The sequence below is a fragment of the Macaca fascicularis genome, chromosome X (genome assembly GCF_037993035.2).
Source record: "Macaca fascicularis isolate 582-1 chromosome X, T2T-MFA8v1.1".
NCBI lineage: Eukaryota > Metazoa > Chordata > Mammalia > Primates > Cercopithecidae > Macaca > Macaca fascicularis.
The window spans coordinates 98,257,249-99,410,681 of record NC_088395.1 but is presented as its reverse complement, the minus strand read 5'-3'; the positions used below and the strand labels follow the sequence as shown (position 1 = coordinate 99,410,681).

At 35.8% G+C, this 1,153,433-nt stretch overlaps 3 protein-coding genes, 2 long non-coding RNA genes, 1 other non-coding gene and 2 pseudogenes across 17 annotated transcripts; 3 read left to right on the top strand and 5 right to left on the bottom strand.

Annotated features, from left to right (window-relative positions):
* Nucleotides 1–67,128: 67,128 nt before the first annotated feature.
* On the bottom strand, nt 67,129–81,371 carry TAC4 (tachykinin precursor 4). Its single transcript, XM_074030201.1, is given in 4 exon segments — nt 67,129–67,831; nt 67,833–68,004; nt 68,006–68,053; nt 81,352–81,371. Coding segments are annotated over 4 exon segments (327 nt in total). The 3' UTR covers nt 67,129–67,744.
* A 31,410-nt stretch (nt 81,372–112,781) lies between these two features.
* On the top strand, nt 112,782–115,726 carry LOC102125499 (peptide chain release factor 1-like, mitochondrial pseudogene; annotated as a pseudogene).
* Nucleotides 115,727–178,744: 63,018 nt separating this feature from the next.
* LOC102131645 (DDB1- and CUL4-associated factor 13) lies at nt 178,745–180,242 on the bottom strand. The gene has a single exon (XM_015444298.3). It carries the CDS (start codon nt 180,174–180,176, stop codon nt 178,839–178,841), a length of 1,338 nt encoding a protein of 445 aa, XP_015299784.3. The 5' UTR covers nt 180,177–180,242; the 3' UTR covers nt 178,745–178,838.
* A 6,018-nt stretch (nt 180,243–186,260) lies between these two features.
* LOC135969149 (uncharacterized) lies at nt 186,261–196,136 on the bottom strand. Its single transcript, XR_010584216.1, has 3 exons — nt 194,801–196,136; nt 191,166–191,449; nt 186,261–189,757 (listed from the first exon to the last, which is right to left on the bottom strand). It is a non-coding gene; the product is annotated as an uncharacterized lncRNA (long non-coding RNA).
* A 46,364-nt stretch (nt 196,137–242,500) lies between these two features.
* PCDH11X (protocadherin 11 X-linked) lies at nt 242,501–1,042,664 on the bottom strand. Of its 11 annotated transcripts, none has more exons than XM_045383950.3 (10): nt 1,042,353–1,042,664; nt 1,012,223–1,012,391; nt 1,010,554–1,010,802; nt 992,005–992,588; nt 954,817–957,309; nt 636,832–636,912; nt 580,702–580,731; nt 467,795–467,993; nt 398,177–398,200; nt 246,810–247,497 (listed from the first exon to the last, which is right to left on the bottom strand). In XM_045383950.3, the coding sequence occupies exons 3-10, from the start codon at nt 1,010,594–1,010,596 to the stop codon at nt 246,821–246,823; spliced, it is 4,131 nt and encodes a 1,376-aa protein (XP_045239885.2). In that variant the 5' UTR covers nt 1,010,597–1,010,802; nt 1,012,223–1,012,391; nt 1,042,353–1,042,664; the 3' UTR covers nt 246,810–246,820. The 11 variants fall into 11 exon arrangements, with proteins under 11 accessions (XP_045239886.2, XP_065394592.1, XP_045239887.2 ...); XM_015443920.4 differs by having other exon boundaries at nt 1,010,554–1,010,612; XM_045383951.2 differs by lacking the exon at nt 398,177–398,200 and having other exon boundaries at nt 242,501–247,497.
* On the top strand, nt 851,817–853,307 carry LOC102130096 (non-selective voltage-gated ion channel VDAC1 pseudogene; annotated as a pseudogene).
* Nucleotides 1,023,940–1,024,130, bottom strand: LOC123571539 (U2 spliceosomal RNA). Its single transcript, XR_006695686.1, has one exon. It is a non-coding gene; the product is annotated as a U2 spliceosomal RNA (small nuclear RNA).
* An 89-nt stretch (nt 1,042,665–1,042,753) lies between the features above and the next one.
* Nucleotides 1,042,754–1,049,965, top strand: LOC123571220 (uncharacterized). Of its 2 annotated transcripts, XR_012429798.1 has the most exons (4): nt 1,042,754–1,042,939; nt 1,045,323–1,045,490; nt 1,048,786–1,048,945; nt 1,049,735–1,049,965. It is a non-coding gene; the product is annotated as an uncharacterized lncRNA (long non-coding RNA). The 2 variants fall into 2 exon arrangements; XR_006695404.3 differs by lacking the exon at nt 1,049,735–1,049,965 and having other exon boundaries at nt 1,048,786–1,049,630.
* Nucleotides 1,049,966–1,153,433: the final 103,468 nt, after the last annotated feature.

Sequence of the window (1,153,433 nt, the reverse complement as noted above, 5' to 3'; positions counted from 1 at the left end):
AAAGAATAACCAGATGTTCTTTTAAAGTACACAGAATCATCAGAAATAGAGGAGAAGAAAAAGAAATCCTAAGCAGTATGAATCAAGGAAAGCTGGGGGTGAGGCAGATATAATTTAGGGAAAAATAATGTTATGTTATGGTAAAAGGGACCATTGCACAAGGAGATACATCTATTATAAAGATATATTCCTAAGAGTGCCAACTCTAAATGTGTTAATTAAAAAGCGACAGAACTTTAAGGAAACATAAACAATTTTAATTAGAGACTTTAACACACTCTTCTAGAGAACCAAAAATAAAGATTTTTTAATATATGCTCTCTGCGTGTGTGCACATATAACTCTACAAACAGCTGAAAATTATTTTCAACCACACATAGAACTTTTAAAATAATAGACCATACATTTTGTCATATGGAAATTCTCTGTAAATTCCAAAAGATCAATAAAATGAAATAACGTTGGACATCAATAGTAATGAAAGAATAGTTTAAAACCACAAGTTAGAAAATAAAATATTTAAAAATAACCCCTAGTTTTAAAAAAGAATCATACAAAATTACAATAAATAAATTTTTATGTGAGTGATAAGACACCGATTGAGAGAAATTGTGGGTCACAGAGAAGCAATAATTAGTGGAGAATGTGTACTCTTTGTGTTTTATAAACAAATAAGGATAATTTTTAAATTACTAAGAATTTAGTTCAATATTTTGGAAAAATCGAAACTAAAATCAATGAAACTAACAGAATAAAAATGATAATGGGCAGAGATAATAGTAATAGTAATAATGATAATAAAACTCAGAAACAACTTTCTTCAAATTACAATATTTTCTTAAAAGGAGTAATAAAATTATTAGACTTCTCTCAAAAGTGTTTAATAAATTAGAAAAAAATACAAAAATAAATACAATCATAATAAAAAAGAAAATAGCTACAGACCCAACAGAATTCTAATAAATAATAAGGAACAAAATTAGTGACTATAACATCAATTTGAAAACCTAGATTAAATGAATACATTTACAAAATAATATAAAATGGCAAAATTGGAAGAAGAAAAAAGGGACTTGAGTATATCTAGAAGCATCAAAAAATAGAAATAGTAGTCAAAACCTTTGTTCCTCAAATCACATGCCCAATGATTTTATAAGTGAGTTCTATCCAACTTTCAAGTAACAGTTAATCTATATTTTAACATATTTTCCTGAAAATACTTCAAAAAACTATACTTTCTCAGCTCTTTTTGTAATGCAAGTGTAGTGTTTATTCCTAAAACAGATGTGAACAATTCAAGATTGAAAGCATATTGACCATTTAACTTATGAAAGTAAATGCAGTTAGCCAAGCTCGGTGGCACTTGCCTATAGTCTCAGCTACTCAGGAGGCGGAGGCAGGAGGGTCTCTTGAGCCCAGGAGCTCCCAGCTGCAGTGAGGTACAATCCCACCACTGTACTCCAGTCTGGGTAACAGAGCAAGATCCTCTCTCTAAAAACTAAATAATTCATTAAAAATAAAAAATAAAGTAAATACAAACATTCAAAAATAACCTACTGAATCGTACAATAGATTTTAAGAACTTGTGATTAATTATCATAAACACAAGGATATAGCTACAGTAGAAAATTAATAAATGTTGAGGATGGCAGAATAACAAAATAGGCTATCCTGGGCCTCCAGGAGAATGCAACCACTATTCTGAACTGCTTTTGCTCAGATTGTTATTGGAGAGAAAACAAAGCTCTGTCTTGTTAAGCCATTACATTTTTGTTGTTTGTTATGGAATCTAAACCTGTACCCTAACAATAGCCCCACTGTCTCCCAGATTCTGTTTAAACTGTCCTCATTGCCAGCTGGCTGAAAAGTGACACAGTACCAGAATCCCATTTTAGAGTTTGCTTCCTAGGCTTACACCTGCCACCAATTATGTTAATTATTTTCCCTAACCGACTGAGATGGGAATTAGCAAGCAGAAAATGTATTGAAAAGTGTTTCACTTGTAGTGAACTGAGATATCCAGGATTGAGTAGTGGGAGAAACTTAGCACAATTCCCTCATAACTGAGTTCTCAACAGATATTCAGGTAGTATATTCAGCAGATAGTAACTCTGGATACGAGATGGCCCTTCAGGGTTGCTCCAGTTGAAACAAAGGCCTGGGTGGGCTTCTGTGTCCCTGCATTGGCCAGTCATTTACTGCAGACTGCTTCCTTATAGAAGGCGTAATTTTAAGGGAAGCAGTTCTCTAAGGGCAATTGCAATTTCCCATGAGAAATGCAGCTGTGGCAAGCAGGTAGGGGATGGATGCAGCAGCCCTGAAGAGGGAATCTGCTCAGGGGATCATAATATTTACTGTAATGCTCTATCATAATACCGGGCTTCCATTTAATTATCTTCTCAACTACAAAATATCTTACTTTGCTGGAGCAGAATTTAAAATGACCTGCAGAATTTAATGGAAACTTTTGCTTTTAAACATGTAAAAGAAAATCAAGTTCACTTATAATAAGATAAATGCAAAAGAAATTACAATGAGCTATTTTCGGAACTTTCGATAACCTACGGCATTGGGTAGTATGTGGAGGTAATTTTGCTCTAATATTCTGTGGAGGCTAAAGCAACTCCATCTTGGAAGTAATTTTACCATGTTGGCTTCTGATTAACCCCTGTTCTTGGAAGGCCTCTAAGATTTTCAAGTTATCTATTGTTTCTTGTGTAAGAGTGGAAACTTACCATAAATCCTGCCCTTAGGCCAAACAACCTTAATGTTATCATACTTTAAATTGCCCTACACATGCTTTCTGAACCACCCATCCCTTATGGTATATAAACCCTGCGTCTGGGGGGCAATGCTGCAGGAATCCACCATCTTGTCTCTCTGTCACCCAAGACACAGACATAGCTTCTATTTGTAAGTCCCTATTAAATGTCTCTTTCTAAGAAATTGCATTTGTCATTCTCTTTCTTCAGCCTCTCAGCTTCCTCAAATTTTGGGGTAGGTTTGCATAGAACTGCCTACCATGAAACATTATTTTGCTGGGACTATACAATTTTACAGTTCCCTAGGCAGAATATCTGCCTTGCTTTTACTCAGTAATTCATATAAAAATGTACTTAATAACTAAATCATGATGTTAGACTCAGCAATGATTTATTGGATATCACATCAAAAACACAGCCAACAAAAGAAAAACAAAATTAGATTTCATCAAATATAAAAACTTTTGTGCCTCAAAACAACAGGTGGAAAGGCAACTCACAGAATGGGAAAATTATTTTCAAATCATATACTTGATGAGGAATTAATATCTAGAATATGTAAAGAACTCCTATAACTCCACAACAGAAAAACAAACAATTCAATTAAAAGTGGTTTGAATAGATATTTCTCCAAAGTATATACATAAGTAGGCATACAGATTGCCATCAAAAACAAAAAGATGTTCAACATCACTGATTATTAGGGAAATGCAGAACAAAGCTAGTGTGAGATTCCCCTTCACACCCATTAGGTTAACTATTATCCAAAAAACAGAAAATAGCAAGTGTTGTTGCAGATATGGAGAAATTAGAAGTCCTGTACATTTCTGGTGGTAATGTGCGGCTGTTGCATAAAACCGTATGGTAGGTCCTCAAAAAGTTAAATTAGAATTACAATAAGATGAAGCAATTTTAATTATGTGGTATGTACCTACAAAATTTGTAAGCGAGGACTAGAACAGATATTTGTACACCCATGGGCACCATTGCTGTTCACATTACAAATTATCCTTAAAATATGGTTATTTTATTTCTTACTATGTCACTTAGTATTTCTTTTTCTTTTATTCAGTGAATTGTTATTTATATTGATTCACATATTATCTATTTTTTCTTAATATTCTTTCTCATATCCTTTCTACTTTCCGAGTTCAACTTCATTCTTTCTGAGGTATATTTATCAGTAGGACTTTAACCAAGGGTCTGTCTCGATTTTTCTTTAGCTGAGTTTGTAATTCTAAGTTAAAATAATTTTACCTGGAGATATTTTTGTGTGTGTTTTGCTTTTGCTATTGAAAATGTTATTTTCGTTATAATTCTTCCTGTGGAGGCAATCTTTTATCTATATCTGCTGTTAAGATTTACATTTTTTCTTTGATGTTCCGTAGTTTCACTTTGCCATAATATTAAATTGTTATGTTAAATTATGTTCTTTTCCACAGAAATTTTTATGCTTTTTTAACCAGATTTGTGTCCTTTATCAGATCTTGAAAAAATTTAAAGCCATTATATCTATAAATCTTACTGTTGCTCAAAAATCTATTCTAAGTGATCTGTTTATTTGATTTCCCTTTGATTAAATAGTCTTTGAATTTCTCTGTCCTGCCTTATGGCTAATTTCTTCAAAACCATATTTCAGTTTACTAATATCTCTTTAGATGTGGCTAATATACTATTTAGATCATCATTAATTTTTCCATTTCAACAACTTTATTTTTTTAAAGTAGGCCGGGTGCGCTGGCTCACACCTGTAATCCCAGCACTTTGGGAGGCTGAGGCAGGTGGATCATGTGGGTCAGGAATTCAAGACCAGCCTGGCCAACATGGCGAAATCCTGTCTCTACTAAAAATACAAAAACGTAGCCGGGCATGGTGGCTCGTGCCTGAAATCTCAACTACTCGGGAGTCTGAGGCAGGAGAATTGCTTGAACCAGGGAGGCAGAGGTTGCAGTGAGCCGAGACTGCTTTGCTGCCCTCTAGCCTGGGCAACAGAGTGAGACTCCATCTCAAAAAATAATAATAATTTAAAAAGTAATGTTTCACTTCAGTCTTTACTTTTGTTTTCTTTTACATACAGTGAAATTCACATGTTATGGCCTATGGTTTTATGAGTTTTAACAATTGCATAGAGTCATGTAGCCATCACAATAATCAAGGTACAGATCAGTCCCGTAACTCCATGTTTTCATTTCACTGCATTTGCTCATTAATTTGTTCAAGTTTCCTAAAGATTCTGAATATTAGACTGTTCTCAGATACATAGGTTGCAAATACTTTCTCCAATTCTGTATGTTGTCTATTTACTCTGTTGATAGTTTTGTCTACTATGCAGAAGCTCTTTAGTTTAATTAGGTTTAGTTTATCAATTTTTGCTTTGCTTGCAATTGCTTTTGGCATCTTTGGCATGAAATCTTTGCTGGTTCCTATGTTCAGAATGGTATTGCTTAAGTTGTCTTCTAGAGTTTTCATAGTTTTGGGTTTACATTTAAGTCTTTCATCCATCCTAAGTTGATTTTTGCAGATGGTGAAAGAAAATGTTCTAGTTTTATTCTTCTGCATATGGCTAGCACCGTTTATTGACTAGGGAGTCCTCTCCTCACTGATTGTTTTTGTCCACTTTGTTGAAGACCAGATGGTTGTAGGTGTGCAACCTTATTTCTAAGCTCTATACTCTGTTCCATTGGTCCGCGTGTCTGTTTTTGTACCAATATGATGCTGATGCTGTTTTTGTTACTGTAGCCTTGTAGCATAGCTTGATATCAGGTAGTATGATATCTCTGGCTTTCTTCATTTTGCTTAGGATTGCTTTGACTATGTAGGCTCTTTCTGGGTTCCATGTGAATTTTAAAATTGTTTTTTTCAAATTCTATGAAATGTGTCACTTGTAGTTTGATAGGAATAGCATTGAATCTGTAAATTGTGTTGGACAATATGGCCATTTTAATAATATTGCTTCTTTCTATCCATGAGTATGGAATGTCTTTCCATTTGTTTGTGTTGTCTGATTTATTTGAGCAGTATTTTATAATTCTTCTGGAGATCTTTCACCTCTCTGGTTAGTTGTATTCCTGAGTATTTTATTCTCCTTGTGACTATTGTGAAAGTGAGTTCATTCTTATTTTGGCTCTCAGCTTCGACATTGTTGTATAAAAATGCTACTAACTTTTGTACATTGATTTTGTTTCCTGAAACTTTACCGAAGTTATTGATCAGATCTAGGGCTTTTGTACAGGACCTGTGGGATTTTCTAGGTATAAAATCACATTATCTACGAAGAGAGATAGTTTGATTTCCTCTCTTCTTATTTGGATGCCTTTTATTTCTTGCTCTGACCTGATTGCTCTGGCTAAGACTTCCAACACTGTGTTGAATAGGAGTGGTGAGAGAGGGCATTCTTGTCTTGTTCAGGTTTTCAAGGGGAATGCTTCTAGATTTTGCTCATTCAGTATGATGTTGGCTTTGAGTTTGTCATAGATGACCCTTAATATTTTGAGTTATATTGCTTCAATGCCTAGTTCTTTGAGAGCTTTTAACAAAAAGGGATGTTGAATTTTATCAAAAGTCTTTTGTGTGTCTCTTGAGATGATCACGTGGCTTTTGTTTTTAGTTATATTTATGTGATTAATCAAATTTAATTTGCATGTGTTGAGCCAAACTTGCATCCCAGGAATAAAACCTGCTTGATGGTGGTGGATTAGCTTTTCGATGTGTTTCTGGATTCAGTTTGCAAGTATTTTGTTAAGAATATTTGCATTTATTTTCATCAGGGATATTGGCCCATTTTTTTTTTCTTTTTTTTTTTTTTTGCTGTATCTTTCAGATTATGGTATCAGAATAATACTGACCTCATAGAATGAGTTAGGTAGGACTCCCTCCTTCTCGAACTTTTGGAATAGTTCCAGTAGGATTCATGCCAGTTCTTCTTTCTACATCTGGTAGATTTCAGTTATGAATCTGTTTGGTTGAGTGGTTTTTCTGATTGGTAAGCTTTTTATCACTGATTCCGTTTTGGAGGTTGCTATCGGTCTGCTCAGAGTTTCAATTTGTTCCTGGGAGATTGTATGCTTTCAGGAATTAATCCGTTTATTCTTGGTTTTCTAGTTTCTGTGCATAGAGGTGTTCATAATAGTCTCTGAGAGTTTTATATGCATATATTTATATGTGGTTGTTGCTAATGTCACCTTTGTAATTTCTGATTTTCTTCATTTGAATCTTCTTACTTTTTTATCAGTCCAGCTAGCAGTCTATCAGTTCTATTAATTATTTCTAAGAACCAACTTTTGCTTTCATTGATCTTCTGTAAAGTTTATCACTTCTCAATTTCACTCAATTCAGCTCCTATTTGTTTTTTCTTCTTCTTCCTCTCCTCCTCCTCCTCCTCCTCCTCCTCCTCCTCCTCCTCCTCCTCCTCCTCCTTCTTCTTCTTCTTCTTCTTCTTCTTCTTCTTCTTCTTCTTCTTCTTCTTCTTCTTCTTCTTCTTCTTCTTCTTCTTCTTCTTCTTCTTCTTCTTCCTCTTCTTCTTCTTCTTCTTCTTTCTTTTCTTCTTCTAGCTTTGCCATTGGTTTTCTCTCATTTCCCTAGTTCCTCTAGGTGTAATATTAGGTTGCTAATTTTAGCTCTTTCTAACTTTTTGATGTGGGCATTTAGTGCTATAAACTCTCTTCTTAACACTGCTTGATCTGTATCCCAGAGATGCAAGTATGTTGTATATTTGTTTTCATTAGTTTCAAAGAGTTTCTTGATTTCTGCATTAATTTCATTGCTTGCCCAAAAGTCATTCATGGGCAGGTTGTTTAATTTCTATGTAGTTGTATGATTTTAAGAGACCTTTTACATATTTATTTTTATTTTTATTGCATTGTGGTTCAAGAGTGTTGTTGGTATGATTTTTTTAAATTCGTTGAAAATTCTTATATGGCTGATTGTGCAGTCAATTACAGAGTATGTGCTATTTACAAATGAGAATAATATATATTCTGTCGTTCTTGGGTGGTGTGTTCTGTACTTGACTATTACGTCCTTTTGGTCATTTGTCAATTTTATGTCCCAAATATCTTTGTTAGTTTTCTGCCTCGATGATCTGTCAAATATTATCAGTGGGGCATTGAAGTCTCCCATGATTATTGTGGGGTTATCTAAGTATCTTTTTAGGACGAAACTTGCTTTATGAATCTGGTTGCTCTTGTCTTGGGTGCATATATATTTAGGATAATTAAGTTGTCTTGTTGATTTGATCCCTGTATCATTATGTAACTTCTATTTTTGTCTTTTTTGATCATTGTTGATTGAAAGTCTATTTTGTCTGAAATTAGAATTGGAATCTCTGCTTTTTATTTGTTTGTTTTCCATTGACTTGATAGATTTTTTTCCATTTTTTTTTAAGCCTATGAGTGTCTTTTTACGTGAGATGAATCACTTGAAGCATGCAATTGTGTCTTGCTTCTTTATCTAACTTGCCAGTCTGTACCTTTTTTTTTGTGGAGCTTTTAGCCAGTTTATGTTCAATGTTAATATTAATATGTGTGGATTTGATCCTGTCATTGTGTCGTTAGCTAGTTGTTATGCACATTTTGTCGTTGCTATATAGTGTCAATGATATATGTACTTAAGTGTGTTTTTTGTGTTGGCCAGTAAAGTTCTTTCATTTACATGTTTAATACTACTTTATTGATTTCTTGTAAGGCAGATCTGGTGGTAATGAATTCCCTTAGCATTTGTTTGTCTGAAAAGTATCTTATTTCTCATTTGCTTATGAAGCAAGTTTGGCTAGATATAAAATTCTTAGTTGGAATTTCTTTCCTTTAAGAATGTTGAATATAGGCCCTCAGTCTCTTCTGGCTCTTAGAGTTTGTGCTAAGAAAGGTATGCTGTTAGCCTGATAAGGTTCTCTTTGTAGATGAACTGCCCCTTCTCTCTAGCTGCCTTTAATATTTTTTCGTTTATGATGACCTTATACAATCTGATAACTATGTGTCTTGGGGAGGGTTGTTTTGTATAGGATCTCACAGGGGTTCTTTGCATTTCCTGAATTTGAATGTCAACCTCTTTAGCGAGGTTGAGGAAATTTTCACGGACAATATGCTCAAATATATTCTCCAAGTTGCGTGCTCTCTCTCTTTCTTTCAGGGACTCCAATGAGTTATATGTTTGGTCTCTTTACATACTCTCTTATTTCTCAAAAGTTTTGTTCTTTCTTTACTTTTTTTTCTTTACTTTTGTCTGACTGAGTTAACTTGAAGAATCAGTCTTCAAGCTCTCAAATTCTTTCTTCATCTTGGTCTATTATCCTGTTAATATTTTTTATTGTACTTAATATTATGAAATTATTGTAGTGAGTTTTTCAGCTCTGTCAGACCAGTTTGGTTTTTCCATGCAATGGATAATTTATCTTTCAGCTCTTATATCATTTTGCTGGATTCCTCAGATTCCTAGAATTGGGTTTCAACTTTTTCCTGAGTCTCAATGATCTTCATTCCTATCAAGATTCATAATTCTATGTCTGTCCATTCAGCCACTTTAGCATAGTTAAGAGCCATGGCTGGGGAGTTAGTGTAAACATTTGGAGGTAAGAAGACATTCTGGCTTCTTGAGTTGTCAGAGTTCTTGTGCTGATTCTTTCTCATCTCTGTGGGTTAATATTCCTGTAATCTTTGAAGCTGCTGTACCTTGGAAGATTTTCTTTTGTCTGCTTTTATGTTATTTGATACTCTTGAGGGTTTGATTGTGGTATAAACTGAGTTTAGTCAACTGGTTTTATTTCTGGAAGATTTCAGGGTGCCACGTCTCAGCTCAGCACTCCTGGGCTGTATGCTCTAACCCTGCGGGGCTGAAGCAGTCCCATGACTTTGTTCTCTGACCCTTTGTGGTTAAGCACCTACTGCACTGGAGGACCCAAGGTGCTCCCGGTCCACTGACAAAAACACTCCGATGGGAGCTGATGGCCAAAGTGCTTCGTTGGGGTAGTGGAAACAGGGTCCATGCTCATGTGCACATGCCAGCAGCAGTGATGCAGTGGTGTCCATACCTGCGTGTGTACCAACAGTAGTGGTACAGCAGAGTAGCTGAATGTCAGTAGGGTTTGGGTGCCAGCAGTGAGGTTCATTTTCACGTGAGCTTGTGGCAGTGGTGTGGTGAGGCCCACATCCATGTGTGTACTGACGAAGTATGATGGGGGCTATGGACAAATATGTGATGGCAAAGTGGTGGGGAAAAGCTATGGATGGGCGAGTATGTGTTGCTGGGGTCCCCTCTACTAAGGTTCTCTGATGATTAGGCATGGCCTGCTGGAGAAAAAGCTATTGTGGTGGCTTCCGTAAAGTGCCCCAGTTGGGCATCCCAGGTTGCACTACAAGCTAGCGCAGTAAGGCAGGAACTCCAGGAAAATCTGGCATGCAGGAGTGTGCTCAGTTCAGACTGTCCCTATCCCATGAGCAAGACTGCCCTGCCCTGTCCAGATCCAACAGTCAGCAAAGACCAAAGCCACACAGAGGATCATAGCAAGTCTTAGGGGATGGGTATTCCTGGACAAGCTCCACTGCATCCATTCCCATGCCAAACCCTCTGGGCTGGAGTTTTATCCCTGCCACCTCTCTGAGCAAGTCTCCCTGTAAGCTCAAGTGTCTGTGGGGGTCATGCAGTCTCCTGCCCCTAGGATTCTCTAGGTTCATGATGAGAATGGGCCACTCCTTGCTTATTTAATTTACTCCTTCCCCTGGAGTTACTGGAAGCCAGGAAAAAGTCTTGGTGCTTAGCAGTCCTGTGCTTGGTTCTTAGCTTCCTACTGCTTCAGCCCAGGGTCTGCATCCTCCCGCAATCCATTCTCAATGCGTTTCTTCTGAAGATCTGCTCAGAATGTGCCACTCTTATTGATGGTCTGGTCTCTCAGTGGGACATGCTCTTCCTAGCTGCATCTAGTTCACCACCTTGGCTCTCCTCCCAATAAATTTGTTAATGTTGTCATCATAAAAATATTAACTTTCCAATTAAAGAACATGAAATGTCTTTCCATTTATATGTGTCAACATAAATATTTTTTCAGGAATATTTTCTAGAATTTAGTGCACAAGTCTTTCACCTCCTTAGTTCAGTTTATTTTTTAGTAGTTCGTTTTGATGTTATTTAGTAGTTCATTTGATGTTAATGCTTTCACTATTTCCTTTTTTAATTGTTCATCATTAGTTTATAAAAATGCAGCTGCCTTTTAAGTGTTGATTTTGTATCCTGCAACTTTGCTGAATTTGTTTATTTGTTTTAACCATTTTTTTAAAAAATTTTTGGTGAAATGTTTAGGGTTTTCTACATATAAGATTATGTCCTCTGTGGATAGATATAATTTTACTTCTTAATTTCCGACTTCAATTCCTTACTACCTTTTTTTGCCACCCAGTTTTGTGCTTGAAACCCAGGGCCCTGGTGGCATAAGCACCCGAGGGAATCTCCTGGTCTGTGGGTTGTGAAGACCGTGGGGAAAGCATAGTATCTGGGTTGGAGTGCACTGTTCCTCACAGCACAGTCCCTCATGGCTTTCCTTGGCAATGGGAGGGAGTTCCCTGACCCCTTGTGCTTCCTGGGTGAAGCAATGCCCCACCCTGCTTCGGCTCACCCTCTGTGGGCTGCACCCACTGTCTAACCAGTCCCAATGAGATGAGCCTGCTACCTCAGTTGGAAATGCAGAAGTCACCCACCTTCTGCATTGATGTCACTGGGAGATGCAGACCAGAGCTGTTCCTATTTGGCCATCTTGCCAGCCACCTAGAGGTTTCCATATATATCTTTTATATCCAATTGTTGTAGTGATATTTAAGTCCTCCCTTTTCTTATTGATCTTCTGTCTCATTTTCTATTATTGAAAGTGAAGTGTTGAAGTCTCCTCCTATTCCTGTTTTTCTGTTTGATTCTGTCAATATCTGCACCACATATTTTGGAGTTATGATATTTGGTGCATATGATAATAATTGTTATATTTTCTAGGTGGATTGATTCATTTATCATGATTTAATGTCCTTCTTTGTCTCTTATAACTGTTTGTGACTTAAAGCCTATTTTGTCTGCTATTATTATAGCCACCCTGGTTTTCTTTCTCCACTATTTATTCACATGAAATATTTTTTTCTCTCTTTTTCTTTTTTTTTTTTTGTTTTGTTTTTTTCAGAAACAAGGTCTTACCCTGTCACCCAAGCTATAGTGTAGTGCCATGATCATAACTCACTGTAACCTCAAACTCCAAGGCTCAAGCAATCTCCACATCTCAGCCTCATATGTAGCTGGGGTTATAGACATGTTCCACCTTGTCTGGTTTTTTGTTGCTGTTGTTTGTTTTTTAGAGACAGTGTCTCGCTGTGTTGCTCAGGCTGCTCTCTAACTCCTAGCCTGGCCTCAAGTGATCCTCTTGCCTTGGTCTCGCAAAGTGCTGGAATTACAGGCATAAGCCAAAACACATTATCTGGAATATATTTTTCTGTCTTTTCACTTGTCTTAATGTAAGTCCTTAGACCTAAAGTGAATCTCCTGTAGACAGCATGGTGAAATGGATTCCGGGTTTTTGTTTATTATCCATTCTGGCAATCTGTCTTTTGACTGGTATTGAAAATAATTTACATTCTTGTTTAATGTACATGTAATGTAATTATTAATAGGAAAGTACTTACATGCAAAATAATTACTAATAGAAAAAGACTTACTAATGCCATTTGGTAATGGTTTTCTATATGTCTTATGGTTTTTTTTTTGTCCTTCACTTCCTCCCTTACTGTTTTTCTGAATGTTTAGTTCATTTTTGTAGTGCCACATTTTGATTCCCTTCTTATTTCCCTTTGTGTATATTTTCTTTGTAGAAAATTTTCTATTCTTTGCTTTTAGCATAGATATTACAGAAAATATTTGTTATAACAATTTTAAACATAACAACTTAACTTTAATTTCATACAGAATCTCTACTTGTTTACCGCTCCACTTTCCATTTTGTTATTGATGTCTCAAATTACATCTTTATAGATTGTATACCAATTAACACAGATTCATAAATGTTTCTGAGCTTGTGTTTTAAGTTCTATTAAAAAATAAAAGTGGTTATAAACCAAAATCTTAATAATATAGGTTTTAATATTTGTTCATCTATTTATGTTTAGTGGGTTACTTTATATTTTTGTATTGCTTCAAGTTATCCTCTAGTGTCCTTTCATTTCAACTTGAAGGATTCACTTTAGCATTCATTGTAGAGTAGGTCTAATGATAATGAACGAATGAATGCTATTCTTTGTTTATCTAGGAATGTCTTAATTTCTCCCTCAATTATGATGGACAGTTTTTCGATATACAAAATTCTCCTTTGACTTTTTTTGTTCTTAATATCAGTACTTTAAAAATATAATCCAATTTCCTCCTAGCCTAAAAGATTTCTGCTGAGAAATCTACTGATAATCCTACTGAGGAAAACTTGTATGTGATGAGTCACTTCTCTCTATTTGCTTTAAAGATTCTCTCTTCTTCTTTGACATTCAACTCTTACTATTACCTCTCAGTGTGGGTGTCTTTGAACTTTTTGTATTTTGAGTTTCTTAGCCTCTTGAATTTGTATGTCTTTCTTCAAATTTGGGAGATTGTGGTAATTATTCCATCAAATAACCTCTCTTTTTATTAATTTGTATCTTTTTATTAATATTTTTATTAAGTTAAGGTATTCTTTTTCTAAATTCTTTAATTCTTTGTGTTCTGCTTTAGCTTTTTTAGCATATTTAAGACAATTGTTTTAAAAACCTTATCAAGTAACTTCTAAGACTGTTTGCTTATGGATGGTTTCTGAAGATTTAGTTTGTTCTTTGAAATGGGACATCATTTCCTGTGTCTTTTATGCATTGTGATCTTTAGTTGAAAATTGGATTTGAAAAAACAATCACTTCTTACAGTGCTTGTAGATTAACTCCATAGAGAAGACACCTTCACTAATCACTCCTGCATGAAAACTCAAGATCTTCTCTGGCCTTTTCTGAGAATACATGTTCATGGGGCCTGTGCATGTGCTCTATTACCCAATTCCCCATGTACATGGCTGATTTTAAATATCCTCATTCCTTTAAAGGCCTCATCTCTGTTTCTTCTCTGGTCCTTAGATGTTCCATTATTCTGCTTGTAGTCTGTTGCTCTCAGGCATCCACAAGTCTGCAGTTTTCCTGTAGTTTTCACACACCACCGTGGCCACTATTGTTTTCAGTACCTTACAATCTGGTATTACATCTATGCCACTGTCCCCATCAGCGCTCCAGTTAAGACAAGACAGAAACCATTACCTTGGGCAGGCCCAAGACAAGCCAAGTTATTGTGAACAAGTTCTACTGTTTTTCTTCTGTATTGAGAAACTAGGAATTAAGGAGCTTCCTCCAACTATGCCACACCACAACAGGGAGGGGGTAGGGACATGGGCAAGAAAAAATGCCACAAAACATATCACCATTTTGAGTGTGGCTTTTTCTTGGCTGAGGGTTCTCTTAGATGCTGCAGCTTCGTAACTGATATCCAGAGTTGTCATAAAGCTACTTTGGTCCATATGTTGCGTACTTGGTGTTTCCATAGGGTAGTGAGCACTTGTCTCTTCCTAATTCACCATCTTGCTGACATCGCTCACTTATGCTTGTTTCGAGTTATAAACATTGCATGATAGAAGTTGTCTTTTCTGTTTTGCTTTTTGAAGCAGAAATTATGTCTCTAATATTTATCATAGTTGTAAAATATAGTTGTAGTTCCTCAAGTAGCACAGTTGGATAATATTGTGTAGGGTGAATATGCCAATGCATATATATCCATTATACTACTACAACATTTACATCAGTCTATGTTGCCATACACATTGTATTCTAGAAATGTTGAAGAAATATCTCCCAGTGTAATCTTTTTTATTTTTATTTAAATAGGTTTTGGGGGAACAGGTGTTGTTGAGTTTCATGGACAAGTTATTTAGTGGTGACTTCTGAGATATTGGTATACCCATCACTGAAACAGGGTACACTCTACCCAATGTGTAGTCTTTTATGTTATGTATACCTTATAGTAGAATTGCTGGATCACAAACAATATCAATATTCAACTTAAAAAAAAACACCAATTGTTTTCCAAAGCAAATTTGCTTGTTTAAACTATTATGAGCACAATATAACATTTGAGTTCCCACTGATCCACATTCTTGCTAGCATTTCTTTACTTTTTGCCAAATTATTGAATGTAAAATGGTATAACTTCCTAGATTTAACATACATTTCTCTGATTAGTAATGAAATTTAGCGCATTGTTCTAATCACATTTGTTCCTGTGGTGTTCAGGCTGGTCCTTTGTTTTATCCTCTCTATGTGTCATTGATTTGGTTTGCAAAAGAAAGCATCTCTTTCTTAATGTCAGTAATTTGTTCCTGCATATCGGATGTTCTATGTAAAAATGCTAATTGAAAACCATTATTTAAAATCAAAAATTTTAGTTTGTTACAAATCAATCTCAAAACCTAAATTTAAAACAGTGAAATATATATTTATGGATAAAAATCTTTCTTCTTAAGACATAAAATACTTTAGATATTATGTCTCTTTTACCAACCAATTAATATAGTTTTTAGCAACAGTTGCTAAATATTGTCTCTCTTAGTTCTAAAAACAACCTCACCTATATATATGTTCAAAAAATTTTAATATTGATAAAACCAAGCTACATTCTCTTAGGTAATGTTAACCAAAGAAGAACATTCTGCAGGCTATATTTTAGTATTTTTGAAATATTTCTGTAGATTTTTATAGGAATATAGTATAATTGTATTTTAATTTTATTTAATTTATCTTTTTATTGTAGCTGCTTTCAAAACCTTATCTTTATCTTAGAACTTCAAAGCCTTACTACAGTGAGCTTATAAGTGAATTTCTTTTTTGTGTATGTTTACATTTCCTCTTATTTCTGAGGCTTTAGTCATTTATTCTGCAAATATTTATTAATGTTTATTACATATCTAATTTATCCCTGGAAACATTCTACATATTGACAGTAATGTAATAAATTAATAGACAAAAATCCTTGTTCTTTTGAAATTTAAGTTTTTCATCTCTTTCATAATTTCTGAAAAATCCTCAACTGCAGTATTTTTATAGATTGGTTCTCATTCATCCTCTCAGTTTTCTCATTTTGAGACTCTGATTAGATATATTTTAGACCTTTTCATTCTATCTTGCATTTGTATTATCCTCTCTGTACCTCTTTGACTTTCTGTACTACATTCTGACAATTTATTCAGATCTACCTTTAAGTTTACAAATTTCTATGCAACTGTATTTAATCCAACTTTCATTAGTTCCTTAGAATTTGATATATTAAAAAGCATGTTATTGAGATAAAATTTACCTAAAATAAAATGTATAAAACTTTATTTGTTTATTCAGATAAATTTTGACAATTATTTACATTTATGTAACCCCCTCTCAAGGTCAGTTATAAAACATTCCCATACCTCAGGAAGGTTCTTTACACATCTTTTCAGTCAAGTTCTCCTTGAGAAGCATTATCATAGATTAGTCTTACCTATTCTTATATTTTACATTAATAGAATAATACAGTGTGTATTTGAGGGAGGGGAGTTTGGGAGCAGTGAGTATACATTGAATATGGTGGGATATAAATAATTTATAATCAAAGAGCAGAATATGGCAAATTAAAAATGGCCATTGATACATTTTCACAACTTTCATCATGACATAAAGCCTAGTACAGCTCCATTTTAATATAGTATGGTCCTGCCACTTACTTGAACAATAAATTGCAGCAAAAAAGACATGGCATATCTTCAGAGGCCAAGGGTTAAATAGCTTTTCTGACTTTTTGATGTATCAGCTTGGCTAAGCTGAACTACAATTTCGATAATTTCCATTCTAATTTGATTTTATTTAGGGAAGATGACAAGGGATTTTTCTTTAGGAGATTTGGAGAACTAAGGGAAGGCAATGGTCATTTCTTAGCAAACACATAACTTCTAGTTCTTCCATCAAATATTAATCTAGATGTTGCTAGGTATGGATTTTTCAATCACAAATTTTTTGTAGGGTGATTAATGTTCCTAATATTTTGACTTTAATCTGTTGACTTTAAATTCATCAAAAAGGAGATTATCCAGGGTAGAATTTACTTAATCAGTCCGAAATACTTAAAGGTTGTCATAGACCTCCTGTTTGTGTGAGATTTTAGACACTGAGTCTAGAATTTCTCCCTTTCTCTAGAGCTTTCTTTCCAGCTGCCATCTATGGACCAAAAACTTCAACCCATGCCTATGGAATTTCATCCTGAGTTTGATCTTCCCTTCTTGATTGCTTGTTCAATGGACTTCAGACATGCTTAGTCAATTCCCTCAATTGAATAAGATTCTTTGTAAGAAATAAATATGAATGCATACATAATCTACCAGTTCAGCTTCTCTGGTAACCTGAATAATACAGAATTTAAGTAGCAATAGATAGCTAATACAAATTTTGTTACCTTTATTGTGGTGCTGCTTATGAAAAAAAGCAATGGGCAGAATCTGGAAGACTTTTTAAGAGCATGACACAGAATAATTAAATCAGTCTTAATAGTTAGAAACCTGGACTTGTAGGACACTAGGGGTGAGAGCTCAAAAAGTAGGGAAGGATATATTAATGGAAATTGGGGGAAGAAGGACCATTGATTTATAGTGTTGATGAACTTAGCAGAAATGTGACTTTCAGTTATGCAGAAAAAAATTTAAATGATCACCTTAGATATGTAGATGAGATCTCCAAACAAAGTGTTTAATGCATGGCATAGTTTTGTTGCTTATTGGTAAAATGTGAGAGAAAAGATATAAATTGAAGGAAGAAGTGCTATATGAAAAGGAAGCAAGACTTAATAACTTTGAAAATTTTCAGCTTATCAAGATGCCCAAAGAAACTAAATTAGGAGATTCACTGTTAGAAAATTGTGTTCTAGAGAAAAGGCTGAGGGTGACTCTACAACTTTTGGGAACAGGCCCCCAAAATTTGTCCATAAACTGGCCACAAAACTGGCCACAAACAAAATCTCTGCAGCACTGTGACATGTTTGTGATGGCCATGACGCCCACGCTGAAGGTTGTGGGTTTACTGGATTGAGGGCAAGGAACACCTGGCCCACCCAGGGCAAAAAACCGCTTAAGGCATTCTTAAACCACAAACAATAGCATGAGCAATTTGTCCCTTAAGGACATGTTCCTGCTACAGATATCTAGCCAGACGAATCCCTTTATTTCAGCCTGTCCATTTGTTTCCCCGTAAGGAATACTTTTAGTTAATCTATAATCTATAGAAACAATGTTTATCACTGGCTTGCTGTCAGTAAATATGTGGGTAAACCTCTGTTCAAGGTTCTTAGCTCTGAAGGCTGTGAGACCCCTGATTTCCCACTCCACACACTATATTTCTACGTGTGTGTGTGTCTAATTCCTCTAGCTCCGCTGGGTTAGGGTCTCCACAACCGAGCTGGTCTCGGCATACAACCCTTTCCTGAAACCTCAGGAGGATAAAAATATTACAGTATCAGTCACACAAAAGTTTACTTGAAGAGATTAAGGGTTTACCTCACTGATCCTCTCAACCAAATCAGAAAATTACTTGGAACTCTAAGGGCATTTTCCCTCATCCAACTTAGCAGGAGCCAGAAAGAATTAGAGAAGCAGTTATCTTGAAAAGATCAGTGGGTTTGTCTTTTGTCTAATGAAATGAATCCCTATGAAATACATGAAGGCTCACTAGCTTCTTGAGAAATGTATTTTAGCAGAAATGCTGTCAGCTTGGACAAAAAAAAAGACACAGAACTGAAAACAAAACATGTTTCTTGGATTTCCAAAATTCTCCTGGCAGGAAACAGACTGAGCTGCAAACACAAGCTACTTTCTATGAAAAAGGAAGAATGATTTGAAGGGCAGAAAAAACAAACAAACAAACAAACAAAAAACTCATAGGGCAAAGCTAAGTGTTCCAAAGATTATTCCTTATCATTGAAACCTGATCTAGGAGCTTTGGTTAGAGTTTGCCTGTCTAGATTTCATAACTTCCATGAACCAGTGACTCAATTTCACCTTTCATTTTGTCCCTCATTCAAACTGAGATGTCTGTAGCTATTATCTTGTATCTGTCATACTACAGTATGTTGAGCATTGTATTAGTCTGGGTGGGCTCATGTGATTATGGAGGCTGAGAAATTCAAGATCTGCAGCTGGCACGCTAGAGATCCAGGAGAGTTGATCGAGTTGTTGTCTGAATCCAAAGGCTTGAGAACCAGGAGAATTGATTGTGTAAGTTCCAGTCTGAGTTTGAGTCTGAAGGTAAGATAAGACCAATGTCCCAGTTTAAAGTCAACCAGACAGAGAGAAAGAATTCCTTTTTACTCTTTTTTTTTTTTCTGTCCAGGCCTTCAGTGGATTGGATAGAGCCCACTCACACTGGGAGAGTAATCTGCTTTACTCAGTCTACTGATTCAAATGTTAATCTCGTCCAGAAACACCCTCACAGACACACCCAGAGATAATATTTAACCAAATTCCTGATTATCACGTGACCCAGTCAAATTAGTACATAAAATTAACCATCATAGTACACTTTGTGTACTATGCAGATAACTTGTCTCTTTACTTTCACACATCCACAATACAAAGAAATATTTTGCCTCACAAGAAAAATTGACTGAATCCGTAAGTGTTACTTGTACCCCATCCATATATAGTTGATGAGATTTTGAAATTTGAGCTGATGCTGTAATGGAATATGAGATTTGGGGGGTATTGGGGTGGGATGAGTATATAGTGCATATAAAAGAGTCATAGATCACTGGGGAATCAGAGGGTAGCCTTTTGTGAGAATTTCCTAAGGTGACTCTCCCCACCAATTATGCTTTTTATAATCCCTTCCCATGAAGTGTGGCAAAACCTGAACTGCTTCTAGCCAATAGTATATGGCATAGCTGATGTGGCAGTCACTCCCATGATTATGTTATATAAGACTATCATAGCTGAGTGGAAAGAAATATTTTCCTGCTGCCTTTTTAGTATAAGAGTTTGGTATATAGCAACATATTACTGATATACATAGATAAACATGTACTTTTTAAAAAGTATTTTGCATTTATCCAGATAGTTAATTTTTCCACATTTCTTCTTGAAGATCTGGAATTCAAAATGTTTCCATCTGGTAGCTTTTGCCTGACAAATCTCTTAGAATTTCCTAGAGGGAACATCAGCTAGAGACAAATTGTCTTATATTTCATCTGTCTGAAAATGCCTTTATTTTTTCATTTTATAAAAGTTAACTATATTAAAGTATAATTTTATATTATAAAATGCACAATTTAGTTTATGGTTTGGCAATTTTAACATATGTATACAACCATGTAATGTATGCCCGTAATCAAGATATATTTTTTAATTATCTCAAAAGTTGCCCATATGACCCTTCCCAGCATATCCCTGCTCCCTCTCCCAGGACGTAGGCAACATTGATCTGTTTTCCATCATTGGATTACAGTGATATTTCCTGGAGTTTAATATAAATGAAATCTCATAGCATATTCTCTTTCGTGACTGGTCCATAGTGATCCTGAGCGTCATACATGTTGTTGTGCATATCAGAGGTTTGCTGACTTTTATTACATGTAGTGTTCCTTTGTGTGGATATCTCACAATTTGTTTATTTATTCTTTCATTGATGGATGTTTAGGTGATTTCTAGCTTTTACTTATTATCAATAAAACTACTATTACCATTTGTGAACAAGTCCATTGTGGACATATGTTCTATATATCTTGGTTAAGCACGTACGAATAACATTTCTGGGTCATTGGTAAGTGTATATTTGAACGAAGAAGTCAGTAAACCATTTTACAAAATAGTTGTTTTATTTTCTGTTCTCCTCAGCATTATTGTAAGGCCCAGTTCCTATATATCCTTGTTAACATATGGTACAGTATAGTATTTACAGTTTTAGCTCTTCTAGTGGGTGCATAGTGTCATCTCATTTTTATTTTATTTTTTGATAGCTAATAATGTTGAGCATTGTGATAGGCAGAATAATAATCTTCCAAAGATGTCCACATTTTAATACCTAGAACCTATGTATATGCTACCTTACTTAGCAAAAGGGACTGTAGAAATGTGATTAAACTTTAAGGACTTTCAGATGAGTTTATCCTGGATTAGCTATGTGGATCCAACCTAATCTCACAAGTCTTTAAGAATGTTGAATCTTTCCCAGATAAGCCAAGGGTCAAGGGAGATGTGGCTATGGAAGAATGGTCAGAGAGAGGCAAAGGTGCTAGCATTGAAGATGGATGAAGGGATTCATGATCCGAGGAATGTGGGAGTTCTTTAGAACCTGAAAAAAGAACAATAAAGAACTCTTTTCTAGAATCTCCAGAAAGAAACGCACTCCTGCAGACAATTTAATTTTAGCCCAAGTAGAGTCATGTAATTTCTATCCTGAAGAACTGTAAGATGTTAAATTTTGTTGCTTTGAACCTCTAGATTCTTGGTAATTTGATATAGCAGCAATAGAAAACTATTGTAAACATATTTTATTGTTCTCACCATCAATATATCATTTTTGGTTAAGTGTCTGTTCAAATATTTCATCCAGATCTTTAATTGTTTGAGTTTGTATAGCTGAATTGTAGAAATTGTTTATAATTTCTGAGTCTAAGTCTTTTATCAAAAATATTGTATTCATTTTCTATTCCTTCATAATGATGTGTCACAAAGCTAGCAACTTAATACAAATTAATTATCTTACTACACAAATTTACTATTCTACAATGGACCAGAGATCTGTGGATGGCTTTTAAATGAATCCACTGATCATGCTATAATGAGGATTATATAATGGCACTGTGATTTGTGTCTGAGGCTGAGTGTTCTCTTCCAAGCTCATTGATTATTGGAATAACTAATTTCCTTGTGGCTATATGACTGAAGTCCCTGATTTCCTGCAAACCATTTGCTGAGAAATACTCTCTGTGCCTAGAGACTACCCATATTTCCTTGCTGTGTGGCATTCATAGGCAGTTGTAAACATATGTGGTTGCTTTCTTCAAGGCCAGGAGTAGCATATTTGGTGCTGCTTTTTGTTTCCAATTAGGCTGGACCCACCCAGTATAGTCTCCCTTTTGTTTAACTCAAAATTAACTGATTAGTAATATAATCAAAGGAATAATATCATATCCTATTTGCTTGTCTTTCCCACACTTAAGGGAAAGAGATAATACAAGGTGCGTACACCAGAGAGCAGAAATCTTGGGGGAGGCATCTTAGAATTCTACCTATTACACATATGTATTGCAAAAACCTCCCCCGCCGGTCTATGGCTTCTCTTTTCATTTTAAATTGGTATTTTTCTAAGAGAAGACACTTCTAATTTTCTAGAGTCCATCTTTTTTTCATTTATGGTTTCTGTTTATATGTCCAATCTATAAAACCTTTACATATCTTTTGTCACAAATATTTTTTGTTTTCTTTTAGAAATCTTAGAATGTTAACACTTAGTTTAGATCTACGAATCATTTCAATTTGGCTTTTTCTGTGTGGTGTGAGGTAAGGATTGAATTATATACTTAAAAATATGAATAATCAGTTATCCAGGACTGACTGAAGAGACAATAATTTTCAATAGTTATTGAAGAGACAATAATTTTGTCATTGAATTATCTATACTTCTTTGTGGAAAATAAATTAATTTTTTTTATAAATCCTAAGCAAAAAACAACCAATCTGAAAAGGCTACATACATTTCAACTATAGGACATTCAATAAAAGGCAAAGATAGAGAGACGAAAAAAAAAAAAAAAAAAATGAATGCCAGGGTTTAGGAAGAGGACAGAGTGAGAAACAAATAGGTTTTAGGACATTAAAACTATTCTGTATAATACCATAATGGTGAATACATGTATATTGACTATGTGTTTCTGATGCTTTGACATGTGGAGCCTTACTAACACTGGAGAGATTGCCCTTCCAGTGCCAGCCAATTCCTAGAAGGAGTAAATATCTCACTTATAAGCATGCTTTCCATATGCCAACTAATTAATCCAGAGCCCATACCCTAACACCACCTTTGTCAGTCTTTCGCAATATTTTCACACTCCAGGCAATTATTTATCTGCCCTAATCACACCAGAGTCAGGTACCAGACAACTAGGGAGAGCCACCATGCCTCAGAGCCTGCTGAAGTTATTCAAATTAGTCAATCCTAAATCTGCTTACCCTGCCTCATGTGTTTCTTCTCATGGAAACCACAATAAAGGCTCTTGTCTATGTTTTCCTCTACTCTCACTGCCTCCTGACTGAATCTGGTGATTTTTTAATTTTTTAATTTTTATTTTATTTTATTTTATTTTATTTTATTTTATTTATTTATTTGTTTATTTATTTATTTTTTTGAGATGGAGTCTTGTTCTGTCACCCAGGCTGGAGTGCAGGGGCACCATCTCAGCTCACTGCAAGCTCCACCTCCTGGGTTCACACCATTCTCCTGCTTCAGCCTCCCAAGTAGTTGAGACTACAGGTGCCTGCCACCTCACCAGCTAATTTTTTGTATTTTTTAGTAGAGATGGGGTTTCACCATGTTACCCAGGATGGTCTCGATCTCCTGATCTTGTGATCTTTACGCCTTGACCTCCCAAAGTGCTGGGATTGCAGGCGTGAGCAACCACACCTGGCCAAATCTGGTGCTTTTTAGGGTAGCTCCCCTGTGTACCCTCCTCTTGAAAACTCCTCTTTAGTGTACTCTCCTCTTCAGTGTACCCTCCTCTTTAGTGTACTCTCCTCTTGAAAACTGTGAGTTATAAACTACCTTTTCAGTGGCAGATAGTAACCTCAGGAGACCTGTTGACCTCACCATACCTGCATAATAATTAAAAACTACATTTTGAAATATGTCATAATGCATGTCATAATACATTTGTCAAAGCCAAATGTCAACATAGAGTGAACTCTAAGGTAGAGACTTTAGTTAATAATATTGTGTCAATATTGGCTCATCGGTTGTAATAAATATATTAAACTAATTCAACATGTAAATAACAGGAAACTGTGTGCAGGAAGAAAGTATGCGGGAACTCTATATTTTTACACTAAATTTTTCTGTAAACCTAAAACTGCTCCAAAAATAAATGCTATTAATATTTAAAAATAGGTTTATTTCAGCATTCTTGCATCTGTTCCATGGATATATATGTCTCTCCTTAATCTAATAACACATCATGTTGGTTAAAATAGCTTTTTAGTCATTTATGTAATTAGTTATTCCAAGTATTCTAACTTTGTTCTTCCTTTTCGAAATTGCTTGTGTTTTGTTGCTCCTTGTATCGAATTTTAGGATCAGTTTGATGATGATTAAGAAAAATGAAATATAAAATGTTGAATGCAATTGTATCATATAACTTGTTCAATATGGAAATAATTGGTATCATAAAAAACATTGCATCTTCCAATCAATGAATATGGCATACCTGACTATATATATAGGCCCCCGCACTTCCTGGATTTTTTTTAGATTTCTTTGTGTCCTCAGCAATCTGATGGGTTGAAAAAGTAAAACTTTCGTTTTGTAGCTTATTTGGATTTTTCTGTTTTTAGAAAGCAATCATTTCTCAACTTTCTACATAGTACCAGAAGTAGAAGAACTATTGAGTTCAAAATTTCAACAAATACATATGGGTGCTTATGTGTATATACCCACACTTCTAAACTTTTTATTTGGCTGTTTTTAAAATATCACTCTATTTTTCATAGACTTGAATTGCTTGTTCCTTTTTCAAAGTCCATATTTTATTTTGTTTAATGTTTAACAGATAATTTACAGTCTTTTTAATAATTCCAATTTAAGTATTAGGTATATAAATCCCTTGTTGTTGTCATTTATTGCCTGCAGACTCTCACTTCTGTCAATTCATTTGCTTCACTGTTCAGTAAATTTATATCTCTGATTTTTGTCTGTGGTAATATAAAGACCTATATAGGACATGTTTTGAATGCAGTTGTCTCAATGTCCTTGATAAAATGGTCTCAGGTTTATCTCCCTTCTTTGAGACTTTCTCATGTTTTAATCCACAGACTGGAATACTGAATTTGGCAGTTGTTTCTAGGGTCACTACATTTTTTTTTCTTTCAATGGCTGCTCAGAACTTGCTTTTCTGGTTTCATTTCAAACTCAGTACTTTGTCATTTTTGGTGATGGTGGTTGTGTTTAGAGGTTTCTTTTTTCTTCTGCTGGTCTAGAAATGCACTAAAATGTGTATTTTATGAAAAAAAAGAGGTCTTTGAAGTGTCTATTCTATATTACTGCTAAACAGTACATTATTTTACCACCCTCTCCAAAAGGCTGCAGAAGCCTTATGCCAATAGGATAATAAGGCCCTTGGTGACCTATCTCATTGTCTTAGTACTTTCTGTTGTGTATAACAGAATACCAAAAATGAGAAATTTATATAGAAAAGAGAATTTTTTTATTGAAGTTATGGAGGTGGAGAAGTCCAAGATTAAGGAGTTGCATCTGGTGAGAGTTTTCTTGCTAGTGGAAATTCTCTTAAGGGTTGCAAGGCATTACTCCTCTATGCAAGTTCACAGAAAGAAAGAAACAAAGTGAGTCCCATGGCAGTGCATGATATCATGATAAGGGGGCTGTGAATGCATACTTGCTCAATTCTTTCTTCCTCTTCTTTTTAAGCCACTAGCCCACCACTTCCATGAAAACCCAGTAATCCATTAACCCATCAAGTTTTGAGTGAATTAATATGTTCATGAGGACAGAACATTTATGAACCAATTACCTCTTTCAGGCCCTACCTCTCAATATTGTCACAGTAGGGATTACATTTCAACATGAGTTTTGGAGGGTATAAATATTCAAACCATAGTGCCCAATTGTATTAATCCATTCTCATGCTGCTATAAAGAACTGCCTGAGACTGGGAAATTTACAAAGAAAAGACATTTAATTGCCTCACAGTTCTGCATTACTGGGGAGGCCTCAAGAAACTTACAATCATGGTGGAAGGCAAAGGATAAGCAGGCACCTTCTTCGCCGGATGGCAAAGTGGAGTGAGCGAAAGCAGGGGAAATGTCAGACTCTTGTAAACCATTAGATCTTGTGAAACTCATTCACTATCATCAGAACAGCATGGGGGAAACTGCCTCCATAATCCAATTACCTCCACCTGGTCCCACCCTGGACATGTGGGGATTATGGGGATTACACTTCAAAATGAGATTTTGAGTGGGGACACAGCCAGACCATATCACCAATACTCCATGGGTTTTCTGTATGTATGCATATACTAGATCTTCTTCATGATCCCTGTTTATATATGTAAATAACAATGAATTTTATTAGATTTGAATCTTAAGTCATCATATTACACATTATCATTACCAACTTCTAGAAATGAAATGCTGCAGGAATAGTTTGCTTACAGTTTTTGCCTCAATTTTTTAGCAATATAAACTAAACCATAAAAGGATGGAATACTCATATTTCAATTGTGTGTATTTAATGTAATTTAAGTGTGCTAAATTTGGCACAAATATTTTTGAGAAACAAAACAGAATATAGTTCTTTAAGGGCTCACCACACTGCTTTTCACAACGGCTGAACTAATTGTCACTTGCCAGCAGTGTATAAGTGTTCTTTTTTCTCCTCAGCCTTGTCAGCATCAGTAATTTTTTTATTTTTTAATAATAGCCATTCTGACTGTTGTGAGATAGTATCATGTACATTTTCCTGGTTTCCTATGTATTATTAGTTAACTGATTGTATTATTAGTTATTTATGCTTTTTTATGACAGTTTCTTCTAAATCTCATTTATTTCTGCCTGCTGTTGTTCACTGCTAAATCAAACACTGTATTAGGTTCCTAAATAAAATGATAAATGAATTAATAAATGATTACTCTGTAAAAAAAAAAGAATATAAATACAGAAAATTAAAAATAACTGTTATAATGGATGGAAAATTGAAAAATTCTCCCTCCATATTTGTATAGTCTACGGAAAAAACAAAATGTAATTATGTTAGTCTGTATGTCTCTGTAGTGCTCCATGAGTAACATCAGAAGTAGCTCTACTGGCTCTTGTATCTAGTGCAAAGATGTGGAGAACCTGAATAAACTGGGCTTCAAAGGTTATCAACACCAAAAGTAATGTATTTCCTCACCTGTACACTCTGTTGATTTTTGTTTTCTGTTTAGTTACTTTCTATACCCTTCTTTCACAAGAATTGTCACTGTTTCTTCACACAAATTTCTTTTTCAGAAAGGGCGAATTCATATTAGAATTTTTAGAAACCAATGATTTCTGCCACTGCTCTTCTACTCATTTCACACTTCCAATAAATTGAAATTCAGAAACAATTTAAAGAGAAAGAAACTTATTTATTGCCATTTCCAACCTTATACATCTCCTTTTCCCGGCAGTATAAATTTGTATTGAAGTAATTTTCCATTAGGTGAGATTGCACTTCTCAAAGTCTCCATGGAAGTTCTAAGACACTATAAATTTTGTGTACAAGGCATAAATTATAGAAAAATGTTAACTAAACTTTCTACAAATATGAAGTGTTCAGTGAAACTGAATATATAGAAATCAATTATTAGGAATGGTTGAGGCATAGTTCTGGTACAATGAGGATAAAGAAATATATTGTAATATCCATGCAAATATTTCATCACCATGAAGTGATACACCTTATAAGACTAGAAAGAAGGGCATTACATTCTTTGGATAATTGGCCTTGTGAATAAATATTAATTATTGGTAAACGAAATTGCATTTTCTGGAAAAATGTAAATAAGTATGCTTACTGAAGCACTGAAACAAAAAAAGTTATTGTATAACATTTGTTTAAGCCTGTTTTAAGGACATAAAGTGCTATGTTAAATATATACTTATTAATAAGTTGAAATGTGAGAACAATTTTTAGGTATGTGGACAGTTTGGAAATAAGATATAATAAACCTGGTTTACCACAGATTTCCTAACATGGAAATAGTACTAAATGAATAGGAGTCTTCTCTTTACACACCCAGATCCTGTCCTAGGTCAGAACTGAAGTTTGGGACAGAAATGTTGATCTGAGAGCCAGCAATCTATTTGTTTAAAAGACACACTAGAAAAGCACACTGTAACTTGTCATTAGGGACAATTATTTTGTCCCTAAAGGGAAATACTACCCAGTATTAATTATAGGAAATGAGGCTGGAGAAGGTATAAGGAGCAGACAAATTTATCTAACCCCTGTATTAGATCCATAGAGGAGTCTCTCTACACTTCTCTCAGTCTAATCTGATTCATTGTAAAGACTAAATTTCTCCAAGGTGTAAAATGTGATGATTTTATATACATACACATTGTGTAATAATTATTAAGAAGGGAAAATTCTTTGAGGAGACATGATAATAGAAAAGTTTCTAAAGGAGGATACATTAGACTGAGCCTTGTATAATGAGTAGGTATCTAAAAGATACCTAATTGATTGATGAAAATAAAAAGAAGACTGAGCAATAGTATGGATGTAATATATCAGTTAAATATTAACATAAAAATATGATGTGTAACAAAGCACCCCAAAACTCAGTGGCTTAAAACAGCAACAATAATTTATTCTCATTCAAGGATCCAGGGATCAGCTGGGGGTTGGCTGATTTTAGCTGAGCTCGATTGGACTTGGTTTGGCTTTACGTGCCTTGATCATAAGCTGTATCTTCCTTATACCAGCAGGAAAACTAAATTATCATGGTATTGGTTGAAGCACAAGAAGAAATTCTCAATCTTGCAAGAACATTTGAAGTCTTTGCTGATGTCAAGTCTACTTAAGTCACATCTAACATCTCTTAGCCAAAGTACCTTATATGACCAAGTCCAAAGTCAAGTGGTAGGCAAGTATACTCTGAATGTAACGTGAGGAACTGCAAAAGTTACACGTTAAAGACATGGATTCAGGTTGGGTAAAAAGTACAGCCACTTAGTCAATCTACTACAGGTAAGAATACATAACTTATTTGGAGGCTTTTGATTTTTTTAGAACCCTTTATATGATGCCAAAGATTCTTACAAGGAAGTATTTGGAAAACCCTTTGAATGATAAGTTGAGGCTGAACGGTGAAAATCTATGGATAGAAGGCTAAGGAATTTGTATCTTATAAATAATAGAGAATTAATGAAGATTTATGAGCATTGTAAGGGCTCTGTGGAAGTGATGTTTTATGAAGATTACCACAGATGTGTTATTTATACAGTTTAGAATGGAAAGAGACAGTGACATTGGACATAAGATAGGAATTAGCAAACCTAATTGTTAGAAATCTGGAATGGATATGTTGATATCTGAGAAAGTAGATTTCAGGACATACACATGAAAAGAAAGAAAGAGAAACATTTGACAATGATAAAACTATAAATCATCAATAAAACAAACATCCTAAAAGTGTATTTAACAAATAAAAGAGTTTCAAAATACATGAAACAAAATATAATTTAAGTAAGGTGAGACATAAACAAATCTGCAATTAAATTTCAAAATTCCCACAATCTTGTCTCAGAAAGTGATAGAACAAGTAGACAGAAAATCATAAACATATAGAGGACTTGAACAACACAATCACCCACTTCAAACTAATTTTCATTTATAGAGCAATAATCCCAATGAAAGAAAATATGCATTATTTTCAAGGAAACATGGAATATTCATCAAGCTAGACCATATAATTCACCATAAACGAGGTTAATTTTAAAGGATTGAAATCATGAAGACTATGTTCTCTGAACAAAATTTAACTAAATTAGAAATCAAATCACAACAAAACGTCAGTAGAAAACGTGAACATTTTGAAATTAAGTAGCATACTTTCAAATAACCCATGTATCAAATAAGAAATTACAAAATACATTAGAGAAAAATCTGAATTGAGTGATTATGAAAACACTACATGCAAAAATGTATACAGTGCAGCTGGAGCAATAATTAGAGTTCTTCATGCTTACATTAGAAAAAATGTTTTTTATTTCAATTGTTTTTGGGATACAGGTGATTTTTGATTATATGGAGAAGTTCTTTAGTGGTTACTTCTGAGATTTTGGTGTACCCATCACCAGAGCAGTCTACACCATAACAAATATCTAGAATTTTATGACTCATTCCCTCCCATCCTTACCCCCTGAGTCCCCAAAGTTTAATTATATCATTCTTATTATGCCTTTGCATCCCCATAGCTTAGTTCCCACTTATAAGTGAGAACATACAATATTTGTTTTTCCATTCCTGACTTCACTTAGAATAATGACCTCCAGCTCCATCCAAGTTAGTGCAAAATACATTATTTTATTCATTTTTATGGCTGAGTAGTATTCCATAGTGTATATATACCACATTTTCTTTATCCACTCATTGGTTGCTGGGCACTTAGCTCGATTCTATATTTTTTCAATTGAAAATTGTGCTGCTGTAAACATGCATGTGCATGTATTTTTTTCATATAATGACTTATTTTTATTTGTGTAGATATCCAGTAGTTGCATTTCTCAATCGAATAGTAGTTCTACTTTTAGTACTTTAAGAAATATCCATACTGTTTTCCCTAATGGTTGTACTAGTTTATCTTCCCATCAGCAGTGCAAAAGAGTTTCCTTTTTGCCACATCCATGCCAATATCTGTTATTTTTTGAGTTTTAAAGTATAGCCTTTCTTGCAGGAGTAAGGTGGCATCTCATTGTGGTTTTAATTTGCATTTCCCTGATAATTAGTGATATCGAGCATTTTTTCATAAGTTTGTTGGTCATTTGTATATTCTCTTTTGAGAATTGTCTATTCATACGATTGCTCACTTTTTGATGGGATTATTTGTTTTTTTCTTGCTGATTTGTTTGAGTTCCTTGTAGATTCTGGATATTAGTCCTTTGTCAGATGCATAGTTTGCGAATATTTTCTCCCACTCTGTTGGTTGTCTGTTTCCTCTGCTGATTACTTCTTTTGTTATTGTTTAAGCTTTTTAGTTTAATTAGGTCCTAACAATTTATTTTTGTTTTTGTTGCATTTGCTTTTGGTTCTAGGACATGAAGTCACTGCCTAAGCCAATGTCTAGAAGAGTTTTTCTGATGTTATCTTCTAGCATTTGTTTGGTTTCAGGTCTTAGATTTAAGCCTTTGATTCATCTTTAGTGGATTTTTGTATAAGGTGAGAGATGAGGATTCACTTTCATTCTTCTACATTTGGTTTGCCAATTTTCTCAGCATAATTTATTGAATAGGATGTTCTTTCCTCATTTAGGTTTTAATTTATTTTGTCAAAGATCAATTGGCTGTAAGTATTTGGCTTTCTTTCTGTGTTATCTATTCAGTTCCATTGGTCTATGTGCCTATTTTCTATATCAGCACCATGTTGTTTTGGTAACTATAGCCTTGTAGTATAATTTGAAGTTGGGTAAGGTGTTGTCTCCAGTTTTGTTCTTTTTGCTTAGTATTGATTTGCCTATGTGGGCTCTTTATTTGTTCCATATGAATTTTAGGATTGTTTTTTTCTAGTTCTGTGAAGAATGATGATGGTATTTTGATAAAAATTACCTTCAATCTGTACGTTGCTTTGGACAATGTGGTCATTTTTACAATATTGATTCTATCGATTCACGAGTATGGGATGTGTTTCCATTTGTTTGTGTCATCTATGATTTCTTTCAGCAGTGTTTTGTTGTTTTCCTTGTGGAGATTTTCACCTCCTTGGTTAAATACATTCCTAGTTGTTTTTTTTTTTTTTCTTTCTTTCTTTCTTTCTTTTTTTTCAGCTGTTGTAAAAGCAATTGAGTTCTTGATTTGATTTTCAGCTTAGTTGTTGTTGGTGTATAGCAGTGCTACTGATTTGTGTGGATTGATTTTGTAACCTGAGACTTTACTAATTCATTTTTCAGATGTTGGAGCTTTTTGAATATCTCTTTAGGGTTTTCTAAGTATACAATCAGATTATTGGTGAACAGTGACAGTTTGACTTTTTCTTTTGCAATTTGGATGTCCTTTTTTTTTTCTGTTCTCTGATAGCTCTGGTTAGGACTTCCAGTGCTATATTGAATAGAAGTGGTGAAAATGGGCATCCTTGTCTTATTCCAGTTCTCAGGGGAGGATGCATTCAACTTTTCCCCCTTCGATATGATGTTGGCTATGAGTTTGTCATGTACGGCTCTTATTACTTTGAGGTAAATCTTTTCTATACCTATTTTTTGAGGGTTTTTATAATAAAGGGATGCTGGATTTTATCAAATGTTTTGTCTGCATCTATTAAGATGATCATATGGTTTTTGCTTTTAATTCTATTTATGTGATGTATCACATTTATTGACTTGTGCATGTTAAATCATCACTGTATCCCAGGGATGAAACCCACTTAATCATGTTGTATTATCTTTTTGATATACTTTTATATTCACTTAGCTAGTATATTTTTGAGGGTTTTTTATTATTATACTTTAAGTTCTGGGATACATGTGCAGAACATGCAGGTTTGTTACATAGGTAAACACGTATCATGGTGGTTTACTGCACCTGTCAACCCATCATCTACATTAGGTATTTCTCCTAATGCTATCTCTCCCCTAGCCCTCCACCCACCGACAGGCCCTGGTGTGTGATGTTCCCCTGCCTGTGTCCATGTGTTCTCATTGTTCAACTCCTACTTATGAGTGAGAACATACAGTGTTTAATTCTCTGTTCCTATGTTAGTTTTCTGAAAATGATGATTTCCAGCTTCATTCATGTCCCTGCAAAGGACATGAACTCATCATTTTTATGGCTGCATAGTATTCCATGTTATATATGTGCAACATTTTCTTTATCCAGTCTATCATTGATGGGCATTTGGGTTGGTTCCAAGTCGTTGCTATTGTGAATAGTACTACAGTGAACGGATGTGTGCATGTGTCTTTATAATAGAATTATTTATAATCCTTTGAGTATATACCCAGTAATGGGATTGCTGGGTCAATATTGGTCTGTAGTTTCCCTTTTTTATTAAGTCCTTTCCTGGTTTTGGTATTAAGGTGATACTGGCTTCATGGAATGATCTAGGGAGGATTCCCTTTTTCTATATCTTTTGAAATAGTTTCAGTAGGATTGGCACCAGTTCTTTGAATATCTGATAGAATTCACTCTAACTCCATCTGGTCTTGAGCTTTTTTTTAGGCAAATGTTATTATTACTGATTCAATCTTGTTGCTTATTATTAGTCTTTTCAGGGTTTCTATTTCTTCCTGATTTAACCTAGAAGTGTTGTATATTTCCAGGAATTTATCTATCTCTTCTTGATTTTCTAGATTGTGTACATATAAGTATTCAAAGTAGCCATAAATTATCTTTTACTTATATGGTATTGGCTGTGTTAGCTCCAGTTTTATTTCTATGTGAGCTTATTTGGATCTTCTCTCTTCTTTTTTTGGTTAACCTCAATAATGGTCTATCAATTTTGTTTATATTTTCAAAGAATTGCCTTTTTATTTCATTTATCTTTCATACTGTCTTCTTTGTTTCCATTTCATTTAGTTCTGCTTAGATCTTTCTTATTTTTTTTCTAATAGGTTTGGGTTTCATTTGTTCTTGTTTGTGTAGTTCATTGAGGTGTGACATTAGGTTGTCCATTTGTGCTCTTTCAGACTTTTTGATAAAGGCACTTAATGCTATGAACTTTTCTCTTAGCATTGCTTTTGCTGTATCCCAGAGCTTTTGATAACTTTTGTTACTATTATTATTCTTTTCAAAGAATTTTCAAATTTCCACATCGATTTCATTGTAAAACCGCAAATTATTCAAGAGCAGATTATTTTGTTTCCATGTATTTGTATAGTTTTGAGAGTTATTTTTGTAATTGATTTCCACTTCTATTCCACTGTGGTGCAAGAAGATACTTGATATGATTTTGATTTTTAAAAATTTCTTGAGAAGTGTTTTGTGACCTATCATATGGTCTACCTTGGAGACTATACCATGTGCTGATGAGAATAATGTATATTCTGCAGTCATTGGGAAGAATGTTCTGTAAATAACTCTTAAGTCCATTTGTTCTAGGGTATAATTTAAGTCCATTGTTTATTTGTTGACTTTCTCCCTTGATGATCTGTCTAGTAGTGTCAGTGGAGTATTAAAGTCCCCCACAATTATTGTGTTGCCATCTGTCTCATTTCTTAGGTGTAGTAGTAATTCTTTTATAAATTTGGGAGCTCCAGTGTTAGATGCATATAAATTTAGGATTGTAATATCTTTCTTTTGAACTGATCCTTTTATCATGATATAATGGCCTTCTTTGTCTTTTTTTTTTCTGCTGTTGCTTTAACGTCTCTTTTGTCTGAAATAAGAAATAGCTACCCTTGCTCATTTTTGGTTTCCATTTGCATGAAATATGTTCTTCCACCACTTTACCTTAAGTTCATGTGAGCTCTTATGTGTTAAGTGAGTCTCTTGAAGACAGCAGATATTTTATTGGTGGTTCTTTATCCATTCTGCCATTCTGTATCTTTTAAGTAAAGCATTTAGGCCACTGACATTCAACATTAATATTGAGATGCAAGACATTGTTCTATTCATCATGTTAGTTGTTACTTAGATACTTTATCTTTTCACTGTGCTATTGTTTTATAGGTCCTGTGAGATTTATGCTTTAAGAAGGTTCTATTTTGGTGCATATTGAGCTTTTGTGTCAAGATTTAGAGCTCCTTTTAGCATTTCTTGTAGGGCTGGTTTGGTAGTAGCTAGTTCACTCAGCATTTGCTTGCCTCAGCATTTGTTCATGCTTCATTTATGAATCTTAGTTTTGCGGGATACCAAATTCTTTGGTGACAGTTATTGTTTATGGAGGCTAAAGATAGAACCCCAATCCCTTCTGACTTGTGAGGTTTCTGCTGAGAAATCTGATGTTAACCTGATTGGTTTTCTTTTATAGTTTACCTGATGCTTTTGTCTCTCTGCTCTTAAGATTCTTTCCTTCACCTTGACTTCAGATAGCCTAATGACTGTGTCTTTGTGATGATCTTTTTGTAATGAACTTCTCAGAAATTTTTTTAGCTTCTTTATTTGGGTGTCTATGTCTCTAGCAAGGCCAGGAAAGTTTCCCTTAATTATTCTCTCAAATAAGTTTTCTCAACATTTGTACTTGACTTCTCCCTCAGGAACACCAATTATTCTTAGGGTTGGCTGTTTTACATAACCCCACATTTCTTGGAGACTCTTCATTTTTTAAAATTCTCTTTTTTTAATTTTTTTTCTGACTGGGTTCATTCAAAAGTCTTGTCTTCAAGCTCTGAAATTATTTCTTCTACTTCATCTAGCCTATTGGTGAAACTTTCCACTGCATTTTGTATTCTCCTAAGTGTGTCTTTCATTTTCAGAAGTTCTGATTATTTTTCTTTATAATGTCTATTTCTCTGGGAAAAAATTTTATGCATATCCCTGATTTTCTTTTAATTTAAGTGGTTTTTCACCTTTCTCTGGTATCTCTTTGAGTAGCTTCAAAATCAATCTTCTGAAGTTTTCATCTGGCAATTCAGAGATCTATTCTTGGTGTGGATTTATTTCTGGAGAGCTAGTGTGAACTTTTGGGGGTGTTATAGAACCCTGTTTTGTCTTATTACCAGAATTACTTTCCTGGTTCCTTCTCATTTGGGTGGACTATTCCTTCAAATTATTCTTGAATTCATTTTTTATTGAACTGTGTCTTTTATATTTCTTGTTTCTTCCTCTTAAGAACCAGTCTTTAATGTTCATATTTTATTGTAGCCTAATTTGATTTTTTGGTGCTTTTAGTGGTGAAAATGAAGACTCTGTATGAGTTCCTCAGTTATACAAAATATTTGTGCACTAGCTTTTCCAGATACTGGTTGTAGTATTTATGTACCCAGTGTGTGGGCAAGTTCATTATCTCCTATGGGGCTGGAATGGCAGGGATCTCTTGAAGCTTATCTCATTCTCTCGTGGTGTATACTTTATTTACTTAACTATTTCCCCCCGCCCCAGTATTTCATTTACTGAGTTGATGATTTAAGCTTCAGACCAATATGGGAGGTATCCTTGAGTAAGCACTGGCTATAGCTAAAGCAGGTGGGTAGATATAATACCCAATGGTGGGCAGAGGTCCCAGTCTTGATAAAGGTTCCTGGAGGAGCTCTCAATTAGAACTGCTGAGCTTTTATTGGGGTAAACAGTGGGAGCTACCTCAGCTCCCGTGCAAAGCCAGCAGAAAAGCTGTCTACCTCACAGCCTCATTCCTGTCCAGGTGTTCTGACTATTCAGATGAGACAGGCAATTGTTTTCATCTGTAAGAAATGTGAATGTTCTAAGAAGAGAGGAAATGTGGCTCTGCCTTTTATGCAGGCCTGAATCTGTGGTGTGCTGCTCTTGTGGGGCTGCAATCACCCTGGATTGTTCCAGGAGGGCTGTCTATAGGTGCAACAGTGCTGCATTCCCACAGGAGAAGCCCCAGCTGCCTCTGCAGTGGTGTGCCAAGGGGAATAAGGACCATTTCTCAAAGGCATTTCATCATCACAGAGGCTGCCTGCCTGTTGCAGTAGAGGTGCAAACTTTCTCTACTGCTTCTAGCACTATAGTTGTGTCTGTGCTATAAGAATCTACTCACACGTGGAAAGTTGTGGGACTCAGGTCTTACTCTTCAGAGTATCATGTCCCATGGGGTGATGCCTTGATGTGATGCTCTCCCCCTTCCCCTGGAATGGGGCATCCTGAGAGCCAGACTGCAGTGATTGTTATTGCTCTTGTGGATATAGCCACCCAGTGGGGTACCAGACTCTGAGCTGGTGTTGGGGGATGTATGCAAAGGATCCAGTGATGTGACCTCTCTTCAGGTCTCCCGGCAGTGGATACAAGCACCTGCTCTGATGGAGGTGGCAGGGGAGTAATGTAGACTATGTTAGGTTCCCTGGATGTAGATAAGCTTAGTGTGCTGGCTTTCTCGAATGCTTGTTATGCTAGCAGTGAAGTTCTCACGTGGACAGACTCAGAACCTCTGGTTAGCCAGGGTGTTGCAGGCAGTGGTATTAGCAGCCATTTTCTTTTTCTTGGGTGCAGTGTTATTCTACCAAGAGGTGCTTTAATGGCCTGAGTTGGTTGGCCTCCAGCCAGGAGGTGGCACTCGCAAAAGAGCACCAGTTGCAGTAGTAGCAGTAGAATTTTTGCTTGCTCTAAGTTGTTCAGGGGAAGTATTCTGGTTTCTCAGCTGATGGTCGAGGCCATAAAGCTCCCAAGAGTTTATGTCCTTTTTGTTAATCGATTAGGGCAGGTAAAGATATACCATCAGGTTTGGGGAGGTCTGAACTCAGACTTTTTTTGGGCAGGGACTGCCACAGTCATTGTGGGGGACAAGGGATGAATCCCAGGTCGCTAGAGTAATGTTCCAGTGGGGAAAATAACTGCCTCTGCTGTGAAGAAGACTTTTCAAGGGGTGTGGGGAATAACCAGCAATGGTAGGCCTCACCCAGCTTCCACACAGCTGGCAAAGTCAGTCTCACTCGGGCAGTGTCCTGCTAACAGAGCCAGGTTTAGATCCATGTAGCCTGAGTACAGAACTGAGACCTGCCCCAGGCTATAAGCTTCCCTGCAGAGAGAGCAAGCATGATTTTCAGGACATGCACCTCCCCATCTGTCCGCAAGGCCAGATGCCCATCTTCTGCTAGCATATCTGCAGCCCACTTCCCGCTCATCCCCAGATTCTGTTCAAGCGAGCTTTTCCCAAGTCGAAATTGTATCACAAAATTAAATTGAGAACTTCTTTCACCCTGCAATCTCTCCCTGAATTCATTGTCTGACTTACCTGAGGGTCCCTGTGAGATACAGTTACAAATAGCTTCCCTGGGCTTGTGCTAGAGACTGGGAATGCTTACAAGGCACTATCCACTGCTGCTTCTACTTTTATATTTCACGCCACTCCATAATTCTGTTCCAGCTCTGAGTAAAGGGCTTCTCCTGTGATCTGAATTTTCAAACTCCTCAGTGGTGATGTGTGTTTGGAGGCACGTTGTCTACTTCTCACACTCCGGAAACTGATAGTTTTTTGCTTGTCTCATGGAGTAAGTTGCAGCCTGCCATTTCTTTCACAGGATCAGCGAACTATTTTGGTTTTCCTGGTAAGTTTCTGTGGTGGTTCTTCAAGAACACATTCACAGTGTGAATCTCTGCCCAGTATTCTGTCCTTCAAAGTGGGAGAGACACACCAACACCGCCTCCTATCCACCATCATTTCTTAGCTTATATTAGAAAAATATTAAAGCTATATGATCAATAGGCTTCTGCTTGTGAACCAGACACAGTAATAAGTACCAGATTTATCCTCACAACTGAAAGAACAGGAACAGAAAAAAAGAAAAACAGCCAAAAACATATGAATGATACCTCTTCCCATCTGCCAGATTGAAAAACCTTCCAATTCACAGGTAATTCAGCAGTGTCTTGCCTCAGTACCGGGAAATGACTCATCCAACACTGAACACTGTTCTAGTCATGCCTACTTGGATGTTAATAGCAAATACGTATAGGAAAAAAATCTCATGGTGAGATTTTATGACGCTTAGAATAAAAAAAAATAAAAACACTAAATATTGATAAATGTTATGATCGGGATATTTATGTCTACTCAAAATCCTCACCTTCAAGGTAGATGATATTAAAAGCTGGGGTTATTGGGAGGTGATTATGTCATGGGGACAGAGCCCTCATAAAGATTAGTACTTTTATAAAAGAGGCCTGAGAAAAACCTCTTGCTCATTCTACCCAGTAAGGTTAATGTGAAAAGAAGGCTATCTATGAGGAAGTGGGCCTTCACCAGATGGTGAATCTGCTAGCTCCTTTATCTTTGACTTCCTTGCCTCCAGACCTGTGAGAAACATATACCAGTGGTTTACATGCTACCAGGTCTATGGCATTTTGTTATAGCAGTCCTAATGAAATTAGCAAGGTTGTGGAGCGACTAGAACTATCATACTTTGATCCTGGGAGTTAAAATTGTTTAACCATTTTGGAAACTCAGCTGTCAACTTCTCCTAAAATTAAACATATTCCCACCTTATGACTCAGCAATTCTTCTTGATATTTACCTAACAGAACTAAAATAATGTACAAAAAAAAAAAAAAAGATTTGTACAAGAATGCATAAAAAAGCTTTATTCTTAAATAGGCTCAAACATTATTATTCATAGTAGCCCCAAAGAAACAACTCAAATGTCCATCACCAGGGGAATAGAAGAAAAATCTATGGAACATTCGTAAATGAAATGCTACCAAGTAATGAAAAGGAACAAAGTATTATTACACGCAACAATTGGGCTGAACAAAAAAGTCTGAACCAAACAAGTACAGACTTTGTGATACCATTTAGCTAAACTCTTACAACAGGCAAAACTTATCTCTGATGAAAAAATAAAAATAAAAACAACGATTGCCCAGAAGTGAGAGTAGAATCAAATGAGAGGGGGCAGAAGGGATCTTTCTTGAGTGATGGGAATGCTTAATAACTTAATTGGGATGATTATGCAGTTGTAAGATCTCATCAAACTACATATGTAAGATCTCTCCTTTTCTAACACATGTAAATTATAGCTAAATTTTAAAAATACTTTAAAAATAGTTGACAGAATCTCTTTTAGATATGTGATAATTGAAAATATGACAATGAGTCACAGAAATAAAGTCAAGAGTCGGTATAACAAAGTTGAGGTATCCATCAAGATCAAATACCCCACCATTACCATCATGAAATGCACACACAAGAATAACAGCTCTATGAGGAAAGGATTTATTATTAGCTTTGTTATTTGATTTAACTCTGATGTGGGATTGACATATAGTTATTTCTCAATAAATATCTGTTGAGTAAATCAATATCATCAAAGTTGAAGGAGACAGAATATGAGGAAAGGTCACTGGATTTTCAAGTTTGGTTACCAATGAATTTGAAAGAATAATTTAAATAGAATAATGGGTTTGAAATAAATATCTTCTTTATTAAACAATCCTTGGACATTGAATCTACATGGAGAAGAAAGAGATGCATAACATAGATTCCAGTAGCATTGAGAAAACGTTTCATGTTTTAAGATATTTAAGCCGGGCACGGTGGCTCACGCCTGTAATCCCAGCACTTTGGGAGGCCGAGGCGGGCGGATCACAAGGTCAGGAGATCGAGACCACGGTGAAACCCCGTCTCTACTAAAAATACAAAAAATTAGCCGGGCGCGGTTGTGGGCGCCTATAGTCCCAGCTACTCGGGAGGCTGAGGCAGGAGAATGGCGTGAACCCGGGAGGCGGAGCTTGCAGTGAGCCGAGATCGTGCCACTGCACTCCAGCCTGGGCGACAGATCGAGACTCCGTCTCAAAAAAAAAAAAAAAAAAAGATATTTAATTGGTAAAACAAATTAACTTCAAGTGTTGAGTAAGAGAATAATGATTTTTGTCTTCCATGTGAAGTTACAGAATGAAAGAAGAAGATTATATGTTCATACATATAATTACTGTGGTAGATTGTAAATGCAGTTTGGACTGCAATTATGACAGCTGCAAACCTGTGGTTACAAATTTGGTCCAACTGAAGAGACCTTGTAGAGATTCTTTTGTTTAATCCCAAACTGCTTCTAAAACAAGAATATGTGGTACCAAATTTCATGACAGTATTATCCAAAGGAAGAAGCTGTTGTGAATTTTCTTGATGTCCATATTATAAGTATAGAGAGAATATTACTTAAACAAAATCACGTATTTTGTAAGATTTTATAGTTCCACATACGTTCTATGTGTAAATAAAGAAAACGATGACTTGTAAATAACAGACAGAGCACTTCAACTAATTGGTACTTGCAGGCCTAAAAGGAAAAAAAAAAAAAAAAAGAAAAAAAATGACTGTGGTATTTTGATGGGGATTGTGTTGAATTTGTAGATTGCTCTTGGTAGTCCTTCTAGACATTGGCTTAGGCAAGGATTTCATGACCAAGAACCCAAAAGCAAATGCAATAAAAACAAAGATAAATAGCTAGGACTTAATTAAATGAAAAAACTTTTGCATGGCAAAAGGAAGAGTCAGCAGAGTAAACAGACAACCCACAGAGCAAAAGAAAATCTTAACAATTTATGTAACTGACAAAGGACTAATATCCAGAACCTACAATGAACTCAAACAAATCAGTAGGAAAAAGAAAAACACACAATCCCATCAGAAAGTGGTGGACATCAATAGACAGTTCTCAAAAGAAGATACACAAATGGCCAACAAATATATGAAAAAATGCTCAACATCATTGATGATCAGGAAAATGCAAATCAAATCCACAATGCGATACCACCTTACTCTGGCAAGAATGGCCATAATCAAAAAATCAAAAAACAGTAGATGTTAGCATGGATGTGGTGATCAGGGAACACTTCTACACTGCTGATGGGAATGTAAACTAGTACAAACATTGTGGAAAACAGTGTGGAGATTCCTTTAAGAACTAAAAGTAGAACTATCGTTTGATCCACTAATCCCACTACTGGGTATCTATCCGGAGGAAAAGAAGTCATCCAAAAAGATACTTGCACATGCATGTTTATAGCAGCACAATTCGCAATTGCAAAATCGTGGAACCAACCCAAATGCCCGACAATCAATGAGTAGATAAAGAAACTGTGGTATATTTATATGATAGAATACTACTCAGCCATAAAAAAGAATGAATTAATGGCATTTGAAGCAATCTGGATGAGACTGGAGAATATTATTCTAAGTGCAGTAACTCAGAAATGGAAAACTGAACATCATGTGTTGTCACTGATATGTGGGTGCTAAGCTATGAGGGTGCAAAGGAATAGGAATGATATGATGGACTTCAGGGAGTTGAGGGGAAGGGAGGAAGGGGGTAGAGGGACGAAAGACTATAAATATGGTGCAACGTATACTGCTCAGGTGATAGCTGTACTAAAATCTCACAAATCACTGTGAAAGAACTTACTCAGGTAACCAAATACTACCTGTACCCTAATAACTTATGGAAAAATAAAAAATAAAAATAAAAATAAATAAAAAGTTTATCAGGAGAGGTGGTTAAAATTAAGGTTTTGAATTGACTGAAGACTTTAGTTATCTATGATATAATCGGAACACAGTGAGTTATTAATGATTCTTTAAGTAAACAAGGAAAGACTCAATATCTGTACTCTATCGCAAGGGGATAACAGAACTGGCTGTTGTAAAGCAGGAAGGAATGCTCTTGTCATCATTGATTTGTTATCAACCCTTCCCACCCAACAAAAAAAAGTGATGGCCCTGGAAAATTATCAATGGTTTAAACTGCAGCGTCAAGAAAAATGGTCATAAGTCATCAGAGAGCCTTCATTTGTTAAAGTCTAAGTCCCACCGAGAATAGTGAAAAGGATGATAGGGTTGTAGGGATTAAACAACTTTTTTCTCAAAATTGAATTCAGTTTTGTGAATCTGAATTGACAAATCATTAAAAAGTGAATATTTCTTCTTACCAGAAAGAAAGGAGAAATAAGACTAGTACACTATATACAAAGCACACTAAAATTTATTTATATTTGAAAGTACTATTGACAATATTAATAAGATAGAAGTATGTTGATTTCTTACAAGAAATCCTAGATGGATATGATCTACAAATTTTTAAAATATATATATAATAAAAAACTCCCTGTCTGCAAAAGGCCCTTTTCTTGGTTTGAAAAACAATCTGCTCGTTATTATTGCATTTTATGAGCACTAGGCATAACTAGTCAGATGGGTACTCTGCATGCACAAAGCTCTAGACATACCCTTTTGTATGCCAGGTTAGTATTTCTTCACATACATTGGAAATCCATTATAAAGGTTGTGTTTGCTGGGATGGAATGAAACTTCAAATAGTTGCTTTCATTTCTTTCACAAATGGCTGGAAAATTCCAGGTTCATATCAGTATTTACTGTTTTAAAGCAGTGACAAGATAAATGATACATTCCTGGAGAGAAATATGTCATTAGTGATAAACAGTCCCAAACTCAGTCAAGCAAGTAATGCATTGCAGGTCAAAAACTACACCCCTGACAATACTGCACATCCAGGTAATACACCACATGTCATATTTGAATGAGAAAATGCTTTTTCTACTGCTACAGCCTCAACAATTCATACTGTTTGCTAATGTAGAGATATGAAGGATTTGCAGAAGTAGAGGAATGCATTTACAAATTTTATGAACTGTAGGGATGCAATTAACAATTGATACTCATCAGGAATATTAGCCAAGCAATAAATCATGGTAGGATTTAATGACTAACAAGATTAAGTGTTCATTTTAACTGAAGATTAGGTCCTATGGACAGACAAGACCCAAATTCAATGTCGATAAAATTACACTTGATACTGGTTGAAACAGCAGGGAGAGGGGATTCTTCATTCTTGAGTTAAGCCCATTTCATATTCCCTCTGTCTACTCAACTGTAGATGAATTAATTATGAATATAATAATAGACTCCTAGTCTCTCCCCAGTCAACTAATACAGCTGCAGAAGCAGTAGGGAGGAGATTACTTTCAGTGTTTAAGTAGTTAAATAGAGCTATATTACTTGAATTTAAAAATCTAGATATAAAATTACCTATAGCTATTCTTCTTTTTCTTCCAAGCAAAACCTCACAGTATTTTACTGAATATATTGGTAAGTGAGATAACTCTCTCTGTTTTTTTTTTTTTTTTTTTTTTTTTTTTAATGCAAAGGCTGGGATTCAGCCATATGGAATAATTTCACAGGTTTGGGGCACACCAGCTGTTTTCATTTAGCCTATTTTGGCAGACACACATTGTAAATAATCAATCATAATTCCACATTTTTAGAAGCCATACTATTAGTAGGTCTTATCATCCAAAATCTATAAATAAATGAGAACAATGGTTTCTGTAGAGTCTATGCACATTTCCTCCAGGAAATTCCTAGAGCTACCTACAGGGCCAAAAGTAGCTTAGAATTAAGTTACATTGTTTACATATTATTACTTGAAAAAACAGTAGAAGCAACCACAGATCAGAATTGCTAAAATAACTAACCATATATACAATATTTACTTCATTCCGGACACTGTTTTAAATGTGCTACATAACTAATTTCATCCTTAAAACAAGACTGTGAAATAAAATCTATGACTATCCCCAGTTTACACTTGAGAGTTCTAAAGCATTCAAAGGATAAATATATTGTTCAAGATCAAAAACCCAATTAATGATTAGAGTCATTACTAGAAGCCAGAAATTCTGCTTTGAGAGTCTCCATTGTTGACCTTTATGCTGCAATGTTGGAAATTAAAATACTGATGAATGATAGTAAACAGAAACAGAAAAGTATCAGCAACAAGACTCACCACTCTAGGAGCAGTTTACACAATGCAAAAAACCTCTAAGGGTTGCATTGTGTTAGCACGTGGGAATAATAATAACATGGAAATTATAATAGAGGTAACAATAACAGTGGTTTCCTGAGCAACAACTATACATCAGATGTTTTCACGGTGCGTTTTATCTGATTAATCCTCATAATTCCCAACTTAGGTTAATATCCTGCTTTTGAACCTATGACTATCTGACTTCCAAAGACAATATGACTTCTAATAGATAATACTGACCAGTGAAACAATTGCTTTACATTAGGATGGCTATGGATTTCCAAAAAAAAAGTTATTTCATACTGTTAATGAAGACAGGATATCCATAAATGCAGTTTACATATTGTTTTTCTAAAATACTGAAAACCTAATTTAATCTAATTTAATTGAACAGATATTTGCTTGTTGAATTAAGCAACATATACAGACGGTCCCTGACTTAATGATGGTTCAATTTGAGATTTTTTGACTTTATAGTAGTGTGAAAACAATACACATTTAGTAGAAATTGTACTTCAAATTTTGATTTTTTTTTTTTTTTTTTTTTTTTTTTTCCTGGGCTAGCAATACGTGCTATGAAGCTCTGAAGCTCCTAGGCAGCCATGCAATCTCAAGGGTAAACAACCAATGCTCTACAGTAAACTGTGTTCTAGGTTATTTTGCCAAACTGCTGTCTAATATAAGTGTTCTGGGCATGTTTAAAGCAGACTGGGCTAAACTATGATGTTTAACAGGTTAAGTGTATTAAATGCATTTGTAACTCAGGATATTTTCAACTTACAATGGATTTATAGAGACATAACCCAATAATAAACTGAGGATCATCTGTAGTTAAGACACCAAAGTAGATAGTTTAGGAGAAACAAAAATGAGTAAGCAATGACTGTTTCCACAGGTCTTATAGTATACTGAAGGCGCTAATTGCACAAAAAAATAATGCTGCATGCAAGAAGAGCATACATATTTTTGAAAGAAGTACAAAATGTCATGAAGGCACATCTAGATTTAGGATGACAGAATAAAGAGATTTCTGCATATTTATCTTCTGAGAATCACTCCAAAATAAGAGAAAAAAAAAGGAAAATGAAAACACAAACCCCATAACTGATGAAATCAGGATGTTGCTGAAACAACATTTTTATTATATGAAGGTGGAAAGCAGACTGAGGGATTGCAACAGACTCAGCAGTGATAATAAAATCCACACACTTGTTTTCTCTGTAGAAAACAGTTCCAGAGGTGAGAAGAGAAATTGGGTAGGCTATGGATTACAAGCTTTCATCTGTACTTTTTCCATTGTCTTGCAAATTCTAGGGATAAACCTGAGCTCAAGCATATGGAATATTGTATTTTAGACATATTAAAACGTGTGGAATGACTTAATATTAAGTAAAAAGAAAACTAATTAAATGAAATGCCATTATATACCCTTTGAGCCAGCAGTAAATATTTCTTAGTTGTGTGCGTGTGTGTGTATATATATGTGTATATATATATATATATATATATGACTTTTGTATTGAACTTCAATCCACACATTTTGTGACTTTCTTGTGTAGCCAAGGAGTAAGAAGAGAAACAAACAGAAATTGAAGATTAGCTAAAATGTGGTCTAAAATTGTGTGGTTTCAATGATTCATGTGCAAACTTTTGCCGTTGTGCATAATTTTAAAATTATTATCCTTATTTTTTACAGTTTGGATGCAGTATATAAACTGAACATAATTATTTTTATTAATATTCTCTTGTTATATTCTTTAATGTATTTTGAATATTTTCTTATATGGTTAAATGTTATTGTTATATATTAAAGTATAATTTACACACAAAGATACACAGATCTTACATGTTTTGAATACTGGCAATTGTATACACCATGTAACCATCTATCACAAGAAGTTACAGAATAGTTGCGTTGCCCCGGAAAGTTCACTTGTGTCCCTTTTCACATCTACCACCTCATCTCCAACTGGGTCACTATTTTTTTATCCTTATGACCATAGGTCAGCTATGCTTGTTCTTGTATTTCACATTAATGGAATCAGAGAGTGGAAACTCTTGAGGCTGGCATCTTTTACTCAGCATCAGGTTTCTAACTGTCAATATATAGCATGTTTCTCTAGGTTGTTCCTTTCAATTCATGAGTGGTATACTTTTATATGAATATGCCCCAGTCTGTTTATCCACATCTTTTTTGGACTTATGCACATAATTCATTTTTATATATTATTTTATTTCTCTTTAAGAGCAGAGAGCATTAGCATTATTGTGCATCCCAGCACCTAACCCTTCATGTTTACTTCCATATTAAGGACTACTGCATTTTCTTTTTCTTTTTCTAGCGTATAAAAATATGACTAAATAGGAAGTTTTTGAATTTGTTGTTAAAATTATCAGAATAAAATCTGTGCTATACATTTAGTTAAATCAACAAATAAAATCCAATCTCTGCTAGAAATATCTATAAACCAAACATTACATTATAATCTCCTGTATTAAAATGCATTTTGTTTTGTTTGGAAACTTGACTTTAAAATATATACCAAAATAAACTAGTGTTTTTTTTTTAATTAAACAATTTTAAAATTATTATCCAATAAAATTTATTTTATTTTTCTTTTAGTGCACATTTCTATAAATTTTAAGACATATATAGATCTATGGAACTGCCACCACCATCAGAATATGAACACTTCCATCCTTCAAAAAACAAAACTACCTTATGCTCTTACTTCATGATCACACTGTATCCTCAACTCTAACCAATGGACACCACTGATCTGTTTTTCAGCACTCTAATTTTGTCATTTCAAATCTGTCATATAAATAGAGTCATGCAACATGTAACTTTTGAAGACTGGTTTCTTTTACTCAGCCCCTTTGATATTCATCCAAATTGTTCTGTGTATCAGGGGTTAACTCCTTTTTATTGCTGTGTAGTATTCCATTGCGTGAATATAATCCAGCTTATCCATTAAGCTTATCCATTATAGGACATTTCAGTTGTTTCAGATTTTGGCTACTATGAACAATGTTTCTATAAAATGTGCTAGGAAATTGGAATGGTTATTGAAATTTTCTGATTTTCAAGTTCTTCTATAAAACAGAAAAAATGCGAGTAATACCCTTATAAAGCTGTTGAGACAATTATTAGAATGTATGTAAAACATAGTATGTATTCAAAAAATTGTAATAATTACTAGTGTAAGAAAAATAAAATGACAATGCAAAATTGCACTGCAAATAAGGTTTTCCTCATCTACTTTGGAACTGATTAAAAAAATGACACTTGTAGAACATTCCATTTATTTCTACTTTATATCATTTTATTAATGTTTCTATCAAAGAATATCAGTTTCCTTATGCTGCAGCATTAATTCATTAATTGCCCTTTCATAAGATGAACCATCTAAAAATTTGAAAAGTATGTTTTTCACACTTTTATTTTTATTTATTTTTTATTTTTTATTTTTTATTTTTTTTTTTGAGACGGAGTCTTGCTCTGTCACCCAGGCTGGAGTGCAGTGGCCGGATCTCAGCTCACTGCAAGCTCCGCCTCCCGGGTTTACGCCATTCTCCTGCCTCAGCCTCCTGAGTAGCTGGGACTACAGGCGCCCGCCACCTCGCCCGGCTATTTTTTTGTATATTTTAGTAGAGACGGGGTTTCACCGTGTTAGCCGGGATCGTCTCTCGATCTCCTGACCTCGTGATCCGCCCATCTCGGCCTCCCAAAGTGCTGGGATTACAGGCTTGAGCCACCGCGCCCGGCCCACACTTTTAATAATATGTTACACAAGGCACAACAGTAGTGAGAAATGTGGGATTGAATGGATTAATTCAAGATAAATTATGAAGAATTAAAATGACTTTGCAAGTTTTTGCATATAAGAAATGACAGTTACAAAGGAATAAGATTAAGCTTTGGGCTTGAGTCCTGAAGTCAGAAATGAAGGAGGAGGGATATTCAATTTTAGATATGAAATTATCAGTGGTAAAATAAGTGTAAAGTAATATTTTTAAACCATATATTATCAACTATAAAATAATATTAAAATACTTTGGGGAAAAGTAAAGAATAAATGTACATATTAGTATTTAACCACATAAGAAAAAATGTTCTAATGAGGGGTCAAGGGTCTCTAGATTTAGGAAATAAAAATATATGATATCCAATAAAATTACAGATTCAGATAAATATTTTATTTACTATATAAAATACTTTTACTGATATTTTATGGGATATACTTATACTACAAACTATTTATTTTTTATTAAAATAAAATTTAACAAAATCTTGTATTTAATCTAGAAACCTCTGATGCTTAAAAAATTTGTTGAACTCTGAGTGTCTGCAAACATTTAAGCAATATTGTTAACAAGTCTAAGATAAAGTAAGAATCAGAAAATAAAGAGAGCAGAAGAAGGGGAAAGAAAACCAATAAATTTGGAAAAATAGAAAAGGAAAAAAGAGAGACTGAGATAAATAAAGTGATATATTCATTGTAAAGATGCTAGAACATCACTAACCCGGGAAAGGCCTGTATGGGTTCCATTCAACAAATGTTAAGTAGCCATAAGATGGCTAGTATTTGGCTAATTCTCAGCTAGACTTCATAGAGCTGAGGTCCTTGTAGAGAATTGCTTATGATTCAGAAAATTTATATAACAAACTAAATAAATAAATATATACTGTAACTGTCTCAGTTTACCCATGCAGTAAATGTTTTGAGAGGTCAATGCAGAAGATGAAGAAAATGAGCAGCTGAGATGTACCTAATCTCATACAGATTTTTTTCTATTTCTGTAAAGAATGTCATTGGTATTTTGATAGAGATTGCACTGAATCTGTATATTGCTTTTGGTAGTATAGACATTTTAATAATATTGATCCTATCAATCCATGAACATGGAATATTTTTCCAATTTCTGATGCCTTTTTCAACTTCTTTCATCTGTGTTTTATATTATAGTTTTTATTAGAGGGATCTTTCACTTCTTTAATTAAGTTAATTCCTATGTATTTAATTTCATGTGTGGCTATTTTAAATGGAACTACTTTTTATTTCTTTTTCACTTTTCACTCTTGGCATATAGAAATGCTACTGAATTTTGTACGTTGATTTTATATTTTACAAATTTACTGAATATATCAGTCCTAATAGTTTTCTTCTGTAGTCTTTAGATTTTTCCAAATATACAATCATCATCTGCAAACAAGAATAATTTGACTTCTTTCTGTCTAATTTGGAAGACTCTTATATCTTTATTTTTCTGATGGTTCTAGCTAGGACTTCCAGCACTGTGTTGAGTAATAATTGTGAAACTGTTTATCCTTGTTGTGGTCCATATCTTAGAGGAAAGGCTTTCATTTTTCCCCATTTTGTAGAATACTACCTATGGATCCAACATAAATGGCTTTTAATATGTTGAGGTATGTTCCATCTGTAATCAGTTTTCTTAGAATTTTTATGATGAAAAGATGTTGAATTTTATTAAATGCTTTTTCAGCATCAATTGAAAGAATCATATGGCTTTTGTCCTTCATTCTGTTGACATAATGTATCACATTGATTGATTTGCCTATGTTGAACCACCCTTGTATCTCAGGAATAAATCTCACTTGGTTATGATGAATGATCTTTCTGAATTCTTCATAAATTTTAATTGTTAGTATTTTTTGAAGATTTTGCATCAATATTTATCGGAGATATTGGCCTGTAGTTTTCTTTTATGAATGTGTCTTTCTCTGGTTTTGGTATCAGGGTAATACTGACCCCTTATAATGAGTTTAGAAGTATTCCCTCCTTCCATATTTTCCAAAATAGTTTGAGTAGGATTGGTGTAAGTACTTATTTATATGTTTGGTAGAATACAGCAGTGACACCATAAGGTCCCAGGCTTTTCTTTACTGAAAGAGTTTTTATTATGGCTTTGATCTCGTTACTTGTTATTAGTCTGTTCCGGTTTTGGATTTTTCCTGTTTCAGTCTTGGCAGGTTGCATGTATCTAGGAATTTGTTCATTTCTTTTAGATTTTCCAATTTATTGGCATATAGTTGCTCATAGTACCCACTAATAATCCTTTGAATTTCTGCAGTATCAGGTATAATTTCCCCTTTTTCATTTCTTATTTTATTTGGATTCTCCCTTTTTTTTCTTAGTATGGCTAGAGGCTTGTCTTTTTGTTTAACTTTTCAGTAAACCATCTTCTTGTTTCATTATCTCTTGTATTGTTTTCTTCATTCCAATTTCCTTTATTTATGTTCTGATCTTTATTTTTTATTTTCTTCTACTAATTTTGGGTTTGGTTTGCTGTTGCTTTTCTAGTTCTTTAAGATGCGTAATTAGATTGTGTATTTGAAGTCTTTCCTCTTTTTTGATGTAGGCACTTATGGCTAAGAAGTTTTCTCTTATTGCTACTTTCACTGTATCCCATAGGTCTTTCTATGTTGTGTCTCCATTATATTGGTTTCAAGACATTTATTGCTCATTAATGTACTTTTCTTTCTGATTGAAGCACTCCCTTTAACATTTCTAGTAGTACAGGTCTGGTGTTGGTGAAATCTCTCAGCCTTTGTTGGTCTGTGAAAGTATTTGTCCTCCATGTTTGAAGGATATTTTTGCTGGGTATATTATTCTAGAGTAAGAGGTTTTTTCATTTTTAGCACTTTAAATTTGTCATGCCACACTCTTCTTGCCTGTAAGTTTTTCAGTGAAAAGTCTGATGCCAGAGTTATTAAAGTTTCATTGTATGTTATTTGCTTCCTTTCTCTTGCTGTTTTTAGAATCCTTTTATTTTATCTTTAATCTTTGGAAGTTAGATTATTAAATACCTTTACATAGTCTTCTTTTGGTTAAATTTTCTTGGTGTTTTATAAGTTTCTTGTACTTAGCTTTTGATGTCTTCTCTTGCTGTGGGACGTTCTATGCTATTATTCACTTGAATAAACATTCTACCCATCTCTTTCTCTACCTCCTCTTTAAACCCAATAACTCTTAAATTTGTCCATTTTAGACTATTTTCTAGATTCCGAATAACATGCTTCATAGTTTTTTATTATTTTCTCTTTTGTCTCCTTAGGTCATGTACTCTCAAATGGCCTATCTTCAAGCTCACTAATTCTTTCTTCTGCTTGATCAATTCTGCTATTAAAAAGTTCTGATGCATTCTTCAGTATGCCAATTGCATTTTTCAGTTTCAGAATTTATGTTTCATTTTAATTATTTTTATTTTTGTTAAATGGATGTTATAGAATTCTGAATTTCTTCTCTGTGATATTTTGAATTTACTTCAGTTTCCTCAACACAGCTATTTTGAATTCTCTGTCTGAAAAGTCACATATCTCCTTTTCTACAGGATTGGTTCCTGGTGCCTTATTTAGTTAACCAGTTGAGGTCATGCTTTCCTGGATGCTGTTGATGCTAGCAGATGCTTTTTGGTGTCTGGTTTTTGAAGAGTTAGGTTTTTATTTGTTCTTTACTCTCTGGGCTTGTTTGTACTCCTCCTGGGGAAGGCTTTCCAGATATTTGGTAGGACTTGTGTGCTGTGATCCAAGCTTTATCAGCTTTAGAGGGCACCCGAAGCCCAGCAACATTGTGGTTTTTGCAGATTTGTAGTGATACTACCTTGATGGTCTTGGGGAAGATCTGGGAGAATTCTCTGGTTTACAAGATAGAGACTTTTGTTTCCTTCCCTTACTTTCTCTCAAACAGAGTCTCTATCTTTGTTCTGATCCACATAAAACCGGTGGAAGAGTGACACAAGTGCCCCTGTGGCCACAACTACTATGACTACTCTGAGTTAAACCTGAAGCCAGTACAGCAGTGCGTCTCTCCCAAGGCCTGCAGTAACTACTCCCTAGCTACTGTCTATATGCTCTCAAGTCCCAGGGTCCCTACAATCAGCCAATGGCAAAGCTAGCTAGGCCTGTGTCATTCTTTTCAGTGTATTGAGTTTCCCCTGGCTCTGTGTGGGTCCACAGGTGACATCGGGGAGTCAGGGACTGGAGCCAAAAACATTAGAAGTCTGCCAGTGTTCTATTGTACTGCAGCTGCACTGGCACTCAAAAGACAAAACATACTTCTTCTCACTCTTCCATCCCCCTTTCAGAAGCAGAGGAGTCTCACTCCATAGCCACTGCCACCCTAAACCATGAGGGGTGTTGCCAGACTACCACCAATGTTCTCTTAAGGCCTAAGGTATCTTAAGTCGATTAGTAGTGAATGCTGCCTAGTCTGGGAGTCACCATTCAGGGCAGTGGCCAGCCCTCTGGCCCAGGGCATGTGCAGAAAAGACATCTAAGAGTCAAATTCTGGAATTGGGACCCCAAGAACGTAATTAGTGCTCTACTCCCCTGTGGCCGCACTAGCACTTAAGGTGCAAGAAACTGTCATCTTTACTTTTCTCTCAGCCTTTTTCAAGCAGAAGGAATTTTGTCCTCTAGCCACCACATTTGGTAACGTGCTGAGTCTAACATGATGCCAGCAAATCTCAGAGGCTCACCCAAGGCCCAAACTGTAATATTGCTGCTGGTTATTTAGAGCCCAAGGGCTCTTCAATTAACAGGCGATGAACGCTGCCAGGACTGGGTCCTTTCTTTAAAGGCAGCAGGTTTCCTTCTGGTCCAGGGTGTGTCTAAAAATGTCTGGGAGCAAGGGCACAGAATGGGGGCCTCTTGATTCTGACCAATGCCCTGTTCTGCTGTGGCTGAGCTGGTATCCTAGATCAAAAAAAAAAAAAAAAAAAAGTCTTTCCCATTTTACCCTTTCCTTTATTCAAGCTGAAAGAAGGGATCTTTTTTGGAGCTGCAAGCTGTGTAGCCTGGGGTTAGGCGAGGGACTAATACCAGCACTCCCTCAGCTGCCCCAGCTGGTGTCTCAGTATGTCACATATTCCTCCAATTCCACTGTCTCTGGACCTAGGTCAGCACAAGGACTCTCCATAGTTGCAGTCCTTAAGGCTTCGACTGCCTTTCAAGGTCACTTGGAGACACAGAACACTGTAGCCCTTGGTGGCAGGGTTGGCCAAGTTTTGACTGCTGGCATCTGCAATTTCCCTTTAGCTAGGTTTGGTTGAAATGCTTCCTCAGTGGGCGGCTGTCAGCTGACTTTGGTCTGGTTTTGCTTTCTGCTCTAACAGAAAATCACTAAGTTCAATGCCTCACAATTGTTGTGCTCTCCCTTCTCCAGCACCCAGAGAAGTTCTGAGCACCACACCACTGCTCCATGGGGTTGGGGGAGGAGTCGTGTCGGTGATTCAGGACTGTATTTTCTATCTCTTTCTTGCCTCTTTCAGTAATAGGAAGTTAAACACAGGTACCATGAGGACTCACATGATATTTGGTTCTTTTGAAGGTGTTTTTCCTGTGTAGATAGTTGTTACATCGGTGTCCTTGTGGGGGACTATAGATGGAGCCTTCAACTTTGCCATCTTGCTCCACCTACCCTTCAAAGTGCAATGTTTAAATGTGTGTATTTGAAGATTGCCAGGTGTCAAATCCCAGCCTCTCTGCTTGCTAGCTGCATTAGCTTGGGCTTCTCATTCTCTGGATTCTTATTTTAACCTATAAAGTGGAGATAATTGCAACCTACTGCATAGATCCATAATCAGGACTAAGCGAAATAATGCATGTGAAGTGTTCAGTATTGTCAGCTTCAATTCTTGTTAACTATTATAAATATTAATGTTATTATTATTAGACACTTTTTAGACATACGCCACGCTAGGTGTTTTACATTCCTTATCTTGTTTTAACACTGACAAGGACCTTGCCAGGGCAATATGATAATTCATTTTGACAATTAGTCCCTTTGTTTGCAAGCAAAAAGAAATGGACTTTGAATAACTCAAGCAATAGAAAAATCTATCTATCTATCTATCTATCTATCTATCTATCTATCTATCTAATCTATGTATTTAACTATCTATCTATCTTCCTATGTGAATGATATATAGTCCTCAGACTCAAAAGAAGAGCTGAATTACTAGACACAAAAGGGGCAATTCTACTGATCTACATAGCAGGTATATTATGCTGCTTCTGCTGGGAAGAATTAAATCTAACTATTTTTATTATTCCTTTTTCACTCTGCTCAAGAGAGGCTCTAATTGTTTAAGCTTGGATCTTTTTGTTGGTTTGTTTCTGAGATAAGAGTCTCACTCTGTCACCCAGGCTGGAGTGCAGTGGTGCTATGATGGCTCATTGCAGCCTTGACCTACTGGGCTCAGGTGATCATCCTGCCTCAGCCTCCAGTGTAGCTGAGACCACAGGCATGTGACACCACGCCCAACTAATTTTCTTTTTGTAGAGACGGGGATCTCACTTTGTTGCCAAGGCTGCTCTTGAACTCCTAGATTCGGCCTCATAAATTGTTGATATTATAGGCTTCAGCCACCATGCCCCGCCAAGCTTGGAATGTTTTTATCACAAAGTAACTAAAGAAAGAATGGAAAATCTGATACACTAACCCATAAAGACTGATCATGATGAGGAAAAGTAATCCTATAAAAAGAAATAAAGGTACTATTACTTGAAGAAGACAAAAAATGATGGATAGCCCAAATCAGAAATACTCTCAGTATAACACCTCTTTATTCTGGAATTCAAAAGAGTCCTTTTATGATTTCAATTTTGAAGGAGTGGGAAAAGGAATGAAGGGAGGTGACCCAACAACTGTGTGGAAGTCCAGGCTAGTCAGTGTTTCTGGTGATATGTAAAAAGCATTGTGAGAGACTTCTCTTGGGAATTCATTTTCTGAAATTCCTTATGAATTCCTGTAACGTTTTCTCTGGAAGATAAAGAACTATCATCACTAGCAAAGACTTTATAAATTCGCCATTATGTTGCATACATAGAGATACCGGTGCTACAGTCTCCTCACAACATCTCAGTCTGTGCAGTCAGTAATCTTGATAAGATTTATTTCATATAAAAATTATAGATGAAGTTTCTTGTCCATTGAAGCATTAATTTCTCTACTGATCTAAAACAGAATATAATTGTTCCTGTAACTAATCATGAACCTATCACAGTTATCAATTTACTGTAAATCTGAAATACCTTCCAAAATCACTAGTGACAGCAATAGTAATAGAAATTGTCCAATGACACAAACACCTTATAATATGTTTTTAAAACTGTTGAAGGTATTAATGTATAAATATTAGACTGTTGCAGATAGAATGATGTATATGGAAACCTGGGAATTAAAATTATCTTACAGAAATTATTTTAGTTATTTCTCTTTTCTCTAGCAAGCAAAATTTTTCTTACTGAACAACTGTTTTCAAGTTTAGTCATTTGCTTGAAATACCACACAGTCATTTTGACAGTAAAAAAAAATGAGAAATTGCTTTTTAAATACCTATCTCCTTTTTTTCTTTTTTGGTGTAACAACTGAAGGATGTTTTCTTCCTAAGCTATATGCTTTGATTGTTGAAACATTTTGAAGTATCGATTTTGATTCCTGGGTTTGCTTATTGCTTGACATTTCATTGCAGTGTTTTAGAATGTGTTGAGTGTCAATTACAAGAGTCAAACTCAAATATTTGAAAAGATTTATTCTAAGCCAAATATGAGTGACCATGGCCCATGACACAGCCCTCAGGAGGTCCTGAGAACATGTAACCAAGCTGGCTGAGGGGCAGCTTGGTTTTATACATTCTAGGGAGGCATGAGCCATCAATCAAATACATTTGAGAAATACACTGCTTTGGTCCAGAAAGGTGGGACAATTCAAAGCAGGGGGCTTCTAGGCTATAGGTAAATTTAAAATTTTTTTTTGTTGACAATTGGTTGAGTTTGTTTAAATACCTGGGATTAATAGAAAGGAAATGTTAATGTTAAGATAAAAGATTGTGTAGACCAAGGTTCTTTTGAAGTCTCAGAATGGCTGCTCTTAGAAACAATAGATGACGAATATGTCTTTTTTTTTTTTTTTTTTGAGACAGAGTCTCACTCTGTCGCCCAGGCTGGAGCGTAGTGGCCGGATCTCAGCTCATTGCAAGCTCCGCCTCTCCGCTTTAGGCCATTCTCCTGCCTCAGCCTCCTGAGTAGCTGGGACTACAGGCGTCCGCCACCTCACCCGGCTAGGTTTTTTTTTTTTTTTTTGTATTTTTTTTAGTAGAGATGGGGTTTCACCGTGTTAGCCAGGATGGTCTCGATCTCTTGACCTCGTGATCCGCCCGTCTCGGCCTCCCAAAGTACTGGGATTACAGGCTTGAGCCACCGCGCCCGGCCGACAAATATTTCTTGTTCAGACCTTTAAAAGTTGCTAGACTCTCAGCTAATCTTCAGGATTGGGAGGGCCTGGAATAAAAAGTTCTAACTATGTTAATAGAGATTCTTTACAGGTGCAAATTTTCTCCCACAAAGGACTGCTTTGCAGGGACATTTCAAAATATGGCAAAGAAACACGTTTTGGGGTAAAATATTTTTTATTTTCTTTTTTGTCATATAATGTTATGCCAATCCGATTGGAAAGTAAGTATAGGGTTAAATAAAACCCATATCATGAGTTTATAGTTTGTACAGCATGACTCCCAGGCTCTTTAGAGAGGAATCTGGGCAAGATAAAAAAAAAAAAAAAGTAGAGCTTAGTCCTCAGTGGTAGCCATTTGACATTTATGACACCAGTGCAGTATAAAGTTTTGTGACACAATCTAGTTCTAACAAACTCTAACACTACTGTAACTGTGTATGTTGCATCTGCTTGGAAAGAAATGGAAGAAATCTTTATTCATCTTTGAAGAGGGGAGAAGTTACTCTAAAGGAAAGTTTCATTATTTTGATAGTACTTACCCAAAATTGTCATAAAGGAGGAATGATTTTTTACAGCTTTAAATCAGATATAGATATTTCAATTTAAAGTGCTCTATTTATAGAAGCATTGGACCAAAGAAATATTCTTTAAATGGTAGGATGATAGGTGGCCTATTGTCAACGTGCCTGCTGCTAAAGTCCTAGTGAGGCAGAAAAATAGGGTCTGAAGGCAGGGAACATAAGGCCAATTCACTCTTCAGCTATGACAGGAAATAGTATCCTCATAGGCATAGGCCAAGTAAGTAACTTTGTACCTTTACTTCATCCTCTCCATTTACATAGGGCATGCTCAAAGTAACCAATGGAATCCGCTAGAGGGTATTTCAACTCCCAGAAATTCTGTCATGAGGTCCTTGAGCCCCTATGCTCGGGCCTGCTCCCACACCGTGAGTGTACTTTCCTTTGCAATAAATCCCTTCATTCTTCCTTGCTTTGTTTGTGTTTTTTGTCCAATTCTTTGTTCAATATGCCAAGAACCTGAACACTCTCCACCAGTGAAATATTTTGGCAAGTCAGCCAGGAGGAAAAGGTAAGCCCAAAGTTTGGGATTCATTTTTCTCCCTTTCCTTTCTGCTTCATACAGGGGAATCTGTCTCTATTTTCCTTTCCAACTCGGGACCGTTGGTGGGCAGCGCCTAAACTCAGAAGCAACTGCAAGTTTCTGTCCAGGGCCAGTGAAACTAAGTGGTTTCCATGTGGAAGAGCCTAACTGCCACCACTCAATTCACTTTTTCAATTTTTTTTTTTTTCCTTTCTTTCTTTTTCAGTCTTTCAGTGGCTGTTTCTTAGTGACTCCTTGGAAATTGAGGGCAACTGGCTGGGGTCACTCCCTGGTATTGCCTGAAGGCCTGTAAATGAACAGGAAGAATTGCCCTAGATTGTTTTAAAAATTCTTTTCTGGGTGTGGTCCCTGATCTCTATGTGCTGTGCACCTCGGAGCAAACTTGCATATGTTTCAGGTGACTTAAACCTTCTTTACTTATGCTAAATTCTTCCCTTCCCCTATTCAACTGGCTAAGGGCAAACGAAACCCACCCAGTCCCCAGTTCCTATCATTAAAGTTCGTGGAACGGGAGGCCTGGGAAAGCATGGCCTTATCAAATTATAAGGATGCTAAAACTTGGGGGATTACACCCAGGCACCAAAGGAAAGCTCATAGTAGGCTCCGGAGGGAACACATGCAAAGTAGCACCGGTGCCCACCTAAGGTCGGAGACACCTGAAACTCTAAGATTGGACTCCAAAGGAGAATGCTCCACGTGATCCTGTGCACCTCAGCCTGCCCAAAGGGGACACTCTCTGCACAGGTCTAATATTAAGCCCTCTTTAAAATTTTCTCTCTTACTTGCAATGATGCTTGGCCCCAAAATTGTTTAGAATGTGAAGTTTACTGTCTAATCAGAAAGTGGGATGGTGTTGCGTGTGTCCAGGCTTTTGTGTTGCTGTTCTAAGCAGGAGGCCTGGTTAATGTGTGACGCCCTCCTTTGGTATTGTTTGGCCCCAGTGCTTTTTGGAGGCTGGGGAGGTTTGGCCTTTAAAAATCATACTGCCTGCTGGGATCGGCGTCCACACCTGTAATCCCAGCACTTTGGGAGGCTGAGGCAGGCAGATCACGAGGTCAGGAGTTTGAGACCAGCCTGACCAACATGGTGAAATTCCATCTCTACTAAAAAAATATAAAAATTACCCGGGCATGGTGGCGCACGCCTGTAATCCAGCTACTTAGGAGGCGGAGGCAGGAGAATCACTTGAACCCAGGAGGCAGAGGTTGCAGTGAGCCGAGATCGCGCCACTACACTCCATCCTGGGCGAGAAAGCGAGACTCTGTCTAAAAAAAAAAAAAGAAAAAAAAAAGAAGTCAAACTGCCAAGGAGACTGCTTTATCTGAAATTTTGGTTCACAGCCTTCAATGGATTTTATCTACTGGGGCAAAGTAAAACTGGCAAAGTATTGTATTGCTATCTCAAGGCTAAGGTCCCAAGCTGTTGGATCTTTGTTTATGTGTGTGTATACATGTTTAGACGTGCTTATTTGTATGTACACTTACTGTTATATGTTGTGTCTACCAAACTGACTTATGAGTAAATGAGCGCTCATAAATTAAGTAAATAAGTCTAAGCTATTTTCAAGTTCACATGACTTAAAGTGTAACTTTACTAAACAAGGTACCTTTAAAATTATTGGTGGAATAAAAATAGAAATGCCTTTAGAATTGTCAGCATACATTTTGTCTGAATTTTATGTTTGTCTTTGCTAGATATTTTAAAATGTCATTGTTAATTCAAGCTGGGAGCTGCTTGGGGCAAGCCTGCCTCCCATTCTATTCAAAGTCTCACTGAGATAAGTGCGGATCTGATTACTTCCTTTGGAAAGGCTAATCAGAAACTCAAAAGAATGCAACTTTTTGTCTTCCAACTACCTGAATCTGAAAGCCCCTAATCCCCCAACCTGCCTCAAGTTCTCCTGCCTTTCCAGACCAATGTGATGATGCCGGTTGATGGCTCCTGTCACCCTTGTTAAAAGTAAAAATTAAGTACAGTGAATGGGATAAATGTTTTAGATAAACTTTTTGTGTAAATTAAAGTCTTAAAGTTATTTTAATGCTCATTTAATATTTGGGTTATTTCCAATTAAGAAAGGGTTGTGATATTGGGAAATATGTTTCTAAAATTGTGGAATTGTTTTTATCTATAAATGCCCATATCTGATAGTTCAGAATTTCTTGCTTTTTAGAGTTTCACTAAAGCTTTAGGTTACCATAGATAAAAAGTTAACCGGTCATTCTGTATACAAAATGTGCCAGAAAGGTTATGTTATTAGTGGAAAAAAGAATAATTTTGTCTAATTCAGAAGTTATCTAAAAGTTAGTATAGATTACAGATTTGAAAAGGTTATTTATGAAACAATGTAGTAAGGAATCATTAAGCAGGGGAGAAAGATGTGGAAAAAAGTTTCAATAATAAAATATTTCTTAAAACCTGATAGAGAATTGAAGACATTTGGCTAATTAACAGTTTCATAGTTAAAGCTCTTAGTCTTGATTAAAATTAAATAAGAAGAATTGCAAAGAAATGCATCGGTAGTTTGGCTATTCCTTTTTTATATAGTTAAGCATGAAGCTGGATTTAGTGTGGAGCCAAATTTCACATCCATGCTAGCATTGCTTCACACTATGTTTACTGTGTTGCATGGATAGCGCTGGCACTGGAGTACTGATCAATCATGTGTCTAAAGTAAATTTATTGATTGCAAAAGATGTATGATAATGTTAGTGAGCTTAAGGATACTGAATTGTGTATCAAGAACAAAATATTCATTATGTGGGTGTGTTTTGGCCCTAAGTAACACTGTAGCCTCCAGGGTAAATTAAGTGGGAAAATTTAGGGTTGGTTTTCCGTTTGTTTTTGCTTCTAGTTGTCTTTCTTTCTTTTTTTAATTTAAAAGTAAACGTTAATATCAAAAATGCAAACTTGGGGAGGGCAGAAAGATCACACACATGGCTGCCACTTCATACTTGGAGGGTTGCACAGCAGCAGGGCAACGGCGCTCCTCACTTCCCAGACGGTGGGGCGGCTGTGCAGAGGTACTGATTAAGTGCGGCCGCCAGGCAGAGGCGCACCTCGCTTCCCAGACGGTAGGGCATCCAGGCAGAGGCGCTTCTCACTTCCCGGAAGGTGGCGGCCAGGCAGACGCGCTCCTCACTTCACAGACCGTTCGGCAGCCGGACAGAGGCGCACCTCGCTTCCCAGACGGTAGGGCATCCTGGCAGACGCGCTCCTCACTTCACAGAGGGTTCGGCAGCCGGACAGAGGCGCTCCTCACTTCCCAGACGGTAGGGCATCCAGGCGGAGGCGCTCCTCACGTCCCAGACCGGGCGGTGGCCGGGCAGAGGCGCACCCCACTGCCCAGATGGTGGGGCGGCCGGGCAGACTCGCTCCGCACTTCCCACATGGTGGGGCGCCTGGGCAGAGGCACTCCTAGCTTCCCAGACGTTGCGGGGGCCGGGCAGAGGCCTCACTTCGCAGACGGTGTGGTGGCCGGGCAGAGGCGCTTTTCACTTCCCAGACGGTTTACTTCTAGTTTTCGTTCGTTCACTGTTTATTCTTCTCTGGCTTTGCTTGTGTATGCATATGTAAAAAATCTTTTTTTTTTTTTTTTTTTTTTTAGTTTCTAGTGGAAGACTTTTGTTTCTGTGAAGTTATTTTGTTTCCTATGCATTTCTAGCAAGTCATCATTTGTTCCATTTATCTGGAATTCCTAGGCTACCTTTGATGGGCCCACAGGAATTGATAGAGCACATCAGCCTTTTAACCTTAAACTAACTTTTTGAATTTTAGGTTTCCCGATACTTTAAGTGTAGTGAGTATACGCTCCTAAATAGAATTTAAGTCATATTTCTCTCTTTGCCTAACGTAAAGTAAAAGTCACTGTTTATTTCCTCTGTAAAGTTTTAAATTAATTGGCTTAATAATAAGATCTTAAATGTTTTGTCAGAAAAGTGAAAAATGTAATGCTTTTTATTTAGTTCATGTAACTTGAGTGATCTTTGGGAAATAAAGATAGTTTTAAAGGTTATTGGTAAAATACAAATGTCTTCGTAATGTAAACACGTGGTCTAAATTATGTTCAAATGTTAGGTTTGCTAAATGCGTTAAGGTCATAAGCTGCTTGTTTGGCTTTTGAAAATTGTTTAATTTGTCTGCTTTCCAGCTAGGTAAGGCCTGGGGACATGTGGAGTTGGCCATATTCCTAGCTATGCTGGAAATAGTCAAACCTCATCAGAACACAACTTACCAGGACTTACATTAAAATTTGCCATTGCAACATGCCGGTAATACTACTAGACATAGCTTTACATGCAAAGTGTGTAAAAGCAGTAGAATTCGGAATTTTTTTTTTTTTTTTTGGTAAAAGATTATAAAAAGGTTTTTACTTATTTAAATTCCTAAGCCATCATTTTGGCAAAATAAATAATTTATGGTAATCTGAAATTCCAAAATTGAACTTCAGTTTCAGAACTGTCTTTCTTAGTGGCTGACTTTTAGGATGAATCAGAAGGCCCCTTAAAACATCCAGAGAGGAGGTAAACAGGATTATTTAGCATGTTTAGTTACATGAGATTGCCAAAATGATGCTAAATCTTCTTTAGGTTATATTTTTGTGAATAATATTGTGTTCCAAAATTGTATGAGATTGCTGAAATTCTAATATCTAAGTATATACTGTCAATTATAATTATGGTTATTATATTGTTATTGTAAATCACAGAAATAACCGAATTTCCTTGTCAGTGCTATGCACCAAATTTGGAAAAACAACTGATATTCAAGAGGATATAAGTCTAATGTTAATTAAGCGTGGACCCATGGAGAACCAGGATGGCCACTTTGCCCTTCCTGAGCCCTTAAAATTTTTGTTATTAAAGGTTCTCCAGTCCATAATTCATCATGAAAAATATAAAATAATCCAAATTGAATATATTGGTGTGGAATCTTACAAATTACTAAAATAGTTTATAACCAATGTTTGGCCCCATATTTCTGGAAAAACAATTAAAGCTTCAGGTACATTTGGTTACCTGGTAGGCCATTTAAACACTTTCTAAAGGGATTTCATTAAATTGTTATTTTCAATGCATGTTTTCTGGTTGTATAAAAGCTTTCCCATGCAAGAGGGCTGATGTTATAAGAGAAGATTATTATGCTACAGTGTATTTTCATCAGGTAAAGAAAGCTTTTATGGTTTGGATCTTCTGGAAACATCAGGAAAAAACTGTCCTTGCTATGCACATTACAACAAAGCTTTGGTACCCTGGGCTTTGGGTTCATAGTCTTACAACTGAGAAGGGTTCCTCTACACTCTTGGAGCTGTACACCCTTTGGAACCCTTTAAGGTAAAACTAACTAGGGAAATTTCTCCCAAGAAAAAGATGGCATCCTTGATGTAAGCAGCTTTTGCCAAGTTTACACATTAAGACTTCTACTATCATGAAGCTCTTATCTTTGAATATTTTTTTCTTGCTTCTGCCTCTATGAACAATAGAAGTGAAAAAGGGGTCTGTTAGGGGCACTTATAGGGTATATTTTTATTTGTGAAGGCATTTGCAGCAAGCCTTATACATGGATAAACTTATACTATGATAAGTCAAAGACAAACGCCCAACGTAGGTAGGAAACTTTAATGGTACATGTGTTGCCTCAGAGTCAGTCAAAAATAAAACTTTGGCTCACTCCTGTTGACCCACATCAGGGGTTAAAAAGAGCATTGCCAGGAGGGCTTCATTCTTCTAGAAGGGCATCATTTGTTCCTTTTTCCATAGCTTAAAGTAAAAGAGGCAGTTACTAGAAATGTATTCCCCATGATAGGCTCTATAGCAAAAAAATACTGTAAAGGCTACAATTTCACAACAGACTTTAATTTCTATTGTGAAAGTTATAATGGAATTGGCTGAACAGAAAAGTATCTGTACAGCTTCTGGCACTTATGACCTATAAAGGAATGCATCAAATGAACATTAGAGAAATTCAGTGATAGTGGATTAATGAAGATACTGCTTAGTTAAGTCAGTCTTTGATCTATTTGATTTTAGGAAGTTTTAGTTCATGGGGACTTTGGGTAAGGAGCATATTCCAAACTGTTGGTATTATCCTCCCAATAGTCATAATAATAGTCTCCCTGGAGTGCTCTATTATCTCAAAGGTTTTAAATGCTTGCATGCAGTCATCTCTATTATGTCATATGGTCTCTCTTCAACTGGATAACAGGAGCTGAAAGAAATGTGCAACCATGAGGACACCATAACCTATAAATAACGTGCTGAAACCGGAAACCCAAAATGAGGGTAACTAAGAGTGGTGCTAAGACCCTAAGTTTTGGTTATATTCTCACCTAAGTGAGAACCTAACCAAAAAGGTGGAAATTTTAAACAAAATTCTGGGAGGCCATTGTTTTGAAGTAAGCTCATGCACCAGGCCCCAACAGTCCAAACCAAACGAAATGGAGTTACTTGGGCTAAGACTTTAAGGAAATACATAGATTCCAGAACAAATCAGGTTTTGTTTTTTCTCTTGCAATTCTCTATAACAAACATTCCTGACAGCAGAAGTATCCACCCTATGAAGTTCCCATTACATCTTTTAACCAAATTCATTTCCTCTCGCCTAGAGAGCATCAAGCTTTAGGTGATCATGCAACAAAGGCTCCAGCCAGTTCCAAGTGAAGACACCACCCCTGGCCATCAAGGAGCTACCTTGCCTCCACTAGACACAGCAGAATGACAGTTTTGTGATCCCCAGTAGGTAGGGACTATGCCCCAAGCCAGCATAAAGCAGTTACAGAAAAAAGACCATTGGACCCTCTGCCTCCCATAAAAATGTATGAGGATCACATCTCTCTGGGCAGATGAGGGAGGAAACTAGGATCTGGAGGCAGGGAACGTAAGGCCGATTCACACTTCAGCTATGACAGGAAATATCCTCTCCATAGGGCGTAGGCCAAGTAAATGACTTTGTAACATTACTTCATCCTCTCCATTTACATAGGGCACACCCAAAGTAACCAGTGGAATCCTCTAGAGGGTGTTGCAACTCCCCAAAATGCTGTCATGGGGCCCTTGAGCCCCTATGCTCGGGCCCGCTCCCACACTGGAGCATACATTTATTTTCAGTAAATCCCTTTATTCCTTCTTTGCTTTGTTTGTGTGATTTGTCCAGTTCTTTGTCCAAGATGCCAAGAACCTGGACACTCTCCACCAGTGACACTAGGTGCTCTCCTACTGCAAAAGACAAATCATTTAAAAATATATATACATAATAATATTTCTAAAGACGTGGGATTCAAAACTACTAGCACTTAAGACCACATGCTTTCAGAAATCCCTAATTGTGCAATAAGCCTCATCTGAGCACTACATTTTAACTATATATATAATTAAGATTTTAAAATATGAGTCAATCATAAAAATGCAAAAATCATGAAGTAGCACCATTATCAATGTACTGAAATTGTTCTGTAAGAAAAAAACACACTTACACTTGTATTAATTGAGGAGGTTAGACTACTTCCATAACCCATAATATTTATCTAACTTGCCCTGCCAGAAATGTTTGCCGTTAACCAATTCTTTGTGTTAAAGCATTATAACCTCCCTCTATCAGACTGCATATTATCCAACAGGGAGTGGAACATTAAGCCATTAAATGTAAACTTCAGATTGGTTAGATTTTTAAAAATGAGACACAGCCAGTTATTTTCAATTGAGGCAAATTTCTCATAAAATAAAATTAGCCATTTTAAAATAAGTAATTCAGTATCATTAGTTATTTTAACAATGTTGTGCAATCACCTCTATCTAGTTCTAAACATTTTCGTTAACCCCAAAATAATATCACATACCCAGTAACCACTTATTCTCCATTCACTTCCCCCAGCCTTTGAAAACCATCAATCTACTTTTCATTTCTGTGAATTTGCCCATTCATAAATTATATATAAATTGGATCATACAATACATGACCTTTTGTGTCTTAACAAAACACATTTTTCAGGTTATAGCATGTATAGGTACTTTATTCCTTTTTATAGCTAAATATTTTCCATTGTATGTATATAACACCGTTTATTTGTCCATTAAGCTACTTATAGACATTTGGGTGTGTCCTGCTTTTGTCAATTGTGACTAGACCTACTATGAATATTTGTGTGCAAGTATTTCTTTTAGTACTAGTATCCTATTCTTTTCAGTGTATTCCTTGAAGTGGAATTACTGGATTATATGCTAATTCTATGTTTAACTTTTTAAAGAACTGCTCCTATACTCTTTATTTTGATGAATCTACCTTGGATCTCAAGTGAGCTCCCACAATGAAGTGGCCTTGTTTTCTGGGGTGACACCCGAGGTTCGTTGTCTCAGCCACAGAGATCAAGGATGTGGACACACAAAGAGTGAAGTTAAAAGGGAAATTTGACAGGTGAAAGACAGATAATAGCTTTCTGTTATAGAAAGGGGACCCGGAAACTGGGCGGCTGATCTGCAGTGAAATGAAGGAGGGAGTTTTTATAGTTGAGCTAGTGGGGAGATGGTGTCTGATCTACACAGGGCACGAAAAAACAGTTAGAACCAGGTTTGCCATCTGCATACCACATGAATCTCTGGCAGCCCCCACCCCAATCTTTTATTATTCAGGTGGGTTCCCTGCCTGAGCGTTTCCATGTTGCCCATTTCTTTCTTACTATACAAGTGTTAACAAAGAAAATAAAACGGAGCTTCCATGGTGGACATGCCTGGCCCCCAGGTAGCCCTTTTCTATTGGTGTAGCTGCTGGCATTTCCCCGTGCAAACTTCCAGCTTCCTTATCTATATTTGCCGCTCGATCTTTCAGGCTGCTCTTGTGAGAAATAAAATGATTTCTTAGGTTGCTTTTTGTCAGAAGGGAAGTTCTGCCAAAGACTCTTTTGCTCTCACTATCTGTCTAAATAAATTCTTTCTATCTCCTGTATCAGAACTCTCATCATTTTCCACAGCAACTGACCAATTTTACATTCTCATAAGCAATGTAAAAGGCTTGCAATTTCTCCATATTCTTGACAATGCTAGTTATTTTTCTGATTTTTAAAAATTGCCATGTAGATGGGAGTGAAGTGGTATCTCATTGTGATTTTGATTTGCATTGTCCTAATGACTAATAATGTTTAGCATTACATTTCAAGTGTCATTTGCACATCTTTAGAGGAACATCAATTCGAGTCCATGGGCTGGTTGTATGAGATTGTTTTCCATGTTGTTGTTGTTAAAGACTTAAGAGTTGAATGGTAGTGTTTTTCATTTTGTTATTGAGTAGAAGGCATTCTTTATAAAATCTGGATACTAGATTCTTGTCAGCTATATGATTTGCAAATATTTTATCCCGTTCCATAAGTTGTCTTTCTCTTCCTTGATAATGTCCTTTAACATGAATGTCTTTTAACATGAAAACCGGTTTAATTTTAACAAACTCCAATTTATCTATTTTTTCTTTTGTTGGTTGTACTCTTGATGTCAGATCTCAGAATCTGTTGCCAAATCCAAGGTCATGAAGGTCAAGAAAACCTTTTTTCTCGTGGTGGCTCACGCCTGTAATCCTAGCACTTTGGGAGGCCGAGGTGGGCGGATCACGAGGTCAGGAGTTCAAGACCAGCCTGGCCAGCATGGTGAAACCCATCTCTACTAAAACAAAAAATTAGCCAGGCATGGTGGTGCATGCCTATAGTCCCAGCTACTTGGGAGGCTAAGGCAGGAGAATTGCTTGAACCAGGAAGGCGGAGGTTGTAATGAGTCGAGATCGTACCACTGCAGCCTGGGCAACAGAGCAAGACTCCATCTCAAAAAAAAAAAAAGAGAAAGGAAACCTTTTTTTTCCTTTCTTCCCCCCCCCCACTGGTCACTCATTTATTGAGCACCTACTGTGTGCTAGGCACAGGATACAGAGTGTGTGAATCTCCCCACTGCTGTGTAGTGAGATGCCAGCTCTGAGTGTGAGGGAGGGCAGAGTCAATGCAGCTTGCAACGGTGAAGATCGTGCATTTATGCAGGACTGCTGTCCAGGAAGACGCCTGGTGGGTTCAGTGTGGGCCTTGTGTGAAGTGCCAGTGATGAGGACAGGAGACACAGAGAAGAGAGTTGGCCTGCTGACTTGTCAGCTGTGACATCCAGGTAGGAAGAAGCGGCACCACGTCCTCTGGGAAGTCTGCAGTGGAGGCTTTTACTCTGAACCTTGGGCCTCATCCTCTCTGCCTTCTGTGGACAGGCTTCTCTTGCCCAGGAGGCCCTGGAGCGTGTGTTCCAGCTGACAATGCTTTTTTTCTCCTTGGCTGGATCAGAGGTCTTCCTCCCCCTGACTTCCCCATCAGCCCAAAGAACTGGCTTGCCTTGCCCGTCTTCACCTCCTGCAGCTGGAGCCAAATGCTGGGGCCAGCGCCTTCCTCCAAGGCCACAGTTATCCAGGTCTCTGCTTCAGTGCTGTGTCTGTTCCTCTCCACTATCACCTGCCACAGTGCACACGGACAGCTCGCTCCATCAGGAGAAGCAGGACGAGGCGAGGCAAGGCAGCATGGTGAGCCCGCACTGTCCCAGAATCCTCTGGGAGCCCCTCGCAGTCTGAAGATGCCTCCTGCAGGCTTTGGTTGGCTCTTTGGCTCCTTGAGTATAGATAGAAAACCCCCGTTTTCTGGTCCTTCCAGCTGTTCCTGCTTCCTTCCTTAGCTTACCTCAAGAAAACTCTTTTTTTTTTAAGAGTTTTAGAGTTTAACTCTTATAATTAAGTCTTTGATAAAATTTTAAGTACATTTTTGTATATGTATATATACATAATTTATTTTTTTGTATAATTTTGTATAAAGCTACAACTTTTTTATTTTGTCTGTGAATATCAATTTGTCACAGCACCGTTTTCTTGAGGAAACTATTCTTTATCTATTGAATAATCTTGGCATCCTTGTTGAAAATCAACTGACCATACATATATATGATTATTCCTGGACTCTCAATCCTGTTCCATCAGTGCATATGACTGTTCTTATGCTAGGACCATACTGTTTAATTACTGTAGTTTTGTAGTAAGTTATAAAATTTGAAAATGATGGTCCTTCAATTTTGTTCCTCTACTTTGTGAGTGTTTTAATATTCAAGGCTCTTTGCAATTTCATATGAATTCAAGAATTGGGTTTTCCGTTTCTGCAGAAAGGCTCTTAGAATTTTTATGATTGCATTGAATCTATAGATTGCTTGAAGTTAGCATTGCCATTTTAACAAAAGTGAGTCTTCTAATCCAAAAACATGAGATATCTTTCCATTTATTTATGTATTCTTTAGTTTATTAATGTTTTATAGTTTTCAGTGTATGAACTGTTCACATATTTGGTTGAATTTATTCCTAAATACTTAACTTTATTGGATACTATTGTAGATGGAATTATTTCCATTTTTTCCTTTTCAGATTGTTCATTATTAGTGTATAAAAAGATAGCTGATTTTTATGTGTTGGTTTTTACCCAGAAGCTTTGCTAAATTAATTATTAGGTCTATTAGGTTTTGGTGGATCCTATGGGATTTTCCATACATAGAATCATGTCATCTGTGAATCAGTTTTGATAGGGGTGTGAAGAAGTAAATAATATCATACAGTATGTGATCTATTCTGTCTGGTGTATTTCACTTAGCATAAATGTTTTTCAAGTTATATCATGTATCACTAATTCATTCCTTTTTATGGTTGGATATTTTCATATATACCACAATTTGTTTATTCATTAACTGCCCATGGACATTTGGGGTGTTTTTAACTTTTGTCTATTTTGAATAATGCTACTATGAACATTTGTGTACAAGTAATTTTTTGAGTACCAGTATGTAAACCTTTTGAGCATATACCTAGAAGTAAAATTGCTTGGTTATATCATCTTTGGGTCATATAGAAAATAAAATATTCATAACATAGGAGTGCAGAGGATGTAAGTCTTGCATAGGATGCCACAATTGCTATAGAGGAAGAAGAGCCAGAGGGAGAAATAGAATATTAAATTCCCAGGAAATGTGTAGAAAGAAAGAAGTGAAAAAATGGATTAGAGAAATTTGTAAGGTGAGGTTTTTGTACTTCACAATTTATTCAATAGCCAGCTTTATTTACAGCAGAAAGGAAATGCCACAGTTAATTGAAATTTGTATTGTAAAGATGGTTCTTAGAGACATGTTCTTGTTGTAACAAAAACTTGACCCTCTGAGGAACAACTAGGTCAAATCCTTAAATTCTGTACATATATATATATATATATATAGTGTTTAACATATAAAGTAATATGTTTTATTTTAATTGATGCTTCCAATTAAATCATTAAGTCTTTCCAAACAATCTTATGGCAGGCAACATGGAGTTTAAAGGCATTTAATAAAGTAGGTTTGCATTTTAAGAATTTATATAGTAGATAGTATTTTAAAATCTGCCTACCTACTTCGACACAATTAAGTTCAACTGTTTCAACTGTTTCAATTTTGATTCATGACAAAATTCCCAAACTAGAATCCTCTATTTTATATGCATTATTTTTTAGTTATGTCTGAATAATGATAAACAGAAAATGACCCAAGCATAGGTCATTCTAATCTACTACTCAATTTTAATCTCATCATATGTCAGTAGATTAAATTGCCATTTCTATCACTAGATTCCCATCTGCCACATTGATTACATTGGTTTTCCTTTTTAACCCTATTATTTAACATAATCAACACATCAAGTAAATGCCTGAATTATAAATCTGATTTCTTTCTGGACACCTTTCTTCTGGTCTTCACACACATCTAATTCATCAAAGTTTTGAAATGTCTACTTCCAAGAAATATCCCACTTCTCCATTTCTCTTTCTCCCCACCATCACCAGCCTAGGATAGGCCACCCTCATCTCTTGGTTGAATATTAAAATAGACTTATTTTTTTGTTTGTTTGTTTTTTGTTGCTGTTGTTGCACCCAGTTCCCTTCTTCACCTAATTATGCTGTTCATACAGCAATGAGAATAATCTTTTAAAAATGTAAATTAGAAAATTTCACTGTCTCATTCAAATCCTCCAATGTCTTCTCCCTTTACACTTAGAATTTAATATTCAAACTCTTTATTAAAACCTGTAAAACCCTGCATGATCTGAACCTTCACTGACTCCCCCATACTTTCTGCTACTTTCTCCCTCACATGATATGCTCCAGCCACTTTATGACCCTCCACATGCTAAATTTATTACCTCTTCTGAGAGTTTTTATTTTCCTGTAATTTCTACTTGAAAGGCTTTTCCAGCTGGTCAGCACCTTGTTCAGCCAACTTATTAAGATCTTAGCTCCAATGAAACCTCTTAAAGCCAGTCTTCCTTTACAACCTGATATAAATCGGCTGTCTAATTTCTCCCCTTTTCCATATTTTTTTTCACAACATTCAGTTCTCTTCTATAGAAGTCTTATCACCATATATATATACACACACACACACACATATGTGTATATATATATATCAATCACCATCTATATATACTTTATGTTTATGAGTCACATAGACTAATCTAGCCATTTTCGGTTCCTTGTTTTGCTCTATTAAGCTATATTAACCTAGCTTTAGAGAATTTCCTCTCAGTTCAAAGTGGAGGGCTAAAGTGCTGAGCTAGTATTGGGACAATATTTAGTAACCTTATAAATAAATAAGTATATATATAGATATATATAACATATACATATATTTCTGTCTCCTCTACTAGATTTTAAGCTTCATAAAGTCATATCTTTGTATTTACTGATTACCAATCTTTAATATGCACCTAGACTTGTACCTAATTTGAAAAAAAAATAACATTTCTTCACTGTATAAATAACTTTCTGCCAGCTTATTTTCTCAACTTAATTCATTACTTCCCTCCACAAATTTTGTCCTTTCTCTTATGTACTTAATGTCTTCTACTCAACTGTTTGTTTTTTTCATTTCTGTTATACATGTGTTTTAATTATCTTTAGGAAAACAAAATGAAAACTTTACCCCATCTGTCAAGACATACCTTGATTTCTCAGCCTCTGCCTTGCCAGCTGTTTCCACCTGGACACCTACGAGCTGAAAATTTGGTCCTTAGCTGATCCAAAATGATATATACATTACATCAAAGGCTGTAGTGCTAATTCTAGTGACATGAGTAGTAATAGCTATATATTGAGTTCCCCCAAAAGTCTTGCTGCCAGACAGTCTAGAATCTGCTTCACTGAGATAGACCCTTCAGAATGTGCTTCCCTGGATTCACAGATGTATTGTGCATCTGCACGTTAGTTTCATAGAGGCCAAGGGAGATTTTCCTCTTGCTCTCTGAATGTTTGCTGAAAATCACTGACATAAGGTAGATTAATAGGAGAAAAGGCATACACCTTTGTTGTGCAGATGGGGAGCATCACAGAATGATTTCCCACTCTCCAATGGAGTTCAGGAACTTATATACTATCCTGGCAAAAAAAGGTTATGAAAGGTGGGAGAAGAGAATATCTGTTAAGGGGATCACTAGGAAGAATAATCAGATCAGGGAACAGAAAACTTGTATATTATCTTGTGAAAGGGTTTGTTAAGATGTGATTATACTCTTTGCTTTATAGAGAAGGAAAAAAAAATGTTCTCCTTGGTGGATCTGGATCTTAAGAAAAAAAAAAATCTGAAGGTTTTGGGAGAGAGAGTATGTGGGGGAAGAAAGTCGTAGAGACGTTGAAGTTTCTTCAGAATGTCAATGTATCATATTTTGGAGTATTGATTTCTGAGCCCTAACATTTCATTCACCAGATGCGGGTTTTTTGTCTTAGTTTATATTGCTTAATTTTGACAGGTTATTCTTTATGTCTAGTTTTTATTCCAGGACTAGAATCCTGCCACATGTCTTGTTTACCTACTGGTCACCCTGCTGTTTTTGACTTACTTATACCCTATCTTCACTGGAGCTGGAGAAGTGCTCAGTAGTTCAGTCTTGGGACTGTGGACTCAGGATTTAATCCTTTTATTTTCTTTAAAAAAAAAAAAAAAAAAGATTCCAAAGAAGGACTGACCACTCCTTAAATCTCTTACAATTGAGATCCTTCTGTCTGAATAATCTCCTCAGGACCAACTATTTCCAAATTATTATTGAGATTTCAGTGGGTGGAACAATCAACTTCACCACCTCGCTGTTAGTCCTGTTTTTAAGAAGCAGCCTTAAACATCAAGTTCTGCCTACCTCTGGCTTCTTGTTTGTGTAACATTTTTTAAAACTTTATACGATTATTTCCTTTGTTTTGGCAACCTTGATCTGATCTTTATTTATTTGTTATCTGATTTCTTTCTCTTTCTCATTATTAAGACTATTCTTTGAAATGATTTCCAAATGATAAAACTAATTTTGTAGTTGTCATTAAAATTTATTTCCCTGCAGTAGTTGACTAATGATCCCTTTTTTATTGAAATATTCTTAAACTTTATAGTTTGTGACTTTTTATTATCTTGTTTCTCCTCTCATCTTTTCAACTAGGCTTATTGTTGCTTTTCTAATAACAGTTTTTTCCTGCTGCTCTTTAATATAAGACTCTGCCCTTGATTTAATGTTACTTTGCTCCTTATATCATTTTTAAATTTCGTTATCCTAATTACCACTTCTATATGGAGTTTGTATACTTAGTTCAAACTTCTCTGGAACGCTTTTTTTTTTTTTTTAAATGGAGTCTTGCTCTGTTGCCCAGGCTGGAGTGCAGTGGCATGATCTTGGCTCACTGCAAGCTCTGCCTCCTGGGTTCATGCCATTCTCCTGCCTCAGCCTCCCAAGTAGCTGGGACTACAGGGGCCCACCACCATGCCTGGCTAGTTTTTTTTTTTAATTTTTAGTAGACACTGCGTTTCATCCTGTTAGCCAGGATGGTCTCGATCTCCTGACCTCGTGATCCACCCACCTTGGCCTCCCAAAGTGCTGAGATTACAGGCGTGAGCCACTGCGCCAGGCCTGGAACACTGTTTCTTATATTTCTATTTGATAGTTGGCTATTTCCATTTTGAAGTTCTATCAAGATCTCACTTTCAAAATGTCAAAACTTTTAGCCCATTGTCTAATAAATCATAACCCATTTTTTTCAATGGTTGCCCATCGTTTTTCAGTTTTCAGTCTTCAAACTTGAAAATCACTTTTACATCCTCCTACATCACTCCCTAATCAGTATGTAATATCAAGTTTTTCATTATGTTGTTTCTCACATAAGACTCTTTCTATTCAACTTTTTTTCTAGAAACTGAGCTTAATCTTTCAAGTCACATAAACTATATGAACATTTGCCTAATCGTATCTTCTCTTCTCAATAATAATTCTTCTAGAGCAATCATCTACAAATTTGAGGTGCTTTGACACAAAGGTATTCAAGATTACTCTTTAGAATTGTTAAGTTTAGTCTAAAGCTGCCGTCTTATTTTGAATTCAACCTAAAGATTTCTGTGTACACAATGAAGTGTAATCTAACCAGGTTTAAAAATAGACTGCACCTATTCTTGTACCAATCATTGAGTTTTGGCCAGATCAAAGGCAACCAACTGTTCAACCCATTTTGAAATAAGCAAAACACCAAGCTATATCCAATCCAGCTGTTTCTGGACCTCACCTTGAGCTTTTGTTTTTTAATCCACAAATATTTTTCAACCGTGAGATATCACTGGAGATTCTCTGAACATATTCTAGTCTGGGAGGCTGTCCAATTTATAAATTATGCTTTGCTCAATTAAACACTGATAAATTTAAGTTGTCTAAAGTGTTTCTTGATGGAAGAGAGAAGATGGCCATTAGATGCAGCTGGGAAGCTCCTCTTCTACTGAGAGAACCCAAAATCTTGGGTAAACAACTACACTTCAAACTGATCTTTTAGAGAAAACACTGAAAATTGACAAAGACACAACACAACTCCAAGGTTAAACAGGAAGCTGAGAAGTCCACATAGAGTCACCAGACCAGGCTCTTGGTTCTGAACAGGTCCTAAGGAAAGAGGTAAATGAAGGAGCTCTGTGACATCACATTCCTGCTGTGAGTCTCTGGAATCCTAGCTCCAGGAGATACTGTGACCCTCATAGACATTTCAGTTGACAGAGGGAACTGCCTGAACAGTAGGCAGAGGCAGAGAATAAACTTGCACAGAACCAAAATGTTATATGGCACACAAGGCAACTGCAGCAAAACGTGACTATAAGTGCCCATCCCCAAAGGTTCTCCATCTTGCTTTGAATGAGTGTAGCTCCTCCTGAGTTTTGGCTGGGAGAGAGGAAGGCTGCCTTCCCTGCGGCACCAAGGTGCAACTGATCTGCATGCCCCCTTTTCCACCGGCCCATCACAAAGCAAGCTGCCTTTCAGCTCCCACAAGAGAATGCACACAGCACAGCCTCCACTATTCTGTCTGATTGTTTTGCCAGCAGTTGGAGAGCAGTTCAACAGCCTGGTACAGCCAGTGTTTGGCCCCAAGAGGCCAGAGGACAAAGCCACAGGACTGGTTTCAACTTCCTAGGGTTTGAGGACACCCACCACAGTTACTGAGCTGAGATTTTTGGCTGGAGTTCAAGTGTGGGGGGGAACCCCAAGTCTTAGAACACAAAGAAGAGTGAGGTGAGGATTCATGTGCTGGTGTAGGAGCTAAATGTCCCTCCCTCTGCAAGATCAGTCAGGGCAAGGTGGAGCCTGTTGGCCAGCCACAGTTTCTGCCTGAGTGAGCCCCATGGCCCTGATCACCTGGAACATGCCAGCAATCTGAGTGCAGAAGTTTGAGACAAAGCTAGCTGATCAGGCTAGATATTGGGATCCCTTTGCCCAAGGACCCTCCACCCTTGATCCACTATATCACCAGATCACCTGCCGGTATACCCCACAACCTGCTCTGTCTTTGCTAAGCTCAGAAAACCAGTGGGTCCCTGAGAAGTTGCAGGAATCCTGGTGACCTAAACTTTGGCTCTGGCCACCCTGAAGGGAGGAGGAGTGCAGGCTGCCAGGGCTCCCCTTGGAGCTAAGAGAAAATGAGCACAGCACCAGTGATTAAAAGGGGTTCTCCCAATAAAGTCTTTTATTATTCTTTAATATTTACTAGTACTTTGGGAGATTTCCTTAACTTTATTGTCAAAATCTGCCATTACAGTTTTTATTTTAGCAACTATCTTTTTCATTTACAAGAGTTTTTTGTGTTCTTCATTGGTTCTTTTATCATCTTGCTTTTGACTTTTAGGTGCTCTCTGAAAATAATTGTTAGACGATTTTTTATTTTAATCTTTTTATTTCAACAGGTTTTTTGGGAGCAGGTGCTGTTTGGTTTCATGAATAAGTTCTTTAGTGTTGATTTCTGAGATTTTGGTGCACCAAAATCAGTAGTGTACACTGTACCCAGTGTGTAGTCTTTTATCCGTTGTCAGCCCCAGTCCTTTCCCTGAGTCCCCAAAGCCCAATGTATCATTATTATGCCTTTGAAGAGTCACTCAAAGCTTTCTGCATTGTCTAAGTTTGTCCAAAGGCATCAGAGACACAAATGCCTAGAGGACTAAGAAAATTTATTTTCTTTGGCATACATATGTGCATTCTTTCATGGCCTCTTAAACATATTAATTAGATTAGATCAAGACGGCAAAGGGCTGTAGAAGTAAAGAATCTAGAGGAAAGAGAGACTCAAGAAAAGCCTTTGATACCAGAAAGAACTGGGGAAGTGTTTTTAATATGTAGATTGCAAATTGCAAAATTGAAATGGCACAATTGAAAATCAGTCTATTAATTCCAGAGAAACTAAAATGCAGTAAAACAAAACAAATGTAATCACAGTCACTAATTGGTGCTACAACTAGCAATGTATACATAATAACAATGTAAACACTAATTACTCATTTAAATAAAGGAGCACTTTTTACAAAAAACCGAAATAATTTAAGGAGAAGCAGTATTTAAAAAGATAATGGCTGAAAAATTTTCTAGAACTGATAAAAATAGGACTACAGGTCTAGAAACAAACCACAGCACGCCCAAGCATTTGGAAAGAAAGGGTATCTGAAAAAAAAAAAACAATAATTGTAATGACAACTTCTTTAAAGCATTAAGAGCTAGAATACAGTGAAATCATATCAAAGTCCTGAGAGAAAGTAACTCAATATAAATTACTGTACTGTTTTAAATTTTTAGTAATTGTGCCAAATTATTTTTTTCTCCCTATATCCCTATAACAATGTCCTTGTACACTCCCCTTCCGTATTGACTTTGGGGTTGGTTCTGTGATTTGATTTGACAGTTAGACTTTATCAAATCTGAGGCTTAAAAAGCACTTGATCATTGGGGCTTAGCCTCTTACTGTTGGAATCTCTACCTCTATCATGTGAAAAAGTCTGGGAGAGCTTACTAAAAGATAAAAACATATGGAGCAGAAGCAATCTCAAGTGAGATCCTCCTAGATCAGTTGTGGTAGACAGAATAATTCCCTCCCTAAACCATCCACATCGTAATCCCTGGAATATATAAATATGTTGCCTTCCATAGCAAAAGTGATTTTAAATATATAAGTGATTAAATTAAGGGCCTTAGGATGAGGCCATTGTCCTGCAATATCCCAGTGGTCCTAATGTCATCAAATATATCCTTAAAAGAGTCAAATAAAAAGATGTGACAACAGAAACACAGAGAGAGAGAAAATGGGACAAGGATGCTAATATTGTTGGTTGTGAAGATGGAGGAAAGACCCAGAAGCCAAGGAATGTAAGTAATCCCTAGAAGCTGGAAAATGTAAGATTCTTCCCTGGAGTCCCGAGAAATAGCACATCTCCACCAGCATATTGATTTTAGCCCAGTAAGATTCATTTTGAACTTCTGAGCACCAGCGCTATAAGATAAAAATTTGGGTTGCTTTATGTTTTTGCTTTTTAAAAAATTTATACATCATAGCTGTACATATTTTTGTGGTTTATTTTTTATTTTTTAAAAATTATACATCATAGCTGTACATATTTTTGTGGTACATGTGGTAATTTGATATATGTATACAATACATAATAATTAAATCAGGGTAAGTGAGAGACTCATCACCTCAAATATTTACCTTTTGTTTGTGTCAGGAACATTACAATTCTTCTCTTCTCGCTATTTTGAAATATACACGAAATTATTGTTAACTATAATTTTCTATTGTACTATCCAGCATTAAGACTTACTCCTAACTGTATTTTTGTACCCATTTAACCAACTTCTCTTTATCACTTTCCTTTTCTTCACAGCCTCTGATAACCACCATTTACTCTCTGTCTTTATTAGATCCACTTTCCTAGTTTCTGCTTATGAATGAGAATATGCAATATTTGTCTTTCTGTGCCTGACTTATTTCACTTAACATAATGTCTTCATGTTCCATCCATGTTGCTGAAAATGACAGGATTTTATTCTTTATGGTTTAATAAAATTCATTGTGTGTGCATATATATATAAAAAACAATTTCCTTATCCATTCATTCATTGATGGGCACAGGTTGATTTCAGATCTTGGCTACTGTGAATAGTGCTGCAAGAAACATGAAAGTAAAGCTATCTCTTTGATATACTTATTTTCTTTCCTTTGGATATATAATGCTTCACAGTGAGTTTCACATGGTAGTTCTATTTTTAATTTTTTGAGGAATCTCAGTACTCTTTTCCATAGTGGCGGTTCTACTTTATATTCCCACCAAAAGTGTAGCAGCATTCTCTTTTCATCACATCTTCACCAGCATTTGTAATTTTATTTTTATTTTTATTTTTTATTTTTATGATTTCCATTCTAGCTAAGGTGAGATATTTCATTGTGGTTTTGACTTGCATTTTCCTGATGACTAGTATTGAGTATTTTTTCATATAGCTCAGCCATTTGCATGTCTTTTTTGAGAAACGTGTATTAATGTATTTTGTTTACTTTTTTTTTTTTTTTTTTTTTTGAGAAGGAGTTTCGCTCTGTCACCAGGCTGGAGTGCAGCGGCATGATTTTGGCTCACTGCAATGTCCACCTCCTGGGTTCAAGCGATTCTCCTGCCTCAGCCTCCGAGTAGCTGGGACTAGAGGCACACAGCCCCACGCCTGGCTAATTTTTGTATTTTCAGTAGAGACAGGGTTTCACTATGTTGGCCAGGATGATCTCCATCTCTTGACCTCGTGATCCGCCTGCCTTGGCCTCCCAAAGTGCTGGGATTACAGGAGTGAGCCACTGCACCTGGCCTTTGTTTACTTTTTAAAGGGATTATTATTTTTGCTATTGAGTCTGAGTTCCTTATATATTCTGGTTATTAATATCTTGTTGGATAGTTTGTTAACATGTAATTCCATTTTGCAGGTGGTCTCTTCACCGTGTTGGTTTTTGTGTTTTGTTTTGCACATGTGTGTGTGTGCGTTTGTGTGTGTGTGTTTTTCTGAGTGAAAGCTTTTTATTTTGAGGTAATTACAATTGTCTTTTTTGCTTTTGTTTTCTGTTCTTTTGAGATTTTACCCCAAAAATATTAGTTTCAATTTTTTACGCCTAGCATAAGTCTTTAGTCCATTTTGAGTTTGCTAGTTTTATATGTCAAAAGATGGGGATCTAGTTTTATTCTTTTGAAAGAGATATTCAGTTTTCCCAGCATCATTTTATTAAAAAGACTATTCTTTCTTCAATGTATGTTCTTGGTGTGATGCTGAAAATGAGTTGGCTGTAAGTTTATGGATTTATTTATGTGTTATCTATTCTGTTCCATTGTTCTATGTCCAGTTTGTATGCATGGTGTTTTGGTTATGACAATGTTGTAATACAATTTGAAATCAGGCAGTGCAATACCTCCAGCATTGTTCCAGCATTGTTTATTTTGTGCAGGTTCTTTTGTTTGCTTGTTTGTTTGTTTTTTTTTTTTAGCAATTAGGGGTATTTTGTGGTAAAATTTGGGTTTTTTTATCTTTTGTTTTAATTTTGTGGGTACGTAGTAGGTGTATATATTTATAGGTACTTGAGATGGTTTGATGCAAGCATGCAATATTAAATAATCACATCATGGAGAACGATGTATCAATCAATTCATTTTCCCTTTTTTAAAAAGGAATTTACATTTTGTGTTACAAATAAACCAGTTACCTTCTTTTAGTTATTTTAAGATGAAAAATATTATCAACTATAGTCACCCTGTTGTGCTATAAAATACTAGACCTTTTTTCTACTTTAATTTTTTTTGTGCCCATAAACCTTCCCCACCTTTCCCCAACTCCTCAGTACACTTCCCCATCTCTAGTAACCATCCTTCTACTCTCTATGTCCATGAGTTCAATTGTTTTGACTTTTAGATCTTACAAATAAGTGACAACTTGTGATATTTGTTTTTCTGTACCTGGCTTATTTCACTTAACATAATGATCTCCATTTCTATCCATGTTGTAAGTGATGGGATCTCATTATCTTTTATGGCTGAATAGTATTCCACTGTGTATATGTACCACATTATCTATTCATTTGTTGATGGACACTTAGGTTGCTTCCAAATCTTAGCTACTGTGAACAGTGCTGCAACAAACATGAGAGTGCAGATATCCCTTAAATACACTGATTTCCTATCTTTTGGGTATATAACCAGCAGTGGGATTGCTGGATTGTATGGTAGCTCTAGTTTTAGTTTTTTGAGGAATCTCTCCACTGTTATTCATAGTGGTTGTACTAATATCCATTCTCAATAGCAGTTTACAAGAGTTCCCTTTTTTTCCACATCCTCACTAGCATTTGCTATTGCTTGTTTTTTTTATTTTTTATTTTTTTAATTTTTTGTTATTGTTGTTGACATAAGCTATTTTAACTGAGATGAGATAAGAGATTTGGATTTCGCTAATGATCAGTGATGTTGGGCACCCTTTCCTATGCCTATTTGTCATTTGTATGTTTTCTTTTGAGAAATATCTATTCATATCCTTTGCCCAGTTTTTAATCGACCTATTTTATATACATATATATATATATATTTTTTTTTTTTTCCTGTAGAGTTCTTTGAACTTCTTATATATTTTGGTTATTAATCCCTTGTCAGATAAGTAATTTGCAAATATTTTCTCACACTCTGTGGGTTGTCTCTTCTTTTCATGATTGTGTCCTTTGCTGTGCAGAAGCTTTTTAACTTGATGTGATGCCATTTGTCCATGTTTGCTTTGGTTACCTGTTCATGTGGGGTATTGCTCAAGAAATACTTGCCCTGACCAATGTCTTGGAAATTTTTCCCGAAGTTTTCTTTTACTAGTTACATAGTTTGAGATCTTAGATTTAAGTCTTTAATCCATTTTGATTTGATTTTTGTATATGGTGAGAGACAGTGTTCTAGTTTTATTCTTATGTATGTGGATATCTAGTTTTCCCAGCACCATTGATGTAAAAGACTGTCTTTTCCCCAGTGTATGTTCCTGGCACCTTTGTTGAAAACTAGTTCACTGTAGGTGTGTGGATTGTTTCTGGGTTCTCTATTCTATTTTATTCTTCTATGTGTCTGTTTTTATGTGAGTACCATGCTGCTTTGGTTGCTATAGCTCTGTAGTATAATCTAAAAATAGGTAATTTGATTCCTCCAGTTTTGTTCCTTTTACTCATGATTGTTTTGGCTATTCTGGGTATTTTGTAGCTCTATATAAATGTTATAATTTTAAAAATATTTTTGTGAAAAATGTCATTGGGATGTCAATAGGGATTGCATTGAATCTGTAGATTGCTTTTTGGTAATATGGACATTTTAATAGTATTAATTATTTTAATTCAGGAATGTTGAATATTTTTTTCAATTTCTTTTATCAATATTTCATAACTTTCATTATATCTATCTTACACTTCTTTGGTTAAGTTCATTTCTACGTATTTGAATTTATGTGTGGCTATTGTAAATGAGATTACTTTTTATTTCTTTTTCAGATTGTTCACTGTTGGCATATAGAAATACTACTGATTTTTGTACATTGATTTTGTTTCTTACAAATTTAGTGAACATATCAGTTGTAATCATTTTCTTCTGTAGTCTTTAGGATTTTCCAAATATAAGGTCATATCATCTGCAAACAAGGTACATTTGACTTCTTCCTTTCCAGTTTGGATGCTTTTTATTTTTTTCCCTTGTCTGAATACTAGGACTTCAGTATTATGTTGAATGACACTGGCAAAAGTGGCCATGCTTATCATGTTCCAGATCTTAGAGGAAAGACTCAATTTTTCCTCATTCATTATGACACTAGCTATGGGTCTGTCATATATGGCTTATATTATGTTGAGGTGTATTCCTTTAATAATCAGTTTTTGAAGGTTTTTTTTTTAATCATAAAGGGATGTTGAATTTTATCAAATGCTTTTTCAGCATATATTGAAAGGATCATATGGTTTTATCCTTCATTATGTTGACATGATGTATCACATTGATTGACTTGCATATGTTGAGTCATTCTTGCATCCCAGGGATAAATCCCACTTGGTCATGATGAATGATCTTTCCGAAGTATTGTTGAATTTGATTTGCTAGTATTTTTTTAAGGACTTTTGCATCAGTATTCATCAGAGTTATTGGTCTGTAGTTTTCTTTTTTGAATGTGTCTTTCTCTGGTTTTGGGCAATACTGACCTCCTATAATGAGTTGAGAAGTATTTCCTCCTCTATTTTCTGGAATAGTTTGAATGGGATTGGTATTAGTTCTTATTTAAATGTTTGGTAGAATACAGCAGTGAAGCCATAGGGTTCCTGGCTTTTCTTTACTGGAAGACTTTTTATTATGGCTTTGATCTTGTTGCTTCTTATTAGTCTGTTCAGGTTTTGGATATCTTCTTATTTCAATGGTGGCGTGTGTCTAGGAGTTTATCCATTTCAAGATTTTCCAATCTATAGATACATAATTGCTCATAGGAGACGCTAACGCTCTTTTTAATTACTGTAATATCAGTTGTAACGTCTACTGTTATATGTCTGAGTTTATTTATTTGGATCATCTCTCTTTTATTCTTAATCTGATTAAAAGTTTGTCAATTTTGTTTTATAATAAACAATTTTTATGTTTCACGTTTCATTATCTCTTGTATTGTTTTCTTCATGTCAGTTTTCTTTATTTCTGTTCTGATTTTTATGTTTTCTTCAACTAATTTTGGGTTTCGTTTGCAGTTGATTTTCCAGTTCTTTAAGATACATCATTAGATTGTTTCTTTGAAGTTTTTCCTCTTTCTTGATGTAGGCACTTATAGCTATTCAATGCCCTTTTATTGCATTCACCGTTTCCCATAGGTTTTTATATGCTTTTTTCCATTATCATTTGTTTTAACATTTTTTTCAGTTTTTTTCTTAATATTTTATTGACCCACTTGTCATTCAGAAGCATATTGTTTAATTTTTATGTATTTGTATAGTTTCAAAAATTCCTCTTGTTTTTAATTTCTAGTTTTATTTTACTGTGGTAAGAGAAGGTGGCTGAAGCAATTTTCAATGTGACCAAAAAACATAAAATTCTAAGGATGACATATAAGAAAAAGATGTACAAGACAGCTACACTAACATTTTAAACACAATGCAGAGAGAAATTTAAAAGTCATACATAAATGAGGAAATATACTTTGTTCAAGGAATGGAAAATTCAGTATTTTTCTCAAATTAGCAAATAGATTCAATATGATACCAATCAAAATTCTAAGACTTTTTATTGGAAATTGAAAAATGGATTCTTAACCTAATATTGAAATTCAAAGCACCAGAAATAGGTAAGTAATTCTAGAGACAGAAAGAGAAGAAGGAAGGGGAGGAGGAGGAGGAGAAAAGCAACAGCAAACACACACACAAAAAAAACAACATCCAAAGTTGGCAAACCTATACTATGATATATTAAGACTAGTTATGTCCGGGCACAGTGGCTCATGCCTGTAACCCAGCTACTCGGGAGGCTGAGGCAGGAGAATTCCTTGAAACTGGAAGGTGGAAGTTGCAGTGACCCAAGATTGCCCCGCTGCACTGCAGCCTGGGCGAAAGGGCAAAACTCCGACTCGTGGGGTATAGGTGGGAGGGTCCGGGAAGGAGTAGTTATAAAACTGAAGCATATAGCATTGTAACAAGGACAAATAGACCAATAGTAAATTGTCAAGTCCAGAAACAATTCCACATATTATGGATATTTAAATCTATGACAAATGTATTACTATGGAACCATAGGGAAAAGATGATCTCTTTGGAGCATGACTTCAGCAAGATGTTGGGCCAGGAAGCTCCGGGCCCTAACTTTCCCATGGAAGCATCAAGAGAACAATATGTAGGCCAAAATAGTTTTTTAAGAATGCCAGAAACCAGTTGATATAGTATAGATATTTTTCACCACCCAAATCTCATGTCGAAGTGTAATTTCCAATGTTGAGAGTCTGGCCTGGTGGGAGGTGTTTTGGTCATGGGGGTGAATCTCTCATGGCTTGGTGCTGTCCTGACAATAGTCAGTGAGTTCTCATGAGCTCTAGTTGTTTAAAAGTGTGTGGTACCACCCCCCTCTCTCTCTTGCTTTTACTCTTTCATGTAATATGCTGGGTCCCACTTTGGCTTCTGCTATGATCATAAGCTTCCTAAGCCTCACTAGAAGTTGAGCACATCCCCAGTGCTATGTTTCCTTTATAAGTCTGCAGAGCTGTGAGCCAATTAAACCTTTTATCTTTTTTTTTTTTTTTTTTTTTTTTTTTTTTTTTTTTTTTGAGACCGAGTCTTGCTTTGCAGCCCATGCTGGAGTGCAGTGGCACGATCTTGGCTCACTGCAAGCTCTGCCTCCTGGGTTCATGCCATTCTCCTGCCTCAACCTCCTGAGTAGCTGGGACTACAGGCACCCGCCACCATGCCCAGCTAATTTTTTTATTTTTATTTTTAGTAGAGACGGGGTTTCACCGTGTTAGTCGGGATGGTCTCCATCTCCTGACCTCGTGATCTGCTCTCCTCGGCCTCCCAAAGTGCTGAGATTACAAGCGTGAGCCACCGCACCCAGCCCCTTTTGTCTTTATAAATTACCCAGTGCCAGAGACCAGCTCCCTCGGGGAGACCCTAACCTAGCGGCTCTAGAGGAATTAAAGACATACACACAGAAATATAGAGGAGTGAAGTGGGAAATCAGGCATCTCACAGCCTTCAGAGCTGAGAGACTCCAACAGACATTTACCCACATATTTACTAACAGCAAACCTGTCATTAGCATTGTTTCTATAGATATTAAATTAACTAAAAGTATCCCTTATGGGAAACGAAGGGATGGGCCGAATTAAAGGAATAGGTTGGGCTGGTTAACTGCAGCAGGAGCATGTCCTTGAGGCACAGATAGGTCATGCTATTGTTTGTGGCTTAAGAATGCCTTTAAGTGGTTTTTCCGCCCTGGGCCGTCCAGGTGTTCCTTGCCCTCATTCCGGTAAACCTACAACCTTTACCTACAACCTTCCAGCGTGGGTTTTATGGCCATCATGAACATGTCACAGTGCTGCAGAGATTTTGTGTATGGCCAGTTTTGGGGCTAGTTTATGTCCAGATTTTGGGCGGCTTGTTCCCAACAACCCAGTCTCAGATATTTCTTTGTAGCAATGCAAGAATGGTCTAACACAGAAAATAGATACCAAGGAGTGGGGTATTGCTATAAAGATATCTGAAAGTATGGATGTAACTTTGGAACTGGGTAGCAGGCAGAGGTTGGAAGAGTTTGGAAGGCTCAGAAGAAGACAGAAAGATGAAAGAAAATTTGAAAGTTCTTAGAGACTGGTTAAATTGTTGTGAGCAAAACCCTGATAGTGATGTGAGGGAAGCAGGAGCCTAGGAGAACCAGAGTGACACCATTTTAAAATCAACTTCATCTTAAAACTAGCAAGTCACATTTCTTGTCAGTCATGACCCGTGGTCTTAGAATATTTATGGTTGAGGATACAGCCTAAAGATACCTACAAGGACACACTCCTACAGCAGGAGAAAGTCCAGAGGTCCCAATACCCGTAATAATATATGTTTTCAAGATAACCATAGTTGTGCTTTGTTGTACTTGCATGCTAAATTGTCGAGGATAGTTTTCTTTAAATCAGTACAATAATAAATTATGTCATGCTGTCAGTCTACCTGCACATAGGCATACCTTTGCTTAGCTTTTACATAAGCAAGACCATATATATATATGTGTGTATATAAATACATATATGTATATATATAGATATATGTTTTTATATAGACATATATATATATATATATATATATATATATATATATATATATATATATAAACTTAAAGAGGGTGCATTTCTCCACTTACTTTCTGAGGATGCCCTCTACTCTGTAATGGAGTAACTTAATAAACTATCTCTTCTCACTGTGCTTTGAGATTCACCTTGCATTTACTCTGGCATGAGATCCAAGTATCTTCTCTTGGGGTCTGGGTCAAGACCTTTTTTTCAATAACAATGATATGGACAGTGAAGTCCAGACTGATGAGGTCTCCAGTGAAAATGAGAAACTTTTTGGGAACTGGAACAAAGGTCGCTTGTGTAATGCCTTAACAAAGAACTTGGCTGCATCGTGTTTATGTCCTAGTATTTTGCAGAAGTTTGTACTTAAGAGGGATAACTGGCTGGGCACAGTGGCTCACACCTGTAATCCCTGCATTTTGGGAGGCCAAGGAAGGCAGATCATGAGGTCAGGAGTTTGAGACCAGCCTGACCAACATGACGAAACCTCATCTCTACTAAAAATACAAAATTAGCCGGGCGTGGTGGCACACACCTGTAATCCCAGCTACTCAGGAAGCTGAGGCAGGAGAATTGCTTGAACCCTGGAGGCGGAGGTTGCAGAGAGCAGAGATCATGCCACTGACTCCAGCCTGGGTGACAGAGTGAGACTCCATCTCAAAAAAAAAAGAAAATAAGAGTGATAATTTAGACCGAGTATGCTGGCTCAGACCTGTAATCCCAGCACTTTGGGAGTCCAAGGCAGATTATCACCTGAGGTTAGGAGTTCAAGACCAGCCTAGCCAACATGGAGAAATCCTGTCTCTACTAAAAAAAAAAAAAATAAATACAAAAATTAGCTGGGCTTGGTGGTGCACACCTGTAATCCTGGCTACTCAGGAGGGTGAGGCAGGAGAATCACTTGAATGTGGGAGGCAGAGGTTGCAGTGAGCTGAGATCATGCCACTGCATTGCAACCTGGGTGACAGACCGAGACTCTATCTCAAAAAAAAAGGACTGATAATTTAGAGTATCTGGTGGAAGAAATTTGGCAGAAAAAATTTATAAGCTACACAGCATCTTAAGAATTAGCCTGGCTTCTTCTAAGAGCCTCTGATCAGATATGAATGCAAAGAAATGACCTACAATTGGAACTTATATTTAAATGGGAAACAGAGCATTAAAGTTTGGAAAATTTGCAGCCTAGCCATGTGGCAAAGAAAGAAAAACCTTTTATAGAGGAAGAATCCAAACATGCTGTGGAGAAATCATTTGTTAGAAAGATGGGCATGACTAAAAAAATAGCCAGGTGCTGGTAGCCAAGACAGTGAAAAAAAAAGGGCCTCCAAGGCATTTCTGAGATCTTCCAGGTAGCCCCTCCCACTATAGGCCCAGAGGCCCAGAAGGATTGAATGTCTTGGGGGGCAGGCCTAGGGTGCCACTGCTTTGTCCCATCCCAGGGACATGATGCTCCTTGCATCATGCAAGGATGCTCCTGGCATCATGGATGCTCTGGCTGTAGCCTCAGCTCAGAGGGCTACCAGGTATATTTCATGGCACAGCTCTGGAGTGTGCAAGCTGTAAGTTTTAGTGGCTTCCACATCGTGTTAAGCCTTCAGGTGTGCAGAGTGCAAGAATGAAGGAGGCTTGGCAACCATTTCTTAGATTTCAAAAGATATATGGAAAAGGCTGGTAGGCAGAAGCCTGCTGCAGGGGTGGAATCCCCACAGAGATAATCTACTAGGGCAGTGCCACTAAGGCAGAACACAATCAACAGTAGGAAAAGACAACACACCTAATAAGACATAACATCTACAAGTTATATATCTGGTAAGATGTTAATATACAGAATATATGGAGAACACCTACAACGCAACAACAACAAGGAAATCCAGAAAATAGACTAAGATATATCCAGGCCGGGCCCAGTGGCTCACACCTATAATCCTAGAACTTTGGGAGGCCGAGGCGGGCGGATTGCCTGAGCTCAGGAGTTCGAGACCAGCCTGGGCAACACGGTGAAACCTCGTCTCTACTAAAATATAAAAAATTCGCTGGGCATGGTGGCGTGCGCCTATAGTCCCAGCTGCTCGGGAGGCTGAGGGAAGAGAATTGCTTGAACCCGGGAGGTGGAGGTTGCAGTGAGCCAAGATTGCCTGGGTGACAGAGCAAGACTTCATCTCAAAAAAAAAAAAAAAAAGGATATATGCAAAGCAGTTGAGTATATAGAAATTGTCAATAATAATAATAAGTGCGTGACATCAGCAATTGTTGGATAAATGCAATTTAAAACCACAATGAGATACGACTTCATACCTATTAGCATAGCTACTATCAAAAACAAAATAACAAGAGTTTGGAAGGATGTAGAGAAATTAGAATTCTTCCATACAGTTGGTGGAAATGGAAAATAGTGTAACAAGTAAGTAATATGGTGGCCCCTAAAAAATCAAACATAAAATTGCCATAAAATCGAGCAAATCCTCTTCTGGGTATATACCCAAATAATTGAAAACAATGACTTGAAGAGATGTTTGTATACCCATGTCGTTAAAAGTATTATTCACATTGGCCAAAATGTGGAAACAACTCACGTGTCCATCAGTGGATAAATGGATACACAAAACATGTATACACATCTAGTTAAAAACTGAGTGTATGTGTGAAAAAAATCCAAAGGTCTAAATGAATGAAGGCCTACTTCATGCTCATGCATACTAAGACTCAGTTTTGTAAAGATATAAATTATTTTCTTTTTTAACTTTCATTTTGCATTCGGGATACATGTGCAAGTTTATTATATAGGTAAACTCATGTCTTGAAGATGTATTCTACAAATCATTCATTTCATCACACAGGTATTAAGCCTAGTACCCATTAATTGTTTTTCTTATTCTTCACCTTCTCCCACCCTTCATCCTCTTGTAGGCCCCCCTGTCTGTTGTTCCCCTCTATGAGTCCATGTGTTCTCATCTTTTAGCTCCCACTTGTAGCTAAGAACATGTAGTATTTGGTTTTCCATTCCTACATTAGTTTGGTAAGGATAATGACCTCCAGTTCCGTCCATGTTCCTGTGAAGGATATGACCTCATCCCTTTTCATGGCTGCATAATATTTCATGGTGTATAGGTATTCCATGCTCTTGATCCATTCTATCATTGATGAGCATTTAGGTTGATTTCATATCTTCGCTATTGTGAATAGTTCTGCAATGAACATACACGTTCATGTGTCTTTATGGTAGAAAAGTTAAATTTTCTATCCATACTAGTGTATAAACATGTTATGTATGTGCAAATGACCAGGATAAGAAGAATAAATGTTAATACATAACTTTAGTTATTACAGTACTCTTATATCATATTGATAGTTTACCTTGTTTTTCCACATTTCTTTTGAGGAACTGTTTCTCATCCCTCCACTTTAGCCATATAGACAGAATGGAAATTGCCTTTCTTTTATGTGACCCTACTGCTACTACCACAGGCATCATTCAGAGTCAAGGAATGGGCACATGAATGGAACTGAGACAACCAGCCTTTTTTGAGATTTTTCTAGCTGGAGGTATCAGTAAAGAGCCTTTTTCTTTCTAGTCAGAGAGACATAAGAATATAAGAGCTATTGGTGGATATTTTATTCAATTTATAGAGAAAGCCAGTCTTACAGAATAAAACACACTGAAGAGAAAATGTAAAGGCTGAAGACAGCTCTGAAATATATATATTTCAATAGTTTTTTGGGAACAGGTGGTGTTTGGTTACATGAATAAGTTCTTCTGTGGTGATTTCAGAGATTTTGGTGCACCCAGCACCTAAGTAGTATACACTGTACCCGATGTGTAGTCTTTTATCCCTCACCTCTTTCCCACCCTTCCCCTTGAGTCCCCAAAGTCCACTGTGTCATTCTTATGCCTTTGCATCCTCATAGCTTGAGCTCCCACTTACAAGTCAGAACACACAATGTTTCATTTTCCATTCCTGAGTTACTTCACTTAGAATAATGGTCTCCAACTCCATCCAAGTTTCTGTGAATGGCATTCTTTCTTTCCTTTTTATGGCTGAGTAGTATTCCACGGTATGTATATTCCACATTTTCTTTATCTGCTTGTTGATTGATGGACTTTTGAGCTGGTTCCATATTTTTTGCAATTGCAAATTGTGCTGCTATAAACATGTGGGTGCAAGTGTCTTTTTCATGGAATGACTTCTTTTTCTCTGGGATTGCTGGATCAAACGGTAGATCTACTTTTAGTTCTTTAAGGGATTTCCATACTGTTTTCCATAGTGGTTGTACTACTTTACATTCCCACCAGCAGTGAAAAAGTTCTCTTTTCACCAAAACCACATCAACATCTATGATTTTTTTTTTCTTTTTAATTATGGCTGTTCCTGCATGAGTAAGGCGGGATTTCATTGCGATTTTGATTTACATTTCCCTGATCTTTAGTGACGCTAAGCATTTTTTTTTTTTTAATGTTTCTTGGCCATTTGTATATCTTCTTTTGAGAATTGTCTATTCATGTTCTTAGCCCACTTTTGATGGGATTATTTGGTTTTTGTCTTGCTGATTTGTTTGAGTTCTTTGTAGATACTAGTTCTTTGTTGCATACAGAGTTTGAATACATTTTCTCCCACTCTGGGGGTTTTCTGTTAATCCTGCTGATTTTTTTTTTTTTTTTTTTTTTTTTTTGCTGTGAAGAAGCTTTTTAATTAAGTCTCATCTATTTATCTTTGTTTCTATTGCATTTGTTTTTGGTTCTTGGTAATGAACTCTTTGCCTAAGTCAATGTCTAGAAGTGCTTTTCAGATGTTATCTTTCAGAATTTTTGTGGTTTTGGGTATTAGATTTAAATCTTTGATCCATCTTGAGTTGATTTTTGTATAATGTGAGGGATGAGGATCCAATTTCATTCTTCTAAATGTGACTTGTCAATTATCTCAGCACCATTTGTTTAATAGGGTGTCGTTCTCCCACTTTATGTTTTTGTTTGCTTTGTTGAAGATCAGTTGGCTGTAAATATTTGACTTTGTTTCTGGCTTCTCTATTCTGTTTCCTTGGTCTAAGTGCTTATTTTTATACCAGTACCATGCTGTTTTGATAACTACAGCTTTGTAGTATAATTTGACATCTGGAATGTGATGCTTCCAGATTTGTCCTTTTTGCCTAGTCTTGCTTTGGCTAAGTGGGCACATTTTGGTTCCATATGAATTTTAAGATTGTTTTTTCTAGTTGTGTAAAGAATGATGATGGCATTTTGATGGGAATTGCATTGAATTTGTATATTACTTTTGGCAGTATGGTAATTTTCACAATATTGATTCTACCAATTCATGGGCATGGGATGTGTTTCCAGTTGTTTGCATCATCTATGATTTCTTTCAGTAGCGTTTTTGTAGTTTTCTTTGTAGAGGTCTTTTACTTCCTTGGTTAAGTGTATTCCTAAGTATTTTATTTTATTTTTTTTTCAGCTATTGTAAAAGGGGATGAGTTCTTGGTTTAATTCTCACTTTGGTCGTTGTTGGTGTATAGCAGAGCTACTGATTCGTGTACACAGATTTTGCATCTTGAAATTACTGAATTCATTAATGAGACCTAGGAGCTTTTTTAATGAGTCCTTAGAGTTTTCTGCGGATAGGATTATATCGTCAACTAACAATGACAGTTTGACTTCCTCTTCACCGATTTGAAGGCCCTTTATTTCTCTCTCTTGTCTGATTGCTCTGGCTGGGACTTCCAGTAGTATGTTGAATAGAAGTGGTAAAAATGGGCATCCTTGACTTGTTCCAGTTCCACGGGGAATGCTTTCAACTTTTCCCCATTCACTATAATGTTGACTGTGGGTTTGTCACATATGGCTTTTTTTTTTTTTTTACCTGAAGATATGTCCCTTCTGATTTTGCTGAGGGTTTTAATCATAAATGGATGCTGGATTTGTAAATGTTTTTTCTGCATCTACTGAGATGATCATATCATTTTTGTTTTTTTTATTTTTGAACAATATTCTTAAGTCGGTTCCTACCCATAACACAACCCCTTCTGAAGAAATAATTCTTATTCTACACTCAGCCTCCTTTCAAGGAGAAAACTCTTGGTTGTTATACACTGGAACCTGTTAACCATTCTACTGGTCACACTCAAATAACCTATGACTGGAACACCTGGCTCAAAGGCAGTCAATCACCACTATCTTTAATGTCTTATAATGTTGCCTGACATAAAAATTTGTATCAGATGAGAGGTGATGAACTAGGTAGCCAAACCACTAAATATATGGAAAGAATCTTTCAGTTGCTAGCAATAAGAAAGACTGAAAATGACTCATAGAAAAACCAAGTTATGAATAAGCAGAAGTGGTAAATACAAAAAGGTATTATGAAAACAATATATAGAGAAAAAAGTTGAACAATGTAAAAACTGAGGTAATTATTGGTAGTAACAAGTACAGGAGAAGCAAAGACAAGAGAAAAGGAATTGCCAGAATGAAAGATGTTTAATACAGGCTACCAAGAGACAAATATGACAATTATTATCCCAAAAGTTTGAGCACTCTCAGTTCCTAAACTGCATTTCATCTCCAGTTATGCAGTCATATAATTGATTTTGCAATCCTACAAAATTGCTCTTTCCTTTACCAACATATGTGGCATTTATTATTTATTAAAATAATTTAAGTGAATTTCTTTTCTTCTTGATAAAAATAAACTAAGTACGACAGTTCTATATTTTGTTCTATCTAATGCAATTCTGAATTATTTACAAATGCATATGGTTTGATAAGACTTCTTAAGAAAATAACAAGGAATCAAATATTTATAAGAAATATACCCATGCACCAAACAATTAAAGCATGGTTTCTATTAAGGTGTACAATTGTTATGGTAAAAAGATTGAGTCTTTTCTTTTTTAAACATGATTTTTTTTCTTAAGGTCGTGAATATTATTTCAGGATTTTTCTATTTTGTTTCTACTTTTCAATACATTATTTCAAAAGCTATCTGATCTGACTATTGAATCTGAAACTCTGCTAGACTTGGCAAAATATCTTACAGAACATATGTTCATCGGGACTTCTTTATCTTTTTTTATTTTGAGATGGAGTCTCGCTCTGTCGCCCAGGCTGGAGTGCAGTGGTGCCATCTCGCCTCACTGCAAGCTCCACCTCCTGGGTTCACACCATTCTCTTGCCTCAGACTCCCAAGTAGCTGGGACTACAGGCGCCCACCACCACGCCTGGCTAATGTTTTGTATTTTTAGTAGAGACAGGGTTTCACCGTGTTAGCCAGGATGATCTCAATCTCCTGACCTCGTAATCTGCCTGCCTAGGCCTCCCAAAGTGCTGGGACTACAGACGTGAGCCACCGTGCCCAGCCTATCTTTTTTTTTTTTTTTTTAACTTTTATTTTAAGTTCAGGGGTATGTGTGCAGGTTTGTTATATAGTTGAGCTCATGTCATGGAGTTTGTTGTACATATTATTTCATCACCCAGATATTAAGCCTAGTACCCATTAGTTATTTTTCCTGATCTTCTCCCACCTTCACCCTCAACGCTCCAGTAGGTCCCAGTGGCTATTGTTCCCTTCTATGAGTCAATGTGTTCTCATCATTTAGCACTCACTTATAAGTGAGAACACATGGTATTTGGCTTTCTAGTCCTCCTTTAGTCTTCTAAGGATAATAGCCTCCAGCTCCATCCTTGTTTCTGCAAAGGACATAATCTCATTCTTTATTATGGCTACTTAGTATTCGAAAGTGTATAGGTACCCCATGCTCTTCATCCAGTCTACCACTGATGGGGATTTAGGTTCATTCCATGTCATTACTATTGTGAATAGTTGTGCAATAAACATACATGTATATGTGACTTTATAACAGTATGATTTATATTATTTTGGGTATATACTCAGTAATGGAATTGCTGGGTCAACTGTTATTTCTGCTATTAGGTCTTTCAGGAATGGCCAATGTTTTTCACAATGAACTAATTTACACTCCTACCAAAAGTGTATAACCATTGCTTTTTCTTTCCAACTTTACCTGCATCTGTTATTTTTTGACTTTTATTAATAGCCACTCTGACAAGTGTGAGATAATGTCTCACTGTGGTTTTGATTTGAATTTCTCTAATAATCAGTGATGAGCTTTGTTTCATATGCTTGTTGGTGACATGTTTGTATTGTTTTGAAAAGTGTCTCTTCATGTCCTTTGACTTCTTTTTAATGGGATTGTTTGTTTTTCTCTTGTAAATTTGTTTCTTGTAGATGCTGAATGTCAGATGCATAGTTTGAAATAATTTTCTCCCATTCTGCAGGATGTCTGTTTACTCTGTGGATAGTTTCTTTGGCTGTGCAGAACCCTTTAGTTTAATTAGATCCTATTTGTCAGTTTTTGCTTTTGTTGCAATTGCTTTTGACATCGTTGTCATAAAATCTTTGCCCATTTCTATATCCAGAATGGTATTGCCTAGATTATCTTCCAGGCTTGTTATGCTTTTAAGTTTTACATTTAAGTCTTCAATCCATCTTTAGTTAATTTTCTATATAGCGTAAGAATGAGATCCAGTTTCATTCTTCCGCATATAACTAGCTAGTTATTCCAGCACCAATTATTGAATAGGGAGTGCTTTACCCATTGCTTGGTTTTGTCAGCTTTCTAGAAGATGAGATAGGTGTAGGTGTGTGGCCTTAGTTTTGGGCTTTCTATTCTGTGTCATTGCTCTATGTCTGTTTTTGTACCCATCCCATGCTGTTTCAGTTATTGTAGCCCTGTAGTATATTTTGGAGTCAAGTAGTGTGATGCCTTCAGCTTTGTTCTTTTTGTTTAGGATTTCCTTGGCTATTCAGAATGTTTTCTGGTTCCATATAAATTTTAAAATCATTTTTTCTAGTTCTATGAAAAATTTTATTGACAGTTTAATAGGAATAAAGTTAAACCTATAAGTTGCTTTGGGCTGTATGAACATTTTAATGATATTCATTTTTTCTATACATGGGAATGGAATGTTTTTCCATTTGTTTGTGTTATCTCTAATTTCTTTGACAAGTGTTTTGTAGTTCTCTTTGTAGAGTTCTTTCACCTCCTTGGTTTTCTATATTCCTTGATATTTTATTTCTCTGTGGCAATTGTGAATTGAATTGCATTTCTGATTTGGCTCTCCGCTTGACTATTGTTGGTGTGTAGGCATGCTAGTAATTTTTGTACATTGATTTTGTACCCTGAGATTTTGCTGAAGTTTCTCTTATCAGCTTAATATGCTTTTAGACTGAGACTATGGGGTTTTCTAGATATCGAATCACGTCACCTGCAAACAGGGATAGTTTGACTTTCTTTTTATTTGCATGCCCTTTATTTCTTTCTCTTGCCTGGTTACAATGGCCAGTACTTCCAATACTATGATGAGTACGATTAGTGAGAGAGATCATCCTTGTTTTGTGCCAGTATTTAAATGGAACGCTTCCAGCTTTTCCCTGTTAAGTATTATGTTGACTGTGGGTTTTTCATAGATGATTTTTATTATTTTGAGGTATGTTTCTTCAAATCCTAACTCATTGAGAGTTTTTAGCATGAAGGGGTATTGAATTTTATCAGAAGCCTTTCTGCACCTGTTGAGTTTTTGTCTTTAGTTCTCTGTATGTGATAAATCACATTTATTGATTTGCATATGTTAAACTAACCTTGCATCCCAGAGATAAAGCCTACTTGATCATGGTGGATAAGCTTTTTGATGTGCTGCTTAATTCAGTTTGCCAGTACTCTCACTGAGGATATTTGCATCAGTGTTCATCAAGGATATTGACCTGAAGTGTTTTGTTGTTGTTGTTGTTGTGTCTCTGCCAGGTTTTGGTATAAGGATGATGCTGGCCTCAAAGAATGAGATAGAGAGGAATTCCTCCTCCTTAGATTTTTAAAAATAATTTCAGTGAGAATACTACCAGCTCTTCTTTGTACATTTGGTAGAATTTTTTTGTGAATCCATCTGGTACTGGGTTGTTTTGGTTGGTACGCTATTACTGGTTCAATTTTAAAGTTCATCATTGCTCTGTTCAGGGCTTTAATTTCTTTCTGGCTCAAACTTGGGAGATACATGTAATCAGGAATTTATTTATGTATTCTCGATTTTTGTTTGTATACATAGAGGTGTTCATAATATTCACTGATGGTTATTTGTATTTCTGTGGGGTTCGTGGTAATATCCCCTTTGTATTTTCTATTTGTACTTTTTTGGATCTTCTCTCTTTTCTTCTCTATTAGTCTATCCGGAGGTATAACTATTTTATTATTTTTTAAAAAAACTCCTGCATTTGTTGATTTTTTTTTTCTTTGAATGGTTTTGTATCTCAGTGTCTTTCAGATCTTATTTTCGTTATTTTTTGTCTTCTGCTACCTTCGGAGTTTCTTTGCTCTTTGTTTTCTAGTTCTTTTAGTTGTGATGTTAGGTTTTTAAATTCAGATCTTTATAAATTTTGATGTGAGCACTTAGTGCTGTATATTTCTCTCTTAATACTGTCTTAGCTTTTCCCTAGATATTCTGTTATGTTGAATCTTTGTTCTCATTAATTTCATACAACTTCTTGATTTCTGCTTTAATTTCTTTATTTACTCCAAAATCATTCAGGAGCAGGTTGTTTACTTTTCATGTAATTGTATAGCTTTTAGTGATTTTCTTACTCTTGAACTCTATTTCTATTGCACTGTGGTCTGAGAGAGGGGTTAGTGTGATTTTGGTTCTTTTGCATTTGCTGAGGATTATTTTATGTCCAATTGTGTAGTCAATTTTAGGGTATGTATGATGTGCAGATGAGAAGTATCGGGTGAAATTCACCTCCGATATTCAATGTGGGTTCTTTTCTATTTCCCTAAGCATTGGCTGGTCTGAGAAATAAAGGGAAAGAGTACAAAAGACAGAGATTTTAAAGCTCAGTGTCTGGGGGAGACATCACATGTCAACAGGTTCCGTGATGCTCCCTGAGCTGTAAAACCAGCAAGTTTTTGTTAGCAATTTTCAAAGGGGAGGGAGTGCACGAATAGGGTGTGGGTCGCAGAGATCACATGCTTTAAGGGCAACAAAAGATCACAAGGCAGGAGGTCAGGGCGAGATCACAACATCAGGGTGAAACTAGAATCACTAATGAACTTCCACGTCCAGCTATGCATGCATTGTCATTGATAAACAGGGTTCAAGAGCAGAGGACCGGTCTGACTATAATTTGCCAGCCTGGAATTTTCTAATCCTAGCAAGCCTAGGGGTGCTGCAGGAGACTAGGGTGTAATATTCCTTACTGGGGAAAGAATTCAATGATATTTATCTTACCCATTTTCGGTAATAAGAGAAATATGGTTCTGTTCCGCCTGGCCCACAGACAGTCAGACTTTAAAGTTATCTCCCTTGTTCCCTGAACATTGTTGTTATCCTTTTCTTTTTTCAAGGTGCCCTGATTTCATATTGTTCAAGCACATATGCTGTACAACCAATTTGTGCAGTTAACGCAATTATCACAGAGTCCTGAGGCAACATACATCCTCCTCAGCTTATAAAGATGTTGGGATTAAGAGATTAAAGACAGGCATAGGAAATCACAAGGGTATTGATTGGGGAAGTGATAAGTGTCCATGAAATGTTCACAATTTATGTTCAGGGATTGCAGTAAAGACAGGTGTAAGAAATTATAAAAGTATTAATTTGGGGAACTAATAAATGTTCATGAAATCTTCACAACTTATGTTCTTCTGCCATGGCTTCAGCTGGTCCCTCCATTCGGGGTCCCTGACTTCCCACAACAGAGAAGAATGTATATTCTATTGTTTTTGGATGGAGAATTCTGTCATGTTCATTTGATCCCATGCTGAGTTCAGGTCCTGAATATCTTTGTTAATTTTCTGTCTCAATCAGTGATCTGTCTAATATTATCAGTGGGCTGTTAAAGTCTCCCACTATTATTGTGTGGGAGTCTAAATCTCTTTGTAGGTTGCTAAGAACTTTTTTAAAGAATCTAGGTACTCTTGTGTTGGGTGCATATATATTTAAAATAGTTAAGTCTTCTTGTTGAACTAAACACTTTACTATTATGTAATGCTCTTCTATGTCTTTTTTTATCCTTTTGAGTTTAGGTTCTTTTTTCAGATATTAAGATGGCAACCCCTGCTTTTCTTTTCTTTTTCATTTGCTTTCTAGTTTTTTCCACCTCTTTGTTTTGAGCCTATGGGTGTGAGATAGGTCTCTTGAAGACCACATACCATTGAATCTTGGTTCTTTATCCAGTTTGGCACTCTGTGCTATTTAATTAGGTCATTTAGTCTATTTACATTCAAGGTTAGCATTGATATTTGTGAATTTGATTGTGTCATCAAGATGTTAGCTGGTTATTATGCAGACTTGTTTGTGTGGGTGCTTTCTACTGTTAGTGTTCTATGTATTTAAGTGTGCTTTTGTGTAGTGACTGTAGTGATTTCTCCTTTCCCTCATTAGTGCTTCTTTCAGGAGCTCTTGTAAGGCAGGTCTCATGGTAAAGAATTCCCTCAGCATTTGCTTTTGTGAAAAGGATCTTATTTCTCCTTTGCTTTTGAAGCTTAGTTTGTCTAGATATAAAATTATTGATTAGAATGTCTTTTATTTGGGAATGTTGAATATTTGCACCTTAATTTCTTTGGGCTTGTAGAGTTTCTACTGAGAGGTGTGTTGTTAGTCTGATGGACTTCTCTTTGTAGGTGAAGTGAACTTTCTAGCTAGCTTTAACATTTTTTCTTTCATTTTGACTTTGGGGAATCTGAAGATTATGTGTGTTGGGAATGACCTTCTAATGAAGTATCTTACTAGAATTCTCTGCCTTTACTGCATTTGAATGTCAGCCTTTCTAGCCAGGTTGGGGAAGTTCTCATGGATGACATCCTGCAATATGTTTTCCAAGTTGCTTCCATTCTCTCCATCTCTTTCAGGGGCACCAATGAGTAGTACATTTGATCTCTTTACATAATCCTGTATTTGTCAGAGGTTTTGTTTGTTCCATTTCATTTTTTTCCTCCATTCTTGTCTGACTGTCTTATTTCAGAAAGCCAGTCTTTAAGCTCTGAGATTCTCTCATCAGCTTGGGCTGTTCTGCTGTTAAAATTTGTGATTGCATTATGAAATTCATGTAGAATGTTTTTCAACACTATCAGGGTGATTACATTCTTTTCTACACTGAGTATTCTGTCTGTCAGCTCTTGTATCATTTTATTGTAATTCTTAGCTTGTTTGTATTGTGTTTCAACATACTGCTGCACATCAGTATCTCCATTTCTATCCACATTTTGTCATTTCAGCTATCTCAGCTCAGTTCAGCACCCCTCCTGGAGGGTTAGTGCAGTTGTTTATAGGAAAGAAGGCACTCTGGCTTTTTTAGTTGTCAGAGTTCTTGTTCTTGTGCTGGTTCTTTCTCATCTTTGTGGGCTGATGTTCGTTTAATCTTTGAAATTGCTATCCTTTGGACTTGTTTTCTTTTATCTTTTTTGATGACTTTGAGGGTTTAATTATGTAAGATGGATTCAGTCTGCTGGTTACATTTCTGGAAGACTTCAGGGGGCCAGAATTCAGCTCCCAACTCTTGGCTTATGTGTTCTAAACCTTGGGGACTTGTATCATGCCCTGATTTATTTCTCTGGCTCCTTGAGTTTAGGAACCCACTGCACTAGGGGGAGCCAATGTGCTTCTGGACTGCTGGTCACTACACTCTGATGGGTGATGCCTTCCAAAGCATTTCACAGGGTAGTGGCAGTAAAATTCACTGTTGTTCATATGTGCCAGCAGTAGCAGCAGGGCGGGGAAATGCACACTCATGATCTGCATCAGGGTGGTAACGGATTCAAGGGCATTCGTCTCCCCAAGGGCATTCACAGCAGCAGTAAAGGCAGGATGGCCCTGCGATTGCAAGGAACCTCCCTTGTCTACTATGTGAATGGTCACACTGGAGGTGATGTTAAGAGGGGGTTGGGACACTTGCAGGTGCAGTTCTGTGTGCACCTTCTGTGACTTCTCAGGGTGGAGAAGGGCCTACTGTTCTCGGTGCCTAGTTTCACTCAGGCACAGTGTTGCCACAATGGCATCTTGTTGGCTGGAGCAGGCATGGGATGCTCTGTGCCTGCTAAGGTCTTGACGCAATGGTGGGACAGGGGAATGGGGTGCACTGCAGGCAGCAGCAGAGCTAGGTCAGGGTACACACACACGTGTGCTGGTGGGGCAGGGAAGCTAAAACTCATGCATACACACACTGGCAAAGGGATGTGGAGGATTGCAGTGGGCCTGGAGAAAGCTGTAGTATGGGGAGTGATACGGCGGACCGGTGCATGGCTGTGGTGCCGCCCCATTGGAGCTCTCTGCCAGTCAGGCACAATCCACCAGTGCAGGAGCTACAATGCAGAAACCCTGGGCACCCAAGGCTGCCCTGCAAGCAGGCATTACCAAGCTGGGGCCTCAGTAGAAGCCAGTACAACAAGGGATACTCAGGCCAGACTGGTTCTGTCTAATGGGCAAGACTGCTCAGCAGAATTTAGGTTTGACAGCTCTCCCAGTGCTAAAGTCTTCTATGGCAACAAGTTGAGCCTGTGAGGGATGGGCATCCCTGGCCATGCTCCACTACAGATGCTCCCACACTAAACCCTCTGGGCTCTGCACTGGCTGGAGTTCTGCCCCTACCATTTCTCTAAGCAGCTTTCTCTGCCAACTCAAGTGTCTATAGTTGTAGAGGGGTCTATTTCTGCCAGGATTCTAGAGGTCTGTGGGGAGAGTGGGCTGCTCCTTGGCACTTCAAGTCATTGGCTGCCCCAGAGTCACTAGGAGCCCAGAATGAGTCCCTGTGTTTGGTAGTGCCATGCAGGATTCCCAGCTTCCTCCCACTTCAGGCTAGCTTCTGTGTCTTCCCTCCATTCACTCTCCAAGCCTTCCCATCTGAATATTTGTTAGGAGTGCACCAGTCATCCCCATCCCTCTGTGGGAGCTGTTCCACGTAGCCAATTCTACTCAGTCATCTTGCTCAAATCCACCAGAAGACTCTATAAAAATATATGCTGAGTAATTACGGTAGGATCCTTGTTTCCAGCAATTCAACTTTTAGGCATTCAATAGAAATGACAACGTGTGTCCATGTAAACACCTGTACACATATGCTCATTATAACTGTATTATAAGAGCCAAATACCTCAGCAGCCAGCCCCCAACCAGTACATGAGACAATTCAAACTCCCATTTTTTAATTTGATACATACTTTCTTTTTTCTTTTCTTTTCTTTTTTTTTTTTTTGGTGAGGGCGGGGACGGAGTCTCGCTCTGTCACCCAGGCTGGAGTGCAGTGGCGTGATCTCAGCTCACTGCAACCTCCGCCTCTTGGGTTCAAGCAATTCTCTGCCTTAGCCTCCTGAATAGCTGGGATTGCAGGCGCCTGCCACCACGCCCAGCTCACTTTTTGGTATTTTTGGTAGAGATGGGGTTTCACCATTTTGGCAAGGTTGGCATTGAACTCCTGACCTCGTGATCCACCCGCCTCGGCCTCCCAAAGTGCTGGGATTACAGGTGTGAGCCACCGCGCCCGGCTTGATACATACTTTCATTGAAATGTTGGTAAAATAAATGTGGTGTCTTTAGTGGGATAAAAATTTCACACAATTTTTAGATATGTATGTATATATGTGTATATATATACACACACATACAAATACACCCACATATATATTCATATTTATACATATATACTTTATATGTATACATAAAAGATGTTGACAAAATCAGTCAAAATTGACATAAGAAGTCTATTTTGTTCATTTATTTTCAAGATCTATAAATCATTTTACTGAAATTCAACAAATAACACAACAGTCTTTCTAGGTTGGGGGCCACTCTCTGCAAGCCATTTCCCACACTCTAGAAGCACAGATCTTGCACAGTATTTTTTTTTAAAGTTACCTCTATATAGAAATCAGACTCTGCCACGACACCATCATGAACTATTTACAAACCTTCACATTATAGTATTCCTTTTATGCTTTTTCCCTCCTTTCTTTTCATACCCAGCGGCTCCAGTACTTTCCCTTGACTCATCCTGAAGGGGTGGAGGTTACTGTAGGGGAAGGGGTGGTAGGCTACTCATAACTACTGGCACCAGCCTTAGGATGTTGTCCCTTACCACAAGGTGGTGAATAGTCTCCTCCCAATTGGAGGGGTGGAGGACTTGGTGCAAAGACATGGGGGATTAGACAGAATAGGTGAGTTGGAGTAACTCCCTATAGGCACAAGCATCTGCAGCCTGTCCTGACCCCAGCCTGCACCCTCTTAACTCCTCAACTGGGGATGGGGGAGCAAAAACTAGTTGCAGTAGGGGGATCAGCCCAGCCCTGGGTAGAAGGTGAAGCCCCTGCCCAGTCCCCACTCCTATCAACAGCCAGCAAACTGTCCATCCATCTGAAGGCGGGAACAGATGGCAGGTAGGTGGGAAGAATCAGGCTGGCACTGCCCCCAGCCTCTGTACAACACAGGAGAAATTGAAGTAGCAAATGGCTGAAATGCTTTGACTAGGGGTTAAAAGGGAAGTGAAGGAAACGAAGTTCCTACTTGTATACAGCACCCACAGCCTAGGGGCTGGAAGAAGGCAGACCTTGCTAGTAAAGTGCTATAGCCTCTAGCAGGGTTAGGCCCCAGGCAAACTTGGAAGAAAGCAGACCAGGCAAGGAACCAGGTACTGGGCATTCCTGACTGGTATATGCCCTTCCATGCTTCTTGCAGGGGTGGCTGGGGAGAGTAGGCGGATAACTCTGCCATTAGCCTTCACCAGCCACCAACCACCTCTTGTCCGCACACAAACCAACACCCAACCAATACCGCAGGACTGATCCGCTCACAGCTGAAGGTAATGTGCCAACAGAGGTTACTCAGAGTCGTGGCCCCAGCCTGAGCTCCTCAATGGAAGCCACACCTTGAGCCTGGGAGTTTCTTGCTGGAGCAGGAGGTGCTATTGTCTGCTACTTCCCAGGCTCACACCTCATAGAAGATCACAGGGAAATCCATGTGGATTGCGGGGGTGGGGGTGGTGGTTCCAGGAAGTCTATTTTACAGTTAAATAAAACTGAGTAAAGCAAATAATAATAAATAAAAACAATGGACTATCATAAGTGACTATTTTATTATAAAATATTGTAAATTTGGTATATTAAAAATGCAAGATGAAATTTTTCCTACTTTGATAGAATAACTGGTAGTGGACTTGACCTCCTTTCAGAAAAAGTTATAAAACTAGAAAATACAGATAAAATACTGTTTGCAGACATTGGCAAACATGCAGGATAGAACTGTAATCAGTGAAGGAATAAAAGGAGGTAAGCACCACAATACCCCAGACAGAGAAATAGGAAAGGTAAACTCAGGAAAACACCAGTAATCTCCCTGGATTGAAAAGACCAGAATTGAAATTTTGGAAAGTTTAGATGGCTAAACTTTGGAATTTGTGGAATAGAGTACCAGAGTTGAAGAAATAGCATGGAGGAAGAGCTTCACAAATCTGCATAGAAAAGCCTTTGAACTTTTTGCTCAGTAAAAAGCTGTGCATGCATAAGATGAAATTCCACGAGGTAAGACATAACTGGAAAGTCCTGACTTGAATCATTCCCAGAAATTACACAGGGTGGGGAAACATTTAAATCCTGGCCAATCAGGTTGAAAAAACTCTTTGTATGATAGATTTTTCAGTAGAGAAGAATTAAACTGATCTGTAAGTAACTTAACTGTTTGTCTAAACATAATTCAAATCTAGTTAATGTAGGACAACAAATTTAGACATTCAACACCATAATATTCACAGATATCTACCATACAGTAAATTATTAAATATGCAAAGAAGCAGAAAATTATGATCCATAAAAGTAAAGTGATGGAGAAACATATGCCATGCTAACAACACGAACAAGAAGAAAGCTGCAGTAACTATATTAATTTCAGACAAAGCGGATTTGAGAGTAAGGAAAAATCTCGAAAGTAAAGAAGGGCATTACATAATGATAAAATAATCAATTCTCCAAGAAGATATAACAATTCTTAATATGTATGTGCTTAACAACGAGCATCTAATATGTAACTATGTCTCAAACAATGAGTCTGATTTTGTCTCGTAGAAAGTGTGGCAGGATTTGGGTCCAAATTAACACTTGATATTTTACTTTTCAGACTCTTTTGCTTTTTTCCAGTCTTAGCATTCAGTTAGCCAGTAGCATCAACCCCTACTATTTACTCCACGTGGGTGAGGTAGGGCAGGACTTTATGGCTATTTCTGTTCCATGGGGTTTTAAATTAATATTAAACATTCCTATGTCTTCTTAATATGTTAAAATACATTCTCTATCATATTTATGGTGTGCATGTGCAAGTATTTTAAAGAGAACTCACGGAGTCACTAGAATTGAAATGCCTCCTCAGCATTTAACCTTTAGTTTTCGTCAAGATTTGAACTACAGAAGTTTACCTAGGCAATCTCTTCCTAGTCTATAGCACATGCAGCTGGTTTTATAAAGCAAATATTCAAATAAAATTTGTTATATCTTCTCCGAAATACTTCACAATAGACACTTCTATAGCATGTAGTTAGAAAAAAAAAAAGGGCCTAAATGAAAATCAATGTACTCTTTAACATTCTCCTGAGACATTTTTATAAACAGATATTAAAAGGTCCTAAGATGGTAAGTGTGTGATAAGTATGTGTGTGCATGTAAAAGGTAAACCTTTTGGACTTATCTGTTGTAGATTTAAAAGGCAGGCTCTCTCTAACACACACATACACCCCCACACCCACATACACTCTTAGGTTTCATGCCACAATATTGTCATCATTAGCCTGTGTGCAAGCTAAGCTATGAGGGAATCAATATATCCTTGAGAGATTGTACTTATTTTATGCTTGCTTCTTCTGCTATCTTCATAGGGTTTGTCCTGAGTGTTCTATAGAATTTATGAATTATCTATTTCATATAAATATGAGCTAATTATTTCTTTTTCTTTTTTTTTTAATGGAAACTGTTGAGAAATGTTTCCAGTTTTGTGGGTACGATGAAAAAAAAAAAAAGAGTATAGCAGAACAATGAGAAGTTGTATATCAAAGCAAGGTAACTGGTATTATTGCGTCAAACAAAATTTTCTTAGTAAACGGGTATTGTCTTTGTGGTAAGCATGTGGCATTAATAATGAGAAAGGGCAAGTTAAAATATGTAATTAGTAATTGAACCAAAGTATGAAACAATGTGTCCACACAAATTTAAGGGATAGATTGTCTGTACTATGCAATTTTGTTCCTTAAGTGTAAAGAACACAAAAATGATAAAAATGTTAATCTTTGTAACAATTAAAATCATGCTGTTAGTGGTTTCTTTTAGAAATAATGGAAGACCTGGTAATCGTGGCCTTGTATTTTCGAATGGAAATAATTAACTGCAGCAGAGCAGCAGTGGCATTTTGGAAATGAAACCATGATCTTTGTAGTAAAATATAGTTTAGCGTTATTTCCACCACTCCTTATTACATTTCTGACACTGAAAGATTTTTAAATCACTCTTTGGCATAGTATCATGATCCAATTAAAATAAAAAGATGCTGCTGATAAAAGTTAAGTAATTATTTGGAGGATGAACTAAATATTAGGAAAAATATCAATTTGAAGTTTTCACAAGCAGGAAAAAAGTGCAAGAAGTAATTGCTAACTTTCAAGATCGCAATATATTATGGATCACAAAAGCACTACAAAATTTTTAAAAACTGTCCATTCAACATTTGCTATAAATTATAATAGTCACATGATTATTTCTGAGTCTTCATACATCAATGACCATTTCATATAATGCTTTCAGGCTATTGAAACATAGAAAATACAGTGTGTTCATGAAAAGATTGCATTATTTTATTGTGGAAGAAACTATGGGAATGTTTAGCTATTTGTCCCTTGAGTATGCTGCTCCGTCCCACATAAGCTCCTTTCTATCCTTCAAGCCAAGTGTTTATATTAACTTTGTCCTATCAACAATTTCTATCTCTTGTTGTTCATTGATATATCATGTTTCTCATTTGAGAAGAATTAATATGCAGTATTCATTCAGTATATGGAATATTTCATGTTATTATTGTTCCTTATCATTGAATATCTCTTGTAATGTTCCTGGGGTGAACAGCCAGGGTAGTAGTGAAATAAAAATTGGCTAATTACTAACAGCTCAGATGGTTGAAACTCGTGGTTGAGATGATTATCTGTGTAGCTTAATTGTGTGCTCTCCTTGGACCTCCTTCTGTAGGTAATTGAAAATCTGCTATGTTATTTCTTTAGCATAAACACTATATTCAGCTGTTAAATCATGTTGCCAAACTTCATTTTTTGTTTCTTGCTCTTAAAAGGGAATGCTAGTAGAAGAGGTTTGTTGCAATGTAACTCAGTTCAGTTGTTTAAGTGTGTTTTTCAGATGTAAACTGTTTAGGTGATTTCTGAAACCAGGTGACTCAAAAGTAGATTTTTATAATACCATGTCAAAATTACTGCATACCTGCTTTAAAGCAAAAGAACATACTGCATCTTGTTTTAGAAAAAAACTTTTGAAACAATAAGTACTCTGAGCATCTAAAAGGACAGTTTAAGCAAATTTTTTTTTACTTTAAAAATTTATGCAAAACGTCAAAACACAGCTGCTTTTCCTCAGAGATTGAATACTATTTGGCTGTGTATTCCTTGGCAAGTTATATAAGTTTGGGTTTCCTTGAACCATTAGGATTTAATGACAGCTTCTTTATACCACATTCACTTTAGGGAACAAAATCCCTCGAAAGTACAGAATTTGGGAATGCCAAGAAATCATCTTTCCTTGAATATAGCTACCAATTGATGAACCCAGATCTTTCTGTTATATCATCAGTACTTTATCAACTCAAATTACACTAAATTACTGTTCAAATCATCCTAAAAGGAGACACTAGCTGTCAATTAAATAAACCGTTAGGTTTAACCTAAAATGAGTTACATGGGCACGATTAATCAGTTTTCGTCTTATTGCTGAGCTCTATCTGATTTCTACAGCCATTTTGCCAAAGTAATTGGTGGATTTTATTACGAAGACTGGACAACTCCACTTTTAGTTTTATGTGTTATTTTATTTAAACAGTGTTAAAATGCACAGATATAACTAGGAGGTTAATAGAGACAATATAGAATTCTTAATGGATGAATAAAGTACAGAAAAATGTATAATAATCTCAGATTCAAATTTAGAAGTGTTAAGAAAATTGTAGGTTAATGAGAAACTAATACATAATACAACTTTGCATGCTTAGCTATATTTACAATGGAAAAATTATGTGAGGCCATGGGATAATACTGCTGGAATTTCTACTATGATTACTTTTATTCTTTTAATACCTATTTTCTAATTGTCTATACAATGTACAGGGCACCAGGTTTATAAAAAGAAAATATACAGTTCCTATGTATTAGTCAAAATACATGCATATGTCATCATAGCAGATAACCCCACTAAACTGCAAGAGATGGAAAAACGATTCCCCTGTGTTCCCAGAAACAGAGGAAAACGGAATAAACGTGGCCACAGAAGTTCATGCAGGATTGCCCTCTTGTTGTTACCAAATGTGTGGTTCTTTCTCCTTCCCTCATGTAGAACACACACTATTCATGTTAAACTCCATGCTTTATAGGTAATGTATGTTGTCAATATCATAGATAGGTTCTTGGAAACTGCAACATTAAGTGAAACAACATACAGCAGGTCCTTGAATAACATAATGGGGAAGATAAAAAAATGGTTTTGTTATATACATTGTTTCATTTAATGTAGCTGTTTCCATGGACCTATCAAAGACATAAAGTGAGGACTTACTGTAATAGTCTTGTAACCACCCAACAGATTCACCTTGCCCACTGTCTAGACGGAGCTGTTATATTAAGACAGGGGAGCTGCAAGAGAGAAAGAGTAATTCACATAGAGCCAGCTGTGTAGGAAACCGAAGTTTTATTATTACTGAAACCAGTCTCCCTGAGAATTCAGGGACTGGAATTTTTGAAGATAATTTGACGGGAGTTCTGACTGTCAGGTTGGAGATGAAATCTTAGGGAGTCGAAGCTGTCCTCTTGACCTGAGTCAGTTCCTGGACGAGTGGCCACAAGACCAGACAAGATAGTTGATTAATCTGGATAGTGTTTGCTGGTACATTGAATGCAACGTCTGCAAAATACATCAAGCAGTGATCTTACATTTCACAATAGTGATGTTATCTCCAGGAGCAATCTGGGGAGGTTAAGAATCTTGCAGCCTCCAGCTGCATGATTCCTAAACCATAATTTCTAATTTTGTGACTAATTTGTTAGTCTTGCAAAGGCAGTGTAGTACCCAGGCAGGAAGGGAATCTGTTTTGGAAAAGGGCTACTATTGTCTTTGTTTCAAAGCTAAACCATAAACTAAGTTTCTCCCAAAGATAGTTTGGCCTACACCCAAGAATGAAGACAGACAACTTTGAGGTTCGAAGCAAAGTGGAGTCAGTTAGGTCATACCTCTTTCACTGTAAAAATTGTCTCGGTTATAATTTTTACAAAAGCAGTTCTGATATCTTTAGTAGTACAAAATTAGTAGAATGCTGTGGTCTTGAAAATAAAGAATCAACATTATTATGTCAATTTTCCTTGAGTTACCTAAATGTAAGACTATTCCAATAAAAATACCATCAAGCATTTTTATGAACCTAGGTTTTAGGATTCATTTGGTAAAACCAACAAGTAAGAATACTTAGGAGGATCTTGAAAAATAGCAATGTTGATAGGAGGGTAAATCCTACCAAATGACAAAATATATTATCATGTTTATTTTATTAAATCAGTAGAGTATTTGCATATACATAGATACATGAATCAGTGGACCAGAAAAAAAAGTCAAGAAATAAAAAAAAGTTATATATGACAAATATGACATCTCACAAAAGTTGGGAGAAAAGATGGGCTTTTTAAATTAGTGGTGTTGGAACTACACAACAGCAAAACACAAAAGTCAAAATTTGATCTGTTCCTCACACCATACACCCTGATGTGTTTCAAGTAGATCAGAGGTTGAAAAGATTGAAAAGTTAAATCAAACACAATACCAGTAGTAGAAGGCAAGGATGCTTTAATCTATTACCTGTGAGAAATGACTATTTTCTTCTTAAAATTCAGATACTGTAAGGGAAAATACTAATAAATTTGATAACATTTAAAAAAACTTTTGTCAGAAAGAAAACACCATCAGCAAAAAAAAAAAAAAAAAAATTAAAAATCATATAAGTTACATAACAGAAAAATAGTTAATATCAATAATATACAAAGAGCTTGTAAAAAAAGAGAGAAGAAATAGCAACAGTCTTATAGGAAAATAGGCGTAAGATAAGAGCATATTAGCCATAGCTAAACATATGAAAATGTATACAACCTCACAAAATATATTAACATTAAAATTACATGGTGATTCCATTTCTCAGTTATCAGATTATTAACAATTCTAAAGCTTGACACAAATCAAAACTTGGCCTTACATTTTTTAATGGAAATAATTAACTGCAACAGAGCAGCAGTGGCATTTTGGAAATGAAACCATGATCTTTGTAGTAAAATATAGTTTAGCATAATTTCCACCACTCCTTACTACATTTCTGACACTGAAAGATTTTTAAATCACTCTTTGGCATAGTATCATGATCCAATTAAAATAAAAAGATGCTGCTGATAAAAGTTAAGTAATTATTTGGAGGATGAACTAAATATTAGAAAAAGAATCAATTTGAAGTTTTCACAAGCAGGAAAAAAGTGCAAGAAGTAATCGCTAACTTTCAAGATAGCCATGTATTATGGATCACAGAAACACTACAAAATTTTTAAAAACTGTCCATTCAACATTTGCTATAAATTATAATAGTCACATGATTATTTCTGAGTCTTCATATGTCAATGACCACTTCATATAATGCTTTCAGGGTATAGAAACATAGAAAATACAGTGTGTTCATGAAAAGATTGCATTATTTTATTGTGGAAGAAACTATGGGAATGTTTAGCTATTTGTCCCTTGAGTATGCTGCTCCGTCCCACATAAGCTCCTTTCTATCCTTCAAAGTGTTTGTATTAACTTTGTCCTATCAACAATTTCTATCTCTTGTTGTTCATTGATATATCATGTTTCTCATTTAAGAACAATTCATATGCAATATTCATTCAGTATGTGGAATATTTCAAGTTATTAATAATTCACAGTTGTTCCTCATTATTGAATATCTCTTGTAATGTTCCTGGGGAGAACAGCCAGGGTAGTAGTGAAATAAAAATTGGCCAATTACTAACAGCTCAGATGGTTGAAACTCATGGTTGAGATGATTATCCGTGTAGCTTAATTGTGTGCTCTCCTTGGACCTCCTTCTGCGGGTAATTGAAAATCTGCTATGTGATTTCTTTAGCATAAATACTATATGCAGCTGTTAAATCATGTTGCCAAACTTCCTTTTTTTTCTTGCTCTTAAAGGAGAATGCTAGTAGAAGAGGTTTGTTGTAATGTAACAGTTCAGTTGTGTAAATGTGCTTTTCAGATGTAAACTGTTTAGGTGATTTCTGAAGCTAGGTGACTCAAAAGTAGATTTTTATAATACCATGTCAAAATTACTGCATACCTGCTTTAAAGCAAAAGAACATACTGCATCGTGTTTTAGAAAAAAAAAAACTTTTGAAACAATAAGTACTCTGAGCATCTAAAAGGACAGTTTAAGCAAATATTTTTTGTTTTACTTTAAAAGTATATGCAAAACGTCAAAACACAGCTGTTTTCCCTCAGAGATTGAATACTATTTGGCTGTGTATTCCTTGGCAAGTTATATAAGATTGGGTTTCCTTGAACCATTAGGATTTAATGACAGCTTCTTTATACCACATTCACTTTAGGCAACAGAATACCTCGAAAGTACAGAATTTGGGAATGCCAGAAAATCATCTTTCCTTAAATATAGCTACCAATTGATGAACCCAGATCTTTGTGTTATATCATCAGTACTTTATCAACTCAAATTACACTAAATTACTGTTCAAATCATCCTAAAAGGAGACACTAGCTGTCAGTTAAATAAACCGTTAGGTTTAACATCAAATGAGTCACATGGGCATGATTAATCAGTTTTTCTGAGCTCTATCTGATTTATAGACCCATTTTACCAAAGTAATTGATGGATTTTATTATGAAGACTGGACAATTCCACTTTTAGTTTTATGTGTTATTTTATTTAAACAGTGTTAAAAGACATAGATATGACTAGGAGGAGATTAATAGAGACAATATAGAATTCTTAATGGATGAATAAAGTACAGAAAAATGTATAATAATCTCAGATGCAAATTTAGAAGTGTTATTTTCTTAATAGAGACCAAAATTCAGATTCTGTAAGAGAAAATAGTAATACATTTGATAACATTTAATTAAAAAATCTTTTGTCAGAAAGAAAACACCATCAGCAAAAAAAAAAAAGAAAAAATTATGTAAGTTATATAACAGAAAAATAGTGTCAGTAATATACAAAGAGCTTGTAAAACAAGAGAAGAAAACAGCAATAGCCTTATAGAAAATAGGCATAAGATAAGAGCATATTAGCCACAGCTTAAACATATAAAAATGTATACAACCTCACAGAATACATTAACATTAAAATTACATGGTCATTCCATTTCTCACTTACCAGATTGTTAACAATTCAAAAGCCTGACCACAGAGTTTTGTTTGTTTGTTTGTTTGTTTGGCAAAGCTATGGAAAAAATAGGCAATCCGAACTACAAAAGGGTACAACCACTTTGGAGTAAAATTTGTCAAGATGTAACAAAAAGAGTCTGACTCAATTTTTTGTAATGGACAGCAGACAACTTTTAAGCCTCACCACTCCCACTTGCCCTTCCACACACATCTGGGCAAGCTGATGAGGAAGCCTGTGTGCTCTTACCTTTGATATCAGTAGGAAGTTCAAAACACACAAGTGCTAGCCCCTACGCAATAATTCTTACCCTAACCCCACTCCCAGCTACCATAAAAAACAAACTAGTCTCCTTCCTCCAGTTTCTCAAGCCATCCTTATTTATGTTTGAGACGTTGCCCTGTTCTTGTCAGAAAAACTCATTGTGTGATTAATAGAACTTTTTATACCATCTTGGTGCATATGTGGCACCATCAGCCTTGATATCCAAACCAAATTTTGGGTGAGGGTCCATCACATTTTTGTGGGACGGCTGTGATAGGGTTGTCTAGAGGGATAGAACTAATAGGATATATGTATATATGAAAGGGAGTTTATTAGGAGACATGACTCATACAGTAACAAGGTGAAGTCCCACAATAGGCTATCTGCAAGTTGAGCAGCAAGGAAGCCAGTAGTGGCCAAGTCCAAGTCCCAAAAATCTCAAAAGTTGGGAAGCTAACATTGCAGCCTTCAGTCTATGTCTGAAGGTCCGAGAGCCCCTGGCAAGACGCTAGTATAAGTTCACGAGTCCAAAAGCCAACTAACTTGGACTCTCATGTTTAAGGGTGGGAAGCATCCAACACAAAAGAAAGATGAAGGCTGGGAGACTCAGCAAGTCAGCTTCTTCCACCTTCTTCTCCTGATTTTTCTAGCCACACTGGCAGGCAATTGAATGGTGCCCACCCACATTGTGTGTGTGTCTTCCTAAGAGTGAGTCTTGCTCTCTCAGCCCACTGATGTAAATGTTAATTTATCCTGACAACACCCGGAAACAATACTTTGCATCCTTCAGCCCAATCAAGTTGACACTCAATATTAACCATCACAATGGCCAAACACATTTATTTACTTTTGACTCAGAGTCCACTTCTAAGAATCCATCTCAAAGTCATCTAGCAAAAAAATATAAAAATATGGGCGGTCCCGGCTTCTGTGGGGCGCTGCCCGGTGGCTCTGGCCCCGCGGGGCCATTGGCCCAGCCCGCCGGCCCCTGAGCTCCAGTAGCCCGCCGCTGCAGGAGCTGTTCGCCCAGGGCGGGCCCTTGCGGACCTTCCTCCAGCGCCAGGCGGGGTCTGAAGCCCATTTGAAGGTCAGGAGGCCGGAGTTGGCGGCAGTGATCAAACTGCTGAACGAGAAGGAGCAGGAGCTGCGGGAGACCGAGCCCTTGCTGCACGATGAGAATGAAGATTTAAGGAAACTTGCAGAGAATGAAATAACTCTGTGTCAAAAAGAAATAACTCAGCTGAAGCATCAGATTTTCTTACTTTTGGTTCCCTCAGAAGAAACAGATGAAAATGAACTGCAGGAGTTGGAGGTCAGGAGGCAATGTTGTTTACTTCAGAGATATTTGATATGTATCAACAATATGCTGCATTTAAAAGACGGCATTTCGAAACCCTGGAGTATTTTCCAAGTGAAATAGGTGGCCTTAGACATGCATCTGCCAGTATTGGGGGTTCAGAAGCCTATAGGCACATGAAATTTGAAGGAGGTGTGCACAGAGTACAAAGAGTGCCAAAGACACAAAAGCAAGGCCGCATCCATACTAGCACCATGACTGTAGCGATATTACCCCAGCCTACTGAGATTAATCTCGTGATTAATCCGAAAGATTTGAGAATTGACACTAAGCGAGCCAGTGGAGCTGGGGGGCAGCATGTAAATACCACAGACAGTGCTGTCCGGATAGTTCATCTTCCAACAAGTGTTGTTTCTAAATGTCAACAAGAGAGATCTCAACTGAAAAATAGAGAGCTGGCTATGACAAAGTTACGTGCCAAACTGTACAGCATGCATCTAGAAAAAGAAACAAATAAAAGACAGAATGCTAGAAAAATTCAGATTGGAAGTAAAAGAAGATCAGAGAAAATAAGAACATATAATTTTCCACAGAACCGGGTCACAGATCACAGAATAAGCAAGACACTGCATGATCTTGAAACTTTTATGCAAGGAGATGATCTACTGGATGAACTTGTACAGTCATTGAAGGAATACGCCGATTATGAATCTTTAGTAGAAATTATTTCCCAAAAAGTTTAAGTTGATTTGTTATTTATAGACTTTTGTAGCTTAGAAAAATTCTACAGCACATCCACATAGGGTGAAAATACCCTTATTCTCTTAAAAAACATGAGTTAACACAGTTGGAGGTAATATGCATATTTTGAAGTCATAGATAATTTACACAGATCTCTCTCAATGCATTAGTAAAAATCATACAATATACAGATGGTCCTCGATTTACATTGTGGTTAATTCCCAGTAAACCCATCATAAGTTAAAAATGCATATAACGTTAGCAACACAGCAGCCTCCTACTTAATGACAGCCTGATGTAACAATTTTCCAATTTTACCGTGGTATGAAAGAGGCATAATTTGTAAGTCCTAAGGAGCTCGTCAGCTTGAAATGGGGCTGCATCCCTGTAAACCCATCATAAAGTCAAAAAATCCTAAAACCATCATAAGTTGGTGACCACCAGTAATCACGATGTAGTGATAAATCTTGGACACTTCCTTACAATAAGTAGACAAAGGAAAATCATCCTTTGTCCTGTTCTGTGTAAGTATTTAATGAATGATCAAAAATTCAGTTTAAATATTATGAAAAACTTTAAACATAAAGTAGTAGAAATATGACAGTAAATACTGGATCCTGATATCTAGTCAGGAGACAGAAACCATACCATTAACTTGAACAGGGATAATTTTAATATAAAAAACTGTTAACTGATAATGGTATTAGCTTTTAAGAGGGATGAAAGAGAGCTACGATGTTCTAGGACTGAGAGTACCCAAGTAAAGAATAACCTTGAAAGGGGCTCCCGTTACCCATAGTGAAGTCAGGCCTGATGGAGAGAGAGTGGCTATAGCCTACTCAGTGATGGGGAAATTCCCTGTTTCGCCTTGGGCCAGAGCTGGTGTACAGCTGGTGGATCAGTCTTACAAGCAAAGAACCTCACACCTTCTACTGGTAAGCCAGAAGCCTCTTGCTAGGGTGTGAGCAAAACTTGGACAGGAACTCTCAGTAGATGTTTGTGTTTGTCAAGATTCTCCAGACAAACTCCCTTAAAAGGATTGGCTTGTGTGATTATTATTAAGTCTAGCAAGTCCAGAAGCTGGAGTGTGAGGCAGGAGGCTTGAGACCCAGGAAAGCTGATGGTGCAGGTCCAATCCAAAGGTATCTGTTGGAGGATTCTCTTGTTCTTGGAAGAGGACAGTCGTTTCTTCTCTTCAGACCTTCACCTGACTGGATCAAGCCTACTAACATTGAGGAGGGCAGTCTGCATTACTCAAAGTTCACTGATTTAAATGTCAATCTCATGTAAAAACACCCTCACAGAAACACCTAGCATAATGTTTGACCTTATCATTGGAAAATCAGAGCAGAAGTTAAATCTCTTAAAAAAAAAAAAAAGTATGACTCAGTAGCTAGGCACCCTGTGGCCCAGTCAAGTTGACACATAAAATTAACTGTCACAGTATCATCTTAGAAGCAAGAGAAGCCCCTTTATTCTGCAGTGCCCCTCTACCAATACCTACTGACAAAGAACATGGTGCTATCTGGCATGGGAGAAATGTTCAGTTTGCTATGGCTTGAATGTGTCCCCTCAAATTCAAGTATTGCCAATGTGACAGCATCAAGAGGTGGGCCTTTTAAGAGATCACTAGGCCATGAGGGATTCTCTCAGGACTGGGATGAAGGCCCTTAATAAAAGAGGCTTCAGGGAGCATCCTGCTAGTGTGCCTTCTGTATGTGAGAACACAGCAATTAAGCCCTAGTCAACAAGTGCCAGCTCCTTGATCTTAGACTTCCCATCCTCCAGAACTGTAAGAAATATATTTCTGTTCTTTACAAATTAAAAAAATATATATATATAAAAATATGTATCCACATAATTATTTCTTACAGCACTGGTTTTGTCATTGCAAACAACTGGAAACAATCTGAATGTCCAGTAATAGGGGACTGTTTAAGAAAAGGATTGAGCAACCAAACAATTAAATACTGTACAAGTGTAAAAAGAAATAAGGAAGACCTCTGTATGCTATTATGGAATGACATCCAAAACACGTTATGAAGTGAGAAAGGGCACATATATAACAATTTGTATGGTACGCTAACTTGCACATAAATAAGAAAAATTGATATATATATATCTATACATATTTATTTTTTTCTTTACAAAAAAATAAGGTAATACTAAAACAAATTAGCAAAATGTTCACCTCAATAAAAAGTGGTAGGGACAGGGTGTAGTGGAAGGAAATGGAAGACAGATTACCATGCTTATAAGTTTGACTTTGGTGGTATATAACTGTCTTACATATTATAAACAAAATGAAATCAAAATGAAAAATCAATACTTAAAAATAAAAAAACAAAAATTATACCATCTGAACTGTGTATCTTGTCAGAGGCCTACACTCACACATAATTATTTCAAATGACTTTAAAATGAGTTAACTACATATCCTTAGTAGGGATTAGCCTAAGGACGAAAGAAAATGCAAAGAAACATTAAACTGACTTATGATTATATTTTTACTAACCATATTGATCATTTTATTCTGAAGATTTGTGTAGATATTGCCAGAGAAAGCAAATAAATATTTGTGTTAATGTCATTGGAAGCTAAGACTTTCAGTATAATTAAACAGATACTTAATACTCTGAACTAATTTTAAAGGGAAAATATCAGTAAGAATTTATGATATAAATTCTAAAATCTGTAAATCTGTTTTCTTGATTTGCACTGAAAAAAAAAAAAAAAAGACAAACATATATGTGATGAGTTGTCCTAAATTTGCAATGATGAACTCTATGATTTTTCCAATTAAGGCAACCAGAGATTCTTGGAGAAATAATAATAATAAAAAAGGGGGAGTGGTAAACAAAATGTGCAAAATGAGCCTGGAGCATGTTGTCATGCCAGAAAACAGGGAAGCTATAAAAAGAAATGATTTGCATCATGTTAAAAGGATTCAGATGCCTAAAGAGTTTCCTGCTAGCCAAAGTTCAGATAATATGAGCATCAAAAGTAGTAATAACTACAGTGGATAGAAACACATGGCAAATTCATGAATTAATTATGTTGAGTTAAAAAAAACAACTTCAGTTTGCAGGTTTCTGTGGAACCAGTTTTGGAAACTGGCAAATGAAGGAAAGAGTCGGGCAGTTTTCTTGCTTCTCTTGTGCAAATTGTACTCAGGGTAGCCAAATAGTGCAAAAAGTTTTTAAAAATTACTTTTGCTAACAAATAACAAATTGAAAGAATTAATATATTCCCATTTTGCAAAGTCTAGTGAAATCACAGATTTGAGAAATGATCGTAAATGAATGCTGAAACTATTATGTGAAAAGCTGATGGATAATTTAATAATGAATTGATGAATGAAGCTGACACACTTGACTTACTGATCAAACTTTTTATCACTGTAAAAGGAGACAACGGGACATTATGAATCTCTGTATATGATTCTATGGAAAGTTAAAGAAGCCCACTATATGTGAATTTTCATTACCAAACAACTGTACCTGAGAACCGCAATCTGTATGACATACGGGAGATAGATCAACATATTAAATAGTATCATGAAAATACAATCTATGAAATCTTGAGTGTGTAGAACTATAGTAGTAGGTTTTAAACTTTAGCGTGCATCAGCAGATTGTTGGGCTCTTAACTCTAGAGTTTCAGGTTCAATAGGTTTGGGGCGTTCCTTAAGAACTTATATTTCTAAGTTTAAGTTCAATTTAAGTTCCCGATGATGTTCCCAGATGATGCTGATCCCTGCTGATCTCAGGACTACCAGTGGCCTTTTCCCACAAATACAGTGAACATATAGAGTAATATACACTTAGGAAACACTCCAGGAATATGGCATGTGTAGATCCTCTTTGGATTCTGATTTGAAAAAAGTTTGTAATAAATGTTCATGAAGAAATTGGAGAAATAGGCTCAGTGATACTTTACTGTAGACATTATTATTAAATGTTAATATGTGATAAACATGTTTTCTGTGGTTTCTTTAGGTGTGAATTTTAGAGATATATACTAGAACATTATTGGCTAAATGATATTAAAGATGTTGAATACGTGGTGTTGTATATAGTATTCTCTATATGTTCAACATTTTCTAAAATAAAAATTGATTTATAAAGCCAGAATGTAAATCTATTTTCATTGTCATTTCTAAAAACCCAGAAGGTTTCTGGATATTATAAAGACATTCAATATAGATATAGTTGTGTCAATTTTATAGCATTTAATTTTCAGATGAGAGTTTTGTTATAGTTTATAAAAGAGGCTTTCCTATTGAGGACTCAGAACTATTTTGGAACCTAAAAATAAATGTGATTCCCAGCAGCTTCAAGTTTTGATATTCAACAAGCTAATACTTTTTTAAGTTAAATATAATGAGCTATTGCTCAGCAAAAGAATGTGTTTTTTCCTTTTAACTTCTAAAAATTCTGTATCTAATGTATAAATACTATAGAAAAATACGGGGTAATGTAAAAATATAGGGACATTGTGGCTAAAGAATTAAAATCACTTGTAAAATAAACATATCCTTATGGCAAAAAAATCAGCAGCTAAAGCACCAGTTCTTTTCAAGTTATATTCTCAAACATTATATAAATTATAAAAATATTATGGATTACACTATGCTGTATGTTTTCATTTTATTATTTGTTATATATTGATATATTACATATTTATATTTAGTTTTATGATATATAATATAGCATATATATATCACATATATATAGAGAGAGAGGAGAGAGAGAGAGAGAGACTTTGTGAACCTCCTTTCTCTCCCTCAATTTAATGGGGACTGCCTTGAGATGAGGCTGTTAGTATGGTCTCTTGGAAGGCCACAAACTTAATGGGATTTTTGTTCTGAGTTACTTTATTAAATTAAAAGGTTTTACTAGGTGCCACACTCTTAAGCAAACTTTTCCCAGAGGAAATTTAAATCAGATTAAAAGTTTTATTGGGCATTCATTCCTTAAAGTCTTATCACTCTTGCCTTTTATATTTGGAGCTCAGAAGTAGTCTTTTACACACTGGAATTTCTGGACTTTTCTATTTCATTATTATTATTATTTGCTTTGAAACTAACCAATTATTTTCAGAGTTCTTCTTTTGCTGGTAATACTATGCCAAACACAACAAATAACAACTAACACAATTACCATTAGGTTGATGCAAAAGTAATTGAGATTTTTGCAATGAAATTGTTGCAAAAAACACAATTACTTTTGCACCAACCTAATAACATTTTCATTTTCTACTTTGCTTTCTAACTTCTTTTTGTCTACAAGTTCATTTGTTCTATGTTCTAATGAATAATTTGTGAAACATGACAGTTATTCCAAATGTCTTGTCATTGTATAATATGGTTACCATCCTTCCCAGCTATATTAAAATGTTTTATTTTATTTTACTGTTTCCACATCTACCATCAAAGTAAGGTTAATTTTTTTTTTTTTTTTTTTTTATTCATCCTAGTAGGTTGGGCTATGCTGCAGTTACAGAGGCTGGCAAATTTCAGAGGCTCTGCACAATCACCCAGGGACAGAGGCTGATAGACTTTTCACTCTCTTGAAGCTACACCATTTAGAATGTGTATATGTGATAACCTGTCAGGGGAAGAAAAGACTGGAACTGATTTTTTTAAACCAATTAGCCATAACTGTGGCACCATCTGCAGCCTAATTATAAAGGAAAGTATAATTATCCTGTGTACCTGAAGGGGGAGAAAACTCCATTAGATATTAATGCACACTAGAAATCCATACCACACCTTGGCCTAAAACACCATGAATCAAACAGATAGGCAAACTCCATGTTACAGTACAGAGCAATAACTGATATGATAAAAGTATGCAGTGTGCTACAAAACATGGTGAGTGATATAGAGGATCTCTCGTGGTTTTGTCTCTTCCATGCTTGTATTAGTGCATTCTCTCATTGCTCTAAAAAACAGACTGGGTAATTTACAAAGAATAGAGGTTTAATTGGCTTATGGATCCACAGGCTGTACAGAAAGCATGGTGGCATCAGCTTTTGGGGAGGCCTCAGGGAACTTACAATCATGATAGAAGGTGAGGGGGAGGAAGCCCTTCACATGGCTGGAGATACAGGAAGAGAGAAGAGGAGGTGCCACACACTTTTAAACAACCAGATATCGTGAGAATTCACTTACTAGCATGAGAACAACACCAAGAAGAAATCTGCTCCCATGATTTAATCACCACCCACCAGGCCCCATCTCCAACATGGGGGATTTTGTTTTGTTTTGTTTTGAAATGAAGTCTCACTCTGTCACCTAGGCTGGAGTTCAGTGACGCGATCTCAGCTCACTGCAACCTCTGTTTCCCAGGTTCAAGTGATTCTCCTGCCTCAGCCTCCTGAGTAGCTGGAACTAATAGGCGTTCGCTACTACGCCCAGCTAATTTTTGCCTTTTTAGTAGAGACAGAGTTTCACCATTTTGGTCAGGGTGGTCTCAAACTCCTGACCTCAAGTGATCTGCCTGCCCCGACCTCCCAAAGTGCTGGGATTACAGGCTTGAGCCACCATGCTGGGCCAACATTGGGGATTACAATTAAACATAAGATTTGGCTGGGACACAGAGCCAAACCATATCATTCTGCCCCTACCCCCTCCAAAATCTCATGTCTTTCTCACATTCCAAAATATAATCATGCCTTCCAAACTGTCCTCCAAAGTCTTAACTCATTTCAGCATTAACTCAAAAGTCCAAAATCTCATCTGAGATGAGCCTAGTTCCTTCTACGTATGAGGCTGTAAAATAAAAAATAAGTTAGTTACTTCCAAGATACAATGAGGATACAGGCATTGGGTAAATATTCCCATTCCAAAAGGGAGATATCGTCCAAAACAGAGGGGATATAGGCCCCATATGAGTCCCAAACACAGCAGGGCAGTCATTAAATCTTAAAGATCCAAAATAATCTCTTTAGACTCCATATTCCTTATCTAGAACACACTGATGCAAGGAATTATTTGAATCTTCTCTCTCTCTCTCTCTTTTTTTTTACTTTGTTAGTCTATCAGTCTTACCTTTGGTCTGTCAATCTTGTTTGTTTTTTGCAGAAACAACTCAGTTTTATTGATTTTTTTTTTTTTTTTTTTTTTTTTTTTTGAGACGGAGTCTCGCTCTGTCGCCCAGGCTGGAGTGCAGTGGCCGGATCTCAGCTCACTGCAAGCTCCGCCTCCCGGGTTCCCGCCATTCTCCTGCCTCAGCCTCCCGAGTAGCTGGGACTACAGGCGCCCGCCACCTCGCCCGGCTAGTTTTTTTTTTGTATTTTTTTAGTAGAGACGGGGTTTCACCGTGTTAGCCAGGATGGTCTCGATCTCCCGACCTCGTGATCCGCCCGTCTCAGCCTCCCAAAGTGCTGGGATTACAGGCTTGAGCCACCGCGCCCGGCCAGTTTTATTGATTTTTTTAGGGATTATTGTATTTCAATTTCACTAAGTTCTCTGATTTTAGTTATTTCTTTTCTGCTAGTTTTGGAGTTGATTTGTTTCTTTTCTTCTAGTTTCTCTAGGTGCAATGTTAGATTATTAATTTGAGATCTTTCTAACTTTTTAATGAAGGCATTTAGCACTGTAAATTTTCCACTTAACATTGCTTTAGCTGCATCTCAAAGATTTGTTAATTTTTGTCTCTGTTTTCATTCAGTTTATATTTTTTTTAACTTCTGCCTTAGTTTTGTTGTTCACCCAAGAGTTATTCAAGGGTAAGTTGTTTATATTCCATGTATCTGTGTAGTTTTGAGAGATGTTCTTGATATTGATTTCTGTTTTTATTGCACTGCGGTCAAGAGTGTGCTTGATATGATTTCAATATTTTAAGTTTTTGAGACTTGCTTTATAACCAACAGGTGGTTAATCTTAGAATATCTTCTGTATACAGATGAAAATAATGCATATTCTGTAGTTATTTGCTGGAGTTCTGTAGATGCTTGTTAGGTTCAGTTGGTCAAGTGTCAAGTTTAATTTCAGAATTTATTATATTTCCACCTTGATTATCTGTCTAATGCTGTCAGTGGGGCGTTGAAGTCTCCCACTATTATTGTGTGTGTGTGTGTGTGTGTGTGTGTGTTTTGTGTTTAGGCTTTTTGTAAATTAAAAAAAAAAAATTCTTTTATGAATCTGGGTGCTCCAAGGCTGGGTACAGATATATTTAAGATAGTTAAGTATTCTTGCTGAATTAAAACCTTTGTAATTAAGTAATGTCTTTCTTTGTTGTTCTTAATTGTTGTTGATTTAAAGTCTGTTTTATCTGACATAACAATAGTGACTCCTCTTCTTTGCTTTTCATTTGCATTGAAGATCTTTCTTCATTCCTTTTCTTTGAGCCTGTTGGTGTCATTACATGTGATATGGGTTTCATAAAGATAGCAGACAGTTAAGTCTTGTCTTTTAATCCAGCTTGCCACTCTATGCGATTTAAGTCAGGCATTTCAACCATTTCCATTCAGCGTTGATATTTACCTTTTAACTTTTATTTTAAGTTCAGGGGTACATTTGCAGGTTTGTTATATAGGTAAACTTGTGTCATAAAGATGTGTTCTACAGATTATTTCATCGTCCAGGTATTAAGGCCAGTAATCATTACTGGTATTTCCTGATCCTCTTCCTCCCACCGTCCTCTACTCTCCATGTGTGTTGTTCCTCTCTATGTGTCCATGTGTTCTCATCAATTAGCTCCCACTTATAAGTGAGAACATGTGATATTTGTTTTTTTGTTCCTGTGTTAGTTTGCTAAGAATAATGTCCTCCAGCTCCATCCCTGTCCCTGCAAAGGGCATGATCTCATTCTTTTTTAATCCTATAAAATAAAACAAACAAACAACAACAACAAAAAACCCATAGTATTCCATGGTATATATATAACACACTTTATTCAGTCTGTCATTGATGGACATTTAGGTTGATTCCATGTCTTTGCTATTGTGAATAGTGCCGTGATGAACGTATGCTTGCATGTGTCTTTCTAATAGAACAACTTATATTCACCTGGGTAGATGAAAGTAAAGATTAGAAATAATAGAAATCAGTGAAATTGAAAACAGGATACCAGCTAACAACATAATGACAGGATCAATATCTCATAATCTTTATTTTGTTAGCTGGGCTCCTGTTTTCAATTTCATTGATTTCTGCTCTGTTTATAATTTCTAATGTTGACTTTTCTTCTGCATGCTTTGGATTTAATTTGCTATTTTTTTAGTTTTCTAAATTGGAAATTTGATTGCTGATTGTAGTTCTCCCTTCTTTTCTAGTATATGCATTAAATGCTATACATTTCCCTCTAAGTACTACCTTGGTTCTATTCTTGAGAATATTGACAAAAGTCAATAATTTCCATTTGAGATATTTAAAAATATTTTCTAAAATTATCTTCACACTTCTTATTACACATATATGTTATTTTAAAGTGTGTTGTTTAATCTCCAAGTATTTTGGATGTTTTCCATGTAACTTTCAGTCACTGATTTCTACTTTCATTTTATTATGGTCTGAAAGTATACTTTGTATGATTGTTATTAGTTTAAATTAATTAAAGTGACTTTTATGGCTCAGAATACTTTCTAAGTTGGTAAATGTTTAATATAAGCTTAAGAAAATGTTTATTTTTCTGTTTTTGAATAAATTTTTCTATAAATGTCCATTACACTTAGTTTATTAAAGATACTATTCTGTTCAAATACATCCATACTGATTTTATGAATTCTGAATCTGTCATAATGAGAGTGGAGTATGTTGAAATCTCCAACTATGTAAAGGTAGATTTTTCTATTTCTCCTTTCATTTCTGTCACTTCTTGTTTCACGTATTCAATGCTCATTGTTAAGCACATACATTTTAAGAATTTTTATATCTTTTGGAGAATTGATTCCTTTATCATTATGTAATGCCCTTCTTTATGTTTAATATTTTTCCTTACTCTTAAATCTGCCTTGTCTGAAATTAATAGTTACTGCATCTTTCTTCTTGCTATTGCTGTTAGCATGGCATATTTTTATCCATCATTTTGCTTTTATGGGTCATAATTTTTGGCTTCTTTGCATATCTAATGATTTTTCAATGTATAGTAGTTATCTGTGAATATTATGGCATTAAGTGTCTATATTTGTTGTCCTACATTAACGATATTTGAATTATATTTAGACAGGCAGCTATATTACTTACAGATCAGTTTAATCCTTCTCTACAGAAAAATCTATCAACCTGATTGGTCAGGTAAATTCTGACATATTTTTCTGTAGAGAAGGAGTAAATGAGTTTTTCAACCTGATTGGTTAGACTTTAAATGTCTTCCCACCCTGTATAATTTCTGGGAATTGTTCAAGTAAAGACTGTCCAGTTGTTGTCTGTTTTAACTTGTAGAATTTCTTCGTATGCATGCACAGCTTTTTACTGAGCAAAAACTTAAAGGCTTTTCTATGCAGATTTGTGAAGCTCTTTCTCTATGCTATTCCTTCAACTCTGGTACTCTACAAATTCCAAAGTTTAGCCATCTAAACTTTCCAAAATTTCAATTCTGGTCTTTTCAATTCAGGGAGATTACTGGTATTTCCCTGAGTTTACCTTTCCTATTTCTCTGTTTGGGATATTGTGGTGCTTACCTTCTTTTAACCCTTCTTCACTGATTACAGTTCTATGCTGCATGTTTGTGGATGTCTGCAAACAGTATTTTATCTGTATTTTCAGTTTTGTAATTTTTCTGAAAGGAGGGCAAGTCCACTACCAGTTATTCTATCAAAGTAGAAACAATTTCATCTTGAAATTTTAATATACCCAATGTAAAATACTTTGTAATGAAATAATCTCTTATGATAATCCACGTTTTTATTTATTATATTTTGCTTTTCTTGGTTTTATTTTACTTTAAAATAGAGTTATGTCAATTTTTACTTGTTTTTGTCAAGATCTTTTATGTAAACATAAAAAGCATATATGTATAAATATGAATATGTATGTGTATATATATACACACACACACACACACACATCTGTAAATTGTCTCACTAAAGACCCCATGTTTATTTTACCAACATTTCATTGAAAGTATGTATCAAAAATCAAAAACAGGAGTTTGAGTGGTCCCCAGTACTGGTTGGGGGCTGGCTGCTGGGGTATTTGGCTGTTATAATAAATTTATAATGAACATATGTGTACAGGTATTTGTATGGACGTATGTTGCCATTTCTTTTGAATAAATACCTAAAAGTGAGATTGCTGGAATCAAGGATCCTATTGTAATTACTCAGGATAGATTTTTATAGAGTTTTCTGGTGGATTTGAGCAAAATGGCTGACTAGACTCAGCCAGGTGGAACAGCGCCACAGAGGGATGGGGATGACTGGTGCACTCCTAACAGATCTTCAGAAGGGAAGGCACTGAGAGTGGATGGAGGGAAGACACAGAAGCTAGCCCGAAGTGGGAGGAAGGTGGGAATCCTGCAAGGGGCTACCATGCACAGGGACTCATTCCCAGCCCCCAATGACTAAGGCAGCCAATGACTTGAACTGCCAAGGAGTAACCCAGTTTCCCCGCAGACCTCTGGAATCCTGGCAGGCAGAGACCCCTCTACAACTATGGACACTTGATTTGTCTGAGAAAACTGCTTATACAAGTGGTAGGGGGCAGAACTCCCGCCAGTGCAGAGCCCAGAGGCTTTGGTGTGAGTGTGTCTGTAGTGGAGCATGGCCAGGGATCTCCATTCCCCAAGGTTCCACTAGCTCCCATGAGAGATTTTTGCCCTAAGGGAAGTGTTGGTCCTGAACTCTGCATGGTGGTGCTGCCCATGAATCAGGGCACCTCCCCCCCACCCACCAACACCACTCAGTCTGCTTGCTTCTTCCGAGTCCCCAGCCTGGCTATGCCTGCTTATAGTGCAGCCCCCAGGTAACTTCTGGGGGCCCACATCATATAGCTCCTGTGCTGGCAGATTGTGTCTGAGAGGCAGAGTGCTCCAATAGATTGACCCCACAGATGCACACCAGTCCACCCCTGCCCTCCTCCACTGCAGCCTCCCCCCTGCCACTTTGCCTGCAGTCACTCACCCACAACCAGCCTCCCCCATTGCTTTGACAGTGTGTATGTGCATGGAAAGACCTAGCACACTCTGTCAGTGCACGTGCACCCTGCTGTGCCACTGTGGCAGAAGTGAGTGCACACACCCCCACCTACACCGCATGGCCATTGTTTTTGGAGAGTTAGTAGGCATGGAGCCTGCCAACCCTGCCCCAACCATTGCCCCACTTCTGGACCAACACTACTGCTGGTGTGAAACTAGGCATGGAAAACAGCAGATCTGCCCCCACCCAAAGTGGCTACTGCCACCAGTGTGCACAGAGAGGGTGCACCTAATACTTCACTCTCAAGCATGGTACCCCCATGCTGACATCAGCATGAACATGTGCACCATGACTGGTGTGGGATCCCTACCCCCACTGAGTTGTACTGCCATCAACACTGCTGTGAACGCCTGCACAGAGGCCAGCAACCAACCACACAATTAACACCCTGTCACTACCAAAAAGCCTGCACCCTGCTGTGCTGCCACTGATGTCGTTGCTGCCACATGTGAATTAAGATGGATCTAGCTTCCACTGCCATAGGAAGTGCTTTGTCTGACACCACTCATTAGAGTGTTGTGACCAGAAGTCCAAAAGCACTTTGGTCTCTCGAGCGTAGCAGGTTCTTAACCTTTGAGGAGCAAGAGATAAAATCTGGGGCCTAATATCAGTCTCCCAGAGTTCAAACACCCAGTTCAGGAGTCTTGAGATGAGACTTGGCCCCTAAAAGCTTCCAGTCATGAAACCAGGTGACTGAACCTACCCTATACCACAATTAAACTCAAGGTTTTCAAATAGGAAAAAAGGAAAAATCTTAACCAAAAAACAGGTACTTCAAAGATTAAATAAAACATCAACCCACAAAGATGAGAAAGACCCAGCAAAAGAACCCTGACACCTCAAAAGCCAGAGTTCCTTCTTTCCTCCAAATGATCATACTCATTCTACAGCAAGAATTCTTAACCAAACTGAGATAGCTAAAATGACAGAAATATAATTGAGAATATGGATAGGAATGAAGATCATCAATATTCAGGGGAATGTTGAAACTCAAGCTAAGGAAGCTAAGAATCACAATAAAATGATACAGGAGCTGACAGAAAAAATAGCCAGTATAAAAAATAATGTAACTGATGTTACTGCACTAAAAAACACTCTATAAGTATTTCCTAATGAAATTGCAAGTATTAACAGCAGAATATACCAAACCGAGTAAAGAATCTCAGAGCTTGAAGACTGGCTTTCAGAAATAAGACAGTCAGAAAATAATTAAAAAAAAAAAAAAGAATAAAAAGAAATGAACAAAACATCAGAGAAATACAGGATTGTGTAAAGAGATTGAATTTACAACTCATTGGCATCCCTGAAAGAGATGAGGAGAGTGTAAGCAACGTGGAAAATATATTTTAGGTTAGCCTACATAAGAAGTTTCCTAACCTAAATAGAGAGGCCAACATTAAAATTGAGGAAATGCAGAGAACTCCCACAAAATATTTCAAGGCACATAAACATCAGATTGTCTAAGGCCAAAAAAAAAAAAAAAAAAAAAAAAATTAAAGGAATCAGAAAGTGACAGATAACTTACAAAAAGAAGCTCATCAGATTAATAGCAGACCTTTCAGCAGAAACCCTACAAGCCAAAACAGGTTGGGGGGCTATATTAAATCTTCTTAAAGAAAACAAATTTTAACTCAGAATTTTATATCTGGCCAAATTGTGCTTCATAAGCAAAGGAGAAATAAGATCCATCTCACATGAACAAATGCTGAAAAAAGTAGTTACCACCAGACTTGCCTTACAAGAGCTCCTGAATGAAGCATTAAAGCTGGAAAGGAAAGACCATTACCAGCCACTACAAAAACACACCTAAATGAACAGACCAGTGACACTATAAAGCAACCACAAACAAGTTGGCATAACAAACAGCTAACAATACAATGACAAGATCAAATCCACAGATAATCAATGCTAATCTTAAATGCAAGCGGACTAAATGCCTTAATTAAATGACACAGAGTGGCAAGCTGGATAAAGAAGCAAGGCCCAGTGGTATGCTGCCTTTAAGCAAGCCACGTGACATGCAGTGACACTGATGGGATAAAAAATCAATCAAGCAAATGGAAAACAGAGAAAAGCATGGGTCGCAATCGTAATTTCAGACAAAAAAATAAAATGTAAACCTACAAAGAACAAAAAAGACAAAAAAGGGTAGTATATCATGATAAAGGGTTCAATTCAACAAGAAGACTTAACTATTCTAAATATATATGCATCCAACACAAAAGTACCTAGACTCATAAAACAATTCCTTAGAGACCTCAAAAGAAATTTAGACTTTCACATAATAACATGCCACTGACAGTGTTAGACAGATCATCGAGGCAGAAAATTAATTAAGATATTCAGGACCTGAGCTCAAAACTGGATCAAATGGACTTGATAGACATCTACAGAACTCTCTACCCCAAAACTATGGAATGTATATTGTTTTCATCTATAGATGGCACATACTCTAAAATTTACAACACAATTAGACATAAAAAAAATACTCAACAAATGCAAAAAACCAAAATCATACCAACCACTCTTTTGGACCACAGCACAATAAAAATAGAATTTGAGACTGAGAAAATCACTCAAAACCATAGAATAACATGGAAATTAAACAACCTACTCCTGAATTACTTTGGGGTAAATAATGAAATTAAGGCAGAAATCAAGAAGTATTTGAAACGAATGAGAACAAAGATATACCAGAATCTCTGGGACAAAGCTAAAGTAGGGTTAAGAGGGAAACTCATAGCACTAAATGCTGACATCAAAAAGTTAGAAAGATCTCAAATTAACTACTAACAGCACAACTAAAATAACTAGAGAAACAAGAGCAAAGCAATCCCAAAGCTAGCAGGTGACAAGAAATAACCAAAATGAGAGGTAAACTGAAGGAGTTTGAGATATGAAAAACCATTCAAAAGATAACCAAAGCCAGGAACTAGATTTTTTGAAAAAATTTGTAACATAGATAGACCACGAGCTAGACTAATGTAGAAGAAAAGAGAGACAATCCAAATAAACACAATCAGAAATGACAAAAGAGATATTATCACTGCCCCCACAGAACAACCATTAGAGACTCTTATGACTACCTCTATGCAAACAGACTTAAAAAATCTAGAAGAATTGGATAAATTCTTGGATATATACACCATCCCAAGACTGTATCTGGAAGAAATTACATTCCTGAACAGACCAATAATGAGCTCTTAAATTGAATCAGTAACAGCCTACCACATCCCCACACCCCCCAGAAAAGCCCTGGACAAGACAGATTCAAATCCAAATTCTACATTACATACAGAGAAGAGCTGGAACCATTTCTCTTGTAACTATTCCAGAAAACTGAAGAGGAGGGACTCCTCCACAATTCATTCTGTGAAGCCAACATTATCCTGATTCCAAATCCTGGCAGAGTCACCACAAGAAAGAAACTTCAGGCCAATATCCTTGTTGAACATTGATGCAAAGTCCTCAACAAAATACTGGCAAACCAAAGCACATCAAAAAGTGAGTCTACCACAGTAAAGTAGATTTTATCCCTAGGAAGCAAGATTGGTTCAACATATATGAATCAATAACACGATTCATCACATAAACAGAAGTACAAAACTGCGTGATTATCTAAATAGATACAGAAAAGGTTTTCATTAAAACTCAGCATTTCTTCATATTAAAACTCATAACAACATAGGTATTGAGGAAAAATACCTCAAAATAATAAGAGCCATCTATGGGAAACCCACAGTCAACAATCATACTGAATGGACAAAAGCTGGAAGCATTCTTCTTGAAAACAGGCACAAGACAATGATGCCATCTCTCTCACCACTCCTATTTAACATACCATTGGAAGTCATGACCCAAATAATCGAGCAAGAGAAAGGAATTAAAGACATCCAAATAGGAAGAAAGGAAGTCAAAATATTCCTGATTGCAGGTGACATGATTCTATATCTAGAAAAACCCATACTGTCAGGCCAAAAGATCCTTAAGCTGATAAACACCTTCAGAAAAGTCTCAGGATACAAAATCAATGTACAAAAATCATTAGCATTCCTATACACCAACAGTAGCCATACTGATAGCCAAATCATGAATGCAATACCATGCACAACTGACACAATAAAAATAAAATGCCTAAGAATATAGCTAATCACAGAAGTGAAAGATCTCTACAATGATAAATACAAACCACTGTTCAAGGAAATCAGAGATGACACAAACAAATGGAGATACATTCCATGCTCATGAATAGGAAAAATCAGTATCATTAAAATGGCCATACTGCCCAAAGCAATTTATAGATTCAGTTGTATTTCTATCAAACTACTAGTGACATTTTTAATAGAACTAGAAAAAAAAAAAATTGCTGGCCAGGTGCAGTGGCTCACGCCTGTAATCCCAGCTACTTTGGAGGCTGAGGCAGGAAAGTCACTTGAACCTGGGAGGCAGAGGCTGCGGTGAGCCGAAATTGTGCCATTGCACTCTAGCCTGGGCAACAAGAGTGAAACTCTGTTTCAAAAAAAAAATTGTTTTAAAATTAATATGAATCCAAAAAGAGCCTGATTAACCAAGGTAATCCTAAGCAGAAAGAGCAAAGCTGGAGGCATCATAGTACCTGTCTTTAAACTATACTGCAGGGCTGCAGTAACCAAAACAACATGGTACTTGTACAAAATCAGGCACATAGACCAATGGAACAGAATTGAGAACCCAGAAATAAGGTCACACACCTACATTCATCTGATCTTTGACAAAACTGACAAAAACAAACAATGGGAAACGGACTTCCTATTCAATAAATGGTGCTGGGATAACTGGCTAGCCATTTGCAGAATATTGAAATTTTACCCCTTCCTTATAACATATAGAAAAATTAACTAAACATAAATAAAAGACATAAATATAAAAGCAAAAACTATAAAAACCCTGGAAGACAACCTAGGCAACACCAATCTAGACAAAGAAATTGACAAAGATTTTATGATGAAGAACCCAAAAGCAAATGCAACAAAAGTCAAAATGACAAATAGGATCTAATTAAACTAAAGAGCTTCTGCACAGCAAAATAAACTATCAAGAGAATAATAGACAACTTACAGAATTGGAGAAAATACTTGCAAACTTTGCATCTGTAAAAGGTCTAATAGCCAACATGTATAGAGAACTTAAACAAACTTAAAAGGGAAAAAAAAATAAAAACTGGGCAAAGCACATAAACAGACACTTTTCAAAAGAAAACATACATGTGGCCAACAATCATAGGAAAAAAGCTCAACATAACTGAGCATTATAGAAATGCAAATCAAAACCACAATGAGATACCATCTCACACCAATCAGAATGGGTATTATTAAAGAGTCAAAAACCAAGAGATTATGATGAGGTTGCAGAGAAAAGAGATCAATTACATAGTGTTTATGGAAGTATAAATTAATTCAAGCATTGTGGAAAGCAGTGTGGTGATTCCTCAGAGTTAAAACCATTTGACCCTGAAATCCCATTACTGGGTATATACCCAAAGGAATATAAATGATTCTATCGTAAAGACACATGTATTTGTATGTTCTTTTCAGCCCTGTTCACAATAGCAAAGACATATAATCAACCTTAATGCCCATCAATGAAAACTGGATACAGAAAATGTGGTGCCTAGTCACCATTGAATACTATGCATCCATAAAAAAGAACAAGATCATGTCGTTTGAAGGAACATAGATGGAACTGGAGGCCGCTTTCCTTAGAAAACTAATGCAGGAACAGAAAACCAAATATCACATGTTGTCACTTATAAGTGGGAGTAAATGATGAGAACACCTGAACACAAAAAGGGGAACAATAGACACTGCAACCTACCAGGGGGTGGGGAATGGGAGGTGGGAGGGTAGCAGAAAAAAAGTAACTATTGAGTTCTAGGCTTAGTACCTGGGTAATGAAATAATCTATACATCAAACCCCCATGACATGACTTTACCTATATAACAATCATGCACATGTAACCCTGAACCTCAAATAAAAAATTTTTTAAAAAGAAAATTGAATGAGTGATATGAAAAAGAATAATAAATCATTAAACAAAACTCAAATCTCCCTGTGATGTGCCAGTCCTCTCCCTTATTTAAACATGTGCTTTCCATACATAATACCCTATGAAAAGGAAACTAATATATTTGAGTAACTGTATTAGTCTGCTAGCACTGCGTAACAAAACACCAATGACTAGATGCCTTAAATAACAATGCTATGATTTGAAAATTCATATGTTGGAACCTAATAACCAATGTAATAGTATTAAAAGGAAGGACCTTTGCAGAAGTGATTGCTCTACCCTTATGAATGGAATTAGTGCTCTTATAAGAGAGGTTGTAGTGAGCACATTAGCTCCTTTTTGCCCATCCATCTCTTCTGCCATGTGAGGACACAGGCTTTATCCGTTTTTGCCCTTCTGCTCCTTTCACCATGTGAGGACACAGTATTCACATGTTTTCTGCCATAAGAGTATTCTGTGAGGAAAACAATGGCTATGAGGAGCCCTCACCAGACACCAAAACTGTTGACTCCTTTATCTTGGGCTCCCCAACCTCCACATCTGTGAAAATTAAACTTCTGCTATTTATAAATTACCCAGTCTAAGATATTATGTTTTATTCATCTGAAATGGACTAAGATAAACAAATTTATTTCTCACAGTTCTTGAGGTTGGAAGTTCAGGATGAAGGTGCTAGCAGGGTTGGTTTCTCCCGAGGCCTCTTTATTTCTTTAGCTTGTGGATGGCCATTTTCTTTGGGTACTAACATTGCATTTCTCTCTGTGTATGTGTGTGTGTGCATTTTCTTCCTTTTTATATAAGGACAACAGTGCTAATGGATTAGGGCTTCACCCTTAGGTTCTCACTTAATCTTAATTATCTCTTTAATGATCCTATGTCCAAATATAGCCATATAGGACGTTAAAGCTTCAACATATCAACTTGTGGAAAGGGGACACAATTCAGTCTATAACAGTAACTGAGCAGGTATTTTCAATTGTGTTTGCTCACTTAGATTTTTGTCAATTTCTTTGCCTTGGCATTATGATTTGCACTTTTATGGGCATAACTACCCTTGAACACTGTTTAAAAATAATTTTAAAAATAATTATGGGCTATTTTTACATTAATTTTCAATGTAAAGTTATATGTAATGTTAAGAGCGTGAACTTTGTCTTCCTAAAATTAATATGTTGAAGTCCAAAACACCAGAATATGGTTGTATTTGAAAGTAAGGTTTTTATATTGGTAATTGAGGTTACATGAGGTCACTTCATCAAGTGCTAATTCTATGTGACTGTTATCTTTATAAGAAGAGGAAATTAGGACACAGGTGCACACAGGGAGAACATGTGAAGACACAAGAAGACAGCCATCTGCAAGACAAACAGGCAATTCTGCCAACATAAACAACTCTGCCAACACCTTCACCTCAGACTTGTATCCCTCAGAACTGAAAGTAAATATATTTCTCTTGTTAAAGCCTCTTAGTCTGTGGTACTTTGTTATGGCAGTCCTAGCAAACTGATGTAGGTGCTAATTTTTTTTCACATTTTACCCAAGTTCCTGTCTTTTTCCTGATCATTAACCATTATCTACCAATTCATTTTCTAAGGGATTGAGATTCACACCTCTGAATTAATCAAGAGATTATGTGCATCAACTACTTTTTTTTTTGAGGTGTGGTATTCCCAGATGACAATCTTGCAAAACTCAACTAAAGTTTAACAGATTAGATGCAAACTTTAGAGAAATGCTGTGCATTTTTTTTTTCTTTTATTCTCAGTCAACATACCTACAGTGCCCTATTAACCCAGTGATGATTGAAAAATCTCCCAGGGAAAACCTCAATTGCCCTGTCACTTCCCAGATAAACTCTCTCATATAAAGTCTTATTTTGTATGGCTGACAATGAAAAGAAAATACTGAATACACTTTGGGAACTGAGAATCTCTCAATTATATACTCACATTGGTTTTTGCCATTTTCTTTGTACTAGATTTGTGAATTGCCTCCTGTCTGTGCTTAACTGTCCTTTAAAAAATTAGTATCTAAAAAAAAATAACCTACAGACAGTAATGTTACCAAATCATAAATCTGCAGGTAGCTGAATTGGGCAATTAAGCCAATACATATTTAATTGCTTCCAGCATCTAAACTTTCTTTGTGCCCCATATCTATCACTATTGCCACCCTCTTTTCTAACATCGTAAGTTACTTTAGTCTGTTTTTGAAATTTATATTAATTGAATCATACAGTATGTATTCTCTTGTGACTAACATTTTTGTTGTTCAGTAATATATTTGTGAAATTCATCTGTGTTATTGCATGTAGTAGCACTTTTTCCTCTATGGATCATTCATAGTATTCCATTGTGTTACATCTCCTGCAAATAAACATATTATTTGGCTCATTTTATTGTTAATAGCAATTACAGTCATTTCTAGTTTCTGGATGTTAGGACCTGTTGTGCTGTAGACAGTTTAGCACTTGCCTTCTGGTGCACATACATACCCATTTCTGTTGGTAATAGACCCATGATTGAAAGTGCTGGTTCAAAGCCTATACAGATGTTCAGGTTTAATAGTTCATGAATAGTTTTACAAAGTAATTTTACCAATTTCACCAATACTGATATCCCCTTTCCAAATTGCCTCAAAAAGTCTGTTTTCATTTTCCTATTAGGTTGACTGTCTCTTATTAATTTCTAGAAAATTTGTGTACATTATGGACACAAGTACCTTTGTCCATAATATATATTTCCAGTTAAACATATTTCAAAGGTTGGGTTGCATGCATTTTTGGCTTGCATTTTCTTTCGCTTTATGCTGTGTTTTGGGGAAAAGAAATTCTGAATTTTAACGTAGCACAATTTATCAATTGTTTTCTTTGCTGCTAGTGCGATTTGTTTTCTTTTTCATAGGTCGTTGCCTATCTCAAGGTCATAAAGACATTTCTCTATGTTATATTCCAGAAGTTTCTCATTTTACATGTCATATTTAGAGTGTCCGAACTCCTGTTAAAGATCAACAAGAACAAGCCTGTAGTGTGACAAAATCAGATTTATTGACTCACTGGAAGGGAAGGGTGCTTCAGAGGACTGGTGGAATGTCATCTCACAAGATAGAAGGAAGTGTCTTTTGCAAAGTTTGAGTTATCACTGAAGGATTCTGAGGACAGTCTAATGGAAGTATGGTTGTTATTTCTGAGGATGGATTAAAATAAGTACAGATTAACTGGGGATTGGTTACTGACAAAAGTAATTGGGTTTTCCCTAGTAACAAATAAAAATAGAAAATCTGGTCTGGATATGTCAATAGTAAGAAAGCAGCAGTTACCCAAGCAGCAGTCCTTATTGCATGTTCACACCTGTTGCAAGACCTTGGAAGAAACAATGCTACATTTGTTTAAAACTGTATCTGACTTTATCTCTGCCTGTCCTCCCAGACTGATTAACAACAGAGCTGCTTTTTTTTCCCCCTCCAGTTCTGAAAAGGTTTTTTGCTTTTTTCACTCTTCAAATTCTATGGCATTAAAAATTGTCAAGTTTTTTTTATATAGCTATGCAATTAGTCCAGCATCATTTTTTGAAAGGAAATTTCTTACCCCACTATTCTGATGTGTCACCTTTGAAGTAAATCAGATGACTGTATTTGGACCTGTTGTTGGGCTCTGGAATTTTTATCTACTTCATTGGTGTGCTCTTATTTTAAAAAATCACACCACCTTAATTATTATATCATTTTAAATAAAGCATGATTTTCATCCTCAAGATATCCTGGCTATTTTTAACCCTTTGCAAGTACATATAAATTAATAATCATCTGGTCAATTTCAAAAACAACTGTCTGTAATTTTGATTAGGATTTCTTTGAACCTATACATTGTTAGGGGAAGAAAAAACATGGAGCTAGAACTAGACAGACTGAAAAATGCCAGTAATTGCATTCATAATAATCAGGTTTGAGTTGTTGGCTCATGATCATTTTGCTATAGTGCTAGATCTGATAGTGGGTAGGATAAACTTATTAGTGAGAATGCCAGCCAATGTGATGTTGGAATTATCCATTCAAATTGAAGATGATGATTTTTAATATAGTACAATTTATCAATTGTTTTCTTTGCTGCTAGTGCGATTTGTTTTGTTTTTAATAGGTCGTTGCCTATCTCAAGGTCATAAGACATTTTTCTGTTATGTTCCAGAAGTTTCTCATTTTACATGTCATATTTAGAGTGTCCAAACTCCTGTTAAAGATCAACAAGAACAAGCCTGTAGTGTGACAAAATCAGATTTATTGACTCACTGGAAGGGAAGGGTATTTCAGAGGACTGGTAGAATGTCATCTCACAAGATAGAAGGAAGTGTCTTTTGCAAAGTTTGAGTTATCACTGAAGGATTCTGAGGACAGTCTAATGGAAGTATGGTTGCAAGACCTTGGAAGATGGAAATGCTGTGCATAGTAAAACAGTAATACAAAATACTTAAGATGAGTATGCACATAGAGGACACTAACATGAAAATGAAAAAATAGGATATTTAACTCTGGAAAAGGTGTCCAGCTGAATATTAACTGAATAGGCAAACTAAGCATTTACAGATCATTTTGGATAATAGTGAATCAGAAGAATTGATGCCAAGGATTCAGATGAACCAGTTGGAAGAAGCTATGGTTAAAAGTTAGAATTTCACTGGCTATCTGGTAGAATGATATAATCTTTCTTTTCAATCTCATTTGATTATCTGAAATGGTATGTCATACTCGTTTTTCTCTATCTTTATCTTTTCTATATTTACCTTTCATTCTCACTCCTTTCCATGAAAAAACTCCCTTACCTACCCCGACCTATTAGCATCACTTTGCATTGATGTTCTGCTGGTGATTCTGACACACTCAGAAGAATTATTGCTAGTATACATATTAAACAACATTTAGGGCATTGAAAAAGTATCTGCCTTATGCTATGATGGAAAGTACTTCAGGTCCTCAGATCAGTTTATCCTACATGCTTGTTTTACTTGTCTGCCTGAACCATTACTGGATAATTTTTATATTGATAAAGTAATTAGAGTTCAGTGTGATATGACTTATGATAAATCATGAAAACCAAAATTACGCATGATCCTCCACTTTTTATTTAAATCACAAAAAGTTGTATGATTTGGTACTATCCTCTTCTGCCTCTCCTTTCATGTAGTAATATTTTCAAGTGTCCCCTTATAGTAAATTGTATTTTAGAAAAATTAAAACATTCAAATATTCTCCTTCTTTCTTAAACACTGTTTATTTGCAACTTTGTATCTCCAATCCTCTCAGGAATCAAATTTCTTTGGCTAAATATGATCAGTTTTCTTGATTACTCATGAGTGTCAAAATTGTCTTTCTTAAATTATTTAGCAGGGGAATTATTGTTAAAGCTCAGACAAGAGGAAATAATTAAGTAATTTTATCTCCTATTTAAGAAATTAAGAGGCACACTTAGTTGATTTGATTATAAAGTTTCAAATAACAATATTACCAAGATGGGAAAAGAAAAGAAAAGAAAGCTAGCTCATTCTGGTTCCAGGAAATTCTGGGAAGAAAAATTGAGACACAAAGAGGGTTGGGAGATTAGACCCCAGGACTTTCACAAATCCCTACTAGAACAAATAGATAGAGATGGAGGAGTCAGATGGATGTAAATATTAAGATGATTGACACACTAGGCAGAGGCTGCAAACCTCTAGAAGAATCCTCACATGCCCCTACTTTCAACACAATGAGGTGTAGATATTAGGTAAATAGTTTGATGAATCTGAGTCAAAGTTTCTGATTCCCTATGGCCTGGAAAATTGGGACTTAGATGTTTCAGTGTACCTCATTGAGGATGCTATTCGGAGTTGACAGGACACTTTCGGAGCAGCAGAAACCTGGGATTGTAATGAAGAGAAATTATCATGAATTGGGAATTCAAGATTAGGGGCCAATATGCAAGAACATGAACTCAACAAGTAGGTGCAGCACATCACACATAGGAGGGCAAATGAGACCAGTTGCACACCAGCACTCATCATTCTAGGAAGCAGCACAAATTGCTGAGTATCCAGAGAGAACAAGGGTTCCATAAGAATTCAGGACATCCCATATCCCTTTTAGTGCCCAGAGGGTCACATAAGCCATATCCACTTCAATTCTAAACGTACCCACAAGACATCTGAGAAAGGATCGAGAAGAGGGAGGCAGAACATTAAAAATTGAGGTACTTTTGTCTTCCAAGGAGACATGAATTACCACAAGACATCTGAGAAAGGATCGAGAAGAGGGAGGCAGAACATTAAAAATTGAGGTACTTTTGTCTTCCAAGGAGACATGAATTGAATTACCTAAAGAGATAGTTTAAGTTATTGGAGTAAAATGAGATTACAGGATTATATTCAAACTTGGGTTGGGGGTAGTTTTTATTATTTCTTTGTATTGCTATCTAATAGGGTCATGAACAGGTCCTAAAATAAAAATCAAATCAATTGTAGACAATAAAAAAAGACATTACATTTATATATCTGAAGGCACTTTCACAAAACTGCCACATAATTAAATATGTGTCTATAACATTTCTCATAGTCAAGCAAAGTTGGACTGTATTAAATAACTAATTGAACCAATATATTATTGCTAATCATTTATATTTTTCCATGGATATGTATTGTTCTATCTTCCAACTTCTTATAGGCCACGTGAGGGAAACTCACATGTAGGAGAAGAGAATGAGGCAACAAACAGTTCACAAAGTGAAGCAGAGCCAAAAGAATGAGGGAGAGCCAAACAGAAAACACCTTTTGAATATTTTGGTATTGTCAGGACTGAAACTGAAACTAAAGTCTTCCTCTGTTACACAGGTTGCTACATTCCCTGTTTTACATAAACTATTTTATGATGGATTTTCATCCCTTACGTTCAAAAAAATCACAATAAAGTATGTTTGTTTTCATGTACGCGATCTTTCAACATAATAAGCATGCATGTTACAGATTTTAACTCCTGACTTTTACATCCATTGTAAAGATTGGCACCAGATTTGGTATCATTTTCATTTATGGATGTTTGGGCTTTTTTGGTTATTTATTTTTACATTTTCCCCAGTTTTATTGAGGTATAATTGACAAAAATATATATAGTTGAGTACAATGTGATTTATTAATTTACTTATACATTGTGAAATAATTACCACAGTCGAGCTAATTAAGTGATTAGCTTGAATACATATTCCTCACCTCACAGTTACCCTTTTCTGTGTGTGTATGGTGAGAACATTTCAAATCTCAGAAAATTTTAAGTGTATAATACAGTATTATTAACTATAGTCATCATGCTATACACTGGATCTCCAGAACTTATTTACTCATCCTGCACAACTGAAACTTTGTGCCATTTGACCCCATTTTCTCCACCCGGCAGCCCCTGGCAACCATCTATATTTATCTCATGAAAATCTTCTCTTTTATGTTGTTTTTCCTCCTAGGTCAGAAATGCCAGCTTCAACGGAGTTCAAATGTGCATTCAACAAGCGTTGTTCCTTTTTATGATTTTATTATTAATAATGAAAATTTAATTATGCTGAAGAAAATTCCAAATATCACATAATTTTATTCATCAATAATTCAATGTAAATTTCAAAAACAAGAACTTTTTTTTACTATAACTACAATCCATTACTACTACACTGAAAAATTAATACTAATCCTTAAAGTAATAAAATTCCAGTCAATATATACATGTCCTTGACTGATTCAATACGAATTTTTATAGTTGGTTTCTTCAACCAATGTCCAAACAAAGTTATTACATTACATTTGGTCACAATGTCACTTTTATTCAATAACAGTTCCCTTTCCCTTTTTACTACATATTGATTAAAACAATTTATCTTTTAGAAGTTCCCATGTTCTGGAATTGCAAGATTGAGTCATCTTTATGTCTTTTAATATTCTTTTGCTTTGCATTTCCTATAATCTGGTGGACAGTGTCTGGATATTTCACTTTTATGGTGTTACATTTGATTAGGCTCAGGTGTTATAGACCTGGTATATCTATTATAAAGTTCTCCATCAGCATTTCACCCTAATATTTTAGTGAACATTGCTTATCTTCATGTAGACTCGTTTCATTTTTTATTCATTTACTGCCAAACTTTCTGTATTCTTATGTTAAATGTTTCTTTAAAACAGTATATGGGTAGATTTTTCTTCTGACATTTTGCTTCATAAATGGAACACATAATTCATATATAATCAATGGAATTACTAACAAATTTGAGTTTTAATGAACTGTACTGTTGTGATTTTTATTTGTACTAAATATCCTGTGTTTCCTCTTATTTTTTGCCTAATTTTGAATTGAATAATTTTTATTATGTCATTTTTTTCTCTACTAATTTGGAAATGTTACTTTCTGTTTTGAATTTTTTATGGGTAACCTGGAAATTACATATGCCTACTTGATGAAGTCTTAGTATAAACAACCTTTTTTCATTCCTTGTGACTGTGCAAGTACCTTAGAATACCTTCATTCAATTTAATTACCTCCCAAAGAACTTGTCACTCCTCTTACTTATTTTAATTATCTTTTTAAATGCCCAAAGATGTTATCATCATTGTTGCTTATGCAGTCAATGTTCATTTAGATTTATTTATATATTTACTATTTTATTTATTTCTCATTCTGTCTTACATCTCAGACCCTCCATTTCAATTTACTTTTCTTCCACTTGAAGCATATCCTTAAGTTCAGTTGGTAATTACAGATTTCATTATCTACAAATGTTTTCATTTCCCTTTAGTCTTGAAATATACCTACACAGTTTAAAACTCTTGGCAGTTGTTTTTTAAAACTTCATTCAACATACTGAAGATATTATTCTGAAAGTCTTTGTAGCTGAAAAGTCAGACTTCTAGTTAAACTGTAACCTTTTAAAGATAGTTCAACTTTTTCCTCTGGCTACTTTTAAAATTTATTTCATCTTTGGTGTTCTGAAATTTTATTAGAACATACCTAATGATGATTTATTTATATTTATCACACATACACAATTCATTTAGTGTCTTGAAATTTCTAGAAGTATCTCCACAATAGTATTTACAAATGATTTTACGTTTAGTAATATTTTTTATTTCTGAAATATCTATATGACTATTATTGGAAATGGAAGCTACAATTTTTTTTTTCAGTTTTGATTTTTGTATGTAACTTTTCTTTTTCGTTTTCTCTTGGTGAACCTAATCAGTCAAATGTTACACATTCTCGGTCTATCTTCCATTTCTTTTAACCTCTTTTTTATATTTTCCATCTTATATCTTTAACTGCACTCTGAATAAGTTCTTCAGATTTATTTTCTAGTGAAAATTGCAATCTGCCATTTAATCCCTGGATCAGAGTTCTGTTATTACACTGAATATGTATTTTTTTCATTTTGGGAAGTTTCACTTTGTTCAAGTATGTCTGTTGTTTTCTGATATTTTCTTTCTAAATGATCTTTGTAATTTCATCTTTTATTCTTTAAACATTTTGTGCTTAGCTATTCTATATTTCAAGTCTGACTATATATATATATATATATATATATATATATACACACACACACACATATATATAAAAAATTGCAGTTTGTGGAGTTCTAAATATGCTTTCTTCTTGGTTGTTTCAAAATTAAATTGCCTGTTCAGATGTTTACTCTTCTTTCAGAGATTATACATTTTTTGATGTGGTAAAATATGACATAAAATGTTCCATTTGAACCATTTTTAACTGTACAATTCAGTGGCATTCAACACATTCACAATATTCTGCACCAAAATCAGTATATATTTCTAGAAATTTTTCATCACACTAGTCAAAAACTATATACCTGTTAAGCAATGGATCTCCAGTGCCTCTCCTGCCAACCACTGGAAACATCTAAATTATTTTCTATCTCTACATTTTAGTCTATTTTACATGGTTCATTTTTGTCCTTTTGTGTCTGGCTTACTCTATTTCAAATAAATGTTTTTAAGGTTTGTCTATGTTGCAATGTGTATCAAAACTTCATCCCTTTTAATGCCTGAATAATATTCTATTATATAAATACACATTTTTTTATTCATTCATCCATTGATGAACACAAGTTATTTCCACCTATTGACTATTGTGAATAATGTTACTATGCACATTCATGTACAACTGTCAGTTTGAGTCTCTCATGGTAATTCTACATTTTAACTTTTTGAGGAACTCTCAAACTCTGTTTTTGACGGAGGTTGCAACATTTTGCATTTGCACAAGTAATGCAAAACGTTCCAATTTCCCCACATCCTTTACAATTAATGTTATTTTTGTTATTTTTAGTAGCCATTCTAGTGGGTGGGAAGTAGTATCTCATTGTAGTTTTGATTTGCATTTTCATAAGACTAATGATGTTGAGAATATTTTCATATGGTTATTAGCCATTTATGTATCTTCTTTGGAACAATGTCTGTTGAAGTACTTTGACCATTGTTTAATTGGATTACCTTTTTGTAAGAGTTCTTTATATATTCTAGATGTTAAATCTTAATATATTATTTGCAAATATGTTCTTCAATTCTGTGGGTTGTGTTTTCATTCTCTTGATAGTGTCCTTTACTATACAAAAGTTAATTTTTATAAAGTAGAATTTACCTATTTCTGTTAATTGTGGTTTTGGTATGATATTTAAGTAACTATTACCAAATAAAGGGTCATGAAAACTTGTTCCTAGGATTTCTGCTAAGAGTTTTGGAGTCTCAGCTCTTCAATTTAGGTCTTTCATTCATTTTGAGCTGTTTTCAGATATGCTGTAAAGTAAGGATTTCACTTCATTCAATACATTTGCATATCTAGTTTTATCAGCACCATTTGTTGAACAACTTTCATTCCACATTGAATAGCTTTGGCACTTTGTTATAAATCAATTAGTGATATATGTGAAGATTTACTTTTGAGCTCTCATTTCTATTCTCTTGGCGTTTATGTATATCCCTATGTGAGAACCATACTATGTTTTGTGTACTATAGTAAGTTTTGAAATCAGGACATGTGAGTCCTCCACTTTGTTTCTTGGTTTTTTTTTTTTTGAGATTACTTTTTGCTATTCAGGGTATCATGAAAATCCGTGTGAATTTTAGAATAGGTAATTCTATTTTTAAAATCATCCATTTATTAAAAAGGCCATTAAAAAACATTCTGGGCTGGACATTGTGGCTCATGTTTGTAATCTTAGCACTTTGGGAGGTGAAGGCAGGAAGATTGCTTGAGCCCAGGAGTTCAGGACAGCCTGGGCAACATAGTGAGACAACATCTCTATTAAAAAATTTATATATTTTTTAAAAATCTAATTACATTGAACCTGTATGTTGCTTTGGTGACTATTGTCCTCTTAACAACAGAGATGTCTTTTCATTTACTTTTTGTGTTTCTCTCTTTTACGGTTCCCTAGAGGGACAGACCTAATAGGATAGATGTATATATAAAGGAGAGTTTATTAAGGAGTATTGATTCACACAATCACAAGGTGAGATTCCACAATAAGATGTCTGTAAGCTGAGGAGCAAGGAAGCTAGTCCGATTCCCAAAGCTGAAGAACTTTGCATCTAATGAATCTAATGCAGCTGATTAGATTGTGCCCACCGATATTGAGGCTGGGTCTGCCTTTCCCAATCCAGTTACTCAAATGTTAATCTCCTGTGGCAACACCCTCACAGACACACTCAGGAGCAATACTTTGCATCCTTCAATCCAATCAAGTGGACCCTCAGTATTAACCATCACAAGTCCACCCCTTGTCAACTTGAACTCATACACATCTCCTGAAATCATACATAATCTTAAGTAAAGACAATAATAAGGTCATAATTACATGTAACCTAATACAACTGTCTTTTGTACAATGGGAAATGCACCAATCCCTAACACAAATGCTATTACGTAAAGTTAATAACACTTAAATGTTGATGTGAAGTCAGTAAATCTTATGTCACATGATAAAATAAAAAGGAAATAAATTGGAGATATTTTTTTAGTACAGTGTATACGTGCACAAACATGTTCTTAACAAAATAAGAATAAAATACTCATGACAATTACAGTGCTTAATTCTGCAACTGGTCACGTGGTCATAGCTGATTTTGATGACTGCTTTTCTCTACTACCCATTCTGTATTCCCTTTACCTTCAGCATGCACTTTAGCAGGTTGTGTTTTCTTTTTCTTTACTTGGTGCAATGACCAAAACCTTCATTCCTGAAAGGTCTGGGCCATTTGTAGTCCTGCCTAGATTGGACTGTTGTAGTTTCCCATTGACCTTAATCACAGGGCATGGTAATACTAAGAGATACCCTAAAAATTTTGTGGTATTCCACACATACTCTTCCTTACCTTCATTGTGGAGTAGCAGACTGATTTTAACTTGATAGCCCTGGTCAGTCACCCCAGACAACACTGTAATTCTCTTCTTAGCCTGTTGACGTAGAGGTAGGAGGATCCCAAAGTGGCCAGGTTGCAATCTTAACTTACAGTTTAATGAAATTGTTGTTGTATCTCCTGGTAGCAGCATTCCTTCCTCAGAACTACAACCTCAAGTCCAGCAGAACATGGTGTTGAAGAAACAGGAAGCAAACATTTTGCTAGTGGGTCACTAGAGGTGATGACAAATGGTACCACTTCCACTTCCACCCCTTGATTCCTGGACCCATGAATTCTGGCTATGGGAGAAATAGTACCATATATTGGAGGCTGATTCAGAGCACACACAGCCTCCTGGAGAAACTTTCCCCAGCCGTACAGAGTATTGTCACCTAGTTGGCATTGTAATTGTGACTTCAAAAGACCATTCCACCATCCTATTAATCCAACTGCTTAAGGATGATGCGGAACATGGTAAAACCAGTGAATTCCATGAGCATGAGCCCACTGCCACATTTGCTGTAAGGTGAGTGTTTTGATCAGAGGCAGTGCTATGTGGAATACCATGATGACCATAAGACATTCGTGAGTCCATGGATGTAGTCTTGGCAAAAGCATTGTGTACAGATAGGCAAACCCATATCCGGAGGAAGTGTCTATTCTAGTGAGGACAAACCTCTGCCCCTTCCATGATTGAAGAGGTCCAATATAATCAACCTGCCACCAAGTGATGGTGCCATATTGAGGGATCAGTGTTGGTCTCTGCTGCTGGCAAATTGGGCACTCAGCAGTGGCCATAGCCAGGTCACCTTGGTAAGTGGAAGTCCATGTTGCTGAATCCATGCATAACCTCCATCCCTGCCACCATGGCCACTTTGTTCATGGGACCATTGGGCAATAACAGGAGTGGCTGGGGAAAGAGGCTGAGTGGTGTCCACAGAATGAGTCATCCTATCCACTTAATTATTAAAATCCTCCCCTGCTGAGGTCACCCTTTGATGAGCACTTACTTGAGATACAAATATCTTCACAGTTTTTTTTACCACTTGGAGAGGTCCATTCACATACCTCTTCCCAAAATTATTTTGTCACCAATTTTCCAATCATGCTTATTCCAAGTCACTGACCATCCAGCCAAACCATTGGCTACAGCCCATTAATCAGTATATAATCAAGCATTTGGCTATTTCTTGTTCCAAGAAAAGTGCATAGTGAAGTGCAATGCTCAAGGTTCTGACCTCTGGGAAGATTTCCCTCTGCCACTTCAAGGATGTCTGAGAAAGGGACTATAGTGCTGCAGCTGTCCATGTTCAAATAGCGCCTGCATATCGCGCAGAACCATCTGTAAACCAGACCTTTGTCTTCTCTTCCTCTGTCAACTGATCATAGGGAACTCCACATGAGGCAATCAACGCAGGCTGAGGGAGAGAAGGCAGGGGGACAGGAGTGGGGACCATGGGCATTTGAGCCATTTCCTCATGTAACCTACTTGTGCCCTCAGGACCTGCTCGAGCCTGATCACATATCTACCACTTTCATTTGATGATGGAATGCTGCCGTGCACGCCCCACTTTATGACAGATGGGTCAGAAAGCACGCAGTTTATGATAGGCACTTCATGTCTCATGGTAACTTGATGACCCATATCCAAACGTTCAATTTCCAACAAATCCCAGTAGTAGGCCAATAGCTGTCTCTCAAAAGGAGAGTAATCTGCAGAAGACGGCAGGGTCTTGCTCCAAAATCCTAGAGGTCTCTGCTGTGATTCACCTATGGGGGCCTGCCAAAGGCTCCAAACAGCACCTCTATCTGTCACTGACACCTCAAGCACTATTGGATCTGCTGGGTCTTATGGCCCAAGTGGCAGAGCAGCTTGCACAGCAGCCTGAACCTGTTGCAGAGCCTTCTTCTGCTCTGGACCCCACTCAAAACTGGCAGCTTTTTGGGTTACTCGATAAATGGGCCAGAGTAACACTCCCAGAAGAGGAATGTGTTGTCTCCAAAATCTAAATAGGCCCACTAGGCATTGTGCCTCTTTCTTGGTTGTAGGAGGGGCCAAAAGCAGCAACTCACTCATCAACTTAGAAGGAATATCTTGACAAACCCCACACCACTTAACCCCTAGAAATGTTACTGAGGTAGAAGGTCCCTGAATTTTAGTCAGATTTATTTCCCCTCCTCTTGCATACAAATATCTCATCAATAAGTCCAGTGTGTTTGCTACTTTTTGCTCACTGTATCTAGTCAGCATAATGTCATCAATATAATGGATCAATGTGACATCTTGTGGAAGGGAAAAGCAATCAAGAACTCTTCGAACAAAATTATGACACAAAACCAGAGTTGATATACCCCTCAGGTAGGACAGTAAAGTTATATTACTGGCCTTGTCAGCTGAAGGCAAATTGCTTCTGGTGGACTTTATGGACAGTGATGGAGAAAAAAGCATTTGCCAAGTCCATGGCTGCATTCCAGCTACTGGGGAGATGTGTTAATTTGCTCAAGCAATGAAACCACATCTGGCACAGCGGCTGCAATTTGAGTCACCACTTGGTTAAGCTTATGATTATTCACTGTCATTCTGGAAGCCCCACCTGTTTTCTGCATAGGCCAAATAAGACAGTTGAACAGGGATGTGGTGGGAATCACCACCCTGAGTCTTCAAGTTCTTGATGGTGGTGGTAATCTCTGCAATTCCTCCAGGGATGCAATATTGTTTTTGATTTACTATTTTTCTAGGTAGAGGCAGCCCTAATGGCTTGCATTTGGCTTTTCCCACCATAATAGTCCTCACCCTGCCAGTCACGGACCCAGTGTGATGATTCTGCCAGCTGCTCAGTATATCTATGCCAATTATGCATTTTGGCACTGGGAAAATGAAAACAGGATGAGTCCGGGAACCCATTGGACCCACTGTAAGTCAGACCTCAGCTAAATCTCCATTAATTACCTGGCCTCCATAAGCCCCTACTTTTACTGGAGGACAACATTGTCATTTGGGTCCCCGGGAATCAATGTCAGGTCAGAGACTGTGTCCAGTAGTCCTTGATGAAAGGTCTGATTATTTCCCTTTCCCCAATGCACAGTTACCCTGGTAAAAAGCTGGAGGTCTCCTTGGGAAAAGATGGAAGAAAAATTAACAGCATAAATTGTTGGTAGTGTAGTGGGGTCCTTCCTCAAAGGGACCTGGCCTCTCCTTCATTCAAGGGATTCTGGGTCTGTAAACTGGTTCAAGTCTGGAAATTGATGGAGGGGCCATCTGTTTTTGTAATTCAAATTTGTCTTTTGTTCACTCAGCCTGGAAGTTTTCTGCTTATATAAATTAAGTAAGAATGCAGTAGGCTTCCTGTGAATTTCACTTCTAGGAACGCCGTGATTAATTAGCCAATATCAGAACTCTACAAGAGTCAGACTATTCTGATTGCTGTTCTGCCTTTGCTTTACATTATGGTACCTGTGCCCACCTTGCTTTTGACGGTTGAGTGCTGCCACGTGGCCCCTGCCACCTTGGGATCCAATTATTCCCATTGCATTTAAATTTTGTAGTTGAGTGACTGTGGTTCCTACTGTAAGGTCTGGCATACAGAGAAAAGCAATAACAGAGCCCTTCAAGGATGCAGGTGCTGTCCTCACAAATCTATTTAACAAAACATTGGTCAAGGGTATATCTTCTGAACCTTCCGAACAGGGATGAGTAGGTCTAAAGTGGATAATCCACTCCTGCATCCAAATCTCACCAAGCCTTTGGATCCCTTCCTCTACATTAAATCAAGGAAGATCAGGCATTTCTAGCTCATTCACAGTGTGCCATCTTTTAATCCATATTTTAGCTAACCAGGCAAATAAACTAGTAGAACCTTTTTTAATTCCCCAAACTGCAGCATTAAATGCAAAGTCCCTGCTTAGTGGGCCCAAATCAATAAATTCAGCCTGATCCAACTCTATGTTCCTTCCACCATTATCCCATACCTTTAATATCCATTCCCATGCCTGTTCTCCAGATTTCTGCTTATAAAAATTAGAAAATTCGATCAGTTCTTTTGGAATATAGTGCACCTCCTCGGGTGTGTCATACTCAGAACCTCACCTCTAGGTCCTTGCCAGGACTTTAGTCTAGTTATAGGACTAGATGCAAACAGGGGTGTTGGGGGTGGCTCCTGAGGAGAATCAGCATTGTCTTGCTGGCAACTGCCTCGGGGAGGCCATCACTGTTGGCTCAGGCAGTGCAGGGTTTATCTCATCAGACAAAGGTGGAAAGGCTGATGGCAGCATGGGTCGGGAAAGGGATGTTGCCACTACTGGGGATAGGGAAGCTGTTTTTTGTTTTCTGGGCAAAAAGACTCATCACAGTTTACAAGGTCAGTGTCCCCAGCTTCATCAGGGTCCCCTCACACATTCCCATTCTAAGTTGCAGGGTCCCATTCTTTTCCAATCAATGCCTTCACTTTAACAGTAGACACCTGGCAAGGCTGTGCATGCACCTTTTGTTGCAGGTCAGCCACTTACATGATAAGAGCTTGTGTCTGATTTTCCACAATTTCAGCTCTTTTGCTACAAGAGATAATACTCTCACTAAGAGCAGTCTTAGAAGGTTTAAAGTTCTGTATCTGCTTCTGAAGCCGGGAATTAGAATCCTTGAGTTCATCATTTTCTTTCACCCCTTTCCAGTGAACTTAGAAGCAACCAACCAACTTTATTATATCCTTGGTTCTCCACATATGGTCAAAGGTATGTAGAGTAACTAACCTCCTTGCCTTTCATGAGCAGTAAATCAGAAGTATCAAATGTGTTCATTTTGCATAACTCTCCAAACAGTAAGGTAAGGTAAAGACTATCAGTGTTCTCCATACTATTAGAAATAGAGTCCTTAGCATTTTGAAGCCTAATCCATATTAAGCAACCAACTCCAGAAATCCCAAAACCAACAAAAGAACTCCATCTTAATATTCTACTCCTTCAGAACCACTTCTGGTACCAAAATCTTTATTAGTCAGAGTTCTCTAGAGGGACAAAACTAATAGGATAGATGTATATATAAAGAGGAGTTTATTAAGGAGTATTGACTCACACAATAACAAAGTGAGGTCCCACAATAGGCCATCTGCAAGCCGCGGAGCAAGGAAGCTAGTTCAAGTCCCAAAGCTGAAGACAAGAGTCTAATGTTTGAGGGCAGGGAGCATCCACCACCGAAGAAAGATATAGGACAGAAGACTAAACCAGACTCGTCTTTTCACATTCCTCTGCCTGTTTTTATTCTGGTTGCACTGGCAACTGATTAGATTGCGCCCACACATATTGAGGGTGAGTCTGCCTTTTTCAGTCCACTGACTCAAATGTTAATCTCACTTGGCAACACCCTCACAGACACACCCAGGACCAATACTTTGCATCCTTCAATCCAGTCAAGTTGACACTATTCCTAATTTCTTTCAGTAATTTTTTTTTTTTTTTTTTAAAAGACGGAGTCTTGCTCTGTGGCCCAGACTAGAGTGGAGTGCAGTGGCACAATGTCGGCTCACTGCAAGCTCCGTCTCCTGGGTTCACGCCATTCTCCTGCCTCAGCCTCCTGAGTAGCTGGGACTACAGGCACCCGCCACCACGCCCGGCTAATTTTTTGTATTTTTATTTTTATTTTTTATTTTTTGAGACAGAGTCTCGCTCTGTCGCCCCAGCTGGAGTGCAGTGGCCGGATCTCAGCTCACTGCAAGCTCCGCCGCCCGAGTGTACGCCATTCTCCTGCTTCAGCCTCCCGAGTAGCTGGGACTACAGGCGCCTGCCACCTCGCCCGGCTAGTTTTTTGTATTTTTTAGTAGAGACAGGGTTTCACCATGTTAGCCAGGATGGTCTTGATCTCCTGACCTCATGATCCGCCCATCTCGGCCTCCCAAAGTGCTGGGATTACAGGCTTGAGCCACCGCGCCCGGCCTCAGTAATGTTTTGTAGTTTTTTGATGTATGTCTTTTACCTTCTTGCCTAAGTTTTTTCATGAGAATTTTATTCTTTTTAATGCTATTGTAAATAGAATAATTTTTTAATTGTTAGTGTATACAAATACAACTGATTTTTGAATGGTAATTATGTATTCTGAAACTTTGATACATTTGTCTATTATCTCTGACAGTTGTGTAATATTTAGGGTTTTCTACATATAATATTAGTTCACTGGCAAAAACAGATAATTTTCCATCTGGTTTCCAATTTAGGTGTTTTTGGGTTTTTCTCTTGCATAATTCCCCTGGTTAGGGCTTCCAGGACAATGATGAATAGAAATGACTAAAGCAGGAATCCTCAGAAGAGCCTTTAGTAATTCACAAATGAGTATGATATTAGCTGTGGGTATTTCATATATGGTATTTATTTAATCTTGAAAACATTTTGTTCTATTCTTAGTTTTTGAATGTTTTTATCCTGAAAGGATATTGTATTTTATTCAATGCATATTCTGTATCAATTGAGATAATGTGGCTTTCTTTGGTCTATTAGTGTATTATATTACACTGATTGAATTTCATATATTTAATCACTCTTGGATTTTTGAGATAAATACCACTCAGATATGATGTATAATCCTTGGAATATGCTGTTGAATTAGGTTTTCTAATATTATGCTTAGGATTTTTAAATTTATACTCAAAAAGAAACTAGCCTGTAGTTTTGTTGTATTGTCTTTACATGGCTTTGGGATGGGGTAATGTTAGTCTCACAGAATGAGTTTAAAACTATTTCCTTCTCTTCCATTTTTTTGAAAAGTTTCAAAAGAATTAGTGACAATTATTTCTTAAATGCCTGGTAGAATTTACCAATGAAGCCATCTGATCTATCTTGGAATTTTATGTGTTTGGAGGTTTTTGATTAACAATTTAATATGTTTACTTTTTACCGTTCCCTTCATATTTACTATTTCTTCTTGTGTCAGTTTTGGTAGTTTATCTTTCTAAAAGTGAGCTTATATCATCTAGGTTAGTCAATTTTCTGATATGTAAATGCTCATAATATTTTTTAATCCTTTTATTTTTATGATGTTGATAATAATGTTATCTCTTTTACTTTTTATTGTATTAATTTATCTTCTTTTTCTTAGTCAATCTAGCTGAAGGTTTGTCACATTTGTTAATCTTTTCAAAAACTTTGCTTCATTAATTTTCTCTGTTGCTTTTCTATTCTCTATTACATTTACCTCCCTGCTAATATTTATTATTTCCTTCCTCTGCTAATGTTTGGTTTAGTTTGCTCTTCTTTTTATAGTCTTTAGCCATACAGTTATGTTGGCTGAATGGAGATTTTAATTTTTTTTTAATTTAAGCATTTGCAGCTCTACATTTCTCAGCATTGCTTTGACTGCATCTTAAAAGTTTTGATAGATTGTTTTGCATATTTCTTAACATATTTTCCAATTACCTTTATGATTTATTCTTTAATGTTTTAGTTGTTTGAAAGGTTTTGGTTTAATTTCTACATAATTGTGAAGGTTTTAGATTTTCTTTAGGTATTGATTTCTAATTGTATTCCATTGTAATCATAAAATATTTTATATGATGGCAATATTTTAAAATTTATTAAAAATTGTTTTGTGGCCTAAAATGTGATCTGTTCTACAGATTTTCTACGTGCATTTGAGAAGAATGTATGGTCGTTTGGGGTGGAATATTCAGTATACATCTTTAAGGTCTAATAGTTTTATAGTATTAGTCAAGTCTTCTATTTCCTTATTAAATTTCCGTCTGGTTGTTCTATCCATTATTGAACATGCAGCACTGAAGTCTGTTGTTAGGTGCATATATGTCTATAATTGCTATATCTTCTTGCCACATTTTACCTTTTACCAATGTATATCCTCTTTGTCTTTTGTAACTTTTTTTTAACTTTAATTCTGTTTTCTCTGCAATAATAGAGCCACCCCAGCTAACTTTGATTACTATTTTCATGAAAAATCTTTTTCCATTCTCTTTGTGTATTTGTAACTGAACTGGGTCACTTATAGCCAGCACATAAATAAATCATGTTTCTCCATCCATTATGCCAATATCTGCCTTTCAATTAGAGAGTTTAATCTGTTAATATTTAAAGTGATTTTTGATTTGAAGGGACTTTGCCATCTAGATATTTGTTTTCTGCATGTCTTATATGTGTTCTACTCCTCCATTACTGCTTTATTTTTACCTTTTAAAATTTTAATGGTTCACCATTTTGATTTTCTTCTTTCTTTTCTTTATACATTTTACATTTTTTTTATTGGTTACCATGGAGAATACAATTAGCATATTAAACTTAAGACAACTTAGTTTGAATAATACCAACTTAATTTCAGTAGTATAAAAACAGCTCCTATATATCTCCTTCGTTCTTCTTTTGTATTTTCATAGTCACAGATCTTATTCTTATATATTATGTTTCTTTTAGCAGATTTATAATTGAAATTTTATTAATTTAGACTTTAAATTGTGGAAGAAATAAAGGAGTCACCAACTCAAAGTATAATACCACCTTTCATATTTACCTATATATTTACTTTTACCAGTGTTCTTTATTTCTTCATATACCTTGAAGTTATTGTCTAGTGTTCTTTTATTTTAGCCTAAAGTACTCCTGTTAGTATTTCTTGCAGGGAAGTTCTACAATTAATAATCTGTGTAAGCTTTAGCTTATCTGGATATATTTTTATTCTCCTTTATTTTTGAAGAATAGTTTTGTCAAGTATAGAATTTTTGTTGCCAGTTTTATGTCTTTAGCACTTTAAATACGTTATCTCACCTCTTGCTTGTCTTTATGGATTCTAATAAGAAATCAGTTGTTAATCTAATTGAAGATTTCTTTATGTGGAATGAATCATTTCTCTCTTGCCACTTTCAAGAGGTTTCTTTGTCTTAGATTCCAACAGTTTGATTATAATGTGTTTCAATGTGAGTCTCTTAGTTTTTCCTATTTGAAGTTCATTTAGCTTCTTGGGTGTGTAGATTCATATATTTTATCATATTTTACTTTTCATCTATTCGTTATTTATTTAAATATTTTCTCTTCCCCTTTCTCTTCTCATTCTGGCATTCCCATAATGTATATGTTAATACACTTTTTGATGTTTGACATTTCCTTCAGTTTTTGTTCATTTCTTTCCTTATTTTTTCTCTCTATTCCTCACACTAGATCATTTAAATTGATTTATCTTCAATTTTGCTGATTCATTTTTCTGCCTGTTCAAACTTGTTGTTGAACCCTTTTAGTGAATTTCTAATTCAATTATTGTACTTTTCATCTTCTGAGCTCCCATTTTGTTTATTTTTCTAATTTCTCTTTTTTATATTTACCATTTTATTATAAAGAATATTGCAAAGGATACACATAAAAAGATTCATAAGGTTAAGCATGTGGGAGGAGTGTGGAGTTTTTATGGCTCTCCTGGCATACCATCATTCAGAAAATTACATGTGTTCAACTATTCAGAAGCTCTCCAGACCCTGTCCTTTTGAGTTTTTATGAAGACTTTATTATATAGGCATGATTGATTAAACCATTGGCTATTGGTGATCATCGTAGTCTTCAGCCCTTCTCCTTTCCCTGGAATTTGGGGAAAGCTCTCAACCCTCTAATCCTGCCTTAGTGTTTCCCATAACCAGCTCCTATCCTGAAGCTACCTTGGGGCTGCCAGTCATCAGTCAACTTATTAGCATATACAAAGACATCACTTTGGAGTTTGTAAAGATTTTAGAAGTTGTATTGCTGGAAATAAGATTGAAGACTAAATATGTATTTTACAATATCACAGACTGCCCCGGTCTTCAAATTCAAATCCCTTACATCAAAAGGACATACAACTCAGAGGACACTGGCAAATTCTAGAATCCCACATGATCATTAATCATTAGTTCAGTCCATTATATTGCATGAATCTCTTCCTGGGTAAGGCCATTAATGTTTACAGACATTCATTCAATCTTGGCAGGTTACAAAAACAGCAGTGGTCTTAGCAAACATAGCTTCACCCTTTCAGGCATCTAGCATACTTGAGCTAAGAGACAATATAGTCTCTTTCTTTAAGCCTCTTTTGAGGTTTTAATGTAATATAGGATTTCCCTCAATTCAAAACCCATTTATTCATCCCTTTACCCTCAGCTACTATTCCATCTCTCCATTAATACTCAGATTTTTCCACCTCTGGATGAGACATTAGAATCAGCAGTCGTGTTGATCTACGTTGCGGGCACTAGTTTAGCAAGTACCTCCTCCTCAATCCATTCACATTTAGATGGCTGTTTTTACCTCCAGAAAATGTAGCTACATTCACTATTAACTCCAATTTTGCCAGATGGGGTGAGTGCGACACCCACCCCCATCTGGCCTCTCGAAATTCTGACATAAAGTGTCAATACATAGTTATAGTTTCTTTCTCAAAAATGTCTCTGCTTCAGCACTTGTTGTTACTGCCCTGGTCCCAGAACCACTGCATCAAACAGGAGAAATATTTTTTTGAGGTTGTGTGAGGAAAAGGTACAGTCCTTATATTAATATACTCCTCTCTTGGCAAGGGTCACATAGTCATACTAGCTTCCTTTCCCTTCCCTTCTTCACAAAAACCACAGAAATGTGAAGGAATCTAACCAGTGGGAACTTTCCCTTAACCCCACTAATGTTGAGTGTGGTCACACATTTATGAAACTGTGCTCACACTCACAAGCCATACTTTTATTCTTCTATCTCCCCTGGTTTTAGGCAGCAAATGTTTTGATTGCATGTTCCACTTTTCTATCAAACTATTACTCTGAGAAGGAGATCTCTTCGCCCACTGTTGAACATTATTGCCTGTATGGTGAGTCTCTCAGTTGAACATTATTACCCGTATGGTGAGTCTCTCAGCCTGACGTAATGATGCTTGCCCATTCACGTCTATGCAATATCTTCTGTTCTGGTTTTCTTATAGCACTCTGAGCATTTGTATCTTCCACAGCATAATCAAAGCCTAGTCCAGAGCCTATTTCTTCCTGTCAGGACCCATTTGTAGCTCCCGCAGGTCTACCAGCCTCAGTCCCACTTGCCAGCTAGTTTTATGGCCTTCTCACCAGGGAATGTACCACTTAACTGTTGGCAGTCTCTGTCTCTTTGCTGGCATACATAAGAGATTTTATTGTCGTTATGTGCCTAATAGGGTGTAAGAGAAATATGTCTAGATTAAGTTCATCTCTTCATTGCTGAAGTATGCCTATATCCACTCATTTCATGGACCCAGGCAGCCACTTCAAGGGATCACATGGCAGATGGATATCACCTTGCCAATTCTAATTATCTTCTGAACCTGAAAAGGGGCTCTTCTGATGAGCATTGACATGTTCTACTTTAATGAACACCTCAAATTTCCCTAAGGTCATATGGGCATCCCATTAATAAGCCAGATTTTCATTGCCCTTCTGCCTGATCATGTGGCCCAGTCATTGGCCACTGCCTATGAATCAATAAAAACCCAAGCACAGGGGCTTTTATTATTTATTAATTTCTTAATTTTACAGAATGTAGCTCATCTCACCAGGGTTATTTTGTTGTTGTTGTTACTTTTGTTGTTGTTGTTGTTGTTAAACTTGCTCATTTTATTGGTACATTTTCTGTAACAATAATTTACATATCAGTCTATCATATTTGACTTGATTTAGAGCATTAGGATATCTTTTTCTTTTATACTTTAAGTTCTGGGGTACATGTGCACAACATGCAGGTTTGTTACATGTGTATACATGTGCCATATTTGTTTGCTGCACCCATTAACTCATCATTTACATTAGGTATTTCTCTCAGTGCTATCCCTTCCCCTGTCCCCCACCCCATGAGAGGCCCCTATGTGTGATGTTTCCTACTCTGTGTCCAAGTGTTCTCATTGTTCAATTTCCACTTATGAGTGAGAATATGCAGTGTCTGGTTTTCTGTCCTTGTGATAGTTTGCTCAGATTGATGGTTTCCAGCTTTATCCATGTCCCTGCAAAGGGCATGAACTCATCATTTTTTATGACTACATAGTATTCCATGGTGTATACGTGCCACATTTTCTTAATCCAATCTATCATTCATAGACATTGGGGTTGGTTCCAAGTTTTTGCTATTGTGAATAGTGCTGCAATAAACATACATGTGTATGTGTCTTTATAGTAGCATGATTTATAATCCTTTGGGTATATACCAAGTAATGGGATTACTGCGTCAAATGGTATTTCTAGTTCTAGATCCTTGAGGAATTGCCAGTGTCTTCCACAATGGTTGAACTAGTTTACACTCCCACCAACAGTGTAAAATATTTCCTATTTCTCCACATCCTCTCCAGCACCTGTTGTTTTCTGACTTTTTAATGATTGCCATTCTAACTGGTTTGAGATGGTATCTTATCGTGGTTTTGATTTTCATTTCTCTGATGACCAGTGATGATGAGCATTTTTTCATGTATCTCTTGGCTGCATAAATGTCTCGGGCGCCTGTAGCCCCAGCTACTCTGGAGGCTGAGGCAGGAGAATGGCGTGAACCCGGGAGGCAGAGCTTGCAGTGAGCCGAGATCGCGCCACTGCACTCCAGTCTGGGCAACAGAGCGAGACTCCGTCTCAAAAAAAAAAAAAAAAGTCTTCTTTTGAGAAGTGTCTGTTCATATCCTTTGCCCACTTTTTGATGGGGTTACTTTTTTCTTGTAAATTTGTTTGAGTTCTTTGTAGGTTCTGGATATTAGCCCTTTGTCAGATGAGTAGATTGCAAAAAATTTCTCCCATTCTGTAGGCTGCCTGTTCACTCTGATGGTAGCTTCTTTTGCTGTACAGAAGCTCTTTAGTTTAATTAGATCCCATTTGTCTATTTTGGCTTTTATTGCCATTGCTTTTGGTGTTTTATTAATGAAGTCCTTGCCCATGCCTATGTCCTGAATGGTATTGCCTAGGTTTTCTTCTAGGGTTTTTATGGTTTTAGGTCTAACATTTAAATCTTTAATCCATCTTGAATTAATTTTTGTATAAGGTATAGGGAAGGGATTCAGTTTCAGCTTTCTACATATGGCTAGCCAGTTTCCCAAGCACCAGTTATTAAATGGGGAATTCTTTCCCCGTTGCTTGTTTTTGTCATGTTTGTCAAAGATCAGATGGTTGTAGATAGTGTGGTGTTATTTCTGAGGTCTCTGTTCCATTCTATTGTACTATTTCTCTGTTTTGGTACCAGTGCCATGCTGTTTTGGTTACTGTAGCCTTATAGTATAGTTTGAAGTCAGGTAGCATGATGCCTCCAGCGTTGTTCTTTTTGTTTAGGATTATCTTGGCAATGCGGGCTCTTTTTTGGTTCCATATGAATTTTAAAGTAGTGTTTTCCAATTCTGTGAAGAAAGTCATTGGTAGCTTGATGGGGATGGCACTGAATCTATAAATTACTTGGGCAGTATAGCCATTTTCATGATATTGATTCTTCCTATCCATGAGCCTGGAATGCTCTTCCATTTGTGTCCTCTTTTATTTCGTTGAGCAGTGGTTTGTAGTTCTCTTTGAAGAGGTCCTTCACATCCCTTGTAAGTTGGATTTCTAGGTATTTTATTTTCTTTGAAGCAATTGTGAATGGGAGTTCACTCATGATTTGCCTCTCTGTGTGTTATTGGTGTATAGGAATGCTTGTGATTTTTGCACATTGATTTTGTATCCTGAGACTTTTCTGAAGTTGCTTATCAGTTTAAGGAGATTTTGGGCTGAGACGATGAGGTTTTCTAAATATACAATCATGTCATCTGCAAACATGGACCATTTGACTTCCTCTTTTCCTAATTGAATGTCTTTTATTTCTTTCTCTTGCCTTATTGCCCTGGCCAGAACTTCCAATACTATGTTGAATAGGAGTGGTGAGAGAGGGCATCCCTGTCTTGTGCCAGTTTTCAAAGGGAATGCTTCCAGTTTTTGACCATTCAGTATGATACTGGCTGTGGGTTTGTCATAAATAGCTCTTATTATTTTGAGATACATTCCATCAATACCTAGTTTATTGAGAGTTTTTAGCATGAAGGGCTGTTGAATTTTGTTGAAGGCTTTTTCTGCATCTGTTGAGATAATTATATGTTTTTTGTCTTTGGTTCTGTTTATGTGATGGATTACATTTATTGATTTGCATATGTTGAATCAGCCTTGCATCCCAGGGATGAAGCCGACTTGATCATGGTGGATAAGCTTTTTGATTTGCTGCTGGATTCGCTTTGCCAATATCTTACTGAAAATTTTCTCGTTGATGTTCATCAGGGATATTGGTCTAAAATTATCTTTTTTTTTTTGTTGTGTCTCTGCCAGGCTTTGGTATCAGGATAATGCTGGCCTCATAAAATGAGTTAGGGAGGATTGCCTCTTTTTGTATTGATTGGAATAGTTTCAGAAGGAATCTTACCAGCTCCTCTTTGTACCTCTGATAGAATTCAGCTGTGAATCCATCTGTTCCTGGACTTTTTTTGCTTGGTAAACTATTAATTATTGCCTCAATTTCAGAACCTACTATTGGTCTATTCAGAGATTCAACATTTTTCTGGTTTAGTCTTGGGAGAGTGTATGTGTCCAGGAATTTATCCATTTCTTCTAGATTTTCTAGTTTATTTGCATAGAGGTGTTTATAGTATTTTCTGATGGCAGTTTGTATTTCTGTGGGGTTGGTGGTGATATCCCCTTTATTATTTTTTATTGTGTCTGTTTGATTCTTCCCTCTTGTCTTCTTTATTAGTCTTGCTAGTGGTCTATCAATTTTGTTGATGTTTTCAAAAAAACAGCTCCTGGGTTCATTGATTTTTTTGAAGGGTTTTTTGTGTCTCTATCCCCTTCAGTTCTGCTCTGATCTTATTTCTAGCCTTCTGCTAGTTTTTGAATGTGTTTGCCCTTGCTTCCCTAGTTCTTTTAATTGTGACGTTAGGGTGTCAATTTTAGATTTTTCCACCTTTCTCTTGTGGACATTTAGTGCTATAAATTTCCCTCTACACACTACTTTAAATGTGTCCCAGAGATTCTGGTATGTTGTGTCTTTGCTCTCATTGGTTTCAAAGAACATCTTAATTTCTGTCTTCATTTCATTATTTACCCAGTAGTTATTCAGGAGCAAGTTGTTCAGTTTCCATGTAGTTGTGTGATTTTGAGTCAGTTTCTTAATCCTGAGTTCTAATTTGATTGCACTGTGGTCTGAGAGACAGTTTGTTGTGATTTCTGTTCTTGTACATTTGCTGAGGAGTGCTTTACTTCCAACCCTGTGGTCAATTTTGGAATAAGTGCGGTGTGGTGCTGAGAAGAATGTATAGTCTATTGATTTGGGGTGGAGAGTTCTGTAGATGTCTATTAGGTCTGCTTGGTGCAGAGATGAGTTCTAATCCTGGATACCCTTGTTAACTTTCTGTCTCGTTGATCTGTCTGATATTGACAGTGGGATGTCTGCCATTATTATTGTGTGGGAGTCTCAGTCTCTGTAAATCTCTAAAGACTTGTCTTATGAATCTGGGTTCTCCTGTATTGGGTGCATATATATTTAGGATCGTTAGCTCTTCTCGTTGAATTGATCCCTTTACCATTATGTAATAGCCTTCTTTGTCTCTTTAGATCTTTGTTAGTTTAAAGTCTGTTTTATCAGAGATTAGGATTGCAACCCCTGTTTTTTTTTTTTTTTTTTTTTTTTTTTTTTTTTAATGCTTTCCATTTGCTTGGTTGATCTTCTTCCATCCGTTTATTTTGAGCCTTTGTGTGTCTCTGCACATGAGATGAGTCTCCTGAACACAGCACAGTGATGGGTCTTGACTTTTTATCCAATTTGCCAGTCTTTTAATTGGGACATTTGGCCCACTTATATTTAGGGTTAATGTTGTTATGTGTGGATTTGATCCTGTCATTATGTTGTTAGCTGGTTATTTTGCCCGTTAGTTGATGGAGTTTCTTCCTAGCATTGATGGTCTTTACAATTTGTCATGTTTTTGCAGTGGCTGGTACTGGTTGTTCCTTTCCATGTTTAGTGCTTCCTTCAGAATCTCTTGTAAGGCACACCTGGTGGTGACAAAATCTCTCAGCATTTGCTTGTCTGTAAAGGATTTTATTTCTCCTTCACTTATGAAGCTTAGTTTGACTGGATATGAAATTCTGGGTTTAAAAATCTTCTCTTTGAGAATGTTGAATATTGGCCCCCACTCTCTTCTGGCTTGTAGAGTTTCTGTCACGAGATCTGCTTTTAGTCTGATGGACTTCCCTTTGTGGGTAACCTGACTTTTCTCTCTGGCTGCCCTTAACATTTTTTCCTTCATTTCAACCTTAGTGAATCTGACAATTATTTGTCTTGGGGTTGCTCTTTGCAAGGAGTCTTTGTAGTGTTCTTTGTATTTCCTGAATTTGAATGTTGGCCTGCCCTTCTAGGTTGGAGAAGTTCTCCTGGATAATATCCTGAGGAGTGTTTTCCAGCTTGGTTCCATTCTCCCTGTCACTTTTAAGTACACCAATCAAATGTAGATTTGATCTTTTCACATAGTCCCATATTTCTTGGAGGCTTTGTTTGTTTCTTTTTACTCTTTTTTCTCTAAACTTTTCTTCTCGCTTTATTTCATTAACTTGATGTTCTATCACTGATACCCTTTCTTCCATTTGATAAAATTGGCTATTGAAGCTTGTGCTTGCATCACGTCGTTCTCATGCCGTGGTTTTCAGCACCATCGGGTCATTTAAGGTCTTCTCTACACTGTTTATTCTAGTTAGCCATTCCTGTCATCTTTTTTCAAGGTTTTTAGCTTCATTGCGACTGGTTCGAACATCCTCCTTTAGCTCGGAGAAGTTTGTTATTATTGACCTTCTGAAGCCCACTTCTGTCTGCTCATCAAAGTTGTTTTCCATCCAGCTTTGTTCCTTTGCTGGCAAGGAGCTGTAATCCTTTGGAGGAGAAAAGGCACTCTAGTTTTTGGAATTTTCAACTTTTCTGCTCTGGTTTCTCCCCATCTTTGTGGTTTTATCTACCTTTGTTCTTTTGATGATGGTGACCTACAGATGGGGTTTTGGTGTGGATGTCCTTTTTGTTGATGTTGATGCTATTCCTTTCTCTTTGTTAGTCTTCCTTTTACCAGTCAGGTCCCTCAGCTGCAGGTCTATTGGAGTTTGCTGGAGGTCCACTCCAGATGCTGTTTGCCTGGGTATCACCAGTGGAACCTGCAGAACAGCAAATATTGCTGCCTGATCCTTCCTCTGGATGCTTTGTCCCAGAGGGGCACCTGCCTGTATGAGGTGTCAGTCGGCCCCTACTGGGAGATGTCTCCCAGTTAGGCTACATGGCGGTCAGAGATCCACTTGAGGAGGCAGTCTGTCTGTTCTCAGAGCTCAAACACTGTGCTGGGAGAACCACAGCTGTCTTAAGAGTTGTTAGACAGGGATGTTTAAGTCTGCAGAAGTTTCTGCTGCCTTTTGTTCCACTATGCCCTGCCCCCAGAAGTGGGGTCTACAGAGGCTGCAGACCTTGTAGAGCTGCGGTGGGCCCCGCACAGTTTGAACTTTCTGGGCCACTTTGCTTACCTATTCAAGCCTCAGCAATTGTGGACTCCCCTCCTCGTGCCAGGCTGCTGCCTGGCAGGTGGATTTCAGACTGCTGCGCTAGCAGTGAGTAAGGCTCCATGGGCATTACCTTCTTTAATCAGAGTGGCATCCTTCCAAATAGGATGTCATCTGTTCACCTCAGAATTGTCATTTATATCCCAAGGAACTCTTTGTTAGTCAGAAAAGGGTTGTTTATAGGGCACTGCCAAAGTGTTGATAGAATCCAGCAGCTCTTCATACAGTTTCTTAGTCAGTTCTAGGGAAAAATAGATGTCCTGCTCAAGAGTATCTTCTTTTTGGATTGCCCAGGTAGCATGATTCTGTATAAAGCATTTCAGTTTTATTATGAAACTCTTCTAGGCACTGCTATAATGTTAGAGTATTTCTCTGTCATCACCCAAGACAGTTTGGGTATTTGGGGTTCATAAAATAAAGGGCAGCTTCATTTCAGTCATAAGGGTAGCTTCAGTTAATGTCCCATAGTAAAGCACTAAATGTCCCACAAGTAAAAATATTTTAATCCAGACTTCCAGGAATCATCACAGAGAGGCACTCACCGGCTTTTGCTATAAGCCCGACCTCAGCAAACACTTGTTTACTGAAATGGAAGAAGCTGGAGCAAAATTAACAAAAGTAGAGATTTTATTGGGGCCAAAATTGAGAATTGCAACCTGAGAGCATGGATTCATATTGTCCTGAATATAGCAGGACAACTTCAATTATCAGCAGTTACAGGTGGATTTTTAAAGAAAAGAAGAGCCAGTTTCTGAGTTGTTTCCCCAGAATTTACATTAAAATTATATAAGCTATTGATCAGCTTTACATTGTTCTTTTTATCACGATTTCTAGGAACATAAAAATAATGGGTGAGACAGCTATTCAGAAACAAAATGACTTTAAAAAATTTTCCCCAGGTACAAGTGTGAGCAGAGGGAGATGACTAAAATCCTGTACTCATTTTCTCTTGGTTCTGCATATCTCACATAGCTCAGATTGCTCTGAGCTATTTTTCTTTTCTCTCACTGCACAGAGGGCTATTAAATGGAGAATTTATTCCTACCAGAACGCCAGCTTCTATTCTACATTCTGTGGGCTCAGAAAACCTTGCTGGTTTCTGTTTAACATGGTGTCCAATTAATATTGCTAAATAGGCAGGTTTATATTTCTTCTATTTTACACAACTAGGTAGCAGATTTCCCTTTCAGATACAATGTCCATGTCCATTATACAATCAAGTAAAAGAGACACTACCACTTCACATAAATCATGTTCAAATGTACAAACTCTCCTATAAACTTTTCATTTTATCAACTCTTACTTTCCTATCTGTAACCTCCGTTAGAACTTTATCAATTGGTTTTTGTTTTATGATATGAGGTAGGAAAAGTGTTCCCCACTCAGATATAATATCCAGTTTCATAAAATATTTAGGTAGAGAAGACACAACTTCTTCATATAAAACCTGTTAAAGCATTCCAACTTGTATAATTATATCAACCCTTACATTTTTATATTCTAGTCCTAGGAACTTCTCTTCTCCACCCCGAGACCATTTTATCCCTTCTTGTGCAAAAAAGCTTTAGGTCCCCAGTGAAACTGCCTTTAAAAAAATTATAACTGAGAAAATTATGACAGTGAAAGAGATTTGACCTAACTGACTCCATCTTGCTTCTTATCTCTAAGCTGTCCTGGTCCATTCCTGGGCTGGGCATAGGCTGAACTAACTTTGGGAAAACTGAGTCTATAGTTTAACTTTGAAACAAAGATGATAACAGCTTCTTTTCCAAAACAAACTCCCTGACTGGGGACTAGACTGCTTTGCAGGGCTAACAAATTAGCTACACAATTAGAAATTATGGTTGAGAAGTCATGCAGCTTCTGATTGCAAGATGAGGAACCTCCCAAAATTGCTCCTGGAGATAACATCACTATTGTAAACCCTGGGATCAGTGCTTGAGATATTTTTCAGACCCTGTCCTCATTAGATCAGCTGGCACAACTCAGATCGATAAACTGGCTCATCTGTCTTGTGGCCAGAATCTGACTCAGCATGAGAAAACAGCTTTGATTCCCTATGACTTTATCTCTGAACCAACAAATCAGCACTCCCCACTTACTCTTCCCCCATCCCCCAAGTTATTCTTAAAATAAACTCAGTCTCTGAACTTTCAAGGAGACTGATTTGAGTAATAATAACACTCCAGTCTCCTGTTCAGCCAGCTCTGCATGAGTTAAACTCTTTCTCTGTTGGCATTTCCCTGTCTTGATAAATTTGCTCACTCTGGGCAGCAGGCAAGAAAAACCCACTGGGCAGTTACACTCTCACAATCCATTTTAGTAAAAGCTTCTCAGAAATTTGATGATACAGATCTACAAAATGAAACAATTTTTTTCACACTATACCCACTGGTTCCAATCATTATTTGGTTTTTCCCTTCCCCCACATTGACTACCTTCTTAGTAACCACAGGTCTTAGAGGTACTGTCTGTTGTCCCTGTTTAATTTTTACCTTGGGCATCAGCTTAAAGGCTAGTGGCTGAAACTCAGGCTCACTGAAATCTGTGCTTGTGCTAGAATAAAGGTCTGACTCAATACTCTCTTTTAGTTTCATTTCAGCTTTCACAGATAACAACCAAGGGCTTGTAGGTTTTGCTTTTTTTTTTTTTTACTAATAGGTTGTATTTCTTTATGCATCTAGTGACCTGTTGATGAAAAAACTCCATATCTGTAAAATCTCTGAGGAGATTTATTCTGAGCCAAATATGAGTAACCAAAGGCCTGTGACACAGTCCTCAGGAGGTCCTGGGAACATGTGTCCAAGGTGGTCTGGTCACAAATTGGTCTTACACATTTTATAGAGAAATAAGTTATCAATCAATACGTTTAAGATATACATTGGTTTGGTCCAAAAATGGGGGACAATTGGAAGTGGAGGGCTTTCAAGTCATAGGTGGACTCAAAGATTTTCTGACTGGCAACTGGTTGGAAGAGCGATTACTGATAGAAAGGAATGTCTGGGTTATGATAAGGAGCTTTGCAGACAAAGGTTTTGTCATGCAGATGAAGCCTCCAGGTAGCAGGCTTCAAAGAGAATAGATTGACCTTACCATCGTGACCTGAACAAGTTTCTCAGGTTAACTTTAGAATGCCCTTGGCCAAAGGGAGAGATTCATTCACATGGTTGGGGGGGGGCTTATCATTTTATTTTTGGTTTACAGAGCCAAGTCCATGGGAGCTAGATTCATCTCTGAATTCCACTGGTACATTTTACCTTTAGTAACTAATTGCAGCATATCCTTGGCTCCGAACCATGGTGACCGCATGGCCCCTTAAGAATCAAAGATTCCTGATCACCACCCTTTTATTCTTTCTCTTCCCAAACCTCTGTTTCTGTGAGCCAGGACTATTCTAGTAAACCCCATTTCATTGACATCAGTTGAGAGTAGAAAAAACTCACGCACAAACTCAAAGTGCACTTTCTATTGTCTCATCAGCTGCAATCAACACAGAAGACTTCTGTGACAAAGTGTATGGGGATTTCTCTCCACCAACAAGCTAGCAATCACTTCTACAGTTCACATCAGCTAGGTTTCCTCTAATTTAGTTCTATTCTGACAATGTCTACTTGAAAATAGTCTCAGATCCCACAAGCTGAGGTCTCAATCCCCAAGACTGTATTCTCCCCTTCACATGCCAATTGCAAGCTCCAGGTTGTTTTACCTGTGCATCTTACCAACTGGTTGTAAAGCAGAGATCCCACAACCCGCTCCTTCGGTTTGATCACTTTGCTAGATCAGCTTACAGAACCCGGGGAAACATTTACTTATATTTTCCATCTTATTATAAAGGATATCCCAAAAGATTGGCCATGGCAGAGAGGCCCACGGGGATAAAACAACAGGACAAATGTGGCCAAGTGTGGCAGTCATGACCTGAAGCTATCTGGCTCAGTTGGAACCTTACTCCACCCGAGGCGGCTCACCTCTGTTGCTAGCATCTTATAAAAAGATGCATACGGCAAAGCATATGGAAAGGAGTACAAAGTTTTCATGCCCTCACTAGGTGTATCATCTGATAATTTGGCTCTGTGTCCCTACTCAAATCTCACGTTGAACTGCGATCCCCAGTGTTGGAGTTGGGGCCAGGTTGCAAATAATTGCATTATGGGGTTGATTTCTATGGGTTTAGCACCATCCACCTAGTGCTGTCTCGTGATAGAGTTCTCATGAGATCTGGTCATTCGAAAGTGTGTAGCACCTCCCGCTTCTCTCTCTCTGTCTCCTGTTCTGGCCATGTGAAAACCACGCCTGCTTTCCCTTCGCCTTCCACCATGATTCTAAGCTTTCTGAGTCCTCCCCAGGAACAGAAGCCGGTAGAGACCACAGAAACATGAGCCAATTAAACCTCTTTTCTAAATAAATTACCCAGCCTCAGGTATGTCTTTGTATCAGTGTGAGAATGGACTAATACACCACCCTCCGGGAACTTTCACAGGTTCCACTATCTGAAGGCTTTTTCTATCTCTTTTCTGACGTTTGCTGTTTGTTCAGACATCGTTCTTCTGAATACCTTAAATTCATTTTCTATGGTTTCCTTTTGCTCTTTGGGCATATTTCAGACATTTTATTTAACATATTTTACTATAAATTCAAACGTTTGGGCTTCCTCAGAGATGGTTTCTGTCCATTTTTTTTTCCCTGTGAGTGGGCTATATGTTTCTTTTTTCTTTTTCTGTGTGCTTTGTAATTTTGTTATTGTTGCTGTTGTTTGGAACTGTACATTTTGAATATTATAATTTGGTAACTCTGGAAGTCATATTTTCTTGTTCCTAAGGGATTGATTATTTTTGCTTCCTGAGAGCTGCCATTATACATTTGTTCAGTGACTTTTCCAAACTATTTTTGCAAAGTTTGTATTCCTTGTGTATGGTCACTGAGGTTTCTGTTTCATTATCTCTGCCATAAGCCAGTGCAGGTTCAGAGTAGAAAGCCTAAGCCAAAAATTTATAAGCCTGAAATCAGCATTTTCTTACATTAAACTCTCTACTATGGTCAGAAACAAACATCTAACCCTCAAACCTAGATTATTCATTCCAAAAATAACAGTCTATCACAATTGCTATTCATTACCGTTATCAATAAAACCATAACTATTTGCCACTGTGTCCTATGAACTAACAGTGACACATTTTCCAATAGTAACAGGATTGTCATAGCTTTATACATGCCAAGGCCAGATAACCAATACCAGATTACCAATTTTGAAGTTTTATTGACTATCATTACTTCTAGTATCGAGCACTCTAGTATCAATCAGAGCTCAGTTTAGGTAATAGAAGTCACTTAGAATATGTAAGTAACAAAGAAACTTAACATAGTAAATTTAGTATTTACGAGGTTACTGCAAAAATTAGAGAGTAAAGATTAAGGCTGTACCTCCAGAAACAGTATCTACTACTACTAAGAACAAACACATCAGAACCACTACTACCTTCCTCATAATCACAAAGGTAAGGAATCAGAATACTTGACCCTAAAATATGAGCTTTAATGTAATCTTATTGAAGCCATGATCCAGGGTTTAGAAAGACTGTTTGGGAAGCTATGACTACTGCTATAATTACTACAACTGTGGTAGACCAGGTCTCCATTAGGAACCAGAGAGGTCAGCATTCACCAACACCCTACGGTTACTCTGATAAAAGTATAAGTTAAACACTAAAGAACTGGAGAAACTGGCACCTTAGAACAAAGGCTAGAATGTAAAACAAGGCATTTAAGACCCCACCTGGGCTTCCTCAGAACCTAGAGTTTGATTAAAATAATGAAAAAGTTCTTACACACTTTGTACACCTTGTACCAGGATCCACTTTAGATTAAGTAATTCTTCCAAAGCTCTAAAGTAATATTTCAGACCCCAGTCCCTAAAGATTAAACAAGGTGAAATATTTTGGCTTGCAGGTACACTCTCACACATAGGCATATCGTCTGAATTTATATGAGAACTGGAGGAAAAATTTGTAACTTCGAGTTGATCTGGTGAGTTAATCCCACCTTCTGCCTGTAGCCAGTTGCAGAAATAAACTCCCTTCTTTCCCAGTCTATCTGCGTCTTGTTATTGGACCGCAAGAACAAGCAGGCAAACCTTGTTCTGTCTGGGAACACGACAGAACAAGGAAATGAAATGTGAAATCTAGCCACCATGATAGCCTGTATTTTTCTCAACACTCATGATGCGTATAAACAGATTAAAAAATGTTAGTCCATTATTATTGCTGTAACTGCCACTTTCATTGCTAAAACTGGAAATTGAACAACAGAATCTTCATATACGTTGTTTGCCAATCAGAAAACTGCAAAAGTTATTTTAGAGGGTCTATGCCTCATTTCAGCCCTCAACCACGAACATGGTGGTTTAAAACAACGTTCACTTTTTAGCCTGCAATTATGTAGTTTAGAAATCCGTCATGTCATAGTTGATTTCTCTGCTCAGCATATTACAAGGCTGGCATCAAAATGTCAGTCTGAGTTCTGGTTTGGAGGGCTTGGAAACCTATGTAATTCTAGCTCATTCAGATTGCTGGCAAAATTTAGCTTCACGAGGTTGTAAGACGTAGGTCCACATTTCCTTAATGGCTGTCAGTCAGGGGTCACTCTTAAATACTAGAAGCCACTCTCTAGTCCTTGCACATGGTCCTCCTCCTCTTCAGAGACAGAAATGTGAGTCCATTAAATCTTTCTCCTGCTTCAAAGCCTTTCGATGTTCTTTTCTACTATTATTTGAACAAAACGTTTTGCTTTATGCTAGCCAAAATAAGCTAGACACATAAAGAAAAAATATTGTATAATCTCACATATATGTGGAATCTAAAAAAGTCAAACTTACAGAAACAGAGGGCAGAATGGTGGGTGCTAAGAGCTGGGGTTTGGACGGAATAAAGGACGGTCAAAGTGTATAAACTTCCAGTTATAAGACTATCATGTTCTGGGAGCCTAATGGATCCTATCTCTCATGATAGATGTATTCATTTATTTGATTACAACAATTATAATATATGCATATATCAAAACATCATGTTGTACACTTTTAATGTATACAGTCTTTGTCAATTAAATATTTTAAAAGAAAGAAGGGGCTCACTTGATTGGGTCATGTTCACTCAGATAATCGCTATATATTAATGTCCGTTAACTTAAGACTTAAATTACACCTATAAAATCCCTTCACAATCATACCTAGATTAATATTTGATTCAGTAACCAAAAATGGAAATCTTGGGGCCAGAGAGGGCAGCTAGAATTCTGTCTACTACAGCCTCCATAACCGTAGTTGGAAGGAATATCTGGATATATATATTTCCAGTTACTGTAGTACTAAAAATATCACGCTACAAATAACTTTGAATTTTGTCATTTGAACATTTCCAGCCTAGGATGTTTGGAATAAACAGGAGATATATTTTTAAAGTGGTGTATTTATGAAACTCCAAGAAGCTTAGTATGATTATATTGAAGGGTAGCCACATGATGAGAGAAAGAGGAAAAAAAAAATGAGCCTCTAAATGTGGCTTGGAGAAAATTGTGAAGAACTATGTATGAATTTGTGGGAATGTTGAACTTTCTGCAGGCAATGGAAAGTTGTGTAGGATAGAGTTTAAAATAATAAATATTGAATTGGTATCAGAATCAGTAAAGATTGGTTTACATTCCAGTTGCAACACTTACTAACTTTATTCATCTGCTCAGATTATTTGAATTTTCTGAGTATCAATATCCTTGTATATAAAAGAGGATGATAATAGCAATCTATTACTTGAAGAACATTTTTAAACAACTACACGTGTCAAGTGAATAGAATACACATCGTACTTCAACATGCCAACTTTCACTGACATTAATATATTGAATAGGAGAGTTATGTTATCTAATATGTGTTTTTAAAATAAAACTCAAAAATTAATTTGGACAATAGGTTATAATGAAGATCAGAAACAGGCAAGTTAGTAAAGGTCCTAATAAGAGATGAAAATAATATGTAAGCTAAGACGCTATTGATGAAAATAAAGAGGAAAAGAAAAAATCACTTCAGAAATAGATTTAGTTTTTCAGTGTTAATTTATTTAATTCACAGATGTTCTTACTCAGCCAATCATAATGCCTACTAGGTCAAAGGTCATTCTACGCGCGATTGTCAGCAAGACTCCTGCTGGAGGAAGCGATCCCTGGTTTTTTCTTGATTATGTTCTTCCCACATGATGTTTGACTTTATGCTTTTCTACAACCAGTACTCCGATACAGGAGATTAGACTACAAATGGTCACTTGACCAAGAAGAGCCATTTCCTAAACTAATCAGTAACCTATGAGATGACAAAACATAAATAATTCTGGCCAAATATAGATAAACTGGTCCAATCAGATTATCTTTTAAGAAACTTAAACTGGGAGTCCAAAGAGAATGGGATAGTTAATAGGGGGAAGTAAGACTGAAACTATGCACAAAGAGGGGCAAAAAGGCAAGAAGGACCATGAGAAATAATAAAGTTAATGGGTCAAAATGATAAGCACATGGAAAATTTGAGTAAATTGGGGCTAATTTTGTAGGACATCAATCTTACACACAAATAAAAGAAATTTATGAAAAAATCAAATTTGGGGATATTGGGGTATGGTGAGTTATGCATAGTAAATCTGGTTAATATCAGCTCAAATAAGAAATATATTGAATGGGGTAAAAAATCAATGCATAGAATATGAAATGAACAGACACAAATAAAATATCAAAAAACAGAAGAGTACCTAAGTTAAATTAATAATTGAACATTAAATTGAAAATCCATTTGAAATTGCTGCAGAAATTTCTAGAATAGTGTTTGACAGTCCACAATATAGTCTCAGAAATATGCTATAATTTCTGTCTCTGTGAAATATGACCAATGTCTTCTGTGCTTTTTATGAGTCTCAGTACATGTTTCTGCATATGTCTCCTTACATTATGCCTATAGCTTGAACTAGTCATTGAGAGACTTTGTTCCTTTCAACTAGAATAGATATATATATAAAATAATGGAGCTTTTATCTACCTCTGTCCTTGGTATCATATTCTATTTATTAGTCTTTCTATTCCTTGAATTTTTTTTTTTTTTTTTTTTTTTTTTTTTTTTTTTTTTTTTGAGACAGAGAATCGCTCTGTCGCCCAGGCTGGAGTGCAGTAACATGATCTCGGCTCACTGCAACCCTCACCTCTCAGGTTCAAGCAATTCTTCTGCCTCAGCCTCCCAAATAGCTGGGACTACTACATGCCACACCACGCCCAGTTAATTTTTGTATTTTTAGTAGAGAGGGTTTCACCATATTGGCCCCAGGCTGGTCTTGAACTCCTGACCTCATGATTCACCCGCCTCGGCCCCCCAGGGTGCTGGGATTATGGACGTGAATCACCGCGCCCAGGCCCAATTCCTTGAATTTTTAAAATCTCCTCGTGTCAGGTTTTCCTTCTGTGTCTACAAACATGGCTCAGTTCTTCCTAAACCAAAAAATCATTTACAAACTCCTGTCACCTCTTCAACGTACTATCTTGTCTTTTTTTCATAGTTCCACATTTCCTCCAGAGAAGATTTCACACCACTTTTCTTCACTTTCTCACCACCGGTTTATAATTACACTTTTTACAATCAGTGTCTTTACACCACTGCTCTACTGAAACTGCCTTATGAGATACTACAAATGAGTTTCCGGTTTCCGGATCCAATCACTTTGTTGGTATTCATTCTTCTTGACATTTCTGCAGTATTTGAGCCTGTTGATAATTCCGTACTTCCAGGAATTTCTCTTCCTTTGCCTTGTATAATACTATACTCTCCTCATTTCTATCTGACTGATTCTTCTGTATCCTTTTGCAGCTTCTCTTATTCCGTCAGCCTGCTAAATATATATCACACAAATTGCACTATCTTGTTATCACATTTGCTGACGAGCTTTACTCCAGTCTCCCTACAATGACTGCCCTGATCATTTTTCAGAAAACCTTATGAGTGCTCCACTCCCAATGTATCCACATTATTCTATTAGGTGCTGTATAATAATCACTGCCATTCAGCTAAGTACAGTAGTTCTCTAATTCTGATGGTTGTCGCTCTGCCTACTGCAGCAGGCATTACTTCAGTACCACAGAACAGACTGTTGCCACTGATACGACGCCCCTGCTTTTCTGGATATTGTAGTCTTTCTACTTGATCTGCTAGGCACAACAGTTATCTTTCGGTTGCCAAAGCTAAAAAGGTTTGCGTGACAGTGTGATGAAGAGTAACTCCTTATTTCTTTTACAATTTGTTATACAAATTCCTAAGAATTATTCTTGTGTGTCTATATCTTAACATTCATTGAAAGATCTCTCCATAGGTCTCAGACAATCTAACTGAATTAGGGTCAGGAGACTAAACATAATAATAGCAAACATTTGTTAAGGACTTAACAAGCCTCAAGAACTGTCTTATACACTTACTGTATTTTAACTTTTTAAAATACTACAACTAAATTCTGTGTAGTATTATTTTCCCAATTATATATTTAAAGATACTAAGACAGCTGGGTGTGGTTGTTCACGCCTGTAATCCCAGCACTTTGGGAGGCCGAGGCGGGTGGATCACTTGGGCTCAGGAGTTCAAGATGAGCCTGGTCAACATGGCACATTCCCATCTCTACCAAAAATACAAAAATTAGCCAGGCATGGTTGTGCACTCCTGTAGTACCAGCTATTTGAGAGGCTGATGTGGAGGATGGCTTGAGCCCAAAGGTAGACGTTGCAGTGAGCCGAGATCATGCCACTGCACTCCATCTTGGGTGACAGAGTCAGACCCTGTTTCATTTTAATAATAATAATAATAATGAAGATACTAAGAAGCAGAGAAGTTAAGATACTTGCTCAAAGTCACCCAGTAGTAAGTGACAGGGCAGGAATTCAATCCCACACACTTTGCCTCTAGAAACTATATTCTTAACAAGTAGACTTTACCACCTTTCAAAATTCATACTGAGGACACAATGTTTTACTTAGATTATTATTACCTAAATTAACTAAGCATTGTTACTGGATCAAGCATAGGGTTTTTAAGCCTCCCTGACAGAAGACTTCTATTGGAAGAGCTCAACAGTTTCATGGACATGCCAAACTCTATCTGAGCTGTTTCCTCAAATTTTACTCACACAAATATACTTTGTGAGCCCATCACATGAGCTATTTAGACGTTTGCTAGATAGGTTCTAATGACTTTTACCCTCAATATGGATTCTACTACTTCTGTATATTTCTTAAGATTTTATTCACATTTTGTTTTAGAATCTGTTAATCAGAAAATATATCTATATCCATAGCTTCAACCCTCACCTCTATGTAAATGACTCTTACATCCCTATCTTCTGTCCTAACATCTCTCTAGATCAGGAGACCTACATATCCAACTGCTTTACTGATTATTTCTACCTCATGAGCACAACAAATTCAACATTTTGAAAACTGAAATCCTCATTTTTGTGCTCAAGGTAATTCATTTTCCTGACATTTAGTTTATTCTAACAGCTCTAACCAGGCTTGAGATCTCTTTATCATCTTTGATTCCACCCTATCTACTATTCCTTATGGCCAAACACTTGTCAAATTATATTGATTTTAGTTTCCTTTTAGTTTCCACACAAAAAAAACCTCTTTATTCTTCTCTGTTTCCTCTGCCACCACTCAAGTTGAGGCTTGATTGACTCAATCATGTGCTATTGTAAGAGGTTTTCAACTGACCTCCATGTCTTCTGCCTCCCAACTTATAAATTATCCCACCCTGCTCTCAGCATAATTTCCCTTCAGTAAGCTTTCTATGTTGTATTGACCTACTCAAAAGCATTCATTGCTCCACAGATAATTATAAAATTAACTCAAAATTCCTCAATTTTCTATTCAAGACTCTCATCATTTTGTTTCAAGCTACATTTTCAGGCTTTTAATTGTCTAATCTGCTAGATTCTCTACAAAGCATCACATCACAGACATACTGGGTGCTTTCTGCCTCATGTTTTGCTTTGTCCATGCATATTTTACTCCATCTTTTTAGAATGTCTTATATCCCCACCCTGAATGTCACACGTCAAAATTCTGCAATAATATCTCACCACCTCTTTAATGAAAGCACTTTTGATCCTCTAATTAGATGCAATCATGTCTTCTTTTGTTTCCATATCGTTTTGTACATTTTTAAATGCCACTTGTCCCCTTCCTGATTTATTATTTTTGCATTTTTTTACTTATCAGCCTTCCTTCCACCCCCACCTTATAGATCCACCTCCAACTTCATCCCAGCTAGGATCTGAGCTTTTTAAGACTCTAGATGATCTTACTTATGTTTGTGTTCCCTGTAGTGATTAACAGATTTATTATAAACAGAAAGTAATCAGTGGAATAATTTAGTTGAATGAAAACTTCAAATAAGTAAGACTTATGTATAAACTGGAAGTGTAAAACATCTGTTAATTCACATGAAAGGAGAAGGAAATCTAATAGTTTCTTGAGTAGAAACAGAGTGGCAACAAATAGAGCTACACTAGGGGCTGCCCCCTAATATTTTTACAGCACACTCCAAAATGCTTCACTATATTAATTAGCATTCTCTAGAAAAAGAAAATTAATAGGGGAGAGATAGACAGATAGATAGATAGATAGATAGATAGATAGATAGATAGATAGATAGCAGCATAGATAAATACATAGATACATAGAGAGATAGAAATATAGAGACATTGTTGACAATTCGTACCCAAATAAATTCTGTACCCAGATACATAATTTTATTGAAAACTAATACAATTTTTATTTCACCAAATTTAGAATAATGAAGGGAGACTCTGCCTGCCAAAGATATCACATAGGAAATCAGCGGAACTTACTGAACAAGAGACAAGTCAGGAATTCTGCCTTATTTCAGTTATAATTTTCAATGTTATTTAAATCTTAGCCCTTCCAACTGCATTGAGGAATGCACTATTTTTTTAAACAAACTAGACACCACCAACATTTACTTTTCACATAATGCAGAGAAAAGAAATAAACAAATCAAATGATTTCTTCTACAGAAGACACAAAAACAATGTATCCAAGCTTAAACATGGCAGAAACAGGGAAGATTGCAATCTCTTTTTTCTTCAATGTTGTTTCTGTTTAGGCAGCTTTTCTGACAAAGAAAGAGTAAGTAAATATATTTAATCCATTTTATTCTGGGTTGCAAATTATGATTTTGATTTATGTGGAAATATTCAAGAGGCAATTTATATGCAAAGTAAAACATGAAGAATCAGAAGTTTTTCTTCCTTAGTCGGTGATTTATCAAAGATTGAATCTCAGTGTTACTGTGTAAACCATGTGTTTTCAGATAAGTGAAAGTCATAGAAAGCGGCAGGTTTTAAAAATCTATTTCGTTTGTTTTAAATAATAACTATTAGTTGTAGGTCAATGAAGAGTGATAAGTTAGGTATACATAAAACAATGGACTATTATTTATTTCTTTGTTTATTTTTCTTTGTAATTAATGTTTCTTAGGTTACTGTGTAAACACCAATCAACACTATGAATTGAGTTTTCATTAACCTCCGAATACACTAGCCACTGCCTTTCCTTTTTGCAAACAGGAAAATAAGCTGTGGAAGGCGGCTTTGATTTCTCGTTTATCATAGGCTAGAAGATTATGCACATAAAGAAAGCTTCTGGAACATTTTTTTTGATAAAGATGTGCCTGTGCAATAGCAAAACTGGCAGGTTTATCTTTGCTATTGTACATGAAAATACACATCTAGCAAAGGGGCAGAACAAGGAGGCTAAATAGAGACCTCCACCAATTTTATCCTCCACAGGAACACCAAATTTAATAATTATCTACATGAAAAAATGACCTTCATAAGAACCAAAAATCAGGTAAGCAATCACAGTACATACTGTTAACTTCGTATCACTGAAAGAGGTACTAAAGGCGATAGGAAAGAGAGTCTGAATTTGCTGACGCTACCCCTGGTGAATACTCTGGCAGGGGCTGTGTGGCCATGAGAATCTGTTCACTTGGGGAAGGCAAAGTGCAACAACTGTGAGAAATCGCAATGAATTCAGTGCTGCCCTGTCACAGAGAGAAGCAAAACTCTGCTAAACTCAGCTGACAACTACCCATGGAGGGAGCATTTAGACCAGTCCTAGGCAGGGGAGATTCGATCCACCCATCCCAGTGATAGGAACTTGAGTTTCAGCAAGCCTTGCCACCATGGGCTAAAATTTCTCTGGGGTCTTAAATAAACTTAAAAGGCAGTTTAGGGCATAAGGACTGTAATTTCTAGGCAAGCCCTAGTGCTGGGCTGGACTTGGAGATAGTGGGCTTAGGTGGTGTATGACCTAGTGAGACATAACCAGGGTGGCTAAGAGAGTGCTTGTGCTACCCCTCTACAAATTCCTCAAAGTTCAGCTTGCAGCAATGAAAGTGATGCCTTCCTTCTGCTTGAGGAGAGGAGAGGAGAGGAAAGAGTAAAGAGGACTTTGTCTTGCAACTTGATTACCAGTTCATCCACAGTATGATATAGCACTGGGCAGAGTAGTGAGGTCACCATTCCAGGCCCTAGCTCCTGGACATTTCTAGAAACATACTGGACCAGAAGAAAACCTCCTTCCTTGAAGGGAAGAACTGAGTCCTGGCACTATTCATCACCTGCTGACCAAAGGGTCTTTGTTCCTGAATAACCAGTAGCAAGATCCAAATTGTACACACCATGGGGCTTGGGTGAAATTCTGAGGTGTGCAGGCTTCTGGTGAGGCCCAGCACATTCACACCTCTGGTGGCTATGAGGACAGACTCCTGCTTGAGAAAAGCAGAGGGAAAATTAAAGGGGAATTTATCTTGGATTTTAGGTTCCAGCTAGATCATAGCGTAGAAGAGCACCAGGAGTGAGCTTGGGATCCCTGATTCAAAGCATTGGCTCTTGAATGGTCTTTCCAGACATGCTCTGGGCCACAGGGGAGCCCACTGCCCCGAAAGGCCAGTCCCAGGCCTGGCAGAATTCACCACAAGATGACTGAGGAACTCTTGGAATTTATGGAGACATCAACGGTAGCCTGACAGTACTCTCCAAGGGCCTGTGGTAATGGTGGCCATGGTGTGAGACTCCTCTAACTATGGAAAGGGGAGGGAAGAGTGGGAAGGACTTTGTCTTGTGGTTTGAGGGCTAGTTTCGCCACAGTAGAACAGAGTTCCAGGTAGATTCCTAAGTTTTTGACTCCAGTTCCTGGCTCTGGGACAGCATCTCTGGACCTGCCCAGGGCCTAGAAGAACTCACTGTTCTCCTTGAAAGGAAAGACACAAGTCTGGCTGGCTTCAGCAGCTGCTAATTTTAAAGCCCCAGGACCTTGAATGAATATAGGTGGTAAGCAGGTAGTAGTTACAACAGGTCTTTACTGAAACCCAGTGCTGTGCTGGCTTCAGGTCTCACCCAGAACAGTCCCAGTGGTGGTGGCCATGGGGGTACTTGTGTCACCCCACACCCAGCTACAGGTGGTTCAACACATAGAAAGAGATTCCATTTGTTCGAAAGTAAGAAAGGAAAATAAACAAGATTCTCTCCTGAGAAGTCCGGAGAATTCTTCCCGATTATATCCTAGTCCAATAATTGATACCTCCATGAATCTGTAAGAACCACAGCATTACTGAACTTGGTGTTCCCCTTAATGTACACATATCTTAGATTATAACACTCAACTCTGTTTAAATGTCTGGAAAGCCTTCCCAAGAGGGATGGCACAAACAAACACATACTAAGAATACTACAGTAAATACCTAACTACTCAATGCACAGACAGCAATTAACACCCACAAGCTTCAAGGCTATCCAGGAAACCGTAAGTTCACAAAAGAAATAAAGCACCAGGAAACAATGCTAGAGAAACAGATATGTGTGTTGTTTCAGACACAGAAATCAAAATAGCTGTTTTTAGGAAACTCACTCATGATAACAAAGAGAAGAAATTTAGAATAATATCAGATAAAGTTAACAAAGAGATTGAAATAATTTTTAAAAATAAAGCAGAAGTTATGGAGTTGAAAAATGGAATTGACATACTGAAGAATGCATCAGAATCTCTTAGCAGAACTGATCAAGCAAAGAAAGAATTAATGAGCTTGAAGACAGACTATTTGAAAGTACACAAAGGAGACTCAAAGAAAAAGAATAAAGAGATTGAAGCAAGCCCACGAGATCTAGAAAATTTGACAGGTAAGTCGAAGATACAAGGACTGAAAAGAAGGAATAATAAAATACCTGTTTGTGGCCCAAAAAGGAGAGGAACCAGGAGAACCATCCCTAAGTAGATATCCACGAAGACCATTCTTGTGATGCTTTTTTTTTTCTTTTTTTTTTTTCCTATTTCAGCAGCTTGCTCCCTGAGCTTTTTTGACATGGTTCCGCACTATTCCCGATTGATTAACATAAACACAACATTCCCCTTCAAGGACCAAACAAATACCCCTTTGGGCTGCTATAAGCAGATTTATGCCATAGCCATTTTGGAGAACAATTTGTGCTAGTAAGTTGGCCTGATTTTGGAGGACTTCCTGGGTGTCCGAGATATGTTTGAAGTTGGTGGGGAGTTCCATTGAGAGGGTATATAAGTATGGGCTGTGAGGCTCATACCTATTATTCCCATACTTAATCCAACGGCAATCCCTAGGGCAATCAAATGTACTGCTCGGCTTTCTCTGCTAGAACTGTAAAGTGGGATTGGGAGGAATTGACTGGAAGGAACAATTTGGATGTCTAGGGCTAAGTAAACTAGTGTACAAGTTCTAGTTCAGTTGGCTGGAAGACTTTTTTTTTTTTTCTAGTACCAGCACTTTTATTTGTAGAGTTCTCAAATCAAAAGTAACAAATAATTATACATCAGGATTGTTAGGAATACCAATTATTTTACAACTGCCACTATATGTTTCTTCTTCTCTGACACAATTGGCACAGATCCAGGCTTGCTGTGTTTAATACGATTCACTTCCTTTCGTCGACGAGCTTCTTTCATGATGCGCTGTTCCTGAATCTGGCTGTAGATAGATTTTGGTAGATGTCGATGACGAGCTATACGTTTTATATGAGGATAATGCTGAAATTTTTCCTTCAATTTCTGGTTATAATCTTTGGCTGCTTTTTCTCGTGATGTAAGCACACCCAATTTTTCAGAAGCATTAGCTTTCCACAGGCGAATGTTCATTTCATCAGATCCACACATAATATACTTGCTGTCGGAAGTCCATTTTACACAGATAACATGCTGCATTCTCTTTGTGTGATATACCTCCCTGCTTCGACTTTTGTCTACAGGAAAGATTCGAATAGATTTATCGAAACTAGCAGACACAAACTCCTTCCCAGTGGGAGAGTAATCCACATCAAGCACTGCAGATACATGATCCATATGGACCATTACAGGAGTGTCCAGTGCACGCATATCAAAAGTATATAAGTTATAATCTTCATTTGCTGCTGTAAAAATGAAAGCTTCCATAGGGTTCCAACAGATTGTATTTGTTCTCATATCTAAGATAACCTTTTTCAAAGGAGTAGCTTGCCTCATATCGTACAGTACTATATTCCTGTCAGATGCACAACTTCCCAAGAGAAAAGTCTCAACTGGGTTAAATTTAACACTACTTATACTGTCAAATCCCCAGGTCATTGAACATATAGGATTAGTTCTTTGTTCATCCCAAATGTCTACTTGCTGTCCACATGTGGCAAAAACAGCTTCTTTCCAGTGATGATCAATCCCAGTATAGACTGTCTTTCCTAATATCGTATGTAATGGCTCTTCCTCCTCTCCATAGCCTGGCCCATCCATTTTCCACTGCTTCACAGTTTTGTCATCACCAACAGTGAAAAAAGAAGTCCCACAAAAGCGAGTACATATTCCTCGTACAAAGCCTTCATGTGCTTGTATTGTACGGATACAATTTCGCTGAGTCAGGTTCCAAATTCTAACCTCTCCATCGCATGCCCCAGAAAGGATAGTAGCCAGGTTCTTTGGATGCTTTGCCAAGCAATTGACTCCATCACGATGACCATCCAGAGACTCAAGGAATGGTTTTGCAAATACTCGTTCCAGTTTGGTAGCATTTAAAGCTCTTACATATTCTCGTGGGACCTCAAAAGGATGTAAAGTAGGATCATAGTTTCTCGGAACTCTCTGTAAGTCCAACTTGGTTTCGCGGACATAATTGTCCGGATTCCGGCTCAGCATCTTCACCTTCATCTTGCTTGCTCCTACGGCCGGACTCCACGAGCTCTCCGGTACGAGTTCCGCCCACCGCCGCCTACCAAGACTTTTCAGTAAAAACTTCCCTCACTCGGATTTTCTGCAAAGATAACCAATTAGAACAATTTCTAAAAACCAGATGCCTAAACAATATTTTATCCTTGATGACCTTGTTTGTAACTGTAATTTCTAAATTACCAATCACCAAAGCAAGGAGAAATGAACTTCAAGGTTATAATTTACAGAGATCCCAAAAACATCATTTGTTTCTCAGAGGAAGAATGCTTCCTTGGATTTAAGGCAAGATATTAAACTTAGAGTGAAGAAACGAAGTGTGTTTTGCCCTTCTGACCTGAAGAAGAAGTATGAAGCAGCTAGAGTAGCAGTTCTAAGAGGCTGTAAGGCTTGGATATTATAGTTTGCATTTGGGTGGATTTTGTTTTCCCAGAATAACTGAAAACATTGAGAGTCTAGAAAAATCTGAGATTTGGGGTTGCTGAACATGAGAATCTGTAGGCAATTGTTAGGGGAATTCATAACCTTGCAATTTTGCCAAGGAGTTACATCAGGATAAGTGTCTGGAGAGGGCCTCACTGTACAGAAGTGACAGTTTATATTTTGGAGACTTGGGGCATTGAGGTTGGCTAGGCCTGATATTCTAACTGGTACCAAATTATATTTTCCCCCGACACATATTTTCTATTGGTACAATTTATACTTACAGTGTAGTTGCAAAGGGGTTTAGGAACATAACCAACAGGGTTGAAGTAATGTTTGTTTTCTGTTGCTTAAAAAAAAAATAGAAGCTTAATGTTTGAGTTGGACTTGTTTAAAAAGGGGGTCTACAACAGGGGATTTTTTCTTGGGTCAGGAAACCTGTCCTTTGAGAGGGTTTATGTTTTTAGCTTGGTTGCGTATTGACTTAAATAGGCAGAGAATGAAGCTACCATGCCTTGTGTATGCTTTTTAGGTTCCTGTGGGAGTGGGGAAACAGGAATTTGGGATACAAGGTGGTGTTAAAAGGGATGAAATTCTGAGTATAAATAGGGAATGTGGAATCATACCTTGCAGAGACTCATAGTAAGCAAAACCAACAATCCTTTGCACACAGAATGTTCTTTCCTTAATAGCTTATGAGTCCCTTCAAGTACAGTGTAATCCATAAGACTTGGCAGAGTAAGGTTCATTGTAAGTGTTAATGCTAGTTGGAGAGATATCCAAGTAACCAGGATGAAGCCCGACATGTTAAAGGTGGCAACATATAGGGAATTCAGGGAGACAGGAAAGGAGAAGGACTATAAAGAGTATAAGAAAAATATTTAAACAAACACCTAGTACCTTGGTATATTGTTGTTGTGGTGTGGAGGCATATGAGATTACTAGGACAAATACAAAGAAATTTTATCTGGGTGGTAATCTTGGAAACCCCCTGCAAATAGCAACCATATCCTACTTCCCTTATAATAGTATTAATGTCAAGAGGATGAAGCTGTTTAAGTGAAGCAGTTGGATAATTACTGTGAGCCTGTGATAGAATTGAGTAAAAAGGGTTAGCTCTAAGAATAAAGTTTAAAAAAGCCGTTGGGCTAATTTCCATCAACTTCAAGAGAGGTCAAAATATTCTAGATTTCTTGGGAAAGCAGGAAGCCCTGGTATTACATGATGTTTTTGGGATCTCTGTAAATTTTAACCTTGAAGTCCATCCCTCCTTGCTTTGGTGATTGGTAATTTAGAAAGCACAGTTACAAACAAGGTCATCAAGGATAAAATATTGTTTAGGCATCTGGTTTTTAGAAATTGTTCTAATTGGTTATCTTTGCAGAAAATCCAAGTGAGGGAAGTTTTTACTGAAAATTTTATGCTATTTTTCCTACAGTATGTGGTATTGCCTTTGTGACATTAAATTATATGGCTAATTAGATAAACCCAAATCTCAAAGTTGGTATGATTGCCTTGAGTCCACCAGTGCTTGCATATTTTTATGTGCTTGACAGAGTGCAAACTGCCTTGATGAGTATCTGTTTGCTAATTTAATAAATAGATTAACTATCTGGGATCTCCACCAGAAATTTCAAAGGACTCAGTAATAGCTTTAATTGTTAGCTGCAGTAGCCAGATTATGTTATGGTGGTTGAGTCACTGACATGTTTATTCTTAAAGAATGAAGTTCAAGGACAAAGGAGAATGTTATTCCATCCAGACTGTAAGAAGGCAGTTAAAGTGCAGAACAATGAAAGTAATGACCAGGATGCAGTTTACAGCTGTAATTAAGAAGTCAGGGAAGAGTAGAATTCATTGAATTTTAAGGAAAGTTAAGGGAGTAAGGAAAAAGAAACTCCTTGAAGCTAGAGTTGAGAATTAGGGTTAATATTACCTGAATCCAACTCAGAGTCTGAGTTTGTCTAAACAACAGATAGAGGTTGGTTTGGCTGCGTCCTCACCCAAATCTCATTTTGAATTATAGTTCCCCAAATCCCCACATGTCATGGGAGGGACCAGGTAAAGACAACTGAATCATGCAGGCGGTTTCTCCCATCCTGCTCTCGGGAGATCTGATGGTTTTATAAGGGTTTTCCCCTTCCCTGGGTACTCATTTTTCTTCTCCCTGCCACCATGTGAAAGAAGGATGTGTTTGCTTCCCCTTCCACCATAATTGTAAGTTTCCTGAGGCCTCCACAGCCATGCAGAATGGTGAGTCACTTAAACCTCTTCTCTTTATAAATTACCCACTATCAGGTATGTCTTTGTTAGCAGCATGAGAATGCACTAACAGAGGAAACTGTTAGTGGAGTGCTCCTATAAAGATATCCAAAACTGTGGAAGCAACTTTGGAACTGGGTAACAGTCAGAGGGTGAAACAATTTGGAGGTCTCAGAAGAAGACAGGCAGATGTGGGAAAGTTTAGAACTTCCTAGAGACTTGTTAAATGGCTTTGACCAAAATGCTAATAGTAATATGGACAATAAAGTCCAGGCTGAGGTGGTTTTAGATGGAGACGGGAAACTTGTTGGGAAGTGGAGTAAAGGTCACTGTTGCTATATGCAAGGAGACTGGTGGCATTTTGCTTCTGCCCCAGAAATCTGTGGAACATTGAATTTGAGAGACATGATTTAGGGTATCTGGCCGAAGAAATCTCTAAGCAGCTAAGGATTCAAGAGGAAGGAGAGAATAAAAGTTTGGAAAATTTCAGCCTGACTATGGGATAGGAAAAAAAAATTCCATTTTCTGAAGAGAAATTCAAGCCAGCTACAAAAAAAATTGCATAAGTAATGAGGAGCTGGATATTAATCACCAAGACACTGGGGAAAATATCTCCAGGGCATGTCAGAGACCATCAGAGCAGCCCCTCCCATCACAGACCCCAAGGCCTAGGAGGGAAAAGTGGTTTCCTGGGCCAGGTCCAGGCCCCCGCTACTATATGCAGCCTTGGAACTTGGTGCCCTACATCCCAGCCAGTCCAGGCATGGCTATAAGGGGCTAACGTACAGCTCAGGCCATTGCTTCAGAGAGTGCAAGACCCAACCCTTGGCAGTTTTCACATGGTGTTGGGCCTGTGGGTGCATACAAGTCAAGAATTGCAGTTTGGAAACCTCTGCCTAGATTTCAGAGTATGTATGGAAAGGCCTGGATATTCAGGCTGAAGTTTGATGCAGGGCCAGAGCCCTCAGGGAGAAGCTCTGCCAGGTTAGTATAAAAGGAAAATGTGGCTTAGAAGCTCCCACACAGAGTCCCCACTGGGACACTGCCTAGTGGAGCTCTGAGAAGAGGGCCACTGTTCTCCAGACCCCAGAATGATAGATCCACAAACAGCCTGCACCATGTTCCTGGAAAAGCTGCAGACACTCAATGCCAGCCTGTGAAAGCAGCCTGGAGTAGGACTGTACTCTGAAAATGGTCCTAACCCAGCTATTGTGTCCCCTCCAATGACCAATCACTTAGTTATCAAAGACCCTTGATTGGCTGGCACAAGCCTGGCCTCCATTCCTCTAGGCACTAGCATCTGTGACCCTGTTGGTTGAAGCGGGGGTCTCCAAACTAACTCTGGGCCAAGAGATAATAACATATACCCCACACAATGTAACAAATATTTTAAACTCAAAGCCCTTTCACTGTGTCTCTAACAGTCGAATTAGCAGATATCAAACAGTACTACAAACACCATAATTAAACATTAAGCCACATCAATTTCTTAATCCTGCCACCCTGTTACTAGATCCAAATGCAGACTGACCACTTAAAGACTCCTGCTTACAAACTATTGATTTAACTTGTAGCACCAGAACAGACCTCCGAGACACCCCTCTTACCAATCTAGAGGCCACTTGGTTCAGAGATGGCAGTAGTTTCATGTTGGAAGGTACCCAGTTATCAGGGTATGCTATTGTTAGCCTTACCGAAGTTATAGAATCAAGGCCCCTACCAGGCGGCACCACCTCAGCCCAGAGGGCAGAACTTACTGCCCTTACTCAAGCCTTACAATTAGGAGCAGGCATGAGATTTAATATTTACACAGACTCAGCCTATGCATTCAGGTAGTACATGCCCAGGCAGCCATTTGGTGGAAAAGGAAACTCCTAACAGACCAAACTTCTCCAATTAGACATGCTCTTGTAATCATGATTCTGTCAGAGACAATTTTGCTTTCTGCTTAGGTAGCTATCATTCACTGCCGAGCCTATCAGGGAAGCAGTGATGAAATCTCAATTGGGAACAACTGAGCTGATGACTAAGCAAAAGCAGCTGCCAGGCTGCCCCTTCAGGCAGTTTTGGTTCCTAACCCCACTCTCCTGTCTCACACTATTCACAGAAAGAAACCCAAAGAGCTCTAGTGAAAGGCTTCTCTGATACCTCAGAAGGCTGGCCAAAAAGCTCTAATGGCAACCTTTTGTTCCAGGAGCCTCACAATGGAAACTTTTAAAAAGCTTACACAAATCAACGAATGTGGGGGCCAAACCCTCCAAAACTTAATAAGTCCACCGTTTATTGATAAAGGAATAACCCAATCTTTAATGAGCCATCTCACAGGCTTGTGCCACGTGCTGCAAAAATGAATCCTGAAGGGACCCGCAAATCTCCTCCTCTCCTCTAATCCATTCGAAGATGAGGGACCCTACCAGGAGGAGATTGGCAGCTAGATTTTACACACGTGCCTCCAATGCAAGGAACTTAAACACTTGCTAGTCTTTGTAGATACTTTGGGTGGACAGAGGCCTTTCCCACCAAAACTGAAGAGGCATTAGAAGTCACCATGGCCCTTTTGGACCACATTCTTCCCTACGTTGGGCTCCCTTACTCATTCCATAAGACAATGGCCCTGCCTTCATTTCTCAAAACAAGTAAGTTGCTGATGCCATTCAAATGAAATACTACTTGCTTGCATTCTGGCATCCACAATCCTCTGGAAAAGTAGAAAAAGCTAATCAAACCATAAAAAGGCATCTCACAAAGCTAATACAGGAAATCGAACAGTCATGACCCGCTGTGCTCCCTATTGCCCTCTTAAGGTCTTGCATTACCCCAAATTCAGAAACCCATCTCAGCCTATTTGAAGTTCTTTATGGAGGGCGCTTCTTACAAACAGACCTCTTGTTAGATCTGGAAAGTCATTATCTCACACAGCATGTGATACCTCTAGGACAAACCATCAAAACCATTAACCATCACCAAAATCTTCATAGTCTGAAACCCGATCCCTCTTTTCCAGAGAACACACAGCCTAAACTGATGCCTGAGGACTGGGTGTATCTTAAAACTCTCGCATAGGATGAAAGGCCCTTAGAATTTGTCTGGACTGGGCCATATTGAGTTCTTCCTACCATCCCAATGGCTGTAAATCTCCAAGGTTTCTCTCCATGGGTCCACCTCTCCAGAATCAAAGCCACTCTGGCACCAAGTGAAGATCCTCCACTACTTACAGCTGTGAGACAGTCAGAGACCTCTGTATTAGTCTGTTGTCACACTGCTAATAAAGACATACCAGAGATTGGGTCACTTATAAAGGAAAGAGGTTTTTTGACTGCGAGTTCAGCATGGCTGGGGAGGCCTCAGGAAATTACAATCATAGCCCCTTTTAGCCATGCCTGGAGCTAAAGCAGCTGATGTCCCAAGGCCAGGCCCACAAAACCATGTCTTCCTCCTAGGCCTCTGGGCCTTTGATGGGAGGGGGCTGGCATGGAGGTCTCTGACATGCCCTGGAGACATTTTTCCCATTAGCTTGGGGAATAACGTTCAGTTTCTCGTTACTTATACAAATTTCGGTAGCCTGCTTGAATTTCTCCCCATAAAAACGGGTTTTTTTTTTTTCTATTGCATGGTCAGGCTACACATTTTCCAAACTTTTATGCTCTGCTTCCTCTTGAACACCTTGCCAGTTAAAAATGTGTTCTGTTAGATACCCTAAATCCTCTCTCTCAAGTTCAAAGTTCCACGGATCTCTAAGGCAGAGACAAAAAATGCCACCAGTCTCTTTGATAAAGCATAGCAAGAATCACCTTTATTCCAGTTTCCAACAAGTTCCTCATTTCCATCTGAAACCACCTCAGCCTGGACTTCATTGTCCGTATCACTATCAGCATTTTGATCAAAACCATTCAACAAGTCTCTAGGAAGTTCCAAACTTTCCCACACCTTCCTGTCTTCTTCTGAGCCCTCCAAATTCTTCCAACCTCTGCCTGTTACCCAACTCCAAAGTTACTTCCATATGTTTGGGACCCTTTATAGCAGCATTCCACTCTCTGCTGTATTGTCTTACTGTATTAGTCCATTTTCATGCTGCTGTAAAGAAATACCCGAGACTGGGTAGTATATAAAGAAAAGAGGTTTAATTGCCAGAGGGATGCAAGAAGCTAGCTGCTGAAAGACAGGAAAAAAATAAGTAGACTCAGATCCTTTACCAAAACGGGTGATGGCGGCCAGACACTTCCACATAGACATCTTTTGGTCCCACCAGAGTGTAGCTCCAATCAGTGACCTGCAATTGGCTCTGTGCTTAGACGCTGTCTGCTGAGGGTCCCAAGTTGGGAAAGGGAAAGAGAGAGGGGGGAGAGAGTTCCCCGTGAAAAGAGAGTCCCCTAACGGGCCACCAAAATGTTACAGGTGAACAGCAACTATGTGGGCCGGTGGCATGGGGAATAGAAGAATTTACCGAGACAGTTGTAGAGAAAGAAAGGCAGATTTATTAGAAAAAATATTAGGAAAATAGTTTGCAAGGAGGCAATGGGCAGGCCAGCAGAAGCCGACTGCCGGGAAACAAAGGCTTGGTGGGAATTTTATAGAACAGCGTTTATGCTGTCTGCTGAAGAGAGCTTTGCGCGGTACTAAAAGTGCTAAAGTTGCAGTGACCTAACTTGCAGGTGTCTAATGATAGCTGGGCTCAGGAAGATTTCAGTTGTTTGCACGGGAGGTCTATGTGACCTGAACCATGAAGAAAGGCATACTTAGAGCTCATCTATTTTTTTTCTTGTTTTTCCCATCTCTCACCAACCTAACTCCTTTGTCTATTTAAGACTCTACACATATCAAACTCTTGGATGGGAATCCCTTTTGTACCAAACAATTTTACTTTCTGTCCCTGTTCAGAGAATGCTCCAAGGGTGGTGTTTTTTTCCAATTTTACATGTAAATAGAGACACACATGGAAAAATTTTAGATGTAGACATAGAGACACAAATACATACATAGAGTCAATTCAATAAACTATTGTTACCTAAAAGAAAAATCAGAAGTAGATTGAAATGGATCAAAAGACTTGTGTGCTTAGCATTTGTTTTCTCTAGTAAACAGCCTTGAAAATGATGAGAGCAGTGGGTGATGGATGCTTGCTTGTCCCTTAAGCTATAGTGAATAAATTGCACAATAAATGAGCAAGGATCTATAAACATAGCTCCAGGGTCCTCCATTCTGTTCGTTCCTGAATCCGTGTCCCTCCTGTATGCTTCAGGCAAAATGATGCTTCTGTGAAAGTGCGTTGGAACTACTTGAAATGATTTTAAAGCAATAACATATAAACTATTTCTAACCCATTTTATTTTGAGACTTTTTCTCAGTTCTTTAAGAATTTATCAAGTTGCAAAGAATATCCAGTTTCAAATTTGATTGTAAATAATTTGTATTTGCAAATAAAAGTAACTTCTAGAAAATTGTCAGCTTACTAAAATTAAACCTATGAAATGTTTACATCTACAAAAATTAACAAGGTATTTTCTAGATATCTTATGACTATATGTCAATGCAAAAATTGATTCTAGAATATAGGGATATAATCAAGTTACACGTTTTATTGACTATGCGTCATGTTTCTTTGAAAAACGTGTCATTTATTTTATTACAATATTTTGCATTTTAGTGAAAAATATTAAGGTATATTTGCTTTAACATTTAAAAATCATAATAATTTTTCCCATCTTTAGAAATAATGCGAATAAGAAAATTTACCTATCAACCAGAATAAATAAATGAAAGAAGTCTAGGGTATAAAACCCAAATATGGCAATATATAAAAAATGTACAGAGCTACTTAAGAAACAGTTTTGCTTAGATAAAATTTCTTTTTTTAATATGTATATTTTTTCATATAAGCCATAAATTGACTTTTTAATTCTAGTTCTAGAAAATGTGACACAGGCTATACAAGAAATTACCCACGTGTATAATCATTTGTTCAATGCACCAGTGAATAAAGCAAACAAATATTGATTCATTGGCTAGAAAAAAGGTTTTTAAATAATTGGTTTGAAGATACATTGTTTCAGTGATTTATTGCTGCATAAGGAATCATCCCAAGCTTAATAACATGAAACAAACTTACTTTTATTATTACCATTTATGATTTGAAATACAAGTTAGGATTAGATCAGGTAGATAATTGTTTTTGTGGATCTCCCAGACTAAAATCCATAGGTGACTGGGGCTGGAGACATTTAGAAGTCTTCCTAATTCATGTGTATGGCAGTTGATTCTGGCTGCTGCCTGGGAACTCAATAATGGCCTCAGCTAAAAGATATAAATATGTGACCTGGGATTCCTCATAGCCTGGCAGCTGACTTCCAGGAGCTATTGTCCCAAAAAGGAGCCATGTAGAAGCTCTATCATCTTGTTAAAGATATGACATCTTTTCAAGGATACAGTCTATCATTGAACCTCATATATCATCATTTACACCGTGTGTAATATCACCTCCATTGGGACAGTAACAAACGCCCACCCAAGTTCAAGGGAAAGAAATATAGACTCCACAATTTTTTTTTTTTTTTTTTTTTTTTTGAGACAGAATCTCAGTCTGTTGCCCAAGCTGGAGTGCCATAATGTGGTCTCGGCACACTGCAACCTCCACCTCCTGGGGTCAAGTGATTATCCTGCCTCAGCCTCCTGAGTAGCTAGAATTACAGGTGTGCACCACCGTGCCCAGCTAAGTTTTTGTACTTTTAGTAGAGATGGAGTTTCACCATGCTGGGCAGGCTGGCCTCGAACTTGTGACCTTGTGATCCACCTGCCTCGGCCTCCCAAAGTGCTGGGATTACAGGTGTGAGCTACTGCGCCTGGCCCTAGGCTCCACTTCTTGACAGGATAGTAGCAACGATCTAAAAGAGAATGTGAGATCATAAATATCATTGCGGTCATTACTTGAACATACAATCTGCCACAGGCATTATAGAAAGCAATGTAAGAAAATAGTTCAATGCAGTCCAAACTCTGACACCTGCTAGACATATGAACTTAGTAAATTGCTTTACTTTCTTAAGGCATAGTTTCTTCATCCGTAAAGTGCAGATAATAACCCATAATTTATAGGACTACTATTATTATTACACATTATTATAGCTATTATACGATGTACAGCCATTCTATATGATAGTATTTTCTTCAGTAACAGAAATGTTCCATATCTTCACTGTCAATATGATAGTTTCCAGCCATATGTGACTGTTGAACTCTTAAAAGGTGACTCATGCACCTAAGGAACTGACTTTTCACATTTTATTAAATTTAGATAGTAATTGTGGGAGATAATTTTCAATAGATCTTTTGAGTTTCTGCATGTCTTATGAATGAGATACTATCTTTTGAGTTGCTGCATGTCTTGTGAACGAGGTACTAAGTGTCGTTTTTTCCAAACTAACATTTCAAGGATCTGTGTAGAGAACAGCCATGAAAGGTTGAGACGGTCTCCCTCCGGAGCAAAAGGAAGGCATATAGAGAACCCATTATAAAAGGTGTTAGTTTCATAAACTCAAGATTTATCTCCTGTAAGAGAAGATATTAACTGGCTTTCTATTGCATCACCCTGTGAGAACTGGGGCTCAAGAGAGCAGTGCAAAAAATGGTGACACTCTGACTACTGTTACTGTTGTGAATAATAAACTGTCCTTTGTTGCTGACCCAGGAATCTCAAGTCTTCTTCCCATTCAGCTGGCCCAAAATTGTGCTCACCTAACAAAAATTTTAGTAAAATTTCAGACCCTTCACAGTTCTTGACAGAAACATATGGCTTGTGATGACCATATTTCAAATATTTTTCTTCAAATGTTTTCTCTGTCCCCACTCTCCAACTTTGGGGGTCCACTTAGCATGTTTCCTAGGTTAAAGTTTTCTCCAAGCTCCCATTTTTTTATTCCTTTTTTTTCCAGTTTCATTTATGATAGTTGCTGATAAGACTTTAAGTTCAATTATCTTTTCTTCTGTAATGTCTAATCTGCCATTCATCCAGAATATCATCCGAGACATTGTATTTTCTAATTTTTCAGATTTGATTTGTGTCTTTTGGGATATTTTTGTTGTCTCTACATAATATTCAATCCTTCCACTCACTTGATGTGGTGGTGCTTTTTCTACTATATAATTCTTCTCTAACTTTATTCTGGGATGCAGTTTTATCTCATAAACAGCTTTATCCATGCTTCTTAAGGTTTGTTAGGTGGGACCTAAGCAACATTTTATGCAAGGCTAATTATCTCTAATCCTGAGGAAAGACTTTTAAAAATACTTTACCTGACCAGGCGCGGTGGCTCATGCCTGTAATCCCAGCATTTTGGGAGGCCGAGGCGGGTGGATCACCTGAGGTCAGGAGTTCGAGACTAGCCTGGCCAACATGGTGAAACCCCGTTTCTACTAAAAATACAAAAAAATTAGCCTGGCATGGTGGCGGGCACCTGTAATCCCAGCTACTCAGGAGGCTCAGGCAGAAGAACCACTTGAACCCGGGAGGTGGAGGTTGCAGTGAGCTGATATTGCACCATTGTAGTCCAGCCTGGGCGACAAGAGTGAAACTCTGCCTAAAAAACAAACAAACAACAACAAAAAACACTTTACCTAATGCTCTGTGAATTATGACATTGACCTGTCCAGCTGGTAAGAATAGGCATTATTCTAGGCCTTGTTTGAGCTCCAAGTATTCTATCCTCTAATTCCTTTGGGCAGTTCTTTTGTCTTGAGTAGTTTTCTCCCAAGCATCAACTTCACAGTACTCTGATGAATATTCAGTGATGATCCTATTGTGATCTTCAAAGTGTTTTCTCTGTGTAGGCCTTTCCTCTAAGTTACTCTGCCTGGTAAACTCTAGCCACCTTGCTCTCTCTGGACTTACAGGTGTATCTCCTCAACTGTGAGTCTGCTGGGCTTCCCCTGGCTTCCCTGTCTCTGAACTGCATCTGGGAAACTCTCAAAAGGTGGTAACCTGGGGAATTATTGTCATGCATTGCCTGAACTCTAGTGTTTTGAAAAGTGTTATTTTCTTATATTTTTCAAGTTACTGCTTGCTTTTAGGCAAAAAATCAAAGATCTGTTACTTTCTTTGGGTTGGATAAATTGTTTTGTTCATATTATTGGGCAGTTCTTTTGCCTTGAGTAGTTTCCTCCCAAGCATGAACTGATCAGTACTCTGATAACTATTCAGTGAGAATCCTATTGACATCTCCAGAAATTTTCCATCAATGATTCATGTTATTGTTGCTGTTTTATTGACATTTTGTATTCCAGGTTTTCTCAAAAGTCAGAATATATGTTCGTAGTTAAGAATGAAGAACTAAAAACTGTTAAGAAGCTCTGTATAAGTGAATCGAGCTTGCTTACATGTAAGCTTAGGGAGACCTTTGTTTAATTAGAGATTTGGTCATTATATTGGTGAATGTTCAAATGCAAGAACTCAGAAAATTTCACTCTAAGATAGCTCAGTTTTCTTTAACTGGAACAATGTATTATATTTGGAAGCTAGCACTTCCAGATGTGGAGGCAGTACTTATTTTTTAGGATAGATTGATTGAATGGGAAATTTACTCATTAATATTTATCTATTCCCTGTCGTCAACCCAATGTCTCTCTCAAAAACTCTCTTATCTAGGAAAAAGTCATAATTGGGATTGAAAACCTTCAGAGAGGCTGAGTGCTTAGAACATACATGATGGAGTGCAAATTTGTCTATCAGTGATAGTAGTGGAAGACTCTGCCTACAGGTACTCCAACAACTTCTCCAAGTATAGAAGTGAGCCTGCCCGTTCCAAGATATTTTCTAATCTTGAATTACGTTGTGAGACTTTTGTGGGTTTCAGAATTGGTTGTGAAAGGAAGAATTTTTACAAATTAGAAGACAAAAAATTAAAAAAAACAGACATAGAACCCTTACAGAAATGGGTTATCTATCCTGGAAGAAATAGTATAAACATGTATTTTAAGGCACCTATGGTAGAACTTTTAAAGCAAGGCAGAACAGTTTTGTGTAAATATAGATGAGTGAATTATATTTAGAAGTGCACCAGCAACCATTACTGTTTGTAAAGCACTATGATTTGCATGTTCCAAATGACTTAATCTCCACAGCAACCCATTATTTTACTATAAAACAAGAAGTTTATAAACCTGATTTTGTCTTTGTCTTTGATATAGTGGGATTCAACTAAATTTGAAACTAAAATAAATTAAATAATTAATTAATAACAATACAAACTACATTAAGATGCATTTGGAATACACATTTTTATAGACTGAGGGTCTAGAGCAAAATATAGACTGTTATAAAAATGGGTTACCTCTAACCCTAGATTTTTACAACCTGATTTAGAATGGCACAAGACTAGTACACTCTCATAAGCATTATAGTTTAAATCAAAGTCTCAGTTTTTAATGTGTAGCACTTAAAGAAGGCCAGTTTTCAAGTAGTCGTTGAGAATCAACAAGAGGTAATAGATATCACTTAATATGGAATGCTATCACATAATTATAGCAACATTGATTGAAGCTTGGCTGAGGTAGTAGAGAATGACATGCTTTGGAATTTGACCCCTTAAGGTTCATGTTAGCACAATATCCTTATAAGGCCAAAACAGCTGACTCTCCAGTCTGAACTTGATGCAAAATTTCTAATATATGAGACATACTTTTCATTTTAATTCATACAAGATACAATGTTAAATATTTCATGTGAGAACCTGACATATAAGATTCCTCGTAAAAGTATAGGTTAAGGTGAAGAGCAATGCCTTTTGTTACATTTTTAATAGAATATTGAAAATATTCAATTTGAGTGCAATCTGTATAATTTTAGATTTTTTAAAATAGTTTAGATACATTCATTTATTCTTGATTAATGAATGGAGATCTGAAAAAGAATATGTTTTACTTTATGGCATGTATTATTAATAATTTATTACTTCACTCACAAATCTTTCATTTGAGAAAGCAGTGAAAAATATTCAGGGATAATAATTTTTCAAATCACAGGCATACTAATGCCAGGTAGCTACAGCATGCTATAAGGGACAATCTTGCTGAATTTGACAAGAGAAATTAGCGTGCTGACAAGCATAGTTATGTAAAACTACATTTTTTTCTATGAATTTAGAATGAACTCTTTTCCCTAGGATTATCTAGGTAACTGTATCTAGGTAAAATGCCTTCTATTTATGGTTTATCCTCAAGTACTCTCAGAGACTTTCCAATGTTTCTAATCTTTTTAACATGGTTGTACTTCTATGACTGACCAAGCACACAAAATGGAAAATAGCACATTTGGTACTCTTAGATACCTTAGTAAACACAGGACCTCTACTATGAAAAGATTATGTTGAATTTCATTACTGAGACATAGACTCTTAACTAGGCATGTGTGTGAAAACCCTTCTCAGTGTGTTGCCAAATACTTTTCAAAGCATATGTTTTATTGTTGCAATTGAGAACACATAAATTTTATGGCAAAGTTTGTCAGAAGGAATACTGATTTGAGCAGTGGGGAGACGCAATGTAAGAAGAAAGAGGTATAAAAAATCAGCATACTCTTAGAGATCAATCCTGCATTCAATAAAATACTAGAGAAATTTGCTGAAGGCTATATAAAAGGGTAAAACCATTTGAAAAAACACCTGTAATAATTTAAGTAAAGTAAACAGAAAAGAAATTAAACAGTGTAATAAATGTGGATTACTTTGTCTTAGTCTGCATAGTATTGCTATAAAGAAATACCTGAGGCTTGAGTAATTTATAAAGAAAAAAGATATGGAGAAAGACAAAGCAACATGGTCAAAAACAAGACTCCACTGATCATCTCTCCGAAAAGGACACAAATTTAACAACTATCTACACACAAAAAGAAGCATCTTCGTAAGAACCACAGAACAGGTGAGCACATAAAGTACCTGGTTTTAACTTCATATCACTGAAAGAGGCATGGAGAAGAGTAGATAAGAAGTTCTGAATCACAAGTGTCACCACCCTCCCATCCTGCAACAACAGCTGCATGGTGCAGAGAATCTCTGTGCTTTGCAGAGTGAGAGTGCAGCAAATGTGAGACACTGCTTTGAACTCAGTGCTGCCTTGTCAGAGCAGAAAGCAAACCCCAGCTGAACTCATCCGATGCCAAAACATGGCTGGAATATTTAAACCGACCCTACCCTGAGAATAATTTTCCATTTGAAGTAGTTGACACTTGAAATTTGACAAGCCTCACCACCTCGAGCTAAGCTGCTTTGGGGCCCTACGTGAATTTGAAGGGCAGTCTAGGCCACAAGGACTGCAAGTCCTAGGTGAGTCCTAGTGCTGAACTGGGCTCAGAGCCAGTAGATTTGGGGAGCGAGTGAGCTACTGAGATACCAGCTGGGGTTGCTAACAGAGTACTTGTGTCATCCATCCCTTAACCCGTGAAGTGCAGTTCGTAGATTCAAAAGAAACCCCTTTATTTTGCTTGAGGAGAGGAAAGGAGAGAGAAGGGTAAGAGAACTTTTTATTGCCTCTTGAATACCAGCTAAGCAACGATAAAATAGAGAACCAGTCAGTGTTGTGAAGCCCCATTTTCAGGTGCTACATCCTAGACAACATTTCTAGACACACCCTGGTCAATTACCAGGATCAATTACCAAGTCAATTACCTAGTCAATTACCTGGTAAAAGTTTCCCAGAAGGAAACCCACTACCTTAAAGGGAAGGACCCATCAGCTGCTGACTAAAGAGTTCATGGGCACTGAATAACAAGCAGTGATACCCAGGTGGTACATGCCATGGTCCTTGGGTAAGACTTTGAGACTTCCTTACTTCTGGTGAGTCCTCGCTTCTGCTACAGCACATTCCCAGCTATAGTGGCTATTGGAAGAGACTTCATCTGCTTGAAAACAAAACATAGGGGAAAGTAAAGAAAATTTTGTCTCACACCTTAGATTTCAGCTAGGCCACAAAGGGATAGCACACCAAGAGAGGCCTTTGGGTCCCTGATTTCAGGACTTGACTCTTGGATAGCATCACAAAGCCTGCTCTGGGCCAGAGGGGAGCCCACTTCCCTGAAAGGTGAGTCATAGGCCAGGCAACATTCACCTCAATCTTGCTGAATAGTCCTTGGGCTTAAAGCAAATATTGGTGGTAGCCTGGCAGTAATCCCCATAGGCCTGTGGTGGGGATAAATATTGGGTGAGGCTCCCCTGCCTGTGGAAAGGAGAGGGAAGGGAGAAAAGCACTGTATCTCGTGGTTTGAGTGCCAGCTCAGTCACTGTGAAATAGAACACCATGTAGATTTCCAAGGTTTTTTTTTTTTTTTTTTTTTTTTTTTTTTTTTTTTTTTTTAAACTATATTCCCTGGTTTCCCAATGTCATCTCTGGAACCACCATGGCATTGGGAAATTCACTGCCCTGAAGACAACAGTACAAGTCTGGTGGCTTCACCAGCTACTGATTGTAGAGCCTTGAGTGAACACAGGCAGTAGCCAGGTCATGGTTATAGCAGGCCTTGGGCAAGACCCAGTGCAGTGCTGTGTTGGCTTTGGGTCTAACCCAGCACAGTCTCAGTTGTGGTGCCCATAAGGGTGCTTGTAACACTCCACCGCCAGATCCAGGTAGCTCAGAATGGAAAGAGAGAGAGAGAGAGAGATCATTTATTTGGGAGAATATAAGGGAAGAGAACGAGAGTCTCTGCCTCATAATCCAGATAATTCTTAAGAATTTTATCTAAGACCTTCAGGTGGTACTTCAATAAGTCTGCAAGAACCATAGCTTTACTAGATTTGGGGTTCCCCCTAATGAACATACAACTAAGATTACAACACTCAAGTCTTTTTGAATATGTTGAGAGCTTTCCCAAGAATGTCAGGTACAACTAAGCACAGAGTATGAAGATGAAAATGAATACCTATCTCTTAAATAGCCAGACACAGATAAATATACACAAGCATCCAGATTATTCAGGACCATATGACCTCACAAGATAAATTAAATGAGACACCAGCAATGAATTCGGGGGAAACAGAAATATGTGACCTTTCAGACAGAGAATTCAAAATAGCTGTTTTGAGGGAACACAAAGTAATTCAACATAACAGAGGGCAGAACTGCAGAATTCTATCAGATAAATTTAAAAAGTTGACTAAAATAATTGCAAAGAATCAGGCATAAATTCTGGAGAAGTTAAATAATGCAATTGACATAATGAAGAGTGCATCAGAGTCTTCAATAGCAGAACTGATCAAGAAGAAGAAAAAATTAGTGACCTTGAAGACAAGCTATTTGAAAATACACATTCAGAGGAGAAAAAGAAAAAAAAAAGAATAAAAAACAATGAAGCACACCAACAGGATCTAGAAAATAGCCTCAAAAGGGTAAATATAAAAGTTACTGGACTTAAAGAGGAGGTAGAAAAAGGATAGTGATAGAAAATTTATCCAAAGGGATAATGAAATACAACATCCCAAATGTAGAGAAATATATCAATATCCAAGTACAAGAAAGTTATACAACACCAAGCAGATTTAACCCAAAGAAGACTATCACAAAGCTTTTAATACTCTTAACTCCTAAAGGTCAAGGAAAAAAAGGTCTTAAAGCAGCCAGAGAAAAGCAACAAATAACATACAATGGAGCTCCAATACATCTGCAAGTACGCTTTATAGTAGAAACCTTACAGGCCAGGAAAGAGTGGTATGAAACATTTAAAGTGCTGAAGGAAAAAAAACTTATCCCCTAGAATAGTATATCTGGTGAAATATCCTTCAAACATGAAAAAGAAATAATAATTTTCCCAGACACATACAAGATAAGGAATTTAATCAATACAAGACCCATATTACAAGAAATACTCAGGGGAGTACTTCAATCAAAAAGAATGAAAAACATTAATGAGCAATAAATAACCATCTGATGGCACAAAACTTACTGGTAGTATCAACTACATAGAAAAACATATAATATTGTAACACTGTAACTACTGTAACTGTGGTGTGTAAACTACTCTTATTCTATGTAGAAAGACTAAATAAATAACCAAACAAGAATACCTAAAACAACTTTTCAAGACATAGTCAGTACAATAAAATATAAATAGAAATTACAAAAATTTAAAAGATGAAGGAGAAAGTTAAGGCAAGTTTTAATTAGTTATTGTTTTGCTTTTTGTTTGTTTCTCTATGCAAATATTAAGTTGTTTTTAGGTTAAAATAATGGGCTATAAGACAGTATTTGCAAGTTTCATGGTAACCTCCAACCAAAAAACATACAATGAATACACAAATAATGAAAAGCAAGAAACTAAATTATATCACCAGAGGAAATCATCTTCACTAGAGGAAGACAGGAAAGAATTAAAGGAGAAAAGACAACAAAACAACCAGAAAATAAATAACAAAGTGGCAAGAGTAAGTCTTTACTTATCAATAATAACATTGAATGTAAATGGACTAAACACTCTAATCAAAAGATATAGACTGGCTGAACGGATGAAGAAACAAGATCCATTTATCTGTTGGGTAAATGGAACACATTTCACCTATATAGACACACATAATCTGAAAATTAAAAAATGGAAAATTGTATTTCATGCCAATGTAAACCCAAAAAAAGCAGGAGTTGCTATACTTACATCAGAAAAAAAATAGATTTCAAGACAAAAACTATAAGAATAGACAAAGAAGGTCACTATATAATGATAAAGAAGTCAATTTGTTAAGAGGATATAACAGTTTTAAATATATAGTCACCCAACACGGGAACACCCAGATACACAGAAAATATTATTAGAGCTAAAGAAAGACATAGGCTCCAGTACAACAATAGCTGGAGACTTCAACATCCCCACTTTCATCACTGGACAGATCTTCTAGACAGAAAATCAATAAAGAAATATCAGAATTAATCTGTACTATAGAACAAATGGATATAATAAATGTTTACAAGGCATTTTACCTAAGAGCTGCAGAATACACATTATTTTCTTAAACACATGGATGACTCTCAAGGATAAACATATGTTAGGTCACAAAACAAGTCTTAAAACATTTAAAAAATTGAAATAATATCAAGCATCTTCTCTGGCAACAATGGGATAAAACTAGAAATTAATAACGAGAAATTTTTGAAACTATGCCAATACATGAAACTTAAACAATATACTCCTAAATGACCAGCAGTTCAATGAAAAAAGAAAATTAAAAAATTCTTGAAACAAATCAAAAACAATTGGAAAATCTCAAAGAAAGGGACAAATTGCTAGATACATACAACTTACCAAGATTTAACCAGAAAGAAATCCAAAACCTGAACAGTCCATTAACAAATATGAGATCAAATCCATAATGAAATGTCTCACAGTAAAGAAAAGCCCAAGGACTGATAGTTTTACTGCTGAATTCTAACAAAAATATAAAGAAAAACTCATTGATTCTGTTCAAACTATTTAAAAGAATAGAGAGCAAGGCCAAACTTATTCTATGAGGCCAGTATTACTCTGATACCAAAACTATAAAAATACACATTAACTAAAGAAAACTGCTGGGCAATATTTCTGATGAATATTGTTGCAAAATTTCTTAATGAAATACTAGCAAACTGAATTCAATAATACCTAAGAAAGATCATCATGACCAAGTGGGATTTATCCTTGGGGTGCAAGGATGTTTCAACATATGCAAATCAACCAATGTGATCCATCATATCAACAGAATAAAGGAAAAAAATATATGATTATTTCAATTGATGTGGAAAAAGCATTTGATAAAATTCAACATGTATTCATAATAAAAGCCTTCAAACAGAAGAAATTGAAGGAACATACCTCAGCATAATAAAATCCATTATGACAGTGCCACAGCTAGTATAATACTGAATGGGTAAAAACTGAAAGCCTTTTCTGTAAGATCTGGAACACAACAAGGATGTACACTGCCACCATTGTTATTGAAGATAGTACTGGAAGTTCCAGCTAGAGCAATCAGACAAGAGAAAGATATAAAGGGCAGTAAAATTTAAAGGAAAGAGTCAAAATACCCTTATTTGCATATTACATGATCTTGTATTTGGAAAAATCTAAAGACTCCACAAGGAAACTACTAGAAATAATAAACAGATTCAGTAAAGTTGCAGGATACAAAATCAATGTAGAAAATTGAGCAACATTTCTATATGCCAGTAGTTAACAATGTGTAAAAAAAAACAAAACAAGAAATCCCATTTACAATAGTCACACATAAAACTAAATACCTAGAAATTAACCAAAGAAGTGAAAGATCCCTATACCAAAAACTATAAAACACTGATAAAAAAATTTAAGAGGACACCACAAAATGGAAAATTATTCCATGTTCATAGATTGAAAGAATCAATATTGTTAATATGTACACACTACCCAAAGCAATCTGCAGATTCAATATAGCCTGTATGAAAATACAAATTACATTTTTCACAGAACTAGCAAAAACTAATTCTAAGATGTATAGAAGTCACGAAAGACCCAGGATAGCCAAAGGTATGCTGAGCAAAACGAACAAAAATGGAATAATCACATCATCTGATGTCAAATTATAATACAGAACTATAGTAACTAGAATAGTATGATGCTGGAACTTAGACCAGACACTTAGATCAATGAAACAGACACAAATCCACACACCTACAATAAAACCATTTTTGATAATGATACCAAGAACATATGCTGGGGGAAAGACAGTCCTTCAATAAATAATGGTGGGAAAACTAGATATCCATATGCAGAATAATAAAACTAGTTAACTATCTCTCACAATGATATGGTTTGGTTGTGTCCTCACCCAAAATCTCATCTTAAATTTAATCCCCATAATCCCCTTAATCACCAAGTGTGAAGGGCAGGATCAGGTGGAGATCATTAGATCATGGAGAAGGTTTTCCCCATGCTGTTCTCATGATAGAGTCTCACGAGGTCTGATGGTTTTATAAGCATCTGGCATGTCCCTTGCTTGCACTCACTCCATCCTGCTGCCCTGTAAAGAAGGCGCTTGCTTCTCATTTGCATTCCACCATGATTGTATGTTTCCTGAGGCCTCCCCGGCCATGTGGAACTAAGTCAATTAAACCTCTTCCCTTTATAAATTACCCAGTCCGCGGTATTTCTTCATAGCAGCATGAGAATGGAATACTACACACCATATACAAAATCAAACCAAAATGAATTAAAGACTTAAATCTATGATCTCGAACTATGTAACTGCTACAAGAAAACTATCAGGAAAATTTCCAGGACATTGTTTAGGGCAAAAATTTCTTCAGTAATACTCTACAAGCACAGACAACCAAAGGAAAAATAGACAAGTGGCATCACAACAAGTTAAAAAGCTGCACAGTAAAGGATAGAATCAACAAAGTAAAGAGACAGCCCATAGAATGTGAGAAAATATTTGCAAACTACCCATTGACAACAGGTTACTAACTGGAATATATAAGGAACTCAAACAACTCTGTGTGAAATACTCTAATAATCTGATCAAAAAATGGGCAAAAGATTTGACTAAAAGAAGACATACAAATCACAAGCAGGCACATGAAAAGGTGCTCAGCATCACTGATTATCAGAGAATTGCAAATCAAAACTGTATTGAGATATCATCTCACTCCAGTTAAAATGAATTATATAAAGAATAAAGGCAATGATGAGGATGTGGAGTTAAGAGAGTCTTTATAAACTGTTGATGGGAATGTAAATTAGTACAACCACTATGGATAATAATGTAGAGGTTTCTCAGTAAACTAAAAATTGAGCTACCATATGATCCAGTAATCTCACTGCTTGGTATATGCCCCAAAATAGCAAATCAGTGTATAAAAGAGATATTTGCACTTTTATGCTTGTTTCAGTACTGTTTACAATAGCTAAGACTTGAAAGCAACCTAAGTGTCCTTCAACAGATGAATGGATGAAGAAATTGTGGCACATACACAACAGAGTATATTTATCCATAAAAAGGAATAAGATTCAGTCACTGGCAACAAGGTAGATGGAATCGGAGATCATTATGTTAAGTGAAATAAGCTAGGGACAGAAAGGCAAGCATCACATAGTCTCACTTACTTGTGGGATCTAAAAATCAAAACAATTAAATTTGTACACATAGGTATTATAAGAATGGTTACCAGAGGCTGGGAAGGGTAGTGGAGAGTTGGGAGTTAGGAAGGGATGGTTGATTAGTACAAAAAAAAAAAAAAAAAAATAGGAAGAATGAATAAGATCTAATATTTTGTAGGACAAGGTAACTATAGTAAAAAATAACTTAATTGTATATTTTTAAATAAATAATATAATTTGACTGAAAGAATAAATTGTTGAGGGGATGTATACCCCTCTCTCCATAATGTGCTTATTTCACATTGCATGCCTGTATCAAAACACCTCATGTACCCCATGAATATATACACCTACTATGTACCTACAATTTTTTTTTTAATTAAAAAATGCAGACAGTGGAAGAATAGATGAAAAAACAAGACTTCATGATCTGTTGCCTACAAGAAACACACTTCATCTGTTAAGACACACATAGTCTAAAAATAAAAGAATGGAAAAATGTTTTATTACAATATAAACTAATAAATGCAAGAGCAATTATACTTATATCAGACAAAATAGATTTCAAGACAAAATGTGTAAGACAGGACCAAGAAAGTCACAATATAATGATAAAAGTATCAATTCAGTAATAGGATATAACAATTTTATATATATATATACACTGAACACCAAAGCACCCAAATGTATAAAGCAGATATTATTAGAGCTAAAGAGAGAGATGGCTCCTGATACAATAATATCTGGAAACTTCAACACCTCATTATCAACCTTGAATAGATCTCCCAGACAGAAAATCAGCAAAGAAACATCCAACTTAATCTGCACTATACACCAAATTTACCTAACATATATTTATATAACATTTCATTCAACAACTGCACAAAAAACATTTTTTTCCTTAGCACATTGATCATTTTCAAGGATAGACCATGTGTTAAGTCAGAAAACCAATCTTAAAATATTCGAAGAATTAAATAATATCAAGAAAATAGATTTATTTGGCTTAGAATTCTAATGGCTATAAAGTTCAAGACTGGGCATCTGTATTGGTTGATGACCTCAGATTGCTTCCAGTTATGGTGGAAGTTGAAGGATGGCCAGAGTGTGCCGAGATCACAGGGTGCGAGAGGAAGCAGTGTTGGGAGCAGGCTCTTTTTAACAACCAGAACTCTCAGAATCCGATAGAGTGAGAATTCACTTATCCCTAAAGGAGGGCAGCAATCTATTCACATGGGACCAGCGACCTTGACAAAAACAACTCCCATTAGAAAACAGCTCCCCACCTCCAAAACTGTGAATCAAATTTAAACATAACATTTAGAGAAACAGACATTCAACCATAGAAATATTGTAGACCCTGTGAGACAATGTGACACTATAATGATGATTTATCTAATAACTATTGTTGACCTGTGTCTTTGGTTTTTGCTTCCCTAAGAATATAACAGACAGGATAACATATAAAGACACTTATTTCCAAATGTTCAGGAGATTAGGAAGTCCAAGAATCAGCAGTTAGCATCTGTTGATGGTGTTTTCACTGCATCATTCTATGGTGGAAGGGAAAAGAGATAATGGAAGAGAGCAAAATACAAACCTGCCCTTTTATAATCAGCAATAAGGCATTCATGTAGGTGGAGCTCTCTTGATCTAAACAGCTCCCATTAGGTCTCACCTCCCAACACTGTTGCTATAAAGATTAAGTTTCCAATGCTTTTTGTTGTTGTTGTTTGTTTGTTTGTTTGTTTTTAACTATTTTAGGTTAAGGAGTACTTGAGCAGGTTTGTCATATGGGGAAATTGCATGTCATGGGGGTTTGCTGTGCAGATTATTTTGCCACCCAGGTAATAAGGGTATCACCTGATATGTAGTTTTTTATTACTCACCTTGCTTTCTTCCTCCACCCTCTAGTAGTTCCTGGTGTCTACTGTTCACTTCTTTATGCCTATATGTACTCAATATCTAGTTCTCACCTATGAGTGAGTACCTGTGTTTGGGTTTCTGTTCCTGTGTTAGTTTGCTGAGAATGATGGTTTCCAGATTCATCCATGTCCCTGCAAAGGACATGAACTCATCCTTTTTTTTTTTTTTTTTTTTTTTTTTTTTTGGCTGCATAGTATTCCATGGTGTATATGTGCCACATTTTCTTTATTCACTCTATCACTGATGGACAATTGGATTGGTTCCAAGTCTTTACTATTGTGAATAGTGCAGCTATAAACATATGTGTGCAAGTGTCTTTATAGTAGCAAGATTTACAATCCTTTGGGTATATACCCAGTAATGGGATGACTGGGTCAAACAATATTTCCAGTTCTAGATCCTTGAGGAATCACCACACTGTTTTTCACAATGGTTGAACTAGTTTACAATCCCACCAACAGTCTAAAAGTGTTCCTATTTCTCCACATCCTCTCCAGCACCTGTTGTTTCCTGACTTTTTAATGATCACCATTCTAACTGGTGTGAGATTCTATCTCATTGTGGTTTTGATTTGCATTTCTCTGATGACCAGTGATGATAAGCATTTTTTATGTGTCTTTTTGCTGCATAAATGTCTTCTTTTGAGAAGTGTCTGTTCATAATCTTTGCCCACTTTTTGATGGGGTTGTCTGTTTTTTTTTCTTGTAAATTTGTTTAAGTTCTTTGTAGATTCTGGATATTAGCCCTTTGTCAGATGGGTAGATTGCAAAAATTTTCTCTCATTCTGTAGGCTGCCTGTTCACTCTGATGGTAGTTTCTTTTGCTGTGCAGAAACTCTTTAGTTTAATTAGATCCCATTTCTCAATTTTGGCTTTTATTGCCATTGCTTTTGGTGTTTCAGTTGTGAAGTCCTTGCCTATGCCTATGTCCTGAATGGTATTGCCCAGGTTTTCTTCTAGGGTGTTTATGGTTTTAGGTCTAACATTTAAGTCTTTAATCCATCTTGAATTAATTTTTTGTATAAGGTGTAAGGAAGTGATACAGTTTCAGCTTTCTACATTTAACTAGCCAGTTTTCCTAGCACCATTTATTAAATGGGGAATCCTTTCCCCATTTCTTTTTTTTTTTTTTTGGTCAAGTTTGTCAAAGATTAGATGGTTGTAGATGTGTGGTGTTATTTCTGAGGCTTGTGTTCTGTTCCATTGATTTATCTTTCTGTTTTGGTACCCGTACCATGCTGTTTTTGTTACTATAGCCTTGTAGTATAGTTTGAAGTTAGATAGTGTGATGCCTCCAGCTTTGCTCTTTTTGTTTAGGATTGTCTTGGCACTGCAGGCTCTTTTTTCTTGTTCCATATGAACTTTAAAGCAGTTTTTTTTTTTCCAATTCTGTGAAGAAAGTCTTTGATAGCTTGATGGGGATGGCATTGAATCCATAAATTACCTTGGGCAGTATGGCCATTTTTATGATATTGATTCTTCCTATCCATGAGCATGGAATGTTCTTCTATTTGTTGGTGTCCTGTTTTATTTCGTTGAGCAGTGATTTGTAGTTTTCCTTGAAGATGTCCCTCACATCCCTTGTAAGTTGGATTCCTAGGTATTTTATTCTCTTTGAAGCAATTGTGAGTAGAAGTTCACTCATGATTTGGCTCTCTGTTTGTCTGCTATTGATGTACAGGAATGCTTTTGATTTTTGCACATTAATTTTCTATCCTGCGACTTTGCTGAAGTTGCTTATCAGCTTAAGGAGATTTTGGGCTGAGACGATGGGGTTTTCTAAATATACAATCATGTCATCTGCAAACATGGACAGTTTGACTTCCTCTTTTCCTAATTGAATACCCTTTATTTCTTTCTCTTGCCTGATTGCCCTGGCCAGAACTCCCAACACTATGTTGAATAGGAGTGGTGAGAGAGGGCATCCCTGTCTTGTGCCAGTTTTCAAAGGGAATGCTTCCAGTTTTTGCCCATTCAATATGATATTGGCTGTGGGTTTGTCATAAATAGCTCTTATTATTTTGAGATATGTCCATCAATACCTAGTTTATTGAGAGTTTTTGGCATGAAGGGCTGTTGAATTTTGTCAAAGGCCTTTTCTGTGTCTATTGAGATAATCATGTGGTTTTTGTCTTTGGTTCTGTTTATGTGATGGATTATGTTTATTGATTTGCATATGTTGAACCAGCCTTGCATCCCAGGGATGAAGCCAACTTGATCATGGTGGATAAGCTTTTTGATGTGCTGCTGGATTCGGTTTTAGATCTTTATTGCTTTCTCTTCTGGGAATTTAGTGCTATAAATTTCCCTCTACACATTGCTTTAAATATGTCCCAGAGATTCTGATATGTTGTGTCTTTGTTCTCATTGGTTTCAAAGAACATCTTTATTTCTGCCTTCATTTCATTATTTATCTAGTAGTCATTCAGGAGCAGGTTTTTCAGTTTCCATGTAGTTGTGTGATTTTGAGTCAGTTTCTTAATCCTGAGTTCTAATTTGATTGCACTGCGGTCTGAGAGACAGTTTGTTGTGATCTCTGTTCTTTTACATTTGCTGAGGAGTGCTTTACTTCCAACCATGTGGTCAATTTTGGAATAAGTGCGGTGTGGTGCTGAGAAGAATGTATAGTCTATTGATTTGGGGTGGAGAGTTCTGTAGATGTCTATTAGGTCTGCTTGGTGCAGAGATGAGTTCTAATCCTGGATACCCTTGTTAACTTTCTGTCTCGTTGATCTGTCTGATATTGACAGTGGGATGTCTGCCATTATTATTGTGTGGGAGTCTCAGTCTCTGTAAATCTCTAAAGACTTGTCTTATGAATCTGGGTTGTCCTGTATTGGGTGCATATGTATTTAAGGTAGTTAGCTCTTCTTGTTGAATTGATCCCTTTATCATTATGTAATGGCCTTCTTTGTCTCTTTTGATCTTTGTTGTTTTAAAGTCTGTTTTATCAGATATTAGGATTGCAACCCCTGTTTTTTGTTTTTTGTTTTTTTTCCATTTCTTGGTGAATCTTCCTCCATCCCTTTATTTTGAGCCTATGTGTGCCTCTGCACGTGAGATGAATCTCCTGAGTATAGCACAGTGATGATTCTAGACTCTTTATCCAATTTGCCAGTCTGTGTATTTTAATCGGCAGGTTTAGCCCATTTGCATTTAAGGTTAATATTGTTATGTGTGAATTTGATCCTGTCATTATGATGTTAGCTGGTTATTTTGCTGGTTAGCTGATGCAGTTTCTTCCTAGCATTGATGGTTTTTACAATTTGGCATGTGTTTGCAGTGGTTGGTACCAGTTGTTCCTTTCCATGTTTAGTGTTTCCTTCAGGATCTCTTGTAAAGCAGGCCTGGTGGTGACAAAATCTCTCAGCATTTTCTTTTCTGTAAAGGATTTTATTTCGTCTTACTTATGAAGCTTAGTTTGGCTCAATATGAAATTGTGGGTTGAAAATTCTTTTCTTTAAGAATGTTGAATATTGGCCCTCATTCTCTTCTGGCTTATAGAGTTTCTGCTGAGAGATCCACTGTTAGTCTCATAGGCTTCCCTTTATGGGTAACTCGACCTTTCTCTCTGGCTGCCCTTAACATTTTTTCCTTCATATCAACCTTGGTGAATCTGACAATTATGTGTCTTGGGGTTGCTCTTCTCGAGGAGTATCTTTGTGGTATTCTCTGTGTTTCCTGAATTTGAATGTTGGCCTGCCTTGCTAGGTTGGGGAAGTTCTCCTGGATAATATCCTGAAGAGTGTTTTCCAACTTGGTTCCATTCTCCCCATCACTCTTAAGATGGACCAATCAAACATAGATTTGGTTTTTTCATGTAGTCCCATATTCTTGGAGGCTTTGTTCATTTCTTTTTACTCTTCTCTAAACTTCTCTTCTCGCTTCATTTCATTCATTTGATCTTCAATCACTGATACCCTTTCTTCCGCTTGATCAAATTGGCTACTGAAGCTTGTGCATGTGTCATGTAGTTCTCGTGCCATAGTTTGCAGCTCCATCAGGTCATTTAAGGTTTTCTCTACACTGTTTATTCTAGTTAGCCATTTGTCTAATCTGTTTTCAAGGTTTTTAGCTTCCTTGCAATGGGTTCGAACATCCCCCTTTAGCTCGGAGAATTTCATTATTACCTACCTTCTGAAGTCTACTGTCAGCTCACCAAAGTCATTCTCTGTCTAACTTTGTTTTGTTGCGGATGAGGAGCTGCGATCCTTTGGAGGAGAAGAGGTGCTCTGGTTTTTAAATTTTCAGTTTTTCTGCTCTGGTTTTTCCCCATCTTTGTGGTTTTATCTACCTTTGGTCTTTGATGATGGTGACCTACAAATGGGGTTTTGGTGTGGATGTTCTTTTGGTTGATGTTGATGCTATTCCTTTTTTTGTTAGTTTTCCTTCTTACAGTCAGAACCTTCAGCTGCAGGTCTATTGGAATTTGCTGGAGGTCCACTCCAGACCCTGTTTACCTGAGTATCACCAGCTGAGGCTGCAGAACAGCAAATATTGCTGCCTGGTCCTTCCTCTGGAAGCTTCATCTCAGAGGGGCACCCAGCTGTATGAGGTGTCAGTTAGCCCCTACTGGCAGGTGTCTCTCAATTAGGCTGCACGGAGGTCAGGGACCCACTTGAGGAAGCAGTATGTCCATTCTCAGAGCTCAAACTCCATGCTCGGAGAAACACTGCTCTCTTCAGAGCTGTCAGGCAGGGAGTTTAAGTCTGCAGAATTTGCTGCTGCCTTTTGTTCAGCTATGCCCTGCCCTCAGAGGTGGAGTCTACAGAGGCAGGCAGGCCTCCTTGAGGGGGGTGGGCTCCACCCAGTTTGAGCTTCCCTGCTACTTTGTTTACCTACTCAAGCCTCAGCAATGGCAGACGCCCCTCCCCCATCCCAGGCTGCCTCCTGGCAGTTCAGTCTCGGACTGCTGCACTAGTAGTGCATGGGACCCACTGAGCCAGGCACGGGATATAATCTCCTGGCGTGCCCTTTGCTAAGACCATTGGAAAAGCGCAGTATTAGGGCAGGAGTTTCCCAATTTTTCAGCGACTGTCTGTCAGGGCTTCCCTTGGCTAGGAAAGGGAAATCCCCATACCCCTTGTGCTTCCTGGGTTAGGCGATGCCCCGCCCTGCTTTGGCTCACCCTCCGTGGGCTGCACCCACTGTCCAACTAGTCCCATTGAGATGAACCAGGTACCTCAGTTGGAAATGCAGAATTCAGCCCTCTTCTGCGTTGATCATGCTGTGTGCTGCAGACCCGAGCTGTTCCTATTCGGCCATCTTGGAACAATCTCCTAAAGTTTGTATTTAATAATTAAACTATGAAAATTGTGCATCGCATTTATCAGTTACAGCGATGGACGTTATTACAATTTACAAACACCTGGTTTTCTACATCCTGGAACACAGGAGTATTACACCCATCCAACTGAAGCTAGACATGGCCAGGTGAACAGCTTCAGCCAATGATGTTTGAGAGTTCATTGTCCAGTAGAAGTATTTAATTGCTTTTACTCAACTCCCCACCTTTTCCTTCCACTACCCTGGTGACTATGGTAATGTCTGTAGAGCTGGAAATGTCATAAGATTAAGGGAACTTGGAATGGTAGGGCAATGTTTAGCAGAGCATTACCGTGGAGAGTCATTGGGACCCTCAGTAGACTTGGTGCATTTTAAGCTTCTAAGATTTTAAGATTGTTGGTTCACTGAGTTTGACCTAGCCTTACCTGACTATTCTAATAACATTACATCTTGGAAATAAAGTTACTTTTATCTAGTATAATTTATTTTCTCTCTCACATTTTTGTGAGAAATGCTTGGCTATAAAAATTAATTTTTTGAACAATTGGCTCTGAGAAAAAGATGCAAAATGCTTTTTAGTCTTTGTACTGTCAATTTAAGTAATTATAAAATTGACACCAATTATTCAAAAGCATAGCTTGAAAAAGTCAATGTTTTAGAAGCAGACATATAGAATAAAATTAAGAAGGAGGGGTGTGAAAATATTATAAACATAGTAAATTGAAACAGGTAAAGGAGCTATCAAAATATAGTGTTTTTAACACTTGGCTACTACATAAATAACATGTGTTATTTAGTACAGACGTAATCTATGAAAACTAGTATTGTTTGGAATTTTGGGTACTGTTTTCTTTCCTTTTTTTTGTATTGAAATAAAAATTTTATGTATTTAAGATGTGCAGCATATTGTTTTGGTATACATGCATATAGTAAAGTGAAAATTTCAGTCAAGCTAATTAAGTGTCCATCTCCTCATATAGTTACCATTTCTGTATGTGGTGACTGTACTTGAAACCTATTCTCTTGGTAAATTTTCAGTATACAATACAGTATTATTAACTATAATCATTTTGCTGTGCATTAGATCTCATGGCTTATTCATCCTATGTAACTGCAACTTTGTACACTTTGAACAACATCTCCCCATTTCACCAACTTCCCCTCCATGTACCTTTCCACTCTCTAATTCTGTGTATTCAATCTTTTAATATGCCACCTGTGATTGATGTAGTATTTTTCTTTCTGTGATTGGCTTATATCACTTAGCATAATGTCCTCCAGGTTCATCCATTTTGTTGCAAATGGCAAGGTTTCCTTTTTTTAGGCTGAATAATATATATATACACATATATATATGTGTGTGTGTGTATATATATACACACACACTCATACATATATGCACAAACATATATAAGTATATATATACACACATGTATATCATATATATGCGTATATGTTTTGGCTACTGTGAATAATTCTTCAAGGAACATGGAAGTGCACATCTTTTCCAGATTGTAATTTTGTTTCCTGCCAATGTATATTCAGAGGTGGGAATTTTGGATCAAATGATGGTTTTATTTTTATTGTTTGAGGAACCTCCATACTGTTTTCCATAATAGCTATACTAATTTGCATTCCCATAAACAGTGTACAAGATTTCTCTTTTCTCCCATCCTTTCCAGCATTTGTCATTTATATTTTAATATGGCATCCTAGCAGGTTGGAGGTTATATCTCATTGTGTGTTTCACTTGCTTTTTCTTAATGATTAGTGATGTTGGGCACCTTCTCGTATAACTGATAGGTATTTTTGTCTTTTCTATAGAGGAATATTTATTCAAGTCTTTTGTCCATTTTTAAATCAGGTCTCTTGTTTTGTTTTGTTTTTGCTACTGAGTTGTGTGAGCTCCTTACAAATTTTGTATGTTAACCCCACATCAGACATATGTTTTGGAAATATTTTCTCCCAATGTGTAGGCTGCAACTGTGTATAGCAAAGACAATTCTTAAGAAAGCTTACAGCTGAGGACTGTCTACTGGCAAAATTCTGAGTAGCTGAGAGGTTACATCCTTTATTCCTGAAATCTAATCTGAAGAGGAAGTATATTTTCCCAATACAGAGTTCAATTTCATTTTTCTTGCAAAGAAATCATCAGATTACTTAAAAGACTAAAGAGAGAAAGACACAAGTAAATGAAGCTCAGTTAAGTTTTATTACAGACACATGTGTGCAGTGTTTGCCAATCACACCATAAGCAATGAATCTTAAGGCAAAATAAGTTTTCATATCTTGGGAATAGATAAAAGAAAATTCACTTCAATGACAGGATATTATAAGCCATTCATGTGTAATTTGGGATTATTATTAAAACGTCTTGTCATGCACTATCACCATTGAATTGTGTCATAATCTGACAGAATATTTTTTTCTTAAAAGTATATAAGATAATGCATCTTAGAATCAATGCCATATTACATTTGATGAAGTAAGTTATATGTGAATGCTATTTTTAAAATCTAAACACTATAAGATGTAAAATGAAAGGAAAACATCCAGTTTCTCTTCCTTTCTTGTTCGTAAGTTTTTCTTACTAATAGTTTTCAAGAGACTATTTTTTTCTTCAATATTTCATTTTGTAAATTTTCAATTCTACAAGACAAGTGACGCATACTACAGCAAGAGCACTCCTATGATTTTTATCTATGTACATACTCATACACACACACAAACACACACAGGGACACATTTGTGAGAGGAGATAAATCATTTGAAATTATGTTGCAGATATCTTAAAACTCTACCAATATTCAACATGTATCTCCTAAGATAAAGACGCACAAAATATCATTACCACACCCAAAATACTGAAACAATAATCACATTTAAAATACAATATGTGTTAAAATGTCTTCAAATTCACAAAAGTATTCTATAGAGCTGCCCTCTACCCATTAAAAGGAAATAGTACTGAACACTTGTTAACAATGGCAAGACATATTTAATTTGAGCCATTGCAGTAGGGGAAGAGATTCAGTACAAAACTGAGCTCTACTTCAAATACAACAAGGGAAGCTGGGGATTAATAGCCAAAGGGCAAAGTGAATAGAAAATTACTAAAAAGAATTTGATTAGATATCAAGGGTAGGGGAAGAGGAACTTGATTAGATATTGTGGCAAAAAAACCCAAACTGTTTTTCCTCTGCTCTCTCAGCACAACAATAAACACAGAAGACTTCTGTGACCAAATATTGGTGGGGTAGGGGGTGGTTCTTCCTATTTCAAGCAAGCCATCAGTTCTGCAACAGACACCAACTGAATGTCCTTCAATTCAATTCTTATACTATTTATCTGGAAATAGCATCAGGTTCCACAGGTTGATTGCTCCATCCCAAGACTGTCCCACACTTCAGATACCAGCAGCAAGTCAGGTCTCTGGAACTTCTGACTCATCAGCATCAAGTCGATGGTCCCACGATCTCCTCTTTGGGTTTGATTAATTTGCTAGAGTAGCTCACCGAACTCAGGGAAACACCTATGGTTGCCATTTTATTATAAAGGATATTACAAAGGATAGACACAAAGAGATGCATAGGGAAAGATATAGTGGATAGTGGCATTGAGCCTCCGTGCCCTCCCCAGGTGCACCATCCCCCAGGAATCTCCATGTGTTCAGCTATCTGGGAGCTCTGCTAACCCCGTCCTCTTGGGCCTTTTATAGAGGCTTCGTTGGATAGGCATGAGTGAAAACCAAGCAGAAATGTAATTAAGCAAAAAGGGTTTGATCTAATATTAATAGACTTGAGTGGGGAAACCCAGCAAGGTCTGTCTTCTGAGATTCCTCTGGTCTCTCCATGCAACATTTCTTCCTCTAGGGTATGAAGCAGGACCCTCTCTGGAATAATGGTCTTATGACTCAACTCACAGTCATGGATTTGTCATTTATTTATTATTTAGCCACATAATACTGACCCCTTTGCCATCAATAGTTACTTCACTATTGTCTACTTAATTTTCTTAGGAACCTCTGGCACCCATTCTGTAAGTTTTAATGTGTTATTTTTCTCGGTCTTACCAGTAGGTATCAATGGACTCATTTCATCATCAAGTGGTTTTTATAGGATTTACTGAATGAAATTTTTTTCGTAAAGCTATATAGTTATTTTACTAAAAATGACAATCAAATTGACAGTTGAGTTGGCAATGGCAACTATGTCATGATTGCCATCTGTCCATGAGCAATCGCAAGACATCATTAGATTGTAAGACACGTTCTATTTCAAATGAGTTATAATATGAAAAATAATTATGCATCTTAAAATAGATGTAATACTCTATATTACTCTGTGTTTATTATTAGGTATTAAACCCATTTGACACTGCTTCTATATGTGGTAAGACTTAGGGATCTTGCTACATATTTGTTCCAATGAACAGTAGCATTTTTTTTTTTTTTTTTTTTTTTTTTTTTGAAACCGAGTCTCGCTCTGTCACCCAGGCTGGAGTGCAGTGGCCAGATCTCAGCTCACTGCAAGCTCCGCCTCCCGGGTTTACGCCATTCTCCTGCCTCAGCCTCCCGAGTAGCTGGGACTACAGGCGCCTGCCACCTCGCCCGGCTAAGTTTTTGTATTTTTAGTAGAGACGAGGTTTCACCCTGTTAGCCAGGATGGTCTCGATCTCCTGACCTCGTGATCCGCCCGTCTCGGCCTCCCAAAGTGCTGGGATTACAGGCTTGAGCCACCGCGCCCGGCAACAGTAGCATATTTTAAGAGATCATTACATGAAACTTCTTTTTTCCCCTGAAGGTGGAAAGCAACTGAAAGTTAGATACAAGATACAGACAATTACTGATGAAAATGTCAGCTTTATTACCAATGCAGATGGTAAGAGAAAAACTACAGATCTTTGGTCAAAAGACCTTCATAGTAATCTCTACATACCACTTTCCTCTCCTCCTAAGTATAGAACAGAACTATAAAAAAATTATATAAAGATAGAAATGCCCCATAATTCCAGTCTCCAATGTGATAGCCACTAGCCATATGTGGCTAGGGAGTGCAGAAAAAGGTCTAGTGTAAATGTGGAATTGAATTTTTTATTTTATTTAATTTTACCTGGTTTAAAAATAAATAGGCACATTTGCCAAATGACTATTATATTGAACAGTGCAGGTCCAGAATATGCCATTAGTTCTATGCAATTAATAACCATGGACCAATGGATACCATCTACCATTAGGGGGCCTTCTTGTCTTAGGAGAAGAATGAATAAGCAATAGATTGAGAATAAATTTATTTATATATCTGAAGGTTGTCTGCATGGAATATATCTTATGGAAATTTGAGATTATAAAAATATATGAATTCCTTTGTTACACATAGCCATGAGTGCTGACACAATATATTAAATAACTCATTAGGCCTCAAATAGCAGTAGTATGAATAACATCTGGTATATAGTTTTCTATTGCTACCTAACTATATTACAACACTTAGTGACTTAAAACAATACATATTTATTATCTCTCAGTTATTGTGGGTGGAGGTTCTTGTCATGGCTTTATTGGGTGTTCTGCAAGGCTGCAATCATGGTGTTGATCAGGACTGAGTTCTCATCTGAAAGCTTACCTGGGAAAGAATCTGATTTCAAGCTAATATGGTTTTCGACACTATTCAGTTTCTTACAGGCTGTTAGATTAAGAGCTTCAATTTCTTTCTGACTTTCAGCCAGAGGATGCTTTCAGTTTATTCCCATGTGGCTTTCTCCATAGGGCAGCTCACAACATGGCAGCTTTCTTCTTAAAAGCCAGCAAGGGAGAGAGTGATTCTGATGCATGTTCAAGATTGATGATATTGCATTTTCCCCATTGTATTGAAATGCTAACCGTGTCATATATGTGTAAGAGATTGCTAGTTATCTATCAAGATGTGTTCTCCCGTTCTTTTATAGTTTGATATCCTCCACTTCTCAGCAAGGCACATGACTGCCTAAAAATAAATATTTCATTTCGGGCTGATCTTGCACTACATGTGGCTAAGTCAAATTCTAGGTGAGTATGTAGACTTCTCTGAAAGTGACCTTAAAAGGATGGGGCTTTGCCCTTATTTTTCCTTTTTTTCTTTCTTGCAGACTGTGATCCAAGAGGGATGAATGAAACAGAAGCAGCTGCCTTGGATCATGAATGACCTTGAGAATTGAGACCACACAATACGAAAAAAACGACATAGAAGAAGTCAATATCACTGACACAGTAGCATTGCATACCAGCCTTAATTTTGTTTTCTCCAGATGAATGAGGAAAGTAACATTTCCTTTTTAAAGCCACTGGTATTTTGGGTCTCTTGCAGTAAAGCTTAATCCTAACATTAGATATGTACTTGGATCTATTTCCCTCTAATCTTTCACTTTCAAAGTTCTATTTTTCTATTTCTGTCTCAGAGTCATATCATATCACATGGACTATATTTGTAAAATAAATTTTTACATCTGGTGAGGCAATTCTCTCTCTTTTTTAATCTTATTTTTAAGACAATATTTACTTGAAATTTAAAGTAATTTTTTGTCCTTCACCCACTTTTTGATGGGGTTGTTTGCTTTTTTCTTGTAAATTTGTTTAAGTACCTTGTAGATTCTGGATATTAGACCTTGGTCAGATGAATAGATTGCAAAAGATTTCTCCCATTCTGTAGGTTGTCTGTTCACTCTGATGATAGTTTCTTTTGCTGAGCAGAAGCTCTTTAGTTTAATTAGATCTCATTTGTCAATTTTCAGTTTTGTTACAATTGCTTTTGGTGTTTTAGTCATGAAGTATTTGCCCATGTGGCCAACAAACATGAAAAAAACCTTATCATCACTGGTCATTAGAAAAATGCAAATTGAAACCACAATGAGTTACCATCTCATGCCAGTTAGAATGGCGATCATTAAAATATTAGGAAACAGCAAATGCTAGCAGGGATGTGGAGAAATAGGAACAGAAATTTTCACATTGTTGGTGGGAGTGTAAATTAGTTCAACCAGTGTGGAAGACAGTGTGGCAATTCCTCAAGGATCTAGAATCAGAAATACCATGTGATCCAGCAATCCCATTACTGGGTATATACCCAAAGGATTATAAATCATTCTACTATAAAGACACATGCACACGTGTGTTCATTTCAGCACTGTTTACAATAGCAAAGACATGGAACCAACCCAAATGCCCACCAATGATAGACTAGATAAAGAAAATGTGGCACATATACACTATGGAATGCTATGCAACCACAAAAAAGAATGCATTCATGTCCTTTGCAGGGACATAGATGAAGCTGGAAACCATTATCCTCAGCAAACTAACACGGGAACAGAAAACCAAACACCGCATGTTCTCACTCATAAGTGGTAGGTGAAGAATGAGAACCCATGGACAGAGGGAGGAGAACATCACACACCATGGCCTGTCAGTGGGTGGGGGGAAAGTGGAGACAGAGCATTAGGACAAATACCTAATGCACGTGGGGCTTAAAACCTAAATGACAGGTTGATAGGTGCAGAAAACCACCATGGCACGTGTATACCTATGTAACAAACATGCACATTCAGCAGATGTATCCCAGAACTTAAAGTAAAATAAAAGGAAAAAAATAATAGTAATATTTTTATGAGGATTCCCAAAATAATAACTCCATTGAGTTCATTACTGGATGCAGTAAAGAAATGTATTACATTACAAGGTCTTCATATTTTGATGATATTATGTCTTCTCATCTGAGACAATGGCTTGTTCTTCCATTTAGATAGATTTGTTTTTATATTTTCTATTAAATTTTATAGATTCATGTAGATTTTGTCCCTTTTTTTTGAAATTTATTACAAAGTATTTGATGGTGGTGGTATTAGTGTGAATGAGATATTTTTCTTTTCTGTTTTTAGTAGGGTAGTATACAAATATATATATATTGATTTTTATGATAAAAATTCGATCACAAAAAATTAATAATTGTACCATCAAATTGTCTTAATTCTAATACCAGAAAGAAGTGTCTTTTGAATTACTAGAACACTTTTATTTTTGAGTTTTTAAAAATTTTTTCAACATTTATGCTGAATGTTTCATTTGCTTATTGCATTGCATTAGCTAAAATCTCCAAAAAACATTGTTGACTAATACTGAGGATGGCAGCTATCAATCTTTCTGACAGCAATGAAAACTTGTATTTCATTATAAACTATGTTGGCTCCTAGTTTTGTTGCAAAATATGTTTATCAATTTTCGCAATTCCTTTTAATTTCTACCTATCTAAATTTTTATTTGAGTTGAATGTTTATTTTGACATCTATTGATGCAATCATATATTTTGCCTTAAATTTATTAATAGAGTGACTTCTTTAGACGGATTTTCTTTAAAAAAAAAAAATCAAATTTTGCATTTAAGAAGTAAAACCTATCCAGACATCATGGTATTATTCTCATTTATTCCTCAATTTGATTGACTAAGATTTGTTTTAAATTTTTTCACTTATGTTTTTAATTACATTTGCTACCATTTTCTCATTTTGTACTACTGTTTTTAGTTTTAAGCAGAAAGATTTTGTTAGTTTCATATGATGAATTACAGAGATTTTTAATAGTTTTTTTACAGATGGAATGAGTTTGGATAACATGGAAGTTTTCTTAGAAGAAAACACAAGGGAAAAGCCTCTTGACATTGGCCTTAGCAATGATTTCTTGGATATAATACCAAAAACACAGGAAACAAAAGCATAGACAAAGGAAAGTACATTAAACTTAACAGCTTCTGCACAGCAGCAGAAACAGCCAGCAAAATAATAATAATAATAATAATAATAATAAACACCTATGGCATGTGAGGAAATATTTGCAAGCCATGTACCTGATAAAGGCTTAATATCCAAAATATATAAGAAACTCCTAAAACTTAGTAGTAGACATAAAACCAATAAACTTATTTAAAAATTAGTAAGACATCTAAATAAACATTTCTCCAAAAAAGACATAGAAATGGACAATAGGTATATGAGATTGTGCTCAACAGGAAAATGCAAACCAAAACCATAAAAAAAAAAAAAAAAAAAATCACCTCACATCTCCCAGGTTGGCTATTATTAAATATAAAAGAAGGAAAATAAAATAAATGTTGATGAATATGTAGAGAGAACAAACCCTTGTACACTATTGGTATGAATGTAAATTGGTATAGCTACTATGAAGGATTCTCAAAAAATTAAAAATAAAACTACCATATGATCCATCAATACTACTTCTGAATATATTACCCTAAAGAATTGAAATCAGAGTTTTACAGAAATATCTGCACTCTTATACTTATTTCAGCACTATTTATAATGATCAAGACATGGAAACTACCTAAATGTCCATCAACACATGAATGGATAAGGAAAATGTGACCTATACATAAAATGGAATATTATTCAGCCTTAAAAAAGAAGGAAATCTTACCATTTGCTACAACGTAAATAAAGTTGGAGGATATCATGCTACATGAAATAAGACAGACGCAGAAGAACAAATACTGTATTAGTTCATTTATATGAGTTATCTAAAACAAGCAAATTCATAAGAGGCTAAAAATAGAATGGTGGTTACCAGGGGCTGGGGTATAGTTGGGATAAGGGACATGTTGGTCAAAGAGTACATGCTTTCAGTTAGACTATATGAATAAGCCCTAGAGATCTATACAGAATAGCACATGTAGTTATCAATATTGTATTGTGTAATTAAAAATTGGTGAAAATAGTAGATCTTATGTTAAATATTCTTATCAAAAAAAGAGGGGAAACTTTATAGGTTTCAACTAAGTTTATGACATTGTTTATCGTGATAATTTTATAGGCATATACTTATCTTCAAACCTACCAGGATGTATACATAAAATATGTACAGTGTTTTTGTACATGAACCAAATCCGAATAAAAAATAAGAGTTTTATGGTTTTATGTGCCCAAACTGTTATATGTAATCGAATAGCAAAATAATCTAAGCCTGATCTGTTTTTAAATAAATTGGTTTTAAATAGCCTTTGCTCTGTCTTCTGAGATCACTTTAATGTCTAGATATTTTACCATTTCCTTAGTCAGTTTTGGTAATATATTTGCAGTGAAATAAATTACTTTTTCCAGATTTTAGATCCATATTAATTTTTTAAAATTTTAATTAACACATAATTGTACATATTTATGAGATGCAGAGCAATATTTTGATACATACAATCTATAATGATTACATCAGGGGAATTAGCCTATCCATCACCTCAAACATTTATTATTTCCTTGTGTTGGGAATGTGATGATTCTTTCATTCTAGCTATTTTAAAATATACAATAAATTGGCCAGGTGCTGTGGCTCACGCCTGTAATCCCAGCACTTTGGGAGGCCGAGGCAGGTGGATCACAAGGTCAGGAGATAGAGACCTTCCTGGCTAACATGGTGAAACCCTGTCTCTACTAAAAATGCAAAAAAAAATAGCCAAGCTTGTTGGCACGCATCTGTAGTCCCAGCTATTCAGGACGCTGAGGCAGGAGAATCGCTTCAACCTGGGAAGCGGAGGTTGCAGTGAGCTGAGATCATGCCACTGTGCTCCAGCCTGGGAAACAGAGCAAGACTCCATCTCAAAGAAAAAAACTGCTGGGTCTGACCCGCAGACCCTGGCTGAACAACGGATGAACAAATGCACTCAGACACAGATATCCAGTGAAAGAGTGGGCTAGGGGATCCGACCACTTACAGACCCCAAGGAGGGTACTGTAAAGAGTCAGCAGCCAGGCCCTGACCAGCTGGTGCTGTGGACATTTATTCAGTACAGATTTAATGACAAAGGCCTTGAGTCAACACACTTGTGGCTAATTGTGCGTGGATGATTAAAGTCCAGGTTTCTGGAGACATGAGTAAACAAGCTATTCGGATAAACTCCCCTGCATTCTTTTGTACCTACTTCTGGCCCTTTGCCCCAGGATAAGAACCAGGGCCTTTGGCTCATTCTTCCCCAAAGCTTTGCAAACCCCTTCCTACAATTTCTCCCACCACCCTGATAGATGGCCTACAAAATGCAGTAAATTATAGTTAATCATAGTAACCCTATAGTACTATAGAGTTCTAGAACTTATTCCTCCTATCTGGTTGTAACTTGTATTTTCTTAACCGACATCTTTGTATTCCCTGCTCTTTCCCTTCCCAGCATCTGGTAACCACTATTGTACTTTCTACTTCAATGTGAGCAACTTTTTTTACCTCCAACATGTAAGACAGAATATGCAGTATTTATCTTTCCATGCCTGGTTTATTTTACTTAACATAACGTCCTCCAGTTCCATCCATGTTGCCACAAATGAAGGATTTTATTCTTATGGCTAAATAGTATTTCATTGTCTATATATACCATATTTTGTTTACCCATTCATCTGTTGATGGATACTTAGGTTGATTCCAAATCTTGGCTATTGTGAAGAGTTCTGCAATAAACATGCAGTACATCTCTTCAATGCACTGTTTTCCTTCCTTTGGATACAAACTCAGTAGTGGAATTGCTGGTTAATATGGTAGTTCCAGTTTTAGTCTTTTTGAGGAAACTCCATATTATTTTCCATATCAGGTGTACTACTTTACATTTCTACCAACAGTATGAAAGCATTCCCCTTTCTCCATATTATCATCAGTATTTGTTAGTTTTTGTCTTTGATAATAGCCATTCTGACTGTGGTAAGGTAATATTTCCTTGCAGTTTTGATTTGCATTTCCTGATAATTAAGAATGTTGAACATTTTTTAATATACTTGTTGGTCATTTGTACATCTTCTTTTGAGAAATGTCTATTCAGATTATTTATGTCTTTCGTAATTGAATTATTCGTATTTTTTGCTGTTGTGTTCTGTTTATATCCTGAATATTAATCTCTTTTTAGATAAATATTTTGCAAATATCTTTTTTTCCATTCTTCAGGTTTTCCCTTCACTCTGTGGATTGTTTTCTTTGCTGTGCAGAAGTGTTTTTGTTTGATGTAACACCATTTGTCTGTTTTCCCTTTTGTTGCTTGTACTTCTGATGTCTTACTCATACATTTTTTTTTTTCCAGACCAGTGTCCTAAAGCAATTTACCTCTTTTTCCTCCTAGTTGTTTTATAGTTTTGATTCTTATGTTAACTTGAATCCATTTTTAAAATGTTTTTAGAGATGAGAGGTGGGGTCTCACTCTGTTGCTCAGAATGCAGTTCAGTGACTAGCCAGCCACAGGTACAATCATAGAGTACTACAGCTTCAAGCTTCTAGGCTCAAGTGATTATCCTGCTTCAACCTCTTGAGTAGCTGGGACTACAAGCTTATGCTACTGCACCCAGCTTTTTAATCCATTTTGAGTCGATTTTTGTATGAGGTGAGGGACAGGAGTCTAGTTTCATTCTTCTGCATATGGATTTCTTGTTTTCCCAGCACCATTTATTAAAATGACTGTCCTTTCCGTAAGGTATGTTCTTGGTGCCGTTGTCAAAAGTCAGTTGGTTGTCAACACATGGATTTATTTCTAGATTCTCTATTCTGTTCCATTGGTATATTTGTCTCTTTCTATATCAGTACCATGCTGGTTTTAGTTACTTCAGCTTTGTAGTATATTTTAAAGTCAATTTTGCTAATTTATATTTGAAATAAAATAATTTCCTCCAGATTTCAAAATTTCTTGAATAATGTTCTACATTTAAAATGCTTCAGTAACTTCAAAATCTGTGAGTATATATTCTTTCTCATCCCTTATTTGACATGTTTTTAACTGTTTTTCTTATCTTACTCTTCAGTTTCCCATTTCATTCTTATTTTTCAAGAATTAACTTTTGTTTTTGCTTGCCATTTCTTCAAATTCTAAAAACAAATTTTAGAGAATTTAGTTCCAAAAAAGTAGTGTGAGAGGTTTTCCTCAAAACAAGAACCATAACTCGTATAAATTATTTAACAACAAATATTTAGAGTGTCTGAAAATTATTCTAGAGATATGCTGTAAATTTGAAAACAAAAACTTTTTTTTCAAGAAAATTTACTAAATCTTGACTAGAACAGAGCATGCTTGTGGCATTTGAGCTATAACCCTCTCCCTCACCTCAATTCCAGCTCATAATAACAGGAGGCATACTTATGGTGGGGTCATCCAAGAACTCAGGGTTCTCTCTCCCTCAACTTCCAGTCTAGAGTTACAGTATATTCCAGGGATGAGGAGGCCACCACCATTTCTTTTTCTGTCAGCTCTGTGTTACATACAGATGCTCTATTACAAACAATAGCATCTAAAAGATCTGAGGCTCTCTTCTACTACCCAGTCACCACTCATAATATACAAGCTCTTCCCCAGGTGTGGAAGATGAAGGATGCAGGGACCCATTTGTCTTCACTTCAAATTACTCCTACAGTGAGGATTTCACACTAAAGAAGGCAAACTGAGATAATCAGAAGCTACCACCTACCACCTTCGTCAGGAAGCAGGTGTGCCTCTATGATAGTAATGAGTCACTGTCATCATAGCAAGTTCTGGAGAAGTGGCTCAAAAATTTTACACAGAGATGGAGGCAGGTTGTAAGAACAGAAAACTGTGAAGCTCATCCAAAGTTATAAGGCTACATTTAGAACAGACTGTGTAGAAGTTCAAACCTAGGAGTAAGTTGAAAGTAATGGAAAGTTTGGTCATAAGCAATTAAGAGGAGACTTTTGGCTCCATGAGAGCAACAAGACAAACTGTAGACTATGTAGAACTTTACCAGACAACCAGAGAAAATGGTAGCTAATAAGACACCTCCTGGGATTATAAGAAACCTCAAAGACCATCTTCAAAAACTATACCTGTAAAGGGAACAGCACTTAATTTAATCAATCAGTGGAGCAATGTATGCCTTTGAGTATTGTTAAATCCAATAAAGGAAACAAATGGGAAGGTGAGGCTTACTTCCCAAATTTGATGGAAAACAATCTGGTGAACATTCAGTTAAATGTTGCAAGGTAACATTGTCTTCTGAATGGTGTATCCCAAAGATTCACACCCACACACGTAATAGTGAAACTATTGAAAGCCCGATGCAAAGAGAAAATCTTGAAAGCAGCAAGAGAAAGAAAACTCATCATGTACAGGGGAACCCCCAAAAGATTAACAGCTTAATACTCACTGTAAACATGAAATGGAATGATATATTTATAGTGCTAAAAGAAAAAAAAAATGCTATCAACCAGGAATTTTAAATCTTAGCAAAACTATTTTACGAGAATAATGGCAAAGTAACAATATTTCCAGGTAAACAGAAACTGAAAGAAAACATTGCTGGCCAAGCACAGTGGCTCACACCTGTAATCCCAGAACTTTGGGCGGCCAAGGCAGGAGGATCACCTGAGGTCGGGAGTTTGAGACCAGCCTGACCAAACATGGAGAAGCCCCGTCTCTACTAAAACCAAAAAATAGAAAATTACCCAGATGTGGCGGCGCATGCCTGTAATTCCAGCTACTCAGTATTCTGAGGCAGGAGAATCGCTTGAACCCAGGAGGAGGAGGTTGCAGTGAGCCAAGATCACACCATCGCACTCCAGCCTGAACAAAACCCCGTCTAAAAAATAAATTAAAAAATAAATAAATAAATAAATAGATGCTACTAGGAGACCCACCTAACAAAAAATACTTAAAGAAATTCTTCAGTCTGCAAGCAAGTGACTCCAGGAAGAAATGCGAATTAATTTTAAAGCATATAGAGTGCTGGTAAAGGTAACTATGCAGGTATTATAAAAGAAAGTATAATAGCATATTTCTCCTCCTTAATAGTTTTAAAAATCAATTGCATAAAAATGTACATAAATTATTGTTATGTCTACAATATATAGAAATTCAACATGTTTTCCAATAGCAGCACAAAGCAGGTGAGTAGGAGCAAAGTTGCATTGAATTAAGGGGAGAACACCAAGGTGGTAGCTCAGACCCACAGGAACAAATGAAGCAGAAATTTTGATAAGAATCTTGATATAATGAACTCTTTAAAGATGTATTCTATTCTCATCTCTCTTCCTTAAAAAACATAAAATCACATAAATTAAAATTTGTGACAACGTATTTTTAGATTCATAACATAGAGATGTAGTAACAATAATAGTACAAAATGTGGGGAAAATAATAGAGTTCTATAGGAATAACATTTCTACTTGTAATTTATTTTGTATAAATTTGAAGTAGATTTTCATAAGTTAGGATGAATAGTAAACTCTAGAGAAACTACTAAAAATACTCAAAAATATATTGAAAAAATCATTGAAGGAATTAAAATGTTACAATAGACAATATTTACAGAATGCCAAACAATGTAGTAAAAAAAAAGAACAGAGCCACAAAAAAGAGATGAGACATACAGAAAACATCAAGTTAAATGCCAGATATAAACCCAATTAGATCAATAAAATCAATGATTGTAAATTGATTAAAGAATCAAATACAATGGCAACGACAGGGTTTTTCATCCCCAAGGGGTCAGATTAGCAGTATTGTTAGCATGCCTCTCCCACTTGTAAAGACAAAATAGTGTGTAGAGGTTCAGGTTTTGAAATTTTTTCCAAGAAGCAACACAAGAAATTAACAGAAAAACTGAACAAAACCACAGACTCTTTGAGAGAAGCAGCAGGCAGCAGCCTACAATATGAACCAGAATGAAAACCGTGAGTCTCCACTGCATGAAATACGGAGAGACTGCTGCTATGACACACACTACCACAAAGGAGCTGGGCAATCCAGGCCACGGGGGAAGGCCGTAACTCTATCCAGCACTGGAACTGATTTAGTGAACAGTGGGGAATATATGAGAAGCAGCATGCTCTGTTTGCACTCTCAGAATCCAGTGAGGATGGAGAGAAGCCATTTCTATTCCTACCTCACAGAGGACCTCATGGAAGTCTGCCAGCTGGCTCAGGGTGCAGTCCAGAGACACTCCCAACAGAGATTTGCCATGTAATCTTGAGTGGGGATGAACACCATTGCCCAGAACTGAGGGGTGAGCAGGAAGTGTGCTACAGCCATAGGAGCAGGAGTTCCGTGACCCTGGGTGTCCCTGCTTCATGGGCATATAGAGAGGGGCATGGCCTGAAAGCCACAGTTTCAGTCTTCCCAGGAAAAGGCTTATGGCCTGGGGCAGTTTTGAGTTCTGAGCTCAGCCTGCCTGGAATCCAGATAGCTGTTGTTGGCATAACGCTCTGGATATGAGACCTGCCTTGCCAAGTGTGTGGTAGCTGAGTGGAGCTTACTGCCACCTGCTATCCCCTGCTCCTCGTGCAGATTCTTCTGTGCAACAGAGGTAGTTGTGCTCCTCCCTGGAACATTACTCCAGCAGCCGGGGAACTGCCATTTAATCTCCATTAGGACAACTGCTTGTGGCTGCATGTCAGGAGCCAGAGGACAGCCCTCCCTGTCCCACCCCCAACCTGGCTTTGCCCTTTCACCACCCTGGTGGTGTAAAATGATGGATGGGGATATTTGGGAGATCCATTGCCCTGCTTATTGCCTGAGGCACCAGAGTACCTCCCCTGGGTAACATAAGGCAAGAACACATTCTACTGCTCTCGCTGCAGGCGGTCCTCTTTTGCAAGTGCCACCTCCTGGCTGGAGGCCAACCAGCAAAGTCCATTACATCTGCAGGCACAGTAACACAGCACTCAAGAAGAAGAAGACATTTGCACGACCTGAACTATTTCCAATGCCTGCATCACCCTGATGAACCAAGAGTTCTTGAGTCTATGCATGTGGATACTACTACTGCTGGCATTTGAGAAAGCCAGCATACTAAGGCTATTTATAATTAAGGAAATCTGAGAGTGTACATCATTCACCTCCAACCTGCATCAGAGAGGGCACTTATAAACACTGCTGGGAGACTTGAGGACAAGTCACACCACCAGATCCCTTGCAGATATTTCTCAGCACCAGCCTAGAGTGTGGCAGCCCAACTGGGTAGCTAGACTCAGAGAAGCAACAGGATTCACAGTAGTCTTGCCCTCAGGGACTGCTAATCCTGTGGAATGGGGAGAATACCACATTAAGGGAGCACCCAGTTGGACAAAAGAAACCAGACCAAAGGCGTTGCATCTCTGAACTTTCCACGTGTGGGAAGTTTTCTTAAGTGGAGGCACAAGTGAAGTGCTGGGCTCAGTGGGAAAAGACTATGGTTTGGTTCCAACAATCAAGCACCCATCATTCTTGTGTAGGATCTAGGAGGAGGAGACTTCTCCCCCTTGCCCACCACTGCAGACACATCTCAGGTGTCTACCATGGGAACTTGGCATGGGCCCATCTGCAGGCAGCCTTTCTGGAACACTTCAGGGTGACTACCTCCCCAAAGGACAAGTGCCTTACAGAATCAGGCTTGCACTAGAGGTAAAGTCACAATGTCTCTCTTCATGGAACACCAGCATTCCTACACATAAATAGAGGTGCCTGCCTTATCTGAATAGCCAGAACACTGGTCAGGAATACAACTGAGAGGCAAATTGTTTTTCTGAGGCCTGGAAGAAGAGCTATGGTAACTTCCTCTCTTCCCCCGTTAAAATACCACATTGCATTTTATTGAGAATGTTCATAGCAACATCTCTAAAAGCCAGGACGTCTTCCCACCTTTGGGGTATTTGCATTTACTCACCTGCTTTAGCCACTGCTGAGTTTTATCCTTGGGCAACTCTTATTGGCCAGAATCCTAAACTCTCCAACCCAGTGAAAAAAAATATTGGGGAAAAAGGTTAAAAATGCATACCCCTGGGAATCAAGATAAGCTTTATTAGGCCTCTGCCACTTCAGCCAAACAGGAGACAGTGAACCTTCTCGTACACCCAGCATAACACTAACATAACCGACATCAGAGAAAACCATGACACAAAATTTATCTATAACCAAGGAACTCAAACTGAGACTTCTCCAGTGAAATCAACCAGAGTCAAAACTAGGTGACAATAAACTATCAACATTAATGTCACATCCTCAAGGGGAAAAAATTAGAAAACCTAGTTGAATAAAAAATAAATTCAAAATAATGAAAAGAAAAGGTTTACCCAAATGAGAAGGTACCAAATAAGTATTTCTAGCAAGATGAAAAAACAAGGTTCTATATCATTTCTTCTCGCCAAATCACAATAACTCTCCAGCAGTAGATCCAAATCAAAATAAAATATTTGAAATACCAGATAAAAAATCAAAGTTTGGTTGCTAACTTACTCAAGAGGAACAAAAGAAAGGTTAAAACCAACATAAAGAATTTTTTAAAAAATTCAGCATCCAAATAAAAAAAATTTCTAAAGAGATAGCTGCTTTGAAGAAAAATCAATCCAAACTTCTGGAAATAGAAGAAACATTTAGGAAAATGCTAAATGCAATGGAAAGTTTTAACATTCAACTAGAACAAATAGAAGAAGAAATTTCAGAGTTCAAAGACAAGGCATTCAAATTAATGCAAACAGACAAAATTTTTTTAAAAAAGAAAACAAATTAACAACATCTGCAGGAAAAATGGGATGATGTAAAATGCCCAAATCTAAGAATTATAGGTGTTATTAGGGAAAAGAAAAAGCAAAATGTTTGACAAACCCATTTGAAGAAATAATGAAGAAAAACTTCCCTGGTCTTCCTAGAGTTTTAGACATACAAATGTAAGAAGCTCAAACTCCTGTGAGATTTATTGAGAAAAGGACATCGCAAACTATGTTATCAGTTATCAGGCTATCTAAAATCCATGTGAAAGAAAAAATTCTAAGAGCAATGAGACAAAAACGCCTGGTAACCTAAAAGGAAAACCATCAGACTAACTGCAGACTTCTCAGCAGAAACCTTACAAGCCAGAAGTGACTGTAGTCCTATGTTTAATCTCCTTAAACAGAATAACTGTAAGCCTAGAATTCTGTGTCCAGCAAAACTAAGTATTATAAATGAAGGATAAAGTATTTCTCAGACAAGCAAATACTGAGGAAATTTGTCAATGCTATACCAGTTTTACAAGAAATTCTAAAAGGAGTTTTACATCTTGAAATCAAAGGTCAATACACACCAGAATAAAAACTCCTGAAAGCATAAAAACCACCAGTCTTTTAAAACAATAACACAATGAAGAAAACAAAGTAACTAGGTAAAAATCAACATGATGACTGGCACAGAACCTCTGAATTCAGTATTTATATAGAATTTAAATGGTCTAAATGTTTCTTTAAAATAATAGATAGGCAGACTGGATGAAAATATTATAAACCAAATATCTGCTTTCTTCAGGAAATGTACCTAAGACATAAGGATTTTTATATACTCAAGGCAAAGGGATGGAGAAAGATATTTCACACAAATGGAAACAAAAGTTAGCAGGAATAGCTGTTCTTTTATAAGATAAAACAGACTTCAAAGCAACAACAGTAAAAAAAAAAAAAAGACGAAGATCATTATATAATGAAGAAAGGATCAACTTGATAAGTAGATATCACAATTATAAGTATACATACACTTAATCCCTGAGCTATCAGATTCATAAAACAATTACTACTAGACCTGAGTAAAGAGATAGACCACAACACAATCACAGGGGGGGACTTCAACACTCCATTGACTGCATGAGACTGATAATTAAGGCAGAAAGTCAACAAGGAAACATTGGACTTGTTAGAACAACTGGCTATAACATTTACAGAACATTATATTCCAGTACTGCAGAATATACATTTTTCTCATCAGCACACAGAACATTCTCCAAGACAAACCATATTAATGGACATACAACAAGCCTCAATAAATTCTTCAATATCAATTTTTTTATAGAAATATTCTATTTTTATTTCAAAATTATAAGGGAAAATAATATTGTTTTAAAGATTTATTTTTAGTTCAGGGATACATGTTCAGGTTTGTTACATAGGTAAATGTGTCATGGGGGTTTGTTGGACAGATCATTTCATCACCCAGGTATTAAGCCTAATACCCATTTTTATTCATCCATTTTCACACTGATGATAAAAACCTACCCAAGACTGGGCAATTTACAAAAGAAAGAGGTTTAATGGACTTAGAGTTTGATGTGACTGGAGAGGCCTCACAATCATGGTGGAAGGTGAAAGGCACTTCTAACATGGAGGCACACAAGAAAAGAGATCTTGTACAGGGAAACTCCCCCTTATATACTCATCAGATCTCCAAGGTGTTTCCATACATCTAACATGTAAGTGATGGTTCCCAAACCCAGTTCTTGACTTCTGTGCATTGGCAGCCTCAACACCATGTAGAAGCTGCCAATGCTTGTGGCTTGCACCCTCTGCAGGCACAGTCAAAGCTCTACGTTGGACCCTTTCAGCCATGGCAGGAGTGAATGGGACGCAGGGCACCAAGTCCCTAGACAACACACAGCACAGGGACCCTGGGTCTGGCCCATGAAACCACTTGTTCCTCCTAGGCCTCCAGGTCTGTGATGAGAGGGTCTATGATGAGAGGGTCTTTGTGAAGCCCTCTGAAATGCCCTAGTGGCATTTTCTCCATTTTCTTGGGGATTAACATTAGGCTCTTAGTAAAATATCTAAAAAGAAATACACCCCATGTTTATGGATCGGAAGGCTTAATTGATCATAAGACATGTTAAAATGGTCAAAACTCCTCAAACTGATCAATAGTTTCAACACAGTAACAAAATTTAAGCTGGCATTACTTTTGGCAAAAAAAAAAAAAAAAAAGTTAAAGGCTTAAAGTTCTTACAAATTTTTTTAAAAGATAGTTTGTACAAAATAATTTTCAAAAAGATCAAAGATCAAGCAGCCAGAGAAAATATCGATATTTCCACTGCACATAAACTAAACCAAATGTTTTGTTTCAAAGGACACTTTTAAGAACATGAAAGGTAACCAGAGAATTAAAAAAAAAAAAAAAAACTGCATGTCATATATCTTATAATGATTTTGTATCTAGAGTATATAAATAACTCTTACAACTCAGCAATAAACATTCAAATAATTCAACTAAAAATGAACAAAGAATTTGAACATAAATTTATTCAAAGGAGATGTACAAATGGCCAATAAGCACATAAAAGAATGCTGAGCACTATCAATCAGTAGGGAAATGAAGGCTATAATCAAGAAGACTGACAATACCACATGTTAGTGAAAATGTAGAGAAATGTGAACCTTATGCATTGCTGGTGGGGATATATAATGGTACAGCCACTTTGGAAATTAGTGTTTGGTAGTTCTTCAAAGATTAGATATGAAGTTACCATTTGACCCAGGTGTTGCACTCCTAGGTATGTACCCAAGAGAACTAATCACATTTGCCGACGCTTTTTTTTTTGTTTGTTTTGTTTTGTTTTTGTTTGAGACAAGGTTTCACTCTGTCACCCAGGCTGGAGTGCAGTGGTACAAAAATGGCTCACTGCAGCCTTGGCCTCCTGGGCTCAAGCAATCCTCCTGCCTCAGCCTCCAATATAGCTGGGAACACAGGCACATGCCGCCATGCTCCCTGTTTTTTTAATTTTTTTTTTTTTTTTTTTTTTTTTTTTTTGGTAGAGATAGGATTTCACTTTGCTGTCTAGGCTTGTCTCTAACTCCTGGGTTCAAGCAATACTCCCCCCTTGGCCTCCCATAGTGCTGGGATTATAGACATGAGCCACCATGCCTGGCCCTCACAAAAATTTGCACATGGATATTCACAGCAGCATTACTCATAATTTAAAAAGTGGGAATAATACAAATTTCTATCAACAGAGGAATGGGTAAACATAATGTTGTTTATCCATACAATGGAATATTATTCATCCTTAATAGTGATAAACTACTATTAGGTTGGTGCAAATGTAATTTGTGATTTTTGCATTGTTGAAATTTGTGATTTGATATTGGAATACATTCTTTTTTTTTTTTTGAGACGGAGTCTCGCTCTGTCGCCCAGGCTGGAGTGCAGTGGCCGGATCTCAGCTCACTGCAAGCTCCGCCTCCCGGGTTCACGCCATTCTCCTGCCTCAGCCTCCCGAGTAGCTGGGACTACAGGCGCCCGCCACCACGCCCGGCTAGTTTTTTGTATTTTTTAGTAGAGACGGGGTTTCACCGTTTTAGCCAGGATGGTCTCGATCTCCTGACCTCACAATCCGCCTGTCTCGGCCTCCCAAAGTCCTGGGATTACAGGCTTGAGCCACCGCGCCCAGCCTGGAATACATTCTTAAATAAGTGTGATTATGTTATACATCATTTTAATGCACATTTCTCGCTTTATGTTTTTTTGCTAATTACTTGTTACTTGCTGTTTATTTTATGTTTATTTTAAACTATGGGAATAATGTTAGACAAAAAGCAAATTTGAGCGATTTTTTATTCAAGTTCAAAATAGGTCGTAAGGCAGTGGAGATAAATCACAACATCGACAATGCATTTGGCCCAGGAACTGGTAATGAATATACAGTGGTGGTTCAAGAAGTTTTGCAAAGAAGATGAGAACCTTGGAGTTGAGGAGCACAGTAGTCAGCAATCAGAAGTTGACAATGACGAAATGAGAGCAATCATTGAAGCTGATCCTCTTACAACTACATGAAAAGTTGCTGAAGGACTCAGTGTCGACCATTCTACTATTGTTCAGCATTTGAAGCAAACTGGAATGGTGAAAAGGCTCAAACAAGTGGGTGCCTCATAAACTGAGCAAAAATTTTAAAAAAAGTGTTTTGAAGTGTCATTTTCTTTTATTCTATGCAACAACAACAAACCATTTCTCTATTGGATTGTAATGTGCAATGAAAAGTGAATTTTATGTGACAACTGGTGACCACCAGCTCAGTGGTCGGACTAAGTAGAAACTCCTCAGTACGTCCCAAAGCCAAACTTGCACCAAAAAAAGGTCATGGTCAGTTTGGTGGTCTGCTGCTTGTCTCATCTACGACAGCTTTTTGAATCCCGGCGAAACCATTACATCTGAGAAGTATGCTCAGCAAATTGATGAGATGCACCAAAAACTACAATGTCTGCAACCGGCATTGGTTAACAGAAAAGGCCAAATTCTTCTCCACAACAATGCTCAACTGCATGTTGCACAACCAAGCTTCAAAAGTTTAACGAACTGGGTTACAAAGTTTTGCCTCATCCACCATATTTGACTGGCCTCTCTCCAACTGACTACCACTTCTTCAAGCATCTCGACAACTTTTTGCATGGAAAATGCTTCCACAACCAACAAGATGCAGAAAATACCTTCCAAGAGTTCATTGAATCCCAAAGCATGGATTTTTATGTCACAGGAATAAACATACTTATTTCTTGTTGGCAAAAATGAGCTGATTGTAATGGTTTCTATTTTGATTAATAAAGGTGTGTTTAAGCCTAGTTATAATGATTTAAAATTCATGGTCCAAATCCACAACTACTTTTGCTCCAACCTAATAATACATGCTACAACATGAATTAACCTTGTAAACATTACGATAAATGAAAGAAGCCAATCACAAAAGACCACATATTGTGTGATTCCAATTATATAAAATATCCACAATTTGTAAATCTGCAACAGAAAGAAGATTATTGGTTGCCTAGGATTTGGACAGGGGGATGTAGAGTAGTGACTTTTTGTTGGCAAAAGATTTCTTTTGGGGATGAAGAAATGTGTTCTGGAGTTAAATAGTACTGATGGTTGCACAACTTTTTGAATATACTGAAACCACTTAATTTTTCACCTTAAGCAGATGCATTTTGTGGTACATGAATTACATCTCAGGGAAAAACAGATTGCATGAAACAGAAAAAGACCTTGGGGATATGATGAGAACCCAACATAATTGAAAATAGAAACAATAGCTGGAGCTGTAGAAGAAAAACCAGACACGTGTGGTGTCATACAAGTCAAGTGAAGAAAAATTTTCATGATGTAGATGCTTAAACTATGTCAAATGTTTCTGATTACTTCAGTAAGAACTGAAAAACTTGACATTGCATTTAGCAGCATGGTGTGATGGGTTACCTCGGTAAGGGAAATTTTGGTACAGTTGTAGGACAAACAGCTGATGAGAGAGTAATCAATGGCTTAATTAGAGACACTGACTAAAAACAGTTCCCCTAAAGAGTTTTTTGGGAGGGGAAAGATAAGAAAGGAATAGTAACTGGAGGACGAAATAAGGTCAGGAAATAACTTTTTAAATGGCAATAACAATTGCACATTTTAATGGTGATAAGAATGTACAGTAAAGATATAAAAGTTAATGATACAAGATAGAGAGGGGAAGATTGTTGAAGCAGTTTGCTTAAGTAGGCAACAGAGGATTTTATCCAATGCATATCTACAGTGACTGACCTTCAATTAGAATTTCAGCAGGTCATTGATACTAACAGGAGAGAAAGAAGACTATATAGTCACAGATGCAAGTAGTTGAAAGTAAAAATTTATTGTAGGAGCTGTGGAGATTCTATTTGTGTTGCTCTAATATTCTCACTGAAATAGGAAACAAGATTATTAGCTATGAGACAGTGAACTAATAATCTACAAAAGTAGGAGAGAAAACAAATTAATACTGTATGGTTGTAGGCTAGCAGTAAGGTCCATTTGTGGTGAGAGACCATTAACTTAAATTTCTGGCATTTAACATAACCAAATATTCAAATTTCGTTGATATTAGTTTCCTCTTCGGCTTCCAAAAAATTACTCTTGGTGTTTCCTTTATCTATATCATCTTCTCACTCTCAAGTCATCACATATTTGCCTCTTTTTATTATTCATATCTCATCTCTTCGCAAATGTCTTCTCACAAATACATTCTAAAGTGGTTATGGTATTTACACTAAATCTGTCCCACATAGTCTACTTTATTCATGGCCTTCCACTCAGTTTAGCTGTGATTGGTTTTAATTAGGGCATATGACTTCATTTTGGCCAATAAAATAGTCAGCTGGAAGGCTCCTGAGAAAGATTTTTCTCATTCTTAAAGAGTGATAAGTCCTCTTTCTAAGAATGTTGCTGTGTCCAGATGCAATGATGAAACCGCAGCAATAATTTAACTATCATCCTGAGGATAAAGATAAAAAACAACAATAGGAGAAAGCAACGGAAATACAGAGAAACAAATTCAGAGCTGGGATGCACCATATTAGAAACTTTCTCACCTCAGGATATCATGTAAAGTAAAATAAAGAAATGTCTCATTTTGAAGCCATGTGAATTAGGGTTTTCCTGTTATCTGGAGCTAAACTTATCTTAACTGATACACAACTTAGATAAAATAGCCTCTATCATATTATCTTGTTTGATTTTCCTTATTCATTTATCACCATCACACATTCTCTTATAGGTGTCTGTGTGTTCTTGTTTGTTGTTTTTTGTCCTCATTAGATGGTAAGCTTCATAACAGCGACACTGCTTTTCTTGTTGACATTGTATTTTCATCACCTATAACAATGCTTGCTACATCATAATCACTCATTAAATACTCATCAGACGTGATGCATGAACATTCTCTTTCAGGCCTCTTTTATTTCCTTTCTTGTCTCACTAGCTCACTCATGAAGTATTTGTTTCCCTTGATTCTTTCCTTGGCTGCTTCCTTCCTCACTGACGGTGTTGTAATTATAAACTTTTAGCCATAGTGTGATGGCCATGGTCAGGTTAGGTATTTGAAAATGCCTATAAGCATTGCCTCAAAGCAATAAAGAACCACAAACTCTTTGGTTCTTTAAGTGAGTGCTGTGGACTGACTCTATCTCCCCAAAAATTTCTATGTTGAAATCTAACCACCACAGTGAGAGTATTAATTGCTGAGGTCTTTAGGAGGTAATTAGGTCATTAAAGCTTTGCCTCATGGATGGAATTAGTGCCCTTATAAAAGAGACCTGAGGAAGACTTTAACCCCTTTTTCCATGTTAGGACACAAAGAAGGTGCCATTCAAGAGGAACAGGCTCTCTTCAGATACAGAATCTGCTGATGCCTTGTTCTTGGATTCCCCAGCCTCCAGAACTATGGTCAATAAATTTGTTGTTTATAAATTACTCAGTTTAAGATATTTCGTTACAGTAGCCCAAATAGACTCAGATAGACATTGATTATAAGAAGTGGGGTGCTGCTATAACAAATACATAAAAATATGAAAGCACGTTGGAGCTTGGTAATGGGTAAAGCCTGGAGGAATTTTGAAGTACATGCTAGAAACAGCCTGTATGGCTGTAAACTGACTAAAAAAGGAAATTCTGGCAAAGTCTTCAAATTAGAAGAGAGCTGTAGAGAAAACCTCAATCTTCTTAGAAATTACCTAAGTGATCACCACTAGAATGTTTGTGACAGTGAAGGCCATTCTCATTAAATATCAGACTGAAATGAGGAAAGATTGTTAAAAACTAGATGAAAGGTGATTCTTGATATAAAACAGCAAACAACTTGGCTGAATTATGTTCATGTCATAGTGCTCCAGGGAAGGAGTCATGAAATAGAATATTTGGTAGAAGAAATCCTTAAGCAAACAGTTGAGGGTATGGCATGCCTTTACTAGACTGCTTATAGTAAAGTGTGAGAAAAAAGAAACAAAGTTGGAATTCATAATCAAAAGGAAACGGGGGCTTAAAGGTTTGGAATATTCTCAGCTTGGCTATGTTTTAAAGAGTGGGAAAATGTGTTCAGGAAAGAACATCAAGGATGTGGCCAAGTGAGTATTTGATAAGGAGATTAGTGTGAATAGAAGGAAGCCATTGTATCAAGACAATGGAAGAATGATCCTAAAAGCATTTCAGAGATCTTCGGGATTGCACCACCCATTACAGGCCCAAAATTCCAGGGCTTTTGGGGCACAATGATTACAAATTTCTACTCTCCACATTCCAGTAAAGCACTCTTTGGCTACCCCATCTGTGGTTCAAGCAGGCCCAGGTGCAGCTCAGGTTGCCCCTCTGGAAGGCACAGGCAGTAAACCATGGTGGCATTCACACAGTGTCATCTCCAGGAATGTGCAGCTTGCACAAGCTTTGAAAACATGCCTACTTTCACCTGGATTTCAAAGGATGCCCCGGAGAGCCTCAGGGCCCAAGCAAATAACTGCTAAAGTGGTAGAGCCACTATACAAACCTCCATTAGGGCAATGACCGGTGAAACCATGGGGGCAGGGCCACCAAAAAGAGCTCCCACTAGGGAAATACCCAGTGAAAAGATGGTTACGGGACCACCTTCACAACCTCAGATTAGTACAGTCACAGCCATGCGACTGCAGCCTGAAAGAGCTGCAGGAACCAACCTTCAACCCATGAGAGCTACAGTGTGGGCCTTACCTAGCAAAGCCATTTAGAAGCAAGACTGCTCAGAGTGTGGAGGACCCAACCCCTACCTCAGTGTGTACAAAAGGCTGGACATGGAATCACATACGTTTATTTTCAAGACTTAAGACTTAATGTTTACACTATTGGGTTTTGAAATTATTTGGGACTAATTATCTTTTTTCTTCTTTCTCTCTTTGGTGTTAGAACTATCTATCCAATGCAAGTTCCACCATTATAGTTTGGGAGCACATAACTTGTGTGTAATTTCATAGATTCACAGCTGGAGAGAAATTTACTTCAAAATAAATCTCACCTTGAGTCTCACTTATATCTGATTTAAGTAATACTTAGATGAGACTTTGGATGAGACATTGAACTTCTGAGTTGATGCTTGAATGAGATAAGACTTTAGGGGCTATTAGAATGAAATATATGTATTTTGCTTATGAGAAGGAAATGAATTTGTGGGTTCAGGAGCAGACTGCTGTGACTTAGAATATTTGTTTCCCCCTAAAATTCATATATTGAAACCTAACTACCAAGGTGATGGTATTAAGAGTTGAGGTCTTTAGAAGGTGATTAAGTTTTGAGGGCTTTACCCCATAAATAGAATTAGTGCTCTCATAAAGGAGGCTTTGAGGAGCCTTTTTGACACATCTGCCGTGTGAGGAGACATAGAAGATATCATCCAAGAGGAAAGGGCTCTTAGCAGACACAGAATCTGCTGTTGCCTTGCTCTTAGACTTCCCAGTCTCCAGAACCGCTAGCAATAAGTTTCTGCTATTTACAAATTACCCAGTCTAAGTTATTTTATTACAGCATCCTAAATGGACTAAAATAGGTGACCAGCACCCACAGCTTGTCAGGTGGTTAGATTTCAGATGTTTCAGGGCAGAAGCAATCTCTCCAAGTAGGATTGACTAGTTCATTCTCTTCATTTCACACTCCAGTTTAATGGGAAAAGGCAGTAGTCTAGTGAGGTGAATTGTGTATAAGCTTCACTCCCCAGGAAAGATTTTCTCACTTTCTTCTTCACCATATAGTTCTTCCCCTCTCCAACTAATGTTCATAGGTCACGTATTTCCACTATTCCTCACAGTATATCAAATATTAACCTTATTTTATAAATGAGAAAAAAGATCAAAGGTTAAATATTGCCCCCTGGTAGCACAGCTTTCAAGTGGAATAGCTGAGAATTGAGTGTAGATTACTGTGATGGAAGAGCCTAAGAAATTAACCACTAAGTAAAACTGGAGACAAATAGAATTCTAGCTAAACCATCTATGTACTGAAATAATATACTTCTCAGAACAAAAATATTGGATGAAACAGTATCATATTAGGCCTGACCTTATTTGGCAGATCTTGGTTAAGATGTTTCATTGTTTTTTTTTTTTGTTTTTTAATTAAAATCTGTATTATCAGGGTTTGAGAGAGAGAAAGAGTGAGAGAAAGGAAGGAAGGAAGGAAGGGAGGGAGAGAGGGAGGGAGGGAGGGAGGGAAAGAAAAGAAAAAGGCTGAGCCTGGGTGGCTCACGCCTGTAATTGCAGCACGTTGAGAGGCCGATGAGGTCTGGAGATCAAGACCATCCTGGCTAACACAGTGAAACCCCATGTCTACTAAAGATACAAAAAATTAGCCAGGCATGGTGGCGGGTGCCTGTAGTCCCAGCTACAGGCTGAGGCAGGAGAATGGTGCGAACCCGGGAGGCAGAACTTGCAGTGAGCTGAGATGGTGCCACTGCACTCCAGCCTGGGTGACACAGTGAGACTCTGTCAAAAAAAAAAAAAGAAAAGAAAGAAAGAAAATAAAACAAAAAAAGAAAAGAAGAGGAAGGAGGGAAGGAAGGAGAGAGAGAGAAAGAGGAAACAAAGAAATAAACCAAAAGGAAAAAAAAAAGAAGAAAGAAAGAAAGAGAGAAAGAAAGAAAAGGAAAGAGAAAAGTAGAGGAAGGAAGGGTGGAAGGATGGAAGGAAGGAAGGAGAGAAAGAGAGGAAAGAAATAAACAGAAAAGAAAGGAAGGAAAGAGAAGGAAAGAAAGAGAGAAAGAAAGAAAGAAAGAAAGAAAGAAAGAAAGAAAGAAAGAAAGAAAGAAAGAAAGAAAGAGAAAGAAATTTCTTTTATGAAATTTTCTCATATGATTTAGGAGGCTGGCCAGCCCAAAGTCTGAAGGGTAGGCTGGCAGGCTGGAGATCCAGAGAAGTGTTAATGTTCAAGTCTGAAAGCAGTCTGCTTGCAGATTTCTCTCTTCCTTGATAGAAGTTTGTCTTCTTCTTTTTAAGGCCTTCAAGTGATTGGATGAGGCCTACCTAAATTATGGAGGGTAATCTGCTTTACTCAAAGTCTACTGATTTTACAGTTAATCTCATCTAAAACGTATCTTGACAACAATTCAGACAAGTGGTTGAGCAAATATCTGATACCGTGGCCTACCTAAGTTAATACATAAAATTAACCATCACAGAGTCTCAATACCCTTTCTTAGTTACCTAATAACTAATTAGTTGGTGCAGTTGACTCTATTAGAAATGCTACTGTGACATTTTTGATCCCTGATAGAGATAATGACGTTTTTCTAAATAAATGGTCTATTTCTTAGATTTCTCAATTTGTTCCTTGGCACACTTGAATAAGCATATTAGGCTGAATAGATGTTTACTTCGTTTGGGTGGCTGGCAAGGCAAGTACTTTGAATTCTTAACCTTTAGGATTAAAATTCAGCTTCTTTCAGTGTCACTCCTGGGCAAGAAGCAGATGTCTGTATACTAAAAATTTTCTTGATGCTTTACTAGATACAACTGGGCTATTGAAATGCAACATGCTCTATATGTTTGAACTGTTCTTATAGAAGTATTCTAAACTGAATACCACAAACCAAAACTTTTCAGGAAGCTAATGACTGAAACTTTAAATAAAATCTCCCTTCCAGTCATGGAAATGAACCATAATGTGTTGGAGGATGGGTGATTCCAGGTAGTGAGAAATAAACAGCTTATGACTTAGGTTCTTAGCTTCAATGTGTCATACCATAATAATGCTTTCATAGGAAAATATATAGTGACACATATTGTCATCATTGCCTCTAAAAGGCACTCACATATGTCATTCAGTGATATTTATTTATTTATTTATTTATTTATTTATTTATTTATTTCTGAGAGAGTCTCGCTCTGTCGCCAAGCTGGAGTGCAGTGGCGCGATCTCGGCTCACTGCAACCTCTGCCTCCCGGGTTCAAACAATTCTCCTGCCTCAGCCTCCCGAGTAGCTGGGACTACAGGCACATGCCCCCATGTCCAGCTAATTTTTGTATTTTTAGTGGAGACAGGGTTTCATCATGTTGACCAGGATGGTCTCGATCTCTTGACCTTGTGATCCACACCCCTCGGACTCTCAAAGTGCTGGGATTACAGGCATGAGCCGCCACACCCAGTCTCAGTCATTTATTTTTAAATTTGTTATTATAAATAGAAAATTCAGTGGAAAAAACCTCGGGCTATCGAAATGCAACACGCTCTATACGTTGAACTGTTCTTATAGAATAAACTGAACATCACAACTTTTTTCTTTTAGTTTATGAAAAATCACTTCATTCCAAATATGTGGTGTCAAAGAGCCAATTGGTTTAGGTGTAAAATTTAAAAAGAGTTAAGGAAGAGGCCAACAGTTTTCTCTCATTAGACACATCTTCAACAGTCTTTCTTCCTGAACAATGTCTAGCAAATATACCCCAATAGATAAACCTGAGTTTCAAGGCACCAATCTATCACATCATAATCAGTAATTTTTATACAATGCTAAAAAAAAGTAAGGCATGTCAGAATCCATCTGATTTTGTGACCAGCACAGCAAGAATAAAAATTGACCTATCAGATTAATTTGTCCTTGGTTTCAATAGGTTCTCTGGATCTTCCACTGTTCGCGGTGATTTCTGAAATTTTCATTGCTAGTGGGACATACCACAACACTCATTTCCTAGTTAGCAAATTTGGAAAGGGAAACACATTTACTTAATATGTTTCTATTAATATTTTATTCTCAATTGTTTCATTAGAGACTGAGAAGGTAAAATAAAATGAGAAGGTGGTCATTTGTGTGATAGGTGGGAACCGGAGGAAGGAGTATGTCCTGAATTGTCCTAGACTTCAAACATAGGGAGGAAAGGTGGGTCTCTGCTTCAGTGGTGAAGAGTAAATCCTGAGTATAAAGCAAAATGATTCCAAGTGCTAACTTTTACATGTTAAAAATGTGCTGTCACTTACTCCTGATAGCATGTGATGAGACAAAATACATTACCTCTGGAATCTTCCTCACAAAAACCCATAAGCCCAGTCTAAACATGAGAAAAATTATTAAAATCTCAGTAAGGGACATTCTACAAAATACCTGACCAGTATTCTTCCAAACTGTCGAGGTCATTATCAACAAGAAAAGTCTAAGAAAGTGTCACAGTCCAGAGGAGCCTAAAAAGATACAATAAATAAATGTAATGTGGAATCCTAGATGGGATTCTGGAACCAAAAAAAGGACTAATGTCCTTAATAATAAAAATTAGGGCAATCTGAATAAACTATGGACTTGCGTTGATAATAATGTATGAACACTGGCTCATTAATTATAACAAATATGCCATGTTAAAAATAAGAAAAACTAGGAGTGAGGTATTTGAGAACTCTGTATTATCGTCACAATTTTTCTGTAAATCTAAAACTGTTCAGAAAAGCTTAAGAAAACATCATATGACCAGATTTCAGAACTAAATTGCTGACAAATTACTTTCATTTTTTCATTTTCTTCATTTATATATTTTGCTTCTGTTTTACCCCAATTAACTTTAGAATACTTTAACTGATAAGAAAGGAGTTAAGCCAGTGGACAAATTAAACTTCAGTTGTTTTCATGCATTTGTTGATTCTCAGATACTCGAAGTGGATATTAAATTTGTTACCCAATGTACAGAAATAAAATTCTGAACTGAATTGCCTGCATCGGGATTGTCCTTGTTTTATTTATTTATTTATTTTTTTGAAGCCATTGTCATTACTCCATCAACATCTTATAAGTCGGTGTGATCAGTTCTGACAATAAGACCAATAACTTCAGTGTTTTTAATCAAGCCAAATGTTAGCTCACGTATTTTTCCACTTGTTGAAATAGAAGACATTTATAATACTCCTTTTCAGTAGGGCATTGTTTCTCCTATTCAGAGTATGTTTTCATCATATTAACTTTCTCAGTTTCTAGAGTTCTTACCAAGGTTATTATGATAGTATCTATATATAACTTGGTGATTCCCAATCAACTTCACAAAATAAGTCACAGCAAGTTGTGAGTTTTTTTTTTTCCCCAAATGGTTGAAGTGAAGATGAGAAATAACACAAATTAACCTAAACATATATTGTGCTTCTTCTAAAACCCCAATCTCCTTTTTGCCAGAGGTTAAAATGTTGCTTGATTTAAATTTTCTTTTCCTTTTTTTCTTTCTTCAGCAGCTAACCCTTGGTGAAAATGAATAAATTAATATCAGAATAATAAATATATGAGTGAGAAAAGAAATAATACAAAAAGGACTGGACTGTGGAGTATGTAATTCTTAATCAAACTTTGGGGCTAATAAAATTCTAAATGCAATTACATATTTAGTGACACCATGCAGTTTGAGAGGTTTCAGTGAATTATCTCCATTTTGCCAAAGTAAAAACAAAGCCAGGAGTAAAGTTATTTTGTTCCGCAAATATTATCAACCATCTCCAGGAACTTATTTCACCTGGATCTCCTATGGTTGTACAGAGAAATCCTTAGGTAACTTTTACATTAAGTGAAGCAGTAGATCTAATCTAGAATAAATAAATATCACTTAAATTTTGTCTTGAAAGATGCTAAATAAATGCTCATAAACACTACAATAGTGTTCAGCAATTTTGAAAAGTGATTGAAATTATGTTCAAGTCAGAAATCATACTGAAGGAGCTACCAGAGTGAACAAAAATATGCAAACTCCGAAATGTACCACTGAAAAAGGGTCTTTTACTCTATACACATTTGAAAATCTATTTAAAATAAAGTGAATCCTTTGAGTTTTGAATTAACACACACAGTAAAAATGAATGTTTATTTCTCATAACTTTTATTAATATATATATTAATAAGAAAACATGCAATACAGAACCTGAAATAGAACAATTAATACCAGTTTGCTGCTGGATTACATACTGCCATCCTTGGCCATACAGTAGCCAACCTTCTTACTTCCAAAGCATGATTAGAACTGCTTTAGGATACTGTTCATTTTCAGATGCTGTATGATATCACAGAGGAGGAATCTTCCCACAATACAAACATAAATACATATTTCATAAAATTCTTAATATTTTAAGTAGAGATAGTATAAATTTCACACAGTTTACTCTTTAAAAAGTATCACTTACAATCACTAAACAATTGCCATCAATTTTTTTTTATTTGTGCACATACATTTTTCTGAATAGATTTTTTGTTACTGCTGCTGCTGTTGTCAACTTACACTGCTTTTAAAAATCACATTTACTAAAAGCACATGATGGTTAGTGTAAGAAAGCTACTGTGAAAGAATATTTTAAGGCCTCTGCATAAAATTGATCTGGTGTGGTAATTGGCACATAATATAGAAAGGTTTTTGTAGAAATGCATTTCAGCTTCTCTTGCTCTCATGTTTTCCCGGCCAACTGGGCCAGTTGGAAACATTCAAGATAGTTACTAATGATCATGATAAAAAGTTTACCTAAACTAACTCTAAATTTGGTTTCAAAAAATATAAAAGAAGAAAGATAAGAAATAATAACTATAATAAAAAATATAAATCAGAAGAGTATAAATAAAAGTCTAAACAAGTAGATTTTCGTAAATGTATATTAGGAAGTATACACACCTTCAGTAATACCATGAAAAAGAAACAAACAAACAAACAAAAAACTAATGTTGAAATATACATGTGAGTAAAACTCCCTTAATTTTCTCAGGATTGAAAAGGATTTTTTTACGTGTGTGACATGATTACATTTTCAGAACTGAACAATTTGTGATTTGTTTAGTCAATTTTTTCCCATTTAATGACCGTGTGTGATAAATATTAGTTTTGGAAGGCAGAGGCTCTTTGTAACTGTTACCATTACACAATAGCACTAACCATTTAATGATCATTATTTTCTAACCAAATTTACATAATCAAAAATAAAATGTTAAGTAACTAAATAAGACTACACAAAATTACTCTCTAAATTTATTACATTGTAGATACCATATGTAAAAGCTAATTTTTAATACACTGGCACAATATTAGCTAAAACAAAGGTAAAGTTTAAGAAAAGAATGTGTATGCTCGTAGCATATAAGATACTTAGTATTTGAATACATACAAGTGTGATATAGTAATACCATAGCTAGAAAATTAATCACAATCTAATTGAATATGGACACAAAATAGAATAACTACTTTGAATGTATTATTCTCATATGTCATTCAGTTTGAAGTTTTAATTTCAAATCAAACGAAATCCTTTTTAAAACAAACATTTTTTGATTGTTGGTTCAGTAAGACATTTTGCAGTTCTAGGACTACATATTCATACATCACAATAGCCACTTGTGTACTGTGTCAACCTATACCACTGTCTATTCAGCCACAGAAATAACTTGTAATGTGATGAAAAAGGTATCATCAGATCTGAAGCCCTAGAAGTTACAGGTTTCCAAGGCCAGACCTAGTGGAAGCTTAGAAAGAGATGGCATAGGGGAGAATAACTGGGCTCATACCCCTTGCCTCTTTGGCTACTCTCAGCCTGCTTCCATTCAAAGCCTCTCTGGTAAAAACCAAGAAGAGGGTGCCCAGTCATTTAATATTCTAAACACAGTCTAAGTCTGATTATAAAATCAGAGTTAGAAAGGGTAATAAAAGCGTATTGGTTCATTCCTATATCTATAGGAAAGGTGTCAAAAGTTCACAACACAAGTTTCCAGATATGAGGATTTAAGAACCTCCCTAGTAACTCAATAAATTCTACCATCAGAAGAAAAATCCCAAATATCCAACTTTGGGTCCTATTTGATATTTTTTAACATAGATAGTAACCATTAAGATGCCTGACAAGCTATTTAATAATCTTTCAGCCTCTTCTTTTTATTCTTTAAATGTGTGTATCTGTGTGTGTGTGTGTGCATGTATGTGTGTGTATAGATCGTAAGAAAACTAAAGGTCTGCAGAGAGAAAATGTGAAAATAATTAAAATACAAGAAAAAAATCTCACTCACATCATCTTTGCAGGTATTTGAGGCAAAAATATGTTCTAAAATCTACTGGAAGCACTGACTTTTGTCACTATTGGTTCTTTTCTTAATCTTCCCCAAGTTTAAGATTTTCAACATCAACAACAATAGCAAAAATATCAACACATTTGTATGATAATAATTTAATAAACTTCCAAATATCATCAGTCCTTCAGGATTCACGTGCACCTGGAAAGCCAGTAGGCTCCAAAACCCTTGGAACATTAACACAAAGGATAAAATAAATAAATAAATTTTACTAATCAAACTCTGATAGTTAAAAGTTAAGAAGTTATTCTGCACACCCAATAAAATATGATTTAAGGAGCTTTACAATGGATGAGAATAATGTATATTCTGAAAACGCTACTTAATCTGCTGGACACATGAAAAGAAGCTTTCTCAACACTCAGTGGAAAACCGCACCAATGAAATTATGCAATTACCACAGTTTATGTTACAAAATTTACACACAGTTTCATCATAAATTAAATATCAAGTTACACGTTAGAAAATCTATGTCTAATTTAATCAATGGGAGATATTGACTCCCCCACTCCCCGACCACCCCCGTTAAACATCAATTGTCTCTTGGTTTAGTGTTACACTGAAACAAGGTACTTTCTCAGTTTTGCTATGGAAGAAAATAAAGTTGATGGTGTTTCTGTAAATTTATAAAATGTGCACATAGAAGATAATGGCCAGTTAAGAGATAAAAGAAGGAAATAAAGAACAGACGAGAGAAGAAAACTAATGTTTTCTATGAATAATACTGTTTCTTTGCTTAGAAGAACATATTTTATTTCATATATGAGATTTTGATGGTTTTTGTTCTGTGCGTGTTTTTCAGGTATTTCTTGTTGAATAAGGCACAAGCAGTCATGTGCCTTATTTCTCCCTCTGAATTTTTCCTTAAAATTCTATGTTTGATGTAGATTTTTAATTACATTTCTTGAAAAGTTCCTTCCTGATAGTCTTGTTGTTATTAGTGGTTTTCTTCGGTAAGTTGAGCTAGAATAACAAAAATCCCTTAGTCTTATAGATTTAGTATATGGTTTTATCTACAGTTATATGTATTTGTTATTTTTACTGAACACCCTTTGGTAACAGCCTATTGAGCTGTCAAATCAACATTTAAATCTTCCTGAGTTTCTCCACAAAATAGTAGTTTACCGTCAATATTGTAAGTGACTCATGCTTTGAATGCTTCCACCTCCTTTTAATTTTCTAGGCTGTTACATACAAATTCCCAGAAGTAAAGATCCAAGTAATAATGGGCTACAGGCTTAAAATGGCAGATACTGTTTTATTTCTGATGTACTTTACACTAAACTATTAAAGTAAAAAGAGGCCCTTTTTAGCAAATAGTTGCCTAATTTGGGCAGTTATTGCACTTCTGTGTCTCGAACTCTACTAAAGAGTAGAGAAATAGGTTGTAGATCTAGATCTGTACAGTTTATATATATTCCTTATTGAAAATGTATATACAAATTATATCAACAATATAGTACTGGAATAAAGTAGAAAACGTGAAAGCAGAGAGAGAGAGACACACAACAAGTGGTATTTACACTACCTACTGTGTATTTTGAGGGGAGACTCACTAACAACAACAACAACAACAAAATAAAACCTGAAAACAACAAACAAAAATCAAACAGAAAGCCCAAAAAAAGGCTAGAATATGTATACCTTTTACCATTATTTGAACAAAAGTTTAGATAAACTAAAGGTAAACTTAGAAAATAAGATATTTCTAGGCTTTCCATTTGCTACATACTGGTTCCACACAATCAGCATGGAAAAAAATCAGTAATATTGCACACGATGATAAAAATAACAAAAAATACTGTACATCAGAAATAGTACGCTCCGTCATGATAAGCCTTACTGTACAAGGGGATGCAAATTGTTAAATTCCTTTTCTTTTTAAATACACATTCTGAATTAAACAAATTGCAATTTTTTGGTTAACTTTTGACTAAGGGTCTAGCTCTAGACTTATTCTGGTATCTGTTTCTATTTACATAGCTATTTACAAATCTGATAATCAGAATACTCATTGAAATTGTATCTTAAATTTTGATTACATATGTCTTTTCTGAAAATTTGAAGTAATTATTTTAGCTTTACAAGGGATGTTCTTCCATAATGGGAGAATCACCTTTGGAGGGTCTGGCCTTTTGGCGTGGAGTGAAGGTTGTCAAAGGAATGACTTTAATTGAATCATCACTGGGATGAAGTCTCTCAGACATGGTGTAAAACTGAGATGTTGCACTACCTTGCACTCCCTGATCAACAGAGCATAGTCCATCAGCACCTTGCACCCAACCTTGCTGCAAACTGACTGATGATTGGGCCTGGCTGCGATGGAGGGCAGTAACCTGGGGCAGAGGAGAGCCGTGGCAGATTGCAGCAGCCTGTGCTAAAGGAGGGCTGTAGCAGAGGGCTGAGGCCTGTGCTGATGGTGGGCTGTGGCGAAGTGCAGTAGCCTGCGCTAGAGGAGGACTATGGTGGAGAGCAGAGATCTGTATTGGTGGAGGGCTATGGCATAATGCGATGGTCTGTGTCACTGGAGGGCTGTGGCAGAGAGCAATGGTCTGTGTCACTGGTGGGCTGTGGTGGTGAGTAGAGGCCTGTGACAGTGGTGGGCTCTGGCATAGAGCAGAGGCCTGTGCTTGCGAAGAGCTGGAATCATTCAGAGACGCTGGCATCCAGCAGGCATCAGAATGGCCATAGATGAGACACTCTTGAGTGCAGTTGTCAGAGGCCTCTTCCACAGTTGGTTGAACAGTTATTTCTGCAGCTGTTGGGGTGAGGAAACAAATAATAAAATTTATATTTCAAAGGCGTATTTTTATTAGCTACTTAAATGACATTGTGACAAAAAAAGGTAACAACCTATATACAAATGCATTACAGACTTCCATTATTTATAGAGTTGGTATTTTTAATTTGTCAATAATTCTTAGGGAAGTATAAATGACTTGGAGTGGGTGGATGAGGTCTCATTATCATAACTGGGATCCTTTGGCCTAGTATCCCAAATGTAGGTATTTTTTATTGTATCTGTGACCCTCAAGGAAACTATGATCATTCATCTATACATGCAAGTCAGCCGAATTATGGCTTCTAACTAGCACTGAGAGAGGACATAAAAGCAAAATGAATTGGAAAACAAATTATAAGAATATATAATGAATTAATTATAGCTAAAAATAGCTAAGAATAAATTACATACATTTGGAAATGTAGTTTATTGAACTCTAAGATATGCCTTAGTTTCAAGAATAAAATATAGTCAAAATTATTTCAAAGATAATTAATTTCTGTGCTCTTCATTTTCTGAAATCATCATAAAATAGAGGTTAGCAACATAATAAACTAGAGATCCAAGTACTTAGCTGTAAACTATAATAGTTTGTAATACTCTTTTTATGAAATTTCTGTATAGTCTTCAAATGTCAATAGATATCAAACATCAATAAAAATATTATACAAATTTTAGTAAAATAAAGATGGAGTTACTATATCTATATAAAGTTTACTTGAGAGCAAGAAGTGCTATCCAGTATAAAGAAATACATTATATGACAATAAAAAGATCAATTCTCCAAGAAGACATATCAATCCTGTGTATATGCACCTTACAACAGTGCTTCAAAATACAAGAAGCAAAATAAACTAGAAATGAAAGGAGAAATAGATATATCCACAGTCATAATTGGAGACTACACTACTCCTTAGAACTTGATGGAAAAAATAGAAAATCAGTAAACACATAGAAGACTTGAGCAATATTATCAACCTACTAGATCAAAATTTATATTAGTAGAACTATTCAATTTTAGCAAGTTAGAAACAGGGGAATATCTTCAAATTGACATGCAGGTTCTACAAAAAGATAACAGCTGACATTATATTTAAAGGTTAAATATCGAATACTTTTCCCAAAAAATCACAAACAGAAAGGTTGACACCACTCCTATTTGACATAATATTGTAAGTTCTAGCCAATGAAATAAAGCAAGAAAAAGAAATGAAAGACATACCATTGAAAATAAACAACACTGTATCTATTCACAGACACATTTAGGTATATATGTAACAAAATGTGTGTGGTATCTGTGTGCTTAAAATTTAAAAAAATGATAAAAAATAAAGAAAATCTAAATAAATGGAGAGATATACCACGTTCATAGCTTGGAATACTCAATATTGTTATCATGTCAGTGGTCCCATAATTGATCTGTAAACTCAACATAATCTAAATAAAAAGGAAATCCTAGATGGATTTTCTGTTTTTGTAGATATCAAAAAGCTGATGCTATAATTTATAGGGAAAGGTAAAGGAATTAGATTAGCCAACCAATTTTGATTAAAAAAAACCTACTTGTGGACTCACATGATCTGATTTCAAGATTTACTATAACATGTACCTAATCATTACAATGTAATATTAGCAAAATAATAAATACAAAATGATTAATAAAAATAGAATAATCAGTCCAGAAATAGATCCACAAAAATACAAAGTTATTTTCTACGAAGGTCTGAATTCAATGGCTAAAGTATAGACTTTTCAACAAGTGCCGATAGAATGATTATAGATTATAAACAGAAAATTAAAACTTGACCCACATCTTTAATCTTATAAAATAATTAATTTGGACTCAATCAAAAGTCTAAATGTAAAATGTAAAATTATACAACTTCTATTATAAAATATTGGAGAAAATCTTTGTGACTATGAGTTAGGTAGCATTCTTAACTACAACACCAAAAGCACAATTTATTTTTAAAAATATGCTAAGTTGAGCTTATTTGTAATTAAAAATATTTACTTTGCAAAAGGCAATGTGAATGAATGAAAAGGCAAGCCACAGACTGTGTAAAAATATTGGCAAATCACATTTCTGACAAGGGAGCTGTATATTTTAAAAAGGATGTAAACTAACAATAGATTTTTTTTTTCCAAGATGACTGATTGAATCCTTTTATCATGCCTCAATGACTTGGAAATAGCACAATAGTGCATAATGATCAACTTCGTGAGCTTTAATTCAAGAAGAAAAATGAGAATCCACCAGTACTGTGAAGGGTGCCCCAGGCGCCAGGGAGGGGGACATGGGCAAACAGTCCTTGTGATGGCATCCAGCTGATAAAAGTAAGTGAAGCCCCAGTACATGAGAGAGACAGAGAGCCTCCCTCTGTGACTCACCTTTCTACTGGGGATCTGAGCAACCCAAGAGGAGGGAGAATATTTTGTTCTTTAAAGTCCTGGTGCTAACTTGGGGAGAGGCTTGGAGACCTGTGAGGGAAAAACACCAGGAAAAACTACAGATATTTGCCCAGGCCAAGGACTGAGAGCAGAATGCCGTTTTTAATCCAGGCACATACAAAATCAGCCATTCCTTTGAGACCTAGCAGCATGGTCATGCAGGTATTTTAGTCTCAGGACAGAGATTGGAACACCTGCTCTGGAGCCGGGTACGGGCTTCCATAGCCAGAATTGTAGAAAGCCCCACAGCAGTAGGCACCAGAATTGTACGCTCCCCTGTTGAAGCCCTGGGGCAGGAGAAGAGCTGCTATAGCTGTGTTTTCTCCTGGGGGATGAGACTTTCATTCAAGGCCAGCTGGCAACCTGAAACTGACTTGCATATGCCATTAATGGGTGCTGCAGCATGCTCCTCTGAGATTGTGGTATAGCAAGGCCCTCTCCATTCCACCTCCATGCAGAAATCCAAGATTTGGAGCACCTACTTGCTTGAATCAGCAATCTGAGTTGCCCCACTCTTCATGGACATAAATTGTGGTATGGCAGGCACTTTTATTACTGATAATGGTGATTTTTTGCTTTCGTATTTTTTTTTTTTTGGATCAGTCTAGCTGAGGGTATATCAATTTTATTAAATATTTCAAAAGATGAACATTTGGCTTGTTAATTTTCTTAAATATTTGTTTTCTTTATTGCTGAGAAATTCATAATTTCTTTATTCTTGCTTTGGGTTTATTTTGCACTTATTTTTCCAGCTTCTTAATGTAGAATCTTAGGACATTAATTTTAGATTTCCCCTCATCACTAATATAATTATTTAAAGTTTTAATATTTACTGTGGACACAGTTTTAGTTAGTTGCATCCCATAAATTTTGCTATATTTTATTATAATTCCATTTAAAATATTTTCTTACTTTTTTATTTCATTATTGTCTCATCAAAGTATACTGTTTAATTTCCAAATATTGTGATTTTTCTGAGATAGTTTATTGTTATTTATGTTTTAATGCCATTAACATAAATAAACATATTCTATGTGCTTTCAATTCATTTGAATTTAATAAGTTTTTTAATAACCCAGAAAATGATTGTAATAGTGCATTTTTATGCTGCTGATGAAGACATACCCAAGACTCAGTAATTTATAAAGAAAAAGAGATTTAATAAACTTACAGTTCCACATGGCTGGGGAGGCCTCACAATCATGGCAAAAAGTGAAAGGCAAGTCTTACACTGAAGCAGGCAAGAGAGAATGAGGGCCAACCAAAAGAGGTTTCCCCTTATAAAACCATCAGATCTTGTAAGACTTATTCACTACCGTGAGAACAGTATGGGGAAAACTGCCATCATGATTCAATTATCTCCAACTGAGTCCCTCCCATAATATGTGGGAATTATGGGAGATACAATTCAAGATGAGATTTGGTGGGAACACAGAGCCAAACCATATCATTCTGCCCCTGCCCCTCCCAAATTTCTTGTCCTCACATTTCAAAACCAATCATGCTTTCCCAGCAGTTCCCCAAAGTCTTAACTCATTTTAGCATTAACCTAAAAGTCCACAGTCCAAAGTCTCATCTCAGACAAGGCAAGTCCCTTCCACCTATGAGACAGTAAAATCAAAAGCAAGTTTGGAGGGTTTTCTTCTTATAAAACAAGTTTTTCTTGGTCTACAAAAAGACTTAGAAAGCCACACAATGATACTGGGGGATATCAACATCCCACTGACAGCATTAGGCAGATCTTCAAGACAGAAAACTAACAAAGAAATTCTGAACTTGAATTTGACACTTAACCAGTTGAACTTAATAAACAAGCACAGAATACTCTCCCCAATATACGTGTATATACAAAATATACATTCTTCTCATCTGCACATTGAGCATCACTAAGGTTGACCACATCCTTGGCCATAAAACAAGTCTCAATAAATTTTAAAAAAATTGAAATCATACAAACCATTGAAAAAATAAATAAGATTGACAGGCTACTAGCTAGATTAACAGGAGAAGATCCAAATAAGCACTGTCACAATAGACAAAGGTGACATTACAACTTATCCCACAAGAATTCAGAAGATCCTCAGAAAATATAAACACCTCTGTGCACACAAAATAGAAAATTGAGAGGAAATAGAGAAATTGCTGGAAGCACACAATCGCCCAAGATTGAATCAGGAAGTGATTGAAACTGTGAACAGATCAATGCTGAGTTTTGAGACTGAATCAGTAACTTTAAAAACTACCAAACAAACAAACCAAAAACAAAACCCAGACCAGATGGATTAACAGCCAAATTGTACCAGACATCTAAAAAAGACATGTTACCAATGCTACTGAAACTATTTTTTAAAAAAATTGAGTAGTAGGGACTTCTCCCTAACTTCTTCTATGAGGCCAGCATCATCCTGATACCAAAACCTGGCAAAGACACAACAAAAATGAAAATTATAGGCCAATATCTCTGATTAACAAAGACACAAAAATTGTCAAAAAAAAAAAAAAAATACTAGGAAACTGAATCCAACAGCACTTCAAAACATTAATTGACCGTGATGACTGTGATCAAGTAGGCTTCATTCTTGGGATGCAAGGTTGGTTCAACATATGCAAATCAATAAATGTGATTCATGCATAAACAGAAGTAAATTTTTAAAAAAATGTGATCATCTCAATAGACACCGAAATGACTTTTGATAAAATCCAGCATCTCTTCATGATAAAAACTTTCACATGTTAGGCACTGAAGGAACACACCTTAAAGTAATAAGAGTCATCTATGACAAACCCACAGCCAACATCATACTAAACTAGCAAAAACTAGAAGCATTCTTTTGAAAACTAGAATAAGACAAGGATGTCCACCTTCAGCACTTCTATTCAACACAGTACTGGAAGTGCTAGACTGAGAAATCAGGAAAGATAAAGGATTAAAGACATCTAATTAGGAAAAGAATATGATAACCTATCTCTATTCATGGCCAGTAGGATTCAATATGTAGAAAACCCTAAAGAACATTGAAAGGCTCCTGGAACACAAAAGATTCAGCAAAGTTTCAGCATACAAAATCAATGTGCAAAAAGTAGTAGAATTTCTATACATTAATAATATTAAAGCTGAGTGCTGGATCAAGAATAGAATTTTATTTGCAATAGCCAAAAAAAAAAAAAAGCTAGGAATACATCTAACCAAGGCAGCAAGAGGTTTGTACAAGAAGAACTACAAAACGCTGCTAAAAGAAATCATAGATGACACAAACAAATGCAAAAGTATCCTATGCTCATGGATTAGAAGAATAAACATAAAAATGACCGTACTACCCAAAGCAAAATACAGATTCAACCCTCTTCCTATCAAACTACCGAAGTCATTTTTCCAGAATTTGGAAAAAAAAAAACTGTTCTAAAATTTATATGGAACCATGAAATAAGCCAAATAGCCAAAGTAATCCTAAGCAAAAAGAACAAAGCTGGAGGCATTCCATTATCTGATTTCAAACTGTACTATAAGGCTACAGTAACAAAAAGAGGACGGTACTCATACAAAAGCAAACACATAGACCGATGAAACAGAAACAGAGAACCCAGAAATAAAGTTGCACACCTACAGCCATCTAATATTTGACAAAGTTGACAAAATTAAGCAGTGGGGAAAGCACTTTCTATTCAAGAAATTATGCTGGGACAGTCTAGCCACATGTAGAAGAATGAAATTGGAACCCTACCTATCACCATATACAAAAATTAACCTAGGATGAATTAAAGATTTAAATATGAGACCAATAACTGTAAGAATTCTAGAAGGAACCATATGAAACACCATTCTGGACATCAGCCTTGGCAAAGAATTTATGACTAAATCCTTACAAGCAATTGCAACAAAAACAAAAATTGACAAATGGGACTTGATTAAACTAAAGAGCTTCTGCAAAGAAAAATAAGCTATCAATCAGGCAAACAGACAACCTATAGAATGGGAGAAAATATTCCCAAAGTATATATACATTCAGCAAAGGTCTACTATCTAGAATCTATAGAGAACTTAAACAAACAACATGCAAGAAACAAAAGCCTTCATTCAAAAGTGGGCAAAAAATATAAATAGACACTTCTCAAAAGAAGACATACAAGGGGTCAACAAACATATGAAAAAATATTCCTCATCACTCTTCACCAGATAAATGCAAATCAAAACCACAAGGAGAATCTATCTCACACCAGTCAGAATAGCTATTATTAAAAAGCCAAAAAACAACAGATGTTGACCAGGTTGTGGAGAAAAGAGAATTTTTATACACTGTTGGTGAGAATATAAATTAATTCAGCCTTTGTGGAGAGCATTTTGAAGATTTTTCAAAGAACACAAAACAGAATTACCATTCAACCCGGAAACTCTCATTACTGGGTATTATTTCCAAAAGAAAACAAATTATTCTACCAAAAAGACACATGCACTTGCATGTTGACACAGTACTATTCACAATAGCAAAGACATGGAGTCAACCTAGGTGTCCATCACTGGTGGATTAGATTTCTTATATATAGCACATGTATATCATAGGATATACGCAGTCTTTAAAAGAACAAACTATGTTATTTGCAGCAACATGGACGCAGCTGGTGGCTATTATCCTAAGCAAATTAACACGGGAACAGAAAGCCAAATATCACATGTTCTTCCTTATAAGTGGAAGCTAAACATTGTGTACTCATGGAAATAAAGACGGCAACAGGCCGGGCGCGGTGGCTCAAGCCTGTAATCCCAGCACTTTGGGAGGCCGAGACGGGCGGATCATGAGGTCAGGAGATCGAGACCATCCTGGCTAATACGGTGAAACCCCGTCTCTACTAAAAAATACAAAAAACTAGCCGGGCGAAGTGGCGGGTGCCTGTAGTCCCAGCTACTCGGGAGGCTGAGGCAGGAGAATGGCGTGAACCCGAGAGGAGGAGCTTGCAGTGAGCTGAGATCCGGCCACTACACTCCAGCCTGGGTGACAGAGCGAGACTCCGTCTCAAAAAAAAAAAAAAAAAAAAAAAAAAAAAAAAAAAAAAGACGGCAACAAAAGACACTGAAGAGTATTAGAAGGGAGAGAGTGGGGAGAAAGGGTTGAACAACTATGAATATGATGGGATTATTCATACCCAAAACCTCAGCATCACACAATATACCCAGGTAACAAATATGCACATATACCCCCAGAATCAAACATAATAGTTGAAATTTTAAAAACTAAAAAATAACAATAAGAAAATAAAGAACTCAATTTAAAAACTGGCAAAAGTTTTTAAATAGACTTCCTTGATAGTATAGACTATCAAGGAAGATATGAATATGTCAGATAAGCATATAATTAGAGGCTCAGCACAGTCAGATATTAAAGAAATGCAAATTTAAAATACAAAGAGATACTCTTCTATTTGAGTGGTTAAAAGAAAAACTAAAAATACCAAGTGCTGGTTAGTATTCTAAACATCTAGAATCTTCAATTAATGCTGCTGCTGACACAGAATGGCACAGGGAATTTAGATAACAGTTTTTCAACTTCCTATGAAGCTAAACATATACTTGAAAAACAAAAACAGATAAAAAACAGCAATCCCAGTCCTGCATATTGATGCAGAATATTTGAAAACTTATGTTATCATAGAAATTTATATGTGCAAGTTAAACAGCATTATTAATAATCACCAAAATGTAGAAATGACTCTTACTGTCTTTCAGCTGGTAAAAGAATGAACTGTGTCATAGCCATACACTGAAATACTACTCAACAATACAAACAAGCATATTGATTCTTAGAGCAACATGGATGAATCTCAGATGAATTTTGCTAAATGAAAGAAGCCATAATCAACAGTCTACATCGTGTATGGTTCCTATTATATAACATTCTGGAAATGGCAAGCTTACAGGGATGAAAAACATATAGGTGACTGTCAGGAGCTGGGAATTCAGGTAATGTTGACTAGCAGAGCAACACAAAGAAATTTTGGGAGTAATGAAAGTGTTCTCTATATGAAAATGGTGATGGATACATGATTGTATGCATTTGTCAAAACTGGCAAAACTACAGAACATGAGTGAATTTTATTGTATGTAAATATAAAAAACAGCAATGAGTGTTTCCAACTGCTGAGAAATTGTACTTTTTATAAATTATTTTTGCCTCCTTTATTCAATTCAGAATTATTTTTTCCAGAAAAATATTCTAATCAAATTAAATAGTATTGGAGCCAAATAATACATGCTTCTTTGTGGACTCACTGCTTGAAATATTTTTAATACAAAGTTATCAAATTCAAAATATAATTTTGAAAATAATGTGTGGAAATATTTAAAAACATAAGAATATCATACTTATTTACAGAAACTAAGGACAAAGTATAATACAAAGGTTTTCTAAGACATTTAGCCTCATACATTTTCTACCTTCACAAAGCTAGAAAAATGACAATGATTTTTGTTTAGGTGCATGGTATTAAGAGCAGAGCAGGAAGGAAGAATTTGGGTTTTTTTAGAGAAAGAAACTGTCCATATAATCATCACTATTTTTTTAACTTTGGATTGCAACTACTAGTTAATTTCAAATAACTTTATAAATGATTGGTATAATTTGTTTTCACACTTAGGTCTCCAGAAAAGAAAAAAAAAAAAAAAACATTATCTTTTTCTTCTCTCCCAACGTGTGTGCTTGCTGAGTGATAATGACAATTCAAATTTTTGTGCGTAATTTTAAAAACTAAAAATAGAGATTCAATTTCTTATAGAGTCCAGTGACTGTCATTATCCTATCATTCTTAGTACCAAAAAATAGGATGTAAAATAAGTTATAGTAAGACTAATAGCTCTTCATTAGATAACCATTTATCTTTCTTTATTTAGAGCTCACTTAAAATAAACGTGTCACTAGGAGATTAACGTTTAAAATGTTCTTATTTTTGCACAATTATATTTGAGAAATAGTTGGGAATATAGAGTTTTATATATTTCAGATAGTATTAAACCATAATCTCAGGCATGAAAATACGTGAACACACATATAACTTTACTTTCAAACAAAATTTAATTTCCTGGTCGTCAGAAAAACAATTTATCCGGTAGCCTGAAATTTCACAAAAAATAATACATCATCGTTTCAACATCGAGCTTCTAGCCTATTTGTGATGAGGAAATTGATGCAAAGTCATTTTCACTGGAAAATGATATAATTTATAATTATTCCTTTTTAACAATTTTTTTGAGATATAGTTTATACCTTAAAATTCACCCATTTAACATGAGATATTCAGTGGTTTTTAGCATATCCACAGTATTGTGCAACCATCTCAATTCTGGGACATCTTTATCACTTCAAAAAGAAACTATTAGCAGACACTGCCCATTTCCCGTCAAACCACAGAGCCCTAAGCAATCTCTAATCTACTTTCTGTCTCAATAGATTTGCCTGTACTGTACATATAATAGAAATGCAGTCCTTTATTCGGACGGTCAGGTAAGTGGTCTGTTGTATTTAGCATAATGTTTCTGAATTTCATTCATGTTGTACTATGTATCAGTACTTCAGTTCTTTTTTACTACCCAAGATTATCTTTTTTTTTTTTTTTTTTTTTTTTGAGACGGAGTCTTGCTCTGTCGCCCAGGCTGAAGTGCAGTGGCCGGATCTCAGCTCACTGCAAGCTCCACCTCCCGGGCTTACGCCATTCTCCTGCCTCAGCCTCCCGAGTAGCTGGGACTACAGGAGCCCGCCACCTCGCCCGGCTAGTTTTTTGTATTTTTTAGTAGAGACAGGGTTTCACCGTGTTAGCCAGCATGGTCTCGATCTCCTGACCTCGTGATCCGCCCGTCTCGGCCTCCCAAAGTGCTGGGATTACAGGCTTGAGCCACCGTGCCCGGCCAAGATTATCTTTTATAAGGATATGCTACTTTTTATTTATCCATTCATCAGGTCATGGACATTTGGGTTGTTTTTGTCTTTTGGCTATCGTGAACAATGCTTTTATTAACATTTATGTAAAAGTCTGTGTGCTGGGTCATGCCAACTCTGTTTACCATTTGAGGAACTGCCAAATTGTTTTCCAAATTGGGTGCACTATTTTACATAAACATCAGAAATACATGAATGTTCCCATCTCCCTATGCACTTACCAGCATTGGTTATTATTTGTCTTTTTTATTACAGCAATCTCAGGAGTAAGAAGTGCTATCTCATTGTGATTTAGATTTGCATATCCCTAACTGCTAATGAAGTTAAATATTTTTTGATATACTTACTAGTCATTTGTTTTTATTCTTTGGAAATATATGCCTATTTGTATTTTTTACCCATTTAAAAATTATATCTTATGCATTACTATTGTTGGATTTTACAAGTTCTTTTTATGATCTAAATATAAGACCCTTATAAGATACACAATTTACAAATATTTTCTCACATTCTGTGGTTTGTCTTTTCACTTTCTTGATCATATCCTTTGACGTACAAAAGTTTTGAAGTTGATGAGGTATAATGTATTGTTTTTGTTGTTGCTTGTACTTTTAGTGTCAGATCTAAGAAAACTTTGCTTAATGCAAAGTCATAAAGGTTTACTCCTGAGTTTTCTAATAGTTTTATAGTTTCTGTTCTCAGATTAAGGTCAATGATCATTTGGAGTGGTTATTTCTATGCATTTTGTAAGGAAGTATCTAAAAATTATCCTTTTGCATGTGGATATCTGGTAATCCCAGTGCCACTTGTGGAAAGACTATTCTTTATTGACTTTAATTGGCTGAAAATCAATTGTCTGTAAATATGAGAGTTTATTTATGGACTGTTAGTTCTATTACATGCATGTATATTTCCTTAGGTCAGTATCACACTAGCTTGATTGCTATTGGTTTGCGGAAAGTTTTAAAATTGAAAAGGCTTAGTTATCCAACTTTGTTCTTATTTTTCACAATTATTTTCGCTAATCTAGTTCTCTTAAATTCCCATGGTTTTAGGATTAGCGTCTTATTTCTGCAAAATTCAAGTTGAATTGTGTCAAATATGAAGATCAATTTGTGAGGGATTGTATCTTATAATATTGTCTTACAAATTAAGAACATGGGATGTCTTTTCACTTATTTAGATTGTTCATTTCTTTCACCAATAGTTTAGAATTTTTAAAGGATAAGACGTACCTTTGTTAAATTTATTTCTAAATATTTTATTTCATTTTATTCTACTGTAAATGAGATTTTCTTAATTTTTTAAGAAATGTTTGGCCGGGCGCGGTGGCTCAAGCCTGTAATCCCAGCACTTTGGGAGGCCGAGACGGGCGGATCACGAGGTCAGGAGATCGAGACCATCCTGGCTAACACGGTGAAACCCCGTCTCTACTAAAAAATACAAAAAACTAGCCGGGCGAGGTGGCGGCGCCTGTAGTCCCAGCTACTCGGGAGGCTGAGGCAGGAGAATGGCGGGAACCCGGGAGGCGGAGCTTGCAGTGAGCTGAGGTCCGGCCACTGCACTCCAGCCCGGGCGACAGAGCGAGACTCCGTCTCAAAAAAAAAAAAAAAAAAAAAAAAAAAAAAAAAAAAAGAAATGTTTAATGCTAAAATATAGAAATACACTCAACTTTTAATATATTGCTCTTATACCTTGAAGCACTGCTAAAGTATTAGTTTTAAAAAGTTTTTAATAGATTTCTTAAGATTTTCTGTATAATAAACTCATACCATCTTCAAATAGAGATAATTTTACGTTTTTCTTTACTATCTGGATGTTTTTGTATCTTTTTTTTTTTTTTTTTTTTTTTTTGCCTAGTTACCTGTCGTAAAACATCCAGTACAATGTTTAATGTTTAATAGAAGAGGTAAGTATGGACATCCTATGTCTTGTTTCTGATCTTATGGGAAAAGCATTGAGTATTTCACCATTAAATGTTTTGTAATTTCTCTTGTTGTTTCTTCTTTAACCAATTTATTACTTAGGAAGATCTTGTTTAATTTCTATATACTTGTTAATTTTCCAAATTTCTTTTGTTATTCATTTCTAATTTTCTTTCCTTTTGATCAGAAGACATATTCTGGATGAGTTCAATCTTTTCAAATTATTGAGGCTTCTTTTATAGCCTACCACGTAGTCTATCCTGGAAAATCATGCCTGTGTACTTTCAGAGTCTATGTATTCTGCTCTTGTAGTTGGATACATGTCTGTTAGGTCTAGTTGGGCTAGAGTGCTGCTTGAGTCTTCTGTTTATTGATCTACTGCCTAGTTGTTCTATTATTGAAAAAGGAATTTAGAAATATCTGACTATTATTGAAGTGTCTATTTCTCTCTTCAATTCTGTCAAATTTGCTCCATGAATTTTGTGGCACTGGAGTTAAGTGCATATATGTTTGTAGTATTATTATTTTCTGATAGTTTGACCATTTTTTTATGATACAATGTTCCTCTTTATTTCTGGTAACATATTTTAAAGTCTTTTGTTGCCAGATATTAGTGTAGTCACTTCAGCTTTCTCATGATTCTTACTTACATAGTATAATGTTTTTCTGTAATTTTACATTCAGTGCATTTGTATCTTTGAATCTGGAGTGTGTGTACTGTAGGCATATATTCAGATCTTATTTTGTAGTCTATCTGACACTGTTCGCCATGTTTTAAGTTGTTTAATCTATTTACTTTGTTATTAATATCATGAACTGATATCCGCCATTTTTCTTTTTATTTTCTATAAGTTTCATGGTTTCCTCCTGTTTCTCCTTGCAGTTTTCTTTTGCATTAGGTGAATACATTCTAGTGTAATATTTTAATGCTTTTAATGATATTTTTCACAATACATGTGTGGGTACGTATATGTGTGTGTATGTGTGTATGAGTGTTATTCTCTTAGTGTCTAGTGCTTGAATCTTAATTTATCAGAGTTGCTTTTGACTTAATGTAAGTTAATTCCATGGGACATAGAGATATTACTGCTATATACCTGTATTTACTATTTACTTTTCTGTAACATATATATGTAAAAAATTCAATAGCTGCATTGCCATAATTATTTTTATTGAAGCTGATAACAGGGGAGTAGTACATAATTATAAATTATATTTTATTAACCTTCCTATTTTACAATTTTGTTCTTTTATTTCTTTTTCTGTGAATTCTAGTTATGATCTGGTATCATTTCTTACTCCAATGCTTTGCTTCTACCTATCTTTGTGCTAAAGTTGTAATTATGTGTTATTATTATATATGACATTTCTATATGTTATAGACCCAACAACAAAATTATATATAATTGTGTATATATAATTATATATGTATATATCTTATCTTATACAATTGTTTATATAGAGATGTATATGTATATATCTTGTTTTATACAAGGGTTTGCAAATTCATTAAGAGGAGAAAAAGAAAAAACATAATATTATACTGTCTTTTACATTTGCCTACATCATTCCTTTTACTGCCAATATTGTGTTTTTTAATGTGATTTCAAATTACTATCTTGAGTCTCTGACTTTCAGCCTGAAGAATTTCCTTTAGTATTTTGTGTAACATGAATATGCTAGCAATAAATTTTCTCAATATTTGTTTGTCTAGGAAGGTTTGTATTTCATTTCTGACAAATATTTTGCCGGATAAAAAACTATTTCTTACCTTTTTTTTCTTAACAACTCTTTGTTATTTCACTGCCTTCTTGCCTTCTGGTATCCACTGAAAGTCTTTTTTTTCCCTCCAAAATTTTCTCATTTTCTTTATCTTTCAGTATTTTTACTGAAATGTGTCTGTGTGGATCTCTGTGTTTATCAGACTTTATTAAGTTTATTGTGTATATATGGCTTTTATCAAATTAAGAAATTTAATAATATTATTTCTTCTAGTATTATTTCCACTCCTTTTTCTTCTTTCCTTCTGATACTCCCTTTCCTCATCATTGTTCTTTATTTCTTTTTTACTTCAATGAAGTAAATAGATTAAACAACAAAAAACAAGCCAAACATTGTCAGAGAGAATAAAAAATAAGATCTGAGTATATACCTTTTTCTTTGTTCTTTTTTTGTCTCTTTTTCTTTAGATTATATAATATCTATCAACCTAAATTCAAGTGTTCTGATTCATTCTTCTATTGGTTCAAATGCACTGTTGAATCAGTCTAGTAAATTTTACATATTGATTAGAGTACTTTTCACCTCCAGAGTTTCCATTTGGTATTTTTATGCTTTTTATTTCATTATTGATATTCGGTATTTGATAAAATATTGGCATTTTACCTTCCTTTACTTATTTAAGCAGAGTTTCTTTTAAATCTTTGAATATGATTATAATGGCTTCTTTGTAGTTATTATCTGTTAAATTTGACAACAGAGCTCTCTCACAGTTAGTTTTTGTTGCTTGCTTTTTTTCATGTATAGCTCACAGTATAACTCATAATTTTGTCACAGAATACCTCATAATTTTATCAAAAACTAGACATTTTAGATTATATATTGCATCTACTGATACCCCTACCCTCTCTGGGACTTGATTTTGTTGTTGTTTATTTACTTGCTTTGTTACTTGGCTAGAATATTTGGCGAAGTCTATATCCCATTGAATGTGTTAATTCTGATGTCATGCATCAGAGGGTACGGCCTTAAGTATGGACATACACTGAGATGTCAGTATTTTAGCTAAGGTTTCTTTGACAGTCTCTTTCCCTGATTTTTCAGCTAAACTACCTGCTTCATTTGGTATCCATTCTCAGCCAGTTAGGCTCCACTCATTACTGGCTGATTGCTTGATTGTTTTTGGCAATGTCCTAAGGCATAAATTGCTCAGCAGTCTGATACAATTAAATTTGAGCCTCTTTGCAGGGGTAGTCTTTAAGGCAAGATTTGGATGTTGGTTCTGACCCAAGCAGGCTTTTTCTCTGCACATTTTCCTGGTTCTCTCTGCTAAACTTACAGCTAATCTACAGTCATTTAAATTTTAATGTAATTTTTATTAATTTTTTAGTTTAGTTTTTTTTTTTTTTCTTCTCTCATGGAGATATCAACTTCTTCTTATTGCCTTATCAGCAAAATCTCCAGTTTTTGACAACTCCCTTAGCTTGAACTTCCCCATACTTTGCTCCAAATGAAGTACCTTCTCTTGAGGACAGCTTTGGAGTTGTCTGTATTTATCATCCCCTGGGCCAAATATGTGTGTCACTGCTTTCAAGATAAAAATGAGAACAGTAGCCTGCTTCTTTTAAATGTATACCTCTGCTTTTTAGCAGACAGGTGAAGTATCCTCTGGTCTTCTTAACGTGCCTAACCTAGCATGGAATTTCTACCCTATAAGTAAATTGGAGTATGGGCAACTAGGCACAGTGTTCTTAACCACTCTTGCATATAACAGAGCTTCTGCAACACAGACCTATTAGAAATTAGAAATCCTGGAAGCCTGTGCCTCAGTGGAAGATACCTTAACCCTAGACTTGGAGTTGGAGGGAAAAGGAGTTCTGCGTTTTTGAATGACCCTGGAAGGGATGAAGATTTTGTCACACTAAATTGTGTGTAGAGATATGGATTATGATTCAAATGCCACAGGCTCTCACTACTCTTGCAGAATATTATTAGATTTTCTAGAATAAGTGCTTCTCCATTTGCTGTTTGCTCTTAGGACAATCTCTTAAGTTGCTTCCAACCTTTGGCTGCTGTGAATAACGCAGCTATGAATATGGGTACTAATATCTGTTTGAATCTCTATTTCAACTACTTTTGAGTATATACCCGGAGTAGAATGGCTGGGTCATATGGTAATTTTATGTTTAATTTTTTTTTTTTTATGAATCACTATACCATTTTCCTTAGTAGCTGCACCATTTTACATTCCCATCAGCAATGTATTAGTGTTTTAATTCTTTCACATCATTGTTCTTTCTTTCTTTCATCTCCTGAGACTTATTCACTCTCACAAGAAAAGCATGGGAAAAACCCACCCTCATGATTCAATTACCCCTCACTGGTTCCCTCCCACAACACGTGGAGATTATGGGAGCTTCAATTCAAGATGAAATTTGAGTGGGGACACAGGCAAACCATATCATTCTGCCCCTGGCAACTCCCAAATCTCATGTCCTCACATTTCAAAACAAATCAGGCCTTCCCAACAGTTCCCTGAATTCTTAATTCAGCAATAACTCAAAAGTTCACAGTCCAAAGTCTCATCTGAGACAAGGCAACTCCCTTCCACCTATGAGCCTGTAAAATCAAAAGCAAGTTAGTTACTTCCTAGATACTATGGGGATAGAGGCAATGGGTAAATATGCCCATTCCAAATGGGAGAAATTGGCCCAAACAAAGGGAGACTACAGGCCTCATGAAAGTGTGAAATCCAGCGAGGTGGTCAAATATTAAAGCTCCAGAATGATCTCCTTTGACTGCATATTTCACATCCAGGTCACACTGATGCAAAAGGTGGGTTCTCATGGTCTTGGGCAGCTCTGCCCCTGTGGCTTTGCAGAGTACAGCCTCACTCCTGGCTGCTTTCACAGGCTGTCATTGAGTATCTGTGGCTTTTTCAGGTGCATGGTGCAAGCTGTCATTGAATCTACCATTCTGGGGTCTGGAGGATGATGGCTCTTTTATCATAACTCCACTAGGCAGTGCCTCAGTGGGGATTCTGTGTGGGGACTCTCACACCACATTTCCCTTCTGCACTGCCCTAGCAGAGGTTCTCCATGAGGACTCTGCTCCTGCAGCACACCTCTGTCTGAACACCCAGGAATTTCCATACATCCTCTGAAATTTAGGTGGAGGTTCCCAATTCATGACTTCTGTGTACCCACAGGCCCAACACCACATGTAAGACACCAACGTGTGGGGCTTGAACCCTCTGAAGCAATGGCTTGAGGTGTACATTGGCCCTCTTTAGCCACGGCTGTTGTGCAGGGCACCAAGTCCCAAGACTGCACAAAGCAGCAAAGCCCTGGGCCTGGCCCACAAAACAATTTTTTCCTCCTAGACCCCCCAGCTTGTGACTGTAGGTGCTGCCATGAGGACCTCTGACATATCCTGGAGAAATTCTTCCTATTGTTTGTGTGATTAATATTTGACTTCTCAATACTTAGGAAATTTTCCCCAGCCAGCTTTGAATTTTTCCTCAGAAAAAGGGTTTTTCTTTTCTATTACATCATCAGGCTGCAAATTTTCCAAACTTTTATGCTCTGCTCCCGTTTTAAACATAAGTTCCAACTTCAAACCATTTCTTTGTGAATGAATAAAACTGAATGCATTTAAGAGCACCTAAGTTACCTCTTGAATGTTTACTGCTTAGAAATTTATTCTGCCAGATACCCTAACTCATCTCTCTCATGTTCAAAGTTCCACAGATATCTAGGGCAGGGGAAAAATGCTACCAGTCTGTTTGCTAAGGCATAGCAATAATCACCTTTGCTCCAGTTCTCAGTAACTTCCTCATCCATTTCTGGGACCACCTCAGCCTGAACTTTTTGGTCAACACCATTCAACAAGTCTCTAGGAACGTCCAAACTTTCCCACATCTTCCTGTCTTCTGAGCCCTACAAACTGTTCCAATCTCTGCCTGCTACCCAGTTCCAAAGTCACTTCCACATTTTTGGGTATCTTAATAACAGTGCCCCAATCCTGGTACCAATTTGCTGTATTAGTCCATTTTCTTACTGCTATGAAGAAATACCCAAAACTGGGTAATTTAAAAAGAAAAAGAAGTTTAATGAACTCACAGTTCCACATGGCTGGAAAGGCCTCACAATCATGGCAGGAGAAAAAAGGCATGTCTTACATGGAGGCAGGCAAGAGAGCATGTGCTGGGGAACTGCCCTTTAGAAAACCATCAGATCTCTTGGGACTCATTTACTACAATGAAAACAGCACAAGAAAAACTTGCCACCAAGATTTAATTATCTCCACTGCATCCCTCCCACAACACATGGGGATTATGGGAGCTACAATTCAAGATGATACTTGGGTGTGGATGCAGCCAAGCCATATCAGGGCACATAAGGTGTTTTGATACAAGCATGCAAAGTGTAATAATCACATCATGAAATATGGGTCATCCATCCCCTCAAACATTTATCTTTCCTGTTATAAACAATCTAATTACATTATTTTAGTTATTTTTAAATGTACAGTTAAATTATTATTGACTATAGTCATCCTGTTGCACTATCAAATATTAGGCATTATCCATTTATTCTAACTACTTTTTTGGAATGATTAACCATCCGTGCCACCCACTCACTTTCTCTACTATGCTTCCCAGCCTCTGGTAATCATATCTCACACTCTATCTCCATGAGTTCACTTGTTGTAATTTTTAGATCCCACAAATAATTGAGAACATGCAATGCTGATCTTACTGTGCCTGGCTTATTTCACTTAATATGATAACCTCCAGTTCTATCCATGTCGTTGCAAATGACTCATTTTTTATATGAATGAATAGAACTACATTGCATATACATTTTATATTTTCTTTATCCATTTATCTGTTGAGGAACACCTAAGTTGTTTCCAAATCTTGTCTATTGTGAAGAGAGTTGTCATAAATGGGGTGGAGATATACAATTTCTGTACTTTGGGGTATATACCAAGAAGTAGAATTGTTGAATCATATAGTAACTCTATTTTTAGTTTTGCGAGGACCCTCTGAACCGTTCTCTTTAGTAGTTGTACTAATTTACATTCCCACAAATAGTGTATGAGGGTTCCCTTTTCTCCACACCCTCTCCAGCTTTTGTTATTGCCTGTCTTTTAGATAAAAGCCATTTTAACTGGGGTGAGATGATATCTCATTGTAGTTTTTATTTGCATTTATCTGATAATCAATGATATTGTGCACCCTTTCATACACCTGTTTGCCATTTGTATGTCATCTTTTGAGAAATGTATATTCACATTTTGTGTCCATTTTTTAATTAAATTTTTTGATTAAATTATTAAGTTTTTTTTTTTTTTTCAATACAGTTGTTTGAGCTCCTTAAATGTTTTGGTTGTTAAAACCTTGTCTGGGGGCGGGGGTGGTAATTTGCAAATATTTTCTTCCATTCTGTGGGTTGTCTCTTCACTTTGTTGATTGTTTTATTTGCTGTGCAGAAGCTTCTTAACTGGATATGACTCCATTTGTACATTTTTGCTTTGTTGCCTGTTCTTGTGGGGTATTACAGAAGAAAACTTTGCCCAGATTGATGTTGAGCGGTTTTCAAGTGTTTCCTTTTAATAGTTTTCTTTTAATGGTTTCACAGTTTGAGGTCTTAGATTTAAGTCTTTAATCCATTTAGATTTAATTTTTGTATATGGTGAGAGATAGGGATCTAGTCTCATTCTTCTGCATCTGAATATCCAGTTTTCCCAGCACTATTTATTGAAGAGACTGTCTTTTCCCCAGTGTATGTTCTCAGCATTTTTGGAGAAAATGAGTTCACTGCAGGTGTTTGGATTTGTTTGTAGGTTCTTGATTCTGTTCCTTTCGTCTATGTGTCTGTTTTTATGTCAGGTTTATGGTGTTTGGTTACTATAGCTCTGTAACATAATTTGAAGCCGAGTAATATAATTCCTCCAGTGTTGTTCTTTTTGCCTAAGATAACTTTGGCTATTCTGGGTCTTTTGTGGTCCCACATGAATTTAGGATTGTTTTTTCTATTGCTATAAAGAATGCCACTGGTATCTTGATAGGGATTATATTAAATCTGTAGTAGCTTTGTGTAATATGGACATTTAAAAATTATTAATTTCCTAATTCATGAACATGGAATATTTTACCTTTTTTGGTGTCCTCTGAAATTTTTTCCATCAGTGTTTTATAGTTTTTTATCATAGCGATCTTTTACTTCTTTGGTTATGTCAATTCCTAGGTATCTAGTTTTATGTGTGGCTATTATTAATTTGACTACTTTTTAATTTCTATTTCAGTTTGTTCACTGTTGGGATATAGAAATGCTACTGAGTATTGTATTTTTATTTCATATCATGCAAGTTTACTAATTTCTTTTATCAGTTCTAATAGTTTTTTTGCACTCTTTAATTCTTTCCCAATATAGAATTATGTCATCACCAAAAAAAGATAATTTGACTTCTTCCTTTCCAATTTAAATGTATTTTATATATTTATCTTAGCTGATCGCTCTAGATAGGAATTCCAGTATTATATTGAATAACAGTGGTGAAAATGGGCATCCTTGTCATGTTCCAAATCTTAGAGGAAAAGCTTTTATTATTTTACTATTCAGTGTGATACTAGCTGTGGGTCTGTCATATATGGCTTTTATTATGTTGTAGTATGTTCTGTTTTTCAGAGTTTTTCTCATTAAGGGGTATTGAATGTTCTTATTTTGGCTTCCATTGAAATAATCATAGTTTTTTTTCTTTCATTCTGTTGATATGATTGATTTGTTTATGCTGAACCATCCTTCTGTAATAGGAATAAAGACTTATTGGTCGTAAGAAATAATCTTTTTAATATATTGTTTAATTCACATTGCTAATTTTTTGTTAAGGTTTTTACATCAGTATTCTCATCAGAGACGTTGGGGCCTGTAGTTTTCTTTGACTTTAACATGTCTTTGCCTGGCTTTGGTATCATGGTAATACTAGATTCGTAGAATGAGTTTGGAAGTATTTTCTCATTCTCTATTTTTAGGAATAGTTTGAGCAGGCTTCAATTTAGTTCTTCAAGTTTCTGGTACAATTCAGCAGTGAAGCCATCAGGTCTTGGGCTTTTATATCCTGGGAGAATTTTTATTACAGCTTTGATCTCATTTTTTGTTATTGGTTTGTTCTGGTTTTGGAGTTCTTCATGGTTTAATCTTGGTAGATGGCATGTGCCCAGAAATTTATCTATTTCTTACAGATTTTCCAATTTTTTGGCATACAGTTGCTCATAGTCAAAATTTTCTCACTGATACATTTTTTGCAAAGGTGGTTTCAATCTCCCTTTGGCTTTTATTCACCTTATTCTTAAGATGTTGGTCATAGAGATGGAAAAACAGCAATGATTACTCTGGCTTCTTCCTGCTGACAGGTGGTACAAATGGGGGAGGCTGGTCACAGGAGAATAGGAGTAAAACTGTTGCCTTGCAGCCATCTGCGTGTACTCACTGGTGTATGACAAAAACATTACTATTCTCACCCACAGTTCTAATACACCACTTAAGTGAACAGTAAACCACAGGTTGTTAGAAAGACAGATTGGGATAAATAGGAAAGAGCAAATTAAATATACCATCTTTGGTATAGTTGAATATCTTTTGAGTCAGTGTCTAAGTCCTGAGACTAGATCAGCTCAGTTAAACAGCTGTTTTCTGCATGAGGAGGTTTGCATTTCAGATTGGCTAGGCCTCTCTATTTTATGAAGGCAAACTAATTTTAATAAGAGGCAGGTTTATAGAGACAGAAGGAAAACAAAGGTTAATGTTGGGTACAATTTATCCAGGTGTTAGATTTAAAGCATCTTTAGGTATAGAAAAGGACAGTAGTAGCAATCTGACACATTTTTCTCTCACCTGTATTACAAGCAATGGGCTTAAACTTACAGAGCCTCAGGAAAGAGGTAGTGACAATTTTATTGAGGCCAAGTCAAAAAAGAAAAATGAAGCAAAACTTTGAAAGCATTAGTATGGAGACTTGTAGCCTGGAAAGAATTTAGTATTCATTTCAAGTTGCAGAAAATTATAAAAACTGTAAATAGGGGACTAGAGTCTAATAACAGGTGTACTATAGTTTTTTCTGAAATATAATTTTTCTCTCCCCAATCCTGGTTTTTACTAAAACCAAATTACAACAAGACTACTTTATTTGTAAAGTAAGCTTTAGCTGTACTATACTTGACCTGAGTATTTGCATAAAGTCAGCAAGAATAATGATTTACCACACAGTCCCTTTTTAAATTCGCTTTGCTGGAATTTTATTCCATAAGAAATCTCAGATTAAACTTTTTTAAAGCCTTTAAGCGTAGCCACAGATTTATCTGTGCTTACAAATACCTGTATTAATTGGGTGAATTTCTCACCTCAAGGTCCCGATATAATCTGGGTTTTTTGGGCCTGTCAGGAAGTGACATTCATTATTTACCACATGGTAGGACCCCTATACAGGCACTGTGTAGACAAGTTATGAGGTCAGTTTTCCCAAGGGACTTTTATTGGCTCTATAAGTCAACTTTGACTCTTGAAAATAATCTAAGAGTATGCCATTCCATTCAAGGCCATGGTAAAATAACCAGTGTCTCCATTTTTCTCCTGTTACAAAAGAAAAAAGATTTTTCTTGAACTTATGCAAATAACGATACTTGTCATAAATTAAGTATACTTGGAAATAGTTTTCAAGTTCTGGAAAAATCAGGGAGAGAGAAATATGCTTCAGATTTTGCTCACAAGAGTGTACTTTACCAAATTATTTAAAGCTGTAGATATCTCAAAACAACATAAAAAAAGGTTTACTGGACTCCAAAACAAAACAAAAAAAGCAATGTTTTAAACAAATTCATAGAAAGATTATTTTGGTTTTCCATTAATTCACTCTATGTAACTAATTCCTGTTCTGCTTGATATTCATAAACACATTAGCTCCCTATGGGAGTCTTGGAAGTTCTTTCTTCTGTTTTAACGTCACAATCTCCAAAGTTATCACAAACCTGCATTCAAGTGCACCTGTCAGAGTCCTATAGCTGATTATAAAACCAACTTGAAATAAATCAAAATAAAACAATTGTGGCTGAAAAAGTCTCAAAACAGCCATGATTAAGGTCTGGTAATCTCTGTAGTACATAATAACATAACAATCGTAATTATTACTAAAAACATATACTGAGACATATCAGAATTACAAGAATCTCACACAATTCTGGAACACACACTAATAACACATTTATGCAAATACAGCCCAAAGAAGAAAGTCAAAAACAATTTCCTACTTGACAGTGCTTCCTGTATGATTTTGATATACCAAATAAAACAAACATACCAAATATATCTCTTTTGGACTTTAGAGTATTTAATATCTGAAAGGGTAACTAGATCAAAAAAGGGCTTAATTTAGAATTTGACCATGGAAACTTTGTTAAATATCAAATGTTTAGACACTTGATATTACAAAATGAAATCCCAAGTAACTGTAAGTCTTTTATTTAGCTCAAAAAAAAAAAAAAAAAAGGATAACTAAAGAAAACTTTAAAAGCAAAATTGTTTACTTGCTGATAGAGGGGAGACTCAGCTTTCCAAACAGGACCCAATAAAGACAGCTTGAAAACAACTGGATGTCTTCTCTCTCCCCTCTCTAATTTCTGTTGTTTATTCAAAAGCCATAAAAAATCTTTTATAATATTTTCATAATACACTAAAATATCGTTTAAAAGAGAACACAAAATTTCACCTTTGCATTAGTGTCTTATTGATGTTAAACCCAATTATTAATAAAACCTAATAAATCTACACCATCTTAATCAGTTTGACCACGAGGTAAAATTTTCATAAACCTCTTATAACTCTCTACAATTTTCTATTAAACAGCAGGTCCATTCTCTAAGAAAAACATATTATTCAGACACTTGGGCACAGATTCCGGCACAGCATGAGTGTACTTTTATTTTAATGTTTCACCTACAAAAAAACGAGATAATCCCCTTCAAATTTTAGCCAATTTGTTAACACCCACAGAACTTCATTTACAAGATTAATCCTTCACAAACCCTTTACAACTTGCTTCTACTTTGTTTTGTCCCGTTACTCTTTTAAGAAACTGTTTTTTTAGAAAAACCTCTGAGCTAGACAAAATTACATGCCCTTTAATAACAACAGCAACAACGAAAAATTCCCATGCCTTCTTATAACCTCCTACCAAAAAGAAATTCTACTTTCCTTTTACAGCATGCATGCAAAATTGTTTTACCAGTAGTCTCAAGTACATGCTACGCTGTTAACTCTTAGCAACTTTTATTTTTGGTAAAAAAAACCTGGTAAGCAAGCAATGTGAACCACGCATAACATTGCAGAGCCCATGACAAAGACAAAGCTGCAGACAATGTCTGACTCTTCCCAGCCTAGCCAGGGAATATCTGGCTAACTCCATATGTCTGCAGACCTTATTTAGAATCTAATGACTGTAAAACAGACAAATCAACAATTATTAGAAGTCATAGAAGCAGCTGATTACCTTAAAGCATCTAGCAAACCGTGTCTGACCTGCCTGATTTACACCAAATGTATAAACTTTAAAAACATTTTATTTTAGTTTACCAATAATCTTTTAACTGTCTTTATTTTTCAAAGATTATCAGAGTCACATAACCTAAAACATATTAAAGTTTCTTTCTGAAAGTTGATCTAAGTGCTTATTTTTCATTAAACCAATTCATTAGAACACTTTTAAATAAACACCACATACATACATGCAGATACACACACAGACAGAAACAGAGAATCAAGACAGAGTTCCATCAACTGAGAAGTGTTTAGAGGCAGAGCAGGGGCTTTAAAACTACATCTGCATGCATGTAGCTCAAATATTATCTATGGAGCTCTCCAAAGAAAAATCCTTTTAAAATATTTTATTTTAGCCAGGATAAATAGCCAATATTTATGGAATTTGAATCTTTTTTTCTTTCGTTGTTGTTGTTGTTGTTGTTTTTGAGACAGAGTCTTGGTCTGTCACCCAGGCTGGAGTGCAGTGGTGCAATCTCGGCTCACTGCAACCTCCGCCTCCCAGGTTCAAGTGATGCTCCTGCCCCAGCCTCCCGAGTAGCTGGGACTACAGGCGTGCACCACTGCGCCTGGCTAATTTTTTATATTTTTAGCAGAGACAGGGTTTCACCATGTTAGCCAGGATGGTCTCGATCTCCTGACTTCGTGATCTGCCCACCTTAGCTTCCCAAAGTGCTGGGATTGCAAGCGTACCACTGAGCCCGTCCTTAAATCTTTTTTACTAAAGTTAACCTCCTATGTGAAATCAATAAGCCATTACTAGGGGTATAGATTAACAACAGACACACGAGGTGTCTCCAAAAAATGGTAAGTGATTTTTACAAAATCTAGAATCTCCCCAAATGTAGTTCAGATGAAAGAAAATTCAAGACAAAAAATCAGAAGCTGTCCATGGAGGGAAAAAATATCAATAAATAGCAAAATTTCTACAAGTATTAAACCTCAAAGGACCCGCTCCAAAGCCACAGTTGAACCCAGGCCACCAATGGGAGAGGGTAAAGAGTTAGCAACTGACCCAGAGCAAAAGTGACTGCTGTTGTTCTTCCCTGAGGGAGTCTTGAACATTTTCAAGCTTGCAAAGGATTTTAACTGCTCAGGAACCATGTTATGATTATGCGTACTTCTTTTAATTTAACCTCTTTCTTTTAATGATATCCTCAGCTCCAATAGTAACTCAATCCAAAAAGTCTGGTAAAGTCCAGATCGTAATTTTCCAGGCTTTTACCATATCAGCAAAAGGTGTTTCCAGAAAGGGGGTAGAGGAGGCATCTCCAGGATCCCCATGAGTCCCAAGAATTTACTCTCAGAAATGGGCTTAAGATAGCAAAAGACGATAAAATCCCAACAACGATGAGGCCTTTTAAGACAAAGCTCACCCAGGGGCTTGGCATATTCAGGATGAAGAACACGCTGACTCATCTCAGACCCTCTCATCCTTTCAGACTGGCTACCTGACATAAACTCAAATATTCCAGTCCTCCAGATGGTATAGGCCAAGAGAGAGTACCCCACATGGTCATAAAGTCATGCTCTCAAGGACGTAAAGCAAGACAGGAAGAAACCTTTGTCTAGTTTGGGCTCCAGGGATCTGTAGCATAGTTTGTAACTGACCAGCCTGCAGGGCTGGCTTGAGTAGCAAGCTGATAGGGGTCCTAAATATGCATTCTATTCTGTGGTACCCCTCTTTATGACAGAATGGCATAGAAAGGCAAGTTCATAGTGCAAGGTACACCAGATTCACTACAGTCTCAGACTTGCCTCACAAATCCTTTTTCTCATTAATAAACAGTGATTTTTACAGATCACTCAACTGGTTTGCAGAAAGAGAGAGAGGGGCCAGAAGTCTGATTGGTAAGCAATTCATTCTAATGCTTTTGCTGGCATGCCGGGTTTCCCAGTTCCCTTTCCCTTGGGGCATTGGCGACCCTGCTCACTGCACTGTAGTCACAAAGGGAAATCACCTTCTTCCATTTCATGGAGCCTTAGGCAAAAGCCTCTTAATTTTGCAAGATGCGACCCAATGGGCTGCATGGGGAAACCTAATTGGGAGAACCAAATTAGCATTTTCCATCCCAGCTGTTACAAAATACACATAACAAAAGAGACATTAGTCACCTTGCTGAATGCCCAATATTGACCAATTCCCTTTGCTCCCTGTTTTCTTTGATCCATTCAAAGTGGGGAGGGACCTCTGACTGAGAATTTAATGGGTAGTGTCTGGGCAATTTGAAGAGGGGATAATGACCCCTAGTCAGGCCTGTTGACCTTCCACTAACAATTCCTTCAGGGCTTACCAAATGTGACCAGACAAATAAAGAGGCTTCTCTGAGTTAGGCCTGCTGGACTTTCATCAGCAATTTCTTCAGAGATCCCATCCACAAATACAAACACACACAAGAAAGATGAACAGAAGGCCTTCCAAACCGATTCCAGAGCAGAGGAGAATTCCTTCAAACAGTCCCATATTCTTCACCCAGTTGAGGAGATAGTTCCTCAATCTGAAAATCCGTGTGATAGGGCCAGTCCCTGTGACAGGGCTACAGTGCATCTTAGTAAGGTTAACAGATCAGGGGAAGGATGGAGGTGATGGCAGTGCCTAGCATGTTCACCAGGTAGGTTCCAGACTATTTCTCCACTGCAATTAGGCCCAATCACTATGGGTCAACAGCACCTCATCAGCAGAGACAGCACCAGAGATAGCCTTCAGTTAAATAAGCAGCAGCCAGAGATCACTTCTGTGTTCCTCATTCTGGTGGGGGGACTAAAAAACTGTGATCAGGGGATCCCAGATGAGCCCCCAAATTTGTAACTTCCCAAGAGATTCTTCCTGCCTGTTGCATAAGGAAAGACCATGCCATTGCAGGAAAGAGTTTAATAGACATGAAGCCAGCCACCCCATGTGGGTGTCGGAGTTTATACTCAAATTATCTCATCCAAAGCTCATCAGTTAGGGGTTTTTCAAACGCAGTTTGGGGAAAGGGGTGGGGGTGTCCAGGTAATGAGTGCTCATTGCTGATTGCTTGGGGTGGAAATGAAATCATAGAGGGTCATAGCTGTCCTCTTGTAGGATGAACTGGATGGGGTTGGTTGGTCCAGGTGGAGCCATGGGTGTCAGATACGCAAAAAAAAAAAAAAAATGAAAAATATCTCAAAAGGCCAATCTGCAATAGTGGTGTTACCTGCAGGAATAATTGGGGAAGTTGCAGATCTTATAATCTTCAGATGAATGGCTGAAAATCTTTTATGTCTGCGCCTCAGCAGGACTCAGGCTCCTCTCCTCAGCCTAGACTGATGGCCTCCCATTAGCTTTACAAAAGCCTGGTTGAGTTTTAGGCAAGACCTATTACCATTTAAACAATAGACTAAATGTCTCTCAAAGTTACCTTGTGCTAATAGCCCAGGAATAATTAAGGGAAAGGTAAGATGGGGGGGTAGGTTAGCTCAGATTTTGTTCACTTTTGTAATTGTCTCACTGATACAGTTTTAGAAAGGCAGCTTCATTCATTTTAATGACGTTGATTTTCCCTGATGATATGATTTAGTTTTTTGCTTTCGATTTTTTGTGTATCCATTGTATGTTTTTTGGTTTGAGATTACCATGAGGCTTGAAAATACGATCTTATACGTCATTTTTTAAGGTGGTAAAAACTTTTTTTTTTTTTTTTTTTTTGAGACGGAGTCTTGCTCTGTAGCCCGGGCTGGAGTGCAGTGGCCAGATCTCAGCTCACTGCAAGCTCCGCCTCCCGGGTTTACGCCATTCTCCTGCCTCAGCCTCCGGAGTAGCTGGGACTACAGGCGCCCGCCACCTCGCCCGGCTAGTTTTTTGTATTTTTAGTAGAGACGGGGTTTCACCGTGTTAGCCAGGATGGTCTCGATCTCCTGACCTCGTGATCCGCCCGTCTCGGCCTCCCAAAGTGCTGGGATTACAGGCTTGAGCCACCGCGCCCGGCCAAGGTGGTAAAAACTTAAAGTACTTGCATAAACAAACAAGCAAAAAGTAACCTAATAAAGATCCTATGCTTTAACTTTGTCCCCTGCTTTTCAAATTTTTGTTGTTAATATTCATATGTTATTATACTATGTCTTGAAAAGTTGCTAAATTATTATTTTTGATAGGTTTATCATTTTGTCTTTCTACTTAACAGTAGATTACACACCACAGTTACAATGTTATAATATTCTGATTTTTTTTTGTGCATTTACTATTCCTAGTCAGTTTTGTACCTTCAAATGATTTCTTATTAATAACATTTTCTTTCTGATTCAACTACTCCCTCTAGCATTTTTTGTAGGAGAGGTCTGGTATTAATGAAATATGTCAGCTTCTGTTTGCTTACAAAAGTCTTTATTTCTCCTTCATGTTTGAAGAATATTTTTAACCAGACATACTATTCTAGGGTAGAAGGTTTGTTGTTGTTGTTGTTGCTGGTTGTTTTGTTTCCTGTCAGCACTTCAAATTTGTCTTACCAGTCTATCCTGGCCTGTAGGGTTTTCACTGAAAAGTCTGCTTCTAGATGTCTTTGAGCTCCATTGTATTTTCTTTTTCCCTGTAGTGCTTTTAGGATCTTTTTTTAGTCCTTGACCACTGGACATTTCATTATTAAATGCCTTGAGGTAGTTTTCTTTGGGTTAAATTTGCTTGGTGTTCTACAGTCTTCTTATACCTGCATATTGATATCTTTCTCTAATATTGGGGAGTTCTCTGTTATTAAATAGTATCCCTTTGAATAAACTTTCTGCTCTCATCTCTTTCTCTACCTCTTCTTTAAGACCAGTACCCCTTACATTTGCTCTTTTGAGGCTATTTTCTAAATCCTATAGGCATGTTTTATTGGGTTTTTTATTTTTTATTCTTTCTTCTCTGTGTGTTTTCAAACAGTCTGTCTTCAGGCTCACTAATTCTCTCTTCTGTTTGATCAATTCTGCTATTAAAAGACTAAGGCATTCTTAGTATGCCAATTGCATTTTTCAACTCCAAAATTTCTGCTTGATTCCTTTTACTTATTTCAAGCTCTTTGTTAAATTATATGTATATAGATATACACACACACATATATATGTGCATCTATACACACACACACACACACACACACAAGTATATGAAAATCCATCAAACACTAGTAAATCAATTTTAAACAATGCACAGAGGACAGAAGTGTAATAAACATTTTCAGGATTTCTATGTGAATGAATGCTGCTAAAATATTATTTTAAAATATATTTTTTTAGTACACTGTGCAGTCTTTCTTAAATACCAACCCCATTTAATTATCTTAAAAACTATTTTTCAAGGAGAAAGTATGGGACTATCACAGATTAACTCAATGCAGGTTCAAAATAACATTGTGAATTAGAGAGGTTCAATTTAATTATACTTTAAACAACATTCACTGAGGGCTTCTGTAACTCATTAAAAACATTTTATTTCTATGAATTGAATATTCTTCCTAGAGAAATATATTAGCATCTCACACAGTACTAAAATATCTTGGTGAATATCACAGTAATTCTTCTCTAGGAAAATTGTGATGCAGTCACATAGTTGATCATTTTATCATGATGAAAAGGAAGCTTGAAATAAAACTACTATTTAAATGATGGACAAAAATTCTGGCAACACACACATCAGTGGAGTACACTGAGAAGATGGAATATACAGCAGAGTAATAGAAATAGCTATCTGCAAAGAATAGATTTCAGAGAATATTGCTTCAATATCTCTTCTTCGAAACCATTTACAAGTGAACTGTTGCCATCTGCATTTGCGGAGAAGAAGTCAGAAAAAATTACAGTATATTGAAATATATTTTAGCACAATTCAATGAAGATCACTGTCAGAGCATAATTCATCTGTTTTGGCTCAGAAGGAAAATTTGCTCTTATGATAGTAAATTCATTTGGACAAATATTTTTCTACTTTCTAAATGCTTACACTTTTTTAACTTTTAGATTACTTTTGAGAACTATCTATGAAATCACATTTTTAATTGAGTGATGCAGTAAATCACATTTTTAATTGGGTGAATTTTCCTTCAATCAGAAGGAAAATTTGTTCTTATGATAGTAAATTCATTTGGACAAGTATGTTTCTACTTTCTATATGCTTACACTTTTTTAACTTTTAGATTACTTTTGAGAACTATCTATTAAATCACATTTTTAATTGGGTGATGCAGAATATCAACCAATTAAAGTAATATCAACCATCAAGTAATAGAGGAGAATATCCCAGTCTTTCAAAATTCAGATATCAAGTTCACAGACATGATGAAATGCACTCTGCTGATGCTCCCTATTATTTTCTAATCGCTATCAATTTGAGAGCAAATATATATTTTAAAGATGTTTTTCTTAATATCATTCCAAAGCGTAATTGAATGTTCATTATACAAACATTTCCAGTCAAACTGTTCCATTTAATGTATCTGTTCATCTCTGATCGCAAATTTCGTATGATAAAGGTGTTATACAGACTTTGATTAATGTTCTCAGCTGAACTCTCATGAAAAGAAATATGATGCTGTAAAATTGCTTTTGATCTTTCTTTTTGATCTCTCACACTTTCAGCAGCTTCCCAATTGCCCCACTGAAGACTGTCATTGCCGTGTTTTCGGGCTGTATCAGGTTGTAACTGATATACTAATTTCAGCCAAAAAAAAAAAGGGCTTCTGTGTAGAGTTCATCATTTGGTCTTTTTAAAAACAATAAATGAGAAGTGTATGACTCATCTAATGGTCTGACACATCAGTGTTTAGTTAAATGCAGTACAAATGCATAGCTGAGTTATTTGAAATATTCAACCGAGATTTTAACTTTTTATTTAAAGACTTGTGTGTCGGCCGGGCGCGGTGGCTCAAGCCTGTAATCCCAGCACTTTGGGAGGCCGAGACGGGCGGATCACGAGGTCAGGAGATCGAGACCATCCTGGCTAACACGGTGAAACCCCGTCTCTACTAAAAAATACAAAAAACTAGCCGGGCGAGGTGGCGGGCGCCTGTAGTCCCAGCTACTCGGGAGGCTGAGGCAGGAGAATGGCGTAGACCCGGGAGGCGGAGCTTGCAGTGAGCTGAGATCCGGCCACTGCACTCCAGCCTGGGCGACAGAGCGAGACTCCGTCTCCAAAAAAAAAAAAAAAAAAAAAAAGACTTGTGTGACTAAGTTCTGTATTGTTGGGGATAATCTGTGAAGATTGATAACTTCAATCTATTCATGTAAACTAACTAGAGCAGCCAAAGGATACACCAGGAAAAAATACCATAAGATGAGTAATCCCATTTTCACCTACTATTTCTACAATAGCTACTGGAATTTGCTGGACACCAATTTAATTAAGCGATCATCACCAAGTTAGTAATTTGGAACCTACATAGGTAGGCAGACATCAAGAACTTGGTGAGTGTGGGGACTTTCTAAGAAAGTATCATTAAATGTTGCTACTTTATAGGTATAAATATAGCTATACTTTATGTTAATGAAGTATGTTTATCCTACACCCGACCGTTAATCAATCCACGGTTCCATAATTGTATTTTAGGTTAAATTATTCAAGTTTTCAGTCTTACTCCTATATAATTTGAAGTCTAAATCAAATAGGTTACCTAGTTTAACAAAGATCAGGTTTAAGCAAATTGTTATGAACAGTCTAGGATTGCAATTAAAATAAAATGTTGAAAAAAACACAATTCTCACTCAGTGAAGCAAACTGTCTGCAGTGGCACAAAAATATTGTTTGTATTTTAAAATACTGCTCATACAGCACTACAGAGCTTATGATATCAGCAACCATCAAACAATGACAAGCAATTTTCATTTGCTGTAGGATTTCTAATTAACCAATAAGTGTAGCATTTTTTTATATTATCAATTTATTGCCACATCAGTAAAATGAGTGTAATGATCACCTTACACTGGTTCAGTCAGCAATAGGCAGTAAAAAGTCTTTTTTTCTTCTTTAGAAGTGGTATTTGATGATTATTGTAATTAAGTGCTGGTATTTAAAAAAAAAACCTCTGAATTACCTTAGCAACTAAAAAAACCTATGAATAATATTATTGACTATTCTGTTACATATTATTCTGTATCATGTAACTGTAAAGTATTTTTAACGCCCAAAGCTATCCAGTTAAAACAGAATGTACATAAAAGCCAAACTTTTAATTTCTTTATCATTTTATATTTTATGATATTATGGGTATTATTGAAATAATGCACTCAACTTTGATGAAGAGACAATCACAATTTGACGCAAAATGTTCTCATGCTGAGGGTTTAGTGATTCAAAGCATTCTTCAGAAAGCATAATTTACATTTGACTTTTGAAATTTGAAAGGACAATTAATATGGTTTGGATCTGTGACCCTGCCCTAATCTCATGTGAAATTGTAATCCCCAATGTTGGAGGCGGGGTGCCTGGTAGGAGGTGATCAGATTATGGGGGTGAGTCCTTCATGAATGGTTTAGCACCATCCTCTTGATGCTGTTCTTTTGATAGTGAGTGAGATCTCGTTGTTTAAAAGTGTGTAGCACCCCCACTTTCCTGCTCCAGTTATGTGCAGTGCTGACTGAACTTTGCCTTCTGCCATGATTGTAAGCTTTCTGAGGTCTACCCAGAAACCCAGCAGATGCCAGCATCCTGCATCCTGTACAGCCCATGGGACCGTGAACCAATTAAACTTCTTTATAAATTACCCAGTCTTAGGCATTTATTTATAGCAATGCAAGAACAAAGTAGCATGATGAACTGTTCCTTTTTGTAGTGGGGCATTTAAAAAATATCCTTGTTTGATTTAGAGCTTAGGTTTAGTATTTACTGAAGTCCAAAGGCGATCATAGCCCTTGCCTTTGGTATACCTTCCAATTTTTGTTTGTTTGTATAATGGAGAGTCTGTCAGACTGAAGCTTTCTTTTGGGAGATGAAGAAAGTGTTTTTTAGTCTATGGCCACAGACACTGAGAAAACATACAGAATTATTGATAACAAATAAATGTAGTCAATGCCATTCATCCAATAACCCTGGCCAATTTGTGCTAATGAAGTGTGTTAGGTGATAGCTATTGCTACTCTATGAATCCGGAAACTGGTATTTATTTAGACTGGGAAAACTGGGACACAACTGTCTCATGCAAGAAATCATTTGGCTAAATCTTCAGTTTTAATCCATTCCCCTATTTTTAATACATCTTATGAGAAACTGAAATGGTTATCTCTTTTTAAAAACCTCTTTTAAGACTTCCTCTTTTACAAACTCGTGAAATTTCTTTTTTTATTTTTATTTTTTATTTATTTATTTTTTTTGTGAGATGGAGTCTAGCTCTGTAGCCCAGGCTGGAGTGCAGTGGCGAAATCTCGGCTCACTGCAAGCTCCGCCTCCCGGGTTCACGCCATTCTCCGAGTAGCTGGGACTACAGGCGCACACCACCAGACTCGGCTAATTTTTTGTATTTTTAGTAGAGACCAGTTTCACCGTGTTAGCCAGGATGGTCTCGATCTCCTGACCTCCTGATCTGCCCACCTCAGCCTCCCAAAGTACTGGGATTACAGATGTGAGCCACTGCGCCCGGCCTGAAATTTCTTATAAGCATGTTAGGTTCCTAAAACAATCAGTTGTTTTAGAACCTTGCATCATTAATAATAAATGTGCTCACTTTATTTATGAGAAAAGGCTATTCAAGTTAAACATTATTATACGTGGTTTTTTTTTCCCCAGAAACTCTGAAGTGATCATTAACGTAAAATCATTCACGACATTTTAGTGACTTAAAAAAAAAAACACACACACACACAAAAAAACATTTATTCATAAATTTACCATCAGTTACTTATTCAAACTTATATTTGGCAAAAACAAGAGTTTATTTTAATGAATAAAGAGGTCTATAATTAATAAACGTATTTAGTAATTTTTTAAAATGCCATTTTAATATGTCTTTCAACAAAATCTACAGTATGGATATCTTTAACTTTGACATAAAGAATAGGAAGTATGGTCAGGCACAGTGGCTCATGCCTGTAATCCCAGCACTTTGGGACGCCGAGGCAGGTGGATCACTTGAGGTCAGGAGTTCAAGACCAGTCTGGCCAACATGGTGAAACCCAATCTCTACTAAAAATACAAAAATTAGCCGAGTGTGGTGGTGCGTGACTGTAGTCACAGCTGAGGCAGGAGAATCACTTGAACCTGGGAGGTGGAGGTTGCAATGAGCCGAGATTGAGCCAGTGCACTCCAGCCTGGGTGACAGAGTGAGACTCCGTCTCAACAACAACAACAACAACAAAAAAAGGATAGGAAGTACCAGAAAAAAATATATTCAAATATCCTGAAAAAGTAGCATTTAATGTTTATTAAAAGAATTATATAATTTCATTTATATAAAATTAATTTTATACTAAAATATTTACAACATCAGAGAAACTGTTAGCTATCACTATTATCATTGCTAACTACTTAAGAACTGGAGAAGAGAAAGAATTTGCTCCCCTAAAGATGCTCTTTGAATAGGGCACCAGTAAGAATAAGGTTAAAAACAAGGGCACCAGATAGTCCCAGTGCTGACATCAACTCTATGTTGTTCTAGACTCGGTTTTGGAAGTGCCAGGGTATATAATGAAACCAATGTGAACAATATTCCAAAGTGACTTAGAATAGGTTGATCCAATTGTGAAAGAAGTCATGAAAATTATCTTTAGTGGCAATATTATTCTTCCCATTGAGGTATTTATGAAGTTTTCCAGACTATAGGTGTGTAGGAATTAACCATTTGTATTTGACTATTTTATATTATTTTAAGGCAATATTCAATAAATTCTAATTTAACTCAGCCAAACTTCATGTGTAGAAGCATTTATTCACTATTTTGTATTTTAATTAGTCAAACTAATTAAATTATGTTCCTGGTATCAATACACTAGTTGCCTTTAAGCAAGATTTTTAAAAAATATTGCCTTCCTTTTTGAAGGAGGTAATGCTTGCTACTTACTTTTCTAGTTGTGTTTGTATTGATTTGCATATATTTTAGAGGTATACCATTGAAAAAGCAACTTTATATAGTTTTACACTTGTGTCATAAGTACATTTAATTGGTCAAAAGATGAAGCTAATTACTCGCTTCTGATAATACAACTCTCATACCTGGAATGTAAAATGTCATATGAAGATATTTTTCCTTCAAATTAGCTTTTGAGAAATGACAGTCAGTATTTGGCATGTATTAGGTATATTACATATTCAAAATGCTATCTGGAATTTTGTAATGAGGGAGCATTAGAGTGTTTCTACCGACGTAAAATCAATATTAAATAAATCAGGTTCAGCCTAATGACCCATAACTTTGATATTTGCACTGGGGACAACTTGTGTTTGAATATCCCTTTACAAGATGTCAAAGGTAAGTGTATGTGCCATAAAAATATTGACAATTATGGAGTATGATATCATTTAAACAAAACTCATTTTCCAGAAAACTATAGTTTTGATTATTTAGATAAATAAACTGGAACATTGTGATGGACAAATCATATGCTACCTTCAAAATGGCTGAAGAGAGGTTTGATTAAAAATTGAGATTTCTTAAACATTTATTTGATTCAGAGATTCATATGTAACTTATGACTGGTAACTAAGTTAAGTACTCCACATAAGAGAAAAATGATGAGTAAGACATGGGTTTGTGTTAACAAAAGATCTCTTTGCGTGTGTGTGTGTGTGTGTGTGTGTGTGTGTGTGCATGCATGTGTGTATAAAGATAGCAAGGATATGATTGCAGTCGGTATTGTGGAGACAGTGCAATATCCACAGTGGACTAGAAATGATAAAAATGAGTGGAGGAGAGAGAAATTGTGTGGAAAGATTTGCAGCAAACTAGTGTGAACCCCTTTTAGGCCTTAAGTTAATTGTGACCTTAAGTGATGAGAAACTCTCAAAGGCAGTGTTCTTTCTCTATTGAGGAAAATTAACCACAAATAATGCTTGATAAATGTGCAAAGATGAATGAAACATGTGAATTATGGGCTGTCAGATTAAAATAGAATGTAAGAAAACATTTCTCGAATTAAGTGGAGTACTTATTTCAATACAATTTTCCATTGCTTCTCCTCACTGTTAAAATACATCTTCTCACCAAATTAATTTTGAGATATATATATATATATATATATATATATATATATATATATATATGTACATATGAAACAAGTGCAATTAAGTACAGGAATAAATCAAAGATTTTGCAGATTTGATTACAGATGACCATGATAAAGCATATGTTGCAATAATGTGAGTCAGAAAATTTTTATGTTTCCCAGTGCATATAAAATTTTTTTACACTATACTGTAGTCTAAGTGTGCAATAGTTTTATATTAAAAACGTACTTATCTTAATCAAAAAAGTACTTTCTTGTCAAAAATTGCTAATGATCATCTGAGCCTTCACCAAGACCTAATCCCTTTGCTGGTGGAAAGTCTTGCCCTGATGTTGATGACTGCTGACTGATAGAGTTGGTGGTTGCTGAAAGCTGGGATAGCTGTGGCAATTTCTTAAAATATGACTATGATGAACTTTGCTGCATTGATTGACTCTTCTTTTATTGAAATATTTGTCTGTGGCATTTGATGCTGTTTATAGCATTTTACACACAGTGGAACTTTTTTCAAAATGGGAGTCAATTCTATCAAATCCTGCTGCAGCTTTCATCAGTTAAGTTTATGTAATATTCTAAATGTTGCTTCAACAATGTTTACGCCGTCTTCACCAGGAATGGAGTTCATCTCAAGAAATCAGTTTCCTTGCTCTTCCTTAAGAAGTAACTTCTCATCTGTTAATGTTTTATCATGAGACTGGAGCAGTTCAGTCACATCTTCAGGCTCTGCTTCTAATTCTAGTTCTCTTACTTATTTGCACCACATCTGCAGCTTTCTCCAATGAAGTTTGAACTCCTCAGTTATCCATGAGGGTTGAAATCAACATCTTCCAAACTCCTGTTAATGTTAATATTTTGACCTTCTCAATAAATCAAGAATGTTCTTGGTGGCATTTAGAATGGTAAATTCTGTACAGAAAGTTTCCAATTTGCTTTACCCAGATCCATCAGAGGAATCATTATCTATGTCAGCTAGAGTTTTAAAAAATATAATTTTTAAATAATAAGACTTAAATGACAAAATTACTCTTTGATTAATGAATTATGGAATGGATGTGCTGTTAGCAAGCATAAAAACAACATGAATCACCTTGTACAACTTTATTAGCGCTCTTGGCTGACCAGGTGCATTGTCAATAAGCAGTAATCTTTTAGAAGAAATCTTCTTTTATTCTGAGCAGCAGATCTCAACAGTGGACTTAAAATATTCAGTAAACCATGCTATAAACAAATGTGCTGTCACTCAGGCTTTGTGTTCCATTTTTAGAGCAAAGGCAAAATGAATTTAGCATAATTATTATGGGCCCTAAAATTTTTGAAATAGTCAATGAACATTGACTTTAACTTAAAGTTGCCAGCTATATTAGCCCCTGACAAGAGAGCCATCCTGTTTTCAAAGCTTAGAAGCCAAGCATTGACTTTTTCTCTCTAGCTATGTAAGTCCTTGGTGGCATCTTCTTCCAAAATATGGCTGTTTCATCTACATTGAAAATCTGCTGTTTAGTACAACCATCTTCATCAATTATTTTACCTTGATTTTCTGTATACCTTCCTGCAGCTTTGCCATCAGCACTTACTGCTTTACTTTCCACTTTTATGTGATGAACATCTTACTTTCCTTCAAACCCATTAATTGACAACTAATTGCTTCAAAGTTTTCTTCTGTAGCTTCCTCACTTCTCTCAAACTTCATAGAATTGAGGAACATTAGAACCTTTCTCTGGATTAGGTTTTGGCTTAAAGAAATGTTGCGGTTGGTTTGGTCTTCTATTCAGACCACTAGAACTTTCTCCATTTCCAGCAATGAGGCTGTTTGAATTCTCTATCATTCAGGTATTCACTGGAGTTGTGAGAAATGTGCAACTCTTCCTTTTGCTTGAAAAATTAGAGTCCATTGTAGGATTATTAATTGAGTTAATTTCAATATTGCTGTGTCTCAGGGTATAGAAGGCCCAAGGAGTGGGAGAGAGATGAGAGAATGGACAATTGACAGAGGAGTCAAAACACAGGCAACATTTGTTAATTAAGTTTGCTGTGACACATGGACACAGTTTATGTTGCCTCAAAACAATTACAATAGTAGTATCAAAGATCACAGGTCACCGTTACAGATATAAATAATCACGATAAAATTAGGAATATTTTAGAATAACCAAAACTTAACACAGAAACGTGATGAAATGATCATATGCTGTTGGAAAAATGGTGCTGACAGACTTACTAAACAGAGGGTGGTCATAAAGTGCAACAAAGTGAAGCACAGTAAAATGAGGTATGCCTGTATACATACTTGTACTTTCTTTTACTCAGAATAATTTTCATTAACCTTACATTCTAACACTCTGAGTAACTCATTATGATTCTTAGTGATTTTGTTCCACATAGTCTGTAAAAATGGATTTGCTTTGATTCCTAACAGTAACAAAACTTGGGTTTTAAAATAATCATGAAGGAGCCAGGTCCATGATTCTGCTTTTACTCTTAACACCACAAGGCACTATGTTTACTTTGCTAACAGGGTGAGTTACAAAGACATAGTTTTTAATGTTAAACAAACCATGGATTCCTGGGATAAATCTTATTCCTAAATATATCTCTCAGTTTTTATATATTGCTAGATTTCATTTAATAATTTTTAAAGACTTTTTCTCCTTGTTTTACTTTATTATTTGGTCAACATTCATGAGGCATATTATCTGTAGTTTTAAATTTTGTATTTTCTCTTGTTTTCTTTGATAATATCATTTTCTAATTTTAGTATAAGAATGATGCTGGCCTGGGCTGGGTTCAGTGGCTTACGCCTGTAATCCCAGCACTTTGGGAGGCCAAGATGGGTGGATCATCTGAGATCGGGAGTTCAAGACCAACTTGACCAATGTGGAGAAACCCTGTCTCTACTAAAAATACAAAATTAGCTGGGTGTGAAGGCACATCCCTGTAATCCCCGCTACTCGGGAAGTTGAGGCAGGAGAATCACTTGCACCCCCGAGGCAGAGGTTGCGGTGAAACCTGATTGCACCATTACACTTCAGCCTGGATAACAAGAGTAAAATTCTGTCACAAAAAAAATAAATTAAATAAATAAATACATAAATACATACATACATAAATACATAGAATAATGCTGACCTTAAAAATGAGTTGTCACGATTACTTTCCACTCATATTTTTTGAAAACAACTTATGTAGAATTTTTATCTTTTCTTTCATAAATATTTGCTAAACTTCACCGGGGAAGCCATCTAGATCTGGAATTTTCTTTGGGGGAATGTTTTTAACAACAATGTTAATCCCTTTAATAGACATAACTATTTCGATTATGTAGCTTCCTTTTGGGAGAGACTTGGTAGCGCCTGCCTTTCAATAAATTTGTCTATCTCTTCTAAATTGTTAAATTTATTTGGGAAAAAGTTGTTCATAGTTATTTTCTGATGACCTTTTCACCATCTGTAGGATCTGAGGAGAATACTCTCTTTTATTACTGATAACGGTGATTTTTTGCTTTCGTATTTTTTTTTTTGGATCAGTCTAGCTGAGGGTATATCATTTTTATTAAATATTTCAAAAGATGAACATTTGGCTTGTTAATTTTCTTAAATATTTGTTTTCTTTATTGCTGAGAAATTCATAATTTCTTTATTCTTGCTTTGGGTTTATTTTGCACTTATTTTTCCAGCTTCTTAATGTGGAATCTTAGGACATTAATTTTAGATTTCCCCTCATCACTAATATAATTATTTAAAGTTTTAATATTTACTGTGGACACAGTTTTAGTTAGTTGCATCCCATAAATTTTGCTATATTTTATTATAATTCCATTTAAAATATTTTCTTACTTTTTTATTTCATTATTGTCTCATCAAAGTATACTGTTTAATTTCCAAATATTGTGATTTTTCTGAGATAGTTTATTGTTATTTATGTTTTAATGCCATTAACATAAATAAACATATTCTATGTGCTTTCAATTCATTTGAATTTAATAAGTTTTTTAATAACCCAGAAAATGATTGTAATAGTGCATTTTTATGCTGCTGATGAAGACATACCCAAGACTCAGTAATTTATAAAGAAAAAGAGATTTAATAAACTTACAGTTCCACATGGCTGGGGAGGCCTCACAATCATGGCAAAAAAGTGAAAGGCAAGACTTACATTGAAGCAGGCAAGAGAGAATGAGGGCCAACCAAAAGAGATTTCCCCTTATAAAACCATCAGATCTTGTAAGACTTATTCACTACCGTGAGAACAGTATGGGGAAAACTGCCATCATGATTCAATTATCTCCAACTGAGTCCCTCCCATAACATGTGGGAATTATGGGAGATACAATTCAAGATGAGATTTGGTGGGAACACAGAGCCAAACCATATCATTCTGCCCCTGCCCCTCCCAAATTTCTTGTCCTCACATTTCAAAACCAATCATGCTTTCCCAGCAGTTCCCCAAAGTCTTAACTCATTTTAGCATTAACCTAAAAGTCCACAGTCCAAAGTCTCATCTCAGACAAGGCAAGTCCCTTCCACCTATGAGACAGTAAAATCAAAAGCAAGTTTGCTATTTTCTAGATACAATAGGAGTATAGACATTGGATAAATACACTCAATCCAAATGGAAGAAATTGGCCAAAACAAGGGACTACAGGCCCCATGCAATTCCAGAATCCAGTGGGACAGTAAAATCTTAAAGCATCAAAATGATCTCCTTTGACTCCACGTCTCACATCCAGGTCACACTAATGCAAGAGGTGAGTTCCCATAGTCTTGGTCAGCTCCACCCCTGTGGCTTTGCAGGGTGCAGCCTCCCTCCTGGATGCTTTCATGGGCTGGTGTTGAGTGTCTGTGACTTTTCCAGGTGCACAGTGCAAGCTATTGGTGGATGTACCATTATGGAGTCTGGAGGATGGTGAGCCTCTTCTTATAGCTCCACTAGGCAGTGTCTCAGTGGGGACTTTGTGTGGGGGCTTCAACCCCACATTTTCTTTCTGCACTGCTCTAGCAGAGGTTCTCAATGAGGACCCTGCTGCTGAAGCAAACTTCTGCCTGGACATCTAGGCATTTCCATACACACTCTGAAATCCAGGTGGAGGTTCCAAAGCCTCAGTTCTTGACTTCTGTGCACTCACAGGCTCAACACCACATGGAAGCTGCCAAGGCTTAGGGCTTGCACCTTCTGAAGCCATGGCCAAAGCTGTATCTTGGTCCCTTTTAGCCATGGCTAGTGCAGCTGGGACACAGAGAACCAAGTCCCTAGCCTGTGCATAACAGGGGGGCCCTGGGCCAGGACCACAGACCCATTTTTTTTCTAGGCCTTTAGGTCTGTGATTGGAAGGGCTGCCTCAAATGTCTCCGAAATGCTTTGGAGACATTTTCCCTATTGTCTTGGGGATTAACATTTGGCTCCTGGTTACTTATGCAAATTTCTGAAGCCAGCTTGAATTTCTCCTCAGAAAATGGATTTTTCTTTTCTATCAAATCATTAGGCTGCACATTTTCTGAACTTTTATTCTTTCTCTTTAAAAACTGAATGTTTTTAATAGCACCAAAGTCACCTTGTGAATGCTTTGCTGCTTAGAAATTTCTTCTGCCAGGTACCCTAAATTATCTCCCTCAAGTTCAAAGTTACACAAATCTCTAGGGCAGGGGCAAAACGCCACCAGTCTCTTTGCTAAAACGTAGCAAGAGTCACCTTTACTCCAGTGTTCAACGAGTTCCTCATCTCCATCTGAGACCACCTGAGCCTGGACTTCATTGTCCATATTATTGTCAGCATTTTGTTAAAAGCCATTCCTCAAGTCTCTAGGAAGTTCTAAACATTCCCACATTTTTCTATCTGCTTCAGAGTCCTCCAAACTGTTCCAGTCTCTGCCTGTTACCTAATTCCAAAGTCATGTCCACATTTGCAAGCATTTTTACAGCAGCACCCCACTCTCAGTACCAATTTACTGTATTAGTTCATTTTCACACTGTTGATAAAGACATGCCCGAGAGTGGGTAATTTATAAAGAAAAAGAGGTTTAGTGGACTCACAGTTCCACATGGCTGGGGAGGCCTCACAATCATGGTGGAAGTCAAAAGCCATGTTTTACATGGCAATAGGCAAGAGAGAATGAAGGCCAAGTGAAAAGAGTTTCCCCTTATAAAACTGTCAGATCTTGTGAGACTTATTCACTACCATGAGAACAGTATGGGCAAAACTACCCCATTATTCAATTATTCCACACTGGGTCACTCACACAACATGTGGTAATTATGGGAGCTATAATTCAAAATAAGATTTGGGTGGGGACACAGCCAAACATATCAATGGTCTACCTTGGTTAATGTACCATGTGCACTCGAAAAAAGGAGGCATATTCTATAGTTTTGGGATACAGCGTTGTTCTATGTGTAAGTATCCAAGTAGGTCAATGTGGTTGACTGTATTGTTTAGACTCACTATTTCTTACAGATATTTTTTTCTTCATTTATTCTATCAATTGCAAAATGAAACATGTTAAAAAATCCTACTATGGAGGAGAAGTCAAGATGGCTGATTAGACGAAACTGGTCAGCAGCTCTCAACAAGAAAATATGCTCAGTGAGTGAATACTGCATCTTCAACGGAAGTATCCAGGTTCTCTCCCTGGGACTAGGTTGTTGGCAAGACCCACAGAGAGTGAGAAAAAGCAGAGTGGAGCAATGGCCCAATCAGGAGCCACATGGGGCAAGGGGAGCTCCCACCCCCACCCAAGGGAGGCGGTGAGTGATTGTGTTACCGAATTCAGGAAATCATGCTTTTTCCGTGGATCTATGTAACCTGCTGATCAGGAGATCCCCTCATGAGCTCAGGCTACCAGGGCCTTGGATCCCAAGGACAAAGCTGTGCAGACTCTCGGCAGCCACTTGGGTTGTGGCCAGTGGCAGCAGGTTGGAGAGTGCCTAAATGACTGAGCTCCCGGTGGGGAGGGCCAGCTGCCATAACTGCAGCTTCAGTCGGCCTTTTTTCCCTGCCAGTGAGAGGGAGACTGGGCTACTTGGACTGGAAGAAATTCCCCACAGCACCGCACAGTGGCTATGGCAGATCATGGCCTGACTACCTCTTTAGGTGGGACTAGGATCCATCCCTCTTCACTGGGTTTGGCCTCCGTGTGGAAATTTCAGCAACTCCAGCCAGTTTACAGATAGAATTCTGATATCCCTGGTGAGAGTGGCAGCCACAGTCTCCATGGATCAGCAGACTTAGTTTTTCCTGCCTGCTAACTTTGAAAAGTCCAGGCAGTCTGGATGAGGGGAATCTTTCCCAGTGCAGAACACCTACTTGGCCAAAAGGCATCCAGGGTACTTTGTTGAGTGGGTCCCTGATCCCTTGCCCTTTGACTGTATGAGATGCTCCAATAGGGGTCACCAGACACCTTATATAGGAACATTCCAGCTGGCATAAGTTTAGTGCCCCTCTGACAAAGCTCCCAGAGGAAGGAGCAGGCAGCCATCTTTGCTGTTCTGCAGCCTCCACGGGTGACACCTCCAGGTATGGGAGTGTCCCAGGTGAATAGGGTCTGGAGTGGACCCCCAGTAATCACAACAGCCCTACAGAAGAGGAGCCTGACTGTGAAAAGAAAAGCAAACAAACAAACAGAAAACAGCAACATCAACAAAAAGACCCCACAAAAACTCCATCCAAAGGTCAGCAGCCTCTAAGATCCAAGGTAGACAAGCCCATGGAGATGAGAAAGAACCAATGCAAAAATGCTGAAAACTCAAAAAGCCACAGTGCCTCTTCTCCTCCAAATGATCATAACACCTCTCTAGCAAGGGCTCAAAACTGGATTGAGGCTGAGATGGCTGATTTGACAGAAGTAGGTTTCAGAAGGTAGGTAATAATGAAATTTGCTGAGCTAAATAAGTATGTTCTAACCCAATGCAAAGAAGCTAAAAACCATGATAAAACATTACAGGAGCAGTTATCCAGAATAACTAGTTTAGAGAGAAAAACAAATGACCCAAAGGAGCTGAAAAACACAACACAAGAACTTCACAGTTCAACCACAAATATCAATAGCTTAATAGACCAAACAGAAGAAAAGATATAGAGTTTGAAGATTATCTTGCCAAAATTAGACAGGCAGACAAGATTACAGGAAAAAAAAAAAAAAGAATAAAAAGGAATGAATAAAACCTCCAAGAATTATCAAATTATGTAAAAAGACCAAAGCTACAAGTGATTGGGGTGCCTGAAATAGATGAGGGAAATGGAACTAAGTTGAAAAACATACTTCAGGATACCATCCAGAACTTCCCCAACCTAGCAAGACAGGCCAACATTAAAATTCAGGAAATCCAGAGAACCTCAGTAAGATATGCCATGAGAAGATCAACCCCAAAACACATAATCATCAGTTCCCCAAGGTGAAAATGAAGGGAAAAAATATTAAGGACAGCCCATGAGAAAGGCCAGGTCGCCTACAAAGGGAAGCCCATCAGACTAGCAGAGGACCTCTCAGTGGCAACTCTACAAGCCAGAAAAGATTAGGAGCCAATATTCAACATTCTTTTTTTTTTTTTTTTTTTTGAGATGGAGTCTCGATCTGTCGCCCAGGCTAGAGTGCAGTGGCCGGATCTCAGCTCACTGCAAGCTCCGCCTCCCGGGTTCACACCATTCTCCTGCCTCAGCCTCCCGAGTAGCTGGGACTACGGGCGCCTGCCACCTCGCCCGGCTAGTTTTTTGAATTTTTTTTTTAGTAGAGATGGGGTTTCACCGTGTTAGTCAGGATGGTCTCAATCTCCTGACCTCATGATCCGCCCGTCTCGGCCTCCCAAAGTGCTGGGATTACAGGCTTGAGCCACCGCGCCCGGCCATTATTCAACATTCTTAAAGAAAGAGTTTCCAACCCAAAATTTCATATCTGGCCTAACTAAGCTTCATAAGTAAAGGAGAAATAAAATACTTTTCAGACAAGCAATTGCTGAGGGAATTCATCAGCACTAGGTCTCCCTTGCAAGAGGTCCTGAAAGAAGCACTAAATATGGAAAGGAAGCACCATTATGATCCACTACAAAAATACACTGAAGTACACAGACCAATGAAACTATGAAGCAACTACATTAACAAGTCTGTAAAATAACTAGCTAGCATCATGATGACAGGATCCAATTCACACATGACCATATTAAGCTTAAAGGTGAATGGGCTAAATCCGCCAATTAAAAGACACAATGGCAAGGTGGATAGAGTCAAGACCCATCAGAGTGCTGTGTTCAAGAGAACCATCTCACATGCAAAGACACACATAGGCTCAAAATACAGGGATAGAGAAAAAATTACCAGGCAAATAGCAGAAAAAAGCAGGGGTTGCAATCTTAGTTTCTGAAAGAAAGATTCTATAAATCAATAGTAATAATAGTAATAAAAAGACAAAGAAGAGCATTACAAAATGGTAAAGGCTTCAATTCAACAAGAAGAGCTAATTATCCAGGAACATCCAGACTCATAAAACAAATTCTTAGAGACCACCAAAGAGACTTAGACTCCCACAGGATAATAGTGGGGATTTTACTTATTTTTTAAATCATACTTTAAGTTCTGGGATACATGTGCAGAATTTGCAGGTTTGTTACATGAGTATACATGTGTCTTGGTGGTTTGTTGACCCATCAACTCATTTCCATTAGGTATTTCTCCTAATGCTATCCCTCCCCTAGCCCCCCACCTCCCAACAGACCCCAGTGTGTGATGTTACCCTCCCTGTGTCGATGTGTTCTCATTGTTCAACTCTAGTAGGAGACTTTAACACCCCACTGACAATATTAGACCAATCCTTGAGACAGAATATTAACAAAAATTTTCAGGGCTTAATCTCAGCTCTGGATCAAATAGACCTGATAAATATCTACAGAGCTCTCTACCCAAAAACAACAGAATATGCATTCTTCTCAGTGCCACATGGCACTTACTGTGAAACAGATCACATAATTGGAAGTAAAACACTCCTCAGCAAGTGCAAAGGAACTGAAATCATAATAAACAATCTCTCAGACTACAGTACAATCAAATTAGAACTCAAAATTAAGAAACTCATTCAAAACTATACAACTACATGGAAATTGAACAACCTGCTTTTGAATGACTCCTGGGTAAATAATAAAATTAAGACAGAAGTTAAGTTATTTGAAATGAGAACAAAGAGACAACATACCAGAATCTCTGGGACATAGCTAAAGCAATGTTAAGAGAAAATTTCATAGCACTAAATGCCCACATCGAAAAGCTAGAAAGATCTCAAGTTGACATTCTAATATCGCAACTAAAAGAACTAGAGAACCAAAAGCAAGCAAACCCCAAAGTTAGCAGAAAACAAGAAATAACCAAGATCAGAGTGGACCTGAAGGAGATAGCCATAAAATACCCTTCAAAAACTCAACTAATCTTTGAACTGGTTTTTTGAAAAAAATTAATAAAATAGAGAAACCACTAGCTAGACTAATAAAGAAGAAAATAGAATATTCAAATAAACACAATCAGAAATGATAAGGGGGATACCACCACTGACTGCACAGAAATACAAACAACCATCAGAGAATACTATAAACATCTCTATGCACATAAACTAGAAAAATCCAGAAGAAATTGGTAAAGTTCTGGACACATGCATCCTCTCAAGCCTGAACCAGAAAAACATTGAGTCTCTGAATAGACCAATAATGAGTTCTAAAATTGAGAGAGTAGTAAATAATCTACCAACCAAAAAAAACCCAGGACCAGATGGATTTACAGCTGAATTCTACCAGAGGTACAAATAGGAACTGATACTATTTTTTCTGAAACTATTCCAAACAATGGAAAAGGAGGGACACCTCCCTAACTCATTCTATGAGACCAGCATCATCCTGATACTGAAACCTGGCAGAGATACAACAAAAGAAATAAAACTTCAAGCCAATATCCCTGATGAACACTAATTCAAAAATCTACAGTAAAATACTGGCAAACCAAATCCAGCAGCACACCAAAAAGTTTATGCACCATGATCAAGTCAGCCTCATTTCTAGGATGAAAGGCTAGTTCAACATATGCAAATCAATAAATATAATTCATCACATAAACAGAACTAGAGACAAAAATCACATGATTATCTTAATAGATGCAGAAAAGGCCTTCGATAGAATTCAACATCTCTTCATGTTAAAAACGCTCATTAAGCTAGGTGTTGAAAGAATACACCTCAAAATAGTAAGAACCATTTATGGCAAACCCACTGCCAATATCAGACTGAATGGGCAAAAGCTGGAAACATTCCCCTTGAAAACCAGCATAAAACAAGGATACCCTCCCTCACCACACCTATCCAACATAGTATTGGAAGTTCTGGCCAGGGCAATCAGGCAAGAGAAAGAGATAAAAGGTATTAAAATAGAAAGTGACATGATCTCATTCCTTTCTATAGCTGCATAGTCTTCTGTGGTGAATATGTACCACACTGTCTCTGTCCAAAGTCTCATCTGAGGCAAGGCAAGTCGCTTCTGCTTATGAACCCGTAAAATCAAAAGCAAGTTAGTTACTTCCTAGATACAATGCAGGTACAGGCTTTGAGTAAATACACCCATTTAAAATGGAAGAAATTGTCCAAAACAAAAGGACTAAAAGCCCCATGGAAGTCTGAAATCCAATAGGGTGATTATTAAATCTTTTTTTTTTTTTTTTTTTTTTGAGACGGAGTCTCGCTGTGTCGCCCGGGCTGGAGTGCAGTGGCCGGATCTCAGCTCACTGCAAGCTCCGCCTCCGGGGTTTACGCCATTCTCCTGCCTCAGCCTCCGGAGTAGCTGGGACTACAGGCGCCCGCCATCTCGCCCGGCTAGTTTTTTGTATTTTTTAGTAGAGACGGGGTTTCACCGTGTTAGCCAGGATGGTCTCGATCTCCTGACCTCGTGATCCACCCGTCTCGGCCTCCCAAAGTGCTGGGATTACAGGCTTGAGGCACCGCGCCCGGCCGATTATTAAATCTTAAAGTTCCAAAATGATCTTTGACTCCAAGTCACATACCCAGATCATGCTGATGCAAGAGGTGAGCTCCCACAGCCTTGGGCAGCTCTGCTCCTGCAGCTTTTCAGGGTGTAGTCCCCTGACCTGGCTGCTTTCGCAGGCTGGTGTTGAGCATCTGTGGCTTTTCCAGGTGCACGGTACAAGCTGTCAGTGTATCTACCATTAGGGGGTCTGAAGGATGGTGCCCCTCTTCTCACAGTTCCATCAGGCAGTGCCCCAGTGGGGACTCTGTTTGGGGGCTCCAACCCCATATTTCCTTTCTGCACTGCCTCAATAGAAGTTCGTCATGAGGGTTCCACCCCTGCAGCAAACTTCTACCTAGACTTCCAGGCATTTTCATACATCCTCTAAAATATAGATGAAGGTTCCCAAACCTAAATTTTTGACTTTTCTGCCCTCAGGCCCAACTGTGTAAGCAGCCAAGACTTGGGTCTTGCACCCTCCGAAGCAGTGGCCTGAGCTGTACACTGGCCTCTTTTAGCCATGGCTGGAGTTGAAGCAGCTGGGATGCAGGGTGACGTGTCCCAAGACTGCACACAGCAGAGGTTCCTGGGCCCAGCCCCCAAATCCATTTTTCTGTCCCAGGCTGAAGGTTTCTGACATGCCCTGGATAAATTTTTCCCATTGTCTTGGTGTTTAACATTTGGATCCTTGTTACTTATGCAAATTATTGTGGCTGGTTTGAATTCCTCCCCAGAAAATGGGTTTTTCTTTCCTACCTCATGGTCAGGCTGCAAATTTTCCAAAGTTTTATGCTCTGCTTTTTCTTGAACACTTTGTCAGCTAGAAATTTCTTCCGGCAGATACCCTAAATCATCTCTTTCAGTTCAAAGTTCCAAGAGCTCTAGGGCAGGGGCAAAATGCTACCAGTCTCTTTGATAAACATAGCAAGAGTCACCTTTACTTCAATTCCCAAGAAGTTTCTCATTTCCATCTGAGACCACCTCAGCCTGGACTTCATTGTCCATATCACTATCAGCATTTTGGTCAAAATCATTCAACAAGTTTCTAGGAAGTTCCAAACTTTCCCACCTATTCCTGTCTTCTTCTGAGCTCTCCAAACTGTTCCTACCTCTGCCTGTTACCCAGTTCCAAAGTTACTTCCACATTTTCGGGTATCTTTACATGAGCGCCCCACTACCTCAATACGAATTTACTGTATTAGTTCATTTTCATACTGCTGTAACAAACTGCCTGAGACTGGGTAGTTTATTTAAAAAAAAAAATGTTTAATTGACTGACAGTACTGCACGGCTGGGGAGGCTTCAGTAAACTTACAGTCATGATGGAAGGCCCGGGCGAAGCAAACATCTTCACAGGGTGGCAGGGACAGAGTGAGTGCAAGCATGGGAAATGCCAGACTCTTATAACATCATCAGATCTCATAAGACTCACTCATTATCACGAAAACAGGATGGGGGAAACTGCCCCCATAATCCAGTCACCTCCACCTTGTCCCACCTTTGACTTGTGGGGATTATGGAGATTACAATTCAGGGTGAGATTTGGGTGGGGACACAGAGCCAAACCATGTCAACTATATGTGTTAATCATCCATAATACACTTTGTAATGTGGCAAAATAAGCAATAATAACAAATGCATAAGATTCACATCTTCTGACATTGTACAATTTATAGAGATTCCACTTATGTATATAATGGCAGAAGTCAGAAAGTTACTATATGGAAAGATAAGTATCCCATGTTCTTACTCATATGTGGGAGGTAAATAAATTGATCTCCTGGAGGTAGAGAGTAGAAGAATGTCAGATACCAAAAAGTGAGAAGGATGTGTGGGTGGGACGTGGGATTGTAGAGAAATTAATCAGTGGTTAGAAACATGCAGTTAGAAAGAAGATACAAGTTCTAATATTCAATAGCAGAGTAGGGTGATAGCAGTTAGCAAAAACGTGTCATATGCTTCAAACTAGCTAGAAGAGAGGACTTGAAGTGTTTCCAACACATAAATGATTGCTACAGCAAATACTGTGACTCAATCAGTTCACATTCTGTGCATGTAACTAATACCCACATGTACCCTCTAAATATGTAAAATGTTATGTATCAATTTTTAAAAATTAAGGAGAAAATATTACTGTATGTTTTCCCCAGGTAACCTACAAATTTCCCTTCTAGGAAGACCAACTAGTTTTTGTCAGTGCAGGATACTAGGAATTACAAGCTTCAGTATGTTGAAATGAGTCAAGTTAAGGAACAACATAACGGATCAGAGCAAAAAGACTGGTATAGTTTACCTGTGTAGCTAAATGGTTTCATTGTGTTCTGAAAATATATTTGTTAGAATTTGGGAAGTTTGAGGAAGCTGAGTTAGTAAGTAAATACCGCAACAATTGTATTTAATCTGTAGTTACAGTCATTTCCGTCATAAGTCTACATATACAATAGTAGACAACAGTTTTTTGAATAATAAGCTCACACTTTACTAATGAACCTATGATAATATATTATTTTATAAAGTCAATTGTAGCCTAAGGTAAAAGAAAAAAGTGAAAAAGACGACAAAGTCTATTTTTGTACACTACCTTATTTTCAATAATTTATAATAATTTTTCACCATATAAAATTATTAAAAATTAAAAACAAACCCTGAAAGGTGTTAAACTATTTTAATAAATAATGTATGATTTAACTAATAACAAAATAGAAATAAAAAATAGCCTGTAATACTATATTGGCAGAGATGAAATAATTTAATTAAATTAGTCATGATATATTCAAACGATGCATTTATTTATTTACATACATATCATAATGTACTCATAAAATTATCTTACACATACATGCATATGCCCAAATTTAAGTTAACTATATATATATAGTATGCTTGATTGATTTCAAATAAAATAATGTAGCAAACCAAATTAAATGAAGTGATGAAAAACCGTGTACTTGTTTTTCTTATATTTTAAGCATCCTGGAATATTTAACTTATCTAAAATACCAAAAGCAGTGCACTTTTACAGTCATATTAATAGCGTTACCGTATGTTTGAGACATTTTTTCCAAAACTTTTTCAGTTTTGAAGTATTCATGTTAGCCTGCTGAACCAAACTTCTAGGGGTTAAGTGGAAAAAACTACCAACCAAACACGCAGTATTTTTTGTAATCTTCAAATGCAGAAAAATCTACCTGTCAAAATAGCTAATATACTTGACTACCTGTCAAAAACAAATTTTTGTAAATGTATGTGCAATAACTGAAATCACATAAACAACTACTTAAACCAGTAGTAAGACTAATCACTTCATGCCTGTGCACTCAATATGAGGAAACAACAATTCAATTAATTCCACTAGATGACAGTATTAAAAATACTTGAAGGGCATTTCAATAATTGAAAATTAACTGACGGGTTTATTATATTATTTTGAAAAAATGAATTATTGCTCTCCTGTCTTCCAAATATTCTATTCATGTATTCGGAGATATATGAGGATCCTAAAAACGTGATTTAAATTGTGGCTAAGGATTTTCATGCTTCCATTCCATGAAACCCTAATAACTACGTTAATCAACTTAGCACTTGGGTATTATCTAGCTGAGCTAATACAACATAATGAAGGTATTTCACATTTGTTGGTCTTGATAAATTGAACATAAATTATCAGAGTGAACATCTTTTATATAAAGAAAACATAACTATTTCTCCCCAGAATAACTTGCAGGTGTATTAGTCAGATGACCATTCACTAATTTCGCTGAATCTTCATTATTGATTTTAAGAAATAGCAGACTCTCCATTTGCAATATGATGGAACAGTTAATGGCATTGGAAGTTTATTTTCCAGGGCATGACAAGAATGCTTTTAGTGCCTATAAGTGAAACTGTTTTCCAAAGAAAAGAGGAAGCTATTCGCCTAACTCCCCACATTGTTATTGAAATAATTTGGAAGGTATTCCTGTCTCACAAAGTTGGTGTTGGTTGCACTGTATTTGCAGTATGAGAAAGGATTTATGCATTGTAAATACTACAATTCAATCGGGAAAAGCCATTCAGTCTTAAATGAGGCACACGCATCATACTTAACAGCATTAAAAACTACCTTACTTTGCATGAACATGCATTTAAACTGTAGTTTTCTCTGTGGAATAGGGAATGTTCAATTTTAACTAAGATAATCTGCATACAAAAGGACACATTTATATTCTCATGACTACCTCTGTTATTCTCATCTTAAGCACATATTTATAATTATGAAATTTAATTATGAAATTATAATTTATAATTATGAAAAGCCTATAGTATTTTCTTTAGATTAGAATCCTACAAAACTTTACCTTATTTTTATGTTACACTCTACTGTTATTTCCATGAAACTGGCAAAATTTAAGGATAAAATGTGTATTTATGAAATAAATATGGAAATGTCTATGTAACTAAATTTATTTAAAAGATTTTTGGTTAAAATAGCTTTTTGATTTCTTTACAAACATAAGTAAAAACTTTAGTTATTTTTCAACTGAACTGTGGTGTAAATACATATTATCATCCCCCCATAATTGCTGCACATGGTTCATGATACGTTAAATGAGTGTCCACTCAGAACTCAGCCGAGTTTGTCAGTTTTTAGTTGACCTTATAAAAGGAATAATGCTGAATAATAGCTCTTTTTTTTTTCTACTTTACTTTATTAAGGACTGTTCAATAAATGTCAGGTCAATTCCATTTCCTCCAAAACCAATTCCCTTAAAATGAATTGAAGATTGTTTTTCTTTTCTCAAAAAGAACTGAAGACACCTTAGGGGTCATCTAGTAGTATTACAGAATAGAAAACCAAGGCAAAGTCAAGTCTCCTCCCCAAGTGCTCAAAAATAATGATAAAGACAGGCCTAGGACCCTATTTTTCTCATTCCTAATACAGTGTTTGTCTAACTACCATTTGCTCTTGTGGGATAATAAGGACAACATGTGCTGTGTTACATTCTCCATTCGAAAGCATTCAATTCGTATTTAGAAGGTAGAATGATTTTTAGGTTTCAAGTTAGAATACAATTTTTTGGAATTTCATCACAGATCTTTTCTGAAAAATAATGTGAATTAATTCTCTAAATTCCAGAGCTCGTTTATTTTGTATTTATTTATTTATTTATTTTTGAGACGGAGTCTCACTCTGTCACCTAGGCTAAAGTGCAGCGCCGTGATCTCGGCTCATTGCAACCTCTGCCTCTCAAATTCAAGGAATTCTCTTGCCTTAGCCTCCCAAGTAGCTGGCATTACAGGTGCACACCACCATGCCTGGCTCAGTTTTGTATTTTCAGTAGATACGGCATCTCCTGTGTTGGCCAGGCTGGTCTCAAACTCCTGACCTCAAGTGATCCACCTGCCTCAGCCTACCAAAGTGCTGGGATCACAGGCCTGAGCCACTGCGCCTGGCCAGCAACAGGGCCCGGCCCTGAGCTTGTTTTTTAAAAATTGCCTTTCACTTTTCTAATTTACTTTTCACTATTTGATGAGATTAAGCAACAGTTAAGATACTATACAAATAAAATAGTAATAACATTTCGGCTGCTTAAAAAATGTACTCCTATATTTTAGACATAAATTCATAAAATTCAACCAGTCCTGCAGTTGGTCATCAACAGTCAGACAGTAAAGCAGTTTATTACTTTTCTTCCTGCTCGTTAGAATGTAAGTCACAACTGGGCAATTCTCAGATGTATTTAATAGTTTTCTGCTGCTCACATCCATTACATAAGTCGTGCCTACTAAGAACTGCTCTCAACTCTAATAAAATCAATGACTATGGGAGAGAAACTTCTGATTTATAATTTGCAATAAGAAGTTTAATAGTGACATGACTTAGTTTTTAAGCTTTATTTCTAATGAGAGCACACAGTGACCGTAATCTACATTACAATTAATATAATCAGTATTAGAATGTTAAAGAGGACATTTTAAGTCATATTTCAGAATGTTATTTACAATTCATTCTACATTTTATCTACACATATATAATCAAGTTTAATTTGAAGCCCTAATTTAGTTATTTTTTCCACATATCAAATACAATTTGAAAATTTTATTGTTTCATTGTTCATTTGTTTAATATTATGATTTTCAAATATTCTATTTAACCAACCTTATTAAATATTGGTCCCATCCAACATTTGCCATTTCTCCCCCTTCCTACTGAAAGAACCTAGTGACAGAGAAAGGCTGAGAACATAGGAAGAAGGGTAGAAGTTTGAGGAATGGTGATAGTGGTGAATAATTGTAGAAGTTTGCAATAAATACAAGCAAGTTCTCAGTAGTGATTCCAATTAAACCTAGCCTAAATCAAATAAAATTACTGGATCATATACGGCACCACTTTTCTTTTAGAATCGTCATCATTCTGACTCATTATGGCAATTCTTGTATCTGAGACCTCAAGTAAGCCTGCAATATTTATTATGCCAAGTAGTTAATAAAGAACATAGACTGCTTTCTTTGCACACAATTTTGAATTATGTTCCAACAAACTCCACACACTTTTATTATGTCTTCTTATATCATCAAATATCAACTTCGTATTTTTTCACCAACTCATCTCCCTTAATATTAATTTGATATTTAATTACTAAATAATATTTTATTTACTTTAAAATTACAAATTAAATTTTAATTTACTAAAATACTAATTTAATAGCAATTCAAAACTTAATGAAGAATAGTAATTAGGTTTGTGTATCTTGGCCAAAGTCACAAATTAAAACTAAACAGAGCAGCTGTACCTTGCTCCTTATAATACATAAATGAAAATTGTAAGCATGTGATCAAGCTCTTCCCAGAAAAAAACAGTCATTAAAACAAATGAGAGCTAATTTAAGACACTCATTCTGTGCTTCATTCAATATTGTGCCCAGGAATAAAAAGTAAAGATTAATTTTGGTTTTACAAAACTTTTCAGTTAGCTCTGTCATCAATTTAAAAACAATATAAGGTAATTTATATAAATTCTGAAAATTTGTCAAAGATATTCTTTATTATACTTAAAATTCAATTTAAAAATGTCAATTTTTAAAAAAGAGGCCTTCAAATGAATGATATCTATGTGTTTATTATTTTTTCTCTCTTCTTATTTATGTTCTATTATGCCTTCCCCCATAATACCATTTCTATGTCTATAGTTAATTCATTATAGAACAGTGCTTCCATTCAATCTCAAGTTAGTAGAATATATTCATCAGAAATAATTGGACTGGAGAAGATAGATTATGACAGAGAATAACTCATTGTGGTTATTAACAATCTTCTCACCAACTGAGCTGTTTGAAAGTTGGAAGGTAAAAATATGCTGGAGTACCCTGGGGTAGGGATAGTTAGAAAATTGGGCTGAAATAAAGCTAAAATATGCAGGTTTCCCAGTATTAAATTTCATGACATTTAAAAAATTATCTTCTCTTTCCCTCCTACCCTAATGCTATAATGATTAGAAAGATCCCCTAATTAGTTTTGCATACAGTGAAGAGCTACAGTTTTGTAATGGCACCTCAAAGGAGCAACTTCAGTAACAGTGACTTATTTAGCTCTTTAGAAATTCTGTTGATTCACAGGGGATTACAAGCTGTTGCTCAATAGACTAACATGGCCAAGCAATTTATGTTAAACAAAACGTCACTTTCCTCTTGATAAACTATAACTGTATTTCATAAAATATGGATTAATATAGTTCCAAAATGTGGCAAAGGTTACTATTAATTATATGTTCCAGCAAGATATGCACATAAAAATGTAACTGTACACTTGTGTACACAAGACTTTCTATTGCATGTTGTAGAACTTAAACTCTATCATTTAAAAACGACAGAGTATATGAATGTAAGTTCATTGATGTACTATAGCTCCTACAAAATTTAAATGATTACCACTACAGTTAAAGTGATGTGAAACATGTAAAAATAGCACAAGATATTATAATATATTTCAACAAACATATAAGTTCTTTTTTCTTTTCTTTTTTTTTTTTTTTTTTTTTTGAGACTAAGTCTCACTCTGTCACCCAGGCTGGAGTACAATGGTGTGATCTTGGCTCACTGCAACCTCCGCCTCCCAGGTTCAAGCAATTCCCTTCCCTCAGCCTCCTGAGTGTCTGGGATTACAGGCACCTGACTAATTTTTGTATTTTTAGTAGAGATGGGGTTTCACCATGTTGTTCAGGCTGGTCTCGAAGTCCTGACCTCCTGATACGCCTGCCTCAGCCTCCCAAAGTGCTGGGATTACAGGCATGAGCCACTGCACCCAGCCAACAAACGTATAATTTCAAATGTTAATTTACTCAAAGAAATCAAAATACAATGGAAGGCAAACAGTGGAATATACCATTAAAAATCAAAATATCAAAAAATAGTTAATGACACTGGAAGAACTCACGGTACAATGTTAAGTTTAAAAAATGAAGACATCAAATAATAAAATGATTGTAATAAATCACAGTATCAAATCACTATTTTAACAATGATTATACCTACGTGATTTTTATTTTTAAAGTTTTCTATATGTTTAGTATTTTCTACAATTTTATCTATGAGTGTGCATTAACCCATGAACAAAATAAATCAGATTTTTTCATACATACATGTGTATTGAGATGGCCCTCAATAAAGGATTAATGACATTTTTTAAGAGCCACCTAAATGTCAAACACAGTGTCTGCTGCATGCCTTACAATGTTTTATTTAATTATAACAGCAACCCTATAAAGTAAGTATTGTTACTTTAATTCAAATATTCATCAAGTATTTAATGAGGAAACTGAAAATCAGGAGATTAAATCAATTTCTAAGGCCAAAGAGCTAATTAAACAAAAGAAACAGGATTTAAGTCATTGCCTATGGCTCAAAATTGTGTACTCTTTCACTCTTAGCACAATACCTCTCCAATGATTAGTGAATAAATTATATTAGATATATGTACCAATTTATCAACTGTTTCCTTTAAATTTAAATATCAATAATGAACCAGAAATATAAATTTTAATTAGTGAAGATTCCCAAGCAAAGTTGAGGGAAAGGTTCCATTATATTTGAACATGAGAGAGAATTGAACTTTAAAAATGTTTCTATTATATAAACATTTAAAATGTTAAACAATTATGTAAATTTTACATGCTTCAGACTGGGGATTTAGAAATTGATAGCAATGCAGTAGTATATTTTTAAAGACATGCAAAATAGCTTGTCCTATAACTGGCTGGGTTTCTCTGAATGTTTCATTATTGACTACTTCTCAGTTTTATTATAAAATGTTTTGCACAATTGTGATGCTTTAGGTTGTACACTACCTCTAGAATTCATAATAAAATGATGCTGGCAGTGGAGAAATTTGCTTTATTGTTAAGTTTGCAATGATTCTGAATATTGACTCTAAAGTGATATAAAAACTATGACTACCATGAAAATTTTTGTGGTGTATTGAGGATGGAAGATTTCAGTACATTTGCTCGGCAATGCTGTCATCTCTGTGCACAAGCTAGTTCTCAAGTCAGCCAGTGGCTTTTTGTATAATCTTTTTCTTTTTCTTCAACTTTTATTTTAAGTTTAGGGCTACATGTACAGGATGTGCAGGTTTGTTACATACATAGACAGACATGTGCCATGGTGGTTTGCTGCACAGATCATCCCATCATCTAGGTATGAAGCCCAGTATCCATTAGCTATTTTTCCTGATGCTCTCCCTCCCACCACCCTCCTCCACCAACAGGCCCCAGTGTGTGTTGTTCCTGCCCGTATGTCCATGTGTTCTCATCATTCAGCTCCCATGTGTAGATGAGAACAAATCAACAGCCAATATAATACTGAATGAGCAAAATCTGGAAGCATTTCCCATGAAAACCAGCACAAGGAAAGGCCGTCTTCTCTCACCACTCCTATTTAGTATTGGAGGTTCTGGCCAGGGCAATCCAGCAAGAGAAAGAAATGTGGGGTATTTAAATAGGAAGAGAGAAAGTCAAATTGTTTTTGTTTGCAGATAACATGATCCTGTATCTAGAAAACCCCATGATCTCAGCCCAAAAGCTTCTTAAGCTGCTAAGCAATTTAAGCATTCTCAGGATACAAAATCAATGTACAAAAGTTGCTAGCATCCAATACACCAACAACAGGCAAGCAAAAAGCCAAATCATGAATGATTTCCTATTCACAATTGCTACAAAGAGAAAAATGCCCAGGAATACAGCTAACAAAGGAAGGAAGGACTTCTTGAAAGAGAAATACAAACCACTGCTCAAGGAAATCAGGGAGGACACAAACAAACAAACAAACAAACAAAAAAATCCCTTGCTCATGGATAGGAAGTATCAATATTGTGAAAATGGCCATACTGCCCAAAATAATTTATACATTCAATGCTTATTCCTATTAAAGTGTCATTGACATTCTTCACAGAATTAAAAATAAAACTATCTTAAAATTAATATGGAACTAAAAAAGAGCCTGTATAGACAAGACAATCCTAAGCAAAAAGAACAAAGCTGGAGGCATCATGCTATCTGACTTCAAACTACACTACAAGGCTATGGTAACCAAAACAGCATGGTACTGGTACTAGAATAGACACATAGACCAAGGAACAGAATAGAGAACTCATGAACACTTCTTATCCCTGATGAAGAAAGATTTCCAAGTGTTGCTTTGGGATATTTTAGAGTAATTCTAGTCATTTAACAAAATATTAAAATTTACAAAACACATGATATTTTGAGTATTTCAGGAAATCAGTGGGGTGCAACAACTCAATAAAAAGTTCAAATCACTTTTCTAACTGGCAAAAAGGGAGCTATTAAGGTTAAATTAAAGTTAAATGCTTAGTGCCCTTCAAATAGTACTTTAAAAATATGTAATAATAAAGTGAAAATAGTTGTTTTACATTTTTATGCAATTGAAATGTAGGCACATTTTGGAGGGAGTAAATAGTTTCATTAAGCATTAGTTTAATCATATTCCTCTGGGTAATAAAGTATATTTTAAGGTGTAGAAAAACATTTATTCAGGTGATTCCTCAAAGGCTGTATTTCTAAATCTGAATTTAGTTCATCTAAATATGCTTAGACAGATGTCTATGCACATGTTTGCTTAAATAACTAAACATTTATTTGTAATTGTATTTTCCCTTTCCTTTCTGCATTAATTACAAATCTAAAAGAGGTTAAGATAACTCACTATTTTCAATAAAATATTAATAGAACAAATTTATTCATCATGTTTTGATTTGATAGTTGGCTGTTGCACATTCTCAAACATATTTCACTTGATCATCTAATGTTTAAATAATACCAAATTATAGTTAATAAGTCCATGTTCTACTCTCTTGTGTCTACCAGACCTTAAATAAATTTAAGATATTATTATGATTTGTTTTAAGATATTATTATGATTCGTTTGGATTTCATAGAGCCAACTACTTGGTAATGCTCAAACCAAAATCACCACCACCACAAAAAGCCAACTTTTTTTTTTAATTGAGCTTTCCCCGTGAAATCCTGTTGACATCATCTGTATATAGATTTTGTATACAAAGTCACACTCACCAGATTAACATTTCAAAAAATCTATAGTATATCTAAAATTTATATCCACCCTTGGTTAATATGAACTAAGCACGTTGTTCAACATTTTTAATTTTTGTAGGTAAATAGCAGGTGTATATATTTACGAGGTACATCAGACATTATGGTACAGGCATGCAATTTGTAATAGTCACATCAGGGAATGTTGGGTTTCTATGTATTTATTAACATGTATCCTTTGTATTACAAACAATCCAGTTATACTATTTCAGTTAATGTAAAATGTACAATTAAATTATTATTGCCTGTTGTCCCCTGCTGTTCTACCAAATAGTAGATCTTATTCATTTTTTCTAATTTTTTTTTGTTGTTGTTTCTCTTAACCATCCCAACCTTCCCCCCAAACCCCAAAACATTTATTCAGGTGGTTCTTCAAAGGCTGTATTTCTAAATCTGGATTTAGTTCATCTAAATATGCTTAGACAGATGAGTACCAGTACCCTTTCTAGCTACTGGTAACTATCCTTTTACTCTCTATCTCCATGAATTTAATTGTTTAGACTTTTAGATTGCACGAATAAATGAGAACATGCAATATTTGTGTTTCTGTGCCTGGCTTATTTTACTTGACATAATGACCTCCAGCTCCATCTGTGTTGTTGCAAATGATTGGATCTCATTCTTTAATATGACGGAATAGTACTTCATTGTGTTTATGTATCACATTTTCTTTATGTATTTATCTGTTGGAAGACACTTGGGTTGTCTCCAAATATTGGCTATTGTAAACAGTTCTGTAACAAATGTGGGAGAGCCAATATCTATTAGATATACTAGTTTTCATTCTTTTGGGTGTGTACCCAGCAGTAGAATTGCTGGATAAAATAGTAGCTTTTGTTTCTTTTTTTTTTTTTTTTTTTTTGAGGAACCTCCAAAGCACTCTCTATCGTGATTGTATTAATTTACATTCCCACCAACAATGAAGGAAGTTTCCCTTTTCTCCACATCCTCATCAGAATTTGTCATTGCCTGACATTTTAAACAAACTTTAACTGGGATGAGATAATATCTCATTATAATTATAATTTGTCTTTCTCTGATAATCAGTGATGTGAAGCACCTTTTCATATGCCTGTTTGTCATCTGTATGTCTTCTTTTGAGAAATGTCTATTCAGATCTTCTGTTCTTATTTTAATCAGATTATAAGATTTTTTTGTATAGAGTTGCTTGAGCTCCTTATATATTCTGGTTATTAATCTCTTGTCAAATGAGCAGTTTGCAAATATGTTCTCACATTCTGTAGGTTATCTCTTCCCTTTATTTATTGTATCCTTTGCTGTGCAGAAGCTTTAATTTGATGACCAAATCCCATTGGTCCATTTTTGTTTTGGTTGCCTGTGCTTGTGAGGTATTACTTAAGAAATTTCTGCACAGATCAATGTCTTAGAGAGTTTCTTCAATATTTTCTTGAAGCAATTTCATAGTTTGAGTTCTTAGATTTAAGTCTTTAACCCATTACAATTTGATTTTTATATGTGGTTAGAGATGGGGTCTACTTTTATTCTTCAGCATCTCTATATTAAGTTTTCTTAGCACAATTTTTTGAAGAGAGTTACTTTTCCTCAATGTATATTCTTGGCACTTTTGTTGAAAATTAGTACACTGTAGGTGTGTAAATTTATTTCTGAGTTCTCTATTCTGTTCCTTTGGTCTATGTGTCTGTTTTTATACAAGTACATACTGTTTTGGTTACTATAGCTCTGTAGTATAATTTGAAGTAAGGTAAAGTGATTCCTCCATTTTTTTTTTTCATTTTGGCTCAGAATACCTTTGACTATTTAGGTATTTTGATAAACCATATAAAATTTAGGATTGTTTCCTTCTATTTCTGTGAAAAATGTCACTGATAGTTGAATAGGGATTGCATTGAATCTGTAGATTACTTTGGGTAGTATGGACATTTTGAGAATATTGATTCTTCCAATTCATGAACATGAAATATCTTTCCATTTTTTGGTGTCCTCTTCAGTTACTTTTATCAGTATTTTATAGAGTTTATTGTAGAGACTTTTCACTTTTTTGGTTAATTCTTTTTTTTTTTTTTTGAGATGGAGTCTCGCTCTGTCGCCCGGGCTAGAGTGCACTGGCCAGATCTCAGCTCACTGCGAGCTCCGCCTCCTGGGTTTATGCCATTCTCCTGTCTCAGCCTCCTGAGTAGCTGGGACTACAGGTGCCCGCCACCTCGCCTGGCTAGTTTTTTGTATTTTTTAGTAGAGACAGGATTTCACCGTGTTAGCCAGGATGGTCTCGATCTCCTGACCTAGTGATCCGCCTGTCTCAGCCTCCCAAAGTGCTGGGATTACAGGCTTGAGCCACCGCGCCCAGCCGGGTTAATTCTTAAGTATTTAATTTTACTTGTGGCTATTGTAGATAGGAGTATTATTTTATTTCTTTTTCAGATTGTCTCCTGGTGACATATAGAAATGCTATTGATTTTTGTATACTGACTTTGTATCCTGCAACTGTACTGAATTTGTTTATCAGTACTAGTGGTTTCCTGGTTGTTGTCATTATTTTTTATTGGTTTATTATTTAGTCTTTTTACTTAAGAGCAGAGAAGTTTACACACTACCATTACAATATTGTACTATTCTGTTTTTCTGTGTGCTTACTATTACCAGTGAGGTTTTTATCTTAAGATGGTTTCTTCTAGCACATTAATATAGTTTTCTTTCAAACTGAAGAACATCTTGTAGCATTTCATGTAGGATAGGTTTGGTGTTGATGAAATCTCTCAGCTTTTGTTTGCCTGGGAATGTCTTCATTTCTTCTTCATACTTGAAGTATTTGTTCACTAGATATACTATTTGAAAGTAAAAGTTTTTTTCCTTCAGTACTTTAAATATGTGATGTCACTCTTTTCTGGCCGGTAAGATTTCCAGTGAAAAGTCTGCTACCAGAACTGCTGGAGCTTGATATAATTTGAATGTGCTTTCTGGCCCAAATCTTACATTGAAATGTAATCTCATATATTGGAAATGGGGCCAGAGTGGGAGGTGATTGAACCATGGAGGAAGATTTCTCATAAAAGGATTAACACCATCCTTCTTGGTGCCATCCCCCTGATAGAGAGTGAGTACTTCTGAGATCTGGTCATTTAAAAGTGAGTTGCACCTCTCTCCTCACTCTCTTGCTCATGCTTTTGCCATGTGACATAACTACTCCCCCATTGCCTTTCACCATGATTGTAAGTTTTCTGAGGCTTTCCCAGATGCTGAGCATATGCCAGCATCATGCTCATGCTTCTTGTGCAGCCTGTATAACAGTGAAACAATTAAACCTTTTTTACTTTATACATTTCCTAGTGTCAGCTATTTCTTCATAGCAACGTGACAATGGGCTAATAAAAAAAAAAATGGTATGAAGGAGTTGGAAATTGCTCTAAAGATACATGAAATCTGGAAGCACCTTTGGAATTAGGTAGCAGACAGAAACTGGAAGAGTGTGGAGGGTTCAGAAGAAGACAGGAGATGAGGGAATGTTTGAAATTTTTTAGTGACTAGTTAAATGGTTGTGGCCACAATGCTGATATTCATATAAACAATGAAGTCCAGGTTAAGGAGATCTCAGATGGAAATGAGGAACTTATTGGGAAATTGAGCCAATGTCACTTTTTTTATGACTTAGGAAAAAATTTGGTTGCATTGTGCCCCTGTCCTGGGGTTCTGTGGAACTTTGAACTTGAGAGTGATGATTTAGGGCGTCTGTTGGAAGAAATTTCTCAGCAGTAAAGCATTCAAGATGTGACCTGGCTGCTTCTAATAGCCTGTGTTCATATGTGGGAGTAAATAAATGACTTAAAGCTGAAACTTATGTTTAAAAGGGAAGCATAATGTAAAAGTTTGAATTTTTTTCAGCCTGCCCATATCACAGAGAGAAAAAAAAAAAAAAAAAAAAAAGCTTTTTAAGGAGAGAAAGTCAAGCAGATGAGACTTTGGACTTTGAACGTTTGAGTTAACACTGAAATGAATTAATACTTTCTGGGATTATTGGAAAGGCATGATTGTATTTTGAATGTTAGATTTGGGAGAGGCCAGCTTCAGAATAATATAGTTGTCCCTGCCCATGCTTCATATTGAAATGTAATCTGCAATATTGGAGGTGGGGCCTGGTGGAAGGTGATTGGATCACAGAAGCTGATTTCTTATGAATGGTTTGGCATCATTCCCTCAGTACTGTCCTCACAATAAAGAGTGAGTTCTCCTGAGATCCAGGTTTTTAAAAGTGTGCAGCACCTCTAAGCTCACTCTCTTGCCCCTGTTTTGCCATGTCAGGTATTTGTTCCCCCTTTGCGTTTTGCTTTGATGGTAAGTTTCCTGATGTCTCCCCAGAACCTGAGCATATAATAGCGTCATGCTTTCTGTACAACCTGCATGACTGTGAGCCAGTTAAAACTATTCTCTTTATAAATTACTCAATTTCTGGTATTTCTTTATAGCAATGTAAGAATAGACTAATACAGAGCTCTATTTTATGTTAGTTGTTTCTTTTCTCTTGCTGCTTTTAGAATTCTTTCCTTATCAATGACCTTTGGGAGTGTGGTTCTTAAATGCCTAGATGTAGTCTTCTTTGGGTTAAATCTGCCTAGTGTTCTGTGACCTTCTTATACTTGAATGCTGATATCTTTTGATAGGTTTGGGGAGTTCTGTGATATTATCTCTTTGAGAAAACTTTCTGCCCATACTTCTTTCCCTACCTCCCCTTTTAGGCCAATAACTCTTAGATTAGTGCTTTTGAGGCTATTTTTCCAGATACAGTAGTGATGCTTCTTTGTTTTTTTATTCTTTTTGTCTCATCTGACTTTATATTTTTTATAGTCTGTCTCCAAGCTCACTAATTCTTTTTTTCTGCTTGATGCATTCTGTGATTCAAAGATGGATGCATTCTTCAGTATATCAATTGAATTTTTCAACTCCAGAATTTCTGGTTGATTCCTTTTAATTATTTTAATCTCTTTGTTAAATTCATTGGGTAGAATGTTGAATAACTTCTCTGTGTTATCTTGAATTTCTTTGAGCTTGAATTTCTTTGAGCCTCCTTAACACAGCTATTTTGAATTCTCTATCTACAAAGTCATATGCCTCTATTTTACTAGGATTGGTCCTTCATGCCTTATTTAGTTCATTTGGTGAGGGCAAACTTTCTTGGGTGGTGTTGATGCTTGTACATGTTCATTAGTGTCTGGGCATTGAATAGTCAGGTATTTATTGTAGTCTTCACAGCCTGAGATTGTTCTTCCTGGGAAGGCTATCCAGGTATTTGAAAGGATTTGGGCTTCAAGTCCAATAATGCTGTGGTTTTTGTGGACTCCTAGAGCTACTGCCTTGGTAGTCTTAAATAAGATCCAAAAGAATTCTCTAGATTACCAGGAAGAGACTCACATTGTCTTCCCATACTTTCTCTCAAATAAACAGAGTCTCTCTTTCTGTGTTGAGCCATGTGAGGCCGGGGATGTTGTGATGCAAGCACCTCCATGGCCACTATCAGTGAGATCTGAAGCCAGCACAGCACTGCATCTTGCTGAAGACTCTTTTCTTAAGGGTGATGGATTTCCCCAGGACTTGGAGATGTCCAGTGATGTCTAGGAGCCAGGAATTGGCATCAAAAGTTTCACCAGTTTACCTGATGTTCTCTTCCATTGTGGCTAAGCTGGCACTGACACAACAAAACAAAGTCCTTCTATGTCTTCCATCCCCTTTGCAAAGGCAGAGTAGTTTGTCCTTGTGGCCATGACCACCACCAGTTCATGGGTGTTCAGCCAGATCACCACCGATGTTCACTTAAAGACCAAATTAGCTAGTGGTGACTGCTGTCAGTCTTCAGGTCTTCAGGTCAGTGGTCTTCCCTTTGGCCTAGGACAGGTCCATAAATGCTACCCAAGAACCTTGGTCTGTACACAAGGAAAGCAAGGGCCTGCTTGTTGCTCTAACCTGCTGTTGATGAGCTGGTAGAAAACAATGTTTCTTTAACTTTTCCTTTTGCTTTTCTCAAACAGTTGGAGTCTTTCAATGTAGCCAGCACAACTGGAAGTGTGCTGGGTCACACCTGAAGCCAGCATATCTCAGAATCCAAGGCCCATGGAGCACTACATGTATCACCGCTGGTTATTCAGAGCCCAAAGGTTCTTTAGTCAGCAGTTTATGACTGCCAGAACTGGTTCCTTCACTTCAGGGCCATGGATTTGCTTCCAGCCCAGGTTGTAACTAGATAAGTCATCTGTGAGCTAGAGCCTAGAAAGGGGGCCTCACAATTCTGCCCAGTGCCCTATCCTAATGTGGCTGAGCTCGTATCCAAAATGCATAGTAAGTGTCCCGTTTACTCTTTACTCTCTTTGTCTTAAGAAGGGAGGAGTCACTTTATGGTTACAAGCTGCACTGCCTGGGCTTGGGAGAGTGGTGGCACAAGGACTCCCTTAGCTGCCCCAGCTGGTGTCTGCCTAGGTTACATGCCACTCTAATTCACTGACTCTAAGCCCAGCCTAGCACTAGGAGCTGCCTAGCAATTGCATTCCTTGTGTCTCACACTGCCTTTCAAGTTTACCTAGAAACCCCGAGCAATTCGGTTTGTGGTGGCAAGACTTGCTGAGAAACTCAAGTTCTGATCACCGGAACACCCCTCTGGCTAGGTCTGGTCCAAATGCTCCCTCAATGTGTAAGGGCTGGCGAAGCCCAGCACAACTTCATTCTCCACTGTGACAGGGCAGCACTAAGTTCAATGTAAAGTTCCCAGTCACTGCACTATTCCTCCCCAAAGTGCACAGTTTCTCTTTCTGCACCACAAGAACTCTGCTATTGGATGAAGGAGGGGTGGCACCAGTAATTCAAGATTGTCTCTTCTGCCCTCCTCAGTGCCTCTTTCAATGATACAACATTAAAACCATGTACTATGATTGCTCACCTAATTTTTGGTTCTTATGACATTGGGGTGTGTGTGTGTGTGTGTGTGTGTGTGTGTGTGTAAAGTACTTGTTAAAATTTGGTGTTCCTTTGTGGGGACAAACAGCATAGGCTTATATCTCACAATCTTGTTCTTCCCTTGCTCTATTTGTGTTTTTTAATGGCACATTTAACAAGCACCAATATTTGTTTAGTCATAAACATTCAGAAATGTAGATCATATTATGTAGCATTTATTTATTCTTTTTTCTTAATCCTGCAAATGATTCTGTTTTCATAAATTTCGCAATGCACTCATGTCAATAAACATGAGTATAATTTTCAGATTTTTTGATACCACTTTTTCATGCAAAAGCCTCTGAGTTAATTACAAAATACCCAAATGTCCTCCCACACATTTACTAAGTGGCTGCTTGTTATTTTGAATCAATGACAAGTAAAATCAACTACATGCCCAATGGAAATTTTGGCAAGGTTTTAAAATTATAATTATTAAATGTAAAAGGTGTTGACATAACTTAAATTTTAAACAAAATTTAATTATATGACTCATAATTTCTCGAATATTTAATGCTAGAAATAAATTTTAAAACCTAGCAAAGATAATTATGGTTGACTGTTACTTGACATAGCAATTAATGTCTTAAAATATACATGATTACTTAATCAAGATCAATTAAGTTAAGATACCAGCAAGTTATTCTGAAACTATAATTCTTTAATTACTAAGACAAATATTAACAAAACTCTAGTCTACAGAATGGAAGAAAAACGTTTTGATAGAAAGTTAACCATCTCAAATTTTTTTCGTTTCTTTTCTACTTAGATTTTACACCAATATTTTTCTGAGAGTTTTTAGTAGGATTTATGATACTTTAAAAATCTTTGATCTTATCTCCTTAGTACTGGAAAGCATGACAAATCACTCATAAGCTGAGTGTAGCAGTGGATGACCTTATTTTTTTTTCTTGTTTCCATATAGAACTTCAAGCACATAAGTCTTAACCTAATTTACTCTTTAACTAGTTCCTTCCAAAGGAACTCCATATTCTCAGAGTTTAAACATTATTTGATGTATTCTTTTATATTGTGCTATTAGTAACAATGTAACTCTTCTGTGAGCATGTGCCTTTTTAAAACATGATTAATTCATTTATTCATTCAGCAACTTAATTTATTTTCTACAATATGTCTGGGCACATAGAAAAATGGGCAGGGAAAAAAACAACTCAACCTGCGTAATGGTGGAAGAACAATGTCAAGACTAAAGTGTGATGTTTTGAATGCTTCATGTTCAAATACTGAGTCACCTGTGAAACTTATTATGTGTTGATACAGTTTGGCTGTGTCTCCATTCAAATCTCATTTTGAATTGTAGTTTCCATAATCTCCATATGCTGTGGGAGGGAACCAGTGGGAGATAATTGAATCATGAAGGTGGTTATCCCCATGCTATTCTCATGTTAGTGAGTTCTCATGAAATCCGATGGTATTATAAAGGGCTTTTTCCTCTTTGCTCAGCACTCACTCCGTCCAGCCATCCTTTGAAGAAAGTGCCTGCTTTGTCTTCTGCCATAATTGTAAGTTTCCTGAGGCCTCCCCAGTAATGCAGAACTGTGAGTCAATTAAACCTTTTCCCTTTATAAATTTCTCACCCTAGGTTTTTTTTTGTTTTTTTTGTTTTTTGTTTTTTCATGTCAGTGTGAGAACAAACTAGTACAGTAAATTGGTACCAAGGTACTGATGCACTGCTGTAAAGACATTAGAAAATGTGGAAGCAACTTTGGAACTGGGTAACAGGCAGAGGTCAAAACAGCTTAGAGGGCTCTAAAGAAGACAGAAAAATGTGGGAAAGTTTGAACCTTCATAGAGGCTTGGAGGGCTCAGAAGTAGACAGGAAAATGTGGGAAAGTAGTGATATAGACAATGATGTCCAAGCTGAGGTGGTTTCAAATGGAGATAAAACATTTCTTGGGTATTGGAATAAAGGTGATTCTTGCTGTGCTTTATTGATGAGACTGGTGGCATTTTGCCCCTGCTCTAGAGATCTGTGGAACTTTGAACTTGAGAGAGATGATTTACGGTATCTGGCAGAAGAAATTTCTAAGTGGCAAAGCATTAAGAGGAAGCAGATCATAAAAGTTTGGAAAATTTGCAGCTTGATGATGTAATAGAAAGGAGAAATTTATTTCATTTTCTGGGGGAGAAATTCAAGCCTTCTGCAGAAATTTGCATAATTAACAAGGATCTGAATGCTAATTGCCAAGGCAATGGGTGAAATGTCTGCAGGGCATGTCAGAGACCTTCACAGCAATTCTTTCCATCACAGGCCTGGAGGCCTGGAAGGAAAAAATGGTTTCATGGACTGGGCCCAGGGCCCTTCTTCTCTGTGCAGCCTCAGGGCATGGTGCCTTGCATCCCAGCCGCTTCAATCTCAGCCATGGCTAGCAGAGGTCAACATACAGCTGAGGAAGTTGCTTCAGAGGGTGTAAGCCCCAAGCCTTGGTGAATTATACATGGTGTTGGGCCTTCTGGTGCACAGAGTAAAAAATTGAGTTTTGGGAACCTTCAACTGGATTTCAGAGGATGTATGGAAACACCTGGCTATCCAGGCAGAAGTTTGCTGCATGGGAGGTGCCCTCATGGAGAACCTCTTCTAGGGCAGTGCAGAAGGAAAATGTGAAATTGGAGTCCTCACACAAAGTCCCCACTGGGGCACTGCCTAGTGGAGCTGTGAGAAGAGGGTCACTGTCCTCCAGACCCCAGAATGGTAGATCCACCAGAAGACAGCAATGTGCACCTGGAAAAGCTGCAGACACTAAATTCTAGCCTTTGAAAGCAGCCCAGAGCAGCACCCCTGCAAAGCCACAGAGGTAGACCAGCCCAAGACCATGAGAGTCCACCTCTTGCATCAGTGTGACCTGGATGTGAGACATGGAGTTAAAGAAAATCATTTTGGAGTGTTAAGATTTAATGACTTGTCTGTTGTGTTTTAGACTTGCATAGTTTCTGTAGCCTCTTGTTTTTTTGCGAGTTTCTCTCACTTGGAACAGGTAGAATTACCAATTTCTGTTCTTTCATTGTTTCTAGACAGTAACTAACTTGCTTTGGAGTTTACAGGCTCACAGGCAGAAGTGACTTGCCTTGTCTTGGATGAGACTTTGGACTTGGGCTTTTGGGGTTAATGCTGGAATGAGCTCAATCTTTGGGGGACTGTGTGAACAGTATTATTGTGTTTTGCAATGTGAGTACATAAGATTTGGGTGGGGACAGGGGTGGAATTATGTGGTTTGACTGTGTCTCCACCCAAATCTAATCTTGAATTATTGTTCTCATAATCCTCACATGTTATGGGAGGGACCCAGTGGGAGGTAATTGGCTCATGGTGGTGGTTACCCCCATGCTGTACTCATGATAGTGAGTAAGTTCTCACAAGATCTGATAGCTTTATAAGTGGCTCTTTACTTTTTGCTCAGCACTCACTCTGTTCTGTCACCCTGCAAAAGATGGTGCCTACTTTGACTTCTGCCATAATTGTAAGTTTCCTGAGGCCTCCCCAGCAATGTGAAATTGTGAGTCAATTATACCTTTTACCTCTATAAATTACTCAGTTATGGGTATTTCTTCATAGCACTGTGAGAATGAACTAATACATGGGTTTAGCCAAAAGGACCTTCCAGGAGCCTTTGTTATATTAGCTTATGAAATAAGACTTTTTATCAGTAATTGTTTTAACCAGAGAAGGACAAAACCTTTCTAAAATTGAATAGAAGGGATGGTAATGCAAGTGCTATGCAAATACCAAGCAGCTGTTTCTTAAGGGAAACTATGGCTTTGGAATTACAATAGCAATAGCACTACTTACCTGAAGTAATGAATGTGTGAGTTTAAGACCTCAGACCTCAGACATCTCCAAACTGCAAGCACTGCCTACAATAAACTTTAAAATAGTCCATTGAAGTCTCTAATCTGTATGATTCATATTTCCTTTGGTTATATCAGGATTACAGTATTATTATATTCCAGAAAATATTAAACTTTTTTCTGTCAAAATTTCAGGTCCCTTGGGAAATTAAAAAATAACCTCCCTATCATAAACCTAATTTTTTATGTGAATTTTAAAATATCATCATGATAGATCCTAGGTACATATTTAAAAGAAGTAATGAAGGTCAAATATTTCTTCTGTGTTTTAGACTATACACTTGAATTAAAAATTTCCTTCCATTTCAAACAAAGTTTTAACCTTATAAACTTAGCAAACCACTTCTACTGTGTAGGCCTCAATTAAACCACTTCTGCTGTGTGGACCTCAATTTTATTTTCTTTAATAATGAAGATGTAGAACTGGATGATCTTTAAGTTTCTTTTTGATACTAATATTATTTAGCATGCATTTTAAAAGTTGTGAGGTTCCTATGTTGCACCAGGTGTTGGGTTAAGCATTGTAGAAACAAAGATATACATTACAAAACCCTGCTACTAAGGCTCTGATATTATAATGGAGACTACACGTTTGTAAACAAGTTAATTACACTAGAAACTGCTAAAATGAGAATTGAGATGCTTTGGAGGACTAAGGAAACAAAGAATAATCTTAGACAGTATGGAAAGTTTGGTGGGAAGCGGGATGTTGGCAGTGGGAAGAGCTAGCTTATATAAAGGCATGCCAAGAAGAAAGTGAGGCTCCTTTGCAGGACCCTTCTTAGTTCACATTAGGAGAAGAATATAGCATACAGAAAAAGACCAGAAAAGGTGGAAGTTATAGAACACAGAAAACAGATGTTAAGAAGAAGAACTTATTTCAATCTTTTTAGCCATTAAAGAGTTAATAAAAAAATTCAGAGCAGAGAGGTGACATTCAATTCAAAAATTAATAATATATCAATTTAAAAATTAAGAGTTCCTAAGTGCTCTAGGCTAAAGAATAGTGTATAAAAATGGAGGATTATTGAAGGGGTTATAGTAAGAGATACATGTTTGAACTATGCAATTAATAAATTCCCTCTGATTCTAAGGGGTTTAAGGCTTTAACTAGGTTATGCTATGTACCCCATAAATAAATACACCTACCCTGTACCCACAAATTTTTTAAAAATAATAATAATAATTTTTAAAAAATTCTATAGGGCCTGGAATATAAGGCTAAATATTAGTGTTTAACTGTAAATAATGCAAGTCTTTTAATTGATTTAAAGAAAGTGGCATGCATAAAATATTGCAGAGAAAGGTTACATTTATTCTTCTTACTGTATATAAGACATTGAAGAGTAGAATGCAGAATATCTTTGTTTTCCACAATTAAAATATAATACTTACAATAAGTATTACATTTTGAGGAACTTACAGGTCATCAAAATGGCCAGTTAACTCTTCTTTGCAGATGGAGATACGTTGGTGAAAAATGTTTAGAAGAATCAAGGCATATTCTACCTCTAAAATCGACTGTTCAATGATTAAAAAAATTTTCCTTGGTTGATTAACAGTGAAGATCTAGTGTTCTTCCAATTTGAGTAAAACTGACTCTGTGTAAATAAAGAATATTTTCCCATAATGGAGAATGAGATACTGAATTTACCAAGCTTTTACTACTGAATTTTTGTCACTTCTGTAACACATTCATTGTCTCTATTCTGAGTAATGCAGTGCGTGGTTTTGAAAGTTTATCTAGAACTCCAGAAATTAAGAAAGGAGGGGGAGCAAGATGGTGGGATAGAAAACTCCACCTACTGAATGATAATGGAAATATAACACCAAAACCTATGGGATACAGCAAAAGCAGTATTAAGAAGAAAGTTCAGCTATATTTGCCTACATCAAAAAAGAGGAGAAAAACTTCAAATAAACAATCTAATGATGCATCTTAAAGAACTAGAAAATCAAGAGCATACTAAACCAAAATTACTATAAGAAAAAAAAAAGATTAGAATAGAAATAAATAAAATTAAAATGAAGAAAGCAATACAAAACAAGAGTGAAAAAAGTTGGTTATTGGGAAAGTTAAAGAAATTGACAAACTTTTAGCTAGACTGACTACCAAAAAAAGAGAAGATTCAAATATGTAAAACCAGAAATTATAAAGGAGATACTACAACTGATGCTGCAAGAAATTCAAAGGGTCATTAGTGGCTACTATGAGCAACTACATGCCTATAAATTGGAAAATCAAGAAGAAACAGACAAATTCCAAGACATGCACAACCCAATCAAATTGAACTAGGAAGAATTCTGAAACCTGAACAAATAACAAGTAATGAGATCAAAGTCTTAATTTTAAAAAATCCCAGTTAAAAGAGTCCAAGATGCAACGACTTCAACGCTGAATTCTACCAAACATGTAAAGAAGAGCTAATAAGGATGCTACTCAAACAATTCTTAAAAATAGAGGTGGATGGAATACTTTCAAATTCATTTCATGAGGCCAATATTATCCTGATACCAAAAGCAGACAAAGGCACATCAAGAAACACACACACACACACACACACACACACACACACACACACACGAAAATTGCAGGACAATATCCGTGACGAGTATTGATGCAACAATTTCCAACAAAATACTAGCAAACCAAATTCAAAAATGCAATAGAAAGATCACGCATTATGACCAAGTGAGATTTACCCCTGGATGCAAGAGTGGTTCAACACACACAAATCAGTCAATGTGATAAATCATATAAACAGAAGGAAGGATAAAATCCATATGATCTTTTCAACTGATGCTGAAAATATATGAAAAAATTTAGCATTCCTTTATTATTAAAAAAAAACTCAAAGAAATGGGTATAGAAGGAACATACATCAATGCAATAAAAGCCATGTATGACAGAACCTCAGCTAGTATCATACTGAATGGGGAGAAATGGAAAACCTGTTCTCTAACACCTGAAACTTGAAAGGATGCCCACTTTCACTGCTGTAATTCAACACAGTAGCAAGAACTAGCTAGAGCAATTATACAAGAGAAAATACAAAGGGCATCAAAACTGGAGTGAAAGAAGTCAAATTATCCTTGTTTATAGATGATATGATCTTATATTTGGAAAAATCTCAAGACTGCACAAACGAAATTGTTAGAACTCATGAACAAGGTCAGTAAAGTTGCAGGATAAAAAATTAACATGCAGTAGCATTTTTATATGCCAACAGGGAACAATCTCTAAGATAAATTTTAAAAAGTTATTCCATTTACAATAGTAACACATAAAATTAAACACCTAGGAATTAACCAAAAATGAAAGATCTCTGTAATGAAAACTATAAAACGCTGATGAAAAAAATTGAGGAGGACACCAAAAAATGGAAAGATATTCCATGTTTATGAAATGGTAAAATTAATATTGCTAAAATATCCATACTACTCAAAGCAATTTACAGACTCAAGGCAATGCTTAACAAAATACCAGTGGCATTACTCATTGAACTAGAAAAAAAAATTCCTGAATCTTATATGGAATCACAAAAATTCCCAAATTATCACAGCTATCCTGAGGAAAAAAAAAAAAAAAAAAAAAAAAAAAAAAAAAAAAAAAAAAAAAACCTAGAGGAATCACCTTACCTGACTTCAAATTGTACTAAACTGCCATGGTAACCAACACAGCATGTTGGCATAAAAACAGACACATAGACCAATAGAACAGAATAGGGAACCCAGAATTAAATCCACACACTTACACTGAATTCATTTTTGAGAAAAATGCCAAGAACATACTCTTGGGAAAAGACAGTTTATTCAATAATTGAGGCTGGGAAAATTGGATATTCATATGGAGAATAAAACTAGACCACCCTCTCATCCTATACAAAAATAAAATAAAAATGGATTAAATATTTAAATCTAAGACTTCAAACTATGAAACTACTACAAGAAAACATTGGGGAAACTCTCTAGGATATTGGTCTGGGCAAAAACTTCATGAGTACAAGCTCAGGCAACCAAAGCAAAAAATAAACAAACGAGATCACATTAAGTTAAAAAGCTTCTGCACAGCAGAGGAAGCAATCAACAAAGTGAAGAGACAACCCACAGAAGGGGAGAAAATATTTGCAATATACCCATCTGTCAAAAATTAATAAACAGAATATATAAAGAGTTCAAACAAGTCTATAGGAAATACTCTAATAATCTGAGCAAAAAAAAAAAAAAAAAAGGGCAAAAGATTTGACTAGCCCTTTCTTAAAAGAAGAAACACAAATGTCAAACAAGTATATGAAAGAAATACAAATCAAAACTACAAAGACACATCCTCTCAACCCAGTTAAATTGGCTTTTATCCAAAAGATAGGCAATAACAAATGCTAGCACAGATGTCGAGAAAAGGGAACCTTAGTACATCGATGGTGGAAATGTAAATTAGTACAACCACTCTAGAAAACAGTTTGGAGTTTTTTCAAAAAACCAAATATTGAGCTACCATATGATCCAGCAATTCCACTGCTTGATATACAAAAAATAAAGGAAATCAGTATATTGAAGAGACATTTGCACTCCTATGTTTGTGCAGCACTGTTCACGATAGCTAGGATTTGTATGCAACTTGAGTTTCCATCAGCAGATGGAGAAAGGAATGTGGTACATATATACAGTGGAGTACTATTTAGCCATAAAAAAGAATGAGATCCAGTCATTTGTAACAATATGAATGGAACTGGAGATCATTATGTTAAGTTAAATAAGCCAGGCACAGAAAGATAAACATCATATATTGTAACTTATTTGTAGCATCTAAAAATCAAAACAATTGAACTCATGGAAATAGAAAGTAAAGGGATGATTACCCAGGGCGGGGAAGGGTAGTGTGTGGTGGCATTTAGATGGGGATAGTTAATGAGTACAAAAATAGTTAGAAAGAATGAATAAGACCAAGTATTTGATAGCATGACAGGATGACTATATTTGATAATAAGTTAATTGTACATTTAAAAATAACTAAAAGAATATCATTGGATGGCTTGTAACATAAATAATAAATGCTTGAGGAGATGGGTACCCCATTCTCCATGATTTGATTATTACATATTGTATGCCTGGTTCAAAATATCCAAGGTATCACATAAATATATAGACTTACTATATACGAAAATAAATTAAAATTTAAAACATTCAGGGCCGGGCGCAGTGGCTCAAGCCTGTAATCCCAGCACTTTGGGAGGCCGAGACGGGCGGATCACGAGGTCAGGAGATCGAGACCATCCTGGCTAACACCGTGAAACCCCGTCTCTACTAAAAATACAAAAAACTAGCCGGGCGAGGTGGCGGGCACCTGTAGTCCCAGCTACTCCGGAGGCTGAGGCAGGAGAATGGCGTAAACCCGGGAGGCGGAGCTTGCAGTGAGCTGAGATCCGGCCACTGCAATCCAGCCCGGGCTACAGAACAAGACTCCGTCTCAAAAAAAAAAAAAAAAAAAAAAAAAAAAAACAAAAAAAAACATTCAGAAAGAAAAGTAATCCAGAAATTTATACTAAACTAGTCATGGGTTTCTTTTTTAGCTATGTGAGTGAGAGAGTACCTAGATACCCAAGGAAGATATTTATGATATTACAATAGGAAAAACGCAAACCCTTTATTTAATAACACATTTAATATGCTTTTTATATGAATACACAGATATGGGTGAGCCTGAAGCATATTATACTAAGTGAAATAACCCAGGCACAAAGGATTAATACCGCATGTTTCCACTTATGTTTGGAAACTAAAAGTTTGATCCCACGTAAGTAGAGAGTAGATTTGCGGTTACTAGAAGCTACAAAGGGTAGGGAGAAGAGGAGAGAGGGAGACATTCATTAAAGGATACAAAATTACAACTAGATAGGAAGAATAAGTTCTAGCATTCTATAGCACTGTAGGATTACTCTAGTTTACAATAATTTATGATATGTGTTCCAAAAGCTAGAAGAGAGGATTTCAAATATTCCCACTACAAGAAATAATAAATGCTTTAAGTGACTTACATGCTAATTACCCTGATTTGATCACTATGCATTGTATGTATCAAAGCATTACTATGTACCCCATAAATACATTCAATTATTATGTCTATTAAAATAAATTAAATAAAAATACATATGCTGCTCTACTACTAGTATACTTGAGTTTCTTTTTATGTATAGTTCAGTGAGATGACGACTTTGTTTTATTTATTCTGAACCATAGACGTTCTTTGTTCTCTTTTGCCATCGTGAAAAGGATGTTAGGGAGAGATTAAATAAATCACTAAAGTTTTGTTCTAAATAGATAAACCACAGGAAAAAGGGCACCACTCATTGTGAGAAATACATGTTTTCTTAACAAGTATTGTATAGAGGAACCCCGTGAATCTGAATTGAGATATCACAAATTTGAAAATGTCCATCATTTTCATGCAGGTTCTCATTTTTTCTATTATTTCAGAACTCACTTACACACATAAAGAAACTGTGTTGAAGGAAAATGTAAGCACTGAATAGAGACAACTAATTTCAGGTTGAACAATATAGGTAGCATCTTTACACTGACCTGAAATCAGGATACTTTCTAAGTAAGCAACAAATGAAATGAAGTGAAAGTCCATTTCATGTTCAAGATGAAATTATAAACGAGTGCTCCCAAATAAGGCGATGTAAGGCGTTAAGTTAAATTTTAAATTAGAAAAGCAAAGTCAAATGTATGTGCACACATATACGTATTATATATGTATGTGTACTTTCTTAATTTGACATTATTGTCATATTTTACAATTACACGTTTGCGTCCCTCATAAAGTACTGAAAGAGAGTATTTTGGACTTGCATAATGTGCCTTGTGAGAATACATAGTGAATCATTTTTTATATAGCATCTAGTCCTACAATGATCAGATGTAACTGGTGTAGGCTTTAAACTGTTCGATGGTACACTTTAAGCCTGATTTCAATAAATGACAATTGCACTGTTTTTTTCACACATTGGCAAAACTCATTAGATATTTTTAAAGACCTTCTGAGCCTTTAATGTACATTTTGACTGTTTCAGCTGACATAATTTTAATAACTCTAGTAATGCTTACAATATTATCTAATGATGGATCAAACATGTCACTGAAAAACAAGTGTACCTTTTTCTTCTTTGATCCTATGAGCAAACATTTTAAACAGAATTTATGTCATTTGGTTTTGGCTCTGTCATCTTTTAAGATGATGACTTTCTACAGCATTATGGGAGATAAGGGCAAAATGGCTGAAAGGAAAACTTGACATTGCAGTATTGAATTTGGCTCACATTTCAGAAGGTGCTAGTGTTAACTGAAATTAACTTTGAGATGTTCATCATGTTATCATAGGTTTGACAACATCAGCAACTATCATTCCACACACCGATAAGATGACAGAAGGATAGATAAGAGAATGTTAGGGACTGCGTGCGATGGCTCATGCCTGCAATCCCAGCACTTTGGGAGGCTGAAGTGGGTGAATTGCTTGAGCCCAGGAGTTTGAGATCAGCCTGAGCAATAGACTGAAACCTTGTCTCCACAAAAAATACAAAAGTTAGCCAGGAGTGGTGGTGCCTGCCTATAGTCCCAGCTACTCAAGAGGCTGAGGTGGGAGGATCACATGAGGCTGGGGAGATCAAGCATACAGCGAGCCATGATTGTGTCACTGCACTCCAGCCTGGGCAACTGAAAGCATGTCTCAAAACAATGACGACGACAACACCACCACCAACAATAAAACAACAAAAAAAAATTAGAAAAAGAATTAAAAAAAGTAGAATTACCAGAAAGGAATGAGTTCTTTCCTTTAAGATTATTTTATAGATGACAATGCACAATTTAAACTTGGATTGTGAGGAAGGGGGAAGCCAGATCATCTCCTTTTTACAAACGTTTTTGGTTTTAATCACATTTTACATATATTGAAGCTATTGGCACTTTACAAAAATAGAATAAACATGTTAATGTAATTTCTGTATTGCCAAAATGACATTTTAATAGATGTTAAAATTCTTGTAAACAGTTCACTGTCTATACAATGATAATGAAGTGGAAGATTTTTGTGAGGGCTTGTGTAAGCTTTTTTTCTCATTTATAGATGGAACTGATACAAATACACAGGAGAAAGAGAACCGGTTTAACATTAAGAAAAAGCTCAGTCCGGGAGCGGTGGCTCACACCTGTAATCCCAGCACTTTGGGAGACCAAAGCGGGTGAATTACTTGAGGTCAGGAGTTCAAGACCAGCCTGGCCAACATGGAGAAACCTCGTCTCTACTAAAAAATACAAATATATATATAGCCATGATGGCGCCTGCCAGTAGTCCCAGAAGCTGGGGAAGCTGAAGCAGAAGAATCTCCTAAACCTGGGAAACCAAGGTTGCAGTGAGCCGAGATCCAGCCACTGCACTCCAGCCTGGGCAACAGAGCAAGACTCCATCTCAAAAAATAAAAAGAAAAGAAAAGAAAAGAAAAAACTCATTAGAAAAAAAATGTACAACTATCATTTTTTTCTCAAGATAAATGTTTACCTTTTAAAGGCCTTGATAGGAAAGATAAACACTAAATATAAATCCTCATAATGGTATAAGAAAAGTTACCAGAAACATTCAAAATGTTAAGGAGGGAAGAGGAAGAAGGGAGAGCGAGGGAGGGAGAGAGGAGACAGAGAGAAAGGGAGGAAGGAAGAGAGAGATCTTCATTCACATTTTTTTCCCTGAGATTACAATTTAATCTTCCCTTAGAGACTCCAGGTGAGAAGTAGAATCTGCATTTCAATAGCATTTTTTCCATAACAAATATTACCTTAAGCAACATTTAAAAAATATCTGCTCTTATTTCAACATGTTTTATTTTATAACCATTTCCTTGTACTACTAATCTCTTACCTTGTATGTCATGTTCTAAATAGTTTATCCAGGAATGTCGACAGTTATGAGCCGATAGAGAAATCAATCATTAATTTTCACAGTTCTTGCCAGATCACCTTAATACTACTTAAATTCACAGAAAGAGTTAACAATTCCTAAAACGGAATTTATGCAGAATTTCTGTAGTAGTATTTTCTAACAAAACTGTCTGGAAGCTGCTTCCTTTGAGCTGGGCTTCCCTAAAGGTGCAGTAAATATGTCCATGCTGAGGAGGAAAATCATTTCTTCCCATAGTAGTGAACGATGTTAGTGCTCCAAGGAGGTCAATAAGATACTGCACTAAGGCGCATTGCAAGGACACAGTGAAGAGAACAAAAGATGGGTATTTCAGGCAACAAGCCCTTGAAATCGAATAATTGAATGCTGACTAGATGATATGTGGTCTCTTTGCCCCTGCAGATGTAGACCCAATATGAAGGGCAGTATCTAAAGCTCACTTTCAGATATACTATTTTTTAAGTTAAAGGGAATATACTTATGTAAATGGAGGGCAGTGATGAAATAATTGTGTGGTTTGAAATACTGCAAGGAAACACAAAATTTCATCAGACACCTACATGTTTTACATAGTTCCTAATATGAATGTAAACTTGGATATTTTTCTCCACCTAAATGGATTATTACTATATAGCAACTTAATTTAGACTGAAGTAGCATCTGTAATTTGTAGAAGAAAATGGGGAATTTGGCATGACCTGTTTTTTTTTTCCTTGCGTTAACATGCGAGAACTATTCTTTTCATTTTTTTTGCTATCCATTCTCAAAATGAGACTTGATAAGAGAAAACACTAGTAATATAATTTAAATTTTTATTGAAAAAAATGTTATATATACAGAGAGATAAGAATTTTCTAAGACTCCTCTTTCATGTATGTTGATGGAAGAGAACATTATTTGTACTTTAAATCAATGCAGTCTTCTCTGAGAGTGTATAGTTTTCTGATGTTAACCCCATTCCAGCAATCTGATAGATGGATATTATTTGTCCAATACATTTTTCTTTCAGATTGTATTCTTTGTTCAACAACTGAATAAATGTGTGATTGTGGGTAAGTCACATCTGTTCTAAAACTTAGTTTTCCCATTACACAATAAAGAATTTGGACTCTATGATCCTTAAGATTATTTTAGATATAAAATTCAATTATTTTTCTTTGCTCTATTTCTAAAAGTAGACAAAGGTTCTCTGTTGTGTAAAAATCAACTCACCACATAGTACATTAAATTGAATATTCAGAAGTTTATCATTGGGTTCACATTTTTAAAATAAAAGGAGTAGACACACATCAACAGTGCTTGAAGGCTAGCGATAATACTTCTCCTACCCCCTATCATGCAATTTGGCAGAAAATGATATCAGAGAAAATGCTATTTGTAAACCAAAGGCATTAGGTGTGATCACAATTTTATATTCTTAACTTGAAATGTTGGATGTAATCACACCTTTAAACTAATTCTCCTAATTTTTCTATCAGACTGATGCAAAAGCTTTATTTAAATGTGTACTCATAAAAACAGAACTGTAAGCATATCAGGGAATTAATTATCAATTCAAGAATGTAACCCTTGAGGCTGGGTGTGGTGGCTCACACCTGTAATCCCGGCACTTTGATAGGCCGAAGGAGGTGGATCACCTGAGGTCAGGAGTTCAAGACCACCCTGGCCAACATGGTGAAACCCCATCTCTACAGAAATATAAAAATTAGCCTGGCATGATGGCGGGCACCTGTAATCCCAGTTGCTCAGGAGCCTGAGGCACGAGAATCGCATGAACCTGGGAAGTGGAGCTTACAGTGAGTCGACATGGCTCCATTGCATTCCAGCCTGGGCGACAGAGCGAGACTCTGCCTCAAAAAAAAAAAAAAAAGAAAAAAAAAAAAGAATTTAACCCTTGAAGTCAATGACACTAAAAACAAGGTTTTAACCACTCTCCTTATTTGATAGACTACATGTCTCTTATGTAGTAAGTTCTTACAGGTCTTTAGAAAAAATAAGCCTCTAAATTATAAGTCACTCTGGTAAAAATGGAACAATATGCACAAAAGTAAATCCTCTTATGCTCCCCTAGTTTTTATGCCAATCACAAAACATACTTGCTAATCATTACAACTTCTCTCTCTACTCTCTCCCACAGAGTGTACCAAAAGCTGTAACGGCCTTTTTATTCCAGGCCTCCACATGGAAGCATGCATTTGGACAGCAGGATTTCTCCAAGTATGCTGTTAAAATTCTACCCTACTGAATAGACTTTCTGTTAACTTAAAGGAATCATAGAATCTGGGTGAAGGCAGTATGAAGAGACAGGTACCAGTACACTCTGACTGCATTTCATAGGGGTTTGAATCTGGATATATCAATTGTAGCAGTCCGTACCATCAGTAAAACATGACATCTAAATTTAATATAAAAATTGTATTCATACCAGTTTTCCTTGCTTTAAAAAAAGTACTTCCATTATTAATAACACCAGCAAATTTCCTTCATAAAAGACATTTCTTCATGAAAGCTTTGATTAGATTAGGATCTTAAATTAGGGTGAGCCTGAGAAAATCTGATTTTATTTGTGCTGAACATATCTAACCTGAGTTAAAATGAAACCATATGATGGGGTTGAATTTAAGGTGTCTTCAATGGTACCTGTTCACATAAGACAAGACCAAAAGGGAGTAAGAAAAAAAATAATAAAACAAAAGCAAAATAATCATAAGAAAATCCAACTTGTGCACTCATGCTGACTTTTCAGCATACCTCAATGGCTAACTACATCTAACATGTCTTCGAAAGTTTTTCTAGTCCCACTATTTAAATAAGAAAATCAAGCGCAAAATGTTTTGCTACATCTTTTGTTAAACATAGCGAATAATTTCTTCTATTCTCCAAAGGCTGTGTTCTTCCTAAAACCTATTTTGCAGGAAAATATAATTATATTTTCTCCAAGGGTAACTTATACACCTAAGAAAAAAAGCTAGCTTGTTAAAATGGTACATTTCTTTAAGGCATTTTGCTGTCCTACTTAGCCAGTATATGGGCAAATGTGAAGTATGTGTGAATCATGCTCAAGAAGGGAAATTCAATTAAAAAAAAAAAATGGTACCTGCTTGAAACTCAGGGTTTTATTCCAATTACCTATAAATTAGTCCATGGTGAGAAAGGTGTCTGACAACTGCCACACATTCATCCCCAAACATACTAGTTTTATCTAACAAGGGAATTAAAATATCTGAAGTATATAGTTTTTAAAATTATCTCCCTTCTTTTCTTCCTTCCATTGTCTATCATCTATCCTACTTACAAAGTTTTGTGGTTATTTTTTTAATTATTATATTAGCATGTCTATATTCATATTTATCTTTAACATGTTTGAAAAATAAGATTGGCTTTTGATGACTTCCTTTAGATGGTTTGAGTATAGTAATTCCTTCTGTTATCCTAGACTACATATTATGATAAAACTTTTTTTTTTTTTGGCAGAGTCTTGCTCTGTCACCCAGGCTGGAGTGGAGTGGCATGATCTCGGCTCACTGCAACCTCCACCTCCCGGATTCAAGTCGTTCTCCTGCCTCAGTCTCCCTCAGCTGGGACTACAGGCACCCACCATAATGCCCAGCTAATTACAGGCATGAGCCACCATGCCCAGCCAAAACTTTATTTATAAATAATGACCCTGATTCAAATTTCATGAATTCATATCATGGCTTCTAGCCCATTTAGAGTGATTTTAAAAAATGAGTTAGCTAGATATTTCTTTCTACTTTCTGATTACTAAGGTTTATAGGAAAGGTAAGATTAAAAACAAAATCTCTTTTCATGTGTATTCTTAACATGTTCTTAATGTCTTCTTTTAGAAAAGTTGGGCCAAAAGATGTTGATATGAATAAAATATAGTGCTGTATTAATAACTATGTTACCGTGATATTTTGCAAGTCAATTTTATGTAATATTTGCTTTCAATCACGATTGGAGAAGTACATCTCTATGGGAAGTTATTATAATGTTTAAAAACAAAGTTTAAAAAGTTGTTAAAAGCCAAAATTGTAAAGGACAATATTATTATTGTATGATTAACAAATGCAGTGTCCTGATATTCAGGAGACTTTACACTGATTTGTAATTTGGAATGTTTTTAAATACTTGCAGAAATCATATAATCTTGCTGGTTCCTTTTATTCTAAATGGAAAAGTGGACGTGAGTGGTTTTATAATCTGGATTTAAGAAGTACATATTTTGAAGGATAAAATTGTAGGCTAAAGAATTTTGATGTATTATGATAAACAATCCTGTTCAGGATTGTAACTGGTTGAAACACTTCATTTTTTTCTATACTTTGAAAAATCTAGAAAGATGGCTCTCAAGAGACTAAAACAATATTTTCTTTATTGTATTTTTTTTTAAAGATCATGTATTCTTTATATTAAACCTGTATTGAATTTTCTAGGTTTCTGCCACTAGAGAGGCTTTAGATTTCTCAGAGTACAACAGTTACCAGAAAATAAATAACAATCTTTTTTAAAGGTAAAAAATTCCATTTGTTGAAGTTATTTTGCCTACATTCACAGAAAATAATGTTTTATCCTTTCATCTAAAAGGACACATTTATCTAATATATTAGTTGAGTTCAAATTATTTTCTTCTTCTAAATGATTTTCAAGAAACACACATTGATAATATATTCTGAATCCCACAAAACTTTGTCTTCTATTATAAACTCTTAGAAAAAAATATAAAAATGTGGTTTTATTATAACTTTATTCTAATTTATGGACATTTTAAAAGGTGCTAGTGGTTCCAGTATTCCAACGATATAACACGAAGTATGGTAATATAGATAATTGTAAAGTCAAAAGTTTGGAAATCATTGGGATGAAGATTAGTATTTGTGTGCAGTACTGCAGGTAACTCTTCATCATCTCCTAATGTGCAACTACATATTAAAAGGTCCCAATATCGATGCAAAAGTGATATTTAATGAGTTCTTTTCAAAAAATAGATTATCTCCGCAATGCCAAAATATTCATCAGGTAGAGTAAAATTCAATTGAATGGCTGTTGAATTTCAGTTTATTCAATTCAAGAATTTTTAATCACATTTACAAATTTCACCTTAAATATGTAGTGTGAGAATGTGCTATATAATATAATTATATAAAATACATTTGAAATAAACTGACATCTCCTTGAGAAAAAAGTAATACAGAGAATTGTTTAAACTGGAAAACATATACCTGTCAACAGAATTTTAAGTGTAGTATTGTATATATCCTTTTTTTTTTTTTTTTTTTTTTGAGAAATAGTCTCACTCTGTCACCCGGGCTGGAGTGCAGTGGCACGATCTCGGCTCACTGCAACCTCCGCCTCCTGGGTTTGAGCAATTCTCCTGCCTCAGCCTCCCAAATAGCTGGAATTACAGGTGCCCGCCACCATGCCAGGATAATTTTTGTATTGAAACGGGGTTTCACCATGTTGACCAGGCTGGTCTCGAACTCCTTTTAATAGTGAAATAGGGTAGTTGGTTGAATAGGATTTTTTTTTAATTGAGTTATTTTTTAAAAGAACTTCTTGTCTAAAATAAACAAAAGCTTAAGAAAAAAATCTAACGATGGTGGAGTAAGCTGGTGGAATAAAAGCTTACACTGTTTGTCCCCTGTGCTGGAACACCACATTTTAACAAGTATCTGCACACAGTAAAACACCATCACTGGAACCAAAAATCAAGTGAGTCATCACAGTACATGCTTTAAATTCATATCACTGAAAGAGGCATTAAAAAGGATAGGAGAAACAGTCTGACATAGCTGACACTACCCCTCCCCATCCACTGGCAGTGGCCCTGTGGCACAGAGAGTTTGTGCACTTGGGGGAGGGAGAGCACAGTGACTAAGGGACTTTACATTGAACTCGGTGCTGCCCTGATACAGTGGAGAGCAAAGTTGTGCTGGGATCAACCAGTGCCATGCACAGAGGGATCATTTGGACCAGTCCTTACCAGAAGGGAATCACCCATTACAGTGGTCAGAACTTGAGGTTTTTTTAGGAAGCCTTACTGCTGTAGGCCAAAGTGCTCTGGGGTCCCAGGGAAACCTGAAAGGCAGTGTAGGACGCAAGGAATACAATTCCTGGACAACTCCAAGTGCTAGGTTGGGCTTAGAGCCAGTGGACTCAGGTGGCATGTGACCTAGGCAGACACCAGCTAGGGCAGCTAAGGGAGTGCTTGTGCCACTCCTCTTCCAAGCCAAGGCAGTGCAGCTCTCAACAATAAAAGTGACTCCTTTCTTCAGATTAAGAAAAAGGAAAGAAAAGAATAAAGAAGCCTTTTTTATGCATCTTGGATGCCAGCTCAGCCACAGAAGTATAGGGCACTCGCAGAGTTGTGAGGTCCCCATTCTGGCTCACAGATGACATATCTGGAAACAACCTGGGCCAGAAGCAGACCCATGGCCTTGAAGGGGAAAAACAAAACAAAACAAAACAAAAACAAAAAAACCACTTCTGATAGGATTTATAAACTGCTGACTAAAGAGACGGTGGGCTCTGAATAATAGAGAGTGATAGTCAGGGAGTACTCCATGGGCCTTGGGCTCTGAGATATACTGACTTCAGGTGTGACCAGCCATATTCCCAGCGGTGCTGGCTACAGTGAAAGACATTTTCTGTATGAAAAAAGCAGGGAGAAAAATAATGAAGACTTTGTTTTGCACACTAGATACCAGCTTGGTCATAGTGGAGTAGAGCAATAAGCAGGCTCTTGGTGTCAAGTCCTGGTCTAGGCTTTTGGACAGCAATTCTGGACCTGCTTTAGGCCAGAGGGGAGCTCACTACCTTGAGAGGTGTGCCCTAGCTCTGGCAACATTCACTACAATCTCTTAGAAGAGCCCTTGGTCTTTAAGTGAACATAAGTAGTGGTGTCGCAGAACGCCTCATGGGCTGGGGGTGGTGGCCACAGGGAAAGGTGCCTCTGCCTGTGGAAAGAGGAGAGAAAAGCAGGAGGGACTGCGTATTGTGTGAGTGCCAGCTTACACAAAGTAGAATGAAATATTAGGTAAATTTGTAAGATTTTGTACTACAAATGCTGGCTCTCAGACAGGATCTCTGCACATGTCTGGGGCCTGAGAGATCTCACTGCCCTGAATGAAAGAACAGAAACCTGGCTGGTGTCACCACCTGCTGATTATAGAGCCCTCGAACCTTGGAGTGAACATAGGTGGTATCCAGGTAGTGGTTACAGTAGGACTTTGGTGAGACTCAGTGTTGTGCTGGCTTCAGGTCTCACTCAGCACAGACCCAGTGGTGGTGACCCCATGGTACTTGCATCACAATGCCCACAGTTCCAGGTGGCTCAGCACACAGAGAGAGAGACACTGTTTGGGAGAAAGTAAGGGAAGACAACATGAGACTCTTCCTTTTAATCCAAATAATTCTTTTGGACCTTATCTAAGACTACCAAGGCAATACCTCTATGAGTCCACAAAAACCACAGCATTATTGGTCTCAGTAATCAATTCCCTTAGAATACATGGAAAACCTTCTCAAAAAGGACAGACGTAAAACAAGCTCAAACTGCAAAGACTACAATAAATATATATCTTTAATGCCCTGACACTGATGAATGTCCATAAGCAGTCAAGAAAATCAAAGAAAACATGGCCTCACCAAATGAACTAAGTCAGTCACCAGGGACCAATCCTGGAGAAACAGGGACATGTGACCTTTCAGACAGATAATTCAAAATAGCTGTGTGAGGAGACTCAAAGAAATTTAAGATAACACAGAGAAAGAATTCAGAATTCTGTCAGATAAATTTAACAAAGAGATTGAAATAATTTAAAAGAATAAAGCAGAAATTCTAGAGCCGATTAATGAAATTGGCATACCGAAGAATGTATCAGAGAATCTTACTAGTAGAAATGATAAAGCAGAAGAAAGAATTAGTTGAAGTCAGGCTAGTGGAAAATACAAGGTCAAAGGAAACAAAATTAAAAAGAATAAAGAATTAAGTACAGCTATAAGATCTAGAAAATATCCTCAAAAGGGTAAATCTAAGTGTTATTTTCCTGAAAGAAAATGTAGAGAAAGAGATGGGGGTAGAAAGCTTATTCAAAGAGGTAATATCAGAAAACTTCCCAAATCTAGAGAAATAAGTCAACATTCAAGTACAAAGAGGTTACAAAACACCATGCAGATTTAACCCAAAGAAGACAACCTCAAGGCGTTTAATAACCAAACTCCCAAAGGTCAAGGATAAAGAAAGGATCCTAAAAGCACCAAATGGAAAGAAACAAATAACATACAAAAGCTAAGGGATTCCATAAACACAAGACCTGTCTTACAAGAAATGCTAAAGGGTGTTCTTTATTATGAAACAAAATACGTTAATACATAAGAAGAAATCATCTGAAGGTAGAAAACTCACTGGAAATAGTAAGCACATGGAAAACTACAGAATATTATAACATCATAATGATGGTATGTAAACTACTCTTAAGTAGAAAGGTCAAATGATGAACCAATCAAAAATTATAACTGCAACACTTTTGAAAACATAGTACAATAAGACATAAAAAGAAACAGTAAAAGTTAAAAGGAGGGAGTATAAAGTTAAAGTACATTGTGTTTATTAGTTTTCTTTTCATGCTTTTTTGTTTGTTTATGCAATCATTGCTAAGTTATCATCAGTTTAAAATAATGAGTTAAAAGACAGTATTTATAAGCCTCATGTTCATGAGTTCAACTGATTTGATTTTTAGATCTCATAAATAAGCAAGAACACGCAATGTTTGTCTTTCTGTGCCTGGCTTATTTCACTTAACATAATGATCTCCAGTTTTATCCATGTTGTTGCAAATGACAGGCTCTCATTCTTTGTTATGGCTAAATAGTACTCCACTGTATATATGTACCATTTTTTTTTCTCCATTCATCTGTTGATGAACACTTAGGTTGCTTCCAGATCTTAGCCATTGTAAACAGTGCTGCAACAAACATAGGAGTGCAGATATCCCTTTGATATACTGATTTCCTGTCTTTTGGTGTCCTCTTCAATTTCCTTTATAAGTGTTTTATAAGTTTTATTATAGAAGTATTTCACTTCTTTGGTTAAATTAATTCCTTGATGTTTAATTTTATGTGTGGCTATTGTAAATGGGATTAAATTTTTAAATTTCTTTTTCACTTTTTCATGGTTGGTATATAGAAATGCTACTGATTTTCATATGTTAAACTTTTATCCTGCAATTTTACTGAATTTATCAGTTCTAATCATTTTCTTGTGGAGTCTTTAGGTTTTTCCAAATATAACATCATATCAGCTGCAAATAAGAATAATTTTAATTCTTCCTTTCCAACTTGGATTCCCTTTCTATCTTCTCCTTTTCTGATTGCTCTAGCTAGGACTTCAAATACTACTTATAATAATTACCATGATGGTGAGCATCTTTATGTTACAGATCTTAGATGAAAGACTTTCAGATTTTCCCTATTCAGTATGATACTAGCTGTGGGTCTGTTGTATATGGCTTTTATTATATTAGGTTATGTTCCTTCTACACCCAGTTTTTTAAGGGTTTTTATCATGAAGGGATGTTGAATTTTATCAAATGCCTTTTCAGCATCAATTGAAATGATTATGTTTTCATCCTTTATTATGATGATATGATGTATTACTTTGATTGATTTGCATACATTGAACCATCCTTGCATCCCAGGAATAAATCCCACTTGGTCATGATGGACAATGTTTCTAAACTATTGCTGAATTTGATTTGCTAGTATTTTGTTATGGAATTTTGCATTGATGTTCTTCAGAGATACTGCACTGTAGTTGTTGTTTTTTTTTTTTTTTTGGGGGGGGGGATGTGTCTTTATCTGGTTTTGGTATCAGGGTAATACTACCCTTATAGAATGAGTTTCAAAGTACTCCCTCCTCTATTTTTTTGAAAGAGTTTGAGTAGGATTTGTGTTAGTTCTTTAAATATTTGGTAGAATTCAGCAGTGAAGTCTTTGGATTCTGGTGTTTTCTTTACTGGGAGATTTTTTATTATGCTTCAATCTCATTACTTGTTATTGGTCTGTTTAGGTTTTGGATTTCTTGTGTCTAGTAATTTATCTAATTTTATGTGTCTAGTAATTTATCTAGTTACTATAGATGTTTTAATTTATTGGCGTATAGATACTATAAACGACTGTATGGAAGGGGGGTCTTTTGACTCTGACTGGTGCTCTATGCTACTGTGGCTTCGCTGGTATCCAACATGCAAGACAGTGTCCTCCCAACTCTTGCCTCTCCTCTCCTCAAGTGGAGGGGAAGGGTATCTTTTGGACCTGAGAGCTGTGCAGCCTGAGGTTAAGTGTGGGATGATGCCAGCACTCTCTTGACTTCCCCAGCTGTGTCTCAGTAGGTTGTGTGTCCCCCCAGTCCACTGTCTCTGGGCCTAGTTCAGTCTTAGGATACACCTAGGATTTGCAGTCCTTATGACTTAACCCACCTTTCAAGTTTACTTAGAGATGCACAGCACTTTTGCCATAGGCACGAAAATTCACAGAACTCAAGTTCAGACAGCTGGGATCCACAATTCCTCTCTGGCTAGGGCTGATTTACATACTCCCTCTGTGGGTGGGCATCAGCTGAGTTTGGTCTGTGTTTCCTTTATGTTGTAACAGGATAACACTGAGTTCAATGCCTTACAGTTGCTGTGTTCTCTCTCCCCCAGTACCCAGAGATGCTCTCCACACTAGGCCACCACTACAGGGACTGGGGGAGGGTTGGTGTTGGTGATTCAGGACTGTTTATCCTATCTCTTTAGTTCCTCTTTCAGTGATATGAAACTAAAACCACATACTGTGAGTGAGTACCTAGTTAGTGGTTTTTATGAAAGTGTTTTTTTCTGTGTAGATAATTGTTAACTTGGTACTGTTGTGCAGGGGTAGCATGGTTTGGCTTTGTGTCCTCACCCAAATCTTATCTTGTAGCTCCCATAATTCCCATGTGTTGTGGGAGGTACCCAGTGGGAGATGATTGAATTATGGAGGTGGGTCTTTCCTGTGCTGTTCCCATGATAGTGAATTGGTGTCATGAGACCTGACGGTTTTAAAAACAAGAGTTGCCCTGCACAAGCTCTCTGTTTGCCTGCTGCCATCCATGTAAGACATGACTTGCTCCTCCTAGCCTTCTGCCATGATTGTGAGGCCTCTCCAGCCACGTGGAATTGTGAATCCAGTTAGACCTCTTTCTTATGTAAATTGCCCAGTCTCATATATGTCTTTATCAGCAGTGTGAAAAGGAACTAATACAGGGGGAGAATTGGTGGAGCTTTCTATTCCACCATCTTCCTGTGCCTTCTCCTTAATTTTTTTTTTAAATGAAGAGAACTTTCTTCTTGTTAAATATATCACTCCCCAACTTATCCTACATTCCTTTTAACATTTTATTAAATCTCACTGCATCCAAAGGTAAGCATCTTTTCACTTTTCATGTTTTTTTACATGAACCTACTCTATCTCTTCTTCCATTTCTACTCTTTCCTAATTTATTATTGTCAATACAACTAAACGTATCTTGTCTTTACTGTCTATTCTCATATATGCTTAAATGCAGTATAGACTTAGTGGATGATAATGATTGTATGGTGTCCACTAGTATATTGTATTTAATAAAGAAAATTTTCTTTAAGAAATGAAGGAAACTTAGAACTACTCCTTGTATTTGAATAATAAAGATATTATGTCTCTAATTTCTTAAGGAGAAAACAAGTCTAATAGAAATTTAGGCTAATGCAATAATCTCTGTCTTAAAAGAGTTTCATATTGATGTCCTCTTTCTCCTTCTCTTGGTAACTCTGGGAGAATAAGCACTATATTTATCAGAAGCCAATCTTTATACATCAGCTAAATAATGGCAACTTGAAGTAGAAAAAGGCAGACCCGATCTTTTCAAGGTACCAGAAGTCCTAAATTAAAATGTATTTCTATTGGTATACCTTTCTTTCATGAGATTCCACTTACTAGACCTTATTTTCTCCAATGTCCACTTTGTCCCTGTAGTATTGAGGTGGCTCTGTGTTATCATTACTAATACATTATAGCAACAAGACAGAAATTCTATTTATTCTTACAACACCAATGGAAAGTACATATTATATTATCCACACTAGTGATATTAATTAACTCAAAGATATTTTCATTTCCAGTCCCTTGGGCATACTGTTAGGTCATGATCTTTCATGATTTTTTCTCTGAAATATAATTGACTTTATTTTTGTGACAATAAAAGGCTCTCAAAATCCAGAAAAGCTCAGAGCTAAGGAAGATTATATAAATAGGTCAGTGACTTAATATTAATATTTTTCATTTCAAGTTCTCTGGTATGTCAAATATTGTCAATTTTTTTCAGTATTAGTATCAGTATTTAGCTGCTTATTTAATACATTTATTAAAAAGCTTTGTATGTCAATTTTTCATAAAATCTGGTTGAGGAAATTTTCATAGCATGATACTTATTGTTAATAGCAAATAAAATGGCTTAAGCTAATAATATGTATAAATATCTTTATGAATTAAACACATAAATTCACTAATGGTCTTCATACAGAGCTCAGATGTTCAGAAATCAGTAAACTTCAGTCAGTTGTTTATATTACAGGAAATTATGTTCATTTATGGAGCTAATAACTTTGACATCTAAAGTTAAGAAAAATTGGAACACTGACATTCTACTGAAAGGAGTCTCTTTGGCAATTTTGATAGTACCTATATATTCCTTACCATTTGTTCTTGGTACACTGCAGAGTTTTACTTACAGAGTTAATTTTAATTGGAGACATTACATTTAGTCTTACTTTCTTACAAGAAATCTCATAGGAGTTGATAAAACTCTCTGTGTGTGCACACACATGCACTTTTAAATTAATGCTTCATTCCTACTAAGTTGATTTTTTGTTTGGTTTAAGGGAGCCTTTCTATTTCTAGTGTTTTTCTCACATGTGGGAGCTCCATTGAAGTGTTTCTCCCAATATAAAAATTGTAGTTTTGAAAATAATGCCTTAACATGAGGATTAAGAAAAACCCACCACATTGTATTAACGCATTCTATATTGGCCACCAATATAGTTTAAGATGCACTGAAATGATCTCCATCTATATTACTTTCCATGTGGAAAAGATAATTTACAATCCTTGAAGTTTGTAAACAACCTGATAACTAAATCTGATAATTTCATGGCTAATACAATTGTTGCTATGGTAATCAGTTTTAGAAGAGATGAAAAAAATCTTAAGCTAAAAACAATCGATTCAAATATTCATCACCCAGGTGATATAATATTATATCTTTGGAATATTTGTGGCTGAAGCATTCCTTCTACATCTTTTAAAATGTCTGCAATCTCATTCTTCAAGCACTGAACTATTGTGAAGAATTACTGTAACTTATGTACTAGAGGCCACGGTATCTTTAAAAGGGGGATGCATGACAAAGTATTAGGAAAATGCTAAACTTACTCTTAGTATTGCAAGGACCCATCTCTGGGATTTCTCCTGCCTAATAGCTATAGATTAAATCTATCATCTTAGAAAGTTTTTTATAAATGGTAAAATAACAACATTTTATAAATGGTAACATTTTATAAATGGTAAAATAATGCCTGTTCTGGTGAGGGTGGATGCTCTTCCCCACCATTCCCTAGAAGTTTTGCATTCATACAATTTACAGGTAAAAGAGCAAGTGAATCCAGCTGTTTGCAAAATAGCAAATATTCAAATGATTTTGAATCGTTGAAACAATTTGTACTACCCAATAGACGAAGCCTAATTAGAAGGGTTAATCTGCACATCGACTTTGGGGTTTAAAGAACAATAAACAAAAATTACTGCTCTTTAAAAAAAAAAAAAGTTTTCTGTTTCTGAACCATCTAAATTGAAAGCCACTTCTTTGGTTGAAGGTTTCATTTCTTTTTTTACATGTTTATAAGAAAACTTGGTATCAGAGTATTTTGAATCACTTGTTTTTATATCCTTAAGTCTATTACATACTTTTTGATTTACAAATGCATATATCACAAAAAAGAGGTCAATGCTCTCTAAGAAATGATATTTTATAGAGAAGTCATTTGACTGTTTATTCCTGGTAAATCCTTACATGAAGTAACTTTCAATTATTATTTCCACGAAACCTAGAAAAGAACTGTTATCATCAATAATGGATGTCATTATTGACTCAAGTCATAGATAATTCTAGCTTTCTGTTCTTATTACCAAGCACAATAGACCACTGCACCTTTATTTATTTATTTTTACTTTTAAAAGTATCTCCTTGTATTAGTCTTCAATAGGACACACTTTAGGAAACGCTGGTCTCTGCTTATCGACCTTTGAGTAAGCTAATTATTTTTTCTTTTTCTTCAATCACTGACACTTAGCCAATGGATGTGTCACCTGTTCTGTGCTATTTATGTCTAATTATTCATAATTTTAAATTCCTTAATCCTCTGCACATTCTCTCCCATCTCAATACTACTCTGAGCAAGACCCTAAACTGGCTATAACTCCTATAGTTGCTCTTTTATTATCACAGTGTGAACACTATAAAGCGTTATCAAGATCTATGAACACAAATAACAGAGAAGCAAAAATCTAGAAAGCTTTAGGATTGGTAATGGCACTAAATAATACATACAGATTCAGTGGACTATGATTAGCATTTCTCTGAAAGGTATCACAGACATGTTCTGCTGTTAGAATAACCTTTTCATTCATGGCATAAATCTAAATTAATGCTGGAAACCATGACTAATGCATCTAGCATTAATAACTCATCCAGAAACAAACCATGGTGATGTGCTTGTTACATCAACAGAGATTGCTCACTAATCACTGCCTATTTCGGTAAACATCAATCTTACTGTGTTTCTTTCTCCTAATTTTCTTTAGAAAATGTTTTCATCGTATAAACGCATAAAAATGGCAACTTTCCACAATGTGAAATATAATGCTTCAGGATAAAGAGGTGCATTAAAGTGTTCTACCCTTTAGTTCAGACAGCAATCTAAATCAAATGTAAGGCTGGGTTTGTTTAAAGTGTGTGGATCTAATTATCTCGTGCAGCGTATCCCTCTGTGACCTTTATCAACCCTGCACTTACCTTTCACCAATTAATAATGTCACAAATAATAGGGCTTAACATGCACCTTATTTTCTGGGTCTTAATGCTGAGATTCTCATTTTATCACCAGAGTTACAGTATGCATTTGTAGGTAGTATTTTTAAAAGACAACTGAGTGTTCTTTTTTTCACACTTAAAACTTTTTAAAACATTACCTCTTCTTTTCTTAGAGATTTTGACATAATAATTTGAATTCTAATTAAAATATAGAGAAATATAATAATACTGTCAGAATTATATGGAAATGGGTTTAACTGGAATTTCTCTAAGGATTCCCATCACAACTTAGGACTCAAGCCAGGCGTGGTGGCTCATGCCTGTAATCCCAGCACTTTTGGGAGGCCGAGGCAGGTGGATCACCTGAGGTCGGGAGTTCGAGACCAGCCTGAGCAACATGGAGAAACCCCCCTCTCTACTAGAGAATACAAAATTAGCCAGGTGTGGTTGCGCATGCCTGTAATCTCAGCTACTCGGGAGGCTGAGGCAGGAGAATCACTTGAACCTAGGAGGCGGAGGTTGCAGTAAGCCAAAATCACGCCATTGCACTTCAGCCTAGGCAACAAGAGCAAAACTCCATCTCAAAATAAATAAATAAATAAAAATAAAACAACTTAGGACTCATTAAATACTTGCAGGATATGCACAGGTGAGTATGCCTGTATATGTGTGTGTGCATATAGTTTTTATTTTCTTAAAATTTCTGTTTAATTTTGCTAGATACATTATGTATACTGCTGTTCTAGAAAAATGATGCAAATTATTTTAATCAAATAAAGAGACAATTTTTACCATTAATCCCCCAGTTATCAATCTTATTCTGTTTATGATTCATATTTGGGAATAAGAGTACATTTAGAAGTAGTTCTAATAATTCACCCTGAAACGTAGAATGCCCCTTACGCTAAAAGAGCTAACTTGAAATATGTCAGATAAGGGTCCACTTAATTCACTCATGTACTCTTTCATTTATTCATAAAAAATTAATAATTTGTTTTTAAATATGCTGGATATTACTGCTTGAAAGGAAGAAACTTAGTTCTATCAGCAAAGTAAAATTCAGATATTTGCGCTAAACAATTCAGTCGGGTCTTGAAAACATGAGTAAATGTTCTTCCAAGAAATACTCAATTATGTTAGATCCCTTCACATGGGCAGGATTTTTAAATAGGAGAATATAGTTTATGTGTTGCTCCTTTAAAAAGTATTTTTTTTTAGCTTTAGGGTGTGATAAATGTTTTAAAGTAAATTAATTTTATGGCTAACTTTCTAGCTTATTATATTAAATAATTTTGGTTCATTTGAGACAGTGTGAGTGCTTTTAAAATAAGTTATAATCTATCTAAAGATATGTTAATAATACCATGTGTAATTTAACAAGAAAAAATATGTTCACTAACTTCAAATACTCTTCATGGGAATTTAAATCATGATACTTTTATTTTTTTAATTTCTAATTTTGTATTTCATTTTTGTGGGTACATAGCAGGTGTATATATTTATGGAGTACCTGAGATGTTTTGATACATGTGTGCAAAGTGAAATAATCTCATCATGGGGAATGGGATATTGGTCTCCTCAAGTATTTATCCTTTTAATTTAAAACAATCCAATTACACTCTTTATTTAAAAATGTACAATTAAATTATTATTGATTATAGTGATGCTATGGTGTCATCAAATTGTAGTTTTTATTTATTCTTTCTACATTTTTGGACCCATTAACCATCTCCACCTCATCCCAAACCCCGGCTACTGTTCCCAGACTCTGGTAACCATCCTTCAACTTTCTATGCTCTGAGTTCAATTGATTTTATTTTTAGATCCCACAAAAAAGTGGGAACATGCAATGTCTGTCTTTCTGTGTCTGGTTTATTTCACTTAACGTAATGGTCTTCAGTTCCATAGATGTTGTTGCAAATGGCAAGATCTCATTCTTTACTATGACTAAATAGTATACCATTGTGTGTATGTACCACATTTTCTTTCTCCATGCATCTGTTGATGGAAAGTTGAGTTGCTTACAAATCTTAGCTATTGTAAACAGTGCTGCAACAAACATAGGAGTGCAAACATCTCTTCAATATACTGGTTTCCTTTCTTTCTGGTATATATCAAGCAATGGGATTGCTGGATCATATGGTAGCTCAATTTTTGGTTTTTTGAGGGAACTCCAAACTGTTCTCTGTAGTGATTGTACTAATTTACATTTCCACCAACACCGTACTAGAGTGCCCTTCTCTCCACATCTGCACTAGCATATGTTATTGCCTGTCTTTTGGATAAAAGCCATTTTAACTGGGGTGAGAGGATATCTCATTGTAGTTTGGATTTGCATTTATCTGATGTTCAATGATGTTGAGCGCCTTTTCAGATACTTGTATGAGATTTGTGTGTCTTCTTTTCAGAAATGTCTATTGATATATTTTGCCTATTTTTGATGGTATTATTAATATTTTCCTATAGAACTATTTGAGCTCCTTATATATTCTGGTTATGAATCACTTGTCACATGGGTAGTGTGCAAACAATGGCTCCCCAGTGTAAGCCTGAACTATTAAGCAAGCAATTGGAGTAGAGCTCATTAAAAAAATCTCAATTCTCCTAAAGCCTTAGCTTCATAAAGAATTTGAAAACTCTTCTTTTCTTCACTTCATTTTTGCCACCTACAGTACTCTAAAGGCTGCTAATGATCATAGAACTGGAACAATACACCAAATGTTATGTTGCAGGTTGTACAAGAAGAAAGAAAAAAAAATGCTAAAGTCAGCCTACAAGGACATAAATCTTATTTTATTTTAAGAGCAGATACTCTTCAAAGTTCAGATATTGACCTATTATATTCTGATACTTGAAAAATATTTGGCTACAGGGAACAACAGGGAATCTGGAGCCCAAGTACTGAATTCTATTTGTTAGTATTGTATCCCAATTCATTCTTAGGTCACTCTGTAGCACTCTGTGTTTTATCTTCTAATTTAAAAAATTGGACCAAAAAATATGAAAATGACCCAATGAATGAATTCCATGCCCTCATGAAAGTTGCATTATTATTGAAATATTTTTCTTTTAAATGGTTATCAATTAAAACTCAATAAACTAGCTTCGAGAAAGGATATCATTATAATATTTGTAAGGCAAGGTTGATAAAGAATGTATTAACTTTTCAGTATTGAAAAGAACTGATAAGATAGATAGTAACTCTACCTTTTTTTTTTTTTTTTTTTTGAGAAGGAATTTTGCTCTTGTAGCCCAGGCTGGAATGCAGTGGTGCGATATTGGCTCACTGCACCCTCTGCCTCCTGGGTTCAAGTGATTCTCCTGCCTCAGCCTCCCATGTAGCTGGGATTACAGGCATGCACCACCACTCCCGGCTAATTTTTGTATTTGTATTACAGACAGGGTTTCACCATGTTGCTCAGGCTGGTCTCGAACTCCTGACCTCAGGTGATCTGCCCACCTCAGCCTCCCAAAGTGCTGGGATTACAGGCATGAGCCACCACGCCTAGTCAACTCTACTTTTTTTAAAGTCTTATTTTGGTAATTTCATGCAGTATCACTTTTGCAAAAACACTGAATTATTTTTATATTCTTTACTTTGCTCTTATGTCTATAAAGTATAAAAACTAGTTGCAAACAAAGACATAATTCAGGAAGAAAATCTAGCAGTTAACAAAAAGAATTCAAGATTAATAAAAGGGTTATGCTAATGCTAATTATGATACTGCATAGATACAAAGGTTAAGTTCATTTAATAAAAATGGGATTTAAGTTCATTTTGTGGGTTGATTGAAGACATGTAATAGTTTCTGAATATTCTTCTAAGTTTCCATTTAAGGATTCCTTTCTGGCACTGCTTTATATTAACTGAATAAGGAAAACATTTAGGTGTTCCCAACTGTCAGACTTAATTCTGTGGTAGGTTGAGGATTAATTATTAGAAATCATAGAGTTCCTCATAGCAAAAAAAAAAACAAGGTCCTTATTAGAGACACAAGCACAGGCCCTGTACTAAATTTTAGGTATTACTATACATATACACTTGTACAGACGATACTCTGAATTTTCTATGCTGCTATTAAGTTAACTTTAGTTAGTTATCACATCTCAAGGGAATGGCAAGTTACAGAACGGCAAGAGACTGAAACAAGAGTCTGTTGAAGGGACAAAGAATGGAATACCAGAGAATAAATTTAATTAGTAATTAGTCTTAGAAAAAAAAAAGTCTAATTCATGCTGAAAACTACTGCTCCAATGAAACTAAACACAATTTTTTTTTTTAAGGGGTACAAACATAGGGATGAGGTTACTGACAACTGGGCAGTTGCTATGGGCAGTAGATACCAATATGGCAGTAGATACCCATAGATGTCAGAAATCAGAATATAAGCCCAAAAAAATAAATATTCTTGTCTCATCAGTTTTACTGTAATATGTACTTACAGAAGTCCCTTCTGAAAAATGAATAGGCAAAGAATTCACACTTTGGATAAAAGACATAGAGTAGAATTTGGACATCTGGATTTTCCCCTATTAACTCAAACTGACTTATGGCTTGATGTATTTGGTTCAGATTATAAATCCCGATTCACAACTCTAGAGCAATTTAAAAAGAGAAGATGGAAAAGAGATCTTTTGTTTAAAATCAATGAAGATAAAGGCAGAATCAGGATACTAAGGTATAATAGTATTTAATATTTAACTCCATATAATACGTAATAAATGAAAACAGAAATTTTGCCCAGTGTAGTTTTGCATCTGAAGCCACTTTTGAAATGTTGTAGAACACTGATCTCTTGTCTTCTGTGCTAAGCGTTTACTCATATGGCTTATAACTTCCCTAGTACTGCATACAGAACAAAATTCTGATCTGTTGTCTGAAAGAACTCACCTTAATTGAAAAATTGAGTCATAAAAAAGAATTTAAAAGGGCCTATTTCATTTGAAAAAAAAAACCTAGAAATTACATAAAAGCAAATGTATGATGGATTGTGACGTGAAGGATAAAAAGAAGAAAAACAAAAAGGGAGAAAGCTTTGGATTGGGAAGTAAGAAAAGTTACTGAAAATAAAAGAAAGAATGTCATGACAATGCGAACTGCCAGAAAAGCATACTGATTCACTGCTGCAAAACCTCTATCTCTGGAAGTCTTTAAAAGAAAAGTGTTCATTACAATGCCTGATCCTTCCCTTAGAGAAGCCCTGTGAACTTTATGTGACAGAGTGACGAAAGCAGAGAAGGAAAACAGTGGAGAAAATCCACTTTATGTGACAGAGTGACGAAAGCAGAGAAGGAAAATAGTGGAGAAAAAGCAGAGAAGGAAAACAGTGGAGAGTCTAGGAGGGAACTTTGGTGGTCAGGTATCCTGTGGCCTTCAGTTAAGACTGCAATAGCACTAGTTAATGTCAAATTTCAATCTTCATTCAATGTTTTTTTTTCTGAGATCTGAGCGATGTCTAACATTATTCTTGCTATTTATAGAAAGAAAATGTAGCTCACAGCTCTCTAACACTTTAAGAGGGAAAAATAAGGAGGAAATGACTGAATACAACTTTTGTGGACCGATTTAATAACATAAAATTTTAGAGCTAGACTAATAGTAATTCCCGGGATATCTAGAAAGGGATTCAAAGAAGCCAGTGGGCAGAGTAGTATGCAAAAAAAGGTGACTCATCCAAACTAATAAATATCATTATTTGGGTCAAAAAGCGGTGCATCACTGAGAAAAATAGATATGACATTGGATATCAACGACAGAATGGATTGCCTGTCGCTGTGATATTATTCTGGGGGAAAAGACATTAAAATGAGACACCTTTTAAAGGATGTGCATATCATTAAAATAGTGCAGGAGGCCTCACCTCTTATTTTCTTTCCTTTATATTTAGCTCACTCTCTGAATGGCCCATCTATGACAGATTTGTCAGAAAGCCTTACTTCCTTAGTGGCCAAATCTTAACTGCTGAGAAGAACTCTTGGATACATTTCATCCAAGTGATATAAAGTTCTGGGAGAAGCATTATTCTTAGGGTCAGACGGACTTGGCCTTGATTTTTTGTTTTGGCACTTTATAATTTTTGATCATAGGAAAGTTAATTAACTCTCACCACAATATGTTACCCGCTTTTTCTTAAGCTCCAGAGTGAGTTTGTAATTCCTCTTCTTCAGAAGGACTATTTTGAAAATTTGATATAACATCTGTAAATTGCTCAGCGCAGCATGTTGTAAACACAATAATATAACATTTAGAAGCATACCACATTTTGCTGCACTTCACGTTGTTGTTCTTTAGAGATGTGTTTTTTACATATTGAAGATCTGGGGCAACTTTGTGTCCAACACTTCTATCGATGCTGTTTTTCTAATAGCATGTGCTTACTTTGTGTCTCTGTGTCACATTTTGGTGACTCTCACAATATTCCAAACTTTTTCATTATTATTATATCTGTTATGGTGATTAGTGATCTTGGATGTCACTATTATAATTGCTTTGGATACCACAAACCATGCCCAGATAAGAGGGCAAACAATCAATAAATGTGTGGTTATGATTACTCCACTAACCAACCATTTTCCCATCTCTCTCTTTTTCCTCTGGCCTATTTCCTGACACACAACAACACTGAAATGAAGCCAATTAATAACCATAAAACAGCATCTTACGTGTTCAAGTGAAAAAGAGTCACGCATATCTAACTTTATATCAAAAGCTAGAAATGATTAAGCTTAGTGAGAAAGACATGTCAAAAGCCAAGATAAGCCAAAAGCTAGACCTCTTGCACCAAATAGTTTGCCAAGTTGTGACTGCAAAGGACAAGGTCTTGAAGGAAAGTAAAAGTTATATTCCAGTTAACACATTAATTACAAAAAAGCAAAACAGCTTTACTGCTAATATTGAGAAAGTTTTAGCGGTCTCAATAGAAGATCAAACAAGTCCCAACATTTCTTTAGGCTAAAGTCTAATCCAGAGAAAAGATTAATGCTATGAAGGCTGAGAGGTAAAGAAGCTGCAGAAGAAAACGTTGAAGCTAGCAGGGGTTGGTTCATGAGGTTGAAGGAAAATAGCTATCTTCATAGCACAAAAGTGCAAGGGTGAAGCAGCAAGTGCTGATGAAGAAACTTCAGGTAGTTACCCAGATCCAGCTAAAATAATTCATGAAGGTGGCTACACTAAACAGCATATTTTCGATGTAGATGAAACAGCCACATTGTGAAAGAAGACACCATCTAGGACTTGCACAGGGAAATAAGTCAATTCCTAGCTTCAAAGCTTCAGAGGACAGACTGATTCTCTTGTTAGCAGCTAATGCGTTTGACAACTTTAAGTTGAAACCAATGCTCATTGACCATTCTGCAAAACCTAGGGCACTTAAGAATTACGCTAAATGAACTGAGCCTGAACTCTATAAATGGAACATTAAAGCCTGAATGACAGCACATATTTTCGCAGCATGGTTTACTGAATATTTTAACCCAACTGTTCAGATCTGCTGCTGAGAAAAACAGATTCCTTTCAACATACTACTGCTCATTGCCAATGTACCTGGTCAGCCAAGAGCTCTAATGGAGACATACAAGGAGATTAAAGTTGTTTTCATGCTTGCTAATATAACATCCATTCTACAGTCCATGAATCAAAGAATAATTTTGATATTCAAATCTCATTATTTAATAAATCTATTTTCCATGGGTATAGCTGCATTAAATTGTTATTCCTCTCATACATCTGTGTAAAGTAAATTGAAAATTATTTGGAAAATGTTCACCATTCTAGATACCATTAAGAACATTCATGATTCATGGGAGAAGAGTCAAAATACTAACATTAACAAGAGTTTGGAAGAAGTTTATTCCAACCCTCATGCACGATTTTGAGAGGCTGAAGACTTCAGTGAAGGAAGTCACTGCAGATGTGGTGGAAATGACAAGAGAACTAGAATTAGAAGTGGAGCCTGAAGATGTGACTGAATTGCTCTAGTCTCATGATAAAATTTTAACAGATGAGGAGTTGCTTCTTAAGGATGAGCAAACAAAATGGTTTCTTGACATACAAACTACTACTGGTGAAGATCCTGAGGACATTGTTGAAATACAAAAAAGGATTTAGAATATTATATAAGCTTAGTTGATAAAGTGGCAGCAGCGACAGGACTGACTCCAATTTTTTAATGAAGTTCTACAATGGGTAAAATGCTATCAAACAGCATGGCAGACTACAGAGAAATCTTTTGCAAAAGGAAGAGTCAATTGATGCAGCAGACATCACTGTTGTCTTATTTTAAGAAATTGCCAAGCCAGGTGTGGTGTGGCTCATGCCTGTACTTCCACCACTTTGGGAGTCCAAGACAGAAGAATTACTTGAGTCCAGGAATTCAATACCAGCCTGGGTAACATGGCAAAACCCTGTCTCTACAAAAAAAAAAAAAAAAAAAAAAAAAAGCCACAGCCACTCCAACCTTCAGCAACCACTACTCTGATCAGTCAGTAACCATCAACATCGAGGTAAGGCCTTCCACCATCAACAAGATTACTATCTATTGAAGGCTCAGATGATCTTCAGCGTTTTTTAGCAATATTTGTAAATTATGGTATATACATTTTAAAAGACATAATGCTCTTGTACATTTAATAGACTATAGCTTAATGTAAACATAATTTTTATATGCATTAGGAAACCAAAAAAAAAATACCTGAGAGATTTGTATTTATCAGTATTTCAGTTTATTGCAATGGTCTGGAACTGAGCCCACAATATCGCTGAGATATGCCTATTCTGTAAATACTGTAAGTGTTAATGTTGATTCCTTTCTATTTCTCTCCTTTATCCCCACAAGATTTGTATTTATCAGCATTTTTCCTGTACTTGGAATTATTTTTACAAATGGTATCTAATTATACTATCTCCTCTCTTATGTAATTAGAAGCCAATCAGTTTTTCCCTCTACCCTATCCCACAGGACAAAGAAAGTGCTTAATATTTGTCAGTATTATTTTTCAACCATCATGGTAAAAACTCAAATCTCCAAAGATACAACTATTGATACTATTGTTATCTTTGGTCAGAAATACTCAAAAGCCCAAAAGATTTACATGTTTTTTGGGGCTTTTACTATTAAAATGTACTTAAAAAGAGCATATGAAGGCAAAATGAATGAAAGGAATAAAGACAAAGTATATCCTTCTAAATATGACATACTGAAGAAATGAAGTATACTATTTGTACTGAGATTATTAAAAATTAAGCGATAATAAAGGGTACACTTTTGATTTACCTGTCATAAGTCAGAAAAACAAAGAATATCATGTCACTATGATAGTTCTGTTTTCTGATCTCTATAATAAATTTAGCTAATTAGAACAGATACCCTTTTTGATAGATGACTTCATAGTCACTAATGATATATTTTTATCTTGAGCAAAGAAGGAGTCATAATTAATTATACTTAAGTACGTTGCCAGAGAGTGATATTAATTTAATCATAAAGTAAAATAAAAAGATAACGCACATATTAGATGGCATTAGGAGAAAGGAAGAGATCAACTTTGTATCATGTTTTGATAGAGATGATAAAGAAGTCTATTTGCTACTATAATAGAAAGATAAATACAAGTTTGGCTTCAATTATGAATGAGCTAATGCCCAATTCCACTGCTGCCTACTGTGTGAGCTTGAGTGAATTACTCATCTTCCCTATACGGATTTCTTCATCTGCCAATACATTGTATTAAGCACTAGGCATATGTAATGTATTATCACAACAAATGAAGTTTTATGAGGCATTATGGTTCTCATTTTACAAATGAAGAAATGTGGTTCAAAATGTCCAAGGCCACACAGTATAGTAAGCAGCAGAATCAGAACTTAAAAAATCTTTTATTGGTAAGCCTTAGTGAATGTTCCCTGCAAGATTTAATTTGTATCTAGCAAAGTCTTCTTTTGCTAGCATGCTCACAGAGGTCTTAAACAGGCCAAGTTAGGATATAATCCTGAAGGCCCTGATTATTCTACCTTTTGTAAGGTTGAGGAAACAAGACTTAAACAAGCAGGTCAAGTAGGTCGCTGGACCAAGTGGAAAATATAAAACATGAGCTCTTTTTAATCATTACGAAGATTGTGATGTTCAAGAAGATAAATTGACTCAATTGAGTAGATCCATAGCAGACTCCTTAACATTCACTGGATTGAGTTTATAGAGTATGTATGTATATACTTCATATATGTGCACATGCATACACACATGGATTTGTGATTATTATTGCTAACGAAGCTCTAATAAGAATATCTATATGATAGGTAAGGATAAAGTAAATGAAACTTAGGGAGGCTTTTGACAAACATGGAAAGACATTTTACAAAGGGAAAACATATCACAAAATTTACTTCTCAATTTGGATGAGTTTACTGATATTTTTCAAGATAAAAGTTCAATTAAACCCACAGAATTAATTACAACAAAGAGGTTTAGGGCAGATAGGAAAGAGGTTCAACTTAAAAAACTATTTAAAATTATGTGATAGTTTTTACATACTGGTTTGCTTAAACCAACCAATAAAAAAAGAGAAATCAATCTATCAACTGTGAGATTAATCTATCATCTTAGAGAAAGCAATTTTTACCAAAAGAAGACAGAGCTGAGCTCCAATGGATGAAAATGCTGTCATTGCACTATGACAATATTTTTTAAAAATCACAGAAGTCAACAGTTATAGAGTATAGTTTGATGGACTTGATATATGAAAACAGTAACATTTTTTTACAAATAGAGAAGAAACTTTATTGAATCAGGTAGCATTGGTCAAGAAGTATTTTGCCGAAAGTTTATGGCTGTAACTTTTCATGATAGGAAGTGAAGTTGGGAAGAGAAGACAGAAGGGGAAGCCTACTTCACATAAATGTCTGAATTAAGTGAATACTTTAGAAAATAAATTTGATTTTATTATTTTAATATAATTAATGCTATATATATATTTAGAAATAAAAATCCCATGAGATAAAATTTAATAAAGACACAAATCCCATTTAAAATGAGCAGTCCTTTTTATACAGTTGGCTATTTAATGTTATATATTTAAGACCAGTGTTCTGCTACACTGTATTTCCCTTGAAAACTAGTTCACGGCCGGGCGCGGTGGCTCAAGCCTGTAATCCCAGCACTTTGGGAGGCCGAGACGGGCGGATCACGAGGTCAGGAGATCGAGACCATCCTGGCTAACACGGTGAAACCCCGTCTCTACTAAAAATACAAAAAACTAGCTGGGCGAGGTGGCGGGCGCCTGTCGTCCCAGCTACTCGGGAGGCTGAGGCAGGAGAATGGCGTAAACCCAGGAGGCGGAGCTTGCAGTGAGCTGAGATCCGGCCACTGCACTCCAGCCCGGGCGACACAGCAAGACTCCATCTCAAAAAAAAAAAAAAAGAAAAAGAAAACTAGTTCACATGATTCACTTTCTTATCTCAAAGTTTATTTCACTGGGCATAAAGCAATCCATGTTTGAATTACCACGAAGACTACGGAAAGTTTATACCATTGCCAGCTTTACCAAAAGAATGGTAATGTGATATAGCTATGTCACTATTAATTGTTGACAATTTTCTCAAGAGCCTGAATAGGCTTTCAGAGAGATCTCTGATGCAATTCCAACTCACATTTGAAATTTGGTATGCACACACACATACACACACACAAACACTCAAGCTCTGTTTTTTGTATTTTGGGTTTTTTAAATACACAGACAATTGCAACAAAAGAAGGGAGAATAAAAGTTATGGGGTAGACAGGGTAGAACAGGAAAGGTTCGAATCATTCACATTATTGTTATCTATTCTCCAATTTGCCCTTGATGGGAAACAATTAATAAAATCTTAGGTACCGTGAGACATTATTTAGTTCACATTCAGCCTGGACAATACCTCACATAAATCAATCGAGGCTTACATTCTCACAATCTTTCACAAAAGGTCATTCTTTTCTTTAGCAAGTGATTGTCAGAGAAACACCCAATCGTGCCTATCATAGATCACCTTATCTTACATTTCCCTTGCCAGGTCAGCCCCTTTTCTCTACAATGGTCTTGAAGATGGCAGATGCCAAATGTTAGAAAGATACTGTTCTCTGAAATGAACCTTCATATCTAGATGGTTGTGTTTGTGGTTGAGGTTGTTGTCGTCATTTGACATTGTGTGTTTTATTTTGTATCACAGGAGGAAATTAAGAAAATTGTATAATCTGAGTCTTTATAAGACAGATTGATTACCTGTATAAATATAATGAAAATGCATACTTTGGAAAATACACTGATCTTATTTGAAATTCTAAATTATTTATAGTAAACCTATATGTAAACTATAGTTTAATTATATGATTCAGTAATCTTTTTTTTTCCCTTGGGATTTGATTTTTTACTAGTCTCAGTATTGTATATTAAAATTTTTTTTGTTGTTAAACCATGTGAACTAGAAGGCATTTTTCAAAATACATTTTTCCCTTAGAAGATAAATCCTATTCTCCTCATATTCCACTTCTGTTAACAAAAATTCAAACATTAATCAAGCTGAAAAAGCTTCATTTTATTTCTTCATTTCCCCAAGGGTTCACTGGTACATTTCACAGAATCTTTTATTTTCTGAACTTCATCATATCAAGACTTTTGTTTAGTCCTGTTCTGTTTTCATTTAGAACCATCATCTTTTCCCTGTTTCTTTTGTAAAATCCACATGCTTTTCAACCTCCTATGACTGGAAATAGTCTAAGCTCACCGATCAAGTTGGCACAAACATGATTGCCAGGGATAAACAACCCCTCAATTCAATAGGCAGAATTATGTTCACACAGCTGAGAAGATATAAATCAGTCACTTCTCTAATTAGGTTCCAAGGTTGATGGAATTATCAAGACTTCACCTGGTAAAACAGAAGCTTATAAGAAGAAAAAGGCCTATGAGTCTTTCCTCTTTATTTGAATAGGATATGAACTATACCCATTTACTGAATCCTGAGCAGTATAACATTGCAAGAGAACAATTTCTTCTTCATTTGACCTACTGCTTCCATAGGTATATTTGCAGATGAAAGACATTTTCCAATAGAAAATATCAAACATGTATCCAAGTACTTTTTAATAACACTAAATTTGTAATATTACTTAGAGCAATTATTATTACTATTGCTATTGTACAGGAAAAAAAATTCATTGCTTTCTATATGGTGGGTAACTTCTTCAGATGAAGAAATTTTAACTAGACTAACTACCCTTTTTTGATAGAAACATATTTTATTAACTAAAAGTAAGGGTGCATTATAAACTTAAGGCTAAAATCCCCCCCGCCCCCCCCCCCCCAAACACACACACATTTTTCTTATATTCAGGAGTCGGACGACTGGTAATGCGTTAGGGGTAAATAGGTAACCTTTTTATCATTTGTGTTTTAGTCCATAACGTGTCATGGGAGCCCGCGGTGGTGGCTACAGCTAAATGGCGGAGTCCGTGGCTGACACCTGGTGGCTGATCACCAAGCTGCAGAATCTGAATGACGCCTGCGAGGACTCCCAGCAACTTCCTCGAGATCTATGTGAGCAATCGGCAGACTCGGGGGTCGGCCGTGGCCGCTTCACCACCTACAAAATCAGGGTCAAGGCAACCCTTTCTTTACATTCACATAAGAACATTTGGACTTTGAATTCTAGACTTATTAACTTAGGGTATTTGCAAAAATATTCTTTATGAAATAATAAGAAATGAGAATTGACTAGTAAATAAATGAAAAATATGCTCAATATGTATCTCCCTGAAACATTTATTATACTACTATTTGAAGACTTACTTTTTTTTTTTTTTTTTTTTTTTTTTGGCATTTCAGATGTTTATTTGCAACTTGACTTACCTTTTCTTATAAGATAAAGCAATACATATGACAAGAGTTAGAGGAGTTAGAGTCAGTTTTGAAGGATAAGGGTGATTCACTTTTAATATTTTTTCATTATTTTTGAGATGGAGTCTTGCTCTGTCACCCAGGCTGGAGTGCAGTGGGGAGATCTTGGTTCACTGCAACCTCCGCCTCCCGGGTTCAAGCGATTCTCCTGTCTCAGCGGCCCAAGTAACTGGGATTACAGGCATGCGCCACCACACCCAGCTATTTTTAGTAGAGACGGGGTTTCACCATGTTGGCCAGGCTGGTCTTGAACTCCTGACCTCAGGTGATCCACCCGCCTCAGCCTCCCAAAGTGCTGGGATTACTGGCGTGAGCCACCCAGCGGGCGATTTAAAAGTATTAATTTTGATCACTTCAAACTGTTAAGCAAGATGCCCTAAAATAATTATAACCAAAACCGATTTGAGAAAACTAAACTTTATCTGATCTTATTCAACCTCTTTACTTACAAAATGCTGGTGAGAACATAAAATGGCACAGCTGCTTTGGAAAACAGTTTGGCAGGTCTTCACAATGCAAAGCATAGAGTTACCATATGAACTGGGTATTTCACTCCTAGTTATATATCCAAGAGAAATGAAAACACAAAAGTGTCTGTGCACAAAAAATCATACACGAATGTTTATAGAATAATTGCTCATAATAGCCAAAAAGTAGAAACAAGTCAAACATTCATCAACTGATGAATGGGTAAACAAAATGTGTCATGTCCATACAATGGGATATTAGCCTACCATAAAAAGTAATGGAGTACTGATACATACTACAATATGAATTCGCCTTAAAAACGCTATGCTAAGTGAAGCCAGATAACATACTGTACAATTCCATTTATATTAAATGTTCAGAATATAACTACATGAACAGAAAGCAGACTAGTGGTTGCTCAGATTTTGGGTGGCCACAGTCTTTCTTGGGGTGAGGAAAAGTGTTCTAAAATTGGGTCATGGTGACGGTTGTAGAAGTTTGTAAATTTGTTAAAAATCATTGAATTGTACACTTATAATAGGTGAATTTCATGGTATATAATTTATACTTCAAAGAATCTGTAAAAAAACCTACATATAGAAAGACAAAGAAGTCAAATAACAATACAAAAGGGAAAAAACTACTTTTCAAATTGAAAAGTTTAAGTGAAAAAAATGTTGACATCAGTGAATCTTCAGAAGCTTAACCCTCATTTCAAGCCTGAGTTGTTAAAATTTTCAATAGAAATAATATTTATACATTGAGATGTTTTATAGCCAATAGAAAACCTCATGAAATTTTACATTATGTGGTGGCCAGAATTCTAATATTCCCATTTTGTGTAATACCAAACATTAAGGAATTACTCACTATGTAATACCAAACATTAAGGAATTACTCACTAAGAATAATTGACTATTATTCTTGTCAATTCCATAAGCCTCATATCCCCTTCTACTTCCAAAGTTTCTTCATTATTTTTGGTAATAGTATTTTTAGCACCTTCACAATATAAAGGTTGTTACTTTCTTAGTTGGAAATGCTTCTTCTTGTCATCATCAGTAAAATAACAATTTGCATAGTTTTGTGGGTTTTGTTTTAGAAAGAACACGTGAAACTTTTAAGTTATTCAAATTGCAATGGATATGTGTACACACGTATATTAAAAATTCGTTCACTATTGAGTTTCCAATTTTGTTTGGATTTTAACAATAGTAAGCATACGAATATACTATTTGTGTATTTTATAACTATAAAAGAACTAACTTGTACTGAATAAGCACCACCCTAAATGTTTTACAATCATTTTCTCTCAATTAATCCTCATATTAAATATAGCTGACCCTCACTGAAGACCTAATCTAGGCCAGGCACTATTCTGAAAACATTGGATACATCATCTCTCATTTATTCTTCAAAGCATTTTCATAAGGTGGTACTAATATTATCCCCACTTGAGAGATTAGAAAACTGAGGCATAGTTAAGTAACTTGCCCATGACCATATAGCTAATAATTGCAGAGCTGAGAGTAAACATTTAGTCAAGAACCATGGTCTTAACCACTACACGATGTTTCCTTCTACTTTGTATTAAAATTTCAAGCTTTATTTCAAAATAATCCAAAAGACTTTGATTTAATAAATTCACTAAAAAAAATTATTCTTCCCATTGTGCTCGAGCCCTCTGTGCACTCACTGTGACATGCTGGCTCAGTCTTATGGCCTACAGATACAAAGATACTATGACTTTAATTAGACATTTTTATTTCTTTTGTATATCGTCATTTAAACATCCTTCTAGTCATTTCATCCTAGCTAAATAGTTTATTTCTTAGGAGAAACTCATCTCAATTTCATATTTCATAAACCCAGTCTCCTGAAAACATTTTAGTTGGCTCTCTAAAAATATTTTAACATGATGAAGAGCATTCTGATGAATTTATTATCATTTGAAGTGTCTGTCTTTTCATAAGAGGAAGCACTGATTCAATTCAAGGAATCACGTAGACAAAATTATTTTGCTTTCCGAGAGGTGCTGATAAAAGTACAGGTGTCTGCATGAATATGCTGGTGTCTTAGAGAAAGAGACTATTATGACAGTATGGCCTTCATATAGTATATGGTATGTGAAATCAGCTTCTTTGACGATAAGGCTTCCAAAAATTTTGATTTGTAATACATTGCCTTAACAGCAAGTAACAGTACATATTATACTTAAGGAAGAGGTCCCCCACAGCATCATTTAATAAGAATCCATATTTCGAGGAATATTTTTAAGCAGAAGCACAGACAATAGACATTACGATGTGATGCCATGGATAAAGGACTTATTGAATTTCTGCTAAGTTTGCCATCAAGAAGCTAGAGCTGTTATACCCTTAGGCACCCCCTCATGTTCCAGAAGTGTGGAAGTTCCTTGATAGCTTTTGATAATAGTATGTACACCATCAGGAAGCAAATAATGTGTTGTGGAATTTCAGGGATTTTTTTCTGCTTTGCTGAATTGTTTCCTAAAAAATATAAGAAAGTCTGATCACAAACAGTGTCTTGCCACTGTTTTCCCTCACTAGAATGCATCAAGGTAGAAGCCTACTGAATTAAGACTAGAATGTGGTCTCATCTAGTGCAGTTAACTTCTCTGTATCTCACTTTATGGAATAATAATGCTAACAGCAACAAAAACAACATCTACATTCAATTTAGAAAACACTCTGTGACAAGCATCGCACTTAGTGTTTTAAAAAACATGATTTCATTAAGATTGGTTGCATTATATAGTTTCACAGTTGAAACAAATTAGGCTAACAACTAAAAAATACAATAATCAAACTCAGACTCACTCTCCAAAACGGCTCTTTTTCAGTCACATTAACATTGCCTATTTGCCCCCCTACTACCTAAGAATGGGGTTGTGAGGGTTAAGCGTCTCTGTTGTCCCTTCTGATGTAAGTAACTTCCAGTGACATGTTTTAATGACACCATCCATGCAACTGTCTCTTCCTGGAGTCAATACAGTTTACTGAGAATTCTAAAATTACACAGCTGCCACAGAAATGCATCTCAGACCTGTATCGCAGATAGTAATAGATACCACAGATACTAATAGGTGTCACAGAAGATATCACAGGTGTACTAATCTCTCCAATGAGATTGCATATGAATGTGTACTGGCCACCTGTAAAGATACAGCGACTGGTCAGAAAAGGAAATTTCTACAGGCCATCCTTTTCTACTCCTAAATTACATCTGGGGAAGCTATAGGTGCTATAGCACCATCAACCACACTCAGTGCTTCTGTCTGCAGTCTGAACATTCAGCAACTTTAAAAGGTATTGCTAAATGTTTATGTCTTAGAGATAAACACTTAAGATAACTGAAAGTCTGAGGATGAATTTCCATAATTTAATAATACCTTTTATGCACAATAATTTAAAAGCAGAGTGAATCTGATGTGTTTGGGGAAGCTGTACTTAAAAATCTGGAGATGAATTAGGATAAGACAAACTGAATTTTTTAATAATCTAATAGAATACAAAAGCAGGAGAGTTCTGTTAAGAGAACATGCACCTTCTAGAACTACCCAAGATACAGTCTGTTAACACAAGGAGGCATTGTTAGCAATACTAAATCAAATCTACCCCAAAACCTGAATCCCTGCCGGATAATAAGTGAGGTTGCTGCAGCAGCATAGTCCCCTTTTCAAGGTCTCTTCGGGATAATTTAGTACCTTGAAAATTGGCAGTAATGCACTAAATGCCCTTAGGTTACAGCTTCATAGGTTAAGAAGTAGAGATTTGTAGCAATTATTATATCAGGACAATTCAGACAGAAACCCTTTCCTGAATTTATAACGGTAGTTACCTTAAAAGATACAGGGACTGGCATTTGCAAGATTGTCCCTCTTTTATTTAATTTTTTCAACCATGTTGACACAGCTAAAGTGCTTCTCTTATCCACAAGTTGCTATTCAAGAAGAGGGGGAAACAGCCTTCATTAGTTATTACCAAATGAATGAATATCAGCTTAGGATACCTCTATAGACAATATGTTATAGCCTGGTAATGATCCCTGTTAGTGATATTTCAATGTTGTCCTCGGTAAGTTATACATTTCAATTACATCAAGATATAGGTTTGTTCTGAATCAAAGAAACATTTTGTTTCACCCACCCCGAAATTGTATACTACAGGTTTATTTTCACACAAGCCTGACCATTATAACCTTACAAATTAAAATGTCAATATGGACAACATATTGTTACATTATTAAATATCCTATAATTTTCAAGCTAGATTCTAACTCTAAATCATTGTTTATTATAATTGTGGGCATATTTCAATATTAGTCTCAGAAAAAGGAAAAGATATTAAGGCTCCAGTGAACATATGATTAAAGAAAATTAGCAAACTATCTCAAAAATAAGTTGTTTCATTGTAACGATAATATTATATGTTGCGAGCTTTTATGAACCTGATTTTTGGCTGGTTGAACAATTATTTGCCCAGAGGAAAGGATGCAAACTAACTGCTATGAAGCATCACCTGTAAATCAGAATCTAGACTACAAACTAGATCACCTTACTTTTATCATCATGTTTCCCCACATATGTCATGTTGCCCTTCTTGAAATGCAGAATAAACAAGTAAGCGAAATATTACTGAGACAATATTAGCTCTTATAATAAATAACAGGGAAGGTGTCATAAGTAAGAAGCTCAGATTACTTTCAAATAATACTTATTTCAAAGAAGATGAGAATCTGAAACAGAAATCATTTTGCAGAATTATAAGAACATGTCTCAAAAAAAGAAAAGTAAATATTTCTTGTCACTATTAATAAAACTTTTTATGTGATGTTTTTATCCTTAAATAATCAGGATAACCAGATTCTTGAGTTACAATTTATTTGAAGAAATTATGTATCTAGTGCCAGAGTGTCAACCACGGTGGGACTTAAAACGTGGGCCAATCTGGTATATCCATTCAGCTGCACCTCCACTTGAACATCATCTACAGTGAAAATTTCCATCCCATCATTTCAGCTAAGAAGCAAATCTTACAATTTATTACAGACTTCCTGCACTGGATAATGATCTAATTGATGGTACGTGACAGAGCAGCTTAACTTCAAGAGTGACTGCTGCTTTCTGTAACTGCTGTCACTTTTGCTTTCCTCATCTTCACCTTCATAAACAATTTCCTTGTTGTTGCTTTAATTTTGAGATGCCTTGTTTCCCTGGGAAATTGCTATGAGAGTGAATAAAAATAGGTGGCTGTAAAGTATTTTTCCCAATATAAATATTAATTTTTGCTTAACAATCATAATTGCAGAGCAGTGGCTAACACCAGACCTTTTGTTTTCATCGCCAATATGAATAAATAGTCCATATCTCATGTGGGCAAAACTCTTTATTTTCAAGTGATAAATAATCCATTGAGGCAGGAAATAAAACTTTTCAAATTAATTGTTATGATCTTAATATTAAATAAGAAAATTGCGTGTGCTTCAGGCAATTTAGAAATATATTGTTTCAAAATTTTTTATATACAAAATTATTTTTAGGCATATTACCTTAAAATTGTGGGTGTATTTCTGTCCCAAGTGCTATTTTTAATTTTACCATATTCTATTTATTTTTTATATTGATTTCTAATAAAGAGTTTAAGTCTTAGCTTTATATCATTTTTAAAATAGCAATAAAGCATTATGCATTTTGAAAGGGCTGAAATGTGTTGGTATTAAGAAGGTCCTGTGGTTTGGCCAGGTGCGGTGGCTTACGCCTGTAATCCCAGCACTTTGGGAGGCCAAGGTGGGTGGATCACGAGGTCAGGAGATCGAGACCATCCTGGCCAACATGGTGAAACCCCGTCTCTACTAAAAATACAAAAACTATCTGGGTGTGGTGGCACATGCCTATAATCTCAGCCACTTGGGAGGCTGAGGCAAGAGAAAGCACTTTGAAACTAATGAGAACAAAGATACAGTATACCAGAATCTCTGGGACACAGCTATTAAAGCAATGTTAAAAGGAAAGTTTATAGCCCTAAACACCCACACCAAGAAGTTAGAAACAGCTCAAATTAGCAACATAATATCACGCCTAGAGAACTAGAAAAACAAGAGCAAACCAACCCCAAAGCTAGCAGAAGATGAAAGATAACTAAAATCAAAGATGAACTGAATGAATTAGAGATGCATGAAAACATACAAAAGATCAATGAATTCAGAAGTTTGTTTTTTGAAGAACAAATAAGATTGAAGGATTATTAGCTAGAATCAAAGAAAAAAAGAGGGAAGATACAAATAAGCACAGTTGGAAATGAAAAAGGGGGCATTAACACCAACTCAGAGAAATACAAAAAACCCTCAGAGACTACTATGAACACCTCCGTGCACAGAAAATAGAAAATCTAGAAGAAATTGATACATTCCTGGCAACATAAAACCTCTGAAGATTGAACCAGGAATAAATTGCAACATGAAAAGCCCAATAAGGAGTTCCAAAATTGAATCGGTAATGAAAAGCCTGACAAACAGAAAAATCCCAGGACCAGGTGGATTCACAGATGAATTATAACATGCGTATAGAGAAGAACTTGTATCATTCCTTCTGAAATGATTCCAAAATTTATAGAATTGTACTAGCATTATTCTGAACCAAAGCCTGACAGAAACACAACCAAAAAAAAAATAAATTTCAGGCAAATATAATTGACTGATGAACCTAGATACAAAAATCCTCAAAAAAAAACAAAAAAAACCAAAACAAAAAAAACTAGCAAACTGAATCCATTAGCACATCAAAAAGCTAATTCACCACAATCAAGTAGGCTTTATTCCTGGGGTGCAAAGTTGTTTCAACATATGAAAATAAAAATATATGATTCATCATATAAACAGAACAAACATCAAAAATGGCATGATCATCTGAATAGATGCAGAAAAGGCTCTTGATATAATGAAACATCCCTTCATATTAAAAAATCCTCAACAAACTAGGCATTGAAGGAACTTACGTCAAAATTATAAGAGCCATCTATGACAAACCCACAGCTGACATCATACTAATTGAACAAAAGCTAAAAGCGTTCCTCTTGAAAACCAGAACCAGACAAGGATGTTCAAAACAGCATAGTACTGATACAAAAACAGACACAGAGACTAATGGAAAAGAATAAAGAACCCAGACATAAAGCCACACACTTACAGCCACCTGATATTCAACAAAGTTGACAAAAACAAGCAATGAGGAAAGACTCCCTATTCAATAAAAGGTGTTGGAATAATTGGATAGCCATATTCAGAAGACTGAAACAGGACCCCTTCCTTATATCATATACAAAAATTAATTCAAGTTAAGTTAAATGCTTAAATGTAAAACCTAAAACTACAAAAGCTCTGGAAGATTACCTAAGAAATACCATTCAGGACATAGGCCCTGGCAAAAATTTAATGATGAAGACACTGAAAGCAATTGTCAAAAAAAAAAAAAAAAAAAAATGACAAGTGTGACTTAATTAAACTAAAGTGCTTCTGCACAGCAAAACAAAAAACAAACAAACAAAAAATCTATCAACAGAATAAACAGACAACATGCAGAATGGGAGAAAATTTATTCAAATGATGCATCCAACAAAGGCCTAATATCCAGAATCTATAAGGAATTTAAACAAATTAACAAACAAAAAAAACAAACAACATACTAATTGAGCAAAAGCTAAAAGCATTCCCCATTAAAAAGTGGCCAAAAGACATGAACAGATACTTTTCAAAATAAGTCATACACTTGGCCAACAAGCATATGAAAAATTGCTCAACATTACTAATCATTAGAGAACTGCAAATCAAAACCACAATTAGTCAAAAAGGCCATTATGAAAAACCATAAAATAACAGATGCTTGAAAGGCTGTAGAGAAAAGGGAATGCATATACACTGCTCATGGCAGTGTAAATTCATTCAGCCATTGTGAAAAGCAGTTTGGTGATTTCCCAAAGAACTTAAAGGAGAGCTATCATTTGACCCAGCAATCCCATTATTGGGTACATAAACAGAGGAATATAAATCCTCCTACCAGAAAAACACATGCAAACATAGTTTCATCACAGCACTATTTACAATAACCAAGACATAGAATCAACCTAAATGTTCATCCATGGTTGACTGGATAAAGAAAATGTGGTACAAATATGGTTGGCTGGATAAAGAAAATGTGGTACATATACATGATCCAATACTATGTAGCCATAACAACGAGTGAGATTGTGACCTCTGCAGCAATATGAATGGAGCTAGAGGTCATTATCCTAAGTGAACTAATGCAGGAACAGGAAACCAAATACCACATGTTCTCACTTATAAGTAAGAGCTAAACATTGAGGATGCATGGACACAAAGAAGGGAACAGTAGGCACCAGGGCCTACTGAAGGAAGGAGAGTAAGAGAAGAGTGAGGATTGAAAAATTGTCAGGTACTATGCTTATTACGTGAGTCATGAAATAATCTGTACACCATACTCCTGCAACACAAAATTTATCTACATTTACCCCTGAACCCAAAACAAGTTTTTTAAAACATCCATAATATGAAGACAGATATTATGCTCTGGAATACATTTTTAAGAAGTCTTTTTTGTTTGTTTGTTTTTGTTTTTGTTTTTATCTTGGGTGTTTGCTGATTTGGAGCATTTGATTCAAATGAAGACATTCAGAGACACCATGAAGGTTTAGCTCTGAAACTGCGGAAAAGCTGTTCTGAACCTGGGTGCCCAGAACTCTCCCTCATTCCACATCATGGTCATTCTCTTCAACTTTCTTATTTTTAATTTGACTTTTATTTTAAGTTTAGGGGTACACGTGCAGGATGTGCAGGTTTGTTACATAAGTGAAAGCGTGCCATGGTGGTTTACTGCACGGATTATCCCATCACCCAGGTATTAAGCCCGGCATCCATTAGCTGTTCTTTCTGATGCTCTTCCTCACCCCTACAGGTGCCCAGTGTGTGTTGTTACCCACCATGTGTCCATGTGTTCTCATTGTTCAGCTCCCACTTATAAGTGAGAACATGCTCTGTTTGGTTTTCTGCTCCTGCGTTAGTTTGCTGAGGATAGTGGCTTCCAACTCCATCTATGTCTGCAAAGCACAAGATCCTGTTCTTTTTTATGGCTGCATGGTATGCAATGAGGTATACGTGCCACATTTTCTTTATCTAGTTTATCATTGATGGACATTTAGGTTGATTCTATGACTTTGCTATTGTAAACAATGCTTCAGTGAACATATGCATGCATGTATCTTTATAATAGAATGATTTATATTTCTTTAGGTATATATCCAATAATGGGATTGCTAAGTCAAATGGTATTTCTGCCTCTAGGTCTTTGGGAATTGTCACATTGACTTCCACAGTGGTTGAACTAGTTTATACTCTCACAGGCAGCGTAAAAGCGTTCCTTTTTCTCCACAATCTCACCAGCATCTGTTGTTTTTTGACATTTTAGTAATAGCCATTCTGACTGGTATGAAATGGTATATCATTGTGGTTTTGATTTGAGGATCTCTAATGGTCAGTAATGTTGAGCTTTTTTTCATGTTTGTTGGCCACATGTACGTCTTCTTTTGAGAATTGTCTGTTCATGTCTTTTGGCCATTTTTTAAATGAAGTTGTTTGTTTTTCTTGTAAATTTAAGTTCCTTGTAGATTCTAGATATTAGACTTTTGTCAAGTGGATACATTAAGAAATTTTCTCCCATTCTGTAGGCAGTCTGTTCACTTGGATGATAGTTATTTTTGTTTGTTGGTTGGTTGGTTTTGTTTTTGCTGTGCAGAAGAAGCTCTTTAATTAGATCCCATTTGTCAATTATTGCTTTTGTTGCAATTGCTTTTGATGATTTATCATAAAATTTTCACCTTTGCTATGTCCTGAATGGTATTGCCTAGATTTTCTTCTAGGGTTTTTATAGTTTTGGGATTTACATTTAAGTCTTTAATCCATCTTAAGTTAATTTTTGTATATGTTGTAAGGAAGGAGTCCAGTTATAATTTTCTGCATATGGTTAGCCAGCTCTCCCAGCATTATTAATTAAATAGGGAATCCTTTCTCCATTGCTTGTTTTTGTCAGGTTTGTCAAAGATCTGATGCTTGTAGGTGTGCAGTCTCATTTCTGAGTTCTCTATTCTGTACCATTGGTCTATGTTTCTGCTCTTGTACCATGCTGTTTTGGTTAATGCAGCCTTGTAGCACTGTTTGAAGTTAGGTAGGGTGATGACTCCTGCTTTGTTCTTTTTGCTACGGATTAACTTGGCTATTTGGACTCATTTTTAGTTCCATATGAATTTTAAAATAGTTTTGGTTTAATTCTGTGAAGAATGTCTATGGTAGTTTAATGGGAATAGCATTGAATCTATAAATTACTTTGAACAGTATGGGCATTTTTTCAATATTGATTCTTCCTATCCATGAGCCTGGAAAGTTTTTCCATTTGTTTGTGTCTTCTCTGATTTCCTTGAGCAGTGGTTTGTAGTTCTCCTTGAAGTGGTCCTTCACTTCCCTTGTTAGCTGTATTCCTAAGTATTTTATTCTTTTTGTAGCAATTATGAATGAGAGTTCATTCATGATGTTGTTCTCTGCTTATGTTTTGTTGGTGTATAAGGATACTAGCGATTTTTGCACATTGGTTTTACATCTTGAGACTTTGCTGAAGTTGCTTATCAGCTTAAGAAGCTTTTGGGCTGAGACTATGGGGTTTTCTAGATATAGGATGATGTTATCTGCAAACAAAGATAATTTTACTCCCTCACTCCTTATTCGAATACTCTTTATCTCTTTCTCTTGCCTGATTGCTCTGGCCAGAACTTACAATACTATGTTGAATAGGAGTGGCATCCTTGTCTTGTGCCGGTTTTCAAGGGGAATATGTCCCGCTTTTGCCCATTCAGTATGATATTGGCTGTGGGTTTATCATATATGGTTCTTATTATTTTGAGGTCTGTTCCTTCAATTCCTAGTTTATTTAGAGTTTTAAACATAAAAGGATGTTGAATTTTATCGAAGGCCTTTTCTGCATTTATTGAAATAATCGTGTAGTTTTTGTCTGTTTATGTGATGAATTACATTTATTGATTTGCATATGTTGAGTCAGCCTTGAATCCCAGGGATGAAGCTAGCATGATCATGGTGGGTAAGCTTTTTGATGTGCTGCTGGCTTTGGTTTGCCAATATTTTACTGAAGATTTCTGCATTGATGTTCATCAAGGATATTGGCTTAAAGTATTCTTTCTTTCGTTGTATCTCTGCCAGGTTTTGGTTTCAGGATAATGCTGGCCTCATAGAATTAGTTAGGGAGGAGTCCCTCCTCTTCAATTTTTTGGAATAGTTTTAGTAGGAATTAAACCAGCTCTTCTTTGTACTTCTGGTAGAATTCCACTTTGAATCTGTATGGTCTTGTGATTTTTTTTGGTTGGTAGGTTATTTATTACTGCCTCAATTTTAGAACAAGTTATTGGTCTAGTCAAGGATTCAATTTCTTCCTTTCAGTCTTGGGAGAGTGTATGTGTTCATGAATTTATCCATTTCTTCTAGATTTTCTAGTTTATGTGTATAGAGGGATTTACAGTATTCTCTGGTAGTTGTTTTTATTTCTGTGGGATCAGTGGTGATATCCCCCTTATCATTTCTGACCGTGTTTATTTGATTATTCTCTCTATTCTTCTTTGTGAGTCTAGATAGTAGTCTATCTATTTTATTAATTTTTCAAAAAAAAAAAAAACAGCTCCTGGATTTATTTTTTAAGGGTTTTCCACATCTCTGTCTCCTTCAGTTATGCTCTGATCTCGGTTAATTATTGTCTTCTCTTAGCTTTGGGGATTGCTTGCTCTTGGTTCTCTAGTTATTTCAGTTGAGATGATAGGTTGTTAACTTGAGATCTTTCTAGATTTTTGATGTAGGGATTTAGTGCTATAAATTTTCCTCTTAACACTGCTGTAGCTGCATCCCAGAGATTCTGGTATGTTGTCTCTTTGTTCTCATTACTTTAAAAAAACTTCTTGATTTCTGACCTAATTTCATTATTTACCCAAGAGTCATTCAGGAGCAGATAGTTGTGTGCTTTTGAGTGGATGGCTTCATCTTGCATACTCTTCAATTTTCTGCTTAAATCTTCCCTCCATCTCTCAGACTTACATGTTATTACAAGTGTCTGACATTGCCTCTTACACTTACAGGATTTCCTTTTAGATCATCCCTGATGTTAAACAAAGGGTTTTGCTGTGTTTCCTAAAATAAAACCCACTGGAAATATATTACCCCTCCATTACATTTTATACCTTTCTAGATGAAGTGTAGAAATTGATGTTGTGGAAAGGGTAAAAAGGGTAGGAGAAATCAGTTGCTTTTTTATAGTTTCGTGTCATATTTTCACAAAATTAAACTCTGTTAAGTAGAGATATCTACAATAGAATTCAGATCCCTGAAATATGATCCTTCAAAAGATAAATTGTTTTAATAGGCATATGAAAAAGTAGAATGCAATAACTTTAAAACATTTTACATCTTGATTGCAATGGAAGTCTGATTTTATTCTGTGTCTCAAAGAATGTCTTAGCTTAGTATCAATTTTAAGAAAAGTTGTATAAGCCCCTATAAAAATACGATATCTGCACTAGAAATGTGTGTTACATGGCAAATGCAGTGAAGAGCTGAGAAAAAATACATATTTACAGTACAGTGACCAGAACTAGCATTAGAAATGTCAGAGAAAAATTGTAATTACTTCTTGCCTTCCTTTTGGAGGTAAAGGTCTTTCTCTTTCTTTCTTTTTCTTTCTTTCTTTCTTTCTTTCTTTCTTTCTTTCTTTCTTTCTTTCTTTCTTTCTTTCTTTCTTTCTTTCTTCCTTTCTTTTCTTTCTTTGACATGGTCTCTTTATGTCACCCAGGTTGGAGTGCAATGGCATAATCATGGCTCACTGCAGCCTCGACCTCCCAGGCTCAAGTGGTCCTCCCACCTTAGCCTTGTGAGTAGTTGGGACTATAGTCACATACCACCACATCTGGATAGTTTGGTTTGTTTTGTTTTGTTTTTGTAGAGACAGGGTTTTGCTATGATGCCCAGCCTGGTTTTGAACTCCTGGGCTCAAGCAATCTGACCATCTCGGCCTCCCACCATGCTAAGATTATAGGCATGAGCCACCGTACCCGGTCAGGAAGGTATTTCTAAAGTCCTTTATTAAAGGTGATGGCAGTAACTATCCAGTGTTTTTTTTGTTTTGTTTTGTTTTTTTCAAACTCCAGATGAGGAGAGATACTTCCATTTATTTTAGTCATCCTATTTCTTTTATCCACCAACTTTATCTAGGCAAAAATTACTACAGGTAAAACATTATATTAATATAGAATCAGATATTCAATCATTTTATATTTATATACATAAAGAAACATAAATCTAAATTAACTTAGATATCATATTGATGAGTAAATTTTTTCTATAGGTAAATGGTCATAGGTATTGAGACAAACATCACAGAACTTCCATATTCTGAGTTTTGAAAAACTTTTCAGTTTATTGAAATGATTTTGACTTTAATAGAAATAAATAAAATATGAAAAGAACTACAATGAATATTAGTTGATATTTAATAGATTTAGGAAGAATTTTCAAGGTGGTAAACCAAAGTGTGGATTTCTTTTAGGAAGCTTTTAAATAATCAGCTGGAAATATTATGCTGATCTACAGCTACTCAAGTTATCTAAGAATATACTTAAGATATTTCAAGTTTTGTTATAATATCTAATATATTGTTGATGACAATATGAATAAAACAACAAATAGGCTGTTATTCAAGTTAAGGGATTTATCTTTCACTGGGTATTTTACAATCATTACTTCATGTTCTATTTTTTATTTCTTATTGTGGAGTTGTATTTATGTATGAGTGTGATCTTTGCTTTTAAACATTTTATGAGTTTTAAGTGCTACATATGGTAGAAGTATGCAATACATTTATAGTTTGCAACAGCTTCATAATTGCTACATTATTGTATTGATTTAAAGGTAGGTTAAGTCAACTTAAAGCTATATGTTAGTTACTAATATACAGTAAAGTTAACTATATGATTAATATAATACCCTGGCTTAAAGTTTCATCCTTTTGATGTTTTTTATTTTTAAGAAACTGGGCAGCAGAATATTTAAGGAAAAGAAGCCCCTACTATAAAAATGTAGCAGAATTATTTTAAACTCTCAATTGTTTGTATAATTAGGGATACTCCAGCACATTTTTTTTAGTGAACCACAAGTGTCTGTTAAGACTGAGTAATCTGGCCTACCATATGTGATACCATGTGGTCCCAATAGGATAGCATCTTTGTTATAGAAACTTTGCAAGTTACCATTATACTTTTGTTAATTTTGTTGCTGGACTAATTTTACTCAACCAAAGACAAGCAAAACTACCTCTTTTAAGGAGAATACATTCATAAAATCACTTTAAAAGAGACAAAAGGAAAAGTCACAGGGTATGATTAATTGTGGACATCTGACATAATGGTCAAATTATAGAATTCCCATTAAACTGTATGCAAATGCTCCCTATAGTTTACAGTTTAAGCCAACAGGGAATGTGTCTTTACCCAATAACAAAACAATAAATAAATAAATGCAAAAAGTTAATAGACTGTTCATCAAAAAGTATTTGACTTTTCCCTCACTAAACAAATTAATCAGGCATTTTTTCATCATGCAGATATTATTCTTAAATGATCAATATCTGCATGAAACAAATAAGGGCATAGCAACCTTTACAACAGCATATCAGACAAAATTTTGATTACAAATAACTTAAGACAGCTGTTTAGTCCTCTATTAGCCTTGTTTCTAATGTAAACAAGATCATTCTCTACTGTAATGATTATTTGAAACAAAGCCATACTATTAAGAAAAGTTTCAGTGATAGATCAGAAAGTAACTAGTTTCCATTTTCATAATTACTAAATATATATAAACACATCATTCAGAAGTTTATACTTTGAAGGATTTATCATATGATTGTAGAATGCTAGTATCTAATTCCTAATGAATACCAGTCACTAAAGCTATATTTTTAAAAAATAGTCGTGGCCGGGCGCAGTGGCTCACGCCTGTAATCCCAGCACTTTGGGAGGCCAAGGCAGGCGGATCACAAGGTCAGGAGATCCAGGCCATCCTGGCTATCTCGGTGAAACCCTGTCTCTACTAAAAATACAAAAAATTAGCCGGGCGTGGTGGCAGGCGCCTGTAGTACCAGCTACTCGGGAGGCTGAGGCAGGAGAATGGCGTGAACCTGGGAGGCGGAGCTTGCAGTGAGCCGAGATCACGCCATTGCACTCCAGCCTGGGCGACAGAGCGAGACTCCGTCTCAAAAAAAAAAAAAAAAAAAAAAAAAAGTCGCTTAGATTTACCTTATACTCTGTACTTTAAAAGTTAATTTCAATTGAACAAACATTGATTGCATGTGCCAAGCATGTTGCTATTTGTGAGGAATACAATATTGAATAAAGAATAATCTACCCTCCTGAAGCTTCCAGTCTAATGGGGAATGTGTAAAAAAAAAAAAGTTCTTATAAAGCTATTTCAGTACAGTGTGATGAATATTATGATAGAAACAAAGAGTCTCTCATTGACCAAACTTTGGTCAGGCTCCTTGAAGACCTTTCTTGATTAGGCCTTGTTCTTCAGCCTTGTCTTAAGAACTGCTTAGCCCAGTTTTAGTCAGAATCTCTCACCTTCCATATCACCTGACCTGAAAGATTCCACAAGAATTCTGTTAGCTCAATTTAGGCAGAATTTCCCCTACACTTAGTAATTTTCCATACACCTAGCTTCACACAAAAACTTGCTCCCTGGTTATAAATCTCCATTTGTCCTTACTGTATTTGGAATTGAGCTCAAGTACCATACTGAAGCCTCTTTTCTCCATCTGCAATAGTTCCTGAATAAAATCTGCTTTATCACTTTAACTATTGCCCAACTCTGGTTTTCTTTAACACTAATATCTCAGAGTGCTATGGAACACAAAGGTAAGGGTTTCAAGTAATTTGGTCAAATATGTCTTCTTAGAGGAGTCAACTTCAAAATTAGAGCCAATGACTGAGAACTAACTAGGCAAAGGGATATGGGAATGGGTGGAAAAGCATTACATGCAAGGGCATGTAAGAAGAGTTTATAGTGCATTCTTAGAAGTTAGTTACTTAGAATACCTGTGGTATAACATTTTAGGGACTCATAGTGAAAGATAAATGTAGATAGATAGGCAGTATGTTTACATATCTGGGCTTGTCCCCAGAAAGGTGGAATTACTTTGGTTTCTACATTAACATAATTTTGCTTTTGCCATATTCCATAATCCATTGTCATCCTCATGGAATATTTTCTGTGCGGGCATATTTAATAGTAGTCCCAAAGTCAAAGAATATACATCTCTGAAAAAAGACTTTTGCAACCACCTTCACCTATTTGCTAGCTGCTAGGAATGATACATCTATAGTTTATTAATTGATGTTCTAAAACCTAAGAGTTACTTTTCCTCCAACAGTGAATTCCTAGATGGCCTACATAAAAGAGTTGTTTAATCTTCATTACCACATTTTGCCTTGCATAATTATCATATAATTAAACACTTCCATTTTAAGCCTGTTTAGAAAACACTAAACCCCAGCTAAGGCTCAACTTGTGGGATTTTGAAGAGATTACCTGTTCGTAAATGTAGGAAAAAGAAATTGATACTTTGCCTCTTATATTTCCTAATTTTTAAAGATTCTCGTATAAATTGTATGTTTTCAAGCATTAAAACCAATCTCATCTATAGCATAGACAATGAACCCCTACTTTATATATACTACAGAATTATATTGCCTAAGAAAGTTATTTCAGTCAATACATATTTACCAATTAACTGATAAAATCTAAAATGCTAGTCAATGCAGTAGGTACTGGGGAAATGGAAAAACTTCTTGGAATAATAAATATGTTCATTATTTTGATTGTAGTTGATATGATTTGGTTCTGTGTCCCCACACAAATCTCATTTTGAATTGTATTCCCATAATTTCCATGCATTGTGGGAGGAACTCAGTGGGAGATAATTTGAATCATGTGGGCAGTTTCCCCCATACTGCTTTTGTGGTAGTGAATAAGTCTCATGAGATCTGATGGCTTTATCAAGGGTTTCCGCTTTTGCATCTTCCTCATTTTCTCTTGCTGCTGCCATGTAAGAAGTGCCTTTTGCCTTCTGCCATGATTCTGAGGCCTTCTCGGCCATGTGAAACTGTTAAGTCTAATTAAACCTCTTTTTATTCCTAATCTTGGGTATATCTTTATCACCAGCATGAAAATGGAATAATACGGTGGTGATAATTTCAAATGTTTACCGATACGCTAAATTGCATACTTTACATATGGACAATTTGTAATTTGTCAGTTATTTCTCAATAAGCTCGTTAAAATACATAATAAATTCATCTTAGCTGATATGTCAGCAGTCCATATAGGGTATAGTGATGTCACAAAGGAGACGGTGCTCAAGTCTACCTCACGGAGGAGTCATGGAAAGCATTACAAAAAAATGGACTCCGACTATGTGTTGAAAGATGAGAAGTGTTTTCAAAGTAGACATTCAAACAGAATAGCATATAAGCAGGCACATGAAGCTGCAAGAATCGTTAAGTGAACTTGAGATTATCTGGATTGTTTAAAGCATTGGGATTGAGGGGCAACTGGAGAAATCAGTATGGAAAAAGAAAAATGGTATGCAGATTCATGGAGGTTTTATTGTGCTAAACAATTCACTTGAGTTGATGAAAGATAATAGTAAATAAAGAAAGGATTGTATTGGTACATAAACATTTTATGTAAATATTCAAGGAACCTCACTATTAAAAATCTGGTATGCCATACCGAGGAAAGAACTCTTGGTTATGGCAAATCAGGGCTTAAATATCAATTCTTCCATGTAAAACTATATGACTACAACCAAGTTTCCTGATATCTTTGAGCCTCAGTTTACATCTTATCACATGAATTCACTTGGCTATGGGAAAATACAATCCCAATGTAGTGATACTTTTGTATCTGGTACAGAGTCATCAACAGTAGAATGGCACCCTGTAGTCTATATAAACAACGGTAAAATGAGCACTCAGCCATACAAATGTTTATGTTCTGTTGTGCTGACAAATACTGGTGAACTATTCATAAATCTTATGCATTAACTGATACTTCAGGTCAAAGCGCTTTTACCACTATTCAACCCCTGATGCCTTATTTCAAAAAGAGGACAGAGCTGTAGATCAATGCATTTTCTTGAATGTTTTATGTAAATTTAGTATTGTCAGTGAGAAATAATGGATTACAGTGGTGCTGGCCTAAAAAATTCACTGGCAAAAGCAAGGCTGATTTAAAAAAAGGAAATCAAATATCAGCCTCTCTCCTGAAACAAAGTGGAAGGTCAACTGTTTGTACATATAGCATGACAGCCCCACTGACATACACTTCATTTTTCATAGAATAAACTGACAGTGATATTTTATACTCCTAACAGCGGCTAGATGTTCTGATCTGTTAAACTGCTTGGCAGTTCATGCAGAGAAGACGAAAATGCACTGACATCCTATTGAGAGGCCAGGACAAAATATATCTCTTGAATCACAAATAACATGAAAAGGACTTAGGACTGACCATATTTGCATGACTTTCATGTTATTTTAAAATAAAATGTTCTAAACAATGTATACCTCTTTACTATTTCATGTTCAATAATTGCACCCTGATTTAGTTTAAGGAAATTTTTGAATTGTGTTTGAGTTCAGGGTGAGGATCTCTCAACTACCTTTAGAATAGATCATGTGCAAAATATGAAAATGGTTCTTTTGGTATGGGTGTTTGACTCTTCAGCAGATACTTCACATTTTCCTTTGCATTACATCACATAGCCTTTTGAAGGGAAAGAAAATAACTCTTTTTTAAAAAAACCTGTTGGCAAGACAGGGTTATAAAAATTAAGGGGACAGCCGGGTGTGGTGATTCACGCCTGTAATCCTAGCACTTTGGGAGTCTGAGGCAGTTGGATTGCCTGATCTCAGGAGTTCGAGACCAGCCTGGGCAATACAGTGAAACTCTGTCACTATTAAAATACAAAAAATTAGCTTGATATGGTGTCATGTGCCTGTAATCCCAGCTACTCAGGAGGCTGAGACAGGAGAATTGCTTGAACCTGGGAGGAGGAGGTTGCAGTGAGCCGAGATCGTGCCATTGCACTCCAGTCTGGGCGACAGAGTGAGACTCCATCTCAGAAAAAAAAAAAAAAAAAAAAAAAGAGTTAACGGGGCAAACATTATGAAAGTTTTACTACTGAAGTTCTCTAGTTTCTGTGTTCTACAGAATCTAAGTCTTGAATGAAAGTTTCTCATAACTTTGTTCCTAAAAATGGATTTTGTACTAGAAATGAACACATTGCTACCTTATTGACTTCTAAGGAGACCGAAAAAAAAAGATGTATGAACTGCCCTGTTTATTACATTTGAATTCCAATGCTATGACCTATTGATGACTACTTTTAAGAAAATTGTACTTTATTTTAGTCAGAGCACTTAACATGAGATCTACCCTCTTAAATTTTATGTGTCCAATATGGTATTGTTGACTATAGATACAATGTACAACAGATCTCTAGGGCTTTTTCATCTTGCTTTGAAGTTCTTACGAAAATGAAACTTTACAATTTTTTTAAAAAAATTACCATTGCAGTAAAAGTAAATTATCTAACTGAACTTCATTGTACTCTCATACAGTGTGATTTGTATTTATTACCTTTTAGTATATGCAGTATGCATCCATATAGCTGTGTGTTAAATAGATACTTAGAAAATACATGTTTGTTTTACATAATTCAGATTTTGAAAAAAGAAAACATTATACTTATTTGCTTACATTTAGAAAAATCTTACAATATTCAACATTAAATAACAGGCTCTCAAGCATGTTTTATAAGATGTTTGCATATTCTCAAGCTTTATCTCAGTTTTAAACTATCACTTAGTTATGTGGAAGACAAATTTAAGAAATGCACAGCAGGCTTGTTGGAAAATGAAAGAAGAGATTATCATAAAAAACAGAAAGAAAAAGTTTAGGAAATTTTGTTCCAATTATCTATAAAAATTAGTCCACTAATGCTTGTTTCAGAAGTTCCATTTGTCATCCAGCACCTATCTCTTCTGAATTTTCACATATGTGTAGTCATCACTAATGATCTCGACAAAGTACTTTCCATTCCTTTTTGTACACAGAGATAGATCTGAAACACGTTTTCCCACAATTGTGGACCTAGCTGAGGGAGAATTTTGCTACCTCAATTTCAAATCATGACATAATGATAGTTTTACTTCAGCTCATCAATGCACACAAAAAATGCAGCTTTCTCCAAAGCAAACATGTTTTACTATGAGAAATTGTGAGAGAGAACAAAATAAAATGATTATGTGACATAAAAAATGTTCACAGAAATTTATTTGAATACTTCCCATCTAGCTATTCAGAAGTGAAGATAATATCACAATAAAGGTTGTTATGCTGGAAAATGCAAATTCAAACTAATTGAGTTACAGCAACTTGTTTGTCACAACCACTGATGTAAAAATTTTGTCTCCTAATATAATGTGGGTTACGTTAAAGTTTAAGTGGCTCATTAGTCTATTGTAGAAATGTAAGTAGTTTCTAATTCTTCAAATTGTACCCAGAGGCTCAGAGCCAATTAGCACAAAAAATAATAAATACAGAAAATGTAAAAATTGAAAGCGAATTAATCACAGCTCACAGTAGTTCTTATAAGCAACTAAGATAATGTAAGTTTGATGATAAAATGTAAACTTTGAAAGAGTATGATTTGTCACCATTAAAGACTACAGTTTTCCAATTAGTGCATATTCGCCTATATTAAATTCAAAACCAGGGAGTTTCCTGCCAGCTATTGCCAACATAAACCATATTTTTGTGCTACAAATAATTTGGGACTTCTTGATATTCCATAATATTATTCAGCCTTAAAAGAGGATATACTACCATTTGTGACAACAGAGATGGGTCTAGAGGACATTATCCTATGTGAAATAAGCCAAACATAGAAAGAAAAATACTGCATGATCTCAATTATATATGATATGTAAAACTAAGTTAAATACATAGAAATAAAGAGTAGAACAGTGGTTACCAAGGATAAAGAGGGGGAGAAAATGGGGATAAATTGGTCACAGAGTAAAAAGTTGCAGCTATGTAGGATGAATAGGTCTAGAGTTCTAATAATGTACAGCATGAGGTCTAAAGTTAATATTATTGCATAGTATACAAAAAGTTTACTAAGATAATAAGAGAATAGATTTTAAGTGCTCTTACTATTTAAAAAATGGTAGCTACGGTATTTATGGGTAGGTTAATGTTTTTGTCTGACTGTAGTGATCTTTTTACTATGCAAATGTGTACAAAAACATCATGTTGAACACCTTAAATATATACAATAAAAATAAATACATAAATACACAACTAAGAATAGAGACTGAATACAAGATATTAACAAACCAAATCTCTTGTATAAAGCTGTTAGGGCTATACAACATACTTCTGGAAATGCAGTACAGGGAGGAATGCACTATACTTGCTCAATTTCACTTCTTCATAATTTTACGAGGGACCTTGGAATTTTCAAAGCGTGATTTATTATGTAGCATGCATTCTCTTTCTTCTTGCTCTTTCTCCTCCTCTTTCCCTTTTAAACTGCTTTAATGAAATTTGAGCTATGATTCTGGGAATAACAGTTAAGCCATATTTTTTAAATGAATATGAATAGAGAAAATATGGTCACTCATATTTTACTCAACCCTTTCTTCCTTTTAAAAGTTAGACCTGTTTCAGTTCATATGAAAATAGATCACAAAATATACCACAAGACAAGCTTAATAAGAGTCTCCTTAAGTATGTGCCTTGTTTTCTCTAGTTGACCTTTTCGTAGTTAATTATAGTCATTCGGCTGTCAAATTCTCAGCTTAGGATTCCCTAAGATCTGCACCAAAACTCACAGTTGTCATTAATTGTTCTTCCAGTTGTCATTTCAGTAAATGTCCCAAGGACCAAATGCCTTCTTTCCTCCCTCCCTCCCTCCCTCCCTCCCTCCCTCCCTCCCTCCCTCCCTTCCTTCCTTCCTTCCTTCCTTCCTTCCTTCCTTCCTTCCTTCCTTCCTTCTTTCTTTCTTTCTGTTTCTTTCTTTCTTTCTTTCTTTCTTTCTTTCTTTCTTTCTTTCTTTCTTTCTTTCTTTCTTTCTTTCTTTCTTTCTTTCTTTCTTTCTTTCTTTCTTTTTTTCTTTCTTTCTCTTGGAACAAGATCTCCTGGGCATGCATTGTAGTGACACAGGGCACAAAAGTTCAGTGTCACTGTTCATGCCATCTCCATTCTGTGTATTACATAGAGAACCATGGTCTCTGGACTCTCTCTTTCTCACATCTGGCTTAAGTTCTTTTGATGACAGGTTCATTATAAATACATAGATCTTTCAGGATCATCAATACAGAATGTAGCATGTTATTTCTACAGGATGGGCATGACTTCATCCTGCATCCAGATTCACACTGTAGGTTTTGTTCATTGTAAATGCCTATTTCTGACATAAACTTGACAGCTTAATCACAATAAATGCAAGGAGGAAAAATAGCACAGAATATGCGACATAAAGATATGTGGAGGGAAAAACCTGTAGAAATTTAGGAAATACAAATTATGTTTTAAGTTTTATTGTTATAAATCATATAATTAGTTGATCTACTCCAAAGATAATTCATGTCCTCACCTGTCTACTAATTTGACTCTGATGTTCTCATTACTCTTTCAGGATGAGAATCTCTCTTATCTCTTTTGGGCAAGTTCTTAGCATCAGAAGTACTAAGAATGTATTGACTATTCTTTCATCTACTAGCATCAGTTATCAACCATTATGTTTACGTATTGGGAAAATTTTTTTCTGCTTTTGTACAAGTAGGAGGGTTATATTGCTTTACTATGCTTACAAAGTTGTTTTATATCTGTCTGCCTTGAATATCAATTTTATTTGTAAAATCTATTATGTCATTATTGTTGTTTTTGTTCTTAGCATTATTATTATTATTTAATTATAGATGTTAAAAACAACATACCAGAATTAATTATTTGTTGGGTCCAAGTAAGATCATGTTGTTTAATAAAGTGGCTGATGTGATAATATTAGCAATTTAAAGGATATATATGTGTGTGTGTATAGATATATATTCATATATGTGTATATATAAAAATTAATATATATATAATTTTTGTGGCATAATTCCTGTTATTTTCATAAATGCAATAGGTAAAAGTGATGAAAAGGGTGGAGAGGTAGATGGTTTAGGAATATTTTTGATAGTAAGAACAGAAGGGAGTGAGAAAGAAGAGATATATTATTATGTCCTCAGTTGAGCTGCATGAGGATCTGAAGAGGAAAAAGAAAAGCAGGAGTAGGAATACAGGCAGAAAATGACCAAATAAACTCATAAAACTTGGCTCTGCCTAAGAAGAAAAATACAGAAATATCATGAGAGACGAGATAAAGGATAAGTAAATTCTGTGGTAAATGAACATGCAAGTGTAAATATGCCTGAGTTTATAGGTGTATGTCTCTAAGAAGCCATGGCGTTCCCCAAGCCTAATTAGTTATTTAAGCCTCTGGCAAACATTTTGGCTCAGAGCTCAGAGTGGGCGCCTTTCACCCACCTATAGTGCCAGAAATATACCTTCATGCCTTGTTTTCTTTTTTCAGACACAGGAGTAAACCAGAAGAGGTCAAAAGTGAGTGAAATACCTTATTCACATCTAGATTTCTGGTAGTATGATACCATCATAACTATACTTTTCAAATGCCATTCTATTGTGATACTAAAATTTAAATTAACGTGGGTCCTGTGTTTACAGGCTAGAAGTCATCAGAATGGATACAAAACTACGCTTTAAAGAGCATATTTTAAAATGCTTGGCAAATGTGGGTGTATACCCACATTCAGGGTATAGGTGCATCTGGCCATTTGGAACAGGTACAATTCAGCTTGTGCATGAAAACACCCCCACAGAGGTGCAGGTGTCACTTTCTGGAAAGTTGAGCTGGAATACGTGATTTCAAATTGTCATCCTGAAAATTGCTTGTATCACTCCTGCTTATTTTCGCCTCTCTTCCTGTTTATGTAATGCTAGAATCCAGAGGAACCCAAATATCATGGCTTTTGAAACAACTGAAATTCCCTCAGATCAGAATTTGCATAGTATATGCCTCTCCTTGGCAATAAGGGTTTTGTTGTATTTATGAGACTAATTCAGCTTTTTTTGCAGGCCAGATTGAAACTATTTTGAGTACAGAATTTAGAATACAAACAACTTCCTCAAGCTTGCCCGAGTCTAATAGATAAAAATATAAATACATAATAACACTTATCGGTACAAAATAAAAATATATATAATTACTAATTTGAGTTTTCCGGTAGTTAATTAGCTTGAAAATTCTACCTTAGTTATTATGTCCAGGTCTTGTATATATTTGTAAGATACCTAGAACAATTATTAGACTTTCCTAAGGGAATAGACAAATGAATGCTACATTAGGTAGGAATTCGCTGAATGAATATTTATTAAAAACCTTCTATGTGCTAGATGTTGTTGAAGGAACTACAGAAACACAGGTGAACAACTCAGACAAGACTGCTGCCATCATAGAGCGTACATTCTAGTGAGCTTACATTTAAGTTATTCTAGAAAAATAAATATTTGTTAATTCTCAAGACACTGAAAAAAACTATCCCAAGAATAGAGTCCTCCTGTCATTTCTTATAATCTGATGATGCGCTCTCACTTCACAAAGATGCTACTGATGCTAAGAGGTTAACCAAAGAGATAATTATGCTATATGATTCTAATAAAACATTATCCAAGTCCAGGAGTGGTGGCACATGCCTATAGTCACAGCTACTGGGAAGGCTGAGGCAGGAGGATCACTTGAGCCCAGCAGTTCTAGGCTACAGTGAGCCATGACTGTGCCACTGCACTGCTGGGCAACAGAGTGCGACGCCATCTGGTATATATCCACCTTTTACTGATATACAGAATTCAATCACTCCATTGTAGGGTATTCATCAAAGGATAAAGTATTGTTGTCAGTGGTGAGTACACATTATTAGTTCGCCAATATTAAGGATTTACAGACAAAAATGTTAGGTCTCTTAACTAAGAGACCTATTGAAAATACCCTTCTTATTTCTCCAGAGGTGAAAACGCTTTCTATACCTCCATCTTCACTTACTATATTATGTTACAATTATCTATTTATGAATCTAAATATTTCCCAGAATCAGATTGCAGTATACTTATTTCTGAAGCCCAGCTCCTACCACAAGGCCTGCCGCAGAGTAAAGGCTCAGAATTGCTAATGGAAGAATTATTTAACAACAATCATACTGATTTTTTAATGAAGATGTAAGTCCCAGTAAGTAAATAATGTAATATAAAATCATCTGGAACTTTTTGTTTTAGAATCTGAAGAAATTTAGGATTCAGGGATGTTAACTGAACAATAGGATGACAGTATTAAGTTTGTAAAGTTCAAAAAATTAAAAACATTAAGTACTATCTTTGCAGTCCTTTCTTATATCCTTTCTGATGTGTTAATAGTGTAATCCAGTTGGGAAGTTGTGTGTGTGTGTTTGTTTTCAAGTTCAAGTTAAACAAACAGGTAGAAAGCATATTTCTCAGAGTTCAGCCTGGCCAACAAGGTGAAACCCCATCCTACTGAAAATACAAAAATTAGCCAGGCGTGGTGGTGCATGCCTGTAATCCCATCTATTCTAGAGGCCAAGGCAGGAGAATTGCTTGAACCCAGGAGGCGGAGAATGCAGTGAGCCGAGATCGCGCCATTGCACTCTAGCCTGGACAACAGAACAAAACTCTGTCTCACAAAAAAAAAAAAAAAAAGAAAGAAAAGAAAAGAAAAGCATATTTCTCAGAGATCATAAAAAATTGTATATTTGTCATGTCAGAGAAGCTTTGCTAAGAAAAGCACTTTATAATCATGGGGTTCTGTAGCTTCACAATGTAATACTTCAATTTAAAATTTAACAAAAAAAAGTGCAATACGTTATCCCTAAAAAGATATACTAAAATCCTTCTCTGACAAGATGATGATCTTACCACTGCTTAATATATGCTAAAAATGTTGTTCTCAATTTGTGCCTTGATTGAGTGAGTGATAATAAAAAAATCAGCGATACTTGGTAAGTTTATTTGCTTATATCAATATTTGGCAAGCAAAATAACTCTCCTGGAAATATATGGAATGGATACAGCAATTATTAATTGTGATGCAATTGTAGTTGGAGCATAATGGATAGAGTTAGTACATTTTATTCTAAAAAGAAATTTAAAAATAGAAGTGTATAGATATTTTAAATTGTGACTTGTGAGAGTCAATTTACTTTTTCACGTCTTTGCATTATATGTCCATGATTTTTACTTTTAATGATTTTGCAGTCACTTATTGCAATGAGAAACCAAAATATATTGAGCATTTATGATATAAGTGTTTTACAAATGTTTGTTCTAACATATTACTATTGCACATTTTCAGATGAAGAAATCAAAGCTATTACACTTTCAAACTATAAGAAACTAATGGGGAATAAATAAGGGTCATGCGTGTCCTGCATATTATTTTATATAGTTATACAGGATTATTTTCATGAAAGCCTTCATTTTCAACCATAACGCAGATGTTCATAAGTAAGATTGTAAAATATTTATAACTTTCTATGTTAAATATAATGCCTTTTGTATCATTCAATCAGTGAATCTCACTCACCTCCACCATCCAGTTAACAGTTAAAACAGATAATTTACATTTTCTTATTGTTTGGGTATTTGGGGGAGTTACTGTTATGTTACATAATAATAACAACAATCAAAATACTTCATGTTCCTTGATGTATAAATAGCTAGCACTTAATCTTTATACTCTGTTCTGTATTCTGATAGTACTTTTCAATCTGATAATCTATTATAGTACAAGGAAAGGCAGTTCCAGAAGGCAAGTTTTGACCTTGTGTTCTACTACATAAAAAATTAATGCTCAGACTCACCATCCAACCCAGCTTTAATAAAGCTACCCAAATTCTCTTGGCTGAATCTTTGGCAGGGTGACATCAATCAAAGTACTCAATTTTGTATTTGCTAATTCAATAGGCAGGCTGAAGAGGCTTTCAGCTCTACATTTAATGGGATAATAAGGCTTTTTACATATTTTGAATTTTTGCTGTGTTGACAGAAAAAAATGAGTTTCGAGAACTGCAAGATGTTCTTTTCTAGTAAGAAATGTTTCTTCTAAGTTTAACGTAACTGACCATCTCATCAGTCTTTCTATTATTATGCAAGGTTATATCTTAGAGAAAAATATTATCATCTTTATTATCACAAGTAACTGAAATTTCATTGATTACTAAAAATAATAGATCGACTCAGATAGATTGCATGTGCTTTCAGGCCTTAAAGATAGCTTCCAATTGTGATGAGCAATTATGTCATCCTGTTACATTATTATAAACACTTCTCTTATTATTAAAAGCCAAATTATTCTTCATTGTAAATGTGCTTCTTATGATGTATAAAAACATGTGAACCTTCCTGATCTCTTCCTACGTCATTATTCTTATTAATCACTAAAGTTTCTGGGGTAAATACACTGTTACATATTTATGTTAGACATCTTTTTAAATATACTTAAAACTTTGAATTTAAATATACTTAAAAATTTGAGTCAGACAAACAATGAAAGATTGCTCCAAATATGATTTTCTATAGTATTTATAATTTTTGCTAGTATAGTAATTATGAAATAACTATGAAATCTTATTATTTGAAAAATCTTAGCCCCAGTTTTATATGTAAATATAAACAAATATGTATTAATAAATCTATAAAAATGAAATGTACACTTATGTTTTTAAGAAACAATTTCAATAATTTATACTGGTCTTTGATGGAAATCAGTTTTAATACAATTCAAGAGTATTCATCCAAAGTCTTAAATTATACTCATCCTTTATATGTTCCCTCCTCTTTTTCTATAGCAATCACATTAAAAAAAATTTTTTTTTTTTTTACATGAATAAGCCCTTTAGTGGTGATTTCTGAGATTTTGGTGCACCTATCACCCAAGCAGTGTACACTGTACTCAATGTGTAGCCTTTTATTTCTCACCCCTCTCCTACCCTTTCCCCTAAGTCCCTAAAGTCCATTGTATCATTCTTATGTCTTTGCATCCTCATAGCTTAGCTCCCACTTATGAGTGAGAACATACGAGGTTTGATTTTCAATTGCTGAGTTACTTCACTGGGAATAATGGTCTCCAATTCCATCCAGGCTGCTGCAAATGCCATTATTTTGTTCCTTTTTATGCCTGAGTAGTATTCCATGGTTGGTGTGTGTGTGTGTGTGTGTGTGTGTGTGTGTGTGTGTGTGTGTATGAATGATACCACCTTATTCTGGCAAACATGGCCATAATGAAAAAATAATAAATTAATAGATGTTGGCATGGATGTGGTGAAAAGTGAACACTTTTACACTGTTGAAGGGAATGTAAATTAGTACAACCCTTTTGAGAAACAGTATGGAGATTTCTTAAAGAACTAAAAGTAGATCTACCATTTGATCCAGCATATATCTATCTATCTATCTATATATATATCCAGCATATATATATATACACACACACACACACACACACACACACACACACACACAGATTTTCTTTATTAGCTCATTGTTTGGTGGGCATTTAGGCTGGTTCCATATTTTCACAATTGTGAATTGTGCTGCTATAAACATGCATGTGCAAGTATCCTTTTCATATAATGACTTCTTTTCCCCTGGATAGATACCCAGTAGTGGGATTGCTGGATCAAAGGTAAAAGTGTAAAAGGTAGTAAAATGTTTAGGTATGAGGAATGTCAAACAAGCCCAGTGTCACAATTGTGAGGCTTCTCTTTGTCTTTATGAAATTATTGTAATCAATATCTCTGTGTTAATTTATAAATTCATTGCATCACTTTTGTAAAAGAACAAAATGTGGATTATCATGATGTCAAACATAAAGCTTACAAGAGCCAGATAATTTAGTTTGAGTTTAGCTGTATGTCTTGTCATATGGCTTCAGGGAATTTAATAAATACCTTGGTTATCTCTGAGGGATAAAAAAGACAATTAATTTACATGTTTCACATCTTTACTTGAAATATCTCATACACTAAAATGTATCAAAGGATAAGATTACAAAGGAAATGTTATGTTTAATGTTTGGTGTCAGATACTTAAGTTAGACAAAATATACTGTTCCCATGGATGTTAAAAGGCAAATATTGCTGTCAGATTCTTAAAGTGATATTTTTCTTTATTACTAACAATCTGAATTTAAACTATTTATAAAGAGTCTACACATAAAACTTTGAAGACTAAGTGAAAAACAAAATAAAGGACAAATGTCCCCAATAATTTTAATGAGACATGTGTGGGTAAAGATACTATAACCATAGACTGATATGCATACATCTATTCATTTACATCAAGACTTTGCTGAAGTTTTAAAATATGCTAAAAAATGCAAGTTACACATTGGTACCTGGCTTATCATCTTTACGGTCAGACATTGCTAAACAGAGAGGTTAGCTTAATTAAAGGTTAAAGACAAACCAGATTTAGTTATGGGAATGGAGACTTCAAGGTGTATTTAACAATTACAAGATAATTTGATAAACTCGTAAAAATAATTATCTCCTCTGTTTCTTAAGATATAAGTGGCTGAAAATACTAATAATGATAAAAGAACAGAATTATGCACACAGCTTTATTTTTTAATTCATAGAAAAATATTTCACAGGTTAATGAAAACAAGCAGTACCTCTTTTATTTATATTTGAAATAAAAACAAAATGAAATTGATTTTGCCTAAAAGTTAATGGAAAAATAAGAATGCTATTATTATATTAGCATAATATTTAACATCTACAGTGTCTAAGGGGCACTGTTAAATTCTTTGCAATAGTTGCTATTGGTATTTATATTTTACAAATGAGTAAACAGACTTTAAGAGGTTAAATGATCGGAGCTGAGCAAGATGGCCAACTAGAAGCAGCCAGGTGGAACGGCTGCCACTGAGGGATCCTGACAGCTGCTGCACTCTTAACATATCTTCAGAGGAAAGGCACTGAGAGTGGACAAAGGGAAGACAAAAATGGGCTGAAGGAGGAGGAAGCTGGGAATACTGCAAGGGGCTACTGTGCAGCAGGACTCGTTCCTGACCCCCAGTAACTCTTAGGGAACAGGTAAGTTGAACTGGTAAGGAGCAATTAGCTCTCACCATGGACTTCTGGAATCCTAGCAGTAGGAAACAACTTGACCACCACAGACGCTTGCATTGGCAGAGACAGCTGCTTAGAGAAGTGGTAGGGGCAGTATTTCATCCAGTGAGGAGCGCAGAGGGTTTGGTGCGGGAGCATCTGTAGCAGAGCATGGTCAGAGATTCTCACACCCCAGGCTTGACTTGCTTTAATAGGAGAATTTATCCCTAGTGGAACTGTCAGACCTGAACTCGGCAGGCCCATCAGAAGGGGATGGTGCAACCTGTGCACCCCTTGGTCTACTGGCCTGTCCCGGAGGCCCAGCCTGACTCTACCTCCTTGCAGTGCAACCTCTGTTGCCCTGTGGACTTGCATCATAGCTTCTGCACTGGTGGACTGCACCACACTGGCAGAGAGCTCCAGCAGAGCAGAGCCCATGGCCATGCACTAGCCCACACCCTCCCTCCCCAACTACATCTACCCCCAGGTCCACGGCCACTCCCCATATTGCCTTGCTGGTGAGTGTGTGTAACGTGGCTTTTGCATTCCCTGTCCCCTCAGTGTGTGTGGGATGTGTGTGTGTGTGTGTGTGTGTGTGTACCCTGCCTTTCCACTGCTGCCAGCATGAGTTCACACTGCCTCCTCTCTCCCCACTGTACCGTCATTGCAGTCAGAGCCTTTGTGGGAACAGAGCCCACCAGCCCCACCTTTACCAGGCACCTGCCCCTGTGCCAATGATGTCAGAGTGAAACTAGTAACAGAGAACAGCAGACCCTCCCACTCCCTGAGTAGGGACCTCTGCCGGCATGAGTGCACACAGAGTGTGCACAAAGACCTGCACCCGACAGCATCCAGCCCTTGTGCTAAAACTACCACCAGCATGACCACATGCATAGTCGCCAGAGGGGATCCCCATCCTAGAGATCCGTGCTGCCTCTGTCACTGCTGTGAATGTCTGCAGGGAGACTGGTACCCCAATATCCACTAGCACCCTGCCACAGCAAACATGCATGTACCACACAGTGCTGCCGCTGTCACTGCTGCTGGCATATGCAAACAAGGACAGATCCCGCTGCCACTGACCTACCAAATGTTTTGACTGTCACCAGCCATCAAAGTTTAGTGATCAGTAGTCTGGGAGCATTTCGGCCTCCCTGGCACATTGGGTTCCTAACTTTGAGGAGCCAGAGAACAGTCAGGGCCCAATACCAGCCTCCCAGAGTTATAGCATGCAGTATAGAAGTTAGGAGTGGAGCCTTGGCCCCCTAAATTCTCCAGAAATGAACCCAGTTGACTGAACTAAGCTTGTACCACAATCAAACCCTCAAGGTCATCTAATAGGACTAAAAAAAAAAAAAAAAGAAGAAGCTTACAAAACAGCAACTTCGAAGACTAAAGGAACATCAGCCCACAAAGACAAGAAAGAACAGTGCAAAAACTCTGACAACTCTAAAAGCCAGAGTGTCTGTCTTCTTTCCTCCAAATGACCACACTAGCTCTCTAGCAACAGTTCTTCACTGGGCTGAAATAGCTGACATGACAGAAATTGAATTCAGAATATGAATAGAAACTAAGATCATTGAGATGCAGGAGTACATTGAAATCCAATTCAAGGAAGGTAAGAATCACAATAAAATGACATAACAACTAACAAACAAAATAAGTATTTATAGAAAACAATATACTGAGCTCATAGAGCTGAAAAACAAACTACAAAAATTTCATAATGCAATCACAAGTATTAATAGTAGAATTGACCAAACTATGGAATGAATCTCAGAGCATGAAGGTCAGCTTTCTAAAATAACACAGTTAGACAAGAATAGGGAAAAAAGAATTCAAAGGAATAAATAAAACCTCCAAAAAATATGGAATTATGAAAAGAGAACAAATCTATGAAGCATTGTTATCCCTGAAAAAGATGAGGAGAATGGAAGCAACTTTGAAAACATATTTCAGGATACCATCCATGGTCACTTCCCTGGCCTAGTTATACAGGCCAAGAATCAAATTCAGAAAATTCAGAGAACCTCAGTAAGATACTTTACAAGAAGATCATTCCGAACACAGTCATCAGAGTCTCCAAGGTCAAAATTTTTTTAAAAAAATTTAAAGGCAACTAGAGAAGAGTCAGGTCACCTAAAAAAAAGAACCCCATCATACTAACATCAGACCTCTCAGCAGAAACCTTACAAGCCAGAAAAGATTGGGGGCCTATATTCAATATTCTTAACGAAATTTCAACCCAGAGTTTCATATCTGGCCAAACTAAGCTTCCTAAGTGAAGGAGAAATGACATTATTTTCAGACAAGCAAATGCTGAGGGAATTCATTACCAACCGACCTGCCTTACAAGAGCTTCTGATGGAAGCACTAAATATGGAAAGGAAAGGCAGTTACCAGCCACTACAAAAACATACTGAATTACACAGACCAGTGACACTATAAAGAACCACACAAACAAGCCTGCAAAATAACCAGCTAACATGATGATGATAGAATCAAATCCATACATATCAGTACTAACTTTGAATGTAAACAAGCTAAATGCCCTCAATTAAAAGGCACAGAGTGATAAGTTGTATAAAGAACCAAGACCCACTGTTATGTTGTCTTCGAGAGACACACCTCACATGCAGTGACACACATGAGCTCAAAATAAAGGAATAGAAAAAATATACAAACAAATGGAAAATAAAAAAGCAGGGATTTCAATCCTAATTTCAGACAAAACAAATTTTAAACCAACAAATATAGCAAAAAGACAAAGATGGGCATCACATAATGGTAAAGAGTTCAATTCAACAAGAAGACCTTACTCTCCTAAATATATATGCACCCAACACATTAGCACCCAGATTCATAAAAAAGTTTTTAGAGACCATCAAAGAGACTTAGACTCCCACAAAATAATAATGGGAGATTTCAACACCCACTGACATTATTAGACAGATAATTCACAAAGATATTTAGGAACTAAACTCAGCACTGGATCAAATGTACTTAATAGACATTTACAGAAATCTCTACCCAAATACCACAGAATGTACATTATTCTCAATGCCACTCAGCATATACTCTAAAATTGACCACATAATTGGACACAAAACACTCCTCAGCAAATGCAAAAGAACTGAAATAATAAAAATCACTCCCTCAGATCATTGTACTATCAAATTAGGAAGCAAGACTAAGAAAATTGCTCAAAACCATACAGTTAAATGGAAATTATATAATTTGTTCATGTCATGAATAACTTTTGGGTAAATAATGAAATTGAAGCAGACATCAAGAAGTTATTTGAAACTCATAAGAACACAGATACAATATACCAGAATCTCTGAGACACAAGTAAGGCAGTGATAAAATGGAAATTTATAGCACTAAATGCCCACATCTAAAAGTTAAAAAAAAAATCTCAATTGAACCACCTACCATCACAACTAAAGAAAACTACAGAAGCAGGAGCAAACCAAGCCCAAAATGCTTTCACCCTATAATAGCATATCTGGTGAAAATATCTTGTAAACATGAAGGAGAAATAAAGACTTCCCCCAAAAAAATGAAAGCTGAAGGATTTTAACAACACCAGACCTGTCCTTCAAGAAATACTAAAGAGAGTACCTCAATTAAAAATAAGAGAATATTAATGAGTAACAAGAATTCATACAAAGGTACAAAACTCACTGGCAATAGTAACACAAAAAATACAGAATATTATCACACTGTAACTGTGGTGTGTAAACTATTCTTATCATAAGTAGACATATTAAAACAGGAAACAATAAAAAATAATAACTACAACTTTTCAAGACCTAGACAGTACAATGATATATAAATAAAAACAGCAAAAGACTAAAAAGTAGGGGAATAAAATGTAGAGTATTTATGAGTTTCTTTATGTTTTTATGTTTGTTTATACAAATAGTGTTAAATTAGTATTATTAGCTTAAAATAATCGGTTATGAGATAGTATTTGCAAGTTTCATGTAACCTCAAATCAAAAAACTGATAACCGATTGACAAAAAATTAAAAAGAAACAAAACTAAATTGTATCACCAGAGAAAATCATCTTAACTAAAAGAAAGAAAAAAGGAAGGAAAGAAGGAAGAGAAGGCCACAAAATGAACAGAAAACAAATAACAATATGGCAAGAATAAGCCCTTATTTGTTAATAATAGCATTTAATGTAAAAACAACTAAACTCTCCAATCAAAAGGCATAGAGTGGATTAATGGATTAAAAAAACTATATAATCGATTGCCTACAAGAAACATACTTCACATTTAAACACACTCATAGATTGCAAACAAACAGATGGTAAAAGATATTTCATGCCAATGAAAACTAAAAAAGAGTGGTAATAGCTAGACTTATATCAGACAAATTACATTTCAAGATAAAAACTATGAGACAAAGAAAGTCACTATATAATGATAAATGGGTCAATTCAGGAAAAGGATTCAACAATTGTAAATATATATGTACTCAACACTATAACACTTAGATATATACAGCAAATTTTATTGAGCTACAGATAGAGATAGGCCCCAATACAATAATAGGTGGAGACTTCAACACCACACTTTCAGCATTGGACCTTTCAGACAGAAAATCAACAACAACAACAGGAAAAAAAAAAAATGAACTTAATCCTCCCTATAGAACAAAGAAGCCTAATAGTTACAGAAAATTTCACCCTTCTGAAGCAGAATACACATTTTTCTCCTCAGCAAATAGATCATTCTCAAGGAAAGGCCACATGTTAGTTCAAAAAACAGTTCTTAAAACATTCAAAAAAATCAAAAATTATGAAGCATCTTCTCTGACCACAATGGAATAAAACTCGAAATTAATTACAAGAGAGATTTTGGAAACTATACATTCACAGAGAAATTAAACAACATGCTGCTGAATGATCAGTGTGTTGATGCGGAAATTAAAAAGAAAATTGAAAAAATTCTTGAAACAAATTATAATGGACACACACCATACTGAACCCTATGGGACATAGCAATAGCAGTACTTAGAGGGAAGTTTATAGCTGTAAATGCCTACACTAAAAAATGAGAAAAACTTCAAGTAAACAGCCTAATGATGCATCTCAAACAACAGGCAAAGCAAGAGCAAACAAAATCCAACATTAGTAGAAGAAAAATAATAATAATAGAAGATAAATCAATGAAATCAAAACAAAGAAATCAATACAAAAGATCAATGAAGTAAAAAGTCATTTTGTTTAAACAAAATTGACAAGCCTTTAGCCAGACTAAGAGAAAAGAGAGAAGACCTGAATAAAACCAGAGATGTAAAAGGAGACATTACAAATGATACCACAGGAATTCAAAAGATGATTAGCGGCCATTATTAGCAACTATTTGCCAATAAATGGAAAAATCTATAAGAAATTGACAAATCCTAGACACATACAGCCTATCAAGTTTAAACTATTAAGAAATCCAAAACCTGAACAAATCCATAAAAATAATGAGCTCAAAGCCATAATAAAAATCTTCCAGCAGAGAGGAAGTCAAACTATCTCTGTTTGCAGATGACATGACCCTATATCTAAAAACAAAACAAAACAAAACATTTTGTCAGCCCCGAAGCTTCTGAAGCTGTTAAGCAACTTCACCAAAGTCTCAGGACACAAAATCAATGTGCAAAAATTGCTGGCATTCCTATACATCAACAACAGTCAAGCTGAGAGCCACAAACAAATGCCTACTCACATTTGCCACAACAAGAATACAATACCTTGGAATACAGCTAGCCAGGGAGGTGAAAAGTCTCTACAAGGAGAACTACAAGCCACTGCTCAAAGAAATCAGAGATGACACAAACAAATGGAAAAACATTTTATGCTCATAGATAGAAATAATCAATATCATTAAAATGGTCATCCTGCCCAAAACAATTTATACATTCAATGCTATTCCTACTAAATTATCAATGATATTCTTTACAGAAATAAAATTTTAAGAAATTACTTTAAAATTCATATGGTACCAAAAAATAGCCCTCATAGCCAAGGTAATCATAAACAAAATGAACAAAGCCAGAGGCATCATGCTACCTGACTTCAAACTATACTATACCACAAGATTATAGTAACCAGAATGGCATGGCACTGATACAGGAACAGACACATAGACAAATGGAATAGAATAGAGAACCCAGAAATAAGACCACACACCTACAACTCACTCTGAGGAAAGGATTTTCTATTCAATTTCTATTCAATAAATGGTGTTGACATAACTGGCATATGCAGAAGATTGAAGCTGGGCCCCTTCCTTATACTATATACAAAAATAAACTCAAGATGGATTAAAGACTTAAACATAAAACCCAAAACTATAAAATTCCTGGAAGACAACCTAGGCAATACCATTCAGGACACAGGCACTGGCAAAAGTTTCATAACAAAAATTCCAAAAGCAATTGCAACAGAAGCAAAAATTGACAAATGAGATCTAATTAAATGAAACAGCTTCTGCAAGCAAAATAAACTATCAACAGAGTAAACAAAGAACCCATGGAATAACATAAATTTTTTGCAAACTATGTGTCTGACAGAGGTATAATATCCAGCATCTATAATGAATTTAAAAAAAGTGTACAAAGAAAAAAACAACTCTGATAAAAAGTTGGCAAAATACATGAACGGACACTTCTCAAAAAGAAGACATACATGTGGTCAACAATCATATGAAAAGATCTCAGCAACATTGATTGTTAGAGAAATGCAAATCAAATCCACAATCAGATACTATCTCACACCAGTCAGAATGGCTATAGTTAAAAAGTCAAATCGTAAGAAATGCTGGTGAGGTTGTAGAGAAACAGGAAAAGTTATCCCCTGGTGGTCAGAGTATAAATTATTTCAGCCACTGTGGAAGACAGTGTGGCAATTACTCAAAGACCTAAAGACAGAAATACCATTTGACCCAGCAATCCCATTACTGAGAATATATCCAAAGGAATATAAATCATTCTATTATAAAGACACAGACATACATATGTTCACTGCAGCACTACTCACAGTAGCAAAGATATGGTATCAACCTAAATGTCAATCAATTATAGACTGGTTAAAGAATATGTGCTACATATACACCATGGAATACTATGCAGCCATAACGAAGAACAGGATTATGTCTTTTGCAGGAATATGAATCAATCAGAAGGCCATTATTTTTACTGAAATAACACAGGGCCAGAAAACCAAATACCACATGTTCTCACTTATTAGTGAGAGCTAAATTATGAGAACACAAGGACACACAGAAGAGAACACCACACACTGGGGTCTCTTGAAGGATGGAGGGTGGGAGGAGAGAGGATTAGGAGAAACAACTAATGGGTGCTAGGCTTAAAACCTGGGTGATGAAACAAACCGTGCAACAAACCCCTGTGACACAAGTTTACCTATTAACAAACCTACACTTGTACCCCTGAACTTAAAAGTTAAAAAAAAAAAAAGAAAGAAAAAACAATCTTCTAGCAGAAAAAAAACTCAGGACCAGAGGGCTTCACTGCTGACTTCTAACACATATTTAAGAAAGAACTAATACCAATTCTATTCAAACTATTCTAGAAAATAGAGAAGGAGGGAACACTACAAAACTTATTCTATGACGCTAATATTACCCTGATACCAAAACCAACAACACATCAGAAAAAGAAAACAGGCCAATATCACTGATGAATATTGATGCAAAAATCTTCAACAAAATACTAGCAAACTGAATTCAACAACACATTAAAAACGTCATTCATCATGACTAAGTGGGATCTAACCTAGAGATGCAAGGATGTCTCAATGTATGCAAATCTATATATGGGATTTATCATATCAATAGAATAAAAGACAAAAATCATATGATTATTATTATTATTATTATTTTTGAGACGGAGTCTTGCTCTGTCCTCCAGGCTAGAGTGCAGTGGCCTGATCTCAGCTCACTGCAAGCTCCGCCTCCCGGGTTTATGCCATTCTCCTGCCTCAGCCTCCAGAGTAGCTGGGGCTACAGGCGCCCACCACCTCACCCGGCTAGCTTTTCATATTTTTTAGTAGAGACGGGGTTTCACCGTGTTAGCCAGGATGGTCTCGATGGTCTCGATCTCCTGACCTCGTGATCCGCCCGTCTTGGTCTCCCAGAGTGCTGGGATTACAGGCGTGAGCCACCGCGCCTGGCCCATATGATTATTTCAATTGATGCTGAAAAATTACTTGATAAATTCAACATTCCTTCATTTAAAAAAAATTCTCAAAGAATTGGGTATAGGATGAACATACCTCAGTAAAATAAAGGCCATATACAGCAAACCCACAGCCAGTTTCATACTGAATGGGGAAAAAACAAAAAGTGTTTTCTCTAAGATCTGGAACACGATAAGGATGACCACTGTCACCAATGTCATTCAACATAGTACTGGAAGTCCTAGCTAGAGCAATCAGACAAGAAAAAGAAATAAAGGACATCCAAGTTGAAATAGAAGAAGTAAAACTATTCTTGTTTGTTAATGATATGGTATTATATTTAGAAAAACCTAAAGACTTCTCAAGAAATTGATTAGAACTGATAAACAAATTTAGTAATTTTGAATGTTGATTTCGTATCCAAAATCAACATACAAAAATCAGTAACATGTTTATGTGCCAACATTAAGGAATCAAGAAATTTATCCCATTTACAATAGCTACAAATAAAATAAGATAAATTAATCAAGGAATTGAAAATCTTTACAATGAACACTATAAAACTTTGATGAAAGAAATTGAAGACACAAAAAATGAAAAGATATTACATGTATGTGGAAAAATAAATATTGTTAAGATACTCATACTCCCAAAGTAATCTATAGATTCAATGCAAACCCATGTAAAATAATCATGACACTCTTCACATTAATTGAAAAAAAAAATCCTACAACTTACATGGAGCCATAAAATACCCAGAATAGCCAAAGTTATCCTAAGCAAAAAAAAAAAAAAAAACTACATTGGAGAAATCACATCACCTGATGTCAAATTATACTACAGAGTTTTGCTAACCAAAATAGTATGGTACTAGCATAAAAATAGACATATAGACCAACGGAACAGAATAGAAAACCCATAAATAAATTCATACATCTACAGTAAACTCATTTTCAACAAATGTTCCAAGAAAATACATCAGGGAAAGGACAGTTTCTTTAATCATTGCTACCTGGAAAACTGGATATCCATATGCAGAAGAATGAAACTAGACCCCTATCTTTTGCCATACACAAAAAATCAAATCAATGCATATTAAAGACTTAATTAACTCTAAGACTTCAAACTATGAAATTACTAGAAGAACACTTTGGGGGAAACTCCTCAGGAAATATGAATGTGCAAAAACTCTTTGAACATTACCCAACAGGCACAAGCAACCAAAGCAAAAATGGACAAATGAGATCACATTTCATTATTTAGATGATAGCCAAAAATGTATCATGGACATTAGAACTGATTATAGAAGAAAAGAAGAACTACCCCAACACAATGTAAAAAGTCAAAAGCAACATTCTACCACATTTAAAATACCAAAAATTGATAAAGTATGTTGTTAATATTGCTCATATGTCAAAATTAAAGATTAAAGGTAAGTTTCTTCTTTATATAAAAATTTAGGTTTATGACTGATTTCAGGAAATTTTTTTCTTTAAGTGCTATTTCTATTTCATCAAAACATCAGTGTATTATACATTGCAGTTTAAGATAGAAGTGTATGAGTGAAATAAATTACTGTTATAAAGAGCAGTGGAACAATAGGACAGAAACATCACCAAATATAAAGTGGACAATGAAGAAATGTGTGCATATACACAATGAGTGCAAATATATTTGGAACATTCAGTATATCCTGCAGCGTTTTAAAATTTTATCAGCACAAAATATATATATATATATATATATATATTTTTTAACTGATTGCTTAAACTCCACGTTTTTAGAAATATTTTGTCTGACAGCCTTAACTTATCATAGGTTTACATGTAAAACATGTGTTATAATTTGGAAAAGAAAATGCATATTACATATTATTTACAAGTTCATAAACAATGGAAACTTAATTTTGTTAGTATATGTTTAGAAAACATATACAGTTTATAGATCAAATTGGAATTGAATCCAGAAAAGTATAATTATATCTTTAATGGCTGCTCAAACAAAACACTGAAAATGCTTATACTATCACAGGAGAAAAATGAATAATTAAATTCATAGGTAATTTGAAAGTAACTAAGTCAAATAAATAACTATAGGGTCACATTTATTTTACTATCTAAATATTGATGACACACAATTTAGAAAAAGCATTCAGATATATAATATATCCAACTGACTGAATGCCCTTCCTAGATTTCAGATATTTTAAATGTATTAAAAATGTGTTTGAAGCAAACAGTTGATATTTTATGAGAAGCAAAAAGGTAAACAGTTCTTAAACACAAATCAGCAATTCATTTTAAAATGAAACATGCAACATGGTGATGGTTTGTGTGGATTTCTACTGTACCTTTCTTTAGTCCAGGAATGAAAGCTAAAAAGAAATTTTAATAAAGTTAAACACAATAAATATTTTCTCTTATTTCTACAACATTATATTAGCATACCTAAATAAATATAATTTGTAAGGTATTGCAATATATTTTCTACTTCACTTTGCAAAGAATGTGATAATTGAGATAGACAAAGACTGGTGCTCCTTGATATTTGTATTTTGTAATACAATTTTATAGAATTGGACCAAACCTATGCAATATGTTGGCTTCCTTGGAAGTAATGATTGGTCCTTTCCACAAAGGAAATGTGTTGTTGAGCTTAACATTTTGCGGTAACTCAGTAGATTTTCTAGCTTCGTCGCTTGTGATGGCTAAGTACAGTCCTCTACTGACATACCAGTTTCTTTCATGCAACCTCCTACTATAAGTGTAGAGCAAGCAAAGACTTTGTTTTTGACTTAACAGGTTGCTCTGTTTCCAAATTCTGATATATAAAATCGTAATAGGAAAAACCCCAAATCAGCAGGCACTAACATGAGAATGGCCCAATAGAATTATTCTTATCATGGTTTAAGAAACTTTTTCTATAATACCATTGTCTTCACTTAAAATTTTATATTATTTCTCACAATTAGAACATAAGGGATAGAGATTATTGTCATTATTTTCTAGATAAATTCAAGCCTTGCATTATTGACTTTCATCAAAACACTATGAAATCATGCTTGACCTGGAACAAGTAGCAAAGTCTTTTTTAAACAAAATAATTGTATGTTTATAAATACCCAAATATATATTGATCTGGGTAGATGACTCTCAAGTTTATTCATTACAAAATTTTAAAGCCCATGTTAATAAATAATTTCCCAATCACATCTGCATTTTAGGAATTATTTAATAATATGCATTATGGATGAAAGCGTAAAGATAAACATTTTGAACTTGTTAAAAATCTATTTTGAATAAAATTAGAATATTATAAAATCAAAGACATGAAATTCTTAGATGGACGTAATAAAGCAGAATAGAAAAATAGAGGTGAAAGTAATGTTTCTATGCACTAATAAGGATCAATAAAAGAGCATTGTACAATATTTGTAAGTGTCATTGACAAACAGCACATTTATTTCTCATTGCAAGGTGTTTCATCTGTATGCAATGTAATTTAATGGTAATACAAGATGAAGTATAACATTTCTTTTAAATAGTGCTTTCATAAGACACTTTCGGGAGGATTGATTTTCTAAATAGAATTTTGCAACTCCCCACCCTTTAAATGAGGATTCTACTTCAATGATGAGAAACACACACACACACACATACACACACACACACACAGAATCACTCTAATTTTTTATTAATTAGAATTAATAATCAACTCGTAATATTTAAGTGTAGAGTTTTCAAATATACTGAAGTAAAAAGGGAAAGACTGCTTTAAACAGAAAAGTAATAATGTACATGCTTTTCATTTTTAAAAACTGCAATTTCAGTGTTGTCTAGAGCTTAGTGATAAAAATCCTTTCTAATTTGGTAACTAAAAAGGTCAAAAAAATAAGTAATGTAATGGGTCTGGACTTATTTCTAATAGTATGGAAGGTACAAATAAAAGAAGCAAAACAAGGGACAAGACAACAATAAAAAAGAAAATAAACACATTTTAACAACCTATTCAAGACTTTTAGCTCCCAAATTGAAAAGTGAAAATTGGTTTATAAACTACCAAAGTCAAATATTGATTACTTTTCCTTAAATTCAGAATAAGCATATTCAGTATAAAACTTTTAAGACTGAATGTGAAGAATTTCTCGAATTCATCACATGAGAAATAGTCCAGAAAAGGAACCAGTTTCCCACTGTAAGGCAGTATATACATATGTGTATATATATACACACACATATACATATATATATATATACACACACATATATATACACATATACATATATATACACATATACATATATATACACACATACATACATATGTATATACATATAGATGCATACGTATATACATATACATACATATACATACATACATATATACACATGTATATACACACATATGTATATATATACACACACATACACACATATATATTATATGCTAACAACCACTAAGAAATACATTATAATTATTAATTATCATTATAATTATTAAGACTTTTTTGCCTAAGCTAAAGGCCCATCTTGAAATGTATCTCTAAATCTCAGAGTAATTTTTAATTAAGGTTTAAAAGTTTATCATTGACATTTTTAAAGCATCAACATTGCCCAAGATGTTTGTAGTAAACAGATCAGCATAGTCCTTGTCATCTAAAATACTATAGTCTATGTGAATCATTATGACTCAAACTAATTTTTAAAATAATTAATCCAACCAAATTTTATATTATGAATGACTAGGTATATAATATGACTAATGTGTAACTTAAAACATAATTTGTATAATACGGAAGAGATATACAAATATCTCTTCATACATATATGAGAATATATCTCACCAGTTAAATTTGTTTTTAACCAGAAGATTGCTTTTAGGCTATTAAACATTCTGTGATTAAATTTATTTGTTAATAAATTTAAAAACAATACTTGAGGCATCATTATTTTTACTTACACAAATTCAATACTAATAAAAAATTATATTTGCATAAATTCTTACTTTGAGTATAATTGAGTTTTTTAACATTGTTTTCTGAATTAATGACTAGCAAATATTTTAATTAGTAAATTAAAACAATAGAAATAACTACGCTTCTTTTACTACAAAATTAAGAAAACATACATTTTAAAGAAAAAAAATCTCCTGTTTGAGTTTCATAAATATTACTACAATTTATCATGAGAACAATATCAAAACATGCTATGTTATCACATACATGCATATTTTAATATCTCCTTTATAATCCTAAAACAAATTTTAAGTACTAAATATGAACTAGAAATATCTGGCTAAATGTAAATGAGAATTCCAAATAACTAGATGATGTTTGAAGAGCTTAAAGGTCAATAGAACTCACCATAAAATTCACAGTGTTGGCATAACGTTTGTTGATCAAGCACCATGCGTCAATCTATAATTGCCATTTACTTCAATAAAGAAGTAACAGTTGCATTTCTATTATGCATAAATTTTAAAGTCATGTAATAAAGCTCCTTTAATGAAGCCATTTTAAAATAAAAGTATCTTTTCTTGGAATAAATAAGAAGTGAAAACATTTTCAAAGACATTTGTTCAGAAATAATCAGATATCTTTACTACTAGAGTCAGCTGAAATACAATATTGTATGTAAGTATTTATGACTATGCATATGCATATGTCTCCTCCTTAATTCAGTGAATTACAATGTTTGTTATGCTTCCTAATACAGATAAAATCTGATCAGTCAAGATTCAATTCATCTGAAAACTAACGTGTATACTGTTCTTATGGGCTTTTTTTTTTTCTTCTAGAGACGCGTTCTCACTCTGTAGCCCAGGCAGGAATACAGTGGAAAGATCATAGTTCAGTATAACCCCAAATTCCTGGGCTCTAGCAATCATCCCACCTCAGCTAGGACTACAGGCCTATGCCACCTATAGCATGGACTAGCATATGCCACCATGATACCGGCTAACTTTTGAGAACAAGTTTCTCATTTGCTTATGCAAAAACACACAGTAGTTTATACTGAAGGTCACAGGATATGGCAGAATCAGTATAAAAAAATAAAATCAATGTACAGAAGACTGTGGTGTCAAATTAATAAACCAATACTTCTTTGAATAATGCTAATTTTAAAAAATGTTACAAAATTTGCCAAAAAGATTCAATTCTTCTTGATGTATAATTCAAATCACCCCAGCAAATCTCATATTGAGTGCAAAACTAATATACTGTAGCAGTGTTGTATTTGTGTAGATTGCATAGAGTCTGAACTACAAAAATAGTGAAGCTTGAATCAAATTTTCTATTCAAATTGTGTGAAAGGCTAAGACTATTGAATTAGTTTGTTCTGATGCTGCTATAAAGGACTGCCCAAGGCTGGGTAATTTATAAAGGAAAGAGGTTTAACTGACTCAGAGTGCCACAGGGCTGGAGAGGCCTCATGAAATTTACCATCATGGTGGAAGGAATAGCAAACACATCCTTATTCACATGGCAGCAGGAAGGAGAAGTGTCAAGCAAAGGGGGAAAATCCCCTTGTAAAACCATCAGATCTCTTGATAACTCACTTGTTATCATGAGAACAGTATGGGGGTAACTGTCCCCATGATTCAATTACCTCATACCAGGTCCCTCCTGTGACGTGGGGATTATGGGGACTATAATTCAAGATCAGATTTGGGTGGGGACACAGCCAAACCATATGAGCTACAAACAGAAAAGCTGCGACGTGATTAACATAATGAGCATCTTATTTGCAGTGAAATAAATGTTGCAAATATAAAATTCATTACGTATCCCTATACATTAAAGTTTCCATCCATATTCCTCTGTGCCTTGAGTTTCAATAAAAAATTAGGTTGCTACTGGATCAAAGAAATATTAATTTGAAAATTGACAACAGCTAAAGTCATAATGTTGGCTTTATTATAGAGGTAACTAACGCCTTAGGAATGAAAACATTTTCACCAAATATGCAATTACTATTTTCTACATTAACAGAATTTTGGTTGACTGAAATCATGCAGTGCCATAATACCAGATGGCTTATTTTCTTTCATAGCCTAGAGTTGTACGTTTTCTTCCATTTCTGAAATTAACTAATTTTTCCTATTCTTCACAAAATCTTCCTAGTCCACAAGCTGTTGGCTCTATTTTCTGCCCTTTTATTCAAGGGAAATCTTTGCAAACACTGTAATGGATACCACTTTCAAGTCTCATTTTTTATGTTGACAGTGTTTATGTACTTCAAAGAGCACAGAGTTACAACTTAAATTTTATCTAGAATAAAATGATTACACAAATCAAGGACCAGAGCCCTTAGACAGTCATCCGATTCAGCATCCTCAATACACACATGAAGAAATGACATCAAGAGAAATGAAATGACTTAGATCTAAGGCTAACATAGTTAGAGACATAAGTAGAATAAAAATTCATGTGTTCATTACCAAGGAACTCACATACTATTAAATGCCACCATTTGCTGATCCTTTCCATGATATGAAAACGATATGTATATTCAAAACTATTTGCTCAAGGAAAACTTTCATTGCAGAGAGTATCAAAAGATCAGTACTTTCAGAATACACATTTGGAAAATTCCAATTTAGATGAATAATAAATGCAATTTACCCCCTCATGTACACATCAACTGTCAAGGGCAGAATAAGAGAAAATCATATTTTAAGAAATAAAATCTTGCTTTGGCAGATCCAACAAAATGATAATGCCTATTGAAAAATACTAATTGGCAATGTAACTTTGTCCTGAAGAGAAATAAAATATAATTCTTCCTTTTTGCTAAAAATATAAGGCAAAAATTTCCACCTCAAAATCTAGCCTTAATATTTTAAATTGTTCATGGCCATAAAAAACGAATCTAGCCAATCATAATAATTCCTTTTGGCAGCTACAATTAAAAGAATAATTCTGAGATATACAGAACTGGACACCTTAGAGAAAAATTTATATATGATCACATTATTTTTTCATTTGGTTTTCTCCAGGCCATCTGACTTCACTAATTACATTGTCAAACTATCCTAACAACACAAATGTCAATTTAAAATCCTTCTTGGTTAGTTTGGATATTTAAGAGAATCTTTTTTTAAAGAATCTTTTTAAATATTTTACTGACTCTCAGAAAGAACTCAAGAAATATGAATTATGAAGGACTAAACTTTTCACAAAAATAAATGTGGGAATAAAATTTGTTTCATGGTCCATTAAAAGTTCCTACTAAGGCATTGGTTACACTGCTTTGGGAGGTACATGAAGCAGTTATGATAATATACAAAATTTTAATGACCGTGAGAAATTCCCAAAGCAAAATTTTGAGGGCTGGATCCATTATTTTCTTCAGTTTGGGAAAGAAAATACTAAGAAATTAGTATTTCCAAAATATGCCTTCAAGCTATCCGAAATGCTTGAAACAAATGTAGCTCTCAAACATTTTATGTCTTTTAATAGTCAATCTGCTCTTGAGAAGATTAATTCTAAATTAAGGCCATTTTTAAATGTTACTTGGTAGTGTATCTGGTCTTTAGGTCCACAGTGAAATTGATTTGTAAAGCATGTTCCTTTGCATGATTTTAATGCAGGCAAAATACATGCCTCCAAGGTAATAGGGTACAATCTGTACATTGCTAAAAGACTTAAGTTTTAAAATTTCTTCCTTGTGAAATTGAAAATAAGTTTCTTCTAAGCAATTTACCCAATTTTGAAGCTTTGACTGGTTTGTCAACAAAACTTTTTGAGTTGTACACATATAAATAAAACAGATATAAACCTCAATCATATCTAGAGAGATATAATTGAAGTTTATTTTTACAATAAACGATTTTCAAAACTTTTTCTTCACATTTTCACCAACCTGGTGCTCTATTACAAACTAATTTAAAAATTTGCTGTAGTACAAAGAAAACAGTAGGTAATTAAAGTCTCTGTATTGCATAAGTAAATGGACATGATATCAGGAAATAATTTTCAAACACTTGAAGGTAGGCCATTTGTATATATTATTTTGATAAATGTCTATTCCAATCTCCTGTCTATTTATTAATCAGATTTTTTTCCTATTGAATTGTTTGAGCACCTCATATATTCTGGTTATTAATTCCTTGCCAGATGAGTAGTTTGCAAATATTTCTCCCCCATCTGTGGGTTGTCTCATCACTTTGTTGATTGTTTCCTTTGCTGTGCAGAAACTTTTTAACTTGCTATGATCCCATTTGTCCATTTTTTGGTTTGATTGCTTGTGCCTCTGGGGCATTGGTCAATACGTCTTTGCCCAGGATAGTTTCTCCAATGTTTTCTTGTAGTAGTTTCATAGTTAGAGGTCTTAGATTTAAGTCTTTAATCCATTTGGATTTGATTTTTGTATATAGCAGGAGATACGGGTCAAGTTTAATTCTTCTGCATATGGCTATCCAGTTTTCCCAGAATAATTTAACGAAGAGACTATCTTTTCCTCAGTTTATGTTCCTGGCACCTTTGTCAAAAATTAGTTCACTGTAGGTGTGTGAATTTGTTTGTGGGTTCTCTATTCTGTTCCCCTGGTATATGTGTCTATTTATATGCCAGTATCATGCTGTTTTGGTTACTATGGCTCTGCAGTATAATTTGAAGTCAGGTAATATGATTCCCCCAGTGTAGTTATTTTTGCTTACCATAGCTTTGGTTATTCTGGGTCTTTTGTAGTTCCATATAAATTTTAGGATTATTTTTTCTATTCTCTGAAGAATGTCATCAGTGTTTTGATAGGAATTGTAGATGGCTTTGGGTAGTATGGACTTTGTAACAATATAGATTTTTCCAATCTATGAATACAAAATATCTTTCAATTTTTTTGTATCTGCTTCAATTTATTTCATCAAAGTTTTATAGTTTTCATTGTAGAAATCTTTCAAGTTTTTGGTTATTTATTCCTGGATACTTTATTTTATTTTTAGCTATTGTAAATGGTGTTTCTTTTCTGGTTTCTTTTGCAAAGTATTTGCTATTGGCATACAGAAATGCTACTAATGTTTTTTATGTATGTTGGAATTGTATCCTGCAAGTTTACTAATTCCAATTTGTTTATCAATTCCAAAAGTTTTTTGGTGAGGACTTTAAGGTTTTTCTAAATATAAGATTACAAAGATTACATTGTCTACAAACAAGAATAATTTGATTTTTTTTTTCAATTTGAATGCCCTTTATTTCTTTCTTTTGTCTAAGTAGAGAACTATGTTGAATAAAAGTGGTAAAAGTGCACATGCTTTTATTGTTCTTGATCTTAGAGGAAAGATTTTCAGACTTTCCTTGCTCAGTATGATACTAGCTGTGGGCTTAACACATATGATTTTATTATGTTGATATATGTTCATTCTATACCTAGTTTTTTGAGAGATGCCAATCAAAACTACAATGAGAAATCATTTTGCCCCAGTTAAAATGGCTTTTATCCAAAAGACAGGCAATCACAAATTGTGGCAGGTTAGGGATAAAAGGGAACGCTCGTATATTTTTGATGAAAATGTAAATTAGTACAACCACTATGGAGAACAGTATGGAGGTTCCTCAAAAAACTAAAATTAGATCCACCATATGATCCAGCAATTCCACTGCTGGGTTTAAATCCAAATGAAAGAAAATCAGTATATCAAAGAGATACCTGCACTTCCATGTTTATTTTGCAACACTATTCACAATAGCCAAGAAATGAAAGCAATCTAAGTGTCCAACAATGGATGAATGGATAAAGAAAATGTGCTGCATATTCATAATGGGTTATTCGTCAACCATAAAGAGAATGAAATTCTGTCATTTGCAACAATATGTATAGAGCTGAAGGATATTATGTTAAGTGAAATAAGTCAGACACAGAAAGACAAATGTTACATGTTTTCAATCATATGTGGCAGCTAAAAAAAATTGAACTCCATGGAGGTTGAGAGTGAAATGATGATTGTCAAAGGCTGGAAAGCATAGAGGAGACAGAAGGATAAAGTGAAGATAGTTAATGTGTACAAACATAAAGTTAGATAGAATGCATAAGATCTAGTATTTGGTAGCATAATAGGGTGACTCCAGTTAACAGTAATGTGTTGTATATTTTTAAATAAGTAAAGGTGTGGAATTGGAATGTTCCTAAAACAATGAAATGATAAAGGCTTGAGATGATAGGTTCTCTAATTACCCTGATTTGATCATTATATGTTATCTGTCTGTATCAAAACATTAAAACATTACACATACCTCCTAAAATATGTAACTATTATATACCCATAATAATTAAATTTAAAAATAACAAATAAAAACAAAGCACTTGAAAGTTTTATTTTATTAGTGAATATCAATTTTTTGAGTTCCATAGCATATTTTCTCTTTCTGTATGTTTGTATGCCTTGCTAAACTTATTAAGCTCTGCACACAACTTAGGACATAGTTTGGAAACAGGTATTTCATTTAAGAAGTATTCATATTTATCATATATTATATGCATGTCTATAATTATATTAATACTATATTATATACATTTTCTATTACATATAGCATATGTAACAGAAAACTGGAATAAGAAATAGATCATATAATTACCATTTCAAAAATATCTACTTCAACTTTATTTTAGGCAGATGTTTACATGTCTTTGGATAGGAAAGTATGTTTTTTAAAATCCATAAAGAAAAATTTGAACTTATCTCAATAATGTTCACTATCATAAATATCGCACTGTTCCCCCAAAGTAACGTTCCATTACTTTCATGTTAAAATTTGCTACAAAATGAGAAAGATAGTGATGTTTATTCATTGGCAGTATTTTTTCTCGTGATACATCAGTTTAGAGAGATGCATCTGGATGGACAACTTATAAAACTCCAAATAAATTGATTACTTTTTTATATAGATCTTAATATTTACATATCAAATATTTAAGGAGATGAAACAGTTGAAATGAAACTCTGGTTTTGGAAGTGCAAGCTGACTTGATAATCCTCTTTATGAATATGTTTTCATAATCTCATATGCGATGTTAGCACCTACTGAAGTTGTGATTTCTTGTAATCACAGTGAATTACTGACAGCTTAACAGTAGTACCATGCTGGCATTTTCAAAGAATTGGAGACTGATATATTTTTTATATTTATATTTTTTTCTCTAATATATGTTTTATTGGGAATTTGTAACTGTATGAACACAAGCTTGGGCAGAAATTTTCATTCTTGGAACCAACTGGTTATTTATAGGTTGTATTGTAACACATGGGGAAAGGAGGGATCCTTGAAATGATAGGCCACATGTAAAAATATAGACTCTGAATAATGTTATTGTTTTAACTATTAGGGAAATCATATCAAAGAAAAAATGAAAAATAAATGTATTAGAAAACTTATTTTCCCTTATAACAATTAAAGGAATGGAATAAAATGCAAATCTATGTTTGTTTGATATTGAAAGATATATGATTATTATTTTAGTTTAAATCTAAATTATTTTAAAATTTACTGTTTAATGGCAATGATCATGCATAATTGTTATCCACAGAATTACTTAGTTTTACATTTTCAAATATCAATGGATAAATCAGACATATGGGAATTTGGCTACAGATTTTAGGAACAAACAAGAAGAGACATTTTCCATGTGGTGAAACATATTGGATATCTACTGTGGAGAACCAATCTTCTTAGATGATATGTTGATAAATATTTTATGTCAGCGAAGAACAAAGCATAAAAAGCAGTGCCACAAACATGAAGAGGAAGCAAAAATAGAAGCAAGCTATTTCAAACAGAATTAAATAAAAGCTTATATGCGCAGGAAGAGGAGGGGGAGTATGAGGAACTTATTTTATCAGTCTGACAGATTAACTCACTGCAAAAGACATGTTAAAAGGTTTTTTGAATAAACCAAATGCCGTCTGCCTTAAAAATCATCTGCACTTCATGATTAGAAGATACAGATTTAAGGTAATGGCTCTTTGGATACTCAAAATATAAATATTATATTTTTGTATTTATAAAAGGAGAGTATACCACCAAGAGATAAAACGTTGCCTAAGTTTTAGTTCTTGTATAACAAGGAAGGAGATATAAATCTTTAATACACTATAAATTTGATTCTGCATTTGTCTCAGTTCCTATTAATCTCTCCCTTTACTTTGTTTCATAAACATAAAATGATGTTTCTGCTACACAGTTTGGAGAATTCATAGAAATAATTTCAAATATGCATATTAATATTGCTAAGAATTTGACTGAAATTTAGTCTATGAGAGTATAACCACGATTAGCTAAGATATTTATTTAAACTACAAGCCAGTCCTATCCATTCCTCGAATGCACATTGTGCTCAGATGAAATATCATGTGCCATGATGAAATAGATATATCCCTGATCCCTAAGTAGCACTATTTTCCTATTCTCTTTCAATTTTTGTACTCTGTTGTACAAAGAATTACCAGTGCTCACTTATTTTGCATGGATATAACTCACTGAAAAACTTTCCAAAATGATTTTACTTTTAAAAAGTAAAATAAACTTCAAGTCAACATGTACTTTTGCTTTTGGAAATTAAAGGGTATTTTTTATAATTTGCCAAAATTCCCGGAATACAGTGTGAGTTTCCTAAAATACAACAATCAATTCTTCTGATTTTTCCCCTATAATTTGAAATCTTATACCGGAATTTCAAGTGTCAAGAGAGAGAGAAATATACTCATATCTTGAATAACAAATACATTTGGTTTAAATAAGATTTTGAAATTATGTTTTTTTCCTACTAGAAGAGATTTTTTTAAGAATACAAATTATCCCCATAGGTTGACTAAGTTAAATAAGAAATTGTCATGTGATTTTGATTTAGATATGGATGAACTTGCTAATTTATTTTTATTTTCTTTAAACTGTTGTTATTTCCTATAAATAATTAATGGAACAACTTGAAAAAGAGGTCATGTGTGGTGGCTCATGTCTATAATCCCAAGGCTTTGGATGGCTAAGGCAGGAGTACGGCTTGAGGCAAGGAGCTCCAGGCTAAAGTGAGCCATGATCACACCACTGCACTTCAGCCTGGGAGACAGAGTGAGACGCTGTCTCTAAAAATAAATAAATAAACCAAAGTTAGTGCATCATTACGTTCTTTCAACATTAAACTATATACCAGTATTACTGAATTCTGAGGACCTATCTCAATACCCCTTCTTTTTGAAAAACGGACATCATCAGGAATGGGCACATAATATTCCCAGCTATCACTTGGCCTTTTAGCTAAAATAATTTAAATGAGATACATTGGGAAGAAGACATGATTAGCAACGAATTATATAATCTAAATCAAAGATTTAGGAGTCATAAAGGCATCACAGAATGTAGCACTAATGCTAATAAAAACATGATGCCACCAAACACACAAGTGTTAACACGAATGCAAAACTTCCTGACAACAAAAGTCACTAAGGACAATTCCTTTACATAGGTGGAACTATTTTCTGGCAATATATAATCAAAACCCAGTCATATTCTAGGGAAAAAGATACATGCAGAAGCATATAATGCATTAACACATTTCCTCACAATATTTTTCTCAAAATTTTTGTGCAAGATTAATGTATATTTAGTTTACATAGAGTTTACATAAAGGATAAGCTAAAATTGTGTCGGGTACGATGCCACCTTAATAAATATTTGCTGAATGAATGAAAACATGTTGAATGTTTAAGGGTCAATATGTCACAATTACCCTGTGATACTCATTCCAGCTCAGTGAGAAGGAACAAAACCAAACCTAAGAATGAAAGAAAAATTAGTATTTCGTTCATGCTCATATCTAATCCATTTCTCATCCTTTTAAGACAAATTTCCTAAAAAGTCTTTTTCTCAGACTTCTTTATAACCCATTTCTTTCATAATGAACATTCTTCTGCATCATCTACTTAATTTTCCAAGCCATGAATTCTTCACCAATAAGAATTTCTGGAACACAGTACCATACTCTTCATGTCTTTTAAACTTAAAAAAAGAAAAAAATATTTTTGCTAACTATGCCTGTTTGTGTAGAATTCCCAAATCTAAAATACCACCAAAATAAAGCATTTCTGACACTTGTTGAATCAAACATATTTATTGATTATTTAGTATGTTTCAGGTCTTGCTATGTACCAAGAACACTGTGCTGAATAAATGACATCGTCCCAGACCACACCTGGCACTGATTTTATATGTTTGTGTGTATATATGTATTTAGATAGATATATATTTTACATATAGATATATCTATATATACTGATTATATATAAATATGTATATATACACTGATTACACATATAATTATATATAATTATAACACATATAATTTTATTATATGTTTAATTTATATCTGTATGAAGACATGCTAATTTACAGGCCTCTATTTAGCGTTTTTGAGCAGTCTTTTCATTCTGTAATTAGTACGCTGCGTAAATAATTTCACTTCAGTGAGCCACTTTTTAAAATAGGCAGGTGAGGTGACATTTTTCTATAAGTGATTGATTCAAACTAATTATCTTTATACAAGTACAGATGCAGATTATGGAACATCAGCAGAGCAGAATTATTAGTGTTATTTTAAATTTTAGAATATAATCAATTAATACGCACACAAAGCAAGTAGGTACAGTTTTCATTGAAAATATTATTAATATAGCAAGAGTCAAAAGACCACACAAATTTCACTTGATTTGCAAATACCTGCAATCACTTCACAAGCTCTGACTTTTAAGAATGTAGGTATTTTAAATGCTGTTTCAAATCGAAGAAATACCTTCTTTGGTTTTTAAAAGACATGTAGATCATACACTGTCTCAGCAGAAAAAAAATATTTAAAAATAATTTATTAGACAACAGAGAAAAGTAAAACACAGCACTGTATGTAGTACCATAAAAAGAAAAAAAACCAACATAATCTCATTCTGTTAATTAAATAGTTGGAGAGGATTCCATGCACATGCCTTTTGAATTTGATAGCATTTCTTGTGTCAAAATTTGACTACTGATTAGAAAGATAACTGACAGAATTTTTACATCTCTACCATTACATTGCTTACTTGGTATGTAACTTCCACAGACTTAATGTAGTTTGTAAAGTCAGTATACAGGAATTCATCTTCCTATAGTTTCATAAAATAACATTAATTAGGATCAAATTTAGAACCGATACTCACGACTATATTTGCCATATGTTTTTATATGGTTGTCCTGTGTGATATGTGATGTGGTAGTCCAAAAAAAAAGTTTATCATAGTGTAATTCACCCAAATAAGCCACTTCACTAGTTTGCATTGACTTAGCAATAAAGGAAGTCATTTGTTCTCTATTATTAATATATAATCCCAAATTAATATTTAATACTGCATAAATTGTGTCATTACCGGTTACATTTATAAGACAGATTTAGAAGTATTTGTCTGCTTCAAACACTGTTATAAATATTGACATATCCATAAAAAGGCAACATAATAATAATTCCATATAAGTCATTCACTAAGAATGCAAGGTAACTTGTAAAAGAGGGGTAGAAGAAAATAACAAAAACAAAAATATGCAAGTAAAGGAAGGAAGACAAAGAGGGCCAGACTAAAATAACAAAAACAATAATACAGAAGTAAAGGAAGAAAGACCCAAATACTCCAAGTGCTATGTTAGATCATTTAATTTTATATAATATATTTAATATAAATATATAAATATAATATATTTTATATAATGTATTTAATATAAATATAATAATTTAATATTGTATAATATATAAACTGGCCAGGCGCGGTGGCTCATGCCTGTAATCCCAACACTTTGGGAGGCCAAGGCAGGCAGATCACGAGGTCAGGAGATCGAGACCATCCTGGCCAACACAGTGAAACCCTGTCTCTACTAAAATACAAAACAATTAGCTGGGTGTGGTAGGGCGCGCCTGTAGTTCCAGCTACTCGGGTCGCCGAGGCGGGGGAATCGCTTGAACCCAGGTGGCGGAGGTTGCAGTGAGCGGAGATCGGGCCCCTGCACTCCAGCCTGGTGACAGAGTAAGACTCCGTATCTATCTATCTATCTATCTATCTATCTATCTATCTATCTATCTATATATGTAATTTTTCTCTGTTTTTAGGTCATCTCAGCTTTGCCGTACAGTGCTCAAGTGTCATTTTAATACTTATGGTATCAGGACGGTCTCATCTTTCTTACAGAGAGTTCAAAATTATTTTCATTCTTATAGGAAGTTTTTGTTGTAGATGTTAGAGTGCTCAGAAATGAGTAGTTACTTGCTTGAGTTTATAAAGCTGTTAATATTTGAATCTAAATCATATGGTTCAGATGAATATATTCTTTCTTTTGATAAATATTTGGTTTTGATAAATGAATTTCTACATGAATAGTCTAGAAAGCATTTAGTCTGGATATAATATGGATACATCTCTCTATCTACATAATCTGTCTATCTGTATCCAAATACAGATAATATTAATATACAACAGAATTCACACATTTATGTGAACTAAAATGTAACTTCACAGTCCTTCAGTTTTCATATCAGCTCCATGAATAACCTCAGAGTAATAAATACATGATGTTGCATGGTAGATGAAACTTTAATACCCATTTGAATCATTACCAATCACTCTCCTGCTTCCTACATTTTTTGTTTGTTTGTTTTTGTTTTGTTAATTTTTTTAAATTTTTTAAATTTTTAATTTTTTTTTAATTGTTTTACCTACATTTTGATTATTGAAAAAACCCACGAAATTTGGCCTAGGGAGAATTTGATATAATTAAAGGAAAATTTTCATTTCTGTCTGTCTGCTAAAGTATTCTGTGATCACCGAATACTGTTAAGTAGTCAACTACAAACAAATTAGAATGCTGGAAGTTTGTGGCTCTTCACTAAATCAATCTGTATCAATCAGGTTTCATTGCTTTTCTTATCATGAAGTCTTTTTTATGTTACATTCAGCCTAACAAAGTCTTGAGAATATGCTTACTTAGCAAACACACTTTCTTACCCTGTAACAGAAATAATTGATAGACTCAAAGATAACACTTTACTTTTGTTCTCACTAGAACTCAAGTGGTGAATAATTGAAACACAATTTAAGGTTTTCCATTTAAATCAGTGGTTTTTAAAATTTGCATACACATAGATCAAATGGATAATTTTATAAAAATATTATTTCCAGGCTACACTCCCAGAGAAAATAATAATATTAGTAGGACATAGCACTAATATTTCTTTTTTGCCTTTTTTATTTTGGTAAAACATACATAACATTTATATGTTGTATGATGGATCCGCACATGAATGCTTGAGGTACACTGATTTTAACTATTTAAAAAAACTATGCAAATGTACTTGTTTCATTGAAAAATTCGTACTATTGATTAAAGGCTAGTGCTGCTGTCGTGTAGCAGTCAGGTTACTGTGAAGGTATGGGCAAACTGCAAATAAACTTCTTGAGATATTAGAATGATCAAAATTAAGTTTAGAATTGTAAATACAATGGTAACTTGTGAAATCTTCCACAATTGGATGTCCTACTCTGATATGACAAACGCCTCAATATTAATCAATTGGAAACTTTTTTGGACAGGCTTCTACTTAACCAATTCATTCGACTAAATAAAGCTCATTATTCTCACAGTGAATAAAAAATTGACTTGATAAGGTCAACAAGATTTATGTCCTCACCTCAGCTAGGAAGCCACTTTACAGTATGCCCACTCACTTCTGAGCCAAAGAGAGTTTTATGCTTAAGAGAAGTCAGATGTTGTTTTAAAATACATTTACATGAGCTGCATTTGCTATTGCAACATTTAATTTAATTAAAATATCATATTACCCAATGAAATATTAATATAAAAATAATTGCTTCAAAGAAGATGAAATTGAACTTTTCAGAAAGATTACAAAGGGCAAAATGCTGCAATGACTTGTCATAGAGTACTGTCTGAGCAAGACAACAACAGAAGATTCAGAAAAAGTATCATAAAACTCTAGAAGCATTCGGTACTCAGAACACTTTTCAAGGGCATTTAGAGACACACTTCATTTTATGGGAACAAAAACTGGACACTACATACTATGTAATATTGGTGCAGTGTATGTAGTAAATATGGTGCATTGTGCTAAAATCAGTGAACATACATCCAAAGGCAAGGCAAAGATTCTACATCAAATTATGAAAGACAAATGTACACTTCTTTGTGTCAAGTATTTATCATATGTATGTAATATATATGAGATATGTAGGTAATTCTTAATATTTACCTGTTCCTCTGATTGCTTTGATGAACCATCTTACCTCTGATTATGACTGTGACTGTTAAAAGACCTTCTATTGGAATTAAATGGGGTTATGTGCTTACCAATAAAATATTGATGTTCTATAACCTTCTAACCAAAGATTTTTTAGCCTAGCCTTGTGAATAAAATTTATCTCTAATATCTGATCTCTGAGGTTGCATTTTTGGTGTGTATTTCTGAGTGTATATTTGTGTGAGGAAAATTTTCCCAATGATCTCAGATGGATACAATGTAATTGACTTTATCTTTACTATTTCATGAACTCTATAATAAGTTATTATTTATTCAATATTATGTGCAATATCAATTTTTTAAATTATACAATTATACTGTTCCAGAATTTTAAGAAAAACACTACAATACACTAATATTTGTTACACCTACCATGTGCAGGAAGTCTCTTTTTGTATGCATTTTATCATTTAAACAACTTTCTGATATAAATACTATTTTCATTCCTGTTAAATCAGTGGGGAAACTAAAGTTGAGATAGAAAGGTAGGTGACAGAGCTGAGATCCTAACAAAGAGTTTCTGACTCTAGAGCTTTTTGTGAGCTTAACTACTGCATGATAATGACCTCTGGAATGTTTTCTGGCAGAATGGGCAGAGCATGATGTAATTTGAGCTCTCATGTACGATTCAAATATAATCATGATACTGTGTGTTTTAACCCATGCTCTATTATCAATTTTTTGGGTAAATTTGTGCAAATAATCTATCCTTCTCCAACCTCAATTTCCACCTCTTTAAAATGAAGTATTTGTGTATATTATTCTAAATGTTCACTTTAACTTTAAAAGAATTTTTATACTCTCATATCAGGGATTAAATTTTGAATTAATAGGTTGACCAGAAATTCTGTTTCTGTTGCTTGATGTTTCTTGGTCGTCCACTGTTCATGAGAATGATCAACCATCTGGGAATAGTATGGAGACAAACAAAAAATATTCAGTTTAAAAGTTTATTACAATTTCTGATACAGAAGATTGAAGCTACAATATGAGAAGTTATTTGAAAGTTGTGTACTTCTCAAATAGCTATGTTGCCCCGATTCTATTCAGTTGACTTTAATTTTTCTGTTCATACAGTCTACACAGAAAATGCCTAAGTAAAATGCCTATGCTATTTGTTGAGATTTTTCTCTAAAAATAAAGCTCTACACTCCACCTGTAGGTTAATAATTGTAATCCATCAAGAATGAGCAAAAAATTCAGGGCATGCCTATGTTGATCTATCTTTTCTCAATCAATTTAGTAGCTGAAGTATGTCAAACACTTGTTAAGCTTGGCGAATAAAAGTAATGACATATTACATTATAAGAGGACTTTAGAAAAGTCCTATCTGCTACTGCACATTTAAGTGATGCTATCTGAGGAACACCAAAGTCATCTGCAAAAGAACAGATCTATTATGTGAGCCATTCTAAAAATATATGAAAAGATATAAAAATCTGTTGCTGTATATTTTTAAACATAATGCTTTTGCCAGCTAACAAACAATAAAATTTTGGCTATAAGAAGTTACTGAAAACTATCAAAACTACATATACTACGTAGCAGAAACTTGGACTCCCCAAAATTCTCAAATTGTAAAGAGTTAATTAAGTTAATTAAGTCCCCTTTCTTCACCACACACTCATATTCTTGGTGGTGTATATGCTCAATCATTTTAGATATCATTTTAAAAGATAGAGGGAGTTTCATGTGTTAGTCCATTTTCACACTGCTAATAACAACATACCAGAGACTGGGTAATTTATACATGAAAAGGGTTTAATGAACATACAGTTCCACATGGCAGGGGGTTGGGGGGGCTCACGCTCATGGCATAAAGCAAGGAGGAACAAGTCACATCTTACATGGATGGCAGCAGGCAAAGAAAGAGCTTGTTCAGGGAAAATCCTGTTTTTAAAACAATCAGATCTTGTGAGACTCATTTAGTACCAAGAGAACACTGCAGGAAAGACCTGCCCCCATAATTCAATCACTTCCCACTGGGTTCCCCCCGATAACATATGAGAATTGTGGGAGTTAGAATTAAAGATGAGATTTGGGTGGGGACACAGTCAAACCATATCATTCCGCCCCTGGTCCATCCCAAATCTCATGTTTTAGCATTTCAAAAACAGTCATGCTTTCCCAGTAGCCTTACAAAGTCTTAACTCATTTCAGCATTAACTCAAAAGTCCATAGTCTAACATCTCATCTGAGACAAGGCAAGCCCCATTAGACTATCAGCCTGTAAAATCAAAAGCAACTTAGTTACTTCCTGGATACAATGGGGGTACAGGCATTGGGTAAATACAACCATTTCAAATGGCACGGATTGGCAAAACAAAGAGACTACAGGCCCCATGCAAGTCCAAAACTCATCAGGGCAGTCAAATCTTAAAGCTCCAAAATGATATCCTTTGACTCCATGTCTCACATCTGGGTCACATTGATGCAAGAAGTGGGTTCCCATGATCTTGGGCAGCTCTGCCTCTGTGGCTTGGAAGGGTACACCCTCCCTCCCAGCTGCTTTCATGGGCTGTTTTTTTAGTGTCTGTGGCTTTTCCAGACACGTGGTGCAAGCTGTCAGTGGATCTAACATTCTGGGGTCTGAAGGACAGTGGTCTACTTTTCATAGCTCCACTAGGTGGTGCCCCAGTAGGTGCTCTGACCTCACATTTCCCTTCCACACTGCCCTAGCAGAGGTTCTCCATGAGGGCCCTACCCCTGCAGCAAACTTCTGCTAAACATACAGGTGCTTCCACACATCGCCTAAAATCTAGGTAGAGGTTCTCAAACTTCAGTTCATGACCTCTGTGCACCCACAAGCTCAACATCACATGGAAACTGTCAAGGCTTGGAGCTTGAACCCTCTGAAGCCATGACTCAAGCTGTACCTTGGTCCAATTTATTTATGGCTGGAGTGACTGGGATGCAGGTACCAATTCCCTAGATTGCGCACAGCACAGGGAGCTGACAAAGCCATTTTCAAATCCTCGGCCTCCGGGCTTGTAATAGGAGGAGCTTCCATGGAGACCTCTCACATGCCCAGGTGACATTTTCCCCCATTGTCTTGGTGATTAACATTCAGCTTCTCATTAGTTATGTAAATTTCTATAATTGGCTTTAATTTCTCCTCAGAAAATGGTAAATTATTTTCTATCAAATTGTCAGGCTGCAAAATGTCTGAACTTTTATATCTGCTTCCCTTATAAAACTGAGTGTTTTTAACAGCACCCAAGTCATCGTTTGAATGCTTTGCCACTTAGAAATTTCTTTTGCTAGATACCCTAAATCATCTCTCTCAAGTTCAAAGTTCCACAAATCTTTAGGGAAGGGGAGAATGCCACCAGTCTCTTTGTTAAAAGATAACAAGGGTCACCTTTGCTCCAGTTCCTCATTTCCATCTGACACCACCTCAGGCTGGACTTTATTGTCCATATTGCCGTCAGCATTTTGGGCAAAGCAATTCAACAAGTCTCTAGGGAGTTTCAAACTTTCCCACATTTTTCTGTCTTCTTCTGAGCCCTCCAAATTGTTCCAACCCCTGCTTGTTACCCAGTTTGAAAGTTGCCTCCACATTTTTGGGTATCTTTTCAGCAGCACCCCACTCCTGGTACCAATTTACTGTATTAATCTGATTTTGTGCTGCTCATAAAGACATATCTGAGACTGGGTAATTTATATGGGAAAGGATTTAATGGACTTACAGTTCCACATGGCTGAGGAGGCCTCACAATTATGGTAGAAGACAAGGAGGAGCAAGTCACATCTTATATGGATGGCAGCAAGCAAAGAGAGAGCTTGTGCAGGGCAACTCCCGTTTTTAAAACCATCAGATCTTGTGAGACTCATTTAGTATCACAAGAACAGCACAGGAAAGGCCTGCCCCATAATTCAGTCACCTCCCACCAGGTTCCACCTCTCACAACATTTGGGAATTGTGGGAGTTACAATTCAAGATGAAATTTCGGTGGGGACACAGTCAAACCATATCACTGCATATAATATATTCAAGGCAATTTTGTACAACATTCTAGATGACACATACTCACGTCTGAGTCCATTTAATGCAAAAAGAAATACATTATTTGCACACTACATAGGAAAGAGGCTGCACATGATATAGAATCATTTAAACGTTGGTTGATATTCAGAAAGTATTCTTTCTTGTTCTTTTTTTTTTTTTTTAATTCTGCTCTGTGATGTCTTGAAGAGGAATTTCTAAGATTAAGATGTAGGTGTTATCAAGTAATAATAAGGATTTAAAATCTGGGCTTGCTTTGGTGACATATTGAGACATGACACAAAACCAATAGTATGAGGTTAAATTAAGGAGTTCACTTAAGTTGAAGGCATTTGCTAACATGTTCTTTCAGAATTATTATGGAATCAAAGAGTAGGAGCAAAAGCATGCTTTTTCTAATCCAGTTTTCTTCTTCATTCCAAAACTGAATTTTAGTTATTTGCTGAAAATCCTACTCTTAATTACATTCAAGGGAGATGATTCTATAATATCCCATATATATTTTTCCAGCAGTCTATCTTACTAGAATGAAGCAATTCCTTAGAGCTAGCATAATTTTTAATTATAATTTAATTCAATTCAACTTTCTCTCCTATATCTAGTAAAAATAAAGTACACTTGATCTTTAAATATTCTAGTTTCATTAAGTACTTATAAAATTAAAAACAGTTTTAAAATCACTTTTAGACTTCTCCTGATTCCTTTAAATTTTTCTTATGCATTAGTTTTTCCCAACCTAATTGTTTTCTTGGTCTCCTCTGAAAATTATTCTTTTAGTTTTTTAACCCCTCATAATTTATGATGCATTCTTGATGTGAACTCTTAAAATCCATGTTGGAATTAACTTGTGTTTATATCACTTTTTTTCAAGCAAGTTGTAGTATTTTAAAATATAAGATCTCCTCACTGAAAAATACATGATCCTCTGTGATTATTATGAACAAATCTATGCACAGGAACTAGATAATCTAGAGGAAACTGACAGTAGGTGGTGGGTACGCATAATGGTCAGTTGCTAGGCTCTTGCTTGGTCATATGGCTCCCATATATTTCCTCACATTTGCAGCTGTGCTCCCTCTCAATGTTCTGAGAGTGTGGGCTCCTCTCCCGCTTGAGTGTTAACTGTAGATCAGAGCTTGACACTCCTGGGCTGCCCACCACACCTCCAGGGCTAGCTTAGGATTTATGTTCCTTCTCCAACTTGTAGGTAGCAGAGGAAGGGACTTTAGTAGTGATTGTGGCCAAGGGTCTTTTGTTCATCTCCTTGCGGCTCCACTCCAGGGAGATGCAAGTCAGCAATTGCTCACTGCAATCATCCCAGGATAGAGCACATATGTTGTGGACTCAAGCTGAGGGTTTCTGTCTGGTGATGACAGTGGGGAGTGGATGTGACCCATGGGAGATAAACTGTCTTTCTCTCCTTGAGTTGACTGCAGTTTGTTAAAGGTGCAGATAAGGCATGTAGGGTCTTTGCTCCTTCCTTAGTCTGAGAGTAGCAAGGGCCATTCTACTGAAGAGGCAGTGGCAGAGAGGCTTTTGGTTTCCCCTGTGAGCCCTACCTCCAAGAAGCACAAACCCACTCTTACTAGAGGTGTTAAGTCAGTAGCATGGGGTGGCTGCACTGCTGGCATGAGCTTGGGGTTCCACTTGTTGGGGAGCAGGGGGTTGAAGGTTCACAGAGAGGACAGATTGGTCTCCTCTCTGTATGGTGATTGTAGCATGCTGTAAGCTTGGGTGTAGCCCTCAGGCTCTTTGTTTCTTCCCCAGACCAAGGGTAGCAGGAATAAAATAGTTACTGTGGCAGCGACAGTGGCAGTGGCAAAGGGGATGTAATATGCCTCTGGGGGTCTCTCCCTGGGGAAACTCTGGTTCACTACCAGTGGATATACTCAGCAATTAGTGGGGCTACTATACTGCTTTCATGAGGATAGTAGGGGGTCCTATCTGATGAAGTGTGGAGGTGGGGTTCTCAAGGAAGAAGGGCTGGACTCCTCTCCGTATGGTGGCTGCAGCATGCAGCCTGCTGGAGGTACCAGAATAATGACTAGGCATGTACAATTATTATTGACTATAGTCATCCTGTTATGCTACCAAAGAGCAAGTCTTTATTCATTCTTCCTATTTTCTTTTGTACCCATTAACCATATCCATCTCTTCTCCCAACCCACTGACCTTCCCAGCCTCTGGTAATTATCATTCTACTATGTCTATGAGTTCAATTGTTTTGATTTTTAGATCCCACAAATAAGTGAGAAAGTGTGACGTTTGTCTTTCTGTTCCTGGCTTATTTTCATTTAACATAATGATCTTCAGTTTTATCCATGTTGCTTCAAATAACTGGGTCTCATTCTTTTTTATGACTGAATAGTACTCCATGGGTTGTTTGTAAGTATTTGGCTTTATATCTGGGTTCTTTATTCTGTTCTATTGGTCTATGTAACTACTTTTCTACTGGTACCATGTTGTTTTGGTTACTATAGGCTTCTAGTATAGTTTGAAGACCAATACGTTGATGCCTCATATTTGTTCTTTTAGCTTAAGATTGCTTTAGCTAATTGGGCTTCTTTTGGTTTCCTATAAATTTTAGAATGAGTTTTTCTAATTCTATAAAAAACGATGTTAGTATTTTTATAGTAATTGCATTGAATGTGTAGAGTGTTTTAGGCAGTATGGTAATTTTCAACTATATTGATTCTTGCAATCCATGAGCATGGAACGTATTTTCACTAGTTTGTGTCATCTATGATTTATTTAAAAAATGTTTTGTAGTTCTCCTTGTAGGGATCTTTCACTTCCTTGCTTAGGTATATTCCTAGGTATTTTACTTTTTCATGGCCATCATAAAAAAGAATGAGTTCTTGATTTGGTCATTGGTGTATAGTAGTGCTACTGATTTGTGTACATTGATTTTGTAACCAGAGACTTTACTGAACGTATTTTCAAATATAGGAGTCTTTTGGGAGAGTCTTTATGGTTTTCTAGGTATTCAATAGTATTATCAGCAGAGACAGTTTCACTTCCTCTTTTCCAATGTGGATGCCCTTTATTTCTTTCTCTTGTCTGATTGCGCTGGCTAGAACTTCCAATACTATGTTGAATAGAAGTGGTGAAAGTGGGCATCCTTGTCTTGTTCCAGTTCTTAGGGAGATTGCTTTCAACTTTTTCTCATTCAGTATGATGTTGGCTATGGATTTTTCATATATGCCTTTTATTATTTTGAGGGCATATCGTAGGTTTCTTGTTTGCCCTGTTTTAAATTAAAATTTAAAATTTTAACCACTTTACTTCTTTGTACAAAAAATGCTGTCAATTGTTTTCAACTTTTTGAAGATTCTTTAACTTTGCCTCCAAGTTTCTTTCACTTTGAATTAATGGGTTTTCATATGAATCTTACCTGATGGTAATTTGTTTCCTAAATTTACACTAGACAATCTATTTTTTGAAAGAAAAGAAAAGAAAGAAAGAAAGAAAGAAAGAAAGAAAGAAAGAAAGAAAGAAAGAAAGAAAGAAAGAAAGAAATAGAGAGAGAGAGAAAGAAATAAAGAAAGAAAGGAAGAAAGAAAGAAAGAAAGAAAGAAAGAGAGAGAGAGAAAGAAAGAAAGAAAGAAAGAAAGAAAGAAAGAAAGAAAGAAAGAAAGAAAAAGAAAGAGAGAAAGAGAGAAAGAGAAAAGTGGGAGAGGTGGTTCATACCTATAATCCCATAATCCCACACTTTGGGAAGCCAAGGCAGGTAGATCACTTGAGGCCAGGAATTTGAAACCATCCTGGGCAGCACAGCAATATCCCATTGATTTGGTTTGGCTGTGTCCCCACTCAAATCTCACCTTGAATTGTAATAATCCCCACGTGTCCAGGGTTGGGCCAGGTGGAGATAACTGAATCATGGGGATGGTTTCCCCCATACTGTTCTAGCGGTAGTGAATAAGTCTTACAAGATCCGATGGTTTTATAAATGGGAGTTCCCCTGCACAAACTTTCTCTCTTGCCTGCCAGCATGTAGGATGTGCCTTTCACCTTCTGCCATGATTGTGAGGCCTCCCTAGCCATGTGGAACTGTGAGTCCATTAAACCTCTCTTTCTTTATAAATTTCCCAGTCTCAGGTATGTCTTTCTCAGGGGCATGAAAATGGACTAATATACCTGTCTCTACAAAGAATAATAATGATAAAAAATTAGCTACTTGGGAGGCTGTGGCAGAAGAACCTCTTAAGCCCAGGAGTTGGAGGGTACGGTGAGCTATGATCACGTTACCACACTCCAACCTAGGTGACCAGTCAAGTCCTTGTCTCTTAAAAAGAAAAGAAAATTTAAATTTTGAGTGTGACTGTACATCATTACTTAAGGTATTCATTAACTGAATATATGTTTTTAAAAATTCACCCTTCTTCTTTACCCTATAAATTTAATTCATTATGAATAAACATATTTAACATAGTCTGCCAGAGACTGATACTTACATTTTGTCTTTTTTTCTCTTAAGCTATGTCAATGAAAAAAGTAGCATCATGTAATTATAGAATCTTGCTAAGATTAGTGAAAAATATATGTTTGATAATTATGAAAGATGGTTCATTTGTGTTCTTTTCATTCAGTTACTTTTTGTTAAACCAAGTGTTAAACAGCATATGGGTAAATGGCAAAGGTCTTTGCACATCATGGCATGAATGTATAAACAGAAAAATCTATTGAATAGGAAGAGAGAGAGAGAGAGAGATAGATAGATAGATAGATAGATAGATAGATAGATAGATAGACAGACAGATAGATAGAAAGAAAGATAGATAAAATTTAGGTTAAAATACATCTGTAAGAATGTTGTGCTTATACTCTGTGATCTTAGAAGATGAAAGAATGATATAATAATATATATAATAATAACTCTTATTGGATCCCAAATAAGTAGCTTACTCTAGGCAAAGTGAGTTTGCTTTTGGTATTCTCCTGCTTCTAGGAAGGCTACTGTGTGTTCAGAACCTTTTCACACTGCTTCACCACAAGTCACATCACTAATGCTTTTTGATTATGAAAGGACAGGCACATGTCAATTTATTCCCATATTGTAAGTCTTGATATATCAACAAAAATGAAGACAAGAACAATAGTTATCATTACTGTTCAAGTAAAAGACTTCAAGCACTATTCAAGGAGCTTTACATACATTATATCATTTGTCCTGCACATCTACCCTCTGTTATATCCATTTTATAGGAAAATCGGGATTCACTTTCAGGACTGATTCCAACCTCATGTTTTTTACACTATTCTACGCTGAGGGTCATTTTTGTAATCAATTACAAGTCCCATAGCACTGACATTTTGGAAACACTATGTCAACTTTACTCTTCACGCAGACATTCTCAGAGCATAAAATCTAAGAAAAAAGAATGGAGCATATGGGACCTCTTCCAGCTGCCTTTCATCTCCTTCATATGTTCATACGACTTTCTGTTAATAATCCTAAAGGGTGAGTGATCCACACTGTGAGTGTAGGCCACATAATATGTTTCCAAAATGTAGGAGCAACCAGGAAAGAAGGTTGAATACTGTTTAATATTACTATCACTACAAATAATAGGAATTATTTATATGCTAACTATTTATTTCGTTATCATATTTATTTGCTGGGTCAGGCTCAATGCAGAAACAAGAACAGCAAATGATTTACAAAACTTTTTTCGAATAAGTTTACTGTTGACTTATAGTCCCTAGTAGCAATTACAATAATATCTCTTTAAAAACAAAGACACAAAAAGCAAAACAAACAACAAAAAACACCACTATGAATCTCCCCTTCACCATTTTCTATTGCAGAAACTAAGGTAGTTCATTTATTGTTTATTCCTTGTTAAATTAAACTACATTAGCCAAGTCCAGATTTATATTAATGGATTTACAGTATGCTTTGGAGTGATACAACATGACTTTCTATATCTCAACCAAAATTGTATTGAAGACGATTTAACTCACAAATAAGTTTTAATTGATCTAAAACACAAAAATTAAAAATAGGAATTTTGAAAACTTATGAAAGCTTGTTCACTAGGTTTTCCTGTGGATTTTGTTAATGATTTGGAGCTCTAATTATAAAACTTCATAGCCAGTAGTGAAAACAAAATCATAATGATGCTATCAACATACTGAGTGGTTATTTTTGTCAAAAATATATTTTATTTTTATTTAGCTGTCATATATATGAACAAACAAATATCTCCCCTCCTCCTTTTTAACATAGAGTGCCCATGGAAATTACAGTCATTTTCCAGTAGAATTTATTTAGCAACTGTTTTCCATATGTACACTACAAGTATTTACTCAACTCCTACTTGATATGAAACACTGAACTACCTACCATGGGAAATGCAGCCAAATAAAGAAGGTATTTTGAGCCATATAACATTTATTAATCCATCTGGTGAAATTTTTCAATTTTGAAGAGGTGGATTTGATGTCACTCATATCTTATAGTATCATATGCTGGAGAATAAAACTTTAAAATGCAAAGCTATCTTTAAATATATCTTATAAAGTAAAATTAGATGTGCAAAACTTAATTTATGAAATCTTTTAATTTAATCTAAATGGTATCTCTGTGGAAAACTACCAATATAAATATGGTTGTAGAAATTATTAATCATTAGAAACTTTAAGAGAATGGTGCCATATTATTTGGAATCATTTAAAATTTTTTAAATGACAATGCAATTTTAAAAGACCATGAAATGAAGGCTACAAAGGAAGAAAAAAGAAAATAACAAGGACAATACTGGTAATAAAAATGCAAAAGGATCATTACCTATGATAAAATGGTCAATTCATTATTACTATTTGAGGAATGCTTTTATTCATATCTCTTGGGTGGTGTGTTTCTGAGTCAATCAAATATTAAGTAAATGTATTGTTAAACCATTTTGTCCTTTATATTAAAATATGTAAAAATTACTATGTTAATGAAAATTTAATTGCCGAGTTAGAAGTAGTATTTCCTTTATAGTGTTTCTTTAAAGGGAATTTAAAATTTGTTTAAGATTTTAACCTTGTCTATGTTGTCAGAGGAGTAAAAAAAAAGATGAACTTCTACATATAAGCTCATTAATTTCTATATAGATGATACACACAGAGATAATTCAGTTTTTAAGCAGTACGTAGCTTCCCAAATTCTTGCCTTGATCCTATATTGTAAGGTGGAGAATTTCAGGTAGAGAATGAGAGAAAGATTGACCATTTATTCTCATGTCATGTGACGATAATCTGATTAAGATTACTGAGGTTTGAACTAATAGGTATCTTAGACATGATATGGAAAAATAGAAATACTACCATTTCTCCCCCACCCAACTCCAAAGTAATAGCTTCAGTTTCTGCACATTTTCAAATGCTTTGATTACTTATAACTACATTTTTCCCCTTACCTCCTTATACGTGTGAGTAAACTTGTCAAAAACAAAAATTGAGTTCTATTTCAAGTCTTAAACTCAAGTGCAATTTTGTAAGTCCCTCATACTTCCTTTGTATCATAGTGTTAATTAAAAGACAGCATTATCATCTAGATTAAAAAAAAATGCCCCTTTTCAAAATACAACTATGCAAAGAGTCAGATATCTTCAAAGGAAAGTTCCTGTCTACAAATAAATTTCATAAATGTATTACTACTACCACACAAAATATCAACACATTTTCTTCACAAGTGTGGAGACTTATAGGTATTAAAGAAAATATGGAGACAATTTACTGTTTTCCATTACAACTTGAAGGAGACTGTTAGAAATCCTGCACTTTTAATTTAATTTCCAAGAGACAATATTTTATAGTAAACTTGAGGTAAGCTTTCTTTTACATTTCATCTTTTAGAAAAACAAAAGAAAGAATGTTTCCTGCAGGTAAAGCTGCACTTTGTAAACTGATTAGAAGAATAAGTAAAATGAAACTCACTTTAGCTTGTAATTCAACCATTAGTTTCTATCAGAGATGAGCTTTCAAAGTCAAAGTTTTGAGAATTAAAAGATGTATTCCCTCAATAAAACTATAAAACATATGCTACCATGCATTACAGATGGTTGCAAGCAGTGTTGTAAACCTGATTTATTTTTATTTATGTGCTATATATAGTGCTGCGTCTGCCATCACCTTACTGCCTCATAACGATGAGCCACATGTGAGAAACTGCAGTATAATTACAATAAGTTGTGTTTTCATAATATTTCTAAGACCTATTTTAAACCAATCTTCCACAACAGAAATGACATAATTTTGTTCCTCTGAGGCTTTTAAATATATTTTCTAACACATAATTGACTACGGATTGATGACTGATCTCATGGAGGTTGCAAATTATAGTTAGAGAAATGGTCAAAGTTCAGTCACATAGCCAATACATTTACAGCCACTGAGAAGAACAAATTACCTGAAACCAAGTTGTTCTATTTGCAAAGGTAGCTCATTCTTGGACATAATTAGTAAAAACCATTGACATTATCAGAGAAAGTAAACACTATAAAGTAAAATTCATAAACTGCTCAATTGATATTGGAAAATTAATATTTTAATCAAGCAACTGTGCCAAACTTCTGAACAAACATGTAATCAATTGCCATGGGAAATTGTATAGTATTAATTCTTAACAGTTATTTTTCAAATTAAATACTTTTGTTCTGAATTTTATCTAGCATTATCTCCATCTTACAAATAAAAGTAGAGCACAAAAGTTCAAAAATGGAATCAGAACAGAAATATTATGCATATTAAGATGAACTGTCACAAAATTTTACAAGAAGGCCTGAAGTTTGGTAGAATGTTATTTAGAGGATATTTTCACAGTGGGTGAAATCCTAAAGATGCTTGCAATACAATAAGCTTAAGTTTATACATTTTAACCCTAGGAAAGTAGTCATTGATAACTGTTCTCCAATGACATTTAAAGCAGATGACAAGGCTCATGTTCTCATATTGAGCATAGTTTATGCTTGTACACAGACAGAATCTCCCAAGACTCAGAGCGTTTATTTCTCTGTTGTTTAACAACACACTAGAAGTTTTAAGAAAACATGTATTGGAAGAAAAGTTATCAATTACTTCTAAACCTTTTCTCCTCATCAACAAACCTGAATGTGTTAATATTACCTGCCAGTGAGGCTCACCAGCCAGCAATTCTCAACAAGGCTATGCATGGCACTGCTATGGGCTTCAGAGAATCTGGATAGTAAGGAGGTGTAATTTTTAAGGGCCCATTGTTTGTCATGATATACATCCCCCATAGGAGCACTCCCACCCACTCACCATCCTTGAAAATCAAGGACCTCTCTTCCCCTCATAAGGCATAGCATACTACAAGAAGGGCCCGAATACAAAAGCATTGAAAACACTACCTGTCCTAGCTTTCGTTAGCTGGGGGTGGATTATTATTTTAAAATTTCACTCCTTGACTTTGGCTTTCAAAGATGGCCCATTTAATTCCTAAAGGGTATGTATGGCAGATACTAGTAACCAACAACAAAATTATCTGTGACATTAATGATCAGGGTGCTAGCTGTCTCATCTGTGCTATCTGTTCAGCGTGATTCTGTAGGAGATACAGATTTCTGAAACTGTTTATTTTTCATAGGCCAATTGAGAGCATAACAACTGTAATTTGCTTATCTTAGTTTGTTTCCTGTGTTCTCAGGAGTTTATTTTCAAATACTGTTGGATTTTTCATTGGTCAAGGTAGGCTTTATGATACAGGTAGAAGGGGAAAGCCACTTATATTCTGAGTTAACTTCTCCTAAATAAATCCAAAGACTATTTATGCTAGCTCCAGTTATTGACCACTGCCAAGAAAATTAGTTATCATTTTCCCTATAAGTTAGCATTTTAATTTTCACTAAAAAATACAGGTCCAAAAAAAAAAAAAAAAAACAGCTTGGAGGCATCTAGAATGGATTTGGCCACACTGAGGCATCACATCTGGTACAGGACATATCCAATTCAGTAACCTTGATAGAGTGGTATCTGGTCTCTATGAAGTGTTATCCCCTCTTGCTTTATTGAAAGTCAGAGTATATGGGTTCATCTGCTCCGTATTCACCCTACCATATTTGTCATAAAAGCTCTCTTGCTCTGAAGAGACAGTGAAATTATAAATTTCCAGGTGTTTTGGCAGTTGTGGTACAAGCTGGATTTATTTAGTCATATTAATTATATCATCTAAGAAGCTAAAACGCTAGATTTTCAGATAGCACAACCATACCAGCATGATCACTTAAAGAAAATAAGTAAGTAAATGTACAAGAGTTTGCTATAATATAGAAAGAAAGAAAGAAAGAAAGAAAGAAAGAAAGAAAGAAAGAAAGAAAGAAAGAAAGAAAGAAAGAAAGAAAGAAAGAAAGAAAGAGAAAAAGAAATGGCACTTCTATAAATACACATGAACAAAGCTCACGGAGTGCTAGCCATTCAACCACCTGTCCTATCTGTAGCTGGGAGGGGCCATACCATGATGTGCTAAAAAGAGTTTAGCCTAGAATATCAAAGGCACAGAAGGAAATAAAGAGGGACACCAGAAAAGGGCAATGATGACAACAGGTACTTTTGCCTTGCACATGCTCCTGTCTTACTCTATGATCTTCAAGCAATAAAGCCAGGAAGGGAAAAATTTACTCTCACTTTGGTGGGACAGAGGAGAGAATAACACACAGCAAGGAAAACAGAAGGCAAAGCACAAGAATGTGTACAAAGCAGTCCACTGCTACATCACTCAACCTGTTACGGACACAGTTGTACAGTTCATTTTATGCTAATATGTGCTATCAATTTCCAGAGAAAATTCATTGTCACTTCATTTTGATGCACACGTATATTCTACAAGAGTTTTATTATGATTCTGAATGTAACACCTGCAAGAGATGCTGCTCTATCATTTGTACACCTGTATGAGAAATTACAATGACATTGGTAGATGCTCATTTGAGGCTCATAAATAAAATTTTTCATATCTCTTTTAGTAAAACCCATTTCAACAGTACAGTTAAACACTCTAATAGCAAGCTCAATCAATTCTATTACAATTATTAAAAGAATTGGATTTCCTAGGATGGAGTATGGACACATGCCATACATAATATAATATAATTTAGATTATGCAAATATAATGTAATTTAGATTATATGTCATGTCTTCATTTATTGGTGATTTCACTAACTAAATTTTATGTGAACCAGCACCGTAATACTTCATAGGTCCTACTTTTAGCTAATTTCTGAAACAATGAATATTAATACATTTATGAGATTTCAGAAAAATATTTTCCATTGGAAGAGTGTTATTACTGGTACTAATAGCAATAATGGCAATAAAATAATTAACAGTTATGAGAACTTATACTATACCAGGTGTACCGTGTACAGCTATCAATTGTTTTACAAACTAAGCATTATTATCACCCTTACATTTTAGATTATCAAACTAAGGCTCAGAGGTGTTAAATCATTTGCAAACTTTAAAAACTAGTAACTATGAAAAGTGGAATTTAAAGCTGTGCCTGTCTGCACTCATCTGACACTAAACTTTTGCTATATTGGTCAATAGCCCACAGAAAAGTGAAACCTCAGAACATGATTAATCTGAAGTTCATGAAATAAATCTTGATTTCTTTAGTAAAGCATGGTTACTGTTATTGCTTTCTGTCCCAGGATACAATATTAGAGGTTATTTTTTAAACTGGAAAAAATTTGGAAACTTAGTGCTTTTAAGATTATGTCTTCCAAATGGTTTTAGGTATATGTGTGCATGTGCATAGGCGCAAAGGTAAATAATTATAGGGGAAACTACTAAAATAATTCTCCTTTTTCAGCTTTCACCCACTTCACTAACACTTAAGTTTTCCTTTCTTAAAGAAGAGGAAAATTTTTTTATAAAGCTAAAACTGGAGGAGGGAGAAAAGAAGGGAAAGAAGGAAAGGAGAAAGGCAGGGAGTGAAGGGGAGGATAGAGGAAAGAAGAGAATGCAACGTTTTCTGCATATGTTTCAATTGCTTCTCTAACATAATTCTCAGTAGTAAAGTGGCAATAGTACTGAACACCACAGAATACCAACCATTGTCCAAATTAATTGGGTTACTTTGGGCTGGTCATTATATACATTGCATCTAAATTGCTACGTTTATAAAGGAAGAACATTGGACAAAATCAATTCCAGGGTCTCTTTCAAATAAAATTACACTACTTCCTCTAGAATTTTCAGCTTAGATTATGATATACCATATTATTTTTAAAGGATTTATTAAAAATAAGTAGTATCCTGTTTTTGCCATTTCATCATATTTTCAACTTCATGAATATAAATGATTTTAATAATTTCCTAAAATAGTATTATTTTATGCTACAATAAGCATTGATATTAGTTATTATATTGTTAAATTTGTGCCTTTATATCATTCATTATCTTTGTTTTTGTCATCTAAATGAAAACATAGTTTGATGCAAATTTTTCCTTAATTTGAAACACACAAATCAGTCCTAAATATGTAGTCCAAAAATAATGCAGGACAATTTGTTATTACAATATTCATGACATTGATGAAAATATATTTCTTAGTCAACTCTGGTTGCTCTTTTTCTCTACCTTGCATTGTTTTTTAAAGACAGGACAGTAATGTTTCAAATTGCTTGCAGCAATGCCTGAAGTCTAGAACTACTGAAATGTCCTTAGCTCTATAAATACTATTTACGCTCTATTTATTAACAGCAGAACATTCTGGTCAATTCTATTATACTTTGAGGTTAATAGGTATCTATTGATTATCTAATAGCTTAATAGTAAAAAAAAAAATTCAGTGGCTGAAAGAACCAGCATATTAATAACATTATAAATCCAAATACAATCTGTATTTGTTCTCTGAAAAATATTTCCTTCAACTCATACAATTTCTCTGCTCCCCTCTCCATCTTGAACCTACTAGATTCAGACTTTCACTCCCAATATTACACTGAAAATTCTTTTATCAAGGTTGCAAATAACCCTCCGTGGTGCTAAAATCAAATAGTTATTTGTCAGATCTAATTTTACTTCACAGATGTCATTTTCTAGACTCTACATTTGACATTGTTGATCATGCTTCTCCTTTCTTGAAATACTTTCTCATGTGACTTCTGATCTGCCATTGGCTTAGTTTTTCACTTACATCATACTAACCTTTTCTCAGTCTACTTAGCTGATTTCTTCTCACCTCCTCTATTTCTAAAAGTTGGAATATCTTCAGATCGGTACCCAGACTTTTCACCTTCTCCATCTATACTCGTACCCTAAGTGATCTCATCCCTTCTCATGGTTTAAAACCCCATTTGTATACTCTTTATTCCAAGCCAACACATCTCTCCTAAAATACAGCCCTATATATCTAAGTGTCTACATAATACTTCTATTTACATGAGAAAAAGGCATGACAAACCCAATCTTCCCCTGCAACCTTTTCTTCTAAACTCCAAACTTTCTTCTTCCCAAGTCTTTACCATCTCTATTTTGAAAAATACAAGCCTCTATTTTCTTAGATGAAAAGAAATGGAGTCATCTTTAATTTCTTCATTATTATCAAAGAAGGATACACACACATCACACATACAATATATTAGGGAACTTTGTTGGCTGTGTCTTCAAAATACATCTATAATCTGACAAATATCTGCCACATCTACTGCTACGATCCTTGTATAAACTGTAATTCACCTACATTATTTCAAAAGCTTTCTAAGTAGTCTCCTTCTTTTTGCTCCAGTCCCATTTATTGTTTTCCCAATAGCAATCAAATTGTTCATCTTAAAACATACATTAGATCATGCCACTTCCTTGCTCAAAATCCTCCTATAAGAGTGATCCCAGACTCTCTTTTTCATGCCGGTAACAACAGTTTGTCCCAGGAGCCATTGCTGAAATCAGTTTGCAGTTTTTCCAACACTTCTAGAACCAGCCAGATTACACTTCCCTCACAGATACCACTACCAGTTAGCCAGCATCTCCTTCCCAAAGGTCTGGGTCTCAAGCCCACAGAATCCTCCTCTGTGCTCATAAACATAAGCACAGCTGAGGTGCACATCATGTTTGGAGGGTTGCAGTTCTGTCCAAAATGTAGTAAGCCCAGTATAGCCCATATATACCACTTGTTATAAAACCTCTGGAAATATACAAAAGGCAACTGCCCGAGGACTCTGAAAAGTAAACAAAAAGAAGGCAGGTTTAGAAAAGGAGTCAAAATATAGAGAAGCAACACATTCAGGGATGAAATTCCTCATACATTTTTCCCTTTGTCTCACAGATTTGCCCATAATGTGAGCCCCCTTTGCAAAGCTCGACAGAGGTATAGAGCTGGCGGCTAAAACTTCAACTGAAAAAGCATAGAGGAACCAGAAAAGAGTCAGAGAATGTGGCAGAAGTCCTAGAAACAGAAATGTTAAATAAAGGGATTCCATAATTCTATGTGAACCCACACAAATCCCAGGTTCCCCTATGAACTACACGAGCCAGAGAGAGACCCAAAACAGAATAGTCAGGGGTTTTGAAAACTGAACTATGATATAAACCACAACCTGAACTTCAGATTAACCCTTGAATCATGCATGTACTGGATTAATCCAGACATCATAGGGAAAGCCTTTAAAAATTTAACAGTTACCAGAACAACTGCTGGTTAAACAAATAAAGAAAAAAATCAGCATTATCCAGATGATTCAAATAGAACCCAGAGGCTATACTATATAACATTTAACATAAAAACTCCCAGGAAAATACGAGAGATTCTTAAGGGGAAAAAAAATAACATTTGCCAATAGAAATTCTGTATTCCTGCTGAGAGAAATCGTGGACAACAAAAACAAATTCCATGCTCATGAATGGGTAGAATCAATATTGTGAAAAGCACCACGCTGCCAAAAGCAATCTACAAATTCAATATAATTCTCATCAAATACCACCCTCATTCTTCACAGAACTAGAAAAAACAATCCTCCAGTTCATATATGAAACCAAAAAAGAGCCGCATAGCCAAAGCAAGTCTAAACAAAAAGTACAAATCTGGAGGCATCATATTACCTGACTTTAAACTATACTATAAGGCCATAGTCACCAAAAAAGCATGGTACAGGTACAAAAATAGGCACATAGACAAATGGAACAGAATAGAGAACCCAGAAATAAACCCAAATACTTACAATCAACTGATCTTTGACAAAGCAAACAAAAACATAAAGTGGGGAAAGGATACCCTATTCAACAAATGGTGCTGGGATAATGGGCAAGCCACATGTAGAAGAATGAAACTGGATCCTCATTTCTCACTTTTTATAAAAATCAATTTAAGATGGAACAAGAACTTAAATCTAAGACCTAAAACTATAAAAATTCTGCAAGATAACATTGGAAAAACCCTTCAAGACATTGGCTTAGGCAAATACTTCATGACCTAGAACCCAAAAGCAAATGCAACAAAATTAAAGATAAATAGGTGAGATTTAATTAAACTGAAGAGTTTTTGCACAGCAAAGGAACAATCAGCAGAGTATACAGACAACCATCAGAGTGGAAGAAAATCTTCGCAATCTGTACATCCGACAAAAGACTAACATCACGAATCTACAAGGAACTCAAACAAATTAACAGGAAGAAAAAAACAATAAAAAACAAAACAAAACAAAAATCTCATCACAAAGTGGGCTAAGCACATGAATGGACAATTATCAAAAGAAGATAAACAAATGGCCAACAAACATGAAAAAAGGCTCAACATCACTAATTATCAAGGAAATGCAAATCAAAACTACAATGCAATACCACCTTACTCCTGCAAGAATTGCCATAATAAAAAAATCAGGCCGGGCGGGGTGGCTCATGCCTGTAATGCCAGCACTTTGGGAGGCCAAGGCGGGTGGATCATGAGGTCAAGAGATGGAGACTATCCTGGCTAACACGGTGAAACCCCGTCTCTACTAAAAATACAAAAAAATTAGCCAGGCATTGTGGCAGGCACCTGTACTCCCAACTACTTGGGAGGCTGAGGCAGGAGAATGGTGTAAACCTGGGAGACAGAGTTTGCAGTGAGCCGAGATCACGCCACTGCACTCCATCCTGGGCGATAGAGTGAGATTCCATCTCAAATAATAATAATAATAATAATAATAATAAATAAAAAATAATAGATGGGGTGGATGTGGTGAAAAGGGAACACTTTTATATGATTGGTGGGAATGTAAACTAGTACAACCACTATGGAAAACATTCTGGAGATTCCTTAAAAAAAAATAAAAGTAGAAATATCATTTGATCCAGCAATCCTACTACTGAATATCTACCCAGAGGAAAATAAGTGATTATATGAAAAAAATACTTGCACATGCATGTTTATAGCAGCACAATTTGCAATTTCAAAAATATAAAACCAACCTAAATGCCCATCAATCATCAATCAACGAGTGGATAAATAGTCTTTTATACCATGGAATACTTCAACCATAAAAAGGAATGATATAATCACATTTGCAGCAACCAGGATGGAATTGGAGACCATTATTTTAAGTTAAGTAACTCAGGAATAGAAAACCAAACATCATATTTTCTCATTTAGTGCAAGCACTAAGAAATAATACAAGAGACGTAGTCAGGGGTCAACAGATACATTAAAGTGGAATACGAAAAACAAATCCAAAGAATTCAAAAGAAAAGGCGGAGAGAGAGGCCGGGGTGGTGGCTCACACCTGTAATTCCAGCATTTTGGGAGACTGAGGCGGGCTGATCACAAGGTCAGAAGATCAAGACCATCTTGGCTAAAATGGTGAAACCCCGTGTCTACTAAAAATACAAAAAATTAATTGGGCATGGTGGCGCCAGCCTGTAGTCCCAGCTACTCGGGAGGCTGAGACAGGAGAATCGCTTGAACCTGGGAGGCAGAGGTTGCAGTGAGATGAGATTGTGCCACTGCACTCCAACCTGGGTGACAGAGCGAAACTCGTCTCAAAAACAAACAAACAAACAAACAAAGAAAGCGGGGAGGGGAGAGAGAAACAGAAAAGAGGAGGGACAAATAGAAAACACTTATTAAAATGGCAGAATTAAATCCAATCACATCAATAGATACATGAAAATAAATAGTTACAGCGCAAGTATTATAAGATTTTCAGGCTGGATTAAAAAACAAAATGAAACAAAAACTCAAAGCCCAACTATATCCATCAACAAAAAAGCTGCTTTAGCTACAAAGACCCAGGTAGGATAAAAGTTAAGATAGTTAGCCAGGTACAGCAGTGCACACCTGTAGTCCCAGCTATTTGGGAGGCTGAGGTAGGAGAATCTCTTGAGCTCTGCAGTTTGAGCCAGCCAGGGCAGCATAAAAAGACCTTGTCTCTAAGAAAAAAAAAAAAAAAAAAAAAAAAGAAACCAACAACAACAGAAAACAGACATACAAAAAAAGCTAAAAGATGGAAAAAGATATACCGTGCAAACCAAAAGCAAAAAAGTTGAAATGACTATATTAGTATCAGAAGAAGTAGACATCAGAACATGGAATACCAACAGGGATATAGAGTGAAATTTTCTAATTATAAAAGGATCAATTTACCAAGAAGACTTAACAATCATACATGTATATACCCCTTAAAACAGAGGTTTGAAATACATGAGAAAAAAAACAAAACAAAACAAAACTAATACAACTGGAGAGAGAAAACAAACACTTCTACACAGTACATAGGCCAAAAGGGAATCACAGTTGAAGGAAAATAAAATAAAGCATATCACAATTTGTAAGATGCAACAAAAGCACTGGTTAGAGGGAACAGTACATTAAATACTACAAACTAGAACATTTTCACCTTAAGAAACTTGCAGAACAGCAAATACAATCAAAGCAAGCAAAAAGAAGAAAATTAAAAAAAAAAAAAAAAAAAAAAAGTCATTAACCAGGCATGGTTGTGTGTGTGTTTAGTCCTAGCTACACAAGAAGCTGAGGCAAGAAGACCACTTGAGCCCAGGAATTGGAGGTCACAGTAAACTATGATCGCACCACTACACTCCAGCCTGTGTGACTGAGCAAGACCATGTCTATCTAAAACAAAATAAAACAAAAACATAAATCGATAAAATTTAAAACAGAAAAATAGTGAAAAAAAATATGAAATCAAAATCTGGTTCTTTGAAAGGTCCAAGGTGGGAGATAATGAAAAGGGGCAATACCCAACATTATTATATATCATATATAACATTAGTATATATGACATTTACTTGTAATAATATTTTTCCTCCTGGCAAAAGTAAATCATAGCAAAACTCTCACTAAAATACTATCTAGGACAAAAAATCAAGAATATCTGCTGTTGCCTCCAGGAAAAAGATTGCATGATATATTTGAAATGCATGCATGCTTTTGTGATTACCTGGCCATTTATATTTTATGATTACCTGCTGTTATAGATAATAAAAAAATTTGCTTTATTTGACAGTTATGTCTCAGTAAGCAACAAACCTGAATAGTAATTATTCCGCATTGCTAAACTAGTAGAAACTACTAGTAATAGTAAGGATATTAAATTTGAATAACTAAAAATAATAGAATAACTAACTAGTAGATAGAGAAGAGACCTAGCTTGGGGCAATGGAAGCATGATGGAAATCTGATGGTGATAAGTAGTTTAGGTATACGCCAATATATATCAGTGAAAGGTTAGTCGAATGTTATTTAACATCATATTGAAAATATAAAATGCTTTATCTATCTTGGTAAAAGGCCTACCCTAAAAATGAGCAAACTGAATACATCTTATGTATTAAGCCAGTCTGCTAGGAGTCAGCTATGCAAGGCTTAACCTTCTAGTTTGTGAAAACAGAGCAGGCTTCTGCATAAGATAGGAAAGAGGCAAAAAACAAAAAACAAAAAAAACCAAAAATAATGGAAGAAAAGAAGAAAACAAAAGTGTGTGACCACAGCTATAAACCAAAGTGATTTTGCAGTTGTTCAATACTAATTAAACACATTAGGCAACCAGCTAAGCCTCTGCAATATTCATAGCCTATAATGGTTTCACACTCTTTCACCTGTCACTTTTACCTTTAGAGTGAGCAAGGAGCAGAAATACAGTTTAACAAAAATTGCACGTATAGATTAGGACTCCCTGAACATTGAAATATACTCTTCAAATCCATGTTGAGTAGTCTCTAAGTGTCTTTTATGAAATAAAATTAGAAAAACATTCTATTTCACTATTGTAAGTAATACAAAGATTTGTTTGAAGGCTAATACAGAAGATTCATAATTCAATTACAGACATATTTAGCAGTCATGTCAACTGTGACCAAGGCAGAGCACGTAGTTTTTGTTGTAATACTGACTGCATTCATAAAAAACAGAAACCAAAAAGAATAGTACTGATTTGGCAGTTATAGGCTTGGTAGGTCATTAACACTGTATTTGAAAAAAATATACATGAAAAGAAAGTGATTGACACTTTGCAAATAAAAGTGTAAAAACTAATATTTACTTGCATCGTACAGTTCAACTAATAATATTCATTAAGTTCTGCTGGGATTTTCATTTATTGCTACCTTTCTTTTAACAAATCACTCATTTGTCTACAGGTGGCATTTATTCAAAGCATAATGCACGCTACAGCATCATTCAGGGGAGGACTACAATAGCTTAAGAAAAACAACTCTGACAGTCATCCACCCACCTCTGTCATTGTTAAAATCAATGAGGTATATTTACATGCAATGAAATAATCGTCTGGTATATGAAAGTTATAATTATGAGATAATGTTAAACTAAAAAAAATGCCACTAAAGTGACTTGGATCCTGAAAACACAATAAATCACATATAACTTTTATTCATATTTAACACATTCAGTTATCAGAATAAATAAAAACACTTGTTTTAATGTGCTCAAAGAGAAATATTACACATATAACTTTTTTAAAAAGGGGTAATCACTTTTTTATTCTTTATTTTTATGAGCACATAGTAATTGTACACATTTATAGGGTACATGTAATATTTTGATAAAATCATAGAACAGGAAATTATCAAATTAGGGTAATGGGGTAAAAGTCACCTCAAACATTTATCACTTCTTTGTGTTAGGAATATTTTAACTCCACTCCTCTAGTTATTTGGGAATCACTTTCTAATTTCCATTCTCAATCTGAGAATTTTTTAAATAAATACACGCCTTCCATTGTTTCTCTTTTTAATTGGATATGCAGAATTTTTATTTCCATTTTCATTTTTAAATGTTGTGAGTATGTAGTAAGAGTATATATTTATGGAGTACATGAGCTGTTTTGATACAGGCATGCAATGTGAAATAATTACGTCATGGAGAATGGGGTATCCATCCCCTCAAGCATTTATCCTTTGTGATAAATATTAATAGTTTGACCTGAGAAAATACAGACACACAAACACACACACATGTACACACAAGAGCAAACCTATGACTTTCAGTACAGCATAGTGAGAAATAAAAAGTGTTCACTCTCATATAATAAACACATATTAAGGCAATTTTTCCAATCATACAAAGTGAAAAATAACTATGAATATTTTATTTCCTAATAATATAAATTTTCAAAGATAAAATGCATTTTTCTAATAATTTAAATGAATTGTAGAATGTCAATATTTTATTTGTGGTATTCACAACTTGTGACAGTTCACCTGGTAGTTAAAACATATATTCAGTCTAACTTGTGTCCTCAAATTTTTATTTGCATGATTGCTATTCAGTGAAGTACCTAAATAGGTTAAACATATCTCTTGTTGTAGTTATAAACATAACAAATTATTATTTTTCTTTTCTTAAAATCCATACAATTCAGGTTTAAAGTCATTAGAATATTTTTATTAGAAATAGTTTCTAGTTGTCTACACTGTATCCTCTTAATGCAAATGAATGCTGACATATTTTGGACTGTTTCAAAGTTTTTTGTTTATACAGAGTAAAAGTAAAAATACTATTTTTCAGGAGATATTTTTAACATTCAGGAAAGATAATTGATGCATTGTAATTGCATTAATGGACTAGAGTTCTCTTTCAGATAAAAATTGTATATTACATTATTTGTTAGTCAATGATGTAAAAGTACATTAATGTCATGAAATAAAGGTCCACAATTGTTTGGAAGTTATTTTAAAAGGAGAAAATTATAGGCACACATATGCTCACCCATATATGGTTAACCACCTCTTCTAGGAAGTTAAGTGTTTCTCCTGAAAGAAGTAGTGTAACTTAGACAGTAGAGTACTTTCCTCTGATGAAGTATATCACTCTCTCATCTCAATGAACAGTGAATGGGTAATGATGAATGCATTATAGAACTTTTCACTCAATACCATCTGCTTCAGAGAAAAAAACAAAAGCTGAAATTGTCTAGGAAAGTTTTAAAAAGTATAACATTTCTATCAAAATCCCCATGCTTGCAAAGAAAACCTTCTTTTCTCTCCAAATTAGCATTACTGATTAGAACTGAGAGTCTATACTAAAATAAGTTAAAAAGTATACACTGTCCTCAGAGATAAATCCTGAGAAGAGAATATAATTGCTTTCTGAAAATGAAATTTTCAATTCATAGGCCAATGGATGTGACTGAGAATAGAAATTCCATTCTGATTGCTTATGTCATCCTTTGGATAAGAATTGCATCCTAGGACTCAAGATACGAGGTGTTACTGGTGCAGCCATATTACTCTTGGTTAAGAATAATTGATTGTCTTGGAAAGCTGTAACACTGCAAATTTTTTTTTAAAATTGTGATTCTATGAAACAGTTTGTGATGTCTTAATTCTATTTCCTCTTGTTCCATTCACAGTGAAAGTGTATGTGTCAATGTGGTGAATCTGTAAACAAACATATTTGTGTCAGGATCACATAAGAGTTAAAGACAGATATTGGTGGCACATGTACCACTGGTTCCATCTTGTCCTAATGGTGTAAATTGAACAACCTCCTTAACTTCTTTAAACTTCAGTTTACTGACCATTAAATTTGAGATGTTAAATTTATCTTATATGTTTGTTTTGAGAATAAAATGTTAGTGCTTTGAGCACAGTAAGCACATGATTAAAGACCTTGATATTATTACTAAACAGTAGTAGTACTTAAACATTTAGTTTGACATAGTTTCTACATTTTCCACAATGATTACTGCCTGATCCATTCTACTGAGAAATAAAAATAAAATCTTAAACTCATAATTCAATGGAATGACCCCTCCTATTAGCCAAGGGATCCCCAAAGAAACCTTGGAACCTGAGTTTCTGGCCATGACTCAGTGGGAGGGTGTCATTCCTCATTATAATCCTTCACTCCCTCACTAACCACCAATAGGCTTTCTTCTCTAAGGATTAAACAGAAACCAACCCTTTCAAGAGACTTGCTGCACTGCTGGTTTTAACCAAGCACCTGATACTGCTCCTTCTTTTTGCAGTTTTAATAAAACAACAGACTAGCACTTCTTCCTAATAATAGACTGCCAGCTATGGGATGGTTCTGGACAGTCTACGGAGGATGCACAGTGAGGGTTTTTGTGTCCTTTACTTCATCTTTTAATGTCAGAGGGCCAAAAACTCCACCCTCATATGCTAACACTGCCATTTTTTGAACATGGATCCCATGGAGAGGCATAAAGCTCAACTGTACATGCACATATTTCTTCTTTCATAAATATTCATGCCTCCTCCTATAGCTTACTGAATATGTATATTTGGCCAGTTCATTCAGCACAAATCTCTGTTTTATTCTTCCGACCCTTTAAGTATCTATTTCTGGCTTCTGGTTGGAGGCTAGCCTTCCCAGCCTGTTACGATGTCAACTCTGCAGACTGCAATCCTTTATGGAAATAAAGATCTTCTTTCTAAATTTATGAACCTCATCATTCTTCAGTTGACATTATCATAGTATATTGAGAGACTATGAGTGGAGAAGCCATGAATACCTATGCCTAACAGCCCCAATCTATGTTAATAAGACCGTTTTAGAAGTATATGTGAGGCCGGGCGCGGTGGCTCAAGCCTGTAATCCCAGCACTTTGGGAGGCTGAGATGGGCGGATCACGAGGTCAGGTGATCGAGATCATCCTGGCTACCACAGTGAAACCCCGTCTCTATTAAAAAAAATACAAAAAACTAGCCGGGCGAAGTGGCGGGCGCCTGTAGTCCCAGCTACTCGGGAGGCTGAGGCAGGAGAATGGCGTAAACCCAGGAGGCGAAGCTTGCAGTGAGCCGAGATCCGGCCACTGCACTCCAGCCTGGGCGACAGAGCAAGACTCCGTCTCAAAAAAAAAAAAAAAAAGAAGTATATGTGAATCAAATAATAATATTTGATTCTTTTCAAAGAGAGATACCATTAGCATTTGCTCAGTTCTTGAGAAAATAATATATACATATATGTAGATCTAAAGATTGCCAAATTCTTTTTAACAGAAATGAAGAATGCCTTTGATGGCCTTGTCAATAATTTGGAGACAGCTGAGGAAAGCATCAATGACTTGACGTCTATTGACAAAACTTGCCCATAGAAGGTTTCCAAAATGAAATGCAAATAATAAATAAAGAATGAATAGAAAAAATAATCCAGCCAAATGGTGGACTAACGTACAGCTCCCACTTGGAAGGACAGAACAGCATGTGGAGACTCACATCATACATTTTTGTTCCAAGAACCACCACAGGAACATACCAGAACACCAAAAGAATTCACAGACCCTTTGAAAGACGCAACATGCCACTGCAAATGTTCTTGCTTTATTTGGGCCACAATTTTGGCTCTGTGCTTCACAGAAAACGACACAAATAAAGCAACATAATTAGATAAATTATACATGCAGTCAAAAACAAAAAACAAAGCAATTTCTTAGGAGAAATAGACCTATCTTCATCACAGAACCACCTAACATGTACATATGATCATGTACATACGAAGTTTCTAGCTGCCTATCTTAGAATGAATATGCTTACTTTTTTCTCTACCTAAAAATAAATTTACACACATACACACACACACACACACACACACACACAGTTTTTTTGAAACATAAGAAAATTGTTAATAGGTAATAATTAATTAATAGAAAATAATTCTTTCTGCAGTTGCAACAAATAAATCTTTAAATGAATGTACTATAGATGCAAGGTTGTGTGAACTCCTATTATGGTAATAAAAGAAAAACTCCAAGAGTGTGGGTATGCTGGTTTATAAAAAAAAAAAAAGATAAATTATACCATATTTATCTACCTCTATCTATATATCTATGTACTATCTTCTTTATTTTAAACATCATGTGTTTATTTTTAGAAATTAAATTGTCAACAATTAAAGCTCCTTTTGACAGTGTAGCACCTCAGTAGGTTCTGAGACAGACAATTGGGCAACTACACCATACTTTAAAGTTGTCAGTCCTGGTATCACTGTTACAGGTACCAATAGAGTGAGAGCAAAGTCTCACCTTCTGAAAGGCAAAAAAGGAAGAAAACTGCTGCATATAGATGTGTTATAATGAACTATTATCCCATGTAAAGAAAGACCTTCAGCTTAAGCAGTTGAAAGTAAAGCAGAATCCTTATTTTGGCAACAGGGAAATCTCTCTCTCTCTCTCTCTCTCCCTTTTCTTCCTCCTCCTTCTCCTCCTCTTCTTCTTCCTCCTCCTCTTCTTCTTCCTCCTCCTCTTCCTCTTCCCCCTCTTCCTCTTCCTCCTCTATCTCTTCTCCCTCCTCCTCCTTTTCCTCCTCCTCCTCTTCCTCTTCTTCTTCTTCTTCTTCTCATTCTTCTCATTCTTCTCATTCTTCTCATTCTCATTCTTCTCCTTCTTCTTCTCCTCCTCCTCCTCCTCCTCCTCCTCCTCCTCCTCCTCCTCCTCCTTCTTCTTCTTCTTCTTCTTCTTCTTCTTCTTCTTCTTCTTCTTCTTCTTCTTCTTCTTCTTCTTCTTCTCCTCCTCCTCCTCCTTCTTCTTCTTCTTCCTCCTTCATCTTCTTCTTCCTGTTCCTCTTCTTCCCTCCTCCTCCTTCTTCCTTTTCTTCTTTTTCTTTCTCTCTCAAAATTTTACACCAATAGCATCTCTTGTTTATCTTCAGTTTATCTGATTATACTTCTCTGAAACAGCATGTCCAATCTCCATTTCCTGTTAATTCTTACCTGCCCTTTAAAAAAAGTGCAACACTATTTACAAAAGCAAAGACTTGAAACCAACACAAATGCCCATCAGCGATAGACTGGATAAAGAAAATGTGGCACTTATACATCACAGAATACTATGCAGCCATAAAAAAAGAATGAGCTCATGTCCTTTGCAGGGTCATGGATGAAGCTGGAAACCATCATCCTCAGCAAACAGGAACAGAAAACCAAATACTGCATGTTCTCACTCATAAGTGGGAGTTGAACAATGAGAACACATGGACACAGGGAGGGGAACATCTCACACAGGGGCCTGTCGGGAGGTTGGTGGGAAAAAAGAGGGAGAGCATTAGGACAATACCTAATGCATGAGGGGCTTAAATCCTAGATGATGGATGGATAGGTGCAGCAAACCATCATGGCACGTGTATACCTATGTAACAAACCTGAATATTCAATATATGTATCCCAGGACTTAAAGTAAAATTTAAAAAGTACAATAACATAGGTTAGCCAGTTTATTCAACCTGAGGGAAAATAGAACATTAATGTGTATTTATAGCATTGACCTACTCAAACTTTCTCTGATAATAATCTCTTGCAATATATTTGGATTTTAAAACAGTTCTTCTTCATATTTTATATTAGCTTTAAAAATGGTGATACAAAACAACCAGGAATAGTGAAAACAAGAGATTAATTTAAATGTAATCTGTTGACTTTATTTACTTCCCCAGTAATAACAGGATGTACATAGCTTTCATTAAATTAAGCCTTATTCTTAGTGACTGATACCACATGAATATATTTTGCTTCTTACAGGTTGCAGGTTCTTCTTTCTTACCCTCAAGACACAAATTGTTCTCTTTAATAGAAGACCAGTATCCTTTGATGGCATCAAACATCAGTTGGCCCTTTTGAGATCCCCCTCAAGAAAGCAGTCTTGACTACTTATACAAATTCTCTTATTTTTCCATTTTCCCCTATAATATTTTGGCATTGTTGATTCAAAATATGAGCTTCTAAATTCCTAACATTTCCTGCTATGTTTTATAATAATAAATATTATGCTTGAGTTTCTGGATTTACAGCCTTATAAATCCTTTAAGCCAATTAAGCAAAAACTAATGATAATCACAAACTAGATTTTTAAAATATCCTATATTTTCCTTTGTATCTTGATGGAAGCTACTACCTCTCATTAAAGGTGTCTTTTCTTTATATCCTTTCTGATTCTCCCTTTGACACAGGTGCAGCATTAAAATCCAGTAACTTGGTACCACAAGGACAATTCTGCATGAAGGGTACCATTGAAGTACCGATTTCACCTTGAAAATATCACAAGAATATACCTTTTGTTGCTGTGCAGGTAATTATCAATATTGACAGCATGTCTGCAGGCAAAGCCCCTTCCTGTATGCAATAAGAAAGGTGATTCACTCTATCTCCAGCTAAATACCTGAACAGATGCCTACCAGAAAGCAATAGGAGGAGAAGAGATAATTGCATATAATTCCGAAATAAGATTTTCCTTCCTTAATTATGTTTCTTCCTACCAATTTACTCAATGACAATGATAAGGGGAAAAACTGAAATGCATAAGAGATATTTCTTTAAAAATAAATTATACTGATGCTACTATGGGAGAGGGGGGCGGGGGGGGGGGGAACCTTTATTCCCACAGAGACACGCTCTTCTAAATTCTGTTAAAGTAATTAAAGCTATTATTACTACATTCATATTTCTAGTTTAATTTTTTTTGCCACCAGTCTTATGTATAAATCTATGCTTATTTTAAAATGTTTTTAAAAATAGGCTTATAAAGTTCTGGGGAAAGCTAAATATTTCACACTTCAAAGCATAAGTCTTAAAAGGAACAATTTCTTGGCATTGATTTTTCAGTAAATACAAATGTTAAGAGTCCACTAATTGAAACAGAATAAGCACAAGCAAAATGAGGTAGAGTAAAGCAATTAACTAAGAGAAATGTGAATCAAATACAGTTAAGAACCAAATCTTCACTTGAGTTTAGCCATTGTTACTTTCTACCCAATAAGTCAAAAAGCATGATTCAATATAATGCATCTTTTGCAATTTTATAAATCGCAAAGTTTGAAATAGTGTGTAATCCAGACCTAGGGAAGAAAAAAAATTTCATAGCTCTATCATTTCAGCTAAATCACATTTTCTGCCATTGTCATCTACACGACATATCTGTTATGCTTCCAATAATACACATAATTCAAATGGCCTATTCACCAACATAGAACTTATTTGTAGAATGAATGGTTGTAGCAACAAGAAAATCGTGCTTTATAATTTTTCTCTTTCTTGAAGCCTAACAAAGCAATTAAGAGAGGGAATGTTTACCATTTTGATGGATGTTTAAACAGAATGCCAAACCAAGTTCTAGCTTAAATATTGTGTGATATGATTATGTCTATGTGACAGAGATACTATATAAGATTATCCTCTGCTGAACTATGACAACATCAAGTATATTATTGGATGACATATAATTTAGGTTAATTCTAAAAATCCATTTGGTTTTGTAAAGAACTTCTCACAAATTGGTCTTGCATGATTAAAATAAGTAAAGCCTCAATCAAGAGAAGTCATGCTAGCAAAATAAATTCCACCAAAATACTTTAAAAATTATTTCAAATTAGCAACCAATGGCTTGTCCACCCCCTCCTCTAGTTCTCGGAAAGTATATAATACACCACACATTAATCTAATATTGGCACTTCCCTGCTTAAATTGTATCATTCTAAATATAATTAGCCAATTACATTTTTTAAAATATGTTAAGGTTAAGCATGCATTTATATAGATAAACTCTATGAAGATTTGAATAAAAGTAAAAAATACTATTTCTTTAAAGAGTAGTAATAAATGAAGCATTTCACTTTATTACATGCATTCCAGTAACTTTGGCAAACACTAACATTTGTGGTGTTTCTTCCTCCTTCTACATGAGCTTGATGAGGCAAATTAATTTCAGATGCATCTAACTCTATGAAATTGACAAACTACTTTTACAAACAAACTGCAGTTATTTGCAAACATCTTATATTTTCAAATAATAATGATAAAGGGAATTTTCTGTAGCTGAAATTACTATTCTGATAAACACATGTTAAAACATGCTAAGATGCCCTGTCTCACTTATAAATATGGAAAATTACATCTAGGCATCAATGAGACAATTTTTTCATCTATTCATTTCTTACTATTAAAACACTTTAAGGCTGGGCAAGGTGCTCACGTCTGTAATCCCAGCACTTTGCAAGGCCAAGGCGGGTGGATCACAAGGTCAGGAGTTCGAGACCAGCTTGGCCAACATGGTAAAACCCCGTCTCTACTAAAAATACAAAAATTAGCCTGGCATGGTGGCATGTGCCTGTAATTCCAGCTAGTCAGGAGGCTGATGCAGGAGAATTGCCTGAACCCGGAGGCAGAAGTTGCAGTGAGCCAAGATTATGCCACTGCACTCCAGCCTGGGTGACAGAACAAGACTCCGTCTCAAAAAACAAAAAAGAAAAACAAACAAACAAAAAACGACTTTAATAGTATCTGGTATCTGCAAGAGTGTAAGGGAAGAGTAACCTCATACACACTTAGTGGGATTATAATCTAGTTTACCCTTTTTGTCAGGCAGCTTAACAATATCTAAAAATACATGTGTTTTAATGTACATACAGAGAAGACAAATAGAAGATTGAAAGAGGACACATGCCATGCACATATCTGATTATTTTTATCAAGACTATGTAAAGAACATAAGAATAACTAAGTAAAAATAATCAAATTTAAAAATCAGCTACATTTATGAATAGTATAATCAAGAGAAGAAAAACACATAAGTAATACATTTTTGAATAGGTATTCAACCATATCAGTAAACTAGAAAATGTACATAAAAGACAAAATGAAGTTCCATTTTACAATTTTCACATTTGAAAAATTAAAACATGGTGTCAAATGGCTATGGGATGTTGAGCAACAACTCTCTTGTACTACTGAGAGGCTTCAGACAGGTTGAATATGCTTATATCCTACAACTCAACAATTTTAATAACAGGTAAATACCCAAGAGTAACTAAACATGAGCAACAGAAAGCATGTATAAGATTGTTCTTTGTAGCATTTTTTGTAATGGTCAAGTATTATGAACAATACAACTTGAAAATATCAATAAGGAACTCATTTCTGTGAAATGTTCATACAAAACACTACAAAACAGTGGAAGTGGAGGGACTAGACTTACATATGCCAATAAATAAGAACATGCAAAAGGAGTCAACAGCAGAAAGGTCTGTACATGACTACACCATTTATAATGTGTAGTATATGTTGTAAAAATACGAAAAATAATAATTAGGGGTAATACACACCAAATTCAGAATTGTGGGTTACTCTGGAGAGAGAGGAAGCAGATTAGGAACAGAGGAGTATTCATAACTCTGAGAGTTCAATTTTTCTTTTTTCTGAGATAGAGTTTCACTCTGTTGTCCAGGCTGGAGTGCAGTGGTGCGATCTCGGCTTACTGCAACCTCCACCTCCTGGGTTCAAGTGCTTCTCCTGTCTTAGCCGCCCAAGTAGCTGGGATTACAGGTGCCCACCACCACGGCTCGCTAATTTTTTTTTTTTTTTTTTTTTTTTTTTGTAGACGGGTTTCACCATGTTGGCCAAGCTGGTCTCGAACTCCTGACCTCAGGTGATCCACCTGCCTCAGCCTTCCAAAGTGCTGGGATTACAGGCGTGAGCCACCATGCCCAGCCGGGAGTTCAATTTTTAATAATAAAGGGTGATGTGACACAACTATGGCAGAATGGTAATCTTTGAAAATATTAGGGCATAGAAACAATAATATATTATTATCAGTCATTTTTCTTAATGATTGAAAATTTTACTAATAAAAATTGCACATTCCTTTTCATCCAACAGTTCCATTGTTTCTATGACAGACAGATCAGTAATAGAACATTACAATTTCTGCTCAAGGATATTCATTGCAGCATTGTCTGTTTTACCTAAAATCTGGACATTATCTAAATAGTTATGAACAGGATAAATCAGCCATGGTCCATCAATTCATTAGAATACCATGCTACTGCTAAAATAATGAGATATATCTATTCTTTTTAATGTAGAAAATTCTGCAAGACATACTTTAAGTGAAAAACAAAACAAAACAAGACATCAACACTTGTGTATAGCAATACTCACTTGGTTAATATTTTTAAAATTACCTATACGCATATACATAAATGTTGGTATACAAATTTTGGGTAGAAGTAAACAGAAAAAGCTTTTAACAGAAATTATCTTTTGTAAGAGGTGCTTGTGAGCAGTGAAGAGAGGTGCCAAGGGAGACACTAACTTTTACTTTCATGTCTTACAGTGGTGCTTAAATGTTTTACCATGTACACACATGTTATTACTTTTATTTTTAATATAACTGGTATTATCTTGGTACTGAGATTATGGTTCATTTTATTTTCTTCTTTATTCTGAATGCCAATATAATCTTCTTTGCAATGGAAACTAAAGAAGAGCTACTTTAAAGAAAAAACAACAGCAACTAAAGCTTTGTCTATATGAAAATAAAATGACTGATGAACTCATTCAATTTTGTTAAACAATTTTCTTCTAAAAAGAACCAGAGAAATCACTTATTAACATGAGTGGATTGTTCTGAGAAGACAAAATGGTCAATGAAGTTTCCTCTAACGTAATAGGCTAATACCTATGGCCTTTCTTGTTTAGGTCAGACAACTGAATCTCCAAAGTGATCAAAGACTTCGTGAAATCCTATGTGAATCCTTGAATGAATGTTTATTATTCTGGGGAGGGAGTTTATGGCTTGAATATGATTAGAAAAGTATCCATTATTAACACTAAATTGTTTAATGTGTGTGAAATGTTGTGTTAAGTGTATTGTATTGCTTATGTCATTTGGTCCTCAAAATAATCCAAAGAGGTAGGTAGTATTATTATATACATTACACAGAGGAGGAAACCTGATGGCACATGAGTATGTACTTCCTCAATGCACAATCCCCCACTATTCTATAATATATGTTACTTTGTAGGAAGTGTTAGGGGCAATAACAGAATATAGAATATGATTTGCATGCATTGAAAATTGCTCAGACACAAAAAATCATTATTGTCTCTTAAAATTCTTCAGTTATACGTTCACTTAAACCAAGTGGCAGAGATCAGAGTTGGCTTCCATAATATGTAGCCAAGTCCTTTCTCCAATACCTGCTTATTTCACTCATGCACAGGTTGGAGAAGTGGAATTTGGTGATTAAGCTCAAAGACCAACCTATTATCTACCCCTCACAGTTCTTCTTAAACTCTGATAGAACAGTTCCAAAATGATGTAATCAGGAAGGAGGTAAGTTGCAATCTATTTTAACTCCTACTACATAATTTTTTCTTAAAAGTCAAAATTTTCTTTTCAGAAAAGAATAATGTTTCTATATCCATAAATAAAACTTCAAGATAAATAACAAACAGTAGGATATTCTTACTATACATCAAAACTTGAAGATACAGTAAGGATAAATGTGTTGTACAAATTTTTCTGATTTAGCAATCAGGAGATAAGAGTGAAATTTTTACTCTACATTTCTATGTGATCCAGTGCAAGACTTAACTTCCCTATATAGATTATTTGAATATAAATGAGGATAGAATGAAAATGTATTCATTATTTTATTACACAGTAGGTATGATACACATGATCATAATTTGCCCTTATCACACTAAAGCTTCCAAATATTCTTACATTTCTTTGAAAGTCCAAAGTATGAATTTCTATTTTTACTACTTGTCACCATTCTCAGTAGATAGACAATGTTGAAAGAAACTTCTAATATTCTTTCACGTTAAAAGAAAATACAATATGTAAGTATTTTTGAATCTGTTCCTATCTCTTTTCATAACTTTTGATTCCTGTGAGAGTGGAAACATAGTTTTGTGCGGTTTTAGTTTTAAGTATTGATGAGAGTCGGCTAGGTCAATTACAAAATATACAGTGATCACATGACATTTGTAAATTTTATAACATTTCTTTTATCCAAAAGAATTATGCTTTTAATATTAAACAGTGAAACTTTAGTGAAGTCTTCTTAGATTCTGCCACTATCACCATTTTGCAGAACTCATTCCATCATTTTCTTAAAGATAAGATAGTAATTGGACTCAAATGAATTACTCAGTCCTATCTACCATTTTGAAAATGATGATCCAAACTAGGAAAATTTTTAAATCCTACAAGGAAACTTGAAAATGTGAGTCACACTGATTTTCTTGTTAGATTTTATCCAGAAGACAAAGCTTTGCTTATTATCAAGTCTTCTATTTTCCTGATTGCAATCTCATTTCCCTTGCCCTTGAAAAAACACATTTGCAGTGACCTCCAGCTTGTTAAATATTCAGCAGAAAGTTTATGGACTTTCCCATAACCTTGATTAAAAGCCTTCTGGGAAACTAAATGCTGAAAGAAGAACTTTATTTGAAAAGCAACTTGAGTGCTCCATGCTGATTTCTGTTTCACTAATAGTACATATAATCAGCAGTCACTGACATAAAATGAGGACAGAGGTAAAATATTGAAAAGCAATCTTTCTCTTTTCATGAGTTACTGTAGTAGCAGACTAAATGAGATATTTACAACTTGATTTAGCAGAAAGAAGAGATTTATTTTTAAACCCACAGGAGATATGCATAAAATGACTTGCAGATTCACACTCTACAAAAAAAAACCAAGTAAATGCCCAGACACATATCCCAGTACACATGTATAAACAGATACTCAGAACACACAGTAATGATACATGAAACAACTCATGATGTTTTGAAACAAAATAACTAGGAGTTTTGAGTATTTTAAAGGTTAAGATCTAGGTGAAAACTAATAATTAAGACAAATTTAAGATGAGCTTCTTATATTTTATCAGTAATTTTTGGTTTATCATTTATTCATCATATTCTTTTCTTCTGGAAGTTCTCCATTATCAGTATATCAAGAGGCAAGGTAGTAAAATTTACGGAATTTAAATGCACTGTTCATCTTCAATTAGAATCTTTGATACACACACACACACACACACACACACACACGCACACACACTTCTGGCAAGTATATGAAATTATAAACACATATAAAAGAACAAATGCAACAGTTTAAAATACAATGTTAATTATTTGTCTTGTATTGGCCTAAGAAGCAATTGTGAAATTTAGCAGTTGTTCCTTATAGACGCTGTAAGTTGTCTGTTTACTCTGTTGATAGTTATTTTGCTGTGCAGAAGCTCTTTCATTAAATTAGATTCCCACTTGTCAATGTTTGCTTTTGTTGCATTTGCTTTTGTGGTCTTGAAATCTTTGCCAGTTCCTATATCGAGAATGGATTGCTTAGCTTGTATTCCAGGGTTTTATAGTTTGGGGTTTTACATTGAAATCTTTAACCCATCTTGTGTTGATTTTTGTATATGGTGTAAGGAAGCGGTCCAGCTTCAATCTTCTGCATATACCCAGTTATCCCATCACCATTTATTGAATAGGGAGTTCTTTCCCCATTGCTTGTTTTTCTCAGCTTTGTCAAGAACCAGATGATTGTATGTGTGCGAACTTACTTCTGGGCTCTCTATTCTGTTTCATTGGTCTATGTGCCTGTTTTTATACCAGTACCATGTTGTTTTGGTTACTGGTTCCTTGTAGTATAGTTTGAATTAGAGTAGTGTGACAATTCCTGCTTTGTTCTTTTTAAGATTTGCCTTGGCTATTCGGGCTCTTTTTTGGTTCCATATGAATTTTAAAATAGCTTTTTCTAGTTCTGTGAAGAATGTAATTGGTAGTTTGATAGGAATAGAATTGAATCTGTAAATTGCTTTGGGTAACATGGTCCTTTTAATGATATTGATTCTTCCTATCTATGAGCTTGAAATGTTTTTCTATTTGTTCATGTCACCTAGGTCACAGAGTTATTGACAGAACCTAGACTATATATCAGGTTCCCTTTTTTCTAATCACATTCTTTCCACTGAATATACAGTACCAAACAGTTGTGCATGTATTAATTTGATAACAGAATTAATCTTTCCTTCAAAAGCAGAAAGGAGTAAAGGACATGAAGGATTAATTCATGCATCCAGCTTAAGGCCATTTACTTTTTCACAAAAATGATTATATCTCTTTAAAGCCATTTTTACATTTGCTTAAAGTAAAAACATAGATTCAAGGACAAAAAAGCAGAATACAAATGAAGCATTATCATTTGATCCATAGTAATTTTTCAAAACTTCAAATTATTGCTTCAAGAACCCTCATGTTTGCCTAACACTATCTTCATTAGATAATTACTTGTTATAAATCAGCACAGGCTGAAGTCTGATAGGGCATTCAGCATTCCAGATGTACAGAAGTTTCCTTACTAACGTCAAGATAAAATCTTTTAAAACAAATTGCACTGATTAAAAAACATAGTCTTTATGCTTTCTGTGTAATTTTTTAAATAAAAGAAGGCATATTGCCTTGTGGTTACTAGCAATAAGTCACCTTAAAATATTACAACGAAATGGCTTGGTCTCATATAATACAGCCATTGTAAAGAAATTTATAAAAATATTCTTAAAATTTGCAATGAAACACTCTTGTAATAAAGTAAAACAAAATTGTGCTGCCATGTCTATACAAGAAAAAAATGCAATATTAAAAATGTTTTATTTCTGTGAAGATTTGGAGTTATAAAAATGGCAAATATACTTATTATTCCTTCCTGTTGAGAGTAAGTTTGCTTCATCTTCAATATATTCAATATTCCCCCACACCTTGAGGACGAATGTTTATTTGTGCTTATGCCCATGTGACAATAAGTCTGATTATAAGTTTGCAATGATACATCATCAATCTCTTCTAACATCTCAAAAAGTAGTCTGTAAATTTAAATATGAAAAAAGTAAAATTTTGACTATATATTTATTATTGCTGGTGCTATTGTAAGATGTGAAACTATTCATCTCTGGGAAAACTTCGGATGGTTAATTTGAGAATGCTAAAATAATTTGAAATAAATAAAATAATCAATAAGTTTTAAACTATATGAAGTTTTAATTCAAATGAGCCACAATGTTCTTAACTTGGCTATCTTTGATTCCTACCATGGAATAGAAAAAGCCACACAGTGTGAGCGATGAAAACACACCTGCCTACAATTTCCTTAAGCATCTATATTCAGAAAACATCATGCATACTAAAAAACATAGACTTCCCTTCATTTTATGCCCATTAGACTCAAGGCACAAAGCCTCCTAAAATATACTGGGAGGGCATTGCAACAAAAATGAGTGGTAATCATTTAAAAAGATGCAAGAGCAAACAGTCAATACTTCTTCACTCTTTGGAATTAAACTAGGATATATAAGTAAGCATGAAGATTTTTTTTTTTAAAAAAAAGAAAGAAAACTTACACATAATCAGCAGTTACCTAATTAAAGTTCCTATCACAGAATACATCCACATTGAATAGCTAAGCAAATATGTTTCCTAAAACTATGAGGACTTTAACAACAGGACATTTCTTTTTTATGACTCAATTGCATACACAACACACAAAATCTTCTGGATATAGGCAAAAGTAGTCAAATAAAACAGTCCAGCACACCACATTCAATGGAAAAGTTATCTGCATCTTTTTTGTCTACTTTCTGTGACTTTCTTGGCTTCCTTTGTTCACCTTTCCCAGTCTGATAATTGTTTGCAAAAGTTGACACTTCAACACTAGCAATGATCCAGAAGAATTCTTAATCTGCTTGAATGTAACAGGAATCACAGTGACTTCACCTGCAGAGATGTTTGCTGACTTGATTAGTTGACAGTGCAGCTGGTACTCTACTTTGCTAATGCCCTATCCGCCCTGTTATTCTGATCAGTTTCCTAGAAATGAAGAGTTTCTCTATAGTTGAACACCTAAAATAAAAATGGCATTTATGTTCACCTAGACGACATGAGTGACGTATAAATGGAGTGGATTGTTTTTCAAATAAAAATTATCGGAAAAAGGACGGGCACAGTGGCTCACGCCAGTCATCCCAGCACTTTGGGGGGCCAGCACTTTGCAGGGCCGAGGTGGGCGGATCACAAGGTCAGGAGATTGGGACCATCCTGGCTAACACGGTGAAACCCCATCTATACTAAAAATACAAAAAAATTAGCCGGGCGTGGTGGTGGGTGCCTCTAATCCCAGCTACCGGGGAGGCTGAGGCAGGAGAATGGCGTGAACCCTAGAGGCGGAGCTTGCAGTGAGCCGAGATCGTGCCACTGCACTCCAGCCTGAGTGACAGAGTGAGACTCCATCTCAATAAGTAAATAAATAAATAAAAATAAGATGTGTGGATTTTTGTGCGCATGTGCACATTTGTGTGTGTGGACAGACATACAGAAAGAAGAGAAAGTCTCTTTATTGAAGAATCAAGCAAATATGCACTGACCTTCAAAACTTTCTATAATGTTTTTCTGCACTTTACTATGAGGCTTATCTCAAAATCCCTATAATACAAACTCCAGTATGGTAAAATTTTATGTATCTTAAAACATAATATACTGTGTTTGAGGCTTTAGGACAGATTGTCATGAGTTATTTTAATGCCTTAGTGCATCATGGCCAATTGCTGCTCTGCTCTCCTTCATCTTTACCTGGGTCAGCTGCTAAGCACATTTGTTGAAACTTTGCTACCCAAAGTGTATCCCCCACACCAACAGCATTCATATACCCTGGGGACTTGTTAGAAATGAAAACTCCCAACTGCTGAGTTTGCATTTTAACAAAATTTCTGGGTGGTCTGTATGGCATGCGAAACTGAAAAGTACTGTATGAGAACACGATTATCTTTATATATATATATATATATTTTTTTTTTTTTGAGACGGAGTCTTGGTCTGTCGCCCAGGCTGGGGTGCAGTGGCACAATCTCGGCTCACTGCAACCTCCACCTCCTGGGTTCACGCCATTCTCCTGCCTCAGCCTCCCGAGCAGCTGGGACTATAGGCGCTCGCCACTACGCCCGGCTAATTTTTTGTATTCTTTAGTAGAGACGGGGTTTCACTGTGTTAGCCAGGATGGTCTCGATGTCCTGACCTCGTGATCCGCCCGCCTCGGCCTCCCAAAGTGCTGGGATTACAGGCGTGAGCCACCGCGCCGGGCCAAAATATTTTTAAATGCTGTAAATATATGTATATACGCAGACAAAGACATGTACTTTCATTTAATACAACAACGCTACAAAGTAACTGTTTTATGATTCCCATTTTAAGGATGCAGAGAACTGAGGCACAGGAAGCCTAAATGGCTTGTCAAATGTCATACTACTAGGAAGGAGCAGACTTGAGATTCTAGTCTAGGCAATCTGTTCCCACTCCAATAGAATGCTTCTCTTCATAATGAGTTATTTAGTCATATATACTTTAATAGCCACTAAGATGTGTTTTGTAGATAAGAGACTAAGAAAGAAATAAAATATAAGAGAATTAAACATATCTGCATCTCTTACATTTTAATGTATTTTTGAAATTTTATGGGTGTTAAAATTCTCCAATTTCAAAAAAAAAAAAAAAATCTTTCTGGGAGTAGACAGAGAAATTCAAGGTCTTTAAAACAAGGTCTCTGAAGGTCAACTTTTTTTTTTTTTTTCTTTCTGCAAAAATAGTATTGCTAAAGCAGCTCTGAAATTTCGGTTTCGAGCATATGATAAATTTCACTTATGCAGTGGTCCAATTCTCTGCCTTGAAAGCAGTATGTTTTTACCCTATATTGAGTACTAACACATAGACAGATTCACTTCAGACTGTTGGACATTATGGGATCTTTCTAGATGAAAGGGTTTTTTTACTTAGCCACAGTTCATATCCTTTGAAACCCTGAGGGGAGATTCCAAAAAGTTACATGGGTATTGAATTGGGCTTAGTGTGTTTAAGATCTTTCGCCATGATATTTGTATTTCAGATATTATATTTCAGTTAAGCTGTTTTGCAAAAATGTAATGGCTAGTTATTTCAGAAGGGAAGACTTAATAGTTTAATACTATGGCACTTTGAATTGAAATTTCAATATTTGGATTTAATTTGGGTCGAATCCTAAAACTCTAATTTTCTACTTGAATAAAAACATATTTGTGTGACATTTTTCAGTGTATCCTGTTCTGTCCAATGCAATTCATAATCAACTGGGGGAAGAGAAATGAGAAAACATTATTACTGCAAAGTTTGCAATGGATTTAAGCTAGTAAAAGTTTTATAGAAGATCATCTGAATGAAAAAACAAACACAAACAGCTGAATCAAATACATGATTCATCCAAAAACTGAGAATGCCTTTGGTGCATTCATATATCAAAAATATCTCTAATGAGTACTCTGTCCTTGTAACTACAGTCTGAATTAGGCAAAGATCCCTGAATTCCTTGTTAATATTTAACTTAGTCTTTAAAAATTAGATTAATTAGCTACATTATTTAAAAGATTCGGGCCGGGCGCGGTGGCTCAAGCCTGTAATCCCAGCACTTTGGGAGGCCGAGACGGGCGGATCACGAGGTCAGGAGTTCGAGACCATCCTGGCTAACACGGTGAAACCCCGTCTCTACTAAAAAATACAAAAAGCTAGCCGGGCGAGGTGGCTGGTGCCTGTAGTCCCAGTTACTCGGGAGGCTGAGGCAGGAGAATGGCGTAAACCCGGGAGGCGGAGCTTGCAGTGAGCTGAGATCCAGCCACTGCACTCCAGCTCGGGCGACAGAGCAAGACTCCGTCTCAAAAAAAAAAAAAAAAAAAAAAAAAGATTGTAGAAGACATGTATGTACCCCTGTAAAGTTGACTCCTCCCAGGTTGCAGTGAGCTGAGATCGCGCCACTGCACTCCAGCCTGGGTGACAGAGTGAGATTCCGTCTCAAAAAAAAAAAAAAAAAAAAAAAAAAAAAATTGACTCCTCCTTCAAATCAAATTTAAGAGGTATTTACGCAATATGAGGATGCACATTTTCCAAAGAGACAGGCAGAGTACAGTTCAATGGAAAAATAAATTAGACCAAATTGTCAAGTTCAGTTTTAGATTGTTACATGCATAAATCTAAAGAAATCACAGTCTAAACTCAACCCTGGAAAACTACATCATTAAAATAAAAATTATAGTGAGCCAAGTGAACCTTGCAATGCACTATTGATAATCCAAAGAGTAGGAGTGGAATTTTCTAAAAGTTAATTAAAACTCAGTTTTTTTACATGCCTCAATAATATTGTCCTATAAAACTGATGCTATTTTCAAGATTATCAAGTATTCTTCTCAAAATATTTTTATTTTTGCATGACTTTCTTAATCCAGAGCATCAATTTCTATGATGTCATCTATTAGTATAAATAAAAAGCTGACAGACTTTATATGTAAGACAAACTTCATATAATTTAATGGATTGAGCAGAGTACAACTCCTTTTCATCTCTAGGATAAACAAGTAGAAATGAAAAGGAGTTGGACTCTGTTCAGACCATTAGAACTAGAACTAGAGATAAAAGCTGGATAGCTTTTTTTTTTTTTTTTTTTTTTTTTTGAGACGGAGTCTCTCTGTCATCCACCCAGGCTAGAGTGCAATGGCGCCATCTCGGCTCACTGCAACCTCCCGCTCTCAGATTCAAGCGATTCTCCCACCTCAGCCTCCCAAGTAGCTGGGATTACAGGCACCCACCATCATGCCCGGCTAATTTTTGTATTTTTGTAGAGATGGGGTTTCACCATGTTGGCCAGGCTGGTCTTGAACTACTGACCTCAGGTGATCTGCCCATCTCAGCCTCCCAAAGTGCTGGGATTACAGACATGAGCCACTGCGCCCAGCCGAAATCAGGATAACTTTTATAGGACATTTATATAACTATAAAAGTTATTCTGCTTTCATCTCAAGTTCTAATCATTGTCCAAAAAGGACTATTATGTTTACCCAAAACATTTTGACTATATGTCACACTATGAACTCAGTTGATTGAGTCTATCAAAATCAGTTAGTTGAACTGAGACTTCATTCTTCTAGAAAGTGGAAGTAGCATGGAGTCTCACAGGAATTTCATATAAAGGAAGGGCTGAGTTTACAGCAGAATGCATAAAGGATATATTCACATATTCTGCGTTTCTCCTCCTGGAGATTCTGTTTATGTACTTTTCATCATATTCAAAGGAAATTTACCTTCTAAAATTCATTTTTTAATTCCAAGTTGTTCTGGAAGTAATCATACACACACGTACACACAATTTAACTACATTAGATAAGCACAGTGAAGAGTGGCTAGTTTTCCTGACATAGAGATCATTATCATTCAGCATGTTTACAATTTTTTCTGCAATACTTTCACTGGTTAGCACAAACAGTAATTTTAGAAATCGGCAGTCCATATTGCTCCAAATGCCCTTTAAGGGCATTTTTTAAATGGGAACCTTTAAAAAAAAAAAATAAAGGGCCTCATCACATGTAAAAAAGTTTTCCATTTGGATATATTATAACATACCCCTTGAGTAATGATAATGCTAAATTTTATACTACTTTTTTCTCATGAGTTGTTTTATTTAAATTGCAAAAGTAACTGCTTACCAACATTAGTGACTCTTATTTTGGAACACAATAAACGATAAACATCAAATCTTAATTTAGAACATTAAGTTGTTGCTTAAAAGGGCCAATTCTCAGTTATCTCATTTGCATAATGAGGGAGCTGGACTAAATAGCACCCAAGGTCCCTTAGAGCTCTAAAATTTAAAGACAGTGTAAAAGGCAACACCTGCACATGTAAATTCTGGGATTTTAATAGTTACAAAATTATGACCTTAGAAGGGGCACTAGAGATTTGTATAATCCCTTCATTATATAAATTAAGAAAAAGAGACACCGTGAGGTTAAAAGACCTATCCAAGTTCACAGAGCTAGTTAATTGCAGTAAACGGATTAGAGTTCTGTAATGCCTAAGGTGATTGCCTAAAACAAATTACCTACAATGGTCTGTGCTGAAAAGGTTCATGAATAGTGATTACAAAATGAATTACTGCAATAAAAATTCTTACTCAATGTTCAAATATTTTTATTGTATAATTAAATAGATACCCCAAAATAATATTTAAAATTGCCAGCTTTCTCAGAGCCTTTGAGGTCTATACAAATTGCAAGAGAAGAATTTTCTAAGAAAAAAATAAACTTTTAATGACTAACTTCATATACACTATTCAGAAAAAGTTTGTTTAGATAGCATACACACATTTCCAATATATGATTGATTTAAAAAAAAGAAGTGCCAGATAAAGACCATGTACTAGTGGAACTGGGAAAACAATTTCTAAGATTATTGATTAAGATAGAGAAAAAAACGGCTAAGTGAACACTGTTATCTCTATTCTATTCTCTATTGAGCATCTTCAACTTTCAATAAAATGTAAATTTAAAAATCGCAGAAATCATGGTAAGACAGATGGTCTATAGTTATTCATTTTTAAATGAATTCCTTGATATATTCATTAGTTGTTGAATGTTCTGTTGATGAAAGCAATTATGAGAGATGCAAGTTATTGTACAATTTTAAAAGTGTCATGGAGATTAAAAATATGTTGCTACAAGACTCCTCATCCATTAAAATTTATAAATCATTTTAAAATAAGATGTTGATGTGTGGCTAACACTACTAAATATTCCAAGTCATTCAAATGCTACATGTTGAATGACTGATTATACTGACTTTCAAAGAACTACAAATAATAACAAATGGCAAATAGTCTGTGTTATAGGCAAAGGAAAGTGGGAAGTAAGATTTTTTGAAGAGCAGAAGAAAGAAGGTTGTCATAAAATGAATTGCCTCATGGCTCATAAATTATAGAAACACAAATGTTAAATGACCTTTATTATTTGGTGTAGGAAGCTTAATAAAATTTAGAAGTAAGAGAAGGTTTATTGTGAAGAGAAGGCCACCTATTCTGTCACTTTAGGTGATTATTCAAGCTTATTGACATTCCAGATCTTATGGCATTGACATTCAATTGGCAGCTTGTGCCAATCTCTTAGTGCTTGTCACTTTCAAACAGAAAAGACAAGATAAGAGATCGCTTTACTTATAGTGGCCTGCTTTTGAGTGATTAACCTCTATCTAATTCATATTAGATTTAAGATATTAAAGATACACTCATCTTAGAGACTGTCACCCAAATAAAATCCTGTAAATGTCTTCAAGTCTCCAACTTTAAAGATACACTTCTCATTTTAATTCATGACCTCTATAATTTTTTAAAGATTATCTCTAGCATAAAGCCTTTGTTGCCTTCACAGAGCCTATATACTCCAAATTAGCAGTCATTTTTTCAATTGGTCTACATTGACATGCCATCTCTTACATAGGGAAGTTGAATATGCTAGGATGGTATCATAAGATGTGTTTTATCCGTTTTCTTATTATAATATATTTATAAACTTTCATAAGCTTCAATAGAGAAAGATTTACTTTTCAAAAGCTTGTCTGTTCAAATGGTAAAATTAATATACATCACAGAGCGTCTGCTACCAGATCACTGTTTCTACCTGCCTAAGCACATGTATTATAAAAACTACGATCACTACCAAGTATACCTTATTCTCTCTAAAACTACGGCAGATGATTGAACTCTTGCGTGTAACCATTCTTTATAATCTATTTATATATAGATACTTTTCTAACACTATTTACATAACACATCAGGGACTAAAATAAACTGGTAATCATAGACAGTATCAATTATTACAATGATATTTCATTTGAAAAAGAATAAAAGTGATATTTTGATATTATTATTACCTTAAAAATGTTAATAGATATTAAGGAAATTTTTAAACTTTCAATAGCAGCATAAAGCTATATATTATTTTCTGTTGGCAAGGCAATGAAATAGAGCAGGCATTTGTCCTATATTTCCAGAACCCAGGGCCATGGAGTCCAACTTCTTTCTCGAAATAGACATTAACTGGTATTGATAATGATAATGTCATTCCTTAGAAATATTGATTAATTTTTCAAAACGCATGACATTAAGATTGCTGAGCTGGTTTAAATTATTTTACTCCCCGCTCTCTACCATGGACTGACACTATTATATAGGCTAATGAGCACAGTTTTAAGAAATAATCTTACAAATACATAGCCTGCAGAGTCAGAATTGGCCTTGCTACGTAATTAACCTTTAAAGGGAGCATAACTTCTTTTTCTTAAGTGGAATATATTTCCTATTTGTTTTATGTAAAAATATTAACAAAATGATGCCATTCACTTTTCTATTCATTGTAATACATGAATTGATATGTGACTTTCATCAAAAATGCATTTTAAATAAATGTTAGAAAGCCTATGGAGTCAAATTTTCCTGAGCATATAGCAGCAAACAAAAACACTTAATTAACAGTTATATGGGTAACATTCGCTGAAATGTGGATTCAGATGATTTTCAGCCACATCAGAAGTGTTACTCTCCTCTTAAATATACTAACCAATACTATTCCTTTTTTCTATAATTGAATCATATTTTCTTCTTGAATCTTTTAGATAATTAATTAGATCACTGCTTTCCCCAAGGTACTAGTATATCAATATTTTCCAGGAAAAAATATTTCCATGGCTTTATTTTGCTTTTAGACAACTGACTCCTAATGTTTTTATTTACGAAAGACTGAGTTTTAATGACCCATTACTAGCTTATTCTTTAAAAGTTTCACAGTTTTTGGTTTTGATTTTTTAATTTTATCAGTAGTCTACCTTTAGAATTAGATATTCAAACAATGAGATGTTCAAACACTTACTAGTAATTACCCTAGTGTTAGTCATGTCAATACTCTTAGCAGATCAGGAGAAAATCTGGCATTTCTCTGAGTAGAAATTCATTCTAGTCAATCAAATTGGTCTCCCACTTTTTATACCAATGTATTAGATTACTGGGAGAAGATCAATCAAAATGCTTTGCCAGGGCAAGATTAATTACTTCCTCGTTGTGAATTAATTAGTAGTGTATTTAAGTGCTAAGCAAACCTGATCTACTGAAATAAAAATGAATGTCAAACAGATGTGCTAACCTGAGATAAACTCTAGCAGACATCATTTTAACAAAAACATACATTTGTCTTTATTTTAAATATATAATTTTTTATCTCTAGATGTTCTTGAAACTCTGTATTTTCTTCTTTTGTATCACAGAAATGACTATGGTATGAAAAAAAGAGGAAAAGCATTAACTTTTTGGGGGGAAGATGAAGAAATTTCACTCAAGTATTTTATTACTTTAAGATTCAATGTTAGACACTAAACTGGCTATCACATTTTCAGATAGAGTGACTTCATGTGTGAAATGACCACATGCAATGAAGAGGTTTTAAAAAATACAGATGACATAACTTGTTCAGTTGAAGACAATTAAAATACTGATATTATCTAAATCATTCTCTTCTTCATTGTAGGTGGATTTTCTCTGTAATTGAACTGATTTATGGCGAGAAAGCCGAAGACTGATTTGGGCCTCTTTAGCAATACTCTATTTCACCATTTCTCTTCCAAAGAAGTATGGCTATTTTATCTCTTCCAGTGAAGTTGGAAAATTATAATATGCCAGCAGATCAGTAGAAATATAAAAATATTAGTAGTTACCCTTTTAGATCCAACTTACCTATAGTGAAAGAGCAGCAATGCATTCTCTATTTGAGGACAAAACATAGAAACCCTGGCTTCATATACATAGACTGGTAAAAAAATCAGAAGTTTAATGTGATACACATTTGCTAATATTTCTATATGTCTCAGAACTCAGTTTGAATTATAAAAACAGAAAAAAAATTAGAAAAGAAATTGGAAAGCATTTTAAAATCATATGCTCAAAAATCATATTTTACCTGAGACTACTTAAAATAAATAGATAAGAACATAAGGCCATACATAGTTTAATGTGTTTACAGTAGTCCCAAGAGGATCTCACCATCCTCAAATCTCTGAGTTAACACTACACATGGATATATAAAACCCTCAAAAGTAGACTCACAACTTGTTTGTTACCAAGGCCACATGTGTCTCCATGAATGTGTCTCAAGAAAATCCTTTGCAAATGCAGACATTATCTGTTCCAGTATCCACAGTAACCCAGCAGCAATCAGTGCTGTTTTTGAATTGGGTTTCTGTTTTGTTTTTGTTTTGTTTTTGCTTTTTAACATATTAACTAGCTTCAAAGAGCAGGGTTCATTGAAAATAATCTGATGAGGCTATGGTAGGAGGAGAGGTCTGGAATATAGGTTGTCATCCAAGGAAGACAGAATTGTACCCTTAGTCCATTGGCCACAGTAAAGAGATTGCAATTATAAACTACAATTAGATGGAATGAGACAGGATATTTTATTGAATTTGTCTCCTCAAAAAGTAATAATTGGCTTGAGTTTGTTTTCTTTATTTTAAAAAGGAAAGTTAATAGTCTTGGCAAAAGACTTAAGAGAATGAATTGTGTGATTTCTTCATCTAAACAGCAGATTTTTATCCAACAGGGAACTATATTTTTAAAGCAGTATTAATAAATCCCTCTAGCAAATTTTACAGAATACCCTTACTCATAAATGTCATATTTATTTCTGTTTTGTGAATTTACAAAGGATTTGCAGAACTGTGTGCTATTTTTGGCAATTCTCTAGCAAGAAAGAAAGCAGATTGAAGATGTAATAAGTTTCAAAATATGAAATGGGAACTGTGAAAATTAATTCCATTGCTTAAGGACAGCATTTATTTCCTCTAACACTTTGCATTCCTATTTGTGGTGCTATTGACTAACACTGCACAGTTTACTGGCATCTGCTCCATATCACAAAACCCATTATTGGGTACTATTTCAGAGCTATAGCTTTGCTTTTTGAAGAATCAGAATACCTTATCATCAGTATTAGCCTAAAGAGATTACTTTGCTATGGCCAATTCTAAACCAGCTATGTTTTTTCTTTTTAATTAAAACAAAACACACACACACACACACACACACACACACACACACACACACACACACACTATGTTAAACATTTCACTACTATGACACATTAGGACAATGGAACTTTATTTCAAGTAAATTATTGCGCTTCTTGCCCTTTTAGTAAGGTCTCTGACTGTCCCAAAACAAAACACCTAACCAAAATTTTCTTGGAACATGATTTAGGGGGAGGTTTCACGTTTAGTAGGAGAGCAGTTTGTTAGTATTATTCATAGTAAAAAATAACATTTAAACATTCACTCAACAATATTGTTAGACTTGTAGAAAATGGACATTCATTTTTAATTATATCTACCCTTTGCATATGTTTATTAAAATAATAAGCAGCAAAATATATAATTTGCTTTACTATTATCATTGCCCACAGACATCTTGATTTTAAAATAAAATCAATTTAGCAACTAAAGTTTCTAATGCAAAATTTGTGAGTCCTTCACCCTGTAGAGTAATGATGAACAAGATACTTAATGTTCAAGATAATGGTGTCAATATAATTAGAAGAGATAAATGTTTTGCTCCTAATAGAAAACATCTTTTTTTTTTAAAAAAAAAAAAGCCCCTCTAGTATGTCAGCTAATACACTGATGTTAGCACTTATATCATTAACTATAAACAAGATCAGCTTCTGTTAAGAACTATGTGTTTGAATACTTTTTAAAACAACTACTTATTTCTAGATATAATTGAGATTAAAAGGCTATATTTAATGTTAAATGTTTTATTATTTCTAATGCATACCAATTCTCCTATTATTATCAACAGTATTCCATTTGAGTCTCATTCAGTTGGAATTTCATTTCAGGGTGAGATGTGCACCGTGGATGCTTACTCTGAGTTTACTCTTTAATTGTTGCTACGCAATCCTCTATGAAAGAGACTTAGTAACACATGTCGTGCAAAGGAATCAACTCTTTATAGTATATAAAAATGATACTTATTCCATTTCTATATTCTTATTTAACAGGGCATGATAGACCTACAACTAAAACAATAATTTATGGAGTGAAAAACATCAGTGGCACCCTTGTTTAATGTATATTTGTTACGTATGATCATATTCTTATTAGAGATTGGCTCTTAGTTCATTACACAAGTAAATATAATCACAACTATGTATTTCCACTAGGAGTCATTATGCTGTGCTATACAAAGTAAATTAAAGATAGTTTAGTGACACAAGGTATAGGGGATTTTTTTTTCTTCAGAACAAATATTGATCATTTATTCCAAGTATAAAATTGAAAGTATAAAATTGAAAACATCTACTGTCCAGTAGATGTTTAGGACTGTCTGAACTTGCTGACTCAAAAGTCTCTAATATTTTTATACTAAAATACCTATAATATATAGCATCTAAATTTGTAGAGAGAAAAAGTTGATGTTATGTTGTCATTGGTTTCATATGTTTAGCCTTAGATTATATCTTAATGTGTAACCAATCCATTTCCCTATTTTTTGAAGTTTCAAACATAGAGGATTAAAATACAGTGATAGGGAAGCTATTTTGTTCTAAAGGCCAGAAGCTTTACTTGAATTATACATCCCTGCCATCCACAATGCTCAAAATAATCTTTCAAAATGTCTGGTTTATATTACCTTATTTATGTTTTTGCCCGGTATTTGGCCCATTTTTTTCATATTGGTTTATGGCTATGACTTTTCTCTCACATATATTGTATACCTTTTTGTACCTACATACTTTTATGTATATAACATAAATGGAGCAAATTGTAGCTTCTTGCAATTTCAAGAATCTTCTGAGAAATATATATCTTATCAAATTTTGTATTTCCTGAAATTATAAATCAGCGAGGTTGTTCACTACACGTTCAAGATGATACATTTAATGAAGTTTTATTTAATATCAACTCTATGATCCTTTTAAAGAGTTCAACATCTTTGGAATTTGTAAAATGCAGATTTTGTGCCTTCTGTCTGAAGACCAAATGTGAATACCTTTCTAAACAGTAACATGGCACAGGTGTGTGATTTCAGTATATTACTGAAAACCTCAGATGTACTCTCCTACACTGGAGTCAGGATCTCTTATTTCCTCAGAAAGAAAATAACTGTCAATGGTTTTTCTCTCTACTAAAAATAAACATAAAATCTAGAAAATAATTTTTATATATCAGAAAAAATTTACACCTTCACAAATAAATGAATAAAATAAAATAAATTGGCTGTTTATATACAAATAAATATACAGGTATACATAAATGGAAATTCTATCTATGCCTTAACAAAGTCATTATAATAAATTTCATTCACCGTAGTTATGATCATACATTTAAAATATTATCAACTGCTGCATACATGCCATCCATCTAATTCTGTATGTTTACCTTTCAAAAATGTGTCACTATGCACAATAACATAATGAATTAGCCCATGTTATTATGACTATGATAGCTTGACTTGCAAACACAGTAAACCCGTTTATATTGAGGAACCAGAGAGGCATCACTTACTACATTCAGGATCGGAGTTGCCATCCCCTTCAGTGCGATTGTTGGGTGTGACGTGATCAAAGTACTCCTCCTGAGGATAGCCAAGGGGCAGGCCATGGGATGCGCTGGTAAGGCTGCCTGCATCCTGGTCCCCCACTCCACCATCACTGCCGCTTTCCTGAGAGCCTTCTGGCAGGTGAAATGTGACACGCCGCTGGGACTGAAAGGGAGAATGAAAATGACAGGGTTTCAGATATGATCTGAATAATTGTTTAATGCCTGCAATTTAGAAAATGCATTATTTTGGCTATCTGGTGAAGGCACATTAACATTATCTTGAGTTGTGAACAATTTCAGGCTTTTGTGAACAAGCATTTCTGTGTTCAAACCTTCACCTGAAGGCAGTGTTGCTCCCATTATATTTCGAAACAAGGCATAGCTAGATGCAGAATGAAAGTCAACTTGCTCTAAAGCAAGAGACAGTCAACTTTTTAGCATATGTGAGCAAACCGGAAATTCTAATCATCATTTCAACATGTATTTATTTAAGTATTATTTGGCAATAACTTATTTTTTGAATAATAAGTGTGGATAAACATAATCATACTTTTTTGCTTTTTCTGTAAGTTGCTAGTGGGCTGAAACTGTAAATAATAACACAAATTTATTCAATCATGTAGGCTTAGAAAACTAAAAGTACATCATCTTTTAGAAGAATCTTAGGGACAAAATTTTGAATTGGAATGTATTTATATTGACTTCACTTTCTAAGAAAAAAATAATTATATAATATGGATAACAGTTAATGGTAATTATAAAAACAAACTATAGTTATCATCATAAATGGTATTCCTAGCAGAATATAAAAATATATATACAAGTAAAAATATAAAGAGGAGGCATTTGGTTTTTGAAAGAAGTTTGTAACATCTTCACCAGATCTTGTAGCAGCATTTTTGTTTGCAGCATTTCTATGCTATATGTAGTAGTCTCCAAAAATAGGCTCCCCAGTGGACATCACCTCTTGATATTCAGACTTTCATGTAGCCTGAGACCACATTGAATCTGCACAGACTCTGTAATCAAACCTTGTACCTTCTGCTTTGCACCCTTGGAAAACCCACCACGGAAAATAACGGCTGCATTGAAAGTAGTTTGAGTACTGGGATCATGCCATACTGTGGGGAAGGTCAAGCTAACTGCGTAGAAAGACTGTATAAAAAGAGATTACAATGCCTAGAGAGGCCCAGCTGTTCCAGCCACTCAAGTTCAGGCACCGGCTATGTACATGAAGAACCCATTATGAACATTCCAGCTGGTGGCCTTATTGGAGTCATCCTAACCATCTTCAGACATTTGAGCACCCCCTACTTAGGGCAGCAGTCACTATGGAGCAGAAACAGCTATATCTGCTGTACACTACCTAAATTCCTGACCTAAAAATTAAGAAGGACTATTGATTTTTATATCCCTGAAGATTACTGATGGTTTGCTATGTAACAATAGATCAACCAAAGCACTAAACTACTGACAGCATGAAAGCTTCAAATTAGGTATAATTTATTTAAGAGATTTACATACATCAAAGATCACAATAATTTAGGTCCTAGGCATTTTCATAACAGAATGCATATGTTTTCACAAATTCAGGTCTAAAAGTCAGCCATTTCTTTAGATGGAGCTATGAAAAGATTTGAATATCATACTTCAAACTTATTGGAAGATATATGAAAATATAATAGACGCATATATTTAAGTAGCTCACTTGAATCTTCTTTAATTTTTAGCCATTACTTTTTACATTAAAGTCTTAATAAAATATGAGAAAATGACTAATGCATGTAATATGTCATATAATATATCTCATGGAATATGCTTATGATCATAAAATTACTCCTTCTAATGAGAAATAGTCTGCTGATTTTCTACATGTAAGTGTAACAGCCAGACATAATTCTTTTGGGCCTCTCAGAGGGAGTCGCGGGTGGTGTTGGTTAAGGTAACTCTTAGCAGAATTAGTACGAGCAGAAAATAAATGGAATAAAAGAAAAGTTTGCTGGAACTGAGTAATATTGAGGAGTTCAGAAGGCAGAGGTTTTTGTTGTTGTTGGTTTTGTTTTGTTTTGTTTTGTTTTTTTGAGACAGGGTCTCATTCTGTCATCCAGGTTGGAATGCAATCTTGGCTCACTGCAACCTCCACCTCCCAGGCTCAAGCGACTCTCCCATCTCAGCCTCCCAAGTAACTGGAACCACAGGTGCAAACCACCATGCCAAGCTAATTTTTTGTATTTTTGGTAGAGATGGGGTTTCTCCATGTTGCCCAGGCTGGTCTCGACCCTTGAGCTCAAGCAATCCACCCACCTAGACCTCCAAAAGTGCTAGGATTACAAGCGTGAGCCACCTCACCCAGCCTTGGTTTTAGTTTATTGGGGGATGAGTGTTAGGTTGTGTGGAAGCTGTGAGGAGTGAGATTGGCTGTATTATCTGATTAAACCACACTGTACCTTCTAAGATTTAAAGCATTTATCAGGTAAATAATGCAATTGAAATATGTTTTTGTGCGCTTTTTCCTGGTCAATATCCCTTTTTCTGTTTGTCCTTGTATCTAGAACCCACAGTGTAAAGAGGAAAATAAAAGCTTCAGGTCATCTTCTGATCACCTCTATACAGACATAATCCAAATGTTACCCTGAATTACAGGACATTAAAATACATGGATTACCTAGCCTGTCAGTCATCTATTATTTATTAGTACTAAAGATATTTAGTATGGAGCTACTGAAATAATCATCAATGCTATATTCTTCAAAAGCAAAGTTTCATAAAAGTTTACAAAAAGTTTAGCTGCTTCAACTCTAAAGCCTCAGAGTACTAAATAAGCCCTTGTGAAATCGCCTTTGTAAAATTATGACTGAGACAGTGAAAGGTATCTAACCTAGCCAACTCCATCTTGCTTCAACCTCCAAGCTGTCCTTGTCCATTCCTGGGAATAGGCTGAACTAACTTTGAGAGAAACTTAGTTTATAGTTTAAAACAAATACACTAACAGCCCTTTCTCAAAGCCGACCTCCTTCTTTCCTGGGGACTAGATTGCCTTTGTAAGATTAACATTAGCCAAAAGATTAGAAATTATGGTTTAGGAGTCATGCAGCTGGAGGCTACAAGATTCTGACCCTCCCTAAACTGCTCCTAGGATCAGTGCTTGAGATATTTTGCAGATCCTGCACTTGATGGACCAGCTGGCACCACCTAGATCGATAAACTGGCTCATCTGATCTTGTGGCCCCACCCAGGAACTGACTCAGCCCAAGAAGACAGCTTTGAATCTCTATGATTTTGCACCTGACCAATCAGCACTCCTGGATCACTGGCTTCCCCACCCACCAAGTTGTCCTTAAAAACTCTGCTCCCCAAATGCTCAGGGAGACTTATTTGAGTAATAATAAAACTCTGGACTCCCACACAGCCAACTCTGTGTGAATTACTCCTTCTCTATTGCAATACCCCGTCTTGATAAATCGGCTCTGTCTAGGCAGCAGGCAAGGTGAACCCACTGGGTGGTGACATTTGCATTCTTGTAAATAAACTAAAACATTGTCAATAGCTTGTTGGATCTATGTAGAAGTTCATTATATATATATAAAATACAACATTTAAAGAAACTATCATCAGAGTGAACAGGCAACCTACAGAATGGGAGAAAATATTTGCAATCTATCCATCTGACAAAGGGCTAATAGCCAGAGTCTACAAAGAACTTAAACAAATTTACAAGAAAAAAACAAACAACCTCATCAAAAAGTGGAAGAGGGATATGAACAGACATTTCTCAAAAGAAGACATTTATGCGTCCAACAAACATGAAAAGAAGCTCATCATCAATGGTCATTAGAGAAATGCAAATAAAAATCACAGTGAGGTACCATCTCACACCAGTTAGAATGGTGATCTTTAAAAAGTCAGGAAACAACAGATACTGGAGAGGATGTGGAGAAATAGGAACACTTTTACACTGTTGGTGGGAGTGTAAATTAGTCCAATCATTGTGGAAGACAGTGTGGCAATTCCTCAAGGATCTAGAACCAGAAATACCATTTGACCCACCAATCCCTTTACTGGGTATATAACCAAAGGATTATAAATCATTCTACTATAAAGACACATGCACACATGTTTATTGCAGTACTGTTCACAATAGCAAAAACTTGGAACCCACCCAAATGCCCATCAGTGATAGACTGGATGAAGAAAATGTGGCACATATGCAACATGGAATACTATGCAACCATAAAAAAGGATGAGTTCATGTCCTTTGCAAGGACATGGATGAAGCTGGAAACCATCATTCTTAGCAAACTAACACAGGAACCGAAAACCAAACACCGCATGTTCTCACTCATAAGTGGGAGTTGAACAATGAGAACACATGGAGACAGGGAGGGAAACATCATACACCAGGGCTTGTCAGGGGGTGAGGGGACTGGGGGAGGGGTAGCATTAGGAGAAATACCTAATGTAGATGACAGGTTGATGGATGCAGCAAACCACCATGGCATGTGTACACAAATGTAAAAAACCTGAATATTCTGCACATGCATCCCAGAAATTAAAGTATAAGTTTTAAAAAATCACAACATTTAACTACAGTTTTAAGAAAAATAAACTAATCATCCTCTGGGACCCCTCTTATAACCACTAAATTGAAGGGTCAGTAAACTTTTTCTGTAAAGAATTAGATAGTAAATATTTTAGGCTTTGTGGACAATATGATACAGTCTCTGTCTCAATAACTTAACCCTAATTTTGTAGTGTAAAAACAGTCATAGACAATATGAAACTGAATGGACCTGCCTGTGCTCCAATAAAACTGTACTTACGAACATTAAAATTTAAAATTTAGATACTTTTATGTATTCTTAACTTTAATGTTTTGCTTGAAATTCTTCATCATTTGGCTCTAAAAGCCATGGTTTGAAGACCTCTGATCTGGAAGGCTAATTTCGCCAATATGGAAAAGCTGGTTAAAGATAATTATTGTACAGTATAAAAGGGCTACTACATTAATATTCATGTTATAATTTGTTCATGACAAATTTCTGTCTGTAGCCCTGCAGAGAAGCTGTGACACAGAAATGAAAACAAATCTACTGACTGGAATAGTGACTTTATGGGATGGAAATAAATCTTGGCGTTTTCATGAATAAATATTTGCCCTGAATAGCTAGTTATTTCCTGCCAGTAGCAGAGAGAAATAACACAGGATGCCTCTCCCTAAAATCTACACACCTCATTTTTAGCTCAAATGAATCAGAATTCCAGAACACAATACCCAGACATTATATTGGTGTCACTCACATAAATCATTTACAGACTAAATACCAAATCCCTAACATTCTTGTGCCCATTAAACCTCATGAAGGCATCATTTCATACTAATTATCAGGTAAATGTTTTTACATTTCATAACATGATGCAAGTGGCATTTGGGACAGGTTAATCTGGCACCAAAGAAGCTGCATCCAGATAGGCGACCCAGTGATTCTAATTATAGAATACTTGAGTATCATGTTAGAGAAGGCTTATTAGAATTACCTATTATACAACCTTGCACACGCCATGAGTTCAAATCTAATACACTCTAACCCAATCTTCCTTTAGATTCACTGTCATCACCAGTAACTCTGATTAGAAAGAGTAATCATATGTAGGGTCTCATTACTTTCTAAGGATTACCATATGCACGTTTGTTTTTGATTTATGTATAAAACATTTTGAATTTCAAACTATTAAGAATACATGAAGATTCCAAGTCCCCACATTTTATAATAGTAAACAACTTCATTCTGGATGTCAGAGGATTTCTGCTTTTTTTTTCCATAGATACTATCTCTTAGCCAAATGATTTATAATTACTAAATATATCGTAAAGGAAAATGTGCAAAGAGCTGGTTAGAAACTAAAGATTTTCATATGCATTATATGGCCAGCATACATATCCCATGTGAAGATCATAATTCCCAGTGTAAAAACTCACAGATGACATATCAGGCCTTTTTATTTTGTAGCAGGCCTTTACTGCTTGGCCCTGAAATTTGCAGTCATAAAACTTTATACTTTACCTATTCAAGTCATTTTGCAGGATGGATCAGTTGACCTGTTGGCCTAATTGCGTTTTCACTGCTTCTTCTCTTCTCTTCTCTTCTCTTCTCTTCTCTTCTCTTCTCTTCTCTTCTCTTCTCTTTTTTTTTTTTCCTTCTTCGAGATGGACTCTCGCTCTGTCGCCCAGGCTGGAGTACAGTGGTGCAATCTCAGCCTACTGCAATCTCTGCCTCCGGGATTCAAGTGATTCTCCTGCCTTAGCCTCCCGAGTAGGTGGGACTACAGGCGCCCGCAACCAAGCCCGGCTAATTTTTGTACTTTTAGTAGAGACGGGGTTTCACCCTATTGGCCAGGCTGGTCTTGAACTCCTGACCTTGTGATCTGCCCGCCTCAGCTTCCTAAAGTGCTGGGATTACAGGCGTGAGCCACTGCTCTTGGCCTCACTGCTCCATTTCATAAAATGTGAATAGTCTCATTTCTCATGTTTCTGGGGTTTTTACCCTTCATGGCTATTTTTTTTAAGTACCATAACACATCACTAGCATGTGTTGGAGGCTTTTTATGAAGTTACATTGTAGCTTCATAAAATACATTGAGTCAGGTGATCTCCTAGCTCTGACTATTCTGCCATTACATTTTTCATGGTATATGTTTTGTGGGGGGGGGGGGGGAGGGGAGGGGCAGAGCCAGACATATGTTTTGCTGATTAGAAGACTACATGGCATTATAAGCAGGCAACTTTCCTTCTTTCCTTGAATCATAACTCATTTCAGCTCAATCAGAATGGAAATAATCTATTTGTAGATATGCAAGATGATGCTTCTTCTTTCGGGAATGTTATTATAAATTGTTAAATTGGCTATTACCACAGTTGTGTGAACTTTGAAAATGAAATAGCAATATTGTGAATGTTTGAGAAACTACAATTCTTTGACTAACATTTAAAATATGACAGAATTGAAACTTAACATGCTTTGAAACTGGCATGTGTCAAAAAAGCCATTAAGTAATACTAAAACCAAATATTAAAACTAAAATAGACAATGGTTTCAATGAAAAGCCTAATTATCAGTCAAAAAAAGAATAGTAGAAATATCTACATTGTTTTTGGTACTAACCACATCCATATTTAGTGACTTACATTTAAACTTATGAATTACCAAAGCACCTTGACTATCCAATAGTTATCCGATAGCCTCAGCTATCCTAAAAGAACCTCATATCAGGAAGTAAGTGGGGAAATAAAGGCATGTAAATCCTTGAAGTATTTATCACAAAGTTTGTTTTCAGAATCATATCTACCATACTCTGCTTTTATTTTTAACTTTAACAACCTTGGATATCTGCTTCTCCAGCTCAGAGTGTGTATTAGGAGGGTTGGTAGCTGCTAGAAAAGAAAACATTGACAGAAGGAGAAATTCCCACCAATTTTCTTTAGCTCTGCCTTTAGCTACAGAAAATATGTGTGATCTTTCTTCTGTATGACAAGCCCTCCTGTGTTTGAAGATAGTTAAGACTCATGTATAAGTCTTCCTATTCCAGGCTATAATTCCCATCCTAATTTGTTATGGTTTTCAGAGCTTTTACTATCCTATCAACCCTTTTCTTTTTTGTCCCTGTAGTCTACTAGCATAATTAACAAGATCAAACCTATACTATTTACTCCATTGTCAGTGACGAAATAGGCTTGGGAGATAATGGAATCATGGATCTCATATGATCCAAATAATCATTTTATTTTTAAGAATATTAGTCAATAGTTAAGTTTTTCTAGTTGTTATTTGAAAATATGTTTCCATAAAATAAGCCACAAGTTTGTGAACACTGCTTTGTCTCTGGTGTCACTCCTTTGTATTTGCAAAATAGTTCTCCCTTTGCTGTAGTTGCACAATATGTCTGTTTAATTGATACATTTTAAACAAACCAAATGTCATTCAAGCAACAGATGGTTTCTGACTTGGATTAGATGTTAGAATAATTTTGTAGCATACAACGAAAGAGGAAAAACCTGGCATTGTCATTAATTACATAAACACTTGGATCAAAATATTTCTTGCTTAATGTTAGCAAAAAATGCAACAAAAAGCTGTGATGGTGAATAAATATCAGTTTTTAAATAATAATTACTAGAATGTATTCCTAATAAAATTGGAGAATGCACACATCGGCTAGTATGCCAGCAATTTCTTTAGTGTGTTGAGTTTATGGATAGTAGTAGCATGTTTGTTTTAGACCCATTCTTGTGTATATGAAACATGTTTATTTCATCTTTTTTACCTGGTATTCATTAGCACATGAAAAACAATTGCTACTTATGTAATATGTGTCACTTCCTGGAAATTAATATGAGATGAATAGACCAATGTTTCCTTTGAACTTTTCTTACATTTAAAAAAAACCTGAAGTTCTATAATCATCATAGATAATCAAATAATAAATTAAAATAGTTGCATCTTCCAGTAATAATATTCACCAGTGTGGAAGATAGTAGCAAGCAAGGTTGTGGTAAATATAGTTGTGGGTGGAGTTGTGGGGAGGAATTGTAATCAACTAATATCTGTAGTGTTGCTGTAGTCTTTTACTTGTGGATCTCTCTACAGAGGTGTATTTCTTCTAAAAGCAGACTCTCCTCTACTTATTTTCCATACAAACAAAAATATTGCTACACACTGTCTACCACACCCACATATTCCACACCCACATACACACATACACACACAGAGTATTAAAAATAACCTCAAAGTGACTGACAAGTTAAAGAATTTTTTTTTTTTTTAAAGATCATTATGCTATGGTCCCAGGAGTAAATTGATATGGCACTGTCCTTTTCATTTTCCTTAAAAAGGTATATACATATACTTTTTAATTATTTCCAAATTGAGGATGGGAATAGACACTAGTAGAAAGATATAGTCTCCAACTCTAAAACCCATAAATCAATCTTATATATTTACCTCCAATATATTATTTGGACTTTTTGTAACACTACTTTTGTTGCCTTTCATAACATTTGGGAATTAGATAAGGGCATGCAAATTTGGATAAAATCAATAGCTAGCTACTGCAACCAGTAGCTATCAAGTGGTTTTCAAAACATCAGCTACGTAGAAATCACCTAATTTGTTAATCATGCAAAGGTCACAAGATCCTTGGGGTGTTGCTTCACCAGACAGAAACCTCTGTGGCCGATGGTGCCTTTGCTTGAGTTTTGCTAGGGCCCACTGGGCTTATTCCACCCACTCAGCTTGGCATGCTGTACTTGGGTCTCCCTACCAGCCCAGATCCCATGCCTGCCAAGAGCAAGTCAGATGCAGGGAGGAGAGGGGTGTGTGAGTGAGCAAGCACAGGTTCCGGCCACTGTGCATAACCAGGTATGCTGGCTGTGATGAAGTGGGCAGCTGCAGGTGCCAGCATGGGCGCTAGATCCCTGCAAGGCTGCAGCTGAACCAAGTGTACTGCAAGTGAATTGGGCACCAGGGAACATGGTGGCGCCTGGAAGCTTGGAGATGCCAAGAACCACAGAGCCCCAAAGAGGGTGTCACAGTCCTGGCTCAGGGAGCTGCTAGGTCCAGGCTCCCTGAGGGGCACAGCTCTTCTCTTCTTCTCTCTTTTCTCCTTCTCGTCACCCCCAACGTGGCAAGTTGGGGTGGGAGGGTGGTGTTTCAGTCCTGTTTGTGTTACAGCTCTTTCAGTCCTGCCATTTGGTGAGTCCTGAGTCCCGTGTCCAGGAAGAATGAGGTATACAGACAACTGGAGAGTGAGCAAGGTGAAAAGATGCTTTGTTGAGTGACAGTGCAGCTCTCAGAAGACCCGGAGTGGGTAGCTCCTATCAGCAGTTAGGTCATCCTGTTGTTTGCCCAATTCTGACTGAGTCCTGGGGTTTTTACGGGCTTGAGACAGGAGAAAGTTCATGTTGATTGGTTGATGGGCAGCCATGGGCAGGCCAGAAAAAGCACATATTCTCACTTTGGTCTGAGGAACTGGCCAACAGGCCCCCAGGCTTCAGGCCTTCTTTGACAGAAAAGTGGGACTTCACCAGGGACCTGCCCCTTTCTGAGCAGAAGCCTGTATGCCTCCTGATGCTATCAATCATGTCAACCCTGGTGCCCACTATCAATCATGTCATCCATGGCACCCAGGCTGTTCATGCCAAAGGGCATCTTCAGGCCCATGCCCAGCTGACCTCAGCACCCCCTCTGCTTCCCTCCCTTGTTTGTGGGTGGCCAAAGTCTGGAGGGGGCTGAGGTAGCCATGGGCATGTCAGCACCATCAAATGCTCACACACATCCCACCAGGTTGCCACAGTGCCTAGGCTTGACCTCAAGTTTGCTCCAAAATTGGAGTGGGCAGCTGGAGAGCTGAGAGGCCAAGCAGCAGGAGCAGGCACTTTAAAGCCTGCTGGGGCAGGAGGGCTTCCCAGGTCCCCAAGAGCACAGGATGCTGGGAGCAGCAATCCTAGCTGGACCCCTGAAACTGCACCTTGGAGGGCGAGGCTCTCACTCCTCTAACTCAGAAGGGGGCGGGGCTCCCACCTGCTCCTGGTTCCCACAGGCTCCATGGAGCATGCAACCCTGATCACACCTCCCCCACTGCAGCTGGTGTCATGACAGTGGCCACTCCAGACAGCCATGGCTGCCATCACAAGTTCCTACATTTCAAAATTCAAATATTCTGTTCGTTTTAGTAAGTCTGAAGTAAGATTCAGATTATTTAAGCCATATGGTCTATGGTAGAGTGAATGTTTCTGTCACCCTAAAATTAATATGTTAAAACATAATTACTAACGTGATGGCATCTAGAAGTTGGCCTTTGGGAGGTGCTTAGGTCATGAGGGCGGATCCCTCATGAATCAGATTAGTGCCCTTATATAAGTGACTTCAAAGACCTCTTACTCCTTCTGCCATGTGAGTACACAGTGAAAAGATGCTTCCTTGTCTATGAACAAGAAAGTAAGCCTCCACCAGACAGTGAATTTACCTATAGCTTGAACTAGGACTTCTCAGCCTCCAGAACTCCCAGAAATAAGAGTTTCTTATTATGTTGTTATGTTGTTTATGTTGTTTATAAGCCACCTAGTTAATAGCATTTTGTTATAGCAACCTGAACAGATTAAGACACGGTTCTTTGACAATTTCAGAAACGTATATATTCATATGTATGTATGAGAGAAAACTGGGAATGCTGATGAAGTTTTCTAAATATGTTTATAATAGACTCTTTTTTTTTGGCATTTTAATATGAATGACCATATTAGAGAAATGAAATTCTAATGTGTCAGACTGTACTCTAATTAGAACAATTTTAGAATATGATTATTTCATAATTTTTATTCTATAGACATCTCTTTTTGTCACAATATTATATTTAATCACATCTCTTACCCTGACACTCACTAAAGGACCACTAAACAAGACAACTTCCAGTGAATCTATAAAATAAAAACTCACAAACTGAAATCATTATTTTTCCTAAAAATCAAAAATAAATCTACACAAAAATATCTTTTTAAATTTATAATATTAATCATTCTAAGGCATTTAAAATCATGGACAACATTTCTGGGATTTTTATTGCCCATATACTCTCTTTGTAGATAAAAAATACATTGTATTGATCAGAGAAATCATGATTACAATTTGTTATCTATTGAATAATTAAGTTCTATAACAATCAAAAGTCATAGGGTTATCTTAAAAATAAGAGACTAATTCTGAAACATGAATATATTCACTTGGCAAAATTGATGAACTGTCTTTGGATATACATATATAATTTTATATTTTCAAGCCACTACATCCATTACCAACACAGTTTAATCAGTTCACTTTTAATTCACTTTAATTAGTTGCTATTACTAGAATTATTTTGCATTCAGGATATGTTCCTGCTCACTTTTGATAAATGATACATATGATCTAGTTATGACATTATTAACACAGAGATGGCCATAGTATAATATAATGAAAAAATGTGGGATGGGAGAGCTTCACAGATATGAAATTATCTGTGGATAATTTGATCATACTAGCATGATGCTGTTCTGAAGAAAAGCTATGACAATTGCAATGGTACTATAAGGATTAAAATAAAATCAGTAAAAATACTTTTTTCATATTATATGCATGTGTGAATAAAGGAATCACATATTTTCTATTTAATAAGAATTGATTGTTGTTTGGTACAGCCTTCTTAATACAAAATTTTGCTTTTATTTACAATGAAGACAAGTTGGATCATAGGACTGTTAAAATTAGAGCTATGAATCTCATGGCATTGAAGAAAAAATGTTGCTAAGAGACTTGTGTTTATGAGCTCTATAAGCTGCAATGTTGGGGCACATTCATTCATAATAAATAGTCCCAACTAAATATAATTACTCCAGGTCCAATACTGCGTTCAACTAATGTTAAATGCAATGAGTCTTCCAAAAGTTCTGATTTCCAAGGTGCATTCAATGCTTTATTTAAGGTACACAAATTGAAAAGATTACATTCTATAACATACAGCAGGTCGTATTTTACAATTTTAAAAGAGTAGTGTTGTCTCTAGCTCTCAGAAGTTCCTATTAAATTTCAAAATGATACCTTTCTGTCCTTTCCTCTTACAACTTGACAATTCTTCAATAAGTAACTAACACATAGAATCTACATAACTGTACCTGGCAATTATATAGAATATTCCCTTGGATGTCTGAAATGTTTTTAGTATTACTGATTCCCAACATTACTGGAAAATTATCTGTTTTTTAAAAAACATTTTGAACTTGTTCCCAAATCTTAATGTAAATCACAAGTAACTCATTAGTAACTGACATAAGGGTCAGGAGTTAGAACTGGCGGTACTTTGAAAACTGCCATTAGCTAATAATGTTTAAATTTAAAGGATGTTAAATTAAACATATTGGAATATTAAGTTATTGCCACAAGTAAGTACAGGATTTATTTATTTATTTATTTATTTTTGCAAAATTTATACTTAAAAGAGGAAGAACCAAGTGCTATTTATTTTACCTACAGAAAGAGTAGCGCACTCCTAACATTTGCTTCCGTTTTGACATCAGCCTTTGAAATAGGTTTTACTAATCTAGACTTCACCTTTACTTAGTGATCACAAACAATCAGGCAGCTTAAAATCCTAATAGAAATATGGCACAAAGAATTAATTTAGCTCTATCGTTCAAAGATGAACTTGCTGCATATTAGTGCTGCTAGTTTTTTTGTTGTTGTTGTTCAATAGCTTCGTGAAAATGCAAATCTTCAAATCTCTTCAGTGTGTTTGTTAAATTTGGTTAGTTTTCATGCTCCTCTAAAATTGCTTATTTATGAATCTATTAACATTTTGTTGCGGTAATGAAGCAAAAGCAAAATAATTACATCACTTTGAGAAAATAACACAAGTAACTCGATGTTAAGAGGGTAAACTCTAAGTTGGAAACTGGTCATAAGAGATGGGATAAATGCAAATTAAAGACAATTGCTCATCCCACAATTGATTTTTTAAAACAAGTTTGACATGTCAGTTTGTGGTACATTTTATGAAATAGATTTTTCTCTGATCCAAATAACAGCAAAATATATTATGATGTACACATTTTAAAATATGATTTCAGACCTAATAGGGGAAAGAAGAGCAAAAAGAATATATCTTGATGGTAGGAAGAATACACACACACATGCACATGCATTCACATATGCACAAGCTTTTCGAAAGTCTAAGCACATCAATATTTCTTAATTTCTTTCTCCGGTTATTTAAAAAAATTGCCTTTAACAAACAAAACAAGGCCAAGCGCGGTGGCTCATGCCTATAATCCTAGCACTTTGGGAGGCTGAAGAGGGTGGATCACAAGGTCAGGAGTTTGAGACCAGCCTGGCCAAGATGGTGAAACCCTGCCTCAACTAAAAATACAAAAATTAGGTGGGTGTGGTGGCTGGTGCCTGTAATCCCAGCTACTTGGGAGTCCGTGGCAGGGAACTGCTTGAACCCGGGAGGCAGAGACTGCAGTGAGCTGAGATTGTGCTACTGCCCTCCAGCCTGGGTGACAGACAGACAAACAAACAAACAAACAAAAAATCAAAAGTCATGTAAACAGGTAAACACTTTAAATATGCAATAGTCTTTAACTAGATACAACTACAAATATTTTTAGTGTAATAATTGAAAATACATATAAACATAAACTAATTCTTAAAAACATGAATGGAATGAGAACAGAGTCCTCAGAAATAATACCACACATCTACAGCCATCTGATCTTTGACAAACCTGAGAGAAACAAGAAATGGGGAAAGGATTCCCTATTTAATAAATGGTGCTGGGAAAATTGGCTAGCCATAAGTAGAAAGCTGAAACTGGATCCTTTCCTTACTCCTTATACGAAAATTAATTCAAGATGGATTAGAGACTTAAATGTTAGACCTAATACCATAAAAATCCTAGAGGAAAACCTAGGTAGTACCATTCAGGACATAGGCATGGGCAAAGACTTCCTGTCTAAAACACCAAAAGCAATGGCAGCAAAAGCCAAAATTGACAAATGGGATCTCATTAAACTAAAGAGCTTCTGCACAGCAAAAGAAACTACCATCAGAGTGAACAGGCAACCTACAGAATGGGAGAAAATGTTTGCAATCTACTCATCTGACAAAGGGCTAATATCCAGAACCTACAAAGAACTCAAACAAATTTACAAGAAAAAAACAACCCCATCAAAAAGTGGGCAAAGGATATGAACAGACATTTCTCAAAAGAAGACATTCATACAGCCAACAGACACATGAAAAAATGCTCATCATCACTGGCCATCAGAGAAATGCAAATCAAAACCACAATGAGATACCATCTCACACCAGTTAGAATGGCGATCATTAAAAAGTCAGGAAACAACAGGTGCTGGAGAGGATGTGGAGAAATAGGAACACTTTTACACTGTTGGTGGGATTGTAAACTAGTTCAACCATTATGGAAAACAGTACGGCGATTCCTCAAGGATCTAGAACTAGATGTACCATATGACCCAGCCATCCCATTACTGGGTATATACCCAAAGGATTATAAATTATGCTGCTATAAAGACACATGCACACGTATGTTTATTGCAGCACTATTCACAATAGCAAAGACTTGGAATCAACCCAAATGTCCATCAGTGACAGATTGGATTAAGAAAATGTGGCACATATACACCATGGAATACTATGCAGCCATCAAAAAGGATGAGTTTGTGTCCTTTGTAGGGAAATGGATGCAGCTGGAAACCATCATTCTTAGCAAACTATCCCAAGAACAGAAAACCAAACACCGCATGTTCTCACTCATAGGTGGGAACTGAACAATGAGATCACTTGGACTCAGGAAGGGGAACATCACACACCGGGGCCTATCATGGGGAGGGGGGAGGGGGGAGGGATTGCATTGGGAGTTATACCTGATGTAAATGATGAGTTGATGGGTGCAGCACACCACCATGGCACAAGTATACATATGTAACAAACCTGCACGTTATGCACATGTACCCTACAACTTAAAGTATAATAATAATAAATAAATAAATAAATAAAGTGAGGTAAACCCTTAACAATTTGTATGTTTAATTTTATATTTAATAATCCCAAATATTTAGGATAAACTTCCTTTTATTTATTTATTTATTTATTTTTTTGAGACGGAGTCTCGCTTTGTCGCCCAGGCTGGTGTGCAGTGGCCGGATCTCAGCTCACTGAAAGCTCCGCCTCCCAGGTTGACGCCATTCTCCTGCCTCAGCCTCCTGGGTAGCTGGGACTACAGGCGCCCGCCACCTCGCCCGGCTAGTTTTTTTTTGTATTTTTTAGTAGAGACGGGGTTTCACCGTGTTAGCCAGGATGGTCTTGATCTCCTGACCTCGTGATCCACCCGTCTCGGCCTCCCAAAGTGCTGGGATTACAGGCTTGAGCCACCGCGCCCGGCCAAGGATAAACTTTCATTTTTCAACTGCACATTTTAGAAATTTTGCCATGTCAATGGCAATTCACATTATGAATTCACATCTAAGAATTCACATCTATGTTTGCTTATCCATATATTCATATAATATCAACAAAAATCACTGATTTATTTCACACCAATAATTTCAAGATAGTTATTAATAATTCAATTTGATAAGCCTTTGAACATTTTCATATATTTTATACACAATTTAAATATGGATAAACAAGATCTGAATTACATTTCACACATGGTGATATGGATTATCATTTTAAAACCTGGCTCAATTAATTTCCAAAGACATTCGTTAAATGGCAGCAGTGTAACATTTGTTAAATGTTGCTTATTACACTTGAACGCATCTCAGATCCAGAGGATCTATTATTTTCAACTGAACCAACAAAAAGCTCATGTTCCAGAAGAATCGTTCTTCAGTCAGACAAATATAATCAATTATCATACCAGAAATGTAGCATATTGTGAAGCTTCCACATCTAATATTCATTTGTTAGGAGGAAAAAAAAGGACTTTTCATCAATATTCTAAAGTATTGGTAAAGGTCCTCCTGACTATTACCATGCTAAGTGCAAATATCTGGAGACAAAGAGTGAGCGCTCTCTGGGAGACAATGGATAAATCGTCCTTGGATAAAAGAGAAATGGTAAGATAACAAACTCGTACTGTGGAAACTTGAAGCAGTATTCCATGGTGGAAAAGATAAAATGTGAGTTATACATAATTCAACTGAAAATAATCTTCAGAAATTTAAAATTTTGTAAATGTTTTTTAAAGGGTTGCATTATTGATTTTTAAAATTCATGTAATAAAAAAAGAAATGACCAGGAAAATACACAGTTCCATGATTCATTTCTGAAGAAATAAAATGACAAATATAAAACTGAGGTTTTGAAAATGCAATAAAAACAATATAAAGGCTATAGGAAACCATGGAAGTTATAACCGGTCACTTCATTAAATAAAATTATATGTAAAAACTTCAAAACAATCTCATAGGAACATGTATCTTTGGTCTTTAAAATGTCTCATTTTGTAGTGCAACATCTACAAACAAGCAAATTATTATTTTTTTAATTGCCACAGGAGTTGTGGTGCAAAACTGGTTGTTGGAATAGGATGAGTGCTCTGAAGTCTTAGAAAAATAGGATACAATTTCATTTAGATGAATGAAAGTAAACGAATACAGTTCACTTGTTTGAACACTGCCTTCTGTTTAAAACATCAGTTGATTCAGTAAAGCATTACTCTTTAGTTTTACACTAAAATATATAGGCACATTTCTAAGGATCAAATCTAATTATCTTTCTGATATAATTACTTGATTATTAATGAGCTGTTTAAAAAAATCTAAGTGATTAATATCTCAGCCTCATTCAGGAAAAGCCTACTTCCTAATTTCTCTCAAAGGTTTTAAGATTCAGAAGCATCCTTTTAAGAGTTATATTCTGCTCTTTTCTTACTTTGAAATCTAATGCAGTGAAGGATTTTAAAACACATCATTCCAAAATATGCTCTTTGGCATAAGAATTATTTTGAGCTAAAGGCATTTGAAAAACAGCAGGTGCAAGAAGTTCACTCTGACCTTCATTCTGTTTCTTAACAGCAGGACATGAAATTCCCATGTGAAAGATATCCTCTTTGTACTGGAAGACAAGAAACCTTGTCTTCAAGGACAGAAAATTGAGACTGAGGGAAATTTGTACAAACTTTGTTAAACCAACCTTATCTTGTTAGTCACAACTTTATCCAATTAACTCCTCTAGCTCAAACCCCTTTGCCTTGTTACATTTTCACAATTTACTACATTTTGACCAATGCAGCATGTAAGTTTTCAACTCCAGCTGTGTCTTTAGGTCTTCATTTCCTTATTTATGAAGACTCCCATGCCATGTAAAACTTGTATTGAATAAATATGTATACATTTCTTCTATTGACTTGTCTCGTGTCAGTTTAATTCCCATATCCAGCTGAAAAACCCTAAGAGTAGGGGCAAAAGTTTGCCTTCCTTTTAGCAGTCTCTGAAACACATTTTTATCTCCTAGTATCAATGTACGAATATATGATGATTTTTAAACATTTGAAAATTCATTTGATTGACATACCAACTTGAGTCAGATGATTCAATCTAGTTAATAGTCACTTATGGTGTAACATTTTTTAAATTGTATAATCAAATCTAAGTGCTGGGCCTTTTTACCCTGCTATGTCTCTTCAGTTTAGCTGAAAATAAATGCTCTATTAATAATATAGTTTTTGATGATCTATCAATGATACATGCTTAAAATTAGTGGTTTTCAAACTTCAGACAAATATAATGTAACAATTGATAAGCTAATTATTAAATACTTATAACGCATTGCTACCTCATTTAAAATACATTGTATAAATAAGACACTGGGGACGGGGCAGTGACTGTGGGGATCGGGTGCCCGAGGCCACTGTGGCTGCTGCTGCTGCCTCTCCTGCTCCTGACGCTGTGGCTGTTGTTATGGGAGCTGGAACCTCCACCATGACCGTTTATCTCACACACAACAAAGGCCCTAGAACTTCCAGGATCACATAGTTCCGGTCTAGCTGCGGGGAGAAGACGGCAAGGCCTGACGAGTGGAGGGGAAGGAGACAGGCACCCGCTCGGTACCCGCCAGCTCCACGTCGCGTCTCTGAGTGCTCTCGCCACTTGAAGAAGTCAATTTTTATATTGTATTAGTTAAGCTCACTTTAAAACATATTCTTCAAAACAGGGTAAAATTGAGGGTTAGATTATTGTCCTGTATCTATCAAAGAGAAGTAACAGGAGTTGCTTATCACAAAAAAATAGCATATTGCCTCCCTTAAGAATCTTTTGTTTTCCTTCATCATGTCTATCAGCACACTTTTGTGATGCTCTCTGAAAGGAGATTCTGATATTGATAGTCATGAATTCCTCGCTACACTACATGGATTCAATTTCTTTTTCAATTAGCATTGAGCTTAGGAGAAAGGTAGTTTATTTAGCTAGTTATCTGTTGCTAGAAATCATACTAAATAAATAAAATAGACATATAATACATTTCTTACATTATAAAGAAAATTCAAATATCAACTGTATATCATAATATAATTATGGTAATTTCATTCATAGATCCTCTGTTTGCACTGTGATCCAAATCTGTCTTCCTTATATATGCAAAAGTACCTAAACCCTTATTACCCCAAAGCCATCAAATCACCCACCCCCAAGTGGCACTGCTATTCCCACCTACACTTCTCTAGTTTATGCACAGCACATAAACATGTTCTAATACACTATATCACTTACTGATTTATTATGCTTATTGTCTATCTTCATGAGAGCAGAAACTTTCCTCTGTCTTGTTCACTGTGATATACTCAGTACCTTGAACAATACCAAGAATGTAATGGTTAAAAGTCAATAAATATCTGTTGAATTAAAAGTACACTAATGAATTTTTGAGGACTCACATTTGCAAAAGAGAGTACCATAATACCTGAGTTAAGTGAGATGTCTGAGGAATATAATATTTTAATGAACAAACTCTTCTAGCTAAATAATGGAAACAAATTTAAAAGGTAGCATCCTCTTTTCCTACTTAAATCACTTCAAGAGAAATGAACATATGGATAGAAATGCCAAATGGACAACTGGAAATTATTTTCTGAATCTCATTAGAAAAGTCACCTATACTCTAAAAGGTCAGTTGCAATTCGTGGTGCATATGAGAAGAAAGAGTTTTTAAAAAATATAATATGGTTGTAATAGTAAGTCCTGACTATGAGCAATTACTTAAAATTTAAATGGATTAAACACCTTAATGATAAGACATTACATTGGCATAGTGAATGAATAACCAGGAACTAAATATGTACTGTCTACAATAGACTCATGTTAGAAGTAAGAACACAAATAGGTTGAAGGATAAAAGGTGAAAACAGATAGTCCATGCAAACAGTGGCCAAAACAAAGCAATGATAGCTATGCTAAGAGTAAGCAAATAGATTTTACCCCCCAAAATGTTACAAGACACAAAAAAGGACAATATGTATTGGTAAATGTCAATTCACCAGAAATATATAATTATTAGCATACATGCACTACATATCAGAGCTTCTAAATATATGAAGCCAACATTAAGAGAATTGAAAGGAGACAGTACTACAAAAACAGTAGGAGACTTCAATATTTCATTGTCAATAATGGCTAGAAGAACCAGAAAGATGATCAGTAAGAAAATATAGATCTTCAACAACACTATAGACCAATTGGATCTCACAAACAGAGAAGAATCAGGTAGACATAATAAAAAATGATAAAGGGAATAGCACCACTGATCCCACAGAAATACAAAGTACCATCAGAGAATACTATAAACACGTCTTTGCAAGTAAACTAGAAAATCTAGAAGAAATGGATAAATTACTGGACACATACACCCTCCCAAGACTAAACCAGGAAGAAGTCAAATCCCTGAGTAGACCAAAAGTTCTGAAATTCAGACAGTAATTAACAGCCTATAAACTCAAAATAATAATAATAATAATAATCCCAGAACCAGATGGATTCATGGCCGAATTCTCCCAGAGGTACAAAAAGGAACTACTACCATTCCTTCTGAAACTATTGCAAGCAATAGCAAAAGAGGGACTCCTCCCTAACTCATTTTATGGGGCCAGCATTATCCTGATACCAAAACCTGGCAGAGGCACAACAAAAAAAGAAAATTTCAGGCCAATATCCCTGATGAACGTCCATGTGAAAATCCTCAATAAAATACTAGAAAACCAAATCCAGCAACACATGAAAAAGCTTATCCACCATGATCAAGTCAGCTTCATCCCTGGGATGCAGGGCTGGTTCAACATATGCAAACCAATAAAGGTAATCCGTCACATAAACAGAACCAATGACAAAAACCACATGATTGTATCAATAGATACAGAAAGGCCTTTGATAAAATTCAACACCCCTTCATGCTAAAAATCCTTAATAAACTAGGTATTGATTGAATACAACTCAAAATAATGAGAGCTACAGCCTAATGATATCATAGCCATTGTAACATCGTAGCACAATGCATTACTCATGTGTTTGTGGCAATCCTGGCATAAACAAACCTACTGGCCAGGTGCGGTGGCTCACACCTGTAATCCCAGCACTTTGGAAGACTGAGAAAGGATGATTGCTTGAGTCCAGGAGTTCCAGACCAGCCAGGGCAACATGGTGAGACCCTGTCTTTACTTTTTTAAAAAAACAATACAACAACAACAGCAAAAACCTACTGCACTGCCAGTGGTATAAAAGTATATAGCACATACAATTATGTACAGTACATAATACTTGATGATGATAATAAACAACTATGTTATTGGTTTATATATTTTCTATACTATACCTTTAATTGTTATTTTAGAGTATATTCCTTCTACTTATTAAAAAAAGAAGTTAATTGCAAAACAGCCTCAAGCAGGCATTTCAAGAGGTAGTTCAAAAGAAGACATTGTTATCATAGGAGAAGACAGGTCTGTGCATGTTACTGTTCCTACACACCATTATCCCTAGTGAAAATCCACAACAAAATACTATCAAACAGAATTCAACAATATATTAAACAGGTTATACACCAATACTGAGTAGTAATTATTCTGAGAAGAAATGCAAAGACAGTTCAACATACAAAAATCATTGACTGTACTATACCACCTAACAGAATGAAGGAAAAAAAAACATACCTCATAATATCAATGGATGAAGAAAAACATTTGACAAATTTCAACACTGTTTTATGATTTAAAAAAATTAACCCAAGTACAAATACAAGGAAACTATTTTAACATTACATCATATATGAAAATCCTGCAGCTAATATCATATTCAATGGCGACTGTCTGTAAGATTTCCCTCTGAGATCAGGAATAAGATAAGGATAACTGCTTCCACCACTTGTATTCAATATACTACTAGAAGTACTAGCCAGAGCAATGAGGTAAGAAAAAAGAGTGAAAGTCATCTAAATTGGAAAGGAAGAAGTAAAATTATCTCTGTTTTTAGATGGCATGATCTTAGATGTATAAAATCCTAAAGATTCTAAAAAAAAAAACAAAAAAACAAAAAAACTTGTTAGAACTAATAAGTAAAATCAGCAGAGTTGCAGGATACAAAATCAGCACCTAAAAATCAGTTAGGTTTCTAAACACTAACAATGTACAATGTGAAAATAAAATTAGGAAAACGTTTCTGTTTACAATAGTATCAAAACAAGAATATATGTATGTATAAACTTAACCAAGGAGGGGAAAGGCATACACTGAAAACTACAAAATTTTGCTGAAACAGATAAAAGAAGACACAAATAAGTAGAAAGCTATTTTGTGTTCATGGATTAGAATACTTAATATTGTGCATGTTTCAACACTTCCCAAAGAGATCTACATATTTAGTGTAATATCTATCAAAATCTAAAAGGTGTTTTTTAGAGAAATGGAAAAATCCATCCAAAAAACATATGGAATTTCAAGAGATCTGCAATAATGGAAACAATCTTGAAAAGAAGAATAAAGTAAAAAGTCTCACACTTAGTTACTTGTAAACTTACTACAAATCTACAATAATCAAAGTGGTATGGTACTAGAATAAAGACAGATAAATAGACCAAAAAATAGATTAGAGAACCTAAAAATAAAGGTTCACATGATAGAGAACCTAACAATAAAGGCTCAAATGATTTTTATCAAGAGTGACAAAACCATTTAATCAGAAAAGAACAGTCTTTTCAACCAGTGATATTGGAAACCTCGATACTCACATGCAAATGAATGAAGGTGGACCCTTTCCTTACAACACATACAGAAAAACTCAAAATGCATCAATAACATAAATGTAGGACCTAAAAATATAAAATTATTAGAAGAAAACAGAGAGAAAAAAACTTCATGACACTGGGTTTGGCAATGAGTTCTTAGAAATAATGACAAAAATATAGAAATAAAAGAAAAAACTGATACATTTGACTACACAAAATTTTAAACTTTCATGAGTCAAAAAACACAATCATCAGAATGAAAACGCAACCTACAGAGTGGAAGAAATATTTTCAAATCCTACATCTGATATAGGGTTAATATCCAAAGCATCTAAAGAACTCATAAAACTCAACATCAAAAATAATAAATAAGTAAATAAATAACTCCTTTAAAAATGGGCAAAGGACTTCAATAGACATTTTCCAAGGAAGATGAACATATGACCAATATGCACATGAAAAGATACTCAGCATAACTAATAATTAGGGAAAAACAAAACTATATTGAGATATCACTTCACACCCATTAGAATGGCTACTATCAAAACATAAAATAACAAAAGTTGATGAGGATGTGGAGAAAGTGAAATCCTGTACACTGTTGGTAGAAATATAAAATGGTATAGCCTCAATAGAAAACAGTGTAGCGATGTCTCAAATAATTAAAAGTAGAATTACCATGTGATCCAGAAATTCTACATCTAGATATGAACACACAGAAGCAGGATCTCTAAGATTCATGTGTATTCCCATGTTCACAGCAGAAATTTTCAGAATAGACAAAGGTAAAAGCCACCCAAATGTCCATTGGTGGATAGATGGATAAATGAAACGTGGTATACACTTTAAAAAGGAAGGTATTTTTGACACATGCTACAATGTGGATGTACCTTGAGAATATTATGCTAAGTTAAATAACCCAGTTACAAAAAGACAAATAGTACGTGAGTCCACTTATATACGGTAACAAGAGTAGTCAAATTAATACAAACATAAAGTAAAATGGTGCTTGTTAGGGACTTGGGTACGAGGAGGAATGGGGCATCATTGTTTCATGGGTAAAGAGTTTCACTTTTGTAACATGAAAACAGCTCTGGAGATGGATGATGGTGATGGCTGCAAAACAATGTGATGTACTTAACGTCATTGAACTGTATACTTAAAAACTACTACAGCGGTAAGTTTTACGTTATCTGTATTTCACAACATATCTTTTAAAAGCTAACAGTGGCATATTACAAGTTATCAGAGAGAAGAGAGCATTTGTGAAATGGGGACAGTAAAAAAGCAAAACAAAACAAAATCTAATAAATCAGGGATTTTCAAAAAGCTATGGACTGAGAAATGTCATTTGAGTTTGGTCATCACTGGTTTTCTTTAAGGATATAAAATTGGAAAAGATAATTAAAAGTTGCAGATGTTAAAGAGCTGATGTGCTATGACAGCAGTTATAAAATTCTCTTTTAAACAGTTTGGAAGGAAAAGGAAGTGAAGAGGTTTAGCAAATGTCTGAATAAAAAGTAGGGTTTAGGATGTTTAGAATTGTTTGTCTTTTAGAATAATAAAGACCTGATCATGTGGAGAGATATAGGAAGACCAAATAGAGAAATAATTTAAAGATGCACACAGCGGGAACTGAAAGGAGAGATATGCTTCTTTCTCAAAGACAGTAACCAAAATAAGGAGAGTGAAAGCAAAGATTCAGAAATATTCTGAAAAGTATAGACAAGAGAAGGTGAAAAATAACTGTTTTAATTATCTTAATCTCCTAAATACATAGCAGTTGAGATAATATCTGGCAAATTGTAAGTGACATAAGATGGGACTAAGAATTTCAAATGAATAAAATAAATAAATAAATCAGCTTCTTCAGATATTATTTAATTAAATAATAAGAGATTTAATTTAAAAAAAAATACTGCCCAGATGTGCCAAGAGCCCTGATACAGTTAAAAGTATGAATTTGCCGTGGCCCAACACAGACCATTTTAATAAATATATTTTCCACCAGTTTTGGAGATCTGGGAGCCAAACCACAAAATATTTACTTTTTATTGATTTTTTTTTCTCGGTTTTAAAATGAATGACACCTTAGTGAGCTAATAAAGACCTTCAGCGCCCAGAATAGTGCCTAGAGCATATAGACACTAAGTAGATTCAGTTGTATGCAATGTCTTTTTAAATACATATGATGTAGTAAAAGACTACTTTGAAAAAAAAGCTAAATGAGCAGTTTTTGATGATATCTAGAAAACTAACTAATGAACGGAAGAAATGCATTTCTACTCCAGAGATCTAAAACATTGTTTTGAGTTGGCTGATCTCCAATATTTTCCCTGCAATATTTTAAAGAATCCCCACATATTATAATTGATCATTTGAGTTATGCATATCAAATTTAGATAGGACCAATTTCGAGAAAATAATGTTCTATTTACTTATCTCCTGTGCAATATACATCACAAATTCAAAATATTTTGAGCATTAAAATGTTCCAGTGTTTCAAATGCTGTAGAAACAGAAATGATGCTATCACCCTAAAATGATTTTTAAATGTAAGGGAACAGCAACATCAGAAAAGCAAGAAATAAAGCTATATTTCACTTTTACAAAGTATAAAGTACTGTATACAAAGTATAAAGTATAAAGTACAGTACAGGTACTTCTAAAAAAAGGAAACAATAGGAATTAATAGTTTTTAAATGTTATATCATAAGCTTTGTAAAACTTACACTTCAGATCTTTTATATTCAGATAATTCATTTAAAAAATAATTGCCTAAAGAGTGAGAAAATAAGGATGCCAGCAATAAAACTTGATGGAGAGATTAATTTATGCTTAGTCAGATAGATTTGTTTGCTGTTACAGACAACTCATTTGAAAAGGCATATTAAATAAGTACCTAGTTGGTACAAGGCACTGAGGAGGACTAAAATTACTACATTTTAATGGGTCAATATTGTGTTTTAAGGAACATTTATAAAGTTAACAGAAGCATCAAATGCTTTCTACCCACAATAGAATAAACTACCTATAGTATTCTATCTTATATGATGCTCTTAGGTAATAGTAGTGTTTGCTTGCTAGAGTAAGATCTAGTTACCATGTACATAACCTAAAATGCAGTGATGAAGAGATAGTTGGATATCATCTGCTTGCAGCTGCTGAATGATACATACTTTAGTTTATTTCTAGCACTGTATATCTTAAATGGCAGTGCCAATCAAATCTATTGTGTCACAAAATAAATCAGATATTAGGTCAGCTGAAACTGGTTTTTGATTCACTGAATTTTATCATAGAGACATGAACTCTGCTTTAAACTAAAGTTTAAATTCCACTAGTTTGCTTTTATCATACCGTGTAAGAAATTAAATACAACAATCCAAGCTGTCCATTGTGTGTATGTACCAAGGGATACATTTACCCTTAATTGTTAGAAATCTATTTAGATGTTTTAAGCTAATGTAGTACCTTATAGACTTTTCATTGCAGTCAGTTCTCACAGTGCTTTTTCTTTCCTTCTGATCAATAAGTTTAAATAATGAGATGCCAAATTTTACTGTATTAGTGGTCATCAAAAATAGCCAATCACTTCTGCACAGTCCAAAAGATGAAGATAACTCGCACACAAAAGAATGCATGTTTATCCTCCTCCATTCCCAAACGAATCAAGTTGAATATATATATTTTTTCTAACAGAAGGCAGTTTGGCACAAAAATAAATAAATAAATAAATGAAATTAGATGAAAAAAATTGTGACACTCAATGTGTCACAATTAATTTACAAGGAAAGTGTACACTATAGATACTGCCTTCTGATGACAGCTTTTCACAAGAATCAGACTGTGAGGCTGAAGGACTGCAGATTCGTGAGAACTGATGAAACCATAAATGTCCTTGCCTTATTAAGATTATACAGCCTCAAATAGAACCTTCCTATAAGCAGGTTTCTTATGAGAAGAATTTATAATAAATAAATATGAGAACCTATAGATCTCAAATTCTAGTTGCTAAAAGAAAATAAAAGAAACTAACAGAGGTGGAATAAAATATTATTCTGTTTGTCCAAGATCATAATTTTGTCTCTATTTGTGAGCATGATAGGTAGAGGAGTTTTTCTTGTCTGTGAGTACCCAGGTTGTGTCACTGGTAACTTTAGCACTAGGAGAAATAGTTATTCCAGTCACAGTATAAACCATGGGTTATTACGGACAAAGAAATATGTAATAATCAAATTTCTAGGATAGCACAAAGTCTAGCAAAGCAAAAAAAAAAAAAAAAAAATCAAAAAAACTTACCAGAAATATTATAACAATTTTCAAAAAGTCTAAAAATTATCAATCTAGGACCTAAAAGGATCTGACAATAGCCAAAAATATAGATTCTACATTAGATGAATGCACAGAGTTGGTATCTTTGTGTTTTCAGTAACAGGAGTTTTATTCTCTTTTCACCATTATGTGTGTGGCACATAATAGGCACTCAAGATTATTCATTGATGACATGGATAAATGTGTAAAATAAAAGTCTCTAGAATCTCTACTCCATGACATCAATGACCATCTCTATCTAATGATTATTTACCTTTAGCCCAGTTAGATGTCTATTCTGAGATTTAGACCTATAATTTTCTCAATTATGGAATCCATTCCAGATCTACAACTGTTTGCTCATGGACATTTCAAAATCAACATATCCAAAACAAAAGTCCATATGGCCCTTCCCTCAGTCTTCTGCACTTTCTGTTTTTCATTTCTTGTGGTTCCTTGGCTTTGGTCCCATAGACATCACCAATTATTGTCCATTCTACATCCTAAATATGCCCCAAATTTCTTCCTTCCTCCATCCTGCATGCCTCTGGCTTTATTCCTACAGTCATTGCCTATGACCAAAAGTTTATCTGCAGGTTAAACATAAAATAAAATATATCCTAAAAAATTAACTTTCAATATATTCAATTATCTTAGGTATAAAAAAAAGACATAACACTGAAAAGATATGTAATAAATTAAAATAGATTTACACTTAATGAGATCGATACAAGTAATACAGGGTATCTTAATCTGTTCAGCCTCCTATAACAAAATACCATAAACTAGGTATCTTATGAACAACAGAGATTTATTTCTCACAGTTCTTGAGTCTGGGAAGTCCAATATCAAGGTTCTGACAGATTCATTGTCTAGGAGTGGCCTGCTTTCTGTTCATAGAAGGCTCTTTGCTGTGTCCTGACTTGGTGGAAGAGATGAGGGGACTCTCTCAGGCTTCCTTTATATGGGCACTAATCCCATGCATGAGGATTCCACCCCCATGACCTAATCACCTCCCAAAGGCCCCACTTCCTAATATTGTCACCTTAGGGGTGAGGATTTTAACATGAATTTTGGTAGGACACAAATATTCCGACCATAGCACAGGGTAACAGAAAGACTAGATTTTGTTTTTCCAAATTAGTTAAATGAAATAAAGAAATATATCCTCAATCTTAAGAGTTAGTGAGAAAGACAATATCAGGACGTCAACATGCATTATTTTCAAATTCTTCCTGATCATCAATTGTAGTAACTACATTCAACTGCTTTATTATAATGAAGCAAGGAGAAATCAGGAATTTAAATTAATGACTTACATTTTCTCTTTTGAACAATATAACTTATCAAGCTTTAAAAAAAAAAAAAAAGTGAGACTGTGGGTGATTCATTCAGAAAAAATAAAAAAGACCATTCTACTCTCCATTGAGAATAGAAGTGAATTTTTGAGCTTTGTTCCATCCTCAGTCATCTGCTCTTGGCATTCAGTATTTATTGCATTTTCACTGTTGAACAGGAGCCACATTCCCTTCAATGGGGTGCATTTCCTGCTGCCTTTCATGATGCCGATCTTCATTATGGTCCCCAAATCACCTAGAGTGGACAATTTTATGTGGCCCATCTCTGGAAAATAGCAATTGCTGTGTAAAGATGATTTCACTTTAAGTAAATAACAAGGGAAACTGACATGGCCAAAGACCCTACTCCAAAGATTATTGCAATTCCCTAGTATGACACTCTGCGCCACATTCCTTAAAAATTTGATTATATTTACCCTACTGAGGTTGAAAGATATATGATTTAAGCTGTTACACTTTCTTACACGGTGATTATGGAAGCAATAACAAAGTGATAAGAAAATAAACAAATATGATTACCTCATTTATAAGAGGCAATTCCACCCACATTACAAGCAAATGTGTTCTCTGGTTTCATGCATACTATTGTATTCTTGAGGCATTTGTTGTTTATTCTATCAAGAGGCAAGTATATGGGCTTTTAATTTTATTATTACAAGGTGATTCTACTCTAAATTATGTTGTAAATATAGGGGAAATATTTCGAAGAGTGAATCACTCAATAGTTTTAAAGCTTGGGATATAAAGTTAACTTAATAGAATTTATATGACATACAGCCAGGCATATTAGAGCTAAGTTTGGTATTATTTCTTTCCTCCTTCAAAGAACTCAGTTTTAGGTAATTACATACCACAATTTTTAGACACAGGAAACATTTTAATGTGGTTAATGGATCCTTTTTATAAAGTAATATAACTTGCAGTTTCTTTGCTGGCAAAGGAAGACCACTCTGTGGAGAAAGTAAATGAATTCTTAGTGCATCAAAGAAATAGAGGAAAAAAAATGTTATAACTTTTGCTTCGCTCTCCAAATTATCTCCTAGGATTCCCTCTGGGGAATACAAGTTGAAACATTTACCAGGAGCATTGACACCGAAGGAGCTCCTGGTGATCTATTCATTCTATATATACACAACTTGTTCAGCTGAAGTATGAGGCTGTACAAGTAACAACTCTCAGGGGTATTTAAAACATCATTTAAAGTGGTGGTTTTTTTTTTTTTTTTTTTTTTTTTTTTAGAATTTGCCATGATTACATGAAAATATGTGAAACAGTATATATTTATAAAGTCTTAACATGAGATAGCACGGTTCTCTGATTACAGTGATCAGTTACAAATGTATAAAACTATATTGCAACATGAAGCTATATTTCCTCCAAATCCTTTCAAATGGACCCTTAGGATCCTATTGCTTGGTCATGATCAAAATTGGGTAACTGTGAGTCAGATATAGAACACGAAATATCTATAGTAGCTTCTATGATATTTGCAAAAAAAATGCAGGGAAACTCTAAAATTTAAAATGGCAATATAAACTACAGTTAATAAATGAAGAAACAATTCATGTTAAAGCAATTCATGCTTTAATAATATACCTCTGTAATAAAACTCATAAGTGTATCTTTTATTTGTAACCTTCGGATATATTAAAGAGTTTTGTTTTGGTTTTGCATTACTTTTAATAAAGGAGATTCTCCATCAACAATTTCTTATAATGAGAAGTAGTCAACTTAGATTTTATCAGATTCCAAGGCAGATAAAGATGACAAGAATAGCAATTTCTTTTAGAGAGTGAAATCAATAAAAATTATTAATTCATTAGAACTCTAACTACAGACTAGTATAAATGGGGACTATTTATTTAAACGATGCTGCTATTGTTCACAACATCTTGCTGTTTCTCTTTCAGATTTATCTTTTGTGCTATGCTATGAGCCACACGAGTTCACTGTCATTATTTTATTGATTGACCTCACATTTATCAAGGCTTTTATAGCTCTATGATGCTGAATTTCTCTCTTTTACTGAGTACCTACTAATTTCTGAGAATTTTTCTTTGTGCCTTTAGTATAATTTCAGCTAATTTCAAACATGTCCTTTCTCCTTGACTGTATTTGTTAACGAACACTTGCCTTAGTGATGAAGAAAAAATCCTACATTGAATTCTTCATTTATAGTAAAATTTGGAAGACAGAATTGATAATAAAAGAAGTTTGTGGAGTAGAAGAAACTCTAGATTATGAATCGAGAGACCTAAGCTCCAGTTCCACTTCTTGCTCATGTAAATCCAGGTTAATTCATAACGAAGTTGGCATCAGTTTCTCATTAATCAAATGAGAGGGTTGGGTATATAATGTCTTTCTAATATCCCTTTTCTCTCTAAAATTCTGTGGTTTTTGTAGGAATACATTTACTCAAGGCAAAAGCTCCAATTCATTTAGGATCCAAGGTCAGTAGATGGAGTACGAATATAAGATACTGCATCTTCAATAGTAAAAATTTTTATTCTATAAAGCATAAAGTCATGATAATGATGAAGAAAATTATTGTTTCAGTTGTAGGGCAACTGGAAATAGCTGATTCTCCAATTGATGGTATGGTCATATAGTCAGATTAAAACTTCCAATTTCCCATTGCTTGAAAATAATGGAGGTTTCCATTTAAACACTTCACATGTCTTCTTTACAATCTATATGATCCTTTATAGGCAATGTCTGGGAGTGAATTGATGATCTTAAGAAATCATAACACCCTTTACATTAACCCATAGCTGCTGCATCAGTAAGTCAGTGTGAACAAACCTCTTCCATAAACAACACAATGGAAGCTCACCTATAGCAGATTCCAGATGAAGGGATGAATCATACACAGTAGAGAATTATGAAGTGAGCTAAAGAAAAATAGATTTTACCTCATTTAACAGTGACTAATATGATGCTTGCAGTAAATAAACATTCAATGTTTAATTACTGTTTTAAAAAATTTGACTCAAGGCCAGTGTAGTCCTTTCAAATGTAAAGATAATATAATTATTATTACACTATAAATAACATTGATAGCAGGAAGATAAAACAGAATTTCATAGTTACAGATCTTAGAAAATTATTCAATGTAAATGTTAAAGATAGCTAAAGAAATGGAAAGAAAACTTACTATATGTACCCCATAGGTTTAGGTGATATAAAATATTTCTAAATGAAATTGAATATTGTTGGTTTACATGAAATTAAAACACGTCATGCATTAGTCGAACCTACTCTGAGTCATCCTTGAATGATTTGTTCTGAAAGCAAAGAGATGTAAAATGATTTATTTGTGAACCTACACAAAAGAGCTTTGTAGGAGTAGAATTAAGTTGATGGAATAGTTTATAAGAAATGAGTCTTGTAAATAAGAAGTAATTGTAGTTCTTGAAACAGATATACCTAATTAGGTATTATTGTATTTTAGGACTGAAGAACAATTGACCTGTGATCGCAGTAAGTAAACATCATACTGAACAGAAGTTACCCAGAAGTTTGAAATTAACTCACAAGTTCTTTCTTCCACTTTGAATTGAAAATAATCTATAGAAGTTCAAAACCTGCCATCAGTGAAATGAAAAACCTAGAGGAAGATGCCAATTTTCATTGTCTATCAGTGAACAAATATTTCATGACAAATGAGAATAATGAGTTACGTGGGTGAAATAAAGGTGTTTTGAAGTATGAGAGCGTAACAATACAAGAGGATACATGGTCACAGGTCCGCAATTTTTATACACATCTTGATACGCTGTTCTGGGTGGATACTGAGAAAAATGGTAGATAGAAGGCAGAACTAAATTGCAACTCCCACTCGGACAGAGCAGCGTATGGAGACTTTTGTTCCAAGAACTACTTCAGGAATATACCAGGAAAGCCAAGAGAAGCCGTAGACACCCTGAAGAAAGTGGATTGTTCCTACAGGACGTGGGAGACAATGAAAATACTGTGCTGGTATTCACAGCTGACAGGCCTGAAGATGGTACACATCAGAGGACTCTGTGCAGACAACCTAGTCCTACCTGGGTGGCTAGATCCAGAAGAGAAATAACAATCACTACAGTTTGGCTCACAGGAAGTCACATCGCTAGGAAAAGGGGAGAGTACTACATCAAGGGAAAACCCCATGAGACAAAAGAATCTGAACAGCAACGTTGAGCCCCAGATCTTCCCTCTGACATAGCCTACCAAATGAGAAAGAACCAGAAAAACAATTCTAGTAATATGAAGAAACAAGGTTCCTTAACATCCCCCAAGAATTACACTAGCTCACCAGCAATAGATCCAAACCAAGAAGAAATCCCTGATATACCTGAAAAAGAATTCAGAAGGTCAACTATTAAGCTAATCAAGGAGGTATCAGAAGGAGGTGAAGTCCAATTTAAGAAAATCAAAAAAATGATACCAGATATGAGGGGAGAAATCTTCAGTGAAATAGATAGAGTAAATAAAAAGCAATTACAACTTCAGCGTATATGTTGAAGGAATAGCAAGCAGGCCAGTATCACTAGACCCAAGGGAGATCAGGAAAGAGTACAGATGCTTCTAGACTTACAAAGGTGTTATGTCCTGATAAACCCACTGTTAAGTCAAGGAGCATCTAAATTGAAAGTATCTTAAGTCAAAAATGCATTTAATACACCTAAGCTGCCAAACATCATAGCTTAGCCTAGCCTACCTTATCGTCCTCAGAACACTTACATTAGCATACACAGGACAAAATTAGCTAACACAAAGCCTACTTTATAGTAAAGTGTTGAATATCTCATGTAAGTTACTGAATACTGAAGTGAAAGTGAAAAACTCAATGGCTGTATGGGTACTCGAAGTGTAATTTATACTGAATGTGTATTACTTTTGCACCACCATAAAGTCAAAAAATATAAAATGAATCATCATAAGATAAGGACCATCTATAAGAGGAAAGGAGGTCACAGAAGGAATGGAAAGGGGAGGGGGCAAATGGTAGCAGGACTTGTAGAACATCGTAATGTATTTTAACTTTCTTTGAGAGAAATGGGAAGCAATTGGTGGGTCGTGAGCAGAAGAGTGATGTGATCTGATTTTTAAAGGATGGTTGTGGCAGCTTGATTGAGAAATGACTGAAGAGGTCAAGGTTAGAATCACAGAAATCATTCTTATATAAATACATGTTAGGTAAATAAATGAACTGCAAGTGAGAATGTATTTTTCAACATGTCCAATTAAAATAATTTTTATTCGTTTGTTTAAAATGGCTATTATTTCATAAAAAGGTAAGTATTTTCAGTTACCTATAAAAGAAACAAGAATTAATTTTTCACAAATTTAAATATCCAAACAAGAAATGTTCACTATTTATTATCATAATTAGACACATTATATAATGGATATTTAATAAGCACACAATGGCTTTAAGCATATAAATATATGCTTAAATATAATATATATTATTAATGTCCATTTCAATGAGATCAAGAAAAAAAGTTACAAGGTTTGAATTTCTATGAGCTCTACCAGCTATAGTCACATTCACGGAGCTACAATTATGCACTATTACCCATACATGTCAGATGCTCACAGATACTTGTAGAAAGAATGTTCCACATTCAGAAAGTAAGTGCAGAAAATTTTGACTGCTGTTAGGAAGCCAGTAGTGCTGACTATGATCAATGTCCCATACCATATTTGTTCCTTATAATTTTGATAAGTGGCCAGGTGTGTTGGTTCACGCCTGTAATCCCAGCCCTTTGGGAGGCCGAGGTGAGCGAATCACCTGAGGTCAGGAGTTCGAGACCAACCTGACCAACATAGTGAAACCCTATCTCTACGAAAAATACAAAATTTGCTGGGCATGGTGGCACATGCCTGTAATCTCAGCTACTTGGGAGGCTGAGGTAGAAGAATTGCTTGAACGCAGGAGGCAGAGGTTGCAGTGAGCCAAGATCACGCCATTGCACTCCAGCCTAGGCAACAAGAGCGAAACTCTGTCTCAAAAATAATAATAATAATGATAATTTTGATAAGTTTGATTTCCCTGAATTAAACCATCTCATAGATGAATGGTCTCAATCCCTGAACTTGGATTTTGGATAGTTACAAAAGAGAAAGCTCTATAGCATATTGGTTGAGATCCTGGGCTTGGGGAGTCAGATAGACCAGGATTAGAATCCTACTCTGGCTATTTACTACTTTAACACAGCCTTTGGCTTACAAGACGTAATACTTATTTGTATATTTTGTTTTTGTTTCATTTTGATTTTGTGACCCAGCCCGGGGCTGGATCATTGGTTGCTAGTAGTCCAGAACTTCACCATCAGAGGTCCTCAGAGGTGAAAATAACAAAACTGCTTCAATTACTTAAGAAACCATTTTGCTTCAGCTCTAGCAATCCAGGTGACGGTGTTGTGTGAAAGAACAGAAAAATGTCAGAGTTTGGTGGAAAGGAGTGGGTTCTATAATAAATCATCCTAACTAGAAAGCTTGTGGCTCCAGTGTCCGTAAAAACAGGAAACTGACTGAAATCAGCCCTTGTTTTCTTTTTGAATTTCTCTCTGGCTCTGATGTATAATGTGTATAATGTCTTTTTGTTTCATGTAATCTCTATGGTCCATAACCAAAAATGATATTTGTCTTCAAAGATAGCATTAAATTGCAAAATTATGCTACTTAGAGAAAATAAGAAAAATTGATTTGCAAGTCAACTGAAGACCCAATTATTTCTGTGGAATCTACTATGTATATACTACAATATAGGTAATGAGCAAGAACAATAAAGGGCTTTTTAATACATTTTGCTCCAATGTAGTTATAACAGAAGAAACTATCTATGAGGTTACAATGGAGGATATAGACTTGATGCCATGCCTCTAGGAATCCAAGACCCTCATCTGCAAGAATGGAAATGGGTTGTGATGAACTATATTGGTGACATAAACCTGGGTATAAATGGTTTAAGAGTGTCTCTGAAGGTCAGCTGCTTTCCTTAACACTCAGGCATACTTAGAAAATTCATTTCTACCCAGAAGCCTCTCAGATTTTGAATTAGGATTTCAAGTGCTCTTTATTTTCTCCAGACTATTTGCTTCTTCATCTTCTGTCAAAATTTTTGTTGAGTTAGAAGACTATAAGAGCATCTGAAGGAGAAAAAAGTCTTCTTTATGAACTATTAATGCCATGTTTCCCATCAAACATTTCATTAAGTCATACTATGTGAATATATAATGACATCTAGTATTCTATGATTTCTTAAATTACTTATTGAATTACTTGTCAATGAATAAGTTATATGATTATTGATTAATTTGATATTTATCACTAGTAGTAACATGGTTTGTGTCTGAGCTTGTGCACATATACAAATATGTCCACATATGCAAATAATTTTAAAATATATTTTATAAATCAAAGTGTAGCTGTAACTCAATGTATACTTAAGGTTATAAAAGAATTTTCAGCATATCTAAAAACACAGAAAATATTATTTTAGCACCAAAGTCACATAATATATGTACATAATTCAAGTGAATGATTCAAAAGTGATTTCATAAAACTTTGTCCTTTTTACCACCAACTAACAGAAAATTAGTAGGAAACCAACTGAAAAGAATTAGATCTTACTGGATACCATGTAATACATTCTCTAGGGAAAAAATATGCTACAAGACATCTTCTTCAAGGTTTCAATACCTGGAGAAAATATATATTGGGGACCATGACATAGCAGTGAATTAAGGCATTATTGATTCACATAATAACTAAATATCTATGGCTGCCACCATGAGGATGGTCTAGGATAGGCCCCTTTGACTAGAATGAATTACTGAACATCAAGTAAAATAATCTAATCAATTTCTTTGCAATACTTAATTTTGGTAAAAAATCAAGATACACAGTCATTTATTATTAAATGTTGATTGCAGTCTACTACATATGACTATGTTTTCACTTAAAAGTATAATTCTACTTGTCACTTGTAAAATTTTAATACAAAGTCTTATTTTCTGAGAAGATGGTAAGATAAAGTTTAAGGTTTTGGACTTGTGCAGGTTTTATTTATATTATGGGAAGGGGATGACTGGAAGCAAAAATAATTCATCTTGCACAGAGGATCCATCTAGTAAGTGATAGAGTATTCTATTATTGCAAAGTTTAAGGGATTATACATCTTGAGATGTAAAATATAGTAAAAATGCTCTCCACCAACAAATTACCCACGAATCCCCATCTGAATTGTTCACTGACATTAAACAGACATTTCTATTTTAAAAGACAATAAGACTGACTGATAAAAATTCTATGACCTTTCCTTTTCCTCTTTCTTCCACAACAAAAACAGTCTACTTCAAAATGTCAAGGGAAGCATAAGAACTTAATCTTGAATCTGTCATATAAGTTGATGAATTCATTGCCAATATAGTACTGGCAGTTGTTAATGTACATGTGAGCATCCCATCTATATTTGCTGCTTCAATTAAATAAAGAAAAAAGCAGAGCTAAAACCCATCATTGGAAATTCAAAACAACAACATTTTACTTTAAAATTGGATTTCTATGTATTTTCTCCTTAGATTTCATATATTAGGATTCTTTTGATATATTATTCACACATTAGAAGCTAGTACTTTTTATCAGAAAAAATAAAAATACAGGTACTAACTTTGATACATTTCTGATATGTGCTCGGGGTGTCTAATTAGCTTTTAATACCATGTCTCCTGTGTTGTCATATTCTGAAAAATAATGAATGAGTTTATTAAGGTAAGTTGCAGAGTAACTTCACATAACAGATGAAGATGACAGAAACAACTTCATGAATTCCTATAATGTGGAAAGGAAAAGAAAATAACTATCAAGACTGTGAACTTATTTTATAAAGCAACTTTTTTGAGATTTCTTCTGACATTATTGCAGTTCTTAAAACAAATATAAATTAAAAATTGACATGATTCTGGATTTAATAAAATCTGTTTAAACAATTTTTTAGGCTCATTTTTTAATGTTTAAGAAATTTTCTAATATTTTGATTGTGTTGAGAATAGTTCTAGTGTAGAGTTGGGACCAGTGGGAAAAAGAGTATAAAGCTTCATATTCTAAGTCATTTTCTCTGTGGTTGTTCTTTGTAATACCTCCAAATTTATTACTTTCAAGCTAATTATTATTTACTTCTATATAAAAGTAGCTTCCCTGTATCCAACCCAATGAGAGTTAGATGATATGTTTATGTACCCTGTCTGTAGTTGAATTATTTCATGTTTCTGAGAAGCAAGTAACCTAGACACAACAGTAAAAAAACACATACCAAATTGAAAATGAGTGTTCTTTGTATCCTCTTCAGCTCTGTTTTCACTAAGTCTTTATTAATGTATCTTCATATTCTCTTTGGTTTGATTAATACTATTTATAAGTTCTCTTTCCTTCAAAGAGCTCAAAAATCAAAACAAGTAGAAAAGAACTACTAAACATTTGGAAATATTTGAAAATTTTAAGTAAAAAAGAAAAAGAAGCAGAAGAAGAATATTTTTAAAAAGGAAAGATGAAGGGAAAGCATTTCCACCTATTCATCATATTAGCTAGCAACGCTGTATAATAGGAAATAGCCCTATTCCTGCTTTTAGAAGCGATAATAGACAGTGCTCTGTTACATTCCTGAATACTCCTATCAGATTTATCCTCATTATTTTATTTTCTTTCCATTCAACATTATTAATTATTATTTGGGGCTATTACTTCTGTCATTGGCCCTTTTCTTTATTCCTTATTCACCACTAAGTTCACTGCACAGACATTAATGTTAAAAGACAATATAGGAGTAGCTTACAATCAAAATGTTCATGATAAATTAATTTGTCTTATTTATCAAGCATCATTAATTTTCTCTGCCTTGTTGATGTATTTATAAAATCTATAAAAGTTATTATGATCAACAGCATTTCTATGATGCAATTCTATAGTACAACTGTGGAAAATGTAAAGGATAAGATTTTATTTTTACAAGCGGTTAGCACTACATATAATGTTGTTTAAACAAAATCCCCCTCATCTATTCCAGAAAGTGGATGAGAAAAGCAGCCTATTACAAGGGAGAACTCAGACTGAGACAGAAGATACAGATTATGCTTCTCTATCTGTCTGGACTTACTACCTGACCTTGATAAAATAATGTTAACAGCCACATTGTTAAATTAGCCTATAAAATAGTTAATGAAACTTTCTTGCTTTGTGCTGCCTAATTATTAATTAAATAATAACTTTAATTTGCTTCTACAGGCATGAGGAAAGGTCCAGGTGGATATAATCTTCAAACATCATCATTCATTATCCTCATAGTCTGTAAGTCACAAATTATTCATTTATGGAGTCCCTGCTATATCTAGAATAACGTGCCAAAATAATGTGCCTAGCATGGGGAAAGGTCCAGATGGATATGATCTTCAAACATCATCATTCATTAGCCTCACAGTCTAAATCACAAATTATTAATTTACTGAGCTCCTACTATATATAGAATAATGTGCCAAAACTTGAGGACCCAAAGAACTTAGGGGACAGGGACAAGAAAAAAAAAATGTTTGTACAACCAGTTTTCAAGAATCTAAAATCTAATTTAGGGCTAGAATACACAAAGTAAAGTTTTCTCATCTAGCTAAGTTTGTAAACACTCAATTATATAGACATTGTCCAGACTCAACAGAGGATACACTTCAGTTTATATATAATGTATAACTGAATGTCCAAAAATAGCATTGCATGCTATTGAGGTAGATATTAAATTTAGCAGTATTATTTTCACAAGGTTCTTGATTAGAAATAATTTTTAAATGTTATTGCTAAAGGCAAAAACAATGTATTTTCTGAAATACAGACTGAAAATTTCCATTAGATAATTCAAAACTAGTTTGGTAAAATTAAAAATTGTATTTAATGTGATTTTCTTTTTCTTTAAAGGCAAAGTCATTTCACATAAAGAAATACGCAGATATGTAGCTTTATATAAAACAGTTTATGTGTGTTTATGTATGTTCCCTTATGATAATGTCCAATATGGATAATTCTGAAATAAAACTTAAAATGCCACTACAGGTTTAACAATTATTACCTCCTTTTCCCCCCACTCTTTACCATAATATTATCCACCATATCAAAGGGTAAGGTGAAAACTGACTCTGTAAAGCTATTCTGAAAGCAAGTCTGAATTTCTAAGTGCTTTTGGTTGATTTTTAAAATGGTAGAACCATATAGGCTTATACCAATATTCTTCAATTGATTTGTGATAAGTTCAATTCCACCTAACACTATACAAGGCAGATGGAATTTCCAAAATGAATCCGACCTTAAAGTTTGGCCTCCCAAACAGCTTTGGTGCAAACCCATTTTGAAAATGGACTTTGCCTGAATGCTGTCTATTACACATTTAAAATTGAGACAATTATTTGAGTTTCAAATAATGGTGTTTAGTCCCAAGCCAACTTCAGCAAACGGTCTTCATCGTGATTCTGATTATATAAAACACTTAATTTGATTAGAAATATCATGTTTTGTCAGCTATTTATCTTGGAAAATGTTTCATATTAGCAACTGGAGAGCATAAAATAGAAATAATTTCATCATCTCTCAGAAAAGATAAATGGAATAATATAACTACCTTCATATATTCTTTTCTCTTTTTTGAGTTTATTTTTTTCTATTTTTATTTTAAATTCAGGTCATACATGTGCAGGTTTCCTACAAAGGTATATTGTGTGATGCTGAGGTTTGGAGTATGAATGAACACATCATCCAGCTAGCGAGCATAGGACTCAGCAAGTACTTTTTCAACCCTTGCACCCTCCCTCACTCACCCCTCTTGAATATTTTAGTGTCTGTCGTTCTCATCTTTATGTCCATCAATGTTTACCTCCCACTTATAAGTGAGAACATACAGTAGTTGGATTCTATTTCTCCATTTGTTCACTTAGGAAAATGGCCTCCAAATGCATTCACATTGCTGCACAGGATATGATTTTCTTCCTTTTTTACAGATTCACAGTATTCCATGGGATATATGTACCACATTTTCTTTAATATATCCACTGTTTATGGGCATCTAGGTTGATTCCACATCTTTGCCATTGTGAATAGCACTGCAATGAACATATGAGTGCATGTGTCTTTTTGGTAAAATGATTTATTTTCCTTTGGGTCTATACTCAGTAATGAGATTGCTAGGCTGAATGGTAGTTTTTTTAGGTGTTTTTTTTTTTTTTGATAATCCTCAAAACTGCTTTCCATGGTGGCTGAACTAACTTACATTCCCCCAACTGAGTATAAGCATTCCCTTTTCTCTGCAGTCCTGCAACAATTATTTTTTAACTTTTTAATAAAAGCTATACTGACTCTTGTGAGATGGTATTTTATTGTGATTTTGATTTGCTTCTATCTGATGACTACTGATGTTGAGTATTTTATCAGATGCTTGTTGACCACATGTATATCTTCTTTTGAGAATTTTCTGTTCATGTCCTTTGCCCACTTTTTAGTGGAGTTATGTGTTTTTTGCTTCATGAGTTGTTTAAGTTCCTTAGAGATTCTGGATATCATCCCATTGTTAGATTTGTGTTCGTGAATATTTTCTCCCATTCTTTAGGTTGTCTGTTTATTCTGTTGATAGTTTCTTTTGCTATGCAGAAGCTCTTTAGTTTAATTCGGTCACACTTGTCAATTTTGGTTTCAGTTGTGATATAGTTCTTCTCTATTTCTAACTACTGGTGGGCTGCTCAAAGCTGTGGATTTGTACAGGTTGCAATTGCTTTAGAGGACTTAGCCATAAGTTCTTTTCCAAGGCCAATGTTAAGAAGGGTATTTCCTAGATTTTCTTCCAGGATTTTTATAATTTGAGGTCTTACATTTAAGTATTTAATCTATCTTTGGTTAATTTTTTGTATACAGTGATAGATGTGAGTCCAATTTCACTCTTCTATATGTGGATAGCCAGTTTTCCTAGTACCATTTGTTGAATATGGAGTTATTTATCCATGGCTTATTTTTGTCCACTTTGTCAAAAATCAGATGTTGTTATGTGTGTGGTTTTATTTCTGAGTTCTCCAGTCTGTTACATTGGTCTTTGTGTCTATTTTTATATGGGTATCATGCTGTTTTCATTACTGTAGCTTTGTAGTATAGTTTGAAGTCAGGTAATGTGATGCCTTCAGTTTTGTTCTTTTTGCTTAGAATGGCTTTGACTATTCAGGCTCTTTCTTGCTTCCATATTATCTTCATATATTTTATTTAGTTTATGTTGAATTTCATATAAAAGTAAATAAATTCAAATCCATAGCTTTGAGCAGCCCACCAGTAGTTAGAGAAGAAGCAAGATACACACTTTAAAATTTTCTCTGATACCTGAGCTTCAGGACACCAACCAACATGACCCAGCCACTTACGCAGAGTAATTGCTAGCAATACAAATTAACAATTTGATTTAATTGCCTATTGGTTATTTACAAGCATTTTCCATGCTTGTGTGTTTCTATTTCCGACACCTGAAGACCAATGTCACGTTGTATAAAATTAGGGATGATTGTCTCAGTAAGTGAATATAATTTGCTCTAATAGATAGTGATAGGTAGTGGGGTCTAAATCCAACAATACTCCAAGGCAGGAAACAGTATTAATGCAATGTAATGCTTCCAACATTTGGAAAAGAACTAACTTTATTTGCATGCAATCTCATGAATTGGATTATGTGCTCCTACTTGTTTTTATATAGCCTTGTCTCAGTCTCCAGGCTCAAATTACTCAATTAAAAAAAAGGAACATTGTGACAGTTCACAGCTGCAAAGTCTGCACTGTGCTATCCCAACATGGATTAAGCTAATCAATACAGAGTGTAGCCTAAACTCTCTAAAATAGCAGAAGCTAATTTTATAACTGTCTACTTAAGAAACAAAAAATTAATATAACATTTACTTAAGACAGTTATTTGAATAAGAATCTTCTATGTGGAAGGGTTGTCAGCTTAGTTTATGGTTTTATTTGAAAAGATGATTTAAACACGAGTACAGGTCTTAGAACATTGAATTATGACTTCTTTTGTGAATATTGGGTTTTCATTTTAAAACAAAATTTAAAGCATTAACCGTCCTCAACACCCACCCCCGCCAACCCTCCCACTACCCTTCTCAGCAAACTGAATAGGCAAAAATATTTCTATTTACTAGTTATGGAAATTTATATGTAAGAAGGGACAATATAATGTAGAGTTTAAGAATATGTCTAATCAAAAAACTGTGGAACTTTAGGCAAATATTTTGTACATTATAAGTCTTATTTTCTGTACTTCTTTGGGCATAAATATATTTGTATAATTTATATATTCATATTTTGAAGTGGTTTTAGTTTTAGTTTCCTTTTTCTTTGTACACCTTTAATTTTATCTACATTTCTTAGTATGGTTCTTTAAACATAATAAACACTCTATAAATGGTGGATATAGATACAGTATTCATTTTGCCCACAGTAAATCACCATCTTTTACATACATATTAATATTTAACATCTTTCGAAAACCCTAAAGATGGTCTTTCTGGAATCAAGACCTGGTTATGCCAATTAATCTCTAGGAATCTACTCAAATTACTGAAACAGACTTACTCATTTTCTTCTCTGTAATCAGGTAGGCCCTCATATCAATACATATCTCTATTACACAGTTTGTTCATGTTGCATTACATATTTAAATTATTATGTCTTTCTTTCTTAATTGATTATGAACTTTACTCAAGCTGTCTTATTCAGCTCTGTATCCCTGGACCAAGAACAATGAGTACATCCAGGACATTCAATGTTTGTTGAATGAATGACCTATGAATGTCAACATTTTTTTCCTTCGATGTTAATGGATACAATGTAGTGCTCTCTCTGAAAAACTAACGGATTGGCAGAAACCAGAGGTCTATTAACTTAGCAAAAGGAAGAAGAACTCACTTTTACTTATCTACTATAAGCAAGCCACAGGGCTAGATGCTTCCAGAGAACTTGTGGAATTCATCAATATGTTAGTAGTACAAGACACTGGGATCTTGGACTTGGATTACGGTGGGAGCTTGTCAGTTAACAAATGCAAATTTCCTACCTTACAAGACAAACTATGAAAATTGAATTCCACTGGCCATATAAGCAGCCTCAGTGTTCCAGCTATCTCTAGTAATTTTTCAACTATACAAAGACCACAAATGGTTCTACTATGTATTAAATATGTCGTAGTTTAAGTAGTATAAATTCACTATTTGTGCAAAGGCCAAGAAATAGCTTCACATCTACGTTTATTTTTGGAGAAAGCTAATGTCACTTGGAGTGGTACATCAAATATTTAGAGCCCATCAACCACTCCAGTGTAGATACAAAACTAGAAGACAGCACTGTAAGGAACTGAATCAAAAAGTAACTTGTATGAGTTGTTTGGTAGGGTTGAGTTTGAGTCCTCAGACACTATGACTATTTTCTTAAAAAAAAACTTACGTTGCACACTTTGCTGTGAACTAATTGGCTTAAGATTCTTACTGAAAGAGATGCAGCTACAAAGAGATAAAAAGCCGTCCATGCATTGCGTGACTCCTAAGTATGAGAAGTATTTAGAAACTTTGAAAACTTTGAGTGAATTTGAGGTCAAGTAATTGTGCAGCATACAGCTTCCACTACAACATATGTGGCAAAAATCAATGGATTCACAGCTTAAGCAAAAATGCCCTAACAAAAACAAATAAATATATATATATATATATTCTTGAATTTAATGGAAAAGTTTTCATATGTTGTCAGATTTAGGTTTTGAAATTTACAAGGCTGAGATAATGTGAATGATCAATTATTAATGAAAGACTTTGAAAATATTTTTCATATATATGCAATAAACTTTTTATATATTTGTTTTCAGAATCATGGACTACCTTTGGTTTTCTTTAATAAATGTTAACTATTTCAGCATTACAATGAAATCTTGCAAATGTCTCAAGATTCAATTTTATCACTTTGAAGTCATCTTCGTTTCCAAATAATTTTGTGTGTGAATCTTCCAGACAGATTAAATTGGAAAAAGGACCTCCATGCATGTCAAATATAACATAAGAATAAATCGAATTATTTTCTTATGATATTATGTAATTTTGACATATTTATATGACAACTTTCTTTTTTCTTTTTTTTTCTATTTTGATAATTTTTGTACATACCTTTCTTGTAATTTATATAATGAGCACAAACAAAATCACTAAGATAATTGCTATAGCTGTTCTCTTGTGGTAGGCGTCATCTACAAACATTTAAAATACAGCTCAAAAGAGAATTTCCAGTTGATTATAGTTTTGCTACTATGACCACTACTGGTCTATAGAGTGATTTTATTCTTTTTTTTATACCACCAGCTGCATAAAAGTAGATCAATTACTGCAAAACTTAGATATTAAATAGAGAGGGTAAGTATTAACTGTCAAATCGTGATCACTATTGTAAATATTTTAGAAACACACACACACACACACACACACCCAATATCTATCTATCTACACACATACATGTATTTATTTATAGGATACTGGCTAGAAATTAATGACCTCATTGTAGTATAATCTTAGCCTTACCAACAAAGTACATTTAAAGAAACTTTTCTGCACAATGTTTCTAGTAGTTGCTTTTTGTTATTCATTGTAAGTGTGATTTTCACACTGTTTGGAAAACTCAGGCCTGCTCCATTAACAGATGAAGTGTTATTGATCCGATACTTGCAGATTAGAGAGGAGCTCATTTTCACCCTTAAGATTTGTTATCATTTGGTTGCTTCTAGTCCAACAATGGATTGGAAAACATGCCTGTGCATGCAAAGCCCATTCGAGATAAATAGATTTCGATTTCCTTCAAATGCCTTGATTTTCACTTATTTTCAGACAGCTTTCAGAAATGAAAGCCTAGAGCACATTACTTTCAGATTCCTGATTATAGATGCAAGTATGATTTAAACTTAAGAAGCTACTTACACATGAATGAAATAAAAAAGCAATCTCAAAAAAAAAAAAAAGCAATCTCTCATGTGGGATGAAAAGTCACTCGAGGTCTAAAATTATGAACTTTGGTGTTCATTTGGAACCGAAGGCGGTTATTTCTATGCTTTGGGCTCTGAAAAAAATTGATTTTACATATAATCAAGGTGGTTCCATGCATCCAATGTTGGGAAAATAATTCCTTGTCTTCATGCTAAAAAAGAAAAGAGGGGGTTTGGACATGTCAGAAATAGACTGAATTGTGTTTTTTTCCTTACCCGTAAATGATTGACTCTGAATCCCAGACCCTGAGAGACAGACAATATACAGTTGACCCTTGAACAACAAGGGAGTTAGGGGAACCAGCCCTTCTTACACTTGAAAATCCACATATAACTTTTGACTCCCCTAAAACATAACTACTAATAGCCTACTGTTGACTGAAAGCCTTACCAATAACATAAACAGTCGATTAACACATTTTGTATGTTACATGTACTACATACTGTATTCTTATAATAAAGTAAGTTAGAGAGAAGAAAACCTTATTAAGAAAATCATAAGGAAGAGAAGATTCATTTACAGTACTGTATTGTGTTTCTCGATACTGTAAGTTTATCTTGTCTGTTTACAAGATGAATCATTTGTATGAAATGGTGGGCAATGCAGCTGCCAACCTTAATCTATGGCACATAGCAAGCAATTCAACTTTTTCCTGTAATGGCATGACCTTTCTCTGCTTTTTGGGAGTACTTCTAGCATGACTACTGGCACTTCGTATGGCTCCCATGGCATTATTGAATGTTTATGGTATTGCACTAAACATGATGAAAAATACACAAGAACTGAAAGATCACTTTTTACTACAATACACAATTTACTAGAGAGAGAACTGCTCACTTGGAGATGATTAGCATCACAGGGAATTTAAAGGGGATACTTGCAACACTTCAGCTCACTGTAATAGAAATAAGAGGTGACTATGAAATTATTACAGTAGTACAGTGTTCACTACACTAAATTTTTGCAGTTATAATTTAATACAACATCTTTATGTTTGATTATATCACTCTCAACTGCAAATGGTGCCATGTATGGTCTGTGTTTCTGTGCGTAAATTTTGAGAAAGGTTAATATTTTATTAAAGATTTGTGTACAATTTATGGTAGTAAATGATAAAATAGACTAGTATCTATATTTATTTTATGCATTTATGACATACCTTTTTCTTAATAATCTCAATTTTTGTAGGCTACACAGTTTGCAAGTTTTTCCAAATTGTCAGATATTTCAAAAAAGTTTACAATATTCATTGAAAAAAATCAACGTATAAGCGGATCCATGCAGTTCAAACCCATCTTGTTTAAGAGACAAACATAGGCTGAAAGCAAATGCTATTGTCAGATCCTGAAATGAAAATGGATACTTTCCAAGGCAGCCAAACTAGAACAGTCCAAAGTTAAAGTGGATCCCAACTCAAACTTTAACACTGATAATAATTTGCTGGTTTTCGATGAGAATAAAGTACTTTATGGTTTTTCTGTCATTGAAGATGTTAATAAGTGTATGTTGCTTAATTGAACTTTACTTTCCAAAAATATCACAGTCAATTTATATATGCTAAATTGCTATCAAAAGACTGAATGGAACAAAGTGTATAAACCAAATTAGGCTAATTGTCACCTGAAACTAAACAATTAATTTGTCCTGGCTGTCGACAACCTCTACTCAGATAATAAAACTGCCTTCCCTCAGGAAAGTTCTAAAAGTGAGTTCTTTCAATATCTTGACTTATGTCGCTGCTCATGGGCTTATAGCAGGAAATTCACTTTGAGTAAATTTTTGAGTAGCAAAAATTATTTCCAAAGCAATTTTTGGGAAATTTAATGCTTGATAAAACATTAGTTATTTAGTACAGAATGCTGTCTCGAATAGGTAGGAATAATTTCATTACTCTATGACTCATACAGGCATCAACTGTCAGCTCTATTACTCAAGCCACAAAAAAGAAAAAAAATATGTCTTCTCACGCAAGACATTAGGATTTAAATCTCCTGTAATTCAAATACTTTATACGTATTAACCCATTTAAACTTCACTACAATGTTATTCATCAGGTGTCAATATCATCATGCTGATTTTGAAGATATTAAAATTAAGTCACAAAAGTTTTACATAACTCGTTGAAGTTCTTGTCATCACTTCATGGCGCGAGTAGGCATTAAACTCTAATACTTTTAGCAAAAACAAGGGCATGAAACTAATTCCCTCTGTTGCCTCCCATGTACATGTTGCATAAATGCTTCTACCCTCACAGTTCCTAACCTGGGATTTAATACGACAGTATTTCTCATTTGCTAACCCCTCTGAATGCCTAGACATAAACCCAAGTTAAGTTTCCACTGGGTCTAACCCAAATTCTCAACTTTATTCTAAACTTTAACATGCATCAGGATAAGCTAGCAGTCTTTTAAAACATTCATTTTTGAGGCTTATTCCTGAAGTTTTTGATTCAGTAGATCTGGGTAGGGCCTGAGAATGTACATTTCCAACCAGTTCCCTGCTGCTGCTGCTGTTATAGTAACTACATTTCAATAACGATCAGTCAAATTACCCAATTTGTTGCCTGTTAATAAACACAATATTTTGCAAAAGCATATGGTAAGGATATATTGTCATTTATCTTTAGAAATTGTGAGAACATATTTGTAAATTAAAGCCAATAATTGTTACTGATTTAATTTTTTATTAACTGAAAGAAAGTAGGTATCAATAGGGAGTAGTGACACTGGTACTTTAATAAACACATGGGAGCTCAAATTAAAAATCTTGAGAACTCACATATTATGGTCTTAACTTTTATATGTCAGAGGCATGCACGTGAATGCACACATGTGCGCATGCATGCGCGCACACACACACCTATACACACGTAAAAATTTGAGAAAGTAAGACAAAAGGGTAACCTGAATATTGTTACAAATGGAGCTGCCCTGGGATACAAATAAATAAAAGCTGTTGTCAAAAGTAATGCAATGGTTATTAGAAAGGTATTTACTTGCTTTCTTAAATTTTCTTATGTATACAAGTCTCATTACACTGAATATCATGCCATTTTCTTCAAGAAATTTAACTGAACTTAACTCTTAAGTATCAGCAGATAATTTGCAACTGGTGGTGATTTCACTGTAACTGTATTAATTGGGCATCTTTAACAGTTTGTAATTATAGATTTCAAGTTGTGAATAGAAACCCTCATTATGGTATGTATTATAATTAATGTGTGCCAGATAATGCAATTTATTTGAAAGTCCGTTATTCATGGAACACTACATTGAGCAAGAAGGAGAAGGAAAGATGAAAAATAGGGTACTTGACCACAATTGATTTTAAATTACAGTTGTAATGATGTAACAGAGCAAATAAATTGAGAAAAACTGAGTTCAACACACTTGAGAGAATGTACATTAATACCTGTTGATAAGGGATAGGAGATTAATCAGAGAAGGCTTTGTAGAGAACATAATTTTCAAACCAAATGTTTTAAGGTGTAAATTGGTTAAAAAGGAAGAAAACCGCTTGAATAAAATATCTGATAATCCAATTTTCTCTGTAAAATTTCCCCAGTCTATTATGGTATATATTGATCTTTTGCTTTTCATAACTTAAATATAATAATTTGTAACAGAAAATTTGGTGCTTAAATATGTATTGTCTTGTATTGACTACACTATTTCCTTTTTTATATTCATATTGTTTTCCCAATTGAACCAAAAGGTTTTTGATGGCAGGCAAAAAGTTGTATACATTTTCTTTTGGTATACCATAGCTAGCATAGGCAGTTACCACAAGAGTCAGCACATTCTAAGCTATTTAAAAACAAAGGAAGAAATAGAAGCAGAAGAAGGAGGAAGAGGAAGAGGAGGAAGAGGAAAAGGAAGAAGAAGAAGAAGAAGAAGAAGAAGAAGAAGAAGAAGAAGAAGAAGAAGAAGAAGAAGAAGAAGAAGAAGAAGAAGAAGAAGAAGAAGAAGAAGAGGAGGAGGAAGAAAGGGGAGGAGAAGGAGGAGAAGGAAAGAAAAAATCAGCTCATGAATGATATCAAGACAGGAAATGGGCATTTAATGACTACTGTTTTGCAAGGGATTCAGACATTCCTACAATGCTCAATTGTAAGGTTGATGAAAACATCATTTAAGATGTAGCCTATCATAATTATTTGTACAAAAGTATTTTTAAAAGCTTTACTGAGTTTTAATTAACATACAGTAAACTGCACATATTTAAAATGCACAACATGTGCTTTGACATATGTATACACTCATGAAACCATCACTACAGTCTAGACAGTGAACACATCCTGACCCTCAACAGTTTCCTTGTGACTCTTTGTAATCCTTCACTCACACTCTTCAACATTTTCCTTTCTCAATAACATATCAATTGGCTTTCTGACATAATAGCTTAGTTTTCAGGTTCTAGAGTTTTATGTAAGTTGATTCATACGGTATGCATGCTTATTTGGTATCTGGCTTCATTCGCTCAGGATAATTATTTCCATATTTGTCCATGTTGCTCCCTGTATCAATAGTTTATTACTTTTTACTGAGGAATGGAAGTCTATTTAATTGGTTTGCTGCAATTTGTTTATTAATTTTAATGTTGATGGACACTTAGGATGTGCCTAGACTTCAACTACAATTAAACTGCTATGAATGTGTCTGCACAAGTCTTTTTAGGATGTATACTTTCATTTCTCTTGGGTAAATAAATAAGGATGGAATGACTGGGTCATGTAGTAGGAGTAGGTTTAACTTTATTAGAAACTGCCCAACTGTTTTCCAACATGTTCAATTTTACATTTCCACCAGCAGTGTAAGAGTTTCAGTTGCTCCACATCCTCACCAATACTTGCTACAAATAATCTATTTAAGTAATCTTAATGTTATTTTATTTTGCATTTCCCTGATGATTAGTAATGTGCATGTTTTAATGTGCTTGTTTTTCATCCATATATCTTCTTTGTTGAAATGACTGTTCACAGTTTTTTGACCATTTTTAATTAGGTTGATAATTTTCTTCTGACAGAGTTTTGAGAGTTCTTTACATGTTCTGGATACAAATTCTTTAGTAAATATGAGATTTTCAACTGCTTTTCTTTGTGGTTTATCTTTTCATTCTAAGTTTTTTATTAATTTTTAGTTTGTGGGTATAGAGTAGGTGTATATATTTATGGGTTACATGAGATATTTTGATACAGGCATATAATGCATAATAATCACATCAGAGTAAATGGGGTATCCATCACTTCAAGCATTTATTCCTTTGTGTTACAAACAATCCAATTATATTCTTTTAGTTATTTGTAAATGTACAATAAATTATTGTTGACTGTAGTCATCCTATTGTGCTAACAAATACTAGATCATATTCATTTTATTTATCTATATTTGTGTACCCATTAACCATCCTTACTTCCCCCCAGCCACTACCCTTCCCAGCTTCTGGTAGGCATAATTCTACTGTTTATCTCCATTAGTTCAATTGTTTTAAATTTTTAGCTCTCACAAGTAAGTGAGAACATGTGAAGTTTGTATTTCTGTGTCTGGCTTATTTCACTTAACATAATCACCTCCACGTCAATCCATGTTGATGCAAAGACTAGATCTCATTCCTTTTTCTGGCTGAATAATACTCCATTGTATATATGTGCAACATTTTCTTCATCCCTTTGTCTGTTGATAGACACTTAAGTTGCTTCCAAATCTTGGCTCTTCTGAATAGTCTCACAATAAACATGGGAGTACAGACATCTTTTTGATACACTCATTTCTTTCTTTTGAAAATGTATCTAGCAGAGAGATTGCCAAATCATACAGTGGTTCTATTTTTAGTTTTTTTGACAAACCCTCTAATTGATCTCCATAGTGGTTGTGAGAAGGGACATTCTTGCCTTGTTCCTGATCATAAAGTAAAAGCATTCAGTCTTATCATGTAGTATTATGCTGGCCATAGGTTTTTCAGATATGCTCTGTTATGTTGCAAAGCTTCTCTTCTAGTCCTAGTCTGCTGAAAATTTCTATAACAAGTAAATGTTAGATTTCGTCACATTATTCTTCTGCATCTATTGAGATACTTATATGGTGTTTCTTTTGAAGTCTGTTAATATCATGAATTACACTGACTGATTTTTGAATGTTAAACAAATTTTTCATTCCTATAATAAAGCCCACTTGTTCATGAAATAGTATCCTTTTCGTATACTGTTGGATTTGACTCACCAAACATTCATTAAGAATTTTTACATCTATATTCATAAAGGATATTGGTGTGCAAGCTTTCTTCTCTTCAAATATTTGTTTCTAGTTTTAGTGACAGAGTAATTCCAGCTTCAAGAAATGAGTTGGGGTATAGTTTTCTCTCTTGATAATTTCTGTGGAGTTTGTATAGAATTGGTCTTATTTAGTCCTTAAATATTTGGTAGAATTTCCTAGTGAGGCCACCTAAGCTTGGAGTATTCTTTTTGAGAGGATTTATTTTAGTAATAAATACAATTTCCTTAAGTGATATAGGGCTACTCAAGCTATTTCTTCCTGATTGGACTTTGGTAGTGTTTTTTTTTTCCAAATAATTTGCATATTTCATCAAAATTGTCAAATGTATACAGTACAAATATTAATACTCCATTTTTATACTTTTAATATCTGTAGTGATATCATCTCTCAATCCAAATACTAATAATTTGTTTCTCCTCTCTTTTTAAGTCTTATCAGTTTGCCTAGAGTTTTATCAATGTTATTAATTTTCTCAAAATACTAGCTTGGGGTTTCACTAATTTTCTCCATTGTTTTTCAGCTTTTGACTTCATTGATTCATTCTCTAAGTTTTATTACTTTTTTTTCTTCTGTTTAATTTGGTTTTCTTTTGCTCTTCTTCCGGTTTCTCACTGTGGAACCTTAGATAGTTAATTTGAGATCTTCTTGTCTAATATTGTAATTTTATGCCATCAATTTCCCTATAATCACTGACCAGGGACCCTAGCCACCTTGACCTCCCTGGGCTCACAATTCCAGGAGACGAATTTACTGTGAGGGCCCAATCATGCTCTATTTGGGTTCCCTCTCCCTGTGTTAAAGGATAGAAATTATATGCAAGCAATAAGCTAAGGCAATAGTACCTATTGTCTCATTTATGTTCTATTTCTTAAGTATCACTATCCATGTAAATTTACGTATGATATGTTGAGAACCATTGTTTCATACATTTTGTTTGGTTTCTTTGTTGTTTCAGGTGTAGGGTAAATTCACTCTCTGACACTTAATCTTCACAAGAAATAGAAGTTTCAAATGATTTCATTACTTGTACTTCTTTAAATGTAAGTATTACTTTAAGTGGCTTTCTGAGAAATTTTTAAATAGGACTTTTTTTAATAACACATTCCATGATCAGATCATCTAAGTTATGTCTCAGAAATTATATGTTGTATTTCTGAGAAAGAAATATTTACAGGCATAATCTTTTTTTTTTGCATCTTAATTATCAATACCTTAGTTGCTCAAAAGAAAACGTCTTTCTGTTGGAGAAAATCTTCCCCAAGAGAAAGCAAAATAGCTTTTGCTGATATATCCATGTTGAACAGAAATAGCAGGTGTATTAATCCCAGGTGCATATTATATGGACAGTTTGAGATCTTTTCAATAATTGAATTCTGAAAAAGTCAGGATAAAAAGCTGCTGGGACCCAAAGTAAAACAGTGAAATCAATTGTTTCTTTTCAGAGCCACAATTATTATTTCTCACATAATAGATGTTATTATCTCAAGTAGCAAAAAGCACATAGGGGCCTTGCAGGTAGTCTGAATTAAAGCTTTTTTATGAGTCTTTTTAAAATAAATTTCCTTAAAGCTTTAGAGGACAGCTCAGTATGCAATCAACTAGACTGCCCAAGAGCAGATGAAAAATAAGAGATTTTGGCAGTAATCAAGCACTGCAAAATCTTAAAATTGATTAACACAAAGTTTTTTATTACAGTTGTTTTTAAAACGATTTATGTAATTCAAATATTCAAAACGTTCCAGGGTTCCAAGTCCATTCTTTGACCCTGTTATGTAAGACTTTTAGGACTAATATTAATCTCTTTATTTTTACACTATAGTGATTTCCGTAAGATATAGCCTTTGAAAGCATGTAATTATTAGCTGACAATATATTGGATATACATGCTCTAGTTTTTCAGATTAACACAGATACCTGAGGAGACTAATGAGAGACTTTTTATTGGAATGTTTTATAATCCTTTATTGTATTACATCTACAAATTATGAGATGAAGTTTTGGTATTTTTTTTTTTTTTTTTTTTTTTTTTTTTTTTTTTTTTGAGACAGAGTCTCGCTCTGTAGCCCAGGCTGGAATGCAGTGGCACGATCTCGACCTCGGCTCACTGCAAGCTCCGCCTCCCGGGTTCACGCCATTCTCCTGCCTCAGCCTCCTGAGTAGCTGGGACTACAGGCGCCCGCCACCTCGCCCGGCTAATTTTTTGTATTTTTAGTAGAGACGGGGTTTCACCGTGGTCTCGATCTCCTGACCTCGTGATCCGCCCACCTCGGCCTCCCAAAGTGCTGGGATTACAAGCGTGAGCCACCGTGCCTGGCCGAAGTTTTGGTATTTCTAATAATTTCTGTGAATTTTTCTTTTTCAAAGAGATTCTAACTTTTCAAATATTTATGTGGGTAACAATATCTTCATTAAATATGGCAAAAGTAAATAAAAGTTTATATGCATTTGGGTAGTCTTCTTGGGGAGAGAAATAGGAATAGAAAATAAAAATTCCTAAGTGGCATTTCATCATCTGTCCTATCATTTTATTTTCCACTGTCTCTCTCTCTCTCTCCATATATATATATATGCGTGTGTGTTTATTAAAAAATAATTGAAAATAATATGCTATAGAGTAACATAATAAAGGGCACAAAATGCCCACATTACTCATTTTAGCAGATTGCATTTTCCAAAGACGACTAGAAATGTATCTCCTAGAACCTTACCATTCCACCATCAAAAAGTAGATAGGATCTGTATTCCCCTTGAATGTCAGTGGGCTTTCGTGACTGCCCAAATTAACAGAGTATAGCAGAAATATACTCTCTGAATTTCAATGCCAGGTCATAAAAACGCTGCACACTTTCACCTGCTTCTCTAGGATGTTCATCCTTGGATCTTTCAGCCTCCCTGTAAGCGATCTGATTACCCCGAGTCTACCATGCTGCAAGGAAGCCCAAACTACTCCACACGGAGAGGCCAGAAGTCTACATGAACAGAATGCTTCCTTGCCAATTTCCAACCATTTCAGCCGCCTGTTGTTTTGACTGCAACCATAAGCCAGAACTTCCTGCTATGCTATTCCTGAATTCTTGACCCACACATACTGTGAGACATAATACAATAATTGTTCTTTTAAACCACTAAGTTTTAGAGTGATTCGTTACATAGAAATAGATAACCAGACGACTCGCTTCTTTCATTAACAAACTGATATCTGAAAGGGATAACACATTATAGAGGTTATAGTGTTAATGACAGATAACATCAATTATTAGCCTTGTGGCATTAATTTCTCTGAACAACACTTGAATACAGAGAGAAGTAACGGGAGCAGGTTAGTTGTTATAGGAAAGTAGAGCTGAGGAAAATTACAGAACAATGGATGAAACTAACATAAGATGGCTTTGGGCAACCATGGGACAGCACGGAGAAAAGTGCTAGATTAAGGGGTGTATGGAGGCAGAGAAAAGCTTTGTCTGCTAAATCAAGGAGTTATTAAAGTATAAGTAAGGGTCGTGCTGACTGTGGCATTTGCCATATTTGCAAAGCTTCCCAGGGCACAGTGACAATCTGGCTTCTATATTGCACACGGATGAAATTAGAAATATGAGGAAAAAATGGTGAGTTCCTTTTTCTCTCATTTAGCTGAAAATGTCTTTTAAAATAAGTTTTGGTACCTAAATTGGAGTGCTGCATTTCCTAAAATTTACTTGTTAAATTGCTGTTTCCCTTGATATTAGAATTATTTCATGTAGAGGGACTATCTTAATATTATGTTTGATTGTCACTTAAAGTTATAATACTTCTTTTTAAAATGTATATATAATGTCTGGAAAAAAGCAAGAGTTTTTGGCTGTTTCTATCATTCCCTTTCTGTTTTCATTTATTTGATTTCAGATCAGAGAATATAGGGTGAATAAGGGTAAGAGTCATTGTTTCTAGAATTCTTGGGCATAGAATGTTGCCAAGTTTAGGAGTGTACAAGATCATCTCCAAATATGTCGACTGTTCAGTTTCTATCCTTCTCAATGAGTTATCTTTTTGTTCCAAGTAATTGCAGTATGTTGTATCTTCATCACAGCACTATTCACAATAGCAAAAACATGGAGTCAACTTAGGCGCCTATCAATGGCAGACTGGATAAAGAAAACGTGGTACATTTATACCATGGACTACCGTGCAGTCAAAAAAAGAAAGAGATCAAGTACTTTGCAGCAACAAGGATGAAGCTGGAGACCATTATCCTAAATGAACTAACACGGGAACAGAAAACCAAATATCTCATGTTCTCACTTACAAGTGAGAGCTAAACATTGAGTACACATAGACACAAAGAAGAGACAAGAGACACTGAGGCCTATTTGAGGGTGGCCGGTGGGAGAAGGATGAAAATTTAAGAACTACTTATAGGGTACCATGCTTATTACCTGAGTGACAAAATAATCTGCACATCAAACCCTCATGACACATAATTTACCTATATAACAAACCTGCACATGTACCCCTGAAAATAAATAAAAGTTTTTAAGAGAAGAATTGCAGTATCTTAATGATGGCACTCAAAGTGAGGGTGATAAATACTGTTATCATGTACTACATTGCTATATTTTCTATATTAGGATCTTAACTCTGCAATAAATTTTATATAAACATTATTTAGGATTGTCTATCTTCTTGTTATCTGAAGGCATTTGAAGAAAACTAGAAGAATGTCACCAAGTTATCTCAATAACTCTACAGATTGCTATGACACTCTAAAGCTATAAATGAAAGTAAGTGTATCTAATCTATGAAGTCAGATTGTTATCTCTATTGACGTGGAAGAAAGAGATTGCCAAACTGATTTATAAGTACTTTGGACACCATCAAATTAACTTATTGCCTTCCAGCAATAGGTTGTCAGGTTTACACAGAAGACCGTGATTCCTGGGGTGGCCTCAAGCATGGCCTGTGCACTCTAGCCAACAGGACAGGGCAAACATCAATGACTTGAGCATAACTTGTCAAAATCCTAACTGTACTAGAAATATCACACTCCTACTCATCATAAAAAAGTATACGAGAGATTTTTTGTAATGCCTCCACCATTTATAAGCCAAGAGATTCTCTCCCTATGCCAATCTCACCTTAACCCACCAGCTTAAAGCAGAACCACATAATCATTGTTCTTAAGATGATTTTAATAAAGAAATACAGAACATATTAGATAGGATTAGATCATGACCTAAAACTACTCTCTGGAACACTGATTTATTGAATTGCGTTTTTAACAGAATTGATTTTCCTGGATTGGTAATAAGTATGTTATTAAAGCCTGGAAAAAAAAAAATTGAAACTGTGTAAAGTAATCCCATTTCATTCCCATTGTTGAAATAGAGAGAAATCCAGATATTTGACTGAAATGAATTTCACACTTTTAAAAAGCCGGTGAGTCTGATGATTACAAATGTATCAGAGGGAGGTGGTCTTGGGGAGTGATTACTAACTTCCCTTGTCTAGAGGCACATAGCTGTATTCATAGTAGAAAACCAGTATCTTAAAGTCAAGGAAAATGGGATAGATTGCAAGATAAATGCAGAACACTCTCCTATACAGGGGCTCACCAAGTCACTAGTGAAGAGGCATGTCTGAAAACTAGCATTCAAGATGGATCTGAGGGTTTACTGATTCTTTATTCATCTTAGAGTGGTAGGTAAATGACAAATCCTACAGTTACCTCTCTTCCTTGTCTTGCAAAGGTTTAAATCAATATCAGACTGTCTAAGTAGTGTAACAGCAGAGAAAAAGATCACAGTTTGATAGTGTTTCACATTAGTTTTTATAATGTATCATACTTTTAATTGATTCTATACGAGAAAGAGCTTATTTCCATTTTAAAACAGCAGCTTTAATATTTTCTGTTCACGTAAGCATAGTGATGGCATTAAACAGAAAGAAATAGGCTTTCTCCCAATAAATCTCTATGAAATATTTGTTTATTACAATGCACTTGCTTGTTAATTGGTTAGTTTCTTGCTTAAGCAAGCAGATAACCTAGAAAGGATAGTGTCATTACTCAGCAACTAAAGGAAGTAGCTGTAAACGCATTATCAATTTCAAGTTATTGGTTTTTCCTTGTGGTTCCAGTGACTAGACAATCTGAATCCTGAGAGAGGAAACACGACCTATTTGACAGATCTAAAGGACATAACACCATTTAAAAAGAGCTAAAGCATTTATTAAAATCAAACAGTATTAAGTATCGTCTTCATCATTTCAGTGTTGCTGTCATTCTTTGCTTTCAAGCTATTTTCCCCAGTCTCTGTCACACTTTTGTCCCTAGAATGACAATATTCCCCTGCCAATAGACTTTATGAGTGTTGATAAGAGCATTATTAATAATAGTATTGTGATAGCAATTGTATTAGTATTGTTACCTTGGAAATACCTCTTGTAACTACTCATCTTTATCAAGAAATATTTGCAGTTATCTGTTTATAAAATATGTCACATATGTTTGTACTGAGATGAGTAGAAACTTGATCAAATTACAGTAAATAAGATATAAAGACTTCATAAATCCATAGACTCTATCAAGTTCCCATGATTAAGCCCACTTCTTCCTATTTTCCTTGCATTGCACTCAACCCTTCAGCTTCAATTTCATCATCTGTAAACTGTGATAAAAATAACTTTTTTTCTCTGATAATTTTGAATTTTATAAAATAAGGAATGGAAAGTACATTGTAAATACCGAGTCAATATCAGTTAATTTTGTTTTGGTTGTTATTTGCGCTTTTTCTCATATGTATTTGATTCAGTCACCTGTCCATTTGGAGAATATTGCAGATAATTCTGGGAAATGTTATAGTAATTATCTAAGAACAAGTTAGTTATATTCAAGGTAATGCTGAATATTTAGTACTCTTTGTTTCTTGTAAATATGTGTATGTGTGTATGTGTTAAGTATGTAAGATCAAATTCCTAAAATAGACTACGGAGTAAATTAGCCATTAGAGAATATCAGCAAAAAGTTAGACAGACATTAATTATAATTTAAAAGGCTATATGCCAGCAAAGTATATATATTTCTGGCGGAAAAGCTTTAAAAATAGAAAATATTTTGTATGCTCTATGTGCACTTTTGTGAAAGTTGCATGTAATATAGTCAAAAACTGAGACAAGAAAACATAATGTTTGAGAAATTAGTATAAACTAAAAATAAAATACTAAGCATTCCCACTGAATGAATGGACCTTCCCTAGGCCAAGGGTACCCTAGGAAAAACACTTAAAAACAGTCCTCAGGCATGATGAGATGGGAAGTCAGACACTCCTCATTATACTTCCTTCCTTTTGGAGTGTAGACACAGTTGACCAGCATTAATGTTAAAATTGAGATCGTAAGATGACAGAAGAGACTCTTTGTGGCAATAAGATATCAAATTATCAATAGGATCTAAGGCCATAGCAGGCAAGGGTTAAGACCCTTACACTTAAAGAATAAACTATGTTTTAACCTGCCACAAGACTTTTATTTTTCTCTGGCAGCTACACAGGCACTGGCCATGAGATAAGCAATATTAAAACAATTATAGTTCAGCTCACAGATACTGACTAACTGATCTCCTGTTCCACAAGCCATAACTACAGTTTTCATCAGACAAGACAACTGATTTCAGCACTTTCTCCTGATAAGAGGCCCACCAACCTTCGACTGATTCTGGCAACTTTACTGGGGCTGCAAGTTTCTATGTCTTCATGTCCAGAAAAGGCCCTTTCATGTATAGGTCCTGATTGTAATATATTTAAATGTTAAGGTCTTCGCCCCAAAGTGAACATGGGTCATATGTTACATGCATGTTTGTTCAACAGATCTGTTAGGATCTTCATAAATATTCAGAGCTCCTCCTGTAACCTGTTGAATATGTATGTTTAGCCAATCTGTTCAGCATAAAGCTCCTACCGCAATCCCTCTTCCTTAAAGTGCCTGTCTCTGGTCTTTGCAGGAGGCACGCTTCTCAGCCCGCAGGATGGACACCTTACAGGCTGTAACCCCTTATAAAAATAAATCCTCCTCTCCTTTTCTAAATTTATAAATTGTGTGGGTTCTATAATTAATGTGAGTATACAAGATTGTAAGGAAAATTTGTCCTTTCATTCTAGTATCTTCAAATATTGTTATAGTTCATTATGTGCAATGAATCATAATAACTTTTTAAAACTGTATTTAGACACTATTTATTTGCTAGTGGTAACAGTAAGCCTAGTGATTTATGGATCATATATTCTTCATATTATTGATTTGGTTGAAAAAAGGTGTGTGTGTGTGTGTGTGTGTGTGTGTGTGTGTGTGTGTGTTAGAGAGAGATCATGAGATCATTGTCTATTTGTTAGATCTGCCTACTTCCTTTCTATACTATAATTTCATAACAGGAGCAGAGACAGGTAATATACATTTCAGCAGAATTCTATAAACAGACGAAAAACTCAGAGGCATGTGAGTTAGAACTTTTGTCTACTATAATGATTGTTAATATATTTTATTTTTCTCACTGGCCAATTGCCACAGACACATGCTCCATTTGTGTACTGTACACAAATCTGAGCAGCATGAGACAAGGTAGAATGAGATGTTATTGTCTTTGTTTCAATGTATAGAAGAATATCATATCATATAGGATTCTGGTAATCAACCCCAAACCCATTAACTGTGGTAGCATTTGGTTGGGCATGGAAACTTTAATTAACTTACTGAACATACATGAACATTGATTAGAATAATACCATGATGCTTAGCAAAATGATAAAGGAAACTGTGTAATATTTTTAGAAAGGATTAGCAGTGTTATAAGTGAATGGTGATATTTCGAAGCAAATTCTGTATCCACTAGCAAACAAACTGAAAAGGTCTTGATCTACTTATCAGTATTATTTTACATTTATAAATTTTAATTTATCATTGACGATAATAATAGCAGCTCTCTCTATCAAGTACTCATGATATGCCAGGCCATCTGTAAGCAATTTATATATATATAATCTCATTTCACTCTCCTGATAATCCTATCTGAGTTAGGTGTGATTATCTGCATTTAGCATAGAAGATAATGAAGGCAGGCTGGATGCAGTGGCTCACACCTGTAATCCCAGCAATTTCGGGGGCCAAGGTGGAGGATCACTTAGGCCCAGGAGTTTGAGACCAGCCTGGACAACATAATGGGACCCTGTCTCTACTAAAAATTAAAGCAATAAAAGAAATAATGAAGGCCTATAAGGCTTTTAATTCTATGGCTGTGGTCTGATTCCTATTAAGTAGAAGACCAGGTCTTAAAATTCAATCCAAATTATTTAATTTTATCTTTTGTTCTCTTATTGAATGTCTAAAACCTTAAGTTCAAAGTATTCCTGTATTGATCTTGTTTATCTTGAAAAATCAAAAATTAAATTAAAAATTTTGCAAGACAGTCTCAAGACATATACTGTAGACACACATATATAATAAATGACCAATTGAGAGGGGAAGATGAATTCCACTACCCACTCTCAAGATAAAGATAATCAGGATCCCAACTTAAAGTTCACCAAACATGAAGATAAGGACAGAAAATCCAGGTGGTTATCTAAGATATCTAATTATTTTCAAAAAATGTTTTGATAGTGAATGAAATCTTCTTGGTTTACGTTACAGTTGTGCCCACATAGCAATGAGGCTGCTTGCAAAATGCTTGCAAAATTGGACTATTTTTAGAGAGAATTTACATTCTTTGAATAAAGCAACAATACGTACTTTATTCTGTGAGAAAAAGTTACTATATAAAGACAGTCATAGTTAGTTTGAACAAATAAGACTTTGTCATGGTACAATGCCGGTGAAATCGCTAAATGACTATGGATTTCCTTTACGGTTTTTAAGGATGTTAACAGTTTCTCAGTCCTCTAATTGATCAGTAAAACTGATACAAAAGTGACAATTACAGAATTGTTTGCCTTTACCTTGGATGGTATCCTTTCAATTTTGTTCTAGAAAAGCCAATTTTCCTATGATTAGAAAGATAGTGAAACAGTTACTGAGATTTTATGTAATCAGACGTGAAACCAATCTATTCCCAGGCTAAGGTGCTTTGAAATAATAATGGTGCTGCCCTACATTCATGGAGATGATGTCAAGCACTGACCTCACACCAGTGCAAGAGTAAAATATATCTCATAAGAGAAACAAAAGGTTTATGCAATTGTGGCCTGTATTTTTTTTTTTTAATCACATGTCTCAACTACCCAGTATCTGTATTTCAAAAAAAAAGTCTGAGCTTGGCTGTGCAATCACAGAGAGAAAAAATTTGAGGGAAAAACTGCTTCCTACTGACTATTTCTATTTTTGTTTTTGTGTTTGCAAGTGAGCTTTGATTGCTGGATTGTACAGGCAGGACTTTTCTGGTCGACACTGTAGAAAAGCATGTAGAAAATCAAGCTTAGCTACAAAATATGGAAATCTCAGGAATGTGGCAAATCCCAAATCAGAGGATAAAAACAGAGTAATTTTGAAATGTAGGTAGGCAACAAAAATATAAGGAAAACACTTTTATCCAGATAGTGTATTTTGATAGAATGAGTTTATTCAAAAAGGTTTTTTTTCTCATGGTAATTGTGGGGCAAATTTGATTTAACTTAAATTTTTTTTTTTAGGAACAAATAAATATGGCATTAGAATATTATACACTTAAAGATAAAAGAAGCTAAGAAACACCAAAAATAAGTAAATGATAATCTTTCATTTTTAGATATTACATTACTATTGTTACTACTTCTATCAGTACTACTAATAATAATAACTAACATTTAATAAGAATTACTGTATGTTGAGGTTTTTTAAGTCTAACATTATACTGAATGCTAACAGTAATCTGAGGAGGTAATTACTATTCTTCTCATTTCTAATTTGGTAAATTGAGTTTTAGAGAAGTTATGTAACTTGCTAAATTTCAAACAGTTAATAAATGTGGTATCCAGGATCTAACCTCAAGTATGTATAACTTCAAATCTGTGAGCTTGTTTATTACACTAAATTGCTTTTTACACTTAAATATTAGTGACAGAAAAAAAAAATCTGTTAGAACTGCTTAGATTTGCTACGAATTTTAAATCTTGGTTCAAAATAGTCTATAGATTTATTCCCTACATTTGTACCCAATCATTCCGACTGAGAAATAGTTGAGATATTTTATGTACCACTGGAAAGTATTATCAACAATTGTTGTCAAGTTTATGACTCTGGGCCGGGCGCGGTGGCTCAAGCCTGTAATCCCAGCACTTTGGGAGGCCGAGACGGGCGGATCATGAGGTCAGGAGATCGAGACCATCCTGGCTAACACGGTGAAACCCCGTCTCTACCAAAAAATACAAAAAATTAGCCGGGCGAGGTGGCGGGCGCCTGTAGTCCCAGTTACTCGGGAGGCTGAGGCAGGAGAATGGCGGGAACTCGGGAGGCGGAGCTTGCAGTGAGCTGAGATCCGGCCACTGCACTCCAGCCTGGGCCACAGAGCAAGACTCTGTCTCAAAAAAAAAAAAAAAGAAAAAAACAAAAACAAAAAATCAAGTTTATGACTCTGTACTAATTTTAAGATACAATGTGCATTGAAAACAACATTATGCCTACGGCCATACTACCCTGAATGCGCCGGATCTCCTCTGATCTCAGAAGCTAAGCAGGGTTGGGCCTTGGATGGGAGAAGCAGCATTACAAAAAGAGAAAGACAGAGAGAGAAAGAGATTAAAATTAATTATTCAAAGAAGTATTATTTTAACAAACAGAAAGGTTCATATTTGTCTAGCCTACAGTTTTGGGACTCCTTAAAGAAACTGGTAGAATAATGAAGAAATTTGAAGAAGAAATGTGGAAACACATATTATAGATTAAGAGAGGATGAAGAAGGACCCTCTAAAGACAAATCAAACTATTTTGGTCTATCAGTATGTCTTCATTCAAATTGAATGCAAATGTTACCCCTAGCAGGGATGGAGGGGGTGAGAGGGGACAATTTCACAAGCTATAACACATTCTTTTTAGTTAACATTTCTTCCCTCTTGTCCCTATCATATTTCCACTCTCTAACTCCAAAGTTTGAAAACAAACAGTTTTACAAATTACTTTCTGTTTTTTTTCCCCCTTGACTGCAATTTTTTCTGAAAGTACGTGTTTGGCTGTCTTTAAGACATAAACATTTTAATTCCATTTTGGCTCTGGAGACCTTAATTCAGCTTTTCAATATAGAAAGGCACTGTGAATAAATGTCTATCATGCATGGGTCCTTTAATGACTACAGGGATATTATGAGATTAAAAATTCAAAAAGGAAGTTACTTGGTTTAGCACAATCAGGGTGAGAAGTTTCCAAAATCTACCAAATCTAAATCCCTTAGAACTTGAAATACAAAGTAAATTCACTTTTTTCAAAAGTCTTTCTGACACCAGTGTCAGAGCAGTTTTGACCCTAGTAAGTTATTTGTAAAGAGTTCTAAATTAAATAAGCAAATAATATAAGGTCAACAACAGAAAACATTTCCCGACCTTACTGTTTTCATAATTTCATAATGTGGTCTTTCAAAATGACACTAAAAATTCCTAATGTTTAGTTAAATTTCTAAACTGAATTAATTATTAGAGACATAATCACAGATAATGTCATTTTATGAAAAAAGTGTCCAATTATTTTAAGAAGAGATAAATAATACATCATATTTTATATTGTCTTGGATATAAAGAAGATGCTAATTGGGGAACTCCTTTTGAAAAATAAGTTTTGGCAAACTGTTTAATAAATCAAACGCAGCATTCATTCACCGGTCTATTTAGAAAGATCACAACATTTCTCAGCATCTTAAGCAATTTTATACTTTCATGGTTTGCCCAGACAGTTATTTCCACAATATTATTTGCCTAACATTTGGCAAATTCTAGGAAAAACATTAAATATATTGTTTTATAATCTATAATTTGTTTACCTTTCTCCTACACGAAACTGTGAGTTCACTAAAGCAAGTCACCATGACCTGCTTCTAGCACAATTGTGCATCTGGCACAATTGCCAGCACAAAGGTTGTTCAGAAAATGTGATGGTTAAAGTGTACGGAGTTCAATACTTGTCTTGACTTCAGAAGAGCACTAATAATTTGTTCTATTAATGAAAGTACTATTCATGTTTAATTCATTTGCCAAGTCCATCTGAATAAAAATATAAAAATGAAATATATTCTTGTTTTGGTCATTATACTTGTATTAGTTGAGTAATTTCCCAACTCTTCACTTGGTTTCAATTAAAAACATACAGCAGCATTAAGTGAAGAAAAATGCTCCAAGATTAAATAATTCAGGCCAGGGACAGTGGCTCACACCTGTAGTCCCAGCACTTTGGGAGGCCAAGGAGGGGGATCCCTTGCGCCCAAGAGTTCAGGAACAGCCTGGGCAACATGGTGAGACCCCATCTCTACATAAAATACAGAAATTAGCCCGACGTCATGGCATGCACCTGTAGTCTCAGCTATTCAGGAGGATGATTTTGAGGATCGTTTGAGCACAGGAGTTCGAGGCTGTGGTAAAGCTATGATCAGATCACTGCACTCCAGCTTGGGTGAAGGAGTGAAATTCTGTCTCCAAAACAAAAAAAAAACTTAAATAATTTGATCATTTCTATCAAGGATGTTATGGTTTAAGTTCACTTTTCTGAGGCCAGAGAAGTGATATGGGACTTCCAAAATTATTCACATTGCTCCAGTCAATAAATAAGCAAGCAAGCAATCTAGTTAGCAAACAAAAGAAACAACAATAATTTTAAAAACCAGCTGTTAATAAAAGAGGGTTTAAAATATCTAAACTGTCTCTGTGTTGATTAAAATTTAATGGATAGATGCTAATCCTCCAGTGCACTTTATGCTATATAGATCTGGCAGGAGTAAATAGCACATGTTACAGAATATGTTAATAAGACATAGAGTATGTGGCTAATATTACTGTGCATCTATGAGCATCTATAAAAGTTTAAAGATTTGAAAGTTGTTTAGTGTTTCAACTTGTTTAGGGCTCTCAGGGAGGTGCACATACTGATTGCACTCTTCTTGTGGCATTTATTTCCCAGGCACATTGATGAAGATTCTCAAAATTCATGCTAGAACTTGAAAGGGAAAGAAATGAAATGGAAACTCAAATCATAACATATTATTAAGCATTTGAATTTAAACATATTGAAATCCAAACCTGTAGAGGCTTGCATAGTAATATTAATTTCATCTGGTCTTCAAACATTGTACTTTTAAATCTTCACAGACTAGAAAACAATCTTACTGACCTATTTACGTTATTAACCTTGATCCTGTATATCAATGTTTTAGATATCCCACAAAACTTGCAAAAAACAATCCAGTGCTCTATGTTGATATGTAGCCCTGTGCCGCTCAATGTTTTGGTCAGCGACAAATCACATATATGACTCTGGTTCCATAAGATTATAATGGAGCTGAAAAATTTTTATTGCCTAGTAACTTCGTAGCCATCATAATGTTGTAGTGCAATGCATTACTCGTGTTTGTGGTGATGCTGGTGTCAACAAACCTACTGCACTACCAGTCATATAAAAGTATAGCATATACAATTATGTAGAGTACATAAGACTTGATAATAGTAATAAACAACTATGTTACTAGTTTATGTACTATATTATAATTTTTATCATTATTTTAGAGTGTACTTCACTTTAGAAAATAAATTAGTTGTAGAAGAGTCTCAGTCATGTCCTTCAGGAGGTGTTTCAGAAAATGGCATTGTTATCATAAGAGATGACAGCTTCATGCATACTATTGCCTCTGAAGACCTTCCAGTGAGACAATATGTGATATTGATGATCCTGACGGGGTATAGGCCTAGTTGAACGTATGTGTTTGTGTTTTAGTTTTCAACAAAAAAGTTAAAACAGTAAACATGTTAAAAACGGAAAAAGTCTACAGCATGAGAATAAAAAGAAATAAAATATTTTTGTGTCCCTGTACAATATCTTTGTGTTTTCAACTAAGTGTTATTACAAAAGAGTTCAAAATATTTAAAAATTGCAAAATGTATAAAGTAAAAAATTTACAATAGGCTAAGGTTCATTTATTATTGAAGAAAGAAAAATATACTTCCTTCAATTTAGTGTATCCTAAGTGTACGGTGTTGATAACGTCTACAGTATTGTACATTAGTGTCCTAGGCCTTCACATTCATTCACCACTCACTCACCCAGAGCAACTTCCAGGCCTGCAAGCTCATTCACGGTAAGTGTCTTATATGAGTGTGCCATTTCTTCTCTTTTATACCATATTTTTACTGTACTTTTTCTAGGCTTAGATATATAAATACTCACCATCATATTATATATGTCTACAGGTTACAAATATATACATTGACATGCTGTATAGATTTGTAACCTAAAGCATTAGGCTATATAATATAGCTTAGGTGTGTAGTAAGCTATACCTTCTAGGTTTGTGTAAGGACATTCTATGATGCTCTCATAATGAGGAAATCACCTAACAATGCGTTGCTCAGAAAGTATCTCGATCATTAAATGACACACGACTATGCTTAATAAACCTGCACAACAAACACTCCTGGCAGCGTGTCAGTACGATTTACAGGAAAGTTTTGCAATTATAATTTGTTCTAGAAAAAATTACATAGAAGATATTCAAATGTAAGGACCACAGGAAACCAATCGTATTTTTTCGTATTTTTTCTTTAACGTGAAGGAAATGTGTAATGATGGAAAGAGTATACGTATTTGGCCAGATGTAGGTTTGTCTTCTCTATCATTCATTGACTAACTGTGTGACTTTTGCCAAGTTACCTGTTTTCTCGAAGACTCTGTGTTATCCTCTGTAAATAAAGTTAAAAATATCTACCTTCAGGTATAGTACATAGCAATGTCCCTGTCACATAGTGGGGACTCAATAAAAGTTAGCTGCCTTCTTTCTTAGAGAAAAAAAAAAGTACACATTTTGTGGAATTACAGACTGAAGAAATGTCATCTTTGTCCCTGCTTTTAACTACTGTCACTGAGACTGCTTTGCTCTTCTCAAATTAGGACTGATGGAAAAGCTCCTGTTACTAGGAAAACATGGGCAATTATTAATACATAGTAATCTAACCATTAATGAAGAGACTATTTTTATAGGAAATAAGAGCATCAGGGAAATTAAGCAATTAAATTATTTTTAATAGTTTTAGGTACTAGACTAAGTGTCTACATGACCCCAAAACACACAGGGCAAGCCTCTATTCCTGAACATGATTGAGTTATTTTAGGCCTTCCATGTATCATGGTTAATTCTTCTCATTCAGGGTACATAGTTTAAAAAAAGAACTCGTGTTAGTAGGGAAAATGATCTAAAATAAAGTATTAAGTTCAAACAGTGGAAAATGACACCTTTCAAAGAGCAAAGTAATTCACTTGAATGTAAATTTAAAGCTGTAAAAACGATTTGTGGCTGGTAAAAAGAAAAAACGCATTCAGATTTCTAAGGTTTTAGTAAATGCTTGCCATTTCTACAAATGGAAAACTATTTTAGATAGGTACTTGTCCTTTTTGCGTGTGTTCTTGTGTAGTAATATTTATGAAAATAATATAGTATTTATGTCAGTGATATTATTAATCTGAATAGTACATTAGTCAAAATATTTTTCCCAGGGGAACCAATCTCTTACTTTAACATGTAAGTTAATATAAAAATAGCATTATATTTTGATAAATTTAAAAGAATGTGGCACTGAAATAAATATATTTAATTAAATAAGGAACATGTATGATAATACATTTTTTATACTACATACTAAATCCCTCCTTGAACTTATTTTACAGTGACATTAAATGTCTCTCAAATTTCCTATTTTGCCCTACAAGTTCTCTAAAGGCTATAATTATTCCACTATATAATTTTAAAAAGGTAACCAACTATGTTTTGTGAAAGAAAAATAAAACAGAAAAATTAATTTATCATGGAACAGTTTCATTACCACCAATGGAAAAAGCCAGTGCATAGACACGTCTGCCCAGGGCATTCTTTCACACTGCAATGATGCCAAATTTGGTTATGCTAAATAATTTTAAACCAACAGTGTACCTAACAATACTTATTTACTCTACACAACACATATACTTAATTTTCAAAAGATCATCTTTTTCTTACCCTATTCTTTCAAAAATAGTAACTGTTGGTTTTCTATGCTAAAAAGTCAAAATAACTGTCTTCTTCTATTAAAAAACTGTTAATATCCTACTGCTTCCTTATCAAATATTCCATTGTATCTGTATCGTGATAAAACAAAGAGGAAAAAGAACAATATCTTTTTATTTACATTTAATATAAAATCATAGAATGTCCCATGTTAAAATTATAAAACTGAATGTTACGGACCAATTTGTAGCACACACACTGTAATTGCTTACTTTCTGGAGTACATGAAGTAAACACTAGTAGTGATGGAAGATAAGTCCTGTGAGCTACTGTGAAAAAAAAAGCAAACATTTAATGATATTTCATCCGTTGAGAATTTACTTTCAATTGCCAAAATGTGGTGGCTTCTCATTTTAACTGAACAATATCAATCTGATACATTTGACTACTTGGGTTTTGGTGGGCTTTTTTCTCTCTTATATTTGAATAACTAAATATACAAATAATAATTACCTCTGGTGATGGCACATCAACTAAGATTACAAAGTTATCATAAAAAGGAGAAGAAATATTTAAAGCAAATATTTGCCACTTAGAAAACACTGACAACTAGTGTAGAACACTTCCAGTTTTAGAATGCTGACTACCTCAAAATGGATTCAAGGTGAAAAATAAAACTGACTTGAAAGCAGAAAACAGCCTACCATAACTGAGTGTCTACGATGTGTGAGGTGAGTTTTATGCATTATTGCCTACCTTATAAATCATGGAAGGATTAGTCTCATCCTCATTTTACATTTCTATTGTTCTTAAATGTTTCATGTATCAAAGTTATTATCCATCCATTTCTCATCTAATAGAAATTAGATAAACTGGAAATTTAGTTGAGGTAAAAGTCACTGTACATAAAATCATTTGGGTTACTCGGAAAACTCAAAGCCTGAGAAATTCATTATTTGACTAATTCATTGATTTAATGTCTTATTATACATCAAACTGCTCAGGTTATTTTGCTCAGAGTTTCAGGTGAACTAGGACTTACAAATAAAATCTACAATGTGCTACATTTACAAAAATGAAATCTACATTTTAACCATTTCTCAAAAGTGTGTAAATGTGTTTTATTGGAAGAGAGTTCATATACTCTTGAGGAGATAACACTTATCCTCATTGTTTTTGCTATTCACCCATAGCAGAGAATGAATGGAATAAATATTTTAAAATTACCATTTAGAGGCCAGTGGGGTGCCTCATGCCTCTAATCCCAGTACTTTGGGAGATTGAGGCTGGCAGATCACTTGAGGTCAGGAGTTTGAGACCAGAATGGCTAACATGGTGAAACCCCATCGCTACTAAAAATACAAAAATTCGCTCGGTGTGGTGGCGGGCACCTGTAATCCCAGCTACTTAGGAGGATGAGGCAGGAGAATCACTTGAACGTGGGAGGCTGAGGTTGCAGTGAGCCGAGCCTGGGCAACAGAGCAAGACTCCATCTCAAAAATAAAATAAAATAAATAAGTAAATTATCATTTAGAAAAAACATGAAGTTAACACAAAGAAGACTAAGTAGGGTCACATGTTTCTGAAAGAAAAAGATATTTTAGAATGTGGTGGTGTTGATAAAATTAAATGTTCTATTCTCAAATTTAATTAAACATAAATTGTCCAGCCTGATCTCTTTATTGGTCTGCATTTCCACCAGAACAGAAAAGCAAAACAGGAGAGAATACTGGACATGGTGGAGAAAAACATTTAGAATCAGGTAATAAAGGAAAGTTGAAGAGAGTAGTGCATAGGAAACAAAGGCATAACAAAAACAGCAACAGAGTGAAGCAGGTGGTGAAAAATAGAGCAAAAAAACCCAAGTAAGAAAACAAGAATAATGGTTAAACTGAAGGAAATAGAAACGAGAATAGCCGGAAATTGAGTCAAACTTTTCTTTTCCTTAAAAAATTAATAATACAATTGTAAAAGTGTCATTCTACACCATCAAGGAAGAGGTGTTTGAAAAGCAGCATACAGCAAATCTAGGTCAGTATTAAATAGAAAATTGCTGCTATACAAGTAGTTGTCCCTGCTATCACTGGCTTGGGGGAAATGTCTCTGGCAGTGAGGGATGCACCATTAAAAAGTGATTTCCTTTGTTTCCTTAGTGGAGGGAAAATCCCATTTAATTTTAGACATGGTAGAAGTTACAGGTTTGAGTTTGTTTTGTTTTGTTGTAAATTTGTTTCTTTCATTGTGAAAAAATATAAAATTTACAATTTTAACCCATTTTCAGTGTACACTTCAGTAGCATTAAGTACACGCACATTGTTGTGAAACTGTCATCACCATCCATCTCCAGAATTTTTATCTTTCCAAACAAAAACCCAAAAACCATTAAACGATAATTCCTCACTCTTCCCTTCCCTCCAGCCCCTGGCAACCACCATCTTACTTTCTATCTCTATGAATCTGACTAATCTAGGCACCTCTTTAGGTGGACAAAGTGGAATCATCCAGTATTTGTCCTTTTGTGAATGGTTTAATTAACTTAGCATAATGACTGCAAGGTTCATTCATGTTGTAGCATATTGCAGAATTTCTTTCATTTTTTAAAGCTGACTGATATTCTATTGTATATGTATATACCACCCTTTGTTTATCTATTTATCCATCAGTGGACACATAGATTTCTTCCATCTCTTTGCTATTATGAAAATGTTGCTATAAATATGGGTACACAAATGTCTGTTCAAGACGCTGCTTTCAATTCTGTAGCATTTATACCCAGAAGTGGATGTGTTGGATCATATGTCAACTCTGTTTAATTTTTTGAAGAACCATCATCTCAGTTTCACAACAGCTGCACCATTTTACATTCCAACCAACAATGCACAAGGCTTCCAATATCCCCACATCTTCACCAACACTTGGTATTTCCTTTTCTTTTTTTAGTAATAGCCTTTTGAATCGGTGTGAAATGGTTTCTTGTTGTGGTTTTAATTTGTATTTTTCTAATAATTAGTGATATTGAATATGTCTTAATATGCTTATTAACAATTTATATATTATCTTTGGAGAACTTATTCAAGTCCTTTGTCCATTTCTTAATCTGATTGTTTAGTTTTGTTGTTGTTGTTGTAGGAATACTCTAGCTATTTTGGATATCAACTCCTTATCAGATACATGTTTCACAAATATTTTCTCTAAATTTTGTGGGTTGCCTTTTCACTCTGTCAACAGTGTCCTTTGACGCACAAAAGTGTTTAATTTTAATGTATTATTTTTGTTGCCTGTGCTTTTGATTCCATATCCAAGAAATCATTATCGAATCTAATGTAATGAAGCTTTTCCCCTATGTTTTCTTCTAACAGTTTCATATATTACCCCTTAAGGTTAAGGTCGTTGATTTATTTTGAATTAATTTTTGTATATGGTATAAGGCAAGAGTCTCACTTCATTACTTTGCATGTGCATATCCAGACTTCTAACACCACTTGATGAATAGATTGTCTTTTCCTTATTCAAAAGTGTTGGTATGCTTGGCGAAAATCATTTAACCATATATATGACAGTTCATTACTGGGATTTCTATTCTGTTCCACTGCACTATATACCTATCATCATATCAGTACCCACACTGTTTTGACCACTATAGCTTTGTAGTAAGTTATGAAATCAGAAAGTGTAAAGCCTCCAACTTTGTTCTTTTTAAAGACTGTATTAGTTATTCAAGGTCCCTTGAGATTCCATATCACTCTTAGGATGTGTTTTTCTAGCTTTGCAAAAAGTATCATTGGGATTGATATGGGTTGCACTGAATATGTAGATAGCTTTGGGGGGTACTGACATCTTAGTAATATTAAGTCACTCAATTCATAAACACAGGATATCTTTCCATTCACTGGTGTCTTTAATTTCCTTCAGCAATATTTTGTAGTTTATAGTCTGCAAGTCGTTCACCTCCTCAGTTAAATTTATTCCTCAATATTTTAATCTGTTTGAGGATATTTTAAATGGTATTGCTTTCTCAAATATTTTTGTGTGTTCATTTTTAATGTATAGAAATATAGCTAATTGTGGTAATTTTATGTCCTTCAACTTTTAATGTATTACACTCATTTTTAGTTCTAATAATTTCTTAGAACTTTCACAACTCGAGTCACTTAAATAATTGCTATGATTGCCATGAGACCTCCATGCAAATAGAGAAAATCATTCAACATACTTTTAGTTCTAAGAATGTTTTTGTAGAATCTTTAGGGTTTTGTATTTACAAAATCAGGCCATAATGCATATAAGACAACTTAATGTCTTTCTTTCAAATCCATTCCATTATAATGTTAAATAGAAGGGATGATAGCAGACACCCTATTCTTGTTCCTGTTCTTAGAGATAAAGCTTACAGACTTTCATATTATGTTAGCTGTGGGTTTTTCATATGTAGTTTTTATTATGTTGAGATAATTTCCTTCTATTCTAGTTTGTTGCTTATTTTTTTATCATAAAAGCGGATGTTGAATTTGGAAGTGTTTTTTGTACATTGAGATGATAATTTTTTTCCTTCATTCTGTTAATGTAGTGTATTATATTGTTTGATTTTAATACACTGAAACATCCTTGTATTCTAGAAATAAATCTCGCTGGGTCATGGTATATAATCCCTTAAATATGTGGTTGAAGTTGGTTTGCTAATATTTGTTGAGAACTTTTCATCGATATTCATCAGCAGTATTGGTCTGTAGTTTTCTTTCCTTGCAGTGTCTTTTTCTAACTTTGGTATCAGGATCACACTGACCTTACAGAATGAGTAGGTAAGTATTTCCTTTTCTATAGTTTTTTGGAAGAATTTGAAGGGGATTGGTGTTAACTTTTCTTTAAAGGTTTGGTAGAATTCACCGGTAAACACACCTGGTCCTGAGCTTTTCTTTAAGAGATTTTTATTTTTTGTTCCGCTTCCCCTCCCCACAGATTCTTGCTCTGTCGCCCAGGCTGGAGTGCAGTGGCACGATCTTGGCTGACTGCAGCCTCCGCCTTCCGGGTTTAAGCAATTCTACTGCCTTAGCCTCTGGAGTAGCTGGGATTACAGGCACGCACCACCACACCCGGTTAATTTGTGTGTGTGTGTGTGTATGTGTGTATGTGTGTATTTTTAGTAGAGACGGGGTTTTACCATGTTGGACAGGCTGGTCTTGAATTCCTGACCTCCTGATTTGCCCAGTGAATCAGTGCTAGAATTACAGCTGTGAGTCGCAACACCTGGCCAAGAGTTTGTTTGTTTGTTTGTTTGTTTTTAAAATTATTATTATAATATAAATAATAAATTTGTTATTCAATAAATAAATAATTATAAATAAATAATGTATGATTCAATCTCTTCACAGTTATAGTGCTATATGGTTCCTTCCTATCTCTTTCATTCTTGATATTTCTCATCTTTCTTTCCTGATATTAGTTATTAGTCTTGTCTTTATTTTCTTCATAAATTTAGTGAAATTCTTGTCAATTTTATTGATCTTTTTAAAGAAACAATTCTTAATCTCATGGATAGTCTCTATTGTTTTACTATTCTCTATTTTATTTATTTCTGCTCTAGTTTTTATTATTTTTTTCATTCTGTTCACTTTGGGTTTAGTTTGTTCTTTCTCGAAATCCTTATGATGTAAAGTTAGGTTGTTGATTTCAGATTATTTTTCTTTTTAATGTAATTATTTATAGCTATAAATTTTCCTGCTTTCAATGCATCCTACAAGCTTTGGCATGTTGTTTTATTTTTATTTGTTTCAAGATATTTTATATTTTCCCTTGCAACTTCTTCCTTGACCTATTGGTTGTTTAAGAAATTTCTACATATTTTGGATTTTCTTTCTATTGTTGATTTCTAGTTTCATTCAATTGTGATTGAAAAAGATACTTTGTATAATTTTAGCCATTTAAAATTATTGGCTTGCTTTATGGCTGCCATATGATCAATTCTGGAGTGTGTTCTAAGTGTACTTGAGAAAAATGTGTACTCTCTTATTTTTTTAAAAAAACACAAAACCTGTTCACTGCCATTGTCACCCATTTTACATTTAGTTCAATAGTTTTCGGAGAAAAAAGATTTTTACTCTTTTATGTTAGTTAAATTTTGCTCTGCATAAGTGCAGCAAAATAGTAAGAAATGTAAGGGTGGTGGCTAGTTTGAATGTACCTCTGTCACTAAATCATGATTTACTGTATTCTTAACACATATACATGTGCCAGCTTCCTCTGGGTAGATTCCACTTTAAAAGTTTGTGAAAAGATGTGATGAAGTACCATCAAATGTATATGTTTAACAAATGTTATAAACTGAATAGATGCCCCCTAACCCAAATTTATACCTTGAAGCCCCAACCCCCAATGTGACTTGCAAATAGGGCCTTTAGGAAGGTAATTAAGGTTAAATGGAATCATAAAGGTGGGGTCCTAATTTGATAGGATTAGTGTCTTTATAAGAAGAGGAAGTCCTAATTCGATAGGACTGAGGAAGAAACAACAGATATTTCTCACTCTGCATGCACACAGAGAAGAGGTCATGTGAGCACACAGCAAGACAGTGGACATCAGCAAGCCAAGGAGAAAGGCCTCACCAGAAACCAAACTTAATGGCACCTTGATCTTGTCTTGCACCTTCTAAACCAGGAAGAAAATAAACTCCTGTTGTATAAGTTACCCAGTCTGTGGTAACTTTGCTACCCATATGTGGCAATTCTCGTAACTGTTATGGCAGCTCTCGTAGCCTAGCACAACATTTAGACTGTCTCTATGTGTGGCATCACTAGCAATAATTTTAGAATTTTGTTAGGAAGTTTTTCTGAATATCTGACATAATCTGGTGCTAAGTGCAGTCTTAGTAAAACATAGCAAATCAACAAGAAAAATTGTATTCAATTGGCTGTGGGTAGACAGATGTGAGTATAACAGATTGCTTTCAAATATTCCAATTTCCTAGATTATCTTTTGGGATACAGCAAAAAAAAAAAAAAAAAATTGGCTGCAAGATTATATTCATTGCAATCATGGCTAACTTAAGAGGGCTGGGAAGCTGTCATTTTTCTAAGTTTATTTCACTTCAATATCATAATATTTTCATCTCTAATTCACTAGAGGAATCGGTCAAAGTAACAGTTATATTTTACTGCTCTTTGAACAAAGATTATCATGATTTTTAACATAAAGAATAGTGTAGTACAGTGGAAAGAATATTGAATAGGCTAGAAAGAGTTCAGAACATAAGGATGGCAATCTAGTTTTTGACAATAAGATATTCTGTGAGCCAGGGAATATTACTTAATGTCCCTGAATCTCATTTTCATCCTCTGAAGAATAAGAGTGGGAAGGCAAGCTAGATATTCCCTAAGGATTCCCCCAGTTCCAACAATATATTTTCCTAAGACTAGTGTTTTTCTTATACAATATTCTCTATTTTACTTTGAATTACGCCAGTCATAAAAGACCATATCTAACACAGATATGGACATCATAGGCAGCATATTTCTGTCATTGGGTGGTTCTTGTACCATGTCATAAATACATATCAGTTAAAAATAAAACTGATATATCTGTGTAGCATTTTGTCAATTTTATAAGTTCTGGTAAATCTGAATCAGTTTCTGCTTTGCTTCAGACTGTAGATTTGAAGGTCTTCAACGATGGCAAGATAACCATTTTTATATCTTACATCAAAGGCAGATAGCTGTATTCACTAAATGAATACAGTAAAAGCCTTCAATAAAAATAAAATTTATTTATTTATTTTGGTTAACATTAAGTTTATAGCTAAATTAGGAAACATAAGGGAAGAATTTTTCAAGTATCTGATTAATGCCATCCACATAGGTTGACAACCTAGATGACCCTTGGGAGACATAACCTAAACATGACACTGCAATAAAACAATGTTCTTTTGATTTATCTTTAAATATTCTACTTGTTTGTCTTCTCTAAACATTATTGTTGACAGAATTTCCCACTCCACTGGGAACTAAGAGTTCTTATTCTTCCAAAATAAAATATCTCAACTTAGTCATTTAAAACTCATGTTGCATTGTAATAAACATCCGAACTCATTTAAGAACTGTTTATCTTGTGAGGCATGATTGTAGAGCACCAGTTATAAATGGCATTACAACATACTGTCTTGGACTGTAACTCAACCATTAGCATTAGTCGTACTCTTCGTGGGAGGGAAAAGCAGTGTCTTAGTATGAAAATTACTATGTAAAATGATCTGTTAAAAATGAGAATGGAATGTTCAATTTCATATGTTTAACAGATACTGCTTCCTAAACATCTGGGAGCCTGAGAAACATTTAAACACATAATTGCAGGTGGCAAACAGATGCAAATATATTCACAGTTTTAATCAGATAGTGTTTCTTTAAATTACATATAAGCACAGTTTTTTGTCAGATAGTGTATCTTTAAATTATATGGACATACTCCCTGTCAAGAATGTTCCTCTTATTTATATTTACCTCAGTTGAAGTTTCTCTAGGACACTACATGAATAATCATCTTAGAGAAGGAGATACAAAAACCCACTGAATGTTCACATTTGGTATAGAAAGGCTGACTATACTTTCCTTCTTGAAACTCTGTCAGGCAATTGTTCTACAATGTTGTTATCTTCCTCTATTCAATTTTGTTATCTTCTTCCAGTAGAATTTTCTGACTTCTCTTCTTCCAGCCATATCATTGAAAGTATACTGTGACAGAATTTCACCCTTGGAGCTGTTATCTTCTTCCTCTTCTATGTGATTTTCTTGGGTAATATGTTCCAGTGACTTCAAATATTGTATATTTTATCATGCCTTTCACCTTTCTATCTCCAAGTTCAAATGCTCTCATACCTCAAGAGCCATACTTCTAGCTGCCTCCTAAGCATCTTCATTGGGATGTCCTACAGCCACATCAAAACAATGTCTTCAAAACCATACTCATTACCTTCTGCTTCGAGTTTGTTCCTCTCCTTATGTATTCCACCAGCATTGAAATCAGACATTAGCTACAAAATATTGTTCCATTATCAAATTTTTTCTTTTCTGTTAGTCAATATCCATATCCAATCAATAATTTCTCAACTTTCTATCTCTTATATTTCCCTTGAATTTATTCTCTAACTATTCTTACTCTTCAAGTCATGTTTTAAGCTCTTGAGTCATTTAGTATCTGGGCTTAGCTTAGTTGAATTTCCCTTCCATACAGCTTCTGGAATTATTCTTTAAAACCCCAAATCTGATCATATCACTCAGATTCTTAGATATGGGTGCTGCGTTTCCTAAAGGATAATTTTTAAATTTCCTAGTATGACATACAAGGCCCTTCACAATCTGTGGAAGTCTCATACCCTAAGCTCCAGGCTATAAAAAAACAACGGTCCTAGCCAATAAACTCTGATTTTATATTCTTTTATATTAAAATCACAGTGTAAAAACTGACTTCCAGCATGACATCTGAGGAGTTCCATGGATGTAATCCCTTGCAAAACTGGTAAATATTAATTTAAAAGCAGCCATTTAAAGCATCAGAAAATGATCTTAGAGCATCTAACAAAAGAAGAAATACTTGTTCAAGAAAATCTATCAAAATTCTATAAAAAGAGCCAGAGTCTGTGGTATTTGCATGAAGACCTGTGCCTTCCTTTCTCCTCCCAAGTCAGCAAGACTACAACTCCGTTACACATGAGAGCAGCCAAGAACACAAGGTTCCCTTTAATTTGGTTCCCAGTGGGAGTGCTATCTTTCCTAGGGGATCATAAGGTCAACATTTCTTACCCTGGCCCTAACTTCCTGTTGTTGAGGCCAAGTTCCAGGTAAATTCAGCTGAGAGATGAGGGCTTTCTTTTCTACCTAGCCCCCATTCAAGTGATGGAGGTTCTACCTTAGAAAAGACACAACCAAGAATAGTAGGGTCCCAATCTGCCTTGCCTTCACTTGTAATGCAGTAGTTTCGTCGCCAAAGAATGGCTGAGAAGACCTGAAGCTACTGCCACTGACCACTTTGTTACCTCCACTAAGCACTCAGCTCCTAAAGCAGGAGAATCACACACAGAGAACTGGGCCATTTCAGGACCAGGTAGTTTCAGTTATATTCTACCAAATGTTTAAAAGAGAATTAACACTAATTCTTCACAAATTCTCCCCTTAAAAAATAGAAGAGTCAGGGAATACTGTCTAATTCATTGTATGAGGCCATGATTTCCTGGCACCAGAACCAGGCAAAGACAACACAAGAAAAGGAAACTGCAGAATAATATCTCGAATGTAAACACAAAAATTCTCAAAAAAAAAAAAATGAACCTGGACTCCTAGGAAAGGGATGTGTTGAACATGTGAAGGGTGATTCACTTTCACCATGGACATCTGGAATCCTGGTAGCAGGAGACCCCATGATCCCCATGGACACTTGAGCTAGCAGCGAGAACTGCTTAAAGATTTTTAAGGTTGGGCAGAGTTCCAGCCTATGTGGAACCCAGAAGGTTTGTTGTGAGAACATCTGTAGCCAAGTACTGCCAGGGACACCCATTCCCCAAGGCTCGCCATGCTCCTCAGGACACTCTAGACTTAGGGGAACTGTCAAACCAGAACAGAGCAGAACAATCTTGCCCAGGAGACCAGCCAGTCCACCCTGAGCGCCTCCTGTCTGCTCACCTCTCCTGGGCTCCCACCCTGGCCACGCCTACTTGCAGTTCAGCCTCAGATACTCACATGGGGTGCCTGCAGGATCCCGCAACATAGCTCCTGCACAGGAAGACCACACCTGACTGTCGGAGAGCTCCAGCAGCGTGACCCCGGCCTACTGGCACCAGCCCACCTGCACCCTCTCCCCACTGCAGCCTCCCTTATGTCTCTTTGACAGCGAGCACTTGCCCACAGCCACACTCTCATTGCTTTGCTGGCACACACATAGGCAAGTGGACCTTGCCTTTCCTTCACTTGCTGGCACAAGGGTGCACATACACCCTACTGTGCCATTGCCCAATAGCAGTCCTCCTGAGTTAGAGCACACAGCCCAGGAGTACTGAACTGAGCCTTGCCTGCACCAAAATGTACCAGAAATGAAGCCAGTAAACTGAACCCACCTTATACAATGACCAAACCCCCAAGGATGTCAAAGAAAAAAAAAAGCAAATAATAATAATAATAATTCCTCACCGGGCACAGTGGCTCATGCCTGTAATCCCAGCACTTTGGGAGGCTGAGGCAGGTGGATCATGAGGTTAGGAGTTAGAGACCAGCCTGGCCAACACAGTGAAACTCCGTCTCTAGTAAAAATACAAAAAATTACCTGGGTGTGGTGGCAGGTGCCTGTAATCCCAGCTACTCGGGAGGCTGAGGCAGGAGAATCACTTGAACCCAGGAGGCAGAGGTTGCAGTGAGCCGAGATCTCATCATTGCACTCCAGCCTGGGAGACAGTGTGAGACTCCGAAAAACAAACAAACAAACAAACAAACAAACAAACAAAAAACAAAGAACAGCAATTTCTTGAAGAAAAGGATTGAAGAAACATCAGCTCACACATATGAGAAAGAAACAGCACAAGCACTCTGGCAACTCAAAAAGCCAGAGTGTTTGCTTACATCTAAATTAACACAGTAGTTTCCCAGCAATGAATCTTGTTGTAATTTTTAATTTTTGTAGGTATATAGTAGACGTATGTATTTATACATGCACATGGCACATACTCAAAATTGATGACACAATCAGACTTAAAACAATCCTCAGCAAATTTTTAAAAATCCTCAGCAAATTTTTAAAAAAATTTTAAAAAATCACACAAACCACACTCTTGGACCACAGTGCAATAAAAATAAAAATAAAAATAAATCAATAAAAAATATTTAAAATAAAAAATAAATAAAAAACTTGCTCCTGAATGACTTTTGGGTAAACGATGAAATTAAGGCAGAAATCAAGAAATTATTTGAAACTAAGGACAACAAAGATACAATATATCAGAATCTCTGGGACACAACTAAAACAGTGTTAAGAGGGAAGTTTATAGCACTAAACACCCACATCAGAAACTTAGAAAGATCTCAATTTAACAACCTAACATCACAACTAGAGGAACTAGAGAAACTAGAGCAAACCAACTGCAAAGCTATCAGAAAAGAAATATCCAAAATCAGAGCTGAACTGAAAGAAATCAAGATGCTAAAAACCATAAAAAAATTAATGAATGCACGAGTTGTTTCTTTGAAAAAAATTAATAAGATAGACTGCTAGCTAGATAAAGAAAAAAAGATAAAATTTGGATAAACACAATCAGAAATTTCAAAAAGGACATTACCACTGACCCCACAGAAATAAAAAGAAACCCTCAGAGACTATTATGAACACATGTATGCATACAAACTAAAAAACCTGGAAGAAATTGATAACTTATTTGACACATACAACCTCTCAAGACTAAACCAGGAAGAAATTGGATCCCTGAGCAAACCAAAAATGAAGTCCAAAATTGAATCAGTAATAAAAAGCCTTCCAACCAGAAAAAGCCCAGAACCAGACAGATACACAGAGAGTTTCTACCAGATATGTAAAGAGGAGCTAGTACCATTCCTGTGGCAGGCCAGGTCTCACTAACACAGACCTCGATAACAACTGTTTCAGTACTGACTGAGTGGTTATTAAAAGCTCTATATTTACCTATCAGCTTTTCATAACCACTCAGGATGGAATGTAACAAAAGCTCACCAAGAGTTTTGCTTAGGAGTTTCCTGGGCCTTAAAGCATGACAAGATAACGACAGAATTCTTAAGAGGAGTCGTTTAGGATTAAATAAGCTTTAATGGGAGTCTGGAGAAACTCCCCAGGCCTCCACAAACAAGCTTTATTGGGGACTAAAGGAGCTCCCCAAACCTCCATGACTTAGCAGGAGACAAGATAAGGGTAATTACCGCAGCAGCTAGACCCATCTAAGTTAAGTAAATTTACTGAGGCTCCAGAGGAAAGTCTTCAGGACTCGGATCTTAGTTATAGATTAAAAGAATTTAATCACGTATGTCTTTAAATGAATGCACACTTACATGTAGATATACAGCTTAGAAGGTATATAAGTTCTGAAAGACTGTAATTTTGAGTTGGTCCGGCAATATTTTTCAGGCCTTGTCCTTGTAACTGGTTACAGAAATAAAAACTCTTTTCCCCTCAGTTCATCTGCATCTCGTTATCGGGCCACAAGAAATAGCAGCCCGACCCTCAGTTTGGTCTGAGAACAATCTTACTGAAGCTGTTCTATAATATGGAGGAAGAGGGACTCTTCCCTAACTCATTCTATGAGGCCAGTATCATCCTGATACCAAAACCTGGCAGAGACACAACAAAAAAAGAAAATTTCATGCAAATATACTTCATGAAAGTAGATGCAAAAATTCTCAACAAAATACTAGCAAACTGAATTCAGCAGCACATAAAAAGGCTAATCACCATGATCAAGTAGACTTTATCCCTGGGATGCAAGTTTGTTTCGACAAATGCGAACCAATAAATGTGATCTGTCACATAAACAGAACTGAAAATAAAATTCTCATTTGTATCTCAAAAGATACAGAAGGGAATTTTGATAAAATTAAACTTCCCTTCGTGTTAGAAACACTCACCAAACTAGGCAATGAAGGAGCCTGCTTCAAAACTATGAGTCATCTATGACAAATCTGCAGCCAACATCATAATGAATGAGCAAAAGCTGGACGCATTGCCTTGAAAATTGGAACACGACAACGATGCTCTCTCTCTCTCACCACTGCTATTCAAAACAGTACTGGCAATCCTGGACAGAGCGATCAGGCAAGAGAAGGAAATAAAAGGCATCCAAATAGGATGACAGGAAGTCAGACTGTCCCTGTTTGCAGGTGATATGATTCTATACCTAGAAAACCCCACAGTCTCTGTCAAAAAGCTCCTTGATCTGATAAACAACTTAAGCAAAGTTTCCGGATACAAAATCAATGTACAAAAATTGGTAGCATTCCTATACACCAATGACATCCAAGCTGGGAGTCAAATGAAGAATGCAATTCCAGTCACAATAGCCACAAAAAGAGTACAATATCTAGGGAAACATCTAACTGGGAAGGTGAAAAATCTCTATAACAAGAATTGCGAAACAGTGCTCAGAGAAATTAGAAATGACACAAACAAATGGAAAAGCATTCCATGCTAATGGATAGGAAGAATCAATATGGTTAAAACAGCCATAGTGCCCAAAGCAATTTACAGGTTCAATACTATTTCCATCGAACTAACAAAGACATTCTTCACAGAATTAGAAAAGCTATTTTAAAATTCATATGGCACCAAAAAAGCCCTAATAGTCAAAGCAATCCTACGCAAAACGAAAAAAGCTGGAGGCATCACATTACCCAACTTCAAACTATATTACAAGGCTACAGTAACCAAGATAGTGTGGAACTGGTACAAAAGCAAGCACATTGACCATTGCAATGGATTAGAAAGCCCAGAAATAAAGCCTCATACCTACAACCATCTGATCATTTGACAAAGTCGGCAAAAACAAGCAACGTGGAAAGGAATCTGTATTCAATAAATAGTGCTGGGATAACTGACTAGCCATATGCAGAAGACTGAAACTGGACCTCTTTCTTACACCATATACAAAAATCAACTCCAGATGGAATAAAGACCTAAATATAAAACCTAAAAGTACAAAAACACTGGAAGATAACCCAGGAAAGACCATTCTGGACATAGGACCTGGCAAAGATTTTGTAACAGAGAATCAAAAGCAATTACAACAACAAAATAATTGTCAAATGAGATCTAATTAAACTAAAGAGCTTCTGCATAGCAAAAGAAACTATGAACAGAGTAAACAGGCCACCTACAGAATGGGAGAAAATATTTGCAAACCGTGCATCCAACAAAGGTCTAACATCCATAATCTATGAGGAATATATATATGAAAAAATGTTCAACATCACTAATCATTAGAAAAATGCAAATCAAAACAACAACAAGATACCATCTCACACTAGTCAGAATGTCTATTTTGTAAAAATTGTAAAATAACAGATACTGGCGAGGGTGTGGAAAAAATGGAATGCTTATGCACTGAGGGAGAGAATGCAAATTCGTTCAGCCATTGCAGAAAGCAATGGCAATTTCTCAAAGAAGTTAAAACAGAATTACCATTCAACCCAGCAATCCCATTATTGGGTATAGTCCCAAGGAATAGAAATCATTCTACCATAAAGACACATGCACATGGATGTTCACTGCAGCACTAGTCACAGTAGCAAATACTTGGAACTACCTAAACACCCATCAATAGTATACTGGATTAAACAATGTGGTACATATATATCATGGAATACTATACAGCCATAAAAAAGAACAAGATCATGTCTTTTGCAGCAAAATGGATGGAGCTGGATGCCATTGTCCTAAGCAAGCTAACACAGGAACAGAAAACCAGATACAACATGTTCTCACTTATAAGTAGGAGCTAAATATTGAGTACACAAGGACACAAAGAAGGGGACAACAACCATTGATGCCTACTTGAGGGTGGTGGGTAGGGGGAGGGTGAGGACCAATAAACTACCTGTCAGGTACCATGCTTACTACCTGGGTGATAAAATAATCTGTATATTTAACTCCCGTGACATGCAATTTATCTATATAACAAACCTGCACAGTATACAAAAACCTAAAATAAAAGTTCAGAAAAAAACCTAGCAAACCAAATTCAGCAATGTACAAAAATAATTATACACCATAATCAAGTGGGATTTATTCCAGGGATCCAAGACTGGTTCACCATAGGAAAATCTATCATACATCAAATCAATAAAATAAGAAACAAAATGCACATGATTTTTTTTTTTTTTTTGAGATGGAGTTTTGTTCTTCTTGTCCAGACTGGAGTGCAATGGCATGATCTTGGCTCACTGCAACCTCTGCCTCCCGGGTTCAAGCAATTCTCCTGCCTCAGCCTCCCAAGTAGCTGGGACTACAGGTGCATGCCACCACGCCCAGCTAATTTTTTGTATTTTTTTAGTAGAGACGGGGTTTCACCATGTTAGCCAGACTGGTCTCAAACTCCAGACCTCAGGTGATCTGCCCGCCTTGGCCTCCCAAAGTGCTGGGCTTAAAGGAGTGAGCCACGGCACCCAGCCGACATGATCTTTTTAATAGACACAGACACACACACACACACACACACACACACACACACACACACACACGCACACACAAAACAACTTGTCAAAACCCAACATGCTTTTATGGGGAAAATATTCAACACACCAGGAATAGAAGAAAACTTTCTGAACCTAATGAAAGGCGTTTATTAAAAATCCACAGCTAACATCATAATAAATGATGAAAGACTGGATGCTTTCTCACTAAGACCAGGAAAACAACAGTAATATCCACTCTTGTTCATTTCTAACGTATTGTACTGGAGGACCTAGCCAAGATAATTATGCAAAACAAAAATGATTATAACAATAATAAACAAAATTCATACAGATTGGAAAGGAAGAAGTAAAACTATCTCTATTTGCAGATGACATGATCGTGTATATAGAATATCCTAAGGAATCCATGAAAATTATTAGAAATAATGAGAGTTCAGCAAGGTTGCAGTATATAAGATCAACATAGAAAAATCAACTATATTATTCAATTTATCTAGTCTTTGTTCACTTTTAGACATGACCAATATAAATAACGCATATATTTAACTTTTGGGCTGATTTATATCATTTTAATGCTTTCTCAGTTCTATGATTAGATTACTTATAGTTCAGTGCTTACCATATTATTTATGAGTCATATTCTGTTTGCATTTACCCTTTGCAAAATTTAAGTTACTATTCACGATGATTTTCTCAATACTTTTGGTTTCAGTAAAAGTTTTCTTAACCATTCATGAAGCTACATTTATCTAGTTATTCCAATTAGTTAACAAATACTATAAATGACTTCTTTTTAAGTATTTACTATTTTGGCTTCTAGAAGAGAGTTTAAAATAGCTGAGGTAGAAATAAATAACTCTGAAATTTCTGTGACTCCCTTAGCTTTACAATGTGTGATGCTTCATTGTATTAAATTCAAGCTAATAATAGCAATTTGCTCACCAAAGAATACACACATATGTTTCTCTAGGGCTTTGAATCCAATAATTACTACTTATTTTTATGAATCTCCAAACAGTAGTTCTCTGAGAAGATGCTCTTATTTTACAAGTGAAACCCTAAGCTCTTCTTGATGAGATCTAGCATATAGTAGCTCCAGGGCAATCATTTATGAAAATTTATCTTTGTAGTCACTTTGGGTCCTCTTGTTTTTCTCCAAGACCACAGCTCCTAAAATGTATAAACAAAATGGAAATGTCCATTCCTGTTGATTATTGTAATGTTTTGTGTAGCTGTCTTCTTAAGTAATGAGCATATTTCAAGAAGATTAATATAGATTGGAATAAAAGCCAATTCTAATATTGCTAGAATTTATACCAGGATAAAATGCTCTAATATTTTTAATAAACTTCAGAATTGGCAGGGCACTGTGGCTCACAGTCTGTAATCCCAGCAATTTGGGAGGCTGAGGCTGCCGGATGACCTGAGGTCAGGAATTCGAGACCAGCCTGGCCAACAAGGTGAAACCCTGTCTCTACTACAAATCCAAAACTAGCTGGGTGTGGTGGTGGGTGCCTATAATCCCAGCTACTTGGGAAGCTGAGGCAGGAGAATCACTTGAACCTGGGAGGCGGAGGTTGCAGTGAGCCGAGATCACGCCATTGCACTCAAGCCTGGGCAACAAGAGCAAAACTCCATCTCAAAATAAATAAATAAATAAATAAATGATTAAAATAAACTTCAGAATCTTTAATAAATTTTAGAATCATTTTAGATTTCAAAAACTTTTGCAAAGTTAGTACAGGTAGTCTTTCTCTATACCCATTTTCCCTATTGTTAACATCTTACATTAGTATAATACAATGTGCCACAACTAATGAACTAATATATCTATATACTATTGTTAACTAATTTTTACTTTATTTCTATTTCTTAATGTCTTTTTCTCTGACCCAGGATCCCATCTAGGGTTCCACATTACATCATTTAGTCGTCATGTCTCCTTCAGCGCATCTTGACTATAATAGTTTGTCAGGTTTTCCTTGTTTTTAATGATTTTGGTAGTTTTGAGAAGTACTAGTTAGGTATTTTATAGAATGTCCTTCAATTTGGGAAAAGTTCAAGAGTTTTTCATTGAGATTTCATAACAGAAGAGACAAAGATGTGCTTCTACGTGCCAAAATAGTCTTTGGAACATGTTCACAGCTTTAGTTCTATGTTATAGAACTCTATCATCACTCCGAAGTTCTTCATTAAATTTTATTCAGTGTTTCTTTTAATTTTACCTTTAGTCACACTGGAATATTTTATTTAAATGAAAAACTGTATTGGATGCCAATCCCCAAAAACAATTTTCTCTTAAACTTGACATCAAATACGGCATTTTAGTGTCACTAGGATGTGCCTCTTACTTCATTTTTCTCCTCACTTTATTTTCTGTAGAAGACATTTTCATGTAATTAAATCTTACTAGTGCAAGGTCATAGCTAAAATCCCTTCATATGTGCACACATGTACAGCATGACAACTGCCTTGGCAAAAGGCTCTTTGTTTTCCTGAATGGTTCCTTTATGATCTTCAATCACTGGCTGTTATTGATTCCTGAAACAAATATGATTCTTTCTTGGTTTTACTAGGCACACTCTCTCTTGTTAATTACTCTTAGTTCAAATCACTTTGCATTTCGTTAAGGTCAACAAATTGAAGGAATTGAATAATTCATTGCTGGACTTTCACTGCAGTTCTTTTTCCTCTGTATCTCAGTTCTTTGAATACCAATAAAAAATAAAAACATTTTTTTTCTTTGTCTATTGTTCCCAATAGTAACTGTGTGTGATTCTGTGTGTGTGCTGGCAGGGAGGGGTGCAGTGGTATAGGGCACCAACAGAAAGATTACATAGTAAAAGGTTGAAAGACATTATCTTCCTTGAATGTTTTCTTTTTGACTTTTCTTATTTTCCTTCTCAGGAGGTTGTGGCTTCAGTAAATGACAGTTTCATTCTACTGTTAAGAGAGGCGTTTTAAAAAATCACCCTGTATATACCTATGTTTAAAAGTCTCCTGAATTCTTTCAATAAACTAGAACAAGATATAATCTGACCCAGCAGGTAGTACTTAGAAATGCCTTTCATGAAAACGTTACATAAGTATTTATAAAATGAGAGTGATAACATTTAAAGAACAAGTGTGCAGGTAAAATGTTCCAGCAACATGCAAAAACATTAAGGATACTTCCAATTTATGAATTCTCTGCTCTTTTCTGTAAGAAGTTACCTGCTGATTGTTATGACATTCAAGATAATTTTTTCCAAAATATTTTTTTCTGCAGCAGACTTTGAGAAGTCTTTGTGCATTAATCAAACAAGATCAGCCACTTCATTATTTCTAAAATTTAAATGACTTTGCATCCATAATCCAGAAAGACAAGACTAACTATATATTTTATGCATATTAGGTTGTAACTATTATATATAGTACCCAGCATAATATGCCATGGTCCACATTTTATTGGATTGCATATGACCACCTGCTAACACTTAACCAAAGTGATACATTTCACATTTTGCATTATTTCTATTCAGAGTTGATTTCCCAAATAGTCTCCAAAAGGGATACAGAAAATGAATCATTTTAATTATTCATGCTTTTCTTTTTCTATTTTCTTTTTCTCTTTTATTTTATTTTTTTTTTGAGACAGAGTCTTTACATCATTTTCATAATGCCCCATGGAAGACTAAGTCATGATTTTAAAGTATTTCAATGGCTACAAGTCATGTGTCTGATGCTCTCGTACAAGATATGACTTTTCCATCTCTGGGCATTCAAGTATATAAATATTCTTTGTTTCATTTCCAAAGATGAAAAAGAAAAGTAAGCATATAATTTTAGTTATAGCTTATAGAACTTGTTCAAAAGTAGGAAACACACAACAGAACTAAAAACTAATAATCTTTAATATGTTATTAAGCAACAGAGTAATTACATAGTTCATTTTGCTAGCTTAAGACCTCATACTCATTTTTATCCTATATTAATTCTGTGCACAGAGTTTAAAAAGTTGGAATTGGGTTACAGAAGATGTGTGTTTTAATTTCCTGAACCTAAAAAGTTACAAACACGGTTTATCCATCTGTGAGGCCCTTCTATATGGTAGGAGGGTAAAACTTCCATGATTTTAACAAATGGGAATATTTTTCTGAAAATGTGTTTAATTATTTACAGCTATCAAATGTACATACAGGATACAGGATACATGCCTCTTCTCCTCAAATACACACAGACTTTATAGTATTTTATAAGAAAAAAAAATCCTTGGAAAGAAAATAATGTATCATTATGCTTTAACAAATGAAAAATTTCTGGGCTGGGTGAAGTGGCTCACACCTGTAATATCAACACTTTGGGAGGCCAAGGTGGGAGGATTATTTGAGCCCAGGAGTTCAAGACCAGCCTGGGAAGCATAGTAAGACTCCATCTCTACAAAAAATCCACAACGACAAAAAATAGTTCTGCATGGTTGCAGACACCTGTGGTCCCAGCTACTTGGGAGTCTGAGGCAGGAGAATCCTTTGAGCCCAGGTCAGTGCTGCAGTGAGCCATGTATGTGCCACTGCACTCCAACCTGAGTGACAAGAGAGAGACCCTGTCTCAAAAAAAAAAAAGAAAGACAAAAGAAAAAAAGTATTTCTCAGTTCATCTTTCATCCACTAACTACATCATCAATGTAAACCATTTTATAAATCTTGTAATTATAAATCTTGTTACTTAAAAGAAGTACACGGTGGTGCATTATTACTAACATACAAATACAAATACTATACAATAACTTTGCCTACTGAAATAACGTGATTGATGGAAAGGGTCCAATAACTCCAGTCAGGTTTATTTATCTAGTTTGAAAATATTTGCCCACTTAGTTATGCCACTGTTTATTCATTGCAAAATATTTTAGGTAAACATGACAGCACAAGAGGATAATTTCTTCAAACGCTTGATTTTCCCCTTTTACAAATAGTGAATTTGATTTTTCCACAAGTCAACACGCTGATACGCTTTCTATAATATCACTAGACATATCTTTGCTATTACTGCTCTTTATGATTCTGAAATGATGGCATGATGTGTTATTTAGGAAGTGGCACCTGGTTAAAACGCATGCTGTGGAGCCAAATGTTAAAACTCAATTGCTCCTTTCTGGTTATTTCACTGAATGGCTTTAACGATACGTTTTAACTGCCAAATGAATCTGTAAAAGTGATATACTGATTCTAACTTCTCTCTAATCATGATGGAAAAATAACCATTTGATGTAAAAGGTTGTAAAAATTAGCCAGTTTCATGTCTGATCATCCCTAATATACATACATACAAATGGAAGGTAAATAAGAAATGAAGGCATAATTAGTACTCACTGATTTGATTCATAATTGTTTTATTAGATATCAAATAAATAAGGACAGTTGCATTGCCATAAAACTGTAGCTGTTAAAAAATTATTTGATCAATATTGTAGCTATAATTAATGACCATTTTAAATGTTAGCTCTATCATTGCCACTACTAACCTTATATAAAAGAAGTGTTTTAAACTGATATGTTTCAGATTCCTTTCTATGACTTACTTTCTTTAAAAATATAGTAAATATGATTTAGGAAAATGTGAACAAGCAATAAGTTTTCCTGGGAAATATTTATTAAGTAAGCTGACAGACATTTCTATGAAATTGTTCATATAAAAATTACAACCTGTATTAGTTACTTAACAGAAAAAAAGTAAATAGTTGTCTGTGTAATAAATTATGCTTTTAGACAATATTGTTCCTACTATTACTGAGTCTACACAGTAAAACCATAGTTGCATTTTTTAACTGAGTTAAAGTGTCCGACCTAGTCATAACAGTGGTTTGCTATTTATTTACATGTGAACATCCTCACAATGTTCACATACCAATTTATTTTCCCTCTTGTTCTAACCCAATAGTACTCAGTCCTTAATTCACTAAAATGTATTAAAATCTCATTTAACTTTTCTATTTTAAGTACATTTGTTCATATTCATCAGTGCATAAGTACTCATTTATAAGTGAAAGCTGAAATAAATGGAGTTGTCATTTAAATCATGAAAACATAGTTATTTAATTTTATGATGCTTCAGAAGCTATATTTTAGCCCTTGCTTTAACAAGTTGGAATAATTGAGCCTCATTTCCAACAAAAAAAGCAACTTGAATAAATATTCAACCTAGGTGTGCTGTATATTGCATCCATTGAGAAGACAGTAGATGTATGATTCCAATGTGATTTTAAAACATGATCTGAAATTCTTTGTAATCCTTCATAACACATGTAATAGTAATAGCTTATATTTTAATATATTTTTAATCATATGAATAAAAACTCAGTGATAAATCTTGGAGGAATTTCTGCAAATAGAATTGTTACGCAGTCAATGAAGAGCAACTATAAAAATTGAAATAGGTTAAGTTGTAACTCCAAATAGTTCCAATACAAAATTCACTAAAAGACAAAATACTCATAGTCTATTATGAAAACAAATATTTTCAGTATTTTAGCTGATGATTCATAGTTCTTAAATAAATAGAAATTATAGTGGGATCAAGTGCAGAATGATTACCTTTCAATACAGCATTCATTAATTTCCCTTATACATTATAAAAATGTGGTCAATCATAAAATTAAGAAAATATATTCTTTCCATTTTATATATATATATATATATATATATATATATATTTTTTTTTTTTTTTTTTTTTTTTTTTTTTTTTTTGAGATGGAATCTCACTCTTTCGATCAGGCTGGAGTGCAGTGGCCGGATCTCAGCTCACTGCAAGCTCCGCCTCCCAGGTTCACGCCATTCTCCTGCCTCAGCCTCCCGAGTAGACGGGACTACAGGCGCCCGCCACCTCGCCCGGCTAGTTTTTTCATATTTTTTAGTAGAGACGGGGTTTCACCGTGTTAGCCAGGATGGTCTCGATCTCCTGACCTCGTGATCTGCCCGTCTTGGCCTCCCAAAGTGCTGGGATTACAGGCTTCAGTCACCACACCCGGCCTCCATGATACATTCTTAAAAACATTTGACCTTCAGACTAAATTATTTCCTGGAATGATATAAAACCTGGTACATGTTTTTGAAAAAAAACACATCAAGATTAAAATATATAATTAAATTATTAAAACAAATCACAGAAATACTGAATAGAATTCCTCCGATTTTTGTTTTTCCATACTGACAATAAAATTTAACCAATGAAAATATCAAGGCATGTGCAAAGAAATGACAGCCTGCCTTGATTAACAGTAAAAATACATAAATATTTTAAGTCTGGAATTTATTGATATAGCCTTGGAAGTAACTAATTCATTAGCCGGGCATGGTGGCACATGCCTGTAGTCCCAGCTACTCGGGAGGCTGAGACAGGAGAATTGCTTGAACCCTGGAGGCAGAGGTTGCCACTGCACTCCAGCCTGGGTGACAGAGCAAGATTCCTTCTCAAAAAAAAAAAAAAAAAAAAAGAAAGAAAGAAAAAAGAAGTAACTAACTCAAAATTTGTAGTGACCTCAGTGTCTCCAAGTGACTTAAGGTCTTTTCATAATAGTAGAACATTTCTTCCTAAAAGTTAGTATAAGAACCTACTTGCTACAGAAAGGAAAAACTATAGCAGACTTCTTGAACAGGGCTAAAATTCCCACAAATAGCCATTAATTTTGGTTTCTGCAATCTCTGCATCTAAAAAGAAAATGCATTTCAGTAGTAATATATTAAATACAATAGCATGGATTGTATATTAGTCTGTTCTCACACTGCTATAAAGAACTAACTGAGACTGGATAGTTTATAAAGCAAAGAGGCATATTCAGCTCACAGTTTTGCAGGCTATACAGGCTTATGCTTCTGGGGAAGCCTCAGGAAACTTACAGTCGTGGCAAAAGGGGAAGAGGAAGTAAGCACAGTCTTCACACGGCCAGAAAGAGAGAGGGAGTGAAGGGGGAAGTGCTACACACTTTCAGACAACCAGATCTCGTAAGAATTCACTCACTATATGCCGCTCAAGCCTGTAATCCCAGCACTTTGGGAGGCCGAGACGGGCGGATCACGAGGTCAGGAGATCGAGATCATCCTGGCTAACACGGTGAAACCCCGTCTCTACTAAAAAATACAAAAAAAAAAACTAGCCGGGCGAGGTGGCGGGCGCCTGTAGTCCCAGCTACTCGGGAGGCTGAGGCAGGAGAATGGCGTAAACCCAGGAGGCAAAGCTTGCAGTGAGCTGAGATCCGGCCACTGCACTCCAGCCTGGGCGACAGAGCAAGACTTCGTCTCAAAAAAAAAAAAAAAAAAAGAATTCACTCACTATCACAAGAACAGCAAGGGAGAAATATGCCCCCATGAGCCAATCACCTCCCACCAGGTCCCTCCTACAACATGGGGGATTGCAACTCAACATGAGATTTGGGTGGGACACAGAGCTAAGCCACATCAGATCTATTTTAGTAGAATTAGCTAGCTTAGTAGAATTAGCTAATTTATTAGAGTGCAAAGCCTAAAGAAATAATATATTGCATAAGAAAATGTTGATTTGGGAAAATTTAAAACAAGAGAAAAGGAAGAAAATTCTAGGTTCCAGAATAATGTCCAAATAATGCTGGATCATATAGGACAGTGCAAGACTAGTATCACGGCTGCTGGTTGATTGAATGAGCACATTAAATGCTATAGTGGGAAGAGAGAATGTCAACGGTGGATACTGAATGAGAGGTATTCTGGGAGAGGTGAAAAAGAAGCTAACACAGGAACAGAAAACCAAACACTGCATGTTCTCACTCACAAGTGGGAGTTCAGCAATGAGAACACTTGGACACAGAGAGGGAAACAACACACACCAGGGCCTGTCGGGGCATTGTGGGCAAGGGGAGGGAGAGCATTAGGACAAATACCTAATGTATGTGGGCTTAAAACCTAGATGACAGGTTGATAGGTGCAACAAACAATCATGGGACATGGATACCCATGTAACAAACCTGCACATTCTGCACATGTATCCTGAAACTTAAAGTAAAATAACATAAAATAAAATATAAAATAATAAGAGAAAAGAAGCACTATTTTCACATTCTATTTTGTACTGACAGTCAATTCCAACAGCAAACCACTAATTTGGCACCTGTTGTCTTAAAGTCATGTAAATACAATGTATTGAATCATACTATTACTACCACTAATAATAATGATAATATATAAACTTTGCACGGCACTGATATGTTCCAGGCACTGTCTAAACCATTTTTAGATACATGAACTTATTTAATATTCACTTACTTAAAATTTACAATAACTCAGTGACATAAGTATGGTTATTATTCCCATTCTACAAACTGGAGAAAGACTTCTTTTATCATTTAAAATACTTTCATGTTTGTAGATGTGAGATCATTTTAGGAGAACCTATATCTATAAATTATAATTCCCTTTTTGCTATATAATTCCATTCCAGATTTTCAGTTGTGGCTACTTTGTTCTTTTTCCATCTTTCAGTAGCATTTAATAAGTAAACTAAATCCTTGAAGAGAGAATCTCCGAAATTGGAACTAGTAAGACCATTTAGTAGAACTTACTTCATCAAGTTATCAATTGAAAAATATGAAAGCATATTTAATCTAGAATGAAATAAGTGGTCTCTTTTAAGGAAGAGACCTGAATTGTATTTCTTTGATTTTCCTTTTGTTTATTTTATTTTATTTTCACTTTCTTTGTACTGTATCTGTTTGCTTTACCTTTTATTTATTATTATTATTTACATTTTGAATTTCATTTAAAACCTTAAAACAAATAATGCTTAACTTCTCACTTTTTTTTCAAAATGTCAACTGGACTTTCTGTTAACCTTTGATACCCCTAAATTAAAAGATAATTCTGAATCTTCTGTGAAATGCTGGAATATTTGTATGCACCAACATTAAATAATTTTTTTCTGGACTTATTGATGAAAAGCAAAGCAAAAATTATGTAGGCATGATAAAGCTGTGATAGCTTTATCTTTAGCCATGATGATCTTTTGTTGGGAACAGGCCCCCAAATCTGGCCATAGACTGGCCCCAAAACTGGCCATAAACAAAATCTCTGCAGCACTGTGACATGTTCGTGATGGCCATGACGCCCATGCTGAAGGTTGTGGGTTTACCAGAATGAGGGCAAGGAACACCTGGCCCACTCAGGGCGGAAAATCACTTAAAGGCAATCCTAAACCACAAACAATAGCATGAGCGATCTGTGCCTTAAGGACATGTTCCTGCAGCAGATAACTAGCCAGGGCCCATCCTTCTGTTTCCCATTAATCTATACTTTATAGAAACAATGCTTATCACTGGCTTGCTGTCAATAAGTATGTGGGTAAATCTCTGTTCATGGCTCTCAGCTCTGAAGACTGTCAGACCCCTAATTTCCCACTCCATACTCTATATTTCTGTGTGTGTGTCTTTAATTCCTCTAGTGCCACTGGGTTAGGGTCTCCACAACTGAGCTGGTCTTGGCAATCTTTAATTAATGACTATTTCTTATATATGCACAGAAAAATAAATAATTTGTCAATAAGTTTCCTTGTTTTCAGTTTTAGTTCCCTGACAAAATTCAAACCTAAAGCACATATGTTATTACACGCACAGATTGACTTATTACTTTTATAAAAATATTCTACAGTCTAACAAAAAATCTATAGTCTATAATAACATGGGAGTAGTAGTATAGATTTTGCAAGTACATCTGCATCATATTGCCTGCTAATATCATAACAACAATAATAACAATAAACTGGCCAGTGAATAAAAGTTATCTTCCATCACAATAAAAAGCATCTGTGCTTGTGTCTTCATTGCAATATCAGTATAGATTGCATGTATTCCATCTGCAGTGATTCGGAGGAGAAAACAGAGGAAAAAGTGGAAAAAAAGTGCTTTTAATATCTATGGGCCTCCAGATGCTACAGTTCACTAGCTACACAAATTGTTTCTAAGCAGTTTGGCATATCTTATCAAGTCCTTCAGATTAAATTTAAAATGCAGTACCATATGTGAAAATACAGTGTTTTATGAACTAGACCCTAGAGTTCCAGTTCATTTCTAGATGCTTCTGCATAAAAGCCACTGAGAGTTGATGCCAGATTTTCCCCCAAATAAAATCTATATATTACATTAGAAAATATCCTGTTCAAACATAAAAATAAACTGTGATTTGTAGGCAGTAGAAATATTTTTGTACACAAACAAGTTTAGCTTTCTTAAAAGCTTCTGGGGGGAAAAAAAAAAAGTGGTCCTGACTCGCAGCAAAAATTGTTCTCATCCTGCGTTTTCTGGCAGTCATTTGGGGTACCAAAGTGGAAAAGGGTCAGTAATATCAATTTCCCCCTTTCTCAGAACTATCTTAAATCCTGATGATTAACAGTGGATTAAAATACATTGTTTTGTTTTTTAGTCTAGTAAAATATAATGGAAGAAACTTTACAGCAGGTATAAACACAACTTGTTTTTATTAAAATATTTAATTGCTTAAAAAGCAAATGGTAATTTACAATGTCTAATAACTGGACACAGTCCTACACACATTCTATTCTATACATGTTGCTTTGAATTTTTTATCTTTATAATAGTGTAATTAGGAAGCAGAACTTTAGAACTAGCAGGAATAAATATGAACCATTATAGTAATTGACATTAATGACTAAGTTTCTCCAAAGTGTAGTAAAGAAAGATAAGAATATTTTATATTGGTCACCAAATTTACATACGTAGGTTGATTTATATTGGTGGTGATTGGCTACATTGACTATCAATAGAACTCTAAATAGAATTCACACGTGCTGTCTTAATTTGAATTTTATTAGGAAAAATTAACTATAACAATCAGTTTACAAGGCAAGTTCAGTCTGTAATTGTATAAAATATGAAATTGTGAACATGCTAAATGAAACCTGGATAATTTTGCCTGCTAAGAAAGAAGAAAGCTTGTCCAAAATGAGAAGTTTTAAGTCCACTAATGAACACTGTTTAAAGTTCATCAAGAAAAAAATAAGGACAGTAAAGTAAGAGAAATATGTCTACCTTCATTCCATACTGAATTTCATGTAAGAAAAAATTTAATCTAATGAGTTCAAGATATACACCTCAAATAAAATAATTTCTATGAGCCTCTATAGCTAGCGAAAAGTGAGTGAATGGAATAAATATGCTTAGACACACTGGATATTTTATGCGATAATATAGCAATTTATATGGCACTATATGCAAAATTGTCCATCAGATCATGAAAAGTGCTCATCCCTTGGTGTTAGAAAATCATACGATTTGTAGAACTTGACGTGGACTTATGGAGAAAATCAGACATTAGAAACCTAAACATAGTTGTAAGTAGCAAAAATAAAATGAAATAAAGCCCTCACTAAATCACCGACTCACCAATATTAGGCATAAAATGAAAGCTGGATTAAAAGAAAACATTCCATTGTGATAGCGAAAAGGCATCCATAGAAGTTCAGTGCATTCTGCTTTAATCACATTGCAACACTGTACACTCAAATGGCTAGAGACTTAGGAGCAATATTAAAGGAAGATCACTTCTATAAAAACTCTAAGTAAATCCTTATTAACATAGCCTTTCTTACCAACAAGAAAGAAAAGGGCAAGCAAATTAATAATTTTTTCTGTACAACCCAATACAGCATAACTTGAGTAATCTATTCCTTTTAAAATATCTATTTTTATATGGTACTAAGTATTGCCATAGGTGTTGCTAAAATGATTAATCCTAATTGGAATGATCATGTAGTGATCTGGAAATGTTTGTTCCTTTATCTTGATTCTGTCAATTTAATTTTTTTTTTTTTTTTTTTTGCTTAAGAGAGGTGGCTATAGAATTATATTGAGTCTTCAAATCCCAGCTTCACATACTTCTTCACACATGACATGAGCTCAATAAATTTGAGCAATAATAGATCCATAGATAGATAGAGATACAAATGTTTCCATGACTCTGATTTTTCTAATATCGAGAAGCTATGACTAATTTTGTGTGTCTTTTTAAATTTTGTGGAATAGAGTCACAACTTTAGCATGACAGAAAATAGCATTCAATGTCTCCCAATAATGAAAAATGATCGCAATCTACCCATACCTTCCCAGCAGAAATACTGAAACTAATATACTCTAGGGAAGATTTCAATTCTAGTTATTCACTGTGGTCAAAATATGTTTGTTGGTAGTGAAGTTGTGTTCAGATTTCATAACAAAACTGACCTGCTATCTACTAAACCATCTAGCTCATAAATATCCAGCATTGACCTAAAAAGCATAAATACTATTTTATTTTAGCATATTTCATTGCAAAGAACTTAACAGAGCATATCATTTTATTATAGTTGTGGCATACTGTTCTTAACTTTATCATACATACAATAGTCCACCCTCAATGTCAGATAGCTGAATGATATAGGCTTTGCAATGAACTGAATCATTTTATCTTTCAGTCTGTAAAATATATTAAATTCTATACTTTAAAATTCTACATCTTTTTCAAAGATTGAACTAGGGTATTATTTTTGGAAGACATTAACAATGTGAGGGTTAAAATCCTGTACGTTTTGTATTTTTTATCCATATTTAAGAAAAAATCTTTAAGATGAACACTATAAAATTTGAACTTCAAGGTAAAAAATAAATAACTAACTTAGTAATTTATTAGCTATTTTTAGACAATTATTTTCTAGACAGCTCCTGTGGAATTACATAACTCCAAAACATTATTTTGGAACATCTTATTCCCCCACTCCCTTTTCTCTCCTTCTCCTTATTTTCACTCTTTTGCTTTTCCTCCTTCTCCTCCCTCCTCTGCTCCTCTTCTTGTTATTCTCATCTTTCTCATTCTTCTTTATCTTGTTCATTTTCCTCATAGTAATTCAGGTCTAAATAGTTTAAGTGATTTGAATAATGTCTATATCTGAATGTATATGTCACAACTTATCTTAGAATAAGGTCCAAATCTGAACGTATATCTCAGTTGCTGAAACATAGTGGGCCTTCCATAAAAGTTTGTTGAATGAATGAATGAATGAATGAATGAATGAATGAATGAATGAAGTTTTGTCATATACCATAATGTGTTTTAGAGACAGCAGAGTAGTTCTTATTCTGCTACCAAATTAGTCTAAGAAGTGAATGAAGCCATTATACAGAATCCAGATGAGTTGAAAATATGAGACTATTAGTATGTCAACATCCACAATTCACTTGTCCTCAGTTTGGGCTCTAATTGAAAGAAGCCGTGTGACAAGGAAAGCATAAAACCAAATTTCTGGAGATTATAGCTCCATATCTCATAGTTTAGGACTCTTAAGTTTAATTGATCTTAATTCTTCCTATGCATTGTATATCACTAAACCACATTGCTATCTGTTCTTCTTTCATACTGACTAGTTCTATTAATCATATTTCCAGATCAAACTTAGTAATGATAATCCACATTACATACCCTAATCGTGTGCCAACTGCCTGGGAATGCTTTCAGTTTCCTTTTTAACTGGCAATTTTTCCCCAATGCATGTATATGAACACACATAAATTAAAGTCAGGTAGAAATAGAGATGCAGCTTCCTAAATGCTTGCCTTTATGAAAATAGTAGTTTTCTGCGTATGTTTCCCGGTGTACTTTTGTGTATGTATGCACGTGTATGTGTGTTTATAAGAAGGACAAATCTGAAATGTAGAATAAGAAAAATGATTCAATATGACCTTTGGTTCAGAAATGAAAAGGGGTTAAGTTGCTGTGGAGATAAGTAGCAGGATGATGATGCCCAGAAAAGTGCTGCGAGGATGGTTTAATGACTGCAGTTTACAAAGGGCCCTCATTCACTTATCACCACTCAAGTACCATCACAACCACTAAAAGACTTAAGATTCAGCTAGTTGGAACACAGATGCTTCTGCTTAGAATACTGTAGAGGGAACTCATTTTGAACTTTACCATATACTTTAGCAGTTCCTTGATTCGTTTGCTGAAAACAATTTTTATTTTTCCTAGCTCATTGATTTATTTTGGCATTGATAGTAGACTAGCTTTCAAGTTTTCCCCACATTTTCTACTGTAAACGGTAACGTTTGCTCCCCAGTTTACTAATGTCAATATTTTTTAAAAAATTATATTAGATTAATTACATTATGTTTCAAAGGATTTGGTTGTTCAAAGTCACTCAATTGTTTCCTCGTTTTCTACCTAGTTTTTATTTAGTTCTACAGCATTGCATGTTCGTATCTCATTTAATTTGGGACATAATTCTCCAGTTTAACTGAATGTGAAAGATTCAGAACTGGACAATAAAGTATGCTCATGTGTCAGTTAACGATGGAGATATATTCTATTATTTATTTATTTGAGATGGAGTCTCACTCTATTGCCCAGGTTGGAGTGCAGCGGCACAATCTTGGCTCACTGAAACCTCCGCCACAGCCTCCTGAGTAGCTGGGATTACAGGTGCGCACTACCATGCTCGGTTAATTTTTGTATTTTAATAGAGACGGGTTTGCACCATGTTGGGCAGGCTGATCTCAAACTCCTGATCTCATGATTCACCCATCTCGGCTTCCCAAAGTGCAGGGATTACAAGCGTGAGTCACCACTCCTGGCCAACAACGGAGATACATTCTAAGAAATGCATCATTAGGCGATGTCTTAATTGTGCAAAAACCACAGAGTGTACTTACACAAACTGAAATGATGTAGCCTACTACACACCTAGACTGTGTATGTTTGCATGTGTGCTTTTGTCCATGTTTTCATGTGTACGTGTATATGGTGTAGCCTATTGCTTTTAGTCTACAAACCTATACAGCATGTTAGCATGTTTCTGTACTGAATACTGCACATAATTGTAACACAATGGTAACTATTTGTGGATCTAAACATATCTAAAAATTGAAAAGGTACAGTAAAAATACAATATTATAATCTTATGGGACAACCCATTGTATAAGTGGTCCATCATTGACCAAAACTCATTATGTGGCACATGATTGTATAGGAGAAATTCACCTAATGAAAAGTAACAATGGCTTTTTATTTATCCTAAATCTATAAGATCTGTAGTTAATTACATTGAAATATCAATATTTTGGACCTTTAAAAACGTGAAAAATACGCTAGGCAAAAACCATTCATATATTGCCAAATACGTACCCAGTAATACACAGGCCAAGTAATATATTCCCAAGTAAAAGTTAAATATATTGGCAAGTAAAAGTTAACAGGAGCTTTTGTTTAAAAAGTTTAACATTATGGTTTCTGCCATGAATTTTGAATTTTTTTTTCTATTGCAGGTAGCTTCTTTTCTCAGATTTCTAATAGGATTTCCTGTTTTGTAATACTTCCTACAATGTTATGGCTAACCTGAAGAATAATGTGTTAAATCAATGTAATGCCCAAACAACTTTACATAAGTATTACAAAGATAATAACTTATTGTTGACAATGATACAAAACTATTCTGAAGTTATGCAACAAACAATTCCCAGAAATCACCTTTATTACAAAATACGAAACAGATCTGAGACAGTTCCTTTAATGCTAGAGATTTACAAAATTGCATTCAGTGCTGACTATGGAAAATACTAAGGAAGTATTTGTGATTTACTCCACTACACATTTATTTTCAGGAAAATAAAGAGGGTAACCTGTCTTGTTAGTAAAGAGATGCATCGTTTGAAACATTATGCACTTCAAGAAGAAAACCCAACTCTTAAATCAATGTTTAAAGTATATTTGGATGACAATAGGTTTTATTCATGAATAGTAAAACAAACTGTTAAAGTGTGTCTGATAAATATACTAGGCTAAAAGGAATCAAATATAATGGGGAGGAGAATGCTATTTGAACAGAATAAAAATGCAATGGCTTATATGACTGAAAAAGCTAAAAAGAGGCCAGGCACAATGGCTCACGCCTGTAATCCCAGCACTTTGGGAGGTTAAGGCGGGCAGATCACCTGAGGTCAGGAGTTCGAGACCAGCCTGACCAACATGGAAAAACCCTGTCTCTACTAAAAACACAAAAATTAGCCAGGAGTGGTGGCAGAAGCCTGTAATCCCAGCTACTCTGGAGGCTGAGGTAGGAGACTTGCTTGAAGCCAGGAGGCAGGGGTTGCAGCGACCTGAGATCGTACCATTGCACTCTAGCCTGAACAACAAGAGTGAAATTCTATCTCAAAAAAAAAAAAAAAAAAAAAAAACTATAGTGAGACCACCAGAACATAAATGCTCCAAAACACAAGGATAAACAAGACATTAATATATCTTAAACAAAGGTTAGTGAATTTATGGAAGCCCTTACCCCTAAATGAGTAAGCCAGATGGAGAATCTAAGTGTATGTAAGTGGAATTTAGTTTTACTCAAGAAGGATATTATATAATAGGTTATTATAGGAAATTAAGCTAATTGTATCAAATGGAATTTTTAGTTAAACAACCTCTTTTTCTTTCTAGACAATGCGGTCCTTGATGTCAAAGTGCCACTTCAATTCCTATAGATATCTTCATCACCAAGCACTGGGTTTGACACATAGAAACCATTCCACATATGTTTGTTAAATAAATGACAACACATATTCATTAAATATTTACTAGGCTTCAAGTGGTTTGTTAGACAAAAGCTACAGGAGCCTATAAGACTTGTTGAATTATTAATTCTCTATATCCCAACATTAGACTGCAGAATTTACCACTTTAATGTCTCTAATTTAAAGCATAAAAATTAATTCTGGAAATTTCTTTTAAGCAATAAAAAAAATTTCAAATAAATGAGGAAGATTAGTTTGACAGTGATCCTCAAGGAATGAGCTAGGCAATCGACTAGTATATTTAAAATCCTTTGGTGAAATGCCACCTGATAATTAATTGCCAGAGACTTCCCTGTGAGATCCCTGTGAGTTAAGTAGGAGACTTGTCCAGCTTAAATATTAAATGTATAATGAGGAACAAATACATGAGAAGTAAATGAACACAAGAAAATATGCCAAAAATAATATATCTAACTTAGTGGTTACAAAATATGAGATTTATAAATCAGAGTTCTTTTTCATAAATGGCTCAAAATCTGACACAGCAACCCCAGCTAACTTTATTGGAGAAACACATCTTCAGAAGAAAATTTCTTAACTTTCCAATATAAATGCCCTTGATAAAAAAGGCAGACATCTAAGTCACTACTACTGATGACTCCATTTATATTTTATGTCAAGATACTTTTCCATCCACTTTAACATCCAGATACTTTGTCATAAAACCAGAAAAGATATTTGAATCAATACCATCATGTATTGTCAAATTTCATCCACCTCCGTGAGTCTGATCTACTGATACCATTTCTCTGGATATTAATAAATAGTTGTTCCAGTCTTTAAATCATAATGCTTAAGGGACATATATGAAATAAATTGTCTTTAGGATAATAAACAGTTCTTCATGCTTGAAAGACTGAAACTAGGCCTCATAATTCCTAAGCCTCATAAAATTTAAAAAGCTTGGCCATCATGAAACTTAAACCCCAGATGGCCACGGATAGCCCCCCGATGTTCCCAGAACCCAAACAGAAAGACAATTCCGGGAAATAGCCTCATGGGGTCCCACCCTGATAACCTCATGGGGTCCCACCCTGACTCAATGTCCCCGATGTTCCCGGAATCAGCAATTCCAGGAAAGAACCTCCTAAGTTCCCGCCCCAACCAATCAGAACAAGATACCTTGCTCAGGCCATAGACAGACCTAATTACCACGCGCCTAAAGCTTTGTTTGAATTTCGCGCCCTAAGCTGTGTTTGAACTTGTGTTTGCCTATATAAACAACCTGTAACAAGCACTCGGGGTCCCAGGGCCAACTTAGAGCTTGGGACCCTAGCGCGCTAGTAATAAATAACTCTCTGCTGTGAATCTCGTGTCGGTGATCCTTCGCGGCGACCCCTGCCCAGGGGGGAATCACAGTTCGGTTCCAACAAGACTCAATTAAAATTCTAGTATTTTAATTGCAATAAAGCTTACACAATTATGGATATAAAAACATTATGGAAAGCCAGCATCTTTGCAAAAGAGCATGGTGATGAGGTTCAGGATATTCCACGCCAAAATATGATTGTAAGAGACAAGAATATTGAAGAAGGAAAATAGGGTCTGGAATCAGGGAACATGAGGCTGATTCACACTTCATCTATGACAGGAAATATTCTCTCCATAGGGTGTAGGTCAAGTAAATGACTTAATAACTTACTTCATCCTCTCAATTTACATTAGGGCATGCCCCAAGGAACCAATGGAGTTATCCTGGAGGGTACTTAAACTCCCCCAAAATTCTGTAACAGGACGTTTGAGCCCCTATGCTCAGGCCCACTCCCACACTATGGAGTGTATTTTCATTTTCACTAAACCCCTTCGTCTCTTTCTTGCTTTGTTTGTGCTTTTTTTTCAATTCTTTGTTCAAGACGCCAAGAACCTGAACATCCTGCACTGTTAACAATACGTTACCTCAAAATATGGCTCATTGACACAAAGATTTCTTTAGAGCTGTCATTTTGAGAAACTGCAGACAGGAGAATTTCTAAGAAGTTACCCTTTTGTAAAAGACATTTACAGTTATAAAGGAAATCTCCATTTGTAAGGGTGTTCCCTCCCTGCACCAGGAAGAAAAAGATAACTGAATTCCTAGAGACTCTTAATCAATGAAGAAGGCATTGACTTAAATCTGCACAACAAACATTACCTTTGTTTCATGGTGTTTTTTCCGACTATCTCATCTTAACTGGACCTTTCCCCACACCCTTCTTTCTTTGCTTCAGAGAATCGTGGTAGTAAAGCCTGAAGTTTAAGACAACTCTTTGAGATCTGCTCTAGGGATTTACTCATGTCTCTGGATTATCTTCTGGGAATAGAAAATAAAAACATGTGACCCCAATTCACTATGCCAAAAGGAAAAAATTAAGCTCAAAGCTGAGTCATGCAAGAAACTGCCTTTCCTTTCGTTCCTCAGCAGATAGCTACAAATAAAAGGTTAAATAGCTCCACAGGTAGCTACTCTATGTTCACCTTATCTTAGGTAAAGTGCTAATTTACTGAGTTTGAGAATAATATATAATTGACTTTTCCCCTATTTGTTCCTTTTGCTTACAACATGTGGATTCCATGTGACCGTACCCTCCCTCTTTCCCCTCCAGCCAGTTCTTCGCCTTTAAATATCAAATCCTTCAGAATCATCTTTGGAGAAAAGCACAGACCTCCCTCCTAGGCATGTCCTTCACATTGGCAAAATAAACTTCTAAATTGATTGAGACGTGTTTCAGATACTTTCTGGTTTACAAATTGGTGACCAATGAAGGGAACTCTGAGTGGAGGGCTGATACGTTAAGAAAGTCCTGTGGCTTGGTCGGGCGCGGTGGCTCACGCCTGTAATCCCAGCGCTTTGGGAGGCTGAGGAGGGCGGATCACTTGAGGTCAGGGGTTCGAGGCCAGCCTGGCCAACAGGGTAAAATCCTGTCTCTACTAAAAATACAAAAAATTATCCGGGCTTGGTGGTGGGCACCTGTAATCCCAGCTACTCGGAACAGGAGGCTGAGGCAAGAAAATCACTCAAATCTGGGAGGCAGAGATTGCAGTGAGCCAAGATGGCACCATTGAACTCCAGCCAGGGAACAGAGCAAATGCCAAAAAAAAAAAAAAAAAAGAGTTAGGAATTGAAAGATACAGAGGAAATATGTACTTAATGAACATGAAGTTATAATCTAGATGTGAATATTATATTTACATATACAAATGAGTAAAAGAGATCACAGAAGGTTTTATGGAAGAAAAATTTCCAGAAAAATCGAGAGAAAAGCAGTGGTTAAAATATCAAATGTAACAGAAAGTTTGGGATGTAGGAAGCAGAAAATCTTGCCCAAATTATAAAAGGATTCCACTTTAATCAGGAGGGGAATATAATTAATTATAGCAAGGAATATGTGGTGAGAAAATGTAGTTAGTAGGGGGGAGATGAGCCCCTCAATTTAGTAGTGAATTGCATCAATATCTAGCAAGGGTAGCTGACTTAAGAGGAAGTCTTTTTATTTTATATATTTGTTTATTAACAAATGACTTTTACATATTTTTAAATATAAAGGGCAGTGGCATTTAGGAAGAGACTAAAGAGCTAGATATTTCAAGATTTCAGAGGGAATAAATGAGAGGCTAGAAAGGAACTCAGAAATATATTGAGGTTACAAAAATTGTTTCTATCTTAGGATAGTAGGATTTAAAGTAATCTGCTGGTAATTCAGCCTTGGAAATTGTGAAAGAAATTCGAAAATAGTTGAAAAGGTTGGGAAAGTCATTCAAAGCATGGGATAGAAAGGTAATGAGAGGAAAATAAAAATATTTCAGAACAATAGCTAGATCCCAACTGAAACTTAGTGCTATTAACGTGTAGTAAGCTAAACCTTCAGTATAATTTTTTTTGTTTTTTTTATTTTTTTACCTAAATGTGCTCAGTGGCTATGGATAATACATTCTGCAAGGGTAATCTACAGTTGGAAACTGGAACTCCAAACAGAGAAACCAAGGATAACAATGATGAGATGGAGAGATAAATATAACCAGGAAGAAATTTTATCAAGTGGGTAAAATGGAGAAGGACTGAGTAATTGGAGAACCTACTGAATGGAAAGCTCTAGCTAACCAGACAGGATGATATAAAGCAGTTAATAAACTTGTGATCTTAAAAAGGGAGGACTATGTTCAAAATTATGGAGACCTTGAAATCACATGAATATAAGATCCAGGGAATGCACATATGTACATGTAAGAATCACAGAATTGAGAAATGTAAAATACAAAGATGTAAAACAAACCTCATATTCACCTGTGGTGATGGCTACATTAACAGTTGTAACACTGAATGCCAGGTTGTATTTTTAGTAGAGACGAGGTTGGCCAGACTGGTCTTATCGGCCCCTGCGCCTGGCCAGTAAGTATAAGTCTTGAACAAGCATGAAACTAGCATAGATGGGGAATCCCAAAAGATCAAAGTGTCCTTTACATTATCTGACATTTTTTGCCACTGACCAAATTTTCAGTCATTACCATTGAGTTAAATAAATAATCTATTCCAAAGCAAGAAGCTGTTAAGACCCTACAAAAGGCCTCACAGTGTACCTGAAGTATAATGTCCCTAGAAGCGCATAGCCATGGAACATATGTAGGATAAAGGGAAATTAGTTTCCTTAGGTGATAATGCTAAATTAGAGCTCTTAGTGTGATTTATTTTTTCATAATACTAATGAAACCCAGGCTGGTCAACATGGTAAAACCCCATCTATACTAAAAAATACAAAAAATAATTGGGCATGATGGCACATATCTGTAATCCCAGCTACTCGGGAGGCTGAGACAGGAGAATTGCTTGAACCAGGGAGGCAGAGGTTGCAGTGAGCTGAAATCACACCACTCTACTCCAGTTTGGTGACAGAGTGAGACTCTGTCTTAAAAAAAAAAAAAAAAAAAAAAAAAACTAATAACACTAAACTGAATGTTTAGTATGGAAAACTGGCAAAAGAAACAAAAGAAATAGTATTTATAATCGTGCAGATTTAGCCTCATGCATTTGCTAGATCATAATACTCCAAATAGTAAAGTGGGAAAATAATCTTTCTCTAAAATAAGATATGAGATTGTATCTCTTCAGAAACATGCCATTAGAATTTGTTTTATTTAGATAACTGAAAAAATCTCAATGTTACTGCTATGGTTTGTATATGTCCCCCAAATTTTATGTGTTAGAAATGTAATCTCCAAATTCACACATGATGGAAGGTGGGGCCTTTGTGGGGGCATTAGAATTAGATAAAGTCATTAGGGTAGGGCCCCCATGCTGGGATTAGTAGTTTTATAAGTACCAGAGACACCTAAACTGATACACACGCTTGCCTTCACACCATGTGATGCCTTCCACCATGTTATGATGCAACAAGAAGGTCCTCAGCAGATGCTGGTACCTAGATATTGGACTTCCCAGCCTCCAGAACTGTAAGAAATACATTTCTTGTTTTATAAATTACACAGTCTGTAGTATTCTGTGATAGCAACAGAAAATGAGCTAAGATAGTGCCATTCTGCATTCAAAATTCTAAATTATGCTTTTAGGAGAATTTCGGAAGCAGGAACCTCCAAACATGTCTGTACTATTGCACAAAACAGCAGATGAAGAAATACCTTGGAGACACCAGCAAAATGGGTATTTTAATATATGTTGGATCAAACATTTTCATTGGCCCCCTCATCTTTATGTAGCCTTGGAGCAAATAACTACACAAATGCCAGTAATCTGGCCAATGACAGAGAATGGACAGATTTGCTTTTACTTGCTTTGTTACTATAGCTACTCTTTCTGTTATCCGTTATGTGAGCCTAAAAGAATCCGCTTTTTAATTTACCTCAGGCAGATATAAAGAAATCAGAAATATACTCCTCGGAGAATCTCAGTCAGTTCTGTTTCTGCCATATTCAGTTTAGCACTTTGGTGAACATTCTCTTTAACAAGACTGGCCATTTGTGAAAACCCTAAGGGCAATTTAGTCTCAGGCTAAGCCAAACTGGGAAGGGATCTTGAAAAAAATGTCTACATGAATGTTCAGGTTAATGTTAAATAAGGGAAAGCTGGTAGGTTGAATAAAAAGACCAGTTTGTATTCATGCAAGGAAATTTTTAAAACTATTAACAAGGTTCAAAAAATTATAATTCTTTTTTTACTTGAAAATAAGTAGGCCAGGCTCGGTGCCTCATGCCTGTAATCGCAGCACTTTGGGAGGCTGAGGTGGGCAGATCACTTGAGGTCAGGAGTTCGAGACCAGCTTGGCCAACATGGTGAAACCTCGTCCCTATTAAAAATACAAAAACTAGCCAGGCCTGGTGGCAGGCGCCTGTAATCCCAGTTACTCGGGAGGCTGAGACAGGAGAATTGCTTGAACCTGGGAGGTAGAGGTTGCAGTGAGCCGAGATCGTGCCATTGCACTCCAGCCTGGGGTCAAGAGCAAGACTTCGTCTCAAAAAAAAAAAGAAAAGAAAAGAAGTACTGCTTACACTATTCAATCACAGGTGGCCATGTGTTGAAATCTGTTCTTCCTCCTAATTAGTAATTAGCCACATGGATACCAACTGGTTAAAGAATGAATGAACTATGACATGTGGCATTTGCTTTTTTTCTGCTGTGATTACCACTAGCTTATCTACGAAATATAACATAATCTTTTAAGAGGGGGTAGAAAAAGTGTCTATCTTTGTAACTTAAACCTCTGATTTCAAATCCAAATATAGGTCCTATTTGGTGAGTACTTTGAAGTCATTTACACTTAAATCTAGAGAAATCATTGAGAAATTATCTTCTTCTTTGATGTTTTAGACACTAAAAGATAAAGAATTCATCTAGATACTTCATTCTTAGCTAAGATAATGTGTTGCCTTAGTTTTTTACAAATGCAAGAACCTTATACTTTCCCATACTCTGAATTAAACTGAACATAAAAGCCATATTTTATAATTCATAAAAAGACTAAAAAGGTGAAGTTCAGGAGTTCAAGAAATTAATTTAACTTTTTATAGAAACATTTGCAATAAATCCCAAGTTAATGAATATTCTGACACTTAATATATTTAAAGTTTATAGCTTCGTGAATTTAATATCCAAAATACCCTTCAAAAGGTATACATAAATGCAATGAACCAAAAATAAAGGACACCAGAGTACAGACCTAATCTCCATAGTATACGTTAACCGTATTATATTAGGCAATGTATGGGATATATATAGACTAGTAAAAATGAGTTAATGATGGGTCTGTAGCATTATTGTAGTTGACGGAAATAACTTTTTAAAAATTACTATTCCAGAAACATCTTTAGCGTCTTTATAATGTTAAATATATTAAATGTTACTACTAAAACACAATAAAAACACTATTTTAAAATAAAGGGATTATTTATTTTACGATTCCAAGTTGTTATCTTTTTAAAGAGAGAATTTCTGGAGACAGATTGCCTGAATTCAAACCCTGGTTTTTCTACTTGTGAGCTCTGTAACCTTAGGCAAGCCACTTAAGCTCAATGTATCACCATTCCTCATTTGTAAAATAGCCTAAAGGATTATTGTGAAGATTAACTGTATATATATATATGTGTGTGTGTGTGTATACACATTCCTATATATATGTATGCATACCTACATACATACACACACATATGTATATGTATACACACATGCACAAACATAGAGTCCTTGGAACAGAGTAAGCAGATTCGTATGTTTTTTTTTTTTATTATGCTTACTTTATTATAAAAAAGCTACTGAAAAAAATAATAAACTTTCACAGTTGCCCATTTTTAACCCTCTGCTTTGTTTTTACCCAAATTTTGTCAGGTTTTTCGCTTTCCCACAGGCCCCTGAGCTTGGCTTGACACCAAACCTGAGCAACCACTAAAAAAAGTGGAATATGTCCCAACCATTACCTTCTCAGGAAATCAGATAACAACAGACACTTTTGAGCCCACTCTCTTGTTGGTCCAGCTTCCTCTTTAAAGATTCTGCTTATTGGCCGGGTGCGGTGGTTCGCACACGTAATCCCAGCACTTTGGGAGGTGGGGTGGGAGGAATAGTTGAGCCCGGGAGTTCAAAGCTGCAGTGAGCTGTGATCCATCGTGCCATTGCACTCCAGCCTGAGCAACAGAGCGATACCCCATGCTCTACCTCCAAAAAAGATTCTGCTTATCTCTGCTTGCTTGCCCTTCTTGACCTTATAAAGAAAAGCCTTTTCTGTTGAATTTTGAGATCCTTGCAGATTTTTAAAGTCATAACCTTCTCCCTATTGCAGTGTTCTTTCTTCTGAACAAAGTCTCTCTCTATGTCTGTCTAGATTTGTTTTATTTGACCAAAAAAAAAAAAAAAAAAAAAAAAAAATTGTCTTCACTAAGAACCTCTTTTTCCATTGGTCCTTCTATTGATTATTTACATATTGAAGTGTTTTATGTTGAAATGTCATGACTTAGGAGTTTCCTGACCTGGAACATGGGTTCATCCCAGACTTCCATATGCAGGATCCTAACTTTTAAAACAAAGACATGTCCTTATTTACATTCACTAAGCTAGAAAAATATTTCCAATATGAATCTTCTTCAAAATTTCAATGTTGAACTAACTGAGCCACAAGTTCATTTCCCAATTCACCAGAATGGTTAAGAATGTTAGAACACAAAATCCCAAAATCTGTAGACCTCCTCTCTCTTTCATTCTTTCTCGCTTTCTCTAAATATACACATAATATAATATATATACACATATTTTACACACACACACACACATACACATATAATCACACCGTACATAGTAGCAGCCAGTGACATTTTACTACCCTTGCTTCCCTCCTTTTAATTGGAGATCTTGTCTACGAACTTTTGTCTTCTGGGAGGAGCTGACTTTCAAAAATTCATCACTCCAAGGCCACACTGATACTCAGTGTGATTCAGATAGGCATTTGAAAGCACTTCGAAAGATATATTGATTTAAAACTCTCTGATGCTGTTAGTTTAGTTTATCTCTCAAACATTAATGAAAATCCCTTTTGGCATTGTATTCAAACTCCATTTTCCATTAATTCTCACACTTGATAAAGACATCTAAGGTGAACAGATTACTTTCCGGCATAGCTTAGAACATTCTCTGGCAAGTGCTTTTTCAAACATAAAGTTTAGTCTCTTAAGCTAGAATAAGATAATTTATCTTTAAAATTATATATATTTAACCTAGCAACAGCAAAGGTAAGATTCTGGTGCCTAATATGGATAGCATTTAAGGCTTACTGAATTTAATATCCAAAATGTCTTTCATCAGAAATTAAGATAAATTCATTTATTTAAACCTCAAAACATAGTAAGAAACTAAGGCATAAATGCTAGGAAAGAAATGTTAATAAACAACTGGAAAACTTTATTTTTAGTGGTAGTGCAGTTTAACTAGTGAAGTTATTTAACAACATGTATGAGATAGTTTATTTGTTTAACAATAGAAACATAAATTTTTCTAGAAGACTGAACTGTTCATATACATTAGGTTGGTGTAAATGGAACTGTGGTTTTTACAGTAACTTTTAATGGCAAAAACCACAATTACTTTTGCACCAGCCTATACTTGAGCAGAACTTAAAATTTTCACATTAAAGGATGACATTCCAAAGTCCAGTTTCTCTGAGATCATCATTTTGCTGATTAACCATGTTTAGTTATATAATTCTTCACTGTGACCCTATCAAATATCATGATTTGTATTCACTAACTTTCTGCTGTCACTGCTAAAATGTGAATTAACACTAAAATGGTTCCTTTTTTATTGCTAGCATTTATCACAAAATAACTGTATTATCAGAACATTCACAAAGTGATGCTGTCAACAGTATGTTGTTTTGGCATCGTGGGAAAAGAAAGTATTGGGGGAAAATAAAATAAAATGAGACTCAAAATTGTTTCCAGAACTGTGTGATATAAAATGTGAAAACAGCTCAGCTTGACTCTTTTAAAGTAGAACCATGACATATGTTATCCTAAGTACTTACAGTTTTAACTCCATGGACTAACTACTGTAGCTTCACACAGTATAAACACAATATTTCAAAATCAATTTTCTTTGAAATTTGCAGTCTTACCTTTCCTGCCCCTTTCCCTTCGGATTTCCGCTGATTTAGGATAAAATGGAGGCAAGGGAAGCAAAGGAAAATAAAACAAAACAAAAACAAAAATTAGCTCAAATTTGGTTACTGCAAATACATTTTTTTTTTTTTTAAAGCATGTCAACATTCCCAGTGCAATAGTACACAGTTTTGTTTTTCTGCTGAAACTACTTTCGTCTCCTACATTCTTCCGTGGTTTGAGTAAAGGGATGTAACAGCATTGTAAATTTTGTGCAAAAACATGAAGAGCCACATACAAATTTCAATTGGCATAAAAAATATAAGCTTAGCTGACTTATGCATTAACCAAGAAAAGGCACCCTTCCATCTGTTATGATGTCACTTACTTTCTATCCATTTTTAATGAATGTGTCTTTATTTCAAACATAAACACATTTTTAAATTGAAACAAGAAAAGCTAGGCTCATTGAAAATTCATGATTTGGGGGTAAACATAAGAAATGTTTATACAGCATTGGGATACTATTGCTGAATTTTAAATCAATAGTTTCTGTTGTTCATAGGGGCATTTTAAATCAACTCTGTTCAACTAAATCTTTTTTAATACCATCATGGAAGTCATTCTTTTCATTTTATTTAAGACTTTTTTTCTCCCTCAACCACTTTCAGGAGACAGGTTAAGTTACTTTTTAAGATACCAGAATCATATAGACCATTTGTCCTTTTGGATTCGTTCTCCTTTGTAGAGAATTAAATTACTGAATTAAAAGTGAATCAAATGTCAACATGTCTAGCTAATGATACTCCCAAAAGTCTGTTCTCCGCAATCTTTATCTTAATTCCCCGTTCTTTTTACAGTTATGCAAAAGTTCCTTATAGAGTCTTCTTGAATACAAAGAATCACAGAAAATTGTCAAGAGGGTAGGCTTGAATCTGAAATAAGGGTAAACACTAAGAGAAATGGAGTCAACATAGTAAGAGGATGCATGCTTTCTCTCTATATTTATTTTTTCTTAATCCAGCGGCTTATTCCCAGACCAAGAAAGTATATTTTTTTCTGTCATTTTAATGTAACTTGAGTTTACAAAATTGAAATTGAGGTAAGCATTCAGATATAGGCACAAATCTATTATTCAGGAAAATAAAGTATGCTTCTTGTCCTTCCACTTCGAGTGTTTATTTTTAGCCCAAGATATTCTTATTATCTCTCTGCATCGATTAAATTCAACCATCAATGGCTGAATGATAGAATTTAATTTTCTGTGAAGTCATAGCCTGAGGATAATGCCTTGAGTAATCTCTTCCAAGAAAGTGTCCTTGGATTTTTCTGTCTTTAAACAATCACTACTTATATCTCTCTTTATTATGAATGATATACTTAAACAATAGATCAAAGTATTTAACTTTTCAAAAGAAATAATCTCAAGGACTATAACATCACCAAAACTTTAACCATATCTAAGAATATAACATTAAAAAAAAATATTCTGTTTTATAGAAACACAAAGGATCTTTTTGTTAGTTTCATTATAAATTACTTTCACAATCACAATAGATTAATGTTCAATGTTTCACCATTTATCACAAAGCAATCCAAAAGCATTAAAATTTTTAGTGAGCAAAGTGAAAATCTAAAAATGTGAAACACATCTATCTTGGTAAATTATTTCATGAATTATTAAAAAGTCAATGACTTAACCAACATTTAAGCTAATGAAGAAGTTGGGGTGAGCATTTCCTTTCCTTCTCATTTTACTGAAAAAGAACAACTCCAGAATGTGTTTATTTCCCTAAATTGTATATTTTCATTAAGAGAATTGCTTATGCTGTGCTACTTTTGCCCTTGTTTGAGAATTTCTATTGAGAAAAGCCTAAAATAGATAATGTGGGAAATATTAACACAATAGTCTTTGCATTTATCCACACCACATAGACACAACAAAATCTGTCAAATGAGTAGCTTCTAGTGCATGTCTACTAAACAAGCATTAGAATGAAAAGAAAGTACAGAAATATATTGGCAAGCAGGCAAGTAGCTTGGTAAATTGATACCCAATTTGATTATAGAAACACTAAAAAAAAAAAAAAAAAAAAAAAAAAAAAATCAATGCTGCAAGGAGAAAAAAACATGATGAAAAGCAACTGCTGTTTTCATAGAGATATGGATTTTTATACTCTCATTTATAAACTGGCCCTGAACAGGCAACATTAAATTAACAAAATAATTGTCCAAATTAAATTATATATAGTGAGGAGTGGCATAAAAGTTAATGCATCTGAATGTCTACTGGCTCAGTTTTTGCACAATATACATTAGTCATGGAGTGTCATATGTTCTTATTAACCTCCTGGTGTGAATAAATTCTAACACTTACTACCAATAGGTGAATATTTCCCTTACTGCATCTAAATTTCTAGATTGACAGAGCTATTGCATGCAACTAATGTAAAAGAGGGACAGAATGTAGTGTCCAAAATAAGTTATGAGAGAGTGGAGGCAGAGCAAGATGGTAAAATAGAAAATTTCACTGATAGTTGCCCCAACAAGGAAAACAATTTAACAACTGTCTACTCAGAAAAAACACCTTCATGAGAACCAAAAATCAGGTGAGCCCTCATAATACCTAATTTTAACTATGTATCCCTGAAAGAGGCATTGGAGCAATAGAAAAAAAAAAAAAAACAGACCTGAATCGCTGACTCCACCATTCCCCAACCCCAGGCAGAGGAGGCATGATGCAGAGAGCATCTCTGGGTGCTGGAGGAGGGAGCACACGGCAATTGTGAGGCACCAAACTCAGTGCTGTTTTGTTTAAACAGAAAGGAAAACCAGAAAAAACTCAGCTGACACCCTCCCAGGGAGGGAGCATTTAAATCAGCCCTAGCCAGAGAGGAATCACCAATCCTAGTGGTACAAACTTGAGTTCCTGCAATCATCGCCACCTATAGCTACAGCACTCTGTGTCTTCAAGTAAACTTGAAAGGCAGTCTAAGCCATAAGGACTGCAACTCTTTGGTGAGTCCTAATGCTGAATTAGGCCCAGAGACAGTGGGTTGAGGGAAACACAACCTACTGAGACACAAGCTGGGGAGGATAAAGGAGAGCTGGCATCACTGATCCCCTAACCCCAGGCCACACAGCCCATGTCTCCACAAGAGACCACTTCCACTTGAGAAGAGGAGATGGAAGAATGGGGAGGACTTTGTCTTGCATCTTGGAAACTAGTTCAGACAGAGGAAGACAAGCAACTGTCACAGCTGTGGGGCACCCATTCCAGGGCCTAACTCCTCAGCAATATTTCTAGACACACCTTGGGAAATAAAGAGTATCTGCTGCCTTGAAGGAGAGGACCCAATCCAGGCAGCATTTATCACCTGCTAACTGAAGAGCCCTTGGGCCCTGAATAACCAGCAGTGATACCCAAGTACTATATCAAGGGCCTTGGGTGAGATACTGACACTTGCTGACTTCTAGTGAGACTCAGAGCATTACCAGCTGTGACAGATAAAGGGTGATATGGTTTGGATCTGTGTCCTCACCAAAATCTCATGACGAATTGTAATCCCCATTGTTAGAGGTGGGCCCTGATGGGAAGTAATTGGATCATGGAAATGGTGTTCCTGCAAATGGTTTAGCACCATCCCCTCACTGCAGTTCTCATGATAGTGAGTGAGATATCATGAGATCTGGTTGTTTTAAAAGTGTGTAGCAACTTCTCCTCTCTCTCGGTTCTTCTCCAAACATGTGAAGTGCTGCTACACCTTTGCCTTCCACCATGATTATAAGTTTCCTGAGGCTTCCTGAGAAGCAGTAGCCACTAAGCTTTCTATACGGCCTTCATAACTGTGAGTCAATTAAGACTTTTTTCTTTATAAATTATCCAGTCTCCAATATTTATTTATAGCAATGCAAGAATGGACTCATGCAAAAAATTGGTACTAGGAGTGGGGCATTTTTACAAAGATATCTGAAAATGTTGAAGCAGCTTTGGAATTTGGTAACAGGCAGAGGTTGGAAGAGTGTGGAGGGCTCAGAAAAAGAAAGGAAGATGAGGGAAAATTTGGAAATTCCTAGAGACTTGTAAAATTGTTGTGACCAAATTACTGATGGTGATATGGACACAGATAGCCAAACTGATGAGGTCTCAGAGATGAGGAGCTTATTGGGATCTGGAGCAAAGGTTACCTTTATTATGCACTAGCAAAGAACCTGGCAGCATTGTGACTGTGCCCTAACGATCTGTGGAACTTTGAATTTGAGAGTGATGATTTGGGGTATTTGGGGGAAGAGATTTCTAAGCAGCAAAGCATTCAAGATGTTGCCTTGCTGCTTCTAACAGCCTATGCTCTTACATGTGAGCAAAGAAATGACATAAAACTGAAACATATTTTAAAAGGAAGCAGAGCATAACATTTTGAAAAATGTGCAGCCTGACCATGTGGGGGGGGGGGGGGGGGGAAAAAGCTCAATTTTCAGGGGAGGAATTTAAGCTGGTGGTAGAAATTTGCATAACTGAAAGGAAGCCAAGTGTTGATAGCCAAGACAATGAGGAAATCATCTCAACGGCATTTCAGACACCTTCATGGTAGCTCCTCCCATTACAGGCCCAGAGACCTAGGAGAACAGAATGGTTTAGTGGGCTGTGATGAGGACCCTGCTTCACTGCACAGCCTCAGGAGACTGCTCCCTGAATCCCAGTGTCTCCTGTTCCAGACATAGCTAAATTGGGCTCAGGATGCTGCTTCAGAGTCCAAGACATAAGCCTTCATGGTTTCCACATGGAGGTAAGCCTGCAGGTACACTGAGTGCAGAAGTTAAGACTTGAGAGCCTCTGCCTAGATTTTTAGAGGGCGTATGGAAAAGCCTGGATTTCCAGGCAGAAGCCTACTCCAGGGGTGGGGCCCTCATGGAGAGCCTCTACCAGGGCAGTACAAAGGGGAAATGTGGGGTTGGAGCCACAATACACAGTCCCATCTGGGTCACTGCTTAGTGGAACTGTAAGAAGAAAGCCATGATCCTCTGCACTCCACAATGGTAGATCCACCAACAGCTTGCACCCTGTGCCTGGAAAAGCCACAAACACTCAACACCAGTCCATGAGAGCAGCTTCAGGGGCTGAACCTTGCAAAGCCACAGGGGCAGATCTGCCCAAGGCTTTGGGAGCCCACCCTTTGCACCAGTATTTCCTGGATGTGAGACATGGAGCCAAAGGAGATTATTTTGGAGCTTTAAAATTTAATAACTGTTCTGCTGTATTTTGGACTTGCATGGGGTCTGTAGCCCCTTTCTTTTGGCCAATTTCTCCATTTTTGAAAGAGAGTATTTACCCAGTGTCTGTAAGACCATTGGATCTTGGAAGTAACTAACTTGTCTTTTATTTTACAGGGTCATAGACAGAAGGGACTAGCCTAGTCTCAGATGAGACTTTGGACTTCGGATTTTTGAGTTAATGCTGGAATGAATTAAGACATGGAGGCCGGGCGCGGTGGCTCAAGCCTGTAATCCCAGCACTTTGGGAGGCCGAGACGGGCGGATCAGGAGGTCAGGAGATCGAGACCATCCTGGCTAACACGGTGAAACCCCGTCTCTACTAAAAAATACAAAAAACTAGCCGGGCGAGGTGGCGGGCGCCTGTAGTCCCAGCTACTCGGGAGGCTGAGGCAGGAGAATGGCGTAAACCCGGGAGGCGGAGCTTGCAGTGAGCTGAGATCCGGCCACAGCACTCCAGCCTGGGCGACAGAGCGAGACTCTGTCTCAAAAAAAAAAAAAAAAAAAAGACATGGGGGACTGTTGGGAGGCATGATTTTATTTTGAAATGGGAGAGGCCAGGGGCAGAATGATATGGTTTTGATCAGTGCCCTCACTCAAATCTCATGTCTAAATGTAATCCCCATTGTTGAATGTGGGGGCTGATGGGACATGACTAGATCATGGGGGTGGAGTTCTCATGAATGGTTTGGCACCTTTGGTGCTACTCTCATGATAGTGAGTTATCAGGAGATATGGTTATTATAAAAGTCTGTAGCAGTTCCTTCCTCCCTTGTTCCTTCTCTGGCCATGTGAAGGGCTACTCCTCCTTTGCCTTCCACCATGATTGTAGGTTTCCTAAGGCCTCCCTAGAAGCAGAAACTGCTATGCTTCCTGTACAATTGGCAGAACCACGAGCCAATTAAACCTCTTTCCTTATAAATTATCCATTCTCAGAAATTTCTATGTAGCATTGAAAGAATGGACTAATACACAGGCTGAAATTCCTTCTGCTTGAAAAAAGCAGAGGGAAAAAAAGGAATAAAAAGAATGAGATCATGTCCTTTTCAGGGACATGGATGGAGCTGGAAGCCATTATCTTCAGCAAAGTAATGCAGAAGCAGAAAACCAAATACCACATGTTCTCACTTACAAGTGGGAGCTCAATGATGAGAGCACATAAACACAGGGTGGGGAACAACACACATGGGGGTCTGTCAAAGGGTTGGGGATGGGAGGATGAAGAGCATCAAGAAGAATAGCTAACGTATGCTGAACTTACTGTCTAGGTAATGAGATGATCTGTGCAGCAAACCACCATAGCACACATTTACCCATGTAACAAACCTGCATATACTGGACATACACCCTTGAGCTTAAAATAAAAGTTGGGGAAAAAAAGGAAAGAAAGATCATTTGTTATCACCAAGTGGGATTTATTCCAGGGATACAAGGATGATTCAATGTACACAAACCAATCAATGTGATACATTGTATCAACAGAATGATAGACAAAAACCATATGATCATTCCAATTGATGCTGAAAAACAGATGATAAAATTCAATGTCCCTGCATGATAAAAACCTTTGAAAAACTGGATATAGTAGGAACATACATCAACAGAATAAAAGCCATATATGACAGACTCACAAGTAGCATCATACTTAATGAGAAAAAAACTGAAAGCCTTTTCTCTAAGATCTGGAACACAACAAGGATGCCAATTTTCACCACTGTTATTCAATATAGTACTGAAAGTCCTAGCTAGAGCAATCAGACCAGAGAAAGAAATAAAGGGGAACCAAATTGGAGTGGAAATAGTCAAATTAACCTTGTTTGCAGATCATATGATCTTATATATGGAAAACCTAGACTCCACAAGAAAATTATTGAACTGATAATTAAGTAAAGTTGTAGGATTCAAAATGAACCTACAAAAATCAGTAGCATTTCTATATGCCAACAGGAAACAATCTGAGATAGAGATAAAAAATGTAATCCCATTTATAATAGCCACACATAAACATAAAAATCCAGAATTTAACCTAACTGAAGAAGTGAAAGATCTCCATAATGAAAGTTATAAAACACTAATAAAAGAAATTGAAGAGGACACCACAAATTAAAAAAAATATTCCATGTTCATGGATTGGAAAAATCAATATTGTTAAAATATCCATACTATTCACAGCAGTCTACAGATTCAATGCAATCTCTATCAAAATATCAATGACATTCTTTACAGAAAGAGAAACAACAATTCTAAAATTTATACGGAATCACAAAAGACCCAGAAGAGCCAAAGCCATCCTAAGCTAAAAGAACAAAACCAGAAGAATTATATTACCTGACTTCAATTTATACTACTGAGCTGTAGTGACCAAAACAGCATGATACTCGCAAAAAACAGACACATAAGCCAATGGAACAGAATAGAGAACCCAGAAACAAATCCACACACCTACAGTGAACTCATTTTTGACAAAGTTGGCGAGCACAAATACTGGGGAAAAAACAGTCTCTTCAATAAATGGTGCTGGGAAAGCTACATATCCATATGTAGAAGAGTGAGGTCAAGGAAAGATTTATAATCTAGGAGTATTGCTTTTGTGCAATCTGTCTGCAAAACGCTCCTTCTTTATCCTGTCTCCAGGTTTATAACTGTTTTTTTTTTTTTTTCTTACCTGTGTAAAGCACAGTTGCTATCTTCATTCTGGTTTCAAGTACATCTTTCTTGTGTATTCCTGCTGGTTACACAGTGTGTATCCTTGTGAACACAAGCATTAGGGACTTTTGACCACTAAGATTAATGTCAGAGTAAAGGAAGTTAGATGGGAATGGGAAGTCAGGGAATTCATGTCTCTAAACAAGGGTAACCGAAAGTGGAAGAAACCTTCTGGAGGATAAAGACAATAGAGTTTATCCCAAGTCACTACTCTGTCGACTGAGTAGAAACAGAGTAGAATAGAACATGTTCCAGAAACAATGCATTTACTGAGCACAGATTTATTTTAAAAGCTGACTAAAACCTCATCCAATTAAAAAAAAAAAAAAAGATCATCCCTAAATATTTATTCACTGAACCCGGTGCAATATCAACTTGAGATGTCCGATAATGGTCAAGATTTAACTAAAAATACTTATCAAAATGATGTTGGCAGTGTTATGCAGGACTGGAAGTGTTATGGTACATTTTCTAAATGTCATGGTCAAAATGAAAATATTTATCACTGTGAACACGTAGAAAATCCTCAATACGTATTTGTCTAATGAACAGATGAAAGTAGAGAAGAAAGCTTTTCATATACACGTGCGCATACATGTGTGCGTGCGTGTGTGTGTGTGTGTGTGTGTGTGTAACATGACAAACTAGAAGCTTGTGAAGTCGGGTTGTTATTCCATGTGGAATACCTTCTTCCAACCTGTACTTGAAAATTAAATACATAAGTCCTATGTCTGAGGAAAAATATTACAACTTAAAGCCAACTTAATTTTTACTTCTTTTAAATAAATATAAGTATCATGACCCAGTTTACTTTGTTTGGGTAGACATTATATTTCAGAACTTTATTCAGTTATCAACTTAGAGTGCTGGTGGTTTTAAAGAAAAGACACTGGTAAATGTAATAAAAATGACAATAAACCTAAATTTTATTCTCAATGTTTGCTTATTGACTATTTTCTTTCTAAAATGTAAATGACCTCTTTAAAATAACAAATTTATCAGAATACACCTAGGTATTTCTATTGTCTTATTTTCTTGTTAAATTTGAGGCTAGCATAAAAATTGTGTAGTATCTTTATAACAATAAAGATAACATGACATTCAATATCAGAAGATTCAATTTTTAGTCCTGGTTCCACACCCAAGTAGCTGTGTAATCTTATTAAAACAAACTTTAGGAGGCACTACATCCACGGTATTAACTACCCTTATTGATGATAATGATGATAATAATGATGGTGACAATTACAGTAGCATTGATAATACAGTCATCACTGCCATTGCCATCATCACCTTGTATTTATAGATTATTAAGCATTTAAGTAAATGCTTTACAAGTAACATCTCATTTAATTCTTACATTGACCCTATGATGTGGGCAAATTATTATTCTCATTTTACAAGTAGGAAAAAGATGGATCAAAGAGGTTCAGAAACTTACCTAGTTGCTTTACTTACAAGGGACAGAGCTGAGGTTTAAAACCAAATTTACTCAATTTTAAAGTTTATAGTCTTAAAAATTTAAGAATTTAAGTTCCATAGCAGAAGGATTTTTTTTGTTTTACTTTTGGATTTTGGAATACTGCTGTATCCTCAATGCCTATAGAAGTACCTGGCACAAAGTATACCTGGAATAAATATTTATAGGCTTAATAAAAGAATAAGCTATACTCCTCTATGCTTTAATTATATAATTATACATAATTGGAGCCAGTGTATAATAATTAATTATGAATCTTAGTTACAAGCATAAATTCTGGAACCGTATTACCTAGGTTCAACTCCTAGCTCTACCACTTTACCTGTGTTACCCTTTTGCATTAGTTCTATAATGTGTACAATAGAGAAATAAGGGTTCCTACTTCAGAATATTTGTCAAGTGCATTAAATAAATTAATTAACTCAAACAGTAGCTGCCATTTGTAAGAGTTATATATGTGCTAGCTACTATTAATGGTAATTTATTTTAACACCTTTACTGATACACAATTCACATGCCATACAATTCACCTACTTACAGGGTAAATTCAAAGTGTTTTTACTATATTCACAGATATCTGTAACCACCACCACGGTCAATTTTTGGAACATTCTCATCACCTCAAAAAGAAACACCATATCTTTGATCTGTCACCCCTTGTATTCCCATTTCTCAACTCCCAAATTTAAACAATTACTATTTCCATCTCTATAAATTTCCCTGTTCTGCACATAGGAATGGAGTCCTATAATAGGTAGTCTTTTGTGACTAGATTCTTTCACTTAGCATAATAGCTTCAAGATTTATCCATATTGTAGCATATTTCAGTAATTCATTCCTTTTCTATGGCTAAATGTTATTCATATATATATATTTTTATACACATATATACACACACACATTATTTTGTTTAAACATTCATCAGTTGATGGACATTTGAGTTGTTTGCACATTTAGCCATTATGAATAATGCTGCTATAAATATGCATCTCAAGTTTCTGAATGAACGTATCTTTTTATTTCTTTTGTTTATGTACCTTGGAGTGGAATTGCTCGGTCATATGATAACTCTGTGTTTAATTGTTGGAGTGACTGCCAGACGGTTTTCCAAAGCAACTGTACTGTTTCATATTCCCTCCAATGGTATATGAGTTTTCCAATTTCTCTATATCCTCACCAACAAAGTAATTTATTTTTAGCTCATTAACTTTATACTTCGAAACTAACTATTCCTATCCAAGTATTTTTAAAGAATATATGCAGGTATCCAAAATTGGTTTAATTATATTAATACAATTATGTAGCATAACTATTCTACTATATGAAGTGACACTTGTCAAAAAAGTGCCAAACTCATTCTTTCAAAGGGTTGAAAAATTATTCATTACCTAATATGAATTTACCCATCATTTGAAACACACATTTTAAATAAGGAAATTCTCTCTGTAAAAGTGAATGACAATTTTAAAAAGATTATCAAATTATTATTTATTAAAATCCCAACAACTGTATATCACTGTTAAAGTCTGAAAAACAGACAATTGGAAGAAGAGACACAATATCATGGGACAATGATATTGCAGTTACTGGACGAGGACTAAACAAATTAAGAGTATTTGATTAAGTCCACTTGAAATTATTTTTTATGAATACTGCATCTTTGAATTGGAACATGCAGATTATATAAAGTACTATAATGAAAGCCAATTTAAAGGGGATAAAAAACAATGCTATTCTCAAAATGGATCCTAGGGTCCATCTAACAAAGCTTAACAGGAACAAAATATTTTCAAAATGATGTAGAAACAGAATATTATGAATACTGCCAAATTCCCAGCTTCTTAGCAGGAGACACAGTTGAATTAGAGTACAATTGCACCTTATTCTCACATAATTGTTTTGGCTTATTCAAAACCCTACTCTGACTCTGAAACATTCTTTACTGTGTTAGTAACAAAAGCAATGTGACACGCACATCTGCTTTCTGAAAATATTGCATGTAAGTTGAAACAATGTTTTATTTTTAATAGTTTGAATTTTGCATAAAGATACCTTTATTTGCTGCTAAAGATCTATGCAAATGGCTCCAACATCACTTTAAATTACAGATCATCTTAACGTGTCACTCTTGTGGTATGTGAAAATCTGACTGGGAATGTGTATTGTGTCTATTAAAGCTTGTAGATGTTTGCACAATGAACATAAAAGCAATAAAGTGATTACGAGAATAAACAACAGAATACAAATGATCTTTCTTATTTACTAGAAGGAAAGCATTTTTAAAAAATATAATAGCTTCAAGACTGTTTAATTCTGTGAATATCTGGTTTTCATATTAGATGATAGTATGACAAACTCTACATATATATATACACACATATATATATACACATACACATACACACACATATATATATACACACATATATATGACAAGAAAAAAAGATTAAAAGCTTGCCTTTATATCAAACTCCATGATAGACAAAAGGGTATTTAAAAGTAGAATTACTGGCCGGGTGCGGTGGCTCACGCCTGTAATCCCAGCACATTGGGAGGCCGAAGTTGGTGGATTACCTAAGGTCAGGAGTTCGAGACCAGCCTGGCCAACGTGGTGAAATCCTGTCTCTACTAAAAATACAAAACAATTATCTGGGGGTGGTGATAGGTGCCTGTAATCCCAGCTACTCAGGAGGCAGAGGCAGATAATTGCTTGAACCCAGGAGGCAGAGGTTGCAGTGAGCCAAGATCGTGCCACTGCACTCCAGCCTGGGCGACAGAGTGATACTCTGTCTCAAAAAAATAAAATAAAATAAAATAAAATAACTAAAACTTATTCCTTCAATCTATGTTTGATAGCACAGCAGAGTAACTATAGTTGACAATAATTTATTAAACATTTCAAAATATCTAGAAGATTTGGAATGTTCCCAACAAAAAGAAATGGCAACTGTTTGAGGTGATGGATATCCTAACTACCCTAATTTGATCATTACACATTGCATGCATGTATCAAAATATCACATGTACCCAATAAGTATGTACACTTATGATTTGTCTATATTAAAGAAAAAAATAAAATTATGTTACTATTTCATTAGTATGTGTCTTAAGTGAAAGTAAAATGCTATTATAGTAATTTTAATTAAAGAGTGGTTATATATATAACTAACTTTCTGATATTGACTTGAACCTAGAATGTGGCTGTGTTCCTTTTGATTTATCCCTGAAGATTTAGTTTCAAGTTAATATTTCCTAGCTTATAACATATTGAGAAGTTTTTACAATTGTCTGATACCTGGTACCATCTCTGGTTTATTTCCTAGGTGGGAAAAATATTGTCTTCTGGAATTATCATATACTTTTCCTGAGTTCTTAGTTGATGCTACTATATTCTCCCTGTTTCAAACTCCTCTAGCAATTCCATGCTGAATTTCCACTTTCAGTGCATTTTCTGGGGAATTGTCAACTTTATTTCAAATCACCTAAGAAAAGTGAAGTTCAAGATAAAGCCATTCATTTTTTTCCAGTTGAATTCATTATTTTGATGTTTGTCAGGTGTCACTAAACTGTTGTCAGGTTTCACTAAACCTGTCTCAATACTATAAACTCAAATAACGCACAATAGTTACAGAGGGTGAAATAGTGCCCTCCAAAAACTCAGGTCCACTCACAACTCAAAGTGTGGCCTTATTTGGAAATAAGGTCTTTGCAGATGTAATTAGCTAAAACTCTAGAGATAAGATCATCCTGGATTTAGGAATCCCTAGATCCAATGACTGATGTCCTTATAAGAAAAAGACAGACACCAACACACGAAGAGAAGAAGGCCATGTGAAAATGGAGGCAGAGACTGGAGTGGTGCAATTACTAGCCAAGGATAGCCAGTGAAACCAGAAGCTGGAAAAGACAGGGAAGAATTCTTAACTAGAGCTTTCAGAGGGAGCACAGCTCTGAGGACACCTGATTTCAGACTTCTAGCCTGCAGAACTATGAAAGAATAATTTTCTATTGTTTTAAGCCACCAAACTTTGTGGTAATGTGCTATGGCAGTCCTAGAAAACAATACAAATAACCAAAGAGACATGCTTCCACCTCAGCAAAAGAGTCAGAAAATGGGTTGTTCCATCAGTTAACTAATTTATTCATTTTTAATGTCTTGAAAGATTGTTGACTACAAATCACTTCGTTTTGCGTCATATGTAAGTTTCTGGAGAATTGAGATGAATAAGTAAGCATGATACATGGAAGAAGTAGCAGGCTTTAAATAGCCAAATACAGGCTACAGTCCCAGATTACTCTTCATTAGTAAAGCATTTTGCAAAAGCCTATTTGGTACTATGTACAAGTTTTTTAAGTCATAGAAAATGAATGCAATAAAGCTTCTGTCCTAGAGGAACTCAGAGTTTAATCGACTAGAAGCCGAAATAGATAATTACAAGATAACATTCTAAGTGTTATCATGGGCAGATAAATAAAATGCTGGCAGTACTCTAAAAGATCAAAGAGCTGTGTGACACTGAGCAAGTACTTGAATCTCAGATTATTAATCTGTAAAACAAGGATAACAACAACATACACCTTCTATCTTTAGAGGTCATTTTGAAGGTCATATAAAACCCTCTTTCTCTCTATTCCTCCTTTCTTTCTTCTTATACTTCAACTATTTTGGGCATCTACTATTTTTAAGTGTCCTCTGAAGCAGACATTCTGTTAGATATTTAATATATGTTATCTGAACTTATTTTTAAATATTTTATCATAGTAAATATCCTACTTTTGCAGTTTTGAAAATGAGAAACAGAGATTTCTACTATTTGCCAAAATCACGTTGACTATAAGTAAGTATGTAAAAATCTTTTCAGACCGAGCATGGCGACTTACACCTGTAATCCCAGCACTTTGGGAGGCTGAGGCGGGTGGATCACCTGAGGTCAGGAGTTCAAGACCAGCCTGGTCAATATGGTGAAACCCCGTCTCTACTAAAAATACAAAAATTAGCCGGGCATGGATCCGGGCACTGTAATGCCAGCTACTGGGGACACTGAGGCAGGAGAATCGTTTGAACCCAGGAGGTGGAGGTGGCAGTGGGCCGACATTGTGCCACTGCACTCCAACCTGGGCAACAGAGAGAGACTCTGTCTCAGAACAACAACAAAAAAAAAGTAAAAAAAAAAATATATTTTCACCACAACTTGTTGTTATATAACTTAGATATAAATATGTACAAAATAAATATTATACTTACTGGAAGTTCATGTCCAATATGCCCCAATACCTATGAATAAGTAAGTTAGATGATGAAAACGATGAAAAATATGCATGAATAATTATGAGTAGATGAATATTATATAACCTCTATGGTACGTCGTTTCGTAATTAAATGATTATCTATGCTACCGGAAGAACATTCCGATATGTTTCTACAGTGTAGGCATTTGAATTAATTTTAGTGTTATGCAATTACATTTGTATTTACCTCATGAAGTTCTCTAAGTTAATTTCCCCCCAAAATTTACAATTAGCTTTATACTGTTAGGATATTCAGTATTTTAAAATATGCAAGTAACATGGCCAGCCCCTAACATGGATCCATTAATCAGTTTTAGTATTAATCAGTCTATTTTTATAATGTAGTTAAACTATTAAATTGTACAATTGACAAATATTTCAGTTCAACCATTTTAGGTCTCTACTCACTTTCTACATGGTTAATTAAGGTGCATCATATGTAAGGAGACCATCCTTCGTGTGGATAAAAGGCCAAGGTTTAACAATCTATCCCCACTTCATGTAGGAGGGACTGCCCAATGTGTCAAAGCTGGGAAATCTACAGCTTAGGATAAATTTTTGTCTCCTACACCATTTCTAACCCATTCATTCATTCACCAGGCTAGTTACTCATTCATTTATTCATTCTCCAGGCTAGGTTATGCAGAGATTGCCAGAATAGACATAGTCATCTTTGTCCTCACAGAGATTAGAGTCTCCTTAAGGGAATAGAGACAAGAGTATAGTGATGTCAAAATAGTTTGGCAACTTTTTCTTCATTAATAGAGGTATCATTGTATAATTTTGTCTCTCAGAATAATTTATAAATATTTAGTTACAGCTTTAGCTGGGATATGCAGTGAGCATTACTTCAAGGGACAACTTAATATTTACCACAACTCAACTCCAATATCTATCATGCTGCCAGATTTCCATAATACAGAAATAAAAGCACTCCTCCTGAGTGATCCACGACGTCTTGAATTATCAAAGGCTTACATTAAAACTGCATAAGATAGGGTCTGAGCTTTATTTAAAAAGGTATTTCATTCCCCTAGAAGCTCATCCGCCTCAGGCATCTTCCCAGTATTTAGCTCTTAAAGTATTTAAAATATTTTAAACTTGTACATATATACTCTTTGTGAATCTATCATATAGATCTCCTTTTTTCCCAATTTATCATATTGAAGCTCTTATTTTCAGTTTCCAATTCAACATAAAACACTGGATGGTTCCATTGATCTTCCTGGCTGAGTTTATTTGCACCAGAGCTCTGTATTCAGGATATTTTTATTTTTACTATTAATTATTTATCATTGGTACTTTTGGAAAAATGATAGAGTTGTATTTCTTTGGGAACTTTAATTATGGAATTTTCTCAATCAACAAATATTATTGAGCATCTATTGTGTGATAGGCATAGCACTTTAGATTGCAGACTTTGGAAGCCGACTGCTTCTCTCAAAACCCAATTCTACCACTTAACTCTATGACCATGGAAAAGTTACTTAATTACTCCAACTACTTTGTTCTTAAGTCTATTAATCTGTAAAACACCAATGACAATAGTGAATATAAGAAAGCGTGGCTGTAAGGGCTAATTGAACTAACACAATAAAGTACCAACACGTAGTCCTGTAGTAACGAATTCTGGTTATTATTATGATGACAATCATTATTTTAATTATGTACTACGTGAAACCTTGAGAATACTATGATTCCAAAAGAAACAATCTTACAATCTACTGACCAAGTCAGCTACTAAAAATTACTTAAGGAAGATCAATTAATTGCTGATATGTATAAAAGTGCTTTGAATGGCAGTAAAAGACTGTGAGTGGGAAAACTTTTGCTTTGGGGTCCCAAGTGAATCACTAGCTTGTGAAAATTAATTACAGAAAATTGTGCAATACTCATCTAGTTTGCCTAAAGCACAAAAAATGTGTTTTAAAAAATAAAACATTTTATTCAGCTAGTGATTACTGTCCAAAAGTAAAAAAGCTAGGTTCATTAAAGGCTTTAAATATTTATAAATCTCCAGAGCCACAAGACTTAACGCATGCCCCTTAAAGTTAAATCAGTAGTGAAACAGAGGTTTCTATCTTAGGCTCATGGGATCAGATTCTTGGCCCAGATTATGAGCTCTTTATCATATTCATTCTAATTGTGGCTCATCTTGAAATGATTAGATCTATTGTTAGAAAGTGGCCTTGTCAGCACTAAGGATGCACTGATTAATAGATAATTCAGAATAATTTCTTTGGATATATGTCTAAACTCTCAATCGAACTGTAGACCCAAATTATTAAGTGATTACAGAAATTTTAATTCCTACCCTTTATTCACATTCGTCTCCCCAGGAAGTAATTATTGCAAGCAAAGAATAGAAGAAAGCAAAATATTTTATAACTAGTCATCTACGGAGAGAGAGAAAAACTTAAAGTGGGCTATGTGAACAACCCTTGATATCATAAGCCAAAACTAAAGTATATCATTAAAAATGCTCTAACAAAATCTGGTTTAATTTAGATGAAGGTCAAACTTACTATTGGGGGTATCAAGACCTTTTTTCCCACTACTAAAGCAACTTTAGTTATTTTGGAAGTATAAATAAGCTATTCTAAAATTCTATGGAAAGGCACATGTCCTGGAATAGTTAAAACAATTTTGAAAAAGAATAAAATGGAAGGAATCACTCTGCCTTACATTAAGGCCTATTGAATAGCTACAATAATCAAGACAGTGAGGTGCTGACAAGAGAATAGAAACATAGATAACTGGAACAAAGTAGACTACTGAGAAATAAATTCTCACAAAAGTCTGACCAATTTTTGAAAAGGATGCAAAAGTAATTCAATGAAGGAAGGGTATCATTTTCTGTAAATATTTCTGATGCAATTGGATATTTATAAGTAAAATAATGTACCTTGATTTAAACTTCATACTTTCCACAAAAATTAATTTAAAATTTAATTCAAAACTTAATTCAAAATTAACTCAAATGTAAGGTGTAAAATTATAAAACGTCTACAAAAATATTTTTTAAAATTTCAGAATTTAAGGTTTGGCAAAGTGTTTTTGTACTTGACACCTAAAGCAAAATGCTTACAAGGTGAAATTGCTTAATTAGATTTCATTAGAAATGAAATCTTATGATTTACAAGATTCTGTGAGAAGATTGGCAGAAAATATTTGCAATTCATATATCTGAAAAAAGGAATAATATCTATAGTACATAAAGAACTTTAAAAATTCAATAGTAAAAAAAAAAAGAGAGCAGTTCAGTCAGAACACAGACAAAATGATGAACTGCTATTTCAACAAAGAGAAAATCCAAATGGCAAATATGCACAAGAAAAGACGATCAGCAGAGTTAGCCATGAGGGAAATGCAAATTTAATCCACAATGAGATATCATTATATATCTATCAGAATGCTAACTTTAAAAATAATAATAATAATACCACCAAATGCTGGAGAGGTTGCAGAGAAATGAATCACGCATACATTGCTGATGGCAATAAAGTGGTACAGACATTCTGGAAAACAATTTGGCAGTTTCAAAACTAAACGTGACCTAGCAAGTACACCTTCGGACATTTATTTCAGAGAAATTAAAACTCATATTTACACAAAATTTTGTACACTAATGTTCATAGCTTTATTCATAATAACCAAAAATTAAAAACAGCCTAGGTGGCCTTCAGCAGGTGAATAGGTAGACAAATTGTGGTACATTCATGCCATGGAATACTACCCAGTAATAAAAAGGAATGAACAGTCGATGCACACAACAACTTGAATGAACCTCCAGAGAATTACGCTGAGTGAAAAAGCCAATCCTGAAATGCTACATACCAAGTTTCACTATGTTGCCCAGGCTGGCCTCAAACTCCTGGGCTCAAGCAATCCTTCTACCTCAGCCTCCCATATAGCTGGGACTACAGGTGTGTACCACCATGCCTGGCTTACATGCATTCTTAAAATCCCAAAATTATAAAAATTGAGAACTGATTAGTGGTTGTCAGAGGTTAGGCATAAAGAAGGGTAATGAGAAAAAGATAAGTATGGTTATAAAAGTGCAACAGGAGAGGTCATTTTGGTGATGGAACCGTTCAGTATCCATTTTTGTTTTGTTTTGTTTTTGAGATGGAGTTTCACTCTGTTGCCCAGGCTGGAGTGCAGTGGCATGATCTCAACTCACTGCAGCCTCTGCTTCCCAGGTTCAAGGGATTCTCCTGCCTCAGCCTCCCGAGTATGTTCAGTATCTTGACTCTGGTGGTGAATACATGAACATATAAATGTGATAAAATTGTACAGAGCTGAATACACACATATACACAAATGAGTGTATGTGTGATAGACAACAGGTAAGAAATCCAGGGGATTTCTTTGTTTTATCCTTAAAACATCATGTAAATCTAGAATTGGTTCAATAAAAATTACAACGTAAACTATTTTGAGTTCCAAAGCAACTAACCAAGGAAAAGCAGAATTTTCAGAAGCCAACATGTTGTCACGTCTGGGGCATAATATATTGGTTGTAATCACTGTTTCTGCTGTAACAGACATCCACTGAGAGGAATGTCCACTTTTTGCAGTTTTAACAAATGATTAGCTCTTAGTAAATAGATTTTGTTTCTCATGCTCGGGGCTTTAAAGAAATGACAAGGGACAATTTTTAAAAGTGGAAAATAAAGTAATATCTAACCAAGAAACTGGAAAGTTCTCATCAGGAGAACTATTTTAGTTGGACTTCATTGCAGCATACCTTTCATGTGAGTCATTAGTGACAAGATCAGATATATTGAAAAGAATATATTGTTTTTCATAAGTCATTGCACACCATTTCTTTGTTGATGCATTCATTCAGTCTCTAATTTTATTTAGCACTTTGTTTAAGAAAAGAGCTTTATATGATGTGTATCTTCACATTTTTTAAAGAACTATAGTCACTTACATATGCCTTCAATAAACATCAAAGCCAGTGGGTCTTCTTTATTACTTCTTGCAAGTTGACCCTAATTTATAATAACTCTGCTCAAAATATGATGGAATTTACTTGGACCACTATTCTCATTTATATTTAAATGCATACCATTAAATCAGTGCAACTTTATCATTACTATTTTAATATCAGTCCCTGTGCATCACCACATGAATATATACTAAGCAACATTCTTCTGAGACAGTGTAACCTGAATTAAAAATGTATATACAAACTATATTGTCATTTAGAATTTCAAAATTTTTGCTGAGATTCATAAAAAAAGAACCCAGGCCAGCATTAAACTGTGATTGTCAGACACAGAGACATAGTTCTAATAATTATCAGGCAAACTTTAAGTGATCGAGAAAAGTAAACTGTTAAAAAAAAATGAAAAAAAAAAAAACCAAAAAAAACCCCCAGTAATTTATTCTACCACAACTTCTGAAAACAGAATTGCAAAATTTTCCCTTAGCACAGCCATATATTTGAGTATAATCCCAATGTTATGATTGGGAAGGTTGACCAAATAATTATTAACAATGTAAAAATTTATTTTAAAATACAAGCTTTGATGTTTAAAATGTAATATATAAATTTTATCATATGTCTAATTATATTTTAACGAAGCTGTGAAGAATGTTAATGACAGAATATAGATTGTGCATTGTTTCAGGCAGAATTCTAAGATGCTCTACCCAATGATCCCCACTCTTGTATAACCCCCTGTACTTTGTGAGTAGAACCTATAAATATGATGAGACATTACCCTCGTGATAACGTGGCATTATATGGCATAAATGTCGATTAACTTGGCTGGGTCTCCTAATCAGGCAAGTCCTTTAAAAGCAGAGAGATTTCTCCAGCTGATCAAAGAGAAGGAACTCAGAGAGATGCAGAGCATGTGTTCTAGAAGAAAACAAGTATCCATGTCTTGTGCTGCCTATGTTGAAAGTCATGCATCAAGGAACTGCAGGTGGCTTATAGACACAGAGTGTTGTTCCCAGACTATAGCTAGCACGTAAATGGAGACCACTGTCTTCCAACAGCAAGAAAATAATATTTGAAAACAACTAGCGCATTTGTGAAAGGATTCTGATCCCAGAGGACCACAGTCCTCTTCAATGCGCTGATTTCAGCCCCATGAAACCCTGAACAAAGAATTCGGTTATGCTGTGCTTGGACTTCCAACCTACAAAACCTATGAGATGATAAATATGTGTGTTCTTCTTAAGTCACTATGTGTTAACTAGCATTAGAAACAAATAAGTCTGTATACTAGTATTCACTGTAAAATTATTTCAAATTAGTTGTATGTATTGACATTCTTCTAATTAAATGTTGAGATAAAAATAAAAAATTCTAAAAGGGTGAGCAATATAGAAGTGACTTGTTAATCTTCACAGCTATAATAAGCGTTGGTCTCTGGAAAAATAAAGGATCCTACATCCCAATCTTAGGCATAATTCATCTGAGTATGTGCCAGAAGTTGCAGAAATATGTAATGGAGGATAATAAATAACTATGGTATACACTGCATTATGAAGTAGAAATAAAGTAGTCTGAGTTACATCAAAAATTTCAATCAGACAGTTGGGTCCCTTAACGGATGAACTAATGGTTGACTCATCAATCTCTTTAGTTGTCTGGCAAGAGAGTAATGTGTATTGTCAGTAATGCAGAATCACATGATTCAATAAAGATCTTTAAAAAAGTATTCTGGACAAAAATTATCATTTCATTTACAGTTCCTCTGCGTCAGTACAGATTTATAGAAAGTGAAATTTGTAGAATATTTTCTATACAAATTTATAGAAAGTGAAATTTGCCATGAATATTACAAAGCATGTGTGATTCCCATTTGAAACCAGTTTATTTCTCTGCAAACTGGTTTTTAAATTTGGCATCTCAATAGGACTGATCATCCACATTAGTTTTAAGTCTATGCCTGGTGGAGTCCAAAACCGCAGTCTATATATAAATTAAATAAGAAAAATGAATAGCCAAATATCAGTGATAAATGGAATACATTTTGGGTAACAAATTACATATTAAACACAATATCACAATATGCAGACTTCATCTTCTTGCTTCTTGAATCAACATTTAAGGAGTGAGTCACTCATTTCACAAACTTTTATTCCAGTTCTAATATATGAGACATACATTCAAAATAAATGTAAGAAGAATGAGCAACGGATGAAAATAAAGGCTGATAATATCTGGCAAGATGAAGTGAAATGACTACAAGTAAGATAGGTAAAACATATTTCAAAGACATGAAGAAAGGTAACATATCAATCTATGGATGAAAAAAACATGAAAAGTAAATTGACTTTTTCTAGAATAATGAGTGAAATGCTTTGTTGTAAGCATATGATTCAACAGCCACATATTGGATAGTAAGTCTCTACCAATAACTACTGAAGAGTGTATGTGTATAAGAAATGTGCAGTATTCATACTTATTAAGGTAATTTGGCTGGGCGCAGTGGCTCATGCCTGTAATCCCAGCACTTTGGGAGGCCGAGGAGGGCGGATCATGAGGTCAGGAGATCCAGACCATCCTGGCTAACATGGTGAAACCCCGTCTTTACTAAAAAATACAAAAAATTAGCCGGGCATGGTGGTGGGCGCCTGTAGTCCCAGCTACTTGGGAGGCTGAGGCAGGAGAATGGTGTGAACCTGGGAGGTAGAGCTTGCAGTGAGTCGAGATGGAGCCACTGCACTCCAGCCTTTGTCATAAGCGTTTTTATAAATGATGGACTTCCTTCATCATCTGTGATTAAATATGGGTGCAGAAATCAAGGGAAACAACCACAACAAAACTAGAACTGAAGATTGAAGAGAGTTACTGATGTGGAGCTTTAAGATGTTAAGGCAAGATAAGGGGGTACTTGTTAGAGGTGCTTAGTGAACATTGATAATCTCCTAAAGGGAATTTATGACTTCTTTTGAAATTATATCCTTGTACTGACAATTGGACTATAACAATAATAGAAAGAAAATTTACTATAGACAATGAGAACTATCTTTTATTGAGTTTACTATGTGACAGGCATTATGCTAAAGCCTTACATGCATTATCTTATTAAATTCTCCAAATACACTTCTGTATTTGGAAATGTTACTGTCCCATTTTACAGATGAGTTAAATGAAACATACTGATTTTAAGTGATTAAATGCCAGAAAAGGATAAATTGTTCACAGTTGCAGAGGTAAAATTAGCAGATATGAAATTTTAACTCAAACTCATCTGATTCCAAAGCCTGCTATACTGACAAAATAAAAGTTATTGATAAAATTATTGATCCTTATGGATTTCATTTTCTGTAATCTAAATCTGATTATAAATTTAAAATAAATAGTAAAGGATATTTTGCTATATTAATAAATTTTTAAAATATATTTTTAAAAAAACCACACAGATTTATCCTCCTATAAAAGACCAAGTTTACCTCTATACTAGAATGACAAAAATGAAGAATTCTCCTGCATAGACTCCAATCTGTCAGATAAATCAGGACAGGTGTCTTTTTTTCTTCAACAATTTAAAGAATTTAAACTCACAGTTTCTAAGTTGGATATAAAATTTTGGTTTACTTGGCAAAAGCTTTCACCAGACAAATTGTCTTCATTAGAGAAGAAAAAATAAATGGATCCCATCACTGATGGTCTCAGCGAGCACCAAGCTGTCTAAGTCGGCATCTCATTGTACACTGTGGACAATTTCTAAGAGTATTTTATGAAAATTTATTTTCTCTTTGTAGGCCTATTAGGCAGCACCAACATATTAACCAGATAAAAGGATTTATTTCCATATTTTCAAAATAAACAGAAAATCTTTTTCTAGAATCTATACATAGTAACATAATGCATAAGAATGGCCACAATTACCAGCATGATTTTATCAATACCTGCCAGGCTTCTCTCCTTTGCTGGCTTGATTCTTATTAGTTCCTTGTGGAGTGATTTTTAGCTTTTCATAAAAACATGTGTTTCTTCTTTATCTTGTATACATTTTCCCCCGTCATTACCTAATTCTCGTGGAGCATCAAGGCAGTAAGATAAAATTTTAGAAACAAGAAAGTATGTCAAAGACTCATAAGAGGAATTGGTTATAAGGTTAAAACAAGTGCTACTTTGACAAATTTAAAAACCATGATTAAGAAAATATACAAAAGAATTAAGATCTAGTTTTGTGTTACCTATTTGTTCTCTCACAGTGCAAATAAACATAGTTTATTTTCAAAATTATTTTTCATTAAAAAAATCTGCTTCCCTATCTCTGAGTATCTAATCCCATTCACTAGTACATTTTGTTCAAGACTTAAAGTAGGGGATCTGGAATGGTTTTCAGATGGCAGCTAACCATGCCTTAGGTCTCCATGGTACATTAATTCTTTGTTCTTCTGATGTCACAGTAATCAAATCTACTTAACATACATTTGGATAAACAAATTCAAATTTCGTTGATAACATTTGGAGAAATGAAATATCTTAATACAGACTGTTAGCATTTTGTTATATGAAAGATAGATATATTTTTATTACAATTATATTAACATATGGAAATGTCAGTTTGTGGTAATGTGGCGGTAGTTGATCAGGCCATCTTATCCAATATTATCTGTATTTATTAAGGAAACATTAGTTCAATACTGTGATAACATGTTTTTCAGATAAAGAAAGCCAAAATCCTGCCCCGGGCTGTACGTGAAGGATGACAGTCCACTCTGAGATGCATTGCAAGCTATTGTTTGATCAATAATCATTTAGTTTTGATTTGCATTTCAAGCAAGTGCAAAGCTGTATTCTTCTCAACATGATCCCATTGCATATGCTTCCAAATTGGTTCTTCAAAAAAATTAACTCTACTCTTTTTTATTCATTCTGTTATGAAATATTAAAATGTAAAGATAGTTTTGAATGGTGAAGTCTTCCTCGCTTGCTTTATCAAAGGTCTATAGCTGCAAACCAACTTTGTCATTTTCTGCAGTAATAATTTGTAGAATTCCATCTGCAGAAAATTGTGACATATCATATCAGCTACAAAAAACAAATCTGAAACACCTGTGTTAAAAGAGAGAGTGTGCTTTCGAGTTTATTTTATATATGTTTGGTTTTTTATTATTATTTATACTACACCACCTTTATCAGAAAATATTTATATTAAGATTAAGGCGCCCTATTTGTCAAAACTCTTAAAGAATTGGTAAGAATTAGCATTGTCTATTAAATCATAACCTAGACCTGACAGCTATAATTCAGTGCAACCCAATCATGCAAAGCCTCAGGGAATCTCAGGGTTACTTTTTAAAATCTAAGAATACAACCAAGAATCACCTTTATCAGTAAGAGGCTGGATTCATGTACTCTAATATATTTTAAAAAATATTTTGTGCTTTTATTTCTCTTTCCTTTTTATCATATTCATATGTAATTTTATTTTAATAACTTCTATCCTCCTGCAGCTTCTTTCTGAAGCAGTAGTTTCTTCATCTTGTATTTCTTTTTCTTTTTTATTGTAATCAAGTGGACTTTCAATTGTTGAAAAATTCTCTGCTTCTGAAGTTTCTTTTCTAAAATGTGTATTAAAACACATTTTGGGAACAGCATGTAACTTAAAAAGGATAATTTTCCCTTTACAATTAAAAAACACATGGGAGAAGAAATGTTTTATTATCTTTCAGTGCACAGTATCTTAATAAAGACATGGTTTCAATGATAATAAAAATTATTCCTTCTGAATATTTGTGGAAAACTCATTGTCTCCTCCATGGTTCTTATTAATATAAGAAAATGACAGTTGTCTCCAAATCTAAATGCTCACAATGGAAAAAAGGAAAAAAACAGAGAAATGCTTTTAAGGTATGAGTACAATAACCCTTTATATTATTTTTTCTTTCATCTAAATCAAGCAATGTAATATTCTTTGTATTCTCTGAGCTTTTTAATAAAGTGCTACAAATTATGTATATATACACACACACACACACACACACACACGCACACACATACACACGCACATAATTCCCTTGGAAAATAGAGTCTAAAATTAAAAATCCCAATGGGTTTGTTGAATGTCATTATCAAAGTGCATGAAAAAACTATCTTATATGTTAGATTTGATATGTCTGGTTTCAAAAAGTCCATTAAGTACACACAGCCATGCCTTAATAATGCATCATTTTGCCTAGGGATATTGCCCACTCCATGTCTTCTGGTATGATTGTGAGTGCTACTTCATTTGCCACCTTAGCAACTGCTGCACCATACCTCCCTCTTGTAGCTATCACTATAATTATCATTTTATCTGCATGCTCTGACTAGTCAGAGTCTTCTTGTAGGTAACTTTCAGTTCTGTAACTATTGACATGCTGTAGGCAAGCAAAGATAAAGATTATGCTATTCAATGTTGTCAAGTTTATATTGATTAAAAATAAAAGATGTATTTTTAAAAGGATATCATTTTCTAGAAAAGTGGTAAGTGCTTTCCCATTTTAGAAACTAATTATAACAGTACTATTGAATTATCTGGATTGTCTTGGCTCCTTTATGACATCCTTCAACATCAAGGTTTAGAAGTAGTGTATTATTCTGTGAAAGTCAAGCTGCTAAAACCATGCCAATATTGACAGAAAAAATTGATATCACTGTTTCTTCATATAGTCATAAACTTGAAGTTTCCTTTTATTTGGCAGAACTGCTTTTTTAAAATCAGTGAATACAACAATCAAAATGAAGTATGCTGTGAAAAAAAAATTAAAAGTATAATTGAAACACAGCTATTCTTGTATCATAACACACTGTGGCCTTTATTAGTTAAGTTTGAAACGCACTTAAAATTCTTGCGGCTAGTGTAACTACTTTCTGAATTCAAAAATATCTATGGATTTAACATATATTCTTCATTATATTGGCTCCAGGGAAATATTTCTACAAAGTAAATAAATTTTTTTTTCTGTGAACTAAAGTACACACACAATGCATGTCCGCTTTAGTTCCAAGAATGATTTCAATTAGCCTTACACAATAAATCACAGTATAAAATAGGCTAAAAGTGAGTAAAAATATAAAAACAAAACCATCGAAAACTGAAACATAGATACACCTATAACTAGTGAGTGTTTTAATTTTAGTTAAGCAAAGAACTTAGCTCTAACCTTGCATGACAACTAAAGCATAAAGAGAAACATTTAAATTACTACTTAGGCCTATGTCATATTGTTCCTGAAGTTTCTGAAGAGTCGCATGTTAAATATTACATAGAGTGTTATGTAACGTTTTCTATATAATTTAAAAAAATGGGAAAGGACTACATTTTTCCAGGTAAAAGGTATGACAATAGGAGAAAAAAAAACATAATCAATGAGATAATAGGTTATTACAATGTTGTAATATTACCAATATAAGAAAGCAATCCACAATAGGAATTAATTATTACCTAAGAGAGTACAATTGACTGAGGCTCTAGGAGGCATTAGGTAGGGTTTAGGGTGTAGGAAATCAAAAGAAGCAATGGATAAGGACAGGTGAGGAGTTGGGGTAGAGTCAAATTTTACTATTTAATTATACTTAGGGCATATCTGAAAGTCAGGACTAGCCTAGTTGAGAAAATCTAAATAATTGTATTTTTATCTTTAGACTTATTGTCTATGTCTATAGGATCTGAAAAAATAAGTGAATACATGTAGGCAAGCACATGTGCAAAGCCCCATGAGACCACACAATTATATTAATTGATGAGTAGAGATGTCTGCCCTGTTAGATAGTCATTAATAAGATATTGATATTTCTAGCCAACTTTAGAGGAAACATTTAAGCATTATGTATATACAGGGCATTTAGGGTATTTTTCAGGATTTGGGAAAATACAAAATCAACAAAGTTGCAGAGTGCACCATCTAGTGGTTCACTATAGAACATGGCAATATACTCTAGTCTTGACTGTTAGATCGTACAGGGCCCTTATTTTATAAAGCCTTGCCTTCCCCTCACCTCTGTTGCCACTGACCATTCTATTCCATTATTCTGAGGAGAACTGAACACAGTGATCATGGCTTTTATAATATATACCGCCATACATCTGCTTTATGCCATTGTTGATCAAAAAACAGAGAAACTTTTAATCAAATACTCAACACCTAATTACCGCAATAATAATGGCTGCCATATATCTCAAGATCGATGAATAAATGACTATCAAATGAATTTATCTGTCTTTTGTCACAAAGCTGATATAACACTTAGAGCACTATATGAACCCTTCCCTCCGAATAGTTCCTCAAATCTCCAAGTGTGGCCTAAGATGGAAATTACTCTACATAGTCACATTGGAAAGAAGTGAGTCTTCTATGTTCTTTCCAGCCCAAAGATGGACTCAAGAGGCTGTCCATGGTAATCCCATAAGTGCTACTATGGACTGAGATATTTCATGGCCAAGCATCATTCTTGGGGAGAAGCGTACCTACTAGCCAATGTCCATAAGAAGTTAAAATTGGCATATGCCTTGTAATCTCCTATTTGGTATACCTATTCATACACCAGAAGATCCTTTTCATACTTGGGAGAGTCTCATTCAACTAATTGCTAATGAACAGAGAACTGAAACCACATACTTGACTGTTCCCATATACCATTGCCTCTCTACTCAGCTGCAAAGGGCAAGTACAAACATATTAAAAGCCCTGTAAGTCTAATACAAACGATGATTTTCCTAGTACTTTGTTTCCTTTGTAGCATCCTTATATCAGAATAGAATTTCTCCAGCTCACCCACTTAGCCTCTTACTGACATTTTAATGCCATTGTTATAATTGTTTACAATAATAAAAAAAAAAATGAAAAATTTCAGAGATGGCTTTTCTTTCAAAAGATCTGGCAATTTTCCTCTTAGATCCTCAGCTGTATGTAGCACACAAAATCTTGCAAATAAAAATTACAAAATTTTAAATGGCTGAAGTTTTTCCTCACTAGCTTACTTTTTAAATTAGTAAACAATAAAAAAGAGCATATTTCTAATTCTCTTCTGATACCTCAAAATGGGCACATTTTGGAAAACAAACCAAAAAAATATTCTCATCTACTAGGACAGACAAAATAAAAAAGCATTTAGAGTCCATTTCGGTTTCTAATTTGGGTGAAGTTATCTATGATACATAGACACATTCTTTACTAAAAAGTGAGTTAAATACTGAAAACTGCCTGAAGCTGCTGTCTTTGCTCTCCATACTCGCAGATGTTGGTGAAGAATTGCAGTGATTTTACTGCTAATTCCCTATTGCCACATTCTGTACCTCCCGTCTCTATTCTATGGCTGTGGCAGATTGAAAATTAGAAGGCCCTGAAACAGTGACTAATGTTCTTCCAGTCCTGTCTGCACTGCCATTTTCTCCTGTGATATGGCTACCAATGGTGAATCAATTTGGAAATTCCCTTCAGCAAATGGATTCTCTGGAATATTTGCTGACAGTAGCAGAACATTTATCAGCAGCACTGGCAAGTTGTTTAGCAACCTCTTTCTGTGATCTTTTCATCCCTGAAAAGTAAAGAAGAATTCCCAGGATCCCAGCTCCATTGGTCACTCTAATAACATCCATATTCACCAAAGCAGGATGAAGTCTGTGTGGAGAAAGGCACTTGCCTTTCAGCAGGAATATATATATATATATATATATATATATATATATATATATATATATATGTATATATATGTATATATATAAAATATTCATAGACAAGCATTCTTTAAGGCAAAATTGAGACATACAAAGCAAAAATAAAACAATGAGAAAACAACCTGAGTTCCAGAGCACACTGTAAGTATACACTTTCAAACTGACTTACAAGTTATTTTCTTACTTCATCTGTTCTACAAATTATACGAAGAAAGCAGCTCATATTTCCTGAATACTGATATTTTTCTAAAACGGGTTTCCTTATACTAAAAAAAGTTTTCAAATATTTTTAGTACAAACGTATTTCAGGATATGACAAAGATTTTTGCCATACAAAGATGGAATATTATCTCACTGCCATATTATCCAAATTTCTAGTGATTGCCCTCCATTGATTTTAATTACCCACTGTAAGCCACAGCACATTATTTCAAAGTGATAAAAAGTCATCCACATTTCTGGGTTTCTAACCTTGAAAATTATTTTTATGCATTTTATAAGGTATTCTGAACCATATCTAGTTAGGCATTTGGTTTTATTAGGGGCATTTTCTTAGGGTGGCCAGAAAACTATTTTCCAAAAATGGGAGATTGTAAGCCAAAATTACATAATTTCTCTCACTGACAATATCAGGAACTAGGCTGCTTGGTAACTCTGGTCATGTTTCCAGAAGTAAATAAGTTTACTTTCAAGTTTCCTTCAGTGTTTTGATTTCATTTTATCCAGAATAAACATTGAAATCTTATTTTAGACTTGTCAATGGCCTGAATGCCTAATGACAATATAAAACTGGAAAAGTTATAATTATTCCCAGAAAAAACTCATGTCACCTTTGCCACTCTTTTGATATTAGCTGATTTATTTCAGGTGCTGTCATGAAAGTTTTAAGTCTAGAGTTTTTCTTCTCTCTAGGCTGTTAATGCATTCTGGCATTATTAATGGTTCCCTTATGGAATCACACAGTAAGTTGAAAGCTCAACTCTCTAGGCGTTTTATATTTCAGAATCACTTAGCAGGGATGAAAACAAATTTAAACTCTTCTGTGTCAAGCAATCCCACCACTCAGTCATCTTCATGAATTGTCTGACGAGAAAGATGAGACCTTGGCAAAATGACGGGAGACCTCATGACTACTGCACGTTGTCCTTATAATTTGCTTGATACTCCTACCCCCTTAAATACCATTTTTGTTTTCCCTGCTATGCTTTCAGTCATGCTGTTGACAATTTCCCCACTTAGCAGCCCAATAGAATATTCTCCCTATTTTCTCCTATCCAAGTCACACTTATTTCTAAAGGCCCAGCTCAAATCTCACCTTTCCAAAGTGTTTACTGAGTACTGTAGACCACATCATTTTCACTGGTCTTAAACTCTTAGGGTACCTAAAGTCTGTACTTAATTAAAAGGAGATTAGTGATTTTTAATGTGAATCTTTTCTCCCAATCTAAGACATAGGTTTGTTGGAGGAAAGAAATGGTCTTTGAATATCTATGGATCTCTTAGCCTATACAATGCACACTTGAAAATATGATTGTTTTAGGTGTGATTTCTATAAGGAAAGACAAGGTCTCACATAGTGAAAAAGTTAATCACCACTTTTCAGTGTGGGAAAAAGGTTTTGCTACTATTTGAAGAAAAATAGTGCAAACGGCCTAGATAATGTCCTTTCTTTCATGTCAAAAATTTTTTTTTTCAAGTAATAAGAACAGCTGCTCTTTTACAGCTTTCGCTATGTCTTAGCATTGGCTTAATTACTTCACATGCATTATTGAACATAATCTTTCCAAAAGCTCTATGCAGCAGGTATGGTAGTATCATCTACATTTTACCAATGAGAAAACTGAGACTTAGAGAAATTAACTAGTTTGCCCATTGTTGTATAGTTAGTAAGGACTAAACTAAGATTGAAACCCAGGTTTGACTGTTTCCAAAGCCCATACATTTAAAGCACCAAGTATGTTCTACTGCCTCCCCAAAAGAGAAGCTGAATTCAAAGAAGAGGAAACAAATGTAGAATTCTTACTGAAAAATTTGAATGTAGATGGCATGGCATGGGCAGACCTTAGGGATACATCGTGGTCTTAACCTCCAAGATTTAGACACTAATTTTCTCTGTCTTGTCAGGACTTAAAGTACTGACTAGGTCAGAGAACATGGAAAACATCACTATCTTCTTTTAAATCACTAAGTCGTTCAATTAATCAGTATACATTTATTGTTTGAGTAGTCCAGCGTGATAGAATACCATCCGTTAGGTGTTTTAACACAAGTTTCAATGTCCAACTAACTAGTAGACATCTAAAAAACAAAAATGCAGATCAACATGTTTTGGCTGCATTGTTGGTAAGACTATCTTCCCTTAAACACCGTGAATACAAAAATAGAAGGTTGAAGGAATTGATGATCTTCAGTGACAGGTATAACACAGTTTTTGCTGTCTGTTTTCCATCAATTTCTATTTCATTTTACTGTTAAGCTTAATTGTCTTATTATCACTACTTAATGCATACATGTTTCACTTTCAAAGATATAGTCTTTTTCATAAAATATATACAACTATTTTTCATTTTTTGTTAGAGCAATATTCCTCATGTACATTATTAAACGGATATGATTGTTTAGTTTTCTAAATTTTAATGGTTTGCAGAATTTTTCAATAGGCTACTAGTATATCTTTATAGTGACTACATTATAGTATCTATGAAATTATAAAAACAAACATGAAACTGTCCCTACATAAGGGTACAAATTGTGTGTGTGTGTTTTAATATTCCCCAAAGAATATTTTGTAGTAGTCTGAATTTTGCATTCAAATAACCTATCAATACCTGAATATCAAGAATAGTTTGATTGTTAATGTTTTGCTCTCATACTTGTTCCCCAAAATAAAAATTCTAAGGATGATGCAATTGAATCAAAAATTGATCTATTTCAATTTAAGACATTTCCTGCAGATATTGAGGCACCTCTGTTGATTAGGACACACTTTGCTTAAAAAGAGAAAAAATATACAAAGGAAATTCTCACATAAACCAGGAGATCTGGTTTCTAACTCTGCCACTGACTACTTCTGTGAGCTTGGAAAATAATAACTATTACTGTTGCTTGAGGGTCTGTTAAGTACCGTGCTTTATTTAATTTTTTTTAATTTTACAAAATCTAATGTCATTGTTCTTAATCCCATCTTCACCATTCTAATATTTGAATTCCAGTTCCAGTGCCTTTACCAACAAGAATTCTTTCCTGATCTCCACTCCCAGTCAAACGCAATCAGTTCTTTTGCATGGACACAACATGTTACTTATTCTACCATTTAGCACCCATTTCGTTCCATCTTTTATAGTTGGTGGTTGAAAAAAATACTTTCTTACTAAACTATGAGCAACTAGAAGTCAAGGCTTTTATTATTTTTTTCTTTTTTCTTTTACATGATTGTATTTCCAGTTTATTTCCTCAGGACTTAGCACAAACTAAGCACTCAGTAAATGCTTTTTTTTTTTTTTGAATTATTGTGTTAAGTGAAACTAAAATAAGGGAGAAATACTACAAACAGCTTATTCTAAAAAATATTAAACCAGCAGAGAAAGTGGGACATATGGCAAAAATAATTTATTTACCTCCGTTAGAGCAAAATGTGTCTTGTACAGGTGTAAATTATATTGCCTTAGAAGAGCTAACGCAAAAAGACATTTTTATTAGAATATTAAAAAAAAATGTGTATTTGACATGTTGTAAAACACCCCTTTATGCTAGCAACAGCCTTTTTAATAGTTGTTGCAGTAGAGAAAATACCAACAGAAACCAAATATATTTCTATACTACATACTAACAGCAGTGTCAAACACTCAGAGGTGATGCAAGGGAAAAAAGAAAAGAAGAGCAATTGTGTTGGTGGAGGACACCCACGGAATTCTCACAGCACACACAATTTGGCAAGAGATAATCACTTTAGACAGAGCAAAGGTAAGTGGCACCTAGCACGCATGATCAGTGATTAAGTGTAAATTTTAAGAGGTTGCTGTAGTTGTTTCTCTTGCAATTATTTTCTTTTAAAAGTTCTTAAACAAAAGTTTCAGACAAATTAAATTTAACAGAATTTAATTAAGCAATGAATCATTCGAGAATTGGGCAGTACTCAGAATCAGTAGAAGTTTAGAAAGCTCTACTCCACAAGGTGGGCAGGCAACAGAAAACAGCAGTGAGACACAGAAAACAGAAGTGAGGTACAGAAACAGCTTGATTAGTTACTGCTCAGCCTTGGCCATACATGAACACAGTCTTGTCAGTTGACAGGATGTTATTGGCTGAAGATACAACTAAGCAAGGTTTCCATTTGTTTACATACTAAGTTAAGTTGCAATTTGTCATATAGAAACTCAAGGTACAGAGGCATCCCTAGGCAAAATTTAATTTAATTTAACAAAATGTATATGTTAGACACCTTCAAGGATCAAAAAAGTCTAGTTAAAAAAAAAAATCTAGTATCTCCCATAACATTCTGTACTATCATCTCTTTTTTTTATATATATACTTTAAGTTCTAGGGTACATGTGCACAACATACAGGTTTGTTACATATGTATACATGTGCCATGTTGGTGTGCTGCACCCATTAACTCGTCATTTACATTAGGTATATCTCCTAATGCTATCCCTCCCCCTTCCCCCTCCCCCCTCCCCACATGTTCCCCTTCCTGTGTCCAAGTGTTCTCATTGTTCAATTCCTACCTATGAGTGAGAACATGAAGTGTTTGGTTTTCTGTCCTTGTGATAGTTTGCTGAGAATGATGGTTTCCAGCTTCATCCATGTCCCTACAAAGGACATGAACTCATCCTTTTTTATAGCTGCATAGTAATCCATGGTATATATGTGCCACATTTTCTTAATCCAGTCTATCATTGATGGACATTTGGGTTGGTTCTAAGTCTTTGCTATTGTGAATAGTGCCACAATAAACATATGTGTGCATGTGTCTTTATAGCGGCATGATTTATAATCCTTTGGGTATATACCCAGTAATGGGATGACTGGGTCAAATGATATTTCCAGTTCTAGATCCTTGAGGAATCGCCACACCATTTTCCACAATGGTTGAACTAGTTTACAACCCCACCAACAGTGTAAAAGTGTTCCTACTTCTCCACATCCTCTCCAGCACCTGTTGTTTCCTGACTTTTTAATGATCATCATTCTAACTGGTGTGAGATGGTATCTCATTGTGGTTTTGATTTGCATTTCTCTGATGGCCAGTGATGACGAGCATTTTTTCATGTGTCTGTTGGCTGCATAAATGTCTTCTTTTGAGAAGTGTCTGTTCATATCCTTTGCCCAGTTTTTGATGGGGTTGTTGTTTTCTTGTAAATTTGTTTGAGTTCTTTGTAGATTCTGGATATTAGCCCTTTGTCAGATGGGTAGATTGCAAAAATTTTCTCCCATTCTGTAGGTTGCCTGTTCACTCTGATGGTAGTTTCTTTTGCTGTGCAGAAGCTCTTTAGTTTGATTAGATCCCATTTGTCAATTTTGGCTTTTGTTGCCATTGCTTTTGGTGTTTTAGTCATGAAGTCCTTGCCCATGCCTATGTCCTGAATGGTATTGCCTAGGCTTTCTTCTAGGGTTTTTATGGTTTTAGGTCTAACATTTAAGTCTTTAATCCATCTTGAATTAATTTTTGTATAAGGTTTAAGGAAGGGATCCAGTTTCAGCTTTATGCATATGGCTAGCCAGTTTTCCCAGCACCATTTATTAAATAGGGAATCCTTTCCCCATTTCTTGTTTTTGTTAGGTTTGTCAAAGATCAGATGGTTGTAGATGAGTGGTATTATTTCTGAGGGCTCTATTCTGTTCCATTGGTCTATATCTCTGTTTTGGTACCAGTACCATGCTGTTTTGGTTACTGTAGCCTTGTAGTATAGTTTGAAGTCAGGTAGCATGAGGCCTCCAGCTTTGTTCTTTTGGCTCAGGATTGTCTTGGCAATGCAGGGTCTTTTTTGGTTCCATATGATCTTTAAAGTAGTTTTTTCCAGTTCTGTGAAAAAAGTCATTGGTAGCTTGATGGGGATGGCATTGAATCTGTAAATTACCTTGGGCAGTATGGCCATTTTCACGATCATTGATTCTTCTTATTCATGAGCATGGAATGTTCTTCCATTTGTTTGTATACTCTTTTATTTCGTTGAGCAGTGGTTTGTAGTTCTCCTTGAAGAGGTCCTTCACATACCTTGTAAGTTGGATTCCTAGGTATTTTATTCTCTTTGAAGCAATTGTGAATGGGAGTTCGCTCACGATTTGTCTATCTGTTTGTCTGCTACTGGTGTATAAGAATGCTTGTGATTTTTGCACATTGATTTTCTAACCTGAGAATTTGCTGAAGTTGCTTATTAGCTTAAGGAGATTTTGGGCTGAGACAATGGGGTTTTCTAAATATACAATCATGTCATCTGCAAACAGGGACAATTTAACTTCCTCTTTTCCTAATTGAATACCCTTTATTTCTTTCTCATGCCTGATTGCCCTGGCCGGAACTTCCAACACTATGTTGAATAGGAGTGGTGAGAGAGGGCATCCCTGTCTTCTGTCAGTTTTCAAAGGGAATGCTTCCAATTTTTGCCCATTCAGTATGATATTGGCTGTGGGTTTGTCATAAATAGCTCTTATTATTTTGAGATACATCCCATCAATACCGAATTTATTGAGAGTTTTTAGCATGAAGGGCTGTTGAATTTTGTCAAAGACCTTTTCTCCATCTATTGAGATAATCATGTGGTTTTTGTCTTTGGTTCTGTTTATGTGATGGATTACATTTATTGATTTGCATATGTTGAACCAGCCTTGCATCCCAGGGATGAAGCCCACTTTATCATGGTGGATAAGTTTTTTGATGTGTTGCTGGATTCGGTTTGCCAGTATTTTATTGAGGATTTTTGCATTGATGTTCATCAGGGATATTGGTCTAAAATTCTCTTTTTTTTTTGTTGTGTCTCTGCCAGGCTTTGGTATCAGGATGATGTTGGCCTCCTAAAATGAGTTAGGGAGGATTCCCTCTTTTTCTATTGATTGGAATAGTTTCAGAAGGAATGGTACCAGCTCCTCCTTGTACTTCTGGTAGAATTCGGCTGTGAATCCATCTGGTCCTGGACTTTTTTTTTTTTTTTTTTTGAGACGGAGTCTCGCTCTGTCGCCCAGGCTGGAGTGCAGTGGCCAGATCTCAGCTCACTGCAAGCTCCGCCTCCCGGGTTCACGCCATTCTCCTGCCTCAGCCTCCCGAGTAGCTGGGACCACAGGCGCCGCCACCTCGCCCGGCTAATTTTTTGTGTTTTTAGTAGAGACGGGGTTTCACCGTGTTAGCCAGGATGGTCTTGATCTCCTGACCTTGTGATCCGCCCGTCTCGGCCTCCCAAAGTGCTAGGATTACAGGCTTGAGCCACCGCGCCCGGCCGGTCCTGGACTTTTTTTGGTTGGTAAGCTATTAATTATTGCCTCAATTTCAGAGCCTGTTATTGGTCTTTTCAGGGATTCAACTTCTTCCTGGTTTAGTCTTGAGACAGTGTATGTGTCCAGAAATTTATCCATTTCTTCTAGATTTTCTAGTTTATTTGCATAAAGGTGTTTATAGTATTTTCCCATGGTAGTTTGTGTTTCTGTAGAATCAGGGGTGAAATCCCCTTTATCATTTTTTATTGCGTCTATTTGATTATTCTCTCTTTTCTTCTTTATTAGTCTTGCTAGCGGTCTGTCAATTTTGTTGATCTTTTCAAAAAACCAGTTCCTGGATTCTTCGATTTTTTGAAGGGTTTTTTGTGTCTGTGTCTCCTTCAGTTCTGCTCTGATCTTAGTTATTTCTTGCCTTCTGCTAGCTTTTGAATGTGTTTGCTCTTGCTTCTCTAGTTCTTTTAATTGTGATATTAGGGTGTCAATTTTAGATCTTTCCTGCTTTCTCTTGTGGGCATTTAGTGCTGTAAATTTCCCTCTACACGCTGCTTTAAATGTGTCCCAGAGATTCTGGTATGTTGTGTCTTTGTTTTCATTGGTTTCAAAGAACATCTTTATTTCTGCCTTCATTTCATTATGTACCCAGGAGTCATTCAGGAGCAGGTTGTTCAGTTTCCATGTAGTTGAGCGGTTTTAAGTGAGTTTCTTAATGCTGAGTTCTAGTTTGATTGCACTGTGGTCTGAGACACAGTTTGTTATAACTTCTGCTCTTTTACATTTGCTGAGTAGTGCTTTACTTCTAACTATGTGGTCAATTTTGGAATAAGTGTGATGTGGTGCTGAAAAGAATGTATATTCTGTTGATTTGGGGTGGAGAGTTCTGTAGATGTCTATGAGGTCCACTTGGTGCAGAGCTGAGTTCAATTCCTCGATATCCTTGTTAACTTTCTGTCTCATTAATCTGTCTAATGTTGACAGTGGGGTGTCAAAGTCTCCCATTATTATTGTGTGGGAGTCTACATCTCTTTGTAAGTCTCTAAGGACTTGCTTTATGAATCTGGGTGCTCCTGTATTAGATGCATATATATTTAGGATAGTTAGTGCTTGTTGTTGAATTGATCCCTTTACTATTATGTAATGGCATTCTTGTCTCTTTTGATCTTTGTTGGTTTAAAGTCTGTTTTATCAGACACTACAATTGCAATCCCTGCCTTTTTTTGTTTTCCATTTGCTTGGTAGATCTTCCTCCATCCCTTTATTTTGAGCCTATGTGTGTCTCTGCGTGTGCGATAGGTCTCCTGAATACAGCACACTGATGGGTCTTGAGTCTGTCCAATTTACCAGTCTGTGTCTTTTAATTGGAGCATTTAGCCCATTTACATTTAAGGTTAATATTGTTATGTGTGAATTTGATCCTGTCATTATGATGTTAGCTGGTTGTTTTGCTCGTTAATTGATGCAGTTTCTTCCTAGCATCGATGGTCTTTACATTTTGGCAGACTATCATATCTTTAAGGGATCAAGAAGTCATGGTCTGCTGGTAAAATTACCCCAGTGTTACCTTCAGTGGCATCGGCCTAAATAAGCATCATTGCCTCAAACAGTCAACACAGCTGTATAACTGAACATTCATTTTGCCTTAAGTCTCAACATGCCTTAATCAGATAATTATTCTGAATGACCTACTGTCAATGGGGGAAGAAAGTTGAGGGTAGGAGTTAGAAGTGTTACAGTTCTTATTCCTTGCATCAGAGTACCTAAGACACTCCCTTATGGAAATGTCTTCTAAGCAAAAAGGCAAATGGCCAAGGAGATCCTCGATGATATCCCTCATGGTATATATAATGTGTGCATTAAAGAGCTGAGGCAGATCACCAAACTTATAACCTTAGCATTTGTGTAACCATAGCATTTATAAGTCTTGCAAGCAGGTTCCCATTTATGTAAATACACAGAATACATACATATGTCATATGTATATATGGTGTTAGTTACATTTATTGAATATTTACTATGTGCTAGACACTGTACTAAGTGCTCTATATAGATTAAGTAATAGAATCCACAGTAATTACTGATTAAACCTAATTATTATTATCATGATAAATGATGGAAATAAAACTCGGAGCTATTAAATAGTTTGGTGAAAATTACATAGTGAGTCAGTGGCAATGTTGGTATTTAAACCCAAAATTATCTGACCTCAAAGCCCAAGTTCTTATGCGGCATAGTATGTTGCCTCTTAGTTTTGGTGGATACCAGTTGCTTCAGGTGAGAGAAGATGGTTGTACCTGGCAATGAAGAACACTAAGTGAGTATAAGATACTATGCTAGGTGTGGAGTCATGAGTTAAAAATAATCTCTGCTCTTAAGAACTCACATTGTACTGGGGGAATATGACATAGGCATAGAATATGACATAGGCATAGAAGCTTGCCGTGTAAATGTGTGTGTGAGAAAGTCTTGAGAGGAATAGACACAGTGTTAGTGAAGTTCAAAGAATGGAAAGCTAAAAGCCAGGTGGGTGCTTTGAAAGATGAATAAGAAGGTAGTGGTTAAGCACATAAGCAAACAGCACTGCTTGGGAAAGGAGAAATATATACAAATAAGTAGGGAGGAATGAATAAAAGGGATGAATTAAAGAAAGAGCAAAGAATCCAGTTTGGAACATAAGCATGCATTTAAAAATTAGGCATGTGTGTGGCTCACGCCTGTAATCCCAGCAAGTACCGAGGCTGAGTTTGCAGGATCACCTGAGCCCAGGTATTGGAGGCTGCAGTGAGCTATATTTACACTCTTGCACTCCCGCCTGAGCAACAGAGCAAAACCATGTCTGTAATAATAAAGAAATAAAAAACAAAATTAGCAGGTGACAAGACCGGAAAGAAAGGTGTAGGGCAAAACATGGATAGGCATGAAAGTAACTTTACACTTCTTTAAATGAATAATGGGAGACGACAAAAGACTTGAAGCTAGAATGATCCATACACCAGGGCTGGAATTTAGAATGAAATATATGGTAGCTCTTTGAGAACGGACCAAGGGGAAATCTAGGAGAGGGGAAGGGATGTGGCATTTGACAGCAATAGTCCATGTGATGTGTTTTGCAGCCTTAGTGTAAAGCCTATGAAGATGAAATACATTTGGAAACTCACTCTTGTGAATTATTTATATGATAAATTAAACCTGACCAAAGATCATTGCAGAAATCTGGTGAGAGTATCAATATGAGTGGAAAGTTGGAAAGTCTTCAGTTGTCCTATCCTATTTCCAACAGCTTTACGTTACTAACAACAACAACAACAACAAAAGAATTCTACATCACAGAAAAGAGCCAACAACTGTAGAGAGATCAGGATGCTCTACACTGGATGCTAATATGAAATTGCAGCAGGAAACAACAGCAGGAGAGAACTATCTATTATAAAGTAAAAGAAAATGAAACAAAATGGAAAAATCTTTAAAGTCTCGTAGGCCTGCAACTTGCTAAATTGTTCTAGTGTTGTTTCTTTTACATTTGGGCACTAACATTTAAATAGGGCAATCTGACATTGTTACCTGTGAAACAGAGTGTTTCTAAAGAAACAAGTCCTGAAATTACAAATTAACATTTAGATAGAGTAATCTTCCAAAATTGAGACACAAAATGCTTTCACATCACACCAAGGAGCTCCCTGCCATTGTATAATCCTTTAAAAAAAATCTATTGAAGAGGCTGGGCGTGGTGGCTCACGCCTGTAATCCCAGCACTTTTGGGAGGCAAGGAAGGTGGATCACCTAAGGTCAGGAGTTTGAGACCAGCCTGACCAACATAATGAAACCCCATCTCTACTAAAAACACAAAAATTAGCTGAGTATGGTGGCATGCACCTATAATCTCAGCTGCTCAGGAGGCTGAGGCAGGAGAATGTCTTGAACCCAGGAAACGGAGATTGCAGTGAGCTGAGATCACCATTGCACTCCAGCCTGGGCAACAAGAGCAAAACCCTGTCTCAAAAAAAGAAAAAAAAAATCTATTTAAGAAAACGGTTTGCACCAAAATTATGCTGGAAGTCAACGATTAATCTAATGGTCATACAGTAGACCCATAAAAGAGATTGTGAAAAGGTTCACTTTGATTTTTATTATTTTTAATTTTAACTCTAGATTACATCAGCAAGTGTTTTAAAGTAACTAATATTTGCTGCTACAGATCTGAGCAAACTCAGTGATGTTTCTTTAAAGACAATATCTTAAATTTGCTTATAAGAGTTCTAGATTAGTCAAAGTAAGTATTTTCAGCATATAACCTTGTGCTGATCAGATAAACTGATATACAAACTTAACTCAATGGAATTAAGAGGCACAGGCATATAATGTCTCTGGCCTTTATCTAGCCTTCCTCTACAGATACTTCTGAAGGTTCTCAGCCTGCTCAACTGCTTGAGGTTATAGCCAACTTTGCCTCAGACCAGAATCAGTCTGCACCATTCTGCACCACACCTACCACACCTAGCAGTACTTCGTATATATATGTGTGTGTGTGTGTGTGTGTGTGTGTGTGTGTGTGTGTGTGTATTGTATATAATGTTTTATTTTCAGTCGGGATCTCTCTTCCGTCACCCAGGCTAGAGTGCAGTGGCAGGATCTCCGCTTACTGCAACCTCGACTTCCTGAGCTCTGGTGATTCTCCCATCTCAGCCTCCCAAGTAGCTGGGACTAAAGGCATGTGTTAGCACACCTGGAGTTTTTTGTATTTTAGTAGTAATGAGGTTTCGCCGTGTTGCTCATGCTGGTCTCAAACTCTTGGGCTCAAATGATCCACCCGCCACGGCTTCCCAAATTGCTGAGATTACAGGCATGATCCACCATGCCTGGCCTCCTGGCAGTACTTTAACAGGCCCAGTCTCACTATCTAAGCACAGAATTTAACGTGTTACTGTAGCCATGGAAACCTAAATGTCCATGTTTGCTAAACCAATTGCACGTGGCTATGTTTCCCTGCTTCCTGTTTTACCTTCCAATTTTCAGATGAGATTGGAGAGAAAACACGGAATTGGTTATCTGGTTATTGAACATCTTCCATATGCTCACTTTAGAAACTTTATTGTGCTAACCTTCATGGCAATTCTATAAGAATGATATAAATATCCCCAAGTTACAGATGCAGAAACAAATTCAAATAATTTGTCACTTGTCTCAGGCTCTATGTATAGTTAATGAGATAGTCACTGACTGCATTCTTACTACAAAGAGAACCAAATAATGAGGTTGCCTAACCCTGAGTATCATCATTGATCACATATTTTTTTCTGCAGAATGTTTCCCTCCAGATCAGGACTTTTGGCGTCCTAAAGTTAGTCCAAATTCATCAAATTCCCTCTTGCACATTTGAATGTGTCCTGCTGGCAACTCTTCTTTGAGGATAATACCTTCATCCCAAATGTGATGAGGCCCCCAGCTCTGGCCTCACCTATTCCTGGTGTTTATTCCGCTCTCAAGTGGCCTCCATTTCACTCTCAATGTGCTTTACTTATGAGTCCTCATGATAAACCAAGTGACAAGCTTTTAGCAGCTTGGTTTCAGTGTCGTCAACAAGGCTACTTCTGTGATTACAAACGCAATTTGTTTTGCTTGGGTGCTAGACATTGCTGGAAGACTCATGCACGGGCTGATGAGTCATAATCCAAAACTCTGTGTAAACAAATGATTCATATGATAGAAGTATATTCACCCTTGATTTCTTCCTTATATTTGAAAACTGAATCTCCGTATTTTATTCATTTGATTTATTATTATATTGAATAGTGCTTAAATTCTATAATTTATTTTCCAAAGCCTAATAACCGGTAGCTATAAAAGGCATAGTAGCAACTTTTTTTCTAAGTTGGTTGCCAATATTTTGTGATCCAAGAGCTCCAGAAGAATGGTTCCCATCTGTTGTGCTATGTATTCATCTGCTATGGGAGCTCATAAGCCTTTTATCTATGGACATGACACCCATCTGCTCTGTTGCTAAGATTCATTAACATGCCATGAGAATCGTGGGATGTCAGGTCACACCTGGGATACATGTTCACTGAGAGGCCATTATGTATAAATATAAGAATAGGGGACAGTGTATGATTGGACAAACAGCATGGACTTTAGACAGAATATTTATGTTTAAATTCCCCTATCAAACACTTGCAAACTGTGCAACATTAGGCACATTATTTAACCTCTCTGAGACTCATTTTCCTCAACTGAGGAATTAATGGCTATACAACAATAAAGCTGCTATAAGGACTGGATGAATTGAAATTATGACTTTAGAACACTTAATATAAGGTCATTAGTAATCACTTAAAAATAAAAGTTACTAATGATTAAAAGCAAAGTACTCAAACGGCTAAAGGTAAATGACAATGACAATGACAAAACCTTAGGACTCTGGGCAGAGAACAATGTTGAATATTTTCTGTATGTCTAAAAATAAAACCCTACACTTACAAATAATGTTATCACATCAGGGTGTGTTGATTTTTTATATTTAGTCTTTCTACTGTCTAAAGAGTTACCTCTAAACTTGTCTTGGCATTTGAGGCCTTCAGCAACATAATTCTTGAAGATGAAAATTACTCTCAAAAGTTCCCAGATTGTGGCCGGGCGCGGTGGCTCAAGCCTGTAATCCCAGCACTTTGGGAGGCCAAGACGGGCGGATCACGAGGTTAGGAGATCGAGACCATCCTGGCTAACGCGGTGAAACCCCGTCTCTACTAAAAAAAATACAAAAAACTAGCCGGGCGAGGTGGCTGGAGCCTGTAATCCCAGCTACTCGGGAGGCTGAGGCAGGAGAATGGCGTAAACCCGGGAGGCGGAGCTTGCAGTGAGCTGAGATCCGGCCACTGCATTCCAACTTGGGCGACAGAGCGAGACTTCATCTCAAAAAAAAAAAAAAAAAAAAAAAAAAGTTCCCAGATTAAGCTTTGAAATAATTCTGGCCTCAAATCTTTCCATGATAATAGTTAGCTTATGTTTCTAAAGAACATACACATTTTCCACACAACTTAAAGAAATCATACCAAAGAAACACATCCTGAACTTCAAGCCAAAAGATAAGTGTATTGGGCTTTGAGGAAAACATTAAACTGTGAAGTGTGTGATTCAAAAACATTTTTTTTAAGTGTAAGTATCTTAAAACTATCAAAAATATCACCTGTTGTGAAACTGTAGCTGACAAGTAAAGGAAGTTAATGATATGTGCACCTTGGAAAACTTTGTATTGTTTTCTGACCCCATTGAATTTTTTTCAAGATACTTCTGTTGCTAATAAAAGAGCATTCCAGGCCGGGCATGGTGGCTCATGCCTGTAATCCGAGAACTGTGGGAGGCCGAGCGACCAGAGTGACCAACATGGAGAAACGCGGTCTCTACTAAAAATACAATATCAGCCAGGCATGGTGGCACACGCCTGTAGTCCCAGCTACTCGGGAGGCTGAGGCAGGAGAATTGCTTGAACCAGGGAGGCGGAGGTTGCAGTGATCCAAGATTGCGCCATTGCACTCCATCCTGGGCAACAAGAGCAAAACTCTGTCTCAAAAAATAATAATAATAAATAAATAAATAAACAAACCATCAAATAAAAGAGCATTCCAAGGGTCAAACACTGTGACTCATGCCTGTAATCCCAGCACTTTTGGAGGTCAAAGTGGGTAGATTACTTGAGGCCAGTAGTTTGAGACCAGCCTGGTCAACAGGGTGAAACCTCACCTCTACCAGAAATACAAAAATTAGTGGAGTGTGGAGGTGTGCACATGCAATGTCAGCTACTTGGGAGGCTAATGTATGAGAATTGCTTGAGCCTGGGAGGTGAAGGTTGCAGTGAGCTGAGATTGTACCACTGCACTCCAGCCTGGGTGACAAAGCAAGACTCTGTCTCGGAAAAAAAAAAAAAAAAAAAAAAAAAGCGTTGCAAGTGGCCTCACCACACAGACAAAAATTGAAATCAATACAAAAATATTACCCTAGCATAGTCTAACATTTAATGAATCAAATATGCATAGTCAAGAAAGGTAGGTTTCCCTGGAAAAGAAGTAAAGACACTAGTGCTGACTTTTAACCTGAGCATCTAAATCTTCCTTTGGGGTGTTTTGTTTATAAACAAAACAAAAACTCAAATTGATGTGACTCATTCTGTCGGAAATTATAGACCATTTGGAATATGAAAGATTTATATAAGAGATAATTTTATTTTATGAAAACTGATTAGCCAAATTCCTGTGGATTTCTTAATTGTGCTGTGGTAAAATATAAGATCAATGTAGCAGTTCCTTCATCTAGTAAATTTGCTGCTAACAGATTGAATTAGTGATCCTGTTAGCACTATTCCAGGATTAGGTCATTCTTCTACACTGCTAATTCTCACATTCCATCACTCTTAGTTTCTCTCAACCTACAGAAAGATTTTCATTAAAGATTACCATAGTAGTTTACTGATATAGTTTGGCTCTGTGTCCTCACCAAAATCCCATGTTGAATTGCAATCCCCAATGTTGAGGGAGGGACCTGGTGGGAAGTAATTGGATCATGGTGGCAGATTTCCCCCTTGTTGTTCTCATGATAGTGAGCGAGTTGTGAGGCTATCGGGTTGTTTGTAAGTGTGGAGGACATCCCCCTTCACTCTCTTCCTCCTGCTCCCACCATGGGAAGTTGTGCTGGCTTCGAGTTCACTTTCTGCCATTATTGTAAATTTCCCGAGGCCCTTCCAGAAGCAGAAGCCTATACAGCCCACAGAACCATGAGACGATTAAACCTTTTTTCTTTATAAATTACCCAGCCTCAGGTGTGTCTTTAGAGCAGTATGAGAATAAACTCACACAGAAAATTGGTACCAGAAAAGTGGGGCATTGCTATACAGTTACCTGAAAATGTGGAAGTGACTTTGGAACTGAGTAACTGGCAGAGGATGAAACAGTTTGAAAGGTTCAGAAGAAGACAGGAAGATGGGGGAAAGTTTGGAACTTCCTAGAGACTTGTTAAATTGTTGTGACCAAAATGTGGACAGTTATATGAACAATGAAGTCCATGCTGAGGTGGTCTCAGATGAAGATGAGGAACTTACTGGGAAATGCAATAAAGGTCACTCTTGCTATGCTTTGGCAAAGAGACTGGCAGCATTGTGCCCCTGCTCAAGGAATTGGTTGAACTTTTTAAGAGAGACGATTTAGGGTATCTGATGGAAGAAATTTCTAAGCAGCATAGTGTTCAAGATGTGACCAGGCTGCTTCTAAAAGCCTATACTTACTTGTATAAACAAAGAAATTACCTGAAACTGTAACTTATATTTTAAAAGGGAAGTAGAGCATGAAAGTTTGAAAAATTTACAGCTTGGCCATGTGGTAGAAAAGTCTATTTTCGGAGCTGGGTGCTGTGGCTCAGGCCTGTAATCCCAGTGCTTTGGGAGGCCGAGGTGGGTGGATCACGAGGTCAGGAGATCGAGACGATCCTGGCTAACACAGTGAAACCACGTTTGTACTAAAAATACAAAAAAAATTACCTGGGTGTGGTGGCTGGCACCTGTAGCCCCAGCTATTTGGGAGACTGAGGCAGGAGAATGGCATGAACCCAGGAGATGGAGCTTATAGTGATCTGGAGTCGCACCACTACACTCCAGCCTGGGCAACAGAGCGAGACTCTGTCTCAAAAAAAAAAAAAAAAAGCCCATTTTCTGTGGAGGAATTCAAGCTGGTTGCACAAATTTGCATATGTAAAGAGGAGCCAAATGTTGACAGCCAAGATAAAGGGGAAAATGCCTCGAAAGCATTTCAGAGACCTTCACAGAAGTCCCTCTCATCACAGACCTGAAGGCTTGGGAGAGAAAAATGGTTTCATGAGCTGTGCCCAGGACACTGCTGCTCTGTGCAGCCTTAGGACATGGTGCCCTGTGTCCCAGCTGTTCTAGCTCCAGCTGTGGTTAAAAGGGGCCAAGGTACAGCTTGAGCCCTTGTTTCAGAGAGTGCAAGCCCCAAGTCTTGGCAGCTTCCACATAGTATTGAGCCTGCCGTTACACAGAGGGCAAGAGTTGAGGCTTGGGAGCCTCTGCCGAGGTTTCAGAGGATGAATGGAAAAACCTCAATGTCCAGGCAAGACATCTGCTGCATGTGATGAAGCCCTCAGGGAGAACCCCTACTAGGGCAGTACAGAGGGGATATGTGGGGTTGGAGTCCTCACACAGAGTCCCCACTAGGGTACTGCCTAGTGAGCTGTGAAAAGACGGCCACTGTTTCCAGACCCCAGAATGGCAGATCCACTGAGAGTTTGCCCTGTGCACCTAGAAAAGCCACAGGCACTCAATGCCAGCCCATGAAAACAGCCAAAAAGGCTGTACACTGCAACGCTGCAGGAGTGGGGATGCCCAAGGACTTCGGAGCCCATCCCTTGCATCAGTGAGGTCTGGATGTAAGACACGGTATAAAGGTAATTATTTTGCAGCTTTAGAACGTAATAACTGCCCTGCTGGGTTTTGGACTTGCATGGGGCCTGTAGCCAATTTGCTTTTCCCATTTTCTCCCTTTTGGAATAGGAGGATTTCCTCAATGCCTGTACCCTCGTTGTATCTTGGACATGACTAATTTTTTTTTTTTTTTTTTTTTTTTTTTAAATTACGGGCTAGTAGTCAGAAGGGACTTGCCTTGTCTCAGATGAGACTTTGGACTTCAATTTTTTTTAGTCAATGCTGGAATTAGTTAAAACTTTGGGGGCCTGCTGGGAAGGCATGACTGTGTTTTGAAATCTGAAAAAGACATGAGATTTGGGAGGGGTCAGGGGAAGAGTGATATAGTTTGGCTCTGTGTCCTCACTCAAATCTCATGTTTAATTGTAATCCCCAATGTTGTGGGAGGGACCTGGTAAAAGGTGATTGAATCCTGGGAGCAGACTTCCCCCTTGCTTTTCTTATGATAGTGAGTGAATTCTCATGAGATCTCGTTGTTTGAAAGTGTATAGGACTTCCTTCTTCACTTTCTCTCCCCAATGCTTCCACCATGTAAGATGAACTGGCTTACCCTTCACCTTCTGCGTGATTGTAAGTTTCCTGAGGCTTCCATAGCCATGCCTCCTGTACAGCCTGCAAAATTGTGAGTCAATTAAACCTTTTTTTCTTTATTAATTACCCAGTCTCAGATAATTCTTTATAACAGTGAGAACAGACTAATACATTTACCATTTCTAAAAAATTGCATTTTGGGGGGCATTTCAACATCTTATATTCTGTATGGTCTGTGTATCTTATTGTTTATTTCTTTTCACTCCAGCATCATAAAGGATCATCTTACTTTATCATATGCAAATATATGCAAATATATACATATGTTTGTTTGTTTGTTTGTTTGTTTCAGGGACCATCTTCTGTTCTTGCTTTTCATTCTTGGTGAGAAACTATAATAAAATGATTAGGAAAATGAGCTTTGAAGCCAGACAAAGGGAGTTTGCATCCTGTCTTTTGTACTCACTAGCATCTTTCTGTTCCCCAATTTCCTCATTTATAAAATACAGAAAATAAAAATAATAGTTTTAATAACAGTCACAGGTTAGTAATGAAAATTAGATGAGTTCATGTTTTAAATGTTTAGGAGACTGCCTAATATATAGTAAATTTATATAAATTTTTTAAAGAAAAGAAAATTTTTTTTTTTTTTTTGAGACAGAGTCTCACTCTGGCACCCAAGCTGGAGTGCATTGGTGGGATCTCGGCTCACTGTAACCTCTGCCGCTCGGGTTCAAGCGATTCTACTGCCTCAGCTTGCTGAATAGCTGGGATTCTAGGCACCTGCCACCACACCCAGCTAATTTTTGTATTTTTAGTAGAGACGGGGTTCCACCATCTTGGCCAGGTTGGTCTTAAACTCCTGATTTCGTGATCCACCCGCCTCGGCCTCCCAAAGTTCTAGGATTACAGGTATGAGCCACCACGCCTAGCCTAGAAATAACTTTTATGACCACATTTGGCTTCCATCGTCTTTCCAAAGTGATCATTCTTTCTAATGTCTTTATTTTTCTTGTATCACTTTACATAGCACTATTTTATGTCCTTTTTGTGCCAGAAGTCAGTTATGCTTTTTGTAGAAGACATGAGTCATAAGCTGTGACCATTGATATTTGGAAAATTAAAGTCAAACAATAGGTTCATTCCCCACTCCCATATATTCTACAGCAGTTGTCTAGTGCTGTTATTCCAAGCTACTTATTTCTCAGTAAATATAAGACATGATTACAAAATATTGTATTTAATGAAGTACAGTGGTAGTCAAGATATTGTCTAAATGCATAATTAGAATGGCATCTTAGTAGAATAATTTTTTTACAAGCCAGGCAATTGCTATTCAATGTCATAGAAAAGCATGAAAAAGTCCCAATAAGTCGACCCCAGTTTTATTTTGTTTCAGTTTGTTTACAGAACATCATTCAGTTTTAGACTTGCTAACTCATTATAATTGCCATGAATCAGGGGAAGGGAAGGTGAAGAGTGAATTTATTGTGGAAGGGGAAACGATCGAATCATCATAAAATGCCACATTACAAAAAAATAAGAATTCCATGCTAACTCGCTTATACATATGGCATGTGCAAAGCTGATCAACTGCCATTTTTTTGAGTACCTCTCTATTTCCTCTAAGTATTGCACAGCTGCTAGCATATTTGCTGCAGTGAATGTTTTTGATCCCATTGGCCCCTAGAAATTGAAAATATGTTCAGGGTGATTTGATTTATCTTCTGAAGTTGATTAAAACTAACATTAATTTTTGAAAACCTAATTTAGGACTTCATTATATTTACTCCAGTTATATATCAAAATATTTTTAAAGATGCTAACAAAAATGATCATTATCCTAATAAGGAAATAGACATTCTCATTTGATTTTCTTTACTCAAAGAATAAATTGACCTATGATTCCACAATTCCCACAATAATTAGTTGAATACTTGGTTTTTCAGCTAGGATCCACTGTTTTATGGGACACCACTGCAGCATTTGCCAACTAAAAAAAAAAAGAAAAAAGAAAAAACCCACCAGGCGTGGTGGCTCACGCCTGTAATCCCAGCACTTTACAAGGCTGAGCCAGGCAGGCAGATCAGCTGAGGTCAGGAGTTCGAGACCAGCCTGGCCAACGTGGTAAAACATTGTCTCTACTAACAATACAAAAATTAGCCGGGCATGGTGGGGTCACCTGTAATCCCAGCTACTTGGGAGGCTGAGGCAGGAGAATTGCTTGAACCTTGGAGGCAGAGGTTACAGTGAGCCGAGGCAGTGGCCTTGCACTCCAACCTGGGCAACAAGAGCAAAACTCTGTCTCAAAAAAATTAAATTAAATTAAAGATTTTCAAAAAGTCACTATCTGTATCGTGAATGTTAATTAATTGGCATCTAGATTGTTGAATGTGGCATTATCAAAGTATTTAAAGATTTCAATGGAGGAATAGAAATGATTTAACTTCTAAATTGCACTCTACTTCCACTAGTTTCTATTTTCAGAATATTGCTTTTAAAATTCCCCAAATTAAGTAATGAATATCTTGTTAAGAATAAGATATTTCATAAGAAACCATAAAAGTTGATTCATGAAATAAGTATTTTTTTAAGCTTTTCAGGGGCAAGCACAATGTTCCTTAAAAAACAAGATTGAAAAGCCCTTATCCGTACATACTTTGCCTGTAATAATACCATATACACAATGTAACCCATCAGTCTATGGTCTATCTTAAATTGCAATTGAAGCCTCAGGCAGTCAAGGCTGTCAGATAACTTTAAAAAGATCTTCAAGAAAAAAGTGCCCCTTTTATAAGAAATAATTGTGTCAATAACAAGATTTTATCTTTGTTAACAGACAAAAGAATTGGTAATTGGTAAATCAGTAGAGTTAATTGTATGGCACTCCATTTACCGGAATGCAGTCAGAAATAACTACTTGCTTAGATAAAAGGTCATTCATTTATGCCTGGGTGCAGTAGCTCATGCCTGTAATCCCAGCACTTTGGGAGACCGAGGCGGGTGGATCACCTGAGGTCAGGAGTTCGAGCCCAACCCCAGCCTGGCCAACATGAAATACTGTCTCTACTAAAAATCCAATAATTAGCTGGGCATGGTGGCAGGCACCTGTAATCCCAGTTACTTGGGAGGCTGAGGCAGGAGAATCGCTTGAACCCAGGAGACGGAGGTTGCAGTGAGCCGAGATCGTTCCATTGCACTCTAGCCTGGGCGACAACAGCGAAACTCAGTCTCAAAAAAAAAAAAAAAAAAAAAAAAAAATCATTGATTTAGCATCTTCTTATTCATCGAGGAAAAGTGTGATATTACAATGTCTAATTCCATCTGACTTCTATTTATCCCAGTGATACTTGATGTCATATTGGTAGGTTAAATTTTATAATCTTAAGGTGCCTATTTGAAATTGTGTGCTTTTCTTCAACACTTCTATTCTGAAGACCACAGCAATGGTTTCTTAATCAAACATTCAATAAACGTGTAGTATAATTCTGAGATGCCTCTTGGATACAGGTGTAGGTGGGATTATTATGTTATGTTTGCCTTGTATTCTACATTCTCACCAATTTTCTTGAGACTGAATCAGCAGGGCATGACTTGAAAGTCATAGTAAAACCACCTTTGCAAAAATTATAATTAAGAAAATTATTACAGTGAAAGAGATTGCACCTAACTGACCCCATTTTGCTTCTAACTGCCAAGCTGTCCGTGTTCATTCCTGGGCATAGCATAGGCTGAACTGTCGGAGGAACTTAGTTTATGGTTTAACTTTGGTACAAAGACCATAATAGCCTGATATGGTTTGACTCTGTGTCCCTACCTAACTCTCACTTTGTATTGTAATAATCCCCATGTGGCAAGGGTGGGACCAGGTGGAAATAATTGAATCATGGGGGCAGTTCACCCTATGCTGTTCTCATGAGATCTGATGGTTTTATAAGGGGATTCCTCCTTCGCTCAGCACTCACTTTGTCTCCTGCCACCAGGTGGCTTCCACCATGATTATAAATTTCCTGAGGCCCCCTTCTCAGCCATGGAGAACTGTGAGTCAATTAAAACCCTTTGCTTTATGAATTATCCAGTCTCCGGTATTTCTTCATAGCAGCATGAGAACAGGCTAATACCATAAATTCGTACCGAGGTAGGTAAGGGGGTGCTGATATAAGGATACCCTAAAATGTGGAAACGATTTTGGAACTGAGTAACAGGCAGAGTTTGGAACAGTTTCAACAGTTCAGATGAAGACAGAAAAATGTGGGAAAGTTTGGAACTTACTAGAGAATTGTTGAATGACTTTGACCAAATTGCTGATAGTGACATCGACAATGAAGTACAGGCTGAGGTAGTCTCAGATGGAGATGAGGAACTTATTGGGAACTGGAGAAAAGGTCACTCTTGCTATGTTTTAGCAAAAAGAATGGTGGCATTTTGCCCCTGCCTTAGAGATCTATGGAACTTTGAACTTGAGAGAGATGATTTATGGTGTCTGGCGGAATAAATTTCTAAGTGGCAAAGAGTTCAAAAGGAAGCAGAGCATAAAATTTTGGAAAATTTAAGCCTGACGATGTGATAGAAAAGAAAAACTCATTTTCCGGGAGAAATTCAAGCCTGTTGCAGAAATTTGCGTAAGTAATGAGGAGCCAAATGTTAATCACCAAGACAATGGGGGAAATGTCTTCAGGACATGTTAGAGACCTTCCTGGCAGCCCCTGCCATCACAGTACCAAGATCTAAGAGGGAAAAATGATTTTATGGGCTGGGTCAAGGTCCTTCTTGCTCTGTGCAGCCTCAAGGCATGGTGACCTGTGTCCCAGGTGCTTCAGTTACAGTCATGGCTAAAAGGGCCCAACATATAGCACAGGTCATTGCTTCAGAGGGTGCAAGTCCCAAGCCTTGGTGGCTTACATGTGGAGTTGGGGCTGCAGGTGCACAGAAGTCAAGAATTGGGATTTGGGAACCTCCACCTAGATTTCCGAGTATGTATGGACACACCTGGTTGACCAGGCAGAAGTTTGCTGCAGGGGCAAAGCCCTCATAGGGAACTTCTGCTAAGGCAGTACAGAAGGGAAATGTGGAACTGGAGCCCCCACACAGAGTCCCTACTTGGGCACTGCTTAGTGGAGCTGTGAGAAGAAGGCCACCATCCTCCAGACCCCAGAATGGTAGATCCTCCAACAGCCTGTACTGTGCACCTAAAAAAGCCACAGACACTCAGGGCCAGTTTCTGAAAGCAGATAGGAGGTAGGCTGTACCCTGCAAAGCCACAGGGGCAGAGCTGCCCAAGATTGTGGGAGCCCAACTCTTGCATCAGCGTGACCTGGGTGTGAGATGTAGATTCAAAGGAGATCTTTTTGGAAATTTAAGATGTAAAACTGCCCTATTGGATTTTGGGCTTGCATGGGGCCTGAAACACCTTTGTTTTGGCCAATTTCTTCCATTTGGCATAGGTGTATTTACCTAATGCCTGTACCTCCATTGTATCTAGGAAGTAACTAACTTGCTTTTGGTTTTACAAGCTCATAGGAGAAAGGGACTTGCCTTGTCTCAGATGAGACTTTGGACTTGGACTTTTGGGTTAATGCTGAAATGAGTTAAGACTTTGGGAGACTGTTGGAAAGGCATGATTGTGTCTTGAAATGTGAGGAAATGAGATTTGGGAGAGACCAGCAGTGGAATGATGTGGTTTGGTTCAGTGTTCCCACCCATATCTCACTTTGATTTGTAATAATTCCCATGTGTCCAGGGTGGGACCAGGTGGAGATAATTGAATCATGGGGGCAGTTCCCCTCATGCTGTTCTCATGACAATGAGTTCTCACAAGATCTGATGGTTTTATAAGGGGTTTCCTCTTTTGCTTGGCACTCAGTGTCTCTTCTGCAGCCCTGTGAAGTGATGATTTCTGCAATGATTGTAAATTTCCTGAGGCCTCTCCAGTCATGCATAACTGTGAGTCAATTAAACTTCCTTTCTTTATAAATTACCCAGACTCAGGTATTTCTTGCTAAAAGTGTAAGAACATACTAATACATAGCCCTTTCCCAAAACCAACTTCTTTCTTGTCTGGGGTCTAAACTGCCTTTGCAGGACTAACATATTAGCCACAAGATTAGGAATTATGGTTTACGAGTCATGCAGCTGGAGGCTGCAAGATTCTGAACCCCCCAAATTGCTCCTGGGGATAACATCTCTATTGTAAACCCTAAGATCAGTGCTTGAGGTATTTTCAATACCCTGCACTTGATGGATCAACTGGTACTACCCAGATAGGTAAACTGACTCAGCAAAAGAAGACAGCTTCAACATTCCCTTGATTTCGTCTCTGACCCAACCAATTAGTACTCTCCACTTTCTGACCACCTACCCACCAAATTATCCTTAAAAACCTCCATCCTCTCCTGAGTTTTTGGGTAATAATAAAACTCTAGTTTCCTGTACAGCTGACTCTGTGTGAATTAAACTCTTTCTCTATTGTAATTCTCCTGTCTTGATAAATTGGCTCTGTCTAGGCAGCAGGAAACGAGAACCCATTGGGAGGTTACGATAGTTTCAAACTTGGTGAAACTTCACTAATTCAGGCTGGAATAACTTAAAACTTGTGAAAATTTGGACAGAATCCTGGGTTGGGATTTACTTTAATAATATTAATCATATCTCCTCACAGTGCATAAATTAATTCTGAAACTCTTTGTAAAGAGCATAAATTAAATCTGTGAAATATTGTAGGATGTTATAATTACAGAACACATGACTTCCATGAATTTCAGATGCACACATAAATTAATAAATAATTAACATGATCCTCCTTCCATTCCATTTGGGTTATATATCTAATAGTCTAGATTCATATTTGTGTATTTACATTATTTGAATTTCTTTATCCTATAAAAAATAAAAGACATTTGAAAATAACTAGGTAGAAGGCAATTTATGGATATTAATTTGATACCAGAGGAGTCAGATTCAGGACTTTATTAACAATGGTATAACAACCAGTCATAGAATACCAAATAACATATAGATGTCTGGACATTGGCCTTCTAACCCCATTTTTTTAAGTCCTCTTAAAACCTATACTAGGAAAACAAATTAGAATTGAACTTTTGGTCACATTTTTTAGCTGTCCCGACCAAAATAAGTAAAAGTGGTTGCTTTACAAATACACTTTATGACTTGATTTTTAAAAACAAATTCAGACTGGTTGTGTTAGAGTAGGTAGCTATACAGACATGAGCAGGGCAGAAGATGCTCCTCCCCCAAGAATGTCAGGTGACCATCAGGTGATGGTCAGGCTGTCATTAAACTGTCCCTTTAAAATAATAATCAGTCGCAGCAGAGGCAAGGAAAGGGAGACTCCCAAAAGATAGAAAACACCTGAAGCTGGTGATCAGCAGCTTCCCAATAAGATCTCAGGAGTTGGGTGAGTGGGCTCAAACATGTACGGTAAGAGGCAAAATGGCAGAGTTTAACTGGTATATGACCTTCCTCTAGGAATACTCAACTGGTAAGGGAAAAATGCCTCAAATGAGCATGCGCACAACTTCAGTAAACACACTGCAAATGTGGCTCCTCCCAAGTGCTGACAGGCCACTGCAGGAGGATAGCCCATCCCAACAAAAAATCAAGGAAGAAGACACACAAACCTTGGATCCATGCCAATGTGTAAAAACCTCAAGTCAAGGGTCGAACAGGGTACTTGGATTTCTCAAATTGCCCACTTGGCCCTCTACCAAGTGCACTTTGCTTCCTTTCATTACTGCTCTGAAACTTTTTAATATACTGTCACTCTTGCTCTAAAACTTGCATTGGTCTCTCACTCATCCTTATGTTCTTTGGTTGAATTCTTCCCTCCAAGGGAAGAGTTTGCTGCAGACCTACCATATTTACTGCTGCTAATATTATCCCCCAAACAAACTTGTTTCAATGAAGTTTTACTAAAGTTTGCCTAATTAACATAAAAAGCAAATTATGCTATATTATGCTAAAACTTAAATTTAAGTCATATTATAAAACAGCAGTTTTACTTTTTTTCAATCCATGATTACAAAACTACACTTAAACATCAGCAGAATAAACATTTAGAAGATGCTTTTAGAGAAATACTTTTACCTGATCCAACAAGTTAATTTCACTGTTATTATCAAATCACACTAAAAAGATATATATTTACTGTCATATTTTCAACAGTAAATTTTGAGTCCAGCACAAAATCACCTGAGGAAATGTAAGGGAACACACATTGTGTACACTACTTAAGAGTATTCCTCATACCTTTATAAAAATCATTTAAAAGGAAGAGGGAGGAAAAATCATAGGGCTTTTTTCATACCTGTGGTTGGGGATGAATCCAGACCTCCACAGTAGTAGACTCTTTCATGGGGGTGCAAGATCGCATGATCTCCTTCATTGGCTTTAGAAGGGAAGAAAATAGAAGTATTTTAAGCTGTTTGTTAAAAGTAAAATACACAGTACATTTTATATTAACATTGCCTACAGGTAGCTAAAATAGTGCCTGGGTAAATTATCTCTTTTTAGAAATCATAGTTTATTTATGTAACAAATGGTTATTGAGGGTTAACCATATGCCACACGTAGCTCTAGGTACTAGAGTTAAAAAAGAGAAAAAAAAGAAAATAAATTTATTTTCTCATGGAGTTTACATGGAGTTCTATTATATGTTCTATTAAACATATGAATGAAATTGTGGAGGACAATTTAAATGATACCAGTAACCCCAGTGCTTTGGGAGGTCAAGGTGGGAGGATCACTTGAGCCCAGCATTTTGGAGGCTGCAGTGAGCTATGATTCTGCCACTGCACTCTAACCTGGGCAGCAGAGCAAGACCTTGTCTCAATAAAATAAAATAAAATAAAGATAAAAAAATTAAATATTTAAATGGCTGACATTTAAGCTGTAGAAAATTTCTGTCCAATGCTTTTGCAACCTAATGGCTTCAAGGGTTATATTTGTGAATGTGCTCTTGTTGCAAATTAAAATCAATCTTGTGTGTGCCACCACAACACAAATTTGCTATTTGCCATACAAAGATATGTAATAGATGTGATAAATGCCAAGGGATTTAATAGATGTGATAAGTGCCAAGTGTATTGAGGATGCAGATCCTCTGCAAATTATCATCGTCTTTTCAGGAATTAACAGATTTTACCAAAGATGTTCAGTTGTTACTTATGTAAGGAAGGAATACCAAGTTGGAAGTGATTGAAGAATTATCCTATATCTTGGCTATTGTGATTAGTGCTGCAATAAACATAAAAGTGCAGGTATCTTTTGGATATATCAATTTTCTTTTCTTTTTCATTTTTTTTTGGATATATACCCAGCAGTATGATTGCTGGATCATATGATAGATCTATTTTCAGTTTTTCCAGGAACATCCTTACTGTTTTCCATAGTGGATGTATTTACATTCCCATCACCAATGTTTCAGCATTCCCCTTTCTCCACATCCTCTCCATTATCTGTGTGTTTTTTTGTTTGTTTGTTTGTTTTGTTTTTGTCTTTTTGTAATAGCCCTTTTACCTGGAATGAGATGCTATTTCATTGTAGTTTTTATTTGCATTTCCCTGAAGATTAGTGATGTTGACAACTTTGGGGATAAATACCCAGAATATATAAGGAACTCAAACAACTCAACAGAAAAAATTGATTTAAATATGGGCAAAAGATGAACAGACATTTCATAAAAGAAGACATGCAAATAGCCAAAAGGTACATTTAACTTTTAAAAAAAAAAATAAAGTTTATTTGGGTTGCATTTCACATGCACATTTTAAGCATCTAATTTAAACATTCTCTGTCAACTGTGGGCAGTTCAACGTCTGCTAGGCTGCCCTCTGTCTAATATATAATGCTGTATTCATATGTCCATTTAATTAAGCAGGGATGCGGTTTTACGTGGTTAAAAGTATAAGTCTATGTGGATGTATCTTGCACATTTAAATTTGGCAACTAAACATGTCTACTGTATAACATGCTTCAGTATTCAAACATTAGAAAAAATTATTTTGCTTTGTTTTGTACAAAAATAAGAACTTAAAATAATCCCCCCACCCCTGCCAATATTCTATCACTCCCCGCCCCCTCCAAAATCCCATAGTTATAAGACTAAAAACCAGGAAATCATCTAATAGAGTAGCCCCAGTATACAGGACTACTGAGACCTAACTGTAATGCAAGTGAGAGAAATGACACTTGCAGGAAAACTTAGTGATTAACTACATTTATCCTTGACTGTTTTAAGAAAATGAACTATGGTTCATCAGTGACACCTGAGAAATAAGATGCAGATCTGCATTTCTCTTTCCTTACATGTACCACATACTGAACCAAACGATCTTTCCTTTTATGGAATTAGATGTCAAACTTTCAAGAAAAGAATAAAATGCTTTATAAGAATCACAGTCTTTGTAGATTTAAGCCACATTTTAATTCAGTTCATATTAAGATAGAGCTCAATGCCAAAAAGTGAGAAGTGTGTTTTAGCAATGATCTTAACGAGTCTTGAGAAATGTCACTGGCATTATTGCTAATAATAAAAAATAATAACTTCTAAGAGAAGGAAGGATAGATATTGGATCTTATTATTATTCCTAAGTTAGAGATTACTTGGTAATGGCTTAGACATTGGAAGGGAAGTTGACTTTGTTTAAAATTGCATTAACGCTTCAAGCACAAATACATTGTTTCACTGGTGATGCTGTGTAAAGAAATAGACATATGTAAGAGAAAACGGATAGGTTTATATTATTTCCCACCTTTTAGAATCTAGAAATTCTATAGATTAAAAATTACCGGTAATTTTCTTGAATTATTTTATTTATGGAGGAGGTAGGAAGAGGCTGGATCGTAAGAAGCACTGATTAAGAGTAAATGCTCAAAATTCTATTAATTCCATCTTTTTTGTCAAAAAGTAAGAAAGTTTTAAGGCAAATTCCAATTCACAGAAGTGAGAATTATTTCTCAAAATATACACAATAATAAAGTTTTTCAATAAATGGAAAATATATTTGCAGCTTCCAAAGGACTCAGACTTTCATGAAAATAATACGATGCAGGTAACCTAAAAGAAAAAAATTCATTTCCCAAAATACATCTGCTTTGCAAAAATAGGCTTATGAAGCAAGATAATTTGATTGAACTTTCTAAATCTGGCCGGTTCTTCTTGCTGTTCTTAAATGTTTTCCTGACAGTGTCGCACAGCATCTGAGCTTTAGTAACTTCATGCATCAACTGCTTTCCTTAACTTGACTAATTGCAAATCTTCTGGGAGAGGTAAACTCAGACTGGTTCTGTGGTTTTGTGATTTTTTTTTTTTTTTGAGTCTCACTCTGTTACTTGCGCTGAAATGCAGTGGTGCAATCTTGGCCCACTGCAGCCTCAACCTCCCAGGATCAAGGGATCTTCCCACCTCAGCCTCCTGAGTAGCTGAGACTACAGGCACATGTCACCATGTCTGGCTAATTTTTGTATATATATATATTTTTGTAGAGACAGTGTTTCATCATGTTGCCCAGGCTGATCTCAAACTCCTGAGCTCAAATGATCTGTTTGCCATGGCCTTTGAAAGTGCTGGGATTACAAGTGTGAGCCATCTCACTCAGCCCCTGGTTTTGCGATTGTTTTCAGGACAAACGTGGAACGCTTCCTTTCTTCTGGCAATTAGAAATTGTATTGTAACTCAAACCTAATGGTAAGAAAATCATTCTAACAATAAGACCATGCTATTTCTGAATACAGTCTCACCATTATTGTTTCAAAATCTAGCAAAAAAAGAATCCAGAGGTGCATTGGTGCATTCAGCAATTACATTTCTTTCTCAAATGCAGTAGGTTTTCCACTAGAAATGTAAGTATGCTATCATTTTCTGGGTAATCAAACCCACCATGGAAATCTCAGGATTTACAAATATGTTACATTATAAATTGTCACAGTCATCACTTTATTTTAGTTACCAAACACTACAAGTGGGTATAACTGATCCATTATTGTTATCTTATTGCCATATGGTTGAAATACTGATAGATTAGGGCCAAAAAGGTCTCCTCAAATATGCATATGAGATAATTTTTGGAGAGTCCTATGCAACATCTAGCAGGATGATATATGCCTAAAGACATGTAAGTATGTGGGTGATGTTTCTAGTGATTACATTTATAAAACCTTTCCTTCATTCTCATTTCCATATAAGAAAGCATAACCCTTAGTGTGGAAATAACATTAATCAAAACTATGGCAACGCTTACAAACATAAAGTGTAACTTGATACTTATTTTTCCCAGGACATATATAGATGAATGATTTTCATTAAAAGCCTTGACACAATATCAACTTTTAATTTTTATAATGTTATAGGACATGTTTTCTAATTGCTGTGAGTATAATCCAGAGGTTTCCTGAAATAGGAGAAACTCTCAGTTAATTACTACTCTCTTTAATGTTTCTTTTCTCCTGACATGCCTTTCTGCCTTATATTTGTTAGAGGTTTTGAGATGTATTTTATATGCAATATTTAAGGAAGAAAAGATAGATATTTAAAAGAGACTAAAATCTACTCAACAATATGGTGCAACACTGGAAAGGATAGAGCCTTTGGAATCTACATCTGGCTCTACAGTCTACTAGTTTTATGAAGTTTGTCAAGTTATTTAATATGATTCTCAGCTTCATCATCTGTGAAATGAGTATAATAACATGAGCCTCATAACATACTTCTATGATACTGAGTTACTATAATAAAGTGCTTGGCATTTTATAATTATCCTCTTGGTTTGCACTATTATGGTTTTATCTTCTCTAACAACATGAAGCAGAAGCCATTCACCATGTGATTCGTTCTTTCTCTCTATCATTCTCTATCCACCTCTCTCTCCCCTTGTCTCTTTTCTAAGTGAAGCTATCACTTTAATACAAGAGAAAGGCCCTGAGCAGCCCTGCCAGTGATGGAGAATGCTGGCCTTACAATCTTCTATTCTCATTCAGAAATGACCCTCAGTTCTCATCAGTAAGGTACTATGAAGCAACTGAAATTTGTTGAAACAATTAATTCCAGTTACTTAGAGGTTTTTTTTTAATTTTTTTCATATATCTGAAAAATAAAAATTGACCACTGCTACAATAATATGATGAGTGAGGGTGCTGGGAACAGGTAAGGCAGACATTAACTATTCTTTACTTATTCCAATTGTTACATAATCTCTAGTTGGAAGAAGCCTCTTTTGATTGGACATAAATTCTTCTTACTTGGGTAAATATAAGTTTTTGTGTGAATTTAGTTGAAACTTCGAATTCAAAAGTTGGTTTTTAAAACTGGAGATTTCTCAAAAACTTAAATTTTGAGAACAGGTATGAATCATATTTATTAATGCTTATAGTAAGGATAACTATAGATTTTAAGTCAAATTGACAATTGAAAGTATGAAATAAATTGGCTACTTAAAAGTTATAGAATGTATCTATATTTGCTTAAAAATCAATGAAATGTCTTTTAGGTGGAGACAAGGAGAAAGGTTGTATTAAATAGGTTTAGACTTGGAGTTTGATATTTAGTGTTCGGTCAAAATTTTCAGGTATTGAGAATTCTCTTGCCTAGAAGGACTCTGTAGATGACATGCTTGAAGAAATACAACAACTATAAGCTTTCTTGTAAGTTACGCAGAGTAAAGCGTTCCCATATAAACTCACAGACTGAATTTTTACTGTGTTTTTTAGAGATGAGGCAAGACTAGAAAATACATAATTTAATAATGTTTCCTCTCCATGGGGAAATTGGTATACATTTAGCAGAACTAAAGGGACATGTAAAGCTATGTTTATGAACAGTATGGCATAGACAAGACATTGTGAATCTGGAACACCTTACGTTCTATGATTAATTCTCCTTTATTCCTTGTGTGATTTTTTGTTTTGTCTTGAGTTTTGTGTACATATTGGTGTCAAGAGACATGGATTTCTAAATGCAAAGCACAGTTTGATAGCTATGGATGGAATGTTTAGAAATGACTTAATGCCGGGTTAATATAAACCAAAATTTATTTTCAGATTTCATTTTTTTCTAGGATAGCTGCCATCATCATAGCTACAATGATGAGATCTTGAGTAAAATAGCGTTGAGTTATTTCATAGGCATGTTCAATATTTTCCAGACTAATCTGAGTCCCTCTGAAGTGGTTTGTCAGCACAAGGTAATGAGGATCCTCCTTCTGGATGTAGTTAGACCCAAGAGAAATGTGGAAAAAATGAGATGAATAATTTGGGAAAAATATATTCATTTATCCATAAGGATTCCAAGGGTTCTGCCAAAAGCAAACAGCTATCTAGAAATTGTCGTCAAGAGCAACAAATCACCAGGTGGAAAAATCAACAAGCTTGGAGCATTTAATTAGATCTTTTATCTTAATCATTAAGTCAAGTGTGTGTTCCTATGTGTGTTTAGGGAAGGGGGAATGTTATAGAAGGGGGATGAATTAACACTTAGAAAGCTCAGAGCTTTAACAAAACCCGACATGAGATTTGCCAGATGGTTTGGTACCGGATTGTAAAACTTGAAACTAATCTTCGTTTAAGAGTTTTAATGGTTGTATCGCTCTCATAAAGCCTCTTGCTCTTCTGCTAGGGTGATTCTGCAAAATTATAGATCAGGCTTTAAAGAACAGTTTCTATGAACAGAGTCTCCTTAAATCTCAGCTAAACTGAGCAAGAAGATTACATGTTATTATGATGTAGCACAGCAGGATTTCCCCCCAGCAAACATAATGACGTGAAAAAGGGATAAGAGGTCATCCAGAGAAGCACGGAAGAACAATGCTTTTCACACAGATTATCTGGACAGGTTGAAATATTGACAGTGCAAAATCTCTTAACGTTTCTGTGCAGAGCTCTGATCCTGACAAGCCTCCAGATCTAGACAGCAAGACCCAGTGATCGTATATCTCTATGAGATGGCCTGCCCTAGGGCACCTGGGAGAGATTCTAGCTGTTCCAGACATTACTTGAAAAAAAAAATAAAGTATAATATTTATTTCTCAGATGAGAAATATCAATATCAATTTTATTTCAAGGAGAAGACATTTTCCTTCTTTTTATAATTTAAGTTTACTAAACTTTAAAAATGTATGCTCTTGTTAGCATGTGAAAGAACAAAAACAGCACAGAACTATAATTCTGTGTATATTTTCATATTTCAATATCCCTGCTGAACAATAATTAAGATAGGTGCCATAAAAATGAAGCTGTATTGAATTTATGGGCTTCAAATATTCAATGGAAGAATTATGAATTATGAGTAGACAAGTTCAATCCATCAGCTTACTTAACATTAGATAATTTGAACTTTTGTATTTTAAATATCAAAATGTATCAGAAAATATCAGTAAATTATGTTTAAATCCCTAAAAGAATAATTTATGTTTGCTTATTCATTGGATTATTTCTTATTTTTATCTCTCTGAGAATGGCTCAATATTACTCCTCAGTGTAGACAGTTATTTCAAACTAATGATCCTCAATTATTTTCTTAAGAACTGGACCCAAATAAAGACAAAACACAATACTATAAGCTTCATTTAGTCCTTATTTTCAAAGTAATTACTGTCACTGCTGTTACCATAAGTTCCTAAAAATATACTATTTAAGTAGTACCTGGGCTAGCCTCTTGAATGTTGTCCAATTTTTTAAAGGTGGCTATGAATGCAGTAAACATTTTTCTAAATGTATGATTCAGATATAGCAGTTATGCATTTTCCAATATTTTATAAATTGTCAGAGCAAGATTAAGGGAGGGGAAAACCATTCCATCAAAATAGTTTTTTCCAGTAAGAATCTGAAAAGCTCAAAAGGCTGAAATCAACTGATTATTCAGCAGCTTACTGTAGAGTGATTTTTATATAAATATTTATTTTAAAATTTTTCTAAGAGGTGTGAGAGTAGAAATAATTCATGGCTTTATCACACACTTAAAAGTGTGTCTTTCACTTGGAAATATTTCACGCATAAATCTCTTTAATGGGAAAATATACAGTAATTTATTCTGTTATAGTAATATATAATTTAAAATATAAAAGTATTATTTTGACATTGGAAAGAAATATAGAGGAATTGTTTGGCTAAATTTATGCTCAAAATACTAAATTTTGTTGTAATTAGTAAAAAATTATAATGTTCTTGTTATTAATGGAGACAAATATACTATAGGTGAAGTTAAACTCCTAAAGATTTAGCTAGCCACTACAAAGAAAGGCACAATATAGTAAAGATAGTTTAGGTTATTGGCATCATTCTTGTCTCAACCAAAATACAAAAGCTATACATAATTTACTGTATGTAAAGTGGATGCCATCATGAAAAGAATCTGATGTGTATCAATAATACTGACATTATTCACCACTACCATCCCCCACACTACGGTTAAAATTGATTAATCTTTCAGATTTGCTAGAACACAAACACATAAAATAATGTCTTTCTCACTACCTTCAATATGTAATTTTGCTTGCTAAATAACTATGTCTTTCTAATAACTGTGTCAAATAAAAAAAAAATTCCCTTCAATTACACACAGAAAGCTGAATTGATAATTCTTAAACATTAAACAAGTCTGCCTATAACTATAAATGAATTATAATTGTATAACCTGGGGGCCAGGCATGGTGGCTCACACCTGTAATCCTAGCACTTTGGGAGGCCGAGGTGGGTGGATCATAAGGTCAAGAGATCAAGACCATCCTAGCCGACACGGTGAAACCCTTTCTCTACTAAAAACATACAAAAAAATTAGATGGGCATGTTGGCGCACACCTGTAGTCCCAGTTACTTGGGAGGCTGAGGCAGGATAATCGCTTGAACCTGGGAGGCGGAGGTTGCAGTGAGCCGAGATCACACCACTGCACTCCAGCCTGGTGACAGAGCGAGGTTCCATCTCAAAAATAAATAAATAAATAATTTAAAAAATTAAAAAAAAAAAAAGAGAATGAAATCATGAACTTATAGTTTTGTCTTTTATGCTTTCCAGTGATGTGCAAAAGGTTTGTCAGAGAGTTAGCAGCTATTACAATTATAAGTTAACTTTCTTTTTAAAAAGTCAATTATAATTCACAAACTAAAGAATTATAAACCTTTTTGTTTCCTAATATTAGAACATTAAGCTCAAGTGTGGGGCAAGGAGACAGAATGGTTCTCCTTCATTAAAAAAATTATGACTCATATCAAGATCCATATCGTAAGCCATAAAAAGGCACTTCTTCCTAACCTTGAGTATCTGATGAAGAAACGTTAACATTTCAGAAAATTTAGGTATTCACTTCAATCAAGATTCTAGGTAGAAAAAAGTCTCACTAGATTTCTTGTCCATGAGAAATCTGTTCTGGGAGGTTGCTGTCCTGTATGTCTTCTGAGTTTTTCGAAGATGCTATTTGTGCTTAATTATTTGGCAACATAAGCATGGCCATATAGAGGCACTAAATGTTATCATGAGAACTTGGCTTTGTAAGTGTAAACTCAAGAGTAAAGAATTAAAAGCATTCTATGGAGATACACTAAGATCTTAACTAAAATAAGTTTTCAGTTTTCAACGCAAAAAGAACTTCACTAATTCATTATTTTTAAAACATTCATTAGCATTGCCCGCCAAACCTAAATAACTGCAATTCCTAGGTTAATGTCAATAACCCAATAATGAATGGAGTTAAGATGTATTCTATAATTAAAAAGTATGCTAGACTAAGACATTGGTAAATTTAATTTCTTTTTGTATGAACCTGCAGAATATGCATTATGATTATATTAAAATCCCTTATATAATAATGACATTTCTAATTTCTCAAGAGATCCTTCTACGAATCTCAGGTGATAAGCCAAGAAAATATTTTGACCTAAATTGGTCTACAATCTACTTCAATTATCTGGGAACTTGAATGAAGAACAAAGGAACAAACAGAGAACAAATTGAAATAAGTAAAGGTAGTAAACAAATATAATTAGGAAAAGAAATAAGTCAGTTGTCTGAAATATGACTGGAAATAAATCTAGATTAAAAAGACCATATGAAATATAACTGCACTTTAACCTTGAGCAATTATCTATTGAATTTAGAAGCATAGTTAGGGAAAGGGACAATATTCCAGTATCAATGAAAACAGCAAAATAGAATCCATGTTAGCTTAATTAGAGCAAATTTATCTTGACCAAAACAAAATGAATAACAAGCAAGTATGAAAATGGAATTTTAAAATTAGCATTAACTTATGCAAACATAGAAAATTAACACTGGTTATTTTTGTATTAGGGCATTGGGAAAGAGTTGTATATTATTACATTATAATCAAAGATAACAAAATCGTCAGTGAAACAGCAACAATGATCAGCTCCTCTTTATACTAGATTCTCTAAACTTGAAAAACTGGATGAAAAGCTCTCAGTTTATTTCATGTCAGATTTTACAATAAGTAATCTCTAAAGACTAGTTAAAATGGGGGGAAATGAAAAAGTGAATGATCTATACTTCTGAGAGAAATTTCATTAATCAGTAAGTTGTGATTATTCTATATTATTATTTCCCATCAAATGTACCAAAAAAAAATATTTATTTATTTATTTATTTATTTATTTAGTAGACTCATTGAAATTTTGTTTTAAAAGAAACAAAACATTTTCCCGTTATATACCTGCATAGGAAGAATATTGAGACTGATGAGAAAGATAAGAATGTTGAAATTGTTTTGAAGTAAGAACCTCCAGAATATGCATTATGATTATATTAAAGCACTGCCTGGAGTGAAGTGACTACAGAAATAAAATTTGTAGAAAAAGTTTTAAGCTACTATTTCTTAAACTGTTTATTTCACATAGTAAACAGGCACATAAACCAATGGAACAGAATAGAGAACCCAGAAATAAGACTGCACACGCACAACCATCTGCTCTTTGACAAACCTGACAAAAGCAAGCAATGGAGAAAGAATTCCTATTTAATAAATGGTGCTGGGAGAACTGGCTAGCCATATGCAGAAAATTGAAACTAGACTCCTCTTCCTTACATCTAATATAAAAATTAACACAAGATGGATTAAAGACTTATACGTAAAATCCAAAACTATAAAAATCCCTAGAAGAAAATCTAGGCAACACCATTCAGGACATAAGGACAGGCAAAGATTTCACGATGAAAACGTCAAAAGCAACTGCAAAAACAGCAAAAATTGACAAATGGGATCTAATTAAACTAAAGAGCTTCTGCAAAGCAAAAGAAACTATCATCAGAGTGAACAAACAACCTACAGAATGGGAGAACATTTTTGCAATCTATCTATCTGGCAAAGGTCTGATATCCAGAGTCTATAAGGAACTTAAGGAAATAATCAAGATGAAAACAAACAACCCCATCAAAAATTGGGCAAAGGACATGAACAGACACTTCTCAAAAGAAGACATTCTTGTGGCCAGCAGGCATAGGCAGAAAAGCTCAACATCGCTGATCACTACAGAAATGCAAAGCAAAACCACAGTGAGATACCATTTCATGCCATTTACAATGGTGATTATTAAAAAATCAAGAAGAAATAGATGCTGATGAGTTTGCACAGAAAAGGGAATGATTTTACACTGTTGGTAGGAGTGTAAATTAGTTCAACTATTGTGGAAGACAGTGTGGCAATTCCTCAAAATTTTAGAACCAGAAATACGATTTGATCCAGCAATCCCATTACTGGGTATATACCCAAAAGAATATATACCATCCTATGTTAAAGATACATGCACATGTATGTTCATTGCAGCACTGTTCACAATAGCAAAGACATGAAATCAAACCAAATGTCCATCAGTGATAGACTGCATAAAGAAAATGTGGTATGGTACATACATGCCATGGAACACCATGCAGCCATGAAAAGGAACAAGATCATGTCCTTTGCAAGGACATGGATCAAGCTGCAAGCCGTTATCCTCAGCAAACTTATGCAGGGACAGAAAACCACACACCACATGTTCTCACTTATAAATGGAAGCTGAACAATGAAAACACATGGACACATGGAGGGGAACAACACACCCTGGGGCCTGTCATGGGGGTGGGGGAGGGAGAGCATCAGGAAGAACAGCTAATAGATGCTGGGCTTAATATTTAGGTGATGGGTTGATCTGTGCAGCAAACCACCATGGCACATGTTTACCTATGTAAGAAACCTGCACATCCTGCACATGTACCCCAGAACTTAAAATAAAAGTTGAAAAAAGATATATATTAATTTATATTAATATATAGACTGCCCACATGTTTTAGAATTTCAGTCATGTCACTAGATTAAAGTTTGCTTACATCTATGGCTTTATGCTAATCAAATTTGACTATACTAAATTATATTTCAAGTATATGCAATCATGGTAAAAGTCACATAAATCTGTGATTGTACTGAAGACACATGTTATCACAAAGGAAGGTTTTCAATTTTCTCCCTTGTACTGTCATAAAATCAATCCCTTTGGAATCATCTTTGAGATCACTTTCACGTATAAACTTAATAAATGTTGATGTCTTTGTACGTTGTCTGAAAGAGTAGAGATTTGCAAAGATGCTTCACTTTATTTTTAAGACTTTTAATATTCTCAGAATTCTTTTGTGTTTCATCTCATCTACCCTGTCTCATGGCCAAATATGAGGAATGAATTAAATAAAGGGAGAAAATTGGAAGATGATGCCCTCCCCCTATGCAATATGCTCTACTTTCTTTCAATAATGTTGTTTTCTTCTAATCACAACAAAAACTGCTTGAATGGCTGCCCAAAATTCTCTTCATTATAGTACCCCATTTGGACTTGTTCTCCCTTAGCAGATCTTCAAGATAAGTTTTCTTTTCCTACAATTACTTCAAATACATAGTAGGCTTTATTTTCTAAAGATGTTCTTTAGTAAATAACAGTATAATTGGATTAATGTATCCTCAGTGTCAATGCCTTATTATGCTAATTCCTCCTCAGCTGAATTTGCACTTGTGAAGACCTAATACATTAGCCTAATGGAATAAATGAATAACGAGAAATGTAGAGGCTGGAACAGATCAATGAGAAAAGAGCTTAGAAAGAAGAAAGAATTATGCAGAAGAAACTGGGAGAAGAGCTCCCCACAGTCTTGCCTTATCACTTCCCCAATTACTCCATTCATGGTACCTAAGTCACAGCTGTTTTGATCTCTGCCACATAGGTTCTAGGAATTCCTGTTCTCTTCAATGGGTAGAGATGAAGATGAGCCTCATCCTTGAAAGGAGGTAAAATCATCTCAGTCAGATGTTTGGGCTCCTAGGCTTCTCAAGTACTTTATGTAATCAGTTCTCATATATAAGTTTCACCCTCCCTAGGCAGTTCATTGAAGTCCTAATCTTTGGTTTCCTATTTTTACTGAGTATAAAACTCACTACAGAAGATTTTCAGGTCTGTGATGACACAAAGAACAAATACCATCATGTTTACATTCAGGATTAGCCAAGGTTTAGAGCAAATAAAAGTCACTTGAACCTTTATCCCAGGGTAGAAATAATCTAATTATAGTATTTAATAAAGACTTGGTAATGCTCTAAATCAAATTTTCAGAAAATTTTGCATTTCTTTCTTTGTTAAACGAAAATCTGAACTTTCAGACTAGTTTGCAGCATCTGTTATTTCAGCAGTATTGACAGAATTATAAACAACAGAAAAATGTAATAATTTTCTCATATTAAGATCTATATATTACCTTGGGAATTATTTCTGTTTTTGATACAGATTCCTGTCCCTACGTTAAATTCATTCCATTTAAAATTCAACCCTCTGTGACAGGCAGAATAATAATCCCCCTCAAAAACTGTCCACATCCTAACTATTGATTTTGTGAATATATTAAATTATCCAAAAAAGGACTCTGTAGATGTGACTAAATTAAGAATCTTGAGGTGGCAAGAGAATTCTGAGTTATCTGGGAAATTGCAATGTAATCACAAGGGTCCTTGTAAGGAAAGAGGAAGGAATGAAAGTCAGAGAAGGTATGAGGGGAGGTCAGATTGATGTGGCCTTGAACCCAGGACTGCAGGTAGCCTCTAAAATCTGAAAAAGGCAAGAAAACAGATTCACCTCTAGAGTCTACAAAAGGAATGTAGCCCTGTCGACACCTTAATTTTAGCCTCATTAGGCTGATTTTGGATGTCTGACTCCAGAACTGTAAAGTAGTGATTTTTTGTTGTTTTGAGCAACTAGGTTTGCTGCATATGTTACAGCAAGCAGCAATAGGAAGCTAATACACCTACTAAAAGCTAAATTGAATTCAAGCCACTGATACTTTGAAATACATAAGTAAATAGGTTAGACACAAAATGCTTTGTATTTAACACTTTAGTTGACACATAATTTATGGGGAACAGTGTGATATATTGATACAAACCACACATAATGTTCAAATCAGGGTAATTAGTATACTCATGACCTTCAATATTTATTATTTCTTTGTGTTGGGAACATTCAAAACTCTCTCTTTTAGCTCTTTAAAAATATACAATAAATTATTGTTAACTGTAGTCACCCTACAGTGCTATGAAAGCTAGAACTTATTCCTCCTATCTATCTGTAATTTTGTGTCTGTTAACCAACCTCTGGCTATATTCGCCTTCAACATTACCAGCTTCTAGAAACAACTATTCTTTTTGTTTGTTTGTTTGTTTGAGATGGAGTTTTGCTCTTGTTGCCCAGGCTGGAGTGCAATGGCACAATCTCAGCTCACCGCAACCTCTGCCTCCTGGGTTCAAGCCATTCTCCTGCCTCAGCCTCCTGAGTAGCTGGGATTACAGGTGCGTGCCACCACACCCGGCTAATTTTGTATTTTTAGTAGAGATGGGTTTCTCCATGTTGGTCAGGCTAGTCTGGAACTCCCGACCTCAGGTGATGCACCCACCTTGGCCTCCCAAAGTGCTGGGATTACAGGCGTAAGCCACTACGTCCAGCTAAAACCACTATTCTACTCTCTACTTCTACGAGATCAACTTGGTTTGCTCCCACATATGAATGAGAACATGCTCTCATATGTGCCTATTTCTGTGCCTGGCTTATTTCACCTAACATAATGTCCTCCAGGCTCATCCATGTTTCCAGGAATGATAGGATTTCATTCATTTTTATGGCTGAATAGTATTCAATTCTGTATATATACGGCATTTTCTTTATCCATTCATTTGTTGATAGACACTTAGTTTGATTCTATGTCTTACCTATCATGTATAGTGCTATAATAAACACGAGGTTCAGACATCTCTTCAAAATACTGATTTCCTTTCCTTTGGATATATAACCAGTAGTGAGATTGCCGATATATACCCAGTAGTGAGATTTAATAGTTGTTTCTCATATAGTTGTTTTATTGTACTTTTTTGAGGAACCTCCAAACTGTTTTCCATAATGGCTTACATTTCTACCAAAAGCCTATAAAAGTTCCTATTCTCTTCATCCTTGCCAGCATTTGCTATTTTGTGGTTTTTTTTTTGTTGTTGTTGTTGTTGTTTTTTCCTTTTCTTTAATAGGCATTCTACTTAGGGTAAAATTGTTTCTCATTGTGATTTTGATTTGGATTTCCCTGATGATCTGTGATGTTGAACGTTTTTTCATATACTTGTTGGCCATTTGTATGTCATTTCCCAAATCACTTGCCCATTTTTAATTGGATTATTTCTTTTTTTTTTAAATTTATTTATTATTATTATACTTTAAGTTGTAGGGTACATGTGCATAACATGCAGGTTTGTTACATATGTATACTTGTGCCATGTTGCTGTGCTGCACCCATCAACTCGTCATTTACATCCGGTATAACTCCCAATGCAATCCCTCCCCCCTCCTCCCTCCCCATGATAGGCCCCGGTGTGTGATGTTCCCCTTCCTGAGTCTGAGTGATCTCATTGTTCAGTTCCCACCTATGAGTGAGAACATGCGGTGTTTGGTTTTCTGTTCTTGTGATAGTTTGCTAAGAATGATGGTTTCCAGCTGCATCCAAGTCCCTACAAAGGACTCAAACTCATCCTTTTTGATGGCTGCATAGTATTCCATGGTGTATATGTGCCACATTTTCTTAATCCAATCTGTCACTGATGGACATTTGGGTTGATTCCAAGTCTTTGCTATTGTGAATAGTGCTGCAATAAACATACGTGTGCATGTGTCTTTATAGCAGCATAATTTATAATCCTTTGGGTATATACCCAGTAATGGGATGGCTGGGTCATATGGTACATCTAGTTCTAGATCCTTGAGGAATCGCCATACTGTTTTCCATAATGGTTGAACTAGTTTACAATCCCACCAACAGTGTAAAAGTGTTCCTATTTCTCCACATCCTCTCCAGCACCTGTTGTTTCCTGACTTTTTAATGATTGCCATTCTAACTGGTGTGAGATGGTATCTCATTGTGGTTTTGATTTGCATTTCTCTGATGGCCAGTGATGATGAGCATTTTTTCATGTGTCTGTTGGCTGTATGAATGTCTTCTTTTGAGAAATGTCTGTTCATATCCTTTGCCCACTTTTTGATGGGGTTGTTTGTTTTTTTCTTGTAAATTTGTTTGAGTTCTTTGTAGGTTCTGGATATTAGCCCTTTGTCAGATGAGTAGATTGCAAAAATTTTCTCCCATTCTGTAGGTTGCCTGTTCACTCTGATGGTAGTTTCTTTTGCTGTGCAGAAGCTCTTTAGTTTAATGAGATCCCATTTGTCAATTTTGGCTTTTGCTGTCGTTGCTTTTGGTGTTTTAGACAGGAAGTCTTTGCCCATGCCTATGTCCTGAATGGTACTACCTAGGTTTTCCTCTAGGATTTTTATGGTATTAGGTCTAACATTTAAGTCTCTAATCCATCTTGAATTAATTTTCGTATAAGGAGTAAGGAAAGGATCCAGTTTCAGCTTTCTACTTATGGCTAGCCAATTTTCCCAGCACCATTTATTAAATAGGGAATCCTTTCCCCATTTCTTGTTTCTCTCAGGTTTGTCAAAGATCAGATGGCTGTAGATGTGTGGTATTATTTCTGAGGACTCTGTTCTGTTCCATTGGTCTATATCTCTGTTTTGGTACCAGTACCATGCTGTTTTGGTTACTGTAGCCTTGTAGTATAGTTTGAAGTCAGGTAGCGTGATGCCTCCAGCTTTGTTCTTTTGACTTAGGATTGTCTTGGAGATGCGGGCTCTTTTTTGGTTCCATATGAACTTTAAAGCAGTTTTTTCCAATTCTGTGAAGAAACTCATTGGTAGCTTGATGGGGATGGCATTGAATCTATAAATAACCTTGGGCAGTATGGCCATTTTCACGATATTGATTCTTCCTATCCATGAGCATGGTATGTTCTTCCATTTGTTTGTGTCCTCTTTTATTTCACTGAGCAGTGGTTTGTAGTTCTCCTTGAAGAGGTCCTTTACATCCCTTGTCAGTTGGATTCCTAGGTATTTTATTCTCTTTGAAGCAATTGTGAATGGAAGTTCATTCCTGATTTGGCTCTCTGTTTGTCTGTTACTGGTGTATAAGAATGCTTGTGATTTTTGCACATTAATTTTGTATCCTGAGACTTTGCTGAAGTTGCTTATCAGCTTAAGGAGATTTTGGGCTGAGACAATGGGGTTTTCTAAATATACAATCATGTCATCTGCAAACAGGGACAATTTGACTTCTTCTTTTCCTAACTGAATACCCTTGATTTCTTTCTCTTGCCTGATTGCCCTAGCCAGAACTTCCAACACTATGTTGAATAGGAGTGGTGAGAGAGGGCATCCCTGTCTTGTGCCAGTTTTCAAAGGGAATTTTTCCAGTTTTTGTCCATTCAGTATGATATTGGCTGTGGGTTTGTCATAAATAGCTGTTATTATTTTGAGGTACGTTCCATCAATACCGAATTTATTGAGCGTTTTTAGCATGAAGGGCTGTTGAATTTTGTCAAAAGCCTTTTCTGCATCAATTGAGATAATCATGTGGTTCTTGTCTTTGGTTCTGTTTATATGCTGGATTATGTTTATTGATTTGCGAATGTTGAACCAGCCTTGCATCCCAGGGATGAAGCCCACTTGATCATGGTGGATAAGCTTTTTGATGTGTTGCTGAATGCGGTTTGCCAGTATTTTATTGAGGATTTTTGCATCGATGTTCATCAGGGATATTGGTCTAAAATTCTCTTTTTTTGTTGTGTCTCTGCCAGGCTTTGGTATCAGGATGATGTTGGCCTCATAAAATGAGTTAGGGAGGATTCCCTCTTTTTCTATTGATTGGAATAGTTTCAGAAGGAATGGTACCAACTCCTCCTTGTACCTCTGGTAGAATTCAGCTGTGAATCCATCTGGTCCTGGACTTTTTTTGGTTGGTAGGCTATTAATTGTTGCCTCAATTTCAGAGCCTGCTATTGGTCTATTCAGGGATTCAACTTCTTCCTGGTTTAGTCTTGGAAGAGTGTAAGTGTCCAGGAAATTATCCATTTCTTCTAGATTTTCCAGTTGATTTGCGTAGAGGTGTTTATAGTATTCTCTGATGGTAGTTTGTATTTCTGTGGGGTCGGTGGTGATATCCCCTTTATCATTTTTAATTGCGTCGATTTGATTCTTCTCTCTTTTCTTCTTTATTAGTCTTGCTAGTGGTCTGTCAATTTTGTTGATCTTTTCAAAAAACCAACTCCTGGATTCATTGATTTTTTGGAGGGTTTTTTGTGTCTCTATCTCCTTCAGTTCTGCTCTGATCTTAGTTATTTCTTGCCTTCTGCTAGCTTTCGAATGCGTTTGCTCTTGCTTCTCTAGTTCTTTTAATTGCGATGTTAGAGTGTCAATTTTAGATCTTTCCTGCTTTCTCTTGTGGGCATTTAGTGCTATAAATTTCCCTCTACACACTGCTTTAAATGTGTCCCAGAGATTCTGGTATGTTGTATCTTTGTTCTCATTGGTTTCAAAGAACATCTTTATTTCTGCCTTCATTTCGTTATGTACCCAGTAGTCATTCAGGAGCAGGTTGTTCAGTTTCCATGTAGTTGAGTGGTTTGGATTGAGTTTCTTAGTCCTGAGTTCTAGTTTGATTGCACTGTGGTCTGAGAGACAGTTTGTTATAATTTCTGTTCTTGTACATTTGCTGAGGAGTGCTTTACTTCCAATTACGTGGTCAATTTTGGAGTAAGTACGATGTGGTGCTGAGAAGAATGTATATTCTGTTGATTTGGGGTGGAGAGTTCTATAGATGTCTATTAGGTCTGCTTGCTGCAGAGATGAGTTCAATTCCTGGATATCCTTGTTAACTTTCTGTCTCGTTGATCTGTCTAATGTTGACAGTGGAGTGTTGAAGTCTCCCATTATTATTGTATGGGAGTCTAAGTCTCTTTGTAAGTCTCTAAGGACTTGCTTTATGAATCTGGGTGCTCCTGTATTGGGTGCATATATATTTAGGATAGTTAGCTCTTCCTGTTGAATTGATCCCTTTACCATTATGTAATGGCCTTCTTTGTCTCTTTTGACCTTTGATGGTTTAAAGTCTGTTTTATCAGAGACTAGGATTGCAACCCCTGCTTTTTTTTGTTCTCCATTTGCTTGGTAAATCTTCCTCCATCCCTTTATTTTGAGCCTATGTATGTCTCTGCGTGTGAGATGGGTCTCCTGAATACAGCAGACTGATGGGTCTTGACTCTTTATCCAGTTTGCCAGTCTGTGTCTTTTAATTGGAGGATTTAGTCCATTTACATTTAAGGTTAAGATTGTTATGTGTGAACTTGATCCTGCCATTATGATATTAACTGGTTATTTTGCTCGTTAGTTGATGCAGTTTCTTCCTAGCCTCAATGGTCTTTACATTTTGGCATGTTTTTGCAATGGCTGGTACCGGTTGTTCCTTTCCATGTTTAGTGCTTCCTTCAGGGTCTCTTGTAAGGCAGGCCTAGTGGTGACAAAATCTCTAAGCATTTGCTTATCTGTAAAGGATTTTATTTCTCCTTCACTTATGAAACTTAGTTTGGCTGGATATGAAATTCTGGGTTAAAAATTCTTTTCTTTAAGAATGTTGAATATTGGCCCCCACTCTCTTATGGCTTGTAGAGTTTCTGCTGAGAGATCTGCTGTTAGTCTGATGGGCTTCCCTTTGTGGGTAACCCGACCTTTCTCTCTGGCTGCCCTTAAGATTTTTTCCTTCATTTCAACTTTGGTGAATCTGGCAATTATGTGTCTTGGAGTTGCTCTTCTCGAGGAGTATCTTTGTGGCGTTCTCTGTATTTCCTGGATTTGAATGTTGGCCTGCCCTACTAGGTTGGGGAAGTTCTCCTGGATGATATCCTGAAGAGTGTTTTCCAACTTGGTTCCATTTTCCCCCTCACTTTCAGGCACCCCAATCAGACGTAGATTTGGTCTTTTTACATAATCCCATACTTCTTGGAGGCTTTGTTCATTTCTTTTTCTTCTTTTTTCTTTTGGTTTCTCTTCTCACTTCATTTCATTCATTTGATCCTCAATCGCTGATACTCTTTCTTCCAGTTGATCGAGTCGGTTACTGAAGCTTGTGCATTTGTCATGTATTTCTCGTGTCACGGTTTTCATCTCTTTCATTTCGTTTATGACCTTCTCTGCATTAATTACTCTAGCCATCAATTCTTCCACTTTTTTTTCAAGATTTTTAGTTTCTTTGCGCTGGGTACGTAATTCCTCCTTTAGCTCTGAGAAATTTGATGGACTGAAGCCTTCTTCTCTCATCTCGTCAAAGTCATTCTCCATCCAGCTTTGATCCGTTGCTGGTGATGAGCTGCGCTCCTTTGCCGGGGGAGATGCGCTCTTATTTTTTGAATTTCCAGCTTTTCTGCCCTGCTTTTTCCCCATCTTTGTGGTTTTATCTACCTCTGGTCTTTGATGATGGTGATGTACTGATGGGGTTTTGGTGTAGGTGTCCTTCCTGTTTGATAGTTTTCCTTCTAACAGTCAGGACCCTCAGCTGTAGGTCTGTTGGAGATTGCTTGAGGTCCACTCCAGACCCTGTTTGCCTGGGTATCAGCAGCAGAGGCTGCAGAAGATAGAATATTTCTGAACAGCGAGTGTACCTGTCTGATTCTTGCTTTGGAAGCTTCCTCTCAGGGGTGTACTCCTCCCTGTGAGGTGTGGGGTGTCAGACTGCCCCTAGTGGGGGATGTCTCCCAGTTAGGCTACTCAGGGGTCAGGGACCCACTTGAGCAGGGAGTCTGTCCCTTCTCAGATCTCAACCTCCGTGTTGGGAGATCCACTGCTCTCTTCAAAGCTGTCAGACAGAGTCGTTTGCGTCTGCAGAGGTGTCTGCTGCGTTTGTTTAGTTTACTGTGCCCTGTCCCCAGAGGTGGAGTCTACAGAGACAGGCAGGTTTCCTTGAGCTGCTGTGAGCTCCACCCAGTTCGAGCTTCCCAGCAGCTTTGTTTACCTACTTAAGCCTCAGCAATGGCGGGCGCCCCTCCCCCAGCCTTGCTGCTACCTTGCCGGTAGATCACAGACTGCTGCGCTAGCAATGAGGGAGGCTCCCTGGGTGTGGGACCCTCCTGGCCAGGTGTGGGATATGATCTCCTGGTGTGCCTGTTTGCTTAAAGCACAGTATTGGGGTGGGAGTTACCCGATTTTCCAGGTGTTGTGTGTCTCAGTTCCCCTGGCTAGGAAAAGGGACTCCCTTCCCCCTTGTGCTTCCCAGGTGAGGCAATGCCTCGCCCTGCTTCAGCTCTCGCTGGTCGGGCTGCAGCAGCTGACCAGCACCGATCGTCCGGCACTCCCCAGTGAGATGAACCCAGTACCTCAGTTGAAAATGCAGAAATCACCGGTCTTCTGTGTCGCTCGCGCTGGGAGTTGGAGACTGGAGCTGCTCCTATTCGGCCATCTTCGGATTATTTCTTTTCCACTATTGAGTTGTTTGAGTTCCTTGTATATTCTGGGTATTAATCTCTCATTGGTGAACAGTTTGCAAATATTTTCTCTCATTCTGCAGGCTTCCTCTTCACTCTGTTGATTGTTTCTTTTGCTTTGCAGAAGACTTTTAGTTTGCTATAATCCCATACTTCTATTTTTGCTTTGTTGCCTGTGCTTTTGAGGTCTTATCTATGAAATCTTTTCCCAGACCAATGTTCTGAAGCATTTCCCTTATGTCTTCTTATAATTGTTTTATAGTTTTGGATCTGACATTTAAGTCTTGAATTCATTTTGATATGGCAACATATGAGTCTAGTTTCATTTCTCCTGGATAAGGACATACAGTTTTCCCAGCACTATTTATTTACTTATTTATTTAAATTTTTAATTTTTTAGACACAGGGTCTAGCTCTGTCATCCAGGCTGTAGTGCAGTGGTGCAATCATAGCTTACTGCAGCTTCGAACCCTTGGTCTCAAGTAATTCTCCTGCCTTAGCCCCCCATGTAGCTGGAACTATAGGCACAGGCAATAAAATAGCCCCAGTGATATCATATTGTGAATATGTTAAATTACATAGCAAAAGGGACTCTGCAGATATGACTAAATTAAGAATCTTCAGGTGGCGAGATTATTCTGAATTATCTGGAAGATTGCAGTGAGTTATCTGGGAGAAAGCTTATTTTGTTCCAGCTTATTTATACTATATATTATATTATTACTATTCCCGGTTTATTTATTTATTATTATTTTTGTTGTAGAGAGGAGGTTTTGCTTTGTTTTCCAGGCTGACCTTGAACTCCTGGCCTTAAGTGATCTTTCCACGTAGGCCTTCCAAAGTGCCAGGATTATAGGCATGAGCCACTCTGCCAGGCCCCAGCACCATTTATTGAAGACACTATTCTTTCCTTAGTAATATTCTTGGTGCCTCTGTTGAAAATTAGTTGGCTGTATATATGTGGATTTATTTTTCGGTTCTCTATTATGTTCTCTTGGTTTATGCATCTGTTTTTATGACAGTACCATACTCTTTTGGTTACTACAGCTTTGTAGTATATTTTGAAGTCAGGTCATCTAATGCCTCCAGCTTTATTCTTTTTATTCAAGATTGCTTTGGTTAGTCAAGGTCTTTTGTGGTTCCTTACAAATTTTAAGATTGCCTTTTTTTTTTTTTTTCTATTTCTATAAAGAATTTCATTTGTATTTTGGTAAGGACTGCATTGAATCTTTAGATCACTTTGGGTAGTATGGTCATTTTAACAATACTAATTTTTCCAATGCATGAAATAAGATGTCTTTCCATTTTATTGTAGATGCAAAACATTTTAAATTGCAACCACAGTCTTGAAATGATTGGCTAGTGGTAAATGAAGACATGTGAGGATCTAAATAAAGTCAGTGACTTTGGCAGTGTCTACATTTTCACCAAAGCTCAAAAATATATAAAATCTCATGACATTTGGTCACTAGTGAATTGCATGGGACAAAGGACAAGGGTTCTCATACAGTCATTCACTCATTTATTCAATAAATATTTACTAAGTGCATACTATTTGTTATACACTGTCCCACATGCTGGGGCTACAGTTATGACTAAAACCTTAAAAACTGCCCTCCTGAGATTATATTCTAACAGAATGTAAAAGGCAAAAAAATAAATAAATAAAATACATAGTTTATTATATAATGTCCAGTGCTGTGGAAAAACTTTAACATGAAGATGGGGGATAGAAATTTCTGGAGAGTGGGGTTGCTATTTTACATAGGGTGATCAAGAAAGGACTCATCAAGGAGCTGACATTGAGCAGGAATGGGCAAAACGACAAGCCATATCTCAGGCAGACATAACTGCAAAAGCAATGTTTCTGACATAAGGGCTTGTTTGCTGTATGTGGTGTGTCCACCGAATAACAAGGAAGCCAGCATGGCAGGAGCAGAATGATCAAGGAGAACAGAAGCATAAGATTCAGAGAAGGATCGCAAGGCCTGTCATATTGTAAGGTTTTTTTTAGACTATTATAAATACATTGACATTTACTCTGAGATGGCAAAACATTTGAAAAGTTTTAACAGTGGAGTGACATGATCTGACTTGAATTCTTAAAAGGTTTCTCAGCCAGGCTCACGCCTGTAATCCCAGCACTTTGGGAGGCCGAGGCAGGAAGATCACCTGAGGTCGGGAGTTCAAGACCGGCCTGACCAACATGGAGAAAACCTGTCTCTACTAAATACACAAAAATTAGCAGGGTGTGGTGGCGTATGCCTATAATCCCAGCTATTTGGGAGGTTGAGGCAGGAAAATCGCTTGAGCCTGGGAGGCAGAGGTTGCAGTGAGCTGAGATTGTGCCATTGCACTCCAGCCTGGGCAACAAGAGCGAAACTCTGTCTCAAAAAAAAAAAAAAAAAAAAAAAAAAGATTTATCTACATGATATGCAAATAGATTGGAGGACAATGGTAAATGTAAGAATGCCTGTTTGGAAACTAGTAATCCAAGAGCAAAATGATGATGGCTTCGATAAGAATGGTAGCACTGAAGATAATAAAAACTGGTTGGATCTATATATTTTGAAGGTAAAGTCCCACAAGACTTGTTGAAAGATTAGATGTGTGGTATGGCAGAAACGAAGGAGTCAAGAATAATGTCACATCTTTTCAGGAGCAACAAAGATGTTAAAGACTCAAGAAGAGCAGATTTGGAGGTAGGGAATCAAGAGTTGAGTCTTAGGAATGTTAAACCAAAAATACCTGTTAGACGTCCAGGTGGAGACTCTGAAGTTTATGAGAGAGGTATGAGGTGGTGTATTAGTCCACGTTCATGTTGCTGATAAAGACATATCCGAGACTGGGTAATTTACAAAAGAAAGAGGTTTAATGGACTTACACTTACATGGCTGGAGAGGCCTCAAAATCATGGTGGATGGCAAGGAGGAGTAAGTCACATCTTACATGAATGGCAGTAGGCAAAGAGCGAGAGCTTGTACAGGGGAACTCCTCTTACAAAACCATCAGGTGTCTTGAGACTTATTCACTATCACAAGAACAACATGGGAAAGACTTGCCCCCATGATTCAATTACTTCCCACTGGGTCCTTCCCACAACATGTAGGAATTCAACAGGAGATTTGGGTGGGGACACAGTCAAACCATATCATTCCACCCCTGGCCCCTTCCAAACCTCATGTCCTCACATTTCAAAACCAATCATGCCTTCCCAACAATCTCCCAAAGTCTTAACTCATTTTAGCATTAACTCAAAAGTCCAAAGTCCAACATCTCATCTGAAACAAGGTAAGTCCCTTCCACCTATGAGCTTGTAAAATCAAAAGCTCCACCATGGTAAAACGTGCTTGCTTCCCCTTCAAATTCCACCATGATTGTAAGTTTCCCGAGGCTTTTCAGCCAAGTGTCCCGTACAGCCTGCAGAACTGTGAGTCATTTAAAACCCTTGTCTTCATAAATTATCCAGTTTCAGGTAGTTCTTTATAGCAGTATGAAAATAGACTAATACCGAGAGAGTGAGGTCCAGGAAACCAACTGAAGAAAGTAATTCTAGTAGAAATGATCAAGTGATCCACATGTTGCAGGTAGATCAAGTGAGATAAGAACTGATCACTGAATATGGTAACATAGAGAGAAGTACTCTACTGCCGATTGCTGCTTCAGTGGAGTGATAGAAAAAAGTCTTGATTGGAAGGAATAAAATATGTTCTATCAGTATCCCCAAACATGTTTCAGATTTCTACATCTGTATTACCTCTAATTGCCTTTTGAATAAGCTCAGAAGGACTCTATGATATAAGCATGGGATTCATTTTCAACAGTGCTTATTCCATTAAGTAAATTATACATAAAGAAATAAGCACTTTCCTGCAAAGAAACTGACTTTTTTAGATAACAAAGCCTTTTCAATGAAACAGAACATTTCCATTTCATTATCTTCCTTTCTCTGTAACATTCCAGCATATGGTTGAGCGGTTTAAAGACAGGTCTTTATTATATACATGTTCAGATAGCCAGAGGTAATATAATTTTTATGTTCATTTTTTGAAATTCAAATGGGTTAAAATGTTCAAAGTTTTGTGTTAGCCTTAGTGATGGATATATAAAATAACATAAAGGGAAAGCAAAAATACTTTTGAAAAGAGGGACAACTTCAAGTATTCTGCCTTTTAGAAAATTAAACCTGATGCCTTCATATACTTATATACTTCAGAAATGTCACACTGCATTTTGTAACATTCACCTGCTTTAACAAAGTCAAATGGAAAATTAAAGTAATAATTCAGATAGTTTAAGATCAAAATAGTCAGCTTTTGTGATAAATTTGAGGAAATGTGATCTTTTGGGTTGCATTAGTCAAATTATTTTATTCTTCTGACTTCTTTGGGCATATGGGGTAACACGAGAGTTACTACAAATTAGAAAACTAGTGATCTCAAAGAATTAACTACATAACCCTATGTGTTAGTGTACATGCTGGGAAAAGCTGATAAAAAATAGAATTATTATTTGAAAACTTATCTTTGGAATTCAGGTTTTTAGATATTATTAATGACAGTGAATAATGTCCTTGTCCATTTTTTGTAAAATATTTCATTTAATTTTGAAATAGTCTCTGAATTAGATTTGAAACAAAAAATATTTTTCTGTATGACCATCATTTCTAATTATAATGAATTTTGTTTGATGTGTAGTTAAATGATAAAATGCATAATTTAAATTATTAGGTGAAAACTTTTCAAACTGAAGAAATATCTGTACATAAAAAGAATATTCTCCTTCTATCCTTGGTAAATCAAAATGAAGGCCAATAATACATGAATTATTCAATAAGCTTTCAATCATAGAAAACTTATAATACAGGCCATCAGAAGTGAAAGTCTTCATAATTATCTGATTATTTTTAATTAACAGAAATAATCAATTTGGAGATGACGTAGTTCAATGGATATACTTCACAAATTGCCTGAATTTGTTATAATATTTTACCACTTTCAAAAATTTTAAAGTATAGAGACATGCCATTAGGCCACTGTTTTAAATAATACAGAATATCATGAGACTGCGAATGTCAAATAAATTTAATGTTTGATTCTGGGCATATGTCTATTGCTAGATGCAATTTTATGTAATGCTATGTCTGAATAAGAAAATAATAAATGCAAATAATGAGCATATATTGAACATTTGCAGCCATCCTACTTTACTGAAGAACATTCACTGTTCTGTGTTTAAAATAAGTTGCAAAATCCAGGCATTATTCTTCAGTTTTCATTATTTTGAGAGTCATTGGGGGCTTTGGGATTGCAGCAAGAATTAAAGTGCTTTCATTCTACCTAGGGTTCCTACTGTTCATGAAATAGATTTCAAATTATTTTTGTTAATTTTTTTTTTAGTTTCTGTACTGGTAAGTTATCTTTAAAACCAAGGAAAGATAAAGCAACAGAATTCCTCTCACGATTCATTTATCCAAGGCTTCTAATCCTTCTCTGAAACAAATAAAGACTCCATGGAAGGAAATTCATGGGTAAAAAGTGGGTAATGGTAATGGTGGCTGGAAATCAACACTAAACAAAAACTCTTCTGTACTACCAAATATAGAACATTTTCCAAATTGTGTTTGTGTGTGTGTATATATGTATATATAATATAATTTATAACTAATATATAATTTTCCAAATTGTATGTATAATTGTGTACATATAATATACACGCATCCATAAATAAGAAATTCTCAAGTGACTGTGATAATACACAATCCTTATACACCAACTAAAAACATGTACCAAAAAATTAGTTCGCCTAAGATGTTCTAGGTTTTGTCTGAATATTACACTAAAATTCACAGATTTAACTCACAAAATGACTATTAGGTTTTCACATGTTTCAGTACTTCAAAATATGTTTCCAAAATTTTTACAGGCAGGCCCCAGAGGGAAAAATTTGTTTGACTAAATTATGGCAAACTTAAAAATGGCCCCAATATGCAATTGTAACTTTTACTCTCCATTAAGAAACAGGTCACCTCAAGGATGAGAGTGTTAGAGGTCATTCCAATTCCTGATTCTAGTCCCACATAAGCTTTTGTGATAAAATCAGAATATGTCACTATTTGCTGAGCGTTTGCCCTCCACTCTCTAATAGCTAGGTTTATTGCTGGTACAAGAACTTCTCCAAAGACATTTAAGCATAGAGCACCATGCCTCAAAGTAGTCTGAAATAAGAATAACTACCTTGTGGCCAGGCACAGTGGCTCAATCCTGTAATCCTAGCCCTTTGGGAAGCCAAGGCAGGCGGATCACTTGAGGTCAGGAGTTCAAGACCAGCCTGGCCAACATGGCGATACTTCATCTCTACTAAAAATACAAAAATTAGCTGAGTGTGGTGGTGCATGCCTATAATTCCACCTACTTGGGAGGTTGAGGCAGGAGAATCTCCTGAACCCGGGAGGCAGAGGTTGCAGTGAGCCAAGACTGCCCCACTGCACTCCAGCGCGGGCAACAAAGCGAGACTTCATCTCAAAACAAACAAACAAACAAACAAACAAAAAAAAAACTACGTTGTACTTTAATGCTTAAAATGTCTGCTAGTTACTGTAAGATCTTTGCTCCCCACTCCCAACATCCACAAAAAAGTATGCCAATCTGTTCTAAGGATCTGTAGTGTAGAGCCTAGAGAACATTAAAGAACATGACAGAAGCTGTAAAACTAGGTAGAGACATTGTAGTATCTCCATGTATCTATGTTTTCTCTTCTTGCCCTCCGACATAAAATAAATTATCTCTCAAGAGCTAGACGAGCTTGGTCTTAAAGGTTGCATGTGTGTATGCTTATAGTATTCTAGGAAATGTATTTATGTATGTTTATTTGTGCTGATATATCCTTGTTCAAAGGAGGCACTGAATATGTTAAGTTATCTGGTTCATTATTCGACAGCTTGAGTTACAGAACTATAATGGTTTTATGATCAAGTATACAAGGGTTAACTTATAAAATTGACAAATGTTTTGCATGTCGAATCTGGATCTTATTCTTGAAACAATGTTCCCTACTATACTGCACACTGAATTAATGTATGCATTGGAGGTTTTGTAGAAATAGAAGAAAGTTAAACTTGGAAGATTAGGGAAGCTTTACTTTTCAAACAACTCAGCACATTGCCTGAAAATATCTACAAGCCTGTGATTTGGCTAATCCATTAAATTCCTGTGGCGGTTTAAGTGAAGCTTTTAAAGTCCTAGTGAAATCCATTACAATGAACATAAGAATCAACTCGAAAGTATCTCTAAATCTAATCATTTCTGTCAAGACCCTGTCTGAGAAGTAAGTTCCTAGGTACATCCTAAATACATGGAAACAAAAGTGGCATTCCAATGATGTACCATATGTCAGTTGCTCTTGTTCACTCTGCTTCATTCTGCTAAGCTCCTAAAGAGGCAGTGGTTGGTAGTGAAAAGGATAACATTAAAAAACATCAGCAGTTTGGGTTCTGGTTTCATTTTTGCCACTGACTTCTTTTGTGGTTTTTAAGACAGTTACTTTGACCATTAAATGGAAAAATTGTAATATTTTACAAAAAGAGGAAATCAATCTGGATAATTTGCCTTCATGGAATTATAGATTAGAAAATCCTTATTTTGGAGATTTTAGTTATAACAAAGGTGGGTGAACTCCTAAGGAATACATGTATATTTTTGTCTCTATATATGTATGTATGTATGTGTTATATATATATATACACACACACACACACACACACACACACATATATATGTATACACACAAATAATATTTTCAGGGGAAGAATATCTTTATTAGTTACAGGGACACATGTATATTTTTGTCGAAGGAATACATGTATATTTTTGTCTCTATATATGCTTTTATGTGTATAGATAGATACATAGATAGATATATAGATATAGATATAATTTTCAGGGAAGCCTATCCTTTATTAGTGGTAATTTCTATACATGATTCATACCTGCTTCAAAAATTTAGAAATTTTTTTAACTAAAGGTGCCTAGCATTTCAATACTATATACTCACTAAAACTGTTCACTTACTCATCCCAAATTATGGTTTGCACTTCATGGCTTTCTTGCAAAACCAGACTTTCTTTTTCTGTTAAGTTAAACTTTATTATAGGCTGTGTTGGGTTTTCACGGAATCTTCATATGTACAAGATCTACCATTCTTTTCCCTGAATGATTAACTGACAGTTTAAAAGTTTTGTAAATTATGGATGGGTGCGATGGGTCACACCTGTAATCTCAACACTTTGGGAGGCTGAGGCGGGTAGATCATCTGAAGTTGGGAGTTCGAGACCATCCTGGCCAACATGTAGAAATCCTGTCTCTACCAAAAATACAAAAAATTAGCTGGGCGTGGTGGCACATGCCTGTAATCCCAGCTACTTGGGAGGCTGAGGCAGGAGAATCACTTGAACCCGGGAGGCAGAGGTTGTGGTGAGCCAAGATGGCACCACTGCACTCAAACCTAGGTGACAAGAGCGAAACTGTCTCAAAAACAAAAATAAAAACAAAAACAAACAAACAAACAACAACAACAACAAAAAGTTTTGTAAATTATATATGCTTTTATGCTGGAACTAAGTTTCTTTGGATTATTGTGTTGTGGCTAACCTCATTTAATAGCTGCTGAGAAAGTATCAGTTATCATTACTGAAGTACAAGGAGCTTTAAAGTTATAATTTTGCATACCTCATAGAACAAAATACAGTTGAGCCTCTAGGTATTAACATCAAGTAGTAACATTTATTTTGGATAGCTTAACAACTATGTGTCGTCAAGAGACCTCAGAAATATAGGTAAAACATGGATGGCATGGAGACTTGTACACTGTAAGTGTCCTACATTTAGCGGACGTTATCAGAGCTGCCATTCCTGAGACAACTAGATCTCCTTTCTTTTAAAAATCAAAGATTCTCTTGGTTTCAGCATGCAGTCTTCTCAAATGAACATTCCCAGTTATGACTCAGCTCTTTATCCAGCATTTGATTCTCTACATTTTTTGATTCTCACATGCATATACCATTATTATCCACGACCTAATAAAAACTGAACTCATTATGGTCCTTCAATACTCAGCCACCCTGTCTTCCCATTAACATTATGATCAGCATCATTAACAAGCAGTGAAAAAGTCACTTTGGTAGCCTCCATTCCAAGATTGTGAACTCAATGTCAAAAAACACTCTAATATAAAATCATCACATTCTCCTTCAAGGTAACCAGCAATATTTTCACCTCTTTTTCTTTTATCCTTCTTTGCTTATTTAAAACCAGGTTTTATGAGGTTTTTCTCTTTTTGAATTATTCTTTTTAATCATACTGTCTGTGGTCTTCTGTTTTGAAAATGACCTTTGACATTAAAAATAAAAGTAGTTCCCTCCAAGTTTCTGTGGACCATTTAATATCTTTTCTCTCCATAATAGGTCTGCTTTGATCTTTATCATATTTCTATTTTTATTTTATTATTATTATTATTATTTGAGATGAAGTCTCGCTCTGTTGCCCAGGCTGGAGTGCAGTGGCGCGATTTCCGCTCACTGCAAACTCCGCCTCCCGGGTTCATGCCATTCTCCTGCCTCAGCCTCCCGAGTAGCTGGGACTACAGGTGCCCGCCACCACGCCCAGCTAATTTTTTGTATTTTTAGTAGAGACGGGGTTTCACCATGTTAGCCAGGATGGTCTCCATCCCCTGACCTCATGATCCGCCCGCCTTAGCCTCCCAAAGTGCTGGGATCACAAGCGTGAGCCACTGTTCCTGGCCTATCGTCTTTCTAACAAAGCCTCTTGTTTAGGTGAGCAACTGGTTTTCTGATTGCTGTTCCTCATTATATATATATATTTTTTGTTTGTTTTTGAGACAAGGTCTCACTCTATCACCCAGGCTGGCATGCTGTGGTGCTATCGAGGCTCACTGCAACCTTGACTTCCCAGGCTCAGGCGTTCCTTCCACCGCAGCCTCCCAAGAAGCTAGGACTACAGGTGTGCACCACCATGCCTCGCTAATTTTTGAAATTTTTGTAGAGATAGGGGTTCTCCATGTTGCCCAGGCTGGTCTCAGACTCCTGGGCTCAAGCAATACTCCTGCCTCCCTAAATGCTAGAATTACAGGCGTGAACTACCACACCCAGCCTTTCTCATTACATTCTTAAAATTTCAAAATATATTTTGAGGTCACAGACTATAAAATCAGACTTTCCATGAAAGAAAATAATATATGCTCATTAAGTAGGCAAGTAGGGTCTCTATATTATTTTTTTCTATGTGACTGTTTCCCTGGTGTATGTTGAAGTCATCAATAATATGTGACCTGATCAATTCTGACTCCTTATTTTCAAGGAGTCACCAAATGGTATTATTTGCCTTCCTTGTCAGATTATGTCATTGTCTATATCTAACAAACTGAGAAACTACCAGAAAAAAAATTTAAAGCAATGATTGCCTCAAATAACAACAAAATGAATTGCCTGTTTCGTTTTCTTTATTCTAAAAAGCAAAACACATATTAGGGGCTAATTCATGGTTGAGCAGGTCTTTGGCACTAAATAAAGTTTAATGATTTAAAAATGATTAAAAATCAAGTTTTCAAGGACAGGTTTACCAGCATTAAGTCCTAGACTCTTAGGATATGTCATCTAAAATCAAACTAATAGCGAAGGAATACCCTATATTGCTTAATGGTTTAGGACTTCTGAAAAGAAAGACTCATGCTTTTCCTGGCATTATTTAGGTAAAGCAGTTCTTCAGTGACAACATAACGCTAGGAAATATAATTTGATGTATTTTATGTGGTCATAGAAGATTAAAAGAATGGAGCAATTTCTGCTTGCCACCTTGTATAGATAATAAATACTGTAAAAAATTCATTTGGATATTTTATGAAAAAACACCTTAGAAAAAGAGGTCGTGACCATAAGACAGTTTTGAATTTACCTTAAGTACTTTAGGAATTACCTTAAGTACTATACCTTAAGTACTATAGGAATAATTATACAGTGTCCAGTGACTATGATACTTCCATGCATGTAAAAATAAGACTCATTCATTGTAAACATAGAAAGAAATCTGTATTTCTTTAAGAATAACGTCAGGCTTCTTCAAGTAATTCGGTTTCGTTGGAGCCTATCTAGGACCCCAGATAAATGTTCCTCTTTAACCAATAGAAACTATATGCTGATATAGTTGTTTTTGCTGAATTAAGCATTTTGCTCATAAGGTTTTTTTGTTTTGTTTTGCTTCTTTTCTACTGAATCTTGAGCAGTGGGTCAGTTTTACTAAAACTCTAATGTCAAAAAAAAAAAAAAAAATTCTGTTAACTAGCTGGGCATGGTGGCACACACCTGTAGTCCCAGTTACTGGGTAGGCTGAGGCAGGAGGATTGCTTGAGCCCAGGAGTTCAAGGCTGCAGTGGACTATGATTTTTGCCACTGCAATCCAGCCTGGGCAACAGAGACCCTGTCTCAAAAGAACAAACAAACAAACAAAACAACAACAACAAAAAATAACTTTAGTGATAAAATCAATAAACAAACAAGGAATATACAAAAAATTCCTCAACCTGGTAAAGGACATCTATGAAATAACTACAGCTAACTCAAACTTTATGGTGAAAGAGTAATGCTTCTTTGCTAAGATCAGGAACAAGAAGAGGATGTACGCTTTTACACAGCAATTAAACATTGCACTGCAGGTTCTAGCTAGGACAATTAGGCAAGAAAAAGAAATGAACAGCATCCATATTGCAAAGGAAGAAGTAAGACTATCTCTGTTTGAAGATGGCAGGATCTTATACATAGAAAATCCTAACTGAATGTCTATGCAGTAGCAATGAATAATCCAAAAATAAAATTTAAGAATACTTCATTCTACTTACAATAGCATATAAAAGGATAAGTATTTACTTAGAAATGAATGTAATAAAAGAAGGGCAAAACTTGTACACTGGCAATTCAAAATAGTGTTGAAATAAAGACGTTCTAAATAAATGAAAAGGCATACTATGTTCATAGATCAGAATACTTAATATTGTTAAGATGGCAAAATTATTCAAACTTACATACAGATTGAACATAATCCCTATCAAAATTCAAACTGGGCCGGGTACGGTGACTCATGCCTGTAATCTCAGCACTCTGGGAAACTGATGCAGGCAGATCACCTGAGGTCAGGAGTTCGAGACCAGCTTGGCCAACATGGTGAAACCCCATCTCTACTAAAATACAAAAAATTAGCCAGGCATGGTGGCACATTCCTGTAATCCCAGCTACCCAGGAGGTTGAGGCAGGAGAATCGCTTGAACTCAGGAGGCACAGGGTACAGTGAGCTGAGATCACACTACTGCACTCCAGTCTGAGCAACCTAGTAAGACTCAATATCAAAAAAAAAAAAAAAAAAAAAAAAAAAAAAAAAAAATCAAATTGCATTTTTCACAGCAATTGATAAACTGATCCTAAAATTCATATGGAAATATAAGGAACCCAGAATAGTCAAAAAAGTCTTGAAAAAAGACAAATTCTATCAAAACCTCTGGGGTACAAACAAGGTATCATTATTTTTTAAAAATTTGGTAAAACACCATGCACAACCAATGTTGGGAAACACACTGTTAGGTCAAATAACTGTGCTGGACACTTGATTCATAACTAGCTCTGAATCTCAGTTTCCTTGTTTGTAAAATGAGTATAGCTCCTGTCCTCAGTGCTATAAACGAGTATTTGTATAAGAAAGGTCCTCTAGAACACAAAGACTAACTCCTAGAAATCAAGTTTTTCGGCCAACACTGTGGCTTGCACTGGGTATCTCACTGCTTTGGGAGGCAGGAGGATTGCTTGAGGCCAAAAGTTTTGAGACCAGCCTGGGCAACATAGCGAGACTTCTGTCTCTATAAAAGAAGTATAACTTAAAAATTAGCTAGGCTTGGCTGGGCGCAGTGTCTCACGCCTGTAATCCCAGCACTTTGGGAGGCTGAGGTGGGCAGATCCACCTGAGGTCAGGAGTTCGAGACCAGCATGGCCAGCATCATGACCGTCTCTACTAAAAATACAAAAATTATCTGGGCGTGGTGGCAAGCGCCTGTAATCCCAGCGACTTGGGAGACTGAGGCAGGAGAATTGCTTGAACCAGGGAGGCAGAGGTTGCAGTGAGCCGAGATCGCACCATTGCACTCCAGCCTTGGGGGCAAGAGTGAGACTTCTTCTCAAAAAAAGAAAAAAAAAAAACAAAAAACAAAAACAAAAAAAAACACAAATCAAACCAAACCAAAAGAAAAGAAAACAAAAAAAGCAAATTAGTTAGGCTTGTTGGCACACACCTATAGTCCTAGCTGCTCAGAAGGCTGAAGCAGGATTGTTCCAGCCCAGGAGTTTAAGGTTGCAGTGAGCTGTGATTGTACCACTGCACTCCAACCTGGATGACAGAGCAAGATGCTGTCTCTAAAATTAAAAAAGATTAAAAAAAAATAGAAATTAAGTTTTTAAGTGATCTTGGTATATGGTACCCACGGTAAAATTATTCAACATTCCTGAATGTTTGAAAATTTTCTTTTCTCCATAACTGGAACAAGGTTTGTGAACTGATTCTACCCCAGGGACTACTACTATTTTCTCATTTCTTTCCACTTTTATTTGAGCTCTCTTTCAGGAATCTTAAGCTTTCTGTTCTTCAGCGACAGAGCTAAACTTCTGTAGATGCATAATTCATATACATATATTTGAAATATATAAGACTGTTTGGCCAGACAAGTATAGATGAATCCTAAAATATTCATAAAATTAATATTTTCCCTTAAATTTATCTTTAATACTATTAAGTGAGAGAAGATAGTGAAGTAGTTTATTCATCCTTGTCGTGAGTATCCTGGGACAATTAAAAATACAACTTTCAGTTCAAATTTGAGAGGTTTGTAGGCTTATGGTAATGAAAAATAGAGGGAAGTATTTTTATTTTATTTCTATCTCCATATTTTTATACAAAATATATCTTATCCTAAATAATGTGATGTTAGTAGCAGAATAACTAGACTGAAAGCTACTTTGTGTGACTTTCTCCAGCCTAAGTTAATTGCTACTGCCTCTGGATTTCCATGGCCCTCTGTTCATACCCTAATGCTATAAAAAATGGCCATTACAGTTAATATTAACTATATTTAGGTAAGCTTGTCTGCTGCACAAGACTGTGAGGTGTTTGGAGGTAGGAACTGTGTCTTATTAGTCACTGTATCATCAGTACATAAAATTTTTCTGAGTATTTGTTATGCACAAATATAGTGCTAAGTGGTAGCAATTTGATGTCATTACTGTTTAGCACAGTTCCTGGCTAAGCACCCGATAAATGTTTCTGGAACTTAAACAAAATATAATATATTCTACTGCCTCAATAAGACAAAATAGAGGAAAGCGGTTAGACTAAGAAACCATTCAGTCATTTATTCATGAATAATTCCAGAGAATAAATAATGCAGTCTCTTTCCAGAGTTATTGGTACTAGAATTATATAGGAGGGGTGAGGACCCATGTAATAATGGCTGTCATTTGAATTAAAACTTAAATCCAAGAGGAGCACTAGTTCTTTTCCTATAAAATTGAAACTCTCTTGTGTTTCAGTCTCCTTCTGTTGGGAGCAGGATCGTGGATGAAAGCATTCAGAAGAGTAAGAATGCCCCCAAAATTCAATCTTAGCTCAAATATTATTTTTCTGTATAAATTTGGAGATAAAGCATTTTTTGGAAGCTCTGAAAAAAAAAATGGGGTCTATATTATTTACTCACTGGAGAGTGATGAAGCTCAGTTGAGGTCTGTACTTCTCACAATGCTCCAAGTCACTGAACAAAATTTAGGTCTACATTGAAAATGAATTTTAAAATACTCAGGTTTTGTCCCTATAAACAATTTCTTTCCACAAAATGGTGGCATTTAGGAAATCTTCCGCACTCATTCATCTTGAGAAAGTATTTGTGTATATAATCTTTTCAATCCAAAGAAAAGAATTAAGGACATGATTTTCTGGATTTTCATTAGTAAAACTGGTATGCCATGTGATTTAAATAGTTATTTTATAAAACACACGTATACATAATTCAGGGAAGGTGCTATTACCAAGCATTGAAAATTTGAGGGAAAATTGTCATACCAATGAAGCTAGCTCCAAAGCAGACCTTATAATGGCCAGAAAGTATACTAACTTGATAAAACTGGGATTTTGCTTCTAGTTCAGCTATGCCCAAGTGTGTGAACTTAGGAAGCCACTTCATCTCTGTGAGCCTAGTTTTTCTCATTTTTAAAGTGAGATTTTTGGATAGATGATATCTAAAATAACTTTCAATGGTACAACTCAATGATTTTATAGTAAACAATGGAAAACTGATTCTTCATCCTTGTAATCACAAAGAAAAGACACACATGTTTATTTATTAATTTTCTGCCAAGATTTTGGCATTTATATAGTTGGAGTTTTTTCGTGTTTTGTTTGTTTGTTTGTTTGTTTGTTTTTGACAGAGTTTCACTCTGTCACTCAGGTTAGAGTGCAGCCTTGACTTCCTGGGCTTAATTAAACCTTCCACCTCAGCCTCCTGAGTAGCTGAGACTACAGGCATGCATCACCATACCCTGATAATTTTTTATTTCTTGTAGAGCTGAGGTTTCACTATGTTGCCCAAGCTGGGCTTGAATTCCTGGGATCAAGTAATCCTCCCTCCTCGGCCTTCCAAAGTGGTGGGATTACAGGTGTGAGCCATCACCCCAACTAGTATTTATATAGTTTAAAGGACTATTGTCTGCTGGGTGTGGTGGCTCATGTTTGTAATCCCACCACTTTGGGAGGCCGAGGTGGGTGGATTGCTTGAGCTCTGGAGTTCGAGACTAGCTTGGGCAATATGGAGAAGCCCTGTCTCTACAAAAAATACAAAAACTAGCTGGATGTGTTGGCACATGCCTGTAGTCTCAGCTACTTGGGAGGCTGAAGTCGGAGGATCACTTGAGCCTAGTAGGCGGAGGTTACAGTAAGCCGACACTACGCCACTACACTCCAGAAAAAAGATTCTTGTGCACTCTAAATTTGTTGGCAAAGTAACACAGTTAACCTTTATACCACAGATTGAACTACTTCTTATATCAGTAAGGCTATCTTGTTTTCTTTCTTAGTAATAATAATTCCAGTCAGGACTCATAGAACATGTACTTACACATTTTCTATTACACAATGAAAAATTTCCTCTAAAAATACATTTATACTGTTGATCAATCATAGTGACATCATACTTTCCAAATTTTGCCAATTGCCTCAGTTTTAGAAAAAGAAGAAAATTCATGGCCAGCAATTATGGTAAGAAGCTATAAAATAACAAAATACACAACAAGATCTTTCCAGTAGTTTAACTAGATGGCCAAAGTAATCCACCATTTAAAGTAAAGAAACATCACTAACTATATTTCTATGACTTTGTTCTGTATTCACTCTAAAACAACATGGAAAATTACTGGTTAGAGAGACAAATAACACAGATAAGAGGCAAAATCTGGCACATAAATTTTGATTTTGACTCTTCCAAGAGCCACACAATTCCCTGAAATTAAATATCATTAAGATACTTGCCTATAGAATAGACACACAAAAAATTACTAAAATAAATCTTATTATGTGGCTGTTTTCAATTGAAACAAGAGAAAATATTTTTGCTAATAATTCTATGGTTTGATATAGCCCCTAGTTTGCTTATTTTTTGCACTAGACTCAAACTGTTCATCTGCAGTGTCTTTCAATGTCTATTTTTAAAGTTCTTAAGAGAAGATTCCCTGTCAGCAATACAACTTCCAGTTTTATAGCTTTTAGATAATCTTTTTAAAATATACTTTAAAGATTAATATAGCACTTCATATTGAGTGAGGAAAAGGAAGCAAAAATTAGCAAGTAAAATTATAGAATATAACTGAGGATAGTATGTTTTAGCAAAGAAATGCAGGTGCAGGTTTAAATTACAGGAAAGTATTAAATTTAATGTTCATAATAAGGAGAGTTGCCAGCATGATAAAGAATAGAATCATCAGTTTACAGCTATTGGTGACATTTCCTATTGTCATTCAGCAAACGAATTGCCTTTTTGCCTAGATGAATTTATTTTTCTAAGTGATGGGGACTCTGTCCACCAGGCTGGAATGGAGTGGCATCATCATAGCTCACTGCAGCCTCAAAATCTTAGACTCAAATGATCCTCCTGCCTCACCCTCCTGGGTAGCCAGGTCTACAAGCACACGCCACTATGCCCAGCTAATTTTAAAAATTTTTGTAGAAACAATGTCTTCCTCGGTTGACTGGGCTGGTCTCCAACTACTGGGCTCAAGCAATTCTCCTGCCTTGGCCTCCTAAACTTTTGAGATGACAGGTGTGAGCCATCACATCTGGCTCAGATGAATTCCTTATAACAGACATGTTACAGGAATTTCATGAAAACTATCCCCTCCTATGGCAGATTCATTTATAACAGGAAGTCTAGAAATGCAAAAGTGCAAACAATGATTTTTTCATTAGCTGGAGAGTCATCCTTAAGCATTTAAATATAATACAGACACATTATGAAAGCAATTACGGTGCACATAGCTACCGAAATCTGAACATGGACCAGTTTTAAATTGCTTTAAAATCAATAACATATATCACTGGTCATAATTATCAAACATCAGAAGTAACGTAGGGTTGTATATAATTATGGTTCCAGTCATGGCATTTTACAACAAAGCCAACGACCTCTGGAAGTGAATCTCTTTCACTTGCACTGCCTAATTCTGTTTAAGTGGTGACTTATGTATGTAATAGAGCAAAGAAAAAAAGATAGGATTTGTGATGACAAATACCCTGTACAGACAACAATATCCCATAGGCAAGATGGCTTGGTAATACATTAAGAGTTTTGCAGAGACTGCTTTGAGTGAGTCCACGTTCTTTGTCAATAAAATGGAAAACTGTATTGTGATCTCAACTTTCACCTTTCAAAATAAACAAGGAGACTGCTGATTATCAGAGCATCTTTAAATTATAAAACTTTAGCATTGAGGCTGCAATAAGACTCTCTTGGTGTTCAATATATGCCAAGAATGATCTTTTTAAACTCTATTTATGATATCTTAAAATTATTACTTTATTTGTATCCAATCAATGAGTCAATTACTCTTAATCCTATAATACCATCATGAAAATAATTTGTCAAGCAGCATACTATATGTATTAGTCTGTTTTCACACTGCTGATAAAGACATATCTGAGACTGGGCAATTTACAAAATAAAGAGGTTTATTGCACTAACAATTTCATACGACTGGAGAGGTCTCACAATCATGGCAGAAGGTAAAAGGTAAGGAGGAGCAAGTCACATCTTACATGGATGGTGGCAGGCAAAAACAGAGCTCGTACAGGGAAACTCCCATTTCAAACCATCAGGTCTCTTGAGACTCATTCACTATCACAAAAACAGTGCAGGAAAGACCTGCCCCCATAAGTCAATCACCTTCCTCCATGTTCCTCCCATGACATGTGGGAATTCTGGGATTTACAATTCAAGATGAGTTTTGGGTGTGGACACAGCCAAATCATATCACTATTCTTGCATCAGAATTACAAAAAAAAGACCCCTAAAAAATGACACTCTTTAACTCCAAGATTCTTTACAGTTATGTGTGTTAGTATTTATTTTAAGCAATAGCCTTAGTTTTTAATTTTATTCACATTTTCTCTGCTTGTCTATGTATGTGCACACTTTACTTCAAACCTTGACTTCAAGAATGATCATGAATACATGTTATTCCTGGAATACCTCAGATCATTTCTGGTGAAACAATATACAACAAAACAGAATTACTTCTCATTAGAAGTCAATCCGAGAAGAAATACTTAGAGTTTTCACAACATGGATTGTTTTTTAGATGGTGGTATATTCCTCCTTAACAATTTTCTACTTCACCCTCTTTATATGAGCAAACCAATATCTGACTCAATAATAAAGTCCTTCTGTTTAGCAAAACAAAATAAAAAGCAACAAAAAATAACAAAAGAAGAATCAGCTCATTATTGGTATAGTTCAGTAAGAAGAAGCCCGTGTCATAAATGTTACTTCTAACTTTGAGCAAGATGGAGATATCATTGCAGCTTACTTGGAAACCAGATGATCATTCTAATTAAAAAGTATTTTCCCTATAAATGTCAGTTAAATTTGAAAAACAATAATTCTTGATGGCAACATAATTCAGTAATTAAAATTTAATCTCTGCATCAAGATGAGTCATTTATGTTTGCAAAGTACAGTCTCTTTAGATTATTTCACTTTTTAACTGTAAAATGACTAAAACTTTGTATTATTTTGAAGTTGTAAAATATGAAAAACAATTCCTGGAGCAGAGAGAGAAGATGTTGGACAGGAGGCAGGACTAGCTTGCAGTTCCAGCTCACACAGACAGAGCAGTGTGTGGAGACCTGTATCGTGAACATTTGCTCCAGAACTCCTGCAGGAATATATCAAGAAAGCCAAGAGAATCCACAGACCCTCCGAAGGAAGGGGATTGCTCCTGCAGGATCCAGGAGACAGCCCAAATACTGTGAGTACCCAAGCCGTGACAGTGGGAAAGGGGGATTGGCTAGATCCAGAAGAGAAATAACAACTATTAGGGTTCCGCTGTCAGGAAGCCACATCCTTAGGAAAAGGGGGAGAGTACTACATCAAGGGAACACCCCCTGGGGCAAAAGAATTCAAACAGCAATATCCAGGAGCAGTGGCTCACGCCTATAATCCCAGCAGTTTGGGAGGCTGAGGCAGGCAGATCACCTGAAGTTAGGAGTTTGAGACTAGCCTGGCCAATATGGTGAAACTCCATCTCTACTAAAAATACAAAAATTAGCCAGACATGGTGGTGCACACCTGTAATCCCAGCTACTCAAGAGGCTGAGACAGGAGGATCACTTGAACCCAGGAGGTGGAGGTTGCAGTAAGCCGAGATTGCACCACTGCACTCCAGCATGGGTGACACAGCAGGACTCTGTTTCAAAAAAAAAATCTAAAAAAATCTAAACAGCAACCTTGATCCCAGATCTTCCCTCTGATACAGCCCACTCAGATGAGAAGGAACCAGAAAAATAATTCTCATAATATGACAAAGCAAGGTTTTTTAACACCCCCCCCAAAATCACACTAGCTCACCAGCAATAAATACAAACCAAGAATAAACCTCTGATATACCTGAACAAGAATTCAGAAGGCTGATTACTAAGCTAATCAAGGAGGCACCAGAGAAAGGTGAAGTCCAACTTAATGAAATCAAATAAATGATACAAGATATCAAGGGAGAAATCTTCAGTGAAATAGATAGCATAAATTAAAAACAATGACAACTTTAGGAAATAAAGGGCACATTCAGAGAAATACAAAATGTACTGCAAAGTCTCAGCAATAGAATCAAACAAACAGAAGAAAGAACTTCAAAGCTCGAAGACAAGGTTTTCTAATTAACTCAATCCAACAAAGACAAAGAGAAAGAATTTTTAAAGAATGAACAAAGCCTCCAAGAAGTTTAGGATTATGATAAATGACCAAACCTAAGAATAATTGGCATTCCTGAGGAAGAAGAGAAATCTAAGAATTTGGAAAACATATTTTGGGGACTAATTGAGGAAAACTTCCCCGGCCTTGCTAGAGACCTAGACATTCAAATACAAAAAGCTCAAAGAACACCTGGGAAATTCAATGCAAAAATATCATTGTCTAGGCACATTGTCATCATGTTATCTAAAGTCAAGATGAAGGAAAGAATCTTAAGAGCTGTGAGGAAAAAACACCAGGTTACCTAAAAAAGCAAACATACCAGATTAACAGCAGATTTATCAGCAGAAACCCTCCAAGGTAGAAGGGATTGGGGCCCTATCTTCAACTTCCTTTAACAAAATAATTATCAGCCAAAAGTTTTGTATCCAGCAAAACTAAGCTTCATAAATGAAGAAAAGATACAGTCTTTTTCAGACAAACAAATGCTGAGAGAATTTGCCACTACCAAGCCAGCACTACAAGAACTGCTAAAAGGAGCTCTCAGTTTTGAAACAAATCCTGGAAACACATTAAAACAGAACCTCTTTAAAGAACAAATCTCACAGAGTGGGAGAAAATCTTCACAATCTATGCATGCAAAAAAGGACAAATATCCAGAATCTACAAGGAATTCGAACAAATTAGCAAGAAAAAAAAAAAATCAACAATCCCATCAAAAAGTGGGCTAAGGACATGAATAGACACGTCTCAACAGAGGATATACAAATGGTCAACAAACATCAGCAACTGATCAACAGCACTAATGATCAGGGAAATCCAAATAAAAACCGCAATGAGATACCACCTTACTCCCGCAAGCATGGCCATAATCAAAAAATCAAAAAATAATACATGTTGCCATGGATACAGTGAAAAGGGAACACTTCTATACTGCTGGTGGAAATGTAAACTAGTACAACTATTATGAAAAACAGTGTGGAGATTCCTTAAAGAACTAAAAGTAGAACTACCATTTGATCCAATACTCCCACTACTGGGTATCTACCCAGAGGAAAAGAAGTCATTATACAAAAAAAAAAAAAAAAAAAAAAAAACCTGCACACAGATGTTTATAGCAGCAAAATTTGCAATTGCAAACATATGGAACCAGCCCAAATGCCCATCACTCAAAGAGTGGATAAAGAAACTGTGGTATATATTTGATGGGATACTACTCAGTCATAAAAATGAATGAATTAATGGCATTTGCAACAACCTGGATGGGATTGGAAACTATGATTCTAAGTGAAGTAACTCAGGAATGGAAAACCAAATATCCTATGTTCTCACTAATACACGGGAGCTAAGCTATGAGAATGCAGAGGCATAAGAATAATGCAACGGACTTTGGGGACTCAGGGGGAAAGGGTGAGAAGGGAGTGAGAAATAAAAGGCAACAAATTGGCTTAAATGTATGCTGCTTGGGTGATTTGTGCACAAAAATCTAACAAATCACCACAAAAGAACCTACTCATGTAACCAAATACCACCTGTTCCCCAATAACCCATGGAAATTAAAAAAAAAAAAAAAAAAAAAAAAAAAAAAAAAAAAAGCTGGCCAGCAGAGCCAACCAACTATAGACCAAAACAAACAAATGAATAAAACCATTCCTGCTAAATATAATGTATGAAAGGCCATTGTTTTGGGCTGAGCTCTTGCACTATGACCCAGTAGAGCAAACCAAAATGGAGTCACTCATGGTAAGTGCCTTATAATCAAACTGAAACATTAAGGAAGCAGGTAAACCCCCAAACAGATTTTTTTTTTTTTTAAACAGGAGATTCATAACAACAAATTGAAGAGGGCCCAGTAAACCTGAGCCAGCAAAACAAGGAAGTCCTCTCAGCTTTAACCCTAACACACACACACAAAAAAAAAAAAAGAGGTGACCTGATGTCACTCCACATTTCAATCTATTTCCCGTTTGCACTTTAAAAAAACAACTGTTCAGCACTCATTCTGTTTTATAGAATGAGATGTTGCCTGATTCTAGAATCACTAATAAAAGCCAATTATGTCTTTAAACTAAATTCATTGTAATTTTGTTTTTTGACACTCTTAAATTGCCTTTTTTTATCCCAATGAGGTTAAGTTTACCACCAATTATCTTTTTATTTGTTCTAGAAAATTTCCCTTTACACTGTAAAACATACAGACACTTGTGTTTTTTATTCTTTTGAGTATCATAATCCTTTCTCAGGAGTTTTGTAATACTAAACTATACTGGCTGTTACTCAGACTATGAAATCGTTAAAAAATGATAATATGTTTTTAAAATGATAATATAATGAGTTTACACTATATAAAGAATTCATAGATGTGATTCTTCTCCACTATGTAGAATTTTTAAAATATTAAATACATGTTGAATCTTTTGCAATGGGTCACATGAGAAAGAACACAGCAAACCTCCTACACCCACATCTGAAAATACAGCAGGCTGAGAGATTCTACCTACATGTGAATCCGTTAACTAGGACTTCCAAACTTTCTTTATTTCTCATTATTATTTCATATGTTCTTCTATAATATTTAGCTTATATTCCTGCTAAAGTGTCTGTACTTTTTATATTAGAAGAGCAAGAATTTAATTATTAGCATGCCAATTCGATAGTAGCTACAAAATTCATGACATATTAAGATATTTTTGTAACATGTACTTATTTTTGTGCTTAAAATCTTAGAGTCACTCAGTGCAGAACAATGCAGACAAATAAAGCAAGTGTAGCTCGCTAAATATAAAACTTATCTATTCTAGGCTAGGCCCAGTGGCTCACGTCTGTAATCCCAGCACTTTGGGAGGCCGAGGTAGGTAGATCATGAGGTCAGGAGATTGAGACCATCCTGGCCAGCAAGGTGAAACTCTGTCTCTACTAAAAATACAAAAATTAGCTGGGCATGGCAGTGCGTGCCTGTCACCCCAGCTACTCGGGAGGCTGAGGCAGGAGAATCGCTTGAACCTGGAGGTGGAGGTTTGCAGTGAGCTGAGATCCCACCACTGAACTCCAGCCTGGCGACAGAGTGAGACTCAGTCTCAAAAAAAAAAAAAAAAAAAAATGACAGCTACATTCACACTTAGCCTGCTCATTTATAGCTCATAGTTTAAAAAATTTTCACAGCCATTATTTTTTGGCGTTTTTCTACCAGTAATTACTATCTTTTTGTTGTTGCTTGTTGCTAATGGTGCTTTTATCCTCCTTTGTTATTATTTGTTTTCATCAAAGATATTACAGGAACTTGCAAAAAACAGCTTAACAGACAAGAGCACTTGGTTTTTATCATAACTTCTGCTACATCTGTTGTTTCCTTAGAATTAGCATTGGCATTAAAATATGTAGCCTTTACCAAAACTCTAAATTTCCTTGATGATAGAATTCTTGTTGCTCTTGCCATGTTCACCATCCCAATGAATGCCTGCTCCTTCTTCACCTACCAGATGTAGTGAATGAGAGAAATCCTTTAAATAATAAAAATGACATACAATTTTGAAAGATTAGTAAACATATAGGCAACATAAAAAAAGTCTCCATTCGCTAAGTAAAATGATCATCTACAGGAGAAATATCTGAAATCACTTCACATTTCAATAAACATCTAATTATGCTTAAACTTGCTATTGCATTACTTAGTTTGTCAGTTTGATAAAAAGTACACCACAATAAATCACTGACAAGCAATTAACTATTATTTCTAGGCTAAGTACAAAACTCAGTGCAACTCTGTTTTATAGGATTGTCTTCTGTGTGTGTTGTGTGTGTGTGTATATTTATTTATGTATATATAATATAAGATGACATTGCAATCTGTAATAGGATTGGCATTTTATTCCAATTAGATTTGTTCCATAAAAATGAAAGTTAAAATTTCAGACAAAGGAACTATACAGATGCATCCTCCTGTAGGTTAATTGTCAGATTTAGTCATACATGTTTTAATGTGCTAAATATACCCTCTTGTTTTCAAAAAAATTTAAGTCTTATCAGCAGTTAGTATCAAAAGAGGCCAGGTGCGGTGGCTCATGCCTGTAATCTCAGCACTTTGGGAGGCCAAGGCGGGCGGATCACCTGAGGTCAGGAGTTCAAAACCAGCCTGACCAACATGGCAAAACCCCGTCTCTACCAAAAATACAAAAAGTGGCCAGGTGCCTGTAATATCAGCTACTTGGGAGGCTGAGGCAGGAGAAGCGCTTGAACCCAGGAGGCGGAGGTTGCACTGAGCCGAGATCACGCCACTGCACTCCAGCCTGGGAGACAGATCTAGACTCTGTCTCAAAAAATAAAAAAATAATAAATAAAATAAAAAGATCGAAAATGATTTTTTTTAATTTTTAAATTAAATTACAATTTAAAATTTTTAATATTTTAGTTTTTTGCTAATGAAGAAAGCTTCGTCATTCTGAAGTGAGCTTCACAGGATTATTCTATCAGTATTTTGTGAATGCATATATGCATAAACATAAAAATATTCATCTATTTTAAATAAACAAAGACTCTTGAAACGAAAGTTTAAAGTGCAATTTTTTTTTTTTTTTTTGAAACGGAGTCTCGCTCTGCTGCCCAGGCTGGAGTGCGGTGGCGCGATCTCGGCTCACTGCAAGCTCCGCCTCCCGGGTTCACGCCATTCTCCTGCCTCAGGCTCCCGAGTAGCTGGGACTACAGGCGCCCGGCACTACGCCCGGCTAATTTTTTTTTTTGTATTTTTAGTAGAGACGGGGTTTCACTGTGTTAGCCAGGATGGTCTCGATCTGCTGACCTCGTGATCCGCCCGCCTTGGCCTCCCAAAGTGCTGGGATTACAGGTGTGAGCCACCGCGCCCGGCCTTAAAGTGCAATTCTAAAGTACATTGTCTTAATGATCTTCTTTTCACCATATGAACAATTTTAGTGCTCCAAGTTGTCAAGAAGTGTTCATGAAGTGTAACTGAAGCTATACAAGAAAATATACATTTGATTTAATGTATTTTTTTTAATTGGGGAAAAAGTGTACTACTTTGCATTATAATTGAAAAGTACATAAATTATATTGACTGGACTATCTGACTAATATTAAAGAATAAACCAAAACAAAGTAATATTTCATTCAGTTATTGGCATAAAATGATTTTGTTTTCTGATTTCAGTATTGGATGGAACTACTCAAATATAAATATGCCTACATTGATGTTTGGCAAGGCACTTGCACACAATGAAGTCTTCTTAATCGCCAGCACAATTTCTTTTTTTACTGTTTTTATGTATATTCTGTTTCCTTGGCAGGTCTACACAATCAACACATCTGTTAGTATGGCAGAATGCCCATCCAAAAATTGGAATGCTGAAGTCAAAAGATATAAGTGCTAAACATAGGTGTGGTTTTAGAGCACATCTACAAAAATATATTGTTTTTCTCACCTATATGATTTTCTTATTTCTTCCTCTAGTTATTAGAGTGTCTTATCCTTAATTGTTTTGACATTTGCATCCTACAATTTTAGATCTATAATGTTTAAAATTACATAGTTTTAGCCATATTTAAACTCAGGTTTACAGAGAACTAGTTACATAGAAATTAAATGAATTAATAAAATAATTGTGATTTAATATGTAAATGAACTCAAAACTTTGTTCATAATGATGAAAAAATTTATTCAGTCATATCTACAAACATGATGAAATAAAATATATGTAACAATAATAATAAAGTGAAGTTTTTTCGTTTATCTCTGAAAAAGAACCATAGAATTAAGATAGATTATAGATAATTTTAATTTTAAAAACAAATTATATTAGAAAATAAATATAATATGCAATATTAACAAAATAGAGAAAAAACATTTCAATAAATGTAGAAGATACATTTGACAAAATTCATCATCTATTCATATTTTTAAAAATTCTAAGCAAACTAGAAATGATGGATAAATTCCTCAAACTGAAAAATAATATAAAAAAAATTACAGGTAGGGCGTGGTGGCTCACACCTATAATCCCAGCACTTTGGGAGGCTGAGGCGGGCGGATCACAAGGTCAGGAGATCGAGACCATCCTGGCTAACATGGTAAAACCCGGTCTCTACTAAAAATACAAAAAAAGAAAATTAGCCGGGCATGGTGGCAGGTGCCTGTAGTCCCAGCTATTTGAGAGGCTGAGGCAGGAGAATGGCATGAACCTCGGAGGCAGAGCTTGCAGTGAGTCTAGATCACACCACTGTACTCCAGCTTGGGCGACAGAGCAAGACTCAGTCTCAAAAAAAAAAAAAAAAAAAAAAATTTACAACTAAATTCATACTTGAAAGACTAAATGCTTTTCCCTTGATACTTGGAAGAAAGCATGGATACTGGCTCTTGTCACTTTGTTTAACATTGCCCTAAAAGGGATATCAATTTGAATAAAGCAAAATACAAGCAAACAAACAAAACAGACGTACAATGGTTTACATGAAACATCCCAGGGGAACTACAAAACAACTACAATAATTAATAAATACATTTAGTGAGGTTAGGTGATATAAGGTTGTATTATTTCGTATTAGCACCAAATGATTGGAACATGAAATTTAACAAAACCATTCATATTAATGGTAAACAACATAAAATCCCTTAGGAATAAATCTAATAAAGTTGTTTAAGATTTCTACATGAAAAACTATAAAATATTGCCAAGGGAAATTAAGTAATATCTAAACACATGGGCATATATATACTATGTTCATGGATTGGAAGGCTCACTATCAGGAAGATGGTGTTTTTATAGAAACTGACAATCCAATCTTAAAATTTTTATTGAAATGCAAAGGACCTAGGAACATCCATGGAATTAATAAACTCTTTAAATTTGAGACCTATTACAAAGCTACAGTAATCAAAAGAGTTGATTAAGAATGAACATAAATGTATCCAGAATATATTAATAACTTGTTTGACTTAATAGCAAGACAAATAACACAATGAGGAAATGGGAAAAAATAAACAGACATTTTACCAAAAAAAAAAAAGAGAAATGGATGAGAAATAAGCATGAGATGCTTGACATCTGCAGTCACTAAGAAAATGTAAATTTAAGCAATAATGTCATACTTTTACGCACCCATTTAGAATGGCTAAAACTAAAAAGACAACCAAACCAAATGTTGGCAAGGATGTGAAGTGACTGGAACTCACACACACTGATGGTGAGAATGCAAAATTTCATAACCACTATGGAAAAAACTTTGGCACTTTCTCAAATAGCTACATGTACACCAACCATATGATCCAGCTCCTCCACTCTTACATATTTTTCCAAGAGAAAAGAAAAGACACATCCACACAAAAACTTTTACACAAATGTTTATAGCATCAATTATCCATAATAGACAAAAAGGAAAAAACACAAATGCCTATCAATGGATGAATGAATAACTGAACTGTGTTGTATCCATAAAATTGAATATTATTTAGCAATAAAAAGGAATAAAGTACATCCTACTTTATCCACATGGATAAACCTTGAAAACATCACAGTAAGTAAAAGAAGCCAGGTACCAAAAAAATCACATATTGTGTGATTCCATTGATATAAACGTCTTGAAAAAGCAAACTGATATATACTTACAGTATACATATTAGTGGTTGTCTGGGTCAGGGTGACAGGAAGGAGGGAAGTATTCCAAAAGGGTATGAGGAAACTTTTAGTTATGACAAATATGTTAATTCTCATGACTATGGCAATGTTTTCACATATGTCAAAACTGAGCAAATTGTACATTTTGAATTTTAAAATAAGTACAGTTTATTGTGCTTCAATTATACTTCAATAGACAAATTTTATTAAATTTTATTAAAAATTCCTGAAATTGTATTTATGATTATACCTTGGAATTTGGTTTGTGATTATGCCTTTATATATATATATATATATATATATATATATATATATATGTGTGTGTGTGTGTATATATATGTATGTGTATATATATATACACATGCACACACACACATTTATAGAGAGAGAGACAGAGTGAGAGAGAGAGAAATCTCATTCCAGCCTATATCCTTGTCACAAATGGATTGTCTGAATTTTATGTCAAGTATATAGTTCTTACAATGCTAACCTTTCTCTGATATAGACACAGTAAGTCAATCTAAATATGCACATTTATTCTCTACATCTGAACAAAAAAATAGACATTAGCACTCTAAATCTGGTTCAGTTGCTATGCCAGGTCTAGCCCTCATAATTATAATTACTGAGCTCAGTTATCCACAACTAGAATTGAGAAAAGTACACATCTGCTTTGTCAGGCAACTTTCAGATCCACAGTTATAGGGCCGATGTTTTACAATACAGATGCACTCGTTTCTGATAGATGAGGAATGCAAAGTTGAAGTATATTTTATACATTCGATAATATTGTCAGCAACATCAAAACTACTAATTGAGGCTGGGCGCGGTGGCTCATGCCTGTAATTCCAGCACTTTGGGAGGCCGAGGCAGGTGGATCACGAGGTCAGGAGATCGAGACCACCTTGGCTAACATGATGAAACCTCGTCTCTACAAAACATACAAAAAGTTAGCGGGGCGTGGTGGCGGGCGCCTGTAGTCCCAGCTACTCGGGAGGCTGAGGCAGGAGAATGGCGTGAACCCGGGAGGCGGAGCTTGCGGTGAGCCGAGATCACGCCACTGCACTCCAACGTGGGCGACAGAGCGAGACTCCTCTCAAATAAATAAATAAATAAATAAATAAATAAACTACTAATTGTACAAAATATAATGTGAAGGAAAGCATCTATGGCTGTACCTCTGACTCCCAGGTCAATGTATTGCAGTTGGAAATTATTGGAAATGATTCTTCAAACTCTTTAGCATAAATTATCTAAACAAAGGGAGTATGCAATACACAAAGCCACATATAGCAGTAAGTTTCTAAGATCCAGAATTTTCACTCCAAAGAACATTTATATGTGTGTGTGTGTGTGTGTGTGTATATATACATACACACATACATATATATGTATTGTGCAAGCTAGTGCACAAGCATATATGTATATATACATACATATATATGTATATAATATATATACACACATATATATGTATATAATATATATACACACACACACATAAATGTTTTTTGGAGTGAATATATATATACACACACACATACATATATAAACATGTAAGTATATATGCATGTCAATGTTTCCAAGGCCAGTTCCTGAAATTCTGCTTGCAGATGATCTTAGAAAGGAAAAAAAAAAAGTTAACCAGCTGAGAAACATGTATTTGAAACGAAATAATAATATACTTTATGTAAATAATAATAATATACTTTATGTAAACCTAGATATGCCTAAACTATCTATGCTAAGTACGCAGTTCTAATGTGTTCTGTCATAGGTGCTGTTCCTGTATATTAGAAAGAAATTCAGGCTGGCACAGTGGCTCAGGCCTATAATCCCAGCACTTTGGGAGACTGAGGCTGTGGATCACTTATGTTCAAGAGTTGGAGACCAGCCTGGCCAACATGGTGAAACTCCATCTCTACTAAAAATACAAAAATTAGCCGGGTGTGGCGGCACACACCTATAATCTCAGCTACTCAGAGGCCGAGGCAGGAGAACCGCTTGAACCTGGGAGGCAGAGGTTGCAGTGAGCCGAGATTGTGCCACTGCACTCCAGCCTGAGTGAAAGACCAAGACTCTGTCTCAAAAAAAAAAAAAAAAAAAGAAAAAGAAAAAAGAAAAAAGAAAGGGAAAGGGAAAAGAGGGGAGAGAGAGAGAGAGAGAGAGAGAAAGAGAAAGAGAGAAAGAGAGAGAAGGAAGGAAGGAAGGAAAAGAGAGAGGGAGAGGAAGGAAGGAAGGCAAAGAAAAAAGAAAAGAAAAGAAAAGAAAAGAAAAGAAAAGAAAGGAAAGGAAAGGAAAGAGAGAGAGAGAAAGAAAAGAAAGAAAGAAGTTCAGTAAAGGAGGAGTGTGACTACATGGTAGGAGAAAAAAGGTCACAGGTCAGACAGTTTTCCAATATTCTGCTTCAAAACTGTCTACATGCCTTTGGCAATCTTGGTAATTCCCCTCTTAATACATAGCTGTGTAGCAGATTAATCACTGATTTATCGTCAAAACAAGTTAAACTTCAATCAGTTCTCTGCTGGATATTAGAAAGACCTGAGAACATCTTGCCAATTGATTAAAAATAGTAAGATTTACATAAAAGTCTCCCCTTTTGCTTTTCTCTAACCGTTGTTTATTTGTCACTGTACTGCCAACCTTTGCTGGCTCAAATCAGTGAAGGCGTTTTTTTTTCAGACATACATTAGAATGATCACTGACAAAAAGATCCCTGGGAATAAAATGTTTAAAAGGTTTTTTTTAAAAAAATCTGAAGGTATAAGATAAAATCACACAGTGGGCATATACCGAGAAAATGTTGCAATTAGAGATTGTGATCAAATAAGAGAAATAAATTTGTCAGGTTGTATGTTCTTTTAAAAAGATAAATAATTACATTTTACATAGTTGGATAGTTCCATTCTTGATTTTGTTTCTGTTAATGGTTTAAAGAATTAAACTTTCCATATTTCAATTCCCTCCTTCTGAAAGTAAAATAATAATAATAATTATGTCTCTACTGAGCTATTTATTTCATTCCCATTTGAGATAAATAAAAATGTAACCTTGTGTCAAAATCTGTTACATCTATTAGCTCCATTCTCTGAGTATTTATTTATTTATTTATTTATTTTGAGATGGAGTCTCAGTCTGTTGCCCAGGCTGGAGTGCACTGGCACTATCTCTGCTCAATGCAACCTCCACCTCCTGGGTTCAAGCCATTCTCCTGCCTCAGCCTCCTGAGTAGTTGGAATCGTAGGCACGCACAACCACACCCGGATAATTTTTGTATTTTTAGTAGAGATGGGGTTTCATGTTGTTGGCCAGGCTAGTCTTGAACTCCTGACCTCAGGTGATCTGCTCACCTCAGCCTCCTAAAATGCTGGGATTATAGGCGTAAGCCACCGCACTAGGCCATCTCTGAGTATTTATTATTAAAGTTATAGTTGAACTTCCAAATTATCCAAACTTCAAATTCTATGTAGTATTTACAGACAGTAAGTAAGTCTTTTACAATTTTAATAATGTATTTAGGCATCAAACGAAGAATTATCAGGGTAATTCTGCAATACCGACTTGCTCATAGAGATATCCCAAAAGTCCAAAAGTCAACCCCCAAATGCTTAATGATGTTTTGCAGAAAACGGAAAGATGTGCATATAGAATATAAAGGCATTAATTAGTAGAACAAAAACCAGTATTCCATATTACCCCTCTTGGGAGGCATTTTGACTCTTAGCTATTGCACAAGTTGCACATACAGGAGGGCTGTAGGCTCCCTCTCACCCCCACCCCCCAAGAGCAAGCAATTGTATGCAACAGCACTAGTTTCCAGTTTAATAGACTCCCAGGGTGAAAGGAAAGATTGTTGCACCTGGCTGGAATGTCTTTAGGGATTCTCAGTTGTCAAAATTAAATTTCAAAATAATAGTTCAGTTTTTATTGGCCCATTCTTTCTCCTAGGCAGGAAGAAAAGAGGAGTATGCTAACATACCCTATATATTTATGATGCTTATGAAAAAATATTACTTATGGAAGTTCTATAGAATGTCTCCTAGGTTTTATGATTTTGATGAAAGAAAAATATTCAGAGGTTGTCTCTTATGTGCAAAGCACATTTGCAAGACAATAGGCCAGAGGCAGTGCAACAGTTTAATGCTTTTTCATTCCCTAAATGGATATATTATACAATAAGAAAACATAAACTTTGGAACAGTTTTGACACTTATATTTGAAAAATAGTTTCTAAGAAAGTGGAACTGAAACATCTTTGGAGAGATCATAAAACTGCTGAAAAACATTACTAAGTCATCATGAAGTGTGCAAAAGCCCAATGGGGTGGACAAATTTTGGAACTATACAAAAGTAAACCTTTCATGTTTCTATTTTTCAAGGAAATTAGTGTATTCTTATATTAATAGTTTAATTGAATAAGATCAGTCCATTTGTTTAATTATTTGCAAATTTTGAGTGCCTGAAGATATCTGTCACTGATTGACCCTAAGAGTTTTGGTATTGTTATAACTGACAATATTAAAAATAAATTTAAATCTGCTGTTTCCCAATAAAATGCATACATTTTTCTTGCCACAACTATGTCTTTTCTAAATAATATAACTTAGCTGTCTTCTACATGCACCATTTATAAAGCAAAGTAATTTGATCAATACCAGAGCATTTCCTATTACTTTCTTAACCCTCTGGACAATGTTGCCTTTACATAAACTATCAGGTGATTTCCATGAAGCCTAAATTCTGACTTACAGTTTTCTACTCACAGACCATAAAAAGTAAAATAAACCATAAAAAAGAAAATAAATAAAAGCTGTAGATATTTGGACTCATAAATATGAACCAAATGACTACAGCAATACTTCTCTGAAAGTCCCAACCCTTTTTAATCTGTGGTAGGACTGTCCTCGAATTTTTCTGAGTCCCTTTGTTCACACTTAATGAATATAAAATTAGACCCATTGTATACATACTTGAGTTAAATACAAGCAGCTTATTTATTTGCACAATCATCTCACTGTCTACAGGTTATGTTCATTTGAAAAGACAAGCCTATTACCCAAACTGACACTATGGTAATTTTGTAATGGTTTTAATAGATAAAGCAATCCAAAAGATGGATCAACAGTATACTTAGAAGAATAACTGCTGAGGAGGATGGTCACACTGGCAGCTCCCCCAGGACATTTATACATAATTTAATGACACCATATCATTTAGATTTTGTATATGCAACAAGCAATTTTGTAGATCCAGTTCAAAGGTCAGATGATTAAATCAGTTTGCCATCATACATGAGAAAACTAACAATGCATAAATTTCTAATGCATGTGAACTTTATTCCTTCATCCCTCTGGATCAATTTCAAGAAGAATAAAGAAAAATTCAGAGCTAAATTATGTAAACCTATGAAAGTCTAGTACTAATGACATCAGGACAGCTGGCCATATAGTATTATAGTATAGGAGGAGAGCAAACCTGAAAGTTAAGTATTGGGTGACAAAGGCATACCCAAGACTGGGAAGAAAAAGAGGTTTAATTGGACTTACAGTTCCACATGGCTGGGGAAGCCTCAGAATCATGGTGGGAGGTGAAAGACACTTCTTACATGGCGGTGGCAAAAGAAAATGAGGAAGAAGCAAAAGCGGAAAACCCTGATACACCCATCAGATCTCATAAGACGTACTCACTATCATGAGAATAGCAGGGAAAGACTGGTCCACATGATTCAATTATCTCCCCCTGTGTCCTTCGCACAACACGTGGGAATTCTGGGAGATACAATTCAAGGTGAGATTTGGTTGGGGACACAGCCAAACCATATCATTTCACCCCTGGCCCCTCCAAATCACATGTCCTCATATTTCAAAACCAATCATGGCATCACAACAGTCTTCCAAAGTCTTAACTCATTTCTGCATTAACCCAAAAGTCCACAGTCCAAAGTCTCATCTGAGCCAAGAGCCAAGGCAAGTCCCTTCTGCCTATGAGCCTGTAAAATCCAAAGCTGGTTACTTCCAAGATACGATGGGGGTTCAGGTATTGGGTAAATACAGCTGTTCCAAATGGAAGAAATCATCTAAAAAAGGGGTGTTACAGGACCGGGCACGGTGGCTCACGCCTGTAATCCCAGCACTTTGGGAGGCCGAGGTGGGTGAATCACCTGAATTTTGGGAGTTTGAGACCAGCCTGACCAACATGGAGAAACCCCATCTCTACTGAAAATATAATACTAGCCGGGCATGGTGGTGCATGCCTGTTATCCCAGCTACTCGGGAGGCTGAGGCAGGAGAATCGCTTGAACCCAGGAGGCGGAGGTTGCGGTGAGCCGACATGTAGAGTGGGCTACAAAAGAGAAACTCCATCTTAAAAAAAAAAAAAAAAAAAGGGTGGGGGGGTTTACAGGGTCCATGCAAGTCCGAAATCTAGTGGGGCAGTCAAATTTTAAAACTCCAAAATGACCTCCTTTGACTCTATGTCTCACGTCCAGGTCACGTCGATGCAAGAGGTGGGTTCCCATGGTCTTGGGCAGCTCTGCCCCTGTGGCTTTGCAGGCTACAGCCTCCCTTGTGGCTGCTTTCACGGGCTGGCGTTGAGTGTCTGTGGCTTTTCCAGGCGCAGGGTGTAAGCAGTCAGTGGATCTACCACTCTGGAGTCTGGAGGACAGTGCCCTTCTTCTCATAGCTCCACTAAGCAGTGCCCCAGTAGGGATTCTGTGTGGGGGCTCCAACCCCACATTTCCCTTCTGCACTGCCTTAGCAGAGGATCTGCATGAGGACCCTGCCCCTGCAGCATACGTTTGCCTGGGCACCCAGGTGTTTCCATACATCTTCTTCTAAAATCTAAGTGGAGATTCCCAAACCATAATTCTTGACTTCTGTGCACCCACAGGCTCAACACCATGTGGAAGCTGCCGAGGCTTGGGGCTTCCACCCTCTGAAGCCACAGTCCAAGCTCTACGTTGGCCCCTTTCAGCCACAACTGGAGAGACTGGGACACAGGGCACCAAGTCCCTAGGCTTCACACAGCATGGGAACCCTGCACCCGGCCCGTGAAACCACTTTTCCCTTCTGGGCCTCCGGGCCTGTGATGGGAGGGGCTGCTGTGAAAGTCTGACATGGCCTGGAGACATTTTCCCCATGGTCTTGAGGATTGACATTAGGACAGGGTCTCACTCTGTTGCCCAGGTTGGAGTCCAGTTTCACAGTCACAGCTCACTGCAGCCTTGACCTCCCTGGCTTAAATGATCCTCCCACCTCAGCCTCCCTAGTAGCCAAAACTACAGGTGCGTGCCACCACATCTAGCTACTTTTTTTTCTTTTTTTAGACAGATAGGTGTCTCACTATGTTAACCAGGCTGGTCTCAAACTTATGGGCCGAAGCGATCCTCCCACCTTAGCCTCCCAAAATGCTGGGATTATAGGTGTGAGCCACTGTGCCAGGCTGGAGAATACTGTAAACATTTTAAATGCATATATAGGTTTGTGTATGTCTAGATGTGTGTGTGTGGTGTATATATATCAACATATAGGTTTGTGTGTGTGTGTGTGTGTGTGTGTGTGTGTGTATATAATTTAGGGATAAAATTTTTAAATAAAGATTAGAAACATCTTATATAAGGTTGTCAAACTAAAAAATTAAGGCACAGTAAAGAAGGATGGTAGATGATCCAGTAGTTCACTGCAGAAAAAAATTCAAGAAGTTACCTGCGCTTGTAAAATGAATAAAATACTTTGGGTGTGTGTGTGTGTGCATGTGTGTCTGTGTGTAATTCACAGTTTATTCACAAGTGCTTCATTTAAGTGTTGAAACAATGAAATATTTAGCTTACCAATTTGTACTTTGGTTAGCTCAGTCATCAGAATACATGCATTAAATCCCTATCTCTGCATTTGACCTACAAAGAATTTAGCACTTGGGCCGGGCACAGTGGCTCACGCCTGTAATCCCAGCACTTTGGGAGGCTGAGGCAGGCGAATCACCTGAGGTCAGGAGTTCAAGACCAGCCTGACCAACATGGAGAAACCCTGTCTCTACTAAAAATACAAAATTTGCTGGGCATGGTGTCGCATGCCTGTAATCCCAGCTACTTGGGAGGCTGAGGCAGGAGAATCGCTTGAACCCGGGAGGCGGAGGTTGTGGTGAGCTGAGATTGCTCCACAGCACTTCAGCCTGGGCAACAAGAGTGAAACTCCGTCTTCAAAAAAAAAAAAAAAAAAAAAAAAAAAAAAAAAAAGAATTTAGCACTTGTTTACCTGAAGCACCTAGTCTACATGGCAGTGTGTTCTACAATTATCTGGCAAATTTGAGATCATCTCTAAAATAAATCCAACTTAATTTATACGACGTACATTTAACTTATAATTGTATAAATTGCATCTGTCTTGTCTGATAAGACTTACCCAAACAATGACATATATGAAACAATATTCAACAATGATAGAGAACTTTATGGGGTGAATAGTCCCATCTTAAAACTCACAGATGGTTTAGAACAAGTAGAATATCTCAATTCCAGGGAATCAGAAACATGTTCTTAAGTATAGAGTTATTGTTGAGAATTAACTATATCAAGTTTTCCTAGAATACCTATTTCTGCCATGTAACTTACCAGCCGTGACTACTATACATATAATATATCTATTATAAAAATATTGGATTAGAAATAATTACAGGGTAAGCATCATTAATTTGTTAAACTAAAGCACATGGATATATTATAAACATAAAAATAGCAACATAAGTGTGATGAGGAAGAAAATGGAATTTGAAAAAGACATTAGGTTTAAATGATCTTTCTGTCTCATCAAGTATCTTACAAACAATATGGAATTTAAACTGGGGAAGTGAAAGAATTTCATCTTCAATGTAACCTATAGCATCACTTTTTAAAATTAAAGTTCTGTCTTTGCCTGGCTTAAATTAAGATGTGATATATTTTAACAATATCCTCTTGTTTTGCTTTTTCTGTTTTCTAAATAAACTAAGTAATTAATCATGTTGCAATTTCCACTTGCTGACCCAGGAGCCAGACAAGGTATGGGCCCATACTAATCATGAAATACTAATTTGCAATGCTAACACTTAGTAAATAACATAAACAATGAAAAATTGAATACAGAACTTAAAAAAACTATATAGCATTCAATATTACTGATTACCAATAAAATCCTGCATGCTATTGATATCAAACTGCTATTAATTCTTTTCTGTGAGAGGAATGTTAAGAGAAATGGACTAAAATAAAGTAAGTATAGTTTTCTCCTCTCCACGTGTTTCCCCTTCTTTAAATAATACCAGTAACAATCCTATAGAGGGTGGCATTGTATACAGACACAACTAGAGAAGAATGATCATGTCCCATCCCCATGTAAAATTAATGATAGATTAATAATAAATAAAAATGTATAACACTTATGTAGACATTTTTGTAGCTTTTTTAATGTACTCATCAACTTTTCTCTGTAACTATGAAAGCAAAATACATATTTACTAGCATGTCTTCATTTCACATAAATTCCCTCAGGTACCTCTTAGACTGGATGCTAAATAAGGGGATGAAACACAAGCCACTTATATCCTAACACTAAATAAACATTTTTTGAGCAACGAGTCTTTACAGCAGAGAGCTTCTTGTTTTTATACACCTTGCTATAAGTAGGTTTGCAGGTAGAAATTCACAGGACAAATAATTTTGAGAAAAAGGTCATTTATTCTGTAAATTTATATGTAAATGTTTTTATTTTTCAAGACTTGTGATTTGCATTGGTGGGTTTTTAACACAAGAAAAAGGTATTAAAGGGCCCTTAGACATTAGGAAAAAGTGACAAAAGCACAATCATAACTTTATTTTTACATACCGTTTTATTTTATGTACTGTTCTCAAGTAAATTGCACAACAGTTTTGGAAAACATATTTTTATTGTGCCTCTCCTAAATAAAATCTATAGTTACTAGTAATTTACAAACAGCCTTTCATAAAGGTAACCATATTCTATAACATAGCCTAGTAAATATTAAAAATTTTTGGAGAGAGATTAAATTACAAGTCTACTTAGATGTTGAACTAAAAATCAATACTGATAAAATAGCTTTTGAAATAACTATTAAACTCATAAATGCCTCTTCCTTTTTAATATATACATACATATGATAAAAAATATATATACACATTCACATGTACGTGTGTGGGGACACACATCATTTTTAAAATATACACAATATATATTACTACTGTATATTTCAAAATTCTGCTTTTGAAATATACTTAGACATTTTGAAAATATTGTTTATTTCTATAGTTTGAAAGTTCGTTTTTTTTTTACAATATCTGTTAATTTTGATTCTTACCTCCTTTCACATTTTGTCCTTGAAGTTAAAAAAAAGAAGAATAGAAGGGCATGGACAGTAGGTAATTTTAATTCTTTCTTAGAAGTGATCCTATAAATGTGCTACATTAATATAAATATGAATAACTGGACAGAATATAGAAAAATAGTCCCTTCTTTATTGATAGATCCCAGGCACTATAATAGCATTTTAGTAATGAAGGTATGTATGCCACATTCTCTGATGAATCATACCACCTAAACGCTTGTTTGTATATTATGTTTAATTATCAACTATTAACAAATTATCAAAACATCTGTGAAATGACTCACAGCAACACTGCATAGATTATCTTTCTGATAAAGGTTTCTTATTGTTGTCTCATGGATAAATAGTTCATAAAGAAAAACTACAGATTTTATTTGAGTAACGTACATTTATGTGCAGCTACTGTCATTTTGATTAAGACTTGTTTTAGCCCTGGGGGGGTGGCTCAAGCCTGTAATCTCAGCCCTTTAGGAGGCTGAGGCAGGCGAATCACAAGGTCAGGAGTTGGAGACCACCCTGGTCAACATGGCGAAACCCCATCTCTACTAAAAATACAAAAATGTGTCAGGCACCTGTAATCCCAGTTACTTGGGAGGCTGAGGCAGGAGAATCGCTTGAACCCAGGAGGCGGAGGTTGCAGTGGCAGTGAGGTGAGATCATGCCATTGCACTTCAGCCTGGGCGACAAAAGCAAGGCTCCGTCTCAAGAAAAGAAGAAAGGAAGGAAGGAAGGAAGGAAGGAAGGAAGGAAGGAAGGAAGGAAGGAAGGAAGGAAGGAAGGAAGGAAGGAAGGAAGGAAGGAAGGGAAGAAGGAAGGAGGGAGGGAAGGAGGGAGGGAGGGAAGGAAGGAAGGAAAGAGACTTGTTTTAGAGTAAAATTGACTTTTTTTTTCAAAAAGTTCCAAATGGTACCTGTAGATAATCTTAATACCAGGTATTTACAAAAAGAAAAGAAAAATGAGCTGAATTTCATGAAAAATTAAAATGTTTATTTACATTACCAATCAAAGAGGAGAGGTGAAAATAATCTATATGTAAATGCATTTTCAAGGGCATACACCCTGCTATTGCCATTAACAATTAGCCAAAACATTTGCATCTAGATTGAACATTCCTCTCTGTCCAATAAAATTAAGATGTGTTGTGCACATGTGAAGCCTAGGAAAGTTGTTGGTAAGAAACATAATGTTGATGAAAGGCCTTACTTTGAGATTTCTTTTTGTATACTCCTAAAAGTATTAGAAAATTGGAATTCTGAGATAGTTATTTTTGTATACAAATACTGCTCAATACATTATGAAACTGATTAAAGACACTAATTCAGTAGAATAATATGAAACTAAATATTTGGATCTCAATATAATACTATAAATGATTATCCATTATACATTATGATTATATTGAATGGTCATTTAATTTTAGGGCTCTGATACGTTGGACACTTCTTCAAGTCAAGACTAATATAAGAACTAATAATTACAATGTGCTTTGATAGCCTAGGCTATTACAATATTCAGAGAATATAATATATTTGATATTATATTTCCAATGCACATATTAATGCATACCTGAGGAAAATATCCATTAATTGTTCAGTTTAATTTTATGCTTATATTTAATTTAATTTTATAGTAGTTTAATTCTTTAATTTTTAAATTATAGAATTTTAATGGCATACTATATTTATGCTGCCATAATTTATGGAAAATAATTATGAAAATAAATTCTGATGCTAGAGTAAAACTGAGGACATGCCAGTTTTTATAACATACCATTATAAAAAGCCTTTATAGAACATTATGCTTTCAGCACTATTCACAATAGCAAAGACAAGGAATCCACCCAATTGCCCATCAATGACAGACTGGATGAAGAAAATGTGGTACATATCCACCATGGAATACTATGCAGCCATAAAAAGGAATGAGATCATGTCCTTTGCAGAGACATGGATGGAACTGGAAGCCATTATCCTTAGTAAACCAATGCAGAAACAAAACCAAACACTGCATGTTCTCACTTATAAGTGGGAGCTGAACAATGAGAACCATGGATGCAGGGAGGGGAACAATACACACTGGGGTCTGTTGGGGGTGGTGGGGAGGGGGTAGGGAGAGCATTAGAAAAAATAGCTCATGGATGCTAGACTTAATACCTAGGTGATGAGATGATCTGTGCAGCAAACCACCATGGCACAGGTTTACCTACCACCATGGCCTAGGTTTACCTATGTAACAAACCTGTGCATTCCGCACATGCACCCTGGAACTTAAAATAAATAAATAAATAACACATTATGCTAAGTGAAAGAAGCCAGTAACAAAATATCACATATTATATTGTTTCATTTATATGAAATATCCAGAATAAGCAAACCTTTTTTTTGGAAACGGAGTCTCGCTCTCGTCGCCCAGGCTGGAGTGCAGTGACGCGATCTCGGCTCACTGCAAGCTCCGCCTCCCGGGTTCACACCATTCTCTTGCCTCAGCCTCCCGAGTATCTGGGACTACAGGCATCTGCCACCACACCCAGCTATTCTTTTATATTTTTAGTAGAGGCAGAGTTTCACTGTGTTAGCCAGGGTGGTCTCGATCTCCTGACCTCGTGATCCACTCGCCTCGACCTCTCAAAGTGCTGGGATTACAGGCGTGAGCCACCACGCCTGGCAAAAATCTTTTGATACAGAAAGATTAGTGGTTGCTAGGAGCTGGGTTGGCAGGGGGGTAGAATGGTAGGATTGGGGGTGACTTTTAACAGGTATAGTGTTTCTTTTGGGGTTGAGGAGCATATTCTAAAATTAATTGCAGGGATAGTTGTAAAATTCTGTGAATGTACTAAAAGCCATTTAGTTGTGCACTTTAAATGGGTCAATAGTATCGTATGTGATTTATATCTCAATGACCCCGTTACCATGAAAAGGACCTTATATACTAAAACATATATGAAAACGTTTTTCTTATTTTAATGGCATCTTAGAAGAAACCTGTATGCTTCATTGCCTGCTAGAACTAAGGACAACATGGTACTTGGCAACCATTAAAGCTGCTTGAAGTTGAGCTTTGCTACAGCAGACATTCTTCAACTTAAATTGTAAGCTCTCCAAGATGACTTTTTTAAAGGACAAAAAAGGACTGTGTTTCCATTATTCTATAGGTTAACAGAAATCGACCAAGTTTATTTTATAACAATACTTAATATGCATACAAATGGTATGTATGTATATGTATACACTGCTGTCCATGTATATATTTGCTTATGGTATAAAAAAACTAACTGGCCATAGTGGAGTGTGCCTGTAGTCCCAGCTACTTGGAAGGCTAAGGTGGAAGGATCCCTCAAGGCCAGGAGTTTGAGGCTGCAGTGAGCCATGATTGGTCCTTTGAATAGCCACTGCACTCCAGCCTGGGCAACAATGTAAGATTCTGTCTCGAGGGAAAAAAAAAGAAAAAAGAAAAAAGAAATAAAACTGACGAGTAGAGAAAACAGGAAGGCCTATTAGATTCGATTTATTGTTGTGAAGATAAAATTTTTTTAGGGAAAATGAAAATATCCACTCCCTACCCCTTCCCAAATTTATTATCATAGCAGATAGTAAAGTGATCCTGTTTAAAGAGAACAAGCTCATATAATTCCTCTGCTCAGCACCTACCAAAGGGTTTCCCGTCGCACTCTGATTAAAAGTTAAAGCTCTTAAAATGCCCTGCAAGGCTCTATCTACAACAGGGGTCAGTAGGCAGTTTCTGTAATTGAACAGACAGCAAATATTTCAGGCTTCATGGGGTCCCATCATGTCTTTTGCAACTACTCAGTTATACCCCTGTGGGATGAAAGCAGCCACAGGCAGTATGAAAAAGAATGAGCATGGCTGGATTCCAATAAACCTTTATTTATGAAACTAAAATTTGAACTCAACAAAATTTGCACATGTGAAGTAACATTTTTCTTGGGCTTATTTTTTAACCATTTAATACATGCAAAAATTATTCTTATCTCCTGGGTTATCTAAAAAGAAGTGCAGTTTGCTGACTTCTACTCTACAAGATCTGGCTCCCTGTTGTCTCTCTGACCTTATCTCCTATTCCTCTTCCCTTTGTTCCTTGGGCTCCAGAGATTCTGGTATTCTTGCTGTCTACATCACACATACATCTAGTGCCTTTGTATTTTTGTTCCTTCCGTTTGGAATAAGCTTCCCCCAAATAGCCACATGATTACTCCCTAAAGTCTTTCAAATCTTTGCTCAGAAGTCACCTACAATTTCAACAAGATGTTTGACTTTTATATCTTTGCTTTGCTAATGAATAGGGCTTAACAGCTAATATGGGACTAATTAGCATTCCAGTGTCTTAATTTGAAGACATAAGACTTCCTTGCCATGTGCTTGTAATTTGCAAATGAAAACCAATTATTGACTGAATAATTACAAGCGAGCAATCTATCACTCTCTCCCAAATATTTTTGTTTAGAGATAATGACTTTTTTTTTTTTTTTGCATATGTCATCTTTAAATTACAGTATGTGTGTTCTCGACTCTACTGTTACTTTCTCATTACCAAAGATTGGCAGCTCAGATTTTCTTCACCAAGATAATAATTTTCATTCCAATTATACACGAAAGGCTGATCCTCCAATTGACTTCATGTATTCCACCATACACACACACGCACGCACGCACGCAAACGTGCACACACATCTACGTACAAAATGATCACAGGACTAAAGTCAGAGCTACAGAGTACAGCTTGATTTTTTTTTTTTTTTTTTTTTGAGACGGAGTCTTGCTCTGTCGCCCAGGCTGGTGTGCAGTGGCCGGATCTCAGCTCACTGCAAGCTCCGCCTCCCGGGTTCACGCCATTCTCCTGCCTCAGCCTCCCGAGTAGCTGGGACTACAGGTGCCCGCCACCTCGCCCAGCTAGTTTTTTGTATTTTTTAGTAGAGACGGGGTTTCACCGTGTTAGCCAGGATGGTCTCGATCTTCTGACCTCGTGATCCACCCGTCTCGGCCTCCCAAAGTGCTGAGATTACAGGCTTGAGCCACCGCGCCCGGCCAGCTTGATTTTTATTAGCATATTATACTCTCTCCAAGAAGACATATAATAATTTCCTTGGGCAGTGTTCACAATAATATTTATAATGAAATGTAAACCCTATTCTTGCACCAGCACTTGCGGGACATATTTTATCACTCTTATTGGAATAATAAAACAGAATATTAATGAGATGTAGTACCTTCCTTCCTCCCACCAAAAAGAGAAATCATGCCTACCACATAGAATCTTTTACTGCACAAAATCATCATGGCCTATACAATAAAGAGTGCTGTTATCATACTTGAAGAAATTATTCATTCCTGGATGGGATATTCATTTCTTGGAAATAATGGACTTCATTATAAGGAAGGAGACCACCCCTCATATCATCTTATGCCCAATTTCTGCCTCCAGAGAAAGAAGTAAAAACTAAAAGGTAGAAATGAAATCCAGCACTGCACCCTGGGCCTGGTACTTAAAGATCAACCCCTGACCTAATCGGTTATGTTATCTATAGATTACAGACATTGTATAGAAATGCACTGTGAAAATCCCTTTCTTGTTTTGTTTTGATCTAATTACCGGTGCATGCAGCGCCCAGTTTCGTACCCCCTGCTTGCTCAATCAATCATGACCCTCTCACACGCACCCCCTTAGAGTTGTGAGCCCTTAAAAGGGACAGGAATTGCTCACTTGGGGAACTCGGCTCTTGAGACAGGAGTCTTGCCGATGCCCCCGGCCAAATAAACCCCTTCCTTCTTTAACTCGGTGTCTGAGAAGTTTTGTCTGTGGCTCGTCGTGCTACAATTACACTATCATTGTGACAAATTGGATGTGATGAGACAATGAATGATGCTATTTGCTCTTTTAGTTAAGAGATATTGAAGAGAGGAACAGAAGGTAGGATAAAAAACTCTGAACTCAGAGAAGACCAATAACACAATTCCACTATAAAATGCATTAAAGCTGCTGTTTCATTCGTTCATAGTAAAATGGGGAACTAAAATCCAACAGACTACCATTTTTAATACAATGAAAACACTCTCTCTCTAGGACCTTATTTTTATTTCCAAATATATATATTTATTTGTAATATCTAGAAGTAGTCCTTCCTGTTGCCAGAGGCATTTGAACCTGAGCAACTCCATCTTGAATAGGGGCTGGGTAAAATGAGGCTGAGTCCTACCGGGTTGCATTCCCAGACGGTTGAGGCATTCTAAGACACAGGATGAGATAGGAAATGGGCACAAGATAGAGGTCATAAAGACCTTGGTGATAAAACAGGCAGCAGTAAAGAAGTCAGCTAAAACCCACCAAAACCAAGATGGCAGCAAGAGTGACCTGTGGTCGTCCTCACTGCTACACTACCCGCAGTGCCACGACAGTTAACAAACGCGTGGTAACATCAGGAAGTGATCCTATATGGTCGAAAAGGGGGAGACATGAATAACCCACCATATGTTTAGCATATAATCAAGAAATAACCATAAAAATGTCTATAGAGTAGCCATTTTTGTATTCCTTTACTCTCCTAATAAACGTGCTTTCACTTTACTGTATGGACTCACCCCAAAGTTTTTCTTGTGCAAGATCCAAGAACCCTCTTTTGGGGTCTGGATTGAGACCGCTTTTCGGTAACATCTTTCTGGCAACTAAACATATTCTTTCATCTTTTTTTTTTTTTTGCTTTTTTTGTAAAACATATTGTTAAAGTAATCAGTTTCATTAAGCAGAAAGCATCATTCTGTGAAAGGAGAAGAAATCTTGGGACCCCAAAATCCCGAAGCCAAAATGAAATGTCAAGCTGGGAACTTCATCAGGCAAACCTGCCTCCCATTCTATTCCTAAATATGATAGCTACAAAAATAAAAATTAAAAACAAAAAACAAACAAACAAAAAACTGCATACCTCCCTCACAATTTGCCCACAGGGAAATTCTTTTTGGACAAAGGACAGGCAGAACACAAAGTCATCCCTCTGCTCATGTGAGACAAATGCATATCTGATTGCTTCCTTTACCCTATTGTTTCACTAACCCAGACTTAGGCATAAATGATTATTCCTGTAAATCGTGCATTCCCTGAAGGGCTAATCAGAAACTCAAAAGAATGCAATCATTTGTCTCTTATCTACTTATGACCTGAAAGTCCCCTCCCCACTTCAAGTTGTTCCACCTTTCCGGACTGATCCAATGTACATCTTACATATATTGGTAGAAGTCTCATGTCTCCCTAAAATGTATAAAACCAAGATGTACCCCTACCACTTTGGGCACATGGCATCAGAACCTCCTGAGGCTGTGTCATGGGTACATCCTTAACCTCAGCAAGATAAACTTTCTAAATTGATTGAGACCTGTCTCAGATACTTTTTGGTTTACAATCCATTTCCAGAAAACATCTGTACTCTGTTTCCCTTTTGAAATAGTCTATCCATCTCTATGCACGGTCCATTTGTATTGTCCTTGTATTCTAAGATATGTGGTTTCTCAAAAAAAATAAAACATTTGGCCAGAGCGGTGGCTCACACCTGTAATCCCAGCTCTTTGGGAGGCGGAGGTGGGCGGATCACCTGAGGTCAGGAGTTCAAGACCACCCTGACCAACACAGAGAAACTCCATCTCTACTAAAAATACAAAATTAGCCCAGCGTGGTGGCAGGCACCTGTAATCCTAGCTACTCGGGAGGCTGAGGCAGGAGAATCGCTTGAACCCAGAAGGCAGAGGTTGTGGTGAGCCGAGATTGTGCCATTGCACTCCAGCCTGGGCAACAAGAGTAAACTCGGTCTCAAAAAAGAATAATAAAAAATAATAATAATCAAAATAAACAGCAAAAAAACACAGTTGCTTATGATTCCAGGTATTTGTGAAAAGTTTCAAAATAATTTTCTAAAAGTACCTGAATTTCTATCCAGACTAATGTGAAGAAAGCATTCAGACTTGATAATAGCAAAATATAAATTATCATTCATGATTCATAAAGGATGTCAGAACTAGTTAGCATAATGGCATTAGACATTTTTGTAAGCTAATTACCACATTTTTGAAGTCTAAAATCTACTTGATGTGATTATATTCTCTTCATATACAAACAAATGTGCAATGTCATTAATTATAAAATTATTTTACATGAAATTTAAAATTTCAAAATGCACTTTTCCGTTTAAGAAACTCTTAAAAAGATTAGTCATGAATATTGAATTTGTGTTGTTTTGCTTCCAAACATGTACTTCCTTGATGGCATTTTTAAATATTAGGAAATGTCAGAATTCAAAATTATTAATTGAAAAGGATTTGAATTCTTGCTGATCCAATCCAATGGAGTTCATTTTTCTGTTAATTAGATTAGAACAAACTGTGAATGATGTTGAAAATTAAAGAAAAATTATCTCATGGCATACTGTGGAAGGCCAGGTCGCAATAATGCAGGCTTCCATAACAACTGTTCTAGTACTGACTAAGCAGTTAAGTTAAACATATATATATATATATATATATATATATATATATTTTTTTTTTTTTTTTTTTTTTTTTTTTCCTTCTTCTTCTTTTGAGATGGAGTTTCACTCTGTTGCCCAGGCTGGAGTGCAGTGGCGTGATCTCGGCTCACTGCAACCTCCGCCTCCCGGGTTCAAACGCTCCTCCTGCCTCAGTCTCCTGAATAGCTGGGACTACAGGTGCACACCACCACGCCCAGCTAATTTTAATATTTTTAGTAGAGACAGGATTTCACCATGTTGGCCAAAATGGTCTCGATCTCTTGACCTCTTGATCCACCTGCCTCAGCCTCCCAAAGTGCTGGGATTACAAGCATGAGCCATCACGCCTGGCCTTTATTTATTTATTTACTTATTTATTTATTTTTGAGACGGAGTTTTGCTCTTGTTGCCCCGGCCGGAGTGCAATGGCACGATCTTGGCTCACTGCAACCTCTGCCTCCCGGGTTCAAGTGATTCTCCTGCCCCAGCCTCCCGAGTAGCTGGGATTATAGGCCCCCGCCACCTCACCCAGCTAATTTTTTTTTTTTTTTTTGTATTTTTTGTATTTTTAGTAGAAACGGAGTTTCACCATGCTGGCCAGGTTGGTCTCGAATGCCTGATCTCAGGTAATCCGCCCACCTTGGCCTCCCAAAGTGCTGGGATTACAGGCGTGAGCCACCACGTGTGGCCACAAGTTAAATATTAAAAGCTAAAAAAAACCAGTGCCGGCTGGGCGTGGTGGCTCATGCCTGTAATCTCAGCACTGTGGGAAGCTGAGGCTGGCGGATCACGAGGTCAGGAGATCCAGACCATCCTGGCTAACATGGTGAAACCCCGTCTCTACTAAAAATACAAAAAATTAGCCAGGTGTGGTGGCGGGCGCCTGTTGTCCCAGCTACTCCAGAGGCTGAGGCAGGAGAATGGCGTGAACCTGGGAGGCGGAGCTTGCAGTGAACCAAGATGGTGCCATTGCACTCCAGCCTGGGCGACAGAGCAAGACTTCGTCTCAAAAAAAAAAAAAAAAAAAAAAAAAAAAAAAGCAAGCCAGAGTGCCCTTATACAAAGGCTGGAATGTAACAAAAGCCCATCAAGAGTTTTACCTAGGCCTTTCCTAGGCCTTAAAACATGACAAAATAACAAAGGAATTCTTAACAAGTCTCATTTATTGAGGGTCTGAAGAAACTCCCCAGGCCTCCAAGAACTCCCCCAAACCTCCATGATTTAGCAGGAGACAAGATAAGGGTAATTACCCTAGCACCTGGACCCATTTGGATTAAGTAAATGTACTGAGGCTCTAGAGGAAGGTCTTCAGGACTCAGACCTCACTTATAGATCAAAAGAAGTTAATCACTTACGTCTTTACATGGATGCACACTTGCATGTAGACATATAGCTTAGAAGGTATATAAGCTCTGGAAAACTTTGTAATTTTGAGTTGGTGTGGAGATAAATCCCAGGCCTTCTCCCTGTAACCAGTTGCAGAAATAAAACTCTTCCTCCCCAGTTCACCTGCATCTCCTTATTGGGCTGCGAGAAATAGCAGCCCGACCCACAGTTTGGTCCGGGAACAAAATTAAGTTATTTCCTCACCTGACTCAAGGGAAAGTTTATAACTCTTGCTGTGTTTCACCTAAGTAAATCCTCCTTAGCATTTATTATTTTTTTTTTCTGTCTCTTGATTTAACATTCAAATCCATAAAAATTCAAACCCATAAAAAATGTCCTGACTTTAGGACTTTGAAAGGTAAAATGAACACTGTACATATCTTTAAGCTCAATAAATATTGATCACAGTTAACATAACAGAAGCAAACTATTCGTTTTTCAAAGGGTGGAATCTAAGACATTAGAAATCAATCTTGTTCAGGCAGTAATTCAGTAATGTACATTCAAGTATGTATCATGATTCAGAGTATGTTGTCTTTAATATTATGAGGGCATCCTGTTAAGTGGTAATGTGTTTTGTACCCATAACTGAAAGTTTCTCAGGAAGTTGCATTCCAACAAACACCTAAAATGAGAAGGTGTATATGTTTTGTTTTGTTTTGTTTTTGTATTTCCATGGATACATATTCTTTTCAAGTAGTAGCAGGGTATCTGTGCAAAAAATGAGTCTATATTCTTTTTCTAGGTCATTTTACCTATTGTATCATAAAAAGAATGTTGAGTATATCAAACAATAATGATATAAAATGGGTTCCATTAACATAAAATTATGTATTCTTATCACAAACAATGGGCTTGTGATTGCAATTAATGTGATACAGATATAAAATTAAGTATCCCAAGAAAAATTTAAAGACCTAATTTTTTCTTTAATAATATTAATACTGATTCTATATATATATATATTTTTTTTTTTTTGAGACAGAGTTTCACTCTTGTCACCCAGGCTGGAGTGCAATGCTGCAACCTTGCTCACCACAAACTCTGCCTCCTGGGTTCAAGCAATTCTCCTGCCTCAGCCTCCTGAGTAGCTGGGACTACAGGCATGTGCCACCACGCCTGGCTAATTTTGTATTTTTAGTAGAGACAGGGTTTCTCCATGTTGGTCAGGCTGGTTTTGAATTCCAGACCTCAGGTGATCCGCCCACCTTGGCCTCCCAAAGTGCTGGCATGATTACAGGCGTGAGCCACTGCGCTTGGCCTCAATAATATTTTTTTTTAAAAACTGTAAACTGCTAACAGTTTTTCTACTGATCTAGTGGAAACATGCTAAAACATGGTTAGACTAGATGGTTAGTCAAGGGATTTTTGTAAGAAATGAAAATATAGGAGTAAATAAGTGAAATGCTTTACAATAATAACATAAAGGAAGAATTTTGTCAATATGTGCCAAATTTTTGTTTAATGAATAATAGATTACCAATATTAAAAATGTTGTTCTGATTGTCCTAATGTTACATATATGCATATATTACATGTATTTTATATGTGCATATATTACTTGTATTTTAAACATACATATATAGGGATTTATTTTACATTAAGAAAGTCAGATCCTAAATTTGGAAATGTATGTGTGTGTGCGTGTGTGCACGCGTATAAGCCATTTACTCACGAAAAGTACAAACTATCTTACAGAATGATGTTGTTGGGGTTAAAAACACACTACCCCCAAATACGGCACCTTGGCATATTGAATATTTTATGCGGAAGAACTTTGAAAAAAGACAGGTGCAGAAAGAACTCTTTGACCTTCCTGTCTCCCATGGAGCTATTCATGAGATCCTCATGTGAGAGCCCTCCCTACCCCTGAAGGAAAGAAGAATCCTCTCTCTTAAGAGAAGGGAGGGATGCCTAGAGGAATCTGAGAAAATAGGTCTTTCTAAGCTTCCCTTATTTTACTAGTGTTAGCACATACCTTTTTGGTCATATAGCATTTTTCTATAACATTCCACCTTTCCTCAAGCCTAGTTTAAAAACACTCATGCTTAACTGCTTCTTTGGATTTCATTTCCTCATGAAGTCTCCCTTGTCCTATAAAACTTATACTAGATACATTTGTATGCTTTTCAGTTGTTAATTAGTCTTATGTCTGCTTGTTTTACGGGGCCACAGGCAATAAACCTAAAATGGGTAGAAGAAAAAGACAATTTTTTTTCGGGGGGAGTGGAGGCGGAGTCTCTCTCTGTTGCCCAGGCTGGAGTGCAGTGGTGCGATCTCGGCTCATTGCAACCTCCACCTCCCGAGTTCAAGCAATTCTCCTGCCTCAGCCTCCTGAGTAGCTGAGATTACAGGTGTGTGCCACCATACCTGACTAATTTTGTATTTTTAGTAGAGACGGGGGTTTCTCCATGTTGGTCAGTCTGGTCTCAAACTCCTGACCTCGTGATCCACACTCCTCAGCCTCCCAAAGTGCTGGGATTACAGGCGTGAGCCACTGCGCCTAGTCTAGGAAAAGACTTTTTTCCCCTCCCCTACAGTGCTAAGGAATTAATTAGAAATATACACTATTTATGGTATTCATTTCCAGGTGAAAACTGAATAAAAATAAGAATTCTTAATTTTCATTTATCTATTTATTTTCTTTATATATATGGCAAACATCCATTCCAATAACAAAAATTATAATAATTATAATGTCCTGTTTATGTTTGCATTCATAGATATGTCCAGAACATTATGCTGCTCTAATATTATCACCTGAGAAAATCTCTCCTATTAATAGGAAATGTTTGTAATAGAAAATGTGAAATGAATTAATTTTGACACATAATCTTCTTTTTATTCATTTATATCTTTTTAATTTGTAAAAAATTATTTTCTGATTAAACAGGAATCATCTTATAAAACTAATGCTGAGGCCAGGTATGGTGGCTCACGCCTGTAATCCCAGCACTTCGGGAGGCCAAGACGGGCGGATCACCTGAGGTCAGGAGTTTGAAACCAACATGGCCAACATGGTGAAACCCCCGTCTCTACTAAAATTTCAAAAATTAGTTGAGCGTGGTGGCACATGCCTGTAATACCAGCTTCTCTGGAGGCTGAGGCAGGAGAATCCCTTGAACCCGGGAGGTGGACGTTGCAGTGAGACAAGCTCACGTCATTGCACTTCAGCCTGGGCAACAAGAGGGAGACTCCGTCTCCAAAAAACAAAAACAAAAACAAACAAACAAACAAACAAAAACTAATGCTGAGAGATTCCAGGTAAGTGTTCTATTTTTAGTTATTTGTGTCTTTCTTCTCTGTCCAAGGCACAATTTCTAGAACATTATTTTTCAGCAAGTATATTCCATACTGACTGAAATCCAAGGAGAATGAGTTTAGAGATGTAAGATCAATTGTTTATTTTCTCTTTCAGTAAATACTACTTAGTGCATATACCCATCAGAAGACTGTTTTACCTTTGTAGGGCATTTAATAGTATGTCAAATTGCTTCCACATTCATTATAATTAACTGTAACACCTTACTTGGATCCACTGGTGAAAGAATTAAAAGTAGAAATTTTACATATATAATTACGAATCTTCACATACCAAATAGAGAATCAAGCTACTTCTAATCAAAACGTCTGCTTCTGAGACAAAATTACTCTTTGGGCTATTTTCTCTTTTGTAATAACTAGCTCCCCACTTCAACCATAGTCTAACTTATTCAATAATCACCATAACAGTAACATAAAACCATTAGCTTTGCATTAAATTGATATTTTAGGTTTGGGTAGAGTTATGCAACTCTTCGAAGGGCGGAAGAGTAAGGCCAGGCACAGTGGTTCACGCCTGTAATCCCAGCACTTTGGGAGGCCAAGGCAGGCAGATCACGAGGTCAGGAGATCCAGACCATGCTGGCTAACACAGTGAAACCCCGTCTCTACTAAAAATACAAAAAATTAGCCTGGTGTGGTGGCACGCACCTGTAGTCCCAGCTACTTGGGAAGCTGAGGCAGGAGAATCCCTTGAACCCGGGAGGCAGAGGTTTCAGTGAGCTGAGATCAGGCCACTGAACTCCAGCCTGGGCGACAGAACGAGACTTTGTCTCAGAAAAAAAGAAAAAAATGTCGGGGGAAGGCTAACTATGTGGCTGCTTCTGATGTGATACTTAAATTATTTATTTAAACCCTGGCTAATTTCAAAAAGGATTTAAGACTGCTGTTTGAATTCTCAAAATACAATTGCAGCATAATTATAACCAAATACTATAAAGATAATCAATCTAATTTAACAATGGGGAGAATAAAGCAAATGAATCCAGGAATTGGGGTATTCAAATTTTTGGCTTGTACGGAAAGCACTCATTATTAACATCTGTATTAGAGGAAAATGAAAACACCACTAAATGACATGGCATATTACAGCACCTATTAATATTTATAACATATAATTTAATAACTATACATTTTAACAATATATATAGGGGCTTGGCAATGGATACACTGGATAAAACATATGTTTACTAGTAGTAATAATGAGATTCATATATCTCTTTTTCATACTATCTTAAAAACATTTTCATTTTTTTCATAGGATGAGTTTTCAAACACTTATGAACATTTCTGCACTAGATATGCTCATTAAGAAAGATTAAAATGAAAAAGGAAAGACTTGTCTTGACTTCCAACTGAATCAAACAATGAATTTAATTAAAATGATGCTTTTAGGCAACAAAATTCAGCTTCCATTGGATGAAATACTGACATCATTAGCAATGAAACTTTTTTAAACATATTTCAAACAAAAGTAAGAAATACATATTCCTCTGAGAACATCAATTATATTATTTATTTATTTTATTTTATTTTTATTATTATTATTTTATTTATTTTTTTTTTTTTGAGACAGAGTGTTGCTCTGTTTCCCAGGCTAGAGTGCAGTGGCACGATCTTGGCTCAGTGTAACCTCCGCCTCGCAGGTTCAAGCGATTCTCCTGCCTCAGCCTCCCTAGTAGTTGGGACTACAGGCGTGTGCCGCCACGCTTGGCTAATTTTTTGTATTTTTAGTAGAGACGGGGTTTTATCGTATTAGCCAGGATGGTCTCAATCTCCTGACCTCGTGATCCACCTGACTCATCCTCCCAAAGTGCTGGGATTACAGGCGTGAGCCACTGCGCCTGGCTAATTATATTATTTTTAAAATTAGATTCTCCCATACTTTAAATTTTTTCCCCTCAAAACCCAATCTGATGCACACAAACACATACACACCCCACATATCTTCAATCTGGTAAAAAAAATTATTTTAAATCAAAGGATAATTTTTTAAATTAATTAATTGATTTATTAATTTTATTATTATTTTTGAGAAAGAGTTTTGCTCTTGTTGCCCAGGCTGGAGTGCTATGGCATGATCTTGACTCACTGCAACCTCTGCTTCCCAGGTTCAAGTGATTCACCTGCCTCGCCCTCCGGAGTAGCTGGGATTACAGACATGCGCCACCACATCCGCTAATTTTGTATTTTTAGTAGAGACAGGGTTTCTCCATGTTGTTCAGGCTGGTCTTGAACTCCCAACCTCAGGTGATCCGACTGCCTCGTCCTCCCAAAGCGCGGGGATTAGAGGCGTGAGCCACCCCGCCTGGCCTCAAGTTTACTTTCAAAAGACTAGCAAATGTCTTTTAAAAGACTAGCAAATGTCCTATAAACATTAGTAACATCCTTAAAAGGGCAAACATTTATCATTAGGTCGAAAATAATTTAGTTCACTTCAAGAAAGTTCCATATAAGGAACTCACAATAGCTACTATTGTCTACTGTTACGTAATGTACCTATGAAGCAATGAAACAGATAATAACTAAGTCATCAAAACCAGTCTCCTTACTTTTAATTAGACCTTGTGTAATAATGACAAACAGAACTCTCCCATTCGTGTTTGGATATGGAACAGTATGCCTGGGCAATGCCAAATTTTTGAGACCTTTATAGGAATTTAAAATACATATAACTGATATGAATAATTTTATTGCATGCATTACCATTGTAATTTTTTAATGCCACTGTTTTGACTAAAAGGACATAATATCACTAATGTTGAAGATATATTTATAAGCATTATATCATGTTAATATATTTTCATATTTGATTGGAACTTTCCATGATGGATTATAGAATTAAATGTTTCCTGCCTCTCCTATACTATTATTTTCTAATAATTCAGTATTATATTTCAATTGTTATTCATTCAATCAGAAAGCACGATTAAATAGTATGTGCACAAAATTTAAATATATTCATCCATTCATGCAACAAATGTTGAGTTCATACTATGTGCCAGACTTTCCTTAGGCAGTAGAAATACAGAGATGAGCGAGACAGACATGTTCCCTAACCCACATGGAGCTCACAATTTAGTAGGAAAGATAAGCAACAAACAAATAAACAAATGCATAAATAAATCAGAGATCACAAACTGGACTCCCAGGGACAGAAATGTTCAGCAGACCTGTTTTGTTTGGTCTGCATTTTAGTTTAAATATATTAATTATTTTACAACATCAAAAAATATGGAATATTTACATTAACATTCAGATTTTCTGTTTGTCTTGAAAACCTTGGGATGCTTCCAACATAGGCCCTACTCCCAAATGGCCTGGGACTAAATTGCTATTGCCCATTTTAGATCCAGAATGTCATCTCCAGTGCTAGTCACACCTCTTATCGTATTATACTAGGCCTATTATTTATTTATTTATTTATTTTTGAAATGGAGTTTTGCTCTTGTTGCCCAGGCTGGGGTGCAGTGGCACAGTCTTGCCTCACTGCAACCTCCACCTCCCAGATTCAAGCGATTCTCCTGTCTCAGCCTCCCGAGTAGCTGGGATTTCAGGTATGTGCCACCACACCCGGCTAATTTTGTATTTTTAGTAGAGACAGGGTTTCTCTCTTTTGGTCAGGCTGGTCTTGAACTCCCGATTTCAGGTGATCCTTCTGCCTCAGCCTCCTAAAGTGCTGGGATTACAGGTGTGAGCCACCACGCCTGGCTTATACTAGGCCTATTTTACCCATTTATTTCACCTACCTTGGCTCCCGTAGCACTTGAGTTGTAACCACTGAAGTATATCTTAATTATAATATGTGACACATAAAATAGAGGAAAAGAAGAATAAGGTAACACAACAAAATCGACTTAATAGACAGTAGTGTTATAGACAGCATCTCTAAGGAAATGACTTTTAAGCTGCAACTTGAAATATGAGGAGCATGGCGGGTGTGGCAGTGTCCTAGGCAGAAAACAGAGCAAAGGCAAAGACACAGAGGCAAGACAGCGCTTCCCTTATTTGATAAAAATTAAAAATGGAGATCAGTGTGCCTGGAATATATAGTAAGCAAGGAAGAAAGTGGAATGACATAGAAAAGAGTCAAATCAGGCAGGATATTGTAGGTCATTGTAGAGATTTGAGTTTTATTTTAAATGGATTGGGAAGACATTATTATTTGATTTGTGTTTTGAATATCATTCTAGCTATTCTGAGAAGAATGTAATTGATGTGATGTCAGAATGAACGTTTAGGAGACTCTAGGATACTGATACAAGAGTGTGTGGTGGATGGCCAGTGGCCTGATTTAGTGTGATAATAGTAAAGATGGAGAGAAGTTGATGAGTATGACAGAGTTTGGAGGCAGAATAAATAGAGTCTGGTGAGGGATTGATTCTAGGTTGGGGTAGGAGAAATAAAGAGAGAAACTGGGCTAATATTAGTACCATTTAATGAAATAGAGATGATGAAAAAGGAACTAGGTTTGGTACAGCAGAAAAGCTGTTAAAATGTAAGATACCTGTGACTTATGTCAGTGCAGACAGATACACAAGTTTGGAGATAAAGGAGAGTCATATGCATAGAAATGGTATTTAATACCATAGGATATGATATCATAAAGAGAAAAGTCTTAGAAAAAATGTAAATGGTGGCCTAGTACTTACTTCTGAGAAACTACACTTACAGGTTGATAAATTGTATGGTTACTGCCCACAGGGAGCTTACAGTCTTCTAATATATACAAAAATCACTAGATTGTGATAAACTGAGTAATAATAAGAACATGCTGTGGTGAGTTAGAGAAGGGAAGCAGTATTAATCTAGGCGGAGAAAATCAAAGACAACTTGGTAGAGAACATTGGTTGGCATTACAGAAAAAGATTACACAGTCCAACATGCAGAGGGTGAGGACTGGGATAGGAATTTCAGGTGAGAAATAAACTTGCCCCAAAATGGGATACAGGACAGTGTTCATGTTCCAGAAACTGTAGTTGCCCTAATTAAAGCATAGGGTAAATGGTTAAAGCATAGGGTAGATGGAGGACAATACATTCAGATTATGATTTTCTTTTATTTATGTATTTATGCATATACGTATTTAAATTTATTATTGAGATGGAGTCTTGCTCCGTCACCCAGGCTGGAGTGCAGTGGCACGATCTCAGCTCCCTGGAACTTCTGCCTCCCAGGTTCAAGTGATTCTCCTGCTTCAGCCTGCCAAGTAGTTGAAATTACAGGTGCCCACCACCACACCCAGCTAATTTTTGTAATTTTAGTAGAGACGAGGTTTCACCATGTTGGCCAGGCAGATCTCAAACTCCTGACCTCAGGTGATCCATTCTCCTCGGCCTACCAAAGTTCTTGGATTACAGGTGTGAGCCACCGCACCCAGTCCAGATTACGATTTTCTGAAATGTAAACATCAAGTACTTAAGAATATCATTTGGCCGTTATTCTCACTATACCACTATTTAATGTGACATCCATTGATTTTTTTTTTCTCTTCTTTGTAGAGGAATTTCTAGTAAGTTTCATAATATAATAGGCATGTTAAGTATGACAGAAAGAAACACACATTATGAACTAAAGACTTATCAGAGAAACCATTTAGAAACTGGTTACAAGCTGGTCATGAAAACACCAATCAGTTCATGGCTCAATAATTTCAGAACTTGTTTCCCAAATGGTTTCATTATATTTATTTCACGGATAGGAATAATGTTGTGGTTAACATTCTGGTTGGATTTGGTTTTTCAAGACTGAGGCTGGACGCAGTGGCTCACACCTGTAATTCCAGCACTTTGGGAGGCTGAGGCGGGCAGATCACCTGAGGTCAGGAGTTCGAGACCAGCCTGCCCAACATGCCGAAACTCCATCTCTACTAAAAGTACAAAAATTAGCCAGGCATGGTGGCAGACACCTGTAATCCCAGTTACTCGGGAGGCTAAGGAAGGAGAAGCTTGAACCCGGGAGGTGGAGGTTGCAGTTAGCTGAGATCATGCCACTGCACTCCAGCCTGGGCAACAAGAGTAAGACTCCATTTCAAAAACTAAAATAAAATAAAAATGGAGATGACTGCTTCTTTTTTCTTTGAAAGGGAGTCTTGCTCCGTCACTCGACATGGTGAAATCCTGTCTCTACTGAAAATACAAAAATTAGCTAGGCATGGTGATGCATGCCTGTTGTCCCAGCTATTCGGGAGGCTGAGGCAGGAGAATCGCTTGAACCTGGAAGGTGGAGGTTGCAGTAGCCGAGATCGCGCCACTGCACTCCAACCTGGCAACAAAGAGAGACTCCGTCTCAATAAATAAATAAATAAACAAACAAATAAACTAAAATCAATAAAAATCGAAAAAAATCATATCATCTTTGTTTGCATTAAAAAAAATTTACTTCAACTATTAAATTATTCCTAATATGGTCCAAGAAATAGGAGAAGCATTGTGTGACAGAGTACACACATATTAGATGAGGACAAGTGTGCACTGATGGCACAAGACACATTAGTGACTCAACATAATATGTTTACAAATACCCAAATTACTCAATGGGAGTAACTGGGCTAATTCTCAGGTTGGATTAAAAACAATTTTAGGCCGGGCATGGTGGCTCACGCCTATAATCCCAGCACTTTGGGAGGCTGAGGAGAATGGATCACCTGAGGTCAGGAGTTCAAGACCAGCCTGGCCAACCTGGTGAAACCCTGTCTCTACTAAAAATACAAAAATCAGCTGGGCATGGTGGTGGACACCTGTAATCCCAGCTACTTGGGAGGCTGAGGCAGGAGACTCACTTGAACCCGGGAGGTGGAAGTTGCAGTGAGCCAAGATCACGCCACTGCACTCCAGCCTGGGTGACAGAGCAAGACTCCATCTCAAGAAAGAAAGAAAAGAGACAAAAAAAAAAAAAAATTATAAGCTATGATTAAAATGATCATGTTACTAAAATTTAAAAATACATAACTCATAACTAATTTTCCTAAAAATAAATAATAGATGTTTGCTTATTGTTCTCAGCTACATACTTATACTACTAAAATAATAAAACATAGATAATTTGATAAGTGACTCAAACAGAAAAAGGAAGCCACTATATGAATATGTGCCAGACCTCTGAAATAATTATTATTAGTAGAAAAAACTTTATGATTAAAATATGTCAAAATCCATAGTGCATACACTACAGATAAGTGTTTATGGAGAACCCTATGCTATTAATTTTGTTCAGTCTAAATCATTTATGCCTGAGAAGACTAAACATGTTCAAATAAGGTGAATTGTCAACTACTATTACAGTCATGTTGTAATTGTCACTTTGTGAAAGACATGTTGTTTTCCGCACCAAGACATTAGCTTCCACCTACGTATGGGTCTGCTTTCTTCATGAATCTTAAAGGCATCACTCTTTCACTACGATGTCACAATAAAAATACAAGGCTTATGATCAAAAGCGTAAAATATGAATTTGACAATTAGCATTTGAATTACTTTATCAAAAGTGAATATCTAATTATTTTGAATCTGCATTTTCACTATACTTATCTCTTTGTTTACCTTCAAATCTTAGAAAAGTTAGAAAATGGTGGCCGGGCACAGTGGCTCACATCTGTAATCCCAACACTTTCAGAGGTCGAGACAGGTGGATCACGAGGTCACGAGTTCAAGACCAGCCTGGCCAAAATGGTGAACCCCCCCCCCACTAAAAATACAAAAATTAGCCAGGCGTGGTGGTGGGCACCTGTAATCCCAGCTACTGGGGAGGCTGAAGCACAGAACTGCTTGGACCCAGAAGGTAGAGGTTTCAGTGAGCCAAGATCATGCCACTGCACCCCAGCCTGGGCAACAGAGCAAGACTCTATCTCAAAAAATAAAAAATAAAAAATGAAAAAAAAAAAGGAAAGTTAGAAAATGGTGCCCTTCCATTCTACAAGTCATCAGCTTTACTACGTAGTTCATATGATGGATGGTATAGGCACGATTTTGTATTACATGAAAAATATCACGGCATACCACTCCTGCCCCTTTTTAGCTTATTCCATTCTAACAGTGTGTTTTGAAACTGTTATGAAATATCATGTTAAAGTACCCCAAAATATGTGTCAAGACTACAAAGCTATTTCTTCTCTCAAAAAGTACAGGTAGACTAAAATACTATTGGGTAAAAGCCTCTTGTTTAATTTTGCAAAAATTTAAAATATGATTTAACCTCACAAACAATTAAATGTGTAAAATAAAAATAGAAAATGCATACGCGTGTCTTAGTCATTCAATATGCATTTAAGAGCACACACTATTTGGTAAGAAATGCACTAGCTGTTCAGCTTGGCTTGAATACAGCATTATGTAAATTATTTTATTTAGAAATAATAAAATAATGAAAATAATAATGAAAAACTGTAGGTTTTATTACTAATGAATTAAGTTTGTTTTGAGAAATTATTGAATTGCTTAGGGACTCGCAAAATTCCATCTCCATTTTTTTCAATTTCCCATCTTTCTAATAAAGTACTTTTGGTTAACGTGGAATATCTATACCCAACACTCTACTTCAAAAAGTATGTGACATGGGTAATTTGTTGCTTATAAGGTCTCGTTCTGTAATAGCATATTGCTTTGATTTTTAAGTAATTCATCAAGGGCTAGGTGTGGTGGCTCATGCCTGTAATCCGAGCACTTTGGGAGGCCAAGGTAGGAGGATCACTTGAGCCCAGGAGTTGGAGACCAGCAAGGGCAACTTAATGAGACCTCATCTCTGTCAAAAATAAAGAAAGTAGCTGGATATGGTGGTGCATTCCCATAGTCCCAGCTACTCAGGAGGCTGAGGTGGGAAAACTGCTTGAGCCTGGGATGTGGAGGCTGCAGTGAGCCATGATGGCACCACAGCACTCCAGCCTGGGCAACAGAGAGACCCTGTCTCAAAAAAAGCAAATAAATTAATTAAAAAATTGAAAATAAAAATAAATAATTTATCTGTTTATCTCAAGACTGCATTATAACCAAACCAGTAATATGCATGCTTAGTTTGCATTAAAATGCAATCAATTTTGGAATGTGTCACATTTGAAAAAAATACTAATAGAACTATTAATTTTAAAAGATACGTGTTTGTACTCTAAAGCGTACATGAGGGAGGGCTGTGAGGGTAAGCCGGTCAGACAAGACTTCCTGGAAGTGGAGGAGAAAGCTGACATGTTGATTTCATTGTTTTCCGGTTTGAAGGTCTTTAAGAATGCTTTGGAATGAGTCAATGCATATATATATTCCACGCTCTTCCCTTCTTGTGGGCTTCGAGATTTTATGGTGAAGAGATCTTATGCTGCTAGTACAGCAGAAAACCATATTTTAATTCTGGCGCTTAGAGTCTCGTTTAGTCACATGTTAGTTGTATCTTTTCTTCCTGATGTCTTACTTTGCTGCCTTTAAATGAAATATTTTTATGAAACATTAAGATAATGTACATTATTATGAAGGGAAAACCAAAATTGCAGTGTTTCTGAAAGGCATATGGCTTCATAAAGCTGTTGGTGGTAGATCTGTGTTGTAGGATGGAAATCTATAGCAAAAGTAATCTGTGGCTCAAGAAAAAAGGTGGCTGCCAACTACCTGCATATGAATGAAACATTTGTGGCCGTTAAGAGATACTGTTTTAAAACAGCAGTATGCATTCATGACCATAAATACATTTGACATTTATACAGCCCGGCTCTAATCTCAGTGTTCTCTGCATGTGGAACAGCAAGAGCCATAAATGTTATTACACATTGCTCATTAATATGCAAAGGTGAACCTGTATACTCAGTACGTATTGCCTCAGCTTGTTAATGAGCATTTCATGGACTGTGTAACTGCTGAACTACATTCTGATAGAAACATTGAGTTGTTCCTTCAGGCCTTATGTTTCAGCAAGCTTGTTCTCACTTTGATGTATAAATTAGAGCAATACATTGAAGGGACCCAGGGGTTACTTGATGTTGAATCTTTCCTGTGAAATTGAATATAGCTCTCTTCAAATGTGCTTCTGAAGCATTTTTTTTTCCTTCCTGTACTTAATGTGGAAGAATTTCTACTGCTACAGAAATCAACCTCTAGATTTAAAATTACTTGTATTTACTTTATTTAATAAAAAATTAGTCTATGGCCTTTCCCTTGCATTATATGAGGAAATAAGAGAGTGAATCTCAAAGAAACACTTACACTAGTATATACAGATCCTTTTGTTGTTTGTTCTTCAAGAGAATAAAGAGAGTATTTGTGTGAATATGGTATTACTTTTTTTTTTTTTTTTTTTTTTGAGACAGAGTTTCGCTGTTTCACCCTGGCTGGAGTAAAGTGGCCTGATCCCAGCTGACTGCAACCTCCGCACCCCCGGGTTCAAGCGATTCTCCTGCCTCAGCCTCCCGAGTAGCTGGGATTATAGGCGCCCGCCACCACGCTCAGCTAATTTTTGTATTTTTGGTAGAGATGGGGTTTTGCCATATTGGCCAGCCTGGTCTCGAACTCCTGACCTCAGGTATCCACCCGCCTCGGCCTCACAAAGTGATAGGATTACGGGCGTGAGCCACTTCACCTAGCACAGTATTACTTTTTGAGGACTTTTCCCCTACCCTTTACAAGTTTAAAGACATAAAAGAATTGAACTGGAGGAAATCTTAGAAATGCCCAAGTTCTGAACCTCATTTTATAGAAAAAAATGTTCAGGTTCATATTGCAAAAGAGGCCTTCCCAAAGGCACACAACTAATTGCTAACAAGGTTTCCTAATCCTCAGGATAGTATTCTACATACTATATAACACTGCTAACCCAACACTGACTTTTTTAAATCATAAAATAAATTTGCTGACTGAGCATGGTGGTTCATGTCTGTAATCCCAGCACTTTGAGAGGTCGAGGATGGTGGGTTGCTGGAGCCCAGGAGTTCAAGACCAACCTGGGCAACAACACAGTGAGACCCTGTCTCTATAAAAAAAAATAAAACAATTGCTAGGCACAGTGGTACATGCCTGTAGTGCCAGCTACTCAAGAGGTTGAGGAGTGAGGATCGCTTGAGCCCAGGAGAGGGAGTTAAAATGAGCCATGATTGTGCCTCTGCACGCCAGCCTGGGCAACAGAGGGGGACCCTGTCTCAAAAAATAATCATAGATAAATAAATCAATAAATAAAATAAAAATACATTTGCTAAAAGAAGAAAACAGAATGATTATCTAAGAATTTAATTTTCTTGAAACTTTCTACATCTGTCTACACCTGTATTAATGCTAATCTATTAATATTAGTTTTGGCCTCCAATGCTATTAAAAGTTGTATTGGATCAATCCAAAAATCTAAGAAGATGGTAGGAAGAGCTGTTACTCTTTGTTCCTTGATTCTCTGTTGAGCTCAATAACTTAACGTGCCATCATGAGTCAATTTTAAAGTTAGAAATCAGTTTTGAACTAAATAAATGGTATAGGCTATTTAATAAAACATACCTACAAGATGATCTGTGAATACCAAAATAATGTCTGAATGGATTAACCCCAGTTCTGGTCAAAGTCTCAAGAAAAATTAAAAATATATTTCAGGCCTGTCATTCTAAGCATTAAAAGCTAAGTGTTGAGCTAACTAAAACACTCACATTTACATGTCTTACACACATGCTGCTGCAGAGTATACATTTTACATTTTAAATTACGGGCAACTATCACTCAGAGAAACTATGGATCTGAGAATACAATTTCACTGAAGCTATATTACATGATAGAGACTTAGTAGTAGAAATCTCTGTGGTGGTTAATGTTAAGTGTCAATTTGTTTGGATTGAAGGATGCAAAGTATTGTTTCTGGGTGTGTCTCTGAGGGTGTTGCCAGAGGAGATTAACATTTGAGTCAGTGAACTGGGAGAGGCTGACTCACCCTCAATCTCAGTGGTCATCATCCTATCACCTGCCAGCGCAGCTAGAAAAAGCAGGCAGAAGAAGGTGGGATAATCCGACAGGCTGAGTCTTCCTCTGGATGCTCCCTGCCCTCGAACATTAGACTCCAAGTTATTCAGTTTTTGGACTCTTGGATTTACACCAGTGGTTTGCCAGGGGCTCTCAGGCCTTCAGCCATAGACTGAAGGCTGAACTGTTGGCTTCCCTACTTTAGAGGTTTTGGGACTTGGACGGAGCCACTACTGGCTTCCTTGCTCTTCAGCTTGCAGACAGTCTATCGTGGGACTTCACCTTGTGATCCTGTGAGTCAATTCTCCTTAATAAACTCCCTTTAATATATACATATATCCTATTAGTTCTGTCCCTCTAGAAAACCCTGACTAATACAATCTCCTTCTAGTTTAATAAATATTTTTTCATTATTTTCTTTCTGCTTGAAACTAGAAGAATAAAATTAAACTTTATTACTCTGCAAAACTTGTGGTCTATGAGTACCTCACAAGAAATATGTGTTTCATTTAACACATATTTATTGAGTGCCCAAATATGGTCATGTTGATCTAGTCTACATAGATAACTGCAACATAAAGTAGTGGTAAGAATAAATGATAATTGGTATTGGAGTTCAATGGATAGAGAGGTCAGTTCCAGTTGTTATGAGTTAGAAGACTTCATGGGGAGAGTTTAACTTCAAAAATGGAAAGGGACTGGGCACTTTGTCTTATGCCTGTACTCCCAAAACTTTGGGAGGCCAAGGAAGGTGGATCACCTGAGATCAGGAATTCAAGACCATCCTGATCAAAATGGAGAAACCCCAGCCGGGCATGGTGGTGGGGGCCTGTAATCCCAGCTACTCAGGGAGGCTGAGGCAGGAGAATCGCTTGAACCTGGGAGGTGTGGGTTGCAGTGAGCCGAGTTCGCGCCATTGCACTCCAGCCTGGGCGACAGAGCAAGAATCTGTCTCAAAAATAAATAAATAAACAAACAAACCAATAAATAAATAAATGGAAAGGACGGGTGACATCCTTTTGATCCAGTAGGGGAGCAGGGTAGGAGAGGAGAGCTTCCAAGATGGAAGCTGTAAGTTTATGCAAGGCAGGGAGCAAGGAAACCACGAGGTATGTTTAGACAATGTTCAGAAAATAAGTTTGGATGAGACAAAGTGTTTGTGTAAAGGAAGAAGAAGCAGAAACTACAATTGGAATACAAAGAACCTTGAATGACTTTGATCTTTACCTTTCGGAAAGTGATTTTTAAAAGTTAGAAAAGTTTACAATTTGTAATACACCTCTCCACTTTTTTAATAAAATTCAACAGAACCAAAGCTACAATATAGAAAACAGATAAAAAGGCAGGTATTATGGTTAAAGTAGAAGTACTGTTCCTTCCCCTGAATCTAACCCCTGCACACTCACTGACCTTCTTCAAATATTTAGGATCTGCAATAGTTTTAAGCAAAAATAAGGTCACATGTTCTTCAGGGAAGTTAATCAATAAACTAAGTGTTTTAAATATAATCTAGCACTAGTGTTAATCTCTTGCACCAAAAATAGAAAATATGAATCATTACTTTTTTTAGAGTTAATTTACACTGAAACAACTTGAGTAATTCTTCAAAGAAACTTCAAATGATCAACTTTAGAAATCAATTATAATTAGGACTCAGGTGCTATGATTTAAAAAAATTGAAAAATGGCTGAACAAACGAGTAGCAAAATTTTCTTAATCATAAACTCATTATTAGGAGCCTCAAAATGAATTAAATCTATAAATGGATTATCGTGGTGGAATAAAAGAGAAGTGAATAATTTTAAATTAATATAAGCAAACAACACAATGATATCAAATTGTCATAAGAAAACATTATAATAAATCTCTATCTAAAAAATGAACATGCCTATTGAAATTGTCCACACAAATGACAGTAGATACCAATTATAGGATGAAAATCATTAATAATTTAACTCATTTGCACTTTCCATTAAGAGAAAATATCAAAATACCAAGCATTTCAGGAATTCTTTGGGAAAGAATTTGTTTCAAAATTTTAAAACAGTATGACACTATGATGACTATACTTTTTTTTTTTTTTTTTTTTACCAGAACCTCACCTTATCCTAGATATTATCTGTTTGCCAGGCCTCTCTCAATTCTATGAGCCTGCCTGCTATGATGTAGCTGTCTTCTGCACAAATAGTGCATGTCTTATCTTGCCCGTCCTGATCATACACAGTTGTCATCTTGTATACATCTCTCTTACGAACTTATAGGCTCCATAAGAGCAAAGATTATAGCTTATAGCTGATACCTTTTTTCTTTTTTTTTTGGTATTCCTGGTTGTGTGATAATCAGTGCAGTTTAGAAAAATGAGCATTAGAGTGGGGTTGTGAAATAGCCTCAGTTCTGTCACTAACTATGTGACTTGGGAAACTATTTTATATTTCGGAATTTAAATTTTCACTTTTGTAAAATGATGACATTGGACTATATCTTCTAGGGCTCTTTCAACTTAGTGATTCTGTGACTAAAGGAAATTGGATAAATAAATGCTGTTTTTCTGTTTTTTTTTTGTTTTTTTAATTTCCTATACATTTTCCTTCTTACGTTCTACCTTAAAATTTAAAAAATATATATGACATATTAATTTGAGGAAATTTACTTTCATCTAGTAGCATTACATTTTTATTTAAGATGAGTAGATACAGCTCATATGAACAATTTCTAATAGAGGGGCAACTACATTTTCATGAAAAAATTCCTTTTTCATTAATAACTAGAAGTATCGAGTAGAACATGAAATTTCTAGACAGACTTTTAAAAAACTACTAATAAAACCTCATCTGTATTGGGAAAACATATGCTTAGAAAGTAGTTGATGCTGATTTTTTTCTTTTCTTTTTTTTTTTTTTTTAATTTAGCGTTAGGTGATTCAAATCCAGCTCAGAAAGTTTAAGGCTGATACAGAGCTTACTTTCATATTCTCCAAACCTACAGAGAATGCTGGTAATAAAATATCACTGATGCAGACTAAACTAAATAAGGCTCATAATAATCTTTCCTTTGCCAAGTACTTAGAAGCTCTGTCCAGGTGTAAATATTTGCTGTTTGTGGAGCTACCAAAGGCCTAGAATACCCCAGATGCTGACTGCATTTACATATTAACATAACTTAAGAAAGGATATCAGCATGTCCTGGTTCCTTTAAGAAAACAAAGGAGAGCCAGAAAGGGATATTTGGAGCTATCAGGAATATGGTGTGTTGTAAAAAGAAATTAAATTTTTGGACCCCAAACTCATTTAGCCAAAGGGACAAGTGAAGCTCGGAACTGAGTCACACAAACCTGCCACCCCCCTTTTGGTTCCTCAATGAGATGGCTACAAGATGAAAGGCTACACGCCTCCCCCGTATTTTGCCCACGAGGAAATTCCTGGTGAGCTGTTAAAAACTTCTCCATGGCCATGCAAATTGATAGCTTATCTTTACAGGTGCAGTCACCCAGCCCGCCAGACAAAAATGCATATCTGACTGTTCCCCTGCCCCATTTTGTCTGTGTTATGTGAAATGCAGATTCTTCACATGTTTCCTCTGTTCCCCTTGTTTGTGTAAAAACTGTGTGCTTCTCAATACCCTATTCTTTCCTCTTTAAATTTGGAGCCCTCAAAATCGTCTTTGGAGAAAGGCATAGACCTCTCTCCCAGGTGCGTCCTTAATTTTGGCAAATAAATCTCCTAAAATGATTGAGACTTGTCATTTTCCTCGGTTGACAGTGTCTACTGAAATTCAAAACTTGTTCTTTGATTTGTTTAGGTATCTTGTCTAAATTGGCATTGGTACTGTGGAATCTTAGTCTAAGATTTTATTTTTCTCTTTCTTTGTAAGATCCTAAGATTTATGTATTCCAATTGAATTACTTAGTCTATACAATACAAATCTCATTTTCAATAAGCTGGAACTTTCATAGACCTTCTAATTTGTTTTATTCACAATCTTTCAAGGATAAGTTTAAAATAAAAACCCTTTTAAATATATGATTGGTTTATATTTAGGGACTAATCAATCTATAAAAGTAGCTATTTCAATTATGAAGTAACTTAAAGAAAAGATTAACTGCTGAGAAAAATTGCAGCTCCACTGGTCAGTAGCTAAATTATATAGTGTTTTATTCAATAACTGTATCTTCAAAAAATAACTTCCTAGTCTTGAAACTGTCTTTGCAAAAATTATAACTGAGGATATTATGACAGTGAAAGAGATTAGACCTGATCAACACCATCTTGCTTCTAACCTTTAAGCTGTCCTTGTTCATTCCTAGGCATAGGCCGAACCAACCTTGGGAATGAATTTAGTTTATGGTTTGACTCTGAAACAAAATTATAGACCTTTCCCAAAAAGACCCCCTTCTTGTCTTGGGCCAGGTCTGCCTTTGTAGGACTAACAAACTAGTTACAAGAGTAGGAATTACGTTTAGGGGTCATGCAGCTTATGGCTGCAGGAGTCTGAACCTCACCAAATTGTTCCTGGAGATAACATCACTATTTTAAAACCTATCAGTGCTTGAGATAATTTGCATACCCTGCACTTGATGGATCAGCATCAGACTGGTAAGCTGGCTCAACCAGTTCTGAGATCCCACCCAGGAACAGAAGATAACAAGAAAACTTCGCTTGGACCCTCTATGATTCCATCTTCAACCCAAACAATCAGTGCCTCCCACTTCCCAAGTCCCTACTGCCAAGTTATCTTTAATGTTTTTTTTTGAGATCGAGTCTCCCTCTGTCGCTTAGGCTGGAGTGCAGTGGCACGGTCTCGGCTCACAGCAACATCTGTCTCCTGGACTCAGCAAGTAATTCTCCTGCCTCAGCCTCCCAAGTAGCTGGGACTACAGGCGCCCCTCCACCACGCCCAGCTAATTTTTACATTTTTAGTGGTTTCACCACGTTGGCCACGGCCTCCCAAAGTGCTGGGATTACAGGCATGAGCCATCGTGCCTGGTCCAAGTTATCTTTAAAAACTCCAGTGCCCAAGCACTCCCCCAAATGCGCAGGGAGGCTGATTTGAGTAATAATAAAACTCCAGTCTCCCACACAGCCGGCTCTAAGTGAATTACTCTTTCTCCATGGCAGTTCTAGGCAGTGGGCAAGGTGAACCCGTTGGGCAGTTACAGTATTACAAAACTTATAATGATAATAGAACATTTTACCTAACATTATTCAATGCTTAACAGGACATAATTTAGTTTAATATTAGGTAATCCTGACCACAGTTACCTATGCATTTTAATTCTATGTCCCTACGTCTTATGGCTTATTCAAAACGAAAAGGAATAATATATCCTATAGCAAGGTTAACACTTAGTAATTCAAAGGATGAGAGGTTATGTTTATGGATGCATTATTGGAATTCTATTTAAAAAGTATTTCCTCCCACACTCTTCTATCAAAACCCAGCTATATAGTAAAGGTCAGAGTGGAAGACAGAATTGTCTGCATTATATTATATGTGTACCATAATGGTGAAACATTATATTGACATATTTAGGGAAAGTTTTTTAATCATACTGAGGTATAAAAGACAAAAATCAATGCAGCGGAAAACTAACCTCAGAATGACAGTGTTTTATATTTTTCTAAGCCTCTACTAAAAATTTATCTCATTTTCCTACTTAATATTCAAAATGGATGCATGCTGATTTGAAGTACAGTGTCTTGCCAAGGCAGTCAGCCTTAGAAATACTAAATCCCTTTTACTTTTTTTTATCACAATGTCAAATTCTCCTGAGTGAATCACAAGTCCAAGGTGGCTGAATACGCTTGCCAGTCTATTGCTACTGAAGCACCTTAATAACATAAAGAAGAAGAAACCAGTGAACATCATTATATATTTTATTTGATACTGATGTAGACATTTTGAGGAAATCTGCATTTTGAACCTGGTATGTTTTCAGAGCAGATCTTGGACTACATGATGTCTAAAAACTAAACAATATCCACAGATTCTTAATAATTAAATTCTTTTTACTCAGCTTGTCAAAGAACTCTGCTTTTTTATATCAGAACTATATTTTTTCTTTTATCAGTTCTTATTGCTTAGATACAAAGATATTTCACAAACTATCAAATAGCACTGATAAATTAATTTGACTAGTGATTTCCTATGCATATTGGCATATTGTCGATGAAAAGAGTCAAATTCTGTAAAGTATTTGAAGAGATTTATTCTGAGCCAAATGTGAGTAACTATGGCCTGTGAAACAGCCCTCAGGAGGTCCTGAGAACATGTCCCCAGGGTGGTCGGGGTACAGCTTGGTTTTATATATTTTAGGGAAGTATGAGACATCAATCAAATACATTTACGAAATACATTGGCTTGGTTCAGAAAGGTGGGACAATTCAAAGTGGGGACTTTGAGTTCAAGCAATTCTTCTGCTTCAGTCTCCCGAGTAGCAGGGATTACAAGCATGCGCCACCATGCCGGCTAATTTTGTATTTTCAGTATAGACCGGGTTTCTCCATGTTGGTCGAGTAGCAGGGATTACAAGCATGTGCCACCATGCCGGCTAATTTTGTATTTTCAGTATAGATCGGGTTTCTCCATGTTGGTCAGTCTGGTCTTGAACTCCGACCTCAGGTGATCTGCCCACCTCGGCCTCCCAAAGTACTGGGATTACAGGCGTGAGCCACTGCGCCCAGCCTCTTGGCAATTTAGACAATGGATTCCATTAACATCAAAGGGTGTTTTGAACCCAAAAGTATCTAAGACAGCTCTCAAATTTGTGAACTCAAAAATATCTGAGACAGGTCTCAATCACTTTAGAACGTTTATTTTGCCAAGGTTAAGGACATGCCCATGACACAGACTCAAGAGGCCCTGAAAATATGCCCAAGGTAGTCAGGGTACAGTTTGCTTTTATACATTTTGAAGAGACATCATACATGAATCAATACATGTAAGATTTACATTGGTTCCATCTGGAAGGGCAGAATAATTCAAAGTGATGAAGGGGATTGAGGAGGGGGATTGGGGAGTGGCTTCCAGGTCATAGGTAGATTTAAAAATGTTCTGATTGGCAATTGGTTGACAGAGTTATCAATAGAAAGGATTGTTTGCATTAAGTTAAGGGGTTGTGGAGACCTTGATTTTATCATGCAGAGGAGGCCTCCAAGTAGTAGGCTTCCGAGAGAATAGATTGTAAATGTTTCTTATCCGATTTAAGATATGGGTTGATGTTAACGCTGCTGGGATGTATAGTGAGGCATGTACCTTCCCCTCTTCTATCAAGTCCTGAACTGATTTTTCAGGTTAACTGTAGAATGCCCTTGGCCAAGAGGAGGGGTCCATTCAGATGATTGGATGGCCTTAGAATTTATTTTTGGTTAACAGTGCCACACAGCTAAATCCAAGAGAGTATCTTAGAAGATATAAGTGATACCCTGTTAACTATAGAGTTAATTCAGTATTTGAATTATTTAAAAAAGATAAACCAATAAATGATAATATGGCTTTAAAAATTTTTTTCCCAATAGGAAGTTTTTATAATATTTTAATCAGCAGGTATTTGAGGAAGGCCAAATCAAATAGCAGATGTCAAAAACTTAGTAAAATAAATATTTATTAAAGATTAACACAAAGTGTCTGGAATTGCACAAAATTGATATAAATATATACTGTGTGTTACTTCCAATTTTGCTTAATATCTGCATATTTTAAAAATTTGCAATCATTACTTTGCTAAGATGCCAAGAACATACACAAACAACAATGAAAAAGAACAAAATGTCTGAGTAAACATAGCCAGAATTGTGCAATAGTCATAAGAAAAATCTTTAACATAATTTAGGACAAAGATCTAGGATGGAATAACAGAAAAGACATGATGTAATCTTGGGCAGAAGGATTCAGCATCATAAAGCTGATGATTCTCTCTAAGTTAACATCAAATTTAGTGTGATTCCAACAAGAACAGCAACATTTTTAGAGCTAGATAAATTGATTCTAAAGTTAATCTGACTCAACAATCCCATTTCTAGAAATATGGATAAATGATATGTGTGAAAGGTTTTTCATTACAGCACTGTTTACCATTTTATCATTTTAAAGTTGAAAATAAGTCCCAATATCCATCTATAAGGGACTGTTTAGAACAGCTATGAGATAACCTACAAATATTTGTTTATATCTACATACAGCAATGCCAGAAGCATGTTTGAGAAACTAATAAGAATGATTAACTGTAGAGGGAAGGATATACGGAAGAAATAGTGACAAGCTTGGAAGAAAGGCTTCTTCGTGTGTACCTTGTTACATGGTTTTAATTTTTAAATCATTTGAATACATCATCTACTAAAAGTCCCCAAAGTAAATTTAAAAAGTTAAAAACCTGTAAGAAAAAACACTTAAGGGAAAATATACAAACTACATATTGGGCTAAATGATGCAAATGCTTGTTCTGTCAATATGATGGAATCTTTTAAATCTATGTTCTTTATTTTCTTTAATCATTATTTTGATTAATATATGGAGTGCAGCCATCATTCATCCTTGGCTGCTTGAAACTTGGAGTTGATTTTCAGAGAAATTATTGAGATTACTCCTTTCCACTTAAACATTATACCATAGTGCACATTGAATTGTTTTGATTACTACCAAAAAGATTACATTTTCCCCAACAATTTTTAGCATATAAATACAAGCAGAATTTCACTGAATGACAGCGGGATACATAGCAATGAAATACACAAAAATTGAACTAAATTGTTGTGTTTTGTGTAGAAGAATGGCTCTAGTCCCTGCTCTCAAGTTGCTAACACTAAATTAACTCAAAACAGGCATTGTTTGCCTTCTATGGGCCAAAACTTGCACCTTATTCTTTCTCCATTGTTATTCTAGGCAGAAGATATTACAGAATTCAGGAGTCGGAGAATTAAAGAATTTCTTAGCAACCACAGTTTCACTGAGGTTTATTCAATTTTGGATAATTTAATTCAAAAGATTAAAATGATGAATGTAGCTCAGCATATGACCTGCAGATGAAGACACCTGGCTCGCAGCTTGCTTTAAGTTTGATACATGAGGTTATTTGGCATTTACTGCCATGAAGTTTGAAGGAAGCATACGGAAAAGAAGACACAGCAATAAACTTTTGTCATTAATTTCTCTCTCAAAGTTTCTGACAAGCTGGAAAGAAATGTCATTCGTATTTCTTAATTGGTTTCATTTCCACACAAATACAGGCTTTCAGTAGAAGTTTCTAAAAAGCTATGCATATGAAATTATTAACAACACAAAGCACATACTGAGCCGAGGTGTGAATGGATAATTCTAACAGAGAAGTTACAAAGAAAGTCAAGATCAAAATATGATTAAGACAGGAGAGCAGTTTTTAGAGATGTTTTGGTAAAATAGATATGAGTTACTAGCCTGTACTGTGTAAACATGCTTGATGTGGCCAGTATGGCATGTCATTACCCTTTTAGGAACACACAGATCCATATGTATTTACAATGATTAATTAAAAGAGAGCATTCGGGGGCTGGGTGCGGTGGCTCATGCCTGTAATCCCAGCACTTTGGGAGGCCGAGGGGGGCTGATCACCTGACGTTGGGAGTTCAAGACCAGCCTGACCAACATGGAGAAACCCCGTCTGTACTATAAATACAAAATTAGCTGGGCATGGTGGCGCATGCCGGTAATCCCAGCTACTCAGGAGGCTGAGGCAGGAGAACCTCTTGAACCCAGGAGGCAGAGGTTGCGGTAAGCTAAGATCGGACCATTGCACTCCAGCCTGAGCAACAAGAGCGAAACTGCGTCTCAACAACAACAAAAAAGAGAGCATTTGGAGCTTCACTGGACAAGCACAACCAGCTCAGCGGATTTCTGGCAATACGAAGAACGTTTTGAGAATCATGCCTGTGCTTTAACCATGGATGAGATTTTCGCTAGTGTCCTAAGGGAAGAACAAAATGATGAGCAAATTCAAACATCATCTTTTGGTTTAGCCTTATGGTTTATATGACCAACTGTATGTTTATTTATGAAACAGTTTATATTATTTAATTAAAATGAAATAGAAATGAAGGTGTATGGTATCACAATCATGTTCATTATTAGTTTTGTGTCCTGCTGTAGAAACACATTTAGTGAGTCCTTACCTATCACTGGAGCTGAATCTATCTACATCCACCTTAATTTGTTCCTGGGCTCAATTTCTGACCAGACAACCTCACAACATGAAATGTAGTTTTGGTTACTTAGATTAGTGTAGGCCAGGAAACATTGGTGCAAAAAGAAAAAATAAAATAATAAATCCTTAGGATCAATAAGACATCATCTGCTACCTCATTTTTTCCCCTAAAATATCTGTGCTTTAGGAATGAATTTCATTATTTGAATACATACATATATGTATAAGTAGACGGCACCTTGTATCCACGGGTTCCACATTGTTGATTTCAAGCAACTGAGGATCAAAAATGTTTTAAAAGCCCAATACAAATAATAGTACTACAATAAAAAGTAATACAAATAAATATAATACAGTATAATGACTATTTACATAGCATTTACGTTGTATTAGGTATAAGTAATCTAGAAATAATTTCAAATATACAGGAGAAGGTGTGTAGACTATATGTAAATACTATGTATCATTTTATATAAGGGACTTGAGTATCTAAGGATTTTGGTATTATGGGGGTGCTAGAACCAATCCCTTAAAGATACCAAGGGAGGACTGAATATGAATATACATATATATGCATGTACATAAATAAAATGAGGATTCATATCTTGAAATTCTATACAGTTCTGCATAATTCATAACTTGTTTTTAGTTCTCAAACTATAATCTATAGCTTTATGTATTAACTGAGTATCAATTCTGCTAAATATCAAATTTTTCATACGAATGTACACCATCATTAGAGATGCAAAGACTTAGAAAGGAAATAAAAAGGAAAAAAATAAAATATATTCGTGTTGAGGGAACAGTGTAATAAAAAAATATATATTTCCCTGCATCTTTCCTGATAACTTTTTCAATTTTTTTTTTTTTTTTTTTCTGAGACAAGGTCTCAGTCTGTTGCCCAGGCTGGAATGCAGTGTTGTGAACACAACAGTGCAGCCATGACCTCCTGGACTCAAGCAGTCCTTCCACCTCAGCCTCCCAAGTAGCTAGGACCATAAGTGCACACCACCCGGCTAGTTTATATATATATATATATATTTTTTTAGAGATGGGTCTCAGTATGTTTCCCAGGCTGGTCTCAACCTCCCGGGCTGAGTGATTCTCCCACCTCAGCCTCACAAAGTACTGGGATTGCAGGTGTGAGCCACCATGGCTGGCCCCCAACTTTTTCAATTTTGCTTTCTAATCTTAGCGGAGAAAATAAATAAAATTAAAGAGAAATGTAAGCAAGATTATCAATATTTTACACCTTCTTATTAGCTAAAATGGTACCATCACCAGATGAACATCACTGTCTAATAAAGATTGACATAAGTTTGACAGATCCATTAGGCTCAGTTTCACCTTAATCCTAACTTTTCCCAGATATTCATCCATACACATAATTTGTACATAATTTTATACAATGTGTATGTATGTGATATGGTTTGGCTGTGTCCCCATCCAAATCTTCATCTTGAATTGCAGCTCTCATAATTCCCACATGTTGTGGAAGTGATCCAGTGGGAGATAATTGAATAATGGGGGTGGTTTCCCTCATACTGTTCTCATGGTACTGAATAAGTCTCATGAGATCTGATGGTTTTATAAGGGGTTTCCCTTTTGCTTGACTCTCATTCTCTCTTGCCTACTGCCATGTAAGATGTGCCTTTCTCCTTCCGCCATGATTATGAGGCCTCTCCAGTACGTGAAACTATGAGTCCATTAAACCACTTTTTCTTTATAAATTACCGAGTCTCAAGTATGCCTTTATCAGCAGCATGAAAATGGACGAATACAATATGATATGTGTTTATAGTCATATATAGCAGATGCATACACACACACACACACATACACACACACACAAACACATATGCATACGCTCCACTCAAGGTCCCTAAACTATGTACAAACTTGTTTATTCAGTGCTCTTACATAGTCCCCCTGAGAGCAAGTGAAGATAATGTCCCATGTGTTCAAAGTACCTTGTATATTAAATCATAGAGGAAAAAGGGGCCTGCATATATCATTCAGAATGAATCTCTACTTCTTCAGTCTGTGAATAAGGTAGATAGACTCTCCCTTGATTATCTGAAATATGAAGAAAGATTGATCTTCAGCAAGTTACTTGCATTTTGGAAAATATCAAACAACATTTAAAGCTAACCTTACTTTCCTTCAGAAATATATGTAAGGGAAACATCTTGTCTTTGATGCCCACTGTGATAACAATGCAAGTAACTAATTCTATTATTTGCATTTTCATAATCTTTAATAATTGTGATAGCTTATTCAAGAACTTGTCTAAAGATGTTGAACACCTTAACTTTGTTTCTAAAAGAAAAAAATGCATGATGATTGGCCTAAAAGTGCTCAATGATTCTCTTTGTCTTGGAACTTAAATAGCAAAAAGTAATTCAGAATCAACTTTGTTGCCACTTAAATAACTTCTCTAAGATTTTTCTAGGAAAATGGAACATTTCCCAAAGTGAAGATTTTTGCCTTGTCAATCAATATCCATTAGCAATTTCACTACATGTACAAATTTAATTACTAAAAAGCAAAGTCATTACCCTTGATATGTAGGACATAAGGTTTAAATGGTATATATTTTTATATTATGGATTGTTCAAATTTCATACTTATAGAGTATGTTCATTGTGTCTTTGCTGACTTTCTGCTTGAATTATAATTTTTTATTGTTTAAAGCTTTGAAGTAGGCTTAATTTAGGACGATAGTGATGACAACATGAAAAAGAGGTTATGTCCACATGAGAAACTCAACAAAAATTACAGTATGAGAGAGCAATGCAAATACCTTCCTTTGGGATGTACCATACTGGCCCCAGAATGAAACATTATTATTTTATGAAGTGTATGTTAAAAGATATATCTTATTCAGGGGTACCTACCTCTAAACAACAAACTAGAATATGGTGAAGTACATTTAAAAAATATTTTTGGAGAAAAGAACATAATAATAGGAATAGAATTCTAAGGACACGTGGTACAAAAAGTCACAAAAGTAACCAAAGAAGAAAAGAGCAGGTGAGGAGACAAAGAGAGGATACGAAATGCAGAAAAGGACTGAAAATTAGCGAGCAATGGAAGAGTAAATGCATTCACTTTGTTGAAACGCTAATGACAACCTAGACAGTTTTGTGGTGGAAATTTCACCATAGCTGGGGTTTGGGGGTTAGGGGATAGGAGAACCCAGATTTAGGATTTGGACTTGCATTTTTATTAGTTGAAATCTCTACAGAATTCACTTGTTGCTCCCTGTCCTTCAATTGATAATGCATATATTACCATGTATACTGCAATGAACGGCCTTTGTTCTTGGATATATCTTTAATGTAATTTAAATATTGATAATAATATGTGTGTTTGTGGAGTGACATCATAAACATTCAAATTAAAGAGGGATGTTAATGTTTTTCTAAACCTCTAGATATTAGAAATTACTGTTTTACTTATTTCAAAATATTCCCCAAGTAAATAAAAAGCACTACAGTTATTGTTTTTCCCCAAAGCCAGAAGGTATTCCTGATGGCATAGCATATTGTCCTAGTGAATTCTGTTGTTAAAATCCAACTGTCCTAAACACTGAAGTACTAGAGGCTAGGATAATTGGAAAGCATGATCATCCAGTTGGCAGACAGCCTAGTAGTGGACATGAGAGAGCAGTTAAATGTCTCACATTGTCCTAGTGTATAAAATGAGGGAGAAATAAGATATTTTTCCACACCCTGATTTTTTGTGTATTCCTTTAGGAAGAGAGAATAAGTGGGCTTGTCCTCATGTATACCTGTATATCCTCAAAGAGAGAGAAAAACAATTAAATCTCAATAACACCTGCATATCATAGGGCATAAAAATACTTTTAAGCAAGAGATTATGGCTCAAAATCAAATTTCTATTTCTAATATATAAAGAAACAGATTCTGCACTGATAAGTAACCTATCTCTACTCATTTTATAACATAATTCAAATGGTTTGCAAAGAAGTCTTGATAAAATGCTGTTGTCCATTTTTTAAAGTTATTTAAACCAGTGTGTGTGGGATGTCAATCAAACAACCATGTTAGATATTATTATTTTTTTCATTTTTGATGTTTATATACACACACACACACACACAAACATAGACACACACACACACATACATATTACTTTTTGGTCTGGTGCCGGATATTTTTAAATAGCAAAATATAAATAGGTAAAAAGGAATGAAGCTTTATGAATAAAACATTCATATATAATTTGTGTTTAATGAAAACAGCTAGATTTAGGACTAAAAAGAAGTCATGAGTTTCAGTAAATGCATATTAAATTTGTATCTTGTAATAACCTAATTAAATAAATAATGTGGACATTTTAATATATAAGACCCAAATGGCACTTTAAAATGTTTGGAGAGTTATTCTCTTGCATATCACTTTATATTCTATAGATTTGTCTTACAAATGCTGATACACTAGAAAATTGAGTCACTTTCCCTGATGAGTCTAAGCATGTTCTATGCCTCTTTTCTGCTCCACTAGACATTTATCATTCTTGGTGGCAAATTCGTAACTAATATTCTCAGGCTACTGCTTTTCATACAGATAAATTCCTGAAAAATTACCAGTAAAAGGGCTGAGCATGCATAGATGAATCTCAAGAGGGAACAGTGATGAGGTATAAAATCATAGGAGACATTTGTGCCTATTCACTTTTTACCAGGCGGAGTCTATACCAAGAATAAAGGTAGTTTCTCTTACGGAATTATTATCACCACTCTGAAACTCCATTGTCCATAGGTTAAATAATCTATTTCAATATGGTCCGGTTCACACTGATGTAGTAATAAATTTCTTCTGTAGTTCAAACTGTAGATAAAACTATCTCATAATTAATATAGTTTTCTCTCTGAAATGGTTACGTGATTTAAAATGTGCAAATTATGCAAAAAGGAAAAAACAATGAAATAATATTTATGTATCAAAATACATTCTCAAGTAGATTCCTCTTCTCACTTTTCAGCATGTGAGGATGAAAGCGTATCCTCTTGCCATACAATAGTCACATTTCTTTACATACACCTTGTATCAGTCTGTTCCCACATTGCTGTAAAGAAATACCTGAGACTGGGTAATACATAAAGAAAAGAGGTTTAATTGGCTCAGCATTCTCCAGGTTGTATATGAAGCATAGTGGCTTCTGGGGAGGCGTCAAGAAACTTTCAATCATGGCAGAAGGTGAAGCAGGCACCTCTGACATGGCCGTAGGAGAAGGAAGAGAGTGAGAGGTGAGGGGCCACACACTTTCAAACAACCAGATCTTGCAATAACTCAATCGGTCATAATTACCACAACAACATTAAGGAGGATGGTGGTAAACCATGAGAAACTGCCCCCATTATCCAATCACCTCCTACCAGGCCCCACCTCCAACAATGGGGACTACAATTGGACATGAGATTTGGGCAAGGACACAGACCCAAACCACATCTCTGTGAAAGGAAAATATATTGGAACCCTGAAATCACTAAGCGAAAGGGAAATGTCAAGCGGGGAACTGCTTAGGTTAAATCTGCCTCCTATTCAAAGTTACCCCTCAGCTCATTGAGATAAATGCATATCTGATTGTCTCCTTTGGAGAGGTGAATCAGAAACTCAAAATAATGCAAACATTTGTCTCACATCTACCTGTGACCTGGAAGCTCCTTTGGAGAGGTGAATCAGAAACTCAAAATAATGCAAACATTTGTCTCACATCTACCTGTGACCTGGAAGCTCCGTCCCCTGGAGTCATCCTGCTTTTGCTTCGAGTTGTCTTGCCTTTCCGACCGAACCAATGTTCATCTTATGTATGTTAATTTATATCTCATGTCGCCCTAAAATGTATTAGACCAAGCTGTGCTTTGACTACCTTGGGAACATGTTTTCAGGACCTCCTGAGGCTGTCATGGGTGTGTGTCCTCAACCTTGGCAACATAAACTTTCTAAAATAACTGAGACTTGTCTCAGATTTTCAGAGTTCACATCACACAGAAATCACTACTATATCCATTTGTGTTCCTTAGAGTAAGTCTGGTGTCTTCAGTGTATTACCTTGTAAAGTTCTGAAACATATAAATTGCATTTCCTTGCCTGCTGAGATATTGGGCAATTATATAACCACATCAAACTACATGAGGACTAAGCTCTAATTTTTTTTATCTTGCCCAAATTCCTATCTAAGGAGTCTGGGGAGTCATGCCCTACAAACCGTAAATTCCATCAAATGGAGTTTATTTAACCCTGTATATCGTGGCTTACTTTCCAATCTGACTCTGGAATAGCAAGGAAGAAATTAAAAATATTTTACCCCAAAATATATTTCTTTGCCATATCTTGAAATGGCCCTGCAAAGCCATCCTTTGTGGGAAAAATCCACGTTCTATAGAGAATCTTCTTTCCTCTTTATGTTTTCCTTCCTTCCTTTCCAGAACCAGGAGATAATCAACTAAGAGCCAGGCACTCTTTTAGGTCCAATAAGAAACATTTTACAACCTGCTGTCTCTGAAGTCTGCCATCTGACAGCTTCCTCTGCACAATAAAACTTGGTCTCCACAATCCTTTATCTTAACCTAAACATTTCCTTTCTGTTGATCCCAGGTCTTCAGATAAACTCAACCAATTGTCAACCAGAAAATGTTTAAATTTACCAACAGCCTGGAAGCCCCCCTTGGAGTTGTCCCACCTTTCTGAATCAAGTCAATGTATTTCTTAAATGTATTTGGTTGATGTCTCATGTCTTCCTAAAATATATAAATCCAAGCTGTACCTTGACCACCTTGGACAGATGTTCTCAGGACATGGTCACTCACATTTGGCTCAGAATAAATCTCTTCAAATATTTTACAGAGTTTGACTCTTTTTGTAGACAAGAATAATTACATATAGAGTTGAAAAATGCAAGGATAGGCATATCTGATCACACAGAAGACAAGAAGTCTGACAACAAATCCATACTGGCAGTCAAATCTGGGAATTTAAATGTAATATGCAAACAGTTGTTAGAATGTACTTCACAGCCTTCTGTTATCATTGTATTAGGTTGGTGCAAAAGTAATAGTTGGATACATAACTCTGCAGTCTTCTAAACTGACTTCCTGTTTTAAGAACTATAAATCAGAAGAGAAAGGAAGAAAGAAAAAGTCTCACTAAAGCATTGCTACTTATGTTAATATGATAGCAACTCAATTTATTCAAGTGCTGATCAATGCTAAACAATCAGAGTGGTTCATGAATTATGAATTACAAAAGAGCCTGGTGCTTTTTAGTGGAATGTCACAAGGTTAACCAACTGGTATACATGGATTCCCTTAGGCAGAATTTCAGCTGTAGTGCTTACTATTCCAGTTGATGGAAGAACGACAAAATAGAGTTTTGTTTGAAATACATAATGAACTGCTCTCATGAACTTCAACCTTCAAAAGTCATTATACATGAGAGTTTGATGCTGCAGACAATTACTGGATCTCCATTTGTCTGTCAATATTGTTTCTTGTTGCTTTGTTTATTTCTTAACCATATCTCAGAAATTATTGACAGCACAATTGTCATAGATTGCTCTGTTAATACAAATGCATTAGCAATTAAAACAACTTGTTATGTGTATTTCCTACTTAAGAGTTCTCTAGCCTGTTTCAAATCTGTCTCTATTTCTTAGAAATGCTTGCTTCTGCAAAACCTGAAGGCCTAGCCTCCACTTTCCCATATATGCCTCCTTCATGTAACTATTTCTCCAGTTTTCACTTTTTATTAAAATTCATGTCAGTTTCCCTTTACCCTGCCATTTTAAAATTGAGGACAATTCCATTTGAAGCTAAAGTTGGAGTATTGATGAATCAAAACTGGCATTTTCCTAGGAGTTTTTAAGAGGCAGGAATCTGTCTATACTACTAATGAGGTTATAAATTTAAACAATCAACTAACTCTAAGATCATTTGTAACGTACTTTTACAAGAGATTCTATCCTTCTGCTCTAGTTATGAAAAATCTTGCTATTATTGCAGAACTCTTAAAAATTTCATTATCTTTAGCCTATCATGCCCTCAATAAAAAGGTGGCACTGTATCTGAAAGTAACAATTCTATGTATAGTTCTTTTCACATGCAATAGTGTATCTTGACATTTCCAACAGTTACAACTCTTACCAATGCCACACAATCATAATTCCTCATGAACAGAATCTATTCCTTCAAAAGGGTAGTTCAAAATGTAGACTGTAGAAAAGTTAAATGAAGTAGGTATTCGATTACACCAATATTAAATAAAATAATGATGCTCATCTTGAGGAAAAATGGGACCACATTGCAAAATATTTATTGCAATGTTATTAAAACACTGAATCAGCCTCTGAGCAGTCTGTCAATTTATTTAATCAAACCTCAGATCACCTGCTGCAGTGGAGATTTCCTTCTAAACAACCAGAAACGGTTGGAAAAACAATTTGCTGCCAGGCGCGATGTCTCATGCCTGTAATCCCAGCTCTTTGGGAGGTTGAGGTGGATGGATCACCTGAGGTCAGGGGTTCGAGACCAGCCTGACCAATATGATGAAACCCCGTCTCTACTAAAAATACGAAAATTAGCCGGGTGTGTTGGCATGTGCCTGTAATCCCAGCTACTTGGGAGACTGAGACAGGAAAATCGCTTGAACCCGGGAGGAGGAGGTTGCAGTGAGCCGAGATCATGCCATTGCACTCCAGCCTAGGCAACAAGAGGGAAACTCCAGCTCAAAACGAAAAAAAAAGAAAAAAAAGGAAAAACAATTTACTTATGGTAGTTATGACCCCATTCTCCTAAAGGAATGTAGAATGTGGGCTTTTATTTTATTTCAGATATTTCCCTCCCATAAAGCTAAGTCCAAGAGACCATGAAAGATTTATTTATAAATTTAATGAAACTAATAGCATGTAATTATATATGACCATGTGAGCAATAATTATTTAACATCTACACAAATTAGAATGTTCAGAAATCAAATTGTTATATTTAGATTGGTCATTATTTGGGAAGATTCTCTGTCCTCAGTTTTAATGAATGGATACCATCATTCCCTTTATGTTAAAACATTTGTCTTCTATATTATATGTATAGTTATATCACAACTTATAATTGCCTTGCAAATGTTTTATATTCAAGGTGTACAATTAGAAAATCAGGATGTTTATGCTTCTTCTGAACATTAGGTATAACATACCTGTAAATATTTGAAAGAATTATTGTATACTGCCCAGTAACAGGAAATTGACTTCAGATTCACAGACAAGATGTTTCCACATCCCAAGAACAATTTCATTCTCCATTCCTCCCTGGAGTTAAACAGCTTATCTTAGCTTTTGTTTTGGTAATTTCTTCTTTTCTGCTACCTAAGTATAACAGTGTGAAATATTAGGAGATAATATAGGAATGTTTTACCTTTAAGATGGTAGTATTTTGTAGGACACTACAACAATCTCCAAAACTAGTGGATATGCCAAATGATAAATTTTTCTAAGGCAGTAGAAGGAAAGAAAGACGAATTCTTGGAGAAATAAAATGACATAAAAGGTTGTTGGGGGATTTTCTATTCATTCCATAGAAAGTAACGTACTTTACACTAGGGAAATCCCTACTTGGACTTTATTATTTGAATCTATATTTCCCAGATGTATGTTGGCTCCCCCAATCAAAACTTGCTGATAAATCAAAAGTGTATTTGAGCTTTGGAGCATCATTTTGATGAATTGTAATAAGCAAAAGTAATTTCTCTTCTTACAAACCATTCCCTACTTATTGAAAATGAGAATTATCAGATAATTCAAGGACCAACTAAATGAACAGACATATAGATGAGTTCCTAATGATTTCCCAGGACATGGATACATGGATCAAAGCATTAAAAAAGATAATTCCTTAAAGGAAAAAATATCTAATACTTTATCTAAAACAGTGACATAATTGCTGTTATGGTGTGTTTATTTTTATTTGTTAACAAAAATGAGAATAAACTGCTACAGCTATTAAAGCATTTGAAAAAAATATTCAAGAGCAAAAATGTGTTGCTTGGAGTTATATATCCTAAAGATCCTTTCACTGTAAACTTATTAAATCTATGTAATCTCTTCATTTTAAATGCAATTTTTATCATGATTATGTATTTTCCTACTTAATTCTACTGGATATGGCTATAATAACTTTAATTTCCAAGAATGTAGTCAAACTGGAAATCTCACACTCAAAATAATTGGGATTTTAAGATAATGAAAGTGATCAAGGCCTTATATGCAGTTTAATTGCTTATATATATATGTCTTATATATATATATATATCTCTTATATGTAAGCAATTTTCAAACTAAGTAAAATCAGCATTCTTTAACTCCAATTAATCATTCAGCATAACTCATTATTTGCCATTACCAGTACATATTTGGAGGGCAAAATGATATCCGACATGATATAAAATGAATTCCATTTTTAGCTTGCTGGGTCATAATTTCAACATTAAATGATAAAGGGAAAGTTAAGCATCTGAAAACGATTATCATGATTTGATTAAATATGAATTATATACAAATCTGTCTGTGTGTGATGGAAAAGTTAAATATTAAATTTGAGCTCAATTGAACACGGACACAGACAATGGTCACCGAGTCCCGGAACAGGTTGTGTGAGCCCTTGAGGCATTCATCCAGCACTGTTTCGGAGAAATCCTTATTCCTATACATTAGTTATTGAAAGACAACAAAAAATCGCAAAAAACAAGTTGACTTTTTTATGTTCTTTGAGCCCAGTCGTGAAGGGCCCTTGTGACTGGCCCTCATGCCAAACAACTTACAAAAAGAACTAGGAGCCAGGCACGGTGGCTCACACCTGTAATCCCAGCACTTTGGGAGGCCAAGGCATGGATCACTTTAGATCAGGAGTTTGAGACCAGCCTGACCAACATGGAGAAATCCTGTTTCTACTAAAAAAATACAAAATTAGCCAGGCGTGGTGGTGCATACCTGTAATCCCAGCTACTCAGGAGACTGAGGCAAGAGAATCGCTTAAAACAGGGAGGCAGAGGTTGCGGTCAGCCGAGGTTGCACCATTGCACTCCAGCTTGGGCAACAAGAAGGAAACTCCATCTCAAAAAAAAAAAGATAAATAAAAAAGAGCTAGGGTCCCAGACCACCCCGAAGCTTCATGAGACCTCTCCTCGTCTGTGCATGGACGGGTGACCAACTCTGGAGCTCAGGCTGTTGCTTCCTGGTCTAGGGATGCTTCCTCCATAGTCTGCTGAGTATATATATATATATATATATATATATATATATATATATATTCCCTTTTCCCCTTCCAGTTGCAATTTGCTTATTATATCATTTGTTTATATGATTTGCTTATTATATCTGTATTGCCATATACTTGGGATAAAGGCTGTTTATCCTTAAAAGTATCGTGTGTGCTTTTTCGTCTCCTCTCGTGTGTCTCCTGCACAGAACACTGTCACAAAATATGCTTAATACAGTAAAATAAAGACATCTGTGTGGTTGTCCTTCTCATAAAAAAAAAAAAATTGTATTTTTGAGTGCAATAAAATATGAAATACAAGGGTGTATGTCCTCTATTGCACAAACCCATAAACTTTATGGAACTTATATCTATTCTTTATTTAGCAGTTTGCTTAGATAACCTGTGCTGTACATTTTACTTCTTTGAGGTACAGATAGTTTTTTATCTTCAACAGACAAATTTTTCATAAACATTTTCAATTAGGCAGTTAGTATCATTTCTGCAGCCCAAAGAATATTTCACTTCAAAGATGTGATGAGAAGTGGAGTCTCTAATTAAGGGTCAACGTTCTGGATTTAATTGTATATAACCATGCATATTTAATGTTAATATGTAGGTCATTCATAATATTTGTAATTTCATATTAATATTTAATATGCAATTCCTGAAATAATACATCTTTGTTATTATATTTTAATTTTATTTTTATTATTATTTTAAAAAGTATTTTTAATCAGTTATACCATAAAAAACAAGAAAGTCAAATGTATTGGTATCAAGCAACCTTCAGTCAAAATATTCCTAAGTTTGGCATAAAAGAGGGGTTTTCAACAAAAATTTAAGACAAGCTATGTAAGTAATTTCTGGTAGCCACAGTAAAAGAAAAAGCCTAAATGAGCAGGTGAAATTAGTTTTAATAATCTGTTTTATTTAATCCAATATATCTAAAATATTCAAATTTCAACATGCAATCAATGTGAATATTAATGTCTTATCAATGAGCTATTTTACTTTCTCTTTTTCATAGTCAGTGATCAAAATCTGGTATGTATTATATACTTACGGCATATCTCAATTCAGACTAGTCATGTGTCAGGTGCTTTAAAGTCACACATAACTACTAGTTACTGTAATAGACAGCATCGGCATAGAATATGTCTGCAATGGTGTTTTACTTTTGATAGATGCATGTGCATTAAACCCATGAAGTTCCAGCTCTGTGATATTTTTGTTTTCCTTTCTTTCTTGCATAGGTGCTATTTGGGAAGAAAAAAAAAAACGTTCTGACCATAACTTTACATTTTTTCTTTAGTCTTTGAAGTCTCAATATGCCAGATGGTAGAATTTCTTTGGACATTTTTTTTTTTTTTTTTTTTTTTGCTTCTATAATATGAGGGTGGGGGTTGTAAAAGATTTAGCATAGCTGAGCACATACTGTTCAGTAATGGCAGAATTCCAGGGTGAAAAAACACAGGCAGCCACGGCATGTGGGTGGCTTTTTTTTTTTTTTGCAACCAAGTTAAGAAAAGGCTTTTAGAGAATGAATTTCTAACATAAGAAGAGTCAAATAGGGGGAGGTTTAAATCGAGTATTTAGGACCCAATGAAAGGTTAATTTTGTTAAATTAAATAAGCAGGAGCCCATTGGATTGAGGCTGTTTCCCTACTTTGAATTCCTACCAAACAAACCGCAAACTACAACCTATTTTAGTATATAAACGAACTGAAATCCAATATAGATGTATATTTTGTAACAAAGAGCCAAGTTTCAGCCAATCACAAGACACTGAGCTTCAGTCAATCACAAGCAGCAAACTGATCAGACCATGCTAAATGAGGCAGGCATCTAGCTCTAGCCAATCAGGTGATTACTCTGCTTTTGTATTCAGACTATAAAAGCTCACTGTCCACACTACTATGCAGAGTTCTCTGAACCTGCTCTGGTTCTGAGTGCCGCCTCATTCATGAACTTGCTGAAATAAAATCCTAAAAATTTAATGTGTCTAAACCCTTTTTTTCCGACAGTTTTAAGCCTAACCAATTAGAGCTTCATGTAACAAATCATATTTCTCTTACATCAATAAAGAAGCCTGTGATGAAATGAATAATTGACTCTGACTGTGTTAAAGAAAGTAGCCTAAGATCTTTGACAATGATAACTAAAACTATATTCAGTGATGTAGCATTGTATAATAACCACTCTTTAAAAAGCTCTCTAAGAGGTAGTCCAACCCTCTGAAGGTCAAGAGGTAGTCTAACACTGGTAGTCCAACCAAGTGCTTGTGATCCTCTAGAGGAGCAATTACCACATACTAACTGCACCCTCAGAGTTTTCATAGAAGTATAATAAAAATCTTTCTCAATATTATGTGTAAATTATTTAAGTAAAAATTTTTTGATCTTTTGGAAGTGTTAATTAATATTAGACTATGTCTTTCTTCTTTTTTTTTTTTTTTTGAGATGGAGTTTCAGTCTTGTTGCCCAGGCAGGAGTGCAATAGCGCAATCTTGGCTCACCGCAACCGCTGCTTCCTGGGTTCAAGTGATTCTCCTGCCTCAGCCTCCCGAGTAGCAGGGATTACAGGCATGCGCCACCACACCCAGCTAATTTTGTATTTTTAGTATAGACGGGGTTTCTCCATGTTGGTCAGGCTGGTCTTCTATTCCTGACCTCAGTTGATTTGCCCACCTCGGCCTCCCAAAGTGCTGGGATTACAGGCGTGAGCCACTGCACCCGGCCTGAACTCTTCAAAATTTTCAAAAACTAGACTATTATTAAAACGGTTAGCTTAACAAAAATGGTCTAGTAAGGTGCATAAATAAAGTAAGCTATTCTCAGTTGGTAGCGTCTTGATCAAATGTTCCCATCCTCTGTAAGATCCTTTTTTTTTTTTTTTTTTTTTTGAGATGGAGTCTTGCTCTGTTGCCCAGGCTGCTGAAGTGTGCAGTGGTGCAATCTTGGCTCTCTGATGCAACCTCTGCCTCCCGGGTTCAAGCAGTTCTCTTGCCTCAGCCTCCTAAGTAGCTGGGATTACAGGCATGCACCACCACACCCGGGTAATTTTTGTATTTTTAGTAGAGGCGGGGTTTTACCACGTTGGTCAGGCTGGTCTCGAACTCCTGACCTCGTGATCCTCTGGCCTCAGTCTCCCAAAGTGCTGGGATTACAGGTGAGAGCCACCGTGCCTGGCTCTAAGTTGCCTTTTATAGAGTTATAGTTATCATATATCCAGATTTTAAAATTATTCATTAAGTAAAACAAAATCTAATTTGGGTCTTGAGAAGAACAACTTGAGTTTGATATCATGTTTAACACAACCCAAAATGATGGCAAAACACATTTTTAGAGGTATTTTGACCTTTGTTAATGCAGCTTTAAGAAACAGTGCTGTGTAAAGAAACTGTATATTTAAAATATGTACACTTTTTACTTTGCAGTTTACATGACTTTTTGAAAATTCTCCTCATATTTAAAATAAAGTGCTATAATTTTTTCTGTAGTCTAAAAAATGCAGAGAAAGTTTTCAAAGTCATAAATTCCTTAAAGTTGTAATTTTGTAGTTCACTTCAATTTATTTCTTGGGTTTATTTTTGTATTGTTTTTAAGGAGGCACACATCTTAAGTTTTAGGTGCAGCATTCAAGGTGGAAATGCTCTTCTCTTAACCAGTAGGGTGAGCCAAGATACCATTACAGTAGGATTTTCATGTGACACAGTGTCAGCCCTTAGTAAAATTCAAAAATAAATACAATATAGTAAACTAAAGTATCGCATGCTTTACATAAATTTCTGATGACTCTTGCTTGCTCTGACACAGTTCCATCCAACCGTATATTTCCTAGATAAATGTATTATTCCTGACAAGATACTCATTTCTAATCTTACAATATTACAGGGTTAACTGTGATGATTCACAGTGTTAATAAGATCTAGGCTGTCAACCATAACTAGGAGGTCTGTCATCTAAGCACTGCTGTGGTTCCAAGAGAATAAACATGGCAGGCTCAAAGTCATCACACATCAAAGTTTACAGACTCACAGTTACATATTTTGAATATATTATAAAATTCTGCTGTATCTTCTATCAATCCTGCAATAACTGTGTTACTTAAATGTAAATATTTGTAGAATTAATATTTATTGTTTTTAAGGTGAATGAAGCAGCAGTTGGAAAGCCAAGAGAAGCCACTTGTTGTGAAAATATATTTTTTCCAGTTATTTTTAACCTGAGATTGATATTACATATCATCATGTTAATGACTCTGTAACTATTAACAAACAATGAAATTTGCTATATTGTTCTAAAGCATTTCATATTTAAGTTTTAAATGAGAATACATATTTTTGTAGGCTTTTAGTCATGTAATAGCTTTCACATGCAGTGAAATGACTCAAATTCAAGTCATCTGTCCATTTGCTTTAAGCATCTCTGATATTTCTTTGCTTCTTAAAAAAAGCGCATTGGTCATCCTATTAGTATGATTTAAAAGGTTTTTAATTTAATACAACTATCCCATCTTATCACATATTTTTAAATACTCCATATTATCCTTGTGACAACAAGAGCAAAACCTATCACACTATTAACTTTATTTCGGTGACATTTGGACAAATTATTTCACATACCAATGTGTACTTCAGCAATTTACATGGTTATGTCAAAGAAATATGGTAGCCTTCTGGAAAGCGATGGTTTAATCTGTTGAAGAAATTTTAAGTTCTCAAAGGCTAGGTGAGCATATATGCAAATTTATGCTTCATATGGAAGTATGCTTATCTGTAAACTAAAACTTTTATTTAGTGTTTAAAATCTACTCAATTTTATTCCTCTCTATATCCCAACTCCTTAAGTGCATAAGAGTTAGACCGTGATGTCAGGTAGGCCTGGGTTTCAGTCCTGGCTTTGCCACATAATAGATTTGTGATGTTGAAAAAATTGTTAAACTATTCTAAGTCTCAGTTTCCCCATTAGTGAAACAAGATAATAAATTGTACCTACTCCAGAGTGTTGTTGTAAAGATAAACTGAAATAAATGATGTAAGGTACTCAGCCCATTGGGTATTTTAATTTTCTCTAATGAAGCCATTCCATTCAGTATTTATAAAACAACATATTTTTGGTCTATTTTGCTATTATTCTAGCCACTGCTGCAAATTAAATAACCATCATATAATCATCATGCCTTGAGATCAAATCAAGTTCTCACTTCTGCTATGAAACCAATATTGAGTTGTGTGTGCATATATATGTATGTTTGTGTGTGTGTGTGTGTGTTATTGGCTCAGCCAAAGTTGTATTTTATTATGCTGTTCTCTAATTTCCAGTACCTTATTTATTAGTGCCTAATTATATATTACATCATACTAATGATGATGTGTCCATGTACATTTCATCTTCCCAATTAAACTTCAAGTTATTAGTGAAATTGGAATGAGTCACAGATCTCATTGTAGCCCACAATGATTAGCCACAGAGTAAGTGCTTAATTTATCAACAGGAGATGAATTATGTATTTGTTACTACTTCCTATCCCTATCTCACTCCTCATATGTCCTTGTCATATGAATTCTCCTCAGTGGAAAATGTGTTGTGGGGAGGGAAACATGTACAGCCGTGCATGAGACACATGCTTTTCATTTTGGAGTCAGATCTCTCTCAGTTTTTCTGAAATGTATTCAAGCAGGTGGAGATCTAGATTTTCTGTGCCCTGAAAATTATTAAACGCGAGGGGGACTCTTTAGTATCTTCTTATTATTATTTTACTAATATCCTTTTTTGCAAATTTACAAAATAATGTGACCCATGTGACACATTGGCGGGAGATCCAGCCCTCTCTGGAGCTTGAAATATGTGGTGTGGATTTTATTAGTATTGAAGGAATTCAAAACGCACCACTCCAAAGTATGCCACCTTGAACTAAGAATTATTTTGAACTAAAGAAATTTGAAAAGCAATAGGTACAAGATCAGTCTGACTTTCATTCTGTTTCTTAAAAGGAAGAGATGAAATTCCCATGTGAAAGATGTCCTCTCTATACTGGAAGGACATTTTTATCACCAAGAACAGGAAACTGAGGCTGAGAAAAATCTGTACAAACAAACCTGGTTAAACTGACTTTATCTATCCAGTCACTTTTCTACCCAATTAGCTAATCTAGCCAAAGCCCCTTTGCCTTGTCATATTTTCACAATTTATTACACTTTGTCCAATTCAGCATATATATAACTCAGGATCTTTGGGTCTTTATTTCCTTATGATGGCTCCTGTGCCACATAAAGCTTGTATTGAAAAAACCTGTATCATTTTCTTCTGTTTATCTGTCTTACGTGGGTGTAATTCTCAGTCCTGAAGCCAAAAATCCCTCAGAGGGTAGAGGCAAAATTTTGCCTCCCCTACAGGATCAAGTTAAATCCTCTTCTATATCCAGCAGTTGCTTCTGGTAAAACTCCCAATTTGTGCTGTCATTTCCAGCCTCAAATGATGTTGAAGGGGAAATCTTTTTAGCTAAGGTATTGTTCTCATTTGACTCTTTTTTGGTACCAGGTTAATTTTTATACATTCTGAGTAATACAACATCAACAACAGCAACAATTGTCATCTTATGATTTGGAGACATCTGTATTTGTTTTCTATTGCTACTATAACAAATTACTACAAACTTTGTCACTTAACACAAATTTCCTAGGTTACAGATCCGAAAGTTAGAAATCTCTAAGTCTAACTGAGATAAGATGAAAGTGTCAGCAGGGTGCATTCCATTCTGGAGATTCTGGGAGATAATCTATTTCCCTCCCTTTTCTAGCTTCTACAGGTCAGCTACACTCTTGGAATCATGGTCCTGTTATATCTTCAGAGCCAGCATGCTGGACCAAATCATTGTTCACCTTCCTCTGCCTTCCTCTTCTACTTTGAAGAGTTCTTGAGATTATATTGGTCCACCAAGATAATCAAAATAATCTCCCTACTTTAAGGTCAATTGACTAGCAAACTTAATTATATCTGCAACTATAATCCTCCTTCACTTTGTAATCTAACATATTCATGGTTTCCACAGATAATGTGGACATCCTTGGGGAAGGGACATTATTCTGCCTACCACAACATCTTTTGGGAAATAGCTGAGCAACCGTTACCATCAATTCATGTAACAGGGTCATACAATAAATGATACTATTTCTGGGTCAGTGATTCATTCCCTTATTCAACAGATACAGTTGGCTGTTGTTATTCGAAGTAGTCATGTTCTATGAAGTAGCTGTGAACTATGAATTAGCTAATTTACTAAAACTTTGCTCCTAGGGGAAACATGTACATATGTACACATATCTCGCATAGATTATCAACTTAAAGGCTAAAAAAACTTATCCTGGTAGATTCTATTTTCTTGACTTTAGAAAAGAGAAAATGGTCTTCATAAGTTTTAAGTGACTTGCCTGAGGACACCCACTGACAAGATATCAGAGTTGGGATTTAAACCCCATTCAAGGGGAACTCAGTCAGAGCTTCTTGCACTACACTGCACTGTTTCCTGCCATCTCTATCTTCCGGTCATTTTTTTTTTTTTTGAGACAGAGTCTTGCTCTGTTGCCCAGGCTGGAGTGCTGTGGCACAATCTCGGCTCACTGCAGTCTCCGCCTCCCAGGTTCAAGCAATTCTCCTGCCTCAGCCTCCTAAGTAGCTGGGATTACAGGCGTGTGCCACCACATCCAGCTAATTTTTGTATTTTTACTAGAGACGGGGGTTTCACCATGTTGATCAGGCTGGTCTCAAACTCCTGACCTCTCGTGATCCGCCCGTCTCGGCCTCCCAGAGTGCTGGGATTACAGGTGTGAGCCATTGTGCCCGGCTTCTGGTCATTTCTGTATTAGAGCTGGAACAGGGCAGAGCAGGGCTTTGCTGGAGCTCAGCTGGAAACTCGAGCATAAGGCAAATCACATTTGTTGCTGCCCTGTCCGTGTCCGTGAATGACCGAAAAGCTTCATGAGTATTGATTGTGAGATTACAAGTAAATTTTAGAGAGTAGTGGCATTTGCAAATACAGAGTCCTCAAATCGTGAAAATCAACTCTATTTGTGGAGCACCCACTGTGTACAATGCATTGTGCAAGCCTGCTGACACTGATTTTATCCCAGTGAGACCCACTGTAGATCTCTGATCTCCAGAACTGTAAATTTGTGTTGTTTTAAGCTACTAAGTTTGTAGCCATTTGTTACAAATGACTACATTTGTCATTTGCAATAGGAAGCAGATACAGATGTCTTTAAATCATAAGTTGATTATTTTTGCTGTTACTAATTTTCTGGGGAGAGAAGCAGATTCCTGGGGCTCTTATAACTTAGGGAATTGAACAATAAACAAGTATTATGATAAATGGATATTCATGACAATTCTATATAGGTATCTGTGAGAGAGTATGTGTGTACCTACCAAATCATGAAAGACCTAGAATCACATCAGACCTCCAGATAAATAAACATGCAAAAATACACTGAGTGACAATACCAATGAAGCAGTCATGTGATCTCATTTTCACTGACCTTGAAAATGTTCATTTTCTCATGCTATTCCCGGCAAGTAGGCTTAGAAAAAAAATGAGTAAGGCTTAACACAACTCTGAAGAATTAGCATAGTCAGCTGCTCAGCTGAGCAAAATTTTAATGTAAAGTACTGTTAATCGAGAGAGTGGTACCATGCTATACAAACAGTGTTGCTGCTCCTTTTTATAACTGCCCTCGTTCTGCCAAAAATCCTAAGAATCACTCATTAGCACTCTTAAAATGACTTGAAGATGTTATCCCTGCAAATATTATAAGTATGTTTCAAGAAAACTTACCTAAATGAACAAAACTTGTATACATACATCTAATGTTGAGTTTCAAAAAGTAGAACAAAAGTTGCCTAAAATGCATATATTCTCTGTAAAAGTAAAAAATGAAGAAGAAAAATGAAGAAAGATTTAAGTTTTCAATACTATAGGGATTTAATTACATTAGATAAAACATTTTATAAATATTTTGCAACATGAGCAGATCCTTTGGAATGTTTGAACTGAAATATTGTAAAGATGCCAAGTCTTCCAGTATCTTCATTTTAAAAGAAAAAAAAAAAAAACCCTGAAGTTCCATTTTCAATAAAGAGACAAATTTATTTATAACTGGTGATAATTATTCTAAAATTAAAATAAATTAAGGTAAAGCATAGCAATATATATATATATATATTTCCACTCAAGCATCAGATGACAATATTAAATTTGTTTACAAGTATGCAGAAGAGGGTCACAATAGTTTTAATACTCTATTGAGTCCACAAGGAAACACTACTCCATTTTGTTTCCAGGAACAAGCATAGGGCTAATAATAGCAGTAATAATATTATTTATAAAGCACTGATTTTCCCTACCTAGACACTCAAAATATGACAGTCTAAATCTGATCATAAATAACAACTTAACCTTTTTCATTACTATAATGAAAGATTTGTGAAACATTCATTTAAGTTTTGGGAGGTCAAAAGTACTAATGGAAATAAAGGTATTCCTGAATTTGCCAAATCGGAAATATTTAGATCTGAGCTTTAGTTTAAGTTTCCTCAAGAAACTAGCCTGGAAATACTCCTATATGTTTCTTACTTTTAGAAGTTTATGCACTATATAACTGAAGCGAGATTTATGTGATGAGTTTGTTTTTACTTGATGTCTCTCCTTCCTTCCTTCCTTCCTTCCTTCCTTCCTTCCTTCCTTCCTTCCTTCCTTCCTTCCTTTGTTCCTTCCTTCCTTCATTCCTTCCTTCTTTCCTTCCTTCCTTCCTTCATTCCTTCCTTCTTTCCTTCCTTCCTTCCTTCATTCCTTCCTTCTTTCCTTCCTTCCTTCCTTCGTTCCTTCCTTTCTTCCTTCCTTCTTTTTTGAAACATTGAATATAAGCAGCCAACAGGAATGAGGGCTGCTATAGAGGCAATTATAAATGCCTTTATTCAAACATTTAAAATGATATTTTCAGTATTATATGGCTATATATTGTTGGAATTAGCATGAAATAAATGTCATAATGTTGACTACTCTAATTCTACATTAAAGCAAATTGAATTTCATGAAGTGAAAACAATTTTGCATATACTACATGGTAATTCAACAACAGAGGTAAAGCTAGGATTAATATTTCCTTACGTCTGCTCGGGTGTTCCTTCAGCTATACTGTGTTGTCCTCTATTCATGCAACAGGTATACACTGATTGCCTACTACGTTCTGGGTATCATGTGAATGCTATGAAAAAAAAAATTCAGGTTACCTTCAAAGTTTACTGTGACTGTGGGCCTGACTTACCTCTTTGTCCTCAAAGTTACTATAAACTCTATGAAGGCCAAATACCATTTTTGTCTTGCTCACCATTATTTCCTGGCACTTAGCACAGTGCTTGGCCCGTGATAGATGCTATACAGTTTTGTTGTACAAATGATGTGCATAAAAAGATGTATTAACAAAGGGAATGAAAGGCAGTGTTCATTGAATGTCAGTGTTTTGGAACTCAGAAATTATTTCCAATATTTCAAGTGAAAAAAGCTTTGTTTATCCAATAAGTACATTCTTCACAAATGATTTTTAACACATACTTCCAGCATGCCAGGTCTAACTTAGTGTTTAAGAGATCATTTGAATACACAAAGATTTTTATGTATTTTTGGTGACAGAAAATAAAAACTGAGAATCTAGAAATTTTGAATAAACCCAGCTGGGCAGAAGTCAATTTTATTATATTTAAGTATTCAACTCAGAATATTGTGTTAACTGGCAGGAAACAATAAAAAGCCAAATGCCATTAAAAATAAATGACTTACTTTGGATTTCCTGAAATAGGATAACTTGAAGATATTATATATTTGATGAGGGTACCCTCAGTCCCACAAAAGCTATGGAACTTTGGTTATTTGTCCTTTTTGGTGTAATCATGCCTTTATGATTCTGATCCTGTTCCAACCCATTTAACACGTCTGTTCTACACTGTGAGCATCGAAGTTTGATCTCAGTAAAACCCAACAGAGAAACTATTTAATCGATCACAGACCTTACTGGAAGGATTTCCAAACAAACTATAGCTGAGTCTGTTGCCTCCCTTTCCGGGTGATAAACATTGGCCTCTCACTACATTGCACTAGGAAGTTTGGCACATCTTCACTTGATCATAACAACAAAAAATTGCTGTGGTCTCTCACTGGTTTTCTCTCAGAGCCATGCAAAATGTTATAAAAAGAATTCAATTACAATGATGCAAGACCTTTTTTAGAGACCATAAACCTGCTGTCATTGAAAGAATGTTTGGGCTAGTGGCTAACATATTTCCTTACGCAGAATTTTTTCTCCTCATCTTTTACTACCAATCTCTCTATCTCTCCCATGCCCACTCAGATAAATAATTGCAATCACAAGGAGAGTTCAAGCATCTCTTCCAACGCAATTAATTTTACCGCAGTCTTACTATACCTTCATTTCCTTATGAAGGTACAGCATACCAACAAGAAGTACCTTTCCACAGCCTCTAGGTATTATGCTTGATATTTGTGTACACTACTGCCTAGTACAGTGGAAAGAAAACAAGTTATGGTCCGAAGTAAACATATTTGAGGCAGGATTTGTGCTTACTAAATGCATGTCTCGGGGAAATTGATCATAATAGAGCTCAGTTTTCCCACATGTAAAATGAAAAGGTGATAGTTATTCACACTGAATTTTTGTGAGGATTTAGTCAGATTAAAAAGGTGATTGAAACTTGTTCAGTTCTTACAAGTGAATTTTGTGGATCTGGATAAATTTTCTTTTGAAGAAGCAGAATGATTCTGAAATAGAAACTTTGTTTAAGTCCAAGAAAACTAAAATACCCTTGAACAAACTGAAGATTGCTCACATAATTTGTAAAAAGTCGTTAAAATAATACCTACTCTGAGTCACTTTATGAAAGCACATTTTGCTTCTTTGTTTTAATTCAACATTCTGTATGCCACAGAGGTGAATATGATTTGTTCATTCAAATAGAAATCCCATACCAGGTATTTGCTCAGGGTAGGCATAGCTGAAATCAATGCTTCTCAAGGCTAAGTTCAAAAGCCACCTGCATTCGAAGGTGCTGAGGTACCTGTTAACAACGTAGTTTCCTGAACTTCTGACCTGCCAAATTGCTGTTTCTAACTGTAGAGCCTTGAAATCAACATGCTTTCAAGAGCTTCAGATGGGTTTCCTGAACACTAAAAGTTTCAGAGACTCACTGACCTACGGAAATACCATGGCTGGTTATTATAGAATTCCAATAGAGGACTCTATGAAATGCAGGTAGAAACCAGAAAAAGCATTTCAAGTATTTTTGAATCTAGAATCCAGCATTGCAAAAAAGAGAACACAATCCCTCTGTGTTATTACTACCAAGAATAAAAGTATTCCCATGCAGATACTGTGCAACTTTGTTTTGCTTCATTCCTTATATCAATTTTTACCTGCAAGCTCTATACCCATTGAGTGGTTAGTTACAGAGACAGGGCTTGAAAAGGCTGCTATTGGTAAATTCCGTGTATGTGATGTAACACACACATTGCTTTTAACCCCAGGATAGATAGAATTTTGAGCGATGGAATAATATTAAGAAAGGAAAACAATTAAAAAAGAAAAGTAATTTATCTAAATACAGAAAATAAAATGACAATTTCAGCTGGAATTAACACTTTACAAATTAATAAATGATTCATTACTCATGAAATTAAATATTGGGTAGGAAAAATTCTCAAAGCGTATTATGTGAACAAATATTGACTGTTAAAAAATGAAATGATCTGCTGCATTGTTTCCATCTCTGATTTCTGTCTCTATAACTGTAGTTTCACACAAATATTTATATTTTCCAATAAGCTAAATTGAGTGGCCAATAGGTGAATGAATAGAACAATTTTTTCTTCACATAACACTGAGTATTGAAGAACACTAAGAAAAAGAATTGTATTATTAAAGATGCACTAAAGTATAGTTTTTAAAGCTAGATGAATATGTAAAATAGGAAACATGGAGGTTTGTTTTTCCTCTTCATTTTCAGACATAAATAAATTCATTTGCATTTTCTGAAAATGTCTATCTTTACTACCACAAGCCTTACTTTCTATATGAAACTGAATTGTATCTTTTAATCTGATCTCATTTCAACTTCACTTTATCAGAATATAGAAAAATTGCAATAGTTTTTGTTCTTTTCCAACTCCCAATGACAGTTTGGTCTAAAAATGTCTGTCATAACAGAAGTATTACATACAAAGTAGCATATTGGCAAAAAGGAATTAAAGAGACCGATGTTTCTTATTGTGGATCCAAGAGCCACCTGAAGGAACATTTTACTTTTAACATGCTCCCCAGGTCATTCTAACTCAGATTATTATAAAGTAATGCTTTGACAAACATATCTAATGGAAACAAAGCATCTTTGAATGACCAGGTGTAAATGATTCATCATAAGAAAATAAAATAAGTGAACTTGGTGAGCATCAAATTGTATTCTATTATGCACACATAAAACACTTGCAAATAGCACCTTAACATTGTCCTATACATGTTGATAGCCAGCTTTTATCCTAGCTGGATGGGTCTAAATCACATTCACCTGCTACAATTCCAAAATGGGTACGACCTCCCAGTATTCTAGTCATTTAACTATTTTTCTGTACAAAACAAACCGCCCCAATCTTTGTTGAAACATCTGGATTAACTCTCTCATCATTAAATTGGGCTACTTGCCTCCTTTAGACTCCTACTACACCTAAAGAATGACCCATTCAACAGTGACCATCAGTTACCTATTCATCTGAAAATCTATCCTGCATATGCTCATACATACAAGTATATTGCCCTCCCGTCACCTCCAGGTTCCTGTATAAATGTTCTGCAGATATTTAAAGAATATAAAGTAGGTAAGTTGGATGAAACATGGTAAGATATCTTATTTTATTCTCATTCCTTTTACCAGTTAGCTTTCCGGTTTCCACTCATTGTATTAGATATGGAATGAGAATTGTCTCTCATTTTCAGCATAGGCTTAAAGTAAAAGGACAATACATGCCTTTCTGCTATGAGTGTTGCCACAGTTGTAAAGAGAAGGCAGAGCAAGATGATGGAATAGAAGCCTACATTTATCATTTCCTCCGCTGCAACACCAAATTTTATCTACACACAGAAAAGCACCATCACAAGAACTAAAAATCAGGCAAGCAATCATAGTATATGGCTTTAAATTCATAACCTGGAAAGAAGCATTGAGAAGGGCAGAAAAGACAGTCTTGAATCCCTGATGCCACCCTTCCCCCACTCCCCGGTTGTGGCCATGAGGTATGGAGAAAGAATATGTGCACTTTGGGAAGACAGAGAGCAGTGACTGGGAGACTTTACATTGAACTCAGTGCTACCCTGTCACAGTAAATAAAGCAGTGCCGAACTCAGCCATCACTCATACACAGAGGGAGCATTTGGAGCAGCTCTAGTCAGAGGGGAATCTGCCATCCCAGTTGTTGGAACTTGAGTTTCCCAGAAAGCTTTACCACCAACAAGCTGAAGTGCTCTAGGATCTTAGATGCACTTGAAAAGCAGTCTAGGAAAGAAGGTCTGCAATTCCTAGGGAACTCCTAGTGCTCGGCTGGACTTAGAGCTGGTGAACAGAGTGGCATGTGACCGAAGGAAACATTAGTTGGTGAGGCTATGGGAGTGCTTGTACCATGCCAGCCCCTACCCCAGGCAGTGCGGCTCATAACAATGAAATGGACTCCTACTTTCTGCTTAACAAGAGAAAAACGAAGCATAAAGAAGACTTTGTACTGCATCGTAGATACCAGCTCAGCCACAGTAGGATAGGGCACTGGGCACAGTCCAGAAAGTCTCATTCCAAGTCTTAGCTCCGACATGGTATTTCTAGACACACCCTGGGTCAGAAGGGAACCTCCTGCCTAGAAGGAAAGGACGCAGCCCTGTCAGCATTTATCACCTGTTAACTGAAGAGTCCTTGGGCTCTGAATAACCAGCAGTGATACCCAGGTACTACACGAAGGTCTTGGTGAGCCTCTGAGATGTGCTGGCTTCAGGGGAAACTCAGCACATTATCAGCAGTGGTGGTTATAGGGCAAAACTCCTTCTGCTTGAGAAAACCAGTGGGAACTGTAAAAGGGACTTTGTCTTGCACCCTAGATACCAGCTTGGCCACAGTGGGGTAGAGCAACAAGCAGTCTTTTGGAGTTCCTGAGTTCAGGCCTAAGCCCTTGGACAGCATTTCTAGACATGCCCTTGGCCAGAGGGAGTCCATTGCCATAAAGGGGGAGTTCAGGCCTGGCTGCATTCACCACAAGCTGATGAAAGAGTTCTTGGGCTTTAAGGAACATAAGCGGTGGCCTGGCTTAAACCCCCATGGACTGGTGGTACTGCTGGCCACAGGGAGAGGCTCCTCTGCCTGTGAAAAGGGGAGCGAACCAGTGGGAATGGCTTTGTATTGTGGTTTGAGAGTAAGCTTGGACACAGTAGAATAGAATAATCCCTGGCTCCAAGAAAGCATCACTGGGCTCATAGGAACTTGCCACCCTGAAGAGAAGACCATGGGCAAGGGCGAGAACTGTGTTGGCTTCAGGAATGATCCAGCAAAGTCCCAGTGGTAGTGGCCACAGAGGTGCTTGCATCACCACACCCCCAGTTGCACATGGCTCAGCACAGAAAAAGAGACTTCATCTGTTTGGGAGAAAGCAAGAGAAAAGAGCACACTCTCTGCCTGGTAATTCAGAGAGTTCTTCCAGAGATATTATCCGAGACTACCAAAGAGGTACCTCTGTGAGTCTGCAAGAACCACAGCATTATTAGACTTGGAGCCCAGGTCCTTCAAATTCCTAGAAAGTCTTCCCTATAAGGATAGGCAAAAAGAAGCCCAGACAGTGAAAACTGCAATAAATATCTAACTCTCTTTAATGCCCAGACACTGATGAACACTTACAAATATCAATACCATCCAGGAAAATACGACATCACCATATGAACTAAATGAGGCACCAGGGACCAATCCTGGAGAAAGAGAGATATATGATGTTTCAGAGAGGTAATTCAAAAAAGCTGTTTTGAGGAAAAGCAAAGAAATTCAAGATAACACAGAGAAGGAATTCAGAAGTCTATCAGATAAATCCAACAGCTCTAGAGTGGAAAGATCCAACTGACATGCTGAATAATGCATCAGAGTCTCTTAATGGCACACGTGATCAAGCAGACAAAAGAATTAGTGAGCTTGAAGACAGGTTATTTAAAAATACACAGTCAGAGGAGACAAAAGAAAAAAGAATAAAAAACTCTGAAGCATGCCTACAAGATCTAGCAAATAGCATCAAAAGGGCACATATAAGAGTTACTGGCCTTGCCAGGTGCGGTGGCTCACAACTGTAATCCCAGCACTTTGGGAGGTGGAGGTGGGCAGATCACGAGGTCAGGAGTTCAAGACCACCCTGGCCAACATGGTGAAACCCTGTCTTTACTAAAAATGCAAAAAAAAAAAAAAAAAAATTAGTTGGGTTCATTGGCACATGCCTCTAGTCTCAGCTACTCAGGAGGCTGAAGCAAGAAAATCGCTTGAACCCAGGAGGCAGAGGTTGCAGTGAGCCGAGATCACGCCACTGCACTCCAGCCCAGGCAACAGAGCAAGACTCCATCTCAAAAACAACAACAAAAAAAGAGTTACTGGCCTTAAAGAGGAGGTAGAGAAAGAGACAGGGGTAGAAAGTATATTCAAATGGATAATATCAGAGAACTTTCCAAACGTAGAGAAAGATATTAACACTCAAGTACAAGAAAGTTACAGAATACCAAGCAGATTTAGCCCAAAGGAGATTACCTCAAGGCATTTAATAATCAAACTCTAAAAAGTTAAGGATGAAGAAAGGACCTTAAAAACATTAAGAGAAAAGAAACAAATAACATACATCGAAGCTCCAACACATCTTGCATCAGACTTTTCAGTGGAAACCTTACAGGCCAAGAGAGAGTGGCATGACATATTTAGATTGCTGAAGGAAATAAATTTTTACTCTAGAATCTGGTGAAAATATTATGTAAGCATGAAGGAGAAATAAAGACCTTCCCACACAATCAAAACCTGAGGGATTTCATGTCCTACAAGAAATACTAAAGGGAGATCTCAGTACTGCAACCTCTGCCTCCCAGGTTCAAGCGATTCTCCTGCTTCAGCCTCCTGAGTAGCTGGGATTACAGGCACCTGCCACCACACCCAGCTAATTTTTTTTTTTTTTTTTTTTTTTTGTAATTTTAGTAGAGACGGGGTTTCACCATATTGGCCAAGCTGGTCTCGAATGCCTGACTTCAGGTGATCCACCCACCTTGGCCTCCCAAAGTGCTGGGATTACAGGCATGAGCTACCATGCCCAGCCACAAGTTAAATATTAAAAGCTAAAAAAAACCAGTGCCGGCCAGGCACGGCGGCTCATGCCTGTAATCCCCGCACTTTGGGAGGCCAAGGCAGGTGGATCACAAGGTCAGGAGATCGAGACCATCCTGGCTAACATGGTGAAACCCTGTCTCTACTAAAAATATAAAAAATTACCTGGGCATGGTGGTGGGTGCCTGTAGTCCCAGCTATTCAGGAGGCTAAGGCAGGAGAATGGTGTGAACCCAGGAGGTGGAGCTTGCAGTGAGCTGAGATAGCATCACTGCACTCCAGCCTGGGCAACAGAGCGAGACTCTGTCTCAAAAAACAAAAAACAAACAAACGAAAAAAGGTAAAGGGAAATCTCCAATCCGAAAGAAAAGGATGATAATGAGCAAGAAGAAATCACTTGATACAAAACTCATGGGTCATATTAATAGTAAGCACACAGAAAACACAAACTAATATAACACTGTAATGGTGGTATGTAAACTACTCTTATTCTAATTAGAAAGGATAAATTACGAACCAATCAACAATAATAACTCCAACATTTTTGCAAGACACAGACAGCAAAATAAGACATAAAGAAAAACAATAAAAAGTTAAAATAATTGGGGGATGAAGTTAAAGTGCAGAGTTTTTATTAGTTTTTTTTTTTTTTTTTTTTTTGCATGTTTGTTTGTGCAATCAGTGTTATTGTTATCTGTTTAAAAAATGAGGTTGGTTGCTGTGGCTCACACCTGTAATCCTAGCACTTTGGGAGGCCAAGGTGGGTACATTACCTGAGGTCAGGAGTTTGAAATCAGCCTGGCCAATATGACAAAACACTGTCTCTACTAAAAATACAAAGATTGGATGGGTATGATGTTACATGCCTGTAATCCCAGCTACTTGCAGGGCTGAGGCAAGAGAATCACTCGAACCCAGGAGGTGGAGGTTGCAGTGAGTCAAAATCATGCCACTGCACTCCAGCCTGGATGACAGGGTGAGACTTTGTCTCAAAAAGATAATATCAGTTTTAAGATAATAGTTGCAAGCCTCATGGTAATCTCAAAGCAAAAATCATACAATGGATACACAAAAACTAAAAAGCAAGAGGTTAAACAATACCACCACAGAAAATCACCTTCACTAAAAGGAAGACAGTAAGGCAGAAAAAAAAGAAGACCACAAAATAATTGAAAATAAATAACAAAATGGCAGGAGTAGGTACCAACTTATCAACAATAACATTTAATATACATAAAATAAACTCTTCGATCAAAAGACAGAGTGGTTGAATTGATTAATAAAAGAAGACCCAATGATCTGTTGCCTACAAGAAACACATTTTACTTATAAAGATAAGCATAGACTAAAAAGAAGATGGAAAAAGATATTCCATGTTAATATAAACCAAAAAAGACCAGGAATATGTATAGTGACATTAGACAAAACAGATTTAAAGACAAAAAGTATAGAACACAATAATAGTCATTATATAATGATAAAGGGGTCAATTCCACAAGAAGATTTAACATTTGTAAATATATATGCACCCAACACTGGAGCACCAAGACATATAAACCAAGTATTAGAGCTGAAGAGAGTAATATACCCCAACACAATAATAGCTAGAGACTTCACCACACTTTCAGCATTGGACAGATATTCCACACAGAAAATCAACAAAGAAACTTCAGATTTAATCTGCATAGTAGAACAAATGGAACTAATATTTACAGAACATTTCACCCAACAGCTACAGAATGCATATTGTTTTCTCCCCCGCACATGGATCATTCTCAGTGATAGACCATATAATAAGTCACAAAACTAGTCTTAAAACATTCAAAAAATTGAAATAATATCAAGAATCTGTCTGGGCACAGTGGCTCACATTTGTAATCCCAGCACTTTGGGAGGCCAAGGCAGGCAGATCACTTGAGGTCAGGAGTTGAAGACCAGCCTGGCCAACACAGTGAAACCCTGTCTCTACTAAAAATACACAAGTTAGCCAGGCGTGGTGGTGCACATATGTAATCCCAGCTACTTGGGAGGCTGAGGCTGGAAAATCACTTGAACTTGGAAAGCAGAGGTTGCAGTGAGCCGAGATCATGCAACTGCACTCCAGCCTGGGCAACAGAGTGAGACACCATTTTAATAATAATAATAATACTAATATCAAGAATCTTCTCTGACCACAATGAAATAAAACTACAAATCAATAACCAGAGGAATTGTGTAAGCTATAAAAACACAAGGAAAGTAAACAATATGTTCATAAATGATCATTGAGTCAGTGGGTCAATAAAGAAATTAAGAAGAAAATTTAAAAATTTCTCAAAACAACTGAAAATAGAAACGCAATATACCAAAATATTTGGGATACAGCAAAAGCAGTACTAAGGGGGGAAATTTATAGCTGTAAGTGCCTACATCAAAACAAACAAAAAAAAGTTCAAATAAATAACTCAATGATGCATCTTAGAGAACTAGAAAAGCAAGAGCAAACTCAATACAAAATTATTGTAGAAGAAAAGAAATTAATAAAGATCAGAACAGAATTAAATGAACTTGAAATGAGGAAAACAACATAGAAGATCAATGAAATGAACAGCTGGTTTCTTTGAAAATATAATCAAAATTTACTAATCTGTAGCCCAACTAAGAAAATGGAAGATAAAAATAAATTAAATCAGAGATGAAAAGGAGACATTACAATGGATACCACAAATTCAAAGAATCATTGAGTGGTTACTATGAGTAACTATATGCCTTTAAATTGGAAAATCTAGAAGAAATAGATAAATTCCTAGACACATACAACCTACCAACATGGAATCATGAAGAAATCCAAAACCTGAACAGACCAATAACAAGTAACAAGATCAAAGCTCTAAATAAAGTCTCCCAGGAAAGAAAGGCCTCAGACCAGCTGGCTTCACTGCTGAATTCTACCAAACATTTAAAGAAGAGCTAGTACCAATTCTACTCAAACTTTTCAAAAAATAGAGGAAGAGGGGACTATTGCCAAACTCATTCAATGTGGCCACTATTACCCTGATACCAAAAGAAGATACCAGACAAAGATGTATCAAAAAAAAAAAAAAAAAAAAAAAAAAGGAAACGACAGGCCAATACCTCTTGTGAATATTGATGCAAAAATATTAAATAAAATGCTACAATGATGCACTCCCATGTTTGTTGCGACACTATTCACAATAGCCAAGATTTAGAAGCAACCTAAGTATCCATCAAGGGATGAATGAATAAGGAAAATGTGATACTTATCCACAATGGGGTACTATTCAGTCATAAAAAAGCATGACATCATCCAGTCATCTGCAACAATATGAATGGTGTGCATTCATCAGCCCCTGCAATTTACCCCCAGGACCCAGGAGCATACCCACAAGTCCCCAGGGACCCACCCTCAGGCAATGGGGTTCAATGCCCAGCCTCCCGGAGACCACCTGTAAGCTTCTGGAATCCATCCTGCAGCTCCTTGGGTCTACCCTCAGCCTCCTGGAGTTTACCCCTCAGATCCTGGAGTGTACCCCCAATGTCCCTGATGCTGAAGGTCATGCTTTCCTCTGAAGGCCCTGGGAGCATGTCTCCTCCTCCTGCAACCAAATGAGAAGCTACCCCTTTTCCCAGCAAGCCTAGTGTTCTGTGGGTTCCTGCATTTCCCCATGGAGAGAAATCTGATCTTTGTATTGGCCCCGAGCTCGTTAAATTGCCTCCCCCAGGGAGAAAAACAAAAAAACAACAAAACATTTATTACACAGTTCAATTTAGAACTAATAAGTTTCTTAATCATAAAAAATCATAAATCTATAATTAGTTTGTGATTTCATTTAAATGAAATTCTAATAAAAGCCAATTTACCTATTGGTCACGGCAGAAAACAAAGTAGTAGTTGCCTGGAACAGGGAAGAGGAAAGACTGACTTCATAGTAACATGACAGAACCATTTATTTATTTATTTATTTATTTATTTATTTATTTATTTATTTATTTTTAATTTGTGTGGGTTTGATAGAAATGTTCCATACCTTGATTGTGGTGGTGGTTACATGGGTGTGTACATTTTTTCTGAACATGTTGAACTGTACAGTCAAAATCGGTGCATTGTATTGTATGTAAACTATAAAGTTAGATTTTCAGAAGAACAAAAAATAAAATGCATGTTAATATGTCCTTTAAAAAGTTTATAACTAAAATGAGGCCATCACTGCTGCCAGTGCAAATGTGTGCATGGAGGGCAGTATCCCTGAGACCACCAGTGACCCAGCCATGCTGCCATCACTGCTGGTACAAGTGCAAGCATGGACACAGGCAACCCTGCCCCTGCCAGCCTCCTACCCCCACCACACCACCTGTATAAGTTCACCCAAGAACACCAATGTCCCACTCCCACCAGTACCCAAGCCCAGCAAACACACATGCACCCTGCTGTGCTGCCATGACTACTGGTACACATGAGCAAGCATGAATCCGGCTGTCACCACCCCAAGAAAGTGTTTTAGCCAGTACAACCCATCAGAGTGTTGTGGCTGCAGACAGGGAATGTTTCATTCCCTCCAGCATAGCAGATTCTTAATTTGCAGAGGCCAGAAAACAAAGCTGGGGGCCCAATACCTGCCTCCCAGAATTAGAGCACACAGTCCAAGAGTGCTGAGCTGAGCCTTGGTGCCCTAAAGTCTTCCAGAAACAAAGCCAGTCAACTGAATCAACCTTATATCACAATCAAACCCACAAAGGCATCAAAGAAGAAAGTAAATTCCCATCCAAAGGATAGCAATTCCAAAGATAGAAGAAACAGCCAACACAGATGAGAAAGAACTAGTGCGAGAACCATGGCAACTCAAAAACCAGAGTGTTTTCTCACCTCCAAATAACTGCTCTAGTTCCCCAGAAATGGTTCTTAACCAGGCTGATATGGCTAAAACGACAGAAATAGAATTCACAATGTGGATATAAATGAAGATCATCAAGATTCAGGAGAAACTTGTAATGCAATCCAAGAAATCTAAGGAATACAATAAAATAATACAGGAGATGAAACATGAAATGTCTGTTTTAAGAAAGAACCAAGCTGATCAGATAGAGTTGAAAACTCACTTTAAGAAATTTTTTAATTTTTTTTTTAAATTTTGAATTTTTTTTTTTTTTTAATTAAATACTTTAAGTTCTGGGATACATGTGCAGAATGTGCAAGTTTGTTACATAGGTATAAATGTGCCATGGTAGTTTGCTGCACCCATCAACCCATCATCTACATTAGGTATTTCTCCTGATGCTCTCCCTCCCCCAGTCCCCCACTCCCCGACAGGCCTAGTGTGTGATGTTCCCCTCCCTGTGTCTATGTGTTCTCATTGTTCAGCTCCCAGTTATGAGTGAGAACATGCGGTGTTTGGTTTTATGTTCCTGTGTTAGTTTGCTGAGAATGATGGTTTCCAGCTTCATCCATGTCCCTGCAAAGGATATGAACTCATCCTTTTTTTATGGCTGCATAGTATTCCATGGTGTATATGTGCCGCATTTTATTCAGTGTATCATTGATGGGCATTTGGGTTGGTTCCAAGTGTTTGCTATTGTGAACAGTGCCACAACAAACATACATGTGCATGTGTCTTTATGGTAGAATGATTTATAATCCTTTGGTTATATACCCAGTAATGAGATGGCTGGGTTAAATTTTATTTCTGGCTCTAGATCCTTGAGGAATCGCCACACTGTCTTCCACAATGGTTGAACTAATTTACACTCCCACCAACAGTGTAAAAGCGTTCCTATTTCTCTGCGTCCTCTCCAGCATCTGTTGTTTTCTGACTTTTTAATGATTGCCATTCTAACTGGCATGAGATGGTATCTCATTGTGGTTTTGATTTGCATTTCTCTAATGACCAGTGATGATGAGCTCTTTTTCATATGCTTGTTGGCTGCATAAATGTCTTCTTTTGAGAAGTGTCTGTTCATATCCTTTCATGTTAAAAATTCTGAACAAACTAGGCTCTGATAGAGCATACCTCAAAATAGTAAGAGCTATCTATGACATTCCCACAGCCAACATCATATTGAATGAGCAAAAGCTGGAAGCATTCCTCTTGAGAACAGAAACAAGACAAAGATGACCACTCTAGTACTCCTATTGAACATAGTACTGGAAGTCCTAGGAAGAAAAATCAGACAATAGAAATAAATAAAAGATAAAAGGCATCCGAATAAAAACAGAGGAAGTCAAACTATCTCTGTTTGTAGGTGATATCATTCTATACCTAGGAAGCCCCATAGTCTTTGCCCCAAAGCTCCTAGATCTGATAAACAACTTCAGCAAAGTTTCATAATACAAAAATCTTGTACAAACGTCAGTAGTATTTCTATATACCAACAACATCCAAACTGAGATCCTTATCAAGAACACAATCTTATTTATAATAGGCATAAAAAGAATGAAATACCTAGGAATAGAGCTAACTCGAGAAATGAAATATCTCTACTATGAGAATTATAAAACACTGCTCCAGGAAATCAGAGATGACACAAACAAATGCAAAAACATTCCATGCTCATGGATAAGAAGTATCAATATTGTTAAATGGCTATACTGCCCAAAGCAATTTACAGATTCAGTGCTATTCCTATCAAACTACCAATGACATTCTCAGCAAATTAGAAAATGCTATATTTAAATTTATATGAAACCAAAATAATAATAATAATAATAATAAAATCAAATAGCCAAGGTAATCCTAAGTAAAAAGAACAAAGCTGGAGGCATCACATTACTCAACTTCAAACTATACTATATGGCTACAGTAACCAAAACATCATGGTACTGGCATCAAAAATGACTCATTGACAAGTGGAACAGAAGACAGAATCCCCAAATAATGCAACACACAAACAATAATTTGATCTTCCAGAAATTGACAAAAACTAGCAATTGAGAAAGGACTCCCTATTCAATAAACGGTGCTGGAATAACTGACCAGCCATATGCAGAAGATTTAAACTGGACCCATTCTTCTCACCATATATAAAAATCTACTTAAGATGGATCAAAGACTTAAATGTAAGACCTAACATTATGAAAACTCTGGAAGACAATTGAGGCAGTACAATTCTGCGCATAGGCTCTGGCAATGATTTTATGACAATTTGTCAACAGGAAATGAAATAAATCAAAAGTTGACACATGAGAGCAAATTAAACTCAAGAGCTTCTATACAGCATAAAGAAACTATTAACAGAGTAAACAGACAACCTACAGTATGGGAGAAAATATTTTCAAAGTGTGCATCTGACAAAGGTCTTATATCCAGAATCTACAAAGTACTTAAACAAATTAATGAGCAAAAATCAAACAATCCCATTAAAAATAGGCAAAGGACATGAACATATACATTCCAAAAATGGACATACATGTGGCCAAGCATATGAAAAAATGTTCAATATCACTAATCATTAGATAAATGCAAATGAAAACTACAATGAGATACTATTGCATACCAGTCAGAATGGCTATTATTAATAAGTCAAAAAATAATAAATGCTAGCAAGGTTGTGGAGAAAAGGCAATACTTTTACACTGCTGGTGGGAATGCAAATTAGTTCAGCAATTTTGGAAAGTGGTTTGGCGATTTCTCAAAGAACTTAAAACAAAATTACCATTTAACCCAGCAATCTCGTGATTGGGTATATATGCAAGGGAATAGAAACTGTTCTACCATAAGGACTCATGCACATGTATGTATGTTCATCACAGCACTATTCACAGAAGCAAAGGCATGGAACCAACCTAAACGCCCATCAATGTTAAACTAAGTAAAGAAAATGTTGCACATATCCACCATGGAATACTATGTAGCCATAAGAGAGAATGAGATCATGTCCTTTGAAGCAACATAAATGGAGATGGAGGTCATTATCCTAAGTGAACTAACGGAGGAACAAAAAATCAAATACTGCATGTTATAAGTAGAAGCTAAACACTGAGTACGCATGGACACAAAGAAGAGAAGAACAGACACCCCAGGGTCTACTTCAGGGTGGAGGGTGTGCAGAGGGTGAGGATTGAAGATCTATCGGGTACTATGCTTATTACCTGAGTGACAAAACAATTCATATAGCAAACTCCTGTAACATGCAATTTGCCTTTATAACAAACCTGCACATGTACCCAGGAACCTAAAATAAAAGTTTAAAAAAACAAATTCCCCAGGAATCAAAAAAAGAAACAAAATAAAACAAAATTCCTTATAAAGTCATCTGAAACTTACAGAAATGATCCCATTTCCTATGGAATTATTTTATGTTACATTTGTGACACACTGAACAAAATAAAATCAGAAATTTTTATTGGAAATCATTTTCCCTGTATTTTTAAATGGGGAGTTCATCAGATTGTGGATGGAATTTTCTCAAAGTGCCAAGCAATTAGCTAATCCCTGTTTTTAGATGCAGGCTTTTTTTTTTTTTAATGGGTGTAATTTTAGTGCTTGCAACGATCTGTACCTATGAATAAAACAGAAGAACCTAATTGGATCAGGGAAAGCACCTACATATTCAATTAGTTGTACATGTCATGCTGCATATATAAGCAGAGTAGATAAATTTAGCTTTGGTTAATATATATAAGTTTTTCAAATGATGACTAAATGGACATTAAGTACCTGTGAAATAGGTAAGCAGAAAGATTAAGTAGTAGCTATGCCTAGGCTTGCAGAGTTATCATAAAATTATTTTATTAAGGAAGTCCAAATTAAAGGATTGTAATCCTAGGATCGAAAGCCCGGCTTTGTTCCCCATCATAAAAACCAGTGTGTCGTACTTTCTTCTACGCAGGTATGATATAGATATACATTATTTTCCAAATGTGATATTTATGTGATTTTTTTACATGTTAAAAATATAAGGAACCAAGGTAGGATATTTAGTCATGGAAATTTCTTTGGTTTATAATTCATTTAATATATGTAAGGTTGTTCTCTCCATCAAGCCTTCATATCTATACTCTGCACATACATTGTAAGCATATACCGGCCTTTTACAACTGTTACAGCTGAAAATGAGATTCTGAGTACTCAGAAGCAATATGGTATACTGAAAAATATTATTAGACCTACGTTTGCGTCCTATAAAACTCAAATACCTCCTTGAATTTCCATTTTCTCATCTTCAAATAGAAATTCATAAAGCCTGCCTTTCCTAGCTCATGGGATTGTGAGGATCAAATAATGTAATATATGAAAAAGTCCTGTACAATATGAAGTGGTATCATTATTATACATAGGTTTTCTGTCACACAATATGTATCATCAAGAAGTATGTATGAAATTTCTACTATGTTTATGTATTAATTGGAACTTTTTCTCAGCCCTTTTGCTTTTAAGCACAAAATAAATGCATTCATACCATACAGCCAAATCTTTATTAGACATACAGAATCAGGATTTTAATAACTTTTAATAGCTCTGTGGGAGCATCATATCACAAGCTTCAGTTTAACTTAGATGCAAAACCTAATTCAACCCTTTGCGTTTTTGTATTTTAGAAACACTTAGAAACATATAATTTCCTCACCTCTGCAGCAACCTGCCACTGTTAATGACCAGTGTAAACCATTGACAAGAGAGGAATCTAGGCACTTTGAACCACAACATCAAATTCAATTACCCACCACAATTTCGGAGAATATAAATTACAGAAAAATACAGCATTGAAATAATATCAATATTTTGAATCTGAATATTTATTAGGTTCTGCTTTTTTACTGTAAATCTGAATTCTAATCAGCATTTATCAACATAAACACACACGCATTACTGCACTGGAATTACAAAATACAATGTCAATATCAATGACTAAATATAATATCTCTTCATCCAAAATTTTTAATAAAGGTATATTTTATGAGCACATAACTATTTGACTGTATGCACGGTGTAAACACCATGACACGTACTTGTATATAGAAATGAATTACACATACTCTGAGGATTAAACAAATACAAACAAGTAGATATGTCTTTACACATATATAATTGATTTTATTCATAGCATTTGCAACTTCTTATGGACCATATTGGTAGGTTTACAAAATATAGTCCAGAAATAGTTTTTTTGTTATTTGATTTTATTTTAGATTCAGAAGGTACATGTGCAGGCTTGTTACATAGATATGCTGAATTATGGTGAGGTTTGGGCTTCTAGTGAACCCATCACCTAAATAGTGAACATTGTATCCAACAGGTAATTTCTCAATCTTCAATCCCCTTCCATCCTTCCCCTTTTTGGAGTCTGCATAGAAATAGTTTCTAGAAACTATGTCATCTCGCACCACCAGCCCTTCCTCTTTTAGGTATTAGTTGCACTAATAAAAACAGAAAGGTAGATATTTTAGATAATTTTAATATATCCAGTCATGAGACTATCTCCATCAACCATGAGGCTCTAGAGGACTGAGTTAAAATAGGCCTGAGAAAAGTGAGGAGACATCACTGGGAGGTTTTGTCCCAAGACTTGAGTAACCAAGATGGACAATAACGTGAGAAGGGCAACATAGAAAGGGAAGAAATTAAAAGCAAATCAAGTAGACTTTGCAATTTCATTATACGTGGCCATGAATCTATTATCATCATAATTTAAATGAATAATTTCAATTTTAATAGCAAAATAGCTAGCTTCAGAATTGAATCCACAATATAATGAGTAAAATGTCTATTATCTAAAGAGTGACTGTATACTCAAGTTACTTATCTATAAAGATAAGCAATAAATCTTTTCCTCCAGTTATATGAATGGTATAACTTTATAAAAATGAGTTATCCTACGTAAGTTCAAGTTGAACACATGGCAAACAGAATGTAAATTCAGAATTGAGAAACCAGTTTGCAAAACTCATACTATGTTGACATTCTGATAACTGAACTAAGCACCATTAATGATCTCGATTTCATTTATTTCATTTGCGTTTTGGAAGTTTTAGTTCGAGTTCAATAATACAATGAAAGCTTGGAATAAATCAAAAAGTATCTTGAAATCTTTGAAAGATATTAAGGTAACAGAGTTTTCAAATGTTGAAGTAAATCAAACTTCAAAATCAGATGCACACTGCTAAAGACTGTCAGATGCACTATAGTGTTTTTGATGTAAGCTTTAATCACATTATGTAGAAAACTCCTATGACAGCATTCTGTGCCACTTTGTGGCCATATACACTATCAATTATAACTCCCACTTAGCTAGGACAGAAAGAAGCCTCATTATAAAGACTAGAGATAGGTCGTCCAATCTGATTCAAAACAATGATTCATAAACCATCTTTAAAATTATAGATGCCAATATACCCATATAATCCCCATGTGAATACTCATATTTTTCTCTAATGTTGGTTGATTTCTTAAATGAAATTATTTTTGCATAATAGGCTATTATGTTTCCCTTCTCCTCACTTCAGTGTCTGTTTTGTTGTTTCTTGTTTGTTTGTTTTGTCATTTTGAGGACTCACTTTATTGCATTTGAGAGTAACTTTATATCTAAAGACGCAGCTAGTTATCTTCGTCCGAAATGAAGATTTAGGTCACAAATTAAGAACCTATATAATAATATAAATGCATATAAAAGTGAAAATAAATTGTTATATCTTGAAACGGAATTCCTGAATGTGTGTGTATGTGTTATTCTTTTTAAGTAAAAAACAGATTTTAAACTGATTAAACTTTAGAATAAAATGTAAATTTTAAAAGTTAAGTCTAAGTACATAAATATAATTTTAAATAATTGCAAAAAATTAACTCAAGTTGGGTAAAAGACTTAAATGTAAAGTCCCAAATTATAAGAACTCTGGAAGACAACCTAGGCAATACCATTCAGGATGTAGACATGGGCAAAGATTATTTCATGACAAAGATGTCAAAAGTAATTGCAACAAAAGCAAAAATTGACAAATGGGATCTACGGAAACAAAAGAGCTTTTAAACAGCAAAAGAAACTATCAACAGAGTAAACAGACAACCTACAGAATGGGAGAAAATTCTTGCCAACTATGTATCCAACAAAGGTCTAATACACAGCATCTATAAGGAACTTAAATTTATACTCACACACAAAAAGCCACACAAACAATTTTATAAAAAAGTGAGCAAAGGACATGAACAGACACTTTTCAAAAGAAGACATACATGCGGCCAACCATTATCAAAAAAATTATCAACATCACTGATCATTAGAGAAATGCCAATCCAAATCACAATAAAATACCATCTCACACCAGTCAGAGTGGCTATTTTTAAAAAAGTCAAAAAAATAACAGATGCTAATGAGATCCTGGACAAAAAGGAATTCTTATATACTGTTGGTGGGAGTGTAAATTAATTCAACCACTGCAGAAGACAGTGTGGTGACTCCTCAAAGACCTAAAGGCGGAAATATCATTTGACACAGCAATCCCATTACTAAGTATATACCCAAAGGAAAATAAATCATTCTATTATAAAGACATATGTACACATATGTTCACTACAATGCTATTCACAATAGCAAAGACATGAAATCAACCTAAATGCTCATCAATGACAGACTGGGTAAAGAAAATGTGGTACATATACACCATGGAATACTATGCAACCATGAAAAAAGATCATGTCCTTTGCAGGGATAGGGAGGGAACGGGAAGTCATTATCCTTAGCAAACTAACAAATGAACAGAAAACCAAATACTGCAGGGTCTGACTTATAGGTGGGAGCTAAATGATGAACACACCAACACATGGAGGGAAACAACACACACTGGGGCCTATCAGATGGTGAAGGGTGGGAGGAGGGAGAGGATCAGGAAAAATGACTACTAGGCTTACTATCTGGGTGACGAAATAATCTGTACAACAAACCCCTATGACATAAGTTTACCTTTGTAACAAACTTGCACATGTACCCTGAACTTAAAAGTAAAAAAAAAAAAAAAAGTAAATAAAATTAATATGGCTCTTACGTAAAGCCCAAAACACATGTGATATGAATATATACAGCAATAAAATATGATATTTGCTAGTACTTCAAGTAGCATATATGAGCTTTAAAAGAAGATTCATAGTCTCTTTTTCATTCCAAGATTCTCCTACAGGCAACTTTCCCCAGTGTCTGGTTTATTTCAATAGTGGCTTTCTGTTTATTAATACAATTATAAATCGAATGTCATTGGATGTTTCTTAAATTGCTCTTTTTCTAAGAGAAACATAGTGATGAAATAATCCTGCAACCTGTAAACTACTATGTATCAAGTAGCAGTATAAAGGAAAGTAAAATAAAGGAGCTCAGTTCAAATTTTATTCAGGCACATTATCCAGGACATCTTATGGCAACATATCCCAGTATGCCTATTTGCTCTTCATGTCTACTTTCCTTTAGGAGAAGTTAAAGTGATGAATATTTTAAGAATTCCACTCTGCCTTTCCTGGAATAAGAAGTTCAGGCATTAGGATACTGGGTAATTGCTCTAGATATCCACACAATGGGTATTCCATATTCATTGAACAGCAAACTCCTTTTCTCTAAAGTATATAACTTCTTTTGAGAAACTGGTTTCCATCAACGATTGTCACATGTGTTTTCAGTTTCAAAGGCTAAATTAAACATGACACTGTGGTTACCTTTTCTCCTTCCTTCCTTTCTGTCTCTCTCTCTCTCTCTCTCTCTCTCTCTCTCTCTCTCTCTTTCGAGACAGAGTTTCACTCTTGTTGCCCAGGCTGGAGTGCAATGACACAATCTCAGCTCACCACAACCTTCGCCTCCCGGGTTCAAGTGATTCTCCTGCCTCAGCCTCCCAAGTAGCTGGGATTACAGGCATGTGCCAACATACCCAGCTAATTTTTTATTTTTAGTAGAGACGGGGTTTCTCCATGTTGGTCATGCTGGCCTCGAACTCCTGACCTCAGGAGATCTGCCCACCTCGGCCTCCCAAATTTCTGGGATTACAGGTGTGAGCCACCGTGCCCGGCCCACACTGTGGTTACTTTTTAATTCCAAGAACCTCTTCCTTCAACTTCTGGTGAAGAAGCAATGACTCTATTAAACATGGAATCCTGTAGAAATTTCTTATTAATCAGGCTTTGACCAATGAAGTAAAAATTTTCACATAAAATATCTCATTGGATTCCCACAAAACTGTGGGTTGGAAATATATAATTTCCGTGGTCAACGTAATTAAGTAAAGTGACTTTAAAAAGGTTGCACAATTGGGAAATGACAAGAACATTGATCTTGTCCATTCCTTGCTAAATTTACCCTGCTTTGCTTCTAGGTCCCAAGTAGACATAAGGAGATAAACTTAAGCCAAATTTAGAATTTGTAAGTGATTTAGCAACTAATGAGGCATTTATGTAAGCTCTTGGCACACTTCAGATTATCGTCATAGCAATGTTGGGTGTTGAAAGGTTAGATATCTTCAGTTAAATGATAGTGAAATGGAATCAGGAATACATGAGCATGGGCGGAGGTTCTACTAAGCATGAGTTCTATGATCTTGGCCAAGTTTATTATTATTTCTTAGCCTTCATTTCCTCATTTGAAAAATGGGGATAACAGTTCTGAGATCAACTATGTTGAAAATTAAATGACATGTCAAGAGCAGATGACAACACTCAGCATGACATTTAAAAAATACCAAACTTGGACGGGCGCAGTGGCTCACGCCTATAATCCCACCACTTTGGGAGGCCGAGGCAAGTGGATCACGAGGTCAGGAGTTCAAGACCAGCCTGGCCAAGATGGTGAAACCCCATCTCTACTAAAAATACAAAAATTAGCTGGGCGTGTTGGTGGGTGCCTGTAATCCCAGCTACTCAGGAGGCTTGAGGCAGGAGAATCGCTTGAACCCGGGTGGCAGAGGTTGCAGTGAGCTGAGATTGTGCCACTGCACTCCAGCCTGGGTGACAGAGCAAGACTCTGTCTAAAAGAAAACAAAAGAAAAAACAAAAACCTAAAACAGACTCAATTCAATGTCAATTCTTCCGCTGCTCCTTATTTTCCTTATTTGAAACACAGTAACCCCAAAAATAATAGTTTTAACCTCTTGGGTTTGATAATTTTCAGAACATTCTCAATGATAATATTATGAATTTTAAAATAATTACAGAAGGTATAGATAGGTAGTTATGAATTACTACTATGAAGACCACAAAATGTTACAAATCAGATTTAAAGTCACTTTTATAGCTATTTTTAAAACTAATAGGTTGACTCCCTGGGGTTTATTATCATGCTGATGTCTGTTGAACTAATGTGGTTTGGGACCCTGTGCCTCAGGATACACGTAAAGCATGTATTCATATGCCAATAAAATATAAATTGTCTTCTGCTAGTGCAATAAAGCACACAGGCAATTGGAAAAACACCTGAAATGTAATAAAATTGTTTCTAATAACTTCCTAAATGTATATGACAATTTAAATATGTAAATACATGAATAGTACTAATAATTAACATTAGAATACATGAAATAAGAACTTCCATGAATAAAAAATGTGTTTTGCATTCAATGAACATTTATTAATTAACTAAATATATAGAGATCTTTTTTCATACTGAGGAAATATTTCTGCTTCTAATTTCCAGCAATAAAAATGTAATGACTTTATTTTGAAATTTGTTTTTTGACTATAATTCAAACAAGAAGTCAATAGTAAATAATACAATTTTCTTACTTCATAAAGTTTTGATAGTGTCTACTTCAAGAAGCCTTATTAGAGAGGAAAATGCTAGGAATTCTAGGGAAAGTGATATATTTTCAGAGAATAAAAATTATGCATATGATAAAGTTCAACTATATCACAAGTATACAGAATATATCTGAAAATTGATGATGTTAACATATAATACTTCCTGTGGTTTGGAAAGAAAAAAATTAATCCCACCTATCGGATTAATTAGGATTTTATAGAATGTTTGTGTCTGCAAGGTTAGTGTCTATTCTGTGTAACTTGTCTTAGTATAAATGCAGAAGTAAGCTGAGAGAAAGGGAGATAAAATGAATTAGATAATTATAACTGTAGCAATACTTATTATAACTATAGCAATACTTATTATACTATTTTTTTAATATTTTTTTAAATCTTAATGATATCTTCACCCTGATTTTTATTTCTCTGTGATTTATAATGCATTAAAAGAGCAAGTCACTCAATGTAGACTTGAAAATCAGCACAACTTTATACATTCTTTGTAAAAACAAAGCACTTCAATGACTCAGTATCACCCATTCTGATCCCATTCCCACAAAACTCACTTACATGTAAAGCTAATTTTAAAACTGGACTTTATTTGGATTGTATTGGTTTTTCCTGCAGTATTCAACATTTTTGAAAAATATTGTGCCTACTATGGTTTCTGTAGTCATAAAAAATCTAAATTTCAAACCAAGGGTCAGATCATACTAGTTAAAATTCAAGTTTACTAAAGCAGAAGAAATGGGGATGGGACATTCATTTCAGCACCTCCGAGTTGCTATGGGGATCAGAATGATTTGAGGAGCAAATCAGGGAGAATAATGAAAACAAAGTTTTACCTTTTTGTTACTTCTCAGTGTGCATGTAGTGACTTTTGCTGGAACTGGATGGAGACTAAAGAAAATATACTGTATAATAACTGAGTTGAAAGTGTTCAGAATGGCATTTACATTTCAAAAAGTATTTGTATGAGCATTTTACCAGCTTTATTGAAATATAATTTAAGTGTCATACTGTCCAACATAAAATTCATTAGTTTGCAGTGTATTCAGAGAGTTGTACAACCATTAAAACTATCAAAAATGTTCTTTTTATTATTAACCTGAATGCCTAGAGTTATTTACCCAGGCTCTTGCTAAGATTTTACCAAATTTTAATATAGTTCACATCCATCTGATTATTTGAAGATATGTTGAGACCAATATCGTACAATCTTATTAATGAAACTCCATACACTCTCAAATCTTCCCATGTACAAAGATAAAGGAATGTAGTTTTATATATTTTTCACTATAATGTTACTAGTACAGTAGAAATAAGAATATAATCTCTCCATGTACATGTATCTCAACAATTCATGATATTTTGTTTCTGGCCATAAATAATAAACACCTAATGAATATACAGGTACATTTCAACCAGCTTGGAATTTAGAGCATGCTGTATTTGAAATCATTGCTATATCACTGCTCATATCACAAACCTAGGAGATAAATTTTCTCTTTTGAAGTACCAATGCCTTTTCACATTAAAAGTTTAAAAACAAATTTAATCATCCAGTTTCCAATAGTGAAGAGAAACAGTAACACTTGTAAACCAGCACTGGGAAATTAAACATGAAAGAGACATTAGGACAAAAAGATTTATCATATGCCAACTAAGGAAAGGAAGAGAACCGCAAAAAGTTTCTTAATGGTTTAGTGCTTGGAATTGAATGGGTAATAGTGCTTTCGAACTATATTTCATTTGACTCACTTGTTCATCTATCCTTCTATCCCTCAATCTATCAATCCTGTAACTCATGATTTGGTTTATAGAATTTGTGGAATGCTAATTTTCATACTATAGAAATTTATATGAATCCACTTTTGAACATTTATTGTATCAAAAAAAGAGGATATAATTTATTGAAGTCAATGTGAGCAGACACAAAGGGGGCATCGTGATATACGGTTCTTTCAACAAATAATTATTGCATTGAGATGTAAACCAACTGACTCTGTCCAACTTGGAGTTACATGGGGTTCCAGTGCAATCAGAAGCAAAAATTGCAAGCAAATTATAATCAATTTTCAACATGCATTGGAACATTTAGTTTTATTAAAAATATTTATTATTTGTTTACTCTGTTTGCTAGAAACTATCCTAGGTACTCAGAATATAAAGGTGTGTATGCCACAAAGTATGTGTTACAGTTAAAGAGTTTACAACCTCCTTTGCTGGTACTTAGGTTAACTATCTTATATGAAAAGTTCTATGATGAATGTCTCCATTTTAGAAGATACAGAAACTGAGGCACAGAATGCTTAGTTGACTTGTCCAAGGTCACACAGTTAGAGAGTGTCAAGGTGTAAGACTTTGAACCCAGACGGTCTAGCTACAGAATCCATACTCTTAAAAAGTGTACTGTACCTATAGTGCATTCTTTAGTGAATACTAAATAAATGAACAGCATCAAAACATGCTTCCGGTAAATTATGAATTTCATGATAGAAAATCATTCTATTATCCTTTATAGTCATACCAATAAGATATGAAATACAACAAAAAACTTTCAATTTATATCAATACCTAACTTATGCTCTGAAAATACTTTTCTTGAAGTATGAATGCCAGCTTTTCTAAGAAGTAAAGGTAATTTTATTTTCATATAATACAAGCTTGTACCACTAACCAAAAGCAGAAAATGAATCAGTGTGGGTTTCAGGGTCACCAAAATATTGGTATGTATATATCAATAATACTTCTATTTTTAAGCCAAATATTTTGTTAAATTTGGAAATTAAAACACACTGACAATCATTGGTGCTAAGAAAAACTTAATTTTGTAATAATAAAGTATAAAAATACGATAATAACTAAACAAGAAAAGGGAAAATTACCTTAGTAAGTATAAAATATTTATGGAATATTTATTTTTAATTAAAATACCTGTTTATCTACAGACACTATTTTTTTCTATCTATAAATACAATTTTAATCTTTTAAAGGCTCAATTCAATCTTACTAAAATTAAAATTTCAATTAATTTTTCAAATAGAAATGATGTGACTCTCCTTAAATTCCACAGGAGATCCTCTAAAACTGTGAGGACTAAGCTCTGATTTTTTTTTTTTTTTTTTTTTTTATCTTGCCCAAATTCCTATCTAAGGGGTCTGGGGAGTCATGCCCTACAAACCATAAATTTTTATCAGATGGGTTTTAGTTAACCTTGTATATCATGACTTACTCACTTTCCAATCTGACTCTGGCATAGCAAGAGAAAAAATCAAAATGTTTTACCCCAAAATATATTTCCTTGTATACCTTGAAATTGCCTTGCAATGTCTCTTGTGGGAATAATCCACATTCGATAGAGAATCCCCTTTCCCCTTTGCTTTCTCTCCTTCCTTTCCAGATCCAGGAAATAATCAACTAAGAGCTAGGCACCCTTTTAGGTCCAATAAGAAACATTTTACAACCTGCTCTCTCTGAAGTCTGAAATCCGAGAGCTTTCTCTGCACAATAAAACTTGGTCTCCACAATCCTTTATCCTAACCTAAGTATTTCCTTTCTGTTGATCCCAGGTCTTCAGATAAACTCAACCAATTGTCAACCAGAAAATGTTTAAATTTACCAATAGCCTGGAAGCCTTCACTTAGAGTTGTCCCACCTTTCTGAACCAAACCAATGTATTTCTTAAATGTATTTGATTGATGTCTCATGTCTTCCTAAAATATATAAAACCAAGCTCTACCGTGACCACCTTGGGCACATGTTTTCAGGACCTCCTGAGGGCTGTGTCACGGGCCGTGGTCACTCATATTTGGCTCAGAATAAATCTCTTCAAATACAGAGTTTAACTCTTTTCATCAACAACTGTGTTTGATGAGAAATCATGAACTATCAATGCCACAGAATGAATTTATTTTCTAATAGACATTTAACATGGAGCACTTTCAACCAAAAAGAGTGTTACTTTCCTCTAAATCATATATTAAAATTCAGACTTTTTGCCACATTTAGCTTCTTTTGGTAAGTAGTTACGTAAAAAGAACAAAATATTTTATATTTCAGTAATTAATATTACTAAGTTTTGAATTGTTTGGTAATTCGTTATCTGGCTTATCAATGTTGGGTGCCTTGCATTTACTCATTGAAACTAGATAGCTTATTCTTTAAACAAGGGCTTTTTAATTTCATTTACTTGGAGCCATATCTTATAAAATGGAAGTTCTTTTTTCTCAAAGTTTTAAATAATGAGTATTTGAGAGAAGGGACACTTTGAACATAACAAAAGAGAGAAGATAGATGTTGAGGAAGAGAGAGAAAGTAATTTTTTTTTTTTCAAAAGAAAAGCTTTATATCAATAGGCAATCAATAATTATTTGTATTTTGAAATGATGTGTTCTTGGAAGATCATGTCTTCTCCAAACCTCGGTAAGTTAGACTACTGCTCATTTCTTCTGAACCATGAAATTCCTGCATTTTAAGGAATCCACAAACATGGTATATTACTAAGTACTTCTACTTCTAATGCTGATACAAATGTCATTACTTTAGCCTGATCTGAAAAAATTCATCAGCAAGTATTATTTTACCTCCCAGACATCGGAATGCAAATATTCTTTTCCTTCCCAGGCAGCCTTCCATTGTGCACTTAAAGCTCATCCATAAAAGGAATGGGTAATCCAAAGTGGCTCCTGTGCATATAGCTACTTTGATTTTGACAATTCATTGAGCTGGATAATGCTTGCTTTTTTTTCTGGGGTGCTAAAACCTTCTCACTGCTTGAAAACACATTGTGTGCATGTTCCTAAATTAGACTTCCAAAAATATGTCTTTGTATTCCTTCCACAATGGATTTCAAATTTCTGACTGAAAGATGAGAAGATGGGGAAACTATTTACTCTGACTTCTTAGAAACAACAACAACAACAACAAAATAGAAAATGCTGCTCACCTTTCTATACCTAACCTGGAAATTTAAGCCATAAATATTCTGTTTAGGTTTCACTGTGCCATATGTCAGCTTTCAATAAATAGCCCAATAGCATCACATCCTAAAGTTTAAATATAGCTAAGCAAAGGCTCAAAGCTAAAGTACATAAATAACAGAATCATCTTAAATGTTTTGATTGGCAAAAAGAGCTGGAGGCTCTATCAATTTCTCTGCTCTTGACTCAGTTCCTGTCTATAAAACAAGGTCTATCAAGGCATAAAAACAATCACTGCAGTGGAATCCTAGTTTTTACCGGTTACACCCATAGAAAACAGGGACCAAAAATATTTACATTTCAAAGAATATAAATGGAGAAATATGAAATATAAAGTAAATTATTGCCAAATATAAATGCTATGGTATTAATACTATAATCAATTGTGTATATTTTCTAAATCTTTATACTTCACATTAATATATTATGCAAAGGAGATAGTGTGTGTTTAAACACCATTAAAATGTATGATACTATTACAAAAATATCTTACTCCTCTCAAGACACATCCTAAAGAAGAGAAAATAAACCATTGCTCTTTGCTCCTTTTCTGTTTTAGATTTTATTTTTTCATGTAAGCATGTGTACAAATAGGTGGATATTTGGTTTCCCCTTTGTTAATGTTTTATCTTAATTGAATTTTGTGAGCTCAAAGGGAAATCTGTATAATGTTTAAAATACAAAGGTAACACCACTTAATCCCATGGGAAAGTATGTTGGAGACAACTATATTTGACAAGAGCCTTGAGTCAAGATTTTTGTAAAAGTTTTTATGTTTCTAATAGTAATGAAGGATATGTTTTGCTAAAGTTGACGATAATGTGGATCATCTACAAATATGGTGCTATTTTAACTCAGTTTAATAAAATATTTGCATTGTCTTTCTAGTAATTTTCTAGGCATTTATATTGCTCATTTGATCCTCTCAGAAAAAAAAAAAAATAGTACTGTTTTCCTTGGCACCCCTGTCTTGCTTTTTTTATTTTTGGATCAGCCAACACACACTATCCGAAGCAACAAACAAAAAGAATTTACAAAAGTACCAATATCAATGTAAAACAAACAGCACATGTTTTTAGTTAATTTGCTCCAAGGAATAGATGGTACTTTCCAAAGATTATATTTTGGAAGGGCTTTAAACCCTTAGAGGATCAAACTATAATTTTGTGTTTGGTAGACTATCATTTCCCTTTTATATTAAAGCAACAATGATAATACTCCTATTTTTCATAGAGAGTCTGTTACCAATTTGAAAGGTCTGATGAGAAATAAAGCCTACATGCTTAAAAATCACCAGTAGACACTAACATAGAGAGTGTTGTGTCCATCCAGTGGTATATTGGTCAAAATTTAATGACCAATTCTCAAAAGAGGTGAAAAACATCCTGTTGTAGGATTTGCCAATTTATGTAGCATAAATACACCCACTATTGCCTGTTTCAAGCTAACAACATGATATCACTAGATAGAGTTGGAAAGAGATGCACAATTGACTGTCACAAGTGGGTACTTGTTGGCTCCAGCACACCACTGTTGGTGTATTTTTAGTAGTAATGGTTAGAAATATAGTGAAACATATTAGAAACAGATTTTTTACTGGAATCTCTGCCAAAATAAACTTCTGAATGTAATGTTCTTTTTTTTTTTTTTTGAAATGGAGTCTCACTCTGTTGCTCAGGCTGGAGTGCAGTGGCACAATCTTGGCTCACTGCAACCTCGGCCTCCCAGGTTTAAGTGATCCTCCTGCCTCAGCCCCCCAGTAGCTGGAATTACAGTCATGCACCACTACGACTGGCTGATTTTTGTATTTTTAGTAGAGTCGGGGTTTCACGGTTTCACCGTGTTGGCCAGGCTGGTCTTGATCTCCTGACCTCAGGTAATCCACTGGCTTTGGCCTCCGAAAGTCCTGGGATTACAGTCGTGAGCCACCGCGCCTGGCCTGAAAGTGTTGTTCTGACGCTCCATCCCCAAAATTGTAAATGTCAACTGAACTCTTTGACCTGGCATCCAAGATCCAAATCTAACTTTTCAAATTTCCTTGTAACAACTCTGTTTCATACATTAACACAAGGAAACTGAACTATTAGATTTGTATCAGTGTACACCAGAGATTTTCTGTGTTAGTGCCTTAAATAGTCCTGTTCTTATTTCTGAAACACCTTTTTTTCCTGATGACCCACATATCTAAATTTGATCTTTCAAAAACCCGCTTAAGCACCACCTTCACTGTAATCCTTCTGTCTGAATAGATCTCTCCTTCCTCTGGTGTCCTGTGGTTCAGACTCTGTCTTCATGCTGGAATCAGTTTTTTCCTGAATTTATAATTATATGCCTATATTTCTTATCTGCAGTAATTTGACTACAAGCCCCCTAAGGGCAGGTACCAGGTGTAATTGATCTTTCTATCCCCCAGAGCTTCTAAAGCAACATGAACATCTTGAAATCTACAGTTGTGCCTAATTCATTTATTAGAGCAGAGGAGGAGAGAAAAGGTCTATGTTGTCATTTTAGAAAGAGCACGATCAGTTTTTATCAAGATTTAATTTAAAGCTTATCTTTCCTTATAATTGCCAATTACAAACTTAGGAATTATGTGGTTTTCTCCCTAGGAATCCCTTCTGTAATTCAGTGAAAGAAATGATGGGTATGACAGGGCTGAGGACACATAATCATACAGATGTGCCAATATATCTTACACATTATTTGATACAAATAAAGTATTCCCCAAAAAACTCATTTTCATACCTACCATTTTGACTTTTAAGCTCCATTGTACTTGCATCAATCAGAAAACAGTATAGTAGTAACCCTTTACTAAGTCTAAAGACATTTCTCTTAGCGAGAATTCATGAATTTTATCTTGACAATACACCTGCAAAGATCACACTTAAGGTTTTAAGATTTGAAACCTCAAAAGAATAGATGCAAGCATGGCTGAGAGCAAACGAATAACTTAAATACAAAGAACAACAACAAAAAAATCCATGAAATCAAAAAGTATGAGAGATGTAGAAACAAAGACACAAAATCAGAAGCTAAATTTTTACATATTTAAAATTTTATGCTTCAAAAGTCTGTACTTACTAATCAATTTAATAAAGCTGTGGAAAAATTCTACCTTCTAATACCTAAATGATTATTTATTAAGAAATATAGGAGTTCCTTTGTAAACCTTTTTGTTAATCTCTATGCTTATTAAATATGCAAGAATATGATCTTATTATTTATATGGAAAGGGAGATATTGGCAACACTATTCTATAAAGTATTTAAAACTGAGTATCCTTCTGTAGAGCAAATCAAAATAAAAACAAATCCTCTAAACAACAGTGAATATATTCATCTCAATTCAGCCTTCAGCACCTATCAGTAAAAACTTTAGTAGACAACATAGTCATCAGAATTACTTGTCATACAGAGATTTTGCTAATTCTTTTCAAGTCCATTTCATTAGTTGGAAAAAATAAAATATTTTAAAAAGTCAAATCCTGATTTAATAAGTGAAGGATTTAAATAAATTACATCCTTTCCTTGTTCAATGAACTTTAAATGAATTTCACTGCAATCCATTGCCAAGCAGCTAGACTATATCCTTAGGAATTTCAACAACATACTTATATTAAAGTGACAAGTTGAACTAATAGTTTACTTAGTATTTCAGCCTTGCAAGATTATAAGTGAGTTGGAATATCTCTTATTAACTCTATCAATCATCTATAAATGCAAGATTATAATGAATACATTAATGCTACTATTTTAAACTTCAAGAAAGTTATGCCTACGATAGTATTTTTGTCAATGAAGTTCAAGCTATTTAAAGGCAAATTAAAATTTTATATTAGGATTTGTATATGATTGTATACTGGAGGTTATACATAATTTTGACTGATCAATTGACAACTTAGTATTTCTGTGAAGCTTTTATCATACAGTGAACATTTCCTTGTAAGTTACAGCAGCCAAGACATTATATTTCTGGATGTGTTCATTTTTTTTTTTTTTTTTTTTTAGCTCCGGTTATGGCTCCATCACCAAGGACCAGTGGCCCATGGAAGTTAAAAAGGTAAAGATCATTTAGTACTTTGTTGAAAGACTAAGAGAATTTCAGTGTATTTATTTTGTAAAAAATGTGTATTCCTAAACATAAACTTTGGTGTATTTTAGAAATTATTAGCCTTATGGGATAACAACCCGGAAAATCCGCTAGAGAATTTTTAGGCTCTCAGTTATGCATAGATTAAATGTTTTATAACCCAATCCTCCACACTTTGTCCAATCACTACTTTGTTGAACTGATAGGGAAAACAATAAAGCTAAGATCACTAATTGCAGAAATTGCAATGTAATTTCAACTGAAATGAAGTCAAGAGAAGTAAAATATGTTAAAGAAATGATTTGTATTATTAAGTGTTGGCGTGCTTATGTGCCAGCATGTCAAAAGAGGCAATGTTTAATTTTTGAAAAAATATTCTCCCTCACTTTTAAAACACATAAATATTAATATACAAGTATCATCTTTTTCAAGTAGAAAGCTAGGTTATCTTTCTTCAATAACAACATAAAAATATCTAATATACGGAAAATGCACAGCTATTTTTAGGTTACCTACAATGGTATAATAAAGTGAAAATCACAGAAATGTGCTCATATAAAATGAGCAATGGCCGGGCACAGTGGCTCACGCCTGTAATCCCAGCACTTTGGGAGGCTGAGGTGGGTGGATGACGAGATCAGGAGTTGAAGACCAGCCTGATCAAGATGGTGAAATCCCGTCTTTACTAAAAAATACAAAAAAAAATTAGCTGGGCATGGGGGCGGGCACCTGCAATCACAGCTACTCAGGAGGCTGAGGCAGAGAATTACTTGAACCCGGGAGGTGGCGGTTACAGTGAGCTGAGATCACACCACTGCACTCCAGCCTGGGCAACAGAGTGAGACTCCATCTCAAAAAACAAACAAACAAAAATGAGCAACAACTTTATAGCTTTCTGAGCTACAATCTTTATTCAAATAATTATTTGTATGTATTTGGAAGTGGCCAATAAATAGCTAATATAGTTCATTGAGAGAAAATTAATGCATGTATGTTACTCTAAAATCACATGGTAGGTGTTTACAAGAAAAAAAATTTTTGTCGGAAGATTTTATCCTCAGAAATGCTAGATTTTGTAAAGTATGTGTCTTAATCTGAGTCATATAATATGATGTACAGAAATCTTCAGAAAGACACATTCATTTAACACAGATCAATTTTCTATTAACATCTATGCATGTATTTAATAAAAGTAAATATGTTTAGTTGATCATTCAAGACAAGGATTTCTGATTGTTCACTGAAGAATGTGACATTATCTTTCATGATATATTTTAATTTAATAATATAATATTTTAAGGTATAAGCTATTTATGGTGTTTCTTAATAAAATTAAATTTTAATGGATTGCATGGGAAATATTCACACTTGTATTCTTATCACATAATACTGTAATAAAAATCAAATTACATTTAGATAATTTAGTTGTTTTAGGACTTTATACTATTTATTAAAACTGATTTACCAATAATCTCATGTTTCACTATAAGATCAAAATTAGTATAGAAGCTATTTTTTTTTTTCTTTTTTGAGAAGGAGTCTCACTCTGTCACCAAGACTGGAGTGCAGTGGTGCAATCTCAGCTCACTGCAACTTCCCCCTCCTGGGTTCAAGCGATTCTCCCGCCTCAGCCTCCTGAATAGCTGGGATTACAAGCATGTGCCACCACACCCGGGTAATTTTTGTATTTTTAGTAGAGATGGGGTTCTGCCATGTTGGTTAGGCTGGTCTTGAACTCATGATCTGCCATCCTCAGTCTCCCAAAGTGCTGGGATTACAGGCATGAGCCACTATGCCCAGCCTAGAGGCTATTTTTTAAACTGTAATATTTGTGTGGTACTCATTCATTTTTTTGCAACTGATAAATATATACATGTTGTATTAAAATCAATAGAAGTTCAAGGAATAGAACCCAGAATTATTTACTTCTTTTCTGATCTAACTACCAATACATGTCACCTTACATTGACGTTTTTAATGTGAAAATTTAGGAAGAAGCATGTATCTTGGGCTGTGATTTCAAAACACTACATGTTTGAATAATCAGCTTGTGTTGTACTGATTTGCATTGGATTATTGTGAGCAAAGTATCAAGACTGAAACACAAAAACTCTCTTAGCATAGAACAATACAGAACAGTATAGATTTGGTGATTGTATAAGAAAATAATTTTAATTAGGTTTTATAATTTGTAGTCAAGTGTATGAATATGCATACTTTTCAAAATGTAATTTGTAAAAAGTCACCATCATTCTATACTTTGTTGAAGGAGGAGTGACAAAATTAAGAATACGTAGCATTCTAAAGTGACTATAGTTGGCAAAAATATATTGTATAATTCAAAGTAGCTGGAAAAGAAGACATGAAATGTTACCAACCCGTAAAATGATAAATACTCAAGGTGATAGATACCTCAAATACCTTGACTTGATGATTACTCATTCTATATAGGTGACAAATACTCACAAGTATCCCATAAATATGTAAAATATTATGTCTCAGGTAAATAAAAAAGTATTATTATTTCTCTTTTTTAATGTGCAGATATATTGAGATTTTAGATACAATCAATAACATAATCAGCAATTTCCAAAACATTCAAAATATGTAGCAATAGTTTTGTCTTAATAACAAAATTCTGAAACTATTAAATTCATGAGAAAATATTTATCCAGTTTTCAAAATGCTTTAGTTAGTCTTTGGTAAGACTAATCTCTGTCCCACCCCAGAGAAAAATGACCGACTAGAAGCCTCCACTGATTGTCCACTTGACAGGAACATAAAAGTATAACAACTAACCATACATACAAAAAAAGCAATGTCATAAGGTAAAAAATCAGGTGAGCAATCACAGTACTTGGTTTTAACTTCATATCAACAAAAGAGGCACTGAGAAGGCAAGAAAGACAGTCATGTATCATGGATGTCACCCCTCCCATATCCCTGGCAGTGACTGTATGCACGGAGAGAAACTTTGCACTTGGGAGAGACAAACAACAGCGACTGGGGGACTTGGCATTGAACTCAGTGCTGCCCTGTCACAATGGAGAGCAAAGTCTTCCTGGGCTCAGCCATCACCCACCCACAGAATGAGCATTTGGACCAGCCCTAGCCAGAGGGGAGTTGCCCATCCCAGTGGCTGGAACTTGAGTTTCTCAGCAAGCCTTGCCACCATGGGGTAAAGTGCTCCGGGATCCTGGGTAAATTTGAAAGGCGGTCAAAAGCACAAAGATGAAAATTCCTAGGCATGTCCTAGTGCTGAGCTGGGCTTAGAGCCAGGGGACCAGAGCAACATGTGACCTAGGGAGACATCAGCCGGGGAAACTAAGGGAGTGCTTGTGCCAACTTCCCCCTCCAATACCCCTAAGCCCAGGCAGTGCTTGAGGAGAGGAGAGCAAACAGTAAAGAGGACTTTGCCTTACACCTTGGATATCAGCTCAGCCAAAATAGGATAGGGCACTAGGCAGAGTTGTGAGGCCCCTATTTCTAGGCCCTGGATTCCTGATGACATGCTAGACATTCCTGATGACATGCTGGACCAGAAAGTAACCTGCTGATTTGAAGGGAAGGACACAATTATGGCATAATTCAGCCAGTTCTGAGTAACCACCAGCGATAACCAGGTAGTACATGGTGGGACTTCAGTGAGATTGTGAGACATGCTGGCTTCAGGTGAGACCCAGCACATTCCCACCTGTGGTGACTGTGATGGAAGACTCCTACTGCTTCAGAAAAGCAGAGGGAAAAGCAAAGGGAACTCTCTTACACCTTAGGTACCAGCTTAGCCACAGTGGGGTATAGCAAAAGGAGGCTCTTGGGGTCACTGAGTCCAGGCCTAGACTCTTGGACAACATTTATGAACCTGCCCTGGGCCAGAGGGTAGCCCACTTCCCTGAAGGGTGAGTCCCAGGTCTGGCAGCATTTACCACAAGCTGACTGAAGAGCCCTTGGGTTTTAAGTGAACATAAGCAGTGGCCTGACAAAAATCTCTGTGGGCTGGTGGTGGTGGTGGCAACTGGGAGAGGCTCCTCTGCCTGTGAAATGGGGAAAGAAGAGAAGGAATTTGTCTTGTGGTTCAAGTACCAGCTTAGTCGTAGTACAATAGAATACCAGGTAGATTTTTAAGGTATTTGACTCTAATTCTTGGCTCCCAGATAGCACCTCTGGACCTTCACAGGGCCTGGGAAATTTGCTGCCCTGAAGAAAAGGTCACAAACATGGCTGGATTTCCCACCTGCTGATTGTACAGCTCTAGGGCCTTGAGTTAACATAGAAAGGAGCCTAGTAGTGGTTATAGTGGGCCTTGGGTGAGACCCAGTGCTGTGCTGGTTTCGGGTCTGCCCAAGCACAGTCACAGTGGTGGTGGCTCCAGCTTTAATTCTTCCAAATCTTACACAAGACCACCAAGGCAGTGCTTCTATGAGTCTCCATGGATGACAGTAGTATTGGGCTTGGGGCTCAAGCCTCTTTTAGGACCTGGAAAGTGGTATTAGTCCATTTTTACACTGCTGATAAAGATTTACCCAAGACTGGGCAACTTACACAGGAAAGACGTTTATTGGATTTATAGTTCCAGGTGGCTGGGGAGGCCTCATATTCATGGTGGAAGGTGAAAGACATGTCTCACATGGCAGCAGACAAGAGAAGAGAGCTTGTGCAGGCAATCTCCCGTTTTTAAAACCATCAGATCTTGTGAGACTCATTCACTATCACAAGAACAGCATAGGAAAGACCTGCCCCCATTTCAATCACCACCCACTGGGTTCCTCCCACAACACATGGCAATTGTGGGAGATACAATTCAAGATGATGTTTGGGTGGGGACCCAGCCAAACTCTATCATTCCACCCCGGCCCTTCCCAAATCTCATGTTCTCACATTGCTTTCAAACTGCCCTGGCAGAGGTTCTTCTTGAGAGCCCTGCCCCTGCAGCAAACTTCTGCCTGGACATCCAGGCATTTCCATACATCCTCTGAAATCTAGGCAGAGGTTCCCAAACCTCAATTTTTGACTTCTGTGCAATTGCAAGCTCTATACCACGTGGATACTGCCAAAGTTTGAGACTTGCACCCTCTGAAGCCATGGCCTGAGCTCTATGTTGGCCCCTTTCAGCCATGGCTGGAGCTGCTGGGACATAGGGCACCAAGTCCCTGGGTTGTACACAGCATGGTGACCTTGAGCCTGGCCCACAAAACCATATTTTCCTCCTAGGCCTCTGAGTGTGTGATAAGAGGGGCTGCCAGGAAGACCTCTAATATGACCTGAACCCCTTTGTCTTGGGGACTAACATTGGAATCCTTGTTACTTATACAAATTTCTGCAGCCCGCTTGAATTTATCCTCAGAAAATGAGATTTTCTTTACTATTGCATTGTCAGGCTGTGAATTTTCTGAACTATTATGCTCTCCTTCCCTTATAAAACTGAATGCCTTTAACAGCACCCAAGTTACATCTTGAATGATTTGCTGCTTAGAAATTTCTTCCACCAGGCCACCTACAGAATAGGAGAACATTTTTGCAAGCTACCCATCTGACAAAGGTCTAATATCCAGAATATACAAGGAACTCACACAAATTTGTGGAAAAAACCCCACAAACAACCCCATCAAAAAGTGGGCAAAGGATAGGAACAGACACTTCTCAAAAGAAGACATTTATGTGGCCAAAAAACATACAAAAAAAAAGCTCAACATCACTGATCATTAGAGAAATACAAATCAAAACCACAATGAGATACCATCTCATGCCAGTCAGAATGATGATTATGAAAAAGTCAAGAAACAATAGATGCTGGAGGCTGTGAAGAAATAGGAATGCTTTGACACTGTTGGTGGGAATGTAAATTAGTTCAACCATTGTGGAAGACAGTGTGGAAACTCCAAAAGGATCTAGGACCAGAAATACCATTTGACCGAGCAATCCCATTACTGGGTATATGCCCAAAGAAAATAGATCATTCTACTATAAAGATACGCGCACACTATGTTCATTGCAGCACTATTTACAATAGCAAAAACAATGGAACCAACCCTAATGCCCATCAGTGATAGACTGGATAAAGAAAATGTGGTACATATACACCATGGAATACTGTGCAGCCATAAAAAGGAATGAGATCACATCCTTTGCAGGGACATGGATGCAGCTGGACGCCACCATCCTCAGCAGACTAACACAGGAACTGAAAACCAAACACCACATGTTCTCACACATAAGTGGGAGTTGAACAAGAAGAACACATGGACACAGGGAGGGGAACATCACACACTGGGGTCAGTCGGGAGGTAGGGGGTGAGGGGAGGGATAGCATCAGGATAAATAGCTAATGCATGCGGGGCTTAAAACCTAGATGACGAGTAGATGGGTGCAGCAAACCACTGTGGCATACGTATACCTATGTAATGAACCTGCATATTCTGTGCATAAATCCCAGAATTTAAAATAAAATAAAATAAAATAAAATAAATTTATTCCACGAGATACCCTAAACCATATCTCTCAAGTTCAAAGTTTCAGAAATTTCTAGGGCATGGGCAAAATGCTGCCAGTCCCTTTGCTAAAACATAACAAGAATCACCTTTGCTTCAGTTCCCAACAAGTTTCTCATCTCCATCTGAGACCACCTCAGTCTGGACTTTATTGTCCTTATCACTATCAGCATTTTAGGCAAAGCCATTTAACAAGTCTCTAGGAAGTTCCAAACTTTCTCAAATTGTCCTGTCTTCTTCTGAACACTCCAAACGGTTCCAACCTCTGCCAACCAGTTCTAAAGTTGCTTCCATAGTTTTGAGTATCTTTTCAGCAGTGCCCCTCTCTACAGGTACCAATTTACCGTATTAGTCCATTTTTGCGCTGCTGATAAAGACATACCTAAGACTGTGCAATTTATACAGGAAAGAAGTTTATTGGACTTACAATTCCACAAGTCTGGGGAGGCCTCACAATCATGGTGGAAGGTGAAAGGCATGTCTCACATGGCAGCAGACAAGAGAAGAGAGATTGTGCAGGCAAACTCCCATTTTTAAAATCATCAAATCTCATAAGACTATTCACAATCATGAGAACAGTGCAGGAAAGACCCGCCCCCATAATTCGATCACCTCCCACCGGGTTCCTCCCATGACAAGTGACAACTGTAGGAGTTACAATTCAAGATGAAGTTTTGGTGGAGACAAAGCCTACCCATATCGAAAGCCATCCCAAGAAAGATGGGCAACAAGAATCCCAGACTGTGAACACTACAATGAACACCTAACTCCTCAATACACAGACATAAACAAACAACTACGAGCATCAAGAACATCCAGGAAAACATATTCTCACCAAAGGAGCCACATAAAACATCACAGATCAATCCTGAAGGAACAGAGATATATGCCCTTTCAGACAGACAATTCAAAATATCTGCTTTGAGAAAACTCAAAGAGATTCAAGATGGCACAGGGTATGAATTTAGAATTCTATCAGATAAACTAACAAAGAGATAGAAATAATTTAAAAGTATCGAGCAGAAATTATGGAGTTGAAAATTGAAACTGGCATACTAAAGAATGCATCAGACTCTTTAACAGCAGAATTAATCAAGCAGAAGAAATAATTAGTGAACGTAAAGACAGGCTATTTGAAAAGTCAATGCAGATAAAAGAAAAAAGAATATGGAAGCATAAAACACACCTGAAGGCTATTGCTATCTAGGTAATAACCTTGAAAGGGCACATATAAGAGTTACTGGCCTTCAAGAGGAGGTAGAGAAACAGATAGGGGTAGAAAGTATATTTAAATGGATAATATTAGGAAATTCCTCAAACCTAGAGAATGATATCAACATTCAAGTACAAGAAAGTTATAGAACACCAAGCAGATTTAACCCAAAGAAGACTACCTCAAGGCATTTAATAATCAAATTCCCAAAGGTCAATTCCAAGGAAAAGAACCTAAAAGCAGCAAGACAGAAGAAACAAATAACATGCAACAAAGTTCCATTACATCTGGCAGCAGACTTTTCAGTCAAAACCTTACAGGCCAGAGGAGAGTGGCAGGACATATTTAAAGTGCTGAAGGAAAAAAAAAACTTTTACCAGATAATAGCAAAAATTGGCAAAAATATCCTTGGAGCACGAAGGAGAAATACTTTCCCAGATAAACAAAAGCTGAGGAATTTCATAAACACCAGATATGTGCTACAAGAAATGCTAAAGGGATTTCTTCAATCTGAAAGAAAAGGACATTAATGAGCAGGAAGAAATCATCCACAGGCATAAAGCTCACTGGTGACAGTAAGCACACAGAAAAACACAGAATAATATAACACTGTAACTGTGGTGTATAAACTACTGTTATCCTAAGCAGAAAGGCTAAACAATTAATCATTCAAAAATAATAATTATAGGACAATATAATAAGATATAAACAGAACCAAAAAAGTTAAAAAGCAGGAAAACAAAGTTAAGGTGAAAGTTTTTATTAGTTTTATTTTTACTTGTTTGTTTATGCAAACAATGTTAAGTTGTTATTAGCTTAAAATAATGAGTTATAAGATGATATTTGCAAGACTTATGGTAATCTAAAACGTTACAATGGATATACAAAAAATAAAGACCAAGAAATTAAATCTTGCCAACAGAAAAAATCACCTTCAGTAAATGTAAGACAGGAAGGATGAAGAGAAGGAAGAGAAGATCACAAAACAAACAGAAAACCAATAACAAAAAGGAAGGAGTAAGTCTTATCAATAATTACATTGAATATAAATAGACCAAACACTCCAATCAAACAACATAAAACAGCTGAATGGATAAAAAAAGTGATTCCCATTGATGTGCTGATTACAATAAACTTAGTTCATCTATAAATATACACATAGACTGAAACTTTAAAAAATGAAAAAAGATATTCTGTGTCAATGGAAACCACAAAAGAGCAGGAGTAGCCATACTTGTATCGTACAAAATGGATTTCAAGGCAAAAATGGAAAAAAGAGATAAAGAAAGTTATAATGATAAAGTGGTCAATTCAGAAAGAGGATATTACAATGGTAAATAAATATTCACCCAATGCTGGAGCAGCCAAATATATATATATATATATAAATTAGAGCTAAAGAGAGTAATAGATCCCAATACAACAATAGCTGGAGACTTCAGCACCCCACTTTTAGCACTGGACAGATCTTTCAGGCAGCAAATTAAACATCTGACTTAATCTGCACTATAGAGTAAATGGACCTAATAGATATTCACAGAACATTTCAGCCAACAGCTGCAGAATATGCATTCTTTTCTTCAGCACATGGATCATTCTCAAGGATAGACCATACCTTAAGTCACAAAATGGGTCTTTAAACATCCAAAAAACTGAAATCATATCAAGCATCTTCTAAAAACACCATTTGATAAGTCTAGAAATCAATAACAAGAGGTATTTGGGAACTATCCAAAGACATGGAAATTAAATATAATGCTGAATTATCAGTGGGTCAATGAAGAAATGAAGAAGAAAATTGAAAAATGTTTTAAGACAAATGATAATAAAAACACAACATACCAAAACCTATGGAAACAGCAAAAGTACTACTAAGAGGAAAGTTTATAGCTGTTTAAGCACCTACATTACAAAAAAAAAAAAAAAAAAAAGAAAGAAAAACTTCAAATACATAACCTAACTATGCATCTTAAAAAACTGGAAAAACAAGAGCAAACCAAACTCATCATTAACAGAAGAAAATAAATAATAAAGATTGGAGGAGAAATAAATGAAATTGAAATAAGGAAATGATACAAAAGATCAATGAAATGAAAAGTTGGCTTTTTGAAGACATAATTGACAAACTTTTAGGCAAACTAAGAAGAAAGAGAGAAGATACAAATATATAAAATCAGCGATGAAAAAGGAGACATCATGACTGAAACCACGTAATTTAAAGGATTAAAGGACTAATTTAAAGGATTATAAGCCACTTTGTGTCTATAAATTGGAAAACCTAGAAGAAATGAATTAATTCATAGACACATACAATCTACAAATATTGAAGCATGCAGAAATCCAAAACCCGAACAGATCGCTAACAGGTAATAAGAACAAAACAATAATATGAAATTTCCAGAAAAAAAAGGCCTAGGACCCAATGGCTTCACTGTTTAATTCTACCAAACATTTATAGAAGAACTAATGCCAATCCAATTCAAACTATTCCAAAGAATAAAGCAGAAGGGAATACTTCCAAATTCATTCTATGAGGCCAGTATTACTCTCATACCAAAAGCAAAGACATGTCAAAAAAGAAAACTACAAGCCAATACCTCTGATGAATATTGATGCAAAAAATCCTCAAGAAAATACTAGCAAACTTAATCCAACAATACATTTAAAAAGATCTTTTGCTGGGCCCAGTGACTATGGCTAAAATCCCAGTACTTTGGGAGGCTGAGGTGGGCAGATTGCTTGAGCCCAGGAGTTCAAGACCAGCCTGGGCAACATGTAGAACCCTATAGCTACAAAAATTTAGCCAGGCATGGTGGCACACACCTTTAGTCCCAGTTCCTTGGGAGGCTGAGATGGGAGAATCACATGAGCCCAAGAAGTTGAGACTACAGTGAGCCGTCATTGCACTCATCTCAAAAAAGAAAAACAAAAAGAAAAGAAAAGAAAAGAAAAAAAAATCATCCATCATGGCCAAGTGAGATTTATCATAGGGATTCAAGAATTATTCAACATATGCAAATCAATTGATGTGATACATCATAGCAACAGAATGAAGGATAAAACTATATGATCATTTCAACTGATCCCAGAAAAGCATTTGATAAAATTCAACATCCCTTCATGATAAAAAAAAAAAACCCTTAAAAAACTGGAGATAGAAGAAACGTACCTCAATATAATAAAAGCCATATACAACAGACCCACAGTGAGTATCACATGGAATGGGAAAAAACTGAAAGCCATTCCTCTAACATCTGGAACACAACAAGGATACCCACTTTAACCACTGTTATTCAACATAGGACTGAAAAGTCCTAGCTAGTGCAATTAAACAAGAGAAAGAAGTAAAGGGCATCCAAATTGGAAAGGAAGAAGTAAAATTATCTCGGTTTGCTGATGATATGATCTTTTACTTGGAAAAACCTAAGGACCCCACAAGAACACGCTTAGAACTGGTAAACAAATTTAGTAAAATTGCAGGATAGAAAATAAACATGCAAAAATCAGTATCATTTCTATATGCTACAGTGACCAATGTAAAAAGGAAAAAAAAAAATGTAAGCCCATTTACAATAGCCACAAATAAAAATGAATACCAAGGAATTAACCTAACCAAAGAACTGAGAAATCGAGACAATGAACACTATAAAATAGTGCTGGAAAAAATTGTAGAGGACACAAAAAATGGAAAGGCATTCCGTGTTAATGAATTGGAAGAATGAATATTGTTAAAATGGCCACACTACTCAATGCAATCTCCAGATTCAATGCAATGCCTAACAAAATGCCAATGACATTCTTCACAGAAATAATTTTTAAAAATCCTAAAATTTGTATGCAGCCACCAAACACCCAGAGTAAATAAAGCTATCTTGAGCAAAAGGAATAAAACTGGAGGAATAACATTACATGACTTTAAATTTTACTACAGAGCTATAGTAACAAAAATGGCATGCAATGACATTAAAAACAGACACATAGATCAGTGGAATAGAATAGAGAACCCAGAGATAAATCCATACACCTACAGTGAGCTCCTTTTCAACAAAGGTGCCAAAAACGTACTCTGGGGCAAAGACACTCGCTTCAATAAATGATGTTGGGAAAACTGGATATCCATATGCAGAAGAATGAAACTAGATCCCTGTCTCTCATCATATACAAAAAAAAAAAAAAAAAGTCAAATCATAATGAATTAGACTTAAATCTAAGACATGAAATTATGAAATGAACACAAGAAAATGTTGGAGAAATGCTCCAGGACATTGGTCTGGGCAAAAATTTCAAGTCATACCCTACAAGCAAAGGCTACCAAAGCAAAAATGGACAAATGGCATCATATCAAGTTAAAAAGCTTCTATGCAGCAAAGAAAACATTTTGCCAAGTGAAGAGACAACCCACAGAATGGGAGAAAATATTTAAAAGCTATACATCTGATAAAGGATTAATAACCAGAACATATGAGGAGCTTAAACAACTCTATAGGAAAAAATCTAATAATCCATTAAAAATGGGCAAAAGATTTCAATAGATATTTCTAAAAACTGGAAATACAAATAGCAAACAGGTATATGAAAAGTTGTTCAACAGTGATTATTAGAGAAGTGTAAATCAAAACTACAATGATATATAATGTCACCCCAATTAAAATGAAACATCTAAAGTCAGGCAATAACAAATGTTGGCTGGGATGTGGAGTATAGGGAACTCTTGTACACTGTTAGTGGGAATGTAAATTAGCACAACCATTATGGAAAAATTTTGGAGGTTCCTCAAAAAACTAGAAATAAAGTTACCATACAATCCTGCCATCCCACTGCTGTATATATACCCCAAAGAAAGGAAACCAGTATAATCAAGTGATATCTGCACCCTCATGTTTGTTGCGGCACTGTTCACTGTAGCCAAGATTTGAAAGCAATCTAAGTGTCCATCAACAGACAAATGGATAAAAGAAATCATATGTATACACAATGATATTCAACCATAGAAAGACTGAGATCCTGTCATTTGCAACAGCATGGATGGAACTGAAGATCATTGGGTTAAGTGAAATAACCCAGGCACAGAAAGACAAACTTTGCATGCTTTCACTTGTTTGTGGGATCTAAAAATGAAAACTATTGAACTCATGGACATTGAGAGTAGACGGATGGTTACCAGAGGCTGGGGAGGGTAGTTTAAGGGTTGGAGGAGATGGGGATGGTTAATGAGTAAACAAATAAAATAGAAAGAATGAATAAGACCTAGTATTTTCTAGCACAACAGGGTGACTATAGTCAATAATAATTAAACTGTACATTTTAAAATAACATAAAGTGTAATTGGATTGCTTGTAACACAAAGCATAAATGCTTGAGGGAATAGATGCACTATTTACCATGATGTGATTATTACACATTGCACACCTGTACCAAAGTATCTCCTCTACCCCGTAAATATATATATATACCTACTATACCCACAAAAATTAAAAAATTAAAAAAGAAAACTAAAAAAAAATCTTTGCCCAACCAGAAAATATTATAATGTTGTAAAACCACTCAGTTACTATTTAAAAATATAGCTTGACTGGGTACGATGGCTCACACCTGTAATCCCACCACTTTGGGAGGCCGAGGTGGGCAGATCACGAGGTCAAGAGATTGACACCATCCTGGCCAGCAAGGTGAAACCCCGTCTCTTCTAAAAATACAAAACTTAGCTGGGCATGGTGGTGAGCACCTGTAGCCCCAACTACTCGGGAAGCTGAGGGAGGAGAATTGTTTGAACCCGGGAGGTGGAGGCTGTATTGAGCTGAGATCGTGCCACTGCACTCCAGCCTGTCCACAGAGCAAGACTCCATCTCAAAAAAAAAAAAAAAAAAAGAAATATAGCTTAACTGAAATGTTGAAATCTACTTGTTGTTTCTCTTTGTGTCTTATTGGCCTGATTTTCTAGTATCAATCAACACCCTCGTCTGAAATGGACAAATCAATTAAGATTTCTCTTTACTTAATAGGTGATATAATAAGGTTTTAAATTATGAAAAATTATGTTCAAATGCAATGTTCATTAAGCAACATTTCTAAAATCCAAAAAGCTTCTCTTTATTTTTGTAAATATTTTATACTACCTAATATTCAAAACAATTTTGAAATGTACTCCCTCTTCCCCATTTCTTTGCAAAAAGTTTCCTAAAACAGCATATGCTACTATAAGGCTAAACAACAACTCACCTATACTAGGATTATATTGGTAAACTAAAGGAAGTGTATATGGTCGTCTTTCATATATGGTGAATTTAGATAAATTTTGACAAAAGAATCTGAATTACATTGGGAGCTCTACAATCTCATATTCATTATAAATGCCTGATTTCCTCCAACTTCAGATGATGTCATATATTTTAAGTTTTAACCAGAAAGAGGGAGAAATTTCAGCCTCACTTGAATGCCCAAAGTGAAATTGAGATCAGTGGCAATCCAATAAACTGGGATAGAAAGACAGCAGTAACGGGAGAAGGATTAGAACATATAAAATAATGCTAATTATGCTCAATTATTACCCGTGGGAGGTGGTGATAAAAGGGACACTGGACTTCAGATATGATCTTCGAAAACTTTGCCATCAGTCAACTTGCTCCAAAAGACTAGGGCCATTGAAGTCTCCTTTAATCAGCAGTTGTCCTTATCCTGTAGCAGATGTGCATTTTACCAACAAACTGAGCCACGTTCTCCTAATTCATAAGCTACTCCTGGGGAGTGCAATAAGCCTTTCTGGAAGCTACATTAACTCTTTAAAGCACTGAAGCAGTAATTTTCAATGGTATCCTTCTGGCCCAACAAAAAGACAAGAAAATGGCAAAACCAAGAGTATGTGTATATTGCTCATAATGGGTCATTGATTCTTCCTTCCAACCTGTCACAATTTGCAATTTTAGCAAAAAAAATACCAGAAGGAGAACAAAGACAGCTTGTCTTTGCTGTTTCTATTATTGCTGTGTTTTTGGCCTCCTTTTTACCAATGTTTATACCTGTTGAGTCCTAGAGAAAGTATTCAGAGGGCAAACAAGTAGGAAGTAATTCATGAGTATCTGAGTTTCATGGTATTTCAAAAATGAAATGTGATAATAACTTACAAATGGCAATTCAGAGAGAAGAGCAAAGAAGCTAGTTTGAGTAAGGGAGAAAGTAGTAGGAAAAAAAATAGTAGACCTGAAGGAAGATCTCACAGGGCCTTGTAGACCACTGTAAGGGCCTTGGGTCTTACTCTAAATGAGAAGCAGACGTTGGAGATTTGAAAAGAGGAATTAGCTGGCTTCCTTTAATAGAACCTCTCCGTGCTATATTGAGAAGAGAGTGTGATAAAGAAGATGTGAAAACAGGAGACAATTATAGACTATGGGAATAATTCAGGTGAAAGATAATGGTGATTTGGACCAGTGTAGAAATAGTGAAGATGGTAAGAAATGGTTGGTTAATAAACTGTAGGCCCGACTTCTATTCATAAGCAAGAAGCTTAGAAATAAGGATCAAATTTTCAAGTCTGTCTTAATCCTTACTGTCACCATCTTACAGAATATGAAGTATGTAATATTACCCATGGATATACTTTGGAGAGTTTCTGCCAATTTTTCAAGACTTCCCTCACAGTGTGATCTTTAAATTTTAACACTTACCTTTGTTTCTCTTAGTTAATAAGCTTTTGATGGCACTGACTATGCAGGGAGCATTACACTTGTCACTATAAGACAATTAAATAATAATATTTAGAAAACTCTAAACTTAAATGGTAAGTTAAACTCTTAAGGGTAAGATTAGATATTTAGAAAGCTGGGACAAGCATCATTAAAAAATTTAAAAAGTTCACAGTCTGGATTCATCTATGAAAAATTGAAAGAGAGAAAATAAAGTCAACTGGAGAAAGCCTATAAATGCTTTTCAGCAAGAAAACATCAAATATAAAATATGCATAATTCAGATGGAAAGAAAATGACATAATAAGTTGAATTTGCTTGCAATTCAATGACATGACAATGGTCATACACACATTTGTAAAAATAACTTAGATCTTGTGTCCTGGCTGAAACATTGAATATTAACATTGAATATTAAGTCAGTTCCCATTGGATTATTATAGTTTTCTTTATATAAGTGAATTTCACTATATTTTTGCAGCTATATTGCAATATTATATGTATTTTATAATGCTTTTTTTTTTTTTTTTTTTTTTTTTTTTTTTTTTTAAATTTATTTATTATTATTATACTTTAAGTTGTAGGGTACATGTGCATAACGTGCAGGTTTGTTACATATGTATACTTGTGCCATGTTGCTGTACTGCACCCATCAACTCGTCATTTACATCAGGTATAACTCCCAACGCAATCCCTCCCCCCTCCCCCCTCCCCATGATAGGCCCCGGTGTGTTATGTTCCCCTTCCTGAGTCCGAGTGATCTCATTGTTCAGTTCCCACCTATGAGTGAGAACATGCGGTGTTTGGTTTTCTGTTCTTGCGATAGTTTGCTAAGAATGATGGATTCCAGCTGCATCCAAGTCCCTACAAAGGACTCAAACTCATCCTTTTTTATGGCTGCATAGTATTCCATGGTGTATATGTGCCACATTTTCTTAATCCAATCTGTCACTGATGGACATTTGGGTTGATTCCAAGTCTTTGCTATTGTGAATAGTGCTGCAATAAACATACGTGTGCATGTGTCTTTATAGCAGCATAATTTATAATCCTTTGGGTATATACCCAGTAATGGGATGGCTGGGTCATATGGTACATCTAGTTCTAGATCCTTGAGGAATCGCCATACTGTTTTCCATAATGGTTGAACTAGTTTACAATCCCACCAACAGTGTAAAAGTGTTCCTATTTCTCCACATCCTCTCCAGCACCTGTTGTTTCCTGACTTTTTAATGATTGCCATTCTAACTGGTGTGAGATGGTATCTCATTGTGGTTTTGATTTGCATTTCTCTGATGGCCAGTGATGATGAGCATTTTTTCATGTGTCTGTTGGCTGTATGAATGTCTTCTTTTGAGAAATGTCTGTTCATGTCCTTTGCCCACTTTTTGATGGGGTTGTTTGTTTTTTTCTTGTAAATTTGTTTGAGTTCTTTGTAGGTTCTGGATATTAGCCCTTTGTCAGATGAGTAGATTGCAAAAATTTTTTCCCATTCTGTAGGTTGCCTGTTCACTCTGATGGTAGTGTCTTTTGCTGTGCAGAAGCTCTTTAGTTTAATGAGATCCCATTTGTCAATTTTGGCTTTTGCTGCTGTTGCTTTTGGTGTTTTAGACATGAAATCTTTGCCCATGCCTATGTCCTGAATGGTACTACCTAGGTTTTCCTCTAGGATTTTTATGGTATTAGGTCTAACATTTAAGTCTCTAATCCATCTTGAATTAATTTTCGTATAAGGAGTAAGGAAAGGATCCAGTTTCAGCTTTCTACTTATGGCTAGCCAATTTTCCCAGCACCATTTATTAAATAGGGAATCCTTTCCCCATTTCTTGTTTCTCTCAGGTTTGTCAAAGATCAAATGGTTGTAGATGTGTGGTATTATTTCTGAGGACTCTGTTTTGTTCCATTGGTCTATATCTCTGTTTTGGTACCAGTACCATGCTGTTTTGATTACTGTAGCCTTGTAGTATAGTTTGAAGTCAGGTAGCGTGATGCCTCCAGCTTTGTTCTTTTGACTTAGGATTGTCTTGGAGATGCGGGCTCTTTTTTGGTTCCATATGAACTTTAAAGCAGTTTTTTCCAATTCTGTGAAGAAAGTCATTGGTACCTTGATGGGGATGGCATTGAATCTATAAATAACCTTGGGCAGTATGGCCATTTTCACGATATTGATTCTTCCTATCCATGAGCATGGTATGTTCTTCCATTTGTTTGTGTCCTCTTTTATTTCACTGAGCAGTAGTTTGTAGTTCTCCTTGAAGAGGTCCTTTACATCCCTTGTAAGTTGGATTCCTAGGTATTTGATTCTCTTTGAAGCAATTGTGAATGGAAGTTCATTCCTGATTTGGCTCTCTGTTTGTCTGTTACTGGTGTATAAGAATGCTTGTGATTTTTGCACATTAATTTTGTATCCTGAGACTTTGCTGAAGTTGCTTATCAGCTTAAGGAGATTTTGGGCTGAGACAATGGGGTTTTCTAAATATACAATCATGTCATCTGCAAACAGGGACAATTTGACTTCTTCTTTTCCTAACTGAATACCCTTGATTTCTTTCTCTTGCCTAATTGCCCTAGCCAGAACTTCCAACACTATGTTGAATAGGAGTGGTGAGAGAGGGCATCCCTGTCTTGTGCCAGTTTTCAAAGGGAATTTTTCCAGTTTTTGCCCATTCAGTATGATATTGGCTGTGGGTTTGTCATAAATAGCTCTTATTATTTTGAGGTACGTTCCATCAATACCGAATTTATTGAGCGTTTTTAGCATGAAAGGCTGTTGAATTTTGTCAAAAGCCTTTTCTGCATCAATTGAGATAATCATGTGGTTCTTGTCTTTGGTTCTGTTTATATGCTGGATTATGTTTATTGATTTGCGAATGTTGAACCAGCCTTGCATCCCAGGGATGAAGCCCACTTGATCATGGTGGATAAGCTTTTTGATGTGTTGCTGAATCCGGTTTGCCAGTATTTTATTGAGGATTTTTGCATCGATGTTCATCAGGGATATTGGTCTAAAATTCTCTTTTTTTGTTGTGTCTCTGCCAGGCTTTGGTATCAGGATGATGTTGGCCTCATAAAATGAGTTAGGGAGGATTCCCTCTTTTTCTATTGCTTGGAATAGTTTCAGAAGGAATGGTACCAACTCCTCCTTGTACCTCTGGTAGAATTCAGCTGTGAATCCATCTGGTCCTGGACTTTTTTTGGTTGGTAGGCTATTAATTGTTGCCTCAATTTCAGAGCCTGCTATTGGTCTATTCAGGGATTCAACTTCTTCCTGGTTTAGTCTTGGAAGAGTGTAAGTGTCCAGGAAATTATCCATTTCTTCTAGATTTTCCAGTTTATTTGCGTAGAGGTGTTTATAGTATTCTCTGATGGTAGTTTGTATTTCTGTGGGGTCGGTGGTGATATCCCCTTGATCATTTTTAATTGCGTCGATTTGATTCTTCTCTCTTTTCTTCTTTATTAGTCTGGCTAGTGGTCTGTCAATTTTGTTGATCTTTTCAAAAAACCAACTCCTGGATTCATTGATTTTTTGGAGGGTTTTTTGTGTCTCTATCTCCTTCAGTTCTGCTCTGATCTTAGTTATTTCTTGCCTTCTGCTAGCTTTCGAATGTGTTTGCTCTTGCTTCTCTAGTTCTTTTAATTGCGATGTTAGAGTGTCAATTTTACATCTTTCCTGCTTTCTCTTGTGGGCATTTAGTGCTATAAATTTCCCTCTACACACTGCTTTAAATGTGTCCCAGAGATTCTGGTATGTTGTATCTTTGTTCTCATTGGTTTCAAAGAACATCTTTATTTCTGCCTTCATTTCGTTATGTACCCAGTAGTCATTCAGGAGCAGGTTGTTCAGTTTCCATGTAGTTGAGCGGTTTTGAGTGAGTTTCTTAGTCCTGAGTTCTAGTTTGATTGCACTGTGGTCTGAGAGACAGTTTGTTATAATTTCTGTTCTTGTACATTTGCTGAGGAGTGCTTTACTTCCAATTACGTGGTCAATTTTGGAGTAAGTATGATGTGGTGCTGAGAAGAATGTATATTCTGTTGATTTGGGGTGGAGAGTTCTATAGATGTCTATTAGGTCTGCTTGCTGCAGAGATGAGTTCAATTCCTGGATATCCTTGTTAACTTTCTGTCTCGTTGATCTGTCTAATGTTGACAGTGGAGTGTTGAAGTCTCCCATTATTATTGTATGGGAGTCTAAGTCTCTTTGTAAGTCTCTAAGGACTTGCTTGATGAATCTGGGTGCTCCTGTATTGGGTGCATATATATTTAGGATAGTTAGCTCTTCCTGTTGAATTGATCCCTTTACCATTATGTAATGTCCTTCTTTGTCTCTTTTGATCTTTGATGGTTTAAAGTCTGTTTTATCAGAGACTAGTATTGCAACCCCTGCTTTTTTTTGTTCTCCATTTGCTTGGTAAATCTTCCTCCATCCCTTTATTTTGAGCCTATGTATGTCTCTGCGTGTGAGATGGGTCTCCTGAATACAGCAGACTGATGGGTCTTGACTCTTTATCCAGTTTGCCAGTCTGTGTCTTTTAATTGGAGCATTTAGTCCATTTACGTTTAAGGTTAAGATTGTTATGTGTGAACTTGATCCTGCCATTATGATATTAACTGGTTATTTTGCTCATTAGTTGATGCAGTTTCTTCCTAGCCTCAATGGTCTTTACATTTTGGCATGTTTTTGCAATGGCTGGTACCGGTTGTTCCTTTCCATGTTGAGTGCTTCCTTCAGGGTCTCTTGTAAGGCAGGCCTAGTGGTGACAAAATCTCTAAGCATTTGCTTATCTGTAAAGTATTTTATTTCTCCTTCACTTATGAAACTTAGTTTGGCTGGATATGAAATTCTGGGTTTAAAATTCTTTTCTTTAAGAATGTTGAATATTGGCCCCCACTCTCTTCTGGCTTGTAGAGTTTCTGCTGAGAGATCTGCTGTTAGTCTGATGGGCTTCCCTTTGTGGGTAACCCGACCTTTCTCTCTGGCTGCCCTTAAGATTTTTTCCTTCATTTCAACTTTGGTGAATCTGGCAATTATGTGTCTTGGAGTTGCTCTTCTGGAGGAGTATCTTTGTGGCGTTCTCTGTATTTCCTGGATTTGAATGTTGGCCTGCCCTACTAGGTTGGGGAAGTTCTCCTGGATGATATCCTGAAGAGTGTTTTCCAACTTGGTTCCATTTTCCCCCTCACTTTCAGGCACCCCAATCAGACGTAGATTTGGTCTTTTTACATAATCCCATACTTCTTGCAGGCTTTGTTCATTTCTTTTTCTTCTTTTTTCTTTTGGTTTCTCTTCTCGCTTCATTTCATTCATTTGGTCCTCAATCGCTGATACTCTTTCTTCCAGTTGATCGAGTCGGTTACTGAAGCTTGTGCATTTGTCACGTATTTCTCGTGTCATGGTTTTCATCTCTTTCATTTCGTTTAGAACCTTCTCTGCATTAATTACTCTAGCCATCAATTCTTCCACTTTTTTTTCAAGATTTTTAGTTTCTTTGCGGTGGGTACGTAATTCCTCCTTTAGCTCTGAGAAATTTGATGGACTGAAGCCTTCTTCTCTCATCTCGTCAAAGTCATTCTCCGTCCAGCTTTGATCCGTTGCTGGCGATGAGCTGCGCTCCTTTGCCGGGGGAGATGCGCTCTTATTTTTTGAATTTCCAGCTTTTCTGCCCTGCTTTTTCCCCATCTTTGTGGTTTTATCTGCCTCTGGTCTTTGATGATGGTGATGTACTGATGGGGTTTTGGTGTAGGTGTCCTTCCTGTTTGATAGTTTTCCTTCTAACAGTCAGGACCCTCAGCTGTAGGTCTGTTGGAAATTGCTTGAGGTCCACTCCAGACCCTGTTTGCCTGGGTATCAGCAGCAGAGGCTGCAGAAGATAGAATATTTCTGAACAGCGAGTGTAGCTGTCTGATTCTTGCTTTGGAAGCTTCCTCTCAGGGGTGTACTCCTCCCTGTGAGGTGTGGGGTGTCAGACTGCCCCTAGTGGGGGATGTCTCCCAGTTAGGCTACTCAGGGGTCAGGGACCCGCTTGAGCAGGGGGTCTGTCCCTTCTCAGATCTCAACCTCCGTGTTGGGAGATCCAGTGCTCTCTTCAAAGCTGTCAGACAGAGTCGTTTGCGTCTGTGCAGAGGTGTCTGTGTGTCTTAGTTTACTGTGCCCTGTCCCCAGAGGTGGAGTCTACAGAGACAGGCAGGTTTCCTTGAGCTGCTGTGAGCTCCACCCAGTTCGAGCTTCCCAGCAGCTTTGTTTACCTACTTAAGCCTCAGCAATGGCGGGCGCCCCTCCCCCAGCCTCGCTGCTGCCTTGCCGGTAGATCACAGACGGCTGCGCTAGCAACCAGGGAGGCTCCCTGGGTGTGGGAACCTCCCGGCCAGGTGTGGGATATGATCTCCTGGTGTGCCTGTTTCCTAAAGCGCAGTATTGGGGTGGGAGTTACCCGATTTTCCAGGTGTTGTGTGTCTCAGTTCCCCTGGCTAGGAAAAGGGACTCCCTTCCCCCTTGCGCTTCCCAGGTGAGGCAATGCCTCGCCCTGCTTCAGCTCTCGCTGGTCGGGCTGCAGCAGCTGATCAGCTCCGATCGTCCGGCACTCCCCAGTGAGATGAACCCAGTACCTCAGTTGAAAATGCAGAAATCACCGGTCTTCTGTGTCGCTCGCGCTGGGAGTTGGAGACTGGAGCTGCTCCTATTCGGCCATCTTGCTCCGCCCCTATAATGCTTTTTTTATGCATGGACTAACTACTAAGCATAATTGATAAATCTAATATTCATGGATTAGTGAAAAGGAGAGTGATATGTTATTACTTTCATGCTTCTCTTGCTATGCTATATATAAGATGTAATAAACTTAATTTATGACTACCATTTCTCTTTCTTGGCCATAATAAACATGGTCCCTAGGGCTATTTAACTGTTCTGCATATCTCCTGTCCTTCGGTTAAGAAACAATTAGTAAAAATTGCTTCGACTCCCTATGTTCTATATTATTTGACATCTACATAAGTAGTAGATGTAAATTTGGCTACTGTGAAGGCATTTAAATCCCAGCTAGGAGTTTTCTTTTACAGGCCAACAAGCCCCTTGGTAATTGTATTCCAATGAAATAAGAAAGCTAAATTATTAGAGCATAACAACATATTATCATATTGTTACAAAAATGACACTCATTGAGACACATTCATACATAAATATAATATACAAATAAGGCACATTATATGTGGCATACGCTATGTGTGTGTGCTGTGTGTGTGTATATACACACAAACACACAAATACTGGATATTTTAGCACAAGGAAGAAATTTAAAACCTGTACCTTAACAAAATACAAAACATAGCCACTAAAATGGCAATATGTATCCCTTATGATTGTGTAGAATAAACAGTCATCACATTCACATTCCCAAAGAAGAGAGGACAAAAGATGAAGAAAGATAGGCTAAATTCCAAGTGGATACAATTCTCTCCTTTTAGTGTAGAAGTGTTCCTTTATGGCATCAGAGTAGCAATTTTCCTCCCAGCATCTACCTTCTAATCAGGGAACAGGGAATAGAACCCCCAGGTAATAACTATGTTCATCTGCTTCTATTCTCACATGACACATGGAGAAGAAAACAGGTAATAGAGTAAGAGTTTTCTTTTCTCCTTTCTACCTGTGCTCTACCCGTATGTAATGTTTGACATAAGAACCACAGTACTCAGAAACACATGCTCACAGGGATTTAATGCCTAAAATTGGAAAATTATTCCTCCTCCAAATTCCAAAGGGCAATCCATAGATACTGTTTTGTTTCATTCACATCACTTGTTAAACCCCTATCATTTTCTCTTAAGAGTGGATAATGAATGTTCCTTGAGTCTTATGGGAAATGCATCTCCTCTTTTACCCACACATTCCTCCAATGTGAGTGATCTGCAGCAGGAGTCAGCATCTTTTTTTTTTTTTTTCTGTAAAAAGGCAGATAGTAAATAATTTATGATTGTTGAACCATATGGTTTCTACTGCAAGTAGTCATCCTGACACTGTAGTGTGAAAGCAGCAATAGGCAATACGTAAATGAATGGCTGTGGCTGTGTTCCAATAAAACTTCATTTATGGACACTGAAATATCACGTAGTTTTCACATATCACAAAACATTGTCCTTCTTTTGATTTTTTCTTAACTTTTAAGTTCAGAGGTACATGTGGAGGTTTGTTATATAGGTAAACTTGTGTCATGGGGGTTTGTTGTACAGGTTATTTTATCACCCAGGAATTATGCTTAGTACCCATTAGTTATTTTTCCTGATCCTCTCCCTCCTCCCACCTTCCACCCTCCAGTAGGCCCCAGTGTCTCTTGTTCCCCTCTATGTGTCCAGAAGTTCTCATTGTTTAGGTTCCACTTATAGGTGAGAACATGCGGTATTTGGTTTGCTGTTCCTGTATTAGTTTGCTAAAGTAATGACCCACAGCTTCATCTATATTCCTGAATGATCTCCTTCTTTTTTATGGCTGCATAGTATTCCATGGTGTATATGTACCACATTTTCTTTTCTTTATCCAGTCTATCATCAGTAGGCATTTTGGTTGGTTCCATGTCTTTGCTATTGTAAACAGTGCTGCAATAAACATATGTGTGCTTGTGTCTTTATAGTAGAATGATTTATATTCCTTTGGGTATATACCCAGTATTGGGATTGCTGGATCAAATAGTATTTCTAGATCTAGATCCTTGAAGAATCGCCACACTGTCTTACACAATGGTTGAACTAATTTACATTCCCACCAACAGTGTCAAAATGTTCCTATTTCTCCACAGCCTCCAGCATCTATTGTTTGTTGACTGTTTAATAATTGCCATTCTGACTGGTGTGAGATGGTATTTCACTGTGGTTTTGATTTGTATTTCTCTAATGATCAGTGATGCTGATCTTTTTTTCATGTGTTTGTTGGCCGCATAAACATCTTCTTTTGAGAAGTGTCTGTTCATATCCTTTGCCCACTTTTTGATGGGGTTGTTTGCTTTTTTTCTTGAAAATTTGTGAGAGTTCCTTACAGCTTCTGGATATTACAACTTTGTCAGATGGGTAGATTGCAGAAATTTTCTCCCATTCAGTGGGTTGCTTGTTCAGCCTGATGATAGTTTATTTTGCTATGCAGAAACTCTTTAGTTTAATTAGATACCATTTGTCAATTTTGGCTTTTGTTGCAATTGCTTTTGGTGTTTCCATCATGAAGTCCTTGCCCATGCCTACGTCCTGAATGCTATTGCCTAAGATTTCTTCTTGGGTTTTTATGATTTTGAGTTTTACATTTAAGCCTTTAATCAATCTTCAGTTAATTTTTGTATAAGGTGTAAGGAAGGGGTCCAGTTTCAGTTTTCTGCATATGGCTAGTCAGTTTTCCCAGCACCATTTATTAAATAGGAAATCCTTTTCCCATTGCTTGCTTTTGTCAGGTTCATCAAAGATCAGATGGTTGTAGATGTGTGGTGGTATTTCTGAGGTCTCTATTCTATTCCATTGGACTATATGTCTGTTTTGGTACCAGTACCATGAAGTTTTGCTTATTGTAACCTTGTAGTATAGTTTGAAGTCAGGTAGTATGATGCCTCCAGCTTTGTTTTTGTTTTGTTTTTGTTTTTTTGCTTAGGATTGTCTTGGCTATACGGGCTCTTTTTTGGTTCCATAGGAAATTTAAAGTAGTTTTTGCTAATTTTGTAAAGAATGTCAATGGTAGTTTAACAGGAATAGAATTGAATCTATAGATTACTTTGGGCAGTATGGCCATTTTCACAATATTGATTCTTCCTACCCATGAGTCTGGAATGTTTTCCCTTTTGTTTGTGTCCTCTGCTATTTCTTGAGCAGTGGTTTGTAGTTTTTCTTGAAGACGTCCTTCATATCCCTTGTTAGCTGTATTCCTAGGTATTTTATTCTCTTCATAGCAATGGTGAATGGGAGTTCATTCATGATTTGGCTCTCTGTTTGTCTACTGTCAGTGTATAGGAATGCTTGTGATGTTTGCACATTGATTTTGTATCCTGAGACTTTGCTGAAATTGCTTATCAGCTTAAGTAGTTTTTGATCTGAGACGATGGTGTTTTCTAAATACAGAATCATGTTGCCTGCAAACAGAAACAAGTTGACTTTCTCTCTTCCTATTTGAATACCATTATTTATTTCTCTTGCCTGATTGCCCCAGCTGGAACTTCCAACACTACGTTGAATAGGAGTGGTGAGAGAGGGCATCCTTGTCTTATGCTGGTTTTCAAAGGGAATGCTTCCAGCTTTTGCCCATTGAATATGATATTGGCTGTGAATTTGTCATACATAGCTCTTATTATTTTGAGATATGTTCCATTAATACCTAGTTTATTGAGAGTTTTTATCATAAAGGAATGTTGAGTTTTATCAAAGACCTTTACTGCATGTGTTGAGATAATCATGTGGTTTTAATCATTGGTTCATTTATGTGATGGATCATGTTTATTGATTTGTGTATGTTGAACCAGCCTTGTATCTCAGGGATGAAGTCAACTTGATTGTGGTGGATAGACTTTTTGATGTGCTGCTAGGTTTGGTTTGCCAGTATTTTTCTGAGAATTTTTGCATTGATGTTCATCAGAGATAGTGGCCTGAAGTTTTCTTTTTTTGTTGTGCCTCTGCCAGGCTTTGGTATCAGGATGATGCTGGCCTCATAAAATGAGTTAGGGAGGAGTCCTCCCTTTACAATTGTTTGGAATAGTTTCAGAAGGAATGGTCCCAGCTCCTCTTTTTTTTTTTTTTTTTTTTTTTTTTTTGAGACGGAGTCTCGCTGTGTCTCCCAGGCTGGAGTGCAGTGGCGTGATCTCGGCTCACTGCAAGCTCCGCCTCCCAGGTTCACGCCATTCTCCCGCCTCAGCCTCCCGAGTAGCTGAGACTACAGGCGCCCGCCACCACGCCCAGCTAGTTTTTTGTATTTTTAATAGAGATGGGGTTTCACCGTGTTAGCCAGGATAGTCTAGATCTCCTGACCTCGTGATCCACCCGCCTCGGCCTCCCAAAGTGCTGGGATTACAGGCTTGAGCCACCGCGCCTGGCCCCAGCTCCTCTTTTAACTCTGGTAGAATTCAGTTTTGAATTTATCTGGGTCCTGGGCTGGTTTTTTTTTTTTTTTGGTTGGTAGACTATTAATTACTGTTTCAATTTCAGAACTTGTTACTGGTTTATTCAGGGATTCTACTTCTTCCTGGTTTAGTCTTGGGAGGGTGTAGGAATTTATCCATTTCTTCTAAGTTTGCTAGTTTATTTGTATAGAGGTATTTATAGTATTCTCTGATGATAGTTTGTATTGCTGTGTGGTCAGGGGTGATATTTTCTCTATCATTTTTTATTGTGTCTATTTGATACTTTTCTTCTTTATTAGTCTAACTAGTGGTCTATCTATTGTTAATTTTTTTTTTTAAACTAGCTCCTGGATTCATTGATGTTTTGGAGGGATTTTCGTGTCTCTATCTCCTTCAGTTCTGCTCTGATCTTAATTATTTCTTGTCTTCTGCTAGCTTTTGGATTTGTTTGCTCTTGCTTCTGTAGCTCTTTTATTGATTTGAGATCATTCTAACTTTCTGATGTGGGCATTTAGTGCTATAAATTACTCTCTTATCACTGCTTTAGCTGTGTCCAAGGGATTCTGGTATGTTGTCTCTTTGTTCTCACTGGTTTCAAAGAACTTCTTGATTGCTGCCTTGATTTCATTATTTTCCCAGGAGTCATTCAGGAGCAGTTTGTTCAGTTTCCATGTAGTTGTGCAGTTTTAAGTGAGTTTCTTAATTCTGAGTTCTATTTTGATTGCACTGTGGTCTGAGAGACTGTTTGTTATGATTTCAATTCTTTTGCATTTGCTGAGGAGTGTTTTACTTTGCATTATGTGGTTGATTTTAGAATAAGTGCCATGTGGCACTGAGAAGAATGTATACTCTGTTGATTTATCAAGCAAATGGAAAGCAACAACAACAACAAAAAGCAGGGGTTGCCATCCTTGTCTCTAACAAAACAGACTTTCAACTACCAAAGATTAAGAAAGACAAAAAAGGGCATTACATAATGGTAAAGGATTCAATGCAACAAGAAGAGCTAACTATCCTAAATATATATGCACCTAATATAGGAGCACCCAGATTCATAAAGCAAGTCCTTAGAGACCTACAAAGAGACTTAGACTGGCACACAATAATAGTGGAAGACTTTAACACCCCACTGTCAATATTAGACAGATCAATGAGACAGAAAATTAACAAAGATATTCAGGGGTTGAACTCAGTCCTGGATTGAGTGGACATCTACAGAACTCTCCACCAAAAATCAACAGAGTATACATTCTTCTCAGTGACACATGGCACTTATTCTAAAATCAACCACATAATGCAAAGTAAAACACTCCTCCATCCCTTTATTTTGAGTTTATGTGTGTCTTCACCTGTGGGATGGGTCTCCTGAATACAGCACACTGATGGGTCTTGACTCTTTATCCAATTTGCTAGTCTGTGTCTTTTAACTGGGGGCATTTAGGCCATTTACATTTAAGCTTAATATTGTTATGAGTGAATTTGATATTGTCAGCATCATGCTATCTCATTATTTTGCACACTGGTTGATGCAGTTTCTTCATAGTGTCATTGGTCTTTATATTGGGGTGTGTTTTTGCAGTGGCTGGTACTGATTTTTCCTTGCCATATTTAGTGCTTCCTACAGGAGCTCTTGCAAGGCAGGCCTAGTGATGATGAAATCCTTCAGTATTTCCTTGTCTTCAACAGATTATATTTCTCCTTTGCTTGTGAAGATTAGTTTGGCTGGATATGAAATTCCGAGTTGAAAATGCTTTCCTTTAAGAATGTTGAATATTGGCCCCCACTCTCTTCTGGCTCATAGGGTTTCTACTGAGAGTCTGCGTTAGTCTGATGGGCTTCCTTTGTGGGTGACTTGGCCTTTCTCTCTGGCTGCCCTTAACATTTTTTCCTTCATTTCTACCTTGGAGAATCTAATGATTATGTGTTCTGGAGTTGACCTTCTCAACGGAGTATCTTTGCAGTGTTCTCTGCATTTCCTGAATTTGAATGCTGCCCTGCTTTTCTAGGTTGGGGAAGTTCTCCTGGAAAATAACCCGAAGTGTGTTTTCTAACTTAGTTTCATTCTCCCTGTCTCTTTCAGGTACTCCAATGAATCGTGATTTTACATAGCCCCGTATTTTTCAGAGATTTTATTCATTCCATTTGTTTATTTATTCTCTAATCTTCTCTGCATGCCTTCTATCAACAAGATCATCTTCAACCTCTGATATCCTTTCTTCTGCTTCATTGATTCAGCTATCAATACTTGTGTATGCTTCACAAAGTTCTTGTGCTGTGTTTTTCAACTCCATCAGATAGATCATTTATGTTTCTCTCTATACTGATTATTCTAGTTAGCAGCTCCTGTAACCTTTTATGAAGGTTCTTAGCTTCTTTGCACTAGGTTAGAAAATGCTCCTTTAGTTCAGTATGTTATTACTCACCTTCTGAAGTATACTTCTGTCAGTTTGTCCATCTCATCCTCCAACCAGTTCTGTGCCCTTGCTGGAGAGGCGTTGGGATCATTTGGAGAAGAGGCACTCTGGCCTTTTGGGTTTTCAGCATTTTTTTCATTGATTCTTTCTCATCTTCATGAGTTTGTCCAGTTTTTATCCTTGAGGCTGCTGACCCTTGGATGGGGTTTTGTTGATGCTGTTATTGTTGGTTATGTTTGTTTGTTTTTCTTTCAATGGTTAGGTCTCTCTTCTGTAGGGTGGTTGGAGTTTTCTGGGGGTTCACTTCAGGCCTTATTCATCTGGTTTGCTCCTGTGCCTGGAGATGTCACTCGAGGCGGCTGGAGAACAGCAAAGATGGGTGCGAGTTCCTTCCTCTGGGATCTCTGACCCTGAGGGGCACTGACTGGGTGCCAGTATGTACGCTCCTGAATATGGTGTCTGACAACCCCTTTTGGAGAGTCTCACCCAGTTGGGTGGCACGGGGAGCAAGACCCGTTTAATGAAGCACTTTGACTGTTTCTTGGTGGAGGGAGTGTGTTTCATTGGGGGGAATCCCACTCATTTGGGCAGCCCAGATTTCTCAGAACCAGCAGGAGGAAAGACTATGTCTGCTGGTCCACAGAGACTGAGACCACCCCTCCACCTAGGAACTCAGGCCCAGAGAGATCAGAGTTCTGTCCCTGAGTTTCTGGCTAGAGTTGTTGGAGTTCCTGCAGGGAGGCCCTGCCCAATAAGGAGGAATGTGTCAGGGTCGGGCCTGAAGAGGTGCTCTGTGCCTGGAGTCTGCCACAGCCGGTGTGTTGGGGTGTGGGGGATACCTCTTGGGATCAAGCTGTCCAGACTCCCTGGCTCCAGCAGGGAAAAAGCATGACCTGGAGCTATAGAGATGGCTGCTGCCCTTCCCTTCCCCCAGGAGCTTGGTGTTAGGCAGCTATTAGTCCCAGTGCTGGCTGCCTCCCCTCCCACAAGGAGCTCACACGGCTTAGACAGCAGACAGCAGCAGCTGTGATGCTGGCTGCCCTCCCACGGGAAGACTGGCAAGCTTAAGCCATTTCTTGCTGAGCAGCTTTTGAGAATTTATGCGGCTCCGTTGTTGGGGCCCGGGGCCCTAGTCCCTGGTGGCATGGGCTCAAGAGTGAAATCTTCTGATTCATGGGTTGCACAGTTCAGTGGAAAAGCATGGTTTCCTAGGCTGCATAGCACATTCACTCACTGCCTCCCTTGGCTTAGGATTGGGGGCTCCCCTGCCTCATGTGGCTCTTGGGTGGGCCGCCACAGCACACTGTTCTTCCTTCCTCTCCATAGGCCAAACCAGCTGCCAAGTCAGTTCTGATGACAGAACCTGGATACCTCACTTGCCAGTTCTGGATTTGTATGCTGTTATGGTTCTTTTCCATGGGAACCTCCGATCTCTGCTGCTTCTAGCTGGCCATCTTGGCCCTGCCCCACTGAGATCTTTTTAAATTGTTGATGTGGGCATTTAGTGTTATCAATTTTCCCCTAAACACTGTCTTAGCTGTGTCCCAGCGATTCTTGTATGCTGTATCTTTATTCTCATTAGTTTCAAATAGCTTGATTTCTGGCTCAATTTCATTATTTACCCAAAAGTTATTCAGGAGCAGGTTATTCAGTTTCCATGTAATTGTATGGTTTTAAGAAAACTTCTTAGACTCGATTCCTGATTTAATTGTGCTGTGGTCCAAGAGAGTGGTTATTATAATTTCAGTTCCTTTGCATTTGCCGAAGAGTGTTTGTGTCTGATTATGCGGTTGATTTTAGAGTATATGCCATGTGGTGATGAGAAGAATATATATAATATTGCTTTTGAATGGAACGTTCTGTAGATGTCTATCAGGTCCATTTGATATAGTGTTGAGTTCAGGTCCAGAATTGTAAATGTTCTGCCTCAATGATGTGTGTAATACTGTTAGTGAGGTCAAGGGGGTCTCCTCCTGCTGGGATTCCAGAGGCTCCTGACAAGAGCAGGTTACTCCTGCTCTTTTTTTTTTTTTTTTGACAGTTTAACTCGTCTGTTCCCCTGGGGCCACTGGGGGCCAAAAATGAGTCCTGGTATGAAGTAGCCCCATGCAGTGTTTCCAGCTTCCTTCCTCTTCAGCCCAGCTTCTGTGACTTTCCTCCATCCACTCTCAGTGCCTTACCACTGAAGATCTGTTAGAAGTGTGCCAGTTGTCTTGATCCCTCAGTGTTAGCTGTTCTACTTGGTTGTGTCTATTGAGCCATCTTACCCTCTAAATCTGATTTATTTCAACATTTAAAAATGTTAAAAAACAAAAACAAACAAACAAAAAACCTTGTAGCTCCTGGAAAGATTGTATGTGCCTGGGATTCACAGTTTACTGACCCCGGATTTATAGCATAAAGTCTTTTCTGATACATGTAAGATTATAAACGAAGGTGTAGTGAGGCTCTTCTTTTTCATTGTCAATGGGCAATGTGGGTGTGTGTGTGTGTGTGTACACATGCAAACATGTACATGGCTCTACAAATAATTAGATCACATGGGATAAATGAGGAACATAATAATTAGTATCACATCATAATTAGGTACTATATGAAGCATGGCTATATATTAATACAACTGGTGTTTAACAAACCTATCAGAACAGATATATTTAGACAAATGCCATTAATTTCCAGGTAGCTGTCTTGAGAGGCTATATTCATTACTCACAAGTGGGCTACCATTGCTCAGACCAGTTTTGGAATATTTAATTAGAAATTGCATTCGAAGATAACTCGTAACAAGGCAATGGCATTTTTGACTCTGTACATCCTAGTCAATTTTTTAAAAAACTGTTAACATTACCATTAAAAAATGCTCTACTGAGCAATGTACATTCATTATATCCATTTGAGATTTTGCAGATGTTAATAATTTTTTGTTCTTACAACTATTTTCTTAAATTATCATTGTTATTTTTAAAAATGAAATATATCTACACAATTTTATTGACATCTATTTGCCTAATGAGCTTGAAAAACAAACTCTAATATCATTTTGTGATTGAGACTCAACCAATACATAATGGTTTCAGATAATCCTTTTCCAGTCATCTTTATGAGGAACTTCTCATCAGCTATGACAGCAGATAGTAAGAATGAGACGAACAAATGCCAAATACAGTAGCTACTAAAGCATCTAGTTCCCTCAGTCTAACCATTTGACTGCTTGTTATGGTTGTTGGTATCCAGATATTTCACAAACTAGTAAAGTCTGAATGTCTGCTATATTTTGTGTTAATCACCATTAACAACAACATTAACAAGACTCAATACAGACATAGCTCATTTTATTGTGCTTCACTTCATTGTGCTTCATAGATAACATAGATAATTTTTTTTAAACAATTTGAAGGTTTCTAGCAACCCTACATTAAGCAAATCTACTGGTGCCATTTGTTATTTTTCCAACAGCCAATGCTCACTCTGTGCCTCTATGTCACTTTTTGGTAATTCTTGCAATGCTCAAAACTTTTTTGTTATTATTATCTCTCTCTCTCTCTCTAGGCATATATATTTGAGACAGATTCTCTCTCTTTCACCCAGGCTGGAGTGCAGTGGCACCATCTTGGCTTCTCAGCTCACTGCAACCTCCACCTCCAGGGTTCAAGCTATTCTCATGTCTCAGCCTCCCAAGTAGCTGGGATTACAGGCATGTGCCATGACAGTCAGCAAATTTATGTGGTTTTTTTTTTTTTTTTTTTTTTTGAAACAGGGTTTTGACATGTTGCCCAGGCTGGGCTGGTCTTGAACTCCTGACCTCAAGTGATCTGCCCACTTCAGCCTCCCAAACTGTTGGGATTACAGGGGTGAGCCACCGTGCCCCACCTACTATTGTATCTCTTATGGTAATCTGTGATCAGTGTTCTTTTTTCATAATTTTTAACTTTTGTGGCTATGTAGTAGATGTATATATTTATGGATTACATTAGATATTTGATACAGGCATAGAATGTATAATAGTCACATCAGGTTAAATGGAGTATCCGTCACTTCAAGCATTGATATTTTGTGTTACAAACAATCTAGTTACACTCTTAGTTATTTTAAAATGTACAATTTAATTATTTTTGACTATAGATGTTACTATTATAATTATTTGGGAATCCACAAACCTTGCTCATATAAGATGAAGAACTTAATTGATGAATGTCCTCTATGTTGTGACTGCTACATGAACTGTCCCTTTCCATGTCTCTCTCCTTCTCCTTCAGCCTACCTATTTTCTGAGACACAACACTCCTTAAGGTAGGCCAATTAATGACGCTAAAATGGCCTCTAAGGGTTCAAATGAAAGGAAGAGTCACATGTCTCTCATTTAAATTAGAAGCTAAAAATGATTAAGTTTAGTGAGGAAAGCATACCAAAAGCCAAGATAGGCAGAAAACTAGTTCTTGTGCCCAAAAGTTAGCCACGTTGTTAATGCAAAGGAAAAGTTCTGGAAGAAAATTGGAAGTGCTACTCTAGTGAATACAAAAATGATAAGAAAGTGAAATTGCCTTATTGCCAATATGGAGAAAGTTTCAGCGGTCTAGATAGAAGATCAAACCAGCCACCACATTCCCTTCAGCCAAAGCTTAATCCAGAAAAAGTTCCTAACAGTCTTCAATTCTACGAAGGCTAGAAGAGGCAAGAAAGCTGCAGGAAAAAAAGATGAAGTTAGCAGAGGTTGGTCATGAGGTTTAAGGAAAGAAGCCATCTCCGTAATATAAAAGTGCAGCAAGTGCTTATAAAGAAGCTGCAGCAAGTTATCCGGAAGATCTAGCTAAGATAATTAATGAAGGTGGCTACAATGAACAACAGATTTTCAGTGTAGATGAAGCAGCGTTATATTGGAAGAAGATGCTATATAGGAATTTCATGGCTACAGAGAAGTCAATACCTGGCTTTAAATCTTCAAAGTACATATTGACTCTCTTGTTAGGGCCTAATGCAGCTGGTGACTTTAAATTGAAGCCAATGATCATTTACTATTCTGAAAATGCTGGGGCCCTTAAGGATCATTGCTAAATCTACTCTGCCTGTGCTCTACACATGGAAGAACAAAGCCTGGATGACAGTACATCTGTTTACAGCATGGTTTATTAAGTATTTTAAGCTGACCGTTGATTCTTACTGCTAAAAACAAGAGATTAATTTCAAAATATTTGCTTATTGATAATGAAACTGGTCACCCAACAGTTCTGAAAAATATATAAAGGGAAATTAATGTTGTTTTCACACCTGCTAACACCACATTCATCCTGTAGTCCATGAATCAGGAATAATTTCAACTCTCAAGTCTTATCATTTAAGAACTACATTTCGTAAGGTTATAGCTGCCATAGTTAGTGATTTGTCTGATGAATCTGAGAAAAGCAAATGCAAATGGTTCTGAAAAAGATTTATCATTCTAAATCCCATGAAGAACATTCATGATTCATGGGAGGAGGTCAAAATATCAATGTTGACAAGAGTTTGGAAGAAGGTGACTCCACCCCTCATGGATGACTTTGAGGTGTTCAAGACTTCATTGAAGGAAGCCACTATAGATGTCGTGGAAGTAGCAAAAGAACTAGAATTACAAGTGGAGCCTGAGGATGTGACTGAATTGTTGTGATATCATGATAAAATTTGAATGGATACAAAGTGGCTTCTTATGAATGATAAAATAAAGTTGTTTCTTGAGATGAAGTCTACTCCTGGTGAAGACACTGTGAACATTGTTGAAATGACAACAAAGGATTTAGAATATTACATAAACTTACTCCATAAGGCAGTGGTAGGGTATGAAAGGATTGATTGAAATCTTGAAAGACGTTCTGCTGTGGGTAACATGTTATCAAACAGCATTGCATGCTACAGAGTATTTTTGTCAGGAAAGGAAGAGCCAATCAATGCAGCAAACTTCACTGTGATCTTCTTTTAAGAAATTGTCACAACTACCCCAACCTTCAGCATCAACCACCCCATTAGTCACACCCCATTGCCAACATCAAGGCAAGACCCTTCACCAACAAACAGATTTCAATGGAATTTCATATCTCACAGTGTCTTGTAAATAAATAGTGAAGCCCACCATTTTCTTTCTTTAAAAAAAAAAAAGATTTCAAGCCACCGAAGCCTCAGATGAGTGTTAGCATTTTTAGCAATAAAATATTTTGAAAGTAAGATACATACATTATTTTATTAGACATTAATGCTATTTCACACTTAATAAGCTACAGTATAGCATAAACATAACTTTTTATGTTTATACTAAAAAATTTCCATGACTCACTTTTTTGAATATTCGTTTTATTGGTCTGAAATTAAACCCACAATATCTCTGGAGCGTACATCCATAATATTTTTACTAAGTCCAAAAGACTTTTGTCCAATAGAACTATGGATGTGTATCAGGTCTACCTTTGTAAACCCACAAGTCATTTTAGGCAGGGATTTTATAATGTGAGGCACATACTACTTGAACTACTTATTTAACACTGATTGTACCTAGATCTGTTCAAATATATTTATACTTGTACACATTTATACTTGCCAGAAGAACAAACTTGCAAAAAGTGCTTCTGAAGTCCTCTTTAGGATTATTTATAAACATTTTGTACAAATTCAGTTTTCTACATTTTTTAAGGGAAAAAAAAATTCCTCTTACAGAAGCCAATTACAAAGAGAATATGTTCCTAAAGCAGCACAGATGTTGAGAATAATTTTACATATGGGATAACTTCTCTTTGCCCATTTAAGGAAACATCATATATTCACAGCTGGAATTTCTCTAGTAAGAGGTCTTCTAGGGTAAAATCAGCTGCCATTTTACTATCTGCCTAAGATAAGCCACTCAGCAGCACATCAAAACATTATTATATTAAACAACAACAACAACAAAAAACCACATGGTCTTTACGAACACACATCTGTTCTATGTATTCACCACCATTTCATTATTTTCATATAACCTGAAGAATCAAATTGTATCTAACGTTTTTAGAGTACAAAGGATATATGCTAGATTTGCCTATTAGGTTGCTGTAATAGCACCATATGTCAAGATTGACTTTTGAAAAAACTATCACCTAAAACAAGAATTGCCTCTTAGATATTAGAAGATTCATTAGACTAAATAAAAAATGTATAAAAACTACAATATGAGGAAAGTAGGCCTAGATTCTAAGACTGGCTCTAACGCTAAAACAAAATTTTGGACTTTTGGCAAGTCACTATTCTCTAGATTTTAGTGGCTTCCTCTATCAGACTGTGGTTTCCACCAAATGAGTTTTAGGATCACTTGTAATGCTGATTCTAAAACCTAAGTATCAATGTTCTTGCTGTTTTTATCAACAATTTTATCTTCTATCAATCTGTATATCTACTTAATTTGAAAGCAAGCCATCGAGGTGGAAAAATGGGAAATTACATCCACTAAGAAGATTTTTTTGGGGGGGTTTGCTCTTCCGTCAAATTTGTAAAATCCTTCAAGGCCATAAACTTCATTTTCTATACTTCATGTATTAGATTCACCTCTTGAAATAAGAAAGTTGGTCAAACAACCAATTTAGAATCCATTTTCTTTCAGGAATATTTGCCTTCTCAAAATTGAAACACATTCTACATGGAATTAAGTGGTATGCTGTGAATCTAGGGCACTTGGATAAAAATAGTGACTTTTTGGAACGGCTATTAGTAAAAAGTCAAAAAATATCATGTTGGTGAGGTTGCAGAAAACAGAGAATGCTTATAGGCTGTTGGTGGAAATGTCAATTAGTTTAGCCACTGGGGAAAGCAATGGAGATTACTCAAAGAGCTTAAAACAGAAATACTATTCAATCCAGCAATCCTATTACTGGCTATATATCCAAAGGAATATAAATTGTTCTGCCATAAAGACACATTCACGTGTATATTCATTGCAACACTATTCACAATAGCAAAAACGTAGAATCAGCCCAGATGCCCATCGGCTGTGGACTGAGTAAAAAACAAATGTGGTGTATATACACCATGGAACACTACATAGCCATAAAAAGAATAAAATCATTCCCCTTGCAATAATATGGATATGGCTGTAGGCCATTATCCTAAGTGAATTAGTACAGGAACAGGAATCCAAATATCTCATGTTCTCGCTTATAAGCAGGAGCTACACATTGAGTACATGTGGACACAAAGATAAGAACAATACATTCTGGATACTACTATAGTGGGAAGGGTAGGAGGAGGGTGAGCACTGAAATACTATCAGGTACTATGCTCACTACTTGGGTGACGGGATCATTTGTGCACCAAACCCAAGTGACAAACAATTTACCCATATAAGAAACCTGCACACGTATTCCTTGAACCAAAAAGTCAGAAAGAAAAATAGTGATAATAGTGATAATTGCTTTTTGACTAGCTTCTGATTTATCTAGTATTCATCTAAAAAACAGAGACAATATCTACGCATATCCATCTTATAGACTTATTTAATCAAATATTTTGAATACATAAGATCAAACTGTTCTGTACACATGGAAAACTGTGTGGATTATGAATTAATGAGGTAACAAAAGAACTCTCTGAGGGGGTAAAACAGTGCCTACATACTGGTCATTGTGATGCATTTATAATAATTCTAGGTAGAAAAGCCATATTATTGGCTATGTCTGTAAGCACATGATAAGTAAGAAGAAAAATGAGAGATGTAATCACTAAAGATATTTAAATGATCATCCCAGATGACATGAATGCTGACAAATTTCTGTAATTGGCTTCACTGTTCAAAATATGAAGGCCCATTTACATTTGGGGTGTAAGGCAACTTTGATGCTATCTATTTTAAATGACAGTTGATCTTTTGCAAAAATATTTCTTTTTCTTCGCATTGTTCCTTACAAGTAGGTATTTGCTTATTTTGATGAAAGATAATATTATTTTTAATCACCTGAGAATCATATTCCTATCATATTCATTTTTCCACGTGCACAGAACAGTTTGGTTATATATAATCAATGTATTTGTTAAAATAGTTACGTAAAGTTGATTTGTATAGGTGCTGTCTCTGTTTTTTAGATGAATATTAGAGAAGCCATAAGTTACTGAGAAAGCAACAGGCCAGGCGAGGTGGCATACACCTGCAATCCCAGCACTTTGGGAGGCCGAGGCAGGCAGATCATTTGAGGTCAGGAGTTCCAGTCCAGCCTGACCAACATGGTGAAACCACCATCTGTACTAAAAATACAAAAAAAAAAAAAAAAAAAAAATAGCCAGGTGTGGTGGCACATGTCTGTAATCCCAGCTACTTGGGAGGCTGAGGCAGGAGAATCACTTGAACCCAGGAGGCGGAGGTTGCAGTGAGCCAAGATTGCACCACTGCACTGCAGCCTGGGAGACAGAGTGAGATGACTCCATCGCAAAATAAAATCAAAGAAAAAAAAAAAAAAGCAAAGCAACGCCACCGTTTTTTTGTTTGTTTGTTTTTTTCTTTCTTTTTTTTTTTTTTTTTTAATCAAGGGGCCCTGGTTTCATAGCATATCAGTTAATTCAATATAAAATGTGCTTCGATCTTGAGAAGGCAAATCTTTCTGAAAGCAATTCTTTCCTGAAAAAATTCAAGATATTGGTATGTTTAAAACAATAAAATGCTTGTGAATTTATTTTCATTGCACTGTAATTTACATTTTATTTGTAATACAGCATGATGATGGCATTGCCTCAGTATGTCATATGTAAGAAGCCACATGCTTCTTATTATTTTCAAGGTTTCCTTAACACTGTTCTTATTCTATGCCATTTTGTTGCTGATTAATAGAGTTAAGCTTTGGGATAGACTGCCCTGTTAAAAACTTAAAGTTCAAAAACATAAAAATATGCTCTTGATAATTTTAGAACTTGACAACAAAATGCCTTGTAAAATCATAGCAAACCACAGCTCGATTTTAATATTTCTATTATTCTTACCTGGAAGCTAGGGAAATTGAACGGGAAAACGTCTTTTGAAAGGGAATGCAATCATAACAATGTCCAATCTTAATAATGGGAATAAACTCAGATTTTTCAAATACAGTAACTAAAAAGGACCACATAACATTTTGCTGATTTTCTTAAAATCACAGCTATTGCAATTGTATTCACATTTGTCTAAAAGTGTTATTTCTATAAAATAAAGTATTTGTGGGATTAGTTTGCTCGTTTTAGTTTGAGTTTGTTTGTACTGATTTCTTTATCACTGCCTAAGCATCAAAGGTTACCTATAAAGTGGAGTAAGCAGAGTTTTGCTCAAGTTCACCTTATATCGAAAGAAAACATATTGGTATGCCTTCACCAGTAAATGTATCTTTACTTTTGATCAGTACAATAGTTTGTGTCACTCATAAGTAATAATGAAAACTTAGTTCATTAAGAAAGGTGAAATAAGAAAAATTAACATACTAATTAGGAAAGAGCAGGAAAAATACAAGGGAGACAGAGCAAGATGGCAGAATACAAAGCTTTACATATAGTTGCCCCCCAGCAAAGACACCAAGTTAACAACTATCTATACAGAAAAAAAAAAAAAAATTCATAAGAAACAAAAATCAGGTGAGCACTCATAGTACCTAGTTTTAAATTCATATGGCCTAAAGTTGCACTGAAGAAATAAACCCTGTAGAATTACCGACATCCCCCTTCCCCACCTCGGCATGGTACAGAGAGCTTCTCTGGGCACTGAGGGAGAGAAAACACAGCAATCATGAGGCGCTGAAATAAGTGCTGTCCCGTTAAAGCAGAAAGCAAAACCAGAGCAAATTCAGCTGACCCCTGCCCACAGGAGGAGCATTTAAATCAACCCTAGCCGGAGAAGGATCCCTTGAAACCAGAGGTCCAAACTTGAGTGTCTGCGAACCTCACCACCAAAGGCTACCACACTCTCTCTCAAAGTAAATTTGAAAGGCTGTCTAGGTCATAAGGACTGCAACCCTTATGTGAGTCCTAATGCTGAACTAGGCCCAGAGACAGCAAACTGAAGAAACCTGACATACTGAGGCACCAGCTGGAGCAGTCAAGGGAGTGTTGGAATCATCCCTACCCTAACCCCAGGCTGCATAGCTTTCAGCACTGAAAGGCACCCTTTCCTTCCACTTGAAGAGAGAAGAAGGAAGAATTGGAAGGACTTTGTCTTTCATCTAGGATACCACCTGAGCCACAGCAGGCTAGGGCACTGGTAAGAGTCATGAGGGCCCCATTCCAGGCGTTAGCTTCCAGATGACATTTCTAGACACACCCTGGGTCAGAAGGGAATCTGCTGCCTTGAAGGAAAGGACCCATGCCTGCCAGCATTTATCATCTGTTAACTGAAGAGCCCTGCATAACCAGTAGCAATACCCAGGTATGACATTGAGGGTCTCGGTCAGTCTCTGAGATGGGCTGGCTCCAGGTAAGGCTCAGCACATTAACAGTTATGGTGGCTCTGGGGCAAAACTCTTGCTTGAGAAAAGCAGAGAGAAAAGTAAATGGGACTTTGTCTTGCATCGTAGGTACCAGCGCAACCAAAAGCTATGGGATTTCAGCAATATCAGGCCATGGGCGTGGAGATCAGTAGACCACCAAGTGAGCTCTTGGGGTCCGTGATTGCAGGACTTGACCCTTGGGTGGCATCTCTGGACCTGACCTGAATCAGAGGAGAGGCCATTGCCCTGAAGGGTGAGTCCCAGGGCAGGCAGCATTCACAATAAGTTGACTTAGGAGACCTTGGGTCATAAGGGAATATCAGTGGTAGTCTGGCAGTATACCTCATGGCCTGAGGTGGTGGCGGCTATGGCGAGAGGCTCCTCTGCCTTTGGAAAGAGTGGGGAAGAGTGGGAAAAACTGTGTCTTGTGGTTTAAGTGTCAGCTCAAGTGCAATACAATAAAACATTAGGTAAATTTCTAAGATTTTTGATGCTAGTCCCTGACTATCAAATAGTTCTTCTGGACCCACATAGGGCCTGGGGGACCTCACTGCCCTGAAGGGAAGAACATAGGCTTGGCTGGTTTTGCCACATGCTGGTTGTAGAGCACCAGGGCCTTGAGCAAGCACGGGAAGTGGCCAGGGAGTAGTTACAGTGGGTCTTGAATGAGACCCAGCACTGTGCTGGCTTCAGGTATGACTCAGCAGGGTCATAGTGGTGGTGACCACAGGGGTGCTTGTTGTCACTTCATCTCCAGCTTTAAACAGGTTAGAAAAGATAGAGAGGGACTCTGTTTGTTTGGGGGAACATAAGAGAAGAGAACAAGAGTCTCTGCCTGATAATCCAGAGAAATATCTCGGATCTTGTCTAATACCATAAAGGCAGCACCACTACGAGTCTGCAAGAACCACAGCATTAATGGGATTGGAGTGCCCCTTAAAGCAGATACAGCTTAGATCACAACACTCACATCCTTTCAAATATCTGGAAAGCCTTCCAAAGGAGGGTGGCTACAAATAAGACAGTGAAGACTACAATAAATATCTAGCTCTTCAATGCCCAGACATTGAAGAATATCTACTAGCATCACCACCATCCAGAAAAACATGACCTCACCAAGTGAACTAAATAAGAACCAGGGACCAGTCCTGGAGAAACAGGAGGATGTGACCTTGCAGACAGATAATTCAAAATAGCTGTGTTGAGGAAACTCAAAAAAAAAAGGTCAAGATAATACTGAGAAGGAATTTAGAATTCTATCTGATAAATTGAACAGAGAGATTAAAATAATTATGAATATTAATGCAGACATTCTGAAGCTGAACAATGCAATTGGCTTACTGAATAATGCCTCATGATCCTTTAATTAGCAGAATTGATCAAGCAGAAAAAAGAATTACTGAGCTTGAAGACAGGCTATTTGAAAATACACAGAAGAGTCAAAAGAAAAAAGAGTAAAAAAACAATGAAGCACACCTCTAGGATCAAGAAAATAGCCTCAAAAGGACAAATTTAAGAGTTATTAGCCTTGAAGGAGGTAGAGAAAGAGGTAGTAGTAGACAGATAATTAAAAGGGATAATAACAGAAAACTTCTCAAACCTAGAGAAAGACATCAATATCCAAGTACAAGAAAGAAATAGAAAATAAAGCAGATTCAACCCAGAGAAGGCTATCTCAAACCATTTAATAATCATACTCTCAAAGGTTAACAGTTGAGAAAGGATTCTAAAAGCAGCAAGGGGAAAGCAACACATGACATACAATGGCACTCCAATATATCTGGCAGTTGACTTTTCAGTGGAAACCTTACAGGCAAGGGGAGAGTGGCATGACATATTTAAGATGCTGAAGGAAAAAACAAAACAAAACAAAACTTTAACCCTAGAATAGTACGTCCAGCTAAAATATCCATCAAACGTGCAAGAGAAATAAAGACTTTCCCAGACAAACAAAAGCAGTGGCATTTTAGCAATATCAGACCAAGTCTACAAGAAATGCTACAGGGAGTACTTCAATCAGAAAGAAAGGAAATTAATAAGCAATAAATAATCACCCAAAAATACAAAATTCAATGATAATAGTAAGTACACAGAAAAATACAGAATAGTATAAAACTGTATCTGTGGCATGGAAGCTACTTTTATCTTAAGTAGAAAAGCAAAAAGATGAACCCATCAAAAATAATAGCTACAAAAACTGTTCAAGACATAGTACAATAAGATATAAATAGAAACAACAAAAAGGTTAAAAGTGTGGGAGCTAAGTTGAGGCATAGAGTTTTTATTTGTTTTCTTTCTTTTTGTTTGTTATACAAATAGTATTAAGTTGTTATCATGTTAAAATAATGGGATATAAGTTAGTATTTGCAAGCCTCACGGTAACCTCCAAACCAAAAAGCATACAATGGATACATAAAAAATAAAAGAAATAAAAGGTACATAAAATAAAAGATACATAAAAATAAAAAGAAAGAAACTTAATCATATCACTAGAGAAAATAGCCTTCACTAGAGGAAGACAGGAAAGAAACAAAAAAGAAAGAGAAGACCATAAACAACCAGAAGATAAATAAGAAAATGGCAGGAGTAGGTCCTTACTTATCAATAGTAACATTAAATGTAAATAGACTGAACTCTCCAATCAAAAGACATAAAGGAGCTGCATGGATAAAGAAACAAGACCCACTGATCTGTTGCCTACAAGAAACACTTCACCTAAAAAGGCATACATAGACTGAAAATTAAAGGATGGAAAAATATTTCAGGACAATGGAAACCAAAAATGAGCAAGTGTCACTATACTTGTATCAGACAAATTAGATTTCAAGACAAAAACTATGAGAAGAGACAAAGAAGTTCACTATATAATGATAATGGGGTCAATTTCACAAGAGAATATAACAATTTGAAATACATGTGTATGTACACTGAAGCACCTGCATATATAAAGCAAATATTATTAGAGCTAAAGAGAGGCATAGTTCCCAATACAATAATAGCTGGAGACTTCACCACCCCACTTTCAGCATTGGACAGATCTTCCAGATAGAAAATCAACAAAGAAAAATCAGATTTAATCTGGACTATTATAGACCAAATGGACCTAATAGATATTTACAGAACATTTCATCTAACAACTATATAATTCTTTTCCTTAGCACATGGATCATTCTCAAGGGTAGATCATATGTTAGGTCACAAAATCTGTCTTAAGACATTCAAAAAATTAAAATAATATCAAGCATTGTCTCTGACCACAATGAAACACAACTATAAATAAATAACAAGAACTTTGAAACCTATATAAATAAATGGAAATTAAACAATATGCTGCTGAATGACCAGTAGGTCAATGAAGAAATTAAGAATGAATTCAAAAATTTCTTGAAACAAATCATAATGGAAACACAACATACCAAAACCTGTAGAATACAGCAAAAGCAGTATCAAGGGAAAAGTTTATGGCTATAAATGCCTACATCCAAAAAGAGGAAAATCTTCGGATGAATAATGTAATAATCCATCTTAAAGAACTAGAAAAGTAAGAGCAAATCAAACCAAAGTTAGTAGAAGAAAAGAGATAATAAAGATCAGAGCACAAATAAATGAAATTAAAATGAAAAAAAATACAAAGATTGGTTAAACAAAATGCTGTTTTTTTTAAAAGTTAAACAAAATTGAGAATCTTTATTCAGACTAAGAAAAAAATCTTATAATCTTATGTTTGAAAAAACCTAACAACTCAACAAGAAAACTATTAGAAGTGATACAAATATTCAGTAAAGTTGCAGGATACAAAATCAACATACAAAAAATAGTAGCATTTCTATATACCAACAGTGACCAATGTAAAAAGAAAATAAAATTAGTCCTATTCACAATAGCCACACATAAAATTAATTACCTAGTAATTAACCAAAGAAGTGACAGGCCTCTATAATTAAAAACTATGAAACATTGATGGAAGAAATTGAAGAGTGCACCAATAAATGGAAAAATATTCTATTTTCATGGATTAGAAGAATAAATGTCCATACTATCCTAAGCTATCTACACATTTAATGCAATCCCTATGAAAATACCAATGACATTCTTCACAAATTTAGAAAAAAATCCTAAAATTAATATGAAACCACAAAAGACTCAGAATAGCCAAAGAAAGCTATTCTAAGCAAAAGAACAAAACTGAGGAATCATTACCTACCCCCAAATAATACTACAAAGGTATAGTAACCAAAACAGCTGGAACTCACATGAAAACAGACACATAGACCAATGGAACAGAATGGAGAACCCAGAAAGAAATCCACACCCCTACAGTGAATTCATTGTTGACAAAGGTGCCAAGAACATACCACGGGGAAAAGCCAGTTTCTTCAATAAACGGTGCTCGGAAAACTGGATCCCTATATTCAGAAGAATGAAACTAAACCTCTATCTCTTGCCGTATACAAAAATCAAATGAAAATGGATTAAAGACTTAACTCTAAGATCCCAAAGTTGAAGGGTATTACAAGAAAACATTGGGAAAATCTCCAGGATATAGGTCTGAGCAAATAATTCTTCAGCAATAGACAATAAGCACAGGCAACCAAAGAAAAAAAAAATGGACAAGTGGTATAACATCAAGTTAAAAAATTTCTTCACAACAAAAGATACAATAAAAAAAAGGGAATTGATAACTCGCAGAATGGGAGAAAATATTTGTAAGCTACTCATCTGACAAGAGATTAATAATCACAACATATAAAGAGCTCAAACAGGGCTGGGTGCAATGGCTCACGCCTGTAATCCCAGCAATTTGGGAGGCCAAGGTGGGTGGAACACCTGAGGTCGGGAGTTCGAGACCAGCCTGACCAACATGGAGAAATCCCATCTCTACTAAAAATACAAAATTAGCTGGGCGTGGTGGTGCATGACTGTAATCCCAGCTACTTGGGAGGCTGAGGCAGGAGAATCACTTGAACCTGGGAGGCGGAGGTTGCGGTGAGCTGAGATCGCTCCATTGCACTCCAGCCTGGGCAACAAGAGCAAAACTCTGTCTTAAATAAATAAATAAATAAATAGCTCAAACAACTCTGTAGGAAGCAAATCTAATAATCTAATCAAAAAATGAGCAAAAGATTTGAGTAGACATTTCTCAAAACAAGACATACAAACGTCAAACAGGCATATGAGAAGGTGCTCAACATCAATGATCATCAGAGAAATGCAAATCAAATAAAATAAGATATCATTTCACCCCAGTTAAAATTTCTTATATCCAAAACACAAGCAACAACAAATGCTGGGGAGGATGTGGAGAAAAAAGAACCCTTATATACAGTTGTTGGGATTGGAAATTAGTACAATCACCATGGAGAATAGTTTGGAGATTCCTCAAAAAACTGAAAGTTGAGCTATCATATGATCTTACAATCCTACTGCTGGGTATATACCCAAAAGAAAGGAAATCAGTATATCAACAAGATTTCTGCACTCTTATGTGTATTGCAGCCACTGTTCACAATAGCCAGGATTTGAATGCAACCTAAGTGTCCATCAATAGACAAATGGATTCAAAAAATGTCATAGGTATACACAATGGAGTATTATTCAGACATCAAAAAGAAAGAAATCCAGTGATTTGCAACAACATGGATGGAACTTGTGATCATTATGTTAAGTGGAATAAACCAAGCACACAAAGACAAACATGGCATGGTGTCAGTTACTTGTGCGATCTAAAAATCAAAGCAATTGAACTCATGGGCATACAGAGTAGAAGAATGATTATCTGAGACTAGGAAGGGTAACAGGGGGCTTGGGAGAGGGCAAAATGTTTAATGGGTAAAAATATAGTTAGAAAGAATAAACAAGACTACTAATTGGTAGCACAATATGGTGACCATAGTCAATCATAACTTAATTGTACATTTTGAAATAACTGAAAATGTTTAATTGGATTGTTTGTAACTTGAAGGATAAGTGCTTGAGGGAATGGATACTCCCTTCTCCATGACATCCTTATTTCACATTGCATGCCTGTATCAAAAAATCTCATATACCCCATAAATATATACACTCATTATGTACCCACAAAAATAAATACTTTTTTAAAAAGAAATAAGAATGTACTTAGGTATAACTTTAAATATAATAGAAACTAACTATGTAATATATTAAATACTATTTTATTTGATTGTATGCTGTAATACTTCAGTTAACCAGAACCCAGTCCACTGGCACCTTGGCACATCCGTATGTTAAAATGGAACAAAGGAATTAATATAAATTCAGAAAAACTAAAGAGTTGGACTCAAATATGGTCTGTTTGATATCTTCAGACATAATATTCAATTTACACTAAAGTCATAATAATATTCATTAATTACTTTAATTAAGGAGTATAACTTCAGGGTAGCCTTTGTATGATCCAGTCCCGGTCATATATAATCATTACTTTCTTACTTGGTGAGAGTATAATCTGTTTGCCTGCCAGTTGATTCATGTTTTTAAACCCCCCATACAGAGTGAAACACCATTTCTTCAGTCATTAACCTAGACTTACTTTGTCAGCTAAGACAACTAGAGCCAATGTTATATTTCTATTTAAAAAATTAGACTCCTATTTTAACCCTGTCCCTTTATACCTGCTTACTCTGAACTGCTGCAAGCCATGCAGCTATTCATGTAGCCTTAATCCAAGAACACACAGCTTTGTTAGGGATAAAGAAGAAACAATGAAAAAGAAATGTCATGCTAGATTGTTGGAAAAAACACCAACAATGAGATTAGTTATTACAAATGGGTCATTCTTCTCGCCATCTGATTCCATGACTACCTCTGAGTCTCTCCATCTTCTAGTGTAGCCAGTGTTATAATTTTATTCTTCAATTAAAAAGTGGGAAGCTGTCATTTTTTATAAAGCTCTACTGACTTTATTATTTTAAACCATACAAATTTCAGAGTAAATTTTTTTTTTATTTTTTCTTCTAAGTTTATGCTGTTTATGTAACATTTTTAGTAACAATTTTGAATATTTTCATGTGGCCTCTTTCCAAACATATTGCTCTGATTGAAGTTTCATGAGAAACATACTTGTCTTCCAAAAAATAAGAGAATTAAGAGTGCAAACAAATATCAATGCACATATTTGAAGGTTTTGGTGGTTGATCCCACCAGTCTAGGTAGGGGATAATCCACTTTAAAGAATTGCACTGAATAAAATGATAAAAACTGTTAAATGGAAAACCTATTAATCAAAATAAATTTGTTGCCAACATATCAGTTAACTGAAATGTTACTGTATTGCTCTTTTACAGAAACATACTATTTAGGCCGGGGATGGTGGTTCACGTCTGTAATCCCAGTACTTTGGAAGGTTGAGACAGGAGGATGACTTGAGCCCAGAAGTCTGAGACCAGCCAGGGCAACACAGTGAGGTTCTATCTTTACAAAAAAATTTAAAAATAGCTGGACATGGTGGTGTATGCCTGTAGTCCCAGATGCCTGAGAGGCTGAGGTGGGAGGATCCTTTGGGCCGGGGAGGTTGAGGTGGCAGTGAGCCGTGTTTGCATCACTGCACTACAGCCTAGGAGATGGAGTGACAGACTGTCTCAAAAAATAAATAAATAAAATAAAATAAAATAAAAAATAAAAAAAAGGAAAAGAAACATTCAAACATGCTATCAATCAGGAAATAGATCATTTACTGAATATGTACTGGATGCTTAGTACTGTATTTAGTATAGTGATAATATAGGAAAATATAACACATGAGCCCCACCTTATAGGAGCTTATAATTTGGATGGAGAGGAAAAAATTACATAAAAGGACAATTAAATATAAACAAATAAATGTATAAATATAACGTTCAACATGGTAGAATATATCATAGAGAAATGTTTAGTCTGGATGGACTAAGACTAGAGTTCACAGATAGCAAAATTATTTCCGACTTTTGTAGAATTAACAAATACCACCATAGGATAAAAAAACAGTAATAAAAATGATAGACTCAAATAGATCAATAACCTAAGAAAATCTTTGTTTTGCAAAGATAAACAAAATTGATAGAAGTATGTTGAATTTTATCAAATTGTATCAATCTTTTAGATAGACTAAGAAAAAAAGGGAAGACTCAAATAAATAAAATCAGAACTAAAAGAATAGGCATTACAACTGATACCACAAAGATACAAAGAATCTTAAGAGGCTACTATGAAGAATTATTCACCAACAAATTGAATAACTAGAAGAAATAGATTAATTCCCGGAAACATACAACTTACCAAGACAGAATTATGAAGAAATAGAAAATCTTGCCGTGTGCGGTGGCTCATGCCTGTATTCACAGCACTTTGGGAGGCCGAGGTGGGTAGACCACTTGAGGTCAGGAGTTCAAGGCCAGCCTGGCCAATGTGGTGAAACCCCATCTCTTCTAAAAATATACAAATTAGCAGGGCATGGTGGCAGGAGCCTGTAATCCCAGCTACTCAGGAGGCTAAGGCAGGAGAATCATGTGAACCCGGGAGGCAGAGGTTGCAGTGAGCTAAGATTGTGCCACTGCACCCCAGCCTAGGTAACAGAATGAGACTCCGTCTCAAGACCAAAAACAAAAAAGAAAAGAGAAAAGAAATAGGAAATCTGAAAAGATTAATTACACATGAGGAGGTTGAATAAGTAATCAAAAACCTAACAAAGAAAACACCAGGAACAGATGGCTTTACTGGTGAATTCTACCAAATATTTAAAGAAAAATTATAATATAAGCAATCCCTCACGAACTCTTTTAAAAACTGAAGAGAGGAGAGAACACCTCCAAAACCACTTTATGGGACTAGCAATACCCTGTTACCAAATCCAAACAAGGACATTATAACAAAATTATAGTCAATATGTCTGATAAACATTGATACAAATATCTTCCACAAAATACTAGCAAACTGAAATCAGCAGCACGTTAAAAAGATCATACACCATGATCAAGTGGGGTTTATTTCTAGAATGCAAAGATGATTAAACATATACAAAACAATAAATATGATACACCTCATTAACAGGATGAAATACAAACATATAATCATCTTAATAGTTGCAGGAAAAAATGATAAAATTCAACATACTTTTATCATTAAAAACTTTCAATAAATTAGATATAGAAGGAGCATAGCTCAACATAATATAATAAGAACTTTATAAGACAAACCCACAGCTAACATCCTATTCAACAGTGAAAATTTGAAACTTTTCCTCTAAGATAAAGAATAAGGCAAAGATGTCTCCTTTGCCACTTCTGTTCAACATAGTACTAGAAGTCCCGGCCAGAACAATTAAACAAGAAAAAAAAGACATCCAAATCAGAAAGAAAGAAGTAAAATTCTCTGTATTTGCAGGTGACATGACCTTGTGTAAAAACCCTAATGATCCACCAAAACCTGTTAGAAATAACAAAGGAATTCAATAAAGCTGCAAGATACAAAATCAACATAAAAATACCAGTTGTGAATTTGTATACTAACAACTAACTATTTAAAAAAGTAACTAAGTAGAGAATACCATTAACAATAAATTTTAAAAATCACAGTTGGACCCTTGAGCAACATGGGGGTTAGAGACACTAACTTCCATACTGTTGAAAATCCACATATGACCTTTGACACTCTAAAATCTTTACTACTAATAGCCTACTGTTGACTGTAAGCCTTGATGATAACAAAAACAGTTGATTAACACATAGTTTGTATGTTATGTATATTATATGCTGTATTCTTACAATAAAGTAAGCTAGATTAAGGAAAATGTTATTAAGAGAATCATAAAAAGAGAAAATACATTTACTATTCCTTAAGTGGAAGTGGGTTATCATAAAGCTCTTTATTGTTATCATCTTCACATAAATTAGGCTGAAGAGGAGAAGGAAGAGGTGAGGGTTCGGTTTCCTGTCTCAGGTCTGGCAGAGGTGAAAGAAAATCCATGTATATGTAGACCTGTGTGGTTCAAACTTGTGTTGTTTAAGAGTCAACTGTACTTAGGAATAAGTTAACCACAGAGGTACAATATCTGTACACTGAAAACTGTAAAGCATTGATTTTTAAAAATGAAGAAGGGCTGGGCATGGTGGCTCATGCCTGTAATCCCAGCACTTTGGGAGGCCGAGGCAGGTGGATCGCCTGAGGTCAGGAGTTCGAGACCAGCCTGGCCAACATGGAGAAACCCTGTCTCTACTAAAAATACAAAAATTAGCTGGGAGTAGTGGCAGGCACCTGTAATCCCAGCTACTCAGGAGGCTGAGGCGAGAGAATCATCACTTGAATGTGGGAGGCGGAGGTTGCAGTGAGGCGAGATTGTGCCATTGCACTCCAGACTGGGTGACAAGACCAAAACTCCATCTCAAAAAGGAAGAAGAAGAAGATAATACAAATAAATAGATACCCCATGTGCTTGGATTGGAATAATTTATATTGTTACCATGTCCATAATATCCAAAGCAATGTACAGATTTAATACAATTCCTATCAAAATAGCATTTTTCATGGAAATAGAACACAAAGAACTCTAAAATTCATATGGTGCCACATAAAACTCAGAATAGCTAAAAGACTCTTGAGGAAGAAGAACAAAGCTGGAGGCATTATACTCTTTGATTCCAAACTACAGTACAAAGCTCTAGTAATTAAAACAGTATGGTACTGGCATAAAGACAGACACATAGGCCAGTGGAACAGAATAGAGTCCATTAATAAACCCACACATAGACAGTTAAGTAATCTTCAAGAAAGGTACCAAGAATGCACAATAGGGAAAGCACAGTCTCTTCAATAAGTGGCATTGGGAAAACTGGATATCCATATGCAAAAAGAAGAAAAATAGACTCTTATCTTACACCACAGACAAGCATCAACTCAAAACTGATTCAGACTTAATTATAACTCATAAACTGTAAAATTCCTAGAAGAAAACAGAGGAAAGCTCCTTGACATTTGTCTCAGCAATGTGTGTGTGTGTTTTTTGTTTTGTTTTGTTTTTTTTAACATGAAGGATAGGCAACAAATGCAAAGATAAACAATTGGAACTACATTAAACTAAAAAGTTTCTGCATAGCAAAGGAAAGCACTAAATGAAAAGGCAACCCACAGAATGGAAGGAAATATTTACAAATCATATATCTGATAAGGGGTTAATATCCAAAATATATAACTAACTCATACAACTAAATATTTTTAAATGATTACAAAACACCAAATAATCCAATGAACAATGTGCAAAAGACTTGAATAGTCATTTTTCCAAAGACAAAAAAATGATGGCTAACAAGTACATGAAAATGTGTGCAACATCAGTAATCATTAGGGAAATGCGAATTAAAACCATGATGAAATATTACTCCATTACCTGTTAGATTGGCTATTATAAAAAACAGTAAAAATACCAATTGTTAGCAAGGATGTGGGAAAAAGGGAACACTTGTACACTGTGGGTAGGGATGTAAATTGGTACAGCCATTATGGAAAACAATGTGGAGGTTCCTCAACAAATAGAAAATGGACCTACAATATGATTCAGCCATCCCACTTTTGGGGAATTTCCTAAGGAAATTAAATCACCATGCTAATGGGATATCTGCATTCTCATTTTCTTTGCAGCATTATTCACAATAGCCAAAATACGGAAACAACCTAAGTGTCCATCAACATATAAATGAATAAAGACAATGTAATGGGGCCGGGCGCGGTGGCTCAAGCCTGTAATCCCAGCACTTTGGGAGGCCGAGACGGGCGGATCACGAGGTCAGGAGATCGAGACCATCCTGGCTAACATGGTGAAACCCCGTCTCTACTAAAAAATACAAAAAAAACTAGCCGGGCGAGGTGGCGGGCGCCTGTAGTCCCAGCTACTCGGGAGGCTGAGGCAGGAGAATGGCGTAAACCCGGGAGGCGGAGCTTGCAGTGAGCTGAGATCCGGCCACTGCACTCCAGCCTGGGAGACAGAGCGAAACTCCGCCTCAAAAAAAAAAAAAAAAAAAAAAAAAAAAAAAAAAGACAATGTAATGTGTATATACAATGGAATATTATTCAGCCCTTAAAAACAAGGAGATCCTGATATTTGTGACAACACTGATGAACATGGAGGACATTATACTAAGTGAAATAATCTAGAGACATAAAGAGAAATAGTACATTGTTTCTCTTAATGTGAAATCTAAAAATTCAAACTCAGAAACAGATTGCAGAATGGTCATTACCAAGGGCTAGGAGGGTGAGGGAAATGGGAAGAAGTTGGTGAAAGGGTACAAACTTTCAGTTAGAAGTGGAATAAATTCTAGAGACCTAATGCATTTGCTAAGAGAGCAGATCTCAAGTGTTCTCACCACAAACACAAAAAGGTAACTATGTGATGTAATTTACATGTTAATTAGTTTTATTGTGGTAAGCATCTCACAATGCATATGTGTACCAAAACATAACACTGTATAGCTTAAATTTATACAATTTTTATTTGCTAAATCATACCTCATAAAGCTGGAGGAGAGAAAAACAAGAGGTTGTTATTGACATGAAATACTGTATTATTCCTCTGCCGCCTTCACCAAGAAAACTTTTAATAATACCAAGCACTGTATAATGATTGGCAAAATGCTGTAGAGGATCAGTTTACATGGAACAAGCACAGCAGCAGAAAATGTTATTCTTGACATTAATAATAAATGTAAGTGTAAATGAAGTCAGGCCAATTACCAGAAAGAAGCATTACCGCTGCAGCCAAGGAGAAGGGAAGAAGACCCTAACAGGTCCCTCTCTTTAGATTTCCCGAAAGCAGCCTTTTTAAGCGGTTTTCTCAGTCTTCCTGCAGATTTTCAGGTCCTGAGAAAATTAGGTTTTTCTAATTTCATCAGTTCTAAATTTATTACTTCCCAGAAACACAACGTTAATGTAGTGGCATCCCTAACCTCCAACTCTTTTTCTAAAAGAAGGGAAGAAAAAAGCCAAGAGTCTAATATGAATCTTAGCACAATTCATAGCTTAATATTTTTTAAAAATATGTACAATATTCATTGAACTTAAAGTTTCTCATCTATAAAAGGATGATTCAAAACAGTGATAGTCATAGCAGCCTTTTTCTGTTTTTTGAAATAAAACACAGCCTTATAGGTGAAGAGAAAGTTAATAAAGGATATACTGTTCCGATTTCTGTTCGTCTGCTGAAAGCACTAGGTAATATATGTTCAAAATTACTTTTCATATAATACAAACCAGTCTACTGTTAACACATCACATTGGGAAACTAATTAATGAGAACACAGATTTTGCAAACTTGTTAATCTGAAAGGACTCTAAATTTTAACATATTTCACCTTGGTGTGTTACATTCTTCTTTGCACACAGATCTAAACTGGTTTTCAAAATGTTTAGTAATAGATGCAAATGGATATTGGTACAACCTGTGTGGCCAATGCCATCTCCTGATTTAATGATTTTTATTGCTTCCTGATAATAAGAATCTCATCACTTTTTTTCACTCTTGAATTTCCAAGGCTATACCCAATAGTTAGCATATTGTAAGTGCTTATTAAATGTTGGACCTAAGGAAAAATCATTTAATTCAAAAATATAGGTTATTGCTCCCAAGCTCTGCCCCAAACTACAAACCATTTACACCAGTAATGAAGCAATATCTGATAGTTAAAAGCATAAGATTTAATCTCTACCAGACCTACGTCCTTGCTCCACCATATATTAACTGCGTTAACCTTAGCTTCCGTTATCTCATCTAAAATATAGAAATAATAAAAATAATTGCCCCATAGGGCTGCTGAGAGTCCAAAACAAGATAATCTTTCTCAAGCTGTGAGCAAAGTAAGTGTAATAAAAGATGATTCTGGGCAGATGATGGCAATGGCAGTCTTTGAAATTCCCAGAATCTCCTAAGAGAAACAGAACAACCGGACAGCAAACCCAAAAAACCGGAGACAATATTTACAACTGCACTAGGTGACAAGGTGTTCTCATGATTCTCAAAATAGAAGTGGTTGAGAAAAAAATCACCCACAGCCACAAGACCAGCATGTTATCAGCATGTTATAAAGGTCTGTGGGAAATGAGCAGAGAGGCACAATAGGGTGGCTGAACCTGAAAACACAAGAATGCCAAAATATCAAAGAAGTGTTCACAGGAAAGCACAGTAGGCAAAGTTGAGAAAGCAGCTGAAATTGAGAGGGGTTTGGCCCCCTCCAAGAGTCAGTGAGTTCAAGGGATCAGCATTTATGACTGAAGCGACTACACTAGTGTAGATTGATAAACATTTGAAAATGACAAGCCAGGGCTTCCTTCTAGAGCAAGACACTACGCCAAGACAAAACTACTGGGTTTGGAATAAGAATTAAGCAGCATAGGAATGATAAAGACAAAGAAAAGATAAGGCCCAGGCAAAGTAGGGGAGAGGAAGGGTAACATGACATCTCAGAAGGCAGGTCAACATTTTTTTTTTTTTAAACACAGCAGGAAAGGGAGCTCTGTGAAGGTAGAGCTAGTTGTGAAAGCAGCTCTGATGAGTTTCCCTGTATCTTGCCTTCATCTGGAAGTTAAAGAAACCTAATCATACGTAAGCATGAGAAATGGAATATTATTGAGGACAATCTCACATAAGTTACTATAAGATTAAAAAAATAAGGAGCAGAATAGCATCCCTCCAGCTCATAAAAATTGATTAAAATGAATACTTACTATTTAAAAATAAGCTAACAGACCTTAAGAAAATTACGCAAGACACGAAAGAGCAATATAAAGCAGAGTCAGATATTGTAAAAAAAAAAAAACTGAGGTGACAACTCAGAAAACAAATAGACATAAAAGAAAAAGTTAATTTCAAAAATGTTCCTTCTAAATTCAAAGGAATAGAAAAATAAAGAAAGAACAGATACTTACAGGTCAAACACAGGAAATTTTTTAAAAAGCAAAAAAGAAAGAAATTAAAAAATATGATAATGATTTAATAAAAAGCGTCACATGTTGAAAGCAGGTAAACGCGATTCAACATACAAATCATAAGTCACTGAAATCATAATCAATCATAAGAAATTAAGGTAACTGAACAAATACAAACCAAAAAAAAAAAAAAAAAAAAAAGTAGAATTAACAAAAAAAGAGAAAAAATCCTTGGAAAGTCTAAGAGAAAGTGATTTCTATAAACACAGTGTGAAGAGAAGCCAGACATTAGCCAGAGATCTCAGAACTCTAGGAAAGACATGATGGTGAGTTCCCTGGGTTTACTTTTTGCCTTATGTATCCCAGACTGGGTACTGGAAAAGCCAATAACCTGGAAGCACCAAGAGACACAGGCCAAAAAAAAAAAAAAAAAAAAAGAAAGTGTTCACAAAAGCCTGTTCTCAGTAGTCAGAGGTCCTGGAAAGAGGCAGCTTGCCAAGAGAGAGAATATTAGATGATAACTTTTTGACTCCAGCCAAACACCACAGGAAAAAAATGTAGCCCCACCCAACACACACCAACCAAGAGGAGGGTATAGACTTCTACCATTGCCAAACTATAACAAGGGCCTTAGCCCCCAGCCCCTGCTTCAGGTTGATATCAGAGAAGATTGTGCAGAAAATAGTAATTAGTCAGTGTTACTCTTCCCAGCCAAGGAAGTATCAGTGGAGACACGGTGGAAAGCCAGAGCTCCCATCTTAAGCTAGCAGTAACAAGCAACTCCCCCTTTCAGGTGTAAAGCTGAATGGAGAACCCAGAATTTATTGCCAGGCCCAGTAGTAAGGAGGTGCCCTTCTTTCTCCCCACCAGAGTAGATGGTATCAGAGAAGACCTAGTGAAAAGTCAGGTCCCTCACTTGGGCACAACAGTAGTGAGGTTAGCTCCCCAGAGTTCAGGAAGGCCACATAGTGAGTAGTAATGAGGCCACTGTGCCATTCCCGACTAGAGATAACAGCAGAGGCCTAGTAGTGTGTTAACAGGCCTCCTCTGTGTTAACAGAAGTTGAGTGGGAACTTGGTATTTCCACTATCCCTGGAAATAACGAGGCAGTGCCCCCTTTCTCACTGGAGTGGTATCAGATAAGGCCTGCTAAAGCAGAAAATTTAAACAAAATTTAAATAAAATTTGGAGTTTTTATATGGAGAATTTAATAAAATTCTCAAAATGTCTAGATTTCAATTGAAAATCACTCATCATACCATGAAAGCAGGGAAATCTTCATATAAAAGAGATAAAGCAAGCAACAAACACCAACACCAGAATTATAGAATTGTTAGAATTATTTGGGAAGAATTTTAAAACAGCCATCATAAAAATCACCCAACAAGCAACCACAAACACATTGAAACAAATGAAAAAAAAAAAAAATAGAAAGTTTCTGCAAAGATATGAAAGTCCCAGAAAAAACAAAACACATAAATAAGAGTCAAATGTTAAATGTATGAGGTGACAAATATGCTAAATATCCTAATTTGATCATTATGCAACATATAGAGGTATCAAAACATAGAATTATACCCTATAAGTCTGTATAATCATAATGGATCAATTAAAAAAGAGTCAAATGGAAATTCAAAATAAAAAAATACAATAACAAAAATAAAACTCAATGGATGGGTTTAACACCAGAATAGAGAGGACCATTCTGGAGAGGAAAAGATCAGATAATCTTTTGAAGAGGAAAGAATCAAAGAAATTGAAAAAAAATCATATTTAATCCATTTGAACAATAGAAAGAAAATAGCCTGTAAAAATTTAACAGAGCCTGAAGGTTGTGTAGGATTATAACAAAAGATCTAATGTTCATTTCTTCAGAGTTCTGGAGAGAAGAAAGAGGATAGGGTTAAAAAGGTATCTGAAGAAATAATAGATGAAAAATTTACAAATCTGGCAAACAAAACACAAACCTACAGATCCAAGAAGCTGAATGAAAACAGTTAAATCTATTTTTTTTGTAAGGACTTCTCAGAACATTGACTATGCTAATATGCATTTGAAATCAAAATTTCATAAATTGATTAGATATACAACCATTTTTTTCATAACTGTAGGCAGGGGTCATGCCACCACCTCCCACATGGGCTTAAATTTACATTCTACATTGTTTCCTTTGGCTTCTTTTCTTTTCTTTTTTTTTTGACAAGAAATGTTGGGAATCCAATGACAGTAGCTTTTTTAATTTAAGAAGTGTAAGCAACATTGAATCAGGAAGGATGGACTTTCTTGAGGCCTTCTAGTATCACAGCAGGTAGCCTCCCTCTGAAGGATGTGTGAGAAACATTGTCCAGTGAAACAGGGTCTCATTAGGCCCTCTGTGGTTTGAAAACCTGCCTAACCCCTAGTAGCACATTTCTGGATAGTGAAGGTGATGGTGAGTCTGTGTATATGAGGTAATAGATGCAGAAAACCAAACCCAATATAGGGTTCCTTGAGCCAATTGGTACCCTGTGAAATGGATATATATTTGAATCAAGAAGTGAATTCTTGGAAGCCCAAGAATGGGTAGCCTTGGACAGCTGAGCTTATTCACACTGAGTAGTATAATCATTCCTTTGGAAGAACCCTAAGAGATTGTATTGAGTTCTGGATCTACACTATACCAAGGTAGCACTGGTCTGTGTCCTCTATCAGAGTATGTAAGACTAGTGTTCAACAACTGCATTATATGGCAGCCAGGAGTGGTGGCCATAGCAGACTGGTCAAATTTCACTTCTTGGATTTTGAATTCAAACAGATCCCCATTTGGACTGGATAGAGCACCACAGCATTATTGGTCAATCTGAGGTGGGGACAGGGAAGATCCTCAATTAGAAAAATGTGAAGATAAGCGATAGTTAACACTGCTTCTATTTAGGGATATTTATTGTTTTTTCAAGTCATTCCAATGTTCAAATGCAATTTCAGTCATTTGGTAAATACTGAGCGCCTACTATGGTTCAAGTATAATGCAACATGGGAGAAATGCTGACATATTCATACGTTTCACAGACACTTATCAACTGACTGGCAGAGATGATAGAAATGAATGTCATAGTTACTGCCCCCAAGATATTCAAAATATAGCTGGACAGATAAAATATACAAATTACAGTAGAGTATAAGTACTGTAAAAAAGATGTGGACAAATTGCTGTGGGAACATAAAAACCACAATGATTTTATCTGCCTCTGGAACTTTTGAAAGTGTTCACATATGAGACTGTGGAAAGAGCCTCCAACAGATCCACATAAACATTTACCATCATATTTTTGTATTCTAAAAGAAATGTATAACATTAAGAAATCAGATAATGCCCTTTCTCAACAGGTATATTTTATATTGAATTACTTCATAATTCAATATAAAATATACTTTCTTAATGTCAAAGATACTATTTAGGGACTTCAGTAAAGATAAATTCCCAAGGCAACTAAGGATTCTGATTTTAAAATAAAGTTTAGTGAGTCCAAAATTATCTTTAGGTATTGTTTTCCCCATCTGAACCAGTATTCTTTCTGGCAAGGACTCTAATCATGTTATTACAATTACTTTTTTTTAGTCAGTCAAATTTAGCAGTGGGAGGTTGTATGCCAACTTTTGTGACCTAAATGTTAATAAGTTCTGATAACCCACTACCATCGGACCAGCCACAATTATGTTTTGAGAAGCAGCTGTAATTTATTAGTGTTGGCTCTGATTAATTCATCAAGTTTACCTGCTCTCATGCATTCTTAGATATGTTTCTGTATGTTACAGTTAAAATTAAAATAATCCCAAAATGTTATTTACTTCTTTTAATTGTGTGGTATTTTAATGTTTTGCTCTACTGCTTCAAAAGAGAACATACAGATGTTTCTCTATAGCCCAAGACACTAAAAATTAAATGTCCTAATGTAAATCTCTTAGGCTTTGATACTTATTCTCCAAATTACGGTGGTCTAAAAGACAATGGCAAATGAATTAATTTGAAAAAAAAAATAGTGAAAAAAGTAAATTACATTGACTATTTTTCTAAAGTGAATATGTTATCTATCTCTGTAAATACAACTTACATCTTTACTCTGTTATATTTGACATAGAGATACTAGAAGGTACATGGAATTCTTGGAACCCCAGGAATGAGTAGCCTTGGACAGCTGAGCTTATTCACAGAGAGTAGTATAATCAATCTCTATATGATGTGAATCCCCTCAAAACATGACAACAGAGCTATAAAGATAAAATAAATAGAATGTTTTAATCTAGATTTGTTATCAATAATTTCTATTTTGCCGATAAAAAGTAATTGCAAAATCTCCAACCAGTTCATTTAATCAAATGCTGCCTAATCTCTGATCACTTGAACAGATAATCAGCTACACACTTCTGCCCACTTGAGATTTATTGATTCTTCCCATTAACACAAATACAGGTCCAGGTGCTACATATTATAATTATCATAGGTAATGTAATTACTGCATGCAAATTGATTACTATAATTAGTTTATGGTTATTTGTATGAGAGAGAGAAGTAAATTGCAATGCTTTGGGGAAAAAAAGATTAAGACAACATATCCCTCAGCAAACAAAGAGGAAGGCATGTTAAGTTAACAATATATGTCACCACAACACATGTTTTAAGATATATTAAGTGAACAATTCCTAGTAGCAGATTTTGAAATACTACAGTATGAGGAGGAGAAGGGAGGACTAGATGTGGGAAACAGAGGAAGAGAACATAGAAGATTCAAAGAGAGGAATGGAAAGAGGGGAAAGAAAAAGGAGAGAAAGAGAATAGGAGAAAAGAGAGGAAAGGGAAGAGAAAGCAGCCAACTTCACACCGAAAATTAATCTAATATTATAATAATAGTGCTATGTATTATAGTACTGCTCACCAAAAGAACATAGTTCTTACGATGAATGTTCTTATGATGAGCAATACTATAATAGTGGTATATTCTATTCCAAGATTTTTCTCTGGTTTTAAAATTTTAACTTCTAAAAAGAATTGGCTTTGATATCCTCACAGCTCATAAATGAGAAAAACAACAAAAGTGCCATTATATCATGGGAGATACAAAGATGAATAAGATATGGTTTCTCTCCAGATAAACTTATTTTTGTGAGAGTTTTTTATAGTTTTTAAATCATTTTTAATAGTTTTTTAATAGACCATTTTTTTGAAAGACCATTGGGTCTTTCAAAATGAACCTTAACACAAATTTTGTGCATTTGTGAAATGCAAAAAAAAAAAAAAGTCACTTTATGGTAATATTTGTTTCAAACATTTTGTTTCTCTTTTTTTCTAATGACTCCCTTGTTGTATTTCTTAAAATGAAAATGAATAAATATTCATTTTATTCAAATTCCTAATATTTAGTACAGGTAAATTATGTATGAAGCATTTTTCCATCATACTATGTAAAATCTTCATAGTGGGTAGTATGAATAATTTGTAATATAAATTAAACTTTAAAAAATCCTAACCTGAGAAATTATAAAGCTTTTAGATAAATAATGAGTAGATTTAAAATAAATAAGCACCTGCCCATTGTCATCTAGACATAAGGTAAACAGTAGACACTCATTAAGTTTAATAATATAACCCAATTTAATGGCATTTGATTAAGAAGGAATATGCTTGGGTTGAGTGTAGTGGCTCATGCCTCTAATCCCAGCACTTTGGGAGACTGAGGCAGGTGGATCACTTGAGGTCAGGAGTTCCAGACCAGCCTGGACAACATGGTGAAACCCCATTTCTACTAAAAATACAAAAACTAGCTGGACATGGTGATAGGCACCTGTAATACCAGCTGCTTGGGAGGCTGAGGCAGGAGAATCCTTTGAACCCGGGAGGCAGAGATTGCAGTGACTTGAGATCACGCCACTGCACTCCAGCCTGGGTGACAGAGGGAGACTCCATTTCAAAAAAGACAATGCTAAATCATTCCTTTTGTGGGAGACAATTTTCATTTTTGGCCTGGCTCTATCTAAAACATTTCAGTTAATTTTTTGTCATGATGATATTAGTGAGTGAATTGATTGAATACATTGAATTGAAAAATTCATTTGCTCAGGCAAATCTTTAGACAGCTGAGAGCAAGGTTTTAATTACATACAACATGATAAGACAGAATGATGGCCCCCAAAGATATCTGAGCTCCAATTCCAGAACCTGTGATGATGCTATCTCACATAGCAAAAGTGACCTTGGCAGATGTGATTAAGGTTAAGGTCCTTGAGATGGAGAGACTCAATGACCTGGGTTAGGCAGGTGGGCCCAATCTAATCACATGAGTGCTTAAAAAAGGACATTTCCCAGATCTAGTCAAAGGGAGACATGAGGTGAAGAAGGTTGAGAGAAATGCAGAGTCTCTTTGAGGATATAGGAAGAGACATGAGCCAAGGAAGGTGGAAAAGGCAAGGAAATGGCTTCTCCCTTGGAGGCTCCAGAGGAAATGCAAACCTGTTGCCACCATGATTTTAGTCCACTGAGGTCTGTTGGGCCTTTAACCTTCAGAAATATAAAATGATAGATTTGTGTTGTTCTCAGCCACTAATTTGTGATACCCTGTTATAGCAGCATAAGAAAACTTATATACACATAAATATGGCTCAGTTGCTACATCTTGACACTGACATAGTATCAATGACATACATAAAGAATGAATTTTAAAATGGTTGATTCATACATAATTTAATAGACAGCACATTTCTAATTCAATTAATTTAAATCTTTGTTAACTTTATTTCTCTAAACTACTTTGAATTCTTAGATATTTACTATTTTAGTGGGTAAAATTTAAAACGGTATCCCCCAAAAATTGGCAGTTGAAACTGCCAGAATTTTTAAATGAGTTGTTCTATTTCTTCCTTACCTCATTCCATAAAATCTACTTTCAAGAAGGGGCTGAGGTTAACTGTGCTGAAATAAGCTTCTCTGAGCTAATCACTAAAAGAAATAGATTCATAAGGAATGAAGCCAGATATGAAAGTGAGGGAAGAGGCATCTGTTGTCCTCACTGTGGTGGTATATATCCCCGTGGGAGGCTGAAAAACATCTGTGCTTCATGAAACCCTTCCGTGAAAGAATTATGCGTCTCTACCAGACATTTCAAGCTCTTTAAAAAAAGATGCATTTTAAAAAGACAATTTTCCATACTAGCATTTAACTTAGCATTTGGCTTAGTTTTATTCTGAATTAATTTAAGTTTCCTATGAAGTAGATTTCAAGCTAGATGTGGATTTCTGCTAGTTTTATAAAGCATACCTTTTCCCTCCGAAACGGTAATTCCATGAGTTTGGAAGACAAGAAAGAAGACAAGAAAGTTGTATTTAAAAGTTAAGTCCAGATATAAGCAAAACAAACAAAAATCTCAGCAAAATCTCCATTTCAGTTGGAATATGGCAATGTTCTTTGAAGAATGCAAAGCTTCCAGGGGAAAAATAGGGTTTGAGTGTGGTTTTCCTTGAATGTCACAAATCAAACTTCTTTTTATTTATTTATATTTATTTATTTATTTTGAGACAGAGTTTCATTCCGTCACCCAGGCTATAGTGCAGTGGTGCGATCGCAGCTCACTGCAACCTCCACCTGCCAGGCTCAAGCAATTCTCCTTCCTTAGCCTCCTGAGTATCTGGGATTACAGGCATGCGCCACCACAACTGGCTAATTTTTGTATTTTAGTAGAGACGGGGTTTCACCATGTTGATCAGGCTGGTCTCGAACCCCTGACCTTGTGATCCACCCGCCTCAGCCCCCCAAAGTGCTGGTATTACAAGCATGAGCCACCACACCAGGCCTGACAAATTAAACTTTAAGCATGTAAAACCTAGTAGATTTCCATTTCTGTTAATATGGAAAAACAGATAACCAGAAAACTCTCCTGCTACAAAACCCATAAAATTGCTGAAGAAAATATAGCAACACTCCTTTACATGTATTACTTAGATCATAAGAAAAGGAAAGCAATCCTTAGAGGAACAACACAAAAAAGTCCTGACATCAAGGCTGCCCTAGCAATGATGTTGTGGTAGCGGGTGTGCAGGTTGCGGGAGGACTTACAGTTCCTCAAACCAAGGGGCCTGTGGGGGTCAGGAACAAGATGGCCCGCCGAATAGGAACAGCTCCAGCCTCCAGCTGCCAGCGTGAGCGACACAGAAGACGGGTGATTTCTGCATTTTCAACTGAGGTACCGGGTTCATCTCACTGGGGAGTGCCGGACAATCGGTGCTGGTCAGCTGGTGCAGCCCGACCAGTGAGAGCTGAAGCAGGGTGAGGCATCACCTCACTTGGGAAGGGCAAGGGGGAAGGGAATCCCTTTTCCTAACCAAGGGAAACTGAGACACACAACACCTGGAAAATCGGGTAACTCCCACCCTAATACTGCACTTTACCAAGGATCTTAGTAAACAGCACACCAGGACATTATATCCCACACCTGGCCCGGAGGGTCCCACTGCCACGGAGCCTCCCTCATTGCTAGCACAGCAGTCTGAGATCTAACTGCAAGGCAGCAGCGAGGCTGGGGGAGGGGCGCCTGCCATTGCTGAGGCTTAAGTAGGTAAACAAAGCCTCCGGGAAGCTCCAACTGGGTGGAGCCCACCACAGCTCAAGGAGGCCTGCCTGTCTCTGTAGACTCCACCTCTGGGTAGAGTCTGACAGCTGTCTGAGAGCTTTGAAGAGAGCAGTGGATCTCCCAGCACGGAGGTTGAGATCTGAGAGTGGACAGACTGCCTGCTCAAGTGGGTCCCTGACCCCTGAGTAGCCTAACTGGGAGACACCCCCTACTAGGTGCAGACCGATACGATACCTCACACCTCACCTGGAGAGGTACACCCCTGAGACAAAGTTTCCAGAGCAAGAAGCAGACAGGAGCACTCGCTGTTCAGCAATATTCTATCTTCTGCAGCCTCTGCTGCTGATACCCAGGCAAACAGGGTCTGGAGTGGACCTCAAGCAATCTCCAACAGACCTACAGCTGAGGGTCCTGACTGTTAGAAGGAAAACTAACAAACAGAAAGGACACCCACACCAAAACCCCATCAATACGTCACCAGCATCAAAGACCAAAGGCAGATAAAACCACAAAGATGGGGAAAAAGCAGAGCAGAAAAGCTGGAAATTCAAAAAATCAGAACGCATCTCCCCCTCCAAAGGAATGCAGCTCATCACCAGCAACGGATCAAAGCTGGACGGAGAATGACTTTGACGAGTTGAGAGGAGAAGGCTTCAGTCGATCAAACTTCTCAGAGCTAAAGGAGGAACTACGTACCCAGCGCAAAGAAACTAAAAATCTTGAAAAAAGAATGGAAGAATAGATAACTAGAATAATCAATGCAGAGAAGGCCAAGGGGCCTGTGATTCAATTGCAAGGAAAGAATGCAAGGCACAAGGCTAAGGTCTTAGGTTCACTTGAAGTGGGAATTTGGAAATGAGATCCCCTGAACAAAGCCAAGACTTTGAAGAAGCATACATATGTTGGATTTTTAAAAATGCCATCAGAACAGTGAGATTCCAAGGAACTATGCCTATGTTAGTCTGGATGGGGGGAAAAAGGAATTTATAAATGCAGATTTTCGTTTTAACAGGTTATGGTCTCAATGTATACTATTCACATGATCCACGGATACCTAAAGTAAAAAAGTAAAAAGTGGTCCCCAGAAGGTAATACTCCCGGGTTGCCTTAGCAGAAGTAACCTCAAAACTTATCTAGGAGGAATGTTCAATCCAGGCAGAAGAGGATTCCTGCAGATAAATTATCTCTGAAGATTAGCTCAGAGTTCAAAATTTGCTGTAGCAAAGAGTCAACAGTCACAACAAATAGCTCTGGTGTTACTCTAGGAACTTTTAAGAATCACTAAGTAGATAAAAAGAAGTATCTTTAAATTGATTAAAGTAACAGTACCAAAATAATGTTTACAAAATCAAGCAAAGAACATTATGACAAAAGTTCACACATATTCTTAAAGAGATTAAACTAATAAAAATGAATAAATATCTAGGTGTTGAAATTAAAACCTAGCAGAATATTTATTTAAAAAGTGAAAATCTCCAGAGGGATATGATTCTAATGAGTAAAAATCTATTAAAACGGTTTTAATAAGGTAAAGTAAAAATTAGGACAGTCATGCCATATGGATTTCACTTTATTTTAAAGTCTCCTCTGATTTGAAAAGAATACTATAATAATCCTAAGGTTGAAGAACATCATTGAGTTACAGATATCCACATGTATATTTTGTAGTAAAAAAACTGAAAAGTAATTTTCGTATGAAGTATGCAGTAAGAAATTGGGATGATTTTCCAGATTAAACTCAATAAATACTTCAAATGTAACGTTACATGCTAATAATGCAATAACAGTCTACATATATAATAAATATCTCTATAAATATGAGCAATTTTCTATGATACTTTTTGCCTGCAGATTATAACATATGGTATTTTTCACATACACATATATTCTTCATTTTATTAAACTGGCTTTATTGGTGGTTTATATGGTTTGGCTCTGTATCCCCACCCAAATCTCATCTTGTAGTTCCCATAATTCCCACATGTTGTTGCAGGGAACTGGTGGGAGATGACTGAATGCAGGTGGTGGATCTTTCCCGTGCTGTTCTCGCCACAGTCAATGGGTCTCACGAGATCTGATGGTTTTAAAAATGGGAGTTGGGCCCTGCCGCTGGTTCCTTTCTGCTCCCTTCCTCCACGCCGCAGCGCCAGCCATAGCCGCCTAGCCTGCAGCCACCACCTCTGAGCATAAGATGGCTGTGCCTCCCAAGTTTGCTGATCTTGGCAAATCTGCCAGGGATGTCTTCACCAAGGGCTATGGATTTGGTTTAATAAAGCTTGATTTGAAAACAAAATATGAGAATGGATAGGTATTTACAAACTCAGGCTCAGCCAACACTGAGACCACCAAGATGCCGGGCAGTCTGGAAACCAAGCACAGATGAACTGAGTAGGGCCTGACGTTTACTGAGAAATGGAACACCGACAATACACTAGGCACCGAGATTACCGTGGAAGAGCAGCTTGCATGTGGACTGAAGCTGACCTTCCATTCAGCCTTCTCACCCAACACTGGGGGGTAAAAATGCTAAAATCAAGACAGGGTACAAGCAGGAGCACATTAACCTGGACTACGACATGGATTTAGATATTGCTGGGCCTTCTATCCGGGGTGCTCTGGTGCTGGGTTACAAGGGCTGACTGGCCAGCTACCAGATAAATTTTGAGACTGCAAAGTCCCAAGTGACCCAGAGCACCTTTGCAGTTGGCTACAAGACTGATGAATTCCAGCTTCAGGCTGATGTAAATGACAGGACAGAGTTTGGCGGCCTCATTTACCAGAAGGTGAACAAGAAGTTGGAGACTGCTGTGAGTCTCACCTGGACAGCAGGAAACAGTAACAGGTGCTTCGGAATAGCAGCCAAGTATTAGATTGACCCTGACGCCTGCTTCTTGCTAAAGTGAACAACTCCAGCCTGATAGGTTTAGGATACACTCAGGTCCTAAAGCCAGGTATCCAGCTGACACTGTCAGCTCTTCTGGATGGCCAGGACGTCAATGCTGGTGGCCACAAGCTTGGCCTGGGACTGGAATTTCAAGCATAAATGAATACTGTACAGTTGTTTGATTTTAAACTATTTTGCAGCATAGCTACCTTCAGAATTTAGTGTATCTTTTAATGTTGTATGTCGGATGCAAGTATTGCTAAATATGTTAGACCTCCAGGATAAAGATGATTCAGCTTTAAGATGTTAGTCTTTCAGAGGTACAGAAGAAACCATTTCCAAAAAAGGCCCTTTCAGTGGTAGACTTGGGGGAACTTGGCAGCGACTTTGAGATGCCAGGTTTCTTTTTTTCTCTAGAAATGGCTGCGAGTGAAAGCTGATAATATGTAGGCACTTTGTAAATTCATGTTGAGTAAATGAATGAAATTGTGATTTCCTGAGAATCGAACTTTGGCTTCCTAACCCTAATTGATGAGAGCCTCGCTGTTTTTAGACAGATCTTCATGACCTGTTCCCAGTCCAGTTCATCATTATCTCTTTTACACCAAAAGGTCTGCAGGGTGTGGTCACTCTTTTGTGCCATTTTGGGGTGGAGAGGGTGGATGTGATGAAGCCAATAATTCAGGACTTATTTCTTCCTGTGTTGCGTTTTTGAACCCTTGCACCAGAGTATGAAATAGCTTCCAGGAGCTCCAGCTATAAGCTTGGAAACGTCTGTGTGATTGTAATCACATGGTGACAACACTCAAAATCTAAATTGGACTTCTGTTATATTCTCACCACTCAATTTGTTTTTTAGCAGTCTAATGGGTACATTTTAGAGTCTTCCATTTTCTGTGGAACTAGAGCCTCCCCTTCAAATGCTGTAATTAACATCACTTAGAGTGGAATAAAATATTGAAACCTAAAAAAAAGAAAACAACAACAACAACAACAGGAGTTGCCCTGCACAAGCTCTCTTTTTGCCTGCTGCCATCCACACAAGGCGTGACTTTCTCCTCCTTGCCTTCCACCATGATTGTGAGGCCTCATCAGCCATGTGGGACTGTAAGTCCAATAAACCTCTTTCTTTTATAAATTGCGCAGTCTCAGGTATGTCTTTATCAGCACAATGAAAATGGACTAATCCAGTGGTATAAAAGGTTAAGTGGTAGATCCAGAAAAATAACCTATAATTTCTGATTCCAAATTATTTTTTTTTCCTAATGAATCATTTTGTGCAACAGCAGGCAGTAGGGGACTTATCAGGTAGCCATTTTTTTTTTTTTTTTTTAGATACTGCATTATTGTAGACTTCCAGAGCACTTAGGAAACCACAAGTATAAATCTTTGTTGAATATACAATTTCGGCAAGGACAAGCCAAACTTTTCTTGAATAATTAAAAACATAGCTAAGATAGGAACCAGTGTGATGGAACTTGGTTCTTCTTCATTTTTTCCTTATTCAATTCTTCATTCAATGATTGAATGGGGAGGGAGGTAAAATAACAAATAATCTGTCAGTCATAGCACTGTCGAGTTAGTTATTAAATATTTACAAAACGTAAGACTGTCAATGTACTGTGAGTTTCTTGAGGAATGGGAACAAATCTTGCTCACTGTGTGTATACATATATACTGTATATATACACACTGTATATATATATACACATATATACTGTATATATACATACTATATATACACACAGTATATATACATACTGTGTATATATATGCCTACAGCATATATATACATACTGTGTGTATATATTCTGTGTGTGTATATATATTCTGTGTGCATATATGTATATACAAAACCTCACACAGAACTTCAAAACTAGTAGACACTCAATGATATTTACTGAATTAACAAATTAACTAAATTCAGCTGCTATTTAAATACTTAAAAAGTAGTAATGCAGTTTTATCATTTGATATGTGTTGCATATCTTTCATCAAAGCAACATAAAATGCTCTATAAAAATCTCGAGTTTGGGGCTGGGCGTGGTGGTTCATGCCTGTAATCCCAGAACTTTGGGAGGGCACAGCGGGATGATCTGTTGAGCTCAGGAGTTGGAGACCAGTAAGGCCAACGTAGTGAGACCTTGTCCCTACTATAAACAACAACAAAATTTAGCCGGTGTGCGCCTGTAGTCCCAGCTACTGGGAAGGCTGAGGCGGGAGGATTGCTTGAGCTCGTGCCACTGCACTCCAGCTTGGGCGAGATCCTGTCTCAAAACCAAACCAAACCAAAATAAAACGAAAGAACCCTCCAGCTTTTTAAAATTGTCACTTGCTAAAATTACTTCCCGAAGATATCCATCAAAAGATACAGAGCTAGAAAGAGGTGTGAATACTGTCCAGAAATCATTAAAATGTGATATGGATTGGTCAAGGAAACTTTCCTGCTTTGGGTCAGTTTGAGAGCCTTTGCTTTGAAAGAAGTGCGAGTATTGCTGGTGGAGAAGTGTGTAGAGAGCAGTTCAGAAAGATGGAATTGCCTGACCTAGGATTCCAAGACTATTTTAATAACATAAATACTGTGGTTCAGGTTAGAGCTATCAGCTTTTAAAACACTAAAATTTCTACTCCACTTCTTGCTTTCATTCAATTGAGTTTTGTCCTAAACTTAGAGTAAACAGCCAAAGCTGTTTTTACTTCTCAGAAATTAGACAGCAAGCGCATTCTTGCTAATTTTTTTTTTTTTTTTTTTTTTGAGACGGAGTCTCGCTCTGTCGCCCAGGCTGGAGTGCAGTGGCGCGATCTCGGCTCACTGCAAGCTCCGCCTCCCGGGTTCACGCCATTCTCCTGCCTCAGCCTCCCGAGTAGCTGGGACTACAGGCGCCCCCAACCGCGCCCGGCTAATTTTTTGTATTTTTAGTAGAGACGGGGTTTCACCGTGGTCTCGATCTCCTGACCTTGTGATCCGCCCGCCTCGGCCTCCCAAAGTGCTGGGATTACAGGCGTGAGCCACCGCGCCCGGCCATTCTTGCTAATTTTAAACCGGGGCATTTAAGGATAAGATATCATTTGGTAATCTCATTAATGCCTGCCTAGTTTTTGATGTAATCCTCAAACTGTTGACTATTGAGATTTACAGCTTGATGAGTCAAATTTTTGAAAATCGTATTAACCCACTGCTTTTTAAAATGTTTGCCTTTAGATAACAGCATTAAACAATTGGATTGGTTGCTATATGACTGTTTTGTTATTCAGTAATTACTATTTGGTCATAATTTCATTGGCAGTGAAGATGAGGCATACTTCAATATTTTGCTTTTAAGTTATTTGTAGGAACAACTATGATGTCTGTAGCTCCACAAATTTGTAATCACTTTATAGAGAAACACAGCATCTCTTCTTTGCAGTAAATAAAACAGCACACACTCTGAAGATTAGAAAAAAATGTCAAATGAAGGGGAACAGCATATGATAATGTTAAGGTCCTTAGTGTTTGAGTGAAGGGATCTGAATTTTAGTCCCAGCCTTGTTACTAACTAGTTGTATGTCTTTGAGCAAGGCATTTTGATTCCCTGAGCTTACGTTTCCTTATTCATAAAGTTATATGCTCTATTTTCACGGTAAAAAGAATATAATATGCATGGCATAGGCAGGAAGAAGAAGCGGAAATACATTAAAGAAGACAATATAAAAAGTAAAACAGGCTGCCATTACTCTTTCTTGTCTTGTATTTACACTTTAACAAAAGTATTAAGTTACCTTAATATTCCTAAGCAGTGAAATTATTATAGGTTAATTTAAACTCCGGAAGGCTAATTTTGCCAGTTTCATAGTCCTTATCTTGCCAAATAGCAGAATTTGTGACACCTCACTCTTAAGAACAAACCTATTGACTTTTATTATGGTTATCTATTCACAACTGATACTCTGTTCATGCTTATTACAGGCATATTAACATGATGTCATTAGTATACTATATGTTCAGTCTGAATTTTATCTCGAACGCCATTAAAAATAGTTTTACAATGCATTCGGATATACAGAAAATTCAATGTATTTGATTTATTGTTACATTTTAAACAGACAAAAATGCCCTTATGGAAGGCTTATATAGAATAATAAATGCAGATATGAGGTACTGAATTACACATACCATATACCTCAAATCATCAGAGATAGCTCTAGAATTAGGCTATGCCCTGAGATATTGGAAGAATCCTGGAAACTGAGAAAAATGATAGCAGCTGCTGTCACTGATGGTGGCACCAAACCAAACTGCGATGTCTAGAAGTATCAATCACAGATCCCTGAGCCCTGGCCCCTTTCTTTATCACCATCTCAAAAACCAGAGGGTAAAGATGTAAGATGAATAAGCAAAATACCATGAGGAAGTTTGAGTGGACAAGAGGAAGTGATTGAGGATCAGATAGACAGCAAGGGGATAGCAGCTGCCCACAGAATATAAGTAGGGAGAAATAGGGAGATTCCTCTTTCACCTATTCAAGAAACATCCCTTATGCACCTGTTATGTGCCAGACACTACTGGGTGTTGTTAATGCAAAAATGAATTTGGTCTAACCATGCTCATCACAGAGCTTCCTGTACGGCAAAGTGAAGCAGGGACACGTAAATCTTGAAACACATTACGGTAAGTGTTACAACGAAGAGATGTGCAAAGTGTGATTGGTAGCCCAGAAAAACAATCAACTTCCCCAGAGACTCAGGAAACTCTTCACCGAGGAATTATTATATACGTTGGGGCTTAGTAGAAGAGTAAGTATTTTCCAGGTAAGGGAGAAAGTCAAAGTGAGTACAGGCAGAGAAAAGCACAGGCCAAAGAAAGGGACCCAAAAGACCACTCGGGCTAAAGGGACTAGGTATAACTTGCTCTGCTACAGCTCTTGGGGTATGTTGTGGAGGCAGGATGTTAACAAAAAGTGGAAGTGAAGGGACTCGGAAAAGTAGACTGGAACCGTGTGATGAAACTTCTCATCTGCCATGTTAGAGTTTGGATCTTACCCCTCATGCAACAGAGAAGCAAATAGGATTTACAAAGGAGGGTTATATGATCAGAACTGTTTTCTTAGATTGCTGAATCTGGGGAAAGGGTGGAGGGTTATCTGGACAGGGAGGATTTACAACTTGAAGGAGAAAACAATTAGGAGACTGGATTACAACTGTCTAAGGAAGGTTTAAAAATCCAAATGCTTTTGAAGGCCTCAGAAATCATGCAAATTTAAAGCAGAACCCACAACACTCACCCTGCCCCACGCATTACATTCAAATTTTTAATAAAGGAAACAAACTATGCTGGCCGAAAATGAATTAGGATGGAATTAGGTTTAGCTGCCAGTTTTTTAGATCATATGTAGGAGAAAGGGTGATGACATTATAAATTATGGCATGGAGAAATGAGAAAAAGGAGAAGATAAATTCCAGGTCTATTTGAGTGGTGAGTGAGACTGACTGTTCCTGCTATTTCTGAAGCACTAGGAAATCTGGATATTCACTACAAATGCTTAACATGTGCTCATTGACTCAATCCACTCATGGCTAAGGAGAAGGCAAGAGAGAAATCTTTGCCCCTTATACATTGCCATCGAAACAAAATTCTGCATAGATACAGTTATAAGTCAATGTGGTTTGGGGTGTTTCTTTCTTTAACATATTGAAAATAGTTTGGGCCTAGCAATAAAGAAAATTACCTAGTCTTAGTCAGAAGCTGATTTATTAGTACAGTTATCTATTTTTGTAAGGCTGGCAGTGGCTGAATTAAGCACCTGGGCAAAAACACAAAATAAACAATTATGCTACAGCAATGACAAGAGGCCAACATGACTATGTAATTAGAAGTGATTTTCTTTTTATTTTTTAAAAGAGATTTTCAATTACAACTCTATGATAATTTTATACAATTAACCCTCTTACTCTTGCAATTTATATCTAAATAGACATATTATCTACAACCATAGTGTGGCAGGAAAGGAGGCAGACATGGTATCTACTTAGACTTGGAGTGAGGGAAACATAAATGAGAAAGTACAGAGACTTGATTCTAAGGGTTGAATAATTTCTGGACAAAAGAGGAATTCTAATGGATAAGAATAATGGATTGAATACCAGCAGTTATCTCAAAACCAAAGTGGAGCATTAATATGGCTTTTCGCCACTTAAGCTAACCTGATCATAAATAATTACGGAGGTAATATGGATAAATATAATCTTAAAAACTACTATCTGTGGTAAAAAGCACCATATGTGATTCTGATAAATTTAAACACACAATTTAAGTGCATTTCCTGGTTTTAAAAATGGCTGCAATTTACATGTATTACTGGCATAAATATAGAATGCCTCATATATATTGGGTGATTAATGAATAAGTTAACTGAACAAGTGGCTAGATAGCATAAACGAAAGAACAGTAAATTTCACATCAGAAGACCAATATAATCTTCAGGGCTGAATGAGAAGTTAAGAGTCTTGGTCATATCACAGCTAGCCATTTGCCGTGCAAGACTTTTAACCTCTGTGTTCAGATCTTTCTTTTGTGAACAGAGATTAGGAAAGGCCAAATAGCAAACCAAGAGTTCTGTCTAACAAAAAGTCTATCATTCAATGCCCTTATATAAGAGAGAAAGTGTGTCTGGCCTTGAAGAGGAACATGAATTTAGATGAAAAATTCAATTATCCTGAGCTAGAAATCCAAGTCTTTTATACATCTATATAATAATGAAAATAACTGTGCTATCAAAATTACATCAGTTTTATTTTTTTCCTGTGCCAAAGCAAAAACACACTTAATAACCGGGGGTCACACATTCAAAGCAGCCATGTTCTTTCAGGAGCCAAGCAAAAATCACAAATATGGGCCGGGTGTGGTGGCTCATGCTTGTAGTCCCAGCTACTCGGAAGGGTGAGGTAGGAGGATTACTTCAGCCTGGGAGGTTGAACCTACAGTGAGCCCTGATCGCACCACTGCACTACAGCCTGGGCGACAGAGTGGGACCCAGTATCAAAAACAGCAACAACAAAAAGAAAATAATAAACATGTAAACACCCTCAAATATAAAATAATATGACATGATGGGTCTATGGCTAATAGGAGAGTATATGTCTCCCAATAGCCTTCACAATCAATTATTGTTTTCCTAAACACTGCCTCTCAAAGCCCATCTTTGTCTACATGTGGGCAGTGGGCCATAAGATTGTGACCCCCAGTCTTAAGCTGTCTATTATTAATAGCATTAAAGTGTCTTCTTTCATTTGGATATTGATGTTGCTTCTCACGAGTCAGTAAACTACCTTATCAATGATCAATTTCCTCCTCATCTCACCTGATGCTATCAACAGCATTTAACCCAGTTGATCCCTTCCCCTCCTTGATAGCTTTCTTCATCTGACTTCCCTGGATACCACACACTCAGGTTTTCCTCTTACTTTTACAGCCATTCCTGAGTCCCCTTGACTAGTTTTTCCCCTTCTCCTAGATCTCCAAAAGTTGGAGTTCTCTACGGTTTCCTCCCTTTTGTATCTACACACTCATTTCTTTGCTGATAACCAGTCTCATGTCTTTAACAACCATATGCTGTCAACTACCAAGTTTATATCTCCAGCCAGGACCACTCTCCTGAACTCCAACTTCCTATATCCAACTGCCATTCAGCATCTCCACACAGATGTCTAATTGACATCTTAATATTAAGATGTCTAAAACTGAACTCCTGATCCATGTGCATTCTTACCAATCACAGTTGATAGCAACTATTCTTTCAGTTGTCAATGCCAAAAATCTTCTTGTCATCTTGACATCTCTATTTTTCTTACATTTCACATTTTGGTATATTAAGACATCATACTAGGTGTTTCCTAATAAATATAGAATCTGACTACTTTTCACCACCTTCATTGCTTCCATCCTTGTGCAAGCCACCATTCTCTCCTGAGGAGTACTACAATAGGCCTCTGCTTGCATCATTACCCCATATGTACTATTCTCAACAGCAGCCACAGCAATCCTATTAAAACCCAAGTAAAAGGCCAGGCGTGGTGGCTCATGCCTGTAATTCCGGCACTTTGGGAGGCCGAGGCAGGTGGATCACCTGAGCTCAGGAGTGAGAGATCAGCCTGACCAACATGGAGAAACCTCATCTCTACTAAAAATACAAAATTAGCTGGGCATGGTGGCACACACCTGTAGTCCCAGCTACTTGGGAGGCTGAGGCAGGAGAATCAATTGAACCCGGGAGGTGGAGGTTGCAGTGAACCAAACTGTGCCACTGCACTCCAGCCTGGGCAACAAGAGTGACAGTCAGTCTCAAAAAAAAAAAAAAAAAAAAAAGAAAAAAAGAAAAAGAAACCCAAGTAAAATTATTTCACGCCTGTAAGCAAAGGCCTGCCATGTCTCCATGTTTTACTCAGAATCAGGCCATTGTAGCTTCTTATAAGGTCTTTCCAAATATCTCCCTTGCCACCGTCATCTTCCCTGTCATTTCCTCTCCTATCACTGCCCCTTAGTTCAAGTTGCTTTAGCCACACTGAACACCTTACGATTCCTTGAACATACCTGTAATGTTTTTATATAACTCTTAATTATTTCCTCTGCCAGGAAAATTATTCCCCTGGATATTTGCTTGACAAAATCCCTTACCACATTTAATGTGGGCTCCATATTCTACCCTCTCAATGAGCAAACCCTGACCACTTGCGAAACAGTCACAACCACACCACTGGCACTTCTAATCCCATTTATGGCGCACCACAAAGGTTATCAATTTCTAATAGTCTCTATACTTTGCACTCATTGTCACTTAACACAAAATTGATGATTTTTCTTTAACAAGAACTTTTATATATTTCTCAAGATAATTAACATATAAATATCTAAGTAAATCATGGATAGGTAATGGTGAGATTTATCTACAATTCATAAAAATAAATAAATCATGGATAACTTGCTGAGACTGATATACAATTAATCAGTCATCCGTTTACATTTTAACATTCTTAAAGCTTTCCTATTATAGAAAAAATTATTTTTCCAGGTTTATAAAAAGTTTTCTCCTACTGTAAAATTGAGAATAAAGAACTGATGCAAATGTGAAATAAACCTTTATGTGAATAAACCTTTATGTGAATAAAGGCTTTGCAAAATGCCTGTTAATTTTATTTTTTCTTTTGTTAAATTTATTTTTTAATTGACAAGTAAAAGTTGTAGGCTGGGCATGGTGGCTCACACCTGTAATCCCAGCACTTTGGGAGGCCGAGGCAGGAGGATCACCTGAGGTCAGGAATTCGAGACCAGCTTGGCCAACATGATGAAACGTCATCTCTACTAAAAATACAAAAATTAGCCGGGCATGGTGGCGGGTGCCTGTAATCCCAGCTACTCGGGAGGCTGAGGCAGGAGAACTGCTTGAACCTGGGAGGCGGAGGTTGCAGTGAGTCGAGATCACGCCACTGTACTCCAGCCTGGGCAACAGAGTGAGACTCTGTCTCAAAACAAACAAACAAACAAACAAAAGTTGTATATACTTATGGTGTACTATATGATTTTTCTGTATATATACATTATGAAATGGCTAAATCAAGCTGTTTTAACATACATTAGCTCACATACTTACCATTTTTTTGTGTGGTGAGAACACTTAAAATCTGTCACCAGCAGTTTTCAAGTATATTGTTATTAACTATAGGCACCATGATGCACAATAGATTTCTTGAACTTATTTTTTGTATCTAATTAAAATTTTGTGTCCTTTGACAAACATCTCCCCAATCCCTCAACTCTCAAATGCTGGCAATCACCATTTCAGGTAGTTTCATTTGTAAAGTACATCTTATATGTAGATACTAGTTTATTTAGAGCTTATCAAGCAATATAAAAAAAAGATCCCAGAAACCATAAAACAAGTTCTCTCCATGTTTTACCTAAGCTTTCGATGCTTAAAATTGAACAGATCAGCTACTGGAGGAAATATTATGGTTTTGTCTGACAGCTTCTGTTCACTGTCAAAATTCTGCCAACTAGTTGTTAGCACAGGCAAAAATTTGTCACTGAAGAGACTAATGCATTAAGCCTAAAAGTCAAATTGCTCATGAAAGGTGAGGTGACTGTTTTTAAGAACCAACAGCTATGTTTTTATTAGAGGTAAAGCTCTCATGATTATACGGCCACTTATATCAGAAATTCAGCCACTTTACCCTCAGTGAACAATTTATCTTCCAGACTGGATTCATTGTCTATGCAACTGATACAATTCCCTGGTTTAGAGCTTATTATCACGCTGCAAACTGAGTAACATTCCCCCAGACATAAATGTCTGCAGAGCTCCCCTTAACAAGAGTCAAGTGTCCTTTTCAACTTTGCTAAAACACTAAGATACCCTGAACAAGCTTAATTGAATTATTTTGTTTTACTAAAGTATGCAGATTTGTTCAGTTTTTTCTTCTTCTTTTTTTTCATAATAATCAGGACCTCAGGTACACGTAAATGAATTCTCTGCTCCTTTTGAAGAAGAAGATCAAGAAAAAAATTCCCCAAGTGCAAAATCAAAAAGAAAAGAAAGCTTTCTTTGCTTACTTGAGCTATACATCTCTTAACATTACTGTAATGCTTTCGTAAATAATGAAAATAAGTCAAGATCAGGTAATTATGCATTTTTCCTTAGCTATTTTCCTAAGAGGGCAAATTTATTAAAACTTCAATGCATTTTCAAGTTATATTAAGTAGCATCTGCATGACACTATGGTTGACAATGCCTTTCAACTTCATTTGCATTTTGTCTTTACAATTCATTGAAAATTTGAAAGTAACGGACAATCATTGGAAGCTTATGAGGTCCAGCACTGTGTTAGGTACTTCACCATATAACATCTCAGTAAGGTAGGTATCACTATGTCTTAATTTTTAGGTGCGGAACCTGAATATTTTCCTGTTGCATCATTTTTTTTTGCATCTGATGTTTTCGAAAGGCAGAATAATCATCAGAACTAACTTTATTCAGTGCCTACGAGTGGTTGCACTATGAGGTGGTGCACTACGAACTTTATCTTATTGCTAATTTTCATTAAAGCCATGTAAGAAAGGTATTAGATACTTATTTTACAAATGAGGAAGCTGAGCCCTGGTGACATTCAATAAATGACCCCAAGTCACATAACAAGAACTGGCAGAATCAGGATTCTAGGCTGCGCTCTCCACCAAGCCATGCTGCCAAACACGATGATCCCTTTTGCTTTGTCTTTCTTTTTTTCCTTTTTTGAGACAAGGGCAATTCTGTCACCCAGGTTGGAGTACAGTGGCACAATCACTGCTCACTGCAGCCTCAACCACCTGAGCTCAAGTGACACTCCCACCTTAGACTCCCCAGTACTTGGGACACAGGAGCATGCCACCACGCCCTGGTAATTTTTTAATTTTTGTAGAGAAGGAGTCGCCCTATATTGCCCAGGCTGTTCTAAACTCCTGGGCTCAAGCGATCCTCCCACCTTCAGACTCCCAAAGTGTTGCGATTACTGGTGTGAGCCACCATGTCTAGCCTATGATGATCCTTCTTTGATCCTCTTCACTAGCTTGACGCTTAGTAAATTCTAAACAATATCTTGAATTTTCCTAATGTGATGTTACTTTTTTAAACAATCACAACTTTTTTTTTTTTTTTAAATCTAACAAGACACTATTTTCCAAGTAATCCACATGAAGTGAGCAAAGACTCATTTGGATACTAATTTTATAGTGCAAATTGGTACAGAGAAAGTTGCTGTGACCTGTGGTTATACTTGTAAATGTTGCCCTTGGGCTTGCAAAGTATTCTCCAGAGTCAAGCAAATGCTCATATAATCAAGCTACCCTTTCTGAGGTAATCACTTTTTAACTAACTATTTTTTATGTCAAGTACATTCCTTTGGGTAATAATGAGAGGTCTGGTATTATACCCTCATACTGTACAGTGTTTTAATTAAAAGAGGTGTCACTGAATACATAAAAATTTTGTGTCTGTCAGGATCTATAATCATGCAAATGGAAAAGAGCTGGGAAAGAAAACACACATCTTTTCTGTTTATATTTCAATTAGGATGTGAAAGTTCATTGCTGAAAGTGAAGATTTCAGACTTTATAAAAGACATTAAGACATGTATTTTTTTAGTTCTAAGCTGCATTGACTTCTACCAACAGTAACATTTAATAATTTCATGTTATACATATATGTTGCATTTGAAACTACAAAATACGATTAAACTAAGTCACCCATTTTTAGATTTATAACAATATGGTGTTATAAATCACAATGTTTTATTTCAGTATTTCAATGTGGCATGGTGAATTAGACCTTTCCAAATTGGTAAGTTTTTCTGGAGCTGAAAATAAAACTTCTTAAAAGGTACACGTGCACTTTTCATGTCATCAGGTCATTTTGTAACATGTAATGATAAATGGTTAAGCATACCTGAAATACATTATTATAAAGTCACATTAGCCTCAGAAAAATTAAGCTAAGACTGAAAGAGGGGATAGTTAAAAGAAAAATAAATAAATAACTTTTGCTGTCCAAAGAACTCTAGCCTAAAATCAGGAACCTGAGATTTGTGCTGTACAAAAACTAGCCATAAGACCTTCGCCAACGCTATTTGCTTGTGACTCAGTCACTTTAACTGTGAGACAGGATAACAAACTAAAGAAAAAATAACAAATGTGGTGGTATTTTGAGAGAGAAAGACTATTTACAAATCTGAAATATTTCTATTGTTATTTTATTGTTTATACTGCAGAGAGAGTGAATATAAGTACTTAACAATGGGAACCTATTGAAAAAAATATTAAAACAGCACAGAAGGAAATATAAAGAAAACTTAACCTTCTATCCTGAATGCACTCTGCAGAAAAAGAAAATACTACGTTGTGTAATCAGATTTTAAAAATTAAAATGTGAAGATTTTCTATTACAGTGAAGAGTTGATTTTTAAAAATCTTAAAAACCAGAGGTGAAAGAAAAGCAAATGGATCGCATTCAGAAGACATTGTTCAAGTTCTGGCATTACCCTTTATTAGCTGGGTGAAAAGGCTAAATCTCTGAGTATAAATTTCTCATCACTAAAATCAGAGTAATATTTCCTTTCAGCCTTATTCATGAAATAAGAGAATATAAAGCTGCTCTTTAAATTATAACAAGCAATATTAGTTTAAGAGATTTGTTGTATAACTAAGTTGTTCCTGCTAATATAGTTATTAAAAAGTTAAATATTAACCTGTATAGATAGAGACAACAGAATAAAGTACGCCTAAATTTAAAATTTGTACTCATGTGATGTTGCTAGGGAGGTCTGCCTCTTTTCTATTTTGTCAGCTCTCTGGGAAGGTTGAACGCTCAATTGGAAACAAGGAAATACGTCTGCTTATCTCCTTCTCCTACAACAGGGGTCCTCAACCTTTTTGGCACCAGGGACCGGTTTCGTAGAAGACAATTTTCCATGGCTGGAAGGTGGGGGTGAGTGGATGGATAATGGTTTCAGGATGAAACTATTCCACCTCAGATAATCAGGCATTAGTTAGATTTCTCATAAAGAGTGCACAGTCTAGATCCTTTGAATGAGCAGTTCAAAGATTCTCCTGTGAGAATCTAATGATGCTGCTGATCTGACAGGAGGCGAAGTTCAGGGGGTATATGCTTGCTTGCCACTGCTCACCTCTTGCTGTGCAGCCTGGCTCCTAACAGGCCATGGATAGGTACCGGTCCATGGCCCATGGTTTGGGGACCCCTGTCTTACAGCATTCTCAGTCATACAGCATGTCCATACCATCCCAATAACTACACACTGGTAACAGACAAAAAAAGGGGAGAAAAGAATGACACTAAATAGGTCCCTTCCATCATCTGTCCTTGGATGAAGCTGGAAGCCATCATCCTCAGCAAACTAACACAGGAACAGAAAACCAAACACCGCATGTTCTTACTCATAAGTGGGGGTCGAACAATGAGAACATATGGACACAGAAATGGGAACAACTCACATTGGGGCCAGTCGGGGGGTGTGGAGTGAGGAGAAGGAGAGCGTTAGGACAAATATTTAATGCATGTGGGGCTTAAAAGCTAGATGACAGGCTGATGGGTGCAGCAAACCACCATGGCACATGTATAGCTATGTGATAAACCTGCACGTTCTGCACTTGTATCCTGGAACTTAAAGTAAAATTTAAAAATAAAATAAAATAACATAACATAACAAAATAAAATAAAATAAATTTCCTTTCACCCAACAAACTATTCTTTATTTTATGCAATAAAATTTATTTTAAAAATATGTGCCTGTTAAAATACAGGGTAGCTTTTCAATATGTCTTTTTCTTTTTTGAAAGGCAATTATTATTTGATTTTATTTATTTTTTAAATTATACTTTAAGTTCTGGGGTACATGTGTACAACGTGCAGGTATGTTATATAGGTATACATGTGCCGTGTTGGTTTGCTGCACCCATCAACTCATCATTTACATTAGGTATTTCTCCTAATGCTATTCCTCCCCCAGCCCCCACCCCCGACAGGCCCCCGTGTGTGATGTTCCCCGCCATGTGTCCATGTGTTCTCATTGTTCAACTCCCACTATGAGTAAGAACACAAACTATTCTTTAGTTGAATAACACATCTCTTTATATTCTAGGGAATAGTATTCTGAATAAGTTAATTTTGCCTCCAAAAGCATCAAATATTCATTCTCTTGAAATTCATTGTCTTGAAACCGACCCTATAGTACCATAGACAGTTGTTTTTGGATAAACATAGATATTGATACTTCTGGTCTTAAAGCTTGACACTTATATTTGTTTTATCTGCATTCCTTCCACAGTAATTGATGTTCAAGCCTCTCAAAAAAGAAAAAAAAAAAAAATCAAAGAACTGAAACTCACCAGATCAGGGCATCCAGACTATGAGATGCCAGACCTCTCATTCATCATGATTGTTTCCTTGCCCCTCTCTAGTCCCTGTCTTCTAACACATTGTTACATTTCTTCCCTGCTATATGAAAACCTAATTTTAGACAGTCAAGGAGAGGGATTTGAGGCTGAGCTCCTGTCTCCTTGGCTGCAGTACCCAATTAAAGCCTTCTTTCTTCTTCCTTGGTAATACTTGTCATCTCAGTCATTGGCTTTCTGTGCAGTGAGCAGCAGAACCTAGACCAAATCCCTGCTGTTTTGGGGACACTTTCAACGGACAAAATGTGGGCTTCTAAAAATTAGAGAAAATCAAATGTATGGTTTTAATAGATTTCCTTTCTCTTGTAAGCCAATGTTTAACTTCTTAAAGTGATAACTAATAGTTGTTTAAAGAACTTTATAAATTGAACAAAGTCTTTTATTAAGAGATAGATATAAAGAAACACCAATGGAGAATCAATTCATCTTAAGCTGGGACAAAGATATCAGGTTTCATAAATTGTAAAAATGACTTCATTGTCAAGTCCCTTAATTGGTCTCTCATCTATAAATGAAGTTTAACTCACAGTGTGTCTAGAAGACACTCCACTCCACCTAATGTCTGCTCTCAACAAAGCCAGAGCTGGGAATTGCACATCTAATGTACATGGCCTCTAATTGTTATTTTGACTATGAATAAAAAGGAAAAAAAAGTCAAAAATGGAATTTGCAAGGGCCCACCTGCATGCTTGACATACAAAGATAATACATTGTGTGATACACAGTGTTGGTATGAATGAACTTTTCTACTCTTGTGTGCTCTCAAATGTAACTTACTCTGACAAACAGAATAAATTAAAAACAATCTTCTGAACTACTATTATTTCTATTATTATTCCATATTCAGCTTTCTCATGCACTTTTATATTATCTCCACTTCCATTATAAGTCATTCAAATAGAGGATTGTCATAACTTTCCTCTATTTCCAATAACTTTAAGTTTATCCTCTGTTCTTTTAAAGAGCTGAATGTACATTAAATTACTGAATGCAAAAGTCAAGAGAATATTTCCTTTTTCCATGCATTGTTAAAATGCTAAGGCTATTACAAACTATCTGTCACTGGTATTCAAAAATATCTGTAAAAAGATAAAAAACTCAGTGACCCACAAATGATAGCAAGGTTTGGCACCATTTAAACTAAATACAAGCAGTTTCCTTCAGCTCTGTCCTTATGTATGTCTCCTGTTTTCAAGAGCTGTCTGCTGTTCCTAAAGATTCTAAGGGTTGAAGCCCTTACCCTAGTCATTAAAGGTCATCTGACACCACATGTTGTTAGGCCAGAGAGGCACAGTTGTAGTATGCTCTAGTACAACTTGTCAGCTCTCTAAACAAAGCACATGTAAGTCCTGCTGATGGAGGGAAATCTGGAAAGAAAACTCCACACTTTAGCACGAGCATTTTCAAATAGAAAAGATACTGTAAAAGTATTATTTTAATTCAAAGACTATGATGCTCAATAGTATAATGTTACATCATGGTTTTCTTTCTAAGTGATCTTGATCTTCATGCAACCATAATAACTAAGTTTTCAAATAAGAAATGATATTGTTCATTAATATAACTTAGCACCATCATGTTAACACTTGACATGCATTCTTTCTAGCTGAACAGCTAGATAAAACCTTGCAATATAAATAACAAGTCTTAGGCAAGACTCTGATAACTATATAATAGACCTGCTAACAAAACAATGTTTCTCAAGTTTGCATTGGCTAGTCTGGGTCCTTGGTGGTTCCATATGAATTTTAGAATTCCTTTTTATATGTCTGTGAAAAATAACGTTGGCATTTTGATAGGAATTGCATTGAATCCATAGATTGCTTTGGATGGTATGGACATTTTAACAATATTAAGTCCTTCAATCTAAGAACACAGGATATCTATTTATTAATGTCTTCTTCATTTCATTCACTGATGTATTATAGTTTTCAGTGTACAGATCTCTCATCTTTCCCGGTTAAATCTATCCCTAAATTTATTAATTTTGATGTTTCTTGATATGGTTTGGCTGTGTCCCCAGACATATCTCATCTTGCATTGTAGTTCCCATAATCCCCACATGTTGGTTACCCTCATGATGTTCTTGTGATAGTGAGTGAGTTCTCACAAGATCTGATGGTTTTATAAGGGGCTTTTCCTTGTTTCACTCGGCACTTCACCTCATTGTTGCCATGTGAAGAAGGACACGTTCGCTTCTACTTGTGCCATGATTGTAAGTTTCCTGAGGCTTCTCCAGCCATGCAGAACTGTGAGTCAATTAAATCTTTTTTCCTTTACAATGACCCAGTCTCTGGTATGTCCTTATTAGCAGTGTGAGAACAGACTAATACAGTAAATTGGTACCAGGAGTGGGGTGCTACTGTAAAGATAACTGAAAATGTAAAGATAACTGAAAATGTGGAAGCGATTTTGGAAATGGGTAACAGGCAGAGGTTGGAAAAGCTTGGAGGGCTCAGAAGAAGACAGAAAGAGGTGGGAAAGTTTGAAACTGCCTAGAGACGGTGAATGGCTTTGACCAAAATGCTGATAGTGGTATGGACAATGAAGTTCAGGCGGAGGTGATGTCAGATGGAAAAGGGGAACTTGTTGGGAAGTAAAATAAAGGTGACTCTTGCTATGCTCTATCAAAGAGACTGGTGGCATTTTGCCCCTACCCTAGAGATCTGTGAAATTCTGAACTTGAGAGAGATGATTTAGGGTGTCTGGCAAAAGAAATTTGTAAGTAGCAAATCATTCAAGAGGTGATTTGGGTGCTGTTAAAAGCATTCAGTTTTATGTATTCACAAAGATACAGTTTGGAATTGGAACTTATGTTTAAAAGGGAAGCAGAACATAAAAGTCCAGAAAATTTGCAGCCTGACAATGCAATAGAAAAGAAAAACCCATTTTCTGATAAGAAATTCAAGCTGGCAGCAGGAGTTTGCATAAGTAACAAGGAGCCAAATGTTAATTGCCATGACAATGGATAAAATGTCTCCAGAACATGTCAGAGGTCTTCATGTCAGCCCCTTCCATCACAGGCCCAGAGGCTTAGGGGGAAATTTTTTTTTTTTTTTTTTTCTGGACCCAAGTCCTTGTGGCTTTGTGTAGTCTCGGGACTTGGTGCACTGTGTCCCATCCATGACTAAAAAAGGCCCATATACAGCTCAGGCTGTTGCTTCAGAGGATGCAAGCCCCAAGGCTTGGCAGCTTACACATAGTGTTAGGCCTGCAGGTGCACAGAAGTCCAGAATTGAGGTTTGGGAACTTCTGTCTAGATTTGAAAAGATGTATGTAAATGCCTGGATGTCCAGGCAGTGGTGTGCGGCAGGGGCAGATTTCTCATGGAGAACCTCTGCTAGGGCAGTGCAGAAGGGAAATGTGGGGTCAGAGACCCCAAAAAGAGTCTCCAATGGGGTACAGCCTAGTGGAGCTGTGAGAACAGGGCCACAGTCCTCCATACCCCAGAATGGTATATCTACTGACAGCTTGCACCACGCACCTGGAAAACCCAGAGACACTCAACGTCAGCCTGTGATTGCAGCCAGGATGGTGGGCTATATCCTGCAAAGCCAGAGGGATGGACCTGCCCAAGGCAATAAGAGTTCACCTCTTGCATCAGCACATCTTGTGTGTGAGACATGGAGTCAAAGGAGATCATTTCAGAGCTTTAAGATTTGACTGCCCTGCTGGATTTTGGACTTCCATGGGGCCTCTAGCCACTTTGTCTTAGCCAATTTCTCCCATATGGAATGGGTGTATTTACCCAATACCTGTTATCCCATTGTATCTAGATAGTAACTAACTTGCTTTTGATTTTACAGGCTCATAGGCAGAAGGGACTTGCCTTGTCTCAGATGAGACTTTTGGACTTGGACTTTTGATTTAATACTAAAATAAGTTAAGACCTTGGAGGACTGTTGGAAGGGCGTGATTTTGTTTTGAAACATAAGGACATGAGATCTGGGAGGAGCTGGGGTGGAATGATATGGTTTGGCTGTGTCCCCACCTAACTCTCATCTTGAATTGTAGCTCCTATAATCCCCATGTGTCATGGGAGAGACCTGGTGGGAGGTAATTTAATAAGGGGGGTATTACCTTCATGCTGTTCTCATGAGAGTGAGTGAGTTCTCATGAGATCTGATGGTTTTATAAGGACTTTTCCCCCTTTTCACAGGCACTTCTCCTTGCCGCTGCCACGTGAAGCAGGATATGTTTGCTTCATATTCTGCCATGATTGTAAGTTTCCTGAGGCCTCGACATGCTGAACTGTGAGTCAATTAAACCTTTCCATTTATAAATTACCTAATGGCAGGTATGTCTTTATTAGCAGCATGAGAAGAGACTAATACCCAACTGTAAATGGTATTGCTTTTTAAATTTCTCCTTTTGAGAGTTAATTGTTAGTGTATAGAAATGCATCTGATCTTTCTCTGTTAATTTTGTACCCTGCAACTTTACTGAATTCATTTATTCATTCTAGTAATTTTTTTTTGGCAGAGTTTTTAGAGTGTTGTGAATGTAAGATTATGTCATCTTCTAACAGAGACAACTTTACTTCTTCTTTTCAATTTGGAAGCCTTTTATTTCTTTCTCTTGCCTCATTACCCTGGCTAGGATTTCCAGTACTATGTTGACTAGAAGTGGCAAGAGTGAGCATCCTTGCTCCTGATCTTAACAGAAAAGATTTCAGCTTTTCATTGGAGTATGACGTTATCTGTTAGCTTGTCACATTTGACATTTATCATGTTGAAGTATATTTTTCCTTACCTAATTTGGTGAAGCTTGTCAAACTATTTTTCTGCATCTGTTGAGATGATTCTATAATTTTTATCTTTCATTCTCTTAATATAGTGTATCTCATTTATTGATTTCTGTATGTTGAACTGTTCTTGCACTCCAGGGATAATTTCCATATGATTATGGTGTATGATCATTATCACGTGCTGTTAAATTTGAGTTGCTAGTATTTTGTTGAAGATTTTTGCATTGTGTTAATCAAGGATATTGACCTTAAATGACAAAGCTTGGGGCATCACATTTTATGATTTCAAAGTATATTACAAAACCATAGTAAACAAAACAATATCATGCTGGTATGAAAATAGACATATAAACTGATAGAACAGAATATGGAGCCCAGAAATAAATCCACATGTATAGAGTCAACTAATCTTTGACAAGAGCACCAAGAACACACAATGGCAAAAGGATTGTCTCTTCAACAAACTGTGTTGGGGAAACTGGATAGCCAGACCCACAAAATAAAAGTGCACCCTATACCACTTACAAAAATTAACTTGCAGTAAAGACTTCAGTATAAGACCTGAAACCTGGCCAGGCATGGTGGCTCATGCCTGTAATCCTAGCACTTTGTGAGGCGAAGGTAGGTGGATCACCGAGGTCAGGAGTTCAAGATCAGCCTGGCCAACATGGTGAAAGCCTGTCTCTACAAAAATACAAAAATTAGCCAGGCATGATGTGGGGAGCCTGTAATCCCAGCTATTTGGAAGGCTGAGGCAGGAGAATTGCTTGAACCTGGGAGGTGGAGGTTGTAGTGAGCTGAGATTGCGCCACTGCACTCCAGCCTAAGTGACAGACCAAGGCTCCCTCTCAAACAACAGCAACAACAAACAAAATGAGAAAACACAAAACCTGACACCAAAAACTCCTAGAAGAAAACATAGGGGAAAAGTTCCTTGACATTGGTCTTGGCAATGATTATTTTTTATGACACCAAAAATATCGCAACAAAAACAAAAATAAACAAGTGGAATTGCATTAAACTAAAAAGCTTATACACAGCAAAGGAAACAAACAATGAAATGAAGAGGCAACCTAAAGAATGAGAGAAAATGTTTATCTCATAGGGGGTTAATATCTAAAATATATAAGAAACACATACAACTCAAGAGTAAGCAAAAACCAAATAACACAATTTAAAAATGGGCAAAAGAATCGAATAGACATTTTCCCAAAGAAGATATACAAATGGCCAAGGAAAGGTGCTCAGCATCGCTAATCATCAGGGAAATGCAAATTAAAACCACAAGCAGATATTACTTCACATCTATTTAAATGGTCATTATCAAATTTGAAAAGATAACAAATACTGGTGAGGATGTAGAGGAAAGGGAACACTTGCACACTGTTGTTGGGGATATAAATTGGTACAGCTGTTATGAAAAACAATAAGGAGTTTCCTCAAAAAATTTTAAAAATAGAACTACATTACATGATCCAACAACCCCTCTTCAGAGTATATATCCAAAGGAAATGACATCAGTATCTCAGAGAGATAGCTGTACACTTATGTTTAATGTAGCATTCACAATACCCAAGATATGGAAACAACATGAATGTCAGTTGATGAATGAATGAATGAATGAATGAATGAATGAATGAAGAAAGAAAATGTGGTATGCAATGGAATATTATTCAGAAATTAAAAAAAGGAAAACCTACCATTTGCAACAACTTGAATGAACTTGGAGGACATGGCTTATTTAAGCCAGTCAAAGGAAGAAAAATACTGCATGATTCCATTTACATATGGAATCTAAAAAGAAAATATAATGTTGTACTTAGAGAAACAGAATAGGATGGTGGATGCCAGGAGCTGGAGCGTGGAAAATGGGGAGACGTTGGTTAAAGGACATAAATGTTCAGTTGAATATGCAGACAAATACGTTCTGAGGCTCTAAAATACCACATAGTGACTATAGTGTTTTGTAGACTTGAAATTTACTAAGAGAGTAGATGTCAAGTGTTCTCATCAAAAATAAAAAAAGGATAACTATTTTGTAACAGTCACACAATGTACACATATATCGAATCATCAGGTTTTGCACTATAATATATACAATTTTGTCAATTGTGTCTCAATATTTAAAAAACGACTCCAAAAATAAACAGTGTAAAAATTTTACATTTTTACATAAAATTAAATTTAACTTATCTAAATTATTTCAGAGAGAAAGGAATCGGGCATTATGAATCTGTTATTACTGCCATTGACACTACCAACAGCTGGGAAACATGTGTTATCTGTATAGTGGGAACAGTGCCCCTTTATACTGAGGTCCATCTTATTAGTATTTTTTGTTGAATATTCTTCATTAATAATATCAAAATATATGTCAGACATGTTGAAGTTTTCCTCATGAAACATGCTTTAGTTGTTTCCATAAATTTAAACAGTGAGAGAAGAACAGTTTACAAAGGTGTATTTTAAAAATGTCGCAAAAAACACGATCCAAGATGGCTAATTAGAAGCAACTGTTGTCCACGTATTCACGGAGAGGAATAAGAAGGGGTGAGGGAATTCAGCACCTTCAATTGAAATATCCAGATTCTCACACTGAGACTGACTAGGAAAACAACTCCACCCACAAAAAAAATGAAGACAAGTGGGGGAAGGTGATGGCCCCATGGGGGAGTGGCATGGCGCCAAAGGAACCCCCACCCCCAGTCGAGGGAAGTAGTGAATGATTGCGCAACCCCACCTGAAAAATCACACTTCTCCCATGGATCTTTGCAACCCATGGATCTGGATATCCCCTCATGAGCCCACGCCACCATGGCCTTGAGTCTGACACACAGAGCTCTGTGGAGTCTCGGCAGAGCAGCCATTCAGACACACACAGGCACCCAGGAACTTTACGTGCTCTGGGCTCGGGATCCCCAGTAAGGTGGGAAATCCATCCGCACATATCCCTAGGAAGGGGGCTGAATCCAATGAGCGAAGCAGCATTGTTTTGTGGGCCCCACTTCCTGTCACCTCACAAGTTAAGACCCACTGGCTTGGAATCCCAACTAGCCAATGGCAGCAGGTTGGAGTCTGCCTGAGATGGATCTGAGTTCCTGGGGGGAGGGGTGGCCACCATCTCTGTGGTTTGGTAGACTCAGCCGTTCCAGCCTGCCAGCTGTGGAGAATACAGATGGTCCAGATAAGGAAGGGCCCCCCACAATGCAGCACAGCTGCCTTGCCAGTTGGTGGCCAGACTGCTTTTTTAAGTGGGACCCTGATCCATTCTTTCTCACAGGGCAGGACCTCTCTAAGGGGGCTCCAGCCACTCCAGCCAGGGTACTATGAATAGAGCTCTGATCCCTCCCTGTGATGGAGCTTGCAGTGGGAGGGGTGGCCTCCATCTTTGTGGAATGGCCAACTCAGCTGCTTCAGCCTGCCAGCTTTGGAGAATTCACGTAGTCCAGATGAGGAAGAGACCCCCTCAATGCAGCACGTCTGCTCTACCCAAAAGCAGCCAGACTACTTCTAGGTGCAGGTGCAGATCCTTTATCTTATTCCTCCTGACTGGGTAAGACCTGCCAACAGGGGTATCCAGTCTCCTCCTACAGGTGTGTGTGGGCTGGCAATAGATCAGTATCCCCCTGTGATGGAGCTTCCAGAGGAAGGATCTGGCTATTATCTTTGCTGTTTCTTGGCCTTCACTGGTAATACTTCCAGGTATGGGAGAAACTGGGTCTAAAGCAGACCCCCAGCAAACTGCAGCAGCCATACAGTAGCAACTAGGGTCTAAAGCAGACCCCCAGCAAACTGCAGTAGCCATACAGTAGAGTAGCCTAACTGTTGAAAGGAAAAAAAAAAAAAAAAAAGCAAAAAACAGAAAACAACAACAACAACAAAAAAGACCCCATAAAAACCTAATTCAAAGGTCAGCACCTAAAAGATTGAAGGTAGGTAAGCCTGCAGATATGAGAAAGAATCAATGCAAAAACGCTGAAAACTCAAAAAGCCAGAGTGCTTCTCCTCCAAATGACCACAACACCTTTCCAGCAAGGGCACAGAACTGGGCTGAGGCTGAGATGGCTGAATTGATAGAATTAGGCTTAAGAAAGTGGGTAATAACGAACTACGTTGAGCTAAAGGAGCATGTTGTAACCCAATGCAAAGAAGCTAAGAATCATGATAAAACGAATTGGTAGCCAGAATAGCTAGTTTAGAGAGAAACATAACTGACCTGAGGGAGCTGAAAAACACAAGAACTTCACAATGCAATCACAAGTATCAACAGTAGAATAGACTAAGTAGAGGATAGAATCTCAGAGCTTGAAGGCTGTCTTTATGAAATAAGACAGAAAGACAAAAATAGATAAAAAAAAGAATGAAAAGGAACAAACAAAACCTCTGAGAAATATGGATTATGTAAAGAGATGAAACCTATGACTGACTGGGGTACGAGAAAGAGATGGGGAGAATGGAACCAACTTGGAAAACATACTTCAGGATATCATGCAGGAGAACTTCTCCAACCTAGCCAGATAGGCCAACATTTAAATTCAGGAAATCCAGAGAACCCCAGTAAGATACTCCATGAGAAGATCAACCCCAAGATACATAATGATCAGATTCTCCAAGGTCAAAATAGAAGAAAAAATGTTAAGGGCAGTCAGAGAGAAAGGCCAGGTTACTGACAAAGGGAAACCCATCAGACTAACAGCAGACTTCTCAGTGGAAATCCTACAAGCCAGGAGAGATTTGGGGCTAATATTCAACATTCTTAAAGAAAAGGATTTCCAACCCAGAATTTTGTATCTGGCCAAACTACATTTAATAAGGGAAGGAGAAATAAGATCCTTTTCAGACAAGCGAATGCTAAGGGAATTCATCACCACCAGGCCTACCTAGCAAGAGATCCTGAAGGAAGAACTAAATATGGAAAGGAAAAACCATTGCCAGCCACTACAAAAACACAATGAAGTACACAGACAAGTGACACTATGAAGCAACTACATAAACAAGACTACAAAATAACCAGCTAGCATCATGATGACAGGATCAAATTCACACATAACAATATCAACCTTAAATGTAATGGTCTAAATGCCCCAATTAAAAGACACAGAATGGTAAGGTGGATAAAGAGCCAAACCCATTGGTACACTGCCTTCAAGAGATCCAGCTCATGTGTAAAGACACACATAGGCTGAAATAAAAGTATGGAGAAAAATTTACCAAGCAAATGGAAAACAGAAAAAAGCAGGGGTTGCAATCCTAGTCTCTAACAAAACAGACTTTAGACCAACAAAGATTTTAAAAAGACAAAGAAGGCCATTACATAATGGTAAAAGGTTCAATTCAAAGGCTAACTATCCTAAATATATACGAACCCAATATAGGAACACCCAGATTCATAAAGCAAGTGCTTAGAGATGTAAAAAGAGACTTAGCCTCCCACACAGTAATAGTGAGGGATATTAACACTGTACTGACAACATTAGACAGGTCATCAAGACAGAAAATTAACAAAGATATTCAGGACCTGAACTCAGTTCTGGATCAAGTAGACCTAATAGATATCTACATAACTCTCCACTCAAATTCAACAGAATATACATTCTTCTCATTGCTGCATGGCACTTACTCTAAAATTGATCACATAATGGGAAGTAAACTACTCCTCAGCAAATGAAAAGAACTGAAATCATAATAAACAGTCTATCAGCACAATCAAATTAGAACTCAAGATTAAGAAATTCACTCAAAACCAAACAATTACATGGAAATTGAACAACCTGCTCCTGAATGACTCTTGGATAAATAATGAAATTAAGGCAGAAATCAAGAAGTTATTTGAAACTACTGAGAATGAAGAGACAATGTACCAGAATCTCTGGGACACAGCCAAAGGGAAATTTATAGCATTAAATGCTCACATCAAAAAGCTGGAGGTATCATGCTACCCGACTTCAAACTATACTACAAGGCTACAGTAACCAAAAAAGCATGGTACAGGTACAAGACCAGACACATAAACCAATGAAACAGAATAGAGAACTCAGAAATAAGACTGCACACCTACACCTGTCTGATCTTTGACAAAATCGACAAAAGCCAGCAATGGTGAAAGACTCCCTATTTAATAACTGGTGCTGGGAGTACTGATTAGCCATACACACAAAATTGAAACTAGACCTTTACCTTACACCTTATACAAAAGTTAACTCAGTATGGATTAAAGACTTAAATGTAAAATCCAAAACTATACAAACCCTAGAAGAAAATATAGGCAGTACGATTTAGGACATAGGTTCAGGCAAAGATTTCATGATGAAAATGCCAAAAGCAATTGCTACAATAGCAAAAATTGACAAATGGGATCTAATTAAACTAAAGAGTTTCTGCACAGCAAAAGAGACTATCAACAGAATAAACAGACAAACTATGGAATGGGAGAAAATTTTTGCAATCTATCCATCTGACAAAGGCTTAAATTCCAGAGTCTACAAGGAACTTAAACAAATTTACAAGAAAGAAACAAACAACTCCATCAAAAAGTAAGCAAAGGACATTAACAGACACTTCTCCAAAGAAGACATACATGTGGGCAAAAAACATATGAAACAAAGCTCAACATCAATGATCATTAGAGAAATGCAAATCAAAACCACAATGAGATAACATCTCATGTCATTCAGAATGGCTATTAAAAATTCAAAAAACAACAGATGCTGCTAAAATCGTGGAGAAAAAGGAATGCTTTTACACTGTTGGTGTGAGTGTAAATTAGTTCAACCATTGTGGAAGACAGTGTGGTGATTCCTCAAAGACCTAGAGGCAGAAATACCATTTAACCCAACAAACCCATTACTGGATATATACCCAAAGGTATATATAAATTATTCTCTTATAAAGATACATTCACACATTTGTTCATTGCAGCACTATTCACAATACCATAGACATGGAATCAACGCAAATGCCCATCAATGATAGATTGGATAAAGGAAATGTGGTACATATACACCACGGAACACTATGCAGCCGTAAAAAGGAATGAAATCATGTCCTTTGTAGGGATATGGATGAAGCTGGAAGCCATCATTCCCAGCAAATTAACACAGGAACAGAAAATCAAACACTACACGTTCTCATGTATAAATGGGAGCTGAATTATGGGACCACAATTATGGACATGTGAGGGAAAACAACACATACTGGGGCCTGTGGGAGGGAGGGCACCAGAGAAATGTCTAATGGATGCTGGGCTTAATACATAGGTGATCTAATGATCTGTGCAGCAAACCACCATGGCACACGTTTTCCTATGTAACAAACCTGCACATCCTGCAATATACCCCTGAACTTAAAATAAAGTTGAAGAAAAAAAAATATATGCTACGATTGAGAACTAAACTAATGTTCCTAATACGGTCAACTTTACTATTATGCTGTCATTTATGCATATAATAGATATTTACTTTACTCTCTTGTAGATGTCAGCTTGGCTCATACTACCAAAGCTACATACTAAAACTGTTTAAGAAACTATTTTGACTTCTAGACCTCACTTCTAAATAACAGCAAAGTAACAAACTGATTTTACCTGATTCCCAGTTTAATTAGAGAATATTAAAACAATGTATAATAAAGATCTACATACATGGATGTAGTACTTACAGAAAAATAAAACTCATAGGTAAGATACTAAGATGTATGGAGGAACAAGATATAAATGTCAAAGGTAGATGGCAATTTGTGGTTAGAACTCTAATGAGAATTAGCAATAATAATAAATTACTGGTGGATAATGAATTTCTGATGTTTCAGCCCTGTGCCAAATTGCTTCTAAATATAAAATGCAGAATTTTAACTCGGGTACCCTGGTGATTATTTACTTACTAAATCTTCCTGTTCATTTTTCCTTAGTAAAAATATCACTCTGATATCTCTTCAAGGTCCCTCTGCATCTCCTCAGCTTAGATTTTGATTAGTTTCTCTTTTTAATTTTTACATTTAAAAAAATGTTTGTGGGTACATAGTAGGTGTATATAGTTATGGTGTATATAACATATTTTGATACAGGCATGCAATGTAAAATGATCACATCATGGTGAATGGGGTATCCATCCTTCTAAACATTTATCTGAGTTACAAATAATCCGATTACATTCTTTATTCTAAAATATATAATTATTATTGACTATAGTCACCCTATTATGTTATCAGATATCAGGTCTTATTCATTCTTTCCATTTTTTTCGTACCCATTAACCACCCCCACCTCCCTCACACTCCCCACTACCCTCCCCAGCCTCTGGTAACCATCTTCCTACTCACCAAGTTCGTGATTTCAATTGATTTGACTTTTAGATCCCACAAATCAATGAGAACATGCCATGTTTGTCTTTCCGTGCCTAGGTTATTTCACTTGACATAAGGATCTCCAGTTCCATCCATGCTGTTCCAAATGACTGGATCTCATTCTTTTTGACGGCTGAATTGTACTCCATTGTTTATATGTACGACATTTTCTTTAGCCATTCATCTGTTAATGGACACTTAGGTTGCTACTGAATTTTAGCTATTGCAAACAGTGCTGCAGCAAACATAGGAGTACAGATATCTCTTCTATGTACCGATTTCTTTTCTTTTCAGTGTATGCCCAGCAGTGGGATTGCTGGATCATATGGTAGCCCAATTTTTAGTTTTTGGGGAACCTCCAAACTGTTCTCTATAGTGGGTTGTAGTAACGGATATTCCTAGCTGATTAATATACATCAAAGCAAGTATATATATAACTTCTAATATGGTTATAGGAGCAGTGCATTGAAACAGCTATTGTATTCTAGATTTATTCATTCTTTGGCAGTTTTATAATTTTTCAAAGTTCACAAATGGTAACTTCTTTTCAGCGAAAATGGAAAATTTTACAACTGACTCAAGAAAAGGGACAAACAGAAAAACACTGTTTGCTGTTTAATTTAAATAGTTAAGAAAAATCATAAAATGTATTTTGTTCAACTTACCTCAAACATGATGTCTCAAAGTAGAACTCAAGTGTTATTACTTTTACATTGAAGGGACTACTGATTAATAAAATCAACTGCCAAATCAACTTTAATCTGCAATAAATATCCAACTGAAAGAAAAAGTGATAAATCTTTTAAAGTGTATTTTTAGTGCATACATTTTTTGATATGGAACAGATATTTAGGAAAGTTTGCTACAATGTGAATTACCACAAAACCCAATTTCCTATAGACAGAAATGGCAGAGAGGTAGAGGATGTTGTTGGGATACTTAGGGGAGTTTTCTTTCTGGCATCCAGCTCTGGTGACCGTTAGCACTTGTGAAAAGTTGGGAAGAACCAGTTACCACACCCACAATACTGCCATAGCAGCAGCCATACCAATGAGCAGGTGTAGGCTTTGCTACTGCAGCTAGAATACTTTACAACTTCAGCAGGCCAGGGCTCCTGATAGAGCAACTGGAAGCTTTCCTACCCACCAGTTCTAACGGGTAATTCCTCATCCTTAATAATGAAAATGTAAGACATTTCCAAATCCTTACCTAAGAATCATCAGAAAATATAATTTGCTCCATGGCTTTATTAATTCAATAGGAGACAAATTCATGCAATTGATGTGCTGTTTATTATGTGATTGCTGGACTGCAACAATTATAAAAAACAATTGTCAGAAGTCACATTAATTTCATGGAAAATTGTTCAGCTAAAAATGAATTTTAGATGATTGGAATATTGATGCATCAGAGAAGAAAAGATTCAACACTAGTAACATTACTTTAAAATGGAAATTAAATGCACAGAATGGCCAGATTGCATAATCCTCTATGATGCTAATTTGTGTCCAAAGAATGCCTGCCCCTTCTTTTTTAGTATTGATGATTATCTAAATAATTTCTAGATCTATTATGAATGTTGACAAATTTAGAATTATGACTTTAAAAATCACATGGAAAAACAGAAAGGCTACTCTCCAAGTTTGCAGAAAATGAAGTCCACATAAATTCTCTTACTATCAGTTGACCTCATGTCCTGCTGTTTTAAAGTGTTTCAAATATTTCAAATAGTACTCTCTTGCACAGTGTTCCATAGCAAACAGCAGTTGTAGTGCATTGACTTTCAAATGGGTTTTACTCTAGTGATAGAGGTTGTTTCACAATATAAGTACACTCATATTTAACACAGTGTCCTGAGAGAAAAATAATACGTTATGGATGGCTAGTTACTATTTCTACCTGAAAAACGAATATCTGTTATTTACTAATACATAGGATACAGTCATAAATGCCTGTAGTTGAAAAGCTACAAAAATGTCTAGTTCTCATTTTGAAAAAATAAGGTTGCTCATAGCAATTGTATATTCCTTATGTCTCTCTATACATGGGAGTGATTTTGTGAGGTTGTTTTAATGTAAAATATCCCATTTTTCAAGATGTAAAAACCAATTCTGACTTATTTAAAGCACACTCTAACATAGGCAAAATGTGTTTATATTTCAGCCACTTTTCTGCATGTTAGGAATACAGAAGGAACAAAACAGACAATGATCACATGGAGCTTATATCCTAATGGAAATAACAAAATATTCTAATTTAGAGCTGTATATTTAAAAATATTTTCTACTTTTGCAATTCACAATTGCAAAGATAAGGAATCAACCTAAGTGCCCATCAACCAATGAGTGGATAAAGAAAATGTGATATATATATATGTGTGTGTGTGTGTGTGTGTGTATATCACATTTATATATATATATACACCACATTGGTATATATGTGGTATATATGTGGTATACACCATACAATACCAATCAGCCATAAAAATAATAAAATAATGTGTTTTGCAAGAACTTGGGTAGAACTGGTGGCTTTTATTCTAGATGAAGTAGCTCAGGAATGAAAAACCAAATACTGCATGTTCTTGCTTATAAGTGGGTGCTAAGCTATGGATATGCAAAAGTATATAGACTGGTACAATAGAAGGACATAGGAGACTCAGAAGAAGGGAGGGTGAGAAGGAGATAAGGGATTAAAAACTACCTATTGGGTAGAGTGTATGCTACTCAGGTGATGGGTGCACTAAAATCCCAGACTTCACCATTATACAGTTCATCCATGTAACCAAAAAAATACTTGTACCCTGAAAGCTATTGAAATAAATAAAACTAAATTAAAGAATGACAATAAATACAAATATTGCATGATTTGAAATACATTTTGAAATGCTGAAATATAGTTTTGTCTTGAAATACATTCTACAAGAACTTAACATGCTAGTATAAATCATTAAATCACACAATCCCCATATGATGTGTCATTGTCTACTCTATTTCTGTCAGGCTGCTCTCATTATTGGCCCATCTACAAGCCACCCCCCTTCTCCCCATCACTCCAGTTATTCCTCCTATTAGAATTCTCTTTTGTGTCCCCCTTTTTCTGTCTGCCTATGAAAATCCCAGCCAGGTTTTTAAGCAACTATGATCTATATAGTTTAAATGCTACCTCTTTCCTAAACCTCCCCCATCACCCGAGCCTTTGCTTATTTCTTTTTTACTGAAATGTTATAGTATCAATTAATTAATTATAGTTATATATATAGTTTATAGTTTATATCCGATTAAAAAGCTATTCTCAAATATACATTCTCAAATATAAATATAAAATCATTAAAATTCTCACATGTAAAACTTTTAAATATGTCTGGAATGAATTTTAAAGATCATTTAATCTAACTTCACTTTATAACAGAGAAAACAGTGCTAGAAGCTGAGTGATTTATCACACTTACCCAGGTGACAAAAGTAGCACTGTGTCTGAATCCTCAATACTTGACTTCTAATAAAGTATTTTTCCACTCCATCAAACTGCTTGTACGAATTTGTTTTAATGTTTTTCCTAGTCACTAGTCTTTATTTTACAATGATAAGATGCAATCAAATTCCAAATGCTTTAGCCTATGATATTAATATTATCTCTCAGCGTTATCTCATCTATTCAGAAGCGACAGTATTTTCTTTTGTAAGTTTTTTTTCCACATAATATCTGCCTCCTCAAAAAATGCTTGGTAATTTTTTGTCTGTTTAACTATAATTTGGCTGTTTTTGTCTTGTCCTGTACTTGTTAAGCTGTTAGTGTTTCAATTCATCTTTGTCAGAATCTTCCTTGAGATAATCAACCCCCAAAGATCATAATAGCTTCTTACTGCTCCCTGCATGCACTTTAGTCTTCAATAAGACAGACCCATTCCATAACAGTCTCTTTTTTTTCTGTGGACCCAATAACATGGGAAATGCTGAGCTGCAAAGTACTGGCTTTGTGTATGTATTTGTATATTGTAACAAGTACTCTCTCTTATTCAGGCTCCTCTGAGGCCTCTGCTTGATGAGACCTGATCTTGGATTTCCCTCTCTATCCTTGTTGAATCCAGTTTGAGTAAGAATCCTGTTAAATTAGTTTAAAGAAAATCCCCCATCCTTGGTGTCTGTCTTCATCCTCACCTTCTATATCTTATCATCCTGGCCTGTCTTCAGCAAGAACTCTGTTGAGTTGGCATAGCAGGAAACCTCCTTAGGCCTGATGTTTCCTCTTAGTAATATTCTATCCACTGACCCCATGCTGCTCCCTGGATATCAATCTTCACTTGTCCTTGTTGGAATCAGAGTCAAGCCCAATCTCTCTTCCCCCCTGCACTGCAAGTCCCCATTGCAGTGGTCCCTATACCTACTGCAATGGTCCCCCCCTTAGGATCTTCCTCACCTTGTTTAACAAATGTTATAAATAATGCTTTTCTTTAGCAGTTATAACATATTCAACTAATATAAATGTATCATCTGATTGCAACATCTTAGTGTAGGACAGAGCATAGCCTGTGTAACCATAACATCTACTGTATTGAATTCCAAACCCAAAGTACATTGTCAGAGCAACTATGGAATTTTACATTTCTTCTGTACATGCCATCACTTATCCCACAGTCCATTACCCCTAGTACATCAAGATAAGCTGCATGAGTTTAGTTGCTTCTTTTTTGGCTGTAACATAACATGGAATTGGAAATAATGTGGTGGGCAGAATTGTCAACTATTTAAACACAGATTTTTCTTTTGCTTTGATTGCTGACTTTATTGTGACAATTTTAAATAGCATTTCTTTTTTTAAAGGGAAAATGTTGACTTAAGGTTTCCTTGGTAAAAATTAATGATTTCATTTAAAAATAATTTTATTATAATAACTAAAAACTCTCAATTAAGGCATAGTATTGAAAGTTAAGGATCCCAGAATAGTAAGACTGCTTACGTGAGAATGAAGTATAAACAAAGCAAGCACCTTAAATTTACTTTTAGTGAATTCTAAAACATAGGATACCATATAGCATATAACAAAATTTAAAAGATTTCAGAGGTCTCAGGAGCCTAGATTAGGAAGGAGACATTGGTAGCATGGAATGCCTCATAGCAGAATGCCTAGAAGGCATTTCCATCCAAGCAATTGGATCTGATTTTTGAAATAAACACAGGATTGGCTTCTGATTTCCAGAAATTTGGGTAACTGGGAGGATACCAGTGTGTTGCCCAAGTTATTGGAAGGGTGTGTGTATTTAAAGAGACTATGGTTTAAGGCAACCATATCCCACATACCAATCAGTGACATGGAAATAACTAGATTCACTGATTTTTGTGCATTTGCCATGCCGAGGCCTGGAGGAAAATTACTCTTTATGTCCCCAGGGGACTGGTAGAGAAAAGAATTCCTAACCAAGAGCCTCATCCTGTAGTCTTCTTGAGAAAAATCTGTATGGGCATTTCCTCCTCTCTAAGATTTCTTTTCTTCTAAATCTCAAACTGCAAAATGATATCAACCATTAGCTACAACATTTTATCAGTTGTGGCTAAAATAACCATACAGAATATGAGTTTTAAATATAAAACTCCCTCCAATTACTAGATGCATCTTAAAAATGTATGTAAAACACATCTTGGAAGTGTATAAATGTTCCCTAAATGTGACTATAGAGAAATAGATGGCTTCTGCACTCTATATTCTTGAACTGGTTCTTACCTACAGCTTTTTGTATGCCCTTTGCATCAAGATTTGCACTTGAATGATGTTGATAACAACCATTTCTTGGAGTCTAATATCAAGATTTTTCAGACTGCTGCACACCCCCAACACAAATCTTCCCCTAGCTTGCACAGTTAGACGCAAACGTGTCAAAATTTTTATAAAAATTGTTGTAGCTAATCTCAGCATGAATATGAATATAGGGGAATTCTTAGGTAGCATGTTCTTTGCAGTAACTGCACTTCCTGATTGATCATTACCCAGGATCCGCTTTGTACTACATATACCTGGGGTTTATCATTTTCTAGGGATTCCTGGGCATTAGGTGTTTCGGAGTTAAATTTCATGCTCTCAACCCCAAGAATTGAAGCATGTAACCAGGAAAGAAAACACATGCTCATACTACATAAAATAAAAATTGTATCAAGATACATCTTCAGGATTTTTAAACTTGACCTGCTTTCATTTGAACACCTACAAGCATACCTTACTAAACTCTCTCTATAAGTATGGATGAATTTTGAATAGTCACAGTGATTATAAACAAAAGAAGAAAACAGTGAGAATCAGCCAGAGAGAAAGGTAAGAGAAGAAAAATGAGAATTAATGAGATGCAAATTACGGCTAAATTTTAAAAATGTATATTGCCTCAACCTGTCCTTCACTTAAAGATAAATATATCACAAATCTTTCTTAGTACATTATTTTAAATAGCTATATATATATATATATATATATATGTGTGTGTGTATATATATATATATATATATGAGGGAAACAGGTTTGAATCCAAATTCAAACTCCAGGCATCAAGAACATATGACAGAAGCACAGCTTTCTTATATTTTTTATGGTCATTTACAATACTTGCAGTCAAGTATGATATATATTTTAATTAACTTTGCATGGGATTCCAACATTTTATAGTTCAACAACTACGTTATGAATACGATCATGGTACTGAGAAAGCTTTTTCAGCATCAACTTTAACAGTATAATGTTTAAAATATAAATTATAATATCCCTGATAATAGGGGTGTGAAAAAGCAAAATTTAATATTTAGTTAAGGCAACATAAATGTGTACTTCCAAGATACGTGATTCTGAGTCAATAATTTAACCCACTTGTTCTTCCTATCTGTAAAATGGGAATCACAATAATATCTATATCAAAAGGGGTACTGTGAGGAGTACAACCAACAAAAAATACCCAAAACACACCCTAGTATACTAAATAAAATGGCTCTGAGCATTTGGTTTCACCATGGAGAGGATTCAGCATGTGTATGTATAAAATCTTCCTTATCCATTCTTTGTGTTCTGTGTCCCAATTAAAACTATAATGTAGTTATAGCACCTAAACCCTAAAAATTGTCTAGCTAATTCCTGAATCATTGGTACATGCCAAAAGTAGTTGAAACTAAACGGCCAAACTGAAATCTGGCAACACAACTAGAAACAGAGCTGAGAAGTAGGGTATAGAAAATCCAAGATGGGTTTGGAAACATGTAGCAATTTAAAAATGGGTAAAGGTTCGGTTTCATCCTACAATTATCTGAACTTAGAAGACAAATTTTAGTTTCTGTAGGAGCCTATTATAATTTTTTTGTAACAAAACTATAAATTTACCATTTTTTAACTTACAATATTTATCATAAGATGCTGGCAATTAGGCTGCATTTTTAGAATACCAAAAAATGCATTCTTTTGCCCATAACAATTTCAGAGATTTTTTAATCATGTACTTGTCTTCTGACTCAAAAAGATGTTTAGAATACCAAGAGTTGCCTTCTTTGGAGGTTAATACAAGAACATGGTGCATCTAATTCATCATGTATGACAACACTGGCCTTTGCATTTTGGGATGAAAGAGGCCCTAAACATTTAGGAATTTCATTTAGGGTTAAGTTTGACTTTCATTGTAAAGGCCAGGATTACATACGATTTATTCGTGCCTTCATAAAATTTTAGTCATTCAGTTTTGACTGCCAGTACATTAGCAAAGAGAATTGACATGGCACTCTAGTACTGTCCTGCTATATACTTGCATATTTTAGAGATAAGGTTGAAAGATTTAGCCCTGAATGATTATAAAATTGAAATAAAATTAGTCGTTTCATATAGCTTTTCATCTTATACCCGAATAGCATTTTTCTTTAATCTAAACCTCCGGAGATTAATTTCCATAGGAACAATGTATTTTTAAGTATCTGGTCATTTCCACTGTATATGAAAACAACACTATCCTTCTGACATTTAAGAATACACACACACACACACACACACACACACACACACACACACACACACGATGTCTATGAAGCCTTAGATAAAAATAAGTGAGACAGCTGCAATTCTAAGCAGTTAATATAAAGACTTACAGAGAAGAGGGATTTTAAGTATGATCTTATAGTACTATGTGTCATGTGATGGTTTTGACCTAAGTATTGATGTGACTGCACTTAATGGATTTATATACTCGATTTGTATTTTGAAAGCTGTTCCTTTTTAATAGTATGAAATGCCTTTAAAATAAGTTCTACAAAAGGATTTTTTCTGTCAACTAGTGAGAATGTGATGCTAAATGATAAATATCCTAGTTTCATCTTACATGGTTTCATTAAATGTGTAAATCCACTTAAAAAGTAAACCCATACATAATTATTTGACTATTACTAACGGATTTTGAGGGATCAACTAAAATAAACTCTTCCAGTTTGTGTCCTGTAGGAATATTTCCCTTCCAGCCTATTTTCTACAGATAGAGCCAGTGTATACAAATCTAAGAAAAATGAGGAAATATCAAAGGCTTATTTGATGTTACATAGTGATGCACTATATGATTCACCCGAAAGTTACTTTCTTCATGTATTTTGTTTCTTAATTTTTAAAACATGATTTCTATTCAGATATTTTGTGTGAATATCCCTATTGTGTGAGATCAGATGCAAGCATTTTAAACAAGTTTCATGTGCTGAAGATCACTAGTTTTCATCACAATAGTTTTGATGTAGTTTTTTTTTGTTTGTTTGTTTTATTCTGGAGTGTAGGCAAATAAAATGAAACCTAACAGTACCCAAAACTCTCCTCGTAAGAATTTCAAGCTAAACTAATTGTTTTTGTGGGTACTCTTACAAATTAAATTCAGACACTTCTACTCACTTCACAAGTTACTATCAATTTCCTGTGTTGTGTGTGGAGTAGGTCACCCAAACTCTAGCATAATGTAATCAAGGAAATCTAATTGTATACTAAAAGCTTTTGTAGATCTGTTATTAAGCACTGAACAAGAGCAAGCACACACACACAGACACACACACACAGACACACACACACAATCCAGAAGGAGATACAGCTTTGGGATATGCACTTCTGAAAGGAGAAAAGCAGCTAAGCCAGCTAAGGTGAAATTACAGATGGCTCTCACCGAGTTTATTGGATGTTTTAATGGCAGTATCAAAACCTATAAGTAAGCTTGTGGCTTTTTTTTTTTTTTTTTTTTTTTTTTTTTTACTTTCTAGTCTGAAAGAAATGTGGAGTATCCTGATTACCAATATTTATGTGTTTTCTCTTAACTATGGCAGGGCTGTTATTCTGTTTTCAACTGTCAGATGTGAACTGATAAATTAAAGATTGTGTTGTTAACCTCTAATACAATAGTTTCCTAATAATTGCATATCTTGTTTTTGATATTCAGGGGGAAAGCATTCTGTTTTTCACCATTATTATGATGTTAGCTGTAGGTTTTACATAGATGTTCTGTGTTAAGTTGTAGAAGTTCTTTTCTATTTGTATGTTACTAAGAATTTTTATAAGGACTGGATGATAAATTTTGTCAAATATTTTTCCTATATTTGCTATGATGATCACGTGCTTTTCCTTTAGTTTTCTTAATATGGTAAAATATATTAATTGATTTGTTTTAATAGATTTTATTTTTTAGAGCAATTTTAGGATCACAGCAAAATTAAGAGGAAGGTACAGAGATTTTTCATATACTCTCTACTCAACACATGCATTGTTTCTCACATGTTAATAGCCCCCACCAAAGTAGTACATTTGTTACAGCTGATGAACCTACATTGACACATCATTATTAGCTAAAGTTCATAGTTTGCATTTGGGTTCACACTTGGTATACATTTTATGGGTTTAGACAAATGTATAATGAAATGTTTCCACCATTATAGTATCATACAGAGTACTTCCACTGCCCTGAAAATCCTCCATGTTCCAACTATTTATCCTCCCCACTCCAACTCCAGACCCGCCACAACCCCTGGCAACAATTAATCTTTTTACTTTGCTTTTTCCAGAATGTCATATAGTTGAAATCATACAGTAAGTAGCATTTTCAAATTGGCTCCTTTCACTTAGTAATACACATTTAAGTTTCCTCCATGTCTTTTCATGGCTTGATATTTCATTTCTTTTAAACACTGAATAATATTGATACATTTTAAAGAGCTAAACCATCCTTGCATTCTAGAATAAGCATCACTTGCAAATGATGTGTATCATGTTGGATTTGACTTGATATAATTTTGTTTAGGATTTTATATCTATATTCATTAAGGATATTGATCTTTAGTTTTCTTTTTTCTTTTTGATTTTTGGTTTTGTTTAATTTCTTTATCAGGGCAATGCTAGCCTAATAGAAGGAATTGGGAAGCATTCTCTCCACTTTAACTGTCAGAAAAACTTTTTATGGAATTAGTGTTATATTTCCTTTAAACACTTAGTAGAATTGACAAGTGAAGTCATGTGGACTTGCCATCTCCTTTGTGGGAAGGTTTTAAACAAGGAATTCCATTTCCTTAATAGATACAGGACTAATCAGCTTATCTATTTCTCCTTTAGTGAACTTTGGCTGTTTGCATTTTTCGAGTAATTTATATATTTCATCAAAGTTGTCAAATTTATATGCATAAGGTTGTTCAAAATATTCCATCTTCTTTTAATGTCTTTCTAATCTATAGTGACATCACTTCTCCCATTGTTGATATGAAAAAGTTGCATCTTCTCTTTTTATGTCTGGCTAGAGATTTACCAGTTGTAATTTTACTGATTTTTTCAAAGACAAACAACCTTTGGGTTGACTGATTTTCTCTTGTTTTTCCTGTTTATAATTTCACCGGTTTTGGCTTTGAGCGCTATTGTTTTTGTGTGTGATTCCTTTGTGTTTAACTTGTTCTTCTTCTTCCAGTTGCTTAAAATTAAGCCTGAGGTCCTTGATTCTTTTGTTTTTTTTTTTTTTCTTTTCTAATAAATTAAGACTGAGGTCATTGCTTCTAATAACAGCACTATAAATTTCCTCTTATTTCCTGGTTTAGTAGCATCACGGAAATTCTGACAAATTGATTTTTCCATTTCCATTCACTTCAAAATGTTTTATTTTGGTACCAATGATTTATTTAAAAGTGTGTTATTTAGTTTTTAATTATTTGGAGATGTTTCCAGGTATATTTCCCTTATTGATATACAGTTGAATTCTGTTGAGGTTACTGAACATACTTTCTATAACTTGAATCCCTTTACATTTGCTGAAACATTTTATAGTCCAGAATGGAGTGTATCTTAGTAGATTCTCTATGTGCATTTAAAAAGAACGTGTTCTGCTATCGTTGAGTGGAATGTTCAATAAATGTCAATTAGGTCAAGTTAGTTGACAGTGGCAGTCCAGTCTATTATGTCCTCTCTGATCACAAAACTTGTTGAATCAGTTAATGAAAGAATATTGAAATTCCCAACCAAAGTTGTTAATCCTTCTACTTTTCCCTGCAGTTCTACCAGGTTTTACTTCACCTATTTTAAGGTTCTTTTATTAGTTGCACGAACATGAATAATGAGTATATCCTCTTGATGAATGCATGCCTTTAACATTATGAACTATCTTACTTGATCTCTATTAGTATTATTTACTTTGAAATCTATTTTTCTGATATTAAGTAGCCATTTCAACTTTTGACTATTGCTTGCATAATGTATAATTGAAGATGTGTTTTTATAATTAAAGTGCATTTTTGTAGAGAGCCTACATTAAAGTCTTGTCTATTTTTATCAAACCTGGTAATTTGCATTTTAATTGAGGTGTTTATATTTAAAGGTGTTACTGGTTGTTTAAGATTAAGTCAATCATTTTGCTATTTGTTTTTTTATTTGTCCTATGTCTTTCCTGTTTTATTCTTTTTCTGCCTTCTTTTCTGAAGGTGGGGTATCCATCTCCTTGAGCATTTATCCTTTGAGTTACAAACAATCCAATTATACTCCTTAAGTTATTTTAAAATGAACAATTAAGCTATTAGTGACTATAGTGGATTGAATATTTTTTATAATCAAATTTTATTTATGTTATCTTTTTAGATACAACTTTTTCATTTTAGTGGTAGCTTTACTACTAATAGCATATATCTTTAACCTATCACAGACTGCCTTCAGACTGTATTATCCTACATTATGTATATTATAAAAACCTTGCAATAATATACTTCTGACCAGGCGCAGTGTCTCAAACCTATAATTCCAACACTTTGGGAGGCTGAGGCGAGACTATCACTTGAGCTCAGGAGTTTGAGACCAACCTGGGCAGCATAATGAGACCTTATCTCTAAAAAAAAAAAAAAAAAAAAAAAAAAATTCTATTAGCCACGTGTGGTAACATACACCCTTAGTCCTAGTTGCTTGGGAGTCTGAGCCAGGAGATCATTTGATCTCAGCAGGGTGAGGCTGCAGTGAGCCATGACTGAGCCATGACACTCCAGACTAGGCAACAGAGTGAGATCCTGTTTTCAAAAACAATGCATATATACGTTTGTGTACCTGTGTGTGTATACATGCATGTGCATGCACACGCACACACACACACACATTTCTATATCTCCTCTTCCAAACTTTTATGCTATTATTGAAATACATTTTACTTATATACGTTATAAACTCAAATATATTGTCATTAATGTTTTACAAATAGTCAAGTTATTTTATAATACAGTGTGTTAGGCTGTTCTTGCATTACTATAAATACCTGAGACTGGATAATTTTAAAGAAAAGATCTTTAATTGGCTCATAGTTCTGCAGGCTGTACAGGAAGTATAACATCAGCATCTGCTCTGGGGGAGGCCTCTGGAGGCTTACAATCATGGCAGAAGTTGAAGCAGGAGCAAGACAGGGACGGGTGAGGTGCTGCGTGCTTTTAAATGATCAGATCTAATGAGAACTCACTCATTATCACAAGGACAATAACAAGGGGGATGGTGGTAAACCACTCATGAGAAATCCACTCCCATGATCCAATCACCTCCCACCAGGCCCACCTGCAACGCTGGGAATTACATTTCAGTATTAGATTTAGGAAGGGCACTCATCCAAACTATATCAGAGAGTTTAATGATACAAAAACCATCTTTTATATTTACCCTGTAATGATCATTTGTAGTGTTATTCTTTGTTTTTCTATGTCCACATTTCCATCTGGTGTTTTATTTTTCCCTGCCTGATGGACTTCAGCATTCCTGTCTGCTGGTGATAAATTCTTTTAACTTTTGTACGTTGGAAATATCTTTATTTTGCCCTCAGTTTTGAAAGCTATTTTCACTGGATATAAAATTCTAGGTATACTTTTTTTTTTTCTTTCAGCACTTTAAAGACAGCCCTCCACTGTATTTTTACTTGCATTATTTCAGACAAGAATTCTGCTATCATCTTTGTTTCTCTCTACATACTGTGTCTTGTTTCTCTGGCTGCTTTACATTTTTTTTTCTTTACCATTGAGTTTGAGCAATTTGATTATTATGAGCTGTAATGGGTGTAGTTTTCTTCATGTTTCTTGTGCTTGGATTCATTAACCTTCTTGACTTGGTGAGTTCAGAGTTGTCATTAAATTTGGAAAATTTTTGCCATTATTAACTTAAATATTTTTTTTTCTGCCTGTCTCATACCTCCTCTCCTTCTTGGACTCTAGTTCCACATAAATAAAGCTACTCGAAATTGTCCCAGAGCTCAGTTACTTTTGTTGTCACTTTTAAAAGTCATTATTCTATATTTCATTGTGAATAGTTTGTATTGCTATGTCTTCATATTCACTAATCTTTTCTTCTTCCATGTCTACTCTAACATGAATTCCATCCTGTGAATTTTTACTTCTCATACATTTTGGCTGGCATTTCTGGAAGTTTGAGTCTTTTTAATATCTTATGTATCTCTACTCAACATTTTGAACATGTAAAACACAATTACAATACCATTTTAAGATGCTATTATATGCTAATTCTAATATTTGTGTCAGCTCTCAGTTTCTGTTGATTATTCTACTCATTATAGCTTATGTTTCCCTGCTTATTAGTATGTTCACTAATCTTTGCTTCTATGTCATTCATTGTGAATTTCACTGTGTTGGTTTCCAGATATTTTTCTATTTTTATAAATATGACCAAGATTTTATCTGGGATGAATTTAAGTTACTTCAAAAGTTTGATTCTTTCAGGCCTTCTTTTTGTTATTTATTAGTAGATGCAGAATTATGCTTCATCTAGGGGCTAATTATGTCTCACTACTGAGAAAGACCTTTTGGAGTACTCTGTTCAATGCCTTAGAAACAATTTTTTTTTTTTTCAGTCTGACTAGTAGAAACAGGCACTATTTCTAGCCATGTATAAGAAACAGGCACTATTCTATAATACTACTGGATGGCTTTTTCACACTGACTTCAGATGGTTCCCTTACAAATACACTGATCAGCAAGCTGATGAATACTCAAGGGAGACCCTGTGGTGATCTCCAGGGTTTTCTCTTCGTCCAGCTCATTTTTCTTCAGTACTTTGCTCAAGAAATTCTAACCATCTCTGTCTCCTTAACTCAGGAAGTTATTCAGGCTCCACCTGGATTATCTTTCTCTGCATTGTGTTCTGGCAAATCCCTCAAGATTGTGAGCTATGGAAATTTTAGGTTTACTTCACTTATTTCCTGTCTGTCAAGGATTACTGTCCTTTTTTTGCCTGAGGTCCATAATTTGACAGATATCATTTCATATATTCTCTCTCTCTTTTAGTTGTTTCGGAAGTAGGATAAATCTAGTCCCTCTTATTCCATCTTGGATAGATGTAAAAATGTTAGTTTTTAAAGCCACAAATATGCTTCTGAGGGTGTATCTTGTGAAAACACTGATGTTCTGACTTAGAAGTGTCAGGCTACTTTGATTCTTCCAATCTTCAGATATTAAAGGGAAGCTGTAGCAACGTTAGATTCAAGACAATATTTATTCATGGATATTACCTTTCTTTTGGAAATATGGTATGAAAGTATATGCAAAATAGAAGCTCACACATTTTTAAAAGAACCAGCATTTTTTTGTTATGACATATTCCAGTGATAATTTTCTCAATGTGAGAAGAATTGCATAATATCAGATGGACAATCTAAAATTAATGGTGACTTTATTGACCTAATTAGACAAATAGGCATACATAGTGAATTTAATTCAATTGCATGGGATATGAAAGTCATATTTGCATGAAGAAATTAAGCTTAATTTTTAAAATTTGAGAAAAAAGAGAAAAAAACTACTGAAACTGTACCAGATGTTGAAATTATACAATGAATAAAGGAAGATCTTATACAGTCACTAAAGACACAGAGAAACAGCGTAATGACGTTTTGAACTAATGAGACCCAGTTAATAAATCTAATCACTCTTCCTATCCATACAGTGAAAGCTCTGCCTGTCAGAATAGATTATTGAAAGAAACAGTTTCCTAATATATTTTCTTATATCAGTTTTTTTCTTTTAGATTCACATGAATTTGGAAGAAATGAATTAGTAAAACTGGTAACAATCATTTGACAAGCAGCCAATACGCAGACCGCCTACATTTTGTCGCATTTATTTGAACTTTATGTTTTACTTTTTTCATAAACAATAAACTTTGGGCATTTAATATTTGTCCCTATGTTTGATGCAATGGGAAATTATTCTGATTTTACTCTTTAGATAGGCTTATTTTAGAAAACATAAGCAAAAGCAAAGCAAATAGTTCTATATATTATGTAAGAAAAATTTTGTAAATTCGACTAGATTCCAGAAACTATAACAGCATAGTACTGATGTGTACTATTATTTAAAACAAAAGAATAGTCATGTATGTTGAGCTATAGACGTAGAAAAAGTACTCAGACTATTGTCCTCCTTTTCATTATATATATGGCAGTTGAATGAAAAAAGTCAGAGTCTAAACCTCTCCTCACTCACGAAATCTGTATACAGTTTTAGAAAAATAGATTCCTATTAAGGGGCAAGTACCTAATCAAGTATCTAGCATTTCAATCTTATTTTTCCTAAGGAATATTCATTCCTGAATTTATATGTTATTTTATATTATCAGTGAGCTTCAATTAATTTAACGATACACTGAATCTTAAAGGCGATTATAGTTTCAAAAAATGGGTTCCTTTGTCAGTTGTAACTTTGAATTAAACTACTTAAATCATTATATAATTATAATAACATCTATTTAAAATTCTTAAATTAATAGTTAAATCTAATAAAATGAGAAGGTGATAAGCACCCTCATTGAATATTCTTAAAAAATGAAAAGGTAAAGTGTAAAGCCCATTCAATTATGATCATTTCCTTAATAACATCGATGAAGATAAGAAATAAACTTTATTCATGTATGGCTTCATGCTAAAATCATATAAACATTTTGCCTATAGCTAAACTTAAATCATCCCCTTCAGGACTCTCAAAAAACAAAAACAAATAAACAAACACCTGCAAATATTACCTTCAAGTTAATAGCAAATGATAAAAATTATTTTAGGCAAGGAACCATTCTCAATGTTAGAAGAACTATATTATATAAGTGGCAGGCTATTGTTTTGATTTCAAAAAGAGCTAAGTATATGTTTCAGAGAGGAGCAAGTCAAGAATGAAAATATGATTGTAAGTTGTAAGGGTTTTAGATAATTACAAGTGGTCAAATGTGTATCTTTTGGTGTATACATTAGCTAAATGTTAAGAAGGTTAACATTATTTAGGTAAATCACATTTTCATCTCACAGAACTGCCAATTACAATTTAACTCTATGTTCACTGCTTTCTAATTCTTTAGGCACTATTAATTGAGGGATACCAAGGATAAATATTGTCCCAATAGATCTCATTATGCTGAAACATCCCACCCCCTCTGGATTATACATAACTTGAAGATCATAAGGTACCTGGATAGGACAAAGAAACTATAAACCAAAAATAAAACTTACATAAATAAACCAATAAACTATAAACCAAAAATAAAACCCCTGCAACCATCTGAATAGGCTCCCTTCTCAGCCAGAGCACCTAAAATTTAACATGAAAGACGGGTGCAACCCATTATGGGAAGTAGGTGTTGGACATGCTTCATTATACCCTTCCAACACTAACATCAATACATTAAGTCTGGTAAGAAACATTAACAGTCTATTCTCTCTAAAGTCTGCTACTCGGAGGCTTCATCCGCATGAGAAATCCTAGGTCCCCACAAGCCCTTATAATAACACAGACTTTCCTTTCTATGATAATAACTCTTTCAACCAATTCCCAATCAATATACGTTTGAATTTATCTATGGCCTGAAAGCCCCTGCCTTGACTTTTCCCACCCTTCCAGATTGAACCATTGTAAATCTTACATGTATTGATTGATGCATTATGTCTCCCTAAAGTGTATAAAATCAAGCTGTACCCAACCACCTTGGGCACATGGCATCAGGACCTCCTGAGGCTATGTCACTGGGGCGTCCTTAACCTTGGCAAAATAAACTTTCTAAATTGATTGAGACTTGTCTCAGGTACTTTTCGGTTTACAAAACTTCTGTTTCCCTAAAAAAATGGACAGTAACAAAAAGTGTGACAAGGTTTAGTAGATATTCTCAGCATTGAGTCACTATGGGGTTTTAACAGTGTATCGTTAAATTAATTGAGCTCACTGATAATATAAAATAAATCATAAATTCAGGAATGAATGTTCCTTAGGATAAATGACAATAAGAAGCTGGGAAATATAAGTGTAAGAAATTGTACAAAATTACACATTATAAGAAAATAATTTAGCTGTCCATGAAAACTGGGTCTTCATGTTGTACTGGGTCTTCTCTAGTAAGACATTTCTTATCCCTATAGCCGTGAAAAACTGAAATATGCTCCAATATTGTTCCTCACTTGCATATTTCCTTTTTAAACAATGCTTTTTTTAAAACTTGAATTTCCTAAGCTTGACATATAATTGGGATAACACATCTTGCTGAGGTATTTTCTACCTGAATTAGCATATATTGAAAAATACTTATTTCCCTTTCAAATTCCTTATCTTCATTAAACTGTGTCTATTTAATTATGTTGCCTTACAACTTGCTGAGTTGCATCTTATGCAATTAAATGTTCTTCTAATTGCCCAATAACTTTTCTCTTCAGCTTTGGGTGATTTATTTTAGATACAGAGCTATTTCAGTTTAAAGTCAGTATCATATCTACAGTGGGATTCCAGTCTAATTTCTATAATTTTTCTAGGACTGTCAGGCAGGAAAAGACAAAACTCAAGCTTTCTTTAATTCAATGAAGAATAACAAAAGGTCTTCATTGAGGAAAAACAGTGAGGATGGCTTCAGTTGGAATTGCTGCCATATAATGTATATGAACACCAACAATTTGATAGTTCCAGTAAAGTTAGTAGCATTTTGGGTAAATAATTAATTGAATTAAGGTACTCCAAAGTAGAATTTTCATATCATATATTGACTTAAAATCTAATTTAAACTATTTCCATATAGTTTTGAAGAATTGGATAAGGTGTCCCTAGTCTGTTTTAGAGTATCCTAAAGAGAGACAGAAAGTACCCCAGAACCAATGTCTTTAAACCTCACTACAGTTGGAAAAAATCTAGGTAACAGTGGAGTGTGGTGCCAAGAATTTCTAATTTTAGCAAGAAACAAAGAGTGACCTATAAGTCTCAAGAAAAAGCTATTCTTTCAAAAGAGCAAATTATCTTTAGGGCTAAAAAAACGGTAAGACTAGAAGGATAACAAGGGTTGACAGACATCTTTAATTATGAGTGCTATTCTAACCCAGGCCTAAAGGAACTAAGCTTTCTCCTGGTGCTGGTAAAATTTGAATGCCACTAATCAATGATTCTTATAGCTGGGCCACAAAATTCTTCGACAATAACATTCCCATGGTTAGGGACAATTAACAAAGGGAACAGCTAAAAGAAAGACAAAGACAAAGCCCATTTTTAAAGGAAATAAAGATTTCAAAAACCGAGATGAAATATTCAGCTATGTTTTAAGAACAGAATGCATCTGGGATGTTAGTATTATTACTGTCCTAATTAACAGACTTAAAACATTTTGTTTGGATAGAGACATATCCTTAACCACAACTTTGTTATCACCCTTTCTCTTTAGAAACACTCAACACATTCAATGAAAAGGCCATTAAGAATGTCTCCATTTAGAAACCCTATTTTATGTGATTTTTGTTAATTGTTCATATTGTGATTGTTATTACTTTTTTACTAGAAAATTTTTGAGGATAAGAATTAAACACTAATTGCAAACAACATGAAATTTGCTTAGGCATGTCTGACACCTAAAATATTCATTTATTCACATCAACTCTCCCATTTAGCAATACTTATTCATTGACAAATTTAGAAATAGCTGCTTACTACCTAAGCAGTTCATAAATATGCATTGATTTTTGTCAACAAAGAAAGAAACTAGAGAATATTTTCATAAAAAAGCATCTAAATATGTCAGGATTATAGCTAACATTAATGTTATCTTTCCTATAAAAGTCGAGCTCTTTTTCCTTAGTAAAATAAATTTTCTTTAAAATTCATCATGGGTGGAAATATCTACAAATATTTGCATAGAGAACTGTGCTAAATTGTGTTTGAAGATTGAAAAAAATGCATTGTAGGTATTTGAGTTGCCTATCTGGCAACAAAAATTCACTAATGTAAAGTAATATTATACATCAAAACAGTTTCTAATATTTTACTAGGGTATTTCACTGCTTCTTCTTTAAGATGATCTGGTCCATGAGTAACCCATTCTCTCTCCCAAGGCTGATAGTAGCAAAGGAGGAGACAATTTTCTCTGGCTGTGTCCGAATCTTCTGAATACAGCTTGGCCTATTAATTACTGCAGTCTTTCAACTGGCACAGATGAGGCATTAGGAAGTAGGAAAAGCTTTGCAAGACATAAGTCTGCTTTTATTAGTTAGAGATTTTCCAAACAGACCCACCTTGATTATCTTAAAATATTTTTATAATCCAAATAGTGATACTTAGGAAGTCAAGAAGTTAAATGTTTTTCATGATACATTTCTGTTCATGACATCTTCAGTAAATGCATCATTTCAGCATTTGGTCATAAAAGATAAATTTTCCATTCAAAGGTAAAGGAATCAAAATTAACTAAAGGTGGGTAATTCCAGAGACTTAAATGTCTCTAAGATTTGTGGGTAAAAAGAGTGGAAGCAAGAGTGCCAGTAATTTCCACTTCTTACTGGAAATGCTACTTGTAATGTTGTCATGATTTTAACACAGGATTATTGTAAGATGTTAATGAAAATGCTTTTGCATGATCAAGTAGGTACGGGATGAGTACATTTTAGTACACAGTTAAGTCTAGAAATTTGCTCTCTCCCTCTATCTTTTTCTCAGGCACACACACACACAAACACACACACACACTCACACAATGCAGACACATACACCATGCCCACTTCTCCATACCTCTCTTCTCTTATTCTCTCTGCTCTCTTCCTCCATTTCTCCCCTTTTGTCTCTTGCTAGTACTGATTCTGTTTGCCTCTCTTCATCTTTAACACATTTTCTCTCTCTCAGTCTCTCTTTTGAATTTTCCCTCTTTTGCTCCCCTTTCTCTCTTCCCATGTTTCTCCACTTTATCTTTACAGTACTCTCTTCCTATTTTCACTCCCTTTTTCTTTCAAACATCTCCCCCTGTCTCACCTTCTACCTCCTTTCCCTTTCTCCCCCTTTCTTTCTCACTCACCATTTCTTTTTCCAAAACTCAAAAAGGGGCATTACATTTTTGTCTTTTCCTTTTTTAAAATAATGTATACACATAATCATACACAATGTTCCACAGCTATGGCTCAGCTTTGGTCAGGAACAGACCATTAAAAAATATAATAGTGTATTTATGGAATATTATGTAGCCATTAAAAAAAAAAAACAACAACATCACGTCCTTTGCAGGGACATGGATGGAGCTGGAAGCCGTTACTCTCCGCAAACTAATACAGGAACAGAAAATCAAACACTGCATGTTCTCACTATAAGTGGGAGCTGGACAATGAGAGCACATGGATACATGGAGCGGGGAACAACACTCACTGAGGCTTCTTGGGGGCGGGTGTGGGGAGGGTGAGCATCAGGAAGAATAGCTAACGGATCCTGGGCTTCATACCTAGGTAATGAGTTGATATGTGCAGTAAACCACCATGGCACATATTTACCTATGTAACAAAACTGCACATCCTGCACATGTACCCTGGAACATAAAATAAAAGTTGAAGAAAAAAAATAGGTATAATGGTGTATTTTTCTATTGAGTAGAGAATGTTTGAAATATGACTTCTCTATACAATTAAATTGCGTTCATCTGCCAAAAAAATATTTTCTTAATCATGTTTTGCTGAACTCAACTCTTGACAAAAGACCAGATAATGCACATCTAAAATACTGTGTTTTTTTTTTATCTAGAAGTTTTTAAATAAGTCATAAAATTATAAAACACAGAGGTAGAAGTGGACTTAGAATTCACGTAGTGTAACCTTCATCTGAAGCCCTTCAGCAGAGCACTCTGCCAGTGTCCACATATCCTTTGCTTTTTCAGTTTTAGTGCTGGAAACCTCACTGCTTCGGAAGATAATTAATTTCATTTTATTAGAAAATGCTGTCTTCTAATGAAATAAAATCTGTCAATGTAAACTTCACTCATAGGTTAATACTAATTACTCATAGTACATTAGCAGACTATTTTCAACATAATTAATTTGCCTTTCATAATTTATTTTTCTGCCAGCCCAACATGCAAATAGTTTTACTGCCACTTATTATATAAAAGTAAATTGGAACAAGATAAAAACTTTCAAAAAGGTTTTCTTTCAAGCCAACTAATGTTGACAGTTATTTCAAAATTAATGATCACATACACACACATGCACACAACACACACATACACACACACCACTAAAGCTTATTGAAAAAGAAAAGAAAAATGAAAAGTAAACTGTCTATAATGAATTTCCCAAAACAAAGTTAAACTCAGCTCCCTTTCCCGAACAGTGTTTTGAAATATTCCCTCTAAGATTACATGTGCTTTTAAATCTTATATATTTAGAAATCTAATCTATTAAAACGAACCATAAGGGTGGCTACAGAATTTTCCCATCTACATATATATTTTATGCTTAGATTTCAAGTCTGAACACCATAACCATATTGAATGAACCACTCTAATGACCAACTCTGACACTACTCTATTTTCAAAACTTATTTACCAGGTTGTCTGGTTCCAGCATCAAGGGCCAAATTAAGCCATCACATCTGCTTCCAAGTAAACACAACAGTTGTCATTGTATTGAGAATTATATGGAAGACTAAGTCCTAAATGTGCTATTGCTTGTGACAGGGCTACCAGCTCTGTTGTATTTGCTAGCCAAGGGCTAATCCCCTGCTTCTCGCATTTGATGGTCACAAGTTGTACCCCAAAGTTTTTTTTTTTTTTCTGAGAAAGAAACAAAAATAATATATGTATATATATGTTTGGAGAGGACCTCTTTTTTTTTTTCTCTTACTCTTTTCTGCCAAAAATCTTCCTCTCCTGCCATGGTTAATCTGTTACTTTACATAATTATATGACCATATTATCTCTCCATAGTGTCTTGGGGAGATTATTTCCTTTTCTTTTATTCTTTTCCTAATATTTCTCACATGCACACAGACACACGCGCACAGCATTTTACCACTACTATCAGGTATGCTTCCAAATTTTGGTAATCTTTTATATTGAAAATAGATTTCTACTTATTACTACCAATTTTTCTATCATTTTAATCCAGTGAATAGTCTATGTTTTAGAACTATCTATGGACATTTGGACTAGATCTTACACCTTTTAATGAGTCTTTGCGCCTTACAAAATTTATATTATTTGGGCTTATTTCTCTTCATTATCTTTCTGTTCCTGAATTTATTCTGAGAGATAATGTATATATACTAACACGAATTATATAATAATTAAGTAGTTTCTTACTACTTAATGGATTTCAGTTTGCTTTCTGTCATTTTAGACCTCCTCTTTTTAAGTAAATCACTCCATGACTTGCCTCAATAGAGGCTTTTTGTGAGCCTGTCTAGTATCTGAAGAATATAGAATCACCAACATATCATATATTCGCAGAACATTGATAGAAGTCCAGTAGTCTTAAAAACTCACCAAATTTCTGAGAATCAAACTGTCTAGAGTTGACTGAATCTTTACTGCATATTTTTTCTTAAAGACTGCTGGAATCTCATTGAACAATGGAGTCATTATACGTGCTAATTCTTATTTCACTTCCTTTGCATTTTATCTGCTATGAAGTTAATTTTATTATTTTCCCCAGATTACTGCTTTTAATAGCATGTCTCACTCTTCCATAAGTGTATTGGTAAGAATGCTACTGCTTTGCTAATCAACATGGCCATGATAATCAGTAACGATAGTTAAAACAAAATTCCTGGAGCTAGACTGTCTGGGCTTGAATCCTAGCTCCATTACTTCCTAGGTTGGTGATCTTGGGCAATTTACTTAGCATTTCTGGGCTTTGATTTCTTTACCTGAATAATAGATACAAAGAAATGTAAGTATTTCATAGGGCTCTTGTGTTATGTTCAAGGGCTCAGACTAGTGCCTGGCACATAGTAAGAACTCAGAAAACCTTGCTTACTCCTTTATTTACTCATTAGACTCTCTGTATATGTGACTATCAGGTATACTGTAAATATAATATGTTAATTATAACTAAATATAAACTAAGTAATTCACAGTAATGATCAAAATGGTTGAAATAACTTTGCTAGACATATGAATCGCAGATTATTTCATTTTTCAGAAAAAAGATAAATAGGATTGATATTTATCAGACTTTAAATTTATTACTTCATTTTATAATTCAAATATACTAAGCTGTATAAAAAACAAACTGTTTTTATGATCATCTAAGCTAGGCACCATTTTATCAGATTCAGGTTACAGTTGTTAAGGTCTCTAAAATATTATGAAACACTTCTACAAAGCTCCTAAGACATCTATATATAGGGAATTACCTACACGGAAACAAATGTTTATATATACACACTACACCTAAGGATTGGATTCATTTGCTCCTACTTGATCTTTGTTCCCAAGCTTATGTAATTCATTTGTCTCCTTTATCTATGCACAGTGTTTGATTAATTCTATGATATTCCAGAGCAGTGAATACCATACATTGAAAATACGCTTTATAATGTGAATTAGAAGGATATTATATCAGATCACAGCACTTGAAAATAAATCAAAATCCTTCTGTATAATTTTCAGGGCATGTATTATCCATTGTGAACACTTATCCATGACATTTACATCCTTAGCTAGGCTATAACAGCCATTAATTTCCCTCTATAAAGAAATTTGCTCACACAACAAACCACTAATTGTTGAAATGTAATTTGAGGGTATCTGAAAGTGTACTGTCTGGAAAAACTTCTGTTAAAAAACTTATCTTAAAGTTTGGTAAATATAATAAAATGATTATTTTCTTTCTTTCAAAGTAATATTTGAATATTTTTAGGCTCCAAGTTTGTTTCTTGTTTTACAGTAAGCATTTTTCTATGTCTTCATGCCCAATAAATTTAAGCAGGACATTTTTAGCATCTTCTGTATACAAAGCACCGCTCATTATATAATATATATGACTAAATCATAATCCTCAGCATGATATAAAGTTATATATGTACTATGGGTGCCTACAAAGAATAAAATCCACAAGAGCCACGTTTGATTAGGTGGTTCATTTTACAAAACTCCAAAATAAGTAGTTTGGTCTTTTTTATATACATAGTGAGAGAAGTGTTACTAAGTGCAGCAGTCAAGAATATATTCGCAGCATGCTGTTGGTAGTAAGTACAGATAAGGGGAGTCACGAAAATAAACCATGAAGCTTAATTTCCAGGCTAAGTGTTTGTCTCAATTCTTTTTTAAGCTGAGAAATAGGTGCAGAGAAAAACATGTACTTTTAACTGGCCATTTATTTGGACTATAAATTAGACTAAGTCTACCTTTAAACACTGCGCCGAATGTTAAAACTCCCCTAGTAAACAATGGGGCCCTGAGTACAATTCTTCCTCCTCCACACCCTTGTGAATTATGAAGCTTGATCATGTTCATGTCTAAGCCAGTACCTAAATTAAGTAGCAGATCAGAAGCTGGAAACAAATTCTGCAGCTGTTACATTGCCTCTTTCAGAATGATTTTTTCCCCTGCTTCCCTATCTGCCACCAGCCTTCTGCAATGGGGGAACATCTCAGAAAATGTATAATAGATACCAAAGATGTGTTGCATAGGCAGAGCAAGTTGTTCTACTACTCTGGTTTCCTGAGATTCCTCATTGATAAAGTGAAAGATTTAGACATGAAAGCTCTTCTAGCTTTGTGAGTCTAGAATCTCTATCACTTACATTGTTTACAACTGAGTCACATTATAAGAATTTTTTAAAATCTTCTTTAAAAGGCTTTATACTTTAATTGTCAAAAGCATGGTCTCTAAAGGCAAAAAGGCTGGATTCCTTACCATTTACTAGTTCTGAGACCTTCAACACATCATCTAAATGCTCTGTTCCTCAGTCTTCTCATTTATGAAAAGGGGAAGATAATGGAATCTATATCATATAGTTACTATGAGAATTAAATGAGTTAACCCAGGTAAAGCACTTAGAAAAGTATTTGACACTTAGATGGTGAATTTGTCATGTTCTCTAACTGCTGATGATGAAAACTTGGGATCATATTGACTACATTTTCACTATTTTACTGAGCATTTCACAAAAATATTATCTTCTATTGAGGAACATCCATAATCAGGAAACTTATAAACCGAGTGTGTGTGCATATGAGTGTATTATTTAGCACATTATCTATCTAGATTACTTAGTGTGTGCTTTAAATAAACTATATTTCCCATGTGTCAAAACAGTTCTTTCTTTCATTCTCAGAAGCTAAAAATGTTGATCTCATAGAAGTAGAGAGTAGAATAGTGTTTACCAGAGGACAGGAAGTGTGGAGGGGAAAGGAAGATAGGAGAGGTTGGTTAAAGGTTACAAAATTACAGCTAGAAAGAAATAATAAGTTCTAGTGTTCAATAGCATTGTAGGAAGACTGTAGTTAAAGATAATATATCGTTTCAAATAGTTAGAAGGAGGATAGTGAATGTTCCCAACACAAAGAAATGATAACTGTTTGAGATGATAAATATGCTAATGACCCTGATCTGATCACTATACATTATATGTATTGCAACATTACTATGTACCCCATAAATATGTACAATTATGTGTGAACTAAAACTTTTTAAAAATATACAAATAAAAAAATGTAATATTTGCAAAAAAATCTATTACAATAAGAATTACACATGGAATATACAGATATTTTGGAAAAATGTATTTACTTAGTTTCAATCAATTGGCTGTCTGATATAAGAATAGGCTTTTAAAATCTACAATAGTTAAAAATAAAGTTATAGAAGCCAGGATAAAATAGCACCCTTACCAAAAGAAGTGATAACTCTACAATGGTATGAAATATTTTCTACACTATCATGTGACGGTTAATTTTATGTGCCAACTTGAAGGGTGTTTTTGCATATGATTAACATTTAAATTAGTGAACTTTGGGTAAAGCAGATTGCCCTCCATGATGTAGGTGGGCCTCATCCAATCAGCTGAAGGCCTGAATAGAACCAACATATCGGCCTCCTTGTGCAAGAAGAAATTCTCCAGCAGATGGCCTACAGATTTTATTAGTACCGTTAGTTCTCTTAGTTCTCCACTCTGCCGACCCACACAGCAGAATTTGGACTCACCAAGCCTCCATAATCTTATGCTTCAATTTCTTATAATAAATCTCCTTCTACATATATATAGATGTGTGTGTGTGTGTGTGTGTGTGTGTGTATACACACATCCTGTTGATTCTGTTTTTCTGTATAACGCTGATTATACAGTATTTGCTCAGTCTTCTATGTGTCTCAACTAAGAAAATGCACCAAGTGCTAAGATAATATGTCATCAAGAGATTCCTCTCCCTTCTATACCAAGAAAGAAAATCCATCAGCATGCTTTGGATTGAAAGGAAAAGTCAGTCAAGGATGTGATAACTCTGCCATACTAACTTAGAATTCAAGCCTTCTAAAGCCATGTACTGCCTGAAATCATTGCACACAAGCTCTAGCTATATTTTGTTTCTCAATCTTGAGAGTCTTTCTTCTTAAAAGGAATAGTATTATTAACTGTGAGTAAATCTTCCATGGTGATAAAATTCAAATTTAATGGTAAATTATTCACTGAGAAATTTGGAAACCACCTATCTGCTTTTTAACATTCTTCAATTATCATAGCATTTTCTCTGAAAATCAATGTTCTATACAGCTAGTGCCTGGCAACAAGGGACCTCAAATAATGAGTTTTAGTGAGATAGGGAAATCTGTTTTGCTTCAAAAACAATTGGAGAGAAAGACTGATAGATCATACATTCATATTTCAATGAAAATGTAGTTTATTCCCAAGTCAGCTTTTCAATATAGGCAGTCCCTGACTTACCATGGTTCAACTTAGGATTTTTTTTTTTTTTTTTTGCTTTACAGTGATGCAAAAGTGATACGCATTCAGTAGAAACCATACTTTGAGTACCATACAACCTTTCTGTTTTTCACTTTCAGCACAATATTCAATAAATTACATGATATATTAAACACTTTTAAATAAAATAAGCTTCGTATTGGATGATTTTGCTCAACTATGGGCTACTGTAAGTGTACTGAGCAGGTTTAAGGCAGACGAGGTTAATCTATGATGTGTTGTTAGGTTAGATGTATTAAGTACATTTTTTACATACAATATTTTTGATTTACCATGGGTTTATCAGAATATAACCCCACTGTAAGTTGAGGAGCATCTGTATTTATGTTTATGTTTATAATGTTTGCCTAGTTGATTCCTAACATTGGTAGTTTCTTTTTAAAAATTTTTTAGTACAAGTCAAACCATGATGAAGATGAGACTGCCATATGTTGCTTTCAAGTTGAGCTTCAATGGTCCATTTCCTTAAAAATTAGATACTAATATGTTTCTTAGTATTTAAACCCCTAAGTGGCATGTTTAAAAATATTTCCAGCAGCCATCCAGATGTTACTATACTAGTTTTGTGCCTTACTTACTACACATACACAATTACTGATGAGAGCAGGGGAAGTAATGTGTTTAAACCAGCTAAACAAAAGGTACTCAATTTCTGATTCCCTATAATCAGAAGAATTGGAATTCCAAGTAAAGTCCCACAAAAAACAAAGCCAGCAATAGATTCTAGAAAGATGCAAGGATGAGAGAGCTCAAACAGGTTAAAAGTCAAAAATTAGCCAAGAGATAAATTATGCATATGGCTTGAATTAGCAAAGACCATGTTTCCAGTTAAAGCCAAATTTTGTTTGTGTGTGTGTGCATATATTACTTTCCTATCACCATTGTGACAAATTACCACAAACTAGTGGCTTAACACAATACAAATCTATATTATAGTGCTGGAGGTCAGAGTTCCAAAACGGGTCTTGCTGGGCTAAAGGTGTTGGCAGGCCTATATTTTTTTCTAAGGAAGAATCCCTTTCCAGTTTCTAGAGACTACTCACATTCCTTGGATTACAGCCCTTTTCTTCCATCTTCAAAGCCAATAAGAGCAGGTCAGTTCTTCTAACATCCCATCACTATGATCTCCTGTTATGCCTCCCTCTTCCAAACTTAAGGAGACTTGTGATTAAATTGAACTCACTTGCGTAATTCAGGATAATATATTTACTGCAATCTCATCTTACTAGCGACTTTCCATGTCCTTTCTTATCTAAGGCATCATATTCACAGGGATTAAGGCATGGGTATCTTTAGGAGTACATTATTCTTTTTATTGTTGTTATTATGAGGTTTTTTTTGATAGTTTCAAATTTTATTTTAGATTCAGAGGTACACGTGCAGGTTTGTTACACAGGAATATTGTGTGATCCTAAGGTTTGGGGTATGAATGATCCCTCACCCAGCTAGTAAGCATAGTACTCAATTGGTTGTTTCTCAGCCCTCCCCTCTGCCCCACTCTAGTAGTCTCCAGTGTCTATTGTTCCTAACTTTATGTCTATGTGTACTTAATGTTTAGCTCCCACTTAAAAGTGAGAACATATGGTATTTGGTTTTCTATTCTTGCATTAATTCACTTAGGATAATGGGAGTCTGTATTAGTCAGGGTTCTCTAAAGGGACAGAACTAATAGGATATATGTATATCTGAAGGAAAGTTTATTAGGAGATGTGACTCACACGATCACAAGGTGAAGTCTCATGATGGGCTATCTGCAAGCTGAGGAGCAAGGAAGCCAGTCCAAGTCCCAAAACCTCAAAAGTAGGGAAGCCCACAGTGTAGCCTTCATCTGTGGCCCAAGGCCCAGGAGCCTCTGGCAAATCATTGGTGTAAGTCCAAGAGTCCAACAGCTAAAGAACTTGGAGTCTGATATTCAAGGGCAGGAAGCATCCAGCAAGGGAGAAAGATGAAGGCTGGAAGACTCAGCAAGTCAAGTCCCCTCACCTTCTTCTGCCTACTGTTTTCTAGCTGCACTGGCAGTTGATTAGATGGTACCCACCAGATCAAGGGTGGGTCTGCCTTTTCCAGTCCACTGACCAAATGTTAATCTCCTTTGCCAACACCCTCACAGACACACCCAGAAACAATACCTTGCATCCTTCAATCAAGTTGGCACTCAATATTAACCATCACATGTCCACCCCTTGTCAACTTGAACCCATACACATCTCTTGAAATCAGACATAATCTTCAAATATAAACAATAAGGTCATAATCATGCCTAACATACAACTACCCTTTGTATAACCAGAAGTGCACTAATTATTATTTGTAACACAGTATGTATGTATTTTTTACATTGATGTCCACAAAATATGAATTTGTTTTTGATTTTTATTAATTTAAGAACTTGTATCTTTTGATTTAGAATCTCCAGAAGTTGTTCTTTTGTAGAATCCATGTGAAATGACAGATCATCTGAATTTGCCTTAAAAGTTAGCAAGAGATATTTTACATCAATTGCTTTTGTCAAGGGTTGGTTATATGCTGCAAAAGTGATTTAACCTCTGAAAGACATTTATAAGACCTAATATTCTGTTATTGAAAGCAGGGGTCCTCAACTTTTGTGGCACCAGGGACTGATTTTGTGGAAGACTACTTTTCCATGGACAGGGGTAGGTTTCAGGATGAAACTATTCCACTTCAGATCATCAGGCATTAGATTATAAGGAACGCACAACCTAGATCCCTCGCATGCGCAGTTCACAATAGGGTTTCCGCTCCTATGAGAATCTGATGCCATCACTGATCTGACAGCAGGCGGAGCTCAGGCAGTAATGCAAGCCATGGGGGGTGGTTGTAAATACAGATGAAACTTCACTCCTTTGCCTGCTACTGACCTCCTGCTGTGTGGCTCCGCTTCCTAACAGGCCACGGACCAGTACTAGGCCATGGACCAGGAGTTGGGGATCCCTGATCTAAAGCATCTTAAACACAGCTACTATAGTCTTAAAGTGTAGAGTCATGGACTCGAGCTAGACAGGCTGTGTTTAAACCCCAGCTTTACCACTTACTAACTGTGTCATCTTCAACAGGTCATTTAATTCTTCTAGGCTTCAGTTTCCTAATCTGAAGAAACAGAATTTAAAATATTCCCTAAGTGAGATGATATATGTCAATGGGATGGTGTCTGGCACAAAGTTAAGTGCTATATTCAGTATATACAGGTTAGCTATTATTACCAAGTTATAATTTTAAAACTATCCATCTAAAATGTCTAATTTAATAAAAATATATTGCCAACATTAACAATAACAGATCTTGACTCATTTCATAACTACTATGTTATGGAACAAACACTTTTTTAAAACCTATACATTTTATACATGCATATGTAATGCCAAATACTAACTGAAGTAAAGGTCATTCCTATATGATAGAAAACACTGAGTCATAAAATGGCTGAGATACTATGTATTGCCATCTTCACAATGAAAGAGAAGCTATAGCCACTTTGGAAGACAGTTTGGCAGTTTTTCACAAAACTAAATATACTATTAACCATAAGGCTCAGCAATCACATTCCTTAGTATTTACCCAAAGGAACTTAAAACTTAAGTTTACACAAAACCAGCAAGCAGATATTTATAGCAGTTTTATTCATAAATGCCAAAATTTGAATGTAACCAAGATGTCCTTCAGTAGGAGAATGGATAAATAAATTGTGGTAGATTCAGAAATGATTATTCATTGCTAAAAAAAAAAAAAAGAAGTATCAAGCCAGGAAAAGACATGGAGGAGCCTTAAATCTGTATTACTAAGTACAATAAGTTAATTGGAAATGGCTACATACTGTATGATTCCAACTATATGACATTCTGGAAAAGGTAAAACTACGGAGACAGTAAAAATATCAGTGGTTGCCAGAGGTTGTGGAATAGGGGAAGGAGGGATGAACAAGCAGAGAATGGAGGATTTTTATGACAGAGAAACTACTCTATAGATACTATAATTGTGGATACTCGTTATTTTAAATGTTTTCCAAACCCATAGAATGTACGAGAGTGAATCCCAGTGTAAACTATGGACTTTGGTTGATATTAATGTATCAATGTAAGTTCATCAATTATAACAAATGTGTCACTCTGGTGGAGATATTGACAATAGGGGAGGTTACACATGTGTAGGGTAGAGAAGATACGGGAAATCTCTATAACTTCCTCTCATTTTTGCTGTAAACCTAAAACTTCCATAAAAAAATAAAGTCTAGTTTAAAAAAATGAAAAGGGGTAAAATATTTCTGAGTGATCTGGGGGCAAAGTTGTAAATGGGAAATTCACCCACAGATCAACCATCACTGGAAGCTTTGTGGTAAATGTTATTATTACCTTTTTTGAATAATATTTTGACTCTGGAAATCCATATAGTCAAAAGTATTTGTAGATACAGAGTTTTTCAAGGGTATGCTTTCTGTAAGTACTCAGATTATGAAATTATAGACTAATTAGTATAACTGGCAATATGGATCTCAATTAAGGTTTCTAAAATTATGAGTCGGCTAATGAGCAGGTAAAAGAGAATTAATATGATTCCAAGGTTTCTTAAGACTTAGAATTTCTCAAATTATGAACATACTAACATAACAGTAGAATTACATTTAGTGAGAGAAAAAACAGAGGGATTTTTTTCTAAACAAATATATTTTTCTCATTATTTTAATGTTCATACAAAGTGTAAATAATTAATGCAGTATAAAATGTCTCAATTGTCAAGAAAACATTATAAAGCAAATTATAACAACAATAAAGACACAATTCTTGATTTTGGTGAGTGGGGGATAGGTGGAGTAGAATGAGATTTCTCCGCTTTACTCTTACTCCTAGAAATTGAGTAGGCAATTCAGAATCATTTTATATATTTGCCTTCCTTTCAAAGTTGAAAGCAATATACTGACTGAGCACAAGTCCTTTTTAAAGCTTCATTTCCTTGTGTTTTCAATTGTTTACTGAACGCAAAATGCATGTTTGAATTATTTAGCATAGAAGGGACTTAGAGATGACTCTAGAGAAAATGCTTCTGGAACAATATAGTGTGGCCCTATTTTATCCACCATTGCACAGAACATCTATAAATGGTCCCAGTGCTTGCACAGTGCTATAGGGCTCATTCCCATTATCCCTGAGCTGTGGTTACTTCAAATGCTCTGCTAATCGTTCTGTGCTCTAACATGCTCTGGAGAAAAATCTAAATGTTCCCACAAAGTCAAAGAAAAGTCCCACTAATGAAATTAAGCAAAGGGAATAAAATGTGTTTTTGTCAATGTGGGCCCCTTAAGTGAAATTTTGGAAGGTGATGCACATAGATTATTCAGTAGAAAAGCTTTTAATTAGTGTTACTTCACACTTACTCTGTAAAGGGCAAAAATAACCAAAACGGTCCATCAGGTTTGTTGAATGTGTAACCAAGCAAGTTTTCAACAAGCTGAGTTCCCATCAGTTATTTACTTGAAAAATATCTGAAAGTTAATTTATGTAAAGTTACAGGGAGTAGGTAATCAACTTCTTTTAGAGGAAACATATTTTGTTCTTTTGACACGAAAGAGTAATTTTTATCAAAAAAGGAATTTTTATTAAACCTAAACTTCATTCTTTTTCTTTTTCTTTCTTTTTTTATCTAGATAATTTTTTTTATTATTGAAATACCTAAGAACGTGACAAGGAGCTATGGAAACAGACAAGTAACAGAAGAAACACAATTTCATTAAAGAATACATTTTGAAAACTTTTCTAATGGTTATTTCTTTCTCTTTCTGATAAGGTTCTCTTTTTCTCACTACCTCACTCTTTATGTCTTGGTTGTGGAGTGAAAAGTGCATTAAAAACAGCAATTTCCAAAAGCTTTGGTAAGGATGTTATGACAAAGAAAAAATATGCAAATATTCTGACTCTACCTCAATACTGATTTCAAATAAGCCTGATGTGTTAATGTAATTACTTTAATGGACAATTGTCTACACCTTTTAAACTTCAATCAACCCGCATTACTTTCACGGAAGTACCCAAAACATTGTTGATTCAAATATTGTCTCTAGAAACAAAGATAATCCTTTTGTGAGACTTAAAATTTAATTTATAGACTGTGTGACACTAGTTCACTACTGCCATTAGCTTAACACCAATTAACCTTGACAGTTCTGACATTTTAAACAGGCAATTGGTAGTGATTGACTCACCCCTGAACAGCTCATTATTTATAGAGCTATCTCTTATAGAAACAAACAGCTCATTATTTATAGAGCTGTCTCTTATAGAAACAATTTGATTCTGACCTGAGTAGTTTTCATCTGCACCTGAGCAGTGCAGAATTACAGATCTCTACTGAATTGAACAGTAATGTGTTCCTTTGTATTCTTTAATTTTATAGTCTTCATTTTTCCATACCCTGCAAGGTTTGTATCACCTCCTGTGGGTGACATCCTAGCTAGACTGCCCCAGTGAAAAGTACTGATGGTACATGCATTTCGCTCTTAAGTCTATATCATCCTAAACGCTATTCTGTGGAGTAGAATTCTTCATGATATTTGAAAAGAGAGAGAGAGAGCTAGAACACCAGTGGTTGTTTTTGTAGGCATTTATCATGTGCCAATAAAAACTTTTTTAAAACTGCACAAACAAACCCATAAAAATCAGTTGGATTTACTAAAAGGAGGTTTAACAAAACAAAAATTCCCTGAAATAATTTGTAACTTTCCTTTATTAAAAGTGAAAATTCCACCATTAGTACAAAATGTGAAAAAAAAACCACTTTTTTTTTTTTTTGCAGTAAATATCCTCATAGCAATGTTCCCTGAAACATTTTAGATTTTAGATCAAGTACGCTGTCTTTCAATCAACAACATCTTAGTCTACACCTAACTTATTGTTACATATCATTAACTAGATGTGCTTCTTCTCATATCTTCCAATGTTTGGGTGCAAAATAAACATATTCTTCCTAGAGGTTTAGCACATACACACTGTGTTGGAAAAATTCTACTTAATACAAACATTTGAAACAGAATTTCAATTAATAATATGTGGCATTCTGCTTGTAATATTACTCTGTAAATGTGCAACACTTTTATACTTGATCTCCTCAAGATGAAAACAACACGGAGAGAAATTCCAGCAAAAATAAACATACTTTTCTTCGCAAAAAGGAAGCTTAGCCTAGGAGATTAAAAAATAATAAAGAATAATAATGCAAGACCCTAGGCAATGAACCCAGTCAAGCCTGCCTGGACTTCTGACCTACAGAACTGTGAGATAATAAATTAGTAGTTTTAGGCTTCTACGTTAGTGGTAATTTATTACACAACTTCCAAAACTAATACACATTCTTTATTTTTAGATAAAGAAACTGAAACCCAGGAGGTCCACAAATATAAAATGATGTGTCTCTTCAATAATCACATCCCACCTGATACATGTTCTGTTCTGTTGGTCTACATGCCTATTTTTATACCAGTACTATGCTGTTTTGATAACTATAACCTTGTAGTATAGTTTGACATCTGGTAACGTGATGCCTCCAAGTTTGGTTCTTTTTGCTTAGTCTTGCTTTGGCTATGCAGGGTGTTTTTGATTCCATATGAATTTTAGGATAGTTTTTTTCTAGTTCTGTGAAGAATGATGATGGTACTTTGATGGGAATTGCATTGAATCTGTAGATTGCTTTGGGTAGTATGTTGATTTTCACAATATTGATTCTACCCATCCATGAGCATGGGATGTGTTTCTATTTGTGTTGTAGATGATTTCTTTCAGCAGTGTTTTGTAGTTTCCCTTGTAGAGATTTTTTACCTCCTTGGTTAGTTATATTCCAAAGGGTTTTGTTTGTTTGTTTGTTTGTAGCTTCTGTAAAAGGGATTGAATTCTTGATTTGTTTCTTAGCTTGGTTGTTGTTGGAGTACAGCAGTGCTACTGATTTGTGTACAATGATTTTGTATCCTGAAACTTTACTGAATTCATGTATCAAATCTAGGAGTGTTTTGCATAAATCTTTAGGGTTTTCTAGGTATACAATAGTATCATCTGTGAACAGTGACAGTTTGATTTCCTCTTTAACAATTTAGATGCCCTTGATTTCTTTCTCTTGTCTGATTGCTCTGGTAGGAATCCCAGTCCTGTTTTGAAGAGAAGTGGTGAAACTGGACATCCTTGTCTTGTTCCGGCACTCGGGGGAATTCTTTCCACCCTTCCCCATTTAGCATAATGCTGGCTATGTGTTTCTCACAGATGGCTTTTATTACCTTGAGGTATGTCCTTTGTATGCCAATTTTGCTGAGGTTTTTAATCATAAATGGAAGCTGGATTTTGTTAAATACTTTTCTGCATCTATTGAGAAGATCATGTGATTTTTGTTTTTAATTGTGTTTATGTGAGGTATCACATGTATTGACTTGTGTGTGTTAAACCATCCCTGCATCATTGGTATAAAACCCATGTGATCATGGTGGATTATATTTCTGATATGCTGTTGGATTCAATTAGCTAGTATTTTGTTGAGGATTTTTGCATCTATGTTCATCAGGGATATCGGTCTGTAGTTTTCTTTTTTTGTTATGTCCTTTCTTGATTTTGGTATTAGGGTGACACTTCATAGAATGATTTAGGGAGGAATCCCTCTTTCTCTATCTTTTGGTATAGTTTCAGTAAAATTTGTACCAATTCTTTTTGAATGTCTGATAGGATTCAGCTGTGAATCCGGTCCTGGACTTCTTTTTGTTGGCAATTTTTTTATCACTGTTTCAATCTTGCTATTTGCTTTAGTCTGTCCAGAGTCTTTATTTCTTCCTGATTTAACGTGGGAGGGCTGTATGTTTTCAGGAATGTATCCATCTCCTCTAGAGTTCCTTGTTTTTGTACAAAAAAGTGTTCTTAGTAACTTTGAATGATGTTTTGTATATCTGTGGTATTGGCTGTAATATCTACTGGTTCATTTCTAATTGAGCTTATTTGGATCTTCTCTCTTCTTTTCTTGGTTAATCTCACTAATGTTCTATCCATTTGTTTATCTTTTCAAAGAACCAGCTCTGTTTCATTTATCTATTGTATTTTTGTTTCCATTTGATTTAGTTCTGCTCTGATCTTCCTTATTTCTTTCCTTCTGCTGGTTTTGGATTTGGTTTCTTCTTGTTTCTCTAGTTCCTTGAGGTGCAACCTTAGATTGTCTATTTGTGCTCGTTCAGACTTTTTGATGTAGGCATTTAATGCTATGAACTTTCCTCTGAGCACTGCTTTTTTTTTTGTATCCCAGAGGTTCTGTTAAGTTGTGTTACTATTATCATTCAGCTCAAAGAATTTTTAAATTTTATTGTTGACCCAAAGATAATTCAAAAGCAGATTATTTAGCTTTCATGTATTCGTATGGTTTTGAAGATTCCTTTAGGAGTTGGTTTCTAGTTTTATTCCACTGTGGTCTGAGCAGATACTTGATATAATATTTTTCTTGAATTTGTTAAGACTTTTTTTGTGACCTATCACATAGTCTATCTTGGAGGATATTCCATGTGCTGAAAAAAAATTGTACAGTCTGCAGTTGTTGGGGAAATGTTCTGCAAATATCCATTGAGTCCATTTGTTCTAGACTATAGTTTAATTTCACTGTTTATTTTTTGATTTTTTGCCTTGATGACCTGTCTAGTGCTGTCAGTGGAGTATTGAAGTCCTGCACTATTATTGTGTAGCCATCTATCTCATTGTCTCATTTCTTAGGTCTAGTAGTAATTGTTTTATAAATTTGAAAATTCCAGTGTTAGGTGTATATGTTTAAGATTGTGGTATTTTCTTGTTGGACTATTGATTTTATCATTATATGATGTCCCTTTTTGTTTTTCCTTCCTGTTGTTGCTTTAAATTCTGTTTTGTCTGATATAGGAATAGCTACTCCTAGTTGCTTTTGGTTTCCATTTGCATGGAATGTCTTTTTCCACCCCATTACCTTAAGTTTATGTGAGTCCTTATATGTTAGCGAGTCTCTTGAAGATGGCAGCTACTTAGTTGGCGAATTTTTATCCATTCTGCCATTCTGTATCTTTTAAGTGAGCATTTAGGCCATTTACTTTCAGTGTTAGTATTCAGATGTGAGGTACTGTTTTACTAATCATGTTAGTTGTTGCTTTAATACCTTGCATTTTTTCTGTTGCATTAATGTTTTATGGGCCCTATGAGATTTATGCTTTAAGGTATTTCTATTTTGGTGTATTTTAAGATTTTGTTTCAAGATGTAGAACTCTTTTTAGCATTTCTTGTAGTACTGGCTTAGTAGTGGTAAATTCTCTCACCATTTGTTTGTCTGAAAACAACTTTATTTCTCCTTCATTTGTGAAGCTTAGTTTTGCTGGATACAAAATTTTGGCTAACAATTATTTTGTTTCAGGAGGCTAAAGATGGGACCCCAATCCCCTCTGGCCTGTAAGGTTTCTGCTGAGAAGTCTGCTGTTAATTTGATAGGTTTTCCTTTATAGGTTATCTGATGCTTTTGTCTCACAGCTCTTAAGAGTCTTTCCTTTGTCTTGACTTTAGATAACCTGATGACTACATGCTTAGGTGGTGATCTTTTTGCAATGAATTTCCCAGGTATTCTTTGAGCTTCTTGTATTTGGATGTCTAGACCTCTAGCAAGACCAGGGAAGTTATCCTCAATTATTCACTCAAATAAGTTTTCCAAACTTTTAGATTTATCTTCTTTCTGAGGAACATCAGTTATTCTTATGTTTGGTCATTTAATGTAATCAAAAATTTCTTTGAGTCTTTGTTCATTTAAAAAATGTTTCCAGCACTTTGGGAGGCCAAGGTGGGTGGATCACAAGGTCAGGAGATTGAGACCACCCTGGCTAACACAGTGAAACCCCGTCTGTACTAAAAATACAAAAAATTAGCCAGGCGTGGTGGCAGGTGCCTGTAGTCCCAGCTATTCGGGAGGCTGAGGCAGGAGAATGGTGTGAACCCAGGAGGTGGAGCTTGCAGCAAGCCGAGATTGCGTCACTGCGCTCCAGCCTGGGCGACAGAGTGAGATTCTGTCTCAAAAAAAAAAAAAAATTTTTTTTTCTCTTTGTCTTTGTGTGATTGGGTTTATTTGAAAGCCTTTTCATTGAGCTCTAAAGTTATTTATTCTACATGTTCTATGCTACTGTTGAAACTTTCCACTACATTTTTCATTTCTCTAAGTGTGTCTTTCATTTCCAGAAGTGGTAATCATATTTTCTTTGTGATATCTATTTCTCTTGAGAATTGTTCATCTATATCCTGTATTGTTTTTTAATTTCTTTAAATTGGTTTTCACGTTTCTGTGGTATTTCCTTGAGTAGCTTAATAATCTACCTTCTGAATTGTTTATCTGGCAATTCAGAGATTTCTTCTTGGTTTGGATCCATTCGTGGGGACCTGGTATGATCTTTTGGGGCTGTTATAGAATCCTGTTCTATAACAGGATTACTTTCCTGGTTTCTTCTCATTTGGGCAGGCTATTTCAGTGGAGAGGTATGAAACTTAAGGCCTGCTGTTCAGATTTTCTTGTCCTAGAGGGTGATTCCTTGATGTCATGCTCTCCTCCTTCCCCTAGAGATGGGACTTCCCGAAAGCTGGTCTGCAGTGATTCTTATTGCTCTTCTGGATCTAGCCACCAAGTGGGGTTACCAGGCTGTGGGCTGATGCTTCAGGATGTCTGCAAAGTGTGCTGTGATGTGATCTGTCTTCAGGTCTCCCAATCGTGGATACTAGCACTTGCTCTGGTAGAGGTGGCAGAGAAGCGAAGTAGACTCTGCAAGAGCTCTTGGTTGTTGATATGGTTAGTATGCTGGCTTTCTTGAATGCTGGTTATGCTAGTAGTGAAGTTGTCACACAGACACACTCAGGACTTCTGGTTAGCCAGGATGTTGCAGGCAGTGAAATTAGGTGTTGTCTTCTCCTTCCTGGGATTAGGGTTATTTTGTCCTGAGTTGCTGTAATGGCCTGAATTGGTTGGCCTCCAGCAAGGAGGTGGCACTTTCAAGACAGCACCAGCTGAGATAGCAGTAAAGGGCTCTAAACTTACTCTAAGATGGTCCTGGTAAGTATTTTGGTTTCTCAGCTGTTGGGTAGGGCCATAAAGCTCCCATGAGTTTCTATGTTTTGTGTTCAGCTATCACGGTAGTTAGGGAAATACTGTCATGTGGGGGCAGGGTTTGATGGGTCTGGGTGCAGACTCTCCTTGGGGAGCGCTTGTCATGACCACTGTGGAGCATGGGGTGAGGTGGTTCTCAGGCCAATGGGGTTATGTTCCATGGGCGATCCTGGCCACTTCTGCTATGCAGATAGCGAGTAGCAAGAAGCTTTACCCAGCTCCTATGCAGTTGGCGAGGTCAGTCTCTCATTCATGCAGTGCCCCTACTCTGACCTTGTCCCAAGCCATGAGCTACTCCACTGGGGAAGCAAGCATGGCTTTAGGACCTTGCCTTTCCCTGTCTGCCCACTCCATCTGCAGCAGCTCCTGTACTCCGGCACTTGCTTGTATATGCAGCAGCTCCCTCCCATCCTCCAGACTGTACTCAAGAAAATGTGTACCCAGCCAAAACCACTACCAATTTCATTTGGGAACCTCCTACACCCCATAATCCCTCCCCAGTTCCTCTGGCTGCCTTTCCTGAGGGCCCCTGTGAGATAGAGCCAGGGATGGCCTTTCTAGGTTAGAGGTGGAGACTGGGAGTGCATGCAAAGCACTTCCCACTGCCACTTCTACTAATATATTCCGTGTGACTTCCTAAATCCATTTCATTTCTAGGTAAGGTTAAATCCTCTTGTAATCTGGATTTTCAGATTCCCCAGTCAGGATGCGTGATCAAAGGTAGGTTTTCCTTTCCCCCCTCACACTTTGGGAACACACAGTTTTTTGCCTGTTTTGTGGAATTTGCAGCAGGGTGCTGCTTCTTTCAGAGGATCTGTGAATTCTTTCAGTTTTCCTGGTATGTTCCTGTGAAGGTTCTTGAAGCAAAAGATCACAGTGTGAGTCCCCACACACTCTTCTGTCTGTCCATGTGGGAGCTATACATTATCCTTGTCTCTTATCTGCCATTTTCCCTTGATTCTCTCAAAAACACATTAAAAAGATCTATCATCATCACCAAGTGGGATTTATCCCTGGAATACAAGGATGGTTCAGCATACACAAATCATTAAGGTGATACATCGTATCAACAGAATGAAGGACAGAAACCATATAATCCTTTTGGTTGATGCTGAATAAATATTTGATAAAATGCAACATCACCTCATGATCAAAACTTTCAATAAACTAGGAATAGAAAAAATAAATCTCAACATAATAAAAATTGTATATGACAGACCCATCATACTGAATGGGGAAAATCTAAAAGCCTTTCCTTTAAGATCAGAAATAGGACAAGAATGGCCAGTTTCACCACTGTTATTCAACACAGTACTGGAAGTCCTACTTAGACAAATTAGACAAGAGAAAGATATAAAAGGCATCCACAATGGAAAGGAAGAAGTGAAATTATCCTTGTTTGCAGATGATATGATATTATCTTTGGAAAAAACTAAGGAGTCCAGCAAAAAACTATTTGAACTGATAAATTCAGCAAAGCTGAGGATACAAAATCAACATACAAAAATCAGTCGCATTTATATATGCCAACGGTGAACAATGAGAAAAAGAAATAAAAAAGTAATCCCATTTACAATAGTCACACATAAAATTAAATACCAATGAATTAACTTAATCAAAGGAGTTAAAGACCTCTATAATAAAAATTATAAAACACTGATGAAAGAAATTAAGGACAATACCAAAAAACTGGAAAATACTCCATGTTCATGGATTGAAGAATCAATATTATTAAAATGTCCATACCACCCACAGAAATCTATAGATTCAGTGCAATCTCTATCAAAATACCAATGACATTCTTTATAGAAGTAGAAAAAAAATCTAAAATATATATGGAACCACAAGAGACCCAGAATAGACAAAGATGTAGTAAGGAAAAAGAACAAAGAAAGACAAACTTCACATGTTCTCACTTATTTGTGGGAGCTAAAAATGAACACAATTGAACTCATGGAGAGAGAGAATAGAAGAATGGTTACCAGAGGCTGGGAAGGGTGGTAAGTAGGGGAGAGGAGGGTAAGTGGGGATGGTTAATGGATACAAAAATATAGTTAGAAAAAATGAATAAGATCTAGTACTTGATAACATAACAGAGGGATTATAGTCAATAACAATTTAATTATACAGGTTAAAATAACTAAAAAAGTATAACTGGATTGTTTGTAACACACATGAAGGATGTAAGCTTGAGGTGAGCATAACCCATTTACCCTGATGTGATTTTTACACAATCCATGTGTGTATCAAAATATCTCACGTAGCCCATAATTATACACACTTACTATATACCCACAAAAAAATATAAAATGATAGAATATGTATTTCTTGATAGAAATAACAGGGGAATAGAATTATCCCTGGACATGAAAAGTAGATTTAATCGAACAATTATTTAAGTGGCTAGACATATGTAGCAGCAATAAAAAACAGACCTAACATTTATCAGACTCTAAAAATTTTATCCAATCCTTTGGCATTTTGTAATTTTAATTCCAAATAAGTATTTCTAGAAGTTATAAACATAAAATTTTATGTTTGAAACTCAGATAATTTAGATAATTTAAAATTTATGAAAGAAAGTATAGTTTCAAATTCTTCCAAATTGTGCTACTTTTGGTTGCCCTTTTAGATTTTCTAAAATAAGCTGGAAATTATTAATAGTCATATGAGGTATATATTGAACTATTTTGATAGGGTCTTATGAGTTTTATCTCATAATGATGAATAATATAAAAAAGCTAGCTAATCTGCCTTATATATTATTAATGGAACCAATTATATTTATAGTTTAGTGGATAAGGTAAAATATGACATTTTAAATAATGGTGAGATACTTTCACAGAAAACAATGGGAATTTCACACTGCTGAACTTCACCAACTAGACAATCATACTGGAAAATGTGATCTGATATAAAAATCTTTCCAAATTTTTCTTCTTGAATGTTTTTCTGTACTTGCAGATCATCCTATAAGATTTGAACATGCCCACATTAGAATGTAACTTATCTTGAGGGGGTTGGATGGTCTAAAAACAAACCAATCAACAAACAAAAGGATATTATTATTATTTTTAGAAGTCAAATGGTGTGTATCTGAAGCTGGAGAAAATGCTCTTTTTTGTTTTTGTGAATATTTGTATGAAGAATTATAAACTTGTTTAAATATGTGGATCAATGTTTTTACCCATGAAAACTGAAGCTTTCTGGTGGTAACATTTCACTGCATATACGAATTACCAGGTTCAAATAGTAAGATATTTTGTGTGGAATGCATGTTTCTTCTCTCCCTACCGTAGGTGACCTTCACTGGGAACTAAAAAGGCCCAAACAGGGAAACACAGTGTTGTTATTTTTAATCGTTTCAGGTAAAGTAAAATTTTATCATGGTGATACCTGTAGGGAAACCAGAGATAGAAAGGCTAAGATGCTTATTAGAAATTCTTTTGGATTAGTTCAGATACGTTGTTTCACTGGCTGGTGCTACAAAAAAATATATATCATAAATACCGTATCTTAATGAAATTGGCTTAAAATGCTGATTACTACTGGACAATGACCCTCAGAAAGCCTAAAGCACGTGTTATAAAACAGGGAATCTAAAGTTCTGGAGACTTAACGTACAGCATGATGACTATAATTAATCATACTGTATCGAGTACTTGAAATTTGTTAAGAGAGTCGATCTCAATCTCACACAAAAAAAGGTAACTATGAGGTTGTGGATATGTTAATTAGCTTGATAGTGGTAATCATTTCACAATGTATAGGTATATCAAAATATCACATTGTACAACTTGAATATAGTTTTGATTTGTGCATTATACCTCAATAAATCTGAGAAAAAACATCAGACAACCCAATAATTTAATATGCCACATTTACAGACAAAATAAAACACTGATGTGATATATCAATTTCCGAGGTCTCTGTTGAACTGAAAGTTTCAACTACTTATTAGGCAATGCCGATAAGATTCTGAATCTAAGGAGGCATCTAAAAAAAGCTAAATTTAAATAAAAAATTTTTAGCCTGAATTGCTCTCCTTTGAAGTCAGCAAGCCATAATAAATGTCTACACCTTCTTTTGTTATAACAGGAAGATATTTTTAAATCAGTAAACCACTGTAAGATCTTTAAGAGAATCCTTTCAACACGGAAGATGCCGTATATATTTTAATGGATTTTCCATTGGATGCATTAAGCTGGGTCTCTCACTACTGAAGTGTTTAGGAAGTGAGACATATTAACAACATATGAGCCACCAAATGTGACAGAGACAGAGCATCAGGAAGGAGAGGTTGATATTTTTACAAAGTACGTGCAGATAGCAGCATTGAATTCTTCACAATCCTTTACCTTTTTATCTTTTATCTTTTCTTTATACCATTTTAAATATACTTTTTCCAATAAAGTATGCTGGCTTAGAGCAATCAAATTTTGACTCTGCTTTAATGGATACACATTTTGGAGCAAAACTTATTTCAAATAGCTTGTTTTGAAGAGGACTGTGTAAAAATAACTCTTATTAAAATAAAATAGCTTTAATAATGTGCCATTTTCTATTTTATCTTGAATGTTTTGTACAATTTGTTTTAGAATTACATAACTGTGTCTTTATAATAGAATAATTTATATTCCTTTGGGTATATGCCCAGTAATGGGATTGCTGGGTTGAATGGTATTTCTGTCTTTGGGTCTTTGAGGAATTTCCACACTGTCTTCCACAGTGACTGAACTAATTTATACTCCCACAAATAGTATAGAAACATTCCTTTTTATCCACAACCTCACCAGCATCTGTTATTTTTTGACTTTATTTATTTATTTATTTATTTATTTATTTATTTATTTATTCGAGATGGAGTCTCACTCTGTCATCCAGGCTGGAGTGCAATGGCGCGATCTTGGCTCACTGCAACCTCCGCCTCCCGGGTTCAAGCAATTCTTCTGCCTCCGCCTCCCAAGTACCTGGGATTACTGGCACAGCCCACCATGCCGGCTAATTTGTGTATTTTTAATAGAGACAGGGTTTCACCATGTTGGCCAGTCTGGTCTCAAACTCCTGACCTCAGTTGATCCACCTGCCTCGGCCTCCCAGAGTGCTGGGATCACAGGTGTGAGCCACGACGCCTGGCCTTGACCTTTTATTAATAGCTATTCTGACTAGTGTGAGTTGCTATCTCATTGTGGTTTTGATTTGCATTTTTTTAATGATCTTTGATGTTGAGATTTTTTTCAAATGATTGTTGGCCACATGTAAGTCTTCTTTTGAGAAGTGTCTGGTCATTTCATTTGCCCACTTTTTTATGGCATTGTTTGTTTTGTTCCTGGTAATTAATTCCTTATAGAGGCTTATAGTTTCTTATAGAGGCTGGATATTAGATATTTATTGGATGCATAGTTTGCAAAATTTCCTTCCATTCTGTAGGTTTTCTGTTTACTTGATTGTTTTGCTGTGCAGAAGCTCTTTTGTTTACTAGATCCCATTTGTCAATTTTTGCTTTCGTAGCAATTGCTTTTCTCATTTTCATCATGAAATCTTTGCCCGTGCCTATGTCCTGAATGGTATTGCCTAGGGTATCTCCAATAGCAAAAACATGGAATCAACCTAAATGCCCATCAGTGATAGATTGGATAAAGAAAATGTGGTACATGTATACCATGGAACACTATGCAGCCATAAAAAAGAACAAGATCATGTTCTTTGCGGTGACATGGATGGAGCTGGAGGCCATTATCCTTAGCAAACTAACACAGGAATAGAAAACCATACACTGCATATTCTCACTAATAAGAGGGAGCTAAATGATGAGAACACATGAACACGTAAAGGGGAGCAACACATAATGGGGCCTTTCAGAGGGTGGAGGTTGGGAGGAGGGAGAGGACCAGAAAAAACAACTAATGGCTACTGGCTTAATACCTGAGTGATGAAATAACCTGTACAACGAACCCCCATGACACAAGCTTACCTATGTAACAAACTTGAACTTGTACCCCTGAACTTACATAAAAGTTAAAAAAAGGAATTACATAACTGTGATTGTTTGAAAAACTGTTAAATAAATAACTAAAGTACATATGGCTGTCCTTGACATTGGCAATATATTAAAATTGATTTTTTAAAATATAAATTGAAAACCATTGGTAGTATTTAAGATCATTGAATATGTATTTAACAGACCACATATTGGTCTATTAAAATAAATTTATGCCAGCCTCTCTCTCTCTCTCTCTCTTTCTCTCTCTGTGGGTGCGTATGTGTGTGTGTGTTTGTGTGTGTTTGTTGAGGGTGGTGTATATCATGTACATGCCTGTGTGTACCAATGGTAGCTCTTTGGGGAAGTAACAGAAATTTAGAATCCACTCAGCAAATAAAAAATAAATACCATATTCACCTTATCTCTATCTGAAGATCAACTATTTACAAAAACACTAAAATCACTGTAATAACTGCTTATATTTTAGAATTATAATAGTGTACTAGTGTAAATAGTGTGGTAGTACATATAATTTTTATACTTTCACTAGTCATGTCATTTTATTTTAAAAATAGCATTACAAACTATATATTGTCTGTATGGCATTAAGTTGGCAGAGTTATCTAAATTTTATTCCTTGGCCACAAACAGTGTGTTCGTTAGCACATTATTGGTGAAAACATCTTTCTAGCAAAAATTATTTTTTGTTTTCCTCAAGTGATTTATCCTTCTTTGAAAGAAAGAGTGAAAGAGTAACAAAAATTTGTTTCAAAGTGGTTTTGTGTTTGATATCTAAAAAGGAATTTCACAGACATTTTGTTTGTCACTACCTACGAATCTAACAAATGCCATGATTCTTCATTAATTTAATGAGTTCATATGATCATAATTAATTAATTAGTTAATTTTCCTGAGTGCCTATGTGCTGAAAACCAAGCAGGTTACTAGGGATACAAAGCTAATAAAGGCATTATGTTTGCCTTTCAAATGCTCAGTCTAGTGAGTATATGGTTATTAATGGGTAATATTTCAAATAATAACTCAATTAATAGATACATGTATGCTTATGTTCAGTGATTATCATCCTTGTTTGCTTATATAAATCACCTGTCAGGCTGATATAAAACAAAGATAGCTAGGCTTCAACTCAGACCGCTATTATAATTTCTTGGGGTAGATTCTGACCTCCAAATGCAATTTTAATGCACAGCCAGTGTTGGGAATCTCTGGACTAGACGTTGATCAAACAAAAGGTCACTTTTATCAAAGTGGTTAATATATTGGGCCACTGATGATTGAGCTTGTTTCTGTTATTCTAATAGTGACAGGTGAAATCATGTGTACTCTAAATTAAAACAAAATGGGAAATGCTAAAGAATCCTCAGTGTATAATTGCTTATTTGTTTCACTGCGCATATGCAGCATAGGAAACAAATATTTCAATATGTTGAATTTGATTAACATAAGGTTAAAAGTTACCTCTACATATTATCTGTAGTAAGTTGACGTTATCTTCTAGAGCAAATTGTAGGCTAAAAATGTCTTCTCTATCACAATTTTGAATATATGCGTCAACTACATTATAATTTTTTAGTCTTTAAATATGACCCTCAAATATAAAGATCTTATATGTACATAGAAAGCCATAACCTCCGTGATGCTTCTACATGATTTCTCTGAAGCAGTAATTTTGAGGTATATAAATGACAAGTGACTAATTTTATGTATGAAGTCTAAGAACAAGTGAATTATAAACCTGTTTAATCTACATAGAAATTATGCAGCAAAAGTCACAATAAATTGGGCAGACTTTTGTTCTCCTGCATGGTACCATGGCACAGTTACACACTTAGAAAAAGGCACAATTTAGTTTAGTTTTTAGAAAACAAAAGTTTCAAATCCTGAAAAAATTAGTTGATGTGTCATTTCATACCTTAGTAAAAAAATGTGTAGAGTTGACACAGAGGAAAAAAATCACAAAAAGAAAAATGAAAATATCGTGTGTCTTGAAAAACACTTTATTAATTATGCATTATTTTCCAATTAGGCATAAAATATGATTTAAAAATATATAAATCTAATCTTCGTAAACTGAATTCTCTATAAATTACTTTTATACAAAAAGCAATTACTATATAAAAAAAGAAAGGTATTTAATAATGATAGACTATCCACTAGAGTATTGATAACTGATGAGATAGTATAAAAATATCTTTTAAAACTCAGTAGCTTTTAAATATTTTTCTTATCTATCTATACGATAAATTTCTGGAAGTAGAATTACTGACTTTATTACACATCACTGAAAGCTGACTTTTAAAAGCTATTCTTCCAGCCGAGGGAATATAGTAAGACCTTGTCCCTACAAAAACTAAAATAATTAGCTGCGCATGGTGGTGCACACCTGTAATCCCAGCTACTTGGGAAGCTGAGGCAGTAAAATAGCTTGAGCCTGGGAGGATGAGGCTGCAGTGAGCTGAGATTGCACCACTGCACTCCAGCATGGGTGACAGAGTGAGACTCCATCTCAAAATAATAATAATAATAATAAACAAAAAAATAAAAAATAAAAGCTGTTACTCTTTATACTACCAGAAGTTTTTCTTGGAGTTTCTTGGTAGAAGATCATTATAAACAATAAATAGCACTATATTTTTCTTTTTAATATTTATTCTTTTCCCCTGTACTATTGTTTTAAATGGAATGTCTAAAATAATTTTAAACAAATAGTGATCTTAACTATTATAGATTTTAATGGAATTGCCTCCAGCGTTTCCTCGTGAATTACACTGTTGGCTGTTGGATTGGTGCACAAAGAGATTTATGTTCAAGAAGGTTCATTATAGTTTGTTTATAATAGGATAAAAATAAAAACATTCATTAATATTGGATATCTAAATGTATTATAGAATATCTATGTGATGCAATATTATATAGCTATCAAACATCTTATTTGAGAAGAGTATTTAATAAAATAAAAAAATGAGCACACAGAAAAAAGATGGAAAGAATATGCACTGAAGCAACATTTATTATCATTGAGTTGATAGGATTATAGGTAATTTCTACTTTTCTTCTCTATTATATCTCTATTCATCTGTATTTTTCACTTTCTGCAATTAATTTATGCTATTTTATAGTCAGAAAAGGATCAATTACCAACAATTAAATAACAAGTACAAGTTATTTTTGAGAAATGTAATATCCGAATTGAATTATAGCTGAAGAAACTCTTTGCTTATTAATCAGTCAATCATAGTTGGATGCTTCCACCAAACTATATAGTGATGATGAAATGTAAATATGTAGTCGTACTGCTGCCTTTACCTTCAGACTATATCCCCATCATATGTTAAACTGTGCTAAATATCCATTTACTTATGATATTAGGTTAGGGCAAAAGTAATTTTTAAAAGTAATTTTGCCATTACTTTTAATGGCAAAAACTGCGATTACGTTTGCACCAACTTAATATAACAGTTTTTATCATATGCTATTTCCTATATTTCAAAGTATTTAATCCCCACACCCATCTTGTCACCCTTTTGTCCCACGGTTAAAAGGAATTAAAGTTTTACCATCTTTACATGTAAAACATCTACACATTTGTTCTCCATCTCCTCAACTCCTACTTCTTTACAGAACTTACACTCCGGATTGTCTTAGTTCAAACTCCAATTGCTAATCTCTAGTCAACTGCCTTCAATTTTGGAATTGTTTTAGAAATTATACTCTACTTGATCCCCTCCACCATCTCATTCGTCAGCCCCTATTTTCAATTCCCACCTCTACTACCCTAGTCCTGGCCCTTATCCCTTATTTTGTTTTTAATGCAATGTTCTTCTGGTTCTCCTAGCTGATTTGCCTACTTTAAAACTTGCCTTCCATTTTTCATTATAATTTTTAATTAATCATCTCAAAATATTTGTTATCATATTTTTTTCTACTCTAATATTTTATACACACACACACACACACACATAGAGGAGCCTGAGCTGAGTCACAACGACTCTGTGGAATTTAATCGTGTTATGTAAATAGAATGGCAATGAGCAAGTCTCCACTATAAAAAATATGAAGGAATTTGCAGAAACTAAAACATGTATGCTGTATAGTCGAAAACTGCAAGCAATATGATATCTCTGAAGCGTGAACTATGACCCAGGGATGAATGAGACCTCAAGCTGAAAAGTAAGCACATGACCACACCATAGAGTTTTGTTTAGTATACTAAAAAAATAGGGTATTTATACTGAAACTTATGAGGATCCAATGAAGGATTTTAAGCAGAAGAGTGGGATGATGAGATTTGCAAGCGAAGTGGAATATTCATTGGCTGTATGGAAGCTGATTTGAGTGAAAAAAGATTAGAGATATGTTGAATGCCAGCTAAGCAGTTATCGCAATTGTCCACATAAAACATGAAGAGAACTTAAAATAGGATACAGGAATAGAGATAGGAAGCAATAAATGCTACCCTTGTGTTTAAGAATACAGAATTAGGAATGTAAACGTTTGTATTTAGATAACAGCTTTACTGAATAATATTTATGTGACATATAGCAAGACAATGAACCTTTCTAAGCTCCATTTTCACCATAAATGAAATGGGAAAAATAGTACCTGCAATATGAAAATTAAATGAGTTAATATTTTTTTTTTTAATTCTTGGCACCATACCTTGCATGTAGTACATTTTCAAAATATTTATCTGTTATCATTTTCATTATTTTAAAAATATTTTAAATGTAAAATGAGAAAGAAAAGTTGTTGAACAATTGGAATGAAGGGGAGGGAGAGAGAAGGAAGCATAGGATGTTACCGAGATTTTTAACTTGAGTGACTTGAATGAATGGTGAGTCTATCAGTTGATGTAGGTCAGAAACCAGATTTGGGAAAAGCAAGTTGAAGGGAATCGATCCAATTTAGAACGAGTAGAGCTTGAAGTTCCATGGACCAGTGAAGGGGGGATATTTATAGGGGAACTTGATGTATCAGTCAAAATCTCAGGTGAGAGGCCAGGACTGTATATGGAGATCAGAACTCATCAGGATATAGGTCACATATAAAACAACAGAGAGAGTATAAAATGATAACAGGCTGAGGATATAACTCTAAGAAAAATTAACACTTATGCAGTGGACAGATGAAGTTACCACACAGAAAAAGAAATGGAATTATCAGAAGGCCGAAAAAAATCAGAAGGGAACATCATCATGTAAGCCAAGAAAATAGAACTTCAAAAGGAGTGAATGAATGAGGAAAAATGTCAAATGGAGCAGAAAGATGGAAATAAAAAATGTCCATTGAGTTTGGCAAATAGGAGGCCACTGCTAACTACATGAGACATATGGGTAGTGAATGGATGGGGATAGAGACTAGATTAAGATGTTTTGAAGAGCAAATGGGAATTGAGGAAGTGTAGACGGTTGATGCAACATTCCCATTTGAGCAGGACATATGAGAAACACTGTTTCAAAAATAAATATAAAAATTTCTTTCATTTGTTATTTATTGCCTCCACAAAATTGTCAATAGCATGGCCCTAACATCTTCTTAAATGTATCTCAACAGTAACTGAAAACATTGCTCCAAAAATATAACATACGTTTTAGCTTATTTAATTCCTACCAACTGGGACTTTTCCTTTCTCTCCATTTTTTTCAAATCCTGCATTAGGGACCAAATCAAGTTCAATCTCTTCCACGAATCTTTCCCAATTTACTCTAGCCCTTAATGGCTTCTTCAAACTCAAAAATAGGAATTATACCCATACCGTCTTGTATTTTAGGTATTTATTTTCATGAATGTATGCCTGTTGAGCCTAAGTAGTATGTATTCTGAAACCAGTCAAGTAAAAATTAAATTTCATCTTTACATTTTATCTTGGGATACCTATTTTAATTAGAGTTATGTTTGTAACGTATCCATCCACATTCATGGAATAAAATGTTTATAATTTCAAAGATCATAGAGTGATAGTAGAGTAAAATGGATAATATTAAAATCTCATCATTTAAAAGTCATATTCTTATCATTTTATTATAAACATCCCCCTGAAAGTAATTTATTGGTACTTCAGAAAATAGAGTGATACTTACATAATGTCTCCCTATGCCTATGGAGAAATAATGTGAAAAATATAATTAATTATATATTTAATGCCATGCATAATGACATAAATCTTAATGAGTTGATAAACTACCACTGAACAGTGGCATTTGAGGTCTTATTCCAGAGTCAGAAAGGCTGACAGGAGAGGACTGGAAACAGAGTTAGGCCAATCTTGCTAAAATTCCAGACAGGCCACTTACCAATTGCCTGAGCTTGAGCAAATTGCTGAAACTCTGAAACTCAGTCTTCTAGTTTTGTTTGTGATGTGCTAACATTACTTGCCTACCGGGTAGTTGGGCAGGTTAGTTGAGGTAACTGGTGAAGAAGGGGCATAATGCTTATCAAGTGCCTGTTATATCCCAGTCACATTTCATAGGTTATCTAATTCACACAACAAACCCAGGAGTTTGACATTATTTTTGCCATTTTTAGAGTTAAAGATCCTAAGGCTCAGAAATCTTAAAAACAGTTTTATCCAAGGCCCAACAGCTAAAGACCAGAAAGTCGGTGTTGTAACCCATGTCCCCTGATTCTGAAGCTAATTCATTTCCTGAGGCCCCAGTATGCCTGACACAGAGTAGACACACAAGAGCAGTTTCTTCCTTCTCTTTCTAATTTGGAGGAGAATCACTATAGTTATCATTTCTGAAATGGCCTTACTTGCCACTGAAAGCTGTCTCAGTTTCCTTAATTAAGTGCCATACAAAACCCATGGTTTTAAGGAATTTGATTTCATGTGCTTATGAGCTATTCTAAGAAATACTTGGTATAAATTTAGTTCATGAATTGGAAGTTGCATTTCAGAAACACAGGAGTCTTACAGTCACCCCCATATTATCATAAGTTGGACATTTTGGATACTTGCATAAAATTTTAAGATGTTTGTAATTGAAGGCCCACCATTTCAGTGTTTCATGAGGGAGCAAACCTGATTGTATAGCAGGTTGAAAGACTTGTTTAGTTCCATAGTGTTCCCCAGCATCCTGAAGCAGCTGGATTGATAGTATGGTGAATGGCCTTACAGGGCTGGGGCAAAGTTCTTCAGAAGGCTGTGTATGCTCTGAATCAGTGTCCAATATATGGTACTGCTTCCTCTCATAGCCAGGATTCACAGGTCCAGGAATGAAGTGGTGGAAGTGGAAGTGCCACCACTCACCATCACCCCTAGTAAACCACTAGAAGTGTTTTTTGCTTCCTGTTCCCATGACAATACGTTCTGCTGGCCTAGAGGTCTTAATTCCAGAGGGAGGAATGCTGCCACCCCGAGACACAACAACAATTCCATTAAACTGGAAGTTAAGATTGACACCTGGCCAGTTTGGGCTCCTCCTACCTCTAAGTCAACAGGCTAAGAAGGGAGTTACAGTGTTGGCTGGGGTAATTGACCCCAACTATAGAGATGAAATTAGTCTACTACTCCACAATGGAGGTAAGGAAGAGTATGCATGGGATAAAGGAGACCCCTTAGGGCATCTCTTAGTATTACCATGCCCTGTGATTAAGGTCAATTGGAAACTACAACAGCCCAATCCAGGCAGGACTACAAATGGTCCAGACTCTTCAGGAATAAAGGTTTGCGCCACTCCGCCAGGTAAAAACCACGACCTGCTGAGGTGCTTGCTGAAGGCAAAGGGAATACAGAATGGGTAGTAGAAGAAGGTAGTCATCAATACCAGCTATGGCCATGTGGCCAGTTGCAGAAACAAGGACTATAATTGTCATGAGTATTTCTTCTTTATTTTGTTAACAATATGTTTGTGCATGTATACACCTGTACTAAGAAAATGTCTTCATTTTATTTCCTTTCTTTTTTCTTTATCATGTGACATAAGATTCATTGATTTCATATCAGCATTTAACTATTGTTAATTTTATGTAATAACATTTGAGTTGGGGATTGGTGTGTTCCTAGTTATACAAAGGATAGCTCTATTATGTTAGGTGTAATTATTTGAAGATTATATATATATATATATGTGTATATATATAATTTCAGGAGATGTATATGGGTTCCAGTTGACAAGGGGTGGACTTACAATGGTTAACACTGAGTGTCAACCTGATTGGATTGAAGTTTGCAAATTATTGTTCCTGCGTGTGTCTGTGAGGGTGTTGGCAAAGGAGATTAACATTTGAGTCAGTGGACTGGGAAAGGCAGACCCACCCTCAATCAGTGGACACAATCTAATCGGCTGCCAGCACGGCTAGAATAAAAGCAGGCAGAAGAACCTGGAAAGACTACACTGGCTGAGTCTTCCAGCCTACATCTCTCTCCCATGCTGGATGCTTCCTGCCCTCAAACACCGGACTTCAAGTACTTCAGCTTTTGGACCCTTGGACCTTCGACCACAGACTGAAGGCTGCACTGTCGACTTCCCTACTGTTGAGGTCTGGGGACTCGAACTCGCTTCCTTGCTCCTCAGCTTGCAGTCGGCCTATTGTGGGACTTCATCTTGTGATCGTGTGAGTCAATACTCCTTATTAAACTCCCCGTAATATATACATCTATACTATTAGTTCTGCCCCTCTAGAGAACCCTAATAAACATGGTATTGGTAAGAATTATGTAAAGTTCTCATTTTTCAAATGCTTTTGGAAAAGTCATCTCATTTGAGGTTCTGAATAACCCATCATCTCCATTTGACACATGAAGAAATTGAGTCTCAGACAGAGAAGATGATTGATTTTCCAAGGTCACAGTAGATTAATTAGATAGGAAAGCTAAACCACAACAATGGTCTGGCTCCTAGAATGGTATTATTTTTGTTAGCTTCACTTTTTCTTAATTTTAATAGTATGCAATGCCATTTCATACAGTTGTTACAGTGTTGTCACATAGTAAATAGAATGTGTATGCAGTGGTAAGAATCCTGAACTAAAAAAACGCTCATCACCTGATTCTACTAAAATCCAATTGAATAACCTTGGGCGAGTCATGCACACATTCTGACTCTTATCTTCATCTGACATTTTCTGATTCTACCACTTAGTCAATATTGTCAATAATTTTCACTATCATTAGAAGACAAAACTTTATATCAGCTATATTTAAAACTATATTCACCTACAACTGGAAAGGCTTTAAAGTTACATTACTGCCCAGAGCTATACTCAATATTTCTACTCAGGCTCCCATAAAGAACACACATGGCAGGGTTTAGGAAGCAACATTGCTACCATGCAAGTGAGCTCTAATTAAGCAGTTAATAAAGTAGAATCACCTAGACTGTTTATCTGAGATAGCTTTGGTACAGGAGAATGAACAATAAATTGGCTAAATTGGGCTGGGGCAAATTATTGAGCTCTCTGAGAGTTCAATCTTTAAAATGAGTACGATACCAATAATATCTAGCTCACAATATTATAAGAAGATTAGATGAGTTCATCTATGTAGAAGACTTATACTTTTGTCTCCTTTATGCTGTGCTATGTACATTTTTATATATTATCTCATTTACTCCTCATGATCCTGTTGATTAGACATCTTGATATCACTGGAAAGATGAAGATGCTGAGGTTCAAAGAGGATAAAGACCATATAGCTGAAACCTGCAAATCCAGATTTGGAAAAAAAAGGTGTCTTTAAAGCCCAGTCGTGTCCCATCACACCATGTTTTTCAGTGTGCCTAGGACTACGCCTGGCACCTAGCAAGCACTCACAGAATTTCCCTTGAATTAATCCTTCCCTCCTTTTCTCCTTTTTACAAATTCTAATTTCTAGAACTTAATGTAGCACAGGCATTTGATGTACGTTCCCTAAGTGATCGTAAGGAGTTAATGCAGCTTCCTAAATAAATGATGAACTTTGCCTCTTTGGACCAAAATGTATTTATATTATGGCATTGTATATATTTGACAATATTAAAAATTAATGTTGCAATTGTTACATATGAATTAAATAGTTAAATTAGAAAGTACAATCCAGAAATAAAATATATTTCCAATTTATGTTATATAAGCAAAAGTTAGTAATTCTAACTGACTAAATTGAAAATTCATATTGTGTTTGAATTCATAACTTTCCTTACCTTTTATAGATATCTGGTGATCCATATTTGATATATATATTTCTGGTCATTACCAATAAGTCTAATCAAGCTAGGTAGAAATTCATAGCTATATTTGATGTATCAAAATGCTCCTTTTCATTATAAATTGATGTCAAAATTACTTTATAGTTAGATTTGGTGATGCATATATATTCCCGCCTCTATCAAACTCATCCTGTGGCTTACCAAACTGCAGGACATTAGAATCATATTGTATTTTAAAGATTGCAAAGGCAGAATGGAAAACAGAGCTGGGGCTTGCAGCACAATACCTGCAGAAAGTTCAATTAAAACTTTTTGAATAACTACTGCCTTCAGAGTTGGTCCTGGGTTCATATGTTAGAAGTGGGAGTATATGAAAGTAAAGAGACTTCCTTGTCTATGCTATTTGCATTTCCCAACTGATGTGTTCATAGGAAATTATGCCCCATGGCAAACATCCACTAATAACAGTAGCTTCTAGAATGAATGTAGTGCTTGACAACTTTATGAAAATCTAATAAAAATAATAGTATACAAGATTATCTGCCTGAGCTTAAATAGAAGGGAATGCATCTAGGAAGGTGCAAAGAGTGTTGGGAAAATATAATTGAACTTTGTTGATTTATAGAGCAGAGGAGAAATTTAATAGGGTACTGCTAAAAGGGAAGGGCCTATGGACTTCAAACCAGGAGATTGGGGAACCATAGATCTGCCAGAATTGTGATGTAGTATAGTGGAAGGAGAACTTAAGAGTCAATCAGACTTAACTGTAGACCATCTCTCTGCCACTTACCAATGTTATAACCTCTCTGAGATAAAGAACTAACATATGTATGGTACCTAGCACATTACCTGACATAAAATAGCTGCTCATTAAAGGTCAGTTCTTTCTCTGGGCCTTGGTTCCATCATTTGTCAAATAATAGAGACAGACAAGGATACTACATGATCTTTAAGGATCCATTCCATCTCTAAAACAAAAGCTGAAGGCAGGTAAAACGATAAATCTCATAAAGATTATAGGTAATACCACCGTCTTGAAAATTAGGTCAGGCAGTATAACATAACCAGAAGACTAGAAAGCATTCTCAATATAAATTAAGGCTGGGGGTCCCAGTTGGGTAGATTGCTTGAGTCCAGGAATTTGAGACCAGCCTGGCCAACATGGTGAAACCCCATCTCTACTAAAAATACAAAAAAAAAAAAAAAAAAAAAAAAAAGCCAAGTGTGGTGTGGCATGTGTCTGTAGCTCCAACTACTCGGGAGGCTGAAGTGGGAGAATCACCTGAGCGCAGGAGGTTTACGCTGCAGTGAGACAAGATTGCACCACTGCACTCCAGCCTGGGTGATGGAGAGAGACTCTGTCTCAAAAAATGTATTAATTAATTAAGTAAAATATTTCTCCAAGACCAAAACAAAAATTTGTTCCTATTAGAAGAATACAATGTTCATCTTTTTCTTTTTTAAATTGGGACCTAAATTTAAGTTCTATTAATTCTATTTTAGTTTTATATATATATACACTATGCATGTGTATTACATACGTGTACATAATACACATATGCATATATACATATTATATGTATATATTATGCATATATACATATATTATGTATTATATGTAATACATATATACATATATGTATGTATATGTACATAATACATATATGTATATACATATAATATATACATATAATAATATAATATATATGTATATAATATGCATTATATAATACATAATATATGTATATTTATATATGTATAATGCATGTAATGTGTATTACATATTATACATGTAATATGTATATATATGGAATGTGTAATATAATGCATATATAATACACATAAAATATATACATATTTATATATAATATGTATTATATATACTATCAGTATTACATACATATGTACAGAAATCAAGCCTGTATAAATATCTTTCTGGACTGTTAGGTTTCTTTGGGCAAGGGGAAACCTCATGGAGAATATATACAACTATTTGATATTTCTGTCAGAGATGAGAGAAGGTGGTAAAATTTGGGGGCATGAATATGTGAAACCTTCAGAAATGATAACTTGTACAAGGACCAATCCCAGGCATTACCAGGGAGAGGCAAACTAATATATAGGTTGATGAAACTGAGGAAATGTCCGAGAGAATCCATAGTTTTGATCTTTTGTGTCCTACCACCTCTTTCTCTTTTCCTGTTAGGCTTTTTATCTTTTCAGCACTAGCACCCTCTCCCTGTCTCAATCTCTTTTTCCCAACACTCAACCACTTTGTATAGTTTTAGCTAAACAAATTACACTTATCTCAATGTAAAAAATATATTTTCAGAATAGCAGCTTATGTGGTTAAACAAACTTTACTCTCCACACAATGTATATCGACATTGTGATGAATACAGTGACCACTGCTCAGGGAATGTGAGAGTTGAGGTGATTTGCCTGAAGTATACCACAGAGTAATATTGCTAAGAAAGGCATAAAAATGTATTATAAGGGAACATGATCTGAAAAGTGTTTTCCTGAGTAAAAGGAGTCACCTTATCCAGAAAGTATATAGTTGACTGGGACTTTTTCTCCTATAGGTTTAACATAAATAATATAAGAGACAAGGTGCATGCCCCTACGTGAACATAGGGTCACAAAGGGTGCCCAGAGGATGAGAAGTTCTGAACTACAGCATGTTTCTTTAATGTGTTAATAGGACAAGTCTCTATCTGTTAGTACATCCAACACTTCCCGTATCTATATGTGGTAGCCAATCTGGGGTTCTAACACATTCTACATGCCAGACTAACCTAAAAAAGGATACGTCGAAAGTCTATTTTCTGAGTTGTCTCTTGGGATTTTGATTTCATATCAGAAGGGACATGGTATTTTTCTCCATGAAACAAAAAAAAATGGACCATGAAATCTGAAATTTCATACATAAGCACAGTGATATTTGAGGTAGAAATAGAGTTAAGGCATATTTGGAATATTGTTATTGTACCTTTTGAGTTAGACTCATTTTAGATAGTAATTGTTTCTGAGACATAAATCAGAGTAAAACATGCTTTTGGCCTCTATCAGATTAAAAGGGAATAAGAGGGGTGCGTTTATGAATAAAAATCTTCCCAATGCCGGAAGCACTTCAAAAAAATATAAAACACCACACAAATATAAAGGAAACATTTGTTCACTAGAAATATGGTAATGTACTGTTCTTGCTATGTTTTTCATGTTATTGAGTCCTTAGCCTTGTCTTCATATCTAGTCTTCCACTATATTACCCCTTTATAATGACCCTCTACTACCAAGGTATGTGCACTGAAGAAAATAGTCACTGACTTTAAGAATGTTAATAGCTGCTTTTATTTTATCTGGGATGATTGAAAATTCTCTATAGTTGTAACTGAGCGAAAGAAACATTATTTTCCCACCCCTCATGGTGTTCATTCCCTTTATGAAACGAGGTGAAATAAGTAATGGATTTTTGTAAAACATATACCATGGAAATGTCTTATCCTAAAGCTGGTGTTAAGAATCTCCTGATGTAAGATTGTCTAGGAAAGATATGAAAGAGAAACTAAACAAAACAAAACCCCAATTTCCCAGAATGTTTCCTACATATAATTTAGAAAGACTTTTTATGTCATAGTAAGAACAAAAGTAAAAAGGGCTAACTTAAGAACTCGGTGGTTTATTTTTATCTGTTCTATTTCTAGAAAGCAGGTAGCATATTTGCTTTCAATATATGTGCCAAGAAGTTCATTCCTTAAAATTACAGTCAGTTTTGAGTAGGGATGTGTAGTTTCTGCATTTTCAGAGTAGCTCTGCCATGTTATAATTTGGACATACATATATGTACATTTGATATCCCATGGTTTCTCCATCTGTTCATGTTTTCCCCAAATTGATAACTTTGATTTTCAGCAGAGGGGAGAAGAGACACAATGATTTCTATTTGGGGTGAACGTTTCATCTCAGTACTTCGGCGACAGGATTTATGTCTATACAAACACATCCAAACCATAGTCGTCAATATAGATTTGTGATTATTCACCATAGAAAATGTTCCTCTATTGAAGACAAGAATGTCTTTTTTTCTTGCCGTATAGCATACTGGGAATATTTTTCTTTGAAGAAATCACACACTGAGATGCTTCTTGTGCTAAAATGCCTAAAAGCGCTTGCAGTGAGCCGAGATCGCGCCACTGCACTCCAGCCTGGGTGACAGAGCCAGATTCCGTCTCAAAAAAAAAAAAAAAAAAAAAAAAAAAAAATGCCGAAAAGCAGCATGTGGTTCTCTCACCCCCTTTTATATGGACTATATCCAGATCAACAAAAGGGTTAAATTTTTCCTTTGATACTTTTTGAGTATAACTCATGGACAAAAGGTTTAACAACAATCAAAATATCCCAAATAGATATTTAAAAATCTTTCTAGAATTAATGAAGAAAAGCAATGTGACAATTTTCTGGGAACAGTTTCCAGAAACTAAAGTTTACAGGTTTTATGACCCAGTCATTTATTTGAAGCATTTTAATTTTATAAGAATTATGTAAGGTTGATGCTAAGATTTGAAAAGATATGGAAGGAAATAATACCATGCCGACTTGTTTGATTTTAAATAAAATCAGGTAGCATTTCTTCACTTTTGTCATATACTCTCTGGTATTAAAATTGTGTTCTTGGCTGGGCGCGGTGGCTCACGCCTGTAATCCCAGCAGTTTGGAAGAATAAGGCGGATGGATCACTTGAGGTCAGGAGTTAGAGACCAGCTTGGCAAACATGCTGTAACCCCCGTCTCTACTAAAAATATAAAAATTAGCCGGAAATTGCTTGAACCCGGGAGGCGGATGTTGCAGTGAGCCGAGATCGCGCTACTGCACTCCAGCCTGGGCAACAGAGCGAGACTTCGTCTCAAAAAAAAAAAAAAATTGTGTTCTTGTCCTATCTCTACAGTTGCACTTCAATATCGCCAACTGCAGCTTAGTTACTTTTTTTTTTTTTTTTTTTTTTTTTTTTTTTTTGTCCTTGCAGCGGTGTCTTCACAAAGAAAAGTCCTCAATATAATTCTGGTAAATTGTGCAGATTATGGAGGCATCAAAGTGCATGCCATGATCAGGGAAGAGCGGGTAGCAGAAGAAATGTCAAAAATATGAGGTGCATGGCATGGTAGGAGATAGAATGAACAAGTAGAACTGGTTAAGATTGCAAAGTTCCTTGAAAAATATAAAAATTGAAGCTTTCTTCTACGTGCAATGAGGAAAGACTCAGAAGCTTTTCTGTCAGGCTTCACTGGATCAGACCTGTGTTTTAGGGGTATTATGGGTACGGGGCAGAAAATTGGTTGAACAAATGAAAATGGAAAGTAAGGCAACCTGTTAGTAGTGGAACAGGTAACTGGTGATTAAGACTGGAAAAAGGAAATGGCAACGGGACAAATGTGAGGGGTATTTTGGAGGTATTATCAACCTAAGTTAGCTGTTGGCTTGGATGTGACTGAGGAGAGGAAAGTGTGGCTGACTTTAGGATGCTTCCTGAAGTTAAGTACATGCATGCCCATACCCAATACATACTTGGCAGGTGGTTTACTAGTGATATTCTCTCTCTCTGTCTCTCTGACACACACACACACACACACACACACACACACACACACACACCCCTAATTATTATAGTAAACACTGAAGTTTTATATTTTTCTCAATTTTATGTGCTTTTCTTTTTTTTTAACCTGATATTATATACTCAGAAATTTTCTTCACTAGAAAAAGAAAGTTGTTTTTTTTTGTTTTGTTTTTTTCTTTTTCTTTTTTTTTTTTTTAATTAAACATACTTGCAGTTCAACTCCTTGGGCAGGGTGCTTTTTACAGTAATAGCAACTAGGGGAGAACCTTGGTCATCCTACATTTCTAGCCCCCTATACCCCATCCCTCACCATAACCATTGACCTTCTCCACATTGCCTTACCCACAGTAGGAGTTTGAGAAATATTTAATTTATCTTGTTTGAACTCATGGTAAACTCCATTATCGATAATGCTTTATCAAATACAGTGGTTCATAAATGATACCACATTACCAATATTCAAAAAATGTTAGTACAGTAAAATGCACAAAACTAAAACTTTAGTAAATATGACTACTTCATTGCTTTGGGTTAATCAAAAAAAATCAATTACACCACAATGGTGTGAATAGAAATGACAATATAAAAGGTCTGGTTTATCCAGCACAGATAATGAGCTATACCATGAAGAACGTAGGATGTTATTGTGCTAAAAATATTTTAGGATCCTTGATGATGTTAATGAAACTAGTAGCCCCTGCTGACAACAAGCGCTTCAAAAAATATCAGAAGATGTGTTATTGCAATGCAGAAACAACTTTATTTATAAGTATTTCACTTAATACAGATTACACACACTGTATGCACTGAAATTACATCAAATACAACCAGGTGTTAGTATCTACATGTATTCCAGTTGAAAGATGCTCTATAATTAGTCATTCTAACATATTCATACAAAAACCTGTTCATTCTTTTTTTAAGATTACAGCTCCAAAGTAGAAAGCAAAAACAATATTTTAAAAGTGACTGTTATGAATCCTTTTGTATTTTAAATCTTCATAATTTTAATGTTACACTGCTTTTCTTCAATGCTGTTCTTAGTACTAACTCGACTGAAAATCAGAAATGTTAATAAACTGTATACATTACCCAATCTGAAAATTGGATGTATCCTCATAATCATATTCCTATAATTTATGCCAGTCCACAGTCCTCACTGAGCTGTTTACAAAAATGTTTGTTTGTTTATACATAAGTAGGCATGTATGCATGTATAAAATTATGGTAAATCCACACCACAGCCATTTGATGAAGAAATAAATTAAATCCATAAAGTTAAAGACATATGAAACAGCAAATCCGACATTGGACAGAAGACTAACAGAGAACTACTTATTTCTTTCTATTTTCATAGTTATTAAAATTAAGTAATGTAACAATGCAAAATAAAGAGGATTGTTTTAATGGACTTTTATTTGGATACATTTTAGTTACAACAACTGGGCAGAAGTTGGCTATTATGGAATGCCAATTTATCTTTATTTGTGTGTGTGTGCAAGAGAAGCAGAATCTGTACTAGTACTTAGATAACAAAAATCAATTTAATTTTTTATATGTACTTTAACATTACTGGATCTGTGATCATTTGGGAAACAGACAAATAATTTGATTAAAAGAAAAAAAAACATGAGGACATATATAGAATGTACTGGATATGACAAGGATTTTATAAATGAAAGATTATATATGGGATGATATAAGGGATACTGGATGATTATAGTTTAGAAACGAGGCATAATGGTGTAAAAGGGGACAGTAACATTGTAAATGTAGATGCAAAATCTTTTAACAAGCTTTCTTTAGTTTGAAGTTTATATTACTTTTTTTCTGCTAGAAATTTGACAAACATAAATATGCACGCATATATGCAAACATATCTGTGCTTACACATACACTAACCCATTTTAAAACCAATACATTAGAACTGCTTAAACATCAAATTAATAAGACATTTCCTCTAGACACACAATTAGGTATATTAACTTCTAGACACTTATCTTTCAGTTCAGGCACCTAAAAAGATTTAATTGTACCTTCCCTCTCATTTCTATAATTTGTGTGCCTTTTGAAATAAATAAGTGTATGTCTTTATACACAACTAAAATGTATCAATGTAAAATTGAATTGCAGCACTGTGTGGAATTCTGTTGTTAACTGTTACCAATTATTCTAGATTCAGATAATGACAACTTTATATAGCATGTAAAACTCTTTTTCTATCGAAAATGAAACTATTTACAATATCATTCTGTATTACTAAATTCTGTATCTTTATGTAGTCAAATAATTTTGTCAGGTCAGCAAAATATCCCTATATGTAGTAAAAAATTCGATTTTGCCTCCAGATGTTTTGGTATCATGTAAACACAGCCATGATATCAATCTGGAAGATAACTCAGCAGTTTCTCTTGGATAATTAAATTTGTGTAAAAAAAAGTAATTATTTGGCCGGGTGCGCTGGCTCATGCCTGTAATCCCGGCACTTTGGGAGGCTGAGGCGGGTGGATCACCTGAGGTCAGGAGTTTGAAACCAGCCTGGCCAACATGGCGAAACCATGTCTCTACTAAAAATACAAAAATTAGCCGAATGTGGTGGCGTGTGCCTATAATCCCTCAGGAGGCTACTCAGGAGGCTGAGTCAGGAGAATCTCTTGAACCTAGGAGGCAGAGGTTGCAGTGAGCTGAGATCAGGCTACTGCACTCCAGCCTGAGAGACAGAGCAAGACTATGTCTTAAAAAACAAAACAAAACAGAAAAGTAATTATTTAATCTGAGCATCATAAATGATGTGTATCATTTTCTGCAAAAAATACACTCTATTCATAGTTTTGAATAACAAGAGATGAAATAAATAAAAATAATAATAAAATATAATCTCTCATTTAAGAGGTCATAAACTAGTTTTGAGAGTGCATGAAATTCCATTTTTGTGTATTTGTTCCATCCTTGAATATGAGACTATTTCTGTGTTTACGTGTCAAAAGAGCCAGTAAATTTTAAAAAATGATTTTAGTTACTTCAAGTTTGTGTCACTCAACAACTATTCAAGCTGCATGCTTGAATTACTGAAAATATTTTTGGATAACATAACAGTTGTTTATGATCAATTCTCTTTAGTTATAATATATCATTGAAATGGTGCTCTGCATTGATTGTGTAATTGAGGTTAGAACTGATGTATAATAAGTAAATAGATCTTAAAGTTTATTTTACAGATTTCTGTAAATAACATTTTTCTTTTGAGTTCCATATTTGGTTTACTTTTCACTACTACTGAATAGTCAAAGCGGTATTACTTACACTTTTCTCTAATTGACTAATGAAAGTATTATTGTATCTAATGTTCTTCTAAGTTTTAAGATAAAAAGAATGAAAATGTTTTTATTTATTTTTAAATTTTTTTTTGAGTTGGAATCTCACTCTGTCACCCAGGCTGGAGTGCAGTGGCCTGATGGAGGTTCACTGCAACCTCCCCCACAAACCCCCGCCACTCAATCGATTCTCCCATTTCAGCCTCACAAGTAGCTGAGACCACAGATATGCACCACCAAACCCGGCTAAGTTTTTGCATTTTTGATAGAGACAGGGTTTCACCATGTTGCCCAGGCTGGTCTGAAACTCCTGAGCTCAAGCGATCCACCCGCCTCAGCCTCCCAAAGCGCTGGGATTACAGGCACGAGTCATGGCGCCCGGCCACTGAAAATTTTTTAAAAAGTCAACTGTATTCAAAAGATAGTAACATTTTATGAAGTAAATCAATATATAATTGATACATATAAAGTTCTAGGATAAGGGATAAAGTACAAATATTTCTAGAAAATCTATTAGAATAGTTCATTTTCATTATTATGTCAATTTGACTATCTGAAATCTAATGAAATGTGATTTGTGAGTTTTTTCACTTGACAAAAAAAGTTTTATTATTAACTGGATATACTTGTGTATGTATGGATAATTAAATATAATTAACCATTTCAAAAGGAACAATTAAAACAATTTCGGTTGTGAATATCTAGAATATGGGAAAATTTAAAGAGTTGGTTCTGAAAATTCTGGGAAATAATTATGGAACTAGGTTGTTCTAAGGGAAATTTTGGAAAACATTTAGATGTTATTTTTTTCAAAGTATGAAAGCTTTTTCATCAAGACTTGATATTTTTACTGAGGGGAGTTTAGTCTTATGGTGGAGATATGTAATATGCCTCTGTACTACACTATCAACTAATTAAGCTATGTTTTTACATAAATTTGTTCAATCATACATCTATAAAAATAAACAATATGTTTAATAAATAAATCAGTCTTCAATACATGTAAAAAGTCCTGGATGTATAGTTTATAATTATAAAACAATAAGCACAATTCTATAATTTTAAAATGCACCACTTCAAAAAGTTATATAGCCTTCAAATAGAATTACTGTTATAAAGAACTCACTGCTATAGCTTGAAATAAAAACAAATAATTTAAAAATTCTTCACCTAAAACCCTTATACAATTTCTAGATTTTTCTACAACAAATGTGTATCACATGTACAATAAAAATAGAAACCTATGGCTACTCTAGAACTTTAAAAGTCTACTCCTAATTCTAAATACATTAAACCAAAGATGTCACGTATGAACACCCATGATGTATGAAAAAATGCACTGTAGTTCTTTCTAAAAATACTAATTATATTCAAGAAATATAGCTTTGTATTATGACAAAACCTTTGAATATTCTAGAAAGCTAAGTCATATTTAAAATAAACACAAGCTAAGCTTCATAAAAGCCAAGAAAACAAGTCTATTACACAAAAGCACCTACAAGAAGCATTTATGGAATGTGGCTTAGATTTATATAAGATTACTCAAGGTCTGCTTGTCCCGTAGTGCTTGTTACACTCGGGCTGCACATCACATCTAGCTAGACACACAATTACAACATGGAATTGAACAGTGAGGAGTGCAGGTGACAAAACAGCAAAATGATGCAGTTAGTATTTCATGGTGAAATGACAAGGTTAGTAAATATTGATTGAATATAAACTCAATTTCTAAAAATTATTCTAAAGTATATATTTTTTGTTTGTTTTTGTTTTTTGGTTTTTTTTTTTGTTTTGTTTTGTTTTTTTGTTTTTTTTTTGTTTTTTTTTTTGTTTTTTTTTTTTTGAGACAGAGTCTTGCTCTGTCACCCAGGTTGGAGTGCAGTGGCAGATCTCGGCTCACTGCAAGCTCCACCTCCCGGGTTCACGCCATTCTCCTGCCTCAGCCTCCCGAGTAGCTGGGACTACAGGCGCCCGCCACCACGCCCGGCTAATTTTCTGTATTTTAAGTAGAGACGGGTTTTTATCGTGTTAGCCAGGATGGTCTTGATCTCCTGACCTCGTGATCTGCCCGCCTCGGCCTCCCAAAGTGCTGGGATTACAGGCGTGAGCCACCGTGCCCGGCCAAGTATATACACATTTTCATTCATAATGTGGACAGGGTGATCAACAGAGAAAACAGACTCATACATACAAGATTAATTAATGAATGAGATTAAAATTGTTTTATATTTTTTACATTTAAATCATTGAAAATAAAAAAGTCAGAAATATAATAGCTTACATATCATATCATTAAAAATAAACTTGCATAATTAAAATAAAATGAGAATATATTTCAGTATTTTTTGTTCAATTAATGCACTATAGATTTTGATCAAATAAAATAATATTTCTTTGATTGCTTGCAGGGGAGAAAGTATACAGTACACTGTAGCTCATCAATGAAGCTACTTATAATTTAATGGACAAAGTTCACTAAAAGTTCCTTTTATTTATCTATGACGACTAGTCTTAAGATTTTCTATCTTTCTGTCTTTTTCTATTCATGACTAGAATAAGAACCAGAGAGACTATCAAGAATATTTCATTGAGAATATTCCACTAGTCCATTAATGACAACACAAAAGGTTGGATGATATCTGAGACCTTGTAAGGCAAACGTAATAATAATGACAACTAAAGTAAAGGTGCGACCAGGTCAACAGATAAGAAGGAATCGAGTAAGGAAATAAATATTTTTGTCCTCTGGCCTTTGTAAAAAACTAGTTTCAATGCCTTCCATGTTGTTCTCAAATAGAGATAATATTCTCTTAAACAAAAGCAAAGGATCGATCAAGAATAGTTACTAGTCAAAAGTAGAATTCATTTTCATCTACAGCCCAAATTTAAATACTGTTAAATCTCAGTACTATCATTGGCTTATATGGGTAAATATTTTAGCCCAAAGCAGAAGTCAGTTTAGAATTTCCTTTCTCAGAGACGCTGCATTCTAAGAGATGGAGTCACAGCTTTAAAAATAAAGTTTCTATTTTCATCTTCTTCAAATACAGCACCCATAAAACCATTGAGGAATGCTTTTAAAGAGATTCTGGATAATTATTTCAAGGAATTTTCATCTTCATATATACAAAGGAATGATTAGGACCTTTACTCATTACAGTTATGAAGGAAAGGTTCACTGAAATGGAAGAAAAACAAGGTATTCACCCTTAGTTCAGAATGTGCAGAAAAGGAAAGGGAAGGCCAGTCTAGTCATGACACAAGCAATAAAAATGCAAATGCATTTATATAATAATTACATACACAAATGATCTGAAGCCATGACAGCTTATTATGGGACATTTCAAGTTCTGATTCACTTTTCTGGGCTTCATCATTTTATTCAAAATTAAATTGAGACTGTAGATTTTGGAAACCTCCACTCTCGGTATATCTTGCTAACTGCAGGGCACTGATTTTAGGAATATATTAAGTTGGCTCAATTCTTACATTCCTTGGAATGATTTGAACTAAACTGAAATATTTATCAAGAATAAAAGGGGAGGAACTGCAAACTTGTTCTATGTGAATAACTTGTACAAATGTGTATTTTAATTTCAAGCAATTTTTCTACAACAGTTGTTTATAAGTATGTAATATAATATTGTAACTCACATGATATCTCTCATAAGCAGTAAAAGTAGTTACACTCACAGTCATTATAATCAACCAAGTAATGTTTAAACAAGCAGATAGCATGTACATTCAAGGAACCTGACATATTGGAAATACAAGGGATTCTGTATGGAGTTAATGGGAACACTAAATTTTAACAGAAACTTGTTTAAAATATTACCTCTATGTTAAATATCCAAGAAATACACTAATTTGAAATGCTGAATAGAGCATAAACCTTCTCCAAATACATTTACATCAAAGAACACTTCAAATAATACACTAACTTTAATGTACATACAAAATAGACCAAATCCTATTCACACTTTTAAAGGTAAAATGATACATAATTAACATTTGAATGAAAATTCAGGAAGCATATGTTATGTAGTCATTATAAGTGTCCTTTGTACTCCCTTTTTATCCCAATAAATCATGATTTTTAAAAATTCTGTTAGTACTGTAAGTCATAAATAGTTTAAGAATATAGCATAAAATTGGAACATGTCATTCTTTCCTCAATAAAATGTAATGTACACAAAATATGAGGCATTTACTCATTTGTGTAGGAAATGACTTAGTTGACTTACTGGGAAAAGTGAATTCATTTTAAAGGAAAAATTACCTAAAGCAATGATGTATATTTAGTAATTTAATGCTAGAGAAATAAAACAGACTTATTTAAATAAGTTACTCTAGCAACCTAACATTTTTTTTAGGTAGTTTCAAAGCTGAGATAAAATCTTTTTGAAATCTCCTATCTCAATCCTTGTTTCTACCCTCATATGACTGGAATTATGTTTTGTAATATAAGAAATATCAATATACTTTTTTTCAAAATATCAGGGAGTATAAAGAACTTTACATTCTCCTTTTGACAGATGAAAATAGAAAGGACCTCCTTGAAAATATTTATAGAAGAAGAAAACATTATTACAACAAAAATAACTTTTTTTCTCTTCTTTTTTTTTTCTTTTTTTCTTTTTTTTTTTTTTTTTGGAGACGGAGTCTCGTTCTGTCACCCAGGCTGGAGTGCAATGGCGCGATCTCCACTCACTGCAACTTCCGCCTCCCGGGTTCAAGCGATTCTCCTGCCTCAGCCTCCCGAGTAGCTGGGATTACAGGCGCCCATCACCACGCCCGGCTAATTTTTGTATTTTTTTAGTAGAGACAGGGTTTCGCCATGTTGGCCAGTCTGGTCTTGAACTCCTGACCTCTGGTGATCCGCCTGCCTCGGCCTCCCAAAGTGCTGGGATTACAGGTGTGAGCCACTACACCCAGCCAAAAATAACTTTTTAATAATTAAAAAGAGTGGAACAGCATGATTACAATCAACATAAAAACCTAGTAAAATTATTTTCTATCATTCAACTTTTTTTTTTTTTTTTTTTTTTTTTTGAGACAGAGTCTTGCTCTGTCACCCAGGCTGGAGTGCAGTGGTGCGATCTCGGCTCACTGCACCCTCCGCCTCCCAGGTTCAAGTAATTCTCCTGCCTCAGCCTCCAGAGTAGCTGGGACTACAGGCGCCTGCCACCACGCCCGGCTAATTTTTTGCATTTTTAGTAGAGACGGGGTTTCACCATGTTAGCCAGGATGGTCTCGATCTCCTGACCTCATGATCCATCCGCCTCGGCCTCCCAAAGTGCTGGGATTACAGGCGTGAGCCACCGCGCCCGGCCCATTCAACTTTTAAGCAGAGTGGTGGGTAATAAAAATTATTTTCTCAGCAATATTATGTTAGTGAATATTTTCAAAACACTGAACCAGAGTGTTTTGGTTTTGTCTTTTGTTTGTTTGGGGTCTTAAAAAAAGTCTCTTGCCCTGGATACCTTTCAGAGAGTAGCTTGGATAGTTCAGCTCACTTCCAAACTTCCGGAGATAATGTTTTAATTATTCAACAATCAGACAGGGCAAGTAATTGCATGTTTCATCACTGATATATTAACCATAAGTGTATACCCCAAGACAGCCTTATATTACATCACAGCTGTTGATTCAGAGCAAACAGAGAAACAGCATGAGAGTACTCTGTTATTGCACTGCACTGTCTCTTCCATAAATTTTAAATTTCCATTGCCAGATTACAGTAAAGAAACCACAAGGTTCACTAGGACATCGTTTTTAACATGATTTTTTGTTTTGTTTGCTTTTATAATGGGAAATCTAGATTACAAAATTAATGATCTTAGCCTAATTTTGAAATCACAATCATTGAAATTTTTTGGAAGGGGAATGGAATTTTGTTGTTCCTAGAAAGTTATATCTCACTGCAGATTTCAATAGGTGATGTCCTGGAATCAGTCTAGGACAAGAAAAATAACACGTTATCAAAATCAGATGGTTGTGTTCTAGGAGTTTCATTTGCCAAGCATGCTTCATGGTTAAAATTCACATTACCAAAATATAAATGCAGAGTCAAAGTTACTGAATTTTACAATAGCGAATACTAATCCTATTCCAAGCTAACTCAGACTGCAATTATCATTTCAAATCCATGTATCATATCTACAGGATGGTTTCATGCATGAATTAGAACTGTCTAAAGTTTTCACCATTCATTTCACCTCATTTCTGAAACTGAAAGATTATTCCAACTCAAATCACAGAAATGTGTAAGGTTTTTTGTTTGTTTTTTAGTTTTTTTGGAAAATGATGTACCCCAAATATTTGTCTTAGCCAGTGACTAGAAGACCTTCAAAAATTTCTACTTTCATTTTTATTCTCCTATTTTTAAAAAATGTATAGTCTTCACAATATTTATTGGGTGAACTGTATTAACCAAGACTTGATTTTGGCAGTTTATCTCTTTTATATGATATTGATCAAAACTGATTTTAAAATAATTATTTATACTTATGGTATCTCTAGCGTCATAACAACCAATTGCTATCTGCTTGCTTTGAAAGGTGTTAATAGAAGATAATGTGTAGCCTCATCCTCTCAAATTTCATGTTTTTAAAATTTCTACTACAATATATGCAAAAATGCCTTCCATAATACATGTAGAAACTTATGCCAAAGAAGAGCATTATATTCCCCAGGTATAGATGGCTTTATGCGATATATGTACTCCTATCTAATAAATGTTCCATATATTTTCAGAATATCCAAGTCAGAAAAACAACCTATAGAATCATCAAGGAGAATGAGAAATTATGAGAACTAGAAAGTATTTGATTCCCTTTTTGAAACATAAAATTTCAGATGAATTCCCTTGTCTCTTATAGTCTACTAGAACATTTTATTTTCCACTTTCCTGTTTCTATTCAGATGAGTAATGAACTAAATGTAAATATTCCCCAAACCCTCATTTTGAAAATGCATTTCTCACTGTTTCAAATAAATTGGAATATTTCTGCCTTCTGCTAACAGTAATATTTTATTCTACTTTAAGTATTTCCTTAAGGAACAATGAATTTGTATTGTATTGGCTATCACTTCTCCCATTTTGTATGATATTTCTTTAAAAAGAAGACACTGTATTTGAATTTTTAAATACATAATTTCTTTTTCAGTGCTCACTTATTTTGTTAGCATTCTGCAACATCAGTGAACACCCTAACATTAAACACAAATTGAAGAGCATATAGAAAAGGTAAAGAACATTGCAAATGCAGCACAAAATGTAAAGATTCAAATTATTTTTAGTATCATATTAGTCTGCCTAAGTTCACCAATTCATGTCTTGAAGATATTTAGTAATGAATATGAAACAACTGTGAACCAATGACAAAACATATAATTTATTTTTGAAGCTGTGAAATAAATAAGTCATCTGCTAATTCAATGATTCCCAGATAGTCCTTTCAGTTAATAAAAACCTAATAACAACCAATAACTGATTCTCATTAGCATTTACTTTTTTGTATTTAGCTTAATTCTTATGTTTCGGAAAATGTCTCTTATTTATATAATATAGAATGCATCATGGAAAATGGTTTATTATTTTTATTGACTTTTTAGGATTACAAAATATTTTTAAAAAACAAAAAGGAGAGGATATTTGAAAAATACTTCAATTTTTTGTTCTTCATCCATGCCCTCCTTACTATGTGCTCAGAAACTCAAGTAAAATTAGTCTATCTCATAAAATATCTCTGTGCCTTCAAAAAGCACTGAAACCAGAACTTGCTCTATTAATTAACTTCAATCTATTAAAAATGATGATCTACATATGTAATTCACAAACCCACTCTTTGTATACTTCTTAAGGAAAGTCATAAATTAAACCCAGGAAAAAGTGTTATTATACTGAAACCACGTAGTGTTATTCATAAAAGATACTTTTATGTTGAGAAATGTATGCAATAAGCAGAATAGCAATAAGAACTGGAAAATGAGAGTGCCCTTTTTAATGGTTAAATATAAACAAAAACACACTCTGTGGAGATGTTCGACATCTATTACATTTGTTGCCCATCCCAGATCCACTAACTATGTAAAATATGGGATTCATCTGAACTGTAGAAATAACGACTGCAGTGTAAATTCATTTAAAGTCTAACAGAAGCTCTCTATACAAACACTAAGGTTCTAGTCTACCTTTTGAAACAGCATTTAATTTGTGTACCTATTGTAACAAAAACGCACCCACATCTGAATTAGTACCTTACGTTCACTAATGACCTCCATTCTTAAATCCATTTCCAAAGCTATGGTAAATTATTTGCATTGCTATCTTGAATGTAGTAGACTTCTTTAATATCCCAAACATTTGGTGAAAGAAAATCAGTTTTGATTTTCACATTGCTACCATTTTGTTAAGCCTGAATAGGTGTTCAAAAGACTTTATTCCCTGAAACTAAGATGAATACTTTTTTAAGAGTTAACACAGACAAAATAATAAACTCAACATGTAGCATGACTTCAAGAGAAAAAAAAGTGGGTAAATTCCATTGCTTGTCTTTTTAAAAGGAATAATTATATTTAAATCATTTAATATTTATGAGTTTCTGGATAAATTTGTATTCATTTCTCCATGGAACGCTGATAAAAGGCACTGGATAAACTCTTGCTTTCATAAATGTATTGGGTTTTAAGTTATTGTGCACAGATTTCTTGGGTCTTAACATGCTCACATTTTTATTTGTGCCCATGAGAGAAACCAAACATTTTATTTTCCAAAAGTGATTATCTTTGAAGAATGTCTTCTGAAGGGATCAACATACCTTGCATAAATATGCAAATATTTAAATAGCTATCTAAAGTAGAGACCTCATATATATTTCATTCTCTGGCTTAAAGATGAGAATGAGTAGGCTTTCATTTTTCTAATCCCATTCTTGTTACATTGTGTGACTGTAGATTTGATGCACCAAAATAATTTTGAGTTCCTAATCTGAAAATGACCCTTTTCTTTATGAGAACCTGAAGGTCTGGTAGAGTGTGGAGGGAATATCTTGGTGCTGAATTTCTGTGAACAGCCACAGATTTTCCCAAGTGAAGCTAGGATTCTCAACATCATTAGTATTTAGAGCTATTTATCAGATTCTGAAAAGCTTTACTGTGATGTATCTAGCCCAGACTATTCTGATCCTCATGCACACAATGGTACTGAGGACAGTGCTACAACCCTTTGTGTTGAAGTTTTTTCAACGTATTCTCTAGCAAGAATTGTCATACTGCCATCTACAGACAAAACTGCCCCTACTATAATTATCATTCTGCATCCAATTTTCCTAAATCAGTAGTTATTTTGTTCTCATCTTCTACCAAACTTAAATGAATCCATATATCTATTTGGATACATCTGTAGAATATAATTGTTTTGATCCCTCTTTGAAGTCAATAGATTTTGTAAAGTTCTACATCAACTGAAAATAATAATACAAAATAGTTAGAAAGTTGTGTTAGAAACTTGGATTACCTACCGGTCTGGCGTGTACAGACACAGGTGCCTCGAAGGTTGTCACTGGATAGCCACTGTCAGAAACGCTGTAGGGATCTGAACTGCTTGAGGAACACTTGGAGATAGAATCACAGGCCACAAAGGTGTTATCAAGAGGCAGTTCTTGGATGATGTGGTGCTTCGAATTCAGGGGAGTTTCAGGCTGAATCTGGAAGGCAGGCTGTGGAGAGGCAGATTTGTAGTGTCGGGCCAAATCAGGGCTGTCGGGCTTGAAAGTAGTAGGTGTAGTTACCCAATTGTACTTGCCCATGGTTTGCTCTTCTAGATCAATAGGAAGTTCTAGTGTGATGCTGTTTCCATCATCGTCAACATCATCTGCCTTAGTTTCTTCAATAGTGACAAAGTTAAGCAGCAGGTTCTTAGGGGGATGCTTCTTCTTCTTTTTCTTTTTCTTCATCATTATCATCTGCCTGTTTTCTGGGTTTGGGGTAGCCCATTCAGAATTCTGCTTGTTTTTCTGAGCAGCCTTAAGGTGTGGTGCCTGGCGACATCTTACTACAGCAGTGATGGAAATAACTACAACGACAGTTATGGTGCCAGCAACAACTGCAACCAGGATCTTGACATAGTCAATAGTTGGTGAGGATGCATCAGCTATCTCAGTATTTGGGGTCACTGGTGCTTCAGTGCTTTTGTGTAGCAGTTCATTAATCAGTGTAGCATTGGTCACTGACTCATTCACAAACAGATTGACAGTTATAACACTGAAGAGAGAATCAGGTTGTCCTAAGTCATTAGCTTTGACCAACACTCTGTGTAAACCAAGGTCTGTAACATCACATTTCTCCTTCATTATTATGTTGCCTGTTGTTTCGTTGATTTCAAACAGATCTCTTGTGTTTTCTCCTACAATGCTATAACGAACCTCTGCATTCATGCCAGTGTCATTGTCAACAGCAATTACCTGAAAGACCACTGTGCCTGGATCAGTGGATGGTAGAACCAATTCATAAGAGTAGTTGGAAGGAGGGACAATGAAAACTGGTTTGTTGTCATTGACATCAACCACATTTATGGTTACTTTGGCACTTGAAGAACGTGATACTCTACCACCATCCTCAGCCTTTACATAGAAAGTGTAAGATTCTTGTTTTTCTCTATCAAATGAAATATTTGGTCGGATGACACCAGTTTTTGAATCAATGGTGAAGCCATCATTCTCGTCTAAAATGGAGAGAGTAACTGCAGAATTCTCTCCATAATCAGGATCAGTTACAGTGATTAGTCCCACTGTACCATGTTTTGGAAGGTTTTCTGGGACATAGAAGTTGTATTCATTGTGAGTGAAAGCTGGGCTGTTGTCATTCTGATCAATAACACTTACAAAGACTGTGACATTGCTGGTTAAGGGTGGCACCCCGTTATCTTTTGCCAGAACTGTGAAGAAATACTTTTCCTCTTTTTCTCTATCTAGTTTCTTCAATACGGTCAGCATGCCTGTACGACGATCCAGGCTGAACTCAGGTGGAGCATCAGGGCCTAGCAGGAAATTGATCTCAGCATTAGGCCCAGTGTCTGCATCTGTTGCACTTACTTTCGTCAATTGGATGCCAGGAGAGTTATTCTCAGGAATAGAAACGGTTACTAAAGACTGGGTGAAAACTGGAGCATTGTCATTTTCATCTTTCACTTTGATGAAGAGCATTGCTGACTGATTCAAAGGAGGTTTGCCAGCATCTGCAGCCAGTAATTTAATGGCATATTCTTTTGTGGACTCGTAGTCAAGATATGCTGCTGTCTCCAGGAGGAACTGATTACTGAATACTGGCCTTAATCTGAAAGGGATTTCATGATCTGTGAAACATGTCACCCTGCCATTATGGTCCGCATCCTTATCCGTCACAGTTATGAGAGCAATTTTGGTGTTGAGTGGAACATTTTCTGAAAGAACAACTGTGTCATTGATTGGATTGACGATGTATCTTATGTCAATGGATGGGACATTATCATTGACATCTGTAACATTTACCAGCACCATTGCTCTTGCTGGAACCAATCCACCATCACTTGCCAAAACCAGTAACTTGTGGTTTGGTGTTTCTTCCCTATCCAGTGGTTCTTTGATTGTGATAAGTCCAGTGGTGGAGTTGAGGTGAAATAATCTTTTGGCAATGTTGGAGACTAGATTGCTGAAAGAGAAGTGGATCCTGGCATTTTCACCTATGTCAGCATCTGTGGCATGGAGCTGTGTCACTGAAGTGCCTACGGGAGCATTTTCTGGTATACTGACTTCAATCTCCGTTTCCTTAAATACTGGGTGGTTGTCATTTGTATCAGTAACACTTACTTGCAAAATAGCAGTACTGGATCTTTGAGGAAAGCCACCATCTTCAACCTTTACTTTCATCACGTAGGTATCTTTCTCTTCCCTATCTAACTCCTTTTGAACTATCAGTTGTGGCATCTTTTCTCCTTCTGGTGTTTCAATGACATCGAGGCCAAAAATGTTTTGACCCTGGAAAACATGCAGTGAAACAGAATTAACTTATGTTCATATAAATTAATATATTAGTATTAATACGAATAATAAAATATAATTTAACTTATGTTAACTTATCTAATGAGAACAATTTTTAGTTTCTTGAAGCCACATAAAAGAGTGGGATCAGTTCAGAAATAGGTGCCAGAAGACTTGAGTTCTAAATCTCAACTCTGCCTCTAACAAATGTGACTACAAGCAAGTTACTTTACTTTTCTTGATATTTGCAAAATTAGAGAACTGTGCTAGAAGATGTTCTGGGAAAGGGAGGCTTCAGATTGTAGCATTTTATGATAATAAAGGTAACTCATTTATGTGAGCTATTTAAGTTTTTTAAAATTATGTGAACTATTTCAGTTTTTTAAAATAAATTATTTTTTATTTCATTTTTCCGTAAGTTATTGGGGTTCAGGTGGTATTTGGTTACATGAGTAAATTCTTTAGTGGTGATTTGTGAGATTTTGGTGCCCCCATCACTGGAGCAATTTACACTGCACCATATTTGCAGTCTTTTATTCCTTGTCACCTTCCCTCTCTTCCCCCCATGTCCCCAATGTCCATCGTATCATTCTTATGCCTTTGCGCCCTCATAACTTAGCTCCCATATATCAGTGAGAACATACAATGTTTGGTTTTCGAACTATTTAGGTTTTCAAAAGAAAAAAGTACATAGAATTTTAAAAAGAATCGTCACTAAATTTTCGCAAGATAAATGAAGCTGTAAGTGAATTATCCAAGATTATTCCAAATGAATTAAAATATTTTTTACTGTAGATTTCAGTTGTCTAAGATGCTTTTTCAGTACCAAAGTAAGCACCAAAATAAAAATATTCTTCCAAGACAACATCATAAGTATCATATATAATAAATACAGCTAAAACCTTTAGCAGATGGAAAAAAATACACAAACTCTGGTTAAAATATAAACTTGTACAAAATACACAGAATTTCAATATTTCCCATAGGAACACACAATTAAAATGAAATTATCTCACAGATTAACAACGCAATGCTATTTTCTTACTTTTTTTTTTTTTTTTTACCATGCAAGCACAATGAACTAAAATTCACAGATCAAAACCTCAAATTGAAAAAGATAGCTTGGGATAGGACCTATTTTCAATTCATGCCCACGAAGTCACAGTATGGGAACATTTAAAAAAAAAAAATCCCCTTGGCCAGGCGCGGTGGCTCACGCTTGTAATTCCAGCACTTTGGGAGGCCGAGGAGGGTGGATCATGAGGTCAGGAGATACAGACCATCCTGACTAACACGGTGAAACCCCGTCTCTACTAAAAAAATACAAAAAAAAAAAATTAGCCGGGCATGGTGGCGGGTACCTGTGGTCCCAGCTGCTCAGGAGGCTGAGGCTGAGGCAGGAGAATGCCATGAACCCAGGAGGCAGAGCTTGCAGTGAGCCGAGATCGCGCCACTGCACTCCAGCCTAGGCGACAGAGTGAGACTCTCTCTCAAAAAAAAAAAAAAAAAAAAAAAATCCCCTCTCTGAACTACAGTAAGATGATCCTTACACACAAATGTAGTGATCTTGCCAGCTCACTGAGGAGAAATGAGAGAGGAGGATTCCTGTCCAGTGTTACTTGCAGCATTATGACAGAGATGAATGAGATAGAAAGGTACTGGAGGGTATGAAGAAAACATCGGAGGAGGACTTTAAGATTCCTATTCATGGGTGAGATATATATATACATGTGCACATATATATATGTATATACACACATATGTACAGCTAAATAATTTTTAATTCTCTATTACATTTTTAACATAAATGTTGTGGACACGTGGCATGGATTGGCTACTGATCTCTCATTTATGCGCTGTGTCATAAAAGAACAGGATAAGATCTGAGGTTATAGTTTTGTCATACCACTGTCTAAAACAAGATCCTAAAAATTAGAACCTAATAAATAATACCAGGTTTTCAGAGACTGCTAGAATATATGATCAGTTTATACATTTCAATCACATTATCTTTAAAAAATTTACCTGTCTTATAATTGCCTATATATAGTCTTATACAATATACAAATGCATCTAATTTTTTCCTCTTATGAATTACTTGAAGATATTTCTGCAAACTTTCAGATTTTGGGGGGGTGCTGAGATTCATTTATACTTTTATTCAACTGCAGTGCCATAATATATCTTTGTGGAGGAATAAAATGTTTATTACAAAATTTAAGACGGCATTTCAGAAATATTAATTAAAATCATTAGCTTGTTCCAACGTGTTTTTAAAATAAATTCACGTGAGCTAACCAAAATGTATTGGTTATTTTGTTTTTAATTCATACAATAAATGTGAGCATTCTATTACTATTTTACTCAGAGCAACAATCAACCTGGCTTTTCCTTGATTATATAGTAAGAAAAATATTTCCATGTTATATGTATTTACAGTTGAAAATTAGCAAGCAAAATCTATTATTTCATATACTGCATATTTTAAGAAAAAATAGAATTTCATGACAACAACATTGAATGTAAGTAAATACCATAACATACTATTATAATTTGATCTAAACAAACTTAGTGATTTATGATAATTTAATTTTTGTAATGATATTCCAAAAGGTTTTTAGGAAGGTTCAAATCCAAAATGTCTATTTATGGGTAGAAAAAAATAGTTTCTAAATTGTCCTTCATAAAATCCATGGCACTTAGTACTATTCTTTTAATCCTTCACATTCCAATACTGAGTGGCTAATATGGTCAGAGCATTCTCCTAGATGCCAGGGTTATGGTGGTGAATAAACATATTTTACTAATGTGATAAAAGGTAAGTTCTAGCTAAGGTGAAAGAAAAATTAATAACTATGGATTTAATGATGATATTGATACTAATGGATTTACATTAAGAGAATAATTACATTTTTCATAAGAGCTATATCGGGAAATTATAAGTTATTATTAGATGTTGCATAAACAGAAACAAAGATAGTATAGCATAAAAAGAGCAGGTAAAATGTTCCAAAGTTCTTAAGTTTCGGAGCCAATTATCCAATTTATGAATACAATACATCTGGGAAAGCGAATTGTGTCAGTTTTAATTTTAAAATTTATGTATTTATGTTTGTGCATTTCTTGTTTATATATTTAGTTTTTAGTTTTATGTGTTTGTCTGAATTTTGAGTTGGCCTTTGCTTTACAAAGCAAATTAAGGCAAGCTTGTGTCAGATGAAAAATCCAAGATCAGCATACTCACTGTCTTTTAATTACTTCATGTGAAATGGCAATAATCTTAAAAATATATTTTTCTAATTCTCAAGGTGATAATGAAATGTACATATTAGTTAATGGATAATGTCACCATTGCTCTTCTGTCTTCCACAACTACTCTGTTCAATATGATGGTAATTAGCCCCAACGGAGCATTTAAATTTAGATTTAAATTAAATGAATTAGATTAATTTAAAAAATCAGTTCCTACTTGCACTAGCCATATTTTAAGTTCTCAACAGCTCCATGTGGCCAGTAGCTACTATGCTGGACACTGAAGATGTAGAACATTTTCATTATTGCACAAATTCTATTGAACTGTACTATCTTAAGACATCATATTTTTCTTTAAAAAAAATCTATGATTATCCAGGTGATTGCATGCATAACCCCCATTTTTCCAGATTTTTTAGAGTTCTACAAAGACATGCTGAGCAAACATATTTAAACTCAATATTGTCCACAGAATTTGAACAGAAGTTGCCCATAGGTTAAGACATAGATAATTTTCAACAAAATTTTGGTGAGACATCTAAGTTGATGTCAAAGTGTAGTGCCAACATGAGCTTCCTATTATTACTGAATGATGATTCCAGGGCTGTTTTCTGTTCAATCTCCGTCAGGAATAAAGAATGACTAACACATGAATCCAACGTCAGTCCTACCCCAAATGTAGTTAGTTCAACTGAGCTCACATCCACATGAGCAATTAAAACATGGAAGCCCTTTGCCATATGTTTGACCATGACAAGAGGACAATGAGAAAAATGAAAAAGAAGATAAGATGTATGGCTCCTTAATTCATCATCTCCCTATCTTTAGCATAGACACATACTTATATACAAAAAAGTTAAAAGTTTGGGAGAATTGACCTGCACTATCCTGAATTCCAAATCCACTTAAAATTATTTATTTTTGTGTATAGGGGCAAACTCTCTGTGTGTATATCTCTAGGTAATTTACGTAAACCTTCATATACTAAAGAATGTGAGTGTAGGGTAATATGGCATGAAGCTTTGTTTAAATGTATAATCTCTAAAGATATAGCACCTGGCATATGTGAACACATTCAGAAAACATTTGTTAGATAAATAAATGCATTAATTAAAGTAGTGGTTCTTATTCTAAAAGATAAAAGAAGAAGAGCAGAATTTGATTGTTCTTAATTCTTAGTCTGTATAGGCACAGGAATACTCTATAACTGTTGACTTGTTTTTTTTTTTATTTTAATAAAACTGTCCAGAAAACAATTTCAAAATTATTTCCTGAAACAACTACTTCTTTTCTGTTCAAAAATGTAATAAAAGCCAAAGTGTCAATTGCTAGTAAAATTTTACAACCTAGTTGTAAAACTTGATTTTCAGAATAAATTATGACAAATACTAAGTGTTGTATGTAGCCAGTACATTATTGAAAAAATACAAAATCCTACATCTGTAATACATGGATACGTGTGATCAACAAAGAAAACAAAAATCAGGGAAGAAAATAATATACATGAACTGTAAGCAAGAATCATTTACACATGATATGTTGATTTTTGGATTCTGATATCTGAAATGGCATTGATCTCTAGTATACAAAAGTGCCAATTGAGGTTGAGGTCATGAAAAATTTATGGACTTTCTAATAACCTCATCCTAATAACCTTCATTTGTGAGTGATATTTCTTCCTAAATTCAAAAATAAGCTTTAGGATTGCAAACCTAAGGCAAAACCTGCTGAAATAAGCAAGATAAAGCCCTTCTGAGACTTTATTTCTTTGTGAAGATTTGTAAAATCAAAAAAAAAAAAAAAAAAAAAAAAAAAAAAGAAAGTTGATGTAGGATGTGCAACTTGCAAGAGAAGTATTTTTTTTTCTTTTAAAAAATTGATAAAGGATATTCATTGCCAAATAAAGAGCCATATATTTTGCCTATTGTCCTGGGAAAGAATTAATGAGACAACTGTAGAAAACATTTTTGACATATGCATGTGCAAGACACCACTTCATTGCCTATTGGAAGGCAATAAATAACACAGCACTTTTAGAGCTATAAATCTGGTACAGTTGCCCAGAAAATGCATACAGTGCCAGTAAGTACTAAAAATAGTTCCAAAGAGATCTAGTTCTAAAACTGATTAAAAGCCATTTACTCTTTAGATCGAGGAATGCTGGTGGAAAGACTAAAAATTTATTTCTGACTTTCACCACTGCTTGATTTATCAATGACTAATCTGATATTTAAATTTTTTGGTCACTTTTCTCTTAATATTACTGATACTTCTTTGGGCCACAGGAATGCAAGAACATAGATTCAAATAGATAACACTACAATAAAATGGCTATTCTAGAAAACATTAAGGAAATACTTTAATACATATTAAATATTATCAATACAGATATAATAGGTATTATCATAAATTCACTTTCATTCCACTAAAAATTTCTTGGTTTGCTATAGGCTGTCTAAAACTATTAGGGGGAATAGCAACTGTTGCTTATATATTCAATACGGTGGTGCCACTTAGAGTCTATGCACTACTTCTAGAACATTTATTTCAGAATTCATTTGTAGCCTTGTCAAGGGAAATACAATAAAAAATAGATTACAATAAAATGTTCCAAGCCGTTAGTCACATATCTGCCAATAACCCTAAGGTCACCAAGTCCCTCGCTACTTTAAGGTCATACTAAGGGAAGGAGAGTGATGTGTAAGAAAACATGATCTCTCTTTGAGTAAGAAAACACCATCTCTCTTTGGGTAGGAAAACACTATCTCTCATTGGAAGAAATAAGTTTACATTAAAATATTAATAATAGTATTGTTAATTTTGATAAAGCCACATACAAGGCTTTACATGTATTTTTTTTTCCACTAGGACTTAGCAAAACCTATTTTGTAGAACAGTACTATTCATAGCATGTGGTTCTCTTTTTTTAATGTCAGTACAAAGAATAGAAATTTATGCTATTGATTTATTTTCCTCTATTTTGTCAGATTTCAAAATTAAGAACAGTCTTTGTTTTTCCCTTTTGACAAAAGAGTAGGCACTCAGGAAGGTTCTGGAAAATGATAGAATTTTTGTACTAAGTTCTGTTTTAATGTGTACTTCCCCCAACTTTGTTTTTATAAAAAATATATAATAAATACCATTTCATTTTTTCTGGCCTTGTGTCCACTATCACTACTCTGGTTCCTCCATCAGAGGGAACAATCAAATGATTGTATTATGTTATTTGGAATATGTACTCAGATCAAAATGTCTTGAAGTGTTAATTTAAATTCACAATGTTTTAAGCTGGAACAAAGGAGATTTAATTGAAGATATTAGGGTTGTTATATCCATGAGAACAGTGAAGCAAATCTATTTTTCAGGTCTCCATTTTTTTTAGTCTATTCTTCCCTTGATTTTGAAAAGTCAGCTTTTGGTTTTCAGAAGTAAAGGAAAATCTTAAACATATGACTTAATGTGAAGTATGGAAATGAAACACAAGACATAATCTGATTAATTCTGTAAACATCCTAGCAGGAACCAATCATTTTTTACTAGCATGCATAATAATTCAGAATTCTCTTTTTTACGTGTTTCATTTGCTTGTGCTCACACGTGCACTTGTATTCTCTGTCTCGCTCTTTGACTCTATCTCTGCCTCACTTCAGTTTCTAAAACCTGCAATGGCTAAGCATGCCTTATACTATAGCAAAACTCTTTAATATTTTGCAAATGTTTAAAATACAAATTGGCCTTGACCCAGAGATTTCATTTATTTGAAAATATTTCCTTTTAAAGACTGTATTTCAAACATGTAATTTTAATCACTAAATGCTTTTAATTGGGAAGATATGCAATACAAATGAAATGCCACTCCTAATTGTTGCTAATCAGCCCTTTTTAGCAGCTGCTCTCTTGTGCTTAAGTTAGATGAGCTGTATTCATAACAAAAATATAGTATATTCAACCACTGAATACTAGTACTAGAACAGACTTCAGATATCATCTAGCCTTACTTCTCCTCTTATGAAAAGGACACTAAGACACAGTAACATTAGGTGACTTGCCCGTGATCACACGGTTTATTGCAGAGCCAGATTTGAAAGTCAAGTCTCTTAGTTTTTAGTTCAATGATTTTTTCACTGAAACATGGTTACTTCTCAAAAGGGAAGTCCTTTTGATGCTGGCAAGAACTCTGTACTCGGGAGAGTTCTCAGTATGAGAAACTCATCAGGTAATTACTGCCCAAAAAGAGCAAAAGCAAAACAAAAACTACTGTGTTTTCTGATCCCAGAATATTAAGCTACTGATAAAAAGATTTCTTCCCTGCGCCCTTCAAAACTACCACCCCTAAAAGTAATGTTTATTGAAAAAAGAAACCAAAGAAATACCATCTAAAATTTTAAGAGTACATAAATAAATACAATTTTAACTTGCCAATTTAAGAATATGAATAAATATTAAGAGTGTTATTATTTCTATGTATAAATTGAGTCAGATTCTCAAAATAAAATTCACCATTACTATTCTTCAATAGCGGGTATAAAGTATTTTACATTTCTTAGAAGATTTTCTTAAAAATTTCTTGTAAAAAGGTCCTTTAAGAACATTCTAAGAAAAGTCCAAAAGCTTTTTATTTTGCAGGTATACTTTATCTGAACTATTGTTTTAAAGAAGCAGGGTAACGATCTAAGGGTAAATTTTAATGAAAATTCGTGATTAGGTTAAACTTTAAAAAAATCAGTAATCAAAAATGAAAATATGATCTTTCACTAATAGACACTGCTGTAAACCTAACTGATTGCTTATTAATGTCAGGAAAATAATAAAACTAGAGTTGCCTCTGGTTCATTGTATGTCAGAGAAAACCTCAGGTAAAGGAAGTCAGTACATAATACAACTTCAAGAAGGGAAAATAGTGTCAAAAATTTAAGGTCATATGAAGGTATTTTACCTTTTAAGTCTCAGGGCTTCTTGAGTGCTTCTAACTCTGATTGGTTCTACCTTCTAAATTGCTAAAAGATCTCAACCAATTTCTTTTGGATCTACTATCATCACAGTCCAGAAATCTCCTTTTCTCCAAAAGAAGATTTCAGTTTCTATATCACATGAGAAGGCCATTTCTTATGTGTCCCATGGCCTCTGACTACTGATTAAATGGATGCCATAATAAAGATGGTGGCAAATTTTGGTGAGAGAAGTTTGATAAATGACAAATTTGTCCATGGATCACATTCTTTTGGAAATGGGTAAGCACTGTAAGAACAGTTCATATCTTTTGCTCTTTAATGCAAATAGAGTTTCAAATTGGCAGTAACTAGTCAGAGATGGCTCGTTCTAATCAAGTCCTTGGTGACTAATTGGAAGTCATTAATGCTATCTATAGTGGGTGAATGACAGAATCTTGTGGTAGATTGTTGTTGTTGTTGTTATTTTTGGTCATTAAAACATTGGTCACATATAGAATGAAAGTCCCACATTTCTCAGTGACCTGGTTTTTTAAAAAGTAGTATGTAGCCCAAGTAGAATCAAACCTCCACAGGTGAGGTTGAGAAGCTGAAGTATGGCACGGGAGAGGCAGCAAATTTGGGTCTTTTTCTTCCTTGAACATTTCAAACACATCAAAAAATTTTTTTTTCCCAGTGGAGGTGAAGGACTGGGAATCATAGATGTGTCTCTTTTTTTATAAATCTGGATTTTAACTAAAATGCATATTCTTCTTTGTTGGAGGTAAGACTAGTCAAGGAATGGGGAGTATGGGATAGTTGTGATATGCATCCAGGATAAGTGATAACTGAAGTAAAAAGAGAAAAGTTTAGGGCAGAAAATATGAGGCCATGCACAGAGGGGCTAAAGAAAGCTTCAGGTAAGTCCATTCATAAGGTCTATCCTGTTGGCCCTGACCCCATGGGATATATCTGGAGATGTTAAAAGGGCCTTACCTCTGACTCATACTTTCCTGCTTTAATTTAGGGGGAGGCAGAATTCATTGCCATTTGTCTTAATAGTTTCTGATTCTGTTTTAGAAGAAAGTACCATGTCTTCTGAGATGATTTCTGACTCTTCATTACCTCTGACTCATCTTAAAACAACTCATTGATAGGACAAATGCCACTAGTTTTCTGTAAGTATAACTACTGTTTATATATTTAGGGATTCTTTACCTACTCGAATTTACTAGAAGTATTTAATATTTCTAGTTAAAATACTATGCCCCATGGCAATGAAGTTAGGAGTGATTTAAGTTATGTTTGGGATAAAGTTGAATTAAGAGAAACAATGATATTTTTGTACTACTAGTGATTTTTTTCTTCAAGTGTGGTGAATATAACACTCTTTAATCAGGGCATCGATACAACATAGTCTCTAACCTCCATCCAGAGATTAATTACATGTATGAAATTACACCAAAATTAATTAAAATGATGTACTGAAAGTCAGAACCAGTATTTTATGGCACAACATTCAGCAACTATGTAAGTCATTGGAATAACTAAAATTTCCATTCATAACCAGTTAACCAATTCTTTACAGACCCAGCAAGTGACAAGCTTAAAGACACTGGTCCCAGTTTTGCTCAATGAAACATAGACATTTTTAATGACTGATAGCAGTTTAGATAAAAATGATTATGGGTGTTTGGTCGAAAATATTTTTTCATATGCCACAATACTAAAAGAAAAAAAAAATACCATAATAAAAGACAGAGCAAGATGGCAGAATAGAAGTTTCCATTGATCATCCTCACCACAAGGACACAAATTTAACATCTATCTACAAAGAAAAAACACCTTCATAGGAATGAAAAAATCAGGTGAGCACTCATAGTACTTAGTTTGAAATTCATACCCCAAAAGAGGCACTGAAGAGATTAAAAAAATTAAAAAAAAAGTTGAATCACCGAAGCCACTTCTCCTCCCCTGACTGCTGCAGTGGCCTCATGGTACAAAGAGTTTCTCTGGGCACTGGGGGAGGAAGAATACAGCAATTGTGAGCCATTGAACTCAGTGCTGTTCTGTTAGAGCAGAAAGAAATACCAGACCAAACGCAGCTGACAATCACCCACAGAGGGGGCAATTTTTAAACCAGCCCTATCTGGTGGGGAACCACTGATCCCAGCGGTCCAAATTTGAATTCTCACAAACCTTTCCACCAAGGGCCCAAGTGCTCTAGGTCTCTAAGTAAACTTAAAAGGCAGTCTAGACCATAAGGACTACAACTCTTAGGCAAGGCCTAAGGCAGAACTGGGCATAGGACAGTGGACTGGGGTGGCATGCAGCATACTGAGACACCAACTGGGGAAGCATCCCCTGTCCCCTAACCCAAGGCTGCACAGTTCATGGCTCCAAAAGAGACACCTTCCTTCCACTTAGGAAGGAGAGGGAAGAGTGGGGAGGTCTCTCTCTTACATCCTGGATACCAGCTCAGCCACAGCAGCATAAGGCACTGGATAGAGTCATGAGGCCCCCATTCCAGGCCCTAGCTCCAAGATGACATTTCTAGACAGTTGGCTTCAGGTACCAGCATGGCAAAGGGGGAGCAGAGCACCAAGTGGGCTTTTGGGGTCCTGAATTCCAGGACATGACCCTTGAGTAGCATTTCTGGACCTGTGCTGGAATAGGGGGGAGCCCATTATCCTGAAGGGTGAATTCCACGCCAGGCAGCAGTCACCACAAGCTGACTTAAGAGCCTTTGGGTCTTAAGGGAATATCACCAGTAGTTTGGCAGGACTCCTTGTGGCCTGGGGTGGCTACAGGGTGAGGCTTCTAGACACATAGAACCAACCAAGATTTCACCAGGAAGAAATTCAAATGCTCAACAGGCCAATAACTAGTAATGAGATCAAAGCTGTAATAAAAAAGTCTCTCAGTAAAGAAAAGCCTGGAACCCAATGGCTTTATGCTGAATATTACCAAACATTCAAACAAGAACTAATACCAATCCTACTGAAACTATTGCAAAAAGTAGAGAAGGAGAGAATATTTCCAGACTCATTCTATGAGACGAACATTACCCAGACACCAAAACCAGACTAAGACACATCAAAAAAAGAAAACTGGGTGGTGGCAGGGCCAAGATGAGTGGCGGTGGGGCCAAGATAGCTGATTAGATGCAGGTGTGGTTGACAGCTCCCACCAAGAAGAACAAAAAAAGCTAGCGCATCCTGCACCATCAACTAAGGTAACCAGGTTCTCACATTGGGACTGACTAGGTGGCTGATGCAACCCATGGAGAGAGAAAAGCATGGTGGAGTGAAGGCCCACCTGCTAGTTGCACAGGGCAAGGGGAGTTCCTACCCTCAGCCAAGGGAGGGGGTGACTGTGCCACCCTGCTCAGGAAATCATGCTTTTTCAACCTATCTGTGCAACCCAGGGATTAGGAGATCCCTTTGGGAACCTATGCCACCAGGGCTTTGGGTCCCAACCACAGAACTGTGCAGAATATCAGCAGCTGCTCGGCTTGCACCCAGCAGCAGCGGGCTGGAGATTAAGATGACCAGGTTCTTGGGGGAGGTGCGGCAGCCAGTCCTGTGGCTCCAAACAGCCATTTTCTGCTGCCAGGGCCAGACAGACTGGAAGGTTTCGACTGGGAGGAATTCTCCACAGTGCGGCACAGTGGCTGTGACAGACTGTGGCCAGATTGCTTCTTTAGGTGGGACCTGGATCTCTCCCTCCTCACTGGGCAAGGCCTCCCTGCAGGAATATCAGTAACTCCAGTCAGGGGTTTATGGACAGAACTCTGATCTCCCGGGGACAGACACAATCTGAAATGATAAAGGGGATATCACCACCTACCCAAAGAAATACAAACAACCATCAGAGAATACTATAAACACCTCTATGCAAATAAACTAGAAAATCTAGAAGAAATTGATAAATTCCTGGAAACATATACCCTCCCAAAACTGAACCAGGAAGAAATTGAATCCCTGAAGAGACCAATAATGAGTTATGAAATTGAAGGAGTAATAAATAGCTTACCAAAAAATAAAGCCCAGGACCAGATGGATTTACAGCTGAATTCTACCAGAGGTACAAAGAGGAGCTGATAACATTTCTTCTGAAACTCTTCCAAACAACTGAAAAGGTGGGACTCCTTCCTAATTCATTTTATGAGGCCAGCATCATTCTTATACCAAAACCTCACAGAGATACAACCCCCCCCCCCCAAAAAAAAAAAAAAAAAAAAAAGAAACTTCAGGCCAATATCCTGAATGAACATCAATACAAAAATCCTCAATAAAATACTGGCAAACTGAATCCAGCAGCAAATAAAAAAGCTTATCCACCACGATCAAGTCGGCTTTATCCTCAAGATGCAAAGCTGGTTCAACATACACAAATAAATGAACATAATTCATCACGTAAACAGAACTAAAGACAGAAACTTCATACTTATCTAAATAGATACCAAAAACGCCTTCAATAAAATTCAACAATGCTTCATGTTAAAAACTCTCAACGAACTAACTATCGAAGAAACATATCTCAAAATAATAAGAGCCATCTATGACAAACCCATAGCCAATATCATATTGAATGGGCAAAAGCTGGAAGCATCCACTTTGAAAACCGGCACAAGACAAGGATGCCCTCTCTCACCACTCGTATTCAACATAGTATTAGAAGTTGTGGCCAGGACAATCAGGCAAGAGAAAGAAATAAAACATACTCAAATAGGAATAGAGGAAGTCAAATTGTCTTTGTTTGCAGATGAGATGATCCTATATCTAGAAAACCACATTGTCTCAGTCCAAAAGCTTCTTAAGCTGATAAGCAACTTCAGTAAAGTCTCAGGATATAAAATCAGTGTGGAAAAATCACAAGCATCCCTAAACACCAACAGCAGATAAGCAGAGAGCCAAATCATGAATGAACTCCAATTCAAAATTGCTATAAAGAGAATCAAATACCTAGGAATTCAGCTAACAAGGGAAACGAAGGACCTCTTCAAGAAGAACTACAAATGACTGCTCAAAGAAATCAAAGAGGACACAAACAAATGGAAAAAATATACCATGCTCATGGATAGGAATAGTCAATATTGTCAAAATGTCCACACTGCCCAAAGTGGTTTATAGAGATGCTATTCCCATTAAACTACCATTGGGATTCTTCACATAATTAGAAAAAAAATATTTTAAAATTCGTATAGAATCAAAAAAGAAACTATATATCCAAGAAAATTCTAAGCAAAAACAACAAAGCTGGAGGCATCATACTACCTGACATCAAACTATACTAAAATGCTACATTAACCAAAATAGCATGGTACTGCTACAAAAACAGACACATAGACAAATGCAACAGAATAGAGAACTCAGAAATAAGACAGCACACCTACAATCATCTGATATTTGACAAACCTGAAAAAGAAACAACAACAACAAGCAATGGGGAAAGGGTTCCTTTTTTAAATAAATGGTGCTGGGAGAACTGGCTAGCCATATGCAGAAAATTGAAATTGGACCCCTTCCTTACACCTTATATCAAAATTAACTCAAGATAGATGAATGACTTAAATGTAAAACCCAAAACTATAAAAACCCTAGAAGGAAATCTAGGCAATACCATTCAGGAAATAGGCAAGGGCAAAGATTTCATGATGAAAATGTCAAATGCAACTGAAACAAAAGCAAAAATTGACAAATGGGATATAATTAAACTAAAGAGCTTCTGCACAGCAAAAGAAACAATCATCAGAGTGAACAAACAACCTACAGAATGGGAGAAAATTGTTGCAATCTATCCCTGTGATAAAGGTCTCATATAAAGAATCTATAAGGAACTTAAACAAATTTATAAGAAAAAAACATTTAAAAGTGGGCAAAGGACATGAACAGACACTTCACAAAAGAAGATATACATGCGACCAACAAACATATGGAAACAAAGCTCAACATCACTGATCACTAGAGAAATGTAAATCCAAATCACAATGAGATACTATCTCAGGACAGTCAGAATGACAATTATTAAAATGTCCACAAAATACAGATTCTGGCCAGGCTGTAGAGAAATAGAAATGCTTTTACACTGTTGTTGTAAACTGTGGGTTCATTAAACCTCTTTTTCTTTATAAATTACCCAGTCTCGGGTATGTCTGTACTAGCTGTGTGAGAATGGACTGATTCAGTAAACTGGTACCAGTAGAGTGGTGTGCTGCTGTAAAGATACCCCAAAATTTGGAAATGACTTTGCAACTGAGTAACAGGCACAGACTGGAACAGTTTGGAGGGATCTGGAGAAAACAAGAAGACGTGGGAAAGTTTGGAACTTCCTAGAGACTTGTTGAATGGCTTTGACCAAAATGCTGATAGTGAAATGGAAAATGAAGTCCAGGCTGAGGTGGTCTCAGATGGAGATGAGGAACTTGTTGGGAACTGGAGCAAAGGTGACTCTTGCTATGTTTTAGTGAAGAGACTGGCAGCATTTTGTCCCTGCCTTAGAGATATGTGGAACTTTGAATTTGAGAGAGATGATTTAGGGTATCTGGCAGAAGAAATTTCTAAGCAGCAAAGTGTTCAAGAAATGACTTGGGTACTGTTAAAAGCATTCAGTGTTATGTATTCACTACAATATGGTTTGGAACTTACGAAATTTGTGTCTAAAAGGAAAGCAGAGCATAAAAGTTTGGAAAAATTGCAGCCTGACAATGTGATTGAAAAGAGAAACCCATTTTCTGAGGAGAAATTCAAGCTGACTGCAAAAGTGTGCATAAGCAACAAGGAGCCAAATATCAATCAAGAAGACAATGGGGAAAACGACTCCAGGACACGTCAGCAGTCTTCATGGCAGCCTCTCCCATCACAAGTTGGGAGGCCTAGGGGAAAAAAAAATTGTTTCATGAGCTGGGACCAGGGCCTTGCTGCTTTGTGCAGTTTGGGGACTTGATGACCTACATCTCAGCCGCAGCTAAAAGTGTCTGATGTAGAGCTCAGACTGTTGCTTCAGAGGGTGGAAGCCCCAAGCCTTGGTGGCTTATATGTGGTGTTGGGCATGAGGGTGAACAGAAATCAAGAACTGAGGTTGGGGAATCTCCATCAAGATTTCAGAGGATGTATGGAAACAACTGGATGTCTAGGCAGAAGTATGCTACAGGGACAGAGCATTCATGGAGAACCTCTGCAAGGGCATGGCAGAAGGGAAATGTAGGGTGGGAGCCCCCACAAAGAATCCCCACTGGTGCACTATCTAGTGGAGCTGTGAGAAGAGGACCACTGTCCTCTAGACCCCAGAATGGTAGATCCATTGACAACTTACACCATGTGCCTGGAAACGCCACAGACACTCAACGCCAGCCTGTGAAATCAGCCAGGAGAGGGGCTATACCCTGCAAAGCCACAGGGGTGGAGCTGCCCAAGACCATGGGAACCTACCTCTTGCATGAGCATGACCTGGGTGTGAGACGTGGTGTCAAAGGAGATCATTTTTGAACTTTAAGATGTGACTGCCCTATTGGATTTCAGACTTTTACAGGTCCTGTAGCCCCTTTATTTTGGCCAATTTCTCCCATTTGGAATGGGTATATTTATCCAATGTTTGTACTCCCATTGTATCTAGAAAGTAACTAACTTGCTATTGATTTTATAGGCTCATAGGTGGAAGGGGCTTGCTTTGTCTCACATGAGACTTTGGACTTGGACTTTTGAGTTAATATTGAAATAAGACTTTGGGGGACAGCTGGGAAGCTATGATTGGCTTTAAAATGTGAGGACAAGAGTTTTGGGAGAGGCCAGGGGCAGAATAATATGGTTTGGCTGTGTCCCCACCCAAATTTCAAATTGCAGCTCCCATAATTCCCACGTGTCATGGGAGGAACCTGGTGTGAGGTAATTGAATCATGGAGGCATGTCTTTCCTGTGCTGTTCTTGTGACAGTGAATAATCTCATGAGATCTGATGGTTTTATAAAAGGGAGTTCCCCTGCACACGCTCTCTCTTGCCAGCCTCCATGTAAGACCTGCCTTTCTCCTCCTTTGCCTTGTGCCATGATTGTGAGGCCTCCCCAGCCACGTGGAACTGTGTGAGTCAATTAACCCTATTTTTCTTTATAAATTACCCAGTGTCAGGTATGTCTTTATTAGCAGCATGAGAACAGACTAATATAACCTAGAACAGAAATACTATTTGACCCAGCAATCCCATTGCTGGGTATATACGCAAGGGAATATACATTATTCTACTATACAGGTACATGCACGTGTATGTTCATTGCAGCACTATTCACAATAGCAAAGATGTGGAATCAATCCAAATGCCAATCAATTATAGACTGGATAAAGAAAATGTGGTACATATACATAATGGAATACTCTGCAGCCATAAAAAGGAATGAGATCATGTCCTTTGCAGTGACACGGGTGGAGCTGGAAGCCATTATCCTCCGCAAACTAACACAGGAACAGAAAATCAAACACCACATGTTCTAACTTATAAGTGGGATTTGAACGATGTGAACGCATGGACACAGGGAGGGGAACACCACATACTGGGGCCAGTTAGGGAAGGAGAGCATCAGCTAACTAGCTAATGCATGCTGGGTTTAATACCTACATGATGGGTTGATAGGTGCAGCAAATCACCACGGAACACATTTATCTCTGTAATGAACTGCACATCCTGCACATGTACCCTGGAACTTAAAAATAATAATAAAAAGAGAAAACTACAAGCAAATACCTCTGATGACTATTAATGCAAAAATCCTCAACAAAATACTAGCAAACCAAATTCAACAGTACATTAGAAAGATCATTCATCATAACCAAGTGGGATTTACCCCTGGTAAACAAGGACGGTTCAACATATGCAAATCAATGTGAGACATCATCAACAGCATGAAGGATAAAAACCATATGATCATTTCAATTGATGCTGAAAAAGCATTTGATAAAATTCAACATCCCTTCATGACAAAAACCCTCTAAAAACTGGGGATAGAAGGACCATATCTAAATATAATTAAAGCCATATATGAAAGACCCACAGCTAGTATCATACTAAATGTGGAAAAATGGAAACTCTTCCCTCCAAGATCTAGAACATGACAAGGATGCCCACTGTCACCACTATTATTCAACATAGTACTGATAGTCCTAGCTAGAGCCATCAGATAAGAGAAAGATATAAAGGTTATCCAAATTGGAAAGGAAGAATTCAAATTATGATTGTTTGCAGATAATATGATCTTATATTTGGAACAAACTAAAGACTCCACAAGAAAACTATTAGAACTGATAAACAATTTCAGTAAAGATGCAGGATCCAAAATCAACATATAAATGTCAATACCACTTCTATATGTCAACAGTGACCAATGTGACAAAGAATTTAAAAATTATTTCCATTTATAATAGCCACACAAAAAATTAAATACCTAGGAATTAACTTATCCAAAAAGTAAAAAATCTCAATCATGAAAACTATAAAACAGTGATGAAAGCAATTGAAGATGGCACCAAACAAGGTAAAAATATTCCATGTTCATAGATTAGAAGAATCAAAATTGCTAAAATGTCCATACTACTTAAAGCAATCTATAGGTTCAATGAATCCCAATAAAAATTCCAGTGATATTCTTCACAGAAATAGAAAAAAATCCTCAAATTTGTATAGAAACACACAAAAAAACCCAGTATAGACAAAGTTATCCTGAGCAAAAAGAACAAAACTGAAGGAATCACATTACCTGACTTCAAGTTATACTACAAGCTATAGTAACCAAAATGGCATGGTATTGGCATAAGAATAGACACATATACCAGTGGAACAGAACAGACAACCCCGAAACAAATCCTCAGTATTACAGTGAAATAACATTTGACAAGGGTGCCAAAAACATACACTGGGGAAAACATAATCTCTTCAATAAATGGTGCTGGGAAAACCTGATATCCACATGCAGATGAATGAAATTAAACCCCTATCTCTCACCATATAGAAAAATCAAATCAAATTGGAGTAAATACTTAAATTTAAGATCTCAAGCTATTATACCATACAAGAAAACATTGGAAACAATCTCCAGGACGTTGGTCTGGGCAGAGATTTCTTGAGCAATATCCCACAAGCACAGGAAACTAAAGCAAAAATGGGCAAATGGGATCACAACAAGTTACAAAGCTCTGCACAGCAAAGGATACAATCAACAACAAAGTGAAGAGACAACCCACAGAATGGGAGAAAATATTGCAAACTACGCATCTGAAAAAGGATTAATAACCAGAATATATAGGGAGATCAAATCACTCTAGAGAAAAAGAAATCTAACATTGTAATAAAAAATGGGCAAAAGATTTGAATAGACATTTCTTGAAAGAAGATATACAAATGGCAAACAGGCATATGAAAAGATGTTTGACATCATTAATCATCAGAGAAATGCAAATCAAAACTACAATAAGATATCATTTCACCTCTGTTGAAATGGCTTTTATCCAAAAGACTGGTGGTGACAAATGTTGGTAATGATGTGGAGAAAAGGGAATCCTTGTACAGTGTTTGTGGGAATGTAAATTAGTACAATCACTTGGAGAACACTTTGGAGGTTCCTCAAAAAACTAAGAATTGAGCTACCATACAATCCAGCAATCCCACTGCTGGCTATATACACCAAAGAAAGGAGATAAGTATATCAAAGTGATATCTGCACTCCCAGGTTTTTTTGCAGCACTATTCACAGTAGCCAAGATTTGGAGCAACTGAAGTGTTCATCAACAGATGAATGGGTAAAGAAAATCTTGTACATATACAAAATGGAGTACTATTCAGAAAAGAGAATGAGATCCTGTAATTTGCAACAATGTGGATGGATGGATGGATCATTATGTTAATTGCAATAAGCCAGGCACAGAAAGAGAAACTTCACATGTTCTCACATATTTGTGGGAGCTAAAAATTTCAACAATTGAACTCATGAAGACAGAAAGTAGAAGGTGGTTACCAGAGGACTGGAAGGGTTGTTGGTAGGCAGGGGAGGTGGGGATGCTTAATGGGTACCAAAAAAGAAAGAATGAATAAGACCTAGTGTTTGCTAACACAACAGGGTGACTACAGTCAATAATAATTAAATCATATATTTTAAAATAACTAAAAGTATAATTGGATTGTTTGTAACACAAAGGATAAATGCTTGAGGGAATGGATGCCCCATTTACCACGATGTGATTATGACAATTGCATGTCTGTATCCATGTATTTCATGTACCCCATGAATATATACACCTACTATGTACTAACAAAAATTAAAAAGAAAAAAGAAAATACATTAACAAATTTAAAAATACTATAAAATTCAAGAGCTAAGAACAATTTTTCATAAATAAATCTATAACTAAAAATATTAGCTTAAAAAATGCTTGTAAGTAGTTCTATCATACACCACTATCAACTTTTGTGTCTCACTCATATAATGAATCTTCAATTAGTTTTTCCTTTGCCTAATTCCAGATGTCATTTTTTATCTTTTCTTATCCATTAACAATCAGAAAATAGTTTTTCTCAAAGTTTATTATTTTAACATTGCTAATAATTCTTACATAACTATGAAATCAAATTAGAAAAATAATGATTTTACTATTGAAAATAATAAAACTTCCTTTACTAGCTGAGGTTGAATCATTTATAATACATATACCAGTATACTCAAATGTATCAATTTTCTCATTCCAATTTTTTTATGCTAAGATTTGAAATTAGGTTGGCAAAACATTCATATTTGATTAACATAAATATTCTATTTATGAAGTGGGTTCATTACAGAAGATTTTGCTAGTGCTAATAACAAATATGTTTCCCATATATATAAAACAAAATTAATATTGAAAAACTTTTGTGCAATTAGTGAAATGTAAATCTGACCCGAAATTAGAAGAAAACCACCTCAGGCTACTCTGTTTTATCATTTAGCACTGTGTTCCCCTTCAGTTGCACAGATAAGAAAGTAACTTCTACATTTACGATAAATTATAACATATTATGAATTTGTTAAAAGGCACTATTATGTCATAAAATATCTTTTTATCAAAAGACTTGATATATGTGCTAACACTATGTCACCTATGACCACTAAAGTATGAGTTGTTCAAATAGCATTTATTGTTTCAACATTTCTGAAATATTTTATCTGAAAATGCTCATCATTTGAAGGTTTTTGAAGCTTTTCAAGTCTGACTCCTTTTTGGAGTTAATACAATCTTTCTATAAAATACAAAATCCTCTCTTATGAATATGTGTAAGGATGGGCTAAAGCAATGGTTTTCTATTATTGAAATTCCTGGGGCTCCCACCCCAACCCGAGAAAACATTTGTCAAACTCTGGAGACATATTTGCTTGTCACAATTGGGCAAGAGAGTGCCATTAAGATCTATTTGGTAGAGGCCAGAGATGCTGCTAAACTTCCTGTAATGCACAAGACAGCTCTCACACCACTCCACAAGGAAGAATTATCTAGCTTCAAATGTCAATAATGCCAAGGTTGAGAAGCCCTAGGCCAACACAATGAAAATTGCAATCCTAGAAGAAAAAGGCTAAATTGTACCCCAATAGAAATTTTACTCTGAAATCAGCATAACTGGAATTATAAATGTAGGGTCCAGCAAATAAACAGAAAAGAACATCTAATGGAGATTTGAGCTTATCTAATCCTATGAATAATTCTGGACAATTAAAAAATATTTTCTGAGAATCTTGAAATGCATTTGCTAAAGTAGATAATTTCTAGGAAGTATTTTTAAAGTATTTTGAAGGAAAATGAAATGTAGTGGGATGTAGTGGGAAGGAATGTGATTCATGAAATTTGATTATTAACTTCTGAATAATGAAGAATTGGCTATGCTTTCAAATAAATTAGCTATACATATTACGCTAAATTACTTTCAGGAACATAATAGCATGTACAAAGAATCCTGGATATTAAAGCAATGCTCAGGTGATAGACTTCGAAGTTATGTTTTTATTATCAAACACTAATAAAATCACAATATCTCAAAAATTTGACAACACTGGGATATATACATTGAAATATAGTGAACCCTATCAATGATAGTAGACTGTTTAACATTTGGTAAATACTGATTTTTAACTTCTGAAATAGACATTTTTCTATTATCAAAATCAAGTTTCTGATTTGGCAAACTACCATGTAGTGAAGGAAAAATAATTAATATAAAGATAAGTCATGGACACAAAGAAGGGAACAACAGATATTTGGCCTACTTTAGGGTGGAGGGTGAGAACAGAGAGAGGAGCAGAAAACAATAAATATCACATACTTACTTGTGTTAGTACCTAGGTGACGAATTAATCTGTACAACAAATCTCCAAGACAGGAGTTTACCTATAAAACAAACCTGCATGTGTACCCCTGAACCTAAAGTAAAAGTTTAAAAAAACTAAAAAATAAATAAATAGTAAAGTTAAGGAATCTAATAATAAGTAATTTGCATTTTCAACATCATTACTCTAAAATTGAATGTGGATTAGTAAAACATTAGATTATTAAGCTAACTGAACTCAATACCACATCTCATATTTAACTTGATTTTTATTATCACCATAATTATTTAGGTTTATAGCAATTGCTATTAACCCTATTGACTAGATACTTAAATTTAATTCAATTATTTTTATTAGGGACTATGCTAAAATATTCAAGCTATCTCTATGAATTAAAGGCAAGTTTCAAAATAAACACACTTGGAATGTTTTTAGTAATTCATAAAATCACTTCTTTTCATAAGTAATGTCATATAAAGAAATCAGTAATCCTGATATGTATAGTTGAATTGTAAAGTGGAAGTCTTCATCATATCAGGTTCAATGAGCCAATGCACGTAGAAATTTTTTTGTGGACCAAACTCATACTTATCTTTAAAAAAGTGATTAGTTCTGTTATAATAGGATACAGGCATTTAAGTCACCATCAGATGATACATGCTGCATATGAAATATATAATATCCAAAACACTGAATGAAAAATTTAGGGAAATGAATGAAGAAATCCAAAACATATGATTCAGAAATAATTAAACTGTTATGGGTGACAGCACATTTTGTAATGTTGATGAATGGAGACAAACAGCAAAATACAAATTTGATCACAAATTGATGATATCGATGATCTTCAAACCAGTAAAATAGGAAAGTATAACAAAAACAATTAGATTATTGGTGACACCATGTTTTGTAACGTAGATGAACAAAGAAAGACAACACTTGATCCTGCATCAATGGTATCAATTATCTTCAAGCCAGTATAATAGAAGACAGTATAAGCTGTTGTAAATATTTATGAAGAATATGTCCATGGAGATAAAGTCATAAGGAATCTTTTGTAAGATTCCTCTCTTACAAAAACCACTCAAAGCTTTGGCTCTACAATCTGAAACCTCATTTTGGAAAGCTGCTCAAGTGGTTCTGTATCTCGTCCTCTCTTCAGGCTATACTCAAATGGCCTGTAGACAAATGGTTATTTAGGGAAGTATGTGTAGAAAAGGAGAAACTCGGTCACACATTGAGCTTCTGAAAATTTTACTTGTTTAGTAACTTGGCAAGGCATTTAATCCCTCCTACATTTTGTGGATCAGTGCATAGAAGCAAATGACATAGTCTTCATCTATTTGAATAATGTCAAAGGAAATAGAAGTCTTATGTCCAAAAGTAACAGAATTCTAAATGCAATTATGCCTGTTTTCCATGCCTGTTTTTTTTTGTGTGTGTAAAATTTAGCTTTAGAAAACACTACATTAGATGAACAATGCCAGCTCAGAAAAAAATTCACCCTATGTAAGTTTGATGACAGCATTTCTGCTGTTAAACAATTCTTCAGAAGCTAGTCTTTTGCCAATACAACCAAGTCAGCCTGAGAGTCGCTCTGCTAAATTAAAACAGAGTGAAGTTCAAGTTTGTCCAAGTAATAGTTGATCTCATTGATGCTGTGCAGAAGATGGCAGCTCTCTGGCTCAAGGTAGATCAGACCTTGAGAAGAAGGATGTAAAATGGAAAAGAAGGAACTATTGTAGAAATTTGGGGTTTTAAATATTGTGACTCTATATTCTGGTTGTCCCTGTTTAATTTAATGTCAAAATTGTCTTAAATTGCAGGATAAATGATATAGCCATTCCTAATATTATACAAGGCAAATAGATAACAAAAATTCATACGAGGATAAAATCGAGGTAAAAAAACATACAAAAAACATTGGGCCTGGTGGTGCTAACCTGTAGTCTCAGCTTCTCAGGAGGCCAAGGCAGGGGAATTGATTGAGCCCATGAGTTCAAGGCTGTAGCATGCCATGATTATGCCAGTGAAAAGCCTCTACACTCCAGCCTGGGCAGCACTGCGAGACCCTATCTCTACAATACGCACACACACACACACACACACACACACACACACACACAAGGGACACAAAGACAATTCATTATTTAAGCTACAAAGTGAATCTGATCTGTACAGGTCAAACCATTTGTCCATTGCCTCTGTGAAAAATCATTTGAGAAAGTAATACTTAATAATAAATATTGCCTAAGCAGTCATTAAAATAAACAGTTATCTTTTTAAGAAGCAACTACTGATAACTGCAACTAGAAAAGCAAATACAATTATTCATGAAATAGCAATTGCTAACCATGTACAAAAGCATAGAGTTATGCAGTCAGTTATTTGTGAGGAAATAACAAAACTCTCAACATCACACTGTAAACACAAAATAGAAAAGCCACTGTCAGTAAAAAGAAGTGTCAATAATTCTTTGTGGCAATGCACCACAAATATGGGTTAGTAAACTATCACTAACTCTTTGAAATAATCACAAATTTAAGGAAGCTTAACAGCAGCAACAGATTAAACAACTATCAATGAGCTGTGTAGGAAGGCACATGGAGACACTTTAAAATAACTCTTGAGGTTACATAAAAACATAGTTTACGTTTACTTATAGCTGTATCTAATCTAATTAAGAACCTATTCCTTATGATGAAAAAAAGAAACAAAAATAATTGCTTCACTAAATTCTGTAGTTGCCTGGTAATAACAGGAGGTTATTTGGTAAAATGCCATTTTTTACATTAATCAATACCTAAATAAGACCAGTCACTATTTTGTGGTGTAAAACAGTAATGTAAAACATTATTTCAGAAAGAAATAATTTTTTTGCCTCACATCTTTATAGTCTAGATTGTAGAACACCAGACATAGTTACAACAAGATTACAATTTACAAAACATCCACAAAACAGTTGGAGAAAAATTTTAAAGTACTTAAATTTCCACTAGTATAATTATATTTGAGTAGAAAAATATAGCTTAAGAAGTCTTGTCTATTAGATAAATAATTAAAATCCAATTTCTAAGAGCTAAAGAGATTATCAGTTTTATTTAACTGGTTACCTTACATGTAAACTAGTTTTTTTGTGTGAGACCTCTAGCTCTATGAAAATGCTTTCATTTTAGCAGTTAGGTATTTGATCTTAAACATATAGATAAACAGAGTATAATTAACCTCAAACTATAGGGAAAATAGATTATAGAAAAATGTTTAGAATCCTAAAAGCTACAGATGAATAAACAGGCGAGAAGCCAGCGAATGATTTTCCAATTTAGGGCCATATATCCATTCCCCAGTGAGTTCATTTTCATTTTTCCAGGCCCATGAGTACTTCTAGTTAACAAGGTGCATTCCTATACCATTACTATGGTTTCCAAAAGATTAAACATTGATAGCATGGTCATTGTTACTTTTTCAACATGGAGATTTCTATATAGGGTTTGGAATCTAGGAAAATGATGTGTTTGATGGGGGTAATAAAGGTATCTGTGACTGATCCCTTATGAACCTTTCCTCACAGCAAAATTAAAAAATGTAAATGCCTCCTGAAACATACAGAATCTGTTAAATACTTACATCCTCCAAGCAAAAGCAGTATGAAACCACTAAAGAAAATGAAATAACCAGCATCAGAATCTTATTATATTGTATATTCAAACAATGTAAGCAGCCTTCATTTTATATTTACTTATTTATTGAAGGTAGTCTAATGAGAGTTAATTGAATATTCATTAGTTTGTAACTAAGCACGATCATATTCTTTGGCTTTTTGATATCTGCATGCAATCTAAAATTCATCCATATAATCATTCAGTGACTTAAAGCACTCTGTTCGACTAAAAGTAATCTATAAAGTCTTAAACTTCTTAATTTATTTATAATCCATTAAATTGTTTCTCTAGAATTCATGCATCCAGACCGTAGAGGCAGTATATGATTATCTACAACACCACTTTGTTCTTCTGTTAACCATCTACTTCATTATTTTCATTACTGACAGCAAAGCTCTCCTTGTTCCACTGTCCTTAGGATGCAGGCTATTTATTCTGCTATATTTCCCTGGTCAAACTATTTTAAATGAATTCTTCTAAACAAACTCTTGTCCTCAGAGGATATCTTGGCTCTCTTATAAGCCAGAAAAACATACTAGTATCCAGGAAAAGCTTGTTATAGCAAATCATCTGCTTGAAAAATGATATTTTAAAATCTATTAGAATAATTAAAAATAAAAACGTTCAAGTATGTTATTACATACCTGTTCTACAAAATCTACTGGAAAAAAAAGTTGTGATTGTCTTAGAAAAGGGATAGGAAAATAAGTTCTCAGCTTGAAAAAAGAAAAGACAAGAGAGGAATCTTTTTTTAAAAAATAAGGACATATGAATGAGATGTAAATAAAGCAATTCCAGACGGTAGAGGCACTATACGAGAAAGTACTCATATTAGCAGTATCACTGTCATATGGAGGGCCAGGAGACAAAGACAAATGAAGAGAAGACATTCGATTCAAGAGATAAGCCGAAGAGGGTAAATGGAAGACTTAAAACAAAACAAAACAAAACAAAAACTGAACTAGGTCCAGAAAAAAATGTGGAGCCAGTGGCATTGATCAAGAAATAGATTAATGTCATATTTTTCTCTGTATACATACATAAAATATGTATGGAAAACTAAGTTTAAGTCGTAAAATAGGCTTTTTAAGGAGTATAAAGCATCAACTCTTAGAAAAATTGTGAAAGACTATAATTAACCTCGATCTACAGAGTAAAACCCATAACTATTGTTTATGGAACAGTTTTCTTCAGGGTACTCAGCAAACTTTATAGATTATACTTATATCATTAGCTTTTATAATATCCCTGCATGCTACATAAGGATAATTTTAATTTTCTCTATTATATAGGAGAGGAATTGGAGGCATAGATAACAAGTTTGAGAATTAAGATAATAGAAAGACTTAGGTAATTACCACAACTAGCACAAGAATTACCATTGTCATCAAAAGGTTTTATTTCTAGTCTCAAAATAATTGTGCAGATAAATGTTGGCAAAAAGTATTACTGCCGTAATTGCAGACCTAGCAACAAAATAAAATATCATAAGTTAATGAGAGTTCTTGGTGAAAATCTACTAAAAATAGATTTAAAATTTTAACTTTTCTGAGACAATAAACCTTTAAATAATTCAATTTTCTTAATGGCAGCATGATCAATTGAAGATAAAATATTCTTTTAACATAATAAATATGGCCAGGTGCGATGGCTCATGCCTGTAACCCCAACATTTCAGGAGGCAGAGGCGGGAGGATCACTGGAGATCAGGAGTTTGAGACCACCCTGGCCAAAATGGTAAAACCCTGTCTCTACTAAAAACACAACAACAACAAAAATTAGCCAAGCATGGTGGCGGACATCAGTAGTCCCAGCTACTCGGGAGGCTGAGGCAGGAGAATCAACTTAACCCAGGAGGTGGAGGTTGCAGTAAGCTGAGATTGTTCCACTGCACTCCAGCCTGAGTGACAGAGCAAGGCTCTGTCTCAAAATAAAAAATAAATAAATAAATAAAAGAAAAAGAAAAAAGGTATCTATATAATATATAGATATAGATATACAAACATATGTATATATAAAATAAATATGCTTTCCTCTTTACTATCATTAGAGCAAAAATATAATCCCGATAATGCCTGTTATTAATCTCCTTGGGGACACTGACTGTTTTCCAAACCCATTTTTTATCCCTCAAGACTTTGTACATTGGGCACTCATTAAATATGTGTTAAATTTAGATTACTGGAATTAGACTAAGATATTAGTTAGCAGTCAGTTATTGTTACATCTAGACAAAATTTAATAGAACAGCTTTTCATTCTTTGGAATTTCACTTCATTGTACTGAAGAAGCTTAAAATGATGAACTTCTATACATAAAATAAGTAAAAGGATGAGAAATATTCATGATAATACCCTATGTAAAATAAAATTCCGGATTAAGTGAGATTGCAAAGACAAATGTAAATTAGGTTAGATAATCCAAAACTTCATTTTATGATACTCAACTTTTAAAATCCTTTGTTTTGTTTAATGAAACAAAATTCACACTTACTTTGCAAAATAGGTCTTTTTTATTTTTATTTTTAAATTAATTAATTAATTAATTAATTATTTTTTTGAGATGGAGTCTCACTCTGTCACCCAGGCTGGAGTGCAGTGGCACGATCTTGGCTCACTGCAAACTCTCCTGCCCGGTTTCAAGCAATTCTCCTGCCTCAGCCTCCCAAGTAGCTGTGATTACAGGCGCCTGCCACTGCGCCCAGCTAATTTTTGTATTTTCAGTAGAGATGGGGTTTCACTATCTTGGCCACGCTGGTTTTGAACTGCTGACCTTGTGATCCACCTTCCTCGGCCTCTCAAAGTGCTGGGATTACAGGTGTGAGCCACTGCGCCCGGCGGCAAAATAGGTCTTTTAAAATATGTTTCCTATATATGATGTTATACTACTTTCCTCAGTTTACCAGCAAGCATAGAGATATGTGCATGCAGCAATTAAAACATGCTATCACTAAATATTCTCCCAATGTATAAAGAATAAGCAATAGGTTTCTTATGATTGTTCACCTAGAATTACCTCTTCTATTTCAAAGGAAATAAAAAATAGATGACTCACGATATTTTTATAGTTTTAATTGCTAAAACGTGTGTGTCCACCTGTATTCTATTTTGATGCCCTTAGTGCTCTAGTAATAGATATTTAACATTTTATGGATAAAACACTTTATTACCTATTGGTAGAATAGATTGGTGAAGATATAATTTGTGAGAGCAAAAGACCAATGAATAAAGGACATTTCAAAAATAATTAAGAAAATTAAGTTCTGTATTATTTAATTAAATTAAACTCAATATTTTCCTTCCCCCAGTAACATCTACCTGCACTGGGAAACTGAAAGACACTTGAACAACAATCTACTAAAATTTAATTTGTGGTCAAAGCAATTTATTTGGTCTATTATGCTACTAGATTATTTAATTATTCATTCTTGATTAGTTTTGTGAAGATGACTGTAGACTGATAAATACAAAGGGAGAATATTAATTTCTTGAGTATTTGATTTTTAAGTGAGAATTAGTTTTCATCTGTACTTTATAGTCTTTGCTAAAGAAAAATTCCATCAAAAAGTGGTCCAAACTCATACTCTGGTAAAATCATGAAGATAGATACATTATTTTATAGATAAAACTCAAACGAACTCAGAAAGTTTTCTGCAGAATGACCTTATTGCTTTTATCATCACTTCTCATACAAGGTGTCATCACCTCTGATACAGAAATCTTACCAATCCATCAATTTTTGTGATCTAAGATGGAAAGATCATACTTCGGTTCAGTAAGTGTCTCCACAGCAGTGTTGTTATATAATCAATATAAATCAGTGTCGACAGCAAGAATAATTTATGCCAAGAAAACTACCCACATTGGGATATTTATTATCTTAGATTATTAGCATTGATCAAAATTATTAAAGCCAATTTGATCTGTATAATACAACCTCATGTTTTCATTACAGAATTCTATACCAATTAATTTTGTCTTGTATAAATATGTTTTTATTTTAGGATTTAAGTCATTTCCTTTGGCAGGAATAATATTAAGTTCAAATTTATTTTTATTTAGATACAGTAGACAATGAAATAACAGATCAATATATCTGTACCTAATAACATAAAATTTAGTGGTGCTTTTTATAGTTAGTTGGTAATATTAAGAGGCATGATGTAAGTAAATCATTCAGATTTGGAAACACATTTGTTCTTCAGAGCCTCAATTTATAAATTCTAGAATTGAACTATTTACAAAGTACAACTTATGTTCCATAAATGTCCATCCATACTGTGGGATTATTAATAACAGATGTATTTAACAAAAGGCATTAGTGGACGTTGAATACTAACCAAGACTCTGATAATAGTAATGAAGTCAAAAGTTACTTAATCCTATTAGTGTCACACTCTCATTTATTTAAGACCTGACAGCATTAATAAAGATTCATTTGTGAAGACAATGAGTTTTATGTTGTCATTTTTTCCCCACTGGAAGTGTACTTTGATAATAACCCCAGCTTTCAGAAATCTCATAGTCATTAGCATTTGATTGTCATCACTTTTGCTTTTTAACACTAGATCAAAAATATTAATACGCAAATTACAGAATTCAGAGAGTATAAAATCAAGTAATCTTAAAGCTGAAATGGAGAAATTTTAAGTGAAACTTCATTTTATATTTGAAAAAATGAGGAAATCATTATAATCAAACTCTTCTGAGTCTCTTAGAGGCAAATAAACTAAGTTTTCTAAAATTGTTACACTCATTGTTATAGTATATTCTCTCTGCACTGACATTCATGAATCTTTACTCACTTCTGATGTTACACATCACTTTGAGTTATGGTTACATAACGTTAAAAATGTTAATTTCTTCAGAACAACAAAGTTTGCTTGCTCTTTGTCTTCACAACGTATTATTTGATGCCTTGTTCTCGGCAATTTAAATCAAGATTTCTAAATCTTGTGGTAGATGCGATTTTTCACAATTTAGATTTTCTAACCCCAGATCTCAAAAAAAACTGACTCTAATTTTAGTTTCATAAATCCAGTCCAACTCTTGATCAATGGGGAAGATGTTTTCTTAAAATGGAACCAAGGGCCCAAACATCTTGGCTATATTAAAAGACTACCCCAGATTGAATGATCTTTTGAGATTCATGGAAAAGATGAGGATGCCTTATGGGATGGGTAGAAACAAGGGAAGGCTTTGAGTAGGATCACTAATCTGAGAAAAAGTTGATCATCATGTTCTGTCAATACAAACTGTCATCCTTTGAAACACTGTCATGCCTTCCTTAAGGAAATCAATCAGCACACTATCACTGGGCTAGTATAGAAATGTGACTGTTGATATATGCCAGGGAAGATGGAAATTTGAAGTAGAAAATAAAAATAACTGTAACATCATTATATAAACTAATTTCCACTGAATTCCTACCATGAGAAAAGAAGGAAGTCCCTGTGGTTTATATACATATTCTGAGTCAGACTGGGTGCTTGAGGGATGTTTCTATTTGTGAAAATGTTGGCTTTCCTGTCAAAAAATACTTACAATATTTTAAAAGCTTTATAAATAACAAGCCATCTGAATTAAAAAGTGAAAGTTAAAGAGATCCTGTGATTTCCTACTCCTGACCAACAGTTCTTTCAAATACTGCAATGTGTAGTATGATGTGTGTGAGTATGTAAATAGCTATATGTATATAGGGAATTAGCATTGCAGTATGACTTTACTTGAAAGAGAGAAAAGAGAAGGTTTCAAATCTGGATTCTTTTTTAAGTGGCAACTATTAATAACATCAAGAACTCTTATAGATGATTTTTTTTTCTTTAGAGAGTAACATGATCCATTAAAAAGTTGAAAATCTCATCAAAGTCACATATATAAGTTTTATTTTTACTTATTTTTTAAACAAGCAGAATTACTTGGTAATTACTTCATTCCTCCACTTTTTCCTTTTTAAATTTTATTTATTTTTTGAGACAGATTCTCTCACTGTTGCCCACGCTGGATTGCAATGGGGCAATCTTGGCTCACTGCAACCTCTGCCTCCTGAATTCAAGCGATTCTCCTCCCTCAGCCTCCCGCCACCATGTTCAGCTAATTTTTTTTTTTTTTTTTTTTTTTGTATTTTTTTAGTAGAGACAGGGTTTCACTATATTGGCCGGGCTGGTCTCAAACTCCTGACCTCCACCCACCTCAGCCTCCCAAAGTGCTGGGATTACAGGTATGAGCCACTGCACCCAGCCCTTTTTCTTTCTTTCATTCTTCTCCTTTTGTATCATGAATCTGCAGTGATCCTGCTCTGAAGGTCATCTATCCATCTACAATCTGTCTGTTGATTAGGAGTCAGGAACTGCATTCTGGTTCCTACCTCTATCATTTACCAGTCACATGATGATAAGCATAATACATATCACCCTGAAACTCATTTTCCAAATATTTAAAATGTGAAATAATACTTTCCCTGTTTGTGCCAAGGTATACTGAAACTCATAAAAAGGTAAGCTAAATTAATATATGTATATATTAGTTTTAGAAATAAATATTCTAAATCTTATGAAATTTCATACTACATACATTTTAAACATTTAATAAATATTTTCTGCCAATGTCTTTAATTTCAGTTAATTAATATCAAATAGTCAATAGTAGGACCCCTTCCTGTATAAATTGATCTATTTAAATATTTAAATTGACCTTTTTTCCTAGAATTTTTCTCTATATTTCTCCCTTCTCTCCCTTTGCTATTTGAACTATTCAAATACATTTTATATTAGCCTAGCTAGGATAAACTGTGATTTTGCTATTCTTGTCTATTCAACAAAAGTAGAGCAAATTAATATTAATTAAATTCTCATCCTATTCCGCAGGACAAAGGGTCTTTTAAAAGAAATTATTATGGTTGGCCTACTTATTTCACATTGTAAAATTTACGAAAGTTTATGGATAAATCAAAACATGCTTCTTTTCTCTCTTTTTCTTTAACTCTCCTTTCCCATAGCATATATGCCACTTTCAAGACAGGGCCTTTTTGCAAGTCAAAGTGCATTCAGTAAAAGTCACCCATGTCATGGCCCTCTGCATGCCTGGAGCTATGCTTTGTGTTCCACTCTCATTAGTTTTAACAAGCAGTCAAAACAGTATTTGTCCACGGGGCCATACAAATGCCCCAGTACTTTAGCCACATCATATAGTTACTTTAGGCTTATCACACGTTCTAAAACAGAAAGAGATTTTAGAGCATTTCTAAGACTCATCTAAGAACCTGTAGTGAGACTTTTTGTCATTTGCTGACAATCTTTCAAAGAATGTCAAATGAAGGCACATTTTAACAAAGCTAAAATTATGCCAGCAGGCTTATTTGTTTTATCTGAATTAGTTAAGCAGCTTTCAAGTCAAATCAGAAATTTCTTGGAAGTTCGTTAAGCTTCCCTAAGGGAGACATGACAAAATTATTCCTTGAATAAACCACTACATTTTAAAACAACACATTTCTCAATATGATCAGTTGAAGAGACCCTATTGCTAATATCCAATTTAAACTTGGTAAGGTCTCATTTTGATTTTACCTATTGATTTTTATTGTCCAAATAAACTTTTTATTTATTTAGGCTGTGCTGTGCAATATGATAACCACTAACCACATGTGGCTATTAAAATTAAAATGGAATTAATTAAGCATTTAGTTCCTCAGTAGCAATAGCTACTAAGTACTTTCAAGGACTACAGCCATGTGTGACTAGTGGCTACTGTGTTGTATCACAGATTATAAAACTACCGCCCTTGCAGAAAATTCTGTTGTGGAATGTTGCTTTAGAGAGAGAGACTATCCACTCCGCTACTCAATTTATTATTTCAAGTGATAAACCTCACATTTCTATAAGTAGTTGAGTGTTTTAAAGCAGCTTCAAAAATCTTCTATGCAGGTATATCTACTCCATACTAAGTGCTTATTTTTCCCAATTCTGCCCCTATGATAATTATCATCCCCATATTATGACTGAAGAAATTAAAGGTCAAAAAGATTAAGCTGAAAGTAGCATGTCTGGTAAGAGGTAAGCACAAAACTGTGATCCATATCTGTCTGACTCCTGAATATTTTTCCATTACATCAGATTAGGAGATGTCATTGCGGGAACTTCACCCCAAAGTGCTCATTTAAAAATCATCTGATTTTTAGTTTTTTTCAGGAACCTCCAAACTGTTCTCCATAGTGGTTGTACTAATTTACATTCCCACCAATAGCATAGAAGGGTTCCCTTCTTTCTAAATCCTTCTCTTTCTGCTTTTCACTTCATATACTCAAACATATTTGCATTTCACTGAAATTTGCTCAAGAGGTCTGTAGCCTCCCATTTCTGAATGAATTTACTAACAAATATATCTTTACAATAGATCAGCATCAGTTGAGCAATGTTCCCACATTATATATCCTCTAGGTCAAAACCTTCAGATGATATATATCAGAATGTCTTATTTATATGTTTTGGGGCATATTTTTAACACTAGTTATTATGTAGACCATAGTTTGGCAGAATATTTATAAAAGTGTGAAAATCCCCTGAACATATCTATGTGAAACATGTACATTTGTTATTTCATTAACATATATTTTCCAAGATCATTCAAGTGCATTGTACTATTTCACATACCCCAATCTGAGTTATCTATTACTTTTTATACCATATAAGTAAGTAAAAAGAATTGATCATTAACTTGATAAACGTGGCCCCTCTGCACATATTTTGAAGAATACCAAATATTCAATCTATTCTTCTCTCTACCTTCTCCATCCTAAGACCTAAATCAAGCCAGGATAGGTTATTCAAATCAACTGATTGAATCTTTTTTGTTAAAAGGCTTACTTACCCTTTACAACAAATGAACACTCTGTTTTCAAATAATAGTTAAAATAATGAAAATATTTAACATTAACAGAACATTGACTAAAATTTAATCTCAATTTGATGATTAAGGATATGCTAAAGACCTTGCTTTGCCTTGAAATCCTCATGAAAAATATTTATCTATATATGTTCAGAAATGCTAGTAATAAATTAAATTGTTCTAGTCACTTGTCAAGTAGATTTATTTGGCACCATATCGAATGGCAAGATAAAATTTTTGTATCTAAAGTAATCACTAGGAAAAATTGACAGTCAGATTTCTGGATTCATTCTTAATGATTTGCTTATGTCAAGTTTTTGGCAGAAGCATGACTGGACAGATTAAAAGAATGAAGCTGGGCAAACTACTGATTTGTAAATAGCAGGGCTGACCTCCTTGTCTGATCCCTTCATAGATTAATGGAAACACAACTGTTTGAAAATGAATATACATACCATGAAAATTCATAATTCTCATGTAATTGAAAAAACTGCATTGATGAATTTTCTCCACTATGCTTTAAATTACATAAATTTTGAAAAATTGGGGTGATGGCTTATTCAAAATTTGAAATACATTAATATTTTTACTCTTTAAAAAATGAGACATCTTTAACAAAGCGATTTTAAAACGCACCTTAATTAGCTCGTAGTTTTGAACTCCGTTTATTCCTACGTCAGGATCAATGGCCGCTGGGAGAGTATATTTAGAGTTTATAGCCGAGTTCTCTGGAATTGATATGTTGATAACCGTTGTTGGGAACAATGGTGCATTATCATTTATATCTTCTATCAGAAAACGTATCTTAACCAGTCTAAATATTTCATCCGGCAAAATGGCAACCTCCACTTCATAAAAGCATTGCTCATCCGTTGGGATACCAACACATAATTTCTCACGATCAATGCGAGCGCCAGTAGTGAAGATCTCACCAGTACCCTCTTCAATTCGAATCAGTGGCACATCTCCGGTCTTGTACACTAGCTTGAACTGCATAGCAGATGATAAGGACTTGTTTGAAACCAGCGACAAGTTAAGGTCTTTCAACAAGTCGCCTATCAGGACGTTTTCTGGCATTTCTTCCCGGATGGTGTAGTTCTTCTCCTGGGCGCCAGAGTGGAACACCACGCATGCTAGGAGGACCGCGAATATGTACGTCCCGGACAACAAGTCCATAACAGGCCCACTTCTTACAGTTGGTCGTGTTAGCCCGCACAGCACTGACCAAGAGGAGAGAGAGAAGAGGGAGAATAAATTATTAAGAAGTCAACCCTAAACATGCATGTTAACAACAGTTGTTTTAAATTAAAATCACTAAATGAGATGTTAGCATAATTGAGACTCTGTTAGTGATAAATTTGTTTTGAATCAAATATTATGAATTTGTACAGTAAGAATAAAGATAAATGAAATAAGATAACTAAAGTATAAAAAATGACACAGAATACCTATAAAAGTGTCCACCATTGATAAATATATAAAAGATAATACTTTAATATACCAAGATAGTTAGAGAATACAAATAATTAAAATATTTAATTCAACAGTTAAGGGAAAATAACGGGTATTTGTTACAAATCACAAAATATAATCTTTATTCTTTGTTATAATATGGGTTTAAAATGCAATTATTCTCTTGGCAATGAATAATTTATACAATAGTCCATTTCTTCAGCTCTGGGGATCAAAGTGAAAAAAAAATTGATCTGGATAAAAGGAGACAAATAATTATTATAAAGGAGGGACTAAGAAAGTTTGATTTGAAGAAGAGAAGTTTGGGAGAGGAGAGGTGTTGATGTGACAAATGCCTAAACATTGTAACAACTATCATGTGCAAAGGGGATTAGAGGTTTTTTCTTTGGATAAGAAAAACAAGAATAGCTATTAATATAAAGTACAGGTAAGCGACTTTCAGATTGACATAACTGCTTATTAAAGGATTCTGAAAAAAAAATACATTTCAGGATATTTCAGGAGTGTATTCCATATCTTTGGAGGTACTGCACCACCAGATTAGATCTACTATGTTTGCTTTAGATATATAGATATGGTAGATGACGTCCAAACATTCAATGGGAGAGTTAGACTAGAAGACATCCATCCCAACCCTGAGAATTTATGTTTATAGAACGCAGAAGGTAGTTCATATAAAAATGGGTTTTCACATCTACAGACTAACAGGAATTACACAACTTCAAGGAAGAGCTTGAGTAGGGCTTGGAAATAAGAAAGGCATTTAAAAACAGTACCGAGTTGAAAGTGAGTCAAAAATCAATCTCTCTTGCTACTTCTCCCTATCATTTTTCACTCACTGAAAGCTTTAAAATTATTTCAGTTCTTCAACTCTTCTGACAAAATTCAAAGAGGAATTTTGATTTTCTTAAAATCTGCAAATTTTTTCTTCAGTTTCCTTTCGTAATTCTCAATTCTTATTCTCTATTTTATTTAATATATTCTCAAGTTTATATATTAAATATCTTTTAATCTCTAGTATAATTAAACATTCTAATGTGCTTCTTCTGGATGGTATTTGTAAATGATATGTAAACAGAATTAAATTTGCATCACACTGAGCTAAAGCCTATCAGATGTTATACTTTTATAACTAAATGAAAGTTAATCCAACTATTAAGGTATTTAGCAGTTTTGAAAACTCAGTGGTCAGATGGTTACTTAAAATTCCATTCCAGAAATGTATTAATGCATATATGTATCCAATTAAGGAATTTCTCAATATTTATTGGTATTTGATAACAACAACAAGTTTTAGTAATTGTTCTAAAAACAGGAGGACTACAGGATATAAATAAGTTGTTATGGATATTGTGCTCTGATTATGCCAAGCAACATGTTATATGAAATAACTGTCCCATTGCATAGCTGCACATCTGCATTTTTAAAAATATGCATATGCCAATGTTGGAAGACACAAAATTGGAAAAAAAGAAATCTTCCTATTTATAATCAATAATCAAATAAATGCATCTGTTGCAACAATTGAGATAGTTTGGGTCGGGAGTAGACTTTAAACATCTCATTAATTTTTATCACAAAATTTGAAAATATATGTTATGAATCCAACGACTTTCCTGTGTTGAGCATTTGGTATCATATATAAAATACGTTAGTTATGATAGTGAGTAATGCTAGAGCTGAAGACATTCTTTATCCTAGTAAAGAACACAAAAACACTGTTGCCTGTGTTATAGTATTTTTAGCATCATTTGTACAATGATGTGCATTGGGATTACATAATATAAAAGCTTGCTCAAAATTCAGTCTTGGGAATTTTTGGTTTTATACTCTGTTATGAAAGTGAGATTTAAAATACCCCATTGATACTACCAGCTAATATGCACACATATATGTGTTCTATATGCTGTGAATCTAGCATATATAAGAAGTTTTGGATGTTTATGTGATTTTATAAATGTCATGCAAACATAAGCAGAAATAAAAATGGGGCAGTGACAATTGGAATTAAAACTATAGCTCTGTTCTTATCTTACCCTTAGGTATTACACATTATTACAACTGGCAGAAGAATACTACAGACTGTTTTTAAAAACACTGCAGGATATTCTCACTTATAAGTGGGAGTTAAATGATGAGAACTCATGGACATATACAGGGGAACAACACACACTGGGGCCTACTGGAGGTTGGAAGATGGGAGGAGGGAGAGGATCCGGAAAAATAACTAATGGGTACTAGGCTTAATACCTGGGTGATGAAATAATCTGTACAACAAACCTCCATGGCACAAGTTTACTTATATAAACCTGCAAATGTACCCCTGAACTCAGAATAAAAGTTAAATTTAAAAAAATGTGATAAAACAACCTTGAATTCCTGGATACCAACCCTCCAAAAAAAAAAAAAAAAAAAGAAAAGAAAAGAAAAACAAAATAAACAAATAAAAGCATTGCATGCATGCTGCAATATTTCTACACAACAGAAACAATTAATGGAGCAATCTAGTTCCAAGAAGTCACCCTCTCCCAATCCATTCTAAATCTGTTCTACTCTATTTTTTATTTATTTTTTTTATTATACTTTAAGTTCTAGGGTACATGTGCACAACGTGCAGGTTTGTTACATATGAATACATGTGCCACGTTGGTATGCTGCACCCATTAACTCGTCATTTACATTGGGTATATCTCCTAATGCTATCCCTCCCCCCACCCCCACCCCATGACAGGCCCCGGTGTGTGATGTTCCCCATCCTGTGTCCAAGTGTTCTCATTGTTCAATTCCCACCTATGAGTGACAACATGTGGTGTTTGGTTTTCTGTCCTTGCGATAGTTTGCTCAGAATGATGGTTTCCAGTTTCATCCATGTCCTTACAAAGGACATGAACTCATGCTTTTTTATGGCTGCACAGTATTCCATGGTGTATATGTGCCACATTTTCTTAATCCAGTCTATCATTGATGGACATTTGGGTTGGTTCCAAGTCTTTGCTATTGTGAACAGTGCCACAATAAACATATGTGTGCATGTGTCTTTATAGCAGCATGATTTATAATCCTTTGGGTATATACCCAGTAATGGGATGGCTGGTTCAAATGGTATTTCTAGTTCTAGATCCTTGAGGAATTGCCACACTGTCTTCCACAATACCGTCATCATAAAAAAAATTTAAAATATGTTTCATAACTGGAAATTCATTCAGTGGTTTTAAAAATGGGGAAGAAATATTGAGAAAAAACTACCATTTCTAAAGCTTAAGTGAACATATATGTTGCCAACCTAGAAGGAATATTCACCCTCTAGTTAATAAAGAGTTTGAGATGAAATGAATTCATGTAGGTTTAGTCACTTATTCAACAAATACTTATTAAGCAATTTTTTATGTCAAGCACAGTTCTAGACACTGAAGGTACATCAGTGAACAAAACAGTTTATATTTGATAATATATTCTAGTATGTCTTTAATTCAGAGTTCAAATACTGTATAATTAACTCATCTCTGCTTCTACCAGGATATGAACATGCATGTTTAAGTAACATCAATCTCCAGATTTTGATTTCAACCCTCACATTTACCACTTGAAACTTTATTATATTTAAAATTAAGAGTTTTCTTTGAAAATGCTGAGTTTAATTCTTTGAATGAACAGTACAGAAATTTAGCTACTAAATATGGATATAAATAATCACTGCTGAGTCTTATGGAAGCATGGTACATTTAACTCAGATATCCAGGGAAAATATGCCTACATACATATCTTAACACATGTAAATTACATTCTAATTTTTCTGTCTCTCTTGAAAAATGTGACTAGATAACCTTAAATTTCTTTACCCTTCTCCTACAACCCACTCCTACTATAGATTAATGTTAGTTTGAAAATTGATAAAGGAAACAACACAAAAGAAGACAAAGAACTAACATTTTTGACAAATTCCAGCAGTACCCATGCTATTTAAGTGATGCCCTTTATCAGCAAGACATCATGGTTGGGTAAGCAATAATTGTATTTAGAGGTACACAATAATGACAATTAGAGAGAGCAAAATCAGAAATAAAATAAGCATCTCTGAAAATTTAGAGATATATAAAGCAAAAATGGAAGTTCATTTTATTATTTCTGAGTAAGTAAGGGAGCTATGCATCTACTATATGCAATTCTAGAAATTTCAAACCACACCACACAATTAATGTTCAAATGCTTTGTCAGAAGAATTTCAAGGCATAATTTCCTTGAGTTTTTAAAAACTTTTTCTTCATTATAGTGCTGGCTTCATTTGTAATATATTTAAATGAATTCTATGTGAATGACTGGATTATGTGCTACAACAACAAATACATGAGTGAATGGTTTATATGCTACAATTTTTGTACAATTTCTACAGTAGTACAAATTTAAGTATTACATGAAGATAAGAAATATCTATATGCTGCCTATTATCCTAACTCCACTTAGATCTCATCATTCCAATTATTTCAGTGTTTCATGAAGTCAAAAATACACCATTTAACGGCTATAATATATTAGGTGGTCACTACTGTGTTCTTGGTCTCACATACAAGCAAAACTTCTTTCACAGCCTGGGTAAACAATAAGGTAGTTCTTGAGGTTGACAGGAATCTAGAACATTGCAAGAAAAGTAACCACATTGGGAGAAAGACAAATTGGAGCAACTGATAACCTAATATTTTCAGAGGAACTGACCACAGCAATCAAAGGGGGGCAAGGGCATTGGCCGTCCAAATTTCTGTAACTATTTCCTCTGTATTCTGAAACTTGAGATGTCAAAATAAAAAATTTAATAAGGCACACTAATTATATAAGACTGGTTCATTAAGTTTTATTCCATAAAGAGCTTGCTTATTGTACTTATTGCACATGTCTAATTTTTCACATTTGGTCTAATCTTCTCTGAGAAAGTGGATTCCATCAATGCTGCTTCCTTCTCCAAATTCTTTATTGTTTGCTGATTCATTCTAGCATTCCAACAACAGGTAGTGTGGTGTTCTCTAATAGGGTTTCAAAATCAGATAATAATCAAGCTCAAATAGCACTTATAAGACAAATTATAAAGGTTGCTCTTCTATATTAATTTTTCTGGATTTTTGATATATGATTTAGGGAACATTTGAAACATGGCTTTACAGAATAATCAAGTAAGAGACACATTCTTTATGCCAAAAATATAATGTTTGTCTATCATCACACATTATTCTATTGCCTCAGGGTGAATGTAATATTGCTTGTTTCAGTATCTAATAATTATTTTACTGTACTTTGTCAATAAGTACCAGATTATCATAATAAATAAGTCCTAAACTCATCAAAGTTCAAAGGATAATTTCCACTTGGTGTAGTATTTTAATTGCTCTATGTGATTTCAAATCAGTTATTTCATTTAATCTATATAACTATGTGATATATATATAAATATCTATAGGCATTGCTTTATATATTAAATTTTTTTATCAAATAGGCATTAATTTCACATTCTGTAAATTCTCTAGATAATCACACTTTAAGAAGGTAACCAAAGGTCCCTCACATGTGCAAAAGAAAAGAGAAAGAAACAAAAAGTGATGGGCTTGGAATCTATTATTCATGGGTGAAATTATGTAGGCGGTATAGCATCATAAAATTAAAGAGATCAAGGGGTATGGAGAGGTGATGTTCAATAATGGAGGGTTCGGGCATGACAATTTTAGCCATTTGTTAACAAATGCGGTTTCTTCATATATATATAATGTGTGTGTGTGTGTGTAATATATATATATATATTTGTGTCTTCACTGGGTATTTGTTGAAAAGCCTATTTTGAGTTTTATATATAAGGATAAGTAATACTTCTATTAGTCACTATTTCATGAATTAATAAAACAGTACAGGAAAATGGGTAGCAATATATCTACCATATTAGTGTTTAAATTATCTATGTAGAAAGACCAATTAATATTTTACTGTTGACTGCTCACCTCCCCAAACTTCAGTACTAATTGCAATATCTGCACAAAGCACTTTATCAGATTACTCCGCTATATACGATGCATGTTCTAGCATGACTTAATTTATTTTTTGTTTGTGTTGGGTTCTAATTTATCAAAATTACAATGCAGTAAAATCAACAGTAGAAAGCAAATGAGATATAGCACCAGAATCTTGGAAATGATGGCTAAAAACAATGTCCAAGCCGACGGTCTGTAAAACAAATCAAGGTAAGATATTAGTTATCAAAAAATGAATTATGTCCATCAATCTATTGTTCCAAGGAACAGATAAATGACTTTCATCTTTAATAGTTGCATTCATTCACCCCATGAGACAATGAAGCTCTTCCTATTAAGATGACTTTGGAGTTGCACAATCCATAATCAGTAACTACACATACTAGAACACTAAGCAAAAATGACATAGCAAACTTTTAAAACCAATCTTACGACTTGGTTTATCAACTGCCTAATAACAGATGCCTCAGCCTAAAGGTTCAACAATATTCCTTCTCCTTTCAGTTCTCACTTTTTTACACATATTTTAATATTTCTGTGATTTTTGTTTTGTGTCACCTCAAAACCAAAAAAAATGGATAATCAATTAAAAGTGACAACATTAATTAATAAATGAATAGAAAAACAACTGAACCATAAATGTGACACACACAAGCCATATTTCAAATCTTCAGTTGTGATACACTTAAATTAGAGTAGAAAAAATGATAAAGAATTCTGCCTTTTAAAATGGAAGTTGCATTTATAAGTATAATCAAACACTACTTCATGGATAGAAAGAATAAATATCATTAAAATGGAATACTGCCCAAAACAATTTACAGATTAATTGTTATTCCTATGAAACTACCAATGACTTTCTTCACAGAATAAGAAGAAAACTATGTTAAAATTCATATGGAACAAAAAAAGACCCCAAATAGCCAAGGCAATCCTAAGCAAAAAGAACAAAACATGAGGCATCACATTACCTGACTTCAAACTATACTACAGGGCTACAGTAATGGTACTGGTATAGAAACAGACATATAGACAAATAGAACAGAATAGAGAGCCCAGATATAAGGCCACACACCTATAACCACATGATCATCCACAAAGGTGAAGAAAACAAGCAATAGGGAAAGGACTCCTTACACAATAAATCGTGCTGGGACATCTGGCTAGCCATGTGCAGACAATTGAAATTGGACCCCTTTCTTACACCATGTACAAAAATCAACTCAAGATGAATTAAATATCCATAAAACCCAAAACTATAAAACCTTGGAAGACAACCTAGGGAATTCTATCCTGGACAAAGGAAGTGGCAAAGATTTCATGATGAACATGCCAAAAACAATCACAACAAAAGCAAAATTGACAAATGAGATCTAATTAAATGTAAGAGCTTCTGCAGAGTAAAAGAAACTATCAACAGAGTAAACAGTCTATAGACACTTTGGGAGGCCGAGATGGGCGGATCACGAGGTCAGGAGATCGAGACCAGCCTGGCTAACACAGTGAAACCCCGTCTCTACTAAAAAATACAAAAAACTAGCCGGGCGAGGTGGCGGGCGCCTGTAATCCCAGCTACTCGGGAGGCTGAGGCAGGAGAATGGCGTAGACCCGGGAGGCGGAGCTTGCAGTGAGCTGAGATCCGGCCACTGCACTCCAGCCTGGGCGACAGAGCGAGATTCCGTCTCAAAAAAAAAAAGAATGGGAGGAAATATTTGCTAACTATGCATCTGACAAAGGTCTAATATCTAGCATTTATAAGCAACTGAAATTTACAAGAAAAAAACAACCTCACGAACAAGTAGGCAAAGTACATGAGGAGACACTTTTCAGAAGAAGACTTACATGTGGCCAGCAAACATATGAAAAAAAGCTCAATATCACTGATCATTAGAGAAATGAAAATCAAAACTTCAACGAGATACGATCTCACACCAGTCAGAATGGCTGCTATTAACATGTCAAAAAATAACAGATGCTGGCGAGGTTGCAGAGAAAAGAGAATACTTTTACAATGTTGGTGGGAGTGTAAATTAGTTCAACTATAGTGGGAAACAGCATAGTGATTCCTCAAAGAGGTAAAACCAGAACTACCATTTGACCAGTAATCCCATTACTGGGTAACTACCCAGAGGAATATAAATCATTTTACCATAAAGACACATGCACACAAATGTTCACTGCAGCACTATTCACAATAGCAAAGACATAGAATCAACCTAAATGTCCATCAATAACAGACTGAATAAAGAAAATGTGGTACATATACATCATGGAATACTATGCAGCAATAAAAACTAATTAGATCATGTCCTTTGCAAGACCATGGATGGAACTGGAGGCCATTATCCTTAGCAAACTAATGCAGGAACAGAAAACCAAATATTGAATGTTCTCACTTATAAATGGGATGGAAATGATGAGAATTGATAGACACAAAGAAGGGAACAACAGACTCTGGGGACTAATTGAGCATGGACCGTGGGAGGAGGGAGAGGAGCAGAAAAAATATTGAGTACTAGTCTTAGTACCTGAATGATGAAATAAGTTGTATAACAAACTCCTGTGGCATGAGTTTGCCTATATAACAAACCCGCACAGGCACACCTGAACCTAAAAGTTAAAGAAATAAAGCACATATTTTTCCCACTAAAAAATAAGTAAAATGGAATTTGCATTCATAAGTTAAAATAAACACTACTTCTTTTGTGTTCTTTAGTTTCACAATAAAAGCATGTACTGGGTTCAGCCTGGTTTTCATGAAGGAATAGCATCTATAAGAGAAAATTCAAATGTATTTACAGGATGTTCATACAAAGATAAGGTATAAATGTTAGTGGTCGTATAATTTTTCCTTTGTCTTTCATCTAGGTAAATACATAAGAAAATGTTTTCTCTATTTAGCAATATTCTTCATCAACTGTGGCTTAACACATTTTAACTCCAAATATAAATGTGATATTAACCATTTAAACTTCAATTTGGGCTTTCAAAATAACCTCGCTACATGTGAGAAAACTTAATTTTAGAGAAGGCCTGTTGGGTCCTGCTTCAAAAGTATTAGTATATTTGAAAGTGCAAAAAGATGAGCAGTAAAAATTGGACATTTTTCAAGACAACTCCCTACATAATACACAAAGATTTAGCTCTTCAAAAATAACAGTTTAGCTATAAAATTTATTATCTATAAATATCAGTTTTAAATTGAAACAACCATATAGATCCATAATATTTTATATTATGAATCCCAACTCAAAGCAAATGAATCATTCCAAATATATACCAACAATTTTAAGACATTATATTGAATGTATCAGTTCATGGATACTGTGCCAAATACACAATAAGTGCTTAAGAAATGTTCGCTGGAGATTCAGGTCACCAATTCTTTTGTTTTAAATCTTTTCTTCCAAGAGTATATCACTACAAGAACTGGCAAAGACTTCAAGAAATAACAGGAGTGATTTACAATAACTTGGAGTGTTCATTATTTTATGAATTTCATTTTATTCAAAAACCTAAAGTTTTCTGGTGATGGTGTATTTTACACATGATCTTCACCTGTAGTTATTTTCATTACAAATTACACTAAGTGGTTCTAAGGAAATCAGTTTTTCAAACTATAAGTAAAATATTTAAATTAATTTAACTAATCCTACATGTTTTCACAATATTTTTAGATTCCTCTTCTTTAATTTTTTTTCCTGTTTACCACTTAGGACAACCACAAACCCCACTCCAACTCATTAAGAAATGAAAAATGATTTATTCTGTCATTAGCCTTCATTAAGCATATTCCATGCCTTCTCACCACAAGTAAAGAACGAGTCTTCAAAGGAGTAATATACTAGCATATTGGAAGAAGAATGAAATACACCCCCCCCCTTTTATTTATAAATCAAGCAGTGCATTAACCTCAAAACAATTATAAGTAACTGTCAAATGGGAAATCAAGAATATATAAGTTCTGCCTCTACACAGTTGGATACAGTATTGCTTGCTGGACTAACAAACACTAGCCAAACTGTAATTGAGAAGTGTTCATGAGATGCTTTATTTGTATGTTTAAAATAATAATCTTTGTGTTTCACTGTGAACATATGCCCTTGTGTGCATTTGTGTGCGTGCATGTGTAGACAGATCACCGTAAGGAAAATTGCCAATTGAAATGCCATCATACTAAACAATAGTTGAAATGCAAGTGGTGTGATCAGGGTTACTCTCACATTAAGGCAGCCCCAAAATAGAACTTTCATTGTGTTCCATACCAATGCAATTTTTTTTTTTTTTTTTTTTTTTTTTTTTTTTTTTTTTGAGACAGAGTCTCGCTCTGTCGCCCAGGCTGGAGTGCAGTGGCGCGATCTCGGCTCACTGCAACCTCCCAGGTTCAAGAGATTCTCCTGCCTCAGTCTCCTGAGTAGCTGGGACTACAGGCATGTGCCACCATGCTCAGCTAATTTTTTGTATTTTTTTTAGTACAGACGGGGTTTCACTGTGTTAGCCAGGATGGTCTCGATCTCCTGACCTCGTGATCCACCCGCCTCAGCCTCCCAAAGTGCTGGGACTACAGGCGTGCCAGGTGCCCGGCCCACCAATGCAATTTTAAGTGAGTAATACATTCAGATAAAAACAATTATTTAAGTATTTGTGGTTATTGTTATTTTTATTTAACTATTGCACTGCTTATAAAAAATGTAATTTGTTTCACATTGGTTTTGAAAAAGAGATTACAAAAAAAGAAAATAAAGACGCCATTCTTTTCATTAGGTACTAGAGGCTCCAATGACTTGTGAGACTTTTTGGTTTTTAGAATTATAACTTACGCTGTAACGATTTCAGTTTGTCACAGAGTATAAAATATGTGAAAATGGCCAGTATTTCATTTTAAATTATAATTTCTATATAGCCAATAAACGTAAAATATTTTCCTATTCCAGAAAATATTAGAAATGCTGAAATATTTTATTTTTTCTTTTCAGAGATATCCAACTCCTTAACAGATATCATAGAAGAAGCTACAACAAACACAACTATTTTACACTTGCTAAAACTGGCACTCGCTCTAGGAAAGTGTGATCACATGGTGCATTAATTCTTTATATAACCTGATGACCCTGGAAAATAAAGACCAGTGCTCTTCATGATGAAATTACTTTGCATCAGGACTTGATTTATAGATAGCACAAGAACAAAATGAGAAATGAAGGTGATTGATTATGCCTTGAAAAAAGAACTCTCTTTTCCATACAATAGTTATATTTAGACTACAAGCATCCAGAGCTGTGCAGTCCAATATAATATTACTGTGTGTAGCTGTTAAAATTAAATTTAAGTCAGATTAAAAATTCAATCCCTTAGTTGTACGAGGCACATTTTAAGTGCTCAATTGTCCAGTGTGGCTAAGGACTTAAGTACTGGACAGCACAGATTATAGAATATTTCTATTACTACAGAAAGTTCTGTTGGACAGTACTAATCTAGCTCAGGAGATCAGTAACCTTCAGCTATGCCTGTACCCAGGACAGTGAAATGATGGCTAGAATATCCAATTGATAGGCACGGGACAAAAAAAGCATAAAATTCAGTAGTATAGTAAACTGTATTCTTGAATCATTTAGGAATGAGTAGTATTTTATAATTCTAAATCTTGAAACTATTACGCAGTGAATATTTTTAAGAGATTGGAAACTTGTTAACTCAAGAAGAAACAATCAAATCTCCCCTCCTTTTGAGTTAGAAATAACACTGTTCCAGATCCTCTGAGAGAATAAAAATGCACAGTTTTATAGTTATAAGTAAATAGTATCTTAAAATAGAATTATTTCATAAAACATTATATGATCCCAATGAGACCTATGTGATATGCTATATAAATAAATGTACTGTATCTGAGACATAAAAATTATGAAGTGATAATATGCCAAAATAACTCTCCACTTGATAATCTTTAGTATACTCGGTAGGGTCGATAGGAGTTGGGAATACTCACCATGTTCTTCTCATTTATCACCATCATAATCCTTATACAGATAGTATGAAGATTATGATGCATGACAGAAATCATTAATCCTTCAAAAACCTCAAACAGAAAAGTGAAGGGTATAGGGCAAATATCGTAATAGACAACTATGTAACTTCATCACTGTCTTGCTTTATGCAGTATCAGAAATGCATGTATACTCTAAATAAGTACCTGTGATACAGAATCATGCAATGCAAGCCATATTTTCTAACATAACCAATTACCCTTTCACTCTTAATCCATCTCCAATGTCCCTCAGCCCACACTGCCTCATCCTTCCTTAAATATGTGGTCAGAGCACTAACATACATTGGCTAACACAGTTCAGAAATTTTCTCATATTTCTACTTTTGTGCAGAATTTCCCTTGACCTCCAAGTTCTCCACAGTGCTGGATGCAGTCTTAATGAATGCTACCGAATTAACAATTTTTTGTATTATCATGTAATATGTGTTCTACAAAGAAATAATATTTAATGAAGCCAAAGACTCTGAGAGTTTTAAAAACGTACAGAAAACAAGTTTAATCACTAGTAAAAGCCATTAAGCACTGAAATGCAAATAGAATCCTTCAGTGTTCCCTACAAAACATATAGTCTTGTTCCCAATCCCTTTCTTCCCTAAAAAGTGAAAAGAAAAGGAATTCATTGCTATTTCTTATGAGTCAGCCCTTCTCCATTTTAATTTGTCTTTCCATTCTATTTGAACAGGAATGAACAAATTGGGGCAATGTATGGAAGATTTTATATTCTAATATTTTTAATTTTATATGATGATTTTCAGAATTTATTACATAATTATACACAAAACAAACTTATATATGCATTTTGCATATTTGGGATTTTTTTTTTTTTTTTTTTTGAGACTGAGTCTCGCTCTATTGCCCAGGCTGGAGTGCAGTGGCGGAATCTCGGCTCACTGCAACCTCCGCCTCCCGGGTTCAAGTGATTCTCCTGCCTCAGCCTCTGAAGTATCTGGGATTACAGGCACCCACCACCAGGCCCGGCTAATTTTTGCATTTTTGGTAGAGACGGGGTTTCACCATGTTGGCCAGGTTGGTCTCAAACTCCTGACCTCAGGTGATCCACCAACCTCAGCCTCCCAAAGTGCTGGGATATTTTTTACCTTTCCCATATCCACTATATAATGTTGCTTAATTAGTTTTCATTTACATTTACTTATTCCTTTCCCATGTGTCAATATATTAACATGTCAACATGCCAAAATATGCTCTTTCTTACAGAGTAAAATTTTACCTAATATTACTTTCAAACTAGCAATTAAGTCCACAGACTAAAACAAGCTAGAAAAAATAGGACTTTTATTTCTGTGTTGTGTGTCACATTAATGAGAAAATGCAAAATCAATTTTGTTCACATAGTCATTACCAAGTATATGAAAAAATAATTCGTTGATAGTTCATTTTACCATTCTCACAGAAGAAGACGTTTCATAGAGACATTATTTAAATATCCTTTCGGTTTGATTTTCTAGTTTTAAAAATAAATGAAAAATTTTTTCGTACACAGAATGAACTGAAAGACTCCATTTTTTTGCAACTGTCTTAATGAACAATATTGATGATTTCAGACAAACCATTCATTCAGGGCTTCACATCCATTGTAGCAAGACCATTCATTTAAAGCTATTGCAAAATGTATATGTTATGGAAATTGAGACAATTATTCATTTCCAATACTAAGAAATGTTTTATACCCTACTGAAAAAGTAAAGTCATAAAATGTTATTATATCCAAATATAAACTATCCTGGCAATAAGAAATTTAATTTTTTTAAAGATGTCCTAGCATGAGCTATGGAGCTGGACTGTCTTGTTTTATAATAAATCCAAGATCCACCACTCACTAGCTGTGTGACTTTATGCAAGTTATTTAAATTCTCTGCATCTTTGTGCAAAACAGTTAACAATTTTATCTACCTTACAGTGTTATTGTATACACTAAATGAGTTAATATATGTAAAGAACTTAGAACAGTTCCTGGAACATTAATGTTATATGTGTTTGTAATTGTTGATACTGTTATTATAAACTAAAAAAAGATAACATAAACAAAGGTATTTGTATATCCTGCACTCACAAAGACAAGTCTAATCCTGTGGGAAAAACTAAATGGACTTGAATTCTAATATTAACTATGCCTTTAGGTAGCTCTGACTTTGGACAAGTCATTTAGTCATTCTGTGCCTCATTTTACTCATTGAGGGTGAGTAGCGTTGAGATTTATCTCTAGGATCTCTTCTTGTTCTAGCCATCTGTGATTGAAAGAAGGTTTAATCATAAATACATAATCATTTGCATAATGGATCTCAATTATGAGCAATGCTACAGCTTTAAAAGATTTTACATCACAATTCCACATGCAAAGTCAAAATGTCTTTTCATCAAATGCATATTTCATATAATTTTCAGATTTAAAATTATGTTTATAAGGTTTAAAGACTGTGTGCTCTGTTTTAGGTAGTTAGTGATTTTATAATTGTTCCCAGCTTGGCAACAATTTTTTTTCATGTAATTTAGATTAAAAAGCTTATTTTAAAAGAGTATGTTAACGATTATATTCGACTTTCAAGGTGTGTTTGGTAATATTTTGGTAATAAAATTTTCTTTCAAAATTTTATAACCCTTCATAACATTTTCAAGAAAGACATATCCCAATGACATTTATCTTTAGATATTATTATGATTGGTTTTCAAATGCTTAAACTGCACAATGAATGTTTTTGATAAAACAGGGAACATGTTGACTTATTAGATGATTTTAAGTAATATTTAAATTTTTAAAGAACAAGTATAAATTGGGGAAAGTGGGGAGTCATTTTGATTGGATACATGTAATATATCTTGAAACCCTGTAATCCAGCACTGTGTTGAAAATATTAAAGCAAACACCTCACAAAATCAAGTGCATTTTGAAACAGTATTTGCAACTAAAATATGTGAACTATGTCAACATGATTTTGTGCTGAAAATAATAAAAACTTGACATCTCTAAATTTGATCACTTTAAAATAAAAAAATAATTAAAACCTGTTACAACTGACAACATTGCAACTTCATAATTTTTCACTAAGTACAGCTGCTAATTTTCAAGTGGAACTGTTAAAGAGACATTTGACGTAAGGACTGCTGCTCCTCTCTTTTTTTTTTTTTATTCAGAAGAAAAGTTGTTTAAAAAACAAAATATTTCCAAATATATTATCTATCCAACCAGTACCTTTTTGTGGTCTACTTCCATGTTTTTATGGTGTTGAATAATAAGTATTCATTATTTTGATAATCATTATAAATAACAACCAAACCAAAACAACAACAAAAACTGAAAGCAAAAAAACTATGTTTATTACGTTTCGAAATCTATAGAATCCAAACTCTGAGTCCTAGCATTCAAGGTCCTCAGTTAGCTGCTTCTAAGAAATGTATTTCTCTTTAATTTATAATCCATGACCTCTCCTCTTCAGCCAAGCCAAGATCTACTCTCTAGCTATAATATTTTCCACATCTTCTCTGATCATCAAAGGTCATCATCTGCTTCAGAGCAATTTAAAACTCATTTCCTCTAAGAAATTTTCAGATTAGCATCACATGGGGAAAATCTGAATAAGCATAAGAGTAAGGATAAGGTTAAATGTAAGTGCTTAAGGGATTTGTGGTTAAAATATAACAACTGAGTGATGGCAGTCAGCAAGAAAAAAGTCTTAAAGCAATGAGTTTTGTTTTTTTAACTTTAAAATGGAAACAAATCTCATCAATATTCAATTAGTATATTCCATTGCTCTTCTATTTTTCTTCCACTCCTTAAAAAGTACACAGAATATTGTTTGGAACTGAATAGACTGAATGTATTGTTGAATAAGAAATTTTCACCTTTGTTTAATTTGGCTTTACTATCTGAATGTTAATTTTTTGTAACTCCCCTCTACTATCTCAAGTTCTCTTAAAACCAAGCCTGGTACAAATATCAGGTCTATAAAATGTGGTGTATATATAAAGCTGCAATAAAGAACAAGATTATATTAAACTGTCAATGATTAAACTACAGACTGTTTTATTCATGGCAGTTTGTAAATTTAAGCTGTTTCTAAATATAGAAATAATGTGATGAGTTATATTCCAACTACGTGCAAGGGACTTGAATAATTTGGGAAGAACTGAGGCACAAGGGGAAACTGGTAGGAGTAGAGGATATGGAAAAGACTGCAGAGAAAACTTGGAAAGAATGAAGGTATTAAAGAGAGAAAAAGGATGATTGAGAGGTAAAGAATGATTTTGAGCCTTCGGACAAACTAACAAAATAAGAAGTACTCATAGAGTCTGAGCAACAAGTTGTTATGAAAACTTAACTGGGGAAAACTGTGGTGACAATGAAGACGGAGAACTTAAAAACTGGGTAGAGACTTGGAAAAAGTATAGACACTCAAAGAGAACAGGGAGAAATCTGGGGAAACTAACGGAACTGAGAATGACTTCAATGAATGGAAAACTTGAAGGAATGAAAGGTAGAGGGAGGGGGTGGGAAGATTTACCGGATCTGGGAGGTCCCAGGCACCATAAACAGTGGATTTATGTACTTGGAGAGAATGATGGAAGTGACAGAGGAGTAATGGAGGCAACAGAAGGGAACAAGAAAAAGAATGATGTAAAAAGTTGTTTAAATCTTTTCTTCCCTAAAGCTTAAAATGTCTGAGAAATTTAACAGTGATTAGAACTTTTAAGAGATTTCTTCTTTGAGCAATGTCAAGGGGAACATATTTCAGTATATTCTGCCACATGGACAAGAGAAACTGAGAATGAGTATTTACGACAAATAAATTAAATACATTATTTTTAAGTGTATTACATTATTGGAGTATTGTGACAAAGTTGTGGGGGTGCACTGGAGTACACGTTAATCACTAAGTGGACAAACTTAAATGAGTTTTGAATAAATCAAAACCTCCCAAGCAAGAAACTGAACATAACTTCTAAATTTGGTTTAATTAAATAGAATCCTAAACATTTTTTTATTCATCTAAATGGGGATTTGGGGGAATAGCCTATTAGTTTATTAAATCAAATCATACTCCTACAAGTGCAATAAAGTCTGTATATTTATTCATTAGAATACTCTTCTTGTTTGTTAGTTAGGTGTCTATTTGTAAAATATATTCTGTGTACCAGGCATTGGAAATGCAAAACTGAGGAAGAACAGTCCCTCTACCTAGGGTGCTCGTAGAATACACAAGTATTTGTTCTGAAAACAGGTACTTCTGGAATTTTTCAGTACACTGATAACTCATGGTCCTAAAGACATCTTTGCACGATCCAGAAAAGCCTTTACAACTCCATTGTTTACCATCAGTAAACTGTCAATTTCTTAGAAATTGTCAGTCCACTGATGGCATGTGTGGCCATCCAGGTCAATCCAGGTAAATTATGCTTACTATAATTTGTGGGATTTTTGTTGTTGTTGTTTTACATCTCTCCCTACATGATATCAGTATACTGGAATATAGACTTCCCCTTCCTCTCATCCAATCTCACTGTTAACATTTTAAACTCGAAACCAATCTCTTAAGACAATGAAAGCTTCGAACATGAAAAATTGGAGTTCAGAGAAAATTACTACTCCTGAAAAGACCCAGAGGAAAGGAGATGTATATGGTATTTACTATATATGAAACTCACCTTGAAATATCTGAATTAAAACCCACTGTCGTTGAGTCTTCATAGTGTTCTGCAATCAGCTGTTGAGTGGGGGATAAAAAGTGGGAGGGGAAGAAAAAGGTCTTTGCCTCCAGTATGTTGTAATCAGTTTAAACTTAAATGAAATAGATGCACTGAAGAGATAGGGCTTCAATAACCCAAATGCTGCACTAGATAGGAGGTTCCATGGCAGGACCTCAGAGTGCTGTTAGCAGCAAATCATCCAGGATTCTGAAATGTAGGCACAAAATATTTTTTGAATTAAAACTGAAATGAAGTCTCTGCTATCCTTATTTGTCTGCTAATGAAAGCTTAAATAAAAACACCCTTCCCACCAACTGCTATTATTCCTTGGATCATTATAACAGTTTTATAAACCTAACACATAAAATTGGGAATCTGCATAGGCTTATCAAACAGTAAACAGGGTAGATTCAAAGTTCTATTTATATGGAAAAGGTGTGATCCTAGCCCCATTGGCTAGTGGTATTTATTTCCTGACTCTGAGGAAAATGGTTATGCCTGCCTTGAATGGTAATCACACAATATACATCACTAAAAATGCTTGATTACCTACATACCAATTTCATTTTTTTTTTTTTCAGTTATTAACCTGAACTTAGCTATAATGCCTCTTGTTATCAATTCATACTCTCTTAGGGGGGAATTTCTAATTCTGTAAGGAGGCTAGCAAAACACTGTCTCACCCAAGCTTGTCAGCTTCTTCACAAGATTACAAAGTTGAGAGCAGCTGAGGGAAAACCTCTCTGGTATGTGACCTGTGGAATCCTTACTCACAACAGGATTTTCCTATGAGGGGTCAAACACTTTCAGCTGGATTTCAAGAAACCACAAATCTAAATTAAACAAGTAGACAACACATGACAGAAGTCCATCATTATATGGCAGGATCCTCCAATTAGCTGTTTTGGCTACAAATCAAGAAAAGCTTAAATATTTCTGAATAATTTTAGATTTTGGAAAAAGGGAAGCAAAGAACATAAAGATTGTGTTTTATGATCTCATGAATCTCTCTTGGATTAAAAAACAAAAAATCCTCGATACTTTTGGAGGTAGGGTATACTGGAAGGTATTTCTTAGCTTTAACAGGGAATAAGCTATTAACATTTTTGAAAAGCCAGCCAAGCCTGTTGTATTCTTATTCTAATTAAGCCAGACTTGTTAAAGCATTTAATGCATATTTATATGGAAAACATGACATCTTCCTACCTACATAAATCATATTTTGAGTTTTTTATTATTGATGTTGCAAAAAATATGGATTAAATGAAAAGTGATAATAATGATACTAATACAAATCTTCCAACTTTGAGGGGTAATTGCTTATATTGTAAATGGCTATAAATTATACTTTTTATTATGCGAAGTGGTAGTCCTATGCCTTATTATTTGTTATTATGATCTTCCTAGAATTCCATAGAAGTGTTTCTCTCATCTATCCCTCCAGCAAAAATTTCTAGAGCAGTACTATCCAATAGAACTTTCCACAATGATAAAAATATTTTATTAAAATATCTGCATGGTCCAATATGGTAGCCGCTTGTGCCTGTTAACCACTTGAAATGTGGCTAGTGCAACTGAGGAATTAAATTCTTAATTTAATTTAATTAATTAAAATTTAGATACTCACATGTAGCTAGTAGCTACCATATTCAACAGCACAGTTCAGAGATACTTCACATTCTGTATTTAATTTGGAGTATGCATGAATTTACTTAAGGAAAATGTGTTTTGTTATGATATTCCATCCTCTTCCATCCATTCATCCATCCAGTTGATCTGTACTTTTTAAACACCCTCTGTGTATAAAGCACATGTTAAGTTTATGTAGTGAGGGAGATAATACAAGATTTGTAGAAGATAAATATTATACTAAATAAGCTAAGTGACAAAGGATAGAGCAAAGTGATACGGTAGTACCAAAGAATGTGAATACTTTGAAATGTGAATACTTTGAGGTAACGGAATTAAGAAGAGGTTCATGAAAGAAGTAGCTCTTTAAGTGTTTTTGATAAATAGCTGGAAGATGTAGGAAGAAAGATTGGAAGAGAAAGAGATTGCAAGATAGAAAAGTCTAAAGTTTAATCTGGAATGTGGGTATAAGGAAGAGGAAATAGTCCAAAGCTTTTGAAGTGTGAATGACTGAAGAAGTTAGTGCCAAGAACAGATAAGGCAAAGACAGAAGAAAAATATGTTTTACAAGAAAATGTTGAGACTAAGTAACATAATTTACTTTAATCTGAGATTTTATAAGTTACTTAATTATAAAAGTTATTTGTGATAAACTTTAATTACAAATGAGCTGAAATTGTAGCCATTAAACAAAGCTTATACATTAATTATAATTTTACTAAAGATAACTATGATCAATATGGAAATGACATATGCTTAAAGAGACTTCTAGTAAAGGATGAGCATTAATCACCTATTTAGCCTTCCATATTGGCTTCATTATTTAAAGACTAAAGATTAGGACAGCTACAGTAAGAGCAGATAAACACAAACATACATGAATTTTCTCTTATTTTCTGTATACAATTATTTGGGCAGTGCCAGATAACCTAAATTTTATTATTTTTTTCATGTCCCAGGGGAGTGCCTTAGATACTCCAGCCACTATTATGTTTTTTATTAATCTAAAAGCAAAGACCAAAATACTTTGAGAAAGTAGATATCCTTATAATGTGATGTGGATAGCTAATCAAATGCCATAAATATAGAACCTTAGTGATAGATTTATCAATGCCCAGATCCATCACACATTCCTTTCTTTCTTTTTTTTTTTTTTTTTTTTGAGACGGAGTCTAGCTCTGTCGCCCAGGCTGGAGTGCAGTGGTACGATCTCGGCTAACTGCAACCCCCATCTCCCGGGTTCAAGCGATTCTCCTGCCTCAGCCTCCCGAGTAGCTGGGATTACAGATGCCCGCCACCATGCCCAGCTAATTTTTGTATTTTTAGTCGAGACGGGATTTCATTGTGTTGTCCAGGCTGGTCTCGAACTCCTGACCTCACGATTCGCCCGCCTTGGCCTCCCAAAGTGCTGGGATTACAAGCGTGAGCCACCGCACCCAGCCACACATTCCTTTTGAATATACATTTATTAACAACTGTGAAATTTGAATAAAAGTTAATATTATCTACAGAGATCTTTGTTATTTTTGCTTTGCCTCTGTTAATTAATGCTTACTATTTTGACCAGAAAATCTTTCTTTGCAAACAAAGGAAGAATTAAATAATGTTTCCATAGTTTGAGTAAATAAAATTTTAAATAAATAATCAGGTATTTAATACAAATATATAATCAGAAGAGAGGGAGATAGGGTTATATCTCTGCCTTTAATAAAGACCAGTCCAATAATGGGTTAAAGTTATTTTTCTAGCTGAACCTTCATCCCTGGATCAACAGAGCTAACAGATAAGGGTGTTATTTCTTTGAAAGCAATGATGAATTTCATACATTTTATTAAAATAAGTGTTTTTTAATTAGTGTTTATAATAAAAAATTTTTAATTGAAAAGTTGTAGCCCTTTATATTTAATATTTTGTGAACCAGTTAGATGCACTTCATGACTTAGGGGCTACAGCTATGTTGGTATTTTTTTTTTCTCCTAGAATGATTTATGAGGAACAAGAGGTTGTGAACCTCTTGTGAAACTATGAATACACAGTTTGCTAACACATAGATTCTAAAATTCTGAAATTTCTGATTCTGATAAAATATCTCTATGAATTTGGTCACCCAATAGAATGCTGGTGGGTGAATTAAAATACTACTTCACCAATATATTTTTCTCTCTCTCTCACACACACACACAGACACACACACACACACAAAACCATCCTCGTTGGTTGATTCAAGCTTATAGATATTAATTTTTCAATTCCAGTTGCTGTCTTAGTTATTGATTCTTCCTGTTGACCTTTATTTATTTTTAATTTTTTTAGAGACAGGGTTTTCGCAGTGTCACCCCAGTTGAAGTTCAGTGGCATGGTCATAGCTCACTACAGCCTCCAACTCCTGTGCTCAGCCAATCCTCCTGCCTTAGCCTCCCGAGTAGCTAGAGACTACAGGCACACATGAACAGACCTGGCTAATTTTTTTTTTTTTTTTTTGTAGAGATGAGGTCTTTCATGTTGCCCAGGCTGGTCTCCATCTACTATTCTCAAGCCATCCTCCCATTTTGGCCTCCCAAAACACTGGAATTACAGGCTTTCAGCCACTGTGTCCAACCCCTGTTCGCCTTTATATCGATATAGTTTATAGAGATATTTCTGTTAAAAGATAAACTACTTGAATTTTGTTCAATTTAGAGTTTTATTTCACTGCCTTTCCCTGATCCTCAGAATGCATACACGACCACATCTTTATAGTAGAAAAACTTTATCTGTATTCAGATTTTGCAGAAACTATAAGTAAAAGATCTACTTTCTGCTGTTGTGTACATTTTGCTATGTGATGATGTAGATACAGTCAATAAGGGAAAACCACAAGGAATATCGACACTAGCTTCTGTCAATGGTAAGAAGGTTTCTGAAGTTTTTTTTGTTGTTTTTCCTGCACTGACTAAGTATGGTCAAGTACCAAATTCCAGATTGCCTGTTATCCCTCCACCAGTGTAGGCCTAAGCTTAAACTCAAATTGTAACTTGCATATGCAAATTTAATTTGCATAGAAAAATTGAGTTTTTCAGTGAGACTAAAATTCCCATAACCAGGGTGTCTTATTAATTGAAAAGTGATAGGAAAACTCCCACAAATGAACTAACTGTAATTTACACTCCTTGTGACTTACCATCTTGAGAAAAGTTTATTTTGTAGTTTCAGATTTCTGTGGACTACAATTTTTAAACAGGTGTACTGTGAAGAACATGAGAAATCTCCACTTAGAGAATTTAAGATATCTAAGAGAATTGTCACAACTGTGAAAGGTGAGGAACATCAAATGCCCTTTGTCCCCTTTTTAAAGAAACAACATTTTCTAGTGGATATCAAACTCTTTAAGTGGAGGTGTTTTAGCACAGACAAGACATTCCTTCATTTTAATTTTTTTATTCTAGCAAGTTTTATTTTTGGCATACCTCAAGACAGGAAAAAATGAGTATTTCTTGCCAATTTTCAAAAATTAGTAAATCCTTAAAATATTTATTACAAATAGATCAAAACATTCAGCCACATGCTATTAAAAAGGCAGTCAAATTAAATCAAGTTTGACTAGCAAACTTTCTTCTCCCCCACCCACTTTTACAGTCCTGCTGATCTCCCTACTTTATAGTCCCTTATTCACATAAAATATACTAAATTATTTAAGAAAAAAGTCCTAGGCATTTCACTTATCCAGTATCACCTTCATATTAACAAATACTGTGTTCTTTTTATTTGAGGTGGGTAAGCATTCTATTTATTTTGCCCTATATCTTTTTTGTCCTAATCACTAATTTTATTTTGCGACAGGATCTCACTCTGTCACCCAGGATAGAGTGCAGTGGTGCCACCATGGCTCACTGAAGCCTCTAACTCCTCGGCTCAAGTCATACTCCCACCTCAGTTTCCCCTGTAGCTGGAATTACAGGTGCACGCGTTACCGTGAGGAGCTAATTTAAAAAAAAAACGTTTTTTGTAGCGACAGGGTCTCACTATGTTCCCCAGGCTCGTCTGGAACTCCTGGGCTCGAGCAAGTCTCCTGCCTTGGCCTCCCAAAGTGCGAGGATTAGAGGGATGAGCCACCGTACCCAGCCTAATCACTTATTTTAGTATGAAACTACTCTAAATACATGAAACTGATAAACACTATTGTGAATATGTTTCTATCCTAACATTAGAACCTTGGAATATTAGAAATTCCTTTTTGATATGTTACTACAGATAATGATTTTAAAAATACACGCATACACATACATGTATGTATGTATAATATATGAAACATGCAATATCTAGATGAAAAGGGTCTAGTGTCTCGTTTAAAGAATGCCAGAAGATTGGATGATGAAATGCCTTTTAGGGAGAAACTGAATTATGGGTCTCAAACATGTATGTTTTTTGTATATTTCTGTATCTTGGGGAACTAAAATGTTTCAAAATGACTACTACATTTAAATACGTTGTAATAAGCAATTTTTAAACAGATCACGTGAATAGAATTAGAAGTGGTTATAGAAACTTAAATCTGATCCATTATCCTTTATATTCACAAAAAAAAGTCCTTCTTAAAGTTTAGTATATTCGTTGTTCTTTAATATATCACAAAGGGAAAATGTAACTTCTAGGAGTCTTTTTGTCACTTCAGTTATCATAAATGGAAATGAGTATTTTTCCTGACCATTTTACTATAGGTTATATTTACTAGTTTTCCATATTATCTGGTTGTATCATGTTGAAAAATGAAAGAAGAGCTTTATTCTTGGATTTCTCTCTAAAACCGAGTAAAGTTCCCCTTGAAAATTATTCTTTCTAAGTAGGATCAAGTAATATTTCTTTGGTTGTCTTTTATCATGACATTTTATCATATGTCTATTATTATAGGAACCATTTTTAAACTTTCATACTTAAATTACATAAATATCTAATGGTTCAAAACTAAAATGTTTATAAATATACAACTAAACAATAAATAATTACACTTGGAACTGTACCCTCTCTGACCTAATAAAGTGATCAGTTTAAAAATACAATACCACTTTTGTCATAAAAGCAAAGAAATCCACAACTTTTATACATGTTGATTGAGCAGTCATTTGAAAATGAAGTAACATTTATTTAAAGTAGCATTTATTTAAAAATAGAATTTCCTCAGAAATACCAAATTCCTCAGAAAAGCCAATAAATACATTACTAAAGACTGTATAAACAAAAGTTAAAATTTTAATTAAATTAATTATGTTTTAAACTATCTTTATTTTTTTCTTACTTCCTCTCCGGTTAATTAAAAATGACCAGAACCACATGAAATATAAAACTGCCACTTCATATTTTGTGGCATTATTGTAAATAAATCATATTCTCACTGACCAAAAAATTTCCATTAAAATGGCATATTTTAAGGATATAATATTCTTTTAATTAACTCGACAATTTTTTAAATGATTAATTTTGCTAAGAGTTTGAAAAGACTTATTTGGTAAAAAGAGAGAATGTATCATGTTAACATTGCTTAAGCTATTAAGAAAGAACATTCTTTATTTGTAGACTACTGTTGCCAGCAAGGCCACCAATACAAGAAACGTAAAACTTCCACAATTTAGCCAACAGTGGGGATTATCTCTATCCATATGTGATTGAAAAAATGTGGGAAAATTCATAGTTTTCTACTCAGGCTATTTGGATTCCTGCTGCCAAGATCATATACACACTAGCAAACTCCTGCAAGTCCTAATCCTATTAAAAATATATAAAGGAAATACAGATTCATGTTTCTGCAAATTACTATGGTGACAAATACAGTGATTCACTAAGCAGCTGGAGTCATCTTAATACAATTTCCAAAGAATGTAATCAGTTATTAAAGTAATAGTAGCTAACATTTATTGAATTCTTATTACAAGGCAAGAACTGTGCTAAGTGCATTTAATACAGCAATCTTATGATAAATGCACTGTTATTGTCACTTCCATTTACATATGAGGAAATTGAGACTCTAAAAGTTTCAATAACTTGCCCAAGTTCACATACCTATTAAGGTACACAGCTAAAATTTGAAAGATTTATATGAGTCAAAAGCTTAAGCTCTTAGCTACTACACAGACTTTATACAATACAAAATATGTTTATTTTTCACCTACACTAAAATAAATAAAACTTAGTAAAGTTTTGGAATCAGAATCTAGATTGTAATTATTAAGGACATCACCCAATAAAGAGCTCTCCTGTTTGAAATGCAAGTTTAGAAAAAAAAAAAGGAAAAGGTAACTGATGGCAAATGGTTTTGTTAATTTATCTTTTTCTCAGGAATCAAATTTTGCAAAATTTCTGATAATGGGATAAACAATTATACGGAGGCATCATTCCGTGTGTTTCTATAATCCATATTAAATTGCAAACACAATAAATCTGCAGAAACAAAAAATGCTAACATTTGATCCAAATGCCTATCTCATTAGAAAAATGCCTATTCATTCAATAAGTAATTGAATAGGAAAATAGATTTACTTGATGCTACATTTCATTGAAATTGATGTCGCATAATTGGGTAATTTGTACTGAGGCATTAATAGAACTGTGTTTCATTTTTCAGAAACTCATATTAACATTAAATCAGAAGTCTCAACTTTATAAAGTGACTTTCATTTGATCTTAGCCAAAAGGCTGAGAAGTGATCAAATCTCACTTTCTCCAGAAGTATGCATTATTCATAAAGACTTCTCTAACACTAATTTTTACTTAAGCCTAAGTAATTGTCTGGACAAATCTGCAGATGTGAGGAGAAATTCAGAAGATATCTCCACTGACAATTATGATTTTTCTCTGTTTCAGTACATCTGGACTGTGACCTTTATTGGTTGAAATAGATAAAATTGCTGATATTTAACCAATTTTGATCTGAAAAATATAAATTTCATGTAGTCCGACTTCATATATTCTATGTAGATATTTAGTAGTCAGACTTTCCACTAATATGCAATTCTCCATACAAATCACTACATCAATAAGAAAAGATTTATTCCAAATATCTGGGGAAAACACAAAACTAAGTGTGCAAGAAAGCTTATTTCATGCAGGTGGGCATTAATAAATATATAGAAATTGTCAGAATGTGTGGGCCTTCTGAATAATGTAACTTTAATATGGGGTGAGGCATAGGATGTTTAAATATGCAAAGATAAATTTCTTATTTGAGAGCTGTAGCAGACAAGACAAGGTGTGGTGGTGAGAAGCAGTAAACAGGGGATCAAAAAAGATGTATTTTAGACAACAGAATTAATTGACCTAAATTATGTGCAGCATACTGTACTAGCATAGGTAACTGTAACTGTGAAGAAAAAATGACAAAAGGCACACAAATATGAGCTGAGAGAGATCCTTCTCTAGCATCTACATAAAGAAAATTGCCCATATTTAATTTGAAAGATTTCCACTGAGCAGGAACACAGATTGCCAACAACAACTTAGACATGTTACTCCATCTTTTCTAATGTGTGCATGCAGATGCATGTTTATGATTGTCAGCATTGCTCCTTAAACATATAGAATGCTATGATGGACAGGAAGAGAATCTGCCCCACTTGCCGGAAGGGCATTTTCTGAATTATTTCAGTGAAGCATTTTCTCTCGAGACCAATTCTTCAAGAAAGTGCATTGTTAATGCATCAGTGTGCTTTCAAATCAATCAGGATTTTATTGTTTCATTTAAATAAAGTTATTTAATATATGTTGGGCTTTCAGACTCTTCCCTTTCCTAAGCATCTTTCACATATATTGTCATCTAAGTGTGACTGGGAGTCATATGTAACACCTGGAGGACTGATAACAAATGCTACATTTAATACATTCTGAGAGCTTGATATTTGGAGTCTATGATGAATTCATTTACACAATGAAGAATCTTTCTGCAAAACAAATCATTAGTAATTAATATTGCAATCATATCATGTATAATTTCAACTTTACTGTGAAAATATTTATAGTTTTAAAATATGTAATTTGTCGATATGAATTTACTTTGTGTATAAAGTGTTTTAAAGTGTTTATATCACTCCAAAAATGTAACTTTCACTAATGAAAGAAAAGTTTATTCAGGAAAATTATGCTTGACTATTTCCTTCCCCTTGAATATAATCAAAGGTAATCTACTACTTCCATGCAAATGTTTTTCAATCAGTTTCTGTTGAAGAAATCTCCATTATTCAGGCACAAAATGCAGCCTATGTTACCTTTTGTCCACATTTTGACTCAAGAGCCTCCTTTTTTTTGTCGACTAACAAAGAGAGAAAATGGATACTGCTGTTTAAAACCCTTTATGTTTTCTTTTAAATTCTTCTGAGTTGAATAAGTAACTGCCCTTCTTATTTAAATCATTTTACTTGAAGCCTAGATGGGATAATAAACTCTTTTTTTTTTTTTTTTTTTTTTTTTTTTTTTTTGAGACAGGGTCTTGTTCTGTTGCCCAGACTGGAGTGCACTGGCATGATCATGGTTCACTGCAGCGTCCACCTCCCAGGCTCAAGTAATCCTCCCACCTCAGCTTCCAGAGTACCTTGGTCTACAGCCACATGCCACCACACCTGGCTATTTTTTTGTATTTTTTTGTAGAGACAGGGTTTCATCATGTTGTCCAGGCTGGTCTGGAAATGCTGGGCTCAAGTTCTCTGCCCTGCTCTGCCTCCCAAAGTGCTGGGATTACAGCCCAGGGCTCCCAGCAATACCTTTATTTTTTTTTTAAAAAAAAAAAACAGCATTTCTATGTTTTAAGTAAAAATGAATAACTTTTGAATGTAAACTAAATATCCCTAACATTAAATGTAAGCCATCAAGTATCTTAACATGAATGATCAACTGAATATATTTATTATAGGGTTAGTTTGCCTTTGGTTTTGCTTTCTTTCCAAAGTCAATGACAGCAGTAGAAAGGGTCTAAATTTTCAAAAGAAAGCAATTGCTACCTCACATGCTAAATGGAAACAACCAAAACTAGGAACATGAACATTAAGTTACACATAGAAAATCATTTTAATTATAGCAAAATAATCTATTATGTATCATCTTTCTTCCAAACGCTAATAAAAAAAAATCCATAGTTTTCTGTGTTAACTTTGTCAGACAATATTTAGATATACAGTATATCACAGCGTTATTCTCCTAGGCATATATCCTTTTACTGTGCATCTCCAAGACAATTGAGGGCTAAAGTCAGAGTATGGGGCAAGCAGTTGCCTTAAAGAGCCAAAGCACATATTCCTAATTGTACATTTTGTTTTTACTTTTAGACAGAGAGATGCTTAAAAACAGAATAATAAAGGAGATTTTCAAAGTGATTATTTTTGACACAGATGCCTGTTTGTAGAAGAACAGAAGTAGGAAACAGAGTGAATTGCAGTAAAATATTTAATCTTTCAACAACTTTATGAAGAAAGAGTAGTGAAAATTCAATGGAAGAAGGAAAAAAGAGAGTAGAAGGAAAAGAGAAAGTAGGGAGAAAATGGAAGAGTGTGAAAAGTGTTATGTAAAAATCTTTTCTTTTTGAGACAGAATCTTTCTCTGGCGCCCAGGCTGGAGTGCAGTGGCGCGGTCTCGGCTCACTGCAACCTCCGCCTCCTGGGTTCAAGCGATTCTTGTGCCTCAGCCTCCCAAGTACCTGTGATTACAGGCGTGTGCCACCTCGCCCGTCTGATTTTTGTATTTTTAATAGAGACAGGGTTATGCCATGTTGTCCAGGCTGATTTCAAACTCCTGGCCTCAAGCGATCCGCTCACCTCGGTCTCCCAAAGTGCTGGGAGCAATTACAGGCGGGAGCCACCAGCAAAAACCTTAATGAGGTATCAGTTCAATCTCCCTACTATGTGAACCTGGCAACTTTCTTGCACCTTTTAACTCCCCTGACCTGGAATGTTGTAGGGTCTACTAAAGGAGTCAAAATGCTACTAGATGAAAGATATTTGGAACTAATTCTGTACATGAAACCTCAAATGATCTAGTTTGTTGTTCCTTGATTAGTACACATGATAAATGCAAATTTTTATTTAGGAACATGTGTATAATCATTATATTGCCATTTGTCTAAGCAGGAATATTTAGGCATATGTATCCACATATGCCTCTCCATAAATACTAATGTCTAATATAGGAATAATAGACATATATCTCTATAAGTGCACTTGCAAAATATGTAGAAAATATACAACTTTGTTATGTGGCATCTCATCTGGTTTTATAAGTTATATGTAACAACTAATTTTAAAAATGTATTTATTTACTTATGAACACATATCAGTGTTCAGTGTTTATGGTAATTTATGAATATAAATGTTTAACATCTAGAGCCTCACACCTTTCAGTTCTATTCTGAATAATACATTTTTATCACTCATTTGCACAGTCAGACAAGTTGTTAAAGAGTCAGTATTTTTATTTCACAACCAGGAAACTGAGTAGTTTTGCAGAAATTCATAGTAAATCAAGTGAAAGGCCAGAAATCTACCTTTTTTTTTTTTTTTGTCTTTAAACAATCTTATCAAGCTCATTTATATCATGTATCACATTATACAAAAAAAAAAAAATGTGTTTTACTCTTCATAGCAAACAGTCTCTTAGTAATCATCTCACACTCACTCTTGTGAGCCTAGCACAATTCCTCAATAGACATGTGGTCTTTTACTTAACAGAACTATGTATATTTGTGATTTATTATTAATTGAAGGATAATAGAAATTTTAGCTATAGATACACTTTTCTAATGTCAGTGAAGAAACAGATTTGTGTTTAGGAGGTAATGGATTTAGTTAAAAGCTTTATTCAACTTTGTGGAATATCCTAACATTTTAATTTCAAATATGCATGTATGAGATTTTTTAAGAGATAATTCAGGAAAATAGAAAATATGGAGTAGGTAAAAAATAAGCTATTCAAAATCTCTGGAGAAGGGTAGGATTTCATTAAGTATTAATTGATGATATATGATAAGGCAAGCAGAATAAATGTGACTTAATCTTTTTTTTAAAAGTATGTTTTGAATAGAAACATTTTATGATTTATTACATAATTTCAGAAATTATGTATATTATATATATTAAAAGAAGAAATAATCCATGTCTGAATAAAATATGTTCCAACAAGAAATGAGTTCTTAAAACCTCACTGCTATCTGGTGGTAATATATCCCAACAGCAGGAAGACAACCTAAGTCTTACAAAAATAGATTGTTTTCTGTGACAAGTAGAATTTTCAAGTAACAAAGTGACACTGAATATCAGCAAGAGAAACATAATTTCTAAGCACTATTGAAAATAAATTTCTATTTGTCTAGATCTAATTTGAAGGCCATTGTGTATCATATATTTGTAAAAGTGTCTGTGTACTTATATTTTAGAAAAGTGATTCTACTGATTTTTTGTTTGTTTGTTTGTTTTGAGACGGAGTCTTGCTCTGTTGCCCAGACTGGAGTGCAGTGGCACAATCTCGGCTCACTGCAACCACTGCCTCCTGGGTTCAAGTGATTTTCCTGCCTCAGCCTCCTGAGTAGCTGGGATTACAGGCGCCCACTACCATGACTGGCTAATTTTTGTATTTTTAGTAGAGATGGGGTTTCACCATGTTGATCTGGCTGGTCTCGAACTCCTGACCTCAGGTGATCCACCTGCCTCAGCCTCCCAAAGTGCTGGGATTACAGGCGTGAGCCACCACGCCCAGCCTGAAACACCCGAGGGGAACACCGTTCCTGGAGGTACTGCAATACGAGATCGATGTGTGGAGTGGACATAGCAACCTCCTATTCCATCTCCCCGCTCCAAAAATCCATTTAATATATTGTTCTCAGATAGAGGACGTATCAGATATTAAACTGATAATAACAGAAACCACATTTGATCTTAGCCAAAAGGCTGAGAAGTGATACTGATTCTTTATTTTTTTTTCAAGTTTTTAAAATATCAAGATAAGAAAAAAACATAAAGCTTAGTTAATAGAATGAAAGTTTGGTTGGGCAAAATTTTTCCATGCTGTTTTCTTGTTTGTACTTATCAAGCAAATGCATCTGTGTTCATCTATGTTTTTGTCTGTACTGCATTTGCATCATTATTGCATGATAGTTATGAAGAAAATAAATCCAAGAGAAGATATTTTAACTTTCGACTTACTTTTGATCAATATCTTTGACTCATTATATTCCATTTTGACTGATAAGCCCTAAGGATATGATTAAAGAATAAGGAATTGCTGCATTTTAGTTGTCCTAAGGAGAAATACAGAGTGAGTTTTTTGGACAATAACGCTAACGTCCACATAAAAATAAAACCAGCAGTTAATTTGGAAGAAAATCGGTTAAAATAATTGATTGATTCAACTAGATGTACTATGCAGATGGATTGTAAATAAACTCAATTCTCCCTTTATAGTTCAAACAAATGTTATTTAGTTATTTAACACTGAGAGACATTTTATCCCTCCAGTATTTATCTCAGTATTATGAATCAGGATTTCTTAACAGAGACTAGAATTGAAAGCTCTTATTTTAACTTGAGATTGTCCAAGCAAATCCATTAAAAATCAAAGCTGTACATGCCTCTAGATCAAATCTGTCAAATTTCTAATACAAGTGAAGTAAAAATGCAATCAACTTTGATGAGAAAGATCACAAGCCATCTATAATTTTAATTTGCTTAAACTCGTTATATAACCTACAACAAAAGTAGAATTATCAAAGGAGAAAATCTAGTTTTAAATTAGACACTTCAAGTGTGTGTGTTCACATTCACTAGGCTGTAACTGAATTGTTAATGACAGGCGATTTTATAGACAGAATATTTCTCCTACAATTAAGCTGTCCAGCAGAAAGAAGAAAAACCTTAATATTCAGTTTAACTGATGTACTTTTATGTTTCCTCAAGGCATGGTGTTCTACACTCCTAACACAGTTAATAAAGCTGAGAAATGGATATAATATAAAACATTTATCTAAAGAGAAATTGAAAAGTTTATGTGCATAGCAATTATTAATATAGTTAAATGATATTTCAAAATACAAACAAAAATAAATTTATATTTTGCATTCTGGTTAAAAACCTGGACTATTAAGTGAAAAAGATGTGAGTGTGATCCCTGAAGTGGCCATTTACTGTTTTTATACATTTAGGCAAGTCTCAATTTCTATATTCATAACATGGAGATAATTAGACTACCTCCTGCTTCACAGGGGCACAGACGCAGACATCTAAGATAAAACTAAGTTAAAACTAAGGATTAATTTGTATCAACTATATATATAATTATTATTCAGTATGCAAAACATAATTATTTTGGTAAATTTGGCATTGGCATTTTAACCATAATCTTTGGTCCGAAATGAACTTGGGTTTTTCAGTTATTATGAACTTGCTACTTTTAATAATCAGTTTGTCAAGTCAGCTATATCTAGATAAGAAAATGATATTGACAATTTTTCTGCCCTTTTAGTCCTTTAACAATTTCCAACTTTACTTGTTTGTCTTCAGTAGCTTCTGAATCAAGGAGATTCTTCCTCATTGAATTTTTTCACCACATTAATAAAATTTTAAAATTTATCTATATAGTAGTTTCAAAATAGTTATGCAATTAAAAACCTACACCTAAAATTTTCTCTGAAAATTAAAGACATTCAAATTATTTCTTAAAATAATTTACTCTAAAAATGTATGCTATGCAGTAGGAATACATGGCTCTGGTAGAAAAGAAAACAAAAAAAAAAATAGACCAATAACTTTTGCTAGATCAAATGCTGTCTGTTCACAAGAAAATTCTTTTACATTTTGGAAAAAAAGAGATAGCTATGTAAGATAAATTTTCGTTCAAAGAAATATAACAAGACTAAAATATAACTGAGGTTGCTGGCTTTTATACTACTTCCTTGCACTTAGCCAAACTTGTTAATTTATATTTTGAGAACAGCATGACCTTTAAAGGTGTGTTTGCTGAAGAATAGTTTACAACTCCATTCCATTAATCTATTAAAAGTTTAATGTGTTAGACACTTTTAGCAATAGAGCAAACACATTTAAAATATTTAAAATGGGGCAAATATTTAATTTTCTGTAAATAAACAAAATGTAAATTCCATAAATTGAATGATTGGTAGTGTTTATGGAACATTAAAACTTTACCTTAATGTATTTTGGGGTCTTAAGTCATAGGGATCTGCTACTAAAATTAAGATGACTATAAAACTGTTTTTACAGTATTTCTGCAAAACACACTTCTTGGACTCAAAAGAGATCTAAGTTGCAGTAAAGTATTATAGTGACATTTCAGTAAAATTTAAAGTTTAAATTGTAGCATAAAACCTCATGTAGGAGACGTACCTAACATTCAAGATGGTAAATGTTATAATATATGTAACGTTGCTTTATAAAATTTAAGCTTCATTCAGAAAATTAGAGTTAGTATTTTTATGTCTTTAATGTGTTGAAAAAGAGTCACCATTTTACTATTTAACACACATTAGTTTGGTATTTACTATTCAAATCGATAACCAAAACTAGTTTTAACACTTTGGACTATTTCAGGCTATACGATCATTACACATGTGATTTTTAAAAATGTACATAAGCCCTTTTACTATGGTGAAAGATGTGACAGGCGATATAGCGAAAAGCACACTGACCAGGGAGACCTAGATTCTATTCCAGACTGCCTCTAAGTTGCTTTTGTGACCTTGGGCAAGTCACTTCAAATGGAATGGAACCTTCTGGAAAACAACACACATTAAGTCAGTAGGTGTAACTGTTCATAGCTCATAGTTAAACGGTATTTGTGTTTTAAGTTACTTCCAAAAAAGCACAATTTATGCACAAAGACAAAAAAATATCAAAAATGACCTTCTGTGTTAGTCTGTTTTCACCTTGCTGATAAAGATATACCCAAGACTGGGCAATTTACAAAGGAAAGAGGTTTAATGGAGAACTCACAGTTCCACGTAGCTGGGGAAGCCTCACAATCATGGCAGATGGCAAGGAGGAGCCAGTCACGTCTTGTATGGATGGCAGCAGGCAAAGGAAGAGGTTGTGCAGAGAAACTCCCATTTTTAAAACCATCACATCTCAGGACACCCATTCACTATCATGAGAACAGCACAGAAAAACCCGCCCCACCCCTATGATGCAATCATCTCCAACCAGGTCCCTCCCACAACACATGGGAATTATAGGAGCTACAAGCTGAGATTTGGGTGGGGACACAGAGCCAAACCATATCACCTTCCTAAGTACAGGTTATTATAGAATGCCTAGGAACATGCATTTCACTACAATAATTCTTATTTTCTTCATTTGGAACCACTAATAATGACGACAGAAAGAAAATCCCAACAACAAACAATTAAGTATATTTTCATCAAAACACTGCTAGTTATGATTTACCTCAGTGTATTGCTAATTCAGTAGAACCTGAATATCTCATCACAATTTGTATTTTTTTCTGCAAAGAAATGCTATCCCTAATCTAGATTCTGTACCTAAGAAACATTTCCTTCCTTTATTAAAAATCTCAAATCACTACATAATTCCTAGGCTAAATTATCTACCACCAGTAACTCAGTCCACATGGCAATGGTGAAAAGCTCATGGAATGTTTAGTTACTCCTGACTAAATTGATGATGACTTTAGGCAAGTCATTTAGCTAATCTGGACTAGCCCAATTCTTCATTTGAAAAACAGAAATGGACAAAAGAAAGGGAAGATAAAAACGTCTGGCCCAGCTAATCCACAGGGTTGTTTGAAGTGTTAAATGATTATATGTAAAGGCTTCTTTCAAGAAAACATTCACTAATAAATATCACCTTTATGTAGAACTGTAGTTTTAAGGAAACTTTACAATAAGGATAGTGTTTTTCTTATATTCAATGGCACTTCAGCAAAATATGTGTCATCATTTATACTTTTAAGTCTACTAATTAATTCATGGTATTCACTAGAGAAACTAAACAGAGTTTGCTTCTCTAATAGCAAAATATATTTTTGTAATAGTTTCTAATAATCTAATTCTTCCAATGGAAAACAAAGTACGAGCTCAGTGGATAAAACTATTCACCCCACATGGTTAACTACTATTACAGAAATCTGTTATGGAAATGATTGAATGTAATTCGAATAAAATTAGAAACTTGAAACCTACCAAAGTTCTGTGATCAAGCATTGCCAGTACTCAGCCAGAGTAATACACCTTAGTGTATTATTAACAGTCTATATCTAAGCCATCCCATAGCCATAATTTTCTTTTTTGCTCCCAAATACTCTCCCTCTAGACCTATTATCACAAATATTTTTATCTTCACAGAGAAGACAATCTTTTGGAGTTTGACTCTGGTTTCTGAAACTATTTGAAAATAGAACCAAATCCTAATTTGTTTTCCAAGTTAGTATTCCTTTCTTGTTCAATGTGATAACATCCTTATTTCCTAGTCCACTATTGACTACTGTATAATTGTATAGTTATGTTATCATATGTTTTAAATTACTAAAGTCAGGGATATTACAATAGTTTTGCCAAATAAGATTCAATAAGTGCTCACTGAAACTTTCTAATACAAATTTAAAACTCCTAAACAAGTAAATATATTCCAAATTTTTATTTAATATATACCCTTAATTATATTTGAACCTAATAAATTGGTGCATATATTAGCTGATAAAACAAATATTATTCCAGGTATAAGAACAAGGATCTACTACTGTCTCTGACACCTAAAAGGTATGTGATTTTAAGAACAGAAAAACTTGTTTTGCCTCCTTCCTCATATGTTAAAAATATATAATATATGCAATACCTGTTTCACAGAACTGTTGTGAGATTCAGATGAGACAAAATCTGCCAGAGTACCCTAAAATGCAATGAAAGCAATTTAAAAGTGATAATGTAATTATTTACATAGTAAAATCTGTGATATTAGTGATATTGCCTTTAGTAGTTACTGCAAAGTGCTATTTCTAGTATTTTCTTTAGTTTTTGTGTTAAATTTCATGATAAATCTGCTTTGATTTTTAGTTTACCTGTTTCAAAAACTTAGTAGCTTCAGTTAAAACCAAAGCATGTTCTTAGGTGATCTATTAATGTGAAAACCTGCAATTATTTTTGCATCAATCTAATAGTTGCTATCGTTGGTATAGGATATAAATAATATATAAAGTGTAATGATATTTTAAAGGAAATACTGGATATCATGTTCTCAAAGTGTCTTCCATTTCTCTGAATCATGATGCTTATTTGAGTTGTCAGTCCTTATCCTGGAACCTAATTGTAACTTAGAATTGTAATTTTTTTCCTAATGAATATAATCAATCCAGTTCCTTTAATGTTCTTACTAATTCTTTTGTGATCCTATCATATTATTAGCAATTGTAAGTACTTAGACATTTAGTATATATTATATGGTATTGTCTTCTGGCTAATATTGCTCAACTTTCACTGCCATCTCTTTAAAATCTGTTCTTCAAGTATGTGATTTATGATTAAAATTTCATCAAGTTATGCAATATTTTCCTGTAATTAAAAGTAAACTCATTCTAAGATCTACTCAAATTGATTCTGAACCTGGAAATATAACTGACTTAAAGGTATGAAACTGAATTGGAATACTTTGACACCATTATTTTGTTTAATATTTTGAACAATTCTAGTATTTGCTAGATTAGGCCAAGAAGTTATTTCATATTTTTTCCAGTTATGAGTCTGAGATAGTCTGATTTTTTACATGTATTTCATTACATATGATTTTTTTATTTTAATGCCATTATAAATTAACTCAATTGTTTCTCATTGTCTTAGAACATGAACAGATTGTGTTCATAGAACTGATATTTCTACTTACCATAGAGTAAGTTTTCTTCTTTATTCTTTGATAATGGAGTATGAAGATGTTTTGCTATGTATTTGTTTTGTCTTGATTCTTATATTTCTTTTCCTTTTTGTATATTTTGGATTTTCCTTCTCAATAAAAAATTCTAGAGAGATATAGGGTATTTTGGCTGCTATACGTGCCCCATTAGGTACATGGAAACAGTCTATGCTTAAATGATAAGGTTTGGATTCGTGTACCTACCCAAATTTCATGTCCAGTTTTAATCCCCAGAGTTCAAGGAAGGGCCTGGTGGAAGGTGACTGGATCATGGGGCTGGATTTTCCCCTTGCTATTCTTGTGATAATGAGTGAGTTCTCATGAGTTCTGATTGTTTAAAAGTGTCTGGCACCTGCCCCTGCTCCCCTTTCCTCCTGCTTTGGCCATGTAAAACGTGACTCCTTCCTCTTCGCCTCCTGCCATGATTGTAAGTTTCCTGAGGCCTCCCTAGCCATGCTTCCTATACAGCCTGTAGAACTGTGAGTAAGTTAAACTTTTCTTCTTTATAAATTACCCAATCTCAGGTAGTTCTTTATAGTAATGCAAGAACAGACCAATACAGAAAACTGGTAGCAAGAGTAGGGTTCATACCCACATGGGCACTAGCTTAACATTATTAAGTAATGTTAAGAGTAATGAAATCCAAGGCAATTTTGGCAGACACTCAAGCTCATTTAGCACTTACAAAAACATTTTAATCCAATTGGCCCTTTATCTCACTGAGATCCTCAAATTATTACCACTAAACAAGCTTTGCTGTTCCTGTAAGTATCAGAGCTTAGAAAAGACTAGTGCAGTTTCATTGGGAAGGTGATGACTTCTGAATCTCAATGGTACAATTAAGACATTAATTCCAATGCTGAAGTGAAAACTTTCAGTTGTTTTCCTAACCCTGCTAGAACCACACCGTGTCTTCTAACAAGCACAATTAAAACATTTGCACTTATTGCAATGGTTGCTTTTAATGTCATTTGTTTTAATTTGATACTGTTTCTGAGCTGCACATAAAGAAATGTGAACTATGAAAGTTTTCCTAAACTGATAATGCATGAAAGTTTCACTTAGATTAAGGGACTATTCTGCTGTATTCTAAGGTAAAAGTCCAGTTGTGAGGAAGGTGGTTAGCATGGTGTCTAACCTACCATTTGTTCCCATTTTGAGGCCCTTTTTCTTTGCGATAACAAATACAAAATAATCTCTACCAAGTGTCTTTCGTTGTTGCTGTTGTTGTTGTTCTGCAAAATGTGAATACTAATAAGAAAATTAAAAAAGTCTTCAAACTAGGTAAATGAAAATCTAATTGGCCATTTTACTCTAAAATCTGAATGATTAGCTGATATGTTTAATTTTGATATTCCACAAACCAATTATCTTTAGGGATCTATACTATACTAAGACTTCTCAGAGCTTTTGGATTTCTTTAAAAAGATTTTAACATATTGGTACACTATTGACACTGTATGATGAATGGTTTTCATTTTTGAAATGGTATAATCGTATGTACAAAGTGTCCATGAAATAGATTTGACTGTAAAATGAACAAGCAACTGGTTGTTATTCTGAACTACAGCTTCAACCAATATAATCACACCAAAGGTTAAAATCAAATTTAACCTCTACATGCAAATAATTGTAAATCTATTTGAATTTAAAACTTTCATCCATTGCACATACCTAATTTTTTGTTTTTGTTTTTAATAAATCCTGTTACCCTTGGCTTACTTCATCTTTATCATGTTTGTTTACCAGACTATGAATTAGCCCCTTTCGGATAACTGTAGTTTGAGAGGCAGCAGCTTCCATGTGTACAGGGAGCTTGTTAGAAATGCAGAATTTCAGCCTCACCTAGAATCTACTGAATCAGAATCTGCATTTTAACATTTCCAGATGATCTGTCTGCACATTAAAGTTTGAGAAGCACAGGAATAGAATGTAATTTCCTAGAAACTGCAGTTTAAAATAACAAGTTGTTAGCAGTGATGCTGATTGATTAGTAATTGTATATTGGTTCTACTTCTTTCTAAAGTGTTTTGATTCTGTTGTATATGCCAACAACCCAATTTTTGAGCATTAGCCTTATATTCCCTTATCTGTTTACTCCTGTATGCAATTCTGAGGCATTCAAAATGTCTGTGACTTTCAATGAATTCAAATGCTCTTTCTTAAGTAATCCTGCTTTGCACTCATGGCCATTATAAAATGGCCAGCATACGTTGTAACTGCTTTATTTTATGGACGCTAAAACTGAATTCATGGACTAAGAAAGGCTGCAGACAAGGAAAGCTTTAAGAACTGTGGAGGCAGACTGAAGGGTAAAAGGTCACTGTCAAACTGAGCAAATTCTTTCCCAATCTAAAAAGAAAGGCAAAGGAAATTCTGCCTGATGAGCTCTCACGTAAAGGTTTTGTCCTGTTTGTGTGTGTTCAGTGTGTGAGTTTATTACCTATTCTTAAGCCTCTCTTTAAAGAAAATTAATGTATTCACGTTTTGGAAGATTTTGATTCTCACAACCTAGCAAACAACCATCAAATAACAATTAAGGTATTTAAGGTATTCTCTTTTCTTTCTTTCCTTTTTTTTTTTTTTTTCTTGAGACGGAGTCCTGCTCTGTCGCCAGGCTGGAGTGTAGTGGTGCGATCTTGGCTTACTGTAATCTCTGCCTCGTGGGTGCAGGCGATTCTGCCTCAGCCTCCCAAGTAGCTGGGAGTACAGGCACACAGCACCACGCCCAACTAATTTTTGTAATTTTTTTTTTTTAGTAGAGACGGTTTCACCATGTTGGCCAGGATGGTCTCGATCTCTTGACCTCGTGATCTGCCCGCCTCAGCCTCCCAAAGCGCTGGGATTACAGGCCTGAGCCACGGCGACCAGCCAACAACACTTAAGGCATTCTAAATACACAATATGAGAAGTAAAAGAGAGAAGCTATCCAAGGCAGTTTCAAAAAGCTTGCATATTTCACACTAAACTGAAAATCAGGCCCTATCATCCAGCACTCTGGTAGTTCTCTTTCTTCTCTATTTGATTTCCTTTCTCCTCACCTCTTCCTCTCTGTCACAAAGTAAAATAAAGCAGTCTAAGATTACTCAGGAAAGAAAGGAAAGCTTTGCTTTGGCATAATTCTCCCGCCTACCTTTGCCTGGCCTATACTCCCTAACAAACGCACATATGCCCTGACATAGAGAATGAGATTATGTAGCAAACATCAAATTTTAAAGAATGCACTCAAAATCTTCCCCAGATTACATTTAAAACTTAAAGTAAATGTGTACTTAACTATTTAGGGTAAATATGCATTTATAAAAATAAAACCATCCTTCCAGGAATGTATATTTCTAGCCATTTTAAGTAAATGGGCTTTTCCAGTCATTTTTTAAAAAATTAAAATACTTAATGCATTGATACTTGAATCCGTTCACTTGTTTTCCATATCAAAACATCATTTTTTATGTTTTACAACATAATATGCACAATACAGGTGTTTTAATCATCTCTATTCAAAACAAAATGTGGGAAACAGTATTTTCTAGATCTGAGTCAGAGTGGGAAATTGTTTACTGCAACAAAAAACAAACAAACGAACAAGTTTTGGACACATTTAACTTTCTGATAAGATACTATTATTAAATTTGAGCAAAGGTAATTAAAAAGCCCTACATGGTGGTGTTTTAAAATTCTAAACACATTGGAAAGCAGGGAACAAGTATGTTTGTGGAATTAAATTAATTCATGCTATCACCCAGTACCTTACATGAACTCCTGTAGCACTCACATCACATCCCTGAGCCTTCCTTTACTTATCTGTAAACTGAGAGGTTTGGACTAAATTATCTTTCTGGTCCCTTCCACTTCCAGAGTCTACAAAACCTGCACCATACTTGGTGTGCTGTAATGTAGAGTGACAATGAATATTTGTTGAATTCAATTTGATGTGACTATATATTACTTTGTTGTTGCTGTCATTCATTGTTTTAGCCCTATTAGAATATAAGTTTTTCAAAGATAGTACTCTCTGAAATTTCCTTAAGGGCCACCCTTCACATTTAAAGTATTGCAATGCTGGACAAGCCATAGGTCTTTAGTTATTGATGGTTAATGAATCAGTCTACTGCTTTGTGTAAAATATCACAGGATTTTTTTTTTTCCCTTTGCAAAGGGCCTTGAAATAACTTACAATTCCTTCATTTTACTTTTGGAGAAATTGAAGTCCAGGGAGGTGAAGGTTTTTGCCCAAGGTCACTCTCTAGACACTAATAAAACATAAATCATACAAGACCTTGTGTTCACACAATTTAAACCCCTGCTCTCACTGTACCTAAAAAGAGTTTGTAATCTGAAGACAACAAACAATGATTTGTATTTTGGGGGCTTAATATCCTTTTGGTTGATATGATACAAACCCACACTCAACTGATTACCAAAGATATGCTGCTTCCAAAATGTCATGTCAGGAAAAAAACACTACCTAAAAATCATTGGCAAACATCCCTTAAAATAAATCTTATGTAAAAATACAGGTGTTCTAAAGAAATGACAGTAGGATACTAGGATATAGCACTAAATATTTGCTACATTAAGTAAACTCAAACTTTATGGGCTGTCATTATGATGTGTCGTAATTAAATTACTTTGTAAACAAAATGGAAGAAGCGTATGAGCATGTACTGCTAACATTTCAATAGTTCTACCATTTATTTAATATATATAATTAATATATATTAAATATATAAATAATATATAATTATGATTATATATTATAAATAATATTATAAACAATATATATGAAATCATATTTTTACAATGCCTAGTGCACAAAGACACTAAATAGGAGAATATAATGCTGGTAGAAAATTAACTGACAAACTTATTTTAATATATTTGAATATACTCATCTTTGAAATTTTTATTTTTTAATCCAAAACACATTATATGTTTTGCTTTTTACATTCAGAACTTTGACAACATATACTTAAAGATACAAGAGAGGCAAGAAGGGATGTTAGGAAAAGACCTGGCTTGGAGACTAAAGACCATCAATCCTCTTGAGGCTTCCCCTCTTAATTCTGGAAATCCTTAGGGAGCTGATTTTATCAGTGGGAACTTCAGTCTCCCCATTGGCAAAATGGGTATAACCATGCCTTCTTTTTCTATTCAAAAATTTTTATGAGACTAAAATAAAATAACTTTTTAAATGATATAAAAATATAAAATACTATACATATTGAAGGAGTTAAAGAATGAATCAAAATAAAGGTGACAGAAAACAATCTTTTAATTTCATTTTATGTGATGATAGTAACTGAATTATATAATGAGTTAAAATCTCAATTTGCACTCTAATCACTTAAGGATTTTTAAAAGAAATGACTTTTCCTTTAGTTTAATTAAAATCCATCAGCAAATTAATTGTATCATTGTCATGCTAAAAGTTAGATTAGATTATTAAAACAGTTTTTATTGAACAGAGACAAATATTCTTCCGGAACTTATTCTCTTCTTTCATTTTCCTTTCCTCTTATTTACCCAAATCTACACATTCAAGAGAGCAGGTGTACAAAAATCATTCTTTCAGATTTGGGCTGGAAACAAAAGTTATAGCCACTGATGTTCTTTGTCTTAATATGTATTATATTGATCCAATGCTTAACACATTAGAGACAATTAAAAGGGCAGTTTAAATCCTTGAACAGTTGAGGATTTTTAGATTGCAAAAAGATAATAGGTACATTTATAATTTCTGGCAAGCCACTCCTCAAATTCCAACAGTAATTGAAAAATACTCTTTTTCCCATGTTTTGCTGCTGTTTGATAATGAGAATGCAGTCTTTCCCCAGATGTAACTGAATATCAAAAGACACTTTCAATCTAAAATACCTTTCTCTATCTGATAAACCTTTATTTTACAATGAACCTTGCACAGAGAATAAATCTTGAGGGACCATGGCACATAGGTCATTTGATGTTTTCTCCTAACAAAAGATGACCACATTTTAGAGACGATGCCTTCGTGAAGAACTTCTATTGAAAAATAACAGCTTTCAAATATGATTAATTTGAACATTGCAAGCCAGTTTGGAACATCAAGACATCTTACCTAGTTTTCTTCATTCTGGATACTGAATGATCAACAAAGTCGTCAAATAACAGAACTCTGCTCAGACAATGACATGTAATTTGGAATGTTGTAATATAAAGTCAATCCAATTAAATGTTCCAAAATATTTTATTTTTCCCAAAGGTAAAATGTATATATGTCTTTGATGAAAAATGTATTTTTACAGCATACTCTTTCTTCCCTTCCCAATTCCCAACGATGTTGAATCAATTCCACTGAATGTAGAGAGAGAAGGACGATATGAGAATTGCACCTTTACTATACACACACAAAAGTAATTTTCGAAGAATGCAGTTAAAATAAAACAAACAAGGGCTCCTTTGCCTTTGAACATCGGTAACTGTATGTTGACATGAACGCACGTTGACAAAGGCCTTAAAATCCTGTGTGTGGGCAGAGGGGGTCTGCTGAGGGGGCTGCCTTCTCAAAATATTTAAACTTGAGCCACTATACCAATCCCACAAAGCAAAAATAAATAAATAAAATAAAATAAAATAAAGAGGGGAGAAGGGAATAAAATAAGAAAATTTCACCGAAAATATAAAAGGAATGACCCAGGGGAAGAGAATATAGCAGAAAGGATGGGATGCAGAGAAACAGTGTCAGCAGTGTGTCAGTGAAAAATTCAGAAAGGTTGGAAATACTCCCCAAAGTACAATATTTGAATCCCTAGCCACAACCAAAGGAAAACAGACATTTGCAGGCATAATAAAAATATATAACAAATTGAAGGAATTCCACTAAAAGTCTTGTGTGAAATAAAGCAGCAAAAGACACAGAAAGGAAGAAACCTTGATGAAGAAAATTTGGCAAGTCTAAGCAAGTTTAAAGTAGAGTGGCTGGCTTTTCTTTCCCCTTAGCTTCTTTGAGGTCAATGAAAGATAGGACAATCCAAGGTGGCTAATAGGGAGGAGGATGTAAAAGGGGGAAATGAGTGGACAAATTAGCAGGATAATTAATGCAGGGGAAAGAGGCGGGGGATAGCTGACTTAGAGGAGGAAAAAGAAGCGAGATAGAGCTATTTGTTAGTGCCTAAAGGGAGGAAAAAGATGAGATTAAGAGGCTCTAACTGGTTGTAGAAAGAAGGCTGAGTAGGTAAACTGTTACATGATGTAGGGTTCAGAGATGATGTAGGGATGTGTGTAGAAAATGGGGTGAGGTGAAGACGAATGTGCTTGCAAGTTGCTGAAGGAGTGGGGGTCTCCCCTGGATAAAGAGAGTTTACTCCATAGATGGAAGATGGAGAATTTTTTGAAGGCTGGATGGGGAAAGTGAGATGGTAAAAAGATCTAAGTGGATAGATGATGATGCCTAAAGAGAAATGTTCTTCCCCAAAATAGCCTTCCTTTCTTTCTTAGTTATACTGATTAGCTTTAGGTCCTATTCATTCATTTGTCCTCTTTTCTGAATGTTACATTATCTTCTTAACATATTTGCCTCCACTCTCTACTGTAATACATCAATGTATTCAATTCTTCATTTACATGCAAACAACAATAATATTTCTACTGTGTGCTATCTATTGCCCAATTTTCTCAGGCTATTTTGTTGTTGTTACTTTAACAAATTTGCTGGAAAAAAATTGTCAAAGGTGTTTTAGGTCTACAAAACACACATATACCTCTAAACTTTGTAACAAGACATCAAGCCCTCATGCCCTCCCTTACTTATTCTGTGTGGGGAATGACCTTCCAGATACATTTCTTGGCTAGCCACTGACCAGGAATGACTATTTTTAAAACCACAGACCTCTCCCTCCTTTATGAACCTCTTCTCGACCTCTTAACAAAAATGAATTCCTCCCTCCATTATGCTCAATTACACCATTTATCACATTGTATCCTAGATCCATAAGAGTGTCATGGCTCAAAGAGGCCCATGCCATGTTTGTCATACTCTCTTTTGTATTCCTAGAACCTAGCACATTGTCTGGCACAGTAGGTGACTAATTAAAGTTTGTGGATTCTTCAGTGAATAAATACAGGGATGACACCTCCTTTAAAATGTGAAGCAAGATTCTTGGAGAGAATTAGCTTTCAAAAGTTCATTCCCTGTATAATTCTTTCCCACTAAGAAAACGTGGCTGCCATACATATTTTTTCAATGTAGCTCAAAGCCAGTGGCTTATATAAACTCTCCTTGTCGGTGTGCCTCCCCTTTCTCCACCAAGAATCTTATAAATTCCAGCTAAAGGCTGTTGTGGACTGCTTGCGCAGAGAAAAAGAATTTTCTGCTTTCTGAATCTTTTAACCAGATTTCTTCCCTGCCACCAGCAGTCTGGAAGCTCTCTATCAAGAATTTCTATCTTGCAAAAAATATAAAGTTTTGAACACCAAGAGAAGGAAGAACGTGAAACCTGCAATCCCTTTTGCCAGGGCTTTCAGCTGCTGAAATCCAGCATTACCTGGGCGTCCTTCAGAATCCATTCCGGTGACTAAAAGGCCAGGGAGTCAGGGGAAGGGGCAGGGAGTGGGGGTGCATAGTTTATTTCAACCCTTAGTAAATGATTGAACTCTAGAAAATGAGTGTGTTTTATGCTTGGTCGGAGTTTCTTTCGCATTCCTGTATTTCAGACGCACAGCAACTTTAAGTTTACTGCCAGCTATACGTCATGAAAGGGAAGCTTTTCATCAAAGGGAAGAAGAAAAGGAAGGAGGAAAAATCCTACTTTTACAAAACAGAGTAATTCTTTGCTTCTGCTCCCTTTCCCCACATCTCTCACCTGCGTCCAAACCAAAACACAGTAGGTAAGCAGTTTGTTGCGAAACCGCTTAAAGGTTTTTTTTTTTTTTTTTTTTTTCCTTTGGAAGGTAATTCTGCTCCAGGCGCCAGTTGCCTCTACACGCCCTGCCTCTGCCCCTCCCTCTTGCCCTGTGCAACCTTCCCCAACTGCATGCTGCGGCCCTTCTACCAAAGCTAAAGAAGGAATTGTCCGCAATCAGGAAAACAGATTAGCCTCAAATTTGGCAAAGCAGGGGCTTGCTCCTTAAGACTAGAAGAGCAAGCTCAGAAGGGAAGCCGCAGCGGGCTTCCGTCTTAAAGAAACCTATTCCTGCATCATCCCAATTAGGAGCGCGTGTCTCTAAATAAAGAGCACGGTGGTCTTTCCCCCATGGCAGTAGTGGATACAGCCTTTCCGCAACTTCCAATTTGCAGTTTCTTCTTTCTGTGAAGGGGACTCCCCAGCCAGCGCTTTCGCCTAAGGTTACAAACCCTCCCCCACCGCACAATTTTGTGGGAAAAATGACCCTCCCCGCCTTCTAGAGAGCTTGCTCTGTGACAGGCGAAGCAGCAGCCACGGGCTTTTTAAAGAGGCCGGTCTTCCCAGCCTTCTTTTTTATCACCCGAGGGGAGAGAAAACAGCAGAAATTTAACACCGGTTACTACTATTATTGCATCTGGAACACTTGCCCTCTAAAATGTTGCTAAATAAGTAAATTCACTGTGAATAGGTAAGGTGCAAGCTGAAAAAGGGAGAGAGCTGGGGCGCGGAGGAAAGGAGGAAATGGAGGAGGGAAGACCCCAAATCCGGGTTTGAACTCCGGGTTTAAATCCGGCGGCGGGCCGCCAGCAGTGGCCACCCCCGCCTCCGGCGCTTTAGCGCGCCTCTGAGGAGCGAGGGACGGGAAGAGGGGGGCTGCGAGCCGGGACCCAGGAAGGGCCAAAGGGACACGAGGGCGGCTGCGCGCAGGGAGCGCGCGGGGCAGGGCTGCTCGCGCTTGCGGGTCGGACTCGCAGCTCGGCTTCCTATCGGCCGGGCCAAGCCTCTCTGCAGCTGACATCATTGCCAGAGGAGGGGCTGCCCCTGCCAAGGCGACTGAAGAACAGGGTTCTCGGGCCTGGTAGGCAAAGGCGCTCCCTTGCCGCTTGGCGAGCGTGGCGCCCTGGCAGCTGCAGCGGGACTCAGCTTTTGGGAACTGCACGCGCAATTCTTAATTTAGTCGAGGGAGAAAGGTATCTTTAGACCTTAGCGCATCCATCTCTCGGTTCTTTCGTCAAAACCGCCCGCACACCGTCCGCGCTCTATGATGAACCAGACAAAGGCAAGAAAGGGGGAAACGTGTACATACACTATTACTTCGACTTGCTTCCAATTGCTTCCCCACCCCCATCCCATCCCCGCCGCGACACACACACACACACACACGCACACACACACACACAGACCCACAGAGGAAAGGCCAGCCCTGGCGCTGGAATTTCCTGCCGGGATTGCGAGAGTTTGTTTCAAACAAGATTAAAAGTGGAATTCCGTCAATCTTTACCAAGTTGCGCTGGTGCCCGCAAGTACCGTTTCCTTTTCTATTTTGAGTCACACCTGTTTTACTTTTTAGCGGCCCTAAGAAGACGGTCGCTTTAAGTCACAAAGCACCGCTATGTTCTCAGGTGTTGTGCTCAGCGTTCGGAATTCTCCGCATGCTCCTCAGGTTGTTTCCTGGTTGCAGCGCTAAGAGCGCACAGGCGACTGCTATGACACCATCGCCTCCTCCCCATCTTTGCTGCCCCCCTCCCCCTTCTACCCGGATTTTCAACCAGTTTCTTCCACACACTTTTCTTCGTACAAACAGATCCTAGGCTGGATTTAAATCCCATTTTGTGATGTTTCCACACAAGAAAAGGACACTTTAAAATTTTTTATTTTGTTTGTTGTTGAGCTTTCTTTTTCTTTTGTCCTAGCCCCTCTTCCCCACGGTTTCTGCTTTGTGGGTGTGTGCCGCAGTGGCGCAAATAACAATTCCCAGCCCCCAGCCCCCATTTTGCATCGGAGAGGCTAGGACTCACCCATAAGCGCTTCACATGAGCAGCCTAGCGCCCCACACCCTAAGCCGCAGGCGGGTGAAGCAGAGGAACGCGGAATAAATCATTCTGAAGCAAAAGGGCCCATCTTCGGTTAAGCTCTAAAAGTCTTTCCTTGGGAGAGGCAAGGAAGCGGCTCTGGCTATACACTCTGAGAAAGTGATCGCTCCTTCTACCCCTCAGTCCCTTTGCGACTAAGCGCTCAGATGCAAGTCCCAGCTGCAACCCGGGCGGACTGCCGCTCCGCTCTTCTAAAGTCTAAAAAATGCACCCGTTTGCGGCTGCTCGCTTTTAAAAAGTCACATTTTCCGATGAATCTCTTTTAAAAGGTACATTACTTTTCTCGGGGGGGAAAAAAAAGCCGTTTTATCGCTACGCGCTTTAAGAAAAAGAATTCCTTTGTGAGGACGTGAACTGTTTCTCGGTTCTCTCTCAGAAAACACCATCTATTTATGGGATAAGTGGGCGGTTTATTGATTTATTTATTTGGCCAAGGGATAACAAGTCATTTCTTTAGAGAAAGGGGAACCCTTTTATGTCTGGCAATACTCTTAGAAAAGTCATTGTTTTAAAAATGAGAAAACGATGCCGTTTTCCGGCTAGATTATAAGTTGGTTTAAAAAAAAATAGGCAGTATTTCTCACACCTACCATCTCTACATCCAGCAGGTGCTGGCTGAGTATAGCCCCATAAATAGGGCGGGAAGGAAGGGCGGGGAGGCGAGCGCCAAGAGAAACAGCACCGGGAACCCTGTGCGCTCCTGGCTCTCCTGGCTCTCCGCTCTGCGCCAAGGGTCGTACCCTGAAGGGTTGGAGCCAGCCTGGCAGGGATCCAAACCCTAGCCCCCAGAGGAGCGCAGCGAGGCCGGGGACAGTTTCTCGGCTACAGGCATCGCCCCTCAGCTCCGATCGCTCTGCCGGGCGACTCGGGAGTCCGGAACGTGCTCTTTTGTCAACACCCGCCCCAATCTTAGAGTTTCCCTCAGCCTCACTGAAGCTGGCTGCACCCATTAAAGGGAGAGACCTTTTTGCACAGCCAATGTCGGGGAAATTCATGCGCCGACACATTTCTGACAAAAGTGAGAGTTTTCCCAAAGTAACCAAGCGCAGCGGTGGCAGTGCCAAAAAGATATTCTCCCTGCGCTCTCCTCCGGGGTTTGCTCTTTCTCTTACCTCCTGGGAAGAGAAGGGGGAAGGGAGAATAGCAGAAGCGTCTTTAAAACCACCCGGTTGTCATAGTTCAGACCTCAGGGGCAGGCAGCGGGCAGTGTCCGCGCACTAAGTGTGGAACTCACGCCTCCCTGGCAGCACCCTGTACAGATACCCAGTCCGGTTACTTACCTATTAACGATCCCTTTAGAGTAGAATGAAGAGGTAAAACGAAAAGGAGAAAAAAAGGCTTCCGCCCGCTCCACGGAGACTGCGACTGCTGTAGCGGGCTCTACCGCCACAGCTCGCAGTCCGCAGAGCAGCCGGAGTCGCTGAGGTTGCTTCTGAGGCTATTCAGGCAGCCCGGGCTGCCTGTACTGCCTGTATCGCCGCTGGCTCTGCCACTCTGCGCACTCTGTTTGGCTTGCCTTCCGCTTTGCCGCGCGAGCAGCTGAGTGCAGCTCCTGCTCACAGCTCCTCCCGCCCCGACAGTTCGCCGACTGCAAGGAGCCAGTGCCGAGCCAGCCCTTTTGAATGGCGAGGGGGAGGGACTTAACAGAGGGGGAGAAAGGGGGAAGGAAGGGGGGTGAACCAGGGGAAGGCGTGGGGAGAGAAGTGAACCAGTGTCCGGGCCGCCTGCTGGGAAGGGATGGCGCAGCACCAACTGCTGAGTACCCCCCTCTGGTCCCCACTCCCTGCACCTCACATCCCCCATCCATCCGGGGGCGGCCCCTCCCCGCTGACAGAAAACCAGAAAGAAGGGCGGGGGAGAGATGGAGGTAAGCTTAGGAAGTTACTGCTCGCCTCCTGGAGAAGGAGGCCGAATGCGTGCTGGCGGCACTCTCCCGTGCGGGACCCGCTGCTGGAGAAAACGCGCCGCTTTCGGGCTGCTAGCTTTCCTGAGCAAAACCCAGGGCATGCAGTGTTCTCCTCGCTCCTCTGCTCGCTGTTCTCTTAGGCTTCCCTTTAAGTTTCACTCATTCACATTTTCTCAGAGAAGTTTGATTTTTCTTGTGTGTTTTTCTTGTGATCCCGCGGGCTGCCCTGACTCCAGCTAGAGAACAAGCATCCTATAGCACCATTTTCTCATACAAAGGATACTTAAGGCAGACTAGGGGAAGTAGGGGCAGGAGCCTGGCAAAGTCACAGTTGGAGCTGAGAGGCTGTCTGCATATATCTTACTCAACTGTGAGCGGGATCTGGTACTTCGATCGCCTTTCCAGATTAATCCTCTGACAGCAGCGAAGGGGTGTGTGTGTGTGTGTGTGTGTGTGTGTGTGTGTGTGTGTGTGTATGTGTGTGTGTGTGTGTGTGAGAGAGAGAGAGAGAGAAGGAGAAGTTCTAGCGACCTAGCATTTGGCTACCCCAGAGAGCAAGCAGGAGTGAGTCAGGTGGCATTGCTGCCAGAGACCAGGCAGCGTCGCGGGCGTGGACGGCGCTTTTCCAAGGTAGGAAAGGGTGCAAGAGAGGGAGGAAGCCAGCCCGGAGCCTCATGCCTGGTGCTTACCAGCGAGCTCTGGCTGCCTGGTGGGCGACGGATGGGTGGGCATTGGGGTGCCAGGTCCCCAAGAACCATTAAAGCTACCAGGACGTATGTGGCTGGTATATGCCTTCGAAGGGTCGTGGGTATAAGGAAGTGGGGCCAATTCCCCCGTTTCTGGCATGTGATTAAAAAACCAATAGTAACAACATCAAAACCACCCCAGCTGGTCAAGGAACAACTCCTTCAATTTACCCAGGGGCCAGAGAATGAACTAGGTGAATTTTCTAAATTCCTCTCTCCAGAAAGGTGTACGATTTTATGGGGAAAATCCACTTTCCGTGCTTATCTTGTAGAAAAACTTATCTTTCTGGTGTTGTGCAATTTCTTTTTAAAGGAGGTGGCTCTTTTTCCTGAAACAAAAGGAGAAAAAGTAGAGAATGTTTTAGAGCACCAAGAACCCAGTATCCATTTTTTATTTTTTAGTCTACTGAATGGAAGAGGAGATGACATCTGCATAGAGATAGAACACCAAAAAGGAAAAAAATTTCAGAATTATAAGAAGTTGCTTTTTTTCTAATAGCTTTTTCAGGGAAAGTTTTTTTTTTTTTTTAACTGAAAGGCAAATCTTTATGACTTGTTTTCCCACTACATCCTTCTCCATCTTCTTAACTGCCTCCTTTCCAATTCCTGATATTTTAAAGGTTAAAACCTTGGTTCAAATATCCCTCACGTCACTTTTTTTGCATATTTTTATACCCAAAGCCATACTACTAGGAGAAACATCAGCACCGCAGCTCAATGCAGGTCTGCATGAAAGAAAACAGAGAAATGTTTACTTGCACAGGTGTGAGGAGACACTTCACTATTACATTTTGCTCCTCCTGTAACTGTCCCTCCATTATTCACAGTATCCAGCACATGCATTGTACTCTTCTTGGGAGCTAGGAAATGTCTGAGAGGGGAAATCAGAAGCTGCTAAATGGTTACAGCTCTGACTCTTGGGGATTGCACTACTGGATGAGACTGTGTCATGGGAGATGGCAGGAACTCAATGCAAATAAAATCACTGATTGATCCAGGGACAGTGTGGCACAGGCATGCTATGGGAGTGCTTTCAGAATACTAATAATTATTCATAACATCCACATTAGATACCAATTAATTGATTTCTGAAGATTTCCATTTAATCCCTAGGCAGGAGAAGATAACTATTTCATCACCGTTTAAAGTATTTAAAGTTATGATCATGACAGACTTATGAGATTAATATTATTATTCCATTTTGCAATTCCTGACACTGAAGTTCATAGAGGACAATTGATTTGCACAAGACCATGGCACTAAAGAGTAATAGACTCTAGATTTCTATTCAGGGTATATAACTCATAAATTCAGCTACATGGTTACTTTATAGTTAATCTGAATTCTTCTACATATAATATGGAGCAGGGCATTTAGTTTTAGGTGTATAGTCCAATAGAAAATGATCTGTATAGATTAGAAACATTACTTACAGACCAAGGAGACTCTACTAGTTGAACTAAGTAATCCAGAAAATTACCTAAGAAATTGAGTCTGTTGAAAAGACTGACAGAAATCCACATCTGAAAATAATGAAAAATTTCCCCCATTTTCTTTTCTCCTGTGTTCTGTCTGATGGTGGCACCAATGAGCAACAGAATAACCAAAAGGCACCTGGCAAAAAGCTCTAGACATTGTAACTCCAAAAGGACCGAAGAAGACCCTTTTCTGACTACAGGCAGAAGAACTCCCCGTTACTGAATGTTTTTTATGTACCATCTGCATTATATAAATTGTCCTATTAATCCTCCAAACCATTCTGTGAGGTAGGTATTATTAGCTTCATGTTTTCCTTAACAAATGAGAAAACAGAGACTCAGTAAAAATGCCCAAGGTATTATAGCTATAAAATACATGGAAATTCCAACCCATGTTACGTCCAGTCCATTGTGCTGCCACTCAGCATATAGTCTTCAGATTGTGTAGTGACACATTTTCAGAATGTGCATTACATCAAAAATTTTATGACTAACAGAAGTCCTCAAAAGCAAAAAGGGCACTGTGGGAATCTGGTTTTTGGATGAGGTGTCAGGAAGGAACCGTAATATTTATTGCATTTTTTTCCTTCAGTGTTCCCATTAGGAACCTAGACCAGGGTTCTGCTATGATCATAAAAGGGAAATTATGGTAATATATACCCCACAAACATGGAAATATGCCTATTCTCTGAGGGGAAAACTCTAAAGCTTTTATGATTATATAATGGATCAAAGAAGAGTTTTCAAAAACATCAGTGAGTAAGGATGTTTCTCAAGCCTGTAAGAATTGATTAAAACCAAGAAATAACATGCCCATATAAAAAAGGATTGATCAGCCATAGAATCCTAGTGAAAGAAGACTCAGAGAGATGAGCCTTGGCAACACCTATTCATGTACATTTTCATTTCTCTGGCAAAATCACCCTTGATATGAGATTGATGAAGCCAATCAAATATTGTTATTTCAATTCCCCTTGCATGAAACATCCCTTATCAAGCAATCTGTCATCTCATCGTGATCTGTCTTTCCATATAGTCTCTGTTCAGAAAGAGAATGTACAGGTCATGCAGACAGACGACAACAGAGTAATTTGTATTTATCATGTGACAGTTATTTCATACTGAATTCCATTCTTTTTTTGTGTTGTACATCACAAATTGCACTATACATTGCACAGAAATGTTATAATCAATGAATCATCATTGCTATTGGGAAAGTAGATTAGTGTGTGGGAATGAAACAGAAAGACTGGATAAAACACATTCTCCAGGATATTTTTACTGTTTAATATTAAACCATCAGCAACAATTGCATTCAGTAGGAGGGAGTGATGCTCAGTAGTTAAGAAAAAAACCTTTGGTTTTTGACCAAATTTGGAGTTCTGGCTCTGCCATGTTCTAGCTGTCTGGCTGTGAAGAAATTAATCTCTAGACCTGTATTGTCTGATAAGATAGCCACTACCCACATGCTACTGAGCACATTAAATGTGGCTTGCCCTAGTCGACATATGCTTCAAGTGTAAAGTACACACCCAATTTTGAAGGTATATCACATAAACACACATACATACACACACACATGCATACATACACATATGTAAAATATATTGACCAGGTGCCATGGCTCAGGCCTGTAATCCCAACACTTTAGAGGACCAGGGTAGGAGAATTGCTTGAGCTCAGGAGTTCCAGACCAGCTTGGGCAACATAGTGAGACCTCATCTATACTAAAAATAAAAAATTCACCAGGTGTGGCAGTGCACACCTGTAGTCCCTGCTACTGAGGTGGCTGAGATGGGAGCATTACTTAGGTCCAGGACTCGAAGGCTGCAGTGAGCTATGATTGTGGCATTTTACTCTAGCCTAGGCAACAGAGCAAGATCCTGTCTCAATATATAATATAATATGATATAATATAATATAATATAACATAATATAACATTATCATTGCATATCAGTTACATATTGAGTCATTGGTTCAACAAATACATTATTAAATTAATTTCAACTGTATATTTTTAATATTTTTAGAAAATTTCAAATTACATGTGTAGCTTGTATTACATTTTTTTTTTGGACAGAGCTGTCCTAAAAAGCTACAGTTCCTTCATCTAAAATTGGGGATAATAACCTTATCCACCTCAAAATATTATAATGATATTTAAATAAGGTAATTCACCTAATATGCTCAGCACAATGTCTAACATAAAGCTAAAAGGTTGTCACTCTCCAAGACATGAAAAATAAAGATGTTAAGGAAAATTAAAAGATAACTTAAACCTCAAAGGGATAGAGACTGCTTAAAGCAAAAGCCTTAGTTAGGAACTCATTTCTCTTTTTCCCAAGTGAAATCATTCTGCTTCTCTCTTTAAAAGCAACAGCAAACATTCATGTGCAGTCATACGGGTAGGGGATAATACTGTGACCTACAAATATTATAATGTATATGCAAATGATTTAAGAAGTTAAAAGTACTTTCTCAATTCCAAGCATTTTTACTATCATAATTTGTACAGGCAGTTTTACATTTAATTGGTAGATATTTCTAGCGTTCAGGCAGTCACATCACAAGTGATAATAAGGCTGAAACTGATACAGGTACACAAAAGACAAATGAATTTCTTCAGAAGCTAAAGATAGAGAAATGGGAGAAGGTCTGCTAGTTGCAGAGCCGTATGCTGTCGGTAGTTTAACTGCTTTACCTAGCAGCTCACCAAATGCATAGCTCAGCTGGAGACACTAGAGGGTACTATTACTGAAAACATAGATGAATGAAATCTTTCTGCATACTTCCCCCTCTCCACCACTATAATGGATAAGAATATTTGAAAAGGGCATATCTGTGAAATGAAAGTAACATTTCTCCATTCCCTCCTGTATACGACTTGCAAGGTTTTTTTTGGTTTTTGTTTTTTAGACTTGGGACTGGCCTTACAACACTACCAAAAAAAAAAAAAAAAAAAAAAAATACTAGAAGTGTGCTATAGTGCTTGGGCCAATAATTGGGAACAGTTTGAACTCATTCCCTGCTCTGAGAAAAGCTTTACTGAAAGTCCAAGGAGGGGAGGAAAAGAAAGGCTTTCTACAGAGGAAAGATTTTGATAAGAATTCTTAACTACTTCAACAACCTCTGTAATTAATAACGGTGTGACAACTGTTTGGTAGTCAGTTCATATATAAGATTTTTTTTTTCCCCAGTAGCCTTAAACAGCTCCACAATTGCAGTGGATAAAAGCTATAGCTGAATTTCTTTCATAAGAACCTGACAATTACAGGCTTATATTTATAGCTGAAATTTGTTGAAGCACTGAGCTCTGATTATAAATGATTACAAATTATAAATTATTGTAAATGTGGGGTTGTTCTCAAGGTTGCCATTTTCCCCTGAAGAATTCATTTCTCCTACTGTACTCTTATTTTTCTGCAAATGAATAGCTGCAAACTGTACCAGACGAGGATTTTCATCTGCGTGCTATTGGCCTGTGTTGTGATGGCAGCAAGTGAATGAGGAAAATTATTGTTTTTTTAAAGAGCAGAATGATTAGAATGCTATTAACAGTCTCTATCTTTCTTGTTTCTTTAGGAGAGGCTTTGGCTTGAGTTATCCAGATGTTGCATGGTGAGGTGAAGGACTCTAACAGCTTTGTTTGTTGAAAAAAGCAGAATCTTTTTTTTCATTAACAAAGAGAATGAATTTTTCTATTCCATCAAAATTTCTATGTGGCCATCTCTTCAGGACATAGGTATCAGCTACTGCTTTAAATTTAGGAAATGCACACACATATGTAACCAACCACATAATGTTTCCAAAGCAATATATTGAGATTGATACAAATACACATTTTTCAAGAATCCTGGACTAATCCCACACTATTCTGAGCCTTCTTTACTTTTTAAGCCTCTTTATTTCTATTATATGACTGTGAACTAAGTAGATTTAACTTTTGTATGCTTTGTAAAATCAGTTATATTTTCTGATATGTGATAACAAATATACTGTGTATTTCATTGAAACATATAGGAAAACTGCTCTTTTTTTCCTTTTAAAATCAGTGCCTATGGTTTAGTCAACAAAGTATTTAATGAGTGGCTGCTTTGAGCCATTTTTAATTGGCTGGACTACTGCAGACATACCATTTTAAATGATTACACATATGTTTAGAGAATCAGCATAGGATTTTTGTTTTTTCTTTGAGATTGAACAATTTTTATTTCATCATTACTAAAACTTAGCTGACAATTTTTATTTTGTCATTACTAAAGCTTAGCTGGATGTCAGTTTCTGCCTTTAAATAAAATATCCTAATCCAGGATTATTCTCTATTGCAAAAATGCAGCTGGTCTCAACTATTCCTTTTATATTTTATTTCACATAGGGTAGAAAATGGTGTGTCACTGTACTTTCATATAATAAAAAGATGTCTTGGATTTTAAATGTAATTGTCCTTTCTTGAGTAACTTCTAAATGAAGTGAAACCACAAAGGCAGTTTGGCATACTATTGATTCTATCCTGGTTATCTTTTTTTGTCAGGCTAGAATGTGAAGAGAAAGCGTTTGGAGCACAGAATGGTTTTCCTTTTAAAGAAAAAAAAAATGAATGAAAAATGAGTAATGAAAATAAAATACTGGACCTAGATTCCCAACTCTGTGAATGTTATTATTAGCCTCCACCTTCTCTACCCCTGTCGCTGGAGCTTGACACACTAGTCTATCCTTCAGGCTGAACCTAATCCTGTCATAATAAAGAATCCTTCAGAAACCTTCACTTTGTCAACTGATGGGTTTTTGAATTCGATATTTTTTCAGACCCAGTGTTCAGTGTTCTTGCAGTGGATCGACCAAATCTGAGTTTTACTCCAAGTCCAAACCTAGTGGTCTAGTTCATACAATCAGTCATCTAATTCAGTTATCTGGGGGCACTGTAGTACCCATTACTAGTACCAGCGCTCAGGCTCTGATAGTTGGAGCACTGACACCCTGCTTAGTTTCCACCAGTCCCTTTCCATGGTGCTGTCAGCTCAGTGTCAAGGAAATATTACCTGCTTCGCTGAGGGTCATGATTCCAAAAGGACAAACTGCTTAGCACTGTCCTACAAATAAGATTACATATGACTCTAGCTTCTCATTTTATGTGTTATATCCTTGGACCATTTATTCTATGGAAGATGCTGAGGTGGGTAGGCTGTGTTGGTAAGACTTTCGCAGTTTATCAAAATAAGTAATGATATGTCTTCCAATGACATTTATTATTATTGAAGAGTGTGACTGAATTACTTAACACCCACACTTCCAAAACCATATTTAGATCCAAAAACTAGATTTGGATAAATCCTAGATAACTGGAAGATAGTCTTTTATCCCCAAGTGGATTAGGTCTCAGAGAAGAGGAGGAGAAGGAGGAGGACGGTGGGACATAAGGAATAGGCAAACTCAGGGTCCTGAGGATGAGAGGCAGTAGGGATCCTTTTTTTCTTTTAAAATTATTTTCTTTTATTTCTCCTTCAACTTCACTACTGTAACTTTTCAAATTTATACCCTGCTACATCTCTTTCAACTTTTCTGCATGTACTCCAGTGGGGTAAAATGCTCATCTGGAGACTGGTGTGGAAGTGAAGATGATAGGGAAGAAAGAAATTGAAGTCACCTAATCCCTTCATGATGATTTCCTTTCTGAAAATTCTTTAAGGAAGAGAAGGGTGTTAGAAGTTAGCAAATGATGTAAAGACCACAAATTGGTGTTCAAACCCTGTTCCCAAACTCCTAATCTCTTTACTTTGAGCTCCGGAGACCTGACTTTAGGCAGTGCAGTCTGCAATAGAAAGAGAAACTAGGAGAGAAGGCAGTGATGGCGTATGCACTCTGTCCAATGCCCTCTAGGGGGCAGCAGAGGAACAAATTGGAGCTGGGGAGGTAGGCGTGGTGCAGGATTGTATAGAGGATTTCCTGTGTTTCTTTAATACGTAAGTATGTGTTGTGACTCTCCAGCAGGGGCATGTTAAAAGTTTATTCAACCAAGGAACCTTTCTGAGGTAGTATGAAAAATACTGCTTAGCAGTTGTAAAAGTGCTTGGCTCTTCAAACCTGTCAGCCTATCATGATGAGGTTGATCACTCTGCATATAGCTATTTCTTTCTATTAACATTCGTGTTATCCCTTGACGTTCTACTGCTCAAACCAGACCAGACCCAGTTTCAGAACTGAGACAACGAAGAGCAATTTATGGATATGAAAATGAAAGGAAATAAAAAGAATAAATCTGTACATTGTAACACAGACACAAGGACTTCTCATTGTAACTATTTTTGACATAATATATTACATTTTTGCCTAGAACTTGTGGTGTATGTAACACAATTTTAGTTTAATAAGCTCCTTTTGTTTTGACTATGTTTTTACGGCATGACATGTAGGAAAAATAAATGGCTATGATGTACATTACCTAAGAATCTAGAAAGCCTCGATTCAACTTGTGATTCTATGACATTCTAGCTGTAGAACATTTGATAAGTTACTCAAATTCTTTCAATCTCAATAAAGCAGTTGTATTGAGAAATGAAATTACCTTGAGAATTGTTATTAGAAACATAAATGAGATAACATAAAAACTGCTATGAAGTACCTGATAAAAATATTTCAATGTAATTTAGCACTCAAAAAATTAGACAGCAAAAGCAGTCATTGAGGTAAAATGAAGCAAAAGAAAGGGGAGGTGGATATAGCTGTATTATCCATTCACTCATTTGTTAGTTCATCTATTCATTCATAAACAAATACTTATTGAAGAACTCTACATCCCAGGCACTTTTTAGCCATATTAATTCATTAAATAGATTTTCTACTTCATGTTTGGTTTTTAGTTCTAGAGAGTGAGTTATATAATGATAAGTACAACCCCAGCATTGTATAAGTCACTATCCCTTTCACTGCTTAATTGAAGTAGGCGGGTAAAAGGGATTGGTAACCTCAATTTATTTACATAAAATAAATATTCCCTCTCACTCCCACCACACAATTTGAATCTCTCTGAGGATATATTGCACCCTGAAATACAGTTCAAAATTTATTTTCACATAATCATTTGTATACACATCTATGTTTATAGATATGGATACAGATATTGATATAGATATATAGTGATGCATATTTTGCAACAGCGTGTTGTTCTTATTTTATATCTTATGAACAGCCACGCATTGATTGAATAACTGATACAAATAGAGGCAGATTTAACATGGAGCTAATGAAGTTTAAGATTGAGGGCCCTTCACTTACACTGGCCTCTTCTGAGGCCTGATACTACAAAATCATTTTCATATGAAGAAGCAATCCAATGATAGGCACCCAAAAATGTTGGGAAAAAGTATCATAGATATGTATGTATAGGAAAAAAACATAATCCATATAGGATTTGGTAGTCTTTACACTTGCAGGCATCCACTGGTGTTCTTAAAATAGGAAAAGAAAAATATTCTAGAGATGTGTCAAGCAACTTATTAAAAGTATAGAATTTTCTTGGATTCTATAATGTTTGTCATATTTGTCAGCTTCTATAAATTTGGTATTTGTTGTAACCTCTCTTTAGAAATAAATATTCTGTTTATACAAAATTTTGTATGGTAATTTTGTATTCTTTTTTGTTAAAGACAGTTAACATGTGTAAGTTTCAGGTTCCAAAAACCAGGATTCATCCCTATTTATCCATATCAAAAGACCTGCCTTTTATTCTTACAGAGGAAATACAAAATTTTTAAAAATGGAACTTAAGTTATAAGTTTGGGACTTCCTGAGTAGATTAATTTGGACCTACAAAATAACTTCAAATTTTAATTCTGAAAAAATTTAATAGTTTCTGTAGCTTTCTGTAGTATGATTCTTAGCTACATCAGTGACTAAAGGGAAAATAGAAACAAAACGTCCATACGCTTGTGGAAGAGATTATAGTCCTTTCATTTACAGAAAGCATGCAATAACCATATGTAGCTCTGTAAACTAGGACTGGCCTTTATCAACTTAGAGATTACTGAATTTGTTCAAGTTTTGGACTTTTGTTCATAAACATTTTTATTCTCAGATAATCATCCGTCATGTTTAAAGGATATATGGGATTCCTGACAAATCAAATAAAATGGAATTTTATATTGAACATAAAATAGAAAACTATCAAATCAATCATTCTTTTGAGTTCTATGATGACAATCCTCTCTTGGATTAGTTTTTTTTTTTTTTTTTTTTTTTTCACTTTGAACTGCTGAGTATATTATATTTCACACAAAGTAACATTAGTCAAATTTTAAAACTTTTCTTCAGACAAGTTGTCATTTTTGTTATTTTTAAATGACAAGAGATAGCAAGCAATTGCAGTTTTCTCTATTCCAACTGATGTTCTGTGCTCTTATTTACAATGTGCTCTGAAAAGAAAAGGACATCATAATTTAGAAACAAAATTAAAGTGAATGGGATTCCTTTATGAAAATACAGTGTAATTAAACTTCAGCAAGTCTAGATTCACATCCCCTGAATCTCTTAATTATTTTTATGTTTACTACAATATAGCACGTAGTATTTTTCAATTTAAAACATGTTCACAATTGTATAAGAGAATAAGCAACTTGAAATTTATTAGTTAAAACGAAGCAATTGTTAGTTAAAATGTGATCACATCTTGAATTTTTTTCTTGGGTCAGTTTTTTTAAGTAATGCGGGTGTGTGTTTAGAGGTGTCAGAGGCATTTGAACCGGACCAAATCCATCTTGTATAGGGGCTGGGGAAAATAAGGCTGAAACCTACTGGGCTGAATTCTCAGGAGGTTACGTATTCTTAGTCACAGGATGAGATAGGAGATCAGCACAAATTATGGGTCACAAAGACCCTGCAGATAAAACAGGATGCGGTAAAGAAGCCAGCCAAATCCCGACAAAACCAAAATGGCAATGAAAGTGATCTCTGGCGATCCTCACTGCTCATTATACTCTAATTGTAATGTGTTAGCATGCAAAAAGACACTCCCACCAGTGCGATGACAGTTTACAAATGCCATGGCAACATCCAGAAGTTACCCTATAGTCTAGGGTAGGAGTCTAAAAAGGGGAGGAGCCCTCAGTTCCCCATCCATTGCCTGTAAAACTCATGAATAATCCACCCCTTGTTTAGCATATAATCAAGAAATAACTAGAAGTATACACAGTCCATGCCACTGCTCTGGCTCTAGAGTAGTGATTCTTACTTTCTTTACTTTCTTAATAGACTTGCTTTCACTTTACTCTATGGACTCACCCTGAATTCTTTCTTGTGTGAGGTCCAAGAACACTCTTTTGGGGCCTGGATCTGGACCCCTTTCTGGTAACAGAGGTATGGCCAAAGATCCATTAGTGAATAATGATGAATAAGTTCACTGCCTGCATATGTATATGATCCTGCTTGTTCCTTTATATTTCATTTTTTAAGCAGCAGTGATGAGTTTCCTTTATGATCAAAACGTAGATATTCATTAGAGGCTTGCTTAATGGCAAAGGGCCTAGTGTGGGAGGAGACAAAATATTTTTTCTGTACAAAATTAACTGGCCTATGTGACTCAAATCCATGCGCTTGGGCTCATTAGCACAATGCTCTAACTAATTAAACTAATGAATCTCAAAATAATGACAAATCCTAAGTTTGAAAGAATAAAATTCTTTAACTCGGCTTGTTAAAGACTATTAAGCAAGGTTGCCAAAAATGTTCTAACACTTCCTGAAATCACAATGACATTTGGGGGCAAGAATTGTATTTCTTTCCTTTCCTCATGATACTTGTTCATAAATGCAGAGAATGTCATAAATTACCAGTCAGTAGTCTACTAGCAAAGTATTGATAGTAATGATAAACCTAAAAGGTGATGAGGGACTCAAAAAATAAGGAAGATAAGGATTAGAAATGCTGAATACTAAGATACTAAGTATTCCTGTTCACACACAAAAGATAATTTAAGAAATCTAATACATCTCTTCTGAAACATTTGGTGCTGAATTGGAGAACAAGCCAAGGTAAAACCACCAAATCTAGTATTGGGGGATCACCAAATCTAAATTGGGAAATTAATTTATTTGGGTCATTTTGGTGATCCTAATACCTACTGCAAGAGAACTGAAGCACCTCCATCAATTTGGTTATTAAGCTATCTAAAGATTCATTCGGACAGCCATATAATCCTTGCCAAATACTTATTAGCTAAGAGATCCATTTACTTAAAATGGTGTTTTCTAATGCACGTCCCCTGGATTTGTAATTAATATTAGCCTTAAAGGCTCTGAGAAGCATTACAGAAAGAAATACATGTAATATTTTCTAACCGAGAATTTCCCAAGTCTGTCTTTTTTCCTTGATTTTTAACAGTAACACCTATTATTGTACTTTTAAATCCATTTCAAGAGATGGTGACTTATAAGGCATATGTATTCCTACTGAGAAAACATAAAAGAATATCTGAAAATTACTTGTAAATTGTAGAAGTATCACAAGAGAAAAATTGAGGTCCAATCTTGTTTACAGTTACTTCGTGTCTCTAAATTTTACATTTTTATATTTTAATGTCTGAAATTATATAGTATTTTAAATGGTTAAAATCAAATTAATAAATTTATGCAGCTATTTAAAAAATTCTAGGCACTTGGACTAGAGTGTCTTTATTGTGTATCCAAATGTTCATGAATACAGGAAAAGTAACCTCAGTTATTTGGTCCAAGTCCAATTTCTGCTAATTTACATTCTGACTAATTAAAATACCCTTTATAACACCCATTATACATAGTTTTCTTTCACTTTGTCTTTCAAACCTCTATGTTATGTTGTCTTATATTATTTAGTTGCCAAATTGCACCTCTAAGAGGACAGATACATGGGTTGGTTTGTAAAGTGACTGTATACGTGTAAGGGAGGAAAAAAAAAAAAAAAAACTTTTCCTCTACCTTCTCAGGTTTTGGATCTAGAGACCTGTGAATTAAACTGAGAAAAGACAGACTATCAAAAGAAAAAGGATACACACATTTTTGGTTTTAATATTTTTAAGTTCACTGGAGCGTCACAGAAATAAAAAACTCAAAGGGGCCTTTAGACCAGGGGGATTATATGTCGTTTTAACAAAGTGTGATAAATTATTCAGAAGTGACTAGAGAAAGGAAAGGGGTTTGAGATTCTATGGAGTAAATTGTGGGAAGGTGACTAGGAAATATATGGGGGAAACTAGTGGTGGATAGGGGTCGATTATGCACACTCATCTTGGTGCCATCACCAATGACAAGAATCATTCCCCTCTTTCTGGTATGGGAGAGGAAGACAACTTTGCAGTGGAAATTTCATTACAAATGGAAATTTCCTTTACAAAAGGGTAATGTATGACCTCACATAGGGGGTGGGCAGAGAGCTTCTCCTGTGTCTGCTGTTTTCAATTGCCTTCAGCTTAAAATAATCTTTAGCCAAAGGGGCATATTTTGGGGTAGCATATTCTGACCTCCTTCAGATGTTAATCACAGTATATGTGAAACTCATTTTGCTTTGTCATAATTTCTTTGTTACATTTCTTTTGCATTTGTTTCTTTGAGAGTTTAACTATCTTACAGGCATGAGAAAGAACTAATCTATATTCCAACGTATGTAGTTCAGCACATTACCTCAGTGATCTCATAGACCAATTTCACTTTAGAGATTATTGACATGTCAGGTGATTATAGTTGGGTTTATCAATTTTGGTTGATAACGGCCAACTATGAACACTAAAACCACATATTTAAATTAGTGTTTACTTTGGTTAAGGTTCAAAATAGTTTCAGCATAGGATATATTAACAGTTGTTGACAAAAGAAGTCCAACCCTGTAAAGTATTTGAAGAGATTTATTCTAAGCCGAATATGAGTGATCAATGGCCTTGACACACCCCTAGGAGATTCTGAGAACATGTGCTCAAGGCAGTCTGGCTAGAGCTCGGTTTTATACATTTTAGGGAGACATAAGATATCAGTCAATACATGTGTCCATTGGTTTGGTCTGGAAAGGTGGGACAACTTGAAGCAGGGGCTTCCACGTCATAGGTGGACTCAAGATTTTTCTAACTGGCAATTGGTTGAAAGAGTTAAGTCATTGTATACAGATCTAGAATCAATAGAAGGGAATGTCTTTGTTAAGGGGTTGTGGAGACCAAGACTCACATTAGGCAAATTGAATGAATAGAAGGGACTGTTTCTTATAAACTTAAAGACTCTATTCTATCAGTCTAAGGGTATTTTGAGGTAAGTCTGACTGCCAATTCTCATTATGGCCTGAACTAGTTTTTCATGTTAACTTTGGAATGTCCTTGGCTGAGGAGAAGATCCATCAGTCAGCTGTGGGGCTTAGAATTTTATTTTTGGTTTACAAAACACTTATTTTTAGTATTTTTTATTAAACTCTCTGCAGAAAATAATACACTTAATAGATCAATAACATTTATAATTTCATTGTCTAAACCAAAGTCATTTTGAAAAATAATGAAGGAATTTGTAGCACTAAATTTGTCATTTAAAAAAAAAACCCATGAGACATATATTTTTCTAAAATTATATATATATGTATGTATATATACACATATATGTATGTATATATACACATATATATGCACTTCTTCAATTAGTTATACAATTATGTTTCTAATTGGGTAGCAGAATATCCCTAGTAGCTCTAAATGTTGGCTTCTGTGGTAAACTTTGTTGTAAGTTTAAGACAAATGCACGTCTTCTTTTAAGTGGAATTCTGAACTCCTGAGGTATGTGTATTGGATGCACAGGAAGTACTTATTCAATAATTACATATTTTGTTTGAATAGTGGCACTACCCATTTTTAGCTCACTTATAACTAACTATTTTCAATATGTTTTTAAGAAAAGCATCACAAAGCTATATAATTTTCAGGCTGCAAATTTAGTTTTCATCACTTGGGAAGAAATAAAATGTCATGTTCTAAAATGGGACAGCCGAATGGGTCTGGGGCTTTCTATGCATTTACTAATATCAATAGGGTACTGAGTTTTCTTGGCGAGTGTTGTGGAATTTGTCAGTTTTGCTATATAAATTTCATGATCATTTTTGTAGCTGATAATAACTACTTCTTATGATGGAGCATTAGAAGTAGTTGCTTTAGAATGATGTTTTAAATGAAAAATTGATCTATCTGCTTTGTTATCTAATGAATTAGAAATAGTAAATATATTTTATGACAATAAGCTTCATTTCATAATTGAGAAGACATCATGGTCTGTTAAAGTACAGAAATCAAAGGGTAAATGAATGAAGAAAAAGTTACTAAAAAAGTTGAATTTACTTCCTATTCATTTATTAGAACCAAAATATTCTATATAAAAACCAGTGACTAGTTCTCTTCGGTTGTCATAATTTTGAACAGATATTTGAAACTGGAAGACAGATTAAGGATTATCTGGTCCATCTGTTTTCACTCTGCACCCCTCAGAGCTGCAGGATTTTATGGAAATGCATGAGAAATTAAGGTATGAAGTGCAATGTGAAGGAAGCTTGGAAGGCAAGGCTCTGGGTCATAATCAGTTAGAATTGCTTTGTTTTTTGGCTGATATATATGTAAGATTCCACTTGATACTTTGTGTGAAGTCAGAGTTCTGCTGCTAAAAAATAAAATGCCCTTAAGAAAATCACTGATCTAGGTCATCTTCCTCATTTCACAGATAAGAAAATTGAGACCCAGTTCATTCAAATAACTTATTCATGAAAACATCCATTAACTGAGTGGCAGAATAAATTGTTTATCAAAGAAACTTGCTAGGATATATTTATTATCCCTTACATTTACATATGATTTTAAAGGTTTCAAAGCAGGTTCATGTCTGCTTTGATTTGATTCTCAAAAAATAACACTATTAAGTGGCTATAGAAAGCCTTAGTCCAATTTTAGAGATGAGGAGATGAGATTGAAAGAGACAAAGCCACCACAGTTATACCACATTCATGGTAGAATCAGAATGACAACTAAGTTTTCTTGACTCCCAGAAGTTTGCCCTGGAGCATAGCTTGTTGTAATAATAGCTTGCCTAGGAAATGACCGTTTACAGAAATGTGGCATATACACTCAACCCATGGTTAGCTGTCACCATAGAATCTCAACTCACTGAAACCATAAAAAAAACATCTAGACCTGTATTCCCATTTTACTGATGGAACTGAGATTCAAGCTAAATAAACGAGCTTATATTTGGAGACAGGGCTTGAATTAAAATCCACATATCCTAAATTCAAATTAGTGTCTTTCCTACCAAACTGCATTGTATCAATTTGCAGTATAAACACACACTCTTTTGTGAAAACACACATTCCTGCCAGTGTTCTGTATCTGTGCTTTTAATAATCTAGCTGCTCTATCTTAGAGTTGCAAAGACCTTGCTTCAATATACTTATGTATCCTCTGAGATGGGTGTGATAAGCCCTTTTATGAATTGTAATGTCCATACTTGAGAAAGGAATGTTACTTGTGTGAGGAGGGATTATGGTCATCTAGCATTTGTATATAAATTGTAGTTTTCCTGGCCAATTACTGTGAGCCTTTGCAAGTGAAGAAGTTGATACATGCTTTTCTGTCCAGGAGAAAGCATAAATTCCCATGTTTTCTGGATGAGGTCTCAGTCCATTTAGAAGTTTAACACCCTTGAAAAGTGAGTAATGTTCTTTCTAGATCCCAGCCAATTCAGCCCTAAGGATTGTGCTAATTTAAACAACTGTTTTTCTAAATCTCTACCAGATCTATTAGAAGCACTTTTTTCATACTTTTCTGTGTGTATTCTATTTCTACCTTTATGGATGTTTTCTCAACTATAAAGCTTCTTTCCAAAATATACATGCAAAATTAAATGTGATTTAACATATCTTCAGTAATAACATTAGTAGCACAATTATATAGTCTTTAATTGACCTTTGTCTATATTGGAATTTAGCAACCACATTTTTTACCAGTGAAAAATGGAGAAAAAAATATAAGCTACTCTCAGGAACTTATGGTTTTCATTTAGTTGAAAGCAAAATAAGAAATTATTGAAGAAAGTCCATTTGAATGGTATACTTCCTGGGGGCAAAACATGACTCCAATGGTAGAAATAAGTTAGCCATAGAAGATGTATTCCAGAGCAACTGTTATGTACAAATTATTATCAAACGCACATTAAAAATGTCAAATACAGGAAAATAAATATTAGAGTTTGGATGAAGGTGAGGAGGTAAGTCATGAAGATAGGATCTGTTTAATAAATAGGATTGAGCAGGACAGGAAAGGTTCTAAGGAGCGAAGGAAGTCAAAGGGTAAAGGCAGTGCTTCTTGACCCCTAGAAGCTATAGCTCAGGGCTGCTACGTAGGGTTGTACAATTGTTCACAGCACAAAGGACTAACAAGTGGGACAGGCAGGGGCTTAAATCCAACTTCTCCATCCTGGAGATTTTTTCTCTTAAAGGAAGAGGTGCTGTGGCATGCAGAATTTTAAATATGTCCTCTCCTCCCCAAAACTGCCCAAGATTTCTGTGCCTGGTTTATTTAATCACACACTGATCTAGATACTATCACGAAGGGATTTTCCTAATGTAATTAGTGTCCAAATCAGTAGACTATAAAATACACATATGATCTAAGTGAGACAGGCCTTATCACACGACCGCTTTAAAAGCAGAGAGTTTTCTCCCGCTGGTCACAGAAGAGAAAGCGAGAAATCCAAAGCACAAGGGTGATTCAATACACCTTTGCTGGCTCTGAAGATGGAAGGGGCCATGTGGGAAGAAATGTGGGTATCCATTAGGAGCTGAAAAGAGGTCTCGGCTGACAGCCAGCAAGGGAGCAGGGGCCTCAGTCCTACAACTATAAGAAACTGGATTCTGCCAACTACCTGAATGAGTCTGGAAGAAGGCTGTTCCCCAAAACTTGCAATAAAGGAACACAGACTTCCCAACACCTTGATTTCAACCTTATGACACCCTGAGCAGAGAACCCAGTATAGTACAGCTGAACTTCTGAACTACAGACCCTGTGAGATGAAAGATGGGTGTTGTTTTAAGCCTCCAAGTATGTAGCAAATTATTATGGTAGCAATAGAAAACTAATACAGGCGTCTTAAAAAATATCAAGAGGCTTTATGACCTAGTAAGTTGCTCCCTTTGTGGCTTTATGGCCAAGCTCTTCAGAAAAGCAAAGGAAAGTCTTAGAGGTGATCAATCACACATTTTCCTTTTTGATTCTCTCTTCAAGTACCATCCCTTTCAGGGGAAGTTGTGACAATTGTTAATGTAACTACTGACCTGAAAAGTTCAAAGGGTTGTTTGTTCTGCTTGTTTCCTTTTCACCTTTAATCTCTTTCACAGAACATCATTAAGAGTGACATCATTGCAAGCTCGTTAATTAAGCTAACTCTTCCATAAACAGATTTTTAGGTAGGGTTTTAAATTGTGAATGTCATTAAGTACTTCTTAGAGCTAGCATCCTGCTTATTGGAAAGAGGCAATAATTCATTAGAGCTTTCAGCTGGGCCATGTAGTGAGCTTGGAGGGGCTACAGGGAGTAGGGTTTGACGCTTAACCTTGTCAGTGAAAAAGCCAAGCCTTTTAACTAACTAAGGTCTGGAATAAGTGACAGTAAAAGTGTTACTCATCACACAGATGCTTCTTAAACAAAACAAAACAACAACAACCCAAAACTCAGAAACATGGCTGGGTGGATACTGCTGAAATATTGTATATTTTAATAAAAAAGCAACTTTATTTTTCTACTATGGACTAAAAAACTATAAAATAACTTATACTTTGTGTTTTTGCTTCTTTTTGTTCATCCACAGGCTAGGCTTTCTGATTTTCACAGTCAAAGCAACATAGTGTTCAGCAAGTAAGAAAAAACTACAGAAGAATTTCAGTTAACTCTATTAGTTGGAAAGTTAACTAAAAGTTCCAGTTAACTCTCAGCATCATCTTTGATGCAAAAACAAATCAAACCAAATCAAATAGAAAATGTAGTGTTACACTAAATCTTATAAAGAAAATTTTTGTTTGCTTTTTTAAAGTGTACTTTATTGTGTGTGTGTGTGTGTATATATATATATATATGTATGTATTTTTTTTTCTTTCAGCTTTAGAGATTTCAAATTTCCTGAGAAAATGTAACTAAGATATGAACTCCTATGGCTAGCAACATGTTAACATTATGAACATATTGTAAAAGTTCCAGTTTATTTGTTGTTTTATAGTGAAGTAGAGCACAAGTCTAGGAGTAGTCTGCAGACTTTTATGACTTAATGTACTCTGAAGAAAAATAAAATAACTCTGTCACCTAAGGCTATAATCTCTAATGAAATGAATGAAAATGAAAGCGTCGTATATGCTATGACTAGATGAAAATAAATTTTATTATAAACAAACTGCTATTATGGCAAAGGAAATAGTAGTCCTGTTATGTTGTGATCACTACTCACTGTATCTAAATTATAGTACATCCCAAAATAGTAGTGCTGATACACAAAATATTACACTCCAGCTGAATGGACTCCGACAGTGTTTAAAATAACACACTCATATACTCAGGCATGTAAAGTGCTTTCCCTGAAACTTTTATCATTCATGAATTCCTGCTTAGACATTACTTCTTATTCCTGGGATTAAATGACTGGCTTGTTCTCTTAATCAGTCTCATTTATCTACTTCGTGGGTCTCCATTTCATTTCACCTAAACTACTGCTTAGAAATGGAAAGTGTAACAACATTTAAGAGAAGACGCTTTATCTCTATAATAAGAACTCTTTATAGAAATGTGATTTTGGATTATGTTTAGTTTGGCCTATAAATGCTGATTATTAATATGACATGGGAAAAAAAAAACTAATGATTCCTCTTTGTCTCTATAAATAGAAAATAAAAAATTCTGAAGTCTTTTTTTTAATGTTTATATATACCACTGCAGAGCAGTCACAAGAACTAAAATAGTCAACTGCTTTAAACAAGTCAGTTGTGACTTTCAAATAAAACTGTAAGTGCTTGAATTCAAAGATAATCTCCATATAATCATTTCTCTGAGAATGTGAAAATGTTGTAGCACTCTTTTTGATAATGAATTTTAGGGGTTTGGTTAATTTATTACCCTTTGGTTCATTGTTTTGGCTTATGCTTACCACTTCTTCTTTCTAAAATTAGTCTTTAGTTACAACTGAATTGAAATACCAAAGTATTATTTGTCCTTACATATTTTTTTTAAAACTGAAATGCTGACCTGGAAAATGTCAGACAGTGAATGAAAGCCAATCTACATTTACTAAGTGATGCATTTACTTTCTTCTACATCATTTTAAAAAGAAACTGATATATTAATAAAAATACTGTATTTATTGTCATAAAATTTATAACACTCTGTGTCACCACGGTATTTACATCAAAGAACCATTTCCAAGAGTAGAGCTGACAGGGTTTTTATGATGAATGTTTAGTGAAATGAGATTTTCAGTTTAATGACAGTGTCAAACCCAGGGATAAGCAGGTAACCCTACAGAAAGTTGAAGAATAAAATTGGGAAATGTAAAAGAAGGGAATAGTAAGGCAAGTCTCATAGCTAATATAAAGACCAGTCATGTGATATTAGAGAACAAGACCTAGGAAGACACTGAGCAAGAGTAACATAAGCTTGTAGCCTTTGAGTTACTCAAAACTATGGAGACAAAATGTAGAGCCAAGATTTGGGGATTGAAGCAGAAACCCAGTGATCAGGGCATCAGGCCAGCATTGAATCTCTTTTATCTAAAGAATGAAATTAATCTTAATAACTGGGACATGGGTCAGCCAGCAGATAGAAGGCAATAGCTGAACCTGAGGAGGATAAAGGACTACAGAAGTTTGGGAATGGCTCTAGGCAAGGGTTTCTCAACATTAGCACTGTTGGCATTTTAGATTAGGATAATTAATTCCTTGTTGTGGAAGGCTGCCTGGGTAGTATATTTAGCAACATCCCTGGGCCTCTACTCCATAGATGCCAGTAGCACTCACCACCTTACAGTTGTAACATCCAAAAATATCTCTAGACAGTGCAAAATGTCCCCTGTGGGGCCAAATCACCTCAGGCTGAGAGCCATCTGTTTAGTGTATAGGAGAGGCTCAATTGGCTGTAGAGACAAGCCTAACTATATGGCTGAGGAGTTTGAAGTGGAGAACAAGAAGCAGTTTCGGACCACTAATAAAAGAGAGTGCACTAAAAATGCACTTTAAAATGGTCTGGTATTTGTTCTTGAAGGAATAGTAACACAAATGCTACTGACCACAAAGAACTTGGTTGTTTACTTGCCTTCCAACAATTGATTGAATGAATATATACTGTGCTTCTTTATTCCTGGCTTTAGAGTGGACAAATAATGGAATAAGCTAGGACCTGGTTCCAGGTTATTCTATTTAGAATAACCTGGTTCCTAGCCAGCGATAATAAGGAAATAAGGAATTGTAGAATTTATCGTGGAATAAACTAGATTTTTCAATGCCAAAATTATTCTCTGGCAATGCCTATTTGCACTAAAATAGCAATTCAATAACTTGGGTAAAAGGCCTGAAGAAGTGATGCAGAATTCAAAAATAATTAATTTAGTTTATGGGAATAGTTTGTTCACTGTGAAAGAGGGAAGTATGCTTGAATTACTCCTACTCAAAGAAAGGTTTCTTGACATATTTGACTACTACCATTGAGTAACATACATATGGCAAAGGACTAATGATATTTTGGAGAAGTATTTTAACAAGTATTTCTTAAACCTCAATGTACATGGAAATTATCTGGGGTGGAGATTTTGTTAAAATACAGATTCTGATCTTGTGGGTCTGAATTGAGGCCTGAAATTGTGCAATTCCAATAACCTCCCAGGTGATGCTTAGGCTTGGTCCACAGACCACAACTGACGTGAAGATTTCAATTCACTGGTTGTTAATTTCTTCATCCATAAAATGAAGGGTTTAGGTTATATAAATCTATGGTTTGTTTTAACTGTGGCTTTTGTTGGTCTGCCTGATCTTGAATTAATACCTTCTATGTTGTTTTTGTTTCCATTTGGTTTGGGGTAAGAACGTATTCCTTTCAAAATCTTACTGATTTTTTTTCATTTGTTACCTGTATAATTATGTCCTATAATAGCTTACATAAAGAACTTTCTTTTCCCTATTCTCGCCAGACAGAGAGAAACCTGGAATAAAGTGCTTTTTGGATAAAGCATTTAGCTTTTTGCTATAAAAGAGTTGCCAAAACATAAAAAGTTTTTTAAAAAAGCAAGTTTGTACATTTGGCCTTCCACGGCTACTTTGTATCAGTCTGGATAATAATTTCCCATATGGTTTGGAAAGAGTGAAAGCAGAATTTGGAGGCTGAGTGACTTTTCCAATTTGATTACTACAAGAAAGAGATAATCACATTCTTCACAGTGGATTCACAAATGTATTCCAGATTTTTCTTCCATTTGAATCTAGCTCCAGACATATAAAATCAAATATTGTGTTTTCCAGTATCCACAATTATGAATTTTCTGTGTGATCACCCCCTTTGACTGATATGGATAACAGGGGATTGACTGTACATATTCAATGTACCCTCAAATTGTTTCATGGAAAACCTTTTACTTGCCAGTTCTCGTATGCCATTTTGGGGTGTGTCATCTCTTAATTGCAGCTGATTTCCACTTCCTAAAAAAAGGTTTTCATTTGGATTTTTAGAATACTGTGTCCTTGTGTAAACGTGCCATTTTGGCCTTAATTTAGTTAAGATGCTAAAGCCACTCAGATATACCTTGCTTCTTATTAAGATGTTGACTTTGGAGGCAGGTAATCCATGTACAGGTGTGATATGTGTAATTTTGCAATCCTACAAAAATACTCTTTTCATTAACTGCAGCATTGGTTACTGTAAACCAAATCTTTTTTTTTTTAGATGTGTATTCAAGGGTCATGTCAACATCAGTGGGTGTCACATGTGTGTTTATAAGGGAGGGTTCTTGCTAAATGTTGTTTCTATTCTCCATATCTGAACTTTAATGGGTGGCTCTGGATCACAGGCAGTATGCTGTATATGTAAAATTTCCAAATTATCTTTATCATGCTTATAATTTATAATTCTCTTTGTTACCTCCCCAAAAGGTCTAAGTTTCATTTTGTTTTAGAAAACTTTTGCTTATTAATTTACCATTTGTTTTTTAATACATGTGGTAGTTACAGCTCTGTAGTAAGTACCACATATAGCTAAACAAAACAAAACATAGAGATACGTCTGCCCTCTAGGACATTCAGTCCTAGAAATAACTCTCAGTGGATCTCTCTCTCTCTCTCTCTCTCTCTCTGTTTCTCTGTGTGTGTGTGTTTGCATATGCACATTGGTGGGGAGAAGGAAGAGAGTGTTTGAGTACATCATTACAGTAAGAAATTAAAGACATTTTATCTTTTACATAATTTTATTTTTTTCTGTTATTATTTCCTCTCTAAAGTTTGGCCAAAAAAGAACGCTAAAGAAGGTGGGAACAGGACAATGAACAGAGCATCACAGAAAAGAGTGAAGGGCAAAGATAGGAATTAAAAGCTTATTCCAAGGGGCAAGAGTACATTTTCGGTCATGGTTAGTATGTGGAATACCTTGCTCCATCTTTCTTTCCGTGGATGTTATACATTGACAAGAGAGAGATTTCATGAAATACATCTCTTCCCTTTTGTAGGCTGGCTTATCCATTGTAAAATTTGTGCATTGTATTACTGTTCAGTAGCTCAGAAATACTGCTTCTATGCCTTTCTAAATAATGGCTGTAGAAATTCTGTAGTAAACAAGCATGGTTGGTCTGCTTATTTAAAAATATTAATGCCATCTTCCTGCTTTGGAAAAATGGCTGCAGGCTATTTTATCAGCAGTTTTATCACATTGACGCTTTCATATTACAGAGTTTGAATTACTTGACAGTAACCCTTTATTTCCCAAGTGATTTTTTGTTGTTGTTGTTTGTCTTGCTCATCTGTGTTCTCCCTGATTGCACTGACTTACCTAACCGGACAGCTGGAATATGTTAGAGAGTAGGCTGCTCTGAGAAACAAAATTGTTCCCTTGGAAAATTTTCCAGGAGTTACTGGAAGATCTTTAAGGACCTTTCATTTCGAAAAGACTTGGGTTCTACATCTTGTGCGGTCTTTTATTTGAATTTATTTTCCTTTAACAAGAACAGTGCTCTCTGTGAATGCCTTTAGTGACTACGGAGACCATGAAAAATAAAAATAGCCTAATAAAGAAAACATAATAATTAAAATATTTTTCAGTATCTTTTATTTTTTTGGTTATTTACGTCTGTTAACTTGGAACTCCTATTTCTGGTTCCTGTCCTCCATCCATGCTAGAGGGTAAGTTTCTTAATAGCATTATCAGGAATTTTTTTTACAAGGCCATTGCCTTGCTGGTTCAATGACCTTTAACTAAAAAGAGAGAGATGTCTTATATTTCAAGGAAATACTATAAGTCAATGTTAATGCAATTTTTTTGTTAAAAATAAATCATGTGACTGTGATATCATTTTTAGCTTCATGTTTTGCCCTAGTAATATTTTAGTGCATTCTCTTTACTCTTGCTAGAGCTAAAAATAAATGCTTAGTAAATGTGATGCTTCCTGAATTTATGACATGACTGACTTCTTCATACTTAATAACATTCATTAAAACCATATTTTCTTGTAAGAAGCTCTAAAAACAGATTCTTTTGTCCCTTTATTTTTTTTTCTATTGTCTCCTTCACTCAGGAGGTAGCTAAGCTGTTCTTTACTTATTTAGTAATTCTGTTGCAATTTGATATTTACTATTATTCTACACAATGCCTGTAAAGGAAAGAGCAAATCTTATAAAATGACTTCCTACTGAGGTTTTATCCCGGCCTCATTAGCTCTGCACTCAAGATCCATAAAAACAGCTTACCAGATGTGTGGTTTATAACTGCTTGGATAGCTCTTTCTGCTGGAAGATTTATAAATCGCAGCTCATACCGTGTATAGACCATGATTTTTGGTTCCAGATAGCCATCACGCATCCTTATCACTGGCACCAGCAATTCTTTGTACCTGGGCTCTGTAGTGTATTATCTCATTACTGACTGACAGTTGAGTCATAGCATATAAACTCTTGAAAATCTCCTCAATATCTGCCACGTATTATTCAGTTAGCACTGCTTCATAATTAATATGCTATTAACATGCTATCTACTGGTATCACGATGGTAATTTCCTGCTCACACATGGCATACTATTGATATTCTCAAAGGAGTTTCTATTCAATGCTACGATTTTTAGAGACAGAGTCCTCCTTACTAGTCAAATCTGTGATCCTGGGTAAATAATGCTCATGTTTTTATCTTATATGTCTCACCCCCCAGGAAAAGAGAGCCACAATGTAATTAGTTTTGCCAAGTTGGCTGGAAGAGATACTATAAAATAATTAGATTACATTTCATGAATAGTTTGTGGCTTTACAGAATTAGGCATCTAGAGTTATAAAGAGCTCACACACACCTTCATTCACCATGCAATTTCACTGATGCAAAAACTGAGGTCCGGGGAAAGTTGTCTTCCAGTTAGTGTCCGAGGTTGAAGCTAGCTCTTTTGACTTCCAGTCGGTACTCTTTCAACATGAAGCTCTTAAGTTTTCATCATCATATCTTACTGAATTATACAGGGTCATTACTCATGCTATACCTGATATATAAAAATCCACTAAAACACTAATTCTAGAGATTAAAGGGCTGCTTTGCAAGTTGTTACCTTGGAATCCTGTGGTGGACTGAAATTGGGCACAATTTCACAAAACATAAGATTTAAAATGTAAAATAAAACTGGAAAGAAATGTTGCTAATGTTATTATTTTCAATTATTGGGCCCGAGAGAAAAAAGAGATTACCTTATGTGTGCAAGTGCTCAGAATACAATTGACTCACAAATGTGAATTGATAGCATTGCCTTTTATTAGTTCTTTTTTTTTTTTTTTTTTTTTTTTTGAGACGGAGTCTTGCTCTGTCGCCCGGGCTGGAGTGCAGTGGCCGAATCTCAGCTCACTGCAAGCTCCGCCTCCCAGGTTTACGCCATTCTCCTGCCTCAGCCTCCCGAGTAGCTGGGACTACAGGCGCCCGCCACCTCGCCCGGCTAGTTTTTTGTATTTTTTAGTAGAGACGGGGTTTCACCGTGTTAGCCAGGATGGTCTCGATCTCCTGACCTCGTGATCCGCCCGTCTCGGCCTCCCAAAGTGCTGGGATTACAGGCTTGAGCCACCGCGCCCGGCCGCCTTTTATTAGTTAAACAACAAATAGTTATCCGGCAGAAAGAGGCCTCCTTTCGTGCCCTCAAGTTTTAGCCATGCAGATACTATTGGTGCTAGTTATGACTGTATCATTCACTTGTTGAATGAATGTTTTGAGATTAAATGTATCGACATATGTAGATGAGTTAAAAGAATGTCTGGTGTGTGATAGATTCTGTGTTAGCTATTATGTTTTTAAAATAATGGTTAAGAACCTGGAGTCTGGAGTGGGAATGCATGGCTGCAAATACTTGGTTCTACCATTTACTTCCTATGTCACTTTGCCCTAAGGTTTTTTTTTTTTTTTGCCTCAGTTTATTGCTATAAAATGGGAACATCGATAGTATGTAACATAGGTCATTTATAAGGATATGCATTAATACACATAAAGCACTTAGGACAGTGTCTGGCAGATAGAAAACACTTTATAAGTGGTAGTTGGTATTTTTAAAGGTTATTCATGTATTCATTCATCCTAAAATATCTTTTTCACTCCTGCTATGTTCTAATCATGATGGGGATAAAGTCCATTGAGGGAAGAAGGCAAGTAAACATGCACTCTACAGATTTATTAACAATATGATATCAGGAATGCAGTGTTTTCACATTCTACCGAGTTGCTAATATGCTGTGATGAATGCAGTGTGTCCACAGCATAAAAGCATCCTATTCTGTGTGTTTATGTAAATTAGTGGGCGAGTGACTGGGAGGTGGGATTGGTTAGGGTGGTAGATGAGGGATCAATGGCTCAAGGAAGGCTTCCTAGAAGAGATTTTATTTAGGCTGATAAAGCATGAATAGGAGTTAGGAGGGGACAAGTGGGATGAAAGGAAGAGAGAATTCATTAGCAAAGGAAATATAGAGAAAGCACAGTAAAATGCAAGGGCATAAACTAACTTGAGAATGGCAGCCCTACGAAACTAATACACTGAGAAGTCTTGGTTAGTTTACTTGTGTTTGTTTGGCTAGCTTTTTTTTTTTTTTTTTTTTTTTTAAATATGTCACTAAGCATCGTTTGGCTTTCCCCTCCCCCCAGTTAACTATCTACAGAATTTTTGGATTGGGTAGAGGTAACTAGCTTCAGTGTCAATTTATTGTCATATACAAAGAGAAAATGATTTAGATTCTGCATCTTCAAATCATTTAAAAAGTTTAAAAATACTTTAAAGTGGGTTAAACTCATTATTATTATTGGTTGTTCCTATTATTATCTTCAACATTGTTGTTTCTATTGGACAAAGAGCTACCATTTGTTTGCAAAGTGCATAGTATGTGAGTTCATGCTTTCTTCTTTGACATAGATGCCTTTCTTCCTTTTTCCCCACCTTTATGGGCTGCCGTAACAAATTCTCACAAACTTGGTGGCTTAAAACAAAATATATTTATTTTCTTCTCAGTTTTGGATGACAGAAGTTGAAAATTAAGGTGTCACCAGGGTTGTGCTCCCTCAGAAGGAGCTCAAGGAGAATTCATTTGTTGCTTTCTGCAGCTTCTGAGGGTGCTAGGCTTTCCTTTGTTCATGGCTGCATCACACCGATCATTGTTTCCTTGGTCAAATTGCCGCTTCCTCTTAGGTCTAACATCTCTCTGCCTTGTTATTATAAGAACACTTGTCATTGGATTTAGAACCCACTGAGATAATCCAGGGTAACTTTTTTGGTGAGCATTCATTGCAATACTCACTTTCTCATCTGTTTTCCCTTTTTACATTTCCACCCTTGAATCTTTTCCTGAGAAGATCAACCACTATATTGTTTCAAGCTCTCTTAATGTCTTTAATTTCATAATATTTTCACATAAATGCTAATACCATTTGTATACTAACTCTGAGGTAGTCATGTCAGAATTATTGCTCTTTATAGGTGGAGAAACAGACAGGAAAGCCAAAGGAGCAGAGCTAGGTTTAAATCCCACTTTGTTGTTCTTTCTGTTACATGAAACTTTTGTGGGCACATAAATCACTCGGTACCTTGTTAAAATACAGATTATGATACTGTTAATATGGGATGGGACTGAGACTTTTCATTTCTATGATATTCACAGGCAATTTTGATGTTGCTGGTTTTCAAAGCACACATTGGGTAACATAGAGGCTTTAGGTGATAGATTTATAACAGAAGTTAGAAGTCCAATCTAAAAGGTTTAAAATAATTAGAGCTTTAATTTTTATATGTCTGGTTTGTGACCACGTGTTTACAAAGCAAAATAAAATTACAGATATTTGGATGTCAAAAACAGATGTGACATTTAAACTCTCACAGAATAGAGAAGACAGAGAAAGATGGTGGAATAGAAGGCTCCATTGATCACCTCCCACCCCCAACAAACACCAAGTTAGCAATCATTTACACAGAAAAACACCTTCACGACAACCAAAAACCAAGTAAGCACTCATAGCACTGGCTTTAACTTCATATTTCTGAAAGAGACACTGAAGAGATATAAAAAAAAGTACTGAATCACCAATGCCAGCCCACCTCCCACTCCTGGCAGCAGCAGCTGCATGGTGTGGAGAGATTTCTGGGCACTAGGGGAGGGAGAATGCAGCAATTATGAGGCTTGAACTCAGTACTGTCCTGTTAGAGCAAAAAGGAAAACCAGACCAAACTCAGCTGATGCCTGCCCACAGAGAAAGAATTTAAAGTAGCCCTAGCCAGAGGAGAATCACCCATCCCAGCTTGGGGACCCAAACTTGAGTTCCCACAAACCTTACCGCCATGGGCTGCAGCACTCTCTATCTCCAAGTAAACTTGAAAGGCAGTCTAGGCCATAAGGACTGCAACTCTTAGGCAAGTCTTACGGCTGAACTGGGCCCAGAGACAGTGGACTGGGCAGGCACATGACCTACTGATACACCAGCTGTGATAGGGTCAAGGGCATGCTAACATCACCTCTTTTCTAACCTCAGGCTACACAGCTTTTGGCACCAAAAGAGATCCCTTCCTTCTGCTTGAGGAGAGGAGAGAGAAGAGAGGGAAGGACTTTGTCTTGCATCTTGGATACCAGCTCAAAGTAAGCAGGATAGGGCACAAGACAGAGTCGTGAAGGCCCTGTTTAGGCTGTAGTTCCCAGATAGCATTTCTAGGCACACCCTGGGCCAGAAAAGAACCTCCTTCCTTGAAGGAACGACCCATTCCTACCAACATTCATCACCTGCTAACTGAAGAACCCTTGGGCACTGAGTAACCAGCAGTGATACCAAGGAACTACATCAAGGGTCTTGGGTGAACCTCTGAGGCTTGCTGGCTTCAGGTGAGACTCAGAACAATATCAGTTGTGGTACCTATGGGGCAAAACTCCTTCTTCTTGAGAAAAGCAGAGGAAAAAGTAAAGGGGGCTTTGTCTGGCACCTTAGGTAACAGCATGGCCACAGAGGAGCATAGTACCAAGCAGACTTTGGGGGTTCCCAATTCCAGGACGTGACTCTTATATAGCATTTATGGCCTTGACGTGGGCCAGAAAGGAGCCCACTTCTCTGAAGGGTGAGTCCGAGGCCAGACAGCATTTATCACAAAATGACTTAAGAGCCTTTCTGACTTAAGGGAACATTGGTTGGAAGTCTGGCAGTACACTTCATGACCTGAGGTGGCAGTGGTTACAAGGTGAGACTCCTCTGCCTTTGGAAAGGACAGGGAAGAGTGGGAAGAACTGTGATTTGAGTGACAGCTCATATGCAATACAATAGAACACGAGGTAGACTTCTGAGGCTTTTGAATATAGTCCCTGACCCCTGGACAGCACATCTGGACCCATGTGGGACCTGAGAAATCTTGACACCCTGAAGGGAAAAACACAGGCTTGGCTGGCTTTGCCATCTGCTGATTGTAAAGCCCTGGGACCTTGAGTGAACATAGACAGTAGCTAGAGAGTGGTTACAGCAAGCCTTCAGTGAGACCCAGCACTGTTCTGGCTTCAGGTCTGACCCAGCACAGTCATAGCAGTGGTGGCAACAGGGGTTCTTGTGTTACTCCTTCTTCAGCTTTAGGTGGCTCAGAACAGACAGAGAGACTCTGTTTGTTTGGGAGAAAGTAAGGGGAGAGAATAAGAGTCTGCTTGGTAATCCAGAAAATTCTCCTAGATCTTGTCCAAGACCACCAAGGCAGTACCTCTATGAGTCTGCAAGAATCACAATGTTACTGGACTTTGGGTGCTCCCTAAAGTGGACACAGGTTAGATCACAACACCCAATCACTCTCAAACATCTGGAAAGCCTTCCCAAGGAAGATGGCTACACATAAGCTCAGACAGTGAAAACTATCATAAATACAGAACTCTTCAATGCCCAGACACCAAAGAACATCCACTGGCATAAACACCACCTAGGAAAGCATTACCTCATTAAATGAACTAAGTAAGGCAACAGGAATCAGTCCTAGAGAAACAGATTTGTGATGTTTCAGGCAGAGAATTCAAAAGAGCTGTGTTGAGGAAACTCAAAGAAATTCAAGATAACACAGAGAAGCAATTCAGAATTCTATCAGATAAATTCAACCAGGATATTGAAATAATTAAAAAGGCTCAAAGATAAATTCTGTAGCTAAAAAATGCAATTGGCATACTGAAGAATGTATCAAGGTATTTTAATAGCAGCATTGATAAAGCAGAATAAAGAATTAGTGAGCTTGAAGATAGGCTCAGAACACACAAATGAAAAAATAATTTAAAAAATGAAGAATGCCTACACAGGATCTAGAAAATAACCTTAAAAGGGCAAATCTAAGAGTTACTAGCTTTAAAGAGGAGGTAAAGAAACAGAGGTAGAAAGTTTATTCAAAGGGATAATAACAGAGAACTTCCTACACCTAGAGAAATACATCAATATCCAAGTACAAGAAGGTTACAGAACACAGAGAAGATTTAACCCAAAGAAGACAACCTCAAGGCATTTAATAACACACTCCCAAAGGTCAAAAATTAGGAAACACTCCCATAAGCAGCAAGAGACAAGAAACAAATACAATGGAGCCCCAATACGTCTGGCATCAGACTTTTCAGTGGAAATCTTACAGGTCAGGAGAGAGTGGCATGACATAGCTGAAGTGCTGAATGAAAAAAAAAAATTACCCTAGAGTAGTATGTCTGGCAATAATATCCTTCAACCTCCTATGAAGGAGCAATAAAGATTTTACCAGATAAACAAAAGCTGACAGATTTCATCAACACTAGACCTAAACTGTAAGAAATGCTAAAGGAAATATTACAATCAGAAAGAAAAAGACACTGGCCAGACACAATGGCTCATGCCTGTAATCCCAGGACATTGGGAGGCCAAGTTGGACAGATCACTTGAAGCCAGGATTTCGAGACACAGCTGGTCCACATGGTGAAACCCCATCTCTACTAAAAATACAAAAAATCTGCCAAGCAAAAAAAAAAAAAAAAATCATCCCAGGGCCAGATGGACTTACAGCTGAATTCTACCAGAGGTACAGAAGAAACTGGTACCATTTGTACTGAAACTATTTCAAACAATTGAAAATAAGGGACTCCTCCTTAACTCTTCTATGAGACCAGCACCATTCTGATACCAAAACCTGGCAGAGAGATACAACAACAAAAAAGAAAACTTCAAGCCAACATCCCTAATGAATATTAATGCAAAAATCCTCAATAAAATACTGGCAAACCCAATCCAGCAGCACATCAAAAAGCTTATCCACCATGATCAAGGTGGCTTCATTCCTGGAATGTAAGGTTGGTTAAACATAGGCAAATAAATAAATGTAATTCATCAAAAAACAAAACGAAATACAAAAACCATGTGATTATCTCAATAGATGCAGAGCCTTCAACAACCACATGATTATCTCAATAGATGAAAACGCTTCAATAATATTCAACATCCCTTCATGTTAAAAACTCTCCATAAACTAGGTATTGAAGGAACATACCTCAAAAAAATAAGAGCCATCTATGACAAACCCACACTCAATATCATACTGAATGGGCAAAAGCTGGAAGCATTTCCCTTCAAAACTGACACAAGACAAAGATGTCCTCTCTCACAACTCCTATTCAACATAGTATTAGAAATTCTGGCCAGGGCAATCAGGCGAGAGAAAAAAAAAAAATGGTATTCAAATAGGAAGAGAGAAATTCAAATTATCTTTGTTTGCAGATTAAATGATCTTATATCTAGAAAACCCCATTATCTCAGTCCAAAAGCTAATAAGCAACTTCAGCAAAGTCTCAGGATACAAAATCAATGTGCAATGATAACAAGCATTCCTATACTCTGACAACAGGTGAGCAGAGAACCAAATCATGAATGAATTCCCCATTTATAATTGCTAGAAAAAAAATAAAACATCTAGGAATACAGCTAACAAGAGAAGTGAAGAATCTCTTCAACAAGAACTACAAATCACTTCTCAAGGGAGTCAGAGAAGATACAAACAAATGAAAAAACATTCCATGCTCATGGATAGGAAGAATGAATATCATGAAAATGTTCATACTGTCCAAAGTAATTTATAGTCAGTGCTATTCCCATTAAATTATCATTGACATTCTTCACAGAATTAGAAAAAACACTCTTTTAATATTAATATGGAATGTAAAAAAGAGCTTGAATAGTCAAAAAAAATCCTTAGCAAAAATATCAAAGCTGGAGCCCTCATGCTACCTAACTTCAAACTATACTATAACATTACAGTAATAAAAACAGCATGGTACTGTTACAAAAACAGACACATGGACCAATGGAACAGAATAGAGATCTCAGGAATAAAACCACACACTTACAACCATCTGATCTTTGACAAAGCTGGCAAAAACAAGCAATGGGAAATGCATTCTTTATTTAATAAATGGTGCTTGGAAAACTGGCCAGCCCTATGCAGAAAATTGAATCTAGTTCCCTTTTTTATAGCTTATACAAAAATTAATTCAAGATCGATTGAAGACTTAAATGTGAAACCCAAAACTATAAAAACCCTGGAAGAACATCTAGGCAATACCATTCAGAACATAAGCATGGGCAAAATTTCATGACAAAAACACCAAAAGCAATTGTAACAAAAGCAAAAACTGACAAATGAGATCTAATTAAAACAAAGAGCTTCTTCACAGCAAAAGAAACTATCGTCAGAGGGAACAGAGAACCTACAGAATGGGAGTAAATTTTTGCAATCTATCTGTCTAACAAAGGCCTAACATCCAGCATCTACAAAAAATTTAAACAAATTTACGAGAAAAAAACAACCCCATTGAAAAGTGGGCAAAGGATATGAACAGACACTTCTCAAAAGAAGATATTCATGCGGCCAACAAACATGAAAAAAGCTCAACATCACTGATTATTAGATAAATGCAAATAAAAACCACAATGAGATACCATCTTATGCCAGTCAGAATGGCAATTATTAATAAATCAAAATATTATTATTAAATATTATTAAATATTATTAATAAGTCAAAATTTATTATTAATAAGTTAATAATATTTTGACTTATTAATAATTGCCATTCTGACTGGCATAAGATGGTATCTAACTGATCCCACAGAAATACAAACTACCATCAGAGAATATTATAAACACCTCTATTCAAATAAACTAGAAAATCTAGAAGAAATGGATAAATTCCTGGACATACACACTATCCCAAGACTAAACCAGGAAGAAGTCGAATCCCTGAGTAAACAAGTTCTGAAATTGAGGCAGTAATTAATAGCCTACCAACCAAAAAACACCCAGGACCAGACGGATTCGCAGCCGAATTCTACCAGAAATACACGGAGGAGCTGGTACTATTTCTTCTGAAACTATTGTAAACAATAGAAAAATAGGGACTCCTCTCTAACTCATTTTATGAGGTCGGATTCATCCTGATTCCCAAACCTGGCAGAGATACAACAAAAAAAGACAATTTCAGGCCAATATCCCTGATGAACATCGATGCAAAAAACAAGTTTACAAGAAAAAAACAAACAATCCGATCAAAAAGTGGGCAAAGGCTATGAACAGACACTTCTCAAAAGAAGACATTTATGCAGCCAACAAACATATTAAAGAAAGCTCATTATTACTGGGCATTAGAGAAATGCAAATAAAAACCACAATGAGATACCATCTCATGTCAGCTAGCATGGTGATCATTAAAAAGTCTGGAAACAACAGATGCTGGCAAGGCTGTGGAGAAACAGCAATGTTTTTACACTGTTGGTGGGGGTGTAAACTAGTTCAACTACTGTGGAAGACAGTGTGGTGATTCCTCAAAGATTTAGAACCAGAAATATCATATGATCCAGCAATCTTATTACTGGGTATATAACCAAAGGATTATAAATCATTCTATTATAAAGAGACATGCACACATATGTTTATTGCAGCATTATTTACAGTAGCAAAGTCTTGGAACCAACCCAAATGCCCATCAATGATAGACCAGTTATAGAAAATGTGGCACATATATACCATGGAATACTATGCAGCCATAAAAAAGCATGAGTTCATGTCCTTTGCAGGGATGTGGATGAAGCTAGAAGCCATCATTCTCAGCAAACTAACAGAGGAACAGAAAAGCAAACACCACATATTCTCACTTATAAGTGGGAGTTGAACAATGAGAACACATGGACACAGGGAGGGGAACATCACACACCAGTGCTTGTCGGGGGATGGGGGTCTAGGGGAGGGATAGTATTAGGAGAAATACCTAATGTAGGTAATGGGTTGATGGGTACAACAAACCACCATGACACGCGTATACCTATGTAACAAACCTGCATGTTCTGCACATGTATCCGAGAACTTAAAGTATATTTAAAAAAAAAAAAAAAAGAGAGAGAGAGAGAGTAGAAGAATGGTAACCAGAGGCTGGGAAGGGATGTGGGAGGGTAGGGGTGAGGTGGTGATGGTTAGTGGGTATAAAAACAACAGTTAGAAATAATAAATAAGACTTACTATTTGATAGTACAACAGAGTGACTATAGTCAATAATAGCATAATTGCATATTTTAAAATAACTTAAAGACATGTAATTGGATTGTTTGTAACTCAAAGTATAAATGCTTGATGGGATGGATACCCTGTTCTTCATGCTATACTCATTTCACATTGTATACCTGTATCAAAACGTCTCAGGTAATACTTAAATATATATACCTGCTATGTACACACAAAAATAAAAAAGTTAAAAAATACATTAAAAATAAACTCTCACAGAACAATGTTACAATATATTTTTAACTTGGAAGTTTAGCTGTTCATCAAGGTTTTTTACTGTTTATGAATCATCATGTTAGTACTGCATTAGTTTACATATTGTTTTAATATGACTTGGAGCACGAGGGTATATAACTGTTTGAACATTTCTTTCCACTGACTGCACAGCATTGTTTCTTCCTGCACCTGAAAAAGTGTTTTCTCCTACCTGACACTTAACGAGGACATTTCCAGTCATTTAGCAGCAAATGCATACAATTTAGAACATATCTCATTTATATGATTAGGATTTAAAATGAAGCAGATTGCCAAATAGTATTAGAACAGCAGACATACAGGGACAATTGTGTCCTTGTTATTTTGCTGTCTGTTGTGCATTCACCTTGTTTTTATTTAGTCTCTCTCTCTCTCTCTCTCTCTCTCTCTCTCTGTTTCACTAAGATAATAGAAATAAATTAAACCAATGAATCAGTTTTGCCTCTCACAAAGACTGTAATGCTAACTAAACCAAGAAAAAGACTAAAAGGAAATGACCTTTTCTTAGTTTTCTCTTGTAGTTTCAATTATTTAAGGTGTAATTTGAAAGCATCATGAAGGTTGAGTTTCAGTAGAGACTTAAAGTACTTTGCAGAAATAAGTCAATTTCTTCTGAGCAACAATAATACATTCACTGGAGAAACGGTGAACATTTTTTTTTTTTTTTTCATTTAGAAAAAGATGTTCCTTCAAGACCTAAATGATTAGGATATCACTCAGCCACAATGAAGGGTTATGTCCTTGAGTCTTTATACAAGGGCACTTTCTACTTCAACTCACTGCCACTGTTGGAAATAACAGTACAAAACTCTATCTCATCTTAAATGTTACTAGAATATCAATGAATACAGCATATATTTAACCTGATATTTCAATTCCCACCCCCAATTTTAAAGTATACTCTATTTTCCTATTAGTATCTACCTTTATTATTTTTATCTTTAAGAGGGCAAAACACCTTTAAGAGGGCAAAAACGTATATAGCAAGATGCCTTACATGTAAATATTTTTTTTTACTAGTGTAATGTCATACCCAAAAATATCAAAAGATATGGGGAAATGACTTCCAATATTCCACATATCATAAAGTGAAGAGCAAACTTCCATCCTTTTATTTAGGAATTCATTGTAAAAATATTGTTTCCTGAACTAATTTGTTTCTACCTAACTGCTCCTCTGTTCACCTACCTCAGAGTGTTTTGAAAGAGAGAAAGTAAGATTCCTTACCGTTCTTGATATAGATTTGTCTTCCCTCCTGTAAAGATCTCAGTCAGATGGAAAAAAAGAGATGGGTTTCTAAACTGTCCCAGATTCAAATATGAGCAGTAGGATCCATCTGGTAGGAGAAAAAAAAGAGAATGATTCCAAAATACATGCTGCTTCACCAATTCTGACATGCAAATACTTATTTCTTTCTAAATGTACACAAATGAGGGTAAAGTGTTAACATTTCCTCATGTTATTTACTTGTTTTGAAATATATATATCTGTAAATTGTTAATTTGCTCCTTTTCATAGACACTAATTCATCATAGGGACATCATTGATAAACTCTATAATATTTTAATGGATAATCATTTGAAGCTTATTATGGAAATGGAAGATTTTTAAAGGGGCAATTTTTCTGTTAACATTAAGCAAAAATCAATTTCTTGCTGTTATAAATTTCAAAAAATACAATTGCATATGCATATGACAGAATAGTAAATTTATGTTGATCTTAGTTAATTATGTAGCAGAGATAACAGAGATTAATTCTGGTATCTGCTACTGGCTTCCTTTGTGACCATGGCCACACATTTCTTGGCTTATTTTTGTAGTCGGGATAATAATAAGTCTAATCTTTCTCAGAAAGATTTGATTTAAAAGCACAGCATATTTTCACCTCTTAACACTAACCGAATCTAACTGAATCTTTCTGGAGGGAATAAGGAACTCCAAGTCATCAAATCTTCAGTGAACAAAATGGAGGTGTCTTTGAATCTTGGGTGCATCAGTTCAGGGATCCTGTTGACCACGAAACATTTATAAATCTCAATATTAAAATAGACACTGATAGAAGAGAAAGAGAGCAAACACAGGTAATACAGAGACTGAAAAGATTATTTTGAAGGGAAATGGTGCTAAGGGACTGAGAAAAGACAATTAAATGTTCTACTTCTTGAGAGCCAGAAACAATGTCTTATTTAACTTTGTATCTGCAAGGTCTAGTATAGTGCCTGACACCTACTAGCCTTTTAGTAAATGTTGTTATGTGAAATTGAGAGCACAAATTAAACTTTTTGAATTTATTTTAGAGGTGGTTAGATTTTGAGGAAAATATTTCAGAAGGCCATTTTCATGTTGAATTATTTGGGGGTTGGCATAGCAGATGTTAGACATTACACTTGGAAACTAGGCCTTTTTGTAAAATGAAGCAATATGTTGCTAAATTTGTCTAATCGAATTTCCTTCCCTTGTGAATACATGACATTAATTGCTGTTAGCTCCTTCACCCTCTGACTAATATTAAACCAACTGTGACTATATAGTGAAGAGGAAGCAGGAATTTATGAGAACATTCAAAGTAAATAATACGTTTGAATTTGTCAATAGTATGAATTCCCTATTAGTTAATATAACAACTTCAAGATGTGACCTCCTCCTTCCCCGATTACACGCAGGTCCTCAGATTGAACATAGCTTAAAAAGTTGCTGATATGGAAACTTTACCTAGAATTGAGGAGAGTGATGAAAGAAATAGAGACTAGTTGAGTTTTCTTTCTAGCCCCTTGGAGCAATTTAAGAGTTGCTCCTTGTGAAAGGCACAACTATCCCTACTGAAGGGGAATGATGGATGATGTAAGAGTTGAGCATCATTCTGGTTGCTATATTTGAGCTTTTGACCATTTCCTCAAAGCCTTAGCAGAGATGATATTCCAGAGAAGAACAGTTTATCTTGTTTTGTGTGATACCACAAAATCTACACTATTATGAACTCTGAGTTCTGTGGTTGACCAACATATCTAGGAGAAGTAAAGTCACAAACAGATAGAAAATCTTCAAAACAGTAGAGCACTCTTATATTGAGAGTAAAAAGGCTATTCTGAAAATACTAATCATTGCCTCTCTTAGGAAAGATTTTCAAGATTTTCTGTAAACTCCTTGTGTGTGTTAGAAAAGTCTGGGTTATGCTGTGGTAAAACAAAACAGCAAACAAATAAAAACACATCAATCCCAGTAGCTTAAGACAAACAAAATTTATTCTGTGCTCACACCTATTCTTTTCTGGGTTCATTCAACTCCACAAAGAAGTCATCCTCCATGTGTTGGCTTGAACTTCCGGATTCCTTTTAGCAACTCTGTGTTGAGACATTTTTCCACAATCATTGTAATGGCAAAAAGCAGGTTAAAAAGTCTATCACCAACATATTTTCTTGGCTAAAGCATGTCGTATAGCCAAAATTGTGTTGGTTCATGCACAATTTTTCCTAGATCATTAACCTTTTGTGGCACCATGTATCAGGAGCTTAACTGCAATATATTAACACAGCCTAATGTGCCAAATCACAGAAAAATACTGTACTTTACACAATGTTCATTCTTTTTACTATCTTCCTCTAAGCTGGATATAGGCTTATATTCTGTCTCGGAAGTGCTTATTGTATGTCTCTTTCAAATTTTTGTTCATTTTAGTCTTGCTTTCAGTACTATTGCCTCAAGCTATATTCACATTTTTCTTTCAAGATGAAGTCCTATATATAGTGTTGTAGTTCTTTGTTTATGAGCAGTTTAACATACCAATTTATAACCAGTGCTATAATTTTATTAATTTTTTTTTTTTTCCTTTCCACAGTGTTGAATAGGGTTTGAGTAGTCAGCTCAAACCTATTTTTCTGATAGTATCTTTTATTTCTAGTGAGTAATTTTGCAGGATGTGATGTTTTCCTAGTAATGCATATATTATAACAGAAACACTGTATTGCAGTTAGTGTTGTACCAGTACTACAAAAGTAGTTCTAGCTAGCATGAGCATATAGAGGGGGCTTCATTCCAGCAACCATTTCATCTCAAATTTGAGTAACACTTGCTAGGTTCCTATATAAATCAGACTCCCCAGAGACTTTGAGCAGTGGTAGAGTAGTCTAGAACTTTGTTTAACAATTAATCATTTCAAAATCTTTTGGCTGCTAATTCTATTGTCTCACTGTGTTATTCTGTGTGACAATGATCTGCCTGCTCCAAAATACTGGATAATTAGCCTATTATTTGAACAAACATCTTTTGTCATATCAAGGTTAGAATGCCTAAAAACTGGGAATTTACATCTTTTGTTAGGCTGTTCACTAGAAAGGTATCCCAATTTTTACGTGAATGTTTACTCCACCGAGCGTTGACCACTGAAAAATTAGTGCAAACTTTTTTGGCCCTCCATCTCTGATCTGATCATTATACTTATAATTCTACTGGTTAGAGAAACTAGCTGTCATTTTCTCTTTTTTTTTCCCCTTTTTTTCTTTTTTAGTAATGTTAATAGTTTTGGGGGGAGCAGGTGTTTTTTTTTTTTTTTTTTTTTTTACATGGATAAGTTCTTTAGTGGTAATTTCTGAGATTTTGGAGCATCCTTCACCCAAGTAGTGTACAGTATACCCAATGTTTAGTCTTTTATTCTTGCCCCACATCCATTCCCCCTGAGTTTCTAAAGTCCATTGTATTATTCTTATGCCTTTGCATCTTCATAGCTTAGCTCCCACTTGTAAGTGAGAATATAAAATATTTTGTTTTCGTTCCTGAGTTAATTCACTTATAGTAATAGTCTTCAACTCCATCCAGGTTGCTGCAAATGCCACTATTTCATTCCTTTTTATGATTGAGTAGTATTCCATGGTGTATATATACCACGTTTTCTTTATCCAATCGTGTATTGATGGGCATTTGGGCTGCTTCCGTATTTTTGCAATTGCAAATTGTGTTTCTATAAACATGTGTGGGCAAATGTCTTTTTCATATAATGAGCTCTTTTCCTCTGGGTATATACCAAGTAGTGGGACTGCAGAATCAAATGGTAGTTCTATTTTTAGTTCTTTAAGGACTCTGTCTCTATTTCCCAGAGTGGTTGTATTAGTTCACATCCCCACCAGCAGTGTAAAAGTGTTTCCTTTTCAACACACCCATGTCGGCATCTATTATTTTTTGATTTTTAAATTATAGTCATTCTCAAAGTAATAAAGTGGTATTTCATTGTGGTTTTAATTTGCATCTCCCTGATAATTAGTGATGTTGAACCATTTTAAATACATTTATTGGGGATTTTTATATCTTCTTTTGAGAATTGTCTATTCATGTTCTTTGCCCACTTTTTGATGTGGTTACTCGTTGTTTGTTTTTTTTCTTGCTGATTTAAGTTCCTTGTACATTCTGGATGTTTGTCGGATACATAGTTTGTGAATATTTATCCCCTTCTGTAGGAGTCTGTTTACTCTGCTGCTGACTATTTCTTTTGCTGTGCAGAAGCTTTTTAGTTTCATCAGGTTCCATCTACTTGTTTTTGTTTTTACTGCATTAGCTTTTGGGTTTTGGTCATGAAGATTTTGCCTCAGCCAAAGTCTAGAAGAGATTTATCAATGTAATCTTCTAGAATTTTTATAGTTTCAGGTCTTAGATTTAAGTCTTTGATCCATCTTTGGTTGATTTTTGTATAAGATGGGAGATGTATAAATTTTAGAATTTTTTTTCTAGTTCTGTGAAGAATGGCAATGTTACTTTGACGGGAGTTACACTGAATCTGTAGATTGCTTTCGGCAGTATGGTGATTTTCACAATATTGATTCTACCCATTCATGAGCATGCTATGTGTTTTTATCTGTTTGTGTTGTCAATGATTTCTTTCAACAGGGTTTTGTAGTTTTCCTTATAGAGGTCTTTCACCTCCTTGGATAGGTTTTTTTTTTTTTTTTTTTTTTTTTTTTTTTTTTTTTTTTTTACAGCTTTTGTAAAAGGAATTGAGTTCTTTATTTGATTCTTAGCTTGGTCGTTTTTGGTGTATACTAGTGCTACTGATTTGTGTACACTGATTTTGTATCCTGAAACTTTACTGAATTCATTGATCAGATCTAGGAGCTTTTGGGATGAGTCTTTAAGGTTTTCTAGGTATACAATCATATCTTCTGTCAAACAGTGATAGTTTGACTTCCTTGTTACTGATCTGGATGCTGTTTATTCACCTTCTTGTCTGATTGCTCTGGCTAGCACTTCCAGTCCTATGTTGAATAGAAGTGGTAAAAATGGGCATCCTTGTCTTATTCCATTTCTCAGGGGGCATGTTTTTACCTTTTTCCCATTTGGTATAATGTTGGCTGTGAGTTTTTCATAGATGACTTTTATTGAGGTATGTCCCTTTTATGCCAATTTTGCTGAGAGTTTTAATCATAAAGAAATGATGGATTATGTCAAAAGCTTTTTTATGCATCTACTGAGATGATCATATGTTTTTTTTTTTTTTTGAAATTCTGTATATGATGTACTGTATTTATTGACTTATGTAAGATAAACCATGCCTGCATCCCTGGTAGAAAACCCTCTTGATCAAAGTGTATATTACCTTTGTGACATGTTGTTAGATTCAGTTCACTAGTATTTTTTTGAGGATTTTTGCATCTATGTTCATCAGGGATATTGGTCTGTATTAGTAGTAGTAGTTGCTGTTACATCCTTCCCTGGTTTTAGAATTAGGCTGATACTAACTTCATAGAATGATTTAGGGAGGATTCCCTCTTTATCTTTTGGAATAGTTATAGTAAGATTGGTACCAATTCTTCTTTGAATGTCTAATAGAATTCAGCTGTGAATCCATCTGGTCCTGGACTTTTTTTGTTGGCAATTTTAAAATTACTATTTCAATCTTGTTACTTGTTATTGGTCTGTTCAGAGTTTCTATTTCTTCCTGATTTGTTCTGGCAGAGTTGTATATTTTCAGGAATTTATCCATCTTCTCTAGATTTCCTAGTTTGTGTACATAAATGTGTTCGTAGTAGCCTTGAATTATGTTTTGTATTTCTGTGGTATCTGTTGTAATATCTCTCGATTCATTTCTAGTTGAGCTTGTTTGCATTCTCTTTTCTTTTCTTGGTTAATCTCAGTAATGGCCTATCCATTTTGTTTACCTTTTCAGATAACCAGTTTTTTGTTTCCTTTATCTTTTGTATTGTTTTTGTTTCAATTTCATTTAGTTCTGCTCTGATCTTTGTTATTTCTTTCTTCTGCTGGGTTTGGACTTCGTTTGTTCTTGTTTCTCTAGTTCCTTGAGGTGCAACCTTAGATTATCTATTTGAACTCTTTCAGACTTTTTGATGTAGGCATTTAATGCTATCAACTTTCCTCTTAGCACCACTTTTGCTGTATCCCAGAGATTTTGATAAGTTCTGCCACTGTTATTGTTCAGGTCAAATCATTTTTTAATTTCAATATTGATTTCATTATTGACCCAAGAATCATTCAAGAGCAGATTATTTAATTTCCATGTATTTGTATAGTTTTGAGGGTTCCTTTCAGAGTTAATTTCCAGTTTTATTTCACTGTGGTCTGAGAGGATACTAGATATAATTTTGATTTTCTTAAATTTATTGAGACTTGTGTTGTGGCCAATTATATGTCCTATCTTAGAGAATGTTCCATGTGCTGAAGGAAACAATTTATATTCTGCTGTTGCGTAGAATGTTCTGTAAATGTCTGTTAAGTCCATCTGTTCTAGGGTATACTTTAAGTCCATTGTTTCTTTTTTGACTTTCTGTCTTGATGATCTGTCTAGTGCTGTCAGTAGAGTACTGAAGTCCCATACTATTATTGTGTTGTCATCTATCTCATTTCTTAGGTCTAGTAGTAATTGTTTTATCAATTTGGGTGTTTCAATGTTAGGTACATTTTTATTGAAGATTGTGATATTTTCTTGTTGGTCTATTTCTTTTCATCATTATATGATATTCTTTTTCATTTTTTATTCTTTTTGCTATAAGTCTATTTTGCTTGATATAAGAATGGCTACTCCTGGTTGCTTTTAGTTTCCATTCACAAGAAATATATTTTTCCATGCCATTACCTTAAGTTTATATGAGCCCTTATGTGGTAGGTGGATCTCTTGAAGACAGCAGATACTTGGTTGGTGAATTTTTATCCATTCTGCCATTATGTATATTTTAAGTGAGCACTTAGTCCATTTACATTCAATGTTAGTGTTGAGATGTGAGGTACTGTTGTTTTCCACATGTTAGTTATTGCCTTAATACCTTGTTTTATTTTTTTAAATTCTGTTGTTGTTTTATAGGCCCTGTGAGATTTATGCTGTAAGGAGGCTCAATTTTGGTGTATTTTGAGGTTTTGTTTCAAGATTTAGAACTCCTTTAAGCATTTATTGTAGTGCTAGTTTAGTAGTGGTGAATTATCTCATCATTTGTTTGTCTGAAAAAGACTTTATCTCTCCTTCATTTATGAAGCTTAGTTTTGGTGGATACAAAATTGTTAGCTGACAATTTTTTTTAAGGAAGTTAAAAATGGGACCCCAATCCCTTCTGTCTTGTAAGGTTTCTACTGAGAAGTCTGTTATTAATCTGATAGGTTTTTCTGAATAGGTTATCTGATGTTTTTGTCTCACAGCTCTTAAGATCCTTTTATTTGTTTTGACTTTCAATAACCTGATGACGACATGCCTGGAAGATGATCTTTTTGTGATGAATTTCCCAGGTGTTCTTTGAACTTCTTGCATTTGAATGTCTAGATCTCTAGCAATGTCTGGGAAGCTTTCTTCAATTATTCCCTCAAATAAGTTTTCCAAACTTTTAGATTTCTCTTCTTCCTCAGGAACACCAATTATTTTTAGATTTGGTCATTTAACACAATCTCAAATTTCTTGGAGGCATTGTCTATTTTTTAAATTCTTATTTTTTTGTCTTTGTCTCATCAGGTTAATTTGAAAGCCTTGTCTTTGAGCTCTGAAGGTCTTTCTTCTGCTTGTTTTAGTCTATTGTTGGAACTTTTAATGGCATTTTGTATTTCTCTAAAGTGTGTCTTTCATTTTCGGAAATTGTTACTGTGTTTTCTTTGTGATATATATTTCTCTTGAGACGTTTTCATCTAAATCCTCCATTGTTTTTTAATTTCTTTAAGTTGGTTTTCACCTTTCTCTGGTATCTCCTTGCATAGCTTAATAATCCACCTTCCGAAATGTTTATCTGGCAATTCAAAAATTTCTTCTTGATTTGGATACATCGCTGCCAAGTTGTTGTGATCTTTTGGGGGTGTTATAGAACCTTGTTTTGTCATATTGCCCGGATTGCTTTTCTGGTTCCTTCTAATTTGGGTAAACTATTTCAGTGGGGAGGCCTGAAACTTAAGTCTTGCTGTTCAGATTCTCTTGTCCCATGGGGTGATTCCTTGATGTGGTGGTCTCCTCCTTCCCCTAGGGATGTGGCTTCCTAAGAGCTGAACAGCAGTGATTGTTATTACTCTTCTGAGTCTAGCCACCCAGTGCGGCCACCAGGCTCCAGGCTGGTGCTGGGGGATGTCTGCAAAGTGTCCTGTAATGTGATCTGTCTTCAGGTCTCCCAGTAGTGGATACCAGCGTCTGCTCTGGTAGAGGTGGCAGGGGAGTGAAGTAGACTCTGTGAGAGTCCTTGTTTGTAGATATGTTCAGTTTGCTGGCTTTCTAGAATGCTGATTCTTCTAGCAGTGAAGTTGTCCTTTGTACACACTCAGGGCCTCTGGTTAGCCTGGATGTTGCAAACAGTGTAATTAGGTGTTGTCTTCTCCATCCTGGGATCAAGATTATTTTGTCCTGAGTTGCTGTAATGGCATGAGTTTGTTGGCCTCCACCCAAGAGGTGATGCTTTCAAGAGAAAGCCAGCTGTGGTAGTACTAGGGAACTCTAATCCAACCCTAAGATGGCCATGGTAAGTATTTTGGTTTCTCAGGTGATGGACAGAGCCATAAAGCTACCAAGAGTTTCTATGTTTTGTGCTCGGCTACCAAAGCATATAGGGACATACCTTCAGGTGGAGGCAGGGTTGGGTGAATCTGGACTCTCCTTGGGTGGGGCTTGCCATAGCCACTGTGAAGGATAAGGGGTGACTCTCATGCCAATGTGGATATGTTCCAGAGGGGATCTTGGCTGCCTCTGATGTATGATATAGTTTGCCAGGGTAGTGGGGGACAGTCAGCAGTGAGAGGCCTCACCCAGCTCCCATGCAGTTGTTGAGGTCAGTTTCACTTCTGCAGTGCCCTACTCAGACCATGCCCTAAGCCGTGATCTACACAACTGATACAGCAAGCATGGCTTTTGGATCTCACCCTTTCCCACCTGCCCACTTGGCAGCTCCTGTGCTACTGCACTCACTCATATCTGCAGCAGCTCCCACTCATCCACTGTACCCTGATCAAGAAAATTTGTGTCCAGTCAAAACTGCTGCCAGGTTTAGTTGGGAGCTTCCTTTGCCCCATGACCCTTCCTTAATTCTAGTGTCTGCTTTCCCCAAGGGTTCCTGTGAGATAAGCGTTAGGATTGGCTTATCTGGGCTCAAGCTGGAGACTGGAAATGCGGGCAAGGCACTTCCTGCTGCTACTTCTACTTTTATATTTCACTCTACTCTATATCCATTTCATCTTTAGGTAAGGTTAAATCCTTTTCTCATGACCTAGATTTTCAGATTCCCCAGTGGGGACGTGTATTCAGAAGTAGGTTTCCTCCCTCTCACACTTTGGGAACTCACGTTTTTTTTGCCTGTTTTGTGGAATTTGCAGTGGTGTGCCACTTCTTTCAAAGGATCTTTGAATTCTTTTGGTTTTCCTGATACATTTCTGCAGTGGTCCCTTGAGTGAAAAGTCATCATGTGTCTCCACATGCTGTTTTGTTTGTTCAAATGGGAGCTGCATGTTAGCCTTGTCTCCTATCTGCCATCTTTCCCAGATCTCCTTAGCTGTCATTTTCAAAAGTTGTTATTTAAATGTAGGACCATTATTCCAATCATATGCTAATAATATAGTGATTATAATTGAATTCCAGTACTGTTTATACAAGCAAACAAAGATCTTTATAATTTTGACTCCTTTCTTAAAAGAAAGAAAATTAACTTGACCATAAGAAAATGAGAGTAAAGTAAGTGACTGACAATGACTGACCATTTCTAACCTTTGTGGGAAATATTAACCGTAGCCTTTATTCTCATTCCCTTTAGTGACACAGTGTGAACACATTTGTACTGTCATTAGAAATTCTGTGAAAGTTGCCAGGCATGGTGGCTCACATCTGTAATCCCAGCACTTTGGGAGGCCACAGTAGACAGATCACCTGAGGTCAAGAGTTCGAGACCAGCCTGGTCAACATGGTGAAACCCCCATATCTCCTAAAAATACAGAAATTAACCAGGTGTAGTGACAGGCACCTGTAATCCCAGCTACTCGAGAGGCTGAGGCAGGAGAATCTCTTGAACCTGGGAGGCAGAGGTTGCAGTGAGCTGAGATCGCACCACTGCACTCCAGCTTGAGTGACAGAACAAAACTCAAAAAAAAGAGAAAAAAAAAATTCTTTGAAAGCCACTACTGTCTATAAACAGGCTTTTGAAAACCCTATCACATATATAATGGGACCGTGTTCACAGTGGTCATTACAGTTATTTCTTGGTAGTTAAAATGAGAGGATGATGACAGAATAAGCTTTTTCTAATTTAAAATTGTTTTTGATTGTATACAAAGGCTTAAAGGCATGTGATATACTTAAATATCATCGTCCATCTCTCTCACTCTCTCGCTAACTGCTTTTGGCAAGGGACATAATGAGTATGTTAAACTAGGGTATATTTAGAATTGGTAGACTGAGGAGAATTCTTATAACCCAAATGTCAGTATTGGATATACTGCAGCTGTACAATGAGAAGCCTCCGAAAAGAGATTATTCTAGTTTTGCTTTTTCAGAATTCTGTGGCTGAGGCAAAGGAAGAGATGAAAAACGGCTTAAAATGATTTATTGTAAAACATAGGCCTTGACTACTAACCTAGAAAGTAGCAGTAGGAAAGATGTCACAATTTTATGAAATGAACGTAAAGTAGGAAGTGAATAAGCTTTGGAGTTCCCAAAGTTCCCTTCTTCAGTTAGTACCTTCATCTTGCAGGAAGAACTTCTCATTCCTCCAAAGCAGATGTATTCAATGTTTTTCTATGCCAGGATAATAAAAGACTTTTCATTGTTAAAATATTGGAGCCTCAGGTTAAAATTCATTGCAAGGTACTTTGATTTTAATGAAGAATTTGGGAAAATAGTGTACATGAAGAGCTTTCTGTTTGTAGTGATTGCCTTAAAAGGTAATTCAGTTCCTATCAGAAGTCAGCAATTAGGGTTTTAAATGACAGATGCTATCAAAAATAACAGCAGCATTTGGATGTTTCATAGATTCTCTGGAAATATATATTTCATGTGTAATATATGGCATTGCAACTGTTATTTGGCATCTCTCATATGGTAAGTCAAATTGCTGTAGAAAAAAAAAATTTCAGCCATAACAGGCAGAGATTCTGAGCCTTATTTGTAAAATGGGAATAGTATTTCCTCATAGGTTTGCTAGGAGATCAAATAGGATAATACATACAGACGTGCTTTGTGAATTGTAAAATGCTCAGCAGATATTAATTCTAATTCCAGCGTCATGTGCAATTAGTTCTTGTAAGAATGTTTTTTTCACCAATATCCTAAACTTCCTGGTGAAACCAGGTATGCATTTTCATTTGATCACAGATAAAAAAAAAAAGACAAATTATTCTCTGTAGCCAATAGGAGATGAATTTTTTTAAATGAGAAAGGCAATATAATTGGAGCTAGTCTAAGCCATCACAGACATCTTTCAAGAAAGGGCCTCATTTTTACCTATGACTGGAATTCAATTTATGTTGTTTTGTATTTCTGAACAAATATAAGAGATCAGGAAAAAAATGTGTTCTCTGGCTTTTCTTTGGTTCTCTCATGTGACTTTCTGAATCAGTCTTTGCTGGGGAGAAGTTTCAAAGAAATTTGCAATCACTCTCTCATATTCATCTTCTCAGGTAATGTGCAAGAGGTCTCAGTGTATGAACAAGAAAACTAGAACTGAACACTTAAAATTAATATAACTTTCAAGTATATAATATTGTCTTAATTAAGAATGATTTAAACTTATCAGTTGAATTATTTAATTAAAGAATAGAATAATTTTATTTCCTAAGGCATATATATATGTATTATATATATAGGCATATATATAGGCATTATATATAGGTGTATATATAGATATAAGTATTATATATATAGGTGTATATATATAGGTATATATATAGGTACTATATATAGGTATTTGAACTTTTGAACTGCTGTCTTATAAATGTACTAATTCATGTTATATTTCATTAACATGAATTATATTATTCTGAATTCAATTATTGTTTAGAGGAAGCTAGTTCTAAAAATTATATGTAATTATAATATATGAATATTTTTGTATATTTATAATACAATTATATAAATATATATAATTATATGAAATTATGTATGTATAAAATATTTACAGGCAATGATTTTTGATATATACTCAATTAAATAAATATACTATATGATTTTATAGCATTCATTCATAGTTTTTTAAAAATAATTTTTATTTTAATTGTGGCATTGGGGTTGCCGTTCTTTTTTCCCCTCTCTTATTATAAATTAATTATTTATTATGACTCTACTAAAATTCAAGCCTTCTAATATGTGCTATCCAGACTCATGATTCTATTAAACTCTCTACTAATAAAACTTATATGTAGTTTGATACAGAAATAAATGCTTTCACTTATTGAAAATAAAAACTTGAAATAACCATTTTCTTGGCTTTGGATAAGAGACCAGACCCTATACACTCTTTCTCTATTTGAGCCTTGTCTAAAGCTGCGATGGTTACCAAAATTTTCACAAAGACTGCCTCCCTGTTTCTAGCATGCAACTTCATGGATAAGCGCTCTAATGACAAGGACCAGAGTATGCTTTCATTATACTTCTCAATCTCATTTCCTGCCTGAGACAGCTGGACATTTTTACTGGTGGAAGAGGAAAGAAGAAAGACTTCCACAATACTTTGCACACTGTAAATTCTCAATGTGTTTGTTGAACAAATGTAAAATATTTGCCAATTCCTCAAGTAAATGCTTTATTTCCCATGTCCTATATCATAATGCACATTCATGTTAATGAATATACTATAAGTGCATGTGTACAATACAAAAGTGTTTCATTTCACTAGAACTTGAGATGCCAGAAAGTAGCTGATTATCCTGAGTATAAACTTGCAGGGAATAAGGGTTTGGTGGTAAGTTGTACAGTAGAATGATATTTTTTGGGCACTGAAAAAGAAGAGATAATTTCAGCACTTCATCTCATCGTGTAAAAGCATGGCTGTGGGAGCCATGTTAAAGCTGTGCAGCAAGTGCAAGGGAAGGAAAATCAAATAGGACAAAAAGCTAACTGACAAGAGCCATCTCTGGATTTGTTTATTATCTATACTGAAGTAAAAATTAAAGATGTATTTTATCGGAGACATTTAAAATCGTTTTATTAAATTACACTTATATTAGTGAATTTATTTTTAATTTGAAATATGAATAAATTTGCATGCAGTTCCTGAAATCAGATCTTATAAGGGCATTAAAAATATAGTATTTAGTTAGAAACAAATACCTTTTATTATATTTTGTATTTACCATACAACAAGGAGGTTCATATTTATGTAGTTGTCACTGGTTATACAATGCGTTTCTACTATCTGTAAACTATATCTACTTCATGTGGTAAGGCCAAAGGAAGGTAATATATGTTATATGAAAACTGAACAACCTAGTGTCTGACACTCACTAAATTGGAGATGTCATCTTCATTTTCACCATAACCATCATATCTTTCAAAGGTTAAAGAGTACGCTTTAATCCTGTTTTGTTCTTACTCTTTTATTAAGTTCAAATTTATACAGAAAAATAATCTAGCATCCTTTGAATTCCTTGACATGCCCTTCTTTTAGCTTTTTCCTTTTCTGTTTTTAGTTCTCCAATAGCGGTTGCCAAATTTAGTGTGGTTTAGGTGTAACTGAACCCCACTGTATTATATGAGAATTCCAGAGTAAGTAAAGTAGTTTGTTTTCATCCTTTTCCGGAGTAATTCACAGTCAACAGAGACCTATGTCCTGTTCCTAGGCCTTAAATGACAGCATAGATATAATAGTTTAGGTTATATTTTTCTGAACTGGGTTGTCACACTTCTATCTATCTTTAAACTTTTCTTGAAGCTTATCTGATGCTTTTCTGTCAACTCAAATAGCCATGTTATATCTTCTCATGGTTTAACACATCCACATAAATTGGCATTTTTCTCATTTCATTTGACTCTGTGCCGTTTAAATTATCTGAGAGGTAAGGAACAGAGCCAGATAACAGTGTACTCTGTTGTGCAGGCCTCCTGAAGATGTGCCCTAAAATAACTTAAGAAAGGGGCGTCTTTCAAGTATGCAGAATATAAGGCCACATTTGTGCTATTATTTGAGGGGTGCTATAGCTCTTCCCTTGTCCTCAAATACTTTCTGCCACATACAAAAATGTCTCCATCCTCAACTTTCTGTATTGTGAATATGTTAAGCAAATTTTAGAATGCTTTAGATCCTAATGGATTTCCTTGGTTCAGGAGACCCAACTTAAATTTCATTTTATCTGGGAACACCTTCTTGACTCCTCTAGGTAATTAGGCTTTGCCACATTCTCCTGCTGGTCCCTGTCTACACTTCAGTTGTAGCACAAGACAAATTTACTTGTTTCTATGATAGCTGACACAGTGCCTGAAAGAAAAATTCTCTCAATACATATGGGTCAACAAATACGAAATAAATAAACGAGGCAAATGCTTAGGGGAAATATTTTATTTTAAGCCTGAAATACCTCTCCATGAAATATTTGATAAGATCTGCATGCAAGTTGATTTTTTAAGAATAGGGAGTTGTAAGGAATGAGAGTGGGTGTTATCTCTCATACAAATGAGAGGGGAGTACTCTCATTGTGGAAAAGGTTGGTAGATACTTCTTAAAGCTTTTCTTAGAGCCTGACTGAATTAAATCTTTGCATACCTAATCATGTCCTCTTTACCATTCCACACTATCTCCTGTAAAACAAAAATAAAATTCTAAGCCCCTTAACCATCTGAATAAACTCCTACTCTAGGCTAAGGGCATTCCAAAGTTAGTTTGAAAAACTAGTGTCAGGCCATCATGGGTAGGGGGAGCTGGACATGCTTAATTACACCCTTCTTCCTTTTGGAATCACTGGTAGAACAGACTCTTTAAGTTTGATAAGAAACATTTACAATCTCTTCTCCCTGAGGCCTCCTACCTGGAGGCTTCATCTGCATGATAAAACCTTGGTCTCCACAACCACTTATCACAACCCGGACATTCCTTTCTATTGGTAATAACTCTTTCAACCAATTCACAATCAGAAAATCTTTGAATCCTTCTATGACTTGGAAGCTCCTGCTTCCCAGTTGTTCTGCCTTTCTGGACTGAACTAGTGGACATCATATATGCATTAACAGATGCCTTCTGTCTCCATAAAATGTATAAAACAAAGTTGTGGCCCGACCACCTTGGGCACATGTTCTTACAACCTCCTGAGGCCTGTGTTACAGGCCATTGATTCATCATATTTGGCTCAGAATAAATCTCTTAAAATATTTTAGAGTTTGACTCTTTGTGTTGACACTTCCTACATCCTATCACACTCTCTGACAACACTTTCTTTTCATACTCTTGCCTTTGTGTAGCAAATTTACCTACTAATAAAGGATTGAATGTTAACTAGGACTTTCTATTGATATGGAGAAGGTATACAAACATAGAAACATATTAAGAAACAAAAAGTGATAAAATTTAAAGCTGTAATATTCTGATTTGTACATATTCATTTAGAATGATTCATTGTTTTAGCAAAGAAGGTATGTTTTAATTTTTCCTAAAGTGCAATATAAAATATTAAAAGTTTTGAGAACAAATGTTACATAAACCAAATAAAAACAGTCATAGCATTGCTCTTGGATGAATGCCTGTCACTCAGACACACGGTCTTCTGTTAATCTACCTATAATGGTGAATTTGATGAAAGGTTATTTTTCTTTTTTGTTAGCAGTTTGTCAGAAGAACATAGGTGTTTACATGTGTAATATCATTTTGAGTAACAAATGCCTCTGACTTTATGACAATGTGTCCACTACTGTTTTGTTGATATAGCAGTATCTCCTATGATACTTGCATTCATTTCTTATGTGTTTTACTTGTTTTAGAATTAGAATAAATAGACCATTTTTCCATTTAGGAAATATTTTGGGGCTAGAAATTTGTAATAAAATAAAACTGATACACATACAAATAGATGTAAGATTGAATGTTAGATGTGGAAATAAAGGAACACACTATTAGGATTGTGAGTGGAGAAGACTGAAACATAATTAACATAATTTTTAAAACACATATTTGAATATTCCAAGAAAAATGTCAATTCTTGTTTCTACATCCCTCATGTATGTTTTGAGGATTCTGACAATGTTAACCTGAGAAATACCATCCTTAACTGTCCTCCTTCTAACTGCATTCCTGGTTGGATCAGCCTTTTCAAGCCGATTTTCAGTCAGTAGTGGTATTTTCTTAAAATTAACATGTGGAAAATTGTATATAATTAGTAGAGAGCATCCTTTTTTCTCTAGTTGCACTTTAGGAACACTTTCCATGTTTCTAGCGTTAGTCTACCTCATCCTACCAGCCCATTTTATTCGCTCATGATTTGGACCATATGGCTCATCCTTATGAATGAATGGCTACCTATGTGGTATAATGTGAAAAATACTGACATGCCTCTTAGTTTCTTAATATCTCCCCTATGGGTACTGACAGTATTATTGACAAACTCCATTTTTATTATTCCTATGATAATTTTGAACAGTTTAACCTTTATTAGCTGCAGTATCTCTTATAAAAGAGACTTCACGCAGCATTGGGTCTGCTTGCCCCTCTGCTTTCAGCCATGTGAGGACACAGCATTCCTCCCGATCCAGAGGATGCTACAATAAGGGACCATCTTGGGAGCAGAGAACAGAAAGCAGCTATCACCAGAAAACCAAACTTGCTGGTGCCGTGATCTTCAACTTTCTAACCTTCAGAGCAATGAAAAATAAATTTCTGCTCCTTATAAATTACCTAGTCTCGGGTATCCTAGTTCAACGGCATGAATGGATGAAGACATGTGATTATAACAATACTGATAAATAACTACGGTGAAAGATGTTAGTACTGCTCACCAGTATTTCTCATTCTTCTCTCTTGCTGGATACAAATGAAAATTGTACCTCCCTTCCCCTTTGAAAATAGGTGTAGCTGTGAGAATTACCTTGAGCAGGCAATAAAATACGAGTGAAAGTAATGAGTGTCACTTCCAGGTAAAGCTCTTAAAAATGTGTCTTGTTCTCCCTTATACCACTTCTCACCACCCAAAGCAAGTGGCAACAGTCCAGATAAGAGAATCTGTATCAAACCGTGTCCCTAAGTGAGGACTATATGAAGCAGAGCACCTCTCTCCAATCTAAACAATGGACTTGGAGAACATGTAGTAATGGGGGAGAAAGAGACTTTACTGACTTTAAACAAATGATATTTTGGTATTTAATCATAGCACATATTAGCATGTCATAATTAACATAATTTATTCTGTGAGTTTCAGTATTTCATTGTAATGAATATTAATTTTTTGTGGCAAATTATACAAAGACATGGGATATCTTTTCATTTACTTGTGTCTTCTTTCTTTCACCAATATTTTGTTGTTTTTAGTTTATAAACCTGTCACTTCCACGTTTACGTTTCAAGACTGTTTTGGCTATTTGGGTTTCCCTGTGACTCCATATGAGCTTTGGGAAGAGTCTGTCTATTTCTGAAGAAACTATCGTTTAGATTTTTATAAGAATTGCATTGAAACCAAACATTCCTTTGGGGAGTATTGATATCTTAACAATAGTAAGTTTCTGAATCTATTAATAATGGCTAGCATTCCAATTATTTATATTGTTTTTAATTTCTTTCAGCAATGCTTTTTTATTGTCTTCGATATTTTCTTTGTTATCAGTCTTTCGTCTTCATATATATCCTTATTTTCTTCATTATTTTATTTATTTCATTATTATTTTTTCTTCATTATTAATCTTTCATCTCCAAGTATTCCCAAGTTTTTTATTCTTTTTTTTATTATTATTTTTTCTATTGTGGTAAGATATACGTAGCATAAAAATTACGATTTTAACTATTTTTAAGTGTATGGGTCAGTGGCATTAAGTATATTCACATTCTTGTACAATCGTTCCCTCTATTTATCTCCAGGATTTTTATCACCAGAAACCAAACCTCTGTGCCTATTAAACAATAATTCTCCATTCCCCTGACCACCAGTCCCTAGTAGCCATTATTCCATTTTCTATCTTTATGAATTTGATTACTCTGGAAAGCTCATGTTAGAGGAACTGTACGATATTTTTCCTTTGGTGACTGGCTTAATGTCTCCACTTAGCATAATATCTCCATGGTTTGTCCATATCATTGGATGTGTCAGAATTTTATTTGTTTTTGTGGTTAGATAATAGACCATTGTATGTACCTACCACATTTATTTATCCATTAATCTGTTGATTGACACTGGGTTATTTCTATCTTTTGACTATGGTGAATAATGCTGCTATGAAAATGGTGTACAGATATCTATTTGAGTCCCTGCTTTCACTTATATTGGATATATACCCAGAATTGGGATTGCTGGATCATATGGTAATAATTCCGTATGGAATTGCAATCCCATTTTCCATAGCACTGGTACCATGTTACTTACACTACCACCAGCAAAGCGTGAGGGTTCCAATTTCACCACAGTCTCACTAACACTCGTTATTTTCTGTTTCTTTTTTCTGTTTTTTTTTTTTTAAATAACGGGTTTCAGGAATTCAGATGAACTAAAGGGAGAAAGAAAGAGAGAGAGAGAGAGAGAGAGAGAGAGCGAGTGCACATGCTGAGCTGTTAGATGTGGGAATAGCTGATTAAAGCAGCAAGCCAAAAATGAAAGAGTGAACCATTTAATGGCTTACTGCAAGGGTATAAGCAAGAAGCTAAAACCAGAAACAGTGTCAACACACCCTGTTCCATTTCCCCTGGTGCACTCATGAAGGGTCACATGGATCAGCACGAAAGTGGGATATATCTTACCGTTGAGAAAGCTCTCAAATGAAAGGCTCTAGCCGTTTTATGTCTCTGGGCTTAGAGGGAAAGCTAGAAGTGGAAAAGAACTGGGTACTGAGTCAGAGTGAAAAAGTGCTTTCAAATTTTTCTCCTCCTTACTCCCATTAGGAGGCAGAAGGGCCTGAAGAGAACCTTTGCAAAAGGCCTCAGACAAAGAGATTGAAGAATGAAGGCACCAGGGCTAGGAGTGTACATATGTGATGAGCGTGACTAGACAAGAGAGGCTGAGAACTTGATCGCAACCCTCTCTAGAGACTGTAATAAAATGGCTCTGCCTGAAGTCTGGTGTAGAGAGGGCAATTTTCCCCTGTGCTGCCTGTCAGGTTGTTTTCTATGGTCTGGCCTGAAAAATTATACATAGGTTTTTAACCAGGCACCCTGCTCTTAAGTAGGCATCTTAATAGAGTGAAGTTACATCTCATTTGGTTTTGATTTGCATTTCCCTAGTAACTAGGGATAGTAAGAATCTTTACATGTGCTTATTAACCATTTGAATATATATATGTTGGAGATATGTTTGAGTCCTTTGCCCAATTCTTAATTGGGTTGATTGATTTTTGTTGTTGTCCAGTTACAGAAATTCTTTATGTATTATAGATATCAATCTCTTATCATATATTAAATTTGCAAGTATTTTTTTCCATTCCACGGATTGCCTTTTCATATTTTTGCCAGTATTCTTTGAAATATAAAAAGTTTTTAATTTTAATGAAGTCCAAATTAACTAGCTTTTTTGTTGTTTCCTGTCCTTTGATATTTTATACAAGAAATCATAGCCAGACTCGAGGTCATTAGGTTTTCTTTTTTTTTTTTTCCTAAGAGTTTTATAGTTTTGACTTTTATGTTTAGGTCTCTGATCAATTTGGAGTTAATATTTGTACATGGTGTAAGGTAAGGGCCCAATTTCTTTTTGCATGTGTGCTATGGATATCCAGTTTTCCCAAAACCATTTTCCAAAGAAATTGTCCTTTCCCCATTAAATGGTCATGATATCCTTGTAGAAAATCATTCTGATAATGTGAGACAATGTATAAATGTTAACATGTGTATAATGAATGGAAAATGTGTAATAAAAGTGAGGTTGTGGGTTTCCTGACATTTATGTGAGGGTTTATTTCTGGGCTCTTTATTCTAGTCTACTGGCCTATTTATTTGTCTTTACACCATTACCACACGGTTATGATTACCATGGGTTTGTAGTAAGTTTTGAAACCTGGAAGTGCATGAAGACTCTAAACTTGTTTTTTCCAAGTTGTTTTGGCTACAGGGATCCCTTGATATTTCATATGAATTTTAGAATAGCATTTTATATGTCTACGAAAAATGTAACTCATATTACATTTTGTAGTTATTATTATTTCATTGATGTATAGTATTTTACATATTTTTTTGGGCACATATCAGTATTTTTTACAGGCATAGAATGGATAGTGATGAAGTCAAGGTATTTGGAGTATCCATCACCTTGAGTATTCATCATTTCCATGTATTGGTAACATTTCCAGTCCTCTTTTCTGGCTATTTTGAAATATAAAATATATCATTGCTAAATGTAGCCACCCTAGTCTGCTATCAAACATTAAAACATATTTCTTCTACCTAACTGTAAATTTGTACTCATTCACTAACTACTCTTCCTTTCCCCTTCACACCCTGATACTCTTTCCTGCCTCTAGTATCTATCATTCTATTCTCTATCTCCATGAGATCAAGTTCCTTAGATCCCACACATGTGTGAGATCATGAAATATTTGTCTTTCTGTGTCTGTGTTATTTTATTTAACATAATGACTTTCAGTTCCATCCATTTCTGAAAATCACACAAGTTCATTCTTTTTATGGCTAAAAATTATTCTATGATGTATATACCACATTTTCTTTCTCAGTGAATCCATTGATGGACACCTAAGTTTATTCCATATCTTTGCAATTGAGAGTAGTGTCGCAACAAACATGTGCATGCAGGTTTCATTTGATATATTGATATACTTTCCTTGGGATCAATACCCAATAGTGGGACTGGTGGATCATGTAGTAGTTCTATTTTTAGTTTTTTGAGAAATGTCCATACTCTTTTCGCAGTGGCTGCACTAATTTACATTCCTATCAGCAGTGTGTGGAGTTCCCTTTTCTCCATATCCTCGCCGGTATGTGTTACTTTTTGTCATTTTAACAGAAGCCATTCTAACTAAGGTAACATGGTATCTCATTGTGGTTTTGGTTTGCATTTCTCTGATGATTAGTGACAATGAGCATTTTTCATGTACCTATTGGCCATTTGTATGTCTTCTTTTGAGAATTGTCTAGTTATTTCTTTTGCCCACTTGAAAAGAATTATTATTTTTTATTGTTGAGTTGTTTGATTTCCTGGTATATTCTGGATTTTAGTCCCTTATTGTATGAGTAGTTTGCAAATATTTTGTCCCATTCAAAAGGTTATCTCTTTATTCTTTGATTGTTTAATTTACTGTGCAGAAGCTTTTTAGTTTAATATAGTGCTATTTGTCTATTTTTTCAAATTTTACTTTAAGTTCTGGGATACATATGTAGAACGTGCAAGTTTGTTACATAGGTATACATGTGCCATGGTGGTTTGCTGCACCTATCAACCTGTCATCTAGGTTTTAAGTCCCACATGCATTTAGGTATTTGTCTTAATGCTCTCCCTCTCCTTGCCCCCCACTCCTTGACAGACCCTTATGTGTGATGTTCCCCTCCCTCTGTCCATGTGTTCTCATTGTTCAACTATCACTTATGTGTGAGAACATGCAGTGTGTGGTTTTCTGTTCCTGTGTTAGTTTGCTGAGGATGATGGTTTCCAGCTTCAGAGAGGTCTCTGCCAAAAACATGAACTCATCTTTTTTAATGGTTGCATAGTATTCCATGGTGTATATGTGCCACATTTTCTTTATCCAGTCTGTCATTGATGGGCATTTGGGTTAATTCAAAGTCTTTGCTATTGTGAATAGTGCCACAATAAACACATGTGTGCATGTGTCTTTGTAGTAGAATGCTTTAAAATCCTTTGGGTATATATATACCCAGTAATGGGATTGCTGGGTCAAATGGTATTTCTGGTTATAGATCCTTGAGAAATCGCCACAGTGTCTTCCATAATGGTTGAACTAATTTACACTCTCACCAACAGTGTAAAAGCATTCCTATTTCTCCACATCCTCTCCAGCATCTGTTGTTTCCTTATTTTTTAATGATCACCATTCTAACTGGAGTGAGATTGTATCTCATTGTGGTTTTTATTTGCATCTCTCTAATGACCAGTGAGCTTTTTTTCATATGTTTGTTGGCTGCATAAATGTCTTCTTTTGAAAAGTGTCTGTTCATATCCTTCACTCACTCTTTGATGGGGTTGTTTGTTTTTCTCTTGTAAATTTATTTAAGTTCCTTGTAGATTCTGGATATTAGCCCTTTTTCAGATGGATAGTTTGCAAAAATGGTCTCCCATTCTGTAGGTTGCCTCTTCACTATCACAACAGCTTCTTTTGCTGTGCAGAAGCTCTTTAGTTTAATTAGATCTCATTTGTAAATTTTGGCTTTTGCTGCCATTGCTTTTGGTGTTTTAGTCATGAAGCCTTTGCCCATGCCTATGTCTTGAACAGTGTTGCCTAGGTTTTCTTCTAGGGTTTTTATGGTTTTAAGTCTTACATTTAAGTCTTTAATCCATCCTGAGTTAATTTTTGTATAAGGTGTAAGGAAGGGGTCCAGTCTCAGTTTTCTGTATATGGCTATCCAGTTTTCCCAAAACCATTTAAATAGGGAATCCTTTTCCCATTGCTTGTTTTTGTCAGGTTTGTCAAAGATCATATGGTTGTAGATGTGTGGCATTATTTCTGAGGCCTCTGTTCCATTCTATTCATCTATATATCTGTTTTGGTACCAGCACCATGCTGTTTTGGTTACTGTAGCCTTATAGTATAGTTTGAAGTCAGGTAACATGATGCCTCCAGCTTTGTTCTTTTTGCTTAGGATTGTCTTGGCTGTACGGGCTCTTTTTGGGTTCCATATGAAATTTAAAACAGCTTTCCTAATTCTTTGAGGAAAGTCAATGTTAGCTTGATGGGGATATCATTGAATCTATAAATTACTTTGGCAGTATGGCCATTTTCAAGATACTGATTCTTCCTATTCATGAGAATGGGATATTTTTCCATTTGTTTGTATCCTCTGTTATTTCCTTGAGCAGTGGTTTGTAGTTCTCCATGAAAAGGTCCTTCACATCCCTTGTAAGTTGTATTCCTAGGTATTTTATTCTCTTTGTAACAATTGTGAATGGGAATCCACTCTTGTTTTGGCTCCCTGTTTGTCTATTGTTAGTGTATAGGAAAGCTTGTGATTTTCACACGTGGATTTTCTCTCCTGAGACTTAGCTGAAGTTGCTGATCAGCTTAAGGAGATTTTGGGCTGAGACAATGGGGTTTTCTAAATATACAACCATGTCATGTGCAAATAGAGACAATTTGACTTCCTCTCTTCCTATTTGAATACCCTTCATTTCCTTCTCTTGCCTAATTGCTCTGGCCGGAACTTCCAATACTATGTTGAACAGGAGTGGTGAGAGAGGGCATCCTTATCTTGTGCCAGTTTTCAAAGGGAATGCTTCCAGCTTTTGCCCATTCAGTATGATGTTGGCTGTGCATTTGTCATAAATAACCTTTATTATTTTGAGATACCTTTCATCAATACCTAGTTTATTGAGAACTTTTAGCATGAAGGACTGTTGAATTTTTTTGAAGGCCTTTTCTGCATCTATTGAGATAATCATGTGGTTTTTTTCATTGGTTCTGTTTATGTGATGGATTACGTTTACTGATTTGTGGATGTTAAACCAGCCTTACACCCGAGGGATGAAACTGACTTGATCATGGTGAGTAAGCTTTTTGATGTGCTGCTGGATTCATTTTACCATTATTTTATTGAGGATTTTCATATTGATGTTCATCAGAGATATTGGCCTGAAATTTTATTTTTTTTATTGTGTCTCTGCTAGGTTTTGGTATCAGGATAATGTTGGCTTCATAAAATGAGTGAGGAAGGAGTCCCTCTTTTTCTATTGTTTGGAATAGTTTCAGAAGGAATGGTACAAGCTCCTCTTTGTACCTCTGGGAGAATTTGGCTGTGCATTCATCAGGTCCTGGGCTTTTATTTTGGATGGTAGGCTATTAATTACTGCCTCAATTTCAGAATGTGTTATTGGTGTATTCAGGGATTTGATTTTTTTCTGATTTAATGTTGGGAGGGTTTATATGTCCAGGAGTTTATCCATTTCTTTTAGATATTCTAGTTTACAACCATAGAGGTGTCCATAGTTTTCTCTGATGGTAGTTTGTATTTCTATGGGATCAGTGGTGATATCCCCTTTTTGATTTTTTATGCATCTGCATGAGTCTTCTCTCTTTTCTTCTTTATTAGTCTGGCTAGCAGTCGATCTATTTTGCTAATCTTTTTAAAATATCAGCTCCTGGATTCATTGGTTTGCTGACGGGGTTTTGTGTCTCAATCTCCTTCAGTTCTGCTCTAATCTTACTTATTTCCTTTCTTCTGATAGCTTTCGAATTTGTTTGCTCTTGCTTCTCTAGTTCTTTTAATTGTGATGTTAGGGTGTCGATTTTAGATCTTTCTTGCTTTCTCCTGTGGGCATTTAGTGCTATAAATTTCCCTCTAAACACTGCTTTAGCCATGTCCCAGATATTTTGGTACATTGTGTCTTTGTTCTCATTGGTTTCAAACAACTTAATTATTTCTGCCTTAATTTCATTATTTACCTAGTAGACATTCAGTAGCAGGTTGCTCAGTTTCCATGTAGTTGTGTGGTTTTGAGTGAGTTTCTTTTTTTTAGTTTTATGTTTTTTGAGACGGAGTCTTGCTCTGTCACCCAGGTTGGAGTGCAGTGTCACGATCTCAGCTCACTGCAAGCTCCACCTCCTGGGTTCACGCCATTCTCCTGCCTTAGCCTCCTGAGTAGCTGGGACTACAGGTGCCTGCCACCACACCTGGCTAATTTTTTGTATTTTTACTAGAGATGGGGTTTCCCCATATTAGACGGGAGGGTCTCGATCTCCTGACCTCATGATCTGCCTGCCTCGGCCTCTGAAAATGCTGGGATTACAGGCGTGAGCCACCATGCCTGGCCTTGAGTGAGTTTCTTAATCCTGAGTTCTAATTTGATTTAACTCTGGTCTGAGAGACTGTTATGATTTCCATTCTTTTGCATTTGCTGAGGACTGTTTTACTTCCAATTATGTGCTCAACATTAAAATAAGTGTGATGTGGTGCTGAGAAGAATGTATATTGGGTTGATTTAGGGTGGAGCATTCTTTAGATGTCTAAGTCTCTTTGTAGGTCTCTAAGAACTTGTTTTATGAATCTGGGTGGTCCTGTATTGGGTACATATATATTTAGAATAGTTAGCTCTTCTTATTGCATTGAGCCCTTTACCATTATTTAATGCCCTTGTTTGTCTTATTTTGTCTTTGTTGGTTTAAAGTTCATTTCACTGGAGACTAGTATTGCAACCCTGCTTTTTTTTGCTTTCCATTTGCTCGGTAAATTTTCCTCCATCCCTTTATTTTGAGCCCATGTGTGTCTTGGCACATGAGATGGGTCTCCTGAATACAGCACACTGATGGGTTTTGGCTCTTTATCCAATTTGACAGTCTGTGTCTTTTAATTGGAGTATTTAGGCCATTTACATTTAAGGTTAATATTGTTATGTCTGAATTTCATGTTGTCATCATGATGCTAGCTGGTTATTTTGCCCATTTGTTGATGCAGTTTATTCATAGTGTCGATGATCTTTACAATTTGGTATGTTTTTTTTGCAGTGGCTGGTACCAGTTTTTCCTTTCAATATTTAGTGCTTCCTTCAGGAGGTCTTGTAAGGCAGGCCTGGTGGTAACAAAATCTCTCAGCACTTTCTTGTCTGTAAAGGATTTTATTTCCCCTTCGCTTATGAAGCTTAGTTTGGCTGGATGTGAAATTCTGAGTTGAAAATTCATTTTTGTCTTTAAGAATGTTGAATATTGGCCCCCACTCTCTTCTGGCTTATAGGGTTTCTACTGAGAGATCTGCTTTTAGTATGATGGGCTTCCTTTTGTGGGTAACCCAACCTTTCCCTCTGGCTGCCCTTACCATTTTTTTCCTTCATTTCAACCTTGGTGAATCTGACAATTATGTGTCTTGGGGTTGCTCTTCTCAAGGAGTATCTTTGTGGTGTTCTCTGTATTTCCTGAATTTGAATGTTGTCCTGTCTTGCTAGGTTGGGAAGTTCTCCTGGATAATATCCTGAAGAGTGTTTTCCAGCTTGGTTCCAGTCTCCCTGTCACTTTCAGGGACACCAATCAAATGTAGGTTTTGTCTTTTCATATAGTCCCTTATTTCTTGGAGGCTTTGTTTGTTCCTGTTCATCCTTTTTTTCTGTAATCTTGTCTTCATGCCTTATTTCATTAAGTTGAATTCAATCTCTGATATCCTTTCTTTTGCTTCACGCATTTTGCTGTTGATACTCATGTATGCTTCATGGAGTTCTTGTGCTGGGTTTTTCATCTCCATCAGGTTATTTATGTTCTTCTCTAAACTGGTTATTCTAGATAGCAATTCCTCTAACCTTTTTCCAAGGTTCTTAGCTTCCTTGCATTGGGTTAGAATACCCTCCTTTAGCTTGCAGGAGTTTGTTATTTCCCACCTTCTGAAGCCTACTTCTATCAATTCATCAAACTCATTCTTTGTCCAGTTTCGTTCCCTTGCTGGTGAGGAGTTGTGATCCTTTGGAGGAGAAGAGGTGTTCTGGGTTTTGGAATCGTCAGCCTTTTTGTGCTGGTTTCTCCCCATCTTTGTGGACTCATATACCTTTGGTTTTTGATGGTGGTGACCTTCGGATGGAGTTTCTGTGTGGATGATTTTTGGTTGTTGTTGATGTTGCAGCTATTCATTTCAGTTTTTTAGTTTTCCTTCTAACAGTCAGGCCCCTCTGCTGCAGGTCTGTTGGCATTTGCTGGAGGTCCACTCCAGACCCTGTTTGCCTGGATATCTCCAGTGGAGGCTGCAGAACAGAAAGATTGCTCCCTGATCCTTCCTCTGGAATCTTCATCCCAGAGGGGCACCAGCCAGATGCCACCTGGAGGTCTCCTGTATGAGGTGTCTGTCAACTTCTGCTGGGAGGTGTCTCCCAGTTAGGAGGCATGGGGGTCAGAGACCCACTTGAGATGTCAATGTATCCCTTAGCAGAGTTCGAGTGCTGTGCTGTGAGATCTGCTGCTCTCTTCAGAGCCAGCAGGCAGGAACATTTAAGTCCACTGAAGCTGTGCCCACAGCCATCCCTTTTCCCAGGTGCTCTGTCCCACAGAGATGAGAGTTTCATCTATAAGCCCCTGACTGGGGCTGCTGCCTTTGTGTCAGATATGCCTTACCCAGGGAGGAGGAATCTAGAGAGGCAGTCTGGCTACAGTGTCTTTGTGGAGCTGAGGTGGGCTCTGCCCAGTTCAAACTTTCAGGAAGCTTTGTTTTTTTGAAAACAAAGGGAATACTGCTTACACAAGCCTCAGTAATGGTGGATGCCCCTCCTACCACCAAGCCTGAGTGTCTCAGGTTGACTTCAGACTCCTGTGCTAGCAGTGAGAATTTCAAGCCAGTAGATCTTAGCTTGCTTGGCTCTGTGGGGGTAGGATTCACTGAGAAAGACCATTTGGTTCCCTGGCTTCAGCCTCTTTCCGGGGAAGTGAACAGTTCTGTCTCACTGGTGTTCCAGTCGCCCCTGAGCTATGAGAAAAACTCCTGCAACTAGCTTGGTGTCTGTGAAAATGGCCACCCAGTTTTGTGGTTGTAACCCAGGGCCCTGGTGGTGTAGGTATTCCAAAAAACCTCCTGGTCTGCGGGTTGTGAAGACCATGTCAAAAGCATAGTATCTGGGCCAGAATGTACCATTCCTCATGGCACAGTCCCTCATGGCTTCCCTTGGCTAAGGGAGGGAGTTCCCTGACCCTTTGCACTTCCCGGGTTAGGAGACACCACACCCTGCTTCTGCTCTCTCTCCATGGGCTGCTCCACTGTCTAACCAGTCCCAATGAGATGAGCCAAGTACCTCAGTTGGAAATGCAGAAATCACCTGCCTTCTGTGTTGATCTCACCGGTAGCTGCAGACTGGAGCTGTTCCTATTTCGCTATCTTGCCAACCCTCCTAATGAACACATCTTAAAACCTCACAAATTGAATCTTAGTGGTAACTTGCATCTATTTCTATGCTATGCAATCTTTTGAGGGTCTTCCCTTAAATGGAAGGGTTGTAGTCATAATTTGATCTTAAATATGCTATGATGCGCTCTCAGTGTTCCTTGATACTCTTTGTTGCCAAAATTTGTAAACACTAATGTAAATTCTAAGTTCAGAGCAGTTCAGAGAAGAAAGGTATTAGCTGGAGAAAATTGGAAACATTTTTTTTGACAGGGCAGAGATATAATCTCTTACTGAAAGGATGATGAATAGGTCTTTGTAATCACAAAGAAGACAGTGAAGAAAATTCACATGGAGGAAACATTCTAATAAATGGTGCAGATTTGGGAATGGATATTTCATATTGAAGGATAATGAGGATATTTTCTGGTTATATTAGAGAGTTTATGTTGGATGCTATTGAAATAGATAAATGTAAAAATAGTTTGGGGCTATATTTTGAAATATCTTAAATGCAAATTTGTAGAGTTTGAAATTGTCTCAAAAACAATGGGAGACATTTTACGTTTTTGTTTAGAGACATGGTAGGGTATAAGGGATATAGCATCAAGAATCAATGTCTCTTTGGTGTAACACTTCATCCAACAAATACAAATTGACACCTTACTATGTGCCACATGTAATAGTAAGGGGTCAATTAATATCAATTAGTATTTGTTGAATGAAGAAATTGTAACACACAAGAGACTACATGCAGGAAGATCATTTTTGAGGTCATTCAATTAAAGACCTTGCCCAGAGTGGTAGCGTGGGAATAAAAATGAAAATTGGGACAAATGTTATAAGCACAAGAGGAGACTGTCATTAAAAAAAAAAAAAAGCATCTTAAGTACTAGTCAGCACTAAGATTGGTAACTTAAATTGGTAAATTAAAATTGCAGTATTTAATTTGCTTGTAGAATTCATATGCACTAATGTAAAGAATGAAATGGATGTTTTTGAGCAATTTGAGATCCAAGTAAGGATAAAGAGTGGGTTCATTGGGTATGAGGATTTGAAATTTTTTTATTTAAATTTTCTCGTTTGGGAACATGAATGACCTGGAGGAAGGTAACAATTCCTAAGTATCATATTTCAGAATTCCTAAATAGGCATTCTTTCATTTATCATGCATTATGGCAATAAGCAGACCACTTTTAGTATCATTCTCATCTGTAAACCGAGGATAACAGTAATTACTACATAGAGTTTGTATAAGGATTAAATGAGTTAATAAATGCAAAGCCGTTAGTAGAGTACTTGGCACAAAAAATGATGAATGTTTTGTAGTATAATTAATATTAAATCAGTAATAACTTCTGGTTGAACATTTATCTGATACATTGTTTCTAAAACTCAAGGTTTTAGGATTCCTTAGATATAGAGTATTATACATGTTGCACCCTCCCACCCCTTTTTAACCTTTCTTGGCCTTTGGTTGAATCTATATTAAGATACTTGATTGATGTTCTTAGTCTATTACATTTTGGCTGTATCTGGCTTGGGAAAAATAAATAATTTGTGCCTTTTAATATAGTATAATCTTATAACTTCTTTGCTTTTCATACAAGGACATATTTGATATTGGAAGTAAATGAGGCATCAAGTCACTGGGCTTATGTATTTCTGCCAACATTGAAATCTGCTCTTGATTTCTCAAAAGAAGAAAAGAAATACCTCAAATGTCCTGAGTAATATATAAACCAGGTCATTTCCTTTAAAGGTCTTTTTTTGGGAGAAAAATGTAATCTTTATACTTTTGATTATTAAGAAAATAAAAAGTGTGAAGATTAACTTGATATGGGAATGTAGGATACGAATATCCTGATTAATGACTAAACCATGAATATAGTAAGCCTTCTTTTGAGCTATACGTGAAGAATTTTTGTTCAATTTTTATTTAAAAAGTCCCAAGGATGATACCTGTAGATATTGATTGTAAGCATTGAACAAATGTTTCAGTTGAATTTTCTGACAAATACAGTGTTTACCTCTTCAGGTATCCACAGCCAGCCCTCCATAACCTTGAGTTCCACATTCATAGATTCAACCAACTAAAGACCAAAAATATTTTAAAAAGAAAAAAATACAACAATAAAATTACAAATAAAAATACAGTATAACAACAATTTACATAGCATTTACATTGTATTAGGTATTATAAGTAACCTAGAAATGATTTAAAGTGTTCAGAAGGATGTGCATAGGATATATGCAAATACTATGCCATTTTCTATATGGTACTTAAGCATCTCTAGATTTCGGAATACACAGGAGGCTCAGGAACCAATCCCCAGTGAATACTGAAGGATGAATGTAGTCTTTTTTATTTTATTTTTTAAAAAAGGAATATCCCAGGTGGCTGATTAGATATAGCCAGAAGGAACATCTGTCACTGAGAAATCGGGACATCAGAAAGACTGGCACACTCTGAGTAGACCTTCGGAAGAGAGGTATTGAGAATGGATGGAGAGAGGACACAGATGCTGGGTTGAAGGGGGAGGAACCTAGGAACCCTGTACAGGGATACTGCGTACTGGGAAACATTCCTGGCCCCCAGAAACTTCTGGGGGAAAGGTGAGTACAACAGGAAAAAAGTGGTCCACTCTCACCATGGACCTCTGGCATCTTGGTAGTGAAAGGAGCTGGGCACATTCCTCAGCCCCGGGCTCAAAACTCCCTGAGCCTAGCACAAACACATCCCATCCTCCCATCCCACCACCATATATCTCTCAAACTCCCTGAGCTCAGTACAAACACCACCTGGAAAGTCTCCGATAAGGAGACAGCCGTTCAAGGTTACTGAAAGCGCAGGAGCCAAAAGAATTTCTTTGTTCCCCTACAACTTTCGGGCTATAAAAAGCAAACGCTCGCATTGTTCGGGGCCCTCTTGTATACTGTGTAAAGGAGGGACCAAGTTCGAACTTGTAGTAAAGATCCTTGCCGCTTGGCTTTGACTCTGGACTCTGGTGGTCTTCTTTGGGGAACAAACAGTCTGGGTATAACAGTAGTAGGAGACCCTACAACTCCAACGGACACATGAGCTGTAAGAGAGCTGCTTAAAGGGATGCTAGGTGCAGGATTTCAGCCTATGTGGAGCCCAGAGCATTTGGTGTGGGAACGTATGCAGTTGATCATGGCCAGGGAGATGCATAGGAACATTAGCCTTGAACTGGCTTTTGGACCCGTACAGAGCAGGGAGATCTTGCCCATGAGATGAGACAAATTCAATATGAACACAGTCATGTCTGCTTGCCTCTTCAGGGCCCCAGTCTGCCCATGTCCAGTTGCCATGCAGCCTCAGATGCTCAAACTGAGTGTGAACTAGAAGCCTTCATCATAGCTCATTTAATGACAGATCATGCCTGACCTTTTGAGAGCTCCAACAGAGTAGCTTCTGCTGACGTTCACCAGTCTGCTGGCATCTTCCCCCAACCGCAGCCTCCTCATGCCACTTTGCAGGCATACACTTGCCCATGGCCAACCATTCATTGCTTTGCTGGCATGGGTGAATGGGTAGAATTCACTTCCCTTTCCCCGCCATCATGTTTGTGTACATGCACCCTGTCACACCACTGCTGGAGGCAAGAGCAAACCCCTTGTGCTCGACCACTGATGAGTAGACACTGGGCCATGCTGACATTGCAAGCGTGAATGCACGTATGGATACCAGAAACCCTGCTCCCTCTTGTGCTGACACTGCCACTGATACAAACACACACGGATGTGGGCCAGTATCTCTACTCCCCTATGCTACCATTGCTGTTGCTACAAATGTGTGCATGGAGGTAACCTTACATCAGCCAGCACGCTGCCCCAACTGTTGCCACCAGTGTGAGAGTGAGCATAGACACCAGCAACCCCATGCCTGCCAGTACCCTGCCCCTCTATGTCACTGACAGAACTGGCATGAATGCATGCAGAAATGCAGCAGTCCCGCTCTTACCAGTACTCCACCCCAGCCAACATGTGTGCATCTTGTCCTACTGCCACAGCTGCTGTACTCACAAGTGTGACAATGTGCTTTGGCTGGCATCACCCATTGGAATGTTGTGGCTAGCAGACTGAGAACACATCAGTCCCTCTAGTGAAGCAGGTTCATAACCTTGAAGGGCCAGAGAATAAAGGCAACGGCCTGGTACCAGCCCCCCAAATTAGTGCACACAGCCCAGGATTGCTGAGCTGAGCCTTGCCCCCTCTAAAATCTTCCAGAAATGAAGTCAGTCAGCTGAATCCACCTTATAACAAAATCAAACCCTCAAGGGCATCAAAGAAGATAAAAGGAAAGGAAACTCATCCAAAAGATACCAACTTCAAAGATTGAAGGAACATCAGCCCACACAGAAGAGAAAGAACCAGCACAAGAACTCTGGAAACTCAAAAAGTTGGAGTATCTACTAACCTCCAAATGACTACTCTACTTCTTTAGCCATGGTTCTTAACCAGGCCAAAATGACTGAAATTACAGAAATAGTGTTCAGAATGTGGATAGGAACAAAAATCATTGAGATTCAGGAGAAATTCAAATCCCAATGCACGGAACCTTCAGAATACATGAAAATGATACAGGCGATGAAAGATAAAATAGCCATTATGAAAAAGAAACAAACTGGACAGAGCTGAAAACTCACTACAAGAATTTCATGATACAATCACAAGTATTAACAGCAGAATTGACCAAACTTAGGAAAGAATCTCAGAGTTCAAAGAGTGGTTCTCTGAAATAACTCAATCAGACAAATATTTTAAAAAAGAATGAAGGATAAACAAACACTCTGAGAAATATGGGATTATATAAGGAGACCAAATTATGATTCATTGGTGTCCTTGAAAGAGAGTGAGGGAAAGCAAGCAAATTGAAAATAATTTGAGAATATCATCCTTGAAAATTACCCCAAACTTGCTAAAGAGGCCAACATTCAAATTCAGGAAATTCAGAGGAACCTTGCAAGACACTATGCAAGATGACCACACCCAAGACATGTAGTCATCAGATTTTCCAAGGTTAACTGAAAGAAAAGATGTTACAGACACCTAGAGAAAAGTGGCAAGTCACATACAAATGAAACCCCATCAGGCTAACAGTGGACCTTTCAACAAAATCCTACAAGCCACAGGAGATTGGAGGTCTATATTCAGTACTATTAAAGAAAATAAATTCCAAATAAAAATTTCAGTTTGGAAATTTCAGTCAAACTAATATTCAGTCAATATTCAGTCAAACTAAGCTTCATAAGCAAAGGAAAAATAAGATCCTTTTCAGACAAGCAAATGTACATGAATTTGTTACCTACCACCACATCACACTTACAAGAGGTCATAAAATGAGTGCTAAATATGGAAAGGAAAGACTGTTATCGGCCACCACAAAAATTCATTTATATACATAGGCCATTGAAACTTTAAATCAATCACAGCATCAAGTCTGCATAATAACCAGCTAACAAGATGATGGCAGAATCAAAACCACACCTACTAATATTAAACTTGAATGTAAACAGGGTAAATGACCAAATTAGAAGGCACAGAGTGGGAAGTTGCATAAAGAAGCAAGACCCAATTGTATGCTGTCTTTAAGAGACATCTCACATCCAATGACATGCATAGGCACAAAGTAAAGGGATGTAGAAAAATCTACCAAGAAAATCCTCCAAAAACTGGGGGTTGCTATTCTAATTTCAGACAAAACAGACTTTAAACCAACAATGATTTTAAAAGACAAAGAAGGGCGCTACATAAGGGTAAAGGGTTCAATTCAACAAGAATACTGAACTTTCCTAAAAATATATGCCACTCAACACAGTAGCACCCAGGTTAATAAAGTAAGTCCTTAGAGATCTATGAAGAGATTTAGATCATGACAAAACAATAAAGATGAGAACACTCCACTGAGATTATTAGACAGATCATTGAGGCAGAAAACTAACAAAGATACTTGAGACCTGAACTCAAGGCTTGACCAAATAGACCTAACAGACATCGACAGAACTCTCAGCCTCCAAACCAACAAGATATATATACATTCTTCTCATCTGCACATGGCACATATTCTAAAATCAACCACAGAATGAGCTATAAAGAATTCTCAACAGAGTCAAAAACACTGAAATCATGCCAACCACACTCTTGCATTACAGAGCAATAAAAATAGAAATCAATACTAAGAAAATCACTCAAAACCATACAATTATATGGAAATTAAACAAAGAAAACCCCATCGTCTCTGCCCCAAAGCTCCAAATCTGATAAAGAACTTCAGCAAAGTTTCAGCATATGAAATCAATTTACAAAAGTTAGTAACATTCTTATACACCAACACTGAAGCTGAGAGCCAAATCAAGAACACAATCCCATTCACAACAGCCACAAAAAGAATAAGATACCTAGGAATATAACTAATGAAGAGGTGAAAGATCTTTACTATAAGAATTATAAAACACTGCTCAAAGAAATCGAAGCTGGGAAAAACAAGTGATAAAACATTCCATACCCATGGATAGGAAGAATCAATATTGTTAAAATGGCCATATCGCCAAAAGCAATTTACAGATTCAACACTATTTATAACTACTAATACTATTTATAACTACTTCAGATAGTTAGATAAAGCCATTTTAAAATTCATATAGAACAAAAAAAAAAAGAGCTCAAAGTGCCAAGGCAACCCTAGGCGAAAAGAACAAAGCTAGAGGCAACATATTACCCGGTTTCAAGCTATACTACAGGGCTACAATAACCAAAACAGCATGGTACTGGTATAAAAACAGATACATATATCAATAGACCAGCATAGAGAACCTATAAATAAGACCACACAGCTACAACTAACTGATGTTTGACAAAATTGACCAAAATGAGCAATGGGGAAAGGATTCCCTACTCAATAAATGGTGCTGGAATAACTGGCTAGCCATATGCAGAAGATTGAATACGAACCTATTCCTTACATTATATATGTAAATCAACTGAAGATGGATTAAAGTCTTCAAAATAAAACCTAAAACTATAAAAAGCTCTAGACGAAAACCTAAGAAATACCATTCTGGACATAGGCCCCGGCAAATATTTCATACAAAGACACCTAAAGCAATCACAACAAAAGCAAAAATTGACAGATGGGACTTAAATACATTAAAGAGCTTCTTCACAGCAAAAGTAACTATCAACGGAGTAAACAGATCACATAAAGGATAGGAGAAAATATTTGCAAACTATGCATCTGACAAAGACCTTATATCCAGAATTCTATAAGCAAATCAAGCAAATTAGCAAGCAAAAAATAAAAAGAAATTAAAAGAGGGCAAAGTACATAAAGTGAGACTTCTCAAAAGAAGACACGTAGATGGCCAACAAGCACATGAAAAAATGCTCAACATCACTAATCATTAGAAAAATGAAAATCAAAACCACAATTAGATATCATCTCACAACAGTCAGAATGGCTATCATTAAAAAGTAAAAAATTACAGATGTTGCTGAGGTTGCAGAGAAAAATACTTTTGGTGGGAATGTTAAATTAATTCTGCCATTGTGGAAAGCAGCTTGGTGATTTCTCAGAAAACTTAAGACAGTATTACCATCCAACACAGCAATCCCTTTGTTGGGTATATACCCAAAGGAATAGAAATCGTTTTACGATAAATACATATGCATGTGTATGTTCATTGCAGCACTATTCACAATAGCAGAGAAATGGAATCAACCTAAAATCCATTAATGGTAGACTGGAGAACTAAAATGTTGTACATATATATATCATGAAATACTACACAACTGTAAAAAATAACCAGATTATGTCATTTGCAGCAACATGGATGGCGCTGCAGGAACTAATAGAGGAACTTACACAGAAACAGAAAACCAAATGCTGCATATTCTCACTTTAAAGTGGGAGCTAAGCATTGATTAAACATGGACATAATGAAGGGAACAATAAACGCCAGGGCCTATTTGAGGGTGGAGGGGTGGAGGAGGGTGAGAAATGAAAAACTACCTATAGTGTACTATCGTTATTACTGAGGTGATGAAATAAACTGTATACCAAATCCCCATGGCATGCAATTGTCTATATAACATCTGTAATCTTGAACCTAAAATAAAATTTATAAGTAAATAATTATAATATAAAAAGTGGGATGAGGGAACAGATTGCCAGTTTGAACCTCGCCCCACTTTTTTGCACTCTTTTTCCCAATTGAAAAATGGGCATCATGACAGTGCCAGTATTATAGTTCTGTTGTGAGGATTATGGGGGTTAATACAGGTGTAGCTTATTTTATTGTGTTTCCCCTTATTGCACTTCTCAGATATATATATTTGCAAATTTAAAGTTTGTGGCAACCCTTCCTCAAGAAAGTCTTTCAGTGACATTTTTCCTAAATGAATTGTACTCACTTTGCGTCTCCATGTCACTTTTTTTTTTTGGTAATTCTTGTGATATTTCTAACTTTATTAGTATTATTATATCCGAGTATTATTATATCTATTAAGATGATCTGTGATCGGTAATCTTTGATGTTACTATTACAATTGCTTTGAGGCAACACAAACTGTACCCATAAATAATGGCGAACTTAATGGATAATTGTTGTGTGTGTTCTGACTGCTTCACTGGCCAGGTGTTACCCTCTCTCCCTCTACTTGGGCCTCCTTATTCCCTGGGACACAACAATATGCAAATTAGGCCACTTAATAACACCAAATTTGACTTTAAGTGTTCAACTCTTTCACTTTAAATCAAAAGTCCAAAATGTTTAAGCTTAGTAAAGAAGGCATGCCAAAAGTTAAGACAGGTCAAAAGCTAGGACTCTTATGCCAGTTAGCCAAATTGTGGATACAAAGGGAAAGTTCTTGAAGAAAATTCAAAGTGTTACTCCACTGAACACACCAATGATAAGAAGAATAAGCAGACTTATTGCTGATATGGAGAGAGTTTCAGTGATCTCAATAGAAGATCAAAGTAGCCACATCATTCCCTTAAACTGAAACCCAATCCAGAGCAAGGCCCTAACCCTCTTCAATTCAATGAAGACAGAGAGGTGAGAAAGCTGGAGGAAAAAAGTTTGAATTTTGCAGAGGTTGTTTCAATGAGATTTAAGGAATGAAGCCACCTTCATAACAAAAAAGTGCGAGGTGAAGCAGCAAGTGCTGCAGGAGAAGCTGCAGCAAGCTGCAGAAGATTGTGTTAAATAATGAAGGTAGCTACACTAAACAACAGATTTTCAATGTAGATGAAACAGCCTTCTATTGGAAAAGAAAGCTTTTTCCAATAGAAAAACTGCACATGTGGTAGATATAGCAAGAGAACTAGATCAGAAGTGGAGACTGAAGGTGTACCTGAATTGCTGTAATCTCATGATAAAACTTGAACAGATGAGTTGGTTTTTATCGATGAGCAAAGAAATAGGTTTCTTGAGGTGGAATCTACTCCTGGTGAAGATGCTGTGGAACATTTTTGAAATGACAACAAAGGACTTAGAATGTTACACAAACTTAGCTGATAAAGTGATGGTAGAGTTTGAGACAATTGACTCCCAGTGTGAACGTTCTACTGTGGGTAAAATGCTATCAAACAGCATCACATGCCACATAGAAACCTTTCATAAAAGGAGGAGTCAATTAATGAGGCAAATGTTACTGTTATCTTATCAAAAATTTCCTTGGGCACCTCAACCTTCAGCAACGACCATGGTATTCAATCAGCAGCCATCAACACTGAGACAGAACATCTACCAAGAAAAACATTGCAATTTGCTGAAAGCTCAGATGATTATTAGCTGTTTTTAGCAATAAAGTATTTTTAATTTAGACATGTACATTTTTAGACAGAAAAATAGTCTATTTCACTCTTAGTAGACTATAGTATAGTGTAAACATAACTTTTATATGCAAGGGTAAACAAAAACAATCATGTGACTCGCTTTATTGTGATATTTGCTTTATTGCAGTGTTCTGGAACTGAACCCGCAATATCTCTGAGGTATACCTGTGCATGTGAAGTGCTTAAAACAATACTCAGTATATATTAAACGGTCTGTAAATATATCTATTCTTATTATTGTTTGACTTTAGAAAATTATCACACTTGGGTGCCTTTTTTAATCTATCACTTCATATAATGTATGTATATGCATGTGTATATATGTGTGCAGCAGTATAAGTGGATATTTCAGGATGACAATTTTCAATTTCCTGCTGGCTTTTGAAAGGCTACTTAAAACATGTATGAAAAAATTATTCTAACATTGATGACTGAATTTTCTGTATCTTTTATAGATGACAATTTTATTTATTCATTCAAACAACCTGAGGCACTATATTTCCCTTATACATTTCTTACTTTAAAAAATTCTAAGATAGTATATGACTACATAAAGATATTCATAAATGTTTATGGGTATCAAGATAAGATGTTACTTTTTGAAGGAGCTAATCATTCTCTTTAGTTGAATGGCAAGTTTCCTATTTTAAATAATCTTATAACTTTTACTTGCATATAAGACTGTTTACAGTTTAGACTGTAGGCTAGATGAGAGGTTATCTAACATCTTTATAGTGAGGAGGTGACATTTAGAAACTCATAACAAAGGGATTATGTTAAAATATTGTAATAGAATATAAGCTTCAATTTCAATTGTTCTGGATTCGGTTTCAGTTTAAGGGAATGATGTGGCTACTTTGATCTTCTATTGAGATCACTCAAACTCTCTCCATATCAGCAATAAGTCTGTTTATTCTTCTTATCATTGGTGTGTTCAGTGGAGTAACACTCAATTGTAATTAAGTAACACTTATATTCAATTGTAATAGAATATAAGCTTCAAACTTAAAAGATAAGTTTAACCACTATTCTTTAAAAGAGTTATGCTTGACTTTTGGCCTTGGTGGCATTTGTAATTCACAATATAGAGACTGATTTTTAAAACATCGTGTTTCTTGTGAATAAGCATTCTCTACTTTGAATTCTCCTCAGTTTTCATGGTTCTTTTATATCCAGTTTTCTTCTTTTATGTATTCAGAATTTATTTCGGTCTCAACAAGTATATTCATAATCCTAAAATATTTTCTTAAAACTCCAATCTGCAAAGGATTTATCATCAGAGAGGAAGCAGCTTTTAATTTGTCACTGATATAAATAGATTTACTTTAGAAATTTCAAGTAGATTATGATAGCCACTAATAGCCAATAACATTTCTTAATAATTTCAACTTTTATTTTAGATTTGGGGGTATGTGCACAGGTTTGTTACCTTGGCATATTGCATGATGCTGAGGTTTGAAATACAATTGATCCCATAACCGAGGTACTGAGGATAGTACTCAATCTACTACTAATACTCAAGTTTTCAGGGTAGTGTTCCAGGGTGTATATTTTCTTTCTCCAGTCCACATTTGGTGGGCACCTAGATTGATTTCATGTCTTTGCTGCACTTAACATACAAGTGCACGTATCTTTTTGGTTGAATAACTTATTTTCTTTTGGGTGTATACCCAGTAATGGAATTGCTGGGTCGAATGATAATTCTGTTTTAAGTTGAGAAATCTCCAATCTACTTTCCACAGTTGTTGAATTAACTTATACTCCCACCAACAGTGTGTAAGTTTCCTTTGCTTTGCAATCTTGCCAATATTTGTTATTTTTGACCTTTTAATAATAACTATTCTGACTGTTGTGAGATTGTATCTCATTGTGGTTTTGATTTGCCTTTCTCAAATAATTGGTTATGTTGAGCAATTTTCATATGCTTTTTAGTCACCAGTATGTCTTCTTTTGAGAACTGTCTGCTCATGCATTTTGCCCAATTTTTAATGTGGTTGTTTTTTGCTCCTTAAGTTACTTACAGATTCTGGATATGAGACTTTTGTCAGATGCATAGTTTGTGAATATTTTCTCACACTCTATAGATTGTCTGTTTACTCTGTTGATAGTTTCCTTTGCTGTTTAGAAGCTTTTTGGTTTAATTGGATCCGACTTGTCAATTTTCGTTTTTGTTGCAATTTCTTTTGAGGACTTAGTCATAAATTCTTTCGTAAGGCTGATGTCCAGAATGATGTTTCCTAGGGCTTCTTCTAGGATTATTCTCATTTGAGGTCTTACATTTAAATGTTTAATCCATCTTATGTTAATTTTTGTATATAGCGAAAGGTAGAGCTCCACATTAATTCTTCTGCACGTGGCTAGCCAGCTAGCCCAGCACTATTTTTTGAATAGGGAGTTGTTTCCCCATTGCTCATTTTTGTCAATTTTGTCAAAAATCAGGTGATTGTAAGTCTGTGGCCTTATTTCTGGGTTCTGTAATCTCTTCCCTTAGTGTATGTATCTGTTTTTGTAACAGCATCATGCTGTTTTGCTTACTGTAGCCTTATAGTATAATTTGAAGTCTGGTAATACGATGCCTCCAGCTTTTTCCTTTCTGCTTGGGATGACTTTGGCTACTTGGACTGATATTTGATTCCATATGAATTTTAGAATAGTTTTTCTTAGTTGTGTGAAAGATGACTTTAATGTTTTAATAGAAATAAAGTTGAATCTATATATTGCTCTGGGCACTATGGTTATTTAAATATTGTTCTTCCAATCCATGAGCATAGAATGTTTTTTTTCATTTGTTTGTGACATCATTTATTTCTTTCAGCAGTGTTTTATAGTTCTCCTTTTAGAGATCTGTCACCTTCTTGGCTAGATGTATTCTAGGGTATTTTAATTTTTTGTGGCTATTTTAAATGGGACTGCATTCCTGATTTAGCTGTCAGCTTGAATGTTATTAGTGTTTAGAAATGCTGCTGATTTTTGTACATTGATTTTGTTTCCTGAAATTTTACTAAAATTGTTTATCAGTTCCAGGAGATTTTTGATGGAGTCTTTAGAGTTTTTTCGGTATAGATCATATCATCAGCGAAGAAAGATAATTTGACTTCTTATTTTCTTATTTGGATGTCTTTTTTACTTTCTCTAGCCCCATGGCTGTGGCATGAACTTCCAGTACTTTGTTGAATAGGAGTGGTGAGCATAGAAATCACTGTCTACGTTCTGGATCTCAAGGGAAATGCTTCCAGTTTTTGCCCATTCAGTGTGATGTCTGTGGGTTTGTCATAGATGGCTCTTATTATTTTGAGGTATGTTCTTTTAATGCCCAGTTTCTTGAGGGTTCTTATCATGAAAGGATTTTGCATTTTGTTGAAAGCTTTTTCTGGGTCTATTAAAATGATCATGTGGTTTTTATTTTTAAATTATATTTATTTGGTGAATCACATTTATTGATTTTTGTATGTTGAAGCAAGCTTGCATCCCAGGAATGATCATGGTGAATTACCATTTTGATATATGGTTGGATTCAGTTTGCTAGTATTTCGTTGAGGATTTTTGCATCGCTGCTCGTCGGGATACTGTCCTGTAGTTTTCCGTTTTTCATTGTATCTTTATCAGGTTTTGTATTAGAGTGATGCTGGTTTCATAGAATGAGTTAGAAAGGAGTTCCTCTTCCTCAATTATTTTGGTACCAGCTTTTCTTTGTACCTCTGGTAGAATTCAGCTGTGATTTCATCTCATCCAAGCCTATTTTGGTTCATAGATTCTTTATTTCTGATTCAATTTTGGAGCATCCTAGTAGGTTGTTCAGTGTTTCAATTTTTTTCTGATTTAGTCTTGGGAGATTGTTTGTTTCCAAAAATTTATCCATTTCCTCTAGATTTGGTAGTATGTGTGCATAGAAGTGTTCATAACTGTCTCTGAAGATCTTTTGTATTTCTGTGGGATCAGTTGTAATGTTCCCTTTGTCATTTCTGATTGTGTTTATTTGGATTCTCTTTTTCTCTCTCTCTCCCCCCACCCCCCGCCCTCTGTTAATTTAACTAGCAGTCAATTGGTGCTGATGATCCCTTCAAAAAATCAACTTTTGGTTCTGTTGATGCTTTGTAAGGATGTTAGGGTCTCAATTTTGTTCAGTTCTGCTCTGATTTTAGTTATTTCCTTTCTTCTGCTAGCTTTGAAGTTGGTTTGTTCTTGTTTTTCTTTTTTTTTATAATTATATTTAAAGTTCTAGGGTACATGTGCACAATGTGTGGGTTTACTACATATGTATACTTGTGCCATGTTGGTGTGCTGCACCCATCAACTCGTCAACACCCATCAACTCGTCATTTACATCAGGTATAACTCCCAATGCTATCCCTACCCCCTTGTTTTTCTACTTCCTAGGTGTGATATTAGATAATTAATTCAATATTTTTTTCTGTGGTAGGCATTTAGCACTATACGTTTTCCTCTCAACACTCCTTTTGCTGCATCCCTGATGTTTTTGCATGTTGTGGCTCTGTTTTCATTTATTTCAAATAATTTTTTGATTTATGCCTCAATGTCATTGTTTACCCAAAAGTCATTCAGAAGCAAAGTGTTTAATTTTCATGTAAGTGTGTGGTTTTGAAAGATCTTCTTTGTATTGCTTTCTATCTTTATTCCACTGTGGTCCAAGACAATGGTTGGTATTACTTCAAGTTTTTTGAATTTACTAAGGCTTGCTTTATGGCTGAGCATGTTGTCTATATTGGAGTATGTGCCATGTGCATATGAGAATAATGTATATTCTGTGGTAAATGGGTGGAGTATTCTATAGATTTCTATTAGGTACAATTGGTCAAGTGTTGAACTTCAGTCCACAATTTCTCTGTTAGCTTTCTGCCTTAATGATCCATCTGAGGCTGTCAGTGGTATGGTGAAGTCCTGCACTACTGTTATGTGGATGTCTAGGTCTTTTTGTGGGTCTAGAAGTACTTGTTTTATGAATCTGGTTGCTTCAATGTTAAGTGCATATATATTAAGTATAGTTAATTTTTCTCTTTGGATTAAACCCTTTATCATTATGTATGCTCTTCTTTACTGTTGTTTGTTTAAATTGTGTTTATCTGTTAAAAGAACAGTGATTCAGGCTGGGCGCGGTAGCTTATGCCAGTAATCCCAGCACTTTGGGAGGTCGAGGCGGGTGGATTACCTGAGGTCAGGAGTTCGAGAGCAAACTGGCTAACATGATGAAATCCCGTCTCTACTAAAAATACAAAAAATTAGCTGGGTGTGGTTACGGGCACCTGTAATACTAGCTACTAGGGAGGCCTGAGGCAGGAGAATCACTTGAACCTGGGAGGTGGAGGTTGCAGGGAGCTGAGATCGTGCCACTGCACTCCAGCCAGGGCAACAAGAGTGAAACTCTGTCTCAAAAAAAAAAAAAAAAAAAGAATAAGAATAACAAAAATAGTGATTGCTACTTTTTTATGTATTCTGTTTGCATGATAGATTTTTCTCCAACCCTTTACTTTGAGACTATGTCTATTGTTATGTGTGAGGTGCATGTTTTGAAGAGAGAATGAATGGTTTTTTTTTTTTTTTTTAATTTAACTTGACACTCTGTGCCTTTTACTTGGGGTGTTTAGACCTTTTATATTCAAGGTTAATATTGATATGTGAGATTTTGATCCTGTTGTGAAGTTATTAGTTGATATCTTTGTAGTTTCCATTGTATAGTTGCTTTATAGGATCTGTGGGCTATGTACTGAAGTGTGTTTTCTTGGCAGCAAGTATTATTCTTTCATTTCAGTGTTTAGAACTCTCATAAAGATCTCTTATAAGATTGGTTTAGTGATAACAAATTCCCTTAGCACTTGCTTGTCTGGAAAAGATTTTATTTCTCATTTGCTTATAAAGCTAAGTTTGGCAGAATATAAAATTCTTGGTTGGATCTTCTTTTCTTTAAGAATGCTGAAAATAGGCCCTGAATCTCTCTTGGCTTACTAGGATTCTGTTGAGAAGTCTGCTGCTAGCCTGATGGGATTCCTATTTTATATGATCTGACCTTTTCTTCTAGGTACCTTCAAGATTTTTTCTTTAGCATTGACCTAGGACAGTCTGATGACTATATGCCTTGGTGATGTTTGTTTTTTATAGTATCTCACAGGTGTTCTCTGAATTTTTTGTATCTTGAAGTCTGCCTCTCTAGAAAGATTAGGAAATTTTTCTTGAATTAGTCTCTCAAACATGTTTCCGGGTTGTTTGTTTTCTTTATCTCCTTCTCTTTCAGGAATGCCAACCATTTGTAGATTTGGCCACTTTACATAATCCCATATTTCTCAAAGACTTTATTCATTTTCGAAGATTCCTTTTTTCTTTATTTTTGTCAGATTGGGTTAGTTTGAAAGACTAGTCTTCAAGTTCTGAAATTATTTCTTCTACTTGTTCCAGTATATTGATAAACCTTTCAATTGTATTTTGAAATTTTAAGTGAGCATTTCAATTCCAGAAGCTCTGATTGATTTCTTTTTAAGATGTATATCTATTCCTTCATTTCATGGATTGCTTTAGAAGTTTCTTTGTGTTGATTTTCAACCTTATCTTGGATCTCATTGAGCTTCCTTACAATCCATGCTTTGAGTCTTTTATCTGTCATTTCTGCATTTATATTTTGGTTAGGAACCATTGCTGGAGAGCTAGTGTGATCCTTTGGTGGTGTCAGTATATTCACATATTTTATGTTGCCAGAATTCTTGCACTGGTTCTTTCTCAGCTGAAGATGCTGGCACTTCTACTTTTTGAAGCTATTTTTGTGCGGGTAGGATTTTTCTCTTTTTCCCTATAATATTATTATTTTTTTCTTTTTTCAGTTTCTCTTTCTCCCTCTTCCTTGGGGATGTGACTGTAGACAATGCTGGGTAGGGTGTTTTCGCTTTGCTTCTGTAACCTCATGCACTTCTGTCAGCAGGTTTTATATTGGACTGTGCAGTTTGGCCAATAAGCCAGTCTGTGGTGTTTCTTAGAGCCCACACTGGCCGATGTGGCTGGGTATATACTTGATCCTTGTTTACTGGTAGAACCTCTCTGTCTCCTCAGGCAACGGTTGGTAATATAGAGTGCACAGCAGTCTGAGCTTACTTCTTAACACCAGAGGGTTGGGGGTGGGGCAAGATTGATGGGGTCAGACTGGGCAGGTCCACGTACTGGTGTCCTGATGGCAGGGACAAGCACTAGTGCTGAATGAGACTCCACTGGGCAGCCACCAAGTGCCCAGAGATGTATCTAGGTATGAAGCTGGGGAACCTCCCTAATCTCAAAATATCTGCAAAAGGACAGGGGTGTCCTAAACTCCTACTCCAGGAGGGTGGATGTTCCATATACCTGGAGATCTGCTTGGACAAGAAGTTGAGAGGATTCTCCTGCACCCTGCACAGAAGTGGGGAGAAACTCAGGATGCTGAACCAAACAAGTAGGTGCTCTGAACGCCTGGAGATGTGCCTGGGCACAGAGCCCAGAGGGCCCTGCTGCACCACAATCTATGCACAGGAAGGGTGAAGCAATTCAGGTTGCTGATCCAGGTGAGCAGGTGCTCTGCATACCTGGAGATGTACCTAGTTTTGGAGCACAGAAGGGCTCGCTGCACCACAATCTATGTCCATGAAGGGTAGGGCAGCTCAGGCTGTTGGTCCAGGGAAGTGGGTGATTGGAGATTCTGGATTTCTGTTTGTGGGTGAAGCAGATAGGGTTCTGCCATACCACAACCTCGGGGAAGCAGGATGAGATACCCAACAATGACACACACATATTGGCTCCAGGTTGCCAAGCTGGCCCTGGATGTAATTGTCATTGTCCAGGAAAAATTAGAACTGTAGCAGCTCTCCTCCCACTCAAGGTATGCAATAGGGGAGAGCACAATTCCAGCACCTGATGCTGAGGCACTTTCCACAGTTCTGGCTGAGGAGGCCCCAGCCCTACTCCAGAGCAGGCCCTCCAAACTCTGGCCTGAAACTAAAATGTCTACACAGTCATGCTGCTGGGTCGCCACAGAATAGCTGACTTTGCATGAGCCCGGATTAAAAATGGCATCCTGATCTCAACTCTGGGTGATGGAAAATGAGTGCAGCTTTTCCCAGTGCCTTTCTCTCACAGTGTCTTTATGCCTCTAGCCAAGTTAGCTCCAAGACTTGGGAGGGAAAAATGTGCTCTTTGGCCTAGGTTGCTCAGATTCCTCCAAGGAAAGGTAGGTCACCTCCCTCATGCAATGGGGCTTCACTCACTTTTCTCAGCCAGACATTATCAGAGGAGCTGTTTGCCCACGATCTCATCCCCAGGATTTGGGGTGTCCTTCATGACTCTGGTGTACTCCCGTTTTCCTTCCTGTATTAAAGCGCACAGCATTTGTCTTTATGAACTCTCTTGGTACTTCCAAGTGGCTGAGGCAAACTAAAAGCCTCTAATCTGCCATCTGGGAAAGAAAAACTAATGATATTTTAAATTATCTGTCATTTACTTGTCCATTAAAGCACTTAATAATTTTTAATATTTAGTTTAGATATATTTGTTGTATAAAATATATAAAACAACTCAATGTGTTTTAAGCCATTTAAATTTAATTTTATTTAATAAATTTAAATTTAATACATTTAAATTTAAAGCCATCAACTTATATATACTAGATTATTTAACCATGACTTTCATTACATGTATATAAAATATATATAACAACACAGCTTATATATAATAGTTACATAAATTAAAATTTCACTATATTATTTCATGTATTTGTTATAAAATTTACACTAGGGCCTTGATTTTACATTTACAATGCTTGTTAGTTTTCTCTTGTGGAAGTTTCATTTTCCTTAGTGCAGATATTCAGGATTTCCACGTTTAATTATTTAACATGGCATCTTTTAGCAAGCCCAAGCTATGGTTCATGTAAAACAGGAAAAGTATTTTTAATGAAAAAACACCATTAGGAAACCTTACTTCATTAGCAATGTGTTTCCTGATACTTCTTACATTTTAATTTCAGATTTGTCTCTCCCGTGTCTCAATTTCCATTGTATTTCCAAATATCCAACTATGGGGTCTATCAATCAAGATCAATTTTTAGTAGTGATTTGTATTGTATCTACAATACAAATAATTTGAAAGGGAATGCATTTTTGCTAAGTGAGGAGTTTGCAGAAGTTAATTACAGTTACCTCTAAACCAGTGGAATAAACCACGAAGGGAAATTCTTTTTTGTTTTTTTTCATTTGTTGGGAATACAGTACACTCTGAAATCAATTGATAGGGGAAAATAGAACAGATACGGTTTAATTTTGTTCTTGTTCTTTCTATAAATCCCAACCTAGCTTTTCTCCAGGTTCGAAGATGCACAGAGAGGATGATCTATGATAGTTAAAGAAGAGGTGGAAGGAACGGTTATATGGGTAGGTTAACTCAGACTTAACCTCTGAAATACAGCTAAGTATTCAAAAATAAAAGTAGATTTTTTTTCTATTCTTCATATCTCCTTACTAATCCATTACCTCCTTAAGCACTAAGTCTAGATCATATGTGTCCTGTAATGATTTTCTTTACAGTGGTTATATTTAGTTTACTACAAATGTTTTTAATACTAGATTACATATTCAAATTGCTATGATGCTCTTTCTTGAGATGGATACATTTTAAAACTGATTTTAGAGAATCTTGAGAGTCTCCCAATTTATATACCACTGCATTAATCAGGATTCCTGGGTAATTAGAGTTGCTGGGTTAACAGAAATAACTAGCATTCATGTAATACATTGTTCTTTGAAGAATACTACGTATTTATTGTTTTATGAGATCCTTATAACTGCCCTATGGAAGATAAAAATTTTAGTATCTAAATTTTACAGAAGAGGAAATTGATGCTTGGTGAGTGTAAATTGTACAAAGCAGGATTGAAACTGGAAATGGTATGTGCTCTTATATTACTTCACCTGAATGACCAGAGTTCATTTTAATTCCCTAGATCATTGGCTGGTTTATGTATAATGTGTCACACGACCAAGGCATTTCACAGCCTTTTGCATTATTTTCTACAACGTAATCTATTGCAGTATCCAGTGTTTTCATCATTTTCCATATTGTTGAAAATAATACTGCCATACACTTGCAAGATATTAGATAATGTTAAGTAAATGTACTTTGAAATGCTTTATAAAAAAGATTAATAACAAATTTGATGTTGAGTTCTAATGTAGTCATAACAGTGAATTTAAGAATGAGTATATATGTGAGGGAAACAGGTATGTGAGGGTTGTCTAATGAAAACTACAGAAGAATTTAGTTGGTTTCCCTCGCTTTAATTCCCATAAACTCTACTGTGGCTTTTTCTATACATTACATTCTGTGGCCTGGCTGTACTTAGGAAACTTCATGCCAAGCCCCTCTTTATTCTCCATTGAATTGACTTTTCATCTGGCTATCTTAAAACAAGAGAGTACCAGATTTTTAAATTCACATAATGTCTGCAAGACTGCTAGAGATTCCTACTATACTCTTCACTTCCCCAATATCCCTCCACTGGTCATTATTCTCTTGTTCCCATTATTTTTGGGCTAAATGAACTTTAACCATATGTAACAACAACCCCCGTTTGCCTCTTAGTTTTGATCATTCAGATTTACCATTAAGACTCTACAAGAATATCTAATGAAACAAAAAATAATGACTTATTTCTAAAAAAAAAAAATTTTTTTTGGAAGTTGCAAGAAATAATTTGACATGGTTTGACTGTGTCCCCATCCAAATCTCATCTTGAATTGTAGCTCTGGTATTTTCCACGTGTTGTGGAAGGGACCTGGTGGGAGATAACTGAATCATGGGGGCAGTTTCCCCAATACTGTTCTCATGGTAGTGAATAAGTCCCACGAGATCTGATGGCTTTGTAAGGGGAAACCACTTTAACTTGGCTCTCATTCTGTCTCTTGCCTGCAGCCATGTAAGTTGTGCCTTTCACCTTTCACCTTCCACCATGACTGTGAGGCCTCCCCAGCCATGTGGAACTGAGAGTCCATTAAACCTCTTTTTCCTTATAAGTTACCCAGCATTACGTATGTCTTTATCAGCACCGTGAAAACAAACTAATACAGAATTAAAAGGCAAAGAAAAGTGAAATGATAGTAATTTACTACTGCAGAGTTATCTCAAATTGATTACATATTTAATATTTTATTTGATTTTATTAAAATTAAATAAAATAGTATAAACATGTATATTAAAATTACAAAAATTAAAGTACGATGTTATCTATGCCATCAGTAAATTAATAATTGCTTCTGTGTGAAGTAATATACATATCTCCTTAGAGTTAAAAAAGACCCAGTCCTACTGATCATCTTAATAAATAATTCACTCACCTGTTCAGTAAAGTAGTTCTGGTGAATTCCTGTTATCTGAAAGAATAGAAAAAAAATCTCTTTTTGTTTCATTTACAAGTTTGAATAATAGGAAAATTATAATACTACTCTGAAGTTTTAAATGTTTCAACCAATAACTGATGTAAATCCTTATTCTGGGATACCATTATTAGGTCAGTTCAAGAGTTTCCCTTTTATTAAATAAGTATGTAATCAATTTCAATTAAAAATACTATTCAGAGCTTTGAGAAATCAAAAGTATTAGCTTTAATTGAATCAGTGGTTATCCAACAGTGGCTACACTATAAACGACATCAAAAAATATCATAAAAGCAAATTCTCTAAGTCTTTTCAGAAGCAGCAGCCATTACATTTATAAATAGTGTAGAAATGCTGGATACCTTTGGATTTTTTAAAAATTTGGTTGTTCAAAGCAATTTTATTGAGGTTCTCTTATCCATTTGGATCCATAAAAATTAAAATATTGGTGTCATCTTTTAGTTGTGACAAATTTGTTTCAGACATAGTATATTGAAAAGTAGTTTCACTTATGCTTAGTTTCTTTGTCCTACTTTGAAGGCAAATTCTTCCTCTTCTTTTTAAACCTCTTCTTCATTTTATTTTCTTTATGTTTTCATAAATTAGGGATAATAATGTATTATAAAGAAGTGACAAGATAATAAGTGTGCATCTTTTGTTTCTTCTGAAAATCTACTCTGAACCTCTTCCCTACCCCACTTCTACAATTGTTCCATATACAAAAGGATAAATTAATGCTGAATTCTACCTTTGATTCCAAATTTTTCATTATAGGTAAATTATTATTACTATTAAAATATTTTTCCTGGCAATAATCTTCACTTTTATTTAATAGACTTGGTCTCAGATTTGTATGATTCTACCTTCTTTGAGCTTTTGTCTCTCCATCTGAATAAAATTAACTACAAAAATTCCTCTTATCTACCAATTGAAAACTTTACAATTATTAGTGAGACAGGGAAACAATGTTCCAAATGAATACCAAGAAAATCTCTATGTAGTTTAAGCATAAAACATCATTGAGGAGTAAAAAATATTTGCTGCTTCTTTCTGTTAACACCAAAATCAAGTACAGATTTGCCTTGCCAGGACAAGAGATATACTGTAATGAACTCTGCTTTCTAGAAAACTATAACTAGACCTCTAATCATTTGATGTATATCATTAAGAACATTTGCAGCATATTCATTAGAAGTCAGAAAACAACTGTTATAATTTCTTTGAATAGCAGAAATATTTATTCAAAATAACAAGAAAAATTCCAACACTTCAGTGGAATACAATCACATTTTTAATATTTAAGAACAAACTAATTGCTTTGGTTAAGTATTCATATTTTATTTATCATAGCAATTAAGTAAAAATTAGAAAATATCTAAATACTGTGACATATTCTGACATAAAAAGTTACACTCAGATGATTCTACCTGATACCTTTTAGCTGGAAAAGTAGGGCAAAGATTCAGTTCAACATGGCATGTAATAATGCATAGGAATTCTTCAAGAAAATTTTGATAAATATACCGTACTACAACCTCCATAAGAACAAGGACAATGTTCCACTCATTTTTGAATATTTCTTTGGAGCACTGGAACTGAGATTGCTAATGGTGATCCACAGTAAATACTAGCTATAGTTACCTTCAAAATGGAGGTAATAGTAGTATTTATGTTAGGGCTGTGTGCAATAAATGAGATAATGTGTGTAAAATGCCTATCACAATCACTAGTTCTTAGTAAACATTCAATGAATGTTAGTAATGAAAATAATAACAGTATTAAATACAAAAATAAACTATTTTATCAATGTGTTTTAGGGAAGTAAAACATTAATTAATTTATACTCTTTATATGAAAACTTGTTAATTATCCAAATATTTTAAAATCAAATGTATCTTGTCAGAAGCTTTTATTCTGTTTCACCAAGATACAAACAGGATACTACTGAATGAAAGAAAAATCATAGTATTCATATTGTTAATTAACATACTTGGATTTGATCTTGATTGATAAAATTGGATTGCTATGTTAAATTCTAATATGCTTAAGGTTAGTTTTTTGATACCTAACTATACTACACAGCCTTTACAGAGTAAAAATTATCACTGAAATCAGTTAATTTTCAGACTTTCATCCTCCATATTGTGGATGCTTTTATTACTATTGCTATCAACAATCAACATTTTTAAATATTTTTAATTTTCAATATAAGTTCAAGCTACTTAAATTATATTTCAGTTGTGTCATATTTGTTGAGTGTAACTATAACTGAGATAAAGGAATTTACTACTCTGTGTTACTGATAACTATAAAAACAGACAAAATTTTAAATAAGTCATTGAAACTTACCAGCATTAGTGCAGTATGTAGTAGAGCAAAGTAGTTAAGAACAAAAGCTTGAGCTGAAGCTAGACATGGGCGAGACTACTGCCTTTTGTCCGTACCAACCGTTTCTCGGTTTCCTCATTGGTAAAGTGTGAAAAATAATTTCATCTTCATTAAATAAAGTAATTCATTACATTGCTTACTCTGGTGACTGATACATAGTAAAAATACAGTGTTTGTCATTATTATTTGAAGAAAATCTCAGCTTTCATGATATGCTTGTGATGTATCACTAGTGTCACATTTCTGTCAATATTGATTAACTCTAAAACATTGTGATAAAATCTTGATTTTAATTACTCATTCCTTTATTTATCTTAACTTTGGTCACTTGAATTGTTTTGTATGTTTTCTTACCTGATTTTGAAAGGTAGATTTTGTGTTGAATATAATTTTATTCCAATGTATCAAAGACTCATTCAGTGGGAATTTGGGAAAAATACCTAGTGCAACTGTGTTAGCTAAATCGTGTAGATAACTGTATCTTGTCTTTTTAAATAATCATTTTGGTTTTTAGAGACATCAAGAATTAAGGTTTGGAAACCTCTGCCTAGATTTCAGAGGATGTATGGAAACATCTGGATGTCCAGGCAGAGGAGTGCTGTAGGGGTGGAGTTCTCATGGAGAACCTCTGTTAGGGCAGAGTGGAATGAAAATGTGGGGTGAGAGCCCCTACACAGAGTCCCCATGGGGCACTGCCTAGTGGAGCTGTGAGAAGAGGGCCACCATCCTCCAGACCCCTGAACGGTAGATCCACTGACAACTTGCACCATGCACCTGGAAAGCCACAGACACTCAATGCCAGGCTGTGAAGGCAGCCAGGAAGGAAGCTGTACCTTGCAAAGCCACAGGGGTGTAGTTGCTCAAGGCAGAATGATATGATTTGGCTCTGTGTCCCCACCCAAACCTCACCTTGAATTGTAGTTCCCATTATCCCCATGTGTCCGGTGGGAGGTAATTTAATCATGGAGATGGTTTCCCTCATGCTGTTCTCATGATAGTGAGTGAGTTCTCACAAGTTCTGACAGTTTTATAAGGGGCTTTTCCCCCTTTTGCTCAGCACTTCTCTCTCCTGCCACCTTGTGAAGAAGGATGTGTTTGCTTTCCCTTCCACGATGACTGTAAGTTTCCTGAGGCCTCCCCAGCCAGGTGGAACTGTGAGTCCATTAAACTTCTTTCCTTTATAAATTACCCAGTCTGGGGCAGTTCTTTATAGCAGTGTGAGAACAGACTAATACACCTTCTGTTTCAAGATAATGAGAGGCTTTTTTTTTCTTTTAAATGGCTTCTACTGAAGTTTTTGTGGTTGTTGTCTATCAGTTTTAAAGATCAGGGGTAAGGTCAGGTCTAAGTCTCAGATAATGTTTACAGTTTTCTCAAATGACTTAAAAATGGAATAAAGTGTTTTCAGTCAACAGTAGTCAAAGTTACAGAGATAATCTCTTTAGTGGGTCTGATGTAGTTCCTATGTATGCACAGTTAAATATGTCATAAAATACAGTAAGAAACTTTTTACGTTAAGAGAAACTGGTGACCAAGGCATCAGAATGCATCTTTTGGGTATTAAAGTTGCTAGACAGAGATTATTCAAGAAGAGTTATTAGTAAAAGTTTCAGACCAATAACTAGTATTTTTTCCCATTAATTGCTACTCTTAGTCACAATATACTTCATTATTTTAAATACTTTGATTATACCCTTTTCAAGTTATCGGGCATAGTTATTGTATATGGGGAGGGGAAGGAGAGAGAAGGTACACATGATTCTCATTGACCTTATTGGATTTTACATATATCATTTCAAAATCTGTACACTCTGGTTTAGGATTTTATTACTCCTTCTCAGGAATCATTTCGGAGCAAAAGTAAATAAATATACAAACTACTGTGTCCTTTGTCTTAGTTCTAGTCAACTTAGCACAGTTTGCATAATTGTAATCCAATAAAATGTCAATTAAGAAATGTCTCAGAAGGATTGTTAACATTAGTTAGTCTCCTCTAGCTGACTTCTGGTGCTGCATCTGCAGAATCTATGAAAATAGGATTTTTCAATAGACTTATAACTCATTCATTAGTCAGTGTGCTACTTATTTAGACTGTCAGCAATTATATAAATTTTCAAGTAAGGTTTAAGCCAGTGATCAGTTATACTTGAAATGCACTAGTAAGAAGCTATTATTGTGAGTTCAGCTCAGAATATTTTAATAATGTTTCTGGTTTCTGTACACTTCCTAGAAGAGGCTCATAAATTTGTCTCTAATCATTTTAATAGCCAAAGTGGAGAAAGAAACAGTTTAAAAACACATTTATTCAGTTATTTAAGAAATATTCATTGAACTCTGTTAAGATGCTCCTTTAAAAGTCTCAGTATACATAAAAATAAAAGCAAATTAATTTTTCAGGAGATGCATAACTCTTCCTGGGACTAAGGCCAGAGTGAAACTGCTTTAGTGGGCCATCATAAAGAGAATACTGTGTCTGACTCATTGTCCTGGGTTTGGCATTGTTTCCAAATGTCACAGTTAAGAATCTTTCACCGCCCTGAATCCTGGGCATGTTTTTCTGCATTTCAGGTGTAGGTTTTTAAGGTTTAAATTCATAAGAGACACTCATCAAAATTGAAAATTTGATTTGTGTAATGTGGTAAGCATCGTGCTGAACAACATTCTCACAGTGAATAGAATAATGGATTTCAGAGGATAGTTTCTTATAATGTCCTTCACTGTAGGTTGATTATCTAATGCCAAAGGCCAGTATAGGGAAAGAAATTTTGGGGAAATAAAAATGATTTGGCCCCATCATACAGCTCTCTCGTTGACTGGCTTCCCCTAATGATGGATTTTAATGTTTAGTTAGTTCTTCTATAACACAACTTACAGTATTCTAAAAAACGCCATATTTTTTTCAGAATCATATAAGAAAAACCTGAGAACTCATGAGAAAAATGAAGTTGGGGCACAATATTCAAACACTTTGTCAGTGACACATAAAAAATAAATAATAGAAATCTAATATACATGATAGCACAATTTTACATAAATGCTATAATACGGCACTTTACCTTGTGGAAGTAGGCTTCAGAAGGATTGCAGCCTGTGAGTTATTGTGAGGTTGTGTGGGGTGATTGTATGAAAGCAAATGCAAAGTTGTAGCACTAGATGTGGATAGGTATGTGTATTAGTCTGTTCTCAGGCTGCTAATAAAGGCGTACCTGAGACGGGGTAATTACAAAGGAAAGAGGTTTAATGAACTCACAGTTCCACATGGCTGAAGAGACCTCACAATCATGGTGGAAGGAAAAGAGGGGCAAGACACATCTTACATGGTGGCAGGTAAGAGAGAGCTTGTTCAGGGGAACTCCCAATTATAAAACCAGCAAATCTTGTGAAATTTACTCACTACCATGGGAATAGTATGGGGGAAACTGCCCCTGTGATTCAATTATCTCCACCTGGCTCCACCCTTGACACGTGAGGATTATTACAATTCAAGGTGAGATTCACGTGGGCACACAGTCAGATCATATCAGTATGGCTCATTGTCCTGGGTTTGGCATTGTTTCCAAATGCCACAGTTAAAAATCTTTCACAGCCCTAAATCCTGGGCATGTTTTTCTTCATTTCAGGTGTAGGTTTTTAAGGTTTAAATTTATAATAGACACGCATTTCATAAAAATTGTAAATTTGATTTGGTGTATAGCCTTCTTCTTCAAGTAAGTTGTGAATCATTGCTGGGAGTTATGTTGTGGATGTCTCATGTGCACCCATAGCTTATCCAGACAGCTGAAGGCTTTGAGAATTGTAGAGATGTTTGACAACACTAAAATAGCCCCCACTAGGACTCACTTCCCAAGATAAAAGAAGTCACTTCTGCAGGATTTAGCAAACTCTGTTTTCTTTCTTTCTTTCCCTTCCTCCCTCCCTCCTTTCTTTTCTTTCTTTCTTTCCTTCTTTCTCTTTCTTTCTTTCTTTCTTTCCCTTCCTCCCTCCCTCCTTTCTTTTCTTTCTTTCTTTCCTTCTTTCTCTTTCTTTCTTTCTTTCTTTCTCTTTCTTTCTTTCTTTCTTTCTTTCTTTCTTTCTTTCTTTCTTTCTTTCTTTCTTTCTTTCTTTCTTTCTTTCTTTCTTTTTCTCTCTCTTTCTCTTTCTTTCTCTCTCTCTTTCTTTCTCTCTTTCTTTCTTTCTTTCTTTCTTTCTTTCTTTCTTTCTTTCTTTCTTTCTTTCTTTCTTTCTTTCTTTCTTTCTTTCTTTCTTTCTTTTCTTTCTTTCTTCCTTTCTCAGAAGGAGTCTCACTCTTGTTGCCTAGGCTGGAGTACAATGGTGTGATCTTGGCTCACTGCAACCTCTGCCTCCTGGGTTCAAGCGATTCTCCTGCCTCAGCCTCCCCAGTAGCTGGGATAACAGGCATGCACCTCCTTGCCCGGTTAATTTTGTTTGTTTGTTTGTTTGTAGTAGAGACAGGGTTTCTTCATGTTGGTCAGGCTGGTCTTGAACTCCCAACCTCAGGTGATCCGCCTGTCTCGGCCTCCCAGAGTGCTGAGATTACAAACGTAAGCCACTGCACCCAGCCTATTCTGTTTAAGGATGTTATCTATAGATAGTCTTTTCTTCTTATGAGAAAATTGTTTGCAATATTTTTCACTGTTGAGACTAGAATTTATATGCTCAACAATCTTTTCATTTCCTTGTTTTATTTAGGCCTTGTTGTTACTGACTTTGAAGCAGTACTTCAAGTGGCTCCTGCCTGTGTAAAGATTTTATACACCAACAACCAATTCTCTGAGGCTCTCACACCAACTGGATGCCCAACAACTCAGATTTAGTTTTGATATTATCTACCTGAATTTAGCATCACACCCCACACATTTAAGGGCTTGGTTCCTCAAACTGCTTTCATTTCAGATGCCAGCTGCAACTCCTGGGGGCCACCTGTACTTTTGACTGACTGGCTATAATTTGGGGGTTCCTATGACATCCTTCTCAGGTTTGACAATTTGCTAGAACAACTCACAGAATTCAGAAAAGCATTACTTATGTTTACTGTTTTATTTTAAAAGAAAAAAACTCAGAAACAGCGAAATAGAAGAGATGCACAGGGCAAGGTATTTGAGGAGGGGATGCTGTGCAACTACCAGGCCCTGTTCAGGCACGCCACCCTCACAGCACTGTGAAGTATTCATCCACCCAGAAGAAGCTCCCTGAATCACATGGTTCAAGGGGATTCATAGGGTCAAATCTCCAGCCTCCTGCTCACCTCCTCAGAGGCCAATGGATAGAGTAGAATTTCCACCCCTCAAATTACTTGGTCCTTCTGGTGAGCTGCTCCATCCTGAGGCTGTCTAGGAACCCCACACCAAATCAATTCATTAGCATAAACTTAGGTGTTTTAAAATGACACTGCTGTTTCCCAGGAAATTTCATAGGTTTTAGGAGCCCTGTCCCAGGAACCAAAAACAAAGACCAAATAGATTTTTTATTATATCACAGAGTCATAGACATTTCTTTTTTCTTACTTATTATCTCTGAGGGGCCACAGAGCGGATTTCTGTCTGTTGCTTGGGAAACATCATGTTCTCTCATTTTGAGGCATTTCATTATTCAAGCTTTTCCTCAGTACTTAAATTTTTTTCTTTTTATGCACTACTTGGCATTTTTGAACCAAAATATTTATACATGTTTTCGATGTTGACTTTTTATTTAGTATAAAAATATTCTCAAATACAAAAGAATGGCAAAACATAACCTTCTAGGATAACATACATAATAAACTGAGGTTGCCGGCAAATTGTTTTGGTGTGCGTGTGTGTGTACGTTTTTATATTATTATGCTGAATGCAGTTTTCTGTGTTTACCGAGAGATTTTCAGAGGCTAATACAATTTGAAATCCTCTTTATGCTCAAATTGTTCCCTAATATATCAATCGTGTTGTAACAAATTCGTATTTTCAAAAAATATTTTAGCAGAACTGACTGTACCTTGAGGAATGGATGAGCAGCATATTCTTCAGGAAATGCTACCTAAATAATGGATATATTTCTCATATATGTATTCATAATGTTGAGAGGTAGAGTTTAAGATGACCCTCCCTAATAAGTAACTGGAGTGAAGTTATTCTATACCATTGTTTGCATGAAGCACTACTTACCTTAGATGCTGGAGTGAAGTTATTCTATACCATTGTTTGCATGAAGCACTACTTACCTTAGATGAGAAGTCAGAGCTAGGTTGCAGGACCCAGTACTCTATCCTCTTTACTTGTCAAAGCATTAACTATTGGATGAACCTTCAGGAAAAAAACAAAACAAAACAAAACAAAACACAGTGGAAGATACTGACTTCAGATACTACTACTGCCCCTTACATATTCTAAACTTTACTATAGCTTATAATGTATTTTCAAATATAGGTCAATATTTACAATGTTTTTACAAAGTCCAGGAGAACAAGCCATTACCCAGTTAATCAGTCAACAGATATATGAGCCCAAGTATGGTATTGCCTAAGTCCCAACTCTTTAAGAAGCTTATATGTAAGTTTCTGCTTTTCATTTCTTTGCATTCTATTTATTTGCCACCACGACATCACCACATCGTGTTGTAATGAGCATCTCTTTTTTTAACTGTCATTTTAAGTTGCCTCTTATTTTATTAAGTGAAACTTAGCTCTAGGACTCTATGCGAAAAACACTGTGGAAATCTTTACCTTGGAAGAAAGCACAAAGTTATGGTTATATCATACTTTATCAGCTAGTCTCCCATAGGAGAAAATACCTGGAGAAGATCCTCTGCTTTACGGCATTATATAATTTGTCAAATAAATAGTATAATTAGCAAGATATATGTGAAAAGCTGAGTGACTGATTTGAGTTTTAGGCTCAAAATATAACCTTTCTTGTCATTTCCACCAGGTAGCATGAAACTTAAATGTGAAAATTTTCTGTTTAGCAAAGCATTAGGGTGTGGAGATGTAACTTCTGGTTCTATCTAGTACGAAAGAACTATAATATTAGAAAAAACCCGATTTAAAACAATTTGCACTAAAAAGACAAATACTATTTAAAAAGAAAAATGGTACACCTGTTTGAAATGCTGACTCAGGATAAATGGTGACTTTTTCAAAAGAAAGTTATAATATCATGAATCAGAAAATAGGATTGTGTACTCCACTAATTTCTAGGTGGAAGGAAAAAAAATTGTTTTAAATGTTTCAAAATGTTGATGAAAAGAGGGTGTACTTGTAAAATGTGAATTATAAAGATTGATTGGAGATAAAGGAAATTACCTAAATAGAAAATAGGGTTGTGTACTCCACTAATTTCTAGGTGGAAGGAAAAAAAACTGTTTCAAATGTTTCAAAATGTTGATGAAAAGAGGGGTGCATTTGTAAAATGTGAATTATAAAGATCGATTAGAGATCAGGGAAATTACCTACATACAGAATCTTTCATTCTTATTCCTTGTAGAAAGCAGGAAAATATTTACTGTTTTTATCTTAAAGCAGAGAAAAAGAAGAGGATTGAGAAAAAAAAAAAAAAAGAAAAAAAAAGAAAGTACTGTTCTAAGGATGCAGGTCTCCTTGAGTGGGAGGAGTCTTAAGGAATAATTATTTACAGACGAGAATTAAAAAAATACACATCTATTATAATCTTGTAGGATGACAAGCCAATATGTTAATGTGTTTAATTACATATTTTAAAATGTTTGAATGACATATTTATGCAGTGCATTTTAAAAGAAAAACAACTTAATTACAGTTTGTAGTGTATTGGATATTCTTAAGGCAATTTTGCCTTGCTATTCAGAGCTTACTGAATCTTAATATTCTTTTTTTATCCAATAAATGTTGTTGAAGAATAACTATGTGTTAGGGAAACTCTTCAGCCCTGAGGATGTGAATAAAAATAAGATATACCTTCACACTTTGAGAATTTCACCATACAGCAAGAAGTTCTACACTCTATAACACATCCTAGTATTACTTATCAAATACAAACTATATTATCTCTTAAGTAGTGTGAATAGGAAGGGATGATGTAGCAGATTTTTTAGAATCATCATTAGCATATTTCCTAATTAAATCACAGGCATTTAAAAAATCATTCTTGATTTATAAATAAATGTTATATTAGCACTATATTCTATATGCTAAAAACAGAAAGGTCTGGAATAGAATGAAGCTTTTTGAATGGTACATCACATAAGAATTTAAAGAATGTCCCGTTATCCATAAGCTTTTTAAAGATACTCTCATCTACTTAAAATTAAGCCCCTTTTCTGTTTTATTTATTCATATATTCATTCACTGATGCGTTGATTCATTCATCAAGAAATGCCTCAGTCTTAAACATAAAAAAAGAAAACAACATATTCCTTGTTTGCAAATAGCTCAGTTTCTTAACTTGTTCTAGACTTCTATAGTCTTGTTTCTAAAATGGCAATATATTTGGGCATTTTCGCAGTGGTAGTATTGTATTAGTCTGTTCTCACACTGCTAAAAAGAACTGCCTGAGACTGGGTAATTTATAAAGGAAAGAGATTAAATTGACTAACAGTTCCACAAGGCTGGGAAGGCCTCAGGAAACTTACAATTATGCTGGAAGGGATAAGCAAGCACATCCTCCTTCACATGGTGGCAGGAGAGAGAAATGAGTGCCCAGCAAAGGGGTGAGCCCCTTATAAAACCATCAGATCTCGTGAAAACTCACTCACTATCATGAGAACAGGATGAGGCAAACCGATCCCATGACTCAATTATCTCCATCTGGTCCCTCCCATGACATGTGGGGATTATGGGAACTACAATTCAAAATGAGATTTTGCTGGGGACACAGCCGAACCATATCAAGTATATAATCAAGCAGCCCAGGCCAAAGTTTTGAGGCAAGTGATATCAGCACTTTGGGAGGCCAAGGTGCATGTATCACCTGAGGTCAGGGGTTCAAGACCAGCCTGACCAAGGTGGAGAAACCCTGTCTCTACTAAAATGTTAAAATTAGCCGGGCATGGTGGTGCATGCCTGTATTCCCAGCAACTCAGGAGGCTGAGGCAGAAGTATCACTTGAACTCGGGAGGCAGAGGTTGTGGCAAGCCAAGATTGCGCCATTGCACTCCAGCCTGGGCAACAAGAGCAAAACTCCATCTCAAAAAAAAAAAAAAAAAAAAAAATAGGCGATAAGCGCCAGACTGACCCCTTTTCATAGCCCGTTGACAATACTAAGTAAGTATTTTCCAGTGATAATAGAAGAGAAAGACTGGTCTAGGTATTCTCCTTAATCTCCAAATCCTTTCTTTAAAAAGAAGCTTATTTAATTAATTTATTTAACAGACACTTCACTAGCACTTAGCACATATAATGTTCCTAGTACTATTTGTTTTTTTTTTTTTTTTTTTTTTTGAGATGGAGTCTCACGCTGTTGCCCAGGCTGGAGTGCAGTGGCACGATCTCGGCTCACTGCAAGCTCCGCCTCCCAGGTTCCCGCCATTCTCCTGCCTCAGCCTCCTGAGTAGCTGGGACTACAGGCGCCCGCCACCTCGCCCGGCTAATTTTTTGTATTTTTAGTAGAGACGGGGTTTCACTGTGGTCTCGATCTCCTGACCTTGTGATCCGCCCGCCTCGGCCTCCCAAAGTGCTGGGATTACAGGCTTGAGCCACCGCGCCCGGCCCCTAGTACTATTTGAAACTCTTCAAGATCCCAAAGCACTTTAAGTGGGCCCTGAATGGAAGACAATATATGCTATTACAAGCTGGTGGAATTTAATCTTCTGGTGAAATAATCGTAACATTAATAATAATTACTAACTCTACCTGCCTGGGAATTTATATACATTTCCCTTAATACAAATTGCAAAAACATATATAGGCCCTATATATTGCCATCCCTGTTTTACGGTTGTGGAAAATAGAGGTTAAATGTCCAGACTCACAAAGTAACTGTTGGAGCCTGGATTCAAATCCACATCTGTCTGACTTCAAAGCTTAAGATCATACCCATCGCCATCACAATGTACTGGGTTGTATGTGAATTTGGATGCATAGTTAAGGATCTTCTGCAGAATCTTCCTCACAGCTCATCAGATTTTCTAGCGTTATATTATTATTGATTCATTTTAAGGGAACTCTCTTAAAATTACTTTTAAAAATTCAGAAAGACAGAAACCTCGTAGTACAATGAAGAAGTTTCATAGTAAATTTTTAGCCATGCATATTGAAACCTGGGAAGAGTAGTGAGCAAAATTGCTAAAGAAAGTGACTTCGTTAGAAAAAGCAGCGAAGTTGAAAGGAGCTGCTGACTTGGTAGACTTAACTGTTTACCTATCTATGTCTGTCTACCTGGTACTAATTGCCAAATATAATTGTTCAGACTTGTATATTGAGTCTTGAGATAATTGTACCATCAATTAATTAGCGGCATGTATACCTCTTTTATTTAAGATTTAAATTAAAGTAACTAATAAATGTATGCTAGAGTAATCTACTTTAACACAAGAGTGTTTTGGCACACTGGAATTTGTTCACCAGAGGCTAGAATAGCACACTGGAATTTGTTCACCAGAGGCTAGAATAGCACACTGGATTTTGTTCACCAGAGGCTAGAATAGCAAAAGTGATGTCTCAGGAAAACAACCCTTAAAATGTTTCTGTTTAGGACTTAGTTGGTCTCTGATACAGATCTCTTCCTTTTTCTTCTTTTAAGTATTTTACTAGGTTTTTCTCTTCTTTCTTAACCTTTGTAAAATCAACCCTGATATACAGTTGACCTTTGAACAATATGGTTTTGACCTGTGCAGATCCACTTACATACAGATTTTTTCAATAAACACGTTGGAATATATTTTGGAGATTTGCAACAATTTGAAAAAACTCACAGACAAGCCACATATCTTAGACATATAGAAAAAAATAACAAAAAGTTATGTATGTCATAAATGCATAAAATACCTAGATGCTTGTCTATTTTATTATTTATCATCATAAAATATACACATCTGTTATAAAAAGTTAAAATACATCAAGACTTATTCATACAACCACTTACAGACGTTACGTAGTGTCATTCGCAGTTGAAAGTAGACAAACATAAAGATATGTTATTAAATCACAACTCCATAAAATTAACTGGAGTATGTAGTGCACTACTACAGTTTCATCGCCACCTTCTGTTGCTGTCACAGTGAGCTCGTGTTGTCAGCATTCACTTAAAATGCCCTGTGATGCTGATCATTTCCACATGAGCAGCTTGTCTCCTCAGTAAATCGTGCATCACAGTAAAAAGTGATTTCCCATGGTTCTTGCATATTTTCATCATGTTTACTGTAATACTGTAAAACTTGAGTAACACCATGGGATTCATATGATGTGCCACTGATGATGCTGGAAGTGTTACCAAGAAGCAGAAAATAGTTATGGTATTACAAGAAAAAGTTGATTTGTTTGATATGTACCCTAGATTGAGGTCTGCAGCTGCGGTTGCCTGTCATTTAAAGGTAAATGGATCCAGCATAAGGAGCACTGTAAAAAAAGAAAACGAAATGTGTGAAACCATTGTTCCTGCTATCCCAGCAGGTGTGAAAACCTTTCAAATTTTGTGAAATATCGTTTTATCTTTTACTGAAAATGCAGTTTTTATGTGGGTGCAGAATTGTTATTAAAAAAGGCATACCTACACAACTTAATAGAATTTGAGAAAAAGCAAAGTCATTATATGACAACTTAAAGCAAAAGGAAAATGAAGAATCTAAAGCTGAAGTATTTAATGCCAGCAAAGGAAGGTTTGATAAATTTAGAAAGAGGTTTGGATGAAAATATGTAACGATAACGGAAGAAGCAGCTTCTGCCAATCAAGAAGCGACAGACAAATCCCTAGACGCCATTAAAGAAAAAACAGTGAGGAGAAATGGTAACTTTCTGAACAGATTTATAATGCAGAAAAGTGCCCTATTCTGGAAAAAAAAAAAAAATGCCACAAAGGATATTTATTACTAAGGAGGAGAACCAAGCACCAGGATTTAAGGCAGGAATGGAAAACTAACTCTACTGTTTGTTTTGTGTAAATGCAGTCGGGTTTATGATCAGGACTGCCTTTATCTATAAAGCTGCTGACCTCTAAGCCTTAAAGAGAAAATATAAGCACCAGCTGCCAGTCTTTTGGGCTGTGCCGTAGGAAGGCCTGGACAATGAGAACCCTGTTTTTGAATTGGTTCCTTCCATGCTTTGTCTCTGAACTCAGGAAGTATTTTACAGTAAGACACTGCCTTTTAAAGCTCTTTTGATATTGGACAATGTCCCTGAATACTTGAAACCCCGTGAATTTAGCACCAAGGGTGTTGAAGGGGTCTCCTTTCCCCAGATGCAATATGTCAAGCTCAGCCTCTTGATCAGGGCTCATAGGGACTTTTAGGACTAATTACACATGATTCTCTATGGAAAGGATTGTGAACAGCATGAAAGAGAACCTGAATACAGAGAACATCATGCGAGCCTGGAAGAATTACACCATTGAAGATGCCATCATTGTTATAGAAAGAGACATGAAAGCCATCAAGCCCAAAACAATAGATTTCTGCTGGAGAAAACTGTGTTCAGATGTTGTGCATGACTTTACAGGACTTAGAACAGAGCTAAACAAGGAAATCATGAAAGAGACTGTGAATATGGTAAAAAAAAATAAAAATAAAAATAAAAGTGTGTTTAGGGGGGTTTAGGCTTTGAAGATATGGGGCTTGGAGAAATTCTAGAGCTCATATACCCCATACCAGAGGAATTAAAAGCAAATGACTTGATGGAGATGAGTGCTTCCAAACCAGTGCCAGACAATGAAGAAGAAGACATAGAAACAGGGCCTGAAAAGAAATTGACATCAGGCAGTCTGGCAGAAAGGTTCCAGTGATTCAAGATTGTGTTTGACTTCTTTTATGACATTGCCCCTTCTATGATACAGTCACTGAAACTAAAGCACATAATGGAAGAAGAATGGGTACTGTATAGAAACACTTCTAGAGAAATGAAAAAGTGAAAAAGTCAGAGAGAAATTATGACATATTTCTGTAATTGTACATGGAGTGTGCCTGCATCTCCTGCCTCCCCTTCTACCTCTTCCATCTTTCCATCTCTGCCGCTCCTGAGACAGCAAGACCAACCCTTCTTCTTCCTCCTCGTCAACCTACTCAATGTGAGTGTGCAGATATTTATGTTGCAGATCTTTATGATGATCCACATCTGCTTAATAGTAAATACATTTTATCTTCCTTATGATTCTCTTACTAATCTTTTTTTCTCCAGCTTACTTTATTGAAAGAATAGAGTATATAACGCATGCAATTGAAATACAAATCTACTCTTAATTGACTGTTTATGTTCCATTTCTGGAGAGTCAACAGTTTGAAGAAAAACTGAATTCTCTTCTATATATAGCTGCATTCTGTAAAAGCATGTGACCACACAGTAATGAACATCATTATAATGTTCATTTTGCTTATCATTTTGAAGTTTGAATTAATGATTTTAATAGTGTGTTCTTAGGCATTTGTAGTTAATTTGTCTACCCTGCTAATTTACAATATAATATATAATTACAAAGAAGCAGTGGGAGAAAAAAATGGTGGTAATCCCAATAGAGGTGTTAACAGAGATTCCAATTTTACTGAAAAGAAGTAGAGATCCCACTGAAGCTGGCAAACAATGAGAAATCTTCCCTAGCTAGTAAGATTTGCTAAATCTTACTTTTATCCTTTGTGTTATGTCAGATCATGTTGTTCTACTGCTAAGAATTCTCCAATGACTTCCATCTCAGGAAAGGTAAGAGCCAAATCAAGCTTCTATACACCTGAAGCCCTTACTCCTTTGACTTCATCTTCTCCAACTTTTTTGCTCACTCCACTTCATCAGTACGGTCCTCTTTGCTGTTGGAAAGAGGCAAGCTTAGAGCCGTTGCATCTCCTTTCCTTCTGGTTGAAATTATCTTCCCCAAGATATTTTTCATTTCATTGTTTCCTGATCTTTGTTCAAATGGCACTGTCTCAGTGAATTTTTCCTTGATGATACTGTGTGAAATTATGTTTCCTCACCTCCTCTTGTCTGCTTATTTTTGTTTCTTAACGCTTATTACCTTTGAATATGCTTCATAATTTACCTATTTATTTTGTTTACATTCCATCTTCCCCAAGTGTGTAAGATTCATGAGGGCAAAGGTTTTTGCCTATTTTTTTTACTGCTATTTCTGCAGTGCCAGTAACAATGTCAGGCACATAGTAGGTGCTCACAAATACCTGTTATATGAGTGAATGAATGATGGATGGTAAAATAAGGAAAACCTCTTTGTTCTAATAGTAATGTATGAATCTTCAAGCTTGCTCACAGTTAATTACATGCAATAATTTTAGGGGAAAAACCTTTCCATAAGCCACCCTCTTTTGTTTCTGACTGAAGCTTTCTTTTACCCTCCCAATAGGTAACATGATGCGTATCTTCAAACACTTTTTTTTGTATTTTTCCATTGAAGAACAAACTGGAATGTTTGGGGAAAGATAACTTCATAAGCAAAAGTATAGCTGAAACTCAGAACATAAATAGCATTTCAATGCTCTTTAATAGGGTACAATACTAGAGGAAGCTAAATGTCAAAGTATGTAAGTTTTTCCTTTCCTGTCATATAATTCAGCCCTAACAATATTCTCTGTTATATGTTTGAAAATGGAAGATTATTCGTATTCTAAGTGGAACTTTCAGAAAGTATGCATATAATGAAAGGTGGGTAGATAATAAGATAAGAGGTGTCCTAAAATTAATAGATAAACATGAGATCTGATACAAGATGAATGACTTATTCTTATAAATTTCAGAGTAGAATGTATGCACAATATTAATGTAACAGTATATTATCAGCTGAAAGGGACTGGTAGTACAGTAAGTAATTAATTTGAAACTACCTTTAACAAAAACCAAGCTTTTTAATCACTAAGCTGCTAACAAATCCCTTAGCATAAAATAACAGGTATCACTGTCAACATGGACAATGTCAGTGTGCTTTTTAAAAAATAATGTTTCCATCATCTCCTGGATTTTTACAGAAAGATCCTACTAACTTATCCTTGAGAAATCAATTCACTCACTGTCAGTCACATACGCTAAACAAGCTTGCAAAGTAATTGTGAGAGAAGAGCGATCATAATCTGCACAATGTGAATGAGTAGATTTAAAATGCTATTAAAATATATAAATGACCTAATTTGGGTTAAAATTATTTTCATGACAAAACTTTATTATACCCCACATCATTGAAACCTGGCATATTTTTTCCAAAGGCAGCTAACATACAGCCTAATGAGTGAGATCACATGGATTGAGCTGTTATCTTGTGTATCACCCATATTCCATTTTCTTGAGGCTGAAAGAATGATCTTTGCTCATTTGTTTGTTTGAGAAACTATCACAATGTGAAGTTTTCTTTAAAAAAATTTCAAGGATAAGCCTCTTTTAAAATTAATCATTTATTGTTTTTGGTTATGGATTTTAATAGATTGACCAGTAGGATGTATAATAGTAAATCAATTTTCTTAAAATAAAATGTGAAAAAAGAGGTTATCATTTAAAAATTATATAGAGAATTATCTTTGTACTATGATCTCATGTTTATCATACATGGTTCTTTTCTGAGTTTCCAAACCAGAAATTTGAATATCTGAGACTAATCCACTGTGCTGTCTACTAAAATTACACTCTCCTTCTGATTGCACTGAGCACATTCTGACAAAGCTAAGCTATATAGTCGGGATACCTGGGCTGGAGCAGTTTCTGGGAAGGTATTTTGAGAAAGTTATATTAATAATAACATTGTAAATACACATTTGGACATGCACTATCCATTATTATTGATTACTTATTTATTTATTTATTTATTATTACTTATTTATTCATTCAACAAACATTTGTTGAGATATCCCAAAATACAGCTATGCCTTTAAGAATCTCAATATATGGTTGGAGGGCAGCATGTAGCACAAATAATGTATACTCATTATATATTATTCTAAGTGCAATTAGAGAGATACATCATAGCTTTATGGTACCATAAATAAGGACTGCTAAACGGTGTTTTTTTTTTTTGATCAGAGTAATTTTCACTATGGAGGAACCACTTGATCTGCATATTGAAAGAGTGTTGCACATTCATCATATGAAGTTACAATACATTTATAGTTTCCAAGCTATATGTGGTAGGGTGTTAATTATTGTCCAATAATTTTTAGTCACCATGAAGACAGAGAAGCTCTCAGATTCCTTTATGTTGCTCTTCTATGTCCACTCCAGACTTACATTTTTTTCACCTCAAATCTCCTGACATTCCACTTTCTCTTTCAGTGTTAGCAGACTTAGCCTCTCACTTCACTGAGAAAATGGAAGCCGTAAGTCAAGAATTACTACAACTTTCTTACTTTTCCCCTACTATATATCTTCACGTCCACATATCTTTTACTTCCTCACTCATAACTCAATGTACGAGGGCTCCCTTATTCTCCACATGGCAAATTTTTCCCCTTCTATTTCTTCTGTCTCCTAAGAAACTTGCTCCATCAGATATCATCTCTATATTCTTTGTCAATAACATAAATCTCTGTAGTCATCATGCCATTTTCTTTATAGCTAAGAGTCATCATAAGAGTAGTCTATATTTATTTACTGCCCCTGCTTATTTACTGCTCACTGTCCCCAAATTACAATCACCTGGTTTCTCAACAACCCCTCCCATTCCCTTGAAATGGAAGACCCCGTCTTCCCAAATTTATCAGTGGGACCAGTATTTCCAAAGGCTCCAGTCACTTTGCTTTTCTTATCTTACTTTATCTCTCTTTGATATTTTGGACTGTGGCCCACTGTCTTTGTGAGATTGTCCTTCCTCAATTTCTATGATAACCCATTCTCCTTGTTTTCCTCTATCATTATGACTATTTCTCTTACTCCCTTTACAGGTTCTTCAGTGTGAGTAATACTAAAATGTTTATGATATTCAGGAACCTATCCTCACCACCTGCTTTTTAGACTCCATAGGCTCTTTCTGGATAATATCAGGCATGTTCATATCTGTAGTTTTATGTTTATAACTCCAAAGTTTCTGTCTATAGTCACAACTTCACTACAGAATTCCAAACCAAGCATGTTCAGCTTGTGACTGGACATCTCCATTGCCACATTCCATTGGAAACTTAGAAAAAAAGTCTTTCCTCCAGTCTTTTCTTTCTTTATCCCAGTTTTCATTCCTTCCTAAGCATTATTCAGTATCCAGTAAAGCTCAGACTTAAAAAAGAATGCCATGGAGTTACTACTATATGCATACAAGTCTCCACAAGACAAAAAAATAGCAAGCTAGAATATAAAATACAAGAAATAAAAGTGACCTTTTAATAAAACATTCTATAAACAAATGTACAAGCAAAAAACAAACATCCCAATTCAAAAGTGAGCAAAGGACATCAACAGACACTTTTCTTTTTTTTTTTTATTATTATACTTTGAGTTCTAGGGTACATGTGCATAACGTGTGGGTTTGTTACATATGTATACTTGTGCCATGTTGGTGTGCTGCAACCATCAACTCGTCAGCACCCATCAACTCGTCATTTACATCAGGTATAACTCCCAATGCAATCCCTCCCCCCTCCCCCCTCCCCCCTCCCCATGATAGGCCCCGGTGTGTGATGTTCCCCTTCCCGAGTCCAAGTGATCTCATTGTTCAGTTCCCACCTATGAGTGAGAACATGCGGTGTTTGGTTTTCTGTTCTTGTGATAGTTTGCTAAGAATGATGGTTTCCAGCTGCATCCATGTCCCTACAAAGGACACAAACTCATCTTTTTTATGGCTGCATAGTATTCCATGGTGTATATGTGCCACATTTTCTTAATCCAGTCTGTCACTGATGGACATTTGGGTTGATTCCAAGTCTTTGCTATTGTGAATAGTGCTGCAATAAACATACGTGTGCATGTGTCTTTATAGCAGCATAATTTATAATCCTTTGGGTATATACCCAGTAATGGGATGGCTGGGTCATATGGTACATCTAGTTCTAGATCCTTGAGGAATCGCCATACTGTTTTCCATAATGGTTGAACTAGTTTACAATCCCACCAACAGTGTAAAAGTGTTCCTATTTCTCCACATCCTCTCCAGCACCTGTTGTTTCCTGACTTTTTAATGATCGCCATTCTAACTGGTGTGAGATGGTATCTCATTGTGGTTTTGATTTGCATTTCTCTGATGGCCAGTGATGATGAGCATTTTTTCATGTGCCGAACAGACACTTTTCAAAAGATGACATACTGGGCCAAAAAGCATATGAAAAAAAAATGCTTAACATCACTAATGATTAGAGAAATGCAAATCAAAACCACAGTGAGATACCATCTCACACCAGTTAGAATGGCTATTACTAAGAGGTCAAAAGAGAACTGACCTCAAGTGAACCTCCCACCTTGGCCAGAGAAAGTGCTGGAATTACAGGTGTGGGCTACCACACCCAGCCTCCAGATGATAATTACTAGAAAAATGTCAATGTATCCTAGAATGTTTTCTTCTTTTAACTTTTATTTTAGGTTCAGGGGTGTGTGTGGGGGTTTGTTACACATGTAAACTACGCACCGTGGGGTTTGGTGTACAGACCATTTTGTCTACCAGGTAATAAGCATAGGACCAGATAAGTATTTTTTCTGATTCTCTCTCTCCTTCCATACTCCATCCTCACGTAGGCCCCAGGCGAGGTGCAAGCAAAATGCTTCCAAGGTTGCAGTGAAAAGCGAACACTTACTACACTGCTGATGGGAGTGTGAACTAGTTCAGCCACTGTGGAAAGCAGTGTGGCGATTTTTCAAAGAACTTAAAACAGAATTACCACTTGACCCTGCAATCCCATTATTGGCTATATACCCAAAGGAATATAAATCATCCTACCTTAATGACACATGCACGCATATGTTCATTGCAACCCTGTTTATAATAGCAAAGATGTGGAATTGACTTAATGCCTATCAATGGAAGACTAGATAAAGAAAATGTAGTATATATACATCATGAAATACTATGCAGCCGTTGAAAGGAATAAGATCATGTCCTTTGCAGCAACATGGATAGAGCTGGTGGCCATTATTTTTTTTTTTTTTTTTTGAGACGGAGTCTTGCTGTGTCGCCCAGGCTGGAGTGCAGTGGCCGGATCTCAGCTCATTGCAAGCTCCGCCTCCCGGATTTTTACGCCATTCTCCTGCCTCAGCCTCCCGAGTAGCTGGGACTACAGGCGCTGGTGGCCATTATTTTAAGCAAACTATTATTTTAATGCAGATGCAGAAAACCGAAGACCACATGTTCTCACTTATAATTGGGAGGTAAACAATGAGAACATACAGACACGAAGAGGGGAACAACAGAAACTGGGGCCTCTTTGAGGGTGTGGGGTGAGAGGAAGGAGAGGATCAGAAAAAACACCCATGTGGTCCTATGTTTGTTACCTGCGTGACAAAATAATCTGTGCAACAAATCCTCATGACATGCAGTTTACCTGTGTAACAAACCTGCACATGCACCACTGAACCTAAAATAAAAGTTAAAAAAGAAAACATTCTGGGATGTATTGACACTGTTCTAATAATTATAATTTGGGGGCTGGGTGCAGCAGCCCACACTCATAATCCCAGGTTTTGGGAGCCCGAGGTGGAAGGATCACTTGAGGTTAGGAGTTCAGGACCAACCTGGGCAACATAGTGAGACCCTGTCTTTAAAAAATTAGCCAGGCATGGAGGCTTGAGCCTAGAAGTTTGGGATTACAGTGAACTATGATTGTGCCACTGCACTCCAGCCTGAATGAGAAAGAACATGTCTCTTAAAAAAGTTATAATTTGGAGATAACATACTAATAGAATTAATCGAGCATCTTAGAGCTTTCAAAATTCCTTAGTTTAATAAATTAATAATATTATTATTTTTTGAGACGGAACCTCACTCTGTTGCCCAGGCTGGAGTGCAGTGGTGCGAACTTGGCTCACTGCAACCTCCCACTCCTGGGTTCAAGAGATTCTCCTGCCTCAACCTCCCGAGTAGCTGTGACTACAGGTGTGTGCCACCACACCTGGCTAAGTTTTTGTATTTTTAGTAGAGATGGGGTTTTACCGTGTTAGCCAGGATGGTCTCGATCTCCTGACCTCGTGATCCACCCACCTCGGCCTCCCAAAGTGCAGAGATTACAGGCGTGAGCCACCGTGCCTGGCCTTATATCTCATTTTCTAAAACTATCTTCAACTTCTTTGTCATCACTTTCTACTAATGTTTTCTCAGGTTCTCTGTAACCAGCATCATATTTGGAGGGGTATAAAAAAATAGAAAAACTAGTCATTTTAATACACTTGATTTAGTGTAAAATAACTGGTTTGCTTGTGGATTTTATGTTATTTTCATTGAATTCATTTATTTTCTCACTAAAATCTTTGAATTATCTAATTACTTCGATTTCCAATGCAGAGGAGTTACAAAAAAAATATTGCTCTCTGATTTAAAAGTTCCCAACTCATGTAAACAAGTGGAAACAAAAAAATAATTACAGGCTTACAATAAAAACAACAAAAGGGCACAAATATAGTAGAGATTTTAATGAGGAGGATTGTTATTTTTACCTTAGAGTCATGAATGGTGTCATTGAAGGGTTTAAGTGGAAAATGACATTGTCAGATGTACGTTGTATATAGATTACTTCTAAGAAGATATAAAGATTGGATTGGACAGGTGTAAAATTGAATCTAAAAGACAAGTTAGGAAATTATTGCAATCATCTCTGTAAAAGAATATATAGGCCTGGCCTAAGGCGTTGGGAGTGAAAAAGAGAAGGTATAAGCAAGGGGAAGGATGTTGACTCAGGTGTCTGAGCAGGGATTGAGGAAAAAAAAAATTTGGAATGACTCTCAAGTTTCTGACTTAAGATAGTAGAAATATTAACGAGGATGGGAGAGACAGGAAAACATAAGATTTATTAGGGAGAATGTTGTGATGATGAGATTATTTTTTGACATACTAACCTTGAAAAGTCTGTGGTACATTCAAGTATAAAATGACGAATTGTAGGGTTTTTCTTTTTTGTCTGAATATCAGGAAACAGATCTGGGGGTAGAAAGGGTTAAGGATTTTTGAGTGTCAACATATTGATGGTGGTTGAAACATTAATATTAAATGAATTTATCAGGGGACATTATATTGAGTGAGGCGAGAATTGAAGATAAAACCCTAAAGAACACTTGCATTAAACAGAAAAAAACACAGCAAACAGTCAGAGAAAGAAACCTTCCCCAAATGGTCAAATGTAGCAAAAGAACCAGAGCAGTGTGTTATCAAGGAAGCCTAAAACAAGAGACCATTTTCAGACAAAACGGAGTGGTAAATTATATCAGATATCGTAGAAAAATCTTATTCTGTATGAGACTGCTTCCCAGCAGGAGTTGAAAAATAATATTTTAAGTGACTTTCTTTATACTCAGCTCAGCTGTCATCATGTGATGTTTGAGCGAAAATTTGTAATTAATCCTTGC

Coding starts and splice junctions, on each gene's coding strand:
- LOC102131645 (XM_015444298.3), bottom strand. CDS start 180,176: ATGAAGGTGAAGATGCTGAGCCGGAATCCGGACAATTATGTCCGCGAA.
- PCDH11X (XM_045383950.3), bottom strand. CDS start 1,010,596: ATGAAGACTCAACGACAGTGGGTTTTAATTCAGATATTTCAAG. Junction 636,913..954,816: donor TGTCTGTACACGCCAGACCG/GTAGGTAATCCA, acceptor TCCCTTCTAAAG/CCAATGAAGGAGATCATGCG. Junction 398,201..467,794: donor CAACTCCGATCCTGAATGTA/GTAAGTGATGCC, acceptor ATTTCTTTTTAG/CTTTCATTCCTGGACTAAAG.